General features: G+C 37.9%; 9 protein-coding genes and 6 non-coding genes across 23 annotated transcripts in view; 4 read left to right on the top strand and 11 right to left on the bottom strand.

Moving 5' to 3' along the window:
- Positions 1-10,213: 10,213 nt before the first annotated feature.
- On the bottom strand, positions 10,214-10,285 carry Trnae-uuc. The gene has a single exon. It is a non-coding gene; the product is annotated as a tRNA-Glu (tRNA).
- A 14,884-nt stretch (positions 10,286-25,169) lies between these two features.
- Positions 25,170-25,241, top strand: Trnae-uuc. The gene has a single exon. It is a non-coding gene; the product is annotated as a tRNA-Glu (tRNA).
- Positions 25,242-33,869: 8,628 nt separating this feature from the next.
- Trnaq-uug lies at positions 33,870-33,941 on the bottom strand. Its single transcript has one exon. It is a non-coding gene; the product is annotated as a tRNA-Gln (tRNA).
- Positions 33,942-64,406: 30,465 nt separating this feature from the next.
- LOC124154326 (40S ribosomal protein S12, mitochondrial) lies at positions 64,407-76,832 on the bottom strand. Of its 2 annotated transcripts, none has more exons than XM_046527993.1 (3): positions 76,705-76,832; positions 75,871-75,951; positions 64,407-65,462 (listed from the first exon to the last, which is right to left on the bottom strand). In XM_046527993.1, the coding sequence occupies exons 1-3, from the start codon at positions 76,805-76,807 to the stop codon at positions 65,068-65,070; spliced, it is 579 nt and encodes a 192-aa protein (XP_046383949.1). In that variant the 5' UTR covers positions 76,808-76,832; the 3' UTR covers positions 64,407-65,067. The 2 variants fall into 2 exon arrangements, with proteins under 2 accessions (XP_046383949.1, XP_046383950.1); XM_046527994.1 differs by lacking the exon at positions 76,705-76,832 and adding an exon at positions 76,339-76,448.
- A 122-nt stretch (positions 76,833-76,954) lies between these two features.
- On the top strand, positions 76,955-95,275 carry LOC124154325 (fumarylacetoacetate hydrolase domain-containing protein 2-like). Its single transcript, XM_046527992.1, has 6 exons — positions 76,955-77,677; positions 77,781-78,015; positions 78,163-78,379; positions 93,085-93,428; positions 94,696-94,783; positions 94,915-95,275. Exons 1-6 carry the CDS (start codon positions 77,458-77,460, stop codon positions 94,975-94,977), a joined length of 1,167 nt encoding a protein of 388 aa, XP_046383948.1. The 5' UTR covers positions 76,955-77,457; the 3' UTR covers positions 94,978-95,275.
- On the bottom strand, positions 95,197-104,919 carry LOC124154327 (39S ribosomal protein L35, mitochondrial). The gene is made up of 4 exons (XM_046527995.1): positions 104,663-104,919; positions 104,403-104,574; positions 104,171-104,296; positions 95,197-95,541 (listed from the first exon to the last, which is right to left on the bottom strand). The coding sequence occupies exons 1-4, from the start codon at positions 104,682-104,684 to the stop codon at positions 95,313-95,315; spliced, it is 549 nt and encodes a 182-aa protein (XP_046383951.1). The 5' UTR covers positions 104,685-104,919; the 3' UTR covers positions 95,197-95,312.
- A 36-nt stretch (positions 104,920-104,955) lies between these two features.
- On the top strand, positions 104,956-137,091 carry LOC124154324 (MICOS complex subunit Mic60). 2 transcript variants are annotated; one of them, XM_046527990.1, is made up of 14 exons: positions 104,956-105,064; positions 105,404-105,471; positions 105,605-105,829; positions 105,998-106,200; positions 106,292-106,444; positions 106,641-106,829; positions 122,967-123,105; positions 125,047-125,239; positions 125,471-125,608; positions 128,008-128,142; positions 128,866-129,094; positions 133,627-133,788; positions 134,419-134,740; positions 136,166-137,091. In XM_046527990.1, exons 1-14 carry the CDS (start codon positions 105,020-105,022, stop codon positions 136,386-136,388), a joined length of 2,424 nt encoding a protein of 807 aa, XP_046383946.1. In that variant the 5' UTR covers positions 104,956-105,019; the 3' UTR covers positions 136,389-137,091. The 2 variants fall into 2 exon arrangements, with proteins under 2 accessions (XP_046383946.1, XP_046383947.1); XM_046527991.1 differs by lacking the exon at positions 106,292-106,444.
- Positions 137,092-141,127: 4,036 nt separating this feature from the next.
- LOC124154323 (deoxyribodipyrimidine photo-lyase-like) lies at positions 141,128-149,078 on the bottom strand. Of its 2 annotated transcripts, XM_046527988.1 has the most exons (10): positions 148,930-149,078; positions 148,613-148,783; positions 148,397-148,523; positions 148,174-148,299; positions 146,215-146,417; positions 145,087-145,245; positions 143,761-143,959; positions 142,986-143,178; positions 142,536-142,777; positions 141,128-141,946 (listed from the first exon to the last, which is right to left on the bottom strand). In XM_046527988.1, exons 2-10 carry the CDS (start codon positions 148,718-148,720, stop codon positions 141,780-141,782), a joined length of 1,524 nt encoding a protein of 507 aa, XP_046383944.1. In that variant the 5' UTR covers positions 148,721-148,783; positions 148,930-149,078; the 3' UTR covers positions 141,128-141,779. The 2 variants fall into 2 exon arrangements, with proteins under 2 accessions (XP_046383944.1, XP_046383945.1); XM_046527989.1 differs by lacking the exon at positions 148,930-149,078 and having other exon boundaries at positions 148,613-148,892.
- Positions 149,079-213,759: 64,681 nt separating this feature from the next.
- On the bottom strand, positions 213,760-213,831 carry Trnat-cgu. Its single transcript has one exon. It is a non-coding gene; the product is annotated as a tRNA-Thr (tRNA).
- Positions 213,832-262,957: 49,126 nt separating this feature from the next.
- On the top strand, positions 262,958-515,752 carry LOC124154322. Of its 3 annotated transcripts, none has more exons than XM_046527986.1 (22): positions 262,958-263,187; positions 264,452-264,532; positions 471,298-471,466; positions 476,083-476,208; positions 479,297-479,366; positions 479,685-479,867; positions 480,582-480,673; positions 485,286-487,925; positions 489,751-489,968; positions 490,672-490,946; positions 491,682-491,740; positions 495,054-495,593; positions 496,154-496,210; positions 499,454-499,513; positions 499,876-499,962; positions 500,187-500,293; positions 502,361-502,586; positions 503,806-503,935; positions 504,559-504,721; positions 504,887-505,031; positions 506,087-506,285; positions 514,145-515,752. In XM_046527986.1, the coding sequence occupies exons 2-22, from the start codon at positions 264,481-264,483 to the stop codon at positions 514,301-514,303; spliced, it is 5,757 nt and encodes a 1,918-aa protein (XP_046383942.1). In that variant the 5' UTR covers positions 262,958-263,187; positions 264,452-264,480; the 3' UTR covers positions 514,304-515,752. The 3 variants fall into 3 exon arrangements, with proteins under 3 accessions (XP_046383942.1, XP_046383940.1, XP_046383943.1); XM_046527984.1 differs by having other exon boundaries at positions 495,051-495,593; XM_046527987.1 differs by lacking the exons at positions 495,054-495,593; positions 496,154-496,210.
- A 5,847-nt stretch (positions 515,753-521,599) lies between these two features.
- On the bottom strand, positions 521,600-740,172 carry LOC124154321 (scavenger receptor class B member 1-like). 2 transcript variants are annotated; one of them, XM_046527983.1, is made up of 11 exons: positions 739,184-740,172; positions 589,682-589,930; positions 587,347-587,629; positions 542,749-542,840; positions 538,138-538,298; positions 537,023-537,164; positions 536,312-536,512; positions 527,270-527,669; positions 524,797-524,915; positions 523,967-524,092; positions 521,600-523,030 (listed from the first exon to the last, which is right to left on the bottom strand). In XM_046527983.1, exons 2-11 carry the CDS (start codon positions 589,904-589,906, stop codon positions 522,701-522,703), a joined length of 2,079 nt encoding a protein of 692 aa, XP_046383939.1. In that variant the 5' UTR covers positions 589,907-589,930; positions 739,184-740,172; the 3' UTR covers positions 521,600-522,700. The 2 variants fall into 2 exon arrangements, with proteins under 2 accessions (XP_046383939.1, XP_046383938.1); XM_046527982.1 differs by lacking the exon at positions 739,184-740,172 and adding an exon at positions 627,913-628,284.
- Trnap-ugg lies at positions 580,866-580,937 on the bottom strand. The gene has a single exon. It is a non-coding gene; the product is annotated as a tRNA-Pro (tRNA).
- An 8,037-nt stretch (positions 740,173-748,209) lies between the features above and the next one.
- Positions 748,210-961,289, bottom strand: LOC124154319 (scavenger receptor class B member 1). Of its 2 annotated transcripts, none has more exons than XM_046527981.1 (10): positions 960,697-961,289; positions 793,856-793,947; positions 789,787-789,947; positions 764,432-764,573; positions 762,362-762,568; positions 761,466-761,699; positions 759,072-759,237; positions 756,934-757,055; positions 752,922-753,047; positions 748,210-749,661 (listed from the first exon to the last, which is right to left on the bottom strand). In XM_046527981.1, the coding sequence occupies exons 1-10, from the start codon at positions 960,716-960,718 to the stop codon at positions 749,308-749,310; spliced, it is 1,626 nt and encodes a 541-aa protein (XP_046383937.1). In that variant the 5' UTR covers positions 960,719-961,289; the 3' UTR covers positions 748,210-749,307. The 2 variants fall into 2 exon arrangements, with proteins under 2 accessions (XP_046383937.1, XP_046383936.1); XM_046527980.1 differs by lacking the exon at positions 960,697-961,289 and adding an exon at positions 843,542-844,208.
- Trnak-cuu lies at positions 931,461-931,533 on the bottom strand. The gene has a single exon. It is a non-coding gene; the product is annotated as a tRNA-Lys (tRNA).
- A 54,950-nt stretch (positions 961,290-1,016,239) lies between the features above and the next one.
- LOC124154317 (homeobox protein PKNOX2-like) overlaps positions 1,016,240-1,153,433 on the bottom strand; it is a 559,395-nt gene continuing 422,201 nt past the window's right edge. For both annotated transcript variants that reach the window (XM_046527977.1, XM_046527978.1), the window contains exons 4-12: positions 1,043,051-1,044,691; positions 1,033,914-1,034,085; positions 1,032,628-1,032,972; positions 1,030,048-1,030,378; positions 1,027,844-1,027,986; positions 1,026,940-1,027,005; positions 1,026,599-1,026,746; positions 1,024,114-1,024,251; positions 1,016,240-1,020,704 (exon numbers count right to left, since the gene is read on the bottom strand). In XM_046527977.1, coding sequence (XP_046383933.1) covers positions 1,020,532-1,020,704; positions 1,024,114-1,024,251; positions 1,026,599-1,026,746; positions 1,026,940-1,027,005; positions 1,027,844-1,027,986; positions 1,030,048-1,030,378; positions 1,032,628-1,032,972; positions 1,033,914-1,034,085; positions 1,043,051-1,043,472 — 1,938 coding nt within the window. In that variant the 5' untranslated portion in view covers positions 1,043,473-1,044,691 and the 3' untranslated portion in view covers positions 1,016,240-1,020,531. The remainder of the gene's footprint in view (positions 1,020,705-1,024,113; positions 1,024,252-1,026,598; positions 1,026,747-1,026,939; positions 1,027,006-1,027,843; positions 1,027,987-1,030,047; positions 1,030,379-1,032,627; positions 1,032,973-1,033,913; positions 1,034,086-1,043,050; positions 1,044,692-1,153,433) is intronic.

Genomic DNA, 1,153,433 nt, shown 5'->3' with positions numbered 1-1,153,433 from the left:
TTAAGAGATTCCGAGAACGAAAAACTCAAGAATTATGTTTTGAGAAATCATAGTTCCTTGTTGAAAATAACAAATGCAAGGTTATGGATTCGATTTCGATTTCCTCTGGGAAAAACATTTACCAACGATGGATTGAGCGATATCCACTCACTTCCATTAACAGGTCCACTCACTAATTAGGCAATAAATCGTATAATATACCATACAAAATGAGTATTTCATTTTATATTTTTATTTTATTTCATATTTTATTTTATATTTTATTTTTTATTTTATTTTATATTTTTATTTTGTTTTACATTTTTATTTTTATTTATATTTTTATTTTTATTTATATTTTTATTTTATACTTTCATTTTGTTTTGCATTTTTATTTTATATTTTTATTTTATTTTATTCCTAAACCATCGAATACAACTCATATTGGCCATTTTATACCGGGGTATTGAACAAATTTAACAATTAAACATACACGAACATTCATGCCCTGGATAGGGGAAACCTAGGGGACTCGGACCCTCTTAATTCTTCGTTAATTGCCCAGCAGGCGAGGACTGAACTCAACCGCCACCGAGGCCGACTAATGTCTGGCCGACAAGCGGCCTGATCAGCCTTGGTCATAGCTCACGGGACGGTGAATTACCGAAATTCTGTTTTTGAACCTGTTTACTTACCTAACTTTATTATTTAGCACCCATATTAGCACATTTAAACCTAAATTAAAACTAAACTTTTTGATGTTCTACTTTAACCATACACGGCAGTTGTATTTAATAGATCAGACGATGAAGACTCATTGAAGATAACTCAAAATGCAAAACAAAATTAGTAGGAACTCCATCGAGTATAGGGAAGGTGTTATTATTATACGTTAAAAGTTTTTGCCCACAGTTTTGCAGCAACTGCATCCATTAACTGATAAAAATAAATTTTATCGAGTAGAAAACGGGAGAATTGAGCTTTAAGTCCTCAAAGATGCAAGGAGGAATGAAAACCCAATTGGCTGTATAATAATGAGTTTTATCAAAATTGATTTTTTTATTTATACTTACGTTAAAACTGACAATGGCGCCAAATGATGAGTTTGAACCTGACAGAGAGAGAACATGCAAAGACTAATTTGAAATCTAAAATCAATTTTCGGGTGATTATTTATTTGTTATTGTTATTTATTAACACGAGACTTATTTAAATAGGAACTACATGGTATAAATTATTAATGGAAATGATCACAAGGTTGACTTAAATATTTACATTACAGAAAAGTAATATTTTAAAATTTATCATCTTCCTCTAACAATAAATTATAACAGATATTCTTTATTTCGCGCCAATCGAAATCTCGAATGGAGAAGAGAAATTTAATTATTTTATCAGGTACTTTTATCAGAAATTAAGAAATACTTTTATATATGTTAAGGTTTTAATTTTTTACGATATTATGTTCCGCGAAGCTTTTTACTTATATGATAGTACTTACTATTTAATTAACCGTATCTTCGACTCTATTTATCTTTTAGTGCAGGTCTGAGGTGGCAATGGTCACCAAACGCCTTATTTAGCGTGAAGTGAATTGGAAACAATATATCGCATGGAAGTCTTATCTTATGCATTAATTTCATAAAATAAAAATGCCAACTAATTTGTAGTATATGGCAACAAAATATTTATTAAAACGTTTTTGAATGCCTATCAAACACTTCTGAGCAAATATAGGCTGTTAAACATCTCAAAATGAACCAGAGACGGAATGAATCCTGAAAATATTTGTTAAACGAAATTTTTACCTGTTTCCCATGATGTTAAAAGTGTATTCACGTCCAATGAAAATCATATAGCCTCAATCGACACGGAATTTATTGAGAAAGAACTCCAACGAACTGAAATCCGGGCTGCACGTACTACATCCGAGGAATTGACCTTTAGTCCGTGGACACCACGCAACGCTTGCACAATGCACGTTTATGTGGACAGTTGCTTGAACCTAAACATGCATATGCCGCGTTCCATTCAGGTGTCGCGAAAATAAACCGCGGGCCACTCAGACTAATGACCCACGGTGAGCTAATGATCATTAGAAATCTGTTGTTTAGGACTTGCTGCGATGGATGCTGCTGGGATAGTGGATGTTGATGAACCCGCACGAGGAGGAAACTGGAAAGCGTGAGTCATATTGCGCGAATTAAACACGTGTTCGGGGCAGGTAGTTCAGAATTATTTACGCGTATCCTTTTCAAAACGCAAACATCGCTATAAATATGCAGCAAACATCAGACAGGAAAAATTGGCATGAGAGAAGAACGCAGTGGGGGATCAAGAGAGTTCACATCTAAAAAAATACCCTTGCGAACAATCATCCACCAGAATCTGGCAAATACTTATGATCTCTTTAAAAAATACCCCCCCCCCCCAATAATACAATTACCAACCAAATGCAGCACTAGAAAATAATACACATATTCTATACAGAGATCGACCGATATTCACCGATCAAACCACAGATTTTAATAGACCTGATGTTTTATTGATCCAAAAATGAGAACAAAAAGCAAATATAATTGATGTAGCAGAGCAACTGAGGTGTCGGCCTCGGTGGCGGCGGGGTTAAGTCCTCGCCTGCCAAACCGAAGATCGCGGCTTCGAATCCCGTCTGCGTAAGTTAGGTAACCCAAGGTATAGTTATGTGTTATAATCGTTGTTTCATGTTATTTCCTCCTATGTAAAGGCCTTTAATGAGCTGTTTTCGTGGCGATGAAAATAAATAAATAGAATCACAATGCTGAGTCCACAGAAATACGTAAAATCCTAAAATATCAAAATTTGGCCGATAAAATTTTTTTTTAAAGAAGTCAGTATTCACCCATTAATAATCTCTGCGGTGCGAGTGGTATCAAAAATATAAAAAAAATAAATTATAAACCTGGAAAATGAAAAAAATCTGATTAACCTCGGTCAAAAAGCAGTCTTACAAAAGACTTACCAGACTGTGAGGAGTTCTTGGGCCGGGTATGATCGGACAGGTGGATATTTCTAGTTGGCCTAAAACAACTGAGAAAGTGAAAAAAATGATTAAAAATAAATGATAATAATAATAATGACAATATTAATAATAAAAGTAAAAAGATAGAAATAATAGCAATAATAACAAAATCAAATGAGCATTTATTTAACTTATCATATTTAGGCATCTCTTACAACTGACAAGCTAGGCACACCCAGAAATACACTTGAGCGGTGGAACTAATTCATGTGGAATCTGCGACCCCTGGGTTGACAAACGAGGACGTTATCCCACCCAGGGATTGATTCAGCATCAAATTTAGGGGAGGGTAATGATTTGGGTCAGCGGAGTATGGTGTCACCCCCGTGAGTGATGGGCATTTTTAAAGTAGGAACTATGAAGCTCTACTATGATTACAACTCTAACTTCTCCCACGTTTGGGATTTTTAGCCATGCATTTACACTCCCTTTACTTCTATACAAGGGAAAAAAAACTATTTAACTGATAGCAATTAAAACGTTTTGATAAACTTTGGGGGGGCATGACCCTGGTGATTCCCCCCCTGAATCCGCTCCTGAATCCGCCCCTGACTCCGCTACTGAGGCTGACAATAGACCAAAAGTGGCGATATTAATAGGTATATATAATATGTCTGGAGAGATAATGGGATACGCTAATTTCCGCATTGGCTTCGTAGTCAGCGACTGGATCACAATGATCCAGGCCGCGCCGTACCAAGCCTCCTCCCTCGCGATAGAGGTCGTCGCACCGCACGGCCTCTCGGCGCCATCGGCGGAATATGAAACGAGCGGAGGGGAGCGAGACAGGGGATGTTTTTCGCCGCGAATGGGGTGTGTTTCCAAATCGGCGGAGCATGTTTGCCCTCCCGCGCCATCCAACTTCCTCCTCTCCCCTCGCAGTTGTCCGTCGCTAAGGGGGGGCGCCAACGGCGATTCCGTCGCGAAGATGAAAAGCCTTGCGCAGGCGATGGTCAGAATTTTCCATTCTTTTTTGGAGAAAACAAGATTGCGGGCGGTGGCGAGGGTGGAGAGAGGAATAGAAGTCACGCATGAACCTTGAATCTTAGCTCTTGTCGTTGGGGCAAATGAGGAAAGAGAAAACATGATGCTTGGGACTACTTTGTTGACAAAATAGTTATACCCACTTTTGCACCACATGCTCACTTTATGGTTATAAAAAATATAGATTGAAACCTCTCTAAAGGCCGCTATACACGGCAGATGATTTCATTCGCATGATCATTCAGCATGAACATGCGTGTGATCATTCACCGTGTATGACGGAACAAATCGCGAATGAACCTTCATGCGCATGGTCATTCAGTGAAAATTAGAACATGTTCTATTTTGTTCGCATGATCCTGTGAATGATCAGGTGATCATTCAGCATGATAATTCGCATGATCATTCACCGTGTATAGCGGCCTTAAAGCAGCCACTGCTGGTTCCAGTTAAAACGACCGTTTCAGGCGTGGCCGCTTAATAGGGGACGTCATGGTAGATCGAAAATTCTACTGGGTATTTTAAAATTAGGGTTTAATCTTATTTTAACGACCATCGATTACATATTCGGTAAAGAATTTTATTTATTTTCGAAAAAAATCGGCTAATACTTTGTTTTGATTGGTTACATTATCTTTTAATTAAAATACTTCCTATACGACTCAGAAGCTTTTCGTATTTTTACTGCGATTCTTATCAAGATTTTGGAAGAAATATACTTCAGATTGTGTTTTTACCATTCCATTTCGGGAAAAAAATCTGTTTACAGGGCTTACCACTGGATACTTTACTGTAGGTAAGTACATGTTACTATTAATGTAATAATAGAAGTAACATGCACACTTCATGGAGGTGGAATGAGCTTCCACCAATATGAGAGTTTTTTTTCGGGAGATGTGATTATCCTAAAAACGCTCAAAAATTAGAATAGTTGTTTCGTTACCATTCTACCACTCGTATGGCTCACCACGTAGTGAATCTTAAACACTGACCTTACTGATCGTAGTAAATATTTTCATAGCATTCATTAAGCTCAATTCAAGTAAATATGTAATATGAGGTGCGGACAATATATAATTTTTCCACAAATTAAAATCAAGTATGTGATGCATGGAAAGTCACTTTGTTAACACTTCCTCGGACATGATCATTATGAAGTCACAACGTAAAAGCAGGAAAGGAATAAGATATTCTGCAATCGATCGTGACTTAACTCGGCTACTACCATCTCTTCCTCGATGACAGAGGGCAAATAATTGCTTTGAAGGAGATACGGACTCCTTCCGGGAATATTTGGATGTGGGAAGAAAGCAAGGTCTACGGATTACATCAAGCACGGTTTTGGCTCTTCCGACATAAGATTGGATGTAAACCAAGGTCAGAAAGGTTTTGAAATTCAAACAGACCATTACTAGGAGAAGAAGTGGTAACCGTTTCCATGGAAATGAAAAGCTTCGGCAGATATCTTTGTTCTTCACTTCCACTAATCTCTTACGAGGAAAGCCTTTGATATTAGTCTTGTTAGGGTTCACTTCCATCTAAACCGTAGACCTTCAGCGATGATTCGACCACTGCATATGATTGAAAACGAAGGTCACTGCCGTGGATTAGTGTTTCAAAGAGGCTACTCGCAAGTGTTGTTAACTAAAATTATGTTTTGATAAAGTAGATCTTTAGATATAAATACGAAAAATTACCCCATGCCAAACACCATAGAGGTGGCTTCCAGGGTATTATGCAGATTTAGATGAATAAGTAGGGAAATAGCAGAAGCTATTCATATACTTTTCATTACAAGAATTTTATAATATTTTAGCCGGTCATGGCAAATAAATTTTTAATGCTATTCCTCGCAATTACAAACATTATACTGCATTATATTGGAAAAAATCGGATCGCATTGAACTCATCGACGCGCCTCGGAAATTTTTTAAAACAGTTTAAAATACGACCGAAGTGGCAACAGAAATCAGCCTTCAATGGGATGGAATTGGGCCTCCTTTATGCAGTCACCTTCAAAATAATATTCCGCTTTTCGATGGGATCAAAGCAAGAGGGATATTAAGCCATAATCACAAAAAACAATGCTTCGACAGATATCTTTGCTCTTCATTTCCAATGATAACTGACGGGAAAATCCTTCGACGTAACTATTAACCTTGCCTCCCATTTATCTCCCTTCTTTGCTCCAGAAAGTTAGCAACGAGGTGAATGCGATCCTTCCCCTCAGTAAGGGGAGCGTATCTCACCCTTGTCCGTCGCTAGATAAGGATATCGGCAACGAGGACAATGAAAGAGTTCCTCTGATCGCAGACCCGAAGGGGTCGACGATCGCCATTTTTGGCCCCCACTACCCGATCTAGTAGTATGCGTCACCGCAAACACCCGGTGGTCACTTCCCAATGAAAAGAGCTGTCTAAAACGCGGAAGATAACCAGCCGACACTGGAGGCGGACGATATCACCTTGCCAACCTCTGGCTCTGAAAATTTGAGAAATCGGAAGGAACCTGAAAGTTTCAGCCCTTTTATCGCGTTCATCTTCACAAGTCGCATACAAATCTGCAATCCAAGCATGGTGCGATGCGTGGCAGCTAGAGTTATATTTAAAAAAATGCGTAGTAATGAATTTCTGGAAAAAATTAACTCCACACAGCTGAGCTATTTCATTCAGGGTATACAAACAGAGACCGTAGAATCCGTTTAATATCTCGCAGTTTGACTCAATAATCATCTATCCTGGAAGTAACATATTCGGGAAATAACAGATCAAGCTAATCGTGAATTGGGTTTTGTTGAAAGAATACTATGAAAGTGAGACGACCAAGTAGGAGAAATTAGCTCCTTCTTCCTCGTTAGACCCCATTTAGAATGCACTGCCATGTTTGCGATCCTCATGAAATAGGCTTGAAAAAGTTGGAACGCGTACAAAGAAGAGCTGCCAGTTACGTAAAAAGTCGTGTGTATGTATTGCATTGTATTGTAAATGCATTGATCCTAAACTAACCTGATATTTGATACTGCGTCTACTTTTGACTGGATTAGGATTGGATACATACTAAGAGTAAATATCAGGGTAATATTTTTAAGACGAAAGAATCCTTTCTAGGGAAATTTCCCTGCGATTCATTGACGGGTAAGACTTGGGGAACAGGGCGTTAACGTTTTAGAAATTTCTCCCTAAAGCCCCAGAAGATGTTGTTTTTTCACTAAAATAGAACGGTGGGCAGATAAATGTTATTTGGGAAAGGAGTGAGGCTCGCAACACATAGAGGCGGTTTCGATTTATTCAATACGGAAAGGGGATCTTGAATTCAGGGTTGAAAAATGACATGTTTAACTTAGAGAGCTATATACACGCGGCAAAAACACCGAAAGCACCACTTCGACCTGAAGACGCTTGGTGGAATCCTGGCGAAACAGTCGTCACCTCTGACCACGAAACGCGGCGATAACCCGGAAAATGGAGAAATTCACAGACAAGTTTAACTCCTTACATTTGTGACAAAAAATCTAACAGACGCTTGCGTTAAAGAGTCCCTTGAAAATGTCAATTTTTGTGGTATTTCAGAAGTTACGGACTACGGGAGGTTAGGTGGTTAATTGTCACCTTACCCACAACATCCTCTCGTAATTCGCCCCTGAATATCCTCTCGTAATTCGCCCCTGAAAACATGTACAGCCGCTTCTACACCAGCCGTTAACCTGTATCCCAATTATAAAATTTGTTGTTGGTCGATATTTTATTTAGTTCACAGAGTAAATACTTCTCTACCGGATTCCATACGGTTGTCATGTATTCCGGGTGCCGCCTAACTAGTGCACAACATAAATTTCCGTGGCGGCTGGGTAAAGCCCTTGCCCACCACACAAGATGTCGCGGGGTCGAGTCCCGCGTGGGTAGGGTGACTCTATCAGTTTTCATGAAAAAGGCTTAATAACAGAGTTAGAACGCGCGCAAAGAAGAGCTGCCAGGTATGTGAAAGGTCGTTACGATAGTCTTGTTAGTGTAACTGACCTCTTAGATAAACTCGGATGGGAATCTCTGTCGGACCGTAGATTGAAAAATAGACTAAACCTTTTAGATAAATTCAAGAGCAGTGTCTTTTCTAATGAAGTTAACCATATCTTACGGACGCCAACATACTACGGAAGATCAGATCATATAAATAAAATAAGAGAGATAGATTGTAGAACAGAAAGATTCCGCACGTCATTTTTTCCACGATCAATAAGAGATTATAACGGCAGCGATAGGACTCATAAATAGATTGCATGACTTGTAGTGTAGCCTACTAACCTATGTAAAACTTAATGCATGTTTCTTAATTCTATTATTATTTCTAACAGCATATAGTAGTATAATTTGTTAGTATACGGGACGTTTTTTGGACGGTGTGGTGTGCAAGTGGGAGTCCAAATGCATGCTGCATGCTGGTGATTGATCACCCCCAGCCAAACACCCTAGAGGTGGCTCGCAGGGTATTATGTCGATGTAGATGTATCCAGGGCATCTACATCTACATACCCTGCGAGCCACCTCTAGGATATTTGGCAGGGAGTGACCAATCACTAACAAGCAGCATGCAAGGGGAACGCCACATGCACTCTGCACGGTCATAGAAATATTACGCATACAAGCAAAACACACATGCAAATTCATGGGAAAAAACATGCCAATGGTTAGTAATTCCTATAGCAAAGACATTCAAGGTTAGAACTATGAAAAAAAACATGCAATGTGTCATCCTAGCGAGTGACGCCATTAATGCTATTAATGAGACAACGTTACTATCCTTAATAGTACGATGAAAGAATGACATTTTAAATCTCTCTGTTATGGAGTCTATTTCTTTTATTTTCTTCATGATCACGTCTACCATACATCTACATCTAAGTAGTACCCTGCGAGCCTCCTCCAGGGTGTTTGGACTCCCACATGCACACCATACAGTCCAAAAAACGTAACGCATATTAACAAATTGTACTACCACATGCTGTTAGAAATAATAATGAAATTCGGAAACATGCATTAAAGTAAACGTAAGTTAGTAGGCTACACTACAAGTCATCTAATCTATTTTTGAGTTCTAACACTGCCGTTATAATCTCTTATTGATCGTGGATAAAAAGACATTCGGAATCTGAAATGGAGGCATGGATGTTCGTGTACGCTAAATTGTGAAATTAAAAACACCGAGGTAAAAGGCCAATGAGGCTGTTTTCTGTGGTACAGGAATTAATAAAAAAGGAATAGAAAAAGCAATAAAGTTCATCCTAAAACAGAATATAAAAGGCGAAAAAAAACAATCTTCATCCAACCACTGGCCACTTACTTTACCCTGTAAAATCCAGGGATACCATGCTCGGCCCACAGGGTTTTGGTTAACGTGGAGTTCATCGACCCTTGAAAATTTCGTGGTCAAGGCATGTCTTTTTATGACCTCGCTCCAGGATTGTCATAAGTTTCCTCAACATTTCATATTCTGCGGAGCACAGAAACCGTAACCCATGGGGCCCAGGGTGCCTCACACTAAAAGTAAATGAAACATTAGAGGGTGGGAAAAGTGTTTGGGAATCGTTTTACAGCGCCGCGGTCAACGCACTCTCCACCGTCGCCAAAAAAAGGGAATAGCTCGTGGTATCCCTCAAAAAGTGCATTCCACCCCGTCCTCTGCGTCTCCATATTTCTAGGAAAATATACCGTTCACTTATGATTTATTGCTTTAGATGCTTAACCTCTGGCACATGCGCAAGCACTCGTATTACCGTTAGGTAAAAAAATTGTGCAAGAAAATTCTAGACTGTGGGGTAAAAGCAACGAAGTAACTTAAGTAACTTTGCAGATAATTTCACCATGAGTAATATTAAGAATTGATTCCAATATCAAGAGTTGCGAAGTAGAAGTCCTTACAGTCGCAGCGGACTTTATATAAAATGAGATCCATGCATGATCGATAAATCTAACTATGTTATGTAACCCGGGTCATGCTTTATCCTTTATACTAGTGAACTTTACAAAGTTTACTCATTCATTTTCGTGATATCAATGCAAAGGTTAAAAATCATCAAAGTTTTACAGTGTAAGCGGAAGTTGGAGATTTTAAAGGCATTTGAAAAGCAATTAAGATTTCAAAATACAATATCATATAGTAAAAAAAGATGAAAATATTAGGCATCTTGAAAAAAAATTCCCATGCCGGGAATCGAACCCGGGCCTTCTGGGTGAAAGCCAGATATCCTAGCCACTAGACCACACGGGATGTATATGCAAGTGGATGCTACGTATAAAAATTATTCCTGCAGATGGGTCATGGCGCCGGAACGCACCGGGACACAGTTTCGGCACTGGTCAACAAGGGTCAAATAACACTTTTATCTAATTTGTTTCCTCAAAATATCTAATTTTTGCATTAGTAAGTAAGACAAAAAATTTAGTATTAAAATGTAAATAATGACTTGCGATGAAAAAAAACACAAAGTGATATTTCACATGTAAAAAAGTAAAAGGCAAGTGCGTTCCGGCACTGCTAATTTTTACATGACGTCACTGCACTGCTGTGGTTAGTGGTAACTGTATTAAAATTATTTCAGTATCAAAAAGATTGTCATGGAGTTAAATAGACGCACATACTGAAACAAAAAAACACTTGTAAGCAGCCGCGTTGCTAAAATCATAAGCATATGAATGAACTGCGTTATTGCGAATTCTCCGTGGCATTACTTCATAAGATAATTGGTTATGATTCTCAGTGATCAAGGAGGAGAAGTATTAAACATCGATCAAAACTCAAAAGAGTGAGAGTTAGAGAGGTAAGAAAGATTGTGTTTTTTAGTGTTCGTTGAAGATTCATGCATTACTTGTGAGAAACATCAGCATATTAACGATTAAATTAATCCATTCGCTCACATGAAAACTTTTTATCTTCCTCAAATTATTAACAATTCTCCGATAGAAGCCCGAATAAGAATTTTTAGGTTGTTTAAATATTACAAAGGTGACCTAAGAGGATTTTTACCTGAAATTTGTAAGGCATGTGGTTCAAGCCGTATATGAGGGAGGGAGCCGTTGGGAGTCCAAATGCATGCTGCATGCTGGTGATTGATCACCCCCTGCCAAACACCTTAGAGGTGGCTCGCAGGGTATTATCCAGATGTAGATGTAGATGAAGCGGCGGTGATGGAAGTAAAATATTTTGGTACTAAATATCATCGGAGAAATGTAAGTAACAACTAACGTCTGCGGATCAAGGATTCGATCAGGTACTGAATACGCAACTGCTTGTGCAAACAGGTTGCAAATGTACAGCGTACGTTATCGAGCAACAGGTAGAAGCCTGAATTCGTACCTTGCGCTGTGAAGAATACTATAAAAAATGCTATGAAGATTTCTATCATTTTAATAATTTCCAACGCATTTAATTCAATTTGTAGCTTAAGCGGCGATGGTGGATGAATATTTTTGCTATATAACATTTGAGAATTTTCTGAAAACATTTAGATCAACTGCAGTAGCGGATACAGAGAAAACTCAAGTGGGGGGGGGGGGGGGGCGCAAAAGATATCCTGAGTTACCTTTACTTTTATCGTAATAAAAAATAATCAAGTCACATGAAGAGCTTCAGAATTTTTAATTAAAGTGATTATACACATATTCAAGACAGTGGATACGAAACCCTAGGGCGGGCTCGCGGGGTTACTCTCCTGGGCCGAAATCTGAAGCTTTAAGCAAAGACAGATTTTTCTACAAGGAAGAAAAATCCTACGATCCTACATATTCAACACAATACCATCTTATGACATAAAAAGTTACAATAGGGTAGTTTCCTCCATCAAAGAAAACGAAATGCATTTATTGCGATTCCAGTGTATTCATAATATACAAATTATTTGATTTTAGAAATCCCAGTTTAGATGAATGGCAACGGTCAATTTTAATCGCATTTGAAAAAGGCCAGATTGGCGCCCATGCGATTCCACTCCACGTGACGTCACAGGGACCTAGTTTCTATACGAGTAGATAGGAGTTTTACATTGTCTGAGATTACTAATGCATACATGAGACACAGAGCTCAGGGAAACATCTCTTCATAATCACACATTAAAATTACCTACGTTCGGAAAGTTTCCTTCGTTTGATAGGGGAAAAATAATCCTTATTTAAGCCAAGCGCTACCTGCTAGCAGCCTGCGTCGTATCAGCGCTCAAGCCTCGCCCTAAGGTCACCTCACACGCCGACAGCTGGAACCAGAAATACGTCACACGGACGTTTTCCCATCATTCCTACTTAGCCGTCGCGTTTTCGCGCGCTTGAAAATTTTAACTTTTCGTTTAATCGCGAAAAATAGATATCGTAATTCGAAAATCTAAGAGCGTGAAATGCGCACTCCAGGAGTAATAATCTTTCGATTTAGGCAATAAAAAGATAATAGGAAACCACCCTATTGTGGCTCTACAATGTTTGGCAATACGGGTGGCCCAGAAAGGGGGGGCGCCCCCTCTGCCCCCCATCTGTATCCGCCACTGAGATCAAGTTTTTAAATCAGAGATCCGATCGACAACTCGATGAAAACCTGCTTGTGCAGACAGGTTGCAAATGGGCAGCGTCAACCATCAGACAACAGCAGTTTCCTGCATTCTCCTCATGAACGTTTCCACAATCCCCACTGAAATGATAATCCCTGAAATTGCCCATTCAGCACTCCAGGGTTTTCCACACACTCAAATTAAGCTCACTGAAAGGAGCAACTAGTCCAGAATTCCGAGAAAAAGCGTAATTAAGGGGCTGAAATGTAGCCAGGAGGAATTACGGAGACCCTCAACTCATTGTGCTATCCCTTCCCCCATGGCCGAAGGGGTTTGTGTTCAAGTTGAGGTCCCGTTGCTTCCTCGCGGTCGAGGCCTCCCGCTGAGACTTCCCATTCTCCCAAGGGTCTCGCCTTTCCCATTCCCGAGGGCTCCCTAAGTACCTCTCAAAAGAGATAGGGCTAAGGGAAGAGGCCAAATTAATATTTCCAAGAAACCATCTTTTGCGTCATTCATAGCCGTGGGACGCGTTCACCTTTCGCGGATGCCAGGGGCAACGGAAAGGACTCGCAAGGGCGACTACTGCCCTTCCTGCCTTGCCTTCCACCAAGACACGCACGGAGCAGCCCTGTCATCGCAATCTCTCACAGCCCAACGAATAAATTGCATATTTTCAGGCTTCACTTCGCGGAAACCATAGAGCATCTGGAGAGGGCGTTAGCTACCCCTCCCACGGTAGGAAAGTGAAGCCAGGGGGGCGTGGCACTTCAGCCCGTCCGCCATATTCCTTTACCCCGGGTGAAGCAGAAATACATGGTTCCTTATGGGATATTCGTCAAAGGAAACTCAATATTTTCCCAACTGACAGCCGGAAAAACCCGTTCCCACCGATGAGCGAAGATTATTTGTTGAATATAAAACCGGAAAAAATGCATCTTTTGGATTAAATAGACGATTCAACCACGGTGCGGCAAATTAAAAATATGACGCACGACAAGTCACTTGCGACAATAGCAACTAATTTTCGGCTGTAAGCTGAAAAATATCTGATGAATTCATGTGAACCCTTAAAGTATATAACTTCTGATATTTACAATAGAATGTTTTAAACCAAATTCAATTATGAAAGTAAATATAAAAGGATAAATGGACGAGAGAGGAATGGGAGGACACTGACTGCTACGATAATAATCACGTTTAATTGCTATTGCGTGCACTACAAGATTTTATTTGGCTAACAATCCGTCAAAAATATACATAAATCGTGATTCAAGGAAAATAATATGGTTTAGCAAGACTTAAAACATTACATCGGGAATCATGCCTACCATTACTTATGAATGCTCTACAAAAAGTATTGATGAGAAAATTTTAAACACAGCGAAGTCAAGCTTCGATTCTTGGCGCCGGACATTTTTTTCGGATATGTAACTTCAATATCTAAGTGTTACAGTGTAAATCATTTCCGAAACTACTGTTAATAACCTCATGGCCATTAATCAAAAGGGCTTCCTCATCAAAGGAAAATTTTGAGCATTAGGAAAGTAAAATGTCATCTAAGAGACAAGCTCGAAAGAGATTTCGCTTACAATTCCGAGTAAACTGCCATGAAAGCAATACTGTCTTAAGAAATTGAGGATGGGTCTGATGAATTTCAAGTGCTGACAAATCAGAAATTATTTTCCTTCTCCGAAATCAGACGAACATGCACAGTGGCAGGGGCGGATCCAGGATTTCTTTCTGGGAGGGGCACAAGCAAGGCCGTATCCAGGATTTTGTTCAGGGGGGGGCACAAGGATACCTCGTCATACAAAACGAACGAAATGATAATGGACCGTATTAAAAATCTAGCATATTTTTACGAGTCTGGGGGGGGCACGTGCCCCCGTGCCCCCCCCCCCCTGGATCCGCCTATGCACAGTGGGTAACAGCTGTGTTAAATGGAATCGTTGTAGGAGGTATTAAAAAAGAAAAAATTCCCATTTTCCAACTTATATAATGTACACACCCATCCATGTTACATTTTCAGATTTGCAGAATGATTAAACAATGCTATTGAAACTGATTATTTATACAATCAATGCAAAGTAACCAAATTCACAATAAATCTCAGGCAGAATGATGTAAAATTCTATTAAGATATATTCAGATTGGCAAGAGAATTATGAATACATGATGAAGGCCGCCACACCTCCGGGATTATTTCCAATGTTTGTACATTCATACAACCTCAATGGGGAACTTGCATGAATTTTTTTTATTTCATAGGCGGACAGAAAATTATTTTCTGAATACAACAAAGAAAACCGCATGTAAATCTGAGTTTTCCTTCGCGAGATATTTAATGATAAATATAACGAATTTTAAAGCGCGGGAAAAACTCCCTCACCCCCCAAGCCACTGCCGACGAAGCCTCGATGACGTCAAAGGAGCCTAAACATCACGCGAAGCTATTGTTGTGATTGTTTGTAATAGTTGCCAGCAGTTGTGAGAGCTTCGTTTGTTAGACGTGTTGATTATTTTATATTTAAAGATAAATATCCGACGATAGAGGCTTGGAAGCCCTCGTATTATGCATTATTTATAATATTAATATCTGAGTAAGGGCATAAAATATAAAACTGGAGCAGTTAAACCAAAAATTTGATAATACCTAAATAACATCGTTGTAGGAGTCTGAGCCACGGCCATTGGAAGGGGGATACGTTAATTGTAAGTTGATGTTATCGACGGCATATCATTCATTTAATTATGTAATTAGAACGATTTTGATGTTTACTAATGTCCGCTTAGCTTTTATATACAATAAATTCATCAGTTTATTCGTAGGTACCGGAGAATTCGTCGTTTAGGACTGTCTGTGCTTGTATTATGGGGTGAATTCCAGTCAATGCAACTTTTGCTCGCTGATTGGAGACATCTAGGAACATTTTTGTGCCAAAATAATGTTATTTTCAACGTGACATCTCCCGTTAAGCTACTGCTAATAATCACAGTGCCAGTGGTTGTAATGCACAAAGTTTGACAAGGTTGAAAAATATCGGCCAAATCAGTGTTCCATCGTGATTGAATTGTAAAAAGTGCTATTACGCTATCGATAAATGTCTAACAGTAGTGTAAAGATTGTCAGTGCCGTACTAATCTCCGTTGTTCACCGTAGATATGACATTTCACGATCACGCTATTGAAATAAAAACTGTGTGTGAAGTTTGTTATTCCATTATTTCAACGAATAGTAGTGAGAAATGTCACCTGTGTGGGCTAATTTAAGGGTTTAAATCAGTGAATAAATAATTGTATTCATCATAACGAGTTCTGTTATTGTAAGTTGTACGTGATGAATATAAGAATGTGATAGTGACATCCAGTTTTTGATAAGAGTATTTGCCTATTTCCCACCATATTTTTATGGTATATGCTAGTATATTGTTTATGGATTTACCTTTAATATTGAAATAGGTTGTAGCTTGCGTGTGTGTTGGCAGCGGAACCGATTCGCGATCTCACATGTGGATTGTGTGCAGACTGTTTTGCAGTGAATTCGTACGGTAGGACGGATAGGACTACCTTCTCCGTTAATCCGGCGTTGCCAAATTCAACAGCACAGCTTACTCTAATGTCAACAGCACAGCTTACGATCGTTATCCTCCAGTATTACAAGTTTCTTTTACAACTCGATTTGCCGCCGACGTATAGCAATAATTTGTCTTAACAAATTTCATGAGGGTCGTGGCATCAATTTTTGGTGTCCTAAAAAAAGGCTGGTGTCGTAACACCCCATGCCACACGCCTTTTAGGCGGCTTGCGGGGTATTACGTAGACGTAGATGAATTTCAGGTGTACTAATTGAACGAGTGGCAACGTTATCATTCATTTTTCTGATAACCAAATCACACGAAGTGAAACGCTTGTACTTCATCATCCCGATGCCGCATTATTAATATCCCAAGTAATAATCTAGGCACAATAGCAATAGGAAAACTTGCCCAAGAATAACAGAACAAAATAAAGTGACGATGAGCGGCTAAATACTCCCTCAAAACAAATTTTACACCATCCGCTCAGCGTATTTCCCTACTCCCTACGGTTGTTTAGGCACCTATGACGTCACGCCTGGCCTCGGCAACGCTCGGGTGTCTTCGCGCAGTGGTCGGCTCAGAGAAATTTTTCTCGATTTTAAACGCAATTTTTTTATTTCTTTTGATGTTGAATGGAGAAACTGAAGGTATTTTTGCGAGCTAATGTATCCATTTGACTTATTCAAAATAGTTTTTAGAGCAATCTACGACCCATGCAAGTTCCTCATTACATCGGCTACTGGATTAGCTGAACTTGCAATTAAAAATATGCATAAATTCTTTAGCTATATTAAACCTAAATAGGAATTATTTGACAATTTCAATGGGCAGAATCTGTGTGATATATCAAATGCTTAGCATCACCAATCAAGATAAACCTCTAGATATTTATGAAAAATGCTATCACTTAAGTTTCTACTTCATCAGGAGAACAATGAATGAGAAATTTCAATTTCGAGTTCATTTTGAAGTTCGTCGCTAATTAAACAAGTGATTGAATGCAAGATATTCAGAATAGGAGGGCTGATTACTTTCTTTGACCACCACAAAATGCATGAATTTCTGTTGGATGTGTCAAAAGGTGTCACACTTCAAGCAGTAGCCCAATGGTCTATCCACTAGGCCACCGCACTTCCACACTGGTGGTAAACAGAGTTGGTCCTTATCAAATTGGGAACAATTTATTACACATATACAAAATAATCCTATTCCATTTACTGTTGTCTAAAATATGCAATATTTTTGTCACCCTTTAATGCCAAAACAATGAAAGTAATGAAATTGAATTTTTGCAAGCTAGTATTTGAGTAACTTGACATTATGGTGCACATGTGTGGTACAAAATAGGTGCATACTTTTGTTTGCTATGTATTGTAGTGGTGTGACATATGCGTGCACCTAGTGTACATATAGCCTAAAAAATTGTTTATTGCATCGTAAGCAATAACCTTAATGAGTGTTATTCACATTGATTAAAATTGAAGTGATAATTGTAACGAAAGACAGATATGTTGAGTCAAAGGGGGAAATTCATTGACAGATCATGAGTTCTGGGCGAGTAGTTAGTAGGAAACCACCATATGTGCCACAAACTTTCATCGCCTTATACAGGGTAATTACTTATTTTTTTCAAATTGCAAAAAAGACGAACACATGATTGATCATGATGAATACATTCACAAAGAAGCAATGAAAGGGGCACTAACTTGAAAAAAAATGAAAGAGGCACCAACTTGATCATAGCATAGATCATAGCATGATCACAGCATAGCAAGGAGCTGTTACTTCAGCAAAGTTGTAATCACAAAAACAAATATAAAAAACACCTACGAGCAAAAAAAATGAACAAGAGCAAAATGAAAAATGATATTAACCAGAGATTTCTGTAACTCAGCAAAAACTAATTAGAATGTTCCCTCCACTTTCTAACAGATTAGTTGACATGAATGGGCTATGAAACAAGAAAAAACACATTCTGGGCATGTAAAGTGGTTCATTAATACATATCAACTTATGCTTTTACAACAATATTTTTATGACTAAGCATTTTATTTCTAAATAAGATCAATTAAGGTGTATGTCAACCCATCAACAGAGGAAGAAGTTCGTGTTCTTTTTTTGCTGAGTAAGTGCTGTTACTGGTCATCGCTAATGATCATAATAACTTTTCGGTCGATAATTGAATTATTGCTAAGCATTCCTTTCACAACATGAGACGCCAGGCCAGACGTAAGGCCAGTATAATAACTTAACAATTTTGCATTTTAGATCTAATTTCCACAATTTGTAGAAAACAACATTAATTTGCCAATGCTTGGTTGAGAACCACAAATTCCTGTACATGTGTTATGATTTTTAACTAATGTCGAATTTCGGTGGCTAAGAGTGCCATGCGTATCTCCGCTCTAAATAGACCTAATATCTGAACACCAAGTGTTCAATGAAGCACGAAATTCACTCACATCGCACAACTTGTACCGCGAATTGGCACACAAATTTTTGTACCATTATGTCAATACACAAAAATGTTCACCAGCGATGGTACGCAGGGATGAAAAGAGTTCCGAAAAAGAACGGATATTTTTAAATATCTTACTTCATTACGATAAGCATTATCACTCATGACAAAATTCAACATAGTATAATACAATTTTAGCACTGACAAGGATAAGTAACAAATAACCAGTCACTGCCGCACATGAGTCCACCTGCTGCACGCGGCACATACATAGACAATTAACAAGGTTGACCATGCACTTCAAGCCAATGATATAGATATTACTAATAATTGACCATTTTGCAACTTACCGGTGGAATGTGAGTCCACGTATCTTTTTACCGGGGCAATTACTGCACCCGTAAGCCGCGCAGCAAACCATCTGCGAAGGTTGAATAAACATGTCGTTTTCTAGATTAAATACTCACTTTTTAAAGGAGATAATAATATACCAGTATTAAGATGAATTCTAGAAAATCAGCATACCTTCAGAATGCTTCAGCAGCCTCGGTATACTGAAAATTAGGTGATTTTCTTAACACGTACCTTTATGGGAAAACGAGCGAGCGGGGTAACGGAATATGGCGGACGAACAAAAGCGCATCGGGTAAACAGCTTTCTGCTGGCTTCACTTTTTTCACCTAACGCCCTCTCCAGATGCTCTATGGCGGAAACACATAACGAAGCATGGAAACAAAATCAGTCTGATCGGACAAGGCATTCACTTCCCTCCCAGTCGCCCTTCCCCTTCCACACCTTCCTCGCCCCTTCATCTTGATGTTGAATATAAGGCGGCTCGTGGTTAAAAATGGATAGTCACGTAGACAAATTTATTTATTTATTTCACACACCACCGAGAACAGCACTGTTCGGCCTGTACATCGGGGTTTATAACATTTAACAATAATTGTTCACAAACATCCATGCCCTGGCAAAGGGTACCTTACCCAGGTGGGACTCGATTCCTTGAACTTTGGTTTGATAGGCGAGGACTTCACCGCTGGCGGCGCGCCGCCACCGAGGTGGAAACTCGTGAAAGTTCAACATATTGAAATAAAAGGTAGTTGCAATTTTCCTCAATTATAGTGCGAACGACAAGTGTCGGCTCACAGAGCTATCACGTAAGTGTAAGACAGATACCAGACGATGGCTCTTTCAGCCGAAACTCTTCGCACGCTTTAAAATAATTTTGGAAAAGTGCTATTAACTTTTATTTCAACGTGCGGAGAAAGTATTCCCATTAAAAGATACCCACATCTGCGTAAAAGAAATTGCATTCCACCACAAGCTTGTTTTGCAAGGAGTGGGTTATCGCCAACGTGCAGAATTCAAACTCGAATATTCCCCACAATTTTTGAGAAGATAAAGTCTTAGGAAGTACTGTCTTAAGAAGTACTATGACAACCCTCCCCATCCGAAATTCATTTCCCTTTCCAACCCCCCCGAAGTATTTTTTCCTGGCTACTTGTGCACTTCGTGGTGATCGAAAAAATCCACAACGCACGCACTGCTCGTGTAAGCCGGCGGTATGAGCTTCCGCTTAGCATGTTTCACTCCATGAAGTACGAGACCACCACAATTATATGTTTATAGGAAATTAAAACTAGCTATTGTTAGTAATCACAAATTATTTATCCATTAAGGTTAACGCATATAAAATTTAGGGCGGATTTTAGGGGGAAGTAACAAAAAGTACTCCACATAAGAAAATTTGAGAGCACAAAAAATGTTTGCACTGCGTGGGCTATAAAACTAGTGCCAAGTTTCGCAATAAATCATTTCCATCAGGGCATTTAAGGGGGACTAGGTTCGTACTGTAGAACTGACAATTTTCTTTTGAGTGTGTGGGTCTGAAAAAATCTACTGATACATCTGTTCACTAACCAGGTTACCCAGCACTCGAATAATAACTTTCGGAATCACCTTCAGAACTTCCATATATTATGTCATCCGCAATAATGGCACCGAAATCTATGCGATAATATTAATTAATTCTATGAAAAAATGTATAAAATCCATGGAGTAACTCCTATTTTTGTTTCAAAGAGCATAGTTTTATTGTCGCAAATATCAGATATTTATGACAGATCAATCTACCCCTAATAAGGTGCACTCACCATCAAGTCTACCAAACTAAATGCTAATATAAATAATGAGAATAAACAGATGATGTAGAGAATGCCAATATTGAGATAGAAGTTGCGATCAAAATGTCTGTAGCATGTAAAATTTCCGCTCTAAATTCTTCCTACGGCATAGGTAAGGATAAAATTGACACCCCGGTATGCTATTACGACGATATAAAGTTACGATAATTTTTAATACATCTGCAATACGCAAAATATCGTTTTACTTTTTTTTATGGGAATGTATAGTATTTATTACATACGTGGAACTACATACGTGGCTTAACGAAAAAATTTCAGTAACATGGGTTTCATCAGAGGCGTAACTAGGACTTGGTTTTGTGGGGACATGGATCAGACTAAATAGCGCATCACACCGGGTAATAATAAGCGAGAACAGCGAGGCGTGGGTGTATTAAATAAAGTAACCTGATAGAATTTCTTAGCTTTTTAAATAAACCATTAATTCGAAGATATACAGTGATACTCCTTAGCACTATTCCATATAAAAACTTTATTTCACCTGAGTCTACATATTGACTCAGGTGAAATAAAGTTTTATATGGAAAATGCAAAGTAGTACCACTTCATATCTTATAATGGATCTCCACAAAGCAGTGGCGCAGCGAGGGGGGTTTTGGGAGATAGAACCCCTCCTGAGCTCAGAGAAATTTTTAAGCTTAATCCATTTTACTTAATTGGATTGATATTACTAATATAATAGTGTGAGGATTAATAAAATATCTCTCAGAAATCCGTAAAACTCACCATTTTGAACCATTTATCTTAAAATTCCGCAATTTATTAATCTCGCACATACCGCTTATCCTGGTGGGTATTCCGTACCCCCCACACACCCCGGTATTAGTTGCACCTAGCCCACCCCCCACCCCCAGCCTTAATTCCTAGCTGCAACCCTGACACAAAGTATCTGCTTTTTCCATTCGATTTACCAATAATTCGAATAAATTAGTGAGGCAAAAAATGAACTCAACACATATGCAGAGTGTATTTCAAATAAGTACGACTGAAAAAAAACACATCAGGAACCTGTAGAGGAGACCAGATTATTATCGTGGCTGTTACAAGAGGTAGGAGATTTTGGTGGCTTTTTCATGTTAGAAGGGAGGAGGATGCATGATAAGAAGAGTGTTGGGAGGTCAACCAGAAGTACGGCGCCCACAGGGAAGACCAAGACTAAGATGGAATGACCTACATCTACATAATACCCTGCGAGCCACCTCTATGGTGCTTGGCAGGGGGTGATCAATCACCAGCATGCATTGGACTCCCACATGCACACCACACCGTCCAAAAAACGTCCCGTATACTAACAAATTATACTACTATATGCTGTTAGAAATAATAATAGAATTAAGAAACATGCATTAAGTTTTACATAGGTTAGTAGGCTACACTACAAGTCATGCAATCTATTTACGAGTTCTATTGCTGCCGTTATAATCTCTTATTGATCGTGGAAAAAATGACATTCGGAATATGTCTGTTCTGCAATCTATCTCTCTTATTTTATTTATATGATCTGGTCTTCCGTAGTTTGTTGGCGTCCGTAAGATATGGTTAACTTCATTAGAAAAGACACTGCTCTTGAATTTATCTAAAAGGTTTAGTCTATTTTTCAATCTACGGTCCGACAGAGATTCCCATCCGAGTTTATCTAAGAGGTCAGTTACACTAACAAGACTATCGTAACGACCTTTCACATACCTGGCAGCTCTTCTTTGCACGCGTTCTAAATCTGTTATTAAGCCTTTTTCATGAGGGTCCCAAACACTGGCACCGTTTTCCAAATGTGGTCTAACGGGGGAAAAGTAGCTAATTTCTCTCACTTTGTCGTCGCACTTTCCTATTATTCTTTTAACGAAACCCATTTTACGATTAGCTTGACCGGTTATTTCCCGAATATGTTTATTCCACGATAGCTCATTATTGAGTCTAACTCCTAGATATTTCACGGATTTCACAGTCTCTAATTGGGTACCCCTAATTATATAGCTACGTTGTAGGGAGTTGTTCTTCTTCCAGAAATTCATTACGACGCAATTTTCCAAATTTAATTCTATCTGCCAAGCATCGCACCAAGCTTGGATAGCAGCAAGGTCATTCGTTAGATCATCTATATCTTTGCTGGAACGGATTTCTCTGTAAACTACAGCGTCGTCTGCAAATAATCGTAAGTTGCTGTGTACTACTTCTCCAATGTCGTTTATATAAAGAAGGAATAGGAGTGGGCCAATGACACTACCCTGAGGAACGCCAGAAGTGACTCTAACCTCATTGGAGACTGCACCGTCTAATACTACTCTTTGGACGTGGTCGCTCAAAAGTCCTCTTATCCAGGAAATGGCATCTTCGTCTAGACCATAAGATTTCAGTTTTATTATTAACTTTCCGTGGGGTACTTTATCAAATGCCTTTTTGAAATCAAGAAAAATCGCGTCTACAGGAATGTTATCTTCTCCGGAGATTGTTCTTTGGACTGAGCGATTTCAATATATTTTCTATTCCGTGCGTACTAATGTCAATAGGCGGCATCTTTCGTATGCAGAGATTGTCAACGGTCTCGGGTGAGTTCTCGGAAGGCTCGGTGAACACGCTCTTGAAGTAGGGATTTAATAAATTGGCTTTATCGCAACTGTTTGTCAACACATCTCCATTGTCGTTTCTCAGCGAACATACGGTAGATCGTTTACCTTGAACTTCCCTAACATATGACCAAAATCCTTTTGGGTTATCTTGTAACTGCTCTACTAGTGTTTTTCTTATAAAATTCGTGAATGCATTCCTGAACGCTTCCTTCGTGGTGGCTTTAGCCGTTCTGTATTTTTAAATTATTAACTCGCGTTCATTAGCGGATAAATCCGTGCTGACTTTTTTCATTTTATAATGACACGCTCTATGTCGCCTCAATGATTTCCTCACTTCCGCGTCGTACCATCTCGGTTCGCTGCCATCTTTTACTGTTTTACCTAGTGATTAAAGATATGAGAAGAGTCGAGGGAGAGGCTTAAGTTTATTTATTAAGTTTTGTAATGCCGCTATACACGGTGAATGTACATGCGAATGACCATGCTGAATGAACACGTGATCATTCATAGGACTATGCGAGCAAAATAGAACTAGTTCTAATTTTCACTGAATGACCCTGCCTGTGAAGGTTCATTCGCGATTTTTTCCGTAAAGGCTATTTTAGACGGTACACGGAATTGCGCAATCGGACGTACGTGCGAAGGCGCAATCAAAATTGCGTCGTGTAAAGCGGTGAAATGCTAGAGCACATGCGAGAATACGTGGATGCGAGACGGCAAAATAGCCCCTGTTCTAATGTCGTTCATGCATTCGCGCAATTCCACGCCATTTTAGAAATTAATGCAGCTCTAACCTGCGCAATTCCGTGCCCAGTGTAAAACGGCCTTTCTACACGGCGAATGATTTCATTCGCATGATCGATCATTCACCGTGAATAGCGGGCTTAGGACAAGGCGAAGGATTGAGGACTCTGGAGACAAATTGCTGGTGAGGTCAAAAATCGACTTGAATTTGAGTACAATGGAGTGAATGAGCATTTAAAATAAGTAGAATTAATAACGTGAATAGGTTTTTAGAAAATTGGAAATTTTTTAGGTGCTCCGTGCCCTTCTCATGCTTCAAACGACGTAAAATTGTGAAAAAAGAAGAAATCGCGGAGATGAAGGACTTGGGATCAAGATTTTCAAGGGAAGTGTGCGGGGAATGGTCAGGTTGGAAATAAGGATAGGAAGGATGAGTGCACCTGTTGTTGACTCGTGCCCTCGCACGGCGCCCAGGTAAAGAACACGGCGCGTAGGCAGACAGTGGTCGGCGGACCAGAAGCGCGCGGGCCATCAACGAGCGAATGACGGGAGGAGGAAGGATCTCAAGAGGAAGGAATGGAGAGTGTGGCGGAGATTGTGCTCAACATCTGCTGTTGTTCGTGAGCGCGGACCCGTTTTTGAACCAATAATCCACTTTCGGACACCGGGAGCTGTTTTGAGACTCTTCGGACCTCAACAGGGGGCAGACGGACAGCACGCGACGGCGCGCGATTAAACGTAATTGACGCATTGGGGAACAGGAGAGATGGGTTGAGGGTGAATGGCGAGCACAAGAAAGGAGGAACTACACCAGAAAAAAGAGGTGTGGATGCCAGGCAACTATTTTATATTATAACGACTTATCGCACTAAATACGGTACTTATTGGTACTTATTTATGGACTCGTTCTCCCAGAAAAATCCATGTCTTTAACATGCACTACACGTATCGCACATATATTATTATTTAACGACCGATATTCTTCGTTAACCCTGGAGGACTTATAAATAATTTATTATAATTTCCACAAGAATCAGTTTTACACGGAGCACACTTGTATACCAGAGTCCCATGTGGTCTAGTGGCTAGGATATCTGGCTTTCACCCAGAAGGCCCGGGTTCGATTCCCGGCATGGGAACATTTTTTTCCTCCCTGAAGATAACTTTTGCTCTTGACACTTCATTAACAGACACCCCACAAGCATTGGCTCCCTAGCCTTTCTCCTATACAGTATTATTTGGACCACAGTTCTGAGCCAATATTCGACGGAAAGTAAAGTAATAAGGTTAAATTTTCTAAGTAAAAATAAACACCAAAGGTAATTTCAATAATTTTGGTAATCAAGCTATTACGCTATCGTGCAGCGTTTAAAAGTCACATATTATTAAAACTAAGGACGATAGGCGATTTCTTCGTTAACAAAAAGTAAATACATTTCTCCTTTTTATGCAGTGAGTTGTGCTTATGGTCGTTATCACGATAAATAAATGGTATCTTTTCTATTACAGTTCAGTACTTATTGATATTCCTATTGCTTCCGGTCTATCCTGATTTTTGTTTATCCTGATAGTGTCCGGTTCCAGTTACTCTGGATAAGCGAGGTTCTACTGTATAACCAGAATACAAAAACATTTGTATTTTAGGTGCGCCTTGCAAGGTCAGTCACTGCCCGAATGCGAGCTCGTATTAAATAATTCCTCAATTCTTCGGGGAAAAAACGAATATCTATACCTACCACTTATGAAAAATATTTCTCTTATTATATCCTTTCCACCATACCTAACAATACAGTGAGGCTACAAGATAGGATGTTCTCCGACTCGCTCTGAATGATGTCTTCAATTGAACAAGCAATCTAAACCCGGCAAGTTGTCTCCGAAAGGTTATAGACAAAAGCATAATTAAAAAGATCAATTATAAGGCGATAATTGTCTACTCTATATGAAACTTTCCGAAGTTTCTGACCGGGTGAATTTAATATTTGTTAACGGCGTTCCGAGATCCGATTAGTTCCTTACGACTACAGTAAAATTGGGTTCATCGTCATCAGAGTGAATAACGGTTACATTTTCCCTGAATGAAAGCGAATTTTGACCGCCAAAGTAAGTATGTAATCATACAGCCTCTGACTCTTGACCTAGGATCTCCAAAATCCAGGCGGAATGTTTTAATATATGCATCATTATTATCCATCATCAAACCGAAGATTGGTTTGACTGGTTCTCCACCAAATTTCCTTATCACCTACTCTTCAACACTTACATAATTCTTAAGCTTAAAACCTTAACCAGCCCTAGGCATATCATATGCGGCCATCCTCTGCCATTCTACCTTTCCACCAGTCCCTAATCGATCAATCTACATAAAAGCCTGACTATCTGGAGTTTAAAATGCAAGCTTTGCTAAAGCACTCCTAATTAATTTGTTCAATAGAATAATTATGGGGATCCTAGCTCGAGCTCAGAACTAAAAATGATTTTTCCAAGACACTTCCTTATATGTTTACGGAATGTAGCCGTAAAATGCAGGGAAACTCATTTTCTTTCTGTATTATTTTCCTACCACATCAATGTCAGGATAATTGGTGATAGCTTAACCCATTCTCACGTATTTTTGGTGTAGCAGATTCTGCTTACTCGTATCACATCAAGAAGCCGAACTAATTTTCTGATCTCACGATGAAGTGGCGTTTTCTTTTAATTTTTTTAAATAACTATTTATCGATTCATGAGTGCATGAAATGTAATTTTATACTTTCTACCCTAGAATACCAAAAGAAGTTTACAAAGAAATTTTTGAAAATAAAATTGACATCAAGGAAAAAATCTAATTAGTGAAATTATCGCTAAAAAGCAATTTTCCGTAAAATATAGCTCAATACACGGAAACATTTTTTTTAACCATAACGCAATGCATTTTTCTAGAAGTCCTTCCTTTACTACAAACAGACTATGACTCCACTCTAATCACAATGAAAAGTTTGAGAGTAGCTTTTCCAAGATGAAATGCAACTTACGTCCAGGAAAGTGGTTCGCCCATCCGCGCGAGGAAGACGTCAGAGATGTATGACAAAAGTGGACCACTCGTCTGAGAAACCGACTTGAATAACCATTCCTCGCTGAATGGAATTACAAGGTTCGTGGGTAAAAGCTTACAAGTTGGTGATTAATTGCGCTCCTCTTCTTCCCGAGTCGCGGGAGCATTGAAGCACTGCTTATGCCGAGTCATCTTGGAGAAGGCAAAATATTCTACAGCGAGGTAAGTAATGATTGAAGGGAGGGGCCCTTTTCTGGAAGAGGAAAAACGCTCGTTTCCCGGACACCATTTTTCGTAAAGAGGCAGGCAAAGAGAGGGCGCGTCATAAGGCAGGAGACGAGCGGCAAAGGGACCGCTTCTGGAACGGCGGAAAGGTGGACAAAAGTACACTCGGATGGGAATCTCGGTCAGACCGTAGACTGAAAAATATGCACCCATTAGATAAATTAAAGAGCAGTGTATTTACTGACAAATTTTTCCATATCTTGCGAACGCCAACATACTACGGTAGATCAGATCATATAAATAAAATGAGAGATAGACTGTAGATCAGACAGATTCAGAACGTATTTTATTGCACGAATAATAAGATTAGACATTTTAACGGCAGCGTTAGAACTCACCAATAGATTAGATGACTCATTGTGTAGCCTACTAACTTACGTATACCTTAATGCATGTTTCTGAATTTTCTCGTTTCTAACAGCATTTTTTGCAGCAAACTTTCTAACAGCAAAATTTCTAACAGCATGTTTCGTGTGCATGTTCGTTTATTGGCAGATAACCTTAATGAGAAGTTGGCAAGTTTTTCTTTTGCATGGTTGTGGTAGCATAATTTTTTACTATGCGTGCGGTTTTACGTACCGTGTGTGGTGTGCAAGTGGGAATCCTATTGCATGCTGGTGATTGATCACCCCTTGCCAATCACCCCAGCGTATTAGGTAGATGCAATGTAGCCAGGGCCGGATTTTCATATAGCCAAATCAGGCTTTAGCCAAGGGCTCAAGATCGAGAAGGACCTAAATTCAAATTGTTCACTAAATTAAAATAACACTATTCCTAAAACAGTGAAAACTAAAACACTGAACCGAAAGCAAGGAGAAATTCTGCTCACCGGGCTAATAAACAAACATAAAAAATCTATTGGTTAATATCAACGTGTCTGGCTCAAAGGGCATAATAAATGGAATAGTCAAAGGTCTCTTTACATCTAAATCCGGCCCTGAATGTAGCGGTAAAGTAGTCGAGGCTCGTTGCCTTCGCCACAGCGCCATGCAGTGCATTTGAAGAAATACAAAAATGAACGAAAGCAATTAACGCAGAGAAAGTAATAGAAGACGAAAATATAATGCTATTATAAAAAATATGCTAAAAAATCCGTCTAAATACTAAAAATATATTTTAAAATTTCTAGTGTAAGCATTTTAATTCCGCAAATATGAAAACCGACCACTAATCCCTAAGCTTTCCACATGGAAGTAGCACCTAGGGGCCTTTCACGAAATCGAATTTTGGCAGGGAATGATTTTCCTCGAGACCATATTTATTTTATTTGTTACATCTATTTCCATACTACTGAATACAGTACCTATTGGCCATTTTACATCGGGGTGTTCAAAAAATTCACCCATTATACGAGCACTAACAACAATGCTCTGGATTGGGGCAACCTACCCAGGCGGCACACCAACCTTGTTTGGCAGGCGAGGAATTCACCCCACGGCTACCGAGGCCGGCGATTTATGTTCATTTGCAAAATTTCTCATCGACCTGGTACGATAAAATACGATTTTGTATTTTTTCTATCATGAAATTACATTCATCGATTGTTGAATTATTTCATTGATTGCGTTTGTGACAATTGGAAATAAAAGAATAAAAATTTGTAAGGTTCACTTAAGTATTTAATTAGGCACGACCCGGGTTTCGTAACGTAGTAACATCTTCAGGTGACCTGAGACAAAGTTTTATTCTTTTATTTACAATATGAAGAGGTTTCACATAGCCAAGCCTGAAGTTATACGTATCAGTTACATTTTGTGAAAATTGTTCAAGGCAAATGAAAAACTCGATCATCAACTCGTCGTCCACTATTCATGACTTGAGGGCCGTGAAGGCCACAAAAACTCATGCGGGCTCTAATACATTAATGTGGAATAATGTGGGAGAGTGAAAAAATTTAACGGCAAAAGCCAAAACGAAAGGAGAGGAATGCTTGGATTTGGAATGACGCCACTTAACGAAAATTATTTGCCCAATGCTGCTAATTACCCCCAAGGAATAATGCAACTGGCCTTTCAGGAGAAGTTTGATCATCCACTACACTCCATCATATACATACATGATATACCATCAGGCGAGCACTGCACATGAGACGTGTCCAAATCAGCGAGCGCTATGAAAATATGTTGGAGCAACAATTACCTCTTGGGAAGGTTTGTAACTAGAAAAGAGTCGATTCACTGCTCCTGTTCTACATTTAAAACACTAGTGTATAATAGGCACAATACAGCCAATGGTAAGCTATCGTACCGAGCTAAAAGAAATCTGGAAATGCAAACAACGAAGGCTATTCGTGGCATCCGCGAAGTGGCGACAAGTATGGACCAATTGAACTGGCGAAGAAAGCAAGTAATATTTATAGCAATACTGCAATACCACACGCTTTGATAAGAACAACGTATTGCCATACCCCGAGATTAAATTCGATTCCCCCCCAAAATACAATTTCAGTATTTTTTCTCCTGAGTAGTCCTACCTTACCGAAGACGACTTTTTCAATAAGAGAAATCATCGAGATATTAAAATTCTCACAAAATTCTCCATTTATCCTCGATCAGGAATGCAAAAAAATTTGGTCAACACTTCATACAACAATTTTTACATTTTTTGGTCAGCACACAAGCTAATTTTTCATAAAATTGATTGACTTGCAGCTCATTTCGTTTGCTGGAAAATTTAATCTTTCAAGTATTTGTTTAAAAAACTTGGCATAGATTAAGGTAAAAGAAAGAAACTGAATTTTAGCAAATTTAGAAAAAAAATGTTTTTCAGAGTGAGCAGAAGGGATAAATATGGGTTGTGTGTGGTGGATGGATTGTGGGCAAATAGCACCACAGCTTACTTAGAAATACAGCTCGAGTTTTCTTCCCGAAGTAGCAACACTTTACAGGAGACGGTTTTCCCAGTAAGAGGAAAGAAAATGCTCATGACATCGATTCGAATGTAGGTACCCATGCTTCATTACCAAGACTGAAAAATATCGGTCAACATGACTTCTTTACCATATCTACAAAAACGGCTGCCTTTCAGCTCTTTTCCTTGGCTTTAGATAAAATTTTAAGCTTTCCGGAATCGATTTTGAAAATGGCACAGCTTTAGATAAGCCTAACCGGCAAAATTCAAGGAAATTCTGGGAAAAAATGTTTACAAATTTTGAAGGAGAAAGATGAAGAGTTGTGTGGAGGTGGACAGAGGGCAGATGCAAGAGAGCGAAGGGGTTGGAAGGATCTTCTTGCATGACGGAGGTTGAAGAGGAAGCGGTCAAGCGGCGTCATAACCCCTTCGTCTCAAGAGGATGGACAAATTCAAAGGCCAAGGAAGAAAAGGGAAGCTGCCGGGAGATACTCTTGGGAAGACGTGGGTATAATGGAAGGGGGGGGGGGGTGTTTCGGGGGGAAGAGGATTCTAGGGGAAGAGAGGGAGTGGTCAGCGAGGCGTCTTTTTCTCTGACGCCGAGAGCATGCGACACGAGTGCGCTCCTGAATTTGATTCCGCACTATGGAAAAAATGTTTCGATCATCGCAGCCTATAGGATGGTTTCCTATTATATTTTTATTGCTTAAATCGAAAGATTATTAATCCTGGAGTACGTATTTCACGCTTTTAGATTTTTAAATGACGATATCTTTTTTTCCTGATTAAATGAAAAGTGAAAATTTTCAATCGCACGAAAACGCGACGGGTAAGTATGAATGCCGGGAAAACTCCGTGTGACGTCGTTCTGGTTCCCGCTGCCGCAAGTGAGGTGACTTTGGGGTGAGGCTCTGAGCGCTGATACGACGCAGGATGCTAGCAGGTAGCAGAATACCATGCTAGCTGGTAACGCTTGGCTTAAATAAGGGTTATTAATACCTTATCAAACGAAGAAAACTTTCCGACCTTAGCCAGTTTTAATAGGTGATTATTAAGACATATTTTCCTGAGCTCTGTGCCTCATGCATGCATTGGTAACCTTAGACGATGTAAAACTCCTATCTACTCGTATATAAACTAGGTCCCTGTGACGTCATGTGGAGTGGCATCGCATGGGCGCCATAAACTATGTTTTTCCACATTTTCAAATAAGGATAAAACTGACCCTTGTCACTCGTCTAAACCGGTATTTCTAAAACCAAATAATTTGTATATTATGAATACACTAATGGTGGGTAACGAATCGCAATCAATGCCTTTCGTTTTCTTTGATGAAGTACCCTATTGATTCTCGGGATGTAACCACGCCAACATATACGGGAAATAACATAAAATGATATTTTTAAATTTTCTCTTGACCTCAATTTTTAACGTAGATTTGTCTCTTGGAGTGTAGCTCTTTAAGAATTAAATGCAAAATAACAATTAACTAATCTTATTCATTTTGAATGAAAATTAAACTATGTTTTTCCACATAAAATGTAGCTTAACATAGTTTTATTAAAAACATAGTTTAATTTTCATTCAATATGAATAAATTCCATAAAGTAACGCCTCAAACCATCAACATCATATTCATTGTAAAAAAAAGCCATGAAGAAAGTATACAAAAACAAAATTTTTCATTAAATCTTAAAGACCTACACTTAAAGACATGAATCAACGGAGATAACATAATAAAATAGCAGACAGTAAATAAAAACAGTAAGAGAGGGAGTAAACTTCAATATTTGCAGACGACGCTGCATTGTACAGGGAAATCCTTATCAGTTAAGATAGCGATGAACTAACGGACGACCTTACTGTAGTCCAATCATGATGCGATCCGTGGAAGCTAGAGTTGAATTTGTAAAAATGCGAAGTAATGAGAGTCTGGAAGAAGTAACTTCCCATGTCATAGAAATTTCATTCAGTGTACTCAATTAGAATGTAGAATCCGTAAAATACCTCGGAGTGAGACTCAATCATGATCTATCGTGGAATTAACAAATGTGTGAAATAACAGGTCAAGCTAATTATAAATTAGGTTTTAATAAAATAATATTAGAAAAGTGAGACGATAAAATGGAAGAAATCAGCTACTTCTCCCCCGTTAGATTCGATTTGGAATACCCTGCCAGTACTTGGGATCCTCATGAAAAACACTTACAATCAGAGTTAGAACGTCTACAAAGAAGAGCATCCAGGTAAGCGGAAAACCGTAATGATATTATTTATAGTGTTAAAGACCTCTTAGAACACCTCGGATGAGAATCAATGTCGGTCGTAGATTGAAAACTGCACTTAACCGATAATGTAAATTCAATAGCAGTTTATTTCCCGACGAAGTTAGACACATTTTATGGACGCCAACCTACTACGGTAGAGATGACCATGAAAATTAAATAAGATTTATAGACTGTAGAACAGATGGATTCAGAATGTTGTTTCTTTCCACAGTCAATAAGAGACTGTAACGGCAGCGTTGAAACTAAAAACATAGGTCAGTTGACTGTTAGTGTAGCTTGCTAACGTAATGCATGTATTCCTGAATATATATTTTTTTAATTTTCCTGGTATTTCTAACAGCATTTTTTTTGCATATTCTAGCTTCATAAGCAAACTGCCTTCACAAGTAGGATGTAGGTTAACCCGATAACTTATGTGTCTAATGTAGATAAATTCAAGAGCAGTGTCTTTTCTGACGAAGTTAACCATATCTTGCGGACGCCAACGTACTACGGAAAATCAGATCATATAAATAAAATAAGAGAGATAGATTGTAGAACAGACAGATTCCGAATGTCATTTTTTCCACGATCAATAAGAGATTATAACGGCAGCAATAGAACTCGTAAATAGATTGCATGACTTGTAGTGTAGCCTACTAACCTATGTAAAACTTAAAGCATGTTTCTGAATTTCTATTCTATTTCTAACAGCATATAGTAGTATAGTTTGTTATTATACGGGACGTTTTTTGGACGGTGTGGTGTGCATGTGGGAGTCCAAATGCATGCTGCATGCTGGTGATTGATCACCCCCTGCCAAACACCCTAGAGGTGGCTCGCAGGGTATTATGTAGATGTAGATGTAGCGTACATGTTTCTTAGTTCATACCCTTGGAAGTAAATATTAGTCCTCTGGCGCATGTTAGAGATGGTTCACCCCATACCAAACACCTCCGTAGTTGGCATAAAGAATAATATGTACTTAGAAGTATATTTGTTTCTTATGGTAATTCTCGGGGAGATTGGTGGCCCTATGGGCAATTATTGGGCGACTGACAGTAGGCTACTTTTTTAAATTTCGGTTACAGCCTTCGGACATTCTAATATAAAAATATGCCACCTCAAAACTTATTTTATTTATTCCTGCACCACCGAAAACAGCTCCTTTGGCCAATTACATAGAGGTTTAAAAAAAAAAAACAAACATACGTAAGCCGCGAATAGGGGCAACCTACTTAGGCGGGACTCGAACCCGCGACCTCATGTGGGGTAGGCAAGGATTATATTCCGCCAACTCCACCACCGTGGCCGGCAAAAATATTACAAGGTCCCACCGAGATTTGAACTCGGATCGCTGGATTCAAAGTCCAGAGTGCTAACCATTACACCATGGGACCGTTGAGAAGACTTCATCACTCAGGGGGTTATTGAAATCTTCAGATCCAATCCTCAAGAGGAAGGCTAAGAAATCGCTACCATTTACGGCTACCAAATTTTAACGATCTTGCCTAAAAAAAACTGGCCGATTCTTCGCATGGACCGGTAGACATATTAATGCGAAAGAAGAAGATACGAAAATATTCTTTAAGATCTTAAATATGGCCTTTCTTCAGACATTTTAGTTACATAAATGCCTTTATACTCCATACTACCAAATAACTTAATAACAATAAGCCAATAAAAAATAAGAAACAAAACAGATGCACATGCATGAACATTTTTGCATACCAATAGTTTGTGGTGCGCGTAGGGGCATGCAGACCTGGGCCAAAAACTATGGCAGCGGAATGAATTATGCATGCATGGTGAGAGCAAGCCCCCTACCACATTCGATCAAGAGTCACAGTGGAAGCAGGCGCGCCGACTTACAAAAAATATTGGGGGGGCCCAAACCGGGGATCTGGCCCTGGGAAATTTTATAAGTAGTGAGTTTTAAGTTTTTTAAGCATTTTAGAAGAGTCATATGATCAACATTAGAATCCTGATAACTCGAATCTCGATTTCTGGACACTCCGGGGAAAATCGACAAGCCTGACACATTTTTTCCTCACACCCATAACGAATTTTGAGGGGGCTCGGGCCCCCTCAGGCCCCATGGAGTCGGCGCCATTGACTGTGGAAGCACCCATATGTAGCTTAGTGCATGCAGTGGAGGAAGAATCACCCCCTGCCAAACGTTTTAGATGTGACTCTTCAAGGACTTTATATCTACATAATACCCTGCGAGCCGCCTCTAGGGTGTTTGGCAGGGAGTGACCAATCACCAACATGCAGCATGTAAGGGGACCGCCACGTGCATACCGCACGGTCATAGAAATATTACACACTAGCTGACCCGACAGACTTCGTCCTGTCAAAAAAATTTGTAATGTGGCAGTGTTTTGTTCCTACCTTTTTTATATTCTTTGCAAAACATTATCCTGAACAGAACCGTCACCCTGGTAATAATTCGGTGTGAATTAAAAATAATTAAATAAAACACTATAAGCATTTAAAAGTAAGTAATTTTAATCATGTAAATCATAATTATTAACAAAAAAAATCAGTTCTATTTTCATTGTAGTGCTTTGTGATAAACGATGTTTTTTGTTTGATTACCTGGCGCATAGACAAACAAATCTGATGGTTTTCCAATACGGGAACAGGCAACATACAATTGACCATGTGAGAAACATGGGTTTTCCAAATTAATACCACAAACACTTAATAGATTTAATAGATTTCACTCAATTATTTAATAGATTTCACTGAATGGCAAGATTCAACATTGATGTGTGCTTTGAAGGTCTTTGATAAAATGGGTGAATATGGAACAATCCAGCGATTATCTATCTCAATATCTTGTTGATTTATTTTTACAATTGTTGATCTTCCATTGTCTGCTGTCGATCGGCGACGATACAGTGGATAACCGTCATTACCAGTAATTGTTTCCGATATTAATGTCCGTGGATATCGTTTCGAACATTTACCATCCATCATACACGGTGAATTTTGATTAAGAGTTCCACAGGGACCATGTATCATGTTTTTGATAACTACCTCATGCAATCCAGGATCTACTTGTACATTAGGGATTTCAGCTGATATCACTGCATCAACTTCATTTGCCCTTATCTTTTCAACCAACCAAATCAAAATGTGTGCATGTGGCAATCCTCGTTTCTGCCACTCCACAGAATACATCCAGCAGCGTGTCTCACCAAACACATGATGTTTTACGATGAAATCCATCAAAGATTTCAACTTTTGTCTAAAGACTCTGGCTGTAATATCATGACGATCAATGGGTGATTTCCCAGGGAATAACTCCTGCTTGATTTCTATCCAGTGTGGATTGCATGTAAATGTGATGAACAAATCTGCTGTACCATAATGACGAACATACGACATGGCATCTTGAGCATATTCGTGCATATGTCTAGGGCTTCCGATGTATGTTGCTGGAAGAATTGTCATCCGTCCCACATTCTGTGCATTGCCATCTGTATTAATCGCATCTCTTATACTCATCAGATCGGAGTTTAGTTTGATTCAACCTGATAAATGTTAATCTCTCCGTTTCAATTTTAACATACATGTCAACAACATATTGGTGATATAATCGCCGACATTTCAATATGTGATTGTCTTCATTTTCCCGAATCATTAGGCGGTATGAATAATAATTCATTGAACTTACTTTTTTGATGATTTCAGAACCTGTAAATATATTTTGTTTTAATAACATTGAAATATAAAATTAAAATACATAATATATTGACTGAGATATTATCGCCATAGCTAAACTAATATTTTAATTACCTGTAATGGGATTTATCATTTTTATTGAGAAATCATAGCCATCTTCACCTTGCCAAAATATAATGGGATATTGCAGTGCATCATATGAGCGGTGTGTTTCCTTTATACGTTGTAATTGATCATTCCGACGATGTAAAACAATATCACGGGATTCAAGGTTTTCTCCAACTACAACGATAGCAACTTCATCAATAGTTGGTGCATTAAAACGTCTTGCATGTTGACCCGCAGGTGTTTTATCAGCTCTGATTACAATTTTGTGATTGTCAGATGGCATCAGATCAAGTGCAGTTTTAAACAATATAATCAATTGATTGTGTTCATGAAAAAAAGTTTGTAATTGTTCTACAATAGGCCTCTTTACTAAATTGTTATATGCATAACGCTGATCTATTTCTTGTTGTGAATTGCCCATAAAATAAATTTGCAGGAATTCATAGTTGCTAGCTGGCACTGGTTACAATGAACCTGCTCTGTGATATATTTGGCCTTGTATCTGTAAATTAAAAAATATATATATTATATTTGTAACAAAAACACTATAAAATAAAATAAATAAGCAATGTGTAGAATAAATTTATGTATTGTCAGTGATCAAACTTAAATAATATTTGTTATTATAAATTATGTATCAGAAAATATTGTTCGCTAAAATAATTATGATTAACTGCTTAATACATACCTTGAAAGTTGGCATAAAATTTTCCCGAACCACATTTGTTGCCCCAAATGAAGTCATTTGAAAGCAATTGTTATATTGTTGGATATTTTTCAAAAAGTGTATGGAATCTGTTCCTATTCCTGAAACCAATGAGTACAATGGCTCTGGTGGTGGATTCAATGGTATTAATTTCACTTTACCATTTGCGCAACACAATCCATTGGCTTCGTTTTTGTATTTTAATGCTTTACAATGTGAGCAAACCGAGTTCATAGAACCAATAACAACACATTGGTAGTTACTGTAGTCAATTGACACATCGTAACTGAAAGCAGCTCGATTCAAATTTGCGCGATTATTAGTTGAAAGTCGTGCTCGCGCTTCACGTGTTTGTGATATCCTAATTCTTTCATGTTCATTTCGGTCGTCACGTTCTTGTGCAGTACGATTAGATCGGTAATTAGCTTGGTTTGTAGCATTTCGTGTTCTTCTACTTAAATTGCCTCGTCTTATAGGAGGCATTATTAAAATATTGTGTCACATGCAATAACTTTTTTTTCATAGGTAGATAACAAAACACTGCAAACAAAACAAAAGCACACTCAGTAGAGTATAACAGAAAATCCAAGAAAAACAACACCGGCAAAGGCGGCAAATCGACATTGACAGTTGTTTTTTTAATTTGTTTTTTTTTTTAATCTGATATGACTTGAAGTCAAATCCTCTAAAGCCATACCAATGTTTTATTTTTTTGTCGACTGCCGAAAGTAAAACAAAAAAAATAATATCGCGAAGCCAACCAAGTTGTTATTATTATATTTTGTGACTATTCAATTTGGTCGGGTCCGCGATCACTTTTTTTTAGTTTCGGAACGCGACATTAAATCCTCCAACGACGTATTCTGTGCTCCAACGCACACACGCACACTGTTTTGATAGATATGATTGAATTTGAACTTTGTATAGCGGTAAGAAAGTGCAAATTTACTTTTTGACGTTAGGAACACACCTACATTTCTTAGATAACAGTGAGTGCTTGTAATTTAATATGAACTTTATATAATAGCAATAAAGCTCAAATTGATTCTACGTTTTAGTTAGAAAACGTTTGTATGTGAAAAAGAAAAGGGCTGTTTTTAGGGTTTTCCCGGCAATTATTCGATTTTTTATCGCCGTAAGAACCATCCTTGGACTTCAACGAACATTTTAAAAAAAGAATTGGCCAAATTGGTCCAGGCGTTCTTGAGTTATGCGCTTACCAACACATTTTGCGATTCATTTTTATATATAAGATTATCATTTAGATGTCCCGCAATCAAATTCAATTTTGCTCGTTTTTGATTGCAATACCGTAGGCTCTTTGTGATGGTTAGATCTTTTTTCACATTCCCAATTCTGTCTGCCCCTCCCAATACCCCCTTCTGCGTTAATTAATCTTACAGGCTAAAGAATAATGGATTAAAGGACAGAGAATGAGTGGATAAATTCCCTACAAAGGTAGTAACCTTGAGTTGCTTTGCTCCACGCACGAATATCTAGTAGGAATACAATTTCCTCAGAATGATTTTCAAGTACACTATCCACCGCTTCCAGGATTGAGCCGCGGCTGTAGTGATCGCCTTTTCATTACGAAAATTCCATTTTCAATCTATCAAATTGGGATATAGCTCGAGTATAAAACTCATTCTTTATGTCCAACAAAGGTAACTGAAACAGTTGAAATCCATAATAAGAAAGAGATCGAAAAAATGAAAACATACTATCCTTCGTATTAATAAATTTATTTATTACTGCATGTCGTGAACGCCGGCAATAATGATCCATTATTTTTATTATCATTTCCTTCATTTTCATTTAATTGAAATACAAGATTTAATTTGAGATCTTAGTTTAGGAACTGAAAACCGTGACTGAAATTAACCAAAGTAGCACAAACAGGTAAATACATTTTGCGGAAGAGATAAATGGACAGTCATCGTATCGAAAAAGTGAAATAAGATCATCATATAGTTTTAGAAAGGGGGAAGAGGTACTCGCTGTAATACTGCATCGGTAAGCCCATCACTTCATGGAGAGAAGTATGATCTTCTGAGACCTCTAGAAACGTTCTTTACAATATTTTATCCAAAAACTAGATAAAAAACGAAATGGATTTTCAGGAAAGTAATATTTACTTCATTTTTAGAGGAATTTCCTCAAAAACTATGCGAAAATAGGAGAAGGCCGAAATCAGAGGTTAGGGTAGGTAAGATAGATGCTAGGTAGGTAGACTTCCACAGCGCTTTAATCGAAAAGCATTTCACTGAGCCAAAACTAAAGACAGCACTCCTTTGAGGCGCACCACAGAACTGCAACAAACGTAACTCTTTCCTATTTTTAGGGGCACAAGAAAGGACTAAGACCGCCAGAACCGTTTGTGCAAAGAAAATGGTTTTGCGAGTATTTCATAACCCTTAGCGAACTATCCGTCTTTTTTCTTTCCCCAGGTACCCGCAACCTGTCAATTTCCTAAACCCTTTTCGCACACTTGGCATCCCCCGCCATTTCCCCACGAGAGAGAGTACTTGAATCCCATTGGCTGTTGACCATACGTGACTCTATGGGTGTAACATCTGTCCACTGACCACCCCCAAATGCCCTCCATCGCTTTCGCCATCCCTCCCCTTGACCACGGTCCCTCTGCAGTGACCACCGATGGATTGTCCGTCCACGAACGGCTGATGGATGCTCTCTGACTCGGCAGTTCATCATCTGCGACACATGGATATCTTATGGCCCGCTGCACACACGGACAAGAAGTCGAAGCCGAAAGAAATATTCTTCTTCGTCTCTTCTTTTCTCACCCCTTCCAACCCTCTTGTACCGTTGCTTTCACTTTGGATGGTGACCACAAGAAGGTTTGGTCTAGCCCTCACCTCATATGAGCAAAGCCTTTAAAAATGTTCCTCTTTAATCCCCTTTCGCAATATTTCGGGAGCGAAAAGCCGCAGGAGAAACAAAGCCAACCCACACACATTCGGATAGATATTTCGGAACGTACCGTTACTCTGACTAATTACCCAAAAACGACCCATTAAGCCTTCCGCCTTTTCTAAGGCTCGTTGTTTATAAGTCCCGTGGAAAAGTGCGGACGCTCAATCACTTTACCTTCCGCAAAAGTGCGAGAAAGGGTGGGTAGGAGAGGTAAGTACCTATTCGTCCCATCCCCGGGCCTTTTTGGGGTGAATCCACTTCTTTTAAAGCCGCTCAGGGTCCCGCTAGGGCGAGCGTCGATAAATATCTCACGTTAAAATGGGGAGATATGATCTAGCTTCCCTTGATTGACAGCGACCATTTTGTCACGAGCGGTAGAAAACGTTGGGGCGAAAGAAAATCTGAAGAAACGGCTGTCTCTTTCATTTCTATAAGTTCTCCCTCCTGACCACCCTCCCGTGTTCACATCTAACTACAAACCCCATCTTTCTACCATCCTTTCGCTCGTGTTTTTCCGATGAGCTAAAATGAGTCCAAAAATAGGTAGTTTTAAAAACCGTATGCATGTGAATCTTTACGTCCACACTCTTTAGCGGGAATGTTTTCGTTTACGAGTCCTAAGGATTGAAGACATCAACTTTGTAGCAATACTTTTGGAAAATAGTGGTGGTGGTGTTCAAGCTATTCGTTACCAGTTAAGCTAAGTTCATCAAAGTATCTATTCCTCTGGCTTCGCCTAAAATTGCACCTCAGCATAAGAGCCACTAAGAAATATCTGAAGATAAAAGCCAGAGTAGAATCAATACGTGCGATAAAATATATATTTTTTTTAATACCAGAGCACACATTCTAGGTATAAAAATTCACAGTCATACGCATGTTTAATTTCAAAATGCAATGATTACCACAATGGGAAAATAAAAGAGCAAAGGACGTAATAAATGGAGAAAAAGGTTAAATTGGAAACGAAGTTGGAAAATTGTAATTCTTCCATTCTTTAATGGCAAACAATATTGCCACTCTCCGCACAAAAAAATAAAATAGCTGATATTTATTCTCAAATCATCAAAGCACCTAATTTACGTCCTTTTTCTCCAAAATTTTATGCCCTAATATTCATTGGATTCATTCTCACGACAGGGCGTAATTTGAAAAATTACTGTACCCATTCTTGGCCTGTAGGAATATAATTCGTAATAGCTCATTCTCGACGTAGTGAAAAGCTTCGGGTCATTTTTAAGAAATAGTGGCTTTCCCAATATGCAGCATATAAAAACAGAGAGTTTGACTCATAGTATCATACGAAACGTAATTAAACTCACATTAAAAATAGTTAACTGAACATGTAAAATTATTACGTAGTTTATTTCCATGCATTTCATTGTAAAAACAGTTATTACGTAAAATCATATAATGCATTTGATAATAGGGACAATTGACAGTTCTCTAATTTTTGGTAGCTAATCACAGGATGTAATTTTTGCAGGAGTGGGCTAATCTTCACCGATAAATCTGCATCGTTATTAAACTGGTTCCCTGGCTATTGGCTTCTATCACCGAAAGGTTTTCTCATGCGCGTGGTTCACCCTCAAGGCGAGAGCTCACATCGATCGTATCCATGCGCGTATTTGACTTATATTTAGTAAATAGATGTATTGGCACACCACAACATGTAATTTTGGGAGAGCAGTCCATGTTAGTGGAAGTAAATTTTTACGCCACTCTGAGCAGACTAATGGTTAAATGTACGGATCAGATAGACCAATAGGGTAGCTTCCTTCATCAAAGAAAACGAAATGCATTGATTGCTATTCGTTACCCACAGTTAGGGTTTTCATAACATACACATTATTTGGTTTTAGAAATCCCACTTTAGACGAATGCCAATGGTCAATTTTAACCACATTTGAAAAAGGCCAGATTGGCGCCCATGCGATTCCACTCCACGTGACGTCACAGGGACCTAGTTTCTACACGAGAGGATAGGAGTTTTACATCGTCTGAGATTACCAATGCATGCATGAGTCACAGAGCTCAGGGAAACATTTCTTAATAATCACTTATTAAAATTGTCCAAGGTCGGAAAGTTTCCTTCGTTTGATAAGGTATTAATAATCCATATTTAAGCCAAGCGCAGGTAGCAGAGTACCCTGCTAGCAGCCTGTGTCGTATCAGTGCTCAAGCCTCGCCTCAAGGTCACCTCACAGGGCGGCAGCGGGAACCAGAAACACGTCACACGGACTTTTCCCATCATTCCTACTTAGCCGTCGCGTTTTCGCGCGCTTGAAAATTTTCACTTTTCATTTAATCGCGAAAAATAGATATCGCCATTCGAAAACCTAAGAGCGTGATATGGAGTAATAATCTTTCATTTACGCAATAAAAAATAATAGGATCCACCCTATTGGATAGATGTGGAGTATATTAATTGAAATACGGCGATTGAAATGGTGTGCACGAGGGGCAGACAGGAAGAAGTTTTGAAATCAGGAAGAAAGAACATTTAAGTGCTTACAAAAATAACAAAGATGAAAAATTTAATTTTGCTAAACACTTAATATGCAACTGCCATAGGAGCAATTTGAAAATGAATATTTTAAAATTTTGCAATGACCGTCGTGAATTGGACTCTACATAGCAGTTATGAATTTTAAAAATTATTGAAAGTCAGGACAGTACTCTTATTAATGAATATCTTTGCCCATCCAACAGAAGTTTCAACTAGACTAAATTTTAGTGAAGTAGAAGTTTATGAACCAGAACCAAAGGACTGCAAAAGCTTAATCATAATATAGCATTATGAGATGGCATCTGAAATTCAAGAAATCAAATGTATCAGTAAAGAAGACATGGGAGCATCATATCAAGGTAAATACGGAAAACGGGCTTCAGCAGGCCGCCAGAGAAGTTCTAGGGAGAAGAAAATTTGCTAAGAAACAGCCATGGATCATGGATGATGTCCTATTAGATCCCATTGAAGAACGGAGAAAGAATAACAATTCGAAAACTGAGGAAGGATAAAATAGCTACATGAGCATAAGAAACGAGATACATCGTAAAGCGAGAAAGACTAGAGGACAGTGGATGAAAAATATTTGTGAAGACGCACAAAACAATCTTGCACATGTGAAAGAAGAAGCCACCAATAGGATCGTGAGGAACCACTTTGAGGGACGAGGCGTAATACGTAATACCCCTAGGGACAAAAATGGCGAACTAATGATTGGAAACGAAGACAAAGCGAAGAGATGGAAAGAATATTTAGAAGGGTTATACAACGGAAAGAGCCTGAGAACGAAAGCTATCGAAAACGAAAGGGAAGTGGATAAAGATGACAGTTGCGCCCCAATTTAAGATCAGAATTTGATGCGGTAGTAAGAGACTTGCGGAGGAATATAGAGTGAATTTAATATGAACAATACGAATGAAAGGACAAAAGGACACTTAATTCAACGGAGAAAATGATAAATTGTTGTATCTAGTCCCTTTGAGGCCTGATGCTAGGGTTAAGATAGAAGAAGGGTACATAAGCCCAATAAAGCCCCAATAAAACCGTTTTATTAACATAGACAATAGACGTAGACAATTTGCACCTATTATAGCAATTTTGATTATTTTTGATGAAATTATTCACATGAAATCCACCTGACAACCGGAGAGAGATTCTTTAACTTCCACGTAAATGTATGTTTTGCTGTAGCCTGGAATTTTACTCGCCTTTGTTTCTCATTTCCAAAACTTTTCTAAATATCTTATAGGCATTTACTCCATGGTTTCCAGATCACCTTTGTGAAATTTCACTGTCGCAATAAAATTTCCTTCGGTTCGTGTACACAAATTCTGTAAAAGTTTTAGATTATTATACTTTTTGTGGCATCTAAGATGTATCTAAAGTCGCAATGTCTCCATTTACCATAAACTGAAATACTATCCTCTCCATACGGACTCTGATAAAAATGCAGCATAAAAATAACAAAGACTACTCATCCCGACTACCACATACGTGAAGTGAAAATGAATTTCAACAGCCTACGAGATTGATGCTGGAAACCTACCGATGTGGACAAAATTACAACGTAAAAATAACTATTCTATTATTAGTATTCAATTATAAATAATTATTCTATTTAACTGTCCTATTAATGTGTTGCCAAAATTAATTTCAATGTCGTTTCCATTTTTAGCGACTCGAAGTCTACGGTTGAAGTAGCCCATATCCTTAATTGCCTGCTCCTCTCATCCACCCCTGTCCCTCCACCGTTAAACTCTCCAGCTATCACCGGTCCTTCTTCCACGCAGCCGCCAGCTTCAAGAGGAGGAAGGGCTTTTACTTAGGAACAAAAGACGTGCCCGCGCATATTTACGGGAAACCACGCCCCTCCCCCATCCACTCCCACCTGGCTGCACCAATGGAGGGCGACTATTCTGATGACAAGGGAGGGGGATTGGCCGGGTGGAGCGGTTGCATGCTAAGGACCCATCTCGCAAAGCACCCTGTTTGACGAAGGTGGAGAAAGGGCCTGCACTGCAAATAAAAATAATCACAAACGACTAACCCTTGTCTCTTTCTTTCTCTCAGGGTCTCGTGTCATCCTTGCGGAGGATACAGGGGAAGGGGGCGCCGATGTCGAAAGAATGAAAGGCGACGCCCTGTCTTGAAAGCGCCACCAAGTAGCTGTCAATAGTTTACGGAAATCCTTCGCAACCCTTAACAAAGGGACTCTCCGGGTGGCCGCTAAAGTTTCAAGACCGACACCGTTAGAGTTTTACTTTAGAACGATATTGGGATTTTTTCTGAGGTGTCGCAGAAAGCTCAAGCCTTTATTTCCGTATTCCATGTTTGAAGTGTTAGCAAAGAACATCTAGAAGGGAATGAGGCAACCACATACCATTACTTAAAGTATACATATAGTAAAGGATAAATATAAATGAAATTAGGCTCCTTGGAAACAAATCCATCGCAGTGGTGGATCATTTCTGTGATGATTTTTTAATATATTTAATGGAACAATTGTATCTGAAAACATTTTTCTATGGTTTGAACTATTTCCTCATGGATCCTTCAATTTAGATCCGAAACTTATGAAAATGAAATTGGTTTCGGTTTTATGTCGAAAGAAAACACAGTGCCACAATAATTATCTACCAAGCACACAAGTTTTTTTTTTAATTTCCCATCAGCATGTTATATAAAACACACGCAATTAATTATAGTTCGTACAATATCTTTTACCTAAAACTTTTACCTTTATTTCAGTCATTACTTAAGCGATTTAAGTATCATTCATTAAATTCTTTCACATCTTATCACATTTCTACGTAATTTCAGCCATTTCAAAACGGATAATATGGACGCAAGAGCCATTTATTTGCAAAAGACCTTATGACTGTACACGCTCGGAGCAACTGGCGATAAAATCAATCATTTCATGCGTTACTTGCTGAAATTGTTTCCCAAAAGATCTAAAATCTCGCTCTGAAGTGCTGAATTCCTTCATAACTGGTGGGTAAAACTATTTCTTCGCAGATTAGACATTTACATAAATGAAATAGATTCGCGACCGATCCCGTCAACATGTCGTATCATCTAGTTACCAGGAGTAGCGGATTCAAATCAGAAATTCCGCCTCGAAATAAAATAATTAACAATTTTTTTCCGAAATCTTTTACTTTCTACTTTGTTAGTGAGCATCATGTACTGAGGATGAGCCAAATGAAGGCATAGTTAAGGTACTTATTGTCAGAGAGAAAAAATACACCACTAGAAAACCCAAAATATGTCATCTAAAGGACGTAAAAATCGTAGTTAAACACGTATTTGTGAAATGCTAATGATTATCTTCCCAAAAAGCTACCCTAACCGCCAAAATTCACGTCTATATACGCCTCTGGCCATCAGAAGATTATAATTCCTGTACAATATTTTTTTCTGGCTCGCTTAGTAATAATTACGCCGAGCATATTGCTCACCTACATCTACATAATACCCTGCGGGCCACCTCACCAGGGTATTTTGCAGGGGGTGACCAATCACCTACATGCAAGAGGACCGCTACATGCACACCGCTTTATGATGAATATCGTATAAATAAAACGCATATCAAATACTAAATTTCGAAACACCGGCTTTGAGGGCGCAGCTCAGAGAGCGTGTCTGAAAATCTGAATGCACGCACTCCATTCCAAAATGAGGAGGTTTCTGGAAAAAGTTTTCCCAGCCGCGGGCTGCATGAGTGAGCGGTGTTTTTCCTCTCTTTTCCTCGAAGTGGAATCTCGCCGTTGGGGGCGTTCGCAGGGGCGGTGTGGGTGGCTGGTTGTTCCGTCAGATGAGCGCAAGCCTCGCTCAATCCTCGAGGTTGCGGACGCGTGGGAATTCCTCGGGCACACCTCCCTTCATATTGCTCCCAGTAGTGTTGTTGTTGGTGTTGACTCGCTCGCGTGTTTTCGTGGCGCACCCGCCCGTGCCAACTTTTCCTCTTCCCGATCGCCTCCAGAGATCTTCGCCAATATTTCGCACTCTTAATTCCTTCTCTGGAGCCCTATCCAGTAACTACGTCTCCCCGTTTCCGAGATTTTGGAATCGAACTTTATGTTTCCGTCTCCGATTCTGTGCAGAAATTTTTGATCACGGAACAATCATCGGCCGCGCGTTAACTAAAAATTTAACAAACGCTACCAACGCCGTAAATGCAAACGCAGCATCCAGTCCTATCATGCTATCCACTATGCTTTTACTGCATTGTTGAAACAACTGTCAACTGGCTTCGCCTGTAGCTTTATTTAATTCCTGACTCCGTACATAATCATGCATTTCCAATAATTTTTAGTACACATACCGTGCCAATATTGCAAATTACTCGTGACTTCTTACCAACTTCTGCAGCACCACCTTCGCGTTAAAAATATTCAATAACTTACCAGCTGGCACATCAGTTTTCGATTCCGAGAAACGGAAAGTCATTTTTCGAGACAATCCGTCATTTCGGCAGTTCTCGGACGTGTATCAGTGGCGGGAAGTTCGGATAGTTCATTCCGAAATTACGACGTCTTTCTGAGAACCAACCGCGAACTATCCGAGAGATTAGCTTACATAGGGCCCCTGTATACAGTATCGTCTACGTCTACATAATACCCTGCGAGCCACCTCTAGGGTGTTTGGCAGGGGGTGATCAATCACCAGCATGCAGCATGCATTTGGACTCCCACATGCACACCACAAATCATGGCTGAAGTTCTCTCACTACGGTGCAGCACCGGATCCGGGATAGGACAAAGGGTCCTGGAAGGTAACCTACCTGCAGTAGCGGGGGTCCGATCAAAATTAACATTTCATCCAGCGTAAATTGGATACCCAAGCCCCTCTCTGGATGCGCCACTGCGGTTAAGGTGCGTTTGGTGGGGACATGGAGCAGGTAGTCCCAAGATGGGCGTGGCACACCCTCCGTAGGGTCCCTAATCCCGAACACCTTCCTCGACGCGTTCACCCTCGCTGGCCCATCTCTTGGACCCTCCCAGGGGGGGGCCTCCCTCCCGAAAAGTGACCGCTATGACTGCAATTTGGAAATCAATCAATCAATCCAATAATCAAAATATGTTTTTTTGCGTCGTACTCCTGCCAATCGTGCGATCAAGTACGTCTTTGAACCGTGTTTCTGCGATGAGAAATAACGATTTTGTTAGCTTTGCTAAACACGTGGCTGCGGACCATCGGAAAATGGCAACAGTGCTTTGGAATGGATAAGGTAGCGGGCTGTTTGAATGAGTTACGAGCATGATTTTGCCATCTGGTACCGCTCATTTGCACGCCGAGGCTTCAGTTAATTTACCTTCAGTTCCACGTAGTCTCCGACAGATAACCTGCGTCGAGATAAAGGGTCAATTATTCCATAAGGCGGATATTGAAGGGTTAAAGCAGTCGAACTAATTCGAAAATTCGAAAAACACCCAAGAAGTGACTACGCTGTGTGAGTTATAGACGATGACTGCGAGTCCCTTTACGTGTTATATTATTACGTAAAATACGCCCACCAGGGGTAACAACAACCTTGACCTCTTGGCGGCGAATATTTCAGAGTGCGTAATGAGAACTGAGGCTATTATTATTGACCACAAGGCATATATTTCATACTTCGTGGTTCATCTACATATACATAATACCCCGCAAGCCGCCAAAAAAGCGTGTGGCAGGGGGTGTTAGGACACCAGCCGTCTACACATAAAAAATGAAGTGCTCTACGAAGTTGTGACTAGCATTTATTAAAGTCCTTCATGGTTCGGGGGAAAAACGAATTCCCACATATATCCGTTTGGCAAAACATCTCTCTTAATTTATCGCTTCTATCGGATCTGGAAATATAGTTTGGCTCTAATATTATGTTCTCCGTGTCGCTCTTAAAGATATCCATTCTCAATTGTTCAAGCAATCTAAGCCTAGCGCGCAGCCTACGAGTCTCCAGCGGCTCTCAGCCTAATTCGCTTAACATCTGGGTAACGCTGTCTGTACGCCCGTAGCAGTTTTTGACGAAACGCGCAGCCTTCCTTTGTGTTTAATTCAGTTCACGCATTAAGTCTTTCTGTACCGGATCCCATACGCTCGCTGCATATTCAAGGTACGGACGTACGATTGCGAAATTGCACCTTTCTTTCACTTGCTCATCCGAAAATATTTCCACAATACGCTTGACGAATGTCTTCAGGGCCATGCCACAGATATTCCTTATACGTGTTCCCCACGAGAGGTTCAAGGTTATCGTAACTCCAAGGTACTTCACTTCGTCTGCTGCCTTTATGTTAATACCATCCACAGAATAAACATGGTCATAGTTGGTCGAATTCCGCAAGAAATATATCGACATGCATTTGTTCAGATTAAGTTCGAGTCCCAACTCTTGGCTCCACAAATTAACGTTTTTTAATTCCGATGATAGAATTTCATAGAATGATCACTAATTTCGCGATAGATGACAGCGTCGTCAGCAAATAAACGCATTATACTGCTAATGCGGGAGCAGAGATCATTAGTGTATATAATGAACAACAGGGGGCTGATTACGCTTCCTTGTGGAACACCTGATGTAACTTTTACTACATCAGAGCTAATTCCGTCAAGAACTACTTTTTGTTTACGATCTCTGAGGAAGTCGCGTATCCAGTTTACAAATGTTTCGTTTACTCCGCATGACTGCAATTTGTATAAAAATTTGTTGTGAGGTAAAGTGTCGAAAGCTTTCTTAAAATCTAGAAATAGTGCGTCAACTTGTCTTTTCTATTCACCAGATTTTATAACATCGTTAAGAAAGAGCGCGGGCTATGTTTCGCATGATCTACCTTTTCTGAATCCGTGCTGACAGTCATGGAGGAAGTTACGTCTGTCCAAGAAAGTCATGATATTGCTAATGACGAGATGCTCAAGTATCTTGTCTATGATAGGTGTTAATGAAATTGGACGTTAGTTGTCTGGGGCATGTCTGTTTCCCTTTTTAAATATGGGTGTAACGCTTGTAATGTTCCAGTGTAGCAGTAACTTTCCTTCTGATAGTGATTTCTTGAATATTATCTCTAAGTAAGGTGCGATCTGTGGAGGACACGCGCGGGTATTCCCTCCGGACCCGGAGATATAATATTCTCAATCGATTGTAGTTGTGTAGTTATCCCATCAAGTTGTATAGATATATCTTCCATCGATTCCTTAGTACATGGGATGTCTAAATTGAATTGAGTATCGTCAGTAATGTATACACTTTCGAAGTGGGAGTTTAATGTGTTAGCTTTGTCAATATTTTCGGTGACAAGTTTACCATCTTTATCAAATAACGAATCAACGGTTGAATGTTATTCCTGAAGCTCTCTCGCGTACGACCAAAAGGATTTAGGATTTTCTTCGAGCACTTTTTCTTTTACCTTTACTTGAACTTCACTTTGAAGTACTTTTCTTGAACTTTCGCATTGATTTTTTAGTTATTGAGCGCTATGCAGCGTAACTTTCTTTAGCTTCAAGTTCCTTCGATTTATTACATAACGTAATGGACTTACTGTACACGTTGTATAGTTTTCTCTGCTTCCTAAGTTCCCTTCTGACATCGTTGTTGAATTTATTATTTAATTAATGAATTTTTGTTTTTGAATTTTAGTGTACAATTAAAAATATGAATAGTTTCTTTTGCTCTCCCGAAAAGATGCTATTTTTAAGATACTTGTTTTAAGAACTTAGACATCGCTCTATATAAGTTAGTAAGCTATAATACAAGTCATCTATTCTATTTCTGAGTCCCAACACTGCCGTTATAGTCTCTATTTGATCGTGGAAAAGAAGATATTCTGAATCAGTCTGTTCTACAGCCTATCTCACTTAATTTATTTATATAATCTGATCTTCTGTAGTATGTTGGCGCTCGTTATATATGGCTAACGTCGCCGGAAAATACGCTGCTCTTGAATTTATCATATATTATTATAGTATTCTACCGATTCAGGTAGGTTTACTACTCTCCGTCCACTTCACCTTCTCCATTCTTCGCCACATCCACATCTCGAATGCCTCCAGTCTTTTCTCGTCCTCCTTCCTAAGTGTCCATATTGCTGCACCGCAAATCGCTACCCTCCAGATCAGACTCTTCACTAACCTTTTCTTTAAAATCTTACATAACGATCCTCTCAGAAGCTCCTTCCTGCTCATGAGCGCCTCCTTTGCTAATGCAATTCTCCTCCTAACGTCCTAACCACTGCCTCCGTTTTCCTCCAACGTACTGCCCAAATAGTTGAACTACTCAAGTTTTTCACCGCCCACCTTTATATTTCCCACATTCCTCGCTCGTGTTGCTTTAGAAAAACGCACAACCTTAGTTTTCTTCTGATTAATCCTCATCCCATACTCCTCGTAACGTTCGTATAACGCATCCAATAGAACCTGAAGCCCCCTCGCTGACTGGCTAATCAACGCCTGATCATCCGCGATTCTCACCTATTTGAACATCATTCCTCCCACTTTTATTACAGCTTCTAACTCATCCCACGCTTCCCTTGCCATCTCTTCAGCGTACACGTTAAAGAGCTGCGGCGATGGAGGACAGCCTTGCCTCACTCCTCTGCCAATGCTTGCCCACCTAGATTCTCCGTCCGCTACCCTCACATGCGCAGTCTGGGCCATATACAGATTACGAATCAGTCACCTATCCCTCCAATCCACACCTAATTTCTTGAAAATATCCATTAACTTTACCCAGTTCTCTCAATCAATGATTTTTCAAAATCCACAAAGCAGGCATACACGTCCTGGTCATATTCTAGGCTCCTCTCCACCAGGCATCTCATTATCTCTATTGCGTTCCGAGTTAACTTCCCTTTTATTTCATTTCTCTGGAGAAAATACGTAAAGGGACTCGCAATCACCGTCTAAAACTCACACAACCTATCCACCTTTCAGGTGTTTTTTGACTTTTTGAAGTAGTTCGACTGCTTTAACCCTTCAATATCCGACTTAGGGAATAATTGACCCTTTATCTCGACGCAAGTTATCTAATCGGAGACTATGTGGAACTGAAGGTAAATTAACTGAAGCCTTGGCGTGCAAATGAGCGGTACCAGATGGCAAATTCATGCTCGTAACTCATTCAAACAGCCCGCTACTTTGCCCATTCCAAAGCGCTGTTGCCATTTTCCGGTGGTCCACAGCCACGTGTTTAGCAAAGTTTATTTATTTATTTATTTATTTAAGTAAATTTCACATACAGCCGTAACAAAATCGTTATTTCTCATCGCAGAAACACGGTTCAAAGACGTACTTGATCGCACGATTGGCAGGAGTACGATGCAAAAAAACATATTTTGATTATTGGATTGATTGATCAATTTCCAAATTGCAGTCATAGCGGTCACTTATCGGGAGGGAGGCCCCCGCAGGGAGGGTCCAAGAGATGGGCCAGCGAGGGTGAACGCGTCGAGGAAGGGGTTCGGGATTAGGGACCCTACGGAGGGTGTGCCACGCCCATCTTGGGACTACCTGCTCCATGTCCCCACCAAACGCACCTTAACCCGCCACTGCTGCAGCGCGAAGTAAATATTAATGGGAACTCCGGTTTCCAAAATCAGTTCCATCCAATAGATGCAGTGAAAAACTTTATACTTAAGTAAAAGTATTACTTAAGTATAAATATACTACTTACTTACAACTAACCCTATTTATTATTTCTATCTCTACATGCGAGGAGTTTGGCAGGGGATGACTAATAACCTGTACATAGCATGAAATAGGTACGTCGATAAGCACCACATTCAATGGCGTAGCCAGGACGATGTGTTGGTTCGGGAACCACTCAGAGGATCTGGAGGGTGGGATCCCTTCCTCTGGAAAAAATATGAACATTTATATTTCTAGAAATCACATTTTTGGCACCTAAAATTAGGGAGGGGAGGCGATAGAGCATGGTGCCCGACAAGCGATGATCTATAGGTTAAGCGGCTGGTAGAAGCACTAAAAATGAGCATCTACGAATACAATGTCTTCAAACCCAGGTGCTTGCTTTGCTGTCAAACCGAGCGCAAAGCCGTGGTTCGTAATGCTGCTTCCCAAAAATAATAGTCAGTAAGTATTAGAATTGATTCCCAGTATTGTTGGAGTAGAATAAATGTTTTAATATGCTTCATATTAGTAATTTTTCTGCTAAAGTTAATTGTTTTAGGGGAGGAGCAGGTGCCCCCTAAAATAAAAAATAGGTTAAAAATAGACTAAACCTTTTAGATAAATTCAAGATCAGTGTCTTCTCTGACGAAGTTAACAATATCTTACGAACGCCAACATACTACGGTAGATCAGATCATATAAATAAAATAAGAGAGATAGATTGTAGAACAGACAGATTCAGAATGTCTTTTTTTCCACGATCAATTAGAGATTATAACGGCAGCGTTAGAACTCATAAATAGATTAGATGACTTGTAGTGTAGCCTACTAACTTATGCATACTTTAATGCATGTTTCCGAATTGCATTATTATTTCTAACAGTATCTGGTAGCATAATTGGTTAGTAAGCGTGACGTATTTTGGATGTGTAGAGTGCATGTGGGAGTCGAATTGCATGCTGCATGATGGTGATTGATCACCCCCTGCCAAACACCCTAGAGGTGGCTCGCAGGGTACTATATAGATGTAGATGTACCCTCTCCTGGCTACGACTCTGACCGCATCGTTATAAAAATGATTATAAAAATAACACCGGCCGACTGATTTCTTCAGATTGGTGTGGGTTTCAGCCAAGAAATGCGCTCCATAACACTTGACTATATCACAAACATAGTTACACGACAATCAAAATTTTGATCACACTGAAATGCTATAAAACGAATGAAAATAACACGCCCTACTTATTTGTGCACATTAGTTTGGGATTAGTTTGGGATCCATGTGACACTACACTAAAAAAAAAATTAACATGATAAGTAAAACTTTTCTAGCGATTAAAAAAATAATATAATCCATGCATGGTTAACAAAAATAGAATGCTAAGAAATTTTAAGATGAAAAATTCATTTTAAATGCAAAAAAGAAATGCATATAAAGATGAAAGAAAGTAAACAAGAATTAATCGTCCTGGCTAGTGATAAGAATCGATTCAGGAATTGCGAAACTATTAATATCCCTCACTGTATTAGGAAAGAGGTAAATTTAAAATCTTTCTGTCCTAGATTACGTTTCCTTAATATTTTCTTATGATTCTATCTGGTGAAGGAAAGAAAAGAATGTATTTTCATCATCGGATGAAAGCATCGCCACGAATAAGCTAAGTTAATTAAATATCTTGTATGATATACGGCACAACGTGGTGGAAGTTATTAATATTAGTAAAATGAAACACTGCAATATTTCCACAGGATTTATTCGAACACGACGCGTTTAGTTATTATAACAACATTACAATGATGCCCTTGATAAAATTGCTGTAACAGCGAAACACGTCGTGTTCGAATAAACCTAGTGGAAAGATTTCAATGTTTCATTTACCTAATAATTTAGTAAAGATTATGCACATGGAGTTTTCTATTCCAGATGTTGAGGGTGGATGAGGAGTGGATCTTATGACATCTCCGCCCGAACTCACAAATCGTGTCGTAACTTTTAACTCCAGGCGTGTTTTTGTCAAGCCGTTTCCTCTCTACCACGAATCCATGAGGCAAAATAAATCATGGGAACCTGCTGAACGAAATATTTTTATCCACGCCGAAATATATCGACGCTCCCCCGTGAGAGTCAAGTCAGCGAATTCTGAGGAAATAGTTCAGCGAGTTACGATTGAGATAGTAGTAAGAAATATTGAGGAACTACTCACGTAAGTGGAACTAATTGGTGTTAAAATTCAGATGATAACCTCTCCATCAATATGAAACTCAAACGGCCACGATCAGAGTACATGACAGAGAGTGAATTTCTTAAAAATTACGACACAGAGTGAATTTCTTAAAAATCACTACATTACGTATACGGTGTAAAATGCATTCTTTTAAGTGACAAGGCCGGGGCTATAAAATACTATCGGGGGGTCTACGTGGAGGGTACATGAATTATGGAGGAGTGTACGGCGAGAGAAATGCATTTCAGGGGGAGGTTCATTAACTACTTACTTTTTATACCACAGCCGCAAATATTTTGGGGAAGGATTTGAATCCTTTAACCCTCTCCCCCTTCTCAACGGTGTTGATAAGTAAATAGGGTTAGCTCTTTCCAAGTTTTCCAATCCTCGCTGCAGCAAGTGGATAAAAATGATTTTGGAAACTGGAATTCTTATAAAAATTTAAATTACGATGTAGAGAGAGAAATGCAACAATTAACTGTATTCACAATAATAGGGCATTATTCTGAAACTACGAAAAATACCCTAAAGCTCCATCACCTCTCTGTAAAGGTACTACCTCAATACCTTGATGCAAAACGTCCTATAACACAATAAAAAAATAAGAGAAGGTGGTGACGATTTTCAAATATAATACGTAAATATTTATTTCATATAGGGAGAAAGAAGACTGCCTGGGCCACACGAGGTTTTTAAATAATTTCCATTAAGAAAATATTTTATGTCATTTTGATATCATTTTAAATACAATTTTTTAATCCAATTAAGAAGGTAGTAATCAATCATATTGTGAATAAGATGGATGCATAAAAACATGATACCAAACTAAAAATTCTATCAACATCAAAGTAATGTTATGAGCGAATTTAGCGTTAAATCGATGTGTGAACTTTTGAAGAAGTACCTATATTCATTCACCAACTGCATCTTAAACATTGAATAAATAACAGCTTGATTCGTACTGGGGTCGTATGACGGCCCGATGCATCAGATACGAAAAAAAACTTTGGAACCTACGCCATCTGCGCCTTCAGAGAATACTTCGAAATTCGGTATGCGTCTGGAAGTATTCTCTGTGGATTCATTTTCGAGATTAATAACATCTTAATCCGTTTTCCCTCTCTTTCCAATTATTCGCAGCCCAAGTTGCTCAATGATACATTGACACTGCAAGTCAATGCCCTAATGACACCTTAGGTTACTGTATCCACTGGCATGGAACTGTGTCCACGGTGAAGCCATCAAGGTGAACGACCCGCGTTCACCTTAAAAGAGTTGCGCTATATTTAAATGGCGGAAAAACTTTCACTACTGGAGATCGGTGGAAGATATCAGACGGGATTTTGCTCAGGTGCTTATAAACACATACCGGCAGAGGTTGTTTGCAGTGAATGTGTAACGAAGCAGATTCGTCATTCTTTGTTTGTCATATTTTAGAATTTCTCACATCCATTCGAGACCCGGCAAATATTTTGGAGATATCAGTTTTCGCTCAATATATTCGCTTACGCAAGGCCCCATGTTCGAGGCTCATTAGCTAGTTACGTCGTAATATCTCATAATACAATGCAACCTTCAACTTTGCTTAATGCTACCAAAAGTAAAAGACACGATTATCAACAGCTTGAGAGATATAACAAACATATTTCAAGGAGCATGGAATGTAGCTCAATTCAACTACAGCAATTATGGCTCGTAATTGAACTTAAACCTCTTCAGTTATCTGAAGATATTATAATGCAGAGGGCCCAGAAGGGTACCCAACGAGTGTACCAAAGAGAATACTCTTTTCGAGGTTACAAGATTGGTAAACGGAGCCGTGGGAGTGACATGCGGCGATGAATACCCGCTCACCTGGCAAACAGAAGCCACCAAGAACACATGGAGGGTACCATCTGTAAGTGCGTGGAGGCCAAGTCTATTTTGATGAAGATTGGTCTCAGGCATAATTACGTACAAAGTGGGTATATGCATACAAGGGTGGGTAGCACAATGGACCTTTTAAGCCCAATGCCCAGGTGACAGCTGATGTAGCCCCACCAATAAGGAAATATAATCTAATCCAACCCTAAGATTCTTAGATCCCTCCTTTTCCCAAGGCCCTTCCGTTCTCTGAGGTTTTTTTTACTGAAGCCCTTCATTAGCTGCCACAAATACTTATCTCTCGTCTTCTTCGGAGGACTTTTATTCAAAAATTTCTCTCTAATACATTCCACGTGTAATTAATTTCAGGGCTTCCTAGGCTTAATTTCAGGGTTGTCAACCGAGTCAGATTTGAGTGCAGGCAACCTAATTATTTGATCCCACCATTGCCTTCTAGGCTGATTCTATTTAAAGGTTTACGTTCCAATACCAGGCCATGTGAAGTTCCTACCCCAATGTGGTGGCACCCCATACTTTCCTATGTTAGACACCCCTTAAACCTATCTTTCAACTGCTCATCATGAAAACCTGAGTTTATCCAAACCAATTTATGAGTCGTAAAGTTTTCAAATACGAAAACAATACGTAGCACATTTTAAGTAAGTCATTCACAATATTCTTGCAATTCTAATATTAATTGACTGCCATATCCCCCTGTCAAACAGCCTATAGGTGGCTCGCAGGGTATTATATAGATAGATCAGTGTTTCATGGTATGGCCTATCCACTGGGCCCTTATTTGCCTTAAGATGCTCTACAGTTTGCTTTTTACCCCTTATTATTCGGTAAACCTCGATTCTTATCCTAATCGACCTTGAAATAAATATTTATCGCCCGCAGCCAGGACCATGTTTAAAAGGCTTTTGTTCTTCTCCAACCAGCCTTTCCAATGGTCTATGTATCTAATCCACACAGAGCCGATACGAATTTTTGCACATTTATTCCAGGAATTTGTCCTAGATCTATATGCATCACATACAAAGAGCATGCTAGAAAAGCTACGAACTCATCGTCCTTTTAATAAGAATTAGAGCCGATGGTTTATCTAAATATGTTGTAAAAACGTTAAATAACCACTACACTATTTAACGAAAGACCATTTTTTTTTACTCCACGGTGAATTTTGTTGTATCATTTTATGTCTACTAAAGAGAAAACCTTTTGATCTTCTCTGTTCTCAAATCTATTCCTCTGATTTGGAGTTAGGATCTACTCTCTACTGTACTATGTAGGGTCTCTCAAAATGTACTTGGCATGGTCTGCAAATTTTTCTCGCACCAACTAATTTTAATAAATGAATGAAGGAACAGCATGCATTAAATTGGCGGCCCACCAATGGCTTTCAACAATAACCAAGTCATCACGCTCAAATTTAATATTTGCGTACTCGTGTTACCTATCTAATTTTCTGTTTGTTCCTACTTAAAACTACAAAAGATTCCGAAAACCATCTGAGTATTAAAATTTCCATGACGGGAATCAAACTCGAGGTTTCCAGGTAAAGCCAGATATCCTAACCACTAGACGACGTGGCGTGGTAGACCACTAATGTTCTCGAGCCACAAAAGATCATGAAGCAACCAATTGAGCCACCATATCAGTCAACCACTCACGGGAAAGTCAAGTTCGAAATAATTCAACGTTTGATCGCTGAAAAAAACATTGATCGTTAATTGCTATATTAAGCACTTTGTTCTACACACAAAATTTACGTTTACGCGCTCGTCGACTTGCTCGCCTCATACCATATAGATCTCTCCCGGACACGAGAGAGAGGCAGCGTTCGCAAAACTTAATGCTTTCTTTGAATTTGTTTCAAACTTAATCCTTCACAGTTTATTTACACGAGCTTGGTAATATTTTTTTATTGCTCAAAGAAGAAATTAATTTCCGTAATGGGGTAGATTTCCGAGTTAAGTCCGCGTTGTCATTTTTGATGGCGATGTTTCACCTTCTGTGCTGTTGACGTCCACAGGCCAGGTTGAAGTGGAGATCGCTTCTACGGTGTCCGATATGTATACGGCAACGCCAGACTGAGAGGGTTACCAGGAAATCTACGCTACTGCGAATCTGAACGCAGCGAAAAATTACCTCAGAAATTTAATTTTAAATCATAAAATATCTAAGGCCATCAATCCTTTGCTTACCTTAAAACTTCGTTTGCAAATCACAATGAAATTTCACATCGACCGCAGTACAAAAGACAGACTTGTTTGATGACGGTTCTTAAACATTTCCGAGAGAGATAAGGTCCGCTTCCTTGGAATAGACGGGGGTTGAAGGAAAGAGTCGCGGCGAGATGTATCGGTGTGGGTGGCATGTTAGGAGCAGCTGCATTGCATTGCTGTCCCCCTCGCCGGGGTGCTCCATCGCCAGGAGACAGACGATCTTGCGGGAGGCGGTGGTGACAAATGCACCGAGACCCTCAAGAACCCTTTTGTTGAGGAGAAAGGGGGTCGGAGAGAGAGAGAGAGGGCCGCTAGGGTCACCCACCCTACCTGGACGAGATGAGTTGGTACACCTAGGGTAACGTGACGGATTATCTTCTCAAACACGGCCGAGTGGAACGGTGCGCGTCGAGAAAACCGCATTTTTAAGGGTCAACCTGCGGTCAGCCGAGAAAACAAAATAGGAAAATTGCCTCCTCCGCCACACACAGGCAAACGCACCACACACACACAAGTTTCATTTAGGTCCATTAGTTTGCGAAACTTGGGCAGGTCGGTGTTTGAGACCGGCGAGGCTCAAGAAAGGCTTTGGTTGAGGAAGGATTTTGACTCAATGGCATGGTCGAAGTTTTGGGGGGGGAGGTAAAAAATGTACGAAACCTGTACATTCAAGTATATGAAAACAAAAATTTCCATATTTTCAATAAATTTAATCTTAGATAGTTTAGTAATTAAAATGGAGTTTTCAGAATTTAAATAATTTTTCCAGGAACACTTGGGGGCAACGAAATATCCCCGTTTCAACAGGGGGGGGGGAGTATCTTCAGCCTTGCTCAATGGTGTTCCAAGGGGGAGCAAAATATTTCCTCAGAGAACGAAGTCGGAAAGCTTTTCGCGTATTATAAGGGAGATTCAGGAGTACCTGATTAAAATCAATTGATGGATAGCTATGTAGAATCTGAGTTTTTCCCGGCGTATGCTCTGCAGGAATATTTCTCGGGTTTCCCACCGGGTGTCGTATCGGGTTATAGTTCCCAACGTTTCCATGACTAAGTCCGTCATTAGCCCCTGATGACGATGACGGACTTACTCATGGAAACGTTGGGAACTACAACCCGATACGACACCCGGTGGGAAACCCGAGAAATATTCCTGCAGATGGATAGCTACTTTAGCGCCCATCATGTAATTATGTGACTTCTATGAAAATGAAGCTAATGCCAAAGCATAAGCAAGGAATACTTAAAATATACAAAACAATTCATCACATGCTAGATATGATATATATTATTCTTGATGGTAGCAAGGTTTGGACGGTAACGGCAGCAGATAAGTCAAGAGTGGAAGAATTGTAAATGTGGTCCTACCGAAGAATGATGAAGATATCGAAAGGATCTACCGAATGAGGAAGTGAGTAGAGGAGTGAAAGAAAAGTCTTCTAAAAACAGTAACGCAAGAAGAACGGTACCACTTAGTCGGTCACATCATGAAACATGGTGGTCTGATGAAAACTATCATTGAGGGACGAGTGGACGGGAAGAAGACCCCGAATGATTTACATAGGACAGGTTGCTAAGGATGTAAAAAAGAAGAAATGTCGTTATGAAAATGGTTGCAGATAAGAGAATGGAATGGAGAACTGCGTCACGCTAATCCTCCGATTGTTGACTTATGATGATGATTTATATTATTATGATGAATATAAAGATCATTAAAGTCTAACTCACTTGCGTAACTTCAATTATAATAATTTTTAAGGCTATCATTAATAAAAATGGATGTGAATAAGAAGTAAGAATGAAAAATGATTATAAATTTTCAAAATCCATGTTTTTTAAATATAATTACACCATGTACTATTTTAATACAAAATGTTATACACCGTAAACGCGGGTTACTTGAGCCCTGTGGTCTCACTTGAGCCTAAAAACTGAAAAATGAAGTTTGGTTCTCTACGTGCTCTCAAAATTCTAAATCTCTCATTCAAAATTCTAAATCGCCAACAGGCGTTATAGGCAATACTTATTTCTTCGCAGAAGAAACGCAGATGACCCATAAATGCGGTGATGACAAAAAAATTGACACGAAGCACACAGCGAAAGCCATAGTAAAATTAAGACGGAATACCGTAGGTACTATTTACACGAGTTATTATCAAATAATGTCTATAATAGAAACAGAATAGGTACGTTACCCAGATAAAAGGCGATAAGGTCGCTCCAAAAACCCGAAGAAAGTAAAAAAATATGAAATAAAATTTCCATTACTACACTTATTTTGATTTAGAAGAACTAAAAATGTCATATATGTAAGCAATTTTGTGAAATATCTTACGCGAGGAGTATTTTTTTAAATTGGGAAGTCAAGGGGGAATTTTCTGTGATCGTTATATAAACTCTACGAACAGTTTCCAGTCATTCTTCGCGATAAACCGTGGACGTAACTGCAGTCCTTAACGATGATTTGATTAAAAAAATATCTTCAGCCAAAGGGCGCGAAGTTGGCACCGTGGAGTACTCCAATATGATTACTTAAAAAACTGTAAAACCATTTAAAAAGTGGAAGAAAAACAAAATCACGATTGCGTCCATTTATGGAAATGTGAAGAATAATCATGCATTTATTTTCATCTACAATAAACGCAATTCTTAATCAATTTTCGCAGATGTTCGCTAATTCAGAAACTCGTATTATCCTATTCCGGATTTTTTTTTCATTTCGCTTGAAGATTAAGTTGGTTTGAACATACATTTATTACCCACGATCCCTAGAGCTAGATCAAGAAACTTGGAAAGAATATTCCCAATGAAAATTCATACTTCCCCCAAATCAACCAATTCAAACTTTTATGCAACTTTTAATTTCGTCTGGTTTTCAAAATTGTATTCTTCCTCAGTTTTTGTGGTGAAAACATTTTCTCAATCAGACCATTTCGGAGTTAAACGTTTTTTTATTCAGCATTAGAAATGACTTTGATCGCTATTAATTTCATAGATTTAAATAGTGACCTTTTCACCAAACCACTAAAATAGAATCTCGATGAAATGCTGAGAATTCTCATCCACATGTTTCTACGCCTCAATCTCAAGGATTTACAATTTTATCCTTTTTTTAATTAACAGAAACAAAGGTTTCCAGATACTTGCCATTCGGCCAAGCTCCGAAAGCAGAGGGATGAACTTTCCAATTCCTCCAGACCAACATATTTGTTTCAACGACTGTTATGACGTGCTGTTTCACGCACGTGATGATATCTAAGGTGAACAATCCCATGGTGTTGCAGCACTAACAGACAAACAAGCTACAGTGGCCTCATATAATCGCAATACCTGGAATACCTTTCCGTTTGTTAACCTCAAGGTCCGTGAAGCAGGCATAGGAAATGTACCCGCAGACTATAACACCCAACGGTCCACGTATAAAATACGGGATTTACTATTTGCTAATGTGAGATATTGTATCGCACACGCAAGATAATTATCTCCTATTTCAGGCATATCTAACAAAAATTCTGGTGAGACCTTCCCAGACAAATAGGACCTTTCCTCGGAGGCTTACATCTACCAACACGCGGAATGCTTCAGTCAGGGTATCATCGACCTCCAGAAAGAGTTATCAGGGAGGACTCCAAAAAGACTTCATCACATTCTTAACTTCATAACAGAATATGGAATTTTGAATTCTGAGCCAAAAAAACGTTACACGTCGATAATGAAAAGGTAGGCGCTATCACTTAACGAGAGCGTGAAGGTTCAATTGTTGAAACTAAAAGGAGTGCTTTCAACTCACCCTTTGTCTGGATAACGAGAGCAGGGCCGGTTTAAGTGGCAAGCAAAGTCCGCGGCCGCGTAAGGCGCCAAGCAAAAGGGGGCCCCTAAGCGCTGAGTCCAAAATATCACATGCAGTATATAAGAGCCAGCGCGTTATAAATTTACGCTGATATTTAAGCCTCGAGCCTTATTCCTAAATTATTTGTATTTGTTTAAAGGTGTATCCAGAGAGAATCCTTACCGTGGAAAAATGTCTAGAACCGGCCCAAACGAGAGACATCTCTACCCCAGGCACCATGCACGAGATACTAATGGCTGTGACTAGTAAGCAAGCATCAATAACCATAGCGAACAGAGGTCCAAATGTAATTGCCGTGTAAAGAATAATGGAAATAGCGGATTTTAAATTCGACTCAATATCCAAATTCCCTCCTCCAAGCACTCGGTGTTCAGTGAGTATTTACGAGCCCATATGCTTCATTGAGGATAAATTAAAAACAGGCGTCAATTCGTAAATTTTCCGTACACTAGTATGAAATTATATGTTGCTGTACTTTACAACGGTTCACTTTATTCGTGAAGATATGTTTCACCGTACTGTCTTATCATGAGGCACACCGATAAAATCTGAGCAGGACGATACCGCAAAACGGCGCGAAGAATCTATTGAATATATTGTGAGAAAGTTTGATAAAATTTATTTCATTAAAAAACCACATCATAGCTCCTGTGGGAACGAAAAACTATCAGGGGTATCTTTTTCATCGGAACTTCACCGTGAAATATTACTGGAAGCGAAGAAAGGATATATAGGAATGTTCAAAAGCCCACCGAATACTAACAAAAAACAAAACTATTATGCCATGCATAACGGCAAAAGAGATTATCCATTAGGTGACGGAAAATGATAAAAAATATGATGATGATATCTTAAATGGAAAATACCTAAAATAGACATTCACAAACAGAATTAACTGTCCCGCTAACATTGACCTTTGTAAATAAAATATTATGACTCAAACATTTTTCAAGGGCACTACCCGACTTGGTCAATAAATACAGTCAATTTCCACGGGTTTCAATTATAAGATCTAGACAGCGAATTACGGAATTCAAATGATCCAATATTGTGTGACTTTCTGAAAACGTTATTTAAGCTTCTGGAGTGAAAAATTGCCATGAGGCTCCGGACTGATTGGCATAAATATAGAATTTAATTCGTTTCATGAATACAACGACAAATGAGGACATAGAAAACTGGTGACCAAAAAAGGTGACCACACGAAATTTTTGGCTTACTTTTTTACACCGACGATGAATGCATTGGGCTTTGAAAAATCAAGCGTCAAAAGATCTCTTTCAAAATAATTTCAAATCAATTATCGCAAAAAGCATTCATGCATATCATTAGTAATTATATTTTACGACCTATTTTGCCTTCAATCATACACAAGGATGATCTTTTAACTCACCATTTATATGAATCTTTTCACCCACAATCTGAACATATGGTTTTCAATCTAAATTTTTAATGGAAATGACACCACAAGTCTGGGAAAAGTATGGATAAAATTTTGTAAATTAAAAAAAATAAACCACAAAGGGAAATTGAGAAATGGAAATTGAAAATGAGGGAATACCGCATAGGTACGGCTGCGGAGAGGGTGGCTGGCCCAGGTAATGAGGCGTGGAGGATTATTTAAGGCTTGAGAGATGGGTACATAGTGGCTTCCATAGTACCATTAGCACTTTTTGAAGGCACGCTTTAAACTATCAAAAAATAGATTTTTTGCTGATCACCGAAATTTATAAAAATATTTCTCATATTTTTTTGAACAATGCCAAATGGAACAGGTAAAGCGAAAAAAAACGATGTTCTTTTTTTTCTACATATTTTGATGCATAACTTCCTCTCGAGTATTTGCCAGGTTGAATTTCTCCGACATCCCCGAGAACGAGATTTTGGAAAATACGGAAAAAACTTCCCTGGCGATAGCTCGAAATGTTTATACAAAATGAGACTAAAGGAAAAAAGCACACCTTTTGTTCTAGTTCCAATGGAGATGAAATCTTACAACACATTGTCTTTCACGAGGGTTGGTCTCTTGACGAATTTCAAAAGGCAGGGAAACCTAGAGATTCGTCATCGCATGGACCTTAATGAGAAGGAACAGAAAGGCAGATCAATTGGAGAGGTTTATCACAAGGAATAAAAATATCTCAATCAGAGAGTTTTAATGCAACAAAGAAACACTACTAACTCAGTGAATCATTACAGCTCCTCCTTAGGAGGAAAAGTTGCTTGGTAAAGCCCTCTTCGGGATTTCACTATCTCTGCTGAGCAGACACACCTAACAATACGCAGTTGGGAGTGGAATTAACTGGTTTCCTCTGCACTCTTAACTAACACAGCAAGCCACAAGGCCGAGCCGTAAAAATAAGTTGCTTTTTAACGACTTCGGCACCAGGAGACAGGTTTTATTGCGTTGCCATTTTGGTCCAATCAAGAGGAAGCAACACTCCCGCTCCAATAGTGTTTCCCCGTGACGCATCACTCATTTTAGAATGAAGTTATCAGCATGAAAATTTTCAGATTATACTGAGTGCACCTTTTTCAACATTTGTCTGTACCTTAAATTTGAAAAAAAAGAAAACACCAGTGTGTTTCAGCAGATAAAATATTTTAATTTTTTAGATACAGGAAAATGTTGAAAATTCGACTCTATACACCCCGAAAATTTCAAGATGATACACTTCGTTGGCGTCACAAGTAATACGTCAAGAAAGAAAAACCAAATGCGTCTGGTTGATTGGGAGTGATCCGTCCTCTTAAAGATATATTTATCGATACTTGATCTTCTTTACATTCCGCAAAGGGGAACTACTTCTTGATGACGTGAGCCAAGTCGTACTTCCCACGAACGCACTTGATTTTCACTCCGATCAGGTCCTGACAACGCCCAACCCGGCACAGGACTATGTTGTGTTCCTGAAGGTTGTGACCGATGCCCGGCACGTACGCGACCATCTCCTTGCCTCCTGAGAGCCTCACGAGCACGCACTTGCGATTCGCTGAGTTGGGCTTCTTCGGCTTCCGGATGAGGGTCTTGAGGACCACGCCTTTGGCGAAGGGCCTACCGTCCAGCGGCTTCCTCGGCGGCCTCTTCTTGATGTGCGGGCCCGTGCGGTGCATCTGCGCCAGTGAAGCCATCAGCCGGACGGAGAGCCCGGGAAGGGTCGCGGGAAGCGGCAGGGGTTGCAAGGCTGCTTGACACGCTGAAATAAAAAATATGACGTATATATTTTATAAATTTATTCCCATACCTACGAATAGAGCACATATTTTACATCAGGGTGATCAACAAATTTAACAATTACACGTGCACTCGAACCCGCGACCTCTTGTTTGGCAGGCGGGACTTTACCTCACCGCCACCAAATTGATGTAAGACCGTAACTAAATGCTAGCATCATTATTTTAGTTTTGAGTCTGGTGGGGTAGGAAATTGAGTTAGGGATAAATCGGGGTAAATAGTAAATTACTAGAAATTCGTAATGTGATGGTCGCGTCGATACAATAATAGATATGGCGTTTTATACAGTTACATTATTGGCCCTCAGGACCCCTTCCCTTCATTACCTTTTATTATTTAAAGATGTTCATTAAACAAAATGTTCCAATATGGATTTACGATGTGATATCAATCTATAACGTCAGTTTCGGATAACGAGACAGTCGACAGACTAAAGAAGCTAAAACGATAGATACCAAATAAAATAGCAGATAATCCGGCATAAGTGGTATATAATATCATTCTCAAACATATATCCAAGAAAATAGCCAGTTTCGAAGAGAGTTTTAAAAAAGAATCAAGACATCTGGCATGATTTAAAAGGCAGCTTAGAGATGAGGGTTGAGATTCTCAAAAGAAATAAAAAAATACTTAATGGACTTTGGCGGCTCTCCTGATTCCGTCCACACTTTGCGTCACAACGCTCTCTGTTATCACCAGAGGTTTAACTTTCCTTCGTCTCTCACTTCGACAATATCATTAACGAGCGTGAACTCAAGTTACGTCACTGATAACCCAACACATCCCCTTGGCAGCCTTCATAGACATCGGGTAGAATCTAAATTCCTCAGATGGGCGAAATATAAACGGAGAGCAGGTGGGAGGGGGGATGCAATTGGAGTAGGAGAGGGAAAATAGTAATGAAAGTCTAAAAAAGAATTGGTGGACATAACGACAATTCAATACATCATAAGTTTTCATGAATGTATGGAAATGATATGAAATTAATCGGCAGCTTTCATATGAAAATAGCACTTTGCTAGCGTATCTCAGATAGACATTAACTCTGAAGTGTTGAGATTGTGGAGAAAGTTTCACTTACAATTAGCGCGAACTAATGTGAAGCATTACTTAGCCCACCTGCTTTGCTACGGTAGGAGGCCAACTTTTGGAAAAATTTCTGTCAAAATTTCCAGTATAAACATAGCCATATTGAGTCTTCCGCTTCAATGACTATAGCACACACAAAAAAACCAATGGATTTTTTTCAAATGGGAGGGGTATCATTCCACCCTGTAATCACCGCCACAGTTGTCAGTAAATTAAACGGAAACAATTTATATTTTAATGGCTAGGTTAAATCGAAAACGTCTTACGGAATGGGTAATGATGCATCTAAATAATAAAATTGAGGAATACATGAAAATCGAAAACCAACGAATACCATTTCGTTTGAAATCAGAGCCATTTTTTACGAGGATGGCTAACGATAGCACCATACAATCTTCATTTCCACAAAGGCAATTTGAACGATATATTGCGCCCAGAAATATTGCTTTTTACAATTCAGCCATCAACAAACCTTCCACCCTACTTTACATATGAGGGGGTGAGAAGCCTAGGGGTGCATGTAATTATTTTTTGCTAAAGTGTGTTGGGAGCAGAAATTAAGTAAAGAAAATAAACGAGACCAACTACATATTTAGCAGTGTATTTGATTTTCCACTCGATGTTATCATAGAGCAGAGACTCACTCGTATCCCTTGGCCACCAATTTTTTGTATGTTTCTTCTGTTAAGTTCTGTACCTACTCGAACTCCATTTAGAAATAAAAATCACTTGAATCCATTTGCTTCTCACTCCCTCATGTGTTCTAACCACAGACAAAGGGGTTAAAACGTTGTTATCTCAGTGATTCACCCAGGCGCGGAGCCATGAATGTCAAAGATGCGGGGGAGTGGCATAGAGCACTTTGTAGGACGATGACCATAGCACGGTCCCACTTTCAAAATATCTCCATGCACGGCCGTGACCCGGATCATTAAGAGATCCTCAAAACGATCGGTAAGGACGTAAACACGCGACAGCGATCGCCGCTCCGGCTTCTCCGGAAGGTTTCAGCGAAGCAGAATCCCTCGAGGACTGTCCCACGCGAAGCCACCACTTCATCAACACACGAACTCGCTCCCGGGGCGTTGGAATACGCGTAATGGTAAAAAGCGACCCCTAGGGCTCACTTTCGCGGCGCCGAGTGTTGTTTTGGAGCGATCCCCTTTTCGCATCTTTCGGTGTGAAGAGCCGCGAGAGGCTGACGTGTCCGGAGTCTCGTGTCTCCTCTGGCGCCACGGGAGGTCACATTTCCTCTGAGACGCACTCATAGCATCCGAGCATGGACATATACACTAAACGTGTACGAAATATTTTACGGAAGAGAATTTATTCTCCGCCACATTAGCAAGGATATCAGGAAGAGAATCGCGTTTGCAAAGGAGACGTTCATGATCAAGGAAAGAGCTTATGAGAGTATCTTTATGTAAGATTTTAAGCAAAAGGTTAGTGAACAGTCATACCTGGTGAGTGTATCGCCTTACAATGCAGAAACGTGGACACAAAGGATGATGAGGGAAGACTGGGGGCTTTCGAGATGTGGGTGTGGAAAAGAATGGAGAAGGTTATGAGGACGGATAGGAAGAAGAATGACGAAGTGCTGGAAATTGTGGGTGAAGTGAGACAACTCCTAAATGAGATACGACAGAAGGTATGGATGGTGTGAGTACTTAGCAGTGAGGGGATGCTGAAAACGGTGTTGGAGGGTAGAATGTTAGGTAAACGAGAGAGTGGAAGGAAGAGAATGGGATTTTTTATAGATAGAATGAAAGGGAGTAGGCCTTACTGTGAATTGAAGAGTACATGAAGAAAGGTGAAACTGCCAGAACGCTTCTTAAGTATTCCAAGAAAACTCCCCTTAATCGGCAGGATAATAATGGTATGGTATTTGGAGGAGGCGACCGGCAGCTGATGTCATTTACGCCATGAGGGAAGGGTATGGAAGGAAGGGTGGAGAGAAACCCGGCGTCGGCATTAGCCTGCTCTTAACGAAAGGCGCTTAGAGGACCATAACATAAACTTCCCACCCGATGGAGGGAGTATTGCGCTCGGAATGTCCTCCACACATCATTCAAGCAATGATAGGGCAGTCTCTGAATATTCTCCGCCACCACCGGGATTTGAGCCCGAGGCCATTGGCCAGGACTTATTCTAATGGTTGTACAGAGTATTTTTAAGTAGACATCAGTACGGAGGAGGAGGAGGAGTCTTCGGAGAGGATTTTTCTCTTTTTTCCATGTTACAATTTTGAGCTGACATTATGCAAAGTTTTTGTGTGAAACGCTCTGCTGAGTGTTTAGAACATTTTTTTTAATTCACAAGAAAATTGACGACAGCCAATATCAAATGGAAGGTTTGTTATACTCATGAAACGAACAATTTCGTCGATTTCCATTAGGGCCATAGTACCATCTAAAGAAGAACATCCTAGGGCACTTAAAGCAAGTGGAAACAAAGGCGACACTCGACGGATAGGCCAGCAGTGACAATCCTCATCCCCAAGAGTGCATCATTGAGGAATAGATCAGTCGCAAACGACCAATCAACGAACCGAGCTGTATCAAAACCAGCTATTTCGACGGGCAAGAAACTAATGACGAACTATTTTTAGGCCCGAAGATTTTATACAGTAAAATGCAGAAGAGTCACACTCATAAACAACTATGAACAGTAAGAAATTCGTAAAGCGAGATCAAAAGACAATATTTTTCTACAACGCATTTTTGAAATGTGGTTTTGAAGACCATTTCAACATCAAATGAACCTTAAATCATAATGCAAATCAAATGCATTATTCACTAGAGGGTCCTTAAAGATAAAATATTTAGAGGCAAATTTAAAAGTTTAAAATAAACAATATTCGAGGGAAATAACGATTTTGCTCGACCAGAGCAAATCCAGACGTTTCAATATCAAGGTAATACTTCAAACAAAAGCAATGTCTGTCAAAACAAAGTTTCTCAAAATCAGTTACCTTATGCACGATTCCGCTAAACTTTCGCGTGAGAATATAATTTTACAATTTTAGGAGTTGGTGGGAGATTTTTTATAGCAGCCTAATTTTTATGACCGTCTTTTTAGTCCGATGGGAAGACGAATCACATACGAATCCGTCCAGCAATGAATATCTTCTATTTTATAGTATCCATCGGATTATGGATTGACAGTGAGATTTCAAAATTATATAGGAACATCACATAAAACAAAGACGAAGCCATACGTAGGGAAAATTGCCTGTACCTCGCCAAAAGAAATGCCGAGTCAATACCAACTCAGCGCAACATTCGCATATTGAAAAAAGCTTGAGATAACCCTGGCTAACGGTATCTCCATACCATACAGGCTTAAACGGCAAATCCTGGCTTGCCTCACCTCACAGGCACGGGGGCAATGTCCCTTACGGAGAGGGACTCATTTAACCCTTTCGGGAAAAAAGGAAGACAGGGACACTTAGCCAAAGGGGCGCGAGGCGTAATCCAAGAGGCAAGCTATATACATAGTCACCCAATGTGCGGCGAGCTCAAAAAGGTGAACGGGACGAGACTCACGAGGGAACCTACACATCATTGCGTACCCTCGCGAAACCCTATTGTTCTCGCTTTGGGCCCTTTCGAAGGTACACACCCATTCCTCCTTCAGACTACTATCGTACCAGCGATCGTAATAACTTGCGTGCATTCATCCCCGCGACGGTGAAACCTGTGCTGCCCTCCAGGGCTGAAATCTTAAGTGAAAAACAGACTGACGATTGGCAAAGCTGTTGAGGTGAGGGGGCATTCATTAAGTACGCGAGGCGTTTTCGGGGGTAGGGGGTCAAGCCGGGTCCTGGCAAGTATCACGTAATTTTTTCCTCAAGAAGCATTGTAAAATTGCGAGAAAACTGGGTGAAATGAGCAAAACGTGTTTATCCATTAAGCATAATTGAACAAATTGTTTTTTCAATAAATCCAATGCAATGAAACATAGATTAACGTATTTAAACTAACAATGCGTAATAGGGTGGTTTCCTATTATTTTTTTATTGCTTTAATCGAAAGATTATTACTCCTGGAGTACGTATTTCACGCTTTTAGATTTTTAAATGACAATATCTATTTTTCGCGATTAAATGAAAAGTGAAAAATTCCAAGCGCGCGAAAACGCGACGCTCAAGTATGAATGCCGGGAAATATCTCCGTACGTCGTATTTCTGGTTCCCCCTCCCGCCCGGTGAGGTGACCTTGAGGCGAGGCTTAGCGCTGATACTTCGCAGGCTGCCAGCGGGTAGCTGAGTACCTTGCTGAATGGTAGCGCTTGGCTTAAAAAAGGTTTATTAATACCTTATCAAACGAAGAAAACTTTCCGACCTTAGCCAGTTTTAGTAGGTGATTATTAAGACATGTTTCCCTGAGCTCTGTGCCTCATGCATGCATTGGTAACCTCAGACGATGTATAACTCCTATCTACTCGTATAGAAACTAGGTCCCTGTGACGTCACGTGGAGTGGAATCGCATGGGCGCCAATCTGGCCTTTTTCAAATGAGGATAAAATTTGACCCTTGCCATTCGTCTAAACCGGTATTTCAAAAACCAAATAATTTGTGTATTATGAATACACTAATGGTGGGTAACGAATCGCAATCAATGCCTTTCGTTTTCTTTGATGAAGGAAACTACCCTATTTGAACAACCATACGTGAGATTAGATGAATGGGGACGAGCCAAATCTCACGATATTCCTCATATGGGGGAGGGGTCCAAAAATCGCCAAAATCACCTCTCGTTATTAATGGACTAAGTACGGTTAAGGTTTTCAACGTTATTTAACGTATACTTCTTCTTCTGCTCAGATTCTTCCTTCTGAAACAACTCCGCGATTCAAAAACTTTTCCTGTTTCTCTTTTCGCTTCCTCTTCCGGTTTCGCAGCGCCTAATGCCTCCTTCAGATTACGATTATTTCAGCAATCGTTGGCACAATAGTGCATTCACACAACGATGGTTAAAAACTGTGCTGCCCTCTAGTGCTGACATCTAAAGGGAACGAGAAATTGACGGTTAGCAAAGCTGTTGAGGTATGCAAGGTCAAGATATTACTGTGCTCAACGTGCATTTAACGAAGAATTTTTCTCCGCCCATATTCTTCCTTGCTTTGACAAATTCATGAAAAAAATAGAGCGAAGGCAGCTTCACGAAATGTCGCTTCACGAAGGCAGCTTCTTGTCGCTTCCTCTTCCGGTCTACCAGCGCCTAACCATCGTAAATTGGCAACGTTGGGAACCACGTGAACTATTGTCAGAACATGCATTCATACTGCTAGTTCGGCCAACTATCGTCAGGACGATCGCTCGCACAATCGTAATGTGAACGAGGAATAACTATCAAAAAAGGCAATGTTCAGAAGTACGTGTGCTACTGCCCGGACATCCGTTCACACCATGAAGGTTCCATGATACACACCGCTAGCTCCGCCAACTATCGTTAAAACGATCGCTGTTACGACAGTAGTCTGAACGAGGCACTACGCTTGCCTGGCAGGGCGACGACCCCTTCAGTCCGTTCCGTTCGAAAAAGGTGGTGCGAGAAGGAGAGAAAACCCTGGAAACAATGAGAAGGTTTCTATTCCGGACCTCATTCCTCACCTGAAAGGGTCACTCCTGGAAACTCAATTTAGGACTTCTCGGAAAATCGAATTACGGACGGTTAGGGATGAGATTTTGGCGAGCGATAGAAATCCCTCAATCGAGGGACCACTCCCCGCAAGGTATTTCAACGGATTAACCATTCAAGGAGAATGGCAAAGCTCCTTCCCTATCTATGCCAAAAGTTTACTGCAACGGGACTTAGAAAATACAGCTCGGAGGGAACCTTGAAAATATTCCAGCGAAGAATTTTGTAGAATTTCACAAAGAAGGAGATAATTACTTCTCTCAGCGTGATCGTCAGAAGACTACTGAAACTGGTACGAAGATTTGGTGCAATCTAGCTGGTGAAAAATACTTTTTTATTAATAATACTTCGAAATTAAAGTTAAATATGATTCAAGTGGTAGACCTGATGGCGTTAAAATAAGCAGAAGTAGCGGGCGTGAAGTAGTAGTATCAAGAAGTGGACCTAGCAGTAGAATATGCCTAAGTAGGCATAGTACTGTTAAATGCTTTTTATTAACCTCTTCACCTGTTTGCCTATTTCATTGATGGATGTAATTGACTTTTAACCCACTACCCAAAGTTGGATCGGTTTGAAATTTTAGAGACTTGCTTGCTTCTGATGACATTATAATATACAATAATCAGACATTAAACATTTTTTCAGATACATGCTGTAATATATAAACAAAATATACAAAAAGAAAAATAATTTCAAATTTTCTCAAAACATAGATGGCAAAACATAGACTTGAATTTAACTTTTTTGGCAGACATTTCTTTAACAGCTCTGGTTTAATCAATGACATGGTTCACCACTAGAAAGTAAAAAAAAAACGCTTTTCATCACTTCGAGAACAAAGTGTGGGTGGCGATTAGGTATACATAATGCGAGCCAATCCCTACTAACCTATGGTATATACACTCACCGGCAGCTGGAATTTTCTCAGATAGCTGTTTGGGTCATATTTGTGGGTGAGCGAGCAAGCCTACTCACTTATCATGCTTTAGATACTCATTTCTAAGAAACCCAGTCAGCACTTATGCACATGCTCTGAGGGATGAAAAGCTATTTCTTACTTTTTAGTGCATTTTATTGTTATTTAGAAAGAGCGTGTTTGTTAATATATTTTTAAAACTCAAACGTGCACAGGGCATTTATTATGCCAACAAGGCAAGAAGCAAACATTTACTATATACTAATATTGAAGAAACTGAATTATTGTATATACTGCAATCACATTAACTTAAAAATTATAAGTTGGCTATCTAAGATTGAGTAAGATAATATTAGAGAGAGAAAATATTTTATTTTAGAAGAACTAGTGCATTCTAATTAACTTCATACATTAGATTATACGTCAATCTTCATTGAATTAGATCTTTTCACGTTGAAATTCTATGATGCAAATTAATTTTAGTTTCAAATTCAAGGTATAAAACAAATTTCACATCACTGAATAAAATTGGCAAATGACCTTAATCTAGCCTCTGATCAACAGAACAAAAATGATAATTTAGTAGGCAATTAATTACCACCAATTAGAGCAGCAAGTCTTAATGTATCAAGGATCATCCGAAAACATCGTCACGATGTAGGTACATGCATGGGGTAGACATAAAAGCATTTGGATAATATTAAGATGTGACATTAAATAATAAGACATCTGATCATATAAAATCCAGAGCAGGCGCTTGCTAGGGAACTTGAACTGGAGGAAATTTTGCATGTGCATCTGATGTAGGAGTGCATTATAACTTAGACCAAAAGGCTGGATACTCTCACCGAGAATGATATTCTTGCACAAATTTAACGGTGCAAGATTATAACCAAAGATGGATGACAAACCCCACTTTGGGCAGATGACAAAATCAAAATTCCAACATATCATTTTGCAAAGATAAAAACTGGACCTAAAGTTCCATCCTTGAATTATTTGATTACAAATTGATATCCTTACACAAATTTAACGGTGCAAGACTATAACCAAAGATGGACGACAAACCTCACTTGGGGCATACGACAAAATCAAAATTCCAACATATCATTTTGCAAAGATAAAAACCGGACTTGAAGTTCCATCCTTGAATTATTTGATTACAAGGACATAATATATTTATGATTAAGTAGCCAGAATGCCTACATGGGTTGTCTAAAAAATCTTCAGTTTCACTCATTGATAGCTGGGTCACAGACATTATTTTTTGCCATAACTGAGAGAAAATTGAAGTCATTCCCATCAGAAATTAGTCATATGCAGTCGTTTGAATAGGCTCAATTACTGAATTTTGAAATTTGCAGATTGTGATAGTTTGAAAAGTAAATAGACCCATATTTTCTATTTCTTGATCTGCCGCTTAATCTATGAGCTTTACATGGCAAACAATATATGGTCTCCACCCTTTCAGATTAAGTTGATGATACCACCTAAACCTGAAATTTATTGACATCACCAACTCCTGAAAAGTGGGCAGCAACTTTTTTATCGTTTTCCTTTTAAACACAGAAAAGACTGGTCGAATGAGGAAAATTTTTTTTGCCAAAATTTATCTTTTCCTTAAATCTAACCAAATTCATTTCAATGTATTGCAGAATAATGTCTCCGTGAACAACAACACTAGTTGCTGAGCACATTAGTTGTTACAGAAAATTTTTGGGTATTGCATACTGATAAATAGTGTTGTTGAGGAATCAAAACCAATTTAAGCTTATTAATGGATAATAAATTGACTCTTTATCTTCTATATGAGCAGATGAGTTTAACAATGGTTGACAATATGAGCAAGATAATTTGGCCCAAAGAAATGCCATAAATGTCACCACAATGGCAACCATACCAAAAAAGTGCAGTACAATTCTGAAGACCATAAAATTGACCAATATACATGAATACACAAAATCTGTACTGACTTTAGTTTTCAAAAGAAAAAGTAAATAATAAATCCTAGGGCAAGGCAGTAGATGACTATGTGTATCAAAAACTCACATGGGGGATTTGTAACTCAACTGTAAATATCTTTGTAGCCAACACAATCTCCAGGCAATTACGGTCCCAAATACGTATTGTAAGAATAAAATCAGCATTGCAATGGGTCTACGTTTGATATAGTACATAATTACAGAAAAAAATCTTTTACCCCGCCCACATTAAGGAGACTACACTTTTTACATTCAATTTTATTTTTAATCGTTCGTGTATAATTGGTCAAAGAGTTTTCCTCTTTGGCTACGTGTTTTTTTTTTAATACGAGCATTCTCTAAGGGACTTTTGCACGTTTCACTATACTTCGACTTGATTTACTTCACATTATGAGGATAAGCGAGGCAAATAAATGTTATGTGAAGGGGTACCACTCCACAAGGTCTTAAATTATATAATTTAAATACAATATGACGTCATCCAAGCTCAGAAACCCGTAACATCCGAGGATTATCGCAATCCAAAATCCATGAGTAAAAACGACAGCAATCATACATTCAAGATCATTTCCCTCTTTGTTTAAAAACTAAGGCTTTCCAAATTTTCAAACACATAGGAGTCCGAGGATCCAGGTACCTCATTCCCTCAACTTGTAGTCGTCAAATATTGGCTTAAGTAATAATATGGTCTATATTAAATCCAAATATGCAAGATTATTTTTAATGTAACCATTACTCACCGCTTTTGATTGGGCTTATCATCGACCTGTGCATTAGCTGAGCTAAACTTTGCATCATTCTGAACGCCATACTGGTATATTCTGAAAGTACGATAGAAAAGCTTTAAGTAAGTGTAAAAATTCATGAAACACGTAAGAAACTATTAGCAAATACGACATTAAAACTAGTAGAAATGGAATGAAAAATTGCTAACGAGGTAGCACACCAAATGATGATAACCAAAGCGGTAACGTCCGGCTAATTGTTATTAGTAGCCGTATATGTATTACATCAAGACGCCGTATTTTATGTTCTAATGGGAGATTTGATATAAATATTGACGCAAAGAAACTCCTTGCAAATGCAAAGTATGCGATCTTGTTAGGTCGAACATTTCGTGAAAAAAATTTAAGAACGAGAACTACACAGCAATGCTAAGACCATTAATATTAACCGTTTTTTGGTTCGTTTCAATTCATCATACGTACGTGATCAATATATGGAGCTATAAAATAAAATTGTAATATAATTCAACCATAATTCAGCTATCCACTTCAGAGCCTGATTATCAGCCGCGCTTCGCAATGCAACTTATGTTTGACAAAAGAAGGTCGAAATGGTTGAAATTGAAAAGAGGCGGCAAAAAATCGCTGCTGAGATGTGATTGATTGATGTTTACGTTATTTTTCTTCATCTGCCTTACGATTGTAACTCTGCCAGAGTTTTCCTCTTCGTCTAGTTAATATTTTTGAAATTCTGAGCATCTATTTTTGTTGTTGCTGCTCTTTTCCCAACGTTGTATTCCAATTTGATTGTGCACGTTTTACAATATTGTATTATTATATAATGCTCACCGCGTAAATTGATTACTCCATAGTGTTTCCTGTACGCGGGAAAAATGTTTGCGCCAGAATTAAATAATATTGATTCATATGATAGTCGCGTAAATGTATACATCTCTGCTGGAATAGATCACGAGAGTTATTGCAGAAGTCTTCACCTGGCTCTCCATCGGTTAAGTTAAAAGATTTTACGGCGGCTATGGTTACCATGGTTACTTTTCACTAAACTGGAGGTGAGCTCGTGAAGACATTACCATCATCATGCGACCAAAAAGCAGAGGTTTTTTAAGATTAGTAAACCAGTGAGAACCTTAAGGATGGGGATGAATAATAATCTACACTCATTTAAGTAAATTTAGATTGTTAATTTTTAATCTCCCTTTGTTATATCCCTCTCTGGTAATCAAAATTCGACGGAAACCATTCAATAGGGCAAAGAAAAATGAAAGAGAAAATATTCATTGCCATTTTATTTTATATTTAGCTCGCAATGAAATCTTCGCGCATGCGCAATCGCAATTCAACCTGTGTATCCTGCGAATGTTTTTTTATAGATCGGCAGGTCGCGCGTTGAGTGGGCGCTAGCGGATGTCGCGTCAACGCACAAAATTTCGAAGATAGGCGGAAAAACTGTGTGATCTGTTTATCAAGTAGTGTGTATTTTGGGTAGCGGAGAGACAGTTGTCATCGGGCCTTGCCTTACTGAAGTTGTGTTGGGTTTCGAGGTAATCATTTCTTTCATTGCTGAGTTGCCTTCAGTGAAAGATGCCAACATGTGGGAAGTGTCTTGCCTTCTTCACCGCAAGGAAGGGGCTATTGTGTTTATCTTTCAACGATGGAATTACAAGCTCGCCAATGCCGAGTAGCTTGAGAAAGTTGAGTTTTTTGAGCAGTTTTAGCTACCCTGTGCCTCATACACGAGTTCCATCCAACCAAGCACCTCAGCCTCGCACGAAGCTGAACTTGTGTAACAGGTTCATGAAAGGTCAGATTAAGATAGATTAGCATAAAATATGATGTTGTTGTTAGCATAATCGGATATAAATTTAACTTATCACCAAAGTCATGTGTTCTATATCCTTTTTCAGGCCGACTAGCACCGCGTTACTTTTCTACCTCTTCAAGGAAAGATTTGCGATTTGTTCACTTCATCATTCCCAACGATGATGAGCATACATTTGTCCCCAGACGTTTGGGTGCACTTATGACAAACGATGAAGGTTCGGATGTTGTTGTGGACATAAGTGGTGTAGAGCATACCATTCCCAACGATATGATTGATTTCCTAAAGGCAGGCCCTGAAAAATTAAGGAAAGCTCAAAGGTGAGGTCATGTGAAAAGGGACATTTTTAGCTGATTTTCTTGATTAATTGCAGCTGCTTGGCGCAAGTATCATTCCGAATGTCCCGATATTTCATGCGTTGAATTTGAATGAGTTTATTATTAATTTCGTTTCTTCTGTGACCTTAGGGTTGTCGCCGAAGGACGGTCCATATACCAGTTGCCTCAGGTTCACTTATTACCCGCGGTAATTAAGCCCGACAAAGTGGCTTGCGTAGGGTTGAATTACCGGGACCATTGTGAAGAACAGAAAATTACACCACCGAAAGCTCCCATATTCTTTTCCAAGTGGCCCAGTTGTCTTGTAGGACCTTATGATGCCGTGGAATACCCTTCCATAACAAAGGTGAAAAAACAATCTTATTATATATTTTACCATTAATTTAGTTCGTAGATACACATTTATGATCTGGAGTAATTATCTTGACTTAATCTTGATGTTATTGAGTTATATCGAAGGAAACAAATGGCTTTAATTGAAGCTCATATTCTACTGAACTTTTACAAGAAGTAAGTTAAATCATATTTAAAAGTGATATGCCTAAATGATTTTCATCGCTACATAAATGTAGTTCATCCTAATGTTAATATGAATTATTGCCAATGTATTCCTTTGCGGAATTGCATTTAATTACTTTTAAAAATAATTGAAATGATTATAGCTACTTAGTCTGGGCGAACAATTGTTAATTCATTGTAATAGCAACAGAAAACATGGGAAATCAAAATTTCAAAAAGATTTCTAATTTTATGGGCTGTAACAAAGGAATAAGTATTATCTCTTTTAAGGATTCACTTCATAGGTTGATTGGGAGGTAGATTGCTGATAATTAACTATGAAGTTCATTTTAAGGTGCTGCCGTTGCAACTTTAAGTGTACTTAACCGGTCATGCATTTATTATTATTACCAAAATCCATTCGGAGGTAATATTTATTAATTCATAAACTGTCACACTGATGCTAGTTACTCACATATAGACTTTCTAATCATACACTCCTTATGTTTTGATTACTTATTTTGTTGCCCCACCCTGCTAATATCTATCCTGCTCTCCACTTATTCATTCATCGTTTATGATAATTTGATGGAAATAAAAATGTAAAATTAATTACTTGTTTTAATGATAACGTTGATATGATTTATAACCCAATATTTCAATGAAGAACTGACGTGGAACTTATAAATAAGGTTGCACTCATGTAATGACAAATCTCTGAGCAGAAGTAACAGAATGTGGGATCAGGTATAAATTTTGGTTAGAGGGTGGTCAGTATCAGTAATGATGCTGGCCTTAAGGCCTGGTTACATGATGCATTAACCCGTACAAGTTAATGTCTAAATGTATAAACGCGTGAATAAATATGAAAATGTACCGTGTAACCACCCAACTTGTGCGAATGCAAGAACGGAAAATGGAAACTGTTCTAATTTGGTTTATGCATTCCTACATGTTCCATTCTGGTCAACAAAAGTCATTCACGCAAACAGACATTAACGTGTACGTGCTAATGAACCGTGTAACCAGGCCTTTAACAAGTGGCATTTGAAGTGCCTAAACCTATTTTGCAATTATTGCTCCAAAATTGTAAAATGTGGAGGGAAAAGAACTTAAATCAACCTTGTTTGATATGGAGAAAACATTTTGGCTATAACTTCTCATGAATTTCTCAAATTAGGACTTACAAGGGCTGTACAGAAAGGAACAGATGTTTTGAAATAAATTTTTATTTCCATTTTGTGGACCCTTTCCTGCTGGCACCTGCGAAAGGGAAATATTGTCTGTGCTACAAGAAGCATGAGAATATAATAAATCTCAGTATGAAGCTCATTTTTGGGGAAGAGTTGCCATAGAATTCTTGTCCCTCCTATTTGGGACCCAACTAAAATCCAAAGCATACCATCATTTTATCCATCCCTCAGAGCATTAGCACTAGCGATAGGTTTTCAGCAACCAAAAGAGTGATCACTCGACCCACCATTTTCTTAATTGCACAGTCTTTCCCACTGTCCCTTTATCCATTGCTTGTTCCGTCAATGTCCCTATTTACAACTGTCATTCGATTAAATGCCAAGTGTGGCAGTATAATTGCTGTCAGTGGCCTTGCGTTCTGATTGGCTAAAGGACAGTGCCAGATATGGTTTCAGCTCCGTAAAAAGGGATGTGCCGAGTGATGGAAAAAGGGATGGAAAGCCCATCCCTCAAGCCATCGAGGAAAATTATCACAAGAAATGGTCATTTTTCCTGCCATTGCTGGAGCTGTACCTCATAAGGGATGGAAAAAATGATCGTGTGATTCAGGCTTAAACAGGGTGCCAACGGATTACCCTGTCCACTGTACTAGACCCTCCAACCCTTTCATAGAATGACTCTACGGTAAACTTATTGTAATAGCAGTGATTTTTAAAATAAATAGTTTTTATGCATTTCAATAATTTACATTTATATGGGGAAAACCTACATTTTAAAACATTACAGAGTTTTAAACAGATTTTTAGTGTTGATTATGATAAAGTTTTTAACACAACATACTCCAGAAGTCCATTGAAAATAACTCTATTCATTCAAAATTACTTGTGCAGTAAAAAGAACAAAGAATTCATTTCAAAGTATAAAAAAATGTAGTATGCAACAAATTTTTCTTTGCAAAAATCATTGACAATTCAACCACTTAACCACAGATTCCGACTGTGTGGTGGATCATAAATGAGTGAGGATTTGCCCCAATTGCTGAGGACTGGCACTAAAGTCTTGCTAAGAGGGGCCTGAATACCTCCGACCATTGCCATTGCCTCAGCGATCACTTCCCTTCTCCTGCGTCATCTGTATCTGATGTCAGTTCTTTTGCAAATGGTCATCAGCTTAAGCCCACATTTGGCACAAAATGTTTAACTGCTGGTGTGATAAGACATTGGATTCATATCAAGAATGACTGAGTAGCTCCTAGCATTTTTGGTCAGGATTAATGTAGATATTAATACTACTTCCAAATTATAGATAATAAAAATTCTGCCTTTTATGTACTATTATCATTCCATGCTTATGATTATAATTTGATCAAATACATAAATATGCATTACTGTTTTTGTTTGCCTTTTTATGGATTGATTTTGCTTATTTAAAATGATGACCCCAACATTATTAGCTTTTTTGGGTCACCAGATTATTCAAAGCTTGAATCAGTATCATTTTCTCCATCTCTTTTGAGTCATTAATGTAGCAATCTATTAATTGATTGCTAAAAATGACCTTTTGATGTGCCTTTTTTGAGTGATAGGGAATCCAATAGGGAAATCCTGATTTGGGCATGTCTCTTTCTCTTTACTCAAAATGTCATTTACTCACTCAGAAAATGAACCAAGACCAAAAGGTCAAAACAAAATGAAAATGTATTATTACGCTATTTCTAGTTCCTCAGTGGCATTACAAGCCACCTTTTTTGGTAATTAGCGTTTGAAGTAATTGCTCAGCTGCATCATAAATTTTAGGGATTAAAGATGATTGAAACTGTTTCCTGCTATTCGGCACTTAACAAATATAAACAATTGAGTAAAGCATTAGTGATATATTAGATTTAAAAATATAGCTTAAAAAACATGTTTTTATTTAAACTAAAAAGAAGAAAATATTTCAATTAAAAAAAAAATTTGATTCCCACATTGTTGTTCAAACAAAAAAAGAATTTTAATACAAAAAAAACTCTGAAATATATGATGATGAACTACACTGTCTAATCAGTATTACTCCAGTGTCAATAGGGTAGTTTCCTTCATCTAAGAAAACGAAAGGCATTGATTGCGATTTGTTACCCACCATTAGTGTATTTATGATATACAAATTATTTGGTTTTAGGTATCCCAGTTTAGACGAATGTTAATGGTCAATTTTAACCCCATTTGAAAAAGGCCAGATTGGTGGTCATGAGATGCCACTCCACGTGACATCACAGGGACCTAGATGCTATACGAGTAGTCAGGAGTTTTACATCGTCTGAGATTACCAATGCATGCATGTGGCGCATAGCTCAGGGAAACATCTCTTAATAATCACTTTTTAAAATTGCCAATGGTTGGAAATTTTCCTTCCTTTGATAGGGTATTAATAATCCTTATTTAAGCCAAGCGCTACCTGCTAGCAGGGTACTCTGCTACCTGCTACTCTGCAGGGACAAAATTTTGCATAGCATAAAATGCCTCTTCCTTTTATTGTTTACAACTCCTGCTGTCTATTTCCTGGCACCTTTTTACCAATAATAACTACTATGCAGGATGTGCCGATTTCTCAATATTTACACCAATTCCTCAATTTCATATCTTGAGCATGGATTTCTGATTATAACGGGTAGTCAGCTTGCTTATGGACGTATTTTAGTTCTTGGAAATAGTTCCTCTCCTGGAAGACTAATTGATCTTCTGTGATTGTGAAGACCAAAACTATCCTTACCTGTTATTTTATTAGATATCCACCCATTTTCTCAGTCTTCTTCATCAACTTCCGTTTTATTGAGCCTTAAATGGAATGTGAGAATGATATAGAATGAGTTTTATTGGCGGCTAAAATTTCCTATAAATCGCACACGCTCCCTTACGAGTCTAATCTGTTTTCCTAATTTTTGCATATTTCTGTTCGCTTGAAGAAAATTAATGCGGTCGATTCAATAAGGAATACAAGCCTTTCGTATCCGAAATGAGGAAAAAAAATGAAAAAATGGAGTTCTGCAATCTGACTTTCAAAATGAAGCTGTCTTCTGCCCGTCAAAAAGCTCTTGTTATACTACATTTTCAGCTGATAGTATAATTTTGTTTTCTAATTTTTTTATTATTGGTCCCTTTATTCAAAGAATAACCTTGGACTAGCCTGACTACTGTTTTAAATGCTATTTTTCATTTATCTAATCTTCAGGTGCAAAGCTTAATTTAACGTGGAAGCGTAGCATTTCACTGATGAACGGGACCATGTACAATTTTTCAATGTGGGCGATGCGTGATCATATGAACGTACTCGCGGGGAAAGCAAAACGGCTTTTGTCCTGTAGCTGGAGCGCGAAGGATTCGTAAACCTTGTATCTGAGTTTCTATACGGTTAGTGACCTTGAGAGACGGACTCTGTTGGTAAAAATGGGAAGGTGGAAGATGGGCAAATAGTGACCCCGTTGCCGTGGGACGACTCGTGGGGAAAGAGGCCGCGACGCAAAATAGTTGCCTCGCCCCCTTCCACGAGAAAGGGCTATGAACTTCATATTTCGCAGCTGATAACTCTAAAAGAGAAAAAAAATGCTGGGCTACAGTTCGTAGACCGAAAATTTTTTATGTCCAGCCTCTATCTGAATAGGTCCTAGAAAAATAGATAAACAACGACACTGTCATTCATAGTGTTGCTGTGAGTTTCAGCGTGTTTCCGATTTGGATGTAAATGTGTCTTCTGCCTTTTTTCATCATTCAGTTGTAGCATCAATTCGCTCCGCTGAATGCTTTGGTATCAATGTGACATTGCCGTGGCTATATTACATCAAACATCATCTAACGAGGAACCTAGGGACGAATGGGGACCCAAAATGAGGAAAATAATGAACATTAGTACCACAATCTGAAATTCACATCTGAAGCTTTATTCCGCCGATCAATTAGAGCTCTCGTGATACTTCCTTTCCATCTGATAGTATAATCGTGCTTTCCGATTAAAAAAAAATATTGGGTGTCCTTTAAATGAAATAACCGTGGACCAGCCAGCGATTTATCCTCACGGAGTAGTGCGCAAGTGCACTTAAAATGCTATAAATCAGTGGAGGAAAAATCATTTGCCTTGACTAGTATTCAATCCCGCATCTCCCGAATTCGGTAGTTCGATGATATTTCCCTTTGTGGAATTTGCGCACTTATTGTTTGAAGTTATTAAATTAATTGAATGACTTAACCTGATCGCTTAGCTCATCTTAGCCCCGTCTAAATATTTACCGCCGTTGCCTTGAGGGCCTGGGTTGGCGTCGCTGTTCGACTGGAATTTCTTAGCCCCCCTCCCCACGACTTTAAAATCTTTTAATTAAGAATTTAACGCCTCATTTAAGGTATTACTGTATGTATTGAGGTTAGCTTTTAAACTCGTACAAGTACCTAAAATTATTCGTGTAAAAATAAAACTGAAAATAGTGACCTTATTAAATCAAATGCAAATATAATGTTAACCCATCCATTGTTTTTTTCTTTGGAAATTGTTTGCCATCTCATAAGGGTATGTGTTAAGTTCACTGTACATACTTTGAAACGGACGAAGGAAAGAATTTTTTCGGGGGTCACGGCTGTTCGGTGCGCCTGGGGGGTATGCGTTACCTAACAACAAAATTGTTCCCGAAGCAACACCTTTGGAAACTGAAATCCGAGATTTACATAGGTGCTCGAAACTCATAAGCATTGCATTTACAACTGGTGACATGGAATCTTATGGTGAATCGTTAAATGTTAGTTTTGCTTTCTCATTTCATAGACATAACGGGGGAAGGGGTGGTCATCCCGCCCTTACCTTCCCATGAACTCCCTTCGTATTTAATAATAATAATAATAAGATGTATTTATTCGGGCGAGGTTGAGACTAATAAGTACCCTCTTCCACATTTACACGGGAAAGAGAAATTACTGACGCTTGGTAGTACTTTTTTCCATCTCATTCTGTGATATCCGTCGTAACTCTCAATCCAGTGGTTTTTTTTTACGTATCGTGAACAGCCTTCAGTGGCGGATACAGATGGGGGCGCCCGCTCCCCTTGTAGGTCCGCCCGTATTGCCGAATATTGCAAAACCGCAATTGTAACGTTTTAATATCATAAGATGGCATTGTCTTTTACATGTGTATAATCACTAATAAAATTTTCTTGTACTTTGCCTGTGACTTGATAATTTTTTATTTCGAAAAAAGTAAAGATAACTCAAGATGTATTTTTCGCTTCCCCTTGAGTTTTTTCTGTATCCGCTACTGAAAGCATTGCTAGGCTGCTTGTACAACTGTACGTTTTTCTTTATTTAAAAAAATCGTGCTTCAATTGGAGTAGCATTAGCGCTGCCTATTATTTTCCGTTAGGCATTTCGATCAGAATCTACAACGGAGTTTGTCCAAGAATTGTTAAACTCGCTGTAATTATAAAGGTTTGCTATTTGTTGTTTTACCTTTCATTTACGTTGCTTTCACTGACATGAGTAGCTGTCGACTCCCAAAACTTTTTCGAGACGCAACTTTAAATTGAGGTTCTTAGCAATCGCTTAGAGTTTTCTTTTCCGGGAGCAATAGGGTAGTTTCCTTCATCGAAGAAAACGAAAGGTATTTATTGCGATTCGTAACCCACCATTAGTGTATTAATAATACACAAATTATTTGGTTTTAGAAATCTCAGTTCAAACGAATGTTAATGGTAAATTTCAATCTCATTTGAAAAAGGCCAGATTGGTGGCCATGAGATGCCACTCCACATGATGTCACAGGGACCTAGATGCTATACGAGTAGTCTGGAGTTTTACTTTGTCTGAGATTACCAATGCATGCATGTGGCACAGAGCTCAGGGAAACATCTCTTAATAATCACTTTTTAAAATTGCCTGTGGTCGGAAAGTTTCCTTCGTTTGATAGGGTATTAATAATCCTTATTTAAGCCAAGCGCTACCTGCTAGCAGGGATCTCTGTTACCTGCTAGCAGTCTGCATTGCAGCGGTCGCTAGTGTCGCACCAAGGTTGCCTCTCGCAGTGGCAGCCGGAGCCAATATGACGTCACATGTGCTTTTCCCAGCAATCATACTTGTACGTCACATTTCGCGAGCTTGAAAATTTTCACTTTTCATTTTATCGCGAAAAGTAGATATCGTCATTTAAAAATCTGATAGCGTAAAATACGTATTCCAGGAGTAATAATCTTTCGATTTAGGAAATTAAAAAAATATAGGAAACCACCCTATTGTGGGTTTACCGCTTCCTGTCCGCGGTTAGACACGCGTGGAACTTAAGAGAGAAAGTACCGTTCTGTTGTGAGTACGGTAATAGAAATTAAAAAAATAATAGATGAAGAGGAATGCTCATACGTAGCTCTAAAAGGGAATGTTGTCGGTTATGCAAGTTCTGAGTTGGAGGAAATTCCATTAAGTATCTAATATTTTGACGTCTTGTGGCGCGTAGTAACGGCATCCACCACATATGACAGCATGCGATCGAATAAACTGACAGCTGATGGATGTGGCAGTATTTCATAAAATAATTCGTCCTTTTAAATGATATAAAATCCGTGCGAATGGATATCGAAATTTTTGGTGTGGGCGGGTCTGGTTATGCTGGGGAGGTTTGGGTTTTGGGTTTGGTCGAGGCAAGTGTCTGCATAAAAAACGCTATTTCTTCGTTGTTCCTATGTGTATTCTCGAAAAATCATTTTCTCAGCTCGGGATAAGTTATTTCCCTCTGACTTTACACGAAAGTGGATATTTACTCTTACTTTCTTTGATGTCGTTGAACCCCCTGTTAATTCCATCGCCTGTTATGGAAACCGATGTAAATGGAATGCTCATACCTAGAGCAGCGGTATGTGGTTCCCTGAAAGGTCCCCCGACCCGTTTCGGCCGCTTTTGTAGAGTAAGCTGATTGCACTGCATTCAGACTCCTAATTGCTTACCGGGCTATGTTTGTTCCTTTCAATAACTATATTTCTTTGATTTATTAGTGGTAAATAAAGTGGTACCATTAATATCCCTCTTAACATTTTTTAGCATGAGTTACTGTCATAATTTATTCTTGGTTTTCGGAGAAATAATATGTAAAATTTTACTTCAACTTCAATCGTTCACAGTTTTTCATAGGTATTTGTTTTTTCCTGGGACTTCACTCGTGTTGCACGATCCTTAACTAATCCACAGTGAGGATCTAATGAAAAGTATCTTATCGTTTTTATGGTCGCGCAAACGGGTCTAATTTTAACCACTGGAAATGCAGAGTTCGGGCTTGACGAGCTATGCCGCCGCGCGTCAAGCCCGAATGTATGGAAGTGCAGGAATGTCGATAAAATGTCAGGAGATCGGTTTAAAATTATTAGCTCATTTATTGTTCGTTAGATAAGTTCCAGAAAAGTGAACGGTAGACTTCAAGGCCAAATAAAATATTGGTAAGCCAAGCCACAAATACGTTTCTCGAAGTCGTCGCGCCGTATGGAATTTTATTCTCAATTATGAAACAAGGAAATGCTGAATTCAATTAAAAGTTCAATTCAAATTCAGTTAAAAATTTTGTATAATATTTTATTCAGCACAATTTGCAGAGATTCTTAACCGAAGGAAATCCATTTATTTACATTCTCTGCCAGTTAATGGTTTTCGATTTGTGGAAAGTGAAATACGTATTTTACCGAGAATTAGACTCATCGAACGAATTATAAAAAACCAACTCAATGGGTTCCTTCTTGGATTTTAACGTTAGTTCTAGAATCCAAATGCCATTTTGATAATTGTGCGCATTCAAAATATACTTCTCTTGAACACCCGCTTTCCTTCTCCCCTCAATGCATTCGCGCATTTTTTCTCAGCTCCTTATTTTTTCGTATTCTATTCTTTTATGATTCGCTCTGTATGTATCTTCACTTTGTAGTGCAATAGAAGTCAATTCCTCCGCATCTTCTCTGTGGAAATGATCTTCTGAATTTTGGTCGTACATTTTGGGTAGTTTTGTTCGCTCCAAATTATTAATTTTCTGCCGAGATCAACTGTCTCCTGTTTCCTAAAACGTGTCGGCATCCGTCTCCTTATGGTAAATTTCACGATCAGAAAAATGTGTTGCGGCGATAGCCTTAGAAAACGGGTGCTCGTTAACAATAGTAACGTTAACCGCGTTAACTAACGAACGTGTGTCTGAAGGGGCAGTCATAATTGCGTCGTGTAAAGAGTTGAATTGCTAGAACGCATGCGAGTATGCGTGGACGTGAGATGGCAAAATAGCCCTTGTTCTAATTTCGTTCGTGCACTCGCGTAATTTCACGCCATAATGAGAAATGAATGTAGTGCTAACATGCGCAATTACGAGCCCCATTTAAAACGGCCTCAACAATTTGTACCATGCTGCACGATTATGTGTGGGCGTTGATTCCATACTACCATATTTTCGTTGAATATGTATGAAAGATGAAATAAAATGTGAAAACCAACAAACGCGATCTGGATGACTTCGCCGTGTCTTGCGAGCACAAATCAACTTACTTTAATGTTAATGGTTCTTGTTTGTAAATTGCTTGTTCACCCTTTTTTTAAAATTTGTATTGTTTTTTTTTAATTTGAAAACTAATGAGAGAATGCCTCGAAAAGGAAGATTATTTTTGACGTAACTTCTTTTTCCCTTCCATATACTGAATTCGTATGCTGAAGTACGATTTCGGTTGTGTGTGAACGACTATTATGAATGAATCGTAATTTAATGGAATTTCTCGATCTTTATTTATATGGTAAATAAAGGGCCATGGCTGTCGTTGAACTTTCCTCGTAAACCTGAAAAAAAGGCTTAGTTAGAAGGTGCTCAGTTTGAACGTCTTCCCAATTGTGACAAATTTTACGGATCAATGGAAAACCCATAGAATTCTGTCGGTGAAACCACGCGGAACTGTGTCGAGAAGACCGATCGCGTCGTGTGAAATTGGCTGTAATCTTATTACCGCGTTTTGCAAAACCGCGGAGCGTCACGTGGGCGTAGCCTTGGTAAGCAGGTGCATTCCCTGAAAGTTTTTCCGTGAGCGAATAGTACTTATTTGCGAAACTTGATTCTCGTAAGAATAGTACAGATGGAATTATTTTTCTAACCCTTTAACATCTTTTGTCATAACTTTTGCCTCGACGGTTTGGATAAGCTGCGTATATTTTCTAAAATGTTTAAATGCTAAATATTTCTGAACCTGCGTTCTTCGATCGCAATTTTAAAGAAAAATAAGCATCAAGTTATGATAGAAAGGTGCCCACGTGATAGGGGAAGAGGGGAGGTTGATGGACCTCAGTGCCCTATTGAAACTTTTTTGTGGGATGGGGATTGGGCTCGTTAACTATATTTTAGATGGTTGCAAAAGAAAAATTATCTGTTAATTTCTTAAGGTATGAGTTAAATGGTTGGGGAGTGGCACTGGGTACTACTAGTTCCCTAAAGCAGTGGCGCAGCAAGGGAGGTTTTTGGGGATAAAACCACCCCCAGAGATCATAGAAATTTTTAATTTCAATCCATTTTACTTAATTGGATTGATATTACTAATAGAATAGTGTAAGGATTAATAAAATATCCCTCAGAAAGCCGTAAAACTCACCATTTTGAATCATTCATCTTTAAAATTCTGCAATTTATTAATCTCGCACCTACCACTTATCCTGGTGGATATTCCGTACCCCACTCACCCCGGTATTAGTTGCACCTTAACCCCTCCTAGCCTTAATTCCTATATGCGACCCTGCCCTAAAGATGTGCAATAAAAATTTTTGGAAAGGGGAGATTAGTATGTAGTTTGCCTGTAGCTTTGGGTGTTTTTACAGAGTACAGCATTGCATAGTAGGTGAAGATTCCTTTGAAAACCAACTTACTTGAAAGTGAAGAGGAACATCCAGAGTGAGTCACAGCCTAGTTAAGATCTTGCTGAAACTGGGTGCTCTTTCATCAAGAAAGCTTTATTTAATGTGCTAAAATTGATACATCACACATCAGGTTACTGATTATCATATATTTTTACCTCTCCTAGAGATGATAGAAGGAAAAACTTTTCTTTCCAACTAAGAAGTAATCTAGGTAGAGTATATTTCGGGGTAAATACGAGAGAAATGTTTCTCAATGTATTTCCAGCATATCTTGTGCACTATAAGAAATGTATTGAATGTTAGGAACACCTTGGCAAAAATAGTGAATACATACTGAATATTCATTAAATCTGATGTGGGAGCTTTGATCAAGTGTCAGGGATGTGCTTTATATCTGAATATATTCATCATCATTTATAAAACCAGAGATAAAATTTGTGATATCGGGGCAGAAATTTCCACTATTTAGCTTCGATCAGTTCAGCAGTCCAAATTTTAATAATAAAGTCGAATTATCAATATGTACATGAAATTCATCTTCTTCCATTTTCATAAAATTCCTGCTTCTAATTCTCTGATCGGAAGCCAAAATGGTAATATTATCTATGGAAAATTGGTTTGGCCATGTTAAGGTGCTGCTATCTAGCCACATGGCAGAAGTACTTTGTGGTGACACATTGCTTAAATTGCATGCACTCACTAAACAATCTTTGTTTCAGCTGTTGAACTTTTAAGGTAACAATCACAGTATTAACATTATAGTTAATTTTCAGGACATTGATTTTCCTGAAAATGAATTGGTGTTATTTTATTTCAGTGAAAGAGGAGGTTTATCAACATCAGTTTGCAACAGGGAAATATCCTGGCCCCTATATAATCTTGTAGTAAGTTTTGATAATTCTATTTAAAGAAAAATTTAAAAGTAAAAATCCAGACTACCTTTTGAATGTGTTTGTGAGTGACGCAGCAAATTAATTGTTGTAACCGTAAAAAGGAAAGATTAGATGTGCATGCATCTTTTCATATTATTCCCCACATCTGTTTTGCTTTCACTACCTTTTAAATTCAGGATTTTTCTCCCCCTAGTTTTTTCTCCCTAGAGTTTTAACTTGTCACTCCAGTACATAATGTTACTGCCTTTTTCCTCTAATTTTTACAATTATCTTTGTCTTGCTCGTCATATCCTTACCTCAGATATGCACTTTAGTTTCCCCTAATGTCCTCCATTTATGGAAATGTGTCAGTTATTGTATTTTAAAGAATTATTCTTGTTGTACTCTTGTAAGTGCATTTTCATGTTCTCCCTTTGATATTGGACTTTTTTTTCTGTGGAGCTTTTAGCTTCCGAAGAATTGTACTGTACTGGCAGATGTTGGGTGGGAATATGCTCTGGTATTTCTTTTGGGTATACTGTTATGCTGTGATCAAGATTTTTATAAAGCTGAAATTACTATTTTAATGGGTATTTAAAGTACCTGTCAGTGAAGTATTAGCATAAACATAACTGGGATGTGATTGACATTCCTTGAGTTATCCCCTAAGGTGAAAATGATGATGGGCCTAATGATAAAATGTTAAATTTTATGTAAATTCTCGGAAAAAAAAATAAACCATTTGTAGAGTAATTAATATATCAATAGCCATTGAAGAGAGGAAATAAATGGTCGGTCATAATTGTATGCTCTATCATGTGCCTGTACAATGCGAATACCAAAATTTTTTATGATATTTTGAGGTAATTCTGATGTCTGGAGTCAGTGTTCATTATTTTAAATATTGATGTATCGATGACTGAAATCACCGCCTCCTAAGTCCATTGTGGTAACATCATTCATATAGTGTTTCTCCTCTAACAAATTGTCTCTTCAAACATTAAATGGCAGCTGTATGGGTCCCAGGACCGGATGTAAAACTTTTCCCATACTTTGCTGAGTGGTGGAATTGCTCCCGCTGCACTTTTAGGTAGTTTCCATGGATTTTCTTTAGACTCCAATTGGTCAATTATGTAAATGTTATAGACATTATAAGGGCCAGTCGTCAATTAGGACTGTGGTCAGTCATTATTTATTTGGCAGACCCATTGTTACAACATGTGGATAGTAAACTTGAAAAATAAGTCATGCAAGCTGGTTGTGTGATCCAAATCATCGGTACAGCTTGTGCATATGGCTTGTCTATAGCATATCGTTATTATTGGGGATAAAAAATATTGGTGGCATTGATGAATTATCATTGAAACTATGGGTCATATTACTATGATCTGGATTAGTTATCACATCCATATACTTGTATTATTAAGCTGTAGTATGTAAAGAATATCCTTTTAAACCGTGCTTGTCATGATCTATAATTTTAGGCACTTATTCGTTGTGACTTAATGTAGAAGTACTTTTTTTTTGGCAAAAATGTGATACATTAAACTGCACATCAAAAGCACAGAGCTTTTGTATTTGGAGTATTTAGTTTTAGGGAAATACAGACACATTCAGAAAACGTCATGAAAATCTGAGACCCTAAGAGACAAATGTTTATTGATTTGAGGTGGAACGACCTACATATTGTCATGTGCTTACCCTGTCTTCTTCTTCCCACTCTGCAACTGCTTTTAGAGATGTCACTATTTTGCAAGTGCTGCTGTAAAGTTTTGGTGTTTTATTTGCTTACTAAACCTCTCTTTGTATCTGTGACCTTTATTATGATATTTAACTCGCAGCGAATGGACTTGAAGAAATCCTCTTTAAGTCAATGCCATTCTTTATTACGAGCAATTATCTTCTAACTTATTCGCCTAACGTAAGAAAAGATGAGGAAGTTTCATAATTTTGGTTCCAGATTATTGATAAAAGCAAGAAGAAGGAAATATATGTAGAGGTGATTTAAAAATAATTTTTAATGAAAATACTTGCCTTTGGACAGGCTAATTGCATTCATGCCACATTTTTTCAGAGCAATGAATAAAAATAAAAACCTCATATCCTGCCACATTAGCTATTTGAATGAATTAAAATCAGAACCTTTGAGAAGCATTTATGTTTGCAAAGAAATGTGTGGTGCCTTGACCCAAATACATGAACCCTCTAGCCAGGTATCTCACAATTTATGTGAGTTTGGCCTTTTTTGTCTTCCACTTTTCTACACTATTCTTTTCCCATTATTAATTTCTGGAAAAGCTGCGTTTTTGATTGGGTCTAGAAAGTAGCTTCTTACATGCACAATGCTTCACTGAAATGCCTCATTAGGTGTTAATTTTCCTCAGATTTTGAAAAAACTATGTGGACAGAGCGTTTACAGATTCCATTTTGGAGCAATTATACCACTTTTATCCATAAGAAGTCCTTTTTTGAAGTGTGAACCAAGCAATTTTCATCCTTCATTCTCAAAACAATGCTGTACAGCCAATCCATTGCTAGGAGAGGGTAATTCTTTTCAATTATACCCTATTATGTGTACTGTAGTTGTGTTCATATCATACTGTCTTTTGAATACTTTTCAGAATTTTGACTATGAGGTGGAGGTGGCACTGATCATTGGAAGGAAAGCTAAAGATGTGTCAAGAAGTCAAGCAATGAATTATGTATTTGGTTTATCAGTTGCCCAGGACCTAACCGCACGAGATTGGCAGGGGAAGGGTCCTGGCTCTCGCAATGGTGGACAGTGGCTGCTTGCCAAGGCTACTGATAATTCCTGTCCTATTGGACCTGCTGTGGTGCAGCTGTCAAGCATTGCGGATACTAAAGATTTGAAACTAAAATGCCATGTGAATGGGACTTTAAAACAAGAGGGCACCACTGCTAACATGATTTTCTCCTTTGAGGACATTGTATCTTTCTTATCTCAGTGAGTATAGTATGCTTAAGTTATTTTAAATGTTTCATTGGTGGGTGTGAATAGTTATTATTACTGAAAGTAAAGTTCCTAATGTCATTTTTTGAGATGTGTCATCTTCAGTTTTATATATGTATTTCAAATGACAGTGATATTTAATTTTATGAGGTATTAACCCTTTCCTGCCGGTGCCTGTGAGAGGAAAACATTTTCCGTGCTACGAGTAGCATAAGAATATTTTAAACCTCTCTGTATGGAACTTTTTTTGGGTGGAGTTACCCTGGTACTCTTGCCCCTCCAATTTGGGTCCCAACTCAACGGGGCCCTTTGCCCTCACACTGGCCACTGCACTAGACCCTCTAACCCTATCTTAGCATGAGTCCACGGTCAACTTATTGCATTGCCTGTTTTTTTGAACCAAATATTGCATGAGATTTTAAATAATTTACTCTTACATAATAAATACCGTATTTCCCTGACATGAGTATAGTCCCCACCCCTAATTTTGACACTTCAGTTTCGGGAAAAGTAAAAAAAAAGCGTTTGAATATAGTCCCCCCCTTTACTTTTGCCACAGGCATTTTTGGAAAAACAGGGGGGACTATATTCAGACATATACGGTAATTACTAACATTTCTTTTAAGCATTGTGGAATTTTTAATGGATTTCAAGCATTGATAACAACAAAGTTAGTTAACACAAGATACTAAGACTATTAATCGAGAAGATTGTTATTTCTAACACTAAAATTTAGTTTAAAAATTGCATGTGCACAGAACAAAATGAATAATTCATTTAATGACAAAAAATTGCAGTATGCAACAAAATGTATCATTGCAAAAACCATCGACAATGTATAAGAACTTCAAAACAGATTCCTACTGTGAAGATGATCATAAATAAATAGGAGGGTCAGGCTCAATGGTCGAGGAGTGACCCTAAGGTATCGCTAATCTTGATCACAGGCATTGCCTGAACACATCTGACCACTGCTACTTTGGAGGTCACTTCCCTTACCCCGCATTGGCTATAGCCGATGTCCGGTCGTTTGCATAGAGAAATCCACAATGGCTATAACCGACGTTTGGCACAAAAGGATTAATATTTGGTTGCAAGTGTATCTTTAAGGTTGAAATTGATGTGCACATGAGGCTTTTGAATGATAAGACCATAAGAAACTATGTGCCTTGAATCATAAAGAATTAATTGATCAAAAACTAATGTCCACTTGTAAGTGTATTAAAAATCATTGCAGGTACAAAATATGCTTCATTTTCAGTTGCTGCACATTATTACCAGGTGATGTCATCTTAACAGGAACACCATCTGGGGTCGGTGTATTCAGAAGCCCCCCTGAGTTCTTGCAGGTAGGTTTCTTTCATTTTCAGTAAGTCAATTAAGTACATAGGGTTTATGTGTACATTGAAATGTAACCGATGGCCTTGCAGGTGTGCTATAGAGTTTTATTTTCTATTAAAGGAACTTATTTTTCTTTCAGAAAGGAGATGTCATTGAAAGTGAGGTGGTTGGGATTGGTAAAATGAAGAATACTGTCATTTGAGAGCATTGAATGTAGAAGTCCTCCTCCTGAATATTCAGAAGAAGACTGCTCAGGTCATTACTCAAGGCTAGAATAATAGCTTGTTGTCATCCCAGTTTAAAGTGTCATCTTGGATGCCAAAATGTACTTAATATGGAAAACACAGGAAGTATGCTTCAATAGGCAGTTGATACTGCTGGTATAGGGTTGCTCACTATTCATGCATTAACAGATCATTTGTAATAAATTGTAAAAATGATTTTATTAACACTTCATGGCCATAATGCATTATATATTACATCAAAAAGAAACAAGAGTACTAACGAGCTTTATTTTCCCATAAGAAAGGATCACATTCAAATGGGATTCTTCCTAGTGACCCAAAATTCATCTCTTTTGTGATAAGGTTCGTAAGGGTCATCAATGTAATAACGACGTTTCTTCCAGAAACGAGTGACCATTTTGTCTAGTAAAGTGCTCTGAGTAGCATTACAAAATACATGCTGACGAAGTCTCCGTTTACGAGACTCGGATTTTTTCCACATATGCTTATTACGTCCAGCTTTAGTCCGGATCCAAATTCCCCTAAAAAATAAGAATCTGAAATTAATACTCCTGGTGATTTATCGATTTTAGGATATTAGAATGAAAGCATACACACAAAAATAAATTGTTTTATGTTGGCAGAAGCTGCTCCACTAATTACATTAAAAGCTCTTACTGGTCAGGGATGTCATGCAAATACCAGGGAAATAAAAATGGGACTAGAGGTCATGAAAATGTCACAGGGGAAATACTAGAAGCATAGCAAATAGGTGCAAATCGTGGTAGAATGCAGGGTGGGTGTTTGGTCGCTCTGCTGGGTGGGTAGCAAATGGTATAGTCGAATTTACATTGCTTGGCTTTTATTTCACAATATGTCTACCTTGCTACATCCGATTCAATCCCTATCAAAGATTGCGTAGCCATTTATATAACAGTGAGGGAAATTTGGACAGGAAATGAGGGAAAATTTAGGGACTTGAAAATAGGAAGCAGGTAAGGTATGCAGTCAGATATAGCTTCATTAATGAAGCCTTCTCTGTATCCTCATTTCTTTTTCATCTATTACCCTCCTCCCCTCATGGAATTCAGCATCTTTTCACCCAAATATGAACAGTTAATCTACACCCATCTCACATGCAGACCGTACTGTGAAAGCTTGCATTGCCCTCAAGAATTTTTATGGGTTATTGGATTCCTGATTTGCAGTTGGTCTTGGTCATGGGTGAAGTGGGTTTTGAAGGTGGTGATGGTAGCTTGAGAGTTAAAAGTAGTGGCATGATGTGTACGCCTGAATTCAAGCTAAGCCATTGGATCTCTCAGCATCATGTGATTTTCCCTAATATTATGGTAGGCTCTTGTTATTACGAAATTCATGGGGCTTAAAAACAGGAGGTTCGTAGTAACGAGTTTGTGAGAATATTTCTTTTAGGAATCATCGCAAAACGAAACATACATTGCCAAATTTCTAGTCTCTTCAATCAACCCCACTTACAGTCACACTGCAGGAAAGCTTCAGAGTCATGCGTATGATATGTATATGCAATTAAATTATACATAAATATTAAAAAAAAACAACATTCATTTGATTTTATCAATAGAAGAATGCGGTTGAATGCAGGTGATGTTCATTAATCATAGCACTTCTTCAATCATAACATACTGTTTTTAAAGAACTAAAACATATGTGACTGTAATTACACAGTAAAACGATTGTATCTACTAGGGATAGCTCCATCAAATTGATGAAAGATGGATCTGAAATGACAATAGCTTCTTATCATTTAAACAAAATTAAGCATTAATGGTGCTCTCTAGAATCATTTGCGACTGAGTAGGTCATTTTCTTGTGAAATGATATCTTAAAATATTCTTATTGGCTTTGAAGTCATCTGCTTGAAAAGTGATCCTAGGGAAAACAATTTTTGACTGCCTAGCTGTTGCTCTCCAAATTGATTCTGAAGTTTCTTGTCATCTTCTCATTGTCATTACCATCTGGCATCAACAACATCTAAGGGTGGATCCAGGATTTTTTTAGGGGGGCATAAGGCTCTAACAGGCAAACGGTCTTCTCATATTTGAGATTATAAACAACATACAACAATTACTGTATGTATTATTCTCTTTATTTTCACACGAAAGTTATTAAAATGAAAATATTAATGAGTTACACATATGTAACCAAAGACTGGCAAATCTGTGCTCTAGACTTGAGCTCAAGGCCAATAATAATGACAATGAATAATTGAGTCACCATACTACACAACACAATAGGAAGGTAATAACAACGGTATTGAAAATCTTGCCTATTTATTAAGCATCTGGGGAGGGGGAGTAGGGGGAGGGGTATATGCCCTGTACCCTCCCCTAAAGTAATCCGTCAATCTACCCATGACAACATACATGCATGAAACACAAACTTGTTGGCTATGCATGATTCAATTCAAGTGTTGATAACTACCCATATACAGTAAATCCTTGACATACGAACAAGTGTTCCAAAACCTGGTTTGTTAGTTGATAAACCTATTCAAGCCACCGAAAAGTGTCATGACGTCACTAATGGCCGGTGTCCTAACACCTCCTGCTGCACACCTATTTAGGTGGCTTGCAGGGTAATAGTACATAAATGTAGATGAAATGTGTGGTTATCCTGCAGAATGCAACACTGCATTACAATTTTGAGTACATATGTATATGTATGTACTTGCAATTGTGATGAACTAATCTGCAGCCGCGCGTGTGACGTGAAAAAATTAGCTGTCCGAGGGAAGGAAGACCGAGCGAAATGCTGAACAGACTTCACAACAGCATATCTTTTGAATCAGCCAATTCCAAAGGTGCCAAATTTGAAATTTTGGGTACACTTGAATTTTTTGACTGTTCATACCTCTTAAAGTTTCTAAATCGAATGTTCGTAAGAAGAGGACTTACTGTACGGCCAATTCACAAGTTGTATAAAGTGGGTCACCATGATTCCACAGGATTGAAGTTATTATATGATTTTGAGTGGATACTGAAGTATCTCCTACTGAAGAAAGAACCATAATTGATGCTCTTTCGGACACAGTGCACAAGGAGAAGTAAACGTAGGGCAATAATTAGAACATAGTGAAGTGTATGTCCACCTATATGCTGTCGCTTATCCGAGGAACTTCGTATTAACTTTTCTCTTACAATAAATTCGATTAGCCTTTTCATCGGAACCAACGACTTGCTTAGTAAAAAGGTTGTTTGTATTAACGTGAGTCTACTCTTTTTGACACGTGAAGGTGGAATTGGAAAACTTGGGAACAAGTAAGCAGCCACTTTGGATGGTGAGGTATAAAAAAAAAACCTTAAGCCATTTTTGTGACAAGGAAAAAGATTCCCAATCTGGTTGAATCCATTATGGCTTAGGGACCTCCAACCAGGTAGGGTATCTGGATGTTCCTCAGCCTGGACACTTATTTCTGCTAAGACCACACTTAGCCTCATAGAAATTAAGGACATGCCCACCTGAAACCTAAGGCTGGGTTCCCCCCAACCAAATGAATGATCAACTTTTAGGTAGGATGCCTGGCAAAGAAGGTGGTGTTTTATGTTGTTTTATGTTGCTTGGCCCAGGTACCTACTGGCAAAAACCAATTAATCCAGTGAGCACACTTCTCCATATCAGTCATTGTAATCCACCAAGATAATCAACACTAAAATACACATCACAGCCTTCCCGATGCACCACCAAGATAAATGAAAAGATTTGAACCGCAAAGAAAACTAGGTTCCTATGAAAAGTCAATGCCCAGGCAAGGATCCTGATACTCGGGATGCCCGAAATTAATGATTATCTACAGTAAATTGACAAGTAAACATCAGTACACAAGTGTTGAAAAATGATAGGAGCAACCTATTAAGCTTTATGATGAGCAAATAGAATATTCTTTATTTGAGTGGCAGTGGCATAACTACGGTGGGGAAAAAAAGGGATGGATACCCCCCCCCAAATCCTCGGAGAAATAAAAAAATATATAAAAATACTGTCTACTTTTGACCTCTGCTCAAAGTTAAAAATCATTTGTTCATATCATGGCAGTGAGACGTGTCAGTGACTAAGGAGTCAGGGAGGATATGAGGGGGTTCCCCTCCTCCCAAAGCATATTCCAAGTTACACCACTGTTGAGTGGCATAACTGAATTGAAATCCAAGCTAAGGATGCTGATTTTGATAAAATATCAGTCAAATTCGAAAGTATAAAGAATATAAACTTAACGAATTACTTCATTAATCGAAAATGTTCTTGCTGATACCATTATCAATTCCAATGAAGCAGACCTTAACCGTTCAACAAAGACGACTCTCTTGTATCAACTGATGAGAACCAGCTCATTAAAATAAGGATAGATTGCATTTTAGTTGTACAACTCATTTATACAGGAGAATGGTGAAAAGAAACCCTTAGTAGGTATTGAAAAATGTTCTTTTCATCGGAAAGGGAAAAGGATTAACCACCTGCCAGTAAAATATCATGGCAAGCAAACACATGAATGAATGCATATATTTTCAGCCAATGGTTAACCAGTTGGTATATGGAATTAATACAAATTCAGAGGATTGTTTTTATTCTTGAAAATGGTATGGCACGCTTTGATTTGTCTATCAATGAAAAAACGGTGTAATTGCAGCTTATTTCAGTCAATTCAACATCTATGGTGTAGCCAGAGGTTATGAGAATAACTTAAACACAGTATTGGGCCAGAAAATGAGAGGTTCACATATCATCACAAATAGAAAAGAATCACTGGCACCCCAAGGGACAACTAAGGTAAGAAATAGAGATGTGCGAATAGTATCCGCGAATACTCGAATACTAGAAAGTATTCGAGATCTCGAATAATTATGCTAAAGGTAAGCTCTCGAATACTTTGAATTTCGCGCTGTACACTGTCATGCACTTTCGTTGGTAGTTGACTCGGAAAATTGTAAAGAATTCTAGTAGTTTAGTGCATGCAGCGCCGTTTTAGGCAAGTTGACGAACTACATCAAATTCACGGATTAGAGCGGTGAAAAGAGTTCGACGTGGGGAACCGAAAATGATTGGGTGAAAAAATCCGAAAATCCCCTGTTTCCCTCACCAGGAGAACCTCAGTGCCGTGGGATAGGAACTTTAGGGCATTTCCCACGATCCGCTATCCCCCTCCATTCAGCACTTGCCTCACCCACTCTGACCCTTTCCCCTTCTCCGAAATCAAACAAAAGGTGCCAGCTCGCGCAGGGATTGTATTACGAAGACCTTAGCTTCGAAAAAAATATCAAGTTACACCAGAACAATAAAGACGTGTTTCACGCCCTCCCCCCTTTTCTCACCCACTGACCTTTTTCTGGCTACCTGCTTGGAAGTTCCCCATTCTTGAGGTCAACTGCTGCATGAGTACCGTGGGATAGTTACATTAGCGCATTTCCCAAGATCCGCTATCTCCCTCCATTCAGCACTAGCCCCCCTCTGAGGCTTTCCTCTTCTTTGAAATAAAAAAAAGGTCACAGCTCGCACAGGAATGTATTAGGAAGACCTTAGCTTTGAAAAAAATACCAAGTTACACAAGAACAATGGAAACGTGTTTCGCGCCCCCCCTTTTCTCACCCACTGACCTTTTTCAGCCTACCTGCTTCAAAGTTCCCAGTTTCTGGAGGTCAATTGCTGCATGAGTCACCTATTAGCCCAAAAGGTGTCTAGCAATGACTTTCGGCAATTGATATTATACCTTTATGGGATTGAAATATTAGTAATGTGCGTGTAATTTAAAAGAGAATAAGACCAAACGCGATGCATTTCTGACTGTATTTAACCATTTTACGCGAGGATATAAATGTCAAAATACGACGGAGACTTAGCATTCTGCCGAGACTCGATATGAGCAGCAGAGCTTCTCGGAAGTTGATGCGGTATTTTTTTCCGAAAACATATATCAGGTTACAATTTATGAGTTGTCCTATAAATCTCTTATGTTACAGTCACAGACGAAGGGATATTTGGTTTCTCCCTGCTAACAATTCAAATTCATCTTCTTATCTCGTGAGAGCTTCCAAAGATGGACAGAAAATAATTGAAGAAAATCCAGGGGAAAAGTGTGTGTATTTTGCAAAACGCCTCAGATTGTCCGCTAGCACTTGATAGCAGGAGTGGGGGTAAAGCGAGCTACCTGTTGAAAATAAGAAGTTGGATAAGGCCGAGTATCAGATGGGCATGCCACTGAAATGGTGTTTGTTAGATAAGAATGTATACATCAGACAGAAATCCATCGTAGCAGTGTAAATGCCGAGAAACGCAATCATTTTTCACGAGGTGGTGTGTCCCCTTACAATATTTGAAAGAGATATTAGTTGAATCAACTGTATACCCAATTGTTTCCATAAAATTAAAATATTCCATTAATCAGCTAAATTCCTGTTCGAATCCTTTAAAGGAAATCAAACTTACTCCCCATGATCTTGTGTTTCCTACTGCATAGGCAACCGAATCAAACATTTCCGCATTCATCGTTTAGTATTCGAATATTTGAGCAATGACTTAATATTCGAATTCGATATTCGAGTTCGAGAAATCTGCTATTCGACCCATCTCTAGTAAGAAACCTTGAAAATAAAACACAACTTTTTTATGCTTTTAAACATTCAAGCAAAGATATATGTATGTACTAGAAAGTGTAGAATACAACAGTGAAATTCAATTCAAACCAATATAGTAAATAAATACATAATGCTAAAAAATATGAATATATCAGGTTCTACTTGAACTTGATATTTTTTAACCCAACCCAAATAATAGCATTGAAGAGGACATGGATGCCAGGTAATGGAAAAACCCCATTTAGTTAAAGTTAAGAACTGCCTCTGAGGCAGTCCCCATTCGGAGATCTGAACGAACCAGGGACTAGTTCATAAACCTTCAAAATATTTTACCGGAGAGAATTCCTCTGATATTAAAAAAATTGGCATAGCTACAATTCCTTGGGATAAAGATTTGGTGGATTCCCCTTGCCTTCCACATCACAAAACTACAGCCGTTAAAGTAAATGTTACCATGCCTGCAATGAAATGAGTGCCACCATACCGACTACTTTGGTCTCCACCTTCACTCATATAGAGAAGAGCTGCTGTCCTCTCCCCCGGGTGATGGGCATTATTATTGGTGGCCTCCCATTGCCAAGTCCTGGCATCTTCACAGGTTTTTTTAACACAGAAATGACATATCTTGCCCAAAGATAGATCCATACCACCTTGGTATGCTGTCACTTTTTGTCCAAGACCGCTTATGTGACAAGTAAATTCATCTATATTGCAAGGAACCTGTATATCAAGAGGTCGACCCACCACATGCAACCCAGTGGACACATTTGGTCGTTTTTAACTCAGCCACAAGTAAGGGAGTTAAATCGCGTAATAAGCAGTCATAGACAAAAAGTGATGGCAATCCGAGATTAAACTTTACATTTGAAGAATTTTATATCATGGTCCTTGTTTAACATGAGTCAACCTGACCTTACAATCACTTTTGACCCCTTACTAATATCAATTCATCATCTTAAGCTATTTAAGCAATGTCATTGTGGAGAAAAGGGAGTAGTGAACCTGAAGGGCTGAAATTGCCAAACTGAATTTGACTAGTTGTTCTAGAAATGCCATGGTCACCTCTTGTCACCAAAGATATGCTCCGTGTTTGGGCCAAAGCAATGCTTTTAGTTACGAAAGATGTTCCTCATGAGTAAATAAGAGGAGGTGGTCATGGGCCCCCCTGAAACGAGGATCTATAAATTCCATTGATTAAGAATGACTACAATCGATATTAAATGTTTGCGGTGACTTTGCCATCAAGATGCAATGAGAAAGAAGCTGAACTAATTCCTTCAACCACGTGGAGTGAGAAGACGAAGGAAATGAAAAATTGGCAGACCAAGTAATACAAAATTAAGTTGAAAATTTCCACTTTTATCAAATTATTTATGGAGACAACCAGTTTTGACATTATCTTGCACCTTGAAGTCAAATACAGAGAATAGTTCTATTCTAATACTTCTAAGTCTCAGTCACATTAAACTTTTAAATACACCAAAGGATGAAGTTTTCCATGAAAAAATATTTGACAAATTTTAAAATATATTATATATTCAAATATTTTTTTCATGGAACTTCATCCTTTGGAGTATTTAACTTTGCACCTGAGTGCGTGAGTCACTTGCTTCATGCAGTGCTTCAAATTTTTAGTTAAAAAAAATTGGGAAATTGCATTTTATTTACAATAAATGATGGAACAGTTCCATCAGATTGATCTAAGTACCTTAACTAAAGAAATTGGTGCGAAGGCTAACGTAGTGTGATGGTAATGAAGGCTGCATTTTTCTGGGTTACACCGCTTCGTTGTAGTATTGGAGACAACAGTTTCTCCCGCATTCCAGCAAGCGCGTTCAAGGGTGGTGAAACCCAGAAAAATGCAGACTTCATTACCTTAACTCATAATGGCAGACTGATTATGTCTATCTAATATTCGATTGTACACTTAGGACAAATGTTTTCACCAGAACTTAAAAACTAGGGGTTATTACAATTACTGCAGCTGAGAGATATCATTTATAATCCATTCAAATTATTTCAGAAAAAGTTTACAACTATAGTAATAATTAACAGTAATTCTCTTTAATGTAAAAAATAAAATAAATACTTCCATTTAATCTTCAACTAAAATGTTAAATTCCAAAACCTGTTATGTGCATATTTATGGGATGCTTTGGATAAATGGGAAAGTTGCTGAACCAAGGCTAAATGCACGTTTAGTCAACCAGAATGAACTGTAATAATCTACATAATGAATAATTATGTATAAGGAGCTGGGATAAAATGAGAATATTCTGAGTATACTGACCGACTCCATTACTCTATAGTCAACTACAAATCGACGGCCTTCCATCTAGCACTAATTTGTCAAAAATACTGGGATTGCTGACTCAAAGGTGAATACGTTTCCTGACCATTACAACGCTCACTAATGCAGAAGTTGGTACATATGAGCTTTTTTACAATGTTGAATTACTGAGAGTACATAGTAACATGGCCCCGTGAGTCTCAAGGCGCTTTCACATACGGCTTTAAAAGGATGAGGGGAACATGGTTTCAAAGTTTTTACTAGCAAACAATAACTCACCAATCTAGGCGAAAAAATCGTCTAATCACTGCCTTTACTGTTTTCCTCTTCCCTTTCCTCAAGGAAAACTTAGTTAAGGTCCGGGAACTGGGCTGAATGGTGGGTAAATTTGGCCTCGCATTAAGCCTGAAAAACAATAATAAATACCATGACGAAATTACAGAATAGTCACAGAATTATCTACGCGATATGGTATTATAAATAAATGAGGATAATATGAAAGAGTACTTACAGGCTAGAGCTTTGTAACAACGATGATTGACAGAATTGAGGTTTTAGATAAGCAGAATACTGAGATGTGAAAGTGGAGTATGCTGTCACAATGGGACGAGATAGTCTACTTGGTAAGAAATTAAAAGTTCTATTATTTGAACGTAGAAGCGCTGGCTCCAGATACCGTAGGCCTGAGGACATAAATGGCGAGAAAATTATCACTTTCGTTGCAATCTACCCAGATTCACACCTCACGGTTTTCAATCAATCGTAGAATACCTGAAAATACGGCTCGAATCATGGCAGTAAACAACTATTCCGCCCTAAGGAATTTGGCAGCTTGGACCTAATGTAATTGCCAGTACTCGGAGAAGTACCGAAAACAAGAGCGGCTATTCCTTCGACGTAACTGTGAACTTCAGTTTCCACGTATATTAAATACCCTCTTATTTTAAAAAATCAACATGGTGCTCAAAAATAATTTATTACGTCCCGTAAACATATAAATCTTATGTTGTTAAGAGAGCACCCGGCCACACGATCCTCTTTATGTTGGTAACCATTATATATTTCTTTCCTCTTTTGTTTGCTACCCAACGTTCTCTGTCACTCGGCAGCCGGTCCAGGCGCCTGGAAATGTATAGTCTATTGATAAAATTTAGGTGTCGTGGGCTAAATCGAGTAAGTTAAAGTATTATTTTAACTTTCATGCGTATCTAATTTGAAGTGTCATAATTACTTGTAGCGCTATATTTGTTTAGTCATTCCATCATTCATTTAGAATGTTGGTGTTCTTAGTCAATAGCATCCTAGATTTAGTTGGCCTCACATTTATTTGCCTTTTTAGCAAATATATCAGGGTTGTGAAAAGTGAGGGCTTAAATTAATCGTTTAGTTACATGATTATCAAAATTGTCGTTAGCCTTAATTATTTGGTTTCCTCGTGTCGATTCACTATTCATGAACTCATTGATTTTATTTTCTAACATTGTACTAACTTCAGTTTTATAAATATTTCAGGTGCCATTGTATAGCCCTAAAAGATCTCAAACTGTTGTCAGAAATAGCTCTTCTTATGGGGGCAGCGGGTGTGTTGATTTGCTATCATAATTCTAACGTCTACCTATGTTGATGACTTTTTAATTAGAATGGAATTGAAGTTGTGTTTTACTGTGGAGAAACATATGTAAGTAGTGATCCTCATCCATTTGGCTTTAACAGGGGTGGAGGAGGCCGGGGATTGCTGTATACAATCGGTGGCCTGACTCTAGTGGGTGGCGGTACTCTAGCATATGCCAAGTACGACGATTCCTTCAACAAATGGCTGAGGAACAATGTGCCTTATTCCGAAGTGGTGTTGGATAGCGTTTTTAAAGAGAATTATTCTGATGTGGTCCTTGATAAAATTAAAGGTGTCACTCAAGTGGTGAAAGAGAAAACTGCTGAGTAAGTTTTATGTCTGGTTATAAGTCAATAATGAGAGTCAATTCTACTATTTAATTATTATGATGTGCGAAACTAGCACAACCCATGTTTAAATTTTTGCCCTTGGGTCCGGAAAGAGTGCATTTGCTTGCTTCTAGTTACATTTCAATGAGTATACTTGATTTTCAGCATCACGCAGTCATTAGGAGTTGGCGATAAAACAGATAAAAAGGTGGAGGAAAGTCTTCTGAAGAAGAAGCTAGACAGAGATTCTTCAAAAAAATTGAAGGATGAAGTGACATCTGCACCCCAAGTCAAAGAAAACTTGCAAGAGAAAGCGTATATTCCTCCAAAAACCCCCGAAGTAGCAGTATTACAACCACCTAGCATAGGTAAAATTTTAAAAATTTCAACCTAAAAGCAACTCTTGCCTGCTACTTACTGTGCACGTATCATTTACTTTTTTCCAACCCAATGTTTTAGAGAGCTTACCCATCCTTCAAGTTGATTTTCCTCACAATCCAACTGGAAATTTTTTCGCGCACACCACTAGCTCTGAATGTGAAAGTACTAACGCTGAAATCCGTTACTTACCCGAACCTTCTGAGACTGACCCCGATCCCGACCCCATTAGTGGTGAGTGTGGCCTGCTTGCAATTCATTTCCTTTGGTTCATTTTGCATGTACCCTTTCTAATCCTTCCTTTTCTTTTATATGTTTTGTTCAGTAGCTGCTGTAAGTTTCACCGTTTGTGTATAACTGTAAAAAGTAATTTTGTATTCTTATTTTTTTGCAATGTGATGTCTCATGGATTCTCTTAATTCCTTTTTAGTCGAAGGTACAGTACTTCCACCATCTGAGAAAAAGGAGGAAGAAGCTGTTGAGTGTCCAGAACCTCTTATCACAGAAAAGAAGCAAAAAACTGAACTGCCTCCCAATTTGGATGAGATGAGGACTCAAATAGCATGTGCATCTAAAGAAGCATTGGCTGCTTATGCTGAAGCTGCAAAACTTCTTTCAAGTAGGTGATCGTTTTTCATTTGACTAAATTATTCACAGAATTATTAGCGATTTCTGTAGAATTTTTATGAGAGCTATCTTATTTATAGTTTTTACTCTAATGGGTGGCTGTGTTTGATGTCAAATTGCTATTTATGTCTCATCTATAGCTGCCTCTTTGTAGAGCATAAGAAGTTTCATTATTATTTATGGTGGTTCAGTGGCTGATACAGATGGGGGGCGCAAGGATGCGCACCCCCCTCCCTTGCGGGTCCGCCTGTATTGCCGAACATTGCAAAACCACAATTGTGACCTTTTTATATCATAAGATGGCATTGTCTTTTACTTGTTTATAATCACTTTAAATAAATTTTCATATACTTTGCCTGTGACTTGATCATCTTTTATTACGATAAAAGTAAAGACAACTCAAGATATGTTGCGCCCCCCCCCCTTGAGTTTTTTCTGTATCCGCCACTGTGGTGGTTTGGAATGATTGGTAAGGCACCCATATCTTGGTAAATATTTCAGTCATATCAGGACAAACCTAGGAATTTATTCTAGGGGAGATCCTGCCTTAATATTATGGCCACAAAACACCAAAAATAGTAGTTGATGATTCCATCGATTTTTGGCTCATTCATTCATAGTTTTGCAATCCTGGAATTGTATTCTGTGGCTCTCTAAATATCTCCCTATCTAGAACCATGTCATGAAATTTTTCTTTATTTTGCCTTGGATGTGCTCCAAGTACTTACCTCTTGCCCTTCTTCTCCTTGGTTTTCTCCTGTAATTATGAACCTCTATGTATATGTTTTTTGATTATTCATATGTGAAGAGAAGGAGCGACGGTGTCCAAGACTTAAAGTGTGCAAGGGGGAAAAGGCCAAGACGTTGAAACCCTCCCTCCCCTGACCCACCATATCCCCTCAAAAATGTTATGGCTGCAGTCTTGCAAAATACATAATGGAATGTCTTTGTAGGTACCCTATGGGATGTAAATTTCACTTTGGGATTTATTTTAAAATTTTAAATATATACGGTACTTTTTTAAAATAATTAATTAAGTAATTTTTTTGTTGACTTTGTGTCACATATTTACAATGGGATTTCCTTTGTTTTCCCTCCAATACCACTCCAAATATTCTCCTATTCTCTGATGAAATTGATAAACCTAATACATACTGCCAGGTTGTTGATTTGTTTTGCATTTTAATGTTTAAGCTTGAGTTTTGGACGAACAGGAATTTTGCTTTGTGATTTTATTTTTGTGTCCCATCAGTCACAGCATCATTAGAGTTGTTTAGAGCTTAATACGGTTTCTTTAATTTCTTTTTTTGCCTGGTCCAAAACCTTACTGACTGATTAATGATTAGTTATGTAGTTGCCTCGTGTGAGCCTATTTCCCCTATCATCACTCAAAGTTTTAGTTACAGTAAAGTAAGCCTGAGTTACTTAGGACTAGTAGAAGGGTTTTGTGAGAGGTATGCTGTAAGGTTATCTGGTCAAAAATGAAATGAACTCTGGTAAGAGGTCAGTGACTAGGCTCCTATTAAGAATGCACTCAATAATGGGCTGATGGAAACAGTATTCACTAGTACAGTAAAACCTCTTTGTATCGTAATGGAGGGGACCAAAATTCGGGCATTTTGATGCATGGAGGTTCACTATAGAGAGGTTTCAGTGATAGGCACCATTTTTTCAAATCCTTCGTAAATGAAAGGCACTATGTTCTGTCTGTTAAATCATTATGTTTATGTGTTTAAATAAACATGCATGCATTAGTGAACATATACAGTAAATTCCGGTTATTACGCGCCTCACTTTACCGCGGTTTCGGATATACCGCGGGTCTCACCATGTCCCCCGAGATGATTACATTGACCTTTTTTTTGAGGTAGGTAACTTTGTGGCGAATTTTATCTCGGCGTGACTACCGACGCGTCGCAACTTCAAGCGACTGTATTAACGCGGTTGGCGACGTATTCCATACATTGTTTCGTAGCCATAAAAAAAACTCGGTAATGCCTGATCGGTCATTGTGTCTTGCGAACTCGAGCTGAAAAGTGTGTTGCACGGCTATAATAATTTTCGAGATTCTGGGAGATTGAGATAATTCTCATTCGTACGTTCGCACCGCGGCGCTCAAACCAAGGTAGGTACTCAATGCTCATGCCCCGTTCACACTGATTTTCATTCCCTGGAGAAAGAGAAAACATCCATGCTAACCGCAGTGTTGCCATATTTCCCTAAGGGACAGCGCCCCTATGGCCACATTGGGAACTAAAAACAAATGAGTTATAAAATGCGGGGGATGGGGAATTAATTATGGGATTATGGCGCCAACCATTTGACAAACACGTTCTTTCGGTGGATATACTTGTTGAAATGTGTTTATATTGTGAATTTTAAAATGCACCCTGCTATTTATTGTTATATGTATTATTACTATACATTGCAATAGTTAATGTGTTCTAGCTTCTGATTCAGTGAAATATATTTGCATATTGCAAGCGAAAGAATGTGATCACAAGACGGCCAACGTCATGTTTAATTATTAATATCTTATTTTAATATTCAAGGGTATTACCAGCTTATGATTCAGTGAAATGTATTTGCATATTGCAGTGAAAGAAAGTGATAACAAGACGGCCAACGTCATGTTTAATTATAAATATCTTATTTTAATATTCAAGGGTATTACCAGCTTATGATTCAGTGAAATATATTTGCATATTGCAGTGAAAGAAAGTGATAACAAGACAGCAAACCTCATATTTAATTACAAATATCTTATTTTAATATTCAAGGGTATTACTAGCTTATGATTCAGTGAAATGTATTTGCATATTGCAGTGAAAGAAAGTGATAACAAGACAGCAAACCTCATATTTAATTACAATTATCTTATTTTAATGTCAAGGTTATTACCAGCTTATGATACAGGGAAATATATTTGCATATTGCAGTGAAAGAAAGTGATCACAAGACGGCAAACGTCATATTTAATTACAAATATCTTATTTTAATGTTCAAGGGTATCACCTTCCACGGTATCACCATCTTATGATTCAGTATGTATTATAATTGCAGATGGAATAGGGTGATCGCAAGACAGCAAACCTTATAAATATTTACAAATACCTTACTTTAATATTCAAGGGTATCACCTGCAGCTTATGATTCAGTGTAATATATTAGCATATATATTGAAGCGAAAGAATGTGATCACAATATAGCAAACCTGATATCTATTTAAAATTTTCTTACTTTAATGTCAAGGTTATTACCAGCTTATGATTCAGGGAAATATATTTGCATATTGCAAGTGAAAGAAAGAGATAACTAGACAGCAAACCGTAAATTTAATTTTAAAATCTCCTAATTTAAGTAGATAAGCAATCATTCGTGGATATCCGATTTAACGAGTACAGTCGTTTTTACGAATTCCTCGTTTTTACTTAGTCCCCATTTCTACGTAGTTCTTATTTGACGAAGGTCTCATTTCTACGAAGTTCTCATTTAACGTAGTCTTCGTTATTACGAAGGTCTTAATTAACGACATCGTTGTTGTTACGAAGTCCACGTTTTTACGAAGTTCTCATTTAACGAGTCCTCGTTATTACAAATTTCTCGTTTTTACGCAGAAAACTGTTGGTCCTAATTTAATAATAATAATTTTATTTGTCCAAAAGATCATATATTACAGTGAGCCACAGAATATAGATATAGGACACGTCATGGAAGTTAAGTGAATCATAAAAATGTAACATACTGAACAGTAGATGTAACACTAAACAATTGAACACAATATATCAATAAGTGACATTCACATACATTTATACATATTTTTAGGGATCAATATAGAACTCTTGGATGCTGTAGTAAGATTTGTTTACAAGATATCTTTTTAGGTCAGCTTTAAATCTGTTCATTGAGGAGATGCTCCTAAGTTTGGGGGGGAGTGAATTATATATTTTTGAGCCTATAGCTATGGGGCTTGTGTAGGAAAGTTTTCGTCTGTGGAGGGTTATGTGGATGGATGTATGTGATCTAGTTTGGTGATTATGTATATCCTGATTTAGCTTTAGTCTATGAAGGTTGAGTTTAACTAGTACACATAGTTTAAATATATAGAGACAAGGAAGCGTGAGAATTCCCAGCTTAACAAACAGTGGTCTACATGATTCTCTTCTAGGTATACCCAAAATGGTTCTGAGTGCCCTCTTCTGCAGGAGAAACGTTTTGTTTAGGAGAGTAATTGTTGACCCCCAGAATTCAATGGCATAATTAACTATACTTAAGAAGTTACAGTGATACAGGGTCATTATAGTCCTTTATGGGATAGTGAGTTGGAAAGTAATCTCAGACTATATAGGACTGTAGATAATTTTGTACAAAGTTCATTGACATATATAGACCAAGAACCAGAGTTTTCAATTATTAGACCTAGGAATTTTGTGTTAGTAGTAGGATAGAGTTGGGCATTGTTTAACATCAACTGATTAAAAGAAGCATCATTATTGAATAGCAAGAGTTGAGTTTTTGAGGTATTCAAATTTAGTTTGTTTGCGGCACTCCATGTCCACACTGAGTTCGATACCTCCTGACATTGGCAATGTAGATCAGTCATATTACTCGCTGATGTGAGGAAGTTTGCATCATCTGCATACATGATGGGTCTAATGTTGCTGTTTTCGTGTATAAATGAAGGTAGGTCATTGATATATATGAGAAACAAAAGGGGGCCAAGAACACTGCCTTGAGGTACACCTACGTTTATCACCTTAGGGTTGGATTTTCCCACTGAGTCGTGTAATACTAGTTCAACTAGCTGAGTTCTGTTTCTCAAGTATGAATCTAACCATGCCAATGCATTACCTCTCACTCCATAGTTACAACATTTTTTTAAGAGGGTTTGATGGTCAACCATATCAAATGCCCTAGAGAAGTCTATGAAGAGAGCAGAAACTTTGTCTCCATTATCAAATGACTCTGAGATGAAAGTCCAAATTGCTAATCTAATCTTCATATCAATTCAACCAAAAACCTTGGGGAGGAAATATCTAATTACGATGGACTGGAAGTCAGAGATAGGTGGGGAAAAGGAGAACTTGAAATGGGGAAGCCATCAGTGGGGAGAAAATAAGAAATTTGTTGGAGGTACAAATTAGTCATAACAAAAGCACGGTCCAGGCATCACATTAGTTGTGGAGGCAGAGGCGTAGCGAGCGGTGGTTTTAGGGGATTTAACCCCTTAGAACTCAGAGAATGTTTTTTTATTAATATATTTTAATAAATAATAGATGGTAGCACTTTTCCACAAAATATTTGGAATAATTTTGTGGAAAAGTGCTACGATCTTTTATTTATTTAAATATGCCTAACTTTCACCAATTGAGTCCTGAATCTGTTGAACTTTATATATTTTATTATGACATTTTTAGTAACTAATATGAGGGGGACGGGTGGCTCACAAGCATCACATGAAATTATTCACCCAGCCGCAAACTTTATACCAATTTGAACCATTTATCTTAAAAAGTTTCTTTTGCACCTACCGCTTACCCCAGTGGGTATTCCATACCACACAGACCCTTCAGAACTAGTTGTGCCTAAAGCCCCCCTTTGTGTTAATTCTCCTGGGCAGAGTTACACTTAAGTGTCCACACACAGTGTAAGTACACACATCCAATTGGATGAGTCCAGATCTGGACCTCGAGGTTTTGAGGAGATATCTGATAGACTATACCATGGTAAACCAGAGGTATAGGAATACTTTGAAAAACTTGGGCAGCTTCAGCAATTTAGTGTTTATGAGAACCCCTATGAAAAAATTGTATAAACCTGTTTCAAAATTTTATACATTGCCATGGCAATGTATACGAATGCATAAAAATTTGAAACAGATTTATACAATTTTTTCATAGGGGAAGCAACTAGCCTTGGCTAAGTCTTTAGGAATATTATACTGACTGAAATTACCTAATGATTTGAAAAAAATACTTTAGCCGCCATATTCTAAGATCAAATAAGCACAGCAAAGCTGATTGGCATACAATCAACCTACAAACAATTAATGATGTCAACAAAAGTATTCCTCATTTTATCATCAAGTTCAATAGTATTCCAGTGTGGGAGTTGCTAGAGATTTCCAATCACTTCAATTAACAATTTTGCCAATCTGTGAAGTTCACTGCATCTCTAGTCTTACTTTGATATATTGTCCATCCACATTTTATTTATTTGTCTTTTTTTTGGCTCCCTCAGATCTGATTTAAGTTAAAATTGTTATTGTTATGTGTTTGACAACAATCGGTCTGTGGGTTAGGATGGATACCTATGCCATTTTTTATCTGTTTACCATTTAAAAATTATATATCTGCCTCTCTGTTATATATTAAATCTTTCTCTCTTGATTGGACATTTTCCTAAAGCTCTCATAACATGTTTTATATCATCCATAGAAAAAGGTTCTTGGAGTGGTTATGAAAATTAAAGAACCATTGGCATTTCTTATTTTTTCTAAAGTCTTTGAAGCTATGTTATGACTATATCCAGGTAATGAAAAATGTAACCTTTTACATATGTAAAGGTTAAATTAAAAAATAAATAGATTTGTGATTACATAAATGCATAAAAGTATTAGAATTTATTTTTCTGTTAATAACCAAATGAGTTTCATTAATGATTGATTTTTCTAACTTTTGCTATGAAATGAATCATCTAAAATTAACGATGCCAGTTTCTAATCACCTTTTCAATGAAATTGATCTTTATATTCTCTTGATTGGGTTCATTACTTATTTTCTAGTGAATTTTCCATTTGAATATCAAAGCATATGTAAATTATGTGCATATAATTAACATATTCCACTGAATATAGTCCCCCCCTAATTTTGAGGCTTCAGTTTTGGAAAAAAATATAAAAAAATGGGTTTGAATATAGTCCCCTCCCATAACTTTTATCACAGGCATTTTTGGAAAAAAAGGGGGGACTATATTCAGACATATACGGTACTGTTCTCAGCATTTCCAGTGAGAGAGTGAATATGTATTTTCAATCTCCCTCTTGAAACGTTATAGTTAGTGATTTATTTTGCACATTAGATGAAATGATAGTTAATGTTTTGATACAGTTAATAGCGTTTCGTGTCACAGAGGTTATAAGAGCTCCTGGTTGGTCTTATGAGATATTCAATTAACTGTTTGACTCTGTTAAAAATTCATAATAGGTTACAAAATCTGGTAAGCTTCTGAAGGTGATTGCTTGACTACTGATGACGTTCAGTTGCCAGTTGGTTACAGATGATGTTTGGTTGCCTACCGAACCCGGTTGGCTACATAGATGGGGTTCGGTTGCCTACCGAACCCTGTAGGATGTTTCAAAAAGCATATAGCCTACTGAAACCGGTAGGAAAAATTTCCAGCTGGGCATCCTTCTCATAATGGATTCTCAAATGAATATTCAACCATAACTGCAGCCTTTCACCTAATTAATAAGATAATTTGGGGGCTTTCTAATAAGAAAGACATCATCGGATTTTTTTTACACATAAAGAGTATTTGATACTAAAGACCACACAAGACACTACTTAATTTCTTGGATTATATTTTAATCTGAATATTGATTGGCATGCCACATATGAATGGTTGCAACATGGTTACAACCACATATTATAATAGTACTGCAATAATCACTAAAATAACTACTGCGATCTACATGATTAATAAACTTATACCAACTACCTCAACACAGGCTATAAGAGCCTTATCTATTATTATAGTATTCTACAGATTAAGATAGGTTTCATTGGAGTACTTAAGAAGCATTCTGGGAGTCTCCCCTTCCCTCAACCACTTCCCTCTTCAATTCACAATAAGGCCTACTCCCTTTCAATCTATCTAAAAATTCCATTCTTTTCCTTCCTCTCCCTCGTTTACCTAACATTCAACCATACTACACTTTTTTCAGCATTCCCTTCCCACTAAGTACTCGCTCCATCCATACCTTCTGTCTCCTCCATTTCTCATATAAGAGCTGCCTCTCCTCACCCATCCTATGCAGCAGTTCATCATTCCTCCTCCTCTCCATCCGCTACACCTTTTCCATTCTTTGCCTTCATGTCCACAATTTTCTCCCGTCCTCCTTCCTAAGTGCCCATGTTTCCACATTGTAAAGAGCTGCACTCCCGATAAAAGCCTTCACTAACCTTAAAGAGTATGCCAAAATTCATCCCTATTTAGCATACCTACGGAATTGTCTTCTAGAGAAATGCTAGTGTAGCGTCCAAGTCGTTTTCAATGCAAAAGATGGCTGTTAAATCCATATTGTGCTTTTCAAAAGGGTACTAGGAAGACTAAAATATTCTTGAAACTCATGTCACTCACTCTGCCATGTATTTATACCTAGTTATGCCCAATTCTGCAACACATTATAGCAATATTAATGAGACATTACTCTACCATGTCTCATTAATGAGACATGGTAGAGAAAATGTTCATGGCCAGTGGCACAGCAAGGGTGGTGGTATGGGGGATAAAACCTCAGAGCTCAGAGAAATTTTTTAATTTAATCCATTATACTTAATTGGATTGATATTACTAATAGATTAGTGTAAGGATTAATAAAATTTCCCTCATAAAGCCGTAAAACTCACCATTTTGATCCATTTATCTTAACATGCAGCAATTTATTAATCTCGCACCTACCGCTTATCCTGGTGGATATTATATACAACCCCCCCCCCCCCACACATCGCACTATTAGTTGCACCTAAACCCCCACCACCACCTGCGTTAATTCCTAGCTGCCGCCATGCATCTGGCAAATCAGCCACTAAACATAGGCAAGAGAGGTCCTCATAATTCAGCCTCAATTATCTACAATAAGATTCCATTTCGAATTAAAATAGCCAAAAAATATGCCTTTAAAATAAATTAAAAGAACTGCTATTTCATAAATGCTACTATAGCATGGTATGTTCTTGAGTGATGAATTTATGTAGTCTGTATTTTAGACGTGCCTATAATACGCCTAAATGTTTATACAATACCACACTTGTCTGAGTACTGGTCTACAGAACTTTAGTGGATTGCATGGTTGTTTAAGTATTACTAACTAGAGTGAGATTTATGCAAACACTTAAGATTGCAATGATGCTTTGAAAGGATTTTTTGTAGTAATAAAATATGCTGATAGTATTTTCACTCTGTACATTAATAGGTTTCAACTGGATTCAAACATTGGTCCCTTGAAAAATCATTTAGGTACAACATAATAAAAATAAAGTGATGATAGAACACTCATTACCAGGTATTTGTAGACCTAAAAAGAAAAAAATAGCTGACAAGGAAAAATTACTTCCCAAAGCCATTCCCTTCACAAAGAAATATAATATTTTAAATAATGTATACATGAGGTTTGCCATTTAGTTATCCCTTTCTTTCATATGCAATAGGCAAATATATTTCACTAAAACATAAGCTGGTGTTACCATTGGCATTAAAATAAGATATTTGCACTAAATTATGAGGTTAGCCTCAAAGTTATCATTATCTGTCTCTTGAAATAGGCAACTTTATTCAACTCTATCGTCATTTTTTGGTTCCCTTCATTATAAAATTAGATATTAGCACTGAAATATGAGGTTAACCTGGATGTTTTCACTTTCTGTCACTTGCAATAGGCAACTTTATTCAACTCTATCGTAATTTTTTGGTTCCCTTCACTATAAAATTAGATATTAGCATTAAAATATGAGGTTAACCTGGATGTTTTCACTTTCTGTCACTTGAAATAGGCAACTTTATTCAACTCTATCGTCATTTTTTGGTTCCCTTCACTATAAAATTAGATATTAGCACTCAAATATGAGGTTAACCTGGATGTTTTCACTTTCTGTCACTTGAAATAGGCAACTTTATTCAACTCTATCGTCATTTTTTGGTTCCCTTCACTATAAAATTAGATATTAGCACTGAAATATGAGGTTAACCTGGATGTTTTCACTTTCTATCACTTGAAATAGGCAACTTTATTCAACTCTATCGTCATTTTTTGGTTCCCTTCACTATAAAATTAGATATTAGCACTGAAATATGAGGTTAACCTGGATGTTTTCACTTTCTGTCACTTGAAATAGGCAACTTTATTCAACTCTATCGTCATTTTTTGGTTCCCTTCACTATAAAATTAGATATTAGCACTCAAATATGAGGTTAACCTGGATGTTTTCACTTTCTGTCACTTGAAATAGGCAACTTTATTCAACTCTATCGTCATTTTTTGGTTCCCTTCACTATAAAATTAGATATTAGCACTGAAATATGAGGTTAACCTGGATGTTTTCACTTTCTGTCACTTGAAATAGGCAACTTTATTCAACTCTATCGTAATTTTTTGGTTCCCTTCACTATAAAATTAGATATTAGCACTCAAATATGAGGTTAACCTGGATGTTTTCACTTTCTGTCACTTGAAATAGGCAACTTTATTCAACTCTATCGTAATTTTTTGGTTCCCTTCACTATAAAATTAGATATTAGCACTGAAATATGAGGTTAACCTGGATGTTTTCACTTTCTGTCACTTGAAATAGGCAACTTTATTCAACTCTATCGTCATTTTTTGGTTCCCTTCATTATAAAATTAGATATTAGCACTGAAATATGAGGTTAACCTGGATGTTTTCACTTTCTGTCACTTGAAATAGGCAACTTTATTCAACTCTATCGTCATTTTTTGGTTCCCTTCACTATAAAATTAGATATTAGCACTGAAATATGAGGTTAACCTGGATGTTTTCACTTTCTGTCACTTGAAATAGGCAACTTTATTCAACTCTATCGTCATTTTTTGGTTCCCTTCACTATAAAATTAGATATTAGCACTCAAATATGAGGTTAACCTGGATGTTTTCACTTTCTGTCACTTGAAATAGGCAACTTTATTCAACTCTATCGTCATTTTTTGGTTCCCTTCACTATAAAATTAGATATTAGCACTGAAATATGAGGTTAACCTGGATGTTTTCACTTTCTGTCACTTGAAATAGGCAACTTTATTCAACTCTATCGTAATTTTTTGGTTCCCTTCACTATAAAATTAGATATTAGCACTCAAATATGAGGTTAACCTGGATGTTTTCACTTTCTGTCACTTGAAATAGGCAACTTTATTCAACTCTATCGTCATTTTTTGGTTCCCTTCATTATAAAATTAGATATTAGCACTGAAATATGAGGTTAACCTGGATGTTTTCACTTTCTGTCACTTGAAATAGGCAACTTTATTCAACTCTATCGTCATTTTTTGGTTCCCTTCACTATAAAATTAGATATTAGCACTGAAATATGAGGTTAACCTGGATGTTTTCACTTTCTGTCACTTGAAATAGGCAACTTTATTCAACTCTATCGTCATTTTTTGGTTCCCTTCACTATAAAATTAGATATTAGCACTCAAATATGAGGTTAACCTGGATGTTTTCACTTTCTGTCACTTGGAAATGTCAAATATATTTAACCATATAACAATTTTTAAACTCCTTCGTGTTTTTTTCACTTGTAATTAATCCGTGCTCCATTTGTTACAACAATTTCTTCTGTCTTTCGTCCAATTTAACGTTTACACTTGCTTTTTGAATCGTACGTTTATATTTCACGGTATATGATTATCGTCTGCAACGGGCGCTGTTGCCAAATTTAGGTTAGCTTTCATGTTATCTCTTTCTACATTAAGAACGACTCGTTCACACTACGTCCTTTTTACGCCGGTTAGCCCCGACCATGGTTACAAAACGAGGTGTGAACGCAAGTTCCCGTTAACCGTGGTTGGGATTCTGACCACCGTTTTCCGACCATGGTTGGCGGTAGTTCATGCGTGTGTGAACGCAAGTTGGTTAAAAGCTGGTTAGAAAAAGAAGAAGGCGAAGCAGCAACGAAGTGGGATAGGAGGAAAGAAAACAGAAAATAAAGTTTCGAAGAGGAGACGGCCGTTATTGTTGAATTATATTCGTCAGAATTAATTCAAAGGAAAGTGCTATTGATTCATTCCGTAATGTGTTGTATAGTATGAGATTTTAAACCTGATTTAAGTTATGCGATATACTTTATAGTTCGTAGTGAATTAGCTATTAGCTCGTATTGAATTGTTACGGACAGATTGAATAATCTATATTAATATTTTGCTAGAATTAAGTAAAATGTGCAATACTACCATAATAAAAATCCGAAGGTCACAATGATTTTAATGTTTTGGTAAGAGTTCTTTGTCCCAGTTTGAAAAAGATCACTTATGTTCATCCTTGAACAAAAGTTCTTCCCATATCAATATAAAGTATCAGGCTAACGGCTAGTCAGATGTAACGATAGAAAATAAATTTAGAAACGTCGGGTGATACCACATATCGCAAAAATTACCACGTTCTCTCTTTTATTTCATAAGTTAAATTTCAACAATCGTCACATTTCTGCAAGTTATTCGTCCACGTTTGAAGAAGAGGTAAAAGAGTTTTAATTTACGGTATAGCATTAGAGTGGATCATGTCCTTTGTCAAAGTCAGAAAACAATAATAGCTAAGAATGTAATGCAGCGAAAAGTGTATCTCCATCCCAAATCACAAGTGTCTCAAATTGAGGCTCGAGTCTCAAGGTTGGGTCCTCGATTTTCTTCACCTACATCAATGATTTGTCGACACATCCGAATCAAGGGCAAGTAGTAGTATATGTTGTTGATATCAACCTAATTATCAGTAATATTCGCTTTCATTCGTATTAAATAGAGCAGTAGAAGAATGCAAGCCACACTATGGATGAAATGATTAGTTGGACGAACACATTTGAATTACCTTCTACGTAGCAAGGAACAATGATTGTCGACGCTGGAATGCAATTTTTAATTCATAAGCAGCTCATAATATGCACATATGTTTAAATTCATCATTTATATCATTGCAATTAACACAAGAACTTTTCCCTGCACATTCTATATTTCCTTCCAACAAGTTATTCGCTCTTGTCAATTCATTTTTCACTTGGAATTACTCTACCACTCATCAGATGTCGTCAGGGTCTAACCATGGTTGAGTGTGAACGCGCGTTGGTTCTGACGTCATCTTACGCTGGTTAAGAAAGATGGTAATGTGAACGGGGCATCACAGGCTTCGAGCATTTAATAATGAATGGGCTGTTTTACCTTTGTCTTAATATGAATATGAAAATTACTTTTTTACGAAAATTTTCATTGATTTTAGGGTTAAAACGATGTCTGCCAAAAGGAAAACTTACACAATAAAAGAAAAGTTGGGCATAATCGACAGAGTGAAACGCGGTGATTCAAAATCAAGTTTATTCAGGGAGTTTGGTGTTCCTGAAGGAACTATTCGTGGTTGGATGAAAGAAGAAGTTAAATTACGATCATTCGTTGATCAAGTGGATGACGAAATAGGACTTGATAGAAAAAAGGCCAGATTGAGTGCTGCTGGTGATGTGGATGAATGTTTATTCACGTGGTTTGTTCAGAAGCGCAGTGAAGGTGTTCCATTATCTGGTCCACTTTTACAAGCACAGGCAATTAAATTAAATAAACAAATAGGTGGTGCTCATGATTTTGTTGCTTCTGCTGGCTGGCTATCGAGGTGGAAAATTCGCCACGGGGTAGCGCAAGTTAACATGCAAGGAGAATCTCGTTCCAGTGACAATGAAGCAGCTAGAGAATTCTGTGGGACTTTACGCAAGATGATTGATGAGGGTGAGTACACTGAAGAGCAATTGTATAACTGCGATGAAACCGCTCTCTACTACAGATTGCTTCCAACAAAATCACTTGATATTAAGAAGTCGGCAAATAAATCCGGAATAAAAATGAGCAAAGAAAGAGTGACTTTATTACTGTGCGCGAACAAATCAGGAAGTCACAAGTTAAAACCTCTGTGTATTGGTAAAAATCGAAGTCCTCGGTGCTTCAAGCACGTTAATATGACAGCACTACCCATAAATTACAAAAACAGTCAGAATGCCTGGATGACTCGAGAAATTTTTTTATCTTGGTTCAATGAAGATTTTGTTCCATCGGTTAAGAGCCACTTAAGATCAAAAAAGTTAGAAGAGAAGGCTCTACTTCTGTTAGATAACTGTCCGGCCCATCCGTCTTCTGAGCTCTTGATATCGAGGGATGGCAAAATAGTGGCTTCGTTTTTACAAAAAAATACGACAGCTCTTATTCAGCCCATGGATCAAGGGATAATTAGAGCATTTAAAGCCCATTATCGGCGGGAATTGCTCACTAGTGTCATAAATTCAGAACTGCAGGTACAAGAATATCTGAAAACAGTCACCCTGAAGAATATGGCTTATAATATTGGATTGGCTTGGAAGAAAATAACTTCAGCTACAATCCTAAATTGCTGGTCAAAGTGCGAGTATACAGCGGGCGATAGCATGGAAGACGAAGACGAGTTTTTGGGTTTCACGGAAGAGGACGCACGTGAAGCTTCAGATGTTCTTTCTAATAAACTATTTGTGAGTGATCTCGAGGCCTGGGTTCGCGAAGACGAGGAAACTCCTGTATCTGCTTATAAGAGTGACGAAGAAATTGTGGCTGCAGTCCAGAGCCGCGCAAAAACAGCTGCATCATCGGAAGATGAGAGCGAGAATGAAGAAGACGAATGTGAGGTCGAGATGCCAAAAATTGGCCATTTATTACATAATATTAGTGAATTGATGAATTGGTTGGAGGGACAAAGTGATTGCGATAGTATTCATCTGTTGCACTTGCAAAGCATAAAAAATTACGTGACAAAGAAAAGCCATCAACTATCGCGGCAAAAGAAAATATCCGAGTATTTTAGTAACTCCCGTTAAAGTAGAGCGTCTAAATCATAAAATAAATATTTTAATAATGTATTACGCAAATAAATTGGCTATAAAAATTACCTTTAAGGTTTTTTTTATTGCTTCCCACGTATTTCCCGTTATAACGCGGTTGTCCGATAACGCGGGTGTAAACTATGTCCCCCTAGACCCGCGTTATAACCGAATTTTACTGTATTTACAATTTAATGATTCCAGAAAGTGAGCGCTATCGCGCTAACATTAATATGATTCGAGAAAGTATGATGTGATATCTCTTAATTCAACAGTCACTTAAAATGATTAGGATAGTTGGATACCTTTTTTTCTTATTTTCTGTTAGGTATGCTCTCATATCGAACCAAATGGCCACAAGTAATGATTAATGTGAAAATTACAACGTAATAAAGGTGTATGAGAAAAAAAATAGGGGTGAAACATTTATCGCTGAAAATGTCATTCCATGTATGTAATTGCGGCTGCATTAATGGTATCTAGTTGTCTCGGTACGATTTGCAGAGGTAGTTAGGCAGTCTCGGGGGTGTCTCCTTGGTGTGATAAGTGGAGGTTTTATGAGATAAAGAGGTTCACTACATAGAGGTTTGCCTATAAATTTACTTGTAAATATGACAGGACCGTAGGGGTGGTATGAAGTATGGAGGTTTATGATGTAAAGAGGTTCTTTACGTAGAGGTTTTACTGTATCATGGTTTGAAATGTCCTTAAAACATAGATTTACTCATCTGGTTGGAATCCCCAGAAAAATTGATCCACCATCAAAACTTAGTTCCTAGTAAATTTTTCTTATATTTTATCAGGGGAAATGTGCAACATTGCTATAGCTCATTTTAGCTTCAGTTCCACCTCTCCAACCTATCAGATCTCACCTTTCCCTTGCTCTATCTAGATAGCAAGTGTATGTAATGAGGTTGTACGTTTAATTTCTATGAGTTTTTTAGGTTGTGTAACAGTGAAATGGGTGGAAATTAAGTAATTAATTTAGGACAAAGCTAAGTGTTTCAGGTAGTGCAACTTTCTAATGTATACCTATTCATATGTTTAAATCATGTATAAATGGATCAAGAAAAAAATTTTGAGTGTAAGACATTTCCTTCCATATTATTTTTATGAAATGCTATGGATTTAATCTTACATATTTGTGCATTTATTCATGCATTGAAGAAACTCTAGAAAAATGAAAATATATCTTTGATACTAGAGATTTCATCTGTAGTTTTTGTTTTATCAGTGGTTTTCTCTGATTACACTGTTATTCTTATTCCCCGATAATTGTATCTATTTGCAGATCACGCAAAGGAAGTATACTGTGCTATTGAAAATTCCATTGATAGGTGGGATGAATGTGTATGGGAAGAGTTGAAGGCGAAATCTGAGAAGAAAAATGCAGCAATCAAGAAAGCAGAACAAATGAGTGATTTGGCCAAGTAATGACATACTTAAATTATCATATAATTTTTAATTTTGGCTGTAAATTTTCCTTTTAGAATTTTTACGTTTCCATCACTGCCTTTCAAGTAGTCCTTAACTACATAAACATAGTTTTAAAACAATTTTCTTTCCTTTTCTTTATCCCTCCCTACAACAACAAAATATCTCCTGAGGGAGAAGTTAAAGTGAAATAACAGTGTAGTTAAAAGATAATAATGAAATTAGTATGTTAAAATAAAAAATTATGTCATTATTGAATCAAATTCACAAAATAAACAAAACTTGGGTGTCTCTCACATTTTTTTTCAGGTTCTTGCATCAAATGAAAGACCTTTATAATTTTTATAAAATTTTGTGAGATATAATAGAATAATGGAGCTAATTTCAAAAAAATAATTGCAATTAATTTTCACAATTAATTTAAAGTCCAGATTTTTATAAAACTTTTCAATCTTTCAAAAATGCGGAGCTTCATATGTCCTTTAGAGCATTGTGAAGTGCAATCCTTTTAGAACACTCATGCTTATCTATGTGAAAAACAGTTTTAAACCACAAATAAGGAGAGGCTATGATTTTTGTAATGGTCACAGTTTTTCACTCATAAGCAGAATCTATGTATTCAAATTTACAACAAATTGTAATTAAGGAATGGAAATTTTAAATAACTTGATATTGGGTTGAGTGCTGAAAGACTGCTTTTTATTCAGCAATAAGTGTTAGCTTTGTTAGCTAATGCTTTATCGTGGTACGGTTTTCAATTAATGCCTTAAGTTGCAACCTTGGCGGAATGTTTCTTGGAAATATTTCTACTGAACAACAAATACTGAATCTAGTGCAGATGAAGTATTGATGAATTGAGTCATGTGGCCTGAAAGCTGGCAATGTGGACAACGATGAAAGTGGTTAACTTCAAATGAATTAATTGGCTTTTTATTACTAATGGCTGTATTTTTTGCACTCAATTATGATTATCCTAGGTAATGCTTTACTTGCAGATTTTTTTTTTCATGTGTTACCATTGATACCATTAAAAGTTTACCAATTGACACCAAGTGCATACTTCAGAAAATAACGCTGCAATCGCAATCAAGCTAAATGTGAAAAAGTTCTTACAGTCTATCCGGTGAGAGTTGTCCGATGGCACTTTAAAAGGAGGGGCGGAGAACCCTGCACCAACATGGTTTACAACCAATCGCTGTCCCCAAATTCACCTCACACCCTTGCCTAGTCATACAACGTTGTCACATGCATATGAAGTACTGAAACAAGCCTGACCCACCAAAACAAGCCCTTTCTGCAAATCACCAAAACAAAGGATTCTTCCTTAGGATCCTTTACGCTAGTCGTCCCTTCTGGCTGCTTTCTTCACGGAAACCTTTTGTTTACATGTGATGGGGGCGTTTCCCTTTCTTACCTGGCAACCTTGTCCCCTACACCTTCTAGCTGTCCAAGGACAACTCTCGGCGGCCGGACTGTATTGTTGTAGCTACTTGCTAAATGGTACCAGAATAATGTACATTTAAAATACAGTGAAACCTCTATTTTACACTTTTGGATGGACCACTTACAAAAAGTGCAAAATTAAGTAAATTGTAAAATAGAGTATCATTATTTAAAGGCGGTATTGTTTGGGACCTGATAAAAACTGTGCGAAATCAGTGAAAATGTATAATGGGGGAATGTAAAATCGAGGTTTCACTGTAACTAGCATATTTACTGAATTTTAGCTATTATTTTATGTTGATGAACTTGGTTGGAGAACCTGGAATCTCATCAAATATTAAGTTTCCCTAAATATCATGATATTTAGGAAAACTTATAATGGAATACCACAAGAGTTAGTGAATTTTGTTCTTCAAGTTCATCTTGTTTATGGAGACCAACTTCTCATTTATATCTGCTATAATAATGTTTAATGCGAAATTTTTACCATTCAGAGATAAAATTGAAGAGTTGCGAGATTCTTTGGTTGGAGTTGTTGGAAATGTTGCCCAGAATTCTCGATCCGAAGCTGTTAAAACCATGTCAGCCCTCAATAGGGCTGGCCTGGAATTCAAGCAAGAACTGGCCCGAGCTACATTGACTGAGCAGTACAGAGATCGTGTGGAGGTAGCAAGGAAACAATTTGAGGCAAGTGTCCAATGTTATTCCACTTTTCATGGAAATACTGGAAAGATTGTTGCAATTTAATTAAAGAAGTGTACGTGAAATGGGTTATTAAAATGTATTGGCTGCATTAAAGAGTTTCAATTTAAGCTTTTCAATATGTTGTTTTATATTTGTAGCATAGAGTACCTTAAGCAAAATTTTTGTTTAACTACCAGTGAAGCAGGAAATTTGACAGAAATTACTTAATTCCAGACAGAGTTTTCAACCCTTCTTCCATGTTTAAAAGTTGGAGAGAAGAACAAGCATGTGACTGCTGATGAATTTGATCTGTTCACGTATCACCTGTGCAGGAAGCTAAATTTCTACCAGAAGGAGCTGGCTAAGTTGGAGGTGATTTTTTTATGATTTCTATTTTTAATTTTGACTTGTTATTTGATTAAATAGCCTTATCCATTTCTCCGTTACTCGTAGGTTATTTGGGTAGGCATTTCATCTTTCTCTTTATTACTTGCATTAGTCTTTTGTTGTCTCAGCTAATGTCATCTTAAAGGCTATATGATGTTAGAACGTCAATGTACTTTCATAGGTTTTTTATAGAGATGGGTCGAATAGCAGATTTCTCGAATTCGAATATCGAATTCGAATATTAAATCATTGCTCGAATATTCGAATACCTCGAATCTCGAATACCTCGAATACTAAATGATGAATGCTGGAATGTTTGACTCGGTTGCCTATGCAGCAGGTAACACAAGATTTTGGGGAGTAATTTTGATTTCCTTTAAATGATTCGAACAGGAATTTAGCTGATTAATGAATATTTTAATTTTATGGAAACAATTTGGCATATAATTAATTCAACTAACATCGCTTTACCCCCACTCCTGCTGCCAAGTGCTAGCTGACAATCTGAGGCATTTTGCAAAATACAAGCTCTTTTCCACCGGATTTTCTTCAATTATTTTCAGTCCATCTTTGGGAATTCTCACGAGATAAGAAGATGAATTGGAATTGCTATCAGGGAGAAACCAAATATTCTGAGAAAATATCCCTTTGTCTGGGACTGTAACAATAAAGATTTATAGCACTATTCATAAATTGAAACTTGATATATGTTTTCGGAAAAAAATACCGCATCAACTTCTGAGAAGCTCTGCTGCTCATTACGAGTTTCGCCAGAATGCTAAGTCTCCGTCGTATTTTGACATTTATTTCTTTGCGTAAAATGCTTAAATAAACTCAGAAATACGTCGTGTTTGGTCTTATTCGTTTTGAAATTACGCGCACGTTACTAATATTTCAATTCAATAAAGGTGTGACATCAATTGACGAAAGTCATTCTTAGACACCTTTTGTGCTAATAGATGACTCATGCAGCGGTTGACCTCCACAGAAATGGGGAACTTCGAAGCTGGTAGGAAAAAAAAGGCCAGTGGGGGAGAAAAGGGAGGGCCCGAAACACGTTTCTATTGTTCTCGTGTAACTTGGTATTTTTTCGAAGCTAAGGTCTTCGTAATATGATCCCTGCGCGAGCTGTGACCTTTTTTTTATTTCGAAGAAGAGGAAAGCCTCAGAGGGGGGGCTAGTGCTGAATGGAGGGGGATACCGCATCTTGGGAAATGCGCTAATGTAAGTATCCCACGGTACTCACGCAGCAGTTGACCTCCAGAAATGGGGAACTTCGAAGCAGGTAGCCAGAGAAAGGTCAGTGGGTGAGAAAAGGGGGGAGGGCGTGAAACACGTTTTTATTGTTCTCGTAACTCGATATTTTTTTCGAAGCGAGGGTCTTCGTAATGCGATCCCTGCGCGAGCTGGGACCTTTTGTTTGATTTCGGAGAAGAGGAAAGCGTCAGAGGGGGTGAGGCGAGTGCTGAATGGAGGGGGATAGCGGATCGTGGGAAATGCCTAAGGTTGCTATCCCACGGTACGGAGGTTCTCCTGGTGGGGGGAATTGGGGATTTTCGGATTTTTTCACCCGACCATTTTCGGTTCCCCTCGACGAACTCTTTTCACCGCTAAAATCCACCAATTTGATGTAATTCGACAACGTGAGTATCACGGCGCTGCGAGCACTAAATGACTACAGTTCTCTACATTTTTCCGAGTCAACTACCAACGACGTGTGTGCGACAGTGTATGACGCGAAATTCAAAGTATTCGAGGTATTCGAGGCGGTACTTTTCGCATAACTATTCGAAACCTCGAATATCGAATACTTTCTAGTATTCGAGGTATTCGAGTATTCGCGGATACTATTCGCACATCTCTAGTTTTTTATGTTATTCACTCCTTTGCACTTATATTTCTAGATTGGTATAATTGAAATATCATGGTTGTATCTCGGCGCAGGAATTTGCTTGAAATGGATTTAATAATCTATTATGTAGTTACTGGAACTCCTATTGAATGTGATTTGGGACAAATTCTATCAAAACAATTTGAGCCTTTGAAGGCAACTAAGAGGACAGACATCTGAGCGGTATCTTTCTCAGTTTTTAAATTTCAAACTGCATAATTAGAGAAAGACTCACTGAAGATTTTGTTGTTGTAACGTATCTTTCCCTTTCTTGTTCCAAATTCTTTAACTGAATTGTGATTTTGGGTGCGAGTGAAGGACCACATTGTAGTAAATCAGGGATAAAGGGTGCAGTGTTGTTCATCGGAGATGGAAATATTTATGAAAAATTACCGCATTCCTTTAGAAATGAAAATTAATCATGTTGCAATTGAAAATTCATATTGATCGAAAGTGATCCTTGGCTTTAATTACAATTCAATTTACTTTGCAGACTCTGGGGCGGGATGCTTTGAGCAAAGCCCTTTCTCAGCGTGGTATAGATGTTGATTCTGACCTTACAAAAGCGAATATCAATGAAGAATTGGAGCGTCAACGGAGAAAGTTGGAGCTGCAGTACCAAAATGCTGTGAGTAAACTGGAAGTTGAGCACAAGAATATGATATTAAGTACCTTTGAATAAGCTGTAGTATTTTTTTCTGTTTTTTACTCACTTTTAAAAATTGAGAATTTATTAAAACCTCTACTTTAAATGGAAACTAAAGTGACCAAAATTTTGGGTCATCAAAATTGAGGGTTCATGTTAAATTGGCTACACTTGTATTTTCTTGATGGATATTTGGATAAGTTTGGCATAAAAAAGAGTCATAACACATCTATTAATGGTGCTACAAATTACTCAACCATAATAAATTCATCTGAATGAATGTCATGTAAATGTTGTTGAGTATTTAAAAAATTAACTTAACAGTTGCTTGGATCTCAAATAACAACAGTTATGCTGAAGAACTCTATTAGGAAGATATTATGGGGATTTGAAGCTCTCATAGTTGTTGGTTATGTTTAATGCAGTAATTTATGTAATGCTAATACCTATGAAAACCTGAGAGGGTGCATCAGTGTATGCTGATGAAGTTAAAGGGATAGGAACATGGAATACAAGATACGTATGTAGTTATGGACCTAAAGTTAGCTAGAAAATCTTACGGTTATGGGGGCATATTTAATAATTTAAGGAGATTTTTACATATGTATTGGATCCTAAATTTTAACTTGCTATATCCTTAGTTACCAATGCTATGCTGTACCTGTTGGGGTAATATTTTATTTAATGTTATTGACATAATTGCAGGAGACCCAGCTTCGTGACATGCTTTGTAAACAGTGCAAAGATGAGATGAAAAAAGCTGCGGATGCTCATGCTAAACATTTAGCTGATGCAGTCACGGCCCGAACTTTGGAGCTTGAAAGGAGATACAAACGTGAATTAGACGAACAAGTCACTGCTGAGAAGTTAGCTTATAAGTCTAAGTTGGCATCGTACTTGGGACGGCTTCAAGGCATTGATGCAGCAATGAAAGGTTAGTATGTGTGTAGTTGGTTCTCCTATTTACGAAAGGTGCGTACGAGGGTTGTTCAAGTAGTCTTTCAAAAAAGGTAGAAAAAAAATAATAATCAGTCACTTTCATTTTTCAGCATACTCTCCTATGACCCCTGTAAATTTTTGTAAGCCTTATTCCCAGCAATTTAAGGCATCCAAAAAGTGGAATTGGAGCATATCTTTAAAATAGGCATTAGCTTGGACAATAACCTCCTCCTCAGATGTAACCCTTAGTCCGGCAAGACATTTATTCAAGTTAGGAAATAGGAGAAGTCATTGGGGGCCAAATCTAGTGAATACGGAAATACGTGGAACTTTGATTTCGTAGCTTTGGCCGTTGTAACTACAGTGGTGTGCAACTGTGGATTGCTTTGTTAGAGGTGGAAATTTTTCTTTTTCAACTGAGAATGCTTTTCTTGATCTCTACCATCAACCGGTCCAATAGCATTGCGTAATACTCTCCTGCTATAGTTTTTCCCTTTTATAGGTAATCGATGTGGATTTTTCGGCATGCATCCCAAAATATTGTTGCCATAATCTTACCTGCTCATTTCATCATCTTTGCCTGCTTCGGAGCTTGTTTACCTTCAAAATATCATTGTTTGAGTGTTCTTTTGTGTCTGTAGTGCAGTGATGGATCCACATTTCATCGACACATTTCACAGTTATGTATTGAAATGGAAAATCTTCAGGATTTAAATGGAAAAGTGCCAAAACAGCCTCAGAGGTGATCACACAATTGCATTAACTCTCCTATGTGAGCAAATGTGACACCCATCTTTCTGAGATTTTCATCACCAAATTTTTTGCGCAAAATTATAGATTGTGCTGGCCTTCAAATATATAGTGCTGTTTGAATCGTCTGTCACTTATTACTAGAGACATGCAAAAGGTGGGGTTATTTTATTGCCAAAAGTGGTGATATATTTTTACAAAAGCGATGTTATTTTGCCCTAAAATCGGGGTTATTTTAACGGCAAAATAATTGATGTTGATTGAGAGCCATGTTTTCAGTGGCCCACCCATTGCCCTAAATTTAAGATATTATTGACCGGGGATAAATTAAGCAATAATATGCATGGAGTATTGACTGAATTCACTTATTACACATATTTTATCCTTCGCGTATCCATATATCCAGCTTACATAGAGAAAGAGAAATTTCTTTTAAATGTATGTGATTTCAAATGAAATATTGCTATTGTGACCAAAATTGTCTTATTTTAGTTTTGTTCTCTTATCTGTTAACACAGTGCTATAGCAGGAAGGAAATCTTTCTGAATCCACATTTACAGAGGGGGTCCAAATTGCTGAAAGGCACGTAGGTATAAACGATGTCTCAGGCAATTTGAGCTTCTGCATTGCTTTAATTGTATCCACGGAACCTTAGGATTTTTGCTTTTGCTGTAATGTCTGTAATTCTCCCAACTCCAATATCAACTTCTCTGTCTCTATTGACTCGAGGCCTTGAATTTCTTGTCTTTAAGTCTGGTTTCACAACTGTAGTCAGAACTTCTTGGGGATCAAAAACTGACATCTTTTCAAATACCTATTTTTCTGCATAGGTCTTCTACCATAACAGAATTAAGTTTGGTTGATCCCTTTTCAGCCATCTGCATTAGTTTTGACTTCACAGCAGCTGCTTTAGAGGTTGTCATGTTTTGCAAGTGTAATAAGTGGTTTTATCAAAAAAGTACTCTTATGAATATTCTCGAGGCTCATTTTTAACTTCCTTAACTCTTTCGAGATGGTGGAGTTCTCTACTTAGCATGAATGCAGGACTGAGCACCAAGAGACTCTTCGGTCCCCTCTGTATGGAACATTTATGCTGGACATTGGTTAAGAAGGATCTTGAGGATAATCACATGCTCTCAACACCAACCTTTTTCAATCCTTCCTAATGGGGACTCCGAGAGTAGTTGGGCCCCCTCCTTTCGCAGTTTATAACTTGGCATTGGTTTGCTGTCATCTCATGCTTGGTTTATATGAATTAGCTATATGGATAATTGTTGTTTGCACGTAAATTGCAGACTTCCAATTGAATTCTTTGTTTTATTCTGAGAATTCTCAAATTTTGAACGAAATTCTACTGTCAGTATTAACGGATTTATTGCGCTAACAATTTCCATGTTGATTTTTATACTGGAATCGAGATATATATAAGTTAATATTTATGGTAGAATTTTGTTTAAAAATTATAAACGCTGCTCAAAAGACGAAGAAAACAATTCTTAGTTTATATTTATTAAGAAAGAAGCAAATATTTGTTTTGCAAACTAACTGAATGAACAATTTTATGACTGTGGTCCCTTGCCACAAAGAGGGGTAATAGAAGACGAGGGGTCCAGGTATATGCTCCCAGATTTTGGCGGTATGGCCTGTGTTCTACTGCATTGGGTTGCAAAACTAAGACTTAGCGAACCCAAAGGAGGAGAGCAAGGAAACATGTATTTTTGGCATTCGTCTGCCTGTGTAGGAAAATCTCAGACAAAAATTTTCGGCTTTCGTCTCCCGGGTCAAGAAACATCCTGCTGCATATTTTCATCGTTTGTAGCGAAAGGGTTAACTCTCTATAGAATGTCTGTGCAGTAGGATAGTTTGAACCCTCCAGTAATTTGATTAAGTCAACCAGCAGATTCCCACGGCATTTTGGTTACTTTGTAGACTTCATCCTGACAAACAAGTTGCCTTATTTCCTCGAGTGTGTTTCTTTGTGGAAATCATGAATTTTTTCATTGCATTCATTTCCAACGCGGCAAAATTCTGAGGGCCGCCAATCATGGCACAGCAACATGAAATCCAGAGAGTCGTCGCGTTGGAAAGTGGCCAGAATTTCTCTGTACGGTGCCGGAAACAGCAGTCTGCGTGAAGTCATTTCGGTGTTTATTTCACGGCATAGATGATGCACCGCCGCTTTTTGCTGCTTTCAGACAAGCCGGCTTTGCTCCGGCTGTCATCAATGGCACGGCGCCATTTCAAATAACCATTGGTCTCAATGGATGTCTTCAAACAAGTCGAATCGCGCAGTTGACGGCATGGCATTGTCGACGGTCACCAAGGCACCCATTTCAATCCGGCCCAGCGGTGGGCTGTCTATGGCGTGAAATACACACACTGCTACCTTGAGGCTACTTTCAGATGCGACAGCTTTTTGCTGGCTGACGCTCACAGTGCGGTGCCGTGAAATTCAGGCTGCTTTCAAACAAGACATCTCTCTGGATATCATGGCAGCAGGCAAAAGGTCATGGTGTCTGATGTCATGCGGCCTTTGATGTCATCTTTCGACAAGAAAGGCATTTTTTAAAGACACTCGTGCGTGTTTTCGTATGAGTTTATTTACATTCATTATGAATATAACAGATCAGTTAGTAGTTTTCTTTCGCTATTAATGCTTCATCCTCTCCAGGAATATTTTTAATGCACTGAATTAGAGTCGCTCAAAATTTTATACTATAGGTGAAAACATGACATGTGATGACTCGTTTACAATCATCAATTTCTGTTGCTCAGTTCCGTTATGCTACCACATATTGTTGAAAATAAGCTGAGAAAGCTATCAAAATCTTGGGTTTATGAGAACAATGTAGCTTAAATATACGCCTTGAAAAACAATTTTGTGGGAAGAGCATGAGCAAAAGAAAAAGATGATGAAAATCATGTTTGAGTTGGTGAAATTTGCCCTTGAATTGGAGAAAATCACAATTAACCCGAATTTTGCGTAGTTGCAGGAAAACCCTGGAATTCGCGTTTTGCGACTTGTGCATGTCCCTACTCATAACCATGTAGTGGATTTTTTCAATCATTTCAGGGTTGACACTTACTTAGGGCATTTAGAATGATCTTTCATTTTTTTGGATGCACGGCCACATTTAAATTGTAAACAGTTGCAAACACAAGATCAGATGTGCCATGAACTTGGTGCAACTCAGCTTTGACTTCTTTTGGAATTCACCCTCTTAAAAACAAGTGTTTGATCACCATACAATACTCACTTTTATCCATTTTTATAAACAAAAGTTCAATCGACATTAATCTTTGGGATGGATACAGCTGACAAATCACAAGTGCTCTGTCTCGGTAAAATTAATGTTTTGTACTAAGAGTGCCATCTCTTGGAGGTTCTGAGGGCATTCTGAATGATCCTCATATTAATGCACCTCGTAATAGAAAGCAAGTTGAATTAGTCAGCCTAGTCTTTGCTTGGGATGATCTACTAGCTGATCTATTTGCACATTTGAAAATCCCACCCACTTTGAAATTCGGGAAAGTGACTAACTGCTAATTTTTGTTGTGTGAGTTCTTATCACAGAAATAACTTAAGAGGATATAGAAGATGATAGTTTCTAGATCTGGAGAACAATTCTCAGTAGGATAATAACATCGTTGTTAGTGAATAAAAGCTGTCGAGTCATGGTATCTACCTAAATCTTCAAAAATGAGTATTTTGTATTTTGATCTTTATAATTGTATGTTCAATAATCTCTTAATATTAATAATCTTTGTGTTGAACAGCTCGCGTTCAAGATGATGAAAATGCGCATAGAGCTCAGCTTCTATGGACTGCTTGTCAAGCTCTTCTGAGAGCGATAAAAGCTGGACCACCAAGTTCACTGCCATGGGAAGACCGTCTCAAGCCACTGAAGAAAGAAGTTGCTGCTATTCATGCATCAGCCCGTAAGTATATACAGATTTAAGCCAATTTTTTTTATTGGTAATCATTTGATGTTTGCCCTTTGAATGAATGTAACTGAACTTGTCTGTGAGTGCTAGTGTACTTACTCCTTGCATAGATTACAAGGGGTGTCTAAAATCTGGGTCTCAGAATTCAGCCAAATTTTGTAGAATTGCAGTCCATTGGATGCTGTCCACAAATAATCCCCATTGTATTGAAACAGTTGCTATTGCAGTATATTGCATACCTCCCGAAAGCTGTCACCATACAGCGATTGCTAGTCCAGTGGCTATTTTACCAATTTCCAAAGGTTCGAGTGTCGCTCAAATAAATTTTGAATTCATCTGTTTGCAAGTTTTCTTTCATGGAAGCCTAATATATTTTTATCTTTCTATCATATTTTTGCAGAACTTAATGCAAGCAAAATTTTCTTTGACTGACAGCTTTCAATATTGTATCATTTTTTTCGTAAAGGCAGTCTTAGAAATATGTTACATCCACATCATTAGAGGATGTATTTATGTGCTCTCTATGCACTTGATTTTCTTTTTTTGTGTGTTTCATAATGATATTATGATTAACATGTATTTTTTACTCATCCATAATTACTACTGAGCTAACTTTCGTTACAGCTGAGAATGATGAACTGACAACCACTGTACTAGCTGGCATCCCACAGCAGGCTATTGTTCGGGGTGTATTTCCAGAAGATGCCCTAAGAGAGCGCTTCCTGAAAGTTGAAAAGGTTGCTCGCAAGGTTGCCCTGGTAGGAGAGACAGGTGCTGCTCTTCCAGTCTTCCTTCTGTCCTACCTACAGAGCATGCTAATGTATCGTGGTGCTGGTGGAAGTGGTGGAGGTGGTTCCTCCTTATATGGAATTCCAGAAGAAGAGCTGCAAGACAAACCTGTTGACATAAGAAAACTGGACACCTACGATGTGCTGGACAGAGCTAGGTCAGTACAAGTACAGTTACACATCTTAGAACACATAGTGGAATTATTTTTATATGCCTAATTTATAATTTAACTGAATCTCAATACTTTGAGAGAGGCCAGAAAGAATTAGTTGTTAAAAAAACATGACCAGTGATATTTGGCCGCAAGGCTTTATGAGGCTGTTAGATTTGAGGCTGGTTATCAGTAAATGTAGAAAATGGCCAAATAGAGGCAAAAAAACTGTATAGTTGGAGATTTTTGTACAATAGTTAGGCCAAGTCTTCTCTTAATCACAAAAACTCCCGATGCATTGGGAGTGAGCCGGGATCAGGTTGGGGTTTGGAAGGTCACTTTTTAATATCTTTAGTGAATACTAACGCCTTCACTATGACCGATGGATTTAGATGAAATTTGCTATTCGCAAGAGGAATCAAAGTAGATGACATCTGGTGGCCAATTTGAGAAACGAGATAGAGATGATTGGTGGGTTTGTTTACTAGTGCTTCAGCCTGGCAGTAAACAAAACGGATGTGTTTTCAGCAATTTTGTGAAGCGAATACTGATATATTTCTCAATTTTGAATAATGGATGAAGTAATTTTCTCCTTATCCGACATTTTGGAGTTCGATAAAAACTTAAAGAGGTCCTTCGTTGAGGGCTATGAATTGGAACACTGTGATCACTTATTGGAAGTTGTTGTGGTGGAAGCACTGGAGTATTTGGTTCTTGTAATGGGCTTGTGCCTACAAACAAGCAATAATAATGGCAAGTCACATGAAGTACATGCTGTTTGGAAGAAAATTGGCACTTCTTTTTCCGTTTTCTTGTATAATGTTTGACGATTTTATGTGTTTTTTTATAATGTTAAACGCAACTGATCATCTCTTTTCGGCCATGGCACCTAATTTAGCACTGTCACTTGGATTCCCTTCCAATGCCAATAAAAAGGTCATCATCATTTATTATTTAAGCACTGTAGTTTGATATGTTGGGGATTTACATTTGAATAACTTTGTATCTGGAGGTAATGCTTTTTGAGTTATTCACATAAAATATGAAGGGAGTCACTTTTAAAGGGGGACTCACCCGTGCTCACTCACCAGGGATCAGATATTCTAGTGGGTTGTTCATAAGACTAAGCCCTAAATTTTCTAAGTAAAATGCATACATGATAAAACTTAATTTTCTGCATGATGAGTAAGTAAATGGCTGCACCGGAACTGTGGGAAAGTAAATGACTCAATGATTTTTTCCCCTACTCAACAGTCATTGACTGAACTTAGGGACCCCTCCTTACCTGAATTTTAGCCTTTATTTCACTACTGCGTACTTGGAACCCTGCAACCTAACAGTCTACTCTCCATACTTAGTAAATTTTTTTGGCAATCATAATGTATTTTTTGATTTTAATGGACCATTGAAATAGTATATTTATGTTTTCAGATACTGGATAGACAGAGGAGATATGGGCCAAGCTTTGCGCTACATGAATTTGTTGAAGGGAGCTCCAAGAGTTGTGGCACATGACTGGATAGTTGAAACTCGAATGCTTCTGGAGACGAAACAGGTTGCTGAAATCTTATCTGCGCATGCATTTGCTTCTTCTGGTCACCATGTGTGCCCTCCAAAAACAGAGAAAGCTAAAGAGATGAGCCAGGGGAAGTAGTTATTTATTGGTTATTAGTCCTAATGAGTGGCCATGGTGGGTTTTGTTGTTACTGGTGCTTCTTACATGAAGAATGGTGAACATATTTTGGAGAACACAATGGGATGGTTCAGGAATTCAAATAAAGTATTATAACCCATTAAGAGTTGAGAGTGAGTTTTCACGAATGTCTATACTGGCTCTTTTGAGGGAATTAAATTTTGCCTCCAAATGCATTTCCAAGGAATATCTTGCATGTTCTAGGCTCTTACATGTATCTCTAAGTGATATACCAATTCATGGCCATCATTAAAAATGTAGGGGTATTTTATTATATACTTAAGTACTTCATCCAGAAAAAAACTCAGGGTGATTAAGTGTTCATTGGATCAAAAATGTTTAATTATTGAAACATAAACAACTTTTTCACTCCTACTGAACTTAATTGAAATGTTGAATAAAAATGTTTGGAATTTTCTATTATTTCCATAGTTGAGCCATCCTTAGGTGAATAATTATCATTCAACTGTTGCCTCCCCTTGTTGCCATGTTTAGTTGAGTTTTAAGTTGCGGGACTCTGAAAGTGTTTTGCTTCCCTTAAAATTCTTAACCGGCCTTGGGTGCACGAGTGACGGAGGCGTTACAAAATTTTTAGTGTTAATTTGCAGAGATAAGTATCAATGAAGCAATATGTAAATAGGAGAAAATAAAGTAATATGATTAACCTAGTTGTCATTATTGGCCCATCTGAATTTCATATGTTTGCCACCCGGATTTGTAAAACTGTTGATATGATAGTTATATTGGAGTCCATTTATTAGAATAGTTTCATTGGCTAGTGGAAATTGAATATTTAAAACAGACATTTATTGTGCACGAAGCCATTGCAAATTTCTGTTAAAAATCTTTTTCATTTTGATCCTGAATTAAAATATGCACCTTCAATAATATATGTCCTTGCCGTAAAGTTTATATTTACTTCCCTAGGCAAATGATAGAAGGATGTTGGAATTTTTAAAAATTTTAAATCAAATTAGATAAATGTTTAATTTTTTGTTTGAATGGATGTATAACATTTGTACTTATTATTTTCATTCACATACGCTACAGGCAAACATATGTTCAATTTTAAGATCTACCTATGTCTTGATTGTGCATAGAATACGTGGCATTCATGATGTTATCGTCATTTTTGTTTATAGGATTTTAAATTTCAACTGAAATATCTGCAAATTGCTCATTAAGTCATGACGTCTTTGATAGCATCCATGTGTTTATTTTTCCAGACAAACCTTTTTGGCTTATTTCAAAGCTTTGAATGAAAGTTAAGTCATTTTTCCTAACTTGCCAGCTGATTTTTAGCATTAAAGTTTACTGAAGTGGCATTGTTAGTTTCGAAATAAATTAGTTCTGTAGTCTTATTGCACTGTCAGGGAAAGTTGAACCCAAAATTTAGCTTTTGAATGTCAGAACTTCCGCTGGGAAACTAAGTTTCCATATGATAATCTGCTTGTAGCTGTATTTTCAGCTAATTAGAGTTTCATGGAGTATATAAAATCACTCCATGAATCTAACAATATAATTGCAATATCCATTCTGGGGCTTTTGACTCTAATTTACAACAGAAGATAAATTAAGCACTTAGCTCACCGGCTGTGAGAAATGAGGGAACTACAAGCCTGTAAAAAACCTTGCCCGCTCTGCATTGAGATTTTAGGCAAAAGATGTGTAGTGGAAATGAATTTACTGTGCATATTTATCCACTATCCACTCCTTGAGGCAAAAACAAATCAGAAATGCATGTGGAATTCTGTTCTCTGCAAGCTCTCCAGTTAGGTTCACGATTCAACGCTGGGTGAGTTTTAGAGACTGTCTGTAAATTAAATGCATGGGTGATGACATTATCTGGAAATTTTTCTTATAAAATTTCGATGCCCTGTCTTTCATTTGCTTTATGGTCTAGCCATAGGATATATGATCATGTATATACTTATCTTAGCTACGTAATATGAATTTTAATCTTATTTTAATGGAAATTCCAATTACATTACAATTATTTTTTTGGAGGTGCAGATATGAACTTATTTTAGAGACATGCAATAGGTAAGATTATTTTATGGCCAAAAGTCATCTTATTTTTTTTGCAGAAGTGATGCCATTTTACCCTGAAATTGGTGTTATCTTAACGGCGACATAATGGATATTAATTACTTGTAAGTGCAATCTTCATATTAGGCTAGCCTATTACCTTAGTGTTCTGCAAACCATGGACAAGGATATATTAAAGCAAAAAACTTGCATTTCACACTGAATGCATACCATTTAGTTTCAAGAAAAATACATAAACGAGGGATAGGTAATCCCAATGTAATGCAATGAAGTTGCAGCTTTCATAAATTTTTAACACTATTCATGGATACCAATTACAGTAGATTCCGTTTAATGGGTCCACCGGTTACTTGGGGCAGCCATCCGCTTAATTGGGACAGCATGCCGCTTTATTGGGCCATGAGTCGGCGACATAGACTATATACTCGCAAGGAAATTAAAATTTTTTGTTCTCAGAATACCATTTTTTAAAATGTTTTCCTCCTTTGATTTACTCTTATTTTCCACAAATGTTCCTATTCTTACACTATTTTGAAAGCTCTTGTTGTTACACTATCCGCAAGAGGATAGGACTTTTCTTTAATAGGAATTAATAAAAGACATTCATTCAGTGTTCCCCGAGGCTGTGAAAAATATTTTTAACTACATTGTTATAATTCTTAAAAATCATAATAAATGAACTAAACTCGCTGATTTATGAATCAAATAAATAGTTTAATAAACTTATGTTGCATTATAAACATTCTTTAGTCTTCTTTCCATCATTTCAGCGTTTGTTTATGCCCATATACAGGATAGTTCGCCTAATTGGGGCAAAGTGCACTAGTCCCGATACGTCCCAATTAACCGGAATCTACTGTACTTATGTTTGTTTGAATTACAGAATAGCTCTGTACATGAGAAATATAAAAATGTCACTATCCAAGGAAATAACTGTGCAAACCTTAGTGGCTCACCTTCATGGAGTTACCGACGAGTGGAAGGTGAGTACAAAAATTCTACACAGGAAAAATCATTTGATTCGACTGGGATTGAAACCCTGATCTGAATTTTCATGTGAGGTGTTCTATCTGCTGAAGTACCAAGGCATCATCTTCCTAGGCTGAGTTTTGGTTTAAAGAATACAGTAAAAATAAGTAAATATATTGTGCATAACACTTGTAGTGGTCTATTGCAGCTATGGAATTAAATACTTTAAAATGAGCCTTCAACATCTTCCATAACTGTGCTAAGCAATATTTTTGCTTTGTTGAATGCCTCTTAATGTGTCTTTTGAAAATGCATAAGAGGCATATTTCTTCCTGGTTGTGTGAGACAGTTTTGATATAATGCTTGCTGAGACGTTCTACTTTCAACATTAGACTTCTCTTTATCTCTCTAAATGTGTTTTTTGCAGCTGTCCTTTAATTACCACAATACAGTATTGCAAAAAGGTTTCGAGAAATGTTTTGTCTTCAGCACTATTACATCCATGTCAAAATTCTGCTTAGAGTTGTTTGTGTCTTTTATCCCACTTTGTCATAACTCATAATATGTTTGTTGAATGTGACAAAACAAAAGAAAATCATAGAGTTGAAGATTTTAGTGGTTAGGTGCTTTGAAAAACTGTTTGAAGCACCTCATCGCATTTGAATTGTTGACACTAGCAATAAAATAAAATTCTGAATTCACGTCATCACATTTTCGAATTTTGCATGTCCTTACTCATTTGATGTGTAGGTATATCAAAAATATGTACCTAAAGTTATCTGCAGTTAAACCTCGATATAACGACACCCCACGGTGCACTAATAAACACTCGCTATAGCGAATTGTCGCTTTACCGGAGGTGGAGCAAATAATAGCCAATATACCTGTTGCGAACAGATATACAGGAACAGGAGTGGTGCGGCGACAGATAAACATCTATCCGATAAACGTAAGCATAAATCCAGACGAAAGGCGATGGTTTTTTGCATCACTAAATTTCCTTACTCAAATAACGACTAACTATTCAAACAATTTATAAGCGCCGCACTGAATAAAAATCATGCAAAGCATTGCTTTGTCATCATTATATTTATCGAACGACAGTTTACCACATACATTTGAGACTGAGCACTCCATTAACTTCATTTCTAACAGATCGCTAGCAATTACAGAGGTTAAGGAGTCTTCATGAAAGTCTTCCGGCGGTGAAACCCTCGCTATGGCGAGAGCCAACACCGAAAGGGTCTCGTAAAAACGAATTCTTTAACACGCTTATTATAGGGTAAATTGACGGTGCATCGGCTATCTCTCGTAATAGCGGGGGTGTCGCTATAGCCCGTACTCGCTTTAACGAGGTTCCACTGTATGTATGTACATATTAAAGTTAAGGCAGGATATAGATGGAAGGAAATACATAATAACTATCACTCACACATTGATTCAGCCCAAAGGTTGGTTTGGATAGGTGATGCTAGACTATGCCACAGGCATGTAATGCCACTCTTTCAAGTTAGGGGGCCACACCCTTTCCACAAGACACCTATAACTTAAAGGATTTTGACTTGGGAGTGTCCAAAGGCTATACCCAGAATTTGAACCCAGGACCCCCTGATAACAGCTCAAAGCCTATCAAGCCACCATGGTCCCACAGTAGATAACGTAAGAACAAATAAAGAGTTTGATACTTATAAATAAATCTTTATTAATAATTAAAATAACAAAGTTGTTAAGAAAAGTGAGTTGCATCTTTTAACATGATAATGGGTGATAAGGTCCTGCTGATTAATATCACAGACAATATAAGGCATTATAGAGGTCACCTCAACCACTGCATCATCTCAAAACAAAGATATTTAAACACACAATCAAATAATTCAACCATTAACACTCCCTAATGCCTCCTTTGGATACTGCGTGCATGAAAAAGTCGAATTTAAAAAGTACATGTAAATATACATACAAAATGCATGTCCACCCAGTGTGTCACTGTCAAGAATATTTTGTTTCATTTGTAAAAAATTAAGCCATTGAGATCAACTTAATTACTTATGCAAATACTAATTCTAATTAATGAGTATGAGCAAGAAAGAGTCAATGCTGGGAAAGCCCATAACCAAAGATAGATTCAATGCTGGGTTTGCATCACGGAAAATTGAGAGAGCAGTTTTACAACCAATCTTTTAGCAGGTGGAGAAATGAACCTCAACAAAAAGAGGAATTCTTTTCCACAGTTAAAATAATAATCAAGTTCAAGAAGCTGAGGCAGTAAAATACATTTGAATAAAAAGTAACAAAATGCTTCAGTTGTACTTTGGATGGCATAAGGTAGTTGTCCTACTTCTTCCCTTCGTATCTGTATTTCTTGGCTCCATAACGTGACACAAAGCTCATGACATCAAATTTCCTTTTGCAGCCTTCATAGCTCATCCATCGAATCCGACCAAGAACAGGACGCTCAGGAAAACCATGGTCATGTATTCCACATATTGACCACATTATACCTGAAGAAAGTTAATAGTTATTGTAACACTTGCTTAGGACAGTGGCATTTGCAGAAGTCCTACACAATATACATGTATGATTTTAAAGCCAGGATCAATATAAACGTATTTGTAATAATCTTGATGTGACATCTAATAGAGTGAAGTTCTTACTCCCTCAAGAAAGGAGTTCGCAACTTTGATTGGTTCTAGGCAATACATATGAACATACAGCAGCCTAGCAAAAGAAAATATTTAGCTATGCTGGCGGATTTCATAATTTTCCTAATTATGAAAAAGAGTCATCATTGGCATTACAATAACATGGCACACGGGGCTTATTTGATTTGGCTTCATTTGGCATGATATCACCTGTCGGAGACCACAGAAATAATTGTACATTTATCAGCTATTTTTACAACTGTTTCATTTTGGTGTTTTTAAATTATCAAGTTAATAATGGCATAAGAGTAGGGACAGAATTGAAATGTAATGTATAAAATTTTCGAGAGAGGTTGAGTGTAACTGCAAACTTTTTCAAAATCCACCAAAAATTACTTAGTACCCTGGTGGAAGTAGTGAGTAATAGTGAATTCTTTCATATACTAACCTACATATCCATTTGGATCTCTGCCATCTAAGTTGTACCGATCATTAAGATAAATAGATATGGATAATGCATCATCAGGGCTTTCAGACCATTCCAAAATCTTCTTTGCCCAGTACATTCTGAGGAATCCGTGCATTTTGCCTTCCCGCATCATTTGGATTTGAGAAGCATTCCAGAGATCGTCATGAGTTCGTGCTGCCTCAAACTGGGCAAGCGAATAAACATACTCCCTCTTATCTTTTCTGCAAGACAAAAATTAACATTGGTTTAATCATTATTCAGTAAATACTACAACAATATGAAATGAGAAACTTGCTGAAATCATAGATAAAAATTACCTAGGTGGAAAATTTAATGATCAAAATTTTACTAGTGGCAAACATTTTTATTTAATTTCTCTGGACTATCTCTCCTCGAACCTTTCAATCTCAGTACTACTGAGTCACCAACCTGTGGTTGTTAAGTGTATCTTTTGCCCATTGATCAGCTCCATTCAAATTGTCGTAATTGGGATTAAAGTAACAAAAGTTATCAGCCAGTTCTCGCCGTATCACTGCTTGTTCAACCCACCCATCTACACTTTCTGGGCACTTTGGTCTTTTTTCCTGAACTTCTAAAACACATCTCTGAATTGATATTTGCCCTGAAAATTCAAAACGAAATATGCTGTAATCACACATTAAATTCTGGAAACTTGAATGAAATGGACATTGCGACAACATCAAATCATTTCACATCTCAACATTTTTAGGTGGATAGGGAAAACAAGCCTTGTTATAATTTCAGGGTGACAACACATCTATAACCTATTTCAGAGAAAATACTTTTTGAACAGTTCAATTGGAATGAAACCCATACTTGGGAAAATATTCTTTAAATTAAGTGACACCCTCCCTGTAGACTACATACAATGTTTTAACTCCCAAAAAGCTTGGGAGCATTACTAGTCATCTCTAAGGACAAAGTGACGTGGATGAACAGAAATTGTGTACAAGGATAAAAATGTACTATGTACTCACAAATTGCACTTCCAAATACATAAAGCAAAGTAGCAGAGCCATAAGCATGACAACACGTGAAAATAAAATATGCTAGTTTATCCTTGGTCATCCTTTGCAAAAAATGTAATCACAAAAACAGTAACTAGGAGTAAAGAGTGATCAGGCATTTGACTACGGAACCATCTCATATGTTAATGGATATAACTATCAAAATATATATTTACCAAAATGAATCCATGGTGATAAATTGCTTTGGGCTTTAACAGTAGGCTCATTACGTTTGGTGGCATAAAGTTGAAGCCTGTTAGCAACAAAAGATTGCAGATAGTTAAGGCCAGCGCTGGTTCCAGGAACAGCCCAGCTAACTTCTTTCACACTCTGATCAACTTGCAATGAGGCTTCAGCAGCAGCCCAATCAACAGGCTATCCAGGAAATAAAAATTTAAATTAATTTAGCACGCACACCAGAGAAAGATGACATTGAAGTTGCACAAATCAATTTATTCTAATTTTATGGATACTTTTTCCAAATGCTTTCATTGATAGAAAAGGATTTTAAAGTAAATCTGATTGTTAACCACCCATAAATTAAGGAAATAACTAAAGTCATGCATTATTTTTGTTAAAAGAACAGACATCAATTAAATGAGCTCATTTTAAGAAGCCACGTTTTCCTTGATGAAGTTTATATAAATTGTACATGTATTTAACTTTCTTATTTCGGTTTTCAATAGCAATGTCTCAACTTTCAGGGCTCTCGATCTCTTTTCTTGGTTTTAAGGAATGCATCTTTTTTAAACGTGACCAGAAAGAGAGAGCCCATCTATGCTAACTACGTTACACAATCAATCAATATCAATTTGTTTCATGGACTGTGTAGCAGTGCAGTGGGAGTTAAGAGGCAAAAATACCATACCAGAAAGGAAAATACTCAAACCAAAGTTAAAAGAAGCACATAATCCTTACGCTCTTGAGGCAATTTCCATTTTCACTCCCAGAAATCTCGAGCCCGATTCAAGAACACATTAGGAATTTGGAAGTAGAGAGAAATTCTTTTGATTATATATAATGAAATATCTATATACTTTTGTCTGCATATTAAATTAGTATAAATTATATGAAAAAATAAAAGTTTTTGCTAACAAAAAATATATTAAACAAATATTACTAAACATAAAAATTTACATGGGATTAAACACGAGTCCGATATATATCAGCATTTTGAGCGTTTTAAGGCAAAAACCAAAAGCCACATCGGCAACTTGAGTGTCAAAGGGTAAAGCAAGTAAATTAAGTTTTAAACAAATGTTCCATAGGGCACACGTGGTCAAGAGCTCAGATTGACATGCAGGTAGATATTAAGAGAGATTGTTCTTTATGTCATAATAATCCATACAACAAGGATATATGTGGCAGAGTATGAGGACAGGGATTGATTGCATAAAAAATACAGGCTTCAAGGTTTTCTAATCCTCTACTATTCTCTTTCACCCGCTATCGAGCAGCTCAAGTCAAACTTTTTAAAACAATTTATTACACCAACAACATACCTCTGCTTTCACTGTGCCTGGATAAGGGTGTGAAATTACAGGTGGAAAATGTGTTAGGAACTCTGGCAGATGATGTTTAATCTTTCCTCGAATTGTGTATGCTGCGTACTCTAATTCATTGGAGGTGACCCACATTGGAACAATGTTGTGTGCATCTACCTACAATGGAAATCATAAGATTATTTAATGCTAAGAATAGAAAAAATTTTGCAAGAAATAGCAACAGAGTGCATATTGGCTAATTTCAGGAAATTAAAAAAAAAATCAAAACTAGCCAAAAATGCTTCAAATCTTATGTTTATAGGACATATCGTTCATAAATTACTATTAATAAACTATAAGAAATTTTAATTGCTCTTAAACAAAACCTCCATATTTTTAGATGCTTGAAGTCAGCTTGCACACGTACAGTTTGGTCTTTGGCAGTAGTTAGTTTCTTTTTGTAGCTTGGTAGCAATTCTCGGTTCCCTTAGGAATTCTCAAAGGATTGTTCATTTAGAGTATTACATTAAACCTTGTAGGAGTAAAGGAATAGTTAGTTTGAAAAGTACTTCATTTAAAGAAAATTCTAAGCAAGAAGAGCTGCAGAAAGAACTGTTTTGTTCCCTGGAGTTCTAGTGAAAGTTTTTCTACACAGGGAGAGAAGAAAATTTTGGGCTGGCTGCACACCGGGCATGGCATGGCTTTCCCTTAATGTGCCTTATGTGACGTGGTTTGCATTGGTTTGAATGGAGGTGCCACATACAGCATCGGGCATGGCTCTTTAGACTGCCTTGCCAATTTCCATCTGTCGGGCAAAAGGCTTCAGACAAATCGTAATGCATATGCGTGGGGATTGCCCCCACGTGTAGTGCAGTGTTAGTGACAGGCTTAGGTAGTGTAGTGCAGTGTTAGGCTCTTCTAAGAGCCAGTACAGGCTGTCACATTGTTAACATACTTGAACATGATATTTTCCAACATATAACTAAAGCAGAGAAGAGGGCTGCTAAGATAATCAAGACCTTCTAATGTAAGTTTAATCACAGAAACTTGAACCATATATTTGTACTAAGCATTCACACTATTGATAACTATCACCAGCTTAATGGATTGTGTGACTTGCTAGAACTAGCAGAAATTGAACATTACCTGCCAGAAAGGTATACTAGGATTCAATTTTTCCTTGAATGACTTCACCCAACTCAAGGGTGTACGAAGTGGACTAAAATCAGTGACAACAGCTCCAATAGAGTTCTTTTCTACAAATTCAGGTAGGACATCATCAGCTTTCCCACGAAGGAGGTGAAATTGAATATTCAGTTTTTTCAAATCTGATTCCACCACGCGAAGACCTAAAAGAGACATTAAAACACTTACAACATTATAAATACAAAATTAGGTAATTGCCTTGCAATCACAAGGTGAAGAAAATGCAATGAAACTCCAGTTCGCTTAAATCAAGCCAATTAAAGGTAATAGAAATGGCACCTAATAAAAATATCATACATGAACAAGCAAAAAAAAATAAACCTAGCCAATGGAGTCAACATATTATTGCAAAAGACAGAGGGACATGGTCTCTTGAAAATGTATCTTGAGTAGTTACTTCATTGATCAAGCTAAAACTGTCAAATTTTTTGCAAGAGTAATTTACATTCAATGCATCATAACATTGAAAAGTACTGATTATGAGTAGGAAAGGTATGGGTTCAGCGTGGAGGTTTTTGGGGTTACTACTGCGTAGATTCATCTCCGCAGACGACAGTTACAGTTTTGCCGGCATTGCAGCAGGCTTCTTTACGTCAATGAAGTGGAGATCCGAGGTATTGCCCGTCTCTTATACACCCCGTCGGAGGCCGGTGTCTTCTCATTGGCTAGTTCAGGAGGCCTGGATGGCTTCTCATTGGTCAGCACCTCATGGCTCTGTCCTGTCTCTCCAGGTTTACTCTTGAGGACTCTTCTCCATGTGTTAGGGAGTTCGTATACGTCCTCACTATTGAGGTTGTTCGGTGTCTTCATTTCCTCTACAGCTTCCCTAATGATCCGTGGGAAGTATCCCTTTTCATTAGCAATGACTTTTGCATAGTCACAGTCGGGATTGTGATTCAGCCCTCTCCACGGAATCTACGTGGTAGTAACCCCGAAAACCTCTACATCATTGAATCCTCACCACACCGCAAAAGCCTACACAAGGAGGAAGGGTACGGGGAATAACTCACTATGCAAGGGGAAGCTCAGGCAAATAATTGAAAAAATGGACATTTTATCATTCATAGTTATATTCATTATTACATGAGTAACGAAAAGAAATATAATTGTACATTCATAATAAAATTTGCATAATCATTTTTCCTATTAGGACAGCTTTCATCCTTTGCCCCAGGTCATTATTCTTAGAGGCCTAAAGACAGACCTACAATACTTAGCCCTCTTCAACTCTTGGGGAGTGGAGAGGGAAAAATCACTGATGATATCATTGCCATAGGCACCCAAGTGTCTGTCTTCATGCACAACTAAATAAATTCTAAATTTATATTCCAACCATGTCATGAGCCTTAATAGTCATTGTCAGGTTACTCACCTTGATTAATTCATCAATCCCTTTCATGAAAATGTAACCAAAAGAAGATATTAATGAACATGGAGGCGATTTTTTAGAAAAAATAAATCAACAGATAAAAGACAAGCTAAACACCAAACTAACTGACCTGCTATAGGTACTGAGTCTACGTTTGTGACCTACATAAAAAACTTTTGTAATGTTGGAACTTAATTACACATGATCTATCAGTATTAAAAACAATGCTCCCACCTACCTCCACCCTATCCATAATCCCCATGTGAATTATATCGAGAGCCCTATTCATGTTTGTAGTACAACCTCCATTCAACTCCAGCAACACAACTGTGCCTGTATTTCATAGATATAATCATTAGAATATTTGAAAAAACAAAAACAGTCAAGATAAAGTGGGGGGACTTCCCTTGGGTACCAATCGAGCAGTATAACAGGACTGGACCTTCAGTGGGTCATATATATAAATGCCACACTCTTCATAAGCAGTGATCGTGAATAGGGAGCATATTTCGTCAATTGAGCACACTCACCTCCAAGTAAAAATTTGAAGTGACGAATTGTTGCATCAAGAAACTTTGGCACAAGACAGAAACATACATGTAGTCCAACTCTATGTTTCAATGCTATTCTCTGAGAGAACAACATGGCCCAGTTATCTGAAATGAGTATAAAATTAACTCACACTTCATGTAGAAACCTTACACTTCGTCAAATTGCATAATATATATTTAAATACGAAAAGGGAGTACATACCTTGTACGCGGGCATCTCTCGACATCCAGTAAACTACTCCTTGCATTCGATCAGGAATTTTCTCTGTCTCCGACATAAGTCTCACTCTTTTCAAGTTGAAATCATATGCTGCTGCCGAAGATGCTACCTGAGTAAATTTAACGAGAGATAAAAGTTCATCTTTGGCATCAGTTTATTAAAACTAATAACGCGGCCAGCTTATCTTGAATGCGTTACCTTATTTCGATCCCTATCCAACTTAAGCAGGATGTCAGAAATCTGACCCTGCCCAGCAGAAGTAGAAACATTTTCAGTCTTAATGAACTGAATTGCTGCTGGATTCATCTCATAAGGTAATCTCAGTTCTCCGGAAACAAGGACGTCACCAATGCCGAAAATTTTGAGGAACTAGCCAAAACAAGTTTACCGATCACGGTGGAACGAGACGACGCGAAATTTACGCATTAATGTCAATCAATAACCATCCAATTCAAATTAAAATATTGCAAGACAACATGAAATCTAAAATTTACGGGCATCGGACAAGAACCTACCTTGCGTCCCTTTAAACTTCTATAACCAGCTTAACCAGTTTAAATCGAACCTGTTTGCGCTATTTGCCATGAACAGAATTTTTGTACGTCTTTTGTCATGAAGAATGTGAGCGCAATTTGAATTCCCACAGTCGGCCGGAGTTGGCTCCAGCGAGCTTTATTTCATTATCGGCGGAATATTAATTTCTGGTATTTCATTTTAGGGCGACGATAGTGTGCCATGAGAAGCTCTAGGAAATGCACTTTAGGAACACACTCGGGGAGGGGGGGGGGAATAGTACGAATGGACATGTTGCCTGCCCTACTGCAGCTAGTCAGCTCCGCACGGCGCAGTGGGACATAAGGACATATATAGGCGTGAGGGTACGCGGAGTGATTCAGACCTGTAATAATAATGGCCACTTTACACGGGGCACATCATTGCGCAGGAATTAGCACAGGAAACATTTGAAAATGGCGAGAATGCGAACTTAGAGCAGTGGCTATTTTGCCGTCTTGCACCCACTCATTCTCGCATGTGTTCTAGCAGTTCACCGCTTTACACGATGCAGTTTTGATTGCGCCTTCGTACATACGTCAGATTGCGCAGTGACGTGCTCCGTGTAAAACGGCCTTAAAGTACTGCTTCTCAGCTCGTCAGTATTACCCCGCTCCACTCCGCTGCACAAAGAATTTATGTTGTGATTTTCTTTTCTTTCTTCTTTACAAATTTTGGGTTACCTTTGGGTCGACGTCCCGCAGATGAAAAGAGGTAGTCTCCACATCTGACCCTCTTGGGTGGATCAAATGGCATGGAGTCGAATGGAAGTGATATTGTGAAAGAAGATGCCCATTTTCGAGTTTTCTTTGGCGAGATATCTGGTAAGCAGTAAAAATTCAAACAGCTTAGCGTAAGATAGCAGCTATGCCTTTGATTCTGCGCAAGTCAAAATTTGCTCTGTATCCCTATTTAGCCTGAATAGCAATTGCGGTTCGTTGCATGGGCTAGTATCAGCAGATCTAGCGTTTGTGCCTTTACCGAGAGTGTATAGTGCTATACATTTGTATCCGCGCTTTTTTCTGTTTTTTTCTTATGCACCTCTTGTTTTATCCCGCTTTTATGTTCATTCGTCAGTCATTCGTTTGTTCCTGGAAATACACTGCATGGCCTGGCATAGCTTATATAATACGAAATAATCAATTTGACGCTTCTATTGAAAAAAATGGAAGGTGCTGAAAAAGCCGAAGGCTTCCAGAGGTTGCCCGGAGCCTTCGGATGGTGGGCCTCCAGCATTTAGACCTCACGATTTTTAAGAGGTGCCATATCCATGCAGGTTAAATTTCAGGGAAAGAGGATACACTAGACACGGGGAACCAGCCACGCCTGCCATGGCTACCACAAGCTTGGACGTCACGCTTCAAACTGGCGGTTTTCATCACAATAAAAAATGGTGAAAACACAATGACACCTATAATGAATCAGAGTAATTTTGATTGCTACTCAGATTTGTGTGAGAATCAAACGTTAGGTCTGTAGAGAAATTGTTTCAAAGCGGAATAGGCATATTCCAATTTGAAGGGGCTAAGGCCAAGCCAAATTGGCACGCAAAAACTTTTCCTGTAATATCACATACGTTATGCGTTGCTGTGTCCTGGCTATAGGGATCAATGGCTGCTCTCATCCCCTGTCTACAAGCGGCTGGCCGGTCGAGCATTGAGTAGGCACAATGGATGAAGAAAGGTAAAGCGCTGGGGCTCTTGTCGAAGGTTTTGTCGACCACCAATGAAAAATTGGGCTTTCTTTGAATTATTTATTTGAAATTAAGTGTAAAAATGTTAATGTTTTGTAGAGGCTCCCATGACGATCTTAGTAATGTTCAGTAATAAATAAAGTTGGTTGAAATTGGAATTTGAAAGTCGTTATGACAAAAAGTACTTTTAGTCTTATATAGGTCTTACGTCTTAGTTTTAGAGTAACAATGAAAAAGGAGAGTAGGCAATAAAACTACTATTCCCAAGTAATTAGTGAATTAATTCTATAAATGAATTTAAATTACGTTAGTTGGATGGGAATGGCACTTCAGTTGACTGAAATTTCAGTGCGGGAAAACAGTTTGATAGGTTTCTTATCGATTGCATAGGGTTATCTCCTACGAAGCTTGCCAGGTGACATTCAGTAATCAGAAATCGGAAAGACGCAATTCCCGGGCTTATCCGATTGGCAACCCAATCGCCAGGTTAATTCATTCTACTCAGGGGTGAACTTGTTATCCGGCCCTTCGTTTACCAAGCTTTATGATTACCTTTGGGGTTTTTTTGAAGCACGTTGCAGATTTTTATGAAGTCATTTATTTCTATTAATTTTACCTCCAATCACGAAATATAAACGGACAATAAATTGGAACGATGGAAGCACCTTCAATGCTTTAAAAATATATAAAATTAGACGCGTTATTCATGAGCGGCTTCTCTTGTTATATTTTCGGTAGGAAAATGTGTCAATATCCTACTTTTTCAATATTAAATTGTTATTAATTATTACTCAACAATGAAAAATATACAGCCGTGGTTGTTTGCAGGACAAATTATGAAGGTTATATTTCTTTGATAAGCTGTATGTACTGTAAATTTCAATGCTGTGTCTAAAAATGTTACTATGTGATCATGACCTTTTTGTATATAATGGTAGCCATAAAACAGGTTCTTCGCCTAAGGTTGCTACAATGTGAATGTAATCAAATTCCTATTCTTTTCTTTCTTCTTTTTTAGTAATAAAACAATTCAATCAATATTATCATTAAATTTTTGATTGCTCATTGCCTTCAGTTTCCTCGCGTTGCGCCTCTTATATCGTTGAAGTGTTCCCTGTTCAGATATAATCAATGTTCGTTGCCAAGACCGTTGCCAGAGGTTAGGGATCCCTGGGGTTCAAATTTCCCCCGATATTTAAAAGTTGTTCTGTTTTATAAGGACGGAGTATTGCGTTGGACCAATCGCATTTCGTCTTCTTTTTCACTAATGCGTAGAGATAAAAAAATTCCGGCGCCAAATAATAGAGGTGGAGGGTCCATTTTGAAGGGGTACAACTAGGACTGTATTTCGTATAAATTCGGGGGGCGGGAGTTTCAACTCCTTAACCCTCTCCGCTTGGTACGGCCTTAATTACTTGTTTAAACTCACGCTATCATCTTGAAATTTTGAGTAGACCCTTGACATTTATCTGCATATTAAGTATGCATATTTTTCATGACCAGGTAAGTAATTACCTGGTAAACTTTTCACGTTATCGATGCAGGAAAATGATAACTATTATAACGCAGGTTGATCAGAAGTGCTGGGTTCGGAAAACCCTGAATATAGTGCACTAGTGGCGTAACTATGGGGGGGAGGGATGAGGGGATAGATCCCTCTCCAAAGCTTCAGAGAAATGTTTCCCCTGTTGCGATGATTTCCCACGGAATTACGAGTGAAACCCAAATTTTAATTGCCAAAATGATGTAAAATGTATTTCTAGGCGTGTCATTTAAAAAAAATTCTCCTGGACCCCACCGTTGCCTGAGGGGGGGGGAGTTGGCCCCTTGTCCAAGTCTCCCTCATCCCCCCAAAGCATATTCCTTATAGTTACGCCACTGTAAGCGCACCCCTCGGCCCATATCTCCCCACGATTTATTTCCAGCCACGGCTACTGGTTTTCATCAAAACATTCGTTCTAGTGGTTCAGTCCATGGCTCAGTCATAGCTCAAAGCAGTGAAGCTCCCGTCAGCAAAACTTCACAACACCTTGACTATTTAATGAATGCAGCCTGTCATCAGCGGCACCCTGGCAGAGAGCCGTGATCTAGATTGATGTACTCATGCATACCTTCGCCTTGACATTTACTCCATCACCCTGCATGGGAGTGTCCGCCGACTTCCTGCTCGTCTGATGAGGAGTCAAATTAGTTCGAAGGTCAGGCGCTCAAGAATCACAGATTTTTTTTCTCTCATCTTAAATTCCTGTGGGTGCCGATTTTTTTGATCTCTCATTTAAGATATGTGCGTCCATTAGAAAATCCTCTCTCTCTCGGGTCGTCTTCCGTCCATTGTGATATCCGGCAAGGTCTGCGGAGTATCCGGGCTGTTGGGTAAGTGGGGCAAAGTCACTCTCGACGAAGACGAAGTTTTTGAGGCGTTGGTGTCGGACGGGCCGCCGAAGGACGGGCGCTCTCTCCCCGCCTTCGTTTTGAAAACTCTCCCGCGCGAGTGACGGACTCGCAATAATCCGCCAATGGGTTTGGTACGCATTCCCAGCGTGAAAGCCGAACTTCAAAGAGTCATCCATGGTTTAATGAATGAAGCATCAACATAATATCCTGTGAGCTGATAGTCGAGAGAGTGCTCGATACGGATTAAATTTTCACTATTTTCTCTAGAATGGTTCCCTAGTGAAGGGGTCGCCAACCCGTGGTCCTCGTGCGGGCTATGAACCAATTTACAATTTCATATAGCCTGTAAAAATATTAGCCACTGATTATTTTCACACCTTGGATCTCGAATATGCTGTATGTTTTTTTAAATAAATACTTGCAATTTTACACGGTTATAAAATTCAGCGATTAAAAAATGCAGTGAAACACTTGCACTTTCCACATAAAATTTATTAATTTACAGTCGACATGTTTCACTGCACTGAAGCATTATCAAGACTCATCTTCTCAAGACTCAAGTCTTGATAATGCTGCAATGCGGCGAAACATGTCGACTGTAGATTAATAAATTTTTATGTGGAAAGTGCAAAGTGTTTCACTTCTTATGTCATATAATTAATACATTTTATAATCATGGAAAATTCCGATTATTTATTTCAACATGGAAAATTTAACTCTATCACGCTTGAATCTTCGGATTTTCTGTTTTTTGTTTTGATGAAGGCTTTCTTATAGTTGCTAATGCAGGACCTGCTCTGTCTTCTGATGGGTTTGTTACGTATTCCCCGATTTGAAGATAAAGTTTGTAGTCATTTATAGTTTAAATGCCGCTATTTCCATGATAATTCCATGAAGCTTCTATATTGTGAATCTAAATAAAATCCTGCTCCAACTTGCAACCCCGAATTTTACATCGTTTTTTCGAGCGTGCCGTCGACTCTGGTTCTGGCCGAGTAGCTAGGGTGGCTCAGTGCTGGATAGAGGTGGGGGATATTCCCTACTGTTCCCTCCTCCAAAATCCCAGAGAACTAAGGAAGATTTTAGGTTTTTCGGGCGGTTAGCGCTAGCCTTTTTTATAATCATCTTTTTCATCGAGTCAGATTCGTTAACGTTTCGTCGGACCACTTTTCCACTACACCCTGGGCCATACTAGGATGTTAGAAAATTATTCCTATTTAGCGTCATTCAAAATTACTATATATTGTTATATGTAACTCTTACTTAGTGTGAAATGCGACAATTATGTTCTATTATTACGGAGGCTCTGCGGTGGTTAAATTGATTATTGGTTTCCGGGTTAATTCTGCGTCTACTCATTTTCGACGGACAACAGTTACGGGCGCATTCAGTGGCGGATACAGATACAGAAGGGGGGCGCAGGGGGCGCGCGCCCCCCCCCCCCTTGCGGGCCTCACCGTATTTCCAAACATTGCAGAACCACAATTATAACTTTTTTTTATCATAAGATGACATTGTCTTGTAATTATGTGTAGTAAATTTAAGTAAAGTTTTCTTAAACTCTGCATGTGACTTAATTATTTTTTATTAGGATAAAAGTAAAGGTAACTCAAGATATCTTTTACGCCCCCCGCGAGTTTTTTTTTCTGTATCTGCTACTGGGCGCGTTCCAGCTCCCGACAGTAAGATAAGAGCTGTAACGCGCCCGTAGCTGTCGTCCGACAAAATGAGTCGACGTGGAATTAACCCGGAAACCAACCGTCATTATTTTCAATTTTTTTCATGGACTAATACAACTATTTGGCTGCATTTATCTTACCGAGTTCCCGTCTGTTGCTACCTTTGGAGCAAGGATTTCTTTTACAGGATTTTGAACATATTTAAGGCTAACCTGTTGGGATTGCTATCATAATTGTAAGATTTTTCAAAGACAATTCGATGCTGAATAGATTAAATGTCGTCAACATTATCGCTATCTTTAATTTAGTAAGCACTACTGTAAACGGAAATAAGCTACTACAGTCTGATTTTTCAAATAGGTTTCGGTCGACAATGACGTAAATTTCAATGAGGTAAAATTCACTAATTGTAAGCTTTAGGTGAAAAATGGATTATCTTATTAATACAGTGCTTTATAGCTCTTCATGCGGTGGCCTTAAAGGTTATACTCTCATTAGAATACTTTGCGGTGAATGGTGGATTTATGCTTCGTCTGTAGTCACTTATAATGGATTCTACGAGGAAAGAAGCACATTATCCATGTTATTTTCTGTTTTCAAGTGGTATATTTTAATAATCCTATATCACAATTATGTAGCGTTCGCATCAGGGTCAGTGAATTTATGGTAACTTCCTGTAGTGTACGATACTTTTACGTGCATACTTAGTTATGGGACTGCTCTATGCATTAGATATTTATACGATATATTATAATTGATTGCATCCAAGTTGAACAACTAGTAAAGCGAGGAATGTTTACCAAAGTTAGCCAAAATTGACACATCAGTCTTGCCATAGGACAGCGAGAATATGTGTGTATAATACTTTATAATAGCTGCTAATGTCTACATTTTGAATGTTACATACCTTAATCATAATTTACCAACCAAAGGTTTTGTGAAATTTATGGTTAGTACTGAAATTGAGTGGGCCACGATGATTTGAGGAAAGAAAAAAGCAGGAAAAGTCCAACTTTTGTTCCAGGAAATGGTGTGAAATTTTCACATTTTCCCTGGTCAGAAATGAAACTGATAGTATATGATTTTTCTCGCACAATTATTGCGTCGAGAGATTTCACACTTTGAGGTCGTGCATGGTGACCGAGAAAAAAAACTAACCTTGAGGTCGCAGTGGATCAAGGCTCTCCACTGGGCAGCTTTCGGGGAAATTCTTCCCGAGTCTGAAAGAAGTTAGAGGACACATCCCTACCGTTTGTACCAGTCGTATTTTTTTAACGTGACTATTTTAAATGTTATGCTACCTTCTTGAAAATATTATGATTCATAGAGTTGTCACCTATCAACATCTGCTCTTGTCTCAACTATAAAAATTATGAAATAACAAGTAGGCTATTGGCCTGGTGGTAACATGAACATACGATGAAAATAATTTAATATATTTCAACAAACGCTTAAAATAAGCATGAAAAATATTACAAATGGTAATTTGACGAGTGCCTTGGTAGCTTGAAAATGACATAATATTATGAAAATTATGTGCTGTGTTAGCCTTATGTTGATAAAATTACTATTTTACTTGGTTACTTCTAATGTTAATTTTTTTGGATTAAGTTCTGCGGCCAACTTCGAATTCAGTGTTCATCGAGCATTGGTGATAATATTTGCTTTTCTGGCATTGATTCGATTAGGCTCGTAAAAACTGATTTTTAAAATTTATTTATTTTGTCTTTGGATAGCTTTTCCTCATATTTGATGAGTATATATCAAGAAAATACCTAATAAGGGGGAATGAACCAGCAACCGAACTTACCTAATACTTACGGTTTTCCTCCTTCCCGCAGATGGGATACCATATTTTAACTGGTCTTCATATAGTGTCCCAATGAGGTTTCACAAAAAAAACAGTATCGAAGTTGAGAGTGAAATCATAGATAAGAGAAGCTAATAGTATAGATCAGTCTATCTGTCTCATTCCCCATGCAATATTTCATCTATTATTCGCTAATGAGGGAGGGAGTCTTTGGTGCAACGTTTTTGGACGCGAAGGTGCTGCCACCATTTCTCAAGCAGTACCATTCCTTCGGATTTCATTTCCTCCTCGAAGCCAGCTCCGCAGTTTCCTGACGCAACGGCCCGAGGTGGGAAAACTGCTAAATAATGCATATGGGTATATCGCGGATGCGTGTGAGACAGTCTATTCGCCGGCGACCGTGGGCGAGGGCAAGGGAGGGAAAGTACATACGTATATGCCCTCGTGACTGGCGAGAGTGAGCGGGTTACATTAGGCGCTATTACATTAGGAGAAAGGCCCATATGATCGGACGCATATACAGGATGGCGAGATCTTGGAAGTACACCGTTGCGTGTGAAACCAACGCATTATGGAAGTTAGCGAAATTACGAAATATCCTCGTGTTAGCATAATATTAGTTCTCGTGTTAACATACTGATGGTATGGTATTTGGAGGAGGCGCCCGACAGCTTACGTCATTTGCGCCATGAGGGAAGGGTAGGTAAGGAAGGGTGGAGAGAAACCCGGCGTCGGAATTAGCCTGCTCTTAACGAAAGGCGCCAAGGGTACCACGGCTTAACGTCCCATCCGACGGACGGAGTGTTGCGCTTGAAATGCCCTCCACATATCATTCAAGCACGATCGAGCAGTCTCTGAAAATTCTCTGCCACCGCCAGGATTTGAACCCGAGCCCGTGGGGTGGGAAGCCAACACTCTAGCCACACACCAACCCGATCGCCAACATACTTATATGTTGGTTGAAAAATTTCTAAAAAATCTGTAAAATGTTTCAATTGGGACGCCACAGAAGCAGCCGTCGAAAATAACCACTAAAGATATGTACATATACATATATATTTAATGGATCTCTGAACAAAGATTTCTAAAAGCAGATTTTTGATCTAATAAATTCTAGAAGATGTGGAATGATAAAAATATCAACAAGGTTGGCATTTTAAATTTCAATATGCTATTTTTTTAGAAATTTTTATTTTTAATCCAGAATGAATTACAATAAATAGTTCATGCCTTCGAATTGCAGTGAAGAATGAAATATGGATTATTTTCGTTAAAAATACAACAATGTCACTCTTAAATATTTTTGTGGACACTGGAAAATGTGTTGGGTGCCCAAAATATATTCATTTATAACTAAACAGCTAAGCGAATCCTTCGGTAGTCACATTGCTCTCGAAAAATGTTTTCAAGTTTTATTACAAGTACAATAGCTATTTCAATTTTCTAGGGACACTGGGGAGTGTATCAAAATTACTTGTTAGTTTTCAATGCTGTGTAATCAATCAATTACAGGTGGAAAGATTGAAGAAGCTTAGTACCCTTTTACGCTGTGTTGCCAGAAAGGCGATTTTTGGAAAAACGAAATCCTTGTCACCATTTGCAGAATCACGTCAAATTCGATAAGCTGGACTCCCAAGAATGAGGAAGTTTTAAGGCTTAAAAATATTCTTCATGTGTTTTTAATGTGGCCTACATACTTTTTTGAATTCTATTAATTGAATAGTCGGAGAAATTTAGTGGATTATTCAATATTTAAATGCCAAGAAAAGTGTTTCTTTGCTCCGCCGATATTTTTAACTTTATATCTCGCAGACGTATATGATTAAAATTGACGTTATGTAGGTGTTTATGGTCTAAACCTTACATTGTAAAGACAGTTTCTGTTCTTCAATGACAGCAACTTACTCGACGCGCAAATAAATATTCTTCATAGGTAGAGTTATGCATGAATTTAAACTACTGGAGTTACCAGAAAAGGACTTCGAGGTGGTTTCGATTTATAACAGATTGAATGACAGTCTTTTGTGACCACTGAAATCGGCAGGAAGTTTATTTACGAAATAAACTCTCACACGAAAAAATATTGGCTATTTCAAGATGTATTTAAATTCCTTTCTTTAGCAATAAGTCCTTTTATACCGATATCCTTCATTTTTAGCTCCAATTTCATTCTGCAATGGGAACACTCAAAATACCCATATTCTTGCAGGATAAAATTACTTTCTTTCGTGGCCGTTGACGAGCACACACGAGGAATATGCCTAATTTTTAATGCCAATTTCCATAGTTAGTTGTTTTGAGGCGTGACTTTATGGAATCCACTTGACACAATGAAAAGTAAAGTAAACTTTGTAATTCCACATACATATTTAATGTGCTACCTATGTTTCGACGTGGCATGTCATCGTCTGGTACAGGTACATAGAATGCAGAGTCACACACAAAATTATTTTTAAAAAATTCAAGAACATAACGGTCTGAGGAGAGGGTCAAGGGGTGGAATTCCTGGGGGGGGGGCGAGTTTTTCCCAAGAGGTGGGGAATGGGGTGGCATATTAAATCCATTCTTTGGGCAAACACCCCCAAAAATTTTATGTGACTATTAATCCTTTCCCTTCCAAGCATTCGTGCATAGATTAAATATTTATGTGGAATTGATAAGTTTTCTTTACTTTTCATGATGCCAATTTTTACGCAGGTATGAAGTTTCATCACTCAAAATCACCCTCCCTTGGTGCCTTTAATGAGACATTCTCGAACGATATAATTATTTTCCATCCATTGCTTTTGAGGTGCTCACATGAAAAATATCACTGCATGAGCTTATCCAGGTGTCGGGCGATCACGTTTTACCGCGAGAACTGGGGCTTTCTCGCGGCGAACATCCCCGGCGGGTCGTCAGGAGTCCGAGGCACGATTCGTACCCCTCCCCCCCTCTCTTTCTCTCTCACCATGGGAACTTTCACCGTACGAGTCGGTTACTTACGATCCTCCCTTGGGATTTTAATTCACTAGCTCGCCCACGCCGAACGAATGCGTCATCTCAAAGTCGAATCAGTGCTTCACCCCTCTTCAAATCCAAGCGGCCCATCCCAGAGTTTCCTTCGAGGTATGCTAATTGCTATTTCGCCGACGCCGACCCAGCTGCACCTGCGCTTTCGGCATGTATTACGTCGTGGAGGAGGTTTGGAAACCTCTTGACTGATGATATCTTCCGCGTCCTTAATATTTGTGGTACACTACGTTAAGCAAAAATGGAATCATATGATATTGTAGGTCTCAGTGTCGGCGGGTTAAGTCCTCGCCTGCCAATAAAGAGGTCGCGGGTTCGAGTCCGGCATGATTATGTTGCCTCTATCCCAGGGCATGGTCGTTTGCACACATATAATCTTAAATTTGTTTAAACCCTGAAGTAAACCCATTCTTCCAATTCTTACCTACTCTTGTTCCATCTGGTCTATCTCTTCACAAACCAACCTCTCATCCCTGGACTGTGTCAGCAATTTCGTTGCCAATATAGTAAAAAATAGAATACTGCATTTACGCAACATGTCCACTAATGCTATTCTCTCCTCCCTCTTCATCCCTAATCTCACTACCCATAGGCTCACACCTGATTTAAAACTTATTTATAAGATTCTCAATTCCACCATCGACTGCCCTGCATTGCTCTCTTTTATCAATTTTAAAGTTCCACCCCACCCTACCCGTTCTCATCCCCTAATCCACATGCCCATTCCGAGACTTTCACTCACTAAACGTTCGTTTTTCTACCGCATTACTTCTGTGTTGAACTCACTCCCTCCACACATCGACCCCTTTGTACTTCCATTGAAATCCTTCATAAGCCTTTCCCTATCCTATCTGTCACCGAAGTAGTCTGTCACTGCAGTTTCTTGTTGTCCTTTTGTTTTTGTAAATGTAATTATTGTTTTCTACATGTTATATTGCGTCTTCGTCCTCTAATTTATGTATTGTTACCTGGCCACTATAAAACGGCAAGTATATGCTGTATGTGGTTATATTTCTTTAAAATAAAATAAAAATAAAAGGCCAAAATGTGCTGTTTTCGGTGGTGTGGGAATAAATATATATTCTTACGATAATTAAATTATTATTTAGTTCCTGAAACCATTTTTATATCATTTATTTTAGGATGAGAATTCTTCGAAACCCTTAATAAATAGGCACGATTCACGGTAGTCTTTGAGGTACGTGAATCAGGGACAATAGTGAAGAATATGACTTATTGGAATGCCTTGTCAAAATTATGAATTTATTATTGCATTACTAAAACATGATACATATTTATGATTAAAAACTTTTGGGCTATGTCGCCGCGTCAATGCTTTGGGTGGCCCCAACGTTTCCCGACCGATGCTGGTCGCTTTTTCAACAACCAACCAACAAAGTCCGCGGTAGCCGAACACGCAGCGCTTGGCCACATATCGACCTCAAGGAAGTCAAAATCCTCGCCAAAGTTAAAGGTTTTAAACAGAGACTCGTCAGAGAAGCCATTGAAATATCCAAAGAAGATAAGAATAATGTAGGTTCGAAGATTTTCGCGGCGTTGGTTAGATGAACTTCCCATTCTATTCGGGTTTCTTCTCAGTTTTTCAAATTTCTTAATCTGCGTTTCCCGTACCGTGGCTTGAGTGATGCGGGATGACTCATAGGTTATTTTGTCAATGCGACTGGGATACTATTGAAGCAGGCAACATCCAGTTCATGATCCTGTAAAGGGCCGTTCCGTATTCAACCTTACAGACGAAACCTTGGATTGTGCCACAGAAAGCATCCTAGCGAAAGGTTTCAACTTCGCCATTGCTCCTAAGACAATTCCGAAAGAAAAAATCATCACCGGAGTTGAATCCGCCATCCGGAAGCTGCCAAAAGGGATTGCAGATGAGATAAGGGAAGACGTTGGGAGTATCCTCCGCAAATCAAGACCACCGAGACCAAATATAACAGCTGCAGAGAGACGAGCGTTGAGGAAGCTCCAGGACAATGGTAGTATTCTCATATTACCCGCAGATAAAGGGAACGCTACTGTTTTGATGCGAAAGGAAGACTACGAAAAGAAAATATTATCTCTTCTCCAGGAGCAAATCTACAGAAAGATGAAGGCCGATCCAACAAGCAAATTGGAACGAAATACCAGGGCCATCATCAAGAGTTCATCCATTCCAAGAGAATATCAACGAGGCCTCCTCCCTTCGGCTGCGAAACCACCGAGACTATACGGCCTACCAAAAATCCACAAAGAAAACGTACCTCTGAGGCCGATTGTGAGTCAAATCGACGCCCCAACTTACTGGCTATCCAAATATCTAGCCCAATCACTCCAGGAATACGTTGGACGGACTTCATCGCATGTGAAGAACTCATCCCATTTTATTGATATTCTTAATACGGTCTCCGTCACAAACGAAGACATCATAGCCAGCTTTGATGTGGTGTCTCTGTTTACAAACGTCCCTATCCAAGAATCAGTGGATATCATCCGACGACTCATCTCTGAAGGCATCCCGAATGACTTTCCCAAATTAGTGGAATATTGTCTAAGAAACTCTTATTTCTTATGGAATGGGGAATTTTACGAACAAACAGAGGGGGCAGCTATGGGGTCTCCACTATCTCCAGTTGTAGCGAACCTTTTCATGGAGGATTTCGAAGAAAAGGCCATCGCGTCGTACGAAAAGAAACCATCGCTCTGGCTGAGATACGTTGACGACACATTCATCATTTGGCCCCATGGCGTCGAAGAATTGCAGAAATTCCTACAGCATCTCAACTCGCAGCACCACGCCATCAAATTCACAATGGAAATGGAACATGATGGTCAAATTCCCTTCCTGGATGTTTTGGTAAAAAGGAAAAGAAATGGGCTCCTAGGACATGCCGTTCACAGAAAGAAAACTCATACTGACCGCTATCTGAACGCTTCTTCGCACCACCACCCATTGCAAAAAATCTCCTTGGTGGCAACATTAATACATCGTGCCTATGCCATCTCAGACACCGAGTCGCTATCTGCGGAGAAGAAGCATCTCATTGAAGTGCTGGTAAGGAATGGCTACAGCAGTAGCATGTTGAATAGAAGATTTGTGGAGCAGGAGAACAAAGACGCAGCCCCAAAAAGGACCTCTGAGGAAGAGAGCCGGCCGGAGCCGGAAGCATACGCCACAATTCCCTTTGTGGCGGGCATATCAGAAAAGATTGCCAGAATGCTCAGAAAACAAAACGTAATTACACGTTTCAATTGCGTGGCAAAGATATCAGACATGCTACCCGGAGCGAAGGACAAACTCCCAGTGGACTTTTATGAGGGTATATATCGAGTGCCTTGTTCATGTGGCAAATATTATATTGGCGAGACCTGCAGATCATTGAAAGTCCGATTGCAGGAACATCGGAGGGCTACGAAAAACAAGCAGCACCAACTCTCAGCCATATCTGAGCATGCTTGGAGTGCACCTGGGCATAACATCCTCTTTGAAGACGCCAGGATAATAGCTAAAGAGAATAAATACTTCCCTCGCTTGATCAGAGAGGCTATTGAGATAGCGAAAACGCCCGCAAATTTCAACCGAGATCAAGGCTACAGCTTGCATACTGCATGGAAGAGGATTCTCCGACCACCAACAATGAGAGATGGACAACCGGCCAATGAGAGAGCAGCAGCGGATCAGCAGCCGCCGCCGCCTATATAAGGCGGAAAATTTTATGCCTATAAAAGGCGGAAAATTTTTCCAAAAATTTTACCTTCGACCTGAAGACGCCGAGTGTAATTTCGGCGAAACTGTTGTCTTCAAAATACAACAAACGCGGTGAAGAAACCCGAATAGAATGGAAAGTTCATCTAAGATAAGAATAATTTCAACAGAGACACCGGCATTAAAATTAGCCGTACTTGGCAACCCGTAATGAGAAAAAAACAAGCAGCAACCCACTCCCCCAACCTCCGGCTCCCCTCCCTCCACCTCCTGACACAGACACCTATATAAAAGATCCTAAATTCCCATCTCTCCATAATCCCTTGAAAAAGCGACCAGCATCGGTCGGGAAACGTTGGGGCCACCTCAAGCATTGACGCGGCGACATAGCCCAAATGTTTTTAATCATAATGACGAGCACCCGCGAAAGTTTTAACGAAGAATTATGATACATATTCTCAGGATTTCTGCATAAATCTTTCAGGATTTTTTAAATTTTCAGCTATCATTTTGTGAGATTATTCCTCTCTGGTAGCTCCACCCTACAATCCTCTTTTAACATTAGTTTATGAATATTTGAGTTATTTACGCTTTGGTGTTGTAAAGTTCTGAATTGTAACCTTCCTCGAATAAAAAGTTAGTCTTCCCCGATTTCAAGTTTATAAAATTTTCAGCGTAAATATTGAATATTTTTTTGATCGAAATTGGAGTTGCTTTTGCAAAAAATTAATTTCCAAATTCTTGTCTAAAATAGAGATACAGGCACGGTTTTAACCGAAAGGATAGATTTGTGGAAGCCTGGCAAGTAAAAGAAATGATACTTATGATAATAAAAGGACTGTTTCTCACAATCGGTGAAAAAGGCTTTGCATAAATCCATTTTTTCTTTATTAAATGCCTTTTTCGTTGTAATTAATTTTATAGAAGAAAATAAAAATATTTTTATCCACGAAATTGATTTATTTTATCGAAAGAATTTTTGCAAGGTTTGCAAAATTGGCTTTATTTCTTTATTTTTTTAATACATGCGATTTTGTTAAGGTATTTTCCTTCTTTTTGTCATTAATGTCACAGTAGACATATAAATAATCAAAATACTGGAACATAAGTAGGAAATAAATATTTAGTGTGATATGTGTTATGTTATATTAATGTGTGATATTAATATTTAGGGTTTAAATATTAATATGTGATATTAATATTTAGGGTGATATGTGTTATTTCTTATTGGCTATTGTAACCTTAATTAATCGAGGGCAATATGACACAATATGGTTCTGAGAGAATAATTAATGAGAGAAAATAAGGTAAGTGGTATTAAGGAGCCGCTTAGTTTAATTAATGATCTTGAAGATACATATCTGCTGTAAGGATCATCATTAAAAGATATTGGAAGACTGATATTCACAAAATAATATTACGAGCGATCAAATCTCTTGCAAAACTTGAGCGTGATCCTCTGAATTCATTTCAAGTTTCCCATTGCTCTGGATTAACAATGAAAGTGAAACGACAAGACTGGTGCTTGATTTTATTGGAGTAGGCTCGTGTTAAGTAACTTCCGGCGTTTTCCAATTTTATGGCCGAAACATCGTTGGCTTAAAGAATTTAAGTGGAAAGATTTAATAGATAAGATGTCAATTAACAAGGCTCTGTGGAGCATATTAGACCCACTAATGGAGGAAGATAGGCATCTAAGTTAAGAAGTGATAGGGAAAACTAATTAATGTGCCTTTGAAATAGGATAAAATTTGCATACCCTTAGCGAAACTGTTTTGGAAAATTGGGTGACAGCCAAATTTGCCACATTTGCGGGAGAATATCAGTATTTTCAGTTATGATAACAATGAAAATGTCAATATTTCAATCTTTATGCTCTAATGGTTAAATTATGACTTTTACGTCGGGGGATAAATCTTTTTGTTCAATCCTGCGACGATTTCCATGGAAATTCTTGGCTTAATTAAGACGTGAAGCAGTGGTTGAGAAACTCGAACTACTTTATTGCCCTTTTCTAAAGATTGCATAAACGGTGAGCATTGAAGGGTTAGTCCCAGGCCTTGATTTCCTTTCAATGCTCTCCGTCTCTTTTGCCTGAGTGCCTCTCATGAATGGGATGCAAGGTTTCTCAATAATTGGAGCATCGTTCGCGAGTCCTTCAAGTAAGTGAAATACATTTCCTATCACTCAGTCACCGTCGAATGACAGGATTGCCACGAATTAAAGGAGGAACAATGAATTATGATGATTCAGTGACATTGTTTTGCCTTTACGACTTAGCCGTGATAGGTTTATGAGACGTTTCCGGTGACATATTGAATATAGGCTAAATCATGCATCCTTAAATGAATTATGATATGGACGACTGATTCCATTACTTCCTTCATTTCAAGGGAATTGAGTATTAACTTTCGATAGTTGCTTAGATACTTGCTATTTCAATACAGGCTGAAATATTTAAGTCTTGCCTACCATATCTATATTTTCTCATCAATAATTATAGCAAAGGAACTTTTAAGCAGCCTATATGCATGCACTGATTGAGGCTACCTGCGGAGGGCAATGTTTCATTGATATTAGAAGTAAGTAATACAAGTTTTTATGTAAGAGTTTTTAACTTTTAAATAAGTTTACACAAATATTTGAACGGTTGACAAGACTTAAATTGACAATAATTGTACATAAACCGCGCTAAATATATACTTCAAGACTAACAATTTCATGCATTCCCGTAAAATTTTGCGAAAATTATTGAAATGATTGAGATTACCTCTGAGGTACGTAGTCACGCGCACGGGTGTAAAATTAGTTACACCAAGTGTGCAAATTACCATGAAAAACTCTTTGGCCTGGCCAGGATGAAATAGCCATCTAAAATTTACCTTATTATGTTTATGGTGGTATACCTGGCCGTAAATTGGAAGATTCAGAATCCCTTTCCCAAGACAAATGATTTTTCATGGTAAATGTCACCCTAGATGTCAACATCATTGAGGATTTAAAATTTTTTCCTCATCCCTTGAATTGTTTTCCGTGGTTTCAATTGGTCTTCGGCAGACGGTTGCAACTTCATGGGAAAATGGGCTGGATGAAGTTTTGTCAGAGATGTATTTCGAAAGATAAGAAACAAAGCGGTCCGTTCAGAGTTTATGCATTCATCCCAAGTAATGGATATTTCTGAAACTCCTCCCTTTCCCAATCGGAAATTTGAGCGCATAATGAAGTGGTAACTACGGAAACTTGAAACCTGAGACTCGCTTGTTTTCATAATGCGGGCCCACGACCTGTGGCAATGCGAAAATTAGGAAATTTTATAGGAACGCAGCAGTAGCTAATATCCTCCTCATGCCTGTGGAGAATCCCGTGCTAAGTGACTTTTGGCAGATTTATGGCTGTTCCCCGGTAGAAGAAGAATTTAAAACTCCGTCATAATCAGTCGACTGTGGAAAATGCGAAGCTGAGGGTTTAGTCTCGTCTACGATTGACTAGGCGTTGGATTTACTCTGTGGTGAAAGTCGCAGGACGCCAAAATATAAATAAATTATACCAAGGGATTGCAATGAATAATATTTCCCAGTTTCGTGAATAAATGTGCACAAGTGTGTTCGATTTCACCCCCTCGTCCCTGCGAAGAGCACATTTGAGATCAGAATGAAGGCCAAAGATTTACTCTCGATTTTCCTTTAATTTTGTCCACCACCAAAAAAAAAGCAAAATAGCAAACAGCTGAGCAAAAGGTCATACTTTATTCAACTAACCAAAGAAATATTGAAAGCGTTTTTTATGTTTGAATTAAATGTGCGTATCACATTCAATTAGTTTGATTGTTCGAGAAGTTTTGTAATAGAGACGGCAGAAACTTGAGTTATGACATTTATATTCTAATAAGCGTTAAATGACATTTATATTAATTTCCATTGATATCATCTGTTTGAATGACTCTGAGTTATTTATGAAACCATTAAAGATTCATAGGAGGGTGTCTTTTGCGATGAAAGTCCAAATACAAACGCCAACTTAGACTCAGTAGGCATATTATAAACCAGGAATTAGCTAAATTAAAAAATCTTACTCAAGTATTTGGAGATAGGGAGAAAATATCTCAATCTCTCAATATGATCTACTTCCACAGCCATTTGAGATGCCTGCCAATTGTTTTTATTCGGGAGATGAAATTCATCTCTTTTGCAAGAGATGCAAGGGTTTATTACTCCATCTTTCTCAAACATGAGAGTGGGAAGATGGGAGCTTGAAGCACCTATAAAAAAAATAATCCCCGCACATCTTTACTTGATAAAAATGACTTTCCCCTCTAAATGTTGACCCTTTAGTTCAGCGGCTTGGCACAAGGCGCCACCGCTGTCTTTAGTTATTTGGTGCATTTCCCACACCGAAACGGCTTCCGCCTGTTACCTTGCTGTGGACGTGAAATGAATTGCTGGGAATTTGTCCGGTGGAGGTTGATTGGGATATTTCCCATGGTAGAATCCCAGTCCCTTATTATTTTTCTATACGTCTTTTGTTAGGGAAGGGCCCAGGATCAACAATCATTTTGTATCCTCGGTGGCAATTTTTATTTGTTGAGGCCGGCATCCTCTTACGAAAGTGGTTGCGAAAAATCCTTCGTTGGTGGGCCCAATTTGAATTTAGTCAATCTTCATAATGAAGGGAAAATGTTTGTTGATACGCACAAAGAAATTGGACCTGTCTGTGGATGAGCACCTGTGTTGAAATCAGCAATCATACATTCTCAAATAACTGAGTGTTTGTAGCCGCGGTCTCCACCAGTGGAAGAATTGGCCAATCAGAAGAGTAGCCGCCGCATTCTATTCCCCGCCATGGCTTATTATTTTGGGTATAACGTATTAAATTGACGTTGCAGTCCAGTTTTATTAGCCTTGCTAGCTTTACTCTTACTATCTAAGCCACTTTTTCAAATATGGATAAATATTAGGCATTTGGAGCAGCAAGGTTATCCGCCAGTAAGGGCAAATTGGAGTATCACATTTTAGTAACGAGAAAAGGCATCTTTCTATCTCCAGCTCATTATTATCTAATAAGATATTTCTCACCATATTGACGTTGACAAATGAACACGTTTTTCCTATTGAGGTACCCACAGAGAAAATGAGCTCCTTGCAATATACCTTGTAAGTGCACTCACAATGCTCCAATGAAATGCCGTTTTTTACTTCCTTAATGTTTGTATCTCCAATGGTGTTTTTACTTCGGTAGACGAGCAAACAATGATTTCTTCTATGTTTAGGGACTCTTGTATATACTTTTATACTCATATTCGCGTTATTGCAACCATTTTTGCGAAAGTCTTTATTTTTTCTCCTCCTTTATTTGGTCGTCAGCTGTGGAAATTTTATCAATTTGGCACAACGGGAGAAACCACTGAGGAGAAGGAAAAGTGCAAATATGCTAGCCAATTTACATCTTCCCTCCGCATTGAAATTTCCCATGACCCGGTGAGAGAGGGCAATCTTGAACCAGTAGTCGGGGAAGCTGTCCGGAGTAAGACCATTATCTGTAATTTTGTGAATGATGCGATGTTCACTTGAAGGTGCGAAATAGCAGTGAAATCTCATTCTGAGTTGCGGTAATGATCCATTTTCACAGCTCCCTGGGGTCGCTTTGACCAAGAGAGAACCGATGAGGCTCCTCTTTTATTTGAGTGGGCCAAGTTTTAACGCGAGTTTGCGCTTTTAACTCTCCATTGTTGCAGCTGCTAATATATCCAGTGGCATAACTAGGATTTTGTTTTGTGGGGGATGGGATGGCCTGGGGCGGATACGGGGGGGGGGGGGGGGGGGGGGGGGAGGGGAAAGGGGGAGAGGAAGGGGTAAACAGAAAATATTTGAAAAATGACTTGCCTGGAAATACATTATTACATCATTCTGGAACAAAATATTTAACGTTAAGCAGATGCAGTTATCACATACAACTAGACAATATCTTTAAATATTTTTTCATTTCTCTGAGGCTTTGGAGGGGATCTATCCTCTCATCCCCCCCATAGTTATACCACTGAATATATCTATATGCTATAGTAGAAACCACTCAATAGAATTAATGGCGTCACTCGCTTGGATGACCTATGGCCTATTGCATGTTTATTTTTTCGATTGTTCTCACCTCGCATGGATTTACTGTAGGAATTACTAATCGTTGTCAAGCCTTGTCTTTGCATGAATATGGACGTATAATTTGCTATTATGCAAAATATTTCTATGACGTATGGTGTGCATGGTGCAGTCCTTTTGTATACTGCATGCTGGTGATTGATCACCCACTGCCAAACAACATAGAGGTGTCTGGTAGGGTATTGTGAAGATGTGGAACATCAGAGGCAGATTCACCAGACGCAGGTTCTGACGGAATATGGTGATATTGCATAGTATAAAATTTGACTCCAATGAACATTGACATCTGGGGTGCATTTTGCGATGAAAGTCCAAATAAAAATGCCAACTTAGACTCAGTGGGCATATTATAAACCAGAAATTAGCTAAATTAAAAACTCTTACGCAAGTACTTGGAGATAGGGAGAAAATACCAATAATATTGCATAGTATAAAATTTGACACCAATGAACATTGACATCTGGGGTGCATTTTGCGATGAAAGTCCAAATAAAAACGCCAACTTAGACTCAGTGGGCATATTATTAACCAGAAATTAGCTAAATTAAAAACTCTTACGCAAGTACTTGGAGATAGGGAGAAAATACCTCAATCTCTTAATTTGATCTACTTCCACAGCAATTTGAGATGCCTGGCAATAAGTTTAGGTGTAAAAAAGAATGGCTACTTTGTAACATTGTCACTATATTTTATGTTTTTAGAAGTTTGACCCCACATCACTAGATTAACTTCACTATTTAAACGTAAACAAAAACTAGGTACTTATCGCCAGTGAGTTTATAAAAAACCAATTAGAATTCATACTTAGAGTGTTTTTCATGCTATGCTGCAGAAAAACTTCTCCCTTTTATATTTTGGTGTGCTGAATATAAGTTAAAAATAATTCTCGTTTGTTCAATGTCCTCTCCATTCTAATAACTTCTTTATACAATAAATTAAAGTGCAAAGTAAGGGATTAGTATTTTCTAGCTGTAAAGGAAAGGTAGTAATTGTAACAATTTTTCAACTTGTACTCCATTTTATAATATTTGCATCGATGGAGGAGTTCCATTGATCAAGGGTAATCATCTTAATAACTCACTCAATCAACTTGAAATTAAGCACATTATCTTGAGGTGATAAACCACTCATGGAATCTTGGAAATCCATTACGTTGTGATATAATTTTATTTCCGTCAAGAGTGTTAATTGATTATTATTTGTTGTTGTCGTCCCATTTTTTGTTTCTGTGAATAGAATGTATGTGTTACATTTCCATCTGAAGCGAAGCTGCAGCTAGGATATTTTAGCCCAACTGCATTGCTATAAGAATCTTCATTGCTTTGCATAAATATATTCTGAGACACCTGTCGACGTCAAACACTGGCTCAAGATCAAGTTTCGGCAATTTGCACATTTGAATTCAATGTGGAGAATGTATTTTGCCTCCAATTTCTCTTAGAATGAGGTGATAATTAACTAATATATCACCTGAGGGGTAAATTTTTTCCTTGATTCGTTCTCATCTCTGGACCAGAGGACCGTACTGAGGACATAAGAATAAATCGATTATTGCAATAGCAGCCTGTGTTTTCATCGATTAAATTTGGAAACTCTAATCCCAATCTCTTCGTAAAAATTTATATTCTTAATGTGCTTTTGATAGCCTTTTGCGGCGTAAATTGCAATTTTGTGGTCAATTAATGCCACTTAAGTTTTATTGAGTTGGTTAATAAATAAATCATGTTTTACTTTTGGTCCGAAATTTATCGCTAAATTGAAATTTATTTTCCAAATCCCATCATTAAGCAGGACTTGGAGCACTAACTTTCACCCATAATTCAGCGCTGAGGATTAATCCCTCCTCGCAGTGGTTGGAGTATACGTCATAGTGTGGAAAAAAAACTTGACTTATTAAATCACCTCGTGGTTTACCTGTTTAGCGGACTACGTAGGGCGCTTAAATATTGGAGTATATGATGAATATTGCTGTTGTCCTTCAACTTTCGTGATAATTTCAGTCGTTTTTAATAAAATGTTTATTCCTTGGCCTTCTCGGGGCATTATTTTTTTCTACGAGTTTTATCGTTTCTGGCCCAAGTAATGCAATAACCGTATTGACCATGGGCTTCATAAGCGCCTGTTTTTACCTCGACTAGTTAGAGATGAAGGGCTTGCTTTGCTGGAAACATTCCTCAAGAGGAAATCATGAGAAGAATGTATGATCTGTTAAATATACAATCTTCATGAAAAATTAAAAAACGAGAGTATTCAGTAAACGAGTGAGAATGACTTCTTACTCCCTTCTATGGTTGATGAATTCATAACGATGATTCAACGGTGAGTGGAGAAAATGGCCAGAGGAATTTTTATCAATTTCTGTATTGCTCATGATATCTCAGAATTTAATAACTTGAAGGTCTTTGGCTGCTTGGAGATGGAAATGTGTAATTTTAAAAGCGGGGATTGATGAGATGCATAGACCTTGGGTAACGATAACGGTAACGATAATTGAACCTCCTACGAATTCCCTCATGCGGTGGTGAAGTGGGTGGCAAGCATATTCAAAAGGAAATCAAGCTGTATAGGCGAAAAATTCTCGTGAGAAAAATCTTTGTAATTTTTATTTACAAGTGGTAACATTTTGATATTTTTGAGGGCCATTATCATGACCTATGAGTTTACTTAGATGGTAAAAATACGACCATTAGAATATTTTCACCATATCTATTCCTTTTCCTTTGCTCTTCTATGGCTTTTTCTCTTAATTGTTGGAATTGTGAGAGAGGATCTTCTTGAGAGGAAAAATGGAACATCTGGTGTTTATAATACAGTGGGTTTGACATTTTACAATAGTAGGAAGCGCAATTCAGGGGTGGGGTTTACGTTGGGGAAAGAGTTTGACAATTACTTCGCGAAAAATTTAGGCTTTCCAATATTTCGGTCTTTTTCGGCATGATTTTAGAAGAAGAATATAGGTTTAAGATATTAAAGTGGCATAGATTTATGAGGATATTTTATTGCAAAATATTTTCGTGGGACTTATATTTATCTTAAACCATAATGCTTCTTCAAACCGCAGAGTGATGACTTATAGTAAGTATTCGCGATTAAATTGAATGAGCTACACTTATCTTACGTGGCTACACTGAAAATATCTGGTGCTCGGTCAAAGCACTGGGTACTACGATTTAAATTTTTCCTGGTGAATACTTGTAACGAATATTTCTCAGGTTTTCTGCCAGGTTAATGATTTTATGTAAGCCGACTTTTGAGTTCGATACGTTTCACTTATTTGACAAATTCAGGATAATCTCAAGCTCGGAGGATCCTTGAAACGCTCAAACCATTGATATGGTTATGATTAATTTTTTTTCACGCCATTTTCTTGCATTAAGTGTCACATAAATTCTTTTGTGAAATTGGATTTCAATAAAGTAACACAGCCTTGAGGATGGGAGACAAGTCGTCTCCCGAAACGTCGGCTTCCATAAAAGCATTAACCTGGCTGAAAACCCGAGAAATATTCGTCAATAGGTACTACCATTGGAAAAACGAGAGTCGGAGAGGCGCGCACTCTCGTGAATCCTTAAGTGTTTGTGAAGTTTCTCGTGAATCCTTGTGTGTTTGTGAAGGATTCTACTGACTGGTATGAAATAGAAACTCACTGACTTCAATCCCGGAACTATGGCGGAGCAGTGGGTGCACGACTGAACGTGCCCGGGCCGCAGATTTCAGGGAGCGGCAAAATTTGAAAAGTTTACCAAAAAATATTTAAATTTTCTGATTAAATTATGTAACAACATTTACACAACAAGTACCACGAAAATGGATTGGTGGATTAATACAAAGTTTGTTCGTTTTAATTATTGAAATGAACTTCCACAAAGTTGAGCCTGAGACTATACAGGTTATCGGGTGTGACAACAACTATTAATTTATATATTAAAAAATATTATCAATACAACTTCTTTGTAGTAAATATACGGTGTGTAATTTCAACTACCGACCCTCAAAATATAACTTGCGGAGTTGTTTTATTTTAGTGGTGGGTGGGGGAGAGGGAGGGTAAGCGGGGGGGATCAGGGGATGGGGAGCGGCAAACCGATCTTTGCCCCCTGTAACACAACTCCTACGTCACGGCCCTGTCTGAATTGCTTGGCTAATTTCAAGTTTTTACGATGTAGAGAATGTATTTCAGCATTCATTAATGTCGAATCGGTTTTCCGGTTGTGGGAGTTGTTAGCAACCGTGGGTGCTTTAAAGCGACCACCAACGTTCACAAACCCTTTCGATGTTTGCGGCTTGTTCTTAGGCTCGGGTCATGGAGAACAAAGGGCAGCCGTGACCCGCCGCACGTGACCACCGCCGACCGAGAGTCGCCACCGCTCCGGATCTCGTGAATAATCGTCATGAGATGAAGGGCAGCGAGAGGGAGTGGCCTCCCATAGCTCCTTTTGCCCTGGCCGTGTGGGGGCGGGTCGGGTGAAGGGAAATAGTCCGTCGCCTGGTTTCAACCGATAGTTGGATTTCTCGAAACCGATATCAATGACTTTGGCTATGCGGTGCCACTGAGCGATGCTAACTCTCGATATCTGTGACAGCCATTCTCTCCTTTCAAACTCCCCTAATTGCGTCCACTGAGCTTGAGAATATAAGTTTGCCATAAAAATAGTATCCCTGCCAATTTACCTGAGGACGGTTTAGCAGCCGAAGTTGGTGGTCGGGCAATCGATAGTCGTAGAAGTCACCATTTACTTTATTTACAATGAATTCTATTTATTTACTTATTTTTAAAGTGGTTGCCAGAGTTGTATGATTATCTATTGTTTTCTGTCGACAGTATTCGATTGTACGAATAAATAAAATGACTGAGAATTTAAAATCAAAATTTCGGCGTATCCCATCATCTATGTATCGAAAAGCACTTTCCTTAAGAGCCATTTCAACCCCAATCTCCGTACTTACGTAGACTCGTAGAGCCCCCGTGATATTCAATAACAAGCCCTTACTGAATTCTGTCCGATCACTTTCTCACAGAGAACACTCATCGTCCGCGATAACATCCCCAAAATGGCGACCTCCTACCCACTCCTCCTTTTTCTCTTTCATCTCGCAACCTCTATTTTTCCCGTCCTTCATCTCTGGGCCCTGTAAAAGCCTGGTACTTGATAATGACGCCTCAGCGTCGAAACGCATCGTACCAATAAATAATTTTCCAGTGAAAAGTTACCAAGGTTGTGTATTTTCATTTCGCCTGGTTTTTTCACTTCTAAGTTAATTGCTGTAACAGTCGACTATTATGCTCGACTTGTGTGTGTTGACAGTGACTGCGAAGCACTACGAAGAGAATGGTGCGCTGATAGTGCCTCACAGTCATTGTCCACTCTTAGGAATGCCTGTAGAATACGATCAAATATTAACCACTTGCTATAATGAGCGGTAATCCGTAGCAGTCTATGACCATCAAAAAGCGAAGACAATCAGGGGCGCAGCTACGATTTAAGGCTGAGGGGGGGATTTAGGTGAAAATAATACCGGGGTCGTCTGGGGGCGTGGAATACCCACCAGGATAAGCGGGAGGTGCGAGATTAATAAATTGCGGAATTTTTAGATAAATGGCTCAAAATGGTGAGTGAGTCGGCTTTCTGAGGGATATTTTATTAATCCTTACACTATTCTATTAGTAATATCAATCCAATTATGTTAAATGGATTAAAATTAAAAATTTCTCTGAGCTCTGGGGGGGGGGGGTTATCCCCCAAAACTACCCCCTCGCTGCGCCACTGAAGACAATGACCCAAGATAACAATCGACGAGCATTTAATATCGACGACCAATGGATAAAATCGTCCCATTATTCGATATATTTGTGATAATTAATGAGATCTTACCCCTTGGATTAATTTTACTTGTCGCAGGTCTTGGTGGTGAAACTCTTCCATTGGCCAAGCTTGCAGCCGCCGATGGCTGGAGGTATGGGCTGAGAGGTAAGGGGGGAGTTGATCGAAAGGGCAATGCAGGAGAGTGGTGGGAGAGATTGGGACGGTATGCTTATAATGTTTCTGGGGCGGGAAGGCGCGGGTGGGGAGTGGGTGAAATTCCTCAAAATGTTCGACGCGTGAGATTCGGTTTATGATTGTACGGGTGCCCCAAATTCGCCGCCGATCGGGGCGATGCGATGTGGGGGAGTGAAGATGAAGAGAGGAGGAGAGGGAGGGTCCGGAGACGTAGTACGGAAAAAATAAAAGTTGCGAGTTGAGAGAGAAAAGGGGGAGGAGGTGGAAGGTCGCCATCTTGGGGGTGTCGTCGCGGACGACGAGTGTTTTATGCGAGAAAGTGATCTGAATGGATTGAGTTGTGGCTTTCTGTGTGAGTAGTACTGAGATTGAGGTTGAATTGGCACCAAAGGAAAGTGCTTTTCGATACACATTTGATGGGCAACACAGAAAAATTTTATTTCAAATTCTCAGTCATTGTAATTTTTAGCAGTGCCTGGCCAAAATTTATAAAAAATTATCTCTCTTATTAATTTCTCTCTACCATCTGCTAGATACATTACTTATCTCTCCTACAAATAGGCGGATTTAGGGGGTGGGGCACGGGGGCAAGTGCCCCCCATACGCTTAAAAAATAGATAAGATTTTTAATACGGTGATCTTTATGGTCGTTTTGTTTTGTATATTACGGAGCCGTAATCATTTAATATCATATTAATAACATTCACATTAAAATAAAGAGAATACTTCGCATATTAATTGCTGTATGTTGTATTTAATCTCAAATATAAGAAGACCGTTTGTCTGTCAGGCCCCCCTCAGGCCCATTGTGCCCCCTCAGAAAATATTCTGGATCAGGCCATATTATTACTTCAACGAATTTTTTCAATTTATACACACAAAGGCTTACAAGTGATTTATGAACTACTCTATTTGACGAAAAAAATCTCTTTCGAGGTATAGTCATGAAAGGTCTGCAGATGATCAAGTGGTGAGCATTCACGAGTCATCTTTAAATATTAGTAGTTAAAACACTGCGACAAATGCAATATTAAAAGTATAAATCAATATAACCTTTTTGCATATACAAAAAGGGCACCTAGTCATAATCGACGTTTTGTTTGAATTCATCACATCGGGAGACAGTGAGAAGAGAAATCAACCGTAAGCTTTTAACGCGCGGATTTAATAAATTATCTAACTCTGTCTTGTACCAGAAATGGGTCGTACACATTAAAATAGTTGTAGAAAAGTGCAGTTAATTTTTATTTCAATACATCGAACTTCCACCATATCACACCTTAGCTCACCAGCTAAATGACTTATTTTCCTATGCTGTCCTATATATTTTAAGAAGAAATCGTACTATTGCTTTACATAAAAGCTCTAAAAGAGGACCTTTTACCTCAATTTTAAAATATTTATTTTGGCTGGAAGAAATGAAACCAAAAATCCTAAGTTTGCAAGGTAATCAAGAAAAAGAAACTGGTAACTATAAAAAGAGTGTGTAGAATTCACATGCCTTTGATGAATGGCTAACGCTGTCTTCACCGCAAAAAAACAAGTTTACGAGTACAACTTTTTTTATACCTTCTCAAACAAATCTCTTTCTCACCAGTTCGGTTTTTCCGAGCCGGGGTGGGTCTAAAAATGCATAAATTTGTATTTCATGATGCGGAAACCATTTCAGAATCCTCCTTACGCAATATTCAGCGTGCAAAATTTCACCCAAAAATCGCTCCATTCCTTGAGATCGCGCCTTTAAACTTTTTGAATGACGCAGTTTTGCGTCTGGAATTCTCATCCTTTCTGAACTTTTCTGGGTGGATGAAAATCATGAAATTGCGAAATTCAAAGCTTATGGGAGTTATCGCTTGGTTCAGACATTGGCAAATTATCATATAAAGCAAAAACGTGTGTCCGCTTGTTTGGTTCTACATGTATTATTAAAGCAGTTATTATACTTTGCTTGGTTTTAGTTGAAATTTACTCGTTAAACAATTTTTTTTAAAGACGAATAGGTTCACTAGATAATATAGCTTTTGCAGACATGGGGCACTTCCGCTAAGAATAAAAGTAACATTTCCTACTACTTTTCAAAACACACCCAATGCAGGGTAAATATTGCATATTTACGCGATCAAATCCACGCTAAATAATCATTCGATAAAATTGCTTCACAGAGCAAGTATACTGAGGTTAATTATAGATTTCATGAGTGTTACAGAATAGCCCCAGGGCTAAACACGAATCTTTTTGCCTTCTCGGTGTAACAACTGGTTTTTTTCTTGATGGGCGTGGCTATGTGAGGCGGAAACATTTCACTTGCTAGGAAGTGAAATTTAGGGAGTAGCCTTTATTTAAAGGCGTCGACACGATCCGGATGATTTACCTTACGATTTTTGATTTGCTAAGTTTAACTACCGTGTCGGTAAATATTTGCAAGAAAATGCTATGTACTGATAGAAATCGGTGGAAGATGTGTTTATGAAGGGATCTGTTGACTGGCATGAAGTCGCTAATATCTCTGAATTGCTAGGCTACTTTCAAGTTTTGACTGTACGTTTTTTTGCAATTACATAAAATACAAATAAGTTTTTTTGTCTGTAGGCTGTTTTTTTGCCGCCTCAAGCTCCATTAACCATTTTTTACAGCGAAATGTAATAATTATTTTAAAGGCCACAGTACCGAGTTTTGTTGTTTAGCTCTGATATCCCCTGGCGTTAATATTTATTAGCTCTTTACCATCGAGCAGTCGCGTGCTTGAATTTCGCCATTTAAGAATTTTTTCGAATATTAATCCTACGCTAATTTTGGGGCTGATCACCCTTCAAATATATATAATTGATGCTCTCCATGCTTAAATTAATGTTAGTTATAGATTCTGTTCATACCTATGTGTCTTCTTGGCTAAGCGTCGTATTAAGGATGTATTTTTTTAATTAAAAATTTATTCACATATTTCACGTATTTGCAAATGTTTATCATGAGGAATTAACTGGCATTGTTTCGAAGAAAATTGACTGGCAAAGGAAATGTCTTTTGGTAGGTATAGGTTTTATTGGAACATAGAATTTTAAATTGAAATGAAAACTTAATGAGGTATATAAGCTAGATAAAATAATTCATTCCGTGAAAAAGGTTCACATTTCTTTATAACTACAATACGTTCCTGAATGAGCTTTTTGAAACTTTTAAAAGTTTCGTGTAAAAATTATGCTTGTCCGGCCAGGCAATTAGTGAATCTCGAGTAATGAAAAAATTAGGCGCATGAATATGTTTGTGATGTGCACACGCAGACTTTACTATTACGATTTTGCGATTACGCACGCAGATTCGACTCACGAATGTTCCCAAAGAGGGTTCTCAAGTTGTCCTCTAAATGCGTTGTCACCAATGACGCATTTATATTAGAATACAAAAGTCGCCACTCGCGTCTCTCACGAGTAAAGCGATCCGGATTTCTCGGAGAAATAAGCTGTAATAAAGACTTTTAACCAAAATATACGTTCCTGATCTTGTGATCTATCAAAATAATAAATTTCCAGTGCTTTCCTCGCAAATGCAAACATTATACTGCAAAATATGGGAAAAAAGAGGATCGCTCTGTGCTTAACGCCGCCCTGTGGACATTTTTGAAAATGGAATAATCATTTGCGGTCCAACGTCGATGCTGGCTCGACAGGGCTAGTGCTAGTATCAGATCAAATTCAACGTCGCATTGAGCTCGACAACACAAGGAGCCACGATCATGCAAGGGTAATGTTTCAAGAGATATCATACATTTAAAAATTTCAAAGAATAAACTCTTTGATTGAACATACCTGAAATGACAACCAGTGGATTTTTAATTTTTATAATAACATAAGAACATTTTATTGGTCGAAAATGTATCCTGTCAATTATTTATTTTTTCTAAAAATAAATTTGGACGAAACTACTTGAATTGAAAAAATATTGGACTGCCAAGGATTTAGAAACGATCGAAGAGGCAACAGGAATAAACTTCCTATAGCTTAGAATGGGGCCTCCTCTATGTAGCTCCTTTTCCTTACCTTTTCGTGTTTGGGGCGGGGAAATACATTCAAAAAAATTCATCAGCTGTACTCAGGGATGGCATATGAAACGGAACGAAAGACGAAACCAGTAAATTTTCAATAGTTTCGTACCCAGGAGCGAAATGTTGGAACGAAACGAAATGGATTTAAACTTGGGGAACTAAACTCAGTGTCGAAACGAAATCGGAGTCAAAAGTACTTCGTGTCGAAACTTAACTAAAACTCTGGGACGAAACGAAACACAGATAATGTTTCGCACCGGATGGACCACACGCTTCACCGTCAAACAGTTGAGTTTCGACCCACACACCGAGTACGAAGTGTGGTTGAATGAAGCAGAGGTTCGGCCTACCGCCATTAGATGCATGGGGCACTCATATTTTTACCACTAACAGGAGAGCGGTGAACGTAAACTGGCCATTCGATTTTTAAGCTCAATGACTTAACCTCTCCACACGCATGCCAAACGTAATGGGTCGAAACTATTCGCTCTTATCCACCTCCACTCAACTTGGGATCGAAACTTAACTATGGGCAACGGAGTTTCTGTTAATTTAGTTTCGTTCCCGAGAGTAAAGTTTCGCCCCGGGTCGAAACTAAACTCCTTGGTGATTTTAATTTTGTGCGGAAACGAAACTAAACCCAGGCCTCGTATTTTCATCACGAATGCCGACTTACAAAAACTATTGGGGGGGGGGGGGGCCCAAACCGGGGATCTTGTCCCGGGAAATATTATAAGTAGTGAGTTTTAAGTTTTTTAAGCATTTTAGAAGAGCCATATGATCAACATTATAACCCTGATAACTCTAATCTCGATATCTGGACACTCCGGGGAAAATCGACAAGCCTGACACATTTTTTCCTCACACCTATAACGAATTTTTGAGGGGGCTCGGGCCCCCTCAGGCCCCATGGAGTCGGCGCCACTGATTTTCATTTCACTTCGGGTCGAACGAAACATTTTCGTTTCGTTTCATTTGCCATCCCTGGCTATAGTCTCGAGTTTGGGCTGGGTTACGCGATCAATCCTTTTTGACGGGAGGTGTCGACTTTGAAAAATGTTCCGTCTTCAGTATCCCAGTAGGCCAAGGGCTCTCACACCGTTGCTATTCAAACTCATTATAATTATACGCCGACTTTGGACGGCCATAATATTTAGTCACGCGGCCACCGCTTTCACGGAAATTGGGGCTTGACTTCTCAATTCATTCCGCGAGTTACTCATTTTTCATCGGGGTGCTTTGGTCGCTCATTGAAGAAGTTATAGTGCTCAGCGGCTTCAAGGGGTGTCGAAATGTATGAGTGGAAGAGATGAGTAAAATGAGTCACGGTGAAATAGGCTCTTCAATTCTGAATAAATGATAATAAAGAACGGCTGAGTTATGGACCGCCGAGTCAAGCGAAAAGGAGGTTAGAGAGACGGAGTGTTGAGCTCTTGAAGTGCGAAAGATTTTGAAATAGAAATAAACGAAATAAACAGATTTTCTCGCATTTGATATGTTCGTAGCTGTGTAACCGTCAATATGACTAAGCGTGCCATCCCTGCACTGCTGAGCGATGAGTAATAAGAGGAATTGACTAATAAAATTCGAACCCAGTAAAACAATTTACAAGGCCAATTTCCGTGAGTGAGACAAACAGCCAGTTGAGTTTATGAGAAGCCTTCAGAACGGTATGCTAGGAACGGTTTTCTCATATATTTGTTACTTTAATTAAATGATTTTACAGAATATCTTTTATATTTTGTTCGATTTCAGCACGCTCTAGCGATGCGCACACTCCATTAATTTAATGCGAATGCAACACAATCACTAACTCTCTCAATGGTGCGGGAGAAACATCAACCTATTACGGACTATCAAGCTTTTTTAGTAGCATTTATTTATGTATATATTTGGGCCCTTCTAATATTACCCTCTATTACTCACCCGTAGCTCTATGACCATCATAAATGAAAATCTATCGGAGATATCTACTCAGGATAGTCATTTAATTCGTTTCCCGGTCCAGGGGAATTTTTTCTCATGGCAATTCTTGTATGTTTCACCGCCGTTCACGCGGCAGGGTTCGAAATATTACACATAGTCATTTAATGTTTACTTTTTGGGGAAGTAATTATTAAAATTAATGGAGTTGTATTACTGTATCTGTTGGCAGTTGTGCGCCTTTCTTCATGCTTGTTTAGTGATAGGGATGAATGTTTTACTGAATGATGTAATGGCTGATTTGGATTGCTGAATGAACTATAATTTTGAAACTTGCTGAAGCGATGGGTCGGAGTGACGCGTGGCTTTCACGCGAAGTGATGGTGAATGCATGTAATACCAAAACTCGTGTAATTTTTGCTTGCGCGATTGTAATATTCTGGAGTATCGGATTAATATGATAAATGCATTGTGATGGCATCAGTGCTTACTGTACGATGTTTAATCAATTTAATGCACTCTCCTTTACGTCAAACCAAGTCTGATATTCCTTATTACTCTTCAATAATCTCTTTGCCGCACAAGTATATTTAATATGTTTTAATTTCATTTATTTTGCCGAATAGTGTGATTTCACTTGAGAAATATGCCGCAGAGCCATTTGAATATATTTATCGTCTCGTGGCCCCTTCAAATTCAAGTTATAGGTAAATTATGAGTCTTTATAATTTATGTATTATTAATTTACGTTAAATTATAAATTATGTTTTTAAGAAGAAGATTCGAGCAGCACCCATATTTCTACAGTATTTCAGGCCTTGAATTAACTGATAGGGCAAGTGATCACATTTCATCAGGTTCTCCAATGTAGCTACCGATCACGACTACTTGCTTTTTCAGATATTTTGCAAGGCGTTCAAAAACACAAAGAATATGATGAGCTAGTGGAAACGTGATCAATTCTATAAAACTATTGTACAAACTCATTTTTCTTCAGTCAATCATGGTTATCCTTATCAATAACCTTAGAACACGTGGATTGAAATGATAGTCTCGTGACGGCGAAACGACTTTTTGTTCCCTATCATTAACGTTTTTATTTGTAGACATTCACAACGTTTAAAAATCCTTCGTCTCATTATAACTCAGTGGAATGTTTTGTTAGACGACATAATTTGCCGCCAGCCGCTGAACTAAAAAAAAAAATAAGTCTTTAGAAGTCTTAGGAAACGTAGGAGAAGATTCTGGCATACTTTTGTTGAGATCTTAAATAGTTACTCCACTCATTTCATTTTGCCGAAATTAAGATGAAAAAACAGAATTAAAATGAAATGGAAGTGTATTTTTTAAGCAAAAAAGACTCTAAGATATCTACAAAAATTCTTTTGCTACATAACCATTTTATTTTCATTGCTCTCAAAATGAAATACATGTAAAAAGTAAAATATTTGTTTCATTTGGCTGAATGGATTCATTGAACATCTGGTGTCTCATTTCTTGTGCTTCGATTATGAGGAAATTTGATGACCATGATGAAATGGGTGAGTGGGTTCATTTAACTATACCTTGATTTCTCCATAGTTACCTCACACATGCTCATCTTCAACTATTAATTTCTATAATTAAATGTCTCAATACCCATTCATAAAATGTATTAGGTCCCATAATAAATGGCCAAATTTTAATGGTTTACAATTTTTCTGGAGAGAGCTTTGCAGTGTTATTATTTCTTCAAGATTTTATGCAATATAATCGAGTAGAATTAGGTCAAGGTAAGAATAAATTATTGCTGTATAAGTCATTTATTTGTCAAACTCCGACCATCAGAGTCGTTTATAGGTTACTACCCATAATTTGCTGTTGGGCACTGGACCTGGATTCTTTTTTACGTGTATCGTTAAAAAAATTCATGCTCGATCCAAATTTCAGAATTTTAATTGAAATATTCTATTTATAATGAACCATTTGAAAAACTTTACCCTTATCCTTACACGCAGTCAGAATGCTTCTCAGTTTACTATTACAAGTATCGTGAGGTGATGAGTGGACATTGTTAAAATTGTAGTGGTTGACTTAGAAGTAATAAATATTCCATTTCATATCAGGAATGCAAGTTCAGGAATGCAGGAATGCAAGTCACACGATAAAGGAATTTAATTCAATAGTTAGAATTTTATTCACAGTTTTTAATGTCTTAAGGAGGGCGCGTGTTAGTATAATTCAAAAGAGTATTTAGCCCTTGAGGTTATTTAGCTTGAATTCTGTTTTTTCTATTTTTCCTCGTAATGATGTAACCGTGTAGTTGACTTAACTAAGAGAGCTATGAAGATTGTTGCACAACCACAAAAATTGAATGGAATGTGTCAAATAGCTAATATTTAATTTTAATGAAATAGCTAAAATTTAACTTTAATACCTGAATCTCCTCTGTCGGTTATTTTATAGCTTTGGTACTACCGTTTCCTATCACATTGCATAATAACTAATTAACTTCCTCGCAGTGGCGGCTCGTGAATCAAATGCTGGGAGGGGCACACTCCACCGGGGGGTCAAAATTTTTGAATATTTTGTGTATTTTAGCGAGTTTTTCAGGCAATTTAGAGACCACTCGTACACAAAGCAATCACTAACACTAAAACACTAACAATCACTAACTCGATTACCTCAACTACAACTCGGCCTATTTACATTAAAACAATTTACACATAATAAGTCAAATGGTCACCAAAAAAAGGTATTCTGCAACACTGCAACACCAAGATTGTACGGCCGCCGGGCGGCGCGGCGATGTCAACTCACTTGATACGTCGCTCTGCGCATGCTCGGGCGGCGTCCCAAGACTACCATAAGGCACAAGCTTAGACGCGTCGTAGCACCAGCAGCCCAAACCACTACCACTCTTCATATAACTGCATGGTGATGGATTGGGACGTTCTGGCCAGCGCCCCGCGACAACAAATGCGAACTTCTCGCGCTATTTTTTGCGTTTTTTTCCTACATTTTCGATGTATGCGATTGATAAAACACCCTGGTTAACAGATGTATAATTACAATTGAATTTTTTTTCCTTTTACAAATCTTTGGGAGGGACAGCGTCCGAGAGTCCTTATGGGCTAGCCGCCACTGCTTTTCGATGGCCTTGGAAGTATGCCTTTGAACTGAAAACATATCGTTACCTAGAGTTGTATTAGCTACGTAAATGTGAAAAAATATTCACTAATGGGACAGCTGATACCGTTGTTTTTCCAGTAAGGTGTCGTTGCGTTTATGCCAACAGGCTATTTTTGAGGAAAATGTGCACATTAAATGCTGTTTCCTTTTTACCTGAACTTTTAGTTACCCGCAGGAAAAATTAGATGCGGTACCGAGGAAATTTTTTGAATCCCTGCGAAAGAATTGCCTAACATTTTTTACCTTCCCTGCAAAGATAAACCTGTCTTATAATTTCCGTCTTCAAAGGGACGATTACTTAGTTGCATTTGCCATCCTAAGTAGCATACTTTGGTGAAATGAGGATAGGTATTCAAAAATATCATTGGGAGAGTGACGTTGGTGGGTGTTTTCCCATGAGAGAGTGCTCCGATTTGGATCAAAGACATTATTGAGCTCTGAATTTTCGCTGGATGAAAGATTTTGGACAAATATAAATAATTTAGAGAGAGTGGTGTTCCTGAGTCATAGATACTATTATAGAGTCCCGCATTTTCGTTTAATGAAAGATTTTGGACAAGCATAAAACATTTGAGAAGGGTGGCGTCCCTAGGGGTAGATCGTTGAGTTACTAATTGCATGTCCCCGTATTCAAATCCCGAAGGAAGCTTGTTGTAGTTGAAAGTATTCAAAAATGATTACCAAAGGGAATTGGATACATAAAATGTGATTGTACATGGGTGGGTAAATGATATAACATTGATATGTATAAGAGTGAGAGTTAGTTATGAAATTGTTTTGAGAATTAGAGAATAATTTGATTCATATGTAAAGTGTGAGAGTGCGAAATTTTCGCTTATTGCTTATTGAAGCTTGTTGAAGTCGAAAGTATTCAAAAATTATTACCAGCGGGAATTGACGACAATAAAATGAATGCACATAGTGATTGTACATGGGTGAATGGTATAAAATTGTTATGTATAAGAGTGAGAGTTTGTTATGAAATTGTTTTGAAAATTAAAGAATAATTTGATTCATATGTAAAGTGTGAGAATGCGAAATTTTCGCTCGGGTTACATAGTAATATGATAATTAGAAATAAATTAGTAATAATAAGAAACAAAATAGTAAGAGACGGAACTAATAAAGATGAGAGAGAGAGGCGGTGCAAAATGACCTTTTGCGTCAAATCATACTAAAAAACCAACACTGCTACCCCTCATTCCGGGAACTGCAGTTAATGGTAGGGAAGGGTGAGCTTTTGCGAGAGCCGAAACTGCAGGAAATGAGAGCGGACAAGGCTGCAGAAAGGGCGGAGATAGACTCGGGGGCGGTGCAAAGCTGGGGCAAGGTCGAACGTGAGAGAAAGGATGCATGGGAGAGCTGGGCAGAAATCGTGTTCTCCCCTTCGTTTCCGAATCCAGAGTGCCTGCGTTCATTTCTCGTCGTTAGGAAAGAATTAATCAGAGAGAGAACGGGGCTGTGCAAACACGATGGGCCCCCGAGAGTGCGTTTTCGAAAGCTTCGCCATGGCAATTTTCACGCTTCATCACTCAGATAACGTTCCATTCTGCAGAATTGGCTGCTTCCATAGTGCTCCTGACTAACAGTCGCGCGGTTATCACAATTAATGTCAAGATTCGCTAAAGGTTGTTAGCACTGGAACCGGAAGGCAATCATTAACGGAAACCCCAATTACTTTTCTCATACATATATTTCACCCCTGTTTTCCAGATTTTGACTTTTTTATTTAATTTTCATGAAAAATGATGGGTATAAAAATATTTCCTCATGAGGTTACTGTTTCAGTTTGCATGAATGAATCGAAAATTTGGTTTAATTGACCCATGTTTTTGTGTCGTGTATCATTAAAAAGTCCGTAAACTGCATATTTATCAAGAATTACTCTTTTTTATGTATATTTTTTACCAAAATTGTTATTGTTTTAATAAATGCAAAAAATAAGCTTGTCGTGATAACAAAAGTAATATTACTACACACTTATTCAGTCATGTGGATTACCCACTCGGACATGGGTAGCAGGTTAAGGCTACAGTAATCTTTCAGTCTAAATTAAATACAAACTATGTTGAGGGATAATAAATTCCACAAGTGAGAGTGAATTGTAAATATGAGCAGGGTTTAAAATTGTAAAATTTCATACGAATAATTCAGTGAATCTACCGTTAATCTCGAACCCCATGCTTCATCTAAACTTTTGTTTTCTTTCGCGGCACGCTTTTTTTTCATTCCTCCACGGTCGAGTATATTGGGCAATTCAGGTTAATAGGGCGTGGAATCTCAATGCAACTGCGAAGGTTTGTTGGCCAATCGAATGGAATCGGAAATATCTGTGCCACTGATTGGAGTTTTTTCGATGTAAACATTTCACGAAAATCCTCACTTCGTGTTGTTATGGCTTTGTCAAGATCGTCCGCAGCTCCCAAAAGACTGTTTGGTTCGTCCCACTCGTCACGATATCCCGGAGCAAGTTGAACGATCTCATGACTGACGAAGACACATTTCAGGCAAGCTCATGACCCTGTTGATGACAAGCGATGGCTGAGGTAAACACACGGCACGAAAAATTAAACAACATTGTCCTTTTTGAGGACAACGTGATTCTTAATTGTTTGGGAATTCCCAAGTATTCTCTATTTCTCGAAATAAAATGTCATTAGTCAACTTGTTGATTCACATGGTTTTTGTGCTACGTTTACTCTGTTTTGAGAAAATCGTGGATGGATCGACACTAGACGAAATATAAATTAATCAATGAGATTGTTATTCTTACTTCCTAATTAGGAGGTTGTTGGTGTATTATGCAAGATCAGTGGCGGTACTATGGGAGGGGGGAAATGAGGGCTATAGTTCCCCCCTCCCCCCAAAGCCTCAGAAAAGTAAAAAAAATATTTAAATCTATTGTCTAGTATTTACATCTAATAACATAATCTGCTTGAATTTAAATATTTAGGGCCAAAATGATGTAAAATATATTTACAGGCATGTCATTTTAAAAAAAAATTCCGGGACCCCCATTGCTTGGGGGGTTCCCTCATCCTCCCATAAAGCATGTTCCTAGTTACCCCGCTAGAGTAAGAGAGTGCAAGATAGAGTAATTTTGTGGAATTATTTCGACATCTGTTTGACACTCGACATGGATATCGTACATCTGTAAAATATTAAGCCTAAAATATGGGATGGAGGTATTCATGTGTAACTTGAGAATAACATTGATGTGTTACGCTATTGACTATATAAGTTTAGTGAGAGCGTATTAGTTTACACCAATGTTTATCCACTGTTGCCTTTCACGGTATGATTGACTGCCATACTATAATTTTGAAGGGCCAAATTAAAAGTTGAAAATGTTTTTCAAGCCACATTCAAGGAGAAACGCGAATATTATCTCAATCTTTTATTCACTGCTCTACCCTCTTAGTATCGAGTTGTCACCATTTCAGACGCGATCACGATATTTTTGCCGAGAAAGATTTTTAGAAGAGCTGTGAAAGTAGTTAGGTAAATACCACCAAATTTCGTCGCATTGGTTTAAATTTGTTTAAGATCGCATGAATTATAGAAATGTATTGACACCTTGGAAATACGAGGGTGATTGCAGCGAAATATTATTCTTTTTGCCTTTTATAACGCTTGATGTATTTCAACGAAAGGTAGAATAATATAGATTTTTGAGTCCATACATGCCTTTTTTTCGAAACGAGCAAAATTATAGACCTTTTTGAAGCATTTTAAATATGTATCGACTGATATTTCTATGCACTTGTACGTGATGATGGCGAAGGTGATTCGCTGAAACGCGTAGTACAATAATAAATACTGTGGACAAAGTTTTAATTTTCAGTTATCATTGCTATTTCTAATTGATGTACACTTCGATTCCCTCTAAAGTAGGATTATTTCGCATTTTATTCTAATCTTGATCGCTTGTATGGTCTGTTCCTTTTTTCATATTTAACTTCACCCAATGCTATTTTAAAAAACATGCTGAATGCGCCTTGACGTAGGTGTGGAACCTGGGGCGCCGACTTATAAACATATTTGGGGCCCATACTGGGGTCTTGCCCCGGGAAATTTCATAAATAGTGAGTTTAAAGTTTTTAGAAGTTAGTGAGTTTAAGGTTTTTAGCATTTTAGAAGTCATATGATCAACATTAGAACCATGAAAACTCGACTCTCGATAACTTGACACTCTGGGGAAAATCGAAAAGCCTGATAAATCTTTTCCTTCCCCCCCACATCGAATGTTTGAGGGGGCTCGGGCCCGCTTAGGTCCCATTGAGTCGGCACCACTGTGTGGAACCATATTGAAATACTCCTCTGCTTTAATGCATCTGAGGTCTGATGTTCTGAGAAAAACGGCTTTTAGGTAATCATTAGTTATTTTTAAGCACCGTTTGCTCAGCAGGGGAAATAAAAATTTTAACTGGAGAGCCGCCTTACAGATAACTTTTTAATTTTACACTTCGATTCCCTCTAAAGTTTACAATAATCTTTTAAATTTTCCAGGGACACCTCCCTGTGTTCCTTCATATTCAGCCACTCTTTTGACATAAGTAGAATTTTTTCCATTTTTTTATGAGCAATAAAAAAATTTTGGGCAATTTAAAATGTGTGAAAAAAAAATACCCACCCGATGAAGATACTTCGGAAATATCAGCTCTGTCCCACGTTTCTTTTGCAAGTTATGGTCTTTCCCAAGATAAATGGCATCCTCCGCTGGGTATTGGATACATTTTTAGGCTTGCCACACTTGAATGAGAAATGTCGATGACAGCATCCCAATTGGATTTGGCAATTAAGAGTCAAGTGATGTGGAGAGGATCTTTGCACTCCGTCACGTCTAGTCTCACGCTTCGTTACTTCGCAACTCCGTTCGGAGAAGCTTGTCGCCTCAAATTTAGACCCACGTCGTGATCCTGGAGGTGGAGAGGGTCCTAATTCATTATTTGTTTTCCGGCACCAACCTCTCCTCGACCTATAACTCCCTGCCTTCCTCACCTCTACTGGCCTTTTACCCCTACAGGCCACGACTACCTATTTCTGAAGAAATATTGACGCATTAGAAATGATGACGAAATTGCTTGTTTGGTAGCTGAAAATAAGATAATATCATCATGTATAATCGAATTTAGTTCACTTATCCCCTTTCGCTGAAATGACCAGTCTAGCTCGTGATGAAATTCCGATATCAAATCGCGCAATGATGAGAGTTGTTCGTCATCAAATTTTCTTAATTTTAGCACTATTTAGGGGAAAAATATAAATATTTTGAAAATTTTGTAATGTTAAAACATTCACAATGTAGCATAAAGAATTCATATTTCATGAAATATGATGCGCTAAAAAGAGTGAAATGATTCCATAAGAGTAGCGATAGCTGTGTCCTCGATGCTCTTTCGTGAAGAGGGTTTTTTCGTGAACAATATCGATACCTCCACTACATTAACGCTCAACAATTGCCCAACGAATCAAATCCGCTCATCTAGTACTACTATGGCTACTAAATGAGCGGATTTGATTCGGGGGGCGATTGTTGAGCGTTTTTGCAGTGGAGGTATCGATATGAAATAACAATCACTTTTTATTTCACTGTTCTATGTTGTTCACAAAATATCGTTTCATTACGTACCATTGCATTTAAAAAGTTATACAGAAAACATAAATAGAGGATGGGAGTACGGTATTCAGAAAATAAATTGAGGTGGAAGGGTTAATTAAGATTTTATTCGGTGTAAATAGAAGAGTTAACTGTTCTACCAACCTATTACATGCTAACTAATCTTAGCAGACGGAATTGCGGTATATTTATTTGACATTTTGTTGTGTTTTGAAATGTGGTGGCGAATCGTATATTGGACGTATATTATTTATGAGTTGTATTGCGTGTCTGTATTTCTGAATTGTATAGCAGTATTAAATGTATTGTAGAATAGCAGTTCGACTACCAAACATCCAGGTTAGAGGAAGCACGAGGGATAAAGTTTCATTTTCCGACATTATTTTACGCGCTTATATTATACATGAAGATGATGATACACGTTGAAATACTTTTGCCTTGAATTAATTTATCTCAAGTGTTGTATTTCATTGCTTTCTTTGATTTTTCCAGAATTAATCAACCGCTAAAAATAAAATCAGATATCTTTAATGGCATGAATATTTCCTTAGGTGCAGGATAATGGTCACGCACTTTCTCAGTGCCTCAACCCTATGTTTGGTATGTAATTTAATTTTCGCACTGAACTGATTGTTCAATTTTATCTTTTGACATACTTGCTTTGTCATGGTTTGACGTATTAAAATATAACTTCATTTTAGAGCTACGGAAGCCCTGAATATGTCAAGGAAAATAAGATGTAACATTTCTTAAGGTTTCGTGAGCCTTAATGACACAATTATTTTTCCCATCCCTCAGAGTGATAACTCCAGCGATAGCTTTACAGAGACCGAAAAGTGATCGCTCGACCCACCATTTTTTGAATGTCACGGTAATTCCGCCGTTTATTTTTCCATAGTTGCTTTCCGTATCATTCCATTCAAAGGCAAACGTGGTGTTGCAACCGCTGACAGCGGCCGTGCTTCTGAATGGCTGAAAGATACGGTGCCAACTAGCGAGGGCTTCGGCGACGGAAAACGGAGCGTGCCAAGTGATGGAAAAAAGGGTGGGACATCCCATTTCTTTAGCCATCGTGGAAAATGATCCCGCGAAACGTTCATGTTTCTGCCATAATTGGAGCGACCACTATAGCTATCGCTTGAAAAGAGACGGTCAAATCGATCGTGTTATTCAGGCTAAAGACTCTTCCCCGCTTACCCTGCATATTAGGCCTGCTCTTATTTTTCATGTTTGAGAAAAGCTATGTTTTTCTACTCTCAAAATGATCCAAATGAGGTTCATATTCATGTGCTAAAATTTGGTTACTTTAAAATAACGGGAGCCCGTGCCCCAAGAGCCCGAAGTACTGAGGACCCTCAGTTGAGTGTATTTTGGGGCAGAAAAGGCACTATCCTGATGAAAAACATGGAAGTAAAGGTCTTTAGGAACGAATTTATGTTTGTTTTGACCTACCTCTAAGGGTTTGTGAGATATCGTCCCTCGTGCGAGTGGTGCGGACATGGCGGCGCCGCAGTGCGGGGTAGCGCCCTGGGGGGTGGATCGCATTATGGTCCAACACTTTTTTGCCTTAGCTCACTCGAGGCAGATTTGCCACTTAGACACTTGTTAAAGCTACTATCTTGGTATGCTTCGTCATCAAACATGGAGCAGGATCATGGGATTCCGTGCATAGCGTTTTTCTTTTTGTAATACGATCTAAGAATTTCTAATAATCACAGTTACAAGAGTGAAGGAATGAGGAATTCTTTAATGCCTTTCCTGTTTATTATAGGCACTACCTTACCATTTATGTTAATGAAATATTGGTTGAGTGTGATGTATGCAATGAAACTTGGTAGGAAAACGTGTTTTAATTATTCAATTGTTATATTAATTATAATAAAATTAACTAGGTATATGCTATCAATGTCAGAAAAATGAGTTATTGCAAATGGGGAGAATTTCAATTTTTAGATACATCGTTAAACATTAAGCTTGATGCTTATCTCAATGCCTCAATATCTCATTATGTGGTTTTTATCTTTTTAATCCCACGCCCACGTACGTCGAAACCACTCTCCGAGGCGAATCCACAAGACATGCGGTGAGACACTACAGAGAGGAGGGATATTGTTCAAGGGGATTGGGCGGTTCGCTAAATCGCGCGAGGTCCATCGCGTTCGTTCCTTTTTGCTGATCCCCGCCTTTCCTCGCTTTCTCGTCCACGACAGAAAGGGAGAAACGATATTGCTACAGCTTTAAAACACTGCGACCAATCTCTTAAAGGGCTCGAGTTTTGCGGCGGGTGTGGTAAGAAACGCCTTTGAAATGCCCCGGACGCACCAGTTCGTGTCGGAGTTGTGCAAAGAACCAATGCCTGAGCTTTGGTCGTGGTGGTGGTTTCGGATCTGTCAGGCTTGGCCAGAAAAATTCATGCATCTTTGCGATTACATTTCACCATTATTTTGAAACAAATAAACGAAGGTTCGAAGGTTTTGAAACTAATTTTATCTGATGGATGGGTGGAGCCGATTTGAAAACCCTATATTGGATATTACTTTGTTAAGATTTTTTCGAAGTAACAGTTTAGAGCCATTGCTATATTTTTTAATTGGAACAATGTAGCGTGTTTTTTTAAAACATATTTGTGTGTGATTTTGACTTTGCTTATCGTCAACGATCTTCTCTTCTAGCTATTTCTTTTATCTTCATCACAATTTTTATCTGACCTGTTCATTGTTCGTTTGATAAGGCCATCGAGGTTTTGGATGAATATAATTAAAACCATGGGCCTAATGGGTATACTGCATTGAGGATTAAGATATTATTAAGATTAAAAAATGACTGACCAGCAGAAACGGCGGCTAAAATATAAGAAAAAAAAATGGAGAATTAGGGAAATTTTATCTTGGCGAGGCTAATGTTAAAGAATTTTATCGACGGCACCGAAGAATTTGGAGAGCGTTCACTACTGGTCAGTGGCGTAGCTACAAGGGGGAGGGTTTCCGGGTTACAACCCCCCTTTTCCCTGGGGTGTTTTCCACACACCCCGGAAGGGCACCGAAATCTCCGGTAAACCCCCTATTTCAAAATCCTGGCTACGCCACTGCTAGAGATCACTAATAAAGACGGTCTAAAATCACTCGACCCTGGGATATCTTTATTAGAATTCATACTATTTTCATTGAGGCCTTGACTTCAATGAAATCTAATTAACGGATTCTAAAGTTAAAGGGACCTCATAGTTCACCCATAAGCTTTTTCTGAGCGTGACGCATCCGGCAGATGAATAATAGTTGAAGCTTTCAGGACTAGACGTCATACAGACGATTGTTTCCCATTGCTTCCATTGACGTTGAAAATGCTGAAAGAAAGTAACAAAGAATAAAGTATTTTAAAAAGATATTTTTTGCAGATAGAGTACTTGGCATCCTGGCAATTTGAATTTCAATCGTAATTCATTTGGATCTTAAAACAAATTTCTAACAATGTTCATTTGTAATTCAATTGCAAATATCGAGGCCTATATATAATTTTTTTTCTGCCATCAGATGAATTCAGCATGTATGTAGCGAAGTATTCTATGAAACTTGTGGTGTGAGAATTAATTGATATTGCGGGGTAAATATGTAATACATTCAAAGCGCGTTTGATTTCAATACAAAATTCCTAAAAGTTGGCTAAGAATAAACTTTTTTATAAAAATTATATGTCCTTAATTTATAAAAGTAAGAAATCGAACAATACATGTAGATAACGGTGATACTGAATATTAATTTTATTTACTGGCTGTGAGTACGATGTGAAATTATAAAAAAATATCAGAGTGAATACATTGAGTTGGGTGCTCGGGCAATTTGATTATTTTCGGAGTGTCTAGGTTAAATGCACGTGGGTGGCAAGATCTCTTATTAAAAGAGGAGAAAATATTCATTTTTGTTGAGTAAATTGTTGCATGCTCATTTTAAAAGATCAAATTCATAGTCTTCGACTGCTCTAAACAGATTATAGAGGAATATTTTAAAAAATCTATCGACTGAAATCTTTTTTTATACTTTTTAGTGTGTTACTACTGTGTGATTCAGGATCTCCATCGACCTTTATTCATGTCGCAGTATTTATCTTTGCTAAACGGTTACAAAGAAATTAGAATAAGTTATCGTGGCATAAAGTCAGAAATTGGAGCAGGCGATAGAATTAGAACCCTTTTGAAAGCACTGTGAACGGTTCACTTGACCAGTTTATCTTTCTGGATTTTTTATATTTGTCTTTCTATTCTCACGATCCTCAGCATTTCTGAGTTTTATGAGTAACGTGCACTGTGAGAACTATTAATGATTCATGTATTCACTTTTAATTCTTGAGTATTGAGGACACTACATGCTAAATATTTTCATATGCATAGGTGCTTATCCAATTCCTAATACTTAATTCTATTTCATTGATAAGTACGTCCGTTTCGTTTGACTGGGAGATAAATTCTTGAGGGAAAAACGGAGTTCCAATAATAATTTATCTGTACTCATCGGACAAAAGGGTCCGATGAAAACACTTTGTAATGTCCCATAAAACCGTGAGTTAAGTTACTTGACAGATGTTGCGATTTCTACTGTTACATTTAATATCTCTGCGAGAATTCGTGGCTAAGATTTTCCCTGTGCACAAAAAACACGGATAGTCAGGCAGTATCAGAAATATCGAATGTGACCATTCGTCATGCACCAGTGAATGCATGCAGTGTAGTGAGGAGCAGAATTTTGCAAGATAACTGCACACACGACCATTTAGTATTTTTTCTGCAACTTCTACTGCCATCAACCAATTATACAGGATTTTACTGTTCTCCGAACAACATGTGGCTTGTGGAAAGTTCTTTTTTATGCCTTTATTTTTATCTGGGTGCGATTTATTGTGAACCTATTGGGGCATGGGTTCAATCCGCAAAGCACGGAAAGAGTCAAAAGTTTGTCAGAGTATTTGAGTGTTGTTAATTATTGTGGTTAATACAAAGGCCTATGCCTGATGAATTTTAATCATAAAGCGAAAATGCTACATCAAAGGAATGTGAAAATTATTATTAGCAAATAAGCAGTTGGCTCACAATAAATGCAATCTATTATGAAAATCAAGTCTCCAAGTTGCAGATTGAATGGTGAAGACCTGATGAAGATTTGATTCAAATTAAGCAAAACGCTGGCCGGGCGAATTTATTAATAACTGAAAGAAACCATCAGAACCTCAAAGAAGGAATATCAATCAAGAAGTATTTCGAATTTAAAATTATTTATTTTTTAAAATATTTTTGAAATTTAAATTTTATAATTTTAATTTTTAAATTAAAATTATAAAATTTAAATAATAATTTCTAATATTCTGATATTTTATAAATGCAAATATATAATAGTGCAACACATACGATTACCATGATCCTAAGAATGCAGCGCGTACGGAAATATAAAGGCAAAAACAAATTTACAAATCAGAGTAATATCACCCCAAGGTTCATAAATACGGTGCAGGATAAATGAATATTTCTGCAGTAAATTTAAAACAAACGATCGCAAATGACAGTATATGTGGAGTGCTAAAAATATTTCAGGTTGAATTGAAAGCGAGCGTTCCAGAAAATACGGGGCAAGGGAGTGTATCAACTTTTGGGACGGGGTAGGCGTTGGTCATGGGCGTAAGTGGGCCAGATGAGACACTGGATGAACGAAAGTGCTGGATGGGGCGTCGTCCACAGCAAGGAACGTCTGTATGCCTCGGGGGCTCTCAGTGCCTCAACTTACTCCGCCCGTTTGACCAGTTATTTGCCCCAATATTTTAAAGGTCGCTGATATGGTTACCTACCACTAAGGATACAACGCAATTCCATATCAAATCAATGGTTTGCGAGGTTACTTTGTAGCATCATGGCGCAGGGGCGCATCTAAGAATTAAGGCTATGGAGGGTTTTAGGCGCAACTAATACTTACGAGTGTGGGGGTATTGCATACACACCAGGGTAAGCAGGAGTTGCGGGGTCCCTCCTCCAGAAAAATTTTGATAATGAAGGTTTAAATGGCGAATTTTACGGCTTTCAGAGGGATATTTGATTAATCCTAACACTATTGTACAAGTAATAATGATCCAAATAAGTAAAATGGTTTAAACTTAAAAATTTCTCTGAGCTCTGGGGGGGTTCTTTTTACCCCCAAAAACCCCCCCTCGCTGCGCCACTGTCGTGGCATGATAGATTAAAAAAGTAAACTGTGTTATATGCCACACAGTTTTTATTAAAAAACTCCACGGGTTTCAACCTTCACAGTTTATATCAAGAGGTGAACTAATAGAGATATATACCGGGCGATGTATATACTTATTAGGGTCTCACAGCCATACCCCTCCGTTCAATGTTTGTGAGACCATATATAAGTATATATACCGCCCTATCTATTAATCAATTTGTTCACCTCTTGATAATGACCTGTGAAGGTTGAAACCGGTCGAGTATTTCAATAAAAATTTGTCGAATACAACAAAGTTTACTTTTACATCTATTATTTCATATCATGCAATAGAATTGGTTTGGCATTGATTTTGCGAAACTAAGCTCTATAAAAAGAAAATAATTGTAATTAAACATTATGATTAGCCCAGAAAGTAAGAAAATAGTGAATTAGGTGCTTACATACAAATTTATCCAGAGAAGTTATACCGGTAACTGATGCATAAATTTCTTTTTCCTCTTATTGGAATGAGAAAAACGAAGGCGAAAAGTGATGTTATGAAACTTGGGTCTTTGCTACGCGGGACTAAGGTGTATATTTTATAATGAGGAATAATTTCTGTGGTCATAAAATGTGTAATTGGTGTAAAACCTTGTACATAACTTCGCCAAACTAACTATTTTATTATATCTTTGTTTTGTAAGTAGTGTTGTATTTTACCTGAACTATCGTGTTGATCGTGGTAAGCTGGAAAATTCTATTCTGAGTAATGCAATCTCTTGCACGAGCCCTTTCCCCAAAATCCGCCTATGGTGATGTATATTCAATTTATGTATCAAATGGATACCTTATTATCGCTTATACCGTAGAGAAATATAAAAGCTCTTGATTTCCTATTATATTTTTCCTATATATTATTTCCTATTATTTCCTATATTTCAATTTTTAAAATTAGTTGATAGCAAAACTATAATTAGGAAAAACTTTGTCATTCTACACGTACGACAAACCGCGTGCCAATAAAATATGTGAATAGCTCATGCATAAAATATTATTATTAAGTGTTTTTCTAGGCATAGAAATGCAAGTTAGAACTGAGTGTAGAACGGTTAAATTAAGGTTTTGACCAGGAGAAATAATCGGTTAGAGAATAGTACTTTTATGAATCCGGAAGGAGTTGTCTCCTCTTAAAGTCATTGTAGATGGATACCTGTTTGGCTAGTAATGGCTGAAATTTACTCGGTAATACTATTGCGTTATTTTCATAGGCAAACGCAATATTTCCCAGACATGACAACATATTATCACTATCAATACTACAACTAAATAATAAGATTTATATGCCTGATTATTGCAATTTATTTTCGAAGTTATTGCATTATTTTTTCATTTGTTTGTTCATACTTATATTAGGCTAGATTAAAAAGACAGCTGGATCTGTTAACAATATAAATGAATGACTGAATTTCTTCTAAATACGTTTGCAATATAATACGCGATCCATAGTTGTTGTTGATCGCAATATGATTGTTTCCCCGCATACTTCCATTCCGCAAATATTAGTCATTAAGGTTTTCCGGAGCGCAGGTGTGAATGCGGGGGTTGGTTTAGGAAAAGGGCTGTTAGGTGGTCTAGCATCCCCGAAATGAGGAGGAAGAAAGAAAAAAATGAATGATTGTCGGGAGGTTTTAGCTATCTACCACATTTGGAGTTATTATAGTACTTCGTATCAATATCCTAGTATCATACTTCTCAATTTTTAAGTTTATTACAAATATTAAATATCATGGGTTGTCCTCATTTGAACTACTGAACCTAATCGTACATTGATCTTGATTCCCCCTAAATTAATAAGTTATGTTCGGTATAGCCTGATTGTTTTCCATTCACCGACATATTCGAATTATGCGGAAGAATAGAATTCCTGAAGAGAAAAAGAGTGAACGTGATTTTCTCTGTGAATGGGTGTCGTCCATTGGAAATCGACCGAAATGAGGGTATGAAAAAAAGATGAGAGGACGTCTCCCTCTCCCGCGCTGACGGAGGAGAGGCGAGTTGTTATGGGCGTCATCGGGAGGAGAAACGGGGTCCGATCGGCCGCCCGAGATGTGTCCCACATCCGACCAACCCCTCAAAGACCACCGCAAGAGGGGGCCCACCTTGCGGACCTGAGTCAACTCATCCCAACCCATCCCATCCCAGATGGCGCCCACTCGGGCGGCAGGTGCTCTTTCTCCTCCTTAAGACAAGATGGTGATCTTCCTCCCTCCACTCCACCGCACCACTGAAGATCTTCTTCTTATGTTGCTTTGGTCCACTTACCACGGCGACTGGGGTGAGGGGAAAGGACTGTGCCAGAAGATGGCCTCTCTTGTTGTGGTGGAGAGAGAGAGAGAGGACCTTAATTCCAAGCCAACAACCAGCCTTTCCCTCCTTCGAGACCCGAGATAGTCTCTCTTTTCTCGTCTCCTGGGCGTGGAGAGCCGGCGTTTCGTCCGGGTTTTGCATTGACCGTTTCGCGACGCTCGCGAGAGGTTTTTCTCGCCCCTCTCTGCACAGCGGGACAATTGATCTAGTAGCGATAGAAAAACAATCAAAGGAAAGGTTTCACCTTTTCTTCTTTTTGTGCCGAAAATCTCTACCTATTTTTTTTCATCACCACTCCAACACGTCTCGTTGCCACGGTTCCGGAAGTGTTTTTCCTTTTCGCGGTCGCTGGAGCGTCGCCTCTCCGGGGTCTTCTTCGTCGAGCGTCGCCGGCATAGACCGGTGTCTTCCCACAGCGACAGCCGCGGCGGTTGTACCCGTCCAAGGATGTGACATTCACCTTCGCCTCTTGCTGTCTGTCTGTCTTTCCCTTCTCAGCATATACTTCGTCCCGGTTCAATAAATTCCTCTCGCCTTCCGATCGAACGTGCTCAGTCTGCTTTTTCCCTTTCCGGCCACTCCTGTGAATTCAATTTGGTGTGACCATTAGAAAGAGTCCCTGAATAATCTGCATAGAGGGTAGGTTTCGATGTTCTCTGGGGTTATTTAGCTTTATTAGAGCCGAGGGATTTAGTTTAGGTGTTGATGAGGCGTTTTGCTGGGGCTCACGCACTCCGCTATTTCTCCTCAGTTCCGCCGGGAGTGACCTCAGCGGGGTCGCGGCCTTGGATTACGGTGTCCGGCGGCGCAATAAGCTTCCGCATGCTTTCTCGTCTTCCGTTTGTTCGCCTACGGTTACCGGTTGACAAAGTATGAAAGTGACCTATGCGGGGAAGTTTTCAAGGGTTCTTAATGTCCGTGTATTCTTTTCTTACAGCCTCGAACCGTTGGGTGTAATCGTGCTCCGGTATTGTTGCTTGTGAAAAGTATAAAGTGCTCCTCGTAAATCTGCTAAGGGATTTTATTTCAACTGCTCCTGATCATGTGGAGACGCCTGGATACCTAGGTCTTGGATAACGTTCTGGGTAAGTTTTTCCGCTTTCTTTTCTTTGTAGTAGCATAAGTACTTACTAGACATTTAGTTAGTGGAGCCCTGTCTTCAAGACGCCACCACGTCAAGCTTGAGTTATTTTTGTACAAAAATGTTTATTTGATGTCATTTTCTATGATCACATTAATGAGAGTAATTGTGATGTGACCATTACGGTCTTACCCAAGAATATATTCTGGGGCTTAATGATGAAAGGGGTACATTTAGGTTCATGCGTTGGGGGTACAATTAAGGCCGTATATTTCAAACTTTTAGGGTTGGAGGGTTAAACTCCCTGATCCCTTTCTACAACCGCCTTGACGCTCGCTTCAAAATGACTCATAGCTCGGCAAATGTCTGGGTTTCAACGCCGCCTGTAAAATGCGAAACATCGTTGAATGCCTCGCAGTGGATGGAGGATTTCATGACATTTTTCGTAAATATTCAGGAAAGTGGTATATACGTAGTGCGAGAATGAAAGTTTCACATTAAATTAATAAAGTCATGTTGGGGAATTATATAATCATACCTGAGAATGCAACGTTGTTTTTAAAAATAACATTGGGTTCCTTCGGTTGACTCTGCTTTGCGTTTGAGCGGGCATATCAGGTTTCTGAATTTTTCTTTTCCCCAACCCCTTTTTCAAGGGCGTTCTCTACTTCTAAAACCCTGGGGGACATTAACAAAATCTGTTGAAACTTAATTCCGCCTACTTGCCAGAAACATATTTCATTCAGAACTGTACATATTTAAGATAATGCTTGTTTTTTATGATAATGCTAACATAATACTTATGTTAAGATAAAATTATCGCATAAGAAACTTCACCAATAGATAAAATCTTCTAATTATATTTACGTTTACAATTTTGATTTTCCTCAAATAACAATCAAATTTAATACATTATGATCCGTGTTATAGCACACGATAGCAAAACACTGCGGTTGTATACCGAATACGATGCAAAGCTGCTTCTCTTTCTGAAATATGGTTTAGTTTGTTAGAATTTGTGACTGTTTGTGGAATAGTACCCACTTTTTTTAATTTTATCACATTATTTTCCCGTTTTAAAGGGGAAAATATAAGGTTCCAGATGAGATATTAAATTTGCGTACTCAGAATGGAGTTATTGTACGCATAATATTGAATTTAAAAATCGCGAAAGCAATAAATTTCTTGGACAAAAAAGTCTTTGTAATATTGATCTTCTTCTTTGAATCCAAAAGCTTATGAATCGTAAGAAACACATTTCATCGATTATTATGGCATTGGTTTTATCCGGAGACTATCAAATTCAATAAATAACTCGGCAATAGCCGTCGCAGATGAAAGTTTTAAGACAGTGATCTGGTATTGAAAATTGTGCCGTTTTAATTTCGAATGTTAATTAATTGATATATAGTGGGTAAATTACTATTATAGGCACCTTTGTTCGGCGTTGATAACCCTATTTGTATAAAATAAATATGTATAAAATAAGTAGGTACAGCATTTTTTAAGTCAGTGGAACGCATCATTCGAGATGTGGAAAAAGAGATTGTATTTTTCTCTTTCTCGGTATTCCTCTGACCACCTTATCTGAACCATTTATGGAAAAACTCGGGATTTTGATGTCCGAAGGTAACAATTTATGGTTGTTATTCTAGTTGAGGGTTATTTGGCGTTGAGAGAAAGCTCCATCTTTTCAAATTTTGAGGGCAGTGGAGCAAATTTTAACATATACATATTTTCGCGCCCAATGTGTCTTTCAGCTGACGTACGCTAAGCGTGCCGAACCTTTGCGGTTGTCTTCGGGCTCGTCTTTTCTGAATTGCTAATGCCCACCCGGAGGATGAGAAAAAAATCTCCAGCTGTTTTCTTGCTTCGGCTCTCACATTTTGTATCACTTTCTCAGATAGGCGATTCGATTTGTGTTCTTCAATCTTGAAGTTTACACTCTCTTCCAAAAATATCTTACGCTATAGCATCAATGGAATCAATTGCATCGATGGACATGCGACCGTTTGGCTCTAATAAAAAAGTACTAATTTTTTGTGCCATTATTACCAATTGTAAAATTCACAGCTCTAAGTATTAATCACAATATTTCGTGTTATAAGTAGGATGGTACGTTTCTGAAAGAAGTAAATGGTCACAAAAGTGCAGAGTATTCCAATGAAAATACCTAATTAAAAAAAACCCGGGGGTGCAACAAAGGCCGTATATAAAATACTGTAGGGATGGATAGTTGAACACCCTAAGTTGCTAGGGCCTTGATAATTCACACTATTAATAAACTTCTCATTACAAGGCAAAAGTACGTGTTTTAACGCCGCCTGAAAATTGTAAAACATCGCTGTATGTCTCGAAGGGGTGAGGGAGTTCATTATTTTTTCGTAAATATTCAGGTAATTAGAATAGGAATAACAGCTTCGAGGTGGAATAATCGTGCGGGGAAAGTGGAATATTCACTTAGCTCGTCAGCTCCCATGCTCAGTCACATGCACGCTAACTCACTGTCTTCTACGCACAAGCGTACTGAAGACTTCTCTGTCGCCAAAGCAACACGATATTTCATCATGGGACTCAAAAAGAAACTAATAAATGTAGCAGAAATTACCGTGTCTCTAAGTTTACATTGTTGTATGTAATGTGTTCACAAAACTGTGTCACCTTTACGTGACGTCAGGCGTCGCCAGGATAGTACTAGAAAGTCATTTAATGGAGAATTTTGAGCGGAATATTGCTGTGTGTTGACAAGAGATATGTACTCGCGGAAAGCTGGAGCGGGAGAGAATATAGGCGAGCGAGAAAGGGATAATGCACGGGAAAAGGAGGAACAATTAGTAAGTCTCATTAGCGAAACAGTATCCAGATTCAGAGCCCAGATATGATCGGCTTCGTGAGTTTGTTGGGTCTATCCACTAATCTTAAGGGAAACCCAATGTACTCAAAGAAAACTTCAGGGATGCTATTTATGTAAATTATTACCGTCCCCATCATTTTCGTTAGTACACGTTTTTGGAAATATTTGACTGTCATATTCATAAAATGCATCTTGGGTAATTTTAACTTTCTCAACTACTTACGTGAGAGAAATAGCAGGAGAAGGAATCGTAGTAATAAAGGGAAATGGAAAGAAGTCAATCAGCTACGCTTCGTTGCTTATAAATCTGTGTAAAAAGAGAGGAATGCCTAGAAAACATTCTGATTGTAATTGAAAAAGTTTCTCATTAATGAATTATGTTAGCTCCAAGCGGAAGAGAAAAAAAAGTGTCCGATATTCGCCCCATGGTTCTGAGACTGATAAGACTAAGGAGGACAGACATAGGTCTAATGGCCCGAGTCAGGACGGTATTAATGGCAAAATCACCGTTACACCAAACAATGGAAAACTGGAGACGAGGAGACAGTATACAATATAATTTGTGCGAGTAGAGGCTCACTATGGACCAGAGGCGTGAAGCAGTGAAATAACTGGGCAGAACAATATCCTTTGATAGCGATAGCTGGAAGAATATGGTTACCAAATGAAGTATTAGGTAAGGCACTTCTTCCTTGCTAGTAACTATGCGGGAATGCTACTTGGAAGTATTCGTTTTCACCCATCATTATGGTAGAAAACATTTCATTTATTTTCCTATGTACATTAAAATGCGTTTCAAAATCCAGCCGTATTAATAATTTTAGATCTGATTTTAAAGAACAGTTTTGCAAGCGGTAGCAAATGCTGAAGTAACAAGAAGCCTATTGGCAAGTTTAGGGCTGTTGTAATCCATGAGACGCTGAAGTTCATTGCAACAAGGCATGCAATACAAAGCAGGCTGTGATTTATCCTTGCCTTTACTTCGCGGGATACATTTTCAAAAATTTAATTATTTATCTTCAAAATCCGTCAAAAAAAAGAAAGTAAAAATTTGAGTGAACACTTTAAGCAATTCACATAAAATGTGCATAATATCAGTGGTTGGTATAATTCAAATTAAAAAACTTAGACGAGAGAATATATCCAAATTTATTAAAAAGATAATATTCTTACATGATGCTACCAACCTTCTTCTGGACAATTACTCATTCTCAATTGGAATAAATGTGAAAATCAGGCAAAGAAATCGCTGGCAGAAGAAGCACCAACTTAATAAACCAGTTTTATTCAAGAAACCTTGCTGCATATACAAGTGGAGAGACCACTCCTCGTGGAATTGACAGTTCGGATCACGCAGGAATTTACTTTCGCATCCGGAATTTCAGTATTTTAATCAAGCTTTTCTCTTTGCTCTAGAGAGAGACATTTCGAGTTCCTCGCTGTGTTATTCATTCGTTGCAATGCACAGAGAATAGTTTATTTCTTGAGCCTACCTCCATGACTATGCAAGTCGCTAGACCTATTGCCAGTCTCTCTTTCATTCCACAGATATTCTCGCAAAGAGGTAGCTAAAGAGCATGCTGGATACTGTCGAAAATTATTAAAAATTTGGTTTTAAATAAAAGTTATTATTTAAAAACACTGAAAAAGAAATGGAATCTAATATAGTGTCTTATTAGCTAGGAATGAATGCCTTATCTGGCGATAATTTACTGGGAGAATTTGTTTATTTATTACATATTTAGTTTCGGAAATTCTGCAGCACTATGTTACAAATAAAAGCTATGAGTAAAAAGTATTGGAGTACAAACGGAATCTGGAAGTGGAGCCAATGTTTTCGTACAGATTGGAATTTCTTATATCCTACGAAGGTAATTTATTCGAATAATAATAAAATTTGATGGAGTATGATTGTGTTCCAAGGTCACGCTATAAAGCACGATTCATGAATTAAATAAGACTAAGGAACTTAATTTTATCTTCATTATCCTCCATAAGAATTAATTATAAGAAGACCAAGGTTATGCGGTTTTATAAAGCAAGCAAAGCATCGCAAGCTAGGAATGTGAGGCCCAAGGTAAAAGTAGGTGGGGAAAAACTTGAGCTGGTAGAGCAATTCAACTATTTGGGCCGCACATTAGAGGAAAACGGATACAGCAGCAAAGACATCAGGAGAATTGCGTTGGCAAAGGAGGCGTTCATAATTAGACAGAAGCTTATGAGAGGATCATTATGTGAGAGTTAGAGGTTAGAGAAGAGTCTGATCTAGAGTGTTGCGCTTTAAGGTGCGGAAACGTGGTCACTGAGGAAGGAGGACGAGAAAAGACTGGAGGCATTCGAGATGTGGGTGTGGAAAAGAATGGAGAAGGTTAAGAGGACGTATAGGAAGAAGAGTGACGAAGTGCTGGACATGGTGGGTGAAGAGAGGCAACTTCCAAATGAGATACAATAGAACGTATGGATGGAGCGAATACTTAGCAGTGAGGGGATGTTGAAAACGGTGTTGGAGGGTAGAATGTTAGGTAAACGATTGAGAGGAAGGAAAAGAATAGGATTTTTAGATAGATTGAAAAGAAGTACGCATTATTGTGAATTTAGGAGGGAAATGCATTTAGAAAGGGAAGGCTACCAGGATGCTTCTAAGTACTCCATGGAAACCAAACGTAATCGGAGGAATACTATGATAAAAATCCTCATTTTCGGCGGCGGGATATAGGTACGCCCCTGGTTGAGGCGCTGCAGAAGTTCCAGAGCAGCTTGCTAGCACTTATGCTTCACCTTATCGGATAATTGAGGGCTGAAAATGGATATGAGTCGTAGGATATAGGTCGCGTGGAGGTGTTGCGTGACCAGAGACATTAAATCAAGTGGAGGGTTTATAGAGAGGATGGTGACTGGACTGGAACTGACCTACGGCATTGAGGCATGCCCTGACGATAGCGCTCACGAAAGTTTTATGGACGTCTCGGTGAGGATGCCTTCGTGAATATATATCTTGCCTATTATGCACGCTGTTGAGTCCTGTCTAGGCTTTTGGTTTTTTAATGCTCCTGCTAAAGTTAACTTGCTTATAACGAGGTCTACACGCAATTTATGTAAATTCCATCGAGTCGTTTGCTTTCGTAAGTTGCTGTAAATGTAGTTCGTGTCATTCATCAGTAACGAGGTGCTGCATGCTATTTTCTTCAGGTTTTTAAACTGCCATTTCATGTATTATGCGTTCATTAAATACGTTTTCAATGCATTCAAAGAATAACAATTACTAGTTTTGATTTATTTGAAAGTTTAAAAATTAAAATAATTCATAGCTGGTGATACTGTGACGGTATAATTCATTTACCCAAAAATATACATCTGTAATACAACCCAAAATTATTCGTAGCTAACGTGCTCCAGAACTTATTGACAGTGACTTTGTATGAAACCGATGGCGAGTCCGACGTATTTAGTGCTGATTGTAATGTATTTTGCATTGATCAATGTTGTAAAATTAACGAATTGTCAATTTTGCACAGCTAGTTAAGGGACGTTAGGCCTTGAGCTCGAACGTTCACGTCATTTGGATCGATATGTATTTAATTCATAGTGTAGTTGTATTCTGAAATGCTAACAAAGATTTCACTGGTTAAAAAGTGTAAAGGGAGCGAATACAGTTTGTGCCTTGACATCATCCATTAGTAAAAGGTATCAAAGAATGTCTTGAAACATCTTTTGCTGCTTTTTGATAAGAAATCGTATGCTATTTGCGGTCAAATTTGGATTTAGCACATCATAGTTTTTCGGAAATGAATATTGTTCTACACGCTTCTTAAGCTTGTTGACCTAGGTCCTTAGTGATGCTTGGCGGCATAGTATGCTTGTTGCTGATATGCTGCTGAGTAGGAGGACTGAATATTTTTCCCCTAAATTTCCTTATCATGAATATGATGTATTTGGCATTAATAAAAATGTTGTCGAACTAGTAATACTCAGGTTTGCACAGCTAGTTTAGGGACGTTGGGCCTTGAGTTTTAACGTGCACGTCACCTAGATCGATAGGTATTTAATGAAGACACATATTCTGAAATGCTAACGATGATTTAACAGGTTCAAGGATGTATAGGGGTAAAAAATAGTTTGTGACTTGATATCACCCATAAGTAAAAGGTATCTCGTGAATCTCGTGAAACGTCTATTGTTGCCGTTTGATCAAAAAGTCTATCCTGTTCATGATCAAATGCTGATTAATAACATAATATTTTTTTGGGAATGAATATTGATTTGCACGCTATTTAGTCTCGTTAACTTGGCCCTTAGTGATGCTTAGCGGCATAATATGCTTGTTGCTAAATTTTAGTTCTTTTTTAAATTTCAAAAAGGGCTCAAGTAATGGAAATAAGTGAACTGTAATGTCTTTGCATTTAATTTTGGGAGTCAATGTTTCCTTTATATTCCTTCGATATAAATTTACATATCATGCAATAAATTCTGCAATTTAACAAAGAAATGATTAAGCATGCATATTGCCTTCATTGGTATGGTGGTGGAATGAAGACGTGCAACGCATCGTCAAAGAAAAGAAGATGGCCTTCAAGAAGTGGCGCGAGACAAACCATATTGTGGACTATGAACAATACCGCACAAAGAAATCTGCCGCGAAACGAGCAGTTGCTAAAGCAAAGACAGCACACTACGACCAGCTGTACGCCGACTTAGATACACCTGGAGGTGAAAATAAGATCTACCGCCTTGCCAACTCCCGACATCGAGCAACTCAGGATTTTAGCCAGGTCAAATGCATCAAAAACGACGATCACCAGATACTACGAGACCCACCTGCCATCCTTCGGCGCTGGAGAGAACACTTCTCGGCCATCTGTAACACAGAATTTCCCCACCCACCGATCATTAGCGCGGACCCTATATCCGGACCTGTGCAACACATCAGTGAAGCTGAGGTAGCCGCCGCTATCAAGGAGATGAAGAATGGAAAGGCAACGGGGCCCTGACGACATTCCAGCGGAAGTGTGGAAGCTACTGGGCCGCAACGGCGTTGTCATCCTCGCCGAGTTATTTAACAACATCATCATTGACAACGAAGTTCCCGACTCCTGGCGGACCAGCATAACTGTGCCCATCTGGAAGGGTAAAGGCGACGTCGCAGAATGCTCCAACTACCGCCCGATCCGGCTTTTATGCCACGCCATGAAAATATTCGAAAGAGTGATTGATGCTAGGCTCAGACACATTGTTCACATCACACCCAATCAGTGTGGATTTGTAAAGGGGACTGGCACAACAGATGCAATACACGCAGCTAGACTGCTCTTGGAGAGGCACCGAGAGAAGAACAAGCCAGTGCATATGTCTTTCCTTGATCTGGAGAAGGCCTTCGATCGCGTGCCACACGACCTTATCTGGCATGCCCTCAGATCTCACGACGTCCCTGAAGTCTACGTGTCATGGGTGAAGCTTCTCTACACCAACGTCACCAGCTCCGTCCGTTGCCCATCAGGAATATCACCGCCTTTCCCAATCACTGTTGGCGTCCACCAAGGATCGGCCCTCTCTCCGCTCCTTTTCATCCTGTGCATGGACGCAATCACGGCCTGTCTCCAAGAATCGCATCCTTGGTCACTACTGTTCGCCGATGATGTCTTCCTTGCCAGCACCACCAGACCCGAATTACAGCAGCGAACTCTACTATGGAAGGTACGACTCGGCAACTATGGGTTGCGATTAAACATCAAGAAGACTGAGTACATGGAGTGTGGGCCTCAAACCGATGGCACGATCAGCATCGACGGCGACGACCTTGAAAAGGTCGAGAAGTTTAAATATTTGGGCTCTGTCATCAGCAACGATGGAAGCACAACCGCCAACACACGAGCTCGAATCAATGCAACATGGCTGAAATGGCGCCAAGTGACTGGCGTATTGTGCGACCGTCGAATGCCTGAACGATTCAGGGCCAAAGTATACAAGACCGTAGTCCGCCCAGTGGCCCAAATGGAGCAGAATGTTGGCCAGCCACAGCAAATCAAGAACAGGCCATGCATGTCATGGAAATGAGGATGCTACGATGGATCCTAGGCATCTCCCGCCTGGATCACATCAGGAATGAAGACATTCGGAAAAGAATGGGAGTTGCATCGATCACAGACAAGATGCGGGAGGCTCGACTGCGGTGGTATGGGCATGTGGTGCGTAGTGATGAGAACTCCGTGGCCAAAACAGCAATGCGGCTGAGTACTGAAGGACGCCGACCACGAGGACGACCAAAGATGCGCTGGCTCGACAAAATTAAGGCGGACATGAAGACCATCAACGCCACGTCAGTAGACGCCCTGGATCGAGCCAAGTGGAGAAGGCTTTGCAGAAAAGCGGACCCTGCAATAGCGCGGGACAAACGCTAGGAAGAAGAAGAAGAAGAAGAAGAAGAAGATTGCCTTCATTGGGGGGCAATGTATACTTGTAGATGATATGCTGCCGTTTTGGAGAATTGAATTTTTTCCCTTAAATTCCCTTCAGATGACGGAACGTCGACAATGCAGCCCGAATCGTTTTGTCATTGCCTTACGCAAAAAAATAACCTTTCCCCCTTTTCTTTCACTGGATTCCCCATTGCCCTCCTTCTCCCCTCTCTCTTTAAACCTTTCACCGCTCGGCCCTAACCAACCCAAACCCTCCCCACACTTTCTCTCCTTCGCGCTAATGCCGAAACTCACCCTTGCTTGCTACGGTGGTGCGGAGAGAGAAAAAAGCGCGGTGCGGAGAGTGGGGTGTTGTGTCCAGTCGAGTGAGGTGGGCGGTGTCCCCTCCTCCCATCCACTTTTCTATTGGCCTAGATCGCGTGCTTGGCCGATCGCTCCCCCATCCCCCTGCCCGCACCAACAGCCCAATCTCCCCCTCCCCTCGTCCATTTCCATTTAAGCGACCCCCCATCCCGCTCTCATCCCTAATCCGCCTCACTATCACTTTGTCGCCCTCGAAAAGCATTTCCCTACATCGCTTCATTACCTATACTCTTTCGTTTTCTTTCTGACGTGCCTTGAATGTTTTTTTTTCTACGGACCGCCTTTCGCGGAAGAGTACTAATATGCTACTGTATTGGTGAACTGAATTTTTTTCCCAAAATTTTTCTTTCCGATGACGGCACATTGAAGAGGCACGCTAAATTGTTTTCATTGTTGACCGTCGCAACAAAAAACCTTAATCCTTTAACTTTAACATTTTTATTGCCGGTCGCTTATTTAAAAGCCCTTCTAAGAAATCCGACAATTTTTACTAAATACATACTTTTTTAAGGCGTTGGTAGAAATACCATATTTATTACGGAGAGTAGTTTCGTAAAAATGAACTTTTCTCTTATTTATGAAAACTTGAGTAAAAATTATTGCTTACTTTTAAATATGTCAGGTAACAATAAAAAAACCTACTGTTTTTAAACATAAAATGGTTGAAACAATTGATCTACAGCCATCAAATGCATTATAATTTTTTATCATGTCTCATTTGAACTATTTTATTCAAGGAAATCATCAAAAATGGTGTTTTATATGTACCATTACGTCCTCGGCAATCTTCGGAGAATTAACCAGGATGTAATATTACGCCCATGGCACTCAGTGCGTTACCCTTTTAATTTGAGATATTATTTTTTGAGGCGTACAAAAATTACGCAGAGGGATGTGACAAGTTACGCCCACTATTTCGGGAAAAATCTGAAAGTAGGTTTCTCTGTAATGGAAAAAAATACCAGCAAATGTTGCAAGCAATGATTTTCTGCATATAATTCCCATATTGCAGTGTAGATCCGACTTTTAAGCGACACCCCATCCCAATCTCATTCCTAATCCGCCTCATTATCACTTTGCCGCCCTCGAAAAGTATTTCTCTACATCGTTTTATTACCTATGCTATTTCGTTTTTTTCTGCTGTACCTTGAGTGTTTTTTTTGACCGAATTTCGCGGAACAGACCTAATATGCTTCTCTATTGGAGAACTGATATTTTTTCCTAAAATTTCCTTCAGGTCGACGAGCGATGCTAGAAATTACGGATACCGGCGTAATTCAGTGGAAATATTAGATATTTAGCGTAATGAACACTGACGTCATGGAAAAATTAGCAGTGTCGGAACGCACTTTCCTTAACTTTTTTTAGAAGTGAAAAATTATTCTGTGGTTTTTTTTAATTACAAGTCGTTATTTACATTTTCTTACTAGATTTTTTGTTTTGGCTACGAATGTATAAATTAGAAATCTTGAGGCAACAAAATTGATAAAAGTATTATTTGACTGTTATGAATTTTGTTAACTAGTGCGGGAATGCTTTTCCGGCGCGTTCCGGCACCATGACACCAGTGGTAATGAAAGCTCTTGTCTATTTCCACTCTTCTTTATTTCTACCCACAAAGGTTTCGGCACATAATGTCATTTTGCCTTGGAAATGGCATAATGTGCCAAGACCTGGGCTGTTGCAAATAAAGAAGTGTAGAAATGCACAAGTCCTTTCATAATGTTAATGGCATACTAAATTGTTTTGTCATTTACCGTCGCAAAATATAATTTTTCCCATTTCACTGCAGACTTATAACTTTAGATATTATTTGTGAGGCGAACAAAAAATACGCAAAGCAATGTGCCAAGTTACGCTCAATATTTCAGGGAAAATCTGATGGTATATCATATTTTCTTTAACGGAAAAAATACCAGAAAATGTTGCAGGTATTGATTTGCTGCATTTAATTCTCCAAAATAATTTTTGATAAAAAATTGAAAAATTGAATGTAGATGTGATCAGTAGATATTTGTACGACTTATAAGTTTCACGGTAGTTAAGTCATTGTTTGCGCGACGGATATATTAGTCAGGAGGTCTCTGTACATACAAGGACTCAGTTGTTTCAGCTTTCATTCATTCATTCTATTTAGCATCGTCACAATTTCAGGCCCAGGATAATTTTTTTCAGTGAAAAAATGTTCTTATAGAAGTTGTTTCGGTCGAATAATCATGCAGTTTCCTCATTTTTTATATGAATGAACTGGATTTTTCGGTGCGTTTTTTATGTATGGTTTGTAGCGTGCTTTTCGTTATCTTGTGAGAATCATTTCGATTGTTCTCAATGTGAATTGAACGATAATTTTGATATTTTCTATCTCAATGACCTAATCTCATGAATCTTGTACCATTGTGATGAATCTTGTACCATTGTGATGTTATGGAGGTATTTTTAATCAGGAGATCTCAAGGTGTAGTGGGTGGTTAGTTAGACTCCTGTTCCGAAGGTTCTGGGTTCAATTCTTGATTCTTCCTTCCATTTTCATGTTAGAAACAAATCGAAATAATTTATGGAAGTTTGGAAGCCACTGACTCCACTCCGTTTGTGGGAGGCAATATTTTTACAAAAAAGCAGTAATAGCCAAAATCCAAAGGACCTGTCCTTTTCCAATTTAGACATCTTCAGGATAGAGAGAAGTTCAAGGAATCGGCCGGGCTATATCGATGCGGAAGGCTGCATATAACTACCCCATTATCAACCACGGATAATATAGACTTAAAATAATTAAATAGATATTGAATCATTATTCATTATGGTTACTGATGCATGAATTTCATCGAATTTTTTACTTGGTGAGGGTGTAGTATTCTACTGAATAATATGTTTCAACATTATTTCGACGAATCCTTAGAGTTCAAGTTAAATTTAGTCATTTTATAAATCAAGCAGAAGTTTTTTCTATGCGAGGAAGTCCCGCAATAGTTTGTATCCGTAAAGACGAAGCAATTCAGATAATGCGTGCATCCTCATCCTTTCCTGTGCCTTAATTGACACAGGACTATGAATTTTCCATAAGTGACATCAGGATATCCCGTTATATATCACGGCTGCGCATTTCTGGGAATGGAACTTTGTGCAGAAACTCGATATAGGGTATCAACATGGCCCTCAAATGAAAACACATATTCTGCGGCGATACGAAAAAAAATGTTGGCAAAGATTAAAAACCCTGACCTTTTTGCAATGTTTACCTTAATTTTTCCATAAGATATTGTTTTTTAGACATGTTGAATAAAACGTTAATTGTATTATTTAAGTTAATAAGCACATGCATTATGTGCAGGTATATTATTCAAAGACAAGAAATCACGTCATTGATGAGTCCTACCGAATCATGACCTAAATACCAGCGGAACGCTTTGATCTTGTTTTCGAGACCTACGGCTATGAAGGACTGCTTAGACTGATTAGGCCACCTTGACCTGCCTCCTTATTAATTCGGAACACCTTTACGAGATCTTTCCTATTCCTCAATTCTTTTGGGAGTTTCGGTTGTTTAGAGTTTATGGCAGTTTGGAAGATTACCTCATTTTATTTTATTACACGTTTTTTACCTCACTTTCTGTTTTTTGTCCATTCGCCAACCTCTTTAAATTTTCCTATATTATAAGATCTTTTATTGCATCTTACATTTATCGGTCACTTTCGGTTCCTTATGTATTTGATTTCAAAAATTGGAATAGCTTTTGGTTTCAGTAAAATGACTCGGAGCCCCACCCTGTTTAATTTCATTTCAAATCCGTAAACATATCTGGTTAAAAGTAAGACGGCTTACCACCTCAAAATATCCGTTTTTGAGCTGCCGCTATGAAAAATGACGTTTCTTGTAAAAATATTTGTTAAAACCATTATTTTATCTTTGCGAGGCTTGGTGATCTACAATTTTTAAAGTTCGCTATCATAATAGGAAATATTCGATTCGAGTCTTAATTGGAATTCTCTTCTCCTAATTTTCATTTATTTTGGTGAACAATATTGATGAATTTTCATGTTAATTTATTGTTTAAGTGCAAATGAGAGGTTATTGCTCTGACCCTGCCATTTTTAGGGCTCTTCCACGTTTATATTTTTTATTGTAAAGGTATTTTGCTGGCCATAAATTATACGCATTTTAAATGTTTTTCTTTATGCTACACCACGGTGAGCCATTGAGTTACAGTTGGAAAGATAGAAATCTCTGTCACAGTAAAATTACTGAGTAATAGTCGCTGTTATTTACAGATATCTATGGACGCAATAATGTTTCTGTTAGCAGAATGGGATAGGTTTTAAATCTCTCGGCTAAAAAGATGCCTCCTGTGAGGATTGAACTCACGACCCCTGGTTTACGAGACCAGTGCTCTGCCACTGAGCTAAAGAGGCCTTGGTTGAGTAAATAGGGAAGGTCATGAAATCTCTCAGTATTATAAAGAGGTGGAATAACTTCCTTTGCCAATAGAAATACTAATAGAATAGAGTGCCCTTTTTTTGTGTTATTTGTGGGATCACAAAAATTATGTTTTTTTTTTATGAAAATTGAGATGCCAGTGTGTTGGCATGAATGGCTGTGCCAAATGAAAAAATCATGTAAACAAATCACTGACGTAAGAGATGTAGTGGTTCACATTATCCTAATATGGCATAAATATTTAGAATTCTTTTAATAAAAACGCATATATTTGAATCGTAGCATTCCTTTTCCAATGTAATATAAATATAATATCAGTTGGAAAATACTCTTAAAATGTTGAAGCGTCGTGGCTTTTAGCTAATTAATTAGTGTATATGAAGTTAGATTAATAAAGTTCACCACCACTGAAATTTAGAGTAACCATGGAGTTGAAACTTGAAAAAAATACTTAGCTGGTTACCACATATTAAAGCGGCGTTGCTCGACTTAGCATTGTTTATAGCCCACAAGTGCTCCACCGTTCCTTTAATTTAGATGGTACCAAGTAAGACAGCCATATTCATCGACAGCCAGATATGCTATCAAAAGTCATCTGAAATAATTTTCGAAATTGAAATGCGGTCTGAGTTGTGGTTTTTGGAAAATTTCTCTCATCGATCTGACTCAGGATAATTCACATTACGCCACCTGTAGATATTGTGAAATAGGCCTATTAATGTTATTTACTGATTTATGCTGTTTATGGGGTAATAGTTACGATTTATTAAAATGTAGTGAGAATCCTCACATGATTGGTGGGTATATTGTACTACTTAAATAATGGAAGTAGATTATATTATTTTCGTGTAAACCTTTACTCATATTCGTCATAAAATACTTGGGTGAATTGAAAAGAAATAATTGTATCGTTACCTAAAAATAAAAAAATACTAATGAGTCGACTTCAATGATAGGCGAGTTAAAGTTCTTCAGATGGTTCGAATGCAATATATTTTTATTTATCACAATGGTGATGTTCGACTGTTCCAGTTGAAGAAAAGAACTAGTGGCGTATTTAAAACCTTAGTGTGCATTTATGGTACGCTTCTTCCTAGTGAAAAACACTTAGACTTAACTAGCTAAAAGTTAGCTGTAACGCGACATTCTCCAACTCCGCTATGAGAGGGGTCAATATGAAAATTATGTTTATCTGTAACTGTCCTTTATAAGTACAGATGTGCAAGTATAACGGTTGCTCTGCGTGCATCTAGTTCGCGTATGCCACCTAATGCAAACAGTGTTCCTAGTGGCTTGAGGAGTTTTCGCTACGACAGTTAATGGATGACTCATCTCTACACAATTGCATGACAGTTTGAAACGAGCGCTTGTAGGTAGTATGACGGGCGTGGTTTCTGAGTGGGTAATGCTTCTTACTTATAAATGTTTCCGTATTTACGGGATATATTATGATCGTTATTACCTGGATTACATACTTGATGAAATTTAGACCACGCATTTCATGGGAGGGTAATTTAAAGGGGGCTTTTATGTGCATTCTTGTGGGGAAAATCGGTCTCAGAGCACCGGGTGTCTAAGGGCGGGGCTTGATCCGTGGGTCATGTCGCCTCCGCCGCACAGTAGGATACTACTCCTTTGTGAAGCTGCTACTTCCCACTCGCTTCCCGTCTACTATTCCGTGACAATAAGACAATGAGGGAAAAGCGGAAAAAGAAAAGGAAAAAAAGAATTGTTTTTGCATTGAATTGGGCTTCCTCCGTGACTGCATGGCTCAAAACGTATAATTATTTCCAGCTTTTGGAAAATATTGCTTTAAAAATACTGCTTTTCTTAGTGATATCCTCTGAATGTGAAAAATAAAATGTAGGTTGCTTAAGATGCATAAATATTTAATAAATTAATGTTTTCAATTGGCACTCTTTCCCGCAGTTTTCTGACTCTGGTGCAATTTACATTCAATTAACTTACCTATTATGGCTTCAGTCACAGCTTTTAATCACCAGTATCTGAAAAAGTTATTAGGTAAAACTACTCTTGTATCATTTTCAACTTAATCCTTGTGTGATGATGAAAAAATTTCAGTTTTTGCATGTAAAAAATATGCTACCGCTATGTTATTCATATTTTTCAGCATAAGAAAGCATTGCAGTTAGAGACTGTAGTAATTGTAGCATTATTATGAGTTCCGAAAGCTTGTTTTCCAAATTTTCGTCAGCAGAGTATAATATAATTAAATGCCATGGTAAAAAATCTGGGAAGGGAAATTAATTTTTAGCTGAAATTCAGTTGTATAAGTTTTGCGGGAATGGTATTTGATTCGCTTATCTGTGGACCCTTTTTCATGTTGGGAAAAGATATTATTGTTTTGACTCTTGTGAAAGTGGAGACGTAATTCTTCGGGAAAAGTACTCCTTGACGGTGAAAAATAGCATTTGTGCAAAACGTTTAGAAGTTCAATTAGAAGACGTTTTGCTAAAACCTCCATGAAAACAGCATTGGATTTGTGTGTATGAGAAACCCTCGTAAAAGGAAGAACCTCGTTAGTATTTTGAACCCTGTGGGATCGGAGACATGATGCCTCGGGAAAAATAGAAGGTGGGAAATTCCTTTTATGCAAAATTTTTTGAAGTACAACTAGAAGACGGTGTGTTAGAATCATCAAAAAAACTAGCATTTAATTCATTTCTTAGAGGAACCTCCTTAAAAGAAATAGCCTCCTGTGAAACCTTAGACGTAATGCTTCTAAAAATACTACGTGAAGGTGGACAATTGTTTTTACGTAAAAGATTTTGGAGTCCAATTAGAGGAAGTATTTAAAATCGTCTCAAAAATAGCATTTGATTCTTGTTGCTGAGGAAATTTTATCAATTAAATCGGAGACGTAATGCCTCTTCAAAAATACCACTTGGTGGGTGGGCAATTGTTTTAGTGCAAAATATTTCAAAGCTCAATTAGAAGAAGGAATGTTAACATCGTCATGGAAATAGCATTTGATTCGTGTCTCGGAGGAACTTGCTTAAAAGAAATAAACTCCTGCGTTATCAGAGACGTAATGATTTGAGAAAAATACCCCGTGGAGGTGGACAGATGATTTTATGCAAAATGTTTTGGAGTGCAATCGAAGAAGACATGTTAAAATCGTCATGGAAATAGCAATTGATTCGTATCTCAGAGGAACATCCTTAAAAGAACTCTCTCCTCCTCATCCTTACCATCCATCCACCCCTTTCCCTCTCCTCCACCGCCTCAGATGCGCCATCGTCGCCCTGCTCATCGCGAAGGGAAAAGTCCGTGGCCGTTCACGTCCGTCACCTGTTGTGCCTCGCCGGCTGGCTCACCCACTGAAAGGGGAAGGGGTTGGGGGGAGAGAGGGAGAGAGAGAGAGAGGAAAGAAAGGATTGAGCCGCAGAGATCCTCCGGAAAAAGTTCTCTCATCCCAACTGGCTGCACATCACCCGGCGACCACGGATGAGCATAGTCGACTCAGGGAGGAGTCGACGACCAGACGTCCCGCTCTTCTTTTCTTATTATTGTCTCTGTGACAACCAACACTGCTGCTCGTGTGGTATCAGTGGGAAGTCGTCAGTCGCTCCTGATAAACTTTTTTGTGAGCAATGAAATAGGGACATCAACGAAGTGCAGAATCTGCTATTATTCTGGGGAGATAACTTAGCCTGCGATACGAACTGGAATAGGTGCCAAGACACAGAAGAGTTAAAGACCTTCATTTACGTCATCAAGTGGTCGTGACTTTTTTTCCTGTGAGTGAACATTCTGGAGGGTACATCAACGAAATGCTGCATCGGTCATGCTGCTGGGGAGATAAATTAGCTTGAAATACGAACTGGAATAGGTGCCGAGATACAGAAGAGGTTAAGACCTTCATTTTCGTCGTCAAGTGCTCGTAACATTTTATTTTTAATTTAAAGTGAACATTCTGAGGAATATATCAACGAAATCCACCTGGGTTATATTGTTGAAGTGTTAGCTAAGGTTTAATTAGGAGTTTGAATGGGCGCCACGGTGTAGAAGAGTGTAATAACCTCATTTCTTACGCCAGTTACGCATGATTTATTCGTGACCATCCTAACGGGATCACCGATAACCGCAACTTTGGTTATTTTACTTGGAAGGTAACTAAGGTGTCGTTACTGGTACATGGACCTAGGTTTTGAAAAGTTGAAAAACCTTATGTGCATTTCTGTGTGCATCTTCTTGGTGGTTAACTCCTTGGCATGAGTGAGCCTTCAATCAGTGATTACCAATTTCTATTCCAGCTCGTACTAAGATACCAAATCATGAGCGGTGCGGCAATACTGGACGTGTTATTGATTCGTCGTGTCTCGTGAGGAGGTTATGCGTATGCCACTCCAAGATTCTTTGTGTGACCCCTCTCCTGTTCCGGGTCGTCAATTTTCTCTTTTTTGACAGCCCATAAAGTCATATGTTCGCTTTCCACCTGAGCGACGGAACACGTGTGATTGAAACTAGTGTGTCTTCGAAGATTCGACCTCTTTTTGTTCGTGTGCGATTCGGAATTATTTCCGTCGCCTTCTTCTTTTCGCACGCGCGTTGAGATCGTCTCTTGTTTACGTCACGTGAGTGGGCAGGCGTGGGAGGAGTGTGCGCGACGGAAGAGTGGGCGTGCCCAAGGATATACGGATTACTTAATAATCAAGGTGAGTGGTGGGTTGCCTCAGGGGCGATTGGCCGTGATATTTCGGCCGTGTATCGTATTTATTCTTAGGGGACTTGGATGGTTTATAGGTTTGAAATGTGTGATGTCAACAATGCTGTCAGCTGCTCGGTTATCATTAATGTCATGACATATCACACGAAGGTTTGGATAGATTTGTAAAGTTTCATGTAAAAAAACTACCTCCTTTAAGGTCTGAACTCACGACCCCTGGTGAGCTGCTTGGTTTTCATTGTGTAGATCGCAATGTATGCTAAAAAAGATGAAATGAAGATGGCGATGAACACTAACAGTCACCGAATTGCATTATTAGACACTGGCAGGAAGATTTGGATAGGTTTATAAAGTTTCATTTAATAATTTACCTCATGTGAGGTTTGAACTCGCGAACTGGTTTACGAGACCATTGCTCTACCACTGAGCTAAGAAGGCTCTGACATAGAGTAAGGAAGGCTGTAAAATTATGCTGGAAAATAAAGAACAGGAAAATCTCCCTTGGGTAATGGACCTTTGGGGTATAGAAGACATTAAGTAATTCCACTCTGTTGTGGAACGAATTAAACATTTGGCTTAGTATGGAGCTTGACATTGCATCTCAGAGGCGAGAATGAATTTATTACGATGAATGAGAAAATTATAGCGAAGGAATTTTTCCCCTCAGGAATATATAGGTGGAATATTTTTATTAATTACTGTATAATAGCATATGGTAAGGGATGACTCAATAATCAAGGTGAGTGGCAATTAGTGGCCGTTTTTATCATACAATTCTTCTGATCACGTGGCGTATTCCTCCTTATTAGCTCGATTCTAGCCGATGTGCGTGATTCGGGTGGGTGACTTTATGGGCTCTGTGCACTCTGTTGCCAGGCTGGCGTGACGGGTTTGTTTTCGCCAAGCCTAACGGAAAGAAAGGTGCATTTAGTACGTATAGCACCTTCAAGAATAGATCCGTAAATCTGTGAGTTACTTTTGTAACAACTCCGTTAATGAAAATATTGTCCGATATATTATAATGGATGAAATCATGACTCAAAAGCTATTAAGAAAGACTCACCTTCTTTTACGTAGTATTTGTGTGTTCATTTAAAAAAAATTAGTTGTATAAAACATTTGAATAATGGATATAGAGGTCGTTATTCTCCATTTTCATACAACTTTAAGCAGCAAATACATGCAAATACAAAAATACAAATAGCTGTTGTATCGCAGTTTTGCCATAAGCTCTAATATAAAATCTCATGGTTCTATCATATATTGATTTACACTTCCAAATAGGAGGACGAACCTGGTTGATTCATTTTATGTACACCTATCTTAACAAGTAGAAAACCTTGTAATTAGCACATATATATATTTTTTGCAACTCGCGCTCTCTACGTATAGAAGGGTATATATATGTGGGTTTGAAGGCTCAGTTTTTCTATTAGCAATTTTCAATTATTTCAATAGAATTCTTTCATTTTGCTTAACATTAAAAACATCAATCTTTAGCAGAACTGTAAAATTATGACAAAAATAAAGGTAACCGGAGTTAGCTATTCATTTGCTTGTGTGAATAACCGGAGTAAGCAAATAAATATCATATATGATTAATGCTGGGGATTGCAGATTGAAGTGTTAGTATTTTTGGTCTCGTGAAATGCACTGGCTATTCCGTGCTCAGCTGTTTCAAGTAAGCGTGGAAGACGAAGTAGGAGAGAGTAGGTGTAGACGTTTCCGAGGGATTTGGGTCGGCAATAATTGCAACGCGGACAGATCCCAGCGCAAGCGAAAGCCGGCAGGAGGAAAAATTAATCCCATCCGAATTCAGTGACAACGTACGTGTGATGACCGGTATGTATTTTCCAATCTGGCTTGAGAGCGTGACCGTCGGAAAGATCGGAGAAGAAGAATAAGAAAGCGCCCGGCAGAGTCCAGCCGTTCCGAATATTTGGTGCACTGCGATCCGCGCGGAACCAGGCCGTCTGATTTCGGGCTGGATTCCGTTCGAAGTTTTTTCCTCCACATTCGAGGGCGGTGAAGAGAGGTAGAGGAGTCTCATAAAAAAAAACCTTCGAAAAACTAAGTTAATTCCGTTTTGATTGAAATTTCAAACTATGCCCCTCGAACAGTGCCTTTTTCCATTAACACTTACAATATGCTCTTCTGGTGAGAACACAGAATTTACACTGTCACCATCTTACAAAAGCATATCAAATATACGTCCTCGATAGCTATGGAGTAAAGTCCTCACCTGCCAAACAAAGGAGAGGTCTAGGGTTCGAGTCCCGCCTTGGTAGGTTGCCCCTATCCAGGACATGATTGTTCGTGCCCGTGCAATTGTTGACTTGTTTAATAAATCCCGATTTAAAAGGCCAATATCGATGGATAAGTTCTAACAGCACGCATCTCAAAAATAACAACCTTCAGGAGAGCAAAAAAACGATCATTTTCTTTACTTGTACATTGAAATTAAACACCAAAAGTTCATAAAAATGAAAAGGAAGCATTCATTTGCAAACAAAGAATTGTTTTTTTGCTTGTATTTTATTTAAAAAATGTTATTACACTTTGTTTAAGATACCTGTCTCAAATCGGCCGAATTTGAGATACGTGTTGTTAGAACTTATAGATATGTTTTGTTTTCGGTGGTATGGAAATAAATGTATGTCAGGCTTCAAAGTGTGGAAATGGTTATCATAAAATATTCAAATATAAACAATTGTAATTTTCCACACATGCTGCTTAAAATCCTCGATTGGACGGGCATAATGTCTGAGAAATTTCGTCAGGAAATCAAAGATGTAGTTGAATTCTGTGGAAGTTCTTGCCCTTATGTTTAAAAATACAGGTTAAAATAAAAATATAATTGCCGGTCATGCGACATACTGACATGCAGCGCTCCACGACACATTTGTAGGTCTCTTTTATTTTCGCCCTTGCACGCTTCGCGAATTCACTAATATTTGCAGTTTTTTTTACGCAGACATGAAAACCTTCTTAAATCGTGAGTAAATTGTGAAATCACGCCACTAATACTAAAAATCGTGTAATAGCTGCGGATATATAATAAATATTATGAGGTCACAGACAATTACATTCACGATAACTAAGATGCCTAGATGAGTAAGTACATGCTTGTCATCTGAGTCATTATCTAATCAATGCAAGTCAAAATATGTTACCGTAACATTGATGGTAGAGGATGAGAAGACGCTGGGGGTAAATACGTATAAAGTAAGATGGTTAATCTTTAATCCGAGATGAAAGTCTGATAATTGGTTTGAGAAGATTGGATTGAATTATGATGGAAAATATAGATAGAAATGATTCTTTATTTTCTCCATCGCATCCAGACTTCCTTCATTTTTTAGGTTACTTTGGATAAAATTACGTCAAGAAGAGAAAGGTGGGTAGTTTAGTAAACATATTAATTGTGCAATTCCTTCTATGTTTGATGTATTTTTTTAGGAAAGCAAACAATGACAAGGTACAGATTTTCACAAACTCGTTTGTAAGTTTTGTTTAATGGCAATGGAAAAAAATGTTTGTGTTGTGTTTCTTTCAAGGAAAAAGTCTGACCTTCCACTCTAAAACGGTTTAATTGGTCGTTAAAGCAGCATGAGCTCGTCACCTTACACCAATTAATGCCATAAATCAAGTAATTAACCAGTTGTGTGCATAACAAAGTACCATTTTACTGTAAGGTCCATGCTGTTCATTCTTGGAAACCCTGCCATGATGGACACAGAATTTACACAGTCACTATCTTATAAAAGCATATCACTTCACTTAGTGGAACACGAAACATCATCTAATCAATTTTTTAAACATTGCGTGTTGTAGGTTTACCTTGATAATGGCATTACGTGCAATAAATTTATCTGGTTGCATGTTTTAAATATATTTTGTGGAAAATTACAACAGCTTTATTTCATTATGAACACTCACTATTAGGGATGGTCGGATCGGATACCTCGGATCCAAATATCCGCGGATATTGCCCTTCATCGGATACATCGGATCCAAAGTCGTGGAAGACATCGGATCTGGGTCCGAAATTTTAAGTAATAGCTTCAGTGAATGCAATGCCCCATAATCCCATCCGATCCGAATCCGGATCCGAAAAAAATCCTGGATCCGTCCATCCCTAGTCACTATCGTTTAATTCACCATTTATTAGCCACGGAGGAAAGTTTAAACCTCAGTTCTTAGTGAATTCAATGCTGTCACTCCGCCATTGTTGCTTGCCGAAATTATGGGTCTAAAATTCTAACAAAGTTCTCACCTAATTTTTCTGTTATAATCGCGGTGCGCATGTATTCTAAATTATTTTAATTCAAACCCTTTTAAAATTCATAGGGAACAGTTTATTGCAGGCGCTAAACATCGCCAATACGTGACACATTTTGGTTCAGAATTATTATTTTCGGAGATGTGAAGGCATTCATGAAGTTGGCTCTCAACTCTTCTGAAAAGAGAATGAAGAAAATTAAAAGTGTTACAGTCAATAGCATATTATAGTATTTTTAATTTATCGAAAGTCTGAATTAAATCTAGTCGTATATATTTATTACTAAGGTATCATCACTACGTTAAATGCTGTCTAAACCTGGGAGTCACTGCGCGCATTATGGTCTCCTCAAATTGTGTTAGGAATTGAAAAATGTAGACAAGTATAATTTAGTTTAATGAATGAGAGCCGGCCCAATTTAAATATTGTTTGATCACTCTGTTAGTGGCGTTTTGATGTTGAGTAGATGGCAATAAAGTTTTTAGTTGAAAATAGTTGGGGCAGAGTCGTAGTCGAGTGAATATTTGGGGTTAATTAAATCGTCTTGAATAATGCGATACTCTGGATATATGGGTCAGAAAAGTCGAAACCTGGCATTTTTAAGGATGCAAAGATCCGAGATTGGTAAGGTCTCAGGCTCATGATAGTATTTTTCCAAATTTTCCCTCTGTGGCGATAGCCTGTTAGATTCAGATATTCCTTTTATATCACGTAGAAAATTCCAAAAGAAAGTGTGAGAAATCGGAATTTCTCATTAGGCTGTCAATGGCAACTACATCAGATCACGTATATGTTGAGACTGATATTTATTTCTGGAGGCATTCGAAAGCTTTTTGTTTTGATTACTTCAACAGAAGAATTTGAGTTATTTTAATATCTTTGAACTAAAGGTTATGTTTTTTTTTTAAGTTATTACGATCTTCGGTGCTTATTTAAAAACAGAAATATTTTGTTTCAAGAAAATCTTATAATGATGGGAGGCGAATATTTTGACGAATTTTCTTCACCTGCGACTTGTGGCGCAATCTTAGTTATGACGCAAAAATTTTATTTTATGTGGTAACCGGAGAAGAGGATGGTCACTTTCCTTCATTTCGGCCCACGTGAGCTGTGATATTCTCGTGGGGCGTCACTTAAAAGTGTCAAAATAACGTAAAGGCTGATAACTCATTTGCATGTTATGTTTCCCAAAAGAGATATCGAGCTCAATAAGAGGAATAAAATTGTTATCCTAGCAATAATTAGAAAAGCTTAATTTTCAGGGTCAAGTTTTTTCAAGGTAGAACTGGGTGTCTCCAATTTCTTTCCGAGAAACGCTGTTAAAAAAGGCTCTTTATTGAAAAATCTGTATTCTAGAGAGCTGGAATTTATCTTCAAAATATCTTCGTGGGATGGGATAAAGGTTTTTCTTCCAGTTCATTCATAACTTAATCTGGTTTATGGTAATTTTAAATGAGTAATGGAGAAAAATTATTTTCAGTGAATATGTAAGTTTTTCTGGAATTTTATTAGTTCACAGATAAAATAAGTTAGCTACATAGGCCAAAAATGCACAAATAATGTAGGTATATTAACCTAGGAATTCACCATGCCAAGCACAAAAATTTACGTATTCTTAGAGTAAAAAATTCTAATGCATTTTTCTACCTAGTATAAATAAAACAATTCACAGAGTTTTTTGTATATTTTTTAATTTTGAAGTATTGAAAAGATTATAATGCTATTTTTTATTTTTTGTTTTCATTGGGTTGAACTAATGAGCGTACTCTTTGTTTTTAGATCTTATGCGGCGATAGCAATAGAAATTTGCGTTCCGTCTTCGGATTCTAGCCGCGTCCTCCCCTTTCATTATTTCATCATTTGACATCAATCACCTTTGACATTATGGAAATTTCCTTTCTCCGATTTGCACATGACTATTTGCGTACCATAATCTGGGATGGGTGGACATCGGAGGGAGACTCTGTCAATTAAACGCCTGCGGAAGATTTGATTTCAACCATGAAGCAATGTATGGGTAAGCAGACGTTAAATTACAAATTTATCTCCTCAGAATCAATAACATTTCTATCAATTATTGGCAATAAGTAAAATAAATGAATTAAATGCAAATTCACCTACACTTGACCTAAAAACGAAACGTGAAGCTCAGTACTCTATTAAATTAATACAGACGCGAATATCCTTCCACACCGAAATTTTTCGTTTTCTGCGCTCGATCTTTTTGACACATGAAATCCTCTTCCAAATATTTTGGCTGAAAATATTGAGATTTAAAAACGGTTAAACAATATTTTTATTTAAGTATAATACTCAGAAGTTAAACTGCTATTTGTCGGAAACTTCTAAAATTTTATTAAACTTTCAATAAATCATTACTTGATACATTTTTTTTTCAATTTTAAGCTTAAGCTGATGGAAAAATCCTCGTGTGAAGCCGAATCAGACTGACTTTTTCCATTAAAAATTTGCTTTCACAAAAATTAAGAATACCTTTTTACTGCTTGAGTTCCTTTCTTATTTCTTATTGCTTGAAAATTGGTTATACGCACAGAGCATAAAAGTGCTATGTATAATGCTTAATTAAATGATCGCTTGGGACACTTGCTTTAAATTGAAGGAAATGCGTTGATGTGAAAGGATATGAAAAAGCTAATTGGCATTCAATTGGTTAAATTACTCCAATAGAAACTATTTATTGGTTTGCATCCGGTATAATCGCCAGAAAATTACTAATACTAAACCTTAAGTACACCCTAGTTGCTGCGAAGTAGGATTGCGGATGTTAACAATAAATTCCTCTAATCCGGGAAGTAATAGGCAATTTGATACCATAAGATTATAATAAGATAACACCATTTGATATCATAAGAACTCCCTTAAATGTAGGATATCAGTAAAAAAGCTATGTATTTTATATGTTAGGGCTGTGAGGCAGCCAGTCACATTTGGGGAAAAACTCGTTGCATGAGGCTTCTGCAGTCAACCAATTGTGGGATATCATGGTTAAATAAAAACAGAGAGTACCCATTTTCAGCGGTATAATATGCAGGAGTCTGGATGTTCATGAGTAAAGCACTATTTCATTGCGAGTTCCCAGTGGATAACTTAACAATCCCTATAATACGTACTTTATTTAGGTGGTTCAGCAATGACGAGTCAACATTTCTAATTGCCCTTCCTTACCGAAATAGTTTTTACAGTTGTGATGGGTAGCCAGCCGGAATAAATGTCTATCATGCTGTAGACATGATGAAATGCTGGTATAGCTGTTCATTTTTCCACTTTTTCCAAGGTACTCCAAGGCTGAAAAAGGTTGGACAGGATTGAGAAAATAGTTTCGTCCTGGAATAGTTTTACACATAACTTTTCTCATATTTTATTTTCTCTCCAAACACATAAAATATATTCTGGTAATCGTATTGTAAATGATTGAACATTCCATCAAATATCTCGCTTGCTAATCCTTGGAAAAGATTTTTTCAGTTTACCGATAGCATGGTTAGTTTTTTTTTTAGGAAGGCCAGAAGAATTCATATTTGTAGTTCCGCTATCACTTTATTTACATTTCTTTCCTACTTGGCCACCTTTTTCAAATGAAATCTGAAAGGAGCTTAGAGGACAAAGTGAGATATATTTACCGAAAATGTCCTTGAGTTATTCGAACGGAGTGCTAAATCATATAGCGTTGGATTTTAAAATTATGAGAAAGTTCAGCAAGTTAAGTGCCACTTGCCATTAAGTTTGAAAACGGTCCTCACAACGCATTGCTGCCATCTATGTTTGCCGTTAAATCTTGTGTTTAAATTATTGAAATTAAGGAGGCATTTATAGCGAAGGAACATGAATTTAAAGGGCTAGTTTTCCCATCTACTCTTCTTAAACGTTAAATCTCTATCAATAATGCCAATATAATTTTTATCAAATTTTTGGGATATAATATTCAGCAATCATTACTCATTTCTAAATTTTTCTACTCCAAGCCGTTCTCAACGGTAGGAAATTTGAAATGATAATGAAAAATCCCATTAATCATTCTGATATTGCCATCAATTTTGAGTGTTGTAGAAAAATATTTCGGGTAACATGACAAAATAAATTGATTGTTCTTTCGTTGCTCCCTTTTCAATCATAACATTACTATTTAATAAGAGAAGGACTGAAAAAAATACTTCTTGCAAACGAATCTAAATTTCCAGAAAAAACGAAGGACAATTTATCAAATGAATTTCCTCTTATTTATTATAGTATTTCATTTCTTGTTCTACTCAGGTCAATAAATAGATATTGTCATAATTTTTATTTTTGAGAAGATGTTATTCATGTCCGTAAAACAACTAAAGTTACATATGATTGCCCTGTTAGCAAGCTTTAAAATTACCTCGTCCGAACTTATAACTGCTTAAAGTCCTTCCCATGAAAACGAGTCTTTTTATTTTGAAATACCAGTTTGTTGTCCTTACCATAAATAACCAATATTTTTGACCTTGCATCTTCAATTTCCTCCTTTCCCCTAAAATAATTATCACATATCCATGATATCTGTGAAGGCATTAAACTGTGCTCGTTTCAATGTAATTCTTTTTTTACGTTTAAGTCTAGGTTTGGCTCACCCTTCCTAAGAGTGACAAATGACTTTGAATTGACTTCGCTGGGGTGTCAAAATGATTCGCAGCATCAGCAGTTTTCCAGACATAATGAAAATTATGCCACAAAAAATAAAGCACCATGCTCATTAATCACTGGTACAAGATATACGCTAACCAATGTTTTTTATAATTTCACCTATCTATGAAATAATTTTTTCATGGTCTAAAATATACCTACATGGTGAAAATACGATGGTGCGTAGTAATTTTTCTTCACCTACTTAATATCGTAGTTTTTTTAAAATTAGGGTCCCCGCTGCGAAGTAGCTGTCTGCTCAGTTGTCACATGCAGCAGACATATTTAATTCTTAAACCGGAAGACTTCGGATTTATAGAGGTGATGCCATAATATATTGTTAGAGGGAATAGTTTTCGGTAAGCAGGGAAGTGAGTAGGAAGAGAGCAGGACCTTTTGATAGTATTAAAAGGCATACGACTGATTAGAAATAGAAAAGGGTTTAATGTGAGAGCGGAACATGCTGGAATGATTTTCAAAATGCTCTTTGTAAACCTACCAAAACCAGTAGAATACCGATCATGAAAATCGTAAAGTCTTCGCCGAACCTCATTTCCGTCGGGATAACCTTGCTCTAGTTCGAGCATTCCTCGGGCCAAAAAGTCCCAGCACTTCATTAGGAAATGGACACTTTTCCTGTTCGACGGGATATGGTTCCAGTTAATGTCTGGTGCTAAACCCCTCTGGCAATGCCTACCTGTCCGACATCGTTCATTTCCTTTGACTCACTTGGCTTCCGCGTTGCCAGACCAGTCCAGGACTACAATCTCCTCATCAGGTATTTACTCAATGGAACCAGGTTTCGGGTAATTGGTAATATAAGGAAGAGAACTTGTTACTCCACCAAAATCAGCCTTTGAGAATACTACTTCAGTAGTATTTTTTTATGAACGCCAAATAATTTTTATTACAGCTTCTGTGGAATGAAGTGAATGAGTTTTTTTTTTGGAAATGAGCCTGAGTGCAATATTTTTGGAGGCATGTTTTGATAAAAAAATTTTCTTAAAATATTATCGAGGAATTACTAAATTAGTAATTTTCCGTGATACTATTTTAACATACTCTTTAATTAGTCGTGGGAAAGAACGAAAAGAATGTAAAACGGAAAGGTGAGACCTATAAAGCAGCTCTGGAGTAAAAGGTTTTTTTTTGTGAAAATAGAAGTTTAATATCTCTGCAGGGATATTAGCGCAGGGAAACTGATTTTATTATCAAGGACAGAAGCATCTGAAATAAAACTGTTGCGGAAATTGGCACTATCCTTGAGAAGACACTTAATATCGGAGTGTTAGCCGCGTTTCCACGTACTAATGATACGTCCACGTACGTATGATGTAATAATTTTATTTGTATTCTGTAACGGGAGCAGTTTACGGAAATGTTAGTTGACCTTTAATATTGTCTAACTGACACTCTACTTTAATGATACTACTGTGAAATATATGGCTTAATCGCAGGCTTAATATTATTGTCCATGTTTAAATGTTGAACTTCAAAAGGCATGATGATGACGGTTGATGAACTTCCAGCGATTTTATTAAAGTGATTAAATGAAGGTTAATGGAGGCTGCTCGACGAGAGAGAGCAGTTTGTTATCCTTTAAGATGTTTTCCTTGTGTAAGGAGCAGTTGTATCTCCTCGTATTCCCTTTTATAAAACGACGAAGGAAAATTCATTTTTCAAGGATTTTATACCCTGCAGCCACAATTTTCTTGAGTCATGTTTGGGCAATTATGTCTGATTTCTCAATTCTAATGGAATAAAAATATGATCTTAAATTTTATTCAGCATATTGAATAGAAATGTATGGTTTGACAACTTGGCACTGATCCAATTAATTAATTAAGCTTCCCAATCAATTTCAGCAATCAAAACTTCGAGAATAAACAAACCTAGTGTTCATGTCCTTTTTTAAACGTGATATTGGCACATATTTATTTCTGTTTTGTAGGTGTAATTGAGTCCTTGAATTGGTAGAAGTTGTGCTTTCAATTTTAGATTCAATATGATGATGTTACCGAGAGCCAATAAGCAACACGTCGATTCATAGGCCTAATTTTTTCCATGATATACGGTTCATATTCATACTTTCAAATTAGGTCTACTGATCTGCTAATACATGCGTCGCAGTTATCACCTCCCTTTGCTCCAAAAATGCCTTTTAAATTTGGTAATACAGCAATTGTTATTTTATCATCCGCCTGTTTGAGCGCCTTCCTCGGCTGATAGCCAAACTCGTGTTCAATGCGCAAGGTACTACTTAGTTTTATAGTTGTGTTGATAATGTGAGTCATTAGAATTGTGTCTGAACCGTGAGGAAGACGAAGAATTTCAACTCATTTTCAATACGCAAGAGACCTTTATTTGACCTGCATAGTTTACATTGGTGTACACGATTATGAAACGTGTGCCATATGAATTGTGTTCAGGAAAATGAAGAATTTTCCTCCGATAATTTTTCCACCTTAATGCCTTTTTCTGCTTTCCACCATGCGCTTCACACTTCCTCCTCAGTGAGCGGCCTCAGCTTCGGCCTTCCCTTCGGACCTCAGACCGCGACCTTAGGAACTGAACGCAAGGAGAGCGGCGGAGACGAAAATCCCTCTCCCTGCGGTGCTCTGCAGTCGAGTGCCCCGCCCTCAAAGGACGCGCGAGGTCCACCGCCCTGCACCTCCCGGGGAGGCGACCTTCTCGCGTATTTCCCCGGGAACTATTCCTCACACTCAGCGCCATTGCCTCTTGCAGATATACCCCTACTGCCGCCGTCGAGCAAACTGTTCGTTCGCACCTGTGCGAGCTGAGCTCTTCACTTTTTTTTTGGTCATTCTTCTCGAGCAGCAGGAAGGGCAAATAAATCCTCCCGCTGGGTGTGGTATGGTGGGATTTGGAGGAGAGGGCGCTCTCGGGATGGCATCCTCAACTCTCAACTGAGGATTGAGCAATTTAGCAAGGACGTCTTTAGAATGAGATGAAGGTTATGCTTCGGGAGTGATTTGGAAGGAGATCCAGTATTTGAGGCGGGAAGGCTTTAAGACACTTGTACCATACTGTTGGGTCCCTCATTAGTATCATTAGTTATTCTTCTCACAATCAGTATTCAAAAAGAATTTTTTATTTATTTTGTCTCGAAGGGTAACTTATTCATTTACGTTCTTCTTTTACTGTGTGCTACAATTTGATCGATGATTTCACATTTATTTCAGGTATGGCGCAGTACTTGTGGAAAATAATTATTAATTTGGATTGTTATCTAAATTAGGGGAATGAGTAAATTAGTCGGAAAATGGATCAGGTTAACACGAACCACATTGCTGAAGAAAACCTTGTGGTGAAGTTTCACTTCTGTAGACGAAATGGCCTGAAGTAGTGGTTTTATGGATTAAGCGAGTTGTGAATTTATGCTAAAAATTTTGTGTCAATTTCACACCCTTTTCATTTTGATTTTTTTAAATTTTGAACGTAAAGATTTTCGGGAGTAAGGTTTTCCCTTGCGATTTGCGTTCCTAGTGTTGTGCAAGTTCAGCCAGTGGACGATAGTGAAATACGGCTATCAACACTTAGGATTGCGTGGCAAATAACTGGAGTGATTTAACGACTTTAGTGATCCTATTTGCTGTTTATGTTTACTGGGCTTCGATAGATTGGATCATTTGTGTTATATGAAAAAGTTAAAAATATGTGTTCACTCAATTAAAATTCAGTATTTCCTCCAAGTGACAGCTAATAAACACGTATATATCGTTCTGGCTTATGCAATGTTTTCATTTTCCTCCATTAGGGAATTTTTCAGTTATTGATCGTTTCAGCAGTGCAGTTTTGACTTTACATCGCACCTTATGTTAAATTTAATTTTTGAATCTTTAAAACAGTAGTCTAATAATTAGGGTCTATCGTATTAGATACAATCATAGGAGCCATTACACCGGTATGATATCAATATTCATCATAACCTCTTAAACTGTGTCATTCATTTCCTTGATCACTCCGACACAGCACAAAGAGTATTCAAAATTTATTGAAATAAACTTATCGCGTGTATTCAATCCGTGTTGGTTACTGAGTAATTTCCTACTTAGGACACACCCAGAATTCACAAACATTGTATTAAATGTGTATTCTGACACGTATTTTATACATTATATTATCTATATGAAAAGACCAAAGATCTATCGGCAAAATCCATTGGAGAGCTATGATAATTGAACTCTATATGATGAAAAAAATTCAACTTTGTACATAATTTCCATTTCATTATAACATATGGGGTTAGAAATCTGGATACGTATTGCATGGAGTTTTCCAAATGATTACTGAACACGTTCCTCAATGCACAAAACAATATGAATTCTCTCAGAGGTTTCCAATGTATATTTAATACTTATTGAACACAAACTGTGTTGTGTAGGTTATTTTCATCCGTTTTCCAGTAATGTATATCAAATTCCGATAGGTACTTCTTGCCTTCACATCTCCTCATTCGTATGCTAAAATCATGCTATAACATTCAGAATTATGCAAGTTCCAATTTTCATTAGATGCGGTGGGGCTTGGGAATGGAGGGTGGTGTCCTTGGGGGATGGCGGTGCGGTCGGGGGCCAAAGGTTCGAAAGGAGAGCGGAGTTAGACGGAAGTAAAGAGATCCGGGGGGAGGAGCGGAGAGCAAGGACGCGGACCTTCGAACGGATCGTAATTGCGCGGTTCCCGCAGCACACGCCCAGCGGTCGCAGGAAAAGATACGGGAAACGATCATCAAGCCTCACCCTTTCATATCGAACTGTAGCAGTGAGGGAAGGGGGAATAGATTTAGAGGAGAACGGGATTAGGTATTGCAAGGCAGGCGGTATTCCGCGTAACAGCTCTCCAAGGACGCACGAACGATTTTCTTTATTTTTGGCCACGTTTCTCGATTATTGTATTTCTTTATTAGTTTTTCTAAAGCCCTGAGAAGAGACGGCGTATCACATTCGGTTAAATCATGAGATGAATATCTGATAAAGGTAATCATGAATAATAATAATAATAAAACAAATAATATTAATGATAGAAATAAAAAAGGAATGGATAATGGAACAGGTTTATCTAGCTCCAATTGTCATCTCAGCCACCGGTATCATCCCAAAACATATACAAAACAGTTTCAAAATACTCAGCCTTCATCCAAATACATACATCAAATTGCAAAAGGCTGTAATAATTTCAACCTGTCATATCACGAGAAAATTTCTCAACGCAATTCAATAGTAAAGAGTTACCTTGGTGAGAACCCGTGATCTTTACACTAAAACAACTCAGTGAAAACTGAAGAAAATTTAAAAGTAAAAAAATAATAATATCGTCTTTATTATAAGAGAATTTAGGTATAGATAGGCCTTTCTTGCAATTAACTTGTATGACAATTACATACGCCCATACCCTGGATGGTGGTAAATTCACCCAGGCGGGATTCGAACTCGCCAATTTAGTACAAGTGGAAGAGAGCAGCAAAAGGTCTCAGATAGACTTTATAGCATAAGTTACTATTGACTACAAGGGAAAGGAGTTTGCCTGCATGAAATGATGAAGTGCATATGAAAACACTGGAGTAAGGGCAGCGGAATGGAGAGCTGTGTCAATCCAATCTTTGGATTGTTGCCTCATGATGACGATGAAAATATTATCCGTGTGGAGAATTGAGTGGAAAGCTACGTCCAAACAGTCTTATGCTGTTGACCGATGATGATGAATCCTTCATGCGGGTCTTTAATGATATATACTCTCATAAATGGTGCAAAAGGAAAACCATCATTTTGAAGGTCATCTTCCTGTCTTCATTCATTGGTGACCTCAATGACTGACCGTTATAATTAAATTCTCCTGCAGGTACAGCGCTTTCCAATATGGAAATTGGTTGCTTGACGGGTTAAATTTTCTTTATCACACACAAAGCTCTTTAGTTCAACAGTTTAGGTGGGAGGGAGAGGAAGGAGTAGATGAGCAGCAGTGGAATTTTAATTGTGATTTAAATTTTCGTTTTATAGTGATAGCCATTAGTTTACTCAGCATGCACTTTTGCTTGGATATCTAAACATATTTTCTCACGAGGAAATGAAATACACGTTCCGATTTATCACAGTCATTCATACAATCTAACCGGTGTTTGAATAATTGGACCAGAGGCTAATTAATCATTTGGTTTTTGTTCCTTCCCAATTTATTCCAGATATTTGTCGCTATCTATGACGCAATGCTCCCAGAACTTCTACTCGTGCATTTGAATGTGTTCTAAAATTCCTCGCATTATATGAAATTTAGAGATTCTTATCATGCATAGCCTTGCAATCTACAGGCTAAAATCTCATGTAATTGGGTGATATCCTAAAAGTTAAATCGAAGTTATTAGAAGATATAGCCTGGATGGGTAATTGTAATTTAAATCAGCAGTATACGTACGCTGAGGCAAAGTACCAAATCTTATCCCTAATGCGATATCTATACGTCTAGTAAAACTTTACATGACTTATTGCTAATGAAGACACTTATCCAGATATTTTTCTTCCACTTATTAATATTAGATTTCACATAACATCGGTAATAAGGGCGAAACCCCTTAAATGTTTGAGTTTTCAAATTCAGACTCTTGATAATTTTGTCAAAAATGTAGCAAAAAATGCTTTTCTTGCAAAAATGACGCAAGTTGAAGTCGTTAAAATTTTTGTTCCAAGAGATCGATTTATTTATAACCAATACCTGAGCTCATTTGAAGGATGAAGTTATGCGGCAGGTTATCAGGGAAATATTATTGCATCATATTTAATAATGTAGTTTGATAACATTGGTTGGAATGGCACGAGCCATTGTTCAGGCGAGGGACCTTAAGGTATTTTCACTAAAAACTCATACGGATATAGAACTTTCACTTTTCTTACCGTCGTAATCAGAAACCGTGCCCTTGGGATAAAATAGAAAGGAGTAATATAGCTTGAAATCACCTGAGTACTGGGGAAATATTAATGAAAAAGGTTTGTCATATAATGTACACGCATTTTACTTCTGCTATATTTTCATTCAGAAATAGCATTTCATTAGTCAAAAAAGTGACTTAAATCCATAATTCTTTTCTCCTGTACTTTTGTTGTACTCCGGATGATAATAAAGCATTGTCACTTCCTGAGTGGGCTTTAAAAATGAATTACCAATCGATGGGTGAAAGTACTTAAGTCCTAATTTTATTGAAAGTACTGGCCAGTTTACGGAAGCATTCCAACTTTGATGGTATCTCAATGGTATTTATTTCCTAAAATTTACCAATTGAAGATTGAAATTACTTTATTCGTAATTAAAATTGTATCCTAATTTATTTTTGCCAGTTTACGAAAATGTCCCTGGTGGTGAATCTTGAATCGTGAAACTTGAGTGGTATCTCAATGGCATTTAATTCATAATAAAGGGACAAGGATGATTAAAAAATGTTAGAAAATGGACGAAAATGATAAAAAACTGGATTCACTTAGACGTAACTACACCCAGAAAAATTCCTATAGTGATGAAGGGATCGAAGGACAGATGCTGAGGGAAGAATGCAGATTTTTTTAACATTGCGTAGTCATCCGGGCGGTGTCTCCTTCAGCAGTGAAAAGCGGGACTCAACACTCTTGTTCTGTTCACGCCCATTAGTTCCTGCTCTCGGGGACTAATTCGTGGCTCCGGGCCGCGGGCGCACCGGCAGAGGGCGTGGGTGTAATGGCGGCCCCGATCGGTTTGTGGCACGCCGCCGATCGAGAATGCCGATAGAGGCCGGCCGCGGCGCGTGATAGATGAATGACCGTCCCTCCGTTCCAACAAAAGCAATTCTTTTAGCCGCGACCTTCCGAGGAACGAAAGTTCGTACGTCTTCGTGGTCCCCCTCCGGCGCACATGTTGGGCACGGGCGTCAAAATGTATCTGTTATCTCGACGTTTCATTAATGAAACTAATAATTCAATCCAGTTCCATACAACTTCTGGCCATGGCCGACGAATAGTTGTTCTCCGAGAGGAATGTAAAATAGGTATGGGGCTAGACTATTACCAATAGAACGTGATCGACGATCAATATTCACCGATTGTGTTGGAGGTTTAAATGGGAAGTCAGCCGCGGTGAAAAATTAGTCTCATCGCTTTCGGTAATGCATTACCATTGCCCCTGTGTTAGAAGCCATAAAATTATAGATACATGCTCCCCGGCACTCTTGAGGCCGATCAAGTATTTCATCCCTGAGCTCTTGCTGAATAATTATTTTTCTTACATTGAGGAGGTAAAATAAAGCACGATAAAGCCGTATGCGGCCAAAATGTATCAAATTTCCTGAGGAAAATAGTTAAAAAAGCTGTGTCATTTGAATTTATGTGTTAGTTTTTCGGCATAGAACTTTCGTAACTTTTTCGCTATTCTTTTCTCTCAATGGGAGTGATCCAAATAAAAAAACGGTCGAGCTGGGAGTTGAAGCCTGTCGCTTGAGTTCATTGAGTCTCTCAATTCAAGGAAGATACTTTCTAGTTGAGCTGCTGAAATGAATCGGATCAGTTTCGCAAATTCTGCAAAAAAACGTGCAAAAAATTCCATTGAGCCTTCTTGGTCTGTAAGGATACAAACGGAGCGTAACGGAAGTATCTTTGGTGACGTCTGCCTGAATTACTTAAGTCCTAAGAAGACTGATTTTTCTGTGCCGTTAGCATCCAATTATTATCCAATTTTTCAATTCTCATGTTAAAAAGGCCGTCGAATAACGGAAAAACATCACAATGAATGAATCTTTTAGAATGAGATTTCTCTCTACATTATCTTCGGGGAGTTTACGCTGAGTTTTTCGTTGAAATGAGCGTTAGCCCTTCTTCATGCAAATCTTCGTTACTCCTGCGATGGCATTGCAATTTAGACCAATATTTGAAGATTTTCCATATTAATGCATTAAACAACGGCATTGTTAAACTGGGTCGGCCTCTTTTTTCTGAGAATTGTAATGAAGAAAACACGAAGTTCCCTATGTCACAATGGTCAGTTCACTCGATTTGAAGCTTTCATTTGGTACAAATACGTGTCCTTGATTGTACCGTCTATTCTGAAGATTCTCGGGGATATGCATATATTTTAATTTGGTTCTCGTCTCGTACTTCGAAAATTAAATATTTTCTCCAAGGAGTGTGAAGTAATCCCTGGACATTACATCGTGTATCTGCTAGACACTCGATGCTATTATATTCGCCATTGTAATCATTCCAATCTTAATTTCTTTTCGGATCATCGGTTAGAACGCCCGAGAATATCTTTCATTCATATCCTGCCTTTCAAGTATCAATCTGGCATAGCCTCGGATCTGACCTAAATCTGCTCTGCCAAACGTAATTCGTGTTTCATTTGTGAGGCTAGGGATATGAAAGGGAAGTACATACCCTTTCTATACAAGATTCGAAGGACTTTATACAGGCCCGAATTTTTTCAGGCATGCCAGTATAGCATAATATTTTCCTGTGGTTATTTAGATCACTTTTTCATAGCTTAGATATTCAATTCTGCATAAATGCCTGTTACCAAAAATTTATTTACTAATTATTTCATTCCTTAACCAAAATTATTAACTATCCGCTATTCCCGTCAGTCGCCATCAGAAAAATAATATTAATAATTATATTGGTGTGTTATGCTACTCCACGATTAAATATTTATGAGTTGTTTTACTCAGAAAATTGAATATTTGTTAAATTTATGATGCCATTGTTCCGTTGTATTCTCATATGCCATAAATGTCCGATTGGATGAGATGTATCAATGGAAACGCGCACTGCAACGGTGTGATGGAATCGACTCGGCAATCCATTGTTTCTACTTCCAGTTTCTTTTAAAAGAAATTGTACTGATATACATCCCTTTCCTCGTGAAAAATTTTCTCTATACTCATTTCTGTGTAGTTTTGTATTATCCAATTAGCAAATGATGTGACAGATGTAATGGTATGTGATGATTAAGAAGCTTTATATGTCATCATATGTATTTTATATTTGTTTCAACCTCGATATTAAGTCACATTTGCCTGATTTTTTAAGATGATACCAAGAAGACTAATACTGAACGAGCGTTTTTACATCTATTAAGATGTTTTTAAAATGTCTACGAAATAATAAAGAGATTTTTTTCCATAGGTGAAAGGAATTGAGCACATTCATTTATGCCTGTAAACTATTTCATTGTGTGTAGGAAGAGACTTCGACGCATGTAAGGCTTCTTTGAGTGTATTATTGAATTCTGAGGTTTCCAACCAGCGGTGAATCCAGAGAGGGGATATAGCCCTCTCCCCGTTTAGGTATCCAATTTACATTATATATCGTATATTGTTAATTTTGTTCAGTTGTTGATGAATGTAGAAGAGGTGAGCCCCCTACGCCCTATCCTATCCGCAACCTATCCCTATCCTGGATCCGCTGCTGCACCCAACTGTATGTACAACGTCTGATGACCCTTTCATATCCCTAGCCTTACAAATGAAACAAGAATTACATTTGGCTGAGCAGATTTAGGTCAGATCCGAGGCTATGCCAGGTTGATACTTGAAAGGCAGGATATGAATGAAAGATATTCTCGGGCGTTCTAACCGATGATCCGTTCCATCGACAACAACTAATGCTGTACAATGCCTGACGTTGAAAATTTACTTACACGTTATGATGACGAAGTCTACCATCGTTAACAGAATGATTAATACAAATATTGGTACAGGTTCAAATGAAAACCCGATTGGAAACCTTCATTCTAGGAGCAACTCGAATGACGTAGGAAATGTATCGACATGTAATGACACAGGATTTGACATGGGAAATGTATCCTCATTCGAGGTACTGTTTTTCGTATCACCATGAGGAAGGGAAGCATGTGGAAAGGAAACGAAGGGTAATTTATTATACCTACCCCCCTCCTCTCCTACTTCCCCTTCAAATTTTCCGTCCTGCCTTGGAGTGTAATTTACCAATCACCTGCAGGAACTTAAGGAGTTAGAAGGGAGGCTGATTCTCTTTCACTCAACTAAATAGCCCTCTCTCTTTCTCATTTTCCTTTCCTCTCTCTCTCGCTACCTGGTTACGAAACTCCACCGTTGTCGGCTCTTGAGAATTGCCCCGAGTGCTGTGGTTGGCGGAGAGGCTGTGTTGTGGGTGTTGCCATAGAGACCGTAAGCTGGAGGGGTGGGTGTCCGGATCAAGGAGGTTGACTAGCGAGTTAGGTTATTAGCTATACAAAGCATATACTTTTGGCGAATGCTACTAAAAACGTTTTTCCATCATTGACGAAATACATCAAGGTTTAAAAGCGAATATTGGGTGAAAAGAATGGGAATAATTATGTCTTCATACTTTTGCGACAGTAATTTCTCCAGCCAGTTGGTTATTTGATTTTTTTAAAAATTTTAATGGTACTAACGAAATAAAAAATTAGATTTATTGGGGCCGTTTGCAGAGCCATTGAAAAGCAGCAATTTCGCAAGATGGAGATATTAATTTTTTTTTAAATTTGCCATCAAGAAAATATCATTTTTGATTTGATTAGCGTCATTTTACCCTATTATTACTAATTATATGTTAGAAAATTTTAATTTCTGATTTGCACTCTTTAATGTAAGTCTAAATAAAACCATTCAAACCCCACTTTCCATTGAAATCCCCATTTAAACGCGTCGTTCGATTCGGCACATATTAACGACGTTCGAATAATAAGATAATATTCCATATATGAGTTCATATGACGAGAACGAATAAAATGAGGGGGATGAAAGAGAGAGAATTTCCGCAAAAATGCTTTTTTTTTGCCTATGCAAGGGACATCCAATCAATATGTAGGGTATGCGTGCATTGTAATAGACATTAGAACCGGCATGGAAACAGAGATTTTCAAATCCATATTTCCAGAAAATACGGCGGGGTCAGTCTACTTTTCGTGGCCGTGAGTCTATGAAGTGCAATTAGTGGAGCAATTTTTTATATTTGATGAAAATTACTTACGAGTTGTTTAAATTAAGTAATGAGAATGATTCTCTAGTGCTCGATCAGGCAACACTTGGGACGCGACATATGAAGGCGACGCAGGTTACCATCGGATATGCGGCCAGTGCAACGTAAAATGTTCTCGGGATCACCACTGCATAACTACATTAATTATGCAGTTGCTGACGCGGTGGCGATCTCGAGAAAATTTTACGACGTCTATTCGCCGGAAAAACACAAAATCTTTTTTCGGCCTGTACAACTTTAAACCCGCTAGAGTTGTTGAGCTGTCTGTTGTAAATATTTTTGTGAGTTTTTTTTTCAGTGTGTTTTGAAAATGAGTGACATCAATTTCGAACAACGTCACACCGCGATTTCTATCAACCAATTTCTTGCCAGTGTAAGTATTTCTGTGGCTCCTCCAGCCTCTTAATTTACTGGACTTGGATTCATGTGACTTATTTCTGTTCGCAAGAATGAAAAATCAACTCAAGAGACATCATTTTGGGACATTGGAGAAAATTCAAACAGCCGCAACCGACCAGCCGAAGGCTATATCAGTATCCAAGTACCAGCACTGCTATGAGGAATGGGAGAATCGTCTTTAGTGCTGTGTGGCTTTCCAAGTTAGTTACTTTGAAGGAGACAATGTGATATTGTAATTTTATGTGAATAGAAAATGACATGGGTGTTGAAACCTCGGTCGGTTGTTGAGTTTTGGCATTAAAAATTGTGAACATTACAATTTGTGTTCTTTCATCATGGATATATCAAACTTCCACCCAATCAAGCCAGAAACGATTTTATAAATAGGAAAAATTGGAAATCTCATTACTTACTTAACACTATTTGTGTACCTAGTTTCTCGGACCAACCCACTTTAATGACGGGAGGGTTTAGTGACGGTGTGGTGGCGTGCAGTCGTCGTAGTGGGGCGTGGCGTGCCTCCCTCCGCTCCAACATGCGTGCCCGCAAAACGAAAGGAGTTCGGTTGAGCTCGTGCGTGCCCTAGTGCGTGATCTCTGGCGCTCTTGTTAATTTTTTTTCATAAAATACATACCAGCACAAGGTCTTTTGAGAAGTGCTCTCGGTCAATCCTTAAAATGCGGTCAGAAAGCGCTCTTACAATAGTGGAAAACCTAACAAGTGATCGGCAGCAGTTTTCCTATCGCTTTGGTTGAAGGAAATGGATCCAAAAAATAACCTGGCTTCAAAGCTGTTAATACAAGTCATAAAACCCGTGTAGGTTTTCCATGATGGCTAGATGAAAACATTCTTTGTCGAAATCTATGATGGGATTTGCCGTAATGACTTAGACTTCAAAACTGCTGAACATGAAAATGAAATTGAACACCAGATCATGAAGATGAACCTCGACGCCTGCACCTGAATAAATAAACCTGAATCTGAAAGTTTACTTGGAAAACTTACCTGAAGGTTACATATAGCTTTCACTATGTATCGCCAAAATATTACTTACGGTAGAGTTCACCAAAGTGTTTTTTTTTTATTTTTCAGGACCTCATAGCTGTGGTTACATTGAATACCATCAGAAAATAATGCCCCGGGCTGTTAATTTAAACATATATTATTATAAACACGTAATATTATATTAAACACGTAAGTCTTTGAGCCTACGCTACGGGTCATTTCGCAGATCGCTGAGCTATTCGGATCCTTGATTGCATCGGCGATTTTGCGGAAGAATTTGATCCCACCTCAGGATTCAAAGACCTATATTTTAACCTTCTGGACTAATTTCAAAATATATGTTAGATATTTTCTCGATGCTGACAGAATTCTCGCGGATTACTTAGTCCATATTCCATTTATGGTGATGGCCATCTTATGCTTACCTCCTTTCCTGCATGGAAAGGTCTGGACTGCATTCAAATCTCTGCTGTGAGGTGGCAGCGAGTTGATGTTCACCTGTGAAAGGCTAGCTCTCCTACTCTGTATCCTATCTTGAAGCGCCATTGCGTGAGAGGGTGTGCATATTCCGTTTCATCTTTATGCCTCACTATTTACCATGCATATATATATACGTATTTATATATTTCCACTTGCATCAGCTTCATCTAACCTGTGAAGCGGAGCGTGAAAAACTCCGTCTAACGGTCGTCACGTTTTGTAATTTACGCTCGTGAAAACTGGGTCTCTCTGGATATAGATCAATATTTCTTCCCGGAGGCCAGAAGAGTCCGCAAACGATGTATTGGGTTCCAATTTCGTGATTTGAATGCTGATAAAGTTTTCCTATGACTCTCAGATTTCCTCATCGGAGGTCAGTTTCTGCTTATAAGCCGTCAATTTACCGACAGTCGCGTGGAAAATGCGGCTAGTATCAAAGTAAAAATCACGAATTGAGTGGGAAATAGATGTGGTCAGTAATTTAAACAGTTTGTCTTCTATTTATCGGTAAAATTGGCTAAAAAATTTGGAAGCGTTAATATATTTTCTTTATGCACGAGCAAGCAAACGTGAGAGATTCACCATAATTCTATTGTCTGAATCGCACCCTATCATTTGGTACAGGGACGATGTCATTTTTTCTCTCAATATATTTTGCTTCAGGTTACTTAATGTGATTGACGTTAACGACGTGATTGCGAATCCGGGGGCTTATAGACAAAGATAAATTTCAAATTTCAATGGTATCAGACTCCACTTTGTGGAAGTTGAATTTCACATATGAAACAGCAACGTAGTTATCATCTACCAATTTATTTCCTTAGTACAGCATGTTCCTACTCATCAGCGTGTGGTGTACACTGAAGTACCTGATGATGACATCCATGCAAGGATGCCGAGTTGTAAAAAATATTGGGGGGCCCATAGCGGGGGTCTTGCCCCGGGAGATTTTATCAATACTGAGTTTTAAAGTTTTTTAAAGCATTTAAGAAATGTCATGTGATCAATATTAGAAGCCTGAAAACTAGACACTCAATTACTGTACGCTCATGGGAAAATCGATAAGCCTGACACATTTTTTCCTCACCCCCATTACGAGTTTTCGAGGGGCCTCGGGCCCCCTCAGGTCCTATGGAGTCGGCGCCACTGCACCCATGTAACGCAACTTATTGGATCAAGGAAATAAATCGTGGAAGGATTACAAGTTACACTTCAATCTCTGGAATTCAACATCTACAAAGTTGATCCTGATACAATTAAAAGTTGAAATTTGCCATTAAGCTTTCAGACTTGCTATGACGCCGTTAACATTAGTTCGCGGTGTGCAACCAAAAACAATATGGATTGAGATAAAAAATGGTGCCATGTCTGTACCAAATAACAAGGGGCGATGCAGACGATAGAATTATGATGCATTTCTTACTTCTATGTGCTCGTGCATAAGTCAAAATGATGTTGATGAAGTTAACTCACAGAATGTGACAAGATAAATGTGATTGAGATAAAAAAATTAATTTCATACAAGGAAAGGAAGCTGATAAGCGAATTATGGTACGGGTTCATATCTTGTATTATATGTATTCCCTTTTTGTTCCGGCTTAAATAAAATAAAGTAATTTAACCTAATTTAGGCCAAAATTACAGAATAATGAAGCAAAAACCGTTAAAGCATATCGGCTCCGTCTGTTTTTACATTCGAGAGATTTTTCCTTTGATGTAGGCCGCAATTACTTTATAGTTGCCGTTTCATTTCTGATGGATTCCAACAACTCTTGCAAATGCTTACGTGAATCAGGGGGCTATAGTTTTTAAAAATTCGGATTAGTGCGTGGTTAGCTCTCTCTTTTCCTCCCGCTTGTGTGCCTTTCACGTCGTCCCTCTCAACCCGGAATCAATTCATCGAGGCTCGCCGTCACATAGAGAGTCGTGGCGGCGGGGGAGCCCGTGCCCTTCGGGCGCTCACTCAGCCGACCGCACGCCCACCGCAAAAAAGAATTCCACTTGTCATACGGAGAGCGCCCGGCTGCGCTCAAATATGCTTGAGACTCCACCCCCACGAAGGGGGAGAAACCCATCGAGAACTGTTATGCATAACATTTTATTTCACGCATAGTTTTTGTCTATCCACGTTGCGCCCTCGATATGGAGTGTTACGGAGCTGACACTTCAGAGTGAAATTCATCCTTGATCAGGCACGTCGCCAGGGATTTGCTACGGGGAGGGCTTGGGTGCTATGCAGGTTGCCAAATATGGTAATTTTTATGTCTATTCCCACGTATTGGAAGAAGATATTTATCATCAATTGGAATCCAAGGGGTACAAGTGATTTCTTTTTTCTATGCACAGAGAGGTACAGAAATTAGGTATAGAAAAAAGAGATGAATTAGATATTTGATATAGTGCATTTGATTTTCCGCTCGATGTCAGCACAGAACTGAGACTCACACGTATCCCATGGCAACCAATTTTTGTGTATTTCTTCTAACAATTGGCTTTACCTAACTCTGTTGAGAAAGAAATCACTGGCACCCCTTTGCTTCTCACTCCCTCAATTAAGATACAAATTTTGTTTGAATAGTACTTACTGAAATTGATGATCATCATTGGTTGATTTCCGAAGATGCTGCAGTTATTATGGCATGGTCAACGTAGGAATTTGTCTCCGAAATCCATCTGATTTGTCAAATCTTTCAAACTTCAGGTCTCTGGTAGCAGAGCTTAATATTTTTCGATTTTGAGGGAATTCCGCATCTGAGACTCTGATATCACTCCACTACTAAATGAGAGAAAGTCAGAAGGTGAGTGCCCCTGAGCTAAGTGACCGTATGACGGGCGGTTGCCACAAGGGATACATTTCGGGTGGAGGGGGGAGAGCGGAAGCCCTGACGACCCCCCCCCCCAGGTGCCTGGCCTTGATAGCAACATACTACATCCTTCATAATAACGTATTTCCATTGCAGAGAGAAATAATGAATCACTAACAGTAAGATGCTGGATGATGGCGTGAAATTTCAGAATTTTAGGTCTTAAGAAAAGGGTAATTTCTTCTAAACTTGACTCATATTCTGGTTTTGACGGTGATGGTAATTGAAATTATAATGCTGGGTAAAGTAGTTGAAGCCGCTATAGTTTTTAAGTCCTTCAAAAATGATGAATATCTCAGTTTTTTTCAAAGTGACCAAAGAGAAAAACGATTGTGAGTAATTTAGAGGATATTACCAAAAATGAAAACAGTGTCTCTCCATTTGGGGTGGTTCGTGGTGTTCGGTTGGAAACGATCACTGCGGTGTTAAGTAGATATTTGAAGGTATGTCTGAGTGATGATATATATAAAGATTCATTTAATTATCAACAAATTTATTGTAAGGGAAGCAAAAATAGATGATTGGGAAATTCAAGACTCAGATCTAAGAGCTGTAGTATTTCAGTAATTAAGAAAGTGTCGGTTCGATTCTTTAGTTCCCTGTTCCACCAATTTTCTGAACATGAGTAACAACCGGAGCCGAGAATCGGAACAGAGAACTGATGCCAGGAATCGGAATCGAAAAAAAGTATAACTGACTCCTCTTTGATATTTTTTATGGCAGAATATTTTCATCAGAGTCAGTGCGTTGATTGTCGGCTTAGGTCTGTATTTATTTATTTATTTATTTATTAACTTTATCCAAAACACGCTTAGAGTATATAGAAGAGATTATGTTGATATCGAGGAAGTTAGGGTACTCAATACTCGGAAAAATATATTACTTTACTCCTTAAAGCAAGTCAAAAGATGTATAATATAACAAAATCCACAATGTGTGAGAATAATACAATCATTTAATTAAGGAATTCAATTTTCAAATTGCGGTTGGTAGTCCCGTTCCACCTCAAATGATTAAGTTATGCGGTATTTATCATAAAAAAGCTTCTTCTTGCGTATTATTTTAATCCATAATAGTATCTTCTGTGAAACTTATATTAATCACGTAAATATTAAAATATTGCAGCAAAAACCACTATATTCAACCCATAATATATGGTGATCCAGTGAGATGTTAGAATGGCCTCACTCTTGAATGGATCCGTTCACATATTTGCCACAGTAAACCGCTGTAATCCGGTAATATAATTCGTAAGATGGCGTGCGTGCGATGCTAACTAATTATATGAGGAAGAATTTCAAGTCATCCAGCCTTTACGAGTTTGGTAAAGTTGACGAATTATATTACCGAATAGGAGCAGACCATTTCTTGTCCTCGGTAAGTTTTCTAATTTAAATTTCCACGAAGGGGAAAGTCGCTTCGATACCTCAACTGGCTAAGGCATACCACTGGAAGCTGGGGGGTTCACCATCGTCCAGTCATATTACTCGCAAGAAATGATAGCTGGATTGACATTGCCTGCCGCAGGGCTGGTGCATTAATTTTCAAGGGCGTTATTCCGGAAATTGAGATACTTTTTTGAAAAAAAAACTATACAAGCCGGAGTAACTGCCTGTACGATCATTTCAAGACCATTTCATTCCAACTTTTAGAGGGGTGTGTAGAATGGAGCATTGAGGAAATATTTTTTTCCTGGAGTTGGCTTAGCCTTGGAGAAATGCGCAAATCTATTGTTCGGTAGAAATTGCGAAGGAATAAAATGCAGCCAATACGGTGTAGGGGAAAGGCTGCAGAACAGGATAAGGAGCAGGAATTGTGGTTCAGTTATTGTTAGAAAAAAAGAGTGGGTGTGAAATGGGAATGGATACAAAGTGATCGAACGATTAATCTGGCTGCCTATGAATCTGTAATTTTTTCTAGACGGATTGATTGTACGAATATTTTCATGAAGGAGCAATTTGTATTTTCTTCATCGAAATAGTATTAATATCGCTCTCTTTTTTTATGAAAATTGTATAGAAAGTTTCAAGACCACGTTAAAATTTCTATCAAAATTACTCGTTATCTTCATCCCTCATATTTCACTCTATTTCCTATCGATTTCCCATGAGGAAATATACAGGATATTCTATATGTTTGTTTAAAACAAGCTCTGAGATTATTTAGACATCTTTTCGTCATATTTTATGAAAACCAGGCGAGAGTGCTATGCTTGTGTATTTTGACTCTATTGCGGATAAAGCAGTCATTCAAAGGTGTGTATTCAGGCATTAAAATGGACTCCGTATTCTCTTCTTTATAATTTTTTATCTAAATATTATATATACTCTCAGAATTTAAGACGCAACCATGCCTCGCTATTTAATTATCTAGTGATCATCAGAAAGAAATTCCTATCTGCATTCCCATTCGTGTAATTGGTGATTACGGTATCTCGATGGAATAAAATTAATTGAAATCGCGAGAAAAAATTATGGGTAAGCTCTTCAATGACATTTGCTTGTTTTAGGAAAAAAAACTTTAATTTTGAGCAATTATACTACGGGTATTTATTTTCATACGACCGCGGTTTAATGAGGTAACTCACAATTAATAGGTTACTTGGCTTTTTTTCTCTCTTGGTTTATTGCTCATTCACAACAGTAATGCGAGGTATATATTTCCCCATCTTCTTGCATCCTGTGCAAAATACTCAGGCCGTTAGAGTGGCGCCATAAAAGACCGAAAATTATGGAATTACTTGCGGTTAAAGCGGCTTGCAACAAAATCATCGGAATGGCCTTGTGACACCCACCTGTCTGGATTCCCTTCTTTCCCTTTTATTTTCATTCTTTTCCCTCACTAATGGCGGTATTTCGAGGTCAACTCCTCTAAAGATGAGGCAGAGAAAATTGGGAGATAACTTCTAGCTGCGAAATCACGGCATGCAACTGAAAAGTGTTATGGCATCTCCCTGGGTCGAAGGGGTTGCAATCTGCCGTGTCTTCTCTCGTGTTGCAGCTGGCTGTGCAAAGGCCAATTCGTGGGGGTCTCCCTCTTATTGCATCGCCAGAGCGGAGGTTATCCTGGGCAATGATTACGCATCACTTCGGGTCGTGAATTGACTCCCATTATTGCCCATGGCATAAAGGGAACGTTTGAACCCACGACCTTTTGGATAAGAGGCTACATCTCCGTGCACAGTTCTATGACGACGAGACAATGCTCTCTTATTCCTCGCGATGGTATATGTTTATGACGCATAAAACAGCGCAAACTTGACTAAAAGATTTTCGTCATAAAAATTTGATATTTAGTACTTCAAGGTTTTTCTCGTTACAGCTTTGATGTTAATGTAAAAAAAGTATGAAGACGAGGGTAATTGCACATTCATTTGTTTCCAGGGTTGTGATTAAAAATATATTTTATTATTTTAGATGCTATAGGAAACTTAGATATTAATAGTATTTTTACGAACAAATCACGAAGTGAAAGTATACTAAAGGATTGTAGCTTCTGACTTTTGTGAACGCTCAGTGGAGCATTTAATGTGTCATGTATTTGGTGATGAATTTTTTTTTATTGATGCCAGGGTCATAAGTACTAACATGCACACTGCGTGAGGAATTTTTTTGCTTCATAAGCCCGAAGATTAATTTTTGAATCGGTACCTTAGGTCATTTTATTATTGCATATCATGTAGAATTAATGCGTTATTTATCACTTTTCAAATTTTTTGATAAAGATTGACTAAGTTCTCAGGAAGTATATGCCTAAATAAAATCATTTACTCTGTCAAGTTTTTACTAAATTCCACAAGTTTTGGCTAATTATCTTCTACATTTAGATATTAGTGCCATATTTGAAATATTGTGGAAAGGTCTGTCGTTTTTAAATTTACAAATCAATTTATCCTATGGATGGATATTACAATCTTCATTAAAATTTTTTAGGAAAATATTAGACATACTGATTAAAATAATTTGTAATTATTCCAGATAAGAATGATGACTGAATAGTAATATTTTTGGAGTGTTATTTTTTTCGGTTTTTTAAATATTTAAGTCGTTGAATTACCAGTTGAAATGAAAAATTACCTAAAATAGAATAGTGGTTTGTCAATATTATATGAAGTAAATTAAAGATGATGGAAGTAGGTAGTATGCAGTTCCAGTCAACGTTAGTGTCAATCAAAAAGTTTAGTTCTAATTTGTTATTTCAAGTAATATCGCGTGTGCAGTAGACCACATCAGTAAAAAGGCTTCTCAATTAGGATTCGATTTTTTCCCGGTGAACTAATGAGATGAATCTTTCTCGGGCTTCCTACCGAGTCGGGCTCTCTATTTACGCTGACGCTTCAATAGAATACTTTTACATCTTTCTCAGGGCTTTTTTAAAATCGATGAGCTCAGAGGGTGATGGAATAGTGTTCCATCGGAACGTCAGTGGAAGTGAAGAAACTTACCCGGTCGGAAGCTCGAGATAGGTTCAACTCAAACAGGCTTTTGCTTGCTACACTTGTATTCACCAAATCCCCGTTCTATTAACTCTATCGTTTCAAAAATCTTAATCTTTTTGAGTCCATACACTTTTTTTAATCCAAGTAATCTGATCCAAATTAATTTTTTTGAAAATTGAAATAATTGACAGGATTGATAGTTAACCTTTTAATGTTCTTATTTTATTGTTTACAGAAAATATCCACTTGTTTTCATATTGTGCATGTTCACTGAAAGAGTTCATTCTTTGAAAATTTTGAATGTGTGATAACCTTGTATAATCGCAGTGCCTTGTCATGTCGAACCAGCCTCGACGTTTGACCGCAATGGATTTATCGGTTTTCAATAATGTCCGAGGGACGGCGATGAGTCCAGATGGATCCACCTTTTTTTCAAAATTTCGTAGGATAAAGTTTGGATTTGCATGTTGCTTGCATTTTATAAAATTCCTTTGGATATTATATCACACATGCTCAATCAAGTACTTTATTCTTTGAAAATTTCAATGCAAAATACCCCTTGAAACTGATTGAGGAATCAGTTTAACGAGCAGCAAAGGATTTGATGTGTTAATGAATGCGTTTCTTCAAACAATAGGGAATAGAATTACTTTATTGATTACCTGCTGGGCGTGTGGAAACAGATATGGCAAAATAAAAAAAAAATGCGCACAAAATGGGCTCAGGTCGTACACTACACCCCTCATAAGTCAAACCCCCTTATACATATAATCTCAGCGACTTGTCTCGTGGAGCTCAACTCGACGTTGGACCTGATGCAGCACTAGGCATGAAGAGCCAGCTTCGACGTTATACTGTAAAGCAAGGGTCTTTAATCCGCGCCAGCTAATTTCTTGCGGCTCTTAGAGGCTAAAGAAAATACTGTATCGCGCCGCTCCCGCAAACGACACTCCGAGGACTCTAACGACACCTAGTAAGAAGAGATATACTCGTAAAAAAATCAATGTAAAAAATCGCATTATTGATTGAAAATTTCAACCAATAAATATGATTAAACTTTGAAATTATACGTTTTTATTTTATTGATGTGGTGTTAAAGTGACATGGAACTTTGTGGCCCTCCGGACGATGTGAAATCGGTTTTTGGCCCCTGCATTAAAAAAAGGTTGAAGACCCCTGCCGTGAATGGGCTAAGAGTGTGAGAAGGCCTTCTCAAAAACTTTGTGACCCCATGCACTACCTTGCCCCACACCATTTTCTCCGCCGTCATGCTCCGCGAGTGAAAGAACGTGGTCTCGTCCCGGTCCCAAAAACTTTCCGTTGCACCCTCTCTCGGTGCATACCATCCGGTTTCCGCGCATTGAAAGCGGCGGTCTTTTTCATTTTCTCGGTCCAACACCCTCCTTCACCCACGCATGGAACCGCACCTCGCATCGGGGGAAAGTTCGCGGGATGACTCGTCTCGATTCCCGGGTGGATTCATTCGGGCTGCGGTCGCTTCCGAAGGCTCCCCGCCACGGCGAAGTGAAGGGTTCTTTTGAGCGCAGCGTGGGTGTGCGCATTTTAAAGGGGCGAGAAGGGAGGATATCCAGGGCCGGAGATTTTTAAGAGTGCTTGGAAAGGGAAACGAGACAGGTCGAGGTTACGGGTCTCCAGTGCTCACGTTTATCATCAACCATTCCTCCCCAGCAATCCTCACTAATGATTGGAAGATGTCAGGTTTGCTCGAGAACAGTGGCGGATCTTTGGGGGGTTTGGACTGTAGGGTATCCCCCCTTGGGTATCCAATTTACACCAGATAGAATTGTATTTTTTTTCAGACCCCCACTACTACTGGTACGTTAACTCCCACTTAGCCCCCCTGCTCCGCCACTGCTCGAGAATAAGTGTGGCATTACGATGGCTTAGTTATAACAGCACGTATCTCAAAAATAGTAACTTTTCAGGAGAGCAAAATAAGATTAATTTTTTCTAATTGTGCGCTAGAATTAAAAACCAAAAATTCATAAAACTGAAAAAGAAGCATACATTTGCCAACAAAGAGTTATTTTTTGCTTGAATTTTATTTTTAATGTTATTACACTTCGTTTAAGATACCTATGTCAAACCGGCCTAATTTTGAGATACGTGTTGTTAGAACTTAGCCATCGATTACAATATCGATTATTCCTAAACTTTAAACTTTAATTTTTTGATCGATTTAAAACTTAAAAAATAATAGAGCAACTGATAAAAATAATAGATGACTGAAACTTGCATTTGTACCTGATGATGGCGAGGGTGATTCGCTGAAACGCGTCGTACGATAATAAATACTGTGGACATACACAAAGTTTTTCATTTTCATTTATCATTGCAATATGTTCCACAACATCTCGCCGAACACCATTGAAAACATAATAGAGCACTCGTACCTAGCGATGGATAAATCGATGTCGATTGACATTGAAAATCGAGTTTTCGTTAGCGAAGATCGAGAAAAAACGAGATCAAGCAACGTTCTTCGAATTTCGATCGAAACACCATTTTTAAATTTTGATCTTGAAATAATTCATTGTCTCGGGCGTGACTTCATGGAGTCCCCTTGACATAGTAATGAAATGTAAAAAAAATTGTAATCATCATCTGGTGACTGCGTGGTACGTCATCACCAGATGATGACGAGCCACGTCGAAACCTAGGTCGTACCGTATTAAATTAATGTGGAATTATAATGTTTTTTACGGTCCACTGTGTTCGATCTTTACCATTTCGTTTCATCTTAGCAGCGTCAAGACTGGCCTGTGAAAAATTCATCCAATAAAAGAAAGACTAATTTTTAAGGCCGGTAGAATTGGGAAGGCATGACCTCGATCATCAAGAATCACACGTCAATCCTTAATAATTTTAGTGTAGCCAAGGGCTGATTCCAAGACTTAAATGTGCCAGTATTTGTAAATTTTCACAAAAAATAATTCAGGCATGTATACCGAGTTGGTTGTTTTCTACTTCTCAAATGTGTGTCTTGAGTGTTTTTCGAATTAATAATAAATTTTTTCACAAACGTTTTTTTTAAAAAGCCGTCGATTTTTTCAATTAATCGATCTTGTAGGCCAAATCTCCATTTATCGTTGAGTAGTCGAATTTTTCATCTCTATTAAAAATCAATAGCTCTAAAAATCGATTTCGGTCAACATTATTCCATCAATACTCGTACCCCCTCCCATATTGTCAGTCCAAAAACTGGAGCATCCAGTCCTTTGGAGAAGGACCTCAAGCCTGCTCCATCATAAGATATAACTCAACTACGATTTTTTTCCTGGATCGCCTATTTTGGATTTAACTATTAGTTTCATAATAAAAACTTTGGTCCCGTATGGTGGTTATCAACTAAAAGATTTTAAAAGAATAATTTTAATTATACTAACCGGTCTTACTCACTATTGGTGAGAGATGACGGGTTATGAGGGAATTGGGGAGATATGTTTTTACTCTAGCAATGGATTTACTTCACTAATCAGCGTAAAAATTTGCGTATGCTATAGAAGTTTTAATTTTTCTCCACCAAGACTGATAAAACGACCGCGATTATGATGCACTATTTCTTTGCATACAATTTGATATTCTTTTCAATTTTGCAATGAGCAGGATTTCTCTTCGTATCGATGCATATCAGAGTTATAGCCCCCTTTCCATTTATACCTCAGTCAATCGTGACTTTAGTTATAACACACTTCTTCCCGAGACTAGGCCAAGAGCAACTGCCAATATGCTCAGCAACCAGCAAAACTCTTTCGTTATTTTCTTTCAAATTCTGACATTGGGCTTTGGGAAATTGGTGAAAGGCTAAATGATGCCTTGGAATTGATTTTGCGTGCACTTGCGCTAAAAGCCCTCATGCGTTAAGTATGTGCATGGAATATTTCGGTTCAGATGGTGAAAAAGTTTTTTTGACTACTTCATGAAAATATTTTTTTCTGACACGATCAAATGACCTGCATGGCTGAACAATCGTAGTCGTCATTCGTCATTTCAGAAGTCATTATTAAAAGTATTGCATATTTCATTTCTGTGATCCTCGATGAAAACTACCAAGGCATAAATTCCATTTCCCAATAAGATAAAAAAATCATGCTTTGAAGGCCTTATACAAGATTGTGAAATTTGATTGGTATTAATGAGAAGATCGTTTAAAAATTTTGGTAGGTGTGCGGAAGGTTATCTTAAATGGCGTGTGAAGTTAACGGAAACGTTGCAGCATAGTATTTCTTCGCATTGGTGCTTTAGTTGGAATCTTAAAATTGGAGATGACAGCAAAGAGGTAACGATATGCGAAATGGTATAAGTGAGACCTTATTGGAGAAATTTGGAAGTGCAAAGGATAGAGGCGTACTTTTTGGACTAAAGTTTGGATTTTTTAAACATTCCTTGGCAAAAAAGGTGACTTAAAAATGGCACTTAGCTGAATGTGTATATTAATATCTTGCAATGTAAAATTTTCAGCAGTGTTTCCGTCGTAACTTCCACCGACGCTCTCAGAAAGGTAAATCAACATAGTATTCATAATACTAAGGCAATAACACATTTTTAAATATTTTTAGTTTAATATTTTTTACATAAAAATTATTAAAAAGCCTGCTAGTCTCGCATTTTTTAGTTTAGTATTTTTTCATCAAAAAGTGTTGAACAAAATTACTAAAAAGCCTGCTAATGTCGCTTTAAAAAATATATTTCTAGAATTTCTATCTAGTCTTCCTTTTTTAGTATTTCGTAAATAAATGGATTTCCTTTTCATGAAATTAATTATATAATAATTAATATCGTCTTGGAGTATAGGTCCGGGAATTATATGCTAAATTGTTTGCTCACGTTTCAATATTATTCTTATCTCTCTATTAAGGCATGTGAATCATAATTGCTACTATAAGTTAAAACATGAAGACATGCAAGATTTTTTCATTGTTTTCATTACGATAATAAAAGATTTCAGTATTTTCCAGGATTAATTAGTTTAGTAGCAATATAGTAGTTTTTTCGTCTAAAATACTGAACAATATTATTAACAAGCCTTATAATCTCGCTTGTTTTAGTACTTTTAGTGTAAAATTTTTCATAATTGCTACAACACGTTATTACATGAAGACATGCAAGATTTTTACAATGTTTTTATTACAATAATAAAAGAGTTCAGTGTTTTCCAGCATGATTAATTTAGTATTTTTTTCGTCAAACATTCTGAGCAAATTACTAAAAAGCCTGATAATATCGCTTTTTTAGTACTTTTAGCGTAAAATTTTTCATAATTGCTGCAATAAGTTAATACATGAAGACATGCAAGATTTTTGCAATGTTTTTATTACTATATTAAAGGAGTTCATTATTTTCCAGTATTGATTAGTTTAGTATCTATTTTTTTCGTCAAAAATTCTGAGCAAAATTTCTAACAAGCCTTCCACTTCCCCTGAAGCTCTCAGAAAGGTAAATCAAAATATTAGTCATAATGCCCAGGCAATATCACGTTTTAAAATATTTTTAGTATAATATTATTTTCATAAAAATTTTAAAAAGCCTGCTAATCTCGCAAAATATGTCCGTAACCACGTGCCCTCGAGGTTGCACTTAGGGCCGTGGAGCTCTTTTATCAGATTCATTCCCGGGACAATTTCCTCCGCCCTCCCCCTCCCCCTCTTCTGACACGCCCCCTCCAGCACTGCAGCATTGTTCCCATACACTCCCTCTCTCTTCTTCCTCTCTCTCCAACGGCTCCGTCCACTCTCGGCCGCCCTCGATGGATTGTTGCGTTATGCTCGACATCCCGGACTAGTTTCGATCGCCAGCAGCACTCGCTCACTCCACTTCTACCCCGGCGGCCGGTCCCTTTACTTGGCTAAGAACCCAAGGACTCCGAAGAGAGAGGGCCCATCCCCCACGCCCCCGCCGGGCCGTCATCGACTCCCCACCACACCCTCTTCCACCACGCCCTCCCCCTCCCAACCCCTCCCCCCACTCACAGAGTTGTCGGACTGGGGTCGAGTTGCGAGTATGCAAAGGTTGCTGAAACGGTATTCTCACCCGGTCTCAGTGAGATATTATTAATATCATTATCCATTAACTTTTTTAACTGTGTGGTATTTCATTGTAAGGTTTATTAAAGAAGTTGATGGTTTGAGGCGTTACTTTATGGAATTTTCATTCAACAGTAAGGTTTCTTGGCGATAGACAAATATTAAATAGGTAATAAATTGCACCTGGTGATGATGATGCATCGAAACCCGGGTCGATAAATTAAAAAAATGTAGTGGTATAATTAATAGATATCCAACCTTGAAATCTTTTTATTAATAACCAATTCCATTGAATACTAGGTCCATGTTACATGGGGGGACGGATGATTAGTCAAAATTAGGACTGACTCATTGATCTATAGTTTTAGCGGTGGGCACGAATGAATTTTAACCTTTTTACATTGAGGGAAATAATTTGTGTAAACGACTATCTCACATAACCATGCCCTGGGTAGGGACACACTACCCAGGCGGGACTCAAACCCGCGACCTTCGGTTTAGCAAGCGAGGACTTGATCCCGCCGTTACGGAGGCCGGCCACTTACGACGTTATGATAGCTTAATGCCGACGGAATAATAACAGATATCAGAAATATACCCAGCAATGCGAATGATTTGTCAACGTGGTTTCTTTAGGTAATTTATTGGTAACCGCGGAGTCCTACTTCCAAATTCGGCCGATAGTTGGCGTCTCACTCGTCTGAATTCTTGAATTTACTCGGTGACAAATGAAAGGACGGCAACCACCTTCTCCATCGGAGATTTCTCGGGTTTCACACCGGGTGAGATCCTCCATATCTAGAGTCAGAGGACTTGTAGTTGGATAAGTTGTAATATCTGTTTTTTTCCTCGGTGAACAATAGCGATGAACGTTTCTCGAGTTTCGCATCGGGTGAGGTTCTCCATATCTCCTCCCGGAAGACTGGGGTTGGTTGTCACACCTGGGGTCGGGATTCACACCAGGGTTCGGGTTTCACATTGCGTAAGTCCTCCACGTATCTGTATCGAGATATGGAGGACTTACGCTATGTGAAACACGAACCCGGGTCTGAAACCCGACCCCAGGAGTGAAACCCAACCTCAGTCTTCCGGGAGGAGATATGGAGGATCATACCCAATGTGATACCCAAGAAATGTTTACTGCCATTGTTCGCCGAGAAAAAACCAGCTATTACAACTTCCCCGCAATTCCTGGGAAATCGGATAATAGTTAGTATTTAAGTGATTTCCAACAAACTAGTTTCGTTTTACGTTCACCCTCAATTTGCGATATAAAAAGGAACTTTGCTATGGGGACTTCCATCAAACGTTTTAACTAAATCATTTCCGGACGAGAAATCAGTTTATAGAGCTTCAATGAGCGCAAAATTTTCACACTAAGAATTATTTCTTCGGGACCTAAGTTTTCAATCTTTCACAAGAAAAATCATTTCATCCAATTATGATTTGAGGTTGCACCGAATTTGAAAATCACAATGTTTATTGGATTTTCAATTTTGATGATATTTAGGGGTATACACGAAATACCAACCATAAATGACGATGAAAAGCATCGGATTCTTCTCGTGCGTGATTAGTTGCCATCATGTTTGAGTCATTGCTTAATTTTTTTCAGTTAAAGTTCTTTTACGAGCCCTATCAAGGCTTTCGTAATTTTCCATTAATTTTAGAACAATGCAGTAATGAGTAGTATCCGTTTCCTATAAATTCAAATGCTCGTTTAACTGGTGGTAAATTAGTGGGGAGATAATAGCAGAAATTTGGATTTATTCTAATTTTCCCAGCTGGTTGCTGTAGTCAACGTTGATATCATGGTAACTCTGAATTTATTTGTGGCATACATCCGTCGAGATCGCTTGAGGGGGGCCACGTGTATGTGTATGAATAATAAGAGGGATATAACAAGTAGTAGTAACCCTCAACAAATCGGAAAGATCGCCAATGTCAATCCTACCATTGCAGTACTGTGGGTAAATAAGCCATACGAAAATTATGTGTAAAATGTACTTGAATTCCAATATTTGATCAAACACATTTTTATATAAACTTCTATCCAATTTCGCCGCTAGGTAAAGCTAACACCAAGCGTCCGGTTAAAAGTATTATTCAATATACTTTGCTTTCTACTGTAAGTGACGCACCTTATTCCGCAACTGGAAATTTGAGGGCGTAAAATCAAAGTTTGAAAAATATTTTTGCTTCTAGAAAAGCATGATTCATCATCCGAAGGAAGAAGAGCCTACTCATCTTCCCTTTTAAGCTTTGCAATTTGACCCAGATTTTACCTTCACTTCCTCGACAATTCCCAATTTCGCAATGAAAGTGTTGGCCTAATTATTCAGCTCGAGTAGCGCAGTGTCGCTAGTGTCCCATTATGTAAAACTATCCTTGAAATATCTAACCGAAGCCGTTTTCGGTAGGGAATTGAGGTGATGGACCAAAAGAATGTTGTGTGAGTGTGATAACTCTCTTCGATCATCTTAATTTTTTAAATAGAATTCTTTGACATTTTTGGCCAATTTTTAACTTTCAATTTCTTGAGGGGTGATTTAATAAACCGAGGTTAACCGAGAACAGCAAATTTTTTATTGATTTGTGATTTAATCCTTTTTGATATTTTGACATGATTTTATCTTAGTTATTTTGACTGACACTTAAAAAAAATTAAGGAAGTACGTTATAGTCAGAATGCCGTAGGGTGGCGCACGGACCCGCCAACTACCTGAGCCGCGAGCGCCGGGGGGACGAAAGGACCGACTCAATTTTGAAAATTAAATTAAATTAAAATTAAATGAAATGAAATTCAAATTAAATTCAAATTAAATTCAAATTAAATTAAACTAAATTAAATTAAAATGAAATTAAATTAGAATTAAATTAAATTAAAATGACATTAAATTAAAAACGTAAATTATGAAAATCGGATATGGTGGAGTTGAAACTCAGTATTTATAAGAATGCATCTCGAAAACAATATATGTTGATGGACGATGTCGAGTGTGATGTTGGGATAATACTGACCCGCATTGGTAGTAGTGGATCGTGCGGAGCGAGTGACCTTAAGAAAAACCAGATTTCGTTGTAGTTGAGTGGCGTGGGCAGTTGGTTGGGCTGTGTTTTTTCTGCGTATCTCTGTCCTGAAGCAACAGTTGAGTAAGAGAAGCGTGTTTGCAAAATAAGTTATTTTTATCGAACAGAATAAATTAATAATTTGAAAAAAAGTGCTTTGCGAGTTAAAAATTTAAAAAATAAGTGACTAATTTAAAAAAATGTTTAGTTTAATTTCCAAAGCAATCATCCATTATAGATGCCAATTTCTAAGGCCACCCATTTTTCGTATTTATTATATTCTGCTCGATTCAAAATCGTTCTAGCGCCTTCTTTTAGATTTATTTTATTTTGGTGGCAATGATCATTTAGGTACATACATAGACATAATTACGTTTTATTTCAATTACTACAAATCTCTTTTCATCCATTGCCGTTGTTACGACATTGTTCATCTGAAATGAGATGTATTTCATGTTGCTTTCAGCTCAGAGTTCATCTTATACTGTATATTCAATTATAATGTCTATTTCCTTTCCCTATTGTTTGACACAGTGGTAAGTTATATTCCAATTGAAGAGCTAAACCTGTTCCCTGGAATGATTCTATAATCAAATTTACTATGCCGAGATTAAAGCGTTATTTCCTGAAAATGAAAAAGTATCTTATGCATGAATAGTCATAAATTTTATATGGATGTAATTGAATCATTGTTGCTATTCAATTCTTGATTGATGCTTAATGCTTAAGGGATGACAGACTGATTATATTATGTGGCAAGCGCTCACAAACTGATGTCATTTTTTGTCTACGGTAACAATGGATTATTATTGAAATCAGAAATATTTCATGATATTTAAGTATTGATTTTTACATTTTCTCAAATTTATGGTAATTTTTCTAGGAAATGATGCGTGATGATATGAAAGAGAAAATTTCGAAGCAGTGAGGAATGCCATTGAAATGACAATTCTGCCTCTGACATCACGCTAATGGACACATAACGCAACTGAGGCGTAGCAATAGATGATTGGGAGATAAATTCGCGAGGGATACCACCCGTTGAGCGTTGAGCCTTTGGGGAGAGGTGAATTCATTAACCTTCGTGATATAATAATGGACGAATATTTTGACTGGCTTAGAGACCAGGTCAAGAGGCCTTGATCGCCAATTTCAACCGACACGATGGAGATACTGCAGGCGAGTATCTTGATGAGGAATGTGAGTTACGAAACAAAAATCGTTCCCAGTTTTCAACTGAGTTTCAGTCCCCTTATTTTTTGCCCAGGGTAACCATTAACAATGGCAGTAAACAGGTTTAGGAGAAGGCAAAGAGAGAAAAAAGGCAACCACATAATGGTTATGTACAACAATGCGCAAGTATTGTTTTCATCGTCTCTCAATTTATCCAGAGGTATTTTTCCGCTTCGTGCTTCGATGGTCATGGTGATAAAATGGATTCCATCTTGCTATATTTCTGATGTCTCGAAGAAAATGAAAAACTTCAAATCGAAATCATACCATCAGTTATTGGAAGTGAAAGTCTGAGGCATTTCACAAAGTTATCTTGAATTCGTTAATTAAGTAATTATAGGTGGACATAGTTCAGAGGTTTAAAGTCGTTCACGTAATACTCGTAATCCTGTTACGTGCAATGAAGAAGCTATCGAACTCAATATTCGAAAAACAATTGGAATTTCATGACATTCAGGTTATGCTTTAATTTTGTGCATAATAATTATTAATTTTCTGGTAACCTTATAATAATGAAAATGAGACGTGGAATGTATTTTGAATGTGCGTTTCACGCGAATATTTCTTAATACAAATTGCATTATTCACTGAGTTTTCCATTTTGTGAGTTTGCGTTGCGAAATCACGTTTTTCCTCAAAACGGAACCTCTGAAGCGGAAATAACATTGCTTGATAACTACCACCTATGCATCAAAACTTTATGAGTTGACAGACACAGGTACCTATAAATTATGTTTCTCCAGGTGCAAGCCAAATAATTTAGGACGATTTGCGTCATTGTTTTCATCTCACGTGTGAGTTTTTTTTTGTTGCCCGAAATGAAAATATTAACGGCACATGAGAGCGACTCTTACGGTATTTCAATGCGGAGTGCTTTAGTGCGGACTGGCTGCATGCAAGGGATTAAGATGATGGAGATTGCCTGGGTACTAAAGAGATATATATTGTTTTCTGTCCGTCACACCTTAATGCACTCATGATAGGAGATTTATCTTTAACGAACTCCTAAGCTGTATCTTAACTGCTGCATGGCCTATATTTTATGGTCGAAGATATGCACGTTTCATTTTGTACGATAATGCCATTCAATGATTAGATCAACCATGCAATGCCGACTATTTGAAAAGTAAAACAATTTTTCTTCTGGTAAGAAAAACAATAATGACGAAGAAAGGACATTCTTTCGGTAGTTTAATAAAGAGGAGAAATAGATATTATTCATTTTCCCAGATATTTTCGCCTGGTTTGTAGATAATTGTAGATACTTTATACCTTTTACGGAATTAAAATAATTTATTCCTATTTTGATGCTGGTGGATGTTTTACTTGAGCATAAGGGAAATATCGTAGGTTCTTCAAAGACTAGCCTTTTCAAGTGTCTCTCGTCAATAAATAAAAATGAAAACTCTTCTTAGTTTGCTATTAATTTTCGACTAAATCGCTTGCCTTTCGTTTTTGTTTAGGAAAAAATAAATATTATACCTTTATGTTAAAACAAAAATTTTGAAAAGATAGAGGTAAAACCATTCAGTTTTGTGGAAAAAATATTGACTGCTCAAAAATATTATTTTCTTTTATAGATACTATTGAGTTTATTTACTCTGAAAATACAAATAACAAATACGTATACATGCAAATAAATGTTTTGGAGTTATCTCTAACTTCGTTTTGAATTTATTAATTTCGGCTATTGGAACAAAAGAATCGGAGAAAGAGACTAGCGATTTTAGCCGACATTCACCTCCTCCTCCATCACTTATGGTCTTGATTCGTTCCGTCGAAATATTGTTCTTTGGCATTTCAGTCATCATATTTGTGTTTTTGGGCAGTCTTTTTTAGTGTAATGAATTGTAATAAAAATTCATTGCTGGGGTAGCTTCGAATCCTTGATTGTTCATTTGATAGTTTTCTCATGCCTTTCCCACCGTTGTAATTCAACCGATCAAGTGAAGCAGAAGAATGTAAATGAGTACCTATCACAATCAAAGTATTTGCCATTACAACATATTTGCAATGTAACAAATGTATTTGCCATTAGAATATATTCGTAGGAAATGAGGCGTGTGAAAATGTATTCATAAAAAGGATTACTGTTGAAAGAATTGAGTGAGGTGCTGTTTCAAGACAGCTATGATTTGTAGCATTGTAGGATTGGCTCTAAGATTGATGCTCAAATCTTAGGATTTTTGCCATGCAAGAGCAATTCTTTTGCAATTTTTAATAGTAGCAATAAATTATTTCAATAGATATTACAATATTTGAACATTATAAGACGCAATCCCAAGGATGGTCCTTTTTCGGGATGATCTTACTTTTGTCCCTACCAAAACAGGGTGCCAAAGAAAAACATAGGTAATTACCTATTTAAATTCCAAATAGATGATCTACAACACTGCAGCGGTTGAAAATTAAATGGATATAGGTAAAAATGAGTTCACTGTAAATCAAAATTACAAAATCATCACGAAGCTGAAAATAGTGAATTTGCATTTGTATTTTCACCAGCGGTATGTTCATCGAAGCACAAAAAGAAAAACTAGCATTAAGGAGTATTTAATAAGGAATAGAATATATAATAGATAGAATAGATAGATAGGTGATAAGGAATATAACATAATAATAGAATAAGGAAGAAAATCAATGTCAATAAATTTTGCCAATATTATAACCAAAGATATGAAAAGACATGAAAAGATAAAATTGTCATTTGGGTTTGATGGATATCTTATGAATTTTTTTCATTTCAAGAACTACCGTAGCAATGTCACCTCCAACTTGATTTTAAGCCATTTCTAGGCAACTAGGGCACAGATATGGGGAAAAGAGAACAGAGGTTTCAGTGATCATTGTCGCCATTTACCCCTTTCCTTCTTCTGGTCTTGATTCGTCCGCAAGCCAGAGGGAAGAAACAAAATAAATTAGCCCGTCCTTCCCTCGGAATGCGAGCAATCGAAAAAACATTTAATGAACCATTTTTGAGGATAAGGTAGACTCGAAAAAGAGCGTTATTCTGGTGAATTGTTCTCGGGCTTTCCTCCAGGTTTATTGCATGCTGACGTTTCAATGGCTGCCTCTGCCGTTGTCTTCAAGGTCACAAATGTACAGACAGCCGTCGAAATATTGGCCTACAATAAACCTACCCGGTGGAAAACCCGGAAAGACTTCAACAGCATCATTAGGCTGGAAAGAAAAAGACCATATCAATAAGCATCATCAAATCGAAGGACTTGCGATGAGTGGAGCCGAAGATCGACAGGGAAAGGCCGAATGATTTTAGCGGTATAAAGGTAACAGGGGTCCCAGCCTTCATCGTTACCATATACCCCTTTCCTTCCTGTGGTCCCCAAGATTGAGGAAAGACGAAAGTTAAGATTACACGTCCTTCGCTAAGAATGCGTGCATTCGAAAAAAAAATTGTTACGTTTCGTGAGACTCAAAAGGATTTTAAAATTTTTAATACGAGTTAAAAATTTTTTTTCTCCATAAAATTGATAGCGCGGTGAAAAAATTGAGGATGGCTACATGTTGATAAAAAAACAGTAATATATTTAAGTTACCTTAAATGAAGAAAGATGCGATGTAAGTTGGCACGTCCTTCTGCCGGAATGCGGGCAATCGAAAAAAATAAAATTGGTGAACGGTTGTTGAGGAAAAGGTAGACTCGAAAAAGAGCGTTATTTTCATCGAAGGACTTGCGGTGTGTGGAGACGACGAACGAGAGGGAAAGGCCGAATGGTTTTAGCGGGGAGGGGTAGTGAGGGGGAAGGGGTAGGGGGAAAAGATGAGGGGTGGGGGATCGCTGGTTTCGGAGCGCCGGAGTGGTGTGGGTACGGAGACTTGAACGGTGGAAGGGGCAGGGAGTTGCCGAGTGAGAGTTTATAAAAGCACGTGGCCAAGGTTGCGTCTCTCCCAGTGCTCCTCCGACTGACGGCGACCGAGGAAGCTGGCTCACGCCGCGCGTTTTCTTCGCCACCCTCCTTCGACGAGGACTGTTTGTTTCGCGAGAGAGTGAGAGTGGTAAAGGCGGTCGCAGCGGGATACGTTGCCCAGTGTCGTCGATTTCTTGAAAGAAGGGGAACCCGATACGTTCCCCTGGAGGAGGCTCGAGCAAAAAAATATTATACTTTTCCGTGATCAACTCCGTTTATTAGGTTGGTAGTCCCATTGGATTTTTTTATAAAAAGTATCTGGGGTTGTTTTAACTATTTAATTTTATTTTTTGCTCCGATCGGATATTTATTAGGTTGTTTGTCCTATTGGATTAAGAAAAAGTATCTGGGGTTGTTTTGATTATTTAATTTAATTTTTACTCATTTTTTTATCGGATATATTTTCCTTCGCTAAAATCTCTCGCAAGAAATTGCAGTTAATGGTAACTATTGTTCAATTTAGGTTTCGTGAGGCACAAAAGGATTTTTAAATTTTATTGGATGTTTAAATTGTTTGTCTCAAAAAATATTGGTCGGCTGGTGAAAACTTTAGGGATGGATCCTATTAAATAAAAAAAGCATATATATATTTAAGTGACTTAAATTTTTTCACGTTCTATTACAAAAGTAGTCAGTAGGTTGAATTGCGATCAAAAATAGTCTCTTAAAATATTCGCTGTGTTTGATGCCGTAAAACATGCGTAAAATATTTGATGGAGTTCACTCAAGGATTTTGACTTACGAAAAAATTCCCGCGAGTCGACGGGGTCTTGCGAAGTGCTCAATACGGAATTCGTCCTTCCACTTTTGTTTTCTCCCGACGTTTCTCGGGAAAGTTTCTTTTTCTTAAACCTCCCGACGGAATTAATTTCTCGTCCCCTTCAAATGCGATCGTGAAACGGGTGTTAGTGTGTGCAAGAAAGTTGCGTGAGTGGGTGACCGGTGCCAAAGCATTGGGGGCTCCAACGTAACCGGAGAAAGGCGGGCAAGGGACGTGGTCGGGTCGGTAGGGTAGGGGGAGGAACAATTTTCGTGGGTGAAAGGGGTTCGATTGGGAAGTTGTGAGGCGGGGGACATCGATAGAATACCTGATAGAGTGAAGGAGAAAGAAGGGGTAGGAGTGGGGAACTTCTGGGAGAAATTGTGATCGGGACTCAATGGTCATCGGTCACCGAATTTGGCGGTGTTTCTTTTGTGTGCTTGTGTGCTCATGAATCCATCATCGGACAACTGTACGCCTTAACAGTGCTATAACGTGTGCGGACCTCCTATTTATCCACCAAAATAGGCCAAAATGGATTATTTTTACTAAACCGTGTTGCTCCTTGAATACAAGGAGGTGTATAATAAGTGGTTATTGCCACCCACCAGTTTTTATTCTCAGTCGTTAGGGTTAAAATTATCTAGGATTATTGTTCTCTTCGATCCGCGTCGTTCTGTTTCCATGGACCTATTTTAAAAGAATTCTTCCCGTGGTTTTCTGCAGTTTGATCAAGAGAAAGGACCATTGGTGCCATGGATTCTACACTGACACTGCTCCTCGGGATTCTACTCCTAGGATCTATCGGTGAGTACCATATTTTTGCACATATTTCTCTATGCATGCAGTTTTTCAGACACAGCGTCCGCTGATGAGAGAGCTAAAAACAGTTAAAAAAATATATTTTCTGACTCTTCGTTTAGTAAATAGGAGACTTTCCTCCCTCACGTATGGCGTGGTTTCAATGTTGAATTTTTGTATGTAGTTTTCAAGGCATTTTACCTAATGTGAATACGGCATGAAGTACCTGAAACGAATTGAATTATGTTCCTTTGCTGAAACTTCTCTCACGTAAAATCAGTTAATAGTTGCTAGTGTTCAATTTAGGCGTCGTAAGACTTAACTTGAGTTGTAATATGCCTGAAATATCTCGCGTGAATATTTAATACTTTGCCCTGCGTAAATTAACGCTCTAAATGAATGAGATATGAATTTTTGCAGCTACTGTTTTGATATGAAGAATGAATTAAAAGTTTATATTTTTGAATTTTTGTGATTTATTCACGTATTTATTTTTGCTGTTGCGAAAGTTAATCCGTTTTGGCCCATTGATAATGCTGGCCTGTTATTGAAATAATGCGATGCTGTTGTCTTTCACACGAAACTCTTGTAAGTTTTGAAGTGCTCATAGGTGAATTGAAAGAGTCGATTCGGCGATCTCTATCCGTTTTCAGCCGTGAAATAAGGATTTAGTTTTAAGATATATTAATTCGTAAATTTCATATTGCGGGAGTAGTATTGTTCAGCAATTGGTTTTCCGAATTCAAATAATTTGCAATGCACTTATGTTTATCTTTAAAATTAATCAAATTCAAATGATCGTTTTAGCAACTTCTTGAATATTCAATCTAATTCACGCTGAAAATGTTTTTTAGGAAGAGGGTATGGAAAAGATTTGGTTTTCAAGATAAAAATGACGAAATTTTTTTGGATACTCTTTGTTTTAATCTGAACCTGAAAAAATCTAATAGTGTCTATGCTTACATTAGTTTTGCGACTTTACTAACAACTTGCTAACTATTACATCCATTCAAATGACTTAAATTTTCGCGGTCCATGCTCGACAATATTAATGACTTTTGAAGCGGGTTACCCCAGAAGCCATTAGCATTGAAGATATTACGTCCCTGATTTTTAGTTCGGCAATTGCGTTGAAAAACGTTTCCACCCATGAATGAGCACCGTCTCTGGAATTTCTATACTTGATCGAGTGAGCTTCATCAAGGTATTTCCATTTCCACCGGAGGAATAATTTCATAAGATCTTGCATGAAGCCTAAAGAAGCGGAAATTGGTCCTTACTTTCGCCTCTTTTTTTCTGCTCCCGTGACTACGCAATGTTTTTAAAAGGTTCCCTTCACGTCTCCTTGCGAGGATTTCCCTCGTCTCATGAGGTCTAACGGCTAGGTCTATCGTCTTGCTCATTGCCTCGGGGAGGCATCCACTCTCAGTCATTAGCACCGAGCCTTATCGCTGAATGAGATTAGTGCGAATGACAAGCAGCTGTGAAGGTTAACGATTCTTGTAGTTAAGCAGCGTCAGCTCTTTAGATATTCACCTTCTGATACATTTGTTTAGCACCTAGCGTAGTAATTTGCGAATACCTCTCTCTTGACGTCGATCAACTTAATTAGTGAAATGTTAGGTTATTTTTGCGGAACTTTATATAATACAAAATAATTTACTTAAAACAGCACCTGTCAGAATCTATTTTTTTAAATATGGCTTGCTATGGATAACTTCACCGTTTTTCGTCACTTTTTCAAGTTCACTTATACCTACCAGGATTTTCAACTACTTGAAAAATATTTTCCTTTGAAATTTCATTATAATTTACAATAAACATTGATTTTTTGTGTTTGCAGCATATAACGATATTAAAATAAAACAAAAAGTGAGTAACTTGATTCCATTTGACACGTTCCGATTTTTTTATGATGTGAGTTATTTATAAAACCGGTGAATCTAATTTGTGATATTGTCAAATAACGATTATCCCTGCTGATTGCAAATATTTTTCTATGATATCCTCAATTTGGGGTAAAAAATTCACGCTTACCTCGCAAGGTTTTGTGTAATCAAGAATTTATTGACTTAAGTACGTAAGTTGAGTGAGTCATAAATTTGCACTGTTGACTGCTGTTAACTGTTACACTGTTCTCTTTTTCGAAACAAAATTGTTTAACGTCTTCGCGTATAAAGCCTGTATCATCAATGACACCTGATGGAAAAGTTAAACGCATGATGACATTAATGAAATAAATGAAAAATACTACGACTAAAAACCTTTCAATTTGCTATTCAAGCTTCAAATATTGCCTGAATCACTTCAATGTGTCCGTGAATCAAAGAATTTTAGTATGCACGAATTGTTTTATGAATTGATGTTAACTTAAGCAATATTATAATCAACTTAATCCGTTGCAATTTATTTCCGTATTGTTTTTTGATAATGCTAACCCATAGCCTTATACCTCATGAATGGATATCTAAGCGAGGCTGGATGGCGGCTTTCTTGACAGTCAACCTTCAAATCGCCGTGCGCGGCGCATGTAGAGTTGGTCGTATGGTATTTTTCAAATGCCAGGGGGCATAAGGTAAAGAATTTTCATCGGATTCCTCTTGAGACAGAATCTCTTCGCTTAATCGCGGCACCCAGCGTTTGTTAATCAACACGTGCGAGTCGTGATATCGATGAAGTATTGTATGCAAAAATGAGATGCATAAATGTTTTTATCGTCAGGAAAAATAAAGAGATATTTGCAAGATAGCTGCTGTATTCCATTTTCTCAGGCGTAGCACGAATACACCGATGGTGAAATACCTCAAGTTGCATTTCCATGAAATGAAATTGAATTGTGGGGAAAATTAATCTCGGTTAAATTGATAAATGACAGTTTTTAATACTCATCCCTTTGTGGTAAATGCAATTCTTAATTATTTTTACACATGATAAATATATTTGTATTCAATAACAAACGCATCTTTTTATAGTATGTGCATAATATTATGTAGGTATTGATAAATCTTGGAAATAGAAAAACTGCTAATTCTACTTCGAGTATTTGGCTTTCAAGTGGCCAAATCTGTCTTTAACGGTATGGTTATCAGTACCTTCGTAGCTGGAAATTTATTAAAACAGGAGAAAAAATGTTAACGTATTTATCTACGGAGCCTTTCACTGTTTAAAATTTTGATGTATCAACTTGATATCATTAACTGGTGCTAAACTGGTGAAAATTAATCTAGGAGTTGACTCATCTAACCTTATAGTGAATTTCAATATTTCAAGAGAAGTATATGGCTTAAGACCAACGAAGAAAAACTTTGCAGTATATTACTGTAGACGTAACTTATAGGAAAAAAATTCATTCGAATTATAGCGTCACAATAAATTTGAGGAGAAATATTCAGAATAAGATGTTTTTACGAGTTTGCGTATTTTTTTTGTTCTTTACTTTGTTATTAATATTAGTTTTGAAATCATGAATATTTTTTGCATAGTTTTAAAAATTCAGCTCATGATAGGCTATGGATACCCATATAAGAAAAAAATTAAAGTAAAATTTTCTTGGAAAATGAAACCATTTGTGTTCTGCCATCTTAGTCAGTTAATGCTAAACTAGTGAAAATTAATGCAGGAGTTGACTCATCTAGCCTTATGGTATATTCCGAAATGAAATGACATTTAACAGTATTCTAAAAAGTTTGACGTAGCTCAATGCATCGTAAAAAAATTGATTTATTGTTTTCCATGACCAATCAATTAATACTAATACCTGTGGTATATTATATTTAATGCCCTCAAAAGAAAGTGTGACAGTGTCGATAAATACGTAGTCATAAAATGCAAAAATTGGCGCATGGATGTGGGGCTATTGCCTAATAATGAAGTCATCATGAAGCGAAATTACTTAAAATATGTTCCCGGATACGTTTACGCCGGCAAAAATCCAATATATGCAAGGAGAGAGAGAGAGAGAGAGATGCCATAACTAGGATCATAATAACAAAATCACTACTGCAAATCGCGGGATCGTTTTTACTGTTAGCGAGTACATAATTATGGTGTAAAGGAAAGGAGCGGGGAGGGTTGGGGGAGGGGAGAAGGGCCTGGGGGTGGGCTTGGAGGGGTTCTAGTGAGAGGCGAGGGGAGAGGACTTGCACTTTCACCCACATCGGCCTCGTTTCCGCCCTCGCGGCGAAGGTGGCGCCAAAAGACACTGATCGGCGGAAGGGCGAAGGAGATAGATAGACGAGTGAGTGATGGGATAACAGAGGAATGAGTAGAGGAGGAAAAGTATGGATGGAGGAGAGGAAAAGACCTCGGAGTAAATATGTACCATGGCGGCTGCGCGGCAACCAAAATCTTAAGCGAAAATTGAAACTCCAAACTTAGGCTTTATTGTCATGGGAAATGGGAAAGTTAGTGTAATGTATGTAAATAACGAGTAAATATTACGGAGTCCGAATGAAAACTAATATTCCGGAAAACTTCAGAAGAAGGCTTGCCATGAGACATGACGGTTCCATGAAAACAATTATCTAGAGGCTAGTAAAATGCGTCCGAGAGTTAATATCTCCTGGCCAACGACAGATCCAGGATTTTTCTGGGGGGGAAGGGCGTCTGACAGGCAAACAGAGTTCTCATATTTGAGATTAAAAAAACATAAAACAATCACTGTACGAAATAATCTCTTTAATTTAATGAATATAATTAATAGTAGCAGGCGTAACTTTATGAAGATCCTTTGTCGTAGGAATAGATGAAATAAAATAGTGAAAATAGCCGAGTTTTTATTACTTCCACTCCTACTCTTTATTTTAATGCGAAAGTTATAATTATGAAATTAAATGGTTGATGCTCTGTAATACACAAAATAACGAACGTAACGATAACCGTATTAAAAGTCTTGCCTATTTTTTAACCCATTTGCCAATTAATTCTTCACGGAAATGTCGGACCCAAATCCCTTTTATATTTTTCTTGAAGTTTTCATTCACGTATTACCATATATTTTATGAAGTTTTAAGATAATTTTTACCTTTTGGTACATAAAACATATTTTCAACATTATATTTATTCATAAGCCATAATTAATTATAAATTTCAAACCAACCAACCAAAAATTCAATTAAAAAACCAACAACAGTCACGCTACAGGCGGTTCGCTTACTCTTTACCTAAAGTAATATCGATAAAGGCCGGTGAATCGCCGGCTATTTACCCGAATGGGTTAAACGCTTGGGGGGGTCACGTGCCCCTCCCCTAAATCCGCATATCCTCCTGGCAATAGATTAGATGGAGGAGACTGTTTTCGAAAGATAGGGAAAATAAAATTCGAGAGACCGTCTAACATTTTGGAGGCGATCTTCACGCGCTCCGCGTCACAGTAGTCACAACACGGAAAGTCCCTCTTCTGCGTCACGAGAGAACACTACGAACCACTCCTCTCATGCAATGTTGCGCCAGTGACGGCGCTTCATGGTCTCTTTCTCGCTTTGATTCGTTTTGGTTTCCTTTTCGACCTTGCTCGAATAAAAATTCGACGAGGCAACGCATCGACGACAGCGACAGGCCGAACGGTGGTGAAATATGAAAAGCTCCGAGGAGCGCGCCACGCTTTTGGGGTCCCGAGGTGGGTACAGCGGGGGTGGGGGAAGTGGTCGTTTCGTCACTGGAAAAATCACGTTTCTTCGTCCACCTCCACCCACCCTCCTCCGCCACGGTCACGGTACACTAATTTGGAAGTTTCTTGAGGGGCTTGAGGAGGGACGAAATCGGCGAGAGCAGTCAAAGCGAAAACTCTTTCGAGACGCGACGAAACATTATTCTTATCGAGCTTAAATGCGATGGAAGTTTTTGAAGTGGAAGTTGGAAGTTTTTCGGACGGTGATACAGGAAAAAACGTCGATCACACTAGAAGCGCGTGTGGGGAAGGAGGAAGGGAGATGTAAGAGTAACAGAAAACACTATGGAGGTAACCGCTGAAAAGACGTGAGAGGTAAAGATTTCAATAAATAAGAAATAATAGAATCAACCAATTGGTTTAAACTATCGCAGTCCGTGATGTCCATCGAAGCTCTTTTGAACAAATACGTGTTACGTTTAAAACATTTTCCAACAGGCTATTTTAACGATTTATTTTATTAACTAACATTTAGTACCACGAGCATTGGTATAATTGCAATGGAAAGATGGCGTATTGGCCCGGAAAGTTGAAGGTCCCTTGTTCGATTCCCGGGTCAGGGGAATTTTGCTCATGGTAATTCATGAGCATTTACTTACAGTTTCATCTTCACTGCTGGAGACAATTGTTTATTCACGTCAATGATTATTTTATATGTGCGTTAGTGTTTAATAAAATATAACGCACGTATGTAAGTATCGTTACCCTGAAGAGGTCTCCTGCGGTTGCTAGTAGAAATTTTAAGCTCTGACGCGGCAGTACCTAAAAAAAGATCGCTAAAATATAATGAGCCATTAATTAAGTTTTTTTTAATCTGAAAATTGCGAATTCGAAGTTTTCGACAGTTTTGAAATGCGAGTTCTTAAGAACGCTCCACAGAATATAGAGTATTTAGTTTCCAAATGAGCAATTCCCAAACAATTTTCCAAAATAATTTGGGGAAGTAAATTCTGGATGTGGTCTCTTTGTGCTTATCCGTGGCCGAAAAAACTACGCCAGGTGGCAGTTGAAGAAGGAAGCCGATGAAAGCATTTGAAATTTACATTGCATATACAGGAAATAAGTTTCGTTCTGGGAAAAAAGGCGCTAATGGAGGTAACCCTAGTACAGATGTGGTTGCAAGGGCAGGTCCAATATGTCATCGTTTAGAGGAAGATGCAACTCACTGAAGGAAACTAGAAAGAGCCTGCAATTTGTTCGGTAGGGAACCATAAGAGTTCGTGGAGTGTGGGAAAGAGGAAGGGTTAAGAGATCCTCTGCGTGCCGCAAAATGCCTGTAATGACGGCGGAAGTGTTCGCTGATTTTGGGAGAAGACTCTTCGCCAACGCGTTTAAACTTAATGAACAGCAATCTAACGCCAGCGTAACACCTTACATCAAATTTCAGGTTAAATAATAGCGCGCACGAGTTTAGTTCTGGCTTCACCGAAAACAGTTTGCGTGGGAGCGGCTCTTAGAAATTTTTAACGAGATTACTTTAATGATACCCGTTTATTTTGCAACCCACAAGCCTGTTAATGATAAAATAAAATAAAATAAATATTTTTTTATTTCGGTTTCGGTTAGATATATATACCTATCTTTTTTACCACCAATGTCGATTATATCTTCATTTCAACAGTAAGTAAATAGGACTATTTGTTGCACCATAACTCTTGGTCGTAAATTACTTTTTGATCATTCCATGCCTTGGCGTTCCCCTGCATTTGCTTAAATGAAAATCCGGGTTCAGAACGCAGTTTCGAGAAAGCAATGAATTTCATTATACTGTGCTTGCCTCGAGCGATTTCAGAAGCTTCTTACCATATATCCATGATTATTGGTCAGTATTTCCAATTGAGTAAGTCAAGACATGAATAGGATCGAATAAATTGCTCTATAGGTACAAATTACATTGCTGACTGTAAATACCATACCAAACAGTTAATGTGCCCATGTTTATAAACCTATGTTTATATGTTTATAAACATATATTGATAATGTATTTCTACTGTATTTTATCAGCCTTTATTTTGATACTACTCCCCTTTTGGGATCAGGAACCACGGAACCCATCGTTAGCAAATATATTGATTAATACTTTTTTATCTTTAATTATCATTTATTTACTAATTCCCCTTTATCGATTTAGTAAAAATGTCATGAAATTAATTAAGCTTCTATTCAAACTTCTATCAAATTCTTATGCGTTAGGAGTAGATATTTTATTACCAGCAAAACTATTAATCACCATTAGTAGCTGGTTTCAGACATGTTTGAATTAAATGAAGAAAGGGTGTCTTAAGTTGAAAATCTTTTGATTTTGGTCATATTTAGACGCCAGGAGTACCACTTTTAATACTACTACTTAAAATAATTTGTGTTGGAAAACCGCCATAATTACTGATCGATGAGAAAACTTTTTGATTGCTATGATGATGATGATGCTTGTCATTATCCCACCGTTAATGAAATTGGCTGCTCTATCACTTGGTACACGTCCGCGACGATTATGCAAGAGTGACTGAACCAATCGTAAATCTCGTGCGATTCTCGAGCATGGAAAATGAACGCGTGGCAGTGCCTACTTCGATCGGGAATTGGAGCAGCCCTGGGGGAGTGTTGCAATTGACCGAAAGCGGCCGGCCGATGGACAGCATTGAATGGAATTCGGGACCACGCCCTAAATGGCCGACTACCGATCTGGACAGGCGACGTTGGGGGAGGTGGTGCCCACAAAATATTTTTTTTTGCGAAACGCTACGGGCAAGAAGATGACTGGGCTGGGATGACCCAAGGTCCGTTTCCGCTGCATATTTTCCTCCCTCTTCCCCCATTCTTTGTGTAACTCCTGGCAAGAGCGTAGTACGGAGTGGACTTGGCCTGGGGAATCCGGGGACGTTTGGTCGAACGGTACATGTCTTTTTGCGCAACTTTGGCGGACTCATAACAGTGCCAACAGTTTGTGTCCGGGCTGAGGTGAAAGAAATTTATCGTTAGTTTGGGAAGGGAAAAGGAACTTTGGGGTAACGAGGGTTACAAAAAAAAACCATTTATATTGACGAACATGGACCACGAAAGTTTTAATAATTTTAAGGGACGTAATTGTTTACAAGTTGTTATCACAGTCTTAAAATAGTAATCAGAATTTTTGCGTAATGAATACCTGGAAAACTATTGCAACATTGTGAATATTCAAGCTCATTTACGCTGAAAAAATTTCTTAGGTAGAGGGAATGAAAAATATTTAAAGAGTATGGGTAATAAGTTGATAACGGAAAACCAATTTCCTTGCAGTATTAATCCCGCAATATGAAAAGGACGAATTATTATATCGTGCTACTAAATCTTTATTTCACGGTTAAAATCGTATACAGATCGCCGAATCGGATACTTCAATGCACCTATGAGCACTTAAAAACTCCATATAGTTTCAAGGGAAAGACGAAGACGTCGCAGCATTTATTTACAGACCAAAATTATCAAGGTGCCAAAACGGATGAACTTTTGGCAGGAGCAACATTAAAACGAGAGAAAATAGCTATTATCACGAAATACAGGTCAATAAACACTTTTCATTCATTCTTCCTATCAAATCAGCATCTTTAAATTTGCATGCCCCACACGCACTGACCAGGAAATTCGTCTCCAGTCTCATGCCAACCTCTTGTTTCTCTTGAAAACGAGTTCTAGAAAGCCGATCGCAACATTTGATGAATGATTTTCGTCTCGGGTGTGTACCAATTTACCTGGGCGCGCCTCGAAAACATTAATCTTTTCGCTTTATCTATATGCATTTCTCTAATGTTTAAGCATGTCAATTGATGATTTTAATGATAAAATTTGGCGCGCATGAAAGTTAGGATTTCGTTTGAGTTTTCCAATGAAGAAAAGGCATTTGTTGTTTCACCTGCAACTAATTTAGTGTATGTTTCGGGGAACCCTTTCTTTTTATAAATAACAGAATCCAAAATGAACGGTTTACCTTTTCATTAGCATAGGCTCGTCCTCTATTGAATCAAGATTGCAATGTTTCATTTTGCTTTTTCATTTTACTCATAAGTATACTAGAATTCATTACATGGAGAGCTATTAAAAGACCATTATTTAACAAGCGCGCTCAGTTTATGTATATTTCCCCCTCCTATGCACGCAACACCCCATCAATTTGCTATTATCGCTGGGTTTCTCCTTGATTTTCGCCTCCTTTGCTTCGGCGAACACATTTCGTGCAGCGGCAGCGCGGGCGTTAGACGCAAGAGGACGTCCTTGGCCCGTTTCCATGACAACAAACTACCCCGGAAACTCGTTTCGAAAGAGTTGAGAATCGAACGGTGCGAATCGGTAGTTTTCTCGATTGCTCTGGTACTTTAACCAGGTAGAAATAGCGGGACTTCAAGTTTTGCGGTTTAGGAGAGTTTTGATGGCTATTTTTCTTTCTTTTTATATCGATTCCATCAGTGGAAGTGGCATTAAGGAAACGGTAATACGTGAGTGACGCCATGTGGTTCATCAGCGAAGGAGTAAGTGTTTTCTTAAAACCTGAAGGATTTATGGATCCGGCTCTAATGAATCCCTTCTCAGAAGATGGTGAAAATTGATGCCAACCTTCCTCTCTTTCTCTCTCCTGAGTTCCACTTAAATGCAATGGGCCTTGAATACCTTTCAGTGAGGATTGATTTGGGTATTATCATATACCCAACCGTCGTGAATGTAATTTCATACGAATTTTATATTTTCGCTGAACACAGATGCTATCCGTGATATTTAAAAGGCTGAAAATTTCTTCAATACTGAAACTCATTTACCGTTTTGAAGGATTTTATGCTCGAGAAACATCACCCGATATCAAACTCATGAAAAACAAAATTTTAGTTTACGTTATTAAGTATCTTTTTAACCTTTAGAGGAGTAAAGTCATTTGCCTATCTTTTCTTGGGGATCCATACGCTTTTCATTGTCATTTAATCATAGGGCATGGGTCAAAATCAATATAATTGATGACAAACTTGATAATGATTGTGTGCTTACAAGTATTGCCACTCTAATGGTACCAATTATCCAAAATGAGGTATTTCCACTGAGAATTTTCGGGGCAATAAAGTTAAATAGTATTGATTTAAAATTTAATTGCACACTTCTATCTGTACCTGTCCCATTGGGCATGTCGTTAGTAACTGTGTTATTACCTCGTAAAAGTGAGTTCTTCTATTATAGTTGACGATGGAAATATTGCTTTTAGAGTGTTTAAATAGCTGATAGTATGTTCATCATCAGTGGTCAACAATCCTACGATTGGTTTGACGCAGGTCTCTACTTAATTCTCCTATCAGCAAATCATTTCGCAACCACGTATTTCTTCTCTTTCACATCTTTCTTCACCTGCCCCGTATATTCCCATGCATATGGTACAGGTAAAGAAGGATGAAATGCTATGCTATGAATTTTATATCTTAATTTTGTAGACTCTTGGAATACAGGCTTGATGGCCAATATTTAACCATTCCATATGGATAATTTTTTTCCTAGTTATTGGTAGAATGTTGCTTGTTCTTGAAATTTAAATTCGTTTTTTATTATTGGCACGAGCGTCAAATTCTCAGAACATTGCATCTTCGCCAAACAGTATGACCCATCTACTATAGGCATTACATTTTCAGCATACCATCGCTATGTCACCCAACTGGGTCCGATTGCAGCACCTCAAGGTCGTTCCTATACCTTTGAAAAGCGTCCAAATGACCGTCAGGAGAAGATGTGTGGACTTGTGATCGCGGAGGGCATAAATTTTTGCATCACCACGCGTGCAAGTGGCGTCGTTCCCGCCCCTCTCGAGAACAAATGAAGCAATCGGTGAGAGTAAAAGTCCGCACGGATTGGACGTCCAAAGAAAAATGCAAACAAAACGCAGAGTGACGAGACGTCTTCGGAAGGCAAGGTAGGTGAAAGTGAGTGCCGTGGAAGTCGCTTCGTTGAGGCTGCTGCTGTCGCTCCCCGCTTGAAGCTCTCTCGCTACTGCGAGAGCGCGCGTGCCGTGGGGGAACTGTTGTCTCGGGTCTGGAGTAGAGGAACGGTAGATGCTCGGAAAGAGTTGGATGGGTAGAGCGCTTGGCTTCTGATGGGAGGGTTCGAGGTTCAAATCTCAGAAATCATCGTACAAGATCATACAAAAATACCTGAAGAATCAGGTGACGCAGGGAATGGCCGCGAGGTAAATCATTCGATAGGGAAACATATTTCGACGCTTTTATTCTCATCTTCGAAGTGGTTGCTAACGAGACCGGTGAAATGAGCATGCTTTGTGCCTATCACTTTAAACGATTTACGAACATACTTTTTCGGTACTTGAAATGCATATGGACACAATACTCGATCACACATCTCTACCTCCTAATCGAACCCGCTTGAAGAATTCAATTCTAATACACTCGTCTTTTTTTTCGCGGAAGGAATTGCTAAAAATTGTTGTAATATATTTTCTTTAAACGATACTGCTTATCGTTTCATGTTAAATTCCTTGAAGAAAACAGTATAGCATCTTTTTGCTGTAATATAATACCCCATATTATGTAGTTTTTACAAAAACCATCTTAAATGCTTTACGTTCCGTTCAATATTCAAATAATTATATTGGTTAAGAATTTTTGTCCATATTTTGATCGCGTCATCCGAATTGATATTAAGTTACCTTTTAGTTAAGTTTGCTTAATCCTATTTTTCCATGTTGTCGAAAAAACATCTCCATTTAACGATTCGAATAGTTTTCATTTTGCTCATTGTCTCGTTAAAGAAATCTCATTATGCATTTGCAAAGTATAGAAAATTGATACGGTTACCTGTCAACTGATCTTAACTGTAGCAATTTAAAATACCTATTATTTTCAATAGACTACGTTTCATTTATTCCTATCATATTTCGTTCTCTTTTTATTAAGGAAAATTCTCTCAGTAGACCTGAAATCCCTACATAAACCCTGCTAATTCATTTCAAACATAACCATATGCTACATCTATTCGGTAATCTAAAGTAGTAAGATAGAACTTTGAAAAAAATATTGGAAACCATCAAATGAGAAGGCAGCATGTAATATGTGACTCTTTTGCTCGCCGGCACGCAAGGACACGAGAGTCGTTACGTCTTCCGTGCGAGGGGATGGCCGATGCTGCTGCGTTCCATCGGAATGCCTTTCGTACAGCTGACCGCAGCGCTGTCTGCAGTCCATGTGGGGGTCGATCAAACGAATCCATGCGGTCGAGAGTCGATACCCGTTACCACATCGATCATCTGTAACACGGTCAACCTGTTTCATGCGGACACACAACCTTCACGGAAGTGAACTTGCGTAGGTTTATGAGAATTGTCTATTATTTCCATCCCGTCCTGCAAAGAAATACAATCCACGTACTTAGATTCTAGAAATTGGATAACGGTGAAGGAATAATGAATCTGCATTGACCTGATTACTCTCCCTATGATAGCTTAATGGAAATGAAGATCTATTTCTTCACGGTGCTTTGAAAACTTGTTAACGTACCTTAGTTACAGCTTTTATGGCTGGTGAGGACAGTAAACATTTTTTAGTGTGTTGCATGTTACTTCATGGTTAAGCATTTTTGTACCACTGTTGGTCACGTCTTCATAGGAGGGAAAAAATTTTCCATTTCTAAGCTGCCATTTAAGAATGAGTTTATTAGGAATACAAAAACATTACTTATCTAAAATAATTGAATCGGAAGTCAATTACTTCAATTAAATTTCAATTGATTTGCAAGAATTAATTACATAAAATTTGTTGGTGGAAAATGTAGGAAAATTTACACTTTTGACCGGAGAATTTTTAATGAGAGGCTCAATAAACTATTTTTAATGTTTTCAGCGCTATAAGATAAACGAGATCATTGTTAATATTTGTAATGCAGACGCAACTGTGAGTCTGCACGAAATATAAATTTTACGATTGTACCATTTCGAAAGCGAGTAAGTCTCTCAGATGCAGTCTCAATGAAGAAAGACTAGGTAGGTATATAGCGAGAGAGACAGTGTCTTATTTCCCGGGCTCTGCCCGGCACGACACACCATGAAGTTGCGGCTTTTTCTCCTCGAGAAACCGCGAGTTCTATACTTCACGGTGCTGTGGATTTCCGCGGGGGAATAGCATTCGGGAAACCTTTAAAGGGATCTCGCGGCGAACACACGAAAACCCAACCCAGATGTAGGTAACACAGCGCGACGGGCGGTGATATGGTCAGGCGGTCAGGAAGGCGAGAAAACGGGAATTCGAGAGGGAAAACGATGGAGGTAGGGAGGGAGGGAGAGCAGCAGGTATTTGGCGGCGTCCGGTGTGCAAACGATAGGCGGTGGTGGGAGGGCGCGCGTCAAAGCCTTGTGCAGAGTCCCAAAATGTTTTCTATTGTTATTATTTAAGTTATTATATAAGTTGAGTCAGGTTTTCATGAAGGATTTTGCGATTCGCTACGGCTGTTACCAATCCTCACATTCATCTTCCTCTTCAATCCGATCCATTGTCGACGAGTTTACTGTGTGGAAATTCATTGTAACAAAATAGAAGCAGCCTTAGATATTTCCAAACTTATTTATTTATCTCTACCAGTTTCAACGTTAATGCACTCGCCATATTCAACAGCTTTCTTTCTAACAGCTGTTGAGCAGCCTGTTTCTGAAAATGACGGGTGTATGATCGTAAAAATCACTTGAGAGAAAAAAATAAGAGTGAACAATTACTGCAGCTGATTCTATCTTATTTCCTCTTCCTGTGGCGCTGCCAGGGGGGTGGGTTTGAGGGATAAACCCACTCCCCCCGAGCCCAGAGAATTTTTTTATAAAAATATGTATAAAAATATGTAAATATAATGTGACAAATTTTTTACCTAATATTAGGGGGACGGATGACTCGCAAACAAAACATCAAACTATTCACACAGCTGTAAACTCACCATTTTGAACCATTTATCTTAAAAGTTTTCTGGGGGAGGGCACCCGCACCTCCCGCTTATCCTGCCGGTATTCCATACACCCCAGACCCTTCAATATTAGTAGCGCTTAACACCTCCCCTAGACTCAATTCCTAGCTGCGCATTTGTCCTCTTCAATCCCCAGTTAGGCATATTTCCTTTCCATGATGTAAACACAAATGGTAATTTCCACACTATTTAATTTAATATTTTAATTTAGCATTTAACGAATTAAATATTGTGGAAATTACCAATTGTGTTTTTATCATGGATAAAGCAAACTTCCATAAAATCAAGCCTGAAACGATTTTATATTTCCTTTCACCCTATCTATAAATCCTCCTCTCTTTTCCACCTTTCTCACTTACATAAAATTCTTCTAACACGGCTTTTAACTTCCTCTTCCCGCATTGTTGTAGCTATAAGATAATTCTCTCCTCTTTATCTCATTTATCTTTTCCTCGCCCACCATGTCCAGCTCGTCCTCATCATCACCTATAATCTCCTATATGACTACATCTCAAACGCCACCAGTTCTTATCGTTCTCTCACGTTTCAGCACTGTAAAACGCTGCACTACATATCACAATTTGCTGCAGACGCTACTCTTCTTGAGACTCCTACACGATCCTTTCACCAGCTCTCTTTTATATATTCATTCATCCTTTGCTAACGTGATTCCCGTTTGCTAATGTGTTGGTATCTCCTGACGTGCTGCCCAAATACTTGAACTGCTGTGGTCGTAGGGAGGAGAAAGTAAAGGGGTAAGGGCAGGATGTAAAATACAATGAAGGAAGCTTTGGGCGATTGAATAAGCAAAAGAATAGATGTCATCACGAGGCACAATGAAAGTAGCCATCATGCCGATGTAATACGCAATTCACTTCAGTGAATGGGTCGGATATTTTGGCTGGTTGAGCGTCTGAGTGGAAAAGTTTTTTATTTCTTTTTAATTTTCACGATGAGCCGCACAATTCATGTGCGTGTGTTCTATTTAAGTGTTATGTAAATACTCACGCAATGCAATGGGAAAAATTACTTCAACTTCAATGCATTGAAATTTTATTCGTGTTGCATTGTGTACGTGTAAATTTACAGTTAATGATAATGTTGAAAAATCGAATTACTTAAAGAAGCGATTGTTCTTATCATTCAATTTCACGCAGCATGCGTTCTTTATAAACCCTAGTCTCCTGTAAAGTACATGTCACTACTGTGAAAGGGAGCATTGTAGCGTTGTTGACAGAGTACTGGGCTACTAATTGAAGGGTTCATATGTCGTTAAAGACCTAACAAAGAGCTTTGTTGAGCCATGAGGGCTAGGGAGAGTAACTAATACCTTTAACATAGCTGTGCGTATTTCATACGCCTGTGACTTTGGGCTACTCTCCAGAGAGAAAGGATTACTATAGGTCGGGTACTAGCACCCTCTTCACAAAACAAGTGTACCCATCATATAATTCACGTGACGTGGGAAACTTAAACATATATGAGCCTTGGAGGAAAAATTAGGCACAAAAAAATGAAATACAATGTACGAGTGGGTGAGAATCCAAGGGGTACAAGTGATTTCTTTTTTCTACATAGCGTTAGGTACAAAAATTAGTAATAGAAAACAAAAGAGATCAATTAGATGTTTAGTTTTGTATCGGATTTTCCATTCGATGTCAGCACAGAACAGAGACCCGCTCGTGTTCCTTTGTTACCAAGTTTTTGTGTATTTCTTCTAACAATTAACTTTACCTAACTCTTTCGAGAAAAAAAATGATTTGTACCCCTCATATATAATATGTTTAACTTAACTCATCTATGAATGATCTCTGAGCTCCCCTTCAATGATTTTTCTTGACACCCTAATGCACATCAATAGTGCACCGTTCGCAAGCAATGGCATGCGAATCACGTGACTCACAAATACACTCGCACTCCACTAATCTTTATTCCAAGTTGAGCTCTACCCTCGCTTATATACACCAATCTTCAGGAAGAACCATTTGGTGGATGAACACTCCTGAGTACATGAAAGCCAGTCATTCTTTTCATCAATCAATGTTTTGTCGTAAGGGAATGGGTATGCCGTGGTTTGTTGGAGGGTTGGGGAACCATTAGGAGGCATTGGGGTAACCGGACGCCCCTCAATCTCCCCCCACCCCCAAGCACGCCCTCCCCTCTCCTCACTCGAACAGGGAAATGATCACGGCGAACTGTCGATGCGTTCACCGCATAAACCGCCCGAAGGGAATAACCCTATCAACACCGAGTGAATTATGCATATATTTCTTTTTAATTTTCACGCTGACCGAATCGATGAATTGATCAGGTTTGCCTGCAAGCGATAGCGCGTCGGAAGGCGTGGCATTTAACAAATTCACTCTTGCTTTCACTGATGAAAAGATGAGAGTTATCGATTAGTAGAGGAGAACGTGGAAGTTTACTTAATGATAGTTTCTTTAGTTTTAATATCTCAGCCCTTGCAAATACGTTTGTAGTTGATTCCGGTAACTACGGTAACATGAGCATTTTCAGGCCCTCCTCTGTTATTAGTTAGTTCTTTTTTATATGTTTAAATTTCCCACGTCACGTGAATTATATGATGGGTACACTTATCTAATGAACCTCTTCTTTTCCTCTGTTATTAGTTAAGCTACTTAATTAGGAATTAAAAGCGGAGAAACATTCATGTAACATAATACAGTTGCACTTGTAGATTATAGGGTACATAAAGTAAAATTGCTCTTTAAATTACTAGTGTGAAAAAGCAAAGCCAAAATGGATTGGCTATTCCGTCAAAAACTTACGATTACTGCAGGATGGGTCTTTCAAATATCCTACTAAAACTAAAACTAGTTAAGCTAAGAACTTTTTATTTTCTGTGGCATACACTGATCAAGTTCTTACATTGTTGCCTGTTTTTGGCTCTTGATTATTATCAACAAAAAGTACCCCTGCCTTGCCTTCTGACTAACGCCTTTTTTCTCGGCTTTTACATCTGGTAGAGTCAAAGCAAATATTTCCTATGCTGCGAATGGCCATGTGCCGAAATCTACATCCAAAACTTTAAATTTGTTACGCTGAAGATAGGATAAAAGTTTCCCTTCGAGAAATCTCCGAGCAAATTATTCCGATGTGATGTGGGGTTTGTAGTTTCCTCAGGGCGTCGCTGAAACAACGAAAGCTTTCCAAATTAGTTTTATTGATATGAAAATTATTTCCCTTCTTTATTGTAAGAAGATAAGGATGACAAAGTTTTGCCCATACTTTCATTACTTATGTGCATTTTTATTTTTTCCGATTGAAAAAAAGCCATATTCACCCCCTTAACATAAATATCTCGTTTTTGTTCATGGGAAAGGAGATCGCATGTGAGAAAAAATACCGCATCAAACTTGGCCCCTTATTCACTAAGGACGCGACCGGAACAGCAATATGGTAAGCAGTAAGGGACACAAAACACTTGCTTATTGGAGAGGCCTTCCCTGACCAGCGAACCTTACTCACTATATGGCATACCTTTTCTGCAGTACAATAAACCTTTTCATTCCGCCTTCAGGAGAGAAAATTCGAACGAAAAAATGAATTACGCGTCTTTATTGAGGCGAGTTGCTCCAAGCGTGGTGGCTTGCATTCCGCGAATATATGAATAAAAAATGGAAAATTGCATGTGAACGTGTATGAATAACGGGAGTGTGAAGTGCTGGTGGAGTAAAGAAGTTTTTGGGAAGGCACGTTTCGTGGGAATGGCCTTTTCAATACTGAAGAGCGAAGAGTAGGGGAGGGGGGGGGGGGAGGGATAGGAGTATCCTTAATTAGCCCATTGTTGGGAAGCTTGTGTCTACACCTTGAGGGATGCGGGGTGGGGTTGTTTTTCATTGAATTCGCCGACTGTGGGGGAGGAGGAGGTCAGGGGGGAGGAGTTTGGAGTTTCCTCAGGGCGTCGCTGAAACAACGAAAGCTTTCCAAATTAGATTCCCTCGCTGTCCATTGTTGTTGCTGTTGTTCTTCTGAGAGCCAAGGTGCGACAACCTCTAGGGAGGATGTTACTCGGTTCGATAAGCGCAAAGTCGAATTTCTTTTTCAAAAACTGTATTTCACGAATGCCCGCCTTGAACTTTAGGGTTTCCATTGTTTGCTTAAAAAGTAATGTCGGATTTGAATTTTTTGATTGTTCAAAATGAAAAATGGTGGACTTACTGTAGTAAATATGTATAATTGAAAAAAAATGAATGATTCCTCTTAAAAAACCATGAAAAACATTGGTCAGGTATCCGAAATTTCACGCTGAAACGTCAGTCATGCCATTTCACTCTAGAGGCATTGAGTCATCCACCTTGGCCGGACCTTGATAAGGAATCGAATACTACTGTTCTATTGTTAAGTTGTGTTCGTAAAATATCACGGAAGATTTGCATGCCATTCTTAATTGATGAGCGTTTTGAATGTGTTCATCACATTAAGTTCTATTTTTGTGCATTGTTGCAATCAATATTTACATTAGCTGCTGATTTAATTCATTAAGTTTCAATCCTTTTCCTCAATCCTTATTATTCTAAAGTCAAAATAGAATCAAAATTTTTCAAAAGTTCTTTATCCTGCGGAATGAATCAATGCGCCAATAATATTAATATGTTTCATTAGCATTGTAAATGAAAAATTGAGAAATAAATGCAACCAATAAACTTATTCAAATAATCTTCGCTCGATAAAATGATAATCAGCAAGAATTGGACTACAGAGTTTGTATTAGTAATTGAGACCTTTTCTATAACATTAAGTAATCAGATAGAATTCAATGACCTTCATTCTATCAAAATAGGCGCTAAAAGTTTTACTGAGATTTTTTCAAATTGTCATAAGGGTGGAAAACAATTTTAATTCACTCCTTAATTTCTTTAAAAGACCGAATTTGTTATTTTCCGCAATTTGTCATTCTATGAGGATATTGTCTTTTGGAAAAGGAAATTGTAAAATGAAGTGGACGAACAGTATCTTCCTGCTAGTTCTATACCGTGTGCTACAACGAGCCACGCCCTATTTGAGCTTAGCATTTCGAAAAATGATCCGGCAGAAACGTCAGCGCGTAAACTACCCACAATCTCCTTTCTCTGTCTCCTGTCCGCAAAAGAAAACGCTGCACCGTTGCATTCACGACGTCCCTCATTTTTCATACGGACGGTTGTTATTGGTAGTTGTCTCGTGTTACAAAAGGTTGTCTTGTACTCGGCTGCGAGTCCTTCGTTTCACTCACTGCGGTAAGTGGATTTTTACGAAAGAATAGCGGAGATCGAAAGCTCTCCCCGTTACCTTCTAGAAATAAGGACTTTATTGTTTCTCGGTACGCATTGGTTTAGAAACGCTTGCTCTAAATACGAAACAAGTGCTTGTTTCTCCGCGTGAGATTGCATTAACTGTTTGCAGGATATTAGCAAGAGATTTATCTCTGCGGGAAACTTGGTAATAACGCCAAGGAGTCGTAGAAGTTTGAGGTTATGAGAAATTTATACTCATTTTTCGCATCTCTAGGTGAAATTAATAATTTTTAGGGTTGATGTATTTTTTAATTTCAAGGAAAATTCTTAACATAACGTTTTTTACAATAAATTTAGATACATACATCTTTTGATCAAAACGTCTTCATGGTTTTCTAACGTAGATATCTAATGAATATTGGCTCTATTCGCGTTATCTAAGTCCTGGACGAAGAAGAATTTTCCCTTTGATATTTTATATAAATAATAACACCCTGTTAGCCTTATTTCCTCATTTTTTTCTCATAGATTGGGACCTCTCACCTGAATCACTCATTTGGAACAAGATAATGTAACCTGTTTAGAAAAATTTCCTAGTTGAGAGCTGTCGTAATAATTATTAGCAGAGGCATTTCAAGTTCCATTAACAGTTGTGTAACACATGATTGCGATCTATTTCAAAAATTGAGTGTGCAGTAATTTTAAAAATAACTTAATTGAGTTACTGTTTATTTTACGAGGTATTACTTTAATTTATGTCCCGTAGTAATTATTTCTGTGGTAAGGTAACGAGTTAAAGTTAGAAATGAAATCAGGGCAGGGCGTTATATAGTTTCCTTCGATGGCGATATGGGAGTAGCTTGTAGGTAAAAGGTGTTGGGGAGAAGTAGAGAAAAAAGGCGTGCAGTTTTTTTTAATACGACGTTCCACCGGTTTTCCCTGCCTTGGAGGCAGAAAGTGGACGAGGCTATCACGTGCCCAGCGTCCAGGCAGCAGATCCTGCCGGCAGCAGACTGAAGACAAGGAGAAGGGAATTAGGCCACGCCCACCTTCAAATCCTTTCAGCGACTACTTCTGCCCTTAGGGTGGTTTTACAGAGAAAGAAGTTCATGTCATCCTGGTTAAAATTTCAGAATACGCTTCACTTCTTGCCATCCATCGAGTTATAATAAAATATTTCTTTCATTGCTGTACTTGAATTTTAAAAACTGAATTGAAAAGTTCGCTAATCTATTTCGGTTCTTGCGTCGTTGCACATCTACGCATTGATTTTTGAAAATATTTCGAAATTCAAGCAAAGCATTATCGTGACTTGTACATAAACTCATGTTAGATGCATGAGAGCATGAAATTCGTGGCAAAGTTTGGTAAGCATCTCACTATATTAATTACTGAATTATTTACTAATTAATGCCTTATCTCAAGTCTATGTCACTTGAATAATGTGCTACGAGCGTGATGCGCCCGATCCCAGCGGGCTTTCCCTGCTCTTTTCAATGCAGGTCCACAGAGGGATAGGCGCGTTTCTAATTTTAAAATGTAGAAAAAAGGCCGGTTCTTATGTGCAAATTTAATTGGAATGTTCATGTACAAATTGAGGTCAGAGGACCTCTTTAAACACAACATTGGAAGTAATTAAACTATCCTCTGTTAAACGCACATGATGACTCATACTTACGTATCAACAGGAGGCTTGAATGTGGAATCAGCCGCATTTTGATAAATGTTATTTAAAGAAAGCGAGATATTGTTGCAAATGAACAAATGTATCAGTTTGTGCGCCGTTAACGTCAGGAATATTTACCGTTTTTTTAAAATGATTTAAAAACCAATTTTAGGAAACAATAGCAATATTTAGGAAGTAAGATATGCCGCTGCATGTTCTCTGATAAATTCTGTGCATTTTGGTATCTCATTTGTAGAGCTTGGTTGCGTATAAGTTGAGAAAAAGGTATCTATACAGTAGAAATATATAAGGAGATAGTAACTTAGCTACATGCTACGAAGGCTAACATACCACTATAATATCAGAGGATATCACCTATGATGGTGGTATTTTGCAGAGAGTGTATCGGAAAATTTTGAATTAAGAATTGGTTAGCTATGCATAGATTCCGAAGAACCCTCTAGTGTTACTCACTCCAGCTTCCTCCGCATGAGTCTCAATCTCCCTCTTTCCTCCTACTTGCGTGCCATTTTTCTTCTAAGAATCCCAGTCCCGTAAGCATCTGCATACTTACCAACACTAACGCGTTCACCTCTGGCTGCAAGTGGGGAGGTTATGTCACAAGTGGACGGGCAGTTCTCCGCCAATGGACAAGGAGCGAGATGGCGGTGCGGTAAGGAAAGTCGAGGACGGACGAAACGGGAGCTTGTAACACTGCCAAGGAAATTTGTTTGACGCTAGTCTCAGGGATAGAGATAATCCTCTCCTTTCGGGCCCTTCAGATCTGCTTTTTTATGATAATACATTAGATATGAGGGTCACTCATTGTTGATAATGTACCGTAGCTAATGGCTCCCCTACTTTCATCATCGTTCACAGCTGGTTTAGAGTTTATTTTTTCAAGCCTCATGGAGTTAATAACTTGACCTCAAGACCTAAATCCTAAGACATGCCTGCGGCGGTATTCGAATCAAAAAATCTTCTGCAGGCTACGTTTTACTCTGTCATTCATTTTGTGTTTCCAAAAAAAGGCAAATATTATTTTAACTTTACTCATCAAAATGCCTAAAACTTGGCTAATGCGTGTCATGCCATCTTTTTAAATCTATTTGTCTTTTTGTTTTTAAAATGGAGTGAGGGAGTTACTACTGTTTTTTCTTTAGGCTAAAGTAGTTCCTTAAAAATGGCTTTAAGTGCTGAAACTAAGTTCGGTCGAAATGAGAGTGAAGAAAAAAGACTAAATGATTTCATTATGTTAAACGTTAGGTATTTACACAGAATTACGCTGGAAAATGTATCTTCTATCAAGTAGTTCCCACGGATGATATCCCGAAGCAATACATTTTGTCGTACTTTTATTTTTGAAACCGACAGCCAATGACGTTTATTTCAATATTGGAAAATTTGAAACATAGGCAAGGTGAAATCCTCATGAATCCCGTGGAACCGAGGAACCAGTATACCACGTCAGCTTCCCTTATCGTAGCTGCGGAAGGAACTCCCGAAGGTATGTAACCACTTCGTGCTCTTGAGGAGTTATAATCATTACATAGGAGTTGCAGCGAGTTTCGCCCTCAGCTTCGCCAGAACTGGTGCCGGTTTGCCTTCATGATTTTTAACTGCAGGAAACTCTGCTAAAACAGAAGCGAGCAAATGGCGTGTAAGAAATGCTATGCTTCCGACGGCTCTTTTCTCCCAAAAAAAGTTGAATGGCCTGATGGTGGAGGTGGTAGGACTCCAACACGCGATGTCTTGTTCCTTTCTTTCTCCCTTTGCATTGAAAGTGTGGTAACCTTTAGAACTAGCAGTCCAAATTTCACTTTCTACCGCAAAAAATCTTTCAAAAACCCAATGAATTAGGAAAAAATAGCCTCGTGAAGTATTTTTAGATTTACTATAATAGTGAAGATGAGGGAGACAAGCCATGTTAGGTGGAATATGAATTTTTTCTTGACTAGTTTATAGCATCGGTTGCTTAAGCTAAATCATTATTTTCTTCTCCTTAAAGCAAATTATCAGGTCGTTGTGGCCAATGTGACTTAATTCACGAAAGCGTCTTAAGATACCTCAATGAGGTCGTCAAATTTTGTCATTTCATAGATTCTACGCAACTGCTTCCGATGGGAAATACGAACGAATCATACTTAACCTATTGGGCTTCATATATGTACTTACAATCAGTTTAGTGGAAGACTTTCGTGCGTGACACGTCTGGAAATCGCGGTAGACATGTCGCCGCCTCAGTACTTCGAAAATGGTCAATGCTTGTCTTCTATTTGGTAGTTCAACGTTAACATAATAAATCAACCTTGTTTTTGAATTACTTAGTGATAGAACGTTGAAAAAAAGCAGTATTAGGTGCATATGAGAGGGATACGAAAGGGAATTTTGGCCTTGATGTAGGAAGCAAGAAGAAAAAAGACTCGTAATGCTGTGGGATCCTTCTGAAACCGTCATTCCATGCCCAATTCTCAAGTACATAGCTTTCTAATTTTTCTAATGAGGAAGATTTACAGGTATATTTATATTTCCAAACTTTCTGGAGTACAAAAAAGAATGTTTTGTCCAGTTGCATGCAGTTTTGAGTGTAAATGATTGAGCTTAAGATTTACTTTTTTTTAGCCATATCCTCTAACAAGGCCAAAACAATTACCTTTTACCATCAAATTTCATGAAGGATTTTAGTATCATTTCCTGAGTCAGTAATTGAGGATATGCTTTACACATATTGCTGATGGGGACATGTTTATGACACATAATTTGGAATGATTATAGCCGTTGAAATATTGAAGCAAATTCCTAGTCGTAAATGCGTAAGATTCCGAAGCCAAATTAAAATTAACAACAGTGATTCTAACACCAATTGATGCTGCTCTATGGCTCATGTTTCTCCGCAAGCAATCAACCGTTGTAAATCAGTGTGGCGAATAAATTGTGAAAATATTCACTTAAATTGACATTTTTCGCCAATTATTTATCCTTGAGACCACCCATATAGGTAAAAAAGTGGTGGTAGTGATTCATTATTTATGCGGGACCAGTGAGTATCTTGTTTTCAGTATGGAGGCACATAAGTGGATCTTTATATAGACTTTTCAGTGCATCAGGAGTGGGAGCTTTGGTGACTATAAGTTTTTTCCAATGGAAAAGATTACATCAAACCTCGATCTTAAACTTGAATTTACAACATCCTTAACTAGAACTAATTAAATCATTTCTCAAAAGAGACAAACATATTTAATTTATCTCTATTTTGGCTTCCATTTATGTAAGATTATTGATATCAAATTTGCAACTACGTGCTATTTTATGTTATATAGATCTATGAATTTATCAAAAGAGGTAATAACTTTCAGGGTCCAAAAGTTACCTCTTCAATCACTTGACCTGTATGTTTCTAAGGTGCTGAGTTTTCGACATGCAGAGTTGGCGCTTTTCAAATATTATGCCTCTGGTGATGGTGGTATGTTGACGGAAGAAGCCAGGACCCCCGTATGAATATTCAAGAGTGTATGTTCATGAGTGTGAGCCGAAAGAAATCAAGGCCGCCTGATGAGAGTGAAGAGACGGGAAAAGTGTTTCAGTAGGGCGAGGGCAGATCCTCATGCCACAGCGTCGCCGCCTCTCCTTTGGACACTCTTTCCACGTCCACATGTTCGCCTGCGATGACCTGGGAACGTGCAAGTGGAGAGATGACCGTAAAACCAGCCCGTGATTCCGCTGGCTCGAAAGTTTGGGAAGCCATGGGACAACCACGAATTGAATAGGGATAGCGTGGGTATGAGTTCACAAGCTGCCGTAAATCATCATCGCGTTGGGAGCATATGCTACCATAAACCTATATTTGCCGGATGTTTTATGGATGAATGGATCGCTTAAGGTCCCAGAAATTATCTCGGCTGCGATCAGAGAGTGGGTATTTATTATCTAACCTCAGGTGTCTTCGGCGGTACTGCATTGATGTCGCAGGCTCCATGGCTCCGTAGGTGTATTTTTTTCCGCGGAAAATTTCTTGCCTGAAGATGCCAACTGGAGGACTGGCGAAACTGTCGCACAAAATAGTACGTACATAACCACAACCCTAAAGCCTACGATGTTCGCGAGCATTTTTTTAAATACTTCATGGTTTCAAGTTCCTTAGCTTAGTTAATACCACTCAAGCCATTCGCAACAGCGAGACTCTCAGGTTTTTTTCAAGTCATGGAATTAATCATCGATACTACTGAATTTCGGGTCATTAGCGCCCGGGGAAAGGGAACGCTGACTATGCGAGATGATGGAAGCCGGGAAAAGCTAAGAGCATCTCTTGGATCTCTCATCACCGCAAGGATATGTGCCAACGGGTCACCTGTCTCCGCCTAGTATTAAACCACAAAAAAGACGAATGCCTGATGTACCCTAAAAATTCTTTTAATTCTTCCATGCCAGGGAAGATAATTGTAATTACTTGTACAGCCCATGAGCCCTAGCACGAATTCTATAATATTGCGCTTATATTTTAAGAGATATGGTATAAACTTTGTGTTAGAACTACAATTTAAATTGATGTAGAACCAGATTTTATGTCATTTATTTATTATTATCTCAACGTTCTCTGTCATTTTGGTGAAGTAATAGAACGTCGTGATTCAATAGAGCTATAGTTTTTGCTTCTTTGCGTTCTCTTTTCCCAACGTTTTTTAGTGTTTTATTTTCAATGTCAGCTTCCCCTGACTTTTTACAATCACTTTTTTACGAAACTAGTATTTGGGATCAGTCATTTGACCTTCATTCATCCTGAGGAAATTCACAACACCAGGTATTTTATTGCTATGAAATGCAAAAGCCTATATTGGGGCAGTGAAATTGAGTTAAAACACTGGACACTGTTACTGAGGTAGAAATATATCAGCTGCAATTCAGTATTTTATCCGGGATATACAAGTGTGAAACTTATTTTCCCAAGAACGATTCAAATCTATTACATAGGGCACAGTGCTTCCCGGAGACTTTAACGCCTGTGGCCCACAGCCATTCCCGGAGACATCAACGCCTGCGAAGACACGAATAACATTTTCTTTTTCCGTGTCATCTGGATTGTTATCTCGGATTCAGCCTCCGTGGGCCATTTGGAGGCCTCCACTGTTGGATGAGCTGGGCGGAAGGAAGGAGAGGGCATTGGATGAGGGAGAGATGGATGAGGCGATTTAGATAACAGCAGGGAAGATGCGTCGAAGGGTCTATCCCTTCCACCCGCCGACGTCCACAGCCAAGGCTGGGTGGGGGCAGTGCGCCCGAGTGGGTCGCATTTTTTAAACGAGGTTTTATATCTGATGAGCATCCGGCAAATACGCCGATTGAATTATTATTATTATTATTCACGGGCAGAGAGATCAACTCCCCCTTTTTATTCTTGCTCTGCCTCGCTGCATTCTAAGCCGGGCGAGTTGAGTGAATTTCCATTTATTATTCCGTGGCCTCAAAGACAGTGGAAAGTCAGACGGACTTGTGAAGGCTTTGAATGATGATGAGCGGGTTTTTTAAGAAAAGATACTCATGTTTTTCCGTCGCAGAAATACGTGCCCACCTCAAGGACGTTTGTGAAGTTCGACTTAAGACACGTTTTCGTGTATCAAGTGGTTTTAACACTTACTTTGCTACGCGATATTTAGAAATTAATTCTCCATCTTTTAACAGCTTATGCCGGCAAAATTTTATTCGATCTTAATCATTGTTAAAAATGGAAATACTTTTCCTTTCCACGGATACAAGCGTTTGAAAAATGAACATGTTCTTGTGTGTTAAGTATTTCCGAATTTAACCGTGGTAGCTAAGCTATTTCAGATCTTAAATTTTACCTTAAATGGGTGGTAATTTTCATTATGTAAGACTCAATACACATTTTAACATTTTTTCACTAATATCAAGACCTGGACTCTTAGTTTCGTGTCAATGACAGCTATAGAATTTGCATTTAAATTGGTTTTCTAAATTGGCATTCTACAGCTGTACAGCCACTAAGAGGAAGAAGAATTCGCAAAAAAAAACATAAAATACGACCAGTAGAGAGATAGTGATGCGCCATCTTAAGCTTTCAACGACTACATTTCATGAGTGATAACTCAGAGCATGGAGGAATAAAAATTAAACTTTGTTGTATTCCACACAGTATTTATTAAAAGACTCAACCGGTTTCGATTTTTTCAGGTCTTTATCAAGAGGTGAACAAAGTGTGATCTCTAGATTTTCACGCATGCGAATTTTCGCGATCTCTTTGTTGCTAGCAGTTTTGAAATGGATAAGTAAACCCTTAATGAATTAACCTAAAGAAGGACGGGGAAGATTGTCTAAACATTGTTCGGAAAATAAACACGCGAGGAAGTATTATTGTTCGAGAGAATGAAGGTATTATAATTTCTAAATGTTACGCTGTCAAACCTTTCTGATATTCGAGGAAAATATTGGAGATAAAGCCGCGAATACTAAAAATCATGTGGAAAATGCAAAAAAATGTGAAGCCGCGAAAATTATCTAGTCCTAGGGCAATATCACATCCGTACGAGACACTTGGCGACTGTTGAGATCCTCTCGGCGTTCAGCCCGAGGACACTTGTCAGCTGGTGCGCCTCGCACCACTCTCCACCGAAGAGGGACGGAGGGGAAAAGGAGACGCATTCCTTTCAGAGCGTGCGCGCGGGAGGGAGTATCGTATGGAAGCTATCCGAGCAGGTGAAATCAGCAGCGTCGTCGAGAGCGCCATATACGATGCAGAAAAAAGTTAGCGCAACACCCTGTCCGAGGAGAGCACCGTTGCCATTTTTTTTGTCAACGTTCTCCTCTCGTCACTCGTATTCCCCGGTACGGTTTCCATTAAGTTCTTTTTTCAGTGGGCCTCCTTTTGGACTCAATCGGTTTTTTTTCCAGGATATCCTTCATTGATGAATACACTCTGAAATCCAATGCGGACTTAGACAATAGTTTTTTAGGGACTTAGAAAACGGTCATCGTTTCCTCTTTTTTCTTTCTCAGTGATCTCAAAATCAAGAAGAATGTAATGAGGCTAAGTGATGTTGCGGATTTAACTGAGGTTTTGATGCTCAAAACACTTGGTATTCTTTGTTTTTATTTCGCCAAACTTCCTAGACAATGAGCCTTGATTTTTCTACATTCCCATCCGTTGATTAAAGCACATCACCCAATCGACCTTTAAGAGAAAACACTTAGTAACTGCCAAGGGTGAGGGCTGATAAATAAATTGCTCACCATGAGTACTTGAATAGTTTCGGATTTAGTATAGGTTTAGTTTCCTTGATGTATTCTCTGGGAAATTTTATTGTATTTTGACTTTAATGAATATAGTTCTTCAAGGATCCTGGATACGGATCTTTCTTAAGCTTGATGGGTACTGTATCTCATACTCATACTATGCATCAGACCAGGAAAAGCGTCAAAATAAGGACTGACAAACCTGTTTGGTATAATAAAAAATCACTATTATGTAGAGATTTTTACTTTTTGAAGTAGTATTTCACATATCGATAAACGAGCTGAGCAGATGAACAGATTCCTAACTCATCTAGATGCTTCATTTTAATTAACTGCTATCTTAACAAGGTGAGAAATTAGTAGGAATCTTATCTATGAAGAAGTACTGATTTCGTCATTTTAATTCGAAAATGAATATTTCACCTGAATATCAGAGCGGTGCAGTATATCTGATTTTCCCCATGTCGTTATCGATCTCCAAGCTACGTAATCTGACTTACATATTATTAGCAGTGGTCAGAACAAGGGAAGGGACTCGAAGAGCTTGTGCGCTGTATTGGTGGTCGTTGAATCATGTTGCCGTCGCGCATGCCATCTAGGGAGCGTGGGGGGAAGCGTAAGTCCGCGAAAGGCAGTGTCAATTGACAGTTGATTGATTGAACGTCGTCGGCGAAGAAGCTGAGCGATTAGGTCTCTGAGCTTTGGCGGCGCGGTTAGCCGGCGAGCGGCCCGATGCATTCGGGAGAGACGAGGGGCTATCTGCCCGCGCCGATCGCTGCCTTCGGCTTAGCCGTGCGGAAAGGGGAAGGAAAGTTACGGCGGTTGAGATATAACGAGGGAGAGGAGGGGTAGATCTAACGGGAAAGGCGTAGCGGAGCCGTGAGATACCTTACCTCCTAGCCCTCCTCCCGCTAGTCCCTCCCCTACAATTATTCTCCTCCAACCGTTTCCCGTTCACACTCCTCTCGTTTTCTTTCCCTGCGTCATCTCATTTAATCTAGAACTGTGCGCTGCTGACGTCAGTGACAAATCTTCGATGTGTGGCGTCAGAGCTGGACAAAATACGGGCCGAGGAGTATTTGAAATATAGATTACCGCTCCAAATATATTTAAAATGCAAAATACAGAATACCTTTGACTCGGAAATTTAAAAAATAAACTACAAAATAGTACTTAAAATACCTTTTAAATATATTTGTATGGAAACTAAGAGATCTTAAAAAAATATAACCTACCTTTGCACGTTATGGATAGCTGCAAACAGAACGAAAAAGTTTCTAACGACAACGGAGTAATCTCTGAAGCATAATGTTACAAAAGTGTAATCAGAGTTACTTCAAAAGTGTTTTACAAATGTCTTTTTTATTTTAGAATGGGAAAATACCGGTAATCAGCATTTGAAAAAATAAAAGATACATTCAGGTCGTGTATTTGAAATACCAAATGCATATTACAAATGTATTTCAAATACGTATTGTAAAATACTTGTATTAGAAATGCTGCACAGCCCTTGTCGGCGTCTAGTGTTCTCTTTGGAGTACTGCCAACACCGTTCACACAGTCTCGAAATAGTTATTTATTGAGAATATTCGGTGGATGAAGGGAAAGAGCTATTATGGAGAAGAAAATATTCCCCATTCAGTCATTCTATCATGGAAGTAAAAAAATGAGGAAGTTACCGCCCCCTTTTCATGAGTTGGTGATGTCATCAGAGTTTATATTCATAAACTTGCAGAGAGAGAACCGCTAAATGCGCGAAGGAATCATAAGATTGTAAACAACGACGAAACACATGATAACATGTAGCTGAGGAGCGTTATCTCTCTCGGTAGCATTTTGTGAGGCCAGCAACTCATCTTTGAGAGGGTTAAGGCCGACGAATTTCCGCTGCGAATAGCTCGTGAAGTAGATGACGAATCGGAAAACGAAATTGCTCAATTTTATTCTGAAATTATTTAAAAATTGGCATTAAAAAAAACTCCGAGGATCAATTTCGTGGCGTCGACGAAGTACCTAAATGCACAGTTGTATTTCAGTTCATTTAACTAAATATGATGGGTATGGAAAACTGGTCATGCAACTACCAGCATCTACATAATACCCTGCGAGCCACCTCTAGGGTGTTTGGCAGGGGAACTTAACTTCTATTCGAAGACATCTCGTGAAATAGTCTGTAATATCATGCAAATGGAAGCGAAAAAGATATTGAAATGCTATAAATGTGATTGAGACCTTATTCTTTCACTACTCTTATATGTATAAGTATTGAATTCAAGGAAAATTGGTCAATGAATTTTAAATGCTACCTTGTATCCGGATATATCATTGTATTTTTTTTTAATACCGCGCACATTCTTGGCATGGGTCTTGGCGGTGTCCTCTCCCACACTCACCTCCTGTATATCCTCCCCTGCTCATTCTTTATCTTCCTTGAGTGACCTTTCTTCCTCGACGTTCGACCTTCACCGTGTCTCGCTTTCCTTCCGTTTGATCTTCCCACACCTCTGATGGTCGGGCATGTACCGTTTTCCAGCTGTCTCCAGTTCCTACCTACTTTCCGATGGGAAGCATTCGGGTGAATTAGGGAAAAGTTGTTTCCAAATAACCATCTGCTCATTTTTGTTTGATGGCTAAATCTAGCTACGCGTAACGATTTTTAAACCTGAAGTGGAACTAAATCAAAAGTCTAGTCGAGAATTACGTATGAATATCTCCAACTTTCTAAGAATCTGCTAATTCAAGAATGCTATGATTTTTGTCCCACTTACGGGTGTGTTTTCTTTTGTGTACATAAAGTGGTTACTATTCTGTTTGGTTTGTTCACAATTGCCCATAAGAGCTTCAAGAGTTAAAAAAAAAAATGTAATAAAAGCACTCATAAATATGAAACTTCAAGTAAAACACAGATAAGTTTGACATTTTTATTAATGTTTAGGGGTATAAAAAACAAGAAACCCAGTCAGAACTATTATGATTTAAGTTGGTCAAAATTACAATGAATGGAAGAGGAGGCTGGCTAATGAGAAAGAATCAGTGAAAGCAAACATTGGTTGCACAAAAGCACGTGATGAAGTTAATGTATTGCTGTTGGAAATGGTTTCCAACATTTTGCAATTTATCGAGTCTAAAGGCATTAGCATGAAAATTTCACAGGAGACAATTCGCTCCCAAATAAATTAACATGCTAACAAAGTTTCAACCTGAGCGCCTTTCTCTGACAGAGCAATCAATCATAACTGTCGAACTTACTTCCGTCACACGATCGACCGTATAGGCTTGAAATTAGCGGACGGGGAACAAATTAACGTTCTTGACCATCGACGCTTTTGTTTTAGGAATAGATTTCTCTCTCAAAATAGCTTATCAAAATCCAAGTTGCCACAATTTACTATACCAGCATTACATTTGACTTATGATTTTTGCGGCTTCTGTGACTCCAAGATTATCATTCTGCTGAAAGAAATTCCAGTTTTGCCATTTTACGTGCGATTATCATGAACTACCTCCAATATGCTCCTCAAGAATAATATAGATGGACATAAATCAAAGGTGGATGGTGCAGATCAAACTAAGGTGGACTCATATTGTATTGTTTTTCAGAGACAACTGCCTTCTAACGATGAAAATATGAGCAATACATGACTAAGTAATGATTGCGTAAATGAATCATTGCGGAACGCAAATTTGCTTTTCATTCAACTTGAGGTCATGAAATGCCAAATATTAAGTGCACCAGATGCCTCGTCATTCCTTAAACTTTCATTTCCTGGCTCTTTACCAGCATTTCATTAGTTAGTCTTGATCTGCCTTAGAAGAAGGCGATGACCATTGAAGGCATAGATGGATTATTCACATCGTGATGAGTGCCTATATTTGTGAGACATTGAATGGTTTGATTTTTCAGTTCTAATTTTTGTGACATTGAAGTATTCTTAAATTTGTTAGACGCAGGCATATGTCTTTTGTATGATTTATTGAACATATACATCTCCATATCAGTAGTACCCTATTACGCCATTCTGTATACTTTGGGCAACATTGGTCATATATATATCAGTCGTAATTTCTATCTCAATAGTCCTCACCTGAGCTTCTTAGTTTCACGAGTGTATCATGAAAATTGAACTTTATTTGGCAATATGATCGTTGAAAGAGTTTGCTTGATGAAATTTGTATGGAATATCACTATCCTTTTTAGAAATACCAGTATGAATAATAAAGTAAATTCGTAATTTTAATTTTTACCTACCTTGGGCGAAGAGTGCATTGTAAATACTGCTTGAGATTATTTCTATACTTCTATGTAATTTAGGAAAGCGTTTTTCAAGTTTACCGAATGAGGCTTAGATGGGCAATATGCTCGCAATTTGACGGTTAATATTTTTAGGAATAGTACATCGACGGAAAGAAGAGTGAAGAAATGGTCACGAAAGAACATAATGACGGTAATAAGTGACCTACCCTGGAGAAAGATTGCCCGTGTCTTCCGAAGGAAAAGGAAAAGTTAACTCTGAAATTTTGGGAAAGAATCACCGTCGGATTGGAAAGAATGGAGGGCCAGAGTAATCGATCTCCTGATTGAAGACTGATGATGATGACGTTTTAAGGAGCCTTCCGCCTCGTGACGCTCTTTTGTTTCTCTGCTGCCCTCATTTTTTTCTTCATCTTCTGGTTCCGTAACGGACGGTCGAACAATTCCTTCACTCGCCTTCTTCCTAGTCCTGCGTGCCGCGAGATGAGTTCTCAATTCCCTCTGCTAATACGAACCCCTTACTTCTCCTTTCCTCCCAGTCCACACAAAACCACTCCTGCTCATCTCAAAGGATAGGACCAAAAAAAAAGAAAGCGAGCGATGCGTACCGGAGGCAGGGAAAACCGCTCTTACTCCGCGGAGACGTCCTTCGCGGTTCGTCCTCCCCATTACCCGTAACCAAGGAGAAATATCCGCTATTCCAAGATCTCACTGTCAGAGGATATGGTTTAGTAGACTATTTTAAAGTACATCCAGGAGCGATATAAACGATAAAATAAGAAAGGTATCTAACGGAATGGCTAGGAATGGGGAATCGTTTGTTCAACGGACAATATAGGGCCGTTATGAAAATTTCACATTCACCTAAAATGGGCCATCAAAGCATTCTATATTCTGTGAAGCTATATCGGTGCTTACCCTCTAGAAGGAGGTGTCTTTTAAACTGTCTATGCTGGAAGATATTATTGTAGGAAACTGTTTGAATTGAAGTTATATCCTCGGTTATGCCTAACATGAGTAGCAAAAGTGAAAGAAGTGACGAGATAAGTCTTTTTCCCCGTAAAACTAAAGATGAGTCTTCTTATTTTTAATAAAAATTACGTTTTTTTCAGGGTGAGGTATATTTCCTACCATTTTGATTTTTAGAAATAAGATACTTTTTTCCACATTATATTGTCCTGATAGATTAAAGCAGGAACCAAACGGGTGTCAGAAAATATTATGCGATGGATGGCTTACATGTAAAATTATTCTAAATATTTGCATACCTGCTCATTGAGCAGTTGGATAACGTTTCAATATTTCATAATTTTTTCACTACGTGAAAACTATCACCAAAGAACTTGGTTCAATCCTGAGGCTCAATCTAATGTGAACTAGCCACTTCATTTTGCTGGAAGGCTGGAATGCTTTATAATACCTTAGTTTCTTCCAAAAGGAAAAACTAAGCGTTATAGATTATTATCATCTTCTCCCAATCTTTCCGGTTCTACCAAATTCTTAAGGTCTTCTGAGGAAAACCAAACTACTTATGGCGTTATTTCTCATACCTATGTTGAAAGAATACCGGCTAGTATATCGATGCGGCGGATGCCCATCTACATAATTAGAAAGTTTCCTTCGGTGGCTCTATTAGTTTTAGTTGTTTTTAAAGCAATTTTCTATCATTTTCACATCTACTAGCTAGTATTTAACAAGATCAGTACCCAATTTTTTATTTTGTACCTCAAAACTAATTTTCTATAAAGAATTTTTTGCTATTCAAGTTTCCTGGCACCTTGCAAAATTTCCCTCAACATCTCGTTTAATTTTCTTGGAATATTAGAGACTATAACTGGAAAGTGATTCTAGCTGTTCTGAATTTAAAATATTGTTTGAATAATTGGTATTTTTTTAAAGATAAACCTTATGGTACTGAATTTAACTTGGCATTTTGCTTCTCGAATTTCTGGGCAGATAGGTCACACCATTGACACTGTGATGCAAGACTTTCCCTTTGGAATTCATTTTAAGGATGAGTAATCTTTAAGCTTTGCGTTTGCCTCTTAAAGCTTTGCGTTTAACTATGACTTAAACGTTTGTTTTTTGCTCATCATTGATGTCAACGTGACGGATTCCACTCCCGCACAAAATTGCAAAGGCGTTCAGATTCGTGAATTACCCGCCTTTTCTTTTTTTTGGTTTATTTTTTCTAGGCTTCTGGTCCCCAAAAGGGTTCTCGGTATTTAAGTTGGCTGTTATACATCCTTTTGTTTGCTGAAAGATTGATTGAATTTCCTCAAGCACATCCATCACTGCTCGGGACCGATTCAATTATCTCGTGGCTGTTGGCATCGGCGGAAGTGGCCCTCTTGCGTAGTTTAAGACTTAACACTCGCGCCTGTTGATGTTCCTTTCTTTGAAATAGCAAGTCAATTAGTTTCTCCGCCTCGTCTTCTGAGCAGTGCTTAACGAACCGTTGATGCCAATGAATTCCAACCCGTCGGCAGAACGTTCGGACGTTATAGCGAGTGAAAACATTCTCGAGAAAAGTTTTGTGATATACGTCACTCATTCCCAGACAGATAATAGCCTATTGAAAATATGAAAAACGGCATAACTATTGAAGAGACGAATCTTTGAATTTTACTTCAATAAATTTGCAGTTTTAATTAATGCTGAAGGATGATTTATTTTTATTTTTTTTAGCAGAAGTGCAAAACTGATCTATACCTAAATTAGTAGTGCCTAAACTCTTCAAAACATTCTAATTTCTAGTCATAATATTTAGCAGAAAAAATTATTCGTCCTAAATATATATATTTTAAGGTTCATAGGAAGTATTAAAATGCTTTTTCTTGACTTGAAACAAATCTCATAATGTTTTTATACTCGATACGTTTTAGGTAAAAAGGAGTTATTTTCTCTGAAAAATTCATTTTCCTTTAATGCATAAAAATCATGCTTGTGAAATAGGTGATTGCTACTGTTGGAGTTAGAACATCAGTTTTCTAAAATAAATCATTCATATTTCTTATATTTATCTCTGGGAAGTCGTGTCTTCTGAAAATATGGCAAATATTTTATTATATAAAAAACATGTTTTAAATAATTATCATATGAAGGATAATTTGTTTGTAAACACTCATACCAGCAGGCGGATATTAACCAAGGAGGCTAAAATCAAAATGTTTAAAAGTGAGAAGTGGTATTTTCTTAGGCTCAGTCTAACTAGTATCCTTTAATCTCCCTCTACCCCTTTTTAATAAACTTTATCTGTGCTCATGAATGGTAACTCGTCTTGCTCACATGCAAAATGACTTCATCGAGTACGATGTTTACAAGTTGGAAACCTTCTCGTCCGTCCCGAGCACAACCCATCATTCTACACGTCGGAAAGGAATCTTTCTCTATCGTCTTTCCGAAACGTTTAAAAAGACCCAGCACATCAAATCGGTTTCTTAATGTTTCCCGCGAGGTTTTGGAAGGACCCGTATAGATTTCAAAATATCATCAGATGTATCTGCCGGAGGGCAGAGATGCTGTTGGCTAATCACTCAAGCGAGAGGAAAAAAGAAGATAGCGGGCTCTTGAATCTCGTGAAAAAGTGGAGGTATCTGGAACGACGAATGAGATGAATGTTTCCCCATGAAAGGCCATCCTCCTGCGCCTCTCTTCTGGGTGATGTTGCCAAACGACTATGCTTTAGGATACACTGCGCGTCCATGGGAATCTTCTCCTTCTTCTTCATAAAACCGACGGCAACAGAGAGGCACTTAAATGAGAGCGGAGGGTGGGGGAATGTATGTGGTTGAAAAAATTTTCCCTGGAAGAAAAGAGAACCCAGCGATCATTGAAATTTTGGGAGTGGCGATGTTAAATAAGTTAGGGTGGGAAAAGAGTAGTCCCACTTCCAAACCACCTTGGATGTTCCTGGTTCAACTCCAGGCTATGCGTTCGATTGACCCAATTCTCACTTACTACTTTTAATGCAGATGAGGTTTCGTATTATTTTACACGGTATGAAGCAGAAGCGGTGTCAGAGTGGAGGAGGGAAAAATTTCCCAAATACAGGAGAGGAGTTTATGTGGTGTATAAAATGAATTTAGCTCTGTGAATTTGAGCGCCTTCTATCGAAGACGCGCTGGATTTCCTTCCAAGTAGAGGTACTCTATTGAGACTGTTTTAGACGGAGAAAGTAATTGCGTTATCTGACGTGTGTGTGTACTAAGGCGCAGTCAAAATTTCGTCGAGTAAAGCAACGAATTGCTAGAACGCAAGCAAGAATGCATGGATACAAGATGGAAAAACAGATGCTGTTCTAATTCCATTCACGCATTCATGCAATTTCAATTATTGATAAATAAATAGGTACTGTTATAACATGTGAAAATACGTGCCCTTGTTAAACGGCCTTTAGGACACGAACTCAATATTAGTTTTGTCAGCAAATGAGACCCTAAACTCTTATTTAATTTATATTGCTTAAACTACCTATCACTGTCCCCAAAAATTAATATCTTGATCTAATCCCGTAAAAATACTTCATATTTACTCTTTGAACCTTCGGTGATGGCCCAGAAATTCAACTTGCCTTGTCAGCTCAGTATAGTTGCCTGCATAGTCAGTCAATATTCTTATTCCCTTTAAAGTCAACAAATTTTTACACTTCTAAGAAAGATTTACTTCATAAAAGAAATTTTTTTACTAAATATTTATAAAATTGGTATGAAGAATTAAGCTGATTTTTATTAATTCTGTAATTTTTAAGACATTTTTCCTTGCCGTATATAAGTACATAAGCCATGATAATGGCCTGGTTATAGTTATCCCCGTTAATTCATTGAAATTATTTCTTATAGTCGTCAAGTTGAAATCATGATGGGAGGAAATTCGAGGCCACTGCGACTCACATGTTCATTTTCACGAAATAAGTCGAACAACACGTTAATAACGGATGTTCACAATTTAGGAAAATGATATGAAGAAAAAAAGGTTGGGGTTAATGTCATCAGATAAAGCCGAGGTAGAAATTAAAGGGAATACTGACTATTATGATATTTGATGCAATAGTTTTTGGGGGAGAGAATAATTTCATTGTATTTCGTATGGCATTCTCTGATTCTTGACGCATGATTACCTTTCCAAAGTGTGGTGATTATACCTCAAATTGCTCAAAGCAGAATAAGAAATTTCCACCTATTTCCATCACAGTAGTTTTTTTATTATGCTTTTCAACGCATGGATGCTTCTCTTAACTATAGTCGCAATTGGCAGTTATACGATGCAAGAATTATTTCGTCACGCGCAGAGAATATAATTACTTTGTCGAAAGTTTGAAAGGTATTAAGAAACCTCATTAAACTGGTGTCTAAATGAAGAAACTTCATGTGATTTTGAAGTACAACAATGAGAAGCACTAAATAACTTCAAGCTCTTGCCATTACTGGTAAATAATGCTGCTTGAAGTTGTTGGTAGGATAAAAAATATTTTTTTTGCTGTAAATATTCGTGAGAATACCCCTGAATTCGTAATGCATAACAGTAATATTTAATTTTCATAATTTTTTATGCAAAGCAATAACGTTTCTGCTTGCACAATGGTAGAATCTGAGCCTGAGTGCAAGGACCAATGAGCGACCATTTCTTGCAAAACTGAGATTTCCACAACCACATGATGCAGATACTTGGAGACATTACTTTTTTCAACAATAAGTTCCAAATAAGTTCAACAGATGTTTTTGAAAACTTACGTTCTACTTTCTGAGTGCGGAAACCATTATTTTTTAATTTTATAAAATAATTTTCTAATTTTTCTCGAAATTTCACATTTATATATTTTCTGGGTCTTACGTTCATGTCTTCAGTTAAATTTTAACTTCCATAATTATCTAAACTTTGAGAATTATTGTCATTAATTTTTCGCTATATTTGTTAATGTAGGTCATAAAGATTAGCCTAATGTGAAATTTTGAGGCATATAGTTGTATTCCTGTTTCCTGTACCTCATCGCTCATTATTTAAAAGAATGAGAAGTGAAAATTCATGAGCCCCTCATAGGTTTCTTGAAACTTTGAGAATTCTTCTCCCACTAAATGTGAAGCCACCTTTTTATCGGGTGCATTTCAAGTCTCCATGGCGTTTTTACTCCTGATGCGCTACAAAAATATGCATATGCTGATATATTTTCCGTGTGTGCGGTCCACCGGGCGTCTTGCGGCGGACGTTCCTCTTCTGCTTGGTTGCGTCAACGTGCAATTGCGCGCGCGCTTCTTTTGTCTTCTGACGAACAAGAGTGGGCAATTAGGGAAGTAGGGAGGTTGGGCCAACTCACACCCGAAAAATGCACGCTCACAAAAGGCGCGATTTGGAAACGGGGAGATGGATGCTCATGATTTGCATTTTCGAAACGTCCACCGATTTCACAGGCTCAATTGGTTCATCATCTTTCGCTCATTTCAATATTCCGGTGAAATAATAGAAGCATGGGTTTAAAATATGCCTTTAACCCTTCTGTGACTGTGCGGGGTAACTCAGTTACCCTAAATTATGTTAATGCTGTATATTTTTTATTTTGCCCCTTCGATATTTTTTGTATTTCAGCTCTACAACTTCCTCGTAATTTAGGTGACGAATGATTAAAAAAAAATTAAATTGTTTTTGAAAACTTCATCTTTTATTGATGGGGTAACTGAGTTACCCCGCACAGCTGTTGGCGGTAAGAAAAAAACTCAATTTTTTTATCATTGCAGGGATAAAAGTTGAATGAAAATAATTTTATAATAATATAAATTCAAAACAGCCAATATTACACATGATGGCACCTTTTTACTTTTTTTTATAGCATGTTGCTCAGTGTACAGCTACAATAGCAAAATGTGAAAGATTCCTGACATTTCGCACAAAATAAATGTGAAAACCTAAGCATATAATGTATTTATAAATTATACAAAACAAGATATTACATAATTAAAAAGGGGCCATGGTGTTGAATCACAGTAAAGGTTAAAATACAACATATAATTTATGAATTATAAATGGAGTATCTGAGATAACCCACAGAGTCGTTCGTGTTAGTATTTTAGGCACAGCCACGTAAGGGTTATGCGTAACAAAAACCGAAAACCTGCATAGAATCGGATGGAATATCTGCACAATGAAAAGCAAGCGATATTTTCATGTGGTTGTTCTCATTCTCGTCATGATTCGATATTGTTGATACGAATAAATTTCTACCGGTTGACAGAATGTGCGGACGATGTAGTGAGTAAAACCACTCACGGAAAGGTGTTGTGGTATACCTCTCTCATTCCCAGGAAACTAATGGCCTCATGAAATTATGAGAAACGATATTGCCTTTGAAGAAGTTAATCGTACATCAATACATTTTTAGTTTTTAATTCGTTCTTCACGGATATAAAATTGAATCTGAATTCATAATTTTATCTTCGTGGTCGCAATCAGCTGGATTTTTGATGTTTCTTAGCAAAAACAATTTACTCCTTTAATACCAGCTTTTGCCAAATTAGAGTCTTTCATTCAGGACATAATATGATTGATGAATACTGTAAACGTTGGCGTCATCGAACAGTTGAGCATTAATTAAACTGCTGCGAAACACCAGAGGCTGTCACATGAACCAGCTAACATTGGGTTTCAAGGCGGCCGTGTTATCAGCCCTGGTGCCAAGGTCGATGCGAAGGAATATGTTGCTGTTTGCGTGTGGAGATGACATGACGATAGGGTATCGCGCGCAATTCTTATGCACCGCGAATAAAAATGGTAATTAAAAACCCATCTTCTCCATGAGATTGGATCGCAGACGGAAAGACCTTGCTTACGGAATGAGGAGGCCCTTCTTATGTGTACCGGTAAGGAATTTTGGCATCTGAGCTGAACCTTGATGAAGACTCTTTTACTGGCATTGGTGTATCTTCCTTGTTTAAAACCCCATTTGAATGGAAAATAAATTCCATGTGTCCTTAGTTATGACGTATTTTATACGTTCAATCCCAGTTTCATAGCACATCGTTAACAATTTCACGGGACTGAAAACGATGTAATTTTGTTTTCATTCATATTATTACCTTAAAAGACCATTGTTCCTCATGTCGAATTACATATAAGGGTTAGAATATTTTTCACGGCTTGCTAAAGATAGGTCGTTTGCTAATTTACATTAATGACTACATAAGATTGCACATGCTAGAAATTGGTGGACTACACTCCTATTTTTTAATCCGTTATTGAATTTATATCCTTCCCTTGATCGGTGATATATTTAAGATAAAAGTAATTTTCTTAGTAACACGCAACAAGAATAATCAAAGGCACCTTAAAAATATTTTTTCCAGTATCCAGTTTATTGAAAACGAGATAAAAGTGCATATGTAACCATCACAACGCACTAAGATTATCACTTAGATAAAACGAAATGTTCGAAATAATTGATAAAATATTGGATATTAATTATAAAAAAATACTCAGCACAGCAAAAATTGATTGTATGTTTTACTGTCTATCATTCATCGGAATCTTAGATGTTTTGGAATCAAACCCATTCTATTTCACATGCTCTTACCGCATTGTTGATGAAAATATGCGAAGTGCAGGGTGTTTTTTTACCTGACGTTCGTGGCCAATTACGTCTTTCCAAGTGTGGGATAGAATGGCGGGAAAGTGCTTCATATAATTACCTCTATTTTATTCAAAATAAGTTTTGCTCAGGTGCAAAACTTTCTCCACTGTTGATCAAAATCTAGGAGACTCCAATCCTTATCTTAAGGAATGCGTGGAGTTGCGTCCTTAATTAGAAATCCATAATTTAATTGCCGGTGAAAGCAATGCAACTTTCGTTAGTGCACACTCCAAAATTTATGCGTACCTTATTTTGATCTACGAAGGAAATGGTTCTGGCTGAATAGGTTCTAAGTCTGTGCACGTGAAGTTTTACTCTCGCACAGTGAGGAAGGATAATTTCCTGAAAAGGTGGTCAAGAGGTCAAAAACTTGAGTCATTATTATTATAGCTTGTTGCACTATGTAAAGGGTGGTAATCAATTTTCTTGTATCCACCACCAGTGAGGATCTCATTTTAAAAAAATTGTCAATTTAAGATACCAGTGTGTATGAGAGCCTTTCGAATTAGTACTAGATTTGAATGAAAGTAAAGACAAGAGGTTAAGGCCAATTTTTATTTCGTAAAACGTTTTCATTCCAGCAGAGTAAAAAAATATCTGTGTCGTCTAATTATTTACAACTCAAGTATTACTCTTGAGTACTGTCGTCACCCACCGCGCATTTAAGTGGGTTTACAAATGTCGCCACTCGCGTCGCTGACGGCCAAAGTGATCCAAGTTTCACGGGGAAATAAGGTATAATTAGGGGTGTCAACCGCAATTTATATTCACGATGATGTGATCTATCGAAGTCATAACTTTTCAATGCCATTCCTCGCAATTACAAACATTTTAATACAAAATAATTTGGAAAAGTGGATAGCATTGCACTCATTACAGCGCCTCGGATATTTTTGAAAGGTGATTAAAATGCGACCGAAGTGGCAACACATATCATCATTTAATGGGATGGATTTGATGCAGTCCTCTTGGTAGCAAGTATCAGCGTTGGTGAGTATTCCAGCTCACCCTCCCTGACCAGTCCGGCACTTGATCAGTAACTCCTTTTCCGCCAAAGTTTCATCCGCTGGACCTTTCTTCTACGTATCCTTTTCCAAACCCACACAACAATGGCCTCATCCTCTCCCTCTCGAAGCACGCTCCGAAAAGCAAGTGGAGCGAAGAACAACCGGCTCCACACACTCGCTCACACAGAAACAAACTCGAGTGTATGACCTATGAATACAACCTGGTCAACAACTTTTGCGAAATCATCACAAATAATGGGTCCACGCACGATCGGGTTTTCAAAATTTGCGGCTTGGCATCTCAAAATTGTGGATAGGTCCAAATAGTCCAAAATTACTCTAAATTCATTTCAGTTGTGGTTATCGGCATTTTCCTAAGCTCTATCATGGGAGAAGATATTTTCCCTCTATCATCAATGATTACCTTCATTCTAGGGTACATGAAGAAGACAAGATATTTTCTTCCGCTATAGTCACTGTTTACAGCATTTTTACATGTGAGAACGAAAATGTAAGTACATTCCATATGGCAAATCGTCATGAACAGCTGCAGATTGAAAAATGATCAAGTAACATGTGCAAGATAATAGTGTTACAATGTTGAATACCCAAAAAATAATCTTAAAAATAAACAAATGTAACTAGAATCGAAATAAGTAAACGCATACGTTTGCATTTTCTTGTGCATAGAAACAGGATATTAACCGTTATATTCTTTATTTATTTTTAAGGGAATTGTTCATTGCTTTTGAAACCATGCACTGAGACGAACACTTATGCATTGTATTATTGGGCCTATCAAGCATAAAATGCATCCCCCGTCATGCGGCAGGAATGACTTCCAGCAAAGAATGATAATAATACGTTTAGAAAACTAAGATAATAATAGATTGCGCAAATATGTTTTAGTAAATTTAGTTTTAGTAATTTAGAATTTTACAAAACTGGTAGAAGACTTCATCAAGATATGATTTTCAAAACATTTCATGTTTAGAAATGAATGTAACGAATATGATAAAAATTAAGTTATGGAACGTTTCTACGTTAAAACTTAAAAGCTGGAACTAAATTATACTGTGAAAGCCCAATGTTCATGGGAAAAGCTTGAAAATCATAGATATCATGAAATATTTTGAGTGTCCCTATTGTGGCATATCCACCAATGGATTCAGCTTAGTCGGTGTGATGGTAATGTTTTCTCAAATCCTATTTGCGGTAAGAAAGTTTAGAATTTCAATCTGAAAATCTGGAAATGGCCAAGAATGATCCATCATTACAGGTAATTGGCAGGTGAAAGCACCTTACTTTTGAATCACCTCGGATACAAATATTATTTTAAAATTACCCACGGAGTATTCTTCAAGGTCGCTAGAAAATCGGTCCAAAAATGTTTTGCGGCTTCTCGAAGATACCTGACCTTTAAATGTTGTGGTTTAGGTGTCTTCGGATTACTATTCGCCACTTGACAGATATCATATTCTGCGGTTTCAGACTAAATTGCTGACCGTGGTGGCTTCATCTGGGAGGTCTGCCATTGGAATTAGGTTGATGGAAAGAGAAATTGCTTTTTCTTCCAAGAATTTAGTTCAGCAAATATGCGAGTTCTGGATGGAAACTTTGCTTTAATATTCCATCGTAGTTGCTCAACGCTGACCTATTACAGGGAAGCCATCCGAATAAACCTGTCCGCGAACAAGATTATAAACAGGCGTTATAATTGTCTCTCGTTTCTTTTGCCTTCCTTATTTAAATGTTACTGCAATCTAAGTATCTTTATCCCACTCTTAAAAGGAAGGGCCAGCTTACAACTTAGACTCACGTCGCTCCATTTTGCGAGATTGCAGTTGCACTTACAGTTACACTATTTTCAATAACCAGTGCGAGAGTAAAGGTTAATTAATATTTTTCGTGATTTAAACTTGTGTTGAGAAGGGAATACGGAGGAGGCTACTCGACACTCTAACAGGAGAGGTAAAAATGGCAGTCAACGGTATTTTCTTGGTGATCTCCAAGGAAATGTTTTTTTTGCTTTTACTTAAAAAAACTTTGCCAGGGGAAATAAAGTCTCTGCATGCGTTGTCTTGAAATTATAATGCATTCAATACGGTGTTCGCGAAAGAATTTAACGACCAACATTCCTCGACAACCTTGGCAGAGGGATCGGCTCAGTTGGGTGTTTCCTCACGCCTAGTTCAGCAACAGAGTTAGAAACTTGGGACTTATCTTTACTTAGGTTTTTAGGTTAACTTTAAGGGTTTAATTAATTCCCTGCTGCTATAATTATCGTGATTATTTTAGTTGTATGTTACCCTCTTGCTCATCTGATTCTCAAGAAGCATATTTTTGTAACTTATATTGCTTGATGCTTACTTAATTGGTCATACTTGGTACTGTGCATTTTTACGTTAATTTTAAATTTGGTCATTGGGGGGTTCATATAGTATGTAGCCTTTCCTTATCCCACTCGCTCATTGTATGTATTAAACAAAATTACCCACTCACTGCACTATGCCTTAATAAAAGAAAATAGGATTGTGATGGAAGGATCTATTTGAAATAAACGTAGTGCCTCATTTGGCAGAAATACCATAAGCATTTTTCCCTAGTATTTTGCCGTAACTGACTCTTTAAACACAACAAAATGATTGAAAAAGAGATTGTTTCAAGATATCCATTGTAATCCCATAGATATTTTCCGATCGCCGGTGGCATTAGTAAATAAAACGCCGAAATTTTTTCAGCCAAATTAGTTAGCCCCTTCTAACCCAGAGCTACTTCTGGGTGAAATCCAATTTCATGATTTTTCATTTTGAAAACTTGAAAATTTTGCACTCATTCATAATCATCGCGGCGGCTAAATATTTCGTCATTACAATTGACACCACAAAAATAATGCGCTGTTTAGATATTTCTTAAATAGAGAAGAAAAGTTATGCATTTTTCATTGTGCTTAGAGGCAACATTGGGTCATAACGGGTTAAATTGCAATACCCAACATCGCCTTTCGAGAAATAATCCAAAATTGTTACCCCATTGTACTTTCTCCAGTCATATTCTCACTCGCTCGCCTCTCTGGCAAGCTTGCTTTTCTTCTATCCGAACGGCAATCGGTTGCAAGCGTAAAAAAATGAAAGAAGAGAGGACATTTTTATTTCCTCGAACGTCGGCTTTCCCTCCCTCTATTCTCTGCCCGGTCAAACAAGATCACTTTCACTCTCCCGCCAATCTACTTCCCCGCTCTCAAAGTATGAAAATAAAATACGCACGCCCACCCACTCAGCGTTCGCTTGGTCGGGGACTGCGAGCTCTTACCAGTTCCCGGTGCGTGGAACGGCGAAACAAGCGGTAATTATGGCTCCCTTCGAAGGGGAAGGATAATTGCCTCTTCCTCACATCTTCCCTGAGTGGTTCTGAATGGACGGACGAGAACCAATGGAGGGCATTTTTTTATTGCACTAATTACACTCACAAGCGGGTCGAAGCGTGACATCATATTGATTATCACCTTCGCTTAGTCTGTTTGAAGAACGAAACGAGGTCACTTTTATTATTATAGTAGTCTACCGGTTAAGGTAAAAATATTTTTTATTTATTTTATATTGAAATAAAGACATTCGTAACATTGAAACCTAAGCCGTAATGAAGTTTATAATCGTGAAAAATTGAAAGTATTTGTGTATTTCAATATGGAAAAATTCTACTCCATCACGTTTTAATCATCGAATTTTACTTTTTTTAATTTTGACAGTAGTTTTTGCTCGCGGCTGAAATATAGGTTTGTGTTATTTTAATGGTGCATAGAACTGAATCATTATATTATAAGGGTTTTCTGTCGGCTGTTGTTGTAATAGCTTCTACAGTTATGGCTGATGCAGGTGCGGTAATACTGTCTCTTATTATTTCACCTCGTGGAAAAATCGAGGAGAAACCATTTGGATTTGAATTTACCTGCAAAATTGGAATTTAGTGATGATTGTGTTGAAATTAAACAACAATATGGGTTGAAGCACGTCAATGGAACATAAATGAAATTTTTATGTCCAAAAAATTTTTCTGACATGGGCCAGTGTTCATTTTCCTTGTGGCTACATATTATTTTCTCATTGTGAGAAGAGTTTTTAGTAGTTTCATTGATGAATTCCGTATAGAATGAATAGATTTTCCCTCCGAATGAGTTCTCAATGAGAATGATCAGCAAACCTGAGACCATTACAATCTGAATACCCTTAAATGCAGCGAAGACAGTTGATTTAAGTAGGCGTTGTTCATTTCTTCATAGGGGTGTCATTTTCTGACATTTGCGAGGAATGTGTGGATCAAGAGTGAAGCCAGGTCGGGCGGGAGCTTATTTTAATCCTTAGAGGTCTCTCTTGCAACAAAAGCTAACTTATTTGCATTCCTCATCCCTTTAATACGTTCTGGCAAGCATACTTGATGCTATGAATGCAGCCCACATTCCATGCTATGGAGCGGATGCTTTTAACGGCTCTAAAGCAAGTCATGGTACTCTTTAGAGAAAGATTGTGGAACCCGGAAGAGCATTTTTTCATGCGAAGCTATCGAGGATGCTAAAGTTTTAGCGTCCTACATTTTGATGAGCTCTTAATATTCCATATCATTTCATTTGCTTAAATATCTGTGTCTTTTGAGAGTTCGCTCATTCTCAATGTAATGAATGATGGGACCCACGTAATGCTAGATTTCATTTTGAGCTTTCCTTTCAGCTATTATACTGTAAAATGAAACGTAAATTTACAAAAACACAATTTGTCTTATGGCCCATTGAAATTATTGCGATTGTTCGCTGAAATTTAACCCAGATTTTACACCTTTAACTGCGTTTAATTTTGAAATTATATGCTTTAGACAATTAAAAACCTGTTTTATGTACTTCAAAACTTGCTTGAATTTTCAGATGCATTTTCTCCGCTTCCCAATCTGTATAATATCTTCGAGGTGTTGCGGTAGATTTATCTATAATTGCTTTTAAAACAACTAAAATTAACTGATTGATATTAGAGGAGAGAAGTTTATAGCTTTTATTGCGTGTCATTCAGATTCTTTCTTTATATTCAACTGTTTCGAGAGCCTACTGCATTTATTGGCTGCTTCCCATATCCATGCCTTATGAAGTCGTGCTATCCGGTCTACAATAGGAGTCATAAAGCTCTGCTGGATACTAAGCCAGTTTCCCTCCATAATGAGCGTTCATTACCAATCCCTACTGCATAATCAGTTCATGTTGCCACTGAAATTATTGCTCTTTGTTATTCCGGAAGCTTCTCGATGCCTGGGGTCAATTTCAAAATATTCGCGACAAAAAATTCGTGGAAATTTTCATTACTCATTTTATGGCTTCATTATAGGATTTTCGACGGGCATATCAGAGTTACAGTATAATTTTTATTCAGGTGAACTAACAATTATGCTGCCTCTGAAGCATATTAGGTTTCAACGCCTACGTGTGAGTCAAGTTAATCTTTTTCTGTATGAAATTGATTCTTACTAATAGAATTGAAATTTCATAAAGGAAATTGCCTTTTTACTTAGTCTAAAGCATATCAGGTTTCACATATTTCAATGCCATAACTATGTAAATTTCATTTATTTTATTCTATGAAAATCAATACTATAATAGAAAATTATGAATATGCCTTACTCTCACTCCAAACGCTTGTCAAATTCTTGAAGCGAGCAAGCGAAAGCCTGTGGTAATATGTTTTTTAATCCAGACAAACCGGCATTTGTGTTCCTAATTAACTTCTTATGTCTCGTACACCGCAGTGTCATTGTGGTATAAAGTTCATTTTTTCTGTGTGAAATCGATATACGTTTGAATCGGTGAATGTTCCTCATCCTCGCTTTCGGAACTTATATCCCTTATGTACTGGTGGCAAGCAAGCGAAAACAGCAGAGATGATATATAATTTTAATTAAGAGAACCTATCGTATGTGCTGCTGCTCAGTAAATTAGGTTTCTTATATCACAATGATATTGTGTAGTGAATTTTATTTTTTTCTACACTGTGAAATCGATGCCAGTTCGTATTGATGAATGTGCCTTACTCTTGCTTTCGAAACTTATGCCTCTCACATATATATCCTCGTAGCGAGCGAATTCTCCGGATGCATCGGCGGCGGTTCGGTATCGTTTTCTCTCTGCCGACCTCGCATGCCGTCGCACGAAGAAGAAATGCAATGTTTTCCCATTGTGTTTGCGGAAACGCGGTCGGCGGACGATTCATTTATGCGCGACTTCCGACTCAACCGACGCCGATGCAAACAGAAAGTGGTTTGCCGTTACACTTATGCGGGAATATTGGGGGAGGTGGGCGTGGAGGGGAAGGTGTAAGAGAAGGAAGGGGGGGGGGGGGGGAATTCTGCCAGTGAGTGATAAATTCGCGCAAGAATTCCGTCGGAACATACCTACTCGCGAATCCCGTCTCTTCAGATTTCTCCTCGTCACATTTTCAAATGGAAGACGAAATCAATGCGTAGTTTTGCACAGAATTGCAGGATAAAACATGATCGGGGCAGAGAATGCGGTAGGGTATCTGGAAATGCATAAAAAAGCTTTCATTCATGTGCAAACAATTTTTTTCCATTACGGAACAAAAACCGGGATTTATCAATAAAACATAACACCCAGGGTGATCAATAGATCGTAACCATTTGATTATTTCGCTTGGAATATAGTACTTATTCATAAATATAAGATCTAGTTTCTCCCCTATTTCCTGAAAATTCTTATCTCATTTCATTCTTTCCCTTTTCTCTTTCGTTATTAATGGTGTAAAATTATATTTTCTTCATGAATTTTCGTGATTTCGTGTCTATACACCGAAATTCACTCTTGAAAATATTAGAAAAAGAAAGTAAATTTTTTGCTCCTGATATTCATTCAGAAAAATATGAAATTCCATATATTTCCTAGGAGAAACAAGCGCGAAGGCTGTAAAGTGATTGAATTGCGGTTATAATTTCCTTTTGAATAATGTCTATTTTATTGTAATGATACCCGCGTTGTAAGGGTGATTATTTAATTAACGTTCTTAAGAATTATTTTTTTAATGTCGAAATAAAAAGATGGGGCTTGATTCGATGTTTGCTGCCCAAGAAAGTCTGCACAGCATTCTGGCCCTCGGTTTACAATCGATGATAAGTTTTGTCTACTTCACTTCATCATGGAACCAAAGATAGATACTTGAATACTGCAGCACTAGAAACATTCACTAGTATGATGCACTCTGCTCCTGCTTTCGCTAATATTACTTGCTTCCAGATAAGTGCTATTATCATATTAACGCATGTATGAAATCACTTACAGTGATCGAAAATGGTATAATTGACCTCTATTTTTGTCTTTGGATGAGGAAATTCACCGTTTTGAGTCTTATTTGATGAAATGCCCAATAAATTCTCATGTTTTAATCATTACGCATAGGTGAAAAAATTAAATTTAAGCATATTTTGCAACGGATAATGAAACATTTGCCAATACAAGTAAAATGAATAGCCGAGCAATAAATTTGAGCACTCATTTTCCCACTCCTGCCATGCATGATGCGAAAATAAGAAAGGGTGCGCGTTTCCTGAATTTATGATCCCTTCGCCTCGTTGCCCTCCATGCCCTCGAGTGATATTTCATTCAATGAATAATCCTTTGTGCTCGATTAACGCATGCTTTATGGCCAATTGGCCCTGGCCCTTGAGGATGGTCGCACGACGCGACGTGGATGCAATCGCGAATGGCGCCACCGACTGTGTTGGGCGATTTGTATATTCGGAGCGGATTTTCTCAATTTCCATCAAACTCGCTTGCATGGTCTACTTTGCTATGCTGACACCGGTGCCTGAGCATATTATCAACTTTCTTCAATCTATAGCCGCCATAATATGAAATATTAGTTTAATAAGACACTACAATATTTTTACTGAATTTATCAAAAAAGCACGATTATAAGAATCTCAAGTGCCATAGCAACAAGCGTTGTAACATCGAAACGCGTAGTGCTCAATTGAATTCAGTGGATAAATTGCATTTTCTTATTTAACTAACATTATCAATAACTTCAACCACATCGTGCCACATACTATACAGTATAAAATGAATTGATGTAAAATAATTTACACGGCCTTTACTCAAATATTAATAGTTTTCTTTGCGTGAGAATGTGGTCAAATTTTATTTATAAATAACCTTTTAATAACGTTTGGAGATTTGGGTTCGATTTTTTTAAGCTTAATATTAAGTTAAATAATATTTATTCGTTATTTAAATGATAGGTCGCTTCACTTAAGATGCAATATTACTTCGATTAAGATGCAAGATGTGGGTATTAAAGTATATCTGCGATTGTTATCGTAGCAGGTAGATTCACCTAATGGTAGCCGCATAGGTAAGGTATGATAGTCTGGTTCCCAAAGGTGGTGAACGGTACAATAGCCATCGTCATACAACGGTGAAATAGCCATCTAACATTTAAAAAATTAAATATCTAGAGCTAGTCAATTCAACTAAATTTAATTATATAGAATAGTTTTAGTTTTGCACTGCATGTTTTACCATACTTTCTTCTTCAGAATCTTCTGTAACCGCGAAATCATTGTATTCTGATATCCTTAAAATGCAGCTCACAATATCCATTTGAGTCACCGTTGTTTTTTTTAATCGCTTGATCTGTTATTTTATGATATTTTAGCGCTATATGCCAATTAAAAACAAAACCAAGACTTGAAACCCCATTGAAAATACCACCAGCAGACCTATTTCGTCCGAATTTTGTTTTTGTATTTAGTTAAATTGCTTTTGTGACTTGCTAGGCTTTTATGTCGCGTGAATTATGGAAAAAGTGATTAGAAGTCACTCAAGTCGTAAGCATGAATGATTGGGTGCAACAACATAAAAAGATATTCAACGAAAGTCTCGGAAATTCACTTTCTTCTTCGCGCCACGAAGGAGACTCGTGGGGCACTCTAAAGATGTTGTATGTAGGGATAGCGCCGGCGCTTGGAGAGTGAAATCAAGATGGCACGTCTCAAGGAGAGAATAAAAATAAGACGAGCGCACTGCGGATTCGGTTGCAGGGTGGGAGTGCGGGATGCTTCTTCCCACGTACTATCACGAGCGAGCGCCAATTGGAAACGAAAGCAAAAAAAAGCGCATGCTCACGTGACCATGACGAACTCGCAAACCGAACACGCCTTCCGCCTACGCGCACAAAAATATCATTCACGCACACTGGAAGACCCGTTCAAGGCTTGAGGATTAGCCGTGTAAGCTATATCCATTTGACATCCAAATTCGGAAATATAGCGGTCAGGCAGTGTAATCGTCATCCTTCTCTTGACCCCGTCAGTAAAACACGTAAAGCTATAAGCCTGTGACAGTTTAAGAAATTATAAATATTTTTCGCTCGCAGAATCCCCATTTTATAATTACCCGGATACGCAATGTACGTAAATGTAACCCTCTTTTGAGAACCTCTGTAACTCCATTCTTTTCCTCTATTTCACTCGCTCTCTCGTAAACGTTCAAATACGCGCTTCATTATGTACTTGCGCCCGCTGTGTGTCGCGCCGAGAAAGAAATGGTGGGATCAATGATGCGGAAAATTAATGCGTAGCCATTTAATTGGTAAAATTTTTCTCTCCTGACCTATTTAAGAATTATGTACGTGAAAGTATTCGGGACTGATTTTTATTGTTTCAAAACACTATGAAGAAAGGAACAGAAAGTATCCTATTTCCGTTCTGTCAAATGATGTCCAATTTATTTAGCTCTTTCACTTTGCAAATTTTTAAAATCTCTAAAAGGCTTTATGCAAATCGTGACTTTTCCTGGCCGAAAGGTTGAGGTTTTTTTTATCTGAGCATAAAGGTGTTAACTGATATGCAACATGAGAAAATTATTTCCAGATATAATATCGCCTCCTTAATTGGCTTCGTGTTTATTAATGATATTCTGCTTATAGCGAGAAAAATGCGTATTGAAGACGCAAACAGAATTTACTTTGTGTCGCCAGACATGGTATGTTACTTTCGTAATTACTCTGTTTTTGCCGACTTAATATTACCGATACAAATTTTGTGGGTAAAATCGATTTCGGAATGCAAAAATAAATCTGAATTGTGTGAGTCATAAAAAATGTATTACGTTTGAAAAGAAAAAAATTCTAGAATTCATAATAATAATGGGGAGCAAAAGGTTGCTATTATTTCAATAAAGACCAAATTTTAGAATTTGCGGATACATAATGTGATCGCCACCCCCTGTCCAGCCTAAAAATATTGGCTGTATTGTATCAGAGGTAAAGGAAGTATTATTAATTTCGCAATACGTTAAAATTTCTTAACGTCGAATACACGAGTGCCAATTTAAAAATTTCACTATTATTTTGTTCTATCAAGACCTGCTGTGCTGTATGCGCAGCGTAAGACGCTGTGAAAGAAATAAATCAATCCCAGGAAAACTGGAGCGTAGGATGTAAAGAGCTGGTCCGGTTATAACCACAGTGACAGCTAACAACCTTATGAACGGACTTAACTGATATGAGCTATGCAAAGATGCATTCGTTTTCCGACGAGTCGCTCTGATGCAGAATTCGTGTCATCCTGAGTATCTTTCCTGGTTTTCCCTTCCGAGCACTTTCAGTTTCATCTCGCTATCTCTCCCTCTTCCCAAGGCCTTTAAGTGAGACTTCTAACCATTATCTGCATTCCTCCAGGCGTATTAATGAGAAGAAAGCATGTCATCCGCTCCCCTTCCCATCCATAGTCGCTTTCATTATTATGATCCGCCAGGGCGGGGGCGCCCTTGTCCTTCACACTCCCATTGCCATTTCCAGGGATGCCGCTCCGTTGACATTCACCCATCCCTCTCCTCATAGCAGGGAAGACGGAAGGATGTTGGCACAATATTAATAACCTGCGATATGAGGGAGCAGGTGCGTGCAGTGCTTGCAAACTATAATATTTTACGGCTCTCCATTACCCTTCTCCACACAACTCGCTTGTTTGCTAATTACTCCCCTTTCTGTAGTAATAGCTGCGTCAACAACTTACTTCTTCCCTTCACTCGACATTCTTACCAGTTAGCTTCTTCTGTTCGGAATAATATCATGCGTCCAGAGTTTTTGTAATGTCTAACAGTAAAGATATTATTTTCTTGTATACCTACCTGAATTTAACTTATTTAAGCAAGGAATTCGGCGTAGTTTAGTTTTGAAGAGAATGTATTTGTCTTCTATTAATTTTTATCTCTATCTATCGGTCGATTTCTTCTATGTTTTACATCCAACTCGGACTGTTGCTTGTTTCAATTCAACTTTGACTGGTAGGATAGCAAAATTGCCAAACTTTGCTGCTAAGTTACTTACTGGCCCCATCATACTTCTGTGGTGCGTATGCATTCTCTGTTCATAAGTAACATGCCTACCTATAGTATTCCCCTGAAATTTTTTTAAATATTTCTACCTAAAATATGCACAAGAAAATGTTGTTTTATTAATAATTTTTTCATATTCTATCAAGTAGATATGTACGCATACTCTTCAGAAAAAAACGCTAACCTGGTCAAATACAAACCCTCGCAGTACGTTGGCACGCAAGAGCTGTCGAAAAAAAACCACTTTCGTCTTCCTCCTTCGCCCAAGCTATCCGATCCATTACAGTGCGCGCGCCCCGCTGCCGTCCTTTTTATCAAACTTTTTTTCTGTTAATAGGTCGCGCGAGGTCTTTCGTGTCCCCCTCGACTGCTTTCTCCCCCTCCTCCTCACATCGGTGACACTTTCTTCTTCTCCTCCGCCTCTTCCGCCGCGATGCACTGCACGCGGTCATTCGGCCGGCTCCGTTTTGGCGAGCATCGGGGTCGACTCGTTCACGCACACGCTCGGCGACGTGACGGCACGCCAATGAGACGCCACGGGACACCTACAAACGAAAGGGAAGGATCGTGGGTGTCAGTTGGACACTTGGATATAGTCGCTGATTAACTAGTAATTTTAACACTTCGAAACCCAAGCCCGGGTATACCTCGAGATCAGCAAGGGCACATCAAGGATTATTTTCTGGGGTCGGAGAGGCACAAGGGACTAACAGCCAAGCGGTCTTCTCATATTTGAGATTAAAAACAGCATGAAAAAATTACTGAAAGAAATATTCTCTTTCATTTAATATAAATGTTAAAATTACAAAAATATTAATAAGCTATATATATATATAAATAATAACGACAGTGTTCGAGCCCCTTTCCCGCTTGGGCGAATCTTTTTTTCGAGCGCTGGCTAATGAATGACCAATGACCGGTAAATCCGTCTCTTTGACTTGGGTGAAGACTTATATGATTGAGGCTCTGTAATACACAAAACAAAACGAAAGTAATGACCACCGTATTAAAAATAAGGGTACGTGCCACCATGCCCTTCCCTAAAGTCGCCTATGTTGGAATTTAAATTCTCTGCCACGGACCCGAGCCCAAGTAGAGCTTGGGCAATCGTATTTGATTCCGTAGAAAAATATTCCATGCGTTTTTCATTTCATTTCAACTTGGGAGGCGAAAGTCTTTTAATCCATTAGGTGTTTTTATTACCAATAGCAGGTAAAAATTACTGCGTGGGTGTGACATGACTCCGATAAACAAAGAGTGAATCTAAGTTATACTCTTTCTTACCCCTTTATAATCTGTATTGCTATTAATACATTCGTTATCTATAGTCTGACCGTTATAAGTAGGCTCTTGGGCGTTAAATAGTCATCCAATCAGCGAAAGCTTTGGATAATGGTTGGATGAGGTGGGGTAACGTACCATGTGAAGGAAAGATATGGCAGCTTTTATTTAAAATAGGCGACTGTGTTAGCATTCCATAGTTTTCCTAGATTTGTTGAGAAAACGAGAATATTTCGTCAAAATGTGGCGGTTTTATCTTTTCATTTGCATTGACGCGCAATCTTCTATACTCACATCGCCGTTAAAGTGTTGAGATTTTGTACAGCATACGACTGTTTATTATCACCCATTACCTCTTTCTTCATATTTTCATCTCTCCATCATTTCCATCTCCGTCTCGCATTACCATCTTATTTTATTCCCATTTGAAAAGAAAATATGCTCGAATAAAGAAAATTATGATTCGAAAATCATCGTAAAAGTGCTATTAGTTTTAATGCATGGGAGTTTGTTTTTTTCTATGAAACGAACATATTTTTATGTCCATCTTGGACTTGCACTTCGTCACATTTGAAATTTATGTATTAATAAGTATATATTTACATGGTAAATGAAGCCTATCAAACATCCCATTATTTTTATTGTTGACAAAATATATTCAGTCATCCTTAATTTTTACTAAATTAGTTTAATTGGAAGATGCGATGCTTTTTGTCATTGCAATATTGACTTAAAGTGATATGAGATTCCTTCCTTTGCCTCGCTTTTCCAACGGTTTGTTCGTTCTCACCGCTACAGAGGTATACGGGCACATATTGAGGTTACTTGGGCAAACTCCCTCATCTAACCACTCAGATTGCAGCATTTAGCCTTCCATGCTAAACTCCATTGTGTTCCACCAGTGATCAGATTTCACCACTCGTGCTCTACAATGGTGAACGCCCCAAATTGGACGACTGCAAACGCTAGTTTTGCTCATTCTATTGGCTGCTTCTTGCAACCCAGTATCCCTTTTTAACCAAAAGAACTATCTGCTGGCATACTTACCCAAAAATTTAAGTGTAAGAGCTTGTAAAATTCATATTGCAATGCCATTGCTCGAATAATTTCGCAACTCTAGATGCAAGACTAAAAGCAATGGGCCGTGGGCATGCGTTTGGATGAATAATTTGATAGTATTTCGGAAGTTTTCATCGGAGGGAAGCAATAAATCCAACACAGCTAGTTTTGCTCATTCTATTGGCTGTTTCTTGCCACCCAGTCTCCCTTTTTAACCAAAAGAACCATCTCCTGGCATACCCAACCATTAAAGTTTAACAGCTTGTAAATTCTTATTGTAATGCCATTTCTCGAATAATTTCTTAACTCTAGATGCAAGGAGAAAAGAACATCGCCATGGGCCTGCGTTTGGATGAATCATTTGATGGTATTTCGGAAGTTTTTATCGGAGAGAAGCAATAAATCCAACACAACATGTGCATACAGTTTTACGCAATACGTTTCTAGTTAAGGTTTTATGGCTTTATGGCCACTATTTAGACTGTGGATATGGTATTAGCAGTAATTAATATTTTTATTCGGAGATTTTCTGCTGATGCGGCAGTGCGGCTAACCTTTTGATCGTCAATGTATATTTGATGAGGTAAAAGAGGTTAATGCAGCATTTCGTATGCATCATCAAAAAACTGGTGGGCTATGTAAAAAAAGACGCAAAAATGTGCAATTACTATGGCTGCTTATCCATTTGAAAGTGTTGTACACGTTTCACAAAACATAGTTTATAGGAAAATTAAAGGAAGTTGGAGAAACCGCCAAAATTGACAATTGATTATTGTATTTACCGTATGCCTTTTTTAATTATAATAAGATTTTAATTGTTTTTTTGTCTCTTTTTAGGTAAGTTCCATACACTATCTTCTTTCGCTTTTTGGGTACTAGGACTCTGTTCAAGGTAAGTTTTAGCTTTTTACTTTATTTACTGCTTATACTATCCACGAAACACAGCAAAACAACATTTGCACAAAATATCGTAACAAATTGCTGCTAAACTAATTAACCATTGACGACACAATGATACATATATTTGGTCGAGTTGAGGTCGAGTGATAACAGGGTAGCTGATGGGTTTTCTTAGAGATTTAAATTAACATTGAACGCTATGGACATTCATGATAGACAACGTATTCCAACGTGGCTGTGTTGAATTCACTAGCCTGTAGCTTAGTCTTGGGTGAGCGTCTCACCTATCCGAATCAACAGTCGCCTTTAGTCAATGTGTGCAATGGACACCCCTCCGATGTGGATTTGCCAAAACAATGAGCAACCCTTGATAGCACTACAAATTTTCTAAGAATAATTGATTTAATAATGCATATGATTTGTAAAATCACAAAAGTAGGATAGATTAAGATTCTCCTATGAGATGTAAATTCATACATGACGCTATGGGCATCCATGGTAAACAACGTGATCTGACTGTGTAGAATTCACTAGCTTGTAACTTAGTCCTGGGTGAGCTCTAGGCTCCACTGTCCAAATTAACCTTCGGGTTTAATTGACGTGTGCAGTTGACTCCACTCCGATGTGGGTTTGTCGAAAGAATGAGCAACCTTCGCTGGCACAACATCCAACAACTCCTTGTCAACTTCAATCTCTTCTCATTGTCGGTGTGGCTCTCTCGAGGAGGATAGGCATTTCGCAATGTATATATACTATCCAGAAGTCGTCCGTGCGCCGTGTGTTTGTGTTACGGAACGCGGACTGCCCCGAGATTCCTCGGGTCACACGCGCCGTGGAGCAATTGCCCCCGCCCCGTGGAGTCTCTTCAGAGAAGGGGAGAGGCCGGAATGAATGAAGGCGGGACAGCGCTGGCGGTGGATTCACGAGGCTGCGTGAAGGCGGTTTGGATTTGCCGGGAGTACTCAACGCCGCTGCGTCGTGACAATGTTGCTCACGTCACGAGTTTTCAGTTAGGAGTGGAACGGTTCCCATTGGCGCATTCTAAGAAAGCACACTTTCATGTTAGTTGTAAAGGTCTGGTTGTACGATGCATCAATGCGTACGATTTAAAGTTTACGTGGACGCGAGAATAATTACCGTTTATCACCCAACTTGTACGAATTTATGAACAGAAAATATAAACTGTACTAATTTGTTGATGGAGTCTTCTCGGGAAATCAGCCGGGTCAGGATGGACATTGAGAAGACTTCATCAACAAGATTCGCCGGGAAGGCACCAAATCCTTCATGCACTAATTTGGTTCGTGTATTCATACAATTTTCGTTTCGGCACACCTAAATCGTTAAAAATGACATTAACTCGCACCGGTTCATGTGTCGTGTAACCATGCCTTAGGTCTAAGTGAGTTATTAAACTTTCACATACATATTTCGGCTGTTTGGTACCTGTGTCATTACGGTCCAGGTACATTTGATATATTGTAAAAGTGAGCTGCCATACAGATTCGAGTTCCGTGCTTAATTCTTCCTCAGGATGAAATTGGTACATCTCGGTTAAAATGATTGTTTACGAAGGTAGTGAGGGATAGAAATTTTATCCGGCCCATTTTAAAATCATTTTGATGCCAGCCTAGTAATTTTTGAGCATCTGTGTATCAATATGTTTTGCATGCATATTTAGTATAATTTTTTCGAAAAAATCTAAATGCAGGGGGAAAATTTTACAGATTTTTTTGCCTAATCAGTTCATAGAAACAAAAGTGTAATCTATGACTTAGTCTGTCGCCACAGATTTCTGGATCCATTCATGCTCTCAGAAATTACTTTGATACCAGAAATACCAGATATCAAAAATGAATCGAAATGTGGAAATTGGCTAATAATTGAGCTTAAAAATTTGTCTTTAACAAAGTAAAATTTTAAGCTAGTCATACAGAGAATAACCTCTCTTACGAGGAAGGACTCTCTTTATCTTGATTTCTCATTTACTATCGGCAATCAGACCCATAATTACCAGATTATATCATTCATTCAAAAGCTTTATCGCATAGCTAAAATATAACGGAAAGAAAGTCACTTACTTTGAAATGGACTGCTGGATTTTGCAGATATATTAAATAATATTTCCCGGCGACCATTGCCATAAAAATTTATTTTGCCTATCGCTTTCCATCGTGCTTTTTAACTGATGACGTGACATGATTCAGCCAAATCGTTTCCGTTGCCTTTGGGATCAGAGGTATCGCTGCGTAATATGAATAAGCGATGATTGACTCGTACCGTTATCTCCCAAATTTCATATTCAATGGGGAGAATTTTTTTTATCTCCATCGAGCGCACAATGGGCAGAAAGGGTTCCCGCTAGCTCGAACGGGAGCGAATGAATGTGTAAAAATTGATGCTTTCAAAGCACCCGAGCACTGTGCCAGCCTCAGAAGTGAAAACCTGTGGTTAACGCCATTTTTGCATTGGGAAACGCACTCGCCAAAATCCTCACCTGCAACTCAATTGGGTGGTGCGGGTCTTTCTTTGGCTCTTGCCGCCGATGAGGTCGCTATCCTCGCGTCGATCTGTTCCCGATATAAAACTAAAATAGCGCCCGTGGCGCCGCGTCGATCAGAACAATATGACCTTGCCGAAGGAATCGTTTTTTTTCAGTCCATACAATACTTATTCTTCTGACTATCGATTTTGCTTAAAAAACGCTATTGGAATCACGTACGCAATTGAGAGCTGTAGCACATGTTTATTGCTCAAAATGTGAAATGAAATATGATTGAGCTCGGATCGCGTGTGTACTTGTAAGGTTGATTTACGCCACAAAAACTTTCTGCTTACGAACATAAACGAGCGGAAGTATAAATATCGTTTATCGTTTCGTTATGTGCAATGATACAATGACACTGCCGAAATGAGAGTTTCAAAAATGTGTGAAAAAATCTTATAAACCTCGTTGTGCACAATGTTAAGTAGTTTTTGATTAACTTGAAAAAACAAAATGGAGTAATGAAATAAAATATAATTTTGGGTTTTATCCTTGGTAATCTAAATTTAAGGTGAAAATTGGAATGCATACTAGTTGGCACTGGTCTTATTTGCTCCGGAATTAAATTTTTTTTACTGATTGCGAAGCAACTATAATTGTAAGATTTTTTTCCTATTTCATGTTATAAAAAAGACAAGTCACCCAGTTTTTAAATGTATTTTGGCCATTGGGTGTCAACAAAATACTTTCACTTTTTATAGCGTTACCTACTTATTTTCATCTCGCATTTGATACTTATTAAGACTTACTTCTCGTTGAATTATTTCAAAAGAAAATGTCTTGAACATGGTTATTTCCCAAAGAAAATAGGTGAGTTAAGCATATAATTATAACCCATTGCCTTTCAAAAAATCATTTTACTTCCCGCCGACGCGACGATGGAAATGGCAAGCATAAGCGTGATGTTTCCCATAAATAGTTTAGAGCCTATTACCACCTCTTTTGTGACTCGATATATTTTGAGTGCGGAGATAGTTTTAACCTTTCGCTAACGACACGAGACGAAGAAGGCTTTATGATCTCGGGAGGCTTGTGGTGGGGAAATGGTGAGGAGGAAGCCCGAGGCTGCGGATTGGGACGGGAGAAAGTGACAGTCGCCGTGACGTCACAGGTTGGCGCGCGCACGGCGCACACCCAGTTAAGAACCATCGGGAGACTCGCGACCGGAAAAGAGGGGTGACACGAGACGAAGGGTGAGAGGGGGGGGATAGGCAGGGAGGGATGGGGACCAATGATAATTAGATGGGGAAAGAGGATGGGAACGGAGAATATTAGGCATCATCGAACGAGCTGATTTTGTGCCACGAGCCCTTATTTGAGTGGCCCAGGGAAAAGGAAGAGAGATTAGAAATGCAGTATATGAACACCAGAAACATTACTGAGATATTGAATAAAATTACTCTGAGTCTATAACCAGACAACCATATTATGCTGATAATAATAATTTTCAAACTGCTTATAATATAGAGGTTTGTCGACAATCGATGCACTAATAGCCATTCAGTAGAGCATGTGCTGAAAATATTTGAGATCATGAGCTAGGTGATGAAACTGATTCAGCTAGTACTCATAGAACAAGGGCTCATGCGCTGTGCAGAAACCTAATCATTAGGCGAGACCAATATTGAAACTCATTCATTCATTAATATTGCTTTAGGGAATGAAACGATCATAGGGTACAAAAATACATTTTATGAAAATCCTGATATACGTCCTCCTTCTTGAGCATTGCATGTCATGAAAGTCCAAATTCCAATCGTAATGAATAACATACGTGCAAACGTAGATCTGAATCACTCAGCTAGATCCATGAGATGCATCAAGTATTAATTTAAGGATTTATTGTAAACATTTACATAAAAATTCCCCATTTCACAGTAATTTTATTCGTTAATCAACCATTTATAAAACTGCTCTTGATATTGAGATTCATTGATAGACCGGGCACCTATATCCATTTGGTTGAACAGGAGCTGAAAAAATTGAGATCTTGGGCTAGGTGGTGAGACTGATTAAGTACTGATGGAAATCGCTATGAGGTGGAGGAGACTTGGCATCGGAATTCCCTTACGATGATCAGCATGTGCCAGTGGTACCACAGTTCGACGTCCTTCTTTATGGCTATGATGCAGTGTTATCTATTTACCTTTGGTGCCGGGAAATCGGATATAAACTCCACTCTTCTCACCCATATCCGGCGTAAGCCCACAGATGAGGAGATAACCTGAAAAGTGCATCAACCAAATATCTCGAGTGTCACATATGTAAGGAGTAAAAAATAAAACCTTCATTTAGGCATCGATTTATGGTATTGAACTAATTTTGGGAGCCTCAAGCTATTTTTAAGCCTAGAAAAAATCATGTTTTGGATCCATCACGATTATGGCCACCTTTGTCCATTATCTTGCCAGAATAATGTTAAGGCTTTAATGTTAGTTCTTCGAAGTTCGTGTTTTTGGTCTCGGATCGACCTTAAGCTCGTTCATCGTGATGTTGAATCCGTCTACAAGATTCAGACGGAAAGTGCCAAATGACCTTTGTTGTCGAAGCACGTTCAGCTAAAGCTTGGTGTATAATTATGGGGTAAGAAGTGCCCACTATTTGGACCCCTGATGCTACCTGCTAGGTGAAAGGAAAGAAAGTTTCTGAATCGAATTCGGGGGTGGCCTTTCTACGTTTCCGCTTCAATGGACAGGCTTAATTTTGGACGAGGCGTCGGTGGTAACCGAATGTAAGAGATTTGGATCGCTCGTCTTGCCTAACAAAATCGACAGATGGATGAGGATAATTTCCTTTCTAGCCCTTTAAGCGATTAAAAAAAATGTTTGGTCGGAAGTGTTTTATATCGCCCCCAAAAATGTTTTGGCTGCAAGTTAACGGCTCTTTTTTCGCTTTCTGTCTGATGGAAAGTTAAGCCATTCTCAGCCATTTGAAGTATACTTTCAACGGAACTAATTTCACTGGGCGTTCCCCGTCACCCTTTCCGCGTTTTCCTTCATTTTCGCGGCGACTGAATCTTGTCTTCATTAAGCTGCTAATGTCAGACTCTTTAAATTCTGGAAACAAGACCTTTAACAAGTAATCTTGAATCCTTTCTTAATGAAACTTACGTGTTAAGGCGTCATTAAGTGGAAATCCTTAATCCATATTATGGAGTAATTCAGCGGTAACTTTCCGTCGTTTTGTTATTGTTTAGATGATGAAGTGTAAACGTTAAAACAAATGGTGGTCATTAATGCGAATGTGGAAATTTACCATAGAAGCTCAGTTATTTCAATTCTACTGCAGCAAATTATTTCCCCCGCCATCTTGTCATCGTACGAGCAGATTCAAAATGAGAAAAATCTTGCATCGTTCGATTTAAAGCTTTGAAGTTTCATCATTTCGCCGTTTCAAAATCGTTTTTCGTTGTAAAGATCGAAAATCTCCATTATTTAAATAATTTTGGATGTATTAGCAATTATGTAGTTTCACCTAAAGGTTTGAATCCAACTAATTTTATGGCAGCAAAAGCTTCATTTCATTTTTAGCCTCCTCTGTATTTTTTATCGTCAAAGAATTTCTCTTATGTGAAAAAATTATCGCTCTTTTTCAGTCTTTTTCGAGTAGCAGATGCCGCAAGTGAGAAGCAGCATGCCTGTTGTTCTGTTAAATATTCTTAAATTGCAAGGTGTGTGTTGAGGTGTGACACAGAAATCGAATAGGAGCTACCATACTACAAAATTGGCTATTTTAAGTCATTATATTTCCTTATTTACGTAAACAAAGAATTTTTTAATTTTTACTTTCCAGTACATTACTGTTCAGGCATTTATTAATTATTTTTTGAGAGTCAAATCTTATAATGACGCAGAAAAGTGACATGTTATTCAACAAGAGTTTGCATATTGTTTATAGAAGTAGTAGTTGAACTTCCTTAAAAGATGTATTACTTTATGCTTTGCTATTCACCTTGACAACACGAGGCAAAAATATTCTGTAAACTGGAAAATTATCCCCTAAATCATAATGGATAAATAATGAGAAAATAAATAATCACGCCATCTCCTGGTAACCCTGAAAGACGCGAGATGCATGTGCAAGGCCTTACTTTACGATCCGTGCGACGAGGTCTCTTAACGAGATTGAAGATTTAGTCGGTTCACTGTTGCTAACGAGGTTTATCTAAAAATAACTCCCTCCTGGGACCTTGGTATTCTGAAGTTAGGGTAATCTTTCTCATGAATCACAAGTTTTCTTCAATCGAAGAGACCCAAGGGCCCATAAGTTATAACTTTTTGTCGTCTCAACAACTCGATAGAACTCAAATGCACTCATTTCTCGGTAATTTAAACAATTTCATATTGGATTAAATTGATTTAAATTATAAATTAAAATTAATTTAAAAATATTATATCCTTTAACTCACCCTAAAACTCCTGCGGATGGAATAATTTTCAAAACTTTATTACCCATCACCTACTCTTGTCCTCATTACCATTGTTGCAATAAGACATAATATCTCTTAGACGGTATATATGCTATATTAGCTTTACATATTATGAGAAATGATTCATTATTAGCTTTTATTAAGTGCATAATCGTCGTAGTAAAAATTAGACAAAAACGTATGTACTTTTTAATTCCAATTGTATGATGTGCCACGGATTCTGCTAAACATTAATGCAGTTTATATCAGTTGCTGAATCATCATCCAAGGAATTCAATGCTAAATCTGCGTGTGTATGCTTATCGGTCATTCATTCATTTTTATCCCAATGCTACTGCAATATCGTATACCCACCAACTATTGTCTGCACTTATCTCCGAAATTAGTGAAATTGTAATTGGCTTTTATGGTCGCCTATTACGTTCGGAGAAATAGTATTGAAGAATTTTCGGTGCTTTACTCGACCTCGATATAGATATTACTTAAGTTAATGTATGGATTAGATAAATGGCTGAGCACTCGCATAAATAAACACGCAGCCAGTCTCGGTTGCTCGCGGAGAAAGCCAATCCGCCTCCAATTTCCGCCACAAGCAACCGAAACTGAAAGCTTCCCAAAATCCTCCCTTTCCCCCTGCCTGCTTTGCCTCATCCGACCGGTTCATCTTCACGCGCATCCGTCCTTCCGAGGAGTAAGAGTGGGGAGGGGTTAAGTCAGCTGATTTCCACTTCCCATACCATCTCAGTCTCTCTTTCCCCTCCCCCTCCATAATTTTACTCCTCGGTACATCTCCGCCCCCCTCCCGCATGGAGATATTTGGATTCCTCCCGATTGGGTTGCTCGCGAAAGGGAAAGGCTAAAAATCCGGGAAACACGCTTTTTTTGTAAGTGGCTGTAAAGCTTGCGTAAACAGTAGTGATGGGCGGACGCACCGAATAATCGTGAGTCGTAATGATGCGTCAGTTAATTTCAACGTACCGACATAATTTTCAACCAACTATAATAATGTTTTGCTTAGTCTGTAAACGCGGCTCGTAGTGGAGTTGCCGTTGTTGAACTGAGTGAGTTTGATGATTATAGAATTTTTATTTGTTATATTTTACTATTTAATGAACTGAAACCGATGATTTTTTTTAGCAATTATTCTGTATCGTTCATCTATCGTTGACGGGATAATACTTAGCATCAAATAATTATGATTTCTTTATTTTAGTCGTTGCTGTGATGATAGAGATCATAGCCATTCCTGTCTCACCGATCTTATTTCTAATCAAGCCACTTTCCGCTTTACTTTCTTCAGTCACATACCAATGGGTCTTTTAATATGGAGAAAGAAATATTAATGTAAATTAGGAATATTTAACTTTTTAATATTTAATGTTTTAAAAGAGAATAAACACGCCAATATCAAAGGTGGAGTCCGAAATTTTCAGCTGCATGTCAATGAAAGTGTTTAAATGAGAATAAATGCATAAAAATTTAAAGATTTGTTGATAAGATAGTGAAGAGGATAGATGTATCAAGAAAATATCAACATTTTTCACCAACGAGGACCCGTTATGATGTCTCGACATTGTTAAGTCACTCTGGGGCACAGCTAAGAATTAAGGTTAGGGGGGTTTTAGGCGCAACTAATATTTAGGGGTATGCAGGTATTGCATACCCGCCAGGGTAAGCAGGAGTTACGGGGGCCCTCCTTCAGGAAAAAAATTTAAGAATAATGGTTCAAAATGGCGAGTTTACTTATCCAATTAAGTAAAATGTATTAAACTAAAAATTTTATGTGAACTCAGGGGGGGGTTTCATCCCCCAAACCCCCCCGGTCGCTACGCCTCTGAAGTCACTCAACTGTAATGCAACTAGGCGGAAGTGTTTGAAATTACTCGGCATAATCGTATTTGATTACTCCTCATCGTATCCACTCGATCGAGTTAGTGAACCGAGGATCTTGTCTCTAATATATTCCATCCCTGAGGGCTTTTGTTATTCCAGGCCTAAGGTTAATACATGCACACTCCTTCCGGATCGTGAGAGGATGGCATTTTTCGTTTCCACGGTGTGATGTCATCACGCAGCGATTTTGATCAAATGCCAGTGGACCAGCGGGATTCTCCATCTGAAATTACGAGTGCCTGCGCGAGGAATTCTCTCAATTTGCTGCGGCCCGTCTTCAGTCTATATGCGTGTGCACAAGGTTTTTTTTTCTTCTTTTAGCTGAGAAGATTCCCAACTTTCTTTATCCCTCGCACGAGGCATTAAGGAAAGTTAGTGCTCTCTGTATGCCACGGTCGGGAACTCGCTCAAACTCCTGTGATATTATGGACGATTAATATTTTCTTTTTTAGTCGATTCCGGTGATGCAAAGCGATGGTAATTCAACTTTCTAAGTCGTAACACATTAAAGAGGAGTACGGGGATGAATGGTCCTTATATGTCAGTTATTCAGTGGTGAAAATTTATGCGGTGCAGAAATCTAAGCCCGCCTTATTCGGAAACCTCCATATTACGGCAGTTGTAATACATTTCGAACTTGGTGTATGTAAAGTTGCTAGGTGACAGATAAAATAATTGTTTTTGATCTTCATCAAAATCAATAGATTATTGCACCACTAAATTGTGCTGTAGTATGCGTACTACCTCGCAGGACACGTAAATTAGCATGAGGCGGAAGATGTGAAGTACCATTTGCAAACGTGGAAGGCAATAGAAAAAAATATGCTCGTAATGTGAAATATTTGACTGCGCACATTTGGCCAAGTAATTATCAAATCCATCATTTTCACAGGGAAAATTCAAATTCCTACACCTATCCTTCTGGCGAAGCGTCTATTTTATTTCATTGCTTCTGTTGGATCAGGAAATGCGGTGTGGTTATAAGACGATGCTTTCATTGTCATACTGAAAGATATTTGTTCTGGATTGAGGTGAGGTAAAATTCAGAGAAGACAGGGTTTGTATGGAGGGGGTACAGAGTGGCTTAGGGAAGTTAAAAGACGTGCTATAGGGTAGAGTGCTTGTTCGGCGGGGTGGAGGATGAAGAGAATAGCGTTTATTGACAGATGGAAAGGGACTGGACCTTATTGTGATTTGAAGGAGTTTGAAGAAGAGGAAAATGGGAGTGAAGACGTTAGGAGAGATTCTCAAATACTCCAAGCAAACTTTCCTTAATCGGTAGTGTACTTTAACCCTTAGATGCTGTTGGCGTAGGTGCTGATATATCACCTTTCTGTTTTCGCCTTAAAACGCCGAAGGCGCCGATATATCTGACCCGTATTGAATCACAAGTGCCTAATAATGATTGTTAAAATAATGTATTGAGTTATTTTCTCTTTATGCTGGAGATCATACAACTATTTATCTTCCCTGATGAAATGGTATTTCTTCTACGGGATATGGTGTTCTATATACACAAAAGAATTTGTTTAAACAGATATAATTTTGAATAATGCCTGACGCGTTCTTGCGTAGGGCTTGAGCTACCTGGGAGTCAAAATGGTAATTACATACTGTTGTAACGAAAGGGTTTATAGTTGTAGATCCCAAACAAAGTAATTCATCAATTTATCTGAATTCCTATTACGTGATCAGGTAGAGAAATTCTGGCGGGGGAGGAACACTTGTTTCAGGAATGCGTAATCCTTTTATAAGCGCTGTGGCAACTCGGCCGCGGTCCGCGGAAGATTCGCTGGTGACTCTCCGCGTGGATTTCGGGTTGTTGGGTGGGAGGGTGACGAAAGTCCTCTGACGGTGTTGGGTTTCCAAACGGAGAGCCGTCAATGGAACGACGCTCGAGAGGAGGAAGTGGAATCCAGAGGTCTCTTCCGTGGGAGTGGGCGGCCGATTATGGTCGTCTTGGCTGAAATGGCAAAAAAATACGGAATGAAACAGCGCCACATTGTGTAACGCTCGCTTTGCTACACCGTTTGGACGTCAGTGGAAGTGGGACCTTTTTTTGATGGGCCACTGCCGCGATTTGTACGCGGTTACGGAAGTTCACCATCGGCGGAAACATTTCCTCCAAAATTATCTGTTGCATAACGCTGATGTGAGGTCTAAGATTAAATAAATGGGCAATTCTCTTTCTATCACGGTAGTGCGTTTGACCAATGGAACTGTTAGAACATAAATTCTGTTGCTCCCTGAGAAATAGAGGCCAAAAACATGGTACATCTCTTTAAAGCTCTGTAAATGCAGTGCGATCTTGTAATGTAATGAATATTAAATAATTTATCGAGTATACTAACCAACTTAGCCACCTTCCCATACTTTTATCAGCTTAGCAAAGTCAAGCAAATTCAGCAAATCTATGACCACGTTCACGAAAATCTTCAATATTTAATATTTTATGCAGTACATATAGTCTTTGATGACAAATTGTTTTTTAGGAGCTACGATAAAGTGTAAACTAAGCAATTGATTCACTTAAAAAACACGCGAAGTGATGACGGAATTAAGAAGGCCCAAAAGCACAATATATAAATAAATCACAATTTTATGGTGTGGACTCTTTGATAAACTTTTCTGCGTGTTCGGTGAATCTGGTATTTATGTTTTGTATTATATGCAGAGAAACTCTTCCATGATTTTTTTTCGTTTATTGACCTTATAACTGACTTCATTAGCATCTTTAAAAGCCATATTGATTAGCAGATATGAATATGTATAAGGTCACTTTTTGCTGTTCGACCAAATGAGAAATGATCACGAAAAAACCGCTAATTCAAAGCTAGTCTAATAAATTCTTTCTATCCTGCCCTTTCTCTTAGACTCAAATCTAGCGATAGCGGATCGCAGTGCGTGTATTATCGCGCGGGATCACGATACCTGCTCCAGGAGCGTCTAATTGATGGCGAGAGTAGCGATTACCTAAGTGGGCCGAATGGGATGGGGCGATCGTTCAAGGGAAAGGGAGCGGGGGGGTGGGGGGAGGAAGACGGATGACTTGATAAGCGTATTAGGGGACGAGAAAGCGTTGGAATACTTCCGTAAGGGGGCGGGCGTGGGTGGTTGGAAGGTATTGGAAAGGGAGCAGAGCGTCTGGTCCATCATTCGAGAGTCCGCTGGGTCTGCAGATTTTGAATCGTATAGAGACAGAACGCTGGACTTGGCTGTGCACAGCGCTGTGCGAAATACAGGCCGAGGAGTATTTGAAATACAAAATACATTTGACTTGGGTATTTGGCAAACAAAATACAAAATATAATCTTAAAAAACTTTCATAGTACAAAATACATTTGTGTGGAAACGAAGAGATCTTAAAAAAATAAAACTTGTCTTGGCATGTTATGAATAGTTGCAAGCTTGAAGAAAACGATTATAATGATGACAAATGAATAAATAACTAGATTTAAAAACATTATTTTCATTATTAAATTATTATACCGATTATGGTAGGTTTGCATGGAGCTTCACAAAGCATTCCAGTAGTATCCCCCCCCCTCTTTTACTTCCCTCTTAAATTCAAAATAAGGCCTACTCTCCTTCATTCTATCTAAAAACCATGTTTTCTTCCTACCTCTCCTTCGTATACCCAACATTCTACTCTCAAACGCTGTTTTCAACCCGCTAAGTACTCGCTCTATCCATACCTTCTGTCTCCTCCGTATCTCATGTAGAAGCTGCCTCTCCTCACCCACCATGTCCAGCACTTCATCGTTCCTCCTCCTCTTCGTCCACTTCACATTCTCCATTTTTCGCCACACTCACATCTCGAATGCCTCCAGTCTTTTCTCGTCCTCCTTCCTAAGTGTCCACGTTTCTGCACCGTAAAGCGCTACACTCCAGATCAGACTCTTCACTAACATTTTCTTTAAATTTTTACATATTAAAACTCTCAGAAGCTTCCTTCTGTTCATGAACGCTTCCTTTGCTAGCGCAATTTTCTTCATGATGTCCTTATTGCTGCATCCGTTTTCGTCTAATGTGCTGCCCAAATAGTTGAATTTGGGATAAGTGCAGATGATTGTTGGTGGGGTACGCGATATTGTTATGGCAAAGTGAATCATATATAAGTACTCTCAAAAGAAACTACTCTAAAAAATCCAGATATTTATCTTATTTTATATCGCTTTTGAGATTAAGAACATATTGCGTTTTGAAATATTTTGATCGCTCTTTTTTATGTAATAAATTCAGTAAGCAGTCGAATTACTTGGGCCGATGAATCGTATCCATGGAAATACTTGCGTTGGTTCCCTAGAAAATATGTATTAGTAATAGCCGTGTTTATCGTCATAATGCCATCTTTGCTGGACAAAGATCTTTGTGGAAGGAAGCCTTTGGAGGCTCTTTTGCCCGTGGGAAAGAGTTGGTATTAGGGTATTGGTTGTGCGAAGGGCAATGTTTAGCAACTGAATGCGAAGAAATATCAGAAATCTGAGACTTTTCACGCTGTCAAAGGTTGGAGAGATTATTACGCTGCTTATAAGCGAGCTTAACCGATTGTACATACACTTACTTCAACCGGTTACACGTGTAACTATACACGGCCTTGTGGGCAGTTGGGCAGCTTTCTCTCGTTTACGCGGACGACTGAGTTCGAAAAGATTCCGGATATTATTTTGAGGAAGCGGGCGAAATGGTACATGGAATGGGTAACAGAATCGGTTGTAAAATCGTCGAGATTCATGATGGGAAAACAGTCGGCGGATGAGAGAAAAGTCTGTGAAGGAGGATGCCCGTGCGATAAAACCGATGCCCTACTTTGAGGCGCCATCGTCAACCTAAATATAACTTTCCTGCGTGATGAACCTCGGGTAGACTCATAAAAACACAAAGTTTTCCACCGATAAGGGGGGTAATGAGATGCTAATCTTCAAAAGCCACTTACGGTCTTCATTGAATAGTAATGCATTTGCATCTGTTCCATTAAAGTTTCCAAGTCATTGATGCCTGGTAAGCAGATGTCACCTCTCTGTTACGGATATCTATCCATTATTTCAAATAGCTTTGCTCTGTCTCCCTATCGGTTAGGTTACCAAAAGTCGAAATCATCTTTGGCAGTTATATATCCTCAACCCCTTCCGGTTGATAGCTTTTCCCATGTCTTAATTTTGTTATATATTCGATGAAATTACCTTTACGAGGTTTTTTGAAAGTGTAGAAAAATAAATCTTAAATATAGAAATATAGCTGTTTTTATACTAGCTCCTACGTACACACTGATTGCGTTCTTATGACCATGAAGTGCAAGTAGAAATACCCAAAAGGTACTGAAGACTACCATTCCTTCTTGTTTGAGGGAATACATAATAATAGTTGCTTATACTATACTCAGGCATACTAAAAAAACTCGGATGTGTGGCTAAAGTTTAAGATTGATTCTAACAAATGCAAGTACCAAATATGCAAGTTAAATAAACTTATTGAAGTATGTCTCCAAGGCGCGTAGACCTCCGTTTGTTAGATTTGGTGTGCGACAGGAACCAGGAAGAGGTAAAGCATTTTAAAGTGTCGATCTGCAGTCAGATGAGACGTTCGGAAGTTGATCGGTGGGAGGGCTGTTCACGTCCATAGCTGTGGTGATGTCAGACCACTCTTATCAGCCCATTGGATCGCTTTCGCTTCTTTGTTGTGCTGTGACAATGAATGGCCAATACTTTAATCGCTCCGTCATGCCCGGCAATCTGAGATTTGGGCTGTTGCCTTCGCAAGATTTGAGGTGGCTTCCTTGTAGCGGTGTCGGATGTTGGGCGGATAGCACTCTCTGTCGTACCCGTATAAGAAACGGGGTGGGGATCGAAACGGGTGCGTGGGAAGTGCGTGAGGCTGCAGTATGAGTTGGTCAAAATTCGCGGCAGGAAGAGATTTGATCGCCAGAAAATCCAATTCTATTCTCATGTTCTGGTTTAGTGGTGATCATTCTAACGGGTTGAAATGTGTTAAGTAAATTCTGCTCGTCTCTTTTATGTGATGATTTTGAACCCGTGTGTAAAGGACAAAATATCGCAAATATAAAACTATTATTGTTAAGTGCAATCAAAAAAGAATTTATTCGTAAGTAATAGCAGAACTGGCTAATCAACACCTCGTTAGGCATAAACCTTAATGATTTAAAAATGATTCCCTCCATTTTTAGTCCTGCTTCCAACTCATCCCTCGCCTCCTTCACCATCTCCTCATCGTTTATGTTAAACAGCAATTGCAATAGGTAGCTGTGGCTGATATTGGACTGAGAGAGAATAGGCAACCCACTACGCAGGACCGTTGGCATAGCAAAATCATTCTTTTTGCTCGAAAAGACAATTTAATTTTTGTTCATGGCCATGGCATTACTTTTGCAATATAGAGGTGTACTGTGATTCAACTGTTTCATATGCAACTTATGATAGAGAACTTTGTTCTACTCCATGAACAATTTACATAGGATGTTAAATTTGTGAAATAGCTACTATAGCGTTGCCTTTTGCCATAAATAAGAACTATGTTTATAACATTGATTCACCGCATTAGTTGGGCAACTTTCTGGCATTTGATTATGTATGGAGCGAATTGAATTCAGATTAAAAGTTTCTCGTGGGTAGAACGGCGAGCGAGATCGATTTGAGTTACGATGAGATAGTATCTGGAAATGAATGTTACAGCGTCTTTCTTTTCGGTGTCGCCAGTCCTCTTGCTCTTTCCTATTCAATAAGGGCGAGGCGGAGATTCCAAGAGAGAAGGTCTGAGAGAATGAGCGCATTCTGAACAGCAAAGGAGAGAGTGAGGAGAGAGGATTCGGAGGCTTGGAGGAGTGGGAGAAAGGAGATGCAGTAGAGAGAAAATAAAAGGAAAAAAATGCTATTATTTATTTCTAACCATGACTTCATCGAATCAAAAAATACCCTAGAGGGAGATCCCGTTTGTTAACGTATCGCTTTTCGTCCTTGTACCCATATATTATTTGCTGTGAAACTTCTTACCTGCGTTGATAAAATGTTGAAAATGGAATTGATGGGAGTGAAAACGGGTGAAGTAGAAATCGTTATAAGCTTTTACTCGCGGTCATTGCAACACGTACTTTCCAATAAATTCGCTAGGTGAAAGAGCGAGAAAAGTTTGCTTAAATACACTGTTGAATAAGAATTAGCGTTTACTTTCTTCGACCATGCCGTTAGAATGAATTTTATGCCTACAATTGGCGATAAGCCTACAGCTTTGTTCTGTGATATCTGTATCTTTTATCATTATATCCGATTTCTGGCCATTCTCTTAAAATTTACCCTTCTATTATATATTTACAGTGAATTGATGACGATAAAACAAGATACCCTATGGTCCATAATTTATCAACCGAGTACTACACGTGTTTCTATTGCTATTGCTATTGCAACCTCAGGTACTAATAGAAACTAACAAAAAATTCGAATTCCAACAGATCTTCAAAAATAGTTGGGGGAGGGAATAGAATCAGAAGGAAGAATGTGGTATTCTATACCCTCCCCTCCCCCCACTATTTTTGAAGATAAATATATCTGTTGAAATTTGAATTTTTTGTTAGTTCCTATTAGTACCTGAGGATGATTGTATTACAATCGAAACACGTGTGGTACCCGGTTAATAAATTGTAGACAATTCGATGCCTCCGTTTATCATTATCATTAGTTATGTTCCACTACATCTATCCTAAGAAAGTTGACTTTTTTCCAATGAAGATAACCATGGTTGATGATAACCATGCGGCATGAAAATGATGCCATAGTTCAGGGAACGCTTTAAGATTTACAATATTAATTTGAGTCTACCTGCGGTTGACTTTGTAAAGATGCGTCGTTGGCAAGTCTGCGGTTGTTTCCTTAAATACATTTGGCTAGACTTGGACATATTATCTTGATAATGGTGAAGCAGAAGGAAGTGACTATTTATCTAGAGATACACCGCTAATCTCCAGGAAACCTCTGCTGCTGAGTGTAGAGGAGTAGAGTGGCGATAACGTGGAAGGGAAAGATGGATACCTGTAAATGAGGAGTGGAGGAAGCGGCATGGAGGAGGAACTGGTGAAAGGGAGGCGGTGAAAGGAGAAAGGCGGGAGAGAGAGAGAGTGGGTAGGCGTGTGGCCGTGTCGTGGGCGTGGGTGCACGCGTGTCATTGACCACCGCCGCGCCATAGAAGAGTGCTGACGTGGGAGGAATGAGATTAGAATGGAAGGCTCACTCCCCCCCCCTCGCTCACTCGCAAGGACCCGTACCCAATGGGGCATCGGAAACATTTGGGAACGAAGGCTTTCGGAGGGGTTTACACTTCATAGGAATTGATCTCAAACCATTGAAGTAAACAAATCGAAAGGTTTCAGAGGTAATTTTATGAAATATTTCCGTGATAGAAATAAATATAACTTCCAAATTTTGCTTTATCACCAGAGATGAAAAGTATTTCACCTCAAGATTTTACGAGCCAGAGAGACCCGTGTCGTATAGTAATTAAAACTCACCTGTGAAATTCGCAAGTTTTATTTATTTTTATCCTCGAAGTTAAGTTTATTTTTTCTCATCCCAAAGCATAAAGACCACTTAAAAAGTATGACGATAAATAATCGCAACGGCATTTATACACCGACATTTTTAATTTGTAATCAGACAGATTGGTGTAAATGTAATTCGTGCATTCCCAACGCGTACATCTTAGTGATTTCTGATGGATTTTCAAGAAATAGGTAGCAAAGACCTTTTGATGTAAAATAATTTTCATTTGCTCTTAATATATTCTCATTGTAAGAGCCCAAAACGCAACAAAACATCGAGCCTTGAAAGCCCACCACATGGGATATTAATTCATTGCCTCTGTACGCTTTCTTGAATGCTAATGTCTTCAAATGCAACCAATTCTATTTTATATCATCTGGAATGCTAAAACAAACTTAATTTATTTTTAAATAGGGGCAATGGTTAGACATAGGATCCTATAAATATACTACGATATTAAAATTTTAATGTGATCCATTGGTTCAGTGAATTTTAGTTTAATTCCAGAAAATTTTCCCAGTAAGTAACCTTTGAAGGAGTAGTTATTCTACCATATAAAATTTGAAGGAGTTTAACGGGAAAAAGTGAATCCAATTCTCATTTTTCGTTGCGCAATTTATGTAATACGCTCCAGGTAATTCAAATCCGAAATTACCCTGAGGCACGAACACCGAGTATAATATGAAGGTGTGCATTAAGCTAAATATAGTCATTTGGCGGTTGTCTCTCCCATACATGCTTTCTTCGATTTCCTTGGAAGACGAAACTGCCCAAGTGATCACGTTTGCCCATGAACCCGACAAAGGGGTAAAAATAATTTACCGTTGGAAAAACTCAGTGTCGGCATATTTTTAAAATCTATGGAAGAACCAGCTTTCGGATACCAAAGAGTTGATGACTGTTCTTTTCCCTCGAGGGCCATCATTTTCTTCGAGTTCAGTGATCTAAAAGCGTATGACATGCCACCACCTTCGTCGAATGATTTATAATATCAGGGGGTGCCGAAAAGCGTCGTACGTGACCGTAAACTTGTTTCACAAGAGTGCATCAAGGTCTAAGGTTGAGCAAGCCATTTGGATTTGTTTCACTCTAGAACATGTCCCCCAATCGAGCTCTATGCTCGGCATCGTGAAATAAAAGTCACGCTATCTTTTGTAGTTTTGCCTTTACCTTTCCTTTAATGCCACCACTGAGTATATCTGTTTTTTAAGATGTGACGAGGTACCCATTTACGTTATCCAAGCCGTAGACTAGTGGCGATAGCTGCGATGGGATGTTAGAAGCGGGAGTAAAATAACCGGATGATATTTCAAAAGGACCGACTGAAGCTAAAGTTGACTTAACAGATTTAAAGAGGAGAATTTAGGACTTTTACTGCGCTTCAATTCGACTTAATTTTCGTCAATTATTCCATAAATAAGCACTGTACCATTCTCGTTGCATAGCATGTTAACTCAGAGGATGAGGGGGTAAAGCGTCCGCTTCAACCCTTCTAATCATCGCCGCTGTTTCTTCGGATTATTTTGCTACCAAAAACGTATCAATTAGCGGTGTGCAGTTATTGAAATTTTCATATGAAAATAATTATTTCAACTTCACACTGTTCACAACAGCATATCTCTTAACTATTTTGTTCTTTCTGCCGAATTTTTTCATTACCTAGAAGCACATCAAGATTTCCTTCAAGAAATCCTCTCCACTATCATTCTCATCGTATTCGAAAATGCTCCAATTTATTTTTTCCCTTCCTTGGTTACGTGGCAGTCTATGCTCTCGACTTAGTGGTATTAGCATTCACATGCGGATTAAGATGCTTACAACTTCTGTCGTTTCATTCTGAACATCACAACAACGGTTACCCTATTGATGTAAGCGCGGTAACAATGCGTGTTTTCGCGTATCATTTCCTTTGTCCTACTGGCATGCCGTTCATCTTTGTCACTGCTTCTGCACAGTGCTCCGGAATGCGCTCAAAAACATCGAAACCTTACCCTTGCCCCATCGTGGTGACTTCCTAGAAGCGCGACGCGAATATCAAGCGAGTTTCTCTTAGCACAGCTGTTCAAGGGTAGTATGGCCACCTTGGGGTACATCCATGCAGCTGGCACTCTCTTTGAGCTAGGCCTCTGTGAGTGCCTGGATAGCCATAGAGAGAGAATTGGTGAGAGTACAGAAGGGATGCGGTCGTGACGGTATAGCACGCGTGCTCTGCATCCGTGACTCTGAGAGAAGGGGCGTTTTCTCATGCACGTGGGAAGCAAGATTTTGTAAGAGGTCGGCTGTATTTTTTTTGGATAAGTCTCGTGACTTTCGCCGTCATCTGGAAGACTGAAAAATCCTAAAAATTCCGCTATAAGTAGTAGGGGTAAATCAATGGTTATGACTGGGAATTTGTGGGGAAATCGTTCATACTCTCAAATTTTAAAATTTTCAAGCGCAAACTGTGACTTATGAGATATTGTAGGATCTCAGAACATTTTTGAACGAAGCTCCCGCCTAATTTCAAGAGTGTCCGTGTAATATAATACTTTTACTTAAAAGAGTAAGTCCCACAAGTTAAGTAAAGAGGATATGCTAATATATCCATTTCATATTTCGCCTCAGAAATCGTCCTATTGGAACTAATTCGAAAGGGCGACTCGTATTCCACGATTCATATTGGTTGAAAGACATTTGAGCGATTGTATGCTTCAGTGTAATGTGAGAGTGAGCTTTTAAGCGTTTATTAGTGAGGCTTGCGCTTCTGGTTATAATGCTAATTTCAGGTTATTTTGGCCTGATCTATGTATTTTTTTCAACTTAATTAAAAAAGAAATTTGCAGTAGGCACGAAAATATGTTTGATTTACATTTTACTTATTATTTTTCTTGTTACTCAAATACCATTGTCCGCGTTCTGAAGAATAATATTGCTGAATAAATCTTTTTCAACAGGAAGCAGAAAAAACTTTCCATTTAACAAAAAAATCGTGATAAACTTCCTAAGCCGTTAAAATAGCAGTAAATCGAAATACGGTAGAAAGGGTATTTACAATTCCAGAATCACGCTCAGGTTTTGTAGTTTTGCCTGGGCATTATTCACAAAGAGGTGTCAATTAGTGGATTTTCAGATGTGGAAAAATCAAGGACAGGGTAAAACTGTTCAATATATTTTATTTTCTGCTGTATTCATTTCGCATTTATTCACCTACTACCAAGCAGTAAACTCCATGAAAAAGAGTGCAAAAGGGGTAATTTGGTTGAACGAGGCATTTGGGTGATCCATTATGCATTTTTATGAGCAGTAAGAATATGATCTATAGCCACGAGTCACTCTCAATCATGCATTTATTGTGGATAATTTAAATCGTATTTTACATTGGTAAATCAGGGTAAAAATAAAATTAGGCCTGCTCGTTTCGCATTGAAGCAGCTAAAATATAACCCGATGGAGTGGATGTATTGAAATTATTGTAATAAAGATGCATTTTATGGGTGAAATACGTTATTAATAGTTCGGAAAATTCAAATTCGTGATTAAGCCACTCATGAACATGCTCACAATGACCACAAGAGAGAATTTGTATTCCACCAATAAACCCATAAAATATGGTATCTCAGGAATTCATCTCTCCACTCTCATGTCCACCTGAAAGGTGAAGCGACCCAGAATTTCGTGAGCTCTTACAGTCATTGTGTTAGTGGTGGGATAATGAGATGGGTTGTAACTGGGCTAGTTAAAAGAAAACGAATATCAAAATCGTATGATTCACTTTTTACGACACCTCCAGATAGTCGAAATTTCAAATATGAGCGAGGCCAATACTTCGTGAGCTCTTGCCGGATTTGCGTGACGGGAGATTCAAATATGAATTTATCCTGGGCTTGTTAAAATACCTAATTCCCATGGTTCTTCCACCAATAGGCATCAATTAGTGCAGTTTTGGCAGAAGTAAAATCAAGGACATGAACATTCTTCCCCCTCTTTTATTTTCTGCGGTCTTTATTTCATATTTATGTAGGTACCAGCAGTCATAAACTGCAAGAGAAAGAGTCATCACTGGTCAACAATCATAAGATTGGTTTCACGCAGCTCTCCACTCAATTCTACTATCAGCTAATCTTTTCACACCTACGTATTTATTATCTTTCACATCCTTCTTTACCTTTTTTCTTATATTCCATTCGAGGCCTTCCTTTTCCGTTCTTGCATTCCACTTGTCCCTTCATCAGCCCATCATGTCTCAAGATGTGGACTATAGGGTTGTTACGTCTTTTTGTCAAGGCTTTCATGAGGTTTCTCTTCTCTCCTACTCTTATAAGGAATTCATTATTACTTTATTGGCCATGAGAAAGAGTATTTGGGTAATTTGGTTGAAACAATTGATGTTCCTTTATGTAATCCATGAGATCTATGTAGTACCTATTCATAAAAGAGGATGTCTGTTTGTCTGTCCGCTATCCGTTTCCACACGGCTTGTCGGATTGAAAACAAAGTTAGTACATAGGGGAATCTAGTACTTCCAAGTTTTGTAGTGCTACTTTTGGTTTCTTCCGATGCGTTATTTGCGTCGTTTTCTCATTAATCTTTGTTTCGGCACGTCATGCAACTCTGCGGTCGGATATCCTGCCGGGTAGGCACACTTCTTGACACGCTAAACAAGAAAACATGAAATTCCCGCTGCGTGACCATGAATTCCAAGTTACCCACTTCTCTAGGTATTATCCTTCCCGAGCAGCGCCGGTGGCCTGCTAGTAGATAAATAATTATACACATCATAATCATTATTTTGTTCTGGAAATTACATAATTGAGGTTTGGGGAGAGTCTGGCACGAACGGCATAAAACAAACGAAAAAGCATTTCCGTCTCGAGTGAAAAGGTTATGTCCCCAGTTGAGGTTTGGATGGGAAACCATCGGGGCGTGTACAGTTCGTGAAGTAAAAGTAAAGGGTTCCTGACTCCATCGCGATAAATCCGTTTCGGAAAGGACAGTGCCCCACGAGATTTGTGACTGCATGCCGGAATCCAAAACCATAACGCACCCAAGAGCGTTTCCCACAGAAAAGAGGTGCTCTCGTTTCGTTTGTTTCTCGAAGTCATATTTCCTCATAAAATGCTCCCTTTCTCCGATTTTCAAGCCGTTTCTCAAGTTGGTGCCACTCGAACCCCTGCCTTTGCAATATTTCGTGCATTCGGTTTTTCTCCCAAACTCGGAGAAAGTCCGTTATATATGACATGCACAGAGCTGTGAGATTGGATATGTATTTACTCTCCTGGATCAAATTTAAGCCATTTAATTTTTAGCTTTTGTAATTAACTTGATTTTTTTGCCGTCTTATCTGTGTTCACTAGGTTAGACTGAGTTTTACCTGACAAGTCGAGTTCAAATCTCAAACTCAATATTGTAAGACTAAGGAAGTTTGCATTCGTGAGGGTAAAGATCATTCTAAACTAATTCAAAGGCTTATAATATTATAATTTCACACAGTATTGGTAAAGCGTAAGATAAAAAATTCATGGTTGAGGGGGGCCGTTATTTTTCCCGGAATATTTCAAACTGTAAGAAGCTCAAAGTATAATTTTACCTTGAGAAATGGCAATATGATCTCATTTCCTTCACCGATAATACAAGGTTACTTAAAAAAATTCACTCCTATTTTTGTTGTGACCACCGATTTGATGAATCATGTATGAGAAACTCTTCATTAAATCTCTTTTTATACGGCAGTCAATGCAACTTCAAACCCCGCCGTGGAATCCCTCGAACAAAACGATGTGTACGGAAATGAACGAAAAATATGATGCTCGGAACGTGTTAGAGCTATATCAGGGGCTATTGTCTTCCTTCCTACTCCTCGCCCCAGTCTTAATATCTTTCAAAATGACGCAACGACGCTACCTTTGCTTTCTTCACTTGGGAGTCTTTTTTTAAAGCTGTTGTCCGCAAGTGTCGTGGGAGTTGGTACAAAGGGCTGCCGTCTCATAAGATAATGGGAAGCGGCGCTCGTGTTGGGCCCCAGAGTGAGAGAGATTACGTTATGAAAAATGGGATGCGGCTGTAAGGCCTTTTATGAAGCGTAAGGGGTCAGGAATGGAACCTTGTGGAACCCCCCTCTTCCCACGCGGGAATCCCCGAACGAACGCAACAGGCTTTTCTTCTTGTGATCTTTTATTTTCCATTACATCCACGTGTGCAACCGTACGTGGTTGGGTTCCTCGTTCCATTATGTCCGAGGCGCCGGACCATGTTTCCCTCATCTTCCGAAGCATCTCGTCTCCCAGAACTTTCACTCTCATCGCGACTTTTCGGCCCGTCCCGTCTTTGTTGAATTCCATCCTGCCAAGTTCATTTATCGGTCGCATGGCTCCCCAAAAATCTGATATCTCCTCCGCCAGAAACGATTCTCCGCTTCTGTGATTGCTAGCATTTCTCGGAATGAAATTTTGGAACCAAGTTGTCGTATTTCTGGCTGTGGTATTATTGCCTACTTATAAGACTGTGGGTAAATAGTTTTCATTTCACAAGACACCTATTTTTTGGAAGCCTACCGATTTAAATACCAATTGTGAGCGTCATTGAACTTTTAGCAGTTTCAAATGCCGCAAATTTAAGAAAGTAGGTTGTAATATTGGAATTAAAATTCACGATTATTTGATGCTGAAAATTATTTTTACTCTGTAAATGATAAAATTGTCTAACTCAGTATTAATTAATTAACAACTGCTGCGATTTCGAAACACATTCATGATGAGAATTCAGATAAGATTGTGCACATCAACATTTTTAATTGCAAAAACGGATCAGGTTTCAGCCCCCAGCCTCAACATAGAGTTTACTTCTTCACCTGGGTGACATATGTAACTGCTGCAAACGAAGTCTGTTTTATTTTCAGAACTCTTTTTTATTAAGTAAACTGATTCATTGTAAATTATATCCAAAACTTTCACGAAATCAAGCCAGAGGTGTTAACCTATACGTATAAGTATCATGCTATGCAGGTTAAAAATTTATTTTTTTACTTACGTGAAATTCGCCGAAAGCCTCTCATGAAATGGAATTGATAACTCCTGTCGGAAGGAATCGGCTTCTTATGTTCAGCCTCGTTAATTTCTCTGAACCTATTCAAGTTGTCTTGTGCCTATCTCAATAAGTGTTCCTCTCGCGTTTTTACCAGCACTTCTTTCCTCACGTTCTTTCCTTGCACCGATTCAGTCTCTCGATGGCGTCATCCGAGTAACAATGGAGCGTGTATCATTTGTTTCCTCTTCAAGTTGACGTGACGGCCTTTACGCCCGTTAAGACCCCGAGCGTAACCTTAGAAGAGCGCGCGGAGAGTCAAGCACCTCGAAATCGTAAAGCACGGTTGTGAATCACAGAGGCCATTGCCATCCCATTCAGTTTAAAAGGAAGAACCACCTGAGGGAAGATATTTTGCGCTTCAATAGAGCTGCTCTTCTTCTGCCGTGCTCGATGTGTCGAAAACCTCATTAAAAACGGAGGAAAGGTTTCCAAGTTCCCCCTTGGATTACCTCATAATATCCCATTTTCTTTCCACCGTACCTTTTTCCAGTCCATCACCTCAGGAAGGAATCGTGAGAGAAATTTCAGCCTCTCTCACGAGAACTCAGGGGGTTTTAGATACCCTTTCTTGTAATTATTCGGAGAGACAATTAACCACATCTGGAAGAAGGCCGAATCTCCATCCATCGCAGTGTAAACGTGGTGATGAAAAAAATCGGTGTAGCGTCGTTTATTTTTTCTCTCGCTTCCCTCGTGAGCGAAGCGTCAAAATGAGTGTTATGATTTCATTATCCCCGTTGAATGCGTGAAGCAGGCTGGAAATCACCGTGGGGAATCGCTAAAGTCGACCGAGTGGCCGTTTAGTAAGTCTCGTGGGTTTACGTGCGGAAGGAAATTTGAAGGCAAAAAAAATTAATCCCGCAATTTTCCATTTTCCTCCTTTGATATTCCGACAAAATTTGAAGCTTTCTATGAGATAGTGTAATAATGATGAATTCAAGACAATTAACACTGCAGTAATGAGGCAGTGCAAAAAACTTACTCGTAATATACTCATAACGTTGGTAACTAAGCAATTTTATCTCCGTTTTATGCGAGGGAAAATATTTTGAGGACGGATACGGTAGGATTAAGGAATTTAGTAACTTAGTAATATAGGAATTGAGAATGGGAAAAGTGCGTGTGAGAAAAAATTATGATACATTGAATACTTTGAAAGGTTAGGTAAGACAGCGAATATTTCTGGCAGTATTAACAGTCATAGGATCATACCGTGATCGATTGACTATCCTACCAATTTGAAATATATATACGTGTATGTTATTGAGCGAATGGTTTGTTTTGACCGGGTAATCGAATTTTGTTTTCTCTATCCGTAATATAAAAAAATATGAAATGTCACCCATAACACAGGTATAAAAGGATTTTACCGTAGGACTACGGTGACGCTGCTTTTTTCTCTACAGCGTTGAAATCTCTCGTGATAATCTTTAATTTCTATGATAGGAGAATTAATGAATGCAAAAAAATGCTTTCGGTTCTTGTATTGTAGTAAGATGAGAATCAGATTTACGCACATATGTTAGTAATTAGGGCAAAATTTTGTTTTAAATTTGGGATTTAGATAGGAGAGAAAATGATTGCGAATAAATGTACTTAACGTAAATGAATGAAAGGTGAGAATTAGATCTACGCACAGAAAATATTCAATTATGGTAAAAATGTGTTGCTAATTTAGGGTTTAGTTTATGGTATATTTGTCCAAATGAAAAGGTTTGCTTTTTCATTTGATGTTACACTAATTTTTGCTTGCACGAAGTGTTCATCTGTCACTTGCGTAATTGAGATTTTCTAAAAATAATGATATGCACTTTCTTCACTATATCCTTAATAATATCCTTATGAGATAATATCCTTCGTAGAACGCGTTAAGTAATCGGAATTTGAAGTCCACCGTTGTCGTAACCAGAGAACGTAGTCTTTAATCTTAATCTAGCCTTACTTTAGTTGCATGCATGGATAAAATGTATCTGTAGCGTGTGGTTGCGGGATGGCACGTAATGTACGTTGCTGGAACAATCTCCTACTCCATCCTCCCATAGTCGTTTGTTTCCAGTCACGTAATATCCTCGCGAAGCACCAAAATGTTCTCTGATGTGGTCTATTACGGCTTGGCACGACTAGGATGGAGGCAGGATGAACGCTTCTTGTATCGAGAGGTCTCCAAGAGAAGGAGGAGATGATGCAATGAGGGAAAGGATAAATCGAAGCGACCTCGGACGGACGGCGCGGGGCATGCCCGCTCCCTCGCCGCGAGGCCCATCTGCAGGACGCCGCGCTGTTCCGTGGGGAACCCTTCTCGCTTCCGACGTCCAACAATCATCCCCGAAGAGGAGAAGGGTAGTTCAAGAGATCAGCACGATACAGATATCATGCATCGGGTAACGTGTGCTCGCCGCACGAATAGCGGCCCAAAAAAAGTTTGATCGCTGCAGTGAAGGATACTAGGATGGAAGAAATTGATGGAAAAAATGTACAATTTTTATGCGTTCAAAAAACTTGCCTGAGGATGATATTTAACAGAATTTTTACGAATGATTAGGATTGTGGCTATAAGAAGAGGTTTAGCAGCATTCTAACGAACGCAGTCCTTTAAAATTGACATTTTCTCTGCATTAAACTCCAGCGCCATAGGGCGGAGGAACACTTATAGTTGGACCTTGATACTAAATATCCGACAATGGGCAAAAAAGGAGTTATGCACGATACAATACGGGTGAAATAGAGCAGCTTCAAATACAAAAATAAATAGCGAAAAATTCTCTTGTGCCTTCTAAATGGTTCCTCACAATGTCAAGGCGTTCAAAAGCCTTACCTCTAAGTACTTATAATCCAAAAAGTATGGTTAAAAATATTTTAAGTCTTTGTCTTCAATCCAAGGATATGATCGTGCGATAGTCTCAAAATACTTCCCATTTCGACCAATTTTGACCTAAAAGTAAATGCCCAATTTCTGTTTGTAAATACTAAATAAATTTTTATGGTGCAGTAGATCTGTGAAATAATCATAAGTAAAGAAATCCTTAACAGTTGCTAAGGTGAGATAACTGATCCAATTTTATCTCTGGGTAGGATAATAGGGATCCCACACCTACACCCTGGTCTGAATGACTCAGTCTGTAGTTTCCGTATGGTGTATGGCCTTTAAAACTTCAGCGACCAAGGAAGTGATTTCTTTAGCCGTTTCTTCATGCGTAATAGTTATCAGTTATCTTCTTGAGTAAAATTTTCTGAATAATCGAGGAAGAATTGTAATGCAAGCTATCCTGTTGAGTCGTGAATCGGGAAAATTCGAGTTTCAATATAGTTTTGAGTATTTATTCTTTAAACGATTTTACAGAATTTGATAATATTCCGATTGACTTGTCAGAGTAGGACATATTTGTGAGGAATTAATGTGATTCTGAACCCGAAGTGAAGGAATGATTTCTCTGATATTCAACGCTCGAGGGCTGATTGGTAATGATGCGAAGAAACAGATCTAAAAATGAATATCTCCTTGTACTTCAGTCACATTAAGCTCAGTCGTCCTTTCTCCAGACATTGTATCCAGATAATTTGGGGAAATGGCGCGGGTAATCATGAAAAAGTGGTTTCGTCGTAATGCTATAGCCCTTGGAGGCGGCTCCATTTGTTTCCTGCCTTAAGTACTGGAAGATTTTCTCACCTCGGCCAGATCGTAAGTGAAGGTCTTCGGGAATGATGATGGGGTGTCGAAAGCTTGATTTTTGGAAGAAATTCGGGGGTTGCTAGGCCCATCTACTCTCCTTAATTTACCCAAATATTCTTGATTGGGAGGAACTACCAGCCATTAGGAAGGATTGGGCCATAATTCGTTATATCTTTCGGGGAAATCACTGGTGATGAAGATATAACATAATAATCTGATGGCTGCTGACTTTTATGAGTTATTCCCAATAATAGATGCTACTATTTCTGCTGATATGCAATGAGAGTGATGCAATGAGGCTCGTTGATTACCTTGCTTTCAATGGCGAATCGGTTGCCGATAACCGTAAATTCATATAGATGAGGATGGAATCGTTGATATCTTAATCACACGTTATGATATAACCTAGAGTTCTTCCATTAAAGACGAGAATGAGGTCAGTTTACGTCTTTCAAGCTAAAGAGCAATTCTCAAACGTTTCTTCTCAATTTCCGCGATGAGATTCATATATCTACCGGTTTATTCCAACGGTATTTCGCACGAGCCTCAGTATTGCTTTTTGTCCATAAGAAGTCTCCATAATTCGGGACACCTCGTGCTTGACGAAGGTTTTTAACGATGTTTTCAATAACCACTTAAATGGTTTTCGGCCATCGCCCGTGTCATCATGGTGGTGATACTTTTCCTCTGCTGTGTGCTTCCTTAGTCCGGGCGAGGAATTCGCTTCATGAATACGCAGACGACCCCTGAAAACCAATTCAGTGGTTCGGAACACCTGTATTTATTATGAAATCTCTGTGAATTCTGACCTAGTCTTAGATTTGGAAGCTTTAAATCAAATTCAGAAAAAAAGCACGAGACTGCTACGTTGGAATATTACGTGATTATATATCGCTACTCGTGGAAAACCGCAATCCGAAGTGGAGGAAGGTTTACAATGGAGATTAGAACGATCGCAAAGTCAGTATCGGGACTCCGCTGAGGTGCGAGAATTAAAAATTGCGTGCGGACGATTGCAGTGTTACTTTTTTATCATCTTTCTCCCGGGGGCACCACGTCATAATGGGATAGACAGGCGCTTTCGAGCACCTTGACATGGTGGCCTTTCACGTTCCTAAACATCGCGGTGGCGGCGGGCAACGAGGAAGAGGATGCCCCCGAGCTAAAGAGTGTGCTTTTCTCCGAATGTCTTATAGGGAGTTGCATCAAGCATGGTGTGAGATGCGAAAGAATGAATCTAACGCCATGCGGAAGAAAGTTTTGGCCTCTTCCAGGGGTCAAAATGCCGACATTTTGGAATTAAACCTCTTTCTCCAAAGCGGAAAAAGTGCCTCGTGGCGTTGAAACCATTTTAAGTTGAATCCTTTATGTGCAGCAGCTCAACATATCCTGCTCGTAGAGTGAATTTGCAGTTAAAAATCTAAATAGCCCTGTCGTATTAACCCAAAGGACACTCTCTACTTTAAATTCCTCCGCATAAATTTAGCCTTGCTATATTTCTTTGAATTCCATGTAAAACATCATTACGATAAGAAAGAATAATATATTTTATATGATCATATACCATTGGCTATAGTTTGTTCAAAAGACAGTTTTTAGCTAATTTTGCATTTGAGCCCCCAATTGTTTGATTTATCTTCTTTCCTATTGTTGTGGCTATTATATTGGCTATCAATATGAATCCTAATGATACAAAAAACACGTTGCCATATACATTTTTATTCCTTTTATAGTTGTATTATATATTTTTCAATTTATATAAATCTATTGGCTATTAAAAGTATATGTTATATTCAGCAGTGACAGTAATAGCATGTTTGATTTCTTGGGGACGAGTCAAAAAAAAGAAATATTCCGGCTCCGATGACAGCCTACTGTCTTTCTCAAGCCATCAGTTTGCTTGTATGGGTGACGTCAAGCTTTTCGAATGATGCCATTATTTCATAACGAAGGTTTATGATCGATGGACTCGGATGAATGCAGCCGTATGTGAGGGCTGGGTTGCAATTCCTTGCGTATCGCTTCTGCCGAGGAAATAGAGGACATGTAACAGTTTATAAACGGCAATGAGCTTAAAAAAATATAGGCACTTGAACTTTGAGACGCTGAATGACTGAAGAAGGAAGTTGACGAACTTGAATACAAAGCTCTTAGCTCATGGAGGTGATGTGGGCATAACGGATTGATCTGCCCTTTTTAGTCCATTTCAACGATCATAAGGTAGAAGGTGAGTGCAGGTATCGCGCTCGAACAGCATTTAAGAGTGGAAGCATTTTAAATTTGGTTCGACGGCGAGATAATGAAAATTAATTTAACGAACCCCATGTTTAGTGAGAAAAAAGAAATTTGTCATGGAAATCTCAAATAGAAGATGAAATGAATGAATCAATCACGAGACTTGACGATTTGCGAAAAATCCACAGAGGAAAAATCATTCGCCTTCGCCGGGACCAGGCGAATGATTTTTCCTCTGTGGATTTTTCGCACTATTTGTGCATTGCGGGTGACTCCGTAAAAATTATCACCGTGGCTAGTCCCGGTATACTTTCACTTGACGATTTAATGAAGGGGATTTTCGAGGGATAACTACACGAATCTAACGTGAAAGGAAACCCTTATATGACTTATAAGAGGGTGAGAAGCCAATGATTACAAGTGATTTTCATTCTAAACATAGTTTGGTACATAAATCGATAAGAGAAATACACAAAAAATTGGTGGCTAAGGGGTATAAATGAGTCCCTGTTGAGATCAAGCAGAAAATTAAATGCACCACTAAATATCTAATCGATCTTCTTTGTTTTCTTTATCTAATTTCTGTTCATAGCACTGTTTAGAAAATGAAATCACTTTTACCCCCTGGCTTCTCACTCCTTCATATGTAAAATAGATAAAATAAAATAAATAAGTTTGCAGAAACGGAAAAATAGATCAGGTAGAGGTAGAATTATTAGGTCTCCATCTTACCAATCTTACGATTTTTAGCAATTTTTAGCGATGGCGATGACAGGTTGTAAAGAGGAGGAAATGATGCATTGGGTTTTTTCTTGCAAAAATGGACTCAAGTGAAAAGCCCAAGGGATGTGGTGGCTAGTACCCGCTAGGTGCGGAAGAAAGGGAAAGTGACGCAGCATGATGCGTGGACGAGATAGGTTAAACACGAGGGTTAAATAATGCCATTAAGATTGACGGGTGTTGAAGAGGATGCTTCTCTCTTTCTACCTTTACATCTTTGAATAATGGCTCGCTTCATTATGTTCCCGGAGAAAAAGATCCGCGGAGACTTTCTAAAGAAAAATGACGGTGTGGTCACCTTTTTCATCTGAAGGTACAACTGCGTTTTGCCAAACTTTCTCACTCTTTCGATCGTCATCAAAATGGAATCCATCTTCCTCAATTCCTTCAGTATTGTATTGTTCAACTTTATCGTGGAAGACTTTTGAATTCTCATGATGAAACGCGTGGAATGGGTGTGTTTGTGACTAAATGGTTATTTTTTTACTGAATATTACTTTTATCTAAGATAAGGTGATTGAAAAAGTTAAGTCTGAAGTATCTTTCACACTAATCGAGATATCTTGTGCAAGGAACGTCGAACATGTCGTCTTGAACGCTAAAACGATATTCAAGGCTATTTGAGACAGTCTTTCAAGAATGAATGTTCAACATATCTTGAATTGAGTTGAAAGGCCTCTCACACTGTTGTAACAAGATTAAATCGATTTGAATTACGATAATAAACACGTTCTACCATATACATGAGGTCGAGCTTGATAATAAACATTTTTTTTCCAAAAGCTCCAAAATGATTTAAGTGCGCAGATTTTCCTTCATTTTTATCCATGCTTCATTTCATATGCATTTTTCATGAATTGAACTTATATTACCATTTTTCGTTCTTATAACCCCTTTTGTATTTTGGTATCATATTCAACTGCGAGAAAATTATTCAAGCTCTACATTTCAAGCAGTTAAATTCTCAATCATATATCCGCTTTTTGTTAGCGCCTTTCTCTCAAAATAAGATATCATTATAGTTGTAAAATAAGTGATAAATAGGGTAAAATTGGAGGCTGGTTGATGATAATAATACAGTATAAAAACAAAGTCAAATCTGTAAGTCGCGAAGATACTTCTCACTGCACGATTGGCATATTAAACGAAAAAACATAGCTTATTAATCCATGCAGCGTGGCGTCAAGATGATTCAACCTGGATTGATAGCCTTAAAAATTCAAAAAATGTAAAATTCCCACCTTATACGTTTGTGCCCGTCGGCGATTAATTATAATGGGACCCTTCACTAAAGGTTAATACACCATGCCGCCACGCCTCTCATGCATGATCTCAGAATGTGTATTGTGGGCACTTTGAGTGCAATGATCTGCGATTTAACTGCGAAGGGGTTCCATTTCTTAGCAATTAGTCACGCTCCATGAGGAAGGGGTCGTAGGAGTTTTTTTTTGTATACGCGCTGGAAAGGTGAAGATTGAATCCTCCACTTAAATAAAACATCCTTTCCCCCAAGAGATAATAACTTTGTTCCACAGCTTCATCATCATAAATATGCAAGCTGAAATCTCATCCTAATGAGAGTGAGTGACTATGGCGGTCCCATTTTTTTAAGCTTAAATTGCGGTAACGCTTATGGAGCGGTGTCTTCAGTAGGCAAGCTACTTAAAAATTTAGCTTGGAATTTGGATGCGAGGATGTGTTTGCTGTAGAAATTTTGTTGAGTAAATAAGCCATGGTCAAATTTAGATTTATTCCTGTGTAATTGACTGCGAATCGTATTTAAAAATTAAAGCTCAGACAGGCCTTCCTCAGGGAAGATTAATTTAGATCTATTTTCAGTTTGTTACTTCAGGAATAGTGGGTGACCTTTTGATAAGTATCTTTTATAGGTAAAAGTTATGATTTGCGAAATGAATAGAAATACCAAGGAATTATATATTCATATGAATTGCGAATATAAATATCTTTTGAAAGTAAACAGCTTGATAATTGAAATCACGATTTATCTTTTGAGACAAAAAGGGATTACTAGTCATTTCTTCATAAATTAGGACATTAAAATGGCGAAAAAAGGTGTCTAATATATTTGTACCGTTAGTTAAACCCAATTGAAAACGACGAGTGGCACGAAGTCCGATATTAGATGGCAGGCTAGTTTATTTAAATAAATCAATTTATTTGATGAAAGAACCAAAACATACTTAGTGTAAATTTATGCCTTTGGTCGAACGAAAATGATCGTAGTTTGGAGAGAGTGTAATATCCAATTAGTTAAGCTGCTATAAAAAAGGGTATTATTGGCTATTGATCTGTTTATTGACCTTAGTAGAGTTTTGAGGATAATCACCTTTTTATGTAAGCCTCTTTGACTCATCCATAGGCGGGTGGGCGCCCACAGAATTGACGGGGGTGTTTTGAATCTCCGCCTTCGCAGGCGGGATTCATCCGTCTCCGGGAGGAGCGGTTGCTGCTTTTCAAATTTCAAGGGCGATGAACTGCTCGCTTGATTGATCCGTGGGTGAGACCCTTTAGGCCTCCGCGAAATTGTCCCGTGGAGGAAACAGGGTGGGCGTCGCCGCCGACTGGGATTTCGCCTTCCGTCGAACAGCCGTCGCGCGGAGTTCCACTATTCTGCATTCCGACAGGATGACTGATGGGTGGGAAGATGTAGAGTGCGAGGTGAGGGGAGGAGTTTGCCGGCGGAAGGTCAGGGACCGGCCGGGACACCCACAGTCTCCGTCGTCAATCCTCGCCCCACCCTTAGAGAGTGGTAGCTTGTGCCAGTGTCGCATTTCCTATCAGGAGTAATACGAAATATCCACCGATACGATTACGAGTGGGTTGGTTGCCTTGAAGTAATTGTAAGAGTCAATGGTGTTTTCATCAGCACGACATGCCGAATTCGATATACTTTTTGTGCGAAAAATAATAATTCATAAATAAACTAGTGACTTGAGAAATCAATTTTAATTTTATTTCTGAGGTAAGCACTTAAAAGTATAGCTTATAGCTATTATTCTGCACTTTTGTCTGTAAACAATATATTCAGCCACCTATTGGTCCTGAGGCTTAAGATCAATTTTAATTTTATTTCTGAGGCAAGCACCTAAAATTATAAATATTATTCTGCACCTTTGCCTGTAAACAATATATTCAGCCACCTATTGGTCCTGAGAATTTAGAGACTCTGAGAGAAACGGGTTCAGTTTTATTTGGCTTTTAATGCGTCCTTTTTACAAGATACCTACTATTGCTGATATTCATTGCAACTTACTGCCAGAAATATCTTACTTTAAAGCTTCACGGTCTTGTTTATCCAATCATTAGGCATTTTAAGGCATTTAATTACAATTTGCGGGCTGGGGCTGTAATTCCATCGTCTTGCTGCTTTGCCCAACCCTCTCCTGGAATATTAACTCCTGTCGTGTCTGCAATCCACCCTTGCTTGATATTTAGGCGGTGGCGTCACAAAATGGGCATGTCGTGAGCGCGTTTCAGCTTACTGATTATAAAACGGAACGGAAAATGAGAGTATCAGAAGGGGAGGAAACGGGCGTTGGAAGGTCAGGGACCAGCCGATACACCCACGGGTTTCGTCATCGACCCTTGCCCCGCCCCGATGCCGGAACGTATGAAACAGAAGCAAGATCATTGCCCTTAGACGAAGGAGAGATGAGGTTGACTAGCATTTCGACGCGGTCTGGAAAAGAGAACTTAATGGCTTTTTATAAATATCTCGTTCCCATCCCGTGGCTCCAGGAGACTGGTCCCTTATTTGGCCGTCAGGATCCGTGATGACTGTCATTTTATTTCGTCTCGGTTCAGTGATTCCTGTGAATGCATATGAGTGTTCTCTGCACGATAATGCATTATTATCCATGGAGAAAAACGTCGATTGTTGGCTAATTAAAATCCATTGACATGATCACATGAGTTTGAAAATGTTTGCAGTTAGTTTGCTTGCTGTATGTGATTGGACCCCAGGCCTACAATAACATGTTTTGTGTTTTCAGTTAATAGAACAATCAAGATATTGACCTCAAATATGGAAATATCGCCCGTTGAAATCATAACACAGAACTATTCGTTTCTTCACATGATGTACTCATACTCTACTTCGCCAATACCTCTAGTGAGTGGAGTCGAAGTCATAATTTTAGTTCTTCATGCAAATAAAATATTTTTCATCTACATTTCTTCATTTATTGTACTATTGTTTTTTATTTTAGGTAGGAAGTATTAATTTTTAAGCGATATCTCTCTTTGCTGCCACATTTCCGCCTTCTATCTTTGCAAAAAAATCTGGCTCTAACGTTACTCAGGTGGAAAATTGTGAATAATGGACAAATTTCGTTACGTTCATTCAAACACTGACCTCCGCTCATGCCCATGTGATTAAGCTTAGGAGTTTCTATCGCCGCAACGGACTTCCTGGCATGAGTCTATTTTATCTCTACTCACAGACTTACTTTGGGTTGAGCGTCCATCATTATCGGTCGTAAAATATTCCTCAACACCACTCTTACTGTCTTGGAGAGAAAAATTTAGTGCTCGGCTAATTTATGTCCAGACTTGAAAAATCTGTCAGTTCACCGATATTATTTTACGAGTCGCCTCCAGGAGGGAGAATGAACCTGTGAGGTTTTTGGCTCCATGACCTTGATATATTTGCATGGCCCCCGGCATTGTACCTGGTACTGGAGGAATTCTTTCCTTCGTTCGTGGAAAGTGAGGACTAAACGAGGAAAATCCAGAAGGTCGGTCACCCCTTCATCTTTTGTGCAACCCACTCGCATTTTTGACTTCTCCGGGCATCCGGAGAAATTAGAGATGAGCAGGGATCGCCTCAAGGCTTAACCTGTCTTCCACGAGCCCTTAATTGCGTACACCTACCAACATCCACGAATATTTTGATGGCCCAAGACAGATAGGGACGGGTCTTCTTGGTGAACAACCTAAATGACTGCTTCATATAGAATTGCGAAGGAAAAATTACTTGAAAAATGAGTGTGGGAGGTCTTCTCGATACGTGATTAGTGAAACATAGCCATCTCATTTATAATTGCAAATGAAATAATACTCTATAAATGAGTGTGGGACTGCTTTTCGATGCGTTCTTTTCGTATCTAGTGTGATATTCTGGTACGTACCTCGGAAAAATCATCTCATCAAAAACTGTAATGTCAATTTTTTAAAGATTTTTTAAATGTTGTAAATAAAATGTATGGTATAGAGCGTATGACATCAAAATGTTTACTCAATAGCGCATACATTTGATTTGATTCGTCGAACTTACCTGACACCTTCTATCCCGCCTTCAATTTTGGCCGTGTCCACCATTTCCTACCCCCACTCCGTCCACTCCAATTGGTGGGAGGGGTGCTCTGTAGAGAGTAAAGGGGTGGGGAAGACGCTTTGGCACGCAAAGGTGCGGGGCTTCGCACGAATTGAGGTTCAACATCCTGCCAAAAAATTCTTTACTCGTACCTGCAATTTGTTTTTTTTTGTATGCATACATATTAGCACTTCAAAAATTCTAGACACTTCACTCACTCACGGATTCAACCCGAAGGTTGATTTGGATAGGTGAGGGTAGAGTTCACCCCAGACTTAGCCGCAGGCTAGTTCATCACACATTCAGGGTAAGGGGGCCACTTACTTTCCCCCAGTCAAAGTTCTTGAAGTTAGGGAATTATGTTTGTGGGTATCTAATCCGGGATTTAAACTCGAAAAACTTCGGCCAATGGCTAAATGCTCCACCCATAAGGCTACCAAACTCCACTTTAGAACGTTCGCATGAAGCGTTCGTATTTTTTCGCTTTTGGTGACGTAGTATTTATGTGAGTTGTAGAGCAGGATTTTTTTAAACATGTTGATGCATCTCAAAAATAAAAATCTTGTAATAGTGATCGCACTGAAGTAACATTTTCCAATTTGTGACCCTAGCATGTCTTAACGTTGATCTAATCCATATTCGCAGGAAATTCCGCGTTGAAAGCGTAGGTATTGAGCAGTCAATGAGCCACGAAAAAAGATTAATCAAGCAGGAGTGATGTGTTGTGCCTAAAAATATTTTCAGTGTAGATATTCCTGTTGCCACTGGTCGTGATTTGCTTGTTAGTTCGTTGAGTTTGAGGCTGATGATCGGGGAATGGGTTCCAAGAATCGCACGCTGTTATGCTAAAATATGAACTCGTTCTAGATGATATATTTTAAGCAAGCAAGGAGTTAATTTTTTGACGAAACGCGCCAAATGAATCAAGCGAAAGTATAGCGATGTAACAAAATACTTTTTCAATTTAGGCTTTCCTGTTGCCAGGAATGGGCGTGATTTCTTAGAGGTCTGTGAAGTAAGAGAGTGATGACCGGGGAGTGGTTTCCGAGAATCAAACGCTGTAATACTAAAATTATGAACTACTGTAATACTAAAACTTCGATGCTGTTATACTAAAACTATGACCTCATTCTAGATGATAAATTTGTTATTTTTATTATTTAGTTCATCTTTTTATCATCTGATTTTAAAATATATTGCTGTGCAAAGCAAGTTTAAAGTCTGATAGAACTTTTTAATGTGATATTAGTAATAAACTCAGGTTTAAATTGGTTGAATTTTTCAATTGCGATGATAAAATAACAAATTTTGAGACTGAGGAGTTTGAGATTGATGATCGGGGAGTGGTTTCCGAGAATCGGACGCTGTAATACTAAAATATGAACTCGTTCTAGATGATATATTTTAAGCAAGTCAGGACTTCATTTTTTGACGAGGTTAGACCTGGATGATTTAAGGAAGCCGAGACGCACCTAACGTGGGCTGGTGGATGCCTCTTGATTTCCGCGAGGCGCGCGACAGGCATTCAAATCTCTCGCTTTTCGCTCCAAGGTCTTCTTGGGACGGGTTTCTTTAGATTCTCGCAGATATATAATCTCTGCCGAGATGAAAATTTTTGATGAGGAAACTTTTACACCGTTCCGTGAGCGGAATTGTCAACACAGGCCTTTTGTGTTCTTGCATAAGAGTTGTTTGAGCATACCCTGGAGTTACCTTCGCATTGCATGAATCTGAAGAATCTGGAGACGTTATGCAAAGATTGGGCTTTAAGTAGCCGCGAGGTGGATGAGCAATACCAAAAGATTTTGTCCTTGAAAACGTCTGGCTTTGCGTATATTTCGCTTGAATGTCAAGAAATTATCTCCCTGACATTCAGGGGTCGTCGATGAAGTCATCTTCTGTTCAAAGATGACGTGTGATCTTAAAGTCTTTATTTGTGGAGTTTTATGTTGTTCTTTGGGCAAAGAAGACTTATAAGACACGGCAGTGCACTTATGAGCGTAAAAATATATATTCGGTGTGGTAATTATTTGTATATGAAAATTGGCGCGGAAACCTGGTTATCCTTGCAAGTTATTTGTACAAAAACTCTTCAAATATTTTAGAATTGGGTGCTTTCCACTTATTTTTGACCCTTAATAATCATTTCACTTGAATTTCTAAAAGATTTGAAAATTTATTGCTGTGCATAGTCAGAAGTTTTTAATATGATATTAATAATAACCTCAGGTTCAAATTGGTGGAAGTTTTCATTCGTGGTGATAAAATAACTAACAAACCGTAGTAATTTTCCAAACTTTAGTGTAACCTTGATTAATAATACAACAGAGAACTGTTATTCTTACCTTGAAAATGATGGTTTTCTGTTGAAGCATAATTAGGTATAATCTTGATTGAAGTGTGGAAATTAACAAAATTTGAGTGTTCTTCTGTCATAATTTTGTATGCGATTTTGTAAAATGAAATGAATTTTTGATCTAATTACTTTTTTCTTTTTATTCCAGGTGAGTACTGATGACTTTGGAATGAAGATAAGTTGTTTGGAGGTAACCATTACAATTATTCATATAGATCTCCTGCTTCGTAATATTTTTGGGGTATTTGGAAAGTATTTTGCTTCAAAAAAATGTAAAGTGATAAATTGAATTGCTTTTAGTTTTGGAAGGAAAAGTCTGTCCTTGAGATAAGTTTAAATCTTTGTCTACATGACTTAAAATCAGCTTCATTTGAAAACTTTTGTCGAACCTTAGCTGCTCAAAAATTCAGGTGTCATACTACTTGTTACCAGGTAGTTTAACCAGATAAATCGCCATGAAATGAAGATAACTTTTGATTGCGTCGTAGACAGAAATAATATGTGACATTGGTTCAAAATGCTCCTACAGAACATTTAATGAAGTGAAATGAATGCATTGTTGATAAAGTGATAATGAAAGGTTAGGTGTGATACAATAAATGAATGATTGGGGGGTGAGGGGTGATTATAATCTACATGAAAGGGGCGGATAATGTTAGACTAACGTTGTAGTGTTAACAGGAAAAATGAACAGGTAGACACAATAGTTAAGTCGATTGAAATGCACTTATGAGCTGAAAATAAAGGAAGCTACTGAGAATGCGAAGGAACAGTTTTTATTTTAAGCATTAATTGATAAATAGAAGACAATCAGGTTTCCAAATGTTAAAGTATGGTCTATCGTATTCTATAAGGCTCAGAAAATTGAATTTATACGTTGTATTGTCAACGAGGCATATTTTTTTAAGTTCTCTGGTGCTTACTTTAATTAAATTCCTTTCTGCTCGTTATATCCAATTGGTATCTTTGAGTTTATGTAATTCTATTTTGGCGGAACTTACTCGTTCGCGAATCAATCATTGCTACGGACTGCTGGGCTGATGAGCGCACTGCGGAACCAGCCGATGCCCAATTTTTTCGAGCGGTCGGTACTCGGCGTTGGTTGCAACAGCGATTGTTACGGAAGGCATAAGTTATCCGCGCTCGAGCGAACGACGTGACGCGCGCTCAGATCAACCAAGGAGAATCACGGCCGCAACGTATAGATCGGATTTCGGCGCCGAAGTGTTTTAAGTACCAGGTGCGGACGTAATGTGTGTTCGCGGTGTGATAAGTGAGCCGTAATCCTTTGGGTTGTTATGCGGGGAAATTCACTAGTCTCCTGAAACGCCTACCCCTTGCTTCAACGTTGCGTAAGAATCTTTGCCTTTGGGTTGAACGTCTTGATGCAAGCATTTGCATTCGTATATTGCGGCTGGAAATACCGAGCATGATCGGAAAATTAATTTGAAAAAGCAGAAGAGCACTGTGTCTATCGAAAAGGGAATCAACCTCCTCGGTCCTTGCGTATTATATACATTTGAATTTTTCCCGCTTGGCTGAGTGAAATGTTATTTTAACTACTCTAGTGTTTCTTGACCGATGACAGCATCATACAGAAGTATGATTCACATACGTCGCTAATGTTGTTTTTTAACATCTAATTAATGAGAAAATATGAAATTCAGACAAAAGATAGTGGTAGATTGGTCTCGGGACTAAGGAAGTTAAATACAATGATTACTTAGTCCTTTTATTTTGTAATTGGTGATGCACATTAATTCATGTTTAGCTGGAATATCTTTATAAAGTAATTCTTATTTTTCTTCAAATTGTCGTACATGCTTAACATTTTAGACACATTTGCGACCTATGAATTGCGGCGGGACGGTTGCGAAAAGGTGAAAACCATAATTGATGAAACGTTAAACTAAAAATAATATCTATTTGAAGATGCAGATGAAATGGCAAAGTGTGGTCAATCCAAGCAAGATGATACAAACGTGCTGCTTGCTTACTAGAAAAGATGAGAGCTTCTCGGTTAATTGAGATTAAATTCTTCATTAAAATAAATAAATCTATGGAGGATGATACGAATATGCCACCAACATCCCTCCTCGTAACAATGTTGTATTCACTGTTAATTTGTTTTAAATTCTTCACTTTTTCTATAGTAGCACTTAACGCAGTCAAACGGGTCGGTTTTTTGAAATCTTTGAATTCCACACCACCATCAGCGGCGATTTCCGAATACAGATTGAATTAGTTGAGTAAAATCTAAACCCGTGCCTTTGATTAGGAGTCTCCGAACCTGACGGAGCAAAGAGAGAGCTGATAAAAAGTTGATTGATAGGAAATGGGTGGACAAGGAAAAATAATGAAGTTGGTCTGACGGGCGTCGTCTCCATGGTTACCACCTGAGGAGTTACATTGGGAAGGAGGGAGGGATGAGGCGGGGAAGGGGATTGCGGCGGGTGTTTGGAACAGAGTCGCGCGGAGAGAATATTTCTTTCGTGGGAACTGCAGTTTCACTGCCCTCCCCTCCCCTAGTACCCTCCGCACCCCTCTTCAAACCCTCGATCTCCTTCGCCCTTTTATCTCACGGATACGGCGGTTGACAGGAGAAGGAGGATGGGGGATCTTATGCCACCAGCATAATCCTCTCTCCTATTTCCTTCCAACTACCTCCCTCATAGATTCTCCCTCAACCTCCACCGACGAGAGCTAGGCTATCCATTCAGCGTGCTATTTCGCCAATTTTTTTTCTGATGGAATTTTATGCGAGTAAATTTCAAAGGATATGATTTGTTATTTTGAGTTGGGGAAAATTTCAGGCTCTACCTTGGGAATGAGAACAAATAATGGGAGTTTTCTTCCTGGGTATCTGAGAGAATCAAAAGTAAATAACTTATAAAATGGGAATCTTTATCCATCGGGAAAGACTGTTATTAATATTGCTTAGTTGTGAAAGTCTTGCAAGAGTGCCTAGTGGGTTCCAGAATATAATATCTCAACGCGATGAAATTTCAGATGAAACGGGTGTCCAGTTACCAACTTCTAGGAAAAAAGATTTTTCCTGTAATGCGTCATATTATACTAAAGGAAATCCTTCGCAAGTCTGGATTTCTCTCCGCATTCCTGGTAGCAAATTAAATTCAATGATTCACAGTAATGTTATCTGGTGAAATGTAAGAGAAGTAAAAATAATGTCATCTGGTGAAAAGTAATGTCATCATTAAATTGAAAAAAATATTCTTCAATCTTTTTAAATGAATACGGCTTAAAAATGCAGACTCTCACTTGATACCTAAATGGATTAGTAGTCTCTTGCTCGAAGAAAAATAGTTATCATTTACAACAATGCCGGGTTATTCACTGCTTCCGTCTTATGACGTGGAGTACAATTTTTCTCCGTGACTTTAAAATACCGTGAGGATGCACTGCAGGTAGCCGGTGTTTCAAGCAATTACGCAGCCGTGCGGTTTATTTCCCGTGACGAATTTTCTGATCGAAGCCATTGCGATTACGCTTCTGCGTGCCGTTCAAGATTGAACTTTCCTTTCACGGAGAAGCTCTTGTCTTGCAGAGTGAAAAATATCTTCCAAACCGGAAGGAAGGTGTCGGAAGTCGTGCTCATGCAAGTAGAATCAAATTTATGATTGGCTTGGTCATTTAAATGCTTCAATAGACCATTGACAGGACATAGGAAGGAATTTTATCCAGGTTTTTTCATCAATGTTTTCGAGGTTAAAGTATTTATATCTACCTTTACTCTGTTTGGTTCAGTTTTTCAAACAGAAGTTATAGAGATTGGAATAAAAGAGAATTGATCAATCATAAACATTGCAATTCTGCCATGTTGATTAATTTTAGTTGAATTGCCATTAATAATTTCGCTGATTATTGGTTCAAAATATCACCCAAATTTTAATTTTCTTTGTTGGAATCAAGGCTATGAATCACTATCATTCATCATTTTTTATCTTCGGTTCGTATTTTATCCCCTTTGGTTCGTAGACTTACGCAATGTAGGTACCGCAGGTAAATCTTATTAAGTAAATTAGAATAAATGTTATTGGTGCTGGTAAAGCTCCATGACGGTAGCTCTGTCATTCCAAATATTACAATTCTTTTGGAAGAAAATTAAGAAAAATATTGCACCACGGTTATTCAACTACTTAATGATCGTCTGATTAATCTATAATGAGCTACCACGCTTATCCAAAAAACCTCAATAAGAGCTCAACATTCTATTTAACATCGCATTTGACTGAAAACTGCTGGGACGGTCCGACTACCTCAGCTAATAGCGTCGCTTTTGGTTCGCTGGTCACGATTAGATGCAGCTTAAAATTCTCTTACGTCTCAGATTGTTTACGCTCCGATTTTAACACGAGCATTAGCTCCCATGCTCGCAGTGGGAATACTAAACTGACATTGCTGTCTCTCGCGCGGAAGCGGTTATTCAATTGTTCTCCCCATCAGTCCGAATGTTTGACTGTGGCTGAGTGTACGCATCCAGTTTTGCTAAACAAAACCAGGCGGGTTCTGAGAATTTTTTTTTTTCAAGTGAGCTACGCTTAGACTCGGAAAAGTGCTCACTTCTTTTTCCTAATTGGAAATAGCAAGCTTTACCATACTTATTCATTTCCTGAAGCAAAATTCGCTATTTAAGTCACAATTCTCTCACTGTATCCAACAACGATTTCATGCTTTTTAAACATAGGTATATTATACTTGGATCATAGTATTTTGTTTTATTTAAATCATATTATGTGTGGATATAAATTATATACTCACAGCCAACAGATATCAGTTAGTCAATTTGATGCATCTAATATTTTGAGTGATAATCCTTCTTTGTAATGCTTTCCCTTTCCTCATTACTCGTAATTCTTCATTTAAGGGAGGACCTTCAAATTGCCGTGTATTTCTTCATTTAATTTTAACCAAATGAAAGTCTGAATGAAACCAAACGAATTACCCATGTTCTCCAATCATTGCTTCTTCAGCATCTCCATTTAAGAACTGAATGCCCGGGATAAAGACAGTAAAACGTGGAACCCCGGGTGTATGATTCAATGATAAATTAAAAATTTGCTACATGTTTCTATCTGCTCGCTTTAAAAGTAACCCTTTCGCTCCAATCTTAATAGCCATCCTAGTTGAAGAATTGCAAGGAGAAAACTGCCCTCTGTGACCAAAAGGAATGCATTTTTAGTCAAATTATAATGTTTTCTATCATCAATGTGGGATATAAATCTCAATTCCTGAAAGAAAACACGAGCAACTTGCGTTTTACATTGCGAACCTCACACTGAGAGAATTCACCGTCCAATTCTGGCTAGAGGTAACAACCCAAGTGGAGAAATCGATTAAGCACACGATCACTTCCATTCGTCTCCGTTTCTTTCCCGAGACGCGAAGGAATGGAATTCCACTTACGGAGGATTCGATATGCTCTAACGAGAATAACTCAGCGCAGAGGAATCCGAAACTTCGGATGGAGCGGAAGAGTGAATGACGTGGACTAGAGTGCGAAGGGTTCTTTGTGTAGCACGATCTTTTCCGGGAGTTTCCGAATAAAAGAGATCTGTTAATTCATCCTTACCTCTTGAGGTGCGGAAGAAGGTGGATCAGAGGGGAAGACAGGGCAGTAACCTTATGAGCCCACTGGGACTCACCTGTACGTTCGTTCATTGATCCCAAATGAAGACAGTGATGTTGAAGCGGTAAATAGTCATACTCGTGTGTGTTAACCATGGTATTTCACCCATGAGCTACATAAATACCCAGAGCAGGAGTTAGAGTTTGTATTTAAACGTTCTTAATCACTATATTTTAGATAGATCCTCTATTTTGAAATGCTAATATGATAAATTAATCACGAAAGGACTTAAAATAGACTATGCATTTTCACAGAAAAGAGCTTTTTGCGTAATTTTTGAATGAGAGTGGGGATTCATCCCGGCATGAGCTCCTTTGAGAACCCTGTGCACATGCTACTTTAATTCTCGCTTTTGAATTTTAAGGGGTTGAGCTGTTACGGTTTACAAAACAATCTGCACTTATTCGTAAGCGTATTAATATAATAACCGTGTCAGTAAAACTTAAAAACAGCTTCATTCATGAATTAAGGGTATTTATCCGGCTGAATTCTTAGGGTGTTAGCTCTGAGTACACAAATCCTTGTCTTTTGCGTCATCTATTTCCGAGTAGGAGATGCGTCCTTATTCAGGAGGGAGGGCTCGTGGGTGTGGGTCAATAACCAAGAATACTTTGTCCTCTCGCTGCGATCTTGATTCCATCGTTTCAAACCGTTATTCCGCGGTTCATTCCACCTCTCACTCCTCTTTGGATGCTCTAGTCCTTCATTGTGTAGGCAGTGTGACGTGAAAACCAAGTCTCCTTCCTCTTAGTACCTTCTTCCACTTGCGGACCTCTGTTGCAATCTGAACTTTCTTTCTCGCCTCTCCGGGTATTCGATTTCTCAAGGTAGAGGCTTATCCTCGTTTTTTTTAAGGTGGTAATTGTAGAGTACATTTGCTGACCAAATTACTGGTCCAAAAAATTTGCTCAGTTATAACGGCCGCGGAAACTTTTTTGGCCTTTATAACTAGCGGGTTTTTATTCTGTTCTCTTCAAATTTAATTGACGTAAGTTTTCCGAAACAGGAATAGTTTTTATTACCAGTAAATGGGTTGTTTGCAGTCTAATGGTGCCTCAGTAATACCACAACGAATAGTAAGAAATTCATCAGTATTCGTTGAAGCTCTCATTGTATATTTTATTGCATATAGGAAAGAACAGCGCCGAAAAAATGTAGAAAGCGATAGCATAAACATAACCGGAAAAATGTAGAAATGGAGAAGAAAGTGATAGCATATGCAGACATACGACTGCAAGTAAAGCACCTTGGGCGTAATTTTGAAATTTAATTTTTCAGTTAGCGGCAAAAAGGTTTTGAAGGACATGCTTGATTGCCCAGATTTATATAGGTATTCATGGTATCGTGCACTCTATTCTTAGTAAGTATATCCTTTTTACAAATTATTTGGGTTTCTACATGTGTCTTAAAATTTATGAAATTATTTGATGAAAATATTTCCTTCCCGATGGTCTCTTTTAACCTATGATATATGTTTATCTCTAAAAGAATGATGCAAGTATCATAATTTTTTTTTGAGAAATCACCTGATGTTGAAATGGTTCAAGGATTTTCTATCAAATATATAATTCCAGAAGATCTTAAACTATATTCTCATTATTGATGAAATCATAATTCTACAGTCGTTTATCTTGCTTCAAACTTTTTCTGAGCAAACTTCAAATTTGACGAATGCCTTAGTTTGTCCGATGCCTCGTATACTCTTACAGGAATGAATTATAGCTGCGAGTTACAATTTTCCTGATATTTCCATCCAATTCAGTCGCGGCCCATTGACATTTCTCCATCATTTCAGTATTCCTTTCTTATCATTTGCCATTTTCAAACTCTGTCGTAACAATCTACTCAATAGCAAGGCGAAAGCCCAGAGGAATTTTCCAATGCATTGCTCTCGGACAGCATGCGTCTACGTGAAAGGGCAAATATACTCAACGATTGTCTGGAAGTGCCCAAGTACTCAAGAAGGAGCTGTATAACCGAAGAAACGTTTGAGACCTGTTATGTGGCACAGTTTAAAGTCATTTCATGCCTGTCATGACTCCAACAACGAGGAGTAATTAGCTTATTCGGAATAGAATTTCTTGTTCTCGTAATAATTGTCTGGTACATGATACCTATTTTTCTGCGTGACCAATAGCTCCTAAAAAGGCATATGGTTTAGAATTTCAATGCTAGTGGGATTTTGGATTTTTCTTTGCTATTTCATTATTTCCAAGTGCACGTCGCATCAACCAGGAATAATTGGATCTATTTTATCCTCCAGTGAGGAATTAATAAAATAATTTGGCCAAAGTCGTCTCCTAGAAACTTTAGTAGCTGAAAAAATGCATTGAAAAAAGAACTGTGACCATTTTATCTCGCGGTTAAATTGAGAATTGATTTATCAGTAGTTATAAGGATTTCGTTCACTATACATACGTCGCAAACATTGTAGGCTCTCTGCGGAATACGCGACAGCAGCTTTGAGATATAGCATTTGACGATCCCTTACAATACCATTAAGCTTTCAGATTCCCTGTATTTTTCATATATTTTATATTCACTCTGATTATTTGTCATTGTTATAATAATTTGAGTATACCGGGGCTAGCCACGTCCCTTCAAGGCGAATATGTTTTATTACTTGAAAACATGATGGCTGTGTGGAAGTAGAGATAATGGAGTATTTTTTGTCTAAAAAACTGTTGACATTTCATGTCCGACATTTTTTTTGCATTTTGGAATTCATCGCGATCACAAGGAAATGCTGGCAGTGTGTGTTCCTATTTTCGTAAGAGCCAAACTTTTGCTTCCTCATCACAATGCGGAACATGAAAATGTTCTCAAACTGATCGCGTATTGGGTGGCTCCCAAAATGTTGCGAAACATCATTTTGGGAGTGAGGGAGGTGTCCGTCTGGCTTGAAACCTCTTCGTTTGTCATGAATCATTCATTGAGTTCGCGAATGGGGTTTTATTGAAACGTGTAGAATAATCCACTCAACACACTTAGGATGAAAAGATATGCATTTTAACCCATTAAAGCCTAATGTTGCCTCTAAGTAACATCAAAAGCGTATTTATATTTTCAGCTCCATTCAGGAGCGAATTAAACTAAGTTTTCTTTTGTGTTGTAAAGTTTAATGGCGAAATATGTAGCTCCCACAATAATTATGATTGAGTGGACATTTTTATTATGAGAAGTCTTGAAATTAGGTTCTCCCAGAAGCAGCTCTAGGCTAGAAAGGGTTAAATAGGTATAAGAAATAAATGGTCTGTTTTCTCTGAGCTTTGTGAGATACACGGAAGATATTTTGTGAGAAAATAAAAATTGTTCCTCCATTTCCATGAAACCCAAATGACAATTCTAGTACTCATTGGAACTGAAATAAACAGGAGTCTAATCCAAACGTAAGTGACTTGAAATTTTAAAATCTTGTAATGTTTTATTCTCGCCAAATTGTATCCCTTGTTTAGTTCACGCTAATAATTTGCCTCGAATATATGCCCAATCAACTAGCATGTCAGCGTTTCAACGGAAGGAATAATGCGAACGACTTTATATCTCCCGAATTTTCATCACAAAACTCATTTATTCGAATCCACTTTCACGTTGGAGGAAACCAGTAGAGGATATCATTAATGGGAGTTTTCGCTATCTAATCACATTAATTGGTTTTCATCATAAGAATTTGATGGGTAGTAAGTTTCAGGCGAAAAATATTCAACTCACAAATCCGAGAAAGTGTAAAGGATTCAATGTCAAGCTAACTTCAATTATGGCGACAATGACGACCGCAATGCCAAGTTGCGATAAATATAGCGTTGATTTTTAATCTAACAAAACCATTTTAAAAAGCCCTACCGTGAGAACCAAAATTGATAGTTAAACTTCCAGTTTCAATTTTGCTATCATCATCTCGATGTTAGCTGAAGTCGACACCCCTCAAACCTACTATTGTGATGAAATCTGTTTAAAACTCCTGGTTAGAGTTTCCCTTACGAGTGTTCCCCTTCGAATGCCGCAATTAGTATGCTCTATGAATCTTGGCTGGGTCTATGAGGTAGTCTAGATTTTCAACTACAGCTTTAATCTCTCCGGTTCAATGGAAAGGAGCTTAATCATCACAGGAAAAAGCACGTACTCCATTATAACTGGAGTCGGCTATGGGCGGAAATCAGCGTTTGAGAACACCAAGAATCTGCGACTGGAATTTAATGCTGGGATCAGTAGAAATGGACAAAAAAGCGAAATCATAGTTAAAATTTGCAATAGGGAAGTGTGCCATCGGGAAGTGCCATTGTCTATGGTCTTTTATAGGATTCGTGCATGGAGAGCCAATTCTGGAATTAATTTATTAATGCCACTTTTTCTTAAGGAAGTACTTGAAAGCCCTTCTAAAATACGGAAGACGTATTGGGGATTATTCTGTTAACGCAGTTTCTACCATCAATTTCCTAGATTAAGAAATTGTCATAGCAAAGGAATCAAAGCTATAAATTATACACAGAGGCGATTTCATACAAATGTATCCCTCGGTAAAACTAACTAAGCTTCCTAGTTTTACCGTGATGACGTGCAGCTTACAAATCACGTATTTGAACAATAAATGTACGCTTCTAAATCTTTGAGGTGATTTTGACCGAATTTGTTTGCCAATCTAGGGCCCTAAATTTGCAATACGGAGTTCAGATCCTCTGATTGGAAGACGAACGAATATTAAAAAGAGTCTATCATTTTTGTACCCCCGTGACCTTATGACTGAAAGGTTAAAAAAAGGCACGTGAACTCTCGAGACATCACGATCGGAAATTCAAATGAGATGAATTAAAATTCCCATGCTACGCTATGGTATACAGCATTACGGCTGTGTTTTCAGTATTAATGGGGAGAAACTTCATCCAAAGGCAAATTGTTATCAATTACGATTAGCGGGTTGGTGACGGCAGAGGGTATTTAGAAAAAATAAGGAATACGTACTTGAATCATTTATGAAAATAGGTCTTTGAGAATATCTTTGACAAAACTCAAAATTGGCAATTACGAGATTCCCTTCTTATCCACGGCTGAAAAATAATGAAAAAACTCATCAAATGGAGAAGAGAGTTTTCTCAGCATGAAGTGGAAATGTTGTGGTGTCCTTTTTCGAGGAGATATTTCTCAGGAGCTGATTTATTTGGCCACAAAATATTTACTCATGGGTTAAGTCATGGGCGTGCTCTGAATGCTTAATCTGATAAACTGATTGCATTATGTTGGCCTGAGAGTAATTTTTTTGTGTCTCAAGGAAGTGTCTTGTTTCCATATTCATATATAGGCCCATTCCAGCACCGTGCGTATTATCGATGGATGTATCAATCAATTTGAAAGCAGAGATAAATGAAACCATGGGTCAACTATGTGACTTGCATCCCCATTTTTTCCGCGTGAGACGGTGGAATGTGGGATAGCACGCGATGCGTATACTGTAGCCATTTTAAAGTCTGTAACAAGTGATTCTGCTTCTTTGTCAGCAGAAAGTATCATCACGAAAATAAATGATCCCGAATGGAGATTGAAACAACTGATAATTTCATTTTTCATTACTGACTATAAAATTGCTTCCGTGTAAGAAATATTAAGGAGGGTAATTGTGGAAAATTAGGATGCATATATTCATATTAATTTTGGAACAATTTTTTTTTAAAGATACATCATGATTGATCCCTTGGCATTAAATATATCTTTTCCTTGATAATTGCCACTTTCCATCAAAAATTTAAAAACTTTTCATATCAGAGGTAAAGTTTAGACTCGTTGCTCAAACTTCTGTCATAACAACTTGAATTCTCCCAATTAGTAACATTAATATAATTTAGTTTCATGTCTAACTTCCATTTACTATCGTTAATTGGTTATAACTTATTTTCTATTTCCTTCGAAGTGTTTTACTGCTCGTAAATCTGAGACTAATATTAGGTTCAGTCTCATTCTTTTGTTTCTGTGAAGCCGTGTTGATATATGGACATTTCGGTAAATTTAACGATAATTTAAGATATCAGGAATCCGATATTGAATTTGGCTATCTATAGTTGTTCGATATAAATCGGTATACATATTGTTCGTAAACGAAATTCGAATGGTCGCGATCGATAAAAATGTCACGGTATAATATCGCGATGTATCCTTCGATAAAAATCGCCATCTTCCGATAATTCGTGATGTTTTTACTGAGACCAATAAGACGCTATTTGTTGTCTCGATAATCGCCATTAAGAGTTAAGAAAGCCCGAGAAAGAGTGCAAGTAGAATCATTGGTGGGGTGATATTGACTACAAAAGGAAAGTAAGATTTTAAGAGGAGCCAAAAGTCGAAATTTTATTTTGGTTTTATTCCAGGGAGATTTGTCTTGACAGGGAAAGTGTTTTTTTTTTCGCCCCTCATTCTGTTTAAAAGCCTGGCAGGACCTCCAAAGTCTTCCTCCCACGTCTTTCTTTTTCCATCATTTTCCTTCCCCAGGATTCGGGAGTGAAAGTATAAGGGTTGGGAGTCAGACCTCCCGCCCCTGGAGGAACGCGGACCCCAAGGCACGCTGCGGAGGGGTGGTGTCCCGGCAGAGTGGGGTAGAATTTGAATCTGACCCCGCTCTTTAAGAGGCAAACGCAGAGGATTTTGTTGAGAAATTCGAGAGAAAAAAATCACTTAGAAAACTTTATTTTCAGGTGGAAGAGAGGGAAACATGGGATGGCGAATTGATAATTTGCTAGCATATCGAGAACTCGAGTACGCCAGCCCGCAAACTGGCATATAGCTTCAGAGAAAAGTGGATTTGAAAGCCATATGTATACAAACAAGCGTTTTTTGTTGTCGAATACTCTCTGAAAAATCTCGGAGTTAATCTTCAAAGGGTTTATTTTTTTAAGATATTTTATTCTCAGAGTTTATGGAGTCTTGTAGTGATATTAAATAATATCCTTTTCGTATTTTTTTATTATAACATACACCAAATTCGAGATTGCAATCATTCATGCATACCAAACTTAACTTTGCAGGAAAATCGTAGGGTAGAGTGTAAAATTACTTTCAGTAAGAGTCTTTGACTGAAAAAATTATTTTAGTGACAACCCCAAAGGTGCAACCAGAGCGTTGGCGACTAAGATATTAAAAACAGCCAGTAGTGCAGTTAAATTACGTCAATAAGCTTAGGAAAAATGATATACCTTGCCTACAGTTTCATTAAAAATGTACGTCTTCTATTTTGCCTCTTTCCTCCTCTCGTAAATGAGTTTTCAGTTTCACCCACATTTGCATTTCAATTAGCATGCTAGAAAAAAAATTTAACGCGAAACTGATTTTCAATAAGCAGTCACCTTTCAAAAAAATCGGATGGCGTGATTGCTTTTCCTCATTCACTGTTTTCTTTGCCTGCCAAATTTTCAGTCGTTTTCAATTTCGCCCATCTCATTCGACTCCTAATTTCGCGCAAGGCAGTATTCAAATATGGGATAGATGAAAGAGAGTGAAAGCTGAAGCCCGCACGGGAGAAGATCCCCAAGATAAGTCATAAAAGGGAGTCACGAGGTTCGCAGGCGGCGGGTTGGCCATGATGCACCTCTCGTAAGAGCGCCGTGTTTCATAAGTGAGGCGTCGTGATTGACGCGCTGCCGGTCCAGGGAGCAGAGGAGAAAGGGAGAGCAAAGCAGTTGATGCGACTGAGACAGCTAAAGCCGGGAGAAGATGTTGATGCTTGGGAATAGGCCGAGAACGCCAGCCATTAACATTTACACGGAATATTACCAAAGCCGCTCTTGTAGCCGAATAAAGTTTTGCGTTGTGGGAACTTTATTCCTGTTTTTGTTTTTGGCTACTAAGGATCAGCCACATATGACATAAGCTAACCATAAGAATAGTGAAAAGTAAAGAAAACTTTTTAATTCCACATAAATATTGTAAATTGACAAAGCTAGAAATAATATATAATTTATTCTCTGCCTACAATGCATTTTCACCTGATGATGACGTTCCTCGTGGAAAACTAGGTCGCACATATTTATGTGGATTTCCATAGTTTTCTTTACTTTTCATTATGATAAGTATATTCCATACAGTAACGCCTGAAACAATTAGTTGGAGTCATAAGAAGATAATGCATAAAAATTTGCCATAGTAGCTAATTGATTCGTTAACTCAAAAGTTAGCGACCGCTAATCATGACCATAATAAAAGTCGTGGTCTCAATCCTGGTCGGTTACCTGGTCGAATCACACGGCCTTGGTGTAAATTGAATAGCACTAAATATTTTCTTAAACGACTTTAAAATTACAGCAAGCAATGGTAAAAATACAGTTCTCACGTGGTAGATCATCCAGAAAACTTTTTATTTTATTTGAAAATTCCTTCAAATTCTTAATATTCTTGGAATTATTTAATTTTCTGCTTATAGGTGTGGGTGGTGACCACTAAATCATAATATGTGATTGTAGAATACTGTACTTAAAGAATAAAATACGATTGAAATCCAGGTCGTAAGTCAAAAACTTAGGAAAGGAGTATTGTCTTTTGAGATTAATTGCAGTAATGTAAATAGATGGGGTTAAGAAAAGCTAGTGCTCTGGTTAAGCGACAGCCGAAAGGTACATCTTTTTGTGTAAGGACCCGAGCGAGAAAATCTCACTTGTGATTCGAAAGATTTTGAAACCTCCGTGGGGAATGGGGGCAGAGATTACTGTGAGAAGGAGGAGGGAATTTATATTTAGCTTTATGAAGGGGTTAGGCAAATATAATGGTTTGGGCATGGGAAGGAATGGAGGGGTTGGATCTGTGGGTGAGGAGTTTCGTATGGTTAAAGGAAAATGGATTTCCTACGCTGAGGTCTTCCCAATCTAAAAAAGTGGAGGAAATTGAAAAAGGAAAACATTGCATTTTTCGGACGCAATCATGATTAGAGTCGCAGACATAAATCCAAAAGGTCTTCACAGTCTGTGAGCTAAAATACATACGAGAGAAACGCAACTCGTCAAAGATTGCTACAAGCGAACAGAGAGCGTTGCGTAGCTTTTGCACGGACGAGATTGGAAGCCTCAAGAGATTTCGAGGCTACGTGATAGGCTGAGATTGCTTGATGTTTCAGACTGACAGTGTGGGCATCATCTTACAGCAAAATTACACTCAAAGATCCAAATGAGACGATAAGAACAAAAAAATGAATGTTTGGCCGAAGAGATTGTTATAGGAATTCGCTTTTTTCACGGGAAATAAAGGACCGCAATAAAAATCATACCGGAATCAAAGCACTCAAAACGCGCTCCTTAATCTTTCCTCCAGTGTAACGGCTGGTGCCCTAACAACATCAAAAATTTCTAAGGTAATTTGCACATTGGTATGTAGATGTAAATAATTGCTAGGCTTCGGGGAATATGAAGGATTTGAAAGTTTTGGTGTAACTGATGAATAAATTGCGCCTAAGAAGGTTCAAACTTCAGAAAAACGTGTCCACGGAAATATACGCATTCATTGAAAAATCCTCCTGCTACGTAGCCTTACTTTTAGCATTAAATTCGAAGGGCTTTTGTTGTGAAAGCTATACATCTATTTTTTTCGAACGAGGTTTACGAAAAGTTGAAAATAAGTACCTTTCTGGTTTGCATCGCTCAGTCACGGCGCGAGACCTTGTTAAAGAGATATAGATTTCCTTCGCCGAGCTCTTCCCAGTATAAAAAAATGGTAGGTTGGGAAAAAGGAAAACATGAGACCTTTCGGACGCAATCGCGTTACAAGTCTCACACATAAATCCAAATAGCCGTCATAATGGTAGGGTTTCGGGGAAGATGAAGGATGAGGACGGATCGGAGATGCTATTACGACATAGCGTCGGGAAACCTTGGAAGGGGAGGAGATTAAGCGTGGCGGACAATGATCGCATAGACGAGCCGTGAGACCTGCGAGCAAGTAGCATTGGGCTTTCCTTTTCGTTCTAGTTTGCTAGCTTTAAAACAGGTGAGCACTTATATGTGCAACGAGGTATGATTAATCAAGCGTCTTACAGTGAAAATATGGCTATTCATTTTATTTGATACAAAATACAGGATGGATATTATTGATAAAAAGTTTGAACTACTTCAGACTTGATGGGTCATGGACAGTCTTCCATTAAAATTGAACCAGAATAAAGAGAGGCTATTATTGATCCAAAGTTTGAACGACATGATAAGCGAACATAAGTCGTCAATCAGACATGGGCCGTAGTTAATCACAATGGGGTTTGCCCGAGTGCTCGCATTCTAATTATGGAATAGGATTTTGCTCAATAACAAATCAAAGTTCTTAAAAGAAAAGTCAAAAGTCAAGAGAGTTAATTTTTATTTTTCATGAAAAGGAGCCGAAACTCGTACGCCTATCGGACATACAAGAGTAATCGGTTCCCCCGTTGCCTGAAAAACGAGGCCCATGCCTCGAATTTTATGAGTAACAGCCTTAAATGAATTTATTTTAATTCATAGGGATATATGGATGAAAAATGTACGATTTTGTGGCAAGATAATATCAATCCGTTCGCGTCTTATGCCGCCCTATTTCTTTCAATCTCGGTAGAAATTGTGGGAGACCAGAGGGGCTCAAAGTTCATTCCTACTTTTTAGAGATGATTTTCCTAAGCTTTTTGATTTTTTATTTAATGGCCGCATGCGGACTCACAAATAGAGAAAAATTAAGGCGAGTACTTGTTTAACAATGGTATGCTCCGACATGATGCTGGTTAAACCCACAATTTTACTATCGCTCGATCGGAACTTATCCATCAATTCAATGCTGACACCAGATTTCGTTCATTACATAGCTCAGAAGAAACATCGTATTGCTGTGTACTTTGTATAACGTGCAAATATAGGCGATGAGATAGAATGAAGGACGTTTTTCGGGTAGTGGATTCCCGGTTACTCTTGTTTGTCCGGTAGGCACACGATCTTTGACTCTATTCATTTAATCCGTTAAAAATTAAAATTAATTCTGTGGCTGTTCTTTTAAGGGGTCAATTATTAAGCATCCTAAGATTTCACGTTAAATTATATTTAATAAAGTTAAAATATAAGAAAGAAAGACACCCTAGTAATCTGATGAGTATATAAGGAATACACTAATTATTATTACTCACTGATATTTTCACCGAAATCCAATTTCGTTATCAAGGAGCATCAAAGGAGATTTCCTAAAATCACTCTCCGCGGCTCAACTCAGAGCCGCTTCTTTTTCGTGACCCTCTCGTCTAGCCGAAGACATGAATCATTCGCATGATGGGGCTCCCTATGCAAAAAAAATGACGGGCGGGAATTTTTTGTGGCTTTGGAAAAGTAAGCTCCACGAGCCAATGCGTCTTCCTCGGAGATGCCGCCGACAACGTGTTGGTTCCACGCCGAGAATCCGAATCTTCCGTCTTCAGGGCTCGTGGTTTCTCAATCTCCGTTCGGAGGACTGCCGGTCTCTGTCCTCCTTAGACCGTCAATTTTTTTCCGCGATAGAGGATTAGATCGATTCTCATGATGTTTTTTTCTCATCCTTTTCTTGCGGCACGCATGATTAAGTAGATTCACTCTATAAACTTCATTTATAATGGACGTTTCCCCGGGTGGTATCTCCCCGTCCACCATTCACCCTGTCTATTACTGTCATATTCGCTCATATTAACTCGTCTAAAGATCTCATTCATCACTCAGGTGATTGCGGGGAAAATTGCTGTCTAAGCTGCATTGCATAGATAGTTCTAACAGGCTGTTATCATACGTTTGCATGATCTCGATCACGCAAGAAATTCTATTTCAAGTTGTTAACTATTTGTAGGAAATGTACTTTTCAATAAAAAATGTATTTATATATTTTTAATCTATCCATTGACATTTTAACTGACTGAATTTTCCTGATCTTATAAAGAAACTCATGAGAACAATTTTGTTATTTCCCGCTTCATTTACGTTGGTTTGCAAATGGGTGGCTTTAATAATTGTACTTTTGGCAATGTAAGAAATTAATGTCTGAAACATATCTCCAGTACTTTAAATAATTTATTTCCGAGCAGAAATTCTCTTGACTGATTCCCTCGTTTTTTTTTCTTCTTTAGCTGTAATTTTAAACAGTGAATATTTGAACTTTCCTTGCGACAATTCTGGTGTCAAGGAAAAATAATTTGAAGATTATTAATTCCTACCGGCATTAATAGAGAAGCATTTTCAAAAGGTTTATCTGTTGAATTCAAGTAAAATTGATTTCATACAATAGCATAGCTTGGGTTAGCATTTTTATTTGCAAATAAGCTATTTCATGCAATTTTATGCATATAAAATAGCCAGCCTACCGATTATTGCATAACGGTATTGTTTTTGCCTCCCGCAAATGACGCATAATCGAGTATTACGTCTCCACGCAATTATCATCGAAGGGTACCCTTTCACGAAAGATAGGATAATTTGGCATTGCGGCAAAGCAATGCGGCGTCAAAACTCATCTCTTATTTGCACGGTCATGAAAGAAATGTTGCCGAAATGGCAAAGGATTCGATTGTACAAAGAATCAGTTCCTCGTAGTCATTACTCCTGCTCACGATTCGATAATTTGTGGTACTGAAAATGTAATGGAAACTGAAAGAGGGTTAAATAACCGTATTAGAGGAGCTGAGAGAATTTCAATTATCTCTGCCCTTAAGAGGGAACTGGAAACAACTTGCGGTTAGAAAGGATATATTACTATAGCATGAAAATAGGAGGGCGCGCTAAACTTTTCTGAACTCAGTCGTTAATTGCAATTCTCAGCCATTAGTCGGCATTCATTTGTTGTTCCTTATTTGATTTCTTACGCCCATTTAAAGATAGGTAATGCACATTACTCTGTCATAACTCAGAATTTCATTTGACCAACTGATCCAACCTTGCTTTCGGTTTCTCTCAGGCACAGAGGGTCACTTAACTGGTGGAAGAGTGAGGTGGCATCATAATTTGAACGCCTGGGAAGGGAATGGAACTAGTACACTTCCAAATACAGAGGGTTGGCGGTTTTCGGTTACTTGCAAAGCACAGAAATTGGAACTCATTATTTTTGCACAGGTAGCAGTGGAGAACTAAGCAAATAGTTAAGTAACCATACGTTAAGTTTTTTCCGAATTGAATAAAAATATAACGGAATTGCGGTAAAGGAGAATATGATTAGAGAATGTACAAAAATGATAAGTTCCTCACTCAGTATTTTTGAGTAATTGGCACTTTTGATATTGGGACATTAATAATTGGGACGACAGCTTTGAGTGGAATTTAATCCCAAAGGAAATTAATTAAGGATAGCAGTCAGTCACTCTTTCTAGTTTAATTGGTAGGAACCTGAAATGAAGACGCGTTGGAGGAATTCTGGAAATATATTGCGTCATTTGTATGCTATACAAATGTCTAACCTTCGGAGTGATGTAATCAAAGGTTCACTATTTTGTAATGTTTCTACCCTTATAGCCCGCTGATTGTTCTTGATAGGAAGAAAATGAATGATGCTGACGAAATACTTGTGGAGCAAAACAGTTTTATGGTCCCTGGTCACTGCATTGAGTGAGTGGAGAATCTTTCTGCGGACGATTCATTCATTTAGTTTGGACTAGTCAAAAATATATCTGTCATACTCCTCTGATTGAGATATAGTCACTGATTTTCCCTTTAATCATGGTGCTCCTCAAAGAGTTCCTTACCAAAACGCCGAATCCTTGATGCAATTAGCGGTGACTCTTACCTTACCAACTTATTTCAACACAAGTAAACAAACATGCGGAAAATCTGAGACTTTGACGTGACAGCTATGTGGGAGCCCATTCACTCTCGCGTTAAAAATGTAAGTGATTAGCCAAAGACAGCTCTTTAGCAGGGAGTACATGGTGGAGGTATAAGCTGCCATTGACGTCTTTATCGTCAGGAAAATATCCAGTCACGATGACGGAAGGTCGCAACAGACGGAAGCTGTTAAATGTTAAGGTCTTCCCAGGTTTAAAGAAACATGAAACGCTCTAAAATTTTGCCTCATTGTATATTTATAACTTAGCAACAGCATTCGAATTTTTGTGCAGATATACAATAGGCATACGTTCCTATGTATTAGTCCCTTTATAAAGGCCACCGATTATTTTTTTATTTCTAATACTTCAACTTTAGCCTTTAAATTGCTCTTCCAATGCCTAAAGATTTCTCTCTTTTCCTGATTATATGCTCAAAGCCTCATAGTATGTGGTATTATTTTAAATGCTAGCTTTACGCATTTTATTTTGTAGTATCTTCAATATCATGAATTAGATAAGCTTCTAGCCGTTTGTTGGCTCTGGGAGAGGAATAACTGAATATTATTTTTTAATTATTAGGAGAGTCCATTAGTTGCAACAATCTTGAATCCTTTTTTGAGAGTACATGATTTTACACGCCTCGATGCTTTCTATGCTTCAATGAAGCAATGAAAGAATATTTCAGCAGAGAGAATCATTTACTACATTTTTGTGTGAAATTATTCGGGATATCACTAGTAAATTAACAAATTTACCGCACAAAAAATCTATCGTTGCTCCATCTCTCGAATATGTTTTTCAGAATAGAGGCTCATTTGATGAAATTTGAAAGATGTTTCTCGAAGCCTACCGGAAAATAATTATTAGAATGCATTCATCCGTTAGAGAATGAGAATTGGAACTGTGAAAAACTTGGCTTCAAATCCTGCATGAATGATTAGGAAACTGCATTCCATCAGCTGTTCAAATACCTGGCAGCTGCTTTAACTTGAAATCGCTACTTGATTGTTCTCTCCGCGACACTCAAGGAATAGTGTTATTTACCGAGTGGTGTCATCCTTCTCTGCTGTGACACAAGGAATCTGAGAATTAGTACTTAGAATAGTGAATCTCATGATAAGCCAATAAATATTTGAGCACCAATGTACAATGGTGATGCAGCTTTACGAATTAGGCATAAAATTAAATTCGCAAATGGTATTCAAACGCTTCGATTTGCATGAATATGAGTAAAACCAAGGGGATGATTCATTGATTACCAATGATTAAATGAAGTAGAGGAACTTTAGTACATAAGAATTATTCCTGGGCTCTCTACCGCTCAGAACGCTTCTTGGACCGCATAGTTAAAGAAGCTAACGAGATCCGCATCAATCCAAAAAAAATCAATCGTGATATTAGCTTTCATATTAGCAATACATGGGCATCTATGATCAATTTCATAAAAAACATAAGGAAAGTACATAGAGAAATTCAAAAATACCATCAGCCAACTGGACGAAATCTGAGCCTTATTGTTTTACCCGCCAAACTGTCAATTCGGTTCAGTGTGAAATTGGACGGTCAGACAGTAACACGCCTTGTGAATGGAAGAAGACAAGTCGTTTACCGAAACGTCAGCCAATACGGCTGAAATAACCAGGTGCAGAGCCGAAAAAAGTTTCTGAATATTAATCTCCAGGAAAAATTAAAATCGTTTTCAGTAATCAATCGTTTCAAGCTGGAATTAATTTTGAGTGAACAGTTTTAATTACGCAATTCTCTGATGTTATCAAAATTTTAGGCCCGTTTTGTGTTTCTATGATCAATAGTTCTATCTCAATATTAAAGTACATATTCAGGCTGGAATTAATTGTGAGTGGATATTTTGTCTCATAGCATACTAATTTCTCTACTCTTGACAAAATTTTAGGTCCGTTTTGTGTTTTTATGATCAAGGGCTCCAAATTTTAGAGGACTTGTGGCTTACGTTCATCCACCATTCATGTCTTGGGAAACATTTAAGCCATGAGAGAAGAAGGACAATTGATTTGGCTGTTGTTATTCCTGTCTCACACTTATCTCAGGCGTATGCATGTAGAAATACCGTTGCCAAGTGGTTTACGCCGGCGCGTGTGGAAACTGAGGCCTATAGACTCGAACGCCCACAAGAAGAGGGAGGTGGACCATGCGACTTCTTCTCCCCCCTAATCTTCCCAGTCGATCGGCCGCATTTTAAGCAGGCCGCTTTTGTGGGGCAAGCGCATAACGATTGCGGTATAGGAGTGAGGAAGGATCGGATTTTGAATCAGCGATGGGGTACAAAAGAATGTGGATTCCAGAAACGAGCTGTAATGCAGCCACTGTGCATCTCTGGTTTCTTTATGCATATGCAGCATATGGTGAATAAGAAATGAGTTGGGAGAACTGCGGAAGAGAAAGAGGGTTAAATCGGGATGTGCAGCGTTTGTTGCCTTGTGAGAGAATTAAGTGGAAACTGATTAAATCTAGGAGTATACTAAGTCTTTCTGGATTTTCCACACGGTGAAAAGGTGTGATTTAGCAACGTGTCAGCCCCATGCTTGATTATATTTGAAAAGAATGATGATCTCTGTCATTCCAGAATCTAGTGTAGTTGGAACTTCATTTTTCCAACTTTTTGGAAGACTTTGATTTGAGAGAGCAGTATGCATTTCCGCTAGTAATGCTCCTAAGCTGAGGCAGAAAGGTATACAGTAGTAAAATAGTACAATTTGTCTGTTTCGCAACGGTAGTTACATATTTGGTTAAAAACCTGTCAATGCTCATTTACTCGGTACATTAACCCGTACGAGCTAATGTCTAAATGTATGAACGCGTGAATGAACACGAAAATGCATCGTGTAACCTCCCAAATTGTGCGAATGCATGTGCAGAAAATAGAACCTGCTCTAATTGGCTTCATGAATTCGTACATGTTCCGTTCCGATTCATAAACATTGTTCATGAAAACAGACATTAACTCGTACGTGTTAATTTATCATGCAAACTGGCCTTTCGACTGTGGAAGAAAATTAGGTGCAAAAATTCATCGATTGATATACTATTAGCTTTAAAAATTCCTCATTTTACCCGTATTTCTTGATGAATTTATAGATTTCTGCTCATGGTAAGGACTGTTAAATTTTGCGTCTCTGCCACTTCAACTCTACAGTCCACCCTGAATGTTTTGCCTAATCCTTCCTCCGTAAATAGAATACCCACATTCGCTAACGTCTACCCAATCAAACTGTCTAAAAATGGTTCTCCTATTTGTCCCACTTACTGCCACCTTCCGCGGCTGCCGCATTGCCTGTCTCCCGATACTCCTTTGAGTAAAAAGTCCAGCCCCACCGAATGGATTTGCGCGTGCCCAATTGAGGGAATGCGCTTCATCTCAACCCCTCCAGCCCCGTAACTAGAATTCGTCGATTGAGTTGCCAAGGGGAAAAAATTTGTCCGCCCTCACGCCAACCTCACTTTCGTGCTCAGAAAAGGAAAACCAGAAGTTCGCGAGGGATTTATCAGTCGCGTGTGGATCTCCAGCAGTTCCATGATTTCTTGAGCTATTCGTTCCATGGCTTGATCGAATTCTCCTCGCTCAAGTCTCCACAGCAATATTGAAAGTTAATGAAATTAATGCTATTTTGTTAGTAAACTTATTCGAAGCTTCTTCAATCAATTAAGAATTTTGGTAATCGTTGACAAGTAGCAAGAAATTATTCAAGAGGGGGTAGACGAAGTGATCTAAGTTCTAAGTTTGCAAAATTGTTACAACTCTTTGAGATCCTGTTGGCGCTTATGCATGGAAATATTTTAAGCATCGCAGAAGTAAAACAGTTATCTTAACAAAACAACTTTTCAAGAAAATTACATCTGCTATTTAACGTTCTATTCAATCGGCTTAAGTACGCTGTATTTTTTTGAAACGTGAAGAAATTTTCCTCCTCCTTGGCTATATACCTGGATTTTGGGGTTTTATGTCAACCGTTTTAGGTGAATATCCTTGTTAAAAAGACTTCAAGAAAGAATAATCATGGGTCTATTTTCAAACTATAATCTTTAAATCATTACTTTGACTCATTACTCTAGTGAAGTGATCCAATTCGAGTTTTCTCGAAGGCTGCTTTATAATTTTTCAAATAAAACTATTCATTTATGAAAGAGTAGTAAATTAGAAGGAGACGGAGATGGTAGTTGCTTAATTTCCCCTTATATTGGTTACATTAACTTTTATTCTGAGACCTCGCCAAGAATGAAGTTGGTTTCTGAAAATAGTTTTAAAAAGTCGCGCATCCTTCTGGCGCAATCTAGATCCCTTGAGAAAACCAGCGCAGCGTGGCGGGTGGAATACTTTCGTAATCTTTGAATATATTCCGCTCACCAATTTAAATCTCTCCGCGATAGTTCATAAATTCCCGAACCTGACGTTCAGATCGCCATCAAAATTCCGCTCTTAATTAATGTCCCATCGGCGCGGCGGTTCATTTCTTAGAGTTTCATTTCTTTTGAGAAAACGATCCACTGTATCGTTATGGGCTAGAATGCCTCGCAGAATTGGGGCTAAAACTTCTCGATCAAAAATAAGGGATCAAAATTTAGAGTTATAATCATCTTTTCGCAAGACTAACTTATAATGATAAAAATGATGTCTCTAGATGAGGGTTCTTCGAAAAATGCATTATTCTCTGAGGCTATCATTTCGAAATGAAAATGAAAATTTCGATTCAGCTTTCTTATGCATTGATCATACCTTCTGATAATTTTTTACGGTTTTAAAATAAAAGGCTATCGGAAGAAATAAGCACACACTATTAACCAAGGTCATGGAATATTTTTAAAAATTTTGAAACTGAAACTGCCAGGTATACCGCAGTAATTATTCAGTTTCCATTTTATCTGCCTTAAGTATGTACTTATAATTTCACTGAAGCGCATGAGATAAATGCGCAAACGTTAACCTCAATGTGAAGATCATTAAAAAAATCCTAATGAATAAATTACTCCTCTGGTAGATATTCGAAAAATGCTAGGCTTATACATTAATAGATTTAATTAAAATACTTTGACAAGTGAAATAACGATATATTATTAGAATGGAGGTAAGCTCCAAATTATCTGTAGCTCTTGGCAAAAGACGAGTGACATAGTAGATGGCAGCGGGTCCCATATTTCACAAAGTTTTCTGACGGGAAGAAAAAGATTACATTTTCATTTTAATCTCCGGCCTACTTCGAGAAATCTGATTGAATCATCCGCTGGGACACGTGGATCATATTTCCTAATCCTTAGAGTGCCGTGGAATACTTCCATCGCTTGTTGTGGTTGAAGGATTTATAATATGTGGGTTCGGGATGAATTTTAAGCAGGCATAAAACTGTTCTATTGGATAATGAGACAGGTTCAGTCCGCAGACTCCGATTTTGTTGCTTTCTAAAATCTCCCCTTCCCCTTTCACGCTGACTTCTTCTGACGCCCCCTACCCCTCCGTGGATAACCTCTTTCTCAGCTCTTCGCTTTCGAAGTCACCGCGAACCACCCACACGGCGCTGTCTGCCCTATTCACGCGCCAGCGGGAAACTCCCTTATGCCTCGCACACATTCATATCAAGCCTACCAACTAAACCAAATGCCTCAGTATCTACTCAGCGTCTTGAATTACATGCCTATCTATTCTGCTATCCTATCATAACCGCTGTGAATCCATAATTGTAATTTATTTATTGGTTTTATAGATTTCACAACCACGTAATTACAGGGAAACTTAATTCATACAAAGTTTATAATCATGCACGTAGATGTACGGTCCGAGTCATTATAATCCATCAATTACTTCAGATTTAGTCATTTTAATCCATCAAGCACATCAGAACTTTACCAAAGAAATTCTTTCTTTAAACAAATAAAGTTTACTACAATTTTTATAATATTTATCACAAATTTAATTTAAAGCGAATTTTTGGCAAAATTGTGCATTAGATAGTTTAAATAAAACAAAGACTCGGGTCTCAAATGAACATTTGAACAACAAAAATTTATATCCCTAAAAACCTGGCATTCATCAATATTTATAACGTCAAATAAGTAAACGAATTCTTTAACAAGCCTCTTCCTATCTAATCTTTGACAATAGTAATGAAAATGATAATAATAATACTTTGTAATTATTAGAGATATTGATATACGTGTACGATAAAATCGTTTTCAGTACCTTGAATAAGTAGCGAGACATTTTTTAAATTTTCTTTTCAATATCGTTATTCTTCCTCTTACTTTTCTCCATGTAGACATTTGTTTATTCGAATTCTCCCGCCATGCCGTTCTTTCTACGATTGAAAATCATCTTTATTGGACGTGAAAAATGAAATTACATCACTATTGATGAAAAAAAACAATCTCGAGAAATGTAGTTATTTTATCTGCTAAAGATCTCTCTTTCAGGCTCAACAATGTTTTTGGCCTATTCGTCTTCTTTAATATCAGTAAGCACTCAAAAGTTCCACGTAAAAATGCCCAATGCATTCTATAAGTACTGGAGGGCAGCAATGATATGGAAGGGAATAAAATAAACACAGCTAATCTTAACTGATAGAAAATTCATCCGGAATGTCTCCTTCACTGTTCATCATTAACCTTTCTGATCAGTGGCATGGTTAAGGTATGAGCAGTAGGCTGTCATATCCACGCCCAGGTCTTGCAGAGTTGGTCCATTGATGGTGGCATGGTTGCCGGCCAGTTTCTAAAGACGCTGCTGGTTTTAACTCCTCCTCATGTCGCCCTTTCTTTCTCCTCTCTCTCGCCAGCACTCACTCGACTCCACCCCGTCTATTATCCTCCCCCACCCGATGAAATTCTGCCACCCGCCTCCCGCGAGAGATATAAAGGCAGAGTACGCAGATAAAGTGAAAGTGAAAAACGTTACGATAGCCCCGTTTCCAGTTACACTTGCGCCGATTATATCACGGCGGTGGCGGCGGCGTCGGCTGCGATAGTGGCACGGCGAGTTGTGACACTTACGCCCAGGTGGTAAAGAATCTCGTATTCGGCGCACGACTTGCCCGGTACCAATTATATGTAGGGAATCATTACTATCTACTATGAGGTCAGGATAAGTTGCTTCTGTACTATTGCAGTAACCACGGTGACTAATTATAGTGATTGCTTTGAATTATTTTTCTCCCTTTCCATTATGCAATAGTGGGCTGTGAAAAACTTCAGGAAAGAATAATCATGGTTAACGGAGTCTCCAAATCATAACTCTGTCTTATTACTCTAATCAGATGACCACATTTCGCTCTTTCAAGTATGAATTTGAGTGAAATCTTTGTCACTAGAATTTTCTTATGCATATCTTGACGTGGTGAGTGTGAACTATATTGGGTTTTAAAACCAAAAGTCAACTCTGAGTTAATTTGCCTACAGAAAAAGAGTTGCGGACTATAATAGGGTATGGAATCGGGTGGCTGTTCTATCGCATTTAGATTGAAGAAGGACAGCATAGTTATTACCGGTAATCACAGCGATAAGATAATAGAAAACATGCTTACCAAGAGAAATCACTTGAAGATATCGTGGATTACTTTGAATGGACTTTTTATCCCATGATCATACCGGCTCTTATTTTTATTATTTTTTTCAACTTGTAAGAATCAGTTATGAAAAATTTATGCAAAAATATGTCATACGGTTATTTCAATTAGCTCAATTTTACAACTTGAAAATAATGTTTGGCGATAGCACCAATTCCTACTGCTACTCTTCTATTATGAAAAATCTGAGGCATACTGATTTCAAGGGTGTATCCAGCACATAAAGCATGGTATAGCGAAAGAAAATTAGACGCCTTACACAGAAAACTCGTTGATCCGTCAGCAATATCGGCACATATCCCTAACGATTCGGACTCCTTCATTATCTTACGCCGGTAACCACACCTATGGGAAAATAGTCAAGAGAAGCTAGTAGCCAAGAGAAATCACTGGAAGATAACATGAATTACCTTAAATCCACTTATTATGCCACGATCACTCTGGGCCTTATTTCGATCTTTTATGATCCTCAATACCATCACTGCTTGCTGGTCCTGTTATTTTCAAGCAGCCCTACGGAAGACTGACCTTTCTCGAAGCATTAACTCTTGGCTCGTCTCGGAGAAGATCGGTATCCCAGAGGGTGTAATTACTTTTTATCGCCTTGTGCTCCCATTAAATTTTTTAACTACCTCTTACTGTAAATTCGCCCCCCCTCCACATAAAGATGCATCTTGCCCAACACCGCATTATCTCGCCAAGAAAATCGGGAAATCACCTCGGTTTGTTGAGGTAGATGCTTGGACCTTATCCGTTCCAAATCTTCGTCGCTCCAGGCAGGGCAGGACATCGCAGACCTTCAATAAAACTGAGGAGTAGAAAAAAAAGCGTAATACGACGCGGCACGTGGGAATAGAGGCCTCAAGCCCTTAGCTGCTGTATCGGGTGTTATGTCACTCGACCCCAGACACTACCGGGTTTCTGTGGAAAGAAAAAAAAATATAACGCTGAATGGTGTGGGAAGAGCGACTTAGAGAGTGAGTGAGGGGGATGGGGTAGACTGAAACTCGAAATGATAAAAAAAAAATTCAGGAGAGGCCCAGTTCACACGCTTTCCACGTGTATTCCGATCGCGCGACTGCAGAGCCACAGTTTCTGGGATGGTGGGTATAAAAGATTACTACACATCATGAAGCCCCTCCCCTCCCAAGATTGCCAACTCCTTAAAAGAAAACAAAAGAGCCCGAATTGCGCATCACAGACATTGTCGTGGAGTTATTTCGTCAAGACACGCAACGATGTGTTTCTGTTCCGTTATAATCATGGCGCGGCACTCCGAAGAGTCCAGAGATACGCTGGGATCATTAAATGTTAGAGTGGAGGTTTCCGCAGCGTGATTCTTAAATTGAATTGTACCTTTCGCGGGTCCTGCTTCTTCTATCGTTGTGCCATCTCCATCGACCTTCAAGTTACCTTGCATTCTAGAAATATTCTTAAGACCAATTCATATTTGAAGCAAGTCACCCATTTTATGGATATCTTAGGGTGTTATTTGCTAACATTGACTCTGAATTCGCAATCAGAAAATTTCTGAAAAATTCTTTTAATTTGTTTAATTCGAGATAATTGTCATACCATTATATTCGCTTGTTCAGTTTGTTAATAAAATCCGATGATTCCAGCGTGATGGAGTGGTGGATTTTTTTCATAAAAAAATAAATAATGGCGATTCCCACGATTATAAAATTTATTACGACCCAGTGCCATTTGTACCTTGAAGATAATCTATTAACTTTGAAACGTAGGTAGTAATATATTTTATAATCGTGGAAAATTGCAAGTATATATTTTAATACAGTTTGTAAATGCCTTATCATTTACGATTTTTGATCCATCTAATCCAATTGCACATCGTGGGTAACACTGAGGCACTTGGAAATCCAATTACGATCCCGGTTGTGATTATGTATCCAGAGTTAGGAAACCACCCCTTGTTTGCTTTAATATATCAACCGCTCCATTTCCCATCCCCTGCACGTACTCCAAGTCATTGGCACGTTACAAAACGGATACTGACCTAATCTCATTTCATGACCAATACATTTCTTAACACCCTATCCTGACTTCTTGCCCTTACCTTACTAACCTCGACGTGCTCCTTCCACATTGTCCTAGTGGTTAAATATTTTTTTCGAATTATTTGTATGAATTCCAAGGTTAAGAAAGGGTGAATGGTTGACTGATTAGCATTGTTGGAGGCTACTGTATGAGACGTTCTGGGTTCAGATCCAGGTGATGTATTTTTACACCCCCTAAGAAAAATCCGAAGACAGTCTAGGGAAAGAAACTGGTCCCCGTATCTTGCATAAATAAAATTATCGCACCGGACTTATTCCGGGGTGAGCTTTAACCTGACTCATTCCAATCAACTTTCAGCTTGGAGCACTTTTTGAGAGTGAGTAATTTGAAGACGTTTCGGCACTTGGGCGCGTTTTATCCGTAATTCAATGAACTAGAAGAGATCATTACTTATATTTCGTTTCTACATACTGAAAATGCTTCACGTTGTATAAAAGTCGTTGTATTCATCTAAAAAAAAACTGGCTGCTGGAATACTAGATGGTTTTGCTCCCGCAAGAAAATTTTATCTGGAAGATTGTGCGAAAGAAAATAATTTTTGGTTGGAAAGAGTTTACTTTATAAGTCGCATGAGTGATACATAATGTCAGAGATACGAATGCAGCTCAGAAATGAATCGCAAACCTTCTCTTTTCTGCGCGTCTGTGTCGAGGAACGGCGAGTAATAGTGCGAAATACGCCCGTTGGCAATGGCGTTCCTCAGCCGTAGATACGCAAGTATGGAGAAAAAAAGGTACGAAATGCCACCTGGTTGCTGCAACCTAGCGCCACAACATCACGGGCGCCAGCCAAACCGCCGCCACTAAATCTTATTGTCACCTGTGCGCCACCTTCCTTTTACGCCTACATACAGCGGATACCTGCGGCAAAGTGTGAACTTACCTCTCGCAACGAGAGATTATCTGAAACATTTTTGCGGCAAAACATCTTGCTATGATTCATGGTGGATTGAATAGTATTACTCCCATGTTATGCCGATAATTATAAATTAAATAAATTCAGATCTAGGCAGTTTCGAATTCAGGTTTCTCCAAATTAAATGATGGCCGCATTGATAAAAAGCTATGCTAATGTAACTCATTCAATATGTTAAGTTTGATCGCATACGGCAACAAAAAGAATGCTCAGCGTGCATCAAATTTGTAATATTTAACTAATCAAGTAAGAACAAATTTAATTGGTCTTTACTCTTCGTCATTCTAAGAAAAGTTATGTAAACAAAATCAATTTATCGTTTTCAGAATTTCGTTTATTTCCTTCGTAATTTTAAGTACTCAGTGGTATTGAATTGAGGTGATAAGCTTCCTAATGTCTACGCACTACCAAAAGAAGAAAATCCCGTTCCTTTTAGTTTTTTTAACGTCCTGTGCCATCATTCGACCATTTCCAAAAGTTTCTCAGAACGTGCATAAATTCTCCTTTTGCACCACTCTCTCCCATCCGAATGGTTTTTATCGCCACTTTCTCTTTCTCTCGTACTTTTTTAATCGTTGTTCTCCTTTTAGCTCCATCGGAAACCGCTCATGTTTTTAATTTGTTTTGCCTCGCTAAAATGCATAAGCTCTTTTCAACCACTGAAATTTGTTCCAAAAATACACTGAAAGTTACTCTATCATTGAGAGGTATCTTCAAAATAATCTCTCATAGATTTGTCTTATTTTTATTGTATCGTACATTTTTCGAGGCACAATTTCATTCATGATGCATGCTAAAAAAATTATGCACGCTTAACAATTTGGATGGAACACACACAGCCCCGATTGTCTCTATTGTATTTCCCCTTCTACTTCATATTTTAATAAAGAGCTGTTATCAGAGGTTGCTCAACTATCACGAAAAAAATTATTATAGGACAAACTCACCACAGTTTATACCTCAACTACAAGTGAAAGAATTAAGTCTGGCTGAACATTGCAGAACTGGTGTTCAGCGAAAGTATTAATTTCAAAATGTGAATATATTCCTCCTTAATACCGATTTTACTTAATTACAGTCTTTGCGGTGCATTAAATAAAAATTCTACTTTTTCTGATCACGAATTACACTCTATACAAAGGGTAACGTAATGTATAATAATACACCAAACTACTTGGTATGGCCATGCGTACCTATAGGTAGAGCATGCATTATATCTTCGTCGACTCTAAAACAACTTACGCCTCACTAAAGTCTTCCTTGGACTTTGGTTTTCTTTTTTTTATTCGTCTCCCAATCGCGCAATCCGCTTCGGCGGAAGTTTTCCCCTCGCGCTTTTAATGAAAAGTGAACGTGCGTTTCCTCAACAAATGACTTACTTGTGAGCGGCTACAGCGGCGGCGACGCGGACTTGTTGAAACGAGGGCGACCTGTGGAGACTGGGCGTTGTCGGATCGTGACTTGGCGTCGAGGGGGCGCAACGGCCATGCTGTGGGGCCCAGGAGAGGGCGGTGGCTTCAGAGGGTTTGGAGTGAAGGAGACTGGGGGTGGACATGGCCATGGTGGGGCATGGCTGTTGTGCCCCGGAGGGAGGGTGCGGTAACTGACCACCGGACCTCTGGCGGGCTACGAGAGAGCTCAAAATGGGTGTAAACGGGTCCGCGAAAAAAGATTATCAGACTGTTGAGGGAGAGTTTTAGGATTCAAAGTCAATCCCCTGCCCACTCTCCCCTGAGGATGACGTTAGAACCCTTGCCTATTTTTCTTTTTTCCGGAAGAGTATACTGAGGATTCTGTATCATAGGAATTAAGAAAGAAGTACATAATTGTGAGGAAGAGTCTTGGGATTGATAGTTAATCTCCTGTTTACTCACTACTAAGGATAAATTTAGAGCTCTTACCAATTTCTCTTTTTTATTGGAAGGATGTACGAGGACTCTCGATCATCGGCATCAAAATAGAAGTAGATTCCAGGTAAATAAGATGTTGATTACTTTATTTTTAATTATTCGTGGAAAAATTCCCTACTGAAACTAAATTATTCATGTACGCAAGTAATTCTCCAATAACACTTTCGCAGGTGGTCGTTATGGAGGTAAAAACTTTTTGGATATTTAGTCACGTCAGTGTTTGGGTGGCCTCGACGTTTCCCGATCGATGCTGGTCGCTTTCTCGAGGGAAAGATAAAGAAGCTTATGAGGTTTGTAGTGAGCAGTATTCCCTCGAGAAAAACCTATTATAAATGTGCGTTTGTTGAGCGACTCCTTTGAAAAAGCTGTGTGCGTATGAATGGCAACAGGCACAAATTTTCCAGAGAATGCTGGGATAAATTTAACGTCTTGATTAAAAATTTATCTAAAAGAAATTGCTTCCCATACAATTATTTAAATGACTAGGTATATAAGTGAATATCGCCTGTTATTGCTGCCTCCGTGCTCTCACCTGAGGGCGAGGCTTCGCTTTACGCAAAAAATTGACGGCTGCAACAGAGTTTTTGAGTACGGCTATGTTTCCAGTCATCAATCATGATGATTAAGATCAAAATATTATAAAAGCCCTGTATTATTTAAGCGTCTGTTTAACTCTACCACTCCGAGAAGTTGAATGGAAAATCAAATAAAATTATACATCAGCGCTTTAAGTGCAACCATTACACTCATTGTAATGACACACATTATGTTGTTGGCTCATCCGTGTGATCGCGTCGCGTATGTATTCAGCAAATTAGCTTACTTTCTTTTTTTATTTCTCTCCTTTTTGATGGATAGCCAGCCCATGAGAATTGAGTAAGTTTCTCCTGAAGATAATACCTCATGTTCCTGATACGTATTCTGAGGCTGAAATGACTCACTTTCTTCCATTTGATATATGTCACTACGTCAGAATGAAATTAATTTTTTTCTCATTCATTTTGAAATTTTCAATAAAATCCATTGATAAAAATAAAGTGCTGATAAATTATTTTTTAGTGGCCGTCAATGTAGAATAGCTCATTTAAGTTCATGTTTTGGTACACAATTCTATTCGGTGAGTTTTGTGAGATCGAGGAAATGAAAATTCAGTAGTAAATTTGATCCATCTTTTTTGTTAATGCATTATATTGGTTATCTACGTGAAATGGCGCTGAAAGATGAACGATTGCTCAATACGACGATGATGCCAAAACAGAATTTCTAGCACCACTGACTCTGAGAAATGAACCAGAATTCTTATTGCATTATTGAAATATAAGTACTGTGTAATACTGAATGAGAAAGCAGTTTTTAGTTTTAACTCATAAAAGACTTTCATCGTATCCTCACAAAACAAAAATCTGGCGATGGAGCAACCGGTAGTTGGTGTTTTCTCGCTTGGACGCGATTACGGGCTCATTTCAACCTCAGAAAAACCGAATGCTAGAGCCTGGCATAATTCTCTTTCTTAGCCTTATTTTAGTCAACTCACACAGGATAGCTGTTTTTAGTACCTTCTTCACCCTGATTCCTTCATATTTCACCATACACATTCTCCCAAACTAATCCTACCACTCTTCTTGGTGGGGTTAAAATATGGTCTGCAGGTGTGCAGCGAAAGGTATCTCAGGTAGCTCGAAGATTTTTTCTAAAATGCTATCATTTTCCTCGCCTTGAACAACGAAAATGAGGCATTTAGGATGGTTAAAGTGGCGAGTGGGTCGGATAAATTCCTTCATTATCTTAGTTTATAGGCGCCTCTCTCTTTGTGGCTAGAAGCGTCCGACGTGGTAGGGTTGGACACGAAGCGGCTAAGTCATCTATCATGGAAGGGTGACGTGGAGGAGATAAAATTTTAGTCTCAGGCGGCATTGTGTTCCCTTAACATTTTTTTCTGTCGCCTTTCTATTCTTTTGAGTTATGATGATGAAAAGCGTAAATTGTTTAATGATGAATAGCTTAGGGGTCTCATATAAAATGCCTGCGTGAGTAGATAAACTTTCTAAGCATTCTTTTACCGGAGATTTTGTCAGTGTGCAGCTCTTAATAAAAATACTTAGCTCTAAATACTGCATTTCCGAGCCGATATCAATGCCCTTTTTGTATTAAAATACTTTCTGGATTATGGATGATGGCTCCGACTAAAACAAACATCTTGAGATTGAAAATTAAATATTTCTCAACTCTAGAAACTATAGCTAAGCATACGGTATTAATTTCGTAATTAAACAAAAATCTCTTCCAAAGTCTATTAAGTCATGTAAAAAGGTTTCAAAGTCTGTATAATTTATGGGATAATGCGCCTTTTTTCGTTTTTGTCTGTTGAATATTGTTGAAATTCATCGTTTCCCTCCACAGCTTAAATAAGAGAACGAAAATATCAGCTCGCGGAAGCTTATCACGCAATGGTCACAATTATTGCGTAGTAAGATTCATTAATAAAGGACACTTCATCACAGAAATAATAATTTAAACATAGTTCATATTACTATCCTTATTTATTTTTAAATGTAGTGAATCACTAGTTCCTTAGCCGATTAATAAATTAATTATCTCTCTACCAGAGTAAAATCATACGGACATGATTGGCGGTACAGCGGATAAAGTAATTATTTTATAGAATGAGATGCATGCTTATTTCTATAAATTTTTTCAGCATGCATACTTTCTTTCTCAGTGCTATTACTGTTGGATAATATTTTAACCAAGATCGACTGTCCTAATTCCATGACACTAATTTATCAGTTCGAGGTCATAAAACCATTATCATCTCGAAGGTCACTGACTTCAAGTTTATTTATAGTTTACCCATCCAGAAAATATATGTAATAAAGCTCGAAGGAGTAATTTTCTCTTTGATTGCATGGACACATTTTTTAAATCGAAATACCTATTGATAACCATTTCTTTCGTTATTATACTAAATGATAAATCAGCTTACTTACAGCTTTACTTCCCATATATTTTCACTCTCATTTTTATTTATAAATTTGTGTCTCTTTATAATTTTGAAAGTATGAGGTTTTCATTTATTTTTTTACTATTGAAAATTAAAATTGTTAATTTGGATTTTAATTATTTTTAAAATTTATTTTCAGGTGAGTAGTCGCACTTCCGGTGAAAAACTGCAACTGTTGTGAAACCTAGGACTCCATGGTATTAGATGGAAACCTCTTTTGGTCTAATTCATTGCCCATCAAATCATTTAGCACTGTTTAATATGAGGCAGAAGGTAAGTGTTTCCTTTAAAATTTGTGTAGCACTTTCAATGGCGGCATTTTTTTACGATTTATTCCTAATTCGATATGTATATGAATAGCTTGGCATTTCCCGACAGTCTAATTAATATTTTGTTTTAAAATTGGAAAGCAATGCTCGTGAAGCTAACGTAAATTGTAAAAAGGGTGGCATGTGAAAATAGAAAACAATTATTATGCAAATGAATTACGAGAATCTCTTTGATATTCTTTTGACATCTAAGTGTTCTCTGGAATTATTGGTAACTATTATACTCTCTGCATCACGATAGGATCTCTTTCTATTCTCTAGTAAAGCGTAGACTTCAAAATGTCACATCTGTCGCCGAGTACGTGTTGGTAAGATTGATTTAGCGACCACGTCTTAAGATAGGCATCTTCAGCTATTTCACATAAACTCGAGTGAATGCCCCAAGGGTCAGTTCTGGGTCTCGCGTCCTTCGCACCCAGGGCGACCGCCTCCAAATGCCAGGCTCCTTGCTCTTACTTCGTGAACTGCATGCTTTTGCCTCACCTTGCTCACCTTTCCTCCACCGTGACTGCACGGACCAAATCCCGTTCCACTGTTCTGCCCAGATAATTCGCCACCTAGCACGAACTCCGCTGCCTTTGGTCGGAATGCCGTAACAAGTCTGTCATAATAACGCCCATATCTCTTAACATGTTCATTTCCTCGACCTGACGAACTAAGGTTCCCTCACATTCTCTTTCACACGTGATTCGATCAATTGCCTAGCACAATATTTGCAAATATGATATGATTTCGGGTATTATTGTATATAAATACCATGTTTGCGAAATATTTATCCTCAATAATGGATGTGTCATAAGATTAAGCTAGTTAATAGCTTTATGGGTAGAATTTTAATAATCGATTAATAAATCAGTGCCAATATCGAATGAATTTCAACGGTTATGATAAATCCATTTGTGTTGCCTTCAAAAACATACTCAGAGAAAACTACCTAGAAATGGCTTTACTACATCTAACCACTCTAACTCGTCTAACTAGTGTGCGCATCAGTGACAGCGAATAAGTTAGCATTAAAGTAGCTGATTATTTTAGCAATAACAGAAAAAATTAATTTAATGCCGAGTTATCTTTGAAATATATTTTATTCGAAGTTAAGATAAATATTTTTAGCTTTTCAGAACTCTCTCAACCAAAGATGGTGTTTCGTGTGGACTTTGGAGTGAATCTTTTTGCAAGGAAAGCAATTATGAAGCCCTTAAGGCCAGGAATTTTAAGTTTTATTGAAAATTTCACTATTCTTAACTTCTTTAGAATATATTTCACTTCCTTAGAATAAAAGAAGAAAGAAGAAGTGGTAAAGAAGTAGTTCTAAAGAAGTGGTATAAGTAATAGTGTAATTTCCAAGAAAAATTATAATGGAATACCACATAGTAAGTAATGAGTTAGTGAATTCAGAAATTTTTCCCTGAGGACGTCGTATCGTGATAAAACCTAAATAAGTACGTGATTTTCCGGCAATCCTTTACTGCTAATGGCGCGTGCACTGGTGAATAGGTCAGAGGTGGAGTGGAGGCATAAATTCTGCGAGTCGTGGACGGGTAACAGTCGTGACATGTTGCACATTAGAGCATCAAGTTATGAGGTAATGGGTAGTGCACTGACGAGGAATTGACCGGCCACCGGCCGTTAATATTTCCGCAAGACAAGGTCGTAATTTGTTCTCGCTTTGCTCAGGGATATTCATGAGACTTAGAAAATTACTCTTCCGCTGTTGGGATACCTAAGACATTTTAGTTATGAACATGCAACAATGACTGAAATTTCTAAATTTAGCATGTGCGGTGAATGACCTATTCATTATCATGCCAAAATAAAAGTCAGGGGTATGTTAAGGGAAAATTTCCGTTTTCTCTAAAAGTACATGATACGCCCTATCATTTTCTCTCTTTAACGTATCACGAAAAAGTAGGACATTTTTGCTTGGATTGTCATATAATGGCTTAAAAATTATCAGTTTTGTGATTTTTATTTGATCTTAATTAAAACATTTCATCGAGTACAAGTAATTTGTAGCACTGGGTATTGGAATACATAGGCCGCAGTCTATTCTTACTCCAGGGCCTAAAATTCTCAAACAATAAAGAAGATATAATGAGATCGTAGGTAGTAAAAGACTCATTCAGAGCCGGTAGATTTCTTCACTCCCGACGAAAGTCATTTATTCGATACTTAATAAGGATGTTCACGATATGCTCTTTGCACCTTGAAGAATATCTTTCCCCTTTCAAGTATGATACCTTGTCTCGATTGCTCTCAAGATATGTTCAGCAAAAAGTGAACTTGCTTTTTGAAGATCGCGGCTTACTGGGGCTGACTTTCATGCGAAAAAAATGCTTAAATGACTTGTCTGGCATAGTTTTAATGGAGCCTTTGGGAAATAATTTATTCGCGTAAACAGTGGTGGAAAAAAATCGCCAAGGGCTGCAGCAAGAAAATCGCCCGACCATAAGGAGCAATATCCCCGAAGCCATATCTCTTTGGATATAGCGCTTTGACGTGGGCGAGGTGCAAGGTGTGGTTGGGAGGGGGAGTGCCAATTGTTGTTGGGTGGAGGGTGGAAGGCGCTGTCTAGAAGAGCGGTCCATTTATGGACGCAGCAAGGGAGGGCAACCAACTCTGCATCCATACGTCCCACGCCTCTGCTACTTTGCCGCTCACCCCGCCGACAACGTCGTGTGTATATCTTCCGTTTTTTCATCCCTCCATCTCCACTGGCCATTTCCACCTCCTCGAAGTAGTTTTTTTATAGTCTAAGGATTCCCTTTTCCTTTCTGGCGCTTTCATGGGTTCAAGCTCACCCCATGTTCTCCCGCCGCCGCCATCTCAACAGGACTGCCGCCCCCTCAGCGGATAAATGACTGCTCTCTTCATGCGCATGTCCATATCCGATTCACCGCCAAAAGCATGTGCCAGCGGTATCTTTCTGCCTACCACTCCTGTGATATTTACATCCGGGATCTCATCTCTCTTTTTCTTCTTCTCAGTCCTTCCCGTTTGAAGATCCTGTTGATTATCTAAAAGCAAGCTTCAAAATTTAGAGTCATGATATTTATCACAGTGAAATGAACCTTTCCATACATTTCATTTCCTCGCGTTTACATTTTGGCACTTCGATGGCACAGGGAATAAGATATCCTGTTATCCGTCCTCGTTTAATTTTAAAGTGAATAGTTGTTCCTTACGGCCAGTATATTTGGGATTTCGTCTGGTTATACCATTTCTAACTAACAGAATGAACAGTATAAAATCTCAATGAATCCGTTTGCATTTACAGGAATGTAGCACGATTAAAAAACGATGTAATACGTTATGTTCACTGTCAGAGATAAAATATAAGAACGTGCAGATAATACGAAATTTCTGCATTTTTTAGGTTCATACTGCATGGAAAACGTTAGAATTAAATCTATTTCTCGATAATGTCAATACAAAAGTGATGAAAATCTTGTGATGATTGCACCTCCTGTAAAATTAAGTGCATCACGGCTAATGCTAAGTTACGAAATGGTAATTGTGATGTCCTGCAACGACCCTTTCAGCTTAGGTTTTGAGCACCCCTAATGTTGAAATCATGGTGGGTGCTAACTTAGTCACAGTGTGTCTTGTTCCAAGAAACGTTACCTTTCTCACTCACCGATCACTTCTTTTTCCATCCTCTCCCTTTTTCATCGTATCCTTCTCCCTACCCTTTTGTAATTCCGCCTTCCTTTGGTCCATTCTCCAATTTTCCGCTCATCCCCGCCCCCATCGCCCACCCGTGGGATCGGAAGGGTTAGTGACTCTGCGTCCGTGGCAATGGCCCATCGATGAGGGCAGTCTGTGGGCTAGGTGGCCCCACCAACGCCTTACACTCATCCGGTGGGCGTCTCTTTTCTGGCGCGTGCCCAAACCTCGGGCCCTGTTAGAAGGGCGCGCCGGAGACGACACCACCTCGCGCCCTGAACCGTAATACACCTCTTAAATGACTCACCCGAAACCGTTAATCCGGTTCCATGGTGTTATTTCTTTTCTCTCGCCAACTGAGCTATAAAATAATTGTCATGCGCCTCACGCAGCTTAGCGTGGCGTTGTTACGGGAAAACTTTGTGGCCTAGACTTGACATCAGTGTTGCGGATGCGAAGAACTTTCTGTTTCCTGAAAGTGAGCGCGGTGTTTATGTCGTGAGTTCTCGTTTCGATTTCCGCTGAACCTTTTTTGAATCACTTAACAAGGACATATTTATGGATCGGAGTAAGAATATGCTTCCATTTTGTCGTTGCCTTTCAGTATTCCACCCTGGGACACACCTCGCTTACGATTCAATCAATGCTATCCCTTCCTTGAGATTTAAATTGAGTGCATGAATGAAAGTTTATTAATGCTCTATGAAATCAAATGCAAATGAGCATACAAATATTTATGATCAAGAAAAAAAATGGATATATACCAGGAAAAATTCTATTGAAAACGAAAAGCAAAAAAATACTCATAGGCAAAAATTACCTCGAGAAAACAATCAGAGCATACAGAAACACACAAGGCGAAGAGAAAAAATCAGACAAAAATTTACAGATAACTTTTGATAGCACACATAAAATCAAATTAAATTTACCGGCGTAATTACTCGCCGAGGTAATAATTAAATAGTTTATCTTTTAAAATGGATATACATGAGGACTATTTTATACATAACGGCAGGGTATTCGAGAGATTACGTCCAGAAATGAGAAAAGATTTGAGAAAAGTATTTGCCCGAGGTATGGGACGTAAGAGGAGACATTGGAGGATTTTCAGGGAATATTTCTTCATAATAGTTGTTACGCCATGGGAGGAAGGGATAGAAGCTTTCAGTATTTATTTTTGCTTTTAATGATGGCTTTCCGTTATTTTTCCTCCAGAAAAAGATTAACTGTTAAATTTTGAAGTTAGTTCATTTTCCTCAAAAGTCTCCGAAAAAATCTATATTTTTGACATTTTTGTTCGCGTTGATGAAATTTTCTTCGCTTTGAGAGAAAAATGAGTGTCCAAGCTTCAAGTGAAGTTGAAAATTACGTAAAAGAAGGCTTACGCGACACGTGATTGTCCACCCAGAAGGAAAGCTGGATGTTTCGGCACGAAAATTGAAAATATGATTGGTGGTGAACCAGATCGATTGAATTTGGTCCGAATTGGAAGAAATGAAAGTGGCATAGATATAAAGAAGAGTGAAAGTCTTCCTTGAAAAAAATGTCGAGGTAACAAGAGGGTAGCGAATCGTGAGAAGATTTTTCAACTAAAAAATGAAAAGGAAACATCAGCGAATGTACGCCTTAGAGTTTCTTCGGGTGCTTATGCCGGCCGAATGTTATTTTAACGGGGACCCACTGTTGATATCTCGGAAGAAAACAATATATTATGTAACATAAGTCAGAGGTTATTTGTTACTTAAATCACTGCTACCCTATTTTTATTGGTGATTTCAGGTACCTGCAAGTTGCTCTATTTTAAAAGCACAAAAATGTATCGATGGCCTTTGGGATTCTAAAAGAATATAATTTAAAATAATTATAATTTTAAGAGTGCTCAAATAATTTAAACGGTGAGAAAGATAAGAAAAACTTCTTTACTCTCCATGCTGAACTAAATTCAAGGGATGGCCTACCTTATGTTTATTTCCAGGGTGATATGTCCCTTTTAAGTCGCTGAAGGTCCTTAAAGCCACTTGCGAAAATTATTTAGTCTCACTGCAGACCTTTGGAATTGAAGTAATTTGCTGCTATTTTAGTTGTCAGAGACAACCACTTACTTTGCATGAATAGTGTAGTCAAAACCGTGAGTCAGCGCATATTTAAATAGGCTTTGAGAAAAATAGAGTAGTTAGCTGTTGATGATGGAGAACAACTACGCGCTTGTAATGCACACAACCTTGGAGAGAAAAATAAAGACAAATCAGGAAGTGTGCACGAAGGCAGTTGGTGCGATTGATGGGATACTTCTTTTTTCATCAAAAGATTTTTCTACCTGAGCTTATATGCTACTTTTTCAACGTTAAATTATGCCTACTATAATCCCTACTATAATCCTACTATTATAATGCCTCCTTATGGATACCAGAAAAGGGAGTGATTCTCATTGGAATTTTTGATTAGCGTACTGGATGAAAAAAATGATTTTTCCGGAATATTTATCTGTAATAAGTTTTCAGGAGAGATTAAAAAAATTCTTTTCAAGTAAATTCAGAAGTGGAAGTTAGACCAGACTTTAGGTTCCTATGCTCCTTTTTGCACTGGTCTACTTTTCCTTCCTCTTTACTTTTACTGCCTTTCCCCTTCTGATTTTCTTCTCGCTATCTTAACTGCCGTTTATCCTTATGGTCCTGAAAGAATTTCTAGCTGCGTCTTTTTGCCAACAATTTTCACGTGGTCTTCTATGTCTTCTGATTTCTTCAAGAAAATCTTTGTGTCCTATTATCATTATAAAATTGAATGCTACCTTTATTCTATTAGTTTGATAATACGTACCATCTGATTCATCCCTGAAAGACATATATCTCGTAATGGACTATATTAACGACTTTAATTGTTAACGTTATTGAATAAAGCCGCGGTAGATGCCAAGGGAAGGAAAGGTTTTCTGTAGGTTTTGACAGGTAATTCGACATCTATAACAATATCTGTTTCCCGAATTACTGTCGCGGATGAAAATTTATGATTGATTTAATGCTAGGCTAAGTTTAAATTTAGGTATGCCGTCAATCTGAATCCTGATGCAATGTAATATCCTTTTTCAAGGAAAGGTTAATGCGGTGGTCAATTTTTCTACAATCTTCAATTTTCATTTTTCAGCTCACATGCCCAGTTATCCATCGAATTAAGTTTCACGGGAAAAAAAAATAATTATAGTCATCTAATTGCGAGAGTTAGCTCTTCTGCATCCATTGAACACTGGCCGTAAAAGCCTCTTAAGGGCCAAATTGACTAGCTTTTAGCGTTTCCCTGAAATCGTACGGCTTTTGAAAGAGGAAATCTCCTGAAATCGTTCGATAAAGCTGTGAGATATCCGCAGTGAGTTGAATTCCTAAGAAAAGCAGAAAAATAGAATGACAGATTGCATCCAACTCCAAAGTGTATCAAAACATAGACCCAGAACTGAAAGAGGTCGATTTTCCAAAACAATGGGCATGTTGCGGGCAGCACTAGGAAGGTATTTTGGTGAAAAGGTATAAAGAATTAGGTATCCCGTAGTGCAGTAAGGACTACGGAGAGAATTCTCAGCTCTGCTTCTAAGGGAAATAATGGAAACTTTGCGGAAAATGTCTCGTCACGCCTTTCCACCGATGTTCCTTTTTTGTGATTTAATGGGAGGCGCTGGACATAAAAACGGGCGGATCGGGGAATCGGAGTGGTTCCAAAGAAGAGAGGTGAGGGACCTCGGGTGAAGAGGAAATGTTTTTTGCCCCAAAGTGCGAACAAAGAGCACTGCAGAGCAACAAGAGTGATGAGAGTGGGAGAATTCCTTTGAATCGGTATCCCTCAGCTGAGGTCCAGAATGCCAAGTAATTTCAGAAAATGTGAGGTCCGGCCAAATGCCATAAAATTTATATTGAAAACTAGGATGAAGTTCAATGACACTAGTGAATAGATGATTTTTTAAAAGAGAAACGGTACTCCAGTGCTTGCGATGTTTATTTTTTTATTAAGAAAAACAAGATTTCACCAAGAGTAATTGTGAGATAGGAAAATCTCAATACTTCACTGGGATCTGAATTCTAAAGGACAATTGTGATATCCGAATTCAGGTTAAAATATCAGCGGAGTGAGTTATATGGATAAAGTAAAAAAAAATTATTATAAAAATTAAAAAAGCTTACTGAACAATAGAGGTTGTTCCATTAATGCCCAACACACTCTTTGAGAAACGTAATTGACAAAATATTTCTTAAAAACTGAACATCATAATCTTTGATAATCTAGGATAGGGATATTTTTTAATTATTTTACCTGTGTGCTGTATTTGGAAGAGGCTTTAACGAGCCATATTTAGTTTTCGTGGGTGAAATAATCTGTAAATTGATTATTTGAATAACGTATTTGAAGTATTATCAAAAGCTCCACTTGTTTAATTCGCTGTACATCGCAAACATTTCAACAGACGACTCGTCCATCGTCGTCAGGGTGAAAGATGTTCGCAGGGAAAGTATTTCTTTAAATCATTAATTAACTGTTTCAGCAAAAGATAGGCCACAACATTTTTCTTGAAATCCGAAACTTTTCCGCAATTCGGGAAATGATTGATAATACCCAATGGATAAGACACACGTGGTATATTTCAATCCTGCCGCGCGATTTGGCGCCGGTGAACATGTTACCTACATAACTCTATGGATGTGAATGAAGTTATATGCATATAAATTTTCCAAAAAGTGGTTATACATGGCTATGAATTGTGTGTACGCCTGGGAGAAACATCAAATTTTAAGTGGGACAAGGATCTGGCGAAGTTGTTGCATGGCGAAGATTGGTGGAATAATGGGGGAAACAAAAGCAAGGCGATCATTCGCAGGATGTGAAGAAGGACGGACCGAGGGACGAGGCGATGATGTCGCTGATTGTTCTTCTCGCATCCGGAAACATCACTTCGCACCACTGCTAACGCTTGTACGATCGCCTGGGGATCGTTAGTCTCATTCTGCATATTGAATCATTAGTCATTATGATTTCCCTCGCTGATAAACGCTCAGTGACGTACGTGACTAAAAGGAATATCTGGTTTTTCTGAAAATAAGCGATGGATTAATATTATCCTTTGTTCATCTTGCCAAAATTATATTTCTTGGTTTTACAAAGCCTTTCCTGCAGCAGGTAACGTATTGAATTCCGCAGTCAGGATCAGCTGTGCAAAAACAGTACACCAATGATGTCGTTCGAAGTAAGAAAATCACTTGTGTTATAGTAATTTCGAACCCATGAGACTCTAATAACTGTCAGATATACTGTCAGTTGCAACACCAAGTCATTTTCTCCCAGATGAATTTTCGACTGCGTTTCCCGAGGAATGATTATTAATTGCATTACTCTTCTCTTTGAACACGTGAGACTCCACTTTAGGCCAGGAATAGTGTGTGATATATGAATTTATATTGCTTTTTAGACCTTAAATGAATTTAATCAATAGTTATTTATACCGCTTTTACCAAATAATATAATGAAAGGGTGTAACCTGTGCCTTTCGCTGGGTCACTATGTTAATAGCTGGAAAAGATGGAATTAAAACCAATAAATTGTATGCGTTCTCTGAGGACGCACGAATGAAATGAATTAACTGATTTTTCTCATGATGGAGCACCGATAATACGGGTGAAAATATAAATCCTTGACTGAATGTCAATTTCGTCTCATGTGATGAATCTTATCCTCTCCAAAAATAGTATTCAATATGCGTATAAAATTGCGATACCCAAGGTTTTCTCATTAATTATTGGTGGATTAAAGACTGTTTCTTAATTAAAAATCCCAAGATTCATCCTCTCTCTTGTCACTTTTTTTGTATCAGAAGGCATTCAATAAAATTATTTGCTGTATATAATGGAGGAAAACTTGGGGAAATAGCAATTTTGCCATCGAGAAAAATATTTATCATTCTTGGAAAAGCTTATGCCTAAAAAATTGATACTTTTCATACCATAGTTTATTACGGTACAAGTAGTATGAAATACAAAGCGAGGTCAGATTATTTTTAAAATATTGAAATTTATGCATGTCATATTGGAATTTTTAGTGGAAAAAATTGGTATTAATTTAAATTTTAGAGTGAAATAAACGTCACTACCCCCGTTCCGTCACATTTCAATCTTAAAAATACCAATATCGTTTTGATGATTTCATCGAAACCACGAAGCATGCGTTCTTTATTTTCGTGTTATTTTTTGTTGGTATTAAATTTACATGAGACTGTGTAATTGAAAATAGAGCATATTTAGCAAAAAATATAAAAACCCGGAAAAATATCTGTTCGTGGTGGAAAATTCTCCTTCAATTACAGCGCGCATCGTCGTTGAGGAGTGGAGCTTTATGGAAGAATGAATTTGAGGGTCAATGAGAAGGAGAGGTAGGGAGGGAGGGGGGTTGGCAGACTGGGACAGAGGATGCGACCAAGGACGCCAAAGTACGCGGTGTGAGTCCACTTCTGCACAGCGGAGGACGTGCGGAGGCGGCGACCCTCCGCAGAATTTTCGTCCTTCCACGAGTAGCCACTAATGTTGAAAATATGAAAATGAAGAGATTCTCAGAGTATATACATGCTACTCTGTAAGCCGCCAAAAAAAGCGTTTGGCGGGGCATGTTAAGGCCGTTCAACACGGGACACGGAATTGTGCAGGTTATAACTGCATTAATTTCTCTTTATGGCATGAAATCGCGTGAATGCGCGAAAGAAGCAAGAGCTATTTTTCCATCTCACGTTCACGTATTCTCGCATGTGCTCTAGCGATTCACCGCTTTGCACGACAGATTATTGGCGTAAGTATGGGGGGGGGATGAGGAGATAGGTACCCCCCAAAGCCTCTGAGAAATAAAAAGAATATCTAAAACTATTGTCTAGTTTTGATATATAAAAACTGCATTTGCCTAAATTAAATTTTAAGTGACAAAATTTATTTTCAGGCATGTCATCTTTCAAAAATTTTCCGTCCGTTGCCTGGGGGGGTCGCTCCCCAAGGCCCCTAATCCCCCCCCAAAGCATATTCCTAGTTACGCCACTGCTTCTGACTGCACCTTCGTACACGCGTCAGATTTTACAAGTACGTGCAGCGGACACCATATACGTGCAAGGGCATGGCAACAGCATTTGTCATAGCAATTATAAAAAGCTAAGGCCAATATCAATATGGAAATCTCAACTTCATATTTGGTATGGGATAGATAAAGAGAGAGAATGAAATTTTTGCTGTATTAAATCAAAATATTAAAATCTATTTCCCGTGAGTGCCAAAATTTATGGGAATTGAATTTCTAATCGAAATGAATAACTTTAAAATAATCGTGATCCCTAACACCACCACTTCAATCTTGGAATTCATCAAGGAAATTTTAATCCATATTATCGTTCTACAATCAAAGGTTAGGTTACTTAGGTTTTCATAGCTTATTATTACCACTGTCTCCGTTCCATCAGAGGAGGAATTTCTCATAAAACAGGACATAAGGTGATTTTGCTGGGAGGAACTTGTTGCATCACCACCGTTGAAACAGGCGGGATAGTATCTGCTCTTATATGGCTCCATTTGTATTATTTTGAGGGGAACAATGCAGTTCTCCATGCTTACTGTGCCTAATGCCTTAAGATCTTAAAGCGGAGACAATGACTGCTAAATGTCGTACTCCAAGTATTCCACAGGGATCTATTGGGGATGAGATGGAAAGACACGGCGTCTTTGAGCTCCGAGTTGGGAAGGAGGGGAAAGCCCTCTGCGACATGATTATTTACCCCCAACGGCCAACAAACTCCCGTCGTTAAGGTGAAGGACAGCGGTGGCGCCGTGAAAGGAAGCGGCGAGAGTGGGCAGGATGGGAACTACGAGACGTGCGTCGGTTGGGAAAAATGACGAAGCCCGTCCGTCGGAAGACAGCTTATGGCGAGGCGTGTGGGCTGGAAGGAGAGGGACAATCGGACTGGGCAGTCACCGGAAATGCTAGCAAATAGAGAAATGGAACAGTAGGCGGGATCATTCGTGACCGGACTCGTAGAATAGGCCTTTAAAAAAGATATGATTCAGAGCGCGGCAGGACTACAATGTGGGGGCATGGAATTCGCTCACTTTCTTGAAAGGGAATCACATTGTTACACTATAGAACATTAATTAAAACTGTCCAAGTGTCATAGTATTCATCACGTTTTTACAGCACAGAGAGGGCATTATTAAGGTTATCAATTGATAATCTGTGGGCATTTTTCAGTAAACTTGGCTTCGTAACGGGTGATTCTCCTTCTAAATCTAAAAATGTCTAAATCTGCAATAGTTACCCTCTGATATTTCTTATAGCTCTTAAAACGTCGCAAAATTCATTACGTTTTTACATTACAAGAAAGCTGTTATTCATTGAGGAATTGTAGCCATCTGTCGGAATTATTCAGGAAACTGAGCTACGTAATACACATTGGTCCCACCATTGTCTATAGCTTAAAAAGAATACCCTCTGATATTTCTTACTGTCATGATTAAAAAGTAAAATCAATTCATTATCAAATGTGTTGGAAATGGGACAGTGATTGCGGGCCGCGTTAAGGCGTTTACATCAACTTATATTTTATTAGTTTTTCTGCGGATTTAAGTTCACAGTAACACCAGATGGTACAAAAAATAATGCCCTCATGTGGAACGTGGTTTTTCTTTGGAATCAATTCTCTCCTCAGAGTCATGAAAATTTGAGGATGTTTTGGCTTAAACCTTAGACTTAACATATTGTTTCTGCAGATTGTGTCTCTCAGCTAAAGTACATTTTTAAATTACGAAGATGCCCATAATGTTAGCATGTTATTTGTTTAAAATTAGTTGAAAGGCATTCAAATGTTAACCACTGAGGCGAGTTGGTATCAATCCGCCTTACTATACTGTTGACCAATCTCGTATCCCTTTTAATGAACTATTTTGGAGCATCGGCCGGCAAAGTGAAGGATAAATCGAATCTGGAATTGAAAATATCCCTTTCTCCATCTTCCTCCAACGAAATCTCTGAAGTCACCAAGCTACCGGAAAATGCAATTACAAAGACTTTCACGATGGTCATCCCCACTTCCTAATCAGGTGATGAGATTTGCTCCTCTTCCTCTCTCCTCCCTGAGGCGAAGGATTCTTTTCTCGGGCGTCCTGATGGCGTTTCCTAAATTTCCCCGAAAAATCGCATCTGCTCGAGAAATCGACCTTTTTTTTGCTTGACCAAAAACCATTTCGAGCTGCTGCACGATCTAGCCGATTGAAAAAAAAAACGTTTGTCTTCATAAAAAGCATGCCGCTAGGATAAAATTAGTTTCTTACCTATCTTTCGCGCGCATCGTTGTTCTTTTCTTTCTCAGGTAAGGGTATGTGCGTGTCGGAGGCGATACAGATCGAATTCGACGTGATGAGATGGTGACAAATAAGGTAGCTAGTGGACGGAAGAGGAACGGAAGATAGGAGAGGGTTGTCCCTTGTCTGTCCCGGCTGAAGAGTTTGCATGAAATGCAGTAACAATTATTGCTTTCCGGCGAAAAGTATTTTGGCAGAGTCCACCTCCCTCCTAGTTTTATACTTCGATGTCTCTAAAAATTTCCATCGTTTAATTTAGTTCAAAGTTTTCTAGGTAAGTAATGGAAATTGTGATTTTTGTCGCACCTTTAACTCTTTGCAATCTAGAGATGCGTCTGGGAGAAATTAAATTTCAAGACTTTTCATTTTGAAAATCTGAACACGTTCTACTCAATCATAATTATTGTGGCCGCTACATGTTTTGCCATTGAACTTAACAGCACAAAATAACACGTAGTTTTTATCTTTTCTGAATGACGCTGAAAATTTTTACATTTTTGATGTTACTTGGAAGCTTCATTTGGTTATAAAGGGTTAAAAGTTAGTAAAATTATTATCTCTCCTGTTTTAAGAAAATTTTAAGTTGGAATTATTTTTAAAAATCCATAAAAATTAAAGCTAAGCGTGAAATGGAAAGTATGCGAGATGAGAGAGCATCGGTTCCGAGTGAAGATGATGTCCTCTAGAAATTCCTAGAAATCAGGATCTAACCGCAAACTTCTAATGCTTTCGCAAACCGCGATGCGAGGAAAAATGAGGGAATATTCACCTTATTTCTAAAAAAAATTGTAACTCACCACACAGCCATGATGACCTGCGGTGTATTTCATTCCATTTTAATTAAACTTCTTAGCTGTATAAATTTCTACTGTCCTGAAGAAGGATGGGTATCCGTTAATGTGAGGTTTCTACGTGCCATAAAAAAGATAGCTTCTGAATGAAGGCCATTTTTATTCCCTGCGTGTGAAGCCATGGCGTTGGATCATTGATTCATAAAATAATTTGATAAATATAATTTCATAGGCCTAATGTATGATGTAGTATTCTTTTGAGTATTTCATCAATCCAATTTTTAATTTTTCCAAATTGATACACATCCTAGTTAATTTTGTGCTAGCTCTTTTTCGATGAAAAATAAAAAGAATTGCAAAAATAATCTTTTGCACGGATACAGCATAATTATTCGCCCATAAGTTCAATTTGAACTATCATGTGATTATCACAAAGAATACTTAATGCTGCTATACGTTTTTTCGGAATTCCCCATCGCCAATAAACTTAACTGCATTTATTTCCATTCATAATAATATCCGACAGTCTTCCTGCAGGTATACACATATTATGATAATGAACTTTCAAATCAAATGAGGAGTTGCTCCAATGATTTATCGCTATCAAAGGAATTTTTGCGTCACTGAGAAAGTCGTGGGACTGCCTTACGCAAGCTATTGCAGTGCGCAGGTCTTGCTGCAATACTTTTTCCCCTGGGTAGGTATGCAAAATCGACGCACGGAAGTCCCACCCGGCCTCAAACGCGAAGGGATTGATCCGTAGGCGCCTGCGAATTTCATGTGCGATTATTGAGAGTTTGCTATTTTGCAAATTATGAATCTGCTATTGAAGGTCTTTTAGGACTAAAAATATGCAGTGTATCGGATTTTTGCTCCCTATTTCCATTCAATCTAGCAAATATCAATTTCTACAAGCATTTCAGCGTCGTCTCCATAGATTATGTTCTTAGAATGGAGGTTAACTAGAATCTGGCATGTGTGGTCTTTTCAGCACCTTTTTATGTCAGTTACAACTGGATCGCATACTATGGGAAATATTTTATGTAGAGGTGATTCATTTATTTTTTGATTGGAAAGTCCGGAAATGAAAACATATGTCACCGCTTTCTCATCCCCATATCTATGTCGTAAGTAGGTGATTTTGTAGCAAAATCCGAGTTTAAATTATGGTTCCATCCGCAATACTGCAGTAGGGCACGCCAGCCCGAACACGACTGTAATATGTTAGTCAGAGCGCAAAATTTAAATATAAGCTTTAAAGAAGTTTAATGTGCAGAAAATATAAGTTTAAAGCATTATCTCCATTCACAACACTCTTTTCGAGTAACGCTAGCCCGAAAACGAAGGCAATTTGGTAGCCAGGCAACAAAAAATTCGACAGCATTTCTTTGGAATTTTTTTTCATTTTTTTCGCTGAAACTAACACTCCTCTGCTGATTTTGCGTCGATTCGTGGAGATCGGAGTTCGTGGCTGGATCGGTGGCATTGAAGACGAGATGTCGGAGGGGAGTGTGGTAGGAAGGCCGTGGAACAGCCAACAGTAGGGAGAGAGGGGGAGTTTCCACAGCCTCCCGTGGAAGGGGGTGATGGGATGGGGAGAGTGAAACGGGAGCAGGACTTGAGGGGAGGGTGGGGCCTCCTTGGAGTGGGGGATGCTAGGGATGGAAGGACCCGAACCGGTGGTCGAGTGTAGCGGCCCCCGATGGCCTTCAGCGACCATCCCAGAGCGTCTGTTGTGCTGATGTCTTACGAGTGGAAGGGGAATGGACGAAGGGAGACTGTTCGGGATTGAAATTCGCGGATACATTCTGTGAGGGGTAAAGCGAATATAGAATATTTTGGGACAGAGATATCAGAGGTATTGGTAATAAATAGACTCGCCAAAAATTGGAATGTATAATAGGAGCAGACTTTTGTGTGCATAATGACAGGAATGAAGACGTAAAAAAAATTATAATATGGATAACAGGTATTCGGACTTGATTTTATCCTCAACAGACATCTTGTCCACAATTTTCATACTTTTGGGATATTCATCTGAAGCTCAATGGCGCTGATTGTGAAATTTGTCTATGATATCATACTTGTCTTGATTAATTTTAAGTCTTCTTAATTAAATTAAAATTGAATTCATCATACTATAAGAACTAACAAACCTTGGTTTGACTTTTTATTTTAAGGTTAAAACCGTTTTCGTCGTCACTTATGGCAGCTCTTGATCTAAATATCATTATTCCTTCATAGATTGTACCAAAATTGTAAGGAAAAATATAATTTCCATCGTAGATATTAGATTCCGCGCCAGACAAGCGTGTCAGATATGCATTTAAATATATGGAATGATTATTATTGCGTGTGGCAATTGATTGGAATTTCACGAGGAAAGTGCGAAGGTTGCGCTGTTGCAGGTACGAATAAATGACATGCGTATATTGCTGGCTAGCTTTCAAGCGCAAAATTCTCTGAAGTAGTGTAGTTAATATAGAATGGGATGAAAAAGTGGCATGGAAGGATGGGGAATGGTGGAGGGAGAAGGAGGGGGGGGGGAGAAGGGGTTCGGAGATTCGAAGGACAACGGGTGTGTCGGATAAGGCGTGGTGGGAGGGGGAGTGGTTTGGGAGGGGGGCAGTCTGTGGGCTTGGTGGGGTGGGTATGCTCAGGCACGGGGGAATGTGGGAGGAGGTGGAAGAAGTAGAGTGTAGGAATGGGAGACACTTGAAAATGGGAGAAAGAAAAGAATTGTGGCCCCAGACTCGTCTGTTTCAGTATCTTCTTAAATGTTGCTCGTTGACGGATGGTATGGTTTTTGGAGGAGGCGACCGACTGCTGAAGTAATTTAAGCCATGAGTCCGCTGGGTCAACATATCGTGAATTGCACGCCGGTAGAGAGCTGGGTTTGGCTGCACAGTTACCGAGAGAGCTGAGATTAAACTGGAACCACGTGTCTTAAGGCCTGGTTACACGATACATTAACACGTACGGGTTAATGTCTAAATGTATGAACGCGTGAATGAACACGAAAATGCACCGTGTAACCACCCAACTTGTGCGAATGCATGAACGGAAAATAGAACCTGTTCTAATTTGGTTCATGCATTCGTACATGTTCCGTTCCGGTCCACAAAAATCATTCACGCAAACGTACATTAACTTGTATGTGTTAATGTACCGTGTAACCAGGCCTTAAGGGTAGATTATAGTTTAGGACCCTAGAACAGCGGTTCCCAACCGGTTGGGCGGATAGGGGGCACGGGTGATCTCAAGATCTGGTCCTTTTCCAAACACCTTAGGACAATGGACCTTACAAGAATGAGTTTCTTCTCAGATAGACCACAAATGAATCATAAATTAAAGACTTGAATATGCTGTTAAATATTTTTTGCTTGTATTTCCAAAGTTTTTAGATAGTTATATTTTTTATCTTACTTTCTTCCCAATATTTCTGTTACATTCACATGTTTCTCACCAGTAACTACCTACCTTTACAAGTCTTTTTTTTGGCCCTCCGATATCTCATAAAAATTTATTTCCTTTTGCTTCATTTGTGCATAATGTCTCAATTTTGAAACCTGAAAATTTCGTAATAACACGTTCACCTAACGTGCACCCATCGTTAATCAATCTTTAGCTCCACCTGTCTTCAAAGTGATTGCACCCACCGACTGCGTTACTAATTCGTTCGTAAAAGAGACGGCTTCGTATCATTTTTAAGAAGTGGCAGGTGTCAGTGACCAGTGAAGGACGACTGATGGGTTCAAGGCGTTTTGAGGGTCGAGAAAGAAAAGTATAGGGTGAGAGGCTGAGGGTAATGATATTGTTTTTAGGTGGAAAGCCATGGAGAGATGAGGAGGAAAGTGTGAATCTTGACGCCTCATTGGCGCGGCAAGTATAATGGAGCCCAAATTAGATTCGTTTAAGAAAGATGAACCTTGAAAGAGTTATTTGACTGATAAAAAGGCTGCGATCGAAAAAAAGGCCTTCAGTTAGGGGTCTTATTCCTGAAAAATTGATATTCAGCGTCAGTAATTGTTATGAGCTCGAGTCGTTTTATATTTACTCTTTCATTCAATGATGCAACTCGAAAGTTCGCGTGGTTAGGTGAGGGTTGAGCTCACCCCAGACTAAATCTGATGCATATAAATTCTCCACATTCGGTGTAGAGGATCCAGTTTCTTTCCCTGAGATAATTCGTAAATCGAGATTTTTTGTTTGAGGTTGTTAAAGCATTCACCCTGTATTTATTTACACCTGGGACCCTTAGATCAGTAGTCAAGTGCACTTTCCATTAGGCTACCACGCTCTTCTATTTTAAATTTAGCCGATAGAGCATGTCTTTTTGAGTGCATGAAATAATTCTCTGCTTCTTGGAGACATTTCTTTGTTACTTGTTTTATAGTCTCCATCAATCATCGCTGGGTTGTAGAATATCTCTTCAGAGAGCAATCAGCAATAATGAATCATCCCAGGAAACTGTCAACTGTGGTGATTAAGACCGAGAAATGTTGTTTAAAAACATTCAACGCGAGTTCTCCTTTACAGCATCTCTTATTCGTGACAACGGGCGCTGCGTTTTGAAATATTTTTTTAATGGCATGAAGTATGAACCTCAGCAAAAGAGCTATTAATCTTTTTCTACGACTTGTGAGAAAACAGCCTGGGAAAATTGTTTCCCCAATCAGAGTACTACTTATTTACTACCCAGTTTCTGCGCTCGAACCCATGACCTTAGCATTCGCAAGCCAGCCCATCAGGGCTCTTCGTTGAAGGGCTTCCTTCAAGGTCAGCAGACGGAGCTGAGAGCGGGAAGAGATATCGGAAGAGAATGGGAAGTGGAAGCAGTCCAGTGGAGGACAAAACTTGCTTGATCCATTACGGAAAGCCAGCGGAGAAAGGAGAGCCAGCGAGTGCATTGAGTAATCTTCGAGACCCAGAGGTGAAAAATAACTCATCTAACCATAAATCAGTGGGAAAAATGGTCTGTAATGCATAACTTCTATCGGAGAGCCGAGTTTTTTTACGGGATGGATCTATTTCCCCCGGGCTCTGAAAAGAAAGTCATCCGTTTGTAATTATAACAGCTCCTTGACGCGAGGAATTAATTTTAGTCAATATAGAGGTCGTCAAGTAGCACATGATCGATGAAGATGAGAAGTGAATTCCTGATATGGGATGTAGCAAGAGCGTGTCCTTCAACAAGCGTAGTATTAAATATTATACGAACAAAAAATTTGGCCGAACGTTGCCTTGAACCTGCTATAGGTATCCACGAAAAGGCTATGTTTGACCTTAAAGACGAAATATTACGGCTATAAAATGTTGGTAAATGAATGAGAGAATAAGTATTTGCATAAAAATTATTTTTCAGCTCTTTACAATGAATGTTGAGAGACTAATATCAGGGTGTAAAATCGGCGGGGTTTCACAGAAAAAATTTATACGATAGGCGGTTCGTGAAACTCAACATCGATATTATAAACTGCGCTGAGAGAAAGTAAAAAAGATTCCGATAAGAAATATCTACTCATTTAGCTCAATCATTGTGTCCTAAATTCCAGTTGTTAGCGAATGGAGAAATCATTAGTAAAAATGAAAAAAACGAAGTAACTTATTGAGTTCAATGATTATTCATCTCAGAGAAATATATCGATGGCTAAGTTCTAACACACGTATCTCAAATTCGGCCGGTTTGAGACAGGTATCTTAAACAAAGTGTAGAACATTAAAAAAGTAAAATAAAAACAAATAACAACTCTTTATCTGCAAATTAATGCTTCTTTTTCAGTTATATGAACTTTTGGTTTTTAATTTCAGTGTGCAGGTAAAAGAAATTAATCGTATTTTTGCTCTCCTGAAAATTTGCTATTATTGAGATACGTGTTGTTAGAACTTATAAAAAAGCTAGACATATCTATCGATATATTGGTTAATCCAATTGACTGCTGTCTACTATCTCACCATTTCTCCATGAAGTCAATTCCAAAACAAAAGAAATTAATAAATGTTTTTTTGAGTCCTTATGCACAATTGAATGCTACCGTTAGGTGCTTGGAATCATTATGCCTGATCGATTGCCGCATGAGTTGGAGTTGTTGCACTGTCAATGGGCTGGAGATGCAATGGAGAGGAGATGAATGTAAGGGCAGGAAGTGTCGAGGGCGGAGGAGCTGACGCGTCGCTGGATGCTGGGCGCGTGGGACGTGAAGGGAAGGAGACGCCGCGCCGCGGCATTATATTCTTCATGAGGTCTTACTCAAAGGTCTCTCGAGATGCGACCCACACGCGCAAGTGATGCGAGGTACTAAGGCCATACGTCACCACTCACGTCCTCCTCCCACCATCGAATCAAGTCGCAAATGATTTAAGTGAACTGCATTCATCCGCGACCCGGGCTAATTAATCGGTAGTGACAGCGAGCAACAAAAATTACGTTTAACATATGCTTTTAATTCGTAATTTTGCAATATTCAACGAGTACTACCAAAGTTTTCTTCAAAAGCACTGATAAATTATCTCATATTTAAGCTTTTGGGATGTTGGTTATCTATTGCGAGTGGTCTTTCATTACTCATTGACCTTCTCTACAGATGAAATCTCACTTTGAAACCTCTCGGTCTCATTGAGGTTGCAGGCTTTATAATCCATTTTGCTACGATTTTGTTGCTGAGACTATTGCCTCTCATTGAAATGTGGACTTCGTGATAATTACCTTTCTTGTAGTCTAACCCCTATAAAATTATGCAAATCAGTGATGCGCATAGCCATAGCATAGGCATCATAAAATGGTTATGGTGGATGTGATGCCATCTTGGTCTGATCCTGCACGGAAGGCGATGACAAACAACCCCTTCAGTGCTACATCAGCTATTCCGAGCAGCCACTGCCACCGCTGAAATTCGAACCGGGATCCTCAGAGTGGAAAGATAATACCCTAATCACCATGACTATATGATCCAAAGAAGCGAGATCGACTCGCGGGTGAGCGACTGATCTGAAGCGATTCTTCGACGTTGGCAAAGGGAATGCGGGTGTGGTGGTGGCCAGGGTTCTTCGAGGGGGAAATCACCAAGTAATGGGATAGGGAAAGTGCGTGGGCGGTGCATGCTATTGGCTCGTCCGAAGCGAACTTGTATGTATAAGTGATGGGTGCGCTCAAGGGCCTAACTAAGCCGCTCGGCCTGCTACGGACGATTATTCCGCCACCGCTCACCCATTTATCCGCTTCACCGCGAGTTAGATGCGCCCCCGACGACACGACGCGCGTCCATTTTGATAACAATGATCCTACAATCACTTCTTATTTTTTTTATTCGCCCAGCAATTGAATACAAAGTGCAAGGAATCGAGCGTAACCATGGAGGTGGAAGTATGACTATTTGTAACCAGTGAACTGAATGCGAAGTGGTTACCTGGAATATTTTTTATACACATGTAGTCTTTTCATATATGTCTGCGGCATTTGTGCTTTTTTCTTACCAATAAATTAATGTTTATCATATTAAGTGTCATTTATGATTGAATAGATTGATGTTATGAAGTGCCATTCATGAATGATAGCTTCGTTTTAAAACAAAGCACGGAATTCTTTTCTTCAAATATGTTCATGTATGATTTAAAAATTGCATTAAAAAGACTGTTACCTTAGTAATCCTCTGAGTAGAAGTTTTTGCTACAAAATTGGTCTATTCAGCTAGTACATTGAAGATTTAATAAAGGCAACAAAAATATTGCTCCTGAAAACTATATTTTCAGTAAACATTTTGTTTACTCGTGTATATCAGTAGTGCTTTTCAAGTGCCAATAATTTATGATGCTTGCTAAAGTAAATGTCAAACGAATTTGGCGATCACGTTGTGGGTAGGTGGGTGGAGTGAAGTTATTCCCAGCTTTATAGTTGAAATTTGCATCGCTTTCGTTTTTCAGAGGATTTATTTTTATGACACAATGAGCATATTCATTAAAGATGCACTTAAAGACAGCTTCTGCAGACAGCTTTACTGCTCCATTTCGTTTGTAATAAAAACTCATTGCAATTACCCGAACAAACACACCAATGATCCTTTTAACCAAAGCCCATATCATCAAGTGCAGTTTATTGCTGGATTCAAACTGAAATAACTGTATGTAAGCTCAGTCAACGCGAAAATAAAGTATATGGAAGACGCGAAAGTGGGTGCAATCCATAAAAGTGAAATCAAAGCACAAGTCAATCCTTTGTGAATGGAAAGCACATGCAACAACGATTTTTCCATCAGCGCGTCAAACAAATTGAAATATTTTTTTACTGAGCACGTGTATTTTACGAACTTTCCTTTTTAATCTCATGCCGCTGTACAATCAAAATCATGAGAGGAAACGTTAGAAAACGAGAACCAATTTTCTTTTCCGAGTCGGTGATATCCATTCCAGCCTCTATCTCCGTCAAAATCGACCTAACATCTTATTTTTCTAACCATGCATAGGAGCAGGAACAAAAAAAAGAAACGGGTTTTGACGTTCCACCCGTTGCCTCGCCTAAAAAGATGAAGTGATAATTAAGTCACACGGAAGGACCACCGTCAAGGAGGAGGATGCATCCAGGGGATAGGGCTGTTCGCGGCGGATGAAATTACATCGTCGAATCCATAATCACGCTCCGGAGCAAAGCATGGCGAAGAGAAAAAAAAGGAGATTTAAATATAGTGCGGTTGGCTCACGTGATCGCTTCCCTTGGACACGCGATGGGTGCTGTGAACGGGACGAGTTGCCGGCTTCCACCAATGCTACTTGGCAACCGCAGGGTAACCGCGGTGCGTCGCCCTGGTATCGATTCGCGGCCTGTAGGCTGGGGTGGTAGGAGAACAAAGTGCGGCTCCAAACGGGGTTTGGGTTGGGTATTATTTTTACGCGATATTTTTTTACTTCTTCCGGGGTATGCGTTGTAATCTTAAACCTCAATCAAAGGCGCCGATGAAATGTGAAGCGAGGTTCGAGAAGCATTCGCGGTGGATCCCAGAAACCAGGGTGAATATTTTCCGTCATAACCTCGGCCGCCCATATGGGGGTCGTATTGCGCAAGTTGAGGCATAGGAAAAAATATGGGTGAATTAAAAAAATGGGGAATTTTTTAAACGAATGAAATGTCTCCGGCAAGGGGGGATTGATTATTATGGGAAGAGGGGGGGGGGAATGCGCCATTGGTTTAATGAAATATTTAGTTACGCATTATTAAAATCACTTGCAGCGCCCGCTCTGGATATGGGAGATGGACCTACAATTCAGCTTCTGTGTTCCCCACTGCAGAGTTCAGCTTCGTTAAAATGTACACCTCTATTTGTTACGTAACCTCGATCTCCATTGTAATGTAACATAGGATGCGTTTCGTCAATATTGCCTTTAGAATGTTTGCAAGTAAGCGCAAGTCTATAGAAAATGGCTACTTGCCTTGGACATGACGTGAGAGTCAGAACAAGTCTAAACTCCCTCGTTCGTTCCCGTTGAATGCAATTTAGGAGGCGAGGAGGATTCTAAACTATAATAGACGATCAAGATTCACTCGATAGCAAGAGTAAAAACTCATAGAATATTTTTCAGATTTCCAATGCGAAAAATCTTTATAAATATCAGATGAAACCCCATTCCTCATCAAGTTCGTATTTCTTTAGCGTAAATTTGAAGCATCTTAGGTTTTGTTTTCTTATTAAGTACCTCACTTCAAACTACCACTCAATACGCTGAAATATATACACTCTAAGAGAGCTCTGAAGATTTCCTCCTGATGGAATTTATAAAATAAACTGCAAAAAAAACTCTTTTAAGTAAGCGTAAACTATGAAATCGTTGCAAGTAGTTTCATGGTAACGCAAGTCTATTGGTATTCAAATTTATCGAAACGCGTGTAACGTAGGTACGTTAGGTAATAACTTTAGTTTAGCTACTTATTTTCCGTTCCTCTCCCTGCCGCATTGGGGATCACCGAGGTATTTTTGCCGTCACCCATCGCTCCTTTCCCTCGCCCTTGAACAGCGTCAGCGAAGCGACTTTGAAGAATGCATTCCATCCCGCCCTGCGTTTAAGACATACTTCGTAAGTCATCAGGGCAGTTTCATCCTTTAAGCACATCCTTTGCCTTGAGCCTTGTGACATTTTGAGGCAGTAGATGGGCATCGCAGAACGCAGAGTGGTGGAAGGAAAACGCGAGGCAAAAGACTGAGAATGGGTTGACTGGAGCTCTGTAAGGGGAAAAACCCAGGTAAAATAAAGGTGGTTGACTGTCAGCGTAAGGAAAGAGAGATGGAGGATGAAAGTCGTACAGTGATGCTACTAAAATGGTCAAAATTGAATAAATTGTGAAATGGCTATTTTAATGTGGGATATAGAGTTTTCAGAATTGAGAATTTGATAATAAGGCCGAACAGAGAAGAAAAAGTCTATTTCGTGCCATGTTATGAATATATTCTGGAATGGCGAAAATTTACGAGAAGGGAATTAATTACTTTTACAGATAAATATATTTTAATCCTTGATTATATGTCTTCGAATGATTGAGCAGTGAAAATTAACCATTTGCGTGCTATGGGTGTAATATTACGCCACGTGAAATCCTTCAATTTTAGCAATGGGGAAATATTACGCCATTTGTCAGTTAAAAAAATAGTAGTTCACCATTTTTTAACGAAGTGAACCTCTAAATCTAATCTCTAAATGAAAAAGGGAAATTTAATTCTTTAAAATAATACCAAACACCTATTCATCTCATCTAAATTTGGTTTTCAAGAAATAACACGAAAATATTGAAAATGGCCAGCTCTAGGGTGCATATCTACAATACTAAGTAGATCACGGTAAGTGTTAAGCATGACTGAATATATATTACTGGCATTATATATCAGCAGAGCGCTCTTTTGTCCCCTCGGGCACCTGCATTTTGGGATCACATCTGACAAGACCAAAAAGATGCATCCCTCGTCTTTCCATCAAAGAGACAGAGGAAGGGTGGGCGGAAGGTTCAGAAAGGGGAAAAACCGGAGAAGAGGAAAAGTGGTTGACTTCGGACCTAAGAAAGCAGATGTGGAGGTGAAGAATGTTGGCGAGGAGTGTCGAAGACCGGATAGGGATGGCTCGAAGGCAGTTGTAGGGAAGTTGCGTGACGTTCATGATCTGATGGAAGGGCTGTGAGGCGGAGACTTAGATTCGTGTGGGATTTCGTGGGGCCCATAATTTCCCCAATTCTTCCTCCCCTTTGATGACGCCTTTCAGTGAATCATCGGTACGCAGCGATTAATCCGGAAGATTTAAATTAGTCTCTCTGAAATTTGATGGTATCCTCACCTTTATACCAGTTCTATCCTTTCTACTCGTCCAATTTTGAGCTCTTGCTCGGACTATGAACCGTATTATAATATGCGTCCATAAAATATTTCTTTACGTTTGAGATTTTACGCCATGCCTGCATCATATCTGTTTTCATTATCTTTTGGTCCTTCGACAAAACCCCTTTTTCTATACCATCTCTGATGGACTAAAACACAGTTTTCACTCCATGATCGTCTTCTACTGTCATTGCCCTCTTCATACAATCTATCGGGGAAACATCATTAATGCCCTCCGGATAAATCCCATTATCAACCCCTCCTGTGTTAGAAAGCTTTCAATTTAAGGTATAGTGATGGCCAGATGCTTTTATTAGGTGTGCACGCATTCGTAACTCCACTTAAATGATATTCCACTCTTTATTACGATTACTGACTATAAATCAATCGTCTACAGACGGCAATGGTCAAATAAGAATATAAAATTACTTTAGACCCCACCTGGACAAGAACAGGTGCGATGCAACTCGATAAGGCAACGAATTTCGCCAATTTGGATAAAGAAAGGGACCTTCGTCCTTGGAATACTGAGGCACGTTGCGGTACTAAACTCCATTTCACGAGTGATTTAAAACATAGTACGAGGGTGATGGAAAAGAAAGGAAAATCACGTATCTTGGAATGAGTTAAAGATCGTTAAGAGGTCCTGTGTGGAAGGATTTCGACATTTTCAGTTTGCCGAAAAGAGATGGAAATCCTGTAATTTATTTGTTTCGACGAATTTTTATTCGCTCTAGTCGCTCCCTTCTTGTCATTTATTTGTGTTGACCACTCAGGCGGGAATAAGAGAGCAAGGAAAAACGAAGAGCGTGTAAGAAATGTGTGGATGTTTCGAAGGACGTTGAGTTCAGGTCGACGAGTGGATGGCAAGCGATGGCGCCATAAAAATATTCCGAGAGACGGGAATGGAAGAGCATTAGGTCCAGGATTTTTGGTCAAGACGGGACGCTGGAATTCAGCGGTACCTGCTGTGATACACGATGGTCATGGAAGGAGCGAGAGAGCTCCTAAACACGCCCAATGTAATCTTTCAAGTCCTTTTGGAATTATTTATGCGGCATTAAAAAAAACATATCTTCTTGCTGAAGAAGCTAGATAGTTTGGCACCCCAATGGCATTTAGATAATTTATAGAGTGAATTTCGGGGCTTCCTGCATAAACACGACTTGTTATGACACATTCCCCTTGAGAAAAGAACTAAAAATGTGCCATGTATGCTTTTCATGCTCATTCCCTCCAGTTATGTCATTGTAGTGAGCACTTCACTCTCTTATGTTAGTAAACACATCCCCGTAGAGGATTTTTTGCACAAAGTAATATAGGACACGCAAAATCTTAAACAGCCACATATAACAATTTTAGCCAATTAACAACTGGATGTTTTTATGAATTTAAGCGTCATTGAATATACTTATATTACTAAAGATCTCCTTACCTTCCTTTCTTGAACTCCCACGACAGTAAAGAAATTACAAACGTACGTTTTATTCACGCGTTTTATTGCGTAAATATTAAAATGAATGGGTTTTACGTCAAAATAATTGATTTTTTCTTATAAATGTATAGTTATTGATAACATAACACGTGTATTCAGAAGAAAACTATCGGGGGAAAAGTCGCTCCTCACCTAGTTTGACTGATGCAGTTCTCACCATTGTTTTCGGGAAAGCCTCAATCAGAAATCGTCTGGCTGATTTTTATGAAGCAGAAATGTTTCCGAAAAACATCTCCAGATTTCTCAAAACATCAGGTTCTTCAGCAGCAGAAGATTCTTCTTTTAAGAAGCAAGTCCAAAAGAAAAAAAAACTTCAAGCGACTTCATGCGGAATTCCAGCGATCTTTTTCGAAGCAATTTGACGAGAATTACCTGAGCAGCAGGTCACCTTTTCAATCATCCGCATAAAGTGCTGAGCTTTGACGTGCGGAGGCGAACGGAGGAGACGAGGCATGGGCGAGGTCAGAGTGCACGGGTGCGCGGGAGGGCGAGGAGGAGGGCGAGGCGGGAAGGGCGCGGTGGAGGAAGGGCGGGGCGGAGAAGGGCAGGGCTCGCCCAAGGACGTTTGGAAACGGCGAGAGTTATGATTGCGCGAGTAACGAGATCTGCTACTTGAGAGCGAAAGGGAATTGGTCGGTTGGTCGGACATGCTGGGTAGTTGGGTGCATGCGCGCGAGGCGTGAGAGAGCTGAACAAGCGCGGGAAAGAGTTTTTCCCCTTGACGTGTCACGATTTTGTGTATTCACTGAAACACTTTCAGTCACCTTCGAGCGATAATTTTTATCCTCTCGACCAAAGTGCATGCCAAAGAGCCAGTCATTCCCTTCAAACTGAAACTAGAATGTTAGAGATGGCTGACCTTACAATGTAAGCGTTTAAAGCCTGGAATGACCGTATGTCTGCTAATCAGAAACTCTCAGGGGTACTTTTCGAATGCGGAGATAATGCATGTTCATCTTTTGACAATGCTTCCGATAGAGTTCATCACATTATTAACATTAAAGACGGTACTTCCGTAATTTATTTGTTTATTTATATAGGAATATTTCTTTAAATTATTAATTAAAAATTGACATTGCTTCAATCAAGACATTATCACTGCTGCTAAGAGTTTTTGGTTAATGGAATGGAATTTTAAATTTAGTTATCATGTTATTTGCTCAATTATACTTAATTTGAAGAATTAAACTTTTAAAAATTTGGTTTTCATCCACTCATCGTATCATGGTAGTAGTTACTGCAATAAATGGATAAAATAATCATTGTTGACTCAATCCATATACGAAATGTTTATCGATTAATAGTACTTTTGCCCTATTAAAAAAAAATTATTAGATACCAGGTTAGATAGAAAATTTTACACCTGCTATGCATGTTTTAAATAGTCTGAAAAGCTTTCGTTCCACTTTGTGATGGGATATCCGTGAGAATTGGGGGGAAATTAAAGTATATTTATTTCAGTGGGACCGTGAGTGAACTAGGAAATTTGAGCGCTACTGCCTCCCTAAAAATTATTTTCAAGATCAACCTTGTGAGGGCCGTTCTTGAATGGTGTTGCCGTTTCGAGTGTAGGTTGTCCTTCGCGAATTGACACGCACAATAAGAGCAACAGTCAGGGTGAATGGGAGGATTTGAGTGCGTCAGTTTCCTCTCTCCCAAAAAGGGCTGGCTCATGGTACCACCCTGTAATTTATTCGTTGGACACGTGAACGATAAAACGAGGATTCAGTGTTGGCGTTAAGGGCAGTTGGGGGTCTTATAGATTGTTCACGCGGCGGGAGGTCTCGGTCACCAATTCGATTAGCTTATGGGATTGGTAGAGCAATCGACGGAATAGCCGTTTATTATTTAAAGTATCTAAATGGGATCACAAATTTGCCGAAACCTCTTTTTTGTCCAATTATTTATTTTTCAAGTAAAATATTTTCTTTTTCCACTTTTCATTTCCCGATGTCGAAGGAAATTATCTTGAGTTAAAAAATATTTATTTACCGGTAAAAATTTGTTAGTTTGTTAACTTCAAGTTTGCCATTGGCTTCAGTATTGCTGCGTTATGAATTTATCTGCCTCAAAATTTTGGACTTCAAGCGCAAATATTTTTATGGGTAATTCTTTTTCCTGACTAAAACTATTCATTGTGTGGAGAGCAGAGTTCGCTGAAAATTTCAAATACAAAGTTGAATAAAGATAAAATATTCTAAATACGGCCAGATGAAAACCCTGAATGAATTACGTCGAAAATATAAGGAAATGAAGTCATATTCATTTATATTTATATTTATATTTATACGATATTTGGATTTAAAACATTATGAAATTTGATGAATCCACAGAATCATGCGTCTGATATGCAATATTCCTACACTTATCGATTTAATTTATGCAAAGGTTTTATTTATAATTTTGGGGAATACCCTCGAATCATTCTCATTTTCTCATTGAATCCTTAAAAGGCAAAGGTTAGGGAAAGGTCGTCGGGTTGTCGGCCTTACTCGTGGTGCATGACACATGCGACGGGGGCGAGCACCTTCTCCCTGCGGTCGGCCGGCGACAAATCAAGCGGATATCCGACATTCTTCCTTACCGCCGCCCTTCCTTCCCCCACCACACTTCAAGTGTGGGAGTAGAGAAGAAATAAGCGATAAAAAAAGAGTGGAGCAAAATATCCTGTCATGCACCGCGAAATTACCCCGGAGCTAAGCAACCCCCGCACACAGAGATACCTGAGAACTCCGGACCGCCGAGAAAGGACACGTCAGTTGTCGCGCGCATTGTCCGTGAGCGTGCTTCTTACCATCGAAAATTGCCCATAGATTTTCTTCTCATGTACCAGATGCTGGTAATAGGAATTGGAAATTCATATCTCCACACGCCAGAGCTCATTAATTTACCCAAGATTGGATGTATAGGATTATAAGGATTGAGTTCATTTTAGAAGCGTAGGTACTGTAACTGTATGTAGCGGCTCACCATAAATTTCCTACTATTATTTTATTTTATTATGTTTTATTATTAACTGTAATTTTTAATATATATTTATTATTGAATGTTCGTACGCCTAAAAGTAAGGGCAATGATAAATTTTTACCTAAACTGTGGGAATGCCTGTCTAAATTGATGAGAAAGTATCAAACACAGTCAGCTCTCATATTTCAGCTCCAAGGATATATGCAGCTTTTATGACATCTCTTTTGGTTGTTTTACTAACTATAAAGCAATTTTATCATAGTAAAGGTTTTCTTGAAGCATATCATACCTCAATGAAACGTATCTTGCAAGACGTATGCCTCTGAAATCTGAATAATTTCTGCTTCATCTATCACAACATCGCAAATCTTCCTTGACGACGTTATGCGTACAAAATGCCGTTATGTCTATTGTATCCTCCATATAATGACATGTCCCCTAGCAATTATTTGCCAATTCACTGATGTCCCCATACAAGATAGTTTTTCTGGTTATAATGCTTAGCTAGCGCATGCATTGCTAATGTCTTCTAATGCGGAATATGTAAATCCCTTCCCTTGCATACCCACGGCCTGAGGGTGCATCGAGAACGTAATAAAATAATAAAATCGAGAGATAATAAATTATTTAAGTTGATCGTAAATTAATCGCGTTTATGATTTCTCCTCGTCATCACCATTGTTATTAATGCGAGTAATTGACGTAGATCATTCGATTCAGATTGGATTTTGCGCTCGTACTGATCAATTTAGGGGATTTAGATCAGCTGCAAGTCTGTTTTTTTATCCACCTTTCCCCCCTCTCTCCCCTTGTTGGGTGGTGGTGTTCATGGCCACTCCCAGCGTGGGAGACCACCTTACCTTCGACTTCAACTCCCTTTTGAAAGCACGACTGTTTTTTCTTTCCACCCCTTCTATCTCGTGCGCGCCTCGATGACTGCGCAAAATACTCCCTCCCCTTTAAACAGCTCTTATTTCGCCCAATCGGTATCTGCGGGTAACTTCTTTTTTTTGGGTTACCCGCCACCGCCAAATGCATTAGCGCTCCTTGTATTATTTTTTTCCTGGACTGCCGTTTTGTGAATTCTTTTTTTATCACGTAGTCTCCAGGCGTCATGGCCGATTCGCCCCACAGGTGATGGGTTTTTGCGGAGTCTGTATGGAAGGGGGAAAGGGACGGAGTTATACGCATGTGTAAGGATATTTCTTGCTCCGAGGCAACCTTTTGTTGTCACGTCCATTCCCTTTTCTCTTGCACAGGTATTTCCGTTATGCGCCGCTAAATAGCTGGGAAAACCCTATCCCCTTCCCCAATGGGACACACCCACGTCTAGAACAACGGGCTCATTTTGCCAAACCGTTTCGTTTTTATTGAGCATAGTTTCTGGTGATCAAGGCTGCTGACTTTTTTGCGCTTGAGAGACTTGTGGAAATGTAAAAAGTAACCTCATTTCTTAACGTAGAAATAGATGAAAATATGCTTTACCTACTTATGCTTGTATTATGTTTCGGAGGTAATGTGAGAATAAGCTAAGGTTTCAGCGCTGTTTCCATATTTTGTTTCTTTTTTTCCTATTTTGTCAACTTCATTTCCTGACTCAGAAATAGATTAAAATATGCTTAACATGCTCTTGCTCGTATTATTTATTGGAGGTAATGTGTGAATAAGCTAAGGCTTCAGCGTTTTTTCCATATTTTGTTATTGGAATGGTACAACTGATTGAAAACCTTTGAGTAAGCACCTTAAGATTACTAGGGTTCAAAGGCAAAAAATACGATGACATTTAAGAGTCGATTTTGAAAAATAAATACTGAATATATCCAGGCAGACTTTTTTACTATCTAGTTTACCATCAATTAATCCCAGTTAATTTAAGCTCTATATCCGTAAATTTGGGCAATTTTTCAAAATTTATGAAGCCCTTATTGCCCATTTCTAAAAGAAATTTTTTATGACTCAGATTTTCCATTCACATCTCTACTTTAAAATATGTAAGGCGAGTCAGTATGCGTAGTCAGTAGGTTTGCGGAAAATTCCTTCAGCTCAATAATTTTCCTATGTCTGGAAAAAGCCTCCACGCATGCAACAATTTAGTTTCTTGATACTCAATTTGTTTTTCTTGACACTGTTACGAAATCTTGATGGGGGTAGCTACCATTTGTCTATTTGGCGAATGGATGAATAGTGGTGAAATAACACCACGACTGCAGTAAAAATGTGAGACTCTCAGAAACAATCTAACCACATTTATTCCAGCTGGTGGTTAGATTAAAAAGGAGGCTTTCAGTGAAACTACCGATCGGAAATACTCCCTTGCGGCCATCCGTGAAATAGCCCTGTGATGTGAGGTTATTACTTGAAGGAAATTGGACCCGCACGTCCAGCTAGATGTGGCTGGGAGGGCTGTGGCGCCCAGGGGGTGGTCACGTGGGGGGACCCCGGGCAGGAGTGGTGCACACAGTGGCAGCGGGCCCTCGCTTTCACTGCATGCGCTGGCGTGAAGGTTTATCCAATGCAACCGAGCGTCCGTCAAGGACTTAAAAGGGAAAACATTGGTTGCTTTGCGTGGGAAAACTGAAATGAGATCGTTGTGCCAGACGGTAGCAATTAGCACTTTAGCATTTACTCCATATAAATGCTCTGTTTACCGCGGCAAAAATGACGCTGTCTACAGGAATAACCTACTGCCTTGGATATGTCATTAAGTTTTTATTACTTATTTTGACGCGGTATAGTGTGAGGGGAAAAGATTTCCAATTCTTCTCGAACACGCATTGATAATTGCTCTATCTATTTCTTAATATACGAACTACAGTCAGTGGCATGCCTCGGTATTTTATTGTCCATCATGATTTTATGATTTTTGAATTTGTGGAAACTACATTATCAGAGCCTTTTAAATGCCTAAATTGGTTTGATACTGTGTCAATAACCATCGCGGTAATGGAAAATGATATTAAGTTTCTAGGTATCTAATCACATTCATTGAACATCGTACGTTTTTCTCAAAAATTCCATATCAGTCATAAAGAGTCAATATCATCGAAGAGCTTTAATTATAAAAACAAGTGCAAATGAAGAGGGATATGCACTGCCAAGTTTGCCATTATTATTATTATTATTATTTGCATTTTAATACACTGTTGTAGCCTTGTATGTACAAATGAAATGTTGCGTGCGGGTTTAATAAAAATATATTGGACCAAATTCTGATATTACTGCTCGGGGCATGAGCTTTGTTAGCCGGTGCATTTAAAGGGTAGATCGCGATCGCTCTAGTGGTCTTTTTTGTTTAAAAGTCACGATTTTGTCTTGATACATTCATGGCATATGAAAGGAAAGCTTTATTCAATGTTTGCCTTCATTTTTCCTGGTGTGAAATGTTCATATTACAGACACAGACAAATCGCAGGGCTCGAAGGAATAAAAAATTTGCTGAAAAATTACCTCACTTATCCTGAAAAATTGAAGAAGATAATTTAACTTCTAATGCATGTAATTCGAGGTAAAAACAAGGCAAAACGCAACCGCTTGAGAGGAAATCTTTCGTCCTCTTAAGCCATCTCAGGTGTTCAGACGCTAAAGCAAAGTGAGGTCGCACCAAGCTCTATCTGTTGCGCGCGAGATCCCGGACGATAATTGCGTCCCACGTGAAAAGCTCGACGGAGGAAAATCGGACAGTATGCCCGCACCTCTCAAGGCGAAACCGCTCGGAAACAGCCTTCATCCGCGGCTGCGAATCTCACATGAGTTGCCCAACTTTCGGCTTAATGAGTCGTCATCGGCAAGGTGAGGATTTTTCTTATAATTGCAGGAATCGATTATGGGACACTCGTTTCCCTCGTGGCGAGAGATGAAGGGAAAGTTTAACGCTTGCAGCCATCATGAGAGTCGTGTCGAGGTTGTCATATATTTATTTATTTGTACCCGAAATTATTACATGATCAATGCTTGCAAGTAAAAACCACAGTTGATTTAATGCTTTGAGATCACGATAGTTTACCCCGTGAGAATGATTGATGCAGTATGTCGGGGAGAATGACATTGTTAAAATTTGCTTTTTTGAGCTGTGCATTTTTTTCTGAGGATATTTTTTTGCAGATTTTAGAGAACAGTTCCTCATTTTAATGTTTTTTATAGAATTTATATGATTGCATGAATCTCTTTCTATCTAATTGTGCCTTCTAGTACATCCGACGGAAATTATTATGTAAAGCAAAGAGCCAGATTATGTGGGGCAAAGCTCGTTAACTCATTTCATTTTCCACACGGTCATTCCTTACTGGTGCCCAAGCACGCACGATTGTTGGAGTACGATGCGAATATGTCGGAGTTTTGGCTCAGCAGGTAGTTTTAAGGACAGTGCGACGCCATATAGCTGTCGTGTTTTGCTGTGCGGTATATTTTCCGTCACTGACTGCTGTCGTTGCGGCTTCAATAGTTTGTCCTTAAAAGGTGGTCATTTCTTGAAAGAAATTAATCCTAGGCCATGTGCCATGCTCATTTCTGCTCCAACGAGTTGCGGCGACTCTTTCTGAAGTGAAGAAAGGTATAGAATTTAAAATTTATCGCTTAAAGAACCCGAGGTTATATGATTTCGCAAGGTAAGTTGGTTTTAGTAGACTATGCAGCACTAAGCTATCTATCGATGCCAATTTGATTCGCGTTTCGACTTTGTATATCAAGTTACCGAAAATTGAATTTATATATGGTGGTTTGAATTATGAAATATAGGGCTGACTTGCAATAAACGTGATCTGAGGAATTGTTACAGCTATCTACGTTACTTCCAGAGAACCCACTCCTTCCAATCCTCGCGTTACAGGCGTGAAAGGCGAAAATGGTAAATTATTTAGCAGCGCAATATACTTACGTTTTACCTCCGTAATATTTAGTATATATTCGTCATTCTTTATGTAATTGCTCGATAAGTACTCATTTTATGTTTCTATCAATGATTTCAATGCATTCTGCATTTACACATTAAGCCTAAAAGGATTTTTATGCCGATGGTACTAAGGATTCATGGCCAACAGCTAGCAGTGCTCTGAAAAAAACAATGGTCATGGGTGTGGTCTTTTAATAAGCCTAACCCAGAACAATCGTCGGACAAAAATGAAGCCTCCTCGTATATACCAATAAAAGGTCGCCGTCGAGTGCTGAATGCTCGCTGGTGGAGTAGAACGATTGAATGGAAAGGTCATCGAATTTTGAACGGATGTTATCGCGAACCGAAAGAGGCGCAATAAATCAGGGATTAGATAACTGCGGATTCAAAAGTCATGCCTCCCGCTGCCATCTCTCTCTTCTAGAAGTCTTTGTCACCGCCGAGTGGAAAAAAGGCAGGCGGAACGCTTCCATCTCGCGAGAATGGAACATAAAATTGCCGTTTCAAATCCGTTACCTATCTTATTTGACACACATTAGCTATTCATCCTTTGCAAGTCACTTTGCTCTTCGTACAATGGGAGATGGAGGATACAAAAAAATCTGTGACGGCTCCGCACCAGTAAATTCTTATACCATTTCGCATATATTCTCATGGGAGGCAATATTGGATAAATTTACGTAAGATGAAATTACGCCCTCATCTACATATTATTATTATCATCTACATGTTATTTTTTCGAGGTCTACGCTCGTCAATATTAATGGTTTTTGGGGTAAACCGCGTCATGATTTTAAAATGGCCAACGTTTCCTCTCCTACGCCGGAGACCTCATCAGGGCAAGTGGTCGTTTCGCCTTTATTGTGCATCAATTTATAGGCGTTTTGTGCTGGCAGGGAATTTTCTGGACGTATTTCTTTATTTCTGGCCTCCAGTCATTTCTAGAATTATCCCTCTCCAGAAATTTCTGGAATCCACTAATAGGGTAATAATAATAATAGGGTAATAATAATAAACTAATAATATTTGTATTATAGTGAGGAATCACAAATTGTGCTTTAATCATATATAGACTTATTTCTCTACATTGCGTCTGAAAATATTGACCATGCTTGCAGAATATGACTATGTTTCGCAGATTTTCTTTTCGTCAGAGTTTTTGGAAATCTCTTCTTCCGCTTTAACATGATGCTCTTCTACACCACGCTACGGTATTTCGTTTATATTACGCCCTTAGTCTTACAGATGAAGTCACATCCATTTTTCTGGTGATTGATCATTCCAAATTCATTGCTAGTCATGACTGAAATAACGACTTTCACTTTTGGTCAATGAGTTTTAAGGATACTCATCCCCAACATTCCACAATGACATCTGACTGATGGCTTATGAAATACCAAAAGCTAATAGTTAGCGCTCCTCAAGGATTGCTAAGATTGCCCCTATCTTGGGAATAAGTGTTTATGATAGTCCATCATTGTTGATTGTCAAAAAGGTTTAAGGGAAGGTGAAGAGTATAAAAAATATAAATGCGACGCGCAATCCATAGCATTTTCTTCAAATTCCAGAAGCTATTGGGAGCCCAAGAGAATTGTTGCCATCTGCTCTCAGGAATTGATGCTTTAACCTTGATCTGCTGGTTCTTCTCCACGTGTACACGCTCTCTTACTTGTTCCAATGTCAACTTCTTGCGGATCGTTCCCACGCATAATTACAAAAAGGTACATTCCAATCACTTTTTTTCACGACTAACTTGCAGAAAATTTTCTAGCTTTGATCGATGGTCTCGTTCTTATCGACAAGAAAGAGAAATAAGATAATGATCGAAGATTAATTTAATTGATTCGGTAGATAAAAAGAAAAATTCCTATATCGCTATAGTAAAGGGAGACATATTTTCATACGAGATAACTCTCAAATCAACTTTATAATATATTGTAGCATTGCATAAAAACGAATTCATATATCGCGTAATGCCAAAGATACCAACTATTTTTAACACGTAACGTTTTAATTTTCTTGTTATTTACTTTATGATAATATCTCGTCCATAGAATATTTTTGAAACCAACCACAATTTCATTGACTAAACTTCTATCGGGTTTGCGCGCGAGTAAGAAAAATTAATGCTGCCTTGATTTTTCTTACACGCACTCAAACCCGAGAGAAGTTTATCCATTGTTTACGAAGGGAAAGCGTTACATCACACAAATATTTTATTTCTCTTAATGAAGTCAAATTTGACGAAAACTCTAAATATATAAAATTTTATTGGTTAAGGTAAATTTACGATATATTGGAAATATCATTCATTACTCCCTATTTGCTTAGACACTTCAATTTCATGCAGGGATACCGACTTTAAAAAAATATTGGGGGGGCCCAAACCGGGGATCTTGCCCCGGGAAATTTTATGAGTTGTGAGTTTCTGTTTTTAAGCATTATAGAAGAGTCATATGATCAAAATTGGAACCCTGATAACTCGAATCTTGATATCTGGACACTCCGGGGAAAATCGACAAACCTGACACATTTTTTCATCATAAAGAATAATTTTTTACCCATAAAGAATTTTTGAGGGGGCTCGGGCCACCTCAGGCCCCATGGAGTCGGCGCCACTGATTTCATGGCTTTACACAAGTTCCGTATCAACGGGTAAAGTTTGTTTCGCTTCGGAGAATTCGAGAGCCTAAAGCAAATTCGCAACCGAGGGATTAATTATGAGCGCTTGAGGCGGGATGAGGGGGTGGGGAGGTTAGTCCTTTAAAAAATTCCCTTTGGTAAAGAGTTGTGGGGGTCGAGGTTGGAGGGGGGGTTGGAAAGAGAAGGGGCTTCGGGAGGGGGAGGGGGTAAAACGACGATAATGACGACTCGTTGCGCAACTCACCCTTCGCTGTCCTCGTCCCCCCCACCACTCCTGTCTTCTTCCCTGTGGTCCCAGGGCGAGTTGTGTGTCTGAGCAAGGCCTCGCTCGCTACCTTCTATCGTCTACGATTTCATTACGTCCCATATATAATTTATGCTATACATAAATCATGTATTTTCGGATCATAGAAAAAGTACAAATAAATTAAAAAGTGTTTTGATTGTTCTATTTTTTTCTTTCGGGGTAAACTGTAGTACTAGGTAATGTTTAAACATTTTCTTTAATTAACGACAAAATATGCGTTCAAAAATATGCAAAAGCCATTTTCTTGATTTACATAAATATTTGCAACTTATTGTGGAAGATGAATGCTGTAGACGTATGTAGTAGTTTTCCCTAGGTTGAGTTACAAATTTCATGTTGACAAAACGGCTAATTTTACGGTGCGCGGAGTCACTTTGCACTGGCGTGTCTACATTTTTGGCATATTCACTAATAAAAAAAACCTATTAGAATTTAGCATAAAATTTTCTTTAAAATGACGTATTATTTATTATTTTAGCGTGCACATAAGCCCTCATGTATAGTTGCGAAGTACAGCGGCACATTATTTGACGCCTGCAGTAGCGGCCTCATTGTCGGCCGGTCCGTCCTCCGTGTCTCCCCGCTGTGTTGCTGCTGATATGCTGCAGCTTCGGGACTTTCACCGTAGAGAGGCTGCTGTGACCACTTTTCTCGCTCGCCAACGGAGTCGCCAGTCTCCTCATGAGATAACTCACCCCCTCTCCTTCTCTCTCTTGGAACCTCTCCTTTTCTCTCTTCCCTTATTAATGTGTGTTATTTACAAGCATAACATGAACATGTCACACTTTGTACGGTTACGTGTGAACGGTTGAGGTGAGATATTGAGGAAGTACGCGGATTAGTCGAAGAGGAAAAACCTGAACGGCGTGTGACGCGATGAGAAGGTGAGGTATGAGGTAAGACGACAAATTTTAGGGCAAAGAATTTTTTGGGATTGCGATAGCTTCACAATTTTGTAAATATTGAGATTAAATCATTCCCTTTTGGCTACTTTCGCCTTTGAGAATCGTAAAAGAAGATTAAACCACCGGGATCATGGTGTATTTTTCAAAACAAGCCGCTGCAAAGCTTCAAAGCTTCCTTCTTAAACGGTTTATGATAATTCTCACTCAGTTTCTCAAGTGTAGAGGTCATCCCAAAGTAAGCAGCGGGAGTGTGATATATATACAAATGCAGGGAAGGGGGAGGATTTTATTTCCCTGGGTCTCCTCGAATTTCGAAGAGGGTCAAGTGAATATATTGTCAATATTGACTTGATTTCTAATGCTTATCAAAAATCGAAATTTATTTTGTTAAATTATTGCGTAAATTTTCAAAAATATGGATTTGAATGAATGATATGAAACATATTCATTCTTCAATAATATCTCCTTTGTGGCCGAAAAGAAATAATTAAATTAAACAGGCTAAGACGTGTATCTTTCGATGGGGTTGTACTTTTTATTGAATTAAGAAAATATCAGTCAGAATTGAGTGCATTTGCAACTTGTCCGAGTGTATACTGTATACTTACACTCGAGGACATGTTCTTACAGTTTTTACAAGGCTATTCAAGACTTAGCTGCTCTCTTTTCATCTGACTTATTCAAAATCTGGACTCGCAAGGTGACTCAGTTTATTAGGAGAAAGTAGATTGCAAAACGGATATTCGTATAAGAGAAGGGAAGGGGATAAAATCTGATGCTGTGGATGCACTTAAGTAATTCGATCCAAAATATAAAAAAAGTTGTCTGCACCTTTGCCGATCAAAAGTGACGTTGTCGTTTTAAAGACGATGGAAGGAAAGCTGCTCGCTTCAAATGTCATGTTTTATGATCGTAACCTCTTCCAGAGGCCAAATGTTTACCCGAGTACAGCCAGAATAAAATAAAATATAAATTTGTGAAAAATATGTATCGATATACATATTCATCCATTTTTATATTTAAATTTTAAGTTTTTTTTTCCATTTTATCTTATTGTCCAATAAAACTTATTTATCTATTACTTATCTACCTTAATTGAACAATAAAACTTATTGACGTTTTTATCAGCACTAGTTTGACAAGCACTATTCAGATACACACGTATTAGACTAAAGTTTATTTTTCAATTGTATGAGAGAACTTTGTTAAAGATTATCCACCTTTTTTTAAGCACGGAAAATTGAGTTTTTTTACAGGGTATTTGTATGTCAATTCATAATTAATATTTGCTGGAAGGCGCTCTATACTCTCACTATAATTTTGAAGCAAAATGTGAATTTGGAAACAAAAATTGGGTATGTACTGCAGATAGGCTATCTTAAGAGATTTTACATACAATATCTCAGCATGTCGTTTTTTACTGACGTTTCACTTCCACTTCATTCAATTCAGTTTGACGGAATTCATCAGCGTATTCGCAACCCCATACCTTGCCACATAACTTACTCATCTAATTAGCTGTAACTTTCATTGAGAAATTCCTTAGTAAATGTCTTTGTTTCTGTACATTTTTTTATTTTGATAAATAGCAAACCGTATTCGGCTCCATATCCACTACTATGCAATATTATCTCTCATTTTCTCGTGAGCGCAATAAATGACTTCCTTTCACTAAACAGAACCAAGGAAAACTGTTAAGATTAATGTATCCGCCATTCCTGCTTACGCAAATTAGCTTTTGTCATCATCTTTTCCCTGCATTAGCCGGCCACGGAGGCGGTTGGATAAAGTCCTCGCTTGCGAATCTGTAGGTCCCGGGTTGGAATCCCGCCTGGGTAGGTTACCCCTCCCCCTTGTGTTGTGCTTTGTTAATGTTGAAACAACCGTCAGTAAGACCATAATGCGCTGCTCACGGGGAAGTGGGAAATAAATAAATAACCTTTCTAGCCTCTTTCGTTCATGCCTTTCGAATAATGTATATTCTATTATCTTATGATAAAATATGGCGCATTGCGCAATTTGAGTGGTAATTCTTCCTAGAAATTATTTGTAAAATTGAAAAAAAATACGACCACGCAGAATTCTTCGTGAGAAAATACGAAAATCGTTGTTGTATTTGTATTTACCGATCGGTGGCGTTCAGTTTCCTTCAGCTCGTGAAACGTTCGCCATTAATATTCCATTCCCATTCGCTCGCTATCAATTATCCGCACCTTATCCTTCGCCCGATGGCGTGGGAGCTGCTGGAGTTGACCCACACCCTCTAACGCTACCGTTCCGAGCCCATCGAATGCCGCAGTAGAGACTCGTAGAATGCCGCACGACGCTGCATGATGGGAAAAACCTTCCTTCTCCCCGGGCGCGGGACTACGCCCAAGAACAATTGCACGATCCGATTGGCGAGTGGGTGTCGCGGTGGGAAGGATTGCGATCGACTGGCGATCTGCAGTGTTGTGCAACGCGGAGCGGGAACCTACCTGCACTCTTGCTCGAGTTGGTTCCGTGGCTCGGGGCGAGGGAAGCTGGGCAATTGATTTCGCGGCCGTGGAGGAACACGCGCGCGCGTGGATCAATTGTCGCCCCGCGCTGGTGCTCGTACCGCGATCCCGAGCCAAGTCCACTTACTGCACGAACCGCGTGGGGTAACCATGGCGAATAGCTTTAACATACCTTGCTCAACCCATTCCGACCTGGATTTTAATTTTTCGCAAGAATCCGAGATTTTTCTTCGAGTTTTCGATGCCAACATGTTGGTATTTTTGTGGAAAAATGGCACAATGAAGGAAACTAGCTTTTATCCCTTGAACTTGTGGTGTTAACACCACCTAAGTCAGGAGTTTTAAAAAATTTCAGCGTTTGAAACAGTATTTTTGGGACCACTTACATACTTGATATCCATGTATATAAGAAATTAATCAATTTGATCCTGTGGAAATGAAACGTTTTCGTAACTTGTTTATTTGATGTTATTTTATCTATTTATGAAAATTATTCTACTTTATCTAAGGTTAAAGGCCTCGACCCGGTTGATGGGCCGTATCTGCCCGCAGGACGTAGTATGAGAACCAGTGCCATAAGGCATTACATGCCTACCCCCTGAAAAAATTAGCTAACTTTTGGTTCTTCAGTCATTTATTCTTTATAAAAATAAATTTTCACGTCATGTGTGAGGCTTTCACCCTAGTGGAATTACCTATTAATATTTTTATTTAAAAAATATTATTCTGTTACCTCTTGCAACATTTCCTTTTCCAGAACTTTGTAACTTTATGTGTCTGCGAAATGAAAAGGTCTAATTTTTTATGGGACGCAGCTCAAGAGGAGTGCTTAATGGCGTGTGACATTTGAGACTCAACTGACCCTGTGAAATAGCTTACTGACGGCCTTCCTTTTCGCTCCATCGCTATTCAATTTTTTCTTGTCCTCTCACATCATTCTCATAAAAGCACCCATCTTTCTCCGCTTTTAACCAATGTATCACCGCAAAAGTTTGTGGAATATGGTATCGGTACATTATGAATTTCAGAGTATTTGTCATTCACACAATTGTCATTCGCTTGTGACTCACTTACGACGATCCAATTTAAAGGAATTGATAGGGAACAATATCATCTCAGCAGTCCTTCCTCCAGAAATCTTTTTTTTTCGTAATAATATGCGTGTACTACTTTTGTAAACTATACATTGCAGCTTTTCTTGCTGCGTACATTCATGATAAACATGATTTTTAACTAAAATATATTTAACCTATTTAATTTTCCCATTTTACTTGTGCACTACCGAAAGAACCTGCTGACAACATGTACCGCACGTCGTCTGTACAATCCAGAAAAGTTATCTTTCAGTTTTCTACCTTGAGCCCACTACGTCTTTATCGCAGAAAATAATTGGCTCTATTATTGATTGAGTTATTTGCAATGACTAAGCAACCCCATACCACCTAATTCAAGTCAAAAGTTTGATTTAGCGTATCTTAGGGAAAACTTTAAAGTGTGCAGCCCTTTGTAGGCCAATGCCGAAGAAGGTAATATAGCCTCCTAGTTTGATTTTAGGTGACTCATTTAAAGCTCGTTTTGGAAGGAACAGGTGAAGCCATAATATACGGTAGCGTCCAGAGCCGACCTTTTAAATGGTCACCCACGCTCCCAGCTACCAACCTGTTGGGCGTTACCGAATGCCCTTTCTTCGTGGGTACCGTAAAACCCTGCCCATCGTCTTTCACTTTCGGTATTTCGTGTCCCTCCTCTCCTTTCACCTTCGCGCGCGGGACAACTCTTCCTTTCGATGGCATCTGACCTTAAAGGGCTTTCTCCCTCTCGAGTCGAGGTCACCTCTTCCCGCTGCGACATGGCCGGGAGTCGTCGCCGTGCGTGCGACACACACCGGCCTCACCCCGTTCGCTCGCCCGCTTTCGTCCGTGAGTGATGGTGCCTGGCGAAACGACAGTCTTCGCGGGTTAAGTGGGGCCTTCTGAGTAGGGTGGAGGGAGGACCTCTCTCCGACGGGATAGAAATTGCTTCAGTCTCCTCTTACCTAAATCGAGCCGTTTAACTTGGCTGCTGTACATAGGCGGATTTAGGGGGGGGGGCAAGCGGGTCCCCCAGATCCTAAAAAAATAGACAAGATTTTTAATACGGTTATCATTACGTTCGTTTTAATTTTGTATATTACGGGGCCTCAAGAATTTAATTTAATATTAATAACTTTCATTTAAAAATAAAGAAAACATTTTCTACGGTAATTGTTGTATTTTGCTTTCAATTTCAAATATGAGAAGATCAGTCAGACCCTTGTCTCCCCCGCCCCCACCCCCTCAGAGAAAAGTCCTGGATCTGACCCTGCTGCTGTACCAACCCTTTCCTTATATCAAACGTCAATCTCCAAAGGTTGAGTAAAATCGCTCGTTGAGTAACGCTCTTCATCTATCTAAATTTTCATCACCAACTGAAAAATACCTGATCCCTAACACTGAGAACGGTAAATATACTGTTGAGCCATAACGCCAACCAAATCTTTCTAATTTATTCACAGCCACTAAACTTTATTGAAATCCAAATTCCCTTCTAGTTCCCACCTCACTAACTTTAATCGTCCGAGATGTAAAGCCTGTATAATTCTTTACCCCGATCTTCTTCATAAAACCTTTTGCACCAGCCTTTTATCAATAATATCTTCCTGCACATCTAGGAAGATAGTCTATCTCCGCCAATGCCAAATTTTCTCTGCCTTTTACACAGGAATGTGCTCCACTCCCCTCAACATAAGAATATACTCTCAATTCCGAACAAGAGCAACAAACAATGCCGAAAAGCCTCCCTCCCAGTCCCTACACACTCCATCTCCCGTGGTAAATATACGATAATTGCTACAATTCATCCATTATGGCTGACCTCCCCCTCAACTTCAATTATTAAACTCGAAACGTTGGAACAGGCCTACATTTGGTTATTCAATGCATATAATTATCATGGACTCTATCGATAATATTATTTTTCCCTCCCCCTCCCCACCTGACAATGTAAGCAATTGTCACCCCTTCCTTTTTCCTGTTGCCACATACTCCCTCCTCATATTTCTTTTCCCATAATCTCCACCCTTCAACCCTTGATTCATTTCCCTTCGATCCTCTGAAGAAGTTGGGGGCAGCAGCGAAAATTTAAGATTGGTTTTCTTTTATTTTTGTCTATTTTATATTTTTGTGATGTGCCCTCTGCAATCACATAAAATATACTCTTGTAATATAAAATAAATTATTAAAAGGGCGAAAATAGTTTCAAAGAACACGTATTAAAAAATTTCATCAATGGTTTTCGACTTAAGTAGCCTTAAATAAAATAGCCTGTCTCAGCCTTTTCCCTTAATTATTTTTATTTAACCGCTTAATGCTCACTTTGCACCTATCGTTTCAATAAAGAATTGGTTATTTAAAAACTTGGCAATATTCAACCTAACTTCAAAAGAATATGCTTACCCTAAGGCAGTGTACTGTGAGGGATTCAAATCCTAATTGCATGCCAACTTAAGGCACACGGCTTCCATGAAGATATAAGAATTTACTCACACAACTGTTACCCATGTAGCGCGGTGTTCGAGACAGTCTGCCTCGCCGGCATCCTCCGTCCATCTGCTTAGGAATTCCGACGTCTCATTGCCTCAAGTCGCTGGCAGGAAGTTACGCGGTGGCCCCAATATGCCCGTGATCGTACTCGCAGCGGTTACCTTTCTGGGTCAGCGTGTTTCGTTAGCAAAGAGGATGCGACCACCACCTCAATCAAGTTTGAAAACAAACGAGTTTCAAGAGAGCGCCTATTCACGAGAGGGCGGTTGAAGGAGGGTTATTCATATGCACCTCAAAAAAAACCTGATTAATGGATGACGTAGGTCATTCTTGCCGAGTGCATGCAGAGTGATTATTATTTCAATTTTTCCACTTTCGTATCTTTCGCACATCTGCGTGTCGAAGCTAATGTGGACGGGCCACTTAAATGGGTATTCATGCGTTGAATTATGATCGAACAATTTGATGCAGTCGCTCGCTGCTCACAATTTTATTCCTTAACCGACTGCGTTCAAGAAGTCCAATCATTGATCCTACTTGGTAAGAGTGAGAAAATCAGAGGGGTTTCACTGTAAAGGAGACCGTTTTACCTGATTCTGCGAGAGTATGATTGGTGGATCGATGTATATGATGATATTGGAGTGTCTTGATAAATCAATTTTTTACGAGCTTGAAAATATCAGCACTGAAGATTAAACTTTGATACGAAAATATATAAATTTGAGCGAAAATAATGGAATATCATAGATGATAATTTTATAACACTGCAGGGATGAAATTCGCTATGAAAAAATATTTAGTTTACCCGGGATGGCAACATTTTTCTTAGCGAACTTCATCCTTGGGGTATGTAACTTTGCACTATACTATTATAACGTGCTCGTGACTGCGTATGAAATTACTTGTTTCATGCAGTGGTTTGATAATTTTTATGCTACGTAGAATATAATTGATGCTATTACAAGCAACCTTGATTTTTCCCTATAGTTCGGATTATTCTTCGAAAACCTTTTGCCACCCATCAGTCATGCTATGCAGCTTCTATGATGCACTCCTATAAAGAATCTACTGCATCTCATAGTTCATCGAATGCTGTCTGCAGTATTTTATCTGAATAAATTAAGCTATCTTTTTATTTTAAATATTTTTAAAGATTATCTAAGAATTTACCCAGACCAGTGAAGGTCTCTATTGATAGATATAAGCTTCATAAACGATATTGGGCTGAAAGTATAACGCGAAATAATCCTTCTCAAATTAACTCAGCAGGCACATAACTACATGAGGAGTGATTTTCAATCGGGAATCCCTCCTAGAAGTACCGCCTAAGGGTATGTATATCGAAGAGGCGCTAATGGGACAGGAAGGTGTCGCCAGAGAAGGTGTCGTCTGGTCGCTTGACGCCGGGGAAGGCAAACTTTCCGATTTCATTTGGGAATCCCATGCAAAAGTCAACTTATTGATATCGCTTACCAATAACAAATGCAGTAGCAGCTTGCTACTGCCAAGTGGTGCCAAATGTATTGAGGCGTATATTTTGTATTTATTCTGAGATTTTTCCATCTAGAGCATTTTTAGCTCCAGCCTTCCATTGAATTTGCCTCTGAAGCAAAGACTATGGTCAAACCTTACAAGTAAGATGTAATTGTAATGCGTTCATGAATGCTAGTTTGTTGTCCAAATGAGCTTTTTTGCCTGCCCGACGGTCTAAGATGACATATTTATCAGCTCAACTGTCATATTTGGTGAGATTTTGAATAAATCCCTTCGGTCCCCTAAAAGCGCACATTAGTTCCTATCACCATATTTTCCTTCCCGGTCACGACGTTTTCGAATGATGGAGGTCCCGGAACTGGTGCACTTGCAGAAGATAACGTGATCTCAGCCGTCGAACGTAAATCTCAAGTCTCCTTAATCCCGCGGCTCTGAATTCGCTCGCACGAAAAAGTAATCTTCCGGTCAGTACGAGGGAGAGAGACGTGTGAAAATTGAATGCAAAATTTTCCACATCAATCCTTTCACTTTCTCGCAGTGCATTACGAAGCATGAATTTACGGCCGGATATCGCGATGAAAAGTCTTCAGGGTACGAGACTCATAAATTTGGATTCTTCCCCGGGTAAAAGTCACCATGCATCAGCCCCATCAGGACGTCCTCGGTCCTAAGTGGTGGCTGGTACTCAAAAAACGTTTTTCCCCCAAGTGTTTCGAGGCATGGCTTTCTTTCACTCCCTCACAAAGTCGACATCCGGCCCTCACAAACTCGCATGATTTCTGGGTCTATAATGAGAGCGTCGAAATGCACCTTTATAGCCCTTTCAAATTCTCGCTCGAAGGTCATGAATCTTTTTTATTATTTTTTTTTCAAAGTCACGTCAGATTGTGAGTGAGGACTGAATTAGGGTGGCACAGGTAGAGATACTAGAGCGGGAAAAGTGAAGGATATAAAGGCTCTTCCCTTCACTTCTCCTCCGATCCTGCCTTTGTGTTGGGAGAAATCCGACTATGTCCGAAGCCGAAAGGAGGAGGAAGTAGCTCTACGCTCGCTGCATCTACTCTGGCGATTTAAATCGATGTTTCTTCCGAAAGTTGGTCGAGGAACGTGACTTTACTGGCAATGGAAATGGAAAATATCTGTTTCACTAATCACGAATTCAAAGTTTACCGACTCGATCACGGAGAACAAAAGGAAACGCATTCATGCAGGTTTTGAGTGTAATAAAGCATGTATACTACTGCACTGTATAGGCAAATTATTTATGATTTGTGGTTTTGAGGCTTATTATTGATGTTTCATTTTTTAGAATGCGAAAACTTGAGTCCTAATACTTAATATTATCGCTTTCCTTTTCTTGGCTGCTAGAGCAAACATTTTACGATCGGTGTCACTAAAAGTTTAACCCGTAACCAAGCATGCAGATTTTTCCGGGAAATTTATTCAACCAAATTATTCATAAAATAGGGTGCAATCCTAAATATTATCTCTGCTATATCCTGACTGCCTGTTTGAATTTTTGTTTCTTTTTTTCCAGTCGTCTTCTTTCCCCTTTTTGTATCACCAGCATACTATGATAAGAATGCTGACAATTGTTCAATCTAGGTTTCTTCTCTTAATATGCCTTCAGTACAATTTGCTCATTCAATTAATAACAGTATCATAGATCTCTACTTTTCTTTCTTAAAAACACGTGCAATTTCATTATTGCTTTCAACCGATTTTTTCTTAAAACATTTCCGACAATTTTATGGTCAGCAGATTAATAGAAGGTGTGTTGTGGGGTTCGCAAAGTTTTATATCGTCACCCTGAATCTCGTCATAAACTAAAGCTTTGTATTCCTTTATGATATAAAAACACCAGGCTCTGTGTAAGTACTACCCCTTTAGCGTAACAGTACGCATTGTGAAATATCCCAAACAAATGAATGCATGAGTTTCTTCTCACCCTATCCCTTTTCTTGATATTCAGCTGATAGAGTCAAACCAAAAACATTTGGCAATGATCCCAAAAAAATTGGAAGCAACTTCATCCACTTTCACGATTGAATCTTATCTCCCTACATCGTTTTCAGAGCTGTTCCTCATCCTTTTATCTCCCTTGCGCGGCGTTGAGTCTGGCTTTCACTATAAAAATAAGTCAAAAACCACCGGCTAAATACGGAAGCCAATGAGTGCTAAATGAATGTAGCAGTAGCAAAGCACATAGGCTGAGAGGAAGTTCTTCAGAAGGTAAAGCATTACGGCGCTAAGCGAACATTTGACGAGTGGTTGTCTGTTCGGGAAGGAAATCATTATTACCGTATTTGTCGTGTCATTTCCGGCTTAACTATGGAGAGAAAAGAGAGGACCATTGGGATTATTGCTCCATCAAATTAATGATACGCCAAAGTGGTCGACCACGTTTTGTAGGGCCATCTACTAATTTTAGCCTTCTCACTGGCCTCTGGGCACTTATTTAAATCTTATTGTAGAAATCTTGGTGTTTTATGTCCTTTTCAAAGTAAATAGCAATTCACATAATTTGTGTCACTGAAAGTTTTGGTATGTCAACATGATTGATATTAATGGATCTCTTGGGCACCTCAAGAAAAAAAATTTCATTTCGCCGTGTCAGGCGGAAAATTGAAAAATTATAAACAAAAATTCTCACAGAAATCAGCACATTCAATTTAAAATAAATCCAGTAAAATAATCCGAATAAATAAATGCCAGAATCTTATGCTAAAGGCTAAAATAAACTTTGAGATTTTAAAGAATTTATAATTTCACTGGAGATCATTCTGTCAGCGAACCGCTGAAAAACTGAGCTCATTCTATAGAAGAATTGAATGTCTTCCACTGCAGTTAAGTTGTCTGCTCGCTCTAGCAATCGTTTAAAGCATAATAAGATACGAGATGCATTTAAATGCAATTGGTTGTTTAGAGCTAGGCAATAATTAAGTTGTTATACTTACACTTAATCATGAGAACCCCCTTGGTATCGCTTAAATTATTTCTTTCGGTTTGAGAAAATGATTTCTACTTTCAATTCCTCTTTAGTTTTTATTAAGTGTTACATTATACCTTAAAGCATAAGATGTTTAATAACGTACTGCAGATGTAGTAATGGGTTGTAATCATAGGGTGAGAGATTCCCAAAGCTTAATTAACGAGGTTGATTGTTTATAACCCGCGCCGGTTAGCGTGGCTGTCTTCAGTAACTAGAATAGGGATACCACTATGAAGGGCTTTCTCTCAACATATGATTAAAAAAATCTTCGCGTCACATTTCTAATTAATTTAATTTCCGTGGCGCTGATAGGCTAATCATTCACTTCACCTTCACTGACCACTCATTCAACCTCCTCGAATGGTTCAATCAGAACGAAGGTAACATTTTCCCTCGCATGCCTCGGCTTTCTCTTTGGTGGCATTATACATTTAAAACAGCTTGAATTCGGTATTCATAGGAGCAAGTATACAAGCCTTCCTAAAAATGAAAAAAAAAGTCAGGAATAGATCTGATGAAAGTTGGTGGGCCACGAAGCGGTGATTACTTATTCGGCGAGTAATTATTTGTGGCTATCATGTGCTCATTGAGTTTGAATAGTAGACAGAGCTCCTATTGTTGCGTGAACGAGGTAATTTATTTAAGTTCTATCCTTTCATAACACGCGTCGTCAAATTATACCTGTCAGTATCAACCGGAAACGAGTAACACTAAAATATGAAGAGATGTTGAAAGATTGTTTTCTTGTCTCGCCCTTAGCAGCGTAAAAAACGCACGTATTATTTTCCGCTCCCAAAGCGACGCCAATACAGCATTATCACTCTTTAGAGGGATGAAATAGACACGTAAATTAGTTCATTTATCTCCTAAAAAATTATATTTTACCACTACGTGCTTTGATACCAAAGTGTAAGCTTAAAGACACCTAAATTCAAACGCCCATTTTAAATTAACTGACAAAGATTAATGCTCTCAACAACTTTTACCCTTTCAGACCATTTTTATGTGAATATTTAAGAGAACCAATACACAATCATAACCATCCTCAAGGTTTCGCACTCAACCTTCAACAGGATGAAGAGTACGCATTGTCATTGTATTCTCAGAGAAAGACAGCTGACGGCGGGAGTAATGCACGAAAGGTCATGTCACAGTTTGCACCTGCGTTTACCTTTTAAGGAGCTCTTTTTGTATATAATATGCAGCTATGCGAATTCCGGGAAAGGTGAGCTTATTTCTAAAATCGTACTATGTAGGAGGAAAATGATTAAGCTGATTTCTATTTGTTAACTTGCAGTATTCTTAAACGTATAAGATGGAATTAGGTTTACTTGAAGGCGAAGCTTCAATTCCTTTAGATATATTCGGATAAAAATTATGCTGACAAAGGTCTCTCGGGTAACATCCTGGGTAAGTTTATCCATCTTCTAAACGTTTCGACAACTAACTGTGTTTTGGTCCTTACGGACTGAGTCTGAGGTTAGTTCTCCTCTCAATTGAATGAGCCATTGAAATGGTGTAGGTTACGTGGCTATTTTTCACATATTAAGATAATATTTCTGATCTTTCTCAGACATAACAATATCAAAAATACCCTCTTTCTTTGTACTTCCTGACTCATAATAAAAATGCTCGCTATGCCATGGGAGGTAAAGTAAAATGTGCGGAGTACTTTTGGGTAAAATAATCGTCAAAGATTATGATCTCTTTCTTAAACATTATCTCCTCTAGTATTTCTCTGCTTATTTTCCTAGCAATAAATCACACCCCTAATTAGGTTTTTTGCTTATTCACATACATTCAATCGTTTCAGTGACACATACTTCTAGCGTTCCTGTTGAAGACTTCCGCCGTGAATATTTTCAAGAGAACAATGGGTCGTTGGAAGACGGACTTGAACTTTTATTAGGGTACTCCATTTTATATGTCATTTAACCTGGTCATATTCTCAGCAAAAACTTCTCGTTAATATTCTCGTCTGCGAAGAAAATGTAAATTTGCTCGCTTATTGCTCATGCTTAAGCTCAACTGAATATATTAGTATTATAAAATTTATCTTGAAAGCTTTCCATTAATGTAACGTATTGGTCCTGTTAATTACTCTCATTGCCTTTGATGAAACATTTAAAAGATAAAAATGGCGGTATCTAGTAAAATAATCCGGATAAAATTTCTCTTACCGTTATGCCTGAAGCCATTATGAAGCATTTCTAAAAATAGTACGGTTTCATAGCGTCTGCAGGAGTAGTGAGAAATATGGTATTCATGATAAATACTGAATTTAAAACTTTTATCGGCACACCAATTTTTAGAGGTCAAGACTGAATTTATCATCGGTTTTGTTTCTCAGGCCTATTTCAAGAAGCAGTATGCTGATGAGATTTCTTTTGTGATGACTTACAAGTCAATAATTCCGCTGATTTTCTTGACTCCGATAATCTTGAATAATCATATATTCATATGAGAGACTTCCGAAATATTACTAACGAATAAATTTATTTTTTAAAGTTATTAAGCATACATCAAACTATCATTTGCATTTTGGAAACTGAGTATCCCATATTAAGTTTTTCCAAAAATATTTTCTCCTGCTTCAGAAAAAAGCCATGACTAATAACACACTGAGGTAGGAAACATATGGGTGACAATCAGCCTTTGAAATACTGATCAAAGGCAAAAAACTTGTCTTTTTCCTCATAGTAATACACGCTGTGCCTGTGAATGTTGAATACCAACTCGAATAATGGCATTACGTTTGAATTAAACCCGTTATTCCGTTATTGTCTTAATTTAAATTGAGTATTTTTATACGGACAGCTTGGATCAGCATGAGGTGGTAATTTCCGTTTTATTTCAATTATTACCTTAAACTAACCATAGTTACAATTTTGTCAACAGTCTTTTTCTCAATAATAGCGTTCCAAATGAGTGTCTACATGGAGTGCATGATAAAATCAATAAGATGTTATTATTATGCACCTATTTGTTTAAAAATAATTTAATGTTTTTTTTTCTATTTGTATTGTTATGTCGTCGAAGTTTCTTTCCCATCTCATGTTACTAACACGTTTTTATTCATGTCCATCCGTTGCCACAATACCTGGCTACCTTGTGAATTAAACACTAAATACTTTTTTCCACGTCTTGCTGGTGCGTGCTCCGAGGCACATATCTCTTGCGCGTCCGTCTGTAGCTGTCGGCATGAGGACTTTCATTTTTTCCACCGCATCCCGTGGAACTTCCTGCGGACGATCTGAGGGCAGCGGGGTGGCGTGAAAAAACATATGCGCCCATTACGAGAGCAAGCGTGACACGATCACATCCGAAACACCGAGACGGGGTCTGGTCAGTGCGATGACACTGCTCCCTTTTTTCTGCTTAAGTCGGTGATTAATGGGCACGGCAGATAATAGTCTCTCTCACGAGTTCACTTTCATTCGAAGGCGAGGGAAATGTAGCTAGGATAAAAACTCAGGAAAACTAGAGAAGTCTTGAATAATAGTTGCCTTTTGAAAGATAGGAGAAAGTGAAAAACACTAATGAATCGGTGTCTTTTTCGTTATACCGCTGAAACAGTATTTATTCATATGTAATCATGTAAGTTATTATTTTTTTTTAAACGTATGATGGCTTCGAACCCAATGTCAGTTTCTTCGCGAAGCAATTTGCAGTTTGCTGCTGATGTTACTATACCCCTTATCATGCTAATAAATTAGTTACAAAATACGTCAAAACCATTTTATGCATCAGGTTTATGCAAGCGTTGAGATTTATTTCGGCTTTCTTTAAAGTGCAAACTCTCAGTTTCCCCAAAATCTAAATTGCTTTTTTATCTCGAACTTTTTGTCAATACGTGATTGAATCATTGATCATTTTAGCACTAATTTTTTTTTGATCGTATACCATGCGTTATCATATGTTAGTTATGTTCTACTATACCTGCTTTTCGTATTCTGGATGAATACGTTTTATATACGTTTAAGCCCGTCATTGAATTTCGCAAAAGGTAATTCGATTGAAATCATAGGAACTGCAGTTCTATTCGTGTTGAATTGAAAGCCCATTATAAGCCCACGGATGGAACAATGTGTTCCAAGAATCATGACTAGCAACGGAGACGTTACGTACTGTTACGTGCAGAGTTAATCACCAAAATAATTTTGTAATACTCGTGGTATACAACCGAACTTTCTGAAATTTTCTACCGCGACAGCACCAAGTGCATCGAATGGCATGTTATTTATCAGAGCTAACTCACCCCGCCTCAAACCGCAGACAGGGAAATTTATCCACCCCCTTATCTCTCAATCGAGCAAAGTGTTTTTAAAGTCGTGCAAGAGGTTCGAGAAATTTGTCCGCTAGCCGCGTGCCCGCAACGGAACTGCCTATTTGGGAAAGTCACGGAGTCGGAGAACCTGGAGTCGCGTTCACTTTCGATAAGGGTTTTCCATGGATTTTCGAGCACAAAAAAGAGCGTGCCGCAGATATTGGGAGACTATAGTGGAGGAAAGAAAGGAAAAGAGAACGTTTCTCTACGCTCAGATAGACGAAACCTTTCATCAAAGTCTTCCACGCCCACGCAGCGGCTTACGGGACGTGGACAAAGTGGACTCGGGCCAGTGCAACCAACAATTGTCTCCACTCGAGAACTCGAACGGAATTCGAGCCGCGGGCGGGGAGGAATGAGTCTTTCGAGAATGCTGTCTCCACCAACGCCTCTTGTCGTGATTGTGAGGAACGTGTCTTGGGGATCTGCTCGTGCGTGGCGTGATGGCTCCCCGGGTGGCAGTTCGGAAGGGTCGAAAAATGCTGTGTTTGTGGCAGGAGTGCTTTCCGCGTAAAAAGTGGTCAGTAGACGAGCTTAGGGGATCATATTAGTTCGGCTACTTTTTGGTCGGCATGGGACGAAACGATTTTGTTTCATAATAGCCTGGTAAAAATAAATATGAATGTTGGGTGCACCCACACAAGACATAAAAAAGGTAAAATTAACTTTTTTGGGAAAAATCCTCAACACCAGAGATCAGCCCACGGACCTTTGCCATAGGAATTAAAGAACATGGATAGCGTAATAGTCTGCGCAATAGCCCGGTAAGCAATAGGCCCATTTTTTGTTTCTCAGTCCAGGGTAATTTTCCCCTGAGAATTAATGTGAAATTCTCCGCCGTTCGATAATATTAATCACACAAATTGTATCGTAGAAATAATAAATTAATACGACAATATACTATTATATTATATATTTTTGTAGAGGACTTCAAAATCAGCTTATATTCTACTTACAGGTTTGATTTTATTGTCATTTATCCTCTTAGGCAACATGTAAGTAGATATTTAGATCTCTACTCGCATATCCAATCAAATGGTGCATTTTCGTAGTATTTACTTATGTATACTCGTTACGTTCCCATATACATAATAATTTTCGCATCACCATGAATTTAAAAAATGAAAGATATGGTGTAAAATTTGTCTTTGTGATACGACGGTCTCGCTCGTCATGCCAGGGGAACTTTCCGTAGTTGTCAGGGCCCAATGGAGCGGAAACAAGTGTCGGTTGCCCGGGCTGCCGATTTGCGCATGGTTGCAGCCGCAATGAATGTGCAAATCACTTCTTGCTCTTGGCCTGGGGCCTCTTTTTTTGCTTAACTTCGTGGGCTGGCTTTTCATTTTTTTGTCTTGTCTGTTTAAGAGACTTGTCGGGCGAATGAGCATGCGCAGGAAATTCAAGAATAACGTGAAAAATCAATGTGAGTTAATGATCCACAGACAATTGTGAGCTTTACACCCGTTGAAGTTGTATTTTTACGTTCTGCCTCAGCGCATTTAGCGTGAAAAGATGTCTTAGGTTTAATGCAAACACCTATCAACGGTACTTGAAGTGTTTTTTACATAACGTTTATCGTATCATCTTTTGCATTATAAAATCATTTAAAATACTATCTTTGTCACTTTTGGTAAATTTGATGATCTAAAATTTACTTCATACTCTTCTCATCCATGAACTCATTTTATCTTCCCTTTATCATTGATTTCTATTTACCTACTAAGCATAAAAACCTGTTTAAATTTTAAAACATATTGCATATAATAGATACCTACACCCATTATCATTTTTTCAACAAGAAGTAGCTCAAAAATTTTTCACATGCACATTTCAGTGTATTTCACTAATTTTTGTTTCAATTGGGTCGTAGTTCTTGCCTTAATTATCCGAGACTGGGGAAGTATTTTTACCACCTTTCTAGAGACTTTTCGCAAAAATACATGCGACTTCTTGTAAGCCAAAGTAGTGGCATTACTACCCAAGCTATCTTTTTTTATTTCCCTCTTATGCTTAGAAACTCATCAGACCACAAGGTTGAATTATCAAGTCACTGTGAGACGCTCTGCGAAGGGAGTGAAATTATCCCAGTAATGTGTAGCGCGGAGTAGGGGGATATCGAAATGGATGCTAACAGGGGCGCAATTAGTTCTTTGTTTTCGGAATGACTTTCGACAGCGCCTTGGTGGAATGAAATACTTTTCATCAATAATATGCATGGCGTCCGATATGCGCAGACAAGTGGCTTTTGGATATTTATCAATTAATTTAAACATTTTTAATTTAAAAAGTGAAATAAAAACTTTAATTTAAAGAGAGCCACCATAAAAATTACCGTCTTTTTCATCTTTACTGAAGTTACTGTGGTCCTCCCTTAATCAGTCTCTGGTCTAATGGTATTTGCATTCAGCTGGGAATATTTTTCTCATATTCTGGAATATTCAAATTCGAAAAATTTCATACATGTTGCCTGCATATGGCCTTTATTTTTTATTTTACATTTAGGTACAACTTCAGTCCGCAGTTGGTGATATAACTTCATTAAAATTAATTTTTCCGTATATTAAGAGCACCCCCCCTCCGCTCCAATCTTATACTGGATACTGGTGGTGATGGAGGGAGGTAGAGAGATTGATGGATGGGAATTAGGAAATATCCGGCGATGGCTTGAATGTAGGTTGAGCCCGTCGGAAGAGACGCGGGGTGTCTTGTGGATTTATAAGGTGTCCACCACAGTCGCTATGGTTTCCTATCGAAAGGAAAGGCGGGCAAGAAAAGGATATTACCCGGCCGAAGGCGTGAATTAGTGACCTCTAAGAGATAGACAACGAGATGACGGGGAAAGGAGAGTGGACTTATTAAGGAGAGTTTTCAAGGAAAAAAGAAAGGATTCCATGATGTTGGACGCACCTCGAACCCTTGGATTTCGAATGATGCGCCGTCAGAGAGGAGAGGTCCTCGGCGCCGTTTACTTTCTGTTCTGAAAAAAACTCTTTTTTTTTGTTGGAATAGAATGAATGGGCTGGGAGTGGATAACCCGTCAACTGAAGTGAAAAGAATACCTTCTCCGCTCTATGGAAAAACTCCTTTTTTAGACGTATAAGCTATCAAAAACAAATTCGTGCCTGCACAGGGCACATGCCTACATGTGAGGGAAATGAAAAGAAAAAGAATGCATTTTCTTTTTTTTTTGTTTCCCCAGCTGTTACCTTTTACCTTTCCAAAAAAAGTAATCATACGAATAGAAATAGACAGCATATTAGTACCACAGTTTGAAAAAGTCCGTTTTTCACTCAGGCTTAATTACTTAATACAGGTATCTACATCTCCCCATTATTTTTTATAACTGTCGAACAACAGTAAGAATTTAGCTATAAAATCAATTGACCGATTAATTTATCGACTTTTACTCTTAAATTTAATTAAAAATGTCTATTTCTATATGTGTATAGTGTATTTAAATACTCATTTGACAAACTCGACTGAAAAATGGGTACTTAGAGCCAGAAATATGAATTTAGAACATTGTGACAGATCGGTACTATTTGTAGAATCAAAAAACCGCTTTGCTTTTTTCTTCTTCAGTGGAATTTTAACGTTGTAGATCGAATTTTTGAACTCAAAATAGTTATTTGAAATAAATATATTTTCATAACTGTTATATTTATTCGTGACTCCACCACCATATGCTTTAATGGTCCACATTTTCATCATATCGTTGTGGTTTACTCTTTAAGCTTCTGTATTCATTATTGTGGATATAGATACGTAAGTGTAAAATCATTCCTAAAAAAAGAGAAAAAGATATTTATTGAGATAGTTCAAGCTCTGTGCACTCAATGTCCGCTGTTTTAGACGGCAAAATCAATGGAGCTGTTACATGCCTCCTCCACACTTACCCATTCATTAGACGACTCAATTTCAATGAGTCAGTGCTATTATTTGAAAAATTTACTCTTTCATAGCTTTCGGTTTCATTCATTTGTTTTTTTTGTCTCTTTTTCCCTCTCGTTTCTTTGAAATCACAATAGATGCTTGAAAAATATTCTGGAAGCCGTGTGTGAAAGCCGGAGATTTTCACATCGATCTAAATTCTCCGTCCTGAAGTTTCTTCACGCCGCGCCGTCTTTTTCTGAACGAAGAATTAATGCCGACTTCTCACGTCCACGATTCAATCCGCAGGCGTCTCCTCCATCTCATAGTGTAAGAGTGTGTGCGAGCATGACTTGGTGTGTGTGATCCACTTTCACGTCTGAGGGACAGATTCACGGATTACGACGGGAAAAGGGTGGGGAAAGGGAGAAATTTCACTTTCGGTCGTCGAGGTGGCATGGCGCTGCATGGGAAAATCGATGTTAATCTCGGCCGAATCGGCAGCGATTTCTGTGTGATCCGTCCATTGATAATGTCACGAATACTTTAATAGAAGATTCTCCAGTAGGCCGCGGTTTATGCTGTCCCCCACCTTGATATAAAGAAAAGTCGCCGATTGCGACAGCTGGGCAAAACGAACGAAATTATCAGGGGAAATAACCTTTATCAGGCAGAATAGCCAAAATTTGCTATCGACACTACTAATACTTTCGATTTATTGCATTCATTAATTATCAGGGCTTTATTACTACGTCAGTGACTTAGTAAGCACTACCTCTGTCCTATGTAACACTTGTGCCGTCAAAACTGTGTTCGGTAAATCTATCCTAAAGTTTCCTGCGAGAAGATGGCTTGTTGGTGCATCTGGTCGGGTTCGAATCCCATTGGAGCAAAATATTTTTAAATGGCGAACTTCATCCCTGGTGATATTAAATGTGATTGCAAATACTCTATTGCAATTATGAAGAGGAATAGCTCCGTCTTCATCGCCGAGCTGCAGACAATCTTGAAAGCCGATCAAAATGTCCCCCATTTGGCAACATAAATAAAGCTTCTTTTACGATAATATTTTTCAGTTTTATAATTATCATGAGGAATTTTCTACAGACCATTTTACACACTTTACCATTTAGTAACACCAACAACACCATTGAAAAGCCCTCCTTTAAAATTTTTGGTCCATTTCGATGAAATATCGATTTTAAACCGAAATATGGGCGTAAAAAGTCAGCTGCTTGTAAATTAATATGGTGCGGTTTACGAAATTTATATTTTATTAATAAATGTTTCTTAATTAATGGCTATTTGCTGAAGTTGTGCATATTTTTTGAATCAGCACAGGGCAATGGTACTTACTAATGCTTCATATATTCTGAAGGTGTTCCATCGGTGACATTTCGGCAAAGTAAATTCATTTTAAAAAATGACGCTGATTGAGGAGTTAAGAACGGAGAGGCGGAGGGACGATTACTTAACTGTCCAGCCTCATTCTGTCGCCCTGCAACGCTATTTGCGCAAGCCCAGCTCTGCGTCGCCTTTTCCTGGAGACGAACTTTCCATTTTCTGGTCGACGAATGGGAGAGATCACCTTTGCGTAGGATGAAAAATTGGCGTACTATGGACCACCGGATGGGATAGTTTTGCAAAATGACCATTCTTATTTGTATATAATTTATTCTGACCGATTTGTTCTGTTCGGGATGAAGTTCTTCCATTAATTTCGTCAAAAAGTAGTCCATAAATGAGTCGACGCAGGATGGTCTGACTCGAGGGATAGCTCAATCAAAGTGAAAGAGATTCAAAGCTGCAACTACAACTCAGTCAAAGAATAGTTTACATATGCAGCGCCTAAGATTTCTCTTAGAGTGAAGTTTTTATAGAATTAAGTATAACGGTTAAGACGCAGTAAATTTATATAAGATTTTGACTCTATTACAAATTAACTACGTCACGCTATTAAAATGAAGTATGTGATGATGGATAAATACATAATTTTGTCATTTTCTACTAAATTATATTAAAAAGCAGGTTATTAGTTAACAACTCTCCTGAGTTTAACTCGAAAGTTCTGCGTGAAATATTCTCTGTGATGATTTTTAACGCTCATAGATTCAGCCTATAAAAATAGAAGGGGAAAATAATATATATATGCAGTTAATGAAAATTGACTCTATTATGGCCACTTTTATATTGCCAAGCAAAAAAATCTGAAATCTTTGAAGTATTTTCTCATAGGATGTATTCTCAGCCAAGCCATCAATTAGCCTCAAGTTGTCATTTTCTTGAAGTTATTTATTACTTTCTCTCCTATAAATGAGATCAAAGTAATTTCAGGTATAATTACTTATTCGTAATTTCAAAATGAATATTATGATAAATTTTCTGCTATTTTAATTTTTTAAAGGCCTTTCGTGAAGGAGGTGTTAAGGAAAACAAGTTTTCTTAGACCCAATTGACTGATGTTTCGACATTACTCGTTTAAACCCGTTGTAAACAGTCGTAAAAATAGCGAAAAATATCTTAAAAAAGGGACGAATGCATGATATGAATAAAAAAGGGGGTATAAAACAATCCCTGTCATTAAGTATTTTTTTTTATCTGAGCAATTGATCGTCCGGCAAAAATTTCTTTATTTGAAAAATTTCTAGTTTTCAACGTATTTTAAGGATTGCTGTTAGGAATTTTCCTGGTCGTGAGCAAGAGAACGTTCACTTGAATATGCACACCTTCACTTCACATCACTTTATCCTACACGATGGCGTGCTGATGATAAAGAAAAATGAGCAAAAATTGATTACTTGGTCGACTTTTTGTGAAAGGATAGTAGTAAGAGATGACAATAATTTATTGAACCTCCAGAATAGTTTTCACTGCAGAAGAGTACTATCACTTTCTCTACTTACAACATCCATCGGGTGTCATTTATATGAATTTTTATTACGCAACAGAAAACTTATTGAAAATTAAACAACCGGTAAATGATGGTGTATTTGATGGTGAGGACATATTAAACGCGGTACAAGAAGGCGATTAAATAGAGCAATCTGAGAAATTAAAAAGCCCAAAGCGTAGAGATTACGTCAATCTCTTGATATTGCGCTTTTTCTAGCCTAGTTCGATTCCCCCCCGTAGGCACGTTTTTCATTTGTTCACTGATTGGTCTCTCAAGCTACTCCACCCGTGTAGAAATGCAAAAATCATGATTAAAAAAAGGAAAAATACTTTTTCATCGCAGCAGAAAATTGATTTTTGCTGTGAAGACTCTCGTTCCTGTAATCCATTGGTCCACTCTTCTTTCGAGGTATCTTTTTGTGGCACACGCCATCAATCGAACACAAAAGGTACTTTGGAGCTTGACCGGGAATCTGCCTTCGTAAAATCCAGAATTTTTTAAGTGTTCTTCGTGGGCCGTGCTGTCCAGCTTACGAGTGGGAGAAAGGCAAAACTGGAGCACTCCATTTGAGCTTTAGGATGGTGAGAGTGTATGTGACGGAGTTTTAGGGAAAAGAGATCATGAGGAGAAAAAAAGTAAATCTGGCTTTCGCATTGGAATCAGAAATACGGAAGTGGGAAACAATCTGCTCCAATTACATGTTCCTAAGTCCGCCCTGCAGGTGGGCGAAATTACGCATGCAGATGCCAGAAAATAAATTCAACAATTCGACCACAATGATTTGAATAGGGAACTGGCAGGCAAGCAAACGTTTGGGTTCCTTCTGATGGTAAAAACTCGAGAGCAAAAAATGCAGCTTGGAAATTCTCCGCTTGACACCAGAGCGCTATACTCTTGTATTCTTATGGATAGCTCTGAAATCCTCGAGCTCAAACTGGAACGAAAACTGGAGTCTTGTCTACCTTTCAGTTCTTCGTTTCATAGAAAATTGGCGCTTGGCCGAGGTTCTGTTGAAAGGAACTCTCATTGCCTTGCCAACAATCATGTTTTTATTTGAACCAAGGTGGATAGCCCGTAATGCTAGGGATTAAAATTTTTAAACCGCTGCCAAGAATGATAATTATATTTTGCGAAGCAAATTTTGAAGAGTATATTTACTTCTCTCCCTACCGATTATTCTCCAGCAGATATCGCTCGGTGTTGTGATTTTTTCAAAATTCTAGTCTTCTGCAAGAGCAAATTTATGCATTTTCTCCATATTCAGTAAAATATTTACTCAAAAACCATGAGAGAACCTAGATATTATTCTGTTGCTTGCTTGAAAATGTTTTTAAAGTTCATTAAAAGTAGAAGATAAAGTGAATTGCTTCTTCATAGAGATGGATGTGAATACCCTTTTTAAGGACATGCTTTCAAATCAGTTGAAGAGAGGAAAAAAACTGTAAGCCATGCTGGTTTTAACTTAAGGAAGTAGACACAAGAAGCTAAATAAAACTAGGATGTCAGTTAAGGATTAAGAATTGAATGAAAACGATCGCCATGACTTTCATAATCCTATGATGGAGCATAGGAATATATATCACTGCTATCAAAGTTGTTGGAAAGACGGGTTTGATGAAGCATGGTTTTAAGCTGACTCCAAGTAGATTTTCACTAACCTAGTGATTCAATCCGAGTGTTGGTTTGGATGGCCGAGGGTATATTTCAACCCAGGCAGGTTGGAAAAGTTCTTCACCATTTTGCCATTACCAGATCGTTACGATCTTGTTTTTCCTCAGCTGTCAATTTTTGATGCGACTTAAACAGAAATTTTCGTTATGTTATAGAAACTTATGTATTTGGCAGTATTTTTGCATCATAAAACATATCTTAGTCCAAGAAAATTGATTCCTGAATAAGGTGTACTATTGGGTTGCCTCCCCTGTGGTACCCGCAGTACTTTTCACCTCATAGAAAATGAACTTGATGTCAGTTCCCAGGTTATTTCGGAATGCGAGTTCTGTTATTAATGCTAATGTTGTACCACTCAATCGCGATTGATGTCTGCTGCTCATGACCTCTCGAGTGCCTTCAATGTGAACAGGAAAAAAATCAATCCACACCAACAAATTCCTCCAGCTAGATAGAATTAATCGGGCTCATTTAGGAATAGCTAGGCCTCCTTACCTTGGCAACTTGCGCGATAGATAAACGATCTTAGCCAACCGAGGAGGAGAAAGGGAGAGTGATACAAGGTTGAGAGGGATGGGGTGTTGAGGGGAGGGGAAGGGTGTGGGCGAGTCTGAAAGCAAAAAGGGTGGGAGGGTAGGAGAAAGAAGGAACTAGGTTCTCTGGGTTGTTGTTTGTGGACCGAACGAGATCTTGTTTCGCCCTTTTTTTTCAGCGACCCAACACAGTTTCACTCCCCTATCTCCCGGACGGCTGAAAAATAAAAATAAAAAAATAAAATTTTTGAGCCTGTATAAAAGTCTCTTGAGATTTGCCACGCCCTCGCGTCCTTGAAGCATTCTTAAATAGCTCCCTTAACACCGCCGCCCCACCCTTCGCAGAGACCTGCGCAGACCACCTCCCCTGCTTTAGCCCACCCTTCGTGCATATCTCCATCCCCGTCTCCTTCTCTTTCTCTCTTCACCGCTTGCGAGACTTGGTTCTCCATTCCATTTTTCACGAGAGACACGCCCTATATATTACCTTTTTCCCAACTCGATCTTTTCGCCAATTACCACGCATCTGTTACCTGGAACTGAGTGGTTCGAGAGCAAAAAAAAAAACATCTGGGGCTGAAATATTGCTGATGTGTAAGTTGCAGCGTAAAGGTTAATTTTTGGATCCGGGATGAGGTTGCGGATCCAAAATTTTTATACATTATGTTCGTCTTCGCTGCCAATAGGATCAGAATCAATCATTTTATTATCACACGAAATTTTCGATTATGATGAGGATATTTTCCATGATTATGATTTGATTTATTTATTTAATTTATAAATTTGGTAGTTGTAAATGGGATTATGTTATAAATTTATTTCAATGTCTTGATTTTATAAAAACTTGACATTTGATTTGTACGTTGAATTTCCAGGCATTCCAGGCAAAGTTTTCCGGCATTTTTACCTGAATAAATTTTTCTCAATTTTCCCATTGGGTAATAAAGTTTCTTCAGACCGATATTTAGAAAATCCTCTTGTTATTCATCTTCAAGATTTTGATGAAAAAACCTCTTTTTCATCGAAAACTCTTAAACATCGCCATTTATGAATCGCACACGGTGACCTTATTGTTTCCTTTTCCATTATTTAAAGTATTTTTGAGTTTTGTTTCCGCGATGGTAGTGAGCGCATGATTTTGGCCTGATGGATAAGCTCTCTTATACGGATGGGCAACCTTGGATAGCTCTATTTTTTCCCGAAAATTTCCCTCACGATGGCAGTTCAAGTACACGGTCAATGTGAAATATAACCCAGCATGCATGAGACGGAGGTCTCGGTTGCCCTTGGCATCCTTCGTTCAGAGTAGACTAATTTCGACGCAGGGTATCCGTGCTTATCCATTGCTGTATGCTAGTGCGTGACTTGCCCGTGGGAAGTTCCATGAGATTTCGCGATAAGCTGCAGAGGCATCTGCAAAGGAAATGGCACTGCGTAGTCCTTCTGAATAGAGCCTACCGCGTGGAATCACAGAATAGGCCGACGAAGCACGGCATCTATTAGTGCAGGAGTTTCCTGTCTGTTTTGAATCACGAATTTTCCTTAAAAAATCTGTTAAATCTGAGATTTTATGCAGATTACTTATTGTATTCCACGGTTCGTTTAAGATTGGGTGAGAAATTTTCATTTTAATTTACCCTTATAATTCAGCTCTCAGCATTTTTACGGTTGCTTGGGCCACATAAATTATCTCGGTCTGTTTATCTATCAAATAATGTAAATTTGAATCTTCAAAAAAACTTAAGCAGCTAAAATAACTGGTAAAATTTTTTTATCAACTTATAACTGTACGATAAATGAGTACTGGAAGAAGATATACACTACAGACTATCGGCATAAGCACAGAAATAAAGACTGAAGTTAACGTGAGGGATAACGAACGATATTTTTGTGGACAACTGTATTCCACCCAGTCCTGTCTTATCCTGCATCTTAAGGTCTGAAAAGGAAGACAGGTGCTTGCTCGAGGAGTGGCCACAGTAAACACAAGGTGCAGACGTGTGGTCACCCTTGAACTCGGGTCAGAATAAAATCCTTGAAGCTCTCCGAGTAACAGGGGAGGAAAGAGGACAAGAGTCGTTGTTTTTCAAAAAAGGATCATTTCCTTGACCCTGAGTCCAGGTTGCAAAGATATCCATCGAGATTCGTGATTTCTGTGCTGCAAACACCAAGGAGAAACTACTTTGTTTTCTAAAAGCTGTTGCTGAAACTGTATTCTAGTGTCCACCAGTAGGTTTTTACGCTGAATGATAGCTGTGTTTACAATTTATTCTGAGTATTTTATATTAGGCATACGCTAACTCTCGGCATCACATCTGCAGGTTCTATTGAAAGTTCATTTAATGATCTCATAATCTTTCAGAATGATATAGAGTTTTACTGACTTATTACATTTGGTTTTTATACATAAAATGGTGTGAGAATCAATATAGTTTTCAAATAATTTTCGTCTCAATTTCCATAAGTTTACCACGCTAATTATTCAGACAGCTTTATAGTCATTCCTTAGTATACAAGCCGATTTTTTTGCCTCAATTAGTGATGAGTCATTGCGCAAACCAGCGAGAGCAATTGGGCAACTTGGAGTTTGTTCGAGGTATGCAAAAATATCGATGTATAAATACATGCCTATAATTATGTTCCGACGCTGAGAAGAATCCTTATAAGGAGTTAATATATGAATATAAAGATCAAGTAACTTCGAACCGAGTAATTCATGTCTCAAATTACCAGCAAAATATGTTGTTTTTAGCATGTCATGTGTGATGAAGAATGTTGTTTCTGAAGCAGTTATTTTGTCTCCTGAACAGAAAAAAACTGCTCGTAAATAAAAAAAATAGTTCTCTCAGAATATCTTACAGACCAAAAGATAAAAAAAATTTTCCTTAACTTTTTCATTTTTTGCCATTATATCATTTTGTGATATTTTACTAGCCTCCATATTTTTTCGTATGGTGGTGCCTGAAAGTGTTTTATTCGTTTTTATGAGGTTTATAGACTACATACGGTTACCAACTGGGCCTCACCACAGCTCTCCAAACTTCGTATTCCAAGCCAGTTCGTCTACTTTGTCATGGTTCTTCCTCCATCCCGCTTGACTCTCCCAATTTCTAGTCTTTTTATAATACCTGGTGTTGTTTTCCCCTCCATTACGTTTAATACGCAATCGTTGTGCCTCAAGGTGACCCAATTGTCTGGATCAAATTAAGCTTTTCTCTGAAGAATTGTGATCAAAGCAACTCTTTTTTCTCCTGTTCTTCGGTGCTTCTCTCCTTTCCTTGCTTGACCCTTACGTTTTATGACAGATACCTCCTTCAGCGCTAGTGCCCCGAGGTTCCTATTCAGTTTTTCAAACTGACGATACTCCTGGCTTATAAAACGTCTTCTGCCACACGAATATGCTCACATAATGTTTACAACTCTTTATTCAAGATTATCCAATCCAATGATCACGCAATCTTCTCTTCAATGACTCTCACCCCTCAGCTTGCTCACCAATGGATTATGCAACCCATGCCGAGTTTCTCTCGCACGTGTCCAGCCAGCCTCCCGGGAAAATACTTCATTAATTAATCCGACGAATGTTCGACAAGAGCATTACTAACGCATTGCGACGCGAGATTTGTTGTTTTTTTTCCTCGTGGTCGAACACTTGATTGGAACCATTGAGGAAAGAAAGCGTGTTTCAAATCTGAGTAAGCCTATCTCTTACCGACGTTCCAGCACAAGCCTTTTGAATTGCCCAAATTTCCTCTCTCTCTCTCTCTCTATTAAAAAGAGATGTTGTATCCGGTCCAGACTTGTCAGTGAAATTCAATACCTTTATTTTTGATGACTTATTGCGCCACGTCTAATTTCTATCGTTCATCGTTCGTGAGGCTTAAGTCTTTGTCATTGTAGTAATTTTTGAGTAAGGCATTTTTATCCTCTCAAGAGTAATATTTCCGTTATGAATATTTTTTGAGCATTGAATATTAACGATCACTCACGAGTAGTGTAATGGGAGTTGAAGGGCCACGAAATAATTATTTCATCAATTGCTATTGCGTTAAAAGAATTATTGCGTTATTTGGGCTTCCCTTTGTTTTTAATATGAATACAAACTGTGATGTGATCAAGAAGGTTGCAAAAACTTCTCACAGTGTATGTTAGCAACAGCTCTCACGTTACTTAACCTGAGATTTTTATTCTATTTGTCAGCGATTTTGTAAATGCGTATCCAGAAACATGGCGCCTCGTTTGGTAAATTTCTGTTCTGTAATGAACCCTAACTAATGTAATGTATTGCACCATTCCTACCCGACCAAGACTAAAATTTGAGTAAATATATAAAATGATAACAATATTTAGGTGCTTAACATTTACTCATTATTTTCCGTTACAAAGCTTTCGCATTTAGATCGCCAACCGGAGGAGAGAAAAAAGTAAAATTATGAATAGCCTCGTTTGAAAATATTCAAGTCAATATAAGGATTATAACTAAAATTATTTTGATTTCGGGAGCAGTTTTATAAATTATTATATCTTATTTCAGAAAATATTTTATGCATAATTTTTTGTACTATTATGTCAATTTTGCCGTTTTTGTTTCATCGATAATATTGAAACTCCACGATATTTCTCGTAAGGTGAGTCGATATTATTACATTTTATCGTGTTATAATTCATTTTTGCTGTATCATATTGCTCCTATTGGTAAATGAGTAATTTATCCTCGTTGAATCTCTACATGTATTGAATCCAAACTTTTTGGTGCAAAGATATACAGCGAGCGCATCGCGATGACAATCCTTTCACTTTTATGGAAGCTCATTATTACGGCTTGCAATGTCTAGTTCATAGGAAAGTCACTACATTTAGTGACTTTCTAAGCTTTTCCGTCCGTCCATGAGGGAAAGAGAAACTGCCTAATGCTTCGAATTAATTATGCTCTTGCTTTCTCAGAGATTATTTGCGGCAACCATTCTTCCAGATGAAGATAATATTTTTTAAGTATATTTCCCTCGAGTCGGTGTATTCGTTTTACATACTAGATATTCAGGGTCGTCACAGTAATAAATTTTTAACTGTGACCAACTCCTACGGTCACATGCTGCAAATGTATTCTCGGCAATAATTAATTCATTTGAGCATTCAAATGCACTTTCTGGCATTACAAAAGAAAACAGGCTTTATTATTGAACTTTCACCAGTTAATTGGATGGAGTTCTCAACGCCCCTCAGCGAAAGAGTTTTCATGAAGCTAATGACTTAAATGCAAACCACTAATTGGTAACCAACACTTTCAGTGTTCCCTGGATAGTAATATCCCGGAGACTTCAACACCAGAAACCGCAGCAAAATATTTCTTTGCTGCCTAATGCGCTGTTCTGACTTTATCTCGATCAAGTAACAAGTATAATCTTGAAGTGGGGGCGTGGCGTCTAGATGGCAGAGCACTGGGCTACCTGACCAGGAGTCCCAGGTTCAAATTTTGATACATTTCAAAATAAACAGGCACCCTTAAATAAAAAAACGTTGAGTACGAGGTAGCCTAGGAAACGATCAGGTCCCCCTAAACTGAATGTGTAACATTCACACTCCTTTTGCATATTCTGGGGTGATCCCTAACCTCAACTACCCATACCAACATTAGGATTAAATGTTTATCCATTTTTTTGTTACACCGCGTCTATATTTGCGTTATATAACAGTTCCATCATTGGTCACCCTAGTAAAACATAGTTGTTTGCATCAAATATGGTCGCGATGTAACCCAAAAAAATGTAGATTCGTCAGTCATTCCATGGAAATCCGAAAGCCAACTTTGGGTTGAGTCATTAGAAAGAAAAAATTGCTCCAAATCGCTCCTATAGAGTGATTGAAGTACTTATTTAATATCTTATCATTTATTCCAACGATTTTTCCTTGAGGATATTTACCCAAGTTTGGAGAAGCAAATATCTTGCTCTCAGGTCGATTCGCACTCGATACAGCACCGCGTCGTCATTTCCCAGCAGCTTTTTTCAATGGCACATGGCCTTGGTCCGCGATAATGCCACCCGCTCCTCGTGCCAAAAGGCGTGAGCAGAGTGGATCATATGGAATGACAAGGTCCGGGTGAGCGGTATTGTTTCCTGGTGGAAAAATGGAGCGTACTTGACTTTGACGGGACCACCCTCTATGCGTAGGATGTGTTGATAGATTGTAATTGTGAGGCGGATTTACCATTTTCATAATTATTTTATGGGAACAGCAAAGGAAACAACATGTATTTGGCTCAAGGTCTTGCCAACCAAATGGTGAACCGGAACTCCACTGAAGTTCTTGCTTATGCTTTGTCATTCAAAACTCGGCGATTCGCATTGGCCGAAGTTTTATTCTGCCCTTGAGTCTAACAGCGAAAATCTGCAAGCCAACGGGCCTCTAAGTACCAGTTATAGGGACTTAAGTGGCTGGGCTCTTTGCCAATTTCATTGAAATTTGTAACGAGGGCTAATTTAATGCGAACAGGCGTATGAGAAAAATATGCCGAAGTTTTTACTCTTAAATACCTATTTTTTCTCTTTAAGTTTAAATTTGAATCGACTTCTACTGTAAAAATAGCTTAAATCTTTAATAACGAAACTTTTCTCTCATAACGTTGACTTTTTTTGTATACATCAAAGATAAATGAAGCTGAAAACTTAAATAACCGGCATATGTATCGCTCTTACTATTTTGTGACCTATTATCAAATTTTATGAAAATGCTAAAACTAAATTAGTACAAAAGTGTTGATGGTAAAGACTTAGGAATAAAAAGGATGTGTTTAAAATATCTTTCGAAGCAAGTGTACAGGTGGGAAAAAATATTTTCTGAATTATACGCAGTTCTCCCGTTTTAAAAAAAATGATGTAATTTGAGTAGATTCATTCTTGAAACCGCAAATGTAATTCAGTGGCAGGCAGCCGATGCGAATCGTTTTGCTCGTCCAAGGGCACCTGGTAACAGCCAAAATAAAAGGATAGGGCTCTAACGAAAGAAATGTGATCGGAAAAAGAATGTGAGGCCGGAGAAGCGTGCATTCAATGGTGGTATCATTAGGGACCACAGGAGCTAAACAAAAATTTAGCGTTCTCCATGCCACGAGCAAATTGTCTCTCCGGAAAATTAATGGGAAAATCGAAATCCGTCTGAATGTATGGCGTGAGAGAGAGAAAAAAGCGGCGGACTTCGGAGGAGATGGGATTTTGCCGATGCCTAGGGCGTGGCCTTGCTGAGAGGTATGAAACGGCAACAGGATTCGGTGACTGACCGAAGATCGCAGGTCAAGATCCTTTTCAGGGCAAACCGGACCCTCCCGAAGGACGCCTCGCTGGGCTATTAAAAGCAGAAGAGATCGAAAGTGATCTTCCGATTGTGTGGAGAGGACCCGCATTGCTGAGGTTTGTTGCGGAGTTGGGGACTGCCTGCGATGTGTACGGGGGTTGTGGTCCACCAACACAGAGATGGGAGGGATGTAAAAAGCACTCGAGTTCTTGGAAGGCAGATCGGCTCTTTACGATCGAGAATCGCTAGGACGCTTTTGTTCCCCCTCACGCAAACAGCTTTTTTACGATATCTTCGCGTGCGGTCCTGCGCAATTTAAAATGATTTATCACAGACGAATGAGTTGATACAGAAATTCGACAAAAAAATCATAATTTATTCGATTAAAGGTTTAAAATTGATGTTTTAAATAAAATGAGACAGCGGAATAATTACTTATCAATAAAAATGTAATTCATAATATACAAATGGCCTAGTAACGACGTGATCCGTGTCTCACTGCATTAATGAAAGTGAGAGACTTATCTTCAACGGTTGTGGTTTGATTGGAGAAGATATCTCAAGATACGGGCGAACGAAAGAAAAATAATGAGTGTATCAATGACTACTTGAATATGACAGTGGGTTTTTGAAAACCCTATGCGTGAGCGTCGACTAAACTTGGCATGAAAAAATCCACTTACACAAGGATCGACCCAAGCAAATTCCAATAAAAGTTCCCGCTATAATTACGGATATGACGCCTTAATGACGTGCGTATTAAATTTGTTTAGCAGAAGTCCGCATTTTGATGTATAGGTAATGTAATATATCCGTCTTGGTAAAGCAGTCCTTACTCTGAACATTATTATTACGACTCTTACATAACTATTTTGAATTCCATCTTTAAACTACGCGTGCCCACTGTCAATCCAGGAAACAGTCCCTCTCCCGCTCACAAGGGCCATAGAAATGTATCCATGAGAGTATAGCCTCAAGGAAATATCGAGGTTTACGACTTGGTGGAAGGAGTAAATCCGTATGGAACTGGGCGTGGAAAGATATCGAAAGTCATGCGGCGAAGGTCGGAATAGTTCAACTGTATGAGGAAGTCCGCTAGACCACACCCGACCCGCACGAAGGTCGTCCGGTGCCACGATTCATCTTTAAATCTCATTAGGGATTGCGGGAGGAAATAATGAGAATTTTCGAGAGAGCTGAGAAGGCCTTCACGAGGTCATGTGTCACGCTCCTGCGGTCATCGGATAGAGGTTTAGAAGAGTTTTGAATATCTTTCTTACCCTTCACTGAGAGATTAGCGCCTCAAGATACAGGAGTTTCAAGAGGGACGTAATTCAATAAACCTAAAAGATTCTAGGTATTGTTTCGAGAGAAAGCTAGGTCAATCCTGGATTTGATCCTTGACGGCTGAGAAGACTTAATTATCTCTACGATCCCAAGAATCATATCCGTCACATTAGCCATCCTATTCACGAGGTGCCTTATCTGAAATGGATTAGTGTCGACTTTTTAGACCATGAGGTGATGACTGATTGTTAATTTATCATCCATTAGTAACCTATCAGAAGACTGATGTTGTCGAGATAGCTCTTGTCTATTCTAGAAAAACTAATTGCGATGGCTAGTGGTAAATTTATTCGTTATTAGGAAGTAATTACCACTAATTCATCAATGAGTATCATTACATTTAATCTCATCACTTCTCAATTTTTTTTGTTAACCATTTCCACTCATTGATCACGAAAGTGATAGTTGAATAATCATCAGGGGGAATTTATTCCATTAATTGGTATCCTAGCGGAAATATTTCCAGTGTTTCGCTTTCATTAAGGAAATAAATTAAGAGACCACGCCTGAAAAAATACCCTTCCGCGCCCGCGGCCCGGAAAATAAGTGCTTGGCACGCACTTAACAATAACTTTCACCCTCGATATCTGGCTACTGCTCTTTCGCTTTCTACGTCGCTTTGGTTGATCTGTTTTTTTCTGCGTGACGGTCTTGTGTTGTGAACTTTTCAAGCGCGAACTCGTCAAGCCTTTCATGAGATGGCGCTTGTAATTTTTGGAACAAGATTAGATTGAGTAATGAATTAATTTTATTTTTTTCCGCCTAAATAATTTCCTTTTTTGAAACAGGTTTTTGGGGGAGAGTATCAGTGGGAGACGGTTGCGTTATATATTCAATTTATACAAATTAACGGCTTGTTCGCACTGATTTGCTTGCATTTTACGAAACTAAATTTGGCCCCAAACGAACCACGAAATTCGTGTGTACAATTTGATATATTTATAAAATTTATCTTTGTGCTGGTAAAATGAAATACAATTGTCTTTTTATTGTTGGAATAGTTTTTCCTCTTCTATATCTATATTACGAATTAGTTCTTGAATAGGAAAAGTGTTCGAAATAAAATACTGACTTGACTTAGTTATTGAAGTGAAAAATAGTCACTTAGCTCCCAAATAGTTTTCCTTTGTATTTAAATTTTTTTAGATATAGAAACTCAATAACGAGTCCTTTAATCAAGCGGTACATTTTTGCACGAGTATTAAAGCATTTAATTTTCCCTGTTTGAACCCGAGCAAACAAATATTTATTACCTCTGATTATTATATAGCTAAACAGCCTTCTTTCAAATATGCTTCTAAGCGTTATTTATGTTCGATCCACCTCGGTTGGCCCTCGGAAAAAAACAATTCCATTGGCTACTCCCTCCGTGACCTTAAGCGCGTTTTCAGAGGGCACAGCTACTGAGGAAGGCGTCTTAGAGCCCGTCATCTAGTAGCCGCACGTTGATCTATAAGGCCGAGGAAATAAAAGAAAGTCGACAAAGGGAAGGAATCATGGCCGCCCGTTGGCTATTCCCTGTCCGTTTTGCTAACGGAGATGGACGGGAAAGTGCGGTTAGCCAACGGCGCTCTCCGGGCAGGAGGGCTTCGAGGTGAGGGGGCAAGAGCGGAGACGGCCTCGATCGGAGGATAGCTGGCCTTGCCCAAGGTCACCTCAGCGGCCGAGGCATCAAAGAGAAGGCTCCTCCCATGATCCCGTTCCAGATGTGAACTGGAAGATTAGACTCCTTTGAAAAGCCATAGTTGGGCCCTATTGAAGTACGGTTATTACCCGAGAGTGTTTTCTACGCAAGTTGTCTTTATTAGACTCTTTTTTTCAACTTCACATGCTTTTCTCTCTGTTTGTTTGTCGTTATGTGGATTCAAATTTTTAAATCAATTTTTGCCCAATTCTGGAGATGCTACAGCTAGGAATTTTGGGAAGATTCAGATGACGTTACAACATTTTTTGGGTAGAGATTTATTTTCCCTCTATTCTGAAACTTGCAATGAAACTGCACGAAGCTGTGATCAGAATTAAATACCAATGAAAAGTTACGTACATTTAAAATGTCATGTCTAAGGGAAGCCTAATGACATGTTGAAGCAAGTGCTTCCAAATTTTGTAACATTTACGGCAAGGCTTATTCAACCCTTAAACTGTGGCTAAGAAAAACGCAAACAAACTGTTAGCATTTTTTTATCAATCAAACCGCAGATATGATAGGCTCATTATGACTCGCTTACGATAGATTGATATTATTTCTTCAACTTCTTAATCACTGAAGAGAAAACATGAATAATGGTTATAAAGGTTGTCAAGTGCAACTGGACCTGAGAAATCTGGAAGAAATAACATTCAATTAAAATCAAAAATGTTTATTTCCATATTGCAGTGCATATGAATATATTTATATAGTAAGGTAGTGTTAGTATAGTAGCATTTAGAGGAGATTTAAAGTAAGGTCCTTATTATAGGAAAATCATTCCTATTCAGGGCATGTTACAAGTTGTTATTATTTATATATTGTTTGTGAGCTTGTAGCAGATATGGTAAAAGTAAAAAATGCAGTAAGTAGCTCTTTTCCTCCAGGATGGCTATTGGCCCGACATTCGTCCATGACGTGAGGTAAACCGGCAAAACCCCTCGTAGACCGTACAAATAACATGATATTAGCTCGAATATATTTTTTGAATGAGCTTATTCCCTACTCCGAGTTTTATAAAACTGAATTTTTTTCTTCCTCATCAATTTAACGTAGGTATTTCTTAATTGTAGAGTCTCTCATATAGTTTACTTTCTGAGATCATAGACTTTTCTCATTGTGGAGATTCCCTCATGATTCGCGTGTTGATGTGTCACTCATTAATGCCTTTCAAGTCCTGTCTTGACTCCCCAAAAAGCAATACCTTTCGCGGTCATCAGCGGTGGCCCCTCCCACAATTAGAGAAAATGAGAACGGACGAAGGAATCGGGGTTTGGCAGAAACCCAGAATGCGCCGAAAAACGTGATTCCTTTGGTTTTTCTCCCTCGGCGGTGAAAGTAGTTCGAAGCTCCGTCCCCTTGCTCCGTCCAACTACCGCTGCCTGCTTGTATGACACTCCAGGGAAGACGGCGTCTCCGGCAGACATCCGAAATGAATGATAAAATGCACCTTCTTCGCCAAAAAATATTATCGATTGCAGATGTATAACGTTTTGCGCCCACTGGAGTAACACGTTGAGAAAAAATTACATGCAGTGAATTTCATGATTAAATGGTTTCTGATTGAAACCTGCTTTGTAAGCGAAAAGGTATGGTGTGGAATAACATAAATGGAGTTTGCAGAAGAGCCACAGATATTTTAGGCAGTATTAACGCTAATTTTACGTTAAAAGTTATTAAAAAGAGTGCTGATTATGAAAAAGAAACACCTAAACTGGTTAGGTTTTCTAAGCGATTCAGAAATATCCACGATACTTTTACAGCTGCGTCCAAGTCCTGTCAAATGTGTTCAAATACCGCGGCTGAACCAGTATACCTCGCCAATGAGCTGCTTTAGCTACCTAATGAATATTGTTTACAACAGATTTGGATATCAACCGTTAGAACCACAAATATTTTGCGGCTCGGTAATTTCATTTGAGCCACTCAAAACAATGGTGCAACTCAAAACAAGGCCGGTGATTTAAACGGCCGTGTAAATTTGCATTCCTATCTGCTTTTTAACGGGAGGACTTTTATTTATTGGATGTCAACTGAATGTCTCATTGACATTTAGAAGTGGGAGCATTTATGACGGCTATCTGGATTCGCATCCCTCGCTAGCTTCCTCATTGGACATGTCTGCGGGGTGAGTTGATCGATCCATTTCGGGACCGCGGGCAAGATAAGTGTGCAGGTGTCCTTGCTCCATTCTTTGCGTCCTCGCCAGGAATTCCCCCGAAAACCCCGCCCAGTGGCATTTGGGGAAGAGTCGGAAGTGATGGCGAAACATAGTGAAATAAGCGTGGAGGCCGAGAAGAGCAGTTTCTCAACTGAAGTTGGGTGATGACTTCAGATGAGGCAGGCGTCCTGAACCCAAATTGAAAGTAGAGCGAGGTCATAGAGGACCATAAATTTCAAGAAAAAGCTTGTTTTGTTTAAAAAAATGGGAAAAAGGATTCCATCCTATGCTAATGCAATATAATAATTGCTGTTGAATTTTCTCAGGATATTTAATGATCAGATTTTTTGCGTTACAAATCTGAGGTGCTTAAGTGTATATGGCTTTTTCCTAACTCTTTATTCCATATTTCTTCAGTTACAATCAACACCAATCGAGACTAGACATTGTAAAATTCAATAGTGAAAAACTTTGCAGTATGATTTTTTTACATTTTCAGCATTTATCCTCTAATCGGGTCTGGATTTCGGCCCAATTTTTCATAGAATACACTCTCTCAAACAACTCAAAGGTTAGCAACACTCCAGGATAGCAATTCATTTACATTATTAACGCAAAAAGGATTCTTTAACCGAGGTTTCAATTTTGATTTTTCTTACCTCCGTCGAATTCTAACGGACGCATTCTCTCTTCGATTCTTACATAACGCTTTCCTTTCTCTCATTGCAGATGAATCAGTTTGCCAGAGGAGGCGTGTCAGAGGAGGTTCCGGCGGAGTCGAGTTCGACTGCCCAGAGGAGTTTGGGTACTACCCACATCCCACAGACTGCACGCAGTACTATGTCTGCGTCTTTGGTGGAGCCCTTCTCGAGTCTTGCACGGGAGGTCTCATGTACAGGTAAGCGAATTATGGCTAATTGGAGAAATCAATTCACATTCATAGACGATCTGATTTTTGTTAGGAGTCGATATGGTGTTATTTAAATCCTTCAAGGTTTGTTATGGGCGTAATATTACGCCATCGGTCTTTTTAAAAAATCATAGTTTGCCATTTTTGTAACAATGCGGTAAACCTCTGAACTTAACCTCTAAAGAAACAAAGTAAAAAAAGAAAAAAAGCAAAATTCATTCTTTAAATTTAAGTATACCGGGACTAGCTACGGTGATAACTTTACGGAAGTCACCCGCAATGCACAAATTGTGCAAAAAATCCACAGAAAAAAATCATTCGCCTTAACAGGGATCGGGGTTTGAATCCCGATCAAGGCGAATGATTTTTTCTCTGTGGATTTTTCGCACATTCTTTCAATGATACCAAACACCTCTTACCCGCATCAAATGCTGATTGATAAAATTAATACAAAAGTATTGGAAAATGGCCAGCACTGGATTAATATCTACAGTACTAAAATCAGCAAGGTAGGTTAATCATTTTAACAACAATAATCGCAGTAAATACTATTAAAATTATGTTTCATTTACTTTTGGCCGTTCTTAAATCATCATTTACTATAAAAACACTTGAAAAATGTCGCTGCCCCAAAAGCTGCGGGATTAACTTTATATCACAATGGTTTTAAGTTAACTCGCTCTTTTACGTTTTCTTAAAGAAGAATGCTATTAGCTCGGGATTACGGATTTTTTAAATTGTCTCATCATGTATGAAGGTTATATACCTTATAATTGTGACGCGAGCTTTGAACCTCACCGCTTGCATTTGAAAGGTGTAATTAGTCCACGTTAACCATTTTCAATCACAGCCGAGCATGAACGAGCACTTTCAGCTTCTACTTCTTTCTTGCTTTACACATTCTCGCCGTTCGGTTGCTCTTTCAAAAGAAAAGGAATCCACTCATTTAGAGTCCACTCCTACACGAGTCGATCATTTTTGACCTCGTTCGACTGGATGTGCGCACGATTTTCGCGAGGAATCCATGGATTTTTTCTCTCTATTTTTCTCCTTTTCTTCGAAGTCCCTGCTGTAAACAGGCCGCGTGAAGTATCGTTCGAAAAAACCGGTCTCCACTTGCTCAGGGTGGGACTAAAATATGATCCAAAAGATGAAGGGCAGCGAGCGCAATTCTGAGCGAAAATCGTTTCAAGAGCCGATTGCGAAGCACGCGGAGTCGACTCGTCCAATGGCTGAGAATCTACCGCTTGCTAAAGTGCTCTCTTTAAGCTTGAGAAATCTCATGGCATTATTTATTTGTGATACCGTGACGCGCAATATTTCTTCAGCATGAAAGGGCAAGCAAACGCAGTGCTTGAAACATATGCTACCAACTCAGCCAGGGGCGCAGCTAGGAATTAAGGCTAGGGGGGGTTTTAGGGTAACTAATACTCAGGAGTGTGGGGGTATTGCATACCCACCAGGGTAAGCAGAAGTTGCGGGCCCTCCTCCAGGATAATTTTAAGAATAATGGCTCAAAATGGCGAGTTTTAAGGCTTTCTGAGGGATATTTGATAAATCCTAACACTATTATATAAGTTATACTGATCCAAATAAGTAAAATGGATTAAATGGGTTTATCCCCCAAAACCCCACCCCCTCGCTGCGCCACTGAACTGAAATACATTTAGTTATTATCAACGCTTTATTTAGGGCTTTCAAATCCATGGCTTCAGTTTTCCAGGTAGGATTTAACTTCTTACTGGTTTTCAATCATTCTAAGTTATAATTTAAGTGAAAAAATAGTGTAAAATTCCTGAGAAAGATTGTAAAAAGTATTTCTCATAAATATCAGAATCATCGGTGTGATTAACAAAAATGTACTTTTCAAAATAAAAAGATGTACGGTATAGTTTCAGGGTTTGAAAGCACATTAAGAGCAGGTGGAATGACTCCATAGGGATTTCCGCGAATAAGCATTGTTAGTAGTAGGTATGATTTCAGGGTGTACAGCGGTATAGCAGGAAAAATTTCCTGAATTTTACACATCTAATAAATTTCCGTGTCCTTTAAGATTTTTATGTTTATTATAGATTCAATAGGATATTTGAAACTGATAATTCACATGAGTATTAAAGCTCGTCTCTCTGGAATCATGGCTGATCTCGGGAAAAAAAATCTTTTTAATATGAATTGTGAGCCAAAGTACATTGAGTCACAACACTCTCAAAGACAAAGGATATATTGAGCACCAAATTTACGTAATGGGGATGTAGTTAACTGATGCCTAATGTGTTACTGCGTTCATCATTCCATGACGGAGTCCCTTTAGAGATTTAGTTTTATTACTTGGGAATTCTTGAGATACACAATGTAACTAATTAACCGTACTTGAAGAATATACGCATCGGACTTAAAATTTCGTTCTGCCATGTTGCTATGCGTAGTTGCCTCAAATATATAATTTTTCACTTAGTTAGCAGCCATTATCTTGTCTGACTTTTTTGTTTTGTTCCTATTTTTTTCAGTTAAACCTCTGACCACTTAAACTTCGCTGATTACTTTGATTTTTCGGACATTAAGTATCAATATTTCGCTTAAGAAGACTTTATTGTAGTTAGATCTAAGGTTTCCGCGGCGTTTCTCCTTGTGAGTCTCGGCTTTCGGGTCACTTCTAGCCTGAAGACACCACCAGAATGGCTGGAGAAACTGTCTTCAACTATGGACAACTCAACGCGGAGGAACGCCCGGAAACCGAGACTCACACTTCATTGTAGTATTGGAGGGAAAATATTTTATAAAAATCGAATAACATCGTTAAAATAATTAACTTCTTTCTTCTCTCAAAATACGATGAGACATACCGAAATGTCGAACTTATGGGCCTATCGAAAATACAAATAAACACGGAACACCGAAGAGGAGCGTGAGCCTCGCTTTGTCTTGGTCCAAGGGCAAGATATCGCATTTCGTAACTACGATGGTGCCACCAAATTTTCAGCATGACCCTCCTTGAGATTCCGCCGTTTTTTTCACCTCGAGTTCTTTAATCGTTTTAGTAAGCCCTACAAAAAAAAGCCCATCTCCCACGTCAAAGTTTTGTGAAAGCCTCGAGTTCTGACTCTATGAATTTGTCACCTTGAGGCGTCTCATGTTTCAGCCCCACGCATATGGCCGATGCAAGGAAAACCCATTAATAAGGCCTCACTTCTTGCGGTCATTGTTGCGATCAACCAATTTAGACACAGGTTCTCTTCCAAAAAGAGTTCCCTCTACTGCCCCGTAATTAGTTCTATTTGCTCAAGGTTCCTGATCTCTCGCTCTTTATTTTTGTATGAGCTCTCTTGAATGTAGTTTACCTTTTTATGAAGTCCATAATATCATTCTATCTTTGCTTTGTATAATAATTCTTATTGGGTGAGTTAAGAGGAGACGAAGCGAAATAATATCTACCATTAAAAAAGTAAATTTTAACCTATTTTTTTTTAACTGTGTGAGAAACTATAACAAAGAGATAGGAATTATAGCCCTTCATTTAAGTTGTTCGCACCCGTCATTATATTTCTGATTCATAATTCCTGTATCTCAAGTTCTTTCTAGTAATTTTAACAGAATCCGATTGACTAATTAAAAATAAGGTTATAAAAATCATGAAGTGTCATGAATTTCATGAGCTTTTCGTGAATACATTACAAGCATCGGTTAGATGGCCACATGTTCATCTTTTGCTTCAAGATCATTTATTCCATTTTTACACTCTTAGTGTTCACTCTGAATTTTTGCTGAAATATGAGGCGTATTCAAGAATATCTACCATCGTTACAAGTCTCTATGTACCTCTGTTGTTTCTGTTCTAAAAAAATGATCTAAAGCGACAATAATGCTGCTTTAATAAGTTATCTATAGGATTTATTACTACTTATACTTTTCTATTACTATATAGGGCGTAATGTTTCAAAAATTAAATGAAACAAAATGGTCACGCAACACTGATATTTTCATCACCTCTAGTTTAAAATTATGAGATTTGTTTGTTACATCTCTCTGCGAAATTCTCTGTCTGTTCTGTGCCCGTATTCGTATCCATGTAATCTGTGCACAATTAAATAGTTCCAATCTTATCAAGTATCGGGAGACTTCTCTTTTCTCCCTACATTCTTCGTACTACTCGAACTATCACTATGTTTTATTTTTTTTGTAAGAATAGTTGTTCGGAGAAGTTGTTCGTTTTTATTCCTTTAAACGCTGATTTTTTTATGTACCGCAAACCAGTGGGGTAACTAGGAATATGCTTTCGGGGGGAATGGGATGGCCTGGGGTGGCGAAACTCCCTACCCACCCGCAGGCAACAGGGTGTCCGAGAAAATTTTTGAAAAACGACATGCCTGACAATACATTTTGCATAATTTTTACACTAAAAATTTCACTTTCAGTAGATGCAGTTATTAAATGTCAAAAGTAGACAATAGTTTTAAATATTTTTTATTTATCTGAGGCTTTGGGGGATCATTTTCCTCATCCCCTCATAGTTACGCCACTACTGCAAACACTCTCCACTCATTACTATGCATTTTTTTGTCGATACTTGTCCTTGTTATCACGATATTTCTTCTCTCTCTCCTCAGCCATGAGCTGCAGACTTGCGACTGGCCGCGCAACGTGGGCTGCGGTGCCTCCTCAGACCACTCGTCACTCTCCACCATCAGGGTCACGGACTCGAGGACCAGGGGAGACGCCCGGTCTTCCACAAGGTGAGTCCTTCATCCCCAAGGGGACTGGATAATAGCAATGCCTTCGATGAAAATGGCCGAGCGAAGGAAAATCCGAAGACAATTATGGGCCCTAGAGGCCAATCGGTACAAGTGCATTTTTTATAATTTTGGTGATAAGTGCAGGTAATAGTTTGTGGGATATACAGTGTTGTTGTGGCAAAATGATTCCAGTGAATCATTGATAAGTATATATAAATAGATCCGGTGGTCCACTTCCACATCTCTTTGCCGCAACAATATTCTGTGCCCCTGCAACCATTATCTGCACTTATCTCCAAAATTATAAAAATTGCACTTATACCACTTGGTTTCTATGGCCCTACATTGAAGCTGGAAAAAATAAATTTCTCTCATAGCAAAATCCTTGGCGTGTTGATATCCGTTCTCCATCCTGAAGATGATCTCCAAGTCAATCGACAAACTTTTTTCGGTTTTTTATATTTTTTTCATCTGAAGTGGCATTCGTATCTTCCTATTTTCGCACATTTTAACTTAAGAAAATCAGCAGCTCAACATAATTACTTCAACGCCCTCGGTGATGTTAGGGACCTTTTCATCCCTTTTTCCATTGCTGAAGTTTTTTTTCAAGTTACTTATGCACTGATCACTTACTGGGGTGAACTCTCACTTGTAGTAGTGTCCCAGAGATTCCAAATACCCGATTTCAAGGGAAGAACCAGAGAGATGATATCGCCCTCGTTGCTATGTAATAGTAGGCTCTACGATTCTGCCTCGGTCATAAAGTCGATGCTTGTCTTTGACCGCCAATGGTTTTATGACTCGTATGCATTCAAGGCCGACTCATGCGACTAACCAAGAGGTGGGCGCCGATTGTTAAATCGCTACAGGCAATCACCAAGTTAAATGGCCAGTTGGGATTCCATTACACTGAGCAAGCCCTGTTTTTTAGCGTAAATGATTGTTATTTCTAATGCTAATATAATACTTCTCCTCATTAAACGAAAGTTATTTAAATAAAGAAAACTTTGTTCTTCTATTTCAACATCCAATCCACCGATATGAGCCCAATATTCCATTATATTCCAGTTTATAACTTTTAAATGCACTGAAAAATATTCTTAGGTAAGTTTTGACAATAATGAATGATATAATAATCTCTAAGTTTATATTCATGTTATAATCGACTCATTAATGCCCTCTCAAATTTACTTTCAGTCGAGAAAATGCGAAATCATAGTTTCATCTGGAGGGGGTCCAAGGTTTCATATAGAATACTATTTTTCAACTATTATCCTTTGAGATTTTTTGCATTACTTGCTTCAGTAAAGTAATTTATTCCGCCCATTCGCGATTTTTAAAGTTCGTTAAATCGTTTATTCCGTCTCATACTATAAACTTGTTTAAAATAAGTATCGTTTCCATTCGCCGTAATTTCACCCAGATCTTTCAAAACATTTATGTATTTTCCCATAAAATTCCTTCGGATTCTCTCCTACCCCGGAGAGAGTGGGCAATAAAGTGGTGCTTGTGGTAAGGATGTTCTGGCTATATAGCGGAGGAAAGTGAGACTTCACTTTGGTGCCGGAGAGCGTTTAACAGTGTTCGTATCGCGAGTTGGAAGACGGGTATTGTCTTTCGTGCTCTGCGGCGGGCATCCCACGTCGTTACCGGCTTGATAAATGCTTCGCTCTTTCCCTTCCCTTATTCCGTTCTTACATCGGCCGCGGCAGAGCGTGGGTTGAAGTCAGAAAATAAAGCGATGGCCAAGAATGGCCGTTGGAACAAAATAGATCGCGTGGGAGGAGGAACCCTGGCAATGATTCAGCCTGCGATAAAAGAGACGGCATTATCGCTGTTGTTCCTTTTCTTCCTTTTCGCGGATTTGACGTTGAAGACAAGTCCTGTGCAAGTGGGGTTGGAAGTCTCCTTGGTAACAGGCAATGGCGTGCGTTTTGCCTTCTTCTTTTCGTCTCTTTTCTCGGCTATAATTCTTCAAACCGAGCCTATCAGTCGGATATCGATTGCAGAGCGTAGAGTATAAATGGAAGGGTAAGCAAAAAGATGCTGAAGGATACCCACACAGAGAAGCATATTTTCAAGCGATGACGCGCTTCGTGCAGCTTACGCTCTCAACTAGCTGTGTGAATATTATATTCAAAGGTAAAAAGTCCCCTTCAATCATTCGCGAATAAAATGGCTTATAGAGTTATCAATATTGTCTGAAGCTCGTTATAAACTCCGATATCGTTAATGTCTGATGAATACTTTGACTCTTTTGGTCCTTGCGTGTGATTTTGACCGCATCTTTGTTCACAGAACCAAATTTGTCCGTAAATTCGGCATTATTAAGAGCAATTTTACCCTCAAACCATTCGTATTCAGGTGAATGATGGTAATTATCTTTGTCAAAATGCCAAAAAATTGTATAATTTTTCCATCACTTTAGAAAGCTGATATTAATGGACTACTCTACATTTTAGAGTAGAATTTTGAATAAAACACCACAAGGGAGACATTTATATTGATAATTGACCTTTTTTTCTTTCATTGGACAAATATTCCATGTTGGTTCAAGTTGAAATTGAGTGGAAGCCGCTGTTGATTGGTTTGACTTTAAAGTTAAAGCTAGAAGTTGTTCCCACATCATATAGGTTAAGGTTAATGATAATCTCTCGAAATTGCGTAAGCAAAGTGGTCAGTAACTTGAAAATCTCCGAGCAAGTTACTATTCATATACATTGAAGATGTCACTAAATAAGCGTGAGCTCTATTTAACTTGTTGGCAACTTTGCTAATTCATCCACTGAAAAACGTTTATCTTCTCACGAAACTTGATGGTTGGAATTACCATCTACTATGCTTTTTATACGAGGCCGTAGGAAGTGGTAGGGAGTTTCTACTTTTTTTGTCCTTTTCTAAATGACCAATAATTCTTTAAACTGAGTCCAAAACTAACATTGGTACAACAGCAAAGAATATAGACTTAAATATAGCCAAAAAAGCACTCTTTCATATTTCTGGCTGCCTCCTCGTTTATGCATGACGAAGTTGATAGATAAACTTTAATTCATCGGTTTTATATTCATTTCTACCTCTTTCTTTACAGACCCGTCACTGTTGCGATACCATCCAGAGAGCAAGTGCAACAAAGGAGACAAGAAGATTTTGTCAAGAAGGTAATTGTTTCTTAGACTCTGGCTTTATGTGATATAACGTTGTACACTCCTCCTCTTTTTCATTCCACGATTTCTGTCAACACAAATATCGTAGAATATAAAAAGTGACCACAAAGATCGTGAATTTTATAAGTGTACGAGTCAAAATTTTATTCTTTAACATGTTTATTGAAGCTAAACTGCACAATGAAACTCCTGAATCCTTTATTTATAATGACTTTACAAAAGTAGGATTTCCGTATCTAATTTCATTAGGTGCTTAACGAAATATTTAATCATGTGCCCGCGACCTGAAGGTGGATTTGATTGTTTTTGCAGCAGTATCCGCTGTATTCTGAGGACAGCCGGGTGACGCCAGAATCGGCTGCCCGAGAGGATGAAGGACCCGAAGGCGGAGAGCGACAGCAGCGAGTTTACCGAGGGCAGCCCTCGGGACTCGGGCCTGTGTCCCGCGACAGGGACACCATCCGACACACTGGTGCCGTCACCAACACCATCCCGGTGAGTCTTCATCGACGAACACCACAATTCATTATCATTGGGGATCCATTCTGGCTCCGCTCCTCGCGTTACATCCATGGGATGTCATAAGTTAAGATCTGATTATAATTAATCGTAGGGATTTTTTCAAATCGAAAGAATAGTTTTATTTCGTTTTTTGATGCACACATTTGTAGTTCGAAATTGTACTAAGCATGACTGTGAATTCTGCGCAATTGACTGTAAGATCAGATGCGCAACAGCTGCATATAAATGTACGTAATTGGTGGATAGTGTCATTCCAATTTAGTTTCACTACACGGGCTATTAAGTTTTTCTCCAGAGCTCCGTGGGTAGTAGTTCTGATCCTATTAGTATCATTTGGTAAGCTTTTCTACCAATTTATCTCAGTTATTTTTGTTGCAACATATTTTTTTTTGCCCTAAATTTATGTGTAGATGCAGAACGTTCTTGGAAGCGACTTCGTTTTTTGAAGATTGCAGGGCCCATGTAATTATCTCCTTGCTATAGCCTCAAAGGACAAATATTTTTGAATACTGACGTCAAGGGGTGAATCAAGAGACCGAATGAAACCTTTCCCAAAGCAACTGTTCCCTGTTGAATGAATCCACCCAGAAAAGAATCTCCCCAATTTTTTTCTTGCTACGGAATTTCGAGTGGCCTATCTATTCTCTTCTATTATCCTCCGTATCCCTTCGCCCCCTGTCTTTGCAGGCCTCATCAATCAGCTCGAGTCGCGGAGACAAGGGCGTCACCTACACCCTGGTGCAGCAGCAGCCACAGTCCCAGCAGCAACAGCTATACAGGTGAGAGCGACATCGACATTCAGTATGGGAACAATATTAATTGTACAAGTTGACCTGAGTTTGTAAGGAACTCCATAAACAAGTGACTTGGTACGTATTCGCTCGTAGTGGTACACAGATGTGAACAACAAAGGAAGAAATTCGTCGTGAAAAAATCATTTGGTTTGATTGAAACTCCGAACCAGAATTTCCACATCGCCGGTCAGGCATGTTACCTATCATGCCACTGAGTATCATGGCATGAAGCGAATAGCCTTGAGGATGGACAGCGTAAGCCGTTTGCATCGCAAATCTTCATTGTGACACAAGAAGCGTACGCCCCCTGTCGGAGTAATAAATTATAGTATAATAAGTAATTAATAAATAAAAAAAATATGTAAAGGAAACTGATATGTAATGATTTTACGTTGCTTATAATTCTCTATTCAATCTCAGGGAGCGGGCTATGATTTAAGGAGCTCCACGAAAACAAAATGAGGTGTAGATGCTGATCATCTTTTTGGTCACATACCTGATTTTTACTGTAAATGCGGAGCGATAGGTAATTTTAAAATAGCAAAAATTCTTTTGGATTATATTTTTAGTTTTGTTTCCCGTAATTTATGGAGGGGCCATCTGAAATCCGGAAAAATGATTTTTGATGGCCCTTTAGATAGATACATGTTTACTAAGTCACGTGCACAATATCTGTGAAATTCTGTTTGTTCGTCAGGTGCACCCCTTACGGAAATTTGATTTAAATAATAATAGCTTAACGCTATCACTGGTAACATACCTGAACGGAAACTGGGAGATCTTGGTTCCAGTCTCGAGTGATTTTTTCACATAGTTATTTGACCAGGGATGTAGACATAGACTCGAGGGAAACAGCGTTCAATGGTCTCTCACGGAGGAAGACTTTCGTTCTCTGTTAATTCCCGACGTACCAAGGAGAGCCTTTTTTCTATCTAGTGAAGCAACGATCAATGAAAAAAAAACTTCTTCCAAACGCAATGGGGTCAGTCCTTCCTGGATTCTCAGACAGATGTCCGAAATGGAGTCCCGAGCCAAAAGTAACGGTTTGTATGTGATCTCCGAAGTGGGAATATGTGGGTCACCCACTGCGGTCTCGTGCGGAAAAAACGTTTGACACTCGCTGAGGTTTCTCGATTTAAAATGGAATCGATTCTTCCGAGCCGTCTGGGAGAGTTATCCAAAGTGGTTGATCACCCTTGCGGTGAATTATTTTGCTGATTGTTTCAATCTGGCTCAATTCTATTAGAAATTCCATTTTGAAACACATAACTCAGCCGTAGATATGGTAGGTTATGTATTAGGATAAGATCAGGAGATATTCTAATGTGAGCTGTGACATGTAAAAAAAACTTGTCAGTTAATTTATTTAATTTGGATTTTATTTATTATATACTGGTCACATTGCGATCTAATTTACGCTAATAAAATCCAATCCGCCATTTACATGAAAATGAAGTTTATATTGCAAAGAGAATTACAGTTTTATGTGTGTTTGGAGCTATTTACATCTTCTACCAAAATAAATGGATGACTTTGATGGTCGATGGAGTAATACTCTGAAAAGAATTTTATAAAAGCTGTTTTTACAAATGTGATTGACATAATAACAAAATTTAGTTATTTTCGTTCAAAGCTACCTTGATAAATGCTTTTCTGGCATGAATCATTTTGAAAGTGGATTATCTACCTATCTGGAACTTGAAAGGAAAATTCATGGTTCAATTATTGCGTTGAAATTATGCATTTTAATTAGCAAATTAGCCAAATGTTTTGTAAAGGTTGCTACTTTTTCAGTTTACCTAGAAGTATTTATACCTTTATGTGCCAATATAATTGTGTTATACAGGCAAGACCCAGAAAAATAAACAGTTGTAATTGATGTAAATCTTAGTATTAATTAATTAAATTTATTGATAATTTTTTATTGGTGTAATCTTGCCATAATGCATAACCTACATGCACGTGAATAACTTCTATCAATGAATTAAGGTAAAAATATTAAAATAAATGAAACGATAATGCCGTATGGCGCGATATTTTTAATCCCTATCATTTGAAATTCATTTTAGTGCCATTAACTAAATCTTTAGGAATATCTTATGAGGGTTACTGTATCAAATCAATGTTCTGCACGGATTGCCTCCAATTCAAAAAGGCGAAAAATTATCACCCGAAGATTTTTTTACCGCTACGAGGACAATGGAAGCATTTCGCTTTATGATTGCCCACGTACCATGGCCCATCGCCAATCGGTGGCGAGTGTCTCGCGTGCCGCGCGAACTTACTTTTCTCCTCGACGGGAATTTTAAAAAAGGGAAACACTTTCCCCTCGGACAATCTACTCGGTGTCTTCCTTTGAGTCTTCCATCCCTTACTCGTTCGTTAAATTTTCGATATAAGCCACTCAATTTTCTCTCCGCGCCAGAATTTAGGCATATAACGTTTTTGAATTTCCCGCAAACTCTTGTTTTAGTACTCACAGCTTTTTATTCAATCTGTTAGTGCACTTATTTGGCATTTATAAAAATAAAAAATACATACAGTGAATTCAATTTTTGAAAGTTTGCTGAAAAATTATGTCAAGTATTATATGTATTATTTTTTATAGCAAAGGGGAAAAAGTAATCCCGTTGAGCGATACGTATAGTAAAAATAATATTCCCAGCCTTTTATGCTGACAGTTGTGTTGAGTACCTAGAACAATTTACATCAAAAAACAGCAAATTGTACTTCAAGAAACCAATTTTGCTTCTAAGTCCTGTGTGAATAGCATCCAGTGGTGAGGAACGAGATATGTGTAAGAAATGTTATATTGAAATCAGAAGATGTAATTGCTCGTCCATGTCAGCTATTTAAATTTCCTCCGAGTTATTTTCGCCTTTATACTTACCGAGTGATTCCATAAGACTCCACCGCAGTCTATTCCGCTGTTAGCTTTAAAGAGTACTCCATCAATTTTGATTTTTTTTATATTACCTCGGAGACTTTCAGTTTCGTTTTTCCTGCATACTAATATAAAATGCGTTGACTCCATAATCCATGCATGAGAAGGTTCAAATCGCCTCCATTAGATTTTGAATATTAATCGTCCGGTGCTATCTAATTAGGAAAGAGAAGAAAGAAAGACTCAAGACTCGTAGGGCGCCGGTGAGGAATTCCAATCATGAAAGAAGATCCAACTTCCATGGAAGATACTCCAACCTCTTCCGGAAGATTTCGCTATAAGAAGATTTCAGCTGACCATGAAATTCATCCTAGAGAAGATAGCTCATTTAACAAATCATAATAGTCACTATTCATTAAAATAAGTTTACTTTTAATGTAGTCTTGATAAACATAGAATATTCATTATTTGGAGAAAAAAATTAGTGTAACAGTAGATGTAACGTGCTCCAGAGTTTTTGTGCTTATCGATTTTGAATGAGTTTTTGCGGCAGCCCCTCGTATGGAGCATTGATAGCTAACTTTGCCTTTAAACACCTCTTAAATAAATAAATATAATGCGCTTACGAAATAAAATTACAGAACACACCGATGAAGCGAAACTTTTTAAGATATCATAATCGTTGCAGACGACATACCTAATCCGTCATAAATGTGGTGATAACTGGGAACTTATAAGTTAATAATGCATCCTTTGACATGGACTAATTAATGGTTTTCTTAAACATATGACTAATTGTTTAACAATGAACAGTTTGATTTACATCAACGACATTGAAGACTCCACTGGCAACGTGACCAACTATGACCATTTACACGATGTCTACGTGCTCAGCAAATTCAACAACTTGGACGTGGTACATAACAAGAGACTTGACCAACGACGACCAAAATTGCGGACGAGGAGGCAAATCGCTTACAGGTAAATATCGTGAACGTTTTGACTGACTTTGACCCAATATCCTCCTGGTTTTTCAATACTAAGACTGATTTTGACGAGACAATGACTTAATTTACTCGACTGATTTCTTCAAAGCTTTAAACTTTTGACTGAATAACTTAATTCAAAATGGTTGAATAAAATGTCAATCTTTTCCAGTAAATATTCCTTTAAATTCTCCCCCAGTCTTTAAATATCAGAAAGGAAATTTATCGATATTTTTCATGTCTCAACTTCTTATGGAGTATACATGCAATGCCATGAGAAAAAATTACCCTGGACCGGAGATCGAACCACGGACCATTGGCTTTCCGGGCCACTTCGCGGACCTCTGCGCTATCCAGATCCCTAAACTCAATTGCCATGTCAATTATGGAATTTGGATAGCGTAGTGGTCTACGCAGTTGCCCGGAAAACTAATGGTCCGTGGTTCGATCCCCGGTCCAGGGGAAGTTTTTCTCATAGGATTTCGTGTATATTGTACCGCCGTTCACGCGGTAGCCTTTGAAATATTACTAATTCCTTTATGGAGTTTTCTGCTCATGAGCGAGAGATATCTTGACTGAGAAATCCGCTATTCTGGCTGCTCACAATCAGTCGAGACTAGTTTGATGAAAATTTGATTGTTAGTTGGATTTTATAGATGATCCGGAAGAAAAGGGACTGACATCTTTTTTGTGCCGTCTTTTCTTCTCTCTCTCTTCCGCGAGCCAGATTCCCAACGGGAGGTCACCTCGTCACCGCCCCCAGACCTTCCTCTTACCCGCTGCAGTGGCCGCCTGTCTCCCAGGCGGCCACCGCGACACCCCAAGCCTACTCTCCCAAGTTGCCTCCCAATAGACCCTCACTGCCGCCGGTGCCCGCCCCCAGCCAGAGGCCCCCGCCGTCCGCCCCCCCGCCGAGGCCCTCACTCGACCCACCGCTTGTCTCCCCCGCTCAATCCCCGCAGAACTTCCCCTCGTCCTCGCCCCAACGGACCTTGGGCGAGTTCCTTGGGTTGTCGGGCGTTGAAGTCTCCGGTCGGGACCCCAGCAGTTTCCCCTCTCAGTCGACCGACTATCGCTCCCACACGACCCTCTCCCCCGATTACCGCAGCCTGGCTACTCCGAGCTCGATCAAGGTCTATCAGAACCAGGTCCGTCCGGTGGTGGGGTCCCAGGGAGAGCAAGGGGTGAGGACCCCTTACGCGGCCAATTTGCAACAGCCGGCGAGGTTGCAGCATCAGCAGAGGGCTCAGTTTCCACCCAGTGCCGCCGCAAATTCAGGTTTTCTCGGAGACTCCAGAGGCTCAGTCAAGGGGCAGGATGGAAGAAGTACTGGACGACAGGAAGGGATAAGTCAAGGAAGCTTCCGGTCCCTTGACGGTCGGAACAATGATCAGTTTGTCGAGTACAGAAATGTGAAGGATCAGAAAGTTGATGGGCGTTTACCACCAACTCAGGGTAGTAGACATAGTGGACATCCTGTGAGGATACAGATTCCTATACCAAATGTAAACTCAGCTCCTGCCAAGCCAATCAATTTCGGCAGACCTCAGGTACGGCCATCTCCATCTCCGCAGGGTAACCTAGCGGCTGAAAGAGAGCCAAGCTCGCCATTTCCCAATGTGTTATCTCAGAGTGCACCCATTGACACACCATCTCCGGTCATGAGGCCACCTGTGTACGACACCCGCTCCCCCTCACCTGAAATCTCACCACAAATATTTGTCACCCCATCATATCCTCAGTTACCTCTCTCACAAAGACAACCTAGTCAGGCCAACCGCCAAATAATACCTCCAAATCCATCATCACACAACTATCAATCCAGCAATGGAAACACAGTTTTTGTATCCCAGCAACAGCATCAAGTGACAAACTTGCAAAAGCCAGCAGGGCAACATACTATCGATAACAGTAGAGTCAATGAGGCAACCTTATCCAGGCCACAGGTGCCTCTGCCAAAAGAAAAAGGTATCCTCGAGAATGGACGCCAACCCTTCCGAGGTGATCCAGTAGCATCTACAGACTATAAAAATGAGAAAGAATTGTCTTCATCAGAAGAAGATGAAGAGGAGAGAGATAAAGATGACAGATATGATGATGAAGAAGCTTATGATGATGAATACGAAGATGAGGAGGAATCACTGGAAGAAGAGCAACGAAAGCCAAATCCATTTTATGGAGAGCACCGGTTTGGTCCTCTGTTAAATGAACCCAATGAAGAGGATAGAAATAGTTCACCAAAGCCTGCAAAAGTTTCTCCAAACTTCTCCCAATCAGACTTTGATTTTGATGCCTACCTTGATAGATTGCGAGAAGAGGTAGAGCTTGGTGGACAAAGCCAGGAAAAGCCATTATTAAAGGGTACTACTTCTACTCAAGCCCCTGTTACAAAACAAATAGATATTAAGTATTTAGATAACCCATTCCTAGCTCCAACGCTTCAAAAACAGTTGGGTTCAGTGCAACAAAGCCATATAAATGATGAGATTTCTTCAACAACTAAAGCAATCCCAGTGCCAAAACCTATTTTACAGGAACCATTCAAGCCAAAGGAATCAGAATCAACTGTAGGTAGAAATACAGCTCAAAGAACAAAATTGCAAAATGAAGAGCAACAACAGAGACTTAAAGTATCTAGTATTACATCCAGCACTGAAAAAAATTTTCAGAATCATTACAATAAGAACCCTTCTGCTGTGAAAGGGCATTATATTTTACAGGATAGCCCAGCCTTACCAAACAAGGAAGGCATCAAACCTACACTCATCCGCATACCAGTTGGTGTAAGTAGGCCCACAACTACACCAAAGAAAAATCTAGTTGAAGTCACCACGTTACATGATGAAGATGAATTGGAGGATGAGGAATACGATGAGTACACTGAGGAAACTGCTTCTCCACACATTCCCACAGAAAGCGTGCCATATAGGTCTGGCAACCACATAGGAGAAGGGAGCAGGCCTTGGAGAATACCCTTAACATCAACAGAATCATTATATCGCAATCAAGTGAGGCCAGTCACAACTACATCGACCAAAGCTCCAACAACATCAACGACACATATGCCAACAACCACGACCACAACCACAACCACCACCCTGAGACCCTATATCCCACCCACAAGGAAAAGTCCCCAGTCAAGTACAACACCTAAGGTGGCAACATTGGGAGGCAGCCCCAGACCCACCCGTCCAACCCGCCCACCCACACCTTACCGTCCAACTCAGCGCTCTCGGCTAAGGACTACAACGTCCGCTCCTCCCAAAGACCAATTGGACTCCAAAGACGAGGGGGTTGACAGCGCCCAAGGCAACGCTAGATACGTTGCTGATGCTGGACGCCAGAGCAGAACTCGGGGCAAAGCGAGGTAGCTTTTGACTCATCTTGGGACGCCAGTATCATGTCTGGAGCACAAATATATATCAGACTCTTATCCCTTTTTTTTAACGCACGCAAAATGCACTCACATATGCTCAGCCAAAACTGACCAAGGTTTTCCAGGTGCAATGCATTAACACGATGTGTCTTAAAGTGCTAGCACGGTGTCTTTAGGCCTCCAAATATTTAACTCGTGCTGTCTGTCAGGTGCCAATAGATGCTGCTGTGCTGGCTAGATGTTCCCTGTCTCTTTCAACTCAACAGATGCCATCAACTCTTCTTACTTGATGATGTTGTGTGTGTTTGCTAAATTTTATGTGCTTATATTGCTTTTGATGTCATGTTATGTGCTTATATTCATCTTCCAAATAGAAAAATCTGTCATGCAACCACATTGAAAAATATACTTTTGTTTACTGATGATCTATTGCATTAATGCTCGATACCATGTAATCCACTCATGTTATATACTCTGTTCACCACTTTCGGCACTAGGAATGAATTCACATTTTTCTAATGTGTTATACCTCTGAGTAACACAAAAAATATCATGAGATATGCTGATTATCAGGATGTAAATTATGTATCACACTCATTTGCACTTTAAGACCTTGTTTTCTTTAGTGTGGGCTGCTTTGTATTTATTGTTGGATTGAGGAGCAAGTTTTCTTCATGACATTGTGAATACTCTGAGCATGCAATTCAGTTCTGCATGGAATATAAGTGTGTACCTCTATGTATACCATTTATCCTCATAAATTGTTTTGTCTAAAGAAAATCCTTAAAACTGTAAATACCACTGCATGTATGGGTCCAGTATGTATAGTATAAATTGCAATTAAAAACTCTTAAATAATCCTACTGTTAAATAAAAGAAGTGAAAGGCATTTTTACTTCCTAGTAGTTATCCTCCATCCCACGTAACTGGGAGACATAGGCATTAGATGTTAATCTATTGGTGAAGAAATATATTTCTGTAGACATGGCTACTGATTCTGAAATAGAGGTTTGGAGGCTGATGCATTTAGATTGGGCATGAGTAGATCTTAACCAATGTCTTGCTAATGAGATGAGGAGATCTGTAAGGTTCACAGATGCAATTTTAGGTTACTGAAAGGCTTCAAATTGAGGGAAAACCTTTATACTCTTCTCTTTGTAGAAAATATGGTGAATATGCCCATAATTTTGGCTTTGAATTCTATTTAGAGGAAAATAATGTAGAATAAAACAATTTGAGGTTTTAGGTACAAGTATTTATCTTTGGGTCCACATGCATAATAAATTATTCACATTTTCGGGTTTCTGTTAATGTTGTAGATTTTTCTTGAGCATGAATTACAGAATAAGAAAATCTCCTACTGTTGTCCTTGAACACAAATCCTAAACTTCTAATTTTGTGTAACATATTTTTTCTGGCATTTGGCCCTTAATAAATATCTACTCATTGGTAATATGGAATTAATTGCAAACTTGACTTTTCTTTTCTAATTTATGTTCAGCCTTTTCTGTACATTTCTCATTAACTTAAATTTCACAAAATTCCAGTAGAAAATAAATAATGTGCAAGGCTTTTTGTTTCAATTGATATGCACCAAGTAAATTATAGTTGCAACTCTCATTTTTTTCAAATTCATATTTTTATAATCCATTCAAATTTCTCCTTGCACTCCCATGGTGCCGTAGTAAAGTATATAGCTCAAATGCCTTCATTAATCAGTGTATTTAAAGGAAGCTTAAAAACCAAACACATAATTACATGTAATACAGTAGTAATTACTAATATATGTACTAATTAATACTCTGGTGTACTCTAGGCCTGTTGATACATCTGGATATTCTGACGTTGAAGTGTCTATTGAGAGCCGTCCTGTTCAGGCTCAAAGAGCAAGGCTTGTTTCAACTCCTGCTACCTACAATGCCACCACCACCACAATCTATTCTTCCTCTGTGGCACCTCCTGTTGCTCAGCAATATAATCCCAATTACTATGCTCTTTATGACGAAGATGAAGTGGAGCTCTACAGAGATGTTGGTGAGCATGAAGGAAGATATTTGGTTGCCCCTATATTTAAATTATAGCCTCATTTAAATATCAGCTTATGACATAGTTCAGATAATGATTGACTTCCACTCAGCCATCAGAAGTATAAACTTTTGTGCACAGTGCATACTTTAGTGAGACTTGGAATGGTGCTTTCATGAATTTTCTTGTAAAAGCATTTTGTCTTTTCTGGATTGCATTTACTCAAATAGTCTTCCTCTTAGTAACTAGAATGAAAAGAGCTGATTAAAATAATTAAACCCAGAAAACAGTTAATAATGCAACAGGAAACTTATCATGGGTACTTCCCTGAAAATATAACTGTCTACTTCATCATCAAAACTAAATTTCAAATCTGAAATTGGACAGTATGGAATGATATTTCTTTGGATAGGACTGGAAAACAAAAAGGAACTGATATTGAACTGATACTGATGAACGTATAGAAATGGTATGGAGCACAATATCAATTTTTTCTTCTTCCTGCTGATAATGCCTCAAGTTCTTCGATGCAATACCTGTTCCAGATCTGACATGATCAATTTCAGATCTTATTTTAATTGTAAACTGGAATGAAGTTTTTGATATGTCACAGAGGGTCTTTCTGTTTTGATGAATTTCCTCATTTAAAATATGTATGCAGCTGAAAGTATTTTTCAGGGCTTGTCTAACAGCTCTTTCTCATCACACATAGATTACAGCCAAGTGTCTGGAGGGAGACAAACAAACGTGGGCACTGACAGCTACCGAGGACAGACCAACTATAAGGTTCAACAGGTCCAACAGCCTGAAGTCGTCCAGCAACAAAGTTATCTTGGGCGGGGAAATTCTAACAGTTACCTCAGTTCACAACAGCAGCAGCAGCAGCAGCAGCAAACCTATGTTCAACAAGATGTGCAGCCTGATATATCATATGGTGGAGCTGCTCTGGAATCCCCTGACTATAATGACAATTACAACAGCGCTGAGGTAGGAAGAATTGCAATTAAATGAAAATACATTGGTTCCGTAACATATTTATACATGATAAATTTTTCATTTTTTTATTCTCATTGAAGCTCTAATAGGATAGTTATGAAATGCACAACAGATGGGTGCCTAGTATGAAAGACTTCTACAACAATTTATAGCACATTTACCTTTCCAAGCTAAATGCATTCAATCACTGTGTGACAACTCTGCCAGTTAATCTTCTCTTATAAATTATCAATCGCAAATATTGACCATTCATTATTCGATTTAACCGTGGCTATATTTTTCCCTCTTAGTAACAATGTCTTTCTTAGGGAGAGGAAATTTTCAAACTGATAAATTTTCAAACATTTTTAGTTTCTGTGATGAAAGCTTGAAAATATTTTTCAGGCACTCTTACTTTACTCATAACTTTAGATAATTGATCTGACCATTTTTCTGTTGAAAATACTTGTCTTTTTCCTGAAAAAGCTGCACATTTTGTTGTTTAGCTTCCAAGAAGCTTGGCCCTAATCATGGATATGATTATTACATAGTATTGAGTATCATTTGAAAAAACTTGAAAAATTTAGAGGGACTGTGGGAATTAACATGGAAAACTATATTCATGTATCATTATTGTTGTAAAAACCTGGGTTGTCACTATAGAAATTTTGTGTTAAGAACTTGATTGTGACAATTTCATCTATTCTTTACTATGGGTGAGATCTATGAAAAATATTCTCTTTTCAGGACAATGGAGATATTCAGTACAATCAAACTCCACAACAGCAAAGGCCATCTGTGAACAGGTACCTATGTTCGTTAAAATTTGCAATTAGGTCATCATCATGACAATAGTGTTTCATTTTCAACCTGGGGGCAAAAGGTGTCAGGAGCTGTAGGAATTAACCTCCAAGGTGTTCCACCATCATCAATAAAGCCTATTCTCAAATGGATGGATGTAGTATCAGCAAAGATATCTGACCAAATCAGATGGGGAGTCGAGGTGTGTCTTAAAAGACAACACTCTACATTTAAGTGGCACTGCTATCTTTTGCTAATATAAAGGTCAATGGTTTGGAATGAAAGGTTGGGCATTAGTATCTGTGTTTAGATATGGTTTATTTATGGTAGTGATAAATGACTTTTATTATGCCTACATAACATTGGATTACTTTCCCTTTTTTTCTTCAACAAAATTACTTCAATAATAAGAACTAAATATGAGTGTTTTGCTATGGAAGTTGAGGTTGATGTCAAACTCTGTGACTACTTTTCAGAAGCAGGGATACAGATTTTTGTGGAGGAGTGTGGATTACCTAGGGACTTAAAAAAAATCAAATACATCATGTAATTTTAAAATAATTTTATCGATTGAAAATAGGATTGGCAGCATCATACTTGCAGTTTTTTGGCTGCACAAATTTTTGCATCACATTTAGCAGCTGCTTTGAAGGAAGTGTTTATTTATGCTCTTCCTCAATGAAGAACTATGAAACTTGCTTTCAACATATGCATAAGATATGTTCAACTGTACAGTGATAATCTTATCATCTTCCATAAATCTGGTGGCTCCCCATATAGCAGATGAATAGTGGATGACCAAATGGTTTAGTGTCACCTTTATCAACCGTAATTATTTAATTATATTCACAATGTAAGATTATTTTTCATGAAAATTTTGTTTTTGTAATGGAAAATTAGCTTTGGATATTTTTTTTTGTTTTCATAACTACATAAATGTGGAGGGAAAGCCTAAGCCTTGGCGAAAAGAAACTGAATTTGTATCTCGTAATGCCTCCATAAATTACCTGTATTCCTACTGATTCATCCAACCTTTATGTCAGTTGTATGTATTATAGATCCCAGAAATCAAGGGCATCAATGGTATTTACACCTGGTGTTGTTAAGGGACCCTCCCTGGTTATTGCATGGGAGGATGCTCCGTTAAAAAATATTCCAGAGACTCAGGTTCTTTATTACATTGCTAATGGTTTGCATGAGATGGTATATGGTTTATTTATCTAAACTTTTGGTAAGCAATGGAAAATAGACTTTTTTCTAATTATGTAAGTTATCATTTTTAATTTATTAGCTAGCACCATGAGGGTGTAAGAAACTTTGCCTTAGGTTCTTAGCTGTCAAAGTTTTCAGCAAAGATTTTTAAATGTATTAACCATTCTCCAATGTGCCAATGCCTGCACAGGATACTTACCTAAACCTAATTTCTTTTCAACAAGGGCTGGTGTATGCTCTGATACTAGCATTGTATCATTTTGATAGATTTGCGTGGTTTATTTCATGGGATATTACTTGGCAGGCATTCTTTATCTTATTCATTGATTCAGTAGCTGCTTGTTATCATTTTTTTTTAGTTTTTTACATGAGTATTGCCCTTTTTATTACAGCAATAAAAGTACATAAATAAAATAATTCTCTAAAGTTTTGGGCTTGATACTTTAAATGGTAAATTAGAAATATATGCCCAAGAGAAGAAGCACTGAATTACTTTATTTCATATTGTTAGATGTGGATTCCCTGATGAGTGCTTATATGTTTTTTTCACCCACTATTTGTCCCTACCACCTATCTGTCTCAGAAGTTTTGTAAATAGAATGTGTATAAGCATTTGTGTCATGTATGTTCTATTATATATATATTTTATATGTAATACTTTGGGAACAGAGTACCATATTTTACAGCTAAATTTAACTAAAGAAATGATTTGTATGTAAATTTCAGGTTAAAAAATTTATTTTCATTTGTTGATAGAAAGGAAATATAAAAAAGATAAATAAGTTAATGTGGCTGAATTTATGCAGTTATTATGTCCATAAATTGAAATAATAATTGGATATTGCAGATACCGTCCCACTTAAGAAAGCAAGTTAGGCAAATGAATATTTTTAGGGATTATTAGTTTTATCAGTTCTGGTTCCAGTTGTCTAAATTACTAGGCCTAAATTGTTGGTAAATATTAATTTTACATCACTCTGCTTAAGTTTTTTTTACAAAGTTTCAAAATCTGAAAATGTGGTACTCATGTTAGCTAACCCTTAGTGGTGCTGGCTTTGAACTGACATTAAGTTAATAAGCAATGAAATAAATATTTTATGACTGATAAAGTTGGAAGAGAATACATATCAGACCTCTGGATTATCAACAGCTAGCACCAACCAGTACCAGAAATTTATCTAGGGCTTCAAATTTGCTGGTATTGGCCAACTCAAAATTGTAAATCACTCTGCCTCATCAGTTCATTCTGGCTACTTTTGAGTGAAATTAGTAATGTATAAATGACCTAGTAATCAAGGATACATTTGTGAATGAATTAAGATCAATTTCTATTTTTACTTGGAGTTGCATGATTACCTGTTTCATTAAATGACATCAGTGGATGATGTAAGCTTGGATTAGGTAATAGACAGTCAGACCTGTGGCTCCTTTAATCTTTTTACTGTACCAGTTTGCCTTCATTGAATGTTTTTCAAATATCTATTGTTTATAGTTCATAAGTAATGGGACAATCACTCAGCTGCTGTGAGAATTCGTGGTTGTTATCCCTGCTTCAGATGTATTGCTTGATTGTCAGGTACCAAAAGGATCTAAAATTGACCTTGAGTTTAAATCTACTTTGTTTTTTGAATGTCAATAGTAGGTAAAACTCCACAAAATGTTATTTATTAAAAAACTTGTACAAATGGATGCCCGCCAAAAATTTTTATTCTATCTTGCGCATGTTTTTAAACAATGGGGGGTGGATCTCAGCCCCTTCATAGATCCACAACTGTGTGTTACAGTGCCCCACTGAAAGTTGAAAACTATTTCAATGAGCATAAATTTGAGAAAACACATCTTTTTTTTCAGTTTGGCATGAAAACAGGATAAGAATAAATGAATGAGATCAGAATGAACGAGTTTAGTAATGGAAGTTATTCTAACAGTTTATTTTGCCAGCATTAGATATCCAGGGGGCTGATAGACTTTCTCTTCCATTTAAAAAATGTAGATTTTTTAGTGTGTACATCATGAGTGGAAAAACAGCTACAATCCACTTTTCAGCTGCTGGTTCGTACCTGAAGTCCTCTCTCTATCTATGTCTTTCTGTCTTTCCACTAGCAGAAACAGACAGAGGGGGAAATCAACAGCAGGGACAGCTAATCGTGACGAGGCGGACAGAGCTCCTCCCTCCTCTTATTCTTCTCCTTCCATAGTGAGGCAAACCACGACCACCACCACCACCACTACCACGACCACCACCCCACCCGCCCCTGTTGAATCCTTTCCCCGAAGGGGTTCCTCTCAGCGTGACAGCACGGGTTACGTCAGAGTCGAGCCTGCTGCGCCACGACGAGGCACCCCCACCCAAAGACCCATCCAGCAAGCCCGTCGAAACCCCACTCAGACCCAGACGGTTGAGGTTGTCGAGTCGGGCTCTCTCCCCTCCCGACTCTCGGCCGCCTATCCCATCTCGTCCTCCTCGGACTCATCAGATCAGCCTCTCTCGCAAAACTCCATTGAACCTTTTGACTATGTGAACCCTTCTCGAGCCAGAGGATCTTTTAACAGGGAGCCTACCTATACTTACTCTAACACTTCTGACTCAACAGCACAACGATATAAGCCCACTTCTGTTCTTCCCAAAGAAAAACCACATTTGAGGTATGATCACTGAGTCAGATTAAATTTTAAAAGTTGTTTTAATCAATCAATACTTTTTAAAATTTTGAACTTCATTAAGTCTGTGGCATCAATATCACTGTCACCAGTGATTAACAATGAATATTATTTTTCAGAACTTAAAAAAATTTGAATCAAATTTCCTCCAAAAAGAATGAATAAAAGAATTGCCATCTCTCACTAATTTCTTCTAAGATAAATCATTAATGACAAATATTCAATTTATCACTCACTATTAGAGCACGAATTTCCATGCATCAAATGATTTATATAGAGATCATCCACATATCTTTGCCCACTGTGAAATTGAAACAGTACATACATAACAGAATTTTGAAAATCTAAATAATTGTTAAAATTAAAATAAATATTACTTATTTGTGGATAACTTCAGTCTCATTCAGTGTAGACAATAAAAAAGTCAAATGGTCTCTCAATGAAATAATTCAATTTTATGAGAGAGAAATTTAATTGCATTATAATCAGCAAAACTGAACATATCTTATATCGTAAGATTCCTTTCTTCTTACATTGGCCTGCAGAATAAGGCCCACCACAGCCTCACCTGATAGCCAGTCTACCACTGGTTCCCCTTCCAGGTAGGATTTCAGGAAGTCATTGCTTACGCCAATGCACCCAAATCAAGGAGATCAATCTCCGCGCTTTGCAATGCCCAGTTTTCAAATCAAGGATTAAGGTGTCTTCCTCATACTATATCTTTCAATTTCCATTTTCACCTCACCCCATATACGTATATATGAATACACTGTCACCTAGAATTTCCAAGGAGCAATGGTAGCAAATCTTCTCTATCCTATATTACACAATCAGCTTTCTCCTGCAGCAATAACTTCAACTCTAAGATAACAAATCTGTGCAATATTTTTCCTGAAACACTGTGTATTACACACATCAGTCAAATTTCCTAATCAATGCACTGATACATTTCACCTTCCTTCTGTACTAAATAAATGCATTTCTTAATGACTCAGCAGTTCTATTGAGGCTGAGTATTTGACATATTCAGCTTCATCAATGAAAGTGAATCTGGCTACAGAATAAATTTGACTAATACTAGCCATTAAACACAAAATATATACTTGTGTCTCTGTCTCTAACTCTTTGTCTGTTGCTGTAATAACCTTTGCTTATTTGCAAAAAACGAATGACTGCAAAAAAACATTGTTGAGTTGAAACTCTTTTGAATTGTCATTAGTAATGGCTATCAATCTTCCTTGACTTGTTTACATTTTTAATTATTATGCTTTGCATGCTAGGAATATTTCAATAACATTATATTTTCCATGAAAGAGTGCCAGATCCTATTTTAGCGATGCTAGCTCACTAATGGAGTATGATCTTTCATGAGAACATGTAAATATGCTTACAGTTTAGCTGCCATATATTTGTTGAGCAATTAACCTTAAAAATGCTTCATTCAATATCTCTTAGCACAGTATGTTCATACTTGAAAGGTTTATGGGCATATTAATCAATAATTCAAAGGATGAACCCATGTTCAATGCAGATAAATGATTTTGCATTCACAGCAAATTGATTAGCTCCAATATAAATATTGTTGGTATTCTTGAGAGAAAGCTTCATCCTAAAGCTCTTAATCGTTTATAGAAATTAGGTACATCTTATTGATTGCTTACATTAATATTTGAACTGGTAGTAAATGCCTTGTTGGTAGTAATGGGTCAAATTGATGCATCAATTCCACAATTCCTTGACTCCACCTGAGGAAAATAATATAAGCAGCTTTTGCCAATGTTCCCTGTAATTATTCTATACGTGTGCATGTAGTTTGAAATTTGTCGCATAATCCTGGATGTATGTGGCAGTAAGATGAAACTATAGTTGTATGAAAAAAATACGAATCGTCATTGAATCTAAATATTTCAGCTTTACCATCACCTAATTTAACCCTTGGAGTGTGGGAACATTTTTATATGTTATGTGCCCTGACTGCAGCATTTACCCAAAATTTTTATTGCTACCTGAATAAATTGTACTTGGGCACTTCACCTCACCATAACCTGAGAGGGGTCCTGGCAAAATGTAACACTAGGAGGCATGTGGGGTGTCATTAACACCCAAAATAAGTTTTGTTTTCTTTTTACTTGGAATGATACAATTAAGTTGTGTTCTTTATTAAATAGGCCCACCAAATTAGATTGATACTAAACATTTACGTTTACACTATGACCATAAAATTGATAATGGGAGAAATGTATTCAACTGAAGTTTTCTATGTACGTTATTTGACATTCGGCAACATATTTGATGGACTCATATTTGAACATTGGCCATATTTGATGGCAACATATTTGAACTTTACAACTTTGGGTTTCTCGGCTTGAAATATCTTATTAAACATGCTGGATACAATGTTCTATGTGCTAAAAAAGAAAAAAAAATAGCTCTCATGAAGGGAAAAAGCTCAGGGAAAGTCCTATGGCTCATAAGAGGAACGTGGCAGGGTACGTGGGGTGTAGGTGCCACCCCAGGACACTTTCACTCGTTCCGATCCTGAAGCAGAATGAAAATTTAATGGGATACTGGCAGTATTTTGCCAATATGTATGAGACTTGAAGGTATAAGAACTAACAACACTGTGAATACCATGATGTATGTACAATGGGTCAAAGATGAACCATGGGGTGTCATTAACACCCTGTGCACCCTTTCCCAGGTTAAGGATCACTAAGGGGCTTAACTCTACCAGACCAGCCCTCATGGCAGTGAGTGCCTCCTGCGCAGGGGGTCCCTTCTGCACTGGCCGGCAGATAAATTCGTGAACTCCCACAGCCCAAGGGTTAAGAGTGAAGGCTTTCATGGGGCTTGAGTGCTGACTCCATCTTTTGGGTTTCCTACTGCATAGCTGTTTATTGGTGATGGCAGTTTCACAAGCACTGCTGCTTGGGAAACTGACGTCAATGAAAAAATAGCTATGTGGGAGGGAACAAGAAAGCTGGAGTCACCTGCGAACTATCATGTAACTTACAAAAATTAAACTTATCTACAAATGTTTAAATCTACATCATAAATACAGAGGCTTAGCACATCCTGCAGTATATGTATTTTCAGGTATCTGTTACAAATATACGTACATACTTGAATTTCCTTAGAAATGGAATCTAGAAGTCGGTATACCTCAGCAAAGCTATGAGATGAGGGTTAATTCCTTTGAATTAGATTTAATTTATAGCAAGTAACAATAATGGTGCTTCTACAGGGCTTTTCTTTGGTTTGCATTGGTTTGGTCATGCATCAGTTTCCTGTATTTCATCTGGGTACCAACTGTTGTTCACTGATTTAGTTGTTAACACATGTGAGTGCATGAAAGATTTATTTTCAGAAACAGCATTATTGCCCCAGCATGAACTATTCCTGTGAAATGTAGAAAGAAATTTTCACTTATTATTTTTAGTAATTGTATCATTGAAAGCATGGTTCCTCATTCAGTTGGACTAATAGAAGCACTGTAGAGTATGATATTGAAAATGGTGTATTTTGCATCAAATTGAATTTGTATTTGGTCAAACAATATTTGCTTCTACTCTTTTAAAGCTTGAAAAAATCAATCAGTGACAAATTTCTTATAATAATTATGAATAAATGGATCTCATAAGAGAGGATTATAAAGATACCAATTTGGATACAATGAAGTATCAGTCATATTTTGGAGCAACTTTCTTATTATCATTAGAATTGTATTTGAGTGCCTCATTAAATTGCACATCATGTTATCGACCTTGTCTTGATTTTCTGCTATGTAATCGCAGTTGTGATAGTGGATTATGTGACTTCATGGATGCTTTATTTTATATCAATAGAGGAAGTTCATCTACCAGAAACCAGGGAAGAGGCAGCTCTCAATACAGCCCCTCCTCAGGGTATGTTACTGTGAAATTTGATACTATATACATATCTATCTTCATTTTGATAAGCAGTGAGTTTTAGATGTATGCCTAAGTCATCAACCATCATGCATAAAATCCCCTCTTATTTACTGGTCTTATTTAACAGTCTGATTTTAGAGCAATTTTAATGCATTTCAAATAATGGATCTCCTATAATGGCATAGCCATTAATTTCGTAACTAACTATATTCATAAAATAAAAAAATGAAAAACAATAAACTCAAGAGATTTTTATGCTAATTACGAGAATAAAATATTAAAAGAATGATCTTTTGAAAAGCTCCCATTTTTATGACTGCATATGTACCTATAAAAATATTTTTTTTCCTCCACAGGCGCCAACGACCTACGCTGAAGCCATCTACAACAATTGTCTCCAAGGCAGCTGAGTTCATTGACATTTATCGCTTCCCTCCCAGCCGGTACGCTAAATCTGCTGAAATATTAAATTATTTAATTCAAAAGAAACAGTATTCATCAAAATTGAGGATTTGATGTTAGCATGTAGCTGAACATGACTTTGGAATTAACCTATCTCATTTCCAGGATTTCATTATCTTTTTATTATGCATGATAAATGTTTACATTCTGTTTTATATATTGACATTATTTACTCCAATTTTCAATGCTACTCTTAATTTTGCAGGCCAGCTCCTATTTACCCACAGCCAAGGGTTGATCAAGCAGCAGCCAAATGTAGGAAAGATATCTGCCTGTTGCCAGACTGCAACTGTGGAGGAAAAGAAGTGCCAGGTATACTTTCCTGTCTAATCCTCATCAAGAATTTTATAAGTTGATAAGAATACAAATGAAGATCTTCCTGGCCAGGCTTACCATCATATTAACCCTCTGCCAAACACGTTCTGTTTCAGAATGCAGTAGGCCGTAGGGCATCTCATAGATGCCATTAACTAGAGCTAACTTTATCATGTACATAAACCAAAATTATTTTAAACCCAAAAATTCATTCAATTGAAGTTTAAATATAATGAATCGAGTATTAATTTGCAATAATTTTTGGGAGGTAAAAATAAATAAAAGACTTGATGCACCTTCTCCAACTCATTTATGGTTTTCGTTATATAGATAGCTAGCATCACAGAATTTTTTTTGGAGTGAATACATACAAATAATATCTGAAATATCCATTAGAATATAATTTTCCTAATTATTAAATTTAATTTTTGTTACACAACTTTTTTCTCCCACACATGAAGAACCTCTTTTGGGCACATGATTGTTCTTGTGCTTCTATCTCCCTCATCTACTCTAGGAAAAGTTTTGGTGCATCCTAGCTCTACTCATCCTGCGAAATATTCATGAGTCAGTTAAGTTCTAGAGTCCTTTTCCTCAACTTTGATGGTGGAACAGTTATTTGAGATATCCTCCTCATGTGTTCTGTCACTAACTCATTTGCCAAGAATGTCAGGAATTAACTTCTTCAGTGAATTTTTTCACATTCAGAATTATTTTCCAGTGAGACATATTTGGGATTAACTTCTCTTCATGGTACACTAACACAGACAAAATGTAGGAACGCAACAGCAACCACTTCAGAAGCACCAAATAATAAGATACACTGAATGATATGTAGTAGTCTAGCTATGAATACACAAATTGGACTAAGAAAGCTGCCTAGCATCAAATTGAGGCCATGGGACTAATGGAGTGTTCATCTGCTTCCATAATTGACAGTTTTTACTGTTGTTTTACAATCTGGTTCATTAGTGTCCCAAAACTGCAGATGCCATAGTCATTCAATGGAAGACTATAATAACTGTATAATGAACCTGTTGCCTCTGGTTTCTCTAGGATATATGTATTGTACATTTTGAGAAAATAGGCGATAGTGAGTTGAAATTAATGAATTGGTATATCCTACATAACGTGCAAATTACCTTCAATATGTGACATGTTTCTTATTCTCATTGTCAGTGGCAACAAAGGTCCACCCTACATTTTCAAAATTATTTGTGAGCAAATATGTTGTAATTTTTGGTAGCATTTACTGGTTCACAACTTGTTTTTGCTTGGGAATGCATGTTAGAAGTTTGGGGAATGTGTTGGTGTGGTGGGTAAAGTGTTATCTTCCAACCCCGTGGGCCTGGGCTCAAATCCCGGCAGTGGTAGAGATTTTTCAGAGGCTGCCCAATTCCTGATTGAATATATTGTTGCGGCACTTCAAGAGTAACACACCATCCATAGGATGGGACATTAAGACATGGCTCTCTTGGTGCCATTTATTAAGACCAGGCAAATGTGGATTCTGGATTTCTTTCTACCCTTCTCTCCCTACCTGTTCCTCATGACGCAATCGACCTAAGCTATTGGTCAACTCCTCCAAGTACCATATCGTACCATTTGGAAGTTGCTTATTATTATGCTTTTCTCCTGTTTGCTGGCAACACGTTATGCATAATGCGTGTTGCCTGCATACAGGGTATACATATGAGCCTTAACCTATCCTTGGATTCAAGGGAATATCAGGTTATCTAGGGTTGATTTTATCAGTTTTTCTACAAAAAGGGTGGTGCTTTTTTTCATTAATTAGAATATGTATAGTCATGTACTGGAAAAAACCCCTTGTTTTTTTCACATTTTCACATATGAGGGCAGTTTCATTGCATGCCAGATGAAATTAGGTAAATGGAATTTAGTAGCCAGTCAAAGTGAGATGTTAATTCTAGGGAACCAATTGAGTAATTTTACTTTCTTTGTAAGTAATGGAAAATTTTTTACCTGTAAATACATCATAATTTTCATTGAAAGTAGTTGACTTGAACTATTGTGAATTTATGTGACAAAATGATTCAATTTCAGGTGGCTTGGAACCGCAAAATGTGCCTCAGATTGTGCTTCTGACTTTTGACGATTCCGTGAATGACCTCAACAAGCAACTGTATTCCGATCTCTTCGAGAAGGGCAGGAAAAACCCCAATGGTTGCCCTATTTCTGCCACCTTCTATGTATCACATGAGTGGACCGATTACTCTCAAGTTCAGAACCTCTACGCAGCTGGCCATGAAATGGCATCTCACTCAATTTCGTAAGTATCAGACCTACACCACCAAGAAAAAATCCATAGTTTTTTGCATTTGTAGCTTCTCTGTCTCCTCAATTTCTCAGGATATAAGATGAGTAATTGAACTTACTTATATGCTCTTTCTACAGATAGATTTATATCTGAATGTGTCAATAAATTCAATTTAACCCCTTGGTTGGGGGCAGAAATTTCCTTATCTTTCACCTGGTGGGGAGCAAATCCACCGATTTTCGGAGATGCCGTTTTTGAAAAAAAATTTATAGTAAAGCTATTGTACAAAAATGGCAATATACTTAAAATATATTGGTATAGAACCTCTGACAAAGCAAAAAACATGAATATTGAATGAATATTCATGCCTTCTCCGCATAACATTGCGACGCGACATCACGCGCGACTATAGTCGCGCTCCCCACATGGGGAGCGGAGTCCGCTTGCGACTATAGTCGCTCTCCCCAGTTAAGGGGTTAATCATAGTCATTGAGACTAGCTAAATTATTGTGGTATGGAGGGTTGTATTGGAACCCCTGGATATTTTTCTGAGTAAGAACAACCTCATTGTGCTTGCATACATTGTTTAAAGTGCTTAAAAATCTTGTATCTTACAGTTATGAACATTTAAATTAATTTTTTCATGGTCAGAATTATCTCAATCAATTCAAACATAACTCCTCAGGGATAGATTTCTAATTATTTATCAGTGTTTGGAACAAAAATAAATCACTGCTAGCAGTCAAATATTTTTTCATTGTTATATATGGTCCAATATCTATGGTCCTATGGTTTACATGGTTATATGGTCCTAGAAGAGTAACCCTACTGAGGAAGTTTATTTGGATTATTGAATTCTAAATTCTTCTTTTGATAGAACATGACATCAGTCTATAATATTTCTTTTACTGGATGCCCATACTGCGTGCATTACAAAGCCAGAATATATTCTAGACTGTAAATTAGGATGCTAAAATTTTACTACACATTTGAATGTATCCCCGAGCAATTTTGTATTTCTATGATTCTTTTATCACTTTTTAGCAATTGAAATTTCTTGAAATGGTGAAAAAATCAACAGGTCTTCTATTTTTACTGAATATATTTTCATCGTCCAATTTGTAATCTGTGTTGTGGCGAACTTCTGGAATGCACTTCGACATTGAATTCTTAAAGCTAGTGGCATGCACACAAAAATTAAATATTTAATAAAACATGAATTGATTTGCAGGCACAGCTTTGGTGAACAATTCTCTCAGCGCAAATGGTCTCGTGAAATCAATGGTCAACGCGAGATTTTGGCAGCCTATGGAGGAGTTAAGCTTGAAGACGTCCGAGGAATGAGAGCTCCCTTCCTTGCTGTACGTTCACAACTCTACATTTTATTTCAGTTTATTTGAACGAAAACTGAGAATAGTTAAAGAATTTGAATTCTAGGGTAGACTTGGTAACTGCAAAAATAATACAGTGCAAAGTTTCAAAAACTTACTTAGTAACTGCTTAATATGAGGATAATCTACCACCTAATATTTTCTTTGTTGTTGGAAACAACCACTTTATTCCTTTTTTTATAATTAAAGTTGGAAGAAATTCATTAATCAGAAATAAATTACCATTAATAATAGTAAACATTATAAACACATGGTGAAAAACAAGAAGACTTTAAGTGATTTAGATTATCATCATCAATTTTATGGTACTTCACTACTTCAACTTTGGATATTACGCATAATAATCTCTTAGAAAGTTTATTTTAATGAAAAAGCAATGACATGAGGGAAAACTAGGATTTATTTTTGTCACATACCTCCAAAGTGGCTCACTGTTACCTTATTTTTAGTAAATATGTATGTACATATAGTGATGAGAACATAAACATGTTTCAATTACGTCATTATTTTTTCCATTAAATTATTGGAAATCCTGGGTAAAATTTATTCAACTATGTATATTGCATTGTTAAGACATTATCCTCTTTCTGCAGGTTGGTGGAAACAAGATGTTCAAAATGCTGTACGACACAAACTTCACATATGATTCATCTATGCCTGTTTACGAGAACCGCCCACCAAGCTGGCCTTACACATTTGACTACAAAATTTTTCATGACTGCATGATCCCTCCATGCCCAACTCGTTCTTATCCAGGTGAGGTTTTTTGCCATTCATGCTGAAAGGTTATGCTGCTTTTATCGCTATTTATTTACATAACTCTCCTCAGTGTAAGTTATGTATCTATGTTAGTAAATGTTTAGCATAAGAGTGATAGTGCCTCTATTTCATTCATCATCATGATTTTGTGATCTTTTGCAGGTGTTTGGGAGGTTCCTATGGTGATGTGGCAGGATTTAAATGGAGGCAGGTGCTCAATGGGAGATGCTTGCTCCAACCCACCAACTTCCGATGGAGTTTACAAAATGCTTATCAAGAATTTTGAACGTCACTACACAACCAACCGGTAATTTTATATTTAATTACTAAAATTTTATGTAGAAATATAATAATGCATTTCATAATCATGCACACTAAATTGTGAAGTTATGACAGAAGAGGAGAACCTGATAAAACTTTTAAGATTACATATCTACGTATGTGTTTTAGAAAAGCCATCAGTAGCAATACTGAAGGGTAGCCTAGGAGTTCAAGAATATCCTGAATGGATTTGATAGAATACATATTTTCTGTGAATACTAGCTCATAGTCATCCACTTTATGTTTCTGAGAAAGTCAGGTAAATGTCACTAATGGCGTTTTTCAATATTCCGACAGTCAAGTTATCTTGATTTTGACTTGATGGCGAGTAACAATGATCTCATATGACAAACTAAGTATCTCTAATAAAAGAAGACATCTTGCAGTTATTACCAAGTTAACGTCATCATAAAAAATTACTCAAGTCATTAATTAATTTCTGTAGATACTTCAATGGGAAATTTGATCCTCTTTTCTTTAACTTAGTCATGTCCATTAGATGTTTCCTCCATTACAGTGGTATTTCGTAAGCTGTCATTTGAAATGTCAAATTTTGTCATGAGAAGAACTTCAAATCAAGTAAACTTGATTATTGACACTTTTGAAACAGACCTTGGCCTAATTCTTTCTACCAAGCTCATTGTGTGAAAATGTTAGGGTGCTGGGAATTTTGGCTGCTCAAGATGACAGTGTGGCACATGCCTAAACAATCATCCACAGCCAATTCCTTACATCTGACCTACCTGAATTCTTGAGCTGTGATGGTCTTTAGTCTAATAAATGCTTCTTGCTTGCATACAAGTCTCAGAAAATAGCCAAGAAAGGAGAAGACAGCATAGGGAAATTAAGAGAAGAGGATTCAGGACTCCAGAAAATGTAGCACCCACTTTGATAGTTTTTGTTGGGCCACTGCAAAAAAACCAGGTCATCATGACTCAGTATGAATAAATGATCTTTAATATTAGTTTATGCAACAACTGCTATGCTTGGAATCAACATATTTTCTTCTTTTGATTAAAATGAACACCTTTCCAATTCCAGTGCACCTTTTGGCTTGTACTACCATGCTGCCTGGTTTACTCAACCTCACCACAAAGAAGGATTTGAGGCTTTCTTGGACACAATTGTGGCAATGGATGATGTGTGGCTCGTCACCAACTGGCAAGCAATCCAATGGGTTCGTGACCCCACCCCCCTCTCACACGTCAAGCAATTCCAGCCATTCGGTTGCAACTATCCAGTAAGTGTTTTGATTTCAAAATATTTGTTATCAACATGATGGGAGTAAATGCATTAGTACTTGTTCCCTGAATGTAGGTATGAATTTTTGCAAAAGAGTACTTCATCATTAACCCTGAACAAGTGCCGTATGTTCTCAGAGACCGCTCCGTTCATAAAATTATGAATACTATTTTCAAAATTACTATGTATTTAAAAATATCTATAATTCTCAATAACTTCATATTTTTGTGTAAAAGGGACACAGCACTCTTAAAATTTAACCCTCTTAATATGTACTTCGGTAAATTTGCAATTAAATTCGATTGGCGGTCTCTGAGACCGCACGTCACTAAATTGGAAAAATCAATAAATGTAATGTTGATGGAAATGTTTCAAAAAATTGTTAAAAACAATTCGTATTGACTTATCAAGCATAACAACAGTTAATATTTTGTTAGGAAGCATTTTTAGTAGCCCATTGTGTATAAATAAGTGCTTAAATTTTCTAAAATACGTTGTGTAATAATGAACTACTATTCAAGTCATTTCTGAAGGTGAACGTGAAACAAATGAAATCCGGTTTTTATTGGAAATATCACCCATTTTATTCTTAAAATGTTAAGATTTTTATAGATGTTATCAATAATTAGGATAAAACAGTGGTAAATTTCTCGTACCCCTAGCAGACAGTACACGTATAATGTATTTTGTAATTTCCCAGCCGGCACAAACCATCAAATTTCTTTTTGGCAACTGGATGTCATCCAGATGCAAAGAGTATGAGTGCATCCTTTTATACGTCCCACACAGCACACTCAAAATTTATACCGTATAAAAGTTGCATAAATGGATAGGTATAATATGCAAATAATATTCCGTCGATTATGCACATAATATGCGAATATTATGCACATAATATTTAAATATTATGCCGCCGTAAACTATTACTATAATATAAAGTCAGTGACTTTGATATTGTCCTCCGAATCAAATCCGCTCATCTAGTAGTCCTAGTAGTACAAGATGTGCAGATTTGATTCAGTGAGGATTGTTGAGCATTTGTGCAGTGGAGGTATCGAAGTGGCACAGGTGACTTTTCTCACTATTATTCGTTGATACGGTTGATATACTTGAATAAACAAATTTCACACTAAGCTTTGAACTTGATAGCTTGATTGTGAAATGTCATCTCTACAGTGATTAACAAAGGTAAACACACCACTGACCATTTTTACTTTACTGTCAGACATTTATTGATAGCTTAATACCACTGTTTACAAATCAATCACAATGGAACACTGATAATTACATCTCTTAGCAGATATTTTTCAACCTTGTCAAATTACAACTACTGGCACTGTGATTAATAGCAGTAGGTTAACGGTAGTTGTCACATTGAAAATAACACTCTTTTGGTACAAAAGATATTCGTAGAAATCTCCAAGCAGCAAGCAAAAGTTGTATTCACCTTATAATGCCAGCACAGACAGTCTTAAAAGACAGATTTTCCTGTTCATACGAAGAAATGAATGAACTTATTGTATTTAAAAGCATAGTGGACATAAGAATACATAAAAATTGTTCTAATTACTTAAATGAATGAGGTTCCTTTGATAACATTAACTTATTAATCAATGTATCCATCTCGAATGGCCATCGCTCAGACTGCTACAATGATGTTATTTAGGTATTTTTTTAGGTACTATTTTGAACATAAAAAGTCTTGAAGGAAACCTGGTCTCCTTTTTGCTGTTGAATCTTCTCAAATATATTGTTGAAGCTTGTTATAACTTAATCGTTTTATTGGTTTATTTATGAAGCTGGTCAATGTAAGCCCACTGACGTAAAGAGACGGGTGTGCGATGGAAATTCAATACGGATACCTATTGTCTGGAAATTACTTGCAAGTATCGTAAAAGGAAACAGGAAATGTCATTATACAGATTATTCCTAACTTTCCCTCATCTAAAAATATGCTTGCCCTAAAGATTCATCCTTTACATGAAAGTCAATCATAGAAATTGAAAAACATTATATTTTGAGCTTACTACCACCCAATGTAGCTCTATGTCTACTGGTCATTCTGAAGAAATAAAGTGATGTCTTCACCAGAAAATTTCATTGGATTACTAAAGAAAATCGTAGGAGCACCTTACTGAAATATCTTCACTATCACGAGCGGAATTTTTTTTGGGTGGAATTGGGTTGATATGCAAATACATTATTATCATGTCAATATATCATATAATAAGATAATATTATCATGCCAAAATATGGCTGCCTCATCTGTATGCTAATTGAGACCAGCAATATCTGTGCACTCAGCTGCAGTAGGTATGTATATTATTACATTGTTAGTAACATTTCATCGTTAATTATGATTCATATAAGAATCATAAATCAGCAGCCACCCAGCAAACTCAAAAATCCTATTCAGTATAAAAGTTGCATAAATGGATAGGCATAATATGCAAATAATATTCCGTCGATTATGCACATAATATGCGAATAATATGCACATTATATTTAAATATTATGCCGCCGTAAACTATTAATAATATTGACATTATATGCATATTATTTCGTTGTTAGTAACATTTTATCATTAATTATGATTCTTATAAGAATCATTAATTAACGGCCACCCAGCAAACTCAAAATCTATTCAGTATAAAAGTTGCATAAATGGATAGGCATAATATGCAAATAATATTCCGTCGATTATGCACATAATATGCGAATAATATGCACATAATATTTAAATATTATGCTGCCGTAAACTATTAATAATATTGACATAATATGTATATTATTTCGTTGTTAGTAACATTTCATCGTTAATTATGATTCTTATAAGAATCATTAATTAACGGCCACCCAGCAAACTCAAAATTCTTTTCAGTATAAAAGTTGCATAAATGGATACGTATAAAATGCAAATAATATTCCGTCGATCTTGTTCATAAAATTCGAATAATATGCACATAATATTTAAATATTATGCCGTCGTAAACTGTGATTGTATCCGTAAAAATCGATGATCATACATCCTCTGTATAAAAAAAATGTGAAAAATTATGTTTTAATATATCACTAACAATTTCGTATCGTTCGCAGAATACTCCGCAATTATTATTATTGTTTTATTTTCCACACCGGCATACTCCGGTCTGGCGAGGTAGTCAGCTTGGTAGCCATATTGCCGTTGCGTTTGTTAGCATTGTTAGCAGTTGTTAGTCATTGTTAGTGTTGTTAGTTGTTGCCGTAGCCATATTGCCGTAGTTGGGTGAATTGAACGTAAATTGAAAAATCTAAGATTAATGAGGAAAAGATGGGTTTACGGAGCTATTTTATGTCACAGTACTATTCTGGTAACGCATATACGATAAGGAATAATAAACTTCATGGTATGAAGAACAGGACTTTATTTAAAATCAAAGTAAGTACACGTGAGTCGTTGTCGTTTGTCATAGGGTTTGCAAGCAAATCTGAAATTATTACGCTCCTAATTTTGAGAGTTATTCCCAGTTTTTAATTACCTAAATGTATATATTATGACGGTACTTTTTCAGTCAGAGTCCCAGCTTGAAAAGTGAAGGAAGGCTATTCCAAGGAAAGACGAAGTTTTGGCACTTAGGTACTGATCCAGGTTGTGAGCTGCACTTTCGCCCTGAAGATATCACATACTTGATGATATATGCATATAATTATTTTAATTTGTGATTATTAGTGACAATATGATCTTTATTGTTTCTGAGTGTATTTTCAAGAACGGCTTGCTTACATCGTTAGCGTGATTGCTCGCCACAACTCTATAAGTCATAGACAATTATGCGATTAGAAGACCTTTTAGTGGTTTGGAATCACATTTTGGACCATTTATAATACATTCGTTAAGAAAAGACCGTAGATGTTCAACCATGCGGATGTCATGGAAGGAATCATCGCGAGTGTTGTGATTGTGAATTCGTGTGACATACTTTGTGCTTTTTAATCTCAATTTCATGAGTAACGATTATGGAAGGGTGAATGTTTGCCTTTAGATGTCATTTACATGTTATTTCAACCAAATTTGCGATGATATAGGACTCCTAACTGAATGTTTGAAAATTTGTGATACAACGCTGAAGGTAGGAGGATTGTGCCCTGTTTTAGTGCAATGTACCTATGGTGTCTCTAGATGAATGATTTATTAAATTTCTCCTCGTTTCCAGAAATCACTTTTTATTTATGTAATTTTCGAATATAATGTAACTGCATATTATCACACATCAACGGTATAAAATGTGCATAAAAGGTACGTAGATATGGTATATATGTGCATAATATGCAACTATATGGCAGCCCACATCAATGGAATAAATCATGCATAAAATGTACATAAAAGGAGCATAGAAATGGTATATATGGGCATAATATGCGCATATATTTTAGGCCACATCCATGGTATAAATTTTGCATAATATGTACATAAAAGGTGCATATAAATGGTATATATGGGTATAATATGCGCATATATATAGCCACATCAATGGTATAAATCGTGCATAATATGTACATAAAAGGAGCATATATATGGGTATAATATGTGCATATATATAGCCACATCAACGGTATAAATTGTGCATAAAATGTACATAATATGTGCATATAAATGGTATAATGTCCTCATAAATTGCGATATATGCGCATAATATGCGGAATATATGCACTGATGGAATGGCATAATATTTGCATATATACGGAATATATGAGGACATTATACCATTTATATGCACCTTTTATGTACATAAAAGGTGCATATATTCCGTATATATGCAAATATTATGCCATTCCATCAGTGCATATATTCCGCATATTATGCGCATATATCGCAATTTATGAGGACATTATACCATTTATATGCACATATTATGTACATATTATGCACGTTTTATACCATTGTGGTGGCATAATATTCGCATAATATTTGAATATTATGTGCATATTATTCACTTTGTGCTGTGTGTATACAGATGCCATCCATATGCCGGTCCACCGCCGAGGGGATGAACCGCCGCACTTAGAGAGATGCCGTGAGGATGAGGATGCACGAAAGTGCTGCCATCTAACGGCGGAAAATTGAACTCGGTCATACTAGTATTCCTATATTGCTTGTCTGGTTCTCTTTATCTCGTGATTGTTTTACACTACTCGGGATAAATCAGAGCACGTTTTATTTCATGAATATAACTTTAATGACTCAGCATAAAACAAGAGGCAGGCGAACACAGGAATACAGGCGTACACAAGACAACATATGAGAACTTCAGTACAACATTGCTATCCATCGGAGTCCAAAACAAACGCAAGAGTTCAAATCCAGGAAAGTAGAGGCCAATGAGTGCGCGAGGGTCGATACCAGGAGATTAGACAAAATTGCTGCAATGGTCAGAATAAAAAAATATCACTATAAAACACGCCCAACACAACACTCAATCTACGAGGTACAACATCGCTATCCATCGCAGTACAAAACAAACGCAGATTTCAAATCCAGGAGAGTACAGGCCTATGAGTGAGCGAGGGTCAACACCGGGAGATTAGTCAAAATTGCTGCAATGGTCAGAATTAAAAAATATCACTATAAAACATACCCAACACAACACTATCTACGAGGCTCCAACACGTCGAGATAGGGATAGATGGCTACAAGACGACAAGTCCATACCTACTGCTGTAGTCATTGGTAGTTCCGTATGTCCGTGAAAATCTTGAATACAATGAATAATTATAATAATAATAGTTCTTGAAATTTTATAATAATTAATGCGAGGACTTGCAGATATTTTTAAGTATTAAACCACATCATGAAAAATATGGCATTCATAGGCGCAACTAGCAAAGGATGGCAGAAGGATATTTGGTACCTAGCGCATTCTGTCACGCATTGCATCCACTTCACATATAGATGCGGTATGGGCTGTGCCGGCTGGGTTGGAACCAATTGGACCCCGAACATTTGCACGCCCACGTCTGGAGGGCAACATTCATTTGTGCCTTTCTTGCGGTCAGTCTCCTTTTAAGTATGTGGGGACAGAGCATCGAAGCATCGAGTTTTACCGCAATTAGAAATAAAAAGAGCCTGGGAAACACCGAGAGTAAAACGTTGAAATGCAATTGACGTTGCATCTGCATTTGTCCGAAGCGTATTCGTAGCTATTTTTTGGCTCATATATTTTGAGTGCGTAGTATTTGAAGCAGCGCGAAAATCTTTTGATTCATGCCGAAAAATAAAACTGATTGTGAAGGAGGGAACACAGATGGTGAAAGAAGTGATTTAGTAAAAGTTCTCCCCAGGCAAGAACAATTTTTTTACAGGGGAAATCGCTAAAAGTGGTCGTCAATTAAGCCAAAGAGGAAAATTTGTACACCCTTCTATAGCCTCATTATTCAGAAACCTGGTTTGAACATTACATCACTAGATAGGGATATTGAGCCTCTTGATTATTAGTCTCAGAAATTTGATGAGCCAATGTTGCAATTGATTTTGCATTGGACAAATACGAAGCTTCAAGCAATAAGAGATACGTATAAAAGGGATTGCAGGCCAGAAACTGTTGATTTGATGGAATTGAAAGCCTTTCTAGGTCTTTTGGCTTATTCTGCGATTTCCAATTCCAATGATGGAGATATTTGCAGCATATTTGTCTCTGATGGCATTGTTAGGGTAATTTTCCGATCAATAATGTCAGGACAGCAGTTTACTTTACTTCTAACAAGTCTCCATTTTGTTAACCCTGTGGATCAAATCGAATTGGGCCGATTCATAGCTCACCCAACACCTCCAATTTCTGAGCTATTTTGCTCTCTAGTAAAAAGCTTCCAACGCTGCTATATATTCATTGGTAATGGTTACTTGCATTGATTAAACGTTTATCGCCTTCAGGTGCCGATGCCTTTTCAAAGTGTATATTCCCAGCAAGACCTCCAAGTATGTATGGTTTAAAAATTATGCATTTCACTGATGCCAAAAAAATTTATCTCTTTAATGCGTATAATTATTTGTCCGCTGGAAAAGATACAGATGGGATACGTCTATCAGACAAAGACAAAACCTATCAAAACCATCCCAGACAATTCTTCGTCTTTCTGTGCCAATAATGGGGTCCAACAGGAATATCACAGCGGATAATTTGGTTCACATCTATTAAACTGGTAGAAAAATTAAATAAAAGGGCTGATTTACGTTGGTAAAATCATAAAAAATAAAAGAGCCTAATGGTTTTGCGTCATCCAAAGGGCACATAATGGGCTCCTCACTTTACGGATTGTTGGCCAGCAAGACTGTAATATCCAATGTCCCCAAAATATGTAATGCTGTTTGCTTAATTTCATTTATGCACTTCAGGGTCAGTGATGATATAGAGCCAGGGAAACTATAGGGGTAGTTGCATTTCATAACGCAACTAAAGGTAGCATAGATACTTTAGACAAAATGTGCTGTAGATACACATCTGGGAGGTTGCCAATGGCAGTATTTTTCTGAATATTAAATATTTCCTTTGTCAACTCTTTTGCGCTTCAACAGTCTGCGAAAGATAAGAAAGATATCACACGATTTAACTTCATTAAATCGAAAGCTGCCGATTTTGTTAGACTCCATATGAGAAAGAGAAGGTCAAATCCTAGATTTCCGGGACAGGTGGGATTAATTATTGTGTAAATTCTCCATCTACCATTGGAAGAGGCTGAAGAAGTTGAAAGGTTTGAGTAACACTATACAGATACAGTAGACTTCTAGGGCAAAAAATTCTATTAATGCTTCTGACTATGCATTAGATGAAATTACTTTGTTATCAAAAATTGCACTCTCACATGCTTCTCTTTCACTTCCAGGATAGACCAAGGAAATGCAACAATCCTAAGGTTTGCAACCTCTGGCACAAGAGTGGTGTAAGATACATGAGGACCTGTCAGCCATGCCCCGATGTTTACCCATGGACGGGAAAGACTGGAGTGAAGAATAGCCGAGCAGATAATGAAGTTGAAGATTGATTTCAAAAAGTGCAAAAAAGTGAAAAACTGGAAAATGAATGCAAGCAATGAGAGTGAACAAAGTGATCTAATCAAGAGGTTTTGTTCAGCAGAGGGCTAATTTCAACTCATCCTCATTAAATTCTATTATTGAAAGGTATAGTTACTAGCCTTGGTAGCTATATTGAAATTTTATCCCTAGAATTTAATATTTTAAGTATGTAGCAACTGCTCAGGCTGAGTTGTGGAGCAGTCAGCTCAAATTAGGAGGAGGAAACTGCCATATAATGATTGGATGAGAATTTTTCAAGAGAATGTGATAATACTAAAAATTTCCCTCTTGGTGTAAAGAATTTAGTGCTTAACATCTGCAAAAATGTAACTTTGTATCACTTAGATAAATTCAAATGTCAAACCTACATTGGTGCTTTTGGAAAATATCGATCACTGACAATGACATTTTGGTTTTTAGAAGATGACTTTCTTCAGCTTTAACAAAATGAAATATTTAAAGAAAATAACTTATCTCACTTTTATCCAGAACTTCTGAGTCATTGGAAATGTTAATGCGAGGCTTAGCCTGACATTTATGAGATATGGGATGACTTCAAAAGTCAACCATTCCTCTCAAGTCTGTCATCTCATTCTTCATTATGCTCGTGATTCTTCAAAATCAGTATGTGTTTGAGTGTGAGTGTGTCAGAGCATATCAGCCATAATTGGGCTGTTATTTATTAATCTCTCAGCCCATTCCTATACCAGCTTGATGAAAGAAAATTAAGCAACATTTGATACACATTAAGTCAAAATTTTGACTTGTGCATGAAATTGTTTGATCAACCTTACACTGAAAATCATTGTGTAAGCCATGCAAGGAAGTGACAGGTAGCTTTAATTAAAAGGAAGATTTGCATCCACTTCTTGCAAAGGCTAATTCATTGGTTGATTAAAATTGCAGTAACATAAAAGAGAAATGTATGATGAAAATTATAGTGTGTTTTTTACCTCATTCACTAAAACTACAATAATGAAAGTAATTTAGGTGACCTGAAAGTATTGCTTTAATTTCACTTGTGAGATTTATTGCAAAATACAAACTGCTGTCACTAGAAAATGAATCACATGCTTGAGGCAAATATTTGTAAATACCTCCATCTTAAATAAGAAAAATAAAAAAATTATGGATTTTAATTCAGTTTTTCTTGAACTACCTGATATACGCTTACATGTAACCAGCCACTTTTAATTATTTGGTTTATCTGGTGCTATTGAGAAGATGATGCTGATAGAAATTTTTTTATTAGGCACATTGCAATATTGCTTTTTAAATAATTTCATTCTTGAAAGCATTTAAAAATGAGTCCGAGAATGTAATTTGCTATAACTGAGTGAAGAAGGACATTAAGTGAAACCCTGACCATGTTTATAATGCTGTATGTACATTTTCCAGTAATAAAGTTGTAAAAATTATTGACTCTTGATTGACTAGAGTGAAAGACACTAAACTAAAATTGGATAATTATTCGTTCATTAACACATATCACTGCTTAAAAGTATAGAGTCAACCATCTCAAGGCCTACTTAAATGATACATCACACCAGGTACAAGTGAATGCATTAACACCTGATTCACTGAAGTAGACAGGAATGGAACATACAAGAAGGCATTAACCAAATTAGAATAGATTCTATTTTCTGTTAATGCATGATTACCAGCCTGCTGGTTAACATAGTACATTTTCATGTTCATTCTCACTTCCACAGAATATTTTTTTCATGCACACATGATCTTGTACATATTAATGTAGGGTGTAACCAAGCCATCAGATACAGCCAAAGAGATCAGTTTCACTGTACTTTCAGATCAATTTTTAGTTTTAGATGGGGTATGGTCGGACCTTGGGTCTCTAGTTACATCTAGGCCCGTGCTGGGCCCCCGGGACTCCAGGACATATCCCGGTGCAAACTCCGCCTGTTCCGAAACTGACAAATTTTACAGTCAGAATAGCAACATTGAGCCGTTAACTAGATCCTGAAGATGCCTCATTTAACAGTATAATTAACATTGTCTTGAGTAAACAAAACAGTAATTTAAATTAATACAGTAAAATCTCTTTACATCGCAAAGGGGACCAAAATTTGGGCAATTTGATGCATGGAGGTTCACTATGGAGAGGTTTTAGTGATATACACCATTTTTTCATATCCTTTGGAAATAAAAGGCACTGCTGTCTTTTAAACCATTATATTTGTGCATTTAAAGAAATATACATGCATTAGTGAACATATATTTATTTTTTAATGATAACACAAAGCAAGCACTATTACGTATTTTTACCATGATTCAAGAGAAAACGATGTGATCTCTCTTAAAATAATTAGGATAAAATAAAAAACTAAATTAGGACTTAAAATGATTAGGATAGTTGGATATCTTTTTTCTTATTTTCTGTTAGTTATGCTTTCATATGGAACAAAATGGTCATAATTAATGGTTAACATGAAAATTACAGCATATTAAAGGCGTAAAGAAAATAAGTGTTAAACATTTATTGCTGAAAATGTCATTTCATGTATGTAATCGCGGCTGCATTGATAGTCTCTAATTGCCTCGGTACTATTTGTGGAGGGTATGGCAGTCTTGGGGGTGTCTCCTTGGTATGATAAGTGGAGGTTTTATGATATAAAGAGGTTTACTACAAAGAGGTTTGCCTATAAAATTACATATAAATCTCATGGGACCGTAGGGGTGGTATGAAGTATGGAAGTTTATGATGTAAAGAAGTTCACTACATAGAGGTTTTACTGATGCATAATTCATTCTGAATCATTTGGGTTGTCCTCCCCCTGCATAGTGCATCCTCAGGCCATGGCCGTCAACCGCCCTGAGAAGGGGACCGGTAGGGGCCTGCTGGTTACATCCTATAATAATATTCATATTTTGCAGAGGCCTCTACTGAAATATCTACAAATATGTTTATGAAAGTTTAAAAAAATCGAAAATTAGTGCATGTAAGCACATGCAAAACAACATGGAGGACTTTCAAGAGTAACTAAAATTCAAATTATGAGACACAGTGGAATATTTTATATATTTTTTAATTTACAATATAAGATGGAGAAAGAATCATGGAAAAAATACCTCTTTGTATTTCTTGTTCCCTTACGCCTAAGATGAAACACTTATCATCCTAAGCATGATAATTTTCAACAGGTTCCTAAAGAATTTGCATGAAAAAGGAACCGCATCAATTAACATTTTTGTTCAATTGATTGTCATTCAATACTTTTGGATTTATTATTTTTTTATTCAACACTGTGTTCCCCAAAAATCTAGAATTTTAAATTGTAACTCCTAGGATGAAACACTTATATTCCTAAACACAATTTTCAACAAATTCCAACCAAAGTCCCAATAAAATTATTTTACATGAATAAAAAATTTTATGTAATTATTTATGCGTCACTTTGAAATTTTTAGGAATTTACTCAAGAAATCAAGAATTTGAAAATCTTAGGTGGAACACTTTTCTTACTCAACACAAATTTTTTCACCAAATTCGTATCAAATTTGCTCAAGTATCAAAATGCATCAATCAAAAGTTTTGTACGAATTTTCATAGATCATCATCAGAAATGGGTGGAGTACTACCAAAAAAAAAATAGCTGGGCTAAGTTACCGTTAGTTATTACATTTTTAATCAGTGATAAGTACCAGCTCCAATTTAAAAAAGTTAGTGGTGACAGTCTTAGTTAAGTATGTATTGTTACAGTCAGAGGCAAATTCAGCATCACATTTGGAGGGGTCGTGACCTGGGTCCGGGGAGTATGGAATGTCCCCGAGAGAGAGGGGTTTTCTCCCATGTAAATTTTTCATTATTTCCCATTTTTTACATGCTTTAGAGCCTAAAACTTCATTTTTTATCCCTAATAATAGATGAAATTATATCTATTAAACTAATGAACATAACAATAAAAAAAAATTAGATAAAATTTGGGGGGTCATGACATCTGTGACCCCCCACCTAAATCCACCTGTGGCTACAGTTATCTTTCATAAAAACTTTTTAAAAATGCCTATGAGATTCATGCAGGAGATCTTTTGAATGTTTCCTTAAAATACATGTTTAACACATTGCTTTCAGTTGGTGCATACTTGGGCAGAGTTATGCATGTAGGAATGTGTCAGTTCACACAAAGTTCTCGGCATATGTCAATCTGTGCAGTCACAATGGGAAATGTTTACTTTCAGAAAGCAATGAGTGGATTACATAGTAATAGTTACATTTTTTCAAATGTAAACGTTTACATGTAATTGGGTCGTGGGAGTTCTAAAAAATTCAAGTTGAGTCGTGTAGTTGGTACTCGGCTCAAGTATTTTGAGTAGCATTGCGAATGTTGAGTCGAGTAGTTTTGGCTGCAGAGCTGTTGAGGTCAGCAAATTCAGAAATCTGCCGACATGAGGAAAAATCATGTAATAATATCGTTTTTAAAGTCGATAAGTCTTTCCAATACCTTGGTCTGGGAGTTTCAGCTTGCTGTATACCTATGTAGCAGTCAAACACTACAGCACTAAAGTAGTCAACATGGGTGCCGAATACCTTTTTGACAGCCTCGACGGCTGCCCGTCATTCAACCCAGCGGAGTATTAGGAGTGAACCACAGCATTGCTCATACTTTCTTCAGCGATACTTGTATACCAAACCCTACTTTCTTTACTCAAACGCCGAGAGAATGTGTAAAAATTGTTAAAATTTCTATGAAAAAAATATGAAACTTTTAAGTTTTAGAGGACAGTGCTGGTTTTTCCTGGTGTTTGACATCATCATCATCATTGAAAAACTAAAAAATAATAAAGTATGAAGATCCAGGAGAAGATGGATTTTTAAAGCTGCCTCTTGAATGATGTGATGACATTGAGAGCTCCAGGGAAGGATAATAAGACAAAATGGTGTTGAACAAGGAAGGAAGTCTGTAAAAAAGTGATACCTGTTAAAGTGATGGGAGATGGAATTTAAGTTGGTGTAACATCAGCATTGTACGTATTTGTTTTTAAAAATCTGATTTAAAAATTGTTTTTAACATCAGTAGGTTCATTTAAATTTTGATTTTCTGAAGAAAAAAGAGTTTCTAGATCAACAATCCTCTCTGAATAATAGTAAATTCATGGTGCATTGTAGCCACCTCTCCAAGGGTAGTTGCTCTATGACCAACCATGTGGAAGGGAAATTGAGGGAGGGAACTATGTATTCGAGGATAATTTTCCGTGTGCCATGCCAAAATTTTTGTAATTTGAAAAAAGCCTTGCTGAGAAAAGTCTCTTGAGGGGGGATAAAAATGCATAATGATGGGCTGTCAATGAATAAAAACATTGGACATATTAATCCCTTTACTGTCAGTGGGCCGATATTTTGGCCCTTGCTGTTAGTGTGAAAACTGCCTTGAGCTGATATATCAGTGCAGCTTTTTTGACTTATTTTGATTGTGGCCGTTTCACCATCACATAAATACCATCCCGTAATCCATTTATGGTTTTAAGCTCTAAATATCTTTAGCATCAGGAAAAAATCAAGTTGCATGTAATAAAATTAAGTATTTATAATAATAATAAAATCTGAAATCTTGCAAAGTCCAGAAAATACCCTTGCAGTCTTTACGCATCCCACCCAAAATGGACTGGCAGTAAAAGAGTTAAAAATCTTCAAAACAAGAGCTATTGCACCTATTCAAGCTAAAAAAGAAAACAATGGTATACTGAGAATAGGGTGGTTTCTTATTATTTTTTTATTGCCTAAATCGAAAGATTATTACACCTGGAGTACGAGTTTCACGCATTTAGATTTTTAAATGACGATATCTATTTTTCGCGATTAAATGAGAAGTGAAAATTTTCAAGCGCGGGAAAACGTGACGCGTAAGTATCAATGCCAGGAAATCTCTCCGTGAGACTTATTTCTGGTTCCCGCTGCCCCCCTGTGAGGTGACCTTGAGGCGAGGCTTAGCGCTGATACGACGCAGGCTGCTAGCGGGTAGCTGAGTACCCTGCTGGCTGGTAGCGCTTGTCTTAAATAAGTATTATTAATACCTTATCAAATGAAGAAAACTTTCCGACCTTAGCCAGTTTTAATAAGTGATTAATAAGACATGTTTCCCTGAGCTCTGCGCCTCATGCATGCATTGGTAACCTCAGACGATGTATAACTCCTATCTTCTCGTATAGAAACTAGGTCCCTGTGACGTCACGTGGAGTGGCATCGCATGGGCGCCAATCTAGCCCTTTTCAAATAAGGATAAAAATAGACCATTGCCACTCGTCTAAACCGCTATTTCTAAAACGAAATAATTTGTATATTTTGAATACACTAATGGTGGGTAACGAATCGCAATCAATGCTTTTCGTTTTCTTTGATGAAGGAAACTACCCTATTGGTTGAAAGAGGGGCTATCCCTCAAGAAATGGCGGCTACTTTATCAAGTGCAAGAGATATACCTACATTGCCTTGAAAAATATCATACTTGAAATAATATCTTAGGGTAAGTACATAATTCTCCAGCATGCATTTAGTGCTTAGATCCATCAATTTTTTTTTCTTTTCAACGAACATGTCTTTAGCGAAAGATTGACGAAGTGGTAATATCAATGTGATTTCACTGGTTTAAAGGGCAATGCCATCTGCAATGTTCACAATCCAGGGTGATCATCAAGAACAGGTTTTTACTATAGTTATATACAGGCTGTTCTTATCTTATATCAACCAAATATAATTTCTGAGAACATAAATACATAATTAAATGGATAAAAAATACACTATAACATTACAAACACAAGGTAAGTCATTGCGAATCAAATGGTGATGTAAGCTGGGTTGTTTAGTTGTTCTTCCCAATTTTTAGAATTGCAGGTGTCCACACGTTTCACCTTACCATATTCACCAAGATTTACCGAAGGTAATGTACAACAATATGGCCCACTGCTTGGCGTATGAATGCAAGTGACAAAATCTGGACCCAATTCTGATGAAGCAAGAATAGGAAAAGGAGTGAGACAAGGGTGTGCACTAGGATACCTCGTTTTGCCACTTTTTTCTAGGAGCGAATCGTAATACCAGGCAAAAGTTATCTACCTGGGTAGGAAACCTGCTACACGCCGCCTCTTTATAAGCTATGCATGCCATAAATGACACGAGAAAGGGATTTGCTTTCCACATCAATGATCCACATCAATCCTTGGGTGACTGCCTAAGACACTCCAAAACAAGTCAAGGATAGCTTACTCTAATTCTAAGAGGTGTGATGGAGGTATATATGTGTAGAGAATATTTTTTGAATAAATTTATTTTCTTTTTCATACAAACATGACTTTTTACAAATGTACAACAAATAAGATTCTTTGCAATGATAATGATACACAGCATGGCACCCACATGAGCTTTGGTAAATGCTTGTGACGATTAAAAATGAAGAAGGCACTTCAAAGGTATTGAAAGTACACATGTATGTAAATTGGCCACACACGTTTTTGGATGGTAAATCTTATTGCCATTGATTGAACAATATTTTTATAAAATCTTTATATAATATCCAGCTTATATTTATAAAATGCAACATTTTCAATATAAATCTCAAATTTATAATCATTTCAGACGATTTCAAATGTCACTTACTGGGATATTGTTATTTTTTTAATACATGACGTTGGAGCCAACAGCTTCAAAACGAGGATGGGCAAAGATTTCATTCAAGGAGATGAAAAACGTGATCGTTAAAAATGTCAGAAGTTTTTCAATTGCGATAATGCCATAAATATTTGCATAAGTATTTTGGGGGGTACAGCGATAAATATATACTTTTTGAATGATATACATTGGTATTCATAACCTTTCTGTGATATAAAACTTTTTGATACCAACTTTCAGTTCATGAGAAACTTGTGAGAAAAAAATCACTTGACTTCCTCCCAAAAATTTCTGATCACACTTCTGTTGAGCTGATAAACTTTTCAGATCAACAAGTCTATCACTTTGTAAAGCATAAATTAATATTTCTGCCTTATTTTTTGATGTATAACTTCTGGAAAAATAGGTTGGTACACTTCATAAGTGTAACTCTATATAACTCTCTCTCATAGTCTTTTCATCAGGTGAGTTTTTCTTAGAAAAAACCATAGGAACTGATGACTTTTTTTCAACAAAGTTCACTCTCTCACAATCATTCACACAGGCACATAGGCAAGGATCATACCTGTCATTTCCCTGATGCATATGAGCGAATAGCACTGGCTTTCAGAGGAAAGGGAGACCTGTCCCTATCATTCAAGAGGCCAGCAAGACACATCACCACTGAGGTGCAGCAACTAAATTCACACTTAGTTAACCAGTCTTTTTTGAGGACATGATACATCTCTGACATTCGATGTTGTCAAAGGATTTCCGATGAACTCGTTGAGGAGGGAACTAAATCAAGGAAGCTATAAGAGTAAGGCACAACAACTGGCTTGCTTTTGCATATTTTGGCGATGCATGCCTTGTTCCCCTTTTCTTCATCCATGCATATCTTTCGAGGTAAATTTCGACGCCAATGTTTATGTGCCACTGAAACAGGGGTACAAAAGCAACCAAATGACACCACCAATAATTGGCCAATTCCCAGTAAAATAAATACTACTGACAACACTTTTTGAAAGCTTGGAAGGATTACGACCACAAAATACATCAGCGATGAGATGTACCAAGGGAGCCCAACTTGATTCTGGAAAAAAATAGAAAAAATTGACAACCTTTATTTTGTGAATAGGATTTGTTGACATAAGAATGATGGGAGGGGTTATTTTACCCTTATTTATAATTTAAATTCAATTTTCTCAATCCAAAATCTATTTAATTTTCCTTGGAATTTATTACTGTCTTTAATATTACCAGAAATTTAATAATTTGACATTAAAATTCTCCAAAAGTTGTTGCTAAAATTGACAAGAGATTGTAGAATGAATGAAAGAGAGAGAATGAGTAGAGGTCATCTTGTTTTATTTCTCTATCTACATTCCTCCTACAATTAAATTCAATATTTTTGCGAATGTTCTGTAGCTCTGTGTCTTGATAAGCTAAAATGTGCTAAGCTAAGCTTGAATGCTTTGTAGCTTTAACAATTTCTAAGGAGCTGTAAACCAGAGTACCCTGTTTGACTCTGGTGTTGCCCAAGGATACACCTGTCGAAACCTCTACAAGGTGAGAAATTTTTTACCCTCTCTTTTGGAAAATCATTAATGGAAAATGGAGAGTGAAGGCCCACAAATTTTTCAGATTGAGAATTGTATCACTTAGAAAAGTATGAATTAATATTTCATCCTTATTTTGAGATAACAGTTCTATAAAATAGAGCCTAGTTAGCCTATAAAAAAATCTGGGGCTGTATATGATCATTTAGGGTTGATTTTTAATATCAATATGTATAGAACATTTGACACCTAATTAATTAAATGAATATGTATTGAAAATGATTGTTTTTTATTGGCTAAAGGTTGACTTAAGCAGAGATTTGATTACTAAGGTGTGCTTTTATTTTACATAGATAGGATTTATGGAGGCCATAAAATATTAATTATTACTAAATAATTATAAAATATTAATTGAAGGCACAAGTATTTTTTTCATGCTACACACATTAACATATAAAATATATACTCACATATTCAGCCCAGAACATTGGTACAACCAGTCCATTAAATGGCCCAACCCTGTTTATGCCGGTAATATTTCTTATCACCAAATTCGATTGACTGCGGGCTCTACTCTCCATTGGAACACCAGTTATCTTCAATCAGAGGATTTAAATCAATCTTTTTATGCATCAATAAAGCCATTTGAATGTTTTACAGCTATAGTATCACACACATTTACACAATGTAATGAAACATTTTCTTTCATTGGCATTCACTTATTGCTATGAGTGCTTTTTCTATTGGGAATTTGTATTTCTATAAAAACTGATATTTTATGAATACATAAAAGAAAATATTTCAGCAAAAAGGTATAATAATAAAATGAACAGATATTTTTTTAAGGAAAATGGGTTTAGCTATATTAATTAGTAGATTCAAGTCAATTTTATATATGTACATTAATTAGAATATTGCAGATTAATGATGTGAGGTTTTACTTTGCAAAATACCATTATAATGCAATAATTCAGATTAGTAAAACTGTACAATTCTGCGAAATCTGACTGAGTCAAATTGATTTTGATAAAATTATAATTTGCCATATAATGACAAGTACAATCGAAATGCATATTTATTTCACTCATGCTGTAGCTACAGCAGGGTTTTGTTATTCACAAGATATTAATTGCAGGAAGAGTATACTCTCCTTTTTCACTGGTTTGTGGCTACAGAAATCTGCCATTATTCATATATAATGTTCTTCCAAGATTTTTGACCATCTATTGTCCTATAATCGTGGTGAAAATTGTAGATGCAAAATGAGACATTCTCACAATTCGGGAACACGTTTACTTACCGGTTCAACAATCACATATGATCCATGCTTCTCATTATCAGGATTGAGGCCATCCATTGAGTTCAATAAACTAGTAGCACCATTCATAAAATGTGGAAATGAAGCAGCGATTGGAAAATCTGTAAAAAGAACAAATACCTTAATTTGGCTGTTCATGAATACAACTTCTCAACTCTTTCTCAGGGGGGTTCTCAAGTGATCATCTGAGGCATTTAGGTGACTTTTGACCCCCTTGAAGATATTTTGTAAGATTTGTCTTGACTCCCTCTCCCTCCCGAAATCACAAGAGGTTATTAAAAAATGAACATTTTTAGTGAAAATACAGTAATTTGAGCTTTACTTCTTTGAATTTACCTAAAAAACATAATTTTTCTAGTAATCATTATTTACCCTTCGATGATGCTAAAGAATTTGTATAGGGTCCCATATTTAGCTGGGATCACGTGCCAGTCTTTCACCGTGTGGCATCAAGTATAAGGGTTATTTGGTTAGTTGTATCATTTTTACAATGTTAAATGATAGTAGTGGCGATGGTGACTACATGTCACCGGCATGTAAGTGGTGGCTGATTGGTAGCTGTGCCAGGAAAATGGTTGAGGAGGTGTTACTTGAGGAGTGCTACTTCTTGGCATTCCTCAAGTAACCAAACTTGGCATAAATACATATTTATGTGTAGGATTTAGCCATATTTTCAAGTAGAATTAATGATGCATGGCTCTCAATCATCCCAAAAAAAATAAATGTAAATCAAAATATTCCATATCAACGTCTACCCCCCTTGTGGACTCTTTTGATGCACAATGTCATAACTAGTGGTCATGTCATAACCCGATGAGGTCTTCATGAGAGAAGAAAGAAGGTTGGCCCACTTTGAATTTTGATGCAAGTGAATCCAAAATATAACTCTTGATGCTTGCAATTAAAAAATGAAATTACAAATGGATGCACCTTTGCATGTGGTGGCTTGTGTGGCCTTACTGATGATTCGAGGTTTTCCCAACCCAAACCTTCCTAAACCCAGGGCAGTACATAGCAATGCTCAATATGGTGAGATTTCCATTCCCTTCATCCTTCCCAAAAATCCTTCTGAGGATGCAGGGTGAAATTTTAAACCCCAATAGTTCAGAATGCTTAGCCTATGCTCTTACATTGTAGCTGAAATGCTTTGTTTCCGTTCATAAACAACCTTATACGTACTGCAGTTCTGATTACAGGCCTTGAGGCTAAGATTTCTTTCAGATAGCCTTGAATAAAATGAACCCATAATAATAACTGACCATATTTTCACAGTAAAAATGAGAACCACTGGCAAATTTAATGAATAAGAGATAAGGTTGGAACAGTGGCAGATACAGATGGGGGCACAGGGGGCATGTGTCCGTCCCTTGCCGGGTCGTCTGCATTGCCGACCATTGTAGAACCACAGTTGTAACTTTTTCATATCGTAATATATTGTCTTGTACACGAGTATAATGAGTTTAAATAAAACTTTCTTCAACTTCACCAGTGGCTACATTACTTTTTTATTACGATAAAAGTAATGGTAGCTTAAAATACCTTTTATGCCCCCCACCTTGAGTTTTTACTGTATCCGCTACTGATTCAGAACGTAAGTTCCATTTTGAAATAAAATAAAGAACAAATCGAGACAATTCAAAGAAATGTATAGCACACATCTTTCCTACTCCACTATTTCTCGTATCACATCATGTGATTTTCCAGGTATTTTTCATTGTGTATCCTCTTTGTAGATTATTGCCACCAGTGTAGTCATCCATGAGGTAACATGTATGCTACTGACCACCAAGAAAAGACTTCAGATGCAGAAACAAGTGAATTTCGTTTGGAGCGAGGTTGGGGCTGTACCTAGGATGGTCAAAAACATCAACAAACAGCAAAGAAGAGCTGAAAGGACATGTTACCTCTTGGATGACTTCATTGGCGGCAACTTTCTACAAAGAGGGTTTACAAAAACTTGTGCCACACTATGACAAATACCTGGAAAATCATGGGATCTACACAAGGGCAAAGGGCAAGGATCTACAAAACTAGAGGGGGCAAGCTGAGGTCGTTCAGGTTGTAACACAGAAAATGTTATGGAAACCAAAATTTCAAAAGAAATTATAACAGCACTTTTTTGGATCTTATAATTATTTGCTCAGAAAAATATTTTTATTTTGATTACATGTTTTATACTAATATCACTTTTCTTGGTTTTGAAGACAATTTTTCAAAACTTTCTTTGGATTGACTTTAATTTTGCTTCTGGGGGAGGGAGGGGGCAGCTGCCCCCTCCTGTGCCCCCCCCTGGATCTATTACAAAAAAATAGTGTTAGAGTAGTAGCGATGTGTGCAATAAATTTCTTTGAAGTATCTGCAGTTGCTCTTTTCTAATTTCAAAGCGGAACTTACTTTCTGAATGCACCTCGTATTTATAAGAAATAATAATTCCCATTCATCATTGATCACTTACCATAATAACAAGGAGACACATCCAAAAGACCTGCTGGCAGTATTTTACTCTTGGAGTAATCTCTGATGTAACACGAATTCTCTGGGTACTTCTCCGATGTGTCGAAAGAGTTATTTGGCAAGTTGAATCGATAAGCGAGCATTCCTTTCCTCTGCATATCTTGAGCATAGTAAAGAGGTGTGACACGGCAGAGAGTTTTACGCAGGTAAAGCAGTGTAAAATTCTTTGTGAGGAACTGTGGATATGCCACTCCCTCGGAGGAACCGGATGCGACATCGCAAGGTTCCTCATCCCAGTACCCAAGTCGTCGGCTTCCCCTGAACTTGTCGATGAGGAAGAAGCGATCACCATTCCCTGGGCCGATATACACTGTCACTTCATCTCTGAAGTTCTGGTAAATCTGTAAGGGAGAACTCCCCTCACAAATATGAAGAGGAGGCAAATAGAGTTAGATTACATCTTTCATCATGAGGCCATATGTAAATGCTGACTTCTTCATAAATGCTAGACAATGCATGAAAAAGTTGATTAGCAATGTCAAACAGTTGACTCCAATAACTGATTGATGCCAGTATATCAAAGGAAAAAAATCCTGTTTTTGAAGCGAGAGTGCTCGTTCCCTTCCAACTAGATGGGTCATCCCCAAAACCTGACTAAACCCATCCAAAAATAGGTTATTTACACTCCCCATCCGAAATTATTCATGTAAAGTTTTTGTTTAATAATTACTATCTATAGATATTGTCACTCTAGGCCCATTTTTACTGACATTTTTTTCCTATTTACCATATTTATTTTATTTTTGTCACTCTTTAAGCATAATTTTGGAGTCTCCCTACCCCAAAAGATTTTTGTAGCCCAGTGGGAAATGTTAATTCAATTTAATGCAAAGTGTGTCTTCTCAATAAAGAATGAATAAGACAGGAAAGATAAAAAATGCTGCATATATACACACTTCGGATGCAATAAAATATTTGATAAAAAATGCTGGAAGTAAAGAGGAGTGTGAAATAAAATAAATAAAATTGGGTGAAAAGAGATAGCCACCAGTTTACATCAGCCCTGAAATAAGTCATTTTATTATGCTGATACCATACTAGGAAAAAATATTGAATGGTTAATCAAAATTCAACATGTGCAGTAACAGGAAAGAAGATTAAAAATTGTTAAAAATAAACTTTGCGTAAAAATGAACTGATTATCATGTACGTATTTATTCAAAGGTTTGATAGTGTGATATGTGGCTGGTGTTTGTGGTATTCATACAATCATCGTTATAACAAGCTCATAAAAAGTATGATTGGACTTGAATGTGAACTGCTTTTGGGAAATATTAAATGCAATAAGTTCTAAAAAGTGGGAAAACTGTGAAAAATGCTGCATTTAGCCACAAAAGCAATCCAAAAATTAAGGTAAAATGCATCACATAAATTTTTTGGCCCTTTGAGACTTGATAAAAAAATAATGTAAAGTAACAAATAACCTTTGTTAGAAACCACAGAATTACCTATGATTACTACCCAGACGGCACAGGAAGTTTTCGTACCTGAATACGAGGGTGGACCATCAAGATACAAAAATCGCGCTTAGGAAGTTACTAAAAAGGTTTTGTTTCTTTATTTCCTTTAAAAAAAGATGCAAGAGGACTGGCAAATTCATATGCATCGATAAAATTGTATCTCATCGATAAAACTGTATTTGGTCTGGGACTATTTTCTTTCGCGGGTGGTGCCATCGTGCCATATCCTCCTAGAAAGATCACATGCCTTCACAAGCCGGCACGAGCCGTTGGAGATCGCATCGTTTACGTCATGTCTCACCACATTTCAGGGATTTTTGTGGCTAAGTTTGTGAAAAATAGAGTGTCTGGTAATGGTGAAGTTTCCCTTATTCTTTAATTTCATTCACTGGGCTTCAGAAACGTGTTAGTGAGATATTTTTGTTAAAAATGCCTTTCGTGTGTGTATTGTCGGGATGTAATGGAAACTCCGGGACATGGTTCAAGTTTTTAGCTTTCCAAAAGATCCTCAGTTGAAGAAGAAGTGCATTAGGGCGATAAGAAGAAAACATTTCACCCCTACGAAAAACTGTGAGGTATGTACTCTTTCTCGCTGAAATTATTTGGATGTACCTAATTTTAAGTTAGAAGTGGCTTCGGGATGTTGATGCATCAACATCCCGAACTATTCAGTACTGAAGTACTATAGTACTATTCAGTACTAAAAATGGTGATTCAAAATATTGTAGCAGCAATTCTTTTGAAAATTCTTGCATTTTAGTTGTCTTTTTTGTATTAATTCATTCGGTAAACGTGTTGTTAAAGGAGAAACTAGGAATAAGCTGCCAAGTTTATAGGATCAAATATTGCTTCTTAGCTTGCCCTATGGTGTATTACACGTCGGCTTTCATCATTTCAAATTATCTTATGCTATAGTTTAAAACAATAAAAATATCAGGCATACAAATATTTACTATATTTACGAGCCTAGTAATTTGATTTCTCATGGAGAAATACCAAAAATTGGAAATGATTTGACCTAATAAGTTACATGGTATTTTATAATTTATTAATTTTAGGTGTGTGAGCTTCACATCGCACCTTGTGATATCAGAAAATAATCTGTAGCCTTGGACGAGAAGACGAGAAAATTCTTGCTGAATTGAAGGTGCCCAGATTGGAGGAAGGTACCATTGCTTCACTGTTACCTGTCGCCAAGAAGACAGACATTGTGGAAGTAGTGACATATTTGTGGATGTGGATTTGATTTGTGCAAGTTGATGCTGTGATAGTGGACGTTCATCAGAGAAAGTATTGAAGATAGTTTTTATGTATCGACCAGTCGATCCTCTTTTAAATAATTTTTTATTCGAAAGAGAATAAGAGTAATTGTTTCGCTAAATTAGATGTGGGATAGAAGAGAAAATTGGAAATATTATTGTGGTTGACAATAGAAAATACATAATAGGTATATGTATTGTATTTCTGTGGGTTTTTTCTTTCCTGCCTCTTTAAAATTTCTTGTGGTGGTGACTTCATGCAAAGTAAGTATAAAATCGGAGGTGTGATCTAAGAGATACCATGTTTTATTTTACAAGTGTTTATGCTGGTGATTTGGCAGGACTTTCATATTTTTAATAGGTTGATACATTTACTGCAGTGACCTAAAGACTTTTACTCATCCCAAATAATTTTTCAAATACTTTAGCGCCTGATATGGGTAAGTTTTAGTAGCTGAGACTGAACTATACGTTAATTTTTGCTTGCATTTTGATGAATTCGATCATACTAATAGCAGATGTGTCAGCAATCCTGTTTCATCGGCAATTTTTATTTAAAAATTTTATTTCGTCAGGCTTTAGGGTAAGCTTTTTAATGCTCGTGGGCTATGTGATGTCTTATTTAGTGTCAAAATTAATAAGAATTTACTCTTATTAACATCTCAAGGTTTCCATGTAAGTACGAGCCACTTAAGAATGCTGGGGATGCGTGAATTAGCCTTGAGAATCTCATTTTTCGCAGTTATTTAAGTGGCCGAGTAAGTTTTGTAAGTTCTCAATAGGTAAATAGTACTGTATCATGGTAATTAGAATTCATGATATAGTATTATTTACCTATTGAGAACTTACAATTCATAATGATTCATAACATTCTCATCGATTGAGATTAGCCTGAGTGCTGTGTTCCTGCGCGCTTTGTATCCTATCGTACGTGCTTCGTAGCGGACATTCACATGCTGCGTACGCGCTTCGTCGACAGGCCGCGAATGGAAAGTATCCATTGATGAAAAGCGACGAAGCGGCATAGTATCCCCGTAGTCAATGGGTACTATGTACATACGAATTAGATACGGAGGGTTCTGTGCCGTCTGGGTATCTCTATATGATATATGTATATATTTCACATATGTTTATTTGGATTCTCACATTAAAGCCCAATCACTACCATTGACAGTGAAGTTGATGTTAATGAGATGAGGAATTCATCTCTGAAGTTGAACCAAGTTTCCATGTGGTATATGACATTAATTCATGCATTTAAAACATGTGAGCACATTACATACGTATTTCCATGTTGCCTCGTGATCATGACTCCCCAAAAATATTTATAAGGCCCATTAAATCTCTCTGCAGGCATTTAAAAGATACAGGATGCATTAACTGTATAACCTGTTTTCATCAACATTTTTCAAGAAGAGTGCCGCTGTTCTATGGAAAATCCATAGAGTCGCTCTCGATACACATTTATTACTCTTTACTATGCTTATCCTACTATCAGGCAACCATTGCATTTTCCTTTGGTGTCCAGTGCTTACAAATTTCCAGGCATACAATTTGCTATCTTTCTCACAAATGCCAAAGGCTGCACCTAAGGTCATAATTAAGTGCCCAACTTTGCCTGGAAATAGAAATAAATTCACCAAAATGACATAATTGTAACAGTGAAAGTTGAGGAGGATATCTATGTTGAGTGGTTTCCTTTCTTTTTAGTCCTTTACTTTGACTTAATATCATAATTAATGATATTCAGACATTGTACTTACTTTTTCCTAAGGTCCTCGCAAAATCCTCAAGCCAAGTTCTGTTTTCACTCCTCTTTAGCCTCAAATCTCACAGGCTTTATGATTCAAATCAACCACCAGCAGAAACTCAGAAGCCTATGATGATACAAGACCAGGGGTGCCGACTTACAAAAAATATTGGGGGGGCCCAAACCGGGGATCTTGCTCCAGGAAATTTTTAAGTAGCGAGTTTTTAGTTTTTTAAGCATTTTAGAAGAGTCATATGATCAACATTAGAACCCTGAAAACTCGAATCTCGATACCTGGACACTCCGGGGAAAGTAGACAAGCCTGGCACATTTTTCATTGACACTGCAAATACTGCATCTAACATGACATCTATACACAACAACACAGCTGCTAGATTTTTAGCATGTGGTCACAAATGATATCATCTAATTGTTTTGCTTTGCATTAGTAACGTAAATATTGTACTTCTTATTCTCAGAATAGGCTATAGCTGTTTGATTTCATAACCTAACCTCTAAGTTTCGCAGCCTTGTTATATGCAACCGGAGAATAAGTCTCCCTTTTGTAGGTTTTAAAACATACATTTCATCTAGCAGTAAGTACATATGTACATATAATTTTAAAGAAAAAAAATTCCTTTGGACCAAAATGAAACCAAGATTCCCTAATTTCACTGTATAAGTGATTTAAGAGAGTGAAGTTGGTATGAGATCTGGATATATACATCAGGTTTAAACACTGGTGTTAGCAGATGTGTTCCTTGAAGGAATTCTCAAACTTAATGTGAACTATAGGGATGATATCTGCCATAAAGTTTGCCATCTGGTCAGGGATGCCGCCTTACAAAAAATATTGGGGGGGCCCAAACCGGGGATGTTACCCCGGGAAATGTTATAAGTAGTAGGTTTTATGATTTTTAAGCATTTTAGAAGAATCATATGATCAACATTAGAACCCTGACAACTCGAATCTCGATATCTGGACACTCCGGGGAAAATCGACAAGGCTGACACATCCTGATACATTTTCTCCTCACACCCATAACGAATTTTTGAGGGGGCTTGGGCCCCCTCAGGCCTCATGGAGTTGGCACCACAGAATTTGGTATAACAATGTTAGAGCCACGATCCCTATTAAGGCAATCTATCCCTTAGCCCGTTCTGGATATTGGGGGATGACTTTTGCATCTATCTTATCTCAACATTCTTACCTACTTGCGGCTATTAGTCACAAGTTGGTAAGCAAGGTGAGGTTGGTATGAGTGTACATTACAAAATTAATATTTTTGTACTACAAGTCACTCCCTATGTTGTAACATGAGTGGTTTATAAAGTTATTAACTGTTGTTGATTGTGCCTTTTATTGCCCACAACAACGCCCCACTGCAAGTCAGCCAAAACTGGACAGCCCTCTCCACTGGTTGCCGCTTTATGAGTTAATTATGAGTGTAAGATTGTATGAGTACTCAGTAACATTTTGGGGTACATATGTGTCTTTCTGTTTGGTTCATCTTATTATCTATTTTTCACGGTACAACCAGGGTGTAGGTATAGTGAAAAAAGTGAATGAAAACCAATAAAGCCATGCTTAAATATTCAGCAGCCAAGAAAATTACAAACAATTTATACAAAATAAATGAGCCTGAAATTATCCCATTTAAATCATGATATATAATTTATCAATTTGAACTGTATTTAAAAGTTAATTGAAGGTATATGTGATTTATTTATTCTTCATATTCTGCATGTAATTTCATGAGCAACTTGACAATGTATTTAACACTAGAAGGACGGCAGGGGTCATTTGACCCATTTTCAGAATTCAAATTTATTTTTATCTTATTAAAATATTTTTTTAAATTTTGAAAATTTTTGACTTTGTTCATTTTGGTCTATATTTCGATAAATTAGTGAAAATTAAACAATATTGTTTTGTTTTAAATTTTTATGACGTGTTATACCTAGAAGGACGGCTAGGGGTCATTTGACCCACAACTGGTTTTCGTGCTATTTTCTTGCCCGTGGGCACTTTAGTGCCATGTATATCATATAATCAGCAAGAGGCTAGTGTGGTAGATGATTTGCTTCATTTTGAATCTGGAAGTACCCGGTTCAATGCCAGTTTCGTCCTAAGGGCTCCTATCTGTATTCAAAAACCTAGGCATAGAGACTTGTTGTGCACAATCTTTCGATATTTTTTGGGCAGCAAAGGGAAATAAAACCTTTTCAATCCTTGATTTGCGTAAATTCATGTATCTATGATATTTTAATTTTGTTTTATTTATTGTTCAATGATTATTGTATTACCCACACCGGAAAATCGTCACGTATCCCAAGAATTGTTTTCCGTCGTCCAAGATTGATTCCGTCTCATAGAGACATTATTTTCAATATCGACTCATCAGGTATACGAATAGCTTTCATTTTTCTGGCCTCACGGCACTGTCACTTGACCTAGCCCCTTTGCCGTGTGTCCAGCATTAGTGTCGCCTGACCCCGTCGGGGTTTGGGGCGGGTTGACTGCACGCTGCGTCCTGGGGAAAAATCCTGTCTCTTTTTGAGAGAGCGGAGGAATTGGGTGGACTGTAAAATTCTACTGTAAATCCTACCCTTGGAATCCGCACGTAGGTCGGAGAAGAAGCATTACTGCAAGTTCCTGGAAGATACGAATCATGATACGGTTGGCGGTTGAGTCCCTGCCTTTCGAACGGCAATTAGCGTTAATTCTGAAAATTTTGTCCTTTAGTATGAATTTCTAATGCTCTCCACCTCCCTATACCTCCAATGCAACTAGAGAAAATTCTACCATAATGCGCTTTCGTTTGTAGATTTTTTGTATGCATATCAGTAGCGAGTTGAGGAAGAAAGTAAGAAGTCGAGAAATATATCAAGAGAAGAGAATTGTCGCGATTCAAATAGGTGTAGGGAATATTGAAGATCAGTCTGGAAGTGAATCGTAAAAACATCAGTTCAAGGACATTCTGACCAATCCATCAACATCTGCGTGTGATGGAAGCGACGAAGTCCAAGATAGTGAATCCGATGGCGACTTTGGCGTGATAACAAATGCACAGCTCTATCCAACAAAATGCAGCTGTTCTTTTATGAGGTAAATTCCAAATAAACCAGACGAATTTGGAATCAAGTACTGGGCTTTCTGTAATGTGAATGCAGATGTGAAATGAAAATACAGCCTAAATGAATTTCCATATTGTGGTTAAGATGATGATTGGCCATCAAATAAAGCGTTGGGGAAATAAATAGTTACTAAAGTGACCGTAACATACAAGAATTCAGGAATAATTGTAACTTGTAACAATTATTTTCCATCCATCAAGATAGCAGTAAATTAGAAAAAAATGGAAAACCTCTCTTGCATGGACGATCTGAAAAAAACAGGCGTGACGCACAAATATCCATGACCCCTAAAATAGCCATGTAATCCGTTCAACGCGAGTGTTCAAAAGTACATTAGGCCATACTCTTACGTAAAATCAGGGAAACTAGAACAATAATGTTCTTTCACTCAGCAGCATGATCTCAGACGACACTATTTCCGAAACGAATAAAAGAATACCAGAGACCATCCTATTTCATAATAAAAACAAAGCGGGAGTAGATATGATGGATAGCATGTATCAATTTATTTACACGTCTCCAAATCCAACAGCCATATCTCCACGGGTACAAAAAAGAAACAGGTGCCAAACACCATCAAATTGAATCATTGCACCAATTTCCTTTCCATTTTCCAAATTCCTTTTCATGTGCAAATGCCTGGTGTCCTAACACCCCCTGCCACACGCTTTTAAGCGGCTTGCGGATTAATGTGTAGATTAAGATGTAGATGAATAAATCGTCCAATGTACGCACTCAGCGCAAAAAAATATTTTTTGGAAACAGCTCTGAAAAAATACTGTCTGTGTGAGATTTACAACAAAGTAATAAGTTTTAAAATTTTTTATGCAAAATTATAAATCCAGTACCCCTATTGTTTAAACATGCAACACAACTTTTGTATTGAGTGTATGTATTCTTATTATTTGATTTGCAATGGACTACTACGTACGGTTTAATTTATGATTCTTTAAAATAATTGTTATTAACTTTTGACGATGGAAATAATATTTAATAATTTTAAATAGTGTTTTTAATGAACCGATTCAACAATTAATACGATTAAACTGAATATTGGTTAAAAATTAGGCGTTTTATTCCAAAATACATTTTTGGGGTCAAATGACCCCTAGCCGTCCTTCTAGGTAGCGCGAAACTCCCGTCCTCCTAGTGTTAACTGCATATATTTCATGTTTGACGAGGGGTTAGATGGAAGATGGGACTCTCTAGTCCCAATCTCGCCCAATAAAGACGTTTATTATTATTATTATATTAAATTTCTAGGAATCAAATGTTTACCAATTTACTGAGAGACCATTTAATTCAAAAGATAACTATGTACTTGCTTTGGTTACTAAAATGAATCATAATATTATTAAAAAAATTCTTATACTTGCCGTGTGTAAAATTCCCATGTTGTCCACAGGGACAAGGAAGGGCAAGAGCTGCTTTGCAGTTTTCAGCATTGGGTCTGAATAATTCCAAAAATAATCATTCACTGTCATTTTGACCAATGGCTGAGCATTGAATCTTCTCAAAAAGAAGTTGAAACTCACTTTCGTAAGAAATGCTGCATCATGCAAATATGAGGCCATACCCTTAAAAAAAATGGAAAATTATTATTTCACATGAATAGCTGATGGACAAAATATTACTTTTTATGTAAGCCCTGAGGTGCCATCATCTATAAAAAAAATCCTCCAATTATTATTATACCGTATTCAAAGTGCTAGCACATGATGACAAAAAAATGGCAAATGAATGAATAAAAATTAATAAATGAGTGCCAGTTACATGATAAAAAATTCTTAGAGTTTTATTGCATGTGGACTTGAATGATTAATAATAAATGCTAAATGAGTGATTTCAAATATACAAAATCCACATTAAGAAATATATTTTGAGGATTTTAAACCAATTATGACTGAATGATAGTGTGGGTACATAATTAACATTTGTGAAATTTCAGTGATGGCATCAATTAAATGCTCACGGTAATATCTTTCCCTTCTAAAAAGTGATAAAAGTTTCACCAAAATGAAAAAAGCAGGAGGATTGGGAAAACCAATGCAGAGTAAATACTTTGGTTTCTAGCAAATAATTCTCACCAGCAAGGGCAGGTTAGGAAGGACAAGACTAGCATTTAAGCTTAGTGTGTTCATCTCAGGAAGGAAGTGGGCAGTGCGATGAGCAACATAAGTCAACGTGCCATTATCATTGAATGTGATGTTGGTGTGCCTCAGTTTCTCTCTGAAAATGATAATACAATATTTCACATAGAATAGCAGGCAAGGTAAAGAATACATTGATGCTCAAGTAACAACGAAAGAAATATATTTCTCTCATGAAATAGAGGTTCACTAATGATGGCCTAATTGAATGTTGCACTTTAGGACACCATTAATTTTCACTCATGTGATTAATATAAAAGTATTTTGACTACAAAATGAAGTTAGATAATATATTTGTGATATACATACTGTAATTATGATACACAAAATATGTATAGCATTATTGGGCATTACGATGAATCCCATACTAACAAATGATACATAATAATTTTTTTAATAGCCTTCTGGAAAATATTTACAAAAAATCAGGTTTTACTTTTCACCATACGAGTGATACAGTTAAAAAAAAGGCTAGACCCAACTTTTGTGGTGACAAGGACCAAGAAGAAAGCAAAGAACCAAGGTCCAAAGTTGCAAATGAATATGCAGAACTTACTATGTGGAAACTTCAATTTGATTGTTTCAACCATTAACACACATACAATGAGGGATGTTTTATGGACATGATCACCCATGCTGGCTATGTTATCTCAATATGAGTTTTACCATCAAGCACAACATAATGAAACATTTATCTGACATGCAAATACTTATTTCATTTCTACTCTAGGATATACGAGGAGATTCAGTATAGGAGAGGAGATTAAGAATCACTTTAGATAAATAAATGTGTGAATTAACCTCTCCCAGCCATTTATCTTTACAAAGTGACCAGCATCAACCTGGAAACATTGGGATCAACATATCATATCCCAAAAATACTAAGGATTTAAGCGATTTGAGGTATTGATGGCAGGATGGACATGATCTGGACACATCAAGAAAGACTCTAGTTTTACACTCCAAACTTAGCATGAAAAAATTGAAGCCTTTTATTTTTAGAATAGGAAGGAGTGATTGATATTTGGTAGAAGTATCATACCTCTGCTCACCTGAAGATAAATGGTCCAACTTCTTCTACTCTTAATTTTTCCTTCCCTTCAAGAAATGCTGGCCCGTTAGTGATATTGAATACGTACACCCTCAGCAGGACCTCATCTGGGGGATTCCTCCACCACTCGTACGCTGGAAGCCCTCTAACCATTTTCAGTCTCTGTCAACATAGAATAAGTATTTCATCTCAATCAATCCCTCATTTGGTTATACTTTGGTGATATCTATCATTTATTCATCATTTACATCATCATCATTAATGATGACAACTAGGGCAAATGCTACAGAATATAAAGTAATCTATGAACTAAAAAAACTGCCATGGGAAGAAATTACTGTGATAATAAATTCCTTCACACAGACCTTCAGTTCTCTTTCATTCCCTCCTCAGACCCGAGTTGCAATGCAGACCACTATGCCATCAAGTTTCTTTATTCTGATGGCAATTTATTGAACTTCACAGTGGCGTAACAATGGGGGGGATGAGGGGATGGAACCCCCCCAAAGCCTCTGACAAAGAAAAAATATTTAAAACCATTTTCCCGTTTTGACAAATATTTACTGAATCCGCTTAAAGTTAAATTTTAAGTAAAAAAATGATGTAAAATGTATTTCTAGGGGCCATTTTTCAAAAACATTTCCCGGAATCCTTGTTGCCTGGTGGTTACCCCTCCTGTGCCCCTCCATCCCCCCAAAGCATATTCCTAGTTACGCTTCTGAAACTTCATGTTACTAGGTTATGCACAATATAGGCAATTTAAAGTATTATTTTCAGCAGTCATCATAACTGAATTATATTTTCCAAAATATAAAAATAATTTGATCGGAAAAAGAAACAATTGTTTCGTTGTGAGCAGTCAAAATTTTGTGGCAAAAACTGTGATATGATTTGATTTGAGAAAACAACCTGCCTGTGAAATTGAAAAATTTTGCTTGGCACTGCAATTTTTTCCGATGACTAACTGGCAAAACAAGGACTCATATAGTTTACATTGGTCAATCTCAGTTCATTGGTTGCTTAAAATGTTCAAGGGGGCACTAGGGTAGTATGAGAGTTATCGCTTTAGTGATCATTTTTTGTCATTTCCTGCAAAATGGGAAATCATAAATTTAATTAAATTAGCTATAAATTTCGTTCGCTCAAGATGGAAACTTAAAGCCATCGTTTTTTTTTACCAAAACGGCCGAGTTAATATGGTTTGGTTGTATGCGTTTGCTTCTGAAATCCACCTTATTTTTCAAAAAATATTTTAAACTTTAAGTCACTGGTGGTAACAGTTGATGTAATACGATAAAAAAAAACTCCGGATAGGGGATTCTGATCTCAATCCACAACTTTAAATAGCTGAGAGAAAGTCAGGGCCCCCGGGCTAGTTTTCTCCATAACGAGATGTGCGGCGGGTAGTCGCAACTGGGGCCAAAATTTCAGGTGGGGCAGAAGCTCACAAACTTTTCCTGACTCCACAGAACAATATTTCTGTTCCTTTAGGGTCTTTTACACTTTACCCTCGTCTTTCACCCAACGTAACCGCTTACACCGTCGGCGATTTCGGAAAAATGGCAAAAAAAGATGTCCGCGACAAAGTGCGGGCGCTTTCGGCGGGAAAACTCAATGGAGGGTCGAATGGGGCCCATGATAATTTTTAAAGACACACGCGACTCATGCTTACTGGTTTTGGAAACCAATTGGAATGGGTTCTTTAACACTAGTGCTTAATTAAAAAAATAGTTACGGGAACACATACCCACACATTTAACTCCAGTGCTTTATTAAAAAAAATAGGTACGGGAACGCATACCCACACATTTAATCCACACAAGATTTTCAAATGTAGTCCCCCCCCCATCCAATTCCCGCTAAAACTTCCGATTTTTTTAAAAACTTGTAACAAAGGTTACACGGAGTAATCATGTTCTATCAAATATAAAAATATGACATTTTGAAACTGCCGGCGCAGCGCCGAATTATAGTGTCCACTTTCCACACTGATCCTGCGCGCCCCGGCCGAAATCAAGCACTGGTTAACGTAGACCCGAAGCCGAAATCCAGAAAAAGACTTCCGTGGATGGAAGAGAAAGATGAGTTAAAGCGAAGAAACGTCTTTCTCATTAATCCATTGTCTCACAATAGCAGGAAGAGTTTTTGAGTTTCCCACCAGGTCTGAAGGCCTGGTTACACGGCAAATTAACACGTACAAGTTAATGTACGTTTGCGTGAATGATTTTTGTGGATCGTAACGTACGAATGTGTACGAATGCATGAACCAAATTAGAACAGATTCTATTTTCTGTCTATGCGTTCGCACAATTTGGGTGGCAACATGGTGCATTTTCGTGTTCGTTCATGTGTTCATACATTTAGACACTAACTTGTACGTGTTTATGTATCGTGTAACCAGGCTTAGAGGGTTCATATTTGGGTATTTATTTTGCGATTACCCAAATTGGTGACCCTGATGTGGTCCACCTCCGTCTTCGGTCAGGATGATAGGTTGCATCATCGCTGCGTTATTGCATTACAACGATATCACTCGGTTTGAAAAACGAGAATTCCATTTCATCAACAGACACAGTAAATGGTCACCTTTCAAAACAATCGACTAACAATGCATCAAGCTGAGAATCTATTGATTCACAGTGACCGTTTTCTTTCGTTCACTAGGCACCTCCTTCACCAATGCGTTCTCCCAGCTGTGCCACATATACAGCGACGCTTCCAAGCCCAAAGTTTCGCAAGTAATAGGGACAAAGGAGAAATGTCAACGGGACATAAATTAATTCAACTATCCATATGGATCTTGTAAGGTCACAGGAAGGATGGGTCAGAAATGGCGACTGCAGATAAAAAAGGTGTCCTTAATCCAGGCGTGGCAGTTTTACGACTCTACCAATCTGGAAGTGGTGAAAATTCAATCCTAGGCGTTGCTTTCTTTTTAGCTCTTCGGAGGCCTTTGATGATTGACACTCTTTAAGTAACGTCAGATGAAAATTAGGATTAGGATTCTTTTTGATAGCTAACGCAGCATTTTGTTTACGAGGAAATATGTAAATTAGACCCTCAGTTTACGATATCAATTCATTCCGGTCAGCCAATCGTAAAACGAATTCCATCGTATGCTGAATATGCATTATCTTACGGCGCGGAATCAATTTAAAGAGCATTACAGCATGTAAACGCTAAAACGTTAAAAATGGGATTCGCTACAAAATAATGAGTACAATGGCATAATTAATGGCCCATGTAAGTATTAAAAAAATCGGCGAAAGTTGAAATTTTGCTAAGTGCGCGCAAAACGCAATTCGCACTCTCGCGCGGTGCGCGCAAAAACATTTAGTTCATTCAAATCATTGTATAATTATTAATCATCAACAATCAATTAGTTGCGGGAGAAATAAAAACCCTCCAATTCTGTTAGGACCTAAAGAAAACGTATAACTGCACTTCCGATTGGGTCAAAATAATTTTAGAATATTCAAAACAGCCGGATTCGAGTTTTAAAGGAATTTGTACTTAATTTTCTGAGAATTCACCAATATCGAAATTAGATTTCATAAGTGAGGGAGAAAAATCACGTGGGAATATTTTTAGGCTTTTGAAATTGAAAAAAGAGTATGAAGCTCCTAGGGACCAGAATGATAAACCATTCAATAAATCCATTTTGATAAACCTTGCATCAAATTTAATTTTTTAAATTCGTTTCCTGATAAATGAGTTGTACGAGAGGGAGTAAAGGAACAGAGACATTTCAGGCTAATGAAAACTTAGGCTAAGTTGAAAGAATAGTGAGCTTGAACATTCCAGTGACCAGAGTTCAAACATTTCTTCCTGGATATAGACAGTTACTTATACCACTTATTTTATAAGAGCGCGACCCGGGTTTCAATGAGTAATCATCATCATCAGGCGCTAATTTAATTATAATTAGCGCCTGATGATGATGATTACTCATTGAAACCCGGGTCGCGCTCTTATAAAATAAGTGGTATAAGTAACTGTCTATATCCAGGAAATAATGGAATACCACATAGTTAACCAATTGTTAGTGAATTTTGTTAGAGTTCAAACATTTTAACGCTATGATTTTTTTTATAATTTATTCTTTTAGTTATAAAATTGAGAAATAAAAATATGAAAAATAACGAGCATTTCATTCGTAGCAACGAGAAATGATATCTCTATTTGGCCACATTTAAAATTAATTTTACTGTATTCGAAAAACCGGACCGATTAGCGAATTTAACGAAAAATTCCGTCATTCTTGAAACCCATATTGTTTTAAATCGATCGCCAGAATTCCTCCTCCCTCCAAGCAAACTTCTTGGAATGCTAATGAAAGCTAATGGAATTAGTGAGTGAATTACATAAAGATTTGAATTGAATTTGGGGATTAGGAGGTTTTCAACTTAAAACTTTCTTTAATCATTGCTAAATTTATTTTTGAGTTATATGATACTGGTGTGAGATGAGTTTCAGCTAAAGCCTGGTGTGACATGCAAGTTTTTCAGTTTTAAAGAAATTTAGGTGAACTGATTTGGTTAGAACGAACCAAGTAAGTACAAAATATATTTTCATGAAATAATAGACTGCAGCCTTAAAAATGGATACGTACCTCATTCATGAACAAGTCGAACGGCGTCCATATGATGGACAAAACTCCTACGACAAGGCTGATGACCCCGGATATGGCAAGGAAGACAATACCTAGTAGATTAAAAAAATAACAATAAGAATAATGACTCAATAAAATCTCATAAAAATATATTGTATATTTAGAAAATAAACTATAATCCGGAAATGATAAGCAATTAATGGTGAAACAAAAACCAAGAAGTTTTCCACAAAATTTTATTTGCTGTAGACTAGTTTCGACGGCGATAGCGTCATTAGCATCATTAGCGTTAGATAGCGTATTATGATTAGACGTAAAAAAACATATAAAAGTTTGTGAAACAGTACTGTGTTTTTGTTTCACCATAAATATCTAATCGTTTCACAAATCACGCCAAAATTAGTTAATTTCAAAAGCAATTAAATCTGTAATCTAAAGTAAAATATCGTCCGAATAAAAAAGAACATTCAATTCATTCAAATTATTTTATAATTAAATTGAGTGAGTCATGTGTAGTAACAAACGGACCAAGGTTAACATTTTAAAAACGTTGTTTTCTTTACATGGGGCCAAAGTTATTTCATTTACTGCCCGCTCAAATAAAAAAAATAAATCACCAAATAAAATGTTAAGACTCGCCAAAGACTGGCTTTTCTCACAAGAAATAATTGAACATTTACTTTGATGTTGTATCTTTAAAACACTCATGCATTATTTACTGCATTATTATTTTCTTTTATTGGCATACATTTTTGTTACTTGATGGTGGCTCAATCCTGGTCCTATGACCTCGAAGACCATCTAAAGCTCCTTTTCTTTGCTATCTTGTATCCAGCTTTAAACCAAAATGTAGGAGCAAATAAATTATTAAATGTTGGTGGTTGCTTTCGGGAAATGCTGCGTTGGTAACATTATCTGATCGACGTTTCACTCCTCCTACGCAGGGAGCGTTTTTCCTCCTACGCAGCATTTCCCGAAAGCAACCACCAGCATTGACAAAAGAAGCTGTGAAAATCTTCATATAAAAATTCAATAAATTATTATTATTAATTATTAGTGATCTGCGATGAAGTTATAACGGAAAAAATTAAAGCCCTCTAATTCTTCTGGCTTTAAATACATTATAGTTGTTAACTATTAGTGATTAGTGATGACTTTAGTACGGGAAAAATAAAAGCCCTCCAATTCTGCTGGGCCCCGAGGAAAACGCGTAACTGCCCTTCCAAATGGGTCAAATGATTTGAGAATATTCACAACTACCGATGTAGAGTCGTAATTTTCTGACAAGTTTTAAGTAAAATAACATATTTTTTAAGATTGTAAGCGAAAGTGGATAGTTGATAAATAAAGGCATTTTCAACTTAGAAAAAGGATGTCACAATCGAATCTACCCGCACGTGCATGATGGTTGATAAGCAGGGTCTAAACCAATTTGGAATTTAGATTATGTAGAGTCATAAAAGAATTTCTACTTAATTTTCTGACGAGTTTTAAGTAAAATAACATATGGTATTTTTAACTTATAAAAAGAGTGTCACAGTCGAATCTACAGGCACGTGCATGATGGCTGATAAGCAGGGTGTAAGGCAAGTTGAAATTTAGAGCTTATTAACCTCTTCATTATATGGGTCAACATTCGTTAGCGGTTGTTCATCGATATTGGTGATGAAAGAGATAAATATCCTCTTCCAAGGAGGAAACAGGTCGGGGTTTTTAAGTCTGAGAGCTTAAAAAAATTGTTTAGTATATTAACAAATTTGAAATTTGGGAATATCTTTTGAAATATTTACCTATTTTACCAAAATATCATAAAATATTAGGATACTATTGCAGCAAGAATTTAAAATTTATTTTATCATATACAAAGCTAATTATTTCAAAGAGGTACTTGACATTTCAAGCATTTCACATTTCAAGAATTTAATGTGTTACCAAAGAAATAAACCTTCAATTATTTTTCACATATTAAATTGCTTTAAGTTAAAGTATACATATTCAAAGAATTGAGCGCATCAAATTCTTATATAATAATGATTCTACAAATAAATTAAAAGCGTGAGAATTTCCTCTACACATGTGAAGTTAATGTAAAATAATTAAAGAAAATCACCACTAAGATCTCATCAATCGTGAGTAAATTCTAACTAAAATATCATAACAAAAACATCATAGTGACTCTCTCGTTCGCGATATGGTGATCATTACCTCCTCATATATGACTCACATACATCAAATAAAAATGCCACGCAAGGAAAACGTCGTCTAACGAGGGACAGGAGAGACGTATCAACTCATCTGGTGACTCCATAACGGGAGTGTAACGAGATAGTAAACGCATCCCAGAAGTCAAAATGGCCTACGTGATATAAAACAGGATTCCCTTTAGACCAACTTCAATCCTAAGCCGAGATGATAGCGGTGTATTACGGTGTTATGTAAGGCAAGATCGAGGAATCACAACAAAGTTTACTTCCTGCTATAAAACATCTAATGATGATGACTAAAGGTTGGAGGGATTTGCAGTGGTCTATCTTATCTATGAAAATGAATCAGGTTTTTTAATTACTTGCGTGATATACCTTTTATACAGAGAATCATTAAAGCTGAATTGTATGAGGTAATACTAATTAGTTTAACATATATCCATTATTAACGGGTTGCTGATGCTGTATTTCTTTTTCACCATTGATTTACGCGTGATATTAAAGTTTTTACATTACCCCATTGCATGACTAAGCATATCGGGAATGATAAATACCTTATGTATTAAGTCAGGCGCTAAATTTATCTGTTACTCAAGCACTACGAAATATTGTAAGCATTGCAGAAGCAATTATACACTAATTGGGCTATGCAAAATGCCCACTCAAGTCTACTTTGCACTGACCAGATTTTAAAATCAAGCAGGTCTCAGGAACTAATAAATACAGCTGGAAAAGTATTCCAGATGAAAAATATTTAGTTAACAGTTAGTTTAAGGATACAGTGGAAAATGGCTATCAGATTAAAAAAAAGAACATATTTAAAAATTACTGGTTGACTTTGGAGATAATGATTAACTTTGAAACTATCAAGCGAACTGTAGAATTCGTAAAATTACATTTTAGAAATCGCGAAAAACTTTAACAGTAGAGGATAATTGTCGAAATAAAGGTTGAAAATCAAAATTATGCCATCATGTCATAATTTATAAATTTAGATTAAGGAAATAGATTTAGGAAATCGATTTAGATTAAAAGGAAAAATTTCCATCGAGTTATCGTCAAATAAAATAATAGGGACACAAAGACTAAAAGATTAAAAAAAAATATTTTGGTTGAACGTATAGGGACGCAACACTCGATTGTCAATTTCCGATGACCAAGTAACTGTTACCGCTTTTACGCAGTTTGAATTGCCGAAAACAGGATATTAGTGATACGTTGAAGCAAAAATGTAGGTCATAGTCAAGCAAGGAAAACAAAAGTCCGGTCTTAGAAGGTATTAGCTAATTGATCATAATGACAGAGACGCAGCAGATTGAGACGAAAACGAGTGGAACCAGGGAGTTATATGTCGAGATTGCAGAGAAGAAATTTGATGGTAGCTAACAGGTTTGAACCCAGATTATGAATTCCCAGCAGAAATATTGTTTTTGTGCTTTAGACGGCGAGAAGCATATCACGGTGGAGATACTGGGATACGTCTTGACCGAAACAAGTCCATTAAAATCACGAAAATATTCCAAAAGTTATGTCTCACGAATGGTGATAATCTGTAATTGATAATATACTATTTCATTCACCGCGCATAACTTCTAGGTCGTAAAGCAAACATAAAAAAACTCTTCTTACTTCATATACATTTGATTACACGATTTTACTAGCTAAAACCTGACTTATACTTCCAAAAGCCACCGAATAAATTTTATCCCAAGTGAGTGAGAATTAATTAGTACCCAGGATAGAAAATTCATTGAAAAATGAAGCGGCAACTTAGTCAACAAAGTCAATTTTAGGTTGTCTTTTTTCTCCATTCAAAACGAAAAATATTCGACTGTGGTTTAGTCACTCTGAAATTATGAAAATGCATCTAATTTTCGATGCTCTAACAATTTTGAATATCGAAGAGACAGCAATCCTCTAACCGACCCAAACCAACCTATGGATTGAATTATTGACCGAGGGAGTAGTTAGCAAAACTATGAAGAATGATTTTCAACACTTTATTAGAGGTTCATTTTTAGGTTTGCACTGATAAAAATGAAAACGTTCCTAATTTCCCTTAGTGGTCGAAATTTACTTGTAGCACGAGGCTAATCAAATTAAATTATCTATTAGAGCTTATGACCAATGGATAAAAATCACGCAATAATTACTCGCAGAATATCCATCAAAGAAGAATTAATGCCACCGTTTATATTAATAGAAGATACTTTAAAACACAAATTGGCATAAATTTTCCTTTCATTGCAGTGCTGAATTGGCAAAATAATAGTTTCAGTGGCAAAACGGGCGAGAAGAGGTTGACATATTTGCAAAATTCAATATATATAATGCAAAATAGATAAATATAGATGACAGAACAATAACGTTTATGCCAAGTTAATTGCCGATTTCATCATCTGGGGAACCAAATACAACATTTCAATGGGAAGTTTCTTTATCACTCACTTAAATGAAAATAAATATTTTTCCGGAATTCTAGGATAACTAATACATGTTGACCGAAGCTTCATTGATAATATTATACGTATTCAATTCTCAGCCTATCCGCCAGCCGATTGGTAATCCCAACCATATGAAAAATCAGAGGAGACTGTATCCACTTTTTACTTTTCAACGTATAATTTGTTAAACCAAAAGTAAATTTTGTAGGATATAGTATATTTCATAGGCATTTGCAACCACTTTATCGTTTTCTGAACTTAGTTCTTTTGACCGGGTTATACTAAAACCTTCATTATACTCTAACTATCGTGTTAAATATGCTGGGTGAATCAGCGGAAGTACTCTGATGATAGGAGACAGCGGCACACATTAGGCACAATGAAAAGCACCGAAGAAAACAAAGGCTAAACTACCCACACATCACCGTCGCACTGAGAATTTCACTTTCTACGCAATATTTTTTTTCGTAACAATACTCTAGGACACAAAAAGTTGAAAAATTTCAACGCATTCATGAGCGCCTACCGAGTCTATTCCCGGCGGTTGGGCGAGGTCAGTGCGATGCCATAAACTAGGGAGAGGTGACAGAATTGGGATCAACGACCTGCAAAAAAATAGAATGAACGCGAGGTAAAAGGAAGGAAGCCTTTAAAACACGTTTCGTCATTTTTTTTTCAATCTCCGCATTTTCAAAGCGGCCTTATTTTATTTTTCTCCATCAATCCGTTGCATATTCTTTCATACTTTTTTTTGTATTTCTGAGACGGAGGAAAAAAATGCATGCGCGTGTGCATTGGGGAATGTGGAGAGCACGTTTTATTGCATTTGCGTGAGTTCGCATGCACAATGGTTGAACGCGCCTGGAGGAGAGGCGAAAAATTACTCATTCCGTTTCCATGGTACCGATGCGTTACGCCTTTACGCCGACTCTCATGTCCATCTTGGAGTGCAACTTTTGAGTGTTTTTTTTCCTCTCCTTATTCAGTCCCGTAAAACTCTTTCAGCTCGAGTAAATCAAAAAAATATGAAGGCAATCCACAGTTTGCGACGTTTTTTTTCTACCTTGAAATGCCCGTTTCGAAACTTTCAGAGTGATTTTCTAGCGCTGAAAAAAAAAAAAGATTTTTAACCGAGTTCAGCTTCGGAGTATGCGTAGATTTGCATAGTGATTGTGCGTTTAATTTTATACCATGATTTTGAGTTATTATTACGACGTGAAGTTTTCTACAGACCGAGGTGTGTTTGTAAAATAAGAATGTAAGGAGCCAGGCATCTTTATGCGAGAAATAATAACGGATGCAATTATTTTTATTTCTGAAGGAGGAATAATTGAGGAGGTCAAAAAACTTAATCATTCTCCGCGATTTATGTGTGCTCTGTCCTATTTCCTCTCTCACCTTAATTCACACGGAGAAAGGAGTCTATGTGTTTCCTCATGCTTTTCGCTTTTACTAAACATGCCTAGATGAAAGATGGATATCGTACGGCGAAGCGAACTTATTTTTTTATTATTGTAGATATAATTTAAGCCTACACATTCTATTGAAAAGAGAACACGATCATTTTAACAGTGAAGAACCTGAGAATGGCTATTGCAAAAGGGAATAAAATCCCTAAAAATAAAATGGATATTTTTCGGCAACTCTAATGTTAACCTGAATTTATCATTAATAAATATTCTTAGACTATTTTATCAAAACTAAGTATTTGACAAAGAAATAGACATGAAAATGATCAGCAAATGTAGCTTAAAATACATAATCTATTTTTAAAAGGCACGATAGCTTCAATACCTTATCTATTCCTATTTGAAGTTTGTTGTATTCTACAATCTTATTGATAGATTTAAAATTTTCCTTAACATTATCGTTTAAAAAAAATATTTTAATGACTATCTTGATAATTAGTGTCATTTTATCTCGTTCAAGTCATAGAACCCCGAAAGAAGCAACGTATATGTTTCCGAAATGTCACTGGAATGAAGATTCTTTCAATGTGTGCCTTCAACATCCATGACTACTAATTCATATTAAATTGGTGGTTCAATCGGGGTTTTCCATTAATTTTCAGGAAATGTAGTTTGTGACCCCTTAACATCAAAATTTACAAATCCACATTTAACGGGAATGGAGCCTTACAAAAACGGTTCGAATTAGTAAAACAAATTGATGCAATGTAATTTTATGCATCGGTTTCGCCACATTAGGCTTAAAGTTTGGTATTTAACTGGCTCAATCATTGAATTTGAGTAGTTGAGCACAAGAAAATTTTTTATTATGTTCAGGTGAATTCGACTGACAAGCTATAATTTTGATCTACTGGTAAACAATTTTACTTATTCATATTTGTCCCTTCTGAGATAGTAAATGGTATTTGGGCCAACACGAAGAACTACATGTCTACCCCAGTAAGTAGTTGAAAATTTCCACGTGCCCCAATTATTCTATTACTAAGAATTGAATAAATCGTGGGTAAACTTCTCTCGGGATTCAAACCGGCTTAGAAACTCATTTCTTGAGGCAGAAATGGTCTAACCCGATTGGAATCCCCAGGGCAGTTAATCCGCAAAAAATGCCGCGAAAACTTCAAATATTTTAAAACTGAATATATTAATTCTCTATTACCTTCAAATATATTTTATGCAATATTCCTCTGGGAATTGTTGATTATCACTATAGCGTATCTAGATTAAATTTTGAAGCAGCCCGATGATATTACTATCACAATTTTTGTCACAATTTTACTAGAATATGATAAAACTATGCCTACTATAAAATTTTCTATTTATAAAAATTCTAATTAATTTGTAGGAGGGAGATTGGAACTCTTTAAGATATTTTTAAATCATTTACAGTGGTATCATTTAAGGAATAAGCGATTTATTAATATGCATGAATATTATGATGAATTCACCCCAAAACATCGCAAAGAGAATTTCTATATAAAATTTTTAAATTCTCTACAGTGACCCCATGCACCCAAGACATCAGTCTCCTCAGACTGTGAGTCCACCAACGATTAAAAAACTCAAAGCGAAAAAATCTCATGCTACAATGCATACTAAAACTTACCACATTTTAAAATAATCTTGCTTAATAGGCAGACGAAGATTCAAGCATGCACCGAAAAAAACGTCGACGTTGAGTTATGATAAGGTTCCATTGAGAAGTGAGACTAATAAAATTTTCATGAGCATTTGAACATATTCCCGACTAGCTGTATTTTATTTGTAGTCGATAAAAAATTTGGACTTTTAACGCTAAATATTTCGCACATCAACTGCATATTTACGTGAGCTTTGGTAATGCTTACCTATAGTATACCTAAAAACTACAAATATATTTGACAGAAAACTGAGGTTGGATGCATGAATTCACGATCAAGCAAATTAAAATAGAATTGAGACATTGCATTGCGTGATAATTTTTAAATGAATTCTATAAATTAAGTCAAAATAGTTATGTATGCATGGAAATGTTGCACCGGTAGATTTAAATAGGAAGGAAAAATTGGCCTGAATAATATTTTAGTCTAAATATTATTCTAGTCATGCTAGCAGTCATTCTAGTCAAATCTAGCCATGAAGTGTAACTAAAATGTTTTACTCCAAACATGCTAAAGTGTACTTTAAAAAATAATGATTACGAAAAAAATGGATCCAAGTATTTGTTTTTATTCGCAATGCCGCGATAAAACCTCCCTAAAACGCTGCGGAGTCGATAGTGTAAGGGAAAAAAGACGTGCAATTATCACTTGCATCCTTCTTTAGCGTGAACAGCTTCCCGCTCTTATCGCCTCCCAGACCGTGTTACAGTCAGACTCTGAGCACGTTTGCACTGCGCGCCAATGTGGGTCGGAGCGGGTCGGGTGAATCCCTTTAAAAGGATCAATAGAGGGGCACAAGCAGTTAAACGACCTATCCCCTTTTTCGGAGGAAAGTGAATTGACTCAACAAACCAGCCCCGACTTCTGCTCATAAGGAAGCGACCGAAAGGCCAACATCTTCAGACAGTATCGTGGGAAATATCACGTTTCCAAGGAGACATACCATCTTTATGAACCATTATCGCGTGTTGCCGAGTATATAGGAATACTAGACGTCCAAAATATGCCGCAAATGTCCTACAAGTCAAACTTAAACGTAGATCAAAGGAGGATTTCCTATACAATTCTTGTGGTCTCCCTTTTTAGGAAATTGAAGAATTGAATAGCTGGATACAGTGAATAATTATGAAATTCAAATAACCACAATAATTGCACTATTACTATCAATGGCAGAATGTTTCGTGAGGGCTAAAATTTGCAAAAAAACGCCAATATATACTGATGAGTATTATTTGTGTAGATGTAATATATTGCTTTACGTACGGTATTTAGGTGATAAAAATTATATAACTACGGCATTTAGGTTTCTTTTTTGCATTTATACTTATACATATTATATCTCCGAGTCATAAAGTTCTGCCATATCTCCTAAATCTTAAATTTGGCATTCTAATTATTAACACGAACCTAGTGCGTGTGTTGCAGGAGCACAAATTTCTCTATATCTACGGATTTGATTCACTGTATGGGCATAATATTCGATAAAAAACATTGGGGGCAGCTGTCGGTTGGGTGCATGTAAGCATTCTCCAATTATTAAGCACTATCGCTACAGCCAAATTTGACATCAATCTTTCTAAAGATGTAATATACCCGGCAAACAAACATTTTTACCACCACCGGACATATATACGTATCTACCGTTGTTAACTGTTTCTGCAAGGTTATTGACCGCATATAGGACTCAGCAATTTTGCTTTGCCGTAGATTGAAAACAAACATTTTTTTACATCTTCTTGGCTACATATACACGCGTTTAAAATATACGAATGTAGTGAATTACAATAATTTAATCTACAAAATTCGACAGAGTTAAAAAATCCTATGAATTAGAGATCTTCCAAATTTTCTTCACTTCTTATCTTCTTTTTTCTTTATACAGAAGGATTCATTTACACTTTCCAATCATGTCGTTGTTATGTTGGAATCCCAAGCGTTGAGATTAGCTCAAGTTCTCAGGAAGGTATTCGTCCTGGAATCCGCGTGAATCCACCTCAGTGTCTCAGGCAGCCGACGACTGATGAAGCGTGATTTGCCGAAGGGCAGGTGAGAGGATCCGGGGGAAGGCTTCGATTGCCACAGGAGAATTAATAAGCAGGGCCCTCGGAGGGCCTCGACACGAATACGGCCACGGTTGAAAATGAAAAAGGAAAGTAAAGAAAAGGACGTGCTCGCCAGAGATGTTTCGGCAGATAGGTAGGCATAGGAAGGCGTAAGGAGGGCCTCTTCAATGACAAAGACACCTGCCTGCAATCTTTTTTCGACTCGGCCGTCCCGCAAGTTCAAGGAGCTCAACGAATCAAGGTCCGAGTCGGCCCGCTCCATTCGTCGTTAAAATACTATCACGAACGCGAAAGGCATGAGAGAGCCCTTAAGGTAAACCGTTCATCCGTGCCCACGAGTAAAATCCCACGACGTTAGAAAGGAAATTCCTGCCGCGATTCGTGATTAAGCGTGACGTTGATTAAATATGCTCATCCGTGACTCGGTGGCAGTATTATTTTGATAGTTAAGTGCTCTTAGGTGATCCCAACTCGTGAGGGGAGCTAATGCTTCAATTTGCTTGATCATCAGATGTGCTAGGCTCATTGCATTTACATCGTGTCATATGCTAATTTAAGACGAATACATTCCGCGAACAAGTACAACTTATGCTGACAACCATTTCGTTTTTCAATGAATCTCAAATTATGTTGAGCAAATTCTCTAAAATAACAAGCGCTTTTTTATAAGGCTAATTTATTGGCACCGATTACACTTGAGGTGCCCGATTTACGCGTTACTAACACTTCAAACTATTATTATGAATCGTCATCTCTTCCTCCTATCCCATGTAACCAGTATCTTTTTATTACCATTGATTTTGTGCATCCCTCACCTTTTGATGCTGCTGCAATAATTAGCTCCTCCAGTTTCTTAACTCTTTCAAAGAAATTATTTTCTTGCCAGCCGTTATACCTGGCTACTTCGTCTTTCGATTTTTTATCATCCACAACAATCTTCCCTATCATCCAATCAACCAGTCTTGATGCCTTGGAGCCTATTCTAATCTCAATTTCTTTGAGTCCCCGTTATTCTACTTCAAGCTACACATAATGCTATTTTACGACTGTATTCTCCCACATTCCACCACACCGTATAAGGGAGTTCCAAAAGAACTCGTCTCAGTTGCAATTTTATTTGTAGCACCTTAAAAAAAATACCTTTGTTACGATTTTTCTTTAACTGGTAATTCTTCATGATCCTTTTCCAGTTCATCAACCATTATTTAAATATCATATTTTTAGTCGCTCTAAGAGTCTTGCCATCGGCGTAGAATGGTGTTTTATGTGGCCGGTTTATTCTCCTGGAACTCTTACATCTGAAGATTTAATTTCGTTTCGGCCACAATTTTCATTCATCCTAACCATTATAAAATTGGTACCACTGAAAAACTAACATTGCATTATTTTAATCAGTCCTTTACATTTCACCGACCTATTTTATTTTAAGTTATCATTTACTCAAGTAATTTTTAAAATAGGCAATGTCACTTAATGGACGCTTATTATCTTTAATAGGCCTCAACCGTGCAGTTAATTTAACATATAGCTGAAGAAACACTAAAATGAGAGAGGTTGAGGTGAATTTTATTGCGAGAAAGGTCTACTTACAACATTCAAATTACTTATTCCAAGTGTACCTCCTTCAAATACCTCAGGGGTGAATACCAAGTAAAATCTATTGCATAGTATTTGAATGCATGCCCTGGAGCATAAATTTATGTTGAGGGAAATGATTTATTGAATCAATACTAAAAAAATATGTATAAAATAAACTGATTAGAGAAAAATTCTAATAAAAACGTGATAAAGAGTTCTTAGAAACTTTTAACGTATCCTTTCAACCTGACATTAAAATTCTATGCGCATGGATGTCATTTGGAAGTAATTTAATCGCCTTTTCATATGTTTTGAATGCAGTGTATGGAAAGTTATGCCTGGTTTTAAAATCAGCAATTTTTTATGTTTGTTTTTTGTGTTGTTTAATTGGGAGGAAAATGGATAAAAATTTCGGTATAAAGAAATTAAATGAGACATCGGGCATGGAAAGATTGAACAAAAGAGACATGCACAGAATTTCTTTTTCCACGCTATGGTTAAAATTCAACGAAACATCTCGATTGCAAGGTCCTTAACTTCAACGGTGAATGAAAAAAAAATTGTGCGGACTCAAATTTTGCCTTATTTGAGTCCAAAAGTTATCATTAACGGGGTATGTGCAACCCCAAAAATGAACTATCGTAGAATCCAGTACCAAATTGCTTTACATCTTGTTCTGAAATTTTAAGACACTGATGCCTGGATTATAGTGGAATTTTATGTAGTTTGCCGTTGCATTGCCGTTTCTGAGGAAGAACAGGATGTCTGGAGGTCACGCAGGAGGTCAAACTCATTGTTGTATTCACTGAGGTAATCGGTGCGAACCTCTTTGTACAGTTGTTTGGATAACGTATGCCTCAAGCTCCACTGGTCATGGAGGAAACAATTTTTAAGTGCGAAAGAAAAATTGTCCGCACGGAATTTGATGCGAATGATTATGGAAGTCAAAAAGTTAACATGCGTTTGTTTGAATTTTCTCAATATAATACTCTCAGGACTATGAAAGTAGTGTCAACAGAGTATAAGACAGTCTCGAATGGTGACAATAATAATTGGTCCTTGCACCAGCCGGTATATAAACACCCGCATTCCCACGCTTTGATTACATGAGATACAACTGCGCAATAGCTGTCACTCATGCGGTAAACAGATGAAATACTCAAGGCGGGAGACGAAGGGAGAAATTGCCTTGCTAATTGTGCTCCGAAGCGAGTGAATTCTTCGAAATGAAAGAAATCAAGAAGTTCCTTTCCCTTGATTGCCAATTAAGTCTTTCTCAAAACTTCGCTACTCATGAATGGATTTATTCGTATTTTAGCCACTTTTAGGAAGGGCCAGCTGAATTTCGGCCATGCTTTTCAAATCTGTTTCCCTCAGCACATTTGTTTTCATAAAGTAGATTGATAAAAATGTGGTGGGCGTGTAGGTAAATTTACGGACAATGCATGTAATCAGTGGTATTCATGTCATATTTTTTTTCTAAGCGCTTACATATTGACTTAAACCACGTTCAAATATTGTATTGCTTATTACAGTTGCTTAGCTAGTTATATCCTCCTTAGGAAACTTATTTCTAGCATCAGTCACGAATGGATCAAAAGAGGCTCCTATAGTTAGGGTCGGCTGAGCGATTTTATATTATAAATATTGGTTGGAAAAAAAACGATTTCATAGGCTCATTCGAACATCGTCAATATAATACTTTTCATGATTAATAGTTTCAGTTGCCGCAAGGTCACGTATGTGCACGTTTTTCACTTCGGGCACATTTCGGATAAGGCTGCTACGAATTTAGCAGGATCGGAAATCCTTCATGGAAATGTGCTTTGCCAAGGTCTCTTCATTTTTCTGCTATCGATGACCTCCGTATCATATTCTATTCTGAGAAAGGTTAAAATACTCCCAGGAGATGAAAAACAGTGGATGTCCTCATGGTTACGCGGTTACGTAATAAGTTCTTATTGAAAAAAATAAAAGCATATTTAGCCTCTCACAAAAGAAACACTGATCCTCCATGTGGTATCAGCATGATATGAGTTTTTACCCTTGTCCTCGAAAGCATTCTTATTATACACCAATATTGGGGGAGTGAAATATAGATTAAGCTTTTTTTACACAGGAAATTTGCGCCGTTTATTACCTTTTCCCTAAGTTCCTAATGGCTGATTTTTTAAAATCTATGGATTCGTGAACAATTAATAAGATAGCCCATGTAAATTTAAAGTGAATGGTAAAATTTCGTTGTGGTGTAAGGATGGCAGTGATTATATTTTTCCGACGGCATGAAGAATATAAGAAATAATTAAAAATCTGCAAATATCCGTAATCGTTGGAAAAGAATGAGTTTTTGGGAGGGCTGGGCCGCACGGGTCTATTCATAAGCAAATTAATCGTATTAATCTGAATATAGCAGCGGTGTATTAAATTTGAGTAGCAACATCTTGTCCTGGTATTACTCATTTATAAAAATTAATTATTAATTTATATCTAATTAAATCTACATGCTAAGCGCACAGCCAACGTTTTTGCAAGTCATAATTCAGGACGCTTATTCATCTTGCAGCTACTCCACGCTACCACCTTTTTCATCGGGATGGAAATCACTAACAATACAGCTTACTAATGGGCACATTCCCCCAAAATTTTCCGGCGTAATATAAAAGATGAAGTATTACTTCTTTAGCGTTTATATATCATTAGTTTAAAGATCACAGATTCATCCTCGACGCATGATTATAGTCAAATCTCATAGTTTTCACTTGAACGTCTGACCTAGATTATGATTTATACACAAAATCACGGAATTAAAATACAATTTCCACATTTCGCGGATTCCTTTTGACCTTAGTGAAAATTTATGGCCCAACTACAAAACCGAAATATTCTTTTAGCTTTTCTTGGATTTTAGGCATTTTTTTCTCTTCAGCTTTCCTTTGAATTGAGTAACACCAATTTTCGTTCCATCACCTTTTATTCCCATACCGAACAGTCTTAGCAAATTTTTTCTCGTCCATCGTCCGAGTAACAATCTCCAGGTCTTTTATCTTCGTCAACATCCCTTCTGAAAGGACGATCATTCCTTTCCAGGGTCCGTTACCTCAAAAAATGTCCAAATAAATGCCTCTGAGGCCAAGCATTATTGGTTTAGGTAATTTATTACACGCAATAGAAGGCGTAAGTCATAAAATATTACGCAAAAACGAGTGTTAAGTAATGGTTTCCTTACAGCATGGAAGGTATTTGATGCGAATACGACGCTGAAGTATCCGAGCAACCATTCGAGTGAGTTGTGGAGGAGAGCTTCTGAATCGAAATGAAGCACCTCCCTATTGTCGTTTGGGAGAAAACTAGTCATTCTTCGCGTGTCTCGAAGAAAGTTTCTAAGTCTTCGCTGCGCAGAGAACGTGAATAGCAATGAACGAAGCGTGTCTCTTACATGCCCAGCCTTCTTGGCGTATTCGCTACATCTTCAAGGTTGACCTTCAGATTCACGCCCTGATATGGATACCTCCGCAATATTTCATGTGCCAAGATCGAGTCATTGGTACCGACCATGAGGTCGCATATCACCCTTAGACGATCCGATGCGTAAAGACATTTTAAGGGTTATGCGACGCGACAAAGATTGAAGACTGCGCCGAGCACTGTCACAGCTGATGAAGAGACTAAGGTGCCGGTTGTGTTTACGGATGTTGCCTTATACATGAATATCATTTGCCTTATATCAGCAAATAAAAACATTTTAAAGCTACGATTTTTCTTTAGTTCACATTCAATTGATCCAGCAGTGAATTCCAATTTGAAAAATCAATCAAGATGCGCACATACAAATCCTTACAATAACAGCTTTTCGACATGAAATCAGTAGCATTACGGATAAAATCTTACGACCCCTTATGCCAAAATAACGACTTTTATTCCAATAAAAATATACAAATTCATATTTGTAGTTTATTTTAATAATGTAACTTTAATGTATTTGACAATGCTCAATTCAAAAATCATAGAGGGACTATCGCATGAGAAAGTAGAATAAAAATGAAACCAGAAATACGGGGCAATAAAGACTGCAATTTCCATTTAAAGACCAATGCTATTAGTCCAGAATGAAAAAAATCTTGAGATAATTTACTTTTGTTGAATACCGTAGAAAAAGATTGGAATAGGTAGTTTAATTTCAACTGGTTACACCTTTAAAAGTTTGAACGATTAAAATACTGGGTTGTTCTGTTTCTAAATATTAGATTCAACTTGAAAAAAATATATTAGAAAGACTGAGAAAAATATTTGAAACCGAGGTTTTACGATTGGTTAAAATTAAAGCATAACTCGCATATTGAATATTAAAATTAAATGGTTGAAAACGTGGAAAAAAATAAATTCAGGCATTCAGGGCCTCGAAATATAAAATTAACCCAGAAAAATGAAAATTGGAAAAGTCACGAAATGGAGCTTCTCAAATTTAGCGGACACCTTTTCGACCCCTTAAGCCTTAAATTTCCTTCGTTACTGAAGAATATATTTTACTCGGCGTATAGAATCAATAAAACCAATCTCAATAAAAATTAATCGGTAGGTTTACGGCTTTCCTGGGGATTTGGGACCGTAGTATCCCTTAATTTCCGAATTTTTCAATGTTTCTTACCTCCTGATTTTGTTTCAATGCATGAAACATGCTTATTTAATTTTTTTCATTGAGATCGGAACATCCCTACTTGTGCCAAATTAAAATCGCGCGAAAACCATGCAAAGATTTGCCACATAAAATTACACTTTGGCATATCTAGTAGCTGACAAAGCCATTAGTATTTCCGTAGTTGCTACATGAACGTGTACTCAGGAAGCTATCCGAGCATTTAGTAGTTATAAATGTTCAAATAAGCATAAAGCAAAATGTTCAATAAGCAAAAGCATAGCATATTCAATAAATGTACATGTAAGCGAAAAATGCGAAAAAAAAGTACGGAAAATTAGATGAAATTGCAATAACACATAACAGTGATGTAGCATTATCTCATACCGCCAAGGAGACAAAACCAACGATAGCAAACTAATTAACTGTGAAGAGTAAGCATGTATTATTTCTGATCAAACAAGCATGTCGAATGTATCTATAGAGCATTGTCCACGGATAGTAATTCCCAAGCAGTTTGGTGCCCGAACAAAGCAATAGAGACCGCTAACAAGAGATCCTAATCAACACCGGAGATAGTCTCTTCAACAAAGGTCGAGAAACGGACAATGCGAATGAGTTTATTCTACACATTCAAATGTTTGGGATCGTGGGTCAGGGTGTACTAGGGCCTGGAACAGGAGGAAAAAGGGGGCGGGAACTCGTCTGGTTACTTTCCCTCTCTCTATCGAGCGGCTGCCGTCTCGCCACTGTATATCCTCACACGTTGGCGAACAGAGGTCGTCACTATCGACGCGGGAAATAATGCCTCACTGCAGCGATAAAGTCCTCAGCGCTACGCTATAATATTGGTAGTTACGCGAAAACTAGTTATATTTTGCGACGCCATACGGCACGCGAGTGGATATGTGATAATTTCGAAGCTTTAGGGCGAGAATAGCGAACCCATGAATAGCGGGAGATTTTTATGATTTTTGGAAATTATTCTAACATTTAGGAGACCTTTGACAATATGCATGAAAGAAATACCTTAGTCGAATTCCGTAAACTAACTTATATACTCAAAGGAAATAACCAATATAAAGCAACTAAAAACACCAACGAAACCTTTTGCGTCCAATGTCTTAACATTATTATTATGCTCATCGTTAAAGCCGGGTAGGATGAAGTGCTGAACTGCAATCGTATATAAATAAATGAAATGATATCAGGAAAAAATAGGCATTTCTCATAAACTCGAATTTAACTTTTCTAATATTAAATTAATTAGTAAATCTATTCCATTGCGACGACAAAAGTGTACAATTTCAATATTGAATTCTTTTTCTCAATGCCTGTAAAAAATGTCATTTTTTTATTAGTTTACGGCATTATTTTGACTCGCAGAGTGATTATATTCCCACTTTTTGTCAGACATTTCCTAAACTTGACCTCCTCTTCTCTTGAATATATAACTTGAGATAATTCAATGAAGCGAGCAGGATACCTGGCGAAATAATGTTCGGCGCTGAAAAAAAGAAAGGGTGATTTACCGCGATAAAGGAAGTATTCAAGAGTCAAACCTTGGAAACTGAATCATTACCTTCTGTTCTCCTCTTAAAATTTCAAAGACTCAAAAATTCTCATTTTCGAGCTATTAGAAGGTGATTTAAAAAAAATACTTTGGATTAGTTAACTAAAAGTAGGATGGTGTTTCAACGGAATTTTTAAATTCAAGAAAATTTCGGGCTAATTGCATGCCAAATCCACCATACGAAATAAAACATTTTGCATAAGTTATATGGGTTTCTAAAACAAATAGGACGTTTTAAATACATTTCCCATGCGTCGGAAATATCCTCTACTTTGTAAATATTGCACGAGAATTGCTAGGAGAATTTTTATGGTGTGCTATAACAAGATCAAAATAACAGCGGGCACTAATTGGAGAATTTATTTTGATGCTTTGCCGTAAAATATTTTCCTTAGTGAGAAGTGGTCATGTATTTTTACTCCCACCTTTTCTATACCCTATGATTTGTGAATTAAATGCTATTACATTACCCATATGTCTTTAATGTTATCATATTACCTTAAAAATTTAATGTTATTACATTGCCCTTATTTACATTTTAAAAATCTAGATATCCATATATTGGATGTCTATGATATTTGCATCTCAGCAGGGGATTGAACATGAAAGAAGAGCGTACCCGACGATTTCATTATATTTGGCGATCAATCACCAGAATGTTTACCATTTTTCCCTCGGAATGTACAAAGATAAGTATGCAATACCTGAACTGCGGTCTTGGTGACTAAACCACTTTTTTAATGCTATTTGGATCACCAGGGAAAATATGGGTTAAGCCTTCCGTCATGTCTATAGTATTTAGAATATATTTAATTGTCTCTTGAAAGCAGTAGCTTGAGTGTCAAAAATTTAAACTAATATGTGTCCTGTATTTTATTTTAATTTCCATGAATTCCAGGTAAAAAATGTCTAGGTTTGTTCTAAATTTCTAGGATGCAGAAAAAAGTTAGCATATGATTAAAAATCAAAATTTAATGAATTGTGAGTATCAGTGGCGATTTGGTAATTATTCGAAATGATAAGAAAGAGTACAACAAAGAAATAATTGATTTCACATTGTTTTTGCCTGTGAAAATGAAATTATCACGGCAAGCGCTGTATTATTAAAACGTTACTTGAGCAATAATTCTTGTCGTCAAAATTATGTGTAAATATATTTCCTATCTCTGCATAAATTAACTTGAGCGATAACTATTCCTGAGCAAAAACTCTTCAATTCCCCTTAAATATGCGTGAACGACAATCATAGTGAAATGTCAATTCAATGTGGCAAGAAATTTTTCGCTTATGCAATGGGCGTAGCCATCGCTTTCAACGCCTCAGTCACGATGATGAGTGCCTCAGTGAGTTGATTCACATGAGAAAAATTGATGAAGGAGCCTTGGTACAAGGAAATGTAACAGAAGCGCCTACTTCTTTACTTTCATTTCATTTTTTTAAGGTTTTTATTCCTAAATGAAAGGGGAACCTTGACGGGCCTTAGACAGGACTTGACTCCCGATTTCCGCAACGTAACTCGTTCAGCCCATATGGTCGTACGGGAGGATAATGCAGTCGAAAGCATTACAAAGGAAGGTCGAGTGATGATTTATGATCTCACAGACATTTCATACGCGCAATCAATGAGTCATGAAATTTAATTGCGGTAGCGTTACTGCGAAGGCCGGAGATAATGAAATCTGGAACCAAGAGCGGTGGGTCTGGCGGATGAATTTCATGGTTTGGCTGGCCAAAAAAAACAAGGGATTGCAGCAAAATCTCATCCTCTGTGCAGGTAAAAGTACATAGAATTTATATAAACTTACATTTGGCTTCAGAGGAATCCTTTCATTTTCGTAAATATTACCTTGCAAATCCCTCCATAAAAGCAAATTGAGAGTACACTTCAATGGAAACGTCTTTCATTTCTGCTCCTTTATTTTTTAACTCTGCTGCTTCGGTGAAAGGTGAACATTTTTAAGGTTTATTGTAATCTTACCTATAACAAAAAATTATTAAAATTGGAAAAAATAATTCACGATAATTATATGAAAATAAAAATTTAACTGAGATGCTACAAATACTCGGCAGTTTTAGAAAATGATATTTATCTGAACTTCAAGGTACCAAATTAATTCCTACCAAATACTTGTAAAAAAATCTTCATCGGTTATGAATTTCAAGAACTCATAGCTCCCGTAAAATTTCAATGCAATTAATTATGCCTCTTTATAACCCTTACTAACCCAGTGTTGCTTCTGAGCAACATAATAAACTTAATTTACAAGCGTGTGCACTGTGAATTATCAAGTGTTCTAAAGATAGATATTAAGTACTGGTCAGATAATAAGCTGCTGTTTATAATTGAGGGGGTGAGGAGCCAAGGGATTTTTTTTCTGAACAGAGTTAGGTAAAGTTAAAAGTTGAAAGAAATATACAAAAACTTGGTGACCAAGGGATAAGAGTGAGTCTCTGTTCTGTACTGACATAGAGTGGAACATAATGCACTACTAAATATTTAATTGATTTCCTTTGTTTTCCTTACCTGATATCTGTATTTAACTCTGTTTAGAAAACAGAAATCACTTGTAGCCCTTGGCTTCTCACCCACTCAATTGTGATTGACCTTAAAATATTCATATTTTCCAAATGACATTAATCTTCTAGTTTGATTTTCGCAGAAACAAGGCTGGCTTATAAAGGGTTAAATAATTAATTTTGTAATGAACGATTAACCGTCGTTACAGCTATGATATCTACTCATTTAACTACGATTTTATTACGATCGTACGTACTGAAAGGGAAATGAATGAATTATTTACGGCTCGTATCTAGACGCATATGGAGGTGTCTCCTTGGGTAGTTTAAGGCCAGTGTCTCATCCTCCCCCTTACCTTCAGCGTAATAAAATAAATACACAATGTAATCTCAGAATGGGAAGAGAGGAGATGCCATGTATTCCACGTGGATAATAGATAAGGAGTAGAATCATTGAATGCTGCCAATGAAAACTGCTTATGTTGTAGGCATATGCATAACCTATTCTACTATCAAGATCAGCAGCTCAATGAGCCTGACAGTAGAAATATTAGTAGTGTATGTTTAATGTAAAGTAAGCATAAAAAAGACAGCTCCTACCCCTAAAAGATCTATTTAAAAAAATTAAGAGTTAAAATATAAAACTTTCACCAGTGATACCAATAAAATCATGATATCGCACATTCATTATTATAAAGATTCCTAAATACCATTAAGATTACTACAAATTTCAAAATATTTTTTTGTAAGCTTAACCTGCATGTAATATATTTAAAAAATGTATTTGTTGCTACTCTTGTCAGTGAAAAATATGGAAAATTTGTAACAGAAAATTAATGAACGGGAGTTTTTAAAAATAAATTTTGAACATAGATTCAACTCTCAGAAGACCTTTAGCAATGTACATTCCCCAAATAACTAAATGGAACAACAAAAAATGCGTAGCAAAGCCACTGAAGCAGAAAACTCGCCAAAACTTTTGAAAAAAAACTTGTCCTTCAAGCATGTAGAATTTTTAAAATGAATACTTCAACACGTTTTTTTGTACAATACTACGAGATTAACAACAACAACAAAAATAACTCTGTGCTGTGCTGAAAATAGAGTCAATTTTATGATTTAGGCAAGATACGTACCTTTCAGAATTATTATGACAGAAAAATGGTCTAACTGTATCCCCCGGATAAAGTAAATTTTGAGGTAAAAATCATACGGTTAATCATTCGGTTTCCATTTTGATCTTGGATTCCTCCCAAAGCTAGCTAAAAAGTACCGGAAGTGCATAAACAATGTGGATTTATGGACGGGATGGATAAAAGGGCTTTCACCGGATAAGAGCAGGTGGTAGTGGAATGAGTAGTCAGTACACGAAGTTGGTGACGTCAGAAAGGTGTGCCAAAGATGGTTTGACAAGGACAAGGAGTGTACACGGCGATGTGACGAAAAAGCAGAGGGCGTCGACCACAGCGACAAACGTCTGGGGACGTGGGATGAGGGAATTAATATTTTCAGATTCGTCCCACACCATAACAACGCCACCATTGTAATCTTCAACCTATATTCAATTTTGCATTCCTTTAGCGTCTGGAATTCTAAACAGAAAGTAATTGTTAAAATTTCAATTTTTAATTCATCTGCAGTCAAAGAGGCTCTTATGTAACTAGTGTCCAAATGCAAAGAGGAAAGAAATGTACATTGTTTTGCAGAGACAATTTCTCTTCAAAAATAATTTTAAATTCGTTATATTGGCTTAAGTTTATTAAATTTTTCAATGATACTTGGTCCAACTGTAAACAGCATTGCGGTAGTTGCAAGTAGCATCTTAGGTTATTTATGTGTTGATATGATTAAGTTTGATGCAATTATAGGAAATAATATAAACTTAAGCCGTAATGAATCTTTAAATTATGATGTTATTGAGTGGTTTGATCAAAGATTGGATCCTTTTTGGGTGAATGTGATTATGTGTTAATTTTTAAAAGGTCACTTGCCAGTAAAATTAAAATTTTCAAATCAATCATAGTTTTACCATTTATGGAGAAAAAATATTATCATTCTTTAGACATGAAGAAATTAATTGATGATTAAGAGCCAACATGTACGAATAAATAAATGAAATAATCAGTTTCAATTTTAAGAAGAATAAATTGGCCAATATTAAGAGTTATCTACGGAGCTCGAGAACAGCTTTATCTTACCATATCAATTTTGCTAGACAAATATTGCAAAGTTATTGAAACGAGAAAACCTTGACTACCTATATTAGATGGTATTAACCAACTAGGCTCACAGCAAATAGTAATTTCTCAATCAAATAATTTTTCAAAATTTCTACGCAACAATATAAAAATAATTTTTATTTAATATACAGCATTAGGCACTTACTTCTGAATTAGACTGTTAGGCAAACATTGTTTATAACTTCATTTATTAATTTTTTTATCTTAATATAAACTCAATTAATAACTCAGGAAATTTTAAAGCGCGAATTTCTCATTTCCTGGGCCAAATTGCTGAAAACTAAAAACCTGTTTTAATTTTCTCTCCAGTATGTAACTAGCGTATGTAAAGGTAAAAGCATTGTTAACAGCAAAAAGAATTCCAATAGAGATGAGGAAGAGGTTTATGAAATGTTTTGTGTGGAGTGTAGTGTTGTACGGATGTGAATCATGGACTGTTAAAAAGAAGGAGGAGAGATATTTAGAAAGTTTTGAAATGTGGGTATGGAGACGAATGTTGAAAGTGAAGTGGACTGACAGAGTGAAGAATGAGGAAGTTCTAAGAAGAATAGGCGAGGAAAGAAAATTAATACATATGATTCATAAGAGGAAGGCAAGTTGGTTAGGGCATATATTAAGAAGGAATTGTTTGGAACGGAGAATAATAGAAGGGAAGATAGAAGGAAAGAGAGGAAGAGGAAGAAGGAGGATGGGAATGTTGGATGATATAAGAAGAGGAAGAAAATACAAAGACCTAAAGGAGGATGCTCAGGATAGAGAAAGATGGAGAGAAGTCCAGTGGAAACCTGTCTAAGGACAGTAATCACTGATGATGATGATGATGATGATATGTAACTAAGGTTGCATTTAGTTAAAACTTGGCATGTCATATAAAAGCTGTACATGCGATATAAAAAAGTTATATAACAAACAAGGAGGAAGAAAATCACTAGATTGTGATTATAATTGCAGCTTACAATTTTAAAATATTTCATAATGAACGGAAAGGATCGAATGTTTTGACAATTTATTGTCATTTTTTTAAAAATATAGAAAAAAGTGAGTTTCAATAAAATTTAACTATTATAAATTGAAATCTAGACTATAAAAACCAAACAAAGACACTCATTGATATAATTATATAAGTTAGCAATTATGCAAAACTGAAATTGCTCACTTATCTACATTATCCTCAATACTTGCTCTGATGAAAGCTATTTTTCTAAAAATAAATCTCACTTATACTTTGTAGTGCTACCAGAATAATTCAAGATCAACTGCAGGCAGAAAGAGAAAGTGGCTCTGAATCTAGTTACCTCGTATGCAGCATTATAAATGATTTAGAGCGAGACCGTTTTGAAATCATGAACTGAGCCAACTATGAAGTATGTATGGGTTCCGATTTACGCCACAAATTGCAGAAACCAACGAACGTATTAAAGTGGGGACCTATTTGGAATTGATATTTAAAATGAGAGATAGAACGCATTATTATTTTTTGTCCTGAATATTCATTTGAAAAATTTTCTTGTTGAAATTTCTTTTACCTCACGCTTATTATTGTTGTTAAACCATTATAACAGAATCAGCCTCAGTAGATATCAGAGAGGTCTAATATTAATAATCCTCGTTATAAATTACTTTCATGGTGTACTTTACGATGATTCTCTTTCTCAAAGGTTTATTGACTCATTACTATCAACTTCAAGCTGAAGTTTACTCGTAGCTGTCAACTTCCATCTTAAATGAAACCGAACTGGCTATTCAATATGTACTGAGTGGAAGGATGCGAGTGCAATGATTGTTTTCGTCGCTGTCAAACACAAAATGGACATTTATCGTTCAATAATAGAACCTCAAAGGAAGTTTTGCAATTTTAGTACCTTCAGGCAAAGATGATGAAACAAGCAAAGTCCGGGTCATAAATAATCCTCTTAAGTGCGCATTTCTCAGTCTCTTTAACTTCAAAGGGATTGCGTCAGCTTCGAAAGAAGTTTCGCCGTATTTCGTTTCGTTTTCTAAGAAATAAGGTAATAAGTTGAAGTTGTGACCATAGAATTTTAAATTATTTTTTATTAATAAAATAGAATTTTTCAGTTATTTATAAAAAGAATTTTGAGCCTCTTAATATAATTGTCCAACTTCATTCAAAGTCAAATCGTCCAACTCATAATTTGTCGTTGAACATGGGAGCAATAAGCAAGGAGTCATCTTAATTACTGAACCAAATGTACGTGTTTCAATCTCCCAAGCAGTTTTTAGATCATCTCAAATTTCTTGATTTTAGTATTTTTATATATATAAAAGGTAGTATTAATTTAGGCCATAACTGATACCCACGATCAAATTATCTACACGCTCTTAACTTACAATTAGGAGAAACAATATTTACAAAGAAGGCAGAATGGGGATAATTTATATAATAATATGGAGATAAATTATCAGACTAACTATTATTGTTAGTCTGATAAATTATCCCCATGAGATATCACATTAAAAATTTGGCTCAGTTAGAATCAGTTTGGATATATATATACATAAGAACGTAAAAAATATTAAAAAAAATATTCATCTTACTTCCATTATTCTTAAATAAATTTAGTGTGTTCACAGATAATGAAAAAGTTGACGATGGTGAATGACTTATACTTGTTAATTATAATTACATTGAAAAATTGATAGTAAAAATGAGAAATAGTGAGTATACATATACAAATAAAAAAATGGACGAGCCAAATAAGAGATATATGCGATCAACTGACTCATAAAATTAGAGAGGATAAGATGTAATATATTCTAACTCCTGCTTTCAATTTAAATGTGGAAGTTATAACCTTTGCATCACAATGTATACTTACCAAACGTTGCCCACTACGTTTCGTTAGTATGCATCGTGATATGAACTGAGACATACAAGGAATGTAACTTAGTTCTCCTGCCTTGTAAGCCGTTTACAGGTCACTCCAAAACCCTAATAATAATATCATGAAGTTTAAAGATATTATATAGCATTTATGATGGCTATAAGTTATAATAACAAGTTAATAGCTTAAAAGAAAATATATTTACAAAAATGGCAATATTTTATTAGAATATCTTTTTATCTTGATAAAGTATCGCCATGGACACAATTCATAAGACACATATTGCAACAAAAATATTTGGCTTACTCCCATTAATCATTTAAAATGGTGGATATTCAAGGATAATATAAACATTGCCGTTTTGAAATCAATCGATTAAACTTTAATTGTGCAGAGAGTAACGAGTAACTTGGTCGTTAAATTGGAGGTGATGATGGGCATTGATTGGGAAGCAACAGAGTTTTTGCAAGTCCAAAAAAAGACAATCCTTTGAGAAAGGAAATAATGATTTATAGGCCTGAGGGGATTAATGCTAGAAAATCCTGAACAGAACGCGTGAGATCCTAGTCCAGAGGGGAGTCATTACATGTCTATGATGTCACGCGGATGTTGCCACAACCTTACGAGGAGAAGAGAAGTAGACGGGAACAAAAAGTAGATGTGAAGAACGAGCGAGTTCCCTAGACCACGATGCAAGAAGTGAGAAAAGTTTGCAGCAGTGATTTAACTTTCAGGAAAACAATGAATCAACACTATATTTCAAAGTGATGGCCTTTTGCCTCGCTGCCTTTCCTACGCTAAAGTAAATATTGCAAAATCGCAATAAACCACCATGAGAAATTCCCATGATATATGGACAAAGAGTGAAACAGACAATTTATTTAAGATCAACAACTTATTTCTATAAAATTTACGGCAGTAACTCACAATACTGCATACATGATGGACACTCTAAATTTGATTTTCACCCTTGACCAAATCTTTACCATGGAATTACTACCTGATTTGATGAAAACATTAATTGATATTATTCTCCATTTTTCAGGATTTTATTATTTTTAACAACATATTCAGTGTTTATGAAGTCAGGAAAAGATGATGAAGTATTTCTAAAAAAATTGGGTAGCTAAAACATCAGTTTATTTAATATGATTTAATTCTTTGCTAAGTATGCAAAATTCCTGAGAAACATTGGTGAAAATAAAAGAAAATAATTGAGACTTATTGAGAGATGAAAACATAATATTTCACTGTCTAAGTAAAAACCTAACTTTAATGAATTATTAGGGTAAGGCAATACTAAGGTTAGGTAATAATTTTGAGAGGGCCTTCGAAGAGGTAAAAGTTATATGAAGCACCTCTCCTTTAACACTGTTGATACTGAGGTAAAAAATGTTAAAAGTCCCTTGAATTGTTGGCTACCGAAAAAAATAATGCGAAAATAAGGGATGAATGAAATGAATTTAATTTACGTTTCATTAATATGCGTGACATGCGCGTCGACATGTTCCTAAAAATTGATACGTCACGATGACAAAATGTTGTACCTTCGTAAGTATAAATCGTAGGCGTTGAAGAAATAAAAAATAATAAATGGTAGGTTTCAATCATTTGCATGATTAGTTGATCATGATATGTTACGATATAAATTATTTCCGGTTAAAATATGATTGTCATTATATTTTCAGGGATAATGCGCCGTTAAGTTCTTCCTAATGACAAAATCATTTATTTCATAAAATCATTCATGAGAGCATTAAGTAAAAATATCCCACAAATTCCGCAAAAATTTTCGAGGTCCGGATAGGAATCGCAAAAATAAAGACATGTGCAATTATTTTTACGAAAAAATCTTTCGCTAGCTCAATCTTACTACCATTGAAGTGTTATTGAAAACATAACATTTTTTCAGATTTAATGACTCCGATGAATTCTATGAAGTAATTGGGCAGTGCAAGCATTTATAAAAAATTTTGAGTGACCTTCTAGATACAATTTAATAAACCACGAGAAATTGTATGTTAGGCACACCATAGAAAGTTATTTTACTAATCAAGGCGTGGAACTTATCCGGAATAGTTGGTGGTGCAATCAGAATCTTAATCATGGGAATCTAAAGAAAATTTTCGGCAAATGCAATCATCTTGCTCAACTGCGAAATATAGACCTTGACTTCTTCCAGCATTTTTGCGGCCTGAATAGATATTACCAAACTAAAAACGAATATAAGCTTACTTCTTAGGACTAAAAAAACATTCTTTGAATTACGTCTGTAAAGGGTAAAAAATAATGAAATAAATTTCTTGGTTAACATTGAAGTACGCTGATACTCTATGAAATTACGAAGTTCATTTCCTTATAAAGCTCAGCCACTTTCTAACGGTTAACGGTACTACATACGTTTATGTAAGAACTTTTTAAGAACTGAGCGAGTAAGATAAAAATAGTGGGCTATGGCAAAGGAGTATTCAGTGATAGCAACCACCACACTCATTCAGGAGAGAGGAGTTTACTCCCGCTACAATTTTTGTGGTCCGAATATGAGTTACCAAAGTCATTACAACTATAATTGTTTTTAATAAATGAAACCATTAAATCCTAGTTTTAACGAAGATAAAACTTTTAGAATTTTCTCAACAATGAAAATGGTTGTTTTTGTAGATCGAAGTATGCTAATGGATACCAAAGTACATGATCGGTTAGAGCAACCACCTTTCTCGAAGCGCAGGCCTTAATTTTGGCGCCAGTTGTCGGCGTCCAAATTCATGAATTAAATCACATATACTTTTCAACAATTTTTGAATGTAACAAGGTAATGAAATAAAATTAATGGCGCTATTATCTGGTATTATGCGCAGTTATTAGGTTCAATAGCCGTTTAAAAAACAATGTAAATCGCACAATAATGAGTACTGGAGCATTAAATATGCTAATTAATAAAGTAATGATGAGAGGTCATTAGGAACAGTTGATGCCGCAGCCCAAAAATAAGTAAACACCAAAAGGGCACGTTCTCTAATAATTTCACTCGACTGTGAAGCGGAGGTCTTTTAACTTCCGTAACAATTTTCGCAGTTTAGATATGAATCGGTGAAATAATGGCGACCACCCTGAACTTAAGACGAGAGGAAGAGAGGGTACACAGCAGCTGACTGACACCCAACCCTCTTTCGCCCTCTCAAGGTCCTTGGCCGCGACACGAGGGGAAAGTTAAGCAAGCTCTTCCATCGACGACGTATCCAAGGTGCTATTCCGAATAACCAGCAGGCATCCATCAGTCCACGTGTTGTGATGATACGCCGCGAGCATAGTCCACAACTTAGCGATGATGTAGGCGTTCGGTTATCAGGTTCAATGCATCGGCAACGAATCGAAGAGGATCACGTCCAAGTTCAATCAGAGTAAATGACAGTGGCCACCCCTTTAGATTAGGCACGCCAAATAACCATGTACACAGAGCGGGTTGCCTGCTCATCTGGATGGCTAAGGCCACGGAGCGAGATCAAGGCTGGAGGATCGAGCGTATAATTAGAATTGACGACCTTGATACAGCGCCGCACGGAATGGCGAGAATATATATAAACTTAGATGACGGAATTTTAATATCATCAAGCGATTTTCAGCATCAATTCCAAGGAATAAAATAACCGGTATCCTTTAGGTGGAGTGTCTTCCGTAATCAGGATAGAGATGCCTTTACTTGTAAAGGTTACGTTACTTGCGTTACTTTCCACAGGGAATAAAATAAGATGAATACAAATTAATCATATTGTAGTCCAGCTAAATAGACATATTTTACTGATATAATTGTCTTAAAATATATTAAATAAAAGGACTCACAGGTTTTTCACGATGTTAACATTCCTGGCCATAAAAAATGACAGCTAACTGAGCCATAGCAGTGGAGAAAGAAAATTATAATTTTTAAATTGATTATTAGGAATTGCAAAGTAATTTTGACAATTCATGTAAGTACATAACTTGAAATGACCCTATGGAATTAATCTGTGGAACCAGTACCCAGTCAATGCAACTCATCGACAGTCAAAACAAACAGTATGTATTATTATTTGCCTCAGTATAGATATGGTTTATTTTATTCAGATATAAATATTAACTTAGCATGCATGCTAAAATAAAATTTTTAATAAAGTTTTTCCTTATTGAAAAATTATAAAAATAAGCGAGATATCACGAAATAATTGGCACCGAAAAGCGATTTTGGTATTAAATTTAGTAGATACCGTCTTTAAAAAACTTATTTCACGTTTCTCATCAGTAACTAAGATTGAATATAGCATATCACTCTATTAATAATTCATTTCTTTATTTATTTTTTACAATAAAAATATAATAATTGTATATTTATACGAGAAATCTTATTTTATACAAACGTTTTAAGTATTTAATTTTTAAATAGTGCTCCTAGTCCGGCTAAGCCGAAATTGGCTTGTCAGCAGGTGCTAAATTAATCATATTTTTTGTGCCTTGTCAAATGTTATGCATTAATAATTAATATTTCGAATGATAATCTTCAAAATTAGCTTATTTGCCTTCCTATTAAGGAAATATACGTCATGAAAACATAGGATTGACTTTCGTTCTCTTCCTTTTTCATCTACGTGAAATAATCTACAATCATGAATGTTATCTCACTATCCAAATTTGACGAAGCTTGAATGAAACTCAAAGTTATAATCTTTAAATATTTTTTGACCATCACATGCTACATGGCATGGTCTAAAGAAAAAAAAGAAACTTCAATAAAAAAACCCCCAGCAAGTGTTCACCAGAAATTCTTTTCTACAGAAAAGTGAATTTGAAAAATGAATCATTTACATCGTTAAACGTTTTGATGATATAAATGATTCTTTCATAATTGAACCGAATATGAATAACTAGGACAAAATGAGAATGGTTTTAGCTCATATAAATTACGTTAACGATGGAAATGAAAGCTTCCAATTGTTTCCACATCCAGGAAATATTATAAAGGGAAAACATAAGTGATCTCGTCTCATCAAAACTGAGTCTAGACGGAGACTAGCTGATAAAAGACAACGTCTTTTAATTATTTTACAGGATAAAAAACTTAAAAAAATAACAACTTTTTGCTTGAAGAGCACTAAGTGAAAATTATTTATCATGTATCGCCTACACTAAATCACGTTTTTTTTGCCCGTGGAAGTTATGAAGGACGAAGGCGATTTTTATGCGAAGGTTTCCTTCCCTCCCTAAGTGCACAAACACACCGGCCCTTCCCGTCTGAGGGAAAGAAGCCCGCACGTGGATCTCCACGCGCGGTTGCTTCCTAAGCGCGCACCGTGGAACACCAAGGTGCACCAGCTGTACAGAATATCAAAGCGTGGAATGTAGATAAGTTTAATCAAATTCACTGCACTGGGGAGAGAGTGGTCATAAAGGATGGGAGAAGGAAGTCACTCTATATAAATGGAAGTGGGAGGGACACAGGACGATAGGCAATTATAGATGGAGTAAAGTTGTTGAGTTTGCACCGTGATCATTCGCCGTGTGCACTTGCTTGAAAGAATTCCATTTCGTAACCGCATTAGTGACTGCAGATTGTGTAGTACTCAATAGCTCTAGTTACGGAAGCAAGGAGCTCTCTTGGGCTGGATTGTTATCAATCGTGTGCCGTTACACTATCTGAAATAAGATACAATTGAGAAAGCCACATTCAACTTCCTGCTTACTATCAGCCATGTACCATCTCATGTGCACCGTGGAAGCTTAATATTCATCCGTTAGCTTATGTTTAAAATAAATACTGGAGATGAGATATCAGGTAACAGGATAACCATACTTAATATTGGCATGTTATCCACATGAACGTAGGTGGCGTCAATACAAATAAGCAGCTGATACAATTGATGGCTCATATCATAAATTGAAAATTGTAATAGCCAATGTCACAATCATCCACTACAAAATCAATCATTACTATGTGGATATTACTATAGAATGGGAAATTTAAACACATAGTATAATTGAACAATAATTTTCAATTTTCCACCATGTAGAATCATCGTTATTAATGAAAGAAAGGACATTTAGCTTTAATGCGCATAAAATATGGATATACTATCGTATTAATAAAAGTATGAACTGAAGGTTACATTGATAGCTGATTTCCGTAACCACTAAGAACTATCCAGCGTAGAGCCTATAAGTCGCTAGAAATCTCTTAGTTTTTTTTTACTGAAATAATTAAATAGAAGTTGATTACGCAAATTACTGGAAATATCCAATAGAGAAGAAGTAAACACCTAGGTAATTAAGGAAAGTATACAACAAAAAATAAATAAAAACTTAAATTCATCATGTATTTCTTTTTTACCAATGCCTGTTGAACATAGTAGAACAAGATTTCTTGGCAATATTTCTTCACTAATGGAACAATTTATTTAACAGAGAATTTTGAGCCCAATCCTCACTAGACCAGTATTATATAATTTGATTGATTTTTTTCTCTTATAAAACTATTAATACGGGTATGAAAATGTCCACGCTGGCACATGTGTATAAAATATTTTGAGAAAAATAATCGGTACCCCGGGATCGAGGCTTTGCGTTTTCCTACTCTTGTTGACTGATATTTATAGAATATATCTTGAAAACTTAATAACCCGAGGCAATAAGGCTCAAGTAACTATTTGTAAAATAAATCTGAAGGTGTGCTCTCCGCTGAGGTAGAAAAATAATGAATGAAACTTTGGGAATTGCCGAAGGCCGCTGATGTCAGACCATCAGTGGTTATGCATGCCACGGAGTGTGGAGAATAGCACACAAACGAATACTTAAAGACCTCAAGCGAGATTCCATTTGTACGAGAAGGCATCCATGGTGGCTGTCAGCGCTACACCCGCAGTTGTTACTGGCATCCATATATTAGCACCTCATCATTTCTCTTACTATAGCTCTAGCAAATTAGTGGTGCCTTCCAACCGTATTTAAAGAAATATTGCTAAAATCTTTTACGATGCATATATATTGTGGTAATTTTTAGTGGCGGATCTATGGGAGGGGTCTATAGCCCCCTCTTCGACATCTAATTTACACTAGATAGAATGGCAATTTCTGTTCGGACCCGCAATACTTCTGGGAGTGTACCCCATACTTAGCCCCCCTTACCCCTATCCTGGATCCGCTACTGATCATTCTTTGACCCCTTGATGGTAATATATGCACGTAGAATTCAGTTTTATGTGGACGCATGGACTTAAAAAAATAATTTGGGTATTCTCAATGCGAAAAAAATTAATCCATTATAAACCAATGTTGCTTCTAACTATCATCAAAAATGTGCACATTTTCAACTCTATTCAGATTTAAACTACGTGTTCTTTTGTGCTGTAAAGTTTTATAGTAAAATATGTAGCTGCCACAAGAATTGTAACTGAGTAGAAAAGTTTCACATTAAAAAAATAAAAAGTCTTGAAATTTAATTTCTCTCAGCATCAGCTCTGGGCTGGAAAGGGTTAATGATTGATAAGTGAAATTTAATTCGATGCATCACTTTTTGAGTTGAATTATTTGTTCATAATATGGCCAAAAATAAATTAATGTATTGCATCAAAGAGCTATCTTTGAAAAGTACATGAGATAATCTATAATTAAGATAAAATGTACGCGAAATGGCATACTTTCTATCAGAATTCAATTTTCATGGTGTTTTAAAGTTGAATCCTAATATGACCTCAGAGGTGTCGATTATTTTTAATTACAGTTAGCAAAAAGGTAATGCAGTCACTATGAAATTAATAAATAAAGAGATATTCAATGCCTAAAACTCATTAAAAAATTTATCTTCGCGTCGCGTAATCTGAAAGGCAGGTATTTAATCTTTTGAAAAGTACCAGTTGAGTATATTGCTCATCTGATTTTCATAAAATGAAGCAGATATCTGAATGGGAATCTGACATATTAGTAGCCATAAAAATGACTATAGAGTCCATGAAAATGCAATTTATTCTATCACAATTAAATTTGTATAGCGTCTTTTAGTTGAATTATAAAAAGATCACGGGAAAGACGATTACTTTTCATCATAAATAGCAAAAAGGTGATGCAGTCACCATGAACATAAGTAATACAAAGTGATTCTTGAACTCCTTGATTTAGGAATAAATTATTTAAGAGTTAAAAGGATTAAGTAATGATCTTCCACAGAGGCAAGGCGCCACAGTTTTTAAGCATTTCATTCTTCAGAGAGCTTAAATGCAAAGCCGCTGCTACAGCGCAGCCACTGGAATATAAACATGGCTTACGCGGGGATGAAAGGTATTTATCGCGTAATCAGCGTAATTTTGCCTAGGTCACGGAAAAAATAGCTTCATGCACGGCTCTTCTAATGCAACACACTAGCTGCGACTTCAAACAGGCTGCCCAAGGACTGTTATGAAGTAACCACGTTGGCGGAGGCGTGATTGGCGCAAATTCAATGAAAGGGGATTTATTGTGGGAATGTGGTTTCATGAAGAATGGCACGGAAAGGAAGCTTTTTCCAGTCTTATGTGTGTGAGAATCATTTCGCTACGACCGGTCACTGAGATCTCGGGTGATGATTCCGTTAGCTAGCACTGCCAACCGGAAAAATATTATCACTCCTCCACCGAAAGAATAAATTATCCACAGAGCTTTCTATGATTTTTCCCCACATTCAGCATATTTACCACGAAAATTCTTTACTATGGAATTCTGGTATATTTATATGCGCGAAGTGATGGACTTTAATACGGCAAGGGAAAAAATGTATATTTTTCAAATTTGTGACTAGGGGTACATTCAAGCAGGAACATTTTTTGTGGTGAACATTATCCCTTCAGATAAATTCATAAGCGATGCTTAATTACATGAGTAAATTTTCAAGGTTCTCGATATACCTGCAAAATTACGAAGCCTTTAGAAAACAATCCTGTGCCGCCAATCACAATGAAAATTGGTTTTCAATTTCATGAATTAGTTAATAATATTTCCCCCTCTATATGGCTATCAATAGGAAGTGCTAAGAAGATGGAAAATATCAATTTTAAGCCAATTAACAGATTATGTGAAGATTTATCTCTTTTTTTCTAAAATAATTTTTAAAATTGCAATAGTTGATGTTGAGAGGTATGTGTTCACATTTAGCTCACAGCCCCATTATTAAATTGCCTGCAGGAAGAATTTAGTAGCCATCGTACATTTTGGCGAATGGTACTGTGCGACGTGGACTATGAAGGATCAAGCGTTGGAGCAGAGGGCAAGTACGTGATGTGTGACACGTCGTCACGCCGCCGCGTCGACCAAATAAACGCCCCCTTTGTTTCCTAGCCAACCCCAACCCTCGTAGCTTCAACCGTGGCATTCCTCGTGGAGAGCGTCGCTGCTGAATAATACATCGGGCGGCACATCCGTGAGATGACGACGCGCCGTGCCCTCGACCGAGCCACAGTTCCGGGATTCGAAGCATCGGAGTTCAAGGCGGCCGACGCGAAACTTTTTTGGCACTAGGATCTTGCCTTGGAGGATTCGCTCTACCCACGAGCGAGTGAAATAGAAAAGGACCGTAAAGAGGAAAATAAACTTTCACGGCAAGAGTAAACTTTCACTAACTCATTTTTAACTGTGTGGTATTCTATTATAAGTTTTCTTGGCTAGTTAACTTTTATTTATACCACTTAAAAAAAATAATACGACCCGAGTTTCCGTGGCTAATTATTATCATCAGGCGTAAATTATTATGTGCCTCCTTAGTAATCATAATAGTAATTAATTAATTAATACGTAATTTATTTTATAGTAATTATAACTAATAACTTCAGGATTTACTTTGTGAAACCTCTCCATATTGGAAGTAAGGAAATAAAACTTTGTAAGGTTCACTGCTATTTAATTACAACCCCGCCCTCCCCTGGCTGGTCAGATACCTATCCTCACAGGAAAAACCCTCGTCCCAAATCAAGGCTGCCCCTTTCCCCCCCTCTCCCTATTCCATGCCGTGTTTAACCCTCAACCCCGCTCTTTCAACCAGTCCTTTTCCTTTCCGATAGATGTCCTCACTATCACTTGTGTACTTTGTGTATAAATGTATGATGCATGCAAGATCAGTCACCTGACGATGTAACCAAGCTACGAAACCCGGGTCGTCCCCATAATTAAATAACAGTGAACCTTACAAAGTTTTATTTCCTTACTTCCAATTAATAGTAATTATCAGTAATAAGATAAATACACAATAATTTACGTCCTACAATTTTTTATTACCATGATGTTTACTCATCTAAACCCGGGTCGCTTTAAATAAAAAAGAAGTGATATAAATTAAAGTAAATTAATCAAGAGACCTTAGAGAAAAATTTATTCGTGTAAAAAATTACCAAATCGACTTCAAACGGAGTAGAAGGATAAGACTGAATTAAGGAACAGCCTTCTTCCCACACCCTGAAGTTAGCACTTGCTATTTTCCACGATTATAAAATATATTCGGAATTCGGTTTCGACGTTTCCGCATCATCTTCGAGGAAGATAATTTTCATTTTAAAGATGATGCAGTAAAATCTAAACATAGGTGGAAATATAAATGTCATATCGTGGGAAATTGCAAATGTTTACTTTAAATATGGAAAAATTCATCCCCATCACGCTTGGATCTTCGGATTTTTTCTCCCCAAACTACAATGAAAAATGGAAAAATGATAATCAATCGCATAGTTTTCCATCTCAAGTTTTATTTCCACGGTTCAATATACAATGATCACTTCGCATCAATGGCCATTGCGAAGCTCAGGCGAACAAGTAACAATCGCCTATTTTACCGAATTGTATTGTACGATGAATTATGAGTAGGTACTATATAATGAATACTGTATTGACGACACTTAGCATGTAACATCAAATAGCTGGCGACATCGCTGGTATTCATGAATTTATAATAACAATTTATTCTATGCGTTTTTATGTGAGTGCAATAGGGAACCTGTAATAGGTAATAACAATATTATACCATATGCGCAATAGGGAATAATAATATCATACCATATCAATCGGTAAATTCACTTGTTCAGCGATAGGGTCATCCATGATATTTTTTGTGAGAGTTTGTAGCAGAGTGTGAGAGAGTTTGCAGTTCTGCCGTGTGCAAGTTGCCTGATGAAGAGGGTTTGGATCTAACTGTTGAGGAAGATGGATTCCGGTGGTATGCAAAAGGCGCATCTGCAATTCCTTGACCGCCATCAAGCTTGTGTCTCACGTTCGAGAAGGAAAGTGAAGTCATTTTTCGTCCACGCGGAGTGAACAGGACATTTTGGTCGTGTTGTCGCCCGCGGAGTTGTCGGACCGTGCAACGTCACACATCGCCGAGGAAGGTTAAGACCACGAGTCCACCGAATGGTGAGACACACTCATTGCGGATTCACTTTCCAAGCGGTCTGTCCAGCGGCGGTTCTGGTTCACCGCCTTAGTTCTAGGCTTTTCGTTTCAATGGTAAACCTTCCAATTGAATTCTTGCGGCACGTATACTCATTAATTCTTCGCATCAAAAAAATTCTGATCAAATTGCAAATTTGAAATCGAACAATGAAGTTTCTCAAGAAAATCATCAACATGTGACATTTATTTTATGGATGAGATGATTATCATCTTTGTCTCCACCAGGAGCACTAATACACATAACCAAATTTCATATCGAATAAACTTTTCTCGGATTTCTCAGATATTCTAAAAGCGCCGACGTTTCGGATTCCGAGTCGTCACTTATTCTACAGAAACCAGAGAAAATTTAATTCATTCTGTTTGCCGGGAAAGGGTAAAATCATACGTTAGCTTCATATTGCTTGAAGAAATCGAATTTTCAAAATTAAATGACGCAAATGGTTGTTTTCTCAATACAACCCCCATTTGGGGTTTCCAACCCAGCACCTTCCCCCCCCCTCCTGACACCCACTCCTTCCACTGTTTCCCTCAACCCCTTCAGGAGTTTATATGTTTGCTTAACATTCGAAATTTTTGTACTTGATAATGACCTCGTTGGTCGAAACATGTCGTACCGCCAAAATAAATCAGTGGAAATGAACGAAGTCTCCTTTTCATTTTCGTGTATTAATTCCCACATAGTTGGGCCTAATACAATTGAACGTATAAATGACGCAATTTGCATAAAAGCAAATTTAAAAAACGTTAATTCCTTTTTTGACTCATTGAAAATTGTTCGCTTTAATTCCGACATGTTCAAATACCACATCACATCCCCAGAAACTTTTCGCGATTTTGAAACAAAATTTAAAATTTTTGGTATTTTGTAAAAAAGGAGAATTAATCTCAAAATTCAAGCGCAAAAAGACAACAAGTAATAATTATGGAGGAGTGACGGAATGAATAGTTATTAATATGTGATTTGGAGGTTAAAAAAATACCCGAAATTAAAAATTCACAGACATTTCCCAACAGAAGTCGTTATTAAATTCTCATGGTGTACCTAATAAAAAGCTTTCGGTTTGACTGATTGGAAATGAAACGGACAACAATGATTGTTTTATTTCATCCCAAAATATTGGATAGATAAATAACACGGTCAATGTGTTCATTCTAAAGTAATATTTTGACCAATAAAAAATAGAAACCAAACAGGCATTGAAATAGCTGAACTTCAGTGTTACATAATTTCAATCACCTTCAATATCCTTCACCAGCAAGTTATTTGAGACAGAGTATTATTAATAAAAAATTATTTCCATACCACCGAAAACAGGTCTATGTGGCCTTTTAAATCGGGGTTTTAAGAATGTTAACAATTTTAATGTTCACGAACAATCATGCTCTGGATAGGGGCAACCTACCCAGATGGGACTCGAACCTGCGATCTACTGTTTGGCAGGTGAGGATCATACCCCGCCGCCATCGAAGCCGGGAAAAAATTGGGCCCGTCCGGGATTTGAACCCGGGACCTCTCGCACCCAAAGCGAGAATCATACCCCTAGACCAACGGGCCGACATTTTACGTCGTTGAATAAGATACTTCACTTGCAAAATGTGCTTGACCAACTATATAAAGTTCACTGAAACTGCTGTCATGTATGATTAGGTATTACGATTTTTACAGACATCCATTGAACAATTTTATACATAATTGAACGCAAAGATAAAGTGAGGAGTTAATATGAGGGTACTGATAATGTTAATGCGATATAATATTTTGCAAAGCTGTATGAAAAACTGAATTAGAGTCCTTATAAATGCTAAATCTAATTGCAGGGAAAGTGTCAATTAAATTAATTGCATTTAAAATAGAAGGCAAATATCCGTCAAATATTTTACCTATTTTGTACTTAAATCATTGTTCTTATTTAAAGCGATATATATCATTTCAAAGGTATACAATCATTTAAAGTGTCCATCGAAATTTTATCTACACTATTCTACATAGATTGTACCCTCACTATTCGCGATAAATATACAGAATTAAGACGTAACATAAAAATCGCTGTTAATATGTAAAGTCCATGCTAGAAGAGTGTTGGCCCATTCAAGATACCTTCACCAAAGAAGATGAATTTCGTCAATGTGTACATATTTTCAAAATATTTAAAGTCTACGTTTTAAAGAAAGTAGCGTAAGTAAGTAAGTAAGCGTGTTAAAATGAAACCTTTTCTCACAGTTTTGAGTTGTGAAGGAGACCTTGGCTTAGTTATTGGAATAACGTTGGCCTGGAATATCATTTAGTGCCGCAGTCTTTTTATTTTTCGAGAAAATAAATTTAAGTGACTCATCCGTCCGAAAGCCGTCACAAATGAGCATCGCTTACCTCAAAAACAGGTATTCCGCGGTGAGTTTTGGGAACGAAGGGACTCGCTCACAGCGAAGGTTAACGGGTCAAGGACAACGCGTAGGCGCTTCTACGCCAAATGACCATTCGCCAATTTCGGAAACAAACTCCGAAGAAAAGACAGGAATGCTATGTTGCGAGGGAATTAGACGAATGGTTTGGATGGCCAAAGAGGTGTGGAGAGAAGGCACGGCTCGTATATATTTATCGTCGAAGCCTATCTTTTATCTTGGAAAAAAGACAAAATTTTTTATCTCTGCATCTATACATTATAATATATGTGAAGAGTTTCTACCATACAGCATGAGATATTGTCATGGAAATAGACAAATGGCTTGGATGAAAAAAGAAGTGTGGAGGAGAGGCAGGGTTCCGATGTATTTATCGCCGATACCTATCTTAGATCTTCGAAAAAAGACAAAAATTTCTACCTCTGCATCTATTCATTATAATAAATGTGAAAAGTCTCCACCATGCAGAGTCGAAGAGTGCCTTATTCCATAGCTAATGTTTACAAAATTTTTTGATACATGGTTTGAGTTCAATAAAGGCGTGGAGAGTGGCCGATACTAGAATTTCAACTTTTTTATTGTCACCAACTACCTTTGCTCGAGAGGAATACAAGAAGTTTTTACAAGTTTATCTAAACAAATGCTCTCCAATTTTGTATGCATAATAAAAAATCATACTCAGATATGATTATAGCATAAAATAAAATTTAAGTTTTCAGAAAAATAACCTTTTTTTTAAGTTAAAAATATTTAAAAAATAAAATACCTAACAAATATAATGATAATTATAAAGTTTCAATAGATATTTCTGTACCTTTTCAAATATCGTTGGAATTCGCTATTAACCTCACCGATCTTGACTGGATTTAGTTTATGTGATTATAAGTTTGCTATGATGCGTGCAAAGCGTTTCTGCGGGATGGGACATAGTTTCATAAGGCGTAGCTATTGCATGTTCTGCATGAATAAGAGGCGCGGATTACGACATAGTTTCAGAGTTTCATCGTCATCAACTATAGTTCCTTCGGAAGGAAGATTTATATTTTTATATTATAGATCAAATTTATATTTTAAAACTATTGGTTTGATGTAAAAAATTTAATAAATATTAAATTAACAGTCTAAGACTTGCCGTCCACAAACAAGTAACACCGTTTTATAGTTGTATACATGCGTCTCGAATCAGGAACGCAGTTAGGAACGAAGTCTAGGGGGGGTTTTAGGCGCAACTACTAATCGGGAGTTTGGGGGTATGGAATACCCTCCAGGGGAAGCGGGAGGGGCGGGGGCACTCCCCCAGAAAAAGTTTAAGGTAAATGTTAAATACACCAAAGGATGAAGTTCGCCATGAAAAAATATTTGACTTAGCCGGGATTCGAACCCGGATCTCCCGATTGCCGGTCAGGCGTGCTACCAGTTACACCACCAAGCCATCTTCTCAGAGCGAACTTCGGGATGGGTTTTACCGAACAAGATGTTGACGTCACAAGTCCACACTGTGGCACATGTGGCGAGGGTCGTGCTTACTAAGCCACTGTCGGGGAGAAAAACCCTTATTTTCCGCTGGTCTGCGGCGACGATTTTCAAAGCACTGAAGGAACAAGTGACTTTGTACGCAGTCACGCGCACGGGCGCAAAGTTAAATACACCAAAGGATGAAGTTCGCCGACTGCGTACAAAGTCACTTGTTCCTTCAGTGCTTTAAGGTAAATGATTCAAAATGGTGAGTTTTACGCCCTTCTGAGGGATATTTTATTATTTTTTTACATTATCCTATAAGTAATATTAATCCATTAAGTAAAATGGATTACACTTTAAAATTTCTCTGAGCTCTGGGGGGGGGGGGGGTTTATCCCCCAAACCCCCCCTCGCTGCGCCACTATCTCGAATATCTACGTACAGTAAAAATATATTCCTGATGTATCAAATACCTGATAGATTGAATGACTCTAGTAAAAATAAATTCCTGATAATCAGGTGGCAGAAACTTAAAAGGGCGCAAGAAATTTATACCTGTAGAGGTATGACATATATCTCTTTCCCAGTGTGGATGGGAAGGTTCCATATGGCCTTTACCTTTTGCCCACACCCGCGTGGGTTGGGCCGTTTTCGGACGAGGCGGAACCCCTGTGAATCTGGGTCTCGGTTATTCTGTTGCAACACCAAGTCAGTGCGGAGCGATACAGCGAGCTCCAGCTAAAATGGACTTTTTGAATTTGGAAATGCCCATCAATATTTATTTTCAGGGTGAATGAAAAAGCCTCAGGGAATATGACTCACGTGGCTATCGTCTATGGAAAACCCGAACATTCTAATAAGCTTCAATCACTCATGGACAATCAAATATAAAATCAATTCCAAATCATCATAATTGAATATTCATAGTGATTTCTAAATTATATGTGGGACAGAAAAGGTTAATTTCATTTTTTTACTTATTTTTCTGGTAAAATTTTCATTTAATCACAAAGTTTTACTTCAATATAATTTCACCATATTTTAAAACTTGAGCGTGATGTTTTCGCAGCATGCGGGCCGATAGGCATGGAGGTTCCATCATTCATTTCACTTGCATTCGCAGAGAAATTTTTTCAGCAGTATTATATATTGTTGCATTTGGATTTTGTGAAACATTCATCGACTTTTATACCTATTATGACTAAAATCTTCTTAGAAATTATCGTTATTTTCTATGAAAAACTGTTAGAGTTTTTAAAAGAAAATTATAGTTTTTTTACCTTTATCTTCTTTAAATTTTTGATCATAGAAGAATTCACCATAAGTGCACAGATTTACAGGAATTAATTCTGTTCATCATGGATACGTATACGCAAATAAAATCGTTTAACACGTATCGTGCTAGATATTTTTTGGGAAAATCGTTTAATAATTTAGCTTACAGAGATTCCTTAAATGGTTGTGCACAGCAACGGTATTTATGTTTGAGAGAAACTGTAGCGTCAAGAAATTTCATATATATTTCCCACCTCTTTTCCGCTTTTTTAGTGCCATATTAAACCACAGAATCGCTTATTCCTTAGCAACGGTGAAAAAATATGCGTCGGCAAATAAAATTTAATAATACAAATGGATCATTACGAGGTAACATAAATGTTTCACATCTGAAATATTTCCATGGCTTCTTTTGGTATATTTGTTGGTCTAACTTGTATGTACGCGTTTCCGGAGTAGGTAAATATCGTTATACAGAGCAGCGATGATTTAACCTGAAATCATATGAAATATCTTAGGAACATTTTGAACACCTACTGTTATCCTACTCCTTTCATAAATAAGGAGTTGAAGAGTCTTATTTTGCGACTTGCCTTATAATAACTTGATCAATGAAACTAAGAAAAATTGGTTAAGTAGTGACCATGTGATATCCATTTCTCTGAATCGCTATTATCTAGCACATAACAGAACTCATTGCTACCTCTCAAATATTCTTTTTTGTGGCTTAAATCTTTCAGTATCATGTAAAAACCGTCAGGGTGTCAGCCTTATCTACCCTTTTCTCAAATTTTACCCAAATATATTCTCAAATGTAACATTTTTGTATTTGAATACAGACAAATGTTGGCCAATATCTAATAGGCACAACCATAAAATTAAAAAAAGACTAAGTATGTAACTTTTTATACTGATTTTTCGCAAAGAGAAATACCAGATAAAACTCTTCTAGAGGGAGTGATGCTTTCACCTATTTTTCCCCCAAGCCATCATAAGTTATGCCAAAATTTATCCATTGAAAGTGAAACTTCGATGCCGCATATAAATGTTGGCAAATATCTACTATTTACACCCAGAAAATTTCCATAAGGCAAACTAAGTTTTTAAACAATTTTTCGTAAAGAGAAATATCTAATAAAACTCTACTAAAGCGAGGGATACACTCTCATAAGTTTCCCCTGAAGTCAAGGGAAGTTTTGCCAAAATTCAGCCATTTGAATTGAGTCTTTGATGCCGTTTGAAAACGTTGGCAAAGATTTAATATGTGAACCCAGTAAATTTCAATATGACATCGTAAGTTAAAAAAATTCTTATGGAGAAAGAAAAGATACAACTATTTTAGAGCGATTGATACGTTAAGTTTTTCCCGATGCCCCATGTTAAGTTATATCAAAATTCAGCCATTAGAAGTGAGACTTAAATGCCGTTCAAATATGCCTTCCCGCCTTTGACCACAGGCGCACAGAGCTCTCCCTAACATTTGACCTCCATTCCCGCATTAACTCGTGCGCTAAGCGCTCCACACTCAGTTAACCTCCTGAGCTCTCAATCACGCGCTGTGACACCGTTATGAAACCCCTCCTCCTCCTTCTCCTCACTTTCTCTCCTTCTCTCCGTCGAGAGGAGAACCGCCGAACTCACTTTTTCTCTCTCTCTCTCGCCACGATAATCATCTCTCGTTTTCATTCATGAGCTCAGGCGTCGCTCGCGGACGTCGACTCCATTCGCCGTCTCCAGGACCTCGCGCCGAGAAGATCGATAGGGCTACATCAGCGCTCTCAGTCGCTAGCTCACAAGCGATTGTTATGACTGCTTTCAATGCATACAATGTTACAGTCAAGATAAATTTGTCAGCTAAAAAAATGCACTTATTTATTATGGCACAAAGGAACCTTATGACTGTTCATCATATATTCAATCTTGGAATTATGATGGATACGGTATCATGAATCAAATTTCAAAATGTAAATTGAAATATCAGGTGAAATTAAACACCAAGAGTTTTTTCAACGGTAGACCTAAATTACTAGCTATTATAAATGTAGCAATGAGAAAGGCTTTTATTTGCTTTCATATGGAAATACTATGAACGCTTTTCATATACTTAATCTTGAAATAATGACAAGTATGGCAGGATAGTAATTTGTGAATGATTGTGGTAGTAAATATTTAAAAAAAGTATTCATTTTACGTTATTAATGAGCTTCATTTTCATCTCTTTATTACGTTCGTACCTGGTCATTAAATAACATCAGCCCTTATATTTCCTTGCGTAAAGGAATGAATGATGCTGTGATACAGGTATTCTCCAAAAGATTGTGTTTTTCCTTGCTTGGAAAAAGGGGCAATACGACTACTTATTAAACATATTATTTTGAAATTATATTAGAATAGAATTTAAATCCAATGTTAAAGTGGAAATTAGAATCAAGAAACTCTGGACTGTCGAGGAGGCGTCTCTTACTACCCTCTGATTTGTGAGACTTTTCTTGAGGTTAATTCAACTCTAAAACCATTATACTGGATGTAAATAGTAAAAAAACTTGCACTATAAATATAAATACGATCCATTTGTTTCTTTTTTACTGCCTTACATTATGTTATGGCGGTGTTTATTACATCAGATAGGCAGAATTAGCGTCATTGGTCAGTGCATTCATCGCAGATTCAGGGGATCCAGATGTAAAATGAAATCATTATCTCGAAATATCTCGCCTATAAAAATAAAATGGGATGCATTAAAAAATACACGATTACTGCCACCCGGAAGAAGAGTAACCGAACGGGGACGAATCGAGTGTGACACTAAAGGAACACTATATTGCACTCACCCCTGTTGACCCTGCGGCCTCGGGCGACCCTCGCGATGCCCCCGCTGACCTTCCCCTTGCCCCTCTTCTTGCGGGACTTGGGCGTCTCCACGACCCCGGGCACGCCGACCGCATCCGCGGGGCTCACGACCACCACGTCGCCGCACTCGGTGCCCACCTCGCTGCACTCGCCCACGCCGCCAGAGGACGTGGAGAGTGTGGAGGAGGCCGTCTCTCCGCGCTCCGTGTCCTCGTCGTAATCATCGTCGTCTTCATCCTCCTCCTCATCCTCGTCATCATCTTCCTATAATTATAAATGAGCAAATCAACGAATATTCCGAGGTCAATTCACCCTCTCCAACTCAGAGCTGCTTCTGCGAGAAATTAAATTTCAAGACTTCTCATTTTAAAAATGGGAAAATTTTCTACTCAAATATAATTAATGTGGCTGCAACATATTTCGCCACCAAACTTCACAGCACAAAAGAACACGTACTTTAAATCTTTCCTTAACAGAGCTGAAACTATATACGTTTTTTATGTTACTTGGAAGCAGCTTTGGGTAATAATGGGTTAATGATAGTGCCAATTGAAGGAAATATTCAAATTCTCAAGTTATTTAACCTTCATTGAATACTATTCTGATGAGGCAGTGACGGAGGTTGAAGTCAAAGCAATGTCTAGTTTTCAGTATTGTCACAATTTTTTCATTAACATATCTTAGAAGCTGAAGACATTTTGAATATATCAACAAAATTACGAGTACGAGGAAAAGAGGTAAATATTTTCAAAGTAAAAATGCTTTAAATAAGCGATTTTGAGCATAGTCTACAAATATCAACTATATTATCAACTTATAATCTGTGGACAATAAATGACATAATTTGGTGACAATTTAAAAAAATCCCTATTTCTCATATAATTTGTCTAGGGCAATTAATAAGTAGATACCTTGTTCGAAAGAAAATGTATTGGATTCGGGCCTTAAACTTCTAAATTGCACCAAATTATAAAGTTCCGGGCGTAATAAGACACAAATTATCCCTTCTGTTACAGCTCAGGACCGAGTATGAAACATAATTGCCCGATAAAATCTTTAGCCGCAACTAGCCCGGTAACACTGATACGAGCCAAAGGAATGATCAAACGTTTAGTATTGTCAGGTAAATTTATTAGGTTTAAAAGTAAAATAATTTTCCTATTTTTCTATGTTGATTAAAATCAGCTGATTTACACTAATTACGATAATGTATTTTCATTTTTATCTATAAAAGGTAGTAATAATGGACTTGGGAATTCCGATGTAGCCAAATGATAACCATTCTTTGAAGTTAACACTTAAGAAGTCTATTCAGAAAATAACGGTAATTTTGTGTCCTGAAGTGTGATAAAATTTTCAGCTGTAATATTTGTTTACTTTGTCTGCGGCAGCCACTAATGTTAGCCGAGTTTTTATGAGATAGTCGATTTTCGTTTATTGAAAGAAGTGTATCAAAAAATGATAGCGAAGCAAGGAATGACCAGCAAATACAGTGTGACAATATGTGTGAAATGTTAAATAAAGTCTTTGGAGCGTCTGACATGAGGCGTACAAAAATTTACCACTGGTAAATGTATTTCCAATACATACCGGTGGCCGTAAATACGTTGGAGGTGACAAACGCCGCGGACATTTAATCTAATGAATATCTAATGGGAGCTGTTTTGAAGGTGACAACATTAATGTGGACGAATAAATGAATAAATATTCTTTCAAAAACCTGAAATTCCCGTTATTTTCTGAACACATCTAGTATAAATCAAATAAGATATATTACAAGATTACTCCAACACTGACAACTGGAAGTAAAATAACCGAATAGATACCAAGCCAGAGAGCGGCGAGGAAAAAAAACACTGAGGGACACAATTTTCTGATATTAAGCCTTGATTGCACACTAACGCATCTCACGATCAAGTTCAAGGATAGCCTCAGCAATATAGATCGGAATGTCCCTTATTTCATTACAAAAATAAAAATTGTGGCCATCACGTTTTCCGTCCTTGAACATTCACGGGTAATCCTTATTGTCAAACAATACAAACGGTAGCAAAGATGAATTGTATTGGCGTCTGATAATGAAATAATAGTTTCCTTTGCAGGCCTAGAAATACCCCATTATTCCAAATAAAACACAAATGACAGAGAGGTATATTAAATAAAGGCTCCCGATCCGAATTATTAAAATGATCCAGAAAATTGCAAGAAAAATACACGAGCACTTTTGAATAATAAGCAATTTCAAATGACTCACAATTTAATACCGCAGTAATCTACTCTTATTATCGCGGTATTTTTCAAAGTGGTGGCGCTTACCTCGATACCGTATCCGTCTTCGGCGGAGCGCAGCTTTTTCGTGGCTTCGTCGTCGTTTATGATGGCCGCCACTCGTCCCTTGGCGGATGCTTTGACGATGGACGCGGCCGCGGCGACCACGGGGTGCGGCCCGCTCGTTGCCGCGCCTCCGCAATCGCCCAGGCTGCAGCCGCCGATGCTGCACGCGTCGCAGCAGCAGCCCGGCAACAGGGCACACGTCTTCATGTCGGCGTCGTAGTCGAGGACACCCTGAAACGAATATGAAAAGGATCATGAAATTAACACGCTTAGGCAGAGACACTACTTGCAACGTGATTGCAATAAATTATTGCATTTTGTAAATTTCCAAATATTTTTTTTTATTACTCTGGTTCGATCATCGATGGAAAGATCATGAATATTTCTCTTTGTTGGTATCCCAAGGTCTCTCGGATAACAATGTAAAATCAAATCGAACTATGGCATTGTTATGTAAGCTCAAGATGCCATATCAGAGGACGAATCTAACTCACAATAAATAGCGTGAGAATGTGAGAATGAATAGTGCAAATTGGAGAATTGCGAAATGAGCTCGAAAAGACATTTTCATTTTTTTCAAGATGTCATGATAGGCTCTTTTTTTTAAATTGAGGATAAACCATTCCTTCTTAAATCCTTTTCCTCGTTGTCCAACGAAGACCTGGTTCGCCACATTCAACGTAACCGTCATCATTGGTTTATGATTAAAATCTTCGCACACGAACAAAAATTACTCTAAACAGGTAAAAATATATGTAATTATGGAATATGTGATATGTTTTGGGCTTCCGCAATTATTCTGGTTCACCCACAATTTTTGTCAATTGTTTTTCGTTAGGTGCATCGTTTCACCTCTGTGAACAAAATGTGCCTGTTCCCTGTGGTAATGAATGAGATTCATTCCGCATATTTGCACTAAAATAACAATCAAAAGTGATTATGTCTCGCCAGACTGTCTGATAAGTGTCTTGATTTTTCTATTAATCTTTACGGCATAAAGAAAGCGTCTCTAAACAGACCTGTGGTTGTGAACATTTCAAGCACAGAATATAATTATGGGCATGGATGATAAGTCGATCCGCGCTTGTAAGAAATTAATCCAATAATAGTGGAGCCAAAATGGCAACTTCAATAGGATAGATTCAGAATCCACAATTGATTTTTACCACCTCCTGCACAATTTTCAAACTGCAATTAAGTCGTCAAAAACTCATTATTCCACAGGTATAATTTCCTTATTTTCAATCTGTTTTTATGCTACAGCTACCCAAGATAATCCTGCTAACACTAAAATCAGATGCATTTATAAAGTGAGTTGGAATTTTATTTCTTGATTTTAAGAGTACCAATCTTAAATTGAAAAATATTGAGGTTCATTGAGGTGGAGTTGGTTTCCCTGAATAAATGAAGGAAACAGGAAAGCAACAGGAAGGAATGAAGAAGATGGCGTAAGGAAGCAGGAGGATGTTCAAAATATTGCCACTGGCACTTCACCTTGACCTCTGGTTCCCAGGGAAAGGAATTTCCTCATTTGACGTCACGCATGTGGCCCTAATAGGGGAATTGACGTCATTCGAAGAAATAATCCTATTGGAGGAGAGTGCTAAATTGCGTTACTGACGTAAGGATAACGCTATAAAGACACATGAATACGGATTCAAGATGATCAAGGAAGATCGCATACGAAATTCTCCTTTGATGAGACACTTTAATATCTAAGGAGATATTTTCAGTAGATTGAACAGGAATGCCAGTCATATATTTACTGTTACTACATAAACGATTGTTATTATGCAAATCATGGTTGTATACTTTTAGCTACATTTTTTAAAATATTGAAACCTACTTGTACTTTGAAACTGAAACAATACGAATGAAGTCTTCGTAGAATTTTAAAACTCTGTACGAATTCTGTCGCAAAACGAAATACTATGGGTAACACCAAAATATTCATATATTTTTGAAAAATTAAAAATGACTTTGGAACAAGTGTATGATTTCATTATAAATAGGAAAGGGAATCCTATTACGATTCGAATTTTTCATTCATTCATACAGGTTTCTAAAATCTTTATTTTTCTTTGTAAAAAAATTCATCACAATTTCTGGCATTTTACCAATAATTATAGGAAAGTATCGTATTCTATGAGTAAGAATCGTCATATACGGCTCCAATGAATGTTATACTCACGCATGCATTATCCTAGGTATATAAATGCCAGCATATTATTGTAGTATACCGCACAGCAATCCTTGGAAGTATGAATGAAAATTGTACTTTCTTTTTCCACATATATTTATTTACACGCGGCCGCGGTTTCGACGCACTGCGTCATCATCTGGAAACCGCGGTCGCGTGTAAATAAATATATGTGGAAAAACAAAGTACAATTTTCATTCATCATGAGCAACTTCCACAAAGTAACGCCTGAAACCATCAACTTCCTTTGAAGTAGGTATAAAAAATTTAACTGTTTTTCATCAGTTATATTATACTTTACCACTTTGCTTGCCACATCCTATCTCTGTCTATTTCTCTCATCAAAAAAATCCGCGATTTGTTTCTCATCACAATGATTATATCCAATTACTAGTGGAAGGACATTTACCGAGAAATAGCTATTTCAAATAAAACTACTTCGTATCTTTTGAGTATGTCACAAATAATGGTCTGATCAATTCAGCAGCGTTAGGATACCTGTAGGATATTCACCTATGCTAATTTCATTCACTCTGAGAACGTCTTGGCACGCTCTTGGGCTCCATCAAACTGGCAGGTGTCAGAGATGAATACGAGACATTCTCTCGCTGAATGCAAGTTAAGGAGGGGATGCTTCTTAGAATTCCAGGAGTACGAGAAGCTGACCTTGGCATTTGAACACTTTTGTATAGGAATCTTTGACCAATTACTATAGATGGCGATCTTGTATTGCTTCGGGCGTAATAAGGCGGTATACCACGGAAAATACGAGAATGAGGTTGAAAGACATCGATTGATCTCTTTCACCTAGAGTACCTCTGACTATATTCGAAACACCTTTCTGTTGAAAGAAAATTCTACAGCTATTTGTCCAACATTTTTAATCGAGCTCGGAAGGTCTATTATCCTGGAGAGCACATCCCATATTCTTACAGTTTTTTCAGAGAAAATTTCATTTCCCTCCTATAATTTTATGCCGACGCAACGTTGTTACATCTAACAACGCTATTAGTTAACTTCATGGTACCATGCTCGTAACGTTGGATGCACTCGTAATTTTTGAGTCATTGGGTCTGGTTAGAGAGCTATTTTTAATTTACGTAATTAACTCATGCTATCCTGAAGATGCCACAATTCGTCAGTGCGTCGAAAAAAAACTATCTTACATTCTCACATTGGAGAGAATCTAAGATTATTTTAACTCCCTGCTTCATTTAGCAACACATATTTTGGATTTAAAGTCATTTTCAGAGTAGCAAGATTGTGAAAAGTAAGCAAGTTTCATCCCGGAAAAATATGACGCCATACCGATTTCTAGATTCGAAATGATTTATGCGAATGATTGCACAAAAATCACTATCATAGAAAATTTCATCCTCAATAATTCTTATTACCAATGAAAACGAAGAGTTGAGCATTTACTGTTTAGCAATAATTAAAGTTCAACGGGTTAAAAACCACAGTATAATTTCAATTTTGTAGAAAGAGTGGCGCATAACATAGAAATTAAATAGAAATACCTCATATTTATACAAAGGCGTATTTTCAAATTTCAGATTACTTAGCGAATTTACGTAGCATATATCATAAGATAACTCATAAAAATTTTCACATAAGTACATATTATTCACTACATAATTCTCATATGTTATCACATTTGAATATCAAGAGATAGATATCACCATAATAGTTTTAAAAAGTAAGCGTTCCAACTCTTTTACACAAACTTTATATCTGAATTGCGGAGATAAAGATGTGACATCTTGCATAGTTACAGGCAAGGTAATCTTTAATTTGCTTAGCAGGTTGGACGGATTAAAGAATTCAAAATTAAACCACGAGTTAAATTCCCTGAGCCATCTCGGGAGCACGAAAATTGTACTGAAAATCACAGTTAACGAACATTCCAGAGTGACGCTCACAGTTTTAGCTCACAGAAGCCTTACGAATATTAAATACAATCATAACATCATTAAATCTTGGTATTTTCGTAAAGAAGGAATATTTAAAGCACATGAGGTCAAAGAATAATCATGGTCAGTTATCAAAATTGGCCTGCCCAATTTATAAGAAGCGAGTATAAGAAGTCTCTGTTGAAAGCGCTCCAATTTTTCTAAATTATGGCTATTACTTTTCCTGCGATTCTCTTCCACCAGTAGAACTGTCAACAGTTTAATTTCCCCAGACGTTTGGCTCGTATGTGTCCGGATACAATAGACGCTATAGGGTTAGCATCTACCCGACCAAGGACAAATGGAACGAGACTCCATGGCGGGCTTGCAAGGATACGCTCCTGGGGCAGGGTCTGTAAGCGCGAGCTTATCACCTCTGCACCGCAGAAGGGGAGGACAGGAAAGAAAAAGGAAGGAGGCGCCGCCGCGATATGAGCCCGACGACGCTTCCTGGGACGGGATAGGGAAGGGACGAGGAATCCCGCACCGTCACAAAGGCGGGCGGGTCCTACCACTAGCGAAACCAGGTAAACCATTGCTGTGCCAGCGATTTTAGAGGAAGAATAATCCAACGATCAAATCGCTAGACACCCGACCAAGGACAGCGATGTTTGCTGCTTCGGCGCCCGCGTCGCCAGCTGGGATTCCTGCTCCGAGGAACCCGTTCGCCGTCTTTCGGTCAGGGGGGCGGGAGGGAGCAAGTGAGGTGGCACGGACAACTAATGACGCACTTGCTCTGGGAAGGGTGGGGAAGAGACGGGAAAATCCCTCAGGTGAGCTGCCGAAAACCGGATCACGGTGCCGAGATCACGGATGCACGGAGTGGCCCTACCACAAGGATGGGCCCGTAAAAAAAGAGACGGTGAAAGGAGAATTCCAAAACCATGCGGATTGTGAGTAACCTTCCCTTAAAAATCCATCCGACCTAATTTTTCATCAACCTGAAGGTAACATTCTGCACTGCGCCACCAAATAGTCACTTTGACCAAAAATTAAAGTTTTACAGTTTTATCAAGAGGATATTTTTGGATTGGGCTTTCAATAGCCGATGATCCATCTTTTTAAAAAGAAAAAGATGATTCAATGAGTTGCCACTCTTTCTAATTACAAATACACTGCCAATGTGCTTCTAATTTTACACCCAATAACTATTAAATTACCATTACGTTCTTGGATGTTATGAAAAATGCACTTAAATTATTCTAATTGCCTCTGATTTTGGCTATTACATGTCCGCGGCTTGCTGTTTATTGCTTAACTGAGTTTTTCAATATTTATACTAGGCGTGTTTTTAAAGTAAGTACCGTTTTCGCATAAAAAAACAACAAGTAATTTTTTTTTTTCAAAAATTATTTATTCACTTAAAAGGCCATACTTTACTTTTCTACATAATTCCCATTACTATTGAGGCATTTATCGTATCTTGGGAGCTTTTGTATGCCATCGTCAAAGAAGCTTGCCGCCTGATTAGACAACCACTGCTTCACGGTCGTTTTCACTTCGTCATCATCGGAATGGCGCTGTCCTGCCATTAAGGGTGTATTGCTGGTCGATTTTTTGACTTAAATGCAACAGCGTACTGTGTGACTTTACAAAAACTGCGCCGCGCTATTCAAAATAAAAGGCGTGGCATGCTGAGTGCAGGTGTCGTTTTGCTCCACGATAATGCCCGTTCACACATTGCAAATTGAACACAAGACGTTGTCATTTCTTTTGGCTGGGAACAATTAAACCACCCTCCGTACAGTCCCGATCTAGCGCCGAGCGACTACCATTTGTTTTTGCACTTGAAGAAGCATCTGGCGGGTCAGCGCCATTCCGATGATGACGAAGTCAAAACGACCGTGAAGCTGTGGTTGTCTAATCAGGCGGCAAGCTTCTTTGACGATGGCATACAAAAGCTGGTCCCAAGATACGATAAATGCCTCAATAGTAATGGGAATTATGTAGAAAAGTAGGGTAAAGTATGGCATTTCAAGTGAATAAATTATTTTAGAAAAAAATTTACTTGTTGTTTTTTATGTCAAAACGGTACTTACTTTAAAAACACGCCTCGTAATAACTATTTGATACGACTCGGGTCGTGTTCTATTTTCAGGGGTAATTTGAATTTATTGCATGTCAATCAGCGACCCAACATGAATACTTGTTATTATTACTGATAAGAGTACATAAATCTCAATGGAGGATCGTCACATTTAAAGTTTCAAACTATTATTAAGTTACCAGCATGCAGTTTAAAAATAGCATATGTTGAAATATTTTTGTAGAAATGACTAAAATAATCTTAAAAAAGGGCTCGTACCGATATATTCATGAAATTACATGGGTTGAAATCTTAAAGAGGACCTCATAGCAGTCTATAACTCTCGTTGCTATAGAACAATACTTGAGCGGATTCTACGCTTTGTAGTGAGGCGATGTTTATGCAACATTTTATGCCTTAGCTGCATATTGAGGGTAAAGTTAGAGTAAATACTGGTATACACGTCAAATGTGGCTTCAGTAAAGGTTCATCGAATTATATTCTGACTTCTGTCATTTTTTTTACACTGTTTAGTATCCTCACGAGGAGAAGTAACGGGGGATGCTATAGGAAGCCAGAACTGGCTTTGAAAAGACTGTTCGTGCTTAGGAAGGTAGTTAACCTTGAGCAGTTATTTCTGAAAGCATAAACGTTTGATAACAAGTGTTGAAGGCTATCATATATAAACCTACTGAAGCAAGTCATTGCTACGATGAGACAGCCAGTAGAGAAAAAATTAAGATTTAATCAAAGGCGCCTTAGCAAGGAGTGGAACTTAGGACTCACAAGGCAAACCGGGTGATCATAGGAAGTAATGATTTTTGCTGTGCCAGGCATGCAGTAGTTGATATTGTCAATGATTTTTTTCATAAAACAGAATACAAAATGATAAAGTAAATACATTTCCAATATGCATTGTGGAAACTTGGGAACATTCAATCCAACAACGGGAAACGAAAAGCATTGAACAGATTCAATAATTTAAAAAAAAGCATGCAAATACATAAAACGAACAAACTTTGTATTACTCGACCAATTTATTTTCGCGGTACGACTAGTTTCGATGCAGCGGCGTCATCCTCAGGTACCAGAGGTTAGTCGTAGTCGTAGACTAGTCGTAAGCATGCAAAATAATGTAATAAAATGGAAATAGATAAAGAATGGAAGTACAAGACATATGTTAAATCGATTATTTTTTGTTATTTCATAAGTAACTCCGAATAAATATCATGTGATCTTAAGGACCTTAAGGAAACTGATGTACGGATCTTATGAAATTCAATATCCGTCGTTTCATGAACCAATTATACGGAGTGTATAATTTTAAGTCGTCACATCATCTTTTTCGTTCACTTTTTCCACTTTAAAAAAATAAATGTACTCCTTTATTGGTCGCTTCCGCGCAATCATTCTAAACTACCATTTCTAGACTCTGCGATGAAAATAGGTGGCTGGAAACCAATCCATTGACTTATTTGAATCAATAAAAAATTCCCTGATTTAAATTTAATTCTCAAAAATAACCAATCCGTCCTTTGAATTCGATTTTGAAAAATTGTCGTTCTAGGGTTCGAAGGACTAATTCAAATGCAAGGCTCCAACAATTATTTTCTTTGATTGGGGAGAAGGAAATAATTTTATAGGAATTTGGTTAGGTGACAGTCATTGGCCTACCATTTAAATTAATTGACCTTTTTGTAATTTCCTCACGCCTCGGGTGCGTAAAAGCTGTCACGCTTCAAGGGATCTCTGCGTTCTTGAAAATTGTACCAGATTACCCCTATTACCTATGTCTATTAAATAACAATAATAACGTCAATATCACTTTTTATTTATTTAGATGTTTCTATGCGCATACCGGCAGCTCCGTCTTTGGACAACCAGACAGGCGACAACCAGGCGACAAAGGCGACAACCAGAGCTAAAAACAAAAATAAATATAAAAGATATTGAAAATAATGCTAAAATTTAACGAGTATGATCCACGTAACTCAGACGCGAGAGAACGGTGAATGAGAGTGGAGTGACGTTTTTTGGAATGAGGCGGAAACCGTAGAGGAGATCAAAAGGAATGCGAGAGCGAGTGCCAGAGCCACACAAATAAATATTGGATCTTGGTGGAAGTGGGCGCTGCGTGTGAACGGTTGATGTCCAACCAGGAAGGTTGAAACTGCAGACTGCAAAAGAGATTCTACTTCTCGCAGGAGTTTTATTTATGTTGTCACTTGGGAAACATGTTAATCAGTCTTCATTAATGTCTAGGAGTGTAGGTATGAGTGGAGAGCCATACATTATTTGTCTATCATTGCAATAGGGTCTTTGCAATTAATTTTTTAAATTTAAAAGTTCCATAGCAGTCGTAATTAGCATTTCAGAAGATAACTTATGTTATCGTATACAAACTCTAGAAGCTTGAATATTGAACATTAATTTTCAGGAATTTTTACCCAGAAAAGTAGAGACTTTTCTTGAAATTATTTTAAGATAAACCACTGATTATGGTTAAGTTTATCCAAGATATATTAAAGCTATTATTGAAAATTAGTCACTTATACATTTAACGAACCCAAAAGTTATCGAATTTCATGTCAGGGATTGTCAAAAAAGTTACTTGAATATAGCGTAGGATGTGTTTTCACATTTACAAACATAAATCCTGCTAAAAATTGAGTCTCAATTCTGTTTTGAGATGAATTATTTCATCCTGCCAATTATTTCTATTATTATCGCCGTTGCTTTTACAACGAATACTATGAACTGAAATAAAAAAATATCTCATGGAAACAAGATGAGGTGAAATGATAGTGCTGTTTCCTTCTATTTTCAATGGGATTACATCCAGTACTTCCATAACATCTTCTCAAATACGAGAGATTTAGCCACACCTCACGTACAAGGCGTATTGATGCCGATCGAAAAAAATGCAACCTATCACAAAATCTCAATTACCTGTTGGCAAGATTTTCTGGAGGTGGTGTTCGAGGGAAGCCCTCGGATAAATATCAAGGCCATCAAAAAATGAATACGGAGAAATACTTCAAAATTGTGGTTCATGTGCGGTGATGCACATCTTTTTAAAGGTTATATTTTGTTATAGGCTGGCAGGAGAAACTCGTGCAGAACCAGGATTAGCGTTGATGCTACGACCTTGGGGCGTGGCCTCGATCATGGAGCACAAAATAATAAGTTTTAAAACGTAATTACGGTAGGATTCAGAAACGAAAGCCATTCCATAACTTAATCGAGTAATTGCAGTTCAAACAGGTAACACAATAACAGCTGTGAGATAAAATTGCATTCCATTCGTCTTGACTCAAGATTCAACAGATTTTTCAACACGTTAAAGGAGCACTTAAATGATACCGCGTCAACAAATAAAAGTTAAATTCGAATAGCATGGATTGTATAGCTTTGAGTTAAGTCTAAAAATAATCTATGCAACAGAAAGTTTCACTTGAGTTTGGATATATTTAAATTAATAATGAAAAAGGCAATAGGTGAGATGTTTAACCATTTCTTCTGCCTAATTTTATTTTTCACACTAAAATTTTATTTCAAAACGTAAACTATCATTTTTCGCCTCCATGGTAACGAATAAATAAAGTGTTACCGTGGGTGTCCTATGGAAGCATTGCCTTGTCCTTATTGTTAGTGTCGCCGCTAGCCAATGAAGACTTGCTAGGAAACTAAAATTGAGTTTAATTCCGCAGAAACTTAGACGAAGCATTCTTAGATACTTTTAAATAAAGCGTCACAAAATCAGCACCAAAGTAAAAATACATCTTAGTCATCGCTGTAGCTATGATCGAATTACTCAAATATATTTTCGCCAAATCGTCCCACTAAGATACGTAACTCTCTATTCTGAAAAATATCGACACAAAAATTTCAGTATATCATGGAAAATGGTTATGAGATAGAAAAGTTTCCATGAGAATGTCATAGTTCACTTTCAGTGTCTAAAATAAAGTTGTTTTAGGTTTGTAAATAGAATTTTCAGAAGCCATTAAAAACTCATTATCTTAGGGCTAGGGTTAGAAGAGAATTCCTAATGTCCTTCTAAAATCTAATTAAATGATTAGATTGACATTTTTTTCCAGCTGACAGCAGAACTAGGTTACCAGCTGTCATTTCTGTCAGTAATCTCAGATTCGTCCCTCCTGGTTTTTCACGCCCTCCCTCTTATGTGGGCGTTTTCCTGGAGTGGGCTTTTTCTTATAAGGATAAAGATTAATATCATTCGGTTTTTCCCACATTTTTTCACATATTTTTACACTTTGTAAAGTAACTATGCTCACTTTGCATTTTTTAAAGTATACTCCTATGTCTCTTTTGCTGAATTTTGTCTGCATTTGATTTTAAGAGTAACTTGACAATGTATTCCTCTGCTAATATTTAATGTATGACGAAGGGTTTGATTGAAGATGGGAATTTCTAGCTCCTGTCTCGCCAAATAATGACGAATCATTATTATTTTTATTATTATACGATCCTTATTTTTCTTATAAACGACATGAAATGATCCAGCAAAATAGATGAAATGAGTTTTGCAATCAGCTGCCTCATTTTAACTCTGGGCTTGTGCGTGTTTGTATGACCAAGGCGTTAGCGGGGTTCGTGGCCTGATATGATAGCAAAGAGAATTCGGGAGGGGTTGGGGGAGGAATGAGGGGGCACAAGAGTGGAAAGGGGAGAGAGTGAGAGTTTTTAAAGACAACTCGATGTCCAAAACTTAATATGGACGGAAGGGAACGGCACGGAGGGGGAATGGGAGTCCACTTTCTTTCTTTCCGACCCTCGGTTCCGGGCGCTCCCGGCCAGCGCGTAAGTTTATCGCCCTGCAACTCGTGCTCCTCATGTCGGCAATACGAGCGCGAATCTCGCAAGAAAGCCGCGAGGAATTTCAAAGCGCACTCACCCATTAGTATAAAGGATAAACAGTTTTTGTACCTATGTTTCTACATATTTGAATAGGTATATGTAGGACGCGATTGGATGCCAATGTGTACTTATGAGGTACAAGTTATACGTGCAACGCGTCTCAGTTGCAGAGTATCGTCATAATGTGCGAGTTTTATCAGCATAATAAAATTTTGAATAAAAATACTATCATAACCTGAATCAGTCAATAATACGCATTGAAATTCTGACAGAAGAATATATACTGGGAGAAAAGTAACAATTTCTTTCTATGAAACCCAATCAAACAAATAAATCATCAATTATTACCGTACTAAAAATATTTTATCAGGAAAAACAATAATACGAAAACGAAAATATCAAAAATCAATCATAAAATTACGAATTTCTGGTATGGACAGTTAAGAGACGTTGCAGTATTGATAAGTAGACTGATGGTCTTAATAAGAAAAACTACTTTCGTAAAATACATTGTATACACAAGGAATCATGTTAAAAGTTACCTTGGGTGTGTCGTTGACAAAATGTCATAGGTATGCATTTAAACATTTTTCTGCGAGTTTTCCACATCTCATCAATGGGGACCCGCGTGGACACTTAAATTACACTACCGTTTCATTTACTTATGCTCGTAAAACCCTCAGTGCGCATCTAAGGAAAACATTACATTTCAATGCATAAAATTGGTGTCATGGCAAATCGTCGGATAAATTATTTGTTATTTGATGCCGAAACTGTTAAAATGATTAAAATTCAAATCATTTTTGGGACATACAAAGGTCCTTATTGGATTATAAGGAAAGGAAACACTATGTAAAAACCTAGAGGTTTAGTAATATAATTTTTTTTTCTGAAATTCTCTTCTTTAGCTGAGTTTAACACTAGGAGGACGGGAGTTTCGCTCTACCTAGAAGGACGGCTAGGGGTCATTTGACCCCTAAAATGTATTTTGGAATAAAACGCCTAATTTTCAACCAATATTCAGTTTAATCGTATTAATTGTTGAATCAGTTCATTAAAAACACTATTTAACATTATTAAATATTATTTCCATCGTCAAAAGTTAATAACAATTATTTTAAAGAATCATGAATTAAACCGTATGTAGTAGTCGATTGCAAATCACATAACGAGAATACATATACACTCAATACAAAAGTTGTGTTGCATGTTTAAACAATAGGGGTACTGGGTTTACAAAATTTGCATTAAAATTTTTTAAACTCATTACTTTGTTGTAAATCTCAGACATACAGTATTTTTTCAGCGCTGTTTCCACAAAATATTTTTTTGCGCTGAATGCGTTTATTGGACGATTTATTCATCTACATCTAAATCTACACACTAACCCGCAAGCCGCTTAAAAGCGTGTGGCAGAAGGTGTTAAGACACCAGCCATTTGCACATGAAAAGGAATTTGGAAAATGGAAAGGAAATTGGTGCAATGATTCAATTTGATGGTATTTGGAACCTTTTTCTTTTTTGTGCCCGTGGAGATATGGCTGTTGGATTTGGAGACGTGTAAATAAATTGATTCATGGTATCCATGATATCTACTCCCGCTTTGTTTTTATTATGAAATAGGATGGTCTCTGGTATTCTTTTATTCGTTTCGGAAATAGTGTCGTCTGAGATCATGCTGCTGAGTGAAAGTACATTATTGTTCTAGTTTGCCTGATTCTACGTAAGAGTATGATCTAAGGTATTTTTTAACACTCGCGTTGAATGGATTACATGGCTATTTTAGGGGTCCTGGATATTTGTGCGTCACGCCTGTTTTTTTCAGATCGTCCATGCAAGAGAGGTTTTCCATTTTTTATGACTTCCTGCCAGCTGGATGGATGGAAAATAATTGTTACAAGTTACATTTATTCCTGAATTCTTGTATGTTACGGTCACTTTAGTAACTATTTATTTCCCCAACGCTTGATTTGATGGCCAATCATCATCTTTGCCACAATATGGAAATCCATTTAGGCTGTATTTTCATTTCACATCTGTCAAAACCCAGTACTCGATTCCAATTTGTCTGGTTTATTTGGAATTTACCTCATAAAAGGACAGCTGCATTTTGTTGGATATAGCTGTGCATTTGCGATCACGCCAAAGTCGCCATCGGATTCACTATCTTGGGCTTCGTCGCTTCCATCACATGCAGATGTTGATGGATTGGTCAGAATGTCCTTGAACTGATGTTTACGATTCACTTCCAGACTGATCTTCAATATTACCTTCAGCTATTTGAATCGCGACGACTCTCTTCTCTTGATATATTTCTCGACTTCTTACTTTCTTCCTCAACTCGCTACTGATATGCATGCAAAAAAATTTACAAACGAAAGCACATTATGGTAGAATCTTCTCTAGTTGCATTGGAGATATAGAGAGCTGGAGAGCATTAGAAATTCATACAAAAGGACAACATTTTCAGAAGTAACGCTAACTGCCGTTCGAAAGGCAGGGACTCAACCGCCAACCGTATCCTGATTCGTATCTTCCAGGAACTTGCAGTAATGCTTCTTCTCCGACCTACGTAGGGATTCCAAGGGTAGGATTTACAGTAGAATTTTACAGTCCACCCAATTCTTCCGCTCTCTCAAAAAGAGACAGGATTTTTCCCCAGGACGCAGCGTGCATTCAACCCGCCCCAAACCCCGACGGGGTCAGGCGGCACTAATTATGGACGCACGGCAAAGGGGCTAGGTCAAGTGATAGTGTCGTCAGGCCAGAAAAATGTAAGTTATTCATAAACCTGATGAGTCGATATTGAAAATAATGTCTCTAAGAGCTCTGAATCTTGGACGACGGAAAACAATTCTTGGGATACGTGACGATTTTCCGGTGTGGGTAATACAATAATCATTGAACAATAAATAAAACAAAATTAAAATATCATAATTACATGAATTTACGCAAATCAAGGATTGAAAAGGTTTTATTTCCCTTTGCTGCCCAAAAAATATCGAAAGATTGTGCACAACAAGTCGTTATGCCTAGGTTTTCGAATACACATAGGAGTCCTTGGGACGAAACTGGCATTGAACCGGGTACTTCCTGATTCAAAATGAAGCAAATCATCTACCACACTAGCCTCTTGCTTATAATATGATATACATGGCACTAAAGTGCCCACGAGCATGAAAATAGCGCGAAAACCAATTATGGGTCAAATGACCCCTAGCCGTCCTTCTAGGTATAACACGTCATAAAAATTTAAAACAAAACATTATTGTTGAATTTTCACTAATTTATCAAAATATAGACCAAAATGAACAAAGTCAAAAAGTTTCAAAATTTAAAAAAATATTTTAATAAGAGAAAAATAAATTTGAATTCTGGAAATGGGTCAAATGACCCCTGCCGTCCTTCTAGTGTTAAAAAATATCTTTTCCTTTTGAATGTATTCTTAAGGCCTGGTTACACGGTACATTAGAATGTACAAGATTCTATACATTTTTCTGAAATGTCTAGGAATAAGATGAAGGTGTAATAGAAGCAAAAATAGAAGGACAACAAAAATATTATTTTAGCCTTCCTTAATCCAAAACGATGCTTTCTCTGAAGATTTAATCTTTTTTTGTGCTCGCAGAAAATATCTCCCATAAGATTTTAACAAGTTTACGCCTTGTGGCCAACGGTAATTCTGAGAAAACTGTTTGATGAATGCATCATCAAAATATTTTTAGAGAATGACTTAAGACGACCATAGGAGTAACGTATCAAAATATCTTCAAAATCGCTAGCAGAAACTTTTCTAGGCGGATAAGTTCAAACACGTGCAACCAATGCGGTCAGATATAGCAAAATCGGTAAGAAACCAGCAACGATAGCCTCGAATATTCAATGGCAATCACCGAAAATTTAACAATTAATGGTTAATTTCAAATAAAATAGCATTGATTAAGGCATTTGTATTCAGTTTTCCAAGTAGGTACGTAGCAGTTGACAGATGTACTTAACACAGCTGAATAAATGAATAAAGGAGGCCGGTATTTCCAACTCAAACAGTCAACAACCTCGAGTATTTTTTCACGGCCAATAATCCAAACCTGGCAATATTATTAGCTGACTCGCTTGTTTGTGCGCCTCGATGCCTTCGTTTGTTCTATGACAGCCATTTTTCCTCAAATACCCTGGTTGCTCGGTTTTTCCCGTAAGAAAAACAAATCTCGAACAAGATGAGCTCAAAAATATGGATGTAAACAAAAACGAGACAAACATTCGAGGAAGTTCATTGTTGAAAAAACATTGGGACTGAGTTGGCTCCGGAACACGAATATGTTAGTAGAAAGGATGATATAGTCCCACATTTTCTGGGTTGCAGATTATTTTTCATAAATCATAGCCAACAAACACATAAAAAATAATTGTTATTTCAGATTTATTCGTTGTTATGTAGTTTCAATAACGAAAAATTATAAATACGAGTTCAATTTAAGGGGCAAACGACAAGGGAAAACTTTTTAAGGCAACTGTTGCTCTGAAATTCAAGTCTGTGCAATCTTCATTCAGATTCATTCTTAAAATAAATTTTGAGTGCTTTGACTATTTAATATAAAGCAACATGCAATGTTATGCAATGAAGATGCAATGACTCAAGAACAATTGATAATGCAAGTAATATGAGGCAGACAAATATCACTAATGAATGATGATAAATAAGCAATTGTATTCTGGAGGAAATAAACATATTTTCACGTGGTTTGTTGTTCTTAAATATTGTAGACACCATTGTGACCTGCTTCGCTTTCAACTTATGCAGAAAATTCCGTGAAATAAAAATAACTTAGGTTGCTAAAATTTACGGTAGGAAGAGTGATAATAACTCAAAACGCAATAGCTGAACAAAATACCACCATATTTTTGTACTCAAATGTGAAATATCATAGAGCAAGCGTAAATCAATTTCAAGTGATTGCTTGGATGACCTTTCCGTTCTCAGGACATTTTTCCTCAAATGAGGAATACTCAGAAAAATAGTCTATCCACGTACACCTGTCAGAGCCAATCAGTAGCTAACCTCATTTCATTGGTCAATAAAAGTTATAACAATACGAGATTGGATGGGTGCCAAAATTTTACCGGCCTAATCATACGAACTTAGTATTATCAAAATATGCGATGGCTTGGGTGATTGATCCAGATTATAAATGTGAAAGAGTAAATATGACAGTGTATAAAAGTTTTAAGCATCTTGAAATCCATTGATTTTTAGAGTAGGTAAAGATGAGAGTTGGTTGGTCTGGGGAAACTTGAGCAAGAGTTGCATAAAACACTATTACTGTGCACAAATACTGCGATAAAAACGATATGTTAGCAAAAGAATTATTTGTCATTCCTTTTTATGCTGAAGAAAATAAATATTCAAATTAACTATGCATTTTAACTACGTAAAAATCAAAATTACATATCATATTCGTATTTACAATCGATATTTTCTAGAATCTATTAAAAAATTGAAAATAATTATTTCTGCATCTGATGATGGCTGAAGTGCTTAACTGAGACAGGTTTTTTTTTATTATAACCTTGTCGCAAGATTTATTTCAAGTGACATTCTTACGGACATTTGAAGCACAACATCTATCAATTTCATTTAAATCAGAATTCCCCCGGAAGTAGCATCCCAGAAGATCGGATGTGGATTACGGAGGTCAATAGCAGTTCCGTTTTTTTCTTCTCCCTCGTTCTCTAAGTGGATAGAAGAGAGTTCCAATCGCACTCTCAAGGCATGGTAAGCTTAACAATCTCATTACTATCAAGGACAAGGCAAACTAATGCTGCAATGAATGAAAGTGACATGGAGATTTAAGTGAGGAAATTTTAGATTTCTAGTTTACCATGGCACCAAGGCTACCAAAGCATTGCAATCCTGAGCAGAGGTTTCCGGGTATGTAAATCAAGTAGTTTTATGTCACTTTGAGATTTGATCACACCAGTAGCATCCTTCAAGGTGTTCAGAGCTCTGCGACACCACATTGGTAAGCCCGTAGAGTGCTGCAAACGTTAACGCAAGGGTAATAATAGACAGACACCGAGAAAAAAGTAATCTCTCCAAGTACAGGTGTAAAAATTCATTTACGACTTGAAAATCTGCCAACAATGACGTGGATTTAGATTATATTATGGTGATCCACAATATAGTTATGGCTTTTGGCGAGCGACAAAGTTTTAAGTTTTGATATTCTACAGTTTTCCTCAGTCACCAACTCCATTTTAAGGCTAATTCAATTTTAACCAAGGAATAGAAATTGAGATAAAAAGTTTGAGCAATAATAATGGAAATATTCATGGGAATTAATTAATTTTACTACTATGCACTATTAACATTATTACCACCACTTATCAGTAACTTCTAATAAACATCTCTGAATTTTTCAATCCTAGTTTTATGACTATTCATTTTATTGAATGAGTATCCTGTACTCAAGTGATTACACTATATAAGAATATTTTATTAGTATTCCCATGCTACTTATTCTGTAAAGTATTGAAATCCAGCATGTACTACCATAGCGTAAAAATTTCGACCGTAAATATTGGAAAATAGTGTTAACAGATTATATATGATATTTAAGCACCACACTTGAGAGGCAAAACTTTTTTTTCTTCTACCGGCATAGAAAAACTTTTGCGTTAAAATAACGATACTGGAACTTCAATGATGCTTGAATTAGATGATGACACGTTATTTCGGAACAGGAATGCTATCGCTCTCTCACATATTCACTGCCTTGTTTCATTTACATATGCCACTCAAATGAGGGTTACTTTAGATTGTTGCATTGGCTGGCAGGTCACTAAACAGAGAAATATTTAGAGATTAACGTAATAAGGATGGATTTTGCTATAAATAAACTATGGACTTACGTCGAAAATGAAACATTTGCGAGACAAGATAAAACGCATGAAATCTTTTTGAAGAAATACCTTCGGCGGTCCATGTGATCCTTTGTCCCTGATAAATTTTGGATCTCCACCAGGTTTTTCACAACTCCGCTGGCCCAAGGCGGGACACGTGCTCGAGACCTTTTCGCTGGCATGCAGTAGAGTTACCCCACCAGCCGATCGATCAATATTTTCGAAGCCCATTCTCATACGATACATTCTTTTCTACCAATAATGATTACAAAGTGCTACGTTCGTAGGGCCAACGGTTTTTTTCGATGCAAACGGTATGCTAAATTTATTGTGAATCATTCCTAAGTTTCCAAGCCATAAAGTAGCGTAAAGACTTCGTAGTTTGAGGCCGATTCTGCAACTCAGAGCTGTTAAAAGATACGAGATAAAGGAACAGGTTGCTTAACAAGAGATTGACTTTCACATTTCTAACTCAACCTGATATTTAAACCCCAAACTTCGGAGTCTGAAAAGTTTCAGCTTCGGTATATAAACAGTCTATGCGTTAGAAAGACAATTCTGACAACCTAATAATATTTTTCCGTCACGGTGAGACTATTTTTTACGAAAACCGACGGGGATATATTGCAATAAATTCCAAGGCATAGAAGAATCTTCAATAAAGTCGTCGAGACATATCTAATGACAAGTAAAAAGAGAAAATTATCTTACGTGGTTTGCCTAATGTAAAAGAAATGACCATTGTTTATATTGAGAAAGATGATCTTACGCAGTAAGAATGCGAATTGTAAAGGTATTTTGAGATATTGATGCCATTTTTAATAGAGCCAATTCAATCTTTCCAAAGAATTTCCTTTCTTTTACGGGTGCTTATGACAAGATTCATTGCTATAAAAGTATTTAAATATGGAGCCAAATAGGGTAGTTTCCTACATAAAAGAAAACTAAAGGCATTGATTGCGATTCATTACCCACCATTAGTGTATTCATAATGTACAAATTATTTGGGTTTATTTAGACGAATGGCAATGGTCATTTTTATCCTCATTTGAAAAAGGCCAGATTGGCGGCCATGCGATGCCACTCCACGTGACGTCACAGGGACCTAGTTTCTATACGAGTAGATAAGAGTTTTACATCGTCTGAGATTACCAATGCATGCATGAGGCACAGAGCTCAGGGAAACATATATTAATAATCACCTATTAAAACTAGCTAAGGTCGGAAAGTTTTATTCGTTTGATAGGGTATTAATAATCCTTTGTTAAGCCAAGCGCTACCAGCTAGCAGGGTACTCTGCTACCTGCTAGCATCCTGCGTTTTATCAGCGCTCAAAGCCTCGCCCTAAAGTCACCTCCCTTGCGGCAGCGGATCCAGAACGACGTCACACGGAGATTTCCCAGCATTCATACTTAGCCGTTGCGTTTTCGCGCGCTTGAAATTTTTCACTTTTCATTTAATCGCGAAAAATAGATATCGTCATTTAAAAATCTAAAACCGTGAAATACTTACTCCAGGAGTAATAATTTTTCGATTTAGACAATAAAAAAATAATACGAAACCACCCTATTATCATGCGGAAGAAGCTAATTAACTTACAAAAAACATTCCTGCATCGTTCATATGAGCTGTTAACTTTTGTAGGGCATTACAAATCTCTCTTCATTGCCGAAAAGAATGCGAACAAGTGCTCACTAATGTTGAGCATGGACCTCATATATTGTATTGCACTTTTTTCATACACGGGCACACAATTGAGAAGCAGGTAAGCACAGCAAGACAAGATGCCGAGTGGAAAAAGATATCAAAAGTCCGCGCGAGGAGGTTCGTTACCTGAGTGCGAAGGAATTCGCTTCCGGAGTCGCCGCCCGCTGTTGTTTTGTTTTCACTTTCGTCGATAGGATCGCGACCGTGTCGCTGCCACCCGGCGCGTGCCCGAAGCGCATTGCGTGCATGTGTCCCAAGTGGACGGGACGGACCGCGATGCTCTCTTTTCTCTCTCTCTCTCTGTTTCTCCGCGTCCCACTGCATGGCTCTCCATTTATAATTCCGCGTCGTCCTTTTTCGGCGCGAAGAGTTTTTAATGGCCTGAGCTCATCGATGGTGAAGAAGAGGGCGACCGCTTGGCATCCCTTCCGTGCCGTTGCGTGATCGCAGGCATTCCACTTTCGTTTCTTTCACCGAAGGTATGCACGCGCACGACGAAAGAGTTCGTCGTGTTCATTCTTTTTTTCAGCCCCCTTGCAAACTCCCCTGCTCACAAAGGAGTGGCGCTGGTGTCACGCAAAGCGAGCCGCTTTTAAAGGGGGGTATGGCTACTGACCTCTCCGCAACTTTTAGAGGAAAACCCTACCGGATGAACTCACCGATTCCAAATTTACCGAACTAATAGTGGTCAATTAAGCAGGTAATCATTTGCGTCTGTTTCCATAATGACTTACGCATAAAATAACCACAAAACTTCATTTTCAGAGCCTGTGTTTGAGAGATGTCTTACGCGTGAAGAGTTTCAAATTGTTATCTCACAAAAAATATAATATACCATTTAAGAGTATTTATACTGCCCTCTTCTTTTTACTAGGAAAAAATATATTTATAAGGATTTCCTTTCGGATGAAAATTTACAAATCATCATCACACAAAAAACATGTAATATGATACTTAAGGCATATTTACGAGGTAGGTAAATATTTGCGAATAACCCCCGCTGGTTCTCAATATGACTCCTCATTTCCTCCTTGAGCCCGAAAAAGCGCTTATTAATCTTTATTACTTCCTAGAACCCTATTTTATTCCGTCTCTTTCCTAGGGTAGCCAGTATTCTTCCCTTACTTACAGTTTACAATACCCCACTCCGTTAATGACATACTCCATTAATTCTCTGTCCCCTTCTTATTTCACCTTCTACCATTAGTTCTCCTAACCAACCAAGCTCCGCTCTTCCTATTCCACTATTCCTCTCTGACCAACTTACCTTCTCATACCCCCAGTAAATATATAGTCTGAATTCATTTTTTATGAATTCTAGTTAAAACAACATAAGAGCAAAGAAATAATTTCCTTCAGGAGGTATTTAATACTGAGCAACCATTTCCACTTCAATAGTTGATTTATTTTCGAAATCGATACTCATATATCTTCCATTGAATATGAAGGCTAATGAAGAATCATTGAGACCAGAGCTATGTTGATTGATTCATTTACCATATGGACCGCAACTGCACTCAAATCCGCGTGGAATAAATGCCCTTCTCTTGGTTATGTGAGTCCTAGTACACAAAAGAAATGCCAAGTGGTGTAGCGTGAATGAGTACAAAAATAGCCTAATTGTAAATAAATTTTGGATCCTAATGGACTCTCTTTAGGATATACTCAATTATATTTAAGGATGACATTTCTTTACCCAGCATGACAATATAAAGTAGAGATAAAAATTAAAAAAATCCATTCAACTCATCTAGCTATTTTCCTAAGAACCTGTACACAATTAGGGAGAATTTAAGGGGGGAAGCTACCACTTCGGTCACTTAATAGCCAGAGAGTATACCTGTACAACAATTGGTTCCATAAATATTTACCTATTCTCCTGAATAAATTTTGCTTTCATAGGCCCAAATTTTTTTGGCTTCTGCGTGGCCCCACAGTTATAAGGCGAAGCAGTTTGGTAAATGCGAAATTTGCTGTAATACATTAAAGTCTTGGTAACGAGTCAAAATGAGAGGTCATTGGCATGTCGCGTGGAATCCTCAAGTCAGAGCCAAGAATTATCAGGTTTGACTTTCTTTTACGTTATGTAAGAAGCCGTTGGTAATATTTTTGCCAAAAAATATGGTGCTATCATTAACTATTGGAGGGCATACATTTAAGTTGTACCGACACCACAAAAGCCATTTTCATCTAAAAAAATTCAAATTTGCAAATGAATTACAATATTCTTAATTAAAACAATATCGTTGACCTTCAAGATCATTGCGAGTAAATAAATGTATCAATTATTCATAAAAAATAACCAACCTTTATAATCTCATTTGGTTCCAACATTAAGGTGTTTTCACTTCATATGGAGGGCAAGGTATGAGGTTGGAATAAATATAATCACGTGAAATTTGTTTTCAAATATCCGTATAGGATGTGAAAAGAAAAATCAATTGGAATAAAAAAATAACAGGGTTTGGAAAAAAGGATAGTCTGTATTTAAAAATAATAAAAATATACTCTCCACTAAGAACACTCAAATAATTTCTTTTAAAATATTTACAGGTGGATAAAATACGTTTCCATCGATAGCAAAAGCTTTCTCATCGATTCCGCCATTTGTAATATTTTGTAAATGGTTTTAAGATAAAAGTGGTAAAAGAGAAATTTAAAACAGTCTTGGTAGTGATCACGTTACGTACTTAAAAGTGAAAGGATGATCCAGGCAGCAGGAAGCAATTACCGAAATGGCTACCGATCAGAAGACGAGGCGCTGAATATTTTCAGGATAAAATTTTTAAGTGTCATGTGTTCGGGATCTTAAATATTTAAGTTCCAGGGAGTATCTCTCATAAAGGTTGGCTATAATCCAAGATTTTTAATGGGGATTAAACAGGCAACAATTATTAGGGAGAACTATATAATCGCCACACCAATTCAAAATTCTCCCACCTGAAAGTGCTAAAATATAAGCTTACCCTTCTTTAGTAGTCCTAATGCCCACATAAAAAGTGGTTATAGAAACTCTGTGTATTCGTATCTAATAATGGAAGGTAAATAATTAAGGAAGGAAATTAAGTTCACTTTCTTATATCAAATAATGCAGGATTAGCGTAAGAAAATCTAAAAAAAAAACGTTGATTTTGATAACGAGAGGAAGAAATGCAGAAGTAATTCTCAGTTTATGCCCCAGATAAGCATGCAGTGAACAATAGATATACCATTTGCCACTAACAAAGTATTAAAATGCTACTTTCGGAAGACTAATGTTGTTTTCTGATGGTATACGTTAGTTTGAATAATTCGAAATCATTCCTATTCCTTCGAGTAAAGCAGTTGCTAAAAGACTTAGCAGTTTGAGGCCAACTTTTGCCATAGAAAACCTGAGAGGAGGCATCGAACCCACACTACCGGCCTTTATTCACGACAAATTACTCGTTCATAACTGAAGCACCCGACTTGGAAATCTTTTGGGCATATAGAATGGACCATTATCAACATTTTTATGACCCTCAAGTAAGAAATGTTGTCCGAAATGTTCGTTAAATTTTGAATTTTTTATGCTTGAGATAAAGACAAATGTTGAAAAAGGTCAAAACAATATACCTCGATAATTTCAGTATAATATTGTCTTTTATCGAGTACTAAATCCTTGCAAAGAATAAAACAAATATCATCCGTCGAGAGAGAGTGTTATACTTTCTTAAGAAAGGCGGCTTACTTTGATTATGAGAGAAAGAATTGCAAAAGTATTCTCGGAACTGACCTGGATCAGTATGGTGCAAACGATCATAAATACATTAGAATTCTACCCCACGCCCTTTAAAAAGGCGTCTAACGCGACGACTAGGACAATGGTAATGAGCCCAAAATCACGCTCACCGCTCATCATTTATTTCTCTCTATCATTGCCCGTGGACCTCCAACCACGCGTTTTTCGGAGTTTCTCTTTGGCCCGACTCCAAAAGGCGGCGGCACTGAATCGCAGGGGACAAGTGGGTTTTCGAAAACGCTTTTCACACGGAAAGATCGCGCGATCCGGACCGCATTCGGAAGCAATCGAACGTGATGGAACAAAGAAAAAAAAAGGGTGAGAAAAATGAATCGATTTCTTTACCAGCCCCGGCGGGAAGTTTTGGAAGGAAGAAAGTGCTAAAAAGGGCGTTCACGAACGATATCACGGTCGCCATCGGAACAGTGCGTAAGAAAATGCCTCGGTCTTTCCTTTTTTTTTCTTCCGCCCACTAGCGTGCGTGTGTTATCCAAACTTGAGGTGGTCGGTTTCAATGGTGGCGTACTTGAATAGACGTGTTCCCCTTTGTCATGAGCGTAATTCACATAAATTTTGAGCGAACCAACTTCTATAGCTCGCTTTTTCATTCAGGTAACGTCCGGCGCAAGGACGACGCCCGATCGTAAATAATATTGCGAGAAATCTTAAACCGATTTAACTCCGACGCAAAGGAGCGATTTTCAAACATGGGTAAAAAGATTGATGGGTTGTAGCTTCGATTAAAGTATTTGAATTACATACTGAGAGTTCCCCATTATCATGAGCGTACGTTTTAATAATATACACCGTGAAATAGGTCGTTTCCTCATTGTAATACATATAGTTCGATGATTTTATGATAGATGATGAGAATTAAAATTTTATAACAAACTTAAAATACTAATTAATTTTACAAGCATTTGTATATGATTACTACTTATTAAGTCGCCCTATTCTTAAAAAATCTCTACAATTATACGATACAATTGCTTTTTTTAAGGAATTAATTATCGGTAAATTCTGTGATGAGCATTTCATTAGACTCTACACATTACGACCGTTAACTTGGAAAGTTAATTTTCTCGGATAACGAGGAAAGATATCTTATTGTGCACGAATGTAAATTTCAAGTATAATTAAAAAAAGTGAATACAAACTTTGGGGATTTATCGTAAAATAATTCATTAAGAAACCGTTAGCTTAGTGCTCATAAGCTTTTTTGGATTTTCCGCATTAAAATTGAATGTTGAAAATAGAGTGTCATTATCCAATCGAATAAGAAACCATTGAATTGCGATGAAAGTCAGTTTTGCTGTGAAAATTACAATAAAGTCACGTCTTTGATGCGATTTACAATATTTTCTACGCCCGGACTTTAGGAAAACAAGAAAATACTAAAAAGGAACCCATTAAGGCTTTAGGTTAAACTGAAAACTAATCATGCCATGGTCTTCTTCATTTCATACTAAAACGGGAAATATGATGATGGAAATACAGCTTTTCAAAGGAATAATTTTCAATTGCATTTTACGCACCATTTCTAAAACGTAGATAATGAGCGACAAATTGTCGCCCTCACTGTGCTTAGCAGGACAAAAAAGAAGAAAGTGGAAATAGCTGCATGTTCTCGAAAGCCTCTATGGGTTCAAAAAAGACTTGACTGATGACTGAATATGCTACAATTTGCATCAATTGTTGTTGCTGATAACAGAGAATAGAAATCACTGTATGCTGAAGTGTTTCGACACGCACCCATGATTTTCTCAAGTTTAAGTAAATCAACGTGTCCCAGTAGCCGCCAGGAATGTAGATGTAAATAATACGTCTCCTATAGTTCCCCACTATAATTTTTTTTTAGCTTTCGGAACTTATTGAAATTAGCATCTTTGGATACTTCAAGGGGCAAAAGAACAAAATCAAGTGCTAGCAAAGCAAATAATGCAAGATAATGAAATAGCAGAAATAATAAATAGCAAAAAAGAAATGTCTATGAAAATTAGCATTGAAAAGCATAAAATTGAAAATTCAGGAGACCTTAACATAGTGGTCATATGCACGCAGATGATTAAAGAATGCGATTATATAAAGGCGTAAATGTAAAATGCAAAAAATCAATAAGACTTATTTCAAGTATGAACTGATGCAAGAAATACGTAGATACTGGTTATTGGTAGCATTGTATTGGTCTCTCTCCCTTTCCTTGACCGCGACCACTTCCCATTAAATGCACCTCTCTCTAAAGTAATATACATTCTTGCTTCCCATAGTTTCAATATGCCATGAAAATTTCAAGATGATAGAGCAAATTATAAACAAATTATGCCTCAAGAAGAAAAAAATGAGGCCCACCAAGCGAAAATGATGCGTCGTCTGAAGTTATTTGCCAAATTTATATGACCAATGATTTTGCATAAATTACGCTCAAATGTCCTTTTTTCGTGACGCATAACTTATGTAAAAATTATGCGATAGTCATGAGATTTTCAGGATCAATTAAGTAGACTCGCCTGAATTGGAGGTCAAAAAGTATACCTAACTCACTATTTCCTCAGATGCAGAATTTTGTGGTAGAGATTCTGGCTAATATTGAAAAATATATAATAAGCTTCATGCCCTGCAAATTTTAAGATGGAAACGTACTTTTCAAACAAGAAATACGTCACATTGAAAAACAAAATACGGACGATCGAGCGAGAATAATTCTGTCTTCTTGAGTTAGCAACCAATTTCATGTTTGAATCCTAATCTTAAGACCATCATTAGCGCATTGCCGTTGTCAGTGCAGTAGGTAAGTGCTCTCCACCGAAGTAAATTTACCTTCAAAGGCGGCAAAGGAAACGCGGAAGAGAGGAAGGCGGAGGAGAGGATGAAAACATCTCGAAAGGGAGAAAATGACAGGCGTTAAGTAGCGCACGAGGAATGAAAGGGAGAGGGAGAAGAGGACAATGAATGCTACGCCGCCATCTATAGTGCGCCGGGGAAGTGCACGTGAATATCATTACGGAGAACAATTAGCCCCGGAACGCTTTCGAAATAAAAAAAAACTCTGAAACGAAGAGCGTTGCGCCAAGAGTGACGAGTGTCGAAGTATTTGGGGCAAACGCATCCAGCACCAATTAAAAAAAACGCATGTGATATACGGCTGGGACGACTTGACATCGCAGCGAAAGTTATTTAGCCGGAAGGCACCTCGGATCACCTGGCAGTTTGTCAATGACCCACTCGCACGATACAGCCGAATCTGGTCATGAACAGATTTGGCCCAAGTAAACAAATGCGCAGCAAAAATTAATAAAGCTGCAATATAAATTGATACCAAAACCGTTCATTCATTTTGGGAAAATTTATTTTCTAGCGAATATAATTTAATGTAGAAGTGTAGAACTTATACCGTGTAAATAAAGTTCGCTCAATCGGCCGCATTTTTTAATCATGACGTATTAATTATTTGATTACGTATTTCTTGCTTAAGTCATAGGCTGCCGAGTCGAGAAATTCCGTCGTACTGGTCTTCGATTTAACGACTGTGGAGCTAGACGATGAAATAGCCAATATTTATCAGGGGAGAGGTCATGGGTTCAAATCTGATAGGAGAATTTAACATTGGAAAATTCGATTGCCGGCCTCGGTGGTGGCACCTACCATACAAGAGGTCGCAGGTTAGAGTTCCGCCTGGGTAAATTGCCCCTATCCGGGGAATGGATGTTCGTGTGCGTTTGATTATTAAATCTGTTAATTAAGGCTAATGCAGCTGTTTACGATTTTACATGAATAAATAAGTAAACATGGCAGATATACTAATTCTGATCTCAAACAAATCTGCTCCGTTATGGCCATAAAACGTCTTAAAAGTGTCATTAAATGATATAAAATACAAAAATAGACTGAAGGCAAATCCTTAAACAGAAATTTATAAAAATACTCCAAAACTCTACATAATTATAATCCTTGAACATCATATCGACGCTAATGTTTTATAATGCAAAGGTTACAAAAGCTCTCATGTTAAAGAAAAACATAACGTGCCAAAACTGAAAGCAACCATCCCAAATGTTGAAGCAATATTTTCTTTGATTTCGAGCTTCGTAAAAATTAATATGTTAGTAACGGAGTAGACTATGGTCTCCTACATTTTAAGTGAGAAAGTTCATCTCCAATGGCTGAACACTGTTTAAGTCGTTTCATTTGCGATCCCACTTGATAATCTAGTCTAATAGAATGAAAAATGAGTACCAGCGTAGTGACACTCCTATACGTAAAGCAATATCGGTGGCGTATAGGTACAGCTTGGTAGATTATTTATCAAAACTCAAGGAAGAATGATATCATAGAAAAATTGGAAAGACATAGGCTTTATTGGGATAATGAATCTATCGATAGCCAAGGTGTGAAAAATAACATAGTTTATATACAGCAAAATGTTTTTGTAATTGCTAATATCGAAAGAGTAGTATGGTGGTGTGTATAGCAAGTTGCTATAGGCACCGTACCAAAGAACGATAAAGTTTATCTCCACGAACGGAATAAAAATATCAGTTATTTCAGTGGTTTATAGAGTTTTAAAAATAGATTATTGCATTTTTCCAACTGCATTCATGCTAGGAAATTCATTGGGTTGGGTTGGCATTCTTGAATGGGTTTGATTCAGTTTGATATTTTGATGAATAAAAAAACATTCAATTGTTGTCAATTTGAGAACAAAAAAAACAGCATTCCTCGAGTCAACAGCCCATTGTCTTTACCAAGACAAGCAAGTAACACGTAATCAAACAAGTAATACGTCAAGTTCAAAATAAAATACGGCCGATCGATCGACAGTAAAACTATATTTACATGAAATAAATTTTAGACTTCTACTTTAAATTATATCACTAGAAAATTAATTTGCAAAAAATAAAAAATCCGCGTTCGGAAAAAGAAAAGTTGCCTTTCAAATAAAATAAACGATATTCTTGGAAATGAATCAATCAAATATAAATCATTATGCACTTGGTGCTCTTGCCGCATGCAACCTTGTAAAATACGTAATCTATTTCATTCTACCTTCTCTAAAGAGGATAGAATTGCTAAATGAGTGCCAATGAGTATTCAAGAGACACACGTGAACTCTAAGGAAAAAAGCTCCTCAGAAGCAACAGTAACCTCCATTCGATCGTTCACCAAGATCAAGTAAAGGCAGACAGCTCTCCGAAGTATTTCTGATCAAACGCGTGCGAGAACAGAATTTCAATCAGACCTTTTCTTTTTTTCTCTCCACTGCTTTCCTAGTTGAGAGACTACTAAGCTTGACGATTTCACTTCCTCGTATTGGCGCGAAGTGGCGCTCACATTGACTAATGGAAATGAACTATGGAGAGACAATTTAATTCTTTATCTGCGGATTAAATAGAGGCATGGGAGGCGAGTGTTAGGAAACAAATACACGCATTCAATTTACGTAAGAACATCAAAGTCATAGCTTATAAATATCGTCGACTTAAAAATCAGTCTTCTTCACCGTGGGTGTAGTTTTCGTGCCACAACACGAGGAGGAATAATTTACACATTCTCTTGCTTCAGCGGTTATCTGCAAATCAGCTTTAAAAACGAGTAGTTGATTTTTATGTACTTAACATAGTTAGACTATTTTTAATCTTTGGTTCAATGTAATACAATTAAAATTCGTGGAGATTAAACCAACCCAAAGTAAATTTAAATACTGCAGAACGTGAGAATTCTCGGCAGAGTTTAAATATCGCACTGAGTATGAACTATGATTAATTTTTAGATAAGTTGTACAAGGAATACCCCCAATATTTGAAGCCTTGGAAAAAGTTCTATTTACAACGCAGATGTTTCATTTGGTAACTAACCTCAACTCAGAAACACAATGAAGTTCGCATAATTTTTTATTTAATTGAGTGACGCAGACATCTGGGAAACTAAGCAACCTAGGAGCAAAATTATATTGATGCTATTAAAAGTAACGCATTGATATTCGTGTAGCTGGTAATCAATCGAAGTGACCTTCCAGTCAAAATAGGTTTAGTTGAAAATCAGAAATATTTGTCGAGCATATAGAAAGGTATAGTTTTTAGTGGTTCCACACCGATGGTCGGGGGGCTATAGCTGGTCCGCAGGACTCTTGGGTGTCATTAGCATGACTATCTATAATCGAAGATTTACGTTATCTATAATCGAGGATTTTGAAACCATTGAGCGTTGAATAAAATGGAAAAATAAGAGAATTTTTGAGTATTTGCGTGCTTTTAAAATCATTGTACTTGATAACCTTCAAATTTGTAATGGCTAAGGCGCGACAAATAGTTGCTTGTGATCAGCGCATGAATGAATATCTAGCTCTGTGTTACCTACATAGACTTCTACGGATTGAGAACCGCTGGTAAAGAATAACTAAATTCTCACATTGACAGCCTTAGAAAAAGTACTTTCTTTAATTATTTACGGAAGTAACGGCGGACAAGCCAGCAACGAACCTTTAAGGAGTCATCCACAAGTACATATTAAGTGCAAAAATATCATACAGGAAAATTAATTTTATGTACTTGACCCGGATTCTAATTTAGCAGGATGTGAATGGTCACTTAGTATATGTATAAATGAAAATAGCAAAATTACATTTCCTAGCTGAGAAGCTTTTATGCCTTTCTCTTCCGGATGGAGGAGCTCCATTGATTTTGAAGTTGAAGAAGAACATAAAACACTCCATCTTGTCAGTTATAGCCGAAAACACGCCGCAAAGGAAGGAAAAGGCTTTTTAAGCTAGGTGATGGAGCACCTCATGTGGATCATGGCGTGTTTACACGATGAATTTACCCGAGCAGGTTGATGCGTTAACACTTTCACCATCAAAATTACACCGTGGTGACACCCAAAATTGATCCAATGGCCGGCCGCGGTGGCGGCGGGGATGTTCGTGTAAGTTTAATAATTAAATATTATGAAAGCCCCGATTTACTATGCCCAATAGAGCTGTTTTTGATAGTGTGGCAATAAATAAATAAATGCACGCCCCTGCCATAGTATCGCTCATCTATCCGAGCATTCACCCTGCCACGTACTTGCAGGGATAAATGCATCGTGTGAACACGGCTTCTGAGAGTTGAGAGTTCGAATCCTAATCAAGAAAACTGTTTTTACTAGGGATGGTCGGATCGGATACCTCGGATCCAATTATCCGCGAATATTGCCCTTCATCGGATACATCGGATCCAAAGTCGCGGAATACATCGGATCTGGATACTAAATTTTAAATAATAGCTTCAGTGAATGCAACGCCCCATAAGGGCGGAAAGAATTCCGATTCCATCTTCGAATGCGCCATCGCATGCCATTCTTGTCCTACTCATGAACCGTTTTGTTTGAAAGCTCTCGCAGAGGTTACGTAGGAGAATTTCAGCCGTGGAAAATGAAAAAGGCAAAGTACGACAGGCACATAGTGCGACTCTTCCCAAGAGATTGAACAGTCATCGGGGGAATCTCAGCGTCTGGAATTTGAAAATGCATTTGGATCCGAAAATATCCGATCCGAAAGATCCGGCTCCGAAAATCAAGGATCCGATCCGAATCCGGATCCGAAAAATATCCTGGATCCGTCCATCCCTAGTTTTTACCCCAGTGAAAGTAATATGCGACATCTCGTATGTAATTTTGTAGGTATCCCGGAATATGATTATTTTGTCCCCCAAAATTTTCTACAGGGATGAGAGAAGAGACGAGGCAAAGTGAATACGTCAAGCCGGTGCAATGCGGACTAAAGTAGTATACCCTCGTGCAATCACCGGCGACGATAGGAGACCTCGGCAGTGTATGATCGAATCCTTTCCCATCCCTCTCGGAGAGTGAAAGAATCTCTCGCTTTGGCACAAGGTCCCGAGTGCTTGTTACGCAAACACACAACTAGCCTTTCCTTATTGGAGCCGGCATGGGATGCGCGGGAGTTCGATACGACATGACATGAAGACATGGGGGGAATCGGCTGGGAGAGAGAGAGGGGGAGATAGAAAATCACGATCTCGCTCTCTCAAGGTTCACTGAGTCAATGGTAAACAATGAGTAGTAAGGCAATACTCAAATAAACATTCTTCCCCCGCCTCGAATTCATTTCACTACGACCGCGACGGTATACGTTACACTTCGCTGAATAAATGTCATCATTTAATTAACATGCGAAAATTGAGGAAAGAAAGAAATTCCCTTCCAGAACTGAAGCTTATATGAACCTTACTCTTCCGGATGGTCGATTGCAATTGATTTAGGAGCTACTCAATGGATTAAACGTTGAAACCTCAACGTTGTAAGTAAAAGAGGAATTTATAATGCGCATTTGTAATTTTCACTCGAAGAAATAAGCCTTGAATTTTCCATTAATACGTCTAGATATTAGGATGGCAAGTAATAAACAAAAATAAATCAAGGAACATTGTTTCAAGCTGTGAAATGGAAATGAAGATAGATATGATTTCGACGTAAAAAAAGGACTATGAAGATCATTAATTTCATCTTTTGGAATATACTATTATAATAGATTCAAGAAAAATATGCAGTATCCGTTAGAACTGCTAAGGAATGAGTTGTCTATTCCTATTTCGCTACCATAACTATGGTTAGGTTCTAACAGCACGTACCTCAGAAATAGCAACTTTTCAGGAGAGAAAAAAAAACGATTAATTTTTTTTCTCTCAAATATGGAGTACCCGTTAGAACTGCTAAGGAATGAGTTTTTTATTCCTATTTCGCAACCATAACGATGGTTAGGTTCTAACAGCACGTACCTCAGAAATAGCAACTTTTCAGGAGAGAAAAAAAAAACGATTAATTTTTTTTCTAATTGTACGCTAAAATTAAAAATCCGAAAATACATAAAAGTGAAAAAGATGCATACACTTGCCAGCAAAGAGTTGTTTTTTCCTTGAATTTTATTTTTTAATGTTATTACGCTTTGTTTAAGTTACCTTTGTCAAACCGGCCAAATTTTGAGATACGTTTTGTTGGAGCTTAGCCATCGATAAGCAATGCGCATTGTAAATTTAGTATAATAGGCAAGTTCATGCAATGCGTATTATGTATGCGAGGTAGCATTACTGAAAACTAGTAGTGTTGCTAATGCTATCGCATTAAATCGTACTCTGGAGGCATGTTAACCAGTATTCATGAATTAGTTTCCTCAATAATAAAAAGTAATAATAGCTAGAAAGAAAACAACTTAACCCACTTAAGCCTTTGCACTCGGATTCTTTTCACCCTCTGTGCAAGTAATTATTCCACTTTTAAATGCCCCTCGAATTTAAGAGTAATATGCGTCGCTCGATACGTGAGTTTGGTAGTGAGCTATGCTGTGGAAATGCTTAAACATATCAAAACAATTATAAAAATATTCAGTGTTTATTGCATAAAGAAATTAATATAAAGAGGTCAAAGAATTATTTGATAACTATCATATAAAAGATTTGTTCACGCATTGGACGCACGTTATGCTAAAGCCGAATATTCTAATCAATCTTTGATGCAAGACCAAAATTGACTACGACAAAACGGTACCATGAAAATAAAAAGTGATTTCAAATATGATAAATGTTTTTAAAAATCAAACAGTTTTACTTAAATAAAAATATAAATCGTCGCTGAATTCTTATGATATTTTGTTTGTTGTTACATACTGAGATAGAGGCAAAGATTTAATTAGCTAAGGTTATAATACTGAATGCATATAGGTACAGCAATATTTGGATGTAAAGGGAAAGATTGTTTTCATACTGAATGAAATGTTTGACCATTTCCCCATTAATAGATGGTATTTTCCATAGTATCAGATGCGTTGAAAAATGAAATTTCTTAGTCACGTGCTCAATATCTTCCATAGCCTTTAGAAGTTAAATATTTCAAACACGATCATATGGGGAAAGAATTCACGTATTCAAGAGCCGATGAAAATCAAAATAATAGAATTGCTTCGTTCTTTGTTTGTTAGATAAGGAGATAGGAAATACATCTGATCGCCTTCTTGCGATCTTGATCCTCAAAGCCAAGTTCAAGGCCCACCGTGAAGTAAGCCACAAGGCTATGAAAGAAAAGTGGTGGAGCCATACATATATTTGGACAGTTGAGAATAGTGCTTGGCTTCCGGCCGACTTCAAAGGCGCCACTGTTAAGCGGTTGCTAATTAAAGGTCGTCCCTTGGAATAGCACCTTTCACAAGCTGTAGGGCGGATCCGCAACAAAGGAACGCAATGAATTTGCATCTTTAAAATGTAATTAACCACCTCACAATCCAGTTAAGGTGAGACATTTAAAATGCTGTTTTGTGATATACCCCTTAACCCACGAATCTGGAAAAAGCTGCACGATTTTTCTAAATGAGTACCCAATTTATGTAAGAATTTTGACCAAATATCCTACGGTGAAATCGGTTCAAAAACAAATAATTATGCTACTACACGAAATAGGCGGGTTTGAGCTCATTGCAAAAATGATCAGCAGGTTCAAGCGGTTCCTTAATCAAAAGGAAAGAAAAGAACGGTATTGATATCTTAGATTTACATACTTGACATACAGCTGGAACAAATTTTTGAAAGAGATACGTTTTTGAATGAATACAAAATAATCACCTGGTATTTGATGGCAACAAAGTTGTTGGTATCCCTACCCTGAATGAAATAAAATATATATAAATATAGCATAATGACTATCGCTAAACTGGAGTTTTGATTTAATTCTTTATGATATACTTAATCTATCTACGGAAGTGATGTTTTGCTTTCTCTGATCGTCTTACGTTCCTAAGAGCAGGAAGTGGCTTACCATCCAGTCACTGTTTATAATAAATATTTTCTTTTCATTTTTTTCCAATTTTGAGCAACAAAATACTGCTATTTATTACAAACACTCAAAAATATCTTTTATTTCTTAAATGAACGTTTTAAACACTCACCAACAAACTTACTGAAAATAGCAATGACTTCATTGGAATTTAGTCTTTAAAAATGAAAGGTAAATACATTCAAAATTTTTACGAAAGCAAGCATATCCGGCATGTGATGTGAGGGTAAACTTTTCCGTGTTTGTCAGACGCATAAAATAGGTACTTATTCACCGATAAGAAGCGTCTGCTTCACTAACCAATGTTTCCAAAGAGTTTTATTTCATCATATTTTCACCTTCGCTTGTTATGAGGAAACAAATTTTAGCGTGAAAAATGAAAATGAAATAATGAAAAAAATGAAAATATGATTAACGTTTTGAAAGGACCATTGAATGTGGCATTATTAAATAGATCGGTATCCTAAATTTAAATATTGGCTCAAAACCCTAGGTAGAATATGACTCATTGTTTTGGCTAAATGAGTCAACTATTTCCACTTTTTAGAAAGGCGTCCAGAAATACTTAGCTAGGCTAACTATATGGAATATGCTTTGCCAAAGATTTCACAGATGACCGAGTAAAAATGAGTGTGCTTGGAGGAATTACACCCAATGATTAATTTTCACATCAGGTTTCATTAGTATTGCTAAAAATATTTAGAATATTTTATAAACTTTGAGGAAATGCGTCGCCACTCTCATAATATTTCGTCACTATGGCATATGCTCAAACCTTTAGGGAAAATATATTCCGGGTATTCCGGTAATATTCAGGTAAAAGGTTCATTTCTCAATTGGTCCCATCTCCCTCAAGTATTGTAAGAATTCGATGACTGATTTATTGGAGACATACCTAGCTCACAAACATAGCTCATACTGCCGTATTACATTGATAATGATGTCCTTGTTGTCAAAATAAGTGAATTTGGCTCAATCAAGGTCTAGAGGTCACTTCATTTGAGATATCAAACTGCGATTTACCGAAATATTTTGATCATTGAAATCACACATTGAGCTTTTTCGTGAGAATTATTGGATTAATAAAGTTAAAAAAAATCGATTGATACTGCAGAAAATTTTAATGTATTTAATTTATGCTAGTTATCCAATTACTATTAAGGCCGCATAGTGAAGTCCCTTGGCTATGTTATTCCGGATTTATCAGAAGAATACTTTTTCAGTAGTTTAAGTGAGGATTTTTCTAGTTTGCTAAGGATTTTTAGCTTAAAACGAGCACTTTAGCGATCATTAGCGCTAACGTTTTCCTGACTCAGCAATAAGATCTTGCAACAGCTATTTGTGAATAAACCTAATATTTACATATATATATAATTCAACAACATTATTTTACGGTCACCAAACGCTTGTCTACGGTAGGAATACTTCAGTAGTTTTTTTCCATGGATCCCTCTTTATATTCTCCTCGCTACAATTTGAGCGCTAATTTATCATCGAAAAAATTATATTACAACCACTATACCCAAACTTTGGGATTGAAAATCAAGCATAAACGATCGAAATAAGACTAAAACTTAAGATTCGCATCTAATGCTACTACTCTACTCAGTTTTCATCAGAATTAATCAATTTAAGCGTCAAAGACAAAGACAATTGCTGATATACTAGACGTTTATCAATTAACGCGTGAAGCAAATCAACAATTACACCCAGGAGAGATGGTAGAAAGAAATATAACAGGTATTTCTTGGACAAACGGACCGGTTTAAAAAAAATGGGAAATCGCCACATGAGAGTCACTGGCAACGAATGCCCTTGTGGGTTAAAGAAAAATTAGCGGAAGAAATTAAAATATATAATTCATGGAGTAGAATCATCCATCTTGATGATAGTAACAGAAATTAAAGTTAAATGAGGAATTTTGTAAGGAAGACAAATAATTCCAAATTCGAAATACATTAAAAATGCACACCAAAACAAAGATAAAGAGAGAATTAAAAATAAAACACAAACCGGAGGAAGTAAAACTCGCTTTAGTAATGTTATACCACTTCTAAATTCATGAATATAATGCACGATAACATTAGAAGAATTAATATCATTCGACATTTATTAATGGCTTCTTCTCAAGTGTTTGATGACATTTTTAAGATCAATTATTCGAATAAATTATCGGTCACTTAATTCTCACTCTAAATTAGTTTAGAATTTATCTTAAGAGATGAACATATTTATTTAAAAGTCACGAGATATCGTTTCATGAAACTGCGCGCATGCCATTGAAACATTTTGTTGCAATTGGAAATGTACGAACAATTTGTTTTTTTTTTGCAATAATTTTTATGATATACTATGAGCTTCACCGAATTCCTCTATCGAAAACTACCATTAAAAGTGTAAATAATTTTTTAAATTAAGCGAATAAAGGCTCCTAAAAATGTTCTTTTAGCCTTAATTTTTTAAATTGGTAATGAAAAATTCTCACTTTTATTAATGGGAAAAATTTTAGTACATGTCTTTACCCGTTTTGAAAGAGTATACTCAAAGTTTATAAGCGTATTTCTTAATTAATATTCTTGAATACAACCCATTTTAAAAATTAAATTGTCCAGCATAAAAGGCATTCTAATATGTAATTAACCTATTAAATAGGATGAAAAATATTTTAGCATACGCTGAGCTTATTTAAGCTACTTATAGTGCACATTGTTCAAGCCGTCAATGATATTGCACATTGTTCAATCTCAATTATATTTTCTACGTGACTTTCACACGCACAACATTGCGATATAAGACATCAGCCTAAATCTCCAATCACCCACGGAACTTAGAAAGAGATAACAAAGCACAAATTTTTCATTCCGGAAATTTTAAGGGGGATGTGACGAGGTGGCTAGCCGGGATGGCGAGAGCGCTAGTCTCGTGGCTGAATCAAATATCGATTTCGCCGTGGAATCGGAGTTCACCCACGGTAGTACGCGAAGGATGGTATGACTGGAGTTACTCTAAATAGCGCACATGACATAAATGAATGGGAAGGCCCAGGAAAAATACGAATGTGCCTACAACTACGGGAAACAATATCTGGTCTGACCCCTCGGTTCACTGAAGCGACTCCGGCGTATAAATTAAAGGAAACCGGCATTACGGGGCCGAAGATCAAGGCGGAAGGATTGTACCCCATGCGCTGGATCCACTTTTAACAGATAATTACGCCGATGATACTATTTATATCATGCATTTGTGTTCCCTTTGATTAAAACTTGGCACCATTATTTTCTGATAAGACTTGATTTTTCTTAAGACTTTTTTCCCACCACTTTTGACGAAAGAAACAACACAATGCCAGAAACAGTGTCTGCACTAAAATACCAAGGGTGTGCGACATTAAAAGCGGATAAAAAATCGAAGTGTGAGGAATAAAATAATTGTGTAGCAAGAGATTGTGTAGCCTGCCGATCATGATCACAGGTAGTCTTCGCGAGGGACAAAGGTTTTAAGATCAACATGTCAGTCATTACTCACGCAAATCCACAGTCCCCTAATAAACTTCCCTCTTCAATTTGTAATTAAGCCTTTCCTTCTTTCTATCCGTGAACCAATTAATAATATTTAATCCTTAGTCCGCCAAACATCCTTTCCTTAAGCATGGTTAACAGCACATTCACTAGCCTAAGTACTCCCTCTGTCTACACGCTCTTACGATATCGTGGTAAAGATAAAACAGTCCTCTTATATCTACACATTTTATTACTTAACCGTCTTAGGATTCGACTATATACAATTTCAATTTCACGGTATAAAAGTGTATATTGTTTAAACCTAGTTCGGTTAAGTAATAAAATCCGTGGAAACAAAACAATTTTTTGTCTATATCATGATATCGATCCTCGATTTCCTTAAGGCATCGCCTAAGACGTAAAACTCAATATTTTATTTCCGTAAAAGCACATGAGATATTCCACTCACCTTTTAATCAAAATATTCTCTCTGTCAGGAGCACAAGGCTGGAGGGTAAGAGAGCCCGTAGCGAGCCCTATCGGGTGTGTGGAGCACTGTGGGCGCCGAAGAGAACCGCATCCACCGGTGAACCCCGGAGACAAACACCGGGTCCCTTCGCAGGCGCTGTTCGGACTCGGGTTTATATATGTGCGTATATCCAACACCGTGGGGGGAGGGAAGACGGGCGAACAGTGCGACTAAACGCGGCCAATTCTCTCTGCGATGCACCCCCGCTGGGTTCCCGTGCGTGCGGATATATGGTTATAGAACCCTGCTCCTTCCCATGCGAGCCCACCGCGTCTGTTTCGTCGCGGGCTCCAGAACACCACTGACGGTGAAGCGCTCGACCTCAGCCAGGTCCATGCGATAGCTACACAAACCGGCGTACCTCCCCTCCTCCCGCCCCTTCCCGGAGTTCCCTCTCCACCGCTTCCCCTCCCGCACGCACCGGGCCCATCCCAGCGTGTGTCAGCCCCCAGCAAGGGAAAGGCCCTTCCCCTCCGCCGCCGCGGCGCGGGAGGGAGGCCAGGGCGAGAGGACACAATCAATGGAAGTCTGCTGGTAGGGGCGGCGGCGGAGAGGGTCCTTGTGGAGGGGACGGAGGGTGGAAAAGGGTGTGGTGTGTGCCCGTGTAGGGTGGGGGAAAGGGATCAGGGTGGAGCAAGACGGGGGTGTGGGGTGGCGTCTGCGTGGAGGGGGGGAATAGGGGATTCCCTTGACTTTTCCCACCACCACGGCACGAATCCCTTCCTCACTCCCTATCCATTCCGGGGTCCTTCAGTCTAGACTTTATGATGAGTCTACCTGCGTCGTGGATTTTAATTAATCAAATCCACCAGGGCTATTAATTCATTGACCGTTGCATTGTTGTAAATTGATTTTAAATTTTCGTTAGTTTTATTCGATTAATGGGAAACTTTAGTGTATTTTTTTGGATGAAAAAAATTAAACTTTGTTTTTCCCTTAGATTTTTTACTAGAATCTGGTTAAAACCCTGGTAAAACCCTAGTCGAAACCCTGGTTAAAATTTTTGTTAAAATTTTTACCAGGGTTTCGACACAAGATGACGCAAGCCTTCGTAGCCGTGGTAGTGTTTTAATAAAAATTCTGTGGAAAAATTAAGTTTAGTTATATTCATACAAAATGTTATGTAAATTCTACAAAGTATTGCTGGAAAACATCAACAATTTTAGAGTAGACTTTCTTGTTTAGTCCTTCTGTCTGGCCTTTTTCGATGAGTCGTTGCCTACCTGCCTCTTAAATTTGAATTAATCGAAGCCACCACGGATTTTAATTCTTCGATCGTTCCATTGATGAAAATTGCAAACGATATATGCTTTTTCGCGACTTTATCTCACTATCGGCCCTCCAAAAGAATGGCCATCTTTGGTCAATAAAAATCGATAACTAGTCTAATATCTATCACCAGTGGACCAGAGGGCCAACTATACAAATTGGAGATCAAAGATTTATTCCAGTGATCGCTTTCCATTGCAAAACTAATGGAGCGATTATAGAAATTGGAGCAGGCTTAGATGAGTGATTTTGCATGTGCGTCAGGGATTCCCTTGATTTCATCCGGGGCAATGCGCGCCACCTCCCCATCCTACAGGGGCCTTCAGCAGTTTGTCTGCTCCTGCAGGATGATTGTGCCATTTCCCCTTCATCGCACCACTTCAGTCCACACCACTCTCGCTGCCCAGTCGGTCTGCTCGAATTATCTCGGACCTTGCCATTCATCCCTCGCCCCCCCCCTCTCTCTCTCTTTCTGCCGCACCAAACGGCTTACACCCATCCTCAACCCCTTCACGAGAGGGGACCATCCGCCCGGCCATGAACCGGTTGCCCAACATTCTTTCTCGACATCTTAAGGAATATTTTAACTCTTACTACGCAGCAACCGCTGGATGGATAATGAAAGAGTGACTACCGATTCATCCTCAAGTACATTGTATAACTAGATAATGTTTAAACATATTCGTTAATTAACCACAAAATATGCGTTCTAAAAACGCCACGTCTACGTCGTCTAAATACGCAAAGGATATTTTATGCATCTCAATCACTTTTCGTAACTTCTTGAGGAAGAGAAATTATTGAGACTTTGTAGTTTTCCTTAGGTTGAGTTTCAAAGCTCATGAAGTAAAAAAAACTGCTAATTTTACGGTGCACGGTTTATTTACTGCAATGAGGTGTCTTTATAATTGACTTTGTCATAAACCAAAAAACATATCAGAATTTGAAATAAAATTTTCTTTAGAATGACATATATTTCATTATTTTACAATGCACACAAACCCGGTTATAAATGTGCAAAGTACAGCGTTATTTAATCTTGACGCCGATTATATGAAAAACCTTCTAGCAAAATTCCCAGCGGCTCTTCCTCCGGGTTCTTTTCATGGGAAAATCGTTGAAGGGGCAAAGAAAGAGCTAGGGTCACCCAGACTTGCGCTAAAAGTACTAAAATTCCAAACAGCGCATTCATTTGATCAAACTTGAATTGGAACCAGAAATCCTGCCATTGGTCAGGGAGCTGTGACCCATGTTGGAAAAACATTGGAAGAACCGCTACCACAAAAACACGAAAAGTAAAAAAAATCCCAACTGCAAATTAAATTTGCTTTTACTTGAACTGGAACAAGAATCTGACTTCGATCAGGGTGCTATAACCTTAGGCGTGTCTAGATTTTTTCGCGAATGTTCTAAGAGTGCTCATAAGCCCCAATAGATTGAACATGAATGCTCATGAAACAAGTGTCCAGATGAGCATGAAATAAACATTAAGCGTGGGTGGGTTCGGAATGAAAGCATTTCCCTATTGTATATCTAAGTGTATTGAGGTCTTAAGAGTTTACTATCAACGATTACGAATTTACAGCTTTTGCCAATTTCTAATCTTTGGTTTTCAGTATTTATTTTTACATTTCATAATAGATTGTTTGGTCTCGAGGCCAGTTTTGCTCCCCTTCAGCACGTGGGTGCTACATTCGCCACGATATACACGCCTTTGTTTACCACCAATTATACTACTCAAGTGTCCAGACTTTGAATGCATTTTTGGTTACCTCAAGGGTGATTGTGACAAGAATTGGCTGAAAGTGTTCCATTTGTTGGTTTAGCGAGGAAGGCAGAGAAAGAGAGGGAAAGCAACAAGGGTGTTCTAGGCATGGAGCGTGAGGACAAGTTGTTTTAGGAAATAATGAGACGCAGGGTGCGAATGAAGCATGAAATAACATGAGAGGGGATATTAAAAAGCTGTAACAGAGGGAATAATGTTTGTGAATAGGGAAAGTACTTGTCCTAAAAAATTATGAGTATATTTTATAGAGGGAATAATGGAAACACCTATAACTTTTTCTACAGTTTGACTTCGCCATGAGTAATCAAATACCGTCGTATTTATTCATGTATCGTTACAGATAGGAGATGAGAAGGAATATTTCGACTACACGAGGCTGCCAATTGAGTATTATTATCTATTCAAGTATAAGTTAGAATTCTAATTGCGTGGCAGACCTTTTAAATTCATTAACAAAGAATATTAGAGATTCACATATAGCATGACTTTTGCTCACGTTTTGCCGAATATTATCACAAGAGAAGTGGGAAATTCGACCTATGAGTGGGTAGCAAAGTGGATGTACATATTGCGGTCTTTGAAAACCAAAATACACGAAGAAATTGTTAGAGTACTCAGATATGTGGGTAAACTGCTCTCGGGATTCCCACCGGGTTAATATTTCCATACCAACCAACGTTTCAAGCGCCGACTCGGGGCTATTCCTTAGGGCTGAAGTCATTTTTTTATCAGAGGTGCATCATCACCAGACATTATGCCACATGACAACATTGGTAAAAACATAGGACCACAAAATTGTGGTCCGAGTCCTACTCGTGGTTTTATAATGTCTACTGTTAGCACTAAGCTATAATTATTAATAGTTATTATTATTATGGCAGCATTATTAGTACTTTATAGTATAATAAAAACATATTTTAGGAATAAAAAACAAAGTAGCCAGCTCTAAATATTTATGGCGCCTTAGTATTTACAAATCAACTCCGCCTTTGTTGCCCCATTCAGAACATGAAGTTACGCAGAAAAACGACCAAGACTTGCAGATCTGTGAATTATCGGAACACTACACGATTCGCACGTACTGCTACAATGGTATTCATCGGAATGACTAATGCATGGAGGGTTGAGTTCAGAGGACGGGGGAGGGGGTGACTTTGGTCAGAGTGCTACGAGGGTTGGAGCGCGGCATTTGGGCAGCGCGCGTTGTGAAGGGGAGCAGAAAGCGACGCCGCGCCTCGCCCGAGAGAGGGGGAAGGGAGCGAAGCTGGAGGGGGTGTTGCGGCGATAGAATCGCCGTTGGAGTGGTATGGGGTTCCCCAGTCCGCACTGCCAGCTCCTTCCGCGTGCAATCAATTGTGGCCGTGAAAGCGATTGCCTCCTGTGCAACTTTGTGATCGAAGGAGTACAGCGTGGGCTATCGTCAAGAAATATTTTCATCAAACTTAACCTAGCTTAAAAGAGATACCTGCAGGCGTCAATAGATGAAATAGACCAGATAAACTTCAAGATATTTCTAATAGGACTTATACCAAAGATTCAGGAAGATTATGCAATGAAATAAATGCACCATATGACATAAAAAAAACAAGAAGTACAAGGTGCGTTATTGTCAAAAATATTTTCATCAAACTTAACCTAGCATAAATGAGAGACCTAAAGGCCTCAATAGATGAAATAGACCAGATAAACTTCAATATATTTCTAATAAGGCTTTCATAAAAGTTTCAGTAAGATTTTGCAATGAAATACTTGCACCATATCACCTTAAAAACAAGGAGAACAGTGTAGGTTATCGCCAAAACATGTTTTTAACAAATTTTACCTAACTTAAAAGGGAGACCTGCAGGCGTCAATAGATGAAATAGGCCAGATAAACTTCAATATATTTCTAATAAGACTTTTATCAAAGTTTCCGTAAGATTGTGCAATGAAATACTTGCACCATATCCCCTTAGAATGCGTAGAATATTTTATTAAATTGTTGCGTGGAATAGTTGAAATAAATCCATTCTATATTTACTTATTCAGGAGCTACTTTACTAACCGGAGGTTGGTTAAGAGAGTGCCGAGAGTGGTAGAGTAAGCACCATATTAATTAAGTAATTAAGTATTAATGGTATGGGCGCCATTTCCTTTCCCTAGGATACGTCGCACTCCGAAGATTTTTGCATGGGAATGTCCCAAAGCAGGAACCCTTCAATGAGTAGTAGAGCGCCCTGCTTACTAAAATGCCACACTCCCCTGGCCACCGCCATTAACTTCATAATATATCGGTAACATTCACTTGGTAGTTTAAGTTTAACAGTTGCAAGCCTTTTTTGTAAGCATTTCAATATGGAAAGGTGCCCTCATCCTCCCTTTTAGGTGAAAAACTTTACATAATGTAATTCGTCCAATAAAAAGCAATTGTTGGAGTTTTATTACAATTTTATCAGAAAGGCATAAGGTCATTAAAATTATAATCCCTTAAAGAATGCTCCAGGATTCTATGTTCTGAATAATTGTATTTTTCATGGTGAACCCGACTTTTCTGTTATCTAACGCCCGAAAAACTAAAATATTTTGATTTTTTTTATCTTACCGACGTTATTGTCACAAAAGTTTTAATAATTTGTAAAACTTCTTTTCTATGTAAAAAAATGCGTATTATGCACGGTATCATATATTATCTATGCATATTATCACTATAATATCCATAGATGGTAAAAAGTACTGGCACGAATTAAAAATTTCCTTGAACGACAGTTAGAGTACAATGCCATTCTACAAAAAACATTTATCCTTGATTTCATTCAACCTGCGTATATGAAGAGGGCTCATAACTGCTCATAAGAGAGTGCTCTCATAAAGATTACATGGATAATCATTGGTGGATTTAAGGGTGGGGCACAAGGGCACGTGCCCCCCTGCCCCAGACGCTTATAAAATAGACAAGATTTTGAATACGATTATCATTACATTCATTTTTTTTGTGTATATCGTATTCTCAATTATTTAATTTCATAATAATAACTTTAATATTAAAATTAAGAGAATATTTCATGCAGTAATTGTAGTACCTTTGCTATTTAAAATCTCAAATATGAGAAGACCGTTTGCCTGTCTGATCCTTGTGCCCCCCCCCCAAAATAAACCCTGGATCCACCCTTTTGGATAATTATAAGCTATGCATAAAAATGCGCATAACTTCCATCATAGAAAAAGTAGTTGAATTTCTTACAATAATTGAATACCTACTGGGAATTTCGATTTCAAGACTATAGTTTTTTGTATCATCTGAAATGTTATTTCAATTATACTGAATATTTTCAAAAGAACAATTGGAGTTACTCAGCAATTACACTTATCTGTGAGGTAGCCAGGATTTCGTTCGGGGGGTTCCAAAATCAGGGGAAAATGTTTTGAGAAATAGGGTACTAAGTGGAGGGTTTGAAACTATTTTTAACTGTCTACATTATTAAAAAAACTACATTTGACACAGAAATCTTTTATAAATTCATGCTTTTTCAATATTTTGTTTTCTTTCATGAGGCAAAATAATTGCGTTATCATATTTCGGGGGGAGGTCCGGACCCCCCGGACCTCCCCCATGGCTACTCCACTGACAATTATAATTGGTACAATGTATGTAATAATACGATAATAATAAATGCAATTCGCAGGTATAATCAATTTAGCTTTGCGGACCTTGCATTATAAAGTATACATTCTCACTATCTGCGGCGTAAAACGGTACACAAAGCAGTACTAATGAAAAAATTATTCATCAAAATAAAATATAACATTCAACTGATTTCCTCTGGAATTGACCAAGCACAAATATATTTGAAATTGAAATGGAAATTTATGATGTAAATGGAAATAACCCAAAGGATAATAATAATTGATTGAAAAATTTAATTATGAAAAGATAAAAATAATTGATATTTTCAAGTTAACTTCATGAAACAAAGTAAATTGAGTAGATTTTTCACTTAGCTTTCATATGGCCGATTTAATGCCACTGAAAGAATAGTCACCATAGAACTTCTCAGCCCTATGAGTCCTAGAGTATTCACTTACATGGATGCACTTTATATAATCCACCTCTGACATTTAAATATTTTATCGTTTCCTTGTTTCTTTCACGTCACCTGCTCATTTCCTTATTGAACTGAGGTCAGCAGTGGAGTAGTACCTGAAAGACCTGCTAATCCGGGTGAAAAACTAATGAATTAATTTTGTGGTCTATTCATTTGCGTCAGCATTGATAATTCCATTGTTCTTTTCCCATTCACACCATTACATTACCAGAATCTATCACAGTTCATTCCTCTGTGAGTCTCAAAATATCTCCATTCACTTCCGTGTTGAGCAAACCATTGGTGTGGCTACTACTGCATTGATTTCAAAATCCTCACTAAGCAGTCAGAAAAAGAAGATTATTCTATTATAAGCGTGATAAAACCTTCATTTACGCTCATTATTATTTAAGATTTTTTCAAAGAGAGAATCGCATATTCAAGACAAATATTTTGTTAATACTTAATGAGCATGAAATTCCTATGAAAACTTTAATATATTATAATTAGAATAGCTACAATGTACTTTTGATAAATAAATCAATCCATGATATAATTTTTAGCGGCGTATTAATGTCTCATTCTGACATAACGATTACCGGGGAGTATAATTTCGCCTGCATCGAATTTCTCTTGGAAGAATGATTGCGCGTGCGAGTTTTTTCTAGAGAAATTAACAACATTAATTTGTGCACAGAATAATCTTAATGCTTTCCAGAATTTTAATGTTTCCTACCATTTTATTTTCATTTAAATTTTTAATTCCTATACCAGAGGTTATTACTAAATATGCATGATATAATTTTTCGTGGTCAGTCATAATTTAAATAGACCGTTAAAAAAACTTTAAATTTGTTAGTAAATAGTTCTCATGAAAGGTAATGTTGACGGTAAAGCCATTAAAGCACGAAGAAATTTAATTTTTCGGGCTTCTTTCGAACTAGACTCCATTTAGTACCTATACAGATAAATATTTTTTCCATATTTCCCAGGATGGGTTCGGAATTCATTTCCTTTCAAAATTCAAATACATGAAATCAATTTTTATGGTAAATTACGAATAAAAGGAAGGCATTAAATCTTAATTGTCAAAATAACTTGATTGGAAGTTTTTCAGCTGATTGATATCCTTGAAATTTTGGGAAAGGCCTGAAGACGGCATTCTTTCATGATTCATGACAGAAAAGTCCGACTTCCAAATCAACTTTGCATGACTCATCCTTTCAAAAGAATACATCACCATTCTTCTCGCCTGAGATACTATGGCCTTTACCTTCACCCGGACAAGTCTTGTATGCTTATTTCGTTGATGCTGAGGAAAACGAAACAAGATCAGCACCTGCCACAAAGTCGAAAAGCAAATACAAATTTGCCCGTGACAATGTTATGGGGATAATAAATCGGACATACTATAATTCAGTGTACACAGCTACAACTTTATTGTTTTTCACCGAGATATGATCAAAAGTAGACGGATGAACTTTTTTTACTCTTGTTTGATCTCTCATGGTCTTTATAGATGCAAAGATTCACAGAGAAGGCCGACTACATTCGAGCCAAAACAAAGACCTGGCAGAAAAAATTTAAAGATGAATTCAGAGACATTTTCCATTCCTGGAGCGCGTTTTAACAATCTTTTGAGATGCTACCTCAAAAGCTCTAAAGCAAAATTTCCTAATGAGATAGCAATCTTTGGTCACCAAAAGTTTGTTGATTGGAAAATAAATGGATTGTGAGATAATGAAGGATAATTCACTGAAAAAAGGAATTTAAATTTTACCCTTAATAATGCAACAATAAATAGAGTTGATAATTATAATTATACTGAAATTCATATCACCCTGATATTATTGTTCGAACAATTTGGGCATAACTTATTAAATATTTGCATTTAATATGATTTCCAAAAATACTATCTAGAACGTAAACTCTCAGATTTTACTCGAGAGGAGTCTCTCCGTAAAATGACAAAAATATGTTGCTTAGTAGGGTATTAAATGGTCACTTTTGACATCACTGTTCCTTGCCATGCTTTTTTATGCGTAGTCCGCTTACACAGCCGTAATTTGGCCCTATGGCGATGGTTGAACCAAAATCTGGTGAAAGCATCTTTCCGATCTACCGTGTTCTCGTGTGAGCTGAGATTTATGGTATGCAAAAAGATAATCATAAGGCTGAGGGCAATAACTCGTGCCCCATTCGGTGGTCGGGCTGAAAACGTGAAAAAAATTTGGCATCGAAAGTTCAGCTGGGATTAATTTAATGAACGGCTTTTTAGCCACTTTAATGAAAGAACAATCATTTGAATAGAGCGAACTTGCAACAAACGTTCAGGAACAACGTGAAAAAATGAATCATAACAGAAAAAAAGGATAGTTGGCATGTGAAAGAAAAAATATCGAAGGATAAAATAGTATCTACAATAAATACTGTCAATACTTTCCCAAATTCCATAGAAATGCAGAATTTTACGGTGTTACTGCTAAACACACCGCCTAAGATATTAATAATGGTAAATTTGATACGTTAATACCTCAGTGTTTGAGAGGAAAGAATATAATTCGTTTCATAAAGCAATCAAATTACCTCGATCTAAATTAGATTTTACATTTAATGTCTGATTTTAGCACCGCATTGTTCTGAAATTAACAAAAAGCCACGCATATTTTTTCCCGTATAACTTTATTATTGAATGAGAAATTCACAATTATAAGATTTGTCGAATTTTCTTACGTTAATTAATATCGAACGACTGTAGTTTTTCATGACGGTAAGCCTGATACACACGATCATTTTCGAGTAATCATTAAGAAATTATCGTCGCGAGCAATTGTCTCAAGCGATCACTGCAGTGACGAGGATTCCCATCACTTTTTTCATCACTAGTCGGGTTGCTTTTTTTCGTCGCTGAAACCGTCATTGAAACCCCATGTCAGCCAATCAGAACGCATGCCGGTATGGAGCGATTGCAGCGCAACGTTTGACAATCGTGGGAACGACATAGGTAAACATAAACACGCCCGACTGTGTATAGTAAACGATAATAAACCTGCTGAACAGAGCGATACCTCCACCCATAAATACTCTACACCATAATACGAAAAATAACCGGACGGAAATCACTGCGCGCGTCGCTCTTAAGGCCGTTTTACACGGTACACGGAATTGCGCAATGTGACGTACGTGCGAAGGCGCAATCGAAATTGCGTCGTGTAAAGCGGTGAATTGCTAGAACACATGCGAGAATGCGTGGATGCGAGACGGCAAAATAGCCCCTGTTCTAATTTCGTTCATGCATTCGCGCAATTCCACGCCATTTTAGAAATTCATGCAGCTCTAACATGCGCTATTCCGTGCCCCGTGTAAAACGGCCTTTAAAGTTTGGGCTTCTCCCACTACATGGGTGTTGTTTCATTATTTCTGAGTCAGTATACGAAACGGCGTGGATGTAGGCGGTTGCAGCGAGCCAATGTGAAGGCCGCTATACACGGAGAATGATTTCATTCGCATGATCATTCAGCATGATCATACGCATGATCCTTCACCGTGTATGACGGAGCAATTCACGAATGAACCTTCATGAGCACGATAATTCAGTGAAGATTAGAACATGTTCTATTTTGCTCGCATGATCCTGTGAATTATCACGTGAACATTCAGCATGATCATTCACCGTGTATAGCGGCCTAGACGGTTTACATTCGAAGAGTTTTTTGACCTCTTCGATTTATGAAATGGCTGATATTCGAGAACATCGTGCAGCGTTGAAATTTTGCTCTCTGCTCGGTAAAATTGAGTCGGACACGGTTATTATGTTATCTGCAGCTAATAAAGAACACTTTTTAAAAATAACTCAAGTGTACGAGTGGTATTCGCAATTCAAACGTGGAAACATGTCGATCAAAGACATTCAACACCTGGACCGGCCTTCCAGGTCCAGAACTGATGAAAATGTGGAAAAACACTCTTACCATTGTGCACGAGGATAAGAAGCGTACTATTGACGGACATTCTGAGCAATATGGTCATTCGTGGAGTTCATTACCGCGAATTTTAGCCGAAGATAAGTAATTCAGACGAATCGCGGCGAGATTCATCCCCCGCTTATTACCTCCTGATCAAAAGTGGCACGTGTTGCTGATTGCCGCGACTTTAGTTTTTGGTAAAAAAAATTATGATATTGTTCCCTCACCCACTCTACTCACCAGATATTGCACTTTTTGAGTTCCTTTGTTAAACAGGATGAAAATGGTGATGAAAGGGTAATTTTTTGGTCATATTGTGGAGGTGAAAAGAAAATCAAAGGCGGCGCTACAAAGCATCGGAAACGAGTACCAAAGGTTTTTTACGTTGTGGAAAAAACGTTTTAACTAATGTATCAGTGTAAATGCAGAGTACTTCGGATGTGACAAACGTTTATAAGACAAAAAATTAAATTATGATTTTTTTATTGTGTCCCGTTATTTTTGGGTCCTCTCTCGTAGCAAATGTAAACTATATGCCTCCACTGCACAAGCGCTCAACATTCCCCCACCGAATCAAATCCGCTCATTCAGTAGCCCAAAAATACGTATGTGCTCAGCTGGCAGTAGCCATCTTGTTATTGTTATTGTCTGCCATCCAATTTGTAATCTAGTTATTTAACGTTTATATATTAATCTTTAAAAATGCCTTAATTCTCTATGTACCATGTTGATGAGTCGGAGGCCAGTTTCTGTTAGCCATTCTCTCGCCCATAACGGACTAAACCGACCTTGGTGACAACGATGAGGAGGGTACAGTTCGTCTCAAATAATCATTATCTGTGCTACCATTTTAGGAGCTTTCAAATCGCTTCACAAAAATATCTGAAACACAGTAATGAGCGCAGAGCAATCTAATCATTCTAAATATTCATTGAAGTGCTGTATTATGCGAGTAATTGCATTGAAAAGTTATGATTTGATAGAATATAAGACTATTATCAAGACTATTCATTTCGGTTAAGAAACACAAATATTGCTTATTTTCCGTCAAAGTTTGGTCTGCTCTACCGCCAGCAACGCCAGTGGTAACTTTTGAAAAGCCATTTAACAGGCGGTGGAGGACAGTACATCCAGTGGCATACTGGAGAATCTTCTATTGCTTAGTAATTGTGGTACCCACTACCATACAGGTGCCTGTACCATCGGGAAGGACATTATGCAAGACATCCTCTACACCGACTCAATCCCCGGAGCTAAAAAGAGTCAGAATCCTTCACACTTGTACTATTCTTCCAATCACGGTTCGCTCATCGAAGATCCAATCAAGAATATGGCAGTTGCGAGCACCGCGCCCCAGGGGAAGCTCAAGTTATAGATACACCACATGTGATAGCACATTGTTAATATCTGCAGCCCCATATTTGGTGGACGCTGTTGGGAAGCTACTTACGCGTGTAGGCACTCGAAGAAAAACATCTCACGCATCAGACCTTGATCGGCGGTTGCGGCATTGCAAAAAAATAAAAACGTTTGCGAGCGAGTACTCACGTATTATCCAGCATGCACCGCGGAAGTGAAGCTTCGTGAATATTATTAACGATACATTTTAATACACGCGAGATACCGCGGGAGATTTCTATGACAATAAGCAATTCTGCTTATGAGATTCCAAGCAAATAATTCCATTTTTTTACATACTATAAATTGCGGCCTCCTTTCATACTCTCAATTGACTCCGACGAAAATAAAAAATAGAAATCAGCATAGCATGAAGATAAGTCGAAGAGTGCATTATGAGACTAGCACATTCCTATTGTTTGAGCCAATTGTAGCACCACTCACACTTAAATTTATTTTGAATTCAATGATAGCATTAATAAAACAATGCTGCTGCTCACGACTTTAACAGGATTTATGCCATTTAGTATACTTGCAACTATGAGTGCATTAATAGAGTCAATACTACGATCTGTAATCGCTGCCCACAAGGCCTATGACTGTTCCGTAAGCTCTAAGATCTGTATAAAGGCCTCATAAGAAAGAGACATCATAATTTTTCTAATCACCATTATTCCAAACGGTTCGCGATAGATATTTTATCGGGATATCGTCGATGCATTTTATTTTGAGAGATCCGCCGATTTCTGTTGCACCTCATGGAATTACCGATTATACATATGTACCTACTTGACGAAGAGATTGCATAGCAGTTTTTCACGTGCTTGCTTCAAAGCCACTCGATGCCGACTTGATACAAGAGTAAACTTAAAAATAAGGTCTCCTAAGTCGTTATGTCGCTGCATGAAGCGCTAGGTTCAATCCACCAATACCATCATGTTCCATGGCATGGTTCCCTACCACTCTCAACCACCGCGAAGAAGGTGCCGACCGCTCATTGTTGGCACAGCAGCCGTTTACATTGAGCTTCCCCCCACGTCTCCGTCCAGGTGTGTGAAATTCGGTCTGTCAGACAAATTTTGACCGGGAAAAAGGCGACAACTATCTAATCGCCAATTGGTTGAATTTTACCTACGGTGAAAAATGTATGGATGCTAAAAACGTTCGTAAATGGTCCCAAATATTCCTTTCCGGCCGCGCAAACGTCCATGGCCTGGTGGGTGCCAAAACAGGTCACCGAAGACCTCTAGAGGCGTCTAATGTGCAGAAGAAGTTATGCGCCATTTTGACTAGGAAGGAGATGGTTTTTTGGACTCTATCACCCAGTGATTTCCACATGTTGCTCGCCTTGAAGAAACACCTATGGGGGATGAAGTTCGCGACGAAAGATGATGTGCAAGAGAGGTCAACGCCTATCTTCGCAACGCGGATGGAAGCTCGTAGGACAACGGGATTCAAAAGTTCGTCGTGCGAGTGAGGAATGGCGTCGAGCGTCAAGGTGACTACGTACAAAAATGGCTGAAATCATGACATTTCCAACGATGCCACCAACAATGTAAATAAATATCAAATTCAATAATTAAAAAAACGAAGACCTTACTTTTAAGTCAAGCCTCGTATATAGAAAGTCTCGGATCGAAAATGAAAGTGTAAACAGTGATGTCTGAATCCAATTTCTAATCCTAAGGTTACTCTGAGTTCTATGAATAGTATTAGAATTTTTTTACAAATTCATGTATTCGTAAAATAGTGGTGTGGGTTTTGATGCCTGAGAATGATTTTTATAAATAAAATGAGTCTTCTACAAAGCTACTTTTACAAAAAATAGTCGAGACTAAAAAGACTAGACTAGAAGTTAGAGAATAAAAACTTGAGTTTTGATTCCCGGAAATTATTTCCATAAATTAAATTAAACTTAATTATATGAATATAATAATGAAATAGGAACTTGGTTTTCTACCAGGATATTCTTTTTTCTCAGCAAGTAATTTTTGAAAACATTAATTTTTTTTGGTGCCAACAAAAGCTCCTCTCGTTAGCTATCATGCGCGAAGCAAGGAAGCCGTGCAAATTCGAGATATTGCAAAAATAACACGAGAAAGAATGAAGAGGAGAAAGTATGATGACGTGTAAGCATAACGGGAAACTTGGAGAAGGTGGAAGTGGCGGGGTAAAGGGAGGAGGTGGGTCAAGGTCGTCGACAATATGGGACCAACGAAACGCAATTGTTGGCGTAAACTAGTTGCTCTCTTAGAAGAGTGAATTATGGCGTTGGGAATCGTTCCCAGGGCAACCCCGATTTGGATAATCTCGCGTCTCACGATTACGGAAGAGCAAGTGGCGCTGGAGGTCTTCGTAGAACATTGTAACCGCGGAAAAACCTTACGAGGCCCACTTGTGTCTGACCGAAGTCAACGGAAAGTGTATTCTATTTTACTCCATTTCCATTATTTTTATGTGAAAATACTCTTATGGCTGTTTACACCGGGAACGACGCTGCATATACCGAAACTTTACTTTTTTTTCTCCAATTGGGCGTGTGTTGCTTCTTGAATAATGTATTTTAAACAGGGGACGAAATAGAAGTTACAAGAATTTGGTACATGAGAGGGAAAGGTTAGTTATGACGGAAAAAATATTCCTCATTCAGTCATTCTCTCAGAAGTTTAAATTGAAAATACACGAAAGTTGTCGTCCTCTTTTCGTGAGTTGGTGACATAATAAGAGATCGGGTTCATTAACTCGTACGGAAAGAATCGAACGTCTAGGGAAGGAATCGCTTACAAGGGTATGAACAAGAAAGACCTACGTGAGGGCGACATGCGAGGTCAAAGAACAAGGGTGAACCGGTGACACGATTGGTAGGGGTTCGTGACGTCATCAACGCACTTTTGAAAGGGTTAAGGCCCTTCCTCCCTCGTTAAATACTTCGGGAATTTAGCAATAAGTCGATAAACGGAAAAATACGTCTCCTAATTATTTTATATTATACAATAAAAATTTGCTCATTGCACAAAATTTTGAACGCAAGCAAGTGAATTGAGTTATCACTTACCTAACCCGTGGTTTGATCCCTGACCTGCCTTAAGAGAAACAAAATGGCTTAATGTTTCAACTATAACTTATAGTAACTTTGATAACAGTGAGTCGTCGATGAATGTTCCAATCCCATATAGTGAAAATTATTTTATTTCACTGTGAATCTTATCTTTTTTTGTTCTTTCTAATTTTTTCATCGGTAATGGCGTTTGTAAACAAATGTACGCTACACTTGGGTAGGATGTGACGCAATCAGTTCTTCCAAGCCCTCCATTGACTTTCAGAAGACATGCGTAGATACATGAATGAGTACGATTCCACTAAAAATGAGTAGATAAGCGTTTGCTTAATACCAGCATACTGCTGAAACATTACTGCACATGAATTGAAAAACACAGGTGAAATCGATAATATATTTAATCACAATTTTTGGCTTTGACGTCAGTAATTTTAGGCAGAGTCCTGAATTAGCCTAAATAGTGAGGCTAATTTTTATAATTAATAGCTTTTACCCAATTTAACGTTATAAAGTTATTTAGCACTTTTCAATAGCAGGTTACCCCAAAAGAAATTTTAATGCCGGCTATGCTTCCCATATTTGTTATAATCCGAGCAGAAAAATAATTCCGCACCTTCTTCGTGGATTTAGTCAAATTGTTTGAGTCGATATGGAAGCATTACCTCACTAAAGAAACATTTTGAGAGAGTTTTAGCAGCATTAAGTGCGATTTCAACGAAAAAGAATACGGGTAATTAAAGACATCTATTTCCGGGTAGTGTAACAGTGTGAACAACCCCGCATTACAGCCATCACATATGGATGATTCACTGAAGTTAAAAGCAATTAAAAAGTGAAATATAATATTTTAACCAGCTTAGTGCTTTCTTTTGTCACTGGTCTGAGAGAATAAGTATCGCAATACGCATTAAAAAATTTTTTTCCATTATTTATTTAGTAAAACTGTATAGTACTGCTGCTCGTCAACCCTTGCTTCATTATTTGTGAACGGAGAGAAGAATTTAAATATTTTTTTAGTGTTTTATGTTTCTCATACAGAATTAAGAGGTGTAGAACAGAATATAAATTTTAATTTCTAGTAATAAGTTGATCATTTTAAATATTCAAGTATGGTTTACCTAAAGAAATTAAGAGATTTTTAGAATATTACATAGAAGCGATGCAATTGTACCAACGTTCTTATTGTAAGAAATTCACCTTGAACTTCTGTCCTCCATGAGCTATGCTGAGTTAATCTTAATTTATCTAGATACATATATGCTCATTTGGCTAGCCACCTTTTCTTCTATTACTAGGCCGAGAAAATAAGTATCATAATAAGAAAAAGATTTTCTACTTTTAGCAAAAATGTATAGCACTACTGCCATTTGTGCTTTACTTCATTATTTATGAATAGAAACATGAATTAAAACATAATTTTTGCGTTTTTCATGCTTCTCAGATGCAATTAAGAGGTATAGAACAGAATATACGTTTATAGTTCAAAGACTACATGCCTTGGGTGACCTGCAGCTGTTAGAGATGATGGGAAAATATTTACGTGATACAAATACAGTTCATCCCTAAGTGATACAAATTAAGTTCATCCCAGATATTGCACAATGTCTTTTTGCACAATTGTCTCGTAAAAGCATGTTATTAAACTATTCAGAGAAATTTTATTATGAAATAACAAAAGATAGTGAATATCTGAATGTTACTTGTGAATATTTGAATGACGTTCTTGGAGTAGTTATAGAAATAGGAAATATAAAACCGAGATGAGGATTACTCATTGCCAACCATTCTCTTTGTCGACTGCGTAAGAGTTAATTCTTAAAACTGCGTGACATATTTTAAGACTCAGTGTGACCCTGGAGACTATTTCTTTCCTCTCCAGCTTCCTCTAGACGCACAACTATGGCAATACTCGAAGGCTACACGTTTTATGATGCGACAGTACGTGCAGACGGATCCGCAGCCGCGACTCTTGGAGCGTGCGAGATTGGAGTCACGCAAGTTCAGAATTGAATTATATCTTCCCCCGGGAAATAAGAGTCCGACTGGAGATGCAGCAATTATACTTCCGAGTATTTTCTCCATAAAAAAACTCACCGTTAGGAATTTCACCTTGTCTGGAACGATTAAAAAAGCCGTCTCAAGCTAATGCTGTTCCCTCTGATGGAGCGAGGTCATCAAACAGGCCCATTCACTAATGATATTCAATACTTAGATGGCGGTAAGGGAGGCTTTTTATATGGTTATGACGAAGAAAAAAATTGCTTAGACCCGTTGTGCTGTTAAAATAGGCTCGTAAAAATTGGTGTTTTGTTGGAGAAACGATTATTTTTTTGGTAGAAGATTTCTCCCCAGTAAAACTATTTGAGGAACAAGTGATACGTCATCGCCACTCATTACAAATATTTACCAAATGCCTAGAGTATGAAAAATGTTATGGTGGGATTGGAACTGCAATGAAAAATCCTACAGTATTTTCCCGAAAAATATTTTTTGCCTTCATTCACATTGATTATTAAAATATTTTTTTACATAAAATGAAAATATATTCAATTTAAATAATCCTATTAGCACATGCAAACACATGCTTCGATTTTATTTGCAGAAACTTGAGCGATGTTAGCAAAAAAACTCGAAAAATAAGATTTTACTATCTATAGCTCTCATGAATTGCGAGCTGATATGTATTACAGATAGATTACAGATTACATCCCCTCGTAAAAGAATTCATTATCTCATCAGCGCAATTGGGAATTTAGATTTAGTTTATCGTTCTATACATCGCTTGACGATTTCATGAAAACGCTACTTTGACGCCAATATACGTCTCACTAGTTGCGTCCAGCAGCAATGCGAGACACCATATGGCGGCTCGTTAACTTGGATTTAAAGTTATGTGAGACGCCCTACGGCAACGCGTGGCAGAGAACATGTTAATGAATTTATGAACGGTTTACTGAAAAATATAATTCATTCAAAGAAAAAATACTAATATTTGCAGTTATGTATTAGGCATTTATAGACTTCCTTATGGTGTGAGAAACGACATAAAAGTATGTTGAAATACATACGACAGATGGTATTGCGAAGTTAAGTTATTCTAAAAATACTAAAATAGACAATGTCTTGGTTGGACAGCCCGTAAGTATGTATAATACATTGTAAATTTCACCTGCGGCAAGCTTACCGAATTAGTCATAAATATACCTCATGTAAGAAGAAGAGATTTCTGGTATAATTTGAATTAAAATAAACGTTGACAGAAATGAAATACGATAATAATAAAATAAAAATTGAAATTCAGAGAAAAATAAGTAAAGAAAAAGCTCTATTTTAAAAATAAATTTTCAATTAAATAAAAATGCAAGCAGGCATCAAGTTCTTGTTAGTGAATGGTCACTTTTTACAATAAAAAATATTTTCGCTAGGAACGCTTAATGAGAAATCATTGGCACATCTATCCATTCCGTGAGTTCATTAATATTTTACAGTGATTCTATCAGTCAATATGTGCCATTTTAGGCTTCATCAGGTAATGGCGAATGAGCGACATCGTTGGAAATTTCCCAAAGATTTAAAATTAAAGAAATTTATTTCGTAAAGAATATTACATTTGCATGCCGTTAAGATAATTTCCAAAGTATTCTTCAACATTATTCACCACAAGTAAGTCTTCCAGATGGTCAAATCATTGATGTGACAGCGGTTCCTTGCCAAGGCCAACGGAAGGAAGTGACTGGATCGGAAACCTATAAGGTTGGCACAATCAAGGAGAGAATTTAGTGTGTGGTTAAGGTCTAGAAAAGATAATTAGATCTCAGAAGGCAAACTGCTTGGACTCACACCCATCGGTCCATTTGAGAAATTGCGTATATTGTGGTTAAGACAAACATAAATACAATTAGAAGATAAAACAAAGATCTGCGGTGTACACCGAGGAACAAAAATAATAGGATGACGCCATTTTTATATTATTCTCTATATTTTTGGTCACGGTAGGTATCTAAATATTGTCATCAGATCTAAAGTATCTAAAGGTCATTATGTGGTAAAATTTAATGATAAGTTTTTTTTGCCCACCTGTAAATTTAATTAGTGTCATTCAATTGAAACATTTCTTCGCCTTTCTTCCTTACAGCTCTAAATTGGAAGCTTATATCTGTCCAATATTATTTTATTATTCAGAGCACCAATTTAGTGCCCGCAGGTCTTAGCTGCCTTACAAATAAACTTAACTACAGAATACAAGTATTTCTTAGTGGGAAAAACAGACCATTCAAATCCTAAATATATTTTATCTCCAAAAAGTTGTCATACAATAATGTATACATATCAATGACATTAGTTTAATGATTTAACAGCCTCACGAACTAGAATATGAAATTATATCTTTTTCCTTTGGAAATATTATGGGATTTTCACAATCAAAGATGTTTCTAGATTCCGTGTCGGGACATATATGGAAATCGTCTAGATATGTATGACAATATATGACTCATAACTTCTGACCTTCCGTATTCAGGTATGTTCTTTCAACCGGAAACTTTGGGCCCTCATTGTGCGCCCAACATGGATCTTTCTTTAGTTTTTAAACACTTGACTGGATTCCTGGGAGCTGGCGGTCCCTGGTTTAAATAAGCACTTAAAATATTTTAAAACCACGCCCAAATCTTGTCTGAAGGATTTTTATTCAGCAAGGAAGCTTGATATCCACACCACACCCACGGTACCATTGACGAAGTGGACAGCATGCTTCAAAACCTGCCTAGTTGTTTATCAATAATTGTTAATTACGCTAATATTCTTCAACAATTCAAGAAATGATTTCTAAATAAGGATTTTTAAATAAGGATCACGAAAATTGATATCAATGAACCTTAATTATTTCTTAAGTGAATAAATATGCGCTATTCAAAAAGTTACGGTCATAATTGAACTGTGCTTCACATGCTCTGCACGAAAGGTTAAGTGCGAACATTGATGCACATTTTTTTTAATTTTAAAAGGTGTATCTAAAGCAAAATATGATTGATACATGTTTAATTTAATGAATGTAACTTTTTGCAGTTTAATTTTGTCCTCAAAACGTAACCACTAAAAAAACGCAATAATTTTACGTAATACATTTTGAGCTTTGTGCGGGGCACAAAAAATGATATGCATGTGTTGAATAAATTTTTGTTTGACTTTTGGAAATATATCGCCTCATTATGTTATAAGAATAAATATCAAATAATTATAATCGAAACTTCCATAGTGATCTTTGAAGAAAAAAATTTAACCCAAATATGCAGCAAATATTCAAATAATTTAAAAGTCAATGGACGATGCCTGAACAATGGAGAATATTTCGGAAGGCTAAATATATTCAGCCGATTAGTTTTACACGTTTGTGTAGGCTAAAAAAATTACCACAGTACCTCAAAGAAATAAATTCTGTCCAGACATTGCGGAGATTTTCCATTTAATAAAAAACTTGATTTGCCCCATATTAAGTCAGCCTCGGTGGCGGTGGGGTAAAGTCCTCACCTGCAAAAACGTATGTCGTGGGTTTGAATCCTGCCTGGGCAATTGGTCCCTATCCCGGGCGTGGATTTTTGCGTTGTGCTTTGTTAATCCTCCGTTGTAAAGGCCTTTTTGTGCTGTTCACGGGGCACTTGGAAGTAAATAAATTAATAAAATCTTATTGTGAAGAGCGAGGTTTCGTCTCGCAGCTTCATAATCAACAATCATACAATTCCATTTCATCCGTACAATTTCCAGATCAGGTACTTTCTCAATCCCGACTTCTGTGGATTATATTCCATTCGTTTCAACCAAACGCTTTGCGCATGGGATTGTTGTTTATCTATGCAAACAATTTTATGCAGGTTATTGCAAAGGCATCCGTGATGAACAGTAGAAGCTCTTATGATTCTGGGGTTTCCACCACTTTGTTTCATGTCCGATGACAACGGTTCCGCCTGCAATACGGCAGCATCTTAAGGTCAGAGTGATGCAATGATGCAATGTGGACCTGTGTACTGGGTGTTTAAGGAGGAATCACCAACACTGTAAGAGTTGGTGACAATTTTAAGCATAAGTTTTTGTCCATAAATATAGGGTCGCGACTCTTATTTATTGAGCAATGCAAACGTTTTTTGGATTCTCTTTGCAGTTAGAAAGGTTTTCCTTGGGCTTTAGCCCTTTTGACATTTTATTTTGAGTCCGGATAGAGAAAGCATTGATCTCAAAATACGTGAGATTGGGCCATTGTATTGTTAATGCCTACTCAAAGCTCTCGTTTGATTAAGGTCAAAGATTAATTGAGTTAGACAATTATAATCGCACGTTTTCGTCCAATCCTCATTATTTTATGCCCTTAAAAATCCAGAGTATAAGATAAAATGTCGAAAATGCTGAGTGCCCAAGAAAAACTGTTTACGTGGAAACTAAGAGCATCTAAAAAAAAAATGTTTGCGTCGCCATAGCTCCGTAACTAAGGAGTAGCGACCCCATGTTTACGGACAAAAAAAATGCTTAAAATTATCTCCACTACCACCTCCTGAAGTATTGCAGATTCCTCCTGAAACATTTCTCCTGTATATGCAACAAAGTAGAGATGATAAGAGGTCTTCTTACAGTCCAGCTTACTCTGATTGGATAAAGTCGTATTTGGGTTTTCAGAGTGAATTCCGTGAAAAAATCTCTTGCAAGCGTGGGGGAGAGCGTTACTAACTCCTACGATAAAAAGTTCATCACCATCTGTAGAAGAGACGCCGGCCATTAAAATCCTTCGCCATCGAGCACACAACATTTGCTGACGGCATTGCCAGCAAAACTGTCGTCACTAGGCATCAAACAATGCGAAAGAAACCCGGAAACGACATCGGAGATATTGCCTAGATATACAATGACTTAATACAGCCTTCCAATGCAACATACAACTTCGTAATGCTCCGTAAAAAGAGATAATCTTGTGAGCAATGCTCATCAAGTGAGCCGCGGGAACTTATCTCAAGAGTTGACGCCCTGGCGTGATGTAAGCTGTGACCACTCTTCGTTTCCGTCCGTTCGCCGATGCCCTTGATCCTTACTTGGACGGTCTCCTTGTGGACTGCGTGTGACTTTTCTTGCCCCGTGGTGAAACCCAATGAATGAACCCGAGGCACGAACTCTCTCCGTCATATGCGAGTCTTATACGGACTGAAGGTGACCGGCGGTAAGGATGTTCCATCGCCATGGATCACGTCGAATATGGGAGCGAGTTTTGTAACTCACCAAACCCAAGGCCTTGGGGTAACAACGAAAAAAAATGGTGAGGCACTCTAGGAAGATATTACTGTCGGCGAATTTGTAATAGGATTGGGTTTACGGCCTTGATGAAAGGCCAAACTTGAGAATACAAGGCAGTTTCACAAAACAACAAAGGCCGAAAGGTTAAATTAGAACACCGAAGTTGATACGTTTTCCTGGAAATCAAATGAAAATCTTGCTCAATTATCTTCATCTCGCCCTTAATCAGCGAGAGTGTTCCCCGGTCAGGTGTTGGCAACAAATTCAAGGCAAGCACTGACATTGACCGCATCAGTTTTCCTAAATATCACACAATTACTTATACTTACCACTTCTTTTTTTACAGAGCGCGACCCGGGTTTCATGAATTATCATCATATTCAGGCGCAATATAGTAATTGTGTGATATTTAGGAAAACTTATAATGGAATACCACAAAGTTAATCAAAAGTTTGTGAATTTTATTGACCGCACCGTTAATTTTTTTGGTCGCATACACCAAGGATGAAGTCCGCCTCGATTCCTCGAGTCCAAGGGATCGAATCCGGATCTCCTGATATTTTCGCAGAGCAAACTTCGTGATGGGTTTTACTGAACAGAGAAGTTGACGTCAGAAGTTGACAACAGAGAGTTGACGTCAGAAGTCCACCCTGTGGCACATGTGAAGTAGGTCGTGCTTACTTAGCTACTATTGGAGAAATAAACCCCACTTTTCGCTATCGGGAGACGACGAATTTCAAACATGTGCCACAATGTGGACTAGTGATGTCAACACCATGCTCGGTAGAACCCATCCCGAAGTTGTCTCTGTTGGGAGATATTGGTAGATCTGGGTTCGAATTTCGGCGAACATCGACATATTTTCGGAAATAATAAGGTAACCAAGGTACCGCATTCAAATAAGACCATATAATTTAAAGAGGTGGGGAATAACAGACTTGATTTCATCTATTCAAATTGCGATATAAAAAGCCACAGAATAGCCAATAAGTTCAAAGCATTTTTGAAAAATTTTAAAGCTAGTACTCCATATAGATGATATAAAATAAATCAAGGATAACGTACTTGATATCTCATACCTGTTGCCTGAAAATATTTCAGGGGGAAGAGCAACTACCCTATTTACTTATTTAATAACCCCAGTTGATATCAACAGATTCCTCTGCTAAAACAGGTTGTTTAAGAACGTATTGTAACGTGAATATATTAAAAAGCGTAAATGTAGCGCCCTTAAAAAATCATAAGCATGATGCAAGCTTCGGCTGAGACAGCTAAAATTCTTCCAGCGAATATTCTGAATCCTTATGTGATGTGCTCCTGAGCTTGGCCGCTCGTCCTCACTAATTGACTTGTTGCTCATGAAGGCAATCACGTACCCCTTCGTACAGCGCAAACTACGCGAGCGAATCTCACCTCAAGGATCAAGATTTAAAGCCAACATCAATTGGTTCAGGCTGATATTTAACTCAAGAAGTACGATTCTGATTTCTATTTCCTGATATAATACTACCGCTTACAGATGATGATGTTATCACCGTGAAACCTTCAATTAAAACCTGTCATAATTTTTTAAATTTGCTCACATTTTTTCCAGAAATGAAATAAATCAAGATGTAGTATAAAGATTCTCTGTAACATGATCCGTTATTCCCGATTTGATAAACTAGATAGGGATAAACATTCTCAAACAACTATTCACTAAGAAAATTGCATGATTTAACTCCCAGATAATCTAACCAGCATTCATTTAGCAATGAAAATGCCTTACAGCAGGTAATATTAACTATAATTTCCTTTCAATTATAAAAATGGAATGAAAACACGCTTTGAACCCGGCAAAACTGAGGAAAATAATTACTTTCTTATCCTTGAATACCATTCCGTTTCTTTGCCATATTGATTTCTCAAAAAAACTTTTAAAGAGTGGAATGAAGAAGAACAGGAATTATAAGAAATCATGGTTAACCAGACATTTCCTCCTCCATGTCTGAATATTAGCACTCGTATTTTATACATATGGTTATATGACATATTTTCAGATTAAACCTTATATATACTATACTCGTATAGTATACCACAGAGAAAATTACATCATAATCTTATGCTTTGGTTGTTGACATAATGGGGGCGACGTAATCAAAGCGTAAACAACTTTCACTCAAAAATGAAAAAAAATACTTTTAAAGAAAAAGGAATGTGATCTTTGCTATAACTGAATAATCAGCATTCGGATATTGATAACAATTTTCAAAAGCCAGCATTTTATATTCATATTTTCGGTATCTAATCAGTACAACAAACTACCGCAGTTAAAATAGCTAGCTAAAAATTTACACGAAGTAGAACATATGCCACGGCAATTTCAATAGTTACTTCCCAAGCGGATAATTCTAAAAAAAATAGTGGGTACTTTACCTTTAAATATTAAGCGCCTAATTTTATTTCGACTTCATATTTTCAGATTTAACCTTTTGAAAAATTAAGTAGAGACTCTATTGTCTTCTTAAGCTGAATCCTTCCAAGCGAGAGGATTGGTTCCAATTCTACAAAAAAAATTCAAAAGATAAACTATAACAAATTTCAATGATCACTGTTTTAAGAAAATTTCGTTGAAATAAGAAATCTGTGCATAATATTGCATTCTTAGGAAAATATTTCAATGTTTTCAGAGTGTAAATTAGAGAGAAACCTAATCATGTTAACCGACGCAACAAATTCTTAAAAAGGTAAAGAATTCCTCCATATTTGGACCTCATACAATTGTAAAATTTCCTGACAACGCCTATGGAAGATATTAAATGGAGTAAGTACTTATTATGTCAGCCTCTCACATGGTAAGGATCGCCGTTTCGTCCGATAATCTAGGAGTGGCCATGTAGGTCACCGAGTCTATCTGAAACTCTTACACCATGACATTTCACTTTTCCATTTTGAGCAAAAACTAGCATGCTCGGATGTTCACACCCGTCGCCCAGGACAATCATTGGCAGCTGCCTTTCACCTGAGGAAAAAACTACCTCAAATGAAGATTCTTCGAAGAAAACGCAATGATCACTAATTGATGATATGCCCATAATAGTAATCAGAGAGTTTTGCTACAATTGATGAACTCGTTAAATTGATACTTTTCTTCTATACCTAGACTGAATGTTCACATTGGTAGAGTAGGTATCCCAGCTATGGTGGCATTGGTTGAAATGAAGTTACATTCTTAATTCTTCGATGCATAAAGGTTTACATATTTTTATACATACAAACAACGTATTGGGAGGGAAATATATTATGAGTCGTTACAAAATCGGAAACTAAATTTTGCAGGCTATAGTTGATCAAAAGAAAAAAATTTCAAATCTATAGAATTTTTCCTCCTACTTAAATCCAGTTTTTAAATAAATGATGTTACACCATGCTCTATAAGTCATATTTACACCGACCACATCGCTTAAACTGAATGAGTCAAAGTCACTTTATAATACATGCTTCGCCTTAGCTCCGATCCAGCGTAAGATACCAATTCACCAAATTCAAGAATCAAAAACTTAATTCACTATCTCCTTACATTATCCCAAAAAATGTAGGTAATAATAATTACATCATGCAATCCTAGTTTTACTACCATACATGGAGCTTAATTAATTGGCAAAGTTATGAATTCCGATATGTTCTATCCACTTTAAATGTAAAAATATTAACGTCCTCTCAGCCGTAATATGGCTAAGGCATTTTTCAGTTTTCGATATTTCAGTAAAATTCTTAAACAGCTGGCTAACGCTTAAGTGGACAAGTGCTTAGGTTTCTTTTATGAGAAAGAGAAGTACTCTATAACAATTACATTTACCACTCACGAGTACGTAGAAAACATAACAGATTGATGTCAAACATTTGCCTCATTATTTTGAGAACTACCTGCCTTTGTAAAGACATAGAAAGTATTATAGAATGATATCAACTCATTTATTTCAAGTGATGCAACAGGTGATCAACAATGATGATTGGAAATGTTTTTTGGTGCGTAGTAATGAATAATATTTAACTGGAATTTTAGCAAAGGCAGATTAAAATTTAAAGAATTTCAAATGCAACAGGTATGCTTTATGACATATAACACAAGTTTAATTTTTAACAATAAGATTCCATTTAAAAAGAGAGCACTATTATCCAGCTCTCATTGCTTATCACGCTCAAATTTTTATTCGACAATAAAATACATGGTGCACCAAAAACGATTTATTTTGAAATTTAGCTAATCAGTCAAAAAACTAAGTATTTTAAAACAAATTTAGGTAATTGGCTAACACACCATTATTATCTCATCCAATTTACCCCTCACTGTTTTCACATGATATTCAAATGTAAAAATTTATCCTCTGCTCTTTTTGTTACAATGAAAATTATTTTTAAAAAGAAATACTTAACAGGAATATTTGACTTTATACTGCCCTGGTGTGCATCGAGAATTAGTCACCAAGGTTGCCCACTGCTTCACTCTCACCAGTAATGCATTCACAGGCAGCAGTAATGCAGTTTTGCTGGGATCATACGTGCAGCTCTTCAACCCTGATGCAACTATGGCCCTAACCGTTCTCGTACAGCGAGGGCAAGAGTCGGAGGTCAATCGATCCTTGCCTCCTTAACGTCGCCCGATAAATTATTCGATCGCGCGAATATCAGTGCAAAGGGCCAATCAAAGAGTGCAACTATAATCTTGATGTGCTCGAATTGGCGACCTGAATTTAATGGCATTCATATTTTCGACCTAGATTTTTTTTCACTCCCCAATTTTCATCAATTTTCTCATCCCTGAGTACAATTTTCGACGCCCGAAGACCTTTCTCCCCACCTATATTTGTGCATATCGCCCGCCCACCGTGCAGCATACAGAAGTCGCCAATTCCAATTGCGCTGCTCCAGATCCTGCCCAAGGACGTCCCATCCTGCTTGTAGACACCGCTCAAGAGCGGCAGGGTTTGTTTCCCCTCCCGCCCTCCTATATCGCCGTCATGAAAAAAATGTTCTTTATAGTCTGCAAGCGGTATGAAATAATATTAGGGTGGCAGCCGAAAGTGAAGGCGAATTCACATCTCTCTCGTGATTTTAATGGCTATTAACACTTTTATCGGATTTATATTGATGAAAAACCATAATTGTGAATATTTTAATACTTGCCAAAGTGAAAAATTAGTATTCAACAGAGAATTAAAGACCATAAATCAAATGCGAAATACGAAACCGAAAGTTAAGGCGAACTCATATCTCTCTCCTAATATTTAGTACTATCGTTCTTTTTCAAGGATTAATGTTTAATATTGAGCAAAAATATTAATTTTGAATTTATTATCACTTATATAAGTATTCATTAGAGAATGAAAGCGTATAAATCACATGCGAAATTCAACCTAAATAACCAATGCCAAATGTTTATATTTAAAATCAGTATTTCTCCACTTCTTCAATGCGGCGACCATCAACAGAGTTGCTACTTTTACATGTTTAAAGGTTTTTCAAACCTTGAAGAAGTCACAAAGAATTGGCTCAGGACCCTATTTTTAATAGTTTCTTCCATGAAATTCTATTTAATTAATTCCATGCATGAAAATCTATTTAATGGTTACAATTCAAGTATGTACCAAAATGAGATATTGAGAGGTTATAATTTTACAGTTTTGTAAGTTTGGCTGCTGTAGAAGTTTAGAAATTGGGAATTTACGAGGTATAAATTTTGTAAACACTTAAAAGTTGCCATAAATGAGGAAATAAGTTAGCTTGATTGGTTTGACGATGGAACGATTATGTAGGCCTAATTTTGCGGCGTATGTATTCTTTTTACAAGGAAAAATATACACTGGAGTCCACCAAAAGAAGAGGTCATAATACATATTTCCGTTGGGGCGATTACATTGCGTTTAGGTGTATCATTCGACGAGACATATATATTTTACCTCACTTATTAAACGAAGGGTTTAGGGTTTATCATATCACCATTCAATTTCAGGAGAGACGATGAAGCATTCCTAGGTGTTTGGTAAGCTCGTCACGACTACGGAAGAGTCAGGTTCTCAAATTTTTGCCAATTGACTCCTAACAAGTGACGTGATAGTGCTCTGACCCAGTTTTTAGATGCCTTTATGGGACCAATTGATCTCCAATTGCCTTAAAAGTCACGCAATATTTAGCACTTGGAAAGGATTTAGCTGTATAAATGGCGCTACTATAAATACATAATATGAAAGCACTGGATATATCAAATGAAAATTGTTTTATCGTTGGTTACTTAGGTGCGACGTGATCAACTAAGATTATTCTGTAAAGAAGATTCACTGGCAAGACATCATGTAGATGCTAATTACATTAAATATTTAGAATATTAAAAAGGTTTCACAGTCTTAAAAATTTATTTTCTAACCAGGTTTCAATTTCAATTAAGGTAATAGCTGACAAGAAGTTGAAGCCCCTGCTGGTATGATATTATTTTTGTTTTGTGTTATATTAAGTTAAATTTTATTTCACATTGCAAACATATTTCTAATAAAATCCTGGCTACCACCGCTTAAAACACTTTATTTTGATTTTCTACTGATTTACAATAATTTTGTTTGCCACCAAAAGACTTATCAAAGGCCCAAATCACATTTTCACATTAGACTAGCTTGGTAAATATTTCTATGGACAGGGGATATCAGCGTGTGGAAAAGAATTAGGCAAATGAGATCCGCAAACTATTTTGTAGCAATTAAGTTTTTATAAATGTTAAGTAATGACGATTTTCAACGCCTCCATCTCTATAAGTCGGCTTTAAATCATTATACATAATTGATCCTTTTAATATATTTGTATATTTTCATATTTGCCATTAATTGACCGTAGTTGACATTTAATTAGACAAGAATAGATGTCTGAAACGCTTTTTTGAAATACTTTGGAGTGTTTCTCCTAATAGCATTGTTATTATTATTATTGAAGTATTCTACCGATTAAGGTAGTATTTCCATGGAGTACTTCAAAAGAATTATGGGAGTCTCCCCTTTCATCAAGCACTTTCCTCTTCAATTCAAAATACGGCTTACTTTCTTTCATTCTATCTAAAAATCCTATTCTTTTCTTTCCTCTTCACGTTTGCCTAACATTCTACCTTCTTTGACTGTATTCAACATTCCATCCCCGCTAAGTACTCGCTCCATCCAAACTTTGTCCGTCATTCGTGGACTACCTTTCGTCTGGCTCCTACCCTTCGACCTATCTGGCATGGGTGGCCCTGCCGGGAATAATTGAAAATTAATCCCTCCAGCGCAGCTCTAGGAGTCATAGGGCCACGCAACCCTTCCACCACGACAAGGTTAAAGCCCAAGTGGAAGGCCTAAGAACATGTAGGTGTTTAAATCGTGTGGAATGCAATTATGTTTTTAGCAAAATATTGAATTGGAAAATAAAAAGTACCTACCGATAAGCTAACACTTCCCCAATCGTACTTAAATTGGTCTGCTATTTATATGTTTATGATTGTGACCACTTCAATGAAAGAAATTTATTTTGAATGAATCCAGAAAATACATAAAATTTGATTTAAGAGCATTGACTTTGCGCTTAGAAACTCGGTTTCTAGCGCAGGTAGTCCGCACTTTGGTGTCGCGTCATTCCCAGTCGATTGGTTGTATTTTACCTTTTCTGTTGGCAAATTACTTGCTTCTAACTCAAAGAATCACCTTGAAATTTTCAAGGTACCAAAAGTATATCCGTAGAAGTTTTCAAATTGGAGATAAAGGCAAATTACGACACGTTCTCTTACATCATATACAATGAAAATTTGAAAAATATGACTTAATTTTTAAACAATACGCTACGGAAAGTACACTGGTTGAGCAGGAGTGATGCGAAATCTAAAAATAAAAAAATATAGAAAAATAAATAAATTTTGCTCCAGAAAGGTTTGATTTCGCAGCCCGTCATGATTCATACTCATTTTCACATCTCGTCTAACAGGTTAAAATTCTCTTTCTTCCTTTTCCTTGCGCACCAAATATCCTCCCCTTTTTCAAGGTTACCGACATCCTCGCCTGCTCCTCCAACAGTGCCCGCTCCAGTGACCCACTCTGTCTCTCTCTCCTACCTTCTTCACAATTTCCATCCCTTTACTTTTTCTTTTTCATCCATTTCTCCAACTGAGTCAGTGCCAACAACTCATATCCAGACCTGGAGACCGATTTTACACCAGTTAAACGGCCTACTTCCAAATTAAGTTCTTACTTCGGCTCGGTTTGGAATATTTTTTATCTACTAAATAAATTTACCAAATGAACATGGTTTTAATCAAATAAATTTATCGTACACTCATTTTAGTAACTGTATGAGATTTATTACGAAAATATTTATGGACTCTTTTATCTTGATTTCAAAATATGGCGTCACTTCAAATTTGCTGGGAATGTATTGGCGAAAATTAATTTTTTAAACACCCTCTGCCGTCAATGTCCTTCTGGATGTTGCCTAATGGGTTTAACGACGACAAAACAATCTTAACTTGATTTACGAGGCACGTAAAAATCGTGATGCAAATTTGTGATGCTTTTTAAGTTTGCAAGACGTTCACTAAGGAAATAAATAATATCTGATTGAAAAACGATGCAACACGCATTTCCTAACATTAAAAGAAGTCCATTATGGTAAAAATGGAGTGCATAAGGCAAACTTGCTTTTTTGAAGAGATTCAGAAACGTCAGTGCAAATTTTTTTAATTGAGCGGTACTATGCGGAAAAAAAACAAATGATAATGAAATGAATGCGAATGACATTTTATTCGTTTTGATCGATCTCTTTTACTGCGAATTAATTTCTATATATGAACATAAAACAAACATAAGAATAAGAGAGAAAAAAGCCATTCACGCATTCAAATAAATTTATGTTTATTGAAAACCAATTGCGAATTAGGTGATAAATTAATTGGATGGCTTACATATCAATGGAGATGTGGAAATTCTATTACTCTTACCATGATTCATCTGCAATGTAAAAGAACACTTTAGCTTTCAATAAGCGTATTTATTTGAATAAATGAATGCCTTTTTCGAGTCTTATTTTTTTAATAGACCGAAGTATAGCAGTCAATTTGCAGGAAAAGAGATAGATCAAAACGTAAAAATATAATTCCTATTAATTTATTCATCATTTTTCGTGTTATTTACATTGTACCGCTCAATTTTTATTTAAAAAGTATTTTTGTACTAACGTTTGTAATTCTATTCAGGAGAGCAAGTTTTCTCAGTGTACGCCATTTTTATTGGATTTTTCCTAATTCAAGGCCATGCAGGATGTTTTTTTTCGAAGAATCCAGTATGATTCATTTCCGTTTTGAGCGTGATACATGCCTAAAAAGTATCGCAACTTTGCATCACGATTTTTGTGTATTATGTAAGTCAGTTTTAGATTATTGTTGTTGTTAAACCAATTAGACAGCATCGCGATGAACATTGAAGGCAGAGGGTGTTTATGAACTAAATTGTCGCTTTTACATTCATTGCTACTTTTGAGTGGCATCATATTTTGAAATTAAAATGAAATCGATGAATTATAAATACGCCGCCTATAGTTAATAAACGCATCGTACTGTTTTGATTTTTGAGGTTGGTAAATTTATTTTTCGCTATCAAGCTTTAATTTCTCGGAGCACAGAATTTCCGCGTGGTAAATGAAACAAAAGCAAGTCCTGTAACCAGGCTAAAAGTTCGTCACCATTGTTTACCTCAAATGACCATGCTATCCAGTAATAGCCCGATTGCGTTGCGTCACCTGATTTATATGAAAGGAACCGCACCTTAAAAAATACCAAGCCCAATAACCCACATCCTGAGGTCATAAAAACACCTACGTTTTTTTATGTCCCTCGCCCCCTAGCAAAAAAATTGCAGCATAAAAAATGGAAAGTGAAGGTATGAGGTTGAGAAAATGATCAGGATAAAAGAAATGTGAGTATTAACGTGAGATGAACCAAAAATCAATGAATAATCCGTCCAATCCATTTGGACTGTCTTGAGTTCCCATGTCGGCACGGGAAAGAAATTCCACTTGGTACATGCCGGGCCACGAGTACTACAAAACATGAAACGGTTGGAATAACATCCGGCACTGAAAGGCGAGAATTTATCATGTAAATCTGGAGGTTCATAGTAGAATTTTTAGACAATTACCAACACATTTACTATGCAAGAATTAATATTTAACATAGCACATAATGCGTACCCAAATTATTCTTTTTAGCTTTAAAGAGTGAAAATCATTCACAAATTTTCAGACTAAAGAGAAAAATAGAAGCCGGGTCAATCCGCGATCGAAAGATCTACGTAAAGAGCTGTTAAATATTTTATTTGGCCATCTTTCTTCCCTATGGCCGTGGAATCTTGACAGAGAGGCAATGAAAAGGTGCGTCCGTGTTTGGAAGGTCTGTTTCGTTTCTTATTCCCACACCTTATCTCAGCCATAATACTTCGCCAAACTTTGAAAATTGGGAATAACGTTCGGAATGCCCTTGAGGAAGATGCGGAGGAGAAAGCTCGGGAAAAAAAAGAAAATCGCCGCCGCGCCCTCCGTGGCACCTCCGCCGTCGACGGAGCGAGGCTGCCGGCTCGAGCCGCGGTGGGTCTTATCTTAAGTCGCAACCATCGGATAGCTCAATTCCCCTCCACTCAGCCGGAGAACTCTGCTGGGGGGGCTAAGCGCAACCGAAGCCGTCTGAACCACTTTCGGTTTCGCCGAGATGACGTTCAAAGAAAGCCCAATCTGTCTTTCTGCTTTCAATAGTAGTAGTTAATACAGGCCTGAGTGGCGGTGGCGTAAAGCCCTCGCCTGCCAAACAAGAGGGTACGGTTTAGAGTCCCGCCTGGGTAGATTGCCCCTATCCGGGGTACATGTAATTGCTTAATTTGTATAAAATCCCGATATAAAAGGTCAATATGTGCCGTTTTTTGTGGTATGGAAATAAATAATAAAATAAATGATGGTATCTTTGGCTATTTTGGTGGGTCTAAGCACGAGGTCATTTTGCAGCATTCACTTTGCTCTTAAAAACCTAAAAGGAAATGATTGGGGATTGGAACGGTCGACCCAAGGTATTATTTTCACCTTTCCTGCGTAACCCTCATGATAAGGTTTAATAAAACTGAAACGTAAAGGTCTTTTTTCTTTTAGTATGTTTACCATGTTTGGGATAACCTTTATGTTTTATTGTTTTTTTTTAGTTTTTGCCTCTTATAATTGTTTTTTTTAATTGTACGATAAGCTTATTAGCTTAAATTACTAGCTTGGGTAAAACCGATTCTTGTTAGCGCCCGGCCGAGCATGCAATTATATTCAAGAAACCGCCGAACAAGCATCGTGAATTTTACATTTCGATGGCACTGTTTGTTTTCATGTTGCTTCTTTCAATAGGATATTTTATTTTCATTTAATTTATTGCTCACTATGTAGGAGAAGAGTCAGAATATTAAAATTATATTTAAAGGTATTCACTTTGCTGTTTCCATTTCCCATAATATTACGGTGGTTAAGGTTGTAATGTTGACCTCAGATTATGGTTACCTCGCAGCCATTGTCATGTGCGCTCTCGTATACATTTCCCCTCACATCTAAATAGGATTATTTTAAGCTTTATCTTAAAGATTTCGCATTACTTTCGCTTGACTGATATTTTTTTGTGGGGTTATGTTTTCTTGAAAATTTCTCTAGCATCGTCAGATCTTCAGGGCATAAAATACAATTTCACGGAAGCACAGAAATTTTTAAATAAGTAATTATAATTATCATTTTAAAAGTGTTCAACCGATTGAGGTATGTTTCCATGCAGTATTGAAGAAATAAATATTCTGGCCGCGTCACTTTCCTTCATGTACTTCCGTCTTCGAATCGCAATCAGTCCTACTCCCTTTCATTATACCTAAAAATCCCATTATCTTCCTTCGTTTGCCTCTTAATTCAACGTATTATAAGCATTCTACCCACGAGAACTGTTTTCAACATCCCTCCACGCTCGTAGAACTCGCTACATCCATGTCCAGCACTTCGTCGTTCTCCCTTGTTTTGGTTCATTTAACCTTCTCCATTCTTCTCCACACTCACACCTCTATTGTCCTCCTTCCCAAGTGTCTACGTTTCCGCGCCGTAAAGCGGTACACTCCAGATCAGACTCATCACTAACCATTTCTTTAAACTCTTACAAACGTGACTCTCATAAGCTCCTTCTTGTATATGAACGCCTCCTTATCTAACGCAATTCTCTCCCTGATATCCCTACATCTGCATTCGTATTGCTGCAATGTGTTGTCCAAATAGTTGAGTTGCTCAAGTTTCATCTTAGTCTCACAGTCGGAGCTTGCGATTCTTTAAAAAAACTGCATAAGCTTGAACTTTTTGCAATTAATTCTCATGCCATGTTCCCCGCAACGCTTGTCTAACGCATCCACTAGAGCCCTCAGCCACCTCGCTGACTGGCTAATGAACGACTGATCATCCGCGAGCCTCATTGACTTGAACATCATTCCTCCCACTTTTCCTCCAGCTTCCACCTAATCCCACGCTTATGTTACCATCTTCTCAGCTTTACACGTCACGTAAAAAACACAAAATTCGACCGGTGGTTCGTTCCCTAAAGGCCAAAAGCAGATCAAGAACTCAACACCCTTTCTTCAGATAAGCTCCTCATCACTTTTTCATTGGAATGTCAACAACCAGTGATTCCTTGCATTAATATTTATTTATTCATATTCATAACCCAGAAAAAATTTCATCTAAGGCCTTTTAAATCGAGATAATTAACGTGTAGCAACGAATATCAAACACAACATACCCACGCGGGATCTACTTTACCCCGCCGCCACCAAGGCCGGCAAGTATCACATATTTCATCGAAGGCTATTAATATTGCCATGAATAAGTGACCAGCAGTGGGCCACAAAACGTCGGGATAAAATTCTAGCGGAATACATCCGTACATTCTAATTTATCATTAGATTAACGGATGTATTCCGCTATCAGTTGAGGCGGTTGCCATCCAGAAACCTTCCAATAGGGTAGTTTACTTCATCAATGAAAACAAAAGACATTGATTGCGATTCGTTACCCACCATTGGTGTATTCATAATATACAAATTATTTGGTTTTAGATATCCCAGTTTAGACGAATGGCAAGGGCCAATTTTAACCGCATTTGAAAAAGGCCAGATTGGCGCCCATGCGATGCCACTCCACGTGACGTCACAGGGACCTAGTTTCTATACGAGTAGATAGGAGTTTTACATCGTCTGAGATTACCAATGCATGCATGAGGCACAGAGCACAGGGAAACATCTCTTAATAATCACCTATTAAAACTGCCTAAGGTCGGAAAGTTTCCTTCGTTTGATAGGGTATTAATAATCCTTATTTAAGCCAAGCGCTACCAGCTAGCAGGATACTCTGCTACCTGCTAGCAGCCTGCATCGTATCAGCGCTCAAAGCCTCGCCCCAATGTCACCTCATACGCCGACAGCGGGAACCAGAATGACGTCACACGGAGTTTTCCCGGCATTCATACTTAGCCGTCGCGTTTTCGCGCCCTTGAAAATTTTCACTTTTCATTTAATCGCTAAAAATAGATATCGTCATTCAAAAATCTAAAAACGTTAAATACGTACTCAAGGAGTAATAATTTTTCGATTTAGGTATTAGAAACGTAATTGGAAACAAACCTAATATATCAACCAATTTTCCTTTCCGTACAACTTTTCAAATCATCCTCACATATTTCTGACGGATCTTCCCCACTCAAATGACTTCATCATATCCTTCAATCCAATCTGTTCTATCCTAAGTTAAACGTGCCTCCCTGTACCACATCTACGGCCGTCTCCGCACGTCCTATCGCGTCATCCTTCCATTATTGCGTCACAAGCGAGGCTCTCGGAAAAGGCCAACGCTCGGTGAATATTGATCATACTCGACTTCGGATGAGGAATAGTCTCCCCTCCTCTTTAGAAACTAATCTTTTCGAACGGAACTATCACCATAATATTTGTAGATATTCATCAAACGCAGTCCTAGTGGGTGGCAGTCCGGTAAATTTGTTTTGACTTTGACCCATTGCTTGAGGGCCATAATGGAATCGCATTTACATAATCCTTTTGAGGAGTGAAGGTTGAGTTGCCCGCGAGTTTTGCTTCCCAGATTTTGTTTTGGGAAAGTAGCATTAAGAAAGGACCACTTACGCTCGGTATATCGTACGAGATTTTAGTCTACGAATTCTGGTCAGCCCCGATTTTTAAACTGATTGACTGCAGCACAAATGATAAAATGAGTTTGCAGCATCACTGCAATAATAAATTACTGTATACATTAAGCAGGTGATTTTCTTCTACGAGACTTGTGTATTTACGTTTTCTTGAGCTCATGTTGTAGCAAAAGCTTGAGTAATCTCATTCTTCCAATAAAATTTTCCCTCCAATATTGTCGAAACATTACAACGAGTCTGTCAGTCCTAAAGCGACAGCTACTCTACTGGCTGTGGCAGAAAACAACATTATGCTACGATTTCCGATCGTCTTCTTCTCGAGTATTCGTGGCTTAAATCTGTGAAATATTCCTCCGAAAAATTGAGAAAGTTAAATTACCATTGTTTTCAGACCAAAATTAGGAAAATTAATATTTATTCACTTTTAATGCCTGAATTAGCACACATTAATATGCTTTTTACTGGCAAGACCCAACAATAAAATCATTTACTCGAAATCGGGCAATAATCTTCATTTCATCTGACTTATTTTTAAAACTTCCAGTAGTAAACTTACAGTCATTATCAATTTATTTACAATATATTCGCTTGCCTATTCTCATCAATTTTCTACAATCACAAAGATATATACTAAAACAGGCTATTCCACTTTAGGCAAATGCTAAACCTCCATAATATGTCCTTCCATAATATGTCCCTGTTTGGATACCTATCCTCTACCTACTTTATGAAATAATAGAATAATTATTATCGCGATCATGAGGTCAAATATATTGCAAATTTAATTCTGCACGGTGATATCAAAAGGCAACAATTACTTTTTGCGTTTTTATCTCCACTATTTTCAACGCCAAAATGAGAATTGCTTTCAGTAGTCCTTTGAAATACTGGGAGTATTTTATACACCTATTATCATGATAATGGCTCTCACAGCTATTATTCATTGTGACTAGTGTCGTAAAAGTCTCACGGGAGATGCATAGCATACATACTTATGGGAAGGAGGAGCGTAGATTGACACTGATGCAATTGTGCAGAAGATGATGGCTAGCATAATAAGCACGGAAGAGATTGCCAGTCTCAAGTGACATAAATGCTTCTTCTGAGCCATTCCTTGAAAAGTGTTCCTAAGACATTCAACTCGACTAAATAATTGAGTACACTGATTGAACGCCATTTTAAAACTAGATAATTGCTAACTCACATCGATTTCTACAATCGAAATATAAAATCTGAGAACTTTACATTGTTAAGTAATAACACAAAAAAATTACCCAGCATTTTGGAAAAAATGGACTATTAAAAAAAATGACGCCGGTTTATGGCAAGGACCATTCGGTTTCCATATGGTCAGTTTTTGTCCCTTCTGGATTTAAAAAAAAATTAAGGCTAGGTTTTGATTGTATTTAATCGACGACGGTTAATGGCAATGGCCATTCGGTTTCAATATGGTCAGTTTTTGACCGTTCTGGATTAAAAAAAAGTAAGACTAGGTTTTGATGGTATTAAATGGACTCATATCTTTTATTACGAAGCGTTACCACACAAGCTATAAAAAAGCATGAAGGGCAAAATTTATAGAACTATAATATATAATATACATTTGGCCAATATTTAGCCGTCAAACGAACGATTTTTTTCGAAAATTATTAATATAAATCCCTCATTTCAAGTACACATACCGGCATTATTTCGCAGTCGCCCGAATTTTCCGATTTTTCCCAACATATGTGGCTAAATATCATTTAATGCGATTCGCTAGTGGAAAAAGTCATTGGGAAGTTAATGCTCACTCACTCATCTTCTCTATCGTAAGGCATCATAAGCATGTGTCCTAGACATGCAATAAAATATGGCCAACGATACCTTAGCAAATTCTCACAGCTTCAAAAGAGCGTGAATTAACCGTCATTAGTAAGAGAAAAAATTCGAGATGGTACAAAATAAAGAATTCTTGCCTAAACTTTTTGTTAAAAAGCCGAACTCATCTGTCGCAATTTCTACCTAAGTAAATAAATCCAGGTTTGCATTTGGTAGCCAATGGGATAGCAGGGTGACTAACCTTTGCCTATGTAACTGAATACGGGTATACAGTCGTCAAAAATATCCGTTTAAGTGAATAAATCGGATTCATGCTGACATGAGTTAGTGAACATTTATCGTAAACGGTAGCTGAAATTTATGGAATGAGAAAGTAAACCTTCTATCCACTTGAACTTAGAACTTGTCTTAGAAAATCATTAAATCAGAAAAAATGTATATTAAAAATTATTTGTTTCGTGATATGACTAAGTTAATCACAGGTCATATTTAAAGTGGGTAGAAAGATAGAAACTGAATAAGAGCTATGGAAGAATAAATTAAAAATATGACTCATTGGACACTTATTTCTCTAAAAATGGTGTCAACGATGCAACGATGTCAAAGAGCAAAAAATTTGTCATCAAACTCGTGGGGACCAGTTGCCGAAAACCAGATTCAGACGACCACTATGCAGATTGCAGGCCAACCTTGAACTTTGAAGCTGAATTCAATGCTTAAAATGTAATAAATAACATTTTACTCTTCTTCTTATGGCTCCACTACTTGAAATATAGACTATCGGTTGGTGTGGATGCCAAAGAATACATCTCGGCTGCTGCTATTGATATGTTTTTCAATAATCCTCGCCTTTAAATCTCCAACCATGGTGAACGGTTTTCTCCCTACCTTGATATGTTCAATTTTTCAAATAGGAATACTTAAGATACGTTTCTTAAAATCTACAACTATCCTAAAACATTGATTTCAGTAATTTTGGTGAATGTATAAGTTTCTAACTGAGCTCTTTATGGATATTCGCCGTGTAGATTTTTTTCAATCGGTTATAATGAAAATAGCCGTTAACAAATGATTAATTTTCGTTTTTTTTTCGAATAAATATTGCATTACCATAAGAAAACTGACAACCAAATTTGCATTTTACGTAAATTTTCGGAAAAAAATTTGTTTTGAAAATTACTTAATTGGGTGAACATCACTGCCTGAAAATTTAATATTTTATAAGTCCGTTTTATATGCGAGTCACAGGCAATCATTTAAAATTTGATGAGGATTTTAATAGCTGATAGATTGAGGTAAAAGTTAAGCATAGCTACGAATAAATCGATAATTAATTAAGCATTTAAAATTCAAATAAAAATTATGATAAAACTCAATCTATGATACTTATTCAATGTTTACTCGTTATTGTCGAATGGTTAGTCGACAAAATGGTTCACATATGAACTAAATAGTAGGATATCTTACATCTTTCATCTAGACTTGGACTCACCTCTTCCTCATTACTCAGACACGCCTTAACCAATGAATATTTAGGGTTTATAATCGTAGTTTTCTGGTTCGAGTCCAGACGAAAGCAAATTACTTTACCTCATTGAAATTTAGTGATAAAGTGATACTCCTGCGGGCTTGCTAAGGGCAGGTAGTTTATCACAAATTACCTCCCTTACTTGCACATATAAAAATCCCATTATTGGTGCGAATCACGCATTGCCATATTAACTGATCCTCTCTTTAATTTCTTTCTTTTCGTAAGAATGGGTGAAGTACCATGTAAAACACAATTTTCCTTACACGCGATGAAAATAAAATCAATTGCCAGATTTGCATAGAACGTTGGATTTCTTCCGATATTTAAAAACAAGAGATTGATTAAAAATTAATCCTTCCTTTAAAGTTAATAATTCCTTTAAAGCACACGAACATCCTTAGTGAATTTCTAGAGCTAAACTATACTTTAATGAGGAATAGTTGATTTTGAAATTTACTAGCGTTTCATTTCTTCATCGATAACTGAGGAACCCACGTCCGGTTGGCAACAGGAGTCCCTCTTTTAATAGAGTTCATAGCATTATGTTCTGAAAGAAAGGATACAAGGTCTGGGGTGAAACAGGAAGCGACCTTTTTTAAACTTGTCTCCTACAAATAGCAATTGGTGATAAATTTATACACAAACATATCTTCAGTATAATGAATTCGTGACTATAGGCGATAAATTTATACTCAGAATCCTATATTTTTCCGTTACATTATACCTAAAGCTTACAACTCATGAGACATAATGCTTCGGACGGCCGTAAGTAAAACATGCGAAATAAGTAATACCGTTATCTCCAGTGGCCCGTTATAGCCGGCTTCTTTGAAGGTCTGTGCGTTTGGAATCTCTCCGGCACGGAACTGTTTGTGGACGATCAATCGTTACAACAAGAAATGTGTAGACTGTAGCAATAATCTAACGATCTGATCGTTGGATTATTCTTCCTCATAGAATAATCCTCCTAGATCGTTAGAACATTAAAAGCTTGCCTGGTTTCGCTAATAGTAGGGCCCTCTTCGCTTCTATAGCGTTGAGGTGTTTTTCCCTGTCCCGTTCCTTCCTTTCCTATCCTTTCCCAGAGGCGTCGTCGGGCTCCTATCACGGCGCCTCTTTCCTTTTCCCTTCCTCTCCATCCCCCCCCCGGGTGATCGGGCGTATGAGCCACTGGCTTGGTTCCCGGCCCCGGTGCGTTGTATCCTTCGAAGGGTTCACCTAGAACCCTCATACTCTTTGTAGCAATAACAAAGAACGAAAACGAGTCAGAGAGCACAATACTTACTGAGAGTCCTTACATTACTAAAGTCTGACTCCCACGGTCATTTGTTTCGTCCCCCTTGGTGATCACTCGAGTGGTCATTTTTCTGAATCACACGGTCCCTCCCGCCGTCGCTTCTCGCATCATTACAGATATCACAGCTCTACGTCCTTACATACGTCGTTCGCTCGATTTTAAAACGTTGCGCTGCAATCTCTGCATACGGGCATGCGTTCTGATTGACTGATATGGGGTTTCATCGACGTAAAAAGCGACCAGACGAGTGATGAAAAGAGTGATAGGAATCCTCATCATTGGAGTGATCGAGAAAAACAATTGCGCGCGACGATCATTTCCGAACAAATCACACGGAAATGACGAAAAAAATGATCGTGTGATTCAGGCTTAATAGACGATGAAATTCAGAGGAAGCTCATTAGCCAAATCCATAGCTTAGGACAAAAAATTAATAGTAAACATTCATAAATAATAATCTAATATTACCTTGAATTTTCCCTCAGGTGAACCTCAACCTATTTCTACCTTGGTAAAAAAAATTTAAAGGCAGTAGTAAAATAAATTTAAAATAGGTACACGCCACAACACTAAGTTCTAATGAGTTGTGTTATTTCTTGCCTTGTGCAAGATATCCAGTCATGTTATGGGCCATTAGTTCTCTTTATATCATTGAATTTTTAGTCCAATATTTTAGAAAAAATAAAATACTTTTCTGTGAAATGTGTTCTTTTCCAAACTACGGAATTATGCAAAAAATACAAGGTATGATAAAAATACGTCACATTCTTTTCTCTCACTTGATTTGCTATTACGGCTAGATTTTAGAGCAGTCATTCTGTACTATACATTTTGGTGAAAACTCTGACAAACGTGCAATAGAAATTAAAAATTTCATTGCGTTCAATGTCGAATTACAACAATAAGTACACGTATTCATGAGAGCTTGAAAAATTGGGCGAACTATTTTTATTATAGCACGCTGGACTGCGCGAATGCCTGAATGTATCAGTGTGTACAGTCAATTATCTCCAGTAGCAGGTCTTAACTTCAGGGTAAATAAATATATTCTTTAAGTATGGAAATAAGGAATAGTCAAGCACCATTTGTATAGATCAGAATTGAAAGGTTATTTAATTCTTTTTCACGAAAAAGTTATCTTTTTTTAAATGAAAACAGACCTTTTGAAGTATCGTATGTTTCAGAGATGGTGCAGGTCTAGCTTCCAAGGCTACACCAAACCATTATCAGGCTGCTGTAATGGTTGCCGTAAATGAGGTAAAAAACAGCTCAACTACTATTTAGCACATGTCGTTGGCTTAGCTTACACCTATATAACGTGCTTTTTATGGCGGGCCGAAACGAAGATAAAACGGTCTCAGAGTTGAAAGGTGAATCCAAAAAAGGCCAACCGTCAAAGGTGTCATAGTGTCATCCGGGGAAATAAATTTGGCGACGAATGTTTCCCTTAGCATATTTACGGCTGGATCTCAGAAGTTAGGAAATACTATATCTAAAATAGGGGTGAAAATGCTGAGAAAATGGTGGGTACCGTTACCTTCATCCAAAAATTCCTGCATGTCTGAGTTGCGAATGGGCGTGACAACTACCTACGTCACCGAACCAATATCGGAACTATTAAAGGACGTAGTAGGAATTTTATGAATACCGGTATGATCGCACTCATTTTGGAATGGCCAGAGTTTGAAACCACCTTCCCAAAACATTGCTTTTGGAAGCAAGATAAACTAGAGAAGCCAAATGGAAAGTTAAAATCAGGGCTTACTTCAACAATCAGGGGTAGATTAACCAGAAAAAGTAAAGTAAAAGTTAAGGAAATGATTTTTTTTTAAGAATTCCGTGCTGATAGATCAAGCAGTTTTTTCTCTAAATTTCATCTGAAGTCACTTTTCGCTCGTTAAAGATTCCATAAACGAACATCCTCCAAGGAATGCGGATCAAGCCATAATAGCAAGTGGAGAGGAGGTATTCTCCGAGGAAAACACAAAAGCGAGATTGTCAGAAAACATTGACCTCTTCCAACATTAATTAGCATCCTTTGAAATTTTTCATTGAAATTTACTCATATTAGTGGGTATTTTTTTGACTTCATTTATTTTGACGTTACATTTTGAACCATTCCCAAATATCAACAATGATTGCCGTGGTTATATCCTCGATCAAGGGAAAATTTTTCCCATCGCGATTATTGTGGATTTTACGGCCTTAATTGCGGCAGATAATGAAAATATGAAATTTTAAATAAAATTAAAGCGTAATGCACTGTAAATAAAGGTGTAAAAAATACCTATTCATCGCCTGATGATGCGTCCTGCAACGGTCGCGAAAGCTTGCACGACAAAGCGCAACACGCAGCTGCACCCGGAAGCCGTTATCAACGATGCCCCTCGCTGCGAAAACCTACGTTCAAATACCTATTAAAGTTAAAACTTTTTACACTCCACAAGTTGAAACCAACATTATGCTCGTAAAATATAAATAATAAAATACCCATCTCCTCGGATTTTTTTTAAACCTTTGCATCACACGATTTCCAAATGCCTTATCCAAATGTCTACTCAGTCTGATCGTTAAGTACACGGAGGAGCTATCTCAATGATTTTTTGAAGGGCAAAAATTATAGCTGAATCGATCCCAATTGGAATGACAAACTGCTCTCCAAATTTCTATGAAACGCTCAAATTAATGGTTTGACTTTCGTGTTAGCGAATTTAACGAGGCAAATAGGTGCCACGCCCCCCACCTTGAGCGAGCAGACTCTTTCGGGCCTAGCGGTTGAGACAAGGTCTAAACCTCGCCTATCGACGCCGTGGGTCGAGGACTTGGTGCTTAGGAGGAACCACGGAAGGCTGAAGCGTGGATTGAGTCACGCTCCCAAAAAAACGACGGATTCTCCTTATCGCCTCGCGATGAAGTTTGCCCAACGCCCTCGCGCCCATTGGCCCACGCTCACTCATTGTTTCCCATGGTTACCACCCCATTCCACTTTCGCATCGACTAACTTCATCCCTCAGCGCAGTCCAGCACACCTCTTCATCACCTTCCTCCTCCCCATACTTCTAAAACAAAGCAACGTGTCCGTAACCTTGTGGCCGGCAGGAGACGAAGCGCTCGCGTAAAAATCTTCCCACGCCGCACCGCGCCGTCCCTCGGAACCTAGTTTGTATAATTTAGAGGCGTGGCACGGATTAAAAGTCAGCAATTTTGATCGTTTAGAGTATTTTGGACGGAATAATCCACATAAGGTTCGCCAAATATCCTGATGGTGTCCTCAGTTGAAGTATGACAAGAAGCTCGTAGTCCTCCCTTACATTGGGAATTTCAATATAAAAGGTAATTTCCCTATATCCACGAGTTTCCTGCCATTCTTCACCTGAGGACACCAGTAGGATAGCTAGCAAAACTAATCTGGAATACCTAACAACATACGAAGACACAGCCCGAAAATGTCGACGTAATCCAGAAGAGCTAGTTGTGATTGAGGTATCCAATGGAAAGAGAAATAAATTCCGGAATAGGCCAGTGAGCATTCAATCATTAATCACGCACTCTACCTACCAGGCTACCACGATATTTTCCTAGTTTTATGAGGCACACCCATTCTCACTTCCTATGGGGACTATCGGGGCTTCCCCTTAAACTGTTTCTTCTGCTCACGCCCGTCCTTGACGGATTCCCTCCCAAACGACAAACGGCCCTTGAAGTGTCACATCCCATATCCTCGTCCGCAGACTCGCCTTCCTCCCCGCTGCCTAATCGTTTCTCGACATCCAAATTAGCTGCGCCCAAGCCTTTAGTGTCGCTAAATTCGGGGGAGTACCCATTGCCGACTCAAGCGGGAAGGACTTTGATGGCGGAATAAAGGTAGAAAGAGCCGAGGGAAGAAGAAGAAAACTGTCATTGCTTCCCGATGGCGTCAATCCTTAACGGACGCGTCCCCTTCAATATTTTGATATGTAATCCATCAGATGTTGCATATGGAGCATGTTTCTCAATGGAAGCGAGGCTTGAACGTTGACAGGAGTGGAGAAGTCAATAATGGAAACGGCCACACTATGCGGGATGATGGCTTGGTCAAAAAAATCGTAGCTGGAGTATGGGAAGGGAAAAAGGAGATGGAATGGCCCCGAATGAATTACACAGGGCATGTAATGAAGGATGCAAAAGAGAATAAATACGTATCTATGTAAAGGCTAGCGGATAGAAGAGAGGAATTGAGAGCTGCGTCAAACCAATCTTAGGATTGTTGACTAATGACGATGATTATGTGTAAGCGTAACTGTGTTTTTAAGTACTTCATAGAACGCTATTTTATTGTTTTTTCTCTAAATGGGTATTAAATTGGGTATAAATTTGGTAAAAAAGCCTTTAAATCACAATTTATATGATTAATTTTTTTATTTCCAGGTGAGAGCCCCCGGACCAGCCCTCCTGGAAGCGCGTCTCCCACGAAGTTTTACTGCAATCGACGCCAATGTCGCTTCCAAAGACTTTAGACTGGCCCACAATCTTATAATGCTAACATATTACTCGACCATAAACAGCTGTATCAGGTCTAATCAAGTGGCATTCTAATATAATAGTGAATTTAAGGCCACCAGCAATTTTCCACAAATACTCGAATTACCCTTCACGACCGGTTTCAATACATTTTATATTATCTTTAAGTGATAAAACATTCAACAATTCGATCGTGAATTGTAAAAAATCAATTTAAACCGGTTTTGAGGAGAAATAAATGTATGCGTGGAAAATTGCCGGTAAGTTTCAATTTATTAATTGATCAAGTAATCACTCGCAACACAAATTACATATGTATTAAAAAAATTCACTATCGTGAAAACATCATTGGATATCAACTTGTATTGAAAATGAAGAGGAGATTGATATCATTTTTAACCTGCTCGCATTACCAAGCTATTTCGAATTATTTCTCCTTTTCAGAGCAATATTGAGAAATAAAAGCTAGTATTGTAATTATAATCACTGTATTTCATTGGTATTTTTTATGAACGTAATTAATATTGCAAACTTAAGTGTCAATATGTAATATGATAATGATATTAAGATAAAATTGACTGAAGCAGGCCTGATGTAGCAGTGGAAAGAATACAAATTGATTGAAGATAACAAGATAAAACTTTTTCCAGAAGCTTTAGTTTCCTCCTCTACGTGGTATATATTTGACTGAAAGACCTTTAATTGATGAATGTGCCTGATGATTACCTAGCGGTGGAAAATCGTAGGACCAAAGTTGAACTTCTGGAAAAAGCGCTATCTAGTTTTTTTCAACGATACCAAGATGCTATTATTTATCGGTGTGAATACAAAATTGCTTTAATACATAACTACCTGAGTGAAATACATAATTAGCCTATAATGGCACACCAATTAAATTTTAACTTATCATTTGCACCAATGGCTACCTTGAATACTACCAGAGTTAAGGTCGAAAATGTTAAAGGTACATTCAACGATAACAAAATACAAATGCAAGAAGGCGAGCACACCCCGCCTTAGTCACCTTCAGGGAAAGGAGGCTAAATAAGTTCCTTTCCCTGAACAATCTCACGATTTTTGCTAAGGGTGTCCGACGGCTCCACCCAGGACTCTTCGGTCCGCAGCCAAGCAATCTACCCAATCAGCCATCACGGTCTTCTTCCAAATAACTGAATGCTTGTAATGTCGCGACCCCATTACACAATTGCATGTGTTTCATTGAATAATTTCATGTTTTAATATTTTATTACAATTTTCAAAATATAAAATGTTTGCGAGGTAATTTCTTATCTATATGTACACCTATATAATACTCCGCAAGCCGCCAAAAATGCTTATGGCTGGGGGTGTTAGGACACCAGCCGTTTACATGTAAAAAGCAAATGCTCGAACAAGAAAACGAATAGCATTTATTAAAGTGCTTTATGGTTCGGGGGAAAAACGAAATCCCATGTATATCCGTCAGGCTATATGTTTATGTTCTTTTAGAAAAAATGTGACACAAATTCAACTTTTAATTCTCCTTGTCATTTATGATGTTGAAAAATAATGTTATGTATTTCGTATGAATATTTTTATTTAAATAATTGAACTGTATGTTAAACTGCTCACTTTTTCTTGAAAACCATAAATTTCCATAAGATATTCCCTCCCTGATGAAGCGGTCGTATTAGTCGATTTTTGGATATTTCTCAACCTCCGCAAATTTGTTAAAGAAAAGTCCTCGGATCCATTTTTAAGCAAAATGTTTTTCGATTCATGCTATATAGCCAAAACAAAAATAGTTGAGAAGATTTTATCGAAGTACATATAGAAATATAAAAGGGAGTTTAATATCTTGCCGTCTTTCATCAAATATCATTTCTTTAACTTAGTACAAGGGAATTATTTTCCAGATGAGCCTTCCATCTCTTACAATTATTCCCTCTTCAATTACAAACCTTGGCCATAAAACCTTGGTAACGCCATTTACACAAATTGCATGCGATCAAACACAACTCCATCAATGCATTTAAAAAATTAACTTAAAAGAGCTTATAGTCAGACATAACAAGAGAAATAAGCTACGACAAAATATACCCCAGTCTATCATCTTCTCGTTGGTATAAATAAAGAAAACGCAAAATTGCCACCCACTTTTCATGAGTTGGTGACGTCATCTGAGTCCTTTACTTACTAGATTTACATGTTCAGGGAGAACCTTTCATTGAGGGTGAGAATCGATCACAAGAGTGTAAGAAATAACGAGTAATACGAGGCCAATGCTAGGTGGAGAGGAGTGGCTGAGAAGCCGTGACCATACGTTGTGAGTTCTTGATGTCATCAACTTATCTGACTTAGGGTTGTGACTTCCAGCAATTTTTCAACGCAAACAGCACAAAAAGTAGAGAACGAATCGAGAAACGGTAAAAATAAAGGTCTTTTTATTTTTCAAGCTACAAAAATCGATGATAAAAAAAATTGGTGACCAAGCCCATTGGATTCACTGGCTTTGGATTTTAAACGTCTCACCTGGAGTAGACGACATTCTGATGCTCATACTGATCCGAACCAAAGTAGGTTCCCCAGATGGAGGTTCCCAATAAGAAGGTTCTCCGGAAGGTGGGCCTTGAATTCTTGGCACGCGGATCCGGCGAGATAAACTGTTAGAGGAAAACACGAATACCCGTGGCCAATCCGGTAGACATGCCTTCTGATGCCAAGTCTACATAGGTGATGCGTCGTTAAATGAGAAAAAAACCCACAAGTGTCCCCCAGCTGTCATTATTTTTCAACGACCGCGCTGGTGATGCTGGAGGGATTTTAAGTTACTATTATGAGTTATATCATCGAAATTTTCCTTGGTGGAATCCACGGACTTACAATTAGACATTTAGAATTTTTACTTGTATCCTGAACACTAATTATTACTACCTTGGTTAAAAATACAAACCCTCTTGTCAAAGCCATACAACTAGTTCTCCTGAGATGCCCTCACGAGTAGCCGCTTTTTTTCTCGTCTTGAAGTACATTTCCAGTAAGATATTGAGCTTTTGGTTCTTTCTGTCTCCCAGAATTTGCAGCACAAATTTTCAGAGCTTAGTCTATTTTTTTCATGAGCTTTATTCACTTTTACATTTCGGAAACACATTAAGAAAATAGCGTACAATAATAGTTATTACTCGCTTTTCTCTACATTCATTTTCCAATCTTGCCAGGTCTTTTGAAGCGCGTTGTATATGATACATTTTCTGACAAAAAGTGACAAACGTGATGAGGCAAACAAAAACATCATCGTCGTAAACGATAAATCGAGACAACAATTGCAGAAATTCTTACAACCCTGAGAGAAACTGCAAGAGGATTTATTCTCTCCGATATTACTGAAGCATACGATGGATATAGGGTAAAATATTAGCTAATTATCGTTTTTCTCTCAAAAACTATTCCAATATGCCCAATTTTTATGACTCCAATTTTATATTACACATTTTGTGCAAAAACATCGTCGTGATAAATTCCAACTTGCGTGAAAATGCGCTCATATTCATGCAAGTCTGACATAAACTGTTCGAGGAAATCACAAACACCCGTGACCAATCTGGCGGACGTACTTTTTGATGCGAAGTCGTCGCAGTTAATAGTCGCATAAGGAAAAAAAAGAAAACCACGAGTGTCCCCGAGCCGTCATTCTTTTTCCCCGGCTGCGTTGGTGACGTTGACGGGATTTTGTTCTTCTTCCATAGATCTCTCCCCTTCCGCTACGCTTCCTTCCTGCGACGACACAATGACCGTACCGACTCCCGCCACTCCCCCGCCGACGAGGACAGCGCCTCAGTCGCGCTCTCTTTGGGACGGAATTCTAATGAGACTGCCTTTGAGGCGAGGAGGACATCGCGTCTCCTCAACTCATCCATCATCACCCGACCTTACGCACGGTAACCGTGAATGCTTCGCGACACCCATTTCCGAGAAAAATAAAGCGTTCATGCAGGACACAGAAGGAAGGAAAACCGCCTTTGTTCAAAAGAGAGAGGGAGGGTTTTTATTCGAAGATTTCCAAGAATTTACGTTACGATTGTTGGAGTACGGAGAGCATGGTAGCCCAGTGGGCGGGCAGAGCGCTTGGCTGCTGATCGAAGAGACTCGGCTTCGATTCCTACTTGAAGACTCAGATAAAGTATTCACTGCGACAAATTTACACCCGAATGTATTACGGGGATAATACGTTCATTTTATAAAGGAATAACGCATTGAAAATCTCAATTTTCGGGCCAGACCTTCCTTAAAAATTTGATTCCATAAACAAATAACTTGCTTTCTATATGACGCAATCAAAATAGTTATGACTCCTTGGATAATTTCGACGTAGCTCTCCACTTGAAGGCTTAGATCACGCCCAGGTAAAATCTCGAAGTGCGAGATATCTCTGGGAGAGGGACAATGTGGCATTAAGCAGATAATGAGACATTCACACGTCCGTGAATAAGCCTCTAGCTATAAGCTATAAGCCTCTAGCTATAAGCTATAAGTCTTAGCTCTACCCTTATCTATTCAAACTAACCTTCGGGTTGAATCACTGATATATTGTTGGAACAGAAATAAATATTGGAATTGGTCAATAAATCGATTCCGTGAAATAATTTCTCACGAAATCTCATGACCTATAGCAACAAAGGTATTCATGATCAAAGTTTTCAATAGGTTTTTGCATTCACCGATGCATTTTAAGCTTTTAGGGCAAGGGCGTACCCAGGTTTATAACTGGGGGGGGGGACAAGCAAGCAAGCAAGCAAGCCATGGTGCAGGGGAGAGCAAACCAAGTTGTGACATTAGTTTATGAGATTATTTTAATGAAAAAATAGTTTTATTTTAGTTACATAAATTATAGTAATACATATAATTTTTCTTAGGTTTAAAGAAATTTTTTTGAATGCTTTCGTTTCAATTCAGTACTGATTTTGCTTAAAGACTTTTGCGATTTTTGCTTCTAGTGGGGACAGCTGACGCCCTCCCCTATCCCTCGCTGGGTACGCCCATGCTCTAGGGCTGGTAAATGGAATATTGACAAACTTCTTTCTTGAGGTATTTCCGACGTTTCGATGAGTCATGGGCGTATATTGAGGGGGGTAGGCAAAACCCCCGCCGAAGTGAGGAAAACATTTTTAGAGTTTAATCTGTCATGCACTCGTCGCCTGCAACTTTCGTAGTAATTCCTATTTCTCTACAGATAATACTATACCTTTCTATTTTTTCACTCTCAAAATTATTTTAAAAATATAATAAAAAGGAGTTTGTTTCCTAATTTCAAATTAACTTTGAGCAAACCTTAAATTGATATCCCCCTAAGACATACACTACTATCTAATCTACATAACCTAATGCGTGGGGTTATACGTTATTTTTTACCTTTTTTATTAAAGTTTATGGCAATTGGTTATTTTAACATAGAAATAAACCTTTCCTAGCCATAAATAGGGCTGCATATTAGTGTACGTCTGAAAACCGATGCTTTAGATTGTCAATGGAGGCGGTTGATAATGATTTAGCATTCCCCTTTGCTTGTGCTGCTATGGATTACAATGAGGGCAAGGTAAGCATGATTCCATTATTATTGCAAATGTGCTGAAGGGTTTTTTTTTCCCTAAATTTACGTTACCACACTAGCATGAGGTTGCATTTCAAAGAATCAGCAAATTTCCAACAGGAAGGTCGGTAATTTTTCTCTAGAGGTTTAAAAAGGAATGATCGAAATTTTATGTTCGGTAAAAATAGAGTTAACCTATTGCTACGTCAATTTAGTAAATTGCCATGATGAATACCAAGCTCTAGCTTTTTCACGTGTGAGGAAGGAATCTTCTCCCAGCATTTACCTTAGTGCAAAAATTAAAGGATGAATTTCTGTACGCCAGTTTAACTTCACGAAGACGGAATGGCAAAATTCTCAATTCTTGAGAGTTCAACCAAAGCATAAGGTAAAATTTAGATCTTTTATGAGGACAGTGTGAAATTCAACAATTGAAAAAATGTATTTTAATTATAACTCCTTGAATAGCAGTGCCCTTTAAAAAGTTAACCATCACCAATCAAAATATACGAGACATATTCATAAAGTAATGGCCGTTTGGTCACAGGAAAAATTATACCCATATGAAACACATTTCATTGGCACTTTTTGACAAATGATTGGCATTTGCTTTGACAGCATTGTGAGATTGTGGCTTAGTCCAATCGGTTCAACTCTCAGGTGGCAGGCTTCAATAAGAAAATTTAAGATTTTCGTTAGGAACTCTTTGATCACCCACTGTACAGTCCTTACTGTACCACCACCCACTTTGACCACCCATTGTACCTGGCACCCTAGCAACTACCTCTTCTTCTTGCGCTTGAAACAGTGACTCGGTGGACAGTATTTAGAAACCGATGAGGAGCTCAATGGAGTTGTCAATTGGTTCAACCCTCAGGCGGCGAGCTTCTGTGCAGAGGGGTTGAAGAAGCTGGTGCAGCGGTACGAAAAATGCTAAGAAGTGAACGGTGATTATGTAGAGAAGTGAAATAGGTTAATAGCTAACTAAAAGTGCCAATAAAATATGTTTCATATGAGTATATATTTTTCTGTGACCAAACGGACCTTACTTTATGGATATACCTCGCTAATGGGGAAAAATATACAAGAAGAATGAGGAAAAGCCAAGGCCGTGACATTGCCATTAATATTTATTCCCTGTAATTAATATATTGTAGAAAAAACATATCTCCAATGACAAATGTTGTCCAATAAGAGGTAGAATAACAGCCTACGTAGGAGGAAACGACATTATTGTCATAATTCATTTAAACCGGCAGCTTGTGTGAGAGCTAAGGGCATAGAAAACCCCTCATGAGGTACTGGAAGGTTAAATTCTTATAGTTAAGCATAAATAAAAAAATAAATGAATTGAGGGTAACAAGGAACTAGTCATTTTCTTAACCAGTATTAGTTATTTTTAAAGATGTAAAATTCATTAAATTGTATAAGGATTGCAAAATTATCAGCAACTTTCAGCCGGATTCAAATCGGCTTCTCATTGCGCCAGGATCTTTTGGTCATAGAAATGATTTTAGGAGGCTTCCCTATAATAACATTATGAAAGTCTCCAAGCAATATTTAGGACTTGATTTACCACTTTAGAAGCCTCCAGAAGGATAACCATGATGAACTAAACATTAATAAAAGTGTAAATTATGCGTGCCAGTATTTAAAAAGTATACGATCACATTTTCCCTGGACGCATTCCCAAACCTAAAACAAAATTATAGATTTAATTAAATTGACTCCCAAATACCTTCCATGATAAAAATCTACCTGAGATTCTTGTTGAATAATTTTTCACAACTCAGTAAAAATGATTGAATATTCAAAGTTCATCCAGACTTTTCGAGGTTAGAATTGTATCTGCGATTTGTGCAATTCAAGCGGTTTGATTTGAAATGATGTAACGATTAAGGATATTAGGGCATTGCCATAATATCAGTAATCGGCGAAAATCTCGTTGACGATGTCCATGGCCTTGAAATAAAGTGACCGTGGCATTTTAACTTGGAAAGATTTTTTTTCCCAATAATCGTTCACAGCCGTCTCGCAGAAACCCGTAAGGAGTAGAGTAGGAGTATATTTTTTTAAACATGCCCTCTTTAAAAACCCTATTGACCGTTGCTCTAAAAACCTGGATCTGCGAGGGACATCTGCCTCAAAGTATGTTCTGGACCCCAACTATTGAAGTGAGAAATTTAAAATCACGTTAGCCTTCCCCTATATCGTCCAAAATTATTTAAAAAGGAACTGCAAGACCAAAAGCCTCCCCAAAGCAGGTTTGGCGAAGTGGTGTGGCGTGGGAATGACGAGAGTGCTGCACAAAAAGCGGGAAGCACCCTTGAGTTTAATGAGAGAGGGAAAAGTCAAGGCCGTGACATCGCCATAAATATGTATCCCCTGTAATTGATATAATGTAGAAAAACTGGATATATTTTTCTAGAACGACCCAAAAGTTTTAATCCTCAATCATGCAATCATTTTTTCCATCCCTTCCGAGGAACAGCTCCATCTATAGCTCCAATAATGGCCGAAAAAAGCTAACGTTTCACGCGATCATTTTCCGCGATGGCTCGAGGGATTGAAATCCCATCCTTTTCTCCATCACTCGACACGTCTAATTTTCCGTAGCGGAAACCATCGTTGACACCGCCCTTCAGCCATCGAGAACATACGGCCACAAGTAGCAATTGTAACGCCACGCTTTGCTTTTAATTTTAATTTTAATTAATAGCAGTTGTATGCACGGAAATTGACGGAAAAAATGATGGAAAAAGGGACGTAGGGATTGATCGAGTGATGAAGAAAATGATGGGTCGTGCGACCGCTCTTTTGGTCCCTGTAAACCCATCACTTGAGCTATCATCTTCCCTTTCATTAATCTGCCATAGAAAAAAATAACAGAATAAATGTTGCGATAACGACACAATGGCATTAAAATTGAATCTCACGAACATTTTTACCATCCCTTCGGAAAAAATTCTGTTTTCATTCTGAAGGATCGAAAAAAATGATTGCATGATTCAGGCTCTACTAAGTTATGAAAGTATTATTTTTCTTAGCGATATATTGCATTGATAAAAATATATAAATTCATAACTATACTATTATGTATCATTAAGAAAAATAGAAAAGAAAAGGCCTGAGATAAAACTAAATTTGTTTCTAGCCTGCTATTTACGAAAGTTGTTAAGGCAACCACGTGGAAATGCCCCTTATGATGGATGAAGTTTCCTCCCCTAAGCGCTAAACCAGAGATCGGGAAATCTATAAAAATTCCTCCTTTTACGAGATGAACCGAAGTCCAGGAGAGGGGAAGAAAACTCTATCCACCATAGCTACCAGATCCCGAAAATTTAGTTGGAAAGAGAGTTAAAAGGAGAGCTACGTCAAAATAATCCGAGGAGTTATAATTATTTTGATTGCGTCACATAGAAAGCAAGTTATTTTTTATGGAATCAAATTTTTAAGGAAGGTGTGGCCCAAAAATTGAGATTTTCAATGCGTTCTCCCTTTATAAAATGAACGTATTACCCTCGTAATACATTCGGGTGTAAATTTGTCGCAGTGAATACTTCCATTAGGCACTAAGAGAATGAAATCGATAATAATAATTCATCTATGTCCCAAATATAAGGAAAATTCGAGGAGAAAAATTCATGCATACTTGCCAAGGTTCGGTCCAGTGGAATACTATTATAAATAAATTACTTAATGTCCTTAAAATTCCAGAGTGCTGGAAGGAAAGGGAGGCTCCCAGTTCACCTCTTTAGTACTTCTTGGAAACCTACCTTAATCGGTAGAATACTATAAATAAGGTCCAATGGCCCAATTATGTAAACTTAAAAGTCGTCAAAGCTAATGCTTAATTGACGCGGCCGTCAAATAAACTGACGATATGCTCCCTATATCCGATCCATATGCTTTCACCTACCATAATACCGAAGCACCATTTTCTCACCAGAAAAAAATAATCTAGATTTTTGATTGATTTTTCCGATACACAATTCCTTTCTTAGCTAAATCTGAGTTCTCCACCGTCTCCGTCTTCTGGAACCTTTAATTTAAGGCTTCAAGCAAGAATGAGCAAGTATTTTCTTTTTCCAATTATAAGGTAAGATAATGAATTTAATAAGTGACTCATCTGTGCAATATAGCACAAACGTTGTGAAACATCCCAGATAGATTGGGAAATTGATAGGAACAACAAAGCTTCTAGGGAAGTCTTGGGTGGGATTTGAAGCATGTCAAAAAATGATTTTCATTCCATAACAGTAATTAAGGTAACATTTGAGTAATTAAGGAACTTTTGAGTATCCTACCTCATTTGATTTGACTATAAAAAGTGATCAGGTAATTCACGATAAGTATAAGTGCATGAAAAATGGTATTGATACTGGGGTGACTGCAAAATGGTTGAGGAATAGCTGCAGACAAAGAGGTAAAAATGTAATAAATAAATAGATGCTCCTAAGTAAATGACCCAATTGGATTAAATTAAAGAGTGTCTATTGAGGTCTGTTTTTTCCAAAAAGCCCGAGGACATGAAATTTCATGAACAATAATTGATTCAATACAATTTACCTATTAATAGTCTCGTATTGCTGCAGAAGAAACAGGCATTGGCTCTATTTATTTCTAACTAAAGCCATATCTTCAATTTCCGTATCTTTCCTCCGTTACCTACTATCTCGGTATTGAAAAATCGAATCTAAATGTGTGTAAGATTCAATTTATCTTTGACAAGGCAATTCACCTTTTAAGAGGCATCTTAGAACACTTAACCGATAAATCTCAATTTCTGATTTCAATATTAATAATTCTGATATTAGCAAGTCTTACTCGTTCACTCAAATGGTAATTCGTGTACAAAACTGTTCATTTTCTATTTCAGAATTTGTTTTTGACGGCGGAGGGTACGGAATACCTACGTATAAGGGTATTTTACCTTTTCAGGCTTAGAAATCCATAGGACGCAGAGGGAAAAAACTATTTAAAAGTTCGCAACTCAAAAATTTCTTGCTATTTTCTCTCCCCTAATTTTCCACGAGAGACAGCATTTTCTTTTTAAACTCTTATAAGATTTTTCCTTGTGAATGATGATCTAGTATAATGTTTATTTAAAAAATCTAATAAAGCAACGAATAAAACATTAAATTTATAGGATTTATTATACGCTTTAATACATTTCCAGAGAACGCTTTTGAGTGGCCCAGTAGTATGGCGATCAATATACAAATCATCTACATTAATTATGATTACCTAATGGTACCACGAAGTATATGCCACTGGTAATGGCACTTTAGGCATCAAATATAGTCCACTACTGAAAATTATGAAGTTAATGGAAGATATGAGCATTTTAACACGATTTATTCTTCTATTATTTTTCTCAAATACTTAGATGACGCAACTTAACCACTCAACCGATCTGTTTTCAAAAAACTATTACTTCTCTAAAACTTTAGCTCCCGTCTTGTAATTACCATAGAATTGAAAGTATATTGTATTTCTAAAAGTTAATTTTAAAATTAGAAAACTATACCGTATAATTCTTTTCAGACGCTGTCTTTTATATTGAAAATTCAGGTAAATGTTTAAAGAGTGCCAACTCTATATTCCTGAGGCATAACGCTTTAGTTTAGATAGCTTGAGTTTTCATAAAGTAAAAATTCACAATAAGGTCGATTTTGCGGGAGAGATGCGTATTATTTAACTCTTTTCTAGGTAACCTGGCGGTGACATACTTCCAAAATTTTATGTAATTAAGGTGAACTTTTAACACCGCCTCTCAAGTCTGCCTTCACTGACATTGAGAGTTTTGGATTTACCGAAAAAAAACGCATGAGATGCGGCAAAAATGTTTAAGCAATAACGGTTCCATTCCAGTGACCCAATTACTTCTTGCTCGGAGTGCAAAAAAATTCGAAGACTTTCCGGTTCGCCAGGGCGTCTTCCGATCTTGCTGTCCCTTCTCGATAATGAGGGGCAAGGGCACCCTCTACTCTAGATCATGCGATCGACCACTCGCCTCACCCAACACCTTTCGACCCGTCGTATTCTCACGCAACCATCCTCCACACTGCCTTTACCTTTCAACTCCTCCTCACAACCATTGTCTTCTTCACGGGCGATGCAAATATTGAGACAAAACGCGGGACGACGACGAAAAAAAAGGACACTACACTTTTAGCCTCGCGTTTTTTTTTTTCTATATAGCCGCTTGCATTTTTCCAACCAGGCTTTCACCGGGGAAAGTTGTCGGAATGCCGGATGTTTTGCCGCGGTGAGGAGACGCAGAGCTGCCTGGGCGTCACCCGAGGGAGATGGGTTGCACAACCCACAGCGGTGACAAAGACGTCGTCATCAAACACTTTTTTTTCTAGTTCTCCATAGTCTTCCAACCGTTTTGTAAGACGTCCTCAAACTATGTATGTTTGTGTCTACTCTTTCATCAAGTTATGCTCTTCCCAGTGAATACGCTTATGAATTTGTGACGTCTTAAGCATTTCAGAGATGTAAAATCTGACATATTTGAGGTAAAAGTTCTCAGGGGCCTACACTGAAAGCTTAAAAATAATAGGTTAAGCCTCAAACAAGTGAATACGTCAAAAAATATAAAATCTGAAGACATAAGAAGACCGGTTGAGCTGAATTGATGTTTCTTGCTAAATAATTTCCCTGATAGCTTGCTTAAATGCTAGTGCGGTGGAATTAATAATCTTTTTAATTTTAAAAACTAATCAATTCAATTTACAATGGTGCAATTCAGCTTCCTAACTCCTGAAGTACATTTTAAAACTTAATGAAAAAAGATAAATATAGAGGCTAGCGTTTCTGAGGCTTTTTATTAGTGTTAGGTAATTTGGCTATTTACAAAAGAAAGAGCTGGAGAGAGAGTTCAACGCCTGCAAATGTCTTCGAAATATCTGGAGTGTATTTCAAATTTCATCGCCTGAAAGTGTTTGCTGACGCTTACAAAATGCTCAGTGCCAGCCGTATACTGGTAATATGATAGCTCTTGTTTATTATATAAAAACGATGATCTCAGATTTGACGTACATGTCCCAGAAATCAATTAAAATATATTTAATGTTGAAATTTCTTCATCACGATTTTTCTATTTCTGAAGTCTATAGTTCCCTTCCTCCTAATTTATTTGGTATTTAGATGAATTTTTGAAACTTTAATGGATATTGATAGTGGTTCTTATTTTAACCGCTAACCTTTGGAAATAATATGCTATGCCAAATGGTAAAGTACACAATTTAAGAATATAATACTTCAGGTGGTGTCGAAGGGATAAAAATAATTTTTTTTAAATTCTGCATCCGCATATAAAAACATTCACCATCATGAAGACAGCCAGCCAATGATTGTATGATATGGTCCATTTTATTTAATTTCAACGCATTAGAACAGTCATATGTCGTCACCTTGACAAATATGTGAGGAAGTTCTTCCTGATAATGATGATGAGACGTTGATTTATGCCGAATTTGAACAAGATGTTGAACAGACCGTAGTATTTATGTCTTTAAATTACAAGATAAAGTTTCGCGATATCTCATCCATCAATGTTAAATATAATGCGCCAAAAAACTTCAACCCCTCATTTTGGCGATGAAATGTTTTAAAACCACCGGGGAGCAATAAAACTGCATCTTTATAGTACGCAGCACATTAGCAATACGTGCACGTAGGTTCCACGTCAGAAGAGTGAATCATTACTCGTGATCCGTTTCGGGGGAAAACCGCTAGAGACTCGAATGAGAGCGATTGGGGACGTAAAGACTGAAAATCTTACGTTCGCGAGTTGCGTAATGCGAAGCCATTGTCTCAAAGCGAGTCGTATTTAGAAATACGCTTAATATTCCTCCTCAATGCCTCGCGGCTTCATGCAGATATTTGGGTCGTATCACTTCGCCGATAAATGAGTAAGAACGTGGACGGGAGATGATGTTTACCATATTTTATTTCGGCAGTGCCGTCATCAGGACCTCAGCCTCCGTTAGGTACCGAATCTCGGCGATATATCAAAACCGGAGATAATGTATTATTGTCTTGACTTTTAGAGGTTGGCCCAGACGAGGAGGCCTCGTGACCCTCGCGGTGCCTCGAAAAGAAAATATTTTCTCCATGCTGAGAACACGTGCTTGCTCAACACTCATCTTGCAAACTTCAGACACGGTATAATCACCGGAAAGTTTCTTCGGCGCTCACCTTAAAAGAAATCTCACTTGCTTATATTTTTTTTCAAATTGGTACGATAAACTTGACCTTAAAAGTACCGGGTGAGTTGCGTATCACCCCGCAAAAATCACCTAAATGCCGTTCAAACACAGACGAGGAAAACTTTACTTACTTAATTAGCTATTTTGGAAAAATCACCACGTTTTACATAGTACTATTGTTTAGCGTCAACATATTTGTAAAGGCAATGTTTTTAACCGGAACAAACAGAAATACGTAATACTTAATACTGTCGAAAGAGTTTTATTTTCCTTCCCTCCCATATTTAAGTTTCCAAGTTCTCGCTCTTTTGACGGTTACGACTTTTAAAGTATCTGATAAAAACTGTGTAAAATGTGAATGCTCAACACTTCAGTTTTCACGCGTAATTCGTCCTTGGGGTTTTCATGGCAATCTCTCCGACGGCGAAACATTTTAAAACACTCTCACCTCATCCTAACGATTGCGCGATAAGTTCGACCGCGATGAGATAACTGAAGACAGCAATTTCTTCGCGGCAATGATCTTTCACGCCAACATCTGATACACTATCCCTTTCACTTCTCATCATCCTATTTGTCGTGGCTGGTTTTGTCTACATGAAAACTTCAAACTACCATTGGATAACTAAGACTTTAAGTAATCATTATTTAAGACGGTAAAGTTTAGGTTTTAAACTACCACATAGCAAGAAAGAATTTATCTGTATTGAACGAATATATTTTTTGTCCTTTCGGTAATTAAAACTTCGAGGAAATTTGGTGGTATGGTATTTAGAGGAGGCGGCCGACAGCTGAATTCATTTGCGCCATGATAGAAGAGTAGTAAAGGAAGGGTGGAGAGAAACCTGGCGTCGGCATTAGCCTGCTCTTAACTAAAGGCGCCAAGGGAACCATGCCGAGACGTCCCATCCGAAGGACGGAGTTTTGCGCTTGAAATGTCCTCCGCACAACATTCAAGCAGGACCGGGAGTCTCTAAAAATTCTCTGCCACCGCCGGGATATGAACCCGAGCCCACGGGGTGGGAAGCCAACACTCTAGCCACCACACCAACCCGACCACCACGAAATCCCCACGGAAACCCACATTTGAGGAATCATATTTTAAAATGGCAAAGACAAGGTTTCAAATTACTATAACAAGCAAGAATTTATATGTTTTAAACATATATATTTTTTATTTCTTGAGAATTTGTGGTTTCTAGTGAGTTAATGATTGCATGCTGATCGAAGCGACCTAGGTGACGCCTTGGGACAGACCAAACAAAAAACCTCGAATTGCGAGGTGGCCATGGGAAAGGAACTGGCGTGAATGCTCTAAATGCGTGAATTTCATTCGCATATGGATTAGTACGGGGTAAGCTCTACCCTCACCTATCCTAGCCAACCTACTAATTGAATTATACCTACCTACATATGAATTACTGGTTGATTGATTGGTAGTACGAAACTTCATTGAGTGTACTTCTATACTATTTTATAAGTCTTACAGTTCAAAGATTATCTGATTGTTGCATAATATTTTACTTTCTTTCCAACTAATTTATCCTAGAAAATGCGCCAAATTTCTAATTGCCTGACTTATACATGAGACTCTCTCTTCTTTTTCTCTCGCAAATTTTCTATTCCATAGTCCGTGGCCTACTTCTCAAAATACTCCTCTTAATATTGTAACACATCTCTTTCTCTCCGATATTCTGAAACAATCCCGCCCTACTTATCTATCCTTTTGGTTTTCACAACAAACTTTCAGAGCCGATTTCCATTATGTAAAAGTAGCTTGGTTCAAACCGTCCAATTACTCCAATAAGAGAAATATCTATAAAAACGATTGACAGAGTTAATCACTGGACTTGATGAAAATCTGTCTGGAGAAAATGAATGATTTTTACTGACACTGATATCATTACAAATAGCTAGAAAGATAACTTATACAAGTTGGGAGAAAGATCGTTACGTATTTGCTTCAAACGCCAGCTGAATCAACGACAAATATGTTTTAGCAATAAAAATTGACGCGTACAGAATCCCCAAAAACGAGTTGCGCCTGTTGCACTCCTCCATGTTATCTTCTTGTAACACTCTATAGCATAAATCATATGTAATTGCAAACAATTTGGTCGTTCAATCAGACCCAAAATACAAATGTATACAATAATTCGTTTGATGAATAAGAAAGATAAGTCTCCCTTATTCAGCCATATTTTCATAACTTCAAATTAAAAAAAATTAAATTGTTGCCGCCCTTTTTCACTGAGTTAGTGAAATCAGTAAAGTTCTAATCCATTAAGTCGTTCAGAGAGACCCAATCTTTGACGAGCAAAATTGCTAATTTTAGTATTTTTGACAATGACCCACGAGAGACGCATGCGCGAGGCCGAGAAGTAGTGGAGAAGTGGCGAGCCCCTCGGCAAGAGTCAGTGACGTCATGAAATTATCAGCGAAAGGAATAAGCCCGTCGATATTTCGTGGCGAATAGCTCGAGAAGTAGCGAAAAGCGGAAAAAAACGTTTCTTTATTTTTCAAACTCTATCGCCATCTGCAATAATAAAACAATATGAACGACCCCATTTTGTACTGCTTATTTATCTCTACGAGCTGCAACCCGGAGATTTCTTAGGAGTTAAGGGTAAAACTTTCCTCGAAATAAGCAAAAAGAAAGTTATTTTCACTTGTTTCGGGATTGAGCCTACTTAGTTCATTTCACTACCTTGCACCATGAAAATTGCGTAAGAGTTTTCAAATATTTCACATAGCATTTTAACTTGTGACATTACGGTAGGTAACCAAACGCTTCATCCACGAGTCAAACACGCTTCCCTAATTTACTCTATTTAGTAATAAATTAGTCAGTACGAATAGAAATTCATATATGTACAAACAAAGAATTACTTTAATTTTTCTCGGACCTTTACCCAGATCCCATAATAGAATTATTGCTAAACTAATTTAGTCCATATTTCTGATGATAATGGCAAAACAATCCGCTTAAATGATTTCAAGTACTATCACTGCGCAGTAAAAAATGCATCATACATAAATGCATGAACTTGAATTCTAAATGCATTAATGATGCCATTGAACCACATTTACTTCGAAAGCACTCGTGCTGACATGATCTTGCCCAATATATGCTCTGATTCCCGGGCAGGTACAGTTGGTACACCTAATTAAAATGCCGCACGCGATGCTATCGAATCCAGTCCACGAGATGTGATCAGAGGCCGCGACCTTGATATGGTGGTCGACGGCAGCGGTCACTTTTCCCATCGCTCCAACCAGCACGGCCACGTAAATCTCACGCGGAAGGGACAAACACGGGATCAGCCGCAGCTGTGGCTTCAAGCCGAGCCGAGCGATTGTACCACTCTCGGAACAAAAGAGGGCATTACACCACCACGATGATCGAAAGAGTTCACGCGCTCTTTGCTAAAAGTGAAATGATCCAGTCGACCTTCATAAATTGACACAGTAATTTTGACGTGAAAGATTGTTAAAGATATATTGTTAAAGGTTATTTCTGTTTGAGGTTCTCGCAACGCTGGATAGGAGTTCTCTCCATAGTTTCCAGGTTAGCTGCGTCGAAGATTTTTCGAAGATGACGTTTCTTGGCCCAGGCGTGGCCGTCATGGGTCATTTTCCTTCGGAATATGTATAAAATTTCTCAATCAGACTCTGCAGTGAACGATAAAAGTATCTGCAGGCAAAATTATATTCGTATAAGAATGAAATGGTAATGATCCTCACTTTTTGGAATTGCATTTATTATATAACAAATGGCATTTGTTTACACAATTAAGTTATAACTTTACTTTAATTCTAATTTACCAACAAAATTTATTTATTATTCAATTTATTATGTGATAAATGGAATTATAAATAAATTGTATGACTAACTGTTATAATATATGCGTATAATTGGAGGAAATACACATTTGACTTTCATACATGCATAGTATAGCCATCCTAAGATTTATACACTCCAGTCCTCCTCATATTCTTATCCCAAGTTAGTTTTTTTTACCTTCCTGAGGCTGTTTTTTCCCGCATTCTTCTTGATCTGTCATCATGTGGCCAATTCATCGTGTTCTAATTTGGAATGCAGCAATCCATAGTTTCCTTACATTTGACTGAAACAAAAGATTAACCACCCTTAGGACAAAAGAGTATATTACACTTATGATGCTTGAAAAGAGTTCTACTGGCTCTTGTCGATAGTAAAATTTTCCTCCCCCCCCCCCCCCCAATATGCACAGAAACAGCATTTGAGGGCAAACGAAGTTCAGCGTGCACGTTAAGGGAGACGGATTAAACAAAGTGATATCAAACACCTACATCCAGATTACCATTATGTGTGATGAAGTAAAAATGCTTTAAATTAATGAAATAAACGCATTAAAACGCGAATTGTCCAAGCTAACGCCCTATCGGCGGTCAATCGCACAGTGCCGACCATATTGAAAAAATGCTGCTCTATGAGAGGTAATGGAAAATATAAACGATCATTGAGTTGGTTACGGCTGAGTTGCCCAATCTTTTCATGGCAGCAATAAAATTCTATACGATGCACTAAGTTTAGTTCACCACCCGACAGATGAGAGGCTATTCTGGCCTTTAATTCTTGATGTTGTTGTCAACACTAGGTTAAAATCTACTGTCATCATCCAGCTTCACAAGTCGATAATACTTTTAGCCGCCTCTTGATACCAAGACACTCGAAATAAAATTTTCTACTGTCCACTGGCATCAGAACACACACTGCCAAAACTTGGCACAGCTGCACTATATTTCGTTCTATTATTACATATTAACCCATTTAATGAGGTACTTGCGCTCATTTAAATAGCTATTAATTCATCGAATTAATTTTTGCTTCCTTAATAATACAGAATAAAGAGAAAAATACCTCTGATATTAAATGATAAATTTTGTGGTTTTACGCATACCCTTCTCAGCCTCACGAAAGCCGTCTACTACGGCCTCATCTAAGCAATTTAATTTAAAACCATTTAAAATGACATTAAATTTTAAAGGCTACAGAGAAAGATGTTTTCAAATTTATGTGTTAATTCTCATGAATTTTGTTGTTAAATTTTCATAAAATTAACCTAAAAAGGAAGATTTTTCTCATATCTCACAGCCTTAGTATTAACATTTGATATGTCCGCAGGATTTCTGAATCGCGATAGTATCCATGCTGAACGAAAACTGATAGCATTAAATTTTTCGTCTCAAGTGAGATATTTTTTTTGCAAAATATAAGTCTCTGTTTCTATAAGCCATTATATCATCACCAAACTAGTAAATGTCACAAAGTGTATATTTAATTTCATTGTAATATAGATAACATAATGAGAAGTAGAAGTATTTTATTAGATATATTAGATAGCATTTAGACAATATTTTAGTAGTGGCTTACGTTAGTGTGAATAATCATTAAAACACCCAATTCACGGTATCAGAGAAGTCCAAATGGTCACTTGAAAGGTACATTAACATTGACTAACTTTGATTAACAAGAATGAGTATCACGCACTCAAGAGTATTCAAAATTTCTCGAGATCATGAAGGGACCAAAATTCCATGAATCTCTGGAATGTTATTATTCCATTAATTGAATAAAGCTAAATATACGGTGAGGTATGTTATCATTGAGGTTTGGACTTATTTTATTTTAAAAACTTTCGATTTCCTACGATTTTCCAATAATTTTTAAGCTCCCCATAACCTTCACTATTAATTATGTTGTGCTGCTAAAAAATAAATGTATCTCCCTCTTCGAGAAAAAACTGTCTAGAATATAAATCGCATCGCTTCAATACTGGAGCAATGCATTTTGGTCTCATCTAAAATGCGACAAACGTAACTTTTAACACAGAGAAATAATAAAACATGGAAGAGAAGGGTTAGTTAGACCAAGGCCAACAAATTTCTTGCTCAATTTAACGGATTCTCAGAAAAAAAGTGGAGCTCTGCTTGATTAATTTCTAGCTTTTACCCCACCTTCGACATAAACACAGCTGCAATCATTTATTCAACGACCGTTTCCCTTTCTAGCTCGAGTCATTCACATCTAGCTAGTAAGAAACCCCACGCCATAATTAGCCCTCTACGACTGGTACCAGGAATAGCTAAGCATGAAAACTCTGGCCCAACCTGGTTTTATTTCGCCCCGCTGGCAACAACTTCGAGGTTCTGCACTGGGTGGATGACCTGGTGACAGAATCCGGGTTCGTGACCGAAAGTTCAAAGACAAAATCGGAATGCCTCAAACGTGGAAACCAGTCTGCGATAATTTTTGGGAAGTCATCCGTTCCCCCGTTTCGGGTATTACCAAGTCGTCTAGCAGAGTAGAAAAATATTGTATGCCACCACTCGTAACTTGATAATCCACGGGAGACAGGGCATGCTGTTTCCGGAAAAGGTCTCTACCGGAGGAAACGTGCGGAGGAAAATTGTAGCGATGCGAATGATTTGGGAGGAGGATTACAATTTTCGTCGATCTTTAGGGAGAGCAGAATCAAAACTCTTTTGGAAAACATTTTCGAAAGGTATACTTGCAAGAGGGTAGGTATCAATCGCGTGTTTCATTTGAAGGATACATCTACATCTAGTTCTACATAATACTCCGCAAGCTGCCTAAAAGGTGTGTGGCATGGGGTGTTAGGATAGCAGCCGTCCTTACATAAAAAGGAAGTGCTCTAAGGAAATTACGAATAGTATTTATTAAAGTCCTTTATGGTTCGAGGGAAAAACGAATTCCCATATCTATCCGTTCGGCAAAACATCTCTCTTAATTTATCGCTTCTGTCGGACCTGGAAATATAGGGTGGCTCTAAAATTATGTTCTCCGTGTCGCTCTTAAAGAGATCCATTCTCAATTGTTCAAGCAATCTAAGTCTAACGCGCAGCCTCCGAATCTCCAGCGGCTCTCAGCCTCAGGGTAACGCTGTCTGCACGCCCGTAGCGGTTTTTGCCGAACCGCGCAGCCTTCCTTTGTATTTCGTTCAGCTTGCGGATTAAGTCTTCCATAGATAGAGGGCGCAGTGGTCCCTTTGCAGGGCGGATCTCTTTCACAATTGCATAATTGATTTTTTAAACGTAATTGGAGCTTTAAGCCACATTATCAGACGTATTAGCTTGGATATTATGTTTATTGATGAGTATTAACGATTTTTGGAAACCATTTCCTGAAATAATTACTGACAAATGAATATATTTGGCCAGTAACTTGTATCAAAATAAAGCATAAAAAAATTAAAAAAAGAAAATGTTGTGTAATACTTATATCAAAAAGGAATAAGAATGTCAATTGCGTCACAATGATAGCAATGCAATAACGTCACCACAGATATTTAAACATTTGTAAAAGCGTATAAAAATTATAAAAACTGGGTAGTATTTAATGCGATCTATCTCCTAAAGGAATAAGAACGGCAATTACGTCACAAATATGACAATTCTAGAACGTCCCCACCTCTATTTAAATATTTTTAAAAGCTTTTTTATCTAATTCTCGACTAAGTACTTCGGTGATGGATGCTTGCTCAACTTTTTCGAGCTGTGAGTCTCGGAGAAGTTTTATAACACGTAAATTACATAAAATAATCGGCGTAATCGAAGCAGAGCGAGTTAAACAAGGTTTAATTCAAATACTAAATACGATAACTATATGCACATAATTGTTTAGATACAAGTTTACAGGAGAATTATAATTGTTCTGCGGCGGTGAAATATCGATTATAACAAAAAATCACTGATAAAGATATTAAGATAAGCTAATACAACCATTCAATACTTTTTATATAATTACCTACAGACTTGGTCTTGCATGAAAAAACTGAACAAACCTAGGCATGATATTGTAATTTATAGTAAAAAGTGGAAAAAACATATAAGCTCATTAAAGTTGTATAAAGAGTTCACCTCTGAATAAGAATTAAGGAAACAGCCTCCAGGAAATGTTCACCAATTCACCAATTATACTTCAAGAAGCTACATTTTTAAAATTCGTTTAAGCAGATAGTATAAGCGGGTATGCATTCAATTTAAATTAAAATATGGAAGAATAAATTTCATAATTTTAACGAAAAATGTAGAATATGGTTACAAATTTACCAATTATTCATATAATTGCGAATGCACTTACATTTGAGTGTAATTAATTGCTCTAAAACTTCTGAAAGAGTTCATAATATCTTGTCAGGTGCAGAATCTCTTTATTTTTTATTTCAGAACTTTGCACAGGTACCTGATGTACCATCGATTTGGGTACAGTTAGATGTGGTGATGCTTCCACAATCGCTTTACTTATTTCGGGCGAAGTCAAGCGATGAAGTAATACCTTAACCTATAATGCACACTAGAATATATTATTGTCCATCCAACAATGTTGGACATAAAATTCATGGAAGTCAACCTTACCTTACCTATTAGGCCGTTCAAATCTCAGAAGAGTTTTGGCCTCGCTAATAACAACCATCCACCTCTTTCTATTCTGTATCCTATTGCCTTCTGCTCCAACTCTTCTCATGCTTTTTATGATTCTGGTCATTGCAACGAAGTTGTGGCCGTCCCGAAGATCGCTTTCCTCTTGGTAACCCTTCTGATACAGCTTTTATTATCGTGACATGTTCTGTCCTCGACGAATGATCTGCACAACTGAGTCTTCTAATTTTGATTTGTGCTACTATACCTGGATCTTTATATCTATATAGTTTTTTTTTTAGTCCAGATCCTCCACATGCACAAAAAATCAGCCTAAAACCATATTATTTAAAGGCACTTTAACATATACTTGTTTTTTAAGTAATTCTAATTTTGACTTTTAAAGCTCACTGCAATTTGAGATAGGTATTAAACTCTTTCGTTCATTCATAAAAGATAAAGAGCAGGGATCATTCGCAAAGATACAGAGCAGAAATATTGCAATATAAAATAAATAAAATGGTAAAAATTGGAGGAACGATAGAGAAAAAGTAGCAATTTCTGGCCTTCATAGACAAGTCTAATTTTTGGTGCCTAAAAACACAATGTTTTACAAGAACGGTGAGGTTAAAAACGTGATGATCCATGAAAACAGTAAAAATATTACTTCATGAAATAACATATTGTTTTAACTTCGCCGCCGGAAAGTAAAATTGAGACAAGGTGCATCCTTGATATGTGTAACGACGTAAAGAAAGTGGCATTCCACTGAAGTATTATATAATAAGTAACTCCCCAGCGGATGCGATACGCTACACTTGCTCTTGTCACGGTTACTCAAGCAGCCTTTAAATAGGGAAACAATGATAATTGCACTATGGCTGCGTGCACATTACAAAAGCAGAAAAACTACTATTACGCAATAATTATTATAGATAATAAGTGTGTGTACAGTAAAATTATTTTAAGTTATTCGTCCCTGAATGATGTGAATGAAACATTATTACGTCAATAGAACGCGCGAAAAAAAGGTAACGGGTAAATATTCTAACCGGCTTGTTTCAATGAATCAATATTTTTATATTTTATTAGCACTGAACACATTTTGGCAGCGTAAATTCATTCTCTCAGTGGGAAGAGATTGTAGAAATCTGTAAACTGTGAAAATTATTACGTCGAGAATGTCCCCTTTCCAATTAGTAAATCGCAGTTTCAATCCATTAAAGCAAGGCAAAGGTTTTTCTGCCTTGCTATATGATCAATGGCTACCTCTAATAATGATAATAAGTTAATACCGAAATTCAGCCTTTGTAAGAACGATGCAAATGAAAATGGCATAAAATACTATGAAAAAAGTGCGTTATCTTGTGCCATTTATTGAAGAATAGGGTGAGCTTAAAAATAAATTATTTCAGTATTAAATGTATCTTGTAAGTAGAAGCGATGTACTGGCATCAAGGTATCAGATCCGATATTAATAGACAACTATTCCGAATTTGACAAACTTGATCCCGAAAATAAGCCATTTTTAGTCCCACCCTATTGAGGACATAATTTTATCAAGACAATTTATTTAATCTTTTACTTCGAATTCCTTACGTATTGAAATTAAATTGTGCTCAAAAAAAGAAAACTGTGTGAAATATAAGAAAATATTTCCATACTTTTACTAAATTGGAAATGGAGACTCAGTAATTACACTTACAAGTAGAATGCTTGTATTCTGACATCAGAGTATGAGATTCGATATTAATACACAAATTTTTCGGCTTTGACAAATTTGATCCCGAAATCCCGAATTTATTTCATTTTTTTGGCCCACCCTATTTTTTTAATTATTTTTTTGTTATTTTTACATATTCTCTGCTTAGAGAATTTTGTGCCAAAAAAAGATAATGGGTGAGACACAGAAAATCTTTTTTCAATGTTTCAAAGTAAATTCGAATTGGATATCAACTAACCACTACTCTCACAGATTGAATATGAAGTAAATATTTTTATAACTTATTATCTTGAATGAAAAACTCTCTACTGAATGAATTTGTTGAGGATTTTTTAAAACTAAAATTTTCTTCTCTTTCATAGACAAAGAACTTCTTGTGCTCACTCACAGATGTCGCTGGCTCCCGGCTAACGTTCGAATTACGCGCGGCGCAGTTTCAAACGCTTTCCACCATGCATACGAGAAGAGGCCGGCGAGGACAAATGCAAAGCAGACGGCGGAAGCACGTTTTCGTCTGTGCCATAGCAGACATGTTTCGACGACCACAGGTGTACCCGTGACCTCAAAAAAAAAAGAGTTATAAAAATCTGAGGGACAAAGGTCTGGGCTCCCCCTAAGGAGGGTCACGCTTCTTTCAAGATTATGTGGGCGTAATCACGCCTGTTATCCAATCTTTCGGAGTACAAGAAAACCTGTTCTCCGATTTTCACCCACGGAAGACAGTTTTTTTTATTTCTCCTTAAGGCACTCCCGCCGCTCAAGTTATAGTCAATGTTTCAGTCCATCTGAGAGTTGGATCGTCGTAAAAATCTTTCTGGCCGGTCAGCTTCAAAGAAATATTGCCAATTGGGTCCGCCGAACTTTTGTCAGGAACGTTGTGCAACGTTGTACAGTTTATTGGTAATGGCCCATCGGAAAAGTGGGTGGAAACGCACACAATCAGCCAATAGGTCAATGCCAAAGAGTTTAGGATCATCGACTTCGTACAAATCCGGTATATTGACAGAGAGCTACGGTTTAAAAAAATAATATAACTCGGTATTCCTTTCAATATAACATGTATATATGCATTGTTCACCTATTATCCTTGAAGAAACTTATCGAGCCAGCGTCATAAAGTTTTATCGAACAATTTCAATTGTAACTCTGAAACTATCCTCACGTTCATTCAGACACGACCAACCGACCAAGATTTAGGTACTTCGATGATGATATTGTCTTTGTTGGCCAATTTAGTGCCATAACTTCTGGCTGGTGGATTGGAGAATGAAACCTTAAAATGAGTAAATGTGTGTTTTATACGGTGCTACCATACATACTATTCATTACCATTGTTTTCATAAGAGCTCCTTAAGTTAACCAATGTGGTTTTCAGCCTACATACTGGATCAAATGGCACGGATAAATTAAAAGAATTTCTAAATCATAAAATTGCTTGAGAAGGTATAAAGGGATATATTAAGGAAAATATTACATACACTTAAAACATTCATTCGTCTAAGTATGTACTACTCAATGCTGGGGAGGCGTGTTAATCTAGTAAGTAGAAGTACTCACTAAAGAGTCATGGGTGAATCTCAGGAAATACCCCCCAAAATATCACCACGTGAGGAACATGTCCCCTATTTTCTTTTTATTAATAAAAATTAAATTTGAACTTCCTTTTGATTTTTCCAGTGAATTTATTTATCCTTTACATACGCACTGTTCCGAAACTTTGAGGAACGGACTTATCTATATTTCACTCATATATGACTTTGGTATGTATAAATTAGCATACTCCATGTTCCATCTCAATTGTAAAATTCCAAGCTTTAATTAAAGAAAATAAGTTTTACTCTCTTTGCCGTGATGAATAGAAAGTAGTGCGGTCGGTGTAATTATGTTTAGTGGAAAAAGACAACATTTTTCTTCCATGTAAAACATCTACCATCAACATTATACCCATTAAGAAAGTCAGAAAATTCATTAACTGAATTAAACTCTGCATGTCGAGGAAAAAAAGAGAAAATTTATTTTTATTGTTAAATACAGCGTCATAAATATCTTCAAATGAACTTCTTCAAAAATATGGAAATGTGCTAATGACAAACGAAAACACTTTAGTATAATTTCGGATACTGGTTTTTCGAGTCTTCTTCCGCGTCTATAATTTATTTTTTGGATGAAAGACACCAATATCCTAATCTCTGAGGCTCCTCACAAACTGGATGGACAATATATGGACATTTAATTTACCTGCCTTATCATAGGTTCTCTCTCGCGATACTTTCAACTTTATTAACATTTATGTCCATTTATAATTGCTATATTGGGTCAATATCTCAACTATTTCTGCTAATGAAAAATATTTGTGAAAGCTTTTTATCATTAAATAATCCGTGAAAAAAACACTCTAAGCATCATCGTGTATGGAATAGTCAACTAAAAAAGCTTACAAGGAGCTTCTTAGGTGAAAGAAATAGCAATAATCAGAGTTTCCAATGAAGGTGCTAGAAACTTCTAAGTCATTTAGAGACTTGCAAGTCAGCAAGAGCATAAAATACGCCCGTAACTAAATGTACGAGGCTCTATTTCTCGTCTAGCCGCAAAAACAAACGGTTATACATACGTTATATTAACCTGGTATTTTAATGATACACTCCTTCCATGCGCACTTATGGAACTTTCATTCCTCTCTGACTTGATCGTGCTGTGATCGACCCAATTTCCATGAAGCCTAGTAGACCATGGCGGGCGCTCGTCGGACGAGTCACCCAAGCCGAGATGCCCGGGACGAGGGAAAAATGCATTTGAACGAATCAAAACGTGCGAAGTCTCACGATTTTTACGGCAATTCCACGCTTCAGACACTATTTAAGCATTAAAGGTCTCACGAAAAATCCGAGAGATTCTCTCAACCATCCAAATGTAAACCAAATGACTATGGGTCCTGGATCAATTTTGCAATGCTAGCGTAGCCAGCATGAAGGGAAGGCGTTAAACTCTCTCACTCCGGAGTCAAAGTGAGTTTTAAACTGAGATCGTACAAAAATCAATTTTATTCAAGGAAATAATAGAGGCCCAAGTTAAAAATTAAACCCAAATATAAGGAATTAATTAAAAAAATATCGGGGATAAAATATTCTTACTATTAAAAAGAATCTTAGGAGGGCAGTCTGGGAGAAGCTCTTCAAATCCTCAAGCTTCACACAGAACTCGCTCTTAGGCTACTCAACGGTGTACACGAATTTGCAAGTAGAGATTTTAACGTCAGAAATAGATAAAACATGTTCATGTTTTCAAGTTCCAATAACAGCAAAAAAATTGTGGGATGAAGATGAGGATAAATTATACAGATCAAAGAAGCTTGAGGAATGAAGGAAAATTTGGCAAAAAATTGACAGTGAGAGGCAATTTTTAGCCATTATCAGCTCCTTCCTGAATTAACTCCTATCATAAATCGTCTCTTATATTGCCCATTATTAACTCTGACATAAACATGTGGAGGTTAGCAAAAAAAACCTCGAGAGAAAGATAGTTGACTTTTATTAAATGGGTGATTATGGTAATTTAGTAGCAATGCAAAAAGACCTCAACAAATTAGGCTATTAATAAATCGAATAATTTTCACACTTATAAATTCACCTCACCATTTTTAAGAATAAGAGGACAGCATTTATTAGCTAGCTAACTTATATAAATACTTCATAAAAGCTGTTTTAGTGAAAAAAACAATTCTGGAGCCACTAGATTCGGATAAGGCAGATGCAGTTCATTAATTCACATCGACCTTGAATATTTGGTCTAGTTAAATTATCAAAAAACCATCATGAATCTCTATTTTATAAATATATTATCTCAATTTTGTTTCGATCACAAATAGTGATATAAAGCAATCTTTCATAATATATTGGCTGATTATCGAATCATATAATGATTAAATATCTTTGCTACTTTAAACAAATATATCTCCAAGAGAAGAATGCCGGTGCATAAATTTTGAAAATGTAGTCAAAATCCAGAATAAATTTTCCTCCTGCATACGCCCTTCAAATAATAAAGGGTTGTTTTAGGATATAAAAGCTGTTTAAGTCCACTCCTGTTTCAATAAAGTATTTGTTCAAGACAAATATGATAAGAAAAATGCAGGGAAGTTTCTGCTCGTGGATTTACGGTGAAAGACCCACAGGGTAAATATAAACTAATGCGATCAAGATTGAATAATTAAAACCTATGATTATTTGCTTTGTCACACGAGTCTGATTGCCTAACTCTGACTAAAGTGTTTATTTACAAGTTTTTGTTAGACCATTGGACATTTTAATTCCGTAGAGTATTACACTCATAATGAAGGAGTAATATCAGGATTATAAAGAACTTTTTAAGTATTCATATTCAATCTTCTTCTATTTCATATGATAGTACTGTGAGTAGGTGACTCAATATCGGCTTTAGCTTTAGTTTACTGCAAAGCCATAAATTGCTTTTTTTCTCAGGGGAAAGATTAAGAATAAATATATAAAACAGTGCTGGCTGCTCAGTACCCTAATCCTGAGGTAAACACTGAAACCCCCAACCTCAACATTATCATCGGTCGTAGATAATCGTTTCAGGATTGATTTTGTGGAAGTTCGATGTATCCATGATAAAAGAACATAAATGGTAATTTTCACAATTTTAATTCAAAACTCAACAACCGACCATGGTTTCAACACATTAAGTTATTTTCGTGGTAATACAACCAGCACTGGAAACAATTTTGGTGAACAAAACAGTGAAGGGTGATAACGGAAAACATACAACAAGTGTGGCGTGAGTGAAGGTCAGGGTTTTTGACGCCATAAGGATGCATGCATTTCAATTAAAATATGAAATTCAAAACATGGAAACAAACTTAATTTTTGTATTCAGCCAATCAGACCGATCGCACCCATTGCGCGATTCTGGAATTTTCCATTTAAATAATTTACGCATGCGCAGAAACTGCATATCACGGTTGTTTGTACTCAATCTGAGTGAAACATGGAGAAAGACGTCGAGGTGCAGTGTTTGGGGTGAATGAGCTTCGCCAAGGAGAGGAGGAAGAGTCTTCAGTTCTTCCTCTCTTGTGTGATCAACCCCTCTCTCCCTCTCTCTACGAGCAAACGCAAGGACGTCTGCATGCATACACTTCCCCCCCTCCCCCAACTCGAGCCAACAACTTCCTTCCGGCCGACTTGCCCAGCTGATCGAAGGCATTTACCTCTCGACGACCTCCTGTGCATCCCAGAAGGTGAACTCAACGCGCGGGGGGCATTCACTTTCAATACTGTCCCCGGGCATTAGTTTCCGCTGTAGTCAAGGAGGCGAGGAAGGTGACTTACCGCATTACGGTCCTATCCCAAGCGGTACGAATGCTATTTATTTCTCGGCGTAAATAAATACGAACGCGCTCAAGGTGGTTGCGCCGCTCAAAAGCTGAGGAAAATATCAGAACCTCAACTTTGGTATAATTACGAGAAATGGAAAAAAGTAAGCTAATTAAATACTTAAAAATTGATTTGAAAAATCATTATTCTTCTCGTTCTGCGTGAGCAGCTAATTTAATAGAAATGAAATGTAAAATTAAAATGAACGGTAATGAAGCAAACTATTTATTAGAGATCAATCAACCGGATCCATAACGTGATCTCGGATTTTGTCCTTCCTAAATTGTTCGCAAGTGCGGAAAAGATCGTCATCCCCAGCACTAGGTTTTTTCAGACTCCATTCTTCCACCATTGCATGAACCAGTACATCGGAGCTTGGAAGGAAGAATAACCACCAAATCATGAAAAATTGTGCACTATTCAAAACCCGGTGTAAATTTGTGAATAAATAGAGTGCATACTTACATTTGAGAGACATACTGCGGAGTAAATATAATGAAGAGTACTCAAGGTAGCAGCGCAGGAGAAAGAGTAGATGTCACCACTCAAACCTCAATGTCATTATTCAAACTCAAACATCGATATTATTATTGGAAATTCGAAAAGTTGGAAAATGAAATACTTTTAAACAATTATTAATGTCCTGACAATTCTTCCTCTTCGCGAATATTACATAAAATGGAAATAATATTTAATGCAAAATAAGCAACACGTAACCAAGCACAGCAATAGTCGTTGTCATCCATTCAGACGTCACAAGTAATTTCAGATACTGCCATTTCAACATAAGTCGCAAACCAAAAATACCTCTTTTTTATTCACCCTAGGAGATTAATTTAATCATAGGTTTGCAACACAAAGAATGGTGTATATTAACCCATCCATTTTCCATCTCCCTAAAACAGTTCCTATAGCTGCGTCATATTCTTCACCGTTGAGTACTCCTCTACCTACTCCATGTCTTGGAGTCTTGGTCTACTACTTATGTCTTGGACTTCTTCGGGGGAATTATCATTCAACTTTTCCTCCTTTATATATCTCACGTAATTTCTGCGTCTTACGGCATTTCCTATCAATTGGTCTTTATCTAGCATATGCTGTTGTCCCTTTCCCTACCTATTCTTGGGTACAGTCCTCGTTTTTACCCACTCATCCAGCACTTGACCTGCAGTTTCCCTCTTCCGCACCAGGTGTAAAAAATCTTCTGTTCATTTCAGATCACCTTTTTCAATGGCCCATGTTTCTGCTCCATAGAGTTACAATATACTTAAATGCTATCACATAAAACGTATTTCACAGGCACCAATGATTAGAATTACGAGACAGCAAGGAGGACCATGAATATATTTACTACTGCATACATTTATTGCGTTATTGATATCCTGTCGCTCGCATGCAGTGCCATCTTATGACAAAAATTCATTACATACATAGACAAGGACTAAAAAATGACATAGATTGCTAACCGTCGTAATATTTAAAATAATTGGAGGTATTTTCATGCCCGCATATTGTTAACGCTGCATTCAAGTAATAGAGTACCAACAGTATACGCACCTTGTTTTGAGTAGTATGCCGATGACACAGCACTCGATTATAGCGTAGTGGAGCATATTTTGTTTGTTTTTGTCGCCATATGCGCAATCCAAAAATCATTTCCATGTATTTGTGAGTTTTCCCTATAACCTTTGGCGTTGGCTAGAGTGTATTCCCGAAGATTTTCCTCCTAAGATTGGCAAAGGGTTGGACAAAGTCAAATCGTGCAGTGCAATGTGACCTGTGAATCTGAAATAATAAAATGTGAACCTTAAGGAACCATGGAGACAAAATACGACAAACTTTGCTCTATTAAACAAAATTGAGAGGAGCTGTTAATTGGCTGAAATAAAATTTAGAAGTGTATTCCTAAAGCCAATCAAAATAGGAATTAACGCCTCTGAAACTTATTTTTCGGTTGGCTAGGCAACCATCAACAGGGAAAGGAATATGTCATAATAATCTGTACGAGGACGTGGTACAAGAATAAGGTTTCGAAGGCATTAGTTCCCATTTTAATTGGCTTTAAGAGATACACTTCTAAATTCTAGACGTTGCAAGATTCATTGAGTGGTTTGTGTCCTTCTAGAGCTAGAGCCTTATATCTTTTCACCTTTCACATTTACTGTTTCCATACATACAACCAAGAACCCTACATTGGACGGTAATGTCCTATCTGAAATATGTTATCAATGGCTGCGCAAGTAATTCAAGTTCCTACTTTGGCCGCTGTGGCGCCGCCCACCGCATGCGAGGCAGGTAGCAGACGTTACAATAGGGAAACAATGTTATTTCTCAATTTTGTTTAACCAAATTACGGCGAACAATGATGAGTTTTACCAAGTTTTCTGATAGGATGAGTTAGATAACAGTCATATCTCTATTTGATGGGATGGAATAAACCCAGATGTCTGTGATAGTACAGCTAAGTGAAATTATATTCGCACCGGTGCCATCCGTAAGAAACTGTTTTAACTGTCTGAAAAAGTCGAAAATCCGCCAATGAACCTCAGGTGCACGATATAATCAAGGAAGGAAATCGATAAATGAATGAATATACAAGAAATTTGCAGCATGCAAGTCTGTTCGCCATGATATCTTGACAGACTATTTCGAGAAAGCTCAGGTGATAGTGCAGCCTACCGACACATTTGAAACATGGCGGATCTTTGTTTACAATTTTTCGGCACAAGCTGATGACTTTAAACCATTATCTCGGACGATATACAGACATGGAAGCGCTCACATTTTAGGTATGTATAGTAAATGATTGATTTAACCCTCGAAATATAATATTTACGTTGTGGGAGCAGTGATTAACTTTACTAATTTCTAATTTTACACTCACATTACACTACGTCATATGAATACATTACGAATTTATATTTATTCCTTCATTTCACGATTGAAACAAATTGCTTCGATATCACTCATTAAAAAAGAGGTATACACGGTCCATAGGTATCCACGATTGAATAAGTAAATGATTCTGAAATCAAAGTACACTTAAACAACTGCTCCGCTATGCAAGATCGATGCATTGTTATTGAACCCAAATTGCATTGTTATGCGGGCATTCTTTCACGTACACAGACAGCATCGCCCATTGAAAATACAACACTCTCACCCTCACTGATGCCGATATCGGTGCGCACGGATTTTGTATCAAGCAATACTATTTTTTTCACCATAGGTACTAACCGAACACCTAAAACAACTTTAAAAGATTTCCTTCATTTTAAGATCACCGAATACGTACCTTGCATTCCAACGGAATAAACGGGCAATAAACAGAATGATTGCTCGAGACAAAAAGAAATTTAATGAATTACTCATCTTGAAACAGCATACATTGCACTAGAACAAGGCAAAGTCTTCATACTTGCAGCGATATATCACAATTTTACCCTGATCCAGTCTATTCAGTATTTCAGTCTTTTCCTCGCAAAGGCAGTTGAAGTAACATACGAATAATATCAAAAGGCAAACATTTACACTTCAACAATCGTTTCTAAAAACACTGAAATTATAATCAGCAGAGAATTGTATCACACGAACTCACAATCACAACACTCGATCATTTTTTCTCTACGAATGACCTTTTAATCGTTCCACATGTGATTTCAAGCCACAGAAATGTTTTCTTACAACATAAAAACTTCTGCGAAAGTCGTAGATTCGTAGCGAACACTAGATACACACCAACACAATAAAATCAATGCTGTCACTACTAATCACAAATTAAAATAATTATACGCCTAAATAATTAATTATGTGATATCTTCAGGGCGAAAGTGTAGGTCACACACTCAAAAACACATTTGCAAACACGGTAAGTGCTAAAGCGCAATCCTTCCTTGGAATAGCCTTCATCCATTTCTCAAGACCGGACTCCATCTGAAAAAGTATCGTAATATCCTTTTAAATTTCGATATTTATTAAAATAATGAGACTTAACGCACAAAATTAGGAGCCAAATGACTTAAAATTTTCATGCAACCGCAATGGCGGACGACAATGACTCACGTGTACTTACTTTGTCTTTAAACAACATCCTGATCTTCACACCCTGAAGTTTATTATTCCCCTTCGCAGATGAATTTCCGCAAAAGAATCCTGGCAACCAATAATTACGTAAACCCATTTCTTCCTGAGTAATCAGCGATTTTGCAAGGGACTCTCACGTTTCTCCCATTAGAGGCAATGGCAAAATGGCTGTGACGCTGCCTCCCAATTGGTGGTCGGCGCTGCCATCGGCGGGATTAGGAATCATATTAACTTGCGACACGAATTTTGGACAAATGACGATCGGAACGCACGAAGACAATCGTCCTTATGTAGGGTTCTTGCATACAACAATTCTTTTCTACATCCCTTGTCAAGCTAAGCCATGGCGATCACTGCACCTCAAAAATGGTACTACCAACGTCAGCCGTGGGTATTAAATGGATCCTTAAAATGGTAATTCAATTCCGATCTTCCAAAGCTACGCCGTACTCTAAATTATGAATTCAGTTTTCCTTTTAAATTATAAAACGTATTTCACAGCCACAAATGATTGGAATTATGTGACGGCTTGGAGGACCATGAATATATTTACTCCTACATTTATTACGTTATTGATATCCTGTCGCTCGCATGCAGTGCCATCTTTTGACGAAAATTCATTACATACGTGTCTTGAAGAAATCGGAATAAATCTGACGTTAAAAATATAGAAAAAAGATTTCAATCAAAAATACATAATGGATTGGGTTTTAATTCGGGCATGAATTTTTTCTTTATCCTTTTTTGAGCACGTGTAACTTTTTTTTGCATCAAACGCCTTCATACGGAAAATAATAAATATTACCCAAGCTTTCATTTCATAAAAACTTCTAAGAGGTCATAAGTGCAAAAAGAGATTAAACATCAAAATCATACTTATTTTACAATGATTTACTATTTCTATGGCAAGAGAGGAGCTTCTTGAAACTCGATAAGTTTTTAGGCAGATGTTTTGAATAAATCTCAGAGCTTATTCATATAATAGCTTGCTGACGCCGGAAAGTCATGACTGAATTATTTCAAATTGAGAAAATCTTAGGATTGCTGAAATAGTTAATTTTTACGAATGACATAGATAACGTGCGATTTATTTAAATTCCCCCTTTAATAATTTCTAAGTTAGACCAAAGAAGGCGATATAAGCTCAAGAATATGACCCATTTTCTCCTGTCTTCAAGCTATAAACATTTCACAGTAAAATGCATCTTGAAAACATTTTTGCACATAAATAAAGCTTTCGTCATTAACTATTTCAAGCACTATCTTTCGGATAAAATCAAGAGATTACCTCGAAACTACATATATTCAGGGATTTCGTGAATGCTGCTCAGTGTTGCGCGAGAATGAAATCTCTGCAAAATAATCCCTCCTTAAGATGGATAGCACTTGAAACATTCGCTATTACTCATGAAACATGGAGGGAGGGAGTTTCGGCTTATGAGTTAGTTGGCCTTGACACCAAGATCTACATAGTTTGTGGGAAACGGTTTGAATATCTCGGCAAGTTTCTAACTATGGTACCCACGGTACGGAAATTGGCAACTCATTGGAAGCGTAAGTGAGGTGGAGTATGTAGTCACAATTTGATGGATATTATTTGGGTTGGGCAATAACAATAAGCTGTATTCCTATCAATTTGCTTTGCGAAATTTAAGCCTCAGAACTGTGACCCTTAGAGCACTCGTAAATACTTAAACATAGGCCATTTTTGGCATCTTCACATGAAAGTTAGATTAAAATGGCGAAATTTCAAATTAAATAATTGCATTTATACGGGTCACGAAATAGGTTTTATTGGCCAACACCTACGACACTTTTGTTTCTCCTTTTATTTTGAGTATAGATATTATTTACCATAAATTTTGTGATAATAGCAAAGGAGGCGTATCTAAATTTTAACAATAAATGTTATTACCATTGTCATTATTACCTACTCATAATAATTTTTATTGCGATCTTTATTATTATTTAAATTTAAAAAAATGATTATTTCATTTACTAACTTTTCTCATTTCAAATCAAAAGAGTTACTGAAGTTGGTTTTTCAATGTTTTCCTTTTATTTACTGCGTAGCTGCCTTGAAAACTGTGGTAAGTACGTATATTTTCTAAGTTTTTGAACATCTATTTCTTCTAATGTTCACTTTCTCCCTGTCAGGTGAAGGACAACGTCAAATATAGCGAATAAAACTAAATTTACTGTAAGCAAGAAACGAATGGCATTTTATTCAGCAGAGCAAAATAGAATTATACAATTCATTTCCATATTCAATCAACCGTCGCGGCACATATTGGTCAATAATATATAAATGCCATTTTTTATGACTTCGCAAAATACTTGATTTACCTCACCTTAACACGGGCATCATTACTCAACGAAATATAATATTAAGGCTTTAAGAAATTGTTTATGAATGTCTGCTGAAAACCATCAAACACCGTTATTTTGCTCATCACTGGCAAACTTGCAGTCTCACGTAAGCACGTTCAGTGCGCGATCTCGGAGGTCACATAGCACGCGTACCTCACTATGTGAGGAGCAATTGCGACATGAGTGCAAGGTGAAGAAACACGTTTTCACTACCATATGCCTATGCATGGATCGCTGGATGAGTCGCGGTTTGATTTCGTTCCAGACATAACGTCCACAAAGTTACAGCAATGCCACTTACAGAAAAAAATGAATTCTACTTCATGGAAGAATGATAAGAATTTAGTAGGTAGGTGGATAAACCTAACTTAACTCTGGATAATCGCATGAATACCTTTCCGTTTAGTTAATTTCATATCACGGAATTTAAGTTTATTTTTTCATCATCAATAATGTGTTGTGCCTTGTCAAATTTGATGTAATTTTACTTATTTTGTTAACGTATTGATGCGCATTAAATATGTACCAACATTAAAAAAAATTATTTAGAGCAGAAAAATTATATACTTCTCATAGATCGATATTTATTTCAGACGCATTAAATTCAGATATTTTTGGCTGTTTGCGAACAAATATTCTATACTTTTCTCTTTTGCGATATTCATAACATATTTTTTATTCGTTAAAATGTAATTTAAATTATCTCCATTGAGGAGGAAAAATAAATATTAAACTAAATTCCCTGATCCACTGCGGATTAATACTTTTGCTTGACTTATTACGGGAGAAAGATAAAAAAAATCAGCTGGGAAATTTGGAGAGATTAAAAGGATGGCTGGGGAGTAGATGCTATCAGAAAGAAGTGTTTTTTTTTTTGTAAAATAGATTTTTTTAAATTCAACCATAGGAATCATTAAATTTAAAATCTTCTAGAAAAAAATAAGGGAGTAAAACTTTGTCAGGTTCACTATTATATGAATATGGGCACGACCCAGGTTTCATAGCGTATTGCCACCTGAAGATGTAACTACGTTACGAAATCCGGGTCGTGTCCATATCAATATAATAGTGAACCTGACAAGTTTTACCCCTTTATTTCCAACATGGAGAGGTTTCACAAAGTCAAGCCTGAAGTTATCAGTTACCTTCTAGAAGGGTTAGGAATCCAAACTCCTAAAATATTTCAAATTTTATACATAGTTAATATGAGTAAATTTCTCTTTTCATTATCGCTTTGAAATTTTTGTGGAAAGTACTAATTTAATTTATATAATTTGTTTTAAATAGGAAATAAATACTTTTATACCTTTAAGACGGATTTTCAAACTGGTTAATTTCTCATATGGAATTTATAATGTTAAATATTAAACGAGGGCTGACGTATGGATAATCATAATTTAAATGAATATAAGGGGGCGAAGAATTTGAAATAACGGTCATTGTAAAATAGTAAAAAAATTGACACATATGATGATAAAAAGGATTCAATGTGAAAGAATATAAATTTCAATGATAAATTATGTTAATGGAGTGATTAAGCACAACAATATTGTATATTTAAATACTAATAATATATGCATTAATCCAAATAAAACCCAATCCCAGATACCTCTGTAAAGGTAGAATTTAACGCAATGTTTTTTTTAAGCAACTTTGTAATGCTTAGATAGATTTGCATTGGCTATCCTCCGACATCTAAGTGATGTTTGTGGAGATGGAAGTGCAAGGCATGAAACAGCTTCAAACAAAATCAATTACACTCATTTGGTTGACGAATAAGGGATAGCGCATAGCAGCTGCCTTAATTCGACTAAGCGACTTCGGGCATACCGGCTCTTAGTCTTCTGTATCGTAAAATGGTACGATACGAACAATGAGACCGCTCTGATTACAATCCATTATTCAAATGCACCTAAGATTTCAAAGTAAGCAACTCTTATGTTTTTAGAATGAAAGGGCGTAAATTTCAACTTAAGATCCAGAAAAGAGATATATGCTTAGCAGAAACAGGTTTACGGAGCAAACGGGTACCTATGTGTGCTGCGTGCGAAAGCGTGTGCTTGTAATGCTACCTTGGATTTCAGTACCGTAAGACAAAGATATCGCGTGTGTTTAACGCCAAACATTTCCAAAGCAAACTGATAATCGACAAAATGGTTCAAACAATTTTCATAGCATGGGTAAAACTTTACTAATACGGACTCAAAAGGTAAAAATGATGCTAGTGCCTTCCGCGTTCTTAGCTTAATAATAAAATTTCAGGATTAGGCATATCTTTAAAAACTGTTGAGAGTCAAGAAGTTTCACGTCCGTCCAAAAATAAATTTCACAGTTAAGCTATATCTGTAAAATCTCCAAAGAGTCTTATTTGATCTCCCTGACCCAGTGGCGGATACATGTGGGGATCGTGGGATGCGAGCTCCCACCTTGCGGGGCCGCCCTCATTGCCGAACAACGCAGATCCACAATCGCAACTTTTTTATATCATAAGATTGAATTGTCTTGTATATGTGTATAATCAGACTAAATAAAACTTTCTTAAACTTTGCATGTGACTTGGTTAATTTTTTTATTACGATAAGAGTAAAGGTAGCTCAGGATATCTTTTGCAGCCCACCTTGAGTTTCTCCTATATCCGCCACTGCTCTCACCCAGGTTTAAATGAAAGTGCTTCGAATTCGGGGTTAACCCAGCCACGCGTCGTAGTGTAACTCCCACCACTCCATGGGTCTTTCTCAAGCCAAACAAATTCTGTTGGCGGCTAGGAATTCCCCAACGCAGTCAATTTTCAAACATCCAGCTTGAAAATCACCCCCATCTGAAAATTATAGATTTCTCCTTCGTCAATTTTCTCTTGAGGTACATTCAACGTCATTCAGCAATGAGTCTAATCCCGCTTAGGCGGTGATGAATATTTTATGCATAAATAAAGCCAAAATTGGCATCTTCCATTGTAATCTTTGACAAAGCTTGCGAATCAGTATTCATTCCACCACATTTCAATGGGTATACTGCCTTGGCAAAACGCCATCCTCTCCAAAGGCCAAACGGCTTCAAAGTAACGAATAAATAATATAAATTTTGCTGAATAGATGCTTTGATGGTAATTGAGTGACTTGTTAGACATCCTTCATTATTTTGAAATGAAACTTATACTCAAGAATAAAAGTTATATGATTCACACTCCATTTGGAAGCAAAAATGAATTTCGATGATTCAAAATATTTCATAAACCACTCTATTACTGCATAAATGATAAGTGATGAAATGGTTTTGCATTACCTTCAGTTAAAAGAAACGGATATCATAACTAAAGATATGCAAGGATAATGATTCCACATAATATTTTACATTGAAAGGATATATTTTCTTCACATTTTCCAGATAGGGGTTTAAAAAGCGCTAGTTATCAAACGTATAAACAAAGTAATTAAAAAATAAACATGTATACAATTTCATATTTCACAACATACCTACAGTGCTAATTTTAATCAACCGCTATTTTTCATAATATTTGCTTAGGCAAGGCAATCCTTATTGATAACCTAGAATTTCATATATTTTTTTAGAAATTCTTTGAAATACCTTAAAACAATATGCTCCATATAGTGTGAATATCCTTTGAAGAGGGATTCGATCTAACTGCTTCCTCAAAGCGCTTCCCATAAAGTGCCTAACGGTGTTTTCATCAAAGGAGAGGAAAGCAAGAAACGCATCCTGGGAAGCTATGACTTAACAAGGATAATGCAAATCAAGGCCTTCTTGATATAGGCTCCGTTATACACGTAGCTCATGAGATCATGAAAAAGTATCCCTGCACTCACATGACGTGAAAGAGCCAGAACCGGTCTTCAATTCGCGCAAAGAGAGGTGGAGACGAGACAGCTAGTCGATTCAGTCCATTTACCATGCCTATTGCCTTGCCAACTATTTCCCATTTACTTCGTGGGCGACCCCTTTGCAGGTGGGTACTGGTTTTGCTACGAAAGCCTCGTTCTCTGCTTGAATTTCTCGCAGAACACTTTCTCAATGCAACAAATTAACCAGCCATATCACCTATGCACAAGTAGATGCCATGAGAAAATTATATCTATCGTAATATGTTGATGATGCTATCCATAATATAGTTGATAAAAAACATGTACCCTGATGATGTCGCAAGGCAGAGGAACGCATCGTGAATGGCAAAACGGTGAAGAATATCATATAATTCATTCCATTGTGGATATGTATATTTTACTACTACAAAGTGAATCTTGAAGTGGTTAGTAATATTTCTGGTTTCGGTGCGGCAAGGTGGGCAAAACTCCGAAATCATAGCAAAATCTCGATGCATGATTAAATAAAGATAAAATTTTGTGCTCTCAAGATTTTTAAGAAATTCCTATTCTTAAATTCAAATTATCTTGATAAAATCGCACTGTTTAACAAAGAGGACTTCATTTTAATATCGAATATGCTTTTTCAAATGCTAAAACTGTGTATGTGCTCGTGTGTCTTTATGGATATTTTCCAATGCAACAGGATTACCAGTCAAAGTGCAAATCATTAGCTGATAGTATCCAATAGCGGAGAGCAGTTTTCATAACGATCAAGTGTTATCATAGTCCTAGAGTTTTTAAAACGACATTTCATTTAATTCAAACAATCACGATTAAATCATCCTGCTTCTCCAAATAAGGTTTTATTTTTAATATTGCACATGTCTATTAGTTCAATCATTCGGCGAAAAGTGTGATAAGAATGGTTTAAAATTAATATTTAGATTGATTCTGTTGTTTTCTTCACACATAGTTTCCATTAGTCTAATAAGCCTTCTTTGATTCTTTTTATGAATTCCAACTTGTAAAAACATATGCTTTAGCAAGTATTACATACTTATATACGCTAATAAGTTAAATAACAACAATATGAATTCATGTCGCAATAACACATAGTGGTTAAGAAATAAACAAAATTAACATCACTATTAACATGGGGGTAAACATATTTCGTCGATCTCAGTGGTAAGCAGTGGAAATTAATATGCCCATGAACAGATGCATTATGAAAGTGGCAACCAAAGGAGAATACATTTTCCAGTGACCTAAATCGCCCCGGGGAATATCTCTGCAACAGAGAAATGACATTGAAGGTCATATATTTCGCGGTCTTACGAGGCCAGCATTACATTTTCACGCAATGTTTTGAAATAATGATTGTTCAGACGAATCTGATTTCGAAAAAATCAATCAAACGTCCTCATTAACCGAATTAGCACGGTTTTTTTCTCTCCGTTGAACAAGTGAAAGGAATATTCCGTACCTTCTGCTTACCTTGGCTTTCTTTCCGATACGTCGTTTTTTTTATTGCTTCTAAACTTTCCCAACCACTTTGAAGTGCGTCCTGCAAGCTCAATTCGTTTAAGCCAGAGAACCTTTTCCGCGGGAATGAAATCAAAATGGTTCCACTTCCACCCGCTAGAGGCCTCCCCCGGTGCTTTCTCTTATCTAATAAGTCAGTCATGGCCATCCACATTTTTACTCTCGGGCTCAAGACGGGAGCGGGAGACCGAGCAAGCAGCTGGGGCGAAAGGTTGCTTTGCTAACAGAGTCGACCTGGCGTGGCGCGGTGCGGTGACTGCGGTGTTGCTGATGCCGCATCAGGGGAAGATAGTAGTTTTGAAACGGCTCGTGAGCTTTTTCGATGTGGGACAAGAGCGCGGATGGACTTTGATCGTCAACAGAATAAGCTCCCGCGATCATTTCTCAGTATTTGACTAAAGATTAGTGGTGCGGGGCCGATGCATGAATGACTCAAAATCACAAGATTATAGCAAAATCCAATGGCTAAGAGGAGCATATATTGTTGTTATAGTAATTTTCAGATGTTCGTTGGCTGGTGATCAAATGTATTTATGCTACCCTGTGCAGAAATACTCTTCTAATCTTATGTTAATTATTAAATGTAGTGTCTTCAGTTGAAGTTTCATTTTTCACTTACACCGAACCAGTATCTTCTACTGCTCCGCGTTAAAGAAACTAACATTTATAACGATCGAATGCGATCAGGCTGCAAGTTTTTAGAATGACGTTTAATTTAATTCAAATTATCATAATTGTAGGTACTTAATTGTACGAAAGCAGTTTATAGGTAAACATTGGTGCAAATGTAAATAATTGTTCGACATTGATTTGGTGTATCAGAAAGGACTAATAGGATCACTTTATGAAATTTTGCTGGCTTCGTTTTCACGAAAATATAACACTTTGTGTAAAACCCACCGTTATTAGTTTTCCCAACATGGGTTAGGAAGTTGATAATGATAAGATAAAATTGTTGACACCAAGATCGGGAAAATAAAAAAATGTGGGGGCGACTAGCATTTTCACTTTTCCTTCGTTAGAATTGCACTGGAAAATAGAAATATCAGAAAAATTAAATTTATAAAAACAGATTTTATTAAAATATGGTAAAACCCCTCTTCGGGTGCGTTGAAATTTATTGAAAAAATTAAATAAGAATTATACTTATTAAATATAAGCATCCCACACTTAAGATTCCAATAAAACCTTAAGGTTTGATAACTTTTTCCATTTCCCGCACTACTACCGAAGACTTTAATTCTAAAATGTCATGATGTTACCCTAAGCTTCTAGAACCGCGCAGTCACTTCGCTGCTCTTGTTAATATTATCTCTTAGGCTTATTATAGTCAGCAAGGATCATTTATTATTTTATGAAGGACTAATTTGAGGACTACTGACGTACCTTTACGGAGTCACCCGCAAGTCTACGTAAAGTGTGATAATTCCATAGGGGAAAAATCATTTACCTTGATCAGAAATCGAAACCAGGTCTCCCGAACTTACCTAACGAACTGCCTAATGTTCCTACTTAAGTAACCAACCTCTAGTTGACCTTCATTTACCCTGATTGAGAGTATCCTGTTTGTGTTTTACAATCCTGGAAATATTTGCACGGGACAAGTTCTCTATTCAGAAATCAAATTTACCTATTTTACAAGATCTACGTTGGGAGCCACCAGGTACACTATAGATACTCGTTAGAATTTCCCTATTCGAAAGGCTTACAAATATTGACATAATATAACGGATTTAAATTTTTAAGGGGACATTGTTGCGCTTTCGGTGTTGATGCCGCGGACAATTGCATCAACAGCGGTAGTTTTGAAAGTACTTGTGAGCAATTCTATGCGGAAAGGGAGTTTTTATGGGCTCAAAAAGTACTAAAGTAAATTTAAATAATATTTTCCTTGTAGATTGACTTATATTTCATTATATTCATGAATCTTCTACTACCAACACATGAAACTACAGGAATGACTGATGTCTATTTATCCTCATGCTATTAGTGGCGTGTTTGTTCAAAAACTTCAGCGGGACAAATGAGTGTTTCATCGCTTTTAAAACGACTACGTTTGAAGCCACGGAGTACTCAATAGCTATCCGTCACATATTCCCTGCTCAACAGCCTTTCAAATTGATAGAAAGGAATACGTTTTTTTAGGCGGACTTTATTGCAAACGAAAACACGGAATTATAATAATACCTAGTCGGAGGGATGGGGCTAGAAATTATTTTTTTACAGGCAGTGAAGAACAACACCAGCAATAAAATTTTATTTTCCATCCAAACAGAGGTAAATCTTTACCTAAAGTTAAAAATATGATCTTTATCAGGCAATAGATGTCCAAGATCCTTAATATTTTAAAGCCGAATTAAAATAAAATCTATGGGGGTTATAAATCCAGCTTAGTCGCATACCTGATATTTTATTTTTAATAACGTTACCATGAATTTAGTTTACATATTCCAGGGGTACAAAAAACTGCCCGATGTTAGCTACTTTCGGTAAAACCACACACACTTTAATAAAGGAATTTTTTTTAAAGTTCTCTACAAGATTTTGTAGTATTACGTATCAGTGAAAGCGATTTTGTCCGTGAAACTGATTCTAGCAAGGGCTGCATTGTTTTTGGCTCGCACTGATGTAGCGGAAACATACAGAATGGATAGAAATAAAACCCTGTCTTCTTGACTCTTTCTTGCTCGTACGTGCCTAGCAGGTATGCCAAAATCGAAGTATCAGAACAAGAGGTCGTATATCAGGACGTTAAGGAGGCAATTCTGTTAAGAAAGCGGCTGCAGCTACATTAATATTGAGCATTTGCGTCGTGAAAAGCGATTCAGCGATGTGCAATTAGAATGACGACCCTCATAGGCGGATTTAGGACATTCCCCCTTCATCCTTCCGGATTTAGGACTTCCCCCAGACATTAAAAAATAGACAAATTTGTTTTTACGGTAATCATTACGTTCGTTTTGTTTTTTGTATTATGGAGCCTCAATCATTTAATTTCATGCTAATAACTTTCATATTAACATAAGTAGAATACTTCGTACAGTTGTTGCTGTATCTTGTTGTTAATCTCAAGTATGATAAGATCGTTTTACCTGCCAGACCCCTGCGCCCCCCCCCCAGAACAAAATTCTGAATCCGCCCCTGACGATCCTAATTTAAAAACAAACCCTCTTAGGAAGAGACTGAAAAATGTGATGAAATGAATCGGCGTTAAAAAATTCCCTAGAGTGCCGATACTTCCAGAGACCAATGATACCTCCGTGCCCGTTGGAATAAATTCCTTCGAAAACTAGCATTCCTTAAACTCCACTCTCGACCACTCTATATCTAGTATTCGATAGTGTGTCATATCAAGAACCCGGTTAACTTTTCTATTTTTTTAGGTTTAACGTTAAAATAGCGTCATTAAGTATCAGCATAAAGGAGTAAAACTTTTGTATTCTGCCAATATCCGTTTATCAATATTTCATGTATTTAAGACTAAAGTGTTTAAGTTGTTTCACGATAGTTCATGGCAATTCACAGTGTAATTAGCCATGCTGACGTGATTGATTACTGATGTGATGAGAATATATTTTGCATTCATGATATAAATTTTCTATTGATGCTACGTTTTCCTTTGAATAAATAATGATATTGTTTCCAATGTATTTAAAATGTCTGCAACTGTTGTATGGCTCGATAACCTGGTTACCGCATTCGGGATGGAATTTTATGCATATACTTGTATACGTTAATATATTTTTTTTCCTTAGTTTTTTTATTTTTTTACTGAGCCTTGCTGTCGTGTGTTTTCCTTTGTACCTCTACCAAATGCTTTTTCCTGAATTGTTGTGCTCCTGTAAAATATCTCATGGGCCAAAAAGGCCCACGATAATAGATTAAATGATTGAATTGAATTGGATATTTCACGTCCCATAAACATATTTCCTTAGAGGCGCATCTTGCACCTAGCAACTTCCATTATGCTGATTTAATACAAAATTACGGATATAAAAATAATTTCACGTAAACTATTTTCTTCCGCCATAAAAATATTTAAAAATTCCGTATATAAATTTGATTCTCTAGTTGCTATTCGAAGGCAGCATAAGTTACTGTTTCATCATAGTTTTCCTGTTTCTCTCAGAGTGAGAAGGACAAAAGTAATTCTCGGGAAACAAAAATAAAGAAAGGAATGGAAGGGTATGCACGTTATTCGTGATGGAATCCTCCTGACCTTGAACTCGTTTTGAATTCGCGTAGCCAAAAGCGCTCGTGACATTTCACTAAGTGACACCTAATCCACTCTTGGGAAGAAACTGCAGTCCACCAATTTGACCTTGCGTTTCCATTGGATGTATATATTTTAGCCTCTGTCCGAAAAGCCCCAGCCCTCAAAATATAACTTACTTCCCTCGAGTATCATTTTATACCATTCTCCAACTTTTTCTGGAATTCCGTTATTTGAACAATTAACTTTTATAACGCCTACAATAATGGACAGGTTGAGTTACAGAAATGAAAACTTTATGGGGGTATTCTAGATTTAATTTAAATATAGATATATGATCCGTAAAAGTAACAAATTTAGCAAGCAGGAGTAAAAAGGAGTGTGAAACTACATAAGACATCTGGTTGAGGCACGAGCATTTCCTTTGAAAACAGTTGCACAATTCCATAAAATCTGAAATTACAAAGAATAGGCAAGAAAAAATTTGATTTATGAAAGCATTAAAAACGGTACCTATATCTAGGAGATAATCCACTAAAGAGTACAGATGTACTATGGAGAAATTGAGAAGTAAATTCCATTCTCAAGGAGTGGATTTCCAAGTTACATTTTTTTTTTGTTGTTAGGAGGCAAAAAAATGTCGAAGGTGTTGCACGGTATGGTCTATCGAATGAAGTTATGATCCAACCATTTCATCAGACTACAAATATAAAAACACCCTATTTACTCACGACGTGACCTTTTTATTAAGAAATCTACATTAAGAGGCTAAGTATTCAAATTAGTCAATCATACGCTTATAATTTACACAACTCCATGCTGATTCTCGCACCAAAGTATTTTCACTTGTTCCAATTCTTTGGAAAAACAGATTTTTGATAGCAAAATGAAAACTCTAAAGTGCATAGAAATCTCTACATATTTTTCAATCTTTAAAAAATCACCCCTTTTCTAAGCTAAAAGAAATTCTTGAACTAGGTTCAATACTGCCACCAATATTTTTACAAAGTCTTAAGCCCAGGGTTTAAAATTGAAAAATCAATACCAACACTTATTTCGAAGCTATAGAAAGCGAGGAAGTAGAGGAAGAATAGCACAATTTATGAAAATTGGTCCTAATTTTCTATGGTGGGTACAATTATGAACACCATTTGCTAAACTTGCTTCACTTAAACAGTAAAAGTAATTGGTATCACTCACACAATTTTGGATTTTCAAAAACATTAAATAGTTTTAAAAACATGGCAAAAATAGCTAATAGTAGTCAATAACCACACCAAGTTCAAATCCATAGAATATCGAAAAAGAATACTTTGCAGTATAAAGAAGATACCAATGGGAAAAATTTAATTTACCAAAAGGACACTCTTACTGACTACGATAGTCTCCGTTATTGTAAAAAGTGACGAAGTGTAAATATCCCAAAGGCCTTGGATTGTGCGTAACGTACCAAACGAGGATAGGAAATACTGTTGTTGCTAATCACTGGTAAAAAGGTATTTTTTTATAGTTCCCATTCAGTGAAGACGTTCGCTAACTGAGCACCTCCCTCAATGTTTCAGGAAGGACTCGAGGCGACTCGCTAGCAAAAACGTTTTAGCTACAACCATAGCTTTACGTACTATTACTACCAGTAACGCAAAACATACATCTCCATTTATCTCGGTTCCAGTTTTGGCATGGCAATTAATAATAAATAAATATGAAAAAAATATAACGGATGACTTCAGCCTTACTTGTTGCAATCTTTCCGTTATGGAAAATTTAATAAAAAACTTAGGTTCACTAATACATTTGAAAAAGCTATATTTTCATAGCATAGTTACAATGAACTGAAGATACATTTGGAAAGTGAGTTCCGTTTTGAAATTTAAAAAAAACACAGATTTTTCAAATAAAAATTAAAGAACACATCCCTTCCTCTCTTACACTATTTATTAACGTAGAACCCGTGATGATTCAGGTATTTGTCATAAGTTTTTGTGTACTTTCTTCGTAAAATATTGCCACCAGTGTAGTCATCCATGAGGTAACATGTTCTTTCAGCTCTCCCTTGCTGTTGTGCCGCTGACCGCCAAGAAAAGACTTCAGATGCAGAAACAAGTGACTTTCGTTTGGAGCGTTGTCGGGGCTGTACCTAGGATGGTCAAAAACATCGAAAAACAGCAAAGAAGTGCTGAAAGAACATGTTACCTCACGGATGACTACACTGGCGGCAATATTCTACGAAAAGGGTATGCAAAAACTTGTACCGCGCAATGAAAACTACTTGGAAAATCACGGGATCTACGTCACAAAATGGCGCAACAGTGGGAGAGATGTGTATAATAAATTTATTTGAAGTATCTGTACTTGCTTCTTTCTAACTTCAAAACGGAACTTACTTTCCGAACGTATTTCGTAAAACTATGTGATGAAATCCGGGTAGGAATTTTTGAATAGGGTAGTTTCCTTCATAAAAAAAACGAAAGGCATTGATTGCGATTCGTTACCCACCATTAATGTATTCATAATATAAAAATTATTTGTTTTAGAAATCTCAGTTTAGACGAGTGATGATGGTCAGTATTAACCTCATTTGAGAAAGGCCAGATTGACACCCATGCGATGCCACTCCACGTGACGTCACAGGGACCCAGATGCTATACCAGTAGTCAGGAGTTTTACATCGTCTGAGATTACAATACATGCATGAGGCACAGAGCTCAGGGAAACATCTGTTAAAAAACACCTATTAAAAATGCCTGAGGTCGGAAAGTTTCTTTCGTTTGATAGGGTATTAATAATTCTTATTTAAGCCAAGCGTTACCTGCTAGTATCCTACATCGTAGCGGCGCACATAGCCTCACACCAAGGTGGCCTAAAACGGTGGCAGCCGGAACCAGGATGACGTTACACGGGCTTTTCCCAGAATTCATACTTAGCCGTCGCGTTTTCGCGCGCTTGAAATTTTTCACTTTTCATTTATTCGCGAAAAATAGATATCGTTAATTAAAAATATAAAAGCGTGAAACACGTACTCCAAGAGTAATAATATTTCGATTTGGGCAACAAAAAAATAATAGAAGACCACCCTATCATATTGGTGAACCTAGCAATATTTATTTTTTCATCATAATGGATTTTAAAAATTCATGTTTTAGCGATTCAGTGCAAGCATTTGGAAAATTCGAACACCTTGAGTTCTTTATAAGGAACGGCATCGCTCATACAAAGCGAAAACATGGGATTTTCCGAGTTAAGTAATCATGAAGAGGGGAAACTCAAAAAGAGGGGGCGGATGGTCACTTCCCCTTGTGTGACCTCTTCAAAACAGCGGAAAGGTGAAATGCGGGAAACGTGATGAAATCACCGCCGTTTTCTAGTCCTTTGCCGAGTTTTGTGTGTTTGCAAACGTGGACTCATCACCGAGAAATATGAAGTGACGGACGGGGAAAATGAGCGTGGGGAACTCAGGAACACCGCAAGCCCACGTTCATATATAGGTACCTAATATATTGAGCATTTTCACTGGGCTGAAAACCTTTTTTAACTACTATTTCGATCGGAAATATTAACTGTCTGGAGTACAATGTTCCCATTTGGGGGCATATTTATAAAAATTCATGAAAATTATATTTCATATATGTGATTACTTTTACAGCTTTTTTTATGTAAATAAAGTATGGAAGTATTTTTTAAAGTGAATCGCATGACTTTTGTATACACTGGACGCATATTATACCTTTTCAAAATTGGCTAATTTCATCACCACTGTAGTGAGTACCTATGCGGTGTATTCGATATTTTTCCCTGTACTCGCTCTCCAGTAACAAATGCTCATTTATTCAAAAGATCAATATGTATTACATTATTAAACTTCGCTTTTTGGTCGAGTGTATATTTACTTTTCAAGCAATAGCAAAATTTTGTTACGTGTTCCCATTTTGGAGCATGTTTGAAAACGCATTTAAATTTTTTTCGGGTTTTCTTTCACAATATCTCTCAATTTGTCTTAAAATAAATAGGATAACGAAAAAAATTTAACAATCAGTTGGTGAGTTAGTTCGGTCATAAAAGGATTATATTGGATGTATATCGAAATATGATCTATTATATCAAAATAGCCAATTAGGACTGTGGATATTAAGCAGGAAACATTTCTAGAGAAAGGTACATAATGTTTCATAGGGAATCTGCAATACTCAATACAAAACGGGAGGTCGAAGGGGAGACATTTTTAAGCATTTTTTGCCCATAAACGCGGGTTCGCAGCTCAAATATTTTATTAGATGCACTATGCTGTTACCACGAAAACGGTTTTTCTTGGTATCCACCCTTATCGGAATTTTATTTTATTTCTCTAGATTTTTAAGGACATTAAATTATTTTGGCTGGACGAAAATGTGCGATCATATTTGAGTGGGTGATAACTGATAAGTCAAGGGGTATACGAGATTTCTTTTTCTATGGAGCGAAATTAGGTACAGAAATTAGGTATATAAAACAAACCAGATATATTAGAAATTTAGTAGTGCATTTGATTTTTGTCTCGATGTCAGCACAGAACAGAGACTCACTCGTATCCTTTGGCAACCAAGGTTTTGAGTATTTCTTCACTTAACTTTACCTAAATCCGTTGAAAAAATACCACTTGTACCCCTAGCAATTGCTTTGAAAATGAGTGATATTGTATTGGTAATACTCGTTCAAAGCTCCCGTTTTTAATAAAATCAAAGATCAATTGTTTCAGGCAAATAGAATTGCGCATTTTCGACTAACCTTAATTATTAAATTTCTTTAAAAATCCAGAGCATTAAATAAAATTTCGAAATCATAGGAACCCAAGAAAAACAATTTAGTAGTGCATTTGATTTTTGTCTCGATGTCAGCACAGAACAGAGACTCACTCGTATCCTTTGGCAACCAAGGTTTTGAGTATTTCTTCACTTAACTTTACCTAAATCTGTTGAAAAAATACCACTTGTACCCCTAGCAATTGCTTTGAAAATGAGTCATATTGTATTGGTAATACTCGTTCAAAACTCCCGTTTTTAATAAAATCAAAGATCAATTGTTTCAGGCAAATAGAATTGCGCATTTTCGACTAACCTTAATTATTAAATTTCTTTAAAAATCCAGAGCATTAAATAAAATTTCGAAATCATAGGAACCCTAGAAAAACAGTTTCATTGGAAACTGCAACGTGCATCCAAAAAATGTTTGTGTTGCCATAGCTCAGTAACTAAGAAATAGCAACCCCATGTTTATGGACAAAAAATCCTTAAATTGGCCCCCCTACCATCTGAAGTATAGGAGAATTCTAAAACACCCTGTATAAATGAATGCAAGGTTTGACTTTCAACCGGATGGTTATTTGTTCACTCAATTTATCGCTTTAACTACCTTTAATTATCATTCCAAATTTTCACTTGAATTTTAATACCCTAATATTTGAAAATAGTGAGCATTTCCCATTATTATCCAAATAAAAATATATATAGATATTTGCTCGACGCAAAACGTATAATATATCAATAGTTAGTGATACGATATTCCTAACAAAGGCATGACGATTCTTATATATTTTTGAATCCTTTCACATAAAAATAAGCATAATAATTTTATTCAGTACTTCTAGGATCAATGGCGTAACTATGGGGAGGAATGAGGAAATACGTCTCCCCCCAAAGCCTCAGAGAAATAAACAAAATATTTAAAATATTTTCTACAGTTGACATATTATAACTACATCTGCTTAAGGTTAAATTTTAAATGCCGAAATGATGTAAAATGTATATCCAGGCATAACATTTTTCAAAACATTTCCCGCACCACCCGTTTTCTGGGGTTTTATCCCCCCAAGTTCCCCTATCCCCCAAGCGATTCCTAGTTACGCCACTGTCGAGGATAGTGAAGTATTTCCATATCTGCGTGGAACATATTCAAACCTCTATGTGAGATAGATATGTAAGATAGAGATAATAATGTTGACTAGATTTTTATCACATGACTTCTGTAACAATAATTAGTTACTGTCAACATGAAGATTTACACTGAAGTGGCAAATAACTGCATTCCTACCAATAAGATTGGCAACCTAAACCTGTTTGGATTTCTAAGACAAATACGTGAATTGATAATTACCTCAAAGCCTTCGACTCTTCCTTGGAGTGAATGAGAGGCCATGAAAAGTGAAAGCCACATTTTAATTAAAAACAGGTTTAAGCGCGTGTAATTAGCCTTAAAATGTTTTGATTGCACATTTAGTTCATTGAAACATTCAAGTAAGGGGAAATCACAAAACTTATTCAAGCTTTAGATCAGGCGAGTTATTGACGATTCGCTTTCGTTACTTAACGAGTAGAAAAATAAAAATGTGTGGAACCATCATGGCAAGCTTAGGGCTACATTACGATACCTCCACTGCATAAACGCTCAAAAATCGCCCACCGAATCAAATCCTCTCATCTGGTACTAAAAGGGGTATCTAGATGAGCGGATTTGATTCGGTGGGCGATTGTTGAGCGTTCATGCAGTGGAGGTATCGGTTAGTCTAAATCACAAATGAGGAAGGCCACGGATTTTACTGAGTCTAAATACACATATGAGTTCTAAAAAGAGGAATAATTTTTATAAGTTTATCCAAAAAAAATTCATATTAAAAGCCGTCTGAGTAAAACTGTACCTGATGATGTCGCCTCTGCGACGAAACCGGTCGTATTGAATAAATCGTGTGAAAAAGTACCATAACTTTTTATTGTTACTGTTTAGCACTTACAATTAGTTGTAAATCTAAATTTAAACATATTGTTAGACAAATTAGCATTGCATAGAATGGTCGGTTGGAGCCATTAAACTATTTTTTGTGTAGAATATCACTTTTTCTCAGAATCACAATTTGTAAGGCACCTGAACCTAGAAATGATTAATAATCATTGCCGATAAGATATTTAATAACATGCGCAAAGTATATTAAAAGCGATAAATTATGCTCAAACTACCAAATGAATATCGCCTTAGGAATACGAATGAAGTCTTAGAGTGCCTAAATATGCGGAGAAGTTTAGAAAAACTATGTGAGTGCTTCTAAAATATATGTTGAGTTTACAATTTAAGCAATAGAAAAATAAAAAGAAACATTCCTAACCACAAACTTTTCGGGTAAAATTTCAACTTGGTTTATTAACAAAATAATCTCTATGAAATATTCTCTAAGGTTATTTTTCTGATCAGTTAAAATTATCAGTGCCTTTTCCGTAACCCTTTTAAGGAGGATAAGGTGTAATTCAGCGAAGCCTGGATGATTGGCTGAATCTTTTACAGTTTCGCTAACAGGGACGCAACAACGTCTCGATACTTAAATGTTGGCGAATGTTTGCCGGACAGTCATTGACGTCCACTTCCGTGTTGTGAGGGTAACGAGTTAAAACTGCCCTGCATTTCGAAACGAACGGAATGTCCACTTGGCTCTTTTCTGAAAGAGTGGGCAGGACGCGGAGCCTGGTTTTCTTCCTGGAATCCTCTCCGCTTTCCCTCTCCCACTTTTTCCAACCGATACGTGTCGCGGCAACACTTTTTCAAGTTCCTACACTGGTCAAGAAAATTATAGTGGCGTCGAACTATTAAAAAGACATTCTTTTACTCTGAGAACGAATATAGAGTTGAACAAGCTACCTGGCTCGCATTTTATCAGGAAAATTTATACAAAAATAGGGTATAGGGTAGGGTAGGGTAAAACTGCCAGTTCAAAGTGCAGTTAACCTTCGGAACCTAAGATAGCCAAGATGCCACCCCTCTTAAACGTTTGTCAGTTATTGTGAGTGTCTCTTTTGTATGTGTTTCTGTGTTTTTCATAGTCAGTTTTGTCCGTTCTTTTCGATCGGTTATGTATAATTATATCATTCTATATATTATTTTCTACTTACTGAAGTTGTCAATTTAAAATATGCATTGATTAGTAATTAGGACAAATTTAAATTTTTTTACCGACATCGTCAGATTTCTGGGAACTCAAGAAAATTTTATTGCGAGAATAAGATATTATTTAATACTAATCCTTAAATTAATTTCTTGAGATTCGATTACACAATAATAATTAAAACCTGGAGATTCGATTCACATCAGAATAATTTTGGCTTAACACAAAAAAGTGTAATTCAAAAAATAAGCCAAAAACAAGAAAGAAGAAACATAAAAATTAAAATTTTAATACACCCACATCTGGCAGTAGTTTCTAAAAACATCGTCCGAAACTTGGTTGCCTTCATAAAAATTCAGGAACATTTCCAACTGTAGAAGTGATCCCAATGTTGGATGGAGCCTCAAACTTGGGAAAAAAATGGAATGGAAAACGCTAAAATATTTTTGATTATAGAGAATTCGCGAATAAAAACATCGCATCATCATAAAAATCACTTCGTCCTCGCATGTGAAAGTTGATCCCACTCAAAAGTCCCCACGAACACGCAGAGAGCGGTAAGTCACCGATCATCCACCTACGAGACTCTGAATGAACCGAGGCAAACTCGAGTGACTCTTAGCTTAGACGAATGGAGTCCTCAATTATGTTTTAATCCCGGAAGAAATCTAGAGTTGTCCTCTCTGTACGGCGCCCTAACCACGCCCTGAAAACAAACGTACTGCCGACCGAGCTGAGACGAACATTAGCGTATCGTGCGCGCACATTTCGGCGGATGACAGATGGAATGCCTTGTCATGCATCCACGAAAGGGAACAGGTGGAAGGTTGAGGAAAAGTGGGATGCTGTTTGAACAGGAGTGACGATCAAGAATGGGGCTTGTATGAATAACTGGCCTGCGTGTCGAGAGCATATCTAATGTGATGTCGCCCTTGATTGCATGTTCACTGTCATCTTTGCGTATTTGAATTCAGTTTCCTCGATAACTGATGACTTTTAATGAATAAATGATGCATCCCGTGTCTTTCAATGAGAGGCTCCCCATTAATCTATTCAATACAAAACAGAATTTTCAAAAAAATTAAAATTGGTCACCTTGAGAATACAATATTCGTTGCTGCATAGAAAATAATATGCTCCTAGTTGGTTCATTCCCAACCCATCATCAGATATTTTTATAAATTCCAAGGAAAAATAAATTCTCAATCTTAACGACATCCCACTTCTATGAAGACCAATAAACTCATGAATTAAATTAAATGGCATGGAAAATCATGTATTCTGTAAAGATAGTATACGAGCATTACAACTCTGACGGCCAAATGCAAATACAAATTCCTATTCTTCTAACCGTCGATGTATCGTCGGCTATTCCTGCTAGTAGAAGGATTATTAGCAAAGAGCTAAAAACTCCTGACTGAGAAATATCTCCGCTATTGGTAATAATATTGGTATTGGTGCCCTAGTACTATGTAGATGTCTAATTCATCTGCAATTTTCGGTGCGTTATCCAACTTTCATGAATTAATATATTTAAAATTTTCAATTTTCCCTTGATTTATTTCATTACAACTTAATTGAATAATTGTCTACAACTGTATCTATAATATTTGAAATTCGCATAGTGTGCTCAAATATTTTTTTCGTTATTCTATGCTATGATTTCATCTGTGGGGATGTAGAACTTTGAATGAGAGGAGAATTCAGCAGAAAAATAATGAATAAGTTAAATCATAAAAAAGTTTTGTTAATGAAATATATGTACACGCGATATCACTGTGATCGCAATATATGATATCCATAATCATATTTTTTTGCCTCAGATTCCAAAAATGGTTCCGTAGGCTTCAGGTTTGCGGCCACGAAGATGTTAGTTTGTGCGACAGTTCTGCTCTAACTAACTAACATCTCCGCTGCCGTAATCTTAAAGCCTGCGAGGTTAATTTCTTGCAGTCTTAAAACGTGCCTATACTGCCTAAGAGCGCGGCAACTTGTTCGGTATCAACTCTAAAGTCCTTCATTTCAACGACAGGATTTTTTTATATCGCTACAGTCTGATGACAAATTAACGTGATTACTATGTTTTTTAAATTTTTAATAACTATGTACACCAACACAACCGCTCTAAACTGATAGAAAAATCAAGTAACTCATATTAAATCTATCTTAAACAGTTAGCTTATCATTAATTAAAATTATTTATTTTGATCATAATTTAATCATTATTACGTACTTATTTTAATATCAAGTATTGAAATTTAAAATAATATAAAACATAGAGGATACAAAAACCAATATAGAAAATATTTCAAATTATATTTGATAAAATACTCCCGTGATATTACTTGGAAAACACCTTTGGCAAAATACGCAAATGGGAAATGAAATCGATTGGAACCTATTACTTCAATCTTCTTCACATAAACTTGATAATATTTAGCGATACTTTGTGGATGATAGGAGAAAGTCTGTCAAATCACAATAGTTTATATTAAATATCTTTAACGAGCCAAACAAACTCATGTAACCATAAGTTTATCCATCCTCAACAGTCCCTTAATTTAAAAAAAATATAGAAGATAGCGCCGCCAATCTAAAATCCTAAAAAATATCTAAAGCTTTAATCGATTTTAAACTTAATAATAGTATGAATTGTAACAAAAAGAATATTTTAAAAGCTATACAATGTCTGTTTGTAATAAAATTATGACTGTTGCAAAAATGGTCATTAGATATTTTTCGTTTTTTGAATTGGTCTTGTTAAATTCCCCTCAGCATCGTTGGATTCCCTCGCAGATGAAATTGTTTACCATGTATATAATTTCCAAACTTTATGCTCTCCGTTGAGATAAATCACATTATTATTGATTTTTTAGGGCCAAAATAAGTTATGTTACACATATTAATAGCAGCTTAATAATAATAGCCGATAGCTTTGAACAAAGAGCTCAAATTCCTTTCGCATCTAAACTCTCCCTTCATTATTTTCGCCAAGTATGAGTAGATTTTCTCGCAGGTTGACTTTTTTTACCACCACTTGGAGCTGCACTTTGTAGGTGAATGTAGTAATAAAACGCGAATTTGTGTGTGAATAGCCCCTATAGACAATGCTTTCAGATTTCATTTGCGCCGGTAAAATCGCCCTTCATTTCTCTCACTTATCTGGGCTGGATGTTCTCGCAGATTGACTTGTTTACCGTCTGCTGAATCTGCACTCTATCGGCATCCCCAATGTCGGGCAACCCCCTACCCCTTTCAGGCCAATCGGATCAGGAGAGCAGTGGACGCGGGTCGCATAAGGACCCAATCTTTGCTGTCTCCCTCCTCGACTGCGCGCTGACCGACATCCGCCAGACCTCCTGCCCCTTTACTTGCCTCACCCACCTATACAACTCCTCCTCCTCCTCTCCCCCCACTCCAACACCCCATCTCAATTGCCCACAACCTCCCTCCCCTCCAACAACATCAAACTACCCCCTTCCCCGTCCCACGAGCACCTCTCTTGCCTCATGCGGGTTAGTTACCCAGCGACCGAACTAGTTGACCGGCTAGAGAAAAAGAGTGTAAAAGCTGCTCCCCACTGCAACATTTTCCATAAAAAGAGCGCGAATAGATTGCGCACATTCGCAGGGCTCCGTATAAAACTGAATCACGCCACATACACACCTACATGTGTACATTTATTTTTTTTACTTAAAGGTTGAGGCGATATGTTTTGCTAATCGATCGAGTTTTGTTCCTTTTTTTCAGTTCGAGCGATGCAGTGTTTCCGTTTGCGCTGGAAATCAGTCTTCTTCAATATTTCATCTTTATATGCATCAAATACGACAGAGCAGAGTTCAAAAATAAGGTAGGCTAGTAAGGCTATCAGCTAAATCAGACTAAGTAAAGGTAAAGGTCGGCTATCTTACAAGAAAATGATTCCTCGGGAAAACTTTTCTTTAAAAATTTCGCAATAATCTCCTGAAATTGGCCAACAAAATTAGCGATAATTTTCAATTCGTAGAACATATGTACATGAGCCTTAGTATCACTTTTGAATAGAAATTACATGTAACGTAAAACGAAGTACGATATAATAAATGAAATTATATTTTGACACTCAACCATTATATATTCCGAACGATGAACAAATAAAACATTTATAAGCAGCAAGCAAACTAGGCTAGTAGTGACTCGACTGCTGGTAGAAGTTTCAATTGGGGAAAAAACTCTGAATAACCTGCATCGAGTCAGCCTACCTTTGAACTTAGGGGCTGCAGGATTTCACGTGCACTAACAATGCTAAACAATATGCATGAAAGTGTTTATCCTTTAAAAAGGTAAGTTTTTAATTCCACTAGCCACGGCGTGATCTCCAGTAAATTATATTTTGGAAATAATCCATATGTAAGACATTTTATCTCCTTAATTCACGAATTCGTTTCAATTTCCTCCAAATTCCTATCACTTTGTGTTTTTTATGTCAAATACATATTCACATAACACTTACTCAATAGTTTTCTCATTGCCAAAATATTTAAGGAAAAATATTCTTGAAGATATTTTGCGAACGGGAGGTGAGAGGAGAGTCTTATAAGAGGTGAGGTAATGAGAATGAAGTGATTGAGTTATAGCTAAGGGAGAAGGGGGTATGGACGAAGTTAACGACGTGTTACGTAGAAATGGCGTCAGCTTTTTCAGCACCGAGACGACAAATAAGTTCCAAGGTACTGATAATCAGGCAATAACCTGAATCTTAAATCTAAAAAAAATATTTAAATGGGGTTAGTCAGAAAAAAAGGCATTTTCTCTTCATAATAGTGAAAAAGTACGTCGAATAAGGAGGGAAAAAATAGAAAAAAAACTTTGAATGGTGATACATAAACATATTCTCTAACTAAAGATTCCAAAAAATTTAAAAAATATAAATTAAACATGTGACTGCTCCAAGTGAAATTTTCTATTTTCAACACGTTTCTAAGTGTGTAAAAATTTTCCAGTTGGTGATTTACAGCTTTTCGCTCATGGATAGCGTATTGGAAGATAATATTGTAGAATTTATAGGCATCTTCGAGTCAGTTTCATCCAATTTACAGCGGACAACATTATATTTCAAACGATGTAACATTAAAGAAGAAATTACAAAAACAGAAAACCCGTTAATCATCTTCATGGAAAATGCGACAAAACGGTTATTAATTAATTTATTTGAAGTTTCTATCATATCTATCAGTTTCTATCAGTTTTCCTTTCAAAGTTCTCAATCTTCACAACTTTCCATTTCTTTCCTAATTTTTCATTCTAATTATTGCTATTTACATGATTTTGTAAGATTGAAGTATCATCTAATAGCTCATTTCTAACATCGAGGAATGGTTCTGAAAATCCAGTGCGATAATTTCTATAATCCTTGGTCTTGTGCAGTTCAAGCAACATGTCACTCAGGCTTAAGTATGATATTTAATGATTAATGGTGATATGGAAGAATCAGAATAGCAATAAATAAGTATTTTAAAATAATTCTGTTACGCATGACCATGACAGCATAGTTAAAAATGTGTACTTTTTCAAAGATGTAGTTGATATTTTATAGTTAGTCAATTCTTACATGCCATATTCATACGAGCGAGGATAACGATGGGAATTAATTCACTACAATATTTCAGTGTAGTCAGATCTGGTGGTCAGATCTCTCAGATTTTCAAAAATAAATTTACGAGGAATCAGTGGCTTTAATCTCGGGTTAGTTTCTTTTATTGATTATAATTTTTCTTCTCCAAATCCTACTTTTATAATGAACACAGCCCGTGTATGCATTCGATCACTGCTTTCATGTAAAAAGATCTTACTGGATGGACATTAACAATTTAAATTAGGGTGTTACATAGTCTTTAAGTAGTTGAATACTTTCAGTGATTATATACTTAGGCAAAATTTTATTATATTTTCAAGAGATTCCATATTTTGGAATCCAATGAGGACTACCTTAAAAATGAATGTAAATGAATAAAAAAATATTATTTTTTAGTAGATTTAGATTCTAAAAGGTAGTAAAAAAATGCATCATATCAGAAAGAGTCCATGGTGTATGCTTTCCTTTGGACAATGAATTTTCGGACTGCGGTGATTTCAACGGCCGGAGAATGATGAGAAACCGCCTCTGCCTGAATGGAGCTGTCCGTAGAGATCGCGCAACACGAAAAACATCCCGAGCAGGTGAGGATGATAGACCACTCACCGCTCTCCTTCAACGCGCTCTCTACCTATTTCCCCAACCAATTCCCTCCACACGAAGTCGCCACACGCATTTCTAATGGGATTTAAGCCAGAAGGGTAGTGCCATGTTGCCTGATGTTTCCGAGGTCCTGATCGTTCATTGCCCTCATTGTGAACATGACCAATTTGCTCCACCCTTCCCTCCTCTTCCCATCAAAAAAAGTCTCTGTACACAGATCTCCATTTATTCAAATGAGATGCATAATTTTGGTAAAACAAATGAAAGGAGAAAAAAATGAAGTTGGTGAATGCAATTTTTGCCCCAAAACTCAACAATGAACTCCCGATCATGCAAAAATTGATGGCAATGACTTGAGTATTGCATGAATTTTTTCCACTTAACATCTAATACTTAATTCGAGTGTATATTTATGTGAACGTTGATGCTCAGAAGGATCGACGAAATAACGAGCGGAGAACTTTAAAATATACAAGGGAGAACTTTAAAATATACAAGGGAGATCTTTAAAATATATTAGGGGGAACTTTAAAATGTCCCTCTTAACGTTCTCTACCTACCACCAATTGCTGTTAAAAAAAACCTAGATCTCTTTGTGATGCATATTTGGAAATACCGTAGGCAAATACAAACCCTTACATGTAATCTGACGAAAATGCTTTTAAATGCTTAAAACAGAGGTAAATCGCAAATAGAATATAGTTGATGTTTTGACAAAAAATGAAAAAGGGTGCGTATTAACAGAAGACAAACAAACTAATAAAGCCAATTTATTTCCCAACATGTGACTTATCGTATTGTGCTTTATCAAAATTGAGGTCATACTTGAAGACAAAACACTCTGGAGAAATGATGCTAAAGTGGATTGAAACCGCTAGAAAAACACTTGCTTGAATAATAAATCCAATGAATGATCTTTAGGCTGAACAGCGTTGCAATTTATGTTTTATACTCAAGAGCAGAACACGATAAAAAAAATTTTAAAGGTATATTTTCAAAACGTTGCAGCTTCGTATAAGAGCCGAATTATGCAGCCACAAAAAATTCTACATTTTCTTTTACTAGTGAGTCTTTCCTCAAAAAACAAAAAAGAGTTTCGTGCACCACTCGACGCAACGACTCGATTCATCGCTCTTCGCATACTTCACTTTCTACGTTGCGAGCGGGAAATGAACGGGAGCGACGACTGGTTTCCTTCGTAAGGTCAACGCGCGACGCATCGTTTCCAAAATACAGTCCCGTTTCGGGGGAAGGCCGCCTTCCTGGTGCAGTCGAAATGCAGCTGAGCGGGGCGGCGAATTATATGTCGTCCGTGGAATGACCGGCACGCGATGTCTGCAGGCACTAGAACAGGTGACGTTGTGAAAGGGTCACGGGGGGTGGGGGGGGGGAGATTAAGGTGGGGAAAAGGAGCACTCGAGGAGAGATTATGTGTCGCGGTAGGGAGGCCAGTGAATCGTATTACTTCCACAATACACTCCGGCATTGCCCCGTCAAACTGAATCAAGGGCTACTATCAGAAGAGAGATTAAACGTCATAGTGTATATATGTGCGTAAATAAATAAATAAATATGTAAATGTTTATTATTTATATTACATGTATACATTATTCATAAATGCAAAGGGTTTCATAAAGTTTCCTATGCATAAATCCCCACCGAAATCATGGTAAATTTGGTCATGGTAGCGTAACTGATAGAGCACTCGTCCGGTATTCGAGAGGTTAATGGTTCGAGTCCCAGTCAGGCTGCATTTTTACCCTTATTTCTGGATTTTTCCATCTACCACAGCACATTCATCCTCGTCCTTTTTCAATTATACCCTTTTTTCTAAACCTATGGATTTATTTGTATGTTTTCACCAATAGCGTCATGTGAATCAATGAAGGAGTGCGTGTACATAAATAAATATAAAAATGTACATTATATACATATATATGCACCACAAAATAACCCATGCTCGGTAAGACACAGTATAAAAGACGCAAAAAATGGAGACTACTCACACGAATTTAGATTTTAAGTGGCTCTACCACCTTCCTCAGAGTTGAGAACAAGAGGATTGGCTCTCTGAGGCAGGCGGTGTTGCAATCGAAAATTTAAATTTGTGTGAGTTTGCCCCTTTTTATTGTGCCTTTTGTACTGCGTCTTGCCGAACATGGGTTATGTTTGTGGTAAACATCTCATCTAGGAATATCATTTTATGCATTTACAAGAGCGCTAAGGTATTTGCGCAGTTACCAGAAGCTGAGGCGAGAAGAATTGAAACTCACAATTAAAAATTAGAAAATTAAATATGAAACTCACCTATAAATGAATTTCATAAAAAATTCCTTTTCATATCCCTCTACGCGAGCATTGAATTTAAAGAAATTTTCAATTTTTGATTAAAATGAATTACATGTAGACAAACACTTTTGTCGTAGTTAGCAAACATGTAATCTAGGATACTGTTTTTCCAATCTTGGCCACGTGCACAGAAGCCAAGCATTTCTCTTGTTCATATTTACTAAAAGGATTTAGAATGGAGAAATCTCGAACTTCCCAAATTTATTCATTTAAGATTCAGTGGACCTGGACTTAAATGAGGTAATATTTGTGGCTAAAACATGCCATACAAGTACTGATTTACATTACGTTAAACACCTGCTTTGGCGCGGAGGAACGCTTTATTACTGATAAAGGTGACGTTTCCATTTTTTTTGTATAGTTATCGTGATCCCTAAGCCAAAATTATGCGATTTAAGTGGCTTAATTATTTCACAAAATTTTCGAGGCATTTTTAAATACACCTTCTGAATGTGGAAAATTCCACGCAAGTGAATTTTGGCGGACCGATCCCACGAGAGTTCTTAAAAATGATCCTAATGACGACAGCTCTCCGTATTGTCTCACGGTTGAAAATTGTGAAAATATGAGTGGGTGAATGTGTATCCCTCACGCCGACATTTCAACAGCAGCAATTAAGTCAAAAATACAAAAGATAAAGATCGCTGAGGAATCACTTTATTCGTTTATTAATGATAAAATGCTATTATATTTTTTATTCTCATAGGTATATTAGATGCGTGGGCAAAAATGCAATAATCCGAAGAAAAATTTTGGATAGTTTTTGCTAAGTTCAAATTTTTGTTATAGTTTAAGGCCATTTCCACTGAACTGAAAGTAACAAGTCATTCCTCCCATTAATCACAGTCAAAAGTCAATGCGAAATCATTTCTAAAATTAATTCAGGGAAAATAAAGAAAGTTGAGCATTGTCAAGTGGAAACTCCAGCAAAGATAATTTCATGCTTTATTCCTGGGCTAAACGCCGTTAGCGGGGAAAACAATACGCTCTTCTTCCCTTGGATAGTCGTTTGACAAGTACCATAATTTCGAAAGGGTACTATTTTTAATTTTTTTAATTAATAATAAATTTCATTGAGGCAATTGTAATTTTCTTATCTGGCTCGGCACAAAACTCATCCGAATGCAAAACCCAAGTATCAAATGAAATATTATTTTTGCTATCACACTTAAATAGCTTTTCAAGAGCTCATTAAAGAAGAGCATCTTTATTTAAGAAAATCACATATGTAACTATTTGCCATATTAGGCAGATTCTCTGGTAGCATGTTGTGCATGCATGCGGTAATGTAGAACATGGGTATGCAAATCTTTCGATAACAGGCAGAATTGAGTTCACTATAAGATGACTTTCTAAGAAATTCTAACATAAATCCAAATTCTTTTCGTTTGATGTCAGAAAAAAAAACCAAGCTACAATCACAACATCATGGAAATAATTGAATATTTGTCAACGGAGATAATTGCTCTGCCATATTAAAATACTTTCCTTCTTTGATCAATATTTCAATATCTTCTCCGACCAAGATTCCTCTCAAAAAGAGCATAACTCATGTATGTATTTGTCGATTTTAATGAATACGATTGTCAGGCAATAATCTTTTAATTACAAAAATTTCACATCCACTCATTTTTATCTTAATCCGTATTCATGATCAAACTATGCGAAAATCCTTTCTAACTCCTCTTTAATGGGGAAAGTAGCGTGAGTGACATCAACCACGATTAGGTAATCCGAAGCAGGTGCCGATGGCCTTCAACGGTCCCGGCGTATTTATACTATCACGCGGGTAACAGTTAACGTAATACCAGCCACACCAAATGATTTATCCGCGTCGATAAACAGACGGAACAAATGACTTAACTTAAATACACTTAACCCTATATTTAGGCCATACGCCTTTCTACCAAATAATTACTCACTGTGGTGTTGCCTAGACCATCCTTTACATTCATTAATTTCAATATTTCAAAGGAAAATTTAAAATATCCTCTAAAATCAGATAATAAATAACAAGGTACCATTAATCGCGACAGCATTTCTTCGTTTTGACTTAATAAAAATGTAATTTTATCACTTAATAATAATCTCAGTGACGTTTGTCGAAAACATTTCCTACCAAATGTTTCCAATTTCAACAAAAATAAAAAATATGGCTATTTTCTATGAGCACATAATAAATAACTATGAGCGTTTGCTCCCGCAAGACTTTTTATACTTTTTTCTTACGTATAATTACAAGAGAAAGTGATAAGTTCTTTCTTAATGTTTGGCTCAAGAACTTTTATTGCAGTACCTCAGCGACTCTCTAGCTCAATTTTCTACAATTTCTCACAAACTCGTATTTCCTTCAAAACAAGTAATCGGTGGTCGGACGGTGATAGTGTGGCCATTTGACCTCTACAAAACCTGCATTCTAATAAAACGCATTGCGAAAGTAGAAATAGAGAGGGATGGATGCATTATAACGTTGCTGTACACTAAAGTCGGGCGAGTTGCAAAACCGCGATCACCCCATGCAGCCATCCGTGTAATTATGAGGGAGAATACATGGCTAAAATGATGGTTGAAGGTTGTCAACCTATTTCATTTGGGAAATATCGAAGTGATGAATAAATTCGTTCTTTTCCAGCTTATAATACTTGGTGAAATCCTATCAGGTTTTTCACCGGGCGAGTTGCATGTGAGCCGACGTTTCGACGTCTCTGCCATCGTCCTCAGGGTATCGTCCTTATGCCCCGAGTACGATGCAGAGGCAGCTATTGAAACGTTGGCCTGCAAGCAATTTATCCGGTGGGAAACCCGAGAAGAATTATCCAGTCTAAATAATGAAGTATAAATTATTTTTGTGCTATCAATTTATTGTTCGTTAAAATTGTTTTATAATTTTCCATCCTTTCCTCAATTTAGACCAACATGTTTAAAGGACGTGAGAATGAATTCTCACGAGTTGACAGCACACAGCAACCTCTACTCGTATTCCCACAAAACCTTAACCTTCCTCTAACTCTAGGTGGCAATAGGTAAAATTGCTTGATCATACACAAATGCATTTCGCAACCTCCGAGCCCAAACCTCTTGAGCTGGGAGACATAAGAAAGGAGGCTTCCATCACACCACCTATCCGCAATTAGCATTCCCATCCGAATGATTCTGCTGCACCTAGCCAAAGATTTTATACTCACATATATTCCCCCATGGCTTTCTCAGTACACTCACTCCCGGTACACGGCAGCGTAAAAGCCTTTTCCTCCGGGTCCTCCTTCGTTTCTCTTGATGCGTTGACTTCCTCCGCTTACAAGTGAACCCTGATCAGGCTAGAGCTTCACTTTTCTCGAACTCCATCCTCCCACTAGGTCTTCCTATTGCGTAAACAACTATGGATGAATTCGTTGGCCCAAAATCAGTCACAACACGCAAAGATCGTTCTGGATCGCTTCGTTAGATTTATCGGTCGATTGCACAAAACACTCGCGCAGTCCGGCTCAAAGGTCAAAAGAAACAGGTCCCGTTCATCGGCCACCACTCTTTCACACAGTCTCTTTGAAGGCCATTGATACGGTTGAAAGTTTCCAGAGCATCGATGAACCGCACAGTTTTTTTCCCTCAGCTTGCAGTATTTAATAAAGACTATGGTCGATTAACGTACGCACAATGTGACAATGGCTGAGCATGACCTCAGGTGAAAATTAAAAGATGTTTTCGGCGACACCAAGGTAAATCGTAGGAATAATCGCAGCTTTACTCAATGCGTTGGCCGGTTGGGTGGGTAGTATTGATATTTCTGCCTGCTTGCTCAGCCTAGAAAATCGCTTTGGTGTTGGGGCAGAGGCAATGATGCGTATGCACTCGATATCTTCTTTTTGGTGCGGCGTGGTGACCCGGTGAGCTTAGAACTCAGAACTGAGACTACAACTCGGAGAGCTTTGGGTTCGAATCTCATTGAAGTTTCAACAACAATTGTGATGTGGTCCTCAGATTTTCGTGGCAACCTGGGAACCTTACCCTACTCTTGTATGCGCGAATAGTACGCTCACCAATTCATCCTCATGACGAGGCGAGCTCAACTCCCAAGTGTCATACCAACCGAGTAGGGACGTAAACACTACAGAGTGCTCCTCTTCTGGGCCGCGCGAGACGTTCGGCCGTGCAGTTCGGACGAAGACTGTAATGCCGGGGCCGTTATCGTCCCGTCCAGCAGCAGTGCCGCCCGCTCACGCGAAAGGATCAAACGGCGAAGCTAAGACCCCACTCCCGGGCTCATTTCGACTCTCCCTTTCCGATCCTTTGCGTATGTACTCCTCGGGAGGCACTCCAGCGTGCGGGGAAGGACTCAAACGCGGGCACTTGGCGGGTTTTTCATGCCACAGAAGGGGGAAGAGAGGGGGGAAGGTAGGTTTTGCAGCGAGCACGATGTGGGAAGGGGGGGCGCTTGGGAGGGGGATGCACAACGGGGGTGGGAGGGGGTAGAGCATATGCATACGGCGACGCGCGAAGAGGGGAAGGGGTTGGAAGGGGAACGGAGGGTAGTCTATCATCCTCACCTGCCCCGGAGGTATTTTATTCCGTCCAGCACAATGCATTCGAGTCTGATTGAAGAGACGGTCCCAGACAAGCAGACGCAGTCTGCCACAATCCCCCTGGCGTTGAAATCACCACCGCTAGCACAGTGGTCTATCGGTAATGCGGCAGCTGTCGAACAAGGGCAAAGCCAGATTACCGAAAAGGCCGGATTACTGGAGATCACAAATGATGACGTCATTAAACCGCACAAGCTATGTTTCATTGTACACACACATCTATACAATGTATTAAATACAAATATAACCCAGGTAGGGTAAGACGCAGTATAAAAGACTATGAAAGACAAAAAACACTCGACTAAATTTTCGGTAGCACTACCAACTTCTTCGAAGTTAGGAACAAGAGTACATACATGTAATTTATTTTCAATGTAAAGTAAAACTGCAATAAATGCTTTCCCCTCCCTTTCCACCGCGGGACAACTGTTCGTGCATGTCTCCTCTCTCACTAAGCAACACTTCCCCTATTTTCTGAGTTGCACTGGGCTCACCAGCGAAGTAGACTACTGGAAATTACCGATCTACCCGTTTGAAAATTGCCTGAATGAAAAGCCGGACTACTGGCAGGACCGGAGAAGTGAAGTGCCAGATTACAGAGGAAATACTTTACTTGCACTATTCTTGTTTGGTTACAATGGAGTTGATCACTCAAGAAGGAAGAGTAGGAACCACCTTCGTGTCACGATTGCAACTCCCCTCTGAGCGTGCGACACATCCTGACGTGGTGCGATGAATACTTGGATGTTCTTGGATGTGCGATTGATATTCTTAACCAAATAAATTCCTTCTTGAAAGAAAAAATAATTTACCCTCGGGTAGGAATTCTCTTAATAATAAAATATCTCACTGCTGCTTAAACAAATTTACGAAAAATCGTTTATATTGACGTCATGGTTACTCTGAATACCTATCGTAGAAATGAGAAGTTTGAATACATTTTCATATTTTTATACTATCCCTTTCTCTAGGGTAGAGTAAATACCTAAGTAATAAAATAACTATATCTGTTATTGTTGGCAGAAGATTTTTATGAGCCAACTTAACCTGTAAATGAATGAGTAATCTATATTAAATGTTTGCAGCGAATCACCATGCTTGAAAATAGGCTATTGAAATTCAAAGTATTATCATATCTGCCTTTAGCTATTGATTCGAATCAGCTGCGTGATCAAATTAACGAGTGTAATAAACTAATGCATGATAGAGCACAATGAAAAACAAAGTACTGTTCCGCATACTTTTTTAATACTATCGACTTTTTGTCTCGACAATGACGCTATAGCCGTTTAAACAGTCAACATCATTAAAGTATTTTGTGCAACTGCACTTTGTATTTGCTTTAATTCTACCATGAGTATCATTTCGTTCCACTAACTAACGCCGATCAATCGATTTTATTATAAATTAAATTTATGACGAATAAAAATACAGGCTCTGGCAACCGACTTTCAAAAGCCTGCTGCATAAATGCTAAGGATTTGAAAATTTGAAAGTTGTGCGACGACTTTTTATTCGCCTGTTCTTTGGGAAATTCTCGGACTAAAAACTTTTTCCTTCGATCAGTGCTGGTTTTTTTATATTGAGTATAGAAAAGAATTCAAAATATTCTTCAACCGTAATTATAGTCCATTATAATTTGTTGTCAATGCATGTCATACGTCGCACCCTTCTAGCAAATATTTGCGATTATAGTTTTCAATCCTTGCATGCCAATCTCATATAGCAAAAAACGGCCACCCTTAACGACGTTGTGCTATTAGCCTTTTACGATGATTTGACGAAAGAGCAAACACTTCACACAGCTCAGAAGAATTGGCGTATATGCGGAGTGAATGTCTCGAAGGCTAAAACACCGAAAAGGTCCCCAAAATGTAGGGAAATGGAGATAGGTCGAGGATTATCAAATATAAGCTAATTGGAAGTGCTAGATTTATCCGTTTTATATTTTAAGTTGAAATTTAATGAATATAATACCAGCCTTGAAAATCACATCTTAAGAAAAAATTACAAATTCCTATAAATATATTCTAAATTTCTCATTTTCAAAAAGTTTGGCTGGCTTTCTCTCTCTATTTATATCTATGTACTTCATCACAAATGATTTTACAATACAATGCATGCTCCATTTCAGGGACAATCGTAGATTTTATAAACTCTCCGGGAAATTTGTTCGCACAATGCGTTTTGACATATTTATGTTGAATAATAAATCATTCTTAAGATTCCCCTTAGCACTTATTTTCCGTGCAAATATTAACCAGCAGCAGAGGAGGTGGGTTGGCTGTGTAGTAGCCGACAGTTGCGGGAGAATTCCTTAGGATCAAGATGCCGGGATGTAGTGGGAACGATTAAGAGTGAAAGGAGTGGAAATGACTCGATTGGAACGATAGGATCTTCAGATCTATCGGTAAGGTTTCGGAGTCTTTCCCTCAGTATCGAGAGAATAAACCTAAGCTCATTTTGTTTTTCTAGGAAATGTCTTCCATTTCTCTCGAAAAATTGCTTCCAAGTTCGACTGGTGGCCACTCACGCAGAATGACAGCGCAAGATTCTCCCTTCCCGAACCTATCCCAACCTCAGACATTCGTCTCACCGATCACAGCAAGAACCCGTTTGCTTAATCATTCCCAAACTCTATCCCTTTCTGAGGACGCGAGGAAAATAACTCATCGAGTTGTAGACCGGGTCATTGAAGTGTAACCCCACGAGGTCGAAAGCCTTCGATTCCGCTGTCCTTCCATCGGTATCGAGAGAAAAAATTATGGCCAAGTTCTTTTTAAAGAAAACTGGTTTCATTTCTCTCAAAACAACGACTTTCAGACTTATCTAATAATCGTTATCGACTCCTCTATAACAGCGCAAGATACTCCGTTCTCTTTGAAGCCATCCTCATACCAAAGCATTAATCGTTCATAACACTTTCAGACTCATTACTCCCTCTTAATTTTACTATTAATAATTGAATAAAATGGTAAACAAGTCCATAGACACTCGGTTTCTGGAGCGCATCACTGCGAGGTCATTACACTCAATAACACTGCATCATACCCAAAAGAGATTCTGCATCCAGTAGACTTACGATTGCATGTTTCATTTTCAACACAAACAAATCTTTGAAGGTAATAATTATCAAAGTTTTAATTGATGACCTTTAACCTCTTACTTTTTGAAATACACTCTTTCCGGTTCATAGATACGTGCTTCAACGAATACTACTATCGGGGTTCGATCTATCGTCGGGTTATTTATCACCGTTGTTGGAAAAAACGAAGCTGTCTTGCTGCAATTGAGTCAAGTGTGTTAATTTATTCGGCCTGGAGATGTCCCTTCATTGGGTGTGCCAAAAGTCAACAAGAAGAACCACCCACATTGCCGACTAGTAAATGAAGCGGAGAACGAGTAAATGAACTGGGACTGCAATGGCGTCACCAACTCATGAAAAATCGGCGAAAATTTTCGTTATATCCATTATTTTAACTTGCATGGACTTGCATTTTGTCATCAAGGAGAATTCCACTGACCAGATAGTGACAGTCTGAATCATACGCCGAGGCCACTGATGCTCTAAATAGGGGATCCATTAATGAGATAGTCGAAAGATAATAAACGTATTACTATTGGCAAACGACTCCACATGCTTACAAAAAATTCATAAAAATAGGAATAGGAGTGTTATCTCAATGGTAATTCCCTAAAAAATTATATTTAAAATATTGATGACCCTCAATAGAACATATATCTAAGAAAGATATCGGTTACTTGAGACAAGGTGACCATTTTAACACCGGAGTCTAAATACAGTAGTCGAGATCAACAATGGCGAGTATCCATTATTCTCTCGGTCTATCAGGCCAGAACGAAGACATTAACGCAGTTTTCCTCACTTCAAAATTCCTTCGTTGTATCGTTAGACGCACATGATCGAATGGAAGCTAATATCCTAACTTTGATCCTGTTGATAGAGAACTCTCCACACATTCTTCCAAAAAGAAAAAAAAATGTTCTCAACTCCAAGAGTAGCGAACTGCTCTTAAAACCCCCTCGGTGTGCTTATCGTATGAAATAATTTTATGACGACGGAGCGTAATTTAATGCTGAAAATCTTAGAAACTATTAGAAGAAATATGAAGGCAGGAGAAAAAGGGCGTCACGAAATTTTAACGCTGGATATGTGATGCTAGTAAGAGAATAAATTACCAGTGATTTTTTTGCCGAAAACGCACCATTTTTAAAATACAGAAACTTTCCGCTCCAGTTGCCCGCGTGTTTGCCCTGTTGTCCGATACTATGAACAACTCGTGACATCGAATGCATTGCCTGACGGAGATTGCAATGTATGTACCCATGGCGTCCGACCACAAGACAAACTCGCAACCTAACCTCGCTGGTCCTGAAGTTTTTGTAGTTTAAAAAAAGGTGCGTTTTCGAACTAAAAATCATTAGTAATTTTGGTGCCCATTGGCATAAGCTATCTGGGGTTAAAATTTCGTGACATAATTTTTCTCTGCCCTTTATATGGACGTATGTACCTCTCAGATTTGAATTTGGAGAACGATTTGAAGCGATATAAAAACTGGAAGGCGTAGTAGGAAGGGTAAAATTATTTTTTAGGAAAGGAGATTAAAAGGAAAAATAAAAACACGTCCTAAAGCCCGAGACGCATGGACAGATAATAATTAAGATCATTTAAAATATAATGATCTCCATACATAACGCATTGCAGGAATAAATTCCAAAAAAGGGTGGACACCAACGCCTAAGAAAATTTATACAATGGGTAGGTACACTTTCACCCTCTGCATCAGTAGTAAAAGTGTCTAAGTTAATACATCCCCTGAATCTCTTCTACGCCGCAATGGTAAACAAGAATCCGCGGCCAAAATCTCTTCTTCAATCACCGTTCGGTACTTGAGTATAAAGTTCTTTCCTAGGATTCAATCAACTAAAAATCCTCAGAAAAGTACATCATGGATCATTTTTGTTTCTGTTGCTACGGTTCAACTGAAGATTAGCGCTACCTGCGAAGCTGTAATAATAGTTCTGAAATGTTCGCAATATGGCAGCATTGGATTAATTATCTCTTTGTTCATATTACTCTTGACTGAATACAATATCTACCGATTTTATCGATAGATTTTTCTTCCTTATAGGAAAATCTACTAAAATTGGTAGCATATTAATTGCGTAAGCAGGGTTTCGTTAGTAGTAGGACCTGCCCGCCTTTGTGACGGTGCAGGATTCCTCGTCCCTTCCTTCCTTCCCCGTCCTTTCCTTGGAGGCGTCGTCGGGCTCCTATCGCGGCGGCGCCTCCTTTCCTTGTTCCCTCCCGTCCTTCCCCTTCTGGGGGCAGAGGAGAAAAGCTAATCGCTTATAGTCCTCGCCCCAGGAGTGTATCCCGCGAACCCGACCCAAGGGTTTCGTTTCCATTGACTGAATACAATACTGGATTTTTCTTCCTCATAGGAAAATCCACTAGAATTGGTAGAAAATTAATTGCGTATGCTTGGTTTCGCTATTTAGTGGGCTCTTTTCGCTCTGTAGCGTTAAGGTGTTTTTCCTCGTCCCCTCCCTTCCGCTCCTATCCTTTCCCAGAGGCGTCGGTGGGCTCCCATCGCGGCGGCGCCTCTATCCTTTTTCCTTCCTCTCCAGCCCCTCCCCGGGTGACCGGGCGTATAAGCCACGGGCTTGGTTCCCGGCCCCGGTGTGTTGTATCCTTAAGAGGGTTCCCCTGGAACCCTCATGATCATTGACTGAATACAATATGTTGCTGTATTTTACCTGAAACCAAAAGACTTGAAGGTATGTCCTGAATATGCTTCTTAATGAATTGAATAAGGACTTTTTAATTTTAAATATCTCAATATCTGTTTCATTCGCCCGACCAATTGCAATACAAGTAAACAATAATTCATATTATTTTCGCTATATAAAGTTTCAAGTAACAGCTTATTGTATTCCACGATTTATCGGCCGAATCAGTAGGTACCTACTATCGATAAATTATATTCTTTGAACACAACCAGTTAGTTTTTTGATTCATTCAAACGAAGCACATTTGTTTACTTAAAAAGTGAAACATTCAATTACCTGCTCATAGAATTTCGTCAGTTTACCTGTTAAATGAAACCCATTTCATTAGCTCTCTCAAAGATGTATACCCTTTCATATCTCGATGGAGGGGTCGATTATTTTAAATGAAAGATTGCACTTGTATTTTGTCACTTTTATTTTAATGTGTACACAACGATATTTCTTTTTAGTGTGTACCTCAATGGTACACCCAAAAACTTCATAAAATAAAAAATCCAATTTCATCTGTTCAAAATCATACAAGAATATTGTACAAATTGGTGTTGCAATATTCTAAGTAGCTTGATTTGCAGCTCCATTATCTCAATCAGAATCAATATTTTTCCGAAGTTCGTCAAGCATAATTTTACCATTAATAGTTTGAGACACTGTCCAGAAGTAAAGCTCATTGTAAGACAATAATACAAATTCAAGAATATTTACATAGACGTTATTGCACCAAAATATATATATCAAACAATGTCACAATGAATACGGAGAAATAGACATAAGCCTATGAATTTTCTCAGTTACTTTTGAAAACTGAGATATTCATGAAATTGTCGCGGTTTTCCCCAGTTTGAACTAAATACGCAAAAAGCGTTGTCAAGAGTGAACGGAGAACTTTCTACACCATCCGCTTTTTCGATATTTATGCTGGAAATGAAATGGTCCCGTTTAGGCAAATGCAACAAAACTATAACACCCATATTAAAGGCACAGATACACAGCCAAACTACTTATTCAACACAGCATTTCAGGAATGATTTAAGTACACATGGATCAAGGAAATGTTATTGATGCTTTTAGATTTGAAATTTTGAAATGATAGTGGCATCGCCAGGCAAAATTTCAGATGGCGTAATGTTTATCTGGCTAAAGTCAGAAAAATATAAAATATTTCCGCTAAAAAGAGCATTAATTTTCTCCGGAAGCTAAAGAAACGCATTTTTAACTAAAAACGCCATATGGCGTTGTTTTCTTGCGTAATGGTTTGAAACGTTTAGCGAGAAACATTTTAATAAAATTTTTCGCCATATTTGAAGGCTATCTTAATTTTAAAAGAAATTATTATCATAGGAGCCTAATGGCATCAATGTCATTCAACCTCTATGGAAATGTCAGAGTAAAAAATAATTGAGCGCTCCACAAGTTGAAGTATTTACATACAAAATGAGATTCGGTTTTTCATATAAAACCCGATGATTATCTTCCATTCTTCCTGCTTCTCCTCAACAACACATATTTTCAATGAATGTGACTGACACATTAACGTCATTTTTACAATTTACTATAAAAATATTTTAAATACCCTGTGCCTTGTGTAGGACGATTTGCTTTGAAATAATAAGTTACATAGCAAAAATAATGAAAGTCATTGGTGCTTCAATTTCATATTCACATTCATTTTTTTTCTAATCAGCTCAGGAGGTTGATTTAAACACAATTTCATTGCGTAAGTTAACGTTTTGTGTTGATATAACATTTATAATTATAAAAATAATATGTACTCCAAGTGGCCAATTTCAAAAATAGATAATTGAGTTTTTTTTCTAAAATTCTATAAAACACTTTTATTTCTCTGCTCATATTTACTCAGATGGATAAATTTCCTTCATAATATCATCATCAAAGAAATTGCCAACATTTTCTGATTAGATGGAAACGAGAAAGAGGAATTCTGTACTCAGGAATGAATAAGTTTTGGCGAAGTAAAAATATCTTAATTTTTACCAGGAATTACGAGCCATATCCTTATGAAAAGGAGCTGTGAATAAACAGCGATTTCTCTACTAAAAACAGACATAAACGAGATCCTTCCATCGAATACGACTATTCCAGTAGGCACCACATATTGTCCGCTGTTTCCCCGGCGAGTCACATACGTGTCCTCACTGATGTAAATTTCGTTGAGCACTTCTTCTTGGGTTAAAACAAAAATAAAACGATTAAAAACTGTATGCAGCACAACCATTGTTTGCACTATGCGCCCAGCCACAGCAATCCGCAGAAAACCGTCAACATGTCGTTTCCAGTCGTCTTACCAACACAGAGCTTCAGATCACTTTTCTCGACTCGCAAACGTACATTCACACATTCGCTCATCACGAATCATACACGCCATCTTTCATGCACGCACGCAGTCTCTCAGGCCTTTCATTCATCCATCCATTGACGCGATACATTCATCCATTAAACGTTCTCGGGCACACCTGAATAATGCGACCAATCATGTACACAACCATGCGTGAAGTCATGCGCGAACGCATGCACGTAAGAATGCTCGAAATCGTGCAATCGTGACGCGTTTGGAGAAAAAAGTCCGAGCCCTTTTTTTATGGAAAAAAAGGACAAGCAGTTTCGAGAGAAAAATCAGTGCTAGACCGTCGGTAAACCGGGAATCGGAGATGGTTTTGCATTTTATTCTGTTGCCCCCCGAGACAGGCCTCGAGAGACAGTGAAACCATCTCCGAACCCCCGATATAACGAGATCTTAGCTTCCTTCACAATCTCATCAAAACCGATACCTTTCTTGATCGACAAGTCCGTCTTTTTTCAATGTTCTCATATTTAAGATCCCTCAAAACATTAACGATTAAGACGCCAACTCGAGCACGAAGAAAGAGGGATCTTGTATCCCACCGGAGGAGCGCTGTCTACCCCGCGACTCCTGTTTCGGGGGCTTCGACGAACGCGGGGTTGAGGGCGTCCATCGTGTCCTTCTTGCTCGTGCCGTTGTGCGCGGGTTTTCCGCCGTTGGACATGGGCAGCTGCGGCATGGGCTTTCGGTTTCCGTTCGCCGCCGGCTTGGGCTTAGCGAAGTGGTTGCTGGCCTCGAGGGAGAGGGTCTCCTGTCGTCCGGCGCTTCGGACGAGGCATGCCAGAGAGATGAGGAAGAGGAGGATTCCGAGGGCGAAGAGGCCGTAGGAGAGGACAACGCGGACCAGGGGCGGGATCTCCGTCGCCAGGTAGAGCAGGTCCAGCACTTCGTTGGGCAGGCTGTCGATGCCCTGCAAGAAAATGAATTGAATGAATTTTTGCGATTTTGGGAAATTATTCCAGGTAAAGCATTCGGAGGATGTGACCGACAGCTTGTCATTTGCGTCATGACGGAGGGGTGTGGAAGGAAGGGTGGAGAGAAACCCGGCGTGCGCATTAGCCTGCTCTTAACGAAAGGCGCCAAGGGGATCACGGCTTAACGTCCCATCCGACGTTATCGAATTGCAAAAATATCAGGATAAAATTTTGCGAATTCGGGAAATTATTCCAGGTGTGAAAATTGGGATTAAACTCCTAAACAACCCCCTTTAAAAAATGGGATTAATTAGACTCCTGAGATGTCATTTTTTTAATTTGAGATCCAGTCATATGTTGATAAAGGTCTACTTTATGCACTTCAAACTTTGCAAGGTTATAAAGATAGAGATAAATGTGAGGATAAGTATATACCGGACAATCTCTGAAAATTCTTTGCCTCCATCGGGATTTGGACCCGAGATCACTGGGTGGAAATTGTTCCATTGTTTACAGCTTAGATCTAATATTATGTTACTTACAACTCGAGAATTATCTTTCACTAGGGGGTACATATTTGGAGAAGGCGACCAGCAGCTGAGGTAATTTGCGCTGCGAGGGAAGAGTGTGGAAGGAATGATGGAAAGAAACCTGGTGTCGGCTTTAGCCTGCTCTTAAGGAAAGGCACCAATGGGACCATGGCTTAACGTCCCATCCGACGGACGGAGTGTAGCTCTTTAAATGTCCTCCACACAAAATTCTAGCAGAGATAGGGCGGTCTCTAAAAATTCATTACCGCTGATATTTGAACTCGAGACCATTGGGTGGAAATAATTCCATTTTTCACAACTTACATCTAATATTATGCTATGCAAAACAGAGAATTATCTCAAGATTATTTTCTAACACGATGATCTTACATTTCTCAGGGATAAGTAAATCTGTTTCGTTAGGGGTACCTCACGTTGTCCTAATGACAGCATCAGGTTTTTTGTACTTTCTCTTCCTTCTCTAAACCTTAACCCGGAGTCGTTATTAGGCTCATAACCCTGGTGATGCAGCGCCTCCTTCTTTTGCCCTTCCCTTCCTCCCCCCTTGTGTTGCAAGGCGTAAAAGCTACGGCCTTGTGGACTAATGAGCCCATGGTATCTCTAAAGATCAAGATCGAATTATGTAACGCTCACGCCCATGGACTAATCCTATAGCCTTGTACAGCAGTGAGTGAGAAAGTTCCATTTAATCCTCTGAATTGGTATGGTAAAAAATTTTGTAAAACTAGTCATGTCTGTTGGGGGGAAAATGAGGCTGTGATGGTCACTTCCAAAGGATCTGGATTATCTCTCAGAGCTGGAGTGGGTCCAAGAAAGGGTTGCACTTCAGGACGAATAAACCCCTGGCTTGGGTCTCCAATAACTTAGGCTAAGGGGGCCCCCACATAAATACCATGAACCCCAGGGTGCCACTTACAGTTTTATGAATACATATCTCTTTTTTAGAGATAAGAATTGAGGTATCTGATGAACTGGCTTATTTCATGTAGAAATATAGCCTTTTAAAATATACCAGAATAATAAATGACCTTGCATTACAAAATCCTGCTCTTCAGCAGATGAATAATGACTTACCAGACGACAAATTAAGGTCTTATTGTCAGTCACTATCAACCCTTAAATTATGCAGTTTCCCCATACTTAAAATTAAGAAGAATTTTCCCTTGAGTTTTCCTCTCTAATGAAGTGATGAGCCTTGTCGTTACCCTCCGTTAACTGCGAGTTTACGAGAGCATTCAGGTCAAAGTAGAAGATGCAATCTTGACCATGGCCTATCAAACTGCAGAGCCATTAATTTTCTCTTTTGATTGTCTCATCCACCCAAACTATTTTTTTACACAATTTATATCCAACCTTGGCCCCACACTCCACAATGCAAAGCATTGATTCACCATATTTCTGAAGTTTCCATTCTCAATTTTCACTTTTGTAATGATGCCTGTTTTATCACAACCTTGCCCAAAACTTTAATTCAGGGCAACTACTTTTTGATCCTACACTGTTGGTAGATAATAGGCATTTCCAAATTGGCTCAATGACAGTGGCATTGGCTAATTAGAACTACCATAGAAAGCTACAGCAAACTTGGTGGAAGGAGATCATCATGAAATGGCTTGCATTTGTATGGGGTTGCTGTTAGACAACTACTTGTATCAATTAGGCTGGGATGGACCGTAGCAATGGGGCTTGCAATGACACCATATGCAACGACAACATTTTTAAGAAAATAAACAAATTTCTGTCAATGAAAGTAAAATATAAAAACCTTTTTGGCCTTTTTGTGCAAACACAGAGGAAAACACTCTCTATCAAGTGCCTATTCTCATTTTCCATAATATGGAGAATAAAAAAATGGAGAGTTTTTAATTGATCCCATTTAAAAGACCTTCCAATGCTAATGCAACACATACACCCCATTCTAAACTATGCACGCTCAATATATTCCATTGAAATCTGTACATAATGAGGGACAGCAAATGAAGTGGGTAGATTGAAAAACTTTCTACAGCAATTTATTTGGTGTATCATCAAAAATATTTTATGAATAAATCCATAGGCTTATTCAGTAAGCTACAGAGATAGAGGGCCTTAACAAAATTTGCCTAAGGGCTTAGCATTCTATCTGATAAGAGTGTTTTATTTGTGATCCCCTTGACAAAAAATCCCAGGTAGAGATTAGGATTGAGATAGGATGGTAAGATTTCCCAGCACATAATCAGAAGAATTTCTTAATAAGGAAAAAAAATGCATTGAAAAGCTTCTCCCAGGATTCCTAGAGCTTGCTATACAGGATAGAAAGACAACATTACCACCTCTTTATCAGTCCAATCAAAACATGGTGTTAAGCCAAAAGTAGATATTATGTAGTAACTCATGTTGAATCAACGTGTTGACCACACTTGTTAATGATAGATTTTTAATCCATTGGTTTGTCAATGCTATAACTAATGCTGACTCTATGATCAAAGATCAGGTTATGTAATAAAATTCTTCTGAGAAGTTTGGTGGCAAATCATCACAAATGGATAATAATCTTCCCTTCATCTTGCCAAAATAAAGGAGCAAATTTACTTGAAATACCCAAATTTTACTCCGTCCTCTATAAATACAAAGGCAGGAAGAAGTCAAACTCATTCCTCTTAAATCAAAGGTTGTTACAGTTAGAGCCTTGTCAAACTAATGGAATATTTTGAAAAGGAACTTACTTCTTCAAACCACATGATGGGGAAGATGATGTCAGGGAATGTAGCGACTTGTTTGATGTCCACCACTTGACTCACAGCCAGGTTGATTTGTACACGAGCGCGGGCAGCAAGGGCAGCACCCATTTCCTGTTGACAAAAAAATCATTACTTTTCATAGTGAGGAAATTGCAAAGCAGATTTATTTGCAATGATAAAACCCTTAATTTCTAGTGACGGAGCACACTGGTCACTTCAAAATTGTGTTCATTAATGTGAGCAAATCTGGCCACTGAAGGAGGCCACGCCCTGTAAAGAAGCCAAAATAAATATCTTTTGAAGTAATACTCCTACATCTACTCCTAATACATGTATCTAATACACAATATCATAAATGAGTTCATGTCATAAGGATCATTTGACCTTATTAAGGGGGAGGGAGGTTCTGACCCACAGGCTAAGAATATTAGTCTCCAGCTCTCCTTGGTGATTTTTCCACTATCACATTTCCCTTCCTTTAAAATTTTACCATATATTCAAATGTACTGAGATTTAAATTAATTTTCCTTAACATTTGAGCAACAATGAACTTAGCCTCAATCATACTATAGATTTTCCTTCTAGCCTATATTTTAGATAATTCTAAGAATATAACTTCAACAATATTTTCATGTATTTAACATCCTCCATTGATAAAGACAACTAGCAATTATCTTGCTAGATCTCTCTAGGAAGCTCAATTTTCTGCACTAGCATCTGCATTCTAAACCAGTCCCTAAATAGTTTTCACCACCATTTTTCTACCCGGTGACATTCATTTTATAGGATACATTTATTTCAAAATGGCCTGAGTTGAAAATCAATGAATTATATAAATATATACTGGCATAATGAAAACCTAGTTGATCCTTGCTTTAAAATAGATTCGACTAATGGATTGCACATACAATCTGAGAATTTTCAGCATGATTTTTAAAATTGCAAATTTTTCTCATTTTGTTACCATACACACAATGTGTCACCAACCATGTGATTTTCCAGCTTACTAATTAATTAAATAAATGTTTAACATAGATGCATTTACATGCAGGAACGGATTCATCACTCAGAAATAATGCAGATTCAACAAAGGATCAAATTTACTTTTCGATCATTCTTACGGAACAGATTGATATTGTTAAGCGAGGATACTCTGTATATTGATACATACTATAGGATGTATGATCTTATGATTTTATACCTAACCCATGGAGTTATCATGAATTTTCAAAGAGGAGAGCAAGATTATTCTGGCTGACTAACCCTGGCTTAGATACTTAAATAGGTAGTGCTTATGAACTTTCCCTCACAGTGCTGTATATACATAAATAGGCCCTCATTTTAGAGGGTTCCTGGGCCCCCTTCTTTGTAGCCGCCATGGATGGGACTATGTACCATCATTGGCCCCAATGTATAGCATCACTTTGGTGATGACAGGGGATCAGGCCTGTCAGGATACTTACAGTAGTATTTGTCAAATTCATTCAGGGCAATTTGTGGGTCTTTTTGGTTTTCCTTTATTTCTCATGTTTACCCAAATTGACCTGTTATGGAAGGCTAATATGAACAATCACATAATTCCTCATTGTTTCCTCAGATTTTCAGAAGATTTTAGCATGTGCACTATACATAGTCAGATAAAGAACTTCACATTTCCATAAGAAAATAGCCTGGTTATCAGTAAGATTTTCTAATAGTGATCCTTATTTAAGAGTTTAAAGAAACAACTAGTGTGGAGTCTGATGTGGATTGAAGAGCTTTATGGTGCTATATAGTGGATGCTGAGAGAGGTGGATGAAAAAGGCAGGAGGCATTCATGATTTGGCGAGGAGAATTCTAAGCAAACTTATGGTGATGGATCAATAAAGTAGGTGAGTTCAAGATCATTGTGGGTTGCTTTGACTCATTTTAAATAAGAACTCCCCAAAATTTTTGTTGAATATATAGCAGTATTATCAATGTTTAGCCATTTTTGATGATTCATTAAACTGATTCACACTATGGAACTAAACTTTTCTTTACTTTCCTCAATTGATATACATAATTGGTATTTGGAGGAGGCGACCGACAGCCATGAAGGAAGGGTGGAGAGAAACCCAGCATTGGCATTAGCCTGCTCTTAACAAGAGGCACCAAAGAGACCATAGCTTAACATCCCATTCGACAGACGGAGTGTTGCACTTTAAACGTCCTCCACACAACATTCAGGCAGGGATGGTGCAATCTATGAAAATTCTCTGCCATCGCCGGGATTTGAACCCAAGCCCAGGGGGTGGGAAGCTAACTCTATAGGCACCACAGCAACCCAATCCCCACTTTCCTCATTTCAGAAGGAGTAGGCGAGTAGGCCCTTGAGGCCCTTACACGCACCAATATCCTTTGGATTAACAGTGTTCCATGCCATGCCATTACAGCAACCAGTGGTGTAACAACAGCTTGACATAGGGGAGGGATGGATCATTTTGAGTAGCACACCACTTTGGGTAATAATATCCATAACTTTTATTTACATTGGGTGCATTAGAGAAAGAAAGCTGCTAGAATTCATTAAATATGAAAATATACTGAATTCATTAACTAAGCACATATGTAGTCTGAATTTGTTTTTTAAGCAAGTCGACTATTAATTTGAATAAATTAGAGAGACCAATCAAAAATTTAACATTTAATTACTTAAGTTAAGTTTACGTAACATTTAAGTACTTAAATTAATGATTGTAATACTTAAATAAATTAAGTTTTACAATCATTGGTGTGATATTTTTCTTATTAGAGTCCTGAAGGGAATTCTGCACCCCTCCTCTCCCACTCATAGTTATGGCAATGACGGCAGCAGTATTAGCTTTAAATAATTTCCATTATGAGGGAGCTCAAGGATATCCTTCCTATTTTGTGAGTAATGCAAAGCATTTTCACTCATTAACTTATGTAATATTTTCAGTTTTTAAATCGCACCTGGCATCAATATTCTGTTGCAACCAATCATATTACTGAGCTGAGTTCACCAGCAAAGACAAACTTCTCTATATGATGTTATGTAATTGGTAAGTGGAGCAACTATGGGAGCTATGCAATCAGTGCAAAATAGCAGTTTTTGATGGATCAGTTTGTTGGATGCAATGAACTAAATGGCACCTTCCATTAACAACCACAAAGAATATAGTTTCATTTAACAACTAAAAACAATGCATTTTTGGAGTTTTAAAGAGAAGTGAGGCTCTCACTGGCAACTTTTTCTTAACACTCAATAACTGATTCCAGTTTCATGTTATCACAGTTATAAATAAATTCAAGAGAACTTGGGGTTTAGAAGTACATATAAAAATGAATTCATAGGGATCACAAGATCTGTATACCAGTGATAAAGCTCACTTTTGTGAACCATGATGGATTCCATATTATATGATTCCACATGATGGATTCCAAATGATATGATTCCATATGATGGATTCCATAGTATTTTTTCAACACCACCCCCATAAAAACTTAGTTGGAAAGGAATGGACACTCGCATATAACCTTACCATGTATCCTATTGCTATCGACATTCCCCAATGAAGTGTAATACCCTTACAGTGACCCTTCAGTAACAGAATTAGCTGATTAAATAAAATGAGTTCATCTTTATTAAGTGGAATAATGTTGAATTCATCCCTAAATATTTTTTTGCCTACATCTACATACTGCACAACAGGCCACCTCAATAGGTGTGTGATGGAGGTATATAGTAGAAAATCAGCCCTTGGCAAATAAAAGGGAAATGTTCTAACAAAGTTCCGCCTAACCTATGAACATGAAATAAATAATTTTTTAATATTATATAAGTCAATTTGTTCAAAAGCCTTTTTTAAAATGGACACCCAAATGTACCACTGTTCTAACATGGAGACAGATGTATCAGTATCCTAGGATTTTTTTGCAAAAATATTCATGGCCAATATACATCAGCCAATTGATATTCTTTGAGTTAAAGGCATAGAATTATTTTAGGACTTACAGGTTGAATGTCAATGTACAACTGATGCTTCTCCTTCTCAGGGGGACTAATTCCTTCAACGGCTTCCCTGAATGATGGATCAGCAAGGTAGAAATGAGGAAAGGAGATCATGATTGGAGAATCTGAAAGAAAAGACATTCATTTATTCATAACAATTTTTAATGGAAAACTTTTTCGCCAATCTTAATGAAAATCAAAAATTAGGTGATACTTATTGCTTTTTTTGTTCTTTGGGAAGCCACTTTGGGACATAAAAAATTTAACAGGGAAAAATTAAAATATTCAATACAAAAATTTAAAAGATATTTCAACATACCACTTCAATAGCTATAAGTTAAATATTTTGATCTTAGGTTTTCCCAGCGTATCAGTTGCAGAAAAGTTTCAGATGCATGGCAGTTAGAAGGAGACATGGATGACATCAACCGGTGGAAAACCCGAGAAACTTTTCTGCAGTTAAATAATTTAATTATGTAAGTTTTGAACAGAAAAATTATGTGTTTTAAATGACACAGAACACTGAAAAAGCTGAAATATGGATGAAGAGGGAAAACTCAGCACATGATGGTTGAGCCATTCTGTACAAAGTTCCTAAGCTTGCTACAAATGTCTTTTCACTTGATAGAACCAAATTCTGCTAAAGATAAAATGAGATAAAAAGGTGTATTTTAGGTTAATTGCCAAAGCTTTTGGCATTAATCTTTAATCCTTGGGGCAACCAAGAATCTCTCTTCTTAATAGTGAAAAAACATTTGACTTGCATTGCAGTAAGTGATTGAAGAACCTAATAGAAATATAACTGAATAGCTGACTGAATCACACTAAATAATGCTTTTTTACACTAGTAGGCACCATTTATGGTGAGAGTGCACGGAACTGAAACCAAACCCACTAGTTAATTAATCATGAATGGATTATAGACCAATTCACATGATGGTCACTTCAGTACTAGAACTTAAACTGATTTCAGCATGCCTAGCACCTCTTCTTTTATCATACTCAATATGACATTAAATCTTATTATCAGAACAGTAATGAAAAGCAACCTTTCCCAGCAGATCCTTGTTCAAATGTCCAATCAAAGACAATTTGCGGAGTTCAAGTTTATGTTGGAAGATCAGTGATCGTATTTCATTATATCTCTCGTAATCTCTTGTGCCATATACACAAGTAAATAAATGCTTATGTCATACTCAGGTCCATCGTGTTACTTAAATATGCCCGAACCATAGGGATAAATTCATTTATACAGCATAGTCCCTTGAATTCTTGGAGTGTGCCACTTATTGTTAGTGCTGAAATCAATTTTAAGTTAAAATTCAATTCAAGGACTCAAATTTGATTCCAGTGTGAAATTTATTATCAATAGAAATTTTAGGGTGTGATGGACAATGACTTCACAATGGCAGATAAAGGCAGATTTGGGAGGTGGTTCATCACTCACTGCGGTCCCCACTGGAGATAGGCAATACCTTGCAGCAATAATGCATCTGGGGTTTGCCATGTGGTCTTTATAAATTCGTTGATTATTTTGAAAAATTGTGTTAATATGGTGAAATAAAACCTAATATTGAAGAGTCACACAAAAAATAACCATCTTTTAAATTTTTCCAGATATTACAAAGAGGGTAGCCGTACCGTGCCCACTCCGTAATCTGCCACTTTAAAAAACTGGCTGCTCCCTTCACATGGGGTAATAGCAAGATGCTAAATGATACTGCTTAAGATTAACCTCACAGTGGCGGATACGTACAGAGGGTGCTGGGGGCACATGTCCCCCCTTGCAGGGCCATCCATGTTGCCAAATGTTGCAGAACCACAGTCGTAATTTTTTTTGTATCTTAAGATAGCATTGTCTTGTATATGCGTATAATCACTTGAATTAAAACTTTATTAAACTTTGAGTGTGACTTGATTATTTTTTATCACGATAAAAGTAAAGGTAACTCAAGATACCTTTTGTACCCCCCACCCCCCATCGAGTTTTTTCTGCATCCGCAACTGGTACCTCATGAAGGACAAACTCTAGGATTATGAGAGAAACAAGGGCATGTAGCTTAAAATGAACAAATGTGATAAGTTTGGATACCTAGTTAAATAGTTAAACATTGGAATAAAAATTTTTGCCAACCACTCACCATATTGGCAGAGAGAAACATTGAAGAGACCGTTGGGAGCACATGGAGGTCCAGATGGACAGAAGCAAATATTGTCTGGATTAGTTTCAATGTCAGCAAACACATTGGTAGGCGGAGTAAACCTGTATCCCCTCACACCACGGCATCCAGCATTCTCAATCTCTTCCTGTAAATAACAAAGTCTGATTAGACTAAGATGAGCCATTGCATAATAGTAAGTCTTAAACCTCAATGAGGCTGTGATATACTTCTGCATGTCCTATTATTCTAAAAATAGTCTCAGAATAAGTATTACTTACCAAATACATATTGTGTCTTATAAAGGGCTACATGCTTGCACTTAAGATATGATTATGCAAACTAGGAGATTTGAACGTTCATCCAGGTACATATATTCAGTGTCTCAAAAAGTCTGTAGTACTTATAATTAATGCAGAAATATGCGATCCCAAAAATTTCCAGGCATAATGCCAATAGACAAGGGCGTACTCAAGATCAATACTAGGGGGACAAGGGGTCAAGACATGGCTGCTCAAGTTATTACATTTTAAATTAGAAAAGGTTAATGAAACCAAAATCTTAAGAAGATTATAGCACCGCTCAATTAGTTTTTAAAATAATTTGCTCGAAAAATAATGATTTAAAAAAAATTACTTGACCTTTACGAATATCATTTTTCTTGGGTTAAAGAAAATTTGTTAAACTACATTTATTTTTGCTTCTAGGGGGGGTGGCAGCCTTTCCCTACCCCCCGCTGGTTATGCCCATGCCAAAAGAGTGAATTTCAACTACATAATCATTCACATTATGCTGCAAGTAACTCAACTTCATTGTTTAATCTAACTCTTAGTAACTTCATTATTATTCTCTCCATCAAGCGACTTCTTTTGTGGCTGAGCTCAAATTTTATTAATACTGTCTTTATCTTTCACTAGAAAAATTATATCTGTCAAGTCCTCTCTTACAGTTAAATAGATAGGGCCAGCTCACATAATCATGTCTTGGACAGAGGATAACCCACTAATTAAGGATTCAAACCCACGACCTCTGCATGAGCAGGCAAGAACTTATCCTTGCCCCCAACAGGGCCATCAACACAATAGTATGTACACGCAATGAAAAATACAATACCCATTACCACAAAATTTTATGCATATAAGATTTGAAAATTCATTCTATTCATTAATGATCATCTCTGAAGAGATCTTTTAACCTTCCAATTAAACCTACTCTTAAAAATATTTATAATTTTGAGAAATTCACAATGACCATCTTAATGCAATTCATGAAATCCAAATGACAATCAAAGTTTATTTGGAAAAGAAAATATCCTTGAAAATAAAATTTCACATTTAGCATTAATTTAGTCAATATATTAGAGCTTTCAATAGATTTCCCCAATTACTTTTTCAATACATTATTCATTTCCTGTAACCTAGCCCATTCCTGCCGGCTCCTACAGTTGGAAAACGTTTTCCATGCTACGAGTAGCATGAGAATATTTTAAACCTCTCTGTACGGAGCTCTTTTTTGGGCTGAGTTACTCTGGTATTTTCGTCCCTCAGATTTGGGAGCCAGCTCAGTCCATCCCTTACACCGGCCACTGGACTATACCCTCTAATCCTATCATAGCCCAAATCCTCAGTCAACTTATTGAGTTACCAGTATTTTTTTCAACCAATAATTTTATTTGATTTCCAATAATTTACTCTTCTAAAAGAATTACTAACATTTTTTTAGTACTGTGGAATTTTAAATGGATTTTTGGCATTAATAACAACAAAGTTAGTAAATAAAAGGTACTTAATAATGCTAGAAGTCCAAGAGTCCATTATTTGTAACGATAAAATTTTGTTTAAAAATTGCTTACACACAGAAAAAAACAAAGTATTCATTTCAAAGTGCAAAAAATTGCAGCATGCAATAAAATATATTATTGAAAAAATTATTCACAATATAACCACTTTGCAACGGATTCCTGCATTGAGGATGGCTATAAATGGGTCGGGCTTAATTGCCAAGGAGTGGGCCTAAGGACTCGCTAAGCTTGGTCTCAGGCCGGGAATGAATGCATCCTACAATTGCTACCTTAGCAGTCACTTCCCTTCCATGGCATCGGCCACAGCCTATGTCAGGTTGTTTCCGTTGAAAAATCTGCAATAGCTATATCCGACGTCAGGTGTTCTGCATATGAAAATGCCTGTTGGCTCCACCCAACAAAAGGACTAGAGAGGCCAATACATTCTGGCTCTTCCCTGTGACAAGAGGACTTGTACTATAAAATGTTAACGTGTTGATCAGACCATCACTTTGTTTTACTTTCAATCCTCCCCTGACATGACATATGTATCACCTATGATTTACGTATGAACTACGTGGAGATTCTATGTTTACCTGGAATACAAGAGGTAGTCTTCTGCAGAGATCCTTCTCATACACATACACAGTTGAATTTTTGGTCAAACCAGGAGGAAAGAGAGAGCCGTCGCTTGCTTCCAGACTGTTGCATTCATCAGTGTTCCAGTGTTTCATCTGAGCATTTCCATTGTAGCGATTGATGAGGCCATATCGGGTGACGTCATCCCTTCCAGTGAAGATTGTGACAACATCTTTCGATGTTCCATTCTTCTGCTCAGGAGAAAATAATTAACATGAATTTAGTACAAGACAAAATTGGTAAAATTTAAGCACCATATGACATATAATTATACTAGTTAGTATATAATGATCCCACTGTCCCTTGCAAGAATAAAGCTCGATACTCCTTTCCCTAACTTATCTTCTAACTCAATTCCATAACAATCCGTTGTTTTCATGTAAAACATTAACACTGCACTGGATCATGATGGTAAAAACTGTGCTATCATCTTGAGTGCCATATTCTCTCTAGCTGTTTCAGATGAAGACAGGCATATTTCACTCAAAACCAGTATGACATGTAAACTCTTTACTAATTTGAGATATGATCACTTGAACCAAGTATTGATCTTCATCATCTCTGAAATCCTTCTCTGAGATTTATCATGGAATACATATACATTCTAGAGTAAACTTAAAGATTAAAAGTGATGTCATTGAATATGTACACTCCTTGAAAAGTATTTGAATGAAAAAATAGCATGCATCTGCATACTTGCTTTTAAAAATGCATTTAATTTTTGAATAAAAACTTATTAAAGGAGACATTCCTACGGAAAAAATCATTTTTAAAAAGATAAGAAGCACTAGACTATGAAGAATTAATATTCATTGTTGACAAAGCGTGGAGATAAAGATAAATCATAGCGTACCCCATACATGAGACCAAATTCTTCGTAAGGCAGTTTCTGCTCCTTAGGAACAACATCCTTGGCCAGTTTCAGGAGTGGATCTTCATATCCCCACAGCAACTGCCCAATAGAAACTTCGACAAATGGTTTGATTTTGAGGATATCCATGATGGAAGCCATGGCTAAACGGAGGAAGCGAGCTGCATGTTTACTCTGAGAGGTTGCACTCTGAGGAAAATGTGGAAACAAACATGAAATTTAATTCTTGTTAACCATGCACATATTTCATTGTTCATGACATTAAAAACACAAGATGTACATCATGCTCTTTAATTAATTCATGGATATGAGAAAAATCTTTGGATGGAAAAAAATCTATGAATATAAATTTATTTCATACAGAAGAAAATTGACTCCATTATATTGACAAGTATGTTAAGAATGGAGGAAGTTAAAAATGAGACAGAATGATAAATGCAATTTGGTGGTCAATTAGGATGAGGCAAATGGTCTAGAGTTGTGGCTCTAAAGGGAGAAAGGGAGTCTACAGATCATTCAGCTTGAAAATAAATCATGTGCAATAACCCCCACCCCTCCATAATACCGCCTATCAGCTGCATATATCACTTTCTTAGATTCTTGATGATGGCAAAATAGATTGGTGATTAATTAAATTTTTTAAATCATGCTTACTAAGAACTGCTCAGGATTAATATTTTTTATGCAATTCAATGTACTCTGTAAATTTTACAGGTTTTTTATGACCGAATACAGTGAAAAAAATTATAATTTCCCCACAGATCACTCCCAATTGTGGTCCACAGATCACCAAATGGGAAGTATTGCAATGGAAGTAAGATGAATATGATGGTTTGAACATATGTATATTCTTCAGGTTTGAGTTTGACTACATTAGTGCTATCTTTCTTCCTAGGGTACTGGTGAGAAATGTGGAGGGTACTTTAATAACATGTAGCAATTAGGAAAAAAACAATACAAAGCTATTTTATTACACACCCATATGCAGTTTTTTTAAATTGATGAGGCTCACCTGGTTAGTATTGACAAAAATATTTTGTTTACTGAAATATAAATCTAATACAAATAGAATAAGTTACTGCAAATTGCATAAAGGACTACATAAGAGCCGATATACCGGCCGTGCACACTAAAAGGGTTAAAAGCTGCTATTAAATAGGTTATTTGAGTCAAAGGTAAACCCTTGAAATAGAGAGAGAGATTTATGAAGTAAGATTTATGAAGTCACGGGAGAAGATTAGATGCATGGGCTGCATTAGATCGGAGGATGTGGAGAGTGAAAACAGTGTGACTAACTTTTAAGGCCGTTTTACACGGTACACGGAATTGCGCAATCTGATGTACGTGCGAAGGCGCAATCAAAATTGCGTTGTGTAAAGCGGTGAATTGCTAGAACACATGCGAGAATGCATGGACGCGAGACGGCAAAATAGCCCATGTTCTAATTTCGTTCATGCATTCGCGCAATTCCACGCCATTTTAGAAATTAATGCCGCTCTAACCTGTGCAATTCCGTGTACCGTGTAAAACGGCCTTTAGAGTCTACATATAGAAAGATTGCTAAACATGATGTGAAGGTAACTGATCTATAGAGGGAATTCAATATTTTAAAAACCTAAAGTAGGCATCATTAACTGTGTACCACCCACATGAGGTACACTAATCTCCTCTCAGATACATCACAGATGATGGTAAACTGAGCTAGAGTGCCAATGCTGAAAAATTCTTACTATACGAGTGAACTAAATTTTATCTTCAAGGCTGATAGCATTAAAAACTCAATCATGCCTTATCATCACAAGGGTTCGTCCTCAAAATGCTTGCAAAATTAGGCAATGAATAGAAAAGACTATTTGGGTAATAAAATAGGAATTTATGTACAAGGTGAATATGAAAGAGCAGCACCAATTCAGTGATCAAACTTCTGAAAGCATAGGAATTACTAGCAATGAATGCGCTAAAGATGGTAATCAAAATAATAATATGTGCTCCAAGCTAAGCTATACGAATATAAAGACCAAAAAAATAATCAAAATTAATATTCACACTTACCAGCATAGGAATGTTAGGTACTATCACTAGATCATCTTCAGTTCCCGCAGAAGCTGCGGCATCAAAGTAATACATCTTTCGTTGCTGAAATGATATGGTTCCATTTTTGTGCTGCCGGAGGTGGACTTTTTCCCACTTCTCCCTAAAATGACAAAAGGAAACGAATAAGTATTAACTAGAGTTACAAACAAAATCAGGCATGACTGATGATTAAAATCACTTTTTGTTCTTGGTTCAGCAAAATGAATCTACTCTTACTGCAGCCATATACCATAAAACACTGAACCAAAATAGCTTGCATATCAGGACACATGCACATATTTTATTCTCAGATTTACATGGATGAAAAATTATAAAGATGGAGAGGCCTATATGATTAAGAGGAAACAACAGCATCCACGGAATATGGAGCAGGGATAAATATCACTTTTTAGCAGATTGTTATTCTTCACCAAATTAAACTGATCGTCATGCAATTTTGGAGGAAAGAAATTAAATAACCAATGATTCATCAACATAGAGATCTATTAAGACAAGGAAGATGAGTTCCTTTCACACTAAATCTCTCTGATACTACCAAATTATAGAAAGTACACAAGTGCATCTAGATGTAGTGAGTTGGATAAGGGGAATCGAAAGAAAAAAGGAAATATTATCGATATCATATGAATAAATATGAAATCCGAAGGGTATTTCCTCACGAAAGTACAGGATATAGGATCATAGAAGGTTGAATTAATAAAGGGTATGGTATAGACCCTTGTAAATGGAAGCGCGGTACCCTACTTTTATATAGTGTCGTCTAAAAGGTATGCTGTACGTTTCAACGAAACCGACGTCCAGGAGAATCTGCTCCGACAAATAATTTGACATCGAACATATAGATGAACCGCAGAAGCAATATACAGAGACTGGATGAAAAGCCTTTTATTAACCCTCTTCAATAACCCCACGAATTGAAAATACAGCTCACTTTTAGTTAAATGATTTCAGGTAGCAGTACATTCAGCTTTTTAATAATTATGCCCAGAAACAGTGGTACCAACTCCATGGGGCCTGAGGGGGCCCGAGCCCCCTCAAAATTCGTTATGGGTGTGAGGAAAATATGTGTCAGGCTTGTCGATTTTCCGCGGAGTGTCCAGATATCGAGATTCGAGTTTTCAGGGTTCTAATGTTGATCATGTGACTCTTCTAAAATGCTTTAAAAAACTTAAAACTCACTACTTATAAAATTTCCTGGGGCAAGACCCCCGATCCCCCCCCCCCTCCAATACGTTTTTGTAAGTCGGTATCCCTGCCCACAGATATTATTATCCCTATCCACATGCGCTGAGAAGCCAGATACTTAGAATATATTATGAAAACGAAGAACCAAGAATCCCATTTTATCCTAAATTGACGCGTATCAACAAATGATAAGTCAGAGTAATCAGTGAAATAATCACGTGTCCACGTGTTACTATTTCAAATTAGCAGAGTTCGCAAAGACAAATGCGCAAAAAAAGAAGCGGCTGCAACGTAAATCTAGGAAGTAATGTGAAAGAGAATCATAAACTTTGTCACAAATTAAGAGAGTGGTGATAGCGATTAGGCAAAGAGACTTTAAAATGCAACAAAAAGTTACGACATCTAACGAATGGGTTGACATTTGAACTTCGCGCATTTCTCCTCCATTAGACCCAGTACTCGGAATCGCGGTGCATCCAGCCGATTCGAGGTATCGCTTTAATCGATTTTTGTGACTTAATTTGAACTATAGTTTCATTATTTTCAAGCAACCCATGGATAAGGAAAAACGCGAAACTCATTATTTTAGTGAATTATTGATCTTTTTCCTAGTTTTAACTTAGTTTCTGAATTATTTGAAATGTCTGATTGTGTCGGTGTCTTCTCATTAGATTTTGCTCCAGCAATTTTACTTTGAAGGACGAACGATACTGATTAAATCTTTAACAAACTATCAGCAATGTTTGTTGTTATGGCGACCATTCTACATCGGGTTTCATTAACATACTTTAATTACATCGATTACGTAGAGCCAAGAACAAACAGTCTACTTCCTATTAAATCCAAATTTTTTTCACTCTCTAATCGACGTGATTTTCTATTAAACGTCTGGAAAATAATAACACAAACGAAAACTAACATAAGTGATCATCGCCAATTCATCGCCATAAGTGATGATCGCCAATTCACAAGAATTTTGTCGATTTATGATTGACCTCGAAAATTATGTCGCGTTCGCTCTAATTGTGGAGAATATTTCCAAAGGCTCCCACTGAGCTAATTAACGACCAGAAAACGTACATAATTGCATGGGCGTACCCAGCGAGGGGCAGCTGCCCCCCCTAGATGCAAAAATCGCAAAAGTCTTTTAGCAAAATCAGTACTGAATTGAAACGAAAGTATTCAACAAATTTTCTTTAAACCAACGAAAAATGATTGATATTGCTATAAAATATGTAACTAAAACAAAACTATTTTTTCAAGGAAATAATCTCATAAATCCCATGGCTTGCCCCCCCTAGACCATGGCTTGCCCTCACCTAGTTATGATCCTGGGTACGCCCTTGCATAAATGCAATAATTTTCTTCGGCCATTACAATAACTTGAAAACAGTGTGGATTGGGGGTTTTGACAAAAAAAAACAGCGGCTCTAAAAGTTATTGAAAAGCAGTTAGGTGCGGCTGAATACCTTCATGCATAGCAATATGGCCAAAAGAGGCACTCTGGTTGAAAAAGTTGTAGGTATATACCTTATATAAGGCTAACTTGAAACTTGGTGAAATCTAGAATCCAGATTGCTATGGACTCCGCCCAAACAAAAACGAGAATCTACGATTTTTTTGTGGTCAAGATACCCTCTTACAAAACTCTCTTCTAAACGGGAATACTTGTCAGTCTACTATCACCTGCGGTCGTCAACGCAAAAACTCGCGGGAACAAGGGTAGAGCTTGGCTATGAGGATTAGTGGCGCAGCGAAGAGGGGGTTTTGGGGGATAAGGCCCCCCCCCAGAGATCAGAATCCATTTTACTTAATTGGATTGATCTTAATAAACAGAATAGTGTAAGGATTAATAAAATATACCTCAGAAAGCAGTGAAACTCACCATTTTGAACCATTCATCTTAAAATTCCGCAATTTATTAATCTCGCATCTACCGCTTATCCTGGTGGGTATTCCATATCCCCACACACCCCGGTATTAGTTGCACCTAAACCCCCCCCCCCAGCCTTAATTCCTAACTTCGCCCCTGTGAATGTGAGCAAATATAATCAGAGTGAAGGATACGACTCATCACCAGATTTTCTATACCCATCAAACTCGACGCCATCCCGAGCTCCACTTTTTCTCGAGCAGGAAGAAAAACGAAAGAAAAACTTTTTCGGGCCAGCCTAGTGGACTTGAGGCAAGGTCACCCCTATGAGATGAACGCAGAGGAGGTCCAACTCGAGGTCATCCGGTCTTCTTTACAGATAACATGGAAAGAGAAAACCACCCATTACCCAACGCTGGACTTCTTAACTTCTCAAATCCGCTTATGGTAATAAATGGTTCATGGGCGAAAAGAACATTTGCATAATGAAGACATATCTCTTACGTTTCTACTCCAGAGGCTTTTTTCACACTATCTTCAAGATGATACTCAGAGAAACTGGATAACTGATTAAATTAAACATTGTTGAATTCGGGTTGGTAAGACCAGGTTAGATCTTGGACAGGTACATCTCCGTCATCATGTGCGTAATACCCCACAAGACGTTTCAAACGGCGTTTGGTGGATGGTTGTATCAAATAGAGAGGAAAAGCCAATACGTAGTTCCACAAAGCATTTATTAAAGTCTCTTATTGTTCAAATAAGTAGGAAAACATGAGATTCAAAATGACGTACCAAAATTGTCTGCAATGAAGTATTTTCGTTAAAAATGAAATAACGGTAAAGCTATTAAATGCAAAATTCATTTCATATGATAGGTTCACATAAAGAATAAAATTATCACGGATAATTCATCAATTTAAATTTAGCTCACGCAAACAAATACTTGGAAAGGAATATAAACGTCTTCTCCACAATATTGCCACTGTAATTCTGAAAATGAAAGTATGACTGCGTGACTATGTGGAAAATCTTATTCCTGTATCTATCCGTTTGGCAAAATTTCTCTTAATCCATCGATTCCGTCGGACCTGGAAATAGCGAGGTTCTAATATAGTCCTCTCCGTGTCGCTCTGAAAGATCTATATATTATCAATATACCTCAATCAATCGAAGCTTAGTGCGTGGCCTAAAAGTCTCTAACGGCTTCCAGCCTAATTCGTTTAACATACGCTTACTCATCGCTTTCTGTACGTCCGTTGCAGATTTTGACGAATCAAGTAGCTTTCCTTTGCATTTTATTGAGTTCAGGGATAAATATTTCCGCGCCGGGAACCATAAGCTCGCAGGGTATACAAGGTGTGGTGCGAAATAGTATCTCTCTTTTTCTCTTTTATTAATTGATACGAAAATCTTTCTACAGCACGCTTGGTGCATCCTAGCTTCTTTAAAGCCCTGCCACAAATACCTGTCTGTACCTCTGATTAAGAGCAATGGAATTAATAATATAGATGGTGCGCTTAATTCTAAAATTCTACAATAACAGATAGATAGATACAGATATCAAGGCAATTTTCTGGTAAAAATAAAATATTTCCAAATTTTACTCTAGTTTCACTAATTTACGCACATAAATCTCAACATAATGAGTTAACCAGCTTAAAATAAACTATCAGCGTTCGTTTCCTCAAGACAGAGAGACTTGCTTGTAGTACGATCGAAACTTAATGCTATATACGTTATGCTAACGAAACAGTGACGTTTTATCGGGTTATTAAAACTATAATTATACTCCGGTATTATTTTATATATTTTGTTCAAAAAAGTACCTTTTTGTCACCAATTAAAAGTTTAGATAAAAAAAATGAAAATTTCACGCGCAACATGTGACGGCAAATATTAAAACCGTAACCCACTGAGCACAATAAAAAGAGTGAATTTGAAACGTTAAATAAAAATTACATCTGATTTATTTCACTATTCTATGACACTGCTCTATGTCTAACCGCAATCTTGTGGGGAAATAAGTGCGTACACTCCTTCACTTCTCAACGCTCCAGCGAGTATCCGAAAGCCTCGTAGAACACGTGCAAAATAAAACTCAATCTAGTACAATCCCTTTCCTTTATATCGGTCACTTCAGGAGTGGGCAGAGGTGTTCATGGGTCGGTTTGTATAACAAAACTCATTTAACGTTCTAGTGTCCGTGAGTGGTGATAAATTATCCTTAACCGCTCGTTTTCATTGGATTACGTAACTATGGTACATTGAACGTCCAAACAAAAACGAACAGGAAAAGATGAGCTACAAATTAACCTACCAAAATTGGCTACAAAGAAACATTTTTGTTAAAAATGAAATGATAGTGAAGTTATTGTGCAAGATTAAGTTAACATCAAGAACTACACCATGAATTGAGTTTTTCTCTCGCATGACCTCTATTTTAAATACTAATTCGGTTTTCTCGGAGTGCAAGAGTTGAAAATATTTCTAAATGCAATTTTTTTTTAAACTTTTCGGTATATTAATACACCTTTATCGGGGCTTTTTCAGATTTTTACTGATGGTAACTGAAAAATTGACCACCAATAACTGTAAGTGATAATTCAACAATTTAAATTAAAAGATTAATAAATATTTAGTAAGGAGGATAAACGCATTCTCCACAATATTTCCACTGTAATGCTGAGAATGAACGATTGGTCACTGCGGTACTACATCTGGTAATGATCGGGCATGTCGACCGAAACATACGCTTCATGCATGCACATCAACACGGTAGTTTTAATTAAAAATTCAATGATTAATTTTGGAGTAGAGCTATGCGCAGTCATTTGTTCAAATTTTCACAGCCTCAAAATATTTTACATAAAAATCATGTTTTTATTCCTAAGTTTCAAAATTGCATTGTGAGTTATACACTCACCGTGAAATTTGATTCTCAGTTGAACGGCATGCATAATGGGGGAACATTTAACGGTAAATGTACGATCAAAATGAAAATATTAACATTTTTAATATTTAAGAGATAAATATTAATGCAGTGATGTCAAATAGTTCAATAGCTCAATTCTAACAAAATTAAAACTTAAACTTGATATCGAGTTAAAATAACAAGCAATTATTCTCATCTGGATCTCATGTACTCATGCAACTGCAGAAATATTCCTTTTGCTCATAATTTGAGGACAAATGACAAGAATAAATAAAGCAAAAATATTAATTAAGTTCTGAGATTTTCGGTACACTGTACAATATTCCATTCCGTTTTTCCGAGCATGAATCTATCTATTACTACCTGACGTCTCAATTTTTTTGCTTGCCAATTAATATCACCGAGTGGAAAGTCTCTTATCGGTGTATTCGTTAGCGGTTTTTTCCACGCGCATGATAATGTATTCCATTGCACGCCATTGGATGGCACCTGCGTTCGCGTGACTCGCGTTACATGTTCTCGGCAATCAACTACGGGAAGCCCGTCTGGTTGCTCTCGGAAATCATTGAGAAATAGGAATTATTTTCGAGCATTCACAGACTCTGCAAGGAGATAAGAAAAATGAGTCGATGCGTCTATTTACTTTGAAAAGCTAAATATAGTCTGCATATAAATAGGGAGGCAGATTTTACTGACGATGTAGTAATTCCTAATTAACGAATATTTTAGGTGCGTTGGTTGAAAAAAATTTCGTGTACATATGGAAGAAATTCATTCATTGAATATAAAGAATATGCCCAACCGAACATAGTAATCCAGAACTACCACTAACAATTGTTTATGTGGCGGGGAAGTACTATGGATTCAAGAATAATCCATCGAGGTGAATCCTCAAATTAAAAATGGCAACATGAGTACTAGTAAAATTTCATAAAAATTCTTGGATACGATTTAGATAGAAATATTTATTACAAATGTATGACTAGCTAATTTTATTTTGCTACTTACATAAATATACGTTAAAAGATAGAGCCGTTCAAAATTGAGATGCAAACATTTGCCATGGATAAAATACCATATTTCATTAAATAAGTATAGATTAGTTATTTGATACATGGCATGTGAATATAAAGTATAGTTTTGTTGTATAGTGAATGTAATGGAATAAAATAGACGAAGAACAGTAGGTAGTAATGGTGAAGTCCATTACGCAATAGTGACATTTGATTCCCATTTTGACAACTCGAAGTGGCAACTGCACACTAAAGCTTCGGTAAAGTATTAGGGTAGATACCACTCACTCTCTTCATCGACTTGAAGGAGTGAGATGCAATGCTGGCGAAACGTTGTTTACAGAGATGGACACTTTCGGTGAATATTCCGTGAACCACTACGCTTAATCTTCACCACACCGCAAAAGCCTATACAAGGATACGTCTCAATTTATCCATAACCTAATGAGAGTGACTTTATTCTGAGAATGGGCGTGGTCTCATCATAGTGCACTGGTTTCAGGAAAATATACAAATCGATACCTCTATGTATAAGAGGGACTTCTCATTTTCAGTAGACTCTTTGTTTCCCATTATCTCATCATCAGTGGCGCCGACTCCATGGGGCCTGAGGGGGCCCGAGCCCCCTCAAAGATTCGTTTGGGGGGGCGGAGCCCCCTCAATATTTCAAGAAAGTAATTAAGTTATACTATGCTTTGTGAAATCACAAAAATATATTGGTAATTTTTATTTCCCATGTTTGACAATAGTTACCTTTTAAAATAAATTCAACAATGTGTTAAAACAAATTATTATAAGGTTAAGCAGGTTAACTAAATCAGGTGGTGTGAATCATGATAGTGTTTCGGTGCTTCAACACTTTGAATTTAACCTCTTCCCGGGGCAAGACCTCGGATATGGGCCCCCCCAATATTTTTTATAAGTCGGCGCCCCTGCTCATCATCTATATACTATGATGATACGAGTCATTATTTCATTGTTTTTACTAACTGTAAGTAAAAATTTGTGCACATTTTTCTTTTTATTAAAATAGTGCATAAAATGTGTAAAACAAATTGAGCTATCACGTTTAGTAATGAACATTAAAATTTGCATACACAATCATAATAGTTAGAATCGGATTTCGGGCGTTTCTCAGCGTAGTCTTATCTAATGACGACGAAAGTTTCTCCTGGCATTCTCTCTATCACCGCCTTTAGACAAGACTACACGGAGGAATGCCCGAAAGCCGTTACCAATGTGGAAAAACGCCGCGGAAACCTCAGACCCAATTATAATGGTTTTACCTCTTACAATGTGGACAAAATTCTAGTTCAGAATGCTTTTATACCACAGCTTGGCCTAGATATTTTCTTCGTATTTGAACAGTGTTGGGCCGTAAATACGAGTAAGGATTTTCACCTTTACCGAAACAGGAATGAAAGAGCCGTTTTTATATACTTCCATCCTTGCAAAATCATAACTAAGTAAGCAATGAATGCTTATAGAATCGAAAATGGAAGTTTCTCATTTTATCCCACCCCAGTGAAATGTCTCGCGCGAGATAATGAAGAAATTTAGTGATTACATCACCCCAGAACTGAGATTATAGGAAGTTGAAACGAAAGCTGAATGATTAGAAGCCAACTTTCTAATGGCAGACGTGTGTCTTGTTAGTCTCGCGTTAGCCATTGCAGCGGGGCTCCGTGTTGTGTAATTTCATTGAAATAATTGTACTTATGTTGTTAGTTGACGACGGATCATGAGTTTCCGTATTACAAGAGAGAAGATATCTTTACAGAACCAACCACTTGACTCTCACTTTCACTAAAACACGCGTTACGACATATACGTTCACTCTTAATTTTAAAGCTAACGCTCAAGCACGATCCTCTAATTCACCGAGCTTAGTCTGCAGCAAAAATGATTTTCTCCTCAGTAACAGTTATCACTTAGCATTGACAGTAAAATCCATGCTTAGCTTTCATCTAATCGAGGCAAAGTTGAAATTTTACGCCTGTTTCTAGAGACTATAAAGGTCACGCACAAAAGCCGTGCTAAGGAAACATATTCCACTGAAAAATGGGGATGATAAAAATGCCAAATCACATAATGAAGTTTCACGTGAAAATAAATTCAGTTTTTCACACCACTTGTAATCCTTAGTAATGGCATGAGCACTCCTAATTCATTGAATTTAGTACCCATTCTATCTTCAACTATCCTAAGTATATGTACGATTAAATTTCATAGCCGGAGATTCGCAATTTTCTACAGCGTTGATTAAACGCTCGAGGTATTTATATTACTCAACGAAAGGCAACAAGGTCCTTTTTATTAATTATCTTTATTTTTCACATTCCTGCCTCAATTTTTAATAGCATTTTTTATGTCACTTTTTAACCTCAATTTCGAGTGCAGCTTCTGTGCTCCAAAAAATATATTCATGTCAAGAAATAATAGCTAGAATTACACCTAGAACCGAGTCCCAATAGCTAAGTAAAATTCCTTAATTACAGTTTTTTGAAGAATATATTAAGTTAAAAAAAATGTCAGAAGTATAAATTGCTAACGTTTTACCATAAAAAGTAGTAATTGACTGAAATAATTTAATTACCAACATTCAAATAGCAAACATACGCCGATAACTTATGAACGATGGAACGATGGTTCATTATTTTTCGCCAAAAAGAAGGCCATATCTCGACAAGCGAGGCTCTTCAATCCCATTCTCCACATTTCATACTCATGTCCACCTGATTAGAGACATGTGGGTAAACTCCTATCCACGTGTAGCCACAAGTGAAAATTTAAATGCTGGTAAAGGAAGTGGAACTCTCTGATCGATTTCTGTGCAGCCTTTCTCCACCTTTCTAGCTATAAATCACACGCAGTATACTCCATGTGTACCCACTTGGGAACTTAGATGTTGTTTCTAGCGAATGGAAACAGAAAGCAGCTCATAAAATCGAAACATCACATAAGTTAACTTGCGTCAAGACCCCAAAAAGGTAGAAGACTTCCTTATTCTAGACCTTTCCATAGTAATTGCCGATAAACGAAGTAAATTTGAGACACGCACCAATTCAGTTATGATTTATGTCGTCATGCAGTTATTCTCAACTCAAAGAAATAATGAATGGAAACCAATAATACAGTGAAAGCATTGTGAGCCCCATTTTATTCTTTGGAATGAGACGTAAATAAATGCGGTGTTCATGTTAAACATTCTTAGAATATTTATATATTTTTGCTTTTTTGACAAAGGAAATTGGAATAAATTATCGTAATTTAAACTAAATATCGCATACTTAAGTGACAACGGTGAAAATTTCTCGTTTGCAAAATAGTATTCATTCTATAGTTCTCTAAAGTAGGCAGATTTAAAAAAATTCACCCCAAGTAGAATGCTCCAATTATTCTATAGTTTTGAAGAATTAGAAAAGGTGTATGTTTTTTGCGATTTCAATAACTGAACAACAAATTGTTGAGGTTATATGACAGCGTAATGTAAAAAATAATTTACCATCCAGGCGACCGTTTGAAGCATGTTTCATTATTTTACCCATATTTCATTTGCATTGAATAATCTACTATATATTTTAATGCCATCTTCGGTTTGACATCAGAGTGAATATTTACAAGAATGATTAAATCTGATTCTGTGTATGCGATTAAGACCGCAATGAAGTAATGGGTATGATAATATATACTGGGTATATGTAATGTGTATGGGTTTGGTACTCTGATTAATTGGCAACGACGATAGCGTGTTTCCATGATATTTTTTGCCTGAAAATGTTAATTCACTTAAACCTACGAAGAAAAGGAAATATCAGAGTTTTGTTTTATTCGCTACAGTATTTTAATTACCTTCATAATGAAAAATGAAAATGATCAACCTGGGTTTTGACAGCTCAGAGACATTTTTTAGTTACAAAACCTAATACCCAATACAATACCTACAAATAACTTCTACAAGGTAACGCCTACAACGATTTATTACGCCGGTGATAATAATTTAGAGGGGGAGAAGCCAAGAGGTACAAGTGATTCTTTTTCTAAAGAGAGTTGGGCAAGAAAAATTAGGTAAAGAAAACAAACGAGATCAAAAAGATATTTACAGTAGTGCATTTGATTTTCCACTCGATGTCAGCACAGAACATAGACTCACTCGTATGCCACGGCCACCTAGATTTTGTATACTTCTTTCATCAATTTCTGTACCGGACTCTGTTTAGAAAGAAAATCACTGGTACCCATTTACTTCTCACCCCCTCAATTGGGATTCCAATTTTGGCCTCATCTTCCAATTACGGAGCAGCCAACTGAAGAAATCTAGCATAAATTTACTCAAAGGATGGGCGAGGGGATAGGACGTTGCTCGATTATACTTGTGCACTTGACTATTCTACGTGCAATCACGTTTTCTTTTACACCACACGATGCTTCACTTCTGTGACGCATCCCGGCGCAATGGAAACGAAGAAGCCTAGGAGACGAGACAAGGTCGCTCTGAGGCTTAAGTTTCCTCCTCGCGTTCCTTTGCATCCTATAATAAATAAGTCCCTTCCATCTTCTTCAGTTGACAAAGTAAGACAGCGACAGTGAGCAGTAAGAATCGTGAGAGTTTACACTAGAATACGAGGTCGCGAAATAATACGCATTCTTAGGGGAACTATGTGACATCCTGTCTCATAGCCTCATGCACCATAAATCATACTGCATACTATAAATCTCTGAACCTTTTCAAGCTCTTAACTGTAGGCAGCAACTAAACTTACCGTAACTTGAATTATAACCTCCCAAACCCATCAATCACGGTCAATAATGCGCATCCATTGTGAAATGTATTTCAAAGGAATTTCGATTTTTTGCATGATTCTTGCTATCTTCCTTGCTACGACAATTTTCAATTTCAATAACCATTCCATAATAATCAATTTTACCCAATAAAAACATTGATTGTCAAATATGTTGGACAAATACTGAAAATATGAAAAAAAAATACTAGGACTACTTTGAAGCTGTCATCCTGGCAGAAGTGGAGCACTTGGTAACTTTCCACTGAGTTTATTGATTGATACTCCAGCAGCTTCGATGCGAATGAGTCATCACCAAAGTACGAAGTTAACCAATAGAATAATTTAAAGTTGATGTAGTTTACTATTGAACCTTAATGAAATTTAATAGACTGCAATAAACCACGCACTCGTTTCACGGAGCCCTAAAATAAATTATAAATAATAAAATAAACATAATTCATGCCATTCATCCATAATTCACTGTATTAATCAAAGTATTTCAAATCGCAACATATAGCTCCTTCAGCATTTGTTATTCATAGTTTTTATTCATGTTTTAAGATAACCTTGATGCAAGGTCACATTTGTTATGCGCTGATATCGTATTAACAAGAACCTGTATTTGTAAGTACTCATAGTTCTTCCGCTGGAATATAAGAAACTTTTCACTTTTACAAATGTTCCGTTTTCTTCCCTGAGAACCCATAGTTCAATATTACCCATGAATGTAAATGGACCAAGAGAGAACAATCAAAGGGAATACTCTCCCAATGAAGACGGTAAACCGGTTACAAAATGATTACTTCGAGGTGACCGCAGACAACCTGAGGCAAATGGATGTTAAAAAAGAACAATAAATCTGTCTACGGGACACTGTACGCATCCATCGTTGCATTTTCGCTGTGGGACTCATCCGTAAATCATTCACGGTTAAAATAGAAGGATTCTCATACTTTTTACTAATACAATGAGGGGTGAACATATCTTCGCATGATTTAAATCTGGAAAAATAATGCTTGTTTGCAATCAACAAAAAGCCTTCATATTCCTAAATTGGTCTCATTCTGAAGATTCAAAAATGATAATCCAAAAATATATGCTCAACCAGTGGCGGATCCAGGATAGGGAAAAGGGGGGTGCTAGGTGGGGGTTAAAATTCCAGCAGTAATGGGGATCGGAAAAAATTACCATTCTATCTGGTGTAAATTTGATACCCAATAGCCCCCTTAGCGGGGGGGACTATAGCCCCCTTAGCCCCACCTCCGCATAGATTTGCAACTGTGTTTAACCTCTTTCTCTTTTTTTTGAACACTTTTAAATTATTTTCAACGAAAATATAAAATATCCATAAAAAACCTCACTCAAAATATGTATATATCATGAAATATGCTTCTACGTAGATAGGAAGCATAGAATTTAAAAAAATTTAGATGAAATATTTTCGAAAACAAATAGAAGCTGATTACAAATTGACACTATCAGTCAATCACCAAGATGATTTTGCTAAATTTCCCATTCTGAGAACTGTTGATAGCTTTAACAATTGGATATATTTCTCGGAAGAGGTTTTGTGAGAAAGCTGCCAGTCAAATAACTCTTAAGACACTGAATGGTTAACATCTTCATCTTAGGAATATAAGAACAGCAAGAAGTTCCCGGAAGACCATTCGGCATTAGCATGAGCAAATGACGAGAATAAATTTCACCTCTTCTACCGTGAGACGGTTCATGGAAGGTGCTAAATCTTAGTGGAAAGGTTTCCCAACCATCGATACTCGACCGGACCAAATATTAAATGTAAATATTATAATAAGCGCATGGAATTCAAACGGTGGTTTGCATTTTTCACTATTTTTCCGCAGTTCCCTTTACATAATAATAAAAGGATTCGACCAAAAAACGAGCACGAATATTTGTTTTCTGGAGAAAATATTTTTAAAAATAATTTAATTCTGTCCAACGGACGGGAATCGCTACATTAGTAGCGCGGAAATCTGCACACGTACGTGAACTGTCACTGAATTTGTGAATTGCGTGATTTTTTAACACTGCCCCGGTACTGTAAAGTTGCATGAGAAGCGGTAAAAAATAAAGAACCGTGGAAGGTGACGTAACTGATATATGCAGGATTTGAAACGAAAATATAATTTTCAGTTCATATATAGAATACATGTCAACAAACTAAAATCAGGCATCATAACTTATGGCTTTGTTCTTAAAGCCCTGCTTTTCACTTTACAATTTCTCTGATTTATGTTATGAAATGGTTGCTGCGGCTACTAAAGGAATGTTTCATTTCAGAGCTAATTCTACCAGTAGCATCAGTGTTGAGGAGAAGGCTGTAAACTATGACGATCAAAATTCAAAGTACGGAACTACAGTAATTGCTAAACTGTCCGCCAAAAGTTATAAATTGTCTATTAAACATGTTGCCCTTTAAGAGAGTGTAATTTTGCATCACTTGCTAGCCTGCGAGCGTCAAAACACATTCCAGTGACATGAAAATTTTTGCCTTAAACGTGACACAACTGATATTTGAATAATACCTTGCAGGGCATAATGAAGAAATAGATTGTTATGTTTACATTTCTTAGCCACAAGAGAGAGCCAGCTGATTTGTATTTTTCATTCTTATTTTCACAGGTGGCGTGGGAATTTTCATTGAGGTGTTACCCTACATCATATTGCAAGTTGCCATCTACATGAGCGGTTAAGTGAATAAGGAAAAGGCTACTGCTGCAAATCCATTACGACTATGAACAGGATACCAATCATTTTCATTCATTTAAAATTTCTCATAAAATTGTTTCAGTGTAATGTGTATAGTTAAAAATTGGATAGCTTTTAAAATAGGTTCTAGATCCACTTCGCCTGCGGAACATAAAAAAAATTTCACTGTGGCATAAATAGGAAATGAGTCTATGATATATGCTCTTCAAAGGCAGCATCTATATTTATAAATAACTTCGTATAGGGAAAAAATGATACGATTAATATTTTCATGCCGTTTTTAAGACAAATTTAAATAAAAGTTTCTATGCATTTCTCAGCAGGGTCTCAATTTCTTTAGGTTTTTAATAAAAACCCTCTAAAATTAAAATGGAAAAATATGAAAAAAGAGATTTTTCTTTGCCTCATTTTCATACACAATTTGCATGAGTGATATATTTTCAGCAATTTCATACGTTTTGAGAAATTTCATGCAAATACTGAAACCAAAATCGTGAGCTTTCATACCCATTTATATAATAAATTCAAATATTTTATAGTCCGAACAGTTCGTAGATACGCCTGGCGACTCGCAACAGCTGTTTATATCCTTGAATGGGCTATACGCGCCGACTTTCTCCGCTCTACTTTCACCTCGTAAGCCTAACCGATTCCACATAATTTCCCCGTCTGCCCATTCCATACACCGTCCCCACCATCTTGGGCCATATCTTTCCGTTTCTCTTCCTCCAGCATCACCATGAGGCTCCGATCCCGTGATCCCACGCCACTGTTCAATTAGGACCGAATAGAACACGCGCAGGATGATCCGAATATGTTCTCATTGCTGTTCGGGGAGCGAGGTTCAAATTCCGAGGGATGACTTCGGATAACCCGAAACAAAATCCTTATTCTTCACAGGAAAAAGAGCTGCTCCCAAAAAAATCAGAGAATTGATAGAAATTTATAGAAATCAGAGGACTTTATACTAGTTTTTCCCGTTCTATCCGTGCATATCGATTCGGTCTAATTTTTTGTCGAATTAAGTTTTTTTCTATCTCATAATTCACTATAGAAAGTCCTGAATCTATTTTTTTTGAAGGATTAATTGATTTATGACTGATGCGCGGTCTAAATCGGTGACTTTTGGTAATTGCCCTTGGTCAGAGTACACGACGTTACGCCAAGTAAAATTGCAGTAAACGAGATTATATTTGCAATCCTCTTTTTTAGTAAACCGAGCTAAGTTGATGCCCATATATGAGCGTTTAATTTTATTTGAAACTATGTGAAAATAAGCTGTCAGTATCAATAGATTCTGAGTTTGGAAACCAAGCATGGGCATTTATTTGTGCGCGGTACTGATATTCACATTGGCAGAGATTCTCCAAAAGGATGCCCAGTGAAATTGACTACTAGGTAAAATTCGAAAGGAATAAACTTCAAGGCAAAGCCCTGGCGGTTGAATTGTGGGAGCATAAGCTTTATTGCATGTATGTTCATCAATCAGTGTACCATCCCAAAGAGTGATTTGCTATACCCCAACCGCTTCAATTGAAAATCATCCACGTATTAGTAAGCTTCCTCAAGGTAATTATGGAATGGCAAACAATTTTATATAGGAAGAAATATTTTGAAATAACGGATGTTTATGCTTTTGAATTAGTTGATAACTTTCACCATGAGATGAATAAGTTCACCGGCAACTTAATTGCGACCGATTATAAAAAGGAAGCCATGGAGAAAATCTTAAGACGGACAAAAATGCCAAGATTGGGTAAATACCGTTTTAGGTGGAGATTCTGACACCTTGAGTATAACTTGGATGTAATGCGACGTTGCTGTTTCATGACCTAGATGAGTCACCAAAGTTCCTTAATCAAGCAACGTAAGGAGAGACACGATCGGAAAGTCAGGGTCAGACGCGTTTCTGCGATGGCTGACCCAAGATTTGAGTTAATGTTACCACTCTACAGAGCGGGTAAAGGCCGTTGTTTGGAAAAATTACGGGAAGGGGAACAACACTTTTTGATGCTCCTTTGAGGTAGGAAGGCAATGCCCACTCGAAAAACGGCATTTCATGGAGATTAATCTCAAAAATTTACAATACACGAAACTAATGTCTAAATTACGGAAGAATTAGACAGCGGGAGTATAAAATTGCGTCAGGTTACCGCTTTCATGTGTACCATTTCTCCCGTCCTCTCAAGAATTACGGGGAAAGTAATTAATCTCTCCTATCCCGCTCTTCCTACCCCGTTGAACCGCTAACTGCAACCACAGGTTCACCGATTGCATTCTTCTTATTGCATGAATTAAAACACGATTACAATTTAAAATATTGATAAATGCACATAACCCTGAGGTCTATCCAGAGGAAAATGTTATTTTTCTACTCATTCACAGCACGCCTTTTTCATAAAAGGTACTCCATAAGATTTAAAATATATGATTTCCAGGCGAAGAATCTAAATTTTCTAGTAATTTTTTACCGATGATATTTGTATGGACCAATATTGATATGATCTCGAACAACGCACCATAGACAATGAGTTGGATTGAAAACCAATTTGACTGTAAAAGGATTTTTAGCTCCTCTAATGCTAAGCCTCTTTTATTGACCAATAAGGTTTTGTTGCCAATAATTTACCAAAATAAGTCGGTACCATCAGTTTTATCAAATATAAACTTTTTTGTAGATAATTAGACAGAGAATTCTATTACGCTCCGTTCCAGATGGACTATACTTAAGATGCATACAATAAATAAACTAATGATTGAGATTTTTTAATAATAATATTTCCACTACTGTAAAAAAAATGATTTTACCTTGGCTTATTTCCTCTAATTTGACAATATAATGTCGGTTAAAATGCTGATCGAGTGATTAAAGGTGATGCTCGAGAACACATTGGAAATATTCGATCAAATACATATAAAATAAAACATGTAGACTTGGGCATAAGAAGTCGAAAAGTAGCATTTAGATATGTATTCTGAACAATAAAGAAACGATTATCGTGGTTTTTCAATGCAGATCAAAAATCTAGCCACAGAAGGTAGTACACATACGCAGACGTGCTTTGACTGACTCGTTAAATATTCATATTTTATGAACATTTATAGCTATCTCCTTGATGAAAATTTTGGAAAATATGCTAGATAATAACGCAAATTGTAAGAAAAGAAGACTAAATATCACGTTCAGAGCAATTTTAATGGCTGACCTAGTGCTTTTCAAAGCTGTCCTCTACAAATGGAAAAGTCGAGAGCAATAACAAAAACTAAATGCTCCTCCTAAACGCTAGTCAGTATTCCACCCTTGTTGAAATAAAGCCCATTCCACCCGTTTTATTGCACATAAAATTCCCTTACATAAAACATAAACAGGAATGCAGCTTCATTCCATAATTCACCAGCCACTGTGAATACAGCGATGTAGATTTCTTTCTGGAATTCTTCAATTGGCCGCGTTGTTGGTACTTATCGCAGCTTTTATGGTAACGCTGTCAAGGAGAACAAGTCATGGACTGTTACGAAAGACCGGAATATTTTGCTTTCGCTCGCAAATCGTCAACCTACATATAGATACCTCATTGCAAACAGGTATCTAATAATTACCTCCCCCTCGCAAAAATCGCTGGAATCGATGTGAAAATAATGAAACAGGAGGGAAAAAGTTGAGGAGTGTACTTGGAGGGTAAAAAATCGCTCCCCCAGAGGTCATAAAGACGTGCATGCGGGAGATAGGTGTCACGTCACCGGCACGCATTGCTCGTGCATTTGTTGGAAGCACGAAGCATGTAATAGTGCGCTAAAAAGTGATGCGAAAAGGCCTAGATAGGCCACATACACGCATGTAGCGAGACGTGTGGTAATAAAATGATCAACGTAAAGGTGGAAACGGGTCAGGATATATTCTATAAAAGGCTTGAAGATAAAATTTATATTTCCCGCTCCTCAGTTGCGTAGCCAGGGAGAGAATAGGGAGCACGTTTTAAACCCCAAATTTGGGAGAATCAAATTCTCCTTGGGAACTTTCTTCGTGTTATCTCTTTTGCCACGTGCTTCTGTTTCTGTAATTGTTAAATATTTACTCTCTGCAATCCGGACGCAGACTACATTAACCTCCCCTTCATCTCCAATAGGTTGAAATCTGAACTCTTCAGCCTCAAATTCTTCAACTTTAAAGAGATCGGAGAGTTTTGTTACCTTTTCATTACAATCCATCAATTCTAAAGTGCTCATTCAGTTCTTATTTCTCAATACCCCTCTCAAGCATTTAATTTTAGCAGACAAATATATGCCTATAAAACAAATGTATTCTACTCCAACAATATGTTTTTGTAAAACAGCTTACCGACGACCCATCGACTTTGTAATTTTTAGCGCCAAAATAGCGTAAAATGCTTTTTCTAGGGATAAAAATGTTTATATTTTCCCTAGAATGGGTTCCACCCACTGACCTCCCGGGTGGTGCCATCCTGGCTACGCCTCTGCATCTACTATTAAATTTTAAAAATATACTTCAAAATACCCAAATTATTGTGCATTATGACTTATACTAAAATCCTATGCTATTTAGTATAGTACTATAGGTTTATTTGAACTGACACTGGGCTACGGAGATGACTGATTTAAAAATTCTAGTTTACATTAAATAGAAAATTTTTGAAAAACTATCAGATGTTATTCTTGTGTAGGTTAAAATTTTGCAAGTTTTAATCAAAATGTATTAGTGCGGTGGGCGTGAAGCAATCGCTTAGGAGATGATGCAACTGACACATAATTGGCGGATATAATATAAAATTCAGATGATATTATAGCCATCGGTGATTTCAAGGGGCAATTAACTGAATGTGCTTCATAATTACTGTGCTCAAAAAGCATTTATGATTTGAAAAATGTACGTTAATTCGTGGACATCGATAAATCAAGTTATATATTTACAGATTCAAAAGCACGCAACTGAGACTTTAGGCTGGGTTATCAACTGTTGCTTCAGGTTATAGAAGGTTAAATGTAACTTTGAGGTTGATAAAAATAGGAATTTTTCCCACAGTCAAAATCTTTGGAAGAACAATGCACTCAATTTATGAAACAAATTTGTTTGAAAAATCTTTCCAAATTTAATGCTCATAATAAAACAATGATGTATTAAATTATTTTCTCCGCAAAATTCATTACATTTTTTTCATGGCATATAAATATTCGGATCTTCACCGAAAACATGGGCACAAAGATTCAAGCGTATTCTGCATGAAACAACGCTACATATTTTAGTAATTTAAAGAATATAGGAAAATAAAATATTAAACTCCGGTAGTATCATCGTCACCAGCGAATTCAAAGAACAATAAACTGATGACACTGTGGAATATATATTCGAAATGACAAGTTAAGTGGCTGATGCTGGTAGTTTTGAAACTCCCCAGCAAAATTATGGGCTATTTGTATCCACCACAAAGCTGAGTTATTATTCGTCAGGTTTATCGGAATTCTTCCACGTAAATGACGCCAACAATATATTGGGCAACGCCAATTTTGGTGCTTCATGCCATAACGAAATGCTGTCAAACACCTAGAACCAAAGGTTACCCAACACCTTGCACATCAATAAAATTACAATGGGGAATAAGGAACCTAAATGGGGTGCTGGGCTGCACTGCGGAATGGTGTTAACATATTGAGGGCCGTGGTTCTATTACTGGTTGTGGGTAATTTTTCAATAGCAATTATTGTAAATTCATCACGTTAACGTGGAAGGGTAAAAATATAAGACTAGCCTAAGGAAGATTATGAGATGCGTTGATACTCAAGAAGTAGGATTGTAGGAACAATCGTAATGAGTCTCGACCTGTAATAGCATCACAGGTACGCACATATTTTGGACAACATAGGTTGGATGTAAACACGTTCAGACGAAGATTCCAATCAAAAGGAAAAATTTTCTCGCGAAGCAGGGCATGGATATCAAATAAAATGAATTCCCCAAGGGAAATTCTCTTCGGTGGGCAAGTTAATTGATTATGTGAAGGGTGATATTGGGGGAAGGAAGGCAAAGAGCAAGGTCAAGGACTAAGAAGCAAACTGGACGAGAATAATTGCAGTTCGTGCCATATCCAAGCATTGCGCAAATATATCAAAATTAAAATAAAAAAGAACAATTCGATCATTCGCTCACCCCTCCATTTACCAGATTTACCCTAGGAATTCAGTAGTCGAGACTAAGTCGTTGAAACTATTTTCATACGTTTTTTATCTTCGCGTATGAAACTCAGAATAGTAACCAACGACACAGGGAGAAGAATAAATTTAGGGTTATTTCATAAACTGTATTTTTAAATACCTCACTTATTTAACGTACTGGCTAGGAAATCACCGAAGATTAGATCTACGAACTGAATCTGTATCCTACCATTCAAGCGGTTGCATACTCCCACTTTCACAAGCAGAATTCTACTTAGATATTTAGATTTTGACGAGGGATGCAGAACACCTGACTTACTTTTTTCACTCACAAGTTTCTTCAACTCAAATGTTACTCTATGAGGCAATGTTGTACGTACAATAACGTACTTACAATTAGCTTCAGAGGTTAAAAATTCAGATTTTCAAGGCAAGTTAACCACTTTCCTTAAATAACTTGAGTGTATCTGCTAAAATCTGAGAATCACGATACAACATCACAGGATTATTTGGTTAGGATCATCGACGCCATAATCATTATCGAATGACTATTTACAAATCAAATGAAATCCAAAACTTTTCTCTAATAATCAATATTGCAAGAAAACAAATATCGGAAAAGAAGGGCCTGGAATGAGACAATAATAAGGACGGATGGTATGGCGTTTGAAATTCAAGAAAACATTTCTTTCTCCACAATAAGTCTGGCAGGAACAGTTACCTTACGGTTTAAGGTTACCTTAGTCTGTCCAGAGCAGTGGCGCCGACTCCATGCGGCCTGAGGGGGCCTGAGCCCCCTCAAAAATTCGTTATAGGTGTGAGGAAAAAATGTGTCAGGCTTGTTGATTTTCCCCGGAGTGTCCAGAAATCGAGATTCGAGTTATCAGGGTTCTAATGTTGATCATATGACTCTTCTAAAATGCTTAAAAAGCTTAAAACTCACTACTTATAAAATTTCTCGGGGCAAGATCCCGATTTGGCCCCCCCCAATATTTTTTGTAAGTCGGCGTCCCTGGTCCAGAGTTATTAAAGCCGTGTCCCAACTCGTTAGCCATTAGGCATCATGTATTTAGCCAGCCAGATTCTGGGCAGCCAACCACAAGGGAGCATGAATTGGGACATCCTTACGCAGGTGCTGCCATCTACTGGGCACTAGGCCAATGCCAAACAAGATATATTCGGAACGATTTGAACAGATGATGAACAAAACCCACCCAATATTGTTAAAATGTGATGTTTAAAGTGATTTTGAGTTTTAGGTGTCGGAGAAGAGTATATGATCATGATTTTAGTATCTTAGACAACCTTTTTGTTTTTTCAATAGACAAGTAGGGGTATACTTTCAAATTCGTATTTTTAGTTCCGTATTGTTTTGTTAAAGAGGTAGTAGCTCAGTTTGTGGCGAAATGTAAGCGTATATTCCTTTTAATTGGTTCGTAATACTTCAACAGTCTCTCAACCAAGTACTTTTTCGATATTGCACAAACTGTAATTATTGTCGTTCAGTTTTGTTCGTGATCCTTGAATGATGACTGGTCACTTAATGAGTAAGTGGGTTAATTATATCCGTTTCTCGTTATATACCACTTCATTGTACGAATATAGGCGAGCAGTTTGGCCAAATTTGCGTAATTCACGAGATTCGAGGTACAATGGCGTTTCCGTTTCACTCGCAACTTCGCCTTCAGCTGTTTCCTTGCCCGCGTCCTCTCTCACAATTGAATCAAATAAGGAGACAGCAATGGTAGGAAAAGGGCCAAGGAAATTTCATTTTCTGCTCTACCTTGATTGACCTGAGATTATAAAAAAGTACGCAAATGGTGCATATGAAATGAAGGAATTACCTCACAACTTGAGTGAAGTCAGAGAAAATGATTTAGCCTTAAGTTTAGCCTTCACCCGCAATTGCATTTTTGATACGGTTTTCGAGTTTAAAAAAAAGTCGGAAGAGGTACACATTATTTTCACCGCAAGTGAAACTTCCAGCGTGAAGGACTATGAATTGAGGTGGGAAATTTTTTAATATCATTCATTATTGCAGCTTGAACTAGCGAATAAGCCATATTTTCTCATTAGAATTTTCCTTAGAAATGTAAACCCTGCCGATCAGATGATGCGATACCATTCACATTAATTAATTAAGAATGCATTGGAGGAAAAAATTGTTTTCCCTTTTTTCCTCATATTAATTTTTAATTTTGCTCAAGATATTAGGTGAGCAAACTATAAATACTTGGGTTATTTTTTTTATAAGACTATAAGTGATTGTATACGAGTGATTAGTGGCGGGGGCTAAGGGGGCTATAGCCACCCCCTTGGACATCCAATTTGCACCAGATAGAATGGTAATTTTTGTTCGGACCCGAAATACTTTTGGGATAACACCCCATACTTAGCCCCCCCTTGTCCCAATCCTGGATCCGCTACTGCAAGTGATCACATGATAATACACGAAAGGTGCCAATGTATTGCTATATAATCAATTAAATGAGTAAACCTATATTTCTTACAAATTTTTGATAGCTAGTTGCATTATTTTCTCGTTTTACTCCAACAATTTAAGGTTTGCATTATAATAGGTCAATTGTTCCATGATACCAGCATAATTACAAAAGGTATTTTGGTTTTGCAAAAAGGCCAACATTTTCTGTAACAAGGACAGGGTAGAGTAGGAGGGGAAATACGTAACAAAACATATATTATTTTCACTTCAAGTGATACATCCAGGGTAAAGGAGACCTATTAAGGCAGGTGGGAAACATTTTTATGGCTGGCCTTAATGACACTGCAGCGAAAGCGGCGAGCGCTATGGGAGCATGAATTGCCAAAAGGCTACTTTGTTCGGGTCGTTGAGTTCTGCCCATCTAAGCAAAGGTTATGCGGGTGAGAATAAAAACACGCCGAAGAAAAGCAGCTCCTATTGTCTCATGGTGGTGCATTACTGTTGCAACTCATACGAGCTATTGCCCCATCGAAAAGCCACCACTCGCGCGAGGCTATCCTGGGAGTTTGGGATGAATAATCTTTTGAGCATTTTACGGATCTCCTCGAGGGAAGTGGCTACGTAAGCAAGCCAATTGAGTTTATTGAAGGGGGCAATTAAGTTGCGAGGGTCAGGGCTGAAAAAGCCTGTGAAGACAATTGCATTGCTTTGATGTGTGAAGATGGGCATAATTTTATGCGTGTTGCGCGTAAACGCGCAAAATTATCTCGAAGTGCGACGTCTGTGTGTCAATATTTTTCTTTGAAATTCGTTAAAAAGTCCGTTATAAATTCCTCAACTCCTTATGGAGGTTTATCAATTTTATATTTTAGCTTTACATACGATTTAAAATGTATAGTTAACAAATATGATATTCAAATTGTGTCGTATTTCTATGTTTGCTAGTATTCATCTGCAATCCCATTTGGCACTGCCAGTCAACGAGTTAAGCCTGAAATAAACACAATAGTAAAGGACGCAAAACTATTACTTCTCTTAAGAAAAATGTATCCCTACGAGACTGAGAACAGCGATCACTAGAAGCAGGCCAGGATTTACCCAGCCTCCAGAGGAGCCATCAAAGGTAATGGCGCGATATTCTCAGGGGTGATGCGTCTACACAAATTTATTCCTGCATATGTTTTAAATAATTATTCAATGTTAAAATAACCATAAAACGCCATAAATTACTGCGGGAAAAATTGCATATTAAATCCTAAATTTATTTTATATTCACGAATTTTAAAAAATTGATGCATACATCAAAAAGTTTATAAAAATTTAAATCGGTGAAATTCAGTTTAATTATTATAATCAAAACGTAACATGAAGTCAAGGGACGACGGTTATATGACTTCCCCTGAGGAGCCAAACACAAATATTGAAAGGGAATATTAATTAGAACATAATGCTTGACCTAACCACTTTATAAAACCATATTTCCCATAATTCCATCTGTCTACACAAATGCGTTTACGGAAATCTTGGTTCAGGAGATTTTGCGATAAAATTTAATTCGTATAAAAGAAGAACTGCAACTATGACCATAAAGATATTGTTGTTCCATGAAAATAACAAAGGATTCCATGCATAATTGAATTCACCTGTAATTGAGAACTCTTACAGAATTTTCCAGATTTAGAACTAAATGACACAAAAATATTTTTGAATTTAGGCCAGGTTAAACGAACCCAGTCAATTATGAGTCGCGACTTCCGGAAGTTGAGTTTCGATAAGCTTATGAAGGGCAGCGAACCTCAGATTATGTATGCACAAGAGCGCACTAGGTTACTAGGTAATAACTTAAGACTTAGGCCAGCATCATAAACATCAGTATTGTTATGATAAATGGTAAAAGTTAGCTGATGAAATCCTTATAAATAGCTTTTATTCAAATCCCGACACTCCATTTCTTCACTAGCAACTACACTTAAAGGAAATAAATAATGGCAATAAAGAACCTTAAAAAAAAACAGTATCGTCTTAGCCGGGAAACCAGACATAAGATCATCACATGATCAATGATTTAAACATTTCTACCTTGTTGCTACGAGCAGAAGCCGCAAATCTCGATTGTGTATAATACCTAACTCAGAACTTAAAACTATAGAGAGGGAAAAACGTAAATTTTGGTTAGGCTTACCTGTAGACGAATGGTCCAACTTCCTGCAGCTTAGGTTTCGCACCATTGTTGAGGAATTCGTCGGCGTTCGTGACGTTGTACACGTAGATGGACATCATCGGCGTCACAGGAGGTTTTCGCCACCAGTCGAATGTGTGCGAGCCGTTCCTCAAAACGATTTCCTGCACACCAAAGAGAAGTGGTCAATTAGAAAAAACAATCATTCAACACTTAGCGCTAGCCTAAAAAATAGGCAGAAGATCATGCTAAAGTGTAGAAATATTGCTATTTAGGTAAGAGTACGCTGCTTTTCTTATTTTGTATGATACGTAACAGAGAAATCTATGATGAGAATAATGGCTCTTGCTGAAATATCCATGATTTTAATTTCATAACATGTTACATGTTTCTCAAATCGAGGAAATGTAGTAAATTATTATTTACAACCCATATGCAGAAAATAAATTAAGGCACATCCTTATGTACTTCAATATTATTTGCCCAAACATGATAAATGAGTGATTTTTTTCGCGTTATGAATACCAAATGCCTTTCGATTGAAGCATCTAATGAGTACTACCGACATTTATGAGAACTGAGGGACGTCTTTGACAAAAAACATCTTAAGTACACTTAATAGTCTCAAATACACTAAACTGTTTCTTTTTCACTAATTCGGTTAGCGATTTCCTGTACTTTATGAATATCTGGATGATATGGAATCATTCCCACTTCACACAAGGCTGTCAAGTTATACACCCCGTAAATTTGAATTATAACACTTTTCAGGCCACTATAATTACTCTCTTGAATCACGGTGACCTAGTTCGTTGGATCAGAGTAAATGCTGGCTCAGATGAAATTATCTCACATCGCTTAATCCGTAAAGGGGATAATTTAAATAATTTATACTGTTCATGATCAAAAACGAAATTATGCCGGATTATAAGCGATTATATTGGCTCTCAGACATTCTGGATAAAGCTAAAAAGCAGTTTTTTAAAATAAAAATGTCTATCTTTTTCTCTTTTTTTAGTCATTTGGTACACTGGTTTCGAAAAAACTTGAATAAAATTGATATAAATAGATTAAAATATGGGAGCGGTAAACATTAATGAAATTAAGACAGCCTAAAATTATGAAAGAAGCATCTTTGGATTTAACATCCATAGTCGATAGATTGGGTGATAAACAAAATCATGGCAATAAATTCGAAAACGAAAAGGTTGAACAATTCATTCTTACCAAGAGCGAAAGAAGACCACAACAGACTTCACCGCGATTTAAAATATGATCTTTCGCCTGAGATATTAGTAGATCGGCTAATTTATTAATCTAATTATCGAATAAATTTCTAATAGAACTAATAGGTCGATAGTTACGCAGTTTTTTTTCTATTACCTATGTTTTTGATGCGAGTAGATCAGGGTTTGAATACTTCCAAGAGTAATGAATGCCTTAGTTGGTGACCGCCTTGCAAACCCTTGCAAACTATTTGGACTACTCATTATGGCAGCACCTTGATGTACCTTTATGAGTGGGAGAAATACTCATACCAAGTCTATAATACTAGCTGGATCGCGAATACTCTAGTAGATATTGATGCAAATAATAATAAAAAACTAAAGGATTTTTCCCCACACCATACCGTAATGATAATATACACGAGGGCCAACATCCCATCGGTAAAAATAAGTTGCCACACAAACTGTTACAAAAACAAAAACGGCCTTTACCAAACTTAGAAGCCTCATTTAAAAACGACTGATATTAAAATTTTACACGAGTCACTGGAGCAGCACTTGCATGCAGCGTGGTGAACGCAGGAGAAATAAACTCACCCGATGCCAAACACTCATTCATGTTACTCGCAGGGAATCATGTAATTGGAGATATAAATATTGAATAAATACCGAAAGACCATTTACCCACACCATACCGTGATAATGATAAAAGGTAGAGCCAGCATCCCATCTATAAAAAAAAGGTAACCGCCCGAACAGTTGCAAAAACAATAATGAACTTGACCAAACTTGAAAGCCATAATTTAGAAAAAAAGAGCGATATTAAACATGCATGAAAACATAGCGATCCAAGCGACCCGTGATGTCCTTGTACCAGTTTCACGCCTCAGAGGGAACCGCTTCAAGCCTTTCGCAACGAAAGTGTCTACGAAAGCGACGAGTCAGTTCGGAAGGAACCGCTGCCTTCGGGTTATCGCGTGCGAAGATTGTCGCGCTCCCGTGATTCAACCTGCTCTTTCCCACGTCCGTCCACTAAACACGAAACAATGATCTCGCACGGAGACAACCCCTAAACAACAACTACGTCTTTTTACGAGGTTAAAGAATGACGCGAAGATAGGATCTCGAATGCATGCAAATAAGTTATTCAACCGCGGGAGGTTTTTTTTTCATTCTCAATGCAGTTATAATGCTCCGCGACCCCAATGATATTGCGTAGGGGAGTGTAACACATTTAATGGTGGCCTTGAGAATGCACGGTTCAGACACATCCTATTGTTTTCCATTTCGTTCCCAGGCACTGAAAACGACATCCTTTTTGTGTGCGTAGCCGTTAATTTCCAGTCCTGCAGGATGGATTGATTGGAAACCGAGGGCAGCTTACGAAAGCATCAATTAATCATGGGTAAATGACTCTTTTCGGGTACATTGCAAAATAATGGTACATTACAATTTTTTCAATCGAGAAATTTAGAAATATAATGAGTTTCGTGAATTGTGATTCAATTGTTCTTATTAATTACTATACTTATAATGAAAATTAGAAACAATTAGGATAAATTTGCATTTTAAGAATCTTTAATCAAAGATCACACGAGATGCATGAATAGGTATGCTTAATGTTTCAATATTGTTCACCCGTAGTTGTGATTAAAATATTATTCTCAACGAAAATGTAGTCAGCGTTTCAGAAGGTTTTTTTCGGTAAGTATATTGGTAATGTATGATGAAAATGATGACTATCATTCAAAATAAGACCACTTCATGAATAAACCATTGAACGGTTTTGAATTTGAAATTGAGAATTAGATTAGAAGTTGGATTTTCTTTATCACAGACTTGTTAAATGCATATTCCACGTATTAAAGTAATCACTGAACTTATGTTCAACTCAGGAGCTGGTTTTTTGTACAAGCACTTGATACTTCCAGATGTAATTAACAGTAAATTTTGAGTTAATAACAGAATGTCGTGGTCGCAATTTTTTATCGAAATGGCTTTAATTCGAGTAATTTGTGAAACAAACCTTATTCAATTAGACTCAATCATTAACTGTAACCATTAATGCCTAGGCACAGCGTTTCATTATTGAGTAATTAATAGAATAACTTCACATCTACTTTTTATGATGAAACTTAGTGATACCTGTATAGTATATATTCTAGTGATGTCAGTAGTTTCCGGCAACGTAAAATACGTATATATCCTACTCTTAGCTTTATATGTCAACTTTTGCTCACATTAAAATCATATTTTCTTGTGATAGTATAAAAAATCTACAATTACTCACCCTGACGAAACTATTCAACCTTCATTCTTTGCCTGACTGGCCGGCCTGATTTTCAGTCATAAACTTAAACAAATTATTATTTATAGTTTTGGACATAGAAATCCGTCTCCAAATAAACGTATAATAAACGTAAAATAACTCCAAATTAACGTATCAGGAAATAATTAGAAGTAGACGATATGAGAATAGCTAGATAATAGAAGAAGGCTTTCGGGAGGAGATAAAAAACACAGGCAGGGTATTAGGAATACTTGGCCATGCAGCCAGAAAAATATTTAATACTGACAAAACTCAGGAAAATGAAATCGAACACTGTAAAAATAAACAGTTAAGAACTTAAAGAATAGCCATAGACATGATTCTTCTTTGTGAGAGATAGTAATAGCAGAAATTGCGAGGTAACTCTCAAAATATTTCAAAGATTCGTTTTTTATTTTGAAACAGACATCAATTTATAAAATTAGAAAGAAGAAGAATAAAACGATACGTAATTAATCGTAAAAACAATTCATAACCTTTGAAAATAAATGAAAAAATTGTAAAAATTTTTACTTACGCTGTGAATAAATGCTTTCACCCATCCCGTGAAGAAAACGAATATTATGGCGCCGAACACTATGAAGAGTAGCGACACGAATACGACGAACCCTGAAATTAGAAAAAAAGCAAAAATTATAAATATAACTCACAATAGGAGAGTATTAAATTTTTACCGCTGTAACTACTAAAATTATAAAATAAAACCTTTTTCAGCGTAATTCAGTATTTGAAGGCAAAATAATTTTAGGGTACACTTGGATGTTTGAGAAAGAGCTTGGTAAATAAAAAAATGGAATCGCATCATATTTCTGCAATTCAAAATTTCAATAGCTCATTTATCAAACAATATCTCAATATATAGTAGCCAAAAAATTACAAAAAAAAAAAATTAATGGTAACCTAGGTTGTGGCAATACCGTAGAAACCAAATATCAATAAATGTATTCAAAGTTTAGAGGTATGTCAAAATTTTTTGTATAATCTATTCTGTTCATATATATATGTTTATATATATATTTCTATAAATTGTATTGTTTATAAAAAAACCCGATTGCTCCTTTTTTATGTATATATATTGTATATTGCCTAATTCTCTGCATTTTATATTGTTTAACATTTTTTATTTTTTTTTCTAACATAGCCCTGAAGATGTTTTTAAAATAAAACGAAACGTTGGCTGCTAACTTTTAATTTATTGACCTAAACTCCAGGAAACATCATTTTATATTAAAAAAAAAACAAATTGAATCCTAAAAAGGTGTAAACGCAGCATTAATAGTTCTTGTATTAACAGAGAAATCATAGAATTTTTCATGAAAATATTCGCCTTGGTCATGAAAAACAGGACCAATGGCACATATCATTTCAGGACCATTTTTTAATTTTACTTCAAATATATTCTTTAATTTCACTTATAACTTCCAATTATCGTCAATCCAACTCTCTTCCGCTGTCTCAGAGCTATTATCTCCATTAATAGGAAGCATCTACAAGGTTTGAATTAGTCCTTGTTGGAACAAACTTTTTTCGTATCCGTGGGAACATTTAAGGCGATCGGATGCCTCAACCAGACAAAGGTTGGCTACTCCACGCAACCATCATCTGTTTTTAAGGACTTTTGACAGCTATTCACATCCTGACTCCTATTAACAATGGAGAGGCTCAGGAAATATGGCGACTAATAGTGATCAGATATGTATACAAGGAATGTCTCGGGTTGATTCTGATCTCGAAGGTCAAATGATATTTTTTAAAGCACAATAAACGGCTTAACTTCTTTGATGGTCCAAATTCTTTTGCAGATAAGCCTTACATTCCTCATTTAATGCCTCCAAAAAAGACTCATTGAATTTTTTCATGAATTCAAATATAATATAATTGCCAAAGAACATAAAAAATGATCTTACAGATTTACGTTAATAGAAAATTTGGGTCAAATGTATTACATTTCAATAGAAACCAATACCAAGCTGATTACAGTAGGTTAATGGAGTAAAGTTTTTTTATACTATGTACTACTCTTAGAGGAGCAACAAACGCTTACTTTGCCGAAAAAAATTAATAGCAATAGTATGACAGTAAATTGCAGTACTTCTAGTCCCAAGTATTTAAGCATCTGAATTATAATACTGAAATACTTTAATTTTCATGATTTTTATTGATATAATAATAAATCATTGGAAAACAGCAGTAATTTTAGCTTTAGGTAGAATACCCTGCTTAACTAATAACTCATGAACACCATACAATTCCAATTCATATGAACATCCAACGTATATCTAAATTATTCTACCTACAATACAACTATTATACAAATTTAAATAAATTTCACAATACTATAGGCTACTTCTTATCCTTCCTATACTGCAGAATATGAGTACTATAAAAATTAATTGTTACTGATATAGCCTTAAACCTAATAAAAAAGTATTGAGCCAGATTGAAGTTTTAATCCTTCTTGTTGGCCTTAACCCCCAATGATCGCCAAAACATGCCGTTCTCTGCCCGACTTATTATCTTTGTTCTCCTGCTCTTCCACCTTGCGAGATAAAATTTAGCGAGCGAAGGTGAAATCGTTTTCCGTTCTAGAACCCATGCTGGGAACACGGCCGAGATGGATGTTCGATACCATTAATAACTTTCTGGTGAGAAAATGTTATTTAGCCCACTTATTTCAAGCCTTGTCATGCTTTCAAGGTGACCTGGGATGATTTTCATACCGGGGACCTTGAATTCATCTGCAAGAGAATTACAATTCGTGGTGGATAGAAATCGTCCAATAATACTGATATTTATACATGATTGCGGTTTGCATGCAATAATTTACTAGGTAATTTTTTATTGCGATCTTTTACAATCCGCAGATTAACCTGAGTACTATTTTTTTACTTGTTAACTTTCGAGAGTAAGAATTCTGATAACATATATAAGCTTCAATGCATGACAAATAACAAATTGTTCGAAAAATTCTTAATATAACGTGAGAGTGGTACCACATGACTGGCTACAAAATGTAGACCATAGACGATTTTATTCACTAATTATTGCTGATACTGTACATTTTCCAGGACTGACGCATCAAAACAAAAATATCAAGAAATGAGACTCTACTGTGCCTCTTCTAACATTTCTTTGCATGTTTTCTCCTTACTCAAGAACTCCAGTGAACGTAATGCGTCAATAGCCTAATTATAATGTAATTTTTTCCACATACAGACAAAAGTACTTTCATAGTCTATACAAATAGAGATTTAAAAGGAAATTTCCAATGTACACTACGGTCTTTGATGTGTTTATGATATGACACTATTAGTTGATTTTCGATTAGTAACAAATGAGAAGAGCTTCAAAATTTCTTTTGGAAATTCATAAATTCTTATGACCATGAGAGTAAGCTCGTTTTTCGGTGAAATTTCTCAGCGAAATTGCCTTCTAGTGCTTTTTTTCGCAAAATCAACAAGTTTTTTCAGTGCTCTAAATGAACGAGTGCAACCAGTCAGAATTCCAATAACACTCGGTGCATCGTGTAGCTGGCAACTGAATGCAGCCAGCAAAAATCACTCCAAGGTCGCCCTTCGGGTATGATCTGGCGTCGAGAGCAAAACCGCGAGATTCTCCCGCACTGATCACTGCGACCACTCGGAAAACTATTGCACGCGCATAAAGCGATGACCTTGAACCCTCTCGCGGTCCTGGATGCTTTGCGCAGCATTCTTATTCCGCAGGTAAAAGATATGAACGTCAACCTTTCCTCTCCACTTCACAATGCCGGCTTTTAACCTCTTATCCTTGGAAAAAGACTTATTTCATCACACAGAGGAACAGGGAGTGATAAATATTATTTTTTCCCCGCAAAAACGTTGTTTTTCAACAGACATAAAACCCATTGGAAAGGAGATTGCTCAATAAATGTCGAGAAATAAAGCGAATGCGATAGAATGGTTAAAAACAAAAAGTTTGAAATGATTTTTAATGTTATCGTCTACTTTTTATTTAAACCTAAAAAAAATAGACTGCATAGTATCAGATTCAAGATGCAGGATGCAATATTGCAAAAATATTAACTCCCTTTAAAGAGATAGCCATAATTAAATCTACCGGATTAAATTTTTGCATTAACAAAATACTCTATCTTCCCTATTTCCTAAAAACGGATAAAAAGTATGACTGGAGCAATGAAGGATAAAGTGAGTTGACAAAAATCTTTTTTTGGTTCCGTAAGTATGATTTATGATTGATTCAAACAATGAGATGCAAATATGTGTGGCTCCGGTGATATTTTTTAATTCTCAGTCTGAAGGAAAATCACGTAGAGGTGAGGATGAAGTATAATGCCGTTAGAGAAAGAAATAGAGTCAAAGAATCTTATTAAAAAGTATACGTTTAGAATACAATATTGGAAATTATTTCTCAGTGTGGTCAGACATTGATCGGTTTCGTTTTAAGGATTATATCTATGATGGAACCCAAATGCATTAGATGGAGAGGTCGTATCAAGGAGGTAACGCGATGGTCGAGGTGATTTATTTTGAAAAAAATAATATCATTTGTTCAAATTGTTCGCCTCTGGAAATCTGATATCTTAGGATGCCCCTCTTTATTGTGGTTTTAACCCTGTCACCAGAATGATGTGTTAAGACTGCAATCATGGATCGTGCGGATGCTACCAAGAAGAGATAATAGAAGATTTAGATACGTTGCTGGAATCTGTCAATAGGCCATCAACCGTAATTAAATGAGCAGAGATTGAGCCTGCATCATGATAGAGGTATTTCGACAGCTCAAAATAGTATAAATTACAGCATAATGTATGATTTATAATAATAATTATCACATAACAATTTCACATCCTTGAAACAAACAAGACATTTAACGCGTGAATTATATTAGATAAAGGGATTTATATGTATTTCATTGGTATCAGTAATTAAGAGTTGACAAGGTCGCTTATCAGGCAGAAAGAAAAATAACGACAAGAACCATCAATTATTAAAGATTTAAAAATTAAAATTAAATTGATTCAAATATAGGATTAGACACCTATCGGAAAATTTCAATATTGAGAATGATCATAATACAATGCTTTAAGTTGTGAGTCCTTTACGTTGGAATTTTGATATTCCATAAGTGCTCCGTGAAAATGGCTTTTAATTTTTAATTATCATTATTATTATTATGGCTTATAAGTTGGAGTGCTTATTTTATTACCATAATTAAGAACAAGTTATACAATTACCTCTCTTATTTCATACCTTTTTTTTACAAATATTTCTTCCACTATTACAATTATTGTAATATATTTTTTAATCACCCTTAATGGGGCAAGTAACTCAAATTGAAATATGACGCATACTTCTTAGAGCGCAAGGTGTACTTTCTATTCTTAACACGTATAAAATTCCTTCTCGAGTGTTGCCAAGCTGACTGAGGTCGCGTTTCACAGTGACGTACGGCGCAGACGATAGTAACTTTCTTGGGTGTCATCCTGAAGAGGATAGCATCTGTGTGCCGATGATTATCCCAACTTTCATCGCGTGTCATTGAGATTGTCGGCTGTCCAAAGACGAAATGTTGCCTTCCTGTTCCATTATGTACAGTTGACTCTATGATTGTATGGTGTCTCTTCCGGAGATTTCAACGTCCGCAAACTTGCTGACATAAAATGAGGTAGGAGAATCCAACCACGAAGTGATCGAGCTTGTTTTACCAACTTACTCTGATAAAAAACACTTCTTTTTACTGCCATCGCAACATTTTACCGAAGTATGATAGGGTAGAGAGTCACTGCAGGAATTTAATGACTAATGTAAAAATCACTATTACTCGTAAAAATTTTCCCAAAATAGATAGCACAAATTTTCTTACGGGGTACTTTAGGTAAATAGACTACTTTTTCTGGTCTAAAATCATTTCAAATTTCTAAATCTACAAGAACCGGAGCGGTCTGGACTCGTGCGTCAATTGTAGCATAAATAAAGTGTTAGTTTGCTTAAGCAGGCATTAGTAAGTAAAAATTAGTTCAACGGCAAGATTGTAGACTTCCACTTAATAACATATTCAATTAACTTTATAAACAATTTGTTAATTCTCACCAAAGCATGGAGTTGTGGTTATAATAGAACTTTCAAATGTTATTTTTACTCGTACTTTTTTGATGTTTTGAAATACAGTAACATAAGATGTTTTCCTTCGGGATCATTTCATTACCAATAAGCAATAAAGCGGTTCGCCTTTCACACATTTTCTACATTTTATTCCCGTAACTACTCATTTCCATCAGTGGCCAGCGAGAAGGAAGGTCGTATAATAAAGTGCTATAAATTGTTAACTAAAAACGGAGATAAGTTATAACCAATGAAAAATATTGAAAATGCAGACGCTAATGGTGCCATCCAAGGGCATCAATATTACTGTCTAATTATAAAATTCACAGTATTTAGTCAACGACGTCGACAAAAATTATAAACAGCCTGAAACTTACCTCTCGTACAATGACACCTACATCCGAGGGCATGACCAATAAATATATTTTAGAATGTATGAAGTGAGGTTTCTTTAACTATTCCACGAAATATACCCTCAAAACCTAAACAGAACTGAATGGATTTCAATTCAAAAAGGAAGTCAGAAGATCAATCACAAATATGTGTCAAGTCTTTGAAATCGTGCTCAACTTCTATGAAATGCTTTTTGGAACACAAAAACAAGTCGCTTCGCACGACTGAGCAGTGACGTAACAGCTTCGTCTGCGGGAGCGACGATAAAGCGAAAGAAACGCACTTCAGGGTGAGCGAATGGATAGGGGGCGGGAGACACGACTACTTCCGTATTTTGCCCACAGATTTTGGGTCAGTTTTTCCATTGATCTCTACGCTTGTCCGCCATTTACTTATGATCGGGTTTTGCAAAACTCAACCATGTGAACAGTAGGAAATACCTTTTTTCACATTACCTCGATTTCTTAGGGTGTAAAAAAAACAATTTTAGGGTTCTATAACATGCTTCATTGCACAAAAGAAACGCCAATGTATCATTAAGGAAGTGTTTTAAGCGCCATGGGAAATAGTTTCCAAAAACCTGACACAAAGAATCCAAATCATAGCCTGATATCATTTTCGAAGATTAGAATTTAAACGTATCGCTGGTAGGTTAAACGTAAACGCGGAACAAACATATTTTTCCTTATGCAAATATCAGTTTTGAAATAAAAATAAACATTTGTCCGTGCATAATTGCCGTAAAAACTTATTTATCTTCACTTTTCTATCATCAAAATATAATTAATTGGCAATAACTATGTCGAAATACGATATCTCAGAAAAACTGATGCGGTAGTCTGAAACTCGGCTGGAATACGGAACATTAAAAATATGACTGTATGGTGATTACAGCGATTAATTCTCTATGCATTCTCAGCGATACAACTCTATGCATTAAATAAACATGCCACGTAGAATATAAATAATAAATTACGGAAAATTATCGTTTCTGACGTCATCCCCCTTGGGAAGTCAAAATTTTGCATAAACATTCTTATAGAGTTGGCCTTCATTGAGCAGAGGAGAAACTATTTTTTTTAGTTTTAAAGCAAGCAAAGTATATGGATTCTTGAATTCATTAGATTCCAATGACATTATAATTAACTAAGTTGATAAAGATGCCTCAAATTTAAAATAACCCAAAAGATATTGGCCGTCCATCAGAAGATTTCTTAAAAAAAACAGCATTCATCTCTCCACTTCGAATTTGAATACTGAATTTTCCAATTACGGAACTCCAATGGAAACGCGCTGTATTGTTACAATAGCACTGACCTTCAACGTTTCCCTAAGCAGTGTTATCTAAGTTACGCTATCTCCTAAAAGGTATTTGGTAAGGGAAAATAAAATTTTGCCTTGGCGTAGTAATTATTCGAACAGGTCAAGTCGCAGATGTTTCGTCACAGCTACTTTGCATGGCTCGCTCCATTCCGTTCCAATGGGCTGTACATTGCATTATGGCCTTATCAGACAGGTGCTCTACCTGGTAACCCTGGCCTGAGGACTAGGAAAACACTCACAAGCTTGAGTGGAGTGACCGTCGCGGTAATCAGGAGGAAGTCGTGACTTCCTTAAAACTTGACGTAATCTCCGGCCTTCAGCTCGTCGAGTGCCCAGTGAAGAGCTAGGTACTTCGGTGAGTTGAAAAAGGGGTGTCATCTAACGATTGCACAAAGAGTCATCCGTGAAGGAAGTGGACGCATGACTTAAATACGTTTCGCCAAGGGCGTTTTGCAAGGTTAATGATATTAATTACACCTTGTTTTACCGAATGTTTCTCGCTATTTTTTTATAAACTAATAATGCTATAATTGTTTACTATACTATAAACATTAACTATAATTTCTTTTAACCAAGCATTTTTATAACTGCCACCATCTAAAGTTATTGCTCTTAATAATATTTCTTTCTTTTATTTTTGCTGGTAGAGAATTCAAGCATGGAATTTTAATGTAATAACTCACTGGAACTCATCTCAAAATAGAGTAGTTCAGCAAAACCTTGGCATATTTCCAATGAATATAAAATTGGCTTGTTAAAGCTTTCATTATAAAATAATTATACACAGTCTCTGAGTCACTCAAATAGTTTTCAATAAAAAATGAATTGTTTTGTGTCACTGGGTTCAATTTTATTCATACAAAACTTCACGCAACAAAATTTCGACGCATAAGATGGCTTCCAAACCAAGAAAAATCGTAAATTGGCTTGTAAAGACATCTTATATTCAGGTGAATGAATAACTTTTTAACGCATCATTTTTAGTCTGAAATCGCAGTAAAATAAAAGGCATAAGATTTCAGGTAAGTAATCAAACCATTTTATGACTGTGTCATTTTATATTTCACCAAAAAAATTAAAACCATTGCAATAATTATAAGCAACCGGGTAGATTAGATTGCTTTTGATACAAGATGCAATCAACCTAGTAATTTGATAATGTGAAGGTCGATACACTAATTTAGAAACGCTTCCGAATTATTAAATGTCCAAATTACCACTTTACAAGGTTTTTGGCTACAACGTGGTATCTATGAGTGCTTTGAGTGACTCAGTGAAAAAAAGAGCATTTCAAGTAGCTTGGCCATTCTAAAGGCGATTCAAAATGGCGGAATTTACTCCGCAGGCCTAGAGACAGAAAATGGGACGGCGAAAGTTCATGCGGAAGTTCTTGAAGGTGAAAATGTCAACTTAGCGGCAGATGGGAAGACATATTCCGGAAAATGAATATACCTCTCAAGCAACGAGAGGAATGAGGATGAATGTTAGTTAAAAGCGTTTAAAATGCATCCAATGTCTTCCCTATAGAAATATTTAATGAAACTGGTTGCTCGCACCGGTAGTAATTAGAGCCATTGGTGTAGGCAGCAAAAAATAAAAAAGTGATAAATATGCTTTTTTGCTATTTATATTGCAAATAGGTAGAAGCCTTTAGCAGTATACGAGGTAGACGATTTGAAAAAAAAGAATAAAAACCTTGAAAGAAATTACACGTAACTTAAAAAGAATAATTGAGGTTGGGTATAATATTAAATTAAGGAATTTGAAGGATGAAAGTGTGATTATTTGACATTTTTTTGGAATATTTGTGACGTATATTTTCTGTTTTTTTAACTTAGGTATGGAATAAATTTGAAACTTGAAATGTTCAGTGTATAAAAGTAACCTTTTTCAACTGTTGCCTGATCTCAAATTCAAAAATTTGTTACGGCATTTTCACAAAAGTAAAAATTTTATGTATACTGAGAAACGGGAAATTACTGTCAAGTCAAATCTTAATATCCTGAAAATATCAAAATAATAATGTAAGTTGTAATTAATTGAGTAATGAAACGCCGCGGCAGACCATCACATTCTCCATATCGTAACTTAGCCTCTGCCATGGTGCATGTAAGTTTTCTAGTACATTCAGCAATAAAGTGACTTTGCGCAGTCCTTTCGCGAGATCGGTCGTTTTTGCGTTGAATTTGAGGTAAAATTGAAATAAAAATACGCTTTTTCTCCGCCTTTAGAACACACATCTTTGCTATTCGAATCCAAAAATGAAGTTATTACGTAAAATCTGATACAAATAGGTCCCTTGAGCAGTGTTCGGACGAATGTTCATGATAAAATTAAGGAAAAAATCGCTGATATTAGTACGAGAGCGTTACGGTTTCCATTTACGGCTTTGAACCCTATGAGAAGGCGTCTTCGCTATATCTTCCACCTCAGATGAACTTCTTTGGGTCACCTTAAGACCGCACTTTCTCGCCAAACACCAAATCAAACACTTTCGCACACGCATTGGGCGGAGTAGAGCCAGGAGAAATGGCACCTCAATAGTTTCGCCAAATAGCTTATCGCGCTCTCCCTGCCTGACCCGTTTTCGCCATGGTCGAGTCATCGTGGAGAGCGAAAAGGGGATTTCGACACAAAGCCACGTGCGTGGGACTCGCACGAGTGATGAATAAAGCAGCGAACCGTCACAGCACGTTTAAGGGACAAGTGTATTTGATCGGATTATTATTTAGACGAGTGACTGAAAGACCGACCATTCTGATTGAACATAGGTGGTTATGGCAGTCACATTAAAAGTTCATAAACAATAGTCTCGATATTTGGAAGAGGTGACCTTAGATTTAAGCCATGACAATGGAAACGGAAAGGACGGTGAGAGACCCACGGCGTTCAAGCAATGTTTGCATTGTCCCTTATGTGTACCATTTTTAGTTCCTTGCCACAGTAAAAGTATTTAAAATCATGCGAAGTACTTCGGTCTCTGCTGAAGAGCTGGGACACACCTCTTGGCAACTTAGATTCAAAATATAGTACACTAAATGGGAATTAAACCTCTACGTCACTCAGTTCCGATGTCCATCTTAATGGAATGAGCAATAGAGGGTCCCACTGGAGGAGGAAGACCAAGAAAATAATACAAGGAAGAGATAAAATCAGTTAGTCGATTATAGACTTTTAGGTACTTTCTTTGGAAAGAAGAAATATGAATGGCCCCTATTGTTAAGGGTTGAGGAGAAGAATCAGAAGAAGAGATGGAAATTCATAATTTATTTCCACGTAATTCCACATATGAATGATCGGGAGGAAATCTCAAAATTTATATCCCAGATGATATTGAAGTGGACGTCGTATTTCTAAAGATCCATTGTATGGTACTCATTTATTACCGTAGCTACTTAATTTCTTTCCATTTCTGTTACAAGCTCACTTTCAGCAGCAATAAAACAAAGTAATACACTTTCATTGACTGAATTGAGAAAACAAATATAATTTTGGAAAGGAGACGTTGATTTTTTTGCCTAAATTGGACATGAGATCGAAGTTCAATTTAGACTGGTAATTAATAGAAGTAAATGATTTTACATCGTTTTAATCCTTCTTGTACAAATAAAAAAATAGAAAATTGTGGTTCATTAAAAAAGAAGCCACAATAATGCGCACCAAAATATTAGAGAGAACCGATTATAAAGCTATTCAAAATAAAATCCATAAGAAATTTATTGAAGTTAAATTGACCAAACCTCCAAAATCCTAAAAGCAGAAGCGTGCTTCGACAATAATATCTACTATTTCCAAATAAGGTGCAAGAATGATTAAGAGCAAAATTATTTGGGGCATAAAATGCCACGTATTTTTGCAACCAGCCAATAAAACAATTTTATTTATTGTGGCTGATACACTCCCGTCACCCACATATCAACTGCATTGGACAATGCTTCGATCGTCTGACCATTTTAAAGGTCTGAGAAAGTCCCTTGGACTGTTGATTAGATTGTCAACTGTCAGTTAACCATCCACAAACGGCTATCAAACGATCACTAAGAAGACATCAACCATCACAACATCGATGCATTACTTTATAAGAGAAAATTATATAAAATCATGAATAGTATTTTCATCGATAATTGGTCCACCAAGGGCTATATGAGATATGGAATTCGAGCGATATCTGGATGCTGTCACTCCTAATATCAACGGTTCCCCTAATTCTTCGATAGGTGACATAGGAGTGTTTAACGGTTGAAAGGCGCTCAATATATTCCACATTATGAGGGTTTCTAACTTTTTGGGAACAATGGGAAGAAAGAAGTCGAAGTCGGAGCCTTCTATCTAAGTCACCGTAGAATCACTGATGTACCAAACTATCGTTGATGACTTCGATTGATCGAAACAAAACTCACTGTCTCCTCAGACCAGTTTTACGTTTTCCACGCCGTTCAAAACCCCTTTTCATCATCTCTTCCCTCGCTCACCCACTCTCACTTTCTTCTCGTCAGTGGAGAGGGCAGCCCGGTCGCAAATGCCTCCGCAAATTCCCCCCCCCCCCCACCGTCTTCATCTCAACCCCGTAGTCTTATCCATTTCACTCACACAACTTTCTGTTCCTCTTCCGCTGACCACCTTCCTTCGTCACTCCTTGCTTTCTCCCAGACTTGCAATGGCATAAGAGGCCACCGCATTGAGAGTTGTATTATGGCGCAACCTTGATTTCTTCTTTTGCAAAAACTATAGCTCACCGAGCACCGGAAGCGAGTCTTTCCTTACAAACCGCATGATACACCACCGTTTTAATTTCGCGGTGCAAGTAATATACGCATTTTCTCCAGAGCTTTTTCATTTTATCAACTATTGCCAGACCATTAAGAATTTTCGTAGAAGTTAAAATTGCAACCTAAATTAGTATACCCTAAAATCTCATAGAAAATAAATTACGATAACAAATTTCTTTCAATATTTGGATAGATAATTGGTGTGACAGCTAAAATATTAAATATTAATATGAAAATAAATCACGCCATCATTTTAGTACTGGAAGATTATATTTTGGCCGGAACCTCTTGGCTATACAAACGAAAACCGTCCCTAAAATCTCGTGGAAATTAAATAATGACGAGAAAATTCTTTCAGTTTATCGTTATGGTATTGGAAAGATAGCTAACATATATTTGCGGATTTCTCCACAAGGTACACTTCGACCTGAAGACGCCTGGTGGAATCCTGGCGAAACTGTCGTCACCTCTGACCACGAAACGCGGCGATAACCCGGAAAGTGGAGAAATCCACAAATTCTGTGCGCCACGGAAGACTCCGAGACAACAGCTAACATATATACCTACTATGAAACTAAATTTCACCTCCTCCACTCCCTACCCATCCATCTTGCCAGTTAATGAAATCATATAAAAGAGCAATCCTCAACCTTCCATCCTGAATATATCAAGATAATCCCTCGGAATGCAGTCGAGCCCAAAGCATTTGGTATGCTTGCGTACGCACCGTGGTCCGAGGATCGTCTCGAGAGCGAAAGAAAAACATATCTTAAGGGTGATAAAACTTTCACTCTCTAGAATCCGCTTGGAAAATTGCATTTGCGGGCAGCATGTATGAACACTTGCGCCTGCCGTTTCTCTCCCGAGTCGCCCTTTAGGTTTCCAGTTCCGTGCACCTTCCGGCTAAGCTCTTGGTCGTCTTGGGATGCCCAGAAAAAAATCACGCACCTATGTTCCGGTTTTTCTGAGAGAGAGATTTCTTCCTCCTTACCGCGCCTAGCTCACGACTGTCGTGACTATTCCAGTAGCTTGCTTACGTGAGCTCTACCGGTATTCGTCTGCAAGCTCAACAGTTATTTCGTTACAGGTTACTGTAGCTGAAACGGTAAGCTTGGGTCTTTATAATATTCCCCTATTTTAATATATATACTTTATATATTTAATATATATATTTTTTAATATACATATAAAATCAGAGGTAAGGAAAGAAAGGGATAGGAACATGGAATATATTTTTTAATATATATATTATTCCCCTATTTTCACCGAGACTGAAAATTCTAGGAATCATGTCGCCTACGACCAATGAAAATCGTTTCTAATACCTAAAAGAAAGCGAGTGATGAATGGATTTGTTTTTCATTTCTCGATAACGCGTTGGCATGCTTGCTTAAATATATGGTTAAATACCCAAAAACGTTACATAAAAATTTTACTTAAGCTAATGCCTCGCTTTAAGCTGGGCTGATTTTTGTGCATTGCGTCTCACCTCAGAATAGTGGGTGCAGGGTAAGAGTTACATTTAATATTACGGCACGAGCAGAGAATGTAGTCATTAAGAAAAATTAGGTAGCTAAGATGTGACGGCAATGTATCTGATGAAATGAGCTCACGAGCTGAACCAGACTGATTTACTTAAGCCAAACGTTATAAAATTTATTTTGATAGGAGAGGTGAAGATGGCGCCGTTTAAAAAGCTACCAAATTGCTTATTTGTCTTCCTCTACATTTTGATATTTTTCATTTCAATGCCTAATCGAGAAAGTAAATTTAATATGAATAGGGTTTACAGTATTGGAATAAACATCATTTACTTAATACACTTGCTTGCCATTTTGACTCAACTAAATTCTGAAGAAAGTAGCATTAGGCTTGCCGGAAAAACAAGAATAATAAATGTGCAACTATGCCCTTCGTTAATGTAACCTTAAATAAAAGATATCATCTTCAGTAGCACTTATGCTAACTGATGCTCCTCTTGAATTAAATAAAGAAGTAATGCTAAAATCGAAAACCAACAACAATAAACCTGACTCATTCTCACTAGAAAAATATAATTTCAATGCATACCACTTGATTTTCCTCAAGCATGGTTTTTGGAGTGCCTAATGGTAACAGTGTAAATCAACGGCTGGCACTCACGAGAAAAATTCACATCATACACGCCGAGAAAAACTTAAACCTCTTAATGATTGACGTTATTGGCGCAAGGCCATGGTCGATACTTTACCAACTCATTAAAAACAAGAAGAAAATTTCTGTCATCTCATTCTCTTACCATCAATTAGGCAGTTAGACCTTATGAAAAAAATTCGACCCTACGCCTGTTTCAGCAAGCTTTCTCCATCATCAGAAGAAACATTTCGCAAGTAGAGGGGAAAATTTAGGCGGCACATTGCGAGTGAAATTAGATTTCACGAAGCCAAACCATGCTGGTTGTCCCATTTTAGGAACATTAGTGAAATAAATGTCCTTCATTTCCACAAAATAGACAGCACAATGAATATGAAGATAAAAAATTTTCTCGAAAAGACATTTCGGATAGATTTTATACGTCAATAAATTTTAATCTGACTTTTAAGACTGCCAAAAAAATATATATATCCGTTTCTCTTCTGAATTCAACGACTCAACCACATCTATTATATAAACCTCGGGCAAAATACACCAAAGAGATAAAGAGAAGAGAGAAAAAATAAGTATTATAAGAGAAAAAAGAGTTTTATGAATGCAAAAACCAAGTATTGAACATCACGAAAAGCGTACTTAAATCACAACTAAAGAAACATGCTGGCTAACTTACGATTGACAAAATGGAAGAAAAAAATTCAAACTAAAACGTAATTAGAGTGATCATCCACTATCCCCTCCAGATACTCCAAATGCAAATTAATAATTTAAGTATTCATCGATCAACATGTTTTTAAATTTAAATACTGGGCAGTTCTCGATTAGAGTTTAAGGAACTCTCAACTCCTGTGATAGTTTTCTGAAACTTGTTTTTTATTTCCCTATGCGATAATATGAGATACCTAATGATGGGCGCTTGGTTTGTTCTCAAATCAGAAAGAATGTTACGAAGTTAAAGAAAAACAGGACATGGTCCCATTTGAATGCATTATTTCAAGCATCCCAATAATTCGCCCCTATTCACCACTGCCAAATAATTACGAGTGACAACTCGTCCATAAAAAAATCTTCCAAAATTCTTCGTAATTGTGCTCGTAACACTTTCTCAGTAGGTCGCCGAAAATTATGTCAGTGCTAGAGAAATTAATATTCTTTTTCTGCGCTCCTTTTTCAGTTAAATACTTGTCTCATTTCTTGTACATTTCTAAATATAGGTACGCATCATTAGAGCAAGCAGAAGGATTGTTAATGTGTGTTGGAACAAACAGTAGCGAAAATTGAATTTTCCACGCTTATTACCTTCAGTGGACAAGTTATTATTCACAACAATGAAATAAGTTAGTAAATTAGCATTTAGGAAAATATGAAACATAAATCTTAGATATTTATTGGAAAAAAATTTCGAGTGAAAAATTTACTTTCCAAAACTGAAAAGACCAAAACGAATGCTTTTGCCTGGAAATACAAATAAAATTCCACCCCTTTCAAATGCAGATTTTGTCCAAATCTTTTGCCACTTTACTCATGCCATATCCACAATCATTCATCATAAGTAAACTGAACGTATTCAGTCGTAAATGGTGGAATTTCATAATTAAGCATCATATAATAAAAACACTTAGCATATCCCAAAATTAATTCTTATCTTTATATCTATTACAATAAGTATTTCATAATTATTGTCTACAATATGCAAAAAAATTTGATTTTTTTTATGTAGTAATAGGTATGGTATCGGGGTAGAAATTTCCATATCTGAAATATTGGCTATTAAATGTTGATAAATTTCCACTCCATATTCCCAGAAAATTTCCAGACGATATATTAGCATTTTCAATGAATAACTTAGGCTTTGTTTTTTCCACAGAATATTTTATTAAATCACGACCATTGTTTAGACGGTTAACGTCATCTTCTGGTGAGAAATACAATCGGTTAACCGTCTTAAATTCTATAGGGGTGTATAAAATTTCAGTGGAAAAAAAAAGTTTAAGTTATTCATTCAAAATGTCCAGCAAATTCCACAGTATCGCCGGAAATCAACAATTTTACGATATATTACGTTTTAAAAAGTAATTAATGCCTCAGAAGCCAAGGGAAAAATACGGCCGATCAAGCGGTAGAGATGAGTCCCCTTGCAAAGAGAAAATGAAATTCAATTTGGTAGGGCCTTCAAATCTCAGCCTACGTTTTTACGCCGTTTGTAACAGAAATCACGAAGCAAACTCCTCTGCAGACTCGCCCGGGTTTTCCCCCTTTCTCCCTCCGATTAACGCCGTGCGCCCCTATCCCACAAGAGCTGCGTAATCGAATCTAATAGCTTTTTTCGACCACTGCTGCTCGAGGAGACAATCCTCCGACGCGGCGGTGGTGGTAGTGTTCCCGGCGAGCGGGCGCGTTGCTCGCGGGGAAAGTTGACCCACTTAAGATATAACTGTCGGGCAGGAGGAGGGGCGAAGGAGGGAGGGTGGTGTCCTTCTCCTTCGGGACAAGTCAGTCATCTCCTAACAAAACGCTCCTCCGTATCTTAAGATTCTCTTCCACAAGCATTGGGTGACGCGGAAGCGGGCGAGAACCACCTCAGAGAAAATTCAGGAATTCAGGGTCTCTGTTGCTTAAGTTATTTGTCATCTGCCGCGTACAAAGGCGTACGGCAGAGGGTATTATGAGGCAGAGGGCAGTTTACATATAAAAAGAAAATTCTCAAAAAAACCACGAATAGCATCAATTAAAGTCCTACAATATCACTATGCAAATATAATGCAAATAATACTGTGAAATACAATGCAAACAATACTTGAATAAAAATTATGCAAACAATATTCCATCATATCGCGCCGCCAACCACGTAAATCTACATCTACGTACTACCTCGCAAGCCGCTTATAAAGGCATATGGCAGAGGATGTTAGACACCAGCCGTTTACATATGAAAAAGAAAATGCGCAAGCAAAATGATGACTATAATAGTATTTATTAAAGTCATTTATGGTTCAAGGTAAAAAGCAATTGCCATTACTATCCGTTCGGTAAAATATATCTCTTAATTTATCGCTTCTTTCGGACCTGAAAACAAAGCGGGGCTCTAAGATGATGTTCACCGTGTCGCTGTTAAAGATATCTTCTCAATTCTCATCTCATCTATTCCCAATTGTTCAAGCAATCTCAGCCTAGCTCGCAGCCTCCAAGACTCCAGCGACTCCCATCCTATTTCGTTCAACATCTGGGTAACGCTGTAGATGAAGTCTTTCTCCAACGGATCCCATATTCTCTCTGCAACGCTGTCCGTACGCCCGTAGCTGTTTTTGATGTGCCGCGCAGCATTACTTAAATTTTTTCATAATTTCCGCTCGATCGATTCTTACCTAATGTATCACTAACATGGATAACCATGAGACAAAATTCTGTTTTTTTTAAATAATGTTCATGCATAACTTGTTTAAAACGATTATTATCGCCTCAAAATTCTCAGGGTAGATATAAACGAAGACGATTTTCAACATTTTCCTGCATCTAAAATTTGTTGAAAATTTACCTTAGTATTTTTTTTCCATAAACGTGAATTTTTGTAGTAAAGGCAAGTACTGATGCATGCCTACTTAACTTACCCACAAATTTCCATATAATATCTTACGCTTAAAACATATAATACGTCAGGAAACTAATAACTGTCTTAGTTTTTGAGTCAGGGGCTTAAAGTCATTTCAGGGCAACTATATTCAGCTCAGCCAAACTCACACCCTTACTCCGATCTTTTACGCGAAATATTTCTGGTATTTTTCACTATATTCCTCCCTTTTCTTTCCTCACTCCTACATTTTCTTGACCTAGCCTTTATCCTTCGCATATAAGCTGCTGTAATCTGCTAGACCGATGGAAAATATTTTAAATCTAGAAGGAAAAACGTTGACTATAATCGGAGATACATTGGTTCAATGCAGAGTGAAGTGTTCATAGATACGCTTCCCAAAAAAAGCTTCGACTTTCTTCGAACGCAATTAAAGCAACTAAAACAAAGGAAAATGAACTGGCCTGCTTTTCTCATGCCTCATGAATTTGGCTCGCCAATCCACTAATTTCAAGGAAAGCTCTGTACCACTAATTGAACCTACTTTTGATTCGTTTGTATCGGAATATGTGGGTCAAAGTAGAAGAAAAGCATTCCTCAGACGTATTTCATGAAATTCTCTTTCTTTTAGCTCTTTCTATCCTCCGCTGCTCATCTAAAAAGCTGACCAAAAACTTTATCTAAGACATTTTAGGTATTGCAACAAATAAAAATGTATCGTCATGGCTCTATGTAGTATTTTATTTCCATTAAAAGGACTTCAATATCATAGTTTTAATTAAGAAACATTTCAAGTAATTTTAAGAACCTCTCGAGGAATAGTATTGTCAAATTCCTCAAAATATCAAACATCAACAATATTTACAGAAAAGAGTGAAATTAAAATGAATATCTGAAATGGAATTAGTAAATTAATTATGTGATGAGGCAATAAATTTACTTCTAAAGAAACAATTTTTTAGTATGTTTCAGCCACATCATTGTTTTAAGGCAATCAAAGTCTTTTGCTTTAAATAACATCATTAATGTGATAACCACTCACAAATGAGCACGGTAACTTACCTAGGCAAATTTACCACTCGTTTATCATTAATCGTCCAAACAAATTTTGCGCAAGAGGGTGAAATGTCCTCCCACCACCCAATTATCAGATTTTGCCAGTGTATTCAGATCAAACACTTGTCTCCAAAGTTAGATTCTAAGGTACTATTTAAGGATCCCTAGCCTTGCCTTGTCTGACCTTATCGACCTCAGTTCTCCTGAGTAGGTACGGTTCCATACTTCCGTCTTCTGCCACCTTTGAGAAATTTCACTGAGCATAAAAAACGCCATTTGGAAAAAAGCATTAAATTCCCGACTAGGTAGCGTAGGTATATTCCCATCACCCCACAGTCCTTCACATTTTCTGTTTATTCGTTTGGCTGTCCCTGGTGACACCACGCTTTTTCAAGGTACTCCTCACATTCAATTAAATGCAATACATGCGCATTTATCCAAGAATAGGATCCTAATTCAGCGAAACATTATTCCAAATCCATGCCTTGCATACCTTGGTTCCTTCCTTGCACGGGTCTTCATCTATCTTTCTTTGTATTTGACTAACCTTTTGGTACAAAATTAACACCATTTGTTACAGGGCTTCATATTTCGCGACTTCAACTGCATGTACGACCCCAGTTCTTTTTCCAACCAGTAGGAACAGTATATCCTTCTCCCACACTAATGACTCTCATTTGAATATCCTTCTCATTCTTTTAGCCTTCCCGACAAACGTCAACATTCATTGAAGAGTACTCAACACTCGTCAGACTCACATCCTTGCAATTAATAACCCATACTTCGCCAAAACTTGCTTTAACAAACTTATCTACCGTTATGAGTGCCAATTAAACTTCTATCTTCAGCTTTATTAATTTCTCAATAAACAATCGCAACACGTCATCATCATTCATAAAAGATCCGCTTTCCTTACGATGCATATAGTCTCTCTATTGTATCATGCTTAACTTTGTGGAAGTTCATTTCATCAATAATGGAATGGAAAATTTTGCTGTACTTCACAGATTTATTTTTAGGAACGACTAGTTTCAATGCAGCAGACTGCCTTTCTTAGTTTTTTTCAGCTCCACCCCCAGCTAGTTGGCATAGGATATCCTTCTCCCCCGAATCAATTCCCTCTTGAATTTCCTCCTACTCATTCTAGAAGAGGCCTTCGCTGCCAACATCGGAAATGAACTACGCATAGAGGAAAGTGCATCGAGAAAATATACATCGCCGGCGGGGCCATCGGATACGTCCCGGTAGCAAGCACCTCCACCGAGGCAGCCAGTGCTCAACGGGTGATCGGTGTTCCAATGGAAGGGGGTCTGCGTTCCCGTGACGGAGAGTCGGATGGCCGACTGGTTTCCGTCGCCGGTGGCCTTCGACTTCTCGACCTGCTGCACCGACGGTCGCCGCCGCGAACCCCTTCGCGAAGGAGGCTGGATCGCCGGTCTGTCAGTTACGCCTCGAGTCCCAAAGGGGGATATCCTTTATGCTGCCTTAAAGATAGAAAAAAAGTCGGAGCGAACGCCTTCTCGACTTCCTTCTTCCGGGGTTACCCCACGGCTCATTCGCCTTCCTCATATTTCCCTGGCAGACTGCGGGAGGCACAGGAAGGGAACGAGTTGCACGAGACAAATGGCGAGTCACAAATGAGATTCCTGAAGAAATTTTCTGCTGCGACTCCCTCAATAAAAAAATTACGGACTTCAACTTATCTAAAACATAATATGTAATATTTCATTAATATTCTCAGAAATTTCATAATATTTTGCTAAAAGGTTACATAAGATATTTCATATTCTTATTTTTCAAACGAATCTTTACTCTAGCTTGACACATGAGATTAATGAATATTTTTTTAAAATACGCCTTTCAATTTTACAAAATTTAATACTTCTTATAAGGAAAATATTAATATTTTGTCAAGTCATATAATTTTGCTACGTGGAGACGAACATCGTCATTAAAAGGCATAGCTATATACTTTTTAATTTTTACATGAATCTTTTAAGGCCCTTTTCTTCAAGCTTGATAAGAAGAAACATTTCTAATTTTAATAGAAATTTATTGCAGTATATTATTTTCAGTACACGGCATCTTCACTATACCTCGTTATACAAAATACAAAGAGAGCAAAAAAGCTTCTTTGAAATAAACCTTTCGGGCATTGACTTCTATGGTAATATTTTGAAGAGGATCAGATCAAAAGACAAGTAAGAATCACGATGACCGAAATACGCTTATCGAAACGAGTAATTCTTGTTTTATCGCTGATTCGCTCATAATTGAGTACCTCGCGAGACAACTTCCTAACAGTCTCTGGTCAATAACCTACGAAAAATGACGCAGGTTTGGAAATGAACCAGTTTCACTCGATATCGACAGCTATATTAAGTGTTTAACAGGATGGAGATCGGAGGAAAACAAATGAATAATTTGCATTCATCACTCGATGCATTACTTGAATCGGAAAAATAATTTTTTTCACGTTTTAACTTCAGCTTACAAGCCCTCCTTCGTGCTTCGTAGTACGATTGGATTATTTTATCATAATTATAATGCTAACTTTATGACAAGACACAATATTAATAATGAAATGGGTTGAAATGTAAAATGAAAAGCCCAATATAGATAAAAGAAGACTTTACGACCAGTCATAGATGTCTTCAAAGTAGAAATAATTAATTTCGAAAACCGTTCACGTAATTTTTTCCGTCCGTATCAAATTTTGAGGTGTTTAACGCAAATAAATATTCTTCATAATGAAATTCATATCTACCTTGACGCGTCTAGGTGGGTTATTCTTCCATATTCGTACAAAATTATGTCCATGGACTCCCATAAAAAAACCAAAACTAAACTGGCTTATAATTTTATGTACCCTTTTTCTAATTTTAGTGACAAATTGAAAAGAAAGTTATATTCCCCAAATTTAATGTCCGCCGACTATGATTCCGTGGACAGTCCCATAGATTTTCAAAGTGGCGTTTATTGTATTAATAACTTTCACTTTATAGTTTATTGTAACATCTACCATGAATCAAGTTACTACAATATAAACATTTCAAGATAGCCTTTTTTGGGCTGCTATTATTTCATTTATTCATTATTAAAAAAACCTTTGTCTTATCCAAATAAGCAATGTTAGCGGTGATTATTCATAGGAAATGGTGGCAGCCCTGAACAACCAGTGTGTAGAGAAGGAGATTTTCATCTTTATTGAGTTCTTTGAGTTCATACATTGTTTCAATGAATGTTTATATGCTGGAAAATAAAGTTTAGTTCAGTTTGTTGAAAGAGCCAAGATTATAAGTCGTGCCTGTGAACAAGTATAAGAGGTAACTCGGCAAGTTTTATTAGTCACGAATAAGATTTTTTATGGCTATAAGAAGCTGGTTCAATGTAGTAAGGACAATGTCCTAACCTATAGTAGGTCCCAACTATAACTTAATTTAGAGGAAATCGTCATGTCCGTGGACATCCATGACATGTGTCCGTAAAATCTGCAGTCCATGGAAATGACAGATAGAAACGGATATGATGATGCACTATGATAATTTGCAGAATGTATAAGGACACATAAAACAAACTTTTCTCGTGAGTAAATGCATAATATTCTTCTTCTGCTGTGTCCGTGGACATATATATATCAAGTTCGTAAACAAACAAAACACGTCTGTCGACAAAACGAAAGTAAAAATAAAAAAAGTGTAAATATTACTAACCCTCTCTGCCACTTAGTAGATACGCTATTAGTCATTAGATTTTATGATTGACAAACTGTAATTACACAATTTTGACTCATATATGAATAAAAATTAATTTTTTGTAAATTTTGTGTGTAGAAAATGTACATTTCTAGGAGATTGACTCAGGTGGATTTCATCAACTGTAAATCTAGAAACCAAAATCGTTGGGCCAGTATCAAGGGCCATTATGGTGTACTATGTGTACAGGAAGATAAAAAATGTTGCAAGGTAAAAACTAGATGAATCGATGTGAATCCAAGGAGTGACAATCGACATCAAGGTAGTCGCGAGAAGTATGAATCTTACAGCAGGGTTGCATTGAAGAGTACATCTTATGGCAAGGAATTTGTAGCAAAGTCGCAATCTTTTCGTCAAACGCAATATTGAGGCACGAAAGACTAAGGTATTTGTCAACATGATAGAATGTCCGGAAAACCGTAAGATTTTTCTTTCTCCTAGGAAAATCTTTCCTTTCCGTAGAAACATCAAATCATGGTTTCACTAGTAGTGGGGCATGGTCCCTTTTATAGAGGCGGGGGTATTCCCCGTCCCTCCCGTCCAACCCTATCCCTACCGCTGAGGCGTCGTAGGGCTCCTATCGCGGCGGCGCCTCTTTCCTTTTTCCTTCCCTTCCATACCCTTCCCGGGAGCGCGGGCGTATCAGTTGTAGTGCTGGGTCCCGGAAGCTCAGTTTGTAACCATGAAAGAACCCCCCCTTGGGTTCTCATTGGTATCAACATGATAGCAACAATCTGTTTGGCTTGACAATGTAATCACAATCTTACTTCGGAGTTGACAACCTGGATGTGCTCAGGTTGGCTAAGCACTGATCTTAGATTTTTTATGATTGGGAAATTAATTTTTAAATTCAATTTAGAATAACAACGGGAATGAATAACTTTGAAGATTTCCATCCGCATAAAAAAGGGCAGAAGTGTACACGGTTATTCATCACCATGGTGATTGCGTGAAGCGAGCAACGGGAAGGAACTCGCCATTCAGTTCTTACACAAGTGTGTTGGGGAGAATGATCAACGCGGATGCCAGAAAAAATGTTTTCCTAGAAGCTCTTCCGTTTTCAAGAAAATTAAATGGGAGGAAAGAGTTGGTATAGTGACAGGTATCGAAACAAACTTTCACTGAAAATTTCTACGCACAGCTCTGGGCGAGCAACGTCCTGGAGAGGAATGATGCAGGGATTCCGGGAGGAGGAGAAAGGCAGAGCAGGAGCCATTTTCAAAGCAATTTGTATGCAAGAGCAATATGCAATGAAACATTAATGAAACGGTCGTTATGTAAGGCGATTAATGCCATAACTTACGCACCTGATCACCTCTTCATAAGCTTATGCCATAATTTTATTTTTCCTAAGTATTTATCTGAAACGGAATCTCTGTAGATTAGAAATGTTTCTATTCGGAAAAAAATTGGGATGAACTGTAGATATATTTAGCCTCATTTGTACGGCAAATTATAGACTGGTCACTTTTCACCAATAAGTTTAAGCTCTTTTGAGAAATTTTTTTATCAATAAGTTTAACCTCTTTTATTAGCCTTATTGAAAAGAAAAATACAGTCCATCTTCTATATTTCTTGAAAACTTTTCCCTTTATTTTCCATCAAATACAGATAAATTGGTTTAGGATTTAATTTAAGATGTAATTTAAAATAATGGTTTCACTCTAAATGCTCATATTCTAAAGAAGATTCAGCTCAAAGCGCTTCGCAAATGTAAAATATTCTTAAACCACACCTAATCACCATCACCATTCTTAATTTAAGAATAGTTTTTGAGACTGTAATTCTAGAGGGACTTCCTCTGAGTTGCGAAAATTTCCTGAGTTCTCTCTTCCAATATTAATTTGATGTTTGTATGCTTGAAACTCAAACACCTGGCGCTGGTGGACTTAATGCAAGTGCCTTTTCCACGGCTACAACGGGGTACAAATGATGTCTTGAATCGGCATAAGCCTTTCATTGCTTCCGTCTTATTGAACAGTAATCCACTGAGGGGGGGTTGGATGTCACTTGTGGAGGAAATCACGAGATGGACAGGGATCACACTTGCTTCCCTTTACGCAGGGCCAGAGCAGTGCCAGAGAGAGTGAACAAATGAACGAGGAAAAGCGGCTATTTTAGGCGGTAGCACAGTTTTTAAAAATCTTACTAACAAATATATTTGTTAGAAACTTCGAACATGTATTTCGTTTGGCGAAATTATAGGATAACAGAGAAAAATTTGAGATTCGCCAACGCAACAACTTATTAGTACTAACCAATTAATATTTTAGGAAGGTGCTCTTGTAAATCACGGAATAAATCACTGCACAACTAAACCTTGAGAGGACAAATATTATTTCAGGTACTAATCAATATAGGTCTGTCAAATATTCCAAACATTTTCGAACGAATGAAGATTTAGTGCAGTCAGAAGAGTAAGTGAATTTTAAAAGTTTCTTTAAAATATAAAAATATCATTTATTCTTAAATATGGCTCTATCAAACACCAAGAAATAGTCTTTTTATCGATACTACGAGGGCTCTAAATCAAAAAACCTTTGCAGATTCTAATAAATAATTTTAGACGCAGTGATTCACCGTATATTTTTAAGAGATATCCGTACATATTTTTGGAAAGAACTCGTCAGGCGAACTAAGACTGCAAAATATGAACAAAACCAAACAAAACACTCGGCAATTTTTCAGGAATAGCATTAATAATATAGAAAATATGTAAAATAGAAAATATAGAAAATGTCTCACGAAAATGTTATTTTTTCAACCATGAGTCATTATGAACAGACTATGTTATATTTACACTCAAAATATGACATTACGAACCAAATATTATATTTATAGCCGGTCATGACGAATTTTGATGCTTTTTTCCCCTAAGTTGACGCCTAAAAATTCCTAAATTCAATTAAAACGAACATAAAATAGTAATAAACATCATCATTTTAATAGATATTTTACGCCAACGCCTTTGGTAATGAAGCAAAAGTATACGAAGTGAATAACTTTAGACAGTGGCCAACGTTAAATTATTATAGTAGCGTTCTCACGGCACGCCATTAATGCTTAAGGTCAATTCAGAATTAAGGCAATGAATGGAACCGCGAATTTACTCTTGGAAAGTCGATGATGGCAAGATAAGTTTAATCAGGGAATCAGATCAGATCAAAATGGCTCAAGGGAAGAAATTTTCGGAATAAAAGTTTCCCACGCCTTCAGCAACTTCAACAGAGAAGAAAGTAACAAATCAACAGGTGATAAATCCACGTATGAATGAAAATCTGGTCTTAAGTGGCTCCAGCGTCAAAATTCGAGGGCCTAATATGAAAAAAATTAATTCTTTCATGTTTATGTAGAGCTAACTGCGCAATATTTTTTCTGGTATCTGATATTAGAGTCAGTATGAGTAATAATCAGAAATAATTACAGTAGATACGATTGGCGGGGAAAAGAACACTTTAACATTGGAATATTATTAACTGCTCGCATTATCGCTCAAAAAGCGAAAGTATTTGCCCTTTTCCCTTTTAGAAAATGCGAGGTATCTCCTCGGGCCTTGGCGGTCATCAAACCATCTCATCATAAAAGATGCCTATCTCCGTAGCGGTCTTAGCACTGTGAACAGCAGTCGTGTATAGCCAGGAGAGGAAGTTCTATGAAAACAAGATTTCACCACTTTTCATGGCATAGCATTTTGTTTAAAATTCACGGCATGTAATCTAATTATTCCCACTTTTTATGAAAATATAAAATTTAGAATTCTACTACAAAAATTTCCTAGTAAAAATACAAGATTATCCGCCGCATCCCTATTATTTAGTTGAAGTAGTAAAAACATAATGGAGCCAACTTTCCCTGAAACTCAACGTTCGAAGGTATTCCATGGAGAAAGGGATTATGAAGATAAAAAATGAATTTTAAAAATTCATTTTCAGAGTGATTTTTACCATTTTTCTTACAGGCTGCATAACTCTCTGAACTACGGCCATCACACTAAGGCACATGGCCACAAGGCTCAAATAAAAAAGAGCCGCGGACAGGGTGAGTTTACGAGAAGGACGCTTGGGTAATCAATCCTGGATATGTGATGCGTGAATCATAAAATAAACAGACAAACATAGGAAGATGACTCTGTGTTTAAACAAAGCTAGCTCAGGAATCGACTTAGAGGTATGCAAGGCATTCGGCTTACCAAATGCCGGCCCGACACTACTTCCACACCCCATGATCACGGAAAAATGTGTCAAAGACTATAAGTAGGACGCCGATACTTTTATCGAAGAGCACGTACTAAGAGACAAGAAAGCAACATAAGAAAACATTTCCGTTGGCAGTGGCACTCAATAGATTAGAAGCGATGGATAAATAAATATTGTCTTCTGAAGCCTAATGTTGGATGATGATGCAGACATTCAAATGGAACGATAAAGTGGGAAAAGGGGAGGCATGAAACTCTTATGCGGGACTCGGACGAAGACTCTTGTGCGGGAACTTGTAATACTTCTGAGACGAACCAAAAAATACATTGGGATCTATCGATTTCGAGCACTTGAACCCAGCATTCCTAATTTCTTCTAGGATACATATTTTTCGTGGTCTGCGGGAAACTTCAAATTTTAATTATCATACAGCAGGATTAAATAATGTCATGTTACAAACATGAAATAATATGGGGGTGGAAAGCCTGTGTGGATGTTAACTTAATAAAGTTTTGAGAAAATCCTATGTGCTATTATGCTATTTTCAATGCAAACTGAGCATCATTTCCCTGAATACCAAATAGAATATTTTAATTTAGAAATTAACATACAAAATGTTATTATCACATGCCACAGTTAGGGAAATACATTCTTTTACATATTCAGTATTATTTCATTTTTAATTATCGCTATCTCACAGTTAAACTAAAATAGATACTTGTAAGGTCCGTAGCTACATGCTGATAAATAAGCTGCGAGCTGACTACAACTATTTTCCACGGACACGGAGTATGCGAGCATTTGTGCCAGGACCGTAAGCTTACGTTTCATAGAATATTATTAAGGGTCATTTCCGGACATGAAACCGGTTGCGTTAATGAATTATGATGCTTCCTCAGCAAATTTGATATTTCCTCCGTCTCATGAGAATTTCATCGAATCCCTCAGGTTGATAACCGGAATCATTTGAAAGGAAAATATAGACCATTAATTCGTCCGCACGATTCTTCAATCTTTCCCGCTGGGACGATTTTGGCGGTTAATTTGTCATTACGAAGGCTAAAGCACTTCCTCATTCATCTCGGAATCCCCAACACTACCACCATTTGGAAATATGAATGGCGAGTGATGTAATCTTTGCTGTAAATTAGAGGAAAAAAGGTGGAGCCCACACCGGGAGATTTTCTCTCATTCAGAATTCACTGCAACACTAGTTCCCAACCAAATTAGAATTACGGAGGAAAGAACTTGTTCTTTTAATTAATGAATTAACGCGCGATAAACCGGAAAAATCAGTTTTAAAAATTCCCAGGGCCTACACAACCTTCAGACATATTATGAGGTAAATCACCCACGTAAGCGAGAGCTGGGAATTCTTGCTATAGATTATGATAGGTAAATGTCTTTCGGATTACCAAAGCATTAAAAAAATGTTACAGGCTGGCGCATTTGATCAATATTTAAGTTTCATCTCGCCTTTATTCACTCTTGTGGCGTTAAGTACCGCCAAAACATATTTAAAGTGTCTTGATATCATTCATTTAGGAAGAGTATATTTTTATATTTTAGTAATAATTTATTGTAAAAATTTTTGTTTGGCCTCTCAAATAATTAAGCCTACAATTAATGTAAAACGTTGAAAATTTTTAAACAGTTTCGGATTGCATCTTTGTATAAATAAAAAGGATGCTGGCATGCTGTATTTAAATGATTTCTAACACCTTTTACTTGTATTTTCATCATTTTGACTATGGATAATCGCTGAAATTTAATCCAACGTGAAATAATTCAATCAATCCTCTTTTAGCGTTATTTTTTTAACTGGACGTTAAAAATAATAATGGTACACCACAACTACTATTTTAAAATTTTTATACACTATTATATCAATCAAATGGTTGTATTTATTGAAAGAAAGCTATTGTTCAGCAAACTTACAAAGTCGACTTATAAAATACTAAAAAGAGCTATCGACCACTACGAACTACGAACGATAAAATTCAACACCCCATTAATGCATCTGAAATACGGCTGTTATGCACATCCTTTCTAAAATCATGATGAGATGATCATAATGAGGCTAAGATCCTGACAAGACCGAAAGTGAATAAATGATATGAGGGGGGAAAAGCTGTTAAGCCGGTTGCGTCGAGCTTTGTCACATCCGCCGCTTATATTCCACGATGATAGCCTTAATTGTATTCATTTTCTGGAGGGTGCATTGTATGCACGTAATCATGCTACTACATTAACATTCTTAAATATTCAATGTGGAAGCGAGCTGAAATTACCTAGCATTCGGGCTCATCAACTGATGGGAGTAGGTATGAGTGTTCAGCTTCAACGGAATGCCACTGTTTTAAGCGAGCTGGCTTGCTAAAGCATTTGCCTACTTCCTACTAAAAGTACTAATTAAGGAAAAATACTCATGATGCTTACCCGTAAGGTTCAAGAAACGGAGTATATTATTATTTCATTCAAAAGATGTTCTCCGACATATACCTTATCTAACGATAACTACAAGAAATAGGCTTTGCAAGCTACAGTTTTTGGAAACCGCTTTAAAAATCTGTATATCATTCTGCATTTCAATTTCATTCTATTCCATAAGATAAATATCCATTATTTTTAACTGTAGAAAGACAGAATTCTTAGTTATATCTGCATGGATAACCATACAATATATATCATACATTTGAATATATGAACTCAAGGGATATTTGTTTTTCATTAATAAATGGGTCGAAACTAGATGTATTTATATAAAAACACGGCCAAAAGCTTGAAAATGGCTAAAAAAAAAGCCAAATTAATATTCAAGCATTTTCTCAAATCTTTGATGCTCAAATCTTTCATCCAAATATCAAGTACTTTATCGAGCGTTCAAACTCATCCCAAGTATTTTTATAAATGTATATATTTCGCATCTTTGCGTTTTGGATAGCATTTGTCAAGTGAAATGATCAAAGTAAGGGTAAAATCCCCGGTGCTACAAGAAAACTTAAGAGGGAAAGAAGTGACGTCATGGAATTCATTGGCATTTCCTTGCCTCTTGAGTCCTCGGCCTCTCTCCCTGACACCCATTGTTAACTCCGACGGGGAAAATCCAAGTCCTCACTCCTGTGTAAATACATTAATTATTCACCAAGGGAGCCCGCTCATTGCGTCTATAGAAAGACGCGCCCAACAAAAAGGGTAGAGATGTCTCCAACTCTGAGCATGACTCAAAATTTATGTACACAAAACAAAAATGCTGCTTTTTTGCTCTCGACGTTGTCACAAGAAAAGCTCCTAATTAACACTTTCGCAACGCAAAAATCGAAAGAGGCGAACTCAGCGATTCAATTCACTGCGATTCATTCCTCTTATGATTTCCCAAGACTTATCCGGAGAATACTGAAACCGTCGTCACTGACTGACCTTGGAGCATTGTTATCATACGGAATGATAGTTTTTAGCCACGAAAAGTATTGGCTAGCAGACAGTAAATTGTAGACTGTCGCATTCTATTACCACATACTCATAGCGGGCTATTTTAGAAACTGCAAACCAGTTAACTTTGGCTGCATCTCTGGTAAATATAGCTCTAAATTGAAATTTTAAATGGTATAAGAATAGATTATACCACTTCAAACGTGTTACGAATTTCATTACTGATACTTGCATCGCACATTTAACTCGATTATATTTAAATAATCAACTCTTTGCCTCAGATGAGAGGCCAAAATAAAATACTGACGACAAAAAAGTGCTTTAAAAGGTATTACCACTTATTGTGCAAGGTAAATTTTGTAAACTTCCCTTCATTTTCTGAGTAAACATGCATTTCGAGCCACCGATAGATAATTATTCTAAATGGTTAATTCACGTTTGTTGTTCTTATTTGAAGGCTCTTTTCTCCAGCAATACGGCGACAATATGGCAATAGAAGTATAAAGGTGACCCAGTTTGAGGACTGAATGACATTTCTCAATACAATAAGAAACTAAGGAATACGAGGTCAGTGACTAGACTAAACCATAGCGGTATGTTGCATCTAAATGGTTTTTCTTGCTCAGTTGAAGAGATTTCTTAAGTGAAAGATGAGTCACTGGTAAAACTTAACCACAAAACTAGACTTACGCTTGAATGACCGAACTTCCATCTTACATTCATGGCCATTTCACATTTTTCTACGTTTAATTGATTAGCATACATAGCATTGGTTAGCATAAATGCACATTAATTCTCGCAAACAGATCAGCTTCCATCACCAGCGAACATAATACACTCCTTCATGCTATCTACCGTTGGGTGACATCACACCATTAATCATCATTCAAAATCTCGAAACCAATACAAGATATTTCCACCTACGAACCTCTAAACAAAGCCGACTCAAACTATAAACGCAAACAATTTTGGTACAAGGTCATCAGCGGCACGAAATTTCCATAAATGGGGTCGTCTTACATCACGAAGACGAATTTTCCTGGATCTTTACTACTCAGGACAAGCGTTGAAATCACCAACAAATAACACATGCAATATAGTCATTTTGACGCAACCCGTAATCCTTAGATGGAATAAATTTCACATTTTAGGTCCCCAATTTTAAGAAATGTTTAAACTTTAAGGACAGATTGAACCCCAAAAATGGAGTGGAGATAGAACTATAAACACAGCCATGCAACATATAATTTTTTCTTAACCTGATGATGTAACTTAACGTTGTGGTGAAACACGAATCGCGCATCATAAATTAGGCATGTGAATTTCTGTTTTTTTTTAAATTTCTTTTTGCATGATGGATAAAGTCAAACTAGTGACAATTAAATTTGTCAATATTGGATAAAAAATTGCAAAATTGCAAAATCGAACCATGTTTCCAACCAATCATTGAAATCCTACGAAATACTACATCCATTTCAGTTGTTGAGCAAGTAGTTTCGCTCACAGTTCTATTGCAGGCAAAATAAAGTAGTAACCCTTTAATAAATTAAGTTATTTCTTAGAGAAGATATAATTAGCGTTTCTTTAACACTGATTTACGTGTCCCTATTGACATCATCAAATCAAACTGAGTACTTATAGCGTTTAACAAGGTTACGTAAGTTATGTTGCATTTCGCGCTTGTACTTAACAGAATAACAACGTATGGAAGAGCTAAAAATTCACAAGAACTCCATGAATGCAGCATTCAGTTTTAAATGAAAGGCATGGCAGCGGTCAAGGAGCAATGACCGCACTAGTACAAGGAAATCTGCGGATAGATGAGTTTTTATACTCTCATACGCACTCCGTGGTTATTGGGTAACAACAGCATTCATATTCTCAACCTTTCAAGACGTTTTCTCCAGAAAGAGCGAGATCTAGTTAAAGGTTGCACTTTAAAACTCGGTGTGTAGAGAATGTTATTTATGAAGTTACCCGTTCAGATGGAATGCTCTCAGAAAGCAAGTAAAGGGCAAAATTTCATGTTGAGCGCAGTAAGGTCAGCTAGATCTATTCCAATACAATTCGAAACATGAAGGCTTGCAGTAAAAGTTTAGACAACAGAAACAGAACCTTTTGTTCTTTCGATAACAGTGTAATTGGAGAAACATTTATCCCACAGCAGTACACGAAGAAGAAATTATTTTAATTATTATAATATTTAATGTTTTAAATTTAGTTCAATATTCGTTTTTCGATCTTGCCGTATATGTATTTAAAAGCAGGATTTCAATGATTAGAATATAATATAATGTTTAAGCATGATAAGGATAAACTAAAACCTTTGGCCCGCACAAGTTCTTCTCAAAAATCAGTATTTTACATGAACTCGCAGCAGTTTTGTAAAATTATGAGGGTAAAATGCAAAACTTATATTCTAGTTGAATAAAAATATAATATCCGGCTAATATTGTAATTTAGGATATAGTTTGGTCAATAAAATCTATGCAAAATAAATACAATACGAAAAAGTAAGGAAAAGCAAAATGCTGCACTTCTCACGACACTATTGCAGCAAATTGAATGAGATCGAATTACATTATGAGGCATGGTGACAGAAAAGTCCAAGGCAATATTTCATAAATGACTAAAATTATTGCTAGATCCCGAAGATGAAAAATTAATCACATTTTAATTAATTAGATTTAAGTAGTCAAAAAATATATCGCTCATCATAATTTCATTATTTGTCTGTTAATACCATGTCTCTAGCCTGTGTTCCATGCATTTATGAGGCCCTTAAGAGGATGCATCACTCCCAATCAACTGGTCATCTTTCAAGATTCTTGAAAACTTAGACTATCATTTTGAAATTTTCAGGGTATACAGTAGACTTACATATTTTCTCAGATGTAAATTTTGTTTGAGATATGGAAAAATTTTATAAATTGTTTACTTCATATGCTAAGAAAAATTTCAAAAGGATAAAATAACTTTTAGACGAGTAATATGACAAGAATAAAGACGAAATAGAGTCATAGAGAACAGGTTTAGAAGTAGAGATGCTTCCCATTAGCTAAGTTGCTACGCCAAGACACGTACCACTGGAAGTAGCTTTAGCTACCTAATTTCTAAGCATTACTCATTGCCCCAAATATAGAAGCTAAGCAAGGCTGAAATATTGCGCAATGTTACCACAACCGTTGCAGATACGTGCGTCCTATAGAAAACCAATTCCTGGTCAATTGATTTCACCATCTACGCGATCAAAATTCTAGTCCAACGGCCATCACAGAAAAGGGGAGGACCTTCTCCCACATTTGCTACTCCTAAAACATCATCGGGCGCAAAGGAGAAAACTCCAGGGTGACACCAAACACAAGGATCGACCTCCAACAAAGCCAAGAGAAGCGTCGCCATAGTGAAGAGGACGTGACGACCGCTAGCGGCAATGGAATTCGGCGGTTATATTCATGAGGGCATATTGTTATGCATCGTGAATATGCGAGAGGGAAAGTGATGGAGGAGTACGGCGACGAGGCTAAGGAGACTGTCGGTTGGAGGGTCGGATGAGGTGCGGCGGAGAAAATGTGAGAGACGGTTGAGAAGAAGTGTCGAGGAGGTATTCATAAAGGAATTTAGAGGCCAAAATCAAAGTGCATCGCCAGGCGTTGAGCCTTGTGGTCCCACCCAAATCCGTGCCTTGGATGAAAAGACGAAGCACTTCCCTTGAAGGACGTCTCGCTAGCAAGCGAAGTTGAGGAATGCAAGCGAGTCCCTTCGATAACACCTCTCGTGCATATGACAGATGGGAACGCTTATATGGATGACGGAAGATGATGGATAGACTGTGTCAGGGACAAGCAATTTGATGGCGACCAAAGTCAGAAGTCTCACATTGATAAGAAGTTCATGTATCAAGAGAAGCTCGTTCAGCGCTTAGTGTGGGGTAGAAGGATTACTGCGCACAGACTAAGTGTCAGCATACGGGGAAGATGGGTTCGAAACTTGCTGCAGCAAGCAATTTTACTTCTAATTAAGGAGGTTGATCTGTAATTCTCGTCACATTAATAGTTCAAATAAGTTTTCTAATTACGTATTTTTAAATTAACGGTTTATGGTTTCGTTTTTAAAAACAATCGAGAACAAATAATATTTTGTTTCAAGACATTTTAAAATGTCTCTTTCCATTGTCTGATTTCCACATAATATAGCCAGATTAAAGAGAAATTTCAGAGGTAATTCCATACCTACTTCAGGCCCTTAAAGTGAGTAATTGAGTATAGAATTCCGAACATGAGCTGGGACGTAATCAATATACATTAATAAGAGAGTATTGCATCTTCGTTTAGCCGTAAATCTTTGTTGATCTCAAGTTGAGTATGTGAAGGCCTTCGGAGACACTGTACAAAATTCAGCGATTCACGAGGTGTCCAACAGAAGATGAAAGAACTGGCCTCTTTGCCCATAAAGGTGTAACTCACACGCCTTAGGCTCAGCCTGGTGAGAGCTTTGCCCTCACCTACCAAAACCAACCTTTGGGTTAAATCTACCTGAATGAGCAAACTATGTTGCTAAAAACTATATTTATCTCAACTTGACCCATGCAAAGATTTTGTTTTATCCACTTCACTTGGAGAATGGTATCATGAGTAAAAAAATTGAATTATGTTCTGAAAACCTGTTACTTAGATATCCCAATGTACCTAGAATATGGTCAATTTTCTGGGTACGATATTGAGCAACCCGTAAAGAAGATGCATTTAAACAAGCAGCTTTTGCATTTCCATGGGGTCACGTAAGCAAGCTGATGACCGCGGTCGACCCCGGTTCTATGCGTTGCCACAATGAGTATGCAAAAATCAAAACACAAAAGTCACTCATTTGAATGCAATCACTTAAATGAATGCGTCTTTAAAGCATCAGTTTGATTACCGTATACGACCGAAAAGATATGAACGTTAATCTCTGAAGTACTTAACTTCAATATTTGATTGCAATCACGGCAACTACCCGACTATAATGAAATATCTTTCAGAAAACTTCATTGCAGTCCGCTCCTCCCCGTTCGTTAGTTAAGAGGATAAATCACTTTCGCTCGACCAGTCTTTTTTCACGAGAATTAAAACTTGTGCTATCATCTTAAAAAATTTATATAATATGAAGTAGGCCACGATATATATTTGCCTGAATAACAATGTTGAAGAGTTCACATCACTTTTTCAAAACAACAATTTTAGTAATCAACTTTAAGTAAATTGTTGACAAAGGTCTACGTAAAATGCCCTCGAAATATCAAGATTATAACGTCAGTTTGTAACGAGTGAATTGTTTCTAAATAAAACAAAATAAGACCAGTTAAGAGAATGTGATGCATCCTCTGAAGGCGTGGTATTTCCAAGGCCTTATACCCGCTATCTTGGCTTTCATTTGGCCGTTTATTCTCCTTCAAAAATTATCAAAAGGTGCCAATCGTCCATCACCATTTACAGACAGCTGAAATTATCTCGCAATTTATACGTCTCCTTGAAATGATACTCCATTGTACAGCCTCCCCAATATGTTTATGCATAAATTCCTTCGCAACAGCCTGGAACTAATGCTAAATAAGGTAAACAATATGGCAATTTTGTGACGCAAACCTATGAGAGGAAAGGACCAAACACTCTGGAAAATTGTGGCATAACTTTCCAAAAGATCTTTCTTTCCGTCAAATTTCTAATAGAGAAAAATTCTGGTGAAAATAGGGGTATGGATAAATAACTTTTTCGTCACAAATTTGCGATGGTAAATCATTTATTTGGGGAAAAAATGAGATTGCAAATGTTTAAGAAATATTTTTTAGGATTCAACTGTAACTGCCTATTTTAAAGTTCGAATAACAATGATGGATCATTAAAACCGGTATAAATTGTTAGACAAGTTGATGACTATCTCTCTCCATTTAATTGTGCTAGCAAATTTATTCCTCGAGAAATTTTCAAATATATGGAATCAGAATTATCGCAAACAATTAAATCAGAATTAAAAATACGCTTTTTTTCCCAAGGTTTCAAAATTAAAACAATCAACTGACATAGACATCGTTTACCCGTGCACAAATAAATTCTAAGTCACCACCTGAGATAATACCGGCTGGGGGAATATTTATAAGCATGACATAATGATAACCAACCTTCCACCTCGAATGGAAACTGATATCAGTTTTAGCGTGATAATTTCCTCATATCAATTACATAATACACCCACTCTTATTTATCGAAGTTTATCACTCAGTTTTGACAAGTTAATATAAGCTTTATGCCCTTATCAGTAATGTGTCAAACTCATGGAGGGAACATCAACAAAAATGTTTACGCTTCGGTTTCCAAGGGTGACCTTGTAAGGGAGATGGAGAAGTAATTACTTCCTCCGGAATTTTCTATGAAATATGCAATAGCTATCACCAACTTCTTCCCTTTAATGCAGTATATTAATTTCCATAAGTGAAGCCTTGGGCAATACCGAGAGGTAGTAAGAGGTAAGAATTCATTCCTTCACCTTTATCGTAAACTAGTTGTTTACGATATGATACTAGAGAAAAATTATGAACATTAAGCTGGAGAGTGTAAACTAACTCTGGAGGTTATTGCGTAGTTTGAATTTCTTATGCCAATTTGAACTTTTATGCGATTATTCCGTAAATTATTAAGGATAGATATTTTACCGGTTAAGATTAGGTTTTCCTGAGGCATTTTTCTAATCCACGTACCTGTCTCACCTCCCAATTTGAATTTTCCTCTTCAATTCTCAGTAAATCTTAGTTCCAATTATTCTATTTAAGAATCCATTTTTTTCCTATCTATTTCTCGCTTATATAAAATTCTTCGTTCTAAAACGGTTTTTGTATCCACTCTCCGCTTAATAGTCGTATCATCCAAACCTTAGGTTTTTGACTGATGCCCTCCAAAAGTTTCCTCTCCTCGCCCATCACTTCGTCGTCCAGCTTCCTCTCCATTCCTTTGGCCATCTTCGTTATTATTCACATTAGCGGCAAATTGAAAAATGACTACTTAAACGAATCAGAAGGGTAGACGTAGTAGTTAAACTCTTTTTCACATGATTTTGCTGCAGTTTATATTTCTATCTTCATGCTGCAGCCTCTTGCATGCCATATAACCTACCGCTTACGTTGAGATCAAGTAACTCTAGTGGTTGCAAGTAACCTTTGGGTGCAAGTAACCTGTCTTAACATTGGAACACCTATCGGAGAACTCAAATACATTAGACAGACTACATTTACATTATATATGAAATGCGGGTGCATTTTTCCACAAATTAAATCAACATGCAACTAGTTTCATCTCACTGAGTCCCTCCATCCATTGATGCATGATCCAAAACAACTAACCTTAAGGTAACTACAATTATTGAAAAGTGTTGTGTGTAAAATAAAATCATATATGAGTGCTCCAGTCTTTCAAAAATATGTACTTTGCACTACATGAAGTCTGAATCTACGAATACGCATCTCCTGTGTCACACTGAAAGACGGCAGTTTCCATCAGTTTTTTTTAATAAAAAGGAATATAATTTAGCCTGACACAGTGGGTCGAAAGACGCGGAAATCACTTCTGGACGAAAACGATGCGATCAAGCACCCACCTGCTCGAAAGGACATCGTTGTTTGGAGAGTTCAACGACGGGAAGTGAACGAAGGAGATGCTTCCCTTTCACGGACAAAGGCCGTGAGTAACGGGTCTGCCTTCACAAACCGAATTGGGTGCAGTCGGTAAACAAAAACCTCGCATGTCTCGCATGAGAGCATCCCGTGACGAAGCCGAAGATAGAACACGAAGTCACTTCCCACGGCGTGACGGAGTCTCCCCCCGATTCCCGGTAGATGAGGCTTGAATCGCTCCTGTGGGTGTGAGATGTGGCCGACGGGATGCTTTTTTTTCTTCTTGAAGGAGAAGCTGTCTTTCTCATACGCTGCGGCATCAATGAATTCTCCGAAGAATTGGGTCACGAGGAATTTCAAGGCCTCCAGGAGGGGCGGTAGCGTTAAAAAAAATCATCTTACAGTCATTATAAATTTAGTTGGACCCGATTGATGATAATTCGGGTTCCCAGCTGAACAAATGGGAAAGGTAAGGTGCCAGAATGAGAGTGCGAACATGTTCAGGCCAAGAACTTGTTTCTTTTTCCCAAGGAAATGCCTCGATTTCTCTTGGAAAAAAGATGCAGGGGGCTACCGAAGCACGCGGTATCACTCTTTTCTCACCATCTACCGATACTTGAAATGCACCACAAGTTTATTACAATTCTTTGGGAAGAGATCTACGCACAAACTACTAAACTATTGGCGTCTTTATTCCCCTCGTTATATTTTTGTCTGAAATATATTACACGTAATCTAGATGTATGATTTCAATTCGTGATTTACAAGGTTATTTTCTCCCGTGAAACTCAAAAGGCCCATGCTCCGTAGGAGGAATAAAAGAGTTTTCTAAACTAGACACAAAGCCACGTTAGTAATAGTGTTGAATCAACACTATTACTATGAAAATAGAAATAACAGAAAATGAATTACATAGCTGTAGTTAACGATTAACATTAAATGGCTCTCATCGAATGCATAAAGCACAACTCAAATGAAAACTAAAACTTCTCGGAATATTTATCCGTGTTTCAATGAATTTTCATCGAGGCTTCAGGAAAATCCTACAAAGGGAAGCCAATGCCAGTAGGATTGAAATCATGTAAAATATAAAACGCGTACAACCACTCTGGTATACATTTATCTCTAGTTTTTAATTTAACCTGAACCGCGGATGAAGTTTAATTTAAAAATCGAAATCTTGACGGAGTGGTATTAATCAAATGTCATGCAGATCAAAGCAAAAGAGAAACACTATAACTACAATTAATGGGGTCAATCTTATTAACCCATAAATAACCTAACAAGTACGTCGTTTTTTACTTTAAAATTTTAGTATCGCAGAAAAAAAGAATAGGTAGTCCCACATTTCAATGGTTGATTCCAACGAATGGTTGTGATGACTCACGCCATTTCATGTGATGCAAGCGAGAGATCAACTGTTCGACGAAACTGTCTCATAACCTTTCAAGGACCACAACTTCTTCGAAAGAATCGCTGACTAAAACCCGCCTTCCCTTTAAAGAGTTGTGCCTTGCATAGAATTCCACCCGTTCTTCTCGGTAATTCAGCGGCGAGTCAGTGGCAGGACATAATGAAACTCGCGCGAACACACGCCGCGGTCTGATGACTAAGTAGAATCGAAAATGATTGGGGTCCCCTAAAAGAGTTTAGTCACGGGACGTAGGAATGCGAATGGCGTGAGATGGGGACGAAAAGCTTGGTTTGCCATACACAATTCCAAGTAAAATAGAATTCATCCAACGATTTTCTCCACGAAGTTTATTCGCAGAAAAATACTTCATTTTCCTGAGATCTTTAAAAATGATACAGACGCTGAATCCTAAAACATTACGATATTTAGGAAAACTGGCTAAGGCATTCTTTAAACTAAATTCATCCACAAAATATGACTTTGCTTTTCTTTGAACTGTTTTACACATGCTATTCATATATTGGAAAATAGGGCATTTATTAGAATCAAAGGTAAAGTTGACGAAGGATTATCCATAGGCAATATGAATAGTTTGTTTTAATGAATGATAAAATATTAGAATCCAAGGGTAAAATTTCTGAGTGAACTTGACCTGACTGTGTACAAAAAAACACTGGCTAATTTTAATTTTTTCTTCCAAATTCTGGCACTTAAACTGATTAAATATTCATATTCGATTCATCCATTCGATGACATTAATCAAGTTGCAGATTAAGCGCCGGGGGCGAAATATAAGATTCCCGCTCCAACGAAAGCCACTTGATAAATGATTTCGGAAATGAGATTGGAGTCGAGGCTGCTCGCCGCGTTGGGAATAAGTAGAACAGAACGAAATATCCCGACCACGACTCGAGGCATTCCGATTTCCTGCGCTCCCATTCACTTTCTTTGCTCCTACGCGCCGCAGATGTTCTCGACGGAGACGAAAGCATCTCTCCGGACTCGGTTGGTAGTTATAAATATTGTAAGATTCGATTTTTTTCTCCAGTTCAACCAATCCTGTGGCCTGAAAACTTTTTCAGCGGGAATTATTCATTTTGTCGTAATAAATTGTGTGAAAAAGTACTCTAACTTTTCATTGTGTACAATGGATTTTCACAAAGTGAAGACTGAAACAATCGAGTTTTCATTTTGGGGAGTTTGGAATTATTAAACCATAAATTTACATTCAGTTTCAGAAGCTCTAATTTTGGGACACCGAGATTTTTTTATGTTTAGAGGTGGAGGTGGCTAAATGTAAGTATTACCAACAGCCAAGTTGCATAGTTTGCTTGAAATCCATCTCCTCTTTTTGTTTGAACTTCTCAAGCAAAATGAATGCCAAATAATTGGATTCCAGGGGCAACGATTTTGATATATATATATATATTTATTTATATAACTTGAATATATAATATAATATATTTATAAATATTTCAACCCCACCGATTCGATGAAATTTTACCAAGTTTCAGAATAAGTGACAGGCAATTAGCATATATTTCAAAGTATGACCTTAGCATTAAATGTATAACCAAAGAAGCATTTTCAGCTAAATCAGTTCTTTGACTTACAAAAATTAAAAATAAAATAAATCTAGCCCACATTAATGCGGCATTTCTTTTTTAATTTCTCTGAACAACATAGAAATTATATTCCAGCCACTTCAAAGGTGTTCGACCCCTTAAATTCCCACTAGGTACGGACTTCGATTCAGCAGTAATTTACTTTAAGCAGCTTAGATCTTGAAATTAAATGATATTTATAATTAAAATATGTTCTCAGGGCAAATTTTGTCCCGAATATATTGCTTTGTATTCACTTCACGATATTTTTTATTCAAAATAAGTGTCAATACAAGCAGTTTGCTGGTGTTGTTAGTTTTATTTGAAACACAACACAACAGTTTTGTTGACCATACCACCCTAAACAATAACTTAAACACGCCCTATAGTTTACTTATGTAATAATTTCCAGGCGACGATGTAAATTTATGATGATGATTTATCTAGAGCATACGTAATTACAATTCTTAAAAAATGAAGGCAAGGTCATTGATGGCTTTAGTCTTCACGGCTATTCCTATGTGGCGCTGCATGAAGGAAAAGGTTAATTTTTTTTATTCAGCATAACAAAAATTAATAATAACATTTATAACGAAATGGATATTTGTGAATACATCACACTAATCTTTAGTGCACCAACTCATTCTGGCGAAATGACTATAGGTTCCTCGTTACAGGGATTCATGAAATATCCTTATTTAATTGTAATAAGGCACGTACATCAAGAGCAATGAATCGATCAAATATAATTGAGGCCATTATGAAAACACCCTTGACAGTAAATTAATACTGAACTCCAGCTGAGGTTATAACTTATTTTCTATTTTAAAGTGATAGGAATTGAAATTTTTACGTTAGAGACAAATGAGTAAGGCGTGCCTGCGAAAGCGATTTTCTTATTTAAGTAAAAGTAGTTTTATACAAAGTTTACTAAGGACGAATACTCAGCATTCTTCATTGGTGAGTGTAGTTAAAAATAATGACAAACGATTAAGCGGGGATAAAGATGCTTCCGACATCTATACCGAGAATCTAAGTCGAGCCGAGCACAAGAATTCACTCCTTGCGAGAAGATAGGTAGACACCAAGGCTTTTCCGTCTGCGGAGGAACTTCTCGGAAGACATCATCGAGCGATTCAAAATATTTCCATCAAATACGTGGTGACTGCTCCAAGGTTCCTTTAAAGGGAGCCGACGGATGGACCTGGAGGTAGGGCCACATTTTGGTCCACGGTTTTCGTACCCATGGCTTCGCGGTAGACATAGTTTTTTTTTACTTATTGCAAAAAAGGTCTTTATTTTTTTATGCCACGGAATACTAATTTATAAAATAATTAAAATTTTATTTTCTACATTATTTATTCAATGTTTCTTATGTTACGAAGAAAGAATAGGAGATATCTTTTCTCTAAAATTAAAACATAATAGTTAAAATGATAAATATATACAATACAGCTTGAAACTCCTTGGTATAACCCACACCCACACACTGGTTGCATTAAAATGGTACAGTAAAACCGTTTTGCTTTCAACTATGCTTCAAAAGCAACTTATTTTTTTGCAACATCACTCGGTTTTTTTAAATAAAATTATATGGTGATTTTATTTATTTTCACAACTTATTCGTAATTATTGATCATAAATTTCAAATGCATCTCAAGAAAATTAATATGTACTATCAAGACTTTTTAAAGATAAAATTCCCAATTGATGAATCCCTGAAAAATGTAGGAAAAATATTCGTGGACCATTATGTGCTACCATCTCCCAGTCCACTAGGTACTTCCGCGGCCCTCGTTGGAGAGCCATTGTCCAGCAACAGCTGACTTATTCGCAAAAGCGGAGGTTAAGGGAGGGAATGAAGGGAGTGGGGTGAGGGAACTTACGGCCGAGGTTGGAATGCGGTAGGAGGGGCACCTCCCTCATTCCCTACGGCACCCACCCCTTCTCTCCCCCCTGCTCCCCCCCTAATATTTCCCACCAACTTCCCCTCCACTCACTCCAATACCAGCGGACCCGCATCACACCACCAACCCAACGGAAAGGTTTAGCGAAGCAGGGATTTCTTTCGAGGGGCAGCAAATGGTCTTTCCCCAGGTGATACGGAACTGGAGGCCGATAAAACGAGTTTTCGCATGTTTTGAGAGTTACATCTTGCGGGCAGGTCACGTACGTGCATACCTAATCGCGTTTTGTAAGCATACTTTTAATTTTATACAGCAGTGAACATGTCTTGAGCGGATTGAAAGTCTGTAAAATAATAAAAAAATGATAATCATTCGATTACGCGGTCGTTCGATTCGAAGCGATCCTGTAGATTAGTTCAATGTTTCATTAGAAGAATAGGAAAATTTTCTATTTTGCAAAAATTTTATTCTATCGCTTTTATTTACTCGCTTGAAATTTAAGAGCTAACTGTAAAACTACTTAAATTTTCCGTTCCTTTTAAAAGTTTTTGATGTCATCATTAGTGCCCCAATCGTCTGCTGAAGACAGTAGAATAGGCTAACTCCATAATAATGATACGGGCGATTTGAGTGACATCAGTTAACGTCCAACAATCCAGGCCAAGGAATGGATAGGAGCTTGAACAATATTTAGTTGGCAACATCTCCAGAAGTAAGCTTCGGCTGAACGCATGAAAAATTTGATGGATAACCTTTGTTTTATGCATATGAATCGATATCGAAAAATAAAAAAATGGTGAAAAAAGCGGGGAAGTAGGTAAGTACTTGTGGAGATGACCGAGTGGTAAGGTCGTTTGGACAATAGGTAAAGGCAGGGTGGAGAGAGACCCGGCGTCTTAACCGGCGTTTAACCCTTCTCTTTACAAAAGGCGCCAAAGGGATCACAGCTTAACGTCCCATCAGACGGACGGTGTGCTGTTCAAGTGCCTTCTTAAAAGTAATCGATCAGAGCTGTTAAATCTCTGCCACCACCGGGATTTGAACCCAGGACAACCGGGCTGGGGTACTAAACTAGCCACCAAACCGACGCGAACCCCCATGATTTATCCTCTTTCGCGCGAGATTGAAATGCGAAAATGGATGACCTTTCAATGTGTTAAGGTCACGATTTTCAAGCACAAAAATAGATTCGTTGAAGCCGACGATCGGACTGAAAGGTAGGAACATGAGAGGTAAGCACAAGCGGATGACACAACCAATGTTATGATTGGTGAATTATCCATTTTGTCAGATAATGTGTTGTCACCCATTGCGCATTGAAATGTGTTTACAAAAGTCACATTCACGTCGCTGACGGGCAGGGAGATCCAAATTTCACCGAGAAATGATCTCTAATATGGGATCTAAGACAAAATTCATGTTCATGATGGTGTTATCTATTAAATTCATATTCACATAGCTAGGAACAGTATGGTAATTAAGGAGACGACCGACAACTTACGTCATTTGTGCTTTTGGTAAGGGAATAGATGGAAGGGTGGAGAGAAATTCGGCGTCGACATTAGCCTACTCCAAACGTAAGGCACCAAGGGCACTAATACTTAACGTCCCATCCGACGGACGGAATGTTGCACTTGATATGTTCTCTACACTATGCTCAAAGAGGGGGTAGGTAATCTCTTAAAATTCTCTGCCACCGATTTGAGCCCGGACCCACGGGGTGTAAAACCTGAACTCCAGCTACCACTACAACCCCAACCATTCATAACTTTTCAGTGCCATTCTTCGCAATCGCACACATTTTATTACACATGAGTTGAAAATAAGTGGATTTGCCGGCCTCGGGGACGGTGGGGTAAAGTCCTCGCCTAATAAACCAAAGGTCGCGGGTTCAAGTCCCGCCTGGGTAAATTACACTTACTCAGGTCATGGATGTTGGTGTACGTTAATTTGTTATATGTCATCGCAAAAACCACGATGTAAAGACCGAATAGTGTTGTCTTCGGTAGTGTAGAAATTAATAAATAAAATGTGCCCGAGGTGGCAACATAAATAAAGCATCTAGGGGATGAATTGCAGTCTCTTTTATGCTGTCTCCTTTGAAGAAACCAAGCAGGGATTCACTTTTCCCCCAAAATGCTCATCGGCGAACTTCGAACGCGGAGCCTCAACATTCCGACGGAGGAGGGCTCTGGCGTAATCTTGCTCGCAACCTTCCCCTCCATTCAAACGTCCATCTTTCTCACCCCGTCACTCTTTAAGACCGGTTCTCTCGTCCCTGGGATTCGTGAGATTCGGAGAAGAGAGCCAGGACCTTTCGGATGCCCTCTGGGCACGCCCTCTCTCTCTCTCTCCTCCGTTTCAAAAGGCGTGCGTCATGCCTCTCGCTAAGACAAAAAAAAGACGAAATAATTCCGCGCGCTGAACTTCCAACGAGAGCCACCCATCCCGATTTGAAAATTTTTCTTTGCTAGCCCGCGTTTGAGCAAATTTCAACGGCTTTTTGATTCCCATACGTCGTCTTAATTCCTCAATTTATACAATGGTATCAGTCATTCAACATATCAATTTTGTTGCTCTTCAATCAATCAACTTGCTCAATTGATTAAAAACTATTTTTTAATTATTATATTAATATTGAAGCGCTACTTATATGCTATCCTAAATTGAGAATTAAGCGTCATTTTGACAAAAATCATCAACTAAGTTTCATAGAGAAAAACTGTATCATATTTATAAATGGCACCAGATTTTTTGGCTCAAGTTAGCTTAGTTTATATAAATCAAAAGAGGTTACCTGGTACATATCCTTTTAAAAAGATCGGAATGCATATTTTCAAATAAAAAAACAATAAAACAATTTTATGTCATTTTACTTGTATATCCATTCATACATTATTGTGTACATATCCATTTGTATGTACGCAACGGGAAAAGAAAGTACTTGGTAAATGTCATCCCATTGCCAACTGCGTTTGTTTTTGCTTTTTGTTTAGTTTCAACTTCTTAAACTGAAAAGAAAATATTTTAAAAATTTTACTCGGCTTCAGCTCCGAGTGGGAAGTGGAGGGATATTTCCCTCCGCCTTCGGCGAGATATTCTTTTCTTTCCGATGTTATTTCCATCATACCTCTCGCTGACCAGTGAAAGTGGCTTGCTCAAGCGGGAATAGAAGAAAGTTCTGAGCAAAGCGTAATCTCAGACGATGGGATTTGAGGCGATACCTAATTGGCCAGTTTAAGCTTTCATAATGCCATAGTTCTGAAATCAATTTCGCATATTAGTGGTTTTCATTTGAGAGTCAGTCTAGTTATCAGGTATACGTAATGCATATTTACACGTATTTCAGCATGTAACAGCTATTTATTTCAGTAATGTATCTATCCCTATACATAAAAGCGTAACTGTAACACATTTAAGGAAGAGCCATCATTGAATAAACTTTAAAGGGGATAATAATTTTTCGAGCACTATTAAGAACTTATCTCGGACAACCGTACAAAGCATTTGCGATTAGCATCGACTCTTGACCTTTCAATCATGATCTCTAGCCGGAAAAATTTACTTTCAAGATATTTATATCAATTGAGCAGTAGATGTTTACTCGCAAAAGCCCTAGGTATATCCTGCTTAGCTCCAACAAGAAATTAAATTTCAATTTCTAAAATTTGAAAATTAAGTACAGCAAACTTAATTAAACGACCTCAATATTAACCCAGTAGGTAGTCGCCCTGATTTTTAACCATTATTTTTGAAATTCCATAAATATTCGTATTAATTTTAGGTAATCACATCACCATAACTTTTCATACTTGACTAGTTTAACCGGCCATTACCCCAGAGACGTAATCATCTCTTTTATTTTACAAAATGAACACTGCCGTGAAGAAATATAACATTTGAACATGCGGAATATTTTGCTATTCTACGCTTGACACATCATAGTTCTCTGATAACTAAGAAACATTTGGTCAAAATATTATTTTTCTTCCGGCCAAACACTTAACTGAGATACCAATCTAGTCTTGTAGCGATAGCAAGTTTAATATAAATTGTTTAAGCTCAACAGATTCAGGCTTCAATTGGTGGAAGTTAGACATATTTAAATAAATAAAAGATCGCAGCACTTTTCCACAAGATTTAGGAAATTTTGTGGAAAAGTGCTACGATCTTTTATTATTTAAATAAATTATTTATTTCTTTTCTAATCAACTCTTTATTCTTTTGGGTGACTTTAGCGGTAAGGAATGCTCCATAGAAGCGTCTGGCACGTAGTGAGTTGTGCGTTCGTGCGGAAACAACAAATGCATTATCTCTGAGTAACGGAGGTGGCTGTGATGGATAAGAGGTGTGCTTTTTTTTTTTTTTTTTAAAGTTGACTTCGCGTGGTTGTCGTGTCAACGCCATAATATCGTCCCCACACGGGTTGAGCGGAAGGCGATATGGGAGTAAGTATTGAGAGGGAGCAGCAGATAGGTCGATCATACCTGGCGCCAACCCAAGAGAGACGCCGTAACGGACGTCTCGCATCTGAAAGCGGTCGAAACTGGCGGAAATTATGAATCTTCCGCAAAGAGACAACTTCGATGCAACATGATAATCACGGGTACATTTTTTTATCTTGGTCTAAATTCATTCAGACAAGGGGTGATGAGAAAACTCGATAGGGTTGAGAGGCCTAGGAGAAATTCAATACACCTCAGGTTCAGTATTATGCTGTGGATCAAACATTATAGTTAAATTCAGCCAGCTCTCACATTTATAGTAGTTTGTATTTAATCTCTTATCTTCTCTTTCATTTAGCTCAAAAGGAAATAAAATTATTTATTGGGTTCACTTACTCATTCCCTCCTATGATGTTTGATCCACAGCGTAATACTGAACCTGAGTTGTAGTGAATTTCTCCTAGGCCTCTCAACCCTCTCAATATCACCCCAACCACCTCAATTTATTTGGTATTATCGTACTTCTCCTTGAATTTTACACCTTGATAACGCTACTCTGATGCGTAACCGTGGTCATTAACAAAGAAACCTCAATAAATCTACACAATAACGTTAACTAAGATTGAATATTTAAAATATTGGTTATTAATATGTATTTCCGTTTTAATTAATACTATCTTTGCCGTATTTTTTAAGTCAGTGCAAATTGCCACTCTACTAATCATATCTTTTGATCACTTGGAAGAAAAATATTTTTAATTGAAACACCTTGTAATATATTCATATAAATAAGTAGAATCTCAGGTAATTGAGTACAAATGATTATGTATCAGCTAAAATAAATCATATATAATTGTGATGGATAGTTGATGACTTCTTCACACAAATGACACCTCTACAGCACTATATCGCAGAAAATTATCTGCTGGAACTTAAAGTCTCATTCAACTTAGCTATTTTAACGGAAATTGGCATCAGCTTATCTAAATTTACCGAATTATAACCGTTAGTTTTCTTGATCGATTTGACGGTTTCTAATTGCTTTGTGCTTACGTCACGAAAATCGCGGCTAACTAAGCCATTTCCACGACAAATCAATGAAGAAGAGGAGACACATTTGCGAGCTTTCAAACGAGTTAACGGATTGAGACATGCAGGAACACTTCCAGCACCTTCATGTCGCGGACGCCCTACAATGCGAATGGAAGGAAGGCGACGAGGGGGGCGGGGCGGGGAGGAGAGGCGACTCCGTTGACTGAATGACAATCGCGGTTGACCGGGTGGACGAAAAACCCGCGCCACCACGTGAGCTGAACGCACAAAAAAAATTAATGGAATAAATAAATAAAAAAAGGATTCGAAAACGCATCGCGGATGTTGCTTCATTCTGAAACTGTCACCTGGAATGTCATAATCATATACTGAATTCAGCTCTATACTGAAGATCGTCTCAGAAATGCTGCAATGTTTAAACGGAAGAAAAGGAATTAGGGCGACTGAGGAGTTATAATAAAATCGATTATTTTATTGGGCCAGATAGCGCTGTTCATGGCTATAAATAATAGATTTTTAAAAATTTTATTCAAAGCTAACGTTTTTATTTACTAATAGAGTCCTCCGAAAAATTTGGAGAGGATAATGGTAAAAATTTGATTGAAATTCAAACAAAATCAACCCATTGAGAAAGCAAAATATCTTATTTTTACAATCGATGTTAAATCAATGCTCCCCACTGACTTGTTGAAATGAATTCAATGAAAATTGAACGTTTCCTCCACTTACAATTAGACAAATGTACTCTGAAAAATTAAAAATTACTACAGGCAATATATTAGTGAACGTTTCCATTCTCCATCAAACCCAATCAGAGGCCCTTCATGTCAAATTTAACAGCTGAAAATGAAGTTAGAGACCAAAATCTGGTTCATATTTAGAAACCACTTTTAGAGAAACCTCAAGTTTTCAGTATGCTTTCAATAACTGACATAGGCTTTCACATGGCTTCGACGTTAAGCAATGAAAACAGGCTTAAATCCGTATTTCCACTTCATATCAATTAACCTTATCTCTCCTCCATGAAAACTCTCTACTCTTCCATTCCTATTAGCAGACCATGGATAATGTACTTCAAGATATCCTCATTAGCGATTGCGCGGGTCATACAACTTAAATTTTTAACATGCATACTCTTCAGCTATAACTAATTTATTTGCATCTACTTGAGCCAGATGCTGCGTAAGGCTGTAATTAATAGACATAATTCATTATAAAAACTTTACGTTTTTTATATACTCATGGAGTCTACCTCCGAGAAAATAAGAGAGGATATTGGTCAATAAAGTATTGAAACTCTGATTTTCAAAGGAGTTTCAAAAAGAAATTGAAAAAGACGTTTCCTCTACCCAAAGTAAGGAATAAGTTAGGCTTAAAAATTAATCGAACAGAGCTCTGCAAATTGTACTTACACCACTTCCTTAGATATGCACTGGACAGTTTATGGCAAAACTTTGGTAACTGCATTTTGATTTCTTTTCCACCTCCGCTGTGACGTGACAGAAAAGTCGGCTTCGACGAACACTTGCTTGAGATAAAAAATAAACAATCGTCGCTTCGCAACACTTGCTCCTCCTTGTAGTTATTTCCACGGAGTCAAATCAGTCATGAACGAAATCCAAGAAAGCGAAGAAGAGTTCTGAATCCCTCACTATCGCCTCCAACCACGGATAGGAAACAGCGACCACCACTTTGGAACCAAAACACTTTTTGGCGGTACTTATTTACGGGGAAGGATTCACTTCTTCCACTCCTTCCGACGATTTCCTTCACTCCGCAGCTTGGATATCTTTTGATCAGCTCTTCTTCTCGCGACGTTCAACAAAAAAGACACGGAGAGAGGTATTAATACCGATTTCACTGTTTCTATTCTTCCTTGTACGCTTTAGTTTTCCTTCTCCTGAACACAACACGGCGGTTGAAAGGGGATTTTCAGAGGTAGGTATGTATTGATAGAAATCCTGTTCTCATCCCGATCAAAACCGAACAATTTTCCCAATGGACACACTTGACAGCGTCCTAGCGTCCCACTTCGGCGAGATCTCACTGCCGTCTGCCGTACACACCACTACAAACTGGCGGATAGCGAGAAAGCAGCCAAGGGCTCCACGGGAGTTCCTGCCGCGGTCGCGGGGTTTGGAGGGGAAAGACCACCTACCCCCTCCCAACACTCTTTTGCCGGCCAGGTATACCGCTTCGAAGAAGAGAGGGGGAGGGTAAGGTATGGAGAAGGGTGTGGGGTTAAACACTAAGCGGTGCGGGCGGTGGTGGGGGTTGGAGGCATTGGAGGGAGGAGGGGCGGCAAGGACGTTCGTAGTTCCCTCCCTCCCCTCCCATCTTCCGACTTCCCAACCATCTCTCATCAAGGGGGAGGGGTACAAGGTGCCCCAGCTGAACCTTCTTCATCTCTCCTTCCCAATGCACCTGACGATAGCATTGGTACATGCATTCTGTCACCACAAACTCAATCTATCGACTCTGAAGCAATGGTACGTCCAGTGTGAAATCTTGACATTTTTCATAATATCCGGAAAAACTTATGTTATTTAAAATTACCTATACTAAATTGATGGAATTTGAATCCATGGTGAGAGACAATATTGTGAAACTTAACTGTTATGTGCAGTCCAAAACTTTTTCTTCAATGGAAACTTCACATCATGAATGAAACATTGGCAGATTCTGTTTCGAACCAGTCGACGTTTAAGTTGAATCTAATATAAAGTTCTCATTGACGACTTGCCAAAGTTTCTCCAGTTCTCACCGGGAACACCTAGTTTTATTTGAAACTAGGAAAGCTTGCAACAGGTGGGAGGAAAATTTCACTTCACCAAATTTCGCTATAACGCAGGATATTCTTCTTCATAGAGTACATCACTACGAATCAGGCACCAAGGAAAGACAAATGTAGCAAAAGTTTACTAGCTTATTGAAATTGATGTTTTTTAATGCTGAAAAACAACAAAATCAAATTTGTTTCAATGGTCGAATATAGGACAAAGTTTGTCTTCCACTAATTTATCACCGTAAGATAATTATTTACATACCTACCCCAAGAATAAAAAAACAAGTTCCTTCAAACAGGTTTCCCAGAACAATATCACTTATTCAGGCTGTGGGACCCAAAAGTTTCATGTAATTCGCAGTCATAAAATCGCATATTTTTCTGATAGCATTTAGTCAATTTGACGCAAATAACCAGTATTGAATGAGAAGAAAATCAACTCGGACGCGGACGAATATATTTAGTTTTTAGTGTTAGCAGGAGCATTGCACACATGCCATCCTATAACTTCAACTTTGAAATGCCAGCAAATTTTATGAGAATACAACCGGATGATCAGTAATCAACATGGAATAGGAAGGGAATGAAAACGCTAGAGAGATTACCGGAAAAAGTAACTATCTTCTATCCACAAAAACTGCACAACTTCAGTTTATACGGAGGCCAAAAACTTTGAAAACGGTGGGAACAAGAAGGAGAAGACGAAGTGTCGAGAAGCGAAGATCCGAAGGACGTGGGAAGGGAAACAAACCGAAAGGCACGTGGGAATGGAATATTACCACGTTTTTTGGAGAAAGTGAGTTGAGAACCCAAGGTATCTACGCATATTTAGGAATAAGCAAAGCTTTAAATGGTTCTTTCCCAAAATAGTTATACCAATTATAATCCTTGTCATTCAGTACCTGCCACACTATTAGACTACGTTTATACTTACTTTTGAGGAGCCTGTAAGGATTGCGATGCCTACAAAGTATGATATGATGGAATAAGAATAATTTCGGCAGCACAAAATGAACACGAGTTTATGAAGTGCTCGATACACAAGTTTTCTTTCAAAAAAAAAGATATTAATCTTGCGGAAATATCAGAAAAATGAATTAAGGAACACGCCAAAAATTGCACAATATAAATGAATTCTTTGGCATGCTCTTTTCAGCTAGATAACCTTAAAACGGTCTTGGAAAACATAATATAAAACTGTCAATTACATACTGAAGACTTAGAACCTTCTATTAACAGTCATATCCATTTCCAATGTGCAAAACGCAAGCAGTATTCAAGTACTTTCTTTAAGTGGAATGAAAATAATTTTTAATGTGAAAGGACACCTAATGTGATTAAAATATTGCTTGCAAAGCCATAACTTTGATTAAGATACAGTTAAAATTATTCAATTACGACACCGGTTAGCTCAAATCATCAAGGTTTTACATGGAGAAGCCATTGTATGGAATAAAATTATGGGGGTGAATGTAAAAGACTTTAAGAAGGATTTTAGAAAAAAAAATCATCTGCGAATGCGCCATAATGGAAGTCTTAAAAGAGGAGTTGATGACACGACGAGATCCACCGTTAACTTTGAGGACCCGATGCTAAAAGTACTGAACTCTGTTCAAAAGGTTTGAATAAGTTTCTCAGAATAATGATGGCACATTCAAAGTGATAAAGAGCGTAGTAGTCTAGTGGGAAAAGCGCTTAACTCCTAATCGCGTGGTCCCAGGTCAGGGGCGTACCAAGGATCAAAACTAGGGGGGGGGGGGGCAAGCCATGGTTGTTCAAGTTGTAACATTTAAAACATGGAAAAGGTGAATGAAACCAGCATTTTAAGAAAATTACATAAAAGCACTTTAGTAGTTTTAAAAATTATTAGTTTGAAAAAAAATTATTTTAGTCACATGTCCTATACTAATATCATTTTTCGTAGGTTTAAAGAAAATTTGTTTAAAACTTTCGTTTCAATCCAGTCCTGATTTTCCTTTATGACTTTTGCGATTTTTGCTTCGACGGGCAGCAGCCCCCTCATGCCCCTCGCTGGGTACGCATATGTCCCAGGTTCAAATCCTAGGTGAACCCGTAGGATATCCCTAAATAAAATCCTAGAAAAACGAAGTCACCCAGGGAAAGGAATTACTCCCCCTACCTTGAATGTGTGAATTTCACACACCTGTACCTTAGTTAGGGTTGAGATCCACACTTACCTATCCAAAGCAGTCTTTGGGTTGAATTCTAAATGAGTGATTCAAAGTGAAATACTTATCGGGTCTTTGATAGATCTTTGGGACTTTCCACTTGAAGAAAAAGAAAATATATATGTGTTCACCCTCCTCCAGAATCAAAATAGCGATGCCATTCTCATTACAGTTTAGTGGTACCAATTTAAATCAATGTCTGCCTAATATCCCACAGGATAGCAGGTAATGAAGATGCATGCGGTAGGTTACATGCACCTGGATGGATAAAATTTGAGAATGACAAGGAAATATTCCAATTCGAAAACTTTCTTTTTCGACAATGATAATCAGTAGTCTTCTAGGATGAATCCATCTCAGCTCTTTCAACATACCTAATAGCTAGCCATCCCAATCATATTCTGAACTTCTGAGATTGTGCCTTTTGAATTTAAGTCCGTCTAGCATAGGGTTCAAAATAATAAAGAAAACAGTCAAGGCATTTGCAGGTGGTAAGCGGCTATGACTTGAATCGTCTGCAGCTGAATATGATGGGGAAACCATCAACGCGAAGTAATTTCCGGGATAATGATTATGAGAAGTCCTCGAGAAGCAAGCCGTGTGAGGCTTACAACCCCTTCTTAAGGATCAACATCCACTCTCCTCAGCTGAACTTCCAACGACTTGACCTCCGGGTTACATACAGGAAAATGAACTCCGGAGTATTGAACGTTCCCCTCCGACTAATGAAGAAGGACGACGAGGTAAGCTCAACAACCCTAGATGCTCAACTCAAGGGAGCAACGATTGCGGAGCATAAAAGGTCGTAGTGATTGAATAGGTTGATTACAGCTTTAGGTGGAAAGGTGACTGCTGCAAGTGAGCTCACAAGCTGCCCCCACCACTTGACCGTGGCCTTGGTGGCAGAAGGGTAGATCGTTTTCTATCACTGGAAAGGGTTGTTTCAGGAAGAACATTCTTTTACGGCCTCATCCCGGACAATGAATCGCACCTTACCTTTAGTGCGAAGAACGTAGGAGTGCGAACTGAATTTGACTGAGAAGTAATCCATAATTCGAGATTCTCACGTATGATATTTTTATTCGTCATTTATCAAATCCATAAATGTTCAATGCTATTCCTCACGGTAGCAAATATTAAATGAGTGGGTGAGAAGCCAAGGGGTACAAGTGATTTTTTTCTCAACAGAGTTAGGTAAAGTTAATTGCTAGAATAAATACAAAAAGAACTTGGTTGCCTTTGGATACGAGTGAGTCTCTGTTCTGTGCTGACATCGAGTGGAAAATCATATGCACTACTAAATATCTAATTGATCCGGCTTGTTTTCAATTACTAATTTCTGTACGTAACACTGGATAGAACTAAGAAATCACTTGTACTCCTTGGCCTCTCACCCGCTCATACAGAATATTCGATATAATACAGGCGCGCCGGCTTACAAAAAATATTGGGGGGGCCTAAACCGGGGATATTACCCCCGGAAATTTTATAAGTAGTGAGTTTTAAGTTTTTTTAAGCATTTTAGAAGAGTCATATGATCAACATTAGAACCCTGATAACTCGAATCTTGATATCTGAACACTCCGGGGAAAATCGACAAGCCTGACACATTTTTTTCCTCTCACCCATAACGAATTATTGAGGGGGCTCGGGCCCCCTCAGGGAGTCGGCGCCACTGATATTATATTGCAATGATAAATGGTTTGCTCTGCGCCCATCGCCCTTCGGAACATTTTTTGAAAACCAATTGGAATGGGCCCAAAACTGGCAATAAAACTCAAACTTCAACGGGGCGGAATAGTGCATCATCTATATAGTTCCCATGGTGGTGTGTAAGGCGCTATTCTGTCCAGTCTTGGGGTTACTTAAGATGGCACATCGTCCACGTTAAATTATTTTACATGGACTCAAGATCCGTGAATAAAATGGATAGGAAGGCGAGCGATGAAGTGCTAGCCATGGTGGATGAGGAGAGGAAAATTTTAGATAAGATGGGGTGGAGAGAGAAGTTGTGGATGGAGCGAGTGCTAAGCAGCAAGGGTATTTTAATGCGGGTATCCATATCAGAAGGATATGGTGGCATTTAGAGGAAGCGACCGACAGCCTGCTCTTAGCGAAAGGCGCCAAGGGGACCACGGCTCAACGTCCCATCCGACGGACGGAGTGTTGCGATGGCAATGTCCTTCACACATCATCATTCAGGCAGGGTCGGGCAGTCTCTGAAAACTCTCTGCCGCGAACGGGATTTGAACCCGAGTCCAATGGGTGGGAAGCCAACGCTCTATCCACCACACCTACCCGATCCCCTTCCAGAAGGAAAAATTATGGTAGGGGAAAGAAAAGAATTGATTTTATTGTTTCAATGATACAAAGTAGGTCTTGTAGTGAACTGAAGAGAAAGGTTCAAGAGGCTGGGCTAGCTTGACAAACTCGCAAAATACTCCACGCATTTAAAATTTAAATATACCCTAAACGGTGAAATATATTAATTACAAGACCCATGAATGTAGTTTGTCTTCAAATATTTAGTTCCGCTTTTCATTATAACTTTATAAACCAGCCTGTTCAACTATTAAGGCATCAAATTAGAGGAAAACTGATGCAGAAGTAAGGACATCAGGAAGCGAATCGCGTCAGCAAATGAGGCGTTCATGAACAGGAAGGAGATTCTGAGAGGATCATTATGTAAGAGTTTAAAGAAAAAGTTAGTGAAGAGTTTGATCTAGAGTGTAGATCTCTACGGTGCGGGAATGTGGACACTTGGGAAGGAGGATGAGAGAAGATTGGAGGCATTCGAGATGTGGGCATGGAGAAGAATGGAGAAAGTGAAATGGACGGAGAGGAAAAGGAACGACGAAGTGCTGGATATGGTTAACGAGGAGAGGCAGCTTTTAGATGAGGTACTGAGGAGACAATGTATGGATGGAGGGAGTACTTAGCGGGGAGGGGATGTTGAAAATGGTGTTAGAGGGTAGAATGTTGGAGAAACGAGGGAGGGGAAGGAAAAGAATAGAATTTTTAGATATATTGAAAGGGAGTAGGCCTTACAGTGAATTGAAGAAGGCAGTGCTGGAAGGAAAGGGAGGCTCCCAGATTACTTCTTTAGTACTCCATGGAAAACTAACCTTAATCGGTAGAATACTATAATAATAATAAACCAGCCCGATGAGTATGTAAGGTCCAAGCGGACTTGTTTGGTGTTCAATTGAATCGTGCGCGTGGCTAAGGAGAAACGCGGATTGGGGAGGGAGGCTTGAGGTCGCCGTCACTTCGACCGGCAGACTGTCGGACGTTTCCGGTTATTCTCCACGAGACAAGGCCGCCACGAATTGTTTTCAACACCGTATTTTGAACCCCACGTTCTGTCAACAGTAAGAAAAAGGAATGTCGCCTTCAATCTGAGATATCGTTTCAACCACAAAAGGTAATTGGCCGATTAAATTAAATTGGAAAAGAGGACAACAATTATTTTCCTCAAAGGTTGAAGACGGGAGTGTTAATTAGTATCATTATCCTCAAATGGGTGGAATGAATAGTATTAATCCTGACAAATCAACATTTTTGCTTGCCAACAGTTTTTATTGTTCGGGAAATTATAAATGGGAAACTTGTTTTTCATCCATCCAAGTATCCAAGTATCCCATTCATAGCATGAAAATTTAACAAAAAGTTCGCATTTTCATTGCCACCCAAAGAAACCCCTTTTTATGGCTTACTCGGTCTCGTCTGGAAATCTCATCTAAGCAAAATGAATACCTGTATTCTTGAGTATCCAAGGCATTAATGCAAGGGAGAGGAGAAATATGGCGGAGTGCAAAAGAAGCTCTGAGTTTGTTTTTTGTTGTTAGAAATCCGGTACCCGAGTTTTGTTCGCCTGTTGTTCCTATAGGTCTCTTCAGAGTTTTTTTTTCTTTTCTAACTTCCAAGGCTTTCATGATTTATCTCGCTTGGAAGTGTTCATCTGTTGAGGTAATTAGCGGGTTTTCGATGCTGAATTTGTGACCTAAAACTGCTTTTTAGACAACGGCTGAGTTTTCCTGTTGCCCTAAGAATTTTAAATGCGTCTCTGTGGTCCTTTATCCTCGTCTTCAAAGTTCCACCTGCCTCACACACGCTTTTTCGCACATTTTTCGGCTTATTTGGTATATTTACAGAGTCTCTAATTTGCCATTTCCTTTCAAGCTGCAAAATGACGTATCATCTTTGCAACGGCGCAGTTACGTGAGAGCTAGCGCCATTCAAATTTCCACTGTTACCTTTGAAAACTGTAAACAATCGCCAACTCCGCAACGTGTGAAGGAGTTCTCCCAAAATGAAACATATAGCCAGTGCGGGTTTTAAAACTTGTCGTCCACAATCTTCTATAGACCATGCGGATTTCTTTAACGGGAAAAACCTTTTGAAATGAATAAAAAATTGTTCTTTAATTTTCCTAGAAGCTATAAAATCATATAAAATTTAATAATTTAAATAACTTGAACAGCATTTCTAGCACAGTTGCGATGCGAGACGTGGGTAATTAGGCGAATTTCATTTGCTGCTTTCCATCAATTACAAACAAATCCATAAAATTTTTGAATGAATCTCCCTAGTGAGTTAACTGGCTAAAAATATCATGTATCCAAATAGTTTACCAACAGAAATTTTGTATGAACATCGGTAAATATGTTTAAATCATTTAATATTAATCTAATATCTCCTGTTCGTTTAATCGATTATCGGTTAATTTGCAGGAGATCGAAACTATTCATGAAAATAGTTTTCTTAATGAATTTCATTCAACAAATTTGAAAATTTTCATAGCCACCGTAAGATATAGTTCACTTAATGTCAACTATATTCTTGGGAGTTAAAATCCACAAAATAACTGCAAAGACTGCATAGTTTTGACCCGCGATTTTCTCAGAACAATACCTCACACAGGAGTAAAAAAGAAATAAAAATCATCGTAGCCGTTCATCTCACGGCCTGATTGGTAGGTATATGCGTGAATAAATAGCGCTATATTTACCTAGTGTTCATGGTGCAATATTTGAGGAAATTAGGAATTATTGTTCAAATACAAATAAAATTTGTTCTGTATATCTCTGGAGCCAAAAGGTAGTAACTACGTGAAAGGTTTTATCCCGTAAGATTACCAAATCGATAAAAAGGTATTAGAAAATTAAGTAGTTGTCTAAATACATCACCTAGAGACCGCGGAGTGGGCACTAAAATAAAACCTTTACAATATACGCATCTGACGATAACGCCGTATGTAGAGCACTGCTTCAAGCGTTCGACACATTCTAAGCACATCAAGTTAACATTCTCCAACGTAATGGATAACTTCCTCTTCAATTACATTTATTAGCCTTATTGACATGGCGACAGATAAAAGGCTGCTCCGATTTCATTGAAAATATTGTCTCAGTTGTAATTCAAACTATGGAGTGGTTCTATTAGACAGAACGTACAAAGGGCGGTTGCTTTTATCAGCTGTTAAAGGATTTGTTTTCTTTACATCGTCCTTTACGACGTGTATCATTTGTCTGGTAAGGACTCCTTGCTGCACAAATATCAATCAATCAATTCTTCGTACGTAGCGTCCAAGAGAAATATAAAGTTACGAAAGTCGACCATGAAGAACGTAAATGGCAATCTGGGGGAGATGAGAGCGAATTACCTAATCCTGGATACAACTGTTCTCCGATTCATAAATTTGACCCAAATTGAATTAACTAATGATAAAATAAACTGCAAATACAATTTTTAGCATGGCAAGTTTTTTTAAACCGAACTTGGGTAGGTGCGGGTAAATTTGGCAACCTTGAGTTATAATTAATCATTCTCCATCTTCAGCCATTTCCCTGTTTGAGAGAGGGAAATTGCTGAAGCGACGTTTCGGGGTACGAGCCCTACTACATCCTCCGAAGTGAAATGCCCTGCCTAACTTATTTGGCATCCTTCTCTCTAACTTCCATTTATTAGCCTTATTGACAGATAAGTGGGTGATTCGATTTCATTGAAAACATTGTCTCGATTGTAATTCAAGCTATGGAGTGGTTACTTTAGGCACAAAGTACAAAGGTCCACCCTCAGAGCATTTCAGCCCTTAAGACCGCTATACATGGTGAATGATCTTGCGAATGATTATGCTGAATGATCATGCGAATGAAATCATTCGCCGTGTACAACGGAAAAATTCGCCATCGAACCGTCATGCGCATTGTCGTTCAGTGGATATTAGAACATGTTCTATTTTGCTTGCCTGATCCTGTGAATGAGCACGTGATCATTAAGCATGATCATTCACCGTGTATAGCGGCCTCTAGGATGGCCCTTTGTACGTTCTGTCTAAAGTATGCACGAGTTGTAGTACGACTGTTGTTACTTATCACGTTGAATTATGACTCGTAACGTCGCCAACGTCGCCAGTCACTATGAAACGCCCCGAAACGTCGCCAGCTACTATGGAGATTACCCGGTGGAACACCCGAAAAAACTTCACTACGCCGGGAAAAATCATACCTTTTTTCAGGGAACGTACAGGTTGTACGAAAATTAGCATCAAGTGGAGGAATAGAGAAAATGAATGTGCATCATTGAATCTCTAATGTGAGTATCATTCGAGTCATTCAGACCTTTCAAACCATTATGAGCGGAACATTTATATTTCCTATCACCGTGGAGCAAGCATCACAGCTAATAGCAGGAAGTCCGTAGGGAATGTGTTCATTGCATCAGAGTTCCGTGATATTTGATAGACTCAAGGTGAGAGGTGCGGGAAAATATATTCAAAAACAATACTTTCAATCCTGACTCCGCTTGATAAACACACGGAGGAAAGCTATAGGAGTTGATGAAACATTTTGATACGCGGTCCACTTCGAGGGTCCACATTTCATGTTGTTGATCACCTTGACCTAAAATCAGAAAACGAAATTTAGTCTTATTCCCTCGTTCCATGAGCATAATTAAGACCGATGGCACTCAAACGGCACGGAGGATCTAAATATGTTTCGAGACTGAATTTATCTCCTTGAATGAATCCTTCAGCAATCAATGAAGTTATCAATTATTAGTATCGGTTACCATAAGACTACATTAATTTAATTTTAATGGCATTACAGTTCTTAAGTTGCATGAAAGGTTTAAGTAAAATTTAGATGGAGTACAACATTCGGATAAAATGATTTTTTAAATTATTGATGTGACAAATAATAGCTCATTTTTCGTGTTGATACAATTTTGAAAAATATATAATCTTTTACTAAACTTATTGAATTAATTAAAAACTACCTGCTCTTACGCTCACAATCAACTACGTAATTGAACAACAGGCTTCCAGTGTTCATAAATTATTATATTCAACCGTACCCTTTCAATCCAAACTGTCCAAAAAATGGTTCTTAGATATTTAGAAGGCTGTAGATTCACTATTGTCGTTGATTAGGATTCCTATTGTACTGTTTAAGAACTGCGAACTGTTTTTCAAATAAACCAATGTCAGTGGGGTAAATTTGGAAATGGAAGACATTTGGCACTATATATCAGTGACAAGAATAGGTTTAATCTGCCTTATGTAGTAGAGTCTACCACAGAAAAGTAAGAGAGTCGAACGAAGTTAAAGAAATAATTAAATGTTACATCCTACTAGGAAATAATGCTCCGTCAACATAAATGAGGATCAATTTCCTTGGTAGAAGAAGTCTGTAAATATCCTTTTACTTTCTCTTAGGATTTTCCCGTCTAACCGGCTCTCTCTATAAAGCAACCAAACATTAGAAATGAAGCAAAGATTGCGGCAATCATAGATGAACAAACTGATACTCTGGGACAAATGTCCATACATCATTTTTGCACTAAGACACATTTTTATTCAAAATCCAATCTTCTTTCTTAATAAACAGTTTTTACTGGTTCTGTAAAGGCCGATGTGGTCACACCGAAAAGTGTCACGGCAAAAAAGGAGTGAAAAATAAAGGCATTTCATGAAAAAAAACTCGATACCTAAGGAGATTTTACCACAGAACAAACATCAAAAAATTCTCCTTTTATTTTCTAATTACTTCAAAATTGCCTAAATGCCTACCAGTATTGAATAGTGTTTTTGATGAATTTAAGAGCTCTCAAAAGACAAATATCCATTATTAAAACTTTACCACCATTATTAGACTAATCTGCATTTAAAATAATCTTAATTTATCGTTTCCTATGATAAACACTTATTCAGGAAGGTACCTTTAACTGTAGAGAACCACAGAGACGTTATCACCTTTCCATCAGTATAAGAGGCAATGTTTTGAGAAAGAAATCATTTTTTAAAGGGTAATGCTTTGAATTATCACAAAAATTCGCACTTGAAGATCGTTATCACCTTCTTCACAAAGAATTTTTATATCCTATGCTATGAAGGGTTACCATCACTACGAATGAAACTATAAGTTACTTTTATTATTACACATACATAGAATAACGGCAAAGATTAGTATTACGTTTAAAGGCAGTACCAGAAAACTAATCTGGAAAGTAAATGCTACCGTAATATTTACTGCGATAAAAGCACTTACATTGGAAACGTTTTAAATACTTGAAATGTTGATAGCTAGGAGTAAAAGCAGCCACCTTTTACTCAATTTCTCTGAGCTCCATTTCAATTAACTGTGAAGAATAAAATAAAGTCTTCTTTACTTGACTAACTACATACTACTAAACAGTGGTCGTCCAATATAGACAGCCATTAGGTAAAAATAATTTAGGAGGAAACTTTGAAAGGAAATGTGGTGTAAAATTGTAAGCTCTACAGGCAAGTTCACTTGTCATGGGCACCATTCGTCACATTTGACTGAGAACAATTTTTTAAATAATGTTGATTTTCATCTTGGATTTTTCTTAAGATTTTTTGTTGTTTTCCTTGCTCTTGACACATCATCATGGAGGATTTCCAAAGAGTTCCAATATAAAATGTTCATATTACAATTAGAGGGTCAAAGGCGCATTATTACGTCTGTCGCATTTTTAATGAAACGGTGTAGCCTTAATATTACGTCCCCCACCATTTTAAATTAAAAGCTGTTCTGCCCAAGTTATACAGATATAAAATGAAAATCAACTCAATGGCTTAGTTAGAATGTCACTGACAGGTTTCGAAATTATTGAAAAATGGCCCAGCAGGAGCTAGGGCACCCATTTAAATCAGGCCAAGCTCAAATTTTAAATCATTCCGATGAAATTGTGGATAGCAATGGTAGTAATATCAATCCCACGTTAAACTTAACTTCAAATCTGTCTCCACCAATACTACAAAAGAGGATCCTCAAGTCCGCCTCTAAGTGTTGAAGTCGACCTCTAAATGCATTTAAATGTGTTTACAGATGGCGCCACTTGCTTCGTCTGCGGACAATTTGATTCGAGGTTTCAGGGGAAAATGAAGTACAATTGTAGGTGTCAACCGCTGTTTACATTCATGATAATTTGATTTATCAAATTCATAACTTTTCAATGCTATTCCTCGCAATTAAAAACATATACGGCAAATTAATGGGAAAAAAGTGGATCGCATTGCACTCATCACCGCGCTGTGGACATTTTTGAAAGCAACCGAAGTGGCAACAGAAATCAACCTTATGTGGGATGGGATTGGGCCATTTCCATGCAGTCCCCTCGGCTGTCTCGCTGCGTTCATGAGGCAAGCATTTCGAGAACACCCGCAGATCCCGAGGTTGCATACCGTCGTTATATCACCGGAGGAATTTTCCCAACCGCAGAACGACTTCGCGATTTTCTTAAAGCGCGCGAGGCCTGTGCCCACATCGGCTTTAAAGAAGGTGCCTTCGGTCGCTGGGGCTCATCGAATTTCCTTCCGGGTTTACAAAGAGTCGACGCGGCAAATGGCTCGATGGAGTCCGGAGGAGGCGATAGAGCCCTCGCTTCGATACGATATTACGACACACAACGCTAACCCCCCTCTCCCAACAAATCTCCCCCTCACCCCTCCGTTCATTTCACACAAATATGTACGACATCCCTTTCACCCCCTCAGCCAACTAATGCCCGCTGTCTTTTCCCCATTACTCTCTCTCCCCCACCACGGGACAGTAGCACTTCACCAACACATTCTCCACCCTACTCCCCTCCCCCTCCGCCCGCCTGATATTCGCTTCGGAGAAACGGGAGAAAGTTCTCAGACTGTCTGCTTTCTGCGATGGAATGAAAAGAGTTTTCAGATCGGAAGTCGGAGGTCGGCTCGTTACGCGCGATCGTTACGTAGCCGGGCCAAAAAGGAAAAAAAGAGACTAAGGTGAAAGGGTAAGTGGTGATTTCTACATGGGATTTCCATCTGGTTAAACCCTATACGATGAAAACTGATGGACAGTGGGATGATACAGAAAAAAGCTGGCCAAAAAATAGCTCGTTACGTTTATTGCCAATCTGTGTACCCAGCCTTTTCGTTTTAGTATCCCGGGAATTCACTTCAAAAGCCATTATTTAAAAATAGTAGGTAGTATTTACTAAACTATGGATCAAAGCCCTTTTTGTGCATCGCAATTTCGCTATTTATCTCCGTCATAACATATTGCTGTAGGTGTATTTACAGACCTGAAGGTTTAGCTAAGTGTATTTTCCATTGAATAATTTTTATGATGATTATAAATTGTTTGGGAACAATAGTTTCGTAAATAAACATTTAATACTGATTTTCAGGCAGGATATATTTTCATCTGGTTAAACCCTATACGATGGAAACCGATGGACAGTGGGCTGATACCGAAAAAAGCTGGCCAAAAGCCTGAAAAACTGTTTTCTATCTATAGCGTAGTGGATGTACACAGCTATATATTTAAGGCAAATATGTAGAGAATATTTCCGTAGCCAAATCATATATTATTTACCCACTCCTTAAACTAGCAATCCCTCGCGACACCTATTTTGTTGGATTCCCATCATACTTAGAGCTGATGATGAATATAGGAAGCCATTTTCACAGCTACCAGTCCTAAATATTCGCATTCCCTCCAATTGGTAGGAAAACATTCTCCTGGATTTAGAACTGTACTATAGACCTTTAATTTCCTGGTTCACTTTGCAAACCAATACGCCATACACTTGCCTGAAATACCTTCGCAATTTTACAATCCCAGAAGATGCTGGGAGAGTTTCCCAACTAATATTGGATCTCTTTTATATAGACTAGCCGAGAAAATGTATAAATATCATTTGGCGAGAAATCGTAGTGTTTATTGCCAATATATATGCTGTGTACCCAACCTTTTCGTTTTAGTTTCCCAGGAATCCACTTCAAAAGCCATCATTTAAAAATAATATTATTTACCAAATTATGGATTAAAGCTTTTTTTGTGCATCACAACTTCGCTATTTATCTCCTCATAACATAATGCCGTAGGTGTACTACAGACCTGAAGGTTAAGCTTAGTGTATTTTCCATTTAATAAGCATTTCACTGATGATTATAAATTATTTGAGGAGAATTAGTTGCGTAAATAAACATTTGGTACTGATTTTCAGGCAGGATAAAGTATCCCTGATTTTCTCTTGCTATATTCATCGTATTTTTCAAGATGCAAATAATGACATGGTAATCTTACTCGCAGAAAATGTGAAGAGCATCTCATCAGCAAACTTATACTGTGGAGATTCAAAATATTTCATTAAAAACTTTTAAATAATAACTCTCTCCCACCGCTTCATGCAAGGTCGACTAAATAAGCGCTTATCACGAAAATTCAACAATATAGGATTACAGCTAACAGTTTTTTTGTGTTCTATAGTTATTTTTTCTCATGCTTTTAAATAAATGCCGTCAAAGGAAAATACCTCAAACTTTGAACTTCAATGAGGATGTTTTCAGAAGCGGATAGGGCGAGTTTGCTACTGAAAGCCAATTCGGAGAATTCGGAAGAAGGTGAAAGCTGCTCAGGGATTCATCTCGCAGTCAATCGAATAATCACCCAATCATCGAAGATTTTGGAAGCAACAATCAGAGCAAGGACTACCTGAAAGACTAATCGCGCATATAATTACGCTTTTGAGTACACGACTCTTCAGGAGAGGGTCTCGGGCTAGTTAATTTGAGAATTTACCATATTAAAACTGGGATGTGAAGTACAAATGAAATTAATACTCTTTGAGGCCATAATTTTCTCTTTGGGCATCACCTTAAAATATAGAGGGGACATCTTTTACATTACTTGTCTCAATTTAAGCGGATGAAGGACCTATTTTTTTAAATTTCTCAATGAATGCTGTTAAGCTGCGAACAATGATAATTCAAAATCGATTGGCTACATCTTATAGTTTTTCGAATTAGTTATCTTATTCCCACAATTCCAGCTCTCCATTAAATTTTATATTTCATGGAAATGTAGTAAATTGACATCATTCATCTTTTATAGCTAACTCAAGAATTGCATTAAAAATGGAAAACTGGTGAGTAGCTTGTTTGCTTTCAAATCACGTTCATAACAGAGTGCGTTTGAATCTGTGGAGGAAAACAAGCTTGCCAATGCTGATAGGAAAACAATTGAAGCCCGTATGGTGAGTCAATAGCAATTAATTATGCTGCGGAGACTCCTTTAAAGTGACTCACCTTGAACGCGATGATATACGACTCCGCCTCAAAATATTTGAGTCATTATACATACATGGTATGAAGAAATGTATCAGAAGTACACTTTGTCTATATAGTAGCGCCAACGTTTACCTCTAATCTCAGCTTCCCAAAATTGTTTCAATAGATCTGTATTGGTATATTTAGGTATTATCATGTTGGTTATATTTGGTTATGGTATAACATATTTGTATTTTATTCGTACATAATTATATCCGGATGCAGCTCTCTCTTCCTTATACGACCATTATTCCTAAGAATCAAATCCAGCCCTGTAGATTGGTCATTATAAATTAGTTTATGCCTTGCATTCTGTTCCAATAGTGACTTTAAAAGAAGGAAAAGATGTTTATTAGATATTTAATAGGCTTTAGCTACAATGATTGGTAAATAAAACGTCATAACTTTAGGAAATACAACATAAATCCCATTCACCACTGTCATTGACTACGTCAATTTTGGGTTCAGTTTGAACATCACATAACTTAACAATCTAGCTTATTTCTAAGTAAAAATGCAGTGTGAGTGGACTATGGCTAAAATTATATTCCAAGTATCCTTGAATGACATTAAAATTTCAGTTAAGAGGATTTCTTTACGAGCTATTCCAATAGTCACAAAAATGTTTTCTTTTCCTCTCATGTTTGCTTGAAGTCGTAGTTATTTCCCAGCATGTTAGAAACATATAAGTAGCTTCAATACTCACACAATACTCGCCGACCAATTTTATTCCTGCCTGAAGCAAGCAACAATGTGCCTATTCAATTGAAAAAAGCAATAATAAATAGCCGTTCCAATTTTCACCATTCATAGTTAAATCCTTTATGAGTCCCTAAATTAACCATCAACAAAAAAATTTAGACTAATTTATCTTAAAAAGGAGCTTTATAGAGCACGTATCGTCATTCGCAGGCTCAATACCGTAAAATTGGCGTTGACTCAAAAGTAATCAATTTACCCGTATTTTTTGCAGTTATAGTGATTATTTGAATATAATATGATACAAAGTTTTATTATTAACCAATACTTTTTCGTCCGTAGCAAAACAGTTTCGATAGCTACCTGAAAAAAATCGTTTACCCATACCAAATAACTTTCATTGGAATAATGACTAATTTCAGCTTCAGTTTCATTCTAACATAGATAAATACCTAAGCTTCGAGCAGATGTAATTTATTACCGACATATACTTGAAGGGAAACATAAAAAAGAATGAGGCCACATACATTGACTCAGAAAAAGGTTTCCAATCATTAATTAAATTAATGACTGTAAGTGTCCACGGAAAGGTTAAAAAAAGCCTATAATGAGAAGAGATATTTTTAACTAATCTATTTTAATAATGGTAGAGTAATTTTTAACTAATTAACCGGTTAAATAAGTAAATTAATCTCAAAAAAATCATACATATCAATGGGAAAAAATTTGTATGGATAAGGTAACTTGAGTTGAGTATACACGCAGATGATGCAGAGTCAAGAGTTCTAAAGTTTAATATTCCCTTACGATTTTTACAGGATAAAATTTTCACATTTATTTATTCATTTCAATGAACATATTCATTTTTACTTACCGGCTAAATGTGTGATAAGTGCAATTTAGAATCCAAAGCTCTTAACTCACACGCTAGTATAAAACAAGTTGATTCTTCCAATTATGTAAGTATCGAAGTAATGAACAGTATCCATAGTTTCCGAAATCCATGAGTAGAAATGGAGGCTGGTGGAGAAGAATCGTATCCAAGATGTCCTATTCACTTACCTGAAAAAAGAGATTAAAATACCATTTAATTTCACATATCATTAATTTCCTCATTGCAACAGCATTAAGTTATATCAATTGGTAATTTTAATTTTAATATTTAAATTTCATTGTCTATTCCGACGCAATGTATAAGTGGGATTAATGTACCACTTCAGGAGTCTCTTTAACCGAAACATTATAAGAAACGTAAAATATATTGTATACCATCAAAAAAGTACTCTCATTTTAATTTATTTTCGAATTACACTTTACACTCTGTTGTTTATTCCTTTTAGGAAAAAATGTTTCCTATCTTTGCATGAGTTAAATTAAAATTTTAAGTTACCTCATAAAGTATTTCAGGTATGAAACGGCTTAATCATCACATAGTGAAACGACTGACTGCTTAACATCACAAAGTCACTTAAGGAAATACGGGATCATAAGTAGAGCGCTATCAGTGAACGATAGACATGTTAATTCTCAAGACGTGGTGTAAGGGGACTTAGGAAAGGCCTTAGCACTCACGTCCCTTTCAAAATAACTACAGAGTTATACACTTAAATTTCTCTTAATGCCTTCAAATTCAGATCGAGATTTCTTTGATGAATATTTGTAACGTTTTATAGGAGAGCACAGACTCTAATGGATAAAATTTCGAAGAGCTAGTCGTCTTACATTATGGTCGGCATAACACTACGGTACACAGCGTACAGCATAACAGTTGGAAACAGTATCCTACGTGGAAGGAGCTTGAACTTGACAGCATGAGACTATTTACGAAACTAAAACTCTAAAAATTAGGCCTTTCGACTTTTCAAACAAATTGAGAATTGCTCCATAATCTGCTGCGCTGAAAGACCGACCGAAGGAACAAGCCGACCTGAAAAAATGACATAATTTTTGTGGCAGCTCGTATTTTTCATTTTTACGCAAAACAGCTGAGTAAAAGAAGAAAACCACACATGCATCTACCTGATTACAACGCCGTAATATATATAAGCAAAGTAGCTGCCAATAAATATTTGTGGAGAGATCATAGTAATGATTACACTGATTTACAATTCTTGGCAATGTATCACCGAAATATTAAATCCGCGTATCAATCAGACTGAATTTGTGAGCAAGTAATTGGTCCCAATAATAATTTGCAGGGTAAAATTCTCCGCTATCTGTAAGAATAGTAGCCGCACACCTACTTCCGTCGTCCACAACGGATTTGTAAATAAAGCGACAATAGGCGATGTAACAACAGGAATATTAGTATTAACTTTTAAGTTAAATCTCACTTTTCTTTTGCCTTGATGTGAAAAAGTTACTGGACTTCGGCGTCTGATAGGTGATTTTTTACCTTGAGATTCTGCATCTAAACTACTACACTCTCAAGGGCAATCTCTGAAGTACAATTTTGATGTACAAATAAATATCAATTGAAAATGCAGAATTTTTTCTAACTGAAACCTATTTAATTCCAAAAAAATTCATAGTATTCATCAATGATGTATTTTAAACAACTTTTTGGAGTTGAAAATTCCAATGTTAAACATCGATAAAATAGAAGCTGATTAATATCTCAGGCGTTATTTTGTGGCATTGCTTCATTATAGAATAAAATAAAATAACTTTGTTTTATTCCACACTTTATTTTAAATAGCACGACCCGGGTTTCAACATCTAGTGCTATCATCATTGCTATTTTAAATAAAGTGTGGAATAAAACGAAGTTATTTTATTTTATTCTATTACAAGCTGATTTTTCAAAATATGAAGCAATAGCATCTTCATGATTTCACTAAGTGTATCTTCAAATCTCTTTCAGTCTCTATAAAAAATTTAAATTTTGCAGCGATCTTTTTTTCGTGGGACAGCAGAATTTTCTGCTCGCCGATAGAAAGGAATCTCTCCCCTGAGTACAAAGGAAGTTCCTAGAAAGTCACGTTACCGACGGTATACTTGAGCGATAGTCTTTTGAGATTTAGCGTGATTTGAGTATGGCTAGATGCAAAGAATGAGCGTATCCCCATATCGATAGGCGTCGCCCGCAGACTTGCCTTGCATTGTTCGCAAAGAATAGCATTCAGGTGGCTTACTCCTGTTTGATCAAACAGCTGGAACACAATTACATGGCTGGAGCACGACGCATTCGTTAGCCACGCTAGGGTGAGCAATTGGAACATTTGGCGCGCAGGCAGGAACAATGCCAGTGGCTGCGTCTGAGCAAGTGAGCACTTCCCGAAACGTGAAGACAGCCATGAGTGAAATCAAGGAAAACGAAAGCAATTCTGCAGTTTATCCCAAATCCTCGATCTTATTTTTATTATAAACTATTAAACATCCGCAGAAATACCAACAAGGTAACAGTCATGCATTCATTCCGAAAAATTATGTTAATACTAAAAATAATTAAGCTCGATGAACTGGAATCATTTGACATATATTTATTCAGTGACGTCATGGCAAAATTAGAAGTGCCGGAACGTACTTTCCGTAACTTTTCTTTAGAAGAGAAATTTTACTCCGCGTGTTTTTTTATTACGAGTTATTATTTACATTTTATTACAATTTTTTTGTTAGGAATGTATATATTAGAATTTTTGAGGCAACAAAATGATAAAAGTGTTATTTGACTATTACGTCTTTTGTTAACCAGTGCCGGAACGGCGTTAATGGCTAACTATGGTTAACATGGTCAACACTGGTTAACCATGACACCACTGTGTTTATCCCCGATTAGAGTGTGTACTGCAATCAGTATTTCTAGAAAGTAGGTAGAGCTTTTATTCTAGTTACGGTGTTTTTTTACGCAAAATAACGATATTTCGAAACCAAGCATAACTTTATACATCATGTGTTCACAGCTATTGATAAAAGTTTTATATGACAAACGAATAGCGTTTTCCTATAAGGCAGATACTTTTCCAAATAATGACGCCAGTGGAGAAGTACCTACAACATATTATACTGCATTCAACCATCACCAACTGATACTGCACTAATGGCTGAAACTCCTGAAAAGTACCTAGGCGAAAAGTTCTTATTGTTATACTTCCCTAACGGGTAGGAGGCAAAGCTAAATCACTGCTTGGATAATAGACGTAGTTAAAAATAAAATTATACAAAAATATTTCAATATTGACATATCATTGTTAGGTGTAAATGGCACCCTTTCATTGTGCATTTTACATTAAAACTACGGTTGAAGTACATTTAGTTGGATAAAAAGGGCTTTTTGTAGTTTCAGAAAGTCAAAAATATTTCCCCTAATCTTTCTTAAGAGGTTTACGTTTATCGATTTGCATTTCAAAATCGTCACGGCAATCTACCTCATAATTATTTGTCGTTCTCAATCACCAATTATCACTTATCTAGCCGAAAACCTTTCCACAAAGGTTCACCAAGCATTCGGCGGCCAAGTTAAAAGCGCCGGGGGGAGACCATTAATAGAGGGATACGTTCCTCAATATCAACTAACACTTTCTTTGCTCCACGGAAAATGGAGGAACTGGATGGTAACACGAAACCGTACCGAATGACGAGAATTATGAGATGTTTGGCCCTTCATGAGGAAGAACTGTACTTACCAGGACTCGGATTCTCGAACAATCTACGGTAATCACTGATAAGTCGAGTGAAACCGCCACTGTGTGACGAAGCATCCTAAAAAAAGCTTTTAAAGAAGAATTTTGCTTTTGGTTACGCAATTGAGAGAAAAGTGAATCTTCCAACAACCAACCACTGTATCTTTTCGGTAAGGACATTGGAACGGAGGTGTCGTAATCCCAAGACCCATGCCTCTAATGCAAAAGCCTTGCTCGGGCGATAACGAGGCAATGACATAGCATGGACGTGGGTGGGACTGAATGCTTGTCAGGATAAGAGAACGGAGGACTTAGGGAAGAAAGAAAGAGTGGAAGATGTCACAGTGGTGAAAGAAAACGGATAGGACGGATAGTTCGAGACTTTTCCGATCCACGATTTCTGCCATCGGATATCGATTAATTACTTTGAGCTCAAAACAATGGAATCACAATCGCTATACGCGACGCATTCATAAGCACCATAACCTACTGAGATATGATGGTTCTTCATAAAAATAAAATCCTGCTGAGATAATGAATACATTGGAGTTGCACTGCTTTAACTTCGTCTATAGATCTAACCACGATCGACTACATCCTCAATCGATTCTTAGCCTCTTCGGAGTGCTTTGAAGCTAAGGTCCTCACACATACGAGTCGATCGTGAAAGTTGTGAACAATCGGCTGTTATAGCAGCCCACTAATAACGTGCAAAAACCCCATGCAATGCTGATACCCCATGTGAAGCTAAGAAATTTTGCATCTGGCCACCTTGAGAAGGACCTCTAGAATTGCGTTCCATTTAAATAGATGGGAAATCAAGTAACTTTTAATTTTTTTTCCTTAGCTCGTAAATGTCGGATCAGGTTGAGACTTGGATGACAAATTGATTACATTCCAGATAGTTTATCCATCTCAAAATGGATTATACTTTCTACCGTAATCTGCACGTTCTACCATTTAAAACACTTAAAAGTCGGCCATGTTTTGGACGGCCCGGACGGGCTTCAAATGCTCCAGTGAGCGGTGCACAGTGACCACCATTGTCTTTAACTACAGTGGATACGAAACCCTAGGGCGGGCTCGCGGGGTTACTCCCCTGGGCCGAAGTCTGAAGCTATAAGCTTATCACCTCTGCACCGCAGAAGAAGGAGGACAAGGCAGGAAAAAGGAAGGAGGCGCCGCCGCGATAGGAGCCCGACGACGCCTCCTGGGACAGGATAGGGTTGGAAGGGAAGAGGAATCCCGCGCCGTCACAGAGGAGGGCGGGTCCTACTATTAGCGAAACCATAATTTAATGTTTCTACGAAAAAGAAAGATTTTCCTATGAGGAAGGAAAATCCTACGACTTTTCGCAGATGACTGACGTAGGTGCCTTTGACCACAGTGCATTGTCTTAAGTTAAGTGTGTAAACCAAAATTTAGCAAAGCCAATCAACTTAACCACTGACAATGTTTCCGATTAATCGAGCCGTCGGAAATCAAGCGCAACTTCTGCAGAGGCAACTGGAAGCTCAGCTGCTCAAAGGAGGCACGTTCCCCGCTCTTGGACTGGTATATTGCTGATAGCCTTGGAGAATAAACATCGTTTCGAAAAAAAAGGAATACGCAATGAATAAGAAAACCCCTTCTTTTAATGGCTCGTTTTAAGTAATCCTTCTGTGTAGCTGAAGGTTGCGTTCCATCCAAGGTGCTGTGCTTCGGATACTGCTGCAAGTTGGCACTGATAATTAGTTCCGAGGAAATGAAGTTGCACGCAACGTACAGTGGAGAATGCAAATTGAAAGCTGCCTCGCACTTGCACGTGGATTTCGAAAAAAAACAACAATTAATTGTGAATGACTTAACCGTAGAACAATTGTAGGATAAGATATTAATGTTTTATAAATAATTGGTCGGACAGCCAATGGAACTTACGTTAAAACACGATTGTTTTTTTACGTCACCAGAGACATTTCCAATTAGTAACTTATTTTTTCATGAAGAAAATAGGAGAAATAATTAGGAGAAAATAATCTCTTTTACTTTCAATAAAGAACTTTTTATTCAAAACACAATATTCTTTCCTTCACATCGATATTAATCAAGGCTCCAGGACGTGATTCTCCAGTACTTTTTCTTTCCGTTTTCCAAGGTTCATTCGAAGGAACTACCACATATTATCAATCGTAATTTTAGCATAACTTTTACTTAGAGGCTAAAATTATGAGCCGTTTTTGTATCTAAAATTCTTGACTTCACCATATGACACCACCATTGCACTCATTTAAATTATGGTATTAGTGCTTCACGAAGATATCGCACGCTGCCGACGTATCTCAATGAATGATAGTTTTAAACTTTCTGGACCTTTTAGCATGCACCGCTCATGAGACCAATTTCTCCTATTTCCTAACCCCGAGGATTTCTCTTGAAAGCACCTCTATGAGTATCTACTTAAATTTTGGAATTTTATAATTGAAGTAACCATAGAGAATCTAAAGACATAGCCATTTGGTTACAATTCTCTGGCTGAACCTTTGTTGAAATTAAAGACCATCTTCAACAAACATAAATATTTATATTACATCGGTAGCTACGAGTTACTCTTGAGAAATATCATAGAACCTTATTTGCTATTAAAAACGCATGTGTCTTTCTAAGTTTTGCGTAGTGCAGCTTTCATTCTCCGTTTTCTTTATGGTATTAACTGAGCGGCACTGTGGCTTTTTCAGTGAACACTGAATTTGACCTTTGGCGGTTTGAGCTCATTTAGCTAATAATATTTTTCTCCAAATAAATGATAATTTTGGATGTTAAAATAAAATGTCAGAAAAATGACGGCAAATAAATAAAATACTTGCTAAGTTCATCTGCCTTCTTTATGGCTAAAATCTTCCGATTATTCTGAAATCCCTTCCACGCGAAGAACAATCAATGAAGACTCAGCATTTCTGTGGAAACTGACGCGATGAATAGCAGCATCCCTAATCAAACGTACATCAGTGACCATTGTTGACCTTGGAAAATGCGCACGTGAATTGATTAACAGAAATTATTAAGACATAAATCAATTCAGAAGGTGGTCGATTAATGGAAGCATTTCACTGAAGCCATAAATGCACCATTTGGCTCTGGTGCAACGCAGAAAAGAGGAAATAGAAAAATAGTATGTTCCTCGAAGGTTTCCGGGATGATATTTCATTTTTTCTAAGCCCGGACATCAGAGAGGAGAATAAATTTGGTTGTGCAATAGAAGGAGAATGAGAGAGAAAGAACAGGGTCATAGAAGTGACCTACACTTGAGTTCAGGAGCAGTAAAAACCTCAGTGGAGGAAAGTCATTGTAATTCAATGATCGCTTGTGGAAAAAATTATTCTGCCACGACCGGTTGCACTGAAAAAATACCAGGAGCAAGGCGAAAAAAACCTATTTGCCTTGACTCCAAGCCGGTTCGGCAGATGTTTTACACGCCTCCCTTGGACGCATTTCTCTATAGCTTGATATTCATGCGCGTATTATATGTTTTTTTGCTGCGACTGGCGAATTAAAAATGCAGAGGAGACTTTTTCCATAACACGCAACTCCAATGATCAGAGGCAGAGCCGTGTCTCCAGCGTGTCACCTTTGTGACGTCAAACGTGCGTCATTATGGCTTGATTTAACTGTTAATGGGTACGGCAACACGTCTCTCTCCGCACCGAGGGCGCGACTTGCTCATTCAATTCATGATTTCCCTCAATCAGATTACTTAGAAATTGCATCTCTTCGCCAAATTGAATGCGAGATAAAGCGTTGTTCCGCAGCTTGCCTCTTGCGAGGGAGCTAGTCAGAACTAGCGCTGACCATTATCAAGCCCTCTTGCAATTCAATGTGCATGCGACTAAGTCTGATAATAGGATTTTAAAACAATAGTCTTACTCATCTTCCTGAGGAAAAATTAAGCTTTTATACACTTGTAGGTTGTGGGTTTGAGAATTAAGACATTACAATGTACGTTAGTTCCATCGTAAGATTGGAGTAAAAGTTGTGCGTTTTTCTTTTATTAAGTTGGTAATTTTTTCAAATATTCCACTCATTCACCCGACTACCGTAATATCTCTTTCTTGCTTCTTTTACTTTTATAAAAGATTTATGCGACAAAGCCAAACATATTTTTGAGAATTTTAAAGTTATATCAGGGTATCAATTTCACATCACCTACCGTATCCAGGTCACACATTTTGGTGGTCAAAGAACAACGACCCTAAGAGCAGAACGAAGTATAGATAGAAAGTAAATGCTGCAAGCAAATCTAACTAACCCACTCAGAAAAAATATCTGCTCAGGATGCCAATCCTAAAACTCAATAAGGGTAATGGAGAGAATAAAAATAATAAATAACCGTTTAATGTCTAACTTTGGCCTGTATATTTAAAAATAGCATTTATGCCGTCATCACAACTATGGGTGATATTCAAAGAAAGAAGGTCAAGATAAACCTCCAATAGGGTGGTTTCCTATTATTTTTTTATTGCCTGAATCGAAAGATTATTGCTCCTGGAGTACGTATTTCACGCTTTTAGATTTTTAAATGACGATATCTATTTTGCGCGATTAAATGAAAAGTGAAAAATTTCAAGCGCGCGAAAACGCGACGCGGAAGTAGGAATGATGGGAAAAAGTCCTTGCGACGCATTTCTGGTTCCCCCTCCCGCCTTGTGAGGTGACCTTGATCGAGGCTCTGAGCGCTGATAAGACGCAGGATGCTAGCGGGTAGCTGAGTACCTTGCTGGCTGGTAGCGCTTGGCTTAAAAAAGGTTTATTAATACATTATCATACGAAGAAAACTTTCCGACCTTAGCCAGTTTTAATAGGTGATTATTAAGACATGTTTCCCTGAGCTCTGTGCCTCATGCATGCATTGGTAACCTCAGACGATGTATAACTCCTATCCTCTCGTGTAGAAACTAGGTCCCTGTGACGTCACGTGGAGTGGAATCGCATGGGCGCCAATCTGGCCTTTTTCAAATGAAGATAAAATTTGACCCTTGCCATTCGTCTAAACCGGTATTTCAAAAACCAAATAATTTGTGTATTATGAATACACTAATGGTGGGGAACTAATCGCAATCACTGCCTTTCGTTTTCTTTGATGAAGGAAACTTCCCTATTATACGTCCTCAATCACTATTTCTTTTCCTCGAGTTGTTTGGCACTTGTATATCCCATTGAAATACTCAAGTGCCGACATAGCTGCAAGTCAAAAACATGACCTAAGGTTTATGAGGCACATTCATGCTTTTTTATGTATATGGGTATGAGTAAACACAAATTGTCTCAGGTTCGAATGAAAATCTCTCAAGGTCATAAAACGGTTGAGTATGATAATTCTGTATCGTAACTTTTAAAAAGTTACCTATGTATAACAGATTTAAACCCTTACTCACTATTTTTATAATCACGAGCGGTCTTGACTGTATATGCAAACCATACCATTAGTCTTAGCTTGCATTTATTCAATAATACCGAGGGATCCATTAGCAATTTCCATCAACTTCAAATGGTACCTAGAGAGCGGTAGTCTATTTTATGAGAACTGTAGTCCACCTTGACATTAAATTCGTGATTCACTTCGAGCGACATTACGAACTAGCATCCTGCGTACGATACCTGAGATAAAAACCTAAGCTACGTCCTTGGTAATAAAGCGGATTATGTACATAGTTACATTACAATCGCATTTATTGAAGATATTATTTACTTTCATGCGTTTTCCTATTTTTTCTGATCTTTTTCAAAGTGTATAATTTCATTATAATGAATCAATGTCTGGATTCAAAGAAAATTAAGCAATACCTGATGTTGAAATGTCAGTATCATTTTCTACCTTTAAAGGTTTTAAACATGTCCTTTTGTGCCACCTCTAATTTAAAAAGAAAATGCTCTGGCCATTGGTCAGAGGTGTGAGCTACTCTGCGAAGTTCAACTGCAAATGCTTCAATGCAAAACGTTTCCTGGAGGTATACCAGGCGTTTCATCCATTCTCTCCGTTCAAAGGTGTCGAAATTGACACTTTAAAGACCAAACGAACTTACCGACTGATTTTTATTATTTTTTGCATATCGTATTTATTTTACAACTAATTAAAAGATATTATGAAAGAAAACCCGAACAAAATTTTATATGCGTTTTCAAGCATGTTCCCAAATGTCCGCAAAATTTTGCTGTTGCTTGAAAAATAAATATACCCTCGACGAAAAAAACTAAGTTTAACAATGTAATGTGAGGGGTTGAGAAGCCAAGGGGTACAAGTAATTTTTTTCTCAACAGAGTTAAGTAGGTAAGCTAACGAGGAATAGCTTTCCCCTCCCACCATCACCACCTCCTCCCTGCCTTAGCCCCCTCTCCCTAAGCTATATAAGCTCGCAAAATGTTTGTATATTCACCTTGATAATGACAGTGTGTACTGCCGAAACCTAGGTCGGGATTAAAAACTCTTGTGGAACATACAAAAGTGTATTTCATTATGTTTCCTGCGAACAAGTTCCACCAAATATCGCCATCCAACCTTAAGCTGATACTCAAGACTAATAAGAAAGCTTAAATACCAAATTATGACGTTATAAAAACGTTTCAGGCTCGATTTTGTGGAAGTTCCATATATCCATGACAAAATAACACCAATGGTAATATCCACACTTGTAATACAAAACTAAACAATCGACCATGGTTTCAACACATGACATCATGTTTTGAAACCATCGACGGTTGTTGAGTTTTGCATTCAAAGGGTGGTAATTACCATTTCTGTTATTTTATCATTGTTATGACGTTAATTAGAAGATTGAGGAATTAATAAAAAAACAACAGTTACTGGAAAAATTCTAAGGCACGATAGCCAAGGAAAAACACCACAAACCAAACAGCAAATAGAAGATTGACATTGTTCCACCAGGATCTGAAAACAAAGCAAAAAACAGTGTCAACTAGAGGACTGCTGCAGGTTTATTTAATGATTTATTCATTAGGAAGGAGAAGACTACATAAGCATGATCTTCAACACGTGTCGCCGATATCAGAAATCTTGCATGCACCTTAGTTGCGGTTTTCATTTCAAACTTTATCCTTACCTAACGAGCGATCATTAGCGTTCCAATTTCAGGAACTTAGACGCTAAAATCGCTTTAAAATGTTGCAAAACGCAGTGAGAACGTGAGGAAAACTAAGACTGGTACAGCGTAATCGAAGACTACGTAATTGATTGTGTTCGATGCAGTGAGAATTTATTTTTCTGTGGGCAACTATGTAATGCTCGTCTGAGGTAAAAGGAAAATAATGATTTAAGATGAAGCATATTTGAAACTTTATCCTAAAATGTTTGGATGGCTCAACGATGAGCGTATTTACAGTATTATGACACGAACATATTTGTTTCTTATGCTTGCAGAAAACCTGCGTGTGAATTGTACATACCTGCGTGTGAAAGAAACATACTTCACCCTTCTTATTGATGGAAATTTAGGAACCAATTCTGTACCAAAAGGAAAAAAATGTCCACTATCCGTTGAAGTTGACGAATAAAAATCTAAATTTCCTCTCAAAATTTTATTTTCGCTGAATAATGAAGTGTAAATGCTGCTAATTAAGTTTTTTTCGCGATGAAACCTACAATCAAATTAACTGTAAAAAAATTTACCAAACCTCCTTCCATATGGATGAAATTTTGGTAGCTATTCTTTACCTGAAGAAAAAAATTGTTCACTATCCGTTAATGTTGGCGGATTAAAATCTAGATTTCCTCTTACAATTTCTTTTTCGATAAATAATGATGCGCTAATGCTGCTCATGAAGGTTTTTTCGTTATAAAACCTACAATCAAATGAACTTTTAAAATCCTCATTTAAAGGTGAATTTCCAAACCAACCCCGCATATAAAAATTATTCTTTCATGTGCTAAGCATAAGAATAATTAGTTTTGTTGCTTAGTGCTTTCATTCATGTGAATAACTCGATCATTGAGGTCAATCAACAGATGAAAGTCAAACAAGGAGGCTCGAGCCCATCGATTGGATTGAAAGTATGCGGTTCACCTTATAGTGACATATTTTTGCTAATCATGGTCATTGTTCACTTTCATAATTTCCGCCCCAAATTTAACAGTCACGTCATATGCAGTTGGCATGCACTTCAATAGGTAAGACCTCGCCATTCATTTAAAACGAACAAGTTAATGGTGACGAGGTAAGTGCCCCGATACGAACTGATTACGGAATATACCGAAGTAAAAGGAATTGAAAGGAATGAAAAACATTTACTTCAAACGGATCAAATTCTCGAATCCATGCATCACAAAAATAAACATTATATGAGGATAATGCCATTCCCGCCCTTGACCTAGAAACAAGTAAGGAGAGAATCTGAGACGAGATAAATTTTATTCCGAGCATCTGACGAAATCTTCAGTCTGAACTCGAGGAATTTCGAACTCTCTATAGAAACCAGTTACATGTTGACCCTGGCGAACGGGCAAGCACAAGTCTTGAGGATCTTAATCGGTCCACTTTTTCATAACCAATGGGCACCTTGAACTTAAAAGATTTTTCTCATGCACATTTTGTCACTGATACTAATGTGCCTTAAAACACTGAATTAACTTGCCCTAGACTCCTTAGGTCAAATTCATACTTGTTTCTCCATGTTCCTATATCGTCCCACATAAGCTTGTTCGAGCTTAAAGCTCGCAACAATTCATGAAAGAAATGCAGCAACAGATTCGACTACCAAGGTTTCTTATTTCCGCCTGATTTTCATCCGCAGGATCAGGCATATATGTCCTAAACGTAGAATACAGTTTTATTAGACTCCTTTCCGAGCAAAAATAATTTCGCCAAACCTCATTTTGGTGAAGTTTTAGTTCTGATCAAAAGTTGTTCACTAGAGCTTTGTTTGACCCATCAGTATCTACTAAAGCTCTTTATTCGACAATTTAATTCATGTGAAGTTAAGCATAAGCGAGAATTTCTTTATTTCTGAGAATTCAAGAAATTATAGGCTTCATAATAATGAACACAAATAAACGGTAAAAAAAACTTGCGTTGAAGAAAAGTTAGGAAGCCATGTAAGTGATTCGAGTTATGGTATTGAGACAAATTAAATCACTATTTACATTAGAACTTAAATGTAAATTTCAGCAATGAGAAGTAGATGGCAATAATTAAACGGGGACTTCCTTAATGATAATACCCACACGAAAAAGTTTACTACATTTCGTTAATTACGTGCAAAAATACCAATTTCACGGCCTTTTAGAATATTTTGATGTAAAGGGCAATTTTTTTTTTCATATCCATTTCTTCCTAAGCATAAATGATACTGAGAAAGATGGAGGAATAACTCACAAGTAAGATCAAGTTTCAACAAACAACATTTGCAGGTAAAATAGCCAAAATAAAGTCATCTTAAAAGATAATTGTCGAGTAGTGGCTAATAATCCACTTAAGTTACCGAGATAACTTTAACCGGATTATTGGCCATCAATACTCTAAGCTGTTAAAAATATCATCCTGTCAGTTAAAATTTTTATCTGCCATTCCCCTGCCCCAAAACCTCCAACTGCAAATGATCTCTGTGGTTCTTGGGGCAATGAGAAGAAACATATGACTACCGGCTAAGATTAGACTTCATGCGGACAATCCTCATGATGACTAAATTACATTTATACCTACCTGTCTTGAGAATCGCCCTTGACCAGAAGTCGGCCATCAAGCGTCTAACGACCGCGCTGGTTCATATTTTCAAGATGGACCTTCAAAAATGAAAGGCCAAGATTTTCCTTTCCAACATGTGTGTCAGGCAGATTTTTTAAACGATGGAAATTGTTGCGAAACGTGAGTGACAAGCGCAACCTGGTCATCGAAACACTCGTACCTTGGGAATAAGTTTTCGGATAAATCAAAATAATAGACGCTCGCTTTGAATCTAGGATTTCACTATGAGAAATATAGCTAAATAAAACACATCATGGCTGAGTCTTTTTACGTTACTTTCAATGGCCTTAGAGTAACCTAGTTCCCTATCACCTGGTGGTGGGTGTTTAAAATGGAGAAGTAGCTCCAGGAATCACTTCCGTCGATATGGCAAGCACTTATACTTCTCGTTTTCTTGCGTGTAAGCGACATCTTTAAAAAGAGTTGACACGTAACTCCGTTATAAACGTATATATTTTTCGGTTTTCTTTGCATAAGAGCAAAATGGGCCTAAGTTCATCTGTTTGATGAATTATTTATTGATACTTTTCGAGCATCACTTGAGTCAGAGATTCCTTATCTGTATTTTAGGAATCATGCTATCGGTGGTTATGGTCCTTATTTCGTCATTCTCAAGAACATTCAGATAGAATTCAAGGCTGTTATTTTCCAAAAGTTTAATTACATCTAAATAGATATGCCGAGATTTCGACAGGCAATTGTTATTCCCTATTGAGTTTATACATTTAACGCGATAATAAACAATTATGTACTAACAGTAGGCCACTCTGGTAAATATTTGATAGTATCTTCGTCTCCGTATCCCTGCTATTATCACATTATATGAGTAAGTTTGTTATAAAATACGTTCCTCAAAGTCAAAAATATTATTCCACTAAGAAAATTCGCTATGCATTAATCAATTTATCCACTCAGTTCGTAATCAGGAGCTACTTTAATTTCTTCAATGCCGAATTTCTCTACTAGTTCGAGCATTCATCAGTGACCATAGGTAAGTATTCGATGTATAAAATTTTATTCTGTAATATCGATTGAGAATTGTCATTTAGATATATCTTATTATGAAATTTATGGAAATGGAAAACTTTACTGAAAAGTGGAAGTTAATTGAAAATTTCAAATGATTGACGAACTATATATCTTTCCTAATTTTTGTTTAGGCTCATCAAATCATGTCATAACTTTATTTATTTAACTGCTTGGCATTTTTGTTTTCAAACGATTAAAACTCCATGTGTTCAACACTTTTATCATGCTGTGAGAGAACGTTTTCACTGAAAAAATATTCCCGAGGAGATAAAGCTGAACAAATTAATTTAAAAACATGATTATTTTATGCGACAAGTCCCGCGATCCAAATCCTGCAGAGAATGCTTCTGGCATGTAGTGCACATGCTAATGATGACAAGGCATCGCAAGGGCAACACACGTGCCATCACTCTATGGTACTAGTATCTACTCTTCGCAACGGGCGTCATAGCAAACTGCTTTGCGCAAGAGGAATGACAGCAAGGTGTCAAGGAGAAGACACAGTGTAACGTGAGGTGTGATTCGTCTAGAGCTCAGCAAATCTCAATGTGAACTCTTGTTAATAACGTAGCCAGTTGACCTGAACCTTTTCGTAGGGGAGCGTGAGTCATCTGAATTGTGGTTTCATTTGTAAGCGTTGGAGTAATCTAGGAAATTAAAAGCCTGGGTATTTGATGCTGACCTTCTCAGGTCAACTGCATTAAGCGAGATGAGGTGAAATAACATGATATATGAATAAAATAAATCTGAAATGAAAAATAAACAACTTTGGTATATTTTCACTGGAAATTTTTTACTGGTGCGACGCGTTTCAACGTTGAGGCGTCACTTTCAAATACAAGTACTTGAAAATAACCAAGCACTTGAGAATGACGCCTTAACGTTGAAACGCAAGTACTTGAAATTCAAGTAGGTACTTGAAAATTACCAACTATTTGAAAATGACGCCTCAACGTTGAAACGCGTGGTACCAATAAAAAATTACCAGTGATAAATTACCGAGGTTGTTTATTTTTCATTTCAACAGGGATTTTCACAAAGTTAAATCCTAAACAATTGATTACAAAATAAATCTGGACAGATAAATGGAAGGGCACAGATGGAAAATTTTTATTGAATTATTTAACTACCTCAACTTCATGAAATGGGATTTATGGGGCTTGGGCTTTTCACAAAACACTTTTGGGAATCTCTTTGCATTATATGCTGATGAATAAATTTCTGAAGGTTTTTCTGACAATGCTGGTATCTTTAAAGAGGAAATTCATATTGTAACCAGGATCTTTATTTCGTTTTCACAATAATAATTATATAATGTGCTAATTAGTAAAATGATCATATTAAAAATAAAGCGAAGGCAACCATGGGCGTACCCAGAATCACATATAGGGGGGGGGGGGGGGCAAAAAGAGCTGTGGTCGTTCAAGTTATAACTTTTTTTTGTACAGAAAAGGTCAATGAAACCAAAATTTTAAGGAAATTATGGCAGCAATTTATTAGTTTTTTAAAATAATTATTTGCTTGAAAAAATGTTTTTATTTTAGTTCCATGTCTTATACTGATATCATTTTTCTTCAAGAAGAAAATTTGTTCATAACTTTTGTTTTGAATTCAATTTATTTGCCCCTCTAGGGGGGCAGTTGCCCCCCCCCCCACCTGGCCCCCCGCTGGGTACGCCCATATAGGCAACTCAAAGTTCTACTTTATGGAATACTGGTAAATTGATGCTTCAATTGAGGTTCAAAGAAGCAAAATAATGAAATCAGTGTTCTATCATTCTATCAAATTCTGTTCAGTGATCAATCATTGCTACTAAGAAAGGCAACGATAATCGAAAAAAAATTAATCTAATCAATAGGTTGACGAGCAGACTATATGGCGTGATTGTGCTTTTACATTTAAAGAAGAATAACGTGAGAGCATAAATTAGTTAACTATAAATATTTCATAAAAGTTTGATCTGAGGTTTCCGCGGCGTTTCTTCATATGAGTCACTTATGGACATCTAAACGCGGAGGAACGCCCGGAAGCCAAGACTCATATTTCATAAAAGCTATGATTACACTTTTTTTTAAATTACGTCGTCGTGGGTGAAATTATTCGTTAGGTTTCAACGCCTTTTTTAAGAATATATCACTCAGTTTTTTCAACCTGAACGTTGGTAAGTATAAGTGATGATAGAGCTCACCATGGACTAGGCCAAAGACGCCTATTCAAGTAGTGGGGCTCATCATTCCCTTTGATTGGGCCCCTCACGACGTGGATTTTGGTTCTGAAGGCTTCTGAAGTCTTATTTGGGGATTTGAACCAAGAATCTTGATCAGTAGCCAAGTGCTCAACCTGCTAAGTTACAATGTTCACATTTTCATACAAGTTTTAAATAAAGTAAATCTATATAGCGGAAAATTAATACCGAAAATATCGTTTTTTTCTTCCACAGCGATACTCGTCAACGCAATATTTTTCCTAAACCATTAAAATCACTAGTATTGATCGACTCAATGGGTTCACAAGCAGACTATATGGCGTGATTGTGCTTCATAGCATCAAAAGAGCATAAAGGTGAAAGCATAAATTAGTTAGCTATAAATAATTCATAATAGCTATGATTAAGCTATTGCTTTGAATTACGTCATCGCGGAAGAAATTATTCATTATTACCCATTTGAAATTTTATATTCCAGCATAATGATTTGCTTTTGACAAGATATTATATTTTTATTAGTCTTATGTTCCTGAGTGAGAACTTATAAAATATTTCTATCTTCACCCCTTACTAGTTATCTTCAGTCACAGTTGTCTACATCTACATCTACAAATTACCCTGCGAGCCACCTCTAGGGTGTTTGGCAGGGGGTGATCAATCACCAGCATGCAGCATGCATTTGGACTCCCACATGCACACCACACCGTCCAAGAAACGTCCCGTATAATAACAAACTATACTACTATATGCTGTTAGAAATAGAATACAGAATAGAAATTCAGAAACATGCAGTAAGTTTTACATAGGTTAGTAGGCTACACTACAAGTCATGCAATCTATTTACGCGTTCTATTGCTGCCGTTATAATCTCTTATTGATCGTGGAAAAAATGACATTCGGAATCTGTCTGTTCTGCAATCTATCTCTCTTATTTTATTTATATGATCTGATCTTCCGTAGTACGTTGGCGTCCGCAAGATATGGTTAACTTCGTCAGAAAAGACACTGCTCTTGAATTTATCTAAAAGGTTTAGTCTATTTTTCAATCTACGGTCCGACAGAGATTCCCATCCGAGTTTATGTAAGAGGTCAGTTACACTAACAAGACTATCGTAACGACCTTTCACATACCTGGCAGCTCTTCTTTGCACGCGTTCTAACTCTGTTATTAAGCCTTTTTCATGAGGGTCCCAAACACTGGCAGCGTATTCCAAATGTGGTCTAACGAGGGAAAAGTAGCTAATTTCTCTCACTTTGTCGTCGCACTTTCCTAATATTCTTTTAACAAAACCCATTTTACGATTAGCTTGACCGGTTATTTCTCGAATATGTTTATTCCACGATAGATCATTATTGAGTCTAACCCCTAGATATTTCACAGATTCAACTGCCTTTAACTGCGCGCCCCGAATGACATAGTTACGCTGTAGGGAGTTATTCTTCTTCCAGAAATTCATTACGACGCATTTTTCCAAATTTAATTCTAACTGCCAAGCATCGCACCAAGCTTGGATAGCAGCAAGGTCATTCGTTAGTTCATCTATATCTTTGCTGGAACGAATTTCTCTGTAAACTACAGCGTCGTCTGCAAATAATCGTAACTTACTCTGCACTACTTCGCCAATGTCGTTTATATAAAGAAGGAATAGGAGTGGGCCAATGACACTACCCTGAGGAACGCCAGAAGTCACTCTAACCTCATTGGAGACTGCACCGTCTAATACTACTCTTTGGACGCGGTCGCTCAAAAATTTTCTAATCCAGGAAATGACATCTTCGTCTAGACCATAAGATTTCAGTTTTAATATTAACTTTCCGTGGGGTACTTTATCAAATGCCTTTTTGAAATCAAGAAAAATCGCGTCTACTGGAATGTTGTCTTCCCCGGAGACTAAAATATCGTGGGCGAAAAGCGCTAACTGAGTTTCGCACGATCTGCTTTTCCTGAATCCATGTTGATTTCCCATTAATAAGTTTTGCGCGTCTAGGTGTTTCATTACCGAGCTGACTACGATGTGTTCAAGGACTTTGCAAGAGATGGACGTTAAAGATATCGGCCTGTAATTAGATGGCTGTTCCTTGTCTCCACTTTTAAATATAGGCGTTAAATTAGCGATTTTCCAGTCATTAGGTACTTCGTGTTGCTTGATGGATTTACTGAATATTAACTGCAAGTAGGGGGCAAGTTCTGAGGCTAGTTCTTTATATACGCGAGAAGGGATTTCGTCTGGACCAGGTGATTTATTTGGACTAAGCGATTTCAATATATTTTCTATTCCGAGCGTACTAATGTCAATAGCTGGCATCTTATGAATACAGGGATTGTCATCGGTCTCGGGTGAGTTTTCGGAAGGCTCCGTGAACACGCTCTTAAAGTAGGAATTTAATAAATTGGCTTTATCGTAACTGCTTGTCAACACATCTCCATTGTCGTTTCTCAGCGAACATACGGTAGATCGTTTACCTTGAACTTCCCTAACATATGACCAAAATGCTTTTGGGTTATCCTGTAACTGCTCTACTAGTGTTTTTCTTTTAAAATTCGTGAACGCATTCCTGAACGCTTCCTTCGTGGCGGCTTTAGTCATCCTATATTTTTTAATTATTAGCTCGCGTTCATTAGCGGATAAATCCGTGCTGACTTTTTTCATTTTAGCATGACACGCTCTCTGTCGCCTCAATGATTTTCTCACTTCCGCGTCGTACCATCTCGGTTCGCTGCCTTCTTTTACTATTTTACTAGGGATGTAGCTATTTATTCCCGAAGTTACGAGCGAAAGAAAAGCTTTCCAAGTATTCTCTACATTTAACTTTAATACTGATTCTTGAAACTCGGGGAAAGCATTTTTCATATGACTCTTAAACCCATCAAAATTAGCTCTTTTAAAAATGAAAACTTTACGCTCTTTTTTAAAGTTTACAGCGGTATTTAGAGAAAACTTTGCAGTTACCACCCTATGGTCACTTATTCCTTCGACAGTGCCAACGTTTATTACCTGATGTGGTATATTTGTCGCTAATAAATCAAGAATATTTTCTCCTCTGTTCGGTGCTGTTGTGCAGTTGTGCTCTCATTCACTATTGAAGATGCACAGTTTACATGATTGCTTCGATTTCCTGTGAGAAAATAATTTTCTTTTATTCTGTTCATAATTTGACTCTATGTTTTCCTTAACTGCAAAACAAAATCAACAGATAAACCTCTTCAAACAAAAATGCAATTCATTCATAGGGAACGCCACGTGTATGAAGGTCAATAAAATGCTAACTTCTCAGCATAGACGATTAGTTTTGATATGCGATTATATTGTAATCACGAGAGTATGTTCTTTTTTTGTGTAACAACTGGCTTTTCCTTTGCGAAAGAAAGATTTACACCTTTCCATAAGCGCCGTTTATCATTTCCGAGAAATACTGCAATTCGCTTAGTTTGAATGACTTATAAATCATCATCACTGTGAAGCCGAACCATTCCAAAATCATGCAATCTCACTCATTTCAAAAGGAGAAATTACTTAGGGTAGGATATATACAATATGTCATCACAGGGAATAGTCTCACTGGTTAGGAATGCACAAAATGGAGAGAAAATATTTTCTTCCACTTCATTCATTAACTCAGGAAAAAAATCCGTTGCTGCTGATTTGAAGTTTGAAAATATTATCACATAGTTATGAAAAACTAAATGGAAATTCATCAAATTGTGTTACTCTTATGATAAGGTTGCTAAAGATTTTAAGTTCCTGCCAAGAGTATTAACTTCTTAACACAGTTTGAAGTTGACAATTAACATGTAATATGCACTTGAAGATGATAGGAAATAAAATCATTTAGGTCAAATTTATGGAAATTCTGGGTTCTCTGTCGTACCTAAGTAAAAGTTTTGTATCAAAGGTCACAATTCTTATGTCCGCAATTCGCACACTAGTTCTATAATACTATCAATAGATTTGATTCCGCAATTGATATTTACCACACTTATTTTCCCAAGGTTAAGACTGCTTTTTTGCAGTAAAGTAATGATTCAACCTGATACGACAGGCTATTGGTGCAGAAGTGGCCGCTGCCAAGGAGTACAACCAAAGCGGTTACTCACTGATCCACGTTTTTACTTGAGCACGTTCTCGTCTTTCACGTGATGCAACGCACTTTCACACGTGTCCTCCGACTTCTCAAGGCAGTCAACTGCCACACAGAGAATCAATCCAATCATGAATGTTCTTCATGTCTATCAACAAGATCGTTACATTTTCCATAAATTTCTGTGAAAATAAAAGGAACATATTCTTCGATTATTTTACATGACTGATGTCCTTAATCTCCTTACTGTGTAATGGATGTCCGAAGTCAACGTGGTTTGTGTTTACATTACCTGAATAAATCTAAATGCAGCGAGGTTTCCCCGAAAGGTTACTATCAGATAGCGCATTGGGTAAATGTTTGGAAAGGAGAACTAGAATCTTTGAAGTGCGGACCCTTAACCCGAAGTTTGTAACGGCATACTTGTCTTTCATTCCTACCAGTGTAGTTTCAGTATGTGCATAGGCATATTTTTACTTCCAATTGCAAAAAAAGGTTTGGAAAAAACGCTATTCAAGATGCACATACCATTGTAAAAATTTAAAATTATGTTAAGTAGCAATATTGCAATAACCACTAATACACTCACGTAATCTTAAACGTATTACTCTGTTCCATACTTCATATAAATTGTTGGTTTTTATCCTCCACTTTTAAAAGCACCACAACAAATATCTATCATGTAAATGATTACCTACATCTTGCATTCTATTTATATTTAAAAGGTTTGATTCTAACCCAGAATAACTGAATTTATTGGCGACTTATGTATGAATAGGTTAGGAGCTCAGAACTCAGCTATCAGTACTTAGATCACGCTCGTATAAGAGTCAACTTAAAAATACAACGGTAATGGATCAAAGGGCACTGGTAGAAATAGAAATTATTCTTGAAAAATATGGACATCAATCAAAGGAGATAATGACCTTGAAGAGAGGACTTAATAACATAATATTAGCAGGATATAAAGTGAGTGAAAAGGCTGTCTGAAATGAGTGAAAATATTGTAGAATATAACCTTAATAAATCTGAGGTTTGTTAATCACCAATAATAGTAAGGATGGCATTGATTTATTCGTATCTCAGAATTTAGGCTGGGTTTACGCCACTCCAGAAAATTCCAACAAATGTATGATTTAGTGCAGAGGATTTTTTTTGCTAGTCAAATCTGGAATTTTTAGTTCAAGGTGTAACAAATAATGATTAAATTATTCGTAGTGGTATTAAAATTTTTCGAAGCTGAAAAACGATATGGTGTTTATATTTCAGTCAAGTTGATCTGAACTTTAAAGAAGACTTAACTGCTTCTCTAATTAATGCTTTATTCATAACGGCTAGATACACAATGGCCTTAACGTCATACCCTTATAAATTAAATAGGACTAATGAATTGAAGGATCTAGTCGTCACCTTTGATAGCAAAATGTATTTCACCACACATATATTGAATAGTAGTATGGTTGCATGTAAACTGTTCGGCTTTATACATCATATTCGCGATTCCAGCCAAGGGAGACACCACCTGGCGGAGAACGCTCGAAACAGAGGAACGATGGTCATGAAGCGGTAGTGCTATGAGGAATAGTGTATATGAGACCTTTACACTGTTTTATTGACTAGTTACGGGGTGATACCTACTTTTTGGTTTCAAAGCAATTATTACCCTTACTTGAGGTTAAATATTCTTTAATTCTACGACCCTGTAATACCTGCAGCACAAGTGGAATTGTTTCAAAGCGAGGCGACGACTGTTGTTCCCGCAAGTAGGTAGGAGCAGAAAGCTCTTGCTTAGGACGATTTTAATGGAGATACGTTGGTTTTACATGTTATAGCTATTAATAAGGTGTTATTTCAATTGAAAATCGTTCATGTGTCAGGTTACGCAGAAAAAAAGTAGAAAATTAGCTTATATCCAACGCATCAAAGTATCCGATACCCGTGATCGCGGTTTTCGACATTTTCAATATTACATACTCAATATTTACATTGCCATTATTATGAATGGGATGGTATTTGCCCGTGTTACTCTGACAAATATGTTTTTTTTTCTTTTGCGCACGATGTACTATTGAACAATTTACCTAAAGTTGCTGAGTATAGTAACTCAAGATTGACGTTAAGTTTCAATAGCAAGGAGGATGAAACTACTGCACCATTGAACGAACGATTTTTAACAGCGTCCCACGATGTAAATTAGTAATATATGCATTATGGTAAACATTATTAGCTTATTTTTATTTATTCCAGGTGTCAATTCAGTAGCAATTCGAAGTCATACATAGTCACAGAACATACTGCTTTCAGACAAGAAATGGACGACTTTCACCTATTCAAGGCAATGCCAAGTTTCATTTCGACTTTGAAATGTAATAGTGGGCAAAGAAACTTAGTCCCCAAATTACTTTCCCCGTAGACAGTTACAATAACTCATTCAACGAATTATTATTTAACTGTGACACCCAATTTAAATTCAAAGCCCAGTCAATTTCATGTGATGCTCTGTCGAATAACCATAAACTGGTGTTAATAAGATTGCTATAAGTAATATTGTTTCTACAGAATATTACAAAGATAATGTTGCAATTCCTTTCTGAGGTAACCGAACGATTAAAACTAATATTATTCAGACAAGTACAACATATCTTACTATGACATAATTCATGTAAAAATATCAGGTCATTCAGTTTCCTTCTAACCATCAGAGGTTGGATATCCAAAATATGCATTGTTTCTCTGTATGGGGTATGTTTACTATTGAATCCACCATAGTAGTTTAAAATTTGCTTTATACCCTTTCAGTTGTTTCATTTACACTTTATAATAAGGATGCCATATAACTCTGTTAAATTCGAGAATAGGGCATACGAGTTCTGAATGCAATACTTTGAGCAAATGAATGTGTTTTTGTTACTCAAAGCAGACGATTTATAAAACCTAACATACATACGAGCCTTTTGCAAATTACCTATTAATTACACCAACTTGTATATTTTCATCTGAGGAACTATTAAAAAAATTATTAAATATTGCTAAATTGGTAGTAGTAGTAAACATTATTTATCTGAAATCTTGCTGTTCAGTAACTCGTATGTACATACTTCAACATGGGGATAAAGAATGAAGAACTATCGTCTCCATGATTTTACCAAGAACAGGGAATCAACAGTAAAGATCCTTAAGTCGTCGTTAAATTTCTTAATCATACCAAACAATTTCATTTCCTAATGGTAAATCACATGACATAACTATTTAGTTAATTTCTTATCCGGGAATATGATAATAATATTGGTGAACACAGCAATCCACATCAGTGAAGCAGACGGCTGTGGCACCCAAATACAACACGAAAACTGTCTGAAATGGATTATGGTTCCATGTATTGAAGCGGCAGATTGTGTATGAAATAATATTAAGTTCTTTTGTAGTGTATTCCATAGAAATGGCTAGGAAGTAACGCAATACGAGTCGGATGAATGCAAGTCAAGAATCAAACCTGAGTCGTAATGCTTAGGTACATTATAAACACCTTTAGTTACATCGTCAAGCAGTTTTCCTCAGTTCTAGATCTTCTTACGGACGAAAGAAGCCGAGAAATACACCGTAAAAAGGTTTTAAAAGAATATTTCTATCTTATAAGCTCTTGATATTATGGTTTATGTTCTCTCCGTACGCCAAAGCTTTATGATTGTTTTGATTTTACCATCACTCTGGCGGCCATATTGGAAATTGACGTCACTGACAGCAGCGCCGCCATCGGTCATTTGAGTCTCGAATACATATGTTGAAATATTTTGACTCTGAGATGGTACTTAAGATATTGTATTACTCTTATGTAAGAAGTAGGTTGGAATATGGGTCAGTTATTTGGAATCCCTATTTAAAGAAACATATTGTAATGCTAGAGCAGGTTCAAAAGAGATTTTTAAGATTGCTTTATTTTGTATTACATCATGTGTATCCCCTTTCGAAAATTATGTTTGTTATAGTGAATTTTTTAAGTGTTTGGTCTCCATACCCTGCAAAATAGAAGAATCATAAACGATCTGCTGTTTCTGTATGATGGCATCAATAAGGGCCTATGCAACGAGTTACTGAAGGAAATAAGAATAATAGTTCCAAATGTTAAGCCGGTTGAAAAGAACATTTTACATATCAAAGGTTAAAACAAATCATTGTTCCCATACGAAGGATTTGTGTAGTGTATAACAAAAATTTCAACGATCTTGACTTGAATCAAAAGAAAGACTGCTTTGTAAAAGATATTAAGAATATGTTTCGCACTGTGATAGTGTATTGTTAGCTAATATTTTTCAGCACGAAGCTGAATGGGGGGTAGCAAATGGTAGTTTGGGCACGAGAGCAAGCGGACATTACCTAATGACCTGTTAAACATCCACTCAGCTGATGGCGATGAAATTGGCCAGAAAAGCAAACTGCCGGAGACGTGGAAGAGAAATGCGGAGGGCTCTCTGAAGCAATTAGCGTTACGCGCCCGAGATCAAATGAACGGTGAGGCGAGGAAAGAGAGGGTTTCGAAACAAAGCGAAAAAAATGACGATTGCGTGCTGAGGACGCGAAAGTGTGGCGCGTCATTTGGTCGGGTCAAGAATCGAGACGGACTCAGTCGATCGCGTCTCGTCGTCGCAGAGACTGCGCGATGGGTGATTACACGAAAAGACACGACTACACGCGTTGATTTTTTTAAATTTGTATGATTTTAATCTTGTCTCTTATGCGTGTTGTTGTTTTTTACATTTTAAACTTCTTACTTATATACCGATACCTCCACCGCATAAACGCTCAACAATCGCCCACCGAATAGAATCCGCTCATCTATTACTATTAGGGCTATATAGATGAGCGGATTTGATTCGGTGGGCGATTGTTGACCATTTATGCAGTGGAGGTATCGATACATTATTATCATGTCCATGTTTGACTTTAAATTGACAGAAATGCTGTACGGGAACAACTTAAATAAATGAAAAGAAATTCCCCGTGTTCAAAAAGGCTAAAATAAAATTTAAGGCAGTAGATAATTGACTCCGCGATCCAAAGCAAATACTTTTTACGCATGCTATTAAAAAATTTTGTGATATCACAGATTACATTAAACGACATAAAATATAATCTTGAGGTTGAAAAGCAAAATTAAGGCACAGCTTATGTGAATCCAATCCAATCCTTATATTATTAAGTTTATACTTCTTCCGAATATCCGACCCGACATTAGCGATATTTTCATGCAACTAACGTGAGTTGACCTTCGACATTCATTTGCTAATAACTCGAATTGCAGTGCAGTTACGGACCAGTAATTACTTTTTGCAATGATTCTGATATTTAAATTCTCGTAAATATATATCGAACATTATATGCATAACTCCTCGATTGAAATGTCATACAACTTTTTGCAGTAGTCAACGTTTATCCTGTACCTAGACAAGTACTTCCCTTAGAACAGTATGAAAATAAGAATTTCAAATGCAATTCCCAAACTTTATATCAGTTTTTTGGTCATTTTTGTGAACTCGATTCATTGTAGTATAGTTAGGAGAGTATATTCGAAAATTTAAATAAAAACAACATATATTTCGTTTCATACTACAGCCTCCTTAAAGGAAAGCACCTATTCAGCTGGACTAGTAATGTTAGGTCATTTATCGCGACGTATTACTCGTTTAGAAATACTATCCACCAAAAAAGTTTCAGATTTGGTATAGGTAACTCAAGTGATATAACTGCATCATAAATAAATGTGCGATATTTTTTGGGAGGTATAATTTTGATAATTGAGATACAGCTAAATTTTATTACGGCACCTTCTGAAAATTCCAGGATGACAGCATTAAGATCCGTATGACGAGGTGCAATCAAGTTCGGGTCAATTCATTGAATACCAAACAACACTTTTCTAATCTACCTAACTCGCGATAATTCAGAATAGAGAAATCATTTTGGTATGAAAAAGGCTTGCATCCTTCATTTGGGCATATATCTAAATTTACACCACTTCGGACACTGATACAAATTCAAACCAGAAGAAAATAATGCGAAGAAGTTTTCAACCGTGGTCTCCCCTTCCTCCGCACAGCGGCGCAGTCACCAGGGCTCTTCGCGAAAACGAAATCAGTGCGATTTTTGACATCGCTCTTGAAGTGTTTCCGTCCATACACATTATGTTCACGCGCCTTTTACTCGATGAGTTCCTTCTAATGACCACTCCCTTGCACTCTAAGAGTAAAAATGTTTATATGAGAGCCATTTGCATGAGTAATCTAGCGACCAAGATTTAAATGAGAAAATTCCTTTTCAAATGACCCCGGATGGTTCTGATTGCCTGATTCCAACGATTTCGACTGATATTTCGACTGAAAAAGTAATTACCATTTCTTTAATACTACTTACAAAAAATGAGTCTCAGGATTTACAGAAATCTAAGAAAAAGTATTCTTTGAATAACGAATGAAATTCGTTGAGGGCGCAATGAGTAAGTCCTAAGATGAGTAGAAGAGAAACCTTTAAGAAACAACTTAATTAGCCATATATTGAAGCAATATGGCCTGATTAAGAAAAGCGTCGAGAGACAAGTAGATGTTAAGAACGGAAAAGGAATTCCTCGGATACAATACATACATGAAAAAGGCGACGAAGAATTGAGTGGAGAGCTATGACAAACCAATCTTTAGATTATTGATCACTAATGCCAATGAAGTATTTTTTCTCCATTTCCGATAGTAATAATGACCTAGAGGATTGCCAGGTTGATTTCATCTTTTGGTAGCCTTAAGCACTTTTGTTCACTTCAGCCCTCAAATTTTCTCTATACTCATGTACCATTTAGTGGAAGAGTGCCTTGTCTAATGTTCGCCGACTTGCGCCATGAGTAACGCGGGATCGGCGCGCACGTCCGCGTCCGCGACTCGGTTTCAAAACTGCCCCATAGAGCTCCCCGTCGAGCCATTTGCAGGTCGCGCGGCGCCCGATTAGCCTGGAGGTTCCCCTTGACTCTCCATCGCCGGAGGGCAGCTTCCGATCGGGGCAAACAGGGCCAGGGCCAGCGCAACTTCACTCACGGCCCGACCGCCATCTCTTCGCAACTTATTCGTAACTCTAATGCAATCCCATTCCCAATGGGAAGAATATTACAATATGGGATTCTCCAGCAGGCCTCTCAATATGCTATCCTATTGGCCGACACTTGGAGTATTGTCAGGGGGGGCAAAGTTCAGTTTTCTGCCTCTTCCCCCTCATTCCCTCCCTCTCCCTCTCCCACCATTAAAATATACTACAATTCTGAGTTATTTTTTGAGATGCGGTAGTTGAAATTACCCACCGCATATTTGCTAATATTTTATTTTATTCTCAAACCACCGTATACAGCTCTTGTTGGCCATTTCATGCCGATGCAATCAACAAATGTAACAAGTAAAGGTACACGAACAACCATGCTATGGACCGAGGAAACCCTCCCAGGCGGGACTCAAATCCGCGACCTCTTGTTTGGCAGGCGAGGACGTTACCTCGCCGCCACCGAGGCCGGCAAGAAGAAGAAGTTAAGTTGATTAGTAGTTAAGAAGTTATATTGATATTATTGTTTCATGATTTATAAATTAATAAATATTGTTTAATAATTTAATTTAAAAAATTAACTAACTCTTTAAAATAGAATTCAAATTTTGCTGCCCCCTATGATATGTCGTCCGGGGCACTTTCCCCCTCTACCTCTCACTAGTTCCAGACCTAGCTATCCTCCACGTCTTACTTAACCGGGTTCACATAGGTCGCCACCTGCGATTCTGATGACTGAGTGATCTGAGTTTGAGGTGGAAAGAGAAATAATGAAATGATTTAGTTCACTCAGTCCTGAAATTGTACTTCAATGAGACAATTCATTAAATGCATGGGAAAGGTATATGAAGCTTACAACAAAAAAAAGTCTTCCCACTCAAACAATTTTCTCATAGCTTCGAAATGAGGAAATTCAAAAGTCTACGCCCCTTTTCCAAGAATAACTGACCTCATTATGGTTCTGTTTCATTAAGTCTTTGAGAGGGACCCAGAGTTTTGTGGAAAAATACGTTCAATAGTACACAACAGGTCTTAATACAGAAACTAGGACGTTGATTTGGTTGCATTTATACGAAAAAGGATTTTTATATTCTTGGCGATTAATCTTGTATGTCTTTAATTTGCTTATTTTCTTCTTTAACTTATTAATCCCGAATAGTTTTCCCGCAGGTGTGAAAAGATTAGCTGATAAAAGAATTGAGTGGAGAGCTGCGTCAAACCAATCTTAGGATTGTTGATTAAGTGATGATGACGAGTTTTTCCCTATGTAATTATTTTCACATGATTTCTTTGATAAAAACTGTTTCTTTACCGATCTTTTCATTTTTTGTTAATTAACGCATCTCCCTGGTTTAATAAATGTAATGCCCAGGATCCAGATACGATAAACAAAAGGGATGCCGTAATTTATTAATTTTAATTTAAAGGAGCTATTATTTTACTAAATATCATGAATGCATCTAATTTAATCAGTGAGGACGACGTGTAGTTGCTAATGTTACAAATATAGGGATGAGGATTTTTCAAAGATTTTATTTTTGCTGAAGTCTGCCTTTCCCTACTGGACAATTTTCAATTTATTGCCGTGATAAATTGTCCTCTGAACTCCTTAAAAAATTACATGGTGGCAGAAAAGTCATTAAGATATGGTGAAGCAATTTTCTTGCCGTCATATGAGTAGCGTGAACTTTGACCGTGACCAATAAAATAGGCAAAAATACGGAATGCGGAAAGGGAAAACCAGGAATTCCTTATCACAATGGTAAAGAAAATTAAGAGTCTTGAGGAAACCAGGAGACTAATTTCATATAAGTAGGTGGTAGTGACTGGAACGTTAAAAGAAAGAAAAATTACTAGGCGTGAAGTAAAGATTGGAGAATCTGTAGATAATGACATAAGCACACTAGCTTCTCTATTTCCAAGGCATTGCATATCTTTGCAACGATGAATATTGCTGTTATTCCAGGCACTTCGAATCATTCACTTTAACAATTAAAATCAAGCTCTTCAAATCAGTGCGAATAAGAATAATTGCAATGACTGGGGTGTTAATACGAATTTACATTAATGCGAATAAGAAGACCGAGTAGTAATTCATCAATATAAATTATATCAAAAACTTAAAATATTCCCCAAAATTATTCTATTATATAAGTTTTTTATGGACTAGATGAATCACAAATTAATCAAAGCAAAGGTTTCTCATCTTGTGAGAGCAAGATAAAAAGCATTTAGTATAAAAAATCAACGCCAATAGAGTCTGCATTCGATTTTTAATTCTGCACCAATAATAAAAACCAGTCAGTTTGTGTATCAATGCAATGTTTATGAATTATAACGACCAACCTAAGTTTGAAACAATTTCGTAGTCGGGGTTGGGGCTACTATTATCCCCGATTGTCACTTGAGGGAAACGTCATAGTCATTATAAATATATTTAGTTTTATTAACATTATTCCCATTTATTTATGGAAAGAGTTTTCTCCAATCTTAACGCTTTCAAAATCCTTTTGCCTTAATAATGCCTTTGAAGCTTAATGATCACGTTAAATTAATTGTAAAAAAAGGCTTCTTGCTGAGTCACTGAATTCAACTAATAGGAAAGTCATCATTCACGGTATTTCTTTATTTGAGTATCTTGCAAATGGTGATCTACATCGGATGATTTTCCGCAAACCTGATAGTATGGCTGCATTTTAAATAGATTACTCAAGACTCTCCACTTTCACTTAAAATGCTTTAGCAATGCAGCATAAACCTGTCTTCAACAGCTATGTTCTAAAGGAAAATCGAATGAATAATAAAGACCGGTTTTGTTGGTTGTATGAGCAAAGCGGAAAACGTGCCGAAACTGTTTATTTTCTAAAAATCCATACGCGATGCATTCTCTGAACCCGCGACGCAAACACCTGTGGCGAGGTCAGGGCCGTGTCACCTGTATGCTAGCGCCGCCTTGCATGCAAGTGGAAACGCATAAAAAATGCTCATGACTTCAAGTGCGGCAATGTTCGTCGGGCTGGATTTTAGCTGAAAATGAGCCCTTGAATAAGAGAAGTACTTTAATTACTCCATCACCGGAAGTCAAGTGCATATGATTACCGTTTCCGGAGAGGAAAACATGATTGCTATTCAACGTTTTCGTAACATCTCATATAACGTCATTACTGGCTACGATAATGACGACTCGCTATTTCCCGAATAATAATAATATTTCCCGAATAATATTATCCGGTACCCACGTGTTCCATACCGTAAAAGTATTTTTTAATTCTGGAAAACGATAAAATATAGTTTGCGAAAACACATATATTTACATTCACTATTAGGTTCAATGTTTGGCCGTAGTTCAGACGGAGTAAAAATTAACAAAAGCAAAGTCGATGATACGATTAAAATGTTATGTTTCTAGACTAAGCTTTCAAAAAATAACTAATCGTTCCCAGAGGCTTGAGTTAAAAAACTGACATGAAATATAAATAGGCAATTGAATGGTAACTAAATATAAGGTAGTTGCACAATAATCAGCATAATTTATTTATGTAAGTGGAAGATAAATTGAGTTGACAACCTGCATGTAAGTAGATCGTAATGACTGTGGCGTTAAAAGAAAGAAAAATAGCATGGCGTGAAGTAAAGATTGGAGAAGCTTTGATAGAGAAATTAGTACACTATACCTACGTTCTCTTTTTCTATGGCGTTGCATTTTTTTACATTCATGAATATTGCAGTTATTCCTAGCACCACAAATTATTCACTTCAACAGTATAAATCAAAGTCTTCGCATTAATACGAATAAAGAGACCGAGTTGTTAATTCATCACCATAAAATTAAAATCAAAAACTTTTAAGATTCCCCAAAATTGTTCCACGATATAAGTTTTCTACACACTTGATGAATCACGAATTATGCAATCATATTTTATTGGACTCCAATTATACATACCGTTAATGGATACCCAGTGGCGTAGCTAAGGGTGATGTCCGGGGGGTCCGGACCCCTTCCCCCAAAATATAAAAACTCAATTACTTTGCTTTATAAAAGAAAACAAAATATTGAAAAATCATGAATTTACAAAAGATTTCTTTCACAAATGAAGACTTTTTGATCATGAAAAGTGTTCAAATGAGTTTAAAATCCTCTTCTTTGCACCCGGTTTTTCAAACATTTTCCACCTGATTTCGGACCCCCCCCCCAAACGAAACATACCCCACTGCAGTTACCCCAGGAAGAAATTTTTAAAGAATATTTATTTTCCGAGGCAACACTCCTAAGGGTATTTCAGCAGCATAATCAAAGGGTTTACTCTCATAGCCTCAAAGACATATATCGCCACTCAGTTTTAAAAGATGTGAGTTTCCCACCTTCCACCTCAGCGGTAGGTAACGTTTCCGATTAGTACATGCATATGGAAAGAAAGAAGGCTATGGAATGAGCTTCTCTGAAATAAGGTGATCCACTTATTGAGAACTTTCTTCGTTCTATTCTTTATCTAGGCCCTCACATTTTAGGTTAAATATGCTGCGAGTTTTTAATGCCATGAAAATATATCAAAACAATATTTTTTCGCGATTTTCTTGCTGTAAAACCCCAAACGTGTTATTTTAAAGTCAGAGGGAGGAGTAAGAGGATGCACGCATATACGAATGCAGAGGGAGACTTTCGTGCGACCGAGATTCCCAAACTGCTTTTGACTCAATTGAGGTTTCTCCCGGGAGAAAATAACTATCATCACATACCTAGGCATACATGACGAAGAAACAGAAAATTCGAATGCTTCAGCCATCTAACGAACTAGTGGATCCATGAGAAAATGTGGCAGGAATAAAAGCACGAAAGCTAGTGAATGAAGAAAAACATAAGACTAGCAGCGTAAGATTTTCTAATTTGCAAAACATTTTGCAAAAACTTTTCCATGCATTACTTCCGCAAAGTCACTTCAAGGAATAAGGCAGTGAAATTTCCCTCAATGGCCATAGCCATAAAATATCTCTTCGTTCAAATTATTTATGATTGCCTAAGTTCCGCAATATTTGCTATCAAGAAATTACATGAAAAAATTACTTAGGTAATGAATATTTTCTGCATATTTAACGAAGACTCAATATTCTTGCTAATGCTTTGCGCTAGTGTTTTTTTTCAAAGCGTATGAAAAAATGGATAAATTGTTTTTATATAATAAATTTTTCGTAATATCATAGAGTAAGTGTATAATATATATACTTACTCTTGTAAGTATATAATTATATGCTTACTCTTTGGAAATATGCATTGTTATGATATCTATTCATCGGAAAAATCCATTTCTCGAAATATTTATTAACATGAAGTGTATTAATTATTGCAAAACAAGAGAAAATTTCAGTAATTTAATAAGACAGATAATATTTCAATTGCATATTAATTAAGGAGTAGAACTCTTAAAAATTTCACTAAAATAAACGCTAAAATCGCACAAAAAATTCACAGAGCATACAAATTCAACATTCACATACTTAGGTGTTCTTTATTCTATTCTGATTATTCTACTGAAACGCTTTGATGCAACAATACCATGTAGCGCAAGTCTCATAATTCCCTTTTATTCTCATTAAATTACACGTTGATTGCCATTTTTGTATTGAGTAGGCCTATTGAATAGTTACGTCGCGATTTATTAGCGCACAGCGTTGTGGTGTTTTCAATCAATGCGATGAGATGGCACCTGTCACCCCGAGGCACGAATACTAATGAGCCCGCGACTCTTGTTTTTTTTCATGAGCATTCGGTCATTCAATGTCGTATCTGCCAAGCCAAGCACGCCATGTAAGCATTAATTTAATTATGTTTCTTGGAAGAGACATTTAGTGTCTCGGCTAATACAATTCACATTGCGCCTTTTCATTATGTAGCTTCAGTTGGGGACTTTCTAGTTCTTTTCAAGCACTGAACTAAGCCGGGTTCGTTTCAACAGTTTACTTATCGCTCCAATAACATTCGTGCGACTTTTTCAACTCCTTGCTATGACACAGTAGTGACCAACATTCCACAACAGAAGATGCATAAAGGTGAATGCAGATTGGTGAAAAATTGGAGTTCTATGTCCTGTCATTCGCGTTTACTGGTATAAAAGCATCAGAGAGATTTAATAAAACATGTAGTGTGATTCAAATTACAGGCAGAATCACCTCATTCAACAAAATACAGAACATGGATAACTGCGTTTCACGATTTTATCGTCCTATCTTGCGATAATTCGTTCTTACCTATATTATAAGTGGAAAACAATATCTATGGATATCGAATCATGCGTGCAGGTTGACCATTTCTGGAAATTAGACATGAACTTTACAGCCCACTTAAGGCAAAATGAAGGCATTTATGGGTACCAAGTTTTAGCAATACACAGAATCATTTAAAATGTTTGATGATACATTGATCACAAACGGACTTACAAATAAACATTTGGCAGGCTTCCAAAGGATTTATATGCAATGATGAAAAAAAATTATGTTCATGATTTGAATACTCAGTCATTTATGCATTTTCGGTATGTGCGCCTTAACCCATGGTACTTATCGTTAGTTATGGATACCCGGATATTCATCGTGGATACCCGGAGATTTAGAAGGACCCGGAGTAGGCAAGAGAGCTCTAGAAATTCTAGATTATTAATTCTATTCTAAAATAAAAATTGAGGTAGGGCTATAAGTACGGAGGATAATTCACATTCCATTCAACTCATAAGTCAAGGAGATCATGGATACGTATTCTGCGCGATTACAACAACGCTTCACTGGGAGAGAGAGGCTATAACAAGAACGATGTCTAAGGAGGACGCATAACAGGTCGAGAAAGACCACGCGTTGCGAGAAATGAGACTAGTACCGTTTCAACGCCCAAAAACGTTTTCATGGGTAAGTTTCATCATTCCTACACATTTTAGATTTCAATTCAAATTTCCGTACAGAGAACAATGAAAGCGGAAAGAAAAATAAATATCTACTCCGTGTCATTTTATATTCTCGCCCTTGTTGCAATAGCTTTTTATTTCAGGCCACAGAATATGCATCATACTTTTGTATTAACGAGGTTAGTAAAACTTTAGTAAAACTCGTTCGTATCACAGATTAACTATAAGGTGCTAGGTGAAATTGAAAATTGGGCAAAATTTTACGAAGTAGGTATATCATTAAAGGCAAGAATTAGGTGGGTGCTCATAAATTATTATATTTTTTACCAATCTATAATAATGACAGGTATTCGAAAAATTCACATATAAATGCAAAAAAGTAAATGGGAGAAATCCTTTCAACCGCTACTGACAGGCGGCATATCACCACTTCGAAGGAACGCATTCATGACCATCGGTTGGGATATTTTTCCTTTTTATTCGCTCAAGAGACCGACATACTTTCTCACGACCACCGAACTTCACATGCTCTTCCCAGTTCAAGATTCCACCCCCTCCCACCAGACGTTTTGAACTGAAATCATAGCCAAGGAGATGAGACACCCCTTTTTTTCTTCCCCTCCCCCCACTTTTGCATGACGTCATAATGTCTCCCCCTCCTCCGTTTCCCCGCACCGTCCTCAGCCGCGTGACTGATATAAGTAGCGCACGGGCGTAGAGAAAGGTGGGTCGACGGAGAGTGAGACGATAGGGCGACCGGCGGACATAACGGTGACCCTCACCTACCCATAAAGCCCAACCCACTGCTTCCTTTCCCACCTCGCACTCGGCCCCTCATATAAACAAGAGCGCTCATGGTGGTAGTCCAAAACCTAACGCTTGCATTAATACTACCAATATCGGTATTAGAGGGGGAAGGGCCTGTTTTATGATGCCTAGATAAATTTTTTCGTAGCCAGAAAATCAGAGCCAACAATGTCTTCCACATAAAATTATGTGTTGGACCTCACCTTATTCAGAAAATCTTTTCTAACTTTCAAATATTCCCAAATTTAGGTTACGAAGGTTAAGTGTTCCGGTTAGCGCTAACAACACATTGTAATACTGATCCAAAGAATTTGCAAAAGAAATATTTTACAAAACTACGAAAATTTTAAGAAAAGTCAACGTAAAATTGGGTATCACAAGCATTCGCTTCTTCCCGAAGAATCGTTCTCAAACTTCCGACTGGGTCAGGATCCCTTTTTCAGGTCAGGGTTTCTGCGGACATATCCGCTGAATGCTTTTTCCACCGTCCTGAGGGCTGTTTGACCACAATAGATGAGTATTCATTTGATATGGAGAAAGTAATGGGGAGCCTGACCCAGCCAGAAGCCCAAAAATGATCTATCCCTTTATTAGTGCCAACGACTTTCGGAAGCAGCTGCGTATTGCGCTTTGTCATGCTGTCAATCTATCCCTTTAGTTCGCTGGGAAAGTATCAAATTTAGTTAAGCAGCCTTTATTTTAGAAAATAAGCAAAAAGATAATTGGTCAGATGGGAACTCTGGTTCTAATTCGAGAGGGGCAAATATCATTTTCACTATACGAGATTTTTGCAAGTAAACTGTAGGTAAGGGTGAGTAGGTGAGGAAATTTGTACACTCAGACTTTAATAAACTGGGAATACTAAAACATCCTATTCAAATATTATAAAAATTAAGTAAAAATTGAATATTCAAACTAAACGAGTACACTAAAATATTTAAATTCGTGTTAGAAAGCAAATATAAAATTTTATCGACCTAAGGAAAATTAAGCACTGACTAAAATTAAGCACTGAGAATTAGCGTAGAAGAGGAAATAGTCGTTAGTCTTTTCTCCTACACAAAAACGAAATTTCAAAACTGGCTCGTTGCGCTCCTTTATAGGGTCGTGCGACCCATCATTCTTTCCTTGATTTGTAGGTACTCAATCGTGGTAAATATCATCCCAAAATAGAGCAATTCTTACTTTGTATCATACTCATTTTTTTAATAAAAAGTATGAGTGACCAAAACAACATCATTTATGCCAAATTAAACAATTTAATAGGAATGGTCAATCAGGTAGCCAAATTTAGGAAAGGCATCACTTAAATAGAACATGATAACTTTTCTGGTATCTAATAACAGAACCTACGCAATGCCAAAACAAATAACAGAATTTACGCAATGAGTGATTTTTTTTTCTAAAATGCCGTCGCTTACAACGAGCTCGAATGTTGCTATGCTGCAAATGCAAATATTCTTGAAATATTTGTCGACTGATATTTCAATAATATAAAACTTAGGCACTAAAACTGGCCCACCTGGCTATTAATGCAGTTGCCATGATTTTTCAGTGGATAACGGAGTGCTGTACACGTGCCATTCACGAAGTTCTCTTGTGGATACGATAAAAATAATTATATACCAGATACAGCAACCATTATTGCCAGTGGTTACCGTAAAATTATATTTTTTCTTCGCGCGAAAAAATTTGGAGTTGAAACTTTTGTGCTGTTTTCCGCTCATTGGCCTCCATGAGACAGGTAAAAGCAGACTGACCCGTTGACTTGCGGTTTCTTTTTTTGCCACTGAAGATTTCAGGACCTGAAATTACGCGATTCTACTCCCAAATGTTTCCTGTTTTTCTCTTTTTTTCTAAAAACTCTCCTGCGAACTCTGCTCAAGTTTTTCCGAAACATTTGAGGTTTTGCTTAACAGACTCAATGCTTCCTTTTTCTTTTGGAAAATCCCAGGGAAACGTTAACTGATTTTCTCATTACATAATATGTACCGAAAAACAAATTCACGTTTTAGTTTGCATGCTAAGAGGTCACCATTGTTAAAAAAATATACTGCCATAGTTACGTTGCAACATGGATATCTTTTGTATTTGCTCAAAGTCAACAGCTACCTATGGAGTCTATTAAACATAACATTAAAAATGAAACGAGAGTCGTAAAATGGTGGTATTCCGGCTCTATAGTATGGGTTCTTGTGAGTTTACGTCAAGGGTTGCATTTACTGTTATTCACAAGCTAAATGTCATATCAGGTTAAATACTTGCATCTAACACCTTACATTTTACTATACATAAAATATGTATAGAGGTTGAATCAAATACAACCCACAGTGAATGTGTCACAGCTTCACCAAGAGAACTAATATTTCCCTTCAATTTAATCATTTAATATTTTCATCACATAATTAGTGAATTAAACAATGAATAAAAAAGAATTAAACTATGGTCATTGACCCCACTTGGTGAGATTTTACGATACGAGGGAGTTGAGAGAAATTTACGGTTCGATGCCGCATGGTTAATCCATAATTTTCATATACCATGCAGTATTGTTCCTAGTTTCAAGATTATGTTTCTAAAAAGTAATATCGCCTGGATTTGATCAGATTTTAGTCAACTCACACAGTAAAATTTACGCTACACCCGATGATGCTCACTACGGCGAAACTAGTCGTGGCAATAAGCTTGTAACCATGGTGAACATCAGATTTATTTGTGACAAGAGGGAAAGTAAATGCTACCCGAATGCTGGAATGTATGATTGACGACATCCTAGGTTTTCATTAGGTATTATAAACAAATAATGCAATTATTATCAGACATCAATCGATTCATGCAAATTCCAGTAGACACATAAATATGCACCATACATTTTAGGCTAAGTGGCAGGTATTGCTATATCATTATCTGTATAAAGCATGCGCTCCACCATCATCCACGCTTTTCTTGCATTGTTCCCTTCATTTCGGCGTCATACTAATTTGGCTATAAATTTATTTCCTTGCTTAAATAAATTTTGACGTTCATTACTCACTTTCGGAGAATGAACTTCGGGATCTTAAGTTCAAAGGGAACAGAATAACCCTAAGCTTAAAGCAGTGCGTCTTCGATTGTATTCAAATTTTCTCACAAAGACTATAATTCGGTAATCAGTAAATTCGAAGACATGACATATCCTTCGAGCGAATTCCTCCCATTTAGACTAAATGAGCCCATTTTCCCGATTATTCCTCCCAGACCGTCCACTAATTCCTCCTATCCCTCCGTAAATGGATTTGGGTACTACATATGCGTTCCCTCTTTGCCAAATACCCTGCAAGGGTAGTAGGACACGACCATATAGAATACAGAACGTATTTCGGAAGATTACAGTTTTTTTCTTGAAAAAACACTACCTAATAAGGCGCTTGAACTTCATTACCGGTTGGAGACCAAAAAAGATAAGTACCCAGGAAAGCATAACTTGAGATGATATGACTGTGACCATGAATATCCAATACGTATCACCTGAAAAACATCATTTTTTCCATCATAAAAGCCATATTAATAAGGAGACGGGGAAATCTGACACCTAAAACCCTTTTTGGAAACGTGTCTTTTTATAAGTACTATAATATGACAATGCAGAGACGGAGGAAGTCAGACCAAAAACCAATGGAATTTCTTACTTTTCCTCCTAGGTGGTGCTTTACTTACGAAAAATAATCTGAGTGGGACGAGGGCGTAATGTGTGGGATCGGTGGTTTCGTCAGTCAATTGTTTTACGTAGGCACTCCACCGGCTACCCCCATCGGTTGTTTCACGTGGGGATCTCCCAGACCCCCTCTCCCCATCCCCCTCTAGTAATGTATTATTCTGCGTCCCCCACCCCTTTTCCCCGTATCTTCCCCTTCTTCTCTCTCCGAAAGCGCTTTCTCCGCAATGAGAATCGTAATTGTTGCGCTTCGGGCACGAAAGAAGACCGTCGGATGTCACAATGCTGAGACCACCTCGCGGTGAGCTTGGGAGACAGAAATGACAGTCTGTAATAATCCGTGTTGTATGAATGGGTTACACAGTGAATCGTCGGTTTGAAATACTAATCCGTTCCAAAGAACCGATCGTAAAGGGAATTAAATCCTATAAAATACGAAGATTCAAGTGTAAAGCAATTGAATTTTTCCATTCTGAAATAAATACTTTTAAATTTCCTCAATCAAAAAATTAATTACGACCTAGTTTTCCATGGTACTACATCATCTTCAATATGGCGGAGTAAAATTGAAACCTACAACGTAATAAATTTTATAATAGTGGAAAATTGCAAGTAGTTAATTCAATAATTTCATCGTATGTTGAATAGATCATATTATTTCTGATGTGGGAATCAGTTAAAAGAGCACCAGCGCATGTAAATTTCATCATCAGCCCAAAAGATGTTTGGATAGTCTCCCAACGAAACGTTGCCCTACAATATGCAGACCCTAAGCCGGTTGGAAACCCGAGAAGAATTCCTTCAACCCATTCACGGGGAAAAACACAGATTCCTTTCACGTAAATGTTGCTTTGTTTAAAATCTGCTTCATTAACGAACGCGGAGTAAAGTTATAAAATTGACGCATCGTGCGATTGGGAAAAAAGTCGGCAAAATTGGAAACTTAAAAAAGCGCGCGGAAAATCAGGTACACCGTGAGCCGAATTCATCGTAATTCCACCCCGCCGTAAAGCCGGGGTCTGACACGTATGAAACTTTGGATGACAATTAAGAAAGCCTCTCTGCGCAGCAAATGGAAAGGAAAGTGATGCATCTAAATCTGATATCTTGCCACAAAGCCGCAAATGCGATACATCCGTCGCGTCGGGTAACTAGAAAAATGAGCTGCTTATTTTTTTTCTGCGAGCTCAATGAGATTATTTCTATTTGCATAAAAAATAATTCCTCATCATTAATGCAAAAAAAGCGATTTTTAATTTGGTGCACTATATTTTAAATTCTTATGAATCTCAATCATACTCAAATGCAGTGGTGCAACGAGGGGGGTTTTTGGGGAATAAATCCCTCCTCCCCCCAGAGCTCAGAGAAATTTTTAAGTTTAACCCATTTTACTTAACTGGATTGATATTGCTAACAGAATAGGGTAAGGATGAATAAAATATCCCTCAGAAAGCCGTAAAACACACCATTTGGAGCCGTTTATCGTAAAATTCCGCAATTTATTGTTCTCGCACCTACCGCTTATCCTGGTGGGTATTTCGTACCCCCACACACCCCGGTATTAGTTGTACCTAACTCCCCCCCCTCCCCCCACAGCCTTAATAACTAGCTACGCCCCTACTCAAATGATAGAATTTTGAAACGGATAATTTGTGCGCGCCGTGGTCTAAGCAGAAGGATTACCTACCCACAGACCTGAGGACGATGTCCGAGTCGGGCATCGAAACGTCGACATTTATGCAGTTCCCAACCCGGTAGCTATCCCGAGAGCTCTCCCCGAAGAACATTAGTTTTTTAGTTTTTATCTATCGGAAGAAGGATATTACAGGAAACATGCTCGTGTAAATTTAGCAATCGAATATGTGTAGCAGTTTGACTATAGCTGAACTCAGTGGCGTAACTATGGGGGGGGGGGGGGGTTAAGGGGATAGATCCCCCCCGCAGTCTCAGAGAAATAAAAGTTATTTACAATCAATGTCTATTTTTGAAAGTTAATAACTGCGTCTACGTAAAGTTAAATTTTAGTTCTAAAAAGGTGTAAAATGTATATCCAGGCATATCATTTTTCACAAACTTTTCCGGACCCTAGTCACCTGGGGGTAAGGTCGCCTCCCCCCTGACCAACCAACCCCCCTCATAGCATAATACTAATTACGCCACTGACGGAACTGTTAATGAATATGAGTACGGTACCATGTGAATGAAACAGAAATGCATGAAAGAGTCCATATGACCACTAATGTGCTAATAAGACAATAATGGCCAATTTAACCCAATAATTTATGTAAATTTCATGGTATTATATACAAGATTTCACGTGCTAATTTCTAAGTCTGAATAAGCAAATTAAAAAGATTTTCTATGCGTTTAAAATATGCTGATATAATAACTGGATTTTCTGCATTACGGTTGTATATGCTGCCGTCAGAGAGCGTTTCGCTGCGCTCAACGTAGTGGTAACTTGGGAGCTACCAACCCTCCTGACCTCTATACGTGAAAAGAGGAACTATTCTGTAGAAAGTGTCGGAGTTTCACGCGGGACATACAAATACGTTTTCAAAAATCAAAACTGATTCTTTTGTATTATCTGACCATTGATATAAAAACTTTAGCGTTTTTTCACGAAAAGCTATATAAATAACAAATATTATGATAAATTTTAAATCTCTTTCTTTCCTTCTAAATTATACCTTGATTTTGTAAATAATCAGTTCATTCCTGCCGAAAGTCTTCCGACCTATTTTAATGTAATAAAAATTAATACCAACCAAAAAATATTCCATGACGTAAAAATGCATTAATTAGATGCGTGACAGCGACAATTAGACACCCCTCAAGTACAAACATGATAATGCGAATAAAAACTATTTATGACGCCATAATGATTGATTTTACCCCTAAACTATATGATTCAAAATGAGAAATGAATTTCCTACCGAGGAATGAATTTCGTACAACCTATAAAGAGAATTTATGCAAATTAGAATGAATTGAGAACGGAGGTCATATGGACTTGGGCTGAAGAGTTGACAAAAATTTGAGCATGTCTTGGGAAAATCGTTGAATTTTCTTCGTTTCTGTCCAAATATCAGCATATCTAGGCAATTGTGTACAGAAAAATAAAAAAATAAACTCTACTTTTTTGGTTGAAGCCCAAAATACTCCTGAAGAACACACTCATTGTTGAATTAACTACATGTACCTAGATATTCATCATCATCATCACTGGTCATCAATCCTAGGATTGGTTTGACGCAGCTCTCCACTCAGTTCTCCTATCAGCTAATCTTTTCACACCTACGTATTTCTTCTCTTTCACATCTATCTTTACTTGTTCCATATATTTTGTTCGAGGTCTTCCTTTTCCATTCTTGCCTTCCACTTGTCCTTCGACGATTGTCTTCATCAGGCCATCATGTCTTAAGATGTGGCCTTTAAGGTTGTCCCGTCTTCTTGTTAAGGTTTTCATGAGGCTTCTCTTCTCTCCTACCCTTCTTAACTTTGTTAAATAATCCTCGTCGCCATTAACATTACCTCTACTTTAAGGTCAGAAAACAGCACCGAGGAGCAACGAACTTACCTGTAAAGAGAAAATTTAAAATAATTACACATTTATAAATGATATGAATTTATGTGACATGATACTAATGTTTTAAGCTAATAATACATAACAAGAAGTGTGCTTAATGACACAACAAGTCTTCAATTTACATCGAAAAGATGTCAACGAAGTAATTCTCCTTCAGGAAAATTATAGAATGTGTTGGACATTTTAGCGTGTAACCGTGTTTAAAATGTTTAGCGCAATACCTCATGCAAAGATCTAAACTTGAATTTGAAGAGATAAATTTCTTGAGTATGTATTGTTAACGTAAGCTAAATTTTTAATAACTCCCACGAAAACAAGGATGAATTTTGTTCTTATCACAATTATCTACCATCTATGTAAATGTTTTATAAGCTTTTGATCTTTATTTGAGGATTTCAATAAGTATAATTTAACCCTGTTATTCTTGTCGAGTGAACAATAGACTTATTGAATAAATAAATAAACAGTTAACACAAGTGCACTCCTGAATCAACTCGCCAATGCCCAGAGTAAGTAATAATCAAATAAAATGGAAAGTAATTCATGGAAAAACTTCTTTATACGAAAAAAGCTTTCGCCCGCAAAGAGAAAAAAATTACGTAATTCATACTCACTCCAAGGTTCATGAGTTCGCCTTTCCAGAATATTATCCTGGAGTAGGTCGTCTATTGGTACACGAGTAAATAATATAGGTAGTAAACATTCTGAGGAAAAACATAGTTAAATTTTATCGCTCCAAAATGTTCAGAAAATTCCACAAAGTATCACAGGAAACAACCAATTTTATTTAGTAATTCGTCTATATTTTCTTACGTAACAGGAGAAGACTAACTCTCGGATAATATTCTGAAAACGCGAACCCATGAATCCTTGGATGAATATGGATTACGTGAATTTTTCCCCAAAACTGACGAAATGTTTCCTCTTATAGAGAAGTTGAGGGTTATTTAAGGGTCTCCTTCTCTACGTTACATCTGTTTTCACACTCGTCATCCCGGGAGTTCTTAAAGAAAACTCTTTATTCGTCATCGGCGACGAGGGAAGAAGGGATCCTTCCTGAAAGGAGGCGAACTTTTCCGATAGCTTCATGAGACAGGAGGCGTTTACTCAAGAGTGGAGCAAATAGGGGAGTTGTGTGTTTGTCCAGCAGTTAAGGGTTCCCCGCGGAGAGACGTCATTTGGAAGAGTTCGCAGGAGCGAGGGAAATGTTGATATAAATACGGCGCCACCCCCGCGGGGGAAAAAAATGAGGATCTTCAAAGGTGAGTACCGTTTGAGCACCGAACAGGATTGCTCAGTGGGTTCATAATTTGGTTAATGTTTACTTGCATTAAGAATTGCTCGTATTACTACTTTATTAATACTAGTGATAATATAGCTACCCAATACATAAGTACACTTCAACCAAATTATGAAATCACTGAGCGAATCCTGTCCGGTGCTCAAACACTTCTCAGCCTCGAAGATCCTTCATTAGGTAGTTAATTTATAATTAATCTCCTCGAGTAAATTTAAGTTGTAACATTAGTTCCATTACAGTTAAGTTTTCTCGGGTTTCGCACTGGATCATGTCTTCCATATCTCCTTCCAACGTTTCGGTAAACTTTAAGAAGAGAAAACTTTACTGTAATCCAATTGGATGCCTGAATCCCTGATGATGATGGGCGAGTTGTTCATCGAAACGTTGGAAGGAGATATAGAGGACATGACCCGGTGCGAAACCCGAGAATACTTTACTGCAATTGTTCGCCGGGAAAAAAATTACAAAATTATATTAGTGCCATTATTTTTTTCTTCTTATTATGACCTCGTTTAATACATGTTAAAATGTTTCCTGGAGTTTAGGTCAACGTATGTTATAAATAAAAAACGTATGTTGTCAATAAATATGTATAAAGTTAAGCCCTGATGATGGTTTTATATAAACGGAAACGTTGGCTATAACTTGTTTTGTGCATAACATACGTTGACCTAAACTCCAGGAAATATTTTAAAATTAGTGCCACTACACAATGAAAAATCATGGAATGCCTTTACATATTACTATTGAATTTATATTTACTGCTTACTAGTAAACGTATTTGGCAGAATCTTATATTGGAGAGATAGGTAGATAGTTTATTTTCCCTGTGGACTTTTTCTTTGGAGAATCAATAAGTTTACAAAAACTCGGACGGGTCATAATCAGAAAAATACACTCAATAATAGCAATCTCGTTAAAATAGTACTATCGGAAAGTATTCACATTGAAGCATGAGTTCATTTTGACAATTGTATTTCAGGTATACATATTTTCATAACCATTAATTGCCATTTTAAGAATCAAATATTGCCGGAAACCATGCTGAGTCCATCAAATTACCACTAGTGAATACTATTTTAGTAATACTAGTACTTAATCATAGTTTCCCCATAAGTTGATTTTTAATTAATCTCCGTAATTAAATTTAAGACGTAATTTTAGTCAGATTACACAATGAAAAATTAAGGGAATTCCTATTATACTATTGAATTTATATTCACTGGCTACTAATAAACGCATCTTCTTTTAAATTCACTAGGAATGATTTTCCTTTTTTCTACGCTAGCTGTATTTAGCATATACTGAATTTTCAGTAATAGGTTTATTTCCATTTATAATACATAAAAGCGAGAACGTTTCAATGAAAATTAGACACTCGCTCTTGAATAGATGATATCGAAATTTGAAAGAACATTTTTCCTTGAGATTTCCGTTACTGATTCTTTATCTTGTCGCATAATACAAAGATCGTGGAAAGTAGACTCACCTCATTACGCTTCTAATCGTTACAGTTGAGTGACATGTGAGCTCTGTCAAATAAAGGGAAAATTTATGGGGGCAGATTTTATTCAGAAGCGTTTGATGTCTTTCCCACTGAGTTTTAAGCAGGCAAAAAGTTAAAATACGCTTCACCAATGACGTAGACGAGTCAAGGGTAAGGATTCCTCAAAATGCGTCACTTTTGATTAAATTACTACTTTTGATTCGAGTATTAAAAACCATTTATCATATTAGGCAGATCAAAAGCATGATAAAATAGTTCATCAATAATTCACAGTTGTATCGAAATGAAACTCGAAGTTTCTGTATGTAGTATGGAGGAGTGAGACGTAACTAAAAGGGACTTTTCGTCCTTTATTTCCTTTAACGCAAAAATTTATGAGGTTATCTCGTTTTCTAGCAGTGACAGCGACCGAGATAGAGGATATCGGCTGACAGGGATGAACGTGACTCTTTCCAAACAAATCGTGAGGATTTATTATTATAAAGACAGTAAAGAACTATTTTTTAAAAGAGGCCAAAAAGGTTGACGATAGTCGACTACAACATAGGATATTGACAGTGTTATCGAAGTCAAACCATTCATCCAATTCAAAATTCCCTCCGCCTACTTAAACGGCCTTTAACGTATTGAAAATATACGGGCTTTCCTTTGGCAGAAAAAGGATATATTTTGTTTGCTCCTCCAACTGTAATAGTTAAAAATCTAATGAACTGCTAAAATATTATTCTAATATGAGCGAGTATTTTAGAAAAAACAAACAACAAGAATTGAAAAATCATCCGCTAACTAAGAGTTAAATTAAGACTTAAGTGTCTCAAGTTATGACAGTCACGAACCTTGAGCAAGTTCGTGGACAAACCATGGAAGATTGCAATGGCATTTCAGCCATCCATTAATATTTAAAAGCTAATTAAGTTCAACAAATTCAGGCTTCAATTGGTGGAAGTTAGACATATTTAAATAAATAAAAGCTAATTTTCCTCTTTATCAACTTTTCCATGACAGTAAACTTTCCCATCCAGCTTTGTACATCCGACCACCATCTAATTCGAGGACATTCTTTGGCAGCTCGGATTTCAAGGTTAAACCACCGGGAAAAAATATTTTACCCCTCATTCTCTTTGATTATACCTACTTTAAATAGTAAAATGGCGGATTTGAAGCAGGGAATGTTACCTAAAACCCTTTCATTCGTGTTAACCTTTCCAAGAAAACATCTGACCAGGTTTTATTTTGGGATCTATCCTTATATCTATTGGTCACTGAGGGTAAGCGTGCGAATGTGCGCATAACATGATGTACCTACGTATAAGATCTCTGGGGCAACGCAAGAATATAATCAACGTTTACAAACAGCGTAAGCTGGGTAATACCGATTGAACGGGAGGACTATTACGCTGGAGCTCAAAGTTCTCGGTTTCTTCTTTGAGATACTGGCGCAGTAACCGTGCGCTCCAAAACAAAAATTTACTAGTCAGCGCCTTTTGGAGCATATTTTTTCTTTGATGCTGCTTTCCAGTGAAATCCCTTCCATATTGAATATGACATTAGGCTACATATCGGAGATCGAATCACCCTGGTAGGTAGAGCGATTAGCTTATGACTGAAAAGCCCCGTGATCAAATCGCTCTCACAAATTCAAATAAAAACACCAAATCAATGCAGAAAACCCCAAATCGTCGGAAGGACGAGTTGGCCCTAGAAGAGGAGAAGACATCTCACCCTAGTCCTGAATTTGAGGTATTGACACGCCAGTGGCTAAGTCTGGGCTACCCTTTCCTTCCCAAAAAAAACTTCGGGTTGCAACAATGATTGATTGAAGCACATATAATGCAGATTACTCAATGAAGACGATTTTTATACATCAAGTTTTTAAGTATTTTTTGTTTAGTTTGGCCCCATTTTAATCAAATTACGTATTTCGCCTCAGCTAGCAAGTAATAGCTGATGACTAAGAAAACAGCACCTATAGTGGGGAGCTTAAGTCCCATTTCTTTCACTATTGCCATGTCAATACAATATTTACTACAGTTTCCGATCAAAACGTATCCCCTATGCCAAATAGTTATCACTATTTCTTTAGTGGATTTTTTCAATTAGTTCAGTTAATTTTTGCAATTAATTCCATTGTTCAAATATTCAAATGCCAACTTCCGAAAATTTAAAATATAAATCTAAATATTTTTCTCTGCGGTATGGCGCGAAGCGAAAGATACATTAACAATATTTTTGCGAATACGAAATTCAGAAAAGAGAACGCAACATTACTGCTCGATCAGTCTTTTTATAAGTGGCGTTCCATTTCTTACTACTTAAAATTTATCATCTTGAATTTTCCAGGGAATGTTAAGTAGACCCTCATTATTTGCCAATGCATTAGGTCTGAAAATTTCGATATTTTCGCATTCATTATTTTTTAGCTTGAGATAAAGGTAAACGTTGAATAAGCTCTACTTGCTCTACCCAGAATACTTAAAACTCATAGCTAAATGTCAACGCGAGTAATGACGACTTTTATCATTTTCCCCACAACATTCATTTAAAGCAACCGATTTTGACACTTCATGTGTCATTCTCAAGTGTTAAGTGTGGAAAAAGTTTCGTGGAAAATAATTAAAATTTAAAGTTTTAGTTAAGAAAGCAAGAGTTTAAAAAAAAATACGAAATGTCTGGACAGAGTGATGCATACCTCTGAAGGCATCGTTATAATGGACGTCCATTGCAGATTAAACGGGCCATTACCGATTGAGAGTCTTCTCCTACGCGGGAGCTCAAAGTCTCCGCTTCTTCCACGACGCGGAAATGCGTCGAGGATCTCGAGAGAGCATTGAAACTGAGGATCAGGAATGAGAGGGTTGTGGAAGAAGAACAAGGGAGGTAGGGTAAGCTTACAGAGTAATGGGGAAGGAAAGGAAGCCTTTTAACAGCTTCTTCTAACGGAGGAGTCTGAGGCTTTGATAGCGTGCGAGTGAGGGATTCGGGTCCCGGGCTATCAGCATCCTAGGTCACGGACGTTGCTCTCTCGAGTCAATGAGACATCAATCGCTGTGCGACGCGACCGATCCTGGCCCGACCATCACTCACGCGTCAAGTAGCCCAATCGCGTCACCGAAATAACACCAAAACTCTTTCCCACCTCCACAGAAATCACTGGCGCGCCAAAATGTTACGTTTCATGATGATGACTGTGATAACACAATATGATATCCTCGTCAAAAAACTGCTTGGGGATTACAGAAATCGTAACACAGATTTTGAACGCATTAGGCTGGAAGCCGCTAGAGACTCGGAGACTACGCACTAGGATTATTAAAAATTCTATCTTACTAAATGGAATGAGTGTTCACCAATAATATAAATTTAGCAGCACAATCAAAACATCATTCATTCCCTACCGATCAAGACTCTGATCAGGGACTCAAACTATGTTTCACTGCTAAATACATTTTAGAAATATCAAAATTATCAACAATTTCAACAAGAAATATAGAAAAAATGTATCAAAATTAATAGCCGGTTCTCATTATAAAACCATTTTTAAATATTTCACTAACGTAGATACACTTCAAGTGATTGATGGAAAAGTTTTATTAAGATTTGCCTTGGATAAAAAAACGTTAGTAAATAATCTGTAAGTATAACAATATATTTTAGAATTGAAATAATACTCCTATTTCATTTAGACGAAGGCAGCAATCGATATGTTGATTAGCACGATTTCGTTCATCAGAAAAAGATTAACTCTGTTTATTTTCCCGTTAAGCAGAGAAGTGTTATTCAGATTTTAAATAATTTTTCATTCAAATGTATTAATTATTTGATACTCAATATTTAAGCTAGCATGTGATAACATTTTTAGATAGTAGCTAAAAAAATAGATTAGTATTCATTGCAGTGAGTGATATATAGCGCATTTTTTCTTGTATACTTACATCAGTTTTTGCTGCGACTAGGATGTAAAACTGCAATTTGGTTATTAAACTACGACTAGTTTATTACGCTGTCATAGATATAATGCTAAAATTAACCGAAAAAAGTGAATTGCGAAGGAAACTCTAAATCCATTTTTTACGGCAACCAGTGTATTATGCTGCTGATAGTAAAGAAAACTAGAAATAAAGAACCTAACACCACCATCGAAATAATGTTACCTTGCATGGTACTCTGTAAGTTGATGTGAAGGTGAGGACAGATAGTACATACATTCAGACAAACCGAGTACAATAGCGCCTTTTTTCCCCATCTATGAGAATATGCGCTCAAAACTGTATTTCGATGTAAACTTTTCAATCGGTGGATTACAAAAAAGGAATGATTATGTAAATATTAGGTAACTTTCCTTCACTTTTCGACCTCCAACACCATATCCAAGATTGGTCAAGCAGCATGAAGGCAGCAAGCCCGAGATTCCATTCGTTGTATTTCCGCTTTAACGCATCCTGCTCGTCAAATGGCCATCCCAGTTCCAGGCATTCGTAATATTTAACCGTTGAGCTGGTACCGAGGCGAAAAGTCAGTCTTCCAGTTTGCCAAGATGCGGAGAGTGCAAAAGCCTTAATGAAGCATAAAAATGAATTTCCACTCCGCTGGACTCCTTTCCGGGTATTATGAAGACTTAAAGGATGGTCTTGTGCCGGGAACACTGGAGACTATAGAATCAGAGCGTGACGGCGAATGTATCTCACGTTAGAGCTCAAGCAAAAAAAATAGTGGCATACTGAAAGGATTTTCTACTTCTGCGACAACCGCAGCCGATGGAGCTCGTCTCGCTATCGAGGCCGAACCCGAAGTACTCGCCAAACGGAGGTGGAAGGCTGAAATCTAACGTTAGACACAAATAAATCTGTTCATTCATTATGCACTATTATATATCTATATATATTTACTTTGTAGCGTGGCAGTCTGTCTGCATTTTGTGCAGTCACACTTTAGGATCTGTCTCAGTCGTACCAAGTGCTACCTGGATGGGATTCGATGCGTTCTGCGCAGAATCTCTGCACACACATTTTATATTTGGTCCCAGTGCTGTCAGATGGGTAAGATCAAGACGGACCAAAGTAGCCTGCCCACAGAACAGGAGACAAACAGTGGCGAGCCAATATTAATTCCTGTCTCTCCACTACAGTGGTTCTCCTTTGCAAATCTCTAGCTTCGGAGAGCCAGGCACTGGCATGCCACTATGAATTCCATGCCCCCCGAACCCCCTGTGACCACTTTTCGCAATTTGCCCATATTTCACGCGATTAGGCCACGATTCTCATGATAAAAACATGGATCACATCTTAAATATGGCATATTGCAGAGATTTCCAATGGCTCTCTTCAGCGACAGGTGCAACACTATAACAGGCGACAAAGACAAGCGACAAGGAAACAACCAGTTGCGCAGCACAGTCGATCTGGCTGTGGAGCAGGCAGGCTGGCACTGCTAGTCGTCGTATTATAGCAATCATCAGCGAAAAATAAAATTCTCAAATTGGGATATACGGTAAACACTGATATCGAAAGCCCCACAACACAATCACAACAACATAACTTGACTTCACTTGGCGTTACTATGCATGCATTTGAACACTTGGGAAGAGCGGCGACTGGTTCATAACGATTTATAGAGGCGTGACACGAATGATGACTAGTTGAAAAAATCTCAAAAATCTCTTGGAAGTAGCCGGAAGTAAGGAAAATAATAATACCATTGTCAACCATTTAAACTATTTTAAGTTTATTGATACGCGGTCTGAGCTCAAATTGGTGGAATAATGGATGATATTAAGCCAAATTAATTTGGTGTTGTTATGCCGAGTTAAAATTTTGTTTAAAGTATCTTAAGAATCTTGATTTTATTGAATCTACTTATCTGACTGAGTCGAAACTGATGTGTAGTTCCAGGCCTGAAAATTGTGGAGCATAAGAAAATATTATATTATTAATGATGGAATATGTACGTAGTCAGGTGTATTTCGAAGAGGGACGTGACTCGGGTTATTGGGCAATTGAAAATTGCTGAGAATAGTATCTTCATCTTGACTGTTAGCACGTGCTTATTTTTATTTTCAAAGTTCGTTGCGTCATCTAGAATACCAGAGGTCCGTAACCTGGGAGCTGTACACGAGAATATTCATAATTTAACATCATTTTATTGAAGCTACCTTTCTGAAGGGATAACCACTTACGTTAAGAAAACATTCTAGGCACCAATTTATGGCTATTTCTTTTTATTTCAAGTGGGTGACTTTGATTTAAGAATGTTTTTGGAGCAGGCGGAAAGTTGGCTGCGGGGCTGAACGCGTAATTAAAAAGATACCAGAAGTGTTAGCTATAGCTTTGAAAATTTATAAAATCTAATTTCTCCGGCTCATTGGATCTAAATCTTAAGCCTTGCCTTTCAAGCTGACATAAGCTTCTTTGTTTGATTAAAGACTTGGCCTTGAAAATAGGAAAACACAGTCAAAAATTTCCGGTGCAAAAATAAATAACGTCAATTCCTAGTAACTAACGTTTACCAGATACGGTTAAGATACCTCAGATTTGTAGCCATTGAAGAACGGATAGCATGAAATAATATGACTAGTGATAATTCGGTCGTAATTTCTCCCAACAAACGAGAGAAAGTATTAAGCCTACCAGATCAATTATTTTGAAAGTCCTAGCACTATAGAAAGGCGATGTATATAGCTATAGCGCTGAAATTTATATCTTTCTGCGCGCAACATAATCTCAACCTCACGCCAAGGGCGTTCAGTAACACGGTGATTTAAAAAAATATTATGATCTTACGGCCTGACATCCAGTGAATGGTATTCCCCCCTTAATGACATCTTGTTCAAAGGACACTAAAAAAAGTCAATTCTCCAGCAGGTTAGACGCAATGAAATTTGCATTTAATCTCTTTCACCTCACGGTTTAAGAGTTATGAATTCAAGAATAATCGGTGGAAATTCTCAGAGTCGGATGGAAAATGGGAAATTCTCCCAAGGACGGGATGCGTGGCGCAGTGTTGACGTGTTTGTGAACCCGTCAGAGGATCATTAGTCGCTCTGACGTCTCATCGACGTTACGCAACCTAATCTGCGTCCTTTCCCTCTCACGCGACGCTTGAATTTTTCCTTTTATCATGATAGCCTGTTTTTTTCAACCAGAAATAAATAATTGTACACGCGTGGACTGATCTTAAGAGCGTTTGAATGCGTGCTCCTTAATTCTGAGAAACTACTTGCCTATTTCCGCTAGTGATTCTCCAAACGATAGCAATGATCATACGGTACAACCCCACTTCGAATCATGCACGAACAATTCCACCGCTCAATACTATGTATTACTATCTTCTGTTACCCTCTGCCAGTACCTTGCCCACAAATGAATTCAAACGCGAAGAATGAGAAACGTGTAATTCCAAATGGCATTAGGAATACAGCAGGTTTCTTTAGTGCCTCCAATTAATCAAGGCTTCAACCCCTAGGCATGGATTGGCTTGGGTAAGTGAGCTCTCACCGGACTAAGCCAAAGGTGTGTGAGACTTTTCGATAGAGTGGTACATACGCTTAGAGCACATTTCGAAAAATGTACTCTCCCAATTTTCCCAAAGATGACACTTGTTGTTTACCATTTCTTAGTTTATTGGTGATACACCGAATATCAATACCGATAGAATATCTTTTCGCGCTTTTATCAGAAGAGGTTTTAAAAACAATTTCCAAAGGAAGTGCAGCACAAGTGGCAAGAAATTTTGCAGACGTCGATCAATGAAATTTTGAAGCTTAGAAAGCGTTCCTCGTGATGGAGAAAGAGCGGCAATGCAAGCAGGAAATGCAAGGACACAATGAGTGAAAGCAGACTCCCGGACGGTGGCAACACGTCAATCGAACAGCAAATCCATTGATCCGTTAAACATGGTGCTGAACATGGTCGAACATACCTAAAGCCGGTAAGCATTGTGTCGAATACGAACGCAGGTGATCAAATGAACAACTCAGGGAAGTCTTGCAGTAGATGAAAGATTAATTGGAAGGAAAAGGAGCGATGTACACAGATTTCCGAGGATAGGTTCATCATCAACAGTCTATAATCCAAATATTGGGTTGATGCCGATCACCGTTTATTTCTCCTATCAGTTAACACGTCTAGAATATCAATTGTATTTTGAATCCTTAATAGGTTCATCATTATAATCACTGGTCAACAATTCTAAGATTGGTTTGAAGCAGGTGATTTTGACTCCGAATTAATTAATACTCTCCACTCAATTCTCCTATCAGCCAATCGAGTGGAGAGCTGCGTCAAACCAATCTTAAGATTGATGGCCAGTGATGATGATGATGAACCTATAAAGGATACAAAAGGATAGAATCAATTGGAAACAAAACCGGCAGATCATGTGAGAGAGAATTAATCAGAATATCAGAAGAATAAGGTGCACAGGCCGAAAAATATAAAACCAGAGGCATAAAGGAATATGTATTTTGTCATGAAAACTGTTATAGCATATTGCTCAATAAAAAAATTTAGCTCATAGATATCGACGATATTGCACCTTTATTTGATTAACTATAAGAATCGAAGAAAGGAATGTCAAGTGATTGAGAGGAGGCGACCATAGACATTTATGAACTCCTCTGATTAGATAAAATATTGCATATTAGTAAAAAACATAGCCCATGAGTATCACAATGTGAGCCTTGATCCTAGAAAAGCTCGAAGACGGGGGGAAAAGAATACCGTCATATTTAAAAGCCTGGCGCTGAATGTGTTTTCCGAAGATCATATAAATCCATTACATAAAAAGGAGGCAGTCTAAAGACGAATTAAATAAAAGAGAGCTATGAAAGAATGAAAATGAAAATAATATTCATAATTCTATGCCGCAGATAGACAACAAGCTGAGACGGTTAAGTTCCGTAGGTTTTTCATTATCGCATTGGCTGGAATCTGCCCCTATTCTAGCGAGGTAGCACCTAATTAACTTGGTTCCTCAACCTTTGTCGAAAAAACAACATTCTTTGCGCCCCAATTCCATTTCCGTTTCTTTCGTCATAGAGATTTGGGAAGGTGATAAACTATAGCATGGGAAACGATTTGATGAAGCCAATAAGAGAAACATTATTTAAGATTCTTATGAAAATGAGTTGTAGTTCTCACTAATTATAACATTAACAATTTTTCTACCAGTGGATAGTTACACTAAGATTTGAAAGGTTCATTTCAAGCTACTTATGATTTTAGCAGGTTTTTATGAAGAGTAGACAGTCGAGATAACAAGAGAAGGCAAAATATAATTGAAATAAATGTTCTTTACTTTTATGCAATTTTACAAGATTCTTCCGAATTTCATGCCATTTATGTAGACATCTATGAATGCTCCACCCATAGTTGAAGGCCAAAGTACTTGCTACTGACTACTACTTAAGTTTACGACATATCTAATTAAAATTTATTTTTGTGGAAAAATATAGCTATTACATCCCTCTGGAACTCCGGAGATAATTTTTCGATTTGAGAATTCTATTCTTAAAGTGTATCAGCTTTAGATAAGCCTCTATCATGCATAGTTAATTGAAATCGTAAGAGGCATTTCTTAGAACAAGACAAAACTTTTGGAACCGAATTTCAAAGGATTAATTATTCACTCTGACCTGTCGTATTTTGCCTCTTTTCCTCGAGGAATTGCTAGAGTAAACCATAGTTCATCATGTTTTGACTTTTAGGTAATACCATAGAGTAAGTATATACTAAGAATACACTTACTCTATGGTAATACAGAGTAGTCCTTTGTCAATGTATGATTTTTCTGTTAAACATGAAAAAATTACATTCAAGGAAATACCGAGTAATAATTTTCAAATTTGAGATACAGGCAAATGCTGATGAGGGTGTGCTGTATATACCATTACATTTTCAACTTTTTTATATTTTTAACGCGAAATATTAATGGTGTTAATATTTTAGTCAAAAGGCATCAGTCAAGCTGGAGTGAAGCGTCCTCTTAATACACATAGCGAATAATTCTCTAATTCCTTTCCCTGAGCAGGACCACAATAGCTTAAGCCATTAAAACGTAAACTGGTGTCCGTTAAGCCTGAATCACACGACCATTTTTTCTGTCACTCTGAGTGATAGCTCCAGAGATTGCTTTTCAGGGACCAGATAAATAATCGCTCGATATCATTTTCTGAATTACACGGTCATTTTCACCGTCCATTTTACAGTCACTCTCCGTATTTGTAACTGCGTTTCAATTAAAAGCTGAGCGTGCGTTAGAATCGCTTTTATCGGCCGTGTGTTCTGATTGGCTGAAGTACGGTGCCAGCGATGGTTTCAGGGACGGAAAAAGGTACCTGTCGAGTGATGAAAAAAGGGATGGGTCCCTGGAGCCATCGCGGAAAATGATGGTGTGAAACGGTCATTTTTTCCACCATCATTACAGCTATCACTGATCCTCGAAAGGGATAGATAAAATCAAGGAGAGTGCATAGAGGTCTAATTCCATCATAGAAGGCTGATCTCTGTTGCCACTTTGGTCGCATTTTATTCGGTTTTCGAAAATGTCCGCGGCACGGTGATGAGTGCAATGCGATCCACTATTTTTTGAATATTTTGCAGCACAATGTTTTTTTTATTGCCAGGAACAGAATTGAAATTTATGAGCTTTATAGATCACATCATCATGTTTATAAATTTCGGTTCACAACCCCTAATCACACCTTATTTCCCCGCGAAAGTCGGATCGCTTTGTCCGTCATCGACACATGTGGCGATTTTCATAAACGCATTCAAATACGCGATGAGCACGACACATTTAGAGGCCGACTTGAGGATCCTCTTTTGTAATATTCGTGGACAAAACGGTCGTGTGATTCCGGCTTTAGTTTAGCTGTTCACGGACGGCTGGCGATAGGGGCCAGTCGCGGGCTTCCAATTCATGCCGCTCATCCGCGATAGACAAGGCAGTGCGTGGTCACGGTCGACGGCCCTAAGGAGACGGAGTGCATTCATACTAGACCCCCGTTGAGCAGCTCGTGATTACGGGCCGAAGGCCATGTCCGATGGGCCCAGTTCCCAGGGGATGTGGGGCAAGTTAACTACCGAGGGCAGTGGTCAGTGAAGAGAGGCTGGAGATAGAATCGGGCTGGCCTTCCTGTCGTGCAACCAACTGCCCGTTCTTTTGTAAAGAGTCGGAGAAAAATCACGTGTTTAGGGCTCGTCCTCAAATACGCTACCGTTTTCGGTGATTTCTTCACTGGTTGGAAGCATGCTGAACGCGACGGGGTGCGTCGTGAGGGTGGGCCACGAATTTGAATTGAATGGGATTTAAAAAAGTCGACGCTGACGGTACAGCGATTCAACTTGTTCGGGGAAATGAACTACATATCCACGTGGATAATGTAGATGCAGGGTGGGGAAAAATTGTGTAAGGAAATTTTAAACCTGGATAGATGATACCAGTAGCAACCAAAATTACTGATGATGTTTATGTCGAAAACGCAAAATTTTCCTACTACGCAAACTTTGAGCCAAGCTCTCCGTTTTGGCCGTGACATTATAGCTTTAATAGCTTTTATACCTTTTTGGTGGGGGAATTGAATGAATAGGTATCGCTTTAGTTACACAAAGGTGGTGCTAAAATTAGATGTAGTAGTTCCGGATGCTCTGAACAACTCATAACTTCCGTTGCCCAGAGCACACGGCAACTACCACAGCTAATTTTAGTACCATTTTTTAATTACTAAAGCGATACGTATTCATTTATTTCCTCCACCAAAAAAGGAATAAAATCTTTTAAAATAGCTGTAAAAAATGAACTAAAAAAACTTACAAATAAAAAATACATCAAAAATCATGTAGATTAAACTTGAGAATAGACACTGTATAGAGGGGAATTCTTTACTTGGCATTTTCGACTTCAATTTAGCATTGATTTAATAACAAATAAACAAATTGTACAATGTTTCATCTGTAATATATGTTGTCTAAAAATATACATAACGTCATTTTTTGTCAAAACAAAATATTCGAGCTTTAACCAATATTTTTCGTAACCGAACCTCCATTAGAAAAAGATAAAATTTTGTTCATCCACAGACATAATCTAAACAAGATTAAGAAGAAAGCCTATTTTTTAGATGACAGTCGGTGAAGCACAATTAAAAGAGAATATTCTGGTTTTCTCCGTATTTTTAGGATAATATTGTACGAATCAAGAACTTCGTTTCTCGAGCCAACTTCCTGCTCTGATTGTTTGGCCACCACGTCCCCTCAAGTACATCAACGAATCCAAAATTATCCCCGTGGATTCTTTCCTTGAACTCGCTTTCGCTCTCTGGAGAAGTCTTGGGAGGTCACTCTGCCAGTTATTACAACTTTTATCTGCCGTTTGTTCCTTAAGGATCGTTTTCTTTCGGTGATAAAGGTATGTATCTTTGATATGATATCTAGCATACTTAAACTGAATCCTAGGAATAACAAACAGTTCTTGGCTTACAGGATTTGTGACTGTAACTAGATGCGGACTAATGGCTGCCACCAGAACTTTGGTGGCATTCATTTCTTTAAATCTAACTAAGCTTCTCCGTGATGTCCAAATTTCTCATTACCATCAATTTTTTGACATCCAAATGCCTCCCAAAAGTGGAGCCATAGAGACAGTTGGGAACACTGTAATGGATAGAAAATTTAGTGTTCCGATGATTTTTCCCTGGGTTTCAGACAAATATACAGGGGATCGGTTCAATGACTTTTTGTCGTAGGTATCTCGTCTCGTTCACCCCAAACATTTGTATGAACCAGTCAGTGGCGGGTTTTATAGTACAGTGATGCATTTCTGGTGTTCACGCAAAATTCTCTCAGATAAGGAGCTGTGGGAACAGGCATTATTGAGGAACCCCGTCACACACTTCAAGCAGGTATTTTTCTAGCATTGTATTCTGGTATTCAATTCTCGCATTACAGGAAGGACTTTCACTTTACCTTCCTGTCCAGCTTGGGGGTGGAAAAATAGAAGTCGTCCAGCACACGGAAACCAAAGCATTCTCTAGTGTTCGACTCCAGCTACACGATAGACTTAATAGCTCCAATTGGCATCCTGGTAGGCACATACTAGCATGGAAGCTGATCACGGTAATTTTCTTTTCAAAACGAACTTACTCGCCTTACATTGCTTACAAAGTGCTAATAATAGTGACGCAATGTGATATACTAGAAAATATATACACATGAACGTGCATTAATTGGTACAGTTCATTTATAGCGTCATTTTAGATCGAAATCACCGTTTTAACAATATTCATGTGGGTTTTCATGAAAATATACAGATTTACAAATATTATCAGCGAATATAGCATACAACTAATATGAAATTGAGTTTTAAATTAAAAAGATTGTTGCGCATGAAAAATGATGACTTTAGGCCGCAAAAGCTTTTCAGGTATGACACTGATTGTGTTGATCTGTAATACAAGCATTAATAGATCATCTATCAATGAATTTAGGACATTTTTCTAGTAATCTATGCTTTATTTATGCCTGGCGATTGCGTTAGGATACCAAAATTCACTGAGAATTCCATTTTACTATGGTTAAAGATCACTCAGTAAATAATATAACTATTTTTATTGCCTTAATCCATCGAATATTTATTCCTCGCCCTACCTCAGACCTACTCGGTTTTATCATAGTCATGATAATCAACAGTTTTCTGCACTCTGCCATTATAAGCAAGAAATTATGTGCAGACGGGCCTTGAAGAGAAATCATCCATGGATAACTTGGTTAGTTCATAGATGCATTGACCATAATATGACCCTGAGGCCGAGCTCAATGAGAATATCACTACTTGGCCTCGTTAATAAACCCATAATTGCAGGAAAAGTAGTGGTTTGAATTACCAAGTGTCCTTGAATGGCTTACGACTTGTGGTTACATTAAATGGATTTGGCGGCAATTTGATGGGGTAGATAGCCGAAGAGCAGAAGCTGAGAAGAGCAAAGTATTATATCCAAGTTCACATGATACATACACTATGATTTTTATTAGAGTAATTCCACATTAGTCCTTGGATCAAGGAACTCAGGTTACCCAACACAAAACGTCTAAAGGAAGGTGATAATACTTCTAGATTAAGACACTGTTACGCAAATCATACCACAATATAGCCAAAATTGAGACCACTATAGAACATCGGGTAACAAATGAACTTCCACAAAGTTGAGCCTGAGACTATAGAGATTATCAAGGACATCGGGTGTAAAAAAGAATAAATTTGTCACTGTGAAAAGGCAAGCGTACAGGAAAGCGGAATGGAGAACTGTGTCTAAGTCATCTTTGGATTGTTGTCTTCTGATTATGATGTAGAACATCATTAAGGAACATCGTCAATATATTTGAAACATAATTAGTTAAATGGGAAGAGCTTACGTTAACTTTGAACCAAAAGCGACGGTTATACTTACTTTAACCTCTAAAATTTGGTGGTTATCTTGAAATTTTCAAAACTAGACCTCACTCATAGAGATTTGACCCGAAAAATTGGTTGTGTGAGGTCAGGGCCCTCTCCACATCCTACTACGGGCATGTTAAAACATGAGGACAAGCGGCCAGTTCCTTTCTCAGGTCCTCCCAGTAGTGCAGTGTATCCTGTTCAGCGACCGCCGAGGCTTTTCCCGAGTGGGAAGCCGGCAGTTATCACTCAGTAGCCTAAAGCCTGACTCACCAGATGATTTTTTTCGCGTTCCGAGCGATAGCTCAAATGATGGCGGAAAAAATGACCGTTTTATGAATTCATTTCCGCGATGGCTCGAAGGATGGAAATACTATTCCTTTTTCTATAACTCGACAAGTCCCTTTTTCCGACGCTGAAACCATTACTGGAACCGTCTCTCAGCCAATCTGAACGCATGGCCTCTAACAGCGATTGTAACGCCACGCTTGGCTCTTTAATTGAACGGCAGTCGTGAATACGGAAAGTGAATGAATAAGCGATGGAAAAAATGGAAGGCGGGAACTACCGTGTGAATTATAAAATAATGAATCGAAGCAATCACTTTTTTTTGTTCCTGAAAACTATCGCTAAGGAACGGAAAAAATGATGGTGAAAAATGATGGTGGTATGATTCAGGCTTAACACTCCACACAGTATACCACCTAGTAATTTCGACAACTACAACCAAGTCTTAAAGCGTAGATATGAAATGATGCAATACTTGATCGTTCTTCGGACAGGAAATTTTCCTAATTGACATTCCTCTTCGATCCTCGTTTTACGTAAGCTTAAACTTTCACCGAACCAGTAATCATTTTTAAGTACCAGTTTAATTGAGGAAATGAAGCTTACAGAACATAACTGTTTCAATAATTATCTAATGTACTCACCACTTATGATTCTCATCACAAGGCAAAAATTGGTCATTTCAAGTCACGATGGCGGAAATATTGTACGTTAGATACGAGAAGCACTATCATGTCTTGTTTGACATCCCGTCACGTCTGATTTGCCGGTCAGTTTGTATAAAGGGCTAGCTAATTTTCAATTGTAGCTTGCCTATTTTAAACTTTCAATTTAATTGTTTTCTTTTTTGTGCAGCCTTTCTGTTACCACCCATTCCGAATAAATACATGTTTATGCATCATTTATTTCAAACAATAGATTCGTAGACTTAAAAACTACATTGAATATAGCTCATAAAGGAGAGCCAGTAAGTATGCAACTCCATTTCATCCTTATCTCGAAGTCTACTGTTGTAAACGTAAATATTGCAACGCATAAAAGTTTCCCAAATTCAGAAATTCGTCTGGACTGGATAAAGCAATGTCATGCTTACCTGCGTGGTATCATATACAATATTTTTAATGAAAAACTGAGGTAAGCCTTAAGCTTTTATCAAAATTCCACATAATTATGCGTAAGTTTAACTCTGTAAGTCTAAATTTCTCCAATAAAGTAATTATTTTATGTAAATTTACTGATAAACTCTTCCAGAAATTCGAGTGCATTAAAGCGTTCTAAATTTTTGTCCATATTTAACCATTTCAAGTCTTCAATTCCTTGCCAAAAGGATAAATTCTGAATTCTATGATGGTGAATGGCTGATTAAAAATTCCCAGCTTAATTATGAAGCAAATTTAACTATTTCATTATGGCTATCGAATTATGGCCGAGTATATGTCGAAAAGTTCATTAGCACATACAATGGAATGAGACAATAGTAGAAATCTCCACAGTCTCTTGATTAGCTTATGGTCGCTTCATATATGGTAATAATTAATCAACTTAATGACCCGAAGCCGAAGGAAAAGAATGGGAAACCACTGGTTAACGCAAAGCTACGTAAGATTTCAAATAAAAAAGGGAGAGAATTCAAATAAGACAGCAGTAATTATCTTGATATGACAACGAGCAACGGCAAGACTTCCGGAGAAAGTTTAAACAGAGCGTTACATCCGATGAGCATTTTTTTATTCTTCTTTAGTCCTTTCCCTCACATGAGCGTGCTACGATAGAATAACACTGCTGAGATAACACTGAGTGATCATGTCGATTTCATCATATGAGGAACAACTTCTTAAATCCAGAGGATCTCCTCTTTGGAACCTCATATCACAATATTTTCCGCCGATGTAGCCTACCCGTAGCTCTCACCGCAACTACTTCTAAATTCTAAACTGATATACATGTGAATCTCATTATTAGCCGTAAAAGGGAATAGAATGCATGTAATGAATAGATGATGTTACTTGATACACTCATGTAAAATGAAAGTTAGCCTAGTACCATACAAGTACCATAATTACCTTCAAGAGACTACTTTGCTTTGTGAACTATGATTATGACTTTACGAACTTTTGCACACATGAAGTGCAGAGGCGGTTATTTTACTTGTTCGATAATTCATATGGCTGGAAGGTCAGTGACAAGGAACTGATCGCTCAACCGTAGCGTATATTCAAAAGCACTCAAACTGTGACTGCTCATTAGCTTGAATAAAGGCAGGTTTACTAGAACGACTCCCGGTGACTGCGCTGGGTAAGCATTTTTATTGCTACCGTTGGAAATACAAGCTTGGAAGAGTCACAAAAAAAAGTTCCGCTTGCGATCCGAAATGTGAATAATGAGTCTGGCCTAGTGATCCGATCAACGGTCCCTTGAGCCTCCCACTGGATGGATACGAGACCTTTACCGTTATGTGGATTTTTTTTCTTCAGAGCTGAAACCACTACGTTGTGTAGGTGATGTTAATAGTCATGTGCTTTGCTCCTCTGTTCCAGACAAAAAAAAACTATCATCAAAAAATTCAATAATGTCGCGTGAAACATGATGGAGCTCCCTCATGATAGAGCGCAGAGGGGAAACCTACCATTGCCTTTCCTTTCTGCACAAACCTTTCATTGAAGAGATGTTAACTTACTTAAATTTGAGATTTCCATTGAAATCATGATAAAATTATATTTAGGTGACCGTAATTATAGAGTTAAAACTATTTCCAAGAAATAGATGCATTCTGCTACAGGAGATTTGAAAGGATTGGATTAAAATTCATCGCCACACTATCCATAGACGATTCCTGATATGACACCCTCGAGGTTCCTAATAGAGTTTTAATAATAATTTCCTAATCGAGAACATTTTTTTAAATTACGAAGTCAAAGGAGTCTCTATTACTTAATTGCTATAGATCATTGCGTGGCAACATTAAAATCTTTATAAACTTTTCAAGGTGATAAAATATTTGGCAAAGACATGCAGGTTATGCATATAGTCAAAATTATTAAATTTATCTTTAATATATATCGTTATTTTAAAACGCATATAACTTGCAAAATGCCTTACGTAAGCATTTAAATAACATAGCATATAGTGGTGTAGTAATTCGGTTACTCTACAAAAGGAACATTGGCTACTGGCCAGTCAGGAACATAAAGAGATTGACAAGGGAAAGTGTGAATCCCACTGCTTCTTATTCGTGACACGAATCGTGACATCTTGGATGACGGTCAGCTTGGCAAATGAAGTCTTCAACCATGCGCACATCTTTCTGGTTTGCTCTGTGAGACATCTGGGTGTGGCCAAGGAAACTAACGCTGATGCCACGAAAGTAAGCCACTTCTGGCGTACCTAGGTGGCTGTGAGATTTCTGAACCAACACCCTGGGACAATTTTTAAATGTCAATAATTCCAGTAAATAACGGCTGCCTAGCCTGCGGCGAGGATTTAATGATGTACCCTCGAATGCATATTTAGTTCACAATTCCACAGAAGGAAAATCGTTTGCCTTGGCCGGGATTGGAAGCGAATCTCCCTAACACGCATCATGTGTTGAACCACCAGAATATGGGAGCCCCAAACCCTGATCCCGGACGAATTCAATGATTTTTCCTCTCTGGAATTTTCGCAAATCATGTTTATCAAGTTTATTCATACTACAAAAGGAGAAGGGCAAGGATGCACACATCACAGGTAATGGAAAAGTCTAAATTTGCGTTATTTTGAATATCAATAAAGACTATATTTCTCTTAGATATTATAATTCATATTTAATTCTACTGAAACAGCTTTCATGTTTTTCTTAAATAAAATTTTTCACCAATAAAATACAGAAAAATTGCCGATTACTAGTTAAGACTTTAGTAATAATAGAAAGTTTGATTGTTTCTGGCTTTACTTTGTGAAAATCCATTCTTAATAATAAAACGTTATTGTACTTTTCCACACGATTTAATTAATACGACCGGTTTCGTCGCAGAGGCGACATCATCAGGTACAGAATCCGTTATAATAACAGTTATTTTGTACAAAAACTGTTATTATACAAAATAACTGTTATTATAACGGATTCTGTACCTGATGATGTCGCCTCTGCGACGAAACCGGTCGTATTAATTAAATCGTGTGGAAAAGTACAATAACGTTTTATTATTAATAAATAATAGAAAGATTAAAAACTTTGTCCGCGTAGGTGTAGGATTCTGATTCCGCTCGAATTTTTACAACGATTAAAAGTTTTATACTTGCGCGGCAATGACTGATATGGGCTCAATATTCAAAGAAGGAATAGGATCGAGACGTAATTCTAAATAAATATTGTGTTGCATTGCACGATAAATTGGCACCTGTCAAGGGGTTCGACTTTAACGCGTAATTTTTTATCGAATCCGAGTAAAAGATTTGATTTCGCTAAAAATAAATGGAGAAAATCGAAACTAGTGGTTGGCGTGAATAAATGAAGTTTGGAATACAACTAAGTATATTTTTTACTACCAAATAAATAGGTAATGATACCCATTTTTTAAATAAAGTTCGTATTGAATATTATAATATCCGTTCATGAAAAGGAAGGAGCTCATAAAAGGATCGTTATGTAAGAGTTTAAAGAAAAGGCTAGTGAAGATTTTGATCTGGAGTGTAGCGCTTTACGACGCAGAAACAGGAAGGAGAACGGGAGAAGACTTGAGGTGTTCGAGATGTGGGTGTGGAGGATAATGGAAAAGATAAAGCGGACGGATAGTAATGGAAACGACGAAGTGCTGGACATGGTGGGTGAGGAGAGGCAACTTTTTTATGAGATACGGAGGAGACTGAAGGTATGGATGGTGCGAATACTCAGCTGGGAGGGGATGTTGAAAACAGTGTTAGAGGGTAGAATGTTGGGTAAACTAAGGAAGATAATAATTTTTTTGATAGGATGAAAGAGAGTAGGCCTTATTTTGAACCGAAGAGGGAAGTCCATTAGGGAGGAGGGATTGCCGGAATGCCTCGTGAAGCTGCATGATAAACTATTTTAATCGGTAGATTACTTTAATAATAAAAATTTTAATATCGATAAAACATTTTTCACGCGAATGGAAAACGTGATCCGGATTAAAAGTATGTTTTTGATAGCGCCCAACCTTGCGGAAGATGTTCATGATGAAGATGGCAATAACATAATACAATCTCTGCCAAGCCTCGCTTGAGTGGAATGGCCTTTTCCTTCGCGTTGGGCATTTCGCAAGTCACGATCGCATCTCTCATCCGGAATACGGGAGGAGCTAAAACGGCTCTCGCAATGCGTGAGTTGGAACACGGGGTGCAATCTTCTTCGTGTGATAGACCTGTATCCTAAAGGATGTCAGCAAGTAGAAGTGTAAGGATGTCAGTGCCATCTAGCGGATGTCAGGGCCACGATGTTAAGAGGTCACGCTCGTATTTTGTTTTATTTTTCTTAATTGATTGCTTTTTTAAAATTTACGCTTTCCTGATGAAATTTTCAGATTGTATGCATTAAAACCTTTTCATTATTAACCTGTAAATCGATTATAAAGATATAAGTAATAGTAACGAGAGTGACTTGATTGAAATCCATATCGTAGGAGTTGAATGAGTAATTCCTTTGCTTTTCCCGCGGGGTGATTTACCTAGCCCGACCATAGTTTCTTACACCGTTATACATGCTTAAAATTATAAAAATGCTACCTGCGAGAAAATACTGACGTTAAATTTTCATTCATGAGATGCAAGAGAATGCCGGCAAATGTTATACCATGAAATTTTCAAGATAATAGCTTAAGCCTTAAATAGGTCATAGGTCATCGAAACAGGCAGAACGATCGGTAGGGTAAGCCACGCCTCAAATGAATTTGAGTTTTAATATGTGAGATAGAGCTCACGCCATCGAACCACAGCCATGTGAATTTCACATATCTAGGGTAGGTTCGACATTGCACGACTGCTTGTGTCTCGCCAAAAGATGGAACGGTTCGAACCAATTGAACCAAGCACCTGGAAACCAACTTTTTATCCTCGCTCAGAGTACGGATATGAAAGAGCAATTTTCGCCATCTACAGGAGCAGGCGATATTGAAAAAACAAGCACTAAAAATGAAGACACAGACATAGCCTATTTTTATTCACTCTTTCCCTATTGAGCCTCTCTCAATATAGAAGATCACTGATTGTCTGATTTTTTTCGGTGGGGCTGTTTAAATCGAATCAAGTTAGCACTTCACCAATAAAAACTTACATTCCAAGGGGGAGACAGTGGGAACTAACGAAGGAGATTCATTAAGTTTTGGATCGAATACATTTTTAAGATGTTTACTAATATCTTCCAGTTTCCATAACAATATCGGAATTAAATATATAACACAAAACATACCATGTTCTACTCGGCCTCCGTTTAAGGAACAGCCATGTAGAGTGCTTTTTTGTGTTCACTGCAACATTCCTGCAGGGAAGGGGGCTTTAAGGAAAATACTTAGATTGATATAACTCTTTTTTATAAAAAGCAACCCGGGTGTCGATGAATAATCTTCATCGTAAGGTGTAAATTATTAGAATTTTTCATTATTGTAACCTTAGTTACATAACAGAAGAAGAGATGAATTTTGAAACAAACGCCAGAATAGGAACACATGATTCTTTAATGAGTGTTATCTTGATTATTAAATACTTTTTTTAATTTCTAACTGCTATCTAAATTCTAATTAGCAAGGACCGTTGGATAATTTTAAAATCACTTTATTACAAAAAAGAAATGGTAGAAGTAGTGGAATTTCATCAAGGAAACCTTAAATCAGAATAACTCTACCGCGGAAGTTTGCACAAGATTATCAACGCGCCGCAATGGATATGTAGCCATCAAAGCGTTCTTGTGGAGGACTCTGGGGCCGACACTCCGCCACCGGGCAACTGCCAATGACCTCAGGGATGACATGTGCTTTTGGGCACCAGAGGTAAGCGGAAAAAACCAACGGGAATTCACTGCGCGCTTAGAAAATTCTCCTTCCGTCGCAAAGAATTCGGCATGAGTCACCCGCGAATTTAACGAGAATAACGCAGCTTAAAAATGTTTTCAACTGCTTAAATGCGCCATACACATAAATATACAGCCTCTGTTTACATTGTCTTCGCAGGGCTTGGTTTCTTCCGACTAATAATAGAATTTATTGCTATATTTTTCAATGGGATAGAAATGTAATAAATTGACAAGTTGGCATGCGCCTTTCCTCCCCGGCACGAAAGTGCCGAAAAACACAGCGAGCTTTCACGTCGCATTTTTAAACATCATGTGCAATACCTACTTAAATATAACTACACTTTTAAAAATCGTGTTTCCAGTTGCCGAGTATATCAAGTGATATTATAATGATTCCAAAATCAAATGAATAAGCAATTTAGCATTAAACCTCTGGAATTGTTGCAGGATAAACATTTGAGCGCTAACTGTATGCATGTTGATAAGACTAGATGGCCGAATCGCCAAAAACAGCCCGAAAAATCCGAAGCATTAAAACAACTTAAATACAACATTGAAACGAACCGCAATTATCATGAAAGTTATTTTGTTAGTATGCGTGACGCTTTTTGGACCGTGTGGTGTGCATGTGGGAGTCCAATTGCATGCTGCATGCTGGTGATTGATCACCCCCTGCCAAACACCCTAGAGGTGGCTCGCAGGGTATTATGTAGATGTAGATTTAACTACTTCACTTCCGCTGAAATTCACTAAAGCTCCAGGATGCCACACACATTCTTAAATGCTTTCTCAAATAATACGATATGAATTCCACTAATGATTCATAACATGTTATTACACTTTCCACGCTCTCCCTCACACGAACCATCCCTTCTAGAAAGTTCTCTCTCTTATAGATGAGTCATTAGGCAGGAAAAATCAAATTCTCTTCCCGTGATCTTATTTTCATCTGCGGTCACGAATCAGAGATTAAAACAAGCGGCGTGCATAATTGAGTAAACAATGGAATAATATCTCTCTGGTTAAGGCCGTTGCACTTATATTTCTGAGTTTTATAGCGAGATGGCATTTTGCGAAGAGTGCTTCATCATCAGTATGACTGTGTTTTACTACTGCTCGTCAAGGCCAATGCTCACCTTTGTCTGCGCTTCCATTGTAGAATCATCGGCGCTAGGTAGTCATTTCATCGTCAGCGACGACCTTCGTACCAAAATAAAGGAACGACCTACTCTACTGGTGACCAGAAAAGCAAAGGTCTAACGGTCGATCTACGAAAAGCATTTTAGTGTGCAGTCAGATGCATATGCGCGTGATGGAAAATTTGAAAATGGGGTCGCACTCGCAGACCCAAATCCGCAATTCACTGAAAGAAATCGGCAATTTGAAATTAATAAAGATGGTAACCATTGAGGCGATTTTTCTATTTTTTAATTATCCATTTTCTCCGAAAACAGTACAAATTTGAACTTTAATGACGGGGAATAATCAAAAATTAACAATGAACGATCACAAAAGCCCATGCCCTGCATAGAAGCTAAATATCAAGGCGTTCATCGAACCCACCACATTCGGTTTAGCAGGATCCTACCCCACCGACACCGAGGGAAAGGATCGAAAAACGTAATCAGTAGGTGTCCTTCATTTTCCTAAGTCTACTAAAATCGACCACGAAGGAAAATTAGCGAATGACCCCTTCGCCTCGGGTAAAGTGATGGATCGAAAAGACGACTGCAAAAAATCATGAATACACTGTCATGATTAATGTTACCTTTGCACTTAGTACATTAAATGTAAAAAAATAAAACCTTTGATCACATATTAAGCCCTAGGTTACGTGTTGAATAATAATTAAGTTTAGGGTGGATTATTTGGGGTGTTCAAAAAAGTTTCTATGCGCATAATTTGAAGTAATCAACTATATTTCATATTTTATCATTAACTTGAGTTTGACCTAGTTTATTTTTTTTGTCTCGCGGACTTTGGACGAGGTTATTCATTACTTCCTGGCGCTCAATATTAAACAAATTTCAAATTTTAGCCAGAAAATAACGCTACCTTTGGGTATTAAGATAAAAAAAATACTCATTTAATTACTTCTCATTCATGAAAACCTAAAAATTCTCATCTCCATTCATTGGTCACCCTGTAAGCAGACACTTCTCCAAACCATTTGGTGGCCGTTGAAGGGAGGTTTCACAGTAGTTTCTCACTCCTTTACGAATTGGTAGGAATATTCATAAAATAATAATAATTTCGTCGTTATTTATCAACCGAATTTGAGGACAAGACAGCCCTTCCTTACAATTAAGCTGATGTACACGCAAATACATTTCTCGCCTCCATTCAACGGTCACCCCTTAAGCAGACTCTTTTTCCTACCATTAGGTTTGATAGGCTAGATCAGGGGTCTCCAAAATACGGCCCGCAGAGGGCTTTCATACGGCCCGCGCACTCGTTTCAAGTAGCGCGCGATTCTCGCTCGTTTAACTCTGTGAGACGCCGCTATAGCAGCGCTGAACTGCATGTCAAAGTCGCCATCAACTGTTCGTAAATAAGAAATACGCCACTGGATAATTTAGATGCCGTTGGTATCGAATACTTCAGTCATCGGCAAATTTGCTATCCGGCCCGCGGGGCGATTCGGAACTTGGAATGTGGCCCTCGCGGCCTAGTAAATTGGAGACCCCTGGCCTAGATGATCCATTCCTTGGATGGGACCAAATTCACCTAAGCGTTATTCGAACCCGTAACCCCTATATTAGTAGACGGAAACTTTAGCCCATCGTCACTTAGGCCGGAAAAAAATTCGCCCAACGTGGGGCTCGAACCCACGACCCTGAGATTAAGAGTCTCATGCTCTACCGACTGAGCTAGCCGTGCTGATAACATTTAGTTGCACAAAATCTTATATTGTTGCCACCATTCAAAGAAAGGATTGGCAGAGAGTACGGAGAGAAACCTAGCGCCGGCATCAGCTAGATCTTTATAAAAAGGGACCAAAAGTTAGCGTCACATCCATAGGACAGAACTTGAAGCGTCTCACACCAAATATGGCCTAAATATTACCTACACCTGAAAAATACCACCATTGCTAAGATTTTAAGTAAGGGATGCCGACCAGAATGGTAATAATAACCATCACCCTCACAGTTTTCATTCCCTCAAACTTCTACACGTTTCAGAGACGACGAAATGAAAGCAGGAAGTAGCGATTGAGATAAAAATGTAGATTTAAAAATTAGGGTTTCCCTCACAGACGACGCCAGCGACTTACCGCAAGGCGTTGAAGAGGTGGATCGTAGCATAAGATAACAGACTAGAATGGCTTCATAGGTGAACGCACACATAGCCGATAATCATAGGAATCCATCACCGTCATTTTGAATACATTCAAAACTTTCTATGGGACGTGGTGAAAACGCATGCCTTATTTTGAGTTTAAATTTTGAAATTTTCAAATTTTAACTTGAGATTGGAATGGCTTTACCTGGCAAGGGCCCATAGATAAATGGTAAATTTGTAAAAAAGGTCACTTAGAGTCACATAATAAACTTAAAAAGTAATTATATGCATAAATATTTCAAACTAAAGGTGCAGATAATTCGCACAAAACTACATGGGATTTAAACGCAAACAAATTTTTAAAAATTCCAGATATACTTACTTATCAGTTATTTCATAAAAACCTTTTGCCTTCATATTAAATTGTAAAATTCTGGAAGAATATTAAAATGGAGTTCCGGGTAAATAGTTGAACTATATCATGGATCCGCTTTTGAAAACCTCCGGTCTTCGTAGAAGTTAAATTCTTAGAAACACCTCGCCGTCAGACGCTTTATAACCAGTAAGAAGTTACACCATAAAAAGTAACGTACATATTGAGATAAATTCATTACAAATTACATAAGTGTCATCATGGTTTCGAACCAAAATAAACAAGGTACCGGATATACAGTATGGGCTACCTGTTGAACGACCCTTCGAGAAACAGTTCAAAGAATCTCAACTCACATAATATTAGATATCGATCGGTGAAATTGACTGCACGTTCAACATTGTCGCGGTAATATCAAGACGATTATAATTTCTTCTCGGATAATTTTTTAAAGGCTTTAATTCACATATTTACGACTAATACGCAAATTTACCAAGGATATTACGCCTATGGATCAATGAGTCATTCCATGAAGTGACACATTTTGGGGATCTTGCCAGGTTGTCAGCTGCCCAGAGATTAAGAGAATTTTACTAAAGTTTTAAAAATAAGTTTTAGTACACGAAGCACAGCTTACACACATTCAAAATCACCAACACCTCCAACTCTTTACCTACCTACGATGACTCCGCAAACAATCCCATCAGCAAAAACAACCCCGTTACTAGCCAACAGTAACCATCAATAACTCCTTGTTCGACTGTGGACTTCCCTTTTATTTTACATTCATACCCTATGCTCCCAACACGCCCACCACTATTACATATTGATCAGTGAAGCTGGCTAGTGAAGTTCTACATTATCGTGGAAAGATCAAGACTATTATAATTTTTTTCTCAAAGAATTTTTTTACGCTTGAATCGACGTATTTCAGATTAATAAGCCAACGCACTAAGAATATCGCCCACCATCATTTCGTATTGATCAGTGAAACTGACGTCAAAATTGCAGTCGAAATTTAATGACGATCATAACTTTTTATCTTACAAGATTAGAGAGATTTTTCAATCTTCAATTGACATATTTAATCTACCAACTGCGTGCTAAGGATATTACGCTTTGGTGAACCTGACTGTACGTTTAATATTGTCACAACAAAAACAAGACCATCATAATTTTTCTCTAAGAAATTTTTCATGATTGAACTGACATGTTCTCAGAGAAATGTTTCTCGTTTCAATTGACATATTTCTGTTAATACACCAACTTACTTAGAATATTACGCCCACCATCATTGGGGAAAGAATAATTCGGCCACCACCATTGGGGACGATATATATTGATCGGTGAAACTGACTGTGCGTTCAACATTGCCGAGGTAATATCAAGACGATCATAATTATTTTCTCAAAGAAATTTTTTACGTTTAAATAGACATATTTCCGACTTCTACGCCAACTACGTGCTAAGGATATTTCGCCCACGCTCCCATTCCTCCCCCTCCTCGCTATGCTTTCACTCCCCACCCCCACCACCCTTCCTCCACCCCTCGCACCACCCCCCAACCCCATCATAGTTCATCAAATCTCGCACACACAAAAAGAAACAATGAAAGGGAGACGCACGCACCCCCGCCTCACACCCCTCCCATTTTCATTCGCGCCCATTTCCATTTTTTGATTGCTCCATCCGACCCGTCTCTTTCTCAACGGATTACGCGAAGAAATATAAATTGCATAATAATGGATTCCACGCACGCCAGGGGGTGGGCTGTGAGACAGAAGATTCCGAGGTCGAGGAGGAGAAGGTTTCGGCATTGGTGTCTAGCAAATGCGCAATGCTCACTCGTTGACAAATTCTCTCGGTGCCAAAGGGCTGCGGGAGCCAAAACTGTCACCGGCTTGGTAATCGATTCTAACATCGCCCTTTTTACAACACTGCTATTGAACTAGAAATCGAAAAAAATATACCCGAAGAGGCCCTAAATAGTTGAAACTAGTCAATATCTAGAATACTGCATGATGTCCTTCCGTTGTCCATCTGGATGATTCATAATGAATTCGTTATCGCCTCATCATTATAGTTTCATTTCCGTTGACCATAACTCTAACATTCCGAAGCAAACACCAGAATTTTATTCTATTTTCATCTTTTCTTCGAGTCGTACTTATCAAACCTATTCTTCAAATCGTCGGCCTTTTCGTCTTGCACGACCATTGTTTTATTTTGTTTTCAAATCAAAATGATTGATCTGTATTCACAATCGCGTCGAAGTTCACTATTTTTCGCTCCATAGACTACCTTATACTCTTATATCATTTCTACATTCTTTAATTACTTGAAAAATCTTTCTTTTGAAACAATGCCAATATTTTTGGAGTCGAATGAGGCGTCATGTCTTTTGGTGATTGATTTTTATTGCAAGAACATTGTTCTCTAAAAAATATTTAATATTATTGCATGAATAAATAACCTAGGGACTGGTAGGATTCGTTTTTAAACTTACATTGCTCAGGGAAGATTTTAAAACCTCACTGTATAACCAGATCAAACAGAAAGGATAAAATGAGAGAGATATTTTGCCAAATGGATAGATATAGGAATCCCTCAAACAATGAAGGAATTTTTTGTAAATGACCGGTGTTCTAGCACCCTACGCCACACGCCTATCGAGGCCTGTGGCGGGCTAGTAATTAGGTTTAGTTGATTACCGCAAACCACTATATAAGTCTCTAAGTTTATGTATTCAAAAAAGAGATTTGGAGTTTTGAAATACGACTGCCTGAGTTCGACATAGCATTTATGAAGTCCATTGTTCGGTGGAAAAAACCAATATCTACAGATCCTTTCGCAAAAAATATCTCTATCATTTCAATGTTTCTGTCTGATTAGATAAGTAGTGAGTTTTTAAGATCTCCTCTGAGCGATGTAAGTCTGGAAAGTATCCTCCAAGTCATAGGTAGGTTTAGGGGGGTTAACAAAGAGAATATTTCATAAAATAATTGCTGTACGCTCTTTTAATCTCAAATATGAGAAGACCATTTGCCTGTCTGCCCCCCCCCCCCAAGAAAAAAAGTCCTGGATCCCCTCTTGCTCCAAGCTCCCAGTAAATCTAGTCAAGAAATACTGTTAAACAATTATTTTACAGAACAATGTTCCCACAATAAAACTCAATGACCACAAGATATGGTGCCTGATGTGACTCATCATTGTTTCAAACATAAGGTTTTAAAAGGATTAAAAGGACATAAAAATAATGCACAAGCATAAGAGTGTCTGTGGAGGCAAAACATTATTGTTCATAAAATCAATAATTATATTTGATCACAAAATGGAACGATGAGCATGAAATACGAAGAGGCCGACGACTTGAAAAAAAAAAGATTATTAAGTACATCTCGAAGAATAGATGAAAGGAAAATAATCTAGCGTTAGCTTCGGAACGTTAGCGTTAAGGTCACCGGAAATGAGAGAATAATAGTGAGGCGATAACAAAGTCATTCTGAGTAACATGGCCGGAAAATGGCAGTAGGTATTCTATTCAACAACTTAAAACTTTAAGAGTGTGTAAATAACCATTGTTTTATTGTGTTAAGGAAAATTAATCATTGTATTATTATAGCAGACAGAAGCCCTTCTTTGCTGTCAACGTTAACCAGGTAGAGAATCAGTTACTTGAAGCCCGGTGACTTTTTCATTAGTAATAACGCATCGTCGTAACTATTAACCACCCATAGGCTTCTATAAGCACTTAGTATAGTGCGTCGCTGTGCTTCATTTCAACATACTCCTTGTAAGAAGCACATTCACAACAACGAACCGCAAAATGCATTTCTAAGGCCTTCCCACCTGCCTCATAGTTAGGACAAAGGCACAGATTCATTGTCCTAACTCTGAGGAAGGTGTTAGGTGCCACCGAAGCTTTATTTAGTTTTGTGAGTCTTTTTATCTTTAATTGTTTCTTATACCGTGTGTATCCAACCTTAATTTATTGATAGTTATTAATTAATGGTTATTTATTAAAAAATTAAATTCATAGGTAAGGAAAGTAAGGGATAGGAGTACATAATACAAAAAGGACGAGGACAAGGTATTAATTAAGGGCTGATTCTGCATACCATTTACTGCATAAGCATGCACTAAAACTTTCTGCATGAGTAAGGAATTCACTCACGATGACTCAGCTATCACACATCGACCTTCGATCAAATTACTCAAGTTATCAATCAATTTATGTTCCTTAAGCTCAAAAAAACTGAGTGTCATTCCACATATTAATGAATCAGTACGCCGATATATTGAGATACTTTAAATGCTATCAACTGGCTGGCAACAAACATTTTAATTTAACCTCTCATTTTCCTGGAGTGGACATAAAGATTGTAAGAAGAAAAAGAGATCGTGAGAATGTAGATAATGAATCAAGTTTGCGTTTCCAAGAAAAAGTATGTGTTTTAAAAAATTACAATATTTAGACTTAAACATCAAAAAATCATTGACGCAGTGTAGTTCTCACATTAAATAAAATTCTACTATGAAAATTTGAGGGGATAACTCACGGATTTTTAAATATGATGGCTACAGCCGTAATTAGGGATTGCAGTAAATCTGGTTGAGATTCGCAGCTATTGCAGAAAATGAGGTTTTTTCAGAAACATTACTCACGAATTACCTATCAACACCTCCCGTTACCATTTCCAAGCTGAATGGTCATTCAATCTTCGGACAAGTTTGACTTATGACTAATTTTTATTTATAACCACAGTGTCTGTTCCCTTCTTCCACCCATTTGGACAACTGAGGTTATTAACGCCTTGAAGGAAGGGTAGTGAGAGAACTCTTCGTTTCCTACTTCTCAACTCTTCAGAACACATACGGTAGATGACTTTTAGGACCTTGGCGACTCAATATGAGTATGGACTCAACTTATTAACCGCAAATATTGTACACGGAATTCTCCACTACCGCGACTCCATTGTTTCCCGCCTTTCGCCGTATAATAGTAGCGCTCCAGTCGCCAGAATATTACGTATTAGCACGCAAGAGATACGCCACGCGGCGAATTTAATCGATTCGTTCATTGTTAAAAATTAAGCTCAAGTTAACTATTTACGAGCTCCGTCCGGGAGTGGAGAGTATTGGGGCTTCCTGTAGTAATAAAGTTGACTTTTTGCGGAGAGATATCGTGGAACAACATATCGAATGAGAAACAAAGACACTATTTTAAATAGGTATCATGCTGCCCACCAATTTTATTTTAACTGCTAACGATACGTTTTTCGATTGATACACAATTCAATCATCAACAGTCATCAACAGGTACTATGAGGGGATAGATACCCGCCCCCCTCAAACTCTCAGAGAAATAAAGCAATTATTTAAAACTGTCTAGTTTTGACATCAGTACAACTTTAACATAACCTTTTAATGAAACCCAAATTTTAAGTGGATAAGTGACGAAAAATGTATTTCCCGCCATGTAATTTTTCAAATATTTTCCAGGATCCCCGTTGCCTGGGGGGGGGGGGGTCGCCCCCTTTACCCCCCCTACCCCAAAGCATATTCCTAGTTACGCCACTGCAGTACCTGAGTAGCTGGTGATGATTGCGTAGCAATCGAAACACGGGTTGTAAGCTGTTAAAATAAAATTAGTGGCCAGTTCAATATTTTTGTTTATCATTCTCCTGTAGAGATACAATTTTATATTATCAAATGTGGAGTAAGTCATGGAGCGAGCTTTGATAAATCGATCGAGGTATCGTATCGAATTTCACCCGATCGAAAGACATTCGCCCCAGTCCAGAAGTTGACGAGCACTTCTCCAACGGCTGAGCGTCGGCCTCTGGGAACTCACTCCCCCTCCCCCACTTCGCCGCTCGAGATGCTATCTCCGGATGGCACCGTTGGCTTGCGGCGTTGCACACCGGCTACTAGACCGGCATCGACGCCTCCGCCGCAGAGCGGGTACCGCTACGCTCTTGCCCTAGTATCCTACTGACAGTCCGCGGAAAGAGAGTTTTCAAAAATCTCTCACTTCACCTCTACATTACAAGTGTGCGCTGGTAAACCGAACCGAAAACCGCGAACAAGTCCATGGGACCGTGATAATATCTTCTAATGTGGCATGAGCTCGATTGATCCTAAGGCAGCAAACCAACGTTTAAAACCAACAAGTATTTCTAGTGTTTTCCTAGTATTTCTAACTTTTTTGCGTGTTTTTACTCCAGGCCAATTTTCAGGCCAATATTCTTCATGAGTAGTTGACTAGTTTTGCCTTTGTATAAAAGTGGTAGTATAATTTTAAGTATGCGTAACATTTTTATGATCGAGTAGTGGGCATGTGGGAATCCTCTTGCATACCTCATGCTGGTGATAGATATCCCTCCGCCAAACGCCCTAGGGGTGGCTCGCAGAGTATTATGTAAATGTAGACGGAACACGGAACACGAAAAATGAACGGGAGTCAAAGATGGCGAAAAACGAGAAGTTTATGAGGGTAATCAGGATGGCTGGTGCGTATCTAGGCCGACGGGCTCGTCGCGATTTAGAAATTCCGTGCCTTCCTCGAAAACTCTTCCCAGTTTATTGTGACATAACAATATAACATTTCACGATTATAAGATTCAAAAAAATGCTCAGGTTCCAGAACTCAATACTGAGTCATATTCCAGAATCTGACTCAGTATTGAATCCTCACCCTACACTTGTCTCTCATGGCTCATCAAAAACTAACATTCCTGGAGTACAATACCACACATGTCACAGGTAAAAAGCTGAGATGAAGTATTACATTCGAGAGACTCGCCTGTAGCCTTTTCTGACAACTGTCAATTTTTGTCTTCCGTTTTTTCCTTAAGGATCGTTTTTTATTCAGTGACATCTAATCTTAGCTTGATTAAAATGGGTCAACGTACAGTGTAATATTTAATGTGCTGAGATTAAGAATGTGTTCCAGATAGCTTTACAGGCAGCTGATGAAATTCTTAAAACAGTTTATCCCTCACAGCAACTAAAAGTGCAAAATCGCGAAATCCGCTCCAAGAAAGTTTATTTTACAGCCATAACCGTCCGAAACGGGTAGTACTAGTGATAATTTTTCTTACTTTACGGGCAACTTTAAGCAAGTTAAACCCCAAGACTGAACATATAGTTTCCCTCCGTGGTTGCAATAATAATTCGCGAAATATAAAAATTGAAAGATTTGGCTAAAGTTAAATGTCTTGGTTGTAAATGAAATCCCCCCTTGGATTCATACAAGGATACAGTTTCCGTAGGTTTTTGTCTTCATAATGAGTTCAAACGGAGCCATGAAAGTGAAATAATACACGAAAAATCTTCTCATGACTACGACTGCGAAATAAAATACCCAGTGCATAACGACTAGTATACACGTTGTTGCCACTAGCGTGTCGTAATTTGGGCGAAGTTGCGCGTCGGAGCACTAATTGAGCGTAACAATGCGATATGGGGAACATTGGGTGTAAAAGCGTGTATTCACAGAGCAGTAATTACCTGCCACGCACGATGGTTTTCATGTAAATCTCAGTTTTGAGGAGGACGAAAACATTCAACGAACGATCGAACAGGCCTTGAGAATAAAAGGCCCAAGGTTATACAAATGGAAATCTAAATTTTCCCGGGGAAAAAAGCTGGGATGAAATCCTTGACTTCGTTGATGGTGAAAACAGGGTCAGCTTCCGAGTCAGAGGTCCACTTGGATGGCTAATGTTTACAATTGCTATTCCATGCGTTTCCGCAAATGCCAAATATTACCATGCTTGGTGTGCTTAATCGGATTTTAGGAGCAGTGAACGACGTAAGCTTACTCTGCTCTCATCGCAATATTCCGATCCCCGGCAGAAAATTTATGAGAATGGTTGCAAGCAAAAGTGACAGTGAAACCCATCACTAAGATTGTTTAAATTCTAACTTCAAGGATGAATTTATAGAGTGGGATTCAGGAGAACCTTTGGGGCTTTTATCTTTCATTAAAGAGAAATTATATCATGGAGGAAACGTTATTTGAAGAAACATACATCTCTAACGAGAAACAAAGTTAAAGTGCAGCATTTACTACGCACAATTTTGTTTCAATCTCTATTCGTTTAGCGCTTTTGTGTAATCATCATGATAAAACTATTAGGAAGAAAATAACCAGAAAATAAACAGTCAACTTTCACGAAGTCATCCTAGCATCAGACTAAACAACATAACGACATTCAAGAGCTAGCGCATCTGCGCACACATTTATGCAATTAATTTGGCTGCCATTCCAGCCGTCTAATGCGATAACCAATAAGCTCGCGGCACCTGGATTGAAAGCTTGCGTTTGGACAGAGACAAAGGGTCGACTAATGACCATTAATTTGACTCTGCCAGGACATAGATACTTCACACTAACCCGCAAACTGGTTTTTTTTAATCTATGAATCTGAGTAACATATTAAGCTCATTTTATACTCAGCTGATCGATTCTTTCAAATTATAGATCAATTTGTCCGTTATCGATGCCAATGGGGCATTTCAATTCACACACTAAGTATCGACTACAGCACATTGACGAATAGATATTGAATATTCAGCAACTTTTCCACCAAACGATCGATTACGATGTATAATAATAGGTTTTCCCGGCGTATCAGGTGCAGAAAAGTTTCTCCGGTTTTCCACCGGTTGATGTCGTCCATGTCTCCCGACGTTTCGAGCAGCGACTTACTGATCATCCTCAGGAGATTTTCCGAAAAACATTAACGCAGCCCTTCCTTAGCTTTTAGATATTTTTAGACGTTCGTGCGATGCGTGCATTACCTACGTCTTTTCCGAATATCGTCTTTCTCTTTCTGATCCAGATTACTTATACATGCGCAATGGAAAAATAAATCTATTCTCTGAAAATAGAAAACAGTACAAACTATTTAATACCAAGGAAATGCTAGAGGAAGTAGGTTCCTATTATGCATAAGATCGAAGATCCCCTGAGGATGATCAGCAAGTCGCGGATCGAAACGTCGGGTGACATGGACGACATCAACCGGTGGAAAACCCGAGAATTTTTTCTGCGATCGATTACGATGTACTAGTACGTGGAGATACAGTAAAAATCAGACAAAAGAATCGAATTGTCGGTTTTTAATGAGCGGCAAGGATTTTGCTTCTCATTTCACTATAATCTAAGCCACAGGAAAAGGATGTACGATTAGGGATGAAAAAGAGCTAATTTTCATTATAAATTATTTGTCTTCTGTGATCAGCGCTGCGATTCACGTTTCTACTGTGGACACAGAGCTTGCAGAGGAGTAGCGTGGCTATTAGTGCACTCAGCGCATAGTGTGGCGAAATTTCGCACCGTGGAAAATTTAGACTGCCAAGACGATGCAAAACAGACATTCCAGGACATGTTTGGCAACCCTTTAATGGAACTTGCTATACGTGTGGAGCGATCGAATCTTTCATATCTTAATGTTGCGATGATATCTGAAAATCTTTCAGCCTTTGTTCTTTGAAGGTCAGTTTAGTTCCCAACTCCCGAGTTGAGGCAAAAACTTTTAATTGAGAAAATCAAATCAAACATTTTCTCTTTCAAATGTGAGAACAGATAAATAATTTTTATCTATCCTCATTCTTTTGTCAAAATCACGTTCCTTTCCAAGAAAGAGATACAATTGAAATAAAGTGTGATTGAGCCTCTCGTTGCCTTTGCAAAAACTGATATTTCGAGCAGAATTATTTTATAGCTTGAGGGATGATTCGTCAAAATGCTATCACTTATTATTCGTGAGCTCTATAGTTAATAGCAATTAAATTTAAAATTAAAATATACAATATGAAACCAAGTGCTATCATGGTAACCCGCCAATCAGAAAATAATGCTCATAACTTATTAAAATTAGCTTATTAAATTTTCCAATCTCGGGGGCGGCGGGAATAAGTCCTCGCTTACCTTACCAACGGTCACGGGTTCGAACCCCGCTTGGATAGGTTGCCTCTGTCCAGAGCACGAATGTGTGTGATCATCTGTTGTTATATCTTGAAATCCCCGATATAAAAGACTCACTGTGAGGTTTTCGGGGGAAATTGAGAAAAAAAAACGTTTTGCCGCTTTGTAATGGTTCAAGAACTTAACTGACTTAAGAGCAAATGCTAAAGAATTTTTTTAAAAGTTATCCTCATACGTGTGTGCATTCACCATACCTAACTCACAACACTGGAATCGTTCCATTCACAGACAGCGGCTCGTTCATTTTTTTTAGTCTCCTCCTCGCCGGACCCTTTCACTTAATCTTGGCGCACTGCGGTCTGGCTGTGCACGAGATAGCGATAGTAAAACGAATAAAAAAAACAGGTGCAGGAACTGTTGCGGAGGAGTCAATAATCCACGGTAGACGAGTGGCTACGGGTGAACCGCACTGTTGCGTCACACGAAGAGAAATTGCTTGAAGTAGCGGGAGGGAGAGTTGGAGGTGGACTGTTTGTATTTGAAAGAAGGCGGCTCAGGGTTCGCATATAAACTGCATTACCAACTTGGAGAGGGTAAACGGCCTGAATGCTGCTGTGGATAACGAGGAGGAACGTTAGAAAGTAACGTACGTAGATAACAGTAAATAAAAATCGTACAACACTCTAGAAACGACACTATTACAATGTTCCTGTTAGCATTTCTTACTCACCAACAGCGGCGGATCCAGAGAGGGGCTGGGGGGGTTTCGACGTATCCAATTTATACTCAATAAAATGGTAATGCTGATCAACTGTCGAATATATATAGGAGAGGAGAGCCCCAAGACAATCTGAAAGTGTTGTTGCAAGCCTCGAAAATCTCAAACATGTTGGGGAGGTTACCCTGCAGCACTCCCATCGAGCCCCACCCCCTTGACCATGTCTTGGATTAGCCACTGTCCACCTACATTCCATTAAAATTCTAAACTCCTTTACTTATACAAAATAATTCAGCATTGAGGGATTAAAAATAGAATTGGGGTGTTTCTATGGTAGTGACGAAGTTATGAATACAAGTCCTAAGCTATTGAACTACCAGCAAGCGTGGCATAAAGATAACAGAGTAATGATTTTCAGTGTGAGAAGGTGAGAGCAACCGAGAGCTTGAGTTTCATTGCGCTGTGAATAGTAACCTTAAAATAAGCTATAGAAGAAACGTTAATTATCCGCGTGCAAGCTGGCCTAACTTTTCAATCTCTTAAACACGCAATATGTAAAAACAGATTTTGCAGTAGTAGATCCAGGATAGGAACAAGGGGGTGGCTAGATTGGGGACATTGGGGGTAACCTCCCAGCTGTATGAGGGGTCCGGGAGCTTACGAAAATGTTCAGAATTTCGTGGCTTGTATCAACACTAATCGGTTGTCTCAATACTAATTTTCCCAAGAACTAGGTTTTAAAACAAACATTAATATATATTTTTAGCAATTTTACCTCATCGTAAATTTCTATACATCATTACGTTTTTATAATGAACAACTGAACAAAATTACAATTTTATCTTGTCTAAATTGGATTCCCCACGGGGGGGTATTGCCCTTCTCTGTATCCCCCACTGGTATTTTGTTACTAAGTATACGGAAGGAGTGAATGGGTGTTAGTTTTTGACCGCACATCCGAGGTGGACTTTCCCGGAAGGTGAAACTTAAGCTAGCTCCTATTCATCCCACAGTCCCGCCACAATCGCAGACGAAGTCTATCTCAACACTCAACCCGCACTCAAAACCTAACACCTTTTGCCATCCATCCACTCACCGTCTGCCCATGCGCTTGCTTACTCGTAACACTCCCTCCCCTTCGAAGTGTCGGAAATTCGCGAACTCCGCAAGAATCCCATCGTCTTCCCCCGACGCCATTCCGTGTTGTGAGAGTCACGAGTGTCGCAAATGAAAAGCATTTCTGCTATGAAACACGTCACGCAATTTCGATCAGCTGAGACCTCATTACGAGGATAGCAGTGGTTGGGTATTACAAAGACGAACCGTGATATATATTGGATTAAGGTTGACCAAGAGAAGTCGCAATCGCCAATTGGTCAGGTTGGTAATACAGAGGTTACCACGCCGCACGCCAAAAATGTTGGAGTAGGTACAAGTGATGGAGCAACTAGGTTAATCTCTTTCGGTTGTGAGTGGCTCGGTTTTAGTGAACGTATCTTTGAAATGCTACGAGAAAGGCTAAAGTGATGATGAAATTTTGAAAAATATGCTGAAATGACAATTCCAATCAATAAAACCCAAAATGAGTGTTTCGTGCTTGGATTGCATTTTCGGCATTATTAATATTTCAATAGTAAATCACGAGTTTGATACAGCATTGTTCTAAATCGAGGTTTCAAACTTCGGGTTGGCAGAAGGAAGGCAAAGGAAAATCGATGTACAGAATAAGCAGGCGAAAATGAAAAAAAACTGAGTGGTTGCTAAAAAGATAACAAAGGTAATTCCCAATAAAATGCCACGAATCCATATCAATAACGAGAGAAATGGAATCTCAAGAACTCAGATTTTGGAGAATAATTTTCACTCACAAAATCATGCACATACCATACAGATTTTATGCACAATGCAGAGATTAGAAATTCTGTTTTAATATAATTTTAATATACGTATTTTAATTATTAATAGGAAAGAACTGGGATAATTAATGGTGAAACTTTGCACATAAAGTTTTATTATCAGTGATGAGGATAATAGGATAGGGCACCGAATACGTGGTTGAATCTATACATACACGGTCTGAATCCTCGTTTTTTTGCGGTAGTCGTAATACGAAAAGCCTAGTTTCCCATTTGGCGAAAGCTCGTTGAATCACAGTCTAAATTCGGATCCCAGTTCACTTTTTTCCGGATTCCACGGCTACGTGGGAAATTTCAGGTAGTACATCCAAAACATCTCTCCTTGCATGCCTCGAATGTGAGAGTTTCCCATGCTTCGCACCTCACTTCCTGAGAACTTGTTTCAGCCTTCATCCTCTCTACTAGAACTAAAGTAATATGTAATACCAGGAGATAATTTTTCAAACAAAGAGCGCATTTTCCTTATTTTTCATCAAGATAAGTAACGCCTTAAAATTTAAAGTTGAATAGTTCCGGAATATTGAGTTTGAAGTTGATGTAGACCAACATAAAATTTTGAATCAAATTCTGGGATTCTAAGGGATAAATATTTGGTTACCTGATGCGAATTACCCAGGATTGGAAACGAACCTCATAAGAAATCTAATCAAATGTAGTTAAGTTCTATATAATGGGAAATATTCTTAACAAAGAAAGTATAATATAAAATCATTGACGGGGGGTTATTATAAACTAGCTCCTCGAAATGGGTCTAAGTAGTTGAGTAATTTGTGCAATAAGCCACAAAGAAATTAAAATTATAGACAAAGGAAAAGAATTATCTTTGAAGATTTGCGTTTGCAACATATTTTCCCACCAAAGGTGTAGTATCCTAAAATATTTACATTATTTCATTTCGTACACGATGAGAATGGGTAGGTGGATTGATAATGCACAATTTATTTTCAGCAGTTAAATTAATGCCTCAAGTTTGAAAATAATGGAACCTTGCATGCTAGCCAAAAACTTTTTGCTCCATTACTCGTAATATGGTGCATCTTTGCTACAGTTCAAGACGGACTGAGCAGTTTCCAAAACATTTCGCTCCAATTTCTCTCCCAGCAAACACTTCGCTTTAATATCTACTTATGATTATTTTCCGAGATTCACTGATTTTCGTTTGAAATTTCATTTCTTTCGCCACTTATCTATACAATTCCCAATCGGTAGCATACTTTTAAAAATCATCTATTTTTTATTGATTATATCATCCAATTAATGAAGTTAGCCCCCATTATTCCTAGCCTCCAATATCCATCGAGCGTGGAAAAAATCTTCCGTTGCTTCCTGGTTACGCGGAAGATACTTTTCGGAAGTCGACTTGAATGATGAAAGGGAGCGATAAATTTTGAAGCCGAGATGGACACGATACACTCGCGATTAGGTAAGAGGGTCCTGAGGGAAAATAAGGCTCCAAGGAGCTTTTGTGAGGTGAGCGGTCGCATTGGCTAGCGGATTTCCGAGGCCGGGCGAGCGAACTTCCCATAAATGTGGCATCGCTCATCGGCCCGTTTGACAGCGCTACAATACGCGATTACAAATATGCCATATTGTGAGCCACTGCCAAAGTATTGACAGCAAGCTGCAAAAGAAGAAAGAAGGAACTGCAATAATTTGTACCTTACTTGTGCCGTTAGTTCTTCCCAATGAGTTAAGATTGTGCTTGTTACACAAAATATAAACAGCGAAATCACTCCTAAAATTTACTTCTTGACGGTCATTGTCTTGATTTAAGTACATTCCTGATTTATTTCAAGTCAAATATGTTTTTACCATATAATGTAGCATTTTTATGCACTAAAATGTAAGACATTTAAAATAAACAGAAGGCATGGGGGCATGAAAACGAGATTGTTGAAATATACGTCAGCTCTTTTGTCATTCATATTCTTAATTGCGTAAAACGTGTCCAATAAGTACCCATAATAATTATACCAGAGCATATTAAAATCAATCATTGTGGTGTGCGATACCATTTTTGTATATATCAGCGATGTGATGGATTAAGTAAAAATTCCAGATGAAATTTATGTTTTTATTATTTAGATTACAAATATGCACATTTTTAGTGTCAGTATATGTATTTCTTGAGTAGCACCCACTAGGAACGTTTGATTTGCTTCCATGTATCTTGTCCTTAGTTTTTTTATAAATAAAGGAATGGTCAGTCAAAAGATAAGCTTTTCCTTAAAATCTGGTAAAACGGCGAAAATTTTGATCCCCGTACAGCGTGGAAATCACTATCTCTTCTGACGAGAATATTTTTAATTCCTAAAAATGAGGGTATCAACATTTTTTTAGAAACTCCTCGCGGGTATCGAGCAAAAGTCTGAATTTCAGGCCATGCCCAGAATTTTAAATACTCCTAGTAACTTTGGCCTACGACTGACTCTCATTTTAAATTAAATAAGCAAATATATTAATTTTAGAGCGTATGAGATCGCCCCAATAATGCTATTAATTCGTAAAGAGACAATTAGAGATCTATAAATAGTGATGAAGTCGCAATACTTCTTAATACAATATTCCGCAAAAATCTCATTATGATTGCTTATTTGTGAACAAGTAGTTCGCCTACAAAAATGACTGACTAAGCGGGAGTGATGCATCCTCTCGAACAACTTTGGGTGAATCATGCAATCTTCTTCACCTCAAGTATTCCTTCTTTCACGGAAAACAGCATTTGAAACGTAATTTACCAAATGTGTCCTGCATCATTCCTTTGAGTACCGTACTGACCGTTAGCTAGCTGCTTGGATCGCTGCCAAAGGTGAGACCTCAAAGTCTTAATGGCTCGACAATCGTCCTATCTCTATGTTCACGAATTTTCTTCTCTTCCCCGAGCAAAGGAACAACTGACTGAATCGAAGCGCTCGGCATTGATGGAGTACCGAGAATAGATCAGCATGCGGCGAGAGAAGACGGATTTTTGGCAGCGAGGCGGGAGAAGTTTTGATTGGCGCCGAGCTAATCCTTGAGAAGAAACGGTTGCTGAGAAGACCGAGAGGGTAAATGGACCGATTTGTAAGAGACAGCACGGCGTCTGAAGAATCCCAACCGAAAGCCTAAGGTTGCATGGAGCAATGGGTAGAGCTTTTCACACAATTGTTTTTCATGATAACTATATCTATTTATTATTTTTTTCCTTTTCTTGACCTTATTTAATATATAATATGGCATTTCCTGGAGTATAGGTCATTTATACAAATGTTAGCAGCCAACGTTTCGATTTATTTTCTTAAATCATCTTCAGGGCTATATCTATTTATTGCAATTAGCGTACACGATCCTTCTAAGGCACATGTCTTATAAGAGGGTTCCATACATATACTTATACATATGATTCGGCAAATTGTAGAATGATATACAAAACAAACAAAAAATTATATTAATAAAACTAGCAGACATTTAATATAGATAATATTTAGGAAGTCCACCCATAGTGAAGTCACAAGCATTCATACCAAATGTATTGAACATGACTAGTTTAAAAAATTTAATTTCCTCCAGTTGCCATGCATATACCTCTTTCTTTACTTCTGCCATTCCTTTAACATCTCTAAAGCGTTAAGGAATGCAATTAAAAATTCAACTGAAAAATTTTAATGACGATTGTTGTATACTATCAGTTAAGGCTAATACATGGAACAAAAGACAAAGTTTTAACTAGTTGCTTATCATGTGATAACTACCACTGTGAATTTCTTTCTGTTAATAAAAATAAGGTAAGAGGTGCACGTAGACCTCCCGGGAGAGACAATCTTGAGCCATAGTATAGATGCAAAATCATCGAGGATGTTTTTCGTAGGAGTGCGAATATATATTTTCAAAACTTTTCAGATTTTATTTAAGTAATTTATTTATTCCTTATCACAGAAATCATATTTGAAGTATGAATCAAGCCTCCGCTATGCCATTATTTGAAGTTTACATCAAGCATATAAGGTTTCAGTTTTCTTTTCATTATTTGTATTCTAGCATGGCAAGTATGTAGCAAACAATACATGTTGTTTACGAAGCACGATGCTGTAAATATTTTCACGATAAACCCCCATTACAGTGTATAGATACTCTTTAGAAGGATGGCAAAGATCCGCGAGTCGGAGAAAAGAAGTCAGTAAGCCCTGGAAACGATGGAATAGATCGATTTGGGTTAAGCGATTACGAACCCATCCGACCGAATGAAAACTGCAAGAGAGCACGTCCACTACTATTGATGACCAAGTATTGTGACAGCTCTCGACTCGTTGATGGGAATATCACGCTCCGAAAAACAGAATATGGGACTGGAAAAAAACTACGTATCGTACATGCCACACTTTTACTTCATCATAGGGTCAAGCACAGCGGCATCATATGAATGTCATTATCACACTATGATAGAGGGAAAAATTGAAGAAGTTCATTGAGGAAGACCATGAGATAAGTACTTGGGGCAGATAAAGGACTCAAGTAAGATAAAGACTTTGGTATTAAAGGAACTAGCTTAAGGAAGAGATATATCATTCTAATCTCATGATTACATTACTATGAATAAATAAATGAATCAATCAAGCTAAGTTCAGCGAAAATATTCTTTTACAATCTTTCTTACCTGGTGGATCATGCTTACCGCGAGATTAAACAGAGAAGTCACTCCCGCACGAATTGCCGTATTTTCCTTTATTTGCCGACTAATTTGCTTTGTTAATACTTACGCTAGGACCGAAAAACATCAATGTTTATGTCCATAATCACTTGAATTGTATTTTTTTTTCCTTTCTCTTGACCTCTCCATTAATGTAACTTCAGTTTCTAGATGTCAGTGTGTAAAAAAAATCCAATGCATCGCAAAAAAGCTCCGATGAAGATGAATGAATAAACTGAAACATTTAATTTGAAATTTTGCATTTGAAATTCTTCAACACCTATACTCCAAGACACTGAATCAACGATAAACACGTGTGAATGAAGAATGAAAATTTTACCTAAGTTCAGGTATGTTTTCACATTGAGAGAGACGCAAGAGATTATTGACAAGGGTCAGCTCTGTATTTACCCGAAAACTTTAAAGGTTTCAAATACCTAATAAAAAGGGTAATTATAGAAATCAAGACGAAATGTGACCATGTGAATGTGAATGATATGATTTATGAAGTGTGACTTTAGCTCACTCTCGCTCAGGAAGTACAGTTGATTACGGCTGCGATAGAAACTTACTCCATCATTGACTCATTCGTAATAGAACACTAGATTGCATCATAGTATCGGACGACTCAATAACTGTGAAGATTGGAAATAAAGAAATAAAACTTTGTACGGTTCACTATTATTTTAATTTGGGCACGACCCGGGTTTCGTAACGTGGTTAAATCGTCAGGTGACTGATCTTACATGCATCTTATATTTATACACACTTATGACAGTGAGGATATCAATCGTAAAGGTTGAGATGGCGGGGCTGGGGTGGATATAGCTTGGAACTGAATACCTTTCAGGAGGAAAGACGTAGGTCAACTACTTGATGGTCGGAAAGCCCAATTACGGACACCATAAGGAAATATCAGTCAGATATTACATCGAAATGTAAAACTAAATATTTCGTTTTCCGATGTGATTGCGCTACACGACAGTTAGCACAGTGATTGTCGCTAAGAAACGGCTTGGTCACGCTAACAAGCCTAGAGGCCCTTGTGTTTACAGTTCCATTACTGACGATTGCCTAATCAGTGAGTGATCACTTATCGCTCGCCGATGGCAGGAAGGTCGACGCCTATCCTCAGAAAACTTCGGCCTCTTAACCTTAAACGACCATCCGCTGACATCTTCCGATTTCCCATTTCTTCCAGTCTCAAGACTTTGTCAGTGGTGGCCAGCGAGCCAAACGTCCCATTATATTCGATAGAGTAAATCTGTTGCCTTTTTTTTCTGTTTATGGACCCAAGTTTCTAGCCACAACTTCCTCATTCATTCCCGAGATTAAACATGGAGGTACCAGACAGAAAGCGAATGGGCTCACCGTACAGCGGCATGAAATCTCGTAGTCGGCCACCACGTGGTTTATAAGTAGAGGTAGTGAACTTATAAGAATAACGAAATATCACAGTTTAGTTAAAAGATTTGGGTTTACACAATTGTGGTAACACGAAAATGTTATGCATATTGTGAAGCATAGTTACTACGATTTTGGTACAATTTTTGTTAGCAATATTGCTGTAATTATTATATCTTTTAGTACTTAATAATAATGTTTGCTCAATGAAATCGGTTACCACTAACTAACCTTCTTTGAAAACTGAAGGATTGCGCAAAACATCATTCTAGCGGAATTTTCGCAATGCGTTAGCGTTCGCATCAAATTCGTGCTGCCTCAGGTCACGGAATTTCATTGCTGGGACCAACATTCCCGTTATCTCTTGAAGAAAATCTCTCCAAAATTTAACTTGATGTTCCATTTTGCGCTGAAGTGGTAAAAGTGTGGCATTTATTCTTTCCTCGATAAATTCTGTCAGAGCAGAATAAATACGATGGTCAGAGACCTCATTCCAAGGTATACAATAGTCCGTAGTTATAGGATTAGCCACGACAGAGGAGATAGCGACGATATCACAGTATTCATGCATATTAAAGTCGAACTAAAAATGGATATAAATGTTGAAATATTTCCTAGTCAAAATCAAGGAAATACAAGGAAATCACTTTCGAAAAAGCCTTTTCCACCATTAAATTCGACAGCTATAGCGGTATTCCGTAAAACCCAAATCAGTAATACCAGGAGATAATTATAAAACCTTCGATATTCAATTTCGAATGAAACAGCGAGTTCCGGCGAAGAACAATAAAATGCAAAGTTTCAGAGTCTTAAAATAAGGCGCGATAAAACGCAAAAAAAATTAGTGTAATGTTTCATTATTTCTAGTAGTGTTGACGGGCGTATACGGTTGAATTATCTAATAGCATTGGACCATGAATGAGTAATTGAGTCACTATCACACGCGAGAAGGTCATTGATATACGGCACCCTGTTACCTTATTAAAAATAACTTTATGACATAGGTACCATTAATGATGTTCAAATTCAATTTAAGTGTCACAATAATTTTGGACCATAAAAAACTGTGACCTTCAGTACATTAGCTAATACAACTGAAAATACGAATTATAGGTGAGCGGCGGAGTAGATATATTTTGTTTTTAGTTCCAATTTCACCTGTTATTTTACGGACTACGAATTTATAGACCTAATTTCACGGCGACATTGGCGTTAAGACCTTAGCGATAGAAGCTCTATGCCATAATACAACCTGACCTTGGCACCGAACAACTAATCCACCTTGAAGTTGGCCCTATAAAATGACTTCTGTGAGCTCAAGTCTCAATCTGCATATAAAACGCTTGTAGATTTATAAATAAATCCCATTATTTCTAGTTTATAACCGGATAATCTAAGCTTATTAAAGTCTTGAACTCTTGGGTGACATAAGTGGGTCAATTCGAATATTGGCCTTGATTTTTTGTCCTGCATAGGTCGACAATTTCAGTCTAAAACCTTCTCTTTTCAAGCTTGGAAACGAATTAGCTCGACTTTTTAGTTTTAATTATGGGTGAGAAGTATTTGAACACAACGAGTAAATGCGAGCTTCAAGTTTCAACCAACAGGATTGATACCAAATACCCTACACCCCAGCTAATCGAGAAAACTAGAGATCACAATTTTCACGTGAGATTTTTAATCAACCAAAAACAGCATTACAACAATAAATAAATATAAAATAACCGAAATTTTTTAGTTTTTCCTTCTCCTACAGCTTTTATTACATTCATCTCATTGAGAGGAACGGTGCAGAAATTTTTTTGTCTGAACAACTTAGCCGAAAGATAATATCTATTTATTTTAGTAATGGGGATAATTTGCACTAGGCAAAAGCAAACTTTAAATTATTTTTTATTTAAGAGTAGTTTTTAATGCTTGGTTACGATCTAACCCGTATGTATCAACAAATGTTTTTACAAAAAATTTATTTTTTTTACATCAAAATTTAATGGGCACCAGGATTGACCTTAGCCCTTAGCTAACAACCCCATAAATAAAGGCACAACGCCCTATGGACATATTTTACTCCGCGCTTGAAACAAAAACAGAAGTTTAAATTTAACTAGAGTGCAGTTCAATAGAAAATAAAGGCAAATGAACAACCAAAAGTTTAAAACAAAGCTATTGAGAGTCCATACCAAGGGGACTGCATAGAGGAGGCCCTATTCCACCCCACGCAAGGCTGAATTCTGTTGCCACTTCGGTCGCATTTTAATCGGCTTTCAAAAATGTCCGCGGTGCGGTGATGCGATCCACTTTTATCCAATATTTCGCAGTATAATGTTTGCCATTGCTAGGATAGTATTGAAAAGTTATGAATGTGATACATCACTTCATCATGAATATAAATGTCGGTTAACACTCCAATTACACCATATTTCCCCGTGAAACTCAGATCCATTTGTCCGTCAGCGACGCGAGTGACGACTTTTGTAATCTCATTAAAATGCGCGGTCGATGACAACACATTTATAGACAGACTTGAGGATCCTCTTTTGTAATATTCGTGGTCCACACAATCCACTCTCCGAAACACAGAACCGAAAAGGTTCACGGCACATCCGCCTGCATTCAGCTGAAAAATGTTTGTTTCTTGGAGGGTAGAGGGTAAATTCCTTTAATTTATCCAACTTCAATCCTCTTCAGATGTGTTTGAAGGATTCACCCTGAATCTGAACCCGAGACTCTTCGTTCAACACCCAAGAATCAGTTCTATCCAAACGCCTCACCGATGGCTTGATCCAAGGAAACTGCAAAGGGGAGCCCTCACTGCCATATCTCTCTCTCAAAGAAGCCTGATTCATGTTGCCAATCACGGCGTTTACTAATCGGTTTTCAACATTGTCCGCAGCTCGACGATGTTGAAAGCTATCCCTTTATTCTGAATATATGTAATAGTATTTATACTCACGAGGAAGTAACTATCTAAGTGATATTAATTTCAAACATTCATAACTTTTATTGTCTTTACTTTATTGTCATAACTTTATTAATATCTGATTAAAATGTGATAGATTATTATTTATAATAAAAAAATTAGGTTAACAAGCGTGATTATAGTTAGACCTACCCAAGAAATTCGGATCACCATGTCGTCAGCTCCGCAAGTGGCAACTTTTGTAACTGTATTTGAATACATTCATGGATGACACCACATTCCAACTGGATAATAGGCTATTGCAGTGTTTGTGAACTGATTATTTAAGACAATAATCATCTAATTTTAGATGTGTCAATTAATTTCCAGGACTTTAAAATTCGATTAACCAGCCAGACAATAATTTGAAGCGGATAGAGAAATCGTAAATCACATTCTCCGAATCATAACACCCGAAACTTTGTTCGGCTCATTGCCCTTCAGTCTGCTGTAAACAGGTTTGATTCTCGTAACGAAAAGAAATGAGTCTCCTCGATCGGAGCCGTTGCCTGCTGCTCGCATTTCTTCTTATTTCCCTTCAATCCGGATCATTGGGTGGGTTTCTCACATGATGCGGCCACACAGACGGCGGGAGTTTGCCTTAAAGGTAGAAGAGCCGTTGCAGCGCTTCTTTAGTGGGTCAAGGGTTCATTACATTAGCAGATCGCGGCTTCGGACGTCGCGCGTATCTGCGTGTAATGCATCGCGTTTGCGGTTTCTCTTTCCTTAGGAAATAAAAGTATATGACATAAAGTTGAAAATGGACGATGTACCCCCCATAATTCTATTTAACCTACATAAATTAATTTTGTAGCGTATCAGTCTGCGTGCATTTCGCTCAGTCACACTTTAGGGTCTATCTCAGTCGTACCAAGTGCTACCGGCAGGAGGTTTGGTACGTTCGTCGCAGAATATCTTCACGCAAATTTTAAACTTGGTCCCAGAACTGTAGCTTGAAATTATGTGAAGTTGCGGACAAAAAATTTGCACAAAGGGCCAAAAATAGCTTGTCCACAAAACGGGAGACAAACAGTGGAAAACCATAATTAATTCCTGTCTCCCCAACGCAGTGGTTTTTCTTTTTTAAAACTATGGCAACCAGCATAAGATGCATCATACGATAGGCAACAGCGCCGCAACGATAGGCGACAATGCAATTACCGGGAGCGCAGCAGAGTCATCCTGGCTGTGGAACAGGCAGATTGGCAATGCTTGTTTCTTTCCTTACCAAAACAAAGATATGACATACCGCTGAAAATGGATGAGGTATCCTAATTTACATTAACCACTCTTGTAATAATATTTTTCTTTCCATGGACTATGAGGGGCTTCTTTCACGATCCCCAATGAGAATTGCAAATATTGTGACAATGTAAACTTGAAGATATTTGAGTGCAGCATAGAGAAAGAAATCAAAGTATGTACTTTGCAGAAGAAATGCTAAATAATCATTCGATGTAAGCCAATTACAATACACGGAGCCTTGAAAAATATTTGATAAATGTACTTTCAACTGATTGATTATCACTAACTTGGTGCGTCAACCTGAGTTCAACCTGGATCACGGAATTATCACTCTGTTGGTTTTCTTTCCTCTCAGACATAAGCAATTTTCACAAATTTCTTAATTGATACAATACCATGAAATTATTTATCAAATTATCACGTGTTAAATCACACGAGCTAGTGAAATATACCACAGAATTCATGAACAGAAACTTATTTATATCGTCAGGCATTTTCATGTTGCTTTCACGAGTTATCTTACGTAACGACGCATTTCTTGCGAAGTTATAAACGTTTTAAGTTTTCGCCATTCTGATATGGACACCTAACGAGTTTGGCTTGATTTAAGGATTAGAAATTCATCACAATGACATCTGTAAACATGAACACGAATCGATTACACTCGAGATCAACTGTTTCAAGGAAGTTTGCGAAGGAAATATTAGAAAGCATGATCTAGAAATAATTCGTAATCACGGTAAAAGTTTGACGTCATTCTGTGAAATTGGATTCAGTAACCTTCATCATTGTTCAAGGTTGAGCTTCAGAGGAACTATTAAAAAATCTGATGAATACCGACGAATAAAAAAATGGGCATACTAATTTGTTTACTGTCTGACGATTGGAGACTCCTATTCAACAGCTTAACGTAAAATCATAATTAGGAGTGCTTAAGGAGAAATTTCAAAATACGCTGACAAAAATTGAACAATGTGGGTCAACATGGTAACTCGAACCCAAACAATGGTTTTGCGACCTCGGCAACCCTGTTTCATGTCTGATTGCTTCAAGCTCTTCCTTATACCATAGGTAATTATTAACAGGTATCCACAATTACACATACGACCGGTGAAATAAACATCAAAAGCAAAAGGCTAAATTATACACGATTCCTTGAACTTACACAGTCAGTTTAAGTCTAAAAACAAAGTGGATTCGAGGATGAAGAAGAACAGATTGGAGGTTGGGGGAATTTGTATCCTGATTTCTAATTGCCATACTTATAAGTTGAAGGAGTTGGTAACAATTTGGCCAATGAAGATTAATTTTAGAAGAAATTAGTCATAGTAAGAAGAAATTAGTCAAGAAGTTAGTTGTGTCTTTTACATGTGATACGATGAAATTTTATCTACTCATCAACTCTACTAAATTTTCCAAAAGAAAATTAACCAAAACCAATTATGTTTGATTTTGCCTACCATTGCGACGTATCAATTCCCTTAATATCATTTGCATTTTTACTACTGTAAGTTTACCTCGCAAGTGATGAAATAAGATTATCATATACATTGAGAAAATATACCGTTTCAAATTCAGATTGGCTCTCGGTCCACTTCACTCTGAATGGAAAGCACGCCTTTATCCAGCGTTTCCGATGGAAAATAGTTGTAAATAGCTCCGAACGAGCGGCTTTACCCCATCACTAGGAATGCGGGGAAATCTAGCGAGTGAAGCTCTGGTGAGCAGAAATTTTCTTTTGTCCCGCAAAACAATCCATTTTGCTCATAGTTTGTCTTTCTATCTCTTCCTCAAGTACAGGAAAGGTGAAACTTTCAAGGCATGCACTTTTATTCCGTCGAGAATAAATCATCTTCACAAAGGATTCACTTGTGACTGCTTATTTACCTCGAAAATAGTTTATGAATAAATATTTTGTACCCAACCAGTTTCAATGTTTACAAAGCCGATATCAAGAGCTGAACGAATCATCTGAACCAGGCGAAGTATAAATAATTCAATTCGATCTCAACAACGTTAATTGATGATCACCATTGCTTTTCCACGATTCTAAGATCAATTTGATGTAGCTCTATATTCTGATTCAGCTAATTAACGATAAATCACAACAAATCGTTGATTGATAAAACTTTTTAAGCGCTCTATCAATACCCCATTGCAAATAAGACGAAGTCAGAATTCAGTACTTTACTTATAATATTTCCCATTTACTGGTGTTGCCGTATAGAAAAATCCATGACGGATTTCAATCCACGTTATATTATAGCCCAAGTCATAAGTTAATAGTTACCACCAACATCAATCCGTGGCAAGAATTAATGGAAACAAGAACGAAAACAGTTATGATTGAATATATTGGAAAATTTTAAATCATAGGGGTGTACCTCTTACTCATATCATAAAAAGACATCGAGGGAAAAAAATAGCTCTCAACTACATATTAGATATAATTGGAATCAAGTCAACTATATTTCCGCTCAATGAAGTTAAATAATTCAACACATGGCGGAAAATTATCGCAAAAAACGTGATTCTCGTACTGTTTCCATATTCATATGGAATATCGTGGCCCGTGCAGCTGCTTGCGCATAAATACTACCTTGTTACACATTACCATTACATAACAAGGCACCATCATTTGCCTCCAGACGCTGTAACTACGATGGGGACATTTTTTTGACGTGACTAAGACAGAAAGATAAATTCTGGTGTTTTTTTACATAGCAATCGCGGAAGTTTCCTTCCCTCTCGGTGCTCGGAGAGAGGCAGTTTTTCTCTCCATTAATGACTAGCTATTCCAGCAAATGACCTGTCGTTTCCTCGATTTCAGGAAATTGTGAGACTTCGACAATCGTGGAAAAGCAATGCCAGAGTTCGTATTGGAAAATATGATTTTAATTATCCCCCACGGCATTACTAACCACCTAATTCATGAATTTGACGGCTATTGACGACAATATGTATTTCATCTCAACTAAACACTTTATCAAGTTTTTCCATGAATTTTTCAAATATATATTTGATTTAAATGAGAACCTTGTAGTGCCGTTCATTCATTTCCAATTTTGAGCAACCTAATCTATCACCCCTAAACTTTCCGATTCGTTTAGAAACCTTGTAAAATTATTTTAAATTATCGACGCCATATTATAATATATGTATAAAGACTAAAATTTTGAAATCTAATGAATTTATTTCTAATTTGAGACAGTAATATGAGCTCAGGCAAAAACCTTGGTCGTTTTACGTAAAATTAAACCACGAACTGTTGAATGGGAAAACTTGATAATTTCATACTACGGAGTGAAAGAAAATTACATAAAATATGTGCGTCATTCAGCGAGGAAAGTTCCATGAGTAACTGAAAGACGTAAATAAATTAGACCGTGGGAAGTAATTAATTGACGCGAACTGCCATCGACGAAACATTTTACTCCACTCTCGCTGATACCCCCTTCATTTATGGAAATTTAAAGGCTGTGACAAATACGGAAAGGCAACGCCAGAATCAGGAATGGAAAATATGTTTTCAATTTCCCGCCACGGCATAAATAACTGCCGAAATCGACCGTTGTTTCGGAAGATGCACGAATGTTTTAACTTCGTAACGTAGTTCACTTTGAGATTTCTCGGGATAAAAACTATCTAACTACAACGTATCGACTAGGTAAGTATGATTAAATGCGATATTTAGTCTAACTCTATTTTAACTCTGGTGGAGAATGACTTCAATTACTCCAGAGATTGGTTATATAAGAACAAACGAAAAAATATAATTTTAAGGTATAGAAAAAAGAAAATGTCGTATACATTCAATTGTCCATGTTAAATAAAAGCAATTTACTACTTTCAATTACCATAATAACATGCTTCAACGTGATTTTGGCTTAGTGGAGCTTTGGTTAGTCAAGCAATTTTTCGACGAAGGCTAAAATGTAAATTGTGTCTCCTTGGTGTCGTCTATTGCCACAGCACTATAATGTCTATTACTCGTGATACCCCCTATCTGTCTTAATAAGCAACATGGCAACCTAGTGCCGTATCGGTGTCGGAGTATTCGATACACGCTTCTAGAGACCATCGACTACCGCCCCATACACATGAATTCGACGGCATAGATAGCACCTATTTTAAATTTTGGGAAAAATTAAAAAAAAGTCGAAGCCAAACGCGGTTACATGCTAATACGGTCAGACAGACGTCACCTGCCCTTCATGTCAGGTGTTCACACTTTGTGTTAGCCTCCAGTTGTGTCACAAACATCCAGACAATAGACCGGTGCGGTTGTGAAACGAGAGGCCAGTTGAATGAAGACCATTCTCATAAACGTATCAACAAGTGTTCAAGAAACTCACTCACGGGATCGACCGATTCACCTGTTTGCTGGCAATAACTGCTATGGAGATCAGACAAATGGTCGGATTTACGATTTTCTTGAGGAAGATTTCACTGTGATAGGAGTTGCAAGCTACAAGTTTAAAATACGGACCTTGGTGAGGGGTAATAAAGTTTTCCAGGCGTAAGATTATAACAATCTTTCAATTGCAATGGCTTGACTGCTGATAATTCAGCCTTTCTCATTAGCCCTTGTTGACTATCGTACAGTACGGAATATAATAAGTGAAGATTTTCTCATATTGTTGACTATTCCTAATCATCCAATTGGGGAGTAGTGGGGAAAGGGTTGGCTACAAAACTAAGTGTCCCGAGGTCAAACTTGGATCAAGACTTTTCAATTCCCCATAGAAAAATAAATACACGCTGCACTAACCCTCCCTAGAGTGTGAAGCATACAACTGTCTTTTCCACTCTCGCCCGTGCAAACCAAACTTAGGAATAACTCACAGTGCGAATGGAGTAATTTAGACGCATAAATAGGATCAAGGAGAGGAGAACGTTATTTTTTAAATATAAAATGATTGCTTACTCAAGTTCTTGGAGATAATTAGCTGGGATTGTTGGATTATCTTCTTAGGTCTAGTTAATGTTACCAACTGTTAAGTCCGTTCTGAACGGGGTGCGTACTTGCACAATCTGACGTGTGTACAAAGGCGCAGTCAAAATTACGTCGTGTGAAGCGGTGAATTGCTAGGACACAATGCGAGAATACGTGGACGAGAGGTGACAAAATAGCCCCTGTTCTAATTTCGTTCGTGCATTCACGCAATTCCATGCCATAAAAAGAAATTGATGCGCAATTAAAATGTCCTTTGTAAAAAGGCCTTTCGCGACGAAATAACCGAAAATAATGCCCATGGCGTTAGGTTAGCTACAGCAAGCAATAGATTTTAATCACGATCGTTACGTGAATGGCTACATTCTTCGCTCTCTCGATTTAGCGACTGATTGCTGAACTACAGGAAAAAAGTCACCAGGAGAGGAGGGCGCAACTTGAATAGCAACCGCCTTTCGTGGCTTAATACGTCCCTAATCCAGGACCAGAAGCAAGCACAAATAAAATGGTTTTCCTTTAACATGTTAAATGGTGAGGTCGAAGGAGGTAGAATTAAACGAAAAATACGGCCTCCGGCACATGCACTCACCACACTTCTTATTCTGCCTCATGTTTGCTGACGTTCACTCGTCACTCCGGGGTAGGCTTGACTTGCTTCCGCACTCACACCTTCCTTTCCGGCACTCTTTCCAATATCCTGGGTCCCCGCCGGTCGTAGGGGAATCCTCGCTTCGTTTGCAACTCTGGGAACTGTCGGCGCGTTGGGCCAGGTCAGTAGGCCGCTTCGGACTGGGATGGATTACAGGGTTTGAGCGTGCCGACTTGAAACCTCCCGTCTCCTGTGGTGCAACTCGCGGAAAGAGGACGACAGCGCCGCAACGGCAGGAAGAGAAACTAAATCTTCCGATCGAATGATTTACGCTAAAATGTCATTAATTCTCGCTTCTCTTGCTTCCGTACTCGCGGGAAATCCCAACAGTTCACGAAGTTTAGGCACTGATTCACTTCAGGTTTTATTTTCCTTCTTAATCCGCTTAGAGAGAGAGGATGATGTTATTGTTTCCGTTCCCGAGTGGACGGCAGGAGGGCTGCCGGCCGACAGGTGTTGTTGATCTGCTCGGTTGTCTTGGAAACCGTGAGCGGTCGGAGGCCGAAGGAGTACTAGCCGAGGTTGAGGGACGAGTGAAGCAGCGTCGGAGGGCCTTCCGAGAGGGGAGGCAGACTTAAGGGAGGGGGCGGGATGGGGTGGATTGCTTCGTACGTAGGGGAAGAAAATAGAGAAGAGGGAGAAGAGGGCATAGTGGAATAGGGGAGGGCGGGAGGGGAAGTAAAGGTGACGTCCAACTGGGGAGAGGGGAGGTTGGAGGAGGAGTCGGTGTCCATGCGGTGCCGAAACCGGTCTATAGGGTCGCGAAATGTTTTGAAAGCATTGACTGATGAGCTCGACTACAGCGATCTTTGAAAGCTAAGCTATTTCGGTTAATGGAAGCGGAGATTTCCACGGTGAGCGATGAAATTCTTCATTTTCGGTTATAACCGCATCAGTTGCTATAGCAAAGACAACAGTTTCACTGGCATCGTTGCCACCGTCTTCAGCTCGAAGATGACGTGAAAACTCTGGCAGTAGTGCTAGAGAAACTGTTGCCTCTGCCACACTGCTACAGCAACCGATGCGGTAGTAATCGAGAATGAAGAATTTCAGTTCGCTTATTAATTTTTTTTCTATTGCGCTAGTTAATCACGTAGGTGGGCAACGCATGCTGAGTAGATCACGCCCCAAGACAAAAAAAAACCCAGACGGCTTATGCGATTTAGGTGGCGAATCCTCTAAATTTTCGTGAACATTTATCTCAATTTCGACGAGTCTCAACTTTCTGAACGGCATTCCTTGAAAATTGTGAGGCCAATGAATATCACGGCGGCGGAATCCTAAAAAAAATCTTCCACCTCATGTGGATGTCACTAAGTAGACTGTACCTTCTTCCAGCTGTCACAAGCTTAGCACCATTGGTTAGACAGGCATTTTTTAAGTCATAATTTCGTCTTTCGTCTTTATTTTTCAAGCGAATTTAGGACAGCATTGTCCTCTCTTACAATTAACTTGATTAACAATCACAAACATCCATGCCCTGGATGGTGATCAATCCACCCAGGCGGGATTCGAACCCGCGACCACTAGGTTAGCAGTCGGGGACTTTACCCCGGCGCCACCAAGGCCAAAGGTGAGTCATAGGCCAAAACGACTCACTATTGATTAAAAACTTATTAGATGTCCCGAAAGGTATTAACAATCTTCTAAAATGTATAGAGCTAAAGACTGATCTTTTGGTGTGAATATGTATCAACCATATTTCGGCACTGAACATTTAGAATGAGTATACGTGAGCTCAGAGTTGCACCATATTTGATGTAAGAAAAGATTACACGCTCAACCGCAGAATAACTGTAAGACACATGTAACAAGAGTGCGCTCAAGGTGTCAGAGCAGTAACCTAACGCTGAAGTCGTTACTGAAACATCCAAATTCAATATTGCGGCGGATAATCGAAAAAAATAGCAAAGTGCAATGTTTTTTAATAGACTTGATTGAAAAATTGATACACAGCCCTTTTAAAGGGTGTTAGGTTTAACGGAAATATAAATTTTAATTAATTGAAATTTTTAAAAAGAAACGCCAAGGATTCTGTCGCTCACCCATGGCTGATTCTGTAGATAGCATTTGTTGCATTCAGCCATCTTTCTTGATACGGAACTACCAGAGGGGGAGGATGGAGATCACTGAAATACAACACTGCTCTTCCCCAATAGCTTATGGCAGGGGGAAAGAAACATCGCTCATTGAGATTTGATAGAACATTGTTCCTCGGTAGTACATATTTGATTCAGTTGGTTTAGCTATTTATTTGATTCGCTATTTCATTAAGACTGAATAGTGTTGTGAGACTGCTTGTTTTTTTTATGATTAATTACGGATTTTTACATTTTAATCTTGACACCATACATGGAAGCCGGTAATGGCTTATATTTATATTGAGCCCGTGTTTACCTGAATGTTTCTGACTGGACTCATCCACAGTCCATGATTTACGACAACTTCCCGCCGCACCGAAGGTACCTACTGTAGCTGAATTTGGATACGTGCAATGACATCCAAGTAAAAAGTCAAAAAATAAGGAAAGCTAATTGACATATTTTCTCCCTTTCCGGGATTCGTAGCCAAATAATTAATAATAAAAAATTTTATCTATATATTTTCAAATCTATCCGTTTCTTTGACAAAAAAGTCGTAATTAATATATAATTGTATCTTTAAAGAGTGTATCCGAATTGCCAGGAATTAGGACTCACCCATTGGTCGAGCAACCCATTTAAAATCCACAGTCAGTGTAAGCAGGTGAGTGTGTCGACAAATTAAAGCCATTCTCATTGTTCAAAATTTTGAAGCCCCATATTTTCCACATTTTAAAACTTAATACCCCCGTAGACGTTGTCACTGAATTTGAATATGAACTATGAAATGGAAGCATTATTCAGAACTCTATTTGATAGCTTTCCGTCATTTCTGTGATTCATATCAGACATTCATGATACAGAGGTTAATGAATACTTTTCCAAACCTATCCATTCTGAACTAAAGATGCTTTGATTTATTATGCATTTATAGCTGATTTATTTGTAGAGTAGCAAGGTGAGTTGAACATAAATGAAATGTTTCCGAAAGTATTTTAAGTCAATAGCCAGTACCAGGACACCGCCATTCAAACTTAACACTATTAGCCCATTCCGAATTATTCTATTTGATGACGAACGTGTAAAAAATAGAAGCGGAAATCACATCGGAGGACCGGATGTTAAGAATAAAATTAAGGAGATAACAGAAGGAAGATAAGATAAGATTAAGGAGATTATTTATGGATGCAGTTTTCTTAAAAACCATAAAAAAACAGAAATATCTAATCGAGTAACTAATTCTCGTTTCTGGCAAGGCAGGTTCCTTCGTGGAAATTCATTTAATCCCATAAATAAGACTCATAATTTCATTCGAGAAAGTGCCGATGCATTAATTCGAATGAAAATATTCATTACTTTTCGTCATAAATCTCTGTTAAAGACCAGGAAGGCTCTGTATCTAGTGTGTTGGCTTCCTAACTTAAGGGCTTGTATTGATATCTCAATGGTGGTTGAGTTTTCAGCAAAATCCTAATCTCTACATGGCACAGTTTGGAAAATACTTACAGTACAGTACTACGACCGCTGTAAGGGACGAAAAGCCGTGGTCCCCTCGACGCCTTTCGTGGAGAGCATTTTTCTAAAGCCGGTATCGAGTTTTTCTGCACACCATACACCCTTCCGAAATGCTGTAAACGATTTTAGCTGTCGTTCTCCTATCCTGGTCGTTGATTCTCGCTCTCCTTTCGCCAAAGCAACAGGAGGAGAAGCGGAAAATTTCTCCGCAATTATTCTCGTTCTTTTCGCTCCACCTATCGCCTCAGTTCGGGTAACTTCGTTCTTTTGGCGAAAGATTGTGATGTAAGCACTGGCGAATTACCCATTACTCAATGAGCATAAGATAACTACAGCGATCAGCATAGCCGAAACAATTGAATAGCGCGAGGCACTTTGGTAAGTTCAAATCATATTTCTAAAATATATCATGTCAGGTACTGTTTATTGCGTGAAACTATAAAGTTGCTACATTTAGTATTGTCGTAAAATATTGCTAATTCATAAGTCGTTTTCCCAGTTGGACACAAAACCATTCTCTTTGTTTGTTATATTTTTCGTAGATGTAAACGATGAATCCAAGAGTCACTCGAGTAAAACTTATGGGTTAGCACTTTAAATTTTAACCTTGCCCAGATGGCACAAAATAAGAGATTTATCTGTTTCTTATGGTTTTCTTACGGAAGAAAATGATAAGTTTCGATCGTACGCTAAGGAACTTATGAAAGGCAAGGACAAGATTTAAGGGAAGAATAGGTAAGGAATGCAGTCAAATATTCTCATATTAGCATAATTTGCTTCTGTTGGATGAACACCAAAGGAGGTAGAACAGCGTATTGCGCAGCCTATGCTGCCTAGAACTCTACCAGATATGAATTTAAAGCCTACTAGTGAAATTCAGTGAGTCTTTATAAGGGCTGAACAACTGATAAGAGATTTTCCTGTAAGTAGGAAATATTTTGACATCTTCACGCGACTTGCGGGCGAAGATGAAAATCATCCATCGTGCCATCGTGGAGGGTTACTCGGGATTTCCACCAGTTAAGTTTTTCCATCACCGCCGACGCGTCGCGACGCGAGCAAGTCGTCCATTCAAACGTCGCGTCGGCCGTGATGGAGAACCTGACCCGGTAACCTTCCACGTTACAATACGCCGTGAGAATCTGCGGTCATTCTTCACATACCCCCACGGGGAGGAGATTCACCGAAGCATTTGGCAACTGAATCTATTCCACTTTTTCATTTATGCAGGAATGCACTACTCCAAAGTGTGGGCTATTCTTCAAAGGAGTATGAGCTCTCTAATGAATCTCTGATACCCCATTGAAATTCAAGAGATTATTATTGGATATATTTTATCTCCAATCTGGTCCAGGTGTAGGCCTTATTTTTCCTTGAACCGGAACTTTTCCTCTCTGTCACCAATTCAACACTCACTCCATTCAAACGCGATTTCAGCGGCTCTCAGATAGTTCTCAACTATCGCCCCTCAGATCAGCATACTTATTCACCCCCGACTTATTCATAAAGGACGAAACAAGTAAAATAAGTGTAGAAATCAATTGTGGAACGCAGCTTTGTGTCGAAATTTAAAAAAACGGGCCATTTATAATTTCTGAAGGCCGTATGAGAGCAATTTTTATGGACCCTGAATTATCTTACTAAATTTGCTTCACAAGGCTATCCATTCACACAGCGAGAAACGAATCAATAGCCAACTACACAGCGTGAACTGAAAAAAAGTTTACCAATAAATTTTAAATCGCAAACTTTCGCTTTCATAACTTAAAGTCTTCCTCAGATGCCTCATTTTAAGTCCCAAGGAAATTTTCATGCGGTCTCCAGTATTTAGATACTTAGAGATTAATGGCATACACATATCTTTGAAGCATTAGATATATAAATTTGACAATACGGAAAATGGGTGCAATAAAGTAAACATAAATTACTTCTACCCAGTCAGCTTAAATCATTGTGATATAATTTTACATTTGATAAAACTGAAAATAAACTGCAATTAATTATTTAAGTTTTGTGGGAAAGTTAGATTAATTTTGGCCCTCATTTTCAATGCTATAGCTTTAATTATGAGATGGTATTCCACCTCCAGTTAAAAGTTAAATTTCTATGAATATACTATATATATTGATAATGCGAGCATTATCCATACAATCATAGGCGGATCTAGGGGGGGGGGGAGCGCGGGGGCACGTGCCCCCCCCAGAACCTTAAAAAATATGGAAGATTTTAATAAAGTCCCATTATCATTGCGTTCGTTTTGTAATACGAAGTAACCTTGTGCCCCCCCCACCCCCAGAACAAAATCCTGGACACGGTCTTGAGTGTGTCCCCCCCAAAAAGAAATCCTGGATCCGCCCCTGCATACAATATATATATTGATAATGCTGGCTAACATAAGATCAGACAGACAGTTTATTCAAGCCTTGTCAATAATGCGGAAATTGAAATACGATAACCTATGGAGGGATTTTATATCATTCCCGCTATTCAAACTTATTGTGGTGATTCAACTATATTTTGTTCCGACCATTAGCTACCAAAATTATAATACATTAAATAATGCTTATTAATGTTAACCCTAAGGTTGTTTACTACAACAACCCTTCAATCATTTCAGTTCAATTAATTACAGTCTTTAAATGGCTATTTTACAGTGAGATAGCCTCGATGACCTCTTCTATGTGAATCTTATATATCTCTAGGTCTCTGTCTGCTGATGCTCAAGGAGAGCTCTCATTGGGTAATTGAAACCGACGCGTTGAGAGTGATAAAGACCTTTGATAAAAGCATAAAACGAATATCTTCAAAGGGAATCGATTTTTCTCTTCACTGAGTGAAAACTCCTTGATCAGTCGGTTTTGCCCTTGGAACTTTCTTGTTTTAAATCACTTGACGCTCAACGCTTCATCTCAAAGTTTGGAGTGTACACTGTACAGACGAGGGTACAATCTGACCCAGGTTAAGCCAATGGAGCGAAAATTTCATGCATTCAAAGTAGTGGAATCAAGTCATTTCTCACCGAGAGGATGTTTGATTCCGTCAATTCAAATTTTTGGCCCAGATTCGAACTCCTTACCCTCCGATCAATATACAAGTTTTTTAAAGCTGTAAACGGCTGGTGTCCTAACACCCCCTGCCACACGCCTTTTAGGCGGCCTGCGGGGTCTTATGTAGATGTAAATGTAGAAGGACTAAAAGCCCTACTTCGGACACGACGCCGCTCAATTATTTTAGCGAGGGGCTTGGGTTAGTGTCGCGGCAAGAGCGTTGGCCTCCCACCCAGTGGGCCTGGGTTCAAATCCCGGCGGTGGCAGAGAGTTTTCAGAAACTGCCTGATCCCTAAATGGGTGCCTTGTGGGAAGCGTGCGTGAACACTTCGAGTACAAAGTCGTATCGGACGTTAAACCGTGGTCCCTTTGGCGCCTTTCGTTGACAGCAGACTAATGGTGAAGATTTCTCTCCACCCTTTCTTATCTACCCTCCCCTATGGAGCAAATGACCTTAGCGTTTGGTCGTCTTCTCCAAATATCATCATAATTTTACCGATATAAACGCAATAAGCGGTACGCAACACCTTTCAACGCACGCATTAGAATTAAATTTGGCATAGATGCTCTTATTCAGAATTATACGAGTGGCACTGAGTAAAAGGAGTACCGCCTCGAGTTTCGTTCGTCTTTGCCAGTTTTGCTACTGTTAGAATTCGGCTCAAACCTAATTAAGCCCACGAGTTAATTAATCGTGGCACACTACAAAATAATCCATACAAAATGAAGGAACTGTATTTCTGTCCTTGCCTAACTTTTATCATGTATAGAATACCTTCGAAATTAACCAACGGCTGTCATGCATTGCGGGTATCTTTTATGTAGTATGAACATGATTCACAAATGATATTGAAGAGTTATCTTGCACTGCTTCTTAGAGTAGTTTTTAGCTCAAAACATCAAGAAATTACACAAATGCCCATCAAAAATACCATACCCGTTTTCCATAAGTTACATTATTTATTTCTTAAAATCTTCTTTGCACCCTAGTGGGTCATACATATCAAATAAAAACTAAGCATGTTATCAAAAGTGCAATAAGAAGTGCACAGATTACTTGAGGCAGCATGCTAATCAGTATGGACATATAGACGACATTCCATTAATTATTTTAGCTGGGCTACCAATAGAGGCTGTAATTTAGTGACAAAGAATGGATTAGCTTATATTTAAAACCAAATCTTATACCAAGATCGGTAGCCTTCTAACCATGCATTAGATTTATGAGGTAAGATATTTGAGTGATCGCCGTCAATACACAATTAATTCATACAACATTAAGGATACGGCCACTAACATGAAAATATTCCCGGTAATAATTAGTAAAATGAGACTTGATGGTGAATGGAATGCATGAAAAGGTAGTATTTTTGCATTTTAATCTTGTTACTGAGAATACGAGGCTAGAAATAAGAGACAATTCATCAGATGCTATATTTAGAGAATGTTTCTCTATGGAAGCGAGGCTTGGACGTTAACATCAGCGGATAAGTCTACAGTGGAAGAATTGTAAACGTGGTGCCACGGAAGAATTATCAAGATATAATGAATGGACCGAATGAATGGAATTGTTGAGAAGAGTGGGAAAAAAGAGAAGTCTTCTAAAACCTTAAGTTGAAGACGGGACAACTTATTTGTCCACATTATGAGGTATGATGGCCTGATGAGAACAAGCGTAGAAGGACAGGTGGATGGGAGGAAGGGCCAGTGGCGCAGCGAGTGAGGGATTTGGGGGATAACCCCCCCCCCCCCCAGAGCTCAGAGAAAGTTTTAAGTTTAATCCATTTCACTTCATTGGATTAATATTACTTATAGACTAGTGTAAGGATAGTAAAAATATCCCTGAGAAGGCCGCAAAACTCACCATTTTGAACCATTTATATGAAAATTTATCTGGGGGAGGGCCCCGGCTCCTCCCGCTTGCCCTGGCGGGTATTCCACATCATCAGACACCCCAGTGTTTTGAGCTAAAAACCTCCTAGCTAGCCTAAATTTCTATCTGCACCCCTGGGAAGAGCAAGGACGGCCCCGAACGAGTTACATAGGACAGGTTATAAAAAGGATGTTAAAGAGGAGAAATATGTCGCTACGTAAAGGATATCGGATAGGAGAGAAAAATAGAGAGCTGCGTCAAACCAATATTAGGATTGTTGACTTTGATGCATGTGTCTTTATGGCCAATATCACTTTTGAATATGTTTAGTTTATTTTCTGTTTTTAAGTTTATTTATTGTTTGTTTTGATTATTTGTTAGCATGTTTGTATTATTTTGATTTCTTTTATTTCTTTGTTTGAGACGATGCTATGGTGATAAAAGATAAACAATGAATTGGTAAGGAGAGAGCCATCTTGAGGTGGATGTAAAATAAGATTGAGAATAAAACAGTGTCAAGTGATATTTACATTGAATTTAATCGCTGTGATACGTTAACTTATGATGATGATGATCATTGAGTGGTTCAATTCGTATTTTAAATATTGCATTTGATTCTATTTCTTGCCATCTAATAAATTTTAAAATACGAATTTTCGTAGAAAAAACTGCTAAAAAAAGATTTAAGTTTATATTTTTCCGCTCCAGATGTCTCCTGAATTTGTGTTTCAAAGAAAAAGTCGATAAAATCAGAGCCAGAAAAGAGCCTCGAAACAATGCAAAGATTCGTTATAAATGGCCTTCTCATTAAAATTGAAGGGCAAATGAATGATGCAGGCGACGAATTCATGCTAAGATAATATCCTTCAAGTATTTGAATGCCATTGAAAATTTCTCACGTCGTTAGTGATATGCATCGAATAATTGCTCTGTTCCTGCCGGAATTGTTTCCCATTCATCGCATGAAAGTAAAAATAAGAAGTTTGACAGATTGAATTTTCACATAATGCAAAGCAGGGATGAGCTTTTCTTCATTCTGCCTTGAGTTCTATTCCAAAATTGCATTGATATCAAACTTTAATTAAAGATAAGGGAAATCAGGCAATTCAATTACATGAAAAGGCACATGTTTTATGCATTTCTTTATTAATTTTTCTATTTTTTCTACGCTATGTAACCATTTTGAAGGGTTTTCTTTAGCGCCAGTAGATTTTTCATCAAAACGAAAAATAATACCAAATTATTGAAGATGTGGAAAATCAATTATTTTCAGACTTAGCAGTCAGCTTAGTGGACATTTGCAGATCCCCGCTTGTAAGTTTGAAATATAGCAGGGATATCAAACGGAAGTACGCGTGGATTGATGCGTATTGTTATTCATTTGCGAAAACAAGTCTTACTGTCTGATTTTTATATTACAAAAGATGAATAATGCAGCTATGATTGACCAACGTTAGTTTCTCAATCACGCTAATACGTTACGCACATTTTTTACTCGAAAGTATAATAATAAATAAATGAAGCAATTACGATTGGCTAACGTTATTTTTTAAATCAGGCAATCACAATACGAAAATTTACACTCACTATCCGCTGCTTTTGTAAAATAATTTCATTTAAAATTGAATTTAAGAGTGTATTTCAAATTTCCTTGCCACCTGGGAAAATACAATGCGGCACAACAAATATAAGCAGCATAATCATCACCCTGACAATTACATAAACATCAATTATAGGCAAGATACTTGAGAATTTCGTCGTTAGCAATGCCATGATTTTCTTGGATAATCGTAACTTCCTCCATTGCTGTCAGCACGGCCTCCGAAAAGGTAGATCATGTGAAACACAGCTCAAGCTCTTTCTTTACGACGTTCTCAAATCTGGTGAATCGAAAATACAAGTTGACGTATTATTTTTTGATTTTAAGAAAGCTTTTGACACGGTACCTCACGGCAAACTTTTATACAAGTTACAGCCATGCTGATTAAATGAAATAGTCGTGACCTATATACGCGACCTTCTGAATGATCGTAAAAAAAAGTAGTTCTTGACGAAATTAGCTCTGGTGTAGTTTAAGTGACATCAGGTGTTCCCCAAGGAAGCGTGATCGGCCCCTTTTGTTCATTAAATACATTAATGGCTTCTGCTCCCGAATTAGCAGAAAAATACGTTTATTTGCTAACGACGCTGTAATCTATCTTGAAATTACTTATCACTCTGACTATGAAATTCGATCATCAGCTTCTAACGTTTACTTGTGGAGGCAAAAGTGGGGGCTCGAACTTAATCTGAGCAAATTAACGGCGGTACATTTTTTGCAGAGTTCGTCCAACTATATCCATGTTTATGCTGTGGATTGTATTAACGTAAGGCAACAGAAGGAGTGAAGTACCTGGGAGTTACGATAACATCGAACCTCTCATGGGGAACAAATATAAGGAATATTGAGAATAGATATCTTTAAGAGCGACACGGAGCACATGATATAAGAGCCCCACTATATCTCCAGGTCCGTGAGAAGCGATAAATTAAGAGAGAAATTAGGCGTACGGATAGATATGGGAATTCATTTTCCCCCGAACCATAAAGGACTTTAATGCTAATCGTAATTTTGTTAGAGCATTTCCATTTATGCGTAAACGGCTGGTGTCCTAACACCCCCCGCCACACGCCTTTAAGACAGCTTGCGGGGTAGTATGTAGATGTAGATCACTGGTCAACAATCCTAAGATTGGTCTGACACAGCTCTCCTCACAATTCTCACTGAGTTAATCTTTTCACACCTACTTATTTCTTCTTTTTCACATATTTCTTCTCCTGCTCAATATATTTCATTCGGGGTCTTCCTTTTCCGCTTTTGCCATCAACTTGTCCCACGACGATTATCTTCATCATGCCATTATGTCTCAAGATATGGTCTATGAGATTGACCTGCCTTCTTGCCAAGGTTACTTAGGAACTCCTCATTATTTACTCAGTCGATCCGTTTGATCCTCATCATTCTTCTCTAGCACCACATTTTGAAGGCCTCTAATTTGATTTCTCCGCGGCTGTCATTGTCCATGCTTCGCATCCCTGGGGCTCAAGCAAACTCGATGTATAAGTTCTGATAAACTGTTTCCTTACTTCTATGTTTAAATTTCCCGCTGTACTTAGATCTCTCTTTTGGCGGAATGTTCTCTTCGTCTGGGCTATTCTGCTGATAATTTATTTTTTGCTTCTCCCGTCGCTAGTGATCCTGCTTCCCAAATGACAGAATTCATCCACATCTTCCAATTTTTTTCCTTCACTCCTCTTCTGCTGCAAACTGCTATCTTGGTTTTATTTGTGCTTATTTTCAGCTATTATCTACCCATGGGTAAAAATATAAGTAAGAAAATAAAAGTATCAGACTTTGCTTTATGATTTATTTAGGTTTATGATGCATGCTTCTCCACAAACCCTCCTTAATAATGCCATATTCGCATCCATATGATACATTTTAAGGGTGATAGGGACATACGGGGAGCGTACGAGATACTCAATAAATAATTGAATCTAAAACTTCACACTACCCCGCAAGCCCCTTCAATAGGACTTCAGGCGTGGGGTGGTAGGACACCAGCCGTTTACCGTTTCGCCAGTCGTTTATAAGGGCGCGCGTTTCAGTGATTTGACTTGGGAGTTCCATCTAACATTTTTTCAGGGATATTATTATTATTCCGAAAAGTAGGACCGCCTTAACTCATCTTTTCGACAAAATACTTCTCTTATGTTATCTTTTCCGTCGGACTTGGAAATAAAGTGAGGTTCTAAAATGGTTCTGTTCGTATCACTCTGAAATAGATTAAAAAGTAAAATTTGTTTTATTTTAAACTATTATGTCACGATTCCACATATTAGACTCGCAAACCATTGATTTCATTGGTACACATGTTCTTCATTGGTCAAGCAATCTAACGTAATCCTGGCACCTAGCGCCTGATTCTCCTTCTGAGGTATTAAACCTGATTCGAGTAAAAGCTGTATAACGCTCTTGGTTAGCTGGTCGTATTTTTGACGAATCGCGCAGATTTTCTTTATTTTATTTCGTTCATGCATTCAACGTTTCTGCGCCGGATCCGATATGCTTGCCGTGCATTCGAGGTGCGGCCAGAGGAATGCGACCTCTTTCAATTTTTCATCCGAAACCTATATCACAACACGCTTGACGAATCCTAGGCTCTAATACAAATATTCCTTTTATGTGTTCCCCGATGATGAGTTTGAAGTTATGAACGATAGTCTGGAGTGATGAAAATTTTCAGATCTGCAAGGAGGAAAATTATTCCTACTCCCAATTAATTTCGCATTTCTTTCCTAAAATAAAGTTGGTATCTGAGATTGATTTCGTCACGTTAACTGTAGTTAATTTAAACCATTAGGCTTTCTACAAAAGGAAAAATCTTACTACAGCTAAAAATACAGCCATGAAAGTAAGGTGACAATTCATCATATGCTACATATGGAGTATATATTCTCTACTGATGCGAGGCTTGGATGTTGACAGAAAAAGAGAAGTCAGCAGTGGAAGCATTCCAAATGTGGTGCCACCGAAGAATGATGAAGATAAGATGCATCGAGTATGCAATGAGAAAGTCCTAAGAAGAGTGGGAGATAAGAGAAGTCTTCTAAAAACCTTAAGGAGAAGACTTCGTGGGCCGCATTATGAAACATGATGGCCTGGTGAAAACAATCGTAGAGGGATAGGTGGAAGGAGAGAAGGGCAAGGGACGGCCCCGAATGAGCTACATAGAACATGTTATAAAGAATGTAAAAGAGACGAAATACGTCGCTATGACTAATGATGTTGATGATGAGATTATATTTTATAATGGATATATGTTATTACCACCAGGTTTTAAAGGATGTAAAAGAGTAAATAAAAAAATAAAAAATAAATACGTCGCTATGAAAAGGCTAGCGAATAGGAGAGAAGAATGGAGAGCGGCATTAAACCAATGTATGTATTGTTGGCTAATTATGCTCAATTATTTTCCTCGGCGTGAATCTTTCTGTCATGATTTTTGGGGCGTTTTCTTTGTCCCTTATTGATACACGACTGAACAACGCTGAATTCTTGTGGCACCGCAGAAAATATTTTAGTCTTCAATGTAAGAGCAGAGTCACCCAACAACAACAGATCTTTAAACGGATAATTATCTCTAAAGTAGAAATGGAAAGCAAATTGGAGTGAATTTGCAGATATTATCACTGGATGTATGCAATCATCTCATTGATTTATGCTAATAAGATCGTTATTGTGACAAGCAGTGTCGCAACTTTAAATACCCAATGGTAAAGGTACAAACGCCACAGAGTCGTTGCCGGATGGAGAGATGTTCAGTATTCTTGTGAAATTGTTAAGGTCACATATTCGGCTGCAAAAAAATTCAATTTAGAAGGAAAGTGTAATGAATGGAGTGGAGTTCAACATTCCTTGTTTGCATCAACTTCACCCTCAGTATTTAAACTGTGTGATGATTTAATCTTATATATAAAAAATGAATCGCAAAATGTGTTGGTAAGCGCATAACTCAACAACGCCTGGACCAATTTGGCCAATTCTTTTTTTAAAATGTTCGTTGAAGTCCAAGGATGGTTCTTACGGCGAGAAAAAATCGAATAATTGCCGGGAAAACCCTAAAAACAGCCCTTTTCTTTTTCACATACAAACGTTTTCTAATCTAAAATAAAAGAAAGTCGAAAATCGTGTTAGTTAGAACACTTATAACTCGAGAACGGCTGCACCGATGTCAATGAGATTTGGTTCTTTGGATTCGTCTCAGGCGGGGTTAACATATAGGCCATTAAAAAAAGGATAATTTCACCAAAAAAATTCATCTCTTTCATATGGACATGCTTTTAGGAGTTATAGTAACACAACAATTGATAAGTCGGTCAAAACTACAAATAAAATAATTTGTTTTGTTTTTACCACTTCAATGACTGAATTTCGTAACAAAATAACATTTTAATTACTACATATATTCAAAATATTAATTAAATTGAAATTAAATTTTAAAAAATTAATTCGAGCTAATTGTAAGCCCAGCCGTGGCCCAGCTCGAGTTGACACTTCACTACCGTGTTTGTAAACAAATCTCCAAGCAATTGTTGACAAACGGTAATGTCCGTGTTCCTGTCGACGAATCGAGTAGTTTTAACTCATTTCCTTGGAATAGGGAAGTGCACTAGTGTTTCAAATGCACCAAACACATTTTTTAAATTAGAGTTCAGAATAACATAATGTCGTAAAACCACAGTTTAAATCCTAATAGTGAATACTTGATTCGAGATGACCGTCTGAAATATGGAAAAATTCAAAGGCCGCGAAAACGGGTGTCCATGTTGAATATTGGCCGTGACGTCACAAGGCAGTAGCAGAAGGCAGCTTCTACACCGTTTAGTTCTACCACTATTATTGCATAGAAAAATTACAGAATTTGAGGGTATCCGTTTTTTGCTGTCATAAAATATCTTCAGATTATATATGTGGCTGCTTCTCTTTTGAGTAAACGACTTCATCATTGCGTAATATATTAATATTCATTTACGTGTCAACTTCAAGTTTGGAAAGAGTAGTACGAATAGCACATTGAATCTTTAATAAATGCATGATGGCATTTATTTTTCGCTGGGTATATTTTGGCACAATGCCGTTTATCATGCCAAAACTTTTTTTGTAAGAACCGAGTCAAACTAATAAACCTATTTCAGACGTTTGCTGCAAGACTTATTCGTTGCGTATGTATTCACGCCGGCCGGAACGTTCGCCCTTCGCTACTAGAATCATGGGATGTTAGCCTTATTTCCGAGCTGGCTGGTTGTTGCAATGGTTCGCTGTCCAGGATGGGTTCAAGAAAAGATAATCTTGGTTGGGAGAAGGAAAATTCCAACGATTTATAAATTGTATACCAAACTTTGATGTATTTATGGTTACTGAATTTTTGAATAAGGAGGACAGGTTCAACGCTCCATAGAAATGCGAGACGTTAAGGCTAACAAGGGGAGACCGCGTACCCTGCTGCATCTTTTTCAATTAGGGCGTTAGTTAGGCTGTAATTAATTAATTTTCATGCGTTACTTTTTACAAGTTATATATACATTTAAAATATCCTCAAATTCCCAATGAGTCGGTTGGGGTAGTGGTAGAGTGCTCGAGTCAAAGGGAAGATGAAACCCGAAGGACCGTGGTTCAAGTCTACGCCATGGCATCATTTTTTGTTGCCTTCATTGTGATCATACGGCGTCTAGTTTATCATTAATTATAATTGCAGCAATCATTGACATGAGACAATTTTTTTATCGTCATTATGGCGTTTAGGTATTTTAGCAGTGTCATTACAAGCGCCGAGATACGATGACTACAAGGGTTGGTGTGCGCTAAAATGTTAATTTTTTTCTTCCAACTTCCACATTAAAAATGAAAACCACTCTTGCAAGAGCACATACCATTAAAGGCTCGCGGCAAGCAACAATATGCGTACAGGCATAATTAATAAGAACACAAAGCGAATATAAAATGCCATATATCTCGAACACTTGTAATTCACATTACTCCAAAGGGAGTTTACTTACTCAGTACATAGGCGGATCCAGGGGGGGGGGCACGGGGGCACGTGCCCCCCCCAGACCCTCAAAAATATGCAAGATTTTTAATACGGTCCCATTATCATTGCATTCGTTTTGTATTACGAGGTATCCTTGTGCCCCACCCAGAACAAAATCCTGAATACGGCCTTGCTTGTGCCCCTCCCAGAAAAAAATCCTGGATCCGCCCCTGACTCAGTACATACCTCAGTACCTACCAGTTTACCTCAGTAGCAGTGCTAAAAGAACCATTCTGAAATATAATTTCAACTAACAAATAGGATGAAATAAAAGTTGAAAACCCTGGACCGGGCGCGCTGGCGTATAAAATGCGTCAATCTTTGAAAACCAAGGATTTCGACATTGTACGTACATTCTGGGTTATAATGGTCTCGTGTATTCTTACAATGTACTTTGACTGCCTATATTGCGAGTTTTCAAAGTTCGAGGTATTGTAGCTAATTTTTTAGATCAGCAAGATGAACCCGTCACCAGTGGAGTACAAATTACGCCGCGCGACCTGCCGTGTACCTTTATATCTGTATCACCTATAAATGTACTAATTTCAACAAATAAAGATTAACTTTAACAAAAATCGTTTGTTATCATATATGCACATATCATGGGCAAAGTACGCATTTTGTCCGGTCGTGTAAAAAAACAGTCGCGCCATAATTCTTTAACCAAACTACTTTCAGTTTATAAATTACGTAGGTCTACGCGGAAGATGCTATATTTTGACTCAACGCACTTTCTGATGTGACTGAGGTACCTATTAAGTAAATTATTATAATATAAATATCAATTTGATCTTACAATACCTTCAAATGATTTTCAAAACAGAATATCATCGATAGGTAAGAGTCAGGAGCAGCCTTGAACCATTTATTCCGTATAGCTTGTGCTTAAGGCACGGGAATGAATATCTTCTCCAGGCTTTTGTTTCGACGTCGAGATGAAATTTGGAACAAAAAATCATTTATAATTCTATTTTGAATTCATGTTTTCGGTACTAGACGACATTTTTAGGAAGCAAACTCCACCGATTCCCGGAAACTCTCGCCGCGCTAAAGAAGGCGACGGAATACAGCGATACTCCACTGGTGACTACTGCCTTGTGACGTCACATCTCAATCAAGATGGAGGCACTGTGTTTCAGCGCAACATGAAATTTTCCGACTTTCAAAACGTTTTTAAGTGCATACCCCAGATGCAGAAAATAAAAGTGACTATACTAATGTTTCTTTTTTAGGCTAAACTTTCAAATTCAGCAATAAAAAAAAATTAGTGCACTTCCCTATTATTGCAAATTATTTTCAGCGGAAGGTGAGCTCACCAACAAAGCGTTCCAGAATATGATTGATCACCAAAAGAATCAAAGATGGTTTATTTAGCGAGCAAGAACGAAGATGTGGATGACTAAAACGAGGTAAATTCAAATAGTTCGTACTCTGCATTGGTTCGAATCTTTTAAATGTGTTACAAACGAAGACGAAATCACCAACTATCTATCTGAATATTTTAAGTCCTTGGACGTACCTGGCTTACCAAGGCACGATTCACATAAAAAATGTAGTTTCTGTGTTCATGATCTTTCGAAGCATAAACCAACCATAGCTATCCAACGGAACGTGTTTGGTGATTAAAAAAATTGGTAATGAATGTGATTCACGTAACTTTACTCAAAGGAATTTCAAAGGTGAGGAAGTCCTCATTCCGAAGATTCCATGATCTCAATTCATATGCCCTTATGAGCTTAAACGTATTCAATTTCCAATTCGTGTTACATTCGTGATAACAATTAAAAATCGCATGGTCAGTCTTTCAGTTTTTGTGTTGTTTGTGCTCATGTGCTAATGAAAACCCATGATTTTCTCATGGTCAATTTAACGTGTTATGTTCACGAGTCGATAAACCATCCTCTGTATTTCTTCCTTCACCTCAAGTGCGTAGCTAGGATAGGGGGTTTTGGGCGCAGCTAATACTACGGGTCTGTAGGGTATAGAAAACTCGCTAAGGTAAGCGGGAAGTGTGGGGGCACTTCCCCCAGACATTTTTTAAGATAAATGGTTCAAAATAGTGGGTTTTGCGACTGTGTGATTAGTTAAATATGTTTTGTTTGTTAGTCATCCGTCCCCCTAATATTAATAACAAAATCTTTCATAAAAAAACTCTCTTAAGCTCTTGGGGGGGGGGGGGGGGTTTATCCCCAAAACCTCCCCTCGCTGCGTCACTGCTTTGCTTCGCTATATTTAATTAGCTTTATCCGCTTCATCTTGCGCCTGATAACAAAGCCAAAAGTGTTGTTTATCAGAAGGTGCTTGACGCAAGACATTAAACCCGAATGTGTAGGGCTCACCGTGGTGCGTTTACGCATGCAGTACGTTTACGCATTGCATTTTTTCCAAACAGAGATACTAAAACTGGCGCGCCTTAAGTCATTTAATGGGAATGCTGCTTCATAGGGGCTTTTCTTTCACGATTTTGAGCATCAGTTAAGCGTCCGTCTGGGGTTGTGTCAACCTGCCCCCTGAATGGGCCAAGTGTATGCAACAGACTTGGACCTAAAAACATTTTTTACAGCTATTAGCGCTAATAGCCAACAACTGAATGCGTATAATTTTTATTTCATGAACTGCTTCATAAAACCACAATGCCCAAAATTTCTTAAGCTAAAACGTAAGAAAATTTATTGAAAAAGATCCGCGTAAACGTGCTTCGATCCACCATGTGTAGATTCAAAAAAGAAAATATCTTTCTGACAAGCAATTTTGGTACTCATTTATTTAGTTTTATTGAATTTGTATCCTTATTTTATTATAATAAATTAAACTTGATTAAAAACGATACCGCCGCTCTTGATTTATAACTGGTGTAAGTAAACTGTAAGTTCATTGATTGTTAGGCGGTACGAAGTTCGCCGGGTCAGCTAGTTCCGAATAAAAATCTCTCATTCCTGGATCTTTACTGGCAATAAATTATGATATGCCAATTCTTATCTAAATCTGACCGCACGAGTCCTTTGCAGAGAAAAATCAACAAATAATATGCTTGCGCGGCCTGTTGCAAGAAACTTCGAGCAGATGCTCAAAAGAAACCAGGAGCAATCGAATGTGGCTGGCATTGATGAAATATAACTTCGCAAATAGCTCTCAAAATCCTAGCATGGGTGGCAGATCAGTGAGTATGAAGTAGGAACTTAAGTTCATTAGGAAGCATTGCAATATCCGTCAGTGGCGGATACATATGGGGGGCTCAGGAGGCGCGCGCCCCCCCTTGCGAGGCCGCCTTCAATGCCGAACATTACAGAACTACAATAGGGTAGTTTCCTTCATAATAGAAAACGAAAGGCATTGATTGCGATTCGTTACCCACCATTAGTGTATTCATAATATACAAATTATTTGGTTTTAGAAATCTCTGTTCAGACGAATGGCAATGGTCAATTTTAACCGCATTTGAAAAAGGCCAGATTGGCGCCCATGCGATGCCACTCCACGTGGCGTCACAGGGACCTAGTTTCTATACGAGTAGATAGGAGTTTTACATCGTCTGAGATAACCAATGCATGCATGAGGCACAGAGCTCAGGGCAACATGTCTTTATAATCACCTATTAAAACTGCCTATGGTCGGAAAGTTTCCTTCGTTTGATAATAATCCTTTCGTATTAATAATCCTTTCTTAAGCCAAGCGCTACCTGATAGCAGGGTACTGTGCTACCTCCTAGTAGCCTGCATTGTATCAGCGCTCAAAGCCTCGCCCCTCACACGCCGACAGCGGCAACCAGAATTACGTCACACGGCGTTTTCCCAGCATTCATACTTAGCCGTCGCGTTTTCGCGAGCTTGAAAATTTTCACTTTTCAATTAATCGCGAAAAATAGATATCGTCATTTTAAAAATCTAAAAGCGTGAAATACGTACTCCAGGAGTAATAATCTTTCGATTTAGGAAATTAAAAAAAAATAGAAAACCACCCTATTGTAACTTTTTTATCATAAGATGGCATTGTCTTGCAATATGTGCATAATCAATTTAAATAATACTTTCTTAAACTTTGTATGTAACTTGATTATTTTCTTTGCGATAAAAGTGTATGTAGCTCGGAATATCTTTTACGCCCCCCCCCTTTTGGGTGTTTTCTGTATCCGTTACTAATATCCATAAAATATGCTGAATGCTACACCTATTTCAATTTATTTGAACTGTAATGATCGTTCCCAATATATATCCAGGAATCCATACGGAAATTCTTACATTTAGTTGAATTATTATGACGTTTATTTACTTTATCCCTTGGGCCGCACCTAAATTAATCTGTTGGCAATACGAGTATCGCATTATACATGACATTAGCAGCGATGGTGACTTTGATGTCAACTCTTCATGTCCTCGAGCGATTGTGCTTGACATCTGTTTGCGTCAGCAGTCAGAGGTGGAATGTTCTCCGCCTTAGGTATTACCTGTATTTTCCACCTCTCGATTCAATTCTAAATTCCAAGTAATTGTTTTTCTCCTTCATATGATAGAGAAACCTCCTATTTCATTCATTTTTATTATTCATTAGCTCAGGAGTTACAAGGGAATAATCCATCCCCACTGAAACCAATCCTTTTCTCCAGAATTTAAGTGCTTACACAATACTTTTCTCAGATTGAGACACAGAATCTGCCTAGGTTCACAAACAACCACACCATCATTTCAGCCTTCATGATAACATTTGCTTGAATAATTATGCTGCATTTTCTCTTGTTTTTATTGAATTTACGTTTTTTTTGATAGCGCTCATTAGAAACCTAATATTTTGAGAAAAATAATGATTAGCTCGGAAAGGGGTAGAGTTATAAAGTCTTGCCAATATTTAAATATTCGTTGAAACATTCACTATTTAACTATTGCAATTAATATTCGAAATCACCTTCTAAAATGCTATTTTTATGAAAGTTTTAATTTTTACCTAGATATAAGCAAAAGAAAAACATATAGGTGGTGAACGGCAAGATTCATGAAGTAGTACTGCACCCAAACATAGGTAATCATTATAATCAAGGCCTGCCATCTATCTGAGACCAAATCGGGCATTTTCTATAGTATCTGAAGTCCATTGTCCTTTAATGAACCAAGGTTAGAGTTGTTTATAGCATTTCAATTATGTCCACGAAAACTGGTTGAATTTACTAAATGCAAGCCATTAGCCATTTGCATTGCTGCTGAGTAACATAGCAAACAGGTAACCTTGAAAGTCCCGAGATTCATCTGTCAAACGATCATAAACTGATAATCTATTAACGACCAATCTACCTTGACAAGTTTCAGTGTCAACGGGTGAATATTATAAAAAAATAGCTAAGTAAAAACCAGTCCTTCGAGCCTTCACACTCGGCCACTAAGCTCCAAAGAAAAATGTTCACCAAATCCGGTTTGGCGTTGCCTCAACAGAAGATCTGAGAGCTTCTCAAAAATGTGCTGTGATGCTCATGCTATCATCGAAGCATAAGCTGTATTTTTCCTAAGTCAATTCTGTGATCACTTGCAGAGCATCTGAATCACCTGATCACGCACATTATATTGCGATTAATAGCAATGATAACTCTTTAAACAATACTCTCTTCATTTAACTCATAAATATATAACCACGAATCAACTATGGTCTCATAAGTTTCGATTCGAAAAATTCTTCGCGCTCGGTTAAATAGTTCTGCAGTCGCCCTTTAGCGCTATAAAACCTTTTTTTAAAGAATTATTTGATGGTGGTTTTTGCTTCATGTGCAACAGGGCATAGAAATTTTAGTTAAATACTTTGAAAAATTACAAATTATAATGAATGCTATCGTGGCAGTAGTTCTGTGTGAGTTTCTACTTCTTCCATTTCCCTACCTCCATACCTCCGGCACCTTCCACAGTTCCTCATCCAATCCTTTTACAGCCATATTTTTCTTCACCCCATGTAGTCATGTCTCTTCTTGACCTCCCATGCATATGTATTCTTTTGTCGATGCTAATACCCTGACCCCAATTGTATAATTATTCCATTATATTTCCAGTTATATATTCATAATTTAACGATAAAACAACTTGGTCATCTGGATATCTTGAGATGCATATGAAATTTTCATTAACAGGCATTTCCATATTGTTTGTTTTTACTATTTAAACACTTGATATATGTTTTAAGTTCATTTAAAAATGTAGGGGATGCACAGTAACCTTTTTTTAATATTTTATAAAATGTAAATTCCTTGGTTAAGTTGTTTTACATTTTAATCCTGGTTGTTCTTGTACAAATTTTTAAGGCTATTATAAAGTAAAGGCTTGTGCAAGAGCTTCCAAGGCCTTCCACGGATTAATATGCGGCAGATTAGCGAATATATGACCTACATGTGAGAGCATAAGTTCCTTGTTGTACTTCAAGGTTTTCTTCCTTAGTTTCTTTATGTTCGAGCGTTAGAATTATTTAAAATCATATTACTCCAAATTATGATCAGCATTTATATTTTCATTGAAATTTTAGTTTTAGCTGATTACATTTTTAGATACAAGTGTAAAACAGTTAAATAGGCGGCGTTCTTTTATCTCAAACAACCTCAAAATACGGAAATCATTCAGTTACTTGTTCTAAGGCATTATGCATTTATTAACGTGCAATATTGAAGTTGTACATGACATAATTTCATTGCGCAACTTAATCTCAATGGGTTTTTCTTTGTAAAATTTACCTCGACACTTTTACTTACTCTTTTTATAGAAGAGAGGCATTACGATTTGGTTTCGCTTAATTTACATTTTGCAACTGCAATGAAAATGAAATCCTGATCTTCGATTGCACGGCAAAACTATATATCTCTCAACGTTGGACTCTTTAGCGATAACCTTAAGATGTAAGCTTCACAGGATCTACCGTTTGATGTCAAAGGTTGAGGTTAACATAAATAAATTGCATTGCGGTCCCCTATTGCTCTTCTGCGACGAATTTATTGTCTAGATTGCACTTTTAAGGCCAATGATTATTGTTATTCCCAGCGGCAGATCGTATGCATGAATCAGGCTTTTTTCTAAGGCATATCCGCGAAGTCACGTTTATGTCACTCGGGAGAATTGTTTGACATAAACATCGGGTTTCAGGCACAAGAAAATTATGATGCTTTAACTCTTAGATAAATTTGCAAGTTTATGAGTGTATAAAACTTTAAAAATACAAAATTTGTGCATGAAATCATCTGAACTTGATGTGTTAATGTTTCCGAACCCGGACCGTGAATAAAAATTAGCAACAAAAATTGGCATAATTAGTTTTAATATTGAGGGAAATAAGGTTAAAATACTTGCACTAATTAGGTGAGTCGTGTTGAAAGTTTCTTCGTTTTTTCTAGAATTATTTTCCCCTACGAAAAAAGTGATTCCCTGTTTTTTATCACTATTAAAACTTTTATACGACACTGATAATTAATTATTAGAATTATATCGCATTCTTTACCGAGCAAAGGGTTAGCAAATCACAATTGTAATGATTGACAAGGCTTGAATAGGCTCATTAATAAATTAGCGACGTACGCAGGTGGACAGGTGGTATGAGAAGTATTCCAGGCTTACATTTGTTGTGTATCGTTTATAACTTCTGGAAAATGCCTACCAGACCATAAACGATCGCTTTCATTGTTGTTGTGGTGGGTTAATTCCTTCTAATATTGGCCAATATATATTCCAGTAGACGTAAGATATTTGCCAAGGTAGATTTTGAGCGGAAAGCTTTATCGGAACAGGAATCAGGGTTTCCCGATTATCATTTACTGTAAAGAGCCATGGCAAGCGAAAGGATAATTTCTCATATTAATTTCTGTTACAACGTGTTTTCAGGACATCCGCCGTGAACATGACCAGAATCAAAATTTTGCCACAGAATCCCCAACCAGTAATTGTTCTACGCTACCACGTAGCAGCTGAATATTTATTACAAGGATATTTCAAGGGACTTAAAAATAAAAATTCCCTGAGTGATGGGAGATGTTAAAGAAGGTATGTATCCATGGGATTATTTAGAGAACTGGTTCTTTTATTAGATGCTTTCAATCGATTTATTGGTTGCAAATTATAAAGCACGACGAAACTATCGGTAACATAAATTAATTTACACTAATAAAAGTGATCTATCTCTATCAATTCTATCGATAGAGATATGTGACCATTTTGCGAGGTGACTCTTCTAGAAAAAACGAATCAAATAGCCTGATTTGGCTGTCAAGGTAGCAGCTCAAATGGACAGATGATAAGACTTAATTACAAATTCTAAAGAGGGTCCATGATGATTTTTTAATATCTGGTCTCTTAGATGAGCAGAGGAGATGTGATATTTAAGCAATATTAAAATAGATATAGTAATATTTGATGCAATTCAACACCCCCAAAGGCAAATATTATTAATAAAATAGTGGTGAGCTTATAAAAAAATCAGCCACTTGAACTACAAGTTTACTATTTGTGATACAAGACAATGAAGTCGAATGAATTACTAGCATAAATGAATATTTGAATGCGCAAAAATATCACTGCTAAAAATAATTGGCATTTCGTGAATGAAAATAAAAAAGAATAAATTCAAGAAATAAGAAATCCTTAGAATTCTTTTGCTGAAAAATAAACTGAAATCTAACAAATAAATAATTAAAACTATTTTAAATTGATGAAGTGATTGTATTGGAAGTTATCTGGCAGACGACAAACATTAGCTTCGAATTGAATCACGCAGCAACAACACTAGGAGAAAGGCTGAAATATAACGGATCATCATCATAGTATTCTACCGATTAAGGATCATTTCTAAATGCTTCGAATCGATGCATTTCCAGGTTTTAATTAGGTGACACATAAATATAAAACGGCAATAAATTGATATAAAACTGATAATTAAAAAATAAATTACATGATTATTCGAGTTGCGGTAAAAGTAAAATCATACGTCAACGGAAAGAGATTGAAATTTCAGTGCCGTGGCTAAAGCCGTCCCTACGTTATGTCAATGCACATGTAATAAATTTTTATATAGTACAGTTTTTCTTAATTTAAATAATGATATATTTTATTGAAACCTTTCCCTTTCAAAACTAAGGAAAAAAAATATTCATACGCTGGCTGCATGAGACTTACAGACTGAATCTCTATGATTCTCCCTAAAAAGTTAACCTTCCGCTTCATTGATACGAGGAATAGGATGAGGATTCATAAAGAGTGACATTACAGATAAAGAAAGGAAAAAAGGAATATGAACCCCAGGAAAAAAAATACTAGTGCCTACTTTTATACTTATTTTCATGTCTGGGCCGCTGCCGGAAGTATCTAACCCAGAAAAGTTGTCAGCATTAGATGACAAAAAACTAACGACGGAAGTTACTACATCTTATCGATGATGACAGATATCCTCATTTTTCATCCTCATTACAATGCACAGAACGTGTGCTCATTAAATAAACAATCTTTAACCAAAAATAATCCAACCGACCAACCAACTTGGGGGACTTCATAATATATAAATCCATGCATGATATACCTGAGGGTTCAAATCTCTTTCGGTTTTTTTTTCAGGCCGAAATTCACTTATTTCAGGTTTTCAGCAAATTCTAACATTTTCATTAATGAAAGCAAATGGTTGAAAATACTTGAGCATAGATATAACCTTCGGTTACTCAAAAAATAGTTAAATTTTATTATTTTATGACTGATGAAAATCGAAAGATAAAACTTGATATTTAGAAAAACAATATTAAATACTCAATATCAATAAACTCGATTGTTTTTGGCTTTACCTTGTGAAAATCCATTCTGAACAATAAAAAGTTATGTTAAGTTATGCTAGTTAAAATAACTGTTAATATAACGATTTCTGTACCTGATGATGTCGCCTCTGCGACTAAACCGGTCGTATTGAATAAATCGTGTGAAAAGGTACCATAACTTTTTATTGTACTCAATTTCAAATTAGAAGGATGCACATAATGATTTCAGATTGCTACGCAGTATGTATAGCACAGTTTTTCGATGCAATTAACAGTATGGTAAGTAAAATTTTCCAAGTTATATGCTCAATTTTCGGAATACCTAATGCTCTCTAGAACACTTGAAGCTATGAGGAATGCTAGAGAGGATGGCAACAACCCATGCACAAAGTAATAATTGCCAAACAATTACTAAATTTTTTACATAGCGCATTGATTTTTGTACGAGAAACTAAGCCGTTACCAAACGCCGTTGAAATGGCCTGAAGGTCTAAAGGTAAATGCAGACAAGGAAGAAAAATATTCTCCCCGTTTCACTGATTCATGCCCTTCCAAAATTGCAAAGTGACTGCTAAATGTTTTTTCATCGGCCTTCCTCTAATTGAGCATTAATTTTCGAATCACTTACCCATTATAATTAGCAGGCGTTTCAACGTCGTCAGTAGCTTCGCATAGCAGCGTGAATCCTGTGAGTGCCGAAGTTTCTAAATATACCATTTACCGATTCAATTGAAATAGCAGAGGTCTATTCAATGCATCGTCTTTAAATTGCAAAATATCCTCAATCCGCTTTGCCTCCCCACGCTCATGCGGAAATAAAAAACAAAGCCAGAAGTTATTTTTTTAATTGACAAGTATTTAAAAGTAATAATTCGGACAAAAATATCCATAAGATATGGGAAAAATGGTGCAGTTTCCAAATGATAAGTTTAACATACATACTGAACAATTTTTTGGCACTCCATCCAACACTAATGTCATATTTATTAATTTATGCTCATAAGTTACCCAAAATTCGGAAATATTAGACACGTTATGGATACGTGTAATATTTCAAATCCTGCCGCGTTAACGGCGGTGAAATATGCATGAATTGCCATGAGAAAAAATTGCCCCGAACCGGAATTCATGGATAATTTCAGCATAGTAACGATTCATTCCACAATAGTTTTAATTTCTTAAATATACTATTTTCTTATAGTTATAGTAACAGTATGTAGAAAGCGTATATACATCAATATAGTTGACCGAAGCCCTTCAGAACTTGGAGAGAACATATAACTTGTATGGACACAAGGGAGAAACTAGAGAACAGTACCTACCATACTTGCCCAGGGACGCGAAATTCCTTTAGCCTAGTGCTAGCAACAGTGATCAGAACTTTAAACTAGCAGTAGATATTTTCCCGGTACAAAGTTACCTATACTTTTATTTAAGCGAAAGTAATTACGTTCTTGTGAGATTTAGCGTTTTTCTAGCGGATCGTGCCAATGACTTTCGAAGTATTGATGCCATTGAAACCATCGAAATGTCAAAATTCAAATTCTCACCCGGCTGTCATCTCCAGAGGAAATCTCTGTGAATTGTTTTGCTTGAAATTAAACGCATAACTTTATCCTAAATTCCTTTTCACAGTATGCAATGCAGTGCTCGCAACGAGCATATCACATAACTGCCAAAGGATGAGCCAGAATATAGGACACAATATTTCCACTGGTAAGGAAAGAAAAAGTAAAAAAAAAAAGAATACGAAATAGCGTATTCAGGAAAACTTAACCCGTTTCTGAATCATACCTCCCCACATTTTCAATCGCTCCATTATAATATACTATAGTCAACACAATAAAAAAATGTCCAAAGGTCTTCAAGCTTAAAAAAACTATCATAAATATGCCTTCAATTCATTAACTAAGCGATGAATCATACAATATTGGATCTTTTTACCTTTTTTATTAGGAATGTTGAATTTAAATTATTGCTGCGACTACCAATGGATTCCGAAATCGATGGAGACGTGCTTCGGCGCCACTGATCTCCTCAAATGCGGTCTACAGCTCTTGTTTTGTCTCCGGCGGAGGAAGATAGCGAGACTTTGGAAAAGGGTGAGACATCTTTGACTCGTACACGCGTTACTTCTTCCCCGACTCAACCCCTCCTATCGCATTTCAGAGTTCAGTGAAGAGCGAGCCGCGTGCGCTGTCTGCAAGACTTTCAAACTCTTCCATTCGGAGAACACCAACTTAACTCGGCGATATCGGACGTAAGAGCACGACTGAAACTGAACACCGTAAGCTGCGCTTCCCTTATTTTTCTGCAACTTCCTTGTAACGCCACTCCTTGTTCACGACGACTAAATTCGACAAAATGATGGAGTTAAAACTTTGGAGGAGCGTCTGTGTGTTCGCAGCGACTTTATCTCGCCGTTACGCGACTTCATTTGGCCATATGTTGAGAAAAGCTCTAATTATCTTGAAAATTGTCGGTAAAGAAGACTAAGATATTAGTATGCAGCAAAAGGGAGGAGACTAAGACAAAAATTAACCTAGTAAACATAAGGTTGAACAGGTGAAAGAGTTTTCTTACCTGGGGAGCCGAATAGCCAACTATGGACGAAGAATAAATAAATAGTCAGTAGAATAGGGCAGACGAAGAGGACTTTCTACAAAAAGAAGAATCTTCTTACAGCTGAGAATACAGGCATATAAATAAGGAAACAATTCTGCTGGTTTTTCCGGGTATTCTTCCGCGTTTATCCATTTGTAGGACGATATTTCGCCAACGTTCCAGTTGGCTTCCTCAGGTCCACTGAAGTGTTGATGCAGAAATTTGTTCATCTTATATCACCCCGTTTGCCGCCTTTTTTCTCGAGGTGTGCCCTGATTGGTCAGGATCTTTGAAGACCCTTTTCCACGCGCTGGCGAGGTTGTAGCCGTCTTCACGGTTGAAGTTCTTTGTCGTTTTGGCGATTTCAATTGCCTCCCTGATTATTCTCGGGTAGTAGCGGCCTTCTTTGTTCAGAAGAGAGGCGTTGTCAAAATCAATATTGTGTGTCGGTCCACTCCATTGGTGTTCCGCCACCGCTGACTGGGTGAAATGTCTATTTTTTACTGCCCTTCTGTGCTCTTGGACTCGGCGTTTCAGTGCTCGTGATGTTTGGCCGATGTAGGACTCACCGCAGCTGCATTTAATTTGAAACAATTCATCATATGCTACAATTGGAGTATGTTCCTCCATAGAAAACAGGCATGGACGTTGACAGCAACAGAGAAGTCAAGAGTGGAAGCATTCGAAATGTGGTGTTACGTAAGAATGATGAAGATAAAATGGATCGACCGTGTAAGTAACGAGGAAGTGCTACGAAGAGTGGGAAAAAAGAGAAGTCTCCTAAAACCTTAAGGAGAAGACTCAGTGGGCCGCATTATGAAACATGATGGCCTGAGAAAAACAATTGTAGGACAAGTGGAAGGGCAGAAGAGCAATGGACGGCTGCGAATGAGTTATATAGGACAGGTTATAAAGGATTTAAAAGAAAAGAAGTACATCGCTATGAAAAGGTTAGCGGATAGGAGAGAGAAAAGGAGAGCTGCGTCAAACCAATCTCAGGATTGTTGACTAATGATGATGAGCAAGAAAATATAATGTCTTTCAAGAGTCCTATACCTAATCTTTCGATAATCTTTTCAGCTCTTTATTGAAATACTATTTATTATACTATATAAATACTATACTTAAAATTTCCCATGGTTATCTATTAACGATTATCGTGGAAAATTGTGAGTATTTATTTCAATGTGGAAAAATTCCACTCCATCATGCTTGAATCTTCGGATTTTGTACTTCTAAAATTGATTTCATGATCGATACGGGGTCCTAACAATAATTGGTGGAATACTTCAGCGATCGGTATCGGTAATTCTAACAGTAAGTAGAGTTACTCTAATGTAAGTTAAAAGTTTGTGAATGAGGGATTAAGCATAGTTCTGAATAGCATAACTTACTTCTTGGCCTAACCTGACCTCTAATGACCCAGATCAATCAGTAATATGTACAGCCAATCACAGAAAAATTCTGTAGATGAAGAAACGCGAGGAAATGAATTCGATATGACGAAATGTGGAATACGTTTCATTCACAATACCTAGCATCGCCTGCGAGTGCTAGAGAATGGATACTAACTCCATGGTAATTCGAATCCATAAGCTGTACGTGTACTGCCCACGCGAACTACACCAAACATCGTATGGCAGATGATGTGCTCCGCGCAAGTAGAAAAGTCCACTGTCTCACCGATATCCTTAAGCCATGAAATATACCTCTATTCAAAGTAAATATCAATGAATACAGTGGTACAACTAGGATTGGATTTGTATAATAAAACTTTCCGAAGCTATAGAACTTTTTTGACGACGATTTCTTACGTTGAGATTAGTTGGAGGAAAAAATCGAAATAACAATCGAAATAACTTCATAAGGAACAAATTTAAATATATTTGGAATGGTTTTTCATCAAATATTACAATAGTTTTCATGAATGAACTCCTTTCCAAGCCATTACTTCATAACATATTGACTCTTTCAAACCCACGAAAATTCTTTGGCAAAGCTAATAACATACTTACTCTATGCTAATAATTAATATGTTGGCATTATTTACGATAATAACTTCGTTTCATCTCCAATCAATATCAATTTAAAGCGGGTTCGAAAGACAACTGTTCACTTACTCGCTCAATGTTTGTACCCGAAGGACATTTTTGATAGATGAGGGTAAAGCTCAACCCGAACAAAGCGACAGGGATGCGAATTCCTCTCAATCATGAAAGGAAAGAAAGTTCCTTTTCCTAGACAATCCAGCAATTTGAGATTTTTTGGTATCCAACACTGCACCTGGATTCGCATTCGGTTCCCCGCGGTCGCCAGCCAAGATATTATTCATTCTAGTAGCAAGCTACCACGCTCCCATTTAGACTTTAGAGTAGGGTGTTGACTCCCAAAGCCCCTCCCCCAGACAACGTAACCACTAAATCAGAATGATCACTGGCTGGAAGAACCAGAGTTAGAGCAGTGATGTACTAGCTTGTTACACGCAACACTTCTATCAATTAACTGGATGAATTCAGATCACACCCGCTTGAGAGCAAAGGCCGCTGTTTTTTCTCCACTCTGAAAGTTGCTAGAGAGATAAAAAAATATAAGAATGTAGACCACGTTCGTAGATAGTTTTTTTGATACATCATAATTCACGATAACAACATTGACACAACTAAACACTATTATCGGAGCAAAAAAGGTGGTTTTGCAGGCATTACTTAAAGAATTTGCATGAAATTCTGCCGAAAGGGTCGTGTTATAGTTATTGTTTTACTCATTGTTGTTTTACATAAATATTCTTCATAAAATTAATACATAGTTTGATATGTGAGCGTACGGCTCAGTTTTAAGATAGTTTCCTTATGATTACTGTAGGCAGTATAAAATTTGAATCGCACGATCATTTTTTTTCCATCCCTCTGAATGATAGCTCCAGCTTTTCAGGCACCAAATAAATTATCGCTCAACCTATCATTTCCTAAATCACACTGTCGTTTCCACCGTCATTTTTTCCATCGCTTATTCCGCCACTTTCCATATTTACAGCCTTCGTTAAAATAAAAGTCAATCGTTGCGTTACAATCTCTGTACTCGGCCGTGAGTTCTGATTGGCTGAAATACACTGACAAAGATGGTTTCAGCGACGGAAGAAGGAATGTGCCGAGTGATGGGATTTCCATCCCTAGAGCCATCGCGGAAAATGATCGCATGAAACGATAATTTTTCTGTCATCATTGGAGGTATCGCTGGAGCTGTTCCTCTAATGGGATGGAAAAAATGGTCGTGTGATTCAGGCATAAGTAACGGGACTCCGCGAGGGTAGTAGCATGGCAGGAAGTGGAAATGATGGAGGCTGAAATACTTCCGGGGCCAATACAAAAGAGTGGCCATTCGATTTCCCATCCCCTCCATTATATTTTTGCAATTTTCTAGATTCCATTCCATGATACAGTCACTATTACGGGTGATAAAAATGTGATAAAGTGTTTAAAAAACATTAACAGTTTATGTAATATAAAATAAACTGAACAGGTATGTTGCAGCACTTGAGTGGCATAATAGATAAGTATGTGATGTTTAAGTTAACGAAAAGTCATGCTTAAGAGGGTGAGGAAAAATCACCACTTAAATATGAATCTCCTAGATTTTCAGACCAGAGTTTTTTCCGTCATTTTTCCCTGTCATTCATTGACTTTCCAGATTTCCCAAAAAAATGGTCACCCCGCAGAAGCAACTCCTCAATTTATTTTACGGCAAACCGGCAGTGATAGACCTCACCTCCAACAAATTTTAATTCATAGCCGTGGGTATATCACAAATTCAGGGTAGGGATAACGAGTTCTCTTACACCTCACAAAGCCAGCATTATTATGAATGGTCCAGTCCAGACTTCACTCGTATTAGTACCCTTTGATCAGTAACCCAAAAGCTCTACCCACTACGCTACTAACTTGGCTACTCGTAGTAATATCCGCCTCAACCGCTGACCCAGAATTTCGCCTCGGTTGTGCCATCAATATTCCGTTATCTCACGGCACATGACCTTCATGCATTGCAGCTTCCTTTGAACCTCCATCAACGATTTAATCTCTTTTTATCCCTCCATATCTCGTGTAACAAGGCATCCATTTTCATCTTCGTTTATCATTCCAAGCTCTGAAAGATTATTTCACCTAGCTTGTTAATAATTTACTTTCATTCTTCCCACCTTGCAAATCTTTGACTATCTATTAGCTTGACACATAATATTGACATTGCAACTCACCAACAGCTCTCCGTTCTTCGAATTAAATATTTTAATTTCTCTCGCCTCTATTTTTTTTCATTTTCATCATTGTGTACATATATTTCCTTATCTAACATCACCCAATGTGTATTAAAAAAAACATTTGATATGGATAGTCATAAGAAAAATATGTAATCAGTTTACTCAGTAATCAATCCCTGTTTCACCCACTTTTTACCAATTTTATGCACGAGCAGGAAATTTTATGAACGTTACACAAAGTATACCAGTATTAGGAACACTATTATGAATATATATTTTCTTTGTGACCTGTACCTATCCCTAAAATAATTCGCTCAATTCACCGCTCGCTGAGCTAGAAAAGGACTTCGAGGAGACAGTTCATAAATATTATGTAAAGCTTATTGCGCTTCAAAAAGAGATTCATAATAGAATTTGTTGAATTAAAAACATGATTAGCATAAGAATAGGTGGCATAAAATGAAAAACATTACTTTTAAATAAGAAGAATAGCAGTCAAGATTAATAATGTTCAGAGTAATTTCATGATTACTCAATATGGAGTACCTCAGGGATCAATACTGGGACCTATATTGTTTAACATTTATGTGAATGGAATATTTAAAGCCATTAAGTACGGTAAAATTTTACTTCATGCAGATGATGTGGTTCTAATAACAAACCATAAAGATTACATTTACCCTAGTCCCAACAAAAACAAACATTATGATATATCACGCACTGGTTGAATCAATATAACGCTACGGAATTACCATTTGGGGAAGTACTGCACAATACTATCAGGACACTCTGTTAAAAACTCAAAAAAAATTCTCAAATTAATTCACGCAGGGATTGAATCAACAACAAATCATAAGAATGCAGGAATATCCCTCAAGGGTTCTCCTGAACATAATAAATCTTTGTATGAAGCACTCGGTATACTAAAGGTTACTGACCTGTACATTTATGTGTTAGTAATTAATAATTATTTCAACAATACATTAAAGATTCGCAAAGATTACAACCACTCCATGGAAATGAGAAATCTTACTCATTACTATGTACCGAAATATAATAACAACTATGGTAAAGGTGTAACGAATATTAAAATCCCAATGGCAATAATCGAGTTACCAGATAACTTGAAGAGAATAAAAACTATTAGGGAATTAAAAAGTAAACTAAAAAAGCACCTACTGGAGAGATCGTAAAACTGATGTCTTATAATTTCTTAGATATGTTTTTGAGTGTCATAATGTAATACTCCTATGTGGCTAGGGAATTTAGGAATACTTTAATGCTCATATGTATGTTGGGGTATATGTATATTGTCTGTGTGTAAAAACTTAATAAATGTTTTGTAAGAGTAAAGGTAATAATGGAACCGGCTGCTAAGCTTAATGCTTAGCAGGACCATTGAAATGCAAAAATAATGTAGTCTTTATTCAATTGTAAATATTTAGCGAACTTAAATGCTTTTAAAAAACAAACAAAAAAGAAAAAAAAAATACTAATTTCCGCATAAAACTTGATGTTACCCTTTTTCTTTATATTTCCAAGTTTTTACAAATATTTCAGCACCAATTGCGCCACTCCCGCGCTGCGTCACTGCGTATGAAAAAAATCAAGTGTTTCTATACTTGTGACCGACTCAGAGATGATAGATAAACTGAAATGTTTTGAGGCTTTGAAAGAACGCTTTAAGTAACCGCTTAGCGAGCGAGGTAACCCTGGATATAAATCTGCGACGAAAGTTGTGAGAAAGAAGGGTATCACGTAATCTTGGCCACCCGTTCCAATGGACGGAGAGAGGAAAGCATGTTTTACGGAGAGTGAAAGTTTTTGAAAGTGCAAAGTAAGGAGGTATCACACCGAAGCCTTTGCATCGCGACGGATGAAATGCTGACACGGGCGAAAAAGAAAAAAAAGTCATGCCGTCAGCACGCTCTTGATTGAGAAAATGGTGGAAGGCTCGCTTAATTGGTCTGCTTTTACGCTGTGGTATTTACAACTCGAATCTGAACAATACGGTGAGCATTAGAAGGTCACCTCAATGTCCAATTATTGAGGAGATTAAGAAGTAGATAATTACCAGTGGTCTATATCGCTTCAAAGAGGGCCTTTCCAGTTCACATCAGATTACATCGATTGTCCGTGAGCTAGAGCAATATTGTGCTCATTCTGAGCAATCGGGTCAAAAATTTAGTGGTGTAATAAGTGGCTCATTAGCAGCCACATATTTCGTAAAAATTGAGAAACTGTAAAAGTTAAACTATTTTCCGTGCCTGATCACGAGGTTTTACGTATTTCGCCAACGCCGTTTACCTTAATCCTCTCTAACCCAGAGCTGCCTCTGGGAGAAATTAAGTTTCAAGACTTCTCATTTTAAAAATTTGAAGATTTTCTACTTAATCATAATAAATGTGGCAGCAGCATATTTCGCCATTAAACTTTACAGCACAAAAGGACACGTTGTCGAAGTCTTTCCTGAATAGAGATGAAAATGTACACGCCCCCTCCTGCCCATGCCCAGCTGGGTACGCCCATGAATCGTCTATGACACTAGATATCTTGTAGCATAAACTAAAATGATCTCCAATGCTAACAAAGCTATGAAGAGGAAGAAGTCAAGGAGGATGAGAGAATTCCAATGCGGTGCCATCATGAATGCAGTGCTAGCTACCAATGGCGAAACCAAATTTGCTGTACCTAGAGAGATGGAAAATCATTCTATGAAAAATAATAACCCAGAAATTTTCCTCTAGATTCTGGGAGTCGGAAAACACCTAACCTCAATTAAAAGTGCTTCATTGAACTGAGCTCTTACTTTGGGCCGATAGATCCCTCTTAAATTATGCAACGATAAACCCATATCTAGCCTACACCGTGGAGGTTTAAGGTTTCAAAATCAGCTCCATGATAGAAGGATACTCGAATGCCGCTCAAGCATGAAACTCGTCGCACTATTTAATGACGTCAAATGTAATTAACTACATTTGCAACGCCATGAATGGTAACTTCTTCCGCTGCAGAGTTTTCGTTGCCTTTTGAGGACAAGGTGTACTACAATTCGATTATATGTCTGGCAGCACAGACTAAATTGTCCTCCATAGCAAACAAAATTATAAAGAGGAAGAAATTACAACTGTAGCCTAAGTGGTGGAGCACGTAGAGAGAATTTCCCGGGTTGCGTGTGCATGTCCCGGTCAAGGAGAATGAAATACCCCCTGTGGAAATTTCGCACTTTACCTGAACCAGCGAGAAATTCCGTATAGGCAGTACGCTGCTGTTTTATTCGCGTTTATTTCCTTGAATATTTCTTTAACAACTACTTATAGTTGATAATAAAGATAATTTTCCAATAGGCACATTTCATTATATTTTTTCTAATACCTACGCATTAAATTCTTAGTTACAAGATTATGGCATATCTAACTAGTTCGAAGGATATGATCGTTTATGATGTGAAGCTGTCGTAAAGCAAGCGTCAAAGTGTGACGGGGTAAACAAACCATGAATCTTTTGTGATCTTCGGTGGAACGATGGCAATAATATTTTGTCTAAACAACGCATTTATTTTTAAAATACCAAAGTGCTCCATTAAATTTAAAAGTAGATTCGAAGCAGATGCGAATAAAGAGATCGCTATGGAGATGTTTGTTTACGAGGGACCATCTGTGCATTGTTGAGAGGCGAGGGAAACTTTTGCTGGGCAACCTTCATGGAAAGGTGAGGATGTTGGCTGATTTGAGAACGCGTAAAAACAGCAGGTTCAATAAATGAATAGCAATGAAGTACATACATTTTTAAATCCAGAGACGGGATCTTAAATCCTTTCTAATTGATATTATATCTTATTTTCAGGAGAAAAAATAGATTCAGTCGGCTAAAACTTTTTAATTATTATGAAAAGTATATCCTCGGCCGTTGTCGTATTAAACTCAGTGTTTTCACTCCAAGTTACCTATTTCCATGAAAATATATCATGTCATTACCACTTTTTCACTGTTTCTGAGACTAATGACTTCCTCGTTCGTCAACTTTTTAATACGATAATTTTAATTCTCTTGAAACAGTAAATCTTTAACGTACACAAGACTTTTTTCATGCCATTACCACTTTCTCATTGCTTGTGACCAAATAATTTTCGATTATTAATATTCTAATGCTTCGTAAACATATATCCATTGAAACGTTCATTTTTCTAGAATCTCAGTAATAGACGTAATTCCAAGGACATAAATACGATTATAATTATGGCTAAGTAAAGGCATGGTTATTCACGGAAACATCAACCTATTTCTTACATAATTTTTCACAGAAACATTAATAAGAACCCCATGACAAACAGAACTCGCTATAAGTAGTAAAAAAAATTTGAGTTTCCATAAAGAAGGGATAAGATAAAATGGAGAGATGAATCCATTCATGATCATATCTAGCGAGGGGAGAAATGCTGGACTTCAATTTTCTGGTATAGAGTAACACTTCCAAGACCTAACAATGAAGATTTCATAAGTATTTACTTGAATTGTGCATCTACAATGTAGAATCGCTTACTATTCCTCGTTGACTCTGTAAAGCATGCTTAATTGTTGGTGAAGAAATTGAAAGAATGGTTATTTTCCCAAGACTATATTGAAAAACATTTCTAAATGATGAACTAAAAAGTGAATAAAGTCTTTTTTGTAATTTTTTCATAATAGTACTGGTTCATGACCATTGGTAATTGTTTTTTCTCTTATTCTAGCAATTAGCGTATAATTTGAAAAAAAAATACGGTTTCCTGACAAACTATTAAATCGAAGCTGTAATTTTCTGTCTTTGCTGTCAAGATAACATTGTATGGTGACAACTCCAACACTGGTTTTTACCGTAGGGGTACCTATTAGTGGAATTAATTACCTATCTATCTAAAAAAATCAATACATTTTAATTCCATGAGAGCAATACACTGCACACACCTACGAGCTAAATGAATCACCGCCCAAGGAACATGTTCAGATTATGCGCAGTATACATTGCATGTCATTAAAAAGGAAATTATCTTTCCTAATGTAACCGTCGTCGAACCCATTAGTAGATATTAAAAGAGGCCAAAGATATGGAATCATGACCAGAGTCCGTGTTCAAGCAATCTTCAAATGGTTCGAAGTTCAGGAGAGCAGAATGTTATTTAACAGGCAGACAATGAATCGTTTCCGGATTTCCCGTAGGAATGACCTCTGAATTGCTAGATATGGAATATTTACATGTTCACTCCTTCTATTATTTTTTCAATCTTCAAAGCGAGTTTTTGCAGGTAAGTGGTAAATGTGGGGAGTAATCTTTTAAATATTATTTTATATTTATACACCTACTGTGATTCACTGCCCATACTTCAGTTGTTTTGTATGGACGTTCTGAATAAATGCAGCGCTACCTAAGTATATTTTATATAAACTCGGAAAAAAGATGGGGATTTGCATCCGCAGTAAAAAAAATGGCTTATGAGGTGTGAGGAAGTAGAGTTTCTACTAAGAAAGGTGGGTTAAAAATTTTACAATAAAAGGTATATTGTATATTCTATGTATGTAATTATGCGTTTATATAAGAAAAATAAGAAAAATAGTTATCCTTGTCCAAATATTTGAAATACGTTTTGTAATAATGAATGCAATCGGCAATAGAACAAATAACTGAATACAAAGAAATTTTACTTCTCATGTGTCCTAGCACCAGACCTATGTAAAAAGTTTAAGATGGTAGCCCCAAAACTACTCAAAGGGGTACCTATATATTCCAAAATTATTTAAGTATTTTCTAAAATGTAATATTTGATTGTAAATGGAATAAATTATATATTATTATTATTATTATTATTATTATTTATTTTTTTCTTGTTTAGGATTTCTTACAATATAGTGCATTCACTCAGTGGCCCCTATAAGGTTAGTTTGGAGAGGTGAGGAGTAGGTTTCAACTCATACCAAGCCACAGGCGTGTTAAGCTAACACCAAGGAGACTACAAAGAAGATACCCCGGTTCATCCCGTTGAAGCTTGATTTTTATTGTCACTTTGGGCGCATTTTAATCTGTTTCCAAAAATGTCCGCATTGAGGGGATGAGCACAGTTTATTCGTCAGCGCAGTCAAGTCGTCCTCAACAGTTGTAATTTAGTATTTGCGACCCTGGGGAATTGCATTGAAAAGTTACAGTGGCGTAGCCAGGAATTTTGTCCGGGGGGGTCCAAAACCAGGGGGAAGCATTTATGAAAAAAAGGGTACCAAGTAATGGGTTTTCGACTAATTTTAACACTTTTCATAATTAAAAAAACTTAATTTTGAAACATATTTTGTAAATTCATGATTTTTCAATATTTTGTTTTCTTTCATGAAGGAAAATAACGTGCTTTTGTATTTCGGGGGTGGGGTCCGGACCCCACCCTGACTACGCCATTGAAAATTTAATAAATTTATAGATCGATTCACCGAGTATATTTAAGCCTATAGCCCTAATTAGAGCTCCTTTCTCGGTGATATTTGGGTCACTCTGCCCATCAGCGGCGCGAGTGGCGACTATTGTAAGCCCTTCTAAATGAGCGGTGAAAGAAAACACATCTAGAGGTCGCAAGGGAAATCCTTTACCCAATATTCGCGGTTCACACATTCAGATTGGGAAGAGGGAATTCCTTTCCCTGAGCCAACACTTTCAGAACTTAAATGGAGGTATTCGTAGTCTTTTATCGCGGTTTTTAAATGCTTCAAACCAACGATCACAGTTCTAAATAAACATCAAGCAAGAATTCGGTTTTGGAGGGTTTTAGTAGTTTAAAGAACTATACTATATTAATTAAGAGAGAGTTAGGTTATTTTCTCAGGTAATGGCCACTATGCTAGCAGCCTCTCTTCTGAAATTCTCATCTCCAGAGCCACACAAAGTTCACAATGGAAAACCCGTAAATGATCATTGCGACCGGTTTTGAAAATCACGTCGCTGAAATTGTGGAAAAATGGGAAATTAAGGAAGTATACTGCGCGTATTTAGCTATTCCTTTGAGCGACAAGAGCCACCAATAGCGGAACTAGATTTACTGTACATAGAGAAAAGGAATATTATACTGGATACATGTACTCAGGGCGGGCTCATGAGGATACACCCCTCTGATCCGAGAGCTAAGCCTGGGACTTGAAATTATGCACCCATGCACGTGGAGAGGTGGGAGGACTGACGAAGGAAAAAGAGAATTAAAGCACCGCGCCCCACAGGGCGACCCACCGGAGCCCTCCAGGGTAAGGATAGGGATGGAAGGGTAAGGGTATAGGATCGCAGAATTTCAACGTCGTCATGTAGGCGACGCGAGCCACCATTAGCGAAACCAACTTTGCTGTTCCTACAGAAATGGGAGATTATTCTACAAATAAGAATAATCCAGAGATTTTTCTGTAGATATTCAGAAAGGACATTGGAAAGGAGAACTCAGGGTGTCACTCCTGAAAGAGCCGGGAGCCAAGTCAGAGGATTCTAAGCCCGCACTCCTCAGGAGGGGGGGAGAGGAAGAAAAAAAGGAAAAGGAGGCGCCACGGCGATGAGAGCCCGATGGCGCATCGAGGGTAAGTATAGGGATGTTATATAATGGGAGAATCTCAGCGCGGCGCCGTCATTAAGGCGGCGTGAGCTACTACTCACTCACTAAAACATTTAACCCGAATGTTGAAATGGAAAGGCGAGGGTAGAGCTCACCTCGAACTAAGAAACGGGTGTGTGAATTTCACAAATTTGTGGTAGGAGGACTAGTTCCTTACCCAAGGCCACTTCACTTCGGATACCCCAAAAGCAGTTTGCTTTGTGGGGCATCCGAAAGTTTCACCCGGGTTTTGAACCCGAGACCCCTCGATCAACAGCAAAGCGCTCTACCCACTAGGCTACCACACTACCCGAGCTCATCATCATCATCACTGTTCAACAATCCTATGATTGGTTTGACGCAGCTCTCCACTCAATTCTCCTACCGGCGAATCTTTTCTCACCCACGAATTTCTTCTCTTTCACATCCTTCTTTACATGTTCCATATATTTCATTCGAGGTATTCCTTTTCAATTATTGCCATCCACTTGTCCCCAGACGATTGTCCGAGCCATACCCGAGCTACTCCTTAAACCGAAACTGAATTCGCTGAACGCACCAAGAGCAATGAAAGATTATTCTATAACGAAGAAAAAGCCCAATATTTTTCGTTAGATATGGAATATCATCCTACGAGAGAATAATAATACAGAACATATTCCATAGATTTCGAGGTGATAGCTTAAGTTTTGCATTCGTACTCACACTCCTGTGGCCACTCAAATCCAAGTCGATTTTCGTCTTCGCCATCCTCCGTCCTCCGCCATGTCAGTCTCTCCCCCAAGTCTTCTCATGTCTTCAACCACTTGGTCATTCCATCTTAGTATTGGTCTTCCCCGAGGGCGCCTTCCTTCTGATTGGCCTATCCACACAATAATTGCATCCTCCTCCCTTCTTCTTACATGTCCAAACCACCTATTTCATCTGAACCTTCTCATTACATCCACAATATCTGGTCTCCTGTACAGTTTCATGTGCTCTCTGTTTTTCAGTATTGTCCATACCAATTTTTCAAATTTTGGAACATATATCCTTCTCAATATTTTATTTTCAATATTTCTGCTTCCAGACGGAACCTCAACTACATAAGTAGTACGTTTTGAAAAAAATCGGACGACTTAGTAAATGCTTCAAAAGCCGTCGCTTTTTCCCTTCCACTTCGATTAATCTGCTGAATATCCTGATTCTATTCTCAATTTATTTTTTCTGTGTTTTTTTTCAAATGGTAAGTAATGAAATGATATTTTGTAATTTGTAATCAAGGTAGAACCGTGAAATAAAACGTGATTATTAAACATGGAGAACACAGCTATCGCTACTCGAATAAAATCATTTAAATTCTTCCAATGCATCATGTTTCATGAAATATGAATTATTTATGTATACTTTGTATTGTTTAGCATTTTTAAGCTCTCAAAATAATTATATTGTCCCTCTAAACAGTGCTAAAATTATGAAAATCCGATGACGAGATACACTCGTCATTGCGCGATTTGGCGTCGAAAATTCATGACGAGGTAAGAGTCGTCATTACAGCGTAAGGGGTTAAAATAACCGAATGCTTCTCAGACACCATGCGAGTCACGTAAAAAAAATTTCATCCACATTTTAAGTGCTTTTTAGATAGCCTACTCGTGGTTTTTCCTTTTGTTTTCTTCAGAGCCAGCTTCTGTCACACTTTCTGACGAATCTCGAAGCCCAAATCGTTTCGTCTGGCCATTAGAACGGTGCCTATGCAATCGCGTGTCCATTAGCTCACGACATGGGATTGAGGAAAGAAGCGACGAACAGCCGCGGAAGTGCTTCGAAGACCTGTGGAACGGAAGTCGATCATTTTTCCGAAAGCGATCGAGAGTGGAACCGAGTGTTATGGTCGATTAACTGAAGCGAAATGATACGGATTAAATACTATTTCGATCCTCCACGGATACACAAAACCCGAAATCTTGAAGAAGGGCACAGATTGTGTTAGTAGAATTAACTCGGTAAGTAAACTTCAGGGTTGTTCTTATCGAGTAATGGACAATTAAGATCATTCTGTCAAATGAAACGTTTATAAAACTCTCTTACTTACTTACTTAGAACTCTGATAACGCGAATCTCGATATCTGGACAATCCGGAGAAAATCGACAAGCCTGGCACATTTTTTCCTCACCCCCATAACGAATTTTTAAGGGGGTTTGGGCCCCCTCAGGCCCCATGGAGTCGGCGCCACTGCATGTACAACTACTCTACAGTAAGTCCCAGGTTTTAAAGAATTGAAAAAATATAAAAATAAGCAAAAACATTACATCGAGAAGCTACTTTCATACTCGAAAATGCGATAGGCGTTTTGAAAAATGATGTAAACGGCGAATCCTAATATGGTGACAATTTGGCGCGTACACGAGAATTGCCTACCTAATCCATGCGATTGGATTCTCATTTGTATATTTCATTCCGCTTTCTACGGATAATGTCTGCACGCCAATGCAGTCTAAGAAGTTTTAGCTCATACGCCTTTGCCTCATATACTTATGTAAACCGGCAATCCTCTCGAGTGTTTTAGAGGGAAAAATAATATTTTTGATTCAAAATTGTAAATTATCATAAAATTAGGGGAAAATTTAACAGCTTATTAAAACAACTTGTCTGTTTCCACACTATTTTATTTTCACCGTTGTTTAAGTTGTTTTAATAAGCTGAATATCAAAGATTTCCACCGCATCACGCCGGACTCTGTATCTTTTATGAAAAGTTAACAGTTTGCTTTTAAGGTCTCATTATTTTAGGTCCTTCCCAAATTTCACATCACGACCAGAGGTGTCATGGTGCCGGAACGCCGTTCCGGCACTGGTTAACAAAAGACGTAATGGTCAAATAACACTTTCATCGATTTTGTTGCCTCAAAATTTCTAATTTATACATTCGTAACCAAAGAAAAAATTAAGTAATAAAATGCAAATAATGATTTGCGATGAAAAAACACAGAGTAATATTTCACTTCTAAAAAAAGTTAAGGAAAGTGCGTTCCGGCACTGCTAATTTTGCCATGACGTCACTGATCACGACTTCTCAAGAAATAGGAAAATAGAGTCCACGAGAATCACATATCACGAGCAAAATCATGAACCCGCCACAGGAGAAAAAATATGGCAGTCCACATGTTTGTCGATGAAGCAATGATATTTGATATGGGCTTTGATAAGATTTGATTCACTTGATTTAATTCGATTTGATAGGGCCAAGTTAAGGTAATCGAAAGCTGGGTGGAACTCATTCCCACAAGTTTCCTCATCCGGAACTCAATTCCTAGATGTAAGATCGAAATGTGTTGATGTTTCATTAGGAGGTTGATAATTACTTTTCACAAAATTTCCAGAAGATTCATGCTGACATACTTAATGAATAAGTCAACCATACTAAATTTTCAACACCTCGACTTCATTGCGTAAGTCGTCCCACATTTAAACACAGAAATGAAGGGGGATGTTTGAAGTAAAAACGCACGACAACTTATGCTATAGGTTTTATTAAATTGACGCCTCATGCATTAGCTGACATATCAGCTATTAGATATGATTCAAGCATTGAAGAAAGTCAATTTTCAAGATCAATATCGAGAGGATTCCATTCGATCTCTCTTTCACTTTGATTTTGCAAGTTTTGCATGTCACCAGTTACATACTCAGCTGCGTTTAATCATCTTGCTCCCTGCGAATAATTTCTCTCCTAACCTCTCCTGATTTATTGACCATGCAAAAGCTAACAAGTACGAATTCAAAGTGAAAAAGTAAAAAAAAATGCTGAATATTTTTTCAACAAAGTTGACGCAACTACTTCAAAATTTTCTCTAAAGCAAACCTTTCGCAAATTTGCATCACTGTCTTTTTGCGATAGCTGTTAACAAACATCCAAGGGCAAGCCTGTTGCCGAATTAACATGGTCGTCAAAACAATTATAATAAAAAAGTCCTACAGTATTCAGTTTGAAGCTAAAGGCCACGTAATTTGCGCATAATTTATATCGAATCGCGGGTGGGATTGCAAAATGCCCTTGGGAACTGTAAAAAAAATCCAAAAGCACGACATGCGTCCTCTCTTGTGAACCGCCGTTTCCATATTTCTCTGCGAGCATCAACATACTAATTCAGTGTCATAGTCTTCTGCTTTGATGAGTACTAGAACAGTACGATTTCGATCGATTGACGATAACTTTGTTGCAACCTGGTAAGTCTTGCCCTCTATTAACTTCTCCTTATGTATCTAATACAATGCTCTTTCCTATTCAATCGCAGTCTTTCCAGTTGCTCTATCATTATTAGGTATTCTTTCAATAGCGCTTTCACAACTGAATTACTACCCATCCTATTGGCGTGAAGTTCCTTTCTCACTACTCCTTTTTCACAACAATCGCCCCGCAAATGATATAACCATGATAAAAAATACATAAAAAGGAAGCAAAATAAGTAAATAAATGTAGTAAAATACTAATGAAATATAAATAATGGTATAATGTTATGTAAAAGAGAAGTTAATACCACCGATAATAAACGTAAAAAGCAGAGACTATAGTCTACTCTAGTATACGCATTACTAAAGAAATCAATTCAAAGTACAAATATTTTGGCGAATGCCGACAGTCACATCAGTCAGCAAGTAATGTAAAAAACCAGTTAATAAAATAAACAACTCTTTAACATGGTGATCCAACTCAAATATTGGTTTGGATAGATGGGTATTAAGCTGACTCCGAAATAAGTTACATGCGTGTGCATTACACACTTTCAGGACATTTCTTTTCGCACGGCCACCACCAACTTCGCGAATTTTATTGGGGGTGATCGAAGGCTTAAACCGGAATTTGAACTCGGCGCCCATCGAATGGACTACCTCTCTCCCAATAAACATCTTTTTAATCTCTTAGGATTTAAATAATGGACTGATATACAGCTTGCATCTATTTTATTAATTAAGCAATGATGTTCCCTTTGAACTACTCCAATGTTTCGCTAGCTACTTACAGCAGGCACTGGATTGATTTAAGACCTTCGGAAAAAATATTCGATACCATTGTTTCCTCGTGGAATAATAATTTTAAAAGTAAATTAAATGCCCGCGCATGACAAGATTCATAATTGACTTTCGAGGGAGAAATCTAAGCAGATTTGACCTTCAAGACAATTTCTGCTGAAAGCGACATGCTGGAGTTTCCCTTGTAGCGTACATTCCTCATCGTCAATGCAGCATGAAGATGGGCAATAAATTTTTAAGTTTCTAATGAATAATTCAAACTATCGAGGAAAAAAGCAGTTTTTTAAATCGCTTTTGATGAATTCAGATTTAAAAAATAGGAAAGTAACTGAGGGAAATCTTCGATAGTCATCCTCCCTCACACACATCAAAATCAATCAAACCGCAGAACTTTTAAAGGTTGAAATTTTATACGCTGAAAGAACTCGAAAATTTAACAACTTTTCCATCATACTGAAAGACATGTACACGAATGTACTGACTTCATCCTTGAATACTGGTGAATATACCGGCAGTATAGCTAACTTTGCATGCTTTTTAAGGATACCCAATAATTATTATTTTCATTTGCAGGAATGCGGAAATCAACAATAAATGACAGTTGCTCATATTCACTCGAAGGAAACTGGTATGGTATCAAAATGCCTTCCATCCTATAAAGCGGATTCCCGGAAAGTGTCGACGGTCGGAAGTGTCGAATATTGTTTTAAGTTTTATGTTTCAAGAAATTCTAAAGATAAAAGTTGGATAATTAATTATAATTGGAACCTCTTTACTCTGATAAACAGAAAAATCTATTTTTTGGCCACGTCTTACAATTAGATCGAATTCAATTAGACAAACCGCTCTGAAGTAAAATAGCAATATCATTCACAACTTCGAGTTATGGATTAAAAAACTTAATTTTGGTGACGACGCGTCCACTTCAGCCACGTGGAGAATTTTAAAAATATCGCAATATTTTAACCCATTCGGAAAGTTGGTAGCGTCATCAGCAAGCTAAGGTATAGATCAAAGGAAGGGAAGAACTACAGTGAACAGCCAAAACTGATCTGGCGAGAGAGAGAGATACCCGTGTTGTCAATATATTTCCTTGAAAAAGACAGTAAAAATGATTTTTCTCAGCGATACTGGAAGACATATTGATTTTGAAAGCTATAGAATTCAAGGCGGTTCATATAGCCATATAATTGCAATGCAGCCAGTTTGTGCGCTAAGCGCCACAGCTCCGAGATATACTGACAGAATTACGAAAACTACGGCGTCCACCAGCCATTCACAAGACAGTGGCGGATTGGGGGGGAGGAGGCCTCCCCCCCCCCCCCCGTAATTTCTGGAAAAATTGAAAACATTGGTAATATCTAATGAAAGTTTTTATTTCACCAGCGAATAAAAATATGTTTAAAAAATTGACGAATATCTTAAGGCCAGTTGTATACGCATTAAAAGAAGTATCGCACACCACCAAGGCAACGTAAAAAGTAATCAACCACCACACCCTCCCCCTACCAAAAAATAACACCCTTTATTCGCCCATGACTTAACAAAACTAAAACTGATGATAGCAAAAGTTTTTTCCGAGTAAAAAAGTATACGACATGATGAGTAATCAATTTTATTACTTGAAATTGCTTGGTGGAAAGTGAGGGAACAAATTCAACTCATGGTAACTCGCCGATTCCATTTATGCAAATTGATGGAATCGTCGAGTCTCACAAAAAGTATCCAATATTTCTCATAAATCAGAATTATTTATTTGCAATTCACAATGCAGTCCAAGGATACACCTGAAACTACCCAATATCTGACGCACACCCTTGTGCATAAACTTAAATTCACTACTATTTCACCTGCAGGGCCATACCATTCAAATTCATAGAGGCAAAGGCATAGCGAGGGGGGTCCAGACCTCCCTCCCGAAATATAAAAACACAATTACTTAGTTTCATCATAAAAGAAAACAAAATATTGAAAAATCATCAATTTACATAAGATTTATTTGAAAAATGAAGAGTTTTCAATTATGAACAGTGTTGAAAATAGTTTAAGACCCTCTAATTAGGACCCTGTTTTTCAAAAAATTTTCCCTCGGACCCCCCTGGTTTTTGAGTCCCCTCCCCACAATCGAAATCACTGGCTATGCTGGCATTTCAGAAAAGTGCATTGTGGATATTTCTGAAAAAATATTTGCTGCTGGTCTTAATGAATGATTTTCAAATTGGCCAATTTAATAATTCTGATTTAAATTACTTTGAATTTTTAGGAATAAAAAAATAGCGATTTTGGAAAGGTATGGAAAAACTGGATTTTCTAATGCCTATAATTTGGACAAAAACAGGGATAGAATATTTATTTTTTTATTTTGAAGTTATATTTTATTATTTTCACTTATTTGAAATAAAAAAGTTTAAATTTGATTAGGATGTGTCATAAAAATTTCACAATTGTTTTTAAATAACACAATTAAGTTAACTTCAGCAATTTATTTTGCAACCATAAAAAGTTTATTAAGAAAATAAATTGACTTGATCCATATTATATACATTTATATATTATTATTATGTATATTATTTATGCGCATGTTAGCAGAAACCTATATTTTGAATACCTCCATTATTGTTGCACTTCCATCAACTATGACTTTGGAGTATGGCAAAATGAAATTTTTGCATATTGCAAAGCTTTTTATTCCACACATCTCTAAACAATTGTGGAATTTACAATACACATCCCATTCACCTTTAAACTCTTTCCCAATCTAATCAGTGAGAATAATAAAATATCATATCAAAAGAAGGAAATTTTTAAGTTAGTCTTATTTTTGCCTAAATTATAGGCATTTGAAAATAAACTGTTTCCCCCTATTTTTCAAAAATAGTAACTTTTGGCATTTTTATTCCATTAACTTCATGGTGACTTAAATCAGAAAAATAATTTGGCCAAATTGCTTATCATTCATGCAGCCCCTCAATGCCTTTCTTGTAAAATATCCATAGTGACCCCACTCACCCAGTATGAATTGGAATGGAATATTTAATATTTCTGTCATTGCCGTCTTATTGTTACCAAATAGGGTGGTTTTTCTATTTTTTTTTATTGCCTACATCGAAAGATTATTACTCCTGCAGTACGTATTTCACGCTTTTAGATTTTTAAGTGACGATATCTATTTTTGCGATTAAATGAAAAGTGAAAATTTTCTAGCGCGCGAAAACGCGACGCTTAAGTATGAATGTCAGGAAATCTCTCCGTGTGGCGTATTTCTGGTTCCCGCTGCCACCTTGTGAGGTGACCTTGAGGCGAGTTGAGCGCTGATACGACGCAGGCTGCTAGCGGGTAGCTGAGTACCCTGCTGGCTGGTAGCGATTGGCTTAAATAAGGATTATTAATACCTTATCAAATTAAGAAAACTTTCCGAACTTAGGTAATTTTAATGGGTGATTATTAAGAGATGTTTCCCTGAGCTCTGTGACTCATACATGCATTGGTAATCTCAGACAATGTAAAACTCCTATCCTCTCGTGTAAAAAATAGGTCCCTGTGACATCACGTGGAGTGGCATCGCATGGGCGCCAATCTGGCCCTTTTCAAATGAGGATAAAAATGGATCATTGCCATTTGTCTAAACCGTTATTTCTAAAATGAAATAATTTGTATATTATGAATACAGTAATGGTGGGTAACGAATCGCAATCAATTATTTTCGTTTTCTTAGATGAAGGAAACTACCCTATTCCAGGTATGACCGACCACACCAGGAGTCATTTACCCCAGAAACAATGCACAATTTTATATTGCCTCAGTAGGTACATATTAGCATCACAACCGAATTTCTTTGGGACCAATGAATTGAAAAGTCTCATGTGTTGCTCCTCTTGCCAGCATTAATGAGTAATGGCTCCACATACCAGCCATTTGGTCACATTATATGAACAATTAATGACACAAGTACATCTGTATGACTGAAATTATAAAAAATTACAATTTCTTTAATGGACATCCAAGAAAATGACTACCCAAGGGTATTCAATAAGACTTGACTTTTGATACTTCAGGGATTGTCAACTCCTAAAAACTTCTAAGTGTAGCCCCATTTATCGAAATGTATAGCCAATGAATATAAAAGTTACAATCACTCAGCTCATTGTATAATGAAAAATGAAGATAGCACTGAAAAATCCAAGGGTTTTTCTCCATCCAATTTGAAGGTCAAATCCATGATTAGCTTGGTATGAAATACCTCCCTAGGTTAAGATATTTCCAGGAAATCAGTTTTGTCCTGTATGAAAATCACTGTGGAGTCCAAAAGAGCAAGTTATTGTACTTGACAAAGAAAAAATGGAATTCTGAGCACTGCTGAATTATTAAATTGTCAAGAATTAAAAATTAACAGCAGCTTTACTTGAAATTTTATCCTTTTTCAAAAATGCATCTGTAGTGGACTCAAGCCCATTTTAAACAAGGCATGTAATTGCATATCCCAATGCACATACAAATGTGCATTTCAAATGCAGATGTTGCCACCCACTTTTCATGAGTTAGAGATGTCATTAGAGTTATGGCTCATTTACTCGTTTATACTTCCATTGAGAGAAGGATTCACTCAGAAAGAGTGTCAACAATATCAAACCATACACACAGCCTATGCACAAGGCTGATGAGCAGTGGAGAAAAGACAACAGGTTCAGCATGAGCTGCAATTGAAGCTATGTCGTGCCTTTAATTTTCCCTCGCTCATTAAATACTGATTGCTCGTTTGAAATAAAAATTAACTCTTATCTAACATCTTATAGATAACCAATATCTGAAACTATATTGCAATATAGTTTCAGATATTGGTTATCTATAAGATGCATGGGTTGAAATAGCTCAAGAGAAACCTTTCAAGTTCTTCACTGTCGATTGGCTGCTCAAGAACTACTTCTTGTCTCAACCCTATTGGAAAAAATCTGCCGATTCAATTGAAAATTTCAATTGAATTCAACAGAATATCGTATTGGATGGTCAATGGCAAATTTTTGAAAAATGACAAGCCTGGAAATACATTTTGCATCACTTTTGGCACTAAATATTAAACTTTAAGCAGATGCAGCAATTATATGTAAAAACTAGACAATATAGCTTTAAATATTTATTATTTCTCTGAGGCTTTGAGGGGGGATTTATCCCCTTATCCCCCATAGTTACGCCACTGCCCCCCTGTGAGCCTTAGAAAGAGGCTTATTCATCGTATTTACGTAGTTTATTTTGATAAATACTCGTACAAAATTACTGTTTGAGTCCTCTAAATCACATTTTCAACATCAAAAATTCCAAAAAATTTCGTTGGAGAACACCCCTTTGCCCTGAGGTGTTTCCCCTCTATACCAGAAGGGCCATAAAACCTCCGTTAACCCCCACCCCATTTCAAAATCCTGGCTACGCTACTATACATATTTACACATGGTATGCATTGACCTCATTAACCAATATTATTTTATTGCAACCTATAATAGAATAAGAAACCTGTATTTTTCTGTTTTTCAAGCGATCACCTCCTTTTTGAGCCACTTGTAGCATAAGAATCAATGGCTTCTACACATTTGCAGAGAAGTTGATGGCATCACAAACTCCTGGCGGACAAGTCACAACTAATCAGACATTCCTCTCCTCCTCACATCAGCTTTGCACGGTTTGTTATTAGTAGCATTGAATAGATCCATTCCTACACCCTATGAGCAGTTCTTTTTTAAAGAATTGATGACCCAAGACTCAAAGGTTGTCACAAACTCCCGAAAAGTGGATAAAAACCTTTGTACTAACGTATTTGGAACCCAATTAGCAAATTATAAGTCATTGAGATAAGGTGAAAGGAAGAAATAAGGAAGGCGCTTATCAAGTAAGCTTGTCATGGGTTTCTTACGGCCAGGCCGACAAACATCCAGAGTAATGACAAAATGGATGCCAAACTTTCAGCACTTCCATATATTTTGTTTTTATTCCATCGTTTTAGAGCATTCATTAAGGAATTTATGTATAAGAATAATTTTTCCATTCTTGGCACTTCTAAAATATGAGTAGAAATAACGTCATACGGCCATAATTTGAAAATCATTCACATTCATGAACTGATCTGATGAAATGACGGTCGTAAGAAAAACACATAATTTCACAAGAATAGCAACGTAAATTAATATAAAAATGCTGGAAGGAATCTCTTATATACATATTGTATTCATCCCGTTATCAGGCCATAAATTCAATTTCATAAATGTTGTATTGTGTGGACCTTGAATACCTAATTTCAGTTTTTCATGCACCTACCAACCAAGATTTTCTAAATATGTAATTGGATTTTAAAGTGGTAACTGCATACATGTACATAAATGCATATCAAACGTGGAGAAACGTGTAGTTTTGACATACCTGGTTCAGTGGCGGCACGTGCGCATACGCATGTTAGCAAGTGCACACCCAAAGATGATTAAATTATAAAAGAAAACTACCGTATATCTCCGAATATAGCCCCCCCTTTTTTTCCAAAAATGGCCGCGGAAAAGTAAGGGGGGGGGACTATAATCGAGTGTAATCCAGTTTAGCATACTAAAGGTGACCATAAAGTTATAAATAACGGCATAATGGCTAATGTTCTCGTAGTCTTTCTATTTGAGTATATTTATGAGGATTATAATCGGAGATATTAGTAAATACTGCCACGTTTTACCGGAAATTAAGACAATTTTTACCACAACTGTTGTACAGATACGATTCTTCCTATTCAAATAGCATATCGAATATGCGTTTTCACGGAATCCATCGGGTAGCCGCTAATTTTTCTTGGAAAAGTATTGTTAGAATAATTCAATCGACACTGATCACTTAATGACGCAAAACAGTAAATAATTAAAATGAAAACTAAACACACACTATCATTACATTAATCGAACACTAGAATTGAATCAATAGTGTATGTACCCGTCGCTCATTTATTAATTACATGATTTAAATAATTGCGAAAAATAAACAGATAAAGTGAACCTTTCGTGACGATTTAGCATTTCATTGCGTCCGTAGCTACTATACGTCCATGTGCCCGTGCGGTTCGTGTTTACAACCACTACCTTTACCGCCTTCGCAGGACAAGAATGCGCAATAGGTGATGCATTTGTTTCTGAAAAGGCGCAATAATCGACGACTTTAAACCAGAAGCGCCGGCATTACTGCATTTGATCGAAATACAGCGACTCAGCATCGAAAGTGTGATCAATTTATTGAGGATTATCTTCAATTCGCCAGGGTAAGTAGGATCGATAAATTACGTCGCATAACGTTTCGCAATTATTTCCGCGATATTTTCTTTATTAAAAATAATTTTACGTTCAACAGTGAGGTGATGGATCAAGTAGAAAGATGAGGATCAATCCTGCGGCAGATTAGAGGCCATCAAAGACGGAGTTACGATGCCAATTTAAAAATAGCCGTTGCAGAATACGCCGTAAATCATAGTATTTACAGCGCTTGCAAAGCGCTAATACATCGCGGAAGTCATTTCGGGGGTCTCGGTGCGGCAGATTCAAAGAATTAGAGGAAAATATCGTCGAATTTGTGCGCAAATGCAGAGCAGAAGCTCTTTGAGTAACTTATGCAATGATTCGCGACGAGGCATTGAAAATTGATATAATTTTTTTCAGTTTTAATGTTTGTTGGAAAAAGTTTATTTCTTAATTTTATTACTTTGATATTTGTAAGTCCTGTAGTTTAATTATTTTGCTTAGCAGGCATTTGATGGCAATATTTTTATAATATTTATAATTTATTTAGATTTCCTAAATTCTTCAGGTCACTTGGATTTGTGATGACTTGATGGGTGTGTTACACTGGATCTAAGGAAGTTTCAGGGCCAAATGCAATACTGTTATTATGGGCTTTAAGTTAAAGCTTATATATTGACATTGTCTGTAGTCATTTGGAAATCAAAAATATTATAAATAATTTGTGAAGGTTTAAAAAATACAATAGCCTTGGATACTTAAAAATTTTTCTCATTTCTTCATTACATCTGGTTAAGGAACTATAAATTACTGATACATGCAATGGATCACAACATGTTTTAGGTATAGTTATTTTGTTGTGATGGAAAATATGTGAACAGATTTGTTCTTAATCTTCACAGAAAATAATAGTTTTTATCGAATCTAGAATCTTAACTTGCTAACCACAGAAAAATTGCCTTCCTTTACATTTAAAAATTTTTCCCAAAACTGAGGTCTCAAAATTGGGGGGGGGACTATATTCAGAGGGGGACTATATTCGGAGATATAAGGTATTCCTTAGCAACGAGAAAGATAAAAGTACTGTCTGCATATGCAAGAAACATGAGCCTCCGAACGCTACAGCTATCTCCTTTTCGAATTCACCGCTCTACAAGTGTGCGATCCCGTGGCATCATGCCGGGTACATTTTCGGTCTGTGTGATCGCTTGATGGTGCTCTGGCGGGACGAGGTAAGCGGGGGGGGTATGTGCTGTTCAAATGGGTGATGGGAGCAGACTCAAAACAATGCGAGTGCACACGCGCATATTTTTGGTGACTGACTAGCAGGTAGTGTAGTGGTGTAGCCGCCACCTACATTACCTGCGCCCAGGATCCTAGTCCAACTACAGAGCTATCTGTATGGCCGTTTTCTACACTACTTCCTCATAGGGTGTAAGGAAAAAAGAATGAATTTCAACTACCGTCACTTGTAAAGGTGTGTTGAGAATAATTATTTTCATGCATGCTAATATTATTTCTGTTCATGCAATTTTAAGGGTAGAATGTACCAGTGATATGTTTTGCTTGCTATGTATTCTATTACGATGAAATATGATGCTCATGGATTAGGATTAACATAATATAATTAAATCATCCTATACATCTGCTCTAATGGACACCCTAGATAAATTACCACCAGCCGCCACTGACCTGGTTAATAGTCAACTTCTGTCTTGCCGAGTTATTACCATTACGCCGAGGACGCACTTGCATAATGCTTTATATCTTCACCAGCCGGTTGCTTGCAGTTGTTAATTTTTTTCTATTTAAGGGAAAATCTGTTATCAGTTGTTAAGCTCTTATAAAGACTCTCTGAATTTCACCGGTACACTATAATTCATGTCGGGATGAGCCGCGTATCATGTGTAGTACACTGTTCAACTGCCTTTGGCACTCCAACAGAAGCGACTTACATTGCCTGAGGATATTTGACGGCATTCCTTACCTATTCTTCCCTAAAATCTTACCCTTGCCTTATATAAGCCCCCTAGCTTACGATAAGCATCTTATCAATTTTTTCCGTATGATAACCATAAGAAACAGATTACTCTCTTACTTTGTGCTATCTGGGAATGTACAAGAGATAAGGTAAATGAGGAATATTTTTTTCCATTTCCATCTAATGCATTCTTTAAATGAATCATAATTTCAGATCTGAGTGCACAAATTCAGGGCTGCAAATCAGATGAGCAAAAAGTTTCCCAGCGTGAAACACCCTCCAAAGGGGTATATTTTAGAGAATACCTTCCCTGTTCTTGTAGTCACAAGAAGGTCTAAAAAAGTAAGAATTTCTCAAGTTTTAGCGAGTTGATAAGTCTTGAAAGAAACATCAAGATTCCATGAGCAAATAACACTGCTAATATTATGTTTGGAGCAGACTTTGCTTATTGAGAAGCTATCAAAGGGTAAAAAAGTCCAAACTAGTGGCTAAGTCACCAATGGTGTAATGTAAGAGTGGCTGATCGTTGTCCTTGTGAATTTGGTCTCCAAGTGGATGACAAGCCACCTAGAGACCAGTGCATCAAAAAAATAATTGAGTAGACTGCAATCAAAGACAAAGACTAAGACAGAAGATATAAAGGTCCATTCTTCTAAATGAATGCTTTGAAAGCATTTTCCTTCATAAGGCTAGTGTGCAAAGGTGTTAAATTAATGATGCTAGACTCAGGCTATACAGTAATCTTCCAAGAATAAACTGCACTGCATAACACAGCACAATTTGAAAAATGAATAATTTTCTCTAATGTATGAGGTAACGTATTTCAACTGATTTCATTGGCCTCCGTTCTGAGAATCAGGAACCACAACACAGGAGAAGAAAGGAGACTTCTGCACATGCACTTGCATTACGGCATTCATCTAGAAACCATTTTTAATTATAGTATATTTAAATAAAAATTTGATAAATTTACATATTTATCAGTACAGTATTGGCATTTGAGAACACTGCAAAAATGGTACTGGAAGGAAATATGCAAGAGACAGCTGCACCTAGCATAACCCTCTGTCACCAACTCCTACAGAGGCAAATGGGTACAAGAAGACTTTTATTACCTATTAATTCATAATGTAATAAACTTATCACTTCAATCAAAGTACAATGGAAATACTGATGCACAAGAAAACAATTGAGAAATATAGAGTACATCACACCTTCCACCAGTCTTTTTCGTGAAATTTTTTCAAAGAGATTCCTCATGAGAAAAAAGGAAACGTTTTGTAGGACATAAAAAATACCAAAGACTTTTATTGTTATCTACAAAGCTTCAGAAGAATCAATTCAGTTATTGCAAAAGAATCAATTTACTCATTCACAACAACTCAAAATACTCCATACACTTATCACAGACAGGTATGCATGAGAACTCACATTCTTCATAAGATATATCATTTTACAGTTTAGAGTGGGCTGATGCAAGGAATACCAATGCATAAGCCACTTAAATACGTATACTGATGAAAGCATAGTGAATGCTTCAAAAAAGGACTCATTTCCTCACTCAGATGATTCCAACACAACAGCTAAAAAGAGTTTCACCTGCTGAATGTTGAAATCTCACTTTCACCCACAAAATGCAACAAAAAACTAATAACCTAATTAACATGAGTATAAATGTAGAGGTAAATATGTATCATTTGAAAATGAGCATTTTTTTTCTAACCTCCCTATTTTGTACAAAGAGGTTGACGAATGCAAACCATAAAACACGGCAGTCCTTCTTGCGGCCATTCCAAAACTTTTTCTAACAGTCAAAACTAATCAGCCATCATAGAATCCTTGGCTTTGGACATGGGTAAGTCAAGAGTCATCATTGACTCACGTTGCTTTCGTATCACCAAACACCATGAGCAACATTTGACAAGCACATCCATAGAGAAATTCTTTGCATGACAGGAGAATTGATTTGGGCAAAACATTTTAACATACATTATCATATTCACTGGAAGGCTCAGCATGAAGTAATTTTACGTATACATTAGATGAAAACCATCTTCACGTGGGAGATCCTCAAATTTCTTTAGCAAATGAAGACGAAGAAAACTTGAATTATAGGAAATCTGCTCCCGTTCCAAAGAAACCGTTAGATTGCAGGTATAAAGACAACGTGTGAGAACACAAACAAATTACATTCGTAACAAAACTCACAAGTTGATTGGATATCACCAAGTGATCGTATACCATTATCAAAGGCCAAATTAAAACCTGTAATAGTAGGCAAGTATACTTTATCCATTAAGGAATAAATCTAGGCACATAGGCAAAAATATTCAATTAGTATTGCTCCATTTACATTTAACCATTTTCTAATTGGGTCTCATAACCTGAGAAACATCGAAAAAAAACCCATAGACAACGCAAGGAAAAAAAATGTTGATTTACAATCAATAAGTCTATGGCACATTTATGTAGTGGCAGGTTTCATAAATCTTTCTTAGAATAAGAAGGCTGGACATTATATGAAAAACAACTAAACATTTTTTAGGGAAAAATTAGAAATATATCCTATCTTTCAAAGGTATTCATACACAATAACTGTAGATTATTGAAGTGCAATTCTGTACAGAAATGTAGACATTTTTACACTTCATTGACAATTGAGAAATATTTTCAAAATAATGTTGATTACACTCCTATCAAAATATGTTCATTCCTTTCAATAGTAACTTCAAAAACAGACTATTACAATACTAACTGCACAAACTGTTGAAGGCATACTAGATAATTTAGGCAATTAAATGAAATAATGCAGGCATATATTCATATATGACAGTAGGCACATCTGATTTAATATTACAAAAGAAGTCCCAACACAGAAAAGGAACTTTAGTTAAATAGAGACTGCATGCACTCTTCAACTTTTCTTGATCAGCTGCTAACAAATGGTTGAGAAAAAATAATCAAAAACTTATATGCACCATAAAAGATAAAGAATATTGGCCTCGTAACAAATTAACCATAAAAAACTGCTTATAGAGGGATGGAAATCTTGAGACCAGAATGAGATCACGTGTAACTATCTCAAGTTTACTCCAAGAAGATTGTGACTCACCAATAATTTCCCACTGATAATGCAATTAAAGCACTGCAAAAAAGCACCAAGTACATACATAATTTATTCCCTGAATGGACATATGTATTCTGTTTCTTGATAATCAAACCAAAGAACAGCGTAAATCACAAAAGAAAATAAACAACCTCTTTGAACATAACAAATACATGAAAATACAGCAGAATGATTCATTGACACACTCATACACACAGTTTTACAATAATGGCTGTACACAGAAATCTGACCTAATTGATTCACTTAAAAGGTCCTACTGTGAAACACAAACTTTATCATGGACTTATAGCACTCTCATGTACGCTATTATCAGCAATAAAAATTCTTGCGTTATTATTCCAACCATATGGGTCAAACCTACATGCCTCGAAATTGAAGTAAACACTTTCCTCCAACTTTCGCAATTTTTTCTTCTTACCAATTTGTAATTGAAAAAATTAAGTAATCATCAGACCATTTGAAATATCGTATACAAGACTAATTGGCACAATTTTTTGTAAGTTTTCTGAAGGAATGGAACCAACTGTATTCAGTCGATAATAATTCCTGGCATACAATAGAGCATTTAATAGACAATAAATGCCTACCAACTCAAACACTGCTTTAACATTATTGGATAGAACATTTAGAAGGAATTCCTAAAATCAAAGATCTTGTAAGTTTCTCACAAATGCGAAGCCCATTAAATACATACTTCCGAACATTTTCCCAAATAGCTACTGCCCACATAACTAGGGCGAACATCACTTACAAGTTCAAGCACATTGAACGTGGGAATGCAGCTGTAGGCTCCCTTCTTATCATTCAAAAAATGAGGAACTTTATCCAACTATATAAATAGAGGGCAAATAATTCCCTCAAAATTATTATGATTTACATGCTGACTTTCACAATCATTGTTGAGTAAATGGCATTATGAGGTCTGAACTTGTTTCATACGTATACATGAGTGAGGTATGAGGGGTGCAGTTCACCCCATTTGCTCACGTTAACTGACGTGAACAGAGGACGGGGATGAAGAGACATGTATAAAAAAAATATCTGCAATTGCCTCTGGGACAGCCAACAATAAATACTCTCAAAACAAACAAATAGACAAATATGTCACCATTCATGACTCTCACGTATATTATGAACAAGAGCAAGATGCGATCACATCCGCTCCTCCATTAGTGTTGAATTTTGACACGAATTACTCTTCAGATAGTCCTGTACTTGAAATTTTCAAACTTCCATTTGCTCCGCCAAAGGTAATAATCCCAAAAAAGTTTCTTCATATAGTTCTGGATGACATCATTAATCTAGGAGCTCCCAAGCACATACATTACCTAGAGCTAAAAGTATGCTTAAAAAATCTGACTCTTTCGCTTCCACACGATTACATTATCCAGAAAGACTTCAAAAGGGCTTTTTTTCGAGACTCAAATCAAATCACCCCTTTATTTTGATCATGGACGATCGACCATGATCATGGAACTACCACCCAAAGATCTTGGATTGCAACCCATATCTAGCACACAAAAATGACAGGAGATGCCACTTGCAATGGGCTTCAAGATCGACGGATTCCCATATTTAGAATAATCAAAGGACTAGCCAGCCAAAGGCAATTTTTGAGTCACCTCCTTTTACACGCCACACCACAATATCCACCTGAATCACTGGAAGATGGCGGAATAATTGTCACCGTCAGATCCAAATTCTCGCGCACCACTCACATTAGAACATAGAGAGATAAGAGAGAGAGAGAAAGAGAGATATTTTTTGAGAACGAGAAAAAGAATGGGAATTTGGAGGAGGACTCTTACTCTGAAAGGATTGCCCATATGTGTTCCACTGTGTCCAACACTAGGAAGATTCAAACGATGTGGCACTGATGTATCCACACGAATTCAGCACCCTTAAGTTTTCCCCCTTCCTCAACTTCGATTACTCAGGCTCACTGGAAGCAGTGGGGGTACATGGTGTGGCCGAGGGTCGACGGATGGGGCAGGCCGAGGAGAGGCAGGGGGTGTCCCGTGGGGATGGAGAGGCGAGGTGCGACCAGCGCCAACGATTCCTGTCATTGGGGCGGCGAGTCGCCTCCGCTCGCCCCACTGTTGCTGCAGCACTCCACCTTGGGTCCCTCTCCGTCCTGGCTGCTCTCTCCCCCCTCCTCGTCACCCTCCTCACCCCCGGCGTCCCCCTCCTCCTCCTCGTCTTCTTCGCTCTCGTCCTCACCACCACTGCTTAAGCCTGAATTGAAAAAAGAGCAACAAAAGGTGTGAATACATATGCATGCAGGATTAATTGGTGAATAACGCACACAATTAAAGAGCACGTTCACAAGTGTTCAGCAACATATTGTAACACTTATTTTTGAGTTGCTTTGGGTTGTTTTGAGTTGGATTTTGGTGTGACGATGGATAGAAGGAGGACAATGGCGCAAACAATAATATGCAGCAGAGGTGGAGTGGGGCGATTGTTGTTGACGGCGCGGGATGGGTGTAGAGGAGTTGGATTGTAATAGTTATGGCGTACGTTTGTCTCTTCGCTCACGAGTTTGTTTATAAAGTGTTTAAAGTTTTTATAAAGTAACGTGTAATAAAAATATTTATAAGTGCAAACAAGAGAAAATAAAAATTGTTACAATATAGTAGAGCAATATAATGAAGAGTGTAATGAATTATCCATGATTAAAACTCAAATGGTAATTTCCACACTTTTTAATTTTACACTTAACGACCAACCATGGTTTCGACACTTAGTGTCATTTTCAAGGATTAAATGTTGTTAAGTGTTAAATTAAATAGCGTGGAAATTACCATTTGTGTTTTAATCTTGGATATAGCATTATTCCACAAAATTAAGCCTAAAACGATGTTATACGTAGTGAAGCGAATAAAACTTTTTGCCGAAAATAAAACAGCTTGGGGTTGTGAACTTCATTTCTTCCCATCCTTGCTTTCCTATCACTGCGCACCCCTCCTTTTTTCATCCCCCATCCTCCTTTGGGAGTGTATGGCTGCTAGGTATATTAATTTTTTATTTTACCTTAATCACCCCAAAAACAGGAAAATTAGGCATTTAAATAGAGGGGGTTACAACACATAATAACGTATGACCACAAAAATCCATGCCTTGAATGGGGAAAACCTACTCGGACAGGATTCAAACCCTCAACCCAGGGTTTGACAGGCAAGGATATTATCCCACCAACACCGAAGCGAACTATATAATGACAACATAGCTGCACCAGAATTTATAATTTATATTTGATTTTATGATGATGGCATACATCAAAAGTGTTGTATATAATTTTCATCATTAAAACGCAGTGGATGGTGCAAAAAGTTTTATTTCCTTCGAGCAAAGATCAAAAGCAAAGTTATTGATTGCATTAGCTCTGACTTAGTCAAAGTGACATCCAGCACCCATCAAGAAAGTATAATTGTCCCCCCAACTTTGTTATCCCCCCAACCTCTATCATTCCCCAAAGTATCGTTTTCCTGCAATGATTTTATGAAGATCATGGTCCCGGTGATGTATTTTCCAGCATCCATCATTTGACATAACTCCCATCTCCCTCTGACGCATTCCTCCCCAGGCACCCCAGATCATGGTGAGTGCAGGTTTTATGTTACAAAGACCATAAATAATTAACTTCGAAAGAAAGTATCAAGTCATGCAAGAATAATAGAATTGTTTCACCCCTCCCCCTTTCTCGCCCACAGACCTTTTTCAGCCAACCTGTGTCAAAAGTTCCCTGTTTCTGGAGGTCAACTGCTGCATGAGTTACCTATTGGCTGAATAGGTGTCAAACAATGACTTTCAGAAACTGGAATAATGCTTTTATTGGATTGAGATATTAGTAATGTGCACATGATTCTAAAAAGAATGAGACCAAACACGACACATTTCTGACATTATTTAACCTTTTTAGCAAGGAAATAGTTGGCAAATAGGATGGAGGCTTAGCATTCTGGCAAAATTCGAGACACTTACGGTGGAGCTTCTCAGCAGTTGATGAGGCATATTTTTCCGTAAAAAGGGTATCAGGATACAATCTAAACTTATTATATAAATCTCACTTGTCAGAGTCACTGACTAAGGGATATCTTCTCAGGATATTTTGTTACTCCCTACAAGCCATTCCAATTCATCTGCTTATCTGGTGCTACGCTTCTTAGAAATGAATAGGTAATTTTCCTTCTCTTTACGACAAAAAATTTCATGGCACAGTCATATGGTCATACTTCACCCCTTACAGTCGGTTCTGCATACGCCGTACACGATAGTTTCAGTTCCCAACCTCACTTCATGCGAGTGGTTCCCTACTTTCCACTGTGGGTAGACTTCAAACCAGCGAGTGTTTTCAGTGTGGGTTTAATAAATTCAGGTTTCATTTTTAACAGTTTTATTTAATTCCTCTTAGGACCATGGCCCTTCTGAAGGAGCAAATGAGAACTTAAAAAATTGAGCTGAAAATAATTGAAGAAGAAATCAATCCACGGGAGAAGCGCATGAATATTGCAAAACGACCCGGGTTTCTGCTAACGCATGACAATAGGGGAGGGGGAAGAGAGAGATACCTGATGAAAATAAGAATTCGAGAATTATGTGGGCATGCCACTGCTGATTAACGCAACATTTTTCACACTTTACTCGATTACCTCAATTATATTAAAAATGTAATACCTATCAGAAAGGAACATTTCAGATGGTAGACTGTTTGTGGCCCATGTGTGATCCATTTCACAACCAATCACTGTGGCAGCAAAAACAGTTGTTTTTGGCACAACACACACCTTGATCTCGTAAATGTGTGTACTTGAAATGAAGTTAGATAGATATGAATTTTTACATCAGACAGAAGTCCATCGTAACAGTGTAAAACACCGGGACAGCATGAAAACATTTTTAACGAGGTGACATGTTCCATTAGGATAATTGAAAGAGGTGTTAGTCGGATCAACAATATGCCCAAAGCGTTTCCATAAAATTCAAATAATTCAATAAACAGGTAAATCCTGTATGAAAGCTTTAAAGAATACTACAATTACATACTGGCCAAAATCCTCCATTCCTTACTACATAGGCAATCAAATCCTGACTTCCCTGTCACATAGGCAACCTAGTCAAACCTTTCCGCATCAATCGATTAACCATTTTCCTGCATTGGTTAGTTTTTTCATCCACTCATTTGAAAAATGATAGATCGAGCTTCCACTGAAAATTGAAAATCTCAGCTCTGCCTCATCATTCTTGCAATACGAGAGGGTTAGAACTAAATTTCAGCAAATACATGGCTGTATATTTCTTTCAAGTCATGAACTCTTTTACCCTGAATCCTCAGAAGACGCTGGATTGTGGGAAGGATTAATGCAATGAGGATCTCATAATGAGATCTATTCATCCCCTAGGTTAGCATTGGTTCAGATGTTATTGGAAATATAGAATCTTGAGCAGTCATACTGAGGTGCTGCAAACTACCACCAGCTAAACTTGAGGGTTATTGTTTCAAGAGATATTTCCCATGAAAGAAGAGGAATATTGATTTTTCTCTCAACCTCCCGTGAAAGTAATGTTAGTCCAATTTTGACCAATACAGAGTGCATTGGAATTGCGGACAGACCCGTACGCCTTTTCCCATTGGGGCCCTCACCCATGGCTCCTCCCCTCAGCAGTCCACCTGGCCCACCACCAGCACCCCCTATGAGGCCACCTGACCCCAGCTGTGGCTGCAGATTTGCTATGTTCTCTGGCCAGAACCTTTGAGCTGCCTGCTTCCCGCTAGCTCCACCTAATTTGTAAAAAAAAACTGAGTGAGATGGTTGCTGTTTGGACACATTACATTAAGCATAGCATATTAAGATTGACTTGACTACTAAACATTGGAAATGGATATTTTGAGAATATGGCTTTTCTCTAAATTTAATTTTTTTAAATATGTTAAAGAGGTTCATTGAGGCCACTTTCAGACGAGACGAGTTTTTGCCAATTGCCATTCACTGCAAGGCGCCGTGAAATGTAAAGAGCTGTCTCATCTGAAAGTGGCCTCTTAATTGAATTATGAATACATTATTTCCATTCCCAAAATCTGCAAACTAATGAAACAGTAAGGAAATCTGTGAGATTTTTCAGAAACTACCACAAGGCAAAAAGTCACCTTGTCTGAAAGCAGCTTAAAAGATAGCATTGTGTGTACTTCACACCGTAGACAGTGCAGTGCCAGACCGGATCGAGATGTGAACCATGGAGACCACGGCAGCCATCCATGGTTCAACTGACTTGTTTGAAGGCATCCGTAGAGACCTATGGTTATTTCAAAGCACAGCACCATGCCATGGACAGCAGCCGGCGAAAAGTTGTCTGGAAGCGGCCTAATTTGCCATTTCCTAGTCATTCGAGCTAGAATGACTATCTAATCTAAATTCAAGAGCATTCATTCATGGCTAGCCTTTCATGCAATCTATTCTTTGGGCAAAATTCCTTTAATTCTGTAGGTGTATTTTTTACGCATAAGACATGTGATATTGTATTCTAATATGCTGCCTAAAAACTGTGCTTGTTTGTATTTTTTCTTGTATATTTATGCACAGTTGATTTTTTTTTCGACAAAGGTCTCCGCATCTTCTGAATTCTATTGACCAATAAAATATTATCATCATCATTTAACCCTTAATTGAATTATGAATACATTATTTCCATTCCCAAAATCTGCAAACTAATGAAACAGTAAGGAAATCTGTGAGATTTGTCAAAAACTACCACAAGGGAAAAGAGAATCTTACACAGTTTTTACATGAGATAGGTTGGGAAAAACTTAAGAATCGGATGCTATGCAACAGATGCCTCTCAGACTGACAAGAAGACCACCATCTTAGAGCTATACAATATTTCCAGGTGCTATAGAAATGTTAAAATAAGAGAGATTCAACTGAAAGGGTGGTTGCATAGGAATTTCTTTTTTCCTGAACAAAGTAGGGCTTTAACAAATGCAAGGTTTAACTCAGACAATCAAGTCTCTCATAATGGGTACTTGAATTCTTTTAGTATTCTTGTACAGGTTAACAGGCTGATTTCCTAGCATTTCCCACCACACACCTTTTGAGGTACCTTGAGGGTTACTATGTAAATATGTATAATGTAGATGTAACCAGAGTACTCCAAGGACTCTCCTTTTATCCTTTTCCAATCCTACTCTTCCTTCCACCACAAACTATCTCAAGGCAAATATTTTTTCAATCAAATGGGGGCAAAAAAAAGAGAAATGAAATTGTAATAATCATGCTCAGAGATATGAAAACAAGGATATCATTTTCAGGAAACTTAAAAACAACTACAACTGACTCCCGATTATTCGGCTCCAGTGTATCGGATTATCTGTTCATGATTTTCACTCTCGCTCAATATTTTCCGCAATCTTTGTAAAAAAAATAAAATCACCAAAATCACTGCATTAATGATAGAATGCAACAGATTTATTATTTCCATTTGAATCCCCTTTGAAAATCCGAAGCGCACTAGCTGCATTCACAGGAGCACTGTGTTCCTGTTTTCCAAGCCTCGCAGTGTGGGACTACACTCCGTGATCACGGATACACTTCCCGCACCAGTTGCAATCCGGGCAACTAGTGTAAAAGGCCTGTTTACACGGTACATTAACATGTACGGGGTTAATGTCTAAATGTATGAACCCGAGAATGAATGCCAAAATGCACCGTGTAACCACCCAACTTGTGCAAATGCATGCACAGAATATAGAACCTGTTCTAATTTGGTTCATGCATTCGCACATGTTCTGTTCCAGTCCACAAAAATCATTCATGCAAACGTGCATTAACTTGTACGATTTAATGTATCGTGTAAACAGGCCTTAAGACGCGATTACGTGGTGTGGTGCCTGACAGTGTAGTTTCTGACGTCGAGCATTAGTTTTGAAGCAATTGTGCAAACCACTTTTCTGTATCTGTGATCAAACTGCCACAGATGTGTGATTTTTGAAACCAGGCCTTATGTGAAATTTTGGGTTATCCGTGTTTTCCAATCATTCGTGCCATCTCTCCCCATCATTAGCCCAGATAATCAGGAGTGTGCTGTATTAACAAATCAACACTGCTAATTCATAAGGGCTCATTTGCTCTTACCTCCAAGTCCAGTTCCCACAGCTCCAACTGTACCTCCAATACTCTTGGCTTTCTTCGCTTTATGAGCTGCAGCTGCTGCTTCAGGGTTTGAAGCATCTAGCATTGGCTGGAGGATGCGACGGCGAGCATTAATAAACCAGTTGTTTACCTAAATGCCCAGAAAGAAAATCACCTTTACTAATTTGAAATTCATTGATCAGCCACAACATTCATGGATTTCAAAATGTGATTATTCACTATTCACTAAATGGCTTTGGTACGGTATACTAGAATCATTAACTTTCACAAGACAAAGGCAGCTTAATTAGGAATACATACTAAGGATATATTTCAGTACTTACTTGCAAGAGAGTGAGGTTAGTTTGAGCAGCAATCTGTCGTTTCTCATCTTCAGTAGGATATGGGTGCTACGAAAGAAAAATAAAAAAATAAATTTCAAATTTTGAAATTAATCATAGCTACTCCATAAACCCATTTATTCATTTAATTTGGGAGAGGCAATGGCACTTCTTTCAGTTTGAATTAGATGTTCAACTTGGGTAATTGGTTACATTCCTTTGGGTAACCCTTAAAAGAATAACAGCATGGTTGCTCAAAACGAAAATTAGTACATTTGTCATCTCCATCAAATAACAGACAACATACCATCAAATTTTCAAATTGATTAATAAATATTTATGATCTCAAGTTGATTGCTGCATTATAAAGATGAAAATACTAAAAAATAAAACAACATTGTTATTTTAGATTAGATAAAAAAAATTCGGACCCAGAATTGAGAGTTTTATCGGTCCAAAATCATTTAGTGTTAAAGCATTCCATTGTTTTTGCTGCCTTACTCCACTGGTATTATCTTATGCTTTTGTTCACACTTTGCATTGACAAATTAACAAACACAGAAGTGATGTCTAAATCAAAATTAGACTTAGTCAAGCAAGACAAGTCAAAATGGCAATGTGATATCCATGTCAATTGATGAATTCAGTAGGTAGGTGAGACATTTTTGGCAAAAATTAAAATCTGCTGAATTTAGTTACTCAGTCATGAGAGAAAACATGAATCTACTAGTTTCTGTCTCCTAGAGCATTATGTTCATTTCAGTAACCCATTTGCCTATTTGAAATCAGGTGAATGGCTATATATGTATTGTGCAACACCCATAGAGATTTTAAAGAAGCATTGCGTTAAATAAACTCAAAAATTGAAATATTGTACTTAAAAATGTTAACAACAACATAATATTACCACCAAATGTTGGAAGAGCCAGGAGCGCATCACGCTAGTAGCGTGCTTTGGCAGTACGCCTCGCTTCTGCTTCTTTTTGCCTAAAAAGTCTTCTTCGTCATCAGCAGAACCTCCGGGAGTGGTGGGAGCAGGGGACAAAGAACCTGCGGAATATCACAACCACATGAATAATAGAGTGAATACTCTCTGGCTGGTATAGCTGAGCATTTTAACACTTTTTTATTACTATAAATCAGAGCTTCTGCAATCATTTAGTCAGCTGGATTTTAATACATAGAATGGGAAAAATGCTTCTTCTAATTGGAAAGTTTAGGAAAACACTCAATTTTCCAGCACTGCACATGAATCAAGTGCAGTACAATTCATATACCAATGAGACAAAGGCCTAAATGAACCTAATCATCTCAATATAAGTATGGTAATTTTCTTAGAAATCCTTTCTACTGGATAACTCATGTAATGGTGTATGATATTTTGCCACTACTTGGCAGAGATTTATAAGGGCAATATCAATTACATAAAGTTAAACTGTGCAGGGTGAAACGAAACATTCCTTTGGAGAAATTGATGGTGGAAGAGGTACACTACTTCCTAACGAATAAGATCAGAAAATTTTCTAAATTCAACTACCCTTGAAAATGTGTATTTATTAATTGGAAATGTTTAAATGATATTTTCATGATTAAATTAATTGACTTCAACTATGATGGAATTCACTCTGAAAAGTAAAGTGAAATATGTATGTATATTTTAAAAATTAAAACGTACATCGTTTTCAGCCAATTAAAATGGAAAGCATCTGAGTAAAATAAATAGCCTTTGAAAATATCAGTTAAAGCTTCATTGACGTAAAGAAAACTTTTTCTCCAAATTCGTAAAACACTCATTGCTCCAGGTACCAAATGTGATCAAAGCACTCATTAAAATTATGCCCTCAATTAGAACACCTGAGATAGGATTATAGGACTATGCTAAGCACGCCAAATGACAGATGGGATTGCTAGACTTCAAGTCCTCCCCAAACAATACCAAAGCAGATATGGGGCTTATTGAATAACCTTGTCCACGACTATCTAGATTTGAGCCTGGACCCCTACTGCGGGAAGATAATACTAAGCACCACACCAACCCTATGATGCTGAGTGATGATCTTTAAGCCCATTAGCCATACGTGAACCCCAAAACAACTTCAAGCATCCCACTCAAACACTTAGCAATACATTATTTCAACACTTGACTGCATGGTAGGCAAAAGTAAGTTGCCTTTGTAGACCAATATAGTTAAAAAAGTAGTTCATCAATTAAAAATATGCATTTAATTACAGTTGCACGAGTATTTATAGCTTTCCCAATTAAAACTTACAGTTATCAGACACACAAAGAAAGTTGACCTCTGGTCAAATGTCAACTGATTAAATTGATCCCATAGCCCGAAAAACTTGAAATAAAATTCCACTCTGTACATTACTCACTTTTTACTTTTTTGCTGACAGTGTTTTCATCCAAATTGGTAGTTTTATCATTCTGTAATACTAAGATATAGAGGGAGAGAAAGGAGAGGGTAGAAATTCAGTGAGATTTTGATTGGAGTGATGACTAATTTCACTTTTGATGAGATGAGAAATAGGTAACAAAAGGGGGGTCATAGATGTAGTGTATTATGAATCCTCTTAACCAGTCTCACCAAAAGCAATTTTGGTCATCTCATACCTCATTTTATCACAGACTTCTGTTATTTCCCTTTCCTTCCCTCTCTATTCCTTAGTATTTAAGGAAAGGTAGGAGACAATTTCTAGTGTCACTTTGTAGACGGATTTGACATGATAAATCAAGCATTAGAAAAACTCCACATCTATTTAATAAAAAAATCAGCCCTCCTTTCAGCAACTCAGGACCATTTTCTAAGCTTGCAAAGATATGTTCCTAGGAAGTTACACTGAGTTGTCAAAACACTGTTCAGTTTGAATTAATTATGTGTAGAGTTTAACCTGTGTATAACTCATCATGAATTCATGAAAAAGAACTACTGTTTTTTTTTGTAACCTTAATGATGATACCTTGTGTAAAAACCTCAGTCAATAAAAACTTTAAATGTGTACAGTATGAAGGGAGATTTATTTCCCAGTCCAGCAATTCCACAAAAAACAGCCTGAAACCTAAAATTGTGGCTAACAATTGATCACCATAGCATGGCGATATCTCACCTTGGAGTAATGAGTTTTCGCTGGGAGGAGGGCAAGGATTTGCACCAATCTGAGAGAGGGGTGTGCTTCCGTGGACCAATCCAGGGGATGGGGGAGCAGAGGGGGCTCCCGACGAGAGCTCCGATCCTCCACTACCAGGTAAATGGACAGGAACAACGACTGGTTGCGCCACCAGGCCCTGGGGAGTCTGGACCATCTGGTAGCCTGCTGCGGCCGTGGGACCAGCAGCCACCCCGACCACCCCTGGCTGAGCACCAAGATGAGGGTGATGATGGGTGTGAGCAGGCTGTTGGCCTAGCATGCCAGCCTGCCCAGGGGCTCCAGTGGCTGCCTAGGGTGAAAGCACACAGATTTAGGAAATCACATCAACCCAATCACAGGGTGTATTCAGCCTCTTAGTGCTCACTCTACCACTGGGATATTTTAGCAAAGAGAATGAGAGCTCAAGGGCAAGGCCGTAGCCAGAAAATATTTTTGGGGGGGGGTTTATGGTATAGTAGACAAACAAAAAATATACATATTTATTATAAACCCTTAAAGGAAAATATAAAAATATTATTACAAAATTGAATTTAGCCTTCTAGCTTTTTTTTGCAGCGACCAAATGAATTAACTCCTCGGTGTCGATGTCAATTCTGCGGTCCCTCAGGAGGTTCATAAGTCACTCACCTCTACTAATTCACAGCACTATTATTTCACTCACTGCTCTACAACTACCCACACTGCACCTACAAATTCGCTTAGATAATTATTGACTTAAGTCACATTGGACTACTAGATGTCCCTGCGCCGCTATATAATATCGTGGTGTGAGCACCAAGCGAGCATAAAGTATCTATTTAATTTTTTTTCATTTCGGGGAGGGGTATCAATCCCCCTTGATCCCCCCCCTGGCTACGGCCTTGCACAAGGGGAGCCCTTTGAGGATACAACACACCAGGACCTGCAACCAAGTCAGAGATTAATACGCCCAATCACCCAGGGACGGGGCGGAGAGGAGGGAAAAAGGAAAGAGGCGCCGCCGGGATAGGAGCCCGATGACACCTCTCGGGTAGGCTAGGGAAGGAAGGGATGGGACGGGGATAAACACCTCAACGCTATAGAAGCGAAAAGGGCCCACTAAATAGCGAAACCAGGCAAAGCCATTAATGTGCCAGCAATTTTAGAGGATTTTCCTTTGAGGAAGAATAATCCAACGATCAAATCGCTAGATGGGATATTTTAGCAAGAAGTGCAGACCATAACTGAAGAAAATGTAGGGCCTCACAATTGCAAATAATATGTAGTTATTTTAGTTTTCCGGCCTTGCCTGCCACACAATAGGTTGCATGCTAGATTCCCACCTGGGTAGGTTGTCCTTATCCAGGGCATGGATGTTCATGTACATTTAATTGCTAAGCTAAAAACCATGATATGAAGGGCCTATCATGCTGTTTTCGGTGGCACAGGAATAAATTAATAAAATTAATATAAGAGTTAAAGGAATAAAAACTTGACTTTTTCCACATTTCTGAGTGGTTCATTTTTTTGTCCAGGACCATACGTATATTCAATATGAAGTGGAAGAACTAGGCAATTATTGATTCAAAAATTTAAATTTCTTGATAAAGTGGAGAACTTGGTCTCCTCCATCACTTGGTGGAAATCTGTGCATATAACCAAGCAATAAAAATTCTTGGCTCTTTTCCATACGCAATTAATGACAACTAACCATAATTTTGAAACTATTTGCCATCACAAGGAGTGTCAAAAATCATGAACTGTGTATTACATGGTTGAAAATGTGGTTGATCCTCATTTTTTGATAGTGGAAAAGAAGCTAAGGGATGGTTCTGACCACCCAAAATAATTACCAGTACAGAAAAAAAGGAATAAATTGCTGTGTGTGGGATTTGGGATTTTTAAGCATATATATGTACGCAGTTAAGTCCTGAAAATCCATTTTTTTCACACAAAATTAAGTCATGTGGTTTTAGTATAACCTCAAGTATTTTCACTATGAGCCAGCGCCATATCCAGGATAGGGACAAGGGAGGGCTACATGGGGGCCCAGCAGTAGTGGGGGTCCGAACAAAATTACTATTTTATCTAGTGTAAATTGGATACCCAAGAGGGGACCATAAGGCCCTCTAGCCTCTCTCTGGATACATAATGAAGATACACTTTTGTGTGTTCCACAAGAGTTTTTAATACCGACCCAGGTTTCAGCAGTACACACTGTCATTATCAAGGTGAATATACAAAAATTTGCGAGCTTATAGGAGAAGTAAACCCACTGACCTTGAGGAAACTATTCCTCGTTAGCTTTTCCCCTCCCACCATCACCACCTCCTCCCTGTCTTAACCCTCCTCTCCCTAAGGTACATATAAGCTCGCAAATTTTTGTATATTCACCTTGATATGTGTACTGCCGAAACCTGGGTCGGTATTAAAAACTCTTGTGGAACATTCAAAAGTGTATCTTCATTATGTTTCCTGTCAACAAGTTCCACCAAATATCGCCTTCCAACCTTAAGCTCTCTCTGGATCCGCCACTGCTATGAGTGAGTGGAGAATAAAGAAAATGTGGGCATACTGCACCTGGATTCCTTGCTGCGCCTCCAATGGATGCTGCTGGTGATTTTGGGGAGGAAGGGAATGCTGGGAAGCCAGGTGCATTTGGTGATAACCGTTGCCGTGGTGCAAGTCCTCGGGACTCCCTCCGCCCGTGCTTCCCTGGCCAGAGCCAGCTGTGCCATTGCTCCCACCACCACCACCGCCCCCATTGTTGTTGTTCTCATACGCATAGTCCGAGCGCAAGAGATTCTCGCTCTGCATCTTCCCCTTGAGGCAGGTGATGTAACGATTGCAAAAGTCCTTGCACAGCTCCTGAACCTTCTCCAATTCCAGTAAGTGGATTCGCAACACCTGGATAGCTTTGATCATCTGTAAATGGATTAGAGGAGAAAGGAAATAAAACACAATTACTCACAAGAAATGGCTAAAAATCTGACAAGTTTTTTTATAAGATCTTATGGTTGACACACTCAATGTAGGATGCAGATTAGATCATCTGTCAGAGTTGAGTCCAAATTTTATTTTTGACCCCAATTTTGATCCCAAATCTGATATCAAGATCCAAACCATTTGCACATAATGGAAGAAGGTAGCCAATCAATATTCACATGCATTATGAGGGTCCAGCCAAGAGTAATTCTGGGCTATCTGCAATGAATGTAGTGGAAAAGTGACCACCTCAGCAGATGAATTTAACAATCCATGAATTTAGATGACACACAACACACAATATAAAAATCAAGCAGTGCTAGTAAGGAGCACCTTCCCATTAAGATAGCAAGTAATTACTTTGTGCTGTTCTTTGAGACTGTTGAGCTGTTCAACAATGAAATAAGAAATTGAAAATTTTAACAAGCTTTTGGGAGAGATAAAGACCAATTTTCCCTAAGATATGGCAGCAGTACAAAAACAATTCTTGGGTTTAGGGTCATTCTACTTCTCAGTACTCCTTCAACCAATTTGTTAAAAATACAAATGACAATATCTTGTGCACTATACTCCACGGTTAATAACTTTGAGTGTCAATAATGGAAGTGACATTAGAGTAAATCTTTAATTTTTTACACATGATGGCTCTCCATGATAATTTTTTTTCAAATGGGTAGCCCATTCAAGAATTCTTCAACACTTAAATAATTTAGCAATAAATTATGATGATTACTAAAATAATTCCTCATAAAAATATAAAAATGCCATTTTGGTTCATAAAATGAGAAGCATAAGAGAAATTTCTTAAACTGATGCATTAAAATTCCTCGATAATTTTAATTTTGAAGTATAATGAATCCACAATGACCATATTTACTTACAAGGCCATCTACTTCAGGGTCATTGACAAGGAAGGGTTTTCTATCTCTCTCCTGGTGCTGGACAAAAGCTTGGATGTCCATGTTGAAGTTTTCTGAGTTGGGGCATTCAGCAGACTGTGTGGCCTGCTCGCATCGCTCAAAGAGAAGAGCTAAGAGAGGGAACAGGGGATGCCTAGAAGGAAAAGGGAGTTACAGTCAATTACAAACACATCATTAAAGTAAATAGTGACATCAAAAACCCTCACAATATTTATGCAAAGCAATAGCTTCATAACAATTCAAAGTTGATTCCACAACTTGGTGGATCAAGAAAATGTTTTCAAATAAACAGATATATATAGTCTAGGGACATCAAGTCCTTCAAGACCCAGATTGTGTACACGGCTATGGACAATAGGGTGGATCAGAAAAATCGATTTTTTTCAAATCCATCTGAAAGTTGTGGGACCGATCAAAAATAAGGCCTGAAAATTTTGAGACCTCTAGGTGAACCCCTGACCCTCGCTCAAATGCAATTTAGGGGGGGAGGGTCAAAATTCAAAAAATATAATATTTTATGGTCATTCCCAATAGATTTTGCCAAGTTACTACCCTTAAAGACTAAATAATTCGTGCACTTTGATGTATCTGCCACCGTTTAGCCACCAAATTCCTAATTTGAGTCTGCGAAGAAAATATTCCAACAACCACGCAGTGTCGCGGATACAAGAGCGGCAGGACGATCCCCTCCCCTCCCCGCTCGCTTCTTCCCCTCCCACGCCTAGAATACGGCAAAATTCATCCCCTGTGTGTTGCTAGGAGGGCGTTCATCTTTGATAATACAAATCGGAAGATGGTGGAAGGTAAAAAAGGATGCGTAGTGAGACAACTTGTCCCTTATTAGGCACCTCGTCGGCGTTAAACAAATCGATGTTACCAACTTTTAGTGAAGTGATGAAATATTTTTGGATCCAAGAATGCAGGAAAGGAGCCTGTGGTCTATGAGAGGCCTCTCGAGAGAACAGGCCTTATTGTTGATCGGTCCCACAACTTTTTTTCATTGGGCGAGATGGATTTGAAAAAAATTGATTTGTCCGATCTGCCCTAATGGACAACTAAATAATTTTTGTGCACTTACTTCCATTATTTTAATTTTTATGTTATCATCAAAAGTTACACGACAATAATTAAATATATGCACATTCAAATAAACTTAATCCAAAATTGGGGCATATTTGAGTAAGTCGTAGTAAAAAAATCATGAAATTAATTAAATATTTCAGGGAATAAAGCCTCAATACCATCATACTATTCGTAGATGAGACTCCTTGGGGGTCATAGAAATTCCATGAAGCCATTTATTTTTCAATAATTATTAAATTTATTCCATGATTCCAGATGAAATATATCACTGAAAACTTCAGTCACCACCTCAAAAAAAGGGAATAATGTAAATATCCCTAGAGACATTAATTCCAGCATTGTAACTGCCACTAAAACTTACTTTAAAAGTGTAAAAAAAACAAATTACATCCATAGTTTTAAACTTCAGTTTCTTGAATTAAAATGTCTTAAAACGGCAAGACTTTCAGTCCCAAAATACCATGATGATGTACAAATTATTTAAAGGAAGTGGTTCCAAGAATGTAGAACAGTAAAAGGAGGTGAGGTAAAACCTTGAGGAAAGCATTTTTTCATAAAAAATAATGTTCTTGAATTTCTATTTTACAAACTAAAGCAAACCTGTGATATGAACCACTGACATTTTTACACACAGCTGGCAATGAATGAAGATCTAACATGGTAAATATTCGTACCGAAGAGGAAATTTATTGAATGAAAATATTATTGTAGTAAAAGTTACAGACAAAAATAATCAAAATATGCATAATAAAATAACATTAACCGAAAATTAGGGGTATATTTGAGGTAGTTGTAATAAAAAACGAGATAACAATTAAATATTACGGAATAAAGCCTCAATTCAATGAATAAGAGCAGTTTTCTGTAGATTTAAAAAAATCTCAAGGAGAATAAAGATGAAATCAATGACAACCATGGTAAAAAAGGAATTTTAAGGAAAACACATATTGCAAAAAAATCGAGATGGACAAAAAAATCGCTGAACAAGGGATAGTTATCCATCACTTCAATTACTTTTCGCGGCCCTTGGCGAAATCGACACTGTAGCACTTACGCCGAAAACCGAAACCAGACGAAATTGATGAGCGTTAAAACGCCTTGCGCTGCACAAAGAAAGCTCTTCGAGTCCCAAACCACAAAGCCGCAGAGCGGAGGTCGGAATAATGTTCAAAGAGATCCCTCGGGAGAAAGACACGGCTGTGGGAGCTACACAAAAACGGATACACCATATTGGCCCGACATCAAAGGAGAATTATCGTTTTTTTGCCGAGATAATTATAGTCGTCACGGAAAGAGGATGCGGGATTTTTTCTATCCCGTAGCCACAGTTGAGGGAGGCATATTATGTAAAATTAGTCACTAACCGCCTAAATTTCGAAGAACGACAACGTATGGACGCATATGGAACCTTTATACAATTTCCGGCCCTCAGCTGACACAGCACTGGTAAAATTTACAACTCACTGTTAAGTATTTCGAGACAGTTCATGTATAATGCTTTCCCTTCATGAATTGTGCTACCACACGCGACAGTGCACCATGGGTCAATTTCTTCGACTTTTCTTCAATGGGCATCATCGTCTAAAAATGTTACTTTCCACGCCATTGACATTGTTTTTTATGATTGTCGGCGACAAAAATTTCATAGACGTGATAAGCTTCTATTGTCAATTAGGGGCCAAGTAATTCCTAGGGTTACTTGCCAATTTATTTGAAGGCCGCGTACTTACAAGCTTTAAGAACTTTATACAGGGTACGCAGGAGGAATCCGCCAATGGAACACGAAGGAGTATAGGATGCTACACTCCGAAGTGTTATAGGAGGACACTGTCAATAGGTGCTTCAGGAGATAGCAGAGGAGACAATTTTAAGCATTTTATGCCCATTACCATGGGGTCGCAACTCCTTAGATATTATGGCAACGCAAACATTTTTCAATGCACTTTTCATTTACCATGAAATCAGTTTTTATTGGTTATGCAGCCTTTTCGACATTTAACTGAATACTCTGGATTTTTAAGAACATTGAATAATTAAGGTTGGACGAAAGTGTGATTACTTATATTTGTCTGAAACAATCTCAAAATGTATGAGATTGCGCAGTCGTATTTTTGATACACGCTTGAAGCTCTCGTTTAATTAAGCGACCCCATGTTTATTAGTAAAAAAATGCTTAAAATTGTCTCCCTTACCACTTCCTGAGGTAATGCAGATTCCTCCTAAACCACCTCTCCATCACATTGTCTGAATTCTACCATCACACGCAACTGCACAACAAGGGCCTATTTCTTCCACTTTTCCCCACTGATAAGAATAGGCATAGCTACCTATATAAATGCTACTTCCTACGCCGCTGATATTGTCTTTACGAGTGTCGATGGCAAAAATTTCATAGGCTTGAAAACCGTCTATCGACGATTCGGGGTCGTTTGATTCGTTGGGTTGATTGCCAGTTTACTTTACTTCCGCGTAGTTACAACGGTAGATTTGATGCTTTTGGCGTTTACATAGCTTACCAGCTGATAAGTTTTGTCATTTAACGTCACTTAAAAAAGCACAATAATTACTGAAATTTCTTTGTGAAACTTGCTCAAAAAATGTGACTAAGATATGTGGTTTTAATTTTACATATTCGAGGACATGCAAGTAAAAGATGAAGTTAATGGCGGGACAAAAATGTAGTACTGCGCAGCAATACACGGTTGAGCTGAACGTGGGAATGTAATATATACAACGATTAAGTTAAGAATTAAAGAGAGAATGCAGCTGCGGCAGATGTATAAATAGTGAATAAGGGTGGCTAGATTAAGGAAAGCGAGAAAATTTTGACAATTGGCCAGGGAGGTGTGAGAAACAGCTATTTCTGTTAGTTATGCCTAGAGAAGGGACAGAAAAATCTTAAACGGCCGCAGAAGCCAACTCAGAGCGATGATAGAGGCTACAAAGATTTAGCCTATAATTCTTATCCACACTATCCACTAACTAAGTCTCCAGATTGAGAACCGAATCAAAAGCATTAAATCTTGCAGATAAATACAGCACGAATTTGAAATCAGGATTTTTTTTTCAATACTGAGGCGTTAATTCAATTTTTAATTCAAATTTTAAAACAATATCCCATAATTTTTCCAAAGGAATATGGAGTATATTATGCATTATTGAAGCTCTAGAGTATACTTCTGATGCACGATCGGCGATTCAAGTTATTTACCTCCGAAATGTAGAGTAAGGCCTCGAGAGAATGTTAAGTACACTCTTTATAAGCGTAAAATATTTTACTCTTATATATGAATGAAAATGTGGTACGAAAGGTGAAAGCCTAAGTAATTTCAACTATCTCGATGCACAAGACTGCAATTAAAACTATAATTAAACACGCATTAATTCTTGAAGACTAAAACTCAGGTGCTTTCTCTATAATAATTGTATTTAAACCAACAACCAACGAAATTAACTGATTTTGGCGCGACTTGGTGGAACGATGAGATACTCATGGTGAAGCAAAAACCCAGTACTGTTCCACGAACTTTTATTTGCTGTCAACTAGTTTCTATACTTTTCTACAACTAGTTTCGATTTCAACTAGTCAATAAAATACATAGTAAATCATAGATCAAGACGAACTTTGTGGTATTTATTTATAACTAATGCCAATTGTCTTGATAATGGCGCTATAGTCGTCGAAACTAGTCGACAGTTGATGAAAGTTTGTGGAACAGTACTGGGTTTTTGCTTCACAAGGAGTATTTAAACTATATTATAAACATACCGTTAGCTAAAAAAATTAAATCTCTATTCAGTGAAACGAAAAAAAATCAACAGATTTGAGTTCCTTGATTTTATGCAATGCAAAAAAGAATTACAAAGGATCTGTACATATCTAAGTCGGGTGGAATTTTTATCGAGGCAATTAACGTGAACTTGAAAGTCAATAAAATACATAGTAAATCATAGATCAAGGCGAACTTTGTGGTATATATTTATAACTTTACGCATATAATATACGCTTTTCTTTCAGCTACCGTTAACGGCTTCGAAAAAGAGGAAATCTGAGGCCACTATAAGTTCTTCGAAATAAAATATTTAAAAGAGAGGAATAAAAACGATGATGAGAACAACCTCGACATTCTAATCTCTGTGTGAAGTGAGGCCAGCAGTTGCAAAGGCACGCGAAAATCGTAGCGTTTAACCGCAAGTAAAAAATCACTACTCGTCCACGAGCGACCGGTCGGGTAATTATGGGCACCGTTCAATATTATCGCCCACGAATGAATATATGTATATTCCTGTTTCAAATCCAGCCCGTTTTTTGACGCTGAGCCACGAGCTTTGACTGCAACGACTGAAAAGCGGAGATAACTCCGCTCGGAACGCGTAGATTTCACATAAACGAAAGCGGAACTCTCCATATCTCGTATCTTTTCCCCGACAGTCGGACAAAATACGGCCGTGCACCCATCCGAGCCAGGAAATCCAGATAAAGTAAGCCGAAAGTATGCGGCGATTATCTCTCGTGAATTGGAAGCGGCATTTCGCGCCAAAATCGATGGTTTCCGGCGAGCATATTTTTCACTCACAATCACATCATAATCACACTCCGCCACCGACTGCAATGAGGTCCATCATTTTCACCGGACCACCGAACTAATATAATTGCTGACGGCATTCAAAGAAATATCTCGTAACTTACCCACGCCAAATTAGCTTTCAACCCGATTATGTAGTTTCAGCAAACCTAGCAGAATCATCATACATCCTCAACATTATGTCCTTGATGATGACGACACAGCTCTGACAGTTACGGGCATCGCATTAACCATGGCCGAGTCAACTTCTTTTTTTTCCAGGAATTAAATCTATCACCGCACCCCCAATTCTATATTAAGCACGTTGAAATCCAATCTTCTGCAAGGTGCGTAATGTGGAAGAGGATTACTCAAAGCTTTCTGCAGCATTTCTTCAGAGAGTGTGAGCCATAATTGAACACGCTCGGGGAAATATATAAAATCGAAGTACCAACTCAATTCCGCACTGCTAATGAGTATACGCGAACATATACTTACTTAAATGGGAAATTGAACATATTAATTATAGTTGAACAATTGGGAAAACTATTTAATGAAAATAAAACAAATTTACGCACTATATCACTGAAAATGTCATGAGCAGTCAAGAAAGCATAAGGTTTTAGTTCAACCGTACATTAACATCGAAAATGTGTTAGGCGTCATCCATAAAAAAAGCGTCATAAGTACTTTCCAAAAGCCTTACTGTACTGCTGCGTTTAGGACCGATTCGTTAGAACGAGATAAGTCAGTGACGACAATAACTTTCCATTCTTCTACATGTAAGGGTATTTGCCACCAATAATTCACAACGTAGGCAACGAATCAAAAACAAAATAATGCACGTGCGTCTACGATTTATTTATTTACTTTTTAATTAGCGGTAATTATTATATTTACTTTCGCGAGTGTATCAGCATCTATTTTATTTCCATTTTTGCAGGTATACTTTTCCGAGTTCGGTATTTTTTTCAATGCCTTCAAAAATTTCCACGACCTATGTAACTGAGGCATCACTGATGTTAACATTTTATGGTGGCTACAAATGGCACTATGCGATGAAACCAGTTGCCCGCAAAAATAATGCTGTGGAATAGTAAAAATATGAGCAAAAATACAACAAATTAAACGAAGTGAATACTGATATGATTGAATATATTAATCAAAATCGCAGATAAATTAAACTTAACGAAGAAGCACTTGTTTGAAGGGTGCCATGCTCGTCAGGTAAGTTCTAAAACCTTAGAGTGGCATTTAAAAACAATTGAAAATAACGGTATAAAAATTATGTGGCTTATGAATTAGAGTCTTTGTACATTTTGCTAGTAGTTCCTTCGCTTACACAATCTCATGAGCTACATTATCACTACCATATTTTAAAAAATAACCTCATTTCAACTCGGAGAGCCATAGATAAAGCTTAAAGAGTAAAAAAGTAACTTTTCTCCTATCTACACAAATTTACTAAAACCGACCCAGATTTGAACAGTATCTATCATCGAAGTAGATGATTGACCAATCATTAAGGATTATTTATGCATAAATAAAAAAAATAGAGAAGATTGAAACAAATGTTTTAAATATCACGAATCGTCCAAACGCACCTCATCAATTCTCCCATTTCAACTTAATCAAAATGTGGATAAATTAAACAACCGTGCTGTTACTGGGTGGGGTGCTCATCAAAGTTATGGTCGCTAGATGATGGTAATTAGTACAAATAGTTTACTGATCCGGGGAGAATGGGCAGGATCCACTACATTGTATAATGCAGCGATAGACTATTGATGCTTCCAATCACAAGTGTCGATAAAATTGAGCTGTTATGCAAAACACGTTCACGCTGAGGAGGGGTTATTAGTCGTCAGGGTTATGGAATGTCGCAGGTGTTACCTGTCCATTAATTTGACGTCATTATGAAGAGGGCGGTTTGGACCGGTTTGACGACAGAGGGATTAGCACCATCGACAAAAACCACCACTCAGGAGCAAGCATGAAGGTGACTATTAATTTTTATGAATTAGCCGAAATGGAGCCGGTTCACAGCGAAATCTGTGTATATCTCGTATTTATTCGACGCGTTTTTAATAGTGATTACATTTATAAATATAAAATGACTAGGGGAAAATTGGCCCGGCCTGGGAATCATATTTCGGAACTCTGGTACTGGAGAAAATATACACCGATGTAGGCATTGATTGATTCATGTTTACATCATAAATAAATGATAAATCGTACATTGATAAATGTTCATATTTACATGGGTGAGTTTAGTCGCCAAATGTAAATTAACATAAAGTAGGATTAAAAATCATTAAGGGTGGAGAGAAATTGCCACACGAAATTTTAACTCTGAATAGCAGATGCCAGTAGGAACCAAAATTACTCATGATGTTTAGATCGAAAACTCACCATTTTTAAAAAGCAAAAATTTTGAGCCAAGCTCTGCTATTGGCCGCGAGTTTGCCCTGTTGCCGGATGCTCTGGACAAAGGCAAATGCAGGCAAAGCTTTCGACGTCATGAGTTATTTTTTTTGAAACTTTGAACCAAGCGCTCCGATTGGCTGCGCGTTTGCCTCGTTGCCGTATGACGTGACGTCGAGAGCCTTACTTGATTTGCCTTTGTCCATGGCATCCGGCAACAGGGCAAACTCTTGGCCAATAGGAATGCTTGGCTCAAAGTTTCAGTACTTAAAAGCTGCCGCGTTATTGGCCTAAACACCATTATTAACTTTGGTTCCTCCTGGCATCAGTTATTCACAGTTAAAATTTCGTGACACAGTTTGTCTCCGCCCCGTATATAGGGGCCAAATTGGACCTGGAAATTTTGAAAGCCGCCAACAATAATGATATGATAATGCTTAACAAATGTGTTGCTCCATCCTAAGCTCCTCTATTATCCATACCTTTCCCACCACATCCCATGGCCAAGCCTTACCGTGACTCGCGTCTCTGACGTCAACTAATCACTCCACCTTTCCCCACCTCTCTTTATTCCCTACATATAGACTCACGAATATTGTGAACTTTGAAAATGATTGATTTGCAATGAAAAGCTGGGCCGACAGTATATTAAATAATCTTAATTTTTTTGGTCCAATTTGTGATTCGATTCCAAAAAGTTACACCCACAAATAAAAATCTATTTTATTTAACATTATGAAAGCACTTGTCTATTTTAACATTTCTTTATTTCTGCCGACGCAGGTTTTGGCGCATAATGCCATTTTGTAGGTACTGAAAATTTCATCATGTGCCGTAACCTGGGTCGGTTGAAATATACACATAGAAATATAGACAAGTGATTTCATTACGTCAAATATCAAAGATTTCCACCGAATAATTCGGTACTTATTTCGCTGGAAACTGTATCTTTTACCTATCTAATTGCCATTTTTTTGGACTAGAAAATTATTGCAGAAACTGGCCTAAAAGTGCATCTATACTCACTTGTAGACGGCCCTCTTGTCCGCCTCGAACTGCGCCTGGTCCTGGACGACGGCGTAGTGCGGAGGCGGCGGGGCTTGCTGCGGCTGCGCGGAAGACGTGGACGAGGAGGAAGAGGACGAGGAAGAGGAGTCGTGCTGGCTGGGCGGCTGCTGCGCCGAAGAGGCCGCCTGCTGCGCCGAAGTCTGCTGCCCCGTGGTCATGGCGATCGGCTCCGACTCCCGCCTCCGAGAAGAGGAGGGCGGCGGCGATCCGCCAGGGTCCTCGGGGTCCGAGGGCGAGGCCGAAGCCTCCCGCACGACGACCCCCCGGTGGCTGGGAGCGGCCCTCAGGGACGTGGATGCCGGGAGGCCGCGCAGCCGGTGGTGGAGGTGGCCACCGAGGTGGAGCGGGTGGCGCCGAACTTCTACCCCTTCCTCTTGCATAACAGACGCTACTCCACGACCCACCCTGACTGACTGGACCCGGGACACCCACCAACGAACCCAACGAATTCAGGGAGATCTATTGGGCCGCTTGCGTATACTTTTGGACAATTTTTCTTCTTTGTTTACACTCTAATTTCAATATATCTTCACCTCGAAAGCCCCTTCCAAAAGCTTTACACCTGCTCGTCTTCTCTACGTTAATAAGCCGACAACGGTCACCTCGGCATCCTTTTTTTTAACGGTTCAACTTCAAGAATCTTTCTCCTAAAAACCTTTACTTGGAGCGTTTATTTTACGCGTCCTGTTTATGCCAAAATATCAGGATTACTTTGCTGTAAGGAGCCCCAAAAAATCTTAACTGGATAGGTTTTTACCAGCACTTTTGCTTAGGCGAAAATGTAAGAATTATTTCGCCTCATTAAAACTTGAATCAAAACTTGACTCAATCCCGCACCGTCAGAACTAGAAAATGTTGCTAGAGGAAGCTTAGGGACCTCAACTAGGACTTGACCCTTCTGATCACAAGAAAAATTCATGAACTTCCAAAGGGTTTGAACGAGTTAGCTGCCCTGGATTATCACGCGATTTTTTCAAATAAAAATACAAGGATTCCTTATCATTAGGTAACCCTCAAAATCTTCTCCTCAAACACAACTCGGAAACTGTAAATATATACTAAAGGAAAAGATTGCTGATCCCTGGGAGTTGGCGAGCCTTTTTAATACTCCTTAGGATAAAAAGGGATATAATTTCTCTCTCTTCTATCTCCAAAGTGAGTACATGAGTGACGTCCTTCGCATTTTGCTGTTCACTTTATTTTATTTCGTATCACCTTATCTAACATTACTAACTACTAAGAGTATACAAAAAATTTATCAAAAATTTAAACAAAATTCTTTTGTTATATCTCCACAGATTCTTACTTAATAGTATATCTTAAATACGAGTTTCTTTCGTAATTGTACTTTATAAGAGGCACCTAAACGTATACATGAATTTGCGAGAAAAAATGGCTTTTTTTTTAGTTGTATACCAAATTTCCTCGAGTGACTTGTCTAGAAGCGTATACTAGAACGTATGACTTGGCCGTATTTCCTTCAACTAATCTACTAAATCGATTATCTATACAGCTTCGTCGCAATCTTCGTCAATGGCGTTCACTTTTGGCTGAGAGGCCTTCTTCGTCCGAGGAAGATGCCAAAGGATCTTCTTCCATCTACAAAGAAAAAAGAAATTACACGTTACAAATTTTTGTCAGAATTGTATGCGTACAAATTAAGCACAAAAGCACTAGCAAATATTGGTGAATATAATAAAATAAAAGATAAAAATACTTAATGAACAAATACAAAATGGAATAAAATCAATCAAAGCCAAGCAATGTTTACATGGCCCATCTCCAGGCCGCTATTCATCCACCGATGACATATAGAGATGATACACCACTAATAATTATTAACGGTTAAGGTAGGTTTGCAAGAACCTTTATGCGAATAACCCAAATCTGACCCTCCCCCCAAATAGTACTTATCCCTTTTACTCACAATAATGCCTGTTCCATTAAATTCTAAACTCTTCCTTCCTCTCCCTCGCTTACCTAACATCCTTCCCTCCAACATGGATTTTATCATTCTCTCCCCGCTTAGGCCTCGCTCCATGCAAACCCTCTTTTTCCTCCATATCTCAACAGGCAAACTTAAAGTAAATTTAAATCAAGTGAGAGTTAACGATTGAAAGGGATTACAGCGATGATAAACATTGCTATGCATTAATCACAATTTTTATCCACGAGAGCGGATGAACCTCAAGGACGTAACTCAGCGTAAGTGGGTGCACCTCACAGTTGGAATAGAGTATTGAACACACAATACATGAGGTATAGATTGGGGACCCATTGGAACTTGGAGACTTTGCGCTACGTTCAGTTCATTTACTCCGTTAACTACTGACACCTTCCAGCGCGACTTGAAGTATAGAATTCCGGAGCCGAAATATATGACCGAAACGGTAGAAACCACTTAATGAAAAAAATAAATTCTCAGACATCTAAGTATAAGAATTTTTTCTCACCACGGAATAAATATGACCAAAAACACACCTTAAATTACTACGCAAACGCGCCGCCAATCTCATAACAATGTGGCTGGAAGTGTAGGAATAAGGGCGCAGCTAGGAATTAAGGGAAGAGGGGGTTATAGGCGCAACTGATGCTGGGGGATCTGCGGGTTTGGAATACCCGTCAGGGTAAACGGGAGGTGCGGGGGGCCTCCCCCAGAAAATTTTTCAGATAAATGTTTTAAAATATGAGTCTTAAGACCTTTTGAGGGATATTTTATTGCTCCTTACACTATACCATAAGCAATATTAATAAAATTAATTGCAATGGATTAAACTTAAAAAAATTCCAGAGTTCTGGAGGGATATTTTATTAATATTTACACTATTCTATATGTAATATTAATCCAATTAAGTGAATTGGATTAAACTTAAAAATTTACTGAGCTCTGGGAGGGGGGTTTTAACCCCGAAAACCCCCCCTCGCAGCGCTAATGGACTAGTAAGTACCTTTAGATGCAGACGAACGCTGGGAGAATAGAGAGGCGAGGGATTGCGTGAAGATAAGCGGCCGAGGTCGTAAAGGAATAGACAAGGCAGAAAGGAGAGGGATAAGATTCGAAGAGGAGAGGTGGGAGGAAGAGCATAAAGAGGGCGGCGGGAGAAGAAAACCATTCAACGTGTGAGCGAGAGGAGGAAAAAAAAGCAAAAGAGATGGCCGTGCCATCTGCCGGACAAATATTGAGCAAGTTCTCCCCGGAGAGCTCCGTTGCCGGAGCGAAGCTCAGGAGGTCTTGCTGCAGGAGTTATAAGGAAAGGAGGAAGGGGTTCGGCGGGGATGGTGAGAAGGAGTGTTCCAGTGCAGTGAGATGAGGAGTGGGGGAGTAGATATATTTCCAGGATACGCGAGTAGAGGGCGCAGGGGGATCCCTGGCGAAAGATCCCAGAGGGGTTTGGGGGTGAGAAAGATGCAGGGGGGGGGGGGGGGGGCGGAAAAGGGCAAGAGATGAAAGTTAGCGGATAAAGCGGCGCGCGCTGTGTCTGCCAGACACATAAAAAATCCCCAACTTCTTCAATCCGCTAAAACCGTAAATCCGCATTGAATAATGAAAAAATAAGACGGAGAAGGAAGCGAACATGGTGAAGGAAATAACGGGGCCAGTCACGGGACTATGAACAAAGCTGAAGATTTGTCCGTATTTCTGTCCATATTTCAACCGGATACAATGACGATTCGATACCAATATCATTAAGATGACCATATTTAATAAGATATCCCAACTGGGTAAAATACGTTGTAACAAGTTCTGTGAAATATAATTTCTTTAAATTTCACCCGCACCACGCAACCGCTTAGATATCTATATCCAAAACTTATCGAATTAAATTATAACAAATAGCTATCTTAATAGTTTATAATTCATAAAAGCATCATACGATAATTAATGTATATGGAGCGAACCCAAAAATATTTATGGGCTACGAATCCCAGGTGTCTTTTATTATATAATTTACACCTGAATGAAAATCATCTTGATTTTCGATCATTAAACCACATGTGTTCCATGGTTATAAAATGTATATCTAACAACTTTATTACTAGGTATTATTATTTAGTTATTAAGGCTATTGTGAAGTTTCAAATACTCATGCTTCAGCAGGAAAAAAATGTAAGCGAAAAATAATTTCCGATCCTTCGGATGGCGATAGATTAAGAGAAATGTCGTCGATGATATTGTGAGCTCATGATCAACACATAAAAATAAACAATATATTTTCTAAGTGTTTTATTTCACCTACTACTGGAACATATGTTAATGAAGGTATCGTTTAAAATGCATTAATTGAAATGGCTTTAATAAGGAATGATTTAGACGTTTAGTTTTTTTTTTTCCTTAATTTCGCTCACATCCGGTGCAATGCACAAAACTTTATGCCTGGTTCACGCCACCACTCAGTCGGTTACCTAAAATGCATTTTGAAGACTATTTGTCTGCGAAGAGAGGGAGCAACGCTAAAAAAATTAGAGTTATTTTCCAGTTTAAGGTTCCGGTAATATCCTTCAATGTTTAATACATCCATACTCTAATTTTAATTAACTAAGTTAAAAACATAACAAAGACCGACGCAGTTGCCTTATTAAAATATCTAAGGAGCTAGAGGGATGTCTAACATTTTATAAATAGTAAAGGTGGCAGTTGACCGACACGTGACTTTCTTACAGCTAACAACGGTTCAGTGCGCATGGTCTACTATCAACTGTTTAATGCTTTCCAGAAAGGCACCCACCTCCAAAAATATCATAGGTCCCACACAAAAACTCCATGATACATGAAAAAGATTATAACTTCCGCAAATGGTATCCTTGAGTTTCGTCCTCACCTCTGGAGGTTGAGATGAGAAACATCGTTTCGAAAACGAAAGAATGAGATCTAGAGGAAAGGGTTGGAGGAGAATTCTCTCGCAGGAAGCTCTCGCAGTTTCATAATAATTCCTTCCGAAATTGCGCTCGCACAGCGCGTGCCGCGTCTCGCATCCTTCGTTCGTAAAGTTCCTATTCGACGGCGGTGGGGTTAGGCGCCCGTCGGCCGATAAAAAACAGATTGTGCCGCCGTAAAACTTCGAGAACGCACTCGATTGTAGGCACGCGAAATGGGATGGAGAGACAATCGCGAGAAACGAAGAGGAAAGCAGAAAAAAATGTGGAATTAAGGAATGATTAGTTCCTACTTCTATCATTTCCATTACATAAGGATTGAGGTTAGGAGTGGGTTAGGTATCTTTAGAGAATGTTAACAAGTATAAATTACTTTAGGTTTTTCCGGTGAATGAGCTGGATGAAATGATCTCGGGCTTCCAACTGGGCTTAACCGATCTGTGCCACTCAGAAGAAGTAAAAGTATCCGAATTTCAATGAAATACATTTATTTAGTACCTACTTCACTTATGAACTTTTTTCCATTGCCCAGAATAAAACTGATTTCGGCGTTGCAACGCCAGCCTCGGCTCTCGGTCACTACGCACCACATTGTGCTATTGTATACATTTTACCTGGGGTTAGGTTATTCATCTCGGACTCCATGCTATATCCTTCTATTCTATCAACTACACCATTGGGAAGAAACCGGAGCGAACTGCAGATATTATAGGAGTTCTTCTTAATAAACTTCTTGATCGGTAAAAGCATAAAAAGCAATTTAAACGGAGCAATGAAGACCAGGATGTCTGATAAATCATGCGTGACAGCAATAGACCCAACGATTTTAGTCGGAATTACACGAAAAAGAAATGTAATTCGACATGTATGCCGATGCAGATAGAAATGAAAAATTAGCAAGTTAATTACTTTGAAATTATTGCGCCAACTAACTGACAAGGCGTGTTTCGAACACGTGCATAGCTTTAACGCAATTTATATTATTAAACAATATGCATTTTCACTAACAAGAATAAAAATGCCACAAGAATAAAAAATCCGGACACTATTTCTTTCGAACAACCGTAGCCACCGCGTGAATGCAAGGCGAGGGTTAAAATTTTCGCCCTTCATCCTCGCCAACCGCACTGTCGCGATTTACCGCTTCGACGGGAGAACACAAAAAAAGGAATAAATTAAACGGGCACAGCCGTAAACAAAATCCGCATCCGACATCCTTCAAGGAGTCCCCCGCGGCGAACACAAAACCCGACGCCACGCCACCAGCAGTGACGGAAACAACGGAGAAAAGAGAGGTTCGAAAAAAAATCGGCCCGAAACAATTAACCAGATCGCCAAAACAATTGCAATCCAAACAGCGAAATCCGCGCCAGATAGACGCAACGGACCATCGGGGGACGTAATTCGAGGCGGAAACGACGACGCGAGCACAACCAATCACGAAACGGCTACATCAACTGGGACTTCACTGCACCCATGTGTCCAATACGGAGCGGGGAGGGGAGGAGAGATATTAGAAGGGCCATTGCGGGTAGGGGGAACGCGGGGAGGAGGGAGATTACAGCTACAGGGGAAATTGTCGAGTTGATTCCCACAACACCTGAGAAGAGACGAAAATCGACGCAGAGGGGCGAAGAGAGTGGATAAAGCGGATGCCATGATTTAGCCAGGTGACATTACAAAATTATACGAAGCAAACTTCGCCGAACGCGGGGGTTGCATTTCGGTATAGTAAAGTGTTGCGTGAATCCGCGATCAACGAAGCCTTAAATAAATTAGGGGATTGAGTCCCTTAGATGGGAATTAATAGGATTTTAGAGGTAATTTCCCCGTAAATGACAAGACTACGCTTTTATTAATTCAGAAAAATATCATTCTTGGTGGCACCTAAAATTATCAATCTTGTGCCACAATCATTGCTGGGTAAAAACTCGTCCAATTCTTCAGATGTGGATAAGACGGTATGGTGTGAATATGACTATTAGTATCACAAAAAAACCATTAAGAACGCCCAACCTAACTTGACATAAGGCTGGAATATCAAGAATTGAGGGAAGGTGTGAGGAGGGATATTTAAGTAAATTAAATAATATGCTAATTACCGCTGACCTGATGGGCCTTACGGACAACTTCGGACAAGAGGCGACCACAGATTCTTCAAAGACTCCAAAAACTAGTCCGCACCACTATTTCAACGCCGTCAAAGATGAAACTAAGGTCACGAATCTGCCCGATTAAGCAGTACTAGGCTGTATAGCTAATATTTAATTTAAGTCCCGCATGCCGTATCGTTTGCCGTTTTGCAGAGCCGTTATTTTGGAACTCAATTTCTTATCGTTTCAGCGACAAATTCGCGCCGTGAATACCATAGGCGTGGAAAACCATGCTGCGAAATTTACCATCGGCTTCCTCCCCGCCAGCGAATTTTCACTGTAGCCGCACATGTCTACTTTGGATATACCCAGTGACGTAAATACGTAGAGAGATGAAGGGGATATAACCCCTTACCCCCAGAACCATTCAAATAAAAAAAATCGTATCACATCAATCCTACTTTTTTGAATAATAAAATGATAAAATGCTTGAGTTTTGATAATAATATGATCAAATGAGATATGCTTAGCAAAACTCAAGCATTGTGCATAATTAACCAATTCTAACAGGTTTCGTTCGTTAATAGACCCAATTTAGAGTAAAATTTAGAGTATGGTGGTGAACTTTTCCCCCCGTTCACCTTTCCTTCCCCAAGCCAAGTCCTAGTTACGTCACTAGATCAGGGGCGCAGGTATGAATTATGACTAAGGGGGGTTTTAGGCGCAACTAATACTGGGGTGTCCCCGCCAGGGAAAGCGAGAGGTGCGGGGGACCTCCCCAGAAAAAAATTAGGATAAATAGCGAGTTTTACGGCTTTCTGAGGAATATTTTATAAATCCTTTCACCATTCTATAAGTAATATTAATGAAATTAAGTAAAATGGATTTAACTGAAAAAATTCTCCGAGCTCTTGGGGGGGGATTATTCCCCAAAACCCCCCCTCGCTGCGTCACTGCACTAGATACCCCTTAGGGGTGATTAAGTACTATAAATGAAATGAACTGAACTAGAAGAGCCAATAAAAATGGTAGAGAAGAGGAGGAAGGAGGAAGGTTGATTTGCACGACAACGAACAGTGACGAAAACGAACGATCAGGGAGTACTGTTGGAGAGGAGGTAAATGTTTGGAGAGGCCAAACGAGTGCGTCACACGCCGAAATGTCCAGGCTCGCGTAAATTGGTGAAGGACAATAAAGGGGAGGGGCTGGTTGGGGCGGGGGGAAGGGAATGGCTCGGTATCGCACAGAGGACTGCCGAACGGATCGTAGGACATCTACGACGACGACTACATCGCACAGCGGGCTCCGAACTCGGCCGGGATGTCAGGTTTTGGCAATGGGTGGCATAGTAGTTGATGGCGTCTTTCGGGAGTTACAGCGTATTGTCTTGCAAGACTATCCGGATTTCCCATCGACTAACTATTGACATGCCTGAAACATTTCGATCGAGGGGACTGCATAGATGAGGCTCAATTCCATCCCGCAAAAGGCTGAATTCTGTTGCCACTTCGGTCGCATTTTAATCGGTTTCCAAAAATGTCCTTGGCGCTGTGATGAGTGCAATTCGACCCACTTTTTTCAAATATTTTGAAGAATGATAGATCACAACATCATGTACATAAATTTCGGTGAACACCTTTATTTATTCCTTATTTCCCCGTGAAACTCGGATCAATTTGTCCGTCAGCGACACGAGTGGCGACTTTTGTAAGCCCAATTAAGTGCGCGGTGGGCAACAACACATTTAGAGTCAAAATTTTGATTGATCTTCTTTTGTAACAGTCCTGATTTCGATCAACGAAGTTAAAAGGCCGTTTTACACGAGGGATCTGACGTATGAATGAAGGGGCAGTCGAAATTGCGTCGTGTAAAGCGGTGAATAGTAGAAAGCATGCGAGAATGTATGTATACGAGATGGCAAAATTGCTCCCGCTCTAATTTCGAGCTCGCATTATCGAAATTTCAACAAATGTTTTCAATGCTAACCTGCGCAATGAAAAATGAAAAAGAAGAAACTTTGTGCTTTCACATGAATATATATTCATACATTTACACGACCAACGTCAGACGTCATCATCAGGTACTCTGTGTAAAACGGCCTATAAAGGCACGTCAATGGCATCTTGAATCTTGAAATGAATGAAGAGGGAGAGAAAAATATGCAGCGGCAGACCACGCCATCAATCTGGGCCATTTCATCCATTGTAACCGGGTTAAAAATCCTGTGCCGCGGGAAGATATTCTGGGAGACATTAAAGAAGGAACCCACCGATATCCGGCATTAAGAAACTTAAGTCGAGACACGGGATAGGCGTTCAGCATCGCCTGGAAGCCGACGCTGAGGAAGATACGAAGGGCATAAAGCGCCCATCCAAAGAAGACTTCGCGAGCAAAATTGAATTGAATATAAATAAAACGGACGATCACACGAACCAGAGCGGGCCAAGTGAGCTTTTGCCGGTTTCCGTCACGTCTCGGGAGATTGCCGGACCATATGCCATCCCGGAAGAAATTAGCTCTAGATTTTTTTATAAATATATATTCATGATATTCAAATAATTCGGCAAATTTAGCGATTCTAAAATATTAAAAAATTGTTATCACCAAGTGGAAACATCGAGAAAAGTTTGAAAAGTAATTTACAAAAACATACCCAATTTCATATAAATTAAGCGTGTGACTGATAACTTCAGAGCCAACCCCTGGTAAACCATCACTGAGCGATTTCGGAACCACCGATAAATGTTTCAATTGGTAAAGATTACATAGAGAGAAACTCATCTTCCCTGACCTGGGTCCGCGTACGGTAATGGATTGCCAAGGCATTGTGTCGTTCCATTGCGAAAAGTAAATATCTACGCATGGAATGCATTGTATGGATAATTCGGGTGAAGGAGGATGATTTTACTTTCCTCGGTCTAACGCTTCGGCTCTCTTGCAGTAGACAGTTTAAAAGATATAACGACTAGCCATTCAGTAGTTTTCCCTGAAATCAGGCAGATGCGTAACACTGCCGCAGCATCAATAATTTAATTCGATTAACATACCAGAAAACGAAGAGATAGGGAGAAAAAACTAATCACACAATTAATTTCTGGCTAATTTGAGTCGCTCTACGCTAAACTTCAAATTTTATTAACAGGAATCAGAACTTATTTAAACCTTACCATCATACGGCATATTTAATTTATACGAACGTTAAGTATGCCAATGGCAATATTAAGAAACGAAAAGTGAGTAAATATTGAACGGTATAGGGGTATCTGTTTGGATTTCGGCGAAATATCCCATTGAATTGAAATTCCGACAGTACTGATATAACATGCAGCCTTAACTACAAATTTAATAACTACTAGAAAAAAGGACTAAATTTAGCAACCATGCTCACGTAAGAAGCTTTCTAATTAATTGGTGGGAAGCCTTAGTACTCTCATATTGCTAATTTTAAAAACAAAGGATAAAGGCGTTCATTTCACCTAGCCTCACTAGCAATTATTTCTACATAATATGAAAGCATGGTTGTCTCGTTAATGTACTCAGAAATCCGCTAGCGTGGAAAAAGCTCTCAGACTCATCATTTTTTTTTTAAACGAACGTTTATAATTGACACTCAATTCTAGGTTATAGTGCAAACTATGACTCGTTACCGGACTAAAACGAACTAAATTAGGTGTAATCCATCGGCTCGTTAAAAATCTTCCCCGGGGGGGGGGGGAAGAGGGGGAGAGAAAGAGAGATCATTTCCCTCCTAATATGCGTATCGCTGATTGCCATCGCCCGAGTTTTGATTCCGTACGATTCCCGTGATTTTTCAATCAGGCCATAAATTAAAGAATTGCACGCCGCTCGCGTGAGCTTCATCATCCGCCCCGCGGTGCAGTCTGCCGGCCCGCGTCAAACAAAGAAAAATAAGAGTGAATACTCACAGAAAAAAAAGAAGAAAAGAAAAAGATTTTGACAAAAAAAAAAATATGCGAAAAAAATATGGGAGAGAAATGATACGAACTGGAATCCCCTCCGCGCATCTGCGATTGGCAATATTCCAGCCGTAATCAATGCCATTAGGGCAAATGGCTAGGCACGCGGGGGACGAGGAGGGAGGTTGGGGGAATTATTGGGAACATATCCATGACCCCATCCCTCAGCCCTCGCTAAAATACGTTAATTTATTAATCAGGGCACATTATCTTCGGTTTTGTCCGCAGACTTTTCCCTTCCGCAGCCTTCACACGTCGATTTCCCACTCTACTCTCCGGCCGCGGGCAATAACTGTACGTCAGCGCACGTCGCATGTGCCATTTTGATTGTATATTCAGTGAACCCCTTCCTCGAACCACCCCCCCTCCACCTCCCTAGGGTTTCACGCCGCCCGTAACCCCACCCACTCCCCACAACCGTTAACGAGAGACCCTTCGCTGCTAAGTCCTGTAAACTAACCCCGCCACATCCGGGGTTCGTCCGGCCACCAATGCGGCATCAAATACGGCTCCCCTTCCCCGCGTACCTATAGCTTGCACACCTATTCCCATATCTCCCGGCTTGTCTCACCTATCGACCCCCTCCAATGTGTACCTACGAGCGCACTCTTCGTCCGCATTCCGCTACTCACGCGATAGTGTGCGTCGGTCGCCGCGGGGGGCCCCAAATTGGGGATCACGGTGCGTGGTCTAATGGGCATAATTGATTGGGCCCCGCGAGGCCCATTAGACCGCTTTCGGATCCCCGCGTCAACCGTTCTCCATACACCTCCGTCGTCTCTTTTCCTCTTGGCGGGACGTATTTCGTGTCGCGGGGCGTCGGATGATGGGATTTTTACGTTAAGTGGCAATGTATCCGTCCTGGAGCAAAAGACCATCAGCATGTAACTATGGTGAGGTAGTGCTGCGATAGGAATATTAGGAAGGCATTAACTTCGCGCCTCCAAGGAAATGTTTTTAACGAGCCAAAGGATTGTATCTTATCGAGTCGTTTTGTTGGGTAAACACTCATAGTTCGCAACAGAATTTAAAATGCTGAAACAATCATGAAATTTATTATAACTTCTACACCGACGTTTCGAAAGTATTGTTTTCCATCATAGGGTTTAGAATTGTATTCTTATAGATAGAAAATAGAAGGGTCAAATATTTTTTTACAGGCCATTCCTTGTAGAATAGTGGGGCAGATAGGCTTGCGTATTCTGAATAAATCGTTCCAGCAGTGGGGCAAGATACGATAAATGAATTTACCCTTTGTTCGAAAGATTTTCAATTAGTTGACTGATTGAACCTGAATTAATAGTTTTTTACATTTGCAATCCTTGTGTGATGTTGCCAAGAATATAATTCTAACCACTAGGACGGAACGTATAACTTTTCGAAACGTCGGTGTAGAATGATTTATTTTCATTACGCTCCATATTTGAGGAGACAAATTCCACGACTTTTGAGGTCAATGAACGCGTATTGAAGTAAATGGGGTTGCAACACAACCCCGTTGGCTGTGGGGAGTAATAAATTAAACCGAAGTGCAGATTAATTCTCAATCACATGGATCCCGACCATAAACCACCACACGCTACCTTGTCATTACGTGCATCAAGTAGGTGTCTAGTGGCTAATATCTTACATCAATAACGTTCAAGGAAAGTAATTTTACACACCAAAATATCACTTGGTAAAAATATTGCTCGAAAGATATAAAATATAGTGAACGATTCATCTTTTGAAAGCGATTTAAATTTGAAGAAGATATTGTACTTAACAATGGTAAAATGCGAAGAACCTTGCACCAAAGAAGACAATTGGTTGTCCATGTAATGAGAGACAAATGACGTTGGAAAAATGGGAAGGAAAGATTGAAGGTTTTCAGCGAGTAAGAAGAATAGAGAAATACAGTTCGTGAACACATTCGTAAGGACAAGGGAAAAATACTCTAAGCAGCAATCCTCCCATTCATCTCCACGTTAATAAGAATTGCCAGAATTGGGTTGCTTGGTCCGCAACTGGCGCCTTTGTTTACATTATTCTCTTCAATATGTGTCTCGATTGCTTCTTTCCATAAGTTTCCGATTAGCCGACGCGAATTGCAAATAATTTCACGAAAAAAACTCTGAATAGTCAGTGATACACCTTCACGGAGTCGAACATAAGTGCACAGAATAATGCAAATTTTTTACACTAGTCCAGGAAACGAACCTGAGCCTCAAAAATCCTCGCCAGGTAGTTAAACCGAAAGGGCACGGTCATCATTATTTTCATATACTCGATAGCGATGGAGTTTGAAAGATAAAGAAACACATAGTTTTCCGCTTCTCGATCCGCCACCTACTTCTCGAACTTTTGGGGCGAATAAATATCAGAATAAATAACTCGTCAAAATATCGAAATTGATGCATATGCGGTAGTCATAATCAGTACCCGAAAAGGGTTATGGAGGTGCCTGGGGACGACGACCCCCCAGGCAACGCGCGGTCTGGTCTCCTTAGTCACCAGTCGGTATTCAGTGACTAGTCTAACTGCAGTGATCTTTAACTTTCAGTAGATACAGTTATTATGAGTCAAAACCAGACAATAGGTTCAAATATTTTTTTTACTTCTTTGAGGCTTTTGGGGGGGGGCTCTATCCCCCTCATCCTCCCAATAGTCACGCCACTGCTCAAACTACTAGATAACCACTGGGCTCATTCCACCAATCGCAAAGCTGAATAACACTTCGTAATTCTTTCGGGGACAAGCTATCATGATCTAAGTCCGAGAGCCAAGGACATTGTGGGCTTAGAAAGGGAAATAGAGGCAAAATGCGAGGATAGGGGGAAGGACGTATTTATGGCGTGCGTTGGGGGAGCAAGGATGGGGTGCCCACGAAGCTTAATCACACACTCAAGGATGCAACCAACCTCCCCGCCCTTAATAACCCCCCTCCATCGCTGCAATATTACTCCGTGATGAACACCACTCGCACCCTCGCCCTTGCGTTGGGGGACGACCGGCAGAGAATTTACGCGTGCAGGGGAGAGAATCGCGGTCGCGGTTTTCCGCCCCTTCCCCTTCTGCCCCGCTATCCAAACATCCCCGGAGTCCGACCTGCCACCCCCGGTGCGGCGAAGCCGTCGCAACTCCCGCGTCGAAGCCACGGGCATGTTGGAGGCGTCCGGGACGATTTGGAGGGATTGGCAGGCACTTCTACCCACATGTATACACTATTACCCCCGCAAGCCGTCTCGATAGGCGCGCGGCAGGGTGTGTCATAGCACCAGCCGTCAACCGGAACATGTTACTGAACAATCATAATTTTAGAAGTATCTCGGTGGGTGGTTTCAATTAAGTTATAACTCATTTATACATAATTATTTAAGTTTTCCACCCGTTATGGTAATTTGAATGGTTTATTTCCCGAATCACTTTTTCTTTCAACCTTTCTACATTGAACTCTCTTCTTTTAATCACACTAATATTTGCATTGCCATTCATTTTACCCCTGAAATTATCAAATTAAGTTTGAAACTAAGTGGCTAAAACGTTATACTCAAATTTTTATCTGAATTATTGTCAGCGAAAAAAATTAATTCCTACACTTTATACGTTGATAAATTTATCTACCTCACCCCATCGTTTTTATCGGACTTGTACAACAGTGCGGTTACGAAATAGTAATGAGTCACACGGTTCCCTCTCGATTGCTCCACCAACCTTACTCTGTAACGTATTAATTGAGTCGTCAGCGATTCCCGACCTAACCCGTGTAAAGGCTGACGCTGTCTCTTTGCTTTTAGTGGTTACATAAAAGGTCGCACCCTATTATAGTGCCTTTTTCTTTGTTTACGCATTGAACTCTTTCTGATCTAGATCCCAAATGCCACCCGCATATTGGTAGCTAACTAGCGCGAATTCATATCTTTCTTCCACTTTTTGGTGATGAGACTTCCCCTCTATAGACAAGCTTGATGAGCAATATGTGCTGTATCTTCCCACGTTCTTAAAATAATAAGATATTCTCCATATAACCCTTGCGTTGTCCTTGGTAATCATCATCAGAAAGTGCCGCAGGTATTGTATTAAATTTATTTGTTTCGATGATGTATTATTTGGATTTTAATTCACAATCCCATATTGTTTCCGCTATGTTTTCCCTTTTAAGGTGTCTTCTTCCACGGTTCGCGCTTGAAACCAAGGGGACTGCATAGAGGAGGCCCAATTCCATCCCATAGAAGGCTGATTTCTGTTGCCACTTCGGTCGCATTTTAATCGGTTTTCAAAAATATCCGCGGCGCAGTGATGATTTCAATGCGATCCACTATTTTCCAATGTTTTGCAGTATAATGTGTGTCATTGCGAGGAATAGCATTGAAAAGTAATAAATTTGAAGGACTACATCAGCATGTGTATAAATTTCGGTTAATACCCCTAATTATACCTGATATCTCAATGAAACTCGGGTCAATTTGTCCGTCAGCGATGCCAGTGGCGACTTTTGTAAACTCATTTAAATGCGCGGTGGGTGACAATATATTTAGAAGCAGACTTGAAGATCCTATTTCGTCAAAATTCGCGGTTGAAACTAAAAACAAAGGGATGCAAAGAACATTTTTAAAAATCACTACGAGTCTGTGCACTCCAGAGTTTCACTCTAATTTTCCCGTTAATTTAAAATCGATCAAACCCCAAGTTAAATGCTCAGAGCTATGCGATTTTTTTATAAAGGCCACCATTGACGTTTGGGTACGGGAAGCTCAAGCTATGCGCTCATAGCGGATAATTCATTGCAATTTTATCTTCCTTTTCTCCACTTCCTTAGCGCATCGCAGTTCTCCCTGCCGCCCCACGAAACCTTCGCACCTCCCACATCGAAGCCACCACCACGGCGGAGGCACCCGAGACGACCCCGAGGGATTTGCTGGGACTTGGGGAAGAGGTTGGGAGATTATGACGAGGGTCTATGGCTGACCAGGGGGGTGGAGGGAAGTACCTATACACAAGGGATGTCGAAGGGTTTCGGGGTAAGGGAAATGAGCCGGCTCGATATGACTGAGTCCGTTTCGACACTACTTGATTTCACTATTGCTCGGTGCCAGAAGTAATATGTGATACCCTTCTTGCAGTCAAACATTTTGAAAATTAAGCACTAACATGACTGTCGAGAATATTCTGAGATTTTTTTTATGAACGGTGAAGGACTCCGATGAGATGAATTCTGTTAGAAGGTCTATGGATAACGTGCGTGCAACAACAATTCGAAATGATTTAAAAAATTGAAAGTAATTTCATTCATGGGTGTTGAGAGATATCATCTTCCTTTACACTAAAAAGGACTGAAATAATCCACTGATTCAAGGATATAATTGCAACATGACCCTTCAAATGTACTAATAAAAATTAAAGATACAACATGGCCGAATACACGTCTCATAAATTTTCCAGTACACTTATTACAAGGATAATAACGGTTCTTTTCGCGCCATATGTCATTCTAATCGATTAAACATTTAAGGAAAATCGAACAACCCATTTAAAATTATTATTTCTATCTTTATCAGATTTGTACTCGCTTCCTTAACTACCTGAGCCACACACCCGTTGTGGCAGCGCGTCAAGTTTAAGAAAGATGACAACATGAAAAACTTCCACAACATAAAGGAGGACCCAAGAAGCCAAGGGGTACAAGTGCAATTACATAATTTTGAAGATAAGAGCAGATAATGGTTGGTGAGGTACACAACTAATAAGTAAACACATAGAGATTCAGGATTCACTTGTATCCCTTTGCCACAACGATATTGTGTACCACAAAATTTATAGTTGCGCCACACCAAGGGGCGAAGCTATAAATTAAGTCTATGTGGGTTTTAGGTGTAACTAATACTTGGGGTCTGAGTGTACAGAATACCCGCCAGCAAAGGAGATGAGATTATTATTATTATTATTATAATTAAAATTGTTACAAGTAGGCATTTTGCCTGGTGGTAACATGTATATGATGAAAAAAAAAATAGAAAACACTGAAAAAAACAATAGAAAAATTGAAAAAACAATAGAAAAAATTTGAAAGAACAATAGAAAACATTATACAAAGCCCTTGGTCCCTACTTCTTCAGCCGCTTTTTAAAACTATGTAAATTTTTCGGGAAGGACTCAAATAGTTCTGCTGGTAGGTCGTTCCAGTCCCTTATGGTCCTATTTAAGAAGGAGAACTGCTTCGCATTTGTCATCCAGGATTTTTTCTGGGGGGGCGCACCAGGGTCTGACAGGCAACTGATCTTCTAATATTTGGGATTAAAGACTACATGCAACAATTACTCTACGAAAAATACTCCTAATTTTAATATAAAAGTTATTTATGTGTAAATATTTATAACTTCTTTATGAAAATATAAAATTTATTGATATTAGTATTTAAAATATCGTCAATTTTTTAAGCGTCTGAGAGGGGCACGTGCCCCCGCGCCGCCTAAATCCACTTATGCCCGTCATGGTAAGCGGGAGGTGATATATTAACGAATTGCGGAATTTTGAGATAAATGGTTCAAAATGGAGAGTTTTATGGCTTCATGAGCGATATTTTATTAATCCTTACACTATTCCATTATTGATATCAATGAAATTAAGTAAAACGGATTAAATTTAAAAATTTCTCTGAGCTCTGGTGGGGTTTATCCCCCAAACCCCCCCCCCCCACACGCTACGCCACCGTGCCACACTAACCACTATCTGCACTTATTTCCAAAATCATAAAAATTACACTGGTGCCCCTTGACTTCTCGGATCCCCAAATCACTATGCACTGACCAACAATCCAAAATTATTTTCCCTCAGAAATGTTTTGAAAACAGGCAAAGGAAAGGGTCTCGTCTTGGGTGAGGCTTAGGGATGGTACCTACTCAAGGAGAAGGACGGGCGATGGGAGGGTAAAGGGTTAAGAGCGGATGGATTAGGCGCTAGGGAGATCGAAGAGGTGGGTCAAGAGGCTTTGCGGGTGCGGAGCCAAAGTTTCAGGAACGCGTGGGGAAGATCAAAAGAGACTTCTCCTGAGGGTTGCTGAAAGGCGTCTGAGGTTAAATGGGAGTAATTAGTCTTTAATGGAGAAAGGGATGCGCGGACTGCAGCTACGTTTGCATCGATATGAGGATGACACGGCAGAGAAGGATTTATGGAGCAGTTAACGGGCGACCCATGCCCAGAGACTTAAGGCCAGGGCGATGATGAAGGGACGACAGATAATCCGGCAAGAGAAACAGCCCCTAGTCTTTCGACCTCACCACTACATATGCTACCTCTACGATAGCATCTCCTTTGCTTCAAAGCGGCACCGCTTGGATTACACACAAGACTGATCTGTACTATTTTACCCAGAATCTGACGACTTGAGTTTCAAAGGAACGAGGGAACTTTTTGAAAACAGGACGATCGGCAGAGATATATCCCTGTCGGCTGGTACTTGTTGTGGTGGATGTAATGTTTTCTCTTAACTTTAGGATACTTCAAACACGCGTTTCATCTTGTGTGTTCAAAGAGAAAAACTGCAGTTAAGTGACTAATTTCTTAATTATTCGATAGATATTAATTGGTAGTATACTTTAGAATGATGCAAATTACTGGAAAGCTCAGCTATAAAATAAAAAAGACCTTCTTCTACGCAAGATATACTACGCAACCTATGAATCCATGCTACAAAAAATATTTCCCACAAGATATTTATTACTATTACACTATCCCTGGCCATAACTATACTCGCTTTCTCTTCTCATGGAATGAATATTTAATGGGACAGTTACAGAAATGAATTATAGTAAAAAGGGAAAACAGCTCGTAAGTGATATTATTGTAACCATTGAAATCAAAATAAAACGGCGTCGATGGTTCAACATATCTCTTACGCTTATCAAGAATCATTGCCTTCGATCGATGCAAAGCTAGGTTTTCTTTAGGCGATTAACAATTTATCTCGCCGATCGGTGGATGCAAGCTCAGTTTGCAGGAAGAATTTTATTTATGTTGACACATATCGTTCATTCATCAAAAATCTTTCAAACCACACATCAATCGCACAAATTCGTCATTCACCAGTCCGGGAGGGAATACACAAGGAGGAATGAAAGACAGGATACGCATAAATGCAGAACTGATGGGCCAACGTCATTGTCTCGATGTATGGGTACAAAAAAGGTCATCAAACAAATGTTCTTCGAGCCTGAAAACAAGGACACTATCGACTCACGATCGCGATTCGATTTTGATGGAGGAATTAAGCGGAAGAATGGAAGGATCATGCACCGGATGACGATACGAGAGGCGTAACGGGCAATTTTTTATGAAGCACATCCAAAAACAAGACATTGGACTCCTAAGAACGACAGCGTTATGGTTCCCCTGTCCCATTGCGGGGGTGGATTGGGGACGTCATTAACTCTGAGGTCATATGAGGGGGGGTGAGGGGCAAATGACCGTGAAAATGTGCTTTCGGGGGCGGGGAGTCGGTTCATTCAAACGTTCGACAACGTTTCGCGACAGCAGAACACTCTAATGTACAAATGGAATTCTGGTCGCTATGCAACGCGCACGGAAGCCGCAGAAGCCAGTTCGGGGCGTCCAAACACGGCCGACTCCCATATATTTTAAACGGAAAAATGCGAAAAATGTGATTGAATGAATAGTGTATATTATGCTGAAAAAACTTTCTCCGGGGAGTCAAGTAATTTATCTTGCAAGTCGCAATCTCGTCCGAATTTTATGAGTCGAGACATAAAATTTCTAACTTGCTCGATTTCACATCTATTTTAAGTGAGCGCAACTCCGCGGGTCCATCTCAAGATCGAGCTCAACCGATCGAAATCATTCCACTGTACACATTACAGCGGCAGCCAACGATAGGTGCAACACCGAAATAATCGAAACAAGTAGCTAAATACATTTAATTTTTAATTCAGAATAATCAATTCCAGAAGTCTAAACCGGGTTGGACTATATTAGATCAAAATATAAAAAAAACATTTTTATTATGATAGAGAAATTTTCCAATTGCCTTAAAATATGATTAGTATTTTCACGTCTTAATATTTGTTTAATTTCAATAACTCACTTGGGGTCATATTTTAAGGTCATTATTAAATCCATAATTTTTGTAAAATATCGACACTGATAGTCTTCATGCCTTTTGACAAATCAAGCCATTCGATTTTTGTGAAGATGCTTTGATAAATTTAACTTTAGTAAAAAAAAGAGATTAAAAAATTGAATTTTTCCGACCACACAAGATTTTCACGTTAGCTTGCAGATCATAGAATTTACACGAAACATAATATAAAATATATGCATATGCTTAAATTGGTAAACTTAAGAAAATTTAATTTTAATTATAATTCAATAGTAATTACAAACAATTATAGTAATATGTTGGTGGTGGTTCTCGGATATTGCTGTGTAGAAAAAATTTTCACTCACCGTTTCACTCCTCCTACTGGGAGCGTTATCAAGAGAATGGAAGGAATTTATTCTCGTCCCGAGCTTATATATGTTTTTCGTTACCCATTGTTAACATTACCCATTACCCATTCGAGAACCACCACCAACATAGATAAAAGAAGCTGTGAAAACCTTCAGACGAAAATTATAGTAATAATTATTACAAACTAGTCTTTCTTTATCAGGCGAAATTACAGCTTAAAAGAACTCTCTCACATTTTTCAGCGATTTATAAGTGAATCATTTGCTTACAACCCCCTTTTTGCTTAAACTTATGAGAAAAGCATGATCTAACAGAAACCTGGCAGGTATACAAAAGCGCCACTATTTTAAACGACATAATATCATGTAGTAGACGTCCCTATTGAGTAAAAGTATGAATGTCGAATCGTTTTTAATTGGTAAATACTTCACACACCCACAAGTGAGAAGAATATGATCCACCCAGGTGAGATAGCAGCCTACGACGATTAGGAAAGGGAAGGGTATAAAACAATACGTCAGCTCGAGCAAATATCTATTCACGCAAAGGGCACGCCGAAAAAAATCCAACGGCAAGATATAACATTTGCATACGTCAACAGGGAAAGTAGTTGGTGACGATTCCAACGGATTTAAGAAGAAATTCACAGTACACAGGGTTAAATAAACTGTGAGCAGGAAAAGTGACTATAAACATGGATTTGATCGGCACATTTCAGATCAACCTAAACTGTTAAAATAAACGCGACCATCGTGATTACGTGGTCGGTAATGAAGTGCAAGCGGAGCGGACATAGGAGAAATAAACGGATTTTCAATTTTGTCAAATTTCCTGCTATTCCAAATGCATTCATGCCTACAAAAAATAATCACCTCTCCCCTCCCTAACAACTACTTCCGATTATACACTTGTTAGTTAATGGACTCTACCAAATTCTTGCGTTTGGTGAATTAATTGACACCGCATTTGCTTTTTTGGAACCAGATGGATTTTATCCAACCACAAGGGTCCTTCCACATTAAACCTTGGAATTTGACTCAGTGTTTAATCCGAGGGTTTGTCTTGGTCAGGTGTGATGGTCGATTTCACCGCAGTAAGCCACAGGCGTGTGAACTCAAGATATAAAAGCCATTTCCTTTCTCCAAGGCTACCAACCATTACGAGTTTTTTGGTTTTGACGTTGTTCCATAGATTATCCCGGGATTCGACCGTACCAAAGAAATTAAAGTATTTCCTTAATAAAATTATTACGGCGGCTTCCGCGGTGACTAAATTGATGATTGGTTTTCCGGTTAATTTCGCGTCGACACATTTTTGGTGGACGACAGTTTCGGGTGCGTTCCAGCTCCCGTCTTCGGGTCCAAATGATCTGCAGAGCTGCGATTCTTTATACATAGGCGCACGTTGATTTGCTCGGTTTGAATTACATTGTCGGAAGAGCCGTTTGAATGTATGAAGCTAAAGGATAACCGTCCTTCCTATTGAAGTTCTTTTCATGATTCGCTATCTCTATCGCCTTCCTAATCAGCCGAGGGAAATAATTATTTTCGCTGGCGATGATTTTTGATTCTTGTAATAGTATGACGTGCCCAGGTTCCGGCCATACACGCTCCGCAACCGCAGAAAGGAGAAAATTATTTGCAGATCATTTGGACCCGAAGACGGCAGCAGTAACGCGCCCGAAACTGTCGTCCACCAAATTTGAATCGACGCGGAATTAACCCGAAAAATAATCATTTATTGCCCTCAAAAGCCGGACATTTACTTTCCGTATCATCCATTACAAATTCAATGGATGAGGATATCAAATATACAGAGCATACGTCTTTTTGGAATAGTAAACACTTCTTCCGCCATGGTCCCATGGTATTATTCTCGATCCGCTAAGCTTTTACCACTCCCAAGTATTTCAAGGGGGTGAGCCAATTTGCAAGGCAAGCGCCCCCCAAAATGTCTTCTGGGATTGATCAGAGATCAGTGCGTTCGTTTCGGGGAGACGGACATAAACATCCGCGGTAACTGACGGCAACAACATCACCCCCACGCCCCCCGCGCCCAATCATCCTCTCTCAACCCCCCTCTTACCAATCCAATCGACCAACCGTGCCACGTTTCCATGGCAATTAAGGGAAGGATCATGTTTGTTGTTTGGCGGGACGGTCGATTGTGTTCGTTACGTGCACACGTGTGTGGCCGATGCGAGCGTATTGGGGAGGCTTTGGAGAGGGGGAGGAAGGGTGTCGTATTGTGTAGATGTGTGCACCGGAGGCATAAGCTCGCACTTTCCAAATCCAGTTTCCGAGAGCCTCTCTTTGCACTCACCGCGTCTGCTTTTGTGGGTGGTGGGTAAGTGCCCGTGATTGTACTACGTATGTGATTCTCGCGGACGGACCCCGCTTCCCCCCACCTTCCACCACGTTTCCGTCACACGAAGAGTAGGGAGTGCCACACCACTGTCGTCCCCTATATAAATACCAACAACAGCAGTGGAGAGTGGGGTTTGGGGGTTGATTTGGGGTGGGAAATCCCTAAATCTAGCGTTCAAACTCTCTCACACACACGTGAACAGATGGACGACCCCCACATCACATCCATTGGACTGCGACTCCTCCTCCCGATGTAACGAACACACTAGCGCCAAAGAACACTGCCCATAACGACGATTAATGTTTCACTCTTTTAGGAATTAGCGTGAAATGCGTTGATTACCACGGCCCCCCAACAATCGCGCGCGGGCTTTAATTCCTCTAGCTGCCGCGTCGCGTGGTCGCGGCGCACTCAGTCTCCGTTGTGTGCTACTATTACTCCCGCGCTCTTCCGACCAAAAACCCCCTACTATTTTCCCGCCACTTCCCGCGCCGCTCTCTCATCTCACTTGTTTTTCGCGCGGGAAAAGCCGTTATTATTTCGCGTGATGTAGACGCCGGTAATGTAGGTGGCGGCGGGCGGGCCCGGGACTCAAAACCCGTACTGCTCGTTTGCATTTTCGGTTTTCACTCTTGCCAGCCGCGGCGCCGCGATCTCGTTTCCCCACTAGCTCGCGATCCAATGACATTTCGTTTCCGCAGTGATTTGGTACTGCAATTAGCGAGAGCAGCCGACGTCAGTAAGGCGATTTAAATAAATCACCTTAATGCCCGATATAATTCTCTATATCTCCCTGTACCGCGATCTCTCTCTTTCCCCTTCGCTCTCAACCCCGGGAATGGTCGTGCATACCTTGATTTACGGCCACTAGTGTGTGGCGTCATTGCTGTATCTGCATCAGAGAGTCCACGAGGCTTATTTTCCTCCATTCTCTCTTTCGACCCCCCCCTTCCCGATGCGTTTTTGTTCCTCGTTTTTTTTAGTTCACTACGTGTCCGAGAGCGCGATGGATGTCGCCATCTCTCTCCACCCCCCTGTTTTATCCCGACTTTTATCGTTCATGTGGGTTCCATGACCGTGTGAGGATGTATATATGTGTGTTTGTCGTTTGTTCGTTCGGACCGATTTGCCGATCTTTCTACGCGACCTGTATCTGCTTTTCTATAGCGGAGCAACGGAAACAAATTAGGTTTTGTGGCAGCGTTTCCACTCTTTCACCTATCCTTTCTCTCATTTCCTTCCCTTCTCGTCCAATGAGGTGGTCGGGCATGTATAAAACTGGCCCACGCCGCGATGTGTTTGCCATCAAGATATCTGGGAACGATTTCGGGGAAAATATGGTGGCCTAATAAAGCGCGGCGTTGCGAGGATAAAATTATTTCTTTCTTTCTTTGGGGTCGGAGGAAAGGTGGGGTAATACCTACGTGAAAGAAGGCCGCAAGAATTTCCGCTGATAACCCCGAAGCGCTAATGCCCGTTTTATTGTTTCAAATTTGCTCATTATACAGCCACGAATGGGTTACAAGGAAAACAAGAGTTTCCGCTGACCCATTGTGATCGCTCACCTGGTCATTTCGCGACGGTGATCGTGGAGTAAACGACCGTGTATGTTTATTAATTTAAGTTACAGCTTATCTCTATGCCATGTAATTTAGTTTATAATTTTATAGCAGTTCGTGACTGCTTGCGATCGAGGTCGGAAACATGTTTTCATATCTGACTTTCTCTTTGAAGATTCATTCATATCATTTATTACGGTCTCCGCCGTTGATTCATGATACCTGATTCTTAATTTTATTCAAAAGTTAATTTTTAAATGCCAAACGTGAATGCTAATCACAGCAATAATTTAAGCGCAATTAATATTTCATGAGTGCAGCGTTTAATTCTTTTTTAATTTCACTTTTATTGTTATTGTGCGTGACGCCGGGACATTTGTGTCATCGGAACCATTAACGGGCAATAAAAAAATAAATGCTCCATCGCAGTAATTTTCGCCTCTGACGATTTGCATATGATAGCCTTACCCCTCACCCCCCACGTCCCTTCCCGCGTCATTGCGAGACGTTATAAAAAAGTGCCCTCCGTATCATCTCGTATTTCATAGTCTGTTGAATATTGTCGAGTTATCGAGATTTATTCTCCCGCTCGTCCACCGAACGTAGCATATCGTCCGGATACCATCGGGAAGCCGTTATAATGATTCCTAAACCGTGGCTAACGACTTTAAATTCCTTCTGCTCTCACCCCGATATGTACGAGAGAGGGAAAGAAAATAAAACAACGTGTCGAGGGACGAGAGAGAAGAGGGAATGTAGTATTTAAAAATTAAAAGCGGGCACATGAGCTTTCGTGCTCATTTTCATGGATTTAATCAGTCGGTGGAGCGTTTGTAAATTTTCCGCCGACTGATTCAGCAACGCGCTTTCCATCTCTTCTCCAACCCCCTCTCCCGGCGTGCAGTTTTTCCTCCCACCCCTTAACCCACCCCCCTTCTTTCTATATCCCACCAAACCCATCCCTTACCTCTCTGTGTGCCCGATACCGCCGCTACTTTACCCCGTTGTTTTTCTTTGCTCTTCGAAATGGATTCGCGAGTGCGGTCGCCCTCAAATTATCCGTGACGTTTATTTCCTGCGGAGCTCAGCTTATATTCCACCGCATCCCCCCGCCGCCCTCCCCCCTCGATACGTACCGAGTTCCGATCCCCGTTCCCCTCCGCCACCACCAGATCTTTTATCCTACATCCGTTCCGGCTCTCGATACATCGACCGCCGAGCATTCTACACATCCACACTAAATCTTTCACTCACCAATTCCATGCAGTAGAACAAGTAAGGCTGGCAATTAGGCAGGTAGACTGAGGATTCAGCACGCCCAAAAGGATTTTGTTTTCTAAAACCTATTGGGGTTCAATAAACTAAATACCGAGTAAAGATATTTTGTCAAACTTTCATTGTCATAGGTATCGTGACTTAAATTGACACTTGTTTCATATACTAAGGATATTAGGTTAAGCCCATATATTTGCAACTTCCGCAAAATTTCATGATGATGGTTAAAGGGCCAACATGGTGTGTTCTGCACCCCCTATTAGCTGCACAACTGAGCTTTATACCGAGTGCACATAACGTAAATTAAAATACGACCATTTAAATTTAAAATGGAATTACATATAAATTCATATACGTTAGCAGTTACGGCGAAATGTAACGATAGTCGTCGATGGGCTTGCGGGGTTGATTCATTTGAGACAGTCGGAGGGAATGTAAGGTTGTACCCGATTTGGATCCCTAAAACAAATTTTTCTCAATACTATTCATTCATACACACTTGGTATAAACATATTTTAATAGGTTTACGGAAACCCTCCTCTCTACCTATCTCCCCTAAGCCAGTTTCCCGAGGGACGGGTTTTTTTATCCTCCCTAACTTTCCCCAAGAAGTTATCTCTCTGTCTTTCTTAATTTTCCCCAACACTATGGCCCCACCGATATCGCCGTCTCTCATACATTATCCATTCGACTGTGCTCTTCTTTCGCAGAGAGCATAACCTTCTCCTTTTCTCCTGCATGCCCTCTCGTTTCTCAATCATACAGGTTATATTACCTTCAAGATACTATGATCACCTGTAATGAATTAATGAGTCACAATATATCAATTATTACTACTACTTAGCCTTTTTGAAATTGATCTGTACCTATATGATGAGTCTTTGATTTGAACTACCAAGGAGTGTTATAGAAAAGTGAGGGAAAATGTTAGAAGTATTTCAATTATGTATTTGTATGGGTACCGTTCGTTGAGGAGGCACTCAGTTGAAATTATTAGAAATTAAAATTGAGACACTCGTCAAAACCATCAACCGCCTTCTCAATGAATCAAATGCTTTTTTATCTCTTGGCAAATCGACAAAACAGTTACATGATTCCCTTCTTGGAAACGACGAACGTAAAAAGAATACTTGATATCTCTATCTAAAATAAACACCAAAATGATTTCTTGTAAACTTTTTGGTTTAATTGTCTCCTTTCCGAACCACGCACTTAAATGTATCCGAGCGCGAGGCAATGCGAAACATTTTTTTTTGACTCAGCTCTAAAATGCAAAAGCACTGCAATACCACACTCTTTTTCCATTAGCTCTATCATCTCTTTAACAATGGCTATTGCACGTGCAGCAACAATGTGAGACACATAAATAAAGATTTTTTTACTCATGAGGATAGTAACGCGCAAAAATTACCACACATGCGGAGAAGTTATCACACTCTTAACGTACGTGATTGAGGAGTAAAATGACCTTTTTTCCCCCGCATCGATTGCCCACTCAATGCCGAACGTTAATTCCATTAGCAGAGCAGTTCGCTCCTCCATGCTTTAGTTAGAACTACGCGATAACGAGCACCGCGAGCACAGACGGAATTAACGTCTTTGATAGCGTTGGCGGCGTTAAACATTCGAGTCCAAAGTTGGAAACGAGCAGACGGAGGTAGAAGCGATCGGATCAATCAATCATTAACTACCGACTGCTGGCACACGAATTTTTATCCCGCTGAAAAAAAACAAAACACACAATGTACGTTCAGATTGATCCGCTTCATACGAATAAAAACATCGCCATGGACACAAAGAATAAAGACAACTGTTTCCCAAGCATGCAACACTGCCCTGTGCTGGATTCAATTATTATTGTTATAATTCACTATGGCATTTAATATGTTCCACGTGGAAAAAGGTGTGTATCAAATTTACTCATCTCGTGCCTTAAAAGTTTTCGGCATCATGCTGACAGTGATTATTACATAATATTGGCTTTCGAACGAATTTTGACTGAAAACATGAAGTTTTTTCTAGATCGCATATTAATAGCATGACACATTATTTCAAAGCCAAAACGATACTTTTCTTCAATATAAACGTATTAACCAATCAATTTTCCAATGAGCTAGAAGGAAAATCACAGAAAATTCTAGCTTGAGGGAAAATTACAGAAACTCAATCAACTTACATTGAATTGAATTTAATACTCCAAGCTTGAATGTACACTTTTTTTTAACAGGACAACACAAATGGAGCTTTAGGTAGCTCCAATGGTTAAAAAACCAGCATGGGAGCTACCATCTTAAAAATTAATTTCACGGCAGACCAGAAACAAAAAGAAAGTATATATAATTTTTTGAAACATTATCACTATGAAACATATATGTGATACAATAACTTACAATAAGCAAAAATAAAGTATAATATGTGGACAGAACAAAATTAATTTCTTTTTTCCTCCTTTCACAAAGATATAAAAATAATATATAATAATATTTATAATATTCACAAACATCAAAAAGATCATCCATATCACCATGGGACAATAACCAATCTTTGGCCTTTTTACAAAACTTATTTATACTCTTTAACTCTTTGATCAAACAAGGTAATTTATTAAAAATCTTCGGCCCCAAATAAAGAAATTATCTTTTAAATAAAGAAAGATTAGGCTTAGGAACTAGAAAATTTACATTCCTACGTAAGTTATAACCATGCTCGGTTCCAGACATATGCATACACACATGCATGGCTCAGTAGAATGAATTATGAAAACCCGAGCACCAGAATCCATGACTGAATGAATGACATGTGGCTCTGAAAGGAGGCGATGAAACTATGTTGGGAACAAGCATTGGCGTAGCCACGGAAGTTTATTTCCAGGTGAGCCCTTAAATGAGGCACCAAAAACGAGTATGATGGCCTCGATAAATAATTTTTAATAAATAGGCGTACAAAATTACTGTTTTTGAGTCCTAACATTCACGTTTTCAGCATCAAAAATCTCAAAATTTTCCGAGGCAGGACCCCCATTGTTTTTTCCATACGCCTTGGAAGGGCCTCGAAATCTCCGGTAAACCCCCCCCCCCCATTTCAAAATCTTGGTTACACTACAGGGAACAAGCGATTGGGTGTTATTTAAGAAAGAGATGCCCACGTGACCTATATCGAAGTTTCTTTTTACGTTCGTCGCTTCCACGAAGGAAATCGTAAATGTATTCATGATTAACCAAAAGGGCAAAAGCAACGATCTCATCAATAAACTCCCAGTAGAGCTCAATTCAGTAATATCCACAATTGAAAAGAAAGTATTTCATGAATATTGAGAGGATTGTATATTCTATGCACCACATTTGAAAGCAAAAACAGGCAGGTGAATATGACTTTGCAAACTTTCTCTCGACTTATAGCCTGTGCCTGTATTCAGACAATATATGGAACGCCAGCAGTCCAAAAATGACATGCCTCGACGAAAAGAAACAAAAATACCAATACTGAATTAAAAATTCATGGCCTAATAAGCAAAACCAAAGTGTAAGACTAGATTGAATACCTATGCTATTAACTCAAAAAGCAGCAGAAGTATTAAATTTTTGTTAAGATCTTCGTGTCAAGATAACGGGAATCCTATCAGTGTTTGTTCGAAACATATCTCGTACCACGATTAAAGTGTTTCGAATGCTTAGGTAGTTATCGCCAAACGAACCTGTATAGAAATGCGGGTTTTCAGATACGGTTTAAAGAATATATATTCTGCATGGAAAGCATTTCTTCAGTAGGTGTCAGCCGATGAGGAAAACGGGCTTGTTCACCCATTTTTTATACATGATACCATTGACGAGTTTACAAAATAAGTAGACGCGATTTTTTCACTTTTCGATCTGTCGCCTCCTTGTCGAGCTATTATCGGCGAAATATCGACGGCCTCAACCCTTTCGACGATAAGTTGAGGACCTCACATACTCATGTCAAGTGTGTCACAGCTTATCACCTACACCTCGGCCTTGAGCATGGCCCTCGAATGGTACGTTGTTTTTTTTTAGATTTTTGAGAGTGATTCCTTCCCTCAGTAAAATGTTCTCTCAGAAAGAGGAAATAATCTTGAGCTCAAATTACGTAATTAACTCATGACTAGTGGACTGCAACTTTAGCAATTTGTTTTAACTTACCCGAGAATGACCGAAGGGGTAAGTTCTCTTTGCTGTATACGCCATGGTAGATTATTTCCTTCAATGAGCGCTTTTCCCTGAAGATGAGAAGGAAAGTGAACTATAATGACGTCATAAACTCATGGAAGGTGGGCGTCAACTTCTGAGTTTTCTTATTCTACACTTAAGAGGGAAGTGCTGAATGGGTAAGATTATATTTTCGCCATCACATATCTTTGCCTACCTACTACGAATTTCTTTTCATAAATTGCTATTTTGGGTCTCAGCACACGCTATGACTGACCTTTTTCATTACAAATTTCCCTCCGCGATCGCTGAAAAACTTATCAGTTCCCAATACGATCAAATAAGAATATAATGGATATTCAAGGGTGGTTATTTCGAGATATAGCATGAATCTAAGTCACTACCAGGCAATAAAAGTATTTCCTTGCGAACATATCCCACAGGTTGGCGCGTTTAACTAATGAGTCGAGCGATTGCCGATGAAAGATAACCCAGAAGACTCATTGACGAAAAATTTTGCGAAAATACGCGTATAGTATGCGGACTATATTAAACGCGTATTTCGGTAAATAAGTGTCACCCTATTTCTTTAAATCACAGATGAAAGAAAAGAGAAAAAAGAAAATTCTTTCAAAAATAAATAGTTAAGATACAGTAACAACAAATAATATATACTTTCTCGGGCCCAATCAATCAATCATAATACGAGAATGAAAGCAGCAATATAATGGGTTTTATTAAATAATTTAATTAATATTTATTTATACCTTTTATCATATCTTACTCCTGTACGAATTATCAAAAATTGTCATAGAAACCATATATTCGTTCTTTTTAAAAATGTCCAAAATATTTTGCAATTCTTGGCGTGAGGTTCTTATCTTGATTTATCAGGGTTCGGTTTACAATCATCTGTTACCCTAAAAATCACTATTTTTAGCGATTTCATGACGTTTCCAAGCCCATTTCTTTAACTAGTCGGATCATAGTAAACGTGTATTAAACGCTGATAAACCGTGTAAGTTCCAAATATGAGCAAATATGATGATGGCTCGGATTAAAAAATCCAATAAGAAGAGCATGTTTCGGAATTTCCTCGAAAATTTCCTGTGCTTAGTTCCTACATCCTCCAGCGACGCCACACGAGCCGATGACTCCGGAGGAAGCAGACGATCACGAGGTTCAACTCGCAACGGTCTCCACCGAAGACGTGTAGGTGCACACACGGAGCCTTCCTCCACACAGTGGAGCTGAATCCGCCCGCAGCCTCCGACTGCGCTATCGTGGGCACGTGTGGGTCGGCGATTGTCGCGGATTCTCTCTCCCTCCAAGGAATTACCGATTCGCATTGGGATGAGTTATGGGGGGGAATGGGGTGCGAGCGTTTGGCGTGTAATCGCCGATCCAAAGGGAGGAGGGTGAGTAAACTGTATGTGTGTGAGCGAGGAGCGAGCATGTTAGTGGGCAGGCTCAATCTGTTCCCGGATCGGGGCTCACATAATTCAGCCATCTCCGTGTACACATATACTACAACCCAACGTGCCCCCACCTTCATTTAATGCTCCAACCGCTCCTCCTTCCTACTCTCCCGACACGCTCACCTCAAGGGATGAGTGGCAAATAACGGTATACAGGAACATTTAGTAGCCGCATACATCCCGATGCATTGACTGTTTTTCCTCCTTCCACGATAGGTAGATGGGTCGGAAAAATACTCAAAACAGCGAGCATCCTTTTGCACGTGTATCCTTCCACTTGGCTTAACCCACTCATGCATAGCTTCGATAGCTATTGGTACACCATTAGTACAAGTCACATTGATACAAATTAGTTTTTTAAAGATTCAAACCTGCAGATAATAGATATCAAATCGTAATTTTTTTAATAAAAAGGACCTTAATAAGTGACTACTCGGCACAGAAATCTCTTACGTACACCATATTACTTACGGACGTTATTAACCATATTACAAACGTAGGTTCTTCACCGCATTACTAATGGACGTTGTTAATTTATAATTACTCTAGCAGCCATTCAAGAAAAAGATTTGGCAGGCTCCACTTACAAGAATGTATTCACTTCATTACACGACGCGTTATTACATGAAGCAGTATAACTGCACTACCTCTTCCACTACTGATGGTACGGTTCCAACTAATCTCACTAGAAAATTCCAGTTTTACCCTGGTAACGTTTTCTTCGTATAGAAGCACCACTTTATTTCGGTCTTTCCTACAAAATAGATTTAAAAAATTGCGAACATCGTGTTCCATATTTGCGTCATCTTGCGGAAAATGTTCTAACTTCAGGAAACTTCTGGAAAGGCTAAATTGGTACCGTTACCATTGAAAATCAAATACCTTTAACAAGTGAGGGGCATCATAACTGGACATCAAACATTATGAAATGTATCGTTCAAACAAACCCCTTCTGTAACTATCGTGCTGTTTGCAACCTATAGTCAATTATTTGGGCATAGATATGAGAATGGAAATGTTCTCATCGACGCAGTTAAGATTAATTCCATTGTTTCACCTAAATTACACGATTTTTATGCATTTTCTTGGTAACTGCCTGCAAAAACTTGATAAAAAAACTTACGTAACTATGGTGCTGCGACCGCAAATTCAGGCAATTAAAAGCCTCAAAATCATTTTACCCAGTTCTTCCTGAACCATTAACTTTACTTCTGAGACGCCCTGTTCATTTTCTTAGTAACATTTAACATTAAAAGAGAATTCAACGTCATATTTCACATCATGATACAATTCGTGATGCGATGACCGATATAGCGTCATTTCGATAAATCGATATAGGATTATTTCGATATATCGATATTTTTACGTATCGCAGATCTCTACTCTGCAACACGAACCACCCTCTCCCCATGCTCCCGCACCGTTCTCGTCTGCACCACCCCCTATCGCCGCACCCGCACCGCAGCGCCCTCAACCGAGTTAGCCTGACCAAACAATCATCCCCGCCGCGCCGCCGGGTGCACACGGAGAACGCGTGCACACAGACGAATCCTCGATCTCACACACAGACAGACACTCACAGAAGGGGCGTGCATAATATATGTATACCTCCACTCCCTCACTCAATGCACACCGCTGATCAGGTCGGCTGCCCCAATTACATCACGCGGAGACCGCGGGTTGTATTGATGGCAGCCTCGCAAAACCAATTGACAAATAAAGCAACGGTTTGTGCTGTGCCGGAGTGGAGGGAGGGATAGGAGTGAATGGCTTTGCGATTGATGGCAAAAAAAGGAAATGCTACAAAAATAAAAGATAAAATAAGGACGTACCCCAATGGGGCAAATAATTTTGACTCAAATCCAATTGTTTTTGCTTTCGAATCAACTCGCGTGCAAAGTCCAAAAAAGGTACTTGGGAAATTTACAATAATAGACATCAAGACCGGCTGAGAGATTGAAAGTAAGGATTTGAGTGTCATGGAGCAATATTTATAAAAACCTTCAGCCATTGAATGTCTAAAAGAATGCCAGGTTTCATTGAAACACACAAGAAGTTGTTTGTAAAGAAAGAAAAGAAGCTTAGGAGAATATTTCGGCAATTAAATGCCCACATTATTTTAAAATAAATAAACGAATCAAGGGAGAAGACAGTTCTCAGAAAAATGTTTTCAGGAGTAGATAGTTATGACGCAGTAAAAAAAAAGATATAAATCCTCGGACCCAATCAAAAACTTGTATAATAAGACCATAAAAAGAGCAATCTGATGAGTTTAATGCAATATTATGAATAAATGCAATTTCATTGATATTTATTTCTGTATTTTATCATATACTATACCTGTAGGAATTATAAAAAAGATTGTCATCAAAATCATACATTTTTCTTTTCAAAAATGTATTCTACAATTCCTTTCCTGAAGTTAAAAATTTTGACTTTCTATGATTTGGTTTAGAAAACGTATTAATATCCTATATAACACTATTTTTAAACGATTTCACTTAGTTTCGAAAAACTGTTAAGCATTTTTGATTTTTTCCTCGACATAAAAAATAGTCTTTGCCGCCATAGATGAATTTTCAACATTTGCCCGATATTTCGGCTTTTGAACACCAACCCATAGTAACATCCCGCCGTACCGTATTTCTCACTTCGCTCACTTTCGCCATCCAGAGAGAGGGCAAGAGAGCCTCGAATAAATCGTCAATTTGAAGAAAGAGCATATCGTGCATCAAAAAGTGGCCAAGATGTCAGAGAGTCGAAATTGAGGGCCTTTTATCTGATCTTAAATTCTTCCAAAACGGGTGAGTTGGCACATAAGTGTGAGAGGTGAATAGGGAAAGATAGTGATTGGAGGGTGAGAAATATGGAAGCCTGGAATACTCATTCCCGCCACATGACATTGGTATCATACCCATAGGGAGCTCAAGACAGAAAATGTTACTATGAGAAGAGAAAATTTTGACAGTATATTTTTCCAGCAAATGCTACCATACATGGGGTCCATCAGTGACGATCCACCAAAACTATTAGAATCAGTTTCCTTAATACGACTATTTTCAACACCGCGCTTTTCAATTTTCCCAATACGTCGACGTCGATTTTCATGTCATATAAAAAGAATTCCATATTATAGAGCTCTTTAAAATACAACTTCCAAAGTAATTGCTTTAAAATTTGAAATCTATCGGAAAAAATTGACGACTTAAGCTTAATTGAAGAGGAGCTTGTGAAAAAACTGCTCGTGCTTGTAAGCGATAATAATGACATCACTTCATCCATCGCTTTCACCGGCTAAGATCATTTAGAACAATAGCAAAGATTAATGCAATTACTTCACAAGAAATGGATGACTTACATAGGATTCAGAGGCGAATTTATACATATAAATATTGAATAACTGATTTAAAAGCCTGTTTTGCTTCACACTGGCCGATTTGCACCATTCACGAACAACTATCCATATTATTAATGCAATAAAATGTAGCACACATATTTCATAGTAATCCTGCATCACCAATATTACTATTAGTGGGAGCATCATTGCTAAATGGGAGAAACTGAATAAAAACATTTGAAGACGTGCATAAATCTGTTCGGAAAATAACTAGATGAATAGTTTCCTCGTTCCCGTTCTCACTGGCCATCTCACCTCCTTCATTCTCGAATATTGATAACCAGTGAAAAAAAAATATAATGCGAAATAAATATGAATAGCGAGAGAGGATGACAGAGCCCCGGCCGACGCACGCGAAAAATTCACATTTGTAACTTTGATTCATGTCGCGGCCGAGTCAGAAGTGTGGAGGCGAGAGGTAATAACGGAAACTGCCGACCTCCGCGTTTATTTCCGCCGACGATGAAAGCGCACCGAAAAGGGTGGGAACGCAGGGAATGGGGACTTCGGATTGGCCGAAGAATGGATGCAAAGCGTAAACGAGGTAACGTCGTAGCCGTCGCTAACCGATCATTTCCACGAAGACAGAAAGACACATTACTGGGTGAGATGCATGAGAAATGCCTGGCCGGAGATATTGACAGGGCTGATTGTTGTCCGAGCTCTAAAGAATTATACGCCCATAGCGCCGTCGATGAGCCATTTTAATCGCTGGAGTGGGATGAAGACAGTATTAATGGGCTCGTTTGCTCCTTTTTACTCCCCTGATTTCCCTGACCGATATGGACCCTGTAGATGGTCATTAACACACATATTTCCAAAGCAATTAATTAATTATCTGAAAACAAGGTACTAGATATAATGAAGGGTTCCGTCTAGTGGAAGTAGTCTGGCATAAAACTACTGCTTTCGCTGGTAAGCGATGGTTGTAAATCAGCTTTTGTCGGGAGAGACCATCAACAGCACTAGCGATGATTAATGAAATAGAGTCACGATAAATGGATGGCTAATTGCCATCTACTTGGTAGTTTTTTGAAAAATAAAGAGACTTTTATTCCTTTTTTCTGATCCATCGCCTATTTCACCAGCTATTCAAGACGGAAAACTTACTACCTTAACCATTTGCCAGTAATTTGATGACGCAACGAGCTAATGCCGATTGTGTCACTGCTATCTCAGCTGCTTCCCCCTTTCAATCATCGGCGTAGCGTGGTTTGTTGTCTTTTGCTTTTTTGAGAGCGATTGCTTTCCTCAAACAGAGGCTCTGCCTGAACAAGTAAAGGAACTCGAACTCAAATTACGTCAACAACCCGAGAAACTGAACAGAAGTTTGCGCGTCTTATAATTTTAAACTTATGAGGGAATTAATGAATTGGAAAGATTTTTTTGTCATGACTCATATTTTCATTCCATCTCCAAGATTACTTTGCTGAAGAGAGAATTTGAATCTCAGAGGACGCGAGGACTAACCCCATATTACCTCACATTTCTCTCCGCAATCGCTAGGAAACCGTTTTAGTTCCCAATTCGATCAAATAAGAAGATCATGCGTACTCTACGGTGATCATTCAGAGATAGAGCATGAATCTAAGTTACTGCGAGGAGATAAAAGTATTCCCTTGCGAAAATACCTCACAGGTTTGCGAGTTTAACTGCTGAGTCGAGCGATTTCTGATAATAGATGAACCAAAAGATTCTTCCACTAGAAAATTTTCAAACTTATGCGTTCAATATCTGCAGCATGAGATAATTTTTAAAAAATCAAACTGCGTTAAAAATTCCACTTTACGATGCACCTCTTTCGCTACCACAAAGGTTTGCTGAGATGATAAAAGGATAAACTTAACAGGTAAAAAAAAAAACTTTCTCGAATAGGCCAGATGTGACCCTTAATTTCTTTTATATTATATCAAATACTGATTCAAAAGACCGTAGATCATGTTTTTTCGGGGAATAGATGCATAGTATTTAATAATAAAGTTACTGAGATGGCTCATTTCATACGTACCACACGAGGTGTTCACTGTCGAAAGAAATGTTTCCATGAAATAAAGTGTTTTTTTGTGAGCAAAATATAACCTTTATTACAGATAAACTGTATTTAACTGAAATAATGGTGGAGCATTTAAAAATGCAGATGCAAGACCTCTAACACACAATCGCTACAATCCGTGGCTGATAAAACTTTCGTACCGGAACAATGGTAGGTCATGAGCTAATAGTCGACAAGTTCTTAACGTTAGATGGAATAGATATTTAACGAGGACTTGACTAACGAGGTTTAAAATGGTACGCGAAGTATTTTAAGAAAATATCCAAGTTAAGCTCCTTAGAAATTATACACATTAACAGGAGATCGAGTTCGTTGATACCCAATGGGGTGCTCAAAGAGAGGAGTGATACTTTTTATAGGTCATCCAACCTGAAATATATTATATGGGAGGCAGCAAGTGAACATTTATCGGTACAGAGAACGTATACTAACAGTTTTCGGCATTGCAAGAATTGACTAAATGTGCAAGGACGCCATAAGCTATAATCTCTTTTCAAAAATACCAGAATACATTGAAGACATTGTGAAAAAAAATTATCTCGGAAAATAATAAGGACTGTGACGGGTCTGAACTGTCAAAATAGCAAAATCAACAACATCAACATGGAAATAACCGCTGTGGCATCACAAGATTTATGAAAACAAAATATATACCCGGGTATTTTACTTAATTAAGTTAATTTCCACTAACTTATTATCCACACCCACATTTAGATAAGCAAATTTTCACACAATATTTCGTTTTATTTGGTAAATTACCCTTAACCAACATAAAAACTTTACTCAACAACGGATATTCTATCTAAGCCAACAGACCATCGATTAACCTGATTACTTGAAGCAGGTACTTAAATAAAAATAAACTATTTCATGAATACAAAAAGCTACCTCAAAACTTAAACATTTAATCCCGCAGATTTAAATTAATAATAAAATATGCAGAATTAAGAGTGGCACTAATCCTTTAACTACCTATGAAGGCCGCAACGAGAGGGATAAATATCTGCTTTACCAGCGGTATTCATGGGTACCGACGCACCAAGCAAGAAATAAGTCATCTTGTCCCACCTCAGCAAAAACAACCATTTCAGTTGCTTTAAACACTCCAATAGGTCATGTTGCAAGCATAACACGGATTGTGGTTTGGGGTCCGATGAAGCGATCTCAAAGTAAAATTAAAAGCGGCTATTCAAAGCGGTTATCGAAGAGTAACACGTGAATTTCAGACCCAACACCTTAGTATGAAAAGTTTTACGGTTCTTTATGAAGTTACAAGCGTTTGTTTGGAGTGGCCATTATGAATAAAAAATGACCACCATAATGCGTTCTCACATACAGAAAAGAGCTCTAAAGAATTCCTCCAGGGCTGGATGTCTTCCAATCTATTCATCTTTCAACTTTCCACGTCAAGAATCCCTGCTTGCTCTTACCTTCACAGGGGATCATAATTGTTTGGGCGACAAAAGAAAAAGGAAAAATATTCACTTGTGTACCGTATGACCAAAGGTAATAAACGCCAATGGCTCAAATTGAAAAAGTATGCAATACATAATTGCGTACTTGGAAGAATCTGACACCCTTTGAAGAATTTAATCTCGTATAAGAAAATTTTAGGTGAGTCGTATTCACAATCGCCATTGGACTTAAACTGCTTCAAAAATATTCTCAACTGAAATAAAAACTAACAAACTACAAATCCAAAGGCCTTTTCTCCTAAAAGGGTAAAGCTGGAGAGTAGAAATACTTCAAAAATAATATTTTCATTGAGTTTCAGTGCGAATATTAACTCAAATTACGTGATTTTCGCTAAAACTAAGTACTCTTCCACAAATTACATAACTGAACTTTGAACGCATGGAATGGGCACACTGAAAGCAATTCACAGGGAACAAATAATTACATTTAAATAAAAAAGCTCTTCAAGAAGAATGATAGAAAAGTCAACGGAGAAAACGATGCAAAATAACTGAAGCAAGGACGGTAGACAACTATGGTAACCAACCGGGGGATATCGTTTTTCAAATTAAAAAAATAAATAAAAACGTAAAATGAACACGAGAAAAAATAAAGCAAATCGAGCAGGCTAAGAAATTAATAAAATTCAATGATAATAAAATATTTAGAAGAGCCTTTACACATCAATAATCGACGATCTGATAAAAATTACTGCCACAGACAACAGAAGACGACATATACACCAAGCATGATTCCATTTATTCCAGAATAATTAGATAAAAATTTTAAGTTAAGGTTCATTTATAAGCAACGATGAGGCTTTTCGTGCAGATAACGGATTTTTATTATCTAACTAGGATACATGTAGCAAATCAATAATTACACGGACGAAATGGAAAGAAGTAGAATACATAGTTTATTTGAAGTTTGGCCATATAATGATTTTAACAATTTGCCATCAATAAATTTAGTCATCACTGTTACCGCCAACGAAAAATCTTTTGGATCACCAATAGTTATATAATTATATAAATATTCACTAATTTATATGCATTTGGTTATTTTTCATAAAACATTTCTTTGTCTTTAAAGCAAACTGTTTTAAGGAAAACTTTTCGCATTAATTCTCGAATATAATACGTTAAATTTCTGGAAGAAAAATATCGAAAATTCGGGAATACCTTCCGTCGTGATAGGGATTTCCTCAGGCCAAAATATCTCCACGATCAACGGTATTCGGAAAAGATCGATGTAGTAACCGACATCTTGATGTTCATCGTCGATAATGTAGCCAATGGAAAAATCATGGTAGAAAAAAGGCTTTTCCACTCGGAAACAAAACTATTCGCGGACTGGACAAAGGCAAAGAAAACACATCACACACGAAAGCGGCATAGCGAAAGGAAAACGAACCCTTGATGATGAACGTAAAACCTGTGGAGGAGCGCGGAGAAAAAGGAAAAAAAAATACATTTGGATGAAAATACAAAAATGGGACAAAGGTGTCCCTCTCGACGAACTCGGCAAAAAAAATAAAAAACAAACTTGGGCGGATGAGCCAAGGACTGAAGGAGAGCAAAAAGAAGGGGAAGGGAGGAGAAAGAGATAAGGGTGGACGGAAAAAATGAGCAGGGATGAGAGGGAGGAGGGAAAAATATAAATGCAAAAAGCGACGTTTGAATAACCGATGCCCATGAATGGAGGAAATCTGGAAGCAAATCCCGCGCGATAAGCAGGAGGGTGGGTAGGGTGGGGAGGAGTGAGGGAGGGATTGAAAAGGGGAGGGGGAAATAGGGGAGAGGGAGGGGATGAGTGGAGGGGGGGAGGAGAGGAGCACCTGTTGCGAGGACTGGGAAAACTCAGGGAGTGTCCAAACACCACCCCTTTTCCCCCTCCCGCCCCTCCATCCCCACACACCCCGAAGTCTCAAGAGCATACAGCGCCACGGACGATAAGCGGTTTATTAGAGTAAGGGAGGTCTCCTTTGGAAAAACACACCGGGAGGAAGGTATCAAGGAGACTGCATAGAGGAGGCCCAATTGCATCCTATACAAGCCTGTTTTCTGTTGCCACTTCGGTCGCATTTCAATAGGCTCCCAAAAATGTCCGCAGCGCATTGATGAGTGCAATGCGATCCACTTTTCCAATACTTTGCAGTATAAGGCATAATTCCCTCTCATCCTAAAGACAAATCTTGAAAATGATGCGTAAGCATTGAAACCGGTCGAGTAAGATTTAAAAAGTGTGGAAAATTACTACAGCTGTTTCAATTATTATAATAAAGTTTAATTTGAAGGAATAGCATTGAAAAGTTAAGATTTTGACAGAATTCATCATCGTATGTACAAATTCCGCTTAACACCCCAAATATTACCTGATATCTCACCCGTGAAACTCGGATCAAATTGTCCGTCAGCGACACGAGTGGCGACTTCTGTAAACCAATTTAAATGCGCGCTGGGTGACAACACATTTAGGTGAGGCGAACCTGAGGACCCTCTTTTTTAATATTCGTGGAGGGTATGCAAGAGAGACAAATGAAGGACGCTGAAGCCAATGTGACGAGACACGTAGCTGACTAAAAGATACTTGATTCAGAATTCTAGGGGCTGGTCGACATTTTTTTAGTTTATAAACATATCGACCGCTCCTTGTTGCGAGGTAGTGTTTAAAAAAATCTCAATCCAGAAGTACTCACTTCGAACGTCAGAATATTAGTCCAAAATGGAAGAAATTTGAGATACGAATACATGGCTCGCATTTTACACACACGATTTTCTGGTCAACAAATTCAAGATACGCCTGAATGGAATGATATTTTGAGATACTACTTTGCGGCTAGGAGCAATCGATATTTAAAAATATAACATAGGTCGCGGGTTCAAGTCCTACCTAAGGAAGATACCGCTATCCAGGGGATGTGTATATCTGTTCGCTGATTGAGATTTCAAACAGTACATCATTCTATACGAAGCGTTACATTAGGGAGCTTGGAAATACATTTAATAACTCCACGAATAATTCTCTGGTTGTTTGCAGGTCCATTGTTACCAACATTTCAAATTCCAATTCGTTCTCATTATTTTCGGGGCATGTTGAAATCATTCACGTCATCAGAGTGAATATTTTCATCCCATTAGACAGGAGAAGGAAGTGACAGGAGCAATCTTAAAATAAATAACTGCAGTACACCAATGTAAGGACTACAGTGCGTATCATAAAGAACATAGGCCGGTTAGAAAGAGACCGAAGGAAGTGTATAAAGGGTAAAAAAAAAGAAGATAGATAATACAGGATGGATGGGGGTGGAAAAAAGGGGAGATAATCCGTTGAATCACATTGCGTGGACGGGCGATGCAGAAATTAAAAGAGCGGGCTCCAAACGCCGCTTAAAGGGGGAGCCACCGGGAATAACACGAAGGTGCGAAAGATTATACAGTTTCCTGAGAGAGCCAGCGCGTGAAATTCGAAATAAAATATACAGTGGACTCAAGGGGGGGAAAGCACACAGAGCATCACGATTTTCTAATTTTATACAGTGAGATCAAAGAATTAAGAGTCGTGACTCGCTCCACGTCTCATGCATGGCAAAAAATGGCCAACACTATTACTTTAGTACATCGAACTAGCTTTTTCAGCCTCCCAAAACAAACGGTATTATTTATCGAAGATTATTCTCTTTTTCTCACTCACACAGTTTAATAAAAGGTCGACGTCACAATCTTTAAGCTCTACCTAAAAATACAATATTAAAAAATCAGATTTATTAAAAAGGATTATCATTATGAGACAATTTGTTTCTTCCAAAAAATATTTACATTAGTTACTTATATTATTACGTAATGTATTTTGTGGAAGTAAGAAAGTGTCTGTTATTGATAATATGGAGTCCTTCCACCACGTCCAAGCTTCGATTTAATATTAAAAAGGAGCTCACAAGCGTAAGGGTAATATGTGATGCCTTTTCAAAGGTAGTTCTTCTCGGGAATACACGAACAATTAACTATAAAATAAATGTATTCACCACAGGAATATTTGTGATCTGAACATGTCAAGGCACAAACAGCACGAGAAAAATACCAACCATCCTAATGGTGAATGAAACAAAATATAATATCTTCTTTAGTCACTAAATACATAAGCAAATCAACTGAACATTACTGAAGACTGCGACAGAAGGAAGGTGTTTTCGTGTTTGAGGAAGGAATGAAAACGGGGTTAATTAATTCGATTAATGGAACCAGACTACATGTAAAAATAAATAGAGAAAGAAATGGATTTTGAGGGCTGGCCAATCAGTAGCCTAGTGAACCTTCTTTAAATGACATAATCTCATAATTAAAAAATATATCATTTTTATCTCGATGCTCCGTTTCAGTGGAAACACTGCTTTTAGATCTTTAGGGCTTTATTTTTCTCTAGAAGATGATCGTCATAAAAGTCTAAAGCAATAACGTGTTCCTATAATAAAAATATTAATTAATTGAAAGTCGTTGCAATTATAAGATCCGAATACTTCAGCCACCCATTTCTCTAATTACCCTCCCCTGAATACTTGAATGCAAGACTGCAGTCTCTACCGCCATAGGTTTCTATACTTCTAGGATTTCCGCTGCCTTCCATATAACATGAGGAAGATGAAAAATGTAAGAGACTTTTTCAGAGCATAATGGACAGAAAACAAAGAGGTAGACAGATAAAATCAAGAGATTGCGTCTGACTACTCATCCAAAGGTCCCGGGCTTTCATCTGGATGGAATCAAATAATATCCCTTTAAAAATGCTCGCGTTTCGAGGTGTCCTCGCAAGGAAACGATCTTGCTCTCGTACGTGAGTGTGTGACTACCGGTAGCCAACTCTGGGCTCTGTAACAGAGTTTAAATAAAACCTCATATCGAGTTTTCCATCAGATTTATGAGTCATTTTTATACCCTGCCACGTTGAACACGGATGGATAAATGCACTAAAATGATTTAGATGCATTCTCTGCAGACTATTGATTGAAACGTAGGAGTGGATATAATGATGATTAGTAAGAAATAAAAATTTTGCACAAATGTATTAACAAAATTATTGTCATAATCTCGTTTATAGTGCGCGGGTGGGGGAAAATAGAGAACCTGTATGTTAAAGTAAGGCCTTTTCAACATAATATACTTGCGTGATTATTTTAATAAATTTCAATTAGCTTATTTTTAATCAAGTAAATAAATGGTTGGAGTCCTAGAACCTAACACCAAACTCCTATTGACCCGCCTTGCGGAAAAAACTGTAGATTCAAATCTACCCCCACTTAATTAAACGAACTTAAGAGGTAGAAGAATCAGCAGAGCGTATGATATCAACTAACTTCATCCGTTTCCTATCCAAGCATAACAGATCAAGGGTGCACTATCATAGGATCTTCAACATGGTCATCTGAAAAACAATTTCCATTAGTATTGTATCTTCCTCTTCGTGGTGCAAGGGCAAAGATGCACTGCGATAAATTTGAAAAGAAGAAGGTAGAAAATGATAGGAAGAGTACTAAAATAGGATGAGAGAAGGGGACGGAATAGATCCTGGCACTTGAAGGAGGAGCTAAACCGAGAGGGAACGCCTGGGAGGCAAAGATGGTGTAGTTACAACCAATAACAAACAGCCGGTTACGAGTCATCTCGAACTACGCAGAGGAAAATGAGCGGGACACAGGGGGCGTAGGTAGAACAGACAGCGAAGCGGAGGGCTTGCAAGGCGGGGAAACTGAACGCGGAGTGAGATCTAGTAGAAGTGCTAAAGCAAACTTCACGTCAAGTTCTGCCACGACTGAGCAATTGAAGGATTACGTAAATGTTAACAAAAGGTAACTTGTGTTAAAGGTTAGCAAAAATTATCAACAATTGCTTTCATACGAAACATCTTCCCATATTAAAAAAGGAAATTATGGTAGTTCTAGTGAAATCTTCTCGGGTTTTTCACCGTTTGAGTTGCTTGTAGGCCGGCGTTTCAATGGCTGCCTCTTCCATCGTCCTCGGCAGAGGCAGCCATCGAAACGTCGGCCTACAAGCAACGCACCCGATGGAAAACCTGAGAAGATTTCACCTTTCTCAAACGCCCGGAAAGAATAAAATAATATTATGGTAGTTATCATGCAGATAAGTCTTGCACCAGCCGACGATTACGTTATAATAATAATAATAATAATAATAATATATGTCTGATACATGTAGCACAAAGTGGAAGAAGTTATTAATATTATTCAAATGAGAATAAACTGCAAATTGAGTGGTAATACAGCAATGTTTAATTAAAAAAAGTTATCTGGCTATTTCAGCGTTAGGCAGGTGATTTTGAAGAAGTAGATCAAATTGAAAATACAGCACATCAATTCCACATAATAAAACGCATTAACTACACACAACCATGGTTTTCTTTCGGTGCAACATCTTCACCTAACTACAGCCCCTTTCGTATGACGATGCGGCACCGTAGGGAAGCCGTGATCGTGAGTGATTCAAGTTTTTTTTAAGGATTTGCAGGATTTGCTGCATTTCCACTTCTCAATGAATCAGCAATTTGAAATGTGTAAGTGTTCATTAAGATTCCCATCGAGTGCTTCAAGAATCTAATTTAAGAACGCCTTCCACCGCATCAAGCCACGTTACTTTTATTGGCAGTGAAATCAGAACTTCTACGTCCAACGAATCGAGTGTACTGAAGCACATTGTGATTCGACTAATGTTTTATCACTTCAGTTAAAGGAGTTTTATCACATAGAAGAGTGATTTATTATGAACTTATGTTTATCTCCAACGGATAAAGTTATTCTAGCTAAATCAAACATGACGGGCAGGAGCGAAGTCATATTCGATGTCTTTTACAGCAATGGTCAGAGAAAATTACCCAGGTTGAGTAGCCACGAAAGCTTTTCTTCGAGTGTCAAAAGCATTTCACCTAGATGTGAATCCAGGACCACTACACCACAATAAATAGCCCACTCTTCTGTCAACAATGGCCACCACGCTCTCCGACGCCGTTAAGCTACTAATTACATCTAAGAAGTATAAAATGATCACTCAATGTGAGACGAAGTATGGGAAGAAAATAGAAAAAGCGGCACAAAGAAGAACATCAGATAACTAAAGAAACTACGTTGGAAAAGGGGGGAAAGGAGAACTGTAATATACAAAGATCAAGATTGCATAACTATAAATAAATTAGAGCTCATTCAGATGCAGGCATTACCTTACAAAGTAATACTAAATCATTGGCAAAGAGACGTAATGCCGTTCAGAGACTATAAAGTAAAAAATAACTTAGGTATTAGTCCACACTCTGTGGCCGACGTCTGCATAGGCACCCTTCATCAAGGTACAATCTTTTATTCCACTATCATGAAACAGTTCCACGGAGCAATGTTAGACACGGAGTCGGATATTCAAAACATTTAGAGCTATAATTAAAAAGTATGAAAGTTTGTGCTACTACTACTAAGCGTAGCAAAAGATCATGGTATTAAGGCATTTGCGGACGAAGTGGTGCAACAGTTAACTCCAGGAGCCATAAAGGAACACCATACAGGAAAATTACCTCAAGACCAGTTAACGCCGAAAAAAATTTCATTGAAGACTAAGTCTCCTCACGACTCCAATCGTACCATAGCGCTTTTGATTAATTATTATTTATCCTTGGAAATTTCACCATGCCCATGCTTCTGTCAATTTCTACACATTTTGAAAATACTTCCCGATCGATCGATCCTCTCAATTTTGATGGGGCTTTTATACCCAATATCCATCCAGCCTCCGGTGAGTATATATACCACCTCTTCGGCGGCGGTGATTTTTTCGCAAGTGCGAAAATCAGGGAAAATTGACGATTTAAGTGTATAGGGACCAGTGTTACCTTTCCAGTGTTAGTGAAGGAGAATTAGAAAGACAGGCTTCTAGTGAGCGTGTGCGAAAGCACTCTAAAGTTAACAAGACTACATACTAACGGCGACTGAAGCCGTGAAACGGCCCTGAGTGGCCCCAAAATGACACTTCAAAAATTTATATGACACTTCTTTTTTGATTTTTACACAATTTTTTCATTTTTTTGTTGCATACAATGCATTTTGTTCATTTTATTATTTTTTTTTGTACATTTTATCAAGTTTTTATTATTTTTTTTGCTTGATTTTGAACAATTTTATATATATTTTTTTTTGTTTTAAGTATATTTTCTTATTTTTTCAACAACAATACAATACTAATAATTATTTTGAAAGAAAAGACATAGGAAAGAATTCGGTATTAGCGAAATAATATTTCTTTTGGAAGTCTGTAGCTTTTGAAGCGTTTAAAATGTACTGGGTAATCCCATAGAGTTTTTGTGAGCGGGTTGCGTGAAAGGGAGTTCTGAAGTCGCACAGCTTGTGACTTGATGAACTCGTGTATCTTGGGTACCTTGTGAGCGCGTCTTATTTCGGTAATTGGTATGAGTCTACGTTGGTTTGTGATGTAGCGCAGAGTACGATTTTGGAATGTTTCTAAGCGTTTGATATTCGTAAGGGAAGTGCTGCCGAACACTTCGCACCCGTAAAGCAGCCGAGGTCGAATGTAGGATTTGTACAGCGTCACCTTGTCCTTTCTAGCGATCGCAGATCGCGAATTTAGAAAGCAACTAAGAGCTATCCTAGTTGCTGTTGCTGATTTCAAGGCTTGCTTTACGTGCGCGGACCAGAGTAATTTGGAATCGAAATGTAACCCTAAGAATTTGTGTTTTGAAACCATTGGTACTTTGCAGGAATTAAAGGTAAGGGAATTGGAAATAGGTTTTTTTCGTCGTTGAAAGACGACAAGACTGCTTTTGGCAGCGTTGATTGTCATCTTCGACGAAACAGTCCACTTTTCAAGAAGAGAAAGATGGGTTTGAAGTTTACGCAAAGCGTAAATGCCGCTCCAGGATTGAGCCGCTATTGCGGTATCATCGGCAAACATGAAAGTTTGAGTTTGTGGAGAAGAAGGAAGGTCATTGACATAGAGGTTGAAGATTGTTGGTGACAAAATGGCGCCCTGGGGAACGCCACAGTTTGTTTCTCTCGCTTGCGACAATTCACCGCTTTCAGCTACCTGGAATATTCTCTCGTGCAGGAAACTCTGTATGAGTTTCAAGAGATCGGGCGGAATGTTTGCCCTGCAAAGCTTAAGAATTAGGCCCTTGTGCCACACTTGATCGAAGGCCTTGGCGACATCGAGGTAAACCACTGCCGTATACATACGGCGTTGATAACCTTGGGCAACAAATTCAGCTAGTCTTAGGACTTGGTGCAAAGTTGAGATTCCTTTACGGAATCCCATTTGCTCCGGGCGGAGAACGTCATTTGTCCGTAAGTAAAGGTCGAGACGGGTTTTGATGATTTTTTCGAACATTTTTGAGATGTTCGAAAGTAAGGAAATTGGGCGGCGGTTTAGAGGAATGGAAGGGTCTTTGCCGGGTTTAGGAATGAGGACTAAGCGCGCTGCTTTCCATGCAGATGGAAAATAACTGGCGGCCATGCAGTTATTAAACAGCGCTAGGAGATGGAGAATGACAGGTCTTGGTGCATTCATCAGCTGTCTGTTCGACACCTCGTCGAGTCCAGACGCTTTTCTTGGATTGAGATACTTGATGAGTAATCTCAATTCAGTCTCAGTCGCAGGAATGAATGGAGGAGTAGGAGTATTTGCAAGTGCTGAATACTCTATTTCTGCTTCTTGGTCGTCGTCAGTCACCGACCAATCAGCTTTTAGTGTCATTGTGGCCTGAAAGGCGTCAGCTAAGATCTCTGCTTTGTCCTTAGCGTCATGGATGAACATGTCATTTTGTCGCAAAGGAACCTGAAACGGCCCTTTTTTAGTCAGGGAACGCGCCAACTTCCAAATGGAGTTGTCGTCAACAGAAAGAGAATTAATTTTGTTCATCCATAATTCCCTACGATGTCGTGCAATTTCTTGCTTCACTCGAGCGGCAAGAAAATTGTAAAGTTTTCTGTCAGTAACGTCATGTCTCCGAATCCATCGTCTACGCATTCGGTTTCGTTCCTTCATGAGTTCAAGGATATGGTCAGGAAGGATATTTGGATCGGCCGGTGGCCGGAAGTATGGAAGGGAAGCAAGGGCATGGGCGTCAAGGAGTTTTGATGTTATTAACTCGACATGCGCGTCAATTGCATCAGGGGTGGCTAAGGTTGGGATTGGAATTTGGGAAAAGGAATCGTTAGAATGATTGACAAAAAATTGCCAATTGGTTTTCACTGAAGGTGACGGAGTGAACTCTTCAGGCGAACACCAAACATGCATTTGGATCGGGAAGTGGTCGCTGGAAAGATCGTCAATTACTTTGGGAGTAGAAATTCGGTGGATATTTTTTGTCACGCAGAGATCGAGAATATCCATGTTGCCAAAGGAATCAACGTGCGTCGCCGTGAGCGGCACTTCGACATTACACGCGCCATCAGAGACGAAACTGTTAAGAATCGTCCCACGCGCGTTAGTGCGTTGACAGCCCCAATCTACATGCTTTGCATTCCAGTCGCCTGCAGCGATGATTTTTTCGTCGGCGGATAACAAGAAACAAACTTCGTCACGCTGGAGAGGTTTGGCCGCGGGTTGGTAAACAGAATACATATAAAAATCGCCCGTTGGAGTAGGAATAGAAATACCAATGGTTTCTAATGTGCTAAAGGCATGCGAAGGCAGTGCTTTATGTTTGATGGTGGATTTTACTGCGATCAACACTCCACCGCTACGGTTCGAGCGATCACGCCGATAGAGTTTGAAATTGGGAATATGAATATGTTGTGAGGGAATTAGATGCGTCTCCTGAAGGGCGATCACATCAAAAGTGCCAGAATTTATGAAATTTAGAAACTCCTGTTGGCGGCGTCGGATACCGTTGCAATTCCAACAGAATAAGTTAATACCGCCGAGTCGATTAATTGTCATTCTCGAGCAGTGCGCACATCTGCCTGAGAAGAAACAATTTCTTCTCATTGGTCGTCTTTAGAAGACTCAATTGATCACTGATGGTCAAGAAGAAGGTGAAAAGGTTGTCGGAGGAAGTATTTGCGGGTTGTTGGGTCGGGCAAGATTGAGTGTCGGCGGATGCCGGCTGGGGTACAGTGGGAGTAGGTCTTGGGCGAGGCTGGGTTAGAGGGGGGTAGCCATCTTGGTCCTTTTCGGGACTTCGTGACCAAGGGTTGAAGGTAGGAATGGGAGCGGGTTGCAAAGCGATCCCTCGGGCTGATCCTTGGGAATTCTTTTTTTCGCGAGCCAATTTCTGCGCCTGCGCAAACTTAAAAGCTTTGCAGCCGCGGTAACTGGCTGTGTGGTCACCACAGCAATTTACACACTTAGCGGGAGTGCGGCTGTCTTTTATACATACGGCCGTCTCATGCGGTCCGGCGCACTTGACACAACGTGGCCGAATGTTGCAATAGTTTTTGCTATGCCCGAAACCCTGACACTTGTGGCACTGGAGCACGCCTTTAGACTTTTGGAAAGGAGACACTTTTACTCGCATACCAAGCAAATAAAACGGTACTTCAAGATTAATGTTTTGTGACTCTCGCGTAAAAATAACGTGATAAACTGGCGTGAGGCGCCGGGGAACAGAGTTAATACCATTACTCTTGTCATTCCGAGTGGGCCGCGTTGTTGACAGCTGCACCACAGACTTCGGTTTGAAGCCCTTTTTCTCTAAGGCCTCCTTAACAGCCTCAGCTGGGGTGTTACTCAGGATGTCCCTGAAGCAATACTCGGTCAGTCGGTCATCGGCTGCCTGGTATGAGGTGAATTCCAGTCCCCTCTCCTGCAGAATCTTCCTGGCCTTGTTGTAGTCAGGTGGCGACGCGGTGTTGATGGCCACGGTGTTAGGGCCTCTCAAGCGGCACTTTGGCGGCACGACAAGTGCAGCCGATAGCGCCTCGTATAACGGAACCCACTCGGAAACACCGTATACATTAATTAGAGGCATTTTGGGGGTCTTAGGTAATTCAGTTGATACATTATTATCGGAATTGTCAGCAATTGGCTGGAATTGATTTGCTATATTCACCTGGGCCGTTGGCGTTAGGCGCCCTCCTAACCTAGCGGCCTTTTTTCTATGAACGGGGGTGAAGCCCTCGTTCTCTTGGTCATGCGGTGTTTGTGAATTGTTAAGCGGCATTGTTGGTGCGAGAGGGAGGACAGTACTTACCGCCGAAGAGGTGGTTTTGGCCCTTCTTGGGTCCTTTAGGGCCTGGCGGGCGAATTTGGCGGCTGCCGCTGCGGTTGGCGATGGCAGCGACATCAGGGCTGGGATGGCGGATGAGCTGGCGGACGGCTGGACGTCAGGGGTGGCAGGGATGGGCCCAGGGGCAGCATCAGGGGCAGCAACGGCGCCTCCGGGAACGGCCGAAAAGGATGAAGTGGTGGCCAGTTGGCATGGGAGAGGTTCAGGAGACTCCTTGTTGACGGCAGGTGCCGAAGGTGCAGCTGAAATAGCCATAAGGCTTTGCTGCTTGGCTAACGCCATTATTCGGGTGACCTCAGGGGTCACGGCAGTGAGACTGGCCATTCTTTGCGACGCCTATGGCGCGCTGGCCGGGTGGTGGCCCGTACCCAGCGTATATAATAAATTTTGGCGAGCAAAATTTTTCTCCGAGAGCACGCTCCGAAATGGTACGATTCCGTACCCTGGTCGGCAGCACGAATCAACACGCTCCGAAATGGTACGATATTACTGGTATGGTATAAAAGACAACGGATCAAGCGTTATGGTCCTTAAACCGGCTTGAAAATACTTCCCAAAGCACACGGCTACAATTTAATAAGTTTACCCCTACAAACTTACAGCATTGTTCCTACCCAACAAACCAACTGTGACATCATTAGGGACGCACCTTCATCCCTTCATGTGATAACCTCAACGCAAAAGAATAAATTATTATGATACGGAGCGGGATCACTCAGGACCAGGATTACCTCAACCGATGCTCGAGGATAAAACGTAGGGAAAAGGCGAAACGCTCGTATCCGCCATCTGACGGCCGAACAAAATACCGCGGATTAAGCATAAATTTTTCGCCGACGGGCAAGTTTAATGAAACTCGGGGAGGGAACCCGGCGAAACTTTCGAGGCGCGGAGGAAGGAATTAGCATATTATCTCTCTCCGCGGAGGAGACCAAACGCCCCACCAAAGGGGGAGGCACAAAATCATCGCCAAAACACGCATGAAGTACGCCCGTACACCTTTTCATCTCGACGGCTGCAGGACCAGCGGCGTAAACACGGGACAAGTACAATGAGCGGCTCTCGGAGAGCGACTCTGGAAATCTGTTGGCGAGCTGCTAACGAGACTACCCACTCGCGGAATTAGCTGGGCGAAAAAGGCAAGATTACGCTCATTAACGTAATATGCTTATTCAATCATTTCTTACTGATTTGTAAATGAAAAACTTTGCTGTTTCTACAATTTGGAACTTTATTTTCCTGACTAGTTTCGATACACTGTATCATATTCATAGGACTAGCAGATATGATACAGTGCAGTGACATATAATATGATACAGTGTATCGAAACTAGTCAGGAAAATAAAGTTCCAAATTGTAGAAACAGCAAAGTTTTTCATTTACAAATCAGTAAGATGGATTTCTACAACGTGAAGGCCTCTACTATTCAGTGCATCAATCATTTCTTGTCATCGTAGAGCACGCTTTCCATAAGACATGACGTATCTATATCGATTTCCACCACTGACAAGGAGGCAGTGATGTAAAATATTCAGGCAAATAGATTTTTTGCTAATTTCATAGGCACTAATTTCATTATGGGGGTTGAAGAAGCTCGGGCGTCGCTAAGAAAAGCACGCTCGTATATAATTTTATTGAAACAGCAATACTGTGGAAAAATGGAGTAGGCATTAGTCTCATAGGACCCTAGATATTCAACAAACCATTATTATGGCAGAGATATAATTTCTTAATTGATGGAAGATCCCTTGAAACTTAATCACTCGGCTAATGTAAATCACCCAATTATGTAAGTCAAAATACCGGTAAAATCTCTGACAAAAATAAATAAGTGGATATTTATGTCTTGCACAATAATCAAAAACTATGTTGGACAAAAACTTCAATACAGCGGAGACAGTTGATCACTTCGGACAAGAATAATAGCTTTTTCAGGAATGGATTTCATAAATGAAAATTTAAAAACAAAAAAAATACTCCAAATTCTATTAAAAATAGGTAAAATTCCTTTGGAGGACAAAAAGCGGTGTATTTACTGTAATTCTGCGAAAGAGTGAACAAGTAAACGTAAAAAATTAAAAAATCGATTATAATATAGTCTAAAACATATTTAAATGTCTTTAGAGATAATTATTAATGTATCATATAAACCATTAATAATTTAATCGGAGCTAACTAAGTAATTCCTGATTTAGGGTAGGTAGTTATCCACGCTATTAGCCAATGACCGGTAATAAATATCCTACCAAATGGGTGTTTACTTGGCCCATATCATCACTCCTAGCTAACTTTGAACTCGGAAAACACTACGTACATAGCAAAAATAGCTGGTCGGCCTGCGCTTTGCATAAGGAGAGGATAATTTCCTGAGATTGCAGCCAAAACGAAATCCGGAAACCACTGAAGCTACCCGCAACCTTTCCATGACAAGGAAGACTGGCTAATTCCGTCGATGGTATTGCTTGCATTGCGGCGGTTAGATTGTTTATACGTGTTATTCAAACATTCTCCAAATGAATACTGATCCCCAAAAATGGTAGCAGTTGCGAACTTAAGCGAGGTATATATGTTTTTTAAGTACCTGGTGACCATGATGATGCTGCAAGACATCAAAAAAGATCAATTTTATTTAAGACATTCGTAAGAGAGCACCAAAAATATTCAGAATTGATAGAGCAAAACTTCCTCAATTTATCCGAAATCGTCAATTTATTCATTGCGACAATGCGGGCTTTCTTCAAGATTAATTCGGTGGAATTCTAACATAATAGTGACTTAAAATTTACTTGTGATTTTCCACAAATAGCTGAACTTTCCTTACATGACCGGTTACAATACATTTTGTATCATCGTCAGGAATTTGCGGAAAATCGCCAATAAATTTTAACGTCCTAATTAATTTATTGAAATATTTTTGCAGTGCCCCTCTTTATTCCGAGGTCGCGAAGTTTTGTTGTTGCCCTTCATTGCGGCTATCTTTTGGTTACTGCGAAACCACGTTCAGTGCTCCCTCGTCTTCACTCCCGATGGCCAGCGGTGGCTGTGGGGACGCCGATGAAACAGGGCGGGGAGACGGAATGGAAGCGGCACGGTGGGTGGTGGCCAACGAAAGCGGCTCCGACATTCGCCCACTCAGACGAACGCGCTCGGGCACGCGGAGGGAGAAGCTTGAAGAAAGGGCAACACGAGAGAGGATTTATTTCATATCCCCCCTTCCCTCTTTCCGTTCCCATTTTTACGGGCACTTCGGAATGATTAATGTCCGCGCCACGAGAGGGGAAAATTCCCGTGCGGATTGGAAAAACAAACGCGGCCATAAAGACCATATGGAACAAGGCACTTCAGAAGTTCTCTGGATGCATGGCGAAGGAGGAATGGAGAGAGAGAGAGAGAGGGGGAGAGAGTGAATTAAAACAAGAGCAACGACGGGAAACGGAGAGAAAGGAAGGAATAACAAGAGGAGAAAATCAACGAATATATACATGAATTGCCATAAGAAAAAGTTACTCTGGACCGGGCCATCGAGCCAAGGAACTTTCCCTAAAATCGCGCTTCACTCTACATACGTTGATTTGTGTAATATTTCGAAGCCTTCCACGTGAACGGCGATGAAATACATGAATTGCATAGAGAAAAAAATCCCAAGGAGAGGTAATCGAACCACGGACCACTTGGCTATCCAGGTATCCGTATTATTATCCCACAATTGCCATGGGAATTCCGGTACCTGGATAACGAATCGAACCACGGGCTTTTTGGACCACTGCGCTATGGAAATTTACGCGAAATACGCGAAAACTTATATATATTCCACGGAATTCCAAGTTGTTTCCGTCATTAATGATAAAGGCGGTCGCAGTACAATCGACAGCTTACATGGAACCACATTCGGTTAAGAACATAATGACTTCGAATGAATTTGCTTTTCCGACATCAATAATTTCTTTATTTGAAACGAAATTTTTCATTCGCAGGACGTAAAAGCTTGTTAAACTCATCGCGGAGTCACTGAACAGACCGAAAATCTGCTGTTTATCACTAGATGAATATCATTTTCATTGACAAGAGAGACAAAAATTGTTATCGTTGGCCACATATTTTCCACATATATGTAGCAAATCCGACATGAACTTCAATACTCAGCGAGAGGAACATATTCATGGCTCGTTAAACATGGATCCAAAGCCAAAATTTTACAAAACGTGGTAAGTTTCCAGCATTTGCAATGAATAAAAAGGAAAAAATGGGACGAAAATGAGTCCATTTGCACGCTGTTTGATGTCGTACAATATATGATAGACCATACAATCTCTTCAGAATGGGCCACGAGGTACTTCGACAATACTTACTCTCATTGTTCGCGCAATCCGGCCCGTGGTGGCTCAGAAGATGTGCGCGCGGGGACGTGTGCCCCGGGTTATGATTAATAAAGGACGAGGACACCTTCAATGGAATTCGCTTTATTTCGCGCGCGACTTACAGGGAAGCGCACGCCAAAACTCCGCGTCCATACGCTCCCGGCTTTCGTTAAACACTGAATGACACCCACGCCGTCGGCAAGGGCATGGATGATAGGGTCTGAGGGTTACAAGTAACGGCACTGCCATCACTCCAAAAAGGGTGCGAATCAAGTCCCCTTGGCGGAGACCACGAGGAAGGAGAGAAAGGGGGCCGAACCTTGGAAAACCCCGAGCAGGCGACAGTCGCCGAAGGGTAGGGGTAATACTCAACACTTATATTAAGGATCGCCTATAACTTTTACTTCACGAGCCGCAAGTGGATGGTCATTTAACGACGCATCATACAATTTCTTTCCTTCTAACATAATAGCAAAAATTGCTACGGCGAGACTCAAAAAATGAGAACGGCTAAATATCATCCACTAGTGATGGGCGATACATCGCTAACTGTGATTGAATCACCGTTACTGAAAAGTAGCAATCACTGTCGATATTCACTGTCGATAATACTCGAAATCACTGTGATAGGATCACTTGATTCGGTGAAGATAGCACAGGCTGCTACCAAGTGATGAGCGATACATCGCTACCTGTGATTGAAGAGAAGCAGCCGATCACTGCCGGTGATTAAATCACTAAATACTCGAAATCACTGCAACTGTGAATACGGTAGCTACCACCGCTAACAACAGTATAATTAAGGATACGAAATATACAGCAAACGATTTGAATCATGATGGTTTGAATATAAAATATGTAAAAAAAAATGCCGACGGGATTTTGATGATTGCCACTTATCAATTCCTTTGCCATATCAAATGTACTTAATTATCGTTACATGAACTCAGAACTATTCCATCAAAAAATATTTTGCCTAATGTTCCAATTTTTAATACTTTTATTCCTTTTTTATATATTAATTTTTAATATTCGTTCCTTCTGCCGAGAGCTCATTCGTTGAAATTGGACAAAGTAGCAGAAATAGCAGCGCCACATATCACGGCTGACATTTATGAGTGATTCTCCTCGGTGATTGCAATCACAGTTAAGAATCACCGTTACTGATGAGTAGCAGCCACAGGTAATGAAGTGATTCAAAATCACAGTCCCACTCACTATCACCCACCGATTCTTTTTTGTCGATCTTAATTCTTTCTTAAATCTGAGATAACTTACAGCAATGTCGAAAGCACAGGAAGAGTCTGATTTTTTAAGGTAAGTTACTGGATAGCATTTATGAGGAAACGCTCTCCTTATGAAGAAGTACATGCTCATAGCACACCGAAATTTCCGAAAAATTACCTCCTAAATGTGCTCAATGGACTTGCACAGAGAAAGTGCGCGTTCCACCGCATACTTCAGGAAACATTTACTACATAATCCGAAATAATATCTTGACTGTAAAAGAAATTTAATTCATGAATATAATATCTTCTTTACGTGGTCCAGATTTCCGATTCCAACAGTGCCATCTATTAATTAATTACGAGGACAAAATATAAATTAACTTAGCTCACCTATACACATCCTGAAACTTTTAACGCGGTAAGTTAAGTTTTTTAATAGTACCTAATGCGTCATAAAAAGAAACGACAGTGCGAGCGGGATGTATGCTTCATCCTAGTATGAAAAGAATTCGAACGTACAAGTAATATTTCTGAAATAAAAATTAAAGAAAATATTTGAAGAAGCCTTTGAATCGTGTCACCTCTTCGTCTCCTTATCAAGAGGACACATCAAAAACGCTCATTTCTCTATTTTTTAACTTTACACATTTAAAGCTTACGGTGCCATATTGAGATACTCACAGTACCCACTGGAGTAAACCCTTGTCGACCTGCATCTAAAACATTACAGCGACACCTTTGACATTGTATGAGGGAATATTTGCATTTGAGATACAGGCAAAACTGATAAAGGCAAACATAAAAGTCATACCTCTGTAACTGTATAGAGGTAAAATTTATCATATTTGAGATAAAGCCAAATTCTAACGAAGATACAGCCTGAAATTTGGAGCGTAAGTTTTCGAGTACTAAAACGTTGAGAAAACAGACCGGTCGAGTGGAAGTGATGCAGGTTGACTAAGGGAAGACAAAAGATATTCGCCTTCTCAAACTATACAATTCTGGTACCTTTCCGAAATGCAACGTCAACTGTAGGGAGACTCCTGGTGCGTCAAATGCGGCGATTTTAATTAATGAAACGGACGAGTGAACGGCTGGAGATGAATCGCACACGGCGAGCGAGGAAGCCAGCCCATGCGGCACCGCTGCACGGGCAATAAGAAATTTAGAGCCGGAGAGGAGAGGTTCCGCCACTTTTTTCTTACCTCCTTATATAGGAACCGCATTTCTTGACCCCCCCCTCTACCCATCCCCCCTCTCCGAAGATTTACGGCATCCCCTGTATCTAACCCTCCGGAGAAGTTCGGGTGCTAGCAAAAAAATATAAAATAAAAGAAAATCCACCGGAGGAAGCAAAAATAATAATTTGATAAATGAAAAAGTAAGAACCTCCAGATCTTTATGAACCTTCCACGATGGCGACAACTTTTCATTCTTCCCCAGACCGATGAGGAGGAACGTAAGACGGCGTTGAAGAAAAAACTACATGAACCACATGGAAATACATACGTGCGTGTGCGCTTGTGTGTCAAAGGCATATATGCAATGATAGACATTCGACGAGGGGGACAAAATATGTAAGAAAAGGATAAAAAAAGGGAATATATAAATATATGAACCAAAGAAAATAGAGCAATGAGGTTGATGAAATCAGTCAATAAAACTGTAATGCTGAGTTTTGTCTCACATAGAATAAGAGCAGCAGTCAATGGACGATGAGTAATGCAGGGATGTTATGAATTAGTGTTGTACTTTTCTTCTATCCTTTCAATGCAAAATTTCCATTTTTAGGTACTGTACTGTCAATATCCATTTTGTGTATCTATTTTATTATATATATATTGTTTTCGCACCCCAGCAGTTCAGTGCAAGTTAAAAAAAAGAAACCTGCAAGCAACACAGATGATTTTCAAATTTACTAGCAAGTGAGTATTCCGGCAACCCAAAAGCAAGACGAACTTCTCAAAAGGACTCTAATTTCAAATCTCAGTTAATATATTGTAAATAATATTTCATGCATTATCTATATTATGAGGAATAAAAATACAACGGGGATAAAAGGTAGTTACCCAATTGCGGGGAAAGAAGATAGGAAATAGGATGAAACGAAGATCCGTAGAAGGATATAGGAATTTGAGGAGGGAAAGAATAAAAAATACGTAAGAGCTAAAACGTGGATATCCCCAGTATATATGTATTAGAGATGGGAAAGAAGAGAGATACGAAAGGGATAAGATAAGGAAACTTCTCCGTTATCGTTTTTTTCTCTCTCTCTCCCGTTTCCTTCCTGTCTTCCCTTAAAACCATTCCAACTGCCAGGAAACCGTTCCTTCTCCCATTTCTACCGAGAGATGGCGCGGCATATATGTCGCAGGAGTGTGCCACATTGAAATAAAAAAAACGAAGAGATATGGCGGAAGGTGGTGCAGGGAGGCGTGGGGTGGGGATCCGCAGGGGGAGCGGCCATTGATGTGGACTGCGGTGGCCGTGTCGGGTGCCGGCAGTTGGCAGTCGGATTATTAGCTTCAACGGCTTGGGAGAACTCCGCGACGGTGGAGTGAGATAGTGGACAAAGGGCGGGGGGGGGGGGGGGGGGATAAGGGTGGGAAGACGCAAGCCATCACAGTGCCGCTGCATCAGTAAACATTTTCGGCCGTTGATAATTTCTTGCTTTCAACTGGCTTGGAAAAATCAGAAATATAAATATCACAATGTAAATACTGTTCCTATGAAATCGTTTCGGGCTCGACTTGATGGAAATGCGATATAGTCATTATAAAATACAAACTGCAAATGGTAATTTCCATACTTTAATATAAAACTCCACTAACGACCATGGTTTACACATCCTACCATTTTAAAGGATCGTTTTCCTTGAAAACGACCATGGTTTCGATATTCTTTTTTTTTCCATGAAAAATACACAGAATGTCGAAATAAAAAAGAAGAACATACAGATTTGTCTGCTGTGCTACGGACAGGAAATGCTATAAGAGCCTGTCGGTATTTTAACTATTTTAGGAAAGAATAATTGGGCCCCTACACCGCACCTCTGAGCGAGCGAAGAGAAAGCCAGAGTAGAATGCCGAAAGCACGGTCGGCAGTGGAGTTTTATATTTGAGTGTGGATATTACGATTTGTAGTTTATATTTCATCATGGATAAATACTGTTGATTATTGCGCGAAACACTGTTGTTCTCACTTTACTTTACATTTGTTCCATTCTTAATATTAAAACATTTTTTCAGGTAATTGCTGCTCTGATTTATAAGAAGGTTCTCGGGAGGTAGCTTTTGGAAAAGAAAACTTTTGAGAAAAGGGGATCGTTACAAAAAGGACGGACAAAGAAGAATATACAGATTAGTCTATTGTGTTACGGACAGGAAATGTTTTAAGTACCTGTGAGAATTTAAACAATTTGAGGAAAGAACTACACGGCCCCTACACCACACCGGAGAGAGCGGAGAGAAAGCCTATGTAGCTGATAATTAACGAACCGCGCAATATCCGAGCACCAAAAATAATTACCAACATTACTTCGGAAGCTGAGATGAGATTATGACGACGGAAAAGTGTTGATTGATCGTTACAGCAACATCGCTTACTATTTTAGGTATAGCACATCATAAGTAAACAGAATTCAACCATTCAGTTCAACCAAAACAGAATTTAACAAGGGAAAATATTCTGAGTGAACATTTAGATTGTATAGAAAATAAAAAGACCACCCTCAAAATCTTAATATTAATAACTAAAGGAATTCCATTTCTTATTAGCCTATATTTTTCACGATAAAACAATTACTAAAATTATTATTTTATAGCCAAATCTTACGATAAAAATTCCCCTGAGAGATCTTCAGGTAAGTTATGGAAGATACCATTAAGTTTCAATTTGAAAGAACCACATACATTTTAACTTATCGCGTTTGATGGTAAGAGGATTCTAAATTCTAAAATCTGAATTGATCGTAGTTTCAAATTCTCTTCAATATATGCATTTAACCACTCATTTCTATGGTTGTATACAGCATCAGTTATGGCTTCCTTGATTTAACAAGGCTCTAACTGCAACATGAGTAAGTTTTGAGACATTTTAAAGTAAATATTCAAGCAATTGACTAAATTACACACAAAGAAACGATATTTACACTTTAACAGATACCTAGTTTTCTCTTTCCCAATTGGAGTACAGAAAATGAGGGCCGGCGATATAAATAAAAATTTAAATAAGAGTGTTACTGAATAATCTTTCGAAATAAAAATTCGAAATTTGTTGCTGTAGAAGCATTTTCACGATTGAATAACGTGATAAATTAGGTATTCCTTAGGGAGAAAAAACGTCCGAAAACCTAAGAACTAACCTAATTGATTATTTAGTCACCCACAAAATTAGAGGTCTTTTTATGATTATGACGATCCTTAGAGGACATGAAGATGGAAAGAATGAAGAAGGAAGACCTCGGATGGGGCAGCATAGAGTAAGTGATGAATGAATGATATCAAAGAATAGAACTACGGAAAATTAAAATATTAGCCAATTCAGTATTATTCAGCCTCATAAGGTCCGCCGTATTTGGCCAGACGTAGAGGTAACTCGTCATCATAGAGCCTGACATTAAATACGATAAAACGCGTTAACGTCAAGATGCCTGCATAGGTTCCAACACGTTTTCTGGTTCAACATTTTGGGCGACTGATTCGCTGGATTCCAAATCAGCTGCGTAGCCTTCTCCTTAGTATTTTAGCGACACTAATGTCACAAAAGTTTCACCCAGAGACCGTCGAGGCATTTGTAAATATCGAGACATAATCACCCAAGGGAAAAAGAGCGGTATTGCTAAAAATTTGCCACATTGTGATGATGTTCCCGAGTCAAAATAATCTGACAATGTATGACAGGGTGAATACTCTCCCTAAAATACCGAACCTAAACCTAATCCATCCATAAGATGGATAAAAAGTTAGGAACAAATCATCAGAGCAAGTGTGATAAATCGAATTATGATATTAATAATTATAAATGCTCATAGCAATCATAATTATCAACCGACTTAAATACGCGTTGAATCCAAAACTGAGACAATAACACGCCTTTATAATGGAAAACAGGCGGCGTTCTGAAACGTAGGCCAAAATGACTCCAATAACCTGTTTCAGAGTCCGTAAAGAATATATGAATCCTAATTTTTATTAAATATTGTTAACTATGACTATAGAAATCATTACTATTATGTATACTTATATTATCAACCATTTACAACATCTTCCACCTAAATACCAATTGAGGACTTTAAAAGCCAAGGGGAATAATTGCATTTTTTCAAGATAGTTACAGATAACGGTTGGTGGGGCTTATAAAATTGCATTACAAAGAGATTCATGTAAATTACTTAATAAATATGTACATGCTTATTATGCAGCCAACCATTATCTCTACTTATCTCCAAAAATAATAAAAAATTGCACTTATCCCCTTGACTTCTAGGGTCCTCCATTGATACCTTATAAAGCCAAAGAAAGTAATTGAGGAATACTAAACTCCTTGCTCTACCATAGCCTAATCCTGCTCCCTACTTCGCCCCACGACTTATCGCCCCTCATCCTCGCATAATTCAGACCGTCTTCTGATCACCGGCGCCGCTGCGACTAATTCTCCACAAAGCCCGAGGCCGGCGCCAAAGCCAACCCCCACAACGACGCTTATCCTCCGCCCGCCCGATGATGAGTTCCCGGCGAGAGGATTTGAGCCCCGGCCCGCGATATGATGCCTCTCTCTCGCCCTAATTGGAGCCACATCTCCCGCGGATCAATTACTAACCTATGCAGCTGGACACGGGAGGCCAGAGAGACCCCTAAACCCTGATAACTCCCATCATCGCGAGCAAGGGGACACAATTAGGGGCGGTCTTACATCACAAAGAGATTCCCTGCCGGGACTTCTGCAGGTCTCGCATTTTCAGGAGCTCTAGGGTCATCGCGTTACTAAGGTTGGAGTTCGGAATAAAATACCCTCGTACATTTCCACGCACGGCTTCACCGCTCGGTCGACTACCAAAACTGATTGAAATGAAAGGTAGTCGCACTTTTCCACAATAATTTAATTCGAACGACGCGTTTCGGCTAACAGAACCATCATTTGGCACAAGAGTACTGGTAATGCCTTGTATTACATGAAGCCTCTGAGAGCCTAAAAGCGTCGTACGAATTAAAGTATTGTGAAAAAGTGAAACTACCTTTCATCTCAATACGTCAAACTTCTACATTATAACGCCTGTATCAGCTGAACTTAACCATAATTATTTATAATTTATTAGAACCAGTTTTTTAAAATAATAAATTGAGGCTTTACTAAATTTTGCAAGGGTCTGCAATGAATTGATACGGATTAGTGTAGGTAAGAATCAATATAGAGCACGGTAAAATTCTCATTCAATCAAACAGAAAAGCGCGAATGTGTGGATGCAATTTTCCGTTTCACCCAATGCATTTTCCTAATCCAAGAGTTCACCCATGAGTTAAAACATCTGACTACTCCGCACTTCCTCTCTCGCACTTTCAGTAGCTCTTGGGTCATCGAGTTCCTAAGAGGAAGTTAGGAATGAAATTAACTTAATGCTTTTCCACACGGTTTAACAGCTCGGCCGATTTCCATAACTGACCATCATTTATTATAATCAGTTTTTTTAATAATGCACCGAGGCCTTATCACACGGTGCATTGGACTGCATTGAACTGATACGCATTGGTGGTTGTCAGAAACGGAAGAGAGCGCGTTATAATTTCCATTCACTCAACATAAAAGTGCGAATGTGTAGATACAAGTCTCCGTTTCACTCAACGCATTTTCCTAATCCACGAGTTCACTGAAGAGTTTGAAGAAGTGACCACACCCCAAATAATGACTTGGAGTAGAAAGCTTGATGGGTACTGATAAAACTCAATAATCGAAAATTTTCATTTATTGTTTAAAATTTGGTCCTCGAAAAATTTATAGGGTTATTTTGAGAAAAAAATTCAACCCCCAAGAAGGGACAGAAACCACTTCAGGGTGGAAATGTCAATTGATACCTGTATCACCATTGTTTGTTGACACATTCCCAAACTATGCACATAATTTCAACTCGATTGGCTTAGTTTATTTTTTCAATCGGCGGCGAAAAGCTTCAATTACTGCACTACACTGCAATTTTCATTCAACCTTGAACTCGCACGAGTGAATGCGAAAAAAGTCACAACTGCATACAACGCTTAAATGAATTCGTCTTTCTCGCAAATTTCTCAATTTCCTTTGCTCTTTTTATCACCTTTCTACACCGTTCCCACAGCCTCCATTCCTTTTCCTCCCTTTCTTTTCCCTATCTTTCTGTCGTCTTTCTTCTTTTGTTAGTAGCATTCTTCCCTGATCCTCCACCCCCCCTCATTCTTTCCATCACCCCGGGGGGCACATCACACCTAACGGGCCACTCCCCTTCCCGATATTGCGACACGTGTTCCCAGAAAACCACCCCACGCTCCCTTCCTACCTTCCAAACCGAAATCTCTTCCGAAGAATACCACGCGACGCCACACAAGCACCGGCACAAATTCTTTTCCACCATGCAGCTACAGATCACTCCAAACACCCTCGTCTGACCCGTGAAGATCAGCACAAAGAACGATATAATTTTAATTACGATATAATTAATTAAATGGATTCCTGTATCCCTGATGACGATGGGCGAGTTGTTAATCGAAACGTAGGAAGGAGATATGGAGGACCTGACCCGGTGCGAAACCCGAGAAAACTTTACTGCAACACAAAGAATGGTATGGTGAGACGAGGTGCCATTCATGCCATGAAGGTAGGATTGCGAGTGAAGGGTGGAGAGAAACACGGCGTCGGCATTAGTATGATCTTAACGGAAGGCGCCAACGGAATCACGGCTTAACATCCCATCCGACAGACGCAGTATAGCCCTTGAAGTGTCCTCCACTTCGGCACGGATCGGGCTACCTCTGAAAAACTTCTGCCACGGCTTGGATTTAAACCCGAAATCAAAACTGGCTGTCACACCAACCCGACCCCTACCAAAGATCGGTTGTTCGTAAATAGGTAGTTGGCTATTTTGGGATGGCAGTCAACCGCTCAGGTCATTCGCACCAAAAGGAGAGGCAGGGAAACTCGGCGTTGGCATTAGCCTCCTCCAGACAAAAGACGCCAAGGGGACAACGATTTATCGTCCCATCCAACGAACGATGTTCTATATTACAAGTGGCCTCCACAAAAACACTCCAGTCTGGATTAGGAGTGTGAAAAATGCCTGCTACCCCCAAGATATGAACCCGGGCCCGAGGGGTGGGAAGCCAACACACTAAGTAGTCACCAACCAACCAGATCCCCCCACCAACTGCAAGAACAGGCGTGATTAAGGGTAGAAAGACCTACAGCATGGGTAGCGACTCTTCTTGCGAGTGAAAAACTAAATTCATGGAACTTGATTACGAATAATTGATTATTGATAAATTGCTAACGGTGATTGAGTCATATATTTGTATACTAACTTAATTAACGGGTAAATAATTACATCGTTGAAATCACCACAAATGAGGTTGAAAAGCTAACCGAAGAGCCTACTCCAGCACTGATACCACATAAAAAATACATTATAAAAATAAAAATGCCACGAATCATACCAATCTAAATTGACTAGATGTTATGACTGCTAAAATAAACCGTGAAATTTTCAATTAATAGTGGCAGTACTCTGCCTTTAAATCACGTTTCCACCTATTAACGGAGGACTACGAAGGCGCCAGTTATTTTTATTGATATGGAAAATTAATCATATATCATTGAAATGAACACGATAAATTTTAAATGACATCCATAATAATTTGTCCTTCATTTTAAGTAGGTACGTCATACGTTCCATACGTTGGACAGAAATAAAGTATAAGCCGCAAGAAATATTCTAGAAAGCCAAAGAAGCCACAACGTAAAAACTATAATTACCGCGATGTTTCCTACAACTTGAATACGAAGTAGAACTGCTGACAGAGAGATTGCTACTGATCTCCGCAAGAAAGTGAACATTTTGCAAGCGTATCAAGTTTTTATCATCTTATGAATTCGTGGAATACATCCTAGAAGGAGAGCTTCGTTGAAAATACGATGAAAGAAGGATCTACATTAATCACTGAGTAAAAGTAAGGACAACGTTGCGTACTCAGTCTTTCGCTTTATTTAACCAAATGCGCAATGTACTCCAAGTGGTCATATGATTAATTTGCATCCGCATTAATCTGCGGGACCGAACTAGCAGCACGTTGTTCTACTTATATGTTACATCTAAAGGAGTAAATATCACGACGAATCTTCACTCTTTCACCAAAGAATGAATTAGTTTTACATATGAGCATGCAGCTCTGAGATGATGTTAGTTATATTACTCTCAATACCCTTTCAGTAGATTATTCCGTTACTTTGATCACCATTTTAAATTATTTTACCACACTAGACCAGACGTATAAAATGTTTAAATGCCTATATATTGGTCTATCCCGTCAAACAGTATTTTGGATGTACACAAAATAATATACGCCCAAAAGGTGAAATTGAAATTACAAGATTTAGCTCTGAAATTTTTTGTGATGATCAAGTACTTCATCATTACTAAGGTACTGAATTATAATTAATTACACAATATTTTAAGTATTATCTGGATTATCTTGAACATCACAGCTTTTAAGATTGAATTTATTCACCGCAGGAAAGTAAAACAATACGTATAGGAAAGAGAGAGATGAAAGCCTCTAGCATACCACTGAAGGTTTGTAATAATATGTATGCAGGCATGCAAAAATCATGCAATAATTCTACTTTTGAAGATACCACCCAAGGTCTTGGGTCCGTATTCAACACAGACAAGGGCAAGGATACCATAGGGTGTAAGAGATTAGCATAGTGACGCCGGTAAAGGAATAATAAAGAAGCAGGCAGAAAAATATATCCATGGACTGAGCGACTACGACAATGAAGTCGCACAACAACTCATAATATTTAAGAAGTACAGGGAAAGATTTAACTGAATGGAAAACGTGTTGAATTTATGAAAAAGAAATCATTTTGACAAAAGCAAGAGCGTTCTGGTACAGACAGAGAGCATAACACGTCAGCAAACGTCAGCCTCTAGCAAACTAATTGTAAGGCCAGTGTTGAGTCGGGAAAACGAAAAGGATAGTAAACAGATACCGGATATCGGTCTCAATGTCCGGATAGGAAAACTGGTTGACTAATACGCAAGGCCGAAAGGTCATAGGGTACAAAGAAATAGGGGGAGTCATGAAGCATACTGCTGGCAAAGTTAACGGGCCCGTGAGTCCCCCCTCCGACCCTCTTCACCCTAAGGAAAGCAGGAACATACGATTGGGTTGACACCCTTAGGGGCCGATTACATGGGGGGAATGAGACGAAAGAAGGACGAACAGGAAAGCATTGGAAGCGGGAGAAGAAGAAGGAAGCTAAGGAATTAGGAATGTGCTGGGAGAATGAGGCCAAAGGCTGAGGAAAGAGAGGATCTCACAGCCAACTGAGGGACCGAAAGATAAAGGAAGATAGCAAAGCTCAAAGATAGAGCAGAATGTCATTCAGAAAATAAGGAAGGAGAGGAGAACGGAAATGAAAAGAGAAAAGAAATAAAGATTGGACGGTGGTCTCGAGGGATATTAAGGAAGGCACCACACACAAAGGAACGCGCGAACCACTAACTCAAAGATATTAACTCAGGAAATAATCAATAAAGGGGGTATGAAATCAAATAATTTATATGAGGCAGAGTCAGCGAAGTTAGGGAGCCAATACCCTCCATAGTAAAAGTCAATCCAAGTACACTGAGGTTCTAATTAAAATTGCAGAGAAAAAATTACTGTTATCGATATATGATGCATATTATTTATATGTATTTTATATTGTACTATTCCAAGCAATCTTGGTAACACGCCCTCACCCTAAGGGTGAGAGAAAAGGGTACGGATAGGAGGGGAAAGAGTAGCCAAAATGTACATTTGACGGATAACCAGAGGGGAAAAGATATAGGAAGAGCAAGAGAAAGAGGGCTAGTGCAGGGCTAGCTGATTTCAATAAAACCGCGAGTCAAGAGGAAGAGAAATGCGGCAGAGATTATAAAATAGGTGACTGACGAGAGCGTTATTGAGGAATGCACTTTTATAGAAACCTACCCTCGATAGCTAGACTGATCTTCTATGTGGTAACAACTCGCTCAATGCATCCACCCGCAAGTTGTTTTGGATTGGTGATGATAGATATCACCAGTAGGACCTGTATTATTCTTTTATATGTACCTGAATATATAAATTGATGACGTTTATGTTAAGTACATTCTTCAATTGGACAATTCCGCTTTGATGATTTTAGTTCTATACTGTTCCTACCACTTTGTCGTCGCAATTATTCAATTTGGTATTTTTTCTCATTTTATTATTTACATTACCCTATATTGTCATATTATGGAGTCCAAATGTGTAAATGTACACTTCTTTCGTTCCAAAGGATATTATCCTGGAACAATAAATTTTTTTTTATTACGTTTAATTTGGTTGGAGACTTCACTTTTGATAAATGTAAAATATCTTAATGCATAAATATTAGGGAATAATTCATACTTTATCCTTCAAATGTTTTCTGTCTCTATAGTTTGTCTTCGTGGCATTGCAGAATTAGTTGAATCCCTTGACGTGGCTTTGTGGTGTCTCCGCCGAAGATGCATGCACTCCGCGCCCCCTTTCAGCACCCGGCCTCCTCTTCCGCACCCCTCCACCACCGCACCCGTCTCCCGCACCCACTCCTCCCGACGTCGTCCGCCTTCTTCTTCATTGATCAAGCGCGCTCAACCAGATGTGGATGTGTTTGGGGAAGAGAAGAAGGTGCATTCGCGCGTGCGTGTGTGTTTCGGAGCCACCGCGTGAGTGTGCAGAAGAGTGGGGCTTCTCGATTCATTCCAATGATTCGAATCGTGGGATTGGGTTCATGCCGATGAATCGTTCTTTGATATACATAGTTCATAATGAAGCAAATTAGAGTGCACTGAAGTATCACGTAAGCAGATGTTTGGCAATTTGTTAGCATTCCCCACCCATAACGTAAGCAAAAATAAGCGTTCTCTAAACGCTTCCAATTTCAGTTATATTTTTCATACTAGTCTTGTAAGAAGAAAATCAAATATTTCACACAATTTTTTAATTTTTCCTTGTAAATGTCTCATGATTACTTTGAAGACGGCTAAGTACTCTAATGGAATTAATTAGTAAATTAAATTTATTTAAATATGTACTTATTAAACATTATTATTAATACGTCTAACGCAATACCTACACTATCTGGGCGTATTGTGCGGTGTAGGAAAAGTAAACTAAAATTACAAGGCCAGCCGAACGCTGTAGTTGACCACTACTCTCTTCCTCACTAAAGAGTACATAACGATGCTGTGACGAACCCTCTCTCTTGTCAGCAAAAGTAAACAAACTCATAACCCCATATCCAAAGAGAGCTTTAGTAGAACTACCCTTGAGAAAAATGAACCATGCACACCCATTGAAAAGTACGGACCAAAATGAAACCTGGGAACAAAAATGAGCGAAAAGCAAAACGAAATTTAAATTGCTCACTACATGAATTCTACGAGTACACCAGAAAGCCCTTGGAGAAAATAAACAGGGCGAACTAAATAATTACTGTGATCCATAAATATACGACAGCCTACGAATCCGTCTAAGGCTGCGCTTTGTATTTGCAGAGGGTTATGTCAATAGTGGATCACTAAAGTTAAGAAATGATGATTATTTTATATTTGAATTTTAAAAGAGCATTACAGTGAAAAATGCGTAAAACTGGTACTCATGTACTTTTTTATATTTTTAAGGTTCCTCCAGGAATGCGAAAGTCAGAAATATCCTGAAATATTTTTTAGTGTCACTATGATAAACCATGATTAAAATTGGCCATTATAATTGTAAGTATTATCTTTTTAAATATAGCTCACTAAGGCTTTCCTTACCGAGAAATCCGGAAATCTCCGTGGGACAGCCTCCTTTACCCGAGATTCCATTTTTTCCTTGCAAAGATCCTTCATGCGCCACTGATAGACATGAACTATACGCCAAGGCACTACATATAGCAATCGTAAGATCCGAGTTCAAATCCCGGTAGAGGGAAATGATTTTTTCGTGACGTCATTTCATCCTCGGTGCAAATATGAACTGAAAGATTTATCATGAGCCATTTAAAACGAATAGCGTAATTGAATTCATTCGGTTGATAAACAATGACTCGTTCAAAATGAACGATTCAGTAATGAACGACACTGCTCTAGTTGAGAGGTGCAGGGGAATCGGCGGTGAGAAGTGAGAGGGGACACGGGGGTTACTTTGGGAGGGGTTGACATGGGATTATCCGTGTGGGAGCGAGGGGAAGAGAGGGTGGAAATCGCTGAAGCGGCGGGACGTGCCCCTGAGGAACTCCTTCCCTTCTCTGCACCCCTTATCCTCCCCACTCCATCCCCTCGCCTCTATTCCGATCTTCTTCAGTATAAAAGAGCGTAGTGAACAAGTAGGGAATCAGAGTATAATCTAACCAGATGGACTCCTTCACGACCACTTTACATGGATAAAATAACGCTTAGAAATAGCTACAAATGTATCATAGATCTAAGAAATAGTTATGACAGAGCACTGAAGAATCTAGGTTTCGTCAAACGTGTTGAGGAAATATTTTCGGTTGAGAAAGTAAACAAGAAGTGCTATTTTGCACTCGTCCGGCCACATTTTGCATATTCAGCGAGCGTATGGGATCCGGCGCAGAAAGATATAATCCGTGAGCATAACTAAATACGAATAAAAGCTGCGCGATTCGTCAAAAACTACTAGGGGCGTACAGAAAGGGTTACGCATTGTCGAAAAAATTAGGCTAGGAGGCGCAAGGAAGTCGGTGGCTGCGCACTAGCCTTAGATTGCCATTGTGGAGAAGAGATATCTTTTCAGAGCGACAAGGAGAACATCCCAAATAAAATGAATGCTCGAATATAATACCACTAAATTACTTATATTCGGCCCCGAATGAGTTACATAGGACAGGTTATAAAGGATGTCAAAGAGAGGAAAGACGTCGCTTATGAAAAGGTTAGCGGATAGGAGAGAGAAATGGAGAAATGCGTCAAACCAATCTCTCAACCAAACTATTGAGGTGTCTTGTGGGGTAGTATTAGATGTAGATGCACATTGTTTGTGGCACCATATGATGGAATGTTGTTCGTATAATTTTTACAGCTATATTGTTTGCATGAGACATTTGAAATTTATTCCAGTAATGTTTTTGACGTGCTTGTAATAAAAACATTAACAAAACAAATTGAGAGGCATAAATTCAGTGGAAAAACTTGAAAGATCCAATGTAAACAAAATCCATATATATATATTTTTAAAGCGACCGGGTTCGTTACAGAGGGCATTACCCTAAGACGGAAAAGCTTATGTCTTCTTATGGAAACTGCAAAGTGATATTTATCCAGGTGAAGGCTTCCGGAGAGGAGCGCCTTACGGTGCAGAAATCTAGACGCTCAGTAAATATGACGAGATGATAAGGAGGGTGCTGAGATATGGATGCGGAGAAAAACGGAGAAGGTGATACGGATGGATAGAAAACATAAAAGAGAAAGCGCAAGGCATCGTGAGTGTGAAGAGGTAACTACCAGAGTAGACATGAAAGAAACAGTTGCATGGAGCCAGCAATAGGCGATGACAGGATGCTGACAACCGAGTTGGGGAAATGGATGTTAAGGCAGTTTTACACGGGACACGGAATTGCGCAGGTTACGACTGCATTAATTTCTAAAATGGCGTGGAATTGCGCGAACGCATGAACGAAATTATCGTTCATCGCGCAAAAAAAAGAGAGATCGATGCGGGGGATGATAGACCGGGTTGATGCGCAACATATTACCCCGCCGGCCTCGGTGGCGGCGGGGTAAAGTCCTCGCCTGCCAAACCGAAGGTCGCGGGTTCGAGTCCCGCCTGGGTGGGTTGCCCCTATCCAGGGCATGGTTGTGTGTGATAGTTGTTGTTTCATGTTATACCCTCCGATGTAAAAGGCCTTGTGAGCTGTTTTCGGGGCGATGGAAAGAAATAAAAAATAAAATATTCCATGTAAACTAACCTTCACGTGGATCAGGTTGGCGTGGTGGCTTCAATGTTCAAGGTCACACGATCCCCGTTTTAATGTAGTGTGGAGTATACTTCAAGCGCAGCACCTTGTCCGTCGGCGGAAAGGGAGGATAGTTAGCGGCCTCTTTGGCGATTTACGGTAAGAGCAGATTAATGATGGCTCAGGGACGCCACGAAAGTCGGAAATTTTCTCAATTCAAATACTAAAATCCACAACCTTTTCTCCATAAGGAAACCACAGCATTCCGTGCAGGCCGTTACTCTTCGAATTTTTAAGGCCGTTTTACACGGGGCACGGAATTTCGCAGGTTAGAGCTGCATTAATTTCTAAAATGGCGTGGAAATGAGCGAATGCATGAACGAAATTAGAACAGGGGCTATTTTTTCCATCTCACGTCCACGCACTCTCGCATGTGTTCTAGCAATTAACTGCTTTACAAGACGCAATTTTGACTGCGCCTTCGTACACACGTCAGATTGTGCAAGTACGTGCCCCGTGTAAAACGACCTTTAAAAATAGTTGCATTCGGCCTGAGGATTTATAAAGGACACAGTTACAAGGCTTAAGATATGAAGAATTTTTACATACCATACCTGTTTAACGTAGGTACTTTCTTACCACCTATTTAATCGTGTAGCTTTGGCAACTCTTTAACGAATCCAATATTCACAAAAATTTTCACTCACTAGAGGTTTAGTCTATTATTTAACTGTTGAAACAACATTGTCGCATGTTAGACTTTTAACTTTGGTTTCAATTTTATAGGATAAAATAAAGATATAAGGAATACGACATAGTTTTACGAGCGATTAAATTTTTTTACATCGTTCTGCTCTCACTGGAATTGGCTCGGCGTCGTTTGGGTGAAATTACCATATTTTGAATAAACACTTTCCGGCATCCAAAACGCGAAATAATGACAAAAATAATGCCTGAAAAACTGTGCTGTCGTCTTTGATTGACCTCGATTCCACAAGGGAGATGATACATTTGAAATTCCAAAGAGAGAAGAAAAATTCGGTCAAAATTATTCCATTCCGCATTCCATTTTCCCCAGAGACTTCAGAGCACACGATCGCAAAATAAATTTACATCTGCCACATGAATTCAAATTATTTTCAACATATTTCGGATACACTCGATCGCTTACTGGCATACAGTACCTTGAGAGTCCAAATTTTCAAAGCCATTTGCGTTCATCCGGAAAATAATTTCATCAACCCCCGCACAAACTTTGTGGATCGTAATTCGTGAAATGAATTTCCGCTTTTGCTACACCTCGAATATCTAAACGGGTGTGGAAAATAGCATAGATAGAATCCTGCCAAGGCTATTTGTATAATGTGCGTGAATTGTGTGAACTTGTATAATTTTTACAAATACCGGGAGTCGGATAGGCAAATTTAAAGTGCACGAATATGTATTATGTTAGCATTAGCTAGAGGACATGTAGGAAAGTAGGACATGCTCCACCAATTCTCATCTGTTTCAGGTGCAGAGTAATATAATTTTAAAAACTGTAAATAAAAAAACATGAAGAAAGAAGATGGAAATTATCCGTACTCCAGAGAATCGTTGGTTATATGATACCATGACACATTATAACTGTCAAAAGATCTATCTTAAGACAAAAATGTAGGCCGATATGATGGGATATCCTCATACAGCAAAAATTTGGGGCCAATATTTTACTTCAGCAACGTACAATTCTACGGACAATTTTCTTCAACGCGGAAAATATTTTCGTTGAATTTGAGCTGACCTTTAGCTTTCATTCCGTGTTCAACTTTTATGAACTAAATATGGAATGCCCTCGTTACCCATATATTTACACGCTCTGAACGAAATCCTACGCAGCTCTTTGGAGACGATGCTCGCTGACGTAAGAATGTGACGCGGTAGTCCGCGACCAACTCGTCAATACTTTGAGCTCATCATGGTTTCATGTTGTGACCTCAGAGTAAGCATATGAGAGAGCTATTTTCCGCTATTGACCTTACGGCAAAGATTGAAATGGCTAAAACGGAAATCGGGGATCGGGTTGGTGTGGTGGCTAGAGTGCTGGCTTTCCACCCAGTCGGTCCGGGCTCAAATCCCGGAGTTGGCAGGGATTTTCAGAGACTGTCCGTTCTCCACTTGAATGTATTGTGGAGGGCACTTCAAATGAAACATTCCGTGCGTCGGAAGGGACGTTAAGTCGTGGTCACCTTGGCGCCTTTCGTTAATAGCAGGCTAATGCCGACGCCAGGTTTCTCTCCACCCTTGCCTCCCTTCCCTCTCGGCGCAAATGACCATAAATATGGGTCTCCTCCACATACCACCTACCACAAACGGATATCACTGATGACTCTGATTGGTGTGATTAACTGAAAATGACGATAGACCGTGTCTTCATGCTGTTAATTTTGATCGCGTATTATATTTATTTTTACAATTATTTTTAAAATCAAATACTCAAAAGAAGGAGAAGTAACAGGATTTTAATCCAATCTATTTATGGGCAATTAATTTGCCAACTTTTCCCATTCCCCATAAAAATGCTTAACATGGGGGACAAAATGTTGGCCTCCGGAGCCACCTTAAAGTCTCTGGCCTGTATTTGCCCCGAGAATGGGACCAAATTTTTGTCATAGCAACGCTAGACTAGGGCTTCTATCATTGAAGTAAAGCAACAAAAACCGAAGACGAAGACTCACAGACATCCAACGATCGATGGCCGAGCAAACATCATCACGTACAAATCCCACACCGTAATCCTAGCGAGACAGGAGACGCAGGAAAGATGTAGACGCGGCGCTAGACGAGTTGTGTCAATGTCCCGAAGACGACGGGTGATTATTAGGAGGGCCCCGCCCCTCCATTGCTCAAAGGAGGAATCGCATTCGTGCCGGAGAGGGCTAATAATCCAGACGGCTGAGATTGACACGGGAACGGAGTGAATCCTAACCCGGGCAGATGAAGAACATGTACATTAACTGGGTGGAATTATAATACTATACATATTATCATATATAGTATAATAATATAAGTTTTATATACATAGTTTATTTAATATTATGTATATATTTTATATATATATCATATAAAATATATACATAATATTAAACAAACCAAAATTAAAGCACACTGGCAAATTTTCCACAAATTCTTTAATTTTTCTTTCACGACTGATTTCTATATATATATGTATGTATTATTATTGTCCGATGGGATTTAACACATTTGGCTTTCTGAATCGTCACCAGACGATACCGTAAAACGTAATGTAATCGACCGTGAAATGAAAATTGAAGCATTAAGAGGAAAATGGCCACTAAGTATTAATGTACTAAGAAAATCTACCTACTGGATACAGGAGTGGAATCGCAAGATGTATATTTTGGGAAATTTTTTTCTGCCCCCACCTCGCCGCACCATAGTACGACTGATACACATTTGAAGAAAATCGCACTTTTCAAACAAAACTTGTTTATACTTGAACAGTTGCTAAATGGACAGAGCGGGCGGGTGGGAAACCCTTTTCTAACGCAAGTCTCTTCCTGATATTCCAACTGATTCGTCTGTTTTCCTCTAATGTGGGGCCCAAATATGTAGTTGAATTGCTCAACCTGCTCAAGTTTTTGCCTGTCTACTTTTACATCGAGTCTCCCATTCCGATTTCACGATGTTTCACAAAACCGCAGACCTTAAAAATATCAAAGCGAATTCATTATAATAAAACCCACCACTGCAATTTACGCCCGGGATCGATGGATAGCATTTTAATTTTTTCTATCCCAGAGCTGCTTCTGGGAAAAATTAAATTTCAAGATTTCTCATTTTTTTTAATGTGAAAATTTTCAACTCGATCATAATTGTTGTGGCAGCTACATATTTCGCCATTAAACTTTACAGAATAAAAGTACACTAAATATTTACTGAACAGAGCTGAAAATGTATACATTTTTTATGTTACTTAGAAGCAATATTGGGCTATAATGGATTAGTCCACCGCACTATGATGGCTAGGAGAGATAACGGTAGAATGGAGGGGAAAAAGGGTTGGAGGAGAGAGAAGTTGCAGAAGAGGAGGAGACGAGAGAGAGAGAGAGAGAAGGGAAGAGAGTAAATCTTATCGCGGATCGGCGTCGTCTTCATCTCTAGCCACGCAGACGGATTCCCACCCCCCCCCCTGCCTCCCTCCCCTTTGGACGTGCCTCTCTCGTCCGCCGTGCAATGCGGACACCATGAGGCACACATCGATCTGGACCAAGAGACGAGCATCTCACTCACTCACTCACTCGCTCCTCCAGCGGCGGCGGCGCTACCATCTTCCGACTCCTCCTCCTCGTCTTCCTCCTCCCACACTAACTATCCTACGCCCGCTATCCCAGCAACTACGTTAATGCTCGAATATCATTTATGATTTTTACTCTAAATGAATACAATTAAAGAAAGAAACTGCACCCCACACAATGATTTCTAAGATAAATGTCCGAGTTCTCCACCTGCATTTTGTGCTACATATAAACAATAAACCCAGCACTACAGTTTTATTAAAATAAGACATTGCAATATTGCAAATCCACTGAGTTTAAAAAACTGCAATGTCTTATTTTAATAATATTAAGAACTTCCACCATATCGTGTCCAACATCATACAAGATAACCTGCACTATAGAGTTGTGTCATGAAAAATATTTGCACGCGAAACTTATACTACAACTACTTTCACAGTAGCATCATAATAGCAGAAAAAATTTCCGTTTTAAAATAAGTACTTCACCTACTTACGATAAATTTCAACCATTTCTCATGACATCATTTCTAGCATATAAGTCATTATTAGAGCTATGTAGCAATTAACTGCGATAATATAAAATGAGGGAAGGTAAATACTATAACGCAGGGGTTATTTTAAAATTATAGCACTGTAACTGCAGTCAAATTCGTTAATTGGATGAAAATTGAAACACAGTCGGTTCAGACTACGACAAAAACGGGAAGTAGAAAACTATACGGAACATATTACAAAAGAAGCGTAACTTTTGTCCTTGCTTTGATTCAAGCCACCGATGGATGTCGCAAGCGAAATTATATATATTTACTTAATATTTATGAAGAGTTGAAAGTAAATATTAGTCTTGAATTGCACAGTTGTGGGCAAATTTCCGTAATCCTCGACGACGCTGAATTTCCCCATATCCATTCAACGATCCCCTCACCTTAGCCAACCAATCCGCATCCCTCTGCGCTTACCACCCCCAAATCCCACGTCCACATAAACGACAGTTTCTCCACGTGGAAGGAGAGAGCTGTGGTTCAAGAATTGAACCCATCCCATTACTTCATTCCTACCTCTTCTCCCTCTGCCGACATGTCCCATTAAACGAATCCCCTTACTATTCAGGAATGCATAAAAAAATGTGATCAAGACATGCCAGAGATTAAACGTTAATCATACATTATTCCGAAAAATGAGAAGAGAAATGCTGAGTTGAAATGAGATCGACAATATTTAAAGACAATTTTTCTTTCAGTGGAAAAATTCACTTGAGTTTCCATCGGCATGCTGGTTCATAAACCTCCTCAATGACGTACAAGACGGAGGGCCAGGATAAGAAACGGTGCAAGTAATATTGACAAAGGAATAATTCTCGGGCTTCCCAACCGGTGTGGTCAAAGTAATATTACCAGTTTTCAGAAGAGCGTGGTAGCCTAGCGGGTTTACTTATAAAGGGGTTACGGATATAAAATCCTGAAAAGAGATCCAAACAAAAATTCTCTATGTGCGAGGTTGAACATGGAAATGAACTTGTCCCCCTGACCTGTATGTATGGAATTCACACGCCTGTGGCTTAGTTCGAGGAGAGTTCTACCCTTACCTATCCAAACCAACCTTCGGGTTAAATCACTGTGAGTGGGTGAAATCGTCAGAGGAGCTAAAATTTTATCATAACCATTAATAATGCGAGGGAAAAAATTCATTACCTGGACGTAAGGCAGAGAGTCTCGCTTACTATGCGGTATTCTATGAATTTTACCGGTACAGCGCTATTCTTAGGCGAATGTACCGTTCTCAACTAGAAATTGTGATGCCAAAATTATGTCCATTGTGTCACAAATAAACGCATTCAGAATGTAAATGTTCCAATATAATGATTCACACTGCGAACTCATTGCTATGACCACAGACCAATGGACTTCAAATGATTGCTCACAACCTTCTGAATTTTAGGCTGAAGTTTATAGAATCAAAGAGTCGTGGGTTTGAGAATTGGAAAATTAAACGACGAATCGTGTACCATAATCAGCACTTGCGCTTTATCAGTGGCACACTGACCCCTAAAAAAAGATATAACTTCATTTTATAGAGGTTTATTCATTACGCCACGAATAAATATTATTTACTACAAATGGCAATTATAATTTTTTAAAATAAATTTACTAAGGCAAGTAAAATATATCTATTTTAATGTAATGATAAGGAAATCCGAAATTAAATTGCGTGTAATGCGATAATAGGCTTTGGAAAGGCAAAAATTAGAATGTATAATGTGAATTGTGATTAGCACCACGTGAAATCTCTCGTAGCAATAAAAATTGCATCATTTCCTCGCCCACCCCACCGTCGATTTGAAACTTTAGGGCATCCTCAATCTTCCATCACGATTTTCATTAAAAAGTGCATGAGTAAAAAAAATAATGGATCATTTTCAATAATGCATTATATGATACATAGGGTACTCTCCATCAGAGAGATGACAAGAATAAGTGAGGAAAATGCGTATGGCGATACGGCATGGAACCGGAAATTCATATCCCCAAATGGCAACGAAGAAGAATATTCGTGTCACAGGAACTGCTGGAGATGCGGCGGTTCCATCTGGTGCCAATGCGCCAAATCATCGATGACGGAGAAACCCACTCACTCCATTTCCCGTTCGGTCAATTGTCCCCCCTTCCACTTTATCCCCCTCCAGAAACAGACACGAAAGTGTCTCACGCCCACGCCGTCCTTCTGCTCTCATTTCCGGTTTACTCAAGGCGGCAACCAGCGTTGTCATCCCGGCTTCAACCTCGTGGAAAATCTAAACAATAGTTCAGTTATTCCGCTTCTTTGTTCGCAAAGGATTAGCTACAATTGAAGTTCCGTATCCATAACAAGGCGATACAACAATAGTAGTGACATTCGCTATTTTTGCGCTGACTTGAGTTTGCGACTGCTAATAATACCGGGATTAGGATCAGTTTTGTAATGTTTAGTCAGCGTTAATAGGGACATGATGCAGCCGCAACCTGAAGTTCAGAGCATTTGAAAGTTATTTTAAAGCTAAGCAGTTCAGAATAACGTATAATTCTGCGCTAACTTGAGTTAGCGACTGCTAAAAATATCGGCATTAGAGCCAGTTTTGTAATGCATAGCTAACATTATCCAGAACATGATGCAGTCGCAAACTCATGTTTAGAGTATTTGAAAGTTAATATAAAGCCAGGAATTTCGGAATACCGTTTTGATGAACGTTTGAATTGCCTTAAACAACAGAGGCCTTTCACTCCGGCTTCCATGATCTGCTAAATTTTTACCAGACATTATTAAACCGACCGGCCGCGGCTCTTAGCAGATACGTTACACGAAAATGACACTACGATTGGCAGTAGGTAGGGGGATCATTTACAGCGGACTAGCTAAAAAGGCATATTCTAAAAAAATCACAGTTAATCAAGTTACTTCAATTCAAACGCCTCCATTTCATGCATACCGCCTCTTTCGGTTCCACGAAAAAGAAAAATGAATGTAATTGGCTTAAAAGTGGAGAGAGGAGAATTAAATAAATGGTAAGTAAAGCCATTTGATATTGTGAATAAAATACTGAAAAGCTATTGATCCGATTTCTCCCACACACAATAAAATCAGTGAAGTTATTAAAGCCTCCTCGTATCTACAGAAAGCCATTCAGACGAAAGTTTAAGAAAACCCTTGAAAACCATCGAACAAATAATATTTGGTGACACGAGTATTTAAAAAATATATCCTAATCAAGACACAATAAAACTAATAATAACGCTGATAAGGATCACTATGATTATTTTTTAGGCAACTAAATATGGTTAGGAATCCAAACCCGACATGATGGTCCATTTAAAGACTTCTCACGGTACCCAGGGTGCTCCATGTAGGCAGACACAAACTTACCTGTAAGAAAAATAAACATGTAATTAAAAACCAGTAAAATGTATGGATACTAAAATTATCACAAGAGAGAGCATAAAGAATTTTACATTTGCCAACTTAAACGTGATTTGATTTTCCACAACCGACTAACCACAAATTCAATGGAAATATTTCAATGTTTTCCAAACGACTAATATCAATAACTTCCACAACTATCAAAAACTGCTACGGGCGTACAGACAGCGTTACCCAGATGTTGAGCGAATTAGGCTGGGAGCCGCTGGAGACTCGGAGGCTGCGCGCTAGGCTTTTGCTTGAACCATTGAGAATGGATATCTTTAAGAGCGACACGGTGAACATAATATTTGATCAACACTATATTTCCAGGTCCGATATAATCGCTTAATTAAGAGAGATGCTTTGCCGAACGCACAGATATGGGAATTCGTTTTTTCCCCGAGCCATACAGGACTTTAATAAATGCCAGTCGTAATTTCGCTAGAGAATTTCCTTTTATGCACAAATGACTGGTGTCCTTGCACCACCTGCCACACGCCTTTTAGGGGGCTTGCGGGGTATTATGTAGATGTAGATGAATGTCTAGAGTATAACAAATATTAACAGATCAATTTTCCATGCTCACTTTAATAATGCCTATTTCGATATTTTTTTTCGTTTATACAAGAATTATACAGTAATTTGTACCATGCTCGAAACTGCTTGCTAAAATGCATTGAATATGTGTTAAACTAGCATCTTAATAAGATTTTTTACTTCTATCCTAGATAATAAGGAAATAACAACCATTGCAAAGTTTCTCTAAAAGCCACTTTTTTATACAAAAATAAAACCACCTAGCTATCGTAATTCGCGCTCTATGCCACCAATACTACACGGAAACATCTCTATCAACGGATATTGAGCTTGGGCTGCGCACGTCTCTCGATTCTCACGTCTTTTAACTGGATGAGAACAAAAATCCAAGGACGACAAGTAGTCTTCAATTCTTCCACAGCCTCTCCATTGAATTTTAAGCAATTTAAAACTAGCAATTCAAATGCAAATCTCGCCAGGATAAATGCCAACATCCACTAGCAGCCTAGATTTGCCGGTCGAAAAATAAAAAAAAAATCGAATCGCCTTGTTTCTGTCGCACAACCACTCGCTTTCCGAAGCCGGCGCTGCAGATTGGACGCGAGAGTTGCAACGGAAAACTTTCGCAGCGCAAACCGGCGCGGACTGTAATTAGCAGAGGTGCTACCTAGGCTGTTTTTTTAAATCCCGAACTTGGCTTTTAAGTCACAAAAAATAAGGTTCTCTCAAACACGACGCTTAGTTTCTGCGCGACAAAAGGTGATTACAGCAAAGTAGAAAGGTGTTTTACCTGCAAATATATTTCCACATTTTATTTAAGGATAAATGAGTAATGTCGCTAATTTGGACGTAAATAATGCAACAGAATGAATCCTGAGCATGTACTCAATCTTCCATCACTTACATATGATAATCCTCCAGTTCTTCATCGCCAAATATCGAACCGCAATTTTTTAGAAAATAGAAGGTAAGCATTATACTTTACAATGATGATTACATGAAGAGCAAAGGTAGATCTGTGTTTGGACGTGTGGGAGAGACAGTCGGGGGTATCCCTCAGGCGGTGGGTGATCACATGACAGCGTTATCAGGCATTTTATTCGATAAAAATAGGAATTTAAATGTTAAACTTTGAAGTGTGTAATTAAATCCATTCAACTAGATAAATTTGCAGCAAAGTACAACAGATAAGTACTATCACAAAGTGGCACCGTCCAAAAATATCTTTATATCTAGTGTCAGTTTCGACCCAGAGTGAGAGCTATAGCCTAAATACGCCCGTCATTGTTGCAGAGGCTTAACGAAAACACTAGTACTTGACACCCCCTAATGACCCGCAAGCCGACCAAGGCTCGAATAAATGATTGATAGTAATATTTTGGAAAAAATTTTTTTACCTCTTTCATTTCAGTTAATTAAGTATCTCAACAGCATTCGATAGCCACAAAATAATAACTAGGCATTTAATCCCTGGGCAAGACTCAGAAATAATATCCCATAAAATTCCAAATCACTACAACATTATTGGAAAAGCAAAAGATAATAGTGACTAAAATATGGGTTCAAGTATTTTGATGAACCCGTAGCCTGTGCTTATATGTGTTACAAAAGGTAAACAGAAAAGTAGTTAACAATTTCCATGAACAACAAAGACATTTTAAGGCAACGAACAGTCAAAAGCTGGTTGAAACAATAGCGACAAATCATTACATCTTTAAGGGGAAATGTATAGACCATTCCAGACACATCGTATGATAACAAACTGTTTTCTACCAGCACGTAAGGAAGACTAACGGATAATTATATTCTTACGCATCCGGCAGACACAAAATGAAGGCGGATTTAGGGTCGCGCTCAGGCACCTTCTTTAGCGCATCAAAGACTCAATCCGAGATCCTCAGACTCGAGCCTCCTTGATAGCAATTAGACACATCTTATACGCGAAGAAAATAAGAACTTGACAAGATATTCTTCGAGCGAGGGGTATAAAAAAATATTTTCTTCGTTAAATCCAGCGGAAAATCTAAAGATACTGAAGGGATTACCGTTAAAAAGACTTCCTCCTCACTATGAGGTCATTCCCGAGAGCATCATAAGGTGGCGGGGAGCAAAAAAAAATTTTGGAGGAGTCTTTTTGAGTTGAAGATTTGGAGGGAAGTTAGCGAACTGAAAAGAGTGCCATGACATGAGAGGTGGTGGTGGATCTTGGGAATCACATTAGAAGGCACAGGAATGACGCGACGGCGCGGAAGAGGTGAGGTGGGGGTAGAGTAAGAGTTGATGCAGAAGGTGGGAGGGAGGACCGAAAAAGTTAGTTCGCGAAACGCCGAGGAGAGCGAAGGACGGGAGTATCGCGAGGTCATTCACTTACTGATTAAAATCCCGCTTCCCCACCTCCTTCCCGCCAGGACCTAAATTATTTCAGCTTCGAATTGAGGAGACAGGAAAAATTGAGCGGACTGAATGAAGAACGCTATTGAGTTCGAACATGCTGCATTCACATCATCCTGTCCTATATTGTCTGACAAGGGGTGATTTTTTCCAAGCGTGCACTTAGCTATATATTTACCGTTGCAGATATAATTAGTCTACCCTATGGATACACAAAATACACATGATACCAGGGGTGCTCATTCTCCCAATACTGAAAGTGCATTCTTCCGAAATCATCACCCCGAAATATAGCTTTATTTTTTTTTTTAATCTCTCTATATATTTCCCCAAAAACTTTTATCTATTCTTGTGGACAGCTCAGTGAGCCACGGCTAAGGTAAGGTAATGGTTTGGTCAAGGGTGGATTTTCCCAATTTTAACAACTGCACATTGAAGGGGTGGATTTGAATGAGAACCAATTCCCAATTGAGCCGAAATAGGCCCCAAATTACTGCCACCCGAAATGGCATTAGTAAACGTTCAAATGTATTTGCTCGTACACTCATCTACTGGAAATCTTCTCAAGATAAAGAAAGAATTTCAATCGAAACAAATTTTACGTAGCATAGTCTAACGCTGATAATTTTTGAACTGTATTTTGTTATTCCGGATTGCTCATAAATGTTTATTGAACCCGATTGCTCATGTATAACGGTGAAAAATGTAGGAAGGCGGAAACATATTTATGATTGATTGGCCAAAGATATGAAACAGATAAATTTACTCTTCAATCCCCCTAAGAACCATAAAACAGAGTATATCAAATATAATTTTTTTATAGTGCAGAAAATCATCCCTATAGTCGCGCCCATCTCCTCTATTTACACCTCAAGTATGAAGGCCAGGTAATGAGCTGGACTAGGATCGCCAATTAAGTTAAACACTGCAAATAATGCATTGAGAACAACTCAGAAAATAATAATATACGTCAATTACGATGCAAAGCAAGAATTAGATAATGTTCGCTGAGAGGAAAAACTCACGTCAATGGGCAAGGTTGAGTCGGCACCCTTATACGCATCCTTTTTGAGATCATCACGTAGGTGCGTCCTAACAACCAGGAGTCTCATAATTATTTCCAACTAGATCGCGAGGGTACATGTTTAGACTCCGTCACTCGCTTGGTCTCATGTCTTTGTCACGCTACACACGGTAGGATACTCCTGCCCTATAATGATTTGCATTAATTTCAGCGACCAGCTTAGAAGACTCGAATTCCAACGCTTCTCTCCGACGAACTGAAAACGGTGGCACCAGTTTATCAGCACCCGAAAGAGGCATCCGTGGAAACAAGCGCCGTAAACAAAACCGTATTAAGCCCGCCTCTCTTCGCTGAAGGCCTTTTCACAGACTCCTGCCGGCAGAAAACAACTCCGGAAGGGAGAGAGATAAAACTTATATTGTGTTGAAGAGGGGAAGAGTAGGTGGCGACAGGGAGGCGAAAAATATATAACACCTATTTCCCGGGCGGGAACAAACACGCGGGCTGCAGACAAAAGGCTTAAAAGACGACGCTAATCAGATCAACGCACTCTGCGCGGAAGGGAAATCAAGAACAAAAGGATGGGGACGGAAGTTGGGGGAAGGGGAATTGGAGGGTGGAGACGGATATGTTGGAACAGTAAATGGGGGGCGGGAGAAGGACAAAAATGAAGTGGGAGTGGGAGTCCGGAGGGAGAGGTACAGTGACTTAGACTGAGAGCTTCAAGTTACTTCGAAGGTGCGCCATGAAATCTTCCTAAGTATACAGCATCAAAAGGTGGAATTTCAGTATAATTTTTATTTTTTATTCCCAAACCACCGAATGCAGCTCTCATAGGCCATTTTATATGGGGGTACTCAACAAATTCAACAATTGCACGTAACGAACAGCCATGCCCTGGATAGGGGAAACTTATTAAGGCGGGACTCGAACCCCGGACCTCTTGTTTGGCCAGCGAGGACTTCACCCCACCGCCACCAAAGACGGCCTCGGTGGCGGCGGGAAGTCCTCGCTGGCCAAATGAGAGGTCGCGGGTTCGAGTCTAGCCGGGGTAACTTGCCCCTATCCAGAGCATGGTTGTTCGTACACGTATAATTGTTAAATACGTTGGATGTAAAAGGCAAATATGTGCTATTTTCGGTGATTTGTGAATAAATATATAAAGCTACCAATCCATACAGAAATATTAGTTTTTTTCAATGAATGTGAGAATAAGGCTTTTACCGAGTTTTGTTCGATGGTATTTGTAGGAGTCGACCGTCAACTGAGCTCACTTTCGCGTTGAGGGACCGGTAAGGGTGGAGAGAAACCTGGCGTCGGCAACTGTCTCGTCTTAACGAAAGACGCAAACGGGATCACGGCTTAATTTTCCATCCGACAGACGGAGTGTTGCGCCTATAGTGCCCTCCACGAGGCACTCGAGGACGAATAGAGCATTCCGTGGAAAAACTCCACCACCGTCGGGATGTGTGCCCGAACCCACAGGGGAGGAAGCCACCATACCAACCCGATCCCCAAACTAAGTTGTGGAAATTACGCTATCGTTAAGGAAGTACTTTAAATACAAATTTTCTAACTAAATACTTCGAGTTCTATTCCGAAAAATACCAGGAATATTGAAGTTTTGGTGGAAAGAGTACCATACAAAACTTTCATGATCTCGCAAGAGGTTGTTGCGACATAATTCAATACATCGCCTTACCTAGGGCTGAATATCTTGCGCAACAAATCAGCCGTGCATGAAATGATGACGTCATAAGCAGTGGAGAGCACGATGTCGATCAGATGAACGCAAGATTAGCGGCAGGGAAATCAAGAACATCAGGAAGAGAACCGGGGACATGAGATAAGGGAAGGCGGGGGGAGTCAACCGTAGAGTTGAATTTATTCTCAAAGGACAGGGAAAAATTGGAGGGAAAGGTGAATAAGAGGAGGGGTTGGGAATACAAATGGTAAATTTCAATTAGACGAAACAACAAACTAATATTGTATTTTTACACCCTTTTGATTCTTCTACCACCAGTTTGGAAGCATTTGGTTTTTTTTTACAGGTATTAGTATCATACAATGTCTTTCTATTATTAACTCAGTGCTTACAATTAGTAATAGTAGCATCATAAATAATTAACCGTTAAACACAAAATCTCACTAGGTGCAGGTAAAATTTGGAGGACGGAGTGAATAAGAGGAAAACATATGTTATCGAACATGTTAAGAAAGTGAATATTCGAAAACAAATTTCGAGGCTTTTGCGTAGTCTTCACGTTTTAATATTATTCGATACCTTTCTATAATAATTACAGCATGAGGCAAATGATTCATCATTATCAGTTCATCATGTTGCACAACATTTCACAGCAAACAGTTGAAATTATTCGTAGAGGCGGAATAGATTTTTGAAGGAAGAGTTGAATGAGAAGAGAGGGGTGAGGGAGGATGAGGTGATATGAGGGTTGGGGGGAGAGGAGAAGAGATGGCGGGGAGATAGCAGAGGGAGCGGACGGGCCCGAATGATACACGTACGGAGGCGGATTTGCGAGAGATATGGACGAGGAGGGGAGAGAGGGGAGAGAGGGGCGGGCGGGGGGGAGGAAGGGGTGGGAATGGGGTTCTCCAACGGGGGAAAGAGGGAGGGAGTGAGCGAGTCCCGCATCTGCATTGTTCTTCAAACACCCTCCCCCTCCCCTTCCCTCCGTTTAAACCCCTTCAATCCAACGCCGTAAAACTCTCCTCCGTCCCTACTTCATCCGAGAGGATCCAGCGGCGGCACTATAACTACTCCTCCCCTCCCCCCCCACCATATAGACCTACCCTGCCATCCCCCGACTCGGCCCTGCCCAAAAATACCGCCCCCCTGCGACATCTCCCGAAAACTTCGCCCGCGGATAAAAGGAAAAGAATAAAAAAAATAAAAGAGACTAGATCGATGGGTGCAAAATAAGAACGGCGTACCAGAAATACCAACAACCGTTACCCCCCCCCCCCTTCCGCCCCCCAACAGCTTCTCTCCTATTGCGCCTCCTTTATCAAATATTCTTCAACAACGCAATTTTTACGAACCCAGTTTTCTAAATTAGTATCTTCATTGGTTTTGCACAAGTTGACCAACTGATTCAATATAAAGTATTGCGAATTTACGCTAAAAATTAAATTTGCTGTGAAAAAAGTTTTTTTTTTCATGACAAATTTCATCTTTGGTGTACAAAACGTTGCATCCGCGCGCTTAACTGCGTGCAAATTTACTTTCTTCGTACAGTGCTTGGTAATTCATAACGTTGGTTGTACCAAATAATACATGACAATGCATTATATAAAATTTTTAATGAATAATACATTGAACACTAACCAATTCATTTCAAATAAACACATTTGAGTATTCACCGCCGTTTCACCAAAAATGTCTGAAGACACAACTAAATCAAAATAAATTCGCAAATATTACTATAAATGTTACCATTTAACCGTAGCAAGTTACCATTTAACAATGAAAACCTGGACATATACCGGAAAAATATTCATTAAAGTGACATAAATTATAATTCAATTAAATATACTACCTATGAAGTAAGGGCTACATAAAGCTAGTTAGGTTCCCGGCCTGTTCACCACCCACATTAAACTTCCCTCATAATTTCCCAGTAATGTTATATGCAACATGCATGCAAAGTCCTATCACTCTCGCTCTCCCTGTGAAGGATATTCTTTTCCTCCCCTTCTCCGCACTCCCGCAATCTGTTTCTCGATCATTATTTTCAATATACCATCCACGATTAGCGCTTGATTCATTCTTATTTGATCTTTTTAATAATATCTCTAAGTTTGCTTTCGATGGAATATAGAACCGGTTGCCTTCGAAAAATAATCTCCATAGATAATTCATTGACTCTTAAATACAAAAGCATAACGTAAACGCCCTGAATAAAATTAAAAAAGTTTGTGACTATGTTAACTACACTAGACCATAGTAACATCACTTACAGCTTCAATCATAAATTATCAACGCCACTATTAAGACTGAATTTTCATTTTTTCGTAAAACGGTCTCGGGATACATATTTTGAGTTGGATATACACCCAAAGAGAAATTTTCATCAGAATCTGAGACCTTAATGGAAATTATTAGTTAATTTAGGTGGAATGACCTAATATATGATTTTTAGTAAAATGTGGACCAGCTCTGACACAGAAAAATGATGTTGGAAACCCCAACCAGATTATTTTCTGTGGTAATTTATGTTTCTAATTATAACCTGTTAATTAAATACAAAGTATAATGTAGTAAAATATATTATTATAATTATTTTTTCCGTTAAAGAGCTATGAACCCCGACTTTTTGTCGCAGATTACTCAAAAGTTAGCAGTAATTGAAAAACGGAAACAGACCTGCCTTTTCATTTGCTAAACTATGTCAGATTCAACAATGAAAAGATGTCGGATACTTAGGCCATTAACTACACAAGATATTTTGGTATGTTCTTTTCCTAAAAAGATGGATAAAAAAATGAAATCGCTGACTTCTGGAATCTTATTTGTTCTACTAAGATTTTCCATTTTACCATTATGTTTTTAAAATCAAATCGCAAATATTTGTCATATTTTCCAAGGACTAAATAAAAATTAGGGTATAATAGGCTTTGTAGGCCTTTAGTGATTCAGGCTGATTATGATAAAACCTTGCGAATCCTAAGCCAACATGACGTAAAGAACAGCATTCCTATGCAGGATAACGACCTAACCGATCGAAATCTGAAAAGAAAGATGCGAACAAATTACTCCTTAAATTACCCCGTCTTTGAAATTTAACGAGCTCTTCAGCATTTTTTAAATACAAATACAAGGGATAGAAAAGGGAGGCTACGGCAGTTATGGAGGGATGTTTATCTTCGGAGGAGTCGATTAGATTGTAAAAATGACAACGTCGAGATTATGGTGCCGGCGAAGACAAATCAACCCTCAGAGAGAACCGCGCCCGCACCGCGGCGTCTAACCATCCCCGGAGAGATACGTCGCCCGCCCGCTCCCTGCACCCGCGATCAACCGCACCCACACCACCGAGGCCGCTCTCGCTTCCCCATTCATCAAGCAGGGGTCGCCCCCCTCGGCAAGCATTAAGCGACACACCGCGATCGCTTCCCGCCCACATCCGAACCCACAACATCCCAGACACGCACACAGAGGGCACAAATCCCACGACACTAGGACAACAGACACGAAGGCCTCGAGCACAACATGAATGACCGCAGTCACCGAAGGACGGAGACCGAAACGATTATTTACTGAAACACAATTCATTATTTCTCCTTTTACTTCTTATAATTCTTCACTTAAATTAATTGTGTTATCTTCCCCCCCCCCTCCTCCCACTTATTCACCCCCAAGATACTTTCCTCTTTCACGGATATCTGTGTTCCCTCTTGATTTCAGCGCGCTCTATCGTCTCCCGCTGTCAGCTTCTTAAACATTAATAAAACTTCTTAGCCCTCAGCCCATATTTACCTAGCCCATCACGTGTAGAATTTACTCTCTCCGTTCCATCTCCACCCATCTCACTTTCTCCATTCGTTCTCCTTCCTTACACGACAACATGTAGTCTATCCTCACTCTCCCTTTAGTATGGAACAAAAAAGAGGTCATGGAGGATGTAAAAGCTCCAGGAGCATCTACACTGCCTCTTCTTCTCAACTATAAGCTATTTTCCTTTTCTTACTAAAACAGTGTTAGTAAAACTACCTTAGAATAAGAAAGCTTTTTTAACTAATGTACAAATCACCCCAAGGATTTATGAACTTTCGAGATATTTAAAAAAAGGCGTAATTTAGGAGTATCAGCCACCCTATGGAAGCGCCCTCTACCTACTAAGATACATATTCACGAGCCCTAGGCACCGAACAAATTAACAGGAATAAAACCAAGTAATTAATTCTCATTCCCAAATTTGACAAAGAATGATGTGATTAGGGATAAAAACAAGGCCAATAATAATTATATAACAGGCAATGAAGTAACTGAATTAACTACATATGCAAATTGTTCTTCGAGAGCAAAATCCCTCCATTAAAATAAACCGAAGGCCATGAACACCAACGAGAATGAAACTGATGAAATTATAGAGCGTTAGCCGACCTGTCACAAATGTTCCAGAATCGCCAAAATGACAGCTTGCACAACAACTATAACGTGAGCGTACCTCCATTACTAATTTTAAACGACGATATCTTCATAAGTAATATGTGAACGGGCGCTTTTAAATCTCCTCCCCCCCTACAAAGCCCTCTCCCAAGGGCATGCCTCCCCACACCACCATAAAACTTTCCTACGCGATCTAGCGTGGGCCCCGCAGTGTAATTTGGATTCAGGGGCTACTTAACCATCCGCACCCCACTTTCCCGTCTTGAGCAGCGGCAAAAACCCTTCCTTAATTCCCCTCTCCCCCTTTTAAAGAAGAGGGAGAGAAAAAAAGACGAACATCTTTCTCCCCTTCTCCTACTTCCCTTCTCGGGGCCTCAGCGAAAATCTCCATTTTAAGCCTTCGCCATCTCCATCCTCCTCCGAGAGTCAAAATGCCTCCCCCTTCCCCATCTTACTCACTCCCGCTGCCACCCCTGAAGCGCTCCGAGCCGCCCCTTAATCTCCCGGGAGGATTCAGTCAATCGCGCATCAACATCCCACGCGCGACGCCTAGCGCGTTTCAACTTTTTTTTTACGACCAACCGTCTATCCAGCGCCCAAAAAACCCTCTCGTCGTCCCTCCCTCCCCACACGCTTAACAGCCTCTCCACTTCTCCGTCTTCTTCAAGGATACCCACCTTCTTAGCTCACTTACGCTTGAATCTCAGCGACTTAACTTGACGTAAACGTTGAGTTGAAAATTTAAATAAAGCATCAGTTAGTTAAAAACAACTTAAAGCGAAGCAACTCTCCTATTTTCTTTCACTAGTTATTAAAGGCACACAGAAATAATACCCGAATGTTCGTTTTCGAGAGGTAATAGTAGAGCTCACCCCAGACTTAGCCACAGGTGAGCGTAATTCAGAAATTCACAGTAGATGGGCCAGCGTCTTTCTCTGTGACAGCTCGCATTTCGAGAATATTCGTTTTGAGGAGTCCGAAGGCTTCAATTGGTATTCGAACCTATGACCCTCAGCAGTAAATTGCTCCAGCCACTAGTATAACACGCTTCCCAAAATTCCCTTAAAAGCACAAAGTCCCCTTAAAAGTAACCAGTAGCAGGCAGATAGTTATATCTCTCTCTCGTTACAAGCCTTTCTTCTTTCTTTTGATGTCTCGAAAGCCCTGTTAAATAAGTTCAATCAACTCAGGCGTAATATGGTGGAAGTTCGATATGCTGAAATAAAAGGTATTTGAACTTTTCCACGGGTATTAAATACATACTATGCTTTTCGTTATCAGAGCCATAAGTTCTGTTAAATTTATATCACGATTGATGCACGTTCTAATATGAGGGGTTGGAATCCAAGGGAAATTAAGTGATTTTTTTTCTAATAAGAGTTAGATACCGAAATTGATAGAAGAAACATACAAATACTTGGTGGTTAAGGGATACAAATGTCTCTGTTCTGTGACGACATCGAGTGGAAAACGAAAGGCACTATTAAATATATAGTTATTCTCGTTTGCTTTTTTTTACAAATTTCTGTACTTAACTCCGTTTAGAATAAAAATCTCTTTTGCTCCTTGGCTTCTCACCCCCTCATATGTAATTAGCAAAGTATTCTACTTTCAGTTCTGGGTGATAGTAAGCCAAGTTACGACAAGTTAAGTTGTCGTTTTAAAGGGGCTTTACTCTTCCGCTTGCAAGAGCATCCATTGCCCAGAGGCGGGGTTTGTCCCCCGCCGCGTCAGAGGGGGAGGAGGCCGAGTGTGTCGGTATACGGGCGCATCAAGGCATCAAAAGATCCCGAAAGGCTGTCGCTAATTGCGGTGCCGCTTACTGCCTCTCACACTTCCCCTCAGGCATCGAGAAGAGGAGTAAACAGCCGAGGTAAAAAAAACGGGAGAAAACGATGCGGATAGACAAGAGTGAGGCGTCAATATGAACATAATCAGCCATTAAATATGGGCAGATGTCAAATATTACTCCGAACTTTATTTTCGCGAGCTTCTGTCGCGAGATTATTTTGAAAGTACTCTAATGACATTGATTACAGTACTTCAATCATAATATAGGTGTACTGTAGCCCTTCATATCTCTCTTTCTCTTTTCCTTCATTTCCATCACGTTCTTTTGCCAAGTTTCTTTCTTCACTTGGCCCAAGTACTTAGTTATGGATGTTCAAAGGGGGACTTTTCTAAACAATTCCCCCCCCCCCCAATTGTATTCTTCAAATAATTAGTTTGTCGTATGACATGGCCTATCCGTGATGAAAGACGAATTTTCACAAGCGGTGATCCCAAAATTTTTATGGGCTTGCATTTGTATATTTTTACTAATAATAATTAAAGCGGGTGTTACACGTGCATTTTTTGTTTTTTTTCCTAACAAAACGTGTATTTTCAGTGTTTTACGAAGAATGAGCATTTGTCGGTAAAAGCTGTTTTTAAAAGATAAACCTTCGATTTTTTCGATTTTGGTTCAAATTTGAATTTTTGTTAATAAGTCGAGCATTATTTCGATTAAATGTCGATTGTTCGAAAAAATCGATCGTAAAAGATGTTGATTTTCAAAGACATGGACAACGGAGGTCAATAATATGGTTTCTAAATACATGGGAGAACTCAAGCATACTGTACAAACGCACACATGAAAGTTCTAATGAGATAAGGATTTAAACCCATTTTCGAGCACATTTTAAGCTTTTAAAGAAGTTAGATCATTCAATAAAAGGCCACGAAATTGAAATGAAGAAAAATTATGATATCAGTACAAAGCATAAGTCTCTCGTAGAATATAATCCACGATTGAATGCAGTCAATCCTTATTTAAGATAGAAATGCAAAACACCGAATGGCAAAGCCAGTAAATACTTGGAATAAAATAGCCCAAGAAGGGATAATGGAATGAGAAATTGACCACAAAAACAGGCATACGGTGTAGGGAAAACTTAGAGAAAATGGAAGGGCTTCAGGAATTTGGGCAAGTTTAATGATGGAGAATGAGAATAAAATAAAGCTGAAAAAATGCTGGATAAACTTAGTCACATAAATGTCAGAAAGAGAGGGGAAAAGTTTTCCGTGGGAAGTTAAGGAGAAAAGAGCCACTTAGATGATAAAGCCAAGCAAAAACAAGAGGCAGCTGAGATCTCCATGAAATAAATATAAACGTTTCATGAAGGGGCTCAACAAAGAGATGCTATATAGCATTGTGACGAAAAATATGTATCAAACCGCCACTTACTTTCGTCCGCATACTCATGGAGTTCATTTGAATCACTTCAGACAACTTTCCACCACGCTTAAATTTCTTCAGCGCATTTTAAATTTTACAAGACTTCAAAATCTTTTCTCCCATTTTTTTGTTCATAAGAACAACGAAAGTTAGTGGTAAATGAAGCTCCGTGTCGTGAAGATGCCGATACATATTTTTCGTCACAATACTATACAGCATCTATGCCGTGAAGATGCCGTGACGACTTAAATATCACGTTATGCATGGACGCAAAACAGGGAGCGTTTCCAGGGAAACATACGCTACCACTAAGAGCCTATCGACTTCAACTCCGTGAACATTCACTCATGCACATTAATTACAAAGGAAAACTTGCCCAGGACCGGTTATCGAACACAAGCCTTGGGCTTTCCCGGCCTCCATGCAGCCCACTGAGCTATACGGATTTTTTCAGCTTCCGATTTCATCCAGCAATCTACACCCTCTTCCGAAGAAAATAATTTCGACATCGACAAGACTAATAATTCATATCGCTGATACCATACTGGGCGATAAAAATTCTTTACTGGGTTTTTATAGCCCAGTATCCAAGTAGTGAGAGTAACCTCAAGCTAGAATTTAACCGAAAATAACAGTGGACTAACCTAGGGCATGCCTTGACAGATTCCCACGCAAGAGCATACACGCTGCGATAATTAATCGTGAGAAAATTAATTTGCCTAAACCAGGTAGAGTAATCTCAGCAATTGAAATCAATTATGCTAAAATGGGACAATGCCATTTTAGAGATATATTTACAAGTGCCGTAAAACGATAAAAATTAGAAGCACATTGGCGTAACAGATTGGCAAAAGAATTCGTTTTTTTCCACGAAAAATAAAGGTCCTTATTTACTTATTGGTCCGAGCCGAATGTGTCCACTCACGCCTTGTGGCTTAATCTGAGGTAAGCTCCAAACCAAATCCACATATCCAAACCAAACTTTGGCTCGCAGATTACATGCAGGATTGCAGATTACACTGTGAATGTACATGAATTTGAACTCCATTCCATTCACGACCTATCTTACATACATAGGTCAAACATGCCGAACATGAGATGCAGAGGTATTTTCCGGAATTTCGACGCAATCAAGATCATAATTCAAGATCCCAGGCCCCTTCTGGAGTCGTCATAAATTCGTTCCAGATCCCAGTTTCTCGCCGGAGAAGAGTTTCGAAGCCCGCTGCAACTCGTCACACATTCATGGGAACACTTCCTCTGCGTCACATTTCCAAGACTGCACTCCAAAACGGGCTCGGAGAGCAGTTTTCCTTCCGGCGAACACTCTTTCTTCTCCCCAGTCGGTTGGCAGTTCCCCTTCCGCCGGCTGCCTCTGATTAGAAATGAATTGGCATCGGAAACTGGAGGGAGCCGTTCGGATCGCATGCTTCCTCTCCAAATCTTCCCCCTTTCCCTCTCCTCCTGCCCCGTCTGGCCAACTCCCTTTCCCGTTCCACAGCTCCACTCCCCACCCTGGTGCCAAATCCCTCCGCCAAACGAGTCTGCAACTCGCAAACTGTTGTAAAAGTCTTCTCCATGTTTCCCATTCCTCCCCCGCCCGTCTCTTTACGCCTTCATATTCATTACCCCTATCTTCTCCATTCCAAACCCATCGACATTACCGAAAAGCAAATTACGGGCATCACATTTTAACTTCCTTTCTTACTGCGCAACAACCACACCAAACTCAAGCGGAAAAAGTCCTCGCGGTTCGAGGTGATCAACGGAAAACAACTGACCCTCATGACATGACTGGTCCGAGGTGAGCTCTACCTTCACTCCCCCAAATTATTCCTGGAGGCAACACTGAGTGAGCGACAACCTTACATGCATAAACAAGCAATAAAAACAACACTGCTTTTATAATTACCTCATTAGTCATTATAATGCCATCATTAACATAAGAAACGAGAGTGACCGTGCTTTTAGTCTGAAACGATAACTCAGTATAATCAGCACATATTTATTTTCAAAAATAGCATATTTATTTTCAACAATAGAGGCTACAATAATGAGCCAAATGTTTTTTACTTTCAACTTTCTGCCAAGGGAAAGGCTAATTTTATTCATTTACTTGTGAAAATGCACGAATTCGAATTTTCTACGAAATGTCTAACCGCGGATCAACTTGAAGAACAGCTCATTTTTTTACCATGCGACAAAAGGCATTCAAACCCTGTAGCGGAAAATTTTCCCAGAGGCACCCACGTTTCCGACTACTTTGATTCTTTAATACCGTTTACTCCCCGGTTGCTGTAAAACATAATCCACTGAGGTAAACAAATAATTAATTGTTATTACTAGAATTCTGAGCTATCCAAAGAAAAGCGGGACTGCATGTAGGCAAATTATTCTCTTAGCATAACCATTATGGGATTTCCAATCAATGTCGACATTTATTAACTTTTAAAAGACTGGAATTACGCTGGTTGATAATTAACGCCATAAAATGGGAATGCCAGTGGGAGCGACAAGGCCTCGAACGAGAAGATGCTTTTCGAGACTTGTTTGCCGTCACGGACGATTTGGAAGTAATGAGCCTCTTGAGATATTTGAGGGAAATCGACGACCCCTCGGTCGTCCAGGCAGGGAATCCGTCTCAATGCCCCATCGGGGGAGAAGACACGCTCAAATCAAAGCGGAGTGAAAAAAATATTAAGGGAGAAGGAGAGGCAGTCGGATAATTAATGGGGGAGTTAGCTCGACGATCGTCATCAAGTCTCCATCTCACTAGACCTCCCCCCCCCCCCCCAATGCCTCCCTTCAAACCCTTGAATACACACCTTTGCGCTTAAGGAGCCCTTATCCCCAAGGGGTCATGTCCCCCCCGACATCTTAATCGCCAGCAAGGATCCATAATGACGTACTCCAAGCAATTGGGCGTCGACTTTCTCGAATGCACTCCAATGCGTGACACGGTGATGAGTCGATCGAACGAGGACATTTTTTTCCCGACCGTAAGTATCCTTCGTAAGTACCCCTCACCAAGGGATTACTTACAAGGGATACTTACTTACAAAGGATTATTAAGGGGTACTTACTCTCGGGCACAAGACTATATGCACTCGCTCTTAAATGATCGGTAAAAAAATTAACTCTCTCTCACTCTGTGATTCCACACAAGGATGGTTTTGGATAAGTTTAGGTACATCTCACCCCATTGATTCAACCTTAAGCATAGATTGGATGGGCTAGGGTAGAGTTCACCCCATATTAAGTGACAGGCGGGTGAATTTCACGAATTTCACGCAAGGTGGGGGGGGGGGCAGTTCCTTTCCATGTGCCACCTTGACTTGACTTGACTTAGTTTTTATTTTACCTTGCAATCCGATGATTTTATTTGAAGGCTTCCCTCGATCAGCAGCTAATCGCTCACCGTTTTCGCTACCACGCTCCACTTAATTTCCCAGTTAAAAAATATTACCTTTTCATATCGTGAAAATTAATCACAAACTCACTAAATGCTTCAACCCGAAGGTTTGTTTGGATGGATGAGGATTGAGCTAACCTCGTAATAACGCACTGGCGTGTGAAAGACAAGTTTGGGGGGCTATTTCCTTTTCCTGGGTCACCTTGCTGCAGGGAGGATAGCACTTAACATAATTCCACGCGTTAAAATTAAATAATTAATTTTATAGTACCCTAGAACTGAAATAGAGCGATGACACGATTGAATTGAAAAATAAAATTAATTTTTAATTGATTGAAGCATAGACAAGCCCTAAATTTTTAATTGCATTCACATATCATGAAGACCTTTTAAATTCATTCGCTTAGATGAGAATACAGTAAGGAAATGGGGAAAGGCGGATAAGACCACTATAAGTATCTGTGATTATGTACAACCGTTATATAATTAGGTAGCCATGTTCCATGGTTAATCTACTTAAACAGGTAGATTAACATTAATAATTAACTATGGACAACAAGAGAATAATATTTTGTATGGCACACTGACGAATTTCTAACGAACGATTCGGGTTTCATAATTTCGTTACATTGTCAGGTTAACTACCAGAGTAGTGCCGATAGAGGTTCTTAACTGAAAAATACCCAGTGTTTCTTTAATTTTTTAACTAAATAATAAATTTCTTTAACTAAAGGTTTCAACAATAGAGGCTGAAGTTAAAATAATTAAATAGTTAATAGCATTGACATTTGTTTCACCGGATTTCAGAAACCTGGTGTCACTTCAGAGCACAACCAACCAGCAGAATAATTCTGGCGATGAAAGGGTAAGGGAGCTAGAAAATTTATCTCAGCATGATGCCCAATCCACAAACACCTGGTTGCGAAGGGAACACACAGAAGGGAGATGAAAATGGGAGGGAAGGGGAGATAGAGAGGCGTGTGGTGATTATGCGAGAGGAAAGTTAAGACGAGAAAGGACGGAGGCTTTGCAGCAGAGATTAAGAGGAGCCAAGGGTGGGGAGCGGAGTTAATGGTGATTATGAAGAGGACGCGAAACTGACGTCGAGGTGACGAGGCAGCGAAAGTGAGAGGAGGGGAGGGTTTATAACTGGTAGTAGTGAGGGCAGAGAGGAAAGACACAAGGAGCGTGGACTGGTCCACTTTAGTGACAAACGACTAGTAAAAACTGCACACTATTACTACTAAAGCACTGTACCGGTTGAGGTAGGTTTGCATTCAGTACTTAACCCATTATTGCCTATTCGCAACCTGAGTTGCTAAAATTATTGCTCGTTTTTGAAAATTCCTTATACCGTTTGAAATTAGTCGTGCATATTCTGCCAGCAGACGGCAGCATATGTATGCTTGTCATACGGCACTCAATCAGACAGGGACAGTTACTTCACGATGGCACATGTACTGCATGACTGCACACGAGAAGAACAGCGTGCAGTTTTGAGATTTTTGCTGGTCAAAGAACTGCCCTCAGAAGAAGTGCATCGCAGAGTGCGGTGAAAACTGTTTCTAATGGAGAGCTGTGTTTAATTGGATCCAAAAGTTTAACCAAGGAAGGAAAAACATCAGTGATTGGGATCGTGTCGGCCGTCCTGTGGAGGTGTCAACTGCAACCACATTACAGCGTGAACCAGTGGCGTAACTAGGTATATGCATTGGGGGGGGGGGGGGGTATGGGATGGTCTGTGTTGGCAAGCGAAATGACACGCCAAGAAATACATTTTACATTATTTAGGCACTAAAAATTGAACTTTAAGTATATGCAGTTGTTATATGTCAAAACTAGTCAATAGTTTTAAATATTTTTTATTTCTCTGAGGCTTTGGGGGGATCTATCTCCCTCATCCCCCCCCCCATAGTTACGCCACTGGGATAAACTCATCCGTAATTTATTTATTTATTTTATTTATTTCCATTACCCCATAAACAGCACATTTACGGCCTTTACAATGGGGAATTAACAATTAACAATAAAGGACATTCACATACGCCCATGCCCTGGATAAGGGTAACTTGCCCAGGCGGGACTCGAACCCGCGACCTTCGGTTTGGCAGCCGAGGACTTACCCCGCCGCCACCGAGGCCGTAATGACAGGCATGAGACTATTGACGACATAGCGCGCGCTGTAGGACTCTATTCTGTTTGTGCCCCGAAAAAAACATTTGGGTAAGCCGTCATTTTGATAGAGATGATGCCGTAATCAATGAGGTTACACGTTGGCTGCGACAGCAACCAAAGAACTTCTTTGCTGCCGGCTTTCAAGGACTTGTAAAGAGATAGAAGAAGTGCCTGAATGTGCAGGGTGAATATGCGGGAAAGTGAAATAAATGTTAGCGAGTTACTTAGATTATTTTTTCCTCCATTCAGTGTTGCAACTAATTTACTGACTCATCCTCGTAAAAAGGGACTAACATGACTGGTTGAGCGGGAGCGATGGGTCACAATCGGGCGAGTAATCATTTCATCATTCGTGCCAGGTATATTTTTCCACTCTGTACTCATTTTGTCCGGTTGTGTTCGTGCTATTTAAGGCTTAACGCGATTCATTTTGCAATGCACCCTAGTGCGCGCATCAGGTAGAGAAATAAAGTACCTCTATTGAAACGGGCGTTAAGGAGATTTTGCCAACATTATAAGAGCCACAGCCACTACTTGATTCTTTCAAACTTTTTGACCGTGATACTGAAAAAAATGCTTATAACACATTCAAAGGTGTAAAGAGGTAATCATGATGCATACAAAAAAGTACACATTCCAATATTTCATTTTTCCAACTAACCCTTTGATATTGCTACTACGCCATTTTCATTATAACTTTAGTGTTTGGACTTAAATAACAGAATTTGTGGACCATTTTTTCCCAAAATTGTCATAAAAATATTTAAATAACTATTTTTTATGATAATATGGAAAAATATCTCATAGAATATTTATGCGAGGGAAGAAATATTATTTCATGACTAATTACTGATTCATTATGAGGAGGAAACAGATTTATCAGCTTTTGCTAATTTTCTTCTATAGTAATTCCGCTATATTCTTTCTTTAAATTGAATTATTAAATAGTTCTCGACCCAGATAACAATGCCAGCTGATTCCTTCAAGCATTGTCAAAGTAGGAAAGAGAATAAAAAGTTAGATAACACTTGTACCAGGCATTACTGTGATGGATTTTAATTTTTCTAACAATTACGACCCGGTGGTCCAAATTTACTTACGATTAAATCCAAACACAATTCCAACTTTCATCGATAAATAATATACGTTAAATGCAACGCTGAATAACACGTGGGAGATAATTATGATCATATTTATATCGAAATTCGCGAATAGATTACAAATTTTGCCATAATAGCATGAGAAAGGTCTCTGAATAGTTCAAATTGCCAGTGATGAAGTGAAAGCTGAGCAAATAATTTGAATCGCTACCGTGATGAATGTGACCATAGAAATTTAGCATATCCAAAGAGAGCAATATCAACGTAGCATTTCCTATCGATTAGCTGATTGTTAATTACTGTTATTCCTTTTTATGCAAGGTATTGCTAATTATAAATGCCAAACTTTTTCGAAACGATCAAACATTTTAGGAGTGTAATTTACAGGGAGTCGATATCTCAGCGACGAAGTTATTATTATAATTATAATAGTTCATCACTCGCAAATATAAGCAAACACAGAGCAGATAAACAAAATTGATGACAAACTTCTGACTCAAATCGAAAAAGACCACAGATCCGATGTATTTCGGGAAAAAGATCAATATTCAGATTTGAATAATAGCAAAAATATACTATACTTAAGAATTAAACTCTCCAACAATCACAAGCCTGGAAATCAATTTCTTGTAGTTTATAGAGTGAAATAATTTCATAAAATTGAGTAAGACATGTTCGCTATTTGATAATCAAAATTCCACGAATTCATCGTTACATTATTACACCTTCTGAAATGCCATGATAAGCGGTGAACATATAGAAGGGTAGGTAATAAGATACGTGGTAATCACAGTCTTGCCTCAATATGATACACCTACAAAACATTGAATCCATTTTTCATTTGTAGATATCTGTAGACAAGCGACGGATAAACAATTGGGATGAAATGGAGGAAAGGGAAAAACTAGAGCGATAAAATACGGACGATTTGAATGATATGTGATAAAAACAGCCAGAATATTACCTCAATTTAATATGAATAAAATCAATTTTATATATATGAATACTATGAAACCGAATAGTATGGGACGGGTAACAAGATAGGACGAAATAAAGGAATAATTCTAATGAGATAGACCAGAAGACAGTGGTGAACGATGGAACAGAAGTGCTGAAGGATACCTGACATACGCGGACAGAATCATGCCTCACATAAAATCAGAGTGATACCATATTTATTATTCCTTGATATCGGCGAGAAAGGTACGGGTAACCAGATAGGAAGAAATAGATGAGGAGGCTCTGCGAAGACACACGAGATGGAAGAGAAGAGTTGAAAGATGTTGCGACGATGGCATTGAGGTGGTGTTGGAGGTTTTAGGGGAGGGAGAAAAGGAGGGGAGGAGGCACAAGGAAGGGGGTGGAGGTGGGGGGAGGGGGTACGTAATGAGAAACAGATGAGCGTCTCCTTAATCGCTCTGCAGAGGCCAACAATAGCGGCGGAGATGGAGGGCCGCAGGGAACGCTGTGGGTGGGGGGATATATGAGACGGCGGGAGAGGGGGATGCTGAGAAGTTAGTTCCATGAGCGAGATGTGAGCGTCTCTTTGTGTGTCTGTGTATGTGGGTGTGTGCATAGCATTGGGAAATATGGGCGGACGGGGAGGATACATACTTCAGGGCAGGGGGAGGTGTGAGGGAAACACGTCCCCGTGAGCGACCACGGAGTTGGAATAATATAAGGACGGCGAGAATGAGTCAACAAAGATGGATGCTAATAACAAATGCAACCTATTTCCGTCCACCGTAGCTGTATCGCTACATTCAACCATTCTGAGCATATGAAGCTCTTGATTCAAACCCGCACACCTTTTTTACTATCGAATTGTCACAAACATGTTGTCGAAGCCTGCGATAACTTAATCCACATATTAATAGTATTTTTGTAGTCGGACGAAGTAAGCCCAATGCCGGAGAGAGACCGGTGCGAAACGGAAATTCAATACGGACGCCTACTATCTGGATAGACGCCTAATGTATGTAAATTACATGCACGTATCATATAAGTGAACAGGAAATGACATTGCATAGATTTTTTTAAATTTTCTATCATCCAAAAATGTGCTTGCTCTGAAGATTTGTGGACTCGGGTTCAAATCCCGGCGGCGGCAGAGAACATTCAGAGACTGCCTGATTCCCATCTTGAATGTTGTGTGGAGGGCTTTGCAAGCGCAACACTCCGTCTGTCGGTCAGTCTGTCTTATAGTCTCTCTTTTTGGAGGTTTCTCTTTTTCATGAAACATGGCCGACAACAGAAGCAGCGAAGAATTAAAATATTTTAAATGAGGGGAAACATAGAGTCATGAAAAACTATTCGATTGGCAGAGAGAGCACTGAGAGAAATTCTAAGAATATTTTAAGAGAATAGGAGCGTCATGGCAAACATTAATAAAAGATTGAACAGCTTGACCAGCTGTTCGCTTGAAGATGAAGCACGATGGTAAGGTAAAAATAAATCGGCGAAAGACAAAAAGTACGTCAAAGGAGGGCCTCGGATATGCATTGGGGAATACATTGAGCAGGTGATTAAGGAAGGTTATTAGCGTGAAAATGATACATGATGTGATAATTAATGGTTGAGCTGCAACATACTAACCTTGGGATGGTCTACTAATGGTGGTGGTGATTACAGATCGACTTCTGAAATACAGAAGTTAAGAAAAAAATATTTAGGTTTACTCCAATCCATTTTGAATTGAAATTTTTGCGATAATAATGTTCGCAATATTTTGAAACTATACTGAAATCGCCATATTTTCCCTCGCAGCGTATCCCCAAAACATACAATGTCAACGTACACATAGGGTTAGTGGGAAGATCAGTAATGTATTTGTCGATCTTCCGTGCACCAAAGCGTCGACTAGTTGAGATGAAGGTCGCGTGCGATGGTTCCTTTATGTTACAGCACGTGGCACAGCTATGATGGCTTCATCGACAGAGAAAATAAAAGTGGTTGCAAATGAGGAAGAGAGCTTCAGCAGGACTACCGCAAAAATAGCATTTAGGTGAAATACAGCCAAAAAGTAAGGATGACGTTAAAAAATATTGAATACGCAACCGACACAAACGGACAACCGCTATATAAAAACGGAAACCCGCTATTTAAACCGGATAAAAAATAATAACAACCACTTTTCGGCGGTAAAGCACACTAAGGCCTTGTGTTCACAGGCGATATAAATATCTTAGAGACAGGAGATGCCTATCTAGTCTATTAAGGAAAAAAACCTGGCTAGTACATTTACGAATTCGATGTAGACTTTACGGTGCACTGAAAAAAAGATGACATGATTTTAAGATAATGTCCCTCGGGAAAAAAATGGGAACTGGTTCCCAACCAAACTGGTCGCCAACCATGAATGCGTAAAATGAACACACCAGTGACTAAGCTTGGGGTGACCTCTATCCTCACCTATCCAAACCAACATTTCGTTAAAATTATTCTGTAAGTGATTAGTTTCTTTTTTAGAGTGATCTTTTTTACCTCCAAATACAGGAAAAGGCAGATTTCCATATTGATCATACTTCAAATTTGATTTCTACCTCAAAACTTCATCATGAATCAACTTTTCAGCTAGAGCCTCGTCAAACCCATGCAGCGAACTGTCACAGCGCGGTTTTAGGGGAGCGGGCTCGTTTGTGGATGAACCGACCCACTTGCATCTGGCAGCGGGGAGAGATGTTGGGATGTCTGCGGGGCACGTCCCCTTGTTCCGCCGCACTTCGATTACTCGGGTCCCCGCTCTTGCTCCCTCATGATCGCCCCCTCGGGAAAATCTATGTGTGTAAAGGAGAAACCCCCTCTCTCCCTCTCACAATGCATTTTCCCCTCTAGCACTATTACGAGATTTTGGACATTGTTTGGACTGCATGGTGGAGAAGAAAACAAACATAATAGCTCATAAGGTAAAATGTTTTCCACTTTCTCTTGATTACAAGTTAAGTAATTTTCCACGGTCATTTTTTGATTCCATGATGTTTAGCATTGAGGGAAAGAAAAGTTTATCCACTATGTTTTGTAAGAGGATTTAGAATAGATGACACACCTTCACATCGGGGTTTGAATAGTTAAGAAAAGTAAGATATATCCCTAAGGAAAGTCTATGCAACAGTTGTGGAGCAGTAAACTACCATTTTGTATGATTCTAGATTATAATTTTGGATTCTCTGAAAATATCTAGACAATTGCTCCACAACCCCCATTAAGGTATAAATGTAGGGTACTTTTCCGGTTAATATTACTCACGGTATATTTATTCGCGCTATAGATGTTAGGCCAAGAAGCAGTGTCCCAATCCTTATCACAAACAAAAAGCAAATAACAAAACCCAAAGTCCTTTTTTGCTATTAAAACCGCTTCTTCAAATATATTTGCTAATTAGAAACTTCATTTTCAAAGAGACGCCCTTGCTTATAAGAGCGAATGCAATGAAGTTGCTCCTCGATAGGTTATAAACGTACAATTTCCCCTATTACGGCATGGGAAATCAACCAAAGTACGCTTTCTGCAGGTAAAAATTTATGTACAAGAATGAAAAACAACAACGTTACTACAGCAGGATATCTTTAGTTTTTGGGAGTTAATATTCCATGATTTACTGTCATAAATTACGACCTGGATTTTCCAAAAATATATTGTGAATCTTCATTTCTTGAGTCTAATTATTCAAACAACGTCAAAGGAAAATTTTCCTTACCCATCAAATGATATAAGTACAGAAAATAAAGGGCATATATGAAAACATCATTGTTTCAAAGCATCCGTTCAAAACTTCGCTGCCATGAATCGATCATCCACCGAAATCGCCCTTGTAGCGAACGGACGAAGAAAAGAGCGGGGACTCAATGAGATAACGAACCGTGGCTTTTCTTCTGCTTTTTTTTTTTTACTACAATGCCCTCTCTTGCCTTGCCGAAAGAAGTCCCGGAAAGATTTAATGACCGACGTTGTTTTAATTATGGCGCCGCTCGTCCACAAAGTCTCCCGACCCCTCCTCGCAGGAGTACACAACCGTTTTCCACAAGGGGATTGGCAACATTTGGGGGAGGAACGTCTTCCTGCAGGATCCGTAAAAAAATTAAACCTTAATTTCCTTCTCCGCCCAAAAATTTCAGGCGTTCTTAATGATGCGTCGCCTACATCGGCTATTCTGCGAGATGATTGAGAAAACATTGGCGAGGGAAACAAAAGTTATGAGAGGGAAATACATCCCATGGAGGAGGCGCTGGTATCCACTCATCATTTCTGTGTCTAGAGAACAAAATTAACGGCGCACTACAGTGGGATAACTACGATCTTATTGGCCGGAGGCTTATGGTCCTGAGGGTGATTAGAATACGAAAGTCATCCAAGTAAACCAATTACGCTCAGTCTGTACGGTTCACTCTTAAAAATAGTACATTTCCGACGGCACATTTACGTTTATCGTGATATATTCGTTGGCAATGAAATAATTTCACAGCAATTAATTTCATGAGCAGCACAACTAGGTATCCAGGACGATAATGCACATTTTATTTTCAGCAATAAGGCAGATTGATTTAATAGCAAAACAAAAATTGAAATTCGTCTTATTACAACGTCCTCCTTAAGCATTACATTCATTAGAAAAATATATAGAGTTCCAAAACAGAAAAAATCCAAAAATCTTAACAACCATAGGAATTCATCGATACTTGAAATTTTCATTGATAACACCTAACCATTGCAAGCCACCATATGTTTCTGTATCTCCGATTTGTTATTCAGGTTTGATATTTGACATAAAAGTATTTAAAATAAAATGAGGTTATTCACTTTTCTTGACCTCTTTATTTAATAAAATAAATATGTATCTTGGAGTGTTAATCTCGAACGAATGACTTTGGATTAAAACTGCATTTCAATTTTTTGAAGACCTACACTCCAAAGTACTGATTAAGTACAAAAAATTTTCAATTGCCTTTATTATAATTATATAACACCATTTTTCAACTGCCTTTAATCGACTTAAGAAAACTTAGCGGGAAAAAATCATAACAATACGTGTATTTTCTTCTGGTATCCTCTCGGCTAAAGGATACATTTTCACAAACCGTGACTGATCTAAAGTGAGAGGTTCTATGATGGAGGGGATGAAGGATGGATTTCTAGGAGCAAGAGAATGAACATTATAGTCTAGGAAGTATGCCACCCGATAAAGTGTCCACGCCGTGATTTCAAACGAGAGGTGGAACACACAGGGTCATCGATGAGTAGGCTGGCCGCCGTCCGCGGAGGTTTATTGAGGGATTTTGTTGGGGGAGGGGGTGTGAGGATGAGTAGATTGGTCTCCCGCCACTTGAGTGGCTCAATTAAATCTATCACGGTGTTAAACATCCTCGGGGGATGGCGCAGCAGACAGCCGACGATGGAAAAGCGACGTCCCTCGAATTAGCTCTCGGAGCCACGAGGAATACGGGCAACCTCATTTCGGGCCCAGCCGCCGCTCCACCATAAAACTTTTATTTGACGGATAGTTGGAACGCCGCAACGCCGCACTTCAACGCGGAATAAGCACGGCCATAAACCAACTTCATACACGCCACGTTAAGAATCGGTTCTCGAACCAATAATAGAGGAAAAGGAATGAAACTGACCCATTAATTCTTATTTTAACCCTCATTTTTTCCCTATTCAACAGTATACTCTAATCCCTATTAAACGCCTCAAGATACAATAAATACGAAATGAAGCTTAAGTAATAACTCATATTGGAGGGAAATATAATAACAGTAGTCCAATTATACCAGAGTAGAAAAAATCGTCCAATTAATATGGTGCTCCACGATTTTTTAAGATCATATTTAAGTATTCGTTAAAGGAAAAAGGCTTCGACTTAGTACAAACATATTGCTAGTCCTCTTTAATAATATTTTAGATGTTACTGAATTTAGAGAATTTATTCAATAGTTATGAGAAGAGAGATTCTTAACATGGAGAAGCACTTGATTATAAGGGCTCACGAAATGAAGTTGCTTCTCGGTATATGTACAATTTCCCCTATTACGGCATGGGAAGGCAGCCAAACTAACCTTGATGCAGGAAAAAAATTATTCCCAAGAATTAAAAACAACAGAAAAAAAAGGATTTCTAGTTCTTCACGGGTTTTTAGGATTTAATATCTTAAATAAAAATTACAATGTAGCTATCTAAAAATCTGATTTACCATTCTTTGAGTCTAAAAACACTTGTCAGCGATAACTGATAATACAAAGCAATAAAATCCCTAATATTTACCGATACTTTTCCTGATAACTTATAATATTAGAATATATGCATAGAAACTATAATCCTCTTACACAGCCTTATTACTGTATTAAATTATACGCACTGAAGATCATAAACAGTGGTAAGGGCAACGACGAGAACTCATATGACTCAGCCTGCGAGGCCAAATTTTCCAAGGAAAGCAAAGAAAAAATACCGACAAGGTAGATTGCGATTGCCTGCAAGAGGAAGAAACTACGCAGTTCCGTTAATGCGCACCAATCAGGGGCACTCAGAAAGAGGAAACAAAAGTGGGGTACATTTTGAAGAAATTCCATTATTTGTACTCCTTAAACTAATAGTCCAGAGAAATCAAAAAAAGGAAAACGTGCGACTTCAAGAAGGGGAACACAGACCTAAAAATGAAGGGAAGAGAAAAAAGAAGTGGTGAGATATTTGGTAGGGAGGGAAAAGTTAAAAAAGCGATTTCGCACGGAAAGAACATCACTGTCAACCCCAATTGGAGAGGCGGAGCGGGGCACGGCGGGCTTGGAGAAAGAGAGGGAAAACATTTGAACGTTGGTGAGCGCACTTCAAATTGACCAAAGCCGGCGAGAAAAAAAGGGAGGAGAAGAATAAAGAGGTAGGCGCAGGGCGGAATGAAGGAGCCTCGAGAACGCATGAAGGATAAGGAGTTGAGGGGGAAGAAAAATTTTTGAAAAAATTTTCGAGGGACCCTTGAAGGGGCGGAAAAAATTATATAAGAGTCTTGGAATAATGAAGGGAACAAGATGATAAAGAAAAGGAAAATGGATAGTTGGAGAGGTCGGTGGGGAGGGGGGATAAGGTCGTTGTGAGGAGATAAGAGTGAGGACAGGGGCGTAGAAACGGGATAGTCAGGGGCGTTGAGACAAGAGGCTCGCGTCGGAGGCGACGCGTACGGAAAAGGGTGGCTGGGGTTGAAAACGAGGGAGGGGGTTGGTGAAAGGGAGTGGGAAGATTTCCCCCGCCGACCCGACAAGTGGCTTCGTTACTAAAACACGAGCCGGAGGGACTGGGATTAGACTCAAAAACCCGGACGGAATGTGACGGAACAAGTAAAGCCATCCGTTATCTCCCACTTTAAAAAATTCAAAGTTGAGCGGGAGAAAAAATGAGAGGGGAGGAGAGAGAGGGGAGGGAGAAAAGTGGACGGAGGGGCAGCCCCCAAAGATGAACATAGCGGGAAGCAGACTCGACCGATACGTTTCATTTCGATACCAAATCGATACGAGAGGCCAATACATATTTCAGCAGCAATGGAGAAGGTGAAATGGACGGAGATGAAAAGGAACGACGAAGTGCTGGATATGGTTGGCGAGGAGAGGCAGCTTTTAGATGAGATACTGAGGAGACAGAATATATGGATAGGAGGAGTACTTAGCAGGGAAGGGATGTCGAAAATGGGAAACGAGGGAGGGGAAGGAAAAGAATAGGATTTTTAGATAGATTGGAAGGTAATAGGCCTTACAGTGAATTGAAGAAGGCAGTGCTGGAAGGAAAGGGAGGCTCGCATATCACTTCTTTAGTACTCCATTGAAACCTACCTTATTCGGTAGAATACTATAATAATAATAATTGACAGCTAGGGGCTAAAAGGGGCTCTATCTGAACTAGGGTTACATGTTCCGATTATTATTAAAGTTTTCTACCGATTAAGGTAGGTTTCCATGGAGTACCAAAAAGTATTTTCCACCATGTAATTCCCTCTTAACAACTAAAAATAAGGCCTGAACTGAACAATAAGGCCTACTCCGTGAGGCAACATGAATATTCGTGCAATATTATTAAAGTATTCTACCAATTAAAGTATGTTTCCATGGCAGCCTCCCCTTACCTCATGAACATCCCTCTTCAATTCAAAATATGACCTACTCCTTTTTATTCTATCTAAAAATCCCATTCTCTTCATTCCTCCCCCGTTTACCTAACATTTCACCCTCAAATAATGTTTTCAACGTCCCCTCCCCGCTCTCTCCATCCATACCCATGTCTCATCCGCATCTCAACACGCAAAATAATAATTTCCTACGTAACCTACCGGATGAGGAAGGTTCATATGAAACACTTAACATATAGCCTTGCCTGAAACCTAAGCCATTGTAAAATTAGCTCTTCACTCGCTAAAAGACGTGTTGTTCTTCTTTCTATCCATTAAGAATATTATCAGTCACTGAATTACCCCCTCTCTCAAGAATTTCCTCTCTATTATGCTTTCCAGCTTCCAGTCCCCCTTAAAACCAAATTCATCCACACACACACACACATCGTCTTAATCTCCGCAAGGAGTATCTTCCCCTGAGTAACTACGTCTGGATCTCCCTAGATTTTTTCCTTCCTATCCATTTCATTTATCTCCTTCGCCAATAAAAGCATAACTCACATGTAGGTAATCCACCAAGGAAGTATAAGAAGTACTCATGCCAAAAGTAAAAATCAAAAGTAATTTTCCACACAGATTTTACTATCTAACGACCCAGGTTTCCGAGGCTAGTGCCATTATGCAGATTATGCCTCTATACGCTTCGAACATAAATTATGTCTCAATCGATACGCAAATACACATGGGCAACCACGGGCGTCACAAAAGCGACCACAGGCGTCTTCGGTTACTTTCCACAAATATATATCTAAATTTAATTATCCGGTACTGAAAGGTTTTCGGCATCATTTGTCTACTTGTTTGTTGTCCTCGAAGTTTTGTTGTCCTCTCGAGGATACGCAAATGCACAAGGCCGGCCACGGGCGTCACAAAAGCGACCACAAACGTCTTTGGTTAATTTCCCCAAATATATACTCTAAATTTAATTATCCGGTACTGAAAGGTTTTCCGCATCATTTGTCTACTTGAAGGTTTGTTGTCCTCGAAGTTTTGTTGTCCTCTCGAAGGTTTGTCGTCCTCAGGGCTCGAAGTGCCACGGTACTTCGAGCCCTGAGAGCGACAAACGGAGAATAGAGGTGGAAACTATAGACGAGATGGAACTTGCTACAGCAAGAGGTTATCTGAGAAAATATTATGTAATGCTTCTTTCCCAGCAAATTAATATCGTCGAGACGACTCGTCCATCGTTTCACCCTGATGACTATGCACGAGTCTTCGTTGAAACGCTGGTGATACACACAAAATTAAACGGGTGGAAATCCTGAGAGACTTTTATTTATATTATCCAGGAGGAAATCCTATACGAACGAAAATATTGATGAATAGATAAAACAAACCGCTGTCAAAATTAGTTTCCAAGCATCGAAAAAAAAATATACCGATACTCCACACTCGACACATCGGTGTCGGCACAAATCTGGAGGGAAGGAAACTAAATGACACGGAGGAAGGGGTGGTGGGGTATGGGGGAATTGGGTGGAATCGCATCAGGGGAGAGGGGTGGGCGAAGTGCGAGGGAGAGAAAATGGAATGGGTTCGAGCGAGGATTGAAGCGGTCGGGAAGGGAAAGGGTTGATACGCATCGGACTCATCCCATTTCTTCTCTTTTCTCTCTTATAATTAATCGCAAGCCTCCCTCAACCTACACCACCAACCCCTAGCCTCCCCTCCCCCCAATTCCACACACCACGCCTGCTAACACGGCACCCCATCCACTGCAAACTCCCTCCAGTCCCTCCCCCACTCGAAGGCTGCCCGCAATTCTTCCCATCCCCTTCCATTTCCCACCCAACCCTTCCATCTCGCGCGCTGCTCTGCCTTCTT

The sequence above is a fragment of the Ischnura elegans genome, chromosome 2, assembly GCF_921293095.1.
Source record: "Ischnura elegans chromosome 2, ioIscEleg1.1, whole genome shotgun sequence".
In the NCBI taxonomy this organism is placed as follows: Eukaryota; Metazoa; Arthropoda; class Insecta; order Odonata; family Coenagrionidae; genus Ischnura; species Ischnura elegans.
The sequence above is the reverse complement of the archived record's forward strand: the minus strand, read 5'-3'. Positions and strand labels throughout refer to the sequence as shown.

Bases quoted from the DNA above. Each gene is read 5' to 3' on its own strand.
- LOC124154323 (XM_046527988.1), bottom strand. From the start codon at position 148,720: ATGAATCCAGCAGCAATTCAGTTCATTAAGACTGAAAATGTTTCTACT. The intron at 146,418-148,173 runs GTGAGTGTGCTC...TGTCTCTTTTAG, and splicing joins CTTCAAATTTTTACTTGGAG to GTCTTCGCGTGGTGGAATCA. The intron at 143,179-143,760 runs GTAAATATATAT...TTGAATTTTCAG, and splicing joins ATCACCATGGATTCATTTTG to GGCAAATATCAATTCAGAGA.
- LOC124154327 (XM_046527995.1), bottom strand. From the start codon at position 104,684: ATGATTCGAGCCGTATTTTCAG. The intron at 104,575-104,662 runs GTATTCTACGAT...TTATGTCCTCAG, and splicing joins GATTCGAGCCGTATTTTCAG to GCCTACGGTATCTGGAGCCA. The intron at 95,542-104,170 runs GTGAGTTATTGT...CTTATTTTTTAG, and splicing joins CGATTTTTTCGCCTAGATTG to GGGAATTTGGATCCGGACTA.
- LOC124154321 (XM_046527983.1), bottom strand. From the start codon at position 589,906: ATGAAGACGTGTGCCCTGTTGCCGGGCTGCTGCTGCGACGCGTGCAGC. The intron at 587,630-589,681 runs GTAAGCGCCACC...TTATAATTATAG, and splicing joins AAGACGGATACGGTATCGAG to GAAGATGATGACGAGGATGA. The intron at 537,165-538,137 runs GTGAGCAGAGGT...TATCATTTTCAG, and splicing joins GTTGGACCATTTATCTTCAG to AGAGAAACTGAGGCACACCA.
- LOC124154324 (XM_046527990.1), top strand. From the start codon at position 105,020: ATGTATAGTCTATTGATAAAATTTAGGTGTCGTGGGCTAAATCGA. The intron at 105,472-105,604 runs GTGTGTTGATTT...TGGCTTTAACAG, and splicing joins TCTTCTTATGGGGGCAGCGG to GGGTGGAGGAGGCCGGGGAT. The intron at 105,830-105,997 runs GTAAGTTTTATG...CTTGATTTTCAG, and splicing joins GTGAAAGAGAAAACTGCTGA to CATCACGCAGTCATTAGGAG.
- LOC124154325 (XM_046527992.1), top strand. From the start codon at position 77,458: ATGCCAACATGTGGGAAGTGTCTTGCCTTCTTCACCGCAAGGAAGGGG. The intron at 78,380-93,084 runs GTGAAAAAACAA...AATACTTTTCAG, and splicing joins AATACCCTTCCATAACAAAG to AATTTTGACTATGAGGTGGA. The intron at 93,429-94,695 runs GTGAGTATAGTA...CTTCATTTTCAG, and splicing joins ATTGTATCTTTCTTATCTCA to TTGCTGCACATTATTACCAG.
- LOC124154319 (XM_046527980.1), bottom strand. From the start codon at position 843,596: ATGCAGTTACCAAAGTTTTGCCATAAACTGTCCAGTGCATATCTAAGG. The intron at 793,948-843,541 runs GTAAGTACAATT...TTCTAATTTCAG, and splicing joins TGCATATCTAAGGAAGTGGT to GGTTCGTCGTATTCGTGTCG. The intron at 762,569-764,431 runs GTAAGTGTGAAT...CATTTTCCTCAG, and splicing joins TACCTAACATTCCTATGCTG to AGTGCAACCTCTCAGAGTAA.
- LOC124154326 (XM_046527993.1), bottom strand. From the start codon at position 76,807: ATGTATACATTTACGCGACTATCATATGAATCAATATTATTTAATTCT. The intron at 75,952-76,704 runs GTGAGCATTATA...TCGTACTTTCAG, and splicing joins TGGAGTAATCAATTTACGCG to AATATACCAGTATGGCGTTC. The intron at 65,463-75,870 runs GTGAGTAATGGT...TTTTTATTTCAG, and splicing joins GATAAGCCCAATCAAAAGCG to CGTGTCAAGCAGCCTTGCAA.
- LOC124154322 (XM_046527984.1), top strand. From the start codon at position 264,481: ATGGATTCTACACTGACACTGCTCCTCGGGATTCTACTCCTAGGATCT. The intron at 264,533-471,297 runs GTGAGTACCATA...CTCTCATTGCAG, and splicing joins TCTACTCCTAGGATCTATCG to ATGAATCAGTTTGCCAGAGG. The intron at 495,594-496,153 runs GTATGATCACTG...ATTGGCCTGCAG, and splicing joins AAAGAAAAACCACATTTGAG to AATAAGGCCCACCACAGCCT.